Source organism: Macaca fascicularis, chromosome X (genome assembly GCF_037993035.2).
Source record: "Macaca fascicularis isolate 582-1 chromosome X, T2T-MFA8v1.1".
Lineage (NCBI taxonomy): Eukaryota > Metazoa > Chordata > Mammalia > Primates > Cercopithecidae > Macaca > Macaca fascicularis.
Window position 1 is genome coordinate 92,661,533 of NC_088395.1, and position 1,153,433 is coordinate 93,814,965.

Here is a 1,153,433-nt window from a genome sequence, read left to right on the forward strand (position 1 = left end):
TTCATCCGCCCCCTACCCCGACCCCTATCATTTAAAATACTCCGCTGTCTGACAACACCAAAGCAAAAGGGGAAGGATGCTGGGAATGAAGCAGGATACTTTTTTGATCACAAAAATTTCTTGTGTAGTTATTTTACAAGAGTTTCAAAATAAATCGAAGATAGTGTGCAGGAGTGGGCCTTCCCCGATACCACCCATCCTCTAAAATGCTTGTGGTTCCCCAGACATTGTTTTCTTTCCAGTATCTGTGACCACACTCATGCTCAGCGTGGAATGATCTTCCCATTCTCTAGCTAACAGTTATTCCCAGGATGTCGTTGGGCTTCCACCTCCTCCTCCTTTCATCTCCGTGTGTGGGCTGTTTTCCTACACGGTGCTAGACTTTGTCTTAACCTGCCGTACTGCTTCGACAGTTTGCATTTATGTCGTTTCCTATAGAGTACACATATCCCCACATATCCACACAAAAATACACACCCAGACATGGAATACCATAATTAGAAACCCCTGTACAGTATGACAGACACCAAGTCTCGTTTATCTTTTTCACTCTCGCACCTAACCTAAGCCCGGTGCATAGTAGGAATTTAATAAATGTTTGCTAAACCAAACTTGATTTTGACTCCCTTAATGGATGGATGAGATGAGTCCCTGTCCTCATAGTGCTTACCATCTTCGCCTTTATATCTGCCCACCACTATCATGTGCCTTATATTTAGAAGATGTTCAGTGTTCATTAATTGTAAATATTTCCATGAAAATGCTTTAAAATATATTTTGATGGGTTTTTACTGCATTTCTCTTGCATTTTACCATAATCATTAGCAACACTGTACATGTTTCATTAATTTCTTTTATAGATCATCCAGTTGTATTACACAATTCTCTTATGATATGGTCTTTGATTAGTATTTCCTGTAAAAGAGATTCCCCTGAGAAGTATAATGCACTGTTCAGTAAATCACTCTGTCATTTGGCTTGGTATGTAAAGAAAGTTTTTAGTATTATCAGAAGTGAAATAGATATTATTTGTGAGACTCTTGATATGACAGTAGAAAATGGAAACAAATGAATTTCTCAGAGTAAACACAGGAAACTTTCCAAAATCTTCTCTAATAGAAGCCACAGATGGATGGTTAAAAATCTGATAAATAAAAGTATTTCTACCATACTTTGGATATATATTTCTATACATTTGTTCATGTATATGAGATATATAAACCACATACATATACTTTTCAATATGAGTATCTCTTTCTAGGAATTCAGAAATTTTCTGACAATCACACCATGAAGATGCAATTCATTAATTTGTTTATTCCTCAAATATTCATTGAACACCTACTATGTGCAAGACACTATTTTGGATGCTGAGATTAGAGCAATGAACAAAATAGACAAGGACCCCTGTCTTCATGAAGTTTACATTTAGTAGGGTAAAACAAAATAAACAAGTAATTACTCTGTAGCATAGATTTTCCAATCTGTGCTGCCCTGAATTTGAAACCTTCTTTTTTCCCCTAAGGATAGAAAGCATGATCCTCAGAAGGATAATATTAACAACTTCTATTTTGCTGTCCTTTCTCTAAAATCATTACGGGACTCATTCATGCCCTTTTCTGGGCATAGAAAATATTATTACATTAGGAAAATTTCAATCTTGTGCATGGAGAAAATGCTCCAAATACCTTTTCTTTCAAATGTATTTTTGTAGACTTTATGCAAAGTAAAGATGAATATAGGAGTCAATACTTACAGTAAAAAAGCATAAAGCAAAACAGCTGAATTGCATCTATTCTGTTACTCTAAGGATATCTATTATTGAGAGCTTAAGTATTTTATTGGGATAAGTCACAGTACAATGAGATAACAGATACCTAAAAATTGACCACTCTATTAAAATCACTGTGGCACTAATTTTGTACTTAATTATTTCCTGAATTGAAAAAGCATGATTCCTTGAACACTTACCTGGTATTCAGACATTTACTCAACTATGAAATCTGGCTGTTATCGTTATACAAATCATAATTTAATGGTCTCTATCACTGGGACCTTTCCTTTGTGTTCCAGACCCACATATCCAATCTCTTACTGAACATCTCTTCCAAACATGTCCAATGCTGAACTACTGAACATTTGAATCCCGCTCCCAAATCTTCTCTTCATCCAGCATTCCCTGTCTCAGAAATAGTACCACCTTCTACTCTGCTATTCAAGTCAAAAACCCAAGAATCATCCTTGACACATCACTGTCTTTCACCCTTAAACCAATTCATCAGCAACACTTGCCATATTTACCTCAAAAATATATTGTAACTATATCAATCAATCTCAATATGGAATGCCCACATAATCTCTTCCCTAGACTACTACAATTGGTTATAGTTGGACCCCTCATTAATGCTTGCTTCTCTCTAGTCCATTCTCCCCACTGAAGGCAGAGTAAATATTTTAAAACTCAAATCTGATTATTCCTTTACCTACAACACTTCATGACTTCTCATTGTTTTTAAAATACACTCCAAAAATATAAACATAGCCTAAAAGGCCCTGCCTAACTCTTCAGTCTCGTCTCATACCTCTTAACCTTTTCTCTCTAGGCTCCAGCCATATTAGCTCTCCTTCATTTCCTCGAGTGCTCATGCTTCTCCCCACTTCAGGGCCTTCACTGATACCCTTCCATGTGCCTGAATTGCACCTTTATCCTTCTGCCCCTCTTTATTGTAGCTTCTCATCCTTTACAGTTAATTTGAAACGTCACATAATCTGGCAAGTCTTTCTTTAGTCATCAGTCTAGCTTAGGTCCCCTATCACCCTATATTCCCTCTGTGTTGAACTTATGATTGGAAATATCCGATTACTTATGGAATTACTTGTTTCATCTTGTTAGAAGGTAAGATCTGCAAAGGCAAGGACTATGCCCATATTGGTCATCATTATATTCCCAGAACCTAGTCCAATACCTGGTACAAATAGTCACTCAAAAATGTCTGCTGAGAGTTTCTCTTGGCATTCATTTCTGTTTTTATTCCACTGTGGTCCAAGAATATGCTTGGTATGATTTCCACTTTTTTAAAATGTATTGAGACTTGCCTTATAGCAGAGCATGTGGTCATTCTTAGAGTATGTAGCATGTGCAGATGAGAAGGACATATATTCTGTGGTTGTTCAGTGGAGTATTCTATAGGTGTTTATTGGGTCGAATTGATCAAGTGTCAAATTCACATCCAGAATTTCTTTATTAGTGTTTTGCCTTGATGTTCTATCTAATGCTATCAGTGGAGTATTGAAGTCTTCCACTATTATCGTGTGGCTAAGTCTTTTCATGGGTCTGGAAGTACTCATTTTATGAATCTGGGTGCATGTATATTTAGGAGAGTTAAGTCTTTGTGCTGAATTGAACCATTTGTTATTATATAATGGCCCACTTTGTCCTTTTTTACTGTTGTTGGATTAAAGTCTGTTTTATCTAATACAAGAATATCAAGCCCCGCTCTTTTTTTTTTTTTTTTTTCATCTGCATGATAGATCCTTCTCTCTTTGAGCCTATGGGTGTCATTACACGTGAGATGAGTCTTTTAAAGACAGCAGAATGTTCGTTCTTGTTTTTGTAATCCAACTTGCCACCCTGTGTCTTTTAAGTTGGGTGTTTACACCATTTACATTCAAGATTAATATTGATAAGTGAGGTTTTGTTTCTGTTGTGATGATGTTAGCTGGTTTCTTTGTAGTCTTGATAGTTTAGTTGCTCTATGAGGTCTGTGGGTGATGCATTTAAGTGTGTTTTTGTGATAGCAGGTATGTTTGTTTCCAAGTTTAGAGCTCCTTAAGTATCTCTTGTAAGTCTAGTTGCAACAGATTCTTTCAGTTCTGGGAAACATTTTATTTCTCCTTTGCTTATGAAGCTTTGTTTAGCAGGATATGAAATACTCAACTGGAATTTCTTTTCTTTAAGAATGCTAAAAATAGGCCCCTAATCTTTCCTAGCTTGTAAGATTTCTGCTGAGAAGTCTGCTGTTAGCCTGAAGAGGTTCCCTTTAAAGGTGATAACCCTTTTTGTTAGCTGCCTTTAAGATTTTTTCCTGCACTGGAAAGTCTGATGACTATGTACATTGGAGATAGTCATCTTGTATAATATCTCTCAGAGATTCTCTGAATTTCTTGAATTTGCATGTCGACCTCTCTTGCAAGATTGGGGAATTTTTCACGTATTGTATCCTGAAATATGTTTTCCAAGTTGCTTACTGTCACTTCTTTTCTCTCAGGAATGCCAATGAGTTGTAGGGTTGGTCACTTTACATAATCCCATATCTCTCCGACACTTCATTTTTTCGAAACTCTTTTTCCTTTTTCTTTGTCTGTGTAGGTTGATTAGAATAACCAGTCTTCAAGCATCAAAATTCTTTCCACTGCTTTGTCTAGTCTGTTGTTAAGGCATTCAACTGTATTTTTAAATTCCTGTGGTGAATTTTCCAATTTCAGAAGTTCAATTCAGTTATTTATTAATATGACTACTTCATCTTTCAAGTCTTGGATCATTTTTCTGGCTTCCTTGGATTGAATTTCAACTTTCTCTTGGGTCTCATTGAGCATCTTTGACACCCAGTTTCTGAATTCTTTGTCTCATTTCACAGATTTCAATTTAAAAGAGATTCTTAGAAAACAGTTGTGTTTGTATGAATGTGTATCTCTTAACACCATGAAAAATAAGCAATAATAATTCAAGAAGTAGATTATTACACATTATTATAAGTTCCAGACTTATAAAGAATTTTTTAAATTCAGAACTAGTATTAAAGCTTATTTTGAATTAAAATTTTTGTCTCCAAGTCTGTAGTTGTAGTGGTGGTAAAAATTCACCAGTACAAATGCTCTGGACAATAAAACATAGCTAAAAATGGAGAAAGTCCAGTCTACTGGAGAATAACCTCAAATTACATGAAGTAGTGTTGTTGTGAGTATACAACCCCCTCGAGGAGTTTTACAATATATCCAGATGAAGTTAACTTAAAGTATTCCATTTCAAATGTGTATAAATACTATTCTATCATACCATTTTTGTTTATAAAATTGAGGTCTTTGAGTTCGTGTTCACTTCCATCTTTAAAAGATAATCAATGTCATGACAGCAATTATTTCCATATATTAGAAATATGTTTTAAGTGTTAGTTTTAGTAACAAAATGATTATTTGTACTAACTACTGTATTTGTCAGTTTCTTCAATACAGAAATATTCAGAACACATTTACATTTTTCATAGTCCCTGCAAAACAAAACAAAACAAAGAGGCTGAATAATTTTGTGGGAATTTCATGAACCTTTATAGAAAGTCCTACTATTCTTCTTTTGGCTGTTTAATTGTAATGTCATAGTAACAGAAAGCAGCATACCCAATTTTGCATGGATGAATAGACACATTCAATAAGGAAGATTTAACAGAGTAAATCAAACAGTGGATTAAACATTTTCTGCATAACAGACCACAAAATGGGCATTCATTTTACCAATGGATCCTTGGCATTAGAAGCAAATAGAAGTGCATACCAACATAATAAAACTGAATATTCAGTGGCCTGATTGCAAAGTTTCCCAATATTTTATCAAACTAACATCCAGTTAATTAGAATTGCCTATACATATTCAAGCACACACATAGAAAAGATTAAGTATAGATACTATTCATTTGCATTTGTAATTCAATAGGGTAATTTGTTTTCTTCTATTTTTTTTATCCCCAAAGTTTGAATACAGTAAATTTTCAGTATGGTTGCACAAATGAAAAGTTCAAACACATTGAAATTGGCAATATTGTGTTGTTTTGCATTTAATTGTATTTAATTTTTCATTTTTGATATAAGAATCTAATTTAAAGACAGATTTTAATCTCAACGGGATTTTCCACTAAATTTGCTGACAAAACTTCACCCCAGAATTTATTACATGGCTATTCATAGCCAAATTTTAAAATAGTTTACTATTTTTGTATAAGTAGTTTCTCCTATTATTTATGTCTTATTATTTCAGTTTGTTTTTACTGTAATGTTTTATTTCAATGCAAAAGCATTTTTACATTTATCTTTACCAAGAAATGGCTGAATAACCCAAGATTCAGGGCTTTCTATTCTCTCTAATCGTCAAAAATAATGTTTTATTAACTCTATATATGATTCAAAGCATTAAAAATAGGAAGAACCACTTCATATTTGGACTAACTTTGTGATAACTTTGAATATAATAAGGTCACTTCAACTGTATTTTGTATTCTACATAGGTACTGAATAGGAGTTTGGAAAGAAATAGATGACATGCCTACTAAAAACAGGGATTGTCTCTGTATTTCTGTAATATCAATGTCTACCATTGACACAATACCTTCTTAGAGCCCTGCCAAAAGGAGAGCAAAAAAGAAAGCTGATCCAAGGGAGTCCATGACTTGTCCAAATTTATGCCTAGACCTGTGGCTTGTTTTAAAAAGATAACCTGGGTCAATCAGATTTCCTTTCCAGGAAATTCTTTTAAAATGACATAGATAAAAGATACAGTATAACAGAAGCTGAAAGAAATGAATTGAGATTTATCTTGATGTAAAGTAGGGTAGAGCAGCCATTATATGCGGCATCCATCTTGTGTATGGGCCACAGTCAAGATGACTACCGGAGAAAGTCTACTGGTAGAGAGAAAGGATAATACAGTAGACCTGCAGAGACATGTATATTTGTCATGAGTGCAAAAGCAAGTTCATACTTGTGAAAAAAGAGCTGTGGTCTCAGTTCATGAAATCCGTTTGTGTTTTATTTTCTGTGCTTTCTATTCATGCAAACTCTGAGTGTCCTTATAACAACACCTCGTTTTCTTAGCTAGCCAGGGTGAGTATTGCAAGCAAAGGAGTTTTGATTAAAAGGTTTTAAAACATGCATATAGCTGGGCACACAGATGATTCTGTACAAACTGTTTCTCTACCTAAAAATTAAAAATGTAAAAGGTTTTAAAAAATTGCTATTCAAATACTAGAAATATTAATTCAAATCTAAATATTTATCTGGAAATCAAAGGTTGAGGACAGATATTTTTTTTAATTACACTTTAAGTTCTAGGGTACATGGGCACAACGTGCAGGTTTGTCACATATGTATTCATGTGCCATGTTGGTTTGCTGCACCCATTAACTTGTCATTTACATTAGATATATCTCCTAATACTATCCCTCCCCCCTCCCCCACACCACGACAGTTCCCAGTGTGTGATATTCCCCATCCTGTGTCCAAGTGTTCTCATTGTTCAATTCCCACCTATAAGTGAGAACATGTGGCGTTTGGTTTTCTGTTCCTGTGTTAGTTTGCTGAGAATGACAGTTTCCAGCTTCATCCATGTCCTTATGGAAGGACATGAACTCATCCTTTTTTAGGGCTGCATAGTATTCCATGGAGGTATATGTGCCACATTTTCTTAATCCAGTCTATCATTAATGGACATTTGGGTTCCAAGTCTTTGCTATTGTGAATAGTGCTTCAATAAATATACGTGTGCATGTGTCTTTATAGCAGCATGATTTACAATCCTTTCAGTATACACCAAGTAATGGATGGCTGGGCCAAATGGTATTTCTAGTTCTAGATCCTTGAGGAATCACCACACTTTCTTCCACAATGGCTGAACTAGTTTACAGTCCCATCAACAGTGTAAAAGTGTTCTTATTTCTCCACATCCTCTCCAGCATCTGTTGTTTTCTGACTTTTTAATGATCACCATTCTAACTGGTGTGAGATGTTATTTCATTGTGGTTTTGATTTACATTTCTCTGATGACTAGTAATGAGCATTTTTTCATGTGTCTGTTGGCTGCATAAGTGTCTTCTTTTGAGAAACACCTCTTCATAACTTTTGCCCACCTTTTGATGGGGTTGTTTGATTTTTTTTTCCTGTAAATTTGTTTAAGTTCTTTGTAGATTCTGGATATTAGCCCTTTGTCAGATGCATAGATTGCAAAAATTTTCTCCCATTCTGTAGGATGCCTGTTCACTCTGATGGTAGTTTCTTTTGCTATGCAGAAGCTCCTTGGTTTAATTAGATCCCATTTGTCAATTGTGGCTTTTGTTACCATTGCTTTTGGTGTTTTAGACATGAAGTCCTTGCCCATGCCTATGTCCTGAATGGTATTGCCTAGGTTTTCTCCCAGGGTTTTTATGGTTTTACATCTGACATTTAAGTCTTTAATCCATCTTGAATTAATTTTTGTATAAGGTGTAAGGAAGGGATCCAGTTTCAACTCTCTACATATGGCTAGCCAGTTTTCCCAGCACCATTTATTAAATAGGGAATCCTTTCCCCATTTCTTGTTTTTGTCAGGTTTGTCAAAGATCAGATGGTTGTAGATGCGTGGTATTATTTCTGAGGGCTCTGTTTGTTCCACTTGTGTATATCTCTGTTTTGGAACCAGTACCATGCTGTTTTGGTTACTGTACCTTTGTAGTATAGTTTGAAGTCAGGTAGTGCGATGCCTCCAGCTTTGTTCTTTTGGCTTAGGATTGTCCTGGCAATGTGGGCTCTTTTTTGGTTCCATATGAACTTTGAAGTAGTTTTTTCCAATTCTGTGAAGAAAGCCATTGGTAGCTTGATGGGGATGGCATTGAATCTATAAAGTAACTTGGACGGTAAGGCCATTTTCACAACTGATTCTTCCTATCCATGTTCATGGAATGTTCTTCCATTTGTTTGTGTCCTCTTTTATTTCATTAAGAAGTGGTTTATAGTTCTCCTTGAAGAGGTCCTTCATATCCCTTGTAAGTTGGATTCCTAGGTATTTTATTCTCTTTGAAGCAATTGTGAATGGGAGTTCACTCTTGATTTGGCTCTCTGTTTGTTGTTCTTGGTGTATACGAATGCTTGCTATTTTTGCACATTGATTTTGTATCCTGAGACTTTCCTGAAGTTGCTTATCAGCTTAAGGAGATTTTGGGCTGAGACGATGGGGTTTATACATCGATGGGGTTTATACAAATATACAATCATGTCGTCTGCAAACAGGGACAATTTGAGTTCTTCTTTTCCTAATTGAATACCCTTTATTTCTTTCTCCTGTCTGATTGCCCTGGCCAGAACTTCCAACACTATGTTGAATAGGAGTGGTGAGAGAGGGCATCCCTGTCTTGTGTCAGTTTTCAAAGGGAATGCTTCCAGTTTGTGCCCATTCAGTATGATATTTGTTGTGGGTTTGTCACAAACAGCTCTTATTATTTTGAGATATGTCCCATCAATACCTAGTTTATTGAGAGTTTTTAGCATGAAGGCTGTTGAATTTTGTCGAAGCCTTTTTCTCCATCTATTGAGATAATCATGTGGTTTTTGTCTTTGGTTCTGTTTATATGATATTGGAGGATATTATGTTAAATGAAATAAGTCAGGAACAGAAAGGTATAAATAGTGCATGCTCTCACTCATATCTGGGAGCTCAAAAAGTTGAGCTCATAGAAGTAGAGAGTAGAGTAGAATTCTGGTTACTAGAGGCTGGGAAGGGTAAAGGGGAAGAGAGGATAGAAAGAAGTTGATTAATGTATACAAAATTACAAAATTACAATAATTCATTGTGTATTTCAAATAGCTAGAAGGGAGGATTTTGAACATTCACAATACAAAGAAATGATAAATGTTTCAGGTGATGGATATGCTAATTACTCTGATTTGATCATTATGTATTGTATACACGTGTTGAAATATCACTCTGTACTCCATAAACATGTGAATTTAAAAATTATTAAATTAAAAAATACATAAATATTCCTCATTTGGCAAATCTGGGGTCGGGGCTAATAATTTGCCTAAAATTTTTTCTACAAAATTCCCAAGTAACGTTGATGCTGCTGTTCTTGGGCCTTCATTTTGAGAACTAATAGATTATGGCAACAAGACTAGTTACAAACTCCCATCTTCTGGTAGAAATAGAGACCCCAGTAAAATGCCAGACTTGGTCTTTCCCTCCTGTTTTAGGAGGGGGAGAGATTAAATGTACATTTTGAAGGTCACAATATCTAAAACTTGATAGGGCAGAGTAAGTGGGAACTGACATCTGAGCAGTGGTGTGCTGGAGCCTGCGCATGCTAGCTCCCATGAGCCAATGTCCACATCTCTTCCCAGCTCCAAGTTCAGTGATAGAAGTTGGTAACTTGAATTCGGCCTTAGTGGAGATTTACACCACACTTTTTTACACCACTGCCTACAAGTGATATTGAGTGCTGATATGTGCATAATATAAGAGTATCTTATATTATGCACTACATACCCTAAAACCCACAGACCCCATCTTTTAAGAACGTACTTTCCAAATACAATTATAGTCATCCCAGGAAAATTATGTGGTGTTATTCATTCAATAACTATTTTTTAAGTACTTGCTGTATGTCAAGAACTGTGACAGATGCGGGGGATACAGCAGTGAACCAGAAAAACACATTCCTTGCCTTCTTGGAGCTTACACGATTTTAAATAGAAAAAGTAACTGTAATGTGAATAATTTAACTTAAGTGATTCTGTAAACTCATTAGCAGCAAACATCATAATTGTTTTAAAAACTCAAAATAATGAAAAAAATCCTCATAATTATCTTTATAAGCCCTGGAGCATAGTGGAATATTGTAATTATCAAAATTATTTATATCTGTTGACATTTACTATATATTTAATATGTTTACTGCAAGTATTTAGTGTAGTTATAATTACTGTTTATCTGGCTCCCTCCTATACCATATGTCTTCAAATTTAGAAATAGTGTGGGCATGTACTGCTCCTTGGGTTAATGTCTCTTCATTTCTGGATACAGAGTTCATTGGCTTCACCTTGTGTGTGTTTTTAAAGAAGAAAAACTTGTGCCATCTGGGAGAAAACAGACTTCAAGGAAAGAGGTCGAAAGGTGCTTAAACTATTTACATTTTAGCAGAAAGAGTAAATACATGTTAATGTCAAGAAGAAAGCTTTTTAACAGAGCTTAGTTTAGTCAATTATCCTGGTTTCTTTTATACAGAGTGACACATTTTAAAGAAGCAACTATTTAATCAGCAATCAGTCTGAGGTGTAGTAGGTATTTCAGAAGTAGGCAACGGAGATGAGGATGAGTGGGATTTTTAAGGAAGTTTGACATGAACATCAATGTTGCCTCTGGGCTGTAACCAAGGCACCTCTCTGTCTCCACTCCCTTGTCTGCCAGCACTAGCCAGGTTCCAACAGGGATGTGGGAATGGGCAAGAGTCTGTGCGTTTTGGTTGGTGGGTGGGTGAGGACATGTAAAAGTAATATCTTTTTGTTAGTGGTGGAGGTATCTAGGTTACCAGTGGCGAATCCGTATGGGTCTGTAGCAACCTCAATTCTTGCCTCCTCAAAAGACAAATTCAACTGAGGAGCATAAGGCAGAAAAACAGATTGAGGCAAGTTTCAGAGCAGGAGTGGAAGTTTATTAAAAAGCTTTAGAACAGGAAAGAAAGGTAAGTACACTTGGATGAGACCCAAGTGGGAATCTTGGAGGTCATGTGCGGTGTTTGACCTTTGATTTACAGTTTTATATGTTGGCATGCTTCCAGGGTCCTGCATCCCTTTTCCTTGATTCTTCCCTTAGGATGACCTGCCTGCATGTACTGTGGCTTTCTAGCACTTGGGAGATAAGCACGCGCAGTGGGTTTACTGGAGTCATATGCATGCTCACCTGAGGCGTTCTTCCCTTGTCTGGTGGAGTGCCTCATGCTTGAGCCCACTCACCCAATTCCTGAGGTCTTATTGAGAAGCTATCGATCACCAATTTCAGGTGTTTTCTATCTACAGGGATATTGCCTTTTCCTGGTGCTGGCTGCAACCAAGGATTATTTTAAAGAGGCAGTGTGACAACTGCTTGATCATCACTTGATGATCTCCTGACTTTCCTGGTGGGATGTGGTGGGGAGCCCTCTCCTGCCCCACTCATGACTGACCAGCTGCCTACTGTAACAATTTTACACTCTTCTCAGGGTCTTACTACTAATTTTTAAACTGCATAATTTACATTACTTCCTCTAAGTTCTTGCCATTATATTCTAGGACTACTCACAGTAAGGCCCCCAAACTGTTCCTGGTCTAAGTACAGAAATTGACTGTAAGCATTTAGAAACTTTTATAGCAATTTAATAGAGTAATTTTATGTATGTTGAACATAATAATAAAAGCTGGAACTTGACCAACATCTTCCCATTTCCCCCACCCCCTAACTCTTGGCAACCACTATTCTTCTCTGTGCTTCTCTGTGCTTCCGTGGGTTCTATTTTAGATTCCATATTTAAGTGAGATCATACAGTATTTGTCTTTCTATGTCTGACTTATTTCACTTGGTATAATGTCCTTCATTTTCATCCACGTTGTGGCAAATGGCAGGATTTCCTTCTTTTTTAAGGTTGAATTACATTCCATTATATATATAATGGAATATTCTAAGTTTTGAGTAGTCTTAGAAGATAATGGCGTATAGACATATATAACATTTTCTTTATCCATTCATCTGTCAATGGAAATTTAAGATATTTTCTTATCTTGCCTATTATAAATAATGCTGCAAGGAATGTGGGAGCACAAATCTCTTTGAGGTACTGATTTCATTTCCTACTTTCAGTTATATAAGACATGTGGAAGATCTAATATATGACGTAGTAGCTACAGTTAACAATACCGTATTGTATACTTGCAATTTGCTAAGAGAGTAGATCCTGCGTTCTTACCAAAAAACAAAAGCAAAACCCAAATGGTAACTGTGTGAGTTAGTTGATGGATATGTTAATTAGCTTGATGGTGGTGATCATTTCACAATGTATACATGTATCAAAAATGAAGTTGTATATATTAAATATATACAATTCTTATTTGTCAGTTATACCTTAATAAAGCTAAAATAAACAAAAGCAAAAAAACTGGAGCTTGTATTTTACGTCTTTTTTCATTTCATTTTCCTAGTAATCATTGTTATTACACTTTACAAAGTATCAGTCTGCAATTGATTCCAAAATTTTTAAAAAGTTATTTCATAACAGATGGCTTGAGAATCACTGGTCTAAGCGATATTTAGACCACCTTTAAAAGTGTTGATAAGGTGCTACTTTGGAGGACGAAGCTCAAGCAAAAGCAACCACTTATCCTGCTTTCTCTCTAGCTATGCTTCTACTTTGGGGCAATTGTGGGAGAGTAAGAGTCCAGTAAAGAAAAGGATGTTGATTGCTACAAATGCTTGTCCTTCTCATGCCATTCATTTCCCCCACATAATGATTTATGCCCATGGCACACTGAATGCTGACAGCTAGAATACTCTGGGCCACCTACATACCCCTGCTCTAGAAGTTCTGTATTTACCAGAAGTCAGTTGTATTTGTTTCCAATTTCACTCTTGTCATCCAGGCTGGAGCACAGTGGCATGATCTCGGCTCACAGCAACCTCTGCCTCCCAGGTTCAAGTGATTCTCCTGACTCAGGCTCCCAAGTAGCTGGGATTACAGGCACATGCCACCATGCCCAGCCAATTTTTTTTTTTTTGTATTTTTAGTAGAGATGGGGTTTCCCCATGTTGGCCAGACTGGTCTCAAACTCCCGACCTCAGATGATCCACCCACCTCAGCCTTCCAAAGTGCTGGGATTACAGGCATGAGCCACTGTGCCAGGTCCAAAATATTTTTAATATAACAGAACATTTAATTACATCAGTTCCCCATTAACCCACCATGGTCATTTAATGATGATGATTTTGTCTATTTACACTAATTGTCAGGAGGCTCTTCCACCAACAGTGCCCATGGTTACTTTTGCATAATTTTCTCAACAGACTTAGTTCATCTTCAGACTGAAAAAATCACCTCTTCTATTTGGCCATCCTGAAGTCATCAAATATTGGTCTTCTATATGTGGCATTTTTAGGCATTTTTCTCAGGAACATCAAAAATCTTTGTGTACAATATTCTTAACCTCTCTTGTGAACTCTCACATACAGCCAATCATTCTTTTACTAATTTTTAAAAGTAAACTCTCAAGTATGGTTTCTAATCACATTTTTAAAGACAGCTTCTACAGTATAGACAAAAAGCACTAAAGGTGTTCAGAGAAGGGAGAGACCATTTCGTACTAGAATGACAGATAATACATTATAAAAGACTTGGGGAGACCTTGAACGATAGGTAACATTGAAAAGTATGAGAGTTCAGGAAGAGCTGTAGGAGAAAAGGCATCAAGAGAGGAAGGCATGAGCCTATTAACGGAGGGAACAGTGGTGCCTGGTCCACCTTAGAGGAAGGTTAATACTGGCAATCATGGACTGTTAGATTAGCTACGAGAAAGTTTGTGACCTTATAGCAGCCATTCTGGTTGAATGCTCTCAGCTGGGCTCTAGGCACAGTTGCTTTCAGACTTTTTTTGGCAGCAATACACAGTAAGAAATGGACTTTAAATAGCAACACAGTACACACATGATGTATTATGTCTACATTTCAAGAAACGCACTTACTCTAATTACAGTCTAAGTGCTCTGATACTTTCTATTGAATTCAATTTCATTTAAAAATGCTGTTACCCACTGAACTTACTTCACTACCCAATACCCCAGTAACCGGTGTGACCTTCAGTTTGAAAAATACTGTCCACGAAAGTGGTTCTTAAAAAGAGGTGATTTTGCCCCCCAGTGGACATTTGGCAATATCTGGAAGCATTTTTGGTTCTCACTAATGGTGGGGACTGGGGTGGGGGAGGGCGGAGAGCTACTGGCATCTAGTGGGCAGAGGCCATGGATGCTATTAAACCTCAATGCACAAGTCAGCCCATGTCTCCTCCACCCCCAACAACAAAAAATTATCCAGACCCAGTTATCAACAGTCCCAGATTAAGAAAGTCTGTCCTATTCACCATAGTATTGGAAGTTCTGGCCAGGTAAATCAGGCAAGAGAAAGAAAGCGTATTCAAATAGCAAGAGAAGACGTCAAACTATCTTTGCAGATGACATGATCCTATATCCAGAAAACCCCATCATCTTGGCCCAAAAGCTTCTTAAGCTGATAAGCAACTTCAGCAAAGTCTCAGGATACAAAATCAATGTGCAGAAATTGCTAGCATTCCTATATACCAACAACAGGCAAGCTGAGAGCCAAATCAGAATGATCTCCTCTTCACAATTGCCACAAAAAGAATAAAGTGCCTAGGAATACAGCTAACAAGGGAAATGAAGGAGGATCTCTTCAAGAAGAACTATAAATCACTGTTCAATCAAATCAGAGATGACACAAACAAACGGAAAAAAAATTCCATGCTCATGAATACAAAGAATAAATATTATGAAAATAGCCATACTGCCCAAAGCAATTTATAGATTCAATGCTATTCCCATTAAACTACCATTGACATTCTTCACATAACCAGAAAAACAAAACTATTTTAAAATTCATATGGAACAACAAAAACAAGCCTGAATAGCCAAGACAGTCCTAAGCAAAAGAACAAAGCTGGATGCATTATGTTACCTGACTTCAAACTATATACATGGCCACGGAACCAAAATAGCATGGTACTGGTATAAGAACAGACACATAGACCAATGGAACAGAATACAGAACTCAGAAATAAGACTGCACACCTACAACCATCTGACCTTTGACAAACATGATAAAACAAGCAATGGGGAAAGGATTCCTTGTGTAATAAATGGTGCTGGGACAACTGGCTAGCTATATGCAGAAAATTGAAACTGGACCCCTTCCTTACACCATATACAAAAATTAACTCAAGATGGATTAAAGACTTAAATGTGTAAAAAGTAAAGTAGAGGTTCCTCTTCAAAGACTTTCCTCCCTGTCTAGGAATAAATAGTAACTTCTCTTAGAAGCAAAATTTATTCAAAGACCTGTGCTAACATCCTTTTTTATTTTATTTATTTATTTATTTTTGAGACGGAGTCTCGCTCTGTCGCCCAGGCTGGAGTGCAGTGGCCCGATCTCTGCTCACTGCAAGCTCCGCCTCCTGGGTTCAGGCCATTCTCCTGCCTCAGCCTCCCGAGTAGCTGGGACTACAGGCACCCGCCAACACGCCAGCCAATTTTTTTGTGTCTTTAGTAGAGACAGGGTTTCACCATGTCAGCCAGAATGGTCGTGATCTCCTGACCTCCTGATCTGCCCACCTCGGCCTCCCAAAGTGCTGGGATTACAGGCGTGAGCCACCACACCCAGCAACCTGTGCTAGCATTCTTAAATATCTGCTAGCAGTAATAAAGAAATCAACGTACTTTATGTTCTTTGCCCCCACAATTTAGCCTAAATATTTGCCCTGGCATGCTTTTCCTGGTAGAAGCAAGCATTAGGTCATAGCCTGTTCCTCTTCCTTATTTGAAGGTGTTTTTACCTTTCTCAGCATTCCACAAGTTACTTCCTCCTTCCTTTGTTCTCCTCTGCCTATGCCTCTTTTAAAACGTTCTAAATTGCTAGCCAATCGGGGCAAATACAGAATATGAGGTCCTGTTCCAGCCAATGGAAATGGACACAGCAGTAGGATGGACACGTCAGGTTACAAATGACCCTGTCTCCTTTGTTCCATGTACTCTTGTGGCAAAACTGCGGTAAGTGTACCCTTTCTGCAGAAAGTATAAAAATGGCCTTGCTGAGGAAATTAAATTTATGTTCAAGTACTATTTCTTTTTTTTTTTTTTTGAGACGGAGTCTCACGCTGTTGCCCAGGCTGGAGTGCAGTGGTGCGATCTCGGCTCACTGCAAGCTCCGCCTCCTGGGTTCACACCATTCTCCTGCCTCAGCCTCCCGAGTAGCTAGGACTACAGGCGCCCGCCACCGCGCCCGGCTAATTTTTTGTATTTTTTAGTAGAGACGGGGTTTCACTGTGGTCTCGATCTCCTGACCTTGTGATCCACCCGCCTCGGCCTCCCAAAGTGCTGGGATTACAGGCTTGAGCCACCGCGCCCGGCTCAAGTACTATTTCTTTATGGCACTGGGAAACAAGCATTTCAAACAAATGCAAAACCCCAAACTATTAAAAAACCCGGAAGAAAATCTAGGTAATGCCATTCAGGACATAGACATGGGCAAAGATTTCATAATGAAGATGCCAAAAGCAATTGTAAGAAAAGCAAAAATTAACAAATGGGATCTAATTAAACTAAAGAGCACAGCAAAAGAAACTATCATCATAGTGAACAGACAACCTCAGAATGGGAGAAAATTTTTGCAATCTATCCATCTGACAAAGGGCTAATATCCAGGATCTACAAAGAACTTAAACAAATTTACAAGAAAAAAACAAACAACTCCGTTGAAAAGTAGGCAAAGGACATGAACAGACACTTCTCAAAAGAAGACGTACATGTAGCCAACAAGCATGTGAAAAAAATCTCAACGTCACTGGTCATTAGAGAAATGCAAATCAAAACCACAATGAGATACCATCTCACACCAGTCAGAATGGCAATTATTAAAAAGTAAATAAACAACAGATGCTGGCAAGGTTGTGGAGAAAAAGGAAAGCTTTTACACTGTTGGTGGGAGTGTAAATTAGTTCAACCATTGTCAAAGACAGTGTGGCGATTCCTCAAAGACATAGAGGCAGAAATACCATTTGATCCAGCAATCCCATTATTGGCTATATACTCAAAGGAATGGGAATTATTCTATTATAAAATATATGGACACATGTGTTAATTGCAGGACTATTCCCAATAGCAAAGACATGGAATCAACCTAAATGTCCATCAATGATATACTGGATAAAGAAAATGTGGTACATATGCACCATGGAATACTATGTAGCCATCAAAAATGATAAGATCATGTCCTTTCTAGAGACATGGATAGAGCTGGAAGCCATTATCCTCAGCAAACTAATGAAGAAACAGAAAACCAAATACCACATGTTCTCACTTATAAGTGAGAGCTGAATGTTGAGAACACATGGACACGTTGTGGGGAACAACACAGACTGAGGCCTGTTGGAGGGTGGGGCTGAGAGGAGGGAGAGCATCAAGAAGAATAGCTAATGGATACTGGGCTTAATACCTAGGTGATGGGATGATCTGTACAGCAAACCACCATGGCACATATTTTCCTATGTAACAAATCTGCACATCCTGCACAGGTCCCCCTGAACTTGAAATAAAAGTTGGAAATTAAAAAAAAAAAAAAGAAATTCTGTTAGAGAGAACCCATTAATAGAATGGAGGGGTTAGCTCCCGAAATTGTATTTCTATTTTTCCTTAGCAACCGAGACTCAAGTAGCTTTGTATTGCCATTCTGCAACTTCCAGTAAGTAGGGCTGGATGAGAATTTACTACCTTAGTTAAAATTGCTAGATGCCCTTAGTTCCCTTCCATAACACAAATGTACAAAGACAAAAAGTCAAAAATCCTGGAGCTGTTAATTCAAATACCACTTCCTATATTGTTCTTAGAAATATATCCTAAAATATTTAAGCTATCACTGTACAAATTCTAAACTTCATGAACTGGCTATATAATGGTTAGCTATGTGTAGTTTACATGTTTTTAAAATTCCGCATTGGTGTTCTATTTGGATGGCTTTGCACATGCCAGTATGCCCTTCCTGAGGCCATGAGTAACACTAAACATGTTAACTGCTATAAATTTTGTGACATTGTAGAACCATGAAGTTAACACTGGAGGGTAAAACAGGGAAATGGCTGTAATAAAGAAAAGGCCATGGTTTCTTCTACTGAGGAATTTACAATATGGAAAGCCAAAAATTTGGAAAGTCAAAACACATTCAAAGGAAATAATTCATTCACAGGGCAGCATATGGAGAAGTGCTCATTAAGTACTTCTCTCTTTCTCTGTCTCTCCCCTTGCACTTGAGAAAGCAAGCTAACATATTGTGAATAGCCTATAGAGAGGCACATGTAGCAAGAAGCAAATGTTTTTAGTGGCCTACAGCCATTGAAGAGACCTAAGGCCTGCCAATAGCCACATGAATGAACTTTGACCTGGAACTTCTAATGCCTGTCAACAGCCACATGAGTGAACTTAGAACTGGATCTTCTTCCAGTGAAACATTGTGACGGCTACAGCCCCAAGCAATACCTTGAGTGCAGCCTTATGAGAGACCCAGAGCCAGAGGACCTAGTTAAGCTGTGCCTAAAAACTGAAATAAATGTTTGTGGTTTTAAGTCAATTATTGTGAGGTAATTTGTTACATAAAATAGATAACTAATACAGACTATTAAATTCTCCGAATATGCTTGTGGAATTATCTATTTTGCTATCAAATTTTATCAACTACTGCCTCATGTATTTTGAAGCTCTCTCGTGGGACATACGTTTATGATTGTTACACCTTCTTGATAAATTTTTATCATTGTGAAATGTTCTTCTTGATCTCTTGTGATATATTTTATCTTGAAATCTCTTTCATCTGATCAATATGACCATTCTCATCTTCTTATGCTTACTATTTGTATATTTTTATATCCATTTACTTTCAACCTATACCTTTTATTAAAATACATCTCTTTTAGACTGCATATTGTTGAGTCTTGTTTTCTTTTTAGCCATTTTGACAATTTATTTGGAATATTTAGGTAAGAAATTTTTAAGGTAACATTATTAACATATGTTTGAGTCCACCAATTTTTTGTGTGTTTTTAGTTTGTGCCCTCTGCTTTTTGTTCCTCTTTTCTTCCTTTCTTGCCTTTTATCAATTTGATTTTTTTAGAAATACATTATTATTTCCTGATAAATGTTTACTTAAAATTCTTTGCATTTTATTTATTTTTTTCATTTATTTGTGTTTGTTTGTTTGTTTGTTTGTTTATAAAGATGAGGTCTCACTCTGTTACCCAGGCCGGGCTGGAATGCAGGAGTGAAATAATAGATCCCTGCAGCCTCTACTTCCTGGGTTCACGTGATCCTCCCACCTCAGCTCCCAAGTAGCTGGGACTACAGGTGCATGCCACCACACACTGTTAATTTATTTTTTTTTTTGTAGAGATGGGGGTCTTACTCTGTTGCACATGCTAGTCTGGCAGTCCCTTAAGTTCTCACCTTGGCCTCCCAGAAGTGTTGGGATTACTGGTGTGAGCCACTATGACCTGCCTGCATTTTATTTCTTAATGATTTCCCTAGAGCTTATGTTATTAATCCCTAATTCTATAGTCTGTTTGTAGTTAATAATGTGTTCTATGCTATCATTGTCATAGGTATTATATCTATATACGTTACAATACAAGACAATGTTATCATTTTGTACTGAACCGTTATGTGGTTTATAAAGCAATTAAGCAGAAAAGAGCAAAATTTTTTTTAAAAATAGCCCTTGCATTTAGGCAGATAGTTACTGTTCTGATGCCATTTATACTTTTCTAATGATCTAACTTTCCATCTGGAATTATTTCCCTTTAACCTGAAGAACTACTTTAGCATTTCTTGTAGTGCAGACCTGGAATTATCTTAGTTTTCTTTTACCTGAAAATGTCTTTATTTTTCTTTCATTTTTAAAGAGTTGTTTTGCTGAATATAGAACTATAGGTTTATAGTTTTATTTTAACACTTAAATATTTCTGCTTCATTATCTTGTGGACTCCCTTGTTTCTGATGAAATTGGGTATTAAGTGGATCTGTCTCCGATTGTCTCTGTCCCCCATCCCCACTGTCTCCCATCCCCAGCAGCCCCCGCCCCTGTTTCTTACCATTGCATCTTGCTCTTTCTCCTTTCAAGATTTGCTCTTTATCTTTGAATTTCTTTGTTTCCTTCCAACTCATGTTTTAGGTGCAGGTGGTACGTATGCAGGATTATCATATGGGTAAATTGGGTGTTGTAAAGGCTTGGTGTACAGATTACTTTGCCACCCAGGTAATAAGCATAGTACTTGATAGGTAGATTTTTGATTCTCACTCTTTCCCACCTCCACCATCAAGTAGGCCCCAGTGTCTGTTGTTCCCACCTTTGTGTCCATGTATTCTCATTGTTTAGCTCCCACTTATACGTGAGAACACGCAGTATTTGTTTTTAGTTCCTGTGTTAGTTCTCTTAAGGTAATGGACTCCACCTCATTCCTATTGCTGTGAAAAACATGATCTCATTATATTTTTTATGGCTACATAGTATTCCTAGAAACATCTAGGAAGTCATTTCAATAGTTTGACTGTGATGCTCCTTGGCATGAACTTCTTTTTTGTTTACTCTGCATGGCATTCACTGAGTATCTCAAATCTTCCCATTTCTGTTTTTCATCAAATTTGGAAAACTTTGAGCTACTATTTCTGAAAATTTTTTTCTGCCCCATTCTTTCTCATCATCTTTTGATATTCCATTTACACATATGTCAAATCATTTGATAACACCTAAGAGTTATCTGAATCTCAGTTTATTGTTTTTCTCTCTGCATGCTGAGTTTTGCTCTTGTTGCCCAGACTGGAGTGCAATGATGCAATCTTGGCTCACTGCAACCTCTGCTTCCCAGGTTCAAGCAATTCTCCTACCTCAGCCTCCCGAGTAGCTGGAATTTTAGGCACATGCCATCGTGCTAATTGTGTATTTTTAGTAGAGATGGTGTTTCTCCTTGTTGGTCTGGCTGGTCTCAAACTCCTGATCTCAGGTGATCCACTTGCCTCGGCCTCCCACAGTTCTGGGAATACAGGCATGAGCCACTGCATCTAGCCTCACATAAGGTAATTTTGATTTATCTATCTTCAAATATATTTACTTGTTCCTCTGTCGTTTCATTTGGCTTAGTCTATTGTGAATTTTTAATTCCAGAAAATATATCTTTTAATTTTAGAATTTCCATTTAGTTTGGTTTTATTGTTTCTCCTTCTCTATTGAGGTTTCTTATATTTTTGCTGAGAGTTTTACTTATTAAAACCATATTTTGTTTATCTCATTGAGGGTAGTTGTTTTTTTTTTTGTTTGTTTGTTTTGTTTTGTTTTTTTTTGAGACGGAGTCATGCTCTGTCTCCCAGGCTGGAGTGCAGTGGCCGGATCTCAGCTCACTGCAAGCTCCGCCTCCCGGGTTCACGCCATTCTCCTGCCTCAGCCTCCCAAGTAGCTGGGACTACAGGCGCCCGCCACTTCGCCCAGCTAGTTTTTTGTATTTTTTAGTAGAGACGGGGTTTCACCGTGTTAGCCAGGATGGTCTCGATCTCCTGACCTCGTGATCCGCCCGTCTCGGCCTCCCAAAGTGCTGGGATTACAGGCTTGAGCCACCGCGCCCGGCCGAGGGTAGTTGTTATAGCCACTTTAAAGTATTTGTCTAATAATTCCAACAACTGTTTATCTCAGGGTCAGGCTCAACTGATTATTTTTCTCTTTAGGCTATGTTCTATTTTCTTAGTTCTTTATATGCCTAGCAATTTTCTGCTATATCCTGGATACACTGAATGTTAAATTATGAAGATTTGTGTTTCTCTTATTTTTCTCTCATGAGCTTTTTTTTTTTTTTTCAGTTGCAAGATTTAATAGAGTGAAATTGAGTCAAAACAGAGCTCACATACAAAGGGAGGGGACGCAAAGATGGTAGCCATTGCTGGCTCGAATGCCTGGATTTATATCCCTATCATTATCCCTCCCGCTGTGCTCTCAGGCAATAGATGATTGGCTATTTCTTTACCTCCTGTAATTTACTAATTAGCATTTTAGTGAGCTCTCTTTACTATCTGATTGGTTGAGTGTGAGCTAAGTTGCAAGCCCCATGTTTAAAGGTGGAAGTGGTCACCTTCCCAGCTAGGCTTAGGGATTTTTAGTCGACTTAGGAAATCCAGTTAGTCCTGTCTCTCAGTCCCTCCTCTCAACAGGAAAACCCAAGTGCTGTTGAGGAGGTTGGCCAATGACCACTCTTACTGCTTCCTGCTGAACTGGGGCATAGTAGAGGTTGTGCAGTTGAGATTTCCTTGGGAGGGGTGCCTTTGATGTCATTAACATCAGAGCATGGGCTAGCAGGCTGGTCCAGGGGTCCATGGTAGATCTTAGTCATGGACTGCATCTGGGGCTCCATTTGAAGAACTATCTTCAATTCTGGAAGAGACAAACTTAACAAGGAAGTTCAAGATACAGGGTTCAAAGAGGAGTAGCAATATTATAGCTGCTAGAGGTCCTAAGAGGGGGAAAATCCAGGGCATCCATTGGCTGAGGAGGCCCCAGGGTCCAGTGTTTTGAAGCTCCTCTGCTCTATGTTGTATTCGATCTCAAATTTTTTTAACTTTCTCAGTGATGATTCCAGATTGATTAACATAATAACAGCATTCTTCCCCTAAAAATAAACAAGTTCCCCCTCTTTAGGCAGTTAGCAAGTCTAAAGCTCATCAATTTTGAAGGACTATTGCTGCTAGGGAGTTAAGTTGATCTTGCAAGGTGACTAGGGAGTCGGCAACCCGTTCCATGTCACCATTTAATTTTTGAGATAGTTTGTAGTAGAACTGAGTAAAGCTTGTGATACTGCCAATGCCAGTACCCAGTCTACCTAGTACTCCTGCTCCAATAACAAAAGGAAGAATGGGTACTCTTTTGTTGCAGGGCTTAGGTACAACATGACTGTATAAATCTTGTTCGGTGTAGATGGTCATAGGGGGCACTAAGAATGAGAGGAAGCACATAGATTCTGAAGAGCCATTCAAACAACTATAGGCTGAGGTACCACAGACAAAAAAATATTCCTGAGGGTAGGCAGACTATTCATGTGGGAGGAGTTACCCACCTGATGCAAAGGGAGTTGGTTGTGTCTATAGTATTGCTAAATTTTACACAGGTGAGGTTTGAGGTATGGGTTATTTCTAGATTGGAAACAAGAAGTCCTACTAAAACAGAAGTGGTGTTTATTTCTGTGCTGAAGTTGCTCCATTGTTCAGGTATAGGGATGGAAATGTATGGCCTGAAGTGTAGGGGGAGGCACAGCCAACAGTTAGTAGGGTTTTGGGCTGAGACCTCATGGAGCCCAGTGAGGGTGGTATTAAATAGACTCACCAGGCGAGTATGGGTATGAAGCATTTCATGTAGTTTTAAGAGATCTCGTCCTTTGTAGGGGCTAGGGGTGCTATGTACCCGGGTCAGTTGGTAGATTACTTTCTTTACATGTTTTTCTCTTGCCTGATCTTGAAATCCACCCCCATGAGACATACTGGTATGGGTGAAGTAAGTCTAACAGACAGTAGCTCTAAGTCCTCCAGGACAACTAGGATTAATCATTTTCTTGTCCAATAATGAATATTTGCAAAGAGTGGCAGAGTTATAGCAGTTGCAGGGCATATGGGTGTGGGCAGTGAAGGTGGGGGTTCCCTTAGATAAACTCCTATATGATGGGCCATCAATATTTCCAGGACACCACGTTCTCCATAGAAATTCTTGGTAAGGGGAGCTACTGGTCTTGCAGCAGCATGGAGGGGGTGCAGTGAGAGTGAAAGGGGTTAAGAGAACAGTAAAGAGAAAAATATGATAAGGGAGGGCCATGGGGATTTCCAATTTTAGTTACTTTCCTCACAGTTGTCTGACAGTCACAAATCTCCTTTAGCAGTGAGTATGCCATTCACATCATGAGATGCCCACACAGTAAGATCTCTTCCCTGTATTATTTTAACTGTCTCAGATACTAAGACTGCTACTGCTGCCACTACCCGTAAACAATGAGGCCAACCCTTTGCCACTACATCAATTTCCTTACTCAGGTATGCCACGGGTTGCAAGCTCGTCCCTTGGACTTGTGTAAGGGCTCCTAGAGCTATTCCTGTTTTATCTGTGACATATAAAGAAAACTCTTGTCCTGATGGCAAGCTTAACACTGGGGCTTGGGTTAGGGCCTTCTTTGGGGCCTGGAAAGCCACTTCTGCTTCAGGTGTCCATCTTACTAAATGGGTATTGGCTTTCTGAGTTTCCTTAATTAGTGTATATAATGGTCTGGCTATTTCGCTGTACCTGGAAATCCATATTCGTCAGAAACCTGTTATGCCGAGGAACTTTCTTAGTTTCTTTAAGGTTTTGGGATGAGGATAAGCCGGTATAGGCTGGATACATTCCTCACGGAGGGCCCTGTTGCTTTTGGATAATTTCAGCCCTAAGTATTTATCCTGCTGTGAGCAGAGCTGAGCTTTTGGTTTGGAAACCTTGTAGCCACAGGTAGTGAGGAAATTTAAGAGCTCTTGGGTGGCTTGATGGCACAAGGTTTCTGAACGGTCGGCTAAAAGTAAATCATCCGCGTACCAAAGGACAAGAGTGTCCAGGTATGAGAATTGGCTCAAGTCTTGGACTAATGCCTAGCCAAATAGATGGGAGCTATCCCTGAACCCTTGGGGCAAAACAATCCAGGTGAGTTGAGACGTTGGGTTTGAAGGATCTTCAAAAACAAACAAGAATTGAGAGTCAGGATATACAGGGATGCAGAAAAAGGCATCCTTAAGGTCCAGGACTGTAAACCACTCTGCTTCCTCTAGTATTTGGGAAAGCAGAGTATAAGGGTTAGGTACAGCTGGGTATAGAGGGACAATGGCTTCATTGATAATCCTGAGATCTTGCACTAACTTCCACTGTCCATTGGGTTTCTGTACTCCTAAAGTTGGAGTATTGCAGGAGCTATTGCATAGTTTTACTAGACCTTGGGATTTAGGTCCTTAACAGTCTTTTGGAGTCCTTGGTGGGTCTCAGGTCTAAGGGAGTACTGCGTTCGGTAGGGAAAGGAGGCAGAATCCTTTAGTTTAACTTGAACAAGACAGGCATTCTTTGCTCATCCATATTGTCCTTCTGTTGCCTAGACTTCAGGATTAATTCTTTCCTCAAGCAGGGGACAACAAACGAGTGTTCCTTTTCCTATGTTCAGGTGTATAATGGCCCCTGCTTTTGCTAGACTCTCTCTCCCTAACAAGGGAGTGGGGCTTTCAGGCATAATTAGAAAAGCATGTGAAAAGAGTAGTTTCCCAGTCACAACTTAGTGGCTGGGAGAAGTATCTAGTGACTGGCTGTCCTAGGACCCCTTGGATAGTGACGGATCTGAGGACAGTTGTCTGGGACAGGAGAGTACAACAGAGAAGGCTGCGTCCATGTCCAGGAGACAGTTAACCTCCTGGTCCTCAATGGTCAAGCATACCCAGGGCTCTGTGAGGGTGATGGCATGGGCTGGCACTTGCCCCGGGCACCCTCAGTCCTGCTGCTGGATCATCTGGTTAGTGGCTTCTGACTCAGATGACCTTCATCCCCTGGGGCAGTGGCTCTTCTAGTGACTCCCTTGACATAAGGGGCATGGACGAGAGGGTGGCTTACTTCTACTTGGACAATCTTTTTTAAAGTGTCCTTGTAGACCTCACTGGAAGCAAGCACTATTAGATATTCGATTTGCCCAGCTTTTCCCTTTTCCAGAGCCTCCAAAGTTCGCTTACCTGAGGGCCATGACTAAAGTGGTGGCCTTTTTTTAATCCCGTTTGTCGGGTTCCACCTGCTCCTCCTCATCTCTATTATAAAAAACTGAGGTTGCCAAGTTCAATAGGTTTCTAAGTTTTGCTCTGGGCCTAAGGCGGACTTTTGAAGTTTTTTCCTAATGTCTGCAGCTGACTTATCCTTTAACTTATCCTTTAAGATTAGTTGACCTTCAATAGAGTTAGGTGACAGGGAGGTATGCTCCCTGTATGCTTCCTTAGTATCTCCAGAAAGGCAGTAGGATTTTCTTCCTTTCCCTGTGTTATAGTGGATGTCATTAAATAATTCATAGGCTTCTTCCTAGTTTTCCTTAGTCCTTCTAGCACGCAAGTTAGCAAATGTCTGCGGCACCAATCTCCATGCTCTGATTCTGTGTCCCAGTGAGGGTCTACACTGGGAAATGCCTGCTGGCCTGTGGGGAATCATTCTCTTTCCTCTGTTGTCATCCTATCGTTGACCTGACTGAGATACCAGAGATTGCCAAGCTCTCGGGCTGCAGTTATGGCGGCACTTCTCTCATTTAGGGTTAGTGTCTGATTTAGCAGTAACATTATATCTCTCCATGTCAGATCAAAGGATTGTCCTTACCCTTGTAAAACATCAGTATAATGATCAGGGTTATCTTAGAATTTACCTAGGTCTATTTTAATTTGCTTTAAGTCTGAGAGTGAAAAAGGTGCATGCACTATGGCTGGGCTGAATTCTCCTCCTCCCACCGCTTGGAGGGGGCATAATCGGAAAATACTGGCACTCTATGGTTCATTGTTTACCTCTTTGTCTATCTCCTTTCGGACTGTTTGGGTTAAAAGGGGGTCCTTATTAGTTGGGGAAGGAGTAGGGTTGGGGGAAGCTGGGGTAGGGAGGTAGACTCTGAGGGCTTTCTGTAGGGCATAAATCATACTTTTTACATAATTGCGAGTTGTCTCTTAATGAAAAGAAAGTTTTACATATGGCACTTCACTCCATTTGCCTTCTTTTCAACAAAAGATGTCTAGCTGTAGGATGGTGTTATAATTTATACTTGCCTCAGGAGGCCAGGTTTCTCCCCCTTGAAGAGGATATCATGGCCAGGCGGTACTGCAGAAGTATATAAGTCGTTTCTTTCTTAGCCTCTGAGGGTCAAATTGGTCCTAATTCTCCAGAATACATCTTAGGGGCATTTTTGCCTAGGGGGGAACGTTTCCCATCTGAAAAATGAACATAGGGATGCCAGCACCCCTAGTCATTTTCCGATGAGCATTAGTCCTAGAGCATCCTCTGTGGTCTTAATGTTTATTCCTTTCCAGGGTGCGTAACCACCCATGGACCTCTGCTTATCGGATTAGTTACACTCACAGATGTAGCAGTCCTGCACCCATTTTCCCGCCTTTCTTGACCACAAAGAAAGCAGTCCAGGCTGCTGGATCCTAATGGTCCTTTACCAGCGTGCCCAACATTGTCTCTGTGCTTAGAGGTGAGTCCTAGAGCTGGGCTGGGTTCCTGAGTATTTCATAACAACCCAGCTGCCCCATCAAGATGCATTCCCATAAACAGTTCTTATGCTAATTCGTTTCCTTGTGTAGGTAACCTTTTGTGTCAGGATTGAGATAGTCTTGCAATTCTGTAGGTACTTTAAGCTTGGCTGAGTGCAAACAGCTCCCACATTTGAGGAGACCAATTGTTAGGCAATTTTTCTAACTCTGCTTCCACAAGAGTCTCCATATCTATTACTGAATACCCATTGTGGTTTTTTCCTCAATCACCTGGGAGGAAGCATGTATCATCCTGTCCTGAAGGGAGTTCCTCCTGGGTCTGGTCAGACCTTTGTATGGTAATTAATATTTAAATCCCCTGTTAGGAAATCTGCTGGGTTAAGGGAATTATCAGTGGTTAGTGTTAAATTACCTTTTTCTAACAGAATAGCCCCATGCTTTAAGATTTTTGAATTAGTAAGCTACCTTTTTGCTTTTTTGACTTAGAATAATTCTGAATCGGTGAGGTGTGCTCACAGTGAGGTTTTCTGTAGAAGTTACTTTTCTGCTTTCTTCTGTTAGCAAAGCAGTTGCCGCTCCTTGATGATTGAATGCATTCGCAGGTTACTGGGTTAAGGATTTTTGATAGGAAAGCTAGGGGTTGTCAGTGGTCTCAGTGTTCTCAGGCTACACCCTTGTTTATACTGACAACAAGGTAGCATTGGAGTGTTATAGGGTCATGGAGAAGACCTACAATTATCAATTATAGTTTTTAAATTTACCCTGGCTTTTAAAGGAATAGGGCACACTGTTTTTTCTTTACTACTTGGGACCCAAAGAGGGCAACCCGAGTGTTGTTTCTTTTGTTTTAGCAGGTGATTTTTCTGGGTGGAAGGTGGGACTGGGCTTGAGCTTCAAACGTTATTTTTTGGACAGCATCTCCCTTATCTGTTCAGATTGAATTTAAATATGTCTGTGTGCAGGAATTACCCATGAGTTGTCAGTTTGCAACCTCTATATTAGAATGTTATGATCTTTAATTGAGATGCCTTTAGTCTGTTCTACAAATGCCTGATTCAGAGATCACTAAAAAATGTGGGTAGACAGAATTTGGATATGTGTTCTCTGGTTCTTTCTCAGGTAGGATTCTCCCCTTGGCTTCAGCATTTAGTTTATTGGATTTAATGTTTTGGTTTCACAAGTCAGAAGACAAATCCCAGCCAATTCATACACCAAGCCTGAGCCACACAGAATTTAACCATGTAACAAACCTGCACATGGACTTCCTGAACTCAAAATAAAGGTAGGGAAAAAAAGTAGGGAATAAATGACCAAAATAAAATAAAACAATCAGAACACATGCAGGAAGCAAAGTGATCACATCTGTCATGCATCAACTTATGTTTTCCCTGTGAAACTTTGCATACATTGATTACAGAACTTGTTGGAACCGAACTCTCGATTCCCTCCTGGGCAGGGGTCGCCGCGAAGGATCACCGACACGAGATTCACAGCAGAGAGTTATTTATTGCTAGCGCGCTAGGGTCCCAAGCTCTAAGTTGGCCCTGGGACCCCGAACACTTATTACAGGCTGTTTATATAGGCAAACATAAGTTCAAACACAGCTTTTGGCGCGAAGTTCAAACAAAGCTTAAGGCGCAAGATGATTGGGTCTGGCTATGGCCTGAGCAAGGTGTCTGGTTCTGATTGGTCGGGGCTTGACCTTATGGGTTTCTTTCCTGGTATGGTTTAGGGCTGGACCTCATGCGATATTTCCCTAGAACTGTTTAGGGCTGGACCCCCTGATGTACATTCCTGGAATTGTTTTTCTGTTTGAGTTCCGGGAACATTGAGGGGCTATCCATGGCCATCTGATGTTAATTTTTAAGTTTTATGAGGCCTAGTTTCAAACTTACCTATATGGTTGGCTCAGGAGAGGAAGGTTGGGCTGAATCAGTCTTTTCCAGGCAGAGGCATGAAAGTCTCTTTCTCTCTTGTGAAGCAGACATCAACCCAACTGCATATGAGAAGAGAGCATAGAGGGAGTCAAGTTGGGGAGATCTGACTGTCTTCTCCTGTTCTGGCCTATGATCTGTACTTCACACGTTTACCCACCGCTAATCTCAATTATGGAATAGGAACCATAGCATGGCACCGATAACAATCCTTGTGCACCAGGAACTAACTCAAATGGATCAGAAAAGCCTAGGGATATGGGGATTGTGCTAAAAGGAGCAGCGGTGGCATTCTTGAACACTGAGAAGAACGTTTCCAACATCTGAAGAGATGCTACATTTTCCAGCCTACTAGGCTGAAAGATAAAACAAACAAACAAACAAACAAACAAAAAACAACTTTTGTTGATTCCTCTGAAAACTTGAAAATTTAACTGAAATATGTAAATGAAATTTTAAATACATATGAAATGTGAGGCTTTCTCCTGTCATTTGGTCCATAAATTATGTTCCATCAGAGTTACATCATAAAATTCTTCCATTGCAGACAAACTACTGGTCTTTCTGTTCCTATAAATTATAAACCCAAGATGTGTCAAATTATGTAGTGAAAGCCAAATAGAAATTTGTTCTTTAAAGAACTTCATAATAAAAACCAAAACGGAACAAACAAATGAGCCAAGCATGGTGTGCACACCTGTAATCCTAGCTACTTGAGAGGCTGAGGTGGGATGATTGCTTGAGCCCAAGAGCTATGATCATGCCATTGCACTACAGCCTTGGTGACAGAGCAAGACCCCATGTCTGAAAGAAAAAAATGCATAATGAACTCATGAGTCCCTCTATTCAGCATAAAAAATTACCATAACTTACGAATTATGTTCCATTTTTCTTTTTTTTTTTTTTACTGGAATATTTCTAGAGAAATCTAAGCCATTGTATCACTTTATCCTAAATACTTCAGACTCCTATATGTGTCTATAACCAATAAACATATTTTCTTGTTTATCTTACTATTTATCCATTATTACAAATAAATTAATAATTATTCCCTGTCATGATTTAATATCTGTTCTATATTCTAAGTTTCCTACACTACATCAAAAATAGCTTTTATTTGTTGTTGTGTTTGTTTCAGGATCCAAACTCCACTTCTGATTTTCAGAGATTCTATCACAAAAGTATCTTATTTCTAAAATTGCCACCTTCCCTCACCTAGTTTTCATGTCATTTCATTAAGTTAATGGAGAAATTACATCAATTGACTTGTAGAATGTCCTACATTGTTGACTTGGTGTCATCTAACTTGTTTCTCTATCTGCCATATTTCCTATTAAACTGAAAGCCAGATCCAGAGGCTTGCTTAAATTCAGCTTGAATTCCTTGGGCATGATGCTTCAGAGTGCTATGTACTTCCTCTGTGTTGTGCTGTGATATCTCGTTGTCTCCTGTTAATGATGGTCATTAAGATTGATGAGTGAGTTCCTGTGTTATCAGTCCAATTCATCCATTGTATAATCCCCATAGCCTTTCTCCTAATGGTTTTAGCATCTGCTGATGATTGTTACCAAGATCCATTATTTTACTACATATTGCAAAATGAAACATAATAAAACAAAACAAAATGATTTCTTAATTCTATAATTCTTCTACTTTAAAAAGCTTGTATTTGTCTACAAAGAAGGAATTTCTCCAGTCAACTATTTGTGTTCCCTGAAATAAGGTTTATTGAAAAAAAAATGTGTTTTCTCTACATCAATTTTTAGAATAAAAGGTTGGTAGTCTAGTCAGAAAAATCTAAGTGTGGAGTGCACTTAGCTGCTGGCTAAAAATTGCTGAGATGGGAATGTACTTATCTCCCTTTCACCAAGTAAACATGCAGTTTCCATCCAACAGACACTCCTGACCACTCTCCACTACATTCAAGTATTCACTTACTGTTTTATGCCTGGGTTTTATATTTGTTTTCTTCAGTGGGATGGAGGAGAGAGTTGTCAGGTAGGATGATAATATATCATATCTAGAAATAAAATTCTCTGTAGTTTAAATTTTTTAAATGAATACTTCAAAACATAAACAAAAATAGAAAATTGTACAATGGACCCACATATACCAATCTCCAGACTCAGTCTTCATCAATATTTCCCTCACTTGCCACATCTATTTCTTTTGGTTCTTTCTCATTTTTCATAAGTATTTAAGACAAGTCTCAGACATCACATAATGTCACCTCTACATACTTTTTATGCATGCCTAACAATCATGGATACTCTGTTCCATAACTCTTATTTATGGTTAGTGAGAATGTAAATGAGTACAGTCATTATGGAAAACAGTATGGAAGGCTCTCTAAAACTAAAAATAGAACCACAATACAATACAGTGCTTCACCCACATTTGTTGCAGCAGTATTCCCATGGCCAAGATATGGAATTAATTTAAGTGTCCATCAATATATGAATGGATAAAGAAAATTTTGTATATATACACAGGAATCTATTCAGCCGTTAGAAAACTATGAAATCCTGTCATTTGCAGCAATGTTGATGGAACTAGAGGTCGTTATGTTAAGTAAAATAAGCCAGGGATAAAAAAGACAAATATCACACATTTTCACTCATATGTGGGAGCTAGAAAAGTGGATCTCATGGAGTAAGAATGTAGAGTGATAGTTGTCAGAGGCTGGGAAAGGTACGGTAGATGGAAAAAGATTGGTTAATGGGTACAAACATACACTTAGATAAAAGGAATAAGTTCTAACCTTTAACACCACAGCAGGATTACTATCATTAATAACAATTTATTGCATATTTCAAAACAGCTAGAAGAGAAGATTTAAGTATTCCTAACACAAAAAAATGACAAATGTTTGAGGTGATGGATAGTGTAAATACCCTAATTTGATCATTACATATTGTATGCATGTATCAAAATATCACATATGTCTCACAAATATGTATTATTATTTTTTATAATCTAATATCTTGTCCACAGGTAAATATTCCTAGTTATTTAAAAATGTGTGCTCAAATTAGGACAGAAACAAGATTTATAAATTCCACTTAATTGATAAATCTTTGGTCTTTGTGAATCTAGAACAGTATCCTCTCTCACCTTTATTTTCCCTGCCATTGACTAGTTAGAGAAACCACAACAGTTGTTCTTATGGATATACCACTTTCTGGATTTGTCTATGTCCTTCTTAGTTTCTCTGTCCTCCTTATTTTTACAAATGAAAATTAACTCTGGGGACTTAGTTACACTCACATTCAACCTCCTGGGAACAGTACTTCACAGAGGGTGCTGTGTGCCTGACATCACAATGGCTGGATAACCTAACAATTTTTACATTTCACTCTAAATCAGAAGCTACAAACTGACAACACATAGCCACATCTTTCACATAAACACATTTGAATTTAAATGTCAGTTGTTAATTCTTGTTTTTCTTGCACAGTTGTTTTTCCTATAGTACTTGAAAGGAAAATAAAAAATAATAACTTTCTGTAGGTGTATCTCAGTCAAAAGCAGGAAAGTGGAAGATCACTTTCATAGTAGTCAATTTTCATGCTGCTGATAAAGATATACCCGAGACTGGGAAGAAAAAGAGGTCTAATTGGACTTACAGTTCCACATGGCTGGGGAAGCCTCAGAATCATGGTGAGAGGCAAAAGGCACTTCTTACATGGCAGCAGCAAGAGAAAATGAGAGGAATGCAAATGCAGAAACCTCTGATAAAACCATCAGATTTCATGAGATTTATTCACTACCATGAGAACAGTATGGGATAAATTGCCCCCATGATTCAAATTATCTCCTGCCTGGTCCCTCCCACAACACATGACAATTATGGGAGTACAATTTGAGATGAGATTTGAGTGGGGACACAGAGCCAAACCATATCATTCCAACCCTGGCCCCTCCAAATCTCATGTCCTCACATTTCAAAAGCAATCATGCTTTCCCAACAGTGCCCCAAAGTCTTATTTCAGCATTAACCCAAAAGTGCATAGTCCAAAGTCTCATCTGAGACAAGGCAAGTCCCTTCCACCTATGAGCCTGTAAAATCAAAAACAAGTTAGTTACCTCATAGATACAAAGGGGGTACAGGCATTAGGTAAATAAAGCCATTCCAAAGGGGAGAAATTGGCCAAAACAATGCGTTTACAGGGCTCATGCAAGTCCAAAATCCAGTGGGGCAGTCACATTTTAAAGCTCCAAAATGATCTCCTTTGACACCAGGTCTCACGTCCAGGTCATGCTGATGCAAGAAGTGGGTTTCCATGGTCTTGGGCAACTCTGCTCCCGTGGCTTTGCAGGGTATATCCCCCCTCCTGGCTGCTTTCATGGGCTGGTGTTGATTGTCTGAGGCTTTTTCAGGTGCACAGTGCAAGCTGTCAACGATGGATCTACCATTCTGGGTCTGGAGGATGGTGGCCCTCTTCTCACAGCTTCACTAAGTGGTGCTCCAATAGGGACTCTATGTCGGGGCTCTGATCTCACCTTTCCCTTCTGCACTGCCCGAGCAGAGGTTCTCTATTAGGGCTCCACCCCTGCAGCAAACTTTTGCCTGGGCATCCAGGTGTTTCCATACACCTTCTGAATTCTAGGCGGAGGTTCCCAAACCTCAATTCTTGACTTCTGTGCACCCACAAACTCAACACCACATGATCTCTGCTAAGGCTTGGGGCTTCCACCCTCTGAAGCAATAGCCCGAGCTGTACCTTGGCTCCTTTTAGTCATGGCTAGAGTGACTGGGACACAGGGCACCAAGTTGCTAGACTGCACACAGCATGGGGTCCCTGGACCCGGCCCATGAAACCATTTTCTCCTAGGTCTCCAGGCCTGTGATGGGAGGGGCTGCCATGAAGACCTCTGACATGCCCTAGAGACATTTTCCCTATTGACTTGGGGATTAACATTTGGCTCCTCATGACTTACGCAAATTTCTGCAGCCAGCTTGAATTTCTTTTCAGAAAATCGGTTTTTATTTTCTATCATATTGTCAGGCTACAAATTTTCTGAACTTTTATGCTCTGCTCCCCTTTTAAAACCAAATACCTTTAACAGCACCCAAGTCACCTCTCGAATGCATTGCTGCTTAGAAATTTGTTCCGCCAGACACCCTAAATCATCTCTCTCAAGTTCAAAGTTCCACAAATCTAGAGGGCAGAGGCAAAATGCCACCAGTCTCCTTGCTAAAACATAATGAGAGTCACCTTTGTTGCAGTTCCCAACAAGTTCCTCATCTCCATCTGAGATCACTTCAACCTCGACCTTATTGCCCATATTGCTATAGCATTTTGGGCAAACCTATTTAACAATTCTCTATAGAAGTTCCAAACTTTCCCACATTTTTCTGTCTTCTTCTGAGCCCTCCAAACTGTTTCAACCTCTGCTTGTTACCCTGTTTCAAAGTCACTTCCACATTTTTGGGTATCTTTTCAACAGCACCTGACTCTGCTGATAAAAATGTACTCTCTTAGTCCATTTTCACACTGTCGAAAAAGGCATACCCAAGACTGGGAAAAAAAAAAAGAGGTTTAATTTGGACTTACAGTTCCACATGACTGGAGAGGCCTCAGAATCATGGCAGAAGGTGAAAGGCACTTCTTACCTGGTGGTGGCAAGAGAAAACGAGAGGAATTCACAAGCAGAACCCCCTGAAAAACCATCAGAACTCGTGAGACTTATTCACTACCATGAGAACAGTATGGGGGAAACCACCCCCATGATTCAAATAATCTCCCACCAGATCCCTCCCACAACATGTGGAAACTATGGGATTACAATTCCATAATTGTAGATTTGGGTGGGGGCACAGAGCCAAACCTTATCAACTACTGTTTCCCATGTCAAGATATTTCTTATTACGTCAGACAGCTTCACTCATTTATATTACCTGCCAGGTACCTGTAAGAACATGAACGGTGACTTCTGCTGTGTGTATATAGATATAGATATAGATATAGATATATAGATATATATAGATATATTCTCCAACCTATCATAGCAGGTATACCAGAAATCTGATCACTAGTGTTAAACCCACCCTTGGTAGTCAATTCCCATTTACCCAATCAACATGCAATTATTTTTGATGTGTTGAAAGCTTTGTGTCAGTGCATAGCTAAGCTCCAATGTAAAGCTTACATTGTCTGTAGTCTGTAGTTGCTTTTGTCTCTTTTAAAATTTTATTTATTTATTTTTTATTTTTTATTTTTTTCGGAGTCTTACTCTGTTGCCAGGCTGGAGTGCAGTGGTGCCATCTCGGCTCACTGCATCCTCTGCCTCTCAGGCTGAAGTGATTCTCTTGCCTCAGCTTGCCAAGTAGCTGGGACTACAGGCACGTGCCACCACACCCAGGTAATTTTTGTATTTTTAATAGAGATAGGGTTTCACCATGTTGGCCAGGATGGTCTCAATCTCTTGACCTCGTGATCCACCCACCTCAGCCTCCCAAAGTGCTCAGATTATAGGCATGAGCCACCATGCCCAGTGTTTTTGTCTTTTTTTTCTAAATGACTTTTACGTTCAGAAGTACACGTGCAAGTTTGTTATATAGGTAAATTCAGTGTTACAGGGTCTTAGAAGTACACATTATTACATCACCAGGTAGTAAGCAGGGTACCCTGATATGATTTGACTGTGTCCCTAGTCAAAATCTCATCTTGAATTATAATTCCCATAATCCCCAAAAGGGCAGGACCAAGTAGAGGTAATTGGGTTATGAGGGCAGTTTCCTCCATGCTGTTCTCATGAATAGTGAGTGAGTCTTATAAGATCTGATGGTTTTATAAGCATCTAGTATTTCCCCTGCTTGCACTCACTCTGTCCTGCTGCCTTGTAAAGAATGTTCCTGCTTCTGCTTTGCCTTCTGCCATGGTTGTTAGTTTCCTGAGGCCTTCCCAGCAATGCAGAATTGTGAGCCATTTAAAGCTCTTTTCTTTATAAGTTACCTAGTCTCTGGTCTCTTTTCTTTTCTTTTCTCTTCTTTTCTTTTCCCTTTCCTTTTTCTTTTCTTTTCTTCTCTTTTCTTTTCTTCTTTTCTTTTCTTGTTTTTAATAACCTAGCCCAACTGGCTTGTTTTATTGGAGAAGGGCACTCGGAATAAACAACATGAGACAGCTGGGACCCGAGGCTGGGAAGAATCCCCTCTCCTCCCTATACATGCCCACTGCCCAAAAATAAAAAATAACCAACTATGGGAGAGCAGCCGAGACAGCCACTGGGGGCAGGGGAAGGAGACACGAGACTCGAGGGCAGTGGTGAAGACATCACACATGTGCTGGGAGGGCTCAGAGGCAGCAGCGCCACGAACAGCCCAGGTACAAGTCTCTGTGTCCTCCCTGGGCTTATGTATAAATACAGAGAGATGAGGCCTTCTCTCCTGCTGCTCTCCCTTCCGCTCCGTGCTGCTTGCTGCGGTCCCCGCTCCTCTTTCCACAAGAGGGCGAAGGGAAGCGGTGATGAACAAGTCATCACCGAATTGCAATCAAACCCACATCCATCAGCTTCTGGATCTTCTGTGCGATTGCAAGATTCTTTAAGTGTTCGCTGAGTGCCTGGGGGTCCTTCTGCATCTGTTCCAGGATAAGGCGCATGGCTATGTCACTCATGATCTGCTGCACCTTGGGGTCGGCCAAGGCTCCTCGCTTCACCTCTTCCGGGCTGTGGTGCCGGTTGTACTGCACCATCATACAGCGCTGGTAGCCGTCTGCCGCCTCCTTACAGCTTGAGTCCAGGTCTAGCACCTTCCGGTACACATCCATCGCTTTGGTGTAGTCCTTCATCGCTTCCAGGGCAGCGGCTTTCCGTGTATAACCCTTGATGAACCCTTGGCTCCAGCTGGATACATTCCTCACAGTCCTTGAGTGCCAGCTGGAACTCCAGGAGTTTGGCGGAACTCCAGGCAGCTCGATTGCTGTATAATCTGGCATCTTTCGGGTTCCTTCTGATGGTTTCTGTATAACGCTTCAGGTCCTGGGGATAGTCCCCTTTCTGAAAACACTAGTTTCTTTTGTTCTTCTCCTCCAAAGCCTGGTCCAGGTTTATGCAGGCCAGCTGTTCTTGCTCCTTCAGGATTTTCTCTGCCTGCTGGCATTTCTTGAGCACATCTGGAGTTTGGTGCTCTGCAAGAGACTTGTTATAGAAATGGATGGCATCCTTGTACCTTTCTTCTTTGAAGTAGGAGTTGCCAATTCGAGCATAGGCTTTGGCAATCCGTAGATGGTTTTCTGTTTTCTCTCCCACTTAAATGGACTTCCCACAAGGCTCCCTGCACTTACTGTAGTCGCCCTTTTCAAAGTATACCACTGCTTAATTGGTAATGTAAGTCATATTGCTGGGGTCCAGCTCCTTGGCTTTGTCGTAATGCTTCAAGGCTGGGTCAGTATTTCTTCTGGTAGGCATTGTTCTTCAGCTCTTTTTCTTTCAGTGCCTGCTTCTTCTTCTCTGGAAGATCTTCTTCCTCTGGCTCTGGCTTGGTCTCCTTTTTGGGAGGGGGTGGTGGTGGAGGTGTTGCAACCTGTTCCTCCTCATCGGTACTGCCCAGATCGACCTCAAGGAGGACACTGAGAGTGGTCATGATCTGGGGATCTTGTAGTTTGCTGCCCAGATCAGAAGGCTTGTTTTGTAGCTGCTCTATCAGCTCCTGATAGTTAGAATCACTGAGCAGTGTTCTTGTCCTGGGATCACTCTCCAACTTCTGATACAGATTGGGCATGTTGAAAGCATTCATGAATTTTCTCTCTGCCAACTTGGCCTCCATATTCTGTAAACCCTCTTTCAGTTGAGAGTTATTTGCCTCTGTTTTAAGTGCTCCTCGTAGGTTCTCTTGGCTTCTTCAAATCGGTTTAAGAACTCTAGAGCTGCTGCTTTTTATGAATAGCCGTTGCCCCAGTCAGGCTTTTAGGTCCATGGTCTTACAGCCATCCTTGTAAGCCTTCTGGTAGTCTCCTTTCTTGGCATAGGGGGAAGAACAGTTGCTGTAGAGCATGTGGTTGTGGGGATCCAGCTTAATGGCTTCTGAGTAGCACTGTAAGGCATCATCTATGTTGCCATGCTCAGGGCCTTGTTGCCGTTCTCTTTCAGCTCGTTGACCTGCTTCATAGCACAGCACGGTCTGGAATCCCCTTGAACAGAATCTGTCCGCTCCTCCTTCCCAACCCAGTCTCTGGTATTTCTTCATAGCAGTGTGAGAAGGAACTAATACAGTAAATTGGTTCTGAAGTAGTGGGATGCTGCTTTAAGGATACCCGAAAATGTGGAAGCAGCTTTGCAAGCAGGTAACAGGCAGAGGTTGGAACAGTTTGGAGGGCTCAGAAGAAGACAGGAAAATGTGGGAAAGTTTGGAACTTCCTAGAGACTTGGAGGGCTCTGAAGACAGGAAGATGTGGGAAAATTTGGAACTTCCCAGAGATTTGTTGAATGGCTTTGACCAAAATGCTGATAGTGGTATGGACAATTAAGTCCAGACTGAGTTGGTCTCAGATGGAGATGAGGAACTTATGGGAAATGGAGTAAAGGTCACTCTTGTTATGCTTTAGCAAAGACACTGGTGGCATTTTGCCCCTGCCCTAGAGATCTGTGGAACTTTGAACTTGAAAGAGATGATTTAGGGTATTGGTGAAAGAAATGTCTAAGTGGTAAAGCATTCAAGAGGAGAAGAACATATAAAGCATTCAAGAGGAGAAGAACATGTAAGTTTGAAAAATTTGCAGCCTGACGATGCAACAGAAAAGAAAAACCCATGCAGATCACGAGGTCAGGAGATAAAGACCATCCTAGCCAAAATGGTGAAACCCTGTCTTTACTAAAAATGCAAACATTAGCCGGGCATGGTGGTTCGCGTCTGTAGTCCCAGCTACTCAGGAGGCTGAGGTGGGAGAATTGCTTGAACCTGGGAGTTGGAGACTGCAGTGAGCCTAGATCATGCTACTGCACTCCAGTCTGGGTGATAGAGCAAGACTCTGTCTCAATAATAATAATAATAATAATAATAATAATAATAATAATATAGTAATAAAAAATAATAATTTAATAATAATAAATTCCTGGAAATAGGTAAACCAGGAAGAAATAGAAACTCTGAACAGACCAATAACAAGCAGTGAGATTGAAATTGTAATTAAAAAAAACTGCCCAAAAAAAAATCCAGGACCAGATGTATTCCCAGCTGCAGTCTATCAGACATTCAAATAAAGATTGGTACCAATAGTACTGAAGCCATTTCAAAAGATACAGATTTAGGGAGTTCTCTCCAAATCATTCTATGAAGCCCGTATCACCCTAATACCCAAACCAGGAAAGACATAACAAAGAAAGAAAACTGTAGACCAATATTTCTGATGAACATCGATGCAGAAATCCTCAATAAAATACTAGCTAACTGATTCCAATAGCGTATCCAAAATATATTCCACCATAATCAAGTGGGTTTTATACTAGGGATGCAGGAATGGTTTAAAATACAAAAGTCAATAAATGTGATAAACCACATAAATATAATTAAAACAAATATCATATAATCATCTCAATATATGCAGAAAATGCATCTGACAAAATCCAGCATTGCTTTATGATTAAAACCCTCAGCAAAATCGGCATTGAAGGGACATACTTTAAAGTAATAAAAGCCAACTGTGATAAACCCACAGCCAACATTATACTGAATGGGGAAAAGTTGAAAGCTTTCCCTGTGAGAACTTGAACAAGACAAGGATGCCCACTTCCACCACTTACATTTAACATAGTACTGGGAGTCCTAGCGAGAGCAATCAGACAAAAGAAAGAAAGAAAGAAAGGGCATCCAAATTGGTAAAGAGATAAACTGTCGCTGTTTGCTGATGATATGATCATATACCTGAAAAACCCTAAAGACTTATCTAAAAAGCTTCTAGGCATGATAAATGAATTCAGTAAAGTTTCAGGATACAAAATCAATGTACACAAATTAGTAACACTGCTATACACCAATAGCAACCAAGCCGAGAATCAAATCAAGAACTAACTCCCTTTTACAATAGCTGCAAAAAATATGTAAAATACTTAGGAATACACCTAAGCAAGGAGGTAAAAGATTTCTGCAAGTAAAATTGCAAAATATTGCTGAAAGAAATTATAGATGACACAAACAAATGCAAACACATCCCATGCTCATGAATGGGTAGAATCAATATTGTGAAAATAACCATACTGCCAAAAGCAATCTACAAATTTAATGCAATTTCCATCAAAATACCATCATCATTCTTCATAGAACTGGAAAAAAATCCTAAAATACATATGGGACCAAGAAAAGAGTCTGCATAGCCAAAGCAAGGCTAAGCACAAAGAATAAATCTGGAGGCATCACATTACCTGACTTCAAACTGTACTACAAGGTTATAGGCACCAAAACAACATGGTATTGTTATAAAAATAGGCACATAGACCAACGGAACAGAACAGATAATTCAGAAATAAAGTCAAATACTTACAGCCGACTGATCTTTGACTAAGCAAACCAAAGCATAAAGTGGGAAAAGGACTACTCTATTCAACAAATGATGCTGGGGTAATTGGCAAGCCACATGTAGGACAATGAAACTGCAGAGTCATCTCTCACCTTATACAAAAACCAACTCAAGATGTATTAAAAACTCAAATCTGCGACCTGAAGCCATCTAAATTCTAGAATATAACATCGAAAAAACTCTTCTAGACATTCGTTTAGGCAGAGAGTTCATGACCGAGAACCCAAAAGCAAATGCAACCAAAACACAGATAAGTAGATAAGACCTTATTAAATTAAAAAGCTCTTCACAGCAAAAGAAATAATCAACAGAGTAAACAGACAACCCACAGAGTGGAAATAATTATTCACAAAGTATGCATCTGACAAAGGACTGATATCCAGAATCTACAAGGAAGTCAAATGAGCAAGAAAAAATAATAATCGCATCAAAGTGGGCTGAGGACATGAATAGATAATTCTCAAAAGAGGATATACAAATGGCCAACAAAGATATGAAAAAATGCTGAACATTACTAATGATCAGGAACATGCAAATTGGAACCACAGAGAGAGAGAGAGAGAGAGAGAGAGAAAGAGAGTGAGAGACAGCCGGGAAAACTGCCTTAGAAACCATCAGATCTCATGAGAACTTACTTGCTATCATGAGAACAGCATTGGGGAAATTGCCCTTATGATCCAATCAACCCCCTCCCTCGACACTTGGGGATTACAGGTCCCTTGCTCAACATCTGGGGATTACAATTTGAAATGAGATTTGGGTGAAGACACAGACCCAAGACATATCAAGGGTCATAAGGGATAAAAGGCTACACATTGGGTATACTGCTTGGGTGATGGGTACACCAAAGTCTCAGAAATCACCACTAAAGAATTATCTATGTAACCAAACACCACCTATTCTCCAAAAATGATAGAAATAATATTTTTTAAAAATTAAATAGGCCGGGTATGGTGGCTCATGCCTGTAACCCCAGAACTTTGGGAGGCTGAGGTGGGAGGATCATCTGAAGTCAGGATTTTGAGACTAGCCTGGCCAACATGGTAAAACCCTGTGTCTACCAGGAATACAAAAATTAGCTGGGCATGGTGCTGGGCACCTGTAATCCCAGCTACTTGGGAGGCTGAGGCAGGAGAATCACTTGAACCCAGGAGGCAGAGGTTGCAGTGAACTGAGATTGCGCTATTGCACTACAGCTTGAGTGACAAGAGTGAAACTCTGTCTTAAATAATAATAATAATAATAATAATAATAATAAATAATTGAATAAACTTGTGATTGCATTATGAAGTTCTTGTAGTGAGTTTTTCAGCTCTATCAGATCAGTTTGGCTCATTCGTAAAATTGCTATTTCATCTTTCAGCTCCTGTATCATTTTACTGGATTCCTCAAAATCCTTGTATTGGGTTTCGACTTTCTCCTAACTCTCGATGATCTTTTTTCCTATGCAGATTCTAAGTTCTATGTCTTTTATTTCAGCCATTTCAGCCTGGTGAAGAACTACTGTTGGGGACCAGTGTGGTCATTTGGAGGTAAGAAGACACTCTGGATTTTTGAGTTGCCAGAGGTCTTGTGCTGGATCATTGTCACCCGTGTGGGTGATGTTCCTTTATTCTTTGAAGGTGCTCTCCTTTGGATGGTGTTTTTTGGTTTTATCTTCTTTGCTGCCCTTGAGAGTTTGATTGTGGTATAAAGTGGACTCAGTCAACTGACTTTATTGTTTTGAAGATTTCAGGGGCCCAAGGCGCAGCTCAGCAGTCCTGGCCTGCATGCTGTAGCCCTGGGCAGGTTGCAGCTGGGCCGCTGGCTTTGTTCTCTGGTCCCTCAAGATTAGGAACCTGTTGTGCTGGAAGGGCCTAGGTGTTCCTGGTCCACTGGCAACAACACTGATGGGGTAATGGCAGAGAGTTCCATCCTTGCTTGTGCGTGTCAGCAGAAGTAGTGTTGGCTGTGTTTTTTAAGAAATGAAAAAATTAGGAGAAATTTGTTTAAAAATACAACCTTCATGTAATCTTGAAAATTAAAATGAAAATTAACAAAAAGAATTGACAATTCCCAAAGTTTTAAAATAAGCAAAACTCCTTTAGGAATTTTACCATACATTTTATCACAATGTTTCATAAAGCTAAAGCATTAATGTCTCCCATATGCAATATTTTAACTTGGACTTTTTAAAGAGAAACAATTTTTAAAAAGCCATAAAGACATCATATGAACTGAGCTCTTGCAAATGTGGATTGTTGAAGAAGACACTTATTTTAAACTCATAAGGGATATAAATAAATATAAAACTTTAGTACCCAGGACATGCAAACCAGAATGATGATAAACATAGGTTCCATATTAAACATCATGTTTCCAGTTCTTTCGGGAACAATATATTTATCTAGTTTCTAAATTGAGACAAAGGAAGTAAAAAGGAGAGGTGAATTACCAAAAAAGCGTGTTATCAGTGTTCTCCTTCAGATTGTTTTTGAAAGCTTTTAAACAGTGGGTGTGTAAGTTAAAGCTGCTTTTAGCACTTCCTCAACAGATCACCTTAGATTTTGCTAAACTTGGCACCATTATAGGGGTCATATTTTCACACGGATGCACTCTTCCTGAACAGAATGTATTTGACAGAAACAAGTTTTTCTTTCATGCCAGGCATTTGTATGTTTGCTTTTTATAACAAACAGTAAGACAAAGCTCACCATTTTGGACTCTCTCCCAATATTTCCAATTTAGCTATGAAAACAAGATTTTTATTTCATGGTTTGGAGAAGTGTACTTTAAAAGTTAACTCTTTGAGAGAACACAGGATTTTTTCCTCAAAATTCATTTTATATTCTTTGATTTGAATTTTGTTTGTATTTCTTTGGATATCACAAAGTCTATCCTCTCATCACTTGAGTTGGTAAGGGAGATATTTTCATAAGTAGTCTTTTTTCTTTTTAACCTTACATGATTTAGCATTTTACTATAGTTATTTTTTTAATATGTATTTTTGTTTGAGATGCTCAATCTAGTCTCCATAATCAGATTTGGGAGCAGCCTTTATTTTGTTGTTAGGTTTTTGGCAGAGTCTAGAAGGTCCCAAGCTGCCAAAGTTTTGTCTGAAAGCCTTTCGAGTTCAGCAGTTTTCATTCTCTATCCTGTCATAATGAATAGTATCTGCCACCCCCCCCCCAAAAAAAAGGCCAAGTTATTATGATAGGTTAGAATCTTAATAGCATTAGGAAAAAATCTTGCAAGGTTATATCTAGAATATGTATTCAAATGAACCGTAAGTCTAATTCCAGTAGTTGCAAGGACAGCATGTCATGCAGCCTGTATTCCCAGTCTTCCATAGAAGTCAAAGCATCCAGTGAAAATTCTGACACTGAAAGAATTTCTGTTGAATTCTTCATTGTGAAGCAGTTATAAGAAGGTGGTTTGCTGGGCATGGTGGCTCACACCTGTAATCCCAGCACTTTGGGAGGCCGAGGTGGGTGGATTGTTAGAGCCCAGGAGTTCAAGACCAGTCTAGGCAACATGGCAAAACGCCGTCTCTACAAAACATACAAAACTAGCCAGGCACCGTGGTATACACCTGTAGTCCCAGGCACCTGGGAAGCTGAGGTGGGAGGATCAATTGAGCCCAGCAGTTCAAGACTGTAGTGAGCCATGATCAGGCCACCACACTCCAACCTGGGTGACACAGTGAGACCCTGTCTCAAAAAAATAAATAAATAAAAAATAAAAAAGGCTGGCAAGAAGACCTATTTTTAAATAGATACACTTCCTTTAGGAAGAGAAAGAAATATGATTTTTTTCTACCTTTTTTACTTGTAAAAGAAAATGGGTAAATTAAAATGTGACTGTATTTGATATTTTCACTGAATGTAATTATCGTCATCATCGTCACCATGGTTTTTGTAAGCCTAAATGACTTATTTGGAAGATAATGTTAGTATATTTTACAGGTCATTTTAATTCTTTATTTTCATGCTTTCCTTTTAAAATTTGCTTTCTTTAGCCTCTGTACTATTCAAATATGCTATTATCATTCTTTTCAGTTCATAGGCCTACATTACTTACTGTTCAAATATAATATAACATTAGAGCAGCTATTTGTGCTGAAGTATATCTCACCATTTTTAATGGGAGAAAAGATTATCAACTTTCTTATAGACAGGAAACTGATATACAGAGGTATTAGTTCATTCCATAGCACATAGGAGTGCTACTTGTACACAAAATGAAATATTAGGAAATGTTAATGCATGTACTGTTCTGTGTAACTTCAGACTTCATCACTAAACTTATGAAAGAGTATCTTGAACAGTCGTTCAAGCTAGATACAAATCAGTTGTTGAAAACAAGAGGAGAATAAATGAAATATTAGATAGAGATTTGCAAAAGCACCATAATAATTTACATTACTGGAATATGAGTAGAAATGTATTTTTAGTCTCTTATTCTCAAGGTTTGATATGCTAATTATAAAGCAAGGATAACACTTCATGAACTGGGGCTTCTTAGTGTTCACAAATGTGTGTGTGTGTGTGTAGCTTTCAATTTTTAGTTTGAATACAAAACTGAACTTTGCTGCATATGTATAAAAACTCTACATTTTTTAGGTCATTCAACCTGAGGAAAGAAGTCATATCAATAGAAGAGCAAAAAAACTACATTTTTCTGACCCTTCTTGTATCAATACTACAGGACCTCTCTAATTAATTCAAGAAGTTCAGAAAGAAATGAAAGAGATGATATATCTTAAGTAGAAATGCCTTTTATTTCTATTTTTGTCTAGCTAACTCCTATTCATGTATCAATGCCTAGCTCAAGAGATGGTTTCTTCGGAAAGCCTTTCTTAACCCACATTCTATTTAGATAGCCCATTTCTACACATTCATAAAACCCTATGCCTGTTTCCTGATTTTCACAGTACTGATTATGGAATTATAACCGTTGGATTACTCATTAGCTGTCCTATGATCTTTCTATCATTTTGCTCCTCTATTTCCTCCTCTTTTCCTTTCTTCTCACTCCCAATCTCACACCCGTACATAAGACCATGAGTTCCTCATGAACAAAGACTATGCTTTATTGGGCTTTGAATTTCTAGCACTTAGCACAATGTCTGTTACATAGTAATGACCAACCAATATTTATTGAATTAACACATATAAGTGAATGAATGCTTAGGAACTAGTCATATCAGCTCTGACCATTTTTTGTCTTTTCCTCTAGACTGATAGGATAATATACTCTGTTGCAGCTAATGATAACTTTGTTAGTTTGATAGGCTGCATAACAAAGTACAACAGACTGGTTGTTTTTAAAAAATAAATAGAAATTTATTTTCTCACTGCTCTGGAAACTAGAAATCTGAGATGAAGGTGTTGGCAGGGTTGGTTCCTTCTGAAGGCTGTGTAGAAAGAATCTGTTTCAGACCTCTTTCCTTGTTTTGTAGAAGTCTGTCTTCTCCCTGTATCATCATCTTCCCTTTGGACGTGTCTATATCCAAATTTCCTCTTCTTGCAGTGACATCAGCTATATTGGATTGGGGCCCCCCCTAGTGAACCCAATTTTACTTGATTACCTCTTTAAAGAGTCTATCTTCAAATACAGTCACATTCTGAGATACAAAGACTTAGCAGTTTGACATATAAATTTGGGGGAAGACATAATCCAGCTCATAACTCCTAAGGGTGCTACTCTTAGTAATAAACATATTAGTAAGCAACCATTTTTGAGCACATATTTTATGCTCAAAAACAGTGTTAGAAACAGTGTTAGTTTTGTGTCAGAAACACGGTTAAGTATTTTACATGTGCATCTCTGACATGTAAGGTTGTCCTGATGTCTGCCGCAGGCTCCTGCACTTATGAACCCATCAAAGCACCAATATTTGTCATCCATCCTGTGGCTCAGTAGTTAATTGCAATGGAGAAAATTTCTCTTTACTTCCACTGGTGTAACACCTTACTAAGTGGGGTGCTAAGTAGTGCCACTTTTTTTTTTTTTTTTTTTTTTTACATGGAGTCTCAGTCTGTCGCCCAGGCTGGAGTGCAGCGGTGAGATTTCAGCTCAGTGCAACCTCTGCCTCCCAGGTTCAAGTGATTCTCCTGCCTCAGCCTCCCGAATAGCTGGGATTACAGGTGCCCACCATCACCCTGGCTTATTTTTCAGTAGTTTTAGTAGAGATGGGGTTTCACCATGTTGGCCAGGCTAGTCTCATACTCCTGGCCTCAAGTGATCCACCCTCCTCAGCCTCCCAAAGTTCTGAGATTACAGGCATGAACCTCCGCACCGGGACTGAGTAGTGTTACTCTTAAGGATCTACAAAAACTTTATTGAGCAGTTCTTCTACTTTTTATTATTTTATTGCATTCTCCATGTATGAAACCTCAACCATGGGTCTACAGGAGTTGAGTTGGGGGACCAAGTTGAATGGCAAGTCACAGGCTCTATTCAGAATTATGCCATTTTATCCATCCCTAGTACTGCCCTTGTGTGTTTTAACTCCCTTTTCTTTTGGTTTAAATTTTCCCCTCCCCACAGGACTTACATGTAATAGATGCAGAGCTAATCCACCTCCATCATCCCTCCAGATGTGCCTGGTTTCTAGAAAATATACAAGTTCTCAACTGAGATCTCAGCTAAATTTAGTTGCAAATTGAGTTTTCACTATGCTTTTCTAAGAAATTTTACTCATGTAATTATTTCTTGTTGTCTTCTTTCTTTTTTAATTTAAAAATATTTAATTCACAAATAAGGATTGTATATATTTGAAGTGTATGACAGGGGTGTCCAATCTTTTGGCCTCTGTGGGCCACATTGGAAGAAGAACAGCTGTCTCGGGCCACACATAAAATACACTAACCATAGCTGATGAGCTAAAAATCGCATAATGTTTTAAGAAAGTTTATGAATTTGTATCGGGCTGCATTCAAGTCATCCTGGGTCGCATGCGGCCCATGGGCCATGGGTTGGACAAGCTTCGTTTACAATGTGATGATTTGATATATGTAAATATTGTATAATGATTATTACAATACAATTAATTGACATATCTATTGATACCTATACTGAACATTAGATACTAAGAACTTATTCATCTTATAACTGAAAGTTTGTACCCTTTGATCAACATCTTCCTATTTCCCTCACCCCTTGGCAACCACCATTCAGTCCTCTATAAGTTCAACATGTTTACATTCCATATCTAAGTGAGATCATACTGTATTAGGCATTCTGTGTCTGGCTTATTTCATTTAGTATATTTTCCTCCAAGTTCATTCATGTTGTTGCCAATGGCAGGATTTCTTTTTTATGACTGAATAATATTCCATTATATATACAGCTGTGGTGTGTGTATGTGTGTATATAATGTATATAGGTTTATATAGATGGCGGTATATACCTATAGGTATACCGATGTGTATAGGTATAAGTAGATATAGATATATGTCATGATTTCTTTATTCATCCATTGATGAACACTTAGGTAGCTTTCATGTCTTGGCTATTGTCAATGATGCTCAATGGACATGGGAGTGCAGATATCTCTTTGAGTTACTAATTTCATTCCCTTCAGGTATATACCCAGAAGTGGCGTTTTTATAATGCCTGTACCAATTTCCATTCCCACCAACATTGTAGAAGGGTTCTCTTTTCTCCGTACACTCTCCAACACTTATCTCTTGTCTTTTTGATAATAGCCATCCTAACAGGTGTGAGATATGTCATTGTGGTTTTGGTTTACATTTCCCTGGTGCTTAGTGTTGTTGGGCACCTTTTCCTATATCTCTTGACCATTTGTATGTCTTCTTCTTCTTCTTCTTCTTCTTTTTTTAAAAGTCTATTCAGGTTTTTTTCAATTTTAAAAAATTGAGACAGGTTCTCCCTCTGTTGTTCAGAATGGAGTGCAGTGGCATGATCACAGGTCACGGCAGCCTCAAACTCCTGGGCTCAAGTGATCCTCCCACCTCAGCCTCCCAAGTAGCTGGGACGACAAGTGCACTCCACCATTTCCAGCTAATTTTTTGTTTGTTTGTTTGTTGTTTTGTAGAGACAAAGTCTCTCTATGTTGCCTAGGCTGTTCTTGAATTCCTGGCCTCAAGTTATTCTTCCTTGGCCTCCTGAGCCACTGGGATTATAGGCATGAGTCACTGGAATTAGAGGCATGAGGCACTGTGCCTCGCTGGCCCATCATTTTTTAAAGATACAAGGTCTTGCTATGTAGCCCAGGCTGGAGTTCAGTGGCTATTCATAAGCTCAATCACAGTGCACTGCAGCCTCAAACTCCTGGACCCAATTGATCCTCCTGTCTCAGTCTCCTACGTAGCTGGAACTACATGTACACCACCACCACATCTGGCTTTTATCCATTTTTAAATTGGATTATTATTATTTTTGCTATTGAGTCATATGAGTTCCTTGTATATTTTAGATATTAATCATTTGTCAGATATATGGTTTGCAAATATTTTATTTTATTCTGAAGGTTGCCTTTTCATTTTCTTGTTTGTTTTCTTTTCTGTGGCAATTTTTTCTCATCTTAAATATATGTGAGAGGGGATGAAGGGGCATTCCTTAAATCTGTAAGCATTAATTTTTTATTATAAGAATTGAAGAAGCTTTACAAGGAGCTGAAAATTGGGGAATTTGGGTGTTTAGAGGAAAAATACAGTGAAAAGAGAAAACTTCAAGAGTTCATGTCGTCCATTTTTTTAGCAAGATTATGCAGGTGTCTATATTATAGGCGTCTAAGAGCATTATTAGTGCCTATTTTTCCTCCTTATGTGAAAAAAAGAGTTAGCACAGGAGTAGTGGAAAAAGAAAGGAGTTGACATATGAGGTAAAATAATCCATACTCTTCTCTCTTTTAGAGGTGTTAGAAAGATCTACAGCTGTATCTTCTACAAAGCCAAGTCAGGTCTTGTGGTGGAATACGTTCTACCTCGGCTTCTCCATACACTGATGACAGTATCCTGCATTCAGGGCCATAGAAAAATTGACTTACTCAGTCTCACCACGTGAGTAGAGATAGACTTCCCCAGCAATTTTATTCATCTTGCTAAATTATTTCTAAAGACTATTTTGGAAATTCAATTTCTAGAGTTTTAAAAAATGAATTTCAAATATACCCTGAAGTCTTTGTTTATTTTAACAACTTGAGATCAATGGGGAAAAAGGAGAGTTTAAAATGATTTCCCATTCTATGAATGTTCCTCCACACGATACAATTAGCATCTCATATTTATCATAATTTTAAATGTAGTTGGCAACATATTTTATTGTCCTTTAGTATTGTGGTTCTTTAATACTATAAAAACTTTTCAAGTCAGATTACCAAAATCTTGGTGACTTTTATTGCCAAAATCTGAGAGTTTGTTTCCTCCAATCTTCAATAATTTCACTCTGTATTTAGTTTACCAAAGTCTGTTAAATTGCTGTTCTCGTAATGTCAGAAAGAATTTCTCATTTCTTTGCAGAATTAAACTTAATGAGTTGGTGTTTCACATGCCAGACCTATATATATATTTTTATCCCTGGGAATTGCTTATTCACATTAGTAGAAGCTGAGTAGACATATCAAGCAAACAACAGCCCTCTCTTCACTTGACAACCAGGTAGCAAGGGTACAGTTACCAGTGCTAGTAATATTACATCTCCAGAAGAATTTAACGGATCACTTTTAATTACGAGTAGAACTCTAAGCTTGATAGGATATTATAGAGCTGAACTATTTATAAAATTACAAATCCCTTCACAAGCATTTTGGAAATTGATATTTACATGTTAGCACTATTATCAAAATGTATTTTTTAAATGTATGCAATTAAATGTTTTGCCAACAATGTTAAAAACTTGAAATCATTGTGGAGAGCAAAAAAGTCCATAGTATGTGTTCCTTAATAGAAGGCAACACAGCACATTTTTGTCTGGAATTTTAATTTGCAAATCCAATATCTCTCTCCGGATAAATGCAGTGTAATATAACTCATACCAGTATGTAATGTGCCAGATAGGTGGCCCCCAAAAGATCTAGATCCATAAACAGTGCTTGAGGACCAACAGGATTTCTTTGTGGTTTTATGCTTGACACTATTAGTGATTTTCATAGATTGAAAATGCTTTATTAGATCTTAAATCTTTCTAACAATATTACCTAGTATCTATAGGTAAATTGTAATGTTTCCCAAGTGACAAAAAAGGGGAGCATTATTAGAAAGAAAACATTATCAATTTTTCTGTTTTGGATAGATTCGTATATATTATATGAATAATCAATAGTGTATACTTATATACATAATAATTATATAAAGAAATCAATCCAAATATATATATTTTCTTCATAGCCTTAATTTTTTTCTAAACAATAAGCCAAACCCTATATATGCCAGGTACAAAGCATAATTTGGAAAATTCACCAGTCAGTGTTTTTCTATGCCATTTTTGGGAGCATTATGCTACTAGCTATAAAACAAATAACTAAAATCCAAGAAGGGTTATGTTATGAGAGTATACTTAAAGTGTATGATGGGAAAGAAAATGACATGTAAAACCCTATGTAAATAAAGTAATCCTTTAATACTCTATGTAGATACTCATTTGAGACGAATAACTTTGTACAAAGATCTATTTTTCCAAATGTTGTCTGCTTGAATGGTTTTTGATGATCCCACAAGGGAACAATAGATAGACCTTTCTTGCAAGTGGGCTACTGCTTCTGCTATACTGAGAGTCTGGATAGGTGAACAGTTATTACTGATAAGAATTGAACCTAAAAAGGGCTGCCAACTAGCAAGGTTCTACTGTGATCACATGCTGAGTACATATGAAGTCATTGAAATAATCGTTAGTCTTGAAATAAGGATGTTGTGCCTGCTTTCCTTCACCCCAATCTTATGTTTCTTAGCTTCAAAACATAAGCATAGCTGAATATTTGTAAGATTGTTTTAATATATCAAGCTATAGAGCTGCAAATCATTATTTTTGTCGTGACCTGAATCTCTTTACATCATTGTCCTTGAGACATTTATTTTTAGTATCTTGTTCTTAAACAAGGTGCAATAGCTCCAGTAAGTAATCTAAAATGTTGTCATTTGTTGACTTTTTGTAATGAAAATAACTAAAATTCCCCCAAAATAATTTCTTTTACATGTTTACAGGAAGATAAGAAAAATAAACACTTAAATAGCTTTCTTATTAACATTTAAGGAAAATTAATACTTCTTATTTGACTCAGAATTAAACAAATTCATTCTTCTTTTTTTTTTTTTTTTTTTTTTTTGAGATGGAGTTTCACTCTTGTTGCACAGGTTAGAGTGCAATGGCATGATCTTGGCTCACTGCAACATCTGCCTCCTGGGTTCAAAAGATTTTCCTACCTCAGCCTACCTAGTAGCTGGTATTACAGGTGCCCGCCACCATGCCCAGCTAATGTTCCTTATTTTTAGTAGAAATGGTGTTTCACTATGTTGGCCAAGCTGGTCTTGAACTCCTGCCCTCAGGATCCACCCACCTCAGCCTCCCAAAGTGCTGGGATTACAGGCATGAGCCACCACGCCCGGCTCCAAATTCATTTTTCTTGAAAAATACAAAGAATATAGTAATTGTCAAATTCCTTTTTTAAAATGTGAAATTGATGATAATGACAGTATTTCCTTTTATTTGCACCATTTCTATCCAAATGTTAATTTAAGGAATGTAGATAACTTTGGTTTATAAGAGCACTGAACACTGACCAGCAATCCAGTGGAATGTATTTGTTCCTTTTATGAGTTTTCTTTTTTCTTTTTTCTTTTTTTTTTTTTTGGAGACAGTGTCTTGCTCTGCTACCCAGGCTGGAGTGCAGGGGTATGATCTTGGCTCACTGCAACTTCCAGCTCCTAGGTTCTACCAATCTTTCCACCTCAGCCTCCTGAGTAGCTGGGACTACAGGTGCATGCCACCATGCCCAGCTGATTTTTCTATTCTTTGTAGGATAGGGTTTCATCATGTTGCCCAGGCTGGTCTTGAACTCCTGGACTCAAGCAATCCACATGCCTTGGTCTCCCAAAGTGCTGGGATTACAGGTGTGAGCCACCATGCCCAGCTGACTTTTATAAGTTTTCTGATATAAAAAATTACTTAGTTTATAATCTGTTTTCTCATCCAAATCATTCTTAACCATGCTGAGCAAAATAGAGGATAGAACTCTGTGGCACAATACAGAGACTTTATTTGTAGTTGATATTGATCCATTAATTAGTATTCACCCAATCTTTCAGCTACTTTTCTTCTTTTCATCTATAAAAATGTACCAAGAAAGTGGATTTGTGCTAATTCATCTGATTTATAAAAATCTATGCCTTCAATGTTTCTGTTTTTACCACTTGGTAGCTTCCTGTTAATCTTTCTAGAGCTTGTATGTGCTATATCTGCATTCCTTTCTTTTTACACAAATAATAGCACACTATGTAAATAGTAGCATGCTATGAAACTGCTTTGCATGTTGCCTTTTCCACATTATCTTGGACATTATTCTGGAAAATCTAGATCTGCCACATTTTTAAATGGCTTCACAACATTGTGATTGAACAGATGTATCATAACTTATTTTGTCAGTTTCCTGTTGATAGACATTTACGTTGTTTCCAGTCGTTTGGTAACACAAGCAATCTTTAGTAACTATCCTTCTACATACTTCTTGGTGCACATTTATAATAAGACTTATGCAACAAAACTCTAAAAGTAGAATTGTTGAGTGAAATAGTACTTTAAATTCTGAGAAATCTTGTCAAAATGTGTTCAAACCAAAAATTTATGAAAGTGCCTGATTTTCTATACTTTATCTCATCTACATTTGTGGGCCTCTCATTGTTATAAGTTTTTTCTTATATTGAGGTATAATCTATTTTTATAATTTCCCCATTTATACTAGTACTGACCTCTGGATTTATACATAACATATTAAGTCCCTCTCACATATAACAAGTCTTTAAGCAGTTAAAGAGAGTCCTCAAGTTTTGCCAAAGGTTTATCTCCGGATTTTACACTCTATAGTGGAAGTTTGCCAGTTGGTTGTCATATTTATCCCTTGCCTTTCGTCTGTTTTGCTCTGAAATGGAAGGGGGCTAACCCATGAGGTTATGTTTTCTAGGCTCATGTTGGCTGACTTCTGATTGAGTTTGCCAAAGTGAGACACTGCAGGAAATTGGACAGAGGAAGGATCTGGAGACATAGGTATTTATCTCAAGAAACTAGGAAGGGACCCTGGGCAGATCAACATGGCAAAATAGAAGGCTCCATTGATTATGTCCCCACCTCCCACCCCCTCCCCCACAATGACACCAATTTAACAACTATCTACGCAGAAAAAACATTTTCATAAGAACCAAAAATCGCCTGTAATCCCAGCACTTTTGGAGGCCAAGGCGGGTGGATCACAAGATCAGGAGATCGAGACCTTCCTGGCTAACATTGGTGAAACCCTGTCTCTACTAAAAATACAAAAAATTAGCCAGTGTGGTGGCGGGAACCTGTAGTCCCAGCTACTTGGGAGGCTGAGGCAGGAGAATGGAGTGAACCCAGGAGGCAGGAGAATGGAGTGAACCCAGTGAGGCAGGAGAATGGAGTGAGCCAAGATTGCACCACTGCACTCTGGCCTGGGTGACAGAGTGAGACTCCATCTCAAAAAAAACAGAACCAGAAATCAGGTGAGCAATCATAGTGCCTGGTTATAACTTCATATTGCTTAAAGAGGCACTGAAGGGATAGAAAAAATAGTCTTGAATCCTCAATACCACCCCTCCCCTACCCTAGGCAGTTGTGGCTTGGTGCAGAGAGCTTCTTTGACCACTGGGAGAGAGAGACATAGCAATTGTGAAGCACTGAACTCACTGCTGTCCTGTTAGAGCACAAAGGAAAACCAGGCCAAACTCAATTGATGCCTGTCCACAAAGGAAGTATTTAAACCAGCCCCAGCCAAAAGGGATTTGCCAATCCCAGCGGTCTGAACTTGAGGGCCCACAAACCTCGCTGCTACCAAGGACCAAAGTGCTCTCAGACTCTAAATAAACTTGAAAGGCAGTCTAGGCCATAAGGACTGCAACTTTCCCAGTGCTGAACTAGGCCCAGAGACAGTGAACTGGTGGGAAAGGAAGGTGAGACATACTGAGACACCAGCTGGGGCAGCCAAGAGAGTGCTGGCATCACTGTTTCTTTAACTCCAGGCTAAGCACCTCACAGCTCCAATAAAGGCCCCTTCCTTCCACCTGGGGAGAGGAGAAGGAAGACTGGCGAGGACTTGGGCTTGCATCTTGAATGCCAGTTCAGCTACAGTAGGATAGGGCACTGGTTAGAGTCGTGAGGCCCCCATTCCAGGCTCCAACTCTGAGATGGCGTTGTTAGACACACCCTAGGCCAGAAGGGAACCTGCTGCCTTGAAGGAAAGGACACCGTCCTGAAAGCATTAATCACCTGCAAATCGAAGAGACTTTAGGACTCAAATAACAAGTGGTAATACTCAGGTACTACATTGAAGACCTTGGGGGATCCTCTGACACCTATTGGCTTCAGACAAGACTAAGACCATTATCAGCTGTGGTGGCTATGGGGCAAAACTCCTTCTGCTTGAGAAAACCAGAGGGAAAACAAAGGGGAATTTGTCTTGCACCTTAAGTACAAGCATGACCACAGGGATGTAGAGCACCAAGTGGGCTTTTGGGGGTCCCCAATTCCAGAACTTGGCTCTTAGATGGCATTTCTGGACCTGCCCTGGGGGAGAGGGGAGCCCACTGCCCTGAAAGGTGAGTTCCTGTCAGTCAGCATTCATCACAGCTAACTTAAGAGCCCTAAGGCCCTAAAGGAACATCAGTGGTAGTCTGGCAGTACTCCTTGTGGCATGGGGTGGTGGTGGCTATGGGGTGAGGCTCCTATGCCTTTGGAAAGGGGAAGAAAGAGTGGGAAGGATGGTGTCTTGTGATTTGAGTGCCAGTTCAGCCACAGTACAATAGAAGACCAGGTAGATTATTAAGGTTTTTGACTCCTCTTCCTAAGTCCCAGGACAGCAACTCTGAACCCATCTGAGCCTGGGGGACCTCATCACCCTGAAGGGAAAGACCCCAGACCTTGATGTTTTTGCCATTTGCTGATTGTACAGCCTCAGGTCCTTGAGTGAACATAGGCAGTATCCGGGGAGTGATTACAGCAGGGCTTACGGTAGTGGTTACAACACTGGGCAAGACCCAGTGCTGTGCTGGCTTCAAGTATGACCCAGTGCAGTCATAGTGGTAGTAGCCTCAGGGGTGCTTGTGCCACTCCACCCACAGTGTTAAATGGCTCAGAACAGAGAGAGACTCTGTTTGAAAGAAAATGAGGAATGAGGACAAGAGTCTGCATGGTAATCCATATAATTCATTGAGATCTTGTCCAAGAAAATCAAAGTGGTATCTCTATGAGTCTGCAAGAACCACAATGTTACTGTGCTTGGGATACACCTTAAAGTATATACAGCTTAGATCACAACACACAAGTCTCTTCAAGTATCTGGAAAGCCTTAGCAATAAGGATGACTACAAATTAGCTCAGACAGTGAGGACTACAATAAATACCTTACACTTCAATGCCCAAACACCAAAGAATATCTAGCAGCATCTACATCATCTGGGAAAACATAAACTCACAAAATGGACTACATAAGGCACCAAGGGTCAATCCCGGAGAAACACAGATGAGTGACTATTTGGACAAAGAATTCAAAATAGCTGTGTTGAAGAAACTCAAAGAAATTCAAGATAACACACAGAAGGCACTCAGAATTCTATAAAATTAATTTAACAAGTAGGTGAAAATAATTTAAAAGAATTGAGCAGAAATTCTACAGCTGAAAAAAGCAAGTGACACACTGAAGAATGCATCAGAGTCTTTTAGTAGCCGAATTGATCAAGCAGAAAAAAGAATTAGTGAGCTTGAAGACAGGATAATTGAAAAGCACTTTCTAGATCCTGTTGATGTGCTTCTTTGTTTTTTCCTATTTCTTTTGTATCAGGAGAAAAATAAAGAAGCACACCAACCAGATCTAGAAAATGGCCTCAAAAAGGCAAATCTAAGAGCTAGTGGCCTTAATGAGGCGGTAGAGAAAGAGAAAGGGGTAGAAAGTTTATTCAAAGGATAATAGAGAATTTCCCAAACCTACAGAAAGATATCAATATCCAAGTACAAGAAGATTATAGAACAGCAAGCAGATTTAACCCAAAGAAGACTACCTCAAGGTGTTGAATAATCAAACTCCCTACGATCAATGATAAAGAAAAGATTGTGAAAGTAGCAAGAGAAAAGAAACAAATAACATGCAATAGACCTCCAATATATCTGGCAGCAGACTTTTTGTTGGAAAACTTACAGGCCAGGAGACAGTGGCATAACATATTTAAAGTGCTGAGGAAAAACAACTTTTAGCCTAGAATAATATATCTGGCAAAAATATCCTTCAAACATGAAGGAGAAATAAAAACTTTCCCAAACAAAAGCTGAGGGATTTCATCACTACCAGGCAGGTCTTATAAGAAATGCTAAAGGGAGTACTTCAATCAGAAAGAAAAGGATATTATTGAGTAATAAATGATCACCTGAAGGTACAAAACTCACTGGTAATAGTAAGCATGCAGATAAACATGGAATATTATATCACTGTAGCTGTGGTGTGTAAACTGCTCTCATACTAAGTAAGAAGACTAAATGACTCAGCAATAAAAAAGAATAACTGCAACAAATTTTCAAGGCATAGTACAATAATTTTTTTTTTTTTTTTTTTTTTTTTGAGACGGAGTCTCGCTCTGTCACCCAGGCTGGAGTGCAGTGGCCGGATCTCAGCTCACTGCAAGCTCCGCCTCCCGGGTTCACGCCATTCTCCTGCCTCAGCCTCCCGAGTAGCTGGGACTACAGGCGCCTGCCACCTCGCCCGGCTAAGTTTTTGTATTTTTAGTAGAGACGGGGTTTCACTGTGTTAGCCAGGATGGTCTCGATCTCCTGACCTCGTGATCCACCCATCTCGGCCTCCCAAAGTGCTGGGATTACAGGCTTGAGCCACCGCGCCCGGCCTAGTACAATAATTTATAAATAGAAACAATAAAAAGTTAAAAGTAGGGGGACAAAGTTAAGGCATACAATTTTTATTAATTTTCTTTTTGCTTGTATGTTGGTTTATGCAAAGAGTGTTAAGTTGTTGTCAGCTAAAAACAATGGTTTATATGATAGTATTTGAAACCCTCATGGTAACCACAACCCAAAAAACATACAGTAAATACACAAATAATGTAAAGAAAGAAACTGAATCATATCACCAGATAAAATCAACTTTACTAAAGGAAGACAGAAAAAAAAAAGAAAAGAAAACAAATAACAAAATGGCAGGAGTAAGATCTAGTCAGTACAATAATATATAAATGCAAACAACAAAACATTAAAAAGTTCCTGGGTGTGGTGGCTCATGCCTTTAATCTCTGCACTTAGGGAGGCTGAAGCAGGCAAATTGCTGAACCCTAGGAGTTTGAGACCATCTTGGGTAACATGGTGAAAATCTGTCTCTACAAAAAATACAACAATTATCCAGGTGTGATGGTGTGTGTCTGTGATCCCAGCTATTTGAGAGGCTGAGGTGAAAGGATCAACTGAGCCTAGGAGGAGAAGGTTGCAGTGAGCCAATATTCTGCCACTACACTTCAGTCTGGGAGACAGAGCAAAACACTGTCTCACAAAAAAACAAAACAAAACAAAACAAAACAAAAAGAAACAGTAAAAAGCAGGTGGACAAAGAAGGTAAGCCATAGAATTTTTATTAGTTTGCTTTTCACTTGTTTGTTTTCTTAAGCTAACAGTGTTGTTACAAGGTTAAAATATGGGTTATTGGTAGTATTTCCAAGCCTCATGATAACTTCAAACCATAAAGTATACAATGGATACACAGAAAATATAAAGCAAAAAACTAAATTATATCACCAGAGAAAATAGCCTTCAATAAAGGAAAACAAGAAGGAAGGAAAAGGGGAAGAGAAGACCACGAGACAACTAGAAAAGAAATAAAATAGCAGGAATTCTTTACTTATCAATAATAAAAGTGAAGGTAAACAAACTAAACTCTGATTAAAAAAAAAAAAAAAACATAGACCGGCTGAATGGGTGAAAAAAACACCCATTGATCTGTTGCCTACAAGAAAATACTTCACCTATAAAGAAGCACATAGCCTGAAAAGAATGAGGTAGAAAAAGATACTCCATACCAATGGAGCCAAAAAAGAGCAGAAGTAGCTATACTTATAGTGGATAAAATAGATTTCAAGACAAAAACTATAGGAAGAGACAAAGAAGGTCACTACATAATAATAAAGTGGTCAATTCAGCAAGAGGATACAATAATTTAAAATATATATGAAATATACATGTGCCCAACACTGGAGCACCCAGATATATAAGGAAAATATTATTAGAGCTAAATAGAGAGATAGGTCACAATTAAATAATAGCTGGAGACTTCAACACACCATTTTCATCATTGGATGGATCCTCCAGACAGAAAATCACCAAAAAAAAAAAAAAAAAAAAAAAAAAATCAGACTTAATCTGCACTATAGACCAAATGGATCTAGATAATTACAGAACATTTCATCCAAGAGTTCAGAATATGTATTCTTTTCTTCAGCACATAGATCATTCTCAAAGATAGATCATATGTTAGGGCACAAAACAAGTCTTAAAACATTCAAAAAATTGAAATAATATCAATCACCTTCTCTGACCACAATGGAATAAAATTAGTAAGTAATAACAAGAGATATTTTGGAAACTATACAAATATATGGAAACTAAACAACATACTCCTGAATGACCAGTGGGTCAATGAAGAAATTAAGAAGGAAATTGAAAAATTCCTTGAAACAAATGACATATCAACAGAATGAAGGATAAAAACTATGTGATCATTTCAATTGATGCTGAAATAGCATTTGATAAAATTCAGCATTCCTTCATGATAAAAACCCTCAAAAACCTGGGGATGGAAAGAACGTATCTTTCCTCTAAGATCTGGAATATGACAAGGACGCCCACTGTATTAGTCCATTTTCACATTGCCATAAAAAACTACTCAAGACTGGGTAATTTATAAAGGAAATAGGTTTAATTGACTCGCAGATCTGCATGACTGGGGAGACCTCAGGAAACTTAGGATCATAGCATAAGGCAACTCTTCACAGGGTGGCAGGAGAGGGAACGAGAGTCAAGTGAAGGAGGAAGCCCCTTATAAAACCATTAGATGTTATGAGAACTCAGTCACTATCACGAGAACAACATGGGGAAAACTGCCCCCATGATTCCATTATCTCCACCTGGTCCCACCCTTAACACATAGAGATTATTACAATTCAAGGTGAAATTTGGGTGAGGACATAGGCAAACCACATAATTTTGCCCTGGCCCTGCCCAAATCTCATGTCCTTCTCACATTTCAAAACAGTCATGCCTTCCCAACAGTCCCCCAAAGTCTTAACTCATTCCAGCATTAACTCAAAAGTTCAAGAACAACATCTCATCTGAGATAAGGAAAGTCCCTTCTGCCTATGAGCCTGTGAAATCAAAAGCAGGTCAGTTACTTTCTGTTTACAATGGGGGTACAGGCATTGAGTAAATACACCCAAATCAAATGGGAGAAATTGGCCAAAACAAAAGGGTTACAGGCCCCATGTAAGTCTGAAATCCAATAGGGTAGTCATTAAACCTTAAAGTTTCAAAGTAATCTTCTTGGACTCCGTGTCTCACATTCGGGTCACACAAATGCAAAAGGTGGGATCCCAGAGTCTTGGGCAGCTCTGACTCTATGGTTTTGCAGGGTACAGCTCCAATCCTGGCTGCTTTCATGGGCTGGCCTTTAGTGTCTGTGGCTTTTCCAGGCACACTATGAAAGCTGTCGGTGGATCTACTGTTCTGGGGTCTGGAGGGTGGTGGCCCTCTTCTCAAAGCTGCACAAGGCAGTGCCCCAGTGGGGACTCTAAGTAGGGGCTCTGACCTCACATTTCCCTTCTGCACTGCCCTAGCAGAGGTTCTCCATGAGGACTCTGCCTTGCAGCAAACTTCTGCCTGGACATCCAGGCCTTTCCATACATCCTTTGAAATCCAGCCAGAGGTTCCCAAACCTCAACTCTTGACTTCTGTGCACCTGCAGTCCCAACACCATGTGGAGGCTGCCAAGGCTTGGGGCCTGAACTCTGTGAAGCAATGGCCTGAGCGGTATGTTGGCTTCTTTTAGCCATGGCTGGTGCTGTTGGGATGCAGGGTACCAAGTGTCAAGGCTGCAAACAGCAGGGGGGACCTGGACCTTGCCCACAAAACCACTTTTCATTCCTAGGCCTATAGGCTTGTGATCGGAAAGTCTCTGACATGCCCTGAAGGCATTTCTCCATTGTCTTGATGATTAGCATTTAGTACCTCATTATTTATGCAAATTTCTGCAGCCAGCTTGAATTTCTCCCCAGAAAATAGGTTTTTCTTTTCTATCCCATTGCCAGGCTGAAAATTTTTGAAACTTTTATGCTATGCTTCTCTTGAACATTTTGCTGCTTAGAAATTTCTTCTGCTGGATACCCTAAATGATCTCTCTCAAGTTCAAAGTCCCACAGATCTCTAGGGCAGGGGCAAAAAGCCACCAGACTATTTGCTAAAGCATAGCAATAGTGACCTTTACTCTGGTTTCCAACAAGTTTCTCATCTCCATCCGAGACCACCTCAACCTGGACTTCATTGTTGATATCACTATTGGCATTTTGGTCAAAGCCATTCAACTAGTCTCCAGGAAGTTCCAAACCTTCCTACATCTTTCTGGCTTCTGAGCCCTCCAAGTCTCTAGGAAACTCCAAATTAACCCACATTTTCCTTTCTTCTTCTGAGTCCTCCAAATTGTTTCAACCTCTGCCTGTTACCCAGTTCCAAAGTTTTTGGGTATCTGTATAGCAGCATGCCACTCTCTGCGGTCCAATTTACTGTATTAGTTTGTTCTCATGCAGCTGTGAAGAAATGCCTGAGACTGGGTAATTTATAAAGAAAAGATGTTTAATTGACACACAGTTCTGCATGGCTGGGATGGCCTCAGGAAACTTAAGATCATGGCAGAAGGCACCTCTTCACAGGGTGGCAGGAAAGAGAATGAGAGCCAAATGAAAGAGGAAGCCCCGTATAAAACCATCAGATCTCATTGGAACTCACTCACTATCGAGTACAGTATGGGGAAACCACCCCCATGATTCAATTATCTCCACCTGGTCCCACCCTTGACACGTGGTGATTATTACAATTCAAGGTGAGATTTGACTGGGGAGACAGAGCCAAACCACATCACCCACTGTCACCACTGTTATTTAACATGGTACTGGAAGTCCTAGCTACAGCAATTAGACAAGGGAAAGATATAAATGGCATCCAAATTAGAAAGGAAGAAGTCAAATTATTCTTGTTTACAGGTGACATAATCTTGCATTTGGCAAAACCTAAAGACTCCACAAGAAAGCTGTTAGAACTAATAAACAAATTCAGTAATGTCGTGGGATACAAAACCAACATACAAAAATCAGTAGCATTTTCATATGACAACAGTGAATAGTATGAAAAAAAAATCTAATTTACAATAGCCACACATAAAATTGGATACCTAGAAATTAACTTAACCAAAGAAATGAAAGATCTCTATAATGAAAACTATAAAGCACTGATGAAAAAAATTGAAGAGAAAAAGAAAAAAAATTGCAGAGAACACCAAAAAATGGAAAAATATTCTTCCATGTGCATGGATTGGAAGAATCAATATTGTTAAAATGTCCATAATATCAAAAGCAATCTACATGTTCAATGCAATCCTTATCAATATATCAGTGGCATTCTTCACAGAAATAGAAAAAACAATTTTTAATTTATATGGAACCACAAAATATCCACAATGGCCAAAGCTATCCAAATTAAAAAGAAAAAAACCTGGAGGAATCACATTACCTGACTGCAAATTATACTACAGAGCTATAGGAACTGAAACAGCATGGTACTGGCATAAAACAGGCACATAGGCCAATGGAATAGAATAGAGAAGACAGAAAAAAATACACACAACTACAGTGAACTCATTTTTGACAAAATTGCTAAGAAGATCCATTGGGGGAAAAGACAGCTCCTTCAATAAATGATACTAGAAAAATGGGATATTCATATTCAAAAAAATTAAAACTGGACCCCTCTCTCTCACCTCATACAAAAATCAAATTAAAGTGAATTAAAGACTTACATCGAACACCTCAAACTATAAAGGTACTACAAGAAAACATTGGGGAAAATCTCCAATTCATTGATCTGGGCAAAAATATATTAAACAGTACCCCACAAGCACAGGCAACCAAAGCAGAAATGGACAAATGGAATCACATCAGGTTAAAAAGTTTCTGCACTGTAAAGGATACAATCAACAAAGTGAAGAGACAACTCATAGAATGGGAAAAAATATTTGTAAACTGCTCATCTGACAAGGGATTAATAACCAGGATATATAGAGTTCAAAAAACTCTGTAGGAAAAAAATCTAGTAACCTGAACAAAAAATGGGCAAAAGATTTGAAAAGACACTTCTCAAAAGAAGACATAAAAATGGCAAGCAGGCATGTGAAAAGGTGCTCAAAATCAGTGATCATCAGAGAAATGCACATCAAAACTGCAATGAGATCTCATTGCACCCCAGTTAAAATGGCTTATATTCAAAAGGTAGGCAATGCTACATGCTGGTGAGAATGTGGGGAAAAGGGAACCCTTGGACACAGTTGGTGGGAATGTAAATTACTACAACCACTATGGAAAACAGATTCCTCAAAACACTATAAGTTGAGCTACCACGTGATCCAGCTATTTCACTCCCGGGCATATACCCAGAAGTAAGGAAAGCAGTATATTGAAGAGATATCTGCACTCCTGTGTTTGTTGTAGCACTATTTACAATAGCTAAGCTTGGGAAGCAACCTACATGTCTATCAAGAGATGAATGGACAAAGAAAACGTGGTACATATACACAATGGGATACTCTTGAGCCATGAAAGAGAATAAGTGAATAAATAATAAATGAATAAGTGGACAAGAGAATAAGTGAAATAATCCAGGAACAGAAAGATGAACATCACATGTTGTCACTTAAGTATGGGATCTAAAAATCAAAACAATTGAATTTATGGACATAGAGAGTTGAAGGGTGGTTACTGGAGGCTGGGAAAGGTAGTGGGGGCTGAGGGAGGTGGGAATGGTTAATAGAAAATAGAAACAGAAAGTTAATAGAAAATAAAAAATAGAAAGAATGAGTAAGACCTACTTTGTGATAGCTCAACAGGGTGACTATAGTCAATAATCATTTAATTGTACATTTTAAAATATCATAAGATATGTAATAGAATTGTTCAAAACACAAAGGATAAATGCTTGAGGGGATGGATACCCCATTCTCCATGATGTGCTTGTTTCACATTGCATTTTTGTATGAAAACATCTTATGTACCCCATAAATATATACACCTATCTATCCTCATAAATAAATAATAAATAAATAAATAAACTAGGAAAAGAACAAATTCTACCTAATTAAAGATGATGGAAAATAATAAGGATAAAGGCAGAAATTAATTAAAGAGACAGAAAACATTTAATAGACTAAGTCTACAAGCTTAAATTTAGTTCTTCAGAAAGACTAATACAATTGATTAACTCTTGCCAAAACTGATCAAGACAAAAAAAGATAAGACACAAATTGCTAACATCTTGGGTGAAAAGAGGGATACCACTGAGATTCTACAGATATTAAAAAGATAAGAGATTGATTTAATCTTATGACAATAAATTCAATTTTAGATGAAATAGAAAACTTCTTTAAAAAACACAATTTATGAAAACTATCACAAGTATAACATTTGAATAATATTATATCTATTAAAGAAATCAAATTTGTAATTAAAAACTTTCCCACAAAGAATAATTTAGCCTCAGATGATAGTAAATTTTTCAAAACATTTAAGAGAAAAATAACATCAGTGTCACACAAATTCTTCCAGAGGATAAGAAAGGAAGGAATGGTTCTGAACTCATTTTATGTGATTATAATAATACTTATGAGAAAATCTGACAAGGACATAATAAGAAAATTAAAGGCCAATCTCCCTAATGGATGAAAATAAAAATTATTATTATTATTTTTTATATAGAAATGTACCATTTTATTACAAAGAGGCTCACAAAAATGAAAATAATATCTCAAAAAGGAAACTAGACTGGCGATCTCCACCTGCAGAATTAGGAGAAGACAGGGAGCAGGCAGTGTTTCGCGGCTCACTTGAGGCCAGTGGGAAGGTATGAAAACAGAACCAATCTAAAAATGGCTGATGTTACCTTAGGAGCCTGAAAAGAATAGGAGATCCTTGAAGACCCAGCCACCCCTTCTAGAATGTTCAATAAGGGCACCTTTCCAAAGCTACTAAGCAGGCACTTCGCATTTCAGGATTTTGTCTTACGGTTGCATAAAAGCATCCCTTTCACCCAGACCTGGCACCCTTTATGGTTCAAAGTTAAGAACTGGGGAAGAATGGGTGGCAACCCGGCCCCTGGAAGAGCTCACCCAGCACAGCTTCCCTGGGCTCAGGGCCTTGGTTTCTGTCCCTGGGGATATTTATATTTAATACATTTTTATATAAATGCACAGAGAAATAGAAAATATAAAATCTGAGGGGTTGGGGGAGAAAGGCGAGGGACTCAGCAGGAAGCCAGAGCTAGAGAGGTCTGTTCAGGCCAACTTGACCTCCTCCTTGACCCCTTTGGCTTCTGGCTTTTCCTCCTTGGTTTTCTCCTCTTCTGTGACTTCTTTCTTCTCCTCTGGGTCTTTCTCTTTTTCATCCTCTGTTTTGACTCTCTTGGCTTTTTTGAAGTTGGAAGAGTTCTTGCGGCCCCCCTCTCCTTCCTCTTCAGAATCGGAGAACTCTTCCTCACAGGCAATTCGTTTGTCAGAGGAGCAGATCGAGATGCGCTTGTCAGGGTCTTCTTCGTCCTCATCGCCACTCTCCTCAGGGATGGCGTCCTCAGGAATCGCCTGCATTTGGATCCCAGGTGCGTGCGGCAGCATTCTAAGGTTCTCAAACAGTCGCTGTTTGATCTTCTCCAGGTACTCATTCGTGTTCTGGTTAGTCATATTGGAAGGACTGATGTGGAGCTTGAAATCTGGTCCAAAGTATTCAAAGTAGTCGTTGTATGGAAGCTCAGTAGGGATCTCCGTATCCAGGGCCACAGCTGTCTAGTATGTCCAGCACCGGGCAACATTACGAATGGTGTAACCACCACCTCCCAGCATCAGCATAGGCAGGTTAAAGCTCTTGACAAATTCCACACACTTGGCGTGCCCTTTGATGGTTAGATTGAAGCAACCTAACCGATCCCCAGATAGGCAGTCTGAGTCACACTGTAAGACCACCGCACTAGGCTGGAACATCTCCATTACTTTGGACCTGACCGGCTTGAAAACGGCCTCACAGGACTCGTCATCAATCCCATCTCGGAGCGGGTAGTTAACAGCATAATACTTGCCTTTGCCAGCCCCGATATCCTGTAGGTCCCCAGATCCTGGGAAGTACTCTCTATACTTATGAAAGGACACAGTCATGACTCGGTCTGTGGTATAGAAGGCCTCTTCCACGCCGTCGCTATGGTGAATATCAATGTCAATATACAGCACCCTCTGGTGATGCTTTAGCAGTTCCAGAATGGCCAAGACGGTATTATTGACGTAACAGAAGCCAGACGCCTCAGACTTCTTTGCATGGTGCAGGCCCTCAGCCCAATTCACAGCGATGTCCGTCTGCTGCTTATTAAGTTTCACAGCACTTGCCACAGAACCACCAGTAGACAACTGACAGAACTCAAACAGGCCGTCGAATACTGGACAGTCCTCACCAAGGTTGAATCTCTGCATCTGCTTGCTGTACTCCGACATGTTATCTGGACGGATGGAGCGCAGGAATTTAATGTAGTTGTCGCTATGGTACTTGGTCATCTCCTCAGCATTGGCTTTGTGAGGGCGATAGATTTTCATTTTTTGCTAGAGACCATAGTTTAGCAGCAAATTATGAGTCATGCGGATTCGGTGAGGCTTCCTTGGGTGGCCTTGTCCGTAGTAGTGATTTCCAACATCCCCATCGTAGTAGTAACAGACTTTCCTCCCGGTGCCCTGCGTCTGCGCCATCTTGCTCGCCTCCCGTCCCTACCATCAGTCGGTCCATCTGCCCTCAAAAATTTTTATTATTTATTATAAAATTGAATCCAGTAATAAAGTGAACAGTTGTCATGATCAAGTTTGGTTTCTTCTATGGATTCAAAGGTGATATGATATTTTTGAAATTCATTTAATTATTATATCAAAGTTTGGATAGCTTTAGTTTCATGAGTACTCTCTTGTCCTATGATATATTTAACATATTTTTAAAGAAAATACCTTAATGTGGCTGGGTGTGGTGGCTCATGCCTGTAATCCCAGCATTTTGGGAGGCCAAGGTGAGTGGATCACTTGAGGTCAGGAGTTTGAGACCCGCCTGGCTAACATGATGAAACCTCATCTCTATTAAAAATACAAAAATTAGCCAGGCGTGGTGGGAGGCGCCTGTAATTCCAACTATGCGGGAGGCTGAGACACGAGAATCGCTTGAACCCGGGAGGCAGAGGTTGCAGTGAGCCAAAATCATGTCACTGCACTCCAGCCTGGGCGACAGAGCAAGACTCCGTTAAAAAAAAAAAAAAAAAAGAATTGACTTGTCAGTTTCTACATAAAATCTGCTGAAGTTTTCATAGGGGTCAAAATATACCAATTTGCAACTAATTGACGTCTTTATAATATTGAGTTTTTCAATTAACATGTCATATCCCTCCATTTATTTTGATCCTCCTTAATTTCTCTTAATAATGTCTGATAGCTTTCTGTATAGGGCTCTTGCACGTGTTTTGTTAGATTTGTTCTTAGGTATTTGATGCTATCATAAAAAGTATCTTTTTTTTCTCAAATTTTAATACTGATTGATTTTTGTGTATTGACCTTTTATCCAGTGAACTTTCCTAATACACTTACTATTTCTAACAGATGTGTATAGATTATTTTAATCTTTTCAATACATAACAGTGTCATAAGCAAATAATAAATCTCTTATTTTTTCACTTCTAGTGCTTTTACCTTTTATTTATTTTTGCTACTTTATTTCACTGGCTAGCACTTTCATTACAGTGTTGAATGTAAGTGATGACAACAAGTGTTCTTGTTTTATTGCCACTCTAAGGAGGAAAACTTTTAATATTTCACCACTAAATATGATGTTTGCTATAAGATTTTGTTTCATATACTAAGGATGCGTTCTTCTATTCCTGGTCTGCTAGAAATGTTTTTCTTATTACAAACAGGTATAGAATTTTAACCTTCATCCTAATTCATTTATTGAGATTCTCATAGACTTTTTCTAATTTATACCTCTTTTCTCATTTTTCCTTGATGTTTACCCATTCAAATAATTGATGATAAATTGATTTTTCTTGACAAAAAGTTAATTTTCATTATTATAATGAATGCAATATTTATTAAGTTCATATTAAGGTTTTTTGTTTGTTTGTTTGTTGGTTGGTTTGTGTGTTTTTTGTAGAGATAGAGTTTTACCATGTTGGCCAGGTTGGCGTTGAACCCCTGGCCTCTAGTACTCAGCCCGCCTTGGCCTTCCAAAATGCTGGGATTACAGGCATGAGCCACCACACCCAGCCACATTAAAGTATTTTCTTTAAAAATATGTTAAATATATCGTAGGATGAGAGAGTACTCATGAAACTAAAGCTATCAAAACTTTGATATAATAATTAAATAATTTTGAAAAATATCATATCACCTTTGAATTCAGAGTAAACCAAACTTGATCATAGCAATGTATTTTATCACTGGATTCAATTTTATAATATATAATAAAAATTTTTGTTTATGTTCATTAGGGAGATTGACCTTTAAATTTTACCAAAGTGCTGAGATTACAGGCATGAGCCACTGTGCCTGGCCTGACAAGTCAATTCTAAAAATTATATTGGGACTGCAAAAGCATAAGAATATTCAGAGCAATCACAGCGAGGAAGAATAAAACGAAACCACCAGATATGAAAACCTATCATTAATAGATGTGGACTAGTTCAGCATGGTATTATTGGTGCATCTGTAAATAGAATAATGGAATCGAGAATCCAGAAACAGATCAACACATGTATATGTTCACAAGATTTATAACATAGTTTAAATGCAATGGAGAAGAAATGTTTTGCTTAAACGGGTCATTTTTATATTCGTATGAAGGAAAGACCCTTACTTCACACCACAAAAATGGATTTCTCAATGGATTGAAAATCTAAACATGTATGAAACTTTTAGAATCTAACATGGGGAAATAGCTTCATTACCAATAGAATAAACGTAGATTTCTTTATTTTTTTTGGAAATTATTGTGGATTTGTTTTACATAATTTGCCTTCCCTTAATTTCAGAATAGTCACTAAGTATTTTTTATATTCAATATTTTCACATAAATTGTGTTTAATCAAGAGTAACAACAAATTAGACAATCTTTCTTGAGTGATTGCATCTCTTAGATAATATTTATTGATTTCAATTTGGAGTAGTATTATTTACTACACAGTCACAATTAGAATAACCAAATCTTTTTTTAACTTTTATTTTATGTTTAGGGGTATATGTGCAACTTTTTTATATAGGTAAACTGTGTCACTGGGGTTTGTTGTACAGATTATTTTGCTACCCAGGTGTTAAACCTACTATTCATTAGTTATGCTTCCTGATCCTCTCCCTCATGCCACTCCTCACCGTCAGGTAGGTGCCAGAGTCTGTTGTTTCCCTCCATGCATCCTTGTATTTTCATCATTTAGCTCCCACTTATAAGTGAGAACATGCGGTAATTGGTTTTCTGTTTCTGTGTTAGTTTGCTAAGAATAATGGTCTCCAGCACTGTATGAGTTCCTGTGAAGAACAGGATCTTTTTCTTTTTTATGGCTGCATAGTATTCCACAGTGTATATGTACCATATTTTCTTTATCTAGTTGACCATTGATGGGTATGTTAATTGATTCCATGTCTTTGTTATTGTGAATAGTGTTGCAGTGAATATATATGTGCATGTGTATTTATGATAGAATGATTTATATTCCTTTGGGCATATACCCAGTAATGGGATTGCTGGGTTGAGTGGTATCTCTGGATTTAGCTCTTTGAGAAATTGCCACACTGTTTTCCACGATGGTTGAACTAATGAACTCAACAGTGAATAAGCATTCCATTTTCTCCACAAGTTTGCCAGCATTTTTACCTTTTGACTTTTTAGTAATAGCCATTCTGACTGGTATGAGATGGCATCTCATTGTGTTTTGATTTGTATTGCTCTAATGATCAGTGATGTTGAGCTTTTCTTCACATGCTTGTTGGCTGCATGTATGTCTTCTTTTGAAAAGTGTGTTCATATCCTTTGCCCACTTTGTAATGGATTTTTTTTTTTTTTTTTTTGGTAAACTTGTTTAAGTTCCTTATAGATGCTGAATATTAGACTTTTGTCACATGCACAGTTTGCAAATATTTTCTCCCATTCTATAGGTTGTCTGTTTACTGTGTTGATGTATGTTTATTTTGCTGTGCAGAAGCTTTTAAGTTTAATTAGGTCTCATTTACCAATTTTTGCTTTTGTTGCAATTGCTTTTGGCATTTTTGCCATGAAATCTTTGCCCATTCCTATTTCCAGAATGGTAGTTCCTAGGTTGTCTTCCAGTGTTTTTATAGTTTTGGGTTTTACACTTCAGTCTAAACCATCATGAGCTGATTTTTGTATATGGTGTAAGGAAGGGGTCCAGTTTCAATCTTCTGCGTGGCTAGTCAGTTATCCCAGTGCCATTTGTTGAATAGGGAGTCTTTTCCCCATTGCTTGTTTTTGTCAGCTTTGTCAAAGATCAGATGGTTGTAAGTGTGCAACCTTATTTCTCGGCTCTCTATTCTGTTACGTTGGTCTATGTGTCTGTTTTTTTACCAGTATCATGTTGTTTTGTTATTGTAGCCCTGTAATACTGTTTGAAGTCTGGTAACGTGATGCCTCCAGCTTTCTTCTTTTCGCTTAGGATTGCCCTGGCTATTCAGGCTGTTTTTTGGTTCCATACGAAGTTTTAAGTAGTTTTTTTCTAGATCTGTTAAGAATGTCCTTAGTAGTTTGATATGAATAGCTTTGAATCTATAAATTGCTTTGGGCAGTATGGCCATTTTAACGATATTGATTCTTCCTATCCATGAGCACAGAATGTTTTTCCAATTGTTTGTGTCATCTTTGATTTTTCTTTTTTTTTTTTTTTTTGGTAGCTCTATTTTATTTTATTTTATTATTTTTTTTAAATTTATTTATTATTATTATACTTTAAGTTGTAGGGTACATGTGCATAACGTGCAGGTTTGTTACATATGTATACTTGTGCCATGTTGGTGTGCTGCACCCATCAACTTGTCATTTACATCAGGTATAACTCCCAATGCAATCCCTCCCCCCTCCCCCCTCCCCATGACAGGCCCCTGTGTGTGATGTTCCCCTTCCTGAGTCCAAGTGATCTCATTGTTCAGTTCCCACCTATGAGTGAGAACATGCGGTGTTTGGTTTTCTGTTCTTGTGATAGATTGCTAAGAATGATGGTTTCCAGCTGCATCCATGTCCCTACAAAGGACACAAACTCATCCTTTTTGATGGCTGCATAGTATTCCATGGTGTATATGTGCCACATTTTCTTAATCCAATCTGTGACTGATGGACATTTGGGTTGATTCCAAGTCTTTGCTATTGTGAATAGTGCTGCAATAAACATACGGGTGCGTGTGTCTTTATAGCAGCATAATTTATAATCCTTTGGGTATATACCCAGTAATGGGATGGCTGGGTCATATGGTACATCTAGTTCTAGATCCTTGAGGAATCGCCATACTGTTTTCCATAATGGTTGAACTAGTTTACAATCCCACCAACAGTGTAAAAGTGTTCCTATTTCTCCACATCCTCTCCAGCACCTGTTGTTTCCTGACTTTTTAATGATCGCCATTCTAACTGGTGTGAGATGGTATCTCATTGTGGTTTTGATTTGCATTTCTCTGATGGCCAGTGATGATGAGCATTTTTTCATGTGTCTGTTGGCTGTATGCATGTCTTCTTTTGAGAAATGTCTGTTCATATCCTTTGCCCACTTTTTGATGGGGTTGTTTGTTTTTTTCTTGTAAATTTGTTTGAGTTCTTTGTAGGTTCTGGATATTAGCCCTTTGTCAGATGAGTAGATTGCAAAAATTTTCTCCCATTCTGTAGGTTGCCTGTTCACTCTGATGGTAGTGTCTTTTGCTGTGCAGAAGCTCTTTAGTTTAATGAGATCCCATTTGTCAATTTTGGCTTTTGCTGCCATTGCTTTTGGTGTTTTAGACATGAAGTCTTTGCCCATGCCTATGTCCTGAATGGTACTACCTAGGTTTTCCTCTAGGGTTTTTATGGTATTAGGTCTAAGATTTAAGTCTCTAATCCATCTTGAATTAATTTTCGTATAAGGAGTAAGGAAAGGATCCAGTTTCAGCTTTCTACTTATGGCTAGCCAATTTTCCCAGCACCATTTATTAAATAGGGAATCCTTTCCCCATTTCTTGTTTCTCTCAGGTTTGTCAAAGATCAGATGGCTGTAGATGTGTGGTATTATTTCTGAGGACTCTGTTCTGTTCCATTGGTCTATATCTCTGTTTTGGTACCAGTACCCTGCTGTTTTGGTTACTGTAGCCTTGTAGTATAGTTTGAAGTCAGGTAACGTGATGCCTCCAGCTTTGTTCTTTTGACTTAGGATTGTCTTGGAGATACGGGCTCTTTTTTGGTTCCATATGAACTTTAAAGCAGTTTTTTCCAATTCTGTGAAGAAACTCATTGGTAGCTTGATGGGGATGGCATTGAATCTATAAATTACCTTGGGCAGTATGGCCATTTTCATGATATTGATTCTTCCTATCCATGAGCATGGTATGTTCTTCCATTTGTTTGTGTCCTCTTTTATTTCACTGAGCAGTGGTTTGTAGTTCTCCTTGTAGAGGTCCTTTACATCCCTTGTAAGTTGGATTCCTAGGTATTTTATTCTCTTTGAAGCAATTGTGAATGGAAGTTCATTCCTGATTTGGCTCTGTTTGTCTGTTACTGGTGTATAAGAATGCTTGTGATTTTTGCACATTAATTTTGTATCCTGAGACTTTGCTGAAGTTGCTTATCAGCTTCTTGAGCAGCTCCTTGTAGCTTTTTTGTAGCTCTCCTTGTAGAGATCTTTCACTTTTCTGGTTAGTTGTGTTCCTAGGTATTTTATTCTTTTTGTGGCGATTGCGAATGGGATTGCATTCCTGATTTGGCTCTTGGTTTGACTCTTGTTTTATACGGATGCTGGTGATGTTACTACATTGATTTTGTATGCCAAGACTTTGCTGAAGCTTAAGAAGCTTTTGGTCTGAGACTATGGGGTTTTCTAGGTATAAGATCATGTCGTCTGCCAAAAGGGATAGTTCAACTTCTTCTCTTTCTATTTGATGACTTTCATTTCTTTCTCTTGACTTACTGTTCTGACCAGGACTTCCCATACTATGTTGAACAGGGGTGGTGAGAGGGGACATCCTTGACTTGTGCTGCTTTTCAAGGGGAATGCTTCCAGCTTTTGCCTATTCAGTGTGATGTTGGCTGTGGGTTTGTCATAAATGGCTCTTGTTATTTTGAGGTGTATTCCTTTAATAACTAGTTTATTGAAAGTTTTTAACATGAAGGGGTTTTGAATTTTATTGAAAGCCTATTATGTCTCTATTGAGATAATCATGTGGATTTCTTTTCCTTTTACAAAAATTTTTTTATTTCTATAGGTTTTTGGAGAACTGGTGATGTTTGGTTACATTAGTTCTTTATTGGTGATTTCTGAGATTTTGGTGCACCCATCACCTGAGCAGTGTACACTGTACCCAATGTGTAGTCTTTTATCCCTCACCATCCCTGACCCTTTCTCCAGAGTCTCCAAAGTCCAATGTATCAATCTTATGCCTTTACATCCTCATAGCTTAGCTCTCACATATGAGTGAGAACATACGATGTTTGGTTTTCCATTTCTGAGTTACTTCATTTAGAATAATAGTCTCCAATTCCATTCAGGTTGCTGCAGATGTCATTATCTCATCTATTTTTATGGCTGAGTAGTATTCCATGGTATGTGTGTGTGTGTATATATATAACATTTTCTTTATCCATTCATTGATTGATGGGCATTTGGGTTGTTTCCATATTTTTGCAATTGCAAATTGTGCTGCTATAAACATGTGTGTGCAAGTATCTTTTTAATATAATGGCTTCTTTTCCTCTGGGTAGTTACCTAGTAGTGGAATTGCTGGATCAAATGGTAGATCTACTTTTTGTTCTTTAAGGAAACTCCATACTGTTTTCTGTAGTGGTTGTACTAGTTTACATTCTTACCAGCAGTGTAAAAGTGTTCCCTTTTCACCACATCCATTCCAACATCTACTGGTTTTTAAATTTTTTGATTATGTCAATTCTTGCAGGAGTAAGATGGTATCACATTGTGGTTTTGATTTGCATTTTTCTGATAATTAATGATGTTGAGCATTTTTCATATATTTGTTGGCCATTTGCGTATCTTCTTTTGAGAATTGTCTATTCATGTCCTTAGCCCACTTTTTGATGGGATTGTTTGTTTTCTTCTTGCTGATTTGTTTGAGTTCTTTGAAGAACTGGATTCTGTATATTAGTCCTTTTTCAAATGTAAAGATTGTGAAGATCTTCTCCCACTCTGTGGGTTGTCCCTTAACTCTGCTGATAATTTCTTTTGATGTGTACAAGCTTTTTAGTTTAATTAAGTCCCATCTGTTTATCTTCAATTTTTTTGCATTTGTTTTTGGGTTCTTGGTAATGAACTCTTTGCCTAAGCCAATGTCTAGAAGGGTTTATCTGATGTTATCTTCTAAAATCTTTACGGTTTTGGGTCTTAGATTTAATTCTTTGATCTATCTTGAGTTAACTTTTGTATAAGATGAGACATGAGGATTCAGTTTCATTCTTCTACATGTGGTTTGCCAATTATCCCAGCACCATTTGTTCAATAAGGTGTACTTTCCCCACTTTGTGTTTTTGTTAGCTTCATCGAGTATCAGTTGGCTGTAGCTATTTGGGTTTATTTCTGGGTTCTGTATTCTGTTCCATTGGTCTATGTGCTTATTTTTATACCAGTACTATGCTGTTTTGGTGACTATGGTCGTAAAGTATAATTTGAAGTCTGGTAATGTGATGCCTCCAGATATGTGTGGTTCTTTTGTTGTTGTTGTTGTTTGTTTTTTTGTTTTGTTTGGTTTTTATTAGTCTTGCTTTGGCTATGTGGGCTCTTTATTGGTCCCACATTTATTTTAGTATTGTTTTTTCTAGTTATGTGAAGAATGATGGTGCCATTTTGAGGGAAATTGCATTGAATTTGTAGACTGCTTTTGGCAGTATGATCATTTTCACAATATTAATTCTACCCATTTATGAGCATGGGATGTGTTTCCATTTGTTTGTGTCACTGGTGATTTCTTTCAATATTGTTTTGTAGTTTTCCTTGTAGTGGTCTTTCACCTCCTTGGTTAGGCATATTCCTAAGTATTTTATTTTATTTTTTGCAGCCATTGTGAAGGGGTTTGAGGTCTTGATTTAATTCTCAGCTTGGTCACTGATGGTGTATAGCAGAGCTACAGATATGTGAACATTAATTTTGTGTACTGAAACTTTACTGAATTCATTTCCCAGTTCCAAGAACTTTTTTGGATGAGTCTTCAGGGTTTTCTGGGTATACAATCATATCAACAGCAAACAGTGACAGTTTGACTTCCTCTTTACCAGTTTGGATGCCCTTTATTTCTTTCTCTTGTCTGATTATTCTGGCTAGAACTTCCAGTACTATGTTGAATAGAAGTGGTGAAAAATGCCCATCCTTATCTTGTTCCAGTTCTCAGGAGGAATGCTTTCAACTTTTCCCCATTCAGTATAACGTTGGCTGTGGGTTTGTATTAAATGGCTATTATTAACTTAAGGTATGTCCCTTCTATGCCAATTTTGCTGAGGGTTTTAGTCATAAAGGGATGCTGGATTTTTGTCAAATGCTTCTTCTGTGCCTATTGAGATGATCGTGTGACTTTTGTTTTAAATTATATTTATGTGGTGTATCATGTTTATTGACTTATGTATGTTAAACCATCCCTGCATCCCTGGTATGAAACCCACTTGATTATGATGGATTATCTTCTTGCTGTGTTGTTGGATTTGGTTTGCTAGTATTTTGTTGAGGATTTTTGAATCTATATTCATCAGGGATAGTGGTCTGTAGTTTTCTTTTCTTGTTATGTCCTTCCCTGGTTTTGGTATTAGGGTGATACTGGCTTCATAGAATGATTTAGAAAGGATTCCCCTTTTCTCTATCTTTTGGAATAGTGTCAATAGGATGGAATTGGTACCAATTCTTCTTTGAATGTTTGATAGAATTCAGCTGTCAACCTTTCTGGTCCTGGACTTTCTTTTTTTGACAATTTCAAAATTACCATTTCAATCCCGCTGCTTGTTATTGGTCTTTTCAGAGATTCTATACCTTCCTGGTTTAACCTAGTAGGGTTGTATATTTCAAGGAATATATTTCCAGGATATATTCTATATATATTTCTATATATATCCATTCTATATATAGAAAAATAGTTTTCTATTTTTGCATGTAAAGGTGTTCATCGTAGCCTTGAATAGTCTTTTGTATTTATGTGGTATCAGTTGTAATATCTTTTGTTTCTTTTCTAGTTGAGCTTATTTGCATCTTCTCTCTTCTTTTCTTGGTTAGTCTCACTAATGGTCTATCAATTTTATTTATCTTTTCAACAAAGACAGTTTTTTTTTTTCATTTCTGTTTGGTATTTTTCGTTGTTTTAATTTCATTTAGTTCTGCTCTGATCTTCATTATTCCTTTTATTCTGCTGGGTTTGGGTTTGGATTGTTCTTGTTTCTCCAGTTACATAAGGTGTGACCTTAAATCGTCTGTTTGTGCTCTTTCAGACATTTAGATATAGGCATTTAATGCTATGAACTTTCATTTTAACACTGCTTTTGCTATATCCCAGAGGCTTTGAAAGGTTGTGTCACTATTATCATTCAGTTCAAAGAATGTTTTAATTTTTATCTTGATTTCATTGTTGATCCAAGGATCATTCAGGAGCAGGTTGTTTAATTTCTGTGTATATGCATGGCTTAGAGGGTTCCTTTTGGAGTTGATTTTCAATTTTATCCCACTGTGGTCTGAGAGGGTTCTTGATATAATTTCGATTTTCTGAAATTTACTGAGACTTGTTTTGTGCCCTATCATATGGTCTAACTTGGAGAATGTTCTGTGTGCTGATGAATAGAATGTATATTCTGTAGTTGTGTGGTAGAATGTTCTGTAAATATCTGTTAAGTCCATTTGTTGTAGGGCATAGTTTAAGTCCATTGTTTCTTTGTTGACTTTGTCTTGATACTTGTCTAGTGCTCTCAGTGGAGTATTAAAGTCCTACACTTTTGCTGTGTTGTCATCTATCTCATGTCTTAGGTCTACTAGTAAGTGTTTTATAAATTTGCGAGCTCCAGTGTTGGGTGCATATATATTTAAAATTAAGACATTTTCCTGTTGAACTAGTTGTTTTATCATTTTATAATGTCCTTCTTTGTCTTTTTAAACTGCTGTTTCTTTAAAGTTAGTTTTGCCTGATATAAAAATAGCTACTCCTGCTCACTTTTGGTGTCCATTTCCATGGAATATCTTTTTCCACCCTTTACCTTAAGTTTGTGTGAGTCCCTAAGTGTTAGGTGAGTCTCCTGAGGATGGCAGAAACTTGGTTGGCAAATTCTTATCCATTCTGTCATTCTGTATCCTTTAAGCAGAGCATTTAGGCATTTACATTCAATTCTAGTATTGAGATATGAGGTACTCATCTATTCATTGTGCTAGTTGTTACCTGAATACCTTGGTTTCTTTTTCACTGTGTTATTGTTATATAGGTCCTATGAAATTCATGCTTTAAGGAGCTTCTATTTTGGTGTATTTTGAGGATTTGTTTCAAGATTTAGAGCTCCTTTTAGCAATTCTTGTAGTGCTGGATTGGTTGTGGTGAATTAATTCTCTCCGCATTTGTTTGTCTGTATTTTTGCTTTGTCTCGCCATGTCTCTGCCATGTTTTGATATAAGGATGATGCTGACCTCACAGTCATAAGTTGAGGAAGAGTCCCTCCTTCTCAATTTTTTGGAATAGTTTCTGTAGGAATGGTACCAGCTCTTCTTTATACATCTGGTATAATTCAGCTGTGAATCTCTCTGATCTTTTTTTTGGTTGATAAGCTGTTTATTACTGATTCAATGTCAAAGCTTGTTGTTGGTCTGTGCAGTGATTCAATTTCTTCCTGGTTCAGTCTTGGGAGGGTGTATGTGTCCAGGAGTTTATCCATTTCTTCTAGATTTTCTAATTTGTGTGCACAGAAGTGTTCATAACAGTCTCTGATGGTTATAGTTCTGTGGGTTCAGTATTAATATCTTCTTTGTTGTTTCAAATTGTTTATTTGAATTTTATCTCTTTTCTTTTTTATTATTATAGCTAGTGGTCTATTTTATTTATTTATTTTTTTCAGAAAACAAACTCCTAGATATGTTACTATTTTGAGCGGCTTTGCATGTTTCAATCTCCTTCAGTTCAGCTCTGATTTTGGCTATTTCTTGTCTTCTGCTTCTTTTGGGCTTGGTTTCCTCTTGGTTATCTAGTTCTTTTAGTTGGGATGTTAGGTTGTCACATTGGGATATTTCTGACTTTTTGATATGGGTGTTGAGTGCTATAAATTTGCCTCTTAACACTGCATTAACTGTGTCCCAAAGATTCTGGTATGTTGTATCTTTGTTTTCATTAGTTTCAAATAATTTCTTGGTTAATGTTTAATTATTATTTAAATTATTTATTTAATTATTTACCCAAAAGTCATTCGGGAGCAGGTTATTTAATTTTAATAAAATCGTATGGTTTTGAGCAATTTTCTTGATCTTGATTTTCAATTTCATGGCCCTGTGGTCCAAGAGAGTATTTGGTATGATTTCAGTTCTTTTGTATTTGCTGAGGATTGTTTTATGTCTGATTATGTGGTAGATTTTAGAGTATGTGCCATTTGGTGATGAAATTCTGTTGATTTTTGGTGGAGAGTTATGTAGGTGTCTATCAGGTCCATTTGATCCAGTGCTGCATTCAGTACCTAAACATCTCTGTTAATTTTCTGCCTTGATGATCTTTCTAACATTGCCAGTGAGAAGTTAAAGTCTCCCACTATTATTGTGTGTGAGTCTGTCACTTTGAATGGCTCTGAGCACTTGCTTTATGAATCTAGGTGATCCTGTGTTGGTTGCATATATATTTAGGATAGTTAGGTGTTCTTGTCGAGTCTGACCCTTTACCATTATGTAATGCTCTTTTTTGTCTTTTTTGATCTTCGTTGCTTTAAAGTCTATTTTGTCTGAAATGAGGACTGCAACTCTTGCTTTTTTCTGTTTTCCATTTACTTGGTAGACTTTTCTGTCATCTTAGTTTGAGCCTATGGGTATCATCTCATGTGAGATGGGTCTCTTGAAGACAATATACCATTGGTTCTTGGTTCTTTATCCAGCTTTCCACTCTGTGCCTGTTAATTAGGGCATTTGGCTCATTTACATTCAAAGTTAATATTGATATATGTGGATTTGATACTGCCATGATGATGTTAGCTAGTTATTATGCAAACTTGTTTGTGTGGTTGCTTTATAGTGTTACTGGTCTGTGTACTTAAGTATGTTTTTGTATTGGCTGGTAATGGTGTTTCCTTTTGATATTTAGTGCTACTTTCAGGAGGTCTTGAAAGGCAGGTCTGGTGATAATAAATTTCCTTAGGATTTGCTTGTATGAAAATGATCTTATTTTTGCTTTGCTTATGAAGTTTAGTTTGACCAGATATGAAATTCTTGGTTGGAACTTCTTTTCTTTAAGAATGTTGTATATAAGCCCCCAATCTCTTCTGGCTTGTAGGGTTTCTTCGGAAAGGTGTGCTGTTAGTCTGATGTGCTTCCTTTTGTAGTTAATGTGATCTGTCTCTCTGGCTGCCTTTAACATTTTTTTCTTTCATTTCAATACAGAGAACTCCTGCAAAATTGTATATGAAGAGATCATCCCCAAATGGGGATGATAGCACTGAAATACATGCTACACTTCTATCCAAGAAGATTATCCCTAAGTGGGAATGGCAGAGCTGAAAAGCACAAGTGAGGATGATCTCCTTGTGTAGAATCTTTAAAGGGTTCTCTGTATTTCCTGAATTTGACCATTGGCTTCCTTAGCAAGTTTGTGGACGTTTTAATGAACAATATCCTAAAATATGCTTTCCAAGTTGTTTGCTTTCTTTCTGTTCCTTTCAGGGATGCCAATGATTCATAAACTTGGCCTCTTTACATAATCTCATATTTATTGGAGGTTTTATTTATTCTTTTTCTTGTTTTTGTCTTTATTTTTGTCTGGCTGTCTTATTTCAGAGAGCCAGTCTTCAGGTTCTGAGATTCTTTCCTCAGCCTCGTATATTCTGCTGTCAATGCTTGTGATAGCATTGTGAAATTCCTGTAGTGTGTTTTTCAGCTCTGTTAGGTCAGTTAGATTCTTTTTTATACTGCCTATTTTGCCTGTCAGCTCCTGTATTCTTTTATTATGCTTCCTGGTGATGAGTGGGGGTTCGGGATTCCCAGGGAAGAGGGGCTAGACTCATCTTTGGTGGTTGCTGTGTGCTGGAGGTGCCAGCATAGTGACTAGGTCCTTTGTTACTTCCCCAGTCTGAGGGTTGTTAGGTGGTACCCCTACAAGTGCAGTGGCAGTAGGGTTGTGGATTAACTCTTGGATTTTCTCCTCGGAGAAATACTGGGCTGCCTCTGATTGAAGTAGTCAGGTGGGGGCAGGGTGGTTGTGCTGGAGTCCCAGGTTGGGCAGCTCTGTCCAGTGAGGAAAAGCGAGGACTGGGACCTGCATGGAGAACAGGCCACCCACTTTTCTTTGAGGTTGGTGCTTGGTGCTGGGAGTCCAGACAAGCCCCTTGTCCCTGCAGACTCTCTAGAGCCTGGAGACAGCAAGGGCAAGGAATGTGGGACAGCAAATATGGCAACCCTCACCTTCCACTGGGACCTCTGACCCAAGGACTTGCAGAGCTGCTACTGGCTCAGTCCTGGTGGGAGACTGCTGGAGATCCATGTCAGGAGGACCCGCCCAGTGAGAAGATACAGGATTGGAGATCCGTGTAACAAACAGTCTGGCCACTTTTCCATAAGGCTGCTGCAGTATGCTGGAGGTCTGCTCCAGACCCTAATCATCTTGGAAGTTCCATTATGTGTTGCCAGCCCAAACACACCAGCAGGAAGTCCTTGTTGAGAGGTCCCTCCCAGTGAGGAGGAATGGGATTAGGGGGCTTTGTAAAAAAGTAGTCTGGCGCCTTTTCTGTAGAGCAGTTAGTGCTGTGCTATGCTGGGGGTCCACTCCAGCCCCCAGTTGCCTCAGACTCTCCAAAGCCTGAAGGCAACAATGACAAAGGCTGTGAAATAGTGAAGATGGTGGGCTACCCATTCCTCTGGGAGTTCCCTTTCAGGGAGGTCTAGAGCTGCTGCTAGCCAGGAAATACCAGTGGGGGAGGCCGAAGACCCCGGTGGGAAGACCTATCCCATTGAGGAGAAACAGAAGCCAGGACTCACATAAAAAAGCAGTCTAGTCACTTTTTCAGAGGGTAGCTGCACTGTGCTGGCTCCAGCCCCTAGGTGGCTGGGACTTTCTAAGGTCCGAAGCCAACAATGGCTAAGGTTGCAAAATAGCAAAGATGGTGGCCACCCCTCCCTCTGGGGGTCATGTCTCAGGGAGGTGTAATGCTGCTACTGGTGGCTGACTATGGTTCCAAGCCAGTGGGATTTATCCTGCAAGGTACCCTAGGAGCAGGGCCTGCAGCTAGTCACTGCTCAGTCCCCGGGATTCAGCCCTTTTCCTGGGTTAGGTATGGGAGTCTAATCTCTTGCTTTGCTAGAGTTGCAGCTGCTTTGCTGGTGAGCATGGGTATCTAAGACTCCTTGGGCTCTATGTGTGCCTGAGCAGCTGTTCTGCCAAGACTCCATGTAGCTCTCTGCATGTCAGACTGCAGGCCCTGGTGGAGTGGGTACACCAGGGGATCTCCTGACCTGAGGGTTCCAAATATCCATGGGGGAAATGTGGGTTCCTCGAGGTCCCTTACCCTCTCAGTACTTCCCTGGGTAGGGGAAGCCCCCCAACTCCATGTCTCTCCCAGATGAGTGGTCATCCTGCCTTACTTTTCTTTGTTTCCTTGATGAATTCCAATGTGTGTACCTGGATGTTTCAGTTGAAGGTGCTGCATTTACTTAGCCCTTCTGTTTCTCTCCGTGAGTGCAGCACACATTAGTTGCTTCTAGTCGACTATCTTGGCCAGCCTCCAGCATACATTTCTTAAGCAGAAAACAAAAGGCACTAATCATAAAGGAAAAAAATTTAATAAACTAGACCATCAATGTTAAGATGTCTGCTATTCAAGAACTCTAAATGCTAACATTTAGGGACCTGCTTGCCTTACTGCCCAATCAGCTGATATTGAAGCTTATGAGTCTCCAAGCCTTAAGACCCTTAACAGATGAACACAGAACAAATGAACACGAATAGATGAACATGGAACAGATAAGAGATGTCAGCAATCATTTGTTGAAGGCTAAAATGACTGTGTAGGAGTAGTCCAATGAGAAGTGAACCTATGTACATCTTTCTCTGACATGAGCTAAGTCAGTTGGCCACATCTCTATCCACTTTCCGTCTTCTCTTATTTTTCTAAGGATAACAATCCTAATTTTTGTGAGTTTTTTTTCTGTTCATAGCCTTGTGTTTGTTTTCTCCCATGTCCTTTTCTTTATTTGTTTGGGTCTCTATCACAATAAAGGCTTAAAAAAATCCCTTACTATTATTTTAAGGGGATTTCAGGAAAGAGCGTGAATAAATGTTTGTGTGTATTCTTCCATGCTCAACCTACAGTCTTCAGGTGATTTGGGGGTAGACTAAACCTTGAGAACACTAGGCTATATCCACCAATGTGATATTAACCAACAAGAGAGAATACAAGACTGATTCTTTTTTATGTTGTATTTAAATTTCCAGGATCTATGTCTTGTGCGCTGATAGTTATTTTTATAGTATATTTTTTAAAAAACTGTTAAAAATTTATTCTTACAGTTTGGGAATAATATTTCGATCCATATAGATTGGTTAGTTCAATTAAAATTTATTTCTTGATTATGTTACATGTATAATTATATATGGAGAAAACGTGAAAAGGGATGCCAGGATTTGAGTAAAAGATAAAGATTTATAATAAAAGCAAATCTTTTACTTAATTTTTGGGACCACTTTGAACCTTATTGAACTGTTATATTTCTTCAATCATTCTGAATTCATAAAGAATGTCAGTTTTTCTATGTCTGTTATAGATAAGTAATATGCATTACATTTTTATTTTTTAATTATACAAGTAATACATACTGATTGATAAAAAAAATCTTGCAATCTGTCAGTAAGACACACAGGTTTAATCTTTCACCTTTTACCCACCATACTCTCCTCCAAAGACACTATTTTAACTTTTTTAGTATGTGTTTTTCTTTCTAAGAAGTTGTATGCATTTTTGAGCAAAGATCTATGTTATGGTTTATAAACAAGTTTTAAAAATTCATCTATTACATTTTCAGGCCTTAGAATAATTTTTTTTTCTTTCTTTGTTTTCTTTTTTCTTTTCTTTTCTTTTCTTTCTTTTTTTTTTTTTTGAGACAACATCTTGATCTGTCACCCAGGCTGGAGCGCAGTGGCGCAGGCAGGCTCACAGCAACCTCAACGTCCAAGGCTCAAGTGATCCTCCAACGTCAGCCTCGCAAGTAGCTGGAACTACAGGCTCATGCCACCATGCCAGGCTAATTTTCTATTTTTATATTTTGTAGACATGAGGCCTCAGTATATTCCAGGCTGGCCTCCAACTCTTGATCTCAAGCAGTCCTCCCTCCTTGACTTCGCAAAGTGCTGGATTACAAGCATGAGCCACTGTGCCCAGCCTCAGCATAATTTTCAATTGCTCAAAATCATGGTGATGTTACTTGATTTTATCATGTCTCATTTATTTTTCTGTAAGTAGATATATCTTTCCAAAAATGCAGTCAATTCCCCAACTTTTATATTGTTCTTCAAAAGCATCAGCATTTCCAAGACAATAAATACTGCATATTGTACCAAACAACCTTTCAATTTAAGCATGTGGAACATAAAAATGGTGTTTTTACTTGAATCATAAGAAAGAACACACATGAGGAACTGAAACCCTTTTCTCAGGAGGAACGACATTATACTTGCAGAGCATTCACAATCCACCTGGATTAATGGTAACTAATGCCCCTCTATTCCAAATCCTGTCAAATTTGCCAATATTTGTTCTGGGAAGATAAAAAATGCTGCAACAGTACAATGAAATGTTCCCTAAAGAACTCTTATATATTTGGTTTCAGGAATTTCAGTGATTGGTTCTTCTGAGTAAGAAAGATTTGCTTTGTAAAAAATTCTTGTATCTCAAGTTCACTGGTTTTCACACCAACTGCACTGTGTCCCTGGTCTGCAAACCATTTCATCTCAACTACTAATACTTTTCCATATAGAGGAAAAATCATCCTCAATCCACTCTCACCTTTAAGAAAAGTATCCAAATGCTTTTATAAGCTTGTCTTGCCGTGCTTCCAGACTTACTACTTGGTGTTTCTGTACCTCAGTATCGGAATACTCTTCAATAGCAAGTGAAGTTCATGTACTATTCATAGTTTCAGTGGCACCTGTCTCTCAAGCATATGTTTTCAATGCATTTGTTGGTTTACTATAAAAGATATCACGAAGAATACAGTTAAAGAGACGTGTACGGCTACGTGGGCATGCCACATTCCAGGAAGCTCCATGTGTTCAGCGTCAGCGAGTTCATATAGTATCTTGTTCTTGATTCACAGATGCAGCATCTCTCATCTGTGGAAGCATATTATTTACCTATTTTGAACGTTTTATTGTTAGCTTTGGCTCTGTGTTTTTCCTCTCCAAGTCTTCTCTGTTTATTTTGGCCTTTTAAAAAATATATCAGAGGCCTTCTTCAAATATATGATAATATTTGACTTCCCATTCATATTAAAAAATGAGGCACTGCAAAGTGTATTAGTAGCTCTAAAGATGTTTTCAAACATATTAGGACTCAAAAAGTGCCTTCTATGCAGCACTGGGAAAGTGACTGGAGGATATGGTCTACCAAAACAAGGGAGCAAATAGAGAAAAAGGAAGATTAAAGGAACAGGGAATCCAACACAGGATGATGGCAAAGGGAATATTCAGGATGGTAGATATGCAATAGACCTGGAGAGAAACTAGCCCAAAGCCGAGCAAAGAGGTAAAAGGCTCCAAGAGGGAATACTTCTGGGAAAATGGGAATTGAGGAATTACCTGATGTGTTTGCTCATGTGGAAAATAGTGTGGAAACAATGACGGAATGTTTGGGTACAATTAGTAGTAGGTTCATAAAAATCTAAGAATATAAAGAAAAGGGTCAATTATTAATGTCTGGAAAAAGAAGAAATTATACGAGAAAAGAAAAGTAATAACAGTATACTAGTCAGTTCAACTACAAACAAAATGTATATGGTCATACCAATGTAAATGCTGAGTGCCAATTTTCCCTAAATTATGATATAACTATATTGAAAGCATGGGGAGGGGAAGTTTAGAAGTTTAAGTGTAAGAGGTCTAAATCCTTATCTACTATCATAGAAAGTCAAAAGGTAGAATTTAAGAGTGATTAATCAAGAAATAGCAATATAAGCATATTGTTTAGAAAAGTAGAGATAAGTGCCAGTAGAGATAACCAAAACATTTGAAAGTTGTCTCCTTTAAGGAGCAAATTTGGAAGTTTGGGAATAAATTGGCCAAGAGAACTATTGTTTACTAGTTGTCTTCTTAGCATTTTTCTTTTCTTTTCTTTTCTCTTTCTTCCTTCCTTCCTTCCTTCCTTTCTTTCTTCCTTTCTTCCTTTCTTTTTTTTTTTTTTTTTTGAGATGGAGTCTCGCTCTGTCGCCCATCGCCCAGGCTGGAGTGCAGTGGCCGGATCTCAGCTCACTGCAAGCTCCGCCTCCTGGGTTCACGCCATTCTCCTGCCTCAGCCTCCGGAGTAGCTGGGACTACAGGCGCCTGCCACCTCGCCCGGCTAGTTTTTTGTATTTTTTAGTAGAGTCGGGGTTTCACCGTGTTAACCAGGATGGTCTCGATCTCCTGACCTCGTGATCCGCCCGTCTCGGCCTCCCAAAGTGCTGGGATTACAGGCTTGAGCCACCGCGCCCGGCCCCTTTCTTTCTTTTTTTTTTTTGAAGGAGTTTCTCTGTTTTCCAGGCTGGAGTGCAGTGACTAGATCTCAACTCACTGCAACCTCCGCCTCTTGGGATCAAGTGATTCTCCTGCCTCAGCCTCCCAAGTAAGTGAAATTACAGGTGCTCACCACCATGCCCAGCTAATTTTTTTGTATTTTTAGTAGAAACGGGGGTTTCATCATGTTGGCCAGGCTGGTCTCGAACCCCTGACCTTAGGTGATCTGCCCTCCTTGGCCTCCCAAAGTGCTAGGATTACAGGCATGAGCCACTGTGCCTAGACCATTATTTGAGTTTCTAAACCATATTACTTTCTACTTAAAAAAATAAATTTACCTGAAATTAAAATGCAGATTCATGGGCCCATCCCTGGAGATTTGTACTTATTTAGCAGGGGAAGAATCTGCATTTTAAATGAACATCCCAAATTTGAGAAACAAATCAATGTAGCCCTTTTCTGTGCTTATTCTAAAGATAATTTTTTCAAAGACACTTTTGGAGGTTTAAAATTTTTCTTCTAATTTTACTGTTCTCATTTCTTCCTTGGCTTCAAGTTTCTTGATAATGTATAAATAGGTATATATGTGCAATTTAAAAACATTTGTCCTTGAGTGTGTCTATTTTTCCATCTTTTGTGTGCCTCCTTTTATAACATAAGCTCATTTGAGAACTCCTTATAAGGTCACATCATCTTTAGATTCATTCTCCTTCTATTTTACTTGGGGATTATTTTTTGTTGTATAGTGAAAATTTTATTTTTGAGAACTTCCCACTTCTTAATACAAGCTTCTTTTCTAGGGTCTCAGTCCACAGGTTCATAACAACATTTTCTCTGAACTTAATTGCCTCAGATTACTTAGGCATCAAGGGTTGCTTGATTTTAAATTTGTTGTCTTTGTCCTAAATTTAGGAGATGCCTCTCAGTCTAATTCTTGCCTTATCATGCCACAGGACACAATAATATAGTGTTTTACTAATTCTCCAGGGTGTTACAACTTTAAAGTTCTGACAAAGGAGAGTGCCCTCTGACAGATTACTGTAGCCTAACCCGTGACCTCCATGCTGATGTCAAAAAACAAATGCTAAATCAATCTAAAACATTCATTTTAAATTGGAAGCAAAATATCTAGCTCAGAATTAAAGGAATTCGCCTGAATATTTGGGAAAATATAAATCTTTTACTTAATGAATATTCTTTAAATTTCTACTATGAAATTCTCACTCATGATTGTTGGACACACAAAAAGAAATATTTCATGTCTATCTGACTAAAGGAAAATATTACTTCTGATGATTCCTGTTGCTGTATTAATATTTTTAATATTTTATTTGGTTAGTACATTTTATTATTTTCGTAAATTCAAGATTCCTATAATACAGATAAAGCAATGGGCACACATGAAATCAAGCTGAGAAAATGTGCTTCTGATGTTTGAGGTATTTTTGTTTTAGTTTAATCAATTTGACCATTTTATAATGCTAAATCACGTTAAACATAGTTGTTTTTTTTTTTTTTTTTTTTGGCATTCTTTTACTCTATCTCCCAGGATGGAGCAAAGTGGCGCAATCGCGGCTCACTGCAACCTCCACCCAACGGGTTCAAGTGATTCTCCTGCCTCAGCCTCCTGAGTAGCCGGGACTATAGGTGCCCGTTACCACACCCGGCTAATTTTTGTATTTTTAGTAGAGATGAGGTTTCTCCATGTTGGCCAGGCTGGCCTCGAATTCCTGACCTCAGGTGATCCACCTGCCTCAGCCTCCTGTAATTGGTTAGGATTACAGGAGTGAGCCACCTCACAAGGCCACATTTTTTTTTTGTTTTCCTTATATTGAAACAACTGTATAATTTCTATCACATTATTTGTAAGCATTAAACCAATATTATATAATATGTATCTAAAGCATCAGCTGAATTGAATCTTTACATTCCTATAATTACGACACAGTAACATTACTGTGACATTTGTTGAATTCAAGTCTGATATTAAATTATGCAAGATCTAAGCCTCAGAAATTTGTTTTCTTTTCAAGCCCAGATAGAGAAGCTGTTACATCAAACACATTTTAATGTGAACTTTTTAGAAGACATAGATTAGTGAGATTTGGTTCCAGTGACTGTGGGAAATAAAAAGTGGTTGCTAACCTGGAGACCCAGAACCTACCCATTCATATTTGAGGGTTTTCCATACTATCAACACCAAAGAACTAGCTTAAGCCCCCAGCAGTTCTTCAACTAGACGAACTGATTACCTTGTCCATTTGGAGTGTTAAGTATCCATGGTGTAAATTTTCATCCTGCTTCTGAGCAAGAAGTGAACCAATTCAAAACATTATACATAATTCTCTGTACTTTAAAAGTCAGAAGAGATGATTTTTAAATAAATCCTAGTTGACCCTAAATGGTAGTTCTTCATAAAATTTGGACATTTACATGGAGGTTCCCATTTGCGGTCAGTAGGATTGCATTTGATTCTTAAGACAATTCAACTAAAATTATGCAGTATTTCTATGTTTCTTACTGTAAACAATAGATCACTTTACAGACTAAAGTTACTATGTGTGTGACTCTGAAAGATGACAGTAGGGCACTGTTTAAAGAAAACCAAATTTCTAACTTCTACACAGCTGAATTGCACAGATATATTTAGCATACTTTATTTAATACCATATATCTGAAAGAATTCTAAAATATTTTGACCAAATGTTAACATTTTTTTCTTTTAAAGCAATATTTATGTAGTCATGAATGTAGGGAAATAATTTGTGACAACATCTCAGGAACATGTACACACAGAAACTTCTCAAGCCAAGAGCTACAGATATAAGCATATTCTATAAAATAGCAAATTGTTATTGAAAACAATTGGTAAGCTCATAAAAAATTTTATTTTAGCATAGGATTTCAGCAAGTTTAAGATGCAGAGGAATACATAATCTGTATAGTTGACATTTTCATCCCAAAGTAAAACATTAACATGCTGGAAAACTGAAAGAAATCTGATTTATTTGAAAACACAAAAAATAATTCTGTTCATTTATAGTCAAACAATGGTGTGGCAGCTATATTGTGGACTAAAAGGTTCTTTCAGAATTCTATATTTGTTTTATTATGTCCACTTATTTTACTTTGCTAAATTTTAAGCAATTTAGATTTCAAAAATAAAAGGATTAAATACTCTTACTTGTCACTAGATGGCGGTAACTCCAGGATGGGTCTCAGGAGGCAAAGCAGTAAAATGGAAATGTTTGCTTGTTTGCACCAAAGATAAAGATATGTAGTAACCTTGACTGAAATTTCGGTGGAGGTGGCAGAATGAGCATATTTGTGAGGAGGAGAGGACAGAGAGCTGTGCATGTCAGACTTTTTTGTGTTGAGGACATGGTCCATTGCTTACAAGAGAATTGAAATAAAATTTAAACCAAATGAGGAATGAGAAAAAGGTAAACATGTTATATGACAAAACACAGAACATTTTCATTTTCACATATTGCCCTTATATACAGACATTTACTATTTATAGTTCAAACAGAATGATGTATGAGTCCTTGTTAATGGTGATTATAGCAGCTTTTGTTGCTACAGAGCCATGACACATAATTTTAACATGAGAACAGGTCACATCTTCCACATGATGTTTTCTTCCTTTTCAGACATTTTTGACTCAAAATGCATCACTTGACTCTGTTTTAAGTTGAGAGATTTGATAAATTATTTGAAAATGTACATCTTACTGAGTTTGAAATGAATTTTTGAGACACTGGGTAATGATGACTGGTATCAATGGAAATTTATACTTTGTGTGAAAAGCCTTCCCAAGACAATAGAGACAAGCGTGGTTGGCCAGAGTAAAAGCCTCATCTTGAGAGACTTTAGTGAATAGCACGGTGAGCCACAGTTCATTCTTAGAACAAACTTTTCAGAAGTTAGTATCCGAACAGGATACAAACATCAGTTTACATGAAAGGTATTTGGTTCTTTCATCAACCATCAATTATCAGTTAAAAATTTCCTGTTGAAGCACTCAGATTTCTTTCTCTAGCTGTAAAATTACATTGAGAACTGACATCCTGACAGGTAGAAACAGTTGCATCGCATGAGGAATGTGACATGTTCAAAGAAAACAGAAGTGATCCGATTCCTTACTGGAGAAAATCAAAGGCTGATTAGCCCTCACAGAGCAAGGTGAAACCTGTTGAAGGTTTGAAAAAAGAAGTACAATTTTGGACAGAGCAGAGCTTTGTATTCTTTTAAGCAACTGTTTTACACAAATGCTGCTGTGTTTATACCTGTCAGACTTTGCAATGAACTTGGAGAGAAGGGATGGAGATTCAAGTAGTATTTTTTTTTTTTTTTTGGTCATTTGTTATTGTGAAGTTAGAAGTTAATTTTCTAGATGAAATGAAGAGCTCACTCCTACTTCTCATCACACTCTCACACTCCTACTCTCCAGCCATATTTACTATTATCTCCATGTCTCAGCTTCAAAGGCCATCCTTGCCCCAACTTTCTACTCCTTTCACCTGGATAATTTCAACTTATCCTTGATGGCTCAAGTGTCACCTATCTTGAGAAGCTTTCCCTGATTCCCCCTGTTAGAGTGGTCAGATTTAGCAAATTAGGATACAGGAAGCCCAGTTAAATTTGAATTTCAGATCAGCAATGAACAATCTTTTATATAAGTATATTCTAAATATTGCATCTTGTATTTTTATTTGCTAAATGTGGCACCTTACCTTAGTTAAGAACTTTTTAGTCACTTCCAAAATGCAGTGTTTCATTGACCATAGCAAATAATTTCATGTGAGAATGTCTACATCATTGTTTGCTTTGTATACTTACAAAATAAATGAATATGACTTTTGTGAAAGGACTGATTACAAAATATCGTTAAATTAATACAAATTGGCTTTCAACATAAAATTCTCCAGTGTTTGACTTTTTTGACCCAATGACACTGTATTTATTTACATGTTTACTCTCTGCAAAAGTGTGGTTGAGGAATAGTCTATCATTGCTAATTGATAAGTATTCATTGTTATAAAGCAATGTAACAAAAGAGATTCATAATTTATTCCCACAGAAAGGAAGAGTTTATGTCTAAGTATTGTCACTATAATTGACAGTGGATTAAAATGCAGTAATTGGAAGAAATATAAATGACTTTATTAGATCTTTTTGAAGATACTGCCATAATCACCAATCACTGAAAACATTTCTAGTAACTCCCTATTTTACTTAATAAGGGATAGCCTATCTTTAAAACATTAAAAACAGATGTTACTGCATTATTTGACTGCTGATGTATGTAATAGAAATGACACACTAATTAATTTAGTGCAGTATAGATGTTCAGATTTTTTATCATGACTGACAATAAAGTTAAGAAAACATTCAATTACAATCAGTAGCAATTAATTATTTATTGATTTTACATTATGCACACATTAACACAATACTCTTAATTATGCAGAAGATGGGATCATTTCCATATTGATATGCAGACATTTGAATTCATCAGTTTTATTTAAAAACAAAAAAATTAAATTTGAGTAAAAAGTGTTGACCCACACTGAAATACAATCCTCTTGGGATATTAATATCACACTGATTTGAAGTTCTCTTTAAAAGACTGCCTAAGAAATATGAGCTTTTAAGCAAAATTGCATTAATTTAAATATGCTGTTTAATTATACATTTCTGAGGTGGCCAGTCGTTTTTTACTTCCTAGAACTGCACAGCTTTCAGCACTTAATCACATACTCTGCACAATGCTGATGAATGTCTCATATGTAGTTGTAGTAGGAATGCAACAAATATTTGCTGTCTGATTGTTGATCCTGAAAAACATATGACATTTTTATGATGGAAATGTATTCTCTGGGTTTCTGGGAAAGGTGGGGTCACCTCTGCTTATAGCAGTCAGTGAAAGTTTGAGGCAGACTAAATTTTTTTTTTTTTTTTTAATGTTTTTTTTTTTTTTAAATTTATTTATTATTATTATACTTTAAGTTGTAGGGTACATGTGCATAACGTGCAGGTTTGTTACATATGTATACTTGTGCCATGTTGCTGTGCTGCACCCATCAACTCGTCATTTACATCAGGTATAACTCCCAATGCAATCCCTCCCCCCTCCCCCCTCCCCATGATAGGCCCCGGTGTGTGATGTTCCCCTTCCTGAGTCCGAGTGATCTCATTGTTCAGTTCCCACCTATGAGTGAGAACATGCGGTGTTTGGTTTTCTGTTCTTGTGATAGTTTGCTAAGAATGATGGATTCCAGCTGCATCCAAGTCCCTACAAAGGACTCAAACTCATCCTTTTTGATGGCTGCATAGTATTCCATGGTGTATATGTGCCACATTTTCTTAATCCAATCTGTCTCTGATGGACATTTGGGTTGATTCCAAGTCTTTGCTATTGTGAATAGTGCTGCAATAAACATACGTGTGCATGTGTCTTTATAGCAGCATAATTTATAATCCTTTGGGTATATACCCAGTAATGGGATGGCTGGGTCATATGGTACATCTAGTTCTAGATCCTTGAGGAATCGCCATACTGTTTTCCATAATGGTTGAACTACTTTACAATCCCACCAACAGTGTAAAAGCGTTCCTATTTCTCCACATCCTCTCCAGCACCTGTTGTTTCCTGACTTTTTAATGATTGCCATTCTAACTGGTGTGAGATGGTATCTCATTGTGGTTTTGATTTGCATTTCTCTGATGGCCAGTGATGATGAGCATTTTTTCATGTGTCTGTTGGCTGTATGAATGTCTTCTTTTGAGAAATGTCTGTTCATATCCTTTGCCCACTTTTTGATGGGGTTGTTTGTTTTTTTCTTGTAAATGTGTTTGAGTTCTTTGTAGGTTCTGGATATTAGCCCTTTGTCAGATGAGTAGATAGCAAAAATTTTCTCCCATTCTGTAGGTTGCCTGTTCACTCTGATGGTAGTTTCTTTTGCTGTGCAGAAGCTCTTTAGTTTAATGAGATCCCATTTGTCAATTTTGGCTTTTGCTGCCGTTGCTTTTGGTGTTTTAGACATGAAGTCTTTGCCCATGCCTATGTCCTGAATGGTACTACCTAGGTTTTCCTCTAGGATTTTTATGGTATTAGGTCTAACATTTAAGTCTCTAATCCATCTTGAATTAATTTTCGTATAAGGAGTAAGGAAAGGATCCAGTTTCAGCTTTCTACTTATGGCTAGCCAATTTTCCCAGCACCATTTATTAAATAGGGAATCCTTTCCCCATTTCTTGTTTCTCTCAGGTATTTTTTTTTTTTTTTTTTGAGACAGAGTCTCACTCTGTTGCCCAGACCAGAGTGCAGTGGCACAATCTCGGCTCACTGCAACCTCCGCCTCCCGGATTCAAGTGATTCTCCTGCTTCAGCCTCCCAAGTAGCTGGGATTACAGGCGCGTGCCACCATGCCTGGCTAATTTTTTGTGTTTTTAGTAGAGACGGGTTTTCACCATGTTAGCCAGGATGGTCTCGATCTCCTGACCTCATGATCCACCCGCCTCGGCCTCCCGAAGTGCTGGGATTACTGGCGTGAGCCACCGCGCCCGGCCTAAGATAGTTTTTTATAAGCTGAGAGAGAGAGAATTTTAGGCAGAGGGGATTCTAGGGAGAGAAACAGTACACACAAAGGCTTGGAAATGCAGGATTAGAGGACATAGACTATAATAGTTTGACTGGAGTGGAGGTGATTTAGCAGTAGTGAGAAGAAAATATGATGATTCATTGGGGTCAGGCCTGGGAGTAGGCTGGAGTAAGCAGGATGTTGGTCTAGAAGCAGGATGTTGGTCTAGAAGCAGGATGCCTCAGAAAGAAAACAAATTTCTTAACTTAGCATCACTACTATAGATAATCATTTTTTTCTGCCTTCCCATAGGCCCCAAGTAGTGCCCTGACTTGGTATCTGGCTCAACTTAGTATTCTATAGATGAATCAATTTTTAAACACAAATCATTCTATTCAGTGTAGGTCAGTGGAGATGACAAGGGACGTGTTTCTTAAAATGTTAAGACACTATTTCTCCTACCTTGAAGGCTTCCACTAAACTGGATTTGATTTCAATGATATTAGGAAAGCCAAAGCTACAGTCAAATAGCTTTTAATACCATCACCCACACTCCACAGCATAGCCCATGGTCTTCTTTTTAGTTCTGAGAGGAAGTTATCTTCATAATCACTTTTAGAAAGGGAAAATGAATGGGCTAAGTGTAAGCAAAGAAGAAATTTGCATTCTAGTTGGCAAAAGGAGGGGGCTCACTTTCTTATCTTTTTCTCCACTTGTTTTTGGGAGTATAAAATTCACCTAATTGTAAAGGTGCATAGATCAGCTTTCCATTATTTAAACCACCTTGTTTCTGGAGTCCTATTTCCTGTTAATTGTCCTACTTCTTTTACAATCTCTTGTAAATTACTATACCCAGAAACATGTGCTATATATAATTTACAGAAAATTCTAGTGAAGAATATACTACAATTTATGTAACTTATATATGTCGGGCTCTCCTTGGCTTTCTAATCCACTCTCAATATTATCTGTTCTACTTCTTAAGCACCTGGGCAAGTTAAGACATTAAACAATATTCCATGTGCTACATTTAACTTTGAAATTTATTGAATATTGGATTCTTTTATGAACCAGGCATATGTATTGCTTGTTTGCTTCTTCAAATAGGTTTATACACTTGATGGAGATGACTGGAATATTGGAACTGGGTAGAGGAGAAGCAAAATTTTAGGGAAAAGCTCTCTCTGACAAATATTTCTCCTATCTCTATTGCCTATTTCTCTAGGGGTCTCTAGGTGACTGTTGGGTTAAATTTGTTTGTGAGAACAAATAGTGGATAGGAACTGGTGAAAACTATGTGTGGGTGGAATTTCACAGACAAAATTGATCATTCTGTTATGTCTATAAAATCAGTACTATTCTGGAATACAGACAGTGTGGAGGAGTACAGCACAAACTAAGGCCACCTGTTTATTTTCATGCATAGGAACAATTAAAACCAAGTAGTTGAAAGCTAGATGAACAAGATGAGACCTGGTCAACAAGGAAGTTCTCAGGTGATGGATCTGTGTAGGCCTCCTTTTTGATATAATGTGTTCCTGGAGAAGATATTTTTAAAAATTCTTTACCATAAATTAAAAACCAAGCTATATGTTTATTTTATCCTGAATATATATGCGGTGATACCATCATGTCTTCTGACATCACTGGAACTCGTCGATACGCAATCAAGTAGGCAAGAAGTGAAGTAAGTAGGTCCTTCTTCAATCAGGAAGGTAAAGCTCCTCAAACTTTCTAATAGAAGTCATTTGTGAGAAACTTACAGTTTTAGGGATCCAGATTTAGAAGGATTGAGCTCATGAGTGTACCTACGAAGCCATTATCTTTTTTTTTTTTAAAATGCACTAAACCGAGACAATGACTCTGGCACATTAACAGTCAGACTTAACACGGCTTTTTTCCCCCATTTTAAATGACCAATATGGAGAACTGTACAATCAGTGTTTATTTGTCATACTTTGTCATAAGAAACTTCTCAGGATCTCCTTCTTTCTCCCCTCTCCTTTTCAAGAAGCTTATAACCTTGTTTCACTTTAATGACGGTTGCATGCAAATTGGTAGGTGGTGGCAGTGCTCCTCTGTGTCTAGTCCACCATTCAAATAATCAAGACTTTTCATGTGTTATGACTCAGAGTTGTTTTCTCAAGCCAAAGATCCCAGAGAGGCATAGATCCCTGGAAGTTAAAGATGAAATAGTATTTGTGCTAATCTTTTAAAAGTGATCCTATGTAGCGGAATTATGAAACATGTTTGTCAGATATTCTTGCCAGCATCTTGGTTCCCTCTCTACTCCCAGATATCTGAATATGATTCTCAGGCTTGGGCTACTTTCCGTCTACTTCTCGTATCTCTCCAAGCCTGCATTGCAGAAATATGTGCTCTGGCTTTTCCCTCCTACCTACTTCCCTTTTCTACTACTACTTGTCAGCAACCTCCTTCCTGTGCCTTTTATAATTATTTCCAGTTGAGAGAGTTACAGTTTGTATATACTGAAACTAAAATTTGAAAACTCCATTAAAAGGTAAGTGATGCTAGTTAACAGGAATAGCCCTTATCCTGTGACAGGTACTATTTTAAGAAATTTACATATGTTATGCTGTATACATTTACTCTTGGAATCTCACAGAACCCTATGAGGAAGATACTATTATTATTTATTCCAATTTTATAGATCAGAAAACTGAGGCATGAAGAGGTTAAATATGTTGTCCAAGATCACCCAGTTGATAAACTGGGGAGCCAGACTTTGGACACAGGCGGTCTGGCCAGTTGCCACTTCCTTAACCAGTCTGCTAGACTGCTGTCTCAGAGAGGAATAACTAAATGTTGGCCCAAAGGGATCTTGTGGTTGTGAAGAGATTACTGTAGTGTGTGAGTTCTAATTGGACAGCAATCAATGAATAAAGCATTGAACTGTAAAGAAACAAAAAGTACAAGTACTGCTCATGTTGCAAAGGGATGTTTTCAGTTTACGTTCATTTTCATCAAGTACTCCTCTTTATTAGTTGAACGTAAGGCAGGTTTTGGACATGTCACAAGTTTCTCAATAGTTTGGAATGTACAGATATGTTTTTGTGTCATTTTCTCTCAACTCAGAACTTTGATACTATAAATGTAAACATTGAAAGTTGTTTTATTAACATTTCCAAAAACGTTAAACCTGCAATTTATGATTTGTGCCACCATATGGAGACTGAGTCAATCATATGGCTCTAAAGCCAAGATAATTGTTTTGTCTAAGATGCAGACAAACAGGGTTTTTTTTTTTTTCCTAACGATACAACCCTTCCCCAATTTATCAAGTAATTTTCCTGTCTTCTTTATTAAAGATGCAACTTTATATTTAAAACATCAAATTTTTATAAAAAATACTTTAGGCCAGGCGCGGTGGCGCATGCCTGCAATCCCAGCACTTTGGGAGACTGAGGCGAGTGGATCACCAGGCCAGGAGATCGAGACCATCATGACTAACACGGTGAAACCCTGTCTCTACCAAAAATACAAGACATTAGCTGGGCGTGGTGGCAGGCACCTGTAGTCCCAGCTACTCGGGAGGCTGAGGCAGGAGGATGGCGTGAACCCGGGAGGCGGAGCTTGCAGTGAGCAGAGATTGTGCCACTGCATTCCAGCCTGGGTGACAGAGTGAGACTCCCTCTCAAAAAAAAAAAAAAAAAAAAAAAACCTTAGAAATTTAGTGTAGAGCAGTATTTTTATAAGAAAGTGTACGTATAGTGTAGTGGTTAAGATTTGGCTTCTAAATTCGTATTTGAATGTATTTCCAGCTCAGCTATTTTATATCTGTATGACCTTGGACATATTAATTATTTTATGCCTTAATTTCTTCATCTCAGAAATGGAGATAACAATGGAATTTACTTCACAGAATTATCATGAAAATTAAATAAGAGGGTGTTTAGAAAGTCTTTAGCGTAATGCCTGCGCAAAGTAAGCATTCAACAGATGTCAGTTATATAAATATTATTACAGTAACTTTATTATAAATATTTAACATTTTATACAACTCACTCAACCCTCAGGTGGCCTGTATACATATTACTGGAAGTTTATTGTCAACTTTTAGTTGGCTTAGTGATGAAGTGTTGTTTATCTATATGAATTTAGCCAAATGGTGCAGTTATTCTATCTGGATTATTCCAGCAAAACTCAGAGAAGACCTTACCTATATTTTCAACTACACAATCATTACCTTTTTTGCTTTCTGTACCCAAGTTTTGTAGGGGAAAAGCAACAACAACAACAAAAAGCAAAAACTGCCTAGTATTCTGATCGCACTGAGAGTGTATTTTCCCAATCAGAGAAAAGTACCTATTTTTCTCCTATCCATAATCAAAAGGCTTATAATTTCTCTCCATTTTCTCAAGTCAGAGCTGGTTATTCTGCAAATAATAGTAAATGTACACATTAGCTCTGTGCAGTTTTATCAGCTCCCAGCAATGATTTGAAATAACTATCTCAATAACATACTTCCTCTATTGAGCTACCCTTTCCTAAAACAAAACATGTAGAATAAAAAAATTTAGTGAGATTTCAAACAGAGATGTAAATATGCTTCATTATAATTTTGTAATATATTCATTGCAGATTGGTAACAAGTAAATTCCTTAGGGTTCACGGGAAGCAAACATAATGTAATATAAATGTATCACACTTAAGTTTTGTAAGGAAATTAATGCTTAAAAATTAAAATAATTATTAATCTGAGAAGCCAATCATCACTAAAAAGATCCAGAAACTACCAGTAAGCACAAATCATCATTGTTTTAACAAAAAATAAATACTTTATGCTTATCAACCTCTTAGGACCTGACTCAGAATGATAACAAACATTTATGTAGAACAACAGGTTATAGATCATAATCACATATTTATTCATTAGATAAACATGTATGAGCACTTACTATGAGTCAGTAACAGTGGTTGGCACTTGAAGTATCATATTGATTGAGATGTGCATAATCTCTTACCTGACTAAACCTTATTCTAGGAGAGGGCCTACGACTAAGTTGCAAACAACTTGCACTACAAGGAAGCATGTTTTAATTACCTTAAGAGAGGCACAATGTGCAATAAGAGTTCAGAAGAGTGAAAGCCCATTTCTGGCTGAAAAAAGGAAATGAGGGAGGTCTTCCTGGAGCTGAATTAGACTTCCTTTTTCAAGTGTGGTTAGGATTTGGGTGGGTGGAGATGAGGAGGTGTGCACCAACATATTTTATGGTAAAAGAATGTCATGAGCATTAGCACTCAAATGGGAAGGTATAAGAAGTTTAAGCATAGTAGAAAGTAATACTCATTTATTGGTGCACAGGCAACATGTCAAAGAGCACTGGCGGAAAGGATCAAAAGGTAAATCACTGGTCGGGTATGATGGCTCACGCCTGTAATCCCAGCACTTTGGGAGGCCAAGGTGGGCAGATCACGAGGTCAGGAGTTCGAGACCAGCCTGGCCAACATAGTGAAACCCCGTCTCTACTAAAAATACAAAAATTAGCTGGGTATGGTGGCTTGCACCTGTAGTCCTAGCTAGTCGGGAGGCTGGGGCAGGAGAATCGCTGGAACCTGGGAGGTGGAAGTTGTGGTGAGCCAAGATCATGCCACTTTACTCCAGTCTGAGCAACAGAGTGAGACACTGTAAAATAAATAAATAAATAAATAAATAAATAAAATAAAAAAAGTAAATCAAAGAAGAATTAAAGTTCAGTCTAAGGAGTTTGGAATTTATCTGGTAGCCAGTGGGGTAGTAATGAGTATTTCTAGTAAATAGAGTGAAACATTAGAAAAAATAATCCATATACACTGGTGTATAGAATGGAAGAGGAAATGCCAGAAAGTAGGGAGATTAAGAGGCAATTATTTTAATGGTATCCAAAGAACACATAATGAACAAACCCAAGGTGGTGGCATTGGGAATGGAAAGGAATGGAAGGGAGAGATATTGATGAGAGAGAAATCGCAAAACTTAGTGATTAATTGGATGGGAGTATAATGGATAGAGAGAAATCAAAGAGGTCTCCCCAGTTTCCATTTCAGGTAACTTGCTGCATGGAAAAAGCATTTAGAAATATCAAAAATGAAAAACAAAGACCTTTTTGAAGAAGATAAGATAAGGATTAATTCAAAACTGAATTAATTCAGTTTTGGACATGTTGAGTTTGAGGTGATCATAGGACATCAAAGTGGAGACGTCCAATTCTACAGGAGGGTTTCGAGAAAGCTAGAAATAATATTTGAGGTAATCTGTAAAATAGTTGTTGGTGGTGATGTAGACTAGAGAGTTCATAAAATTGCCACAAGTAAGAGTGTAGACACTAGGAATTTTGACATTTCAGGGTCAAGACCAAGGACATGAAAAAGAAAAGCTGTGTAAGGAGGAGAAACAGATTGTTAGAAAGTCATTAAAACAAAAGATAGAGGTTCAAAAAAGGATGTTAGTAGTGTAAAAAGCTGCAGAATATCAAAGGATGAAGATTTAGAAAACAACTTTGTATTTGGCATTTAGGATGTCAGTAATCACCTCCTGTAGATTAGTTTCAGCCAAGTGGCAAGCAGAAATAAAATTGCTAAAGGTTAAGACACAAGAGAAACAGTTGTAGATTTCAAAAAGTTTGTGAAAAGATGGTACCTTCAAGTGGATCTCAAATTTCCACCTACAACAGAATTACTTAGGGGCTTTGTTAAATGCAGGTTGCTAAGCCTTACCCCGAGGTTCTAATTCAGCAGGTCTTGGGTAGAGCCAAACTGTTTGCATGTCTATCAAGCACCCAGGTAATGCTGATGCTGGTGATCTAGGGACCACACTCTGGGAACTATTTTTAGAGTAGAAAGTTTTGATTTGTCTTAAGGATTCATAGCCTTGAACATTTTATGTAGTAAAAGATGAAAAGAGCAAGTAGAGAGGAAGAGACTGGAGATGAAAAAGAGAGAGGTGGGAATAAAATAGATTTGTCACTTGGACGACGTGAAAGAAAGGAACGAAGAACATCAATGAAGGCAGTGGAGGGGGCTTTTTATTTTTTGAGAGAGAAGATGCAAAAATCCTTTTAGGAGGGGAGAAGGGAGGCGGAGGGAATGCCTGTCAAATAACTTTGTGGTAAAATCATAGAGAAGTGGGAGGCAGTAGCTGATGAGAGTGAGGGGAAGGGTGACTTGCAACGAGTAGAAAAGGTTTGGAGTAGCTGCTACAGGGAATTCAATAGGGAGTCAACAAAATGAATAAAAGGACACTAAGTAGCAGTGGGAGACCAGCTGAAGTTAAAATAGCTTGAATTTGAACAGTTAAAAGCCCAAGATTTAAAAGGGAACAATACATTGAGAGACACTGGTGGAATTTAAGACAACATGTTTCCTTCTCCTTTAGGAGAATACAGTATGAAATAGCGTATGTTAAAAGTTGGTAAGCACTTATACTTTATAAGGTATTTTGAAAGTTTATTTTTAATATTTCAGTTAGAAAATGTTCATTTTCCTTTGAGCATCGGATTTTAACTGTTACTCTTTGGGTTTTGACCAATTCTCTTGATGCTCTGCTGGTCCCCTTTCTCCACCTTTGCCTCCCTTGGAATTTATCTTCAATTTAACACTGTAACGGAATGAAAAAAATGATGTTATAGATCATTTTATAACCAGTGTCCTAATGGGGTATACATACATACATACCTATAGGCTTTCATCACTTAAATTCTCCGTTATATGAATGCTTTCATTTTACATTTATTGTCTCGCTCAATTTCCTTTTATTGTTTACCTAAAAGTGAACCTTAGAGGTCTCCTGGGAGGTTGTGATTAGCGGCCACATTAGAGGTTGTAACTTCAGTTGGCTGAGGGTTTCAAATAATTCCATTTATTACCTTGGGATTTGCTTGAATGCCTGATCTGAAATCCAGTCCCTTCAAATAGTTCTGGATATTCTGCAGTGCTGCATAAGCTTGCCAATATACGTATTTTTAATTTTTAATTAAAATGGTACCTGCATTTTACTGACAGTGTCAAAGTGAAATATTTTGCCTAAAGTCACAGATGAGCACCCTCCCCTCCAAACTGAGTATGGACTAAGATAAAATGTAAATTGTTAATTAAGCCATGGAAGTTTACAGCATTTCAGTGTATGCAAAACTACACTTAGGCCCCAAAGCCTTCCACTGGAATTAGAACGTCTTCTGATGAGATATGCTACCTGCTTATACTAAGTTTGTCCTTATTTGTTGTGGTGGTTGGCTCCTGTCTTGTATTAATTCATAAACCTTGAGTGTTTTCTTCGTTTTAATGCAGTGCCTCTCTATCCATAGAGAGTCATCTCTCAAGGGTACTCTGTTTATGGCAACCTTTTTATGATTTTATATTGCATCAAGCAATTCCAAACGTACAGGGTGTTGATGCGAAAGGCTTCCTCTGGTCTTGTAGAAACCTAGCCCTATTTAGAAGTATGTTTGGCTTATGGAAGACATTAAAATCAGAAAGGGACAAAAACAAACCCTGTGTGTAAAATTGATTGTCTCAATCCCAAAGCACTGATAGTAATAGTAGAAAGAGTAGTGATAAAAAAATAGAATAATCAAAAAGTCAAGAAAAAACCAAGGAGGCAAAACTTGCTCTCTTAGATCTAAAAGACTGTTTAAATTGCATGTGTTACTTAAGAACGTTACCAAGTTTATCTAGAAGACTGCAATGAGACGGAATTCAAATAATGAAATCGAGGATCTTTTTTGTATTGAAAGCTTCCAGATAACTTTAACCTTTCAATGATCAATGGCCAATTTGAGTCTCTAGTATTTCTGCTAGAAATAGAACCGTAATCTCTAGTAATAATTAAAATATTACTGTAAACCTGGTACATCTCATTAAACACATGACTTTTAATTTGTGCCTTTTCCAAAGTTGTCAAAGTATGTCTGTTCTTCAATTTCACAATTAATGATTACAGCATGAATGAGCAATCTGCCTTTCTTTTTTATATTTCAGATTTCTTAAATTTGAAACACCAAAATCTCTGTGCAATGTTTTATTGCTGAAAACCCCAAATTGCTCTGCAAATAAAAAGGCCTTGATAATGTGGGCGCAGCTACATATAAGGGGTAGCTTGGCCTTAGGATTTTTAATGTAATTAGAGCCATTTGAAAATAAAACATTCTTTACAGCCAAACTTATTCACCTGGAAATTTCAATCACAATAAATTACCAGAGGCAAGTTATTTCAACAGATAGTTTAACACCCATTTCTGTCAAAACACCTGTTGAATACAATTTGGGATTTCTCTTTCTAAAAACTGGTAAATACAAACATTTCTGTCAGGGCTGTTTTATTCTTTTTTGATACTTCTACTTTTGGTTGAGGTGTTTTCTGCCTCTGCTATTTCTTCTCAATTGTCCTTTTTTGCCCCTTATTACCTTCTTCCCACAGCAGTACCGACGTAGCAAAAACATTTTGATGCCTTTTAAAAATGATTTGCAGCTGCCTACATCCCAATCTATTATGTTAGAGTTACATCACTGCATTTTGAAAGCAATGATCATCACAGCTTCTTAGCATTTTAACCCCGTACAATTTGAAATTGAAACAGTATGAAGAGATTCAAAGGGCAGTTCTTAAACCTCGTTGATGAAATGAGAAAAGAAGAAAATATGTTGTAAAAAGAGGCAGAAAAATCCAATTTAGGGCATTTGTGACTAAATAAAGGAGCAAAAAGAACACACACATTTCTCATTGATCCTACTAAGTACAACTAGGGCTGAATAAAATTCAGTAAGTTTCCAACATTATTTATATTTTTGAAGAATATCAGAGAAGTCACCATAAGCCATGTAGTTGGTAATGTTTTGTAAAGAAACGAAGCCTGGATTTCACTTTCTGAATAACAGCCTCTAGAGAAGAGGAGCACAGGAAAGGGAATATCTTGGTTTTAGAGAAAGAATAGCTTGACAAGGAGTCTTAAAACAACTTTGCTAGGCCAGGAGCCGTGGCTCACGTCTGTAATTCCCAGTACTTTGGGAGGCCGCATCACGAGGTCATGAGTTCGAGACCAGACTGGCCAATATAGTGAAACCCTGTCTTTACACACACACTATATATACTATGTATATATAATGTATATGTGCTTGTGTGTATGTGTGTGTGTGTATATATATATATATGAATTAGCCAGGTGCGGTGGCACGCACCTGTGGTCCCCGTTACTCTGCCGAGGCAGAGAATCGGTTGAACCCGGGAGGAGGAGGCTGCAGAGAGCTGAGATTGTTCCACTGCACTCCAGTCTGGGCGACAGCGTGAGAATCTGTCTCAAAAGAAACAAAAACAATTTTGCTAAGGCTATCTAACCACCATATGCTGTGTGGAAAAGACCATCCCTTTTCCCTGAAATGTACCCTGCTTAGACATTTTGTTCTATAAGCTCTTAGTACGTTTGGGACACTTGATGAGTGGGGGAAGTGGAATCTTGTTTAGGACTGGACCTTCAAAGCCAATGGAAGAGGAAGGAAAATGCACGTTCAAGAGCGCAAACCCTCCCCCTTTCCTCATATTCCGTAATGACTGTTTTGAGTCCTAAACAAACATTTCCTATCAATTTTCGCGGGGAGTAGGGCCAGGGCAATCTCGACACTAAGGGACGGGGACACAGACAAATCTGTTCCAGGACAGTGGCGGAAGTGCCATAAAATGAGGCGTCCATCTGCCACCCACAAAGCAAGTCTCTCTGTTTCCCAAAGTGTTCACAGGCTCACCACGCTTCCTGAATGTCAGTGCGAGTTAGCAACCAGAACTCTGATCTGAGTGTGATCTCGGACGCTTGTTCCTCTGCGCGCTGGGTAGGGGAAAATTTACACCAAGCGCGCTTAGGTGGGCTAAAGGGCTAATCTGTTTACTTCTGAACTTGCTAGCGTCTTTCTCCTGGGAGCTAGGCGAAGCCGCCTATTAGCCCCCGCAGAGTTTGGGAGCGACGCGCAAGTGGAATTGGAGCTGCCACCTCACTTTCCACGATCGAACCCGGTGTAAGGTGGCGGAAGGGGAATGGGTAGGCACGTTCAGAAGTCGCGCTTTGCGCTCCCACCCAGACACCAGCGAAGCGCGGAGCGGATGGGTTCACAGCGTAGGCCACTTTGAGAACTCTGCGTGACATTTGGGAGTTCTCTTGTCTGGCTGAGAGGCAAGAAGCCAAGGCACCACACCGCCCCCTTCTCTGACTGGATCTCTCTTCACCGTCCAGCCTGAACCCACTCAGGTAGTCGGACGCCGGCCAGGGAGTCTCCACCTCCTCTCCAGCGGCAGCCATTCGGAGCGCTTCGGCGCAGAGGGGGTGGGGCCCATTGGCTGTGGGGCGCTGCCAGTCTCCGGAGGGGGTGTGGTGGGGGTGGGGTCTGGGGCCGCAGCGGGTCGGGGCTGCTCACTGTTTGCTGGGTGGTGGGTGAGCTTGAGCGTGAGCCGGCTGCTGAAGACTTGCCAACAGTTCCGAGTCAGCGAGAGCGCGCCAGAGAGAGCGCGCCAGAGAGAGCGAGAGTGAGGGAGTGAGTGCGAGGGGATCTAGAGGAGCCAGGGCGAGAAAGCGAGGGCCCGAGGACCCACGATTGAGACAGAGTGACCATGGCTGTCTCCGCATCTCCAGTGATCTCTGCAACTTCCAGCGGCTCCGGCGTCCCGGGGGGCTTATTCCGGGCCGAACCCCTGTACTCGACTCCCGGGGAGCCCCCTCGTCTCACTCCTAATATGATCAATAGTTTCATGGTTAATAACCATAGCAGCAGTGCCGGAGGTGGCGGGGTCGGTAGTGGCGGCGGCGGCAGCGGCAACACCAACACCAACGAGTGCCGCATGGTCGATATGCACGGGATGAAGGTGGCTTCGTTCCTGATGGACGGCCAGGAACTGATCTGCCTGCCGCAAGTCTTTGATCTTTTTCTCAAGCACCTGGTGGGAGGCTTGCACACTGTGTACACCAAGCTGAAGAGACTGGATATATCCCCCGTGGTGTGTACTGTCGAGCAGGTCCGGATCCTCCGCGGGCTGGGGGCCATCCAGCCCGGGGTAAACCGCTGCAAACTCATCACCAGGAAAGACTTCGAAACTTTGTTCACCGATTGCACCAATGCCAGGTGAGACACTCGTTTCTTGGCTCTCCCGCTTCTCTTACCCCTTTGGCCTCTTCTGCATGCCTCACCACCCTCATCCAACTTTGTTTGTAGAGTGAGTCTTAACTAGTTTGCCTCTATTCTTCACGCTGTAAGTCGGTGGGGAAAGAGGACTAGAAGGTTTCATTAATGCTGATGCCTTCTAGTCCGCGCTCAGTGCAAGGGCTTTGGTCTAAAAACGTCCCGCACAAACTTGAGTTTGCAGTCCTCTATTGAAACTTTCCAGCCTTTTGCCCATATCTTGCATGGCTTTTGGCTGCTTGTGGTTATTTGTTAATTTCTCTATTTGGTTTTCTTTCCTGCTCTTTTGTGGCCGCACGGGTCGGATAGGTTTTCTTCTGAACACGGATACCAAGGGCTTTCTCCGGGGGCTGGCTGAGCTGTAAACTGGGCTCCTAAGCTAGCAAGCCAGAATACAGCATTTGGGGCATGCAGGGGGTGGGAAGTCTAGAATCCATCCCAGAGGGTGATTCGATCCCCATCCCGTGTGTTTGTTGTGAGAACGTGTGGGGTGTGTGGTGTTGTCTGTGGTGGTGTTGATGTGTGTGTGTGTGTGCAAGTGCGCGTGAGAACGTATGCCCATGCTTGCTGCTCAAAGCTCCCCAGTACACGATACAGGAAAGTCGATGGATACTATTTTTACAAAAGGACAACGACAAATATCACTTTCCTGGGATCGTCCGTTTTGGGTTATCTGCAGAGGGCAATGTGGGGCATGAATCACTGTGGCTGGGACTGGATTGGATGTTGGTGTACAAGTTGGCAGATTTTCTAGAGAGGATGCTCTCAGCTCTTCCAGGTGAACAGTTGGGAGGATCCTATTCCCTTAAAGACAGGATTCTTTAAATGATGATGGTCAACTTCCCTGGTTGTAAGTGTACCTCCTTCATATCACAATTTAGAAGTACACTAGTGAATAAATGTCCATTTGCATATGAGAAGCAAATTGTGTTCAGTGTTTCTGAGTTTAAAAAGAAAAAAAGAATACTCAAGATTATCTGACTTTTTAAACACCTGTGAATTAGTCTTCTAGTGTTTATTCCATCTCCAGTTTAGTAACATCTCAGGAAAGCACAGATTTGGCACAAAAATCACCATCACGTGGTTAAAAGGAGCAAAGGGTTTTGTTGTAAAACAGCACTACTGCTTATTATTTTGCAAAAAAAAAAAACCTTTCTCAAAAATGAACTTTAAATCATAACATCTCTGGGTCTATGAACTGAAACTGTAACAGTTTACCACATCTGTTGTAAAAGCCCTATACTTGAATGATACTGACAACTTGTAGGCAAACTGTTGCTTACTGCTACAATAAGATAATGCTACAGAACTTACAAGGGAACCTTTTTCCTTCTTTTTTTTTTCTTCCATTGAGCAGTGTTTTTCTGTGTTCAAGCAATTAAACAGAAAACTGTTTATGTGAGAACTCCTACCTGATTCATATTTAGGGCTTACAAAACCGGTTTATTATATCAGCTTTTCTTAAGGAAGATAGATGGCCTTAAAACACAAAGGATAATGGCTCCCTCAATAAAACAGGCAATTATGGATTGTAAGAGTAAAAAGACAATTTTATTTTGACTACAAAGCATTTTTATTAGTACACAAACTAAAAAGATTACAAGGGACTTCAGACAGTAGCCATCTAATTCATTTGTTGCCATCCAAAATACTCAAACATTTAAATAATTGCAGACATGAAAACCTATTCTCTTATTAACTCTCTCTCTTTATCAGTCTCTCATCTCCCCATCCCTGTTCTTTCTCTCTTCCCCCTCTCCCCTCTCTTACAAATGCCCATTCTTAAAGTGGAACAGTTATTACACTTAGGAAATTCTTCCTTCCTCAATTAATTTGCACATTCTTGAGAAAAACCTATGACTACAATTTTCAAATAAATAGATTAGTATTTTAATATGATTTTGATACTTTTCTCTATAAATGAAAACTTTTCCTAATTTTTATTAGAGCTACTTATTAAAAAAAAAATCCAGAGGCCGGTGATCTTATAATATTTTTGGACCCTGTTATACCATGTATGTTTAAGTTATTATTTTTATCTAATTAACTTTTATTTACTCCTTATCACAGCAATAGTAACTTTACGTGTGTGTGAATTGCTTGTGTGTATGTGTGTGTATAAAGGTGATAGATAAATATTAAATATGTAGGAAGAAATATATCTGTGATGTGATTCATGTGCCTTCTATTGCATTTTCTTTTCTCTATGGATATTTTGTTTGTTATATTCATATTTTAAAACTGTGTTACAAGTATTGCAATTTTCTTAATTGTAAAAATTTATGAAGTATATTCTATGAATGCAATCCATTAGCGAAGATGAGGAAAACTACTAGAAACACACTTAAATTGCAATTTTAGATAGAAGAAAACCACAATTTCTGGGAAAAATCTAATTAATGATAAAATGATATCAACAAATTTTACTGATCCAAAGTGCCCTCCTAACCACATTATTAAAATTACAAAATGTAATAATGCATTTAATAAATGCTGTATGACTTTAAGTGAGATTATTTACAGAAATGTATACTTTAAGTTACTCCCCAAATCTGACTTTTTAAAGAAAATTGTGAAATTTTTAGATCCACATTATTTCTGTGACTTTTCTATTCAGTGAAAAGAAAGGTAAGGGATGTAAATAGGAAAGAGGTCCAAGAGAGACAAAGTAAGGTAGATGAGACTCCAGGCCAGGAAGAGAGTAGAAATGCAGGAAAAGAGCACAGTGATGCCTTGAGATGGAGTGAAAGATGGAACAGAAGAGCTTATAGAGATGCTCCAAGATGAGTGATGTACCAGTGGAGATCTGGCTAAAGAGGATTGTCCTTCAGGACTCATGACTTCTTAGTGCTTCTAGCTAAGAGCAGGGAGGGAAGTGCAAGAAAAAAGTAAATGTTTAGCGAATAGAAACTCTTAAACACCATTCTTATTTCAAAGAAGATTCATCTTCATTGCTTGATGGATAAATGTTCATTATATGTTGTTGAATGGAAGGCCTATTTGTAATGGTGTCATTGGCAATTTTCTCTTCCTGTATAATAAACATTTATTCCCCTCTCTGTCAAGTATGTGGGGAAGAGTACAAGTCCTGACTTAGAGCATTTGGAATGCTTTCTATGCCATCCCAGAACACACAAAATGGACTGTTTTCAAATTGGTCATTTTCAAGGACCTTAAGGTATTACTACGAAGTGACATTTTGATTTGCTTCAGTGCCCATTGTGTACACTGAAGAAAAATGAATGAGTAAAATATATACATAATTGTTTCTTTGATAGTACTGAAAGTCACAGCAAGAACTACCAGTGCCTTATATTAACTATTTTGTTATTAGCCAATTATTGAAATATTTAGTTGTCTTCCTAGAAAAGAAGTTAAGAAATAATATCTGCTTCAACTACTAGAGAGATAGTAAGATTAAAACTCCTGACCATTCATTGTTCTGTTTGACAAGTCAAGGTTTACATCTCTGTAATTTCAAAGAACTGTACAACGTTTTTCCTTCATGACTGTTAACTTCCAAAATTAATTATAAGGATATTATTTTGAGGATTTTTTTTAAAGGATGATAAAAATAATCAACATTAAATGGGAAAAAACCACTATACCGTTTTGGATTTTGTTTTTGCAGATAAAGCACTGTGATTTCTGTTTAATATTTTGTACAAGAAAACTTATAGTTTTTAATACCAGAGAGGACAGGCAGGTTTAGAGAGTGAATGTAGACAATTTTCACTCTTATGCAATAGATTTTTCTTACTAAATTCTCCTAAGTTTAATGCAGCAGTAAAATATTAAATTAAAATTGTTTTCCCTAAATATGAAAATGACTAAACAATCAATAGATTTGAGTGTTTCTCTTTTTATGTACCTATCAATATAAAAGTAAAATATTGTCAGATTTCATGACCAGCATTTAATTTTGTTTGAGGGCCAACTGATTAAATGTTATTCGGTCATTTAGAGTTAAATGGGTGCTTGACGAAACAAGAAAGTATGATGAAGAAAACATTTTAGTAATGCATTTGGAGACATAATTCAACATATATTCAAACCAAATAGAATTCAGTTTTTAAACTTAAAATTTCCAATTGTAGTTTCTTGTTATTTTGATAGTATATAAACAGAACATGAATATGGTTTTCTATTAAAGATATTTTTAATATCAAAGCACATTTTACAACATTTTAAAACTATTTTCAAATACTAGAAATATGGTTATTATGAGCACTCAATGAGTTTAGCTTTGTATTCAAACTTGATGAGTACTTTATAGTTCATGATCTATATAGAGTAGCATAATTTACTTTGAAAATTTATGTTTTACATTTACAGTTAGGCAACATCAGATTTTTGCAGAACTGGAATCACTTTCCTGAGCTAATATTCTGTATCGCTTACATTTTAAGTAATGATAAAAACATTTTAGAAAAGAATCTGTGTAGTAAATGCACATTCTATTCTATAGGATGATGAAAAGACAGTCATATTGTCTGTTAAAAGCAGCCACATGGTCAACAATGCTCTGTCCTTTATGAGAAGAATGATGTCAAGATTATAATTAAAGCAATTATAATTATATGCCAATGCATAGACCTTCCATGTTTACATTCATTTTAAATATACGCTTCTGAATAACCAACAGTTTTGTATTTAACTACTTTAGCTGGTATTCATATGCGCCTCACTCATTTATTAGGTGATGGATACTGCATTAAAGAAATGATCCATGACATGATGCAGTATATCTTTGGATTTTTATGTATTATATGATCCTCAATGTATAGCACATGAATGTCAATAAATAATTAGTACATGATCGTCTTCAGACATTAATGTTTTATATGGTTTTACACAGGAAATACCTAATACCTATAGAAGATATCAAGTCTGAATTATTTGATGCTTTCTTAGGTAACCTTATTTTGTCTTAATGAAATTCATAGATGTCTTTAACATGCTTCTAGCAGACAAATACAATTATGAAAAGCCTAATCACAACACGTTATATTTCAGTTGGTAATCTCGCTCTCCAGTGGCACTTCGTCTTATGCATTTAGAGATACAAATGATTTGGGGTTATCTACTCTATACATTTTTAGTATGTATTAAAACCATCCTAATTGATCCAAAACTGAAAATATTATGTTTTTGCGAAAAAGACATCAAACCTTTCCCTCAAAGCAAAACAATTAGGTATTAATGATATTCTTGTTGCATATTCAAAAAGCCTTTGGTTGCATTTATTTCCTCCTTTTCTTCTCTTTCACCATCTCAACCTGCAAAACTCTTCACTGTCACTTCAGATCACACAATTCTAAAAAGATAAAACAACATTTAAACACATTTGCTTTGGAAGGGAAATTGAGCATTTGCACCCAATAAGCCTGATTGTGGAACTGCATGCAAATTGTGTTTTGATTTATCTCTTTTACACTTTTTTCCATTTGAATTGATCTTGCATTCATTTCACCAAGCGGCTCTGTGAGGCTGCAGATGTTGCCCTGTGTTTAATAAATCAATGAGACAGATCTGAATGAATCACTTCAGATGGATTCTCTGCTCGGTTTGATGTCTAGATGTTATTCTTAGCTTGTTATCATGACAGATGCATTAATGTTCCCATACACTGCCAGCAATGTCAAAGAGATTGAAGCTTTTAAAGTGGCGGCATCCCTTTTTCCATTTTCTGCTAGAACAACTAAATTTATTTTATTTGAGAATCGGAGAAAAATACCAAATCAATCTTAAGATTTTTCGTGGGAAAGAGTCTCAATACTCATGCTATATTGTGAACTATTCCAAAATGGTAGAAATCAACATATTAAAACCTAAATATAGTGTAGCTGCTTAATAGTGCCTCTACATTAATATTTAATCATAGCAGGAAAAATGAGAATTAGTAATATATGATTGGGACACATTGAAAGTGTCACTATAAATAGAATAATACTGTATCCAGATTGATTACAGAAGGGTGTTAGTTTTTAAATCCTTACTAATAAGCTTTTCGTTGGCTTAATGCAGCTGCAATATACTCTTATGAAGGGATTTAGAACTCCTTCAGGATTTAGTATTTTTTTTAGTAGGAAGGAGACAGTCTGTCCATTGTGTATTCATCATTTATTCACTTTGTAATGCTGAAAATCCCAGAAAAGTTTATTTCATGTTAATATATTTATATTCTGGGTAATTATTTATAAATCATAAATTATCCAGTAGCAATAAATGCTACTTTTATAGTTTAATTTCTTAAGCTATAGAAAAGCATAGGGTCACCAAAAGGAGCTTTGATATCACTCTTGTGAAATTTATTACTTACCTCCCTTAAATATCATAACTACCATCCTTCATTTCATTTAACCCATGGCTTTGTTTCCTTGATTCTGAGAGAGAAACAATACTGTCAACTGATGTGAAATATTTTGAATTTAATATTGTAGGTGATATAACTTTTCAGTTAGTCTGATATTTGAAAATGCAAATTTTAAAAAGGAGGTTCAAACTTTCTCTTATTCAGCTTTCTGAAGAATATGTATTTTAAAAATCAGTTTTTAGAAGTAGATCCTCTTTGAAAGCCTATACAGTATTCCTTAATCATAATTTTATTCCTACCTTTATTAGAATAGGAAAACAGTTAACACTGTTCTATGATACTGTTTAGATCTCAAATTCAGGAAAAATTGTATCTCCATCAGTTAGGCTAATGTTGGATGTTTATGATACCTATACTATTATCTATGGTAGAGTTTAAAGAGAAGTTTAAAATGAACTTCAGTAAATTATGGGACAATGGTTAACTTTTTTTCAAATTTTCTTTAAAACGTGTAAATGCATTCATGGTGGTATCTCACCACATCCTTCTTCAACACTAAATTTATATGTTAAAATTGGTGAAAATATTATACTGAGACTGAGTTTAAGAAGTAACACAAGTTGTTTTATGCAAAATTGAATATACTTTAAGAAAAAGGATACCTATCATGGTATCCTTAAAAGAGAACTGAATTTGTTACATAAAACAAAACCTTGGGTTTATAATAACAATTTCTGAGGAGTCATTTTTAACTCCAGTAATGTTCTTTGAAAAGGTTCATGAAGCCTAATATTGTGTGTACATTAGACACTTAATTCACATTTGTTGAATGAATACAACTATGCATACACATATACACACATTTATTCCTCTTATCAGAATTCTTTGCAGATTATGATGTTCCTTAACAAAAGGTAAGAAATAGTTAAAGTATGCAGTTATTGAAGAGATACTAATCCTGAAATTTTAAATCCAATATAAAACAATTTGTAATCATGCCATAGACCTTTCACAAATACACATGTAAAGGTATCAAAACCTAGTATATGAACTTAGACTATTTGAAATGAAGTACATCTTCAAAGTAAGTATGACTTCTTGATATTTCCTTTAGGTGAAAACCCAGTAGAGATGCTCAGATATTGTGAAAAGGCAAGAATTAATAAGTAAAGTGAGCCTAAGACCATAAAATGATTATTGGTGATTTAGATTTATACTACTTGATATGAGCACTAACCCTTGTGGCAGTTGACTTGTGATCCTGTTTTCAAACAGTAAATACATGTGTATTCAAAATGAGTTGGTAAAAAGAGGATTTTCCTCCCTTCTTTCTAGTCTGTGACTAGAAATACAAATACATGTTAAAAATAGTGATTTGATTTTTTTTACTGAATAATCTTAAGACCCAATCCAATGGAAACTCAAATTTGCATGAACTATCCTCCTCACCACCCATTTAAAAAGAACTTAATTCTTTCAGGTGTAATTAATTTTGAAGAGTAAAATTTCCTTTAATCTAGGAACCCTGAAGTTGAAACTACTTGTATCTGTGTACTATTTTGACCCATTACAATTACTTTGTTTATTAGAGCAAATTGTGGTGGAAACTTTGTAATCATACTACTGGAAAAATACATAGTACCGGAAAGTTTAAAAAATAATAAACCACAGTATTTTTATTGCTGTATAATCTTTTTATTTTTAAACAAATTGACTGTTTAATGGTGCGTAATGTAGTGTGTATACAAAGGTATATAGCATTCGATTGCAGTTGCGTACAGTGATCTTATCAGGTTGCTAGCAACTACTAGCTGGTAACAACATTTGGGCTACATTTAGTCTATCTGCTATTTATGTGATAGGTTAAAAGAAAAAAGTAATATTGATCTGTCGCCGGATTAAAGTTTGAAGTGGGCAACAGCCTGAACACAAAAGCCTTTTTTTTTTTTTTATGATTTCTCAGCTTGCCATTGATCTAGTTTTATTGCATTCATTATTTATTAAAAGAATTTGCAAGCTAAACATAACGTTAAGCTAGTTTGCACACAGGGACCGCACTTAGGAAATTGAATGGAAATTGCATTAGAGATGAACATCTGTGCTATTTTTCCACTCATGTGTTTATGGGTTTGTATAAAAGGTGTATTGGATTAACAGTTATAACCATTATAGCTTACAGCAATATGTTAGTTTCTGAGCTTTCAGTTATTTTGTGAGAAGTCTATCTCTCATGTTTGTCTAAAAATATAGTACTATCATCACAAACAATGTTAATTATGTATTTATTTTTACAAACAATATTTAGAAAAATTTATTTTTATTATCATACTGTTAATGCATTATGTATGTTATGTGTGCATTATGAGATATCCTGCTATACTGAAGTAAAAACGTTTTGAAAACATATGTAATTATCATATAAGACTATACTGTCTCTTAATGGCCTTTGGTAGTAGGGTATAGGTGCAATTACAGAGTACCTATTTTAAGAATCTTGAGTTTAGTGCCATATTAAAGCATACTAAATTCACAGAAACTATGTAAAAAATTTAATATGATCATCCATATAATATTATATATGTAGTCAAAGCCTTGATCATTCTAAAATGATAGTAAATGTGCACACACCGAAGACTTGCTCTATATAACACTACTGATGATAAGATGGGATGCATTATGATATGGTTCCCCTTTTGGGTTCAATCCAAGGAAGTTTAATTACCAAACCTCAAGTTGACCCCCCCAGAGGACATAAGTTAGATCCCAGTGAGTATGGGGTTTTTTTTGGTGTGTGTTTTGTTTTCGTTTTTGTTTGGGACAAGGTCTGGCTCTGTCACCCAGGCGGGAGTGCAGTGGCAACCAGTGAGTATGTCTTTTGCTGTATTGTCTTTAAGCTGTAGACATTTGGAAAATTCATGTCTATCTACTTAATTATTGGCATTTAAATGAAATTTTAAAAACTTCTTCACAACCATTTTGATCGCTCATGATTAGATTTGTTATGATAGCCTGTGTGTGTGTGTGCGTGTGTGTGTGTGTGTGTGTGTGTGTGTGTGTGTGTGTGTGTCTGTCGAGCATTTATTAAGGGTATTCTTTGTGGTGCCAGGCAATGGTCTAGGTGCTAGGTGCTGTGAATGAAATGAACAAAACAGTCTGTTCTTTCATGGACCGTACAGACTACCATTATGCTATCATTAGCTTAAGGTGTATAAGCTGTATTATCCCTCCTATTATATTTACTAAATTATGAAATATTTGAGATTACAAAATTTTGCCACATCTATTATTGAATAATCCTTAAATTTCCTTTCCCATATCTGCCTCATGCATTATATCAGTAAACATTAGACCATTTTTCAGTCTTTAGAATTATACCAGGAAAGTCCAACTAAAAATAGTCAGTTATTAAGATACAAAACAAGGCATTTTAGTTTTATGAGAGCAGAAAGTGTGCTTATAAAGTACACATAAAAAGGAGCATGAAATAAAACATGTATTTCCACTTAAGAATGACCATAGTTAATTGACCTTAGTAACTTTTTATATATTTGTTAAAAGGGATATGAATTGTTAAATTCATAAAGTTAATCAATCCATGAAACACATGCTTTTGTAATAAAATGTGCAACCGTGGATTTTTAAAAAATTTATGTTAAAAAGCTTGCTTTGATTTGTGTTAAGAGTTTTAAATTAGTAAGGTCCTCAGTCTTAGAGCATCATTTGCTTTGCATGTGGTCCTATACAGTATTATGCCAAAAATTAAAACAGATGAGTGATTTGTTTTTATTCATCCAGAGTACATTGACCTTTAATATGTTATGTTTAAATGTAAATAAGTTTAGAAAACCAGATTATTTGCAAACATGTATAATTAAATGTTTAATGTTACTGTTAAGCTTGCTGCTTTGAAAATATCCTGTAACCTGTTAAACTTCTAAATTTATTTTGTAGAAAAATCTGTGAGTTCCCCCTAGGTTTTTATCTGAGGTATGCAAAAGGGGAATTTGTTCATAGAAAAAACATTACTCCATAGTACATTTTATGCATAGCATACAATCTTCAGGTTTCACTTTATAAGCCAATTAGCATATTAATTTTAAACATATAAGTGTGATATTTTCCAATTCAATTCATTTCGACAAATATTTAGTAAGCACCTACTATGTGCAAGTCTCCTTATCAGGGGAAGTGGTAATACTAAGAACTCGCTACATTCTTATTGTTTCATCTCCACATTATCTAGGTTGAGATTTATTGTTTCATGGTTAACTCTCAGCTAACCTACATTAGTGGAAGGAAGAATAAATAATACATATAATTCAGAAATGTGGAAAATTAAAATAACATTGATTTGGCTTTGCAGTGCATTATAAAATGTTCTTGGCATATTTACCTGTCTAAATAAAATTTACTTATTCTAATATTCAATTTTATTTACTTTTTTTCTCATTAAACTCTCTTTTAATGGGTCTCAAAATTATGTGAAAGATTTTGGTCAAGTTGTTTCCATTAAAAAGTATTGATTTTATTTTATTATTTTATTTTATTTTATTTTATTTTATTTTTTGAGACGGAGTCTCGGTCTGTCGCCCAGGCTGGAGTGCAGTGGCCGGATCTCAGCTCACTGCAAGCTCCGCCTCCCGGGTTCACGCCATTCTCCTGCCTCAGCCACCCGAGTAGCTGGGACTACAGGCGCCCGCCGCCTCGCCCGGCTAGTTTTTTGTATTTTTTAGTAGAGACGGGGTTTCACTGGGTTAGCCAGGATGGTCTCGATCTGCTGACCTCGTGATCCGCCGGTCTCGGCCTCCCAAAGTGCTGGGATTACAGGCTTGAGCCACCGCGCCCGGCCTAAAAAGTATTGATTTTAAAAACTAATAACTTAAAACTGCCACATGCAAAAAAAAAAAAAAAAAAAAAAAAAAAAAACCCACAAAAAAAAAAAAAAAAAAAAATGAAGTGGTCCACAAAACATTTTTATTTCCTTCTGAAGGTTTTACAATGCATTGTTATCATTAACCAGTCTTTTACTATTAAACTTAAATGGCCAATTGAAACAAAGAGTTCAGAGACTCTTCTTCCACCACTGATTAAGACTGGGGTGGCAGATATTAGGGATAATATTCATTTAGCCTTCTGAGCTTTCTGGGCAGACTTGGTGACCTTGCCAGCTCCAGCAGCCTTCTGGTTCACTGCTTTGATGACACCCACACCAACTGTCTGTCTCACATCACAAACAGCAAAGTGACCCAGAGGAGGATAGTCTGAGAAGCTTTTAATACACACGAGGTTGCCAGGAACCATATCAATGATGGCAGCATCACCAGACTTCAAGAATTTAGAGCCATCTTCCAGCTGCTTACCAGAAAGGTGATCAGTCTTTTCCTTCAGCTCAGCAAACTTGCATGCAATGTGAGCCATGTGGCAATCCAGTACAGGGGCATAGCCAGCACTGATTTGCCCTGGATGGTTCAGGATAATCACCTGAGCAGTGATGCCGGCTGCTTTCATTGGTGGGCCATTTTTGCTGTCACCAGCAATGTTGCCAGAACGAACATCCTTGACGGACACATTCTTGACATTGAAGCCCACATTGTTCCCAGGAATAAAGCTTTATTTCAATTCACTCAAAGCTTTATTTCACTCAAAGCTTCATTTCACTCAAAGCTTCCTGGTGCCTTTCAACAGACTTTATTTCAGTTGTAACATCGACTGCAACAAAGGTGACTACCATACCGGGTTTGAGAACACCAGTCTTCACTTGACCAACAGGTACAGTACCAATATCACCAATTTTGTGGACATCCTGGAGAGGCAGGCGCAAGGGCTTGTCAGTTGGACGAGATGGTGGTAGGATGTAGTCCAGAGCCTCAAGCAGTGTGGTTCCACTGGCATTGCCATCTGTAGAGGTGACTTTCCATCCCTTGAACCAAGGCACGTTAGCACTTGGCTCCAGCATGTTGTCATCATTCCGACCAGAAATTGGCATAAATGCTACTGTGTCGGGGTTGTAGCCAATTTTCTTAATGTAAGTGCTGACTTCCTTAATGATTTCCTCGTATCTCTTCTGGCTGTAGGGTGGCTCAGTGGAATCCATTTTGTTAACACCAACAATTAGCTGTTTCACACCCAGTGTGTAAGCCAGGAGGGCATGCTTACTGGTCTGCCCATTCTTGGAGATACCAGCTTCAAATTCACCAACACCAGCAACACTAATCAGGACAGCACAGTCAACCTGAGATGTCCCTGTAATCACGTTCTTAATGAATACAGTAGTCATTACAGGTGTTAGCGGATCAAAACCTGGCAAATTACATGAGGCCAGTTGTTTACTTTAATACACTTTCCTGTGTTTAGAACCCCTAAATAACCATCTTCCTTCAGTTACATAAAAATTTCTTGACACCAGAGGAATTATAGCTTTGGGTTGGAATGCATTGATGAGTATAACTCTAAATCAGATTTTTGTGAAGCGTTTCTACTCTGTGAAGAGAATAATTAATTGATTTTCAGCTTGCAATTAAGAAAAGGAACATTATATAGTCTTGATGCTGATTATATCCTGTCAAGAGCAGTCATTTTGATGATGGGCACATATAGAACACTGTGACCTCTAAAGAGAGTAGTAACTGCTCCAGTGTTTAATTGGTATACGTACATTTGACAGAGCCACATTCTTACATTTGCAGTTCTTTTGGGTTGTTCCTTGAGGACTGACAGGTTTTTGTTATTTTAGGAGCATGTTCTTTTTTATGAAGTCATATGATGTTTACATAATCCCTATTCTGCCACAATCTAAAGCTTTTATTATTATTCCTTGTTTTCAAGTGAAAGTAAGTTCATCAAGAAAGTAAAGGAACAAAGGAATGACTACTCCATAGGCAGAGCAGCCTAAAGCTTTCATTATTTATGGTTTAGTCTCATTGAATTGAATGACAGATATGCTGTGTATTCAGTTTGGTGTTTTGTTTCTTTTTTTTTTTTAATTTTTTTTTTTGTTTCCAAGATGGTTCTCAGTTTATAAATGTAAATAAAATCCGAGAATTCCTTTTTTTTTGAGGTCTTTCTCTACATTAGTGGGAAATATGTAAAAGCCTTTGTCCCATATGGATTCATGTTCCTTCAAAGAAGGGGCAGTGAAGCTCAATAATTTAGTTTTCCGTTATTTGGGAAGCCTCTTGATTTTACAGACAGGAGGACTATATTTTGGTCATGTTAGCATTGATAGAGTTCTATTTGGGAATGAACAAAGAAATGAAGCTAAAAAAGGGTGGAAAAAACTTGTTGAGAAAATGTTTCTAATGTAAATAGAGAATAGACCAGGAACTAACTGATAGGGGGGAAGTAGGCAGTATAGAGTGTACTGATAAAGGCATATGCATAGAGTTCTTGAATGAATTATCCCTTTTAATTGTCTTCATTTTAGTGGTAAGATTAATCAAATTAATAATGAACAGGAACAAAAGACATACAAATATTAGCTGTGAATAAAAAGAAAAATTACTAAAGGCAAAATGTAGAAATATTACTCCATTTGAGGCGGCATTAAAAACCTTAATAAAACATTTGTATACATGTTATATTAAAGTAATATTCGTTTAGTATTCTTGTAAATGTTACTTTAATTAAAAAATTATAAAATGTCCATTTACATATCCTTGGTAAATGTTCTTACTATTCCTGTTCTGTTTGATTGATTCTAGCTTGCCATAGCACATTTTTGAAACGTGTTGAGAATAAATTATTTATATTTTTGTGTATACATTTTTTAGGTAAAAGTTTATTTTTAAGTTATTTTTAAAAATTTTTGTGGTTACATAGTAGATGTATGTATTTATGGGGTACATGAGATATTTTGATATAGGCATGCAATATGGAATAACCACATCATGGAGAGTGGGGTATCCATCCACTCAAGCATTTATTCTTTGAGTTACAAACAATTTAATTACACTCTAAGTTATTTTAAAATGTACAATTAAGTTATATTGACTCTAGTCACCCTATTGTACTATCAAATAGTAGGTCTTATTCATTCCCTCTATTTTTTTTGTACCCATTAACCATCCCCACCTTCCCTCCAGCCCCTCACTATTCTTCCAAGCCTCTGGTATCCATCCTTCTACTTTCTGTGTCCATTAGCTCATTGTTTTTTTTTTTTTGATTTTAAGATCCCACAAATAAGTGAGAACATGTGATGTGTGTCTTCCTGTGCCTGGATTATTTCATTTAGCATAATGATCTCCAGTTCCATACATGTTGTTTCCAATGACTGGGTCTCATTCTTTTTTATGGCTGATAGGACTCCATCGTGTGTATATACCACATTTTCTTTTTTTAATGTTTATTTTAGATTCAGGAATACCTGTGTAGTTTTGTTACATAGGTAGACTCATGTGACTGGGATTTGTTATACAGATTATTTCATCACCCAGGAATTAAGCCCAGTAACCAATAATAATCTTTTCTGCTCCTCTTTCTCCTCCCACCCTCCCCACTTAAGTATATCCCAGTGTCTGTTGTTTACTTCTTTGCGTTCATAAGTTCTCATCATTTAGCTCCCACTTACAAGTGAGAATATGTGCTATTTAGTTTTCTGTTCTTGCATTAGTTTGCTGAGGATAATAGCCTCTACCCTCCCACAAAAGACACAATCTCATTATCTTTTATGGCTGCATAATATTCCATGGTGTATATGTATCACTTTTTTTATCCGTTCTGTCATTGATGGGCATTTATGTTGATTCTATGTCTGCTATTGTGAATAGCGTTGCAATGAACAGACACGCACGTTTGTCTTTATAATAAAACAAATTATATTCCTTTGGTTATATACCCAGTACTGGGATTGCTCAAATAGTAGTTCTGCTTTTAGCTCTTTGAGGGATCACTAAACTGTTTTACACAATGGTTGAACTAATTTACACTCTGCCCAGCAGTGTATAAGTGTTCCCTTTTCTCTGCAACCTCGCCAGCATGTTATTTATTTTTTTTATTTTTTATTTTTGCTTTCTAGTAATAGCCATTCTGACTGGTGTGACATGGTATCTCCTTGTGGTTTTGATTTGGTTTCTCTAATGATCAGTGATATTGAACTTTTTTCATATGCTTGTTGGTCACATGTCTGTCTTCTTTTGAAAAGTGTTTGCTCACTTTTTAATGGGGTGGTTTGTTTTTTTCTTGTAAAATTGTTTAAGTTCCTTACAGATATTTGATATTACCTTTATCAAATGCATAGTTTGCAAATATTTTCTCCCATTCTGTAGACTGTCTGTTCACTCTGTTGATAGTTTCTTTTGCTGTTCAGAAGCTCTTAAATTTAATTAGATTCCATTTGTCAATTTTTGCTTTTGTCTCGGTTGCCTTTGGTGTCTTTGTCATGAAGTCTTTGGCCGTTCCTCTGTCCAGGATGGTATTGACTAGGTTGCCTTCCAGGATTTTAATAGTTTTGAGTTTTACATTTAAGACTTTAATCCTTCTCGAGTTGAGTTTAGTATATGGTGTAAGGAAGGGGTCCAGCTTCAGTCTTCTGCATATGTCTAGATAGTTATCCCAGCACCATTTATTGAATAGGGAGTCTTTTCCTCATTGTTTGTCTTTGTCAGGTTTGTTGAAGATCAGGTTGTTGTAAGTGTGCAGCCTTGTTTCTGGGTTCTGTATTCTGTTCCATTGGTCTGTGTGTCTGTTTTTTTTATCAGTACCATGCTTTTTTGATTACTGTAGTCCTGTAATATAGTATGAATTTGGGTAACATGATGCCTCCAGCTTTGTTCTTTTTGCTTAGGAATGCCTTGGCTATTCGGGCTCTTTTTTGGTTCTATATGAATTTTAAAATAGTTTTTTTTTTTTTTTTCTAGTTTTGTGAAGAATGTCACTGGTAGTTTGATAGGAATAGCATCGGATCTGTAAATTGCTTTGGGCAGTGTGACCATTTTAATGATACTGATTCTTTCTACCCATAAGCATGGGATGGGATGTTTTTCCATTCGTATTGTCTCTGATTTTTTTTTTAATCAGTGTTTTGTAATTCTCATTGTAGAGATCTTTCACCTCTCTGGTTCACTGTATTCAGAGGTATTTTATTCTTTTGGGGGCAATTGTGTACCACATTTTCTTTATCCATTCATCTGTTGATGGAACTTATGTTGCTTCCAAATCTTAGCTATCGTAAACAGTGCTGCAATGAACAAGGGAGTGCAGGTATCTCTTTGATATACTGATTTTGTTTCTTTTGTGTATATACTCTGCAGTGGTATTGCTGGATCAAATGGTAGCTCAAATTTTAGTTTTTTGAGGATGCTCCAAAATGTTCTCCATAGTTGTTGTACTAACTTACATTTCCACCAATGTATGAAGCTCCCCTTTTCTCTACATCCTCACCAGTATTTATTATTGCCTGTCCTTTGGATATAAGCAATTTAAATTGGGGTGAGAGGGTATCTCATTGTAGTTTTGATTTGCATTTCTCTGATGACAAATGATGTTGGGCACCTTTTCTTATACCTGTTTGCCATTTGAGAAATGTCTTCTCAAATCTTTCACTCATTTTTTTAAATTGGATTATTAGATTTTTTTCATATATAGTTGTTTGAGCTCCTTATATATTCTGGTTATTAATCCCTTGTCACATGGGTAGTTTGCAAATATTTTCTTCTATTTTGTGGGTTGTCTCTTCACTTTATTAAATGTATCCTTTGCTGTGCAGAAGCTTTTTAACTGGATGTGATCCCGTTTGTTCATTTTTGCTTTGGTTGCCTATACTTGTGGGGGTGTTGCTCAAGAAATCTTTGCCCAGACCAATACCCTGGAGATCTTCCCCAAAGTTGTAGCAGTTTCACAGTTTGAGGTGTTAGATTTAAGTCTTTAATCCATTTTGATTTGATTTTTTCATATGGTGAGACATAGGGATCTAGCTTCATTCCTCTGTGTATACATTTCCACTTTTCCCAGCACTCTTTATTGAAGAGATTTTCTTTTCCCTAGGGTATATTTTTGGCACCTTTGTTGAAAATGAGTTCACTGTAGGTTTGCGGATTTGCTTCTGGGTACTCTATTCTGTTCCAATCGGTGTATATATCTGTTTTTATGCCAGTAACATGCTGTTTTGGTTCCTTATAGCTCTGTAGTATAATTTGAAGTAAGGTAATAAGACTCTTCTAGTTTTGCTTTTCTGGTTAGGGTAGGTTTGGTTATTCTGGGTCTTTTGTGGTTCCATGTAAGTTTTATAATTTTTTCTTTTTCAGATTGTTCACTGCTGGCATATAGAAATGCCACTGATATTTGTACGTTGATTTCGTATTCTGTAATTTTACTTAATTTGTTTATCAGTTCTAACAACTTTCTTGTGGAGTCTTTATGTTTTTCCAAATATAAGATCATATCATCTGCAAACAAGCATAGTTTGACTTCTTCCTTTTTAATTTGGCTGCCCTTTATATTTTTTTCTTGTGTGATTGCTCTAGCTAGGCCTTCCAGTACTATGTTGAATAACAGCGATGATAGTGGGCATCCTTGTCATGTTCCAGATCTTAAAGGAAAGGCTTTCTGTTTTTCCTCATTTAGTATGATACTAGCTGTGGGTCTGTCATATATGGCTCTTATTATGTTGAGATATATTCCTTCTATCCCCAGTTTTTTGAGGCTTTTTAACATGAAGGATGTTGGACTTCACCAAATGCTTTTCTAGCATCATTTGAAATGATTACATAGTTTTTATTCTTTATTCTGTTGATATGATGTGTCAAAGCAATTGATTTGTATATGCTGAACCAGCCTTGCATCCCAGCGATAAATCCCACTTGGTCATGTTGAATGAATGATCTTTCTAATGTATTCCTGAATTTGGCTTGCTAATATTTTGCTGAGGATTTTTACATCAAATTCATATGAGGTATTGGACTGTAGTTTTCATTTTTGATGTGTTTTTGTCTGGTTTGGGTGTCAGGTTAATACTGGCCTCATAGATTCAGTGTGGAAGTATTCCCTCCTCCTCTATTTTTTTGGAATAGTTTGAGTAGTATGGGGTTTCATTCTTTTTTAAATGTTTGGTAGAATTTATCAGTAAAGCCTTCAGGTCCCAGTCTTTTCTTTTTTTAATTTATTTTATTTTTATTATTATACTTTAAGTTCTAGGGTACATGTGCACAACGTGCAGGTTTGTTACATTTGTAGACCTGTGCCATGTTTGTGTGCTGCACCCATCAACTCGTCAGCACCCATCAACTTGTCATTTACATCAGGTATAACTCTCAATGTCATCCCTCCCCCCTCCCCCCTCCCCATAATAGGCCCCGGTGTGTGATGTTCCCCTTCCAGAGTCCAAGTGATCTCATTGTTCAATTCCCACCTATGAGTGAGAACATGCGGTGTTTGGTTTTCTGTTCTTGCGATAGTTTGCTGAGAATGATGGTTTCCAGCTGCATCCATGTCCCTACAAAGGATACAAACTCATCTTTTTTTATGGCTGCATAGTATTCCATGGTGTATATGTGCCACATTTTCTTAATCCAGTCTGTCACTGATGGACATTTGGGTTGATTCCAAGTCTTTGCTATTGTGAATAGTGCCACAATAAACATACATGTGCATGTGTCTTTATAGCAGCATAATTTATAATCCTTTGGGTATATACCCAGTAATGGGATGGCTGGGTCATATGGTATTTCTAGTTCTAGATCCTTGAGGAATCGCCATACTGTTTTCCACAATGATTGAACCAGTTTACAATCCCACCAACAGTGTAAAAGTGTTCCTATTTCTCCACATCCTCTCCAGCACCTGTTGTTTCCTGACTTTTTAATGATCGCCATTCTAACTGGTGTGAGATGGTATCTCATTGTGGTTTTGATTTGCATTTCTCTGATGGCCAGTGATGACGAGCATATTTTCATGTGTCTGTTGGCTGTATGAATGTCTTCTTTTGAGAAATGTCTGTTCATATCCTTGGCCCACTTTTTGATGGGGTTGTTTGTTTTTTTCTTGTACATTTGTTTGAGTTCTTTGTAGGTTCTGGATATTAGCCCTTGGTCAGATGAGTAGATTGCAAAAATTTTCTCCCATTCTGTAGATTGCCTGTTCACTCTGATGGTAGTTTCCTTGGCTGTGCAAAAGCTCTTTAGTTTAATTAGATCCCATTTGTCAATTTTGGCTTTTGTTGCCATTGCTTTTGGTGTTTTAGTCATGAAGTCCTTGCCCATGCCTCTGTCCTGAATGGTATTCACTAGGCTTTCTTCTAGGGTTTTTATGGTATTAGGTCTAACATTTAAGTCTCTAATCCATCTTGAATTAATTTTCGTATAAGGAGTAAGGAATGGATCCAGTTTCAGCTTTCTACATATGGCAAGCCAATTTTCCCAGCACCATTTATTAAATAGGGAATCCTTTCCCCATTTCTTGTTTTTCTGAGGTTTGTGAAAGATCAGATGGCTGTAGATGTGTGGTATTATTTCTGAGGACTCTGTTCTGTTCCATTGGTCTATAGCTCTGTTTTGTACTATACCAGTACCATGCTGTTTTGGTTACTGTAGCCTTGTAGTATAGTTTGAAGTCAGGTAGCGTGATGCCTCCAGCTTTGATCTTTTGACTTAGGATTGTCTTGGCAATGCGGGCTCTTTTTTGGTTTCATATGAATTTTAAAGCAGTTTTTTCCAATTATGTGAAGAAAGTCATCGGTAGCTTGATGGGAATGGCTTTGAATCTATAAATTACCTTGGGCACTGTGGCCATTTTCACGATATTGATTCTTCCTATCCATGAGCATGGTATGTTCTTCCATTTGTTTGTGTCCTCTTTTATTTCACTGAGCAGTGGTTTGTAGTTCTCCTTGAAGAGGTCTTTCACATCCCTTATAAGTTAGATTCCTAAGTATTTTATTCTCTTTGAAGCAATTGTGAATGGAAGTTCATTCCTGATTTGGCTCTGTTTGTCTGCTACTGGTGTATAAGAATGCTTGTGATTTTTGCACATTAATTTTGTATCCTGAGACTTTGCTGAAGATTCTTATCAGCTTAAGGAGATTTTGGGCTGAGATGATGGGGTTTTCAAAATATACAATCATATCATCTGCAAACAGGGACAATTTGACTTCTTCTTTTCCTAACTGAATACCCTTGATTTCTTTCTCTTGCCTAATTGCCCTAGCCAGAACTTCCAACACTATGTTGAATAGGAGTGGTGAGAGAGGGCATCCCTGTCTTGTGCCAGTTTTCAAAGGGAATTTTTCCAATTTTTGCCCATTCAGTATGATATTGTCTGTGTGTTTGTCATAAATAGCTCTCATTATTTTGAGATACATTCCATCAATGCTGAATTTATTGAGCGTTTTTAGCATGAAGGGCTGTTGAATTTTGTCAAAGGCCTTTTCTGCATCTATTGAGATAATCATGTAGTTTTTGTCTTTGGTTCTGTTTATATGCTGGATTACGTTTATTGATTTGCATATGTTGAACCAGCCTTGCATCCCAGGGATGAAGCCCACTTGATCATGGTGGATAAGCTTTTTGATGTGCTGCTGGATTAGGTTTGCCCGTATTTTATTGAGGATTTTTGCATCAATGTTCATCAGGGATATTGGTCTAAAATTCTCTTTTTTTTGTTGTGTCTCTGCCAGGCTTTGGTATCAGGATGATGTTGGCCTCATAAAATGAGTTAGGGAGGTTTCCCTCTTTTTCTATTGATTGGAGTAGTTTCAGAAGGAATGGTACCAGCTCCTCCTTGTACCTCTGGTAGAATTCAGCTGTGAATCCATCTGGTCCTGGACTTTTTTTGGTTGGTAGGCTATTAATTATTGCCTCAATTTCAGAGCTTGCTATTGGTCTATTCAGGGATTCAACTTCTTCCTGGTTTAGTCTTGCGAGAGTATAAGTGTCCAGGAAATTATCCATTTCTTCTAGATTTTCTAGTTTATTGGCATAGAGGAGTTTATAGTATTCTCTGATGGTAGTTTGTATTTCTGTGGGGTTGGTGGTGATATCCCCTTTATCATTTTTTATTGCGTCTATTTGATTCTTCTCTCTTTTCTTCTTTATTAGTCTTGCTAGCGGTCTATCAATTTTGTTGATCTTTTCAAAAAACCAACTCCTGGATTCATTGATTTTTTGGAGGGTTTTTTGTGTCTCTATCTCTTTCAGTTCTGCTCTGATCTTAGTTATTTCTTGCCTTCTGCTAGCTTTTGAATGTATTTGCTCTTGCTTCTCCAGTTCTTTTAATTGTGATGTTAGAGGGTCAATTTTAGATCTTTCCTGCTTTCTCTTATGGGCATTTAGTGCTATAAATTTCCCTCTACACACTGCTTTAAATGTGTCCCAGAGATTCTGGTATGTTGTATCTTTGTTCTCATTGGTTTCAAAGAACATCTTCATTTCTGCCTTCATTTTTGTGATGTACCCAGTAGTCATTCAGGAGCAGGTTGTTCAGTTTCCATGTAGTTGAGCGGTTTTTATTGAGTTTCTTAGTCCTGAGTCCTAGTTTGATTGCACTGTGGTCTGAGAGAGAGTTTGTTATAATTTCTGTTCTTTTACATTTGCTGAGGAGTGCTTTACTTCCAATTATGTTGTCAATTTTGGAATAAGTGTGATGTGGTGCTGAGAAGAATGTATATTCTGTTGATTTGGGGTGGAGAGTTCTGTAGATGTCTATTACGTCTGCTTGGTGCAGAGTTGAGTTCGATTCCTGGATATCCTTGTTAACTTTCTGTCTTGTTGATCTGTCTAATGTTGACAGTGGAGTGTTGAAGTCCCCATCATTATTGTATGGGAATCTAAGTCTCTTTGTAAGTCTCTAAGGACTTGCTTGATGAATGTGGGTGCTCCTGTATTGGGTGCATATATATTTAGGATAGTTAGCTCTTCCTGTTGAATTGACCCCTTTCCCATTATGTAATGGCCTTCTTTGTCTCTTTTGATCTTTGATGGTTTAAAGTCTGTTTTATTAGAGACTAGTATTGCAACCCCTGCTTTTTTTTTTGTTCTCCATTTACTTGGTAGATCTTCCTCCATCCCTTTAGTTTGAGCCTATGTGTGTCTCTGCATGTGAGATGGGTCTCCTGAATACAGCAAACTGATGGGTCTTGACTCTATATCCAATTTGCCGGTCTGTGTCTTTTAATTGGAGCATTTAGTCCATTTACATTTAAGGTTAATATTGTAATGTGTGAACTTGATCCTGTCATTGTGATATTAGCTGGTTATTTTGCTCGTTAGTTGATGCAGTTTCTTCGTAGCATTGATGGTCTTTACATTTTGGTATGGTTTTGCAACGGCTGGTACCGGTTGTTCCTTTCCATGTTTAGTGCTTCCTTCAGGGTCTCTTGTAGGGCAGGCCTGGTGGTGACAAAATCTCTAAGCATTTGCTTATCTGTAAAGGATTTTATTTCTCCTTCACTGATGACACTTAGTTTGGCTGGATATGAAATTCTGAGTTGAAAATTCTTTTCTTTAAGAATGTTGAATATTGGCCCCCACTCTCTTCTGGCTTGTAGAGTTTCTGCTGAGAGATCTGCTGTTAGTCTGATGGGCTTCCCTTTGTGGGTAACCTGACTTTTCTCTCTGGCTGCCCTTAACAGTTTTTCCTTCATTTCAACTTTGGTGAATCTGACAATTATGTCTTGGAGTTGCTCTTCTCGAGGAGTATCTTTGTGGTGTTCTCTGTATTTCCTGAATTTGAATGTTGGCCTGTCCTACTAGGTTGGGGAAGTTCTCCTGGATGATATCCTGAAGAGTGTTTTCCAACTTGGTTCCATTTTCCCCCTCACTTTCAGGCACCCCAATCAGATGTAGATTTGGTCTTTTCACATAATCCCATACTTCTTGAAGGCTTTGTTCATTTCTTTTTCGTCTTTTTTCTTTAGACTTCTCTTCTTGCTTTATTTCATTCATTTGATCCTCAGTCACTGATACTCATTCTTCCAGTTGATCAAGTCAGTTACTGAAGCTTGTGCATTTGTCACGTATTTCTTGTGTCATGGTTTTTATCTCTGTCCATTCGTTTATGGCCTTCTCCACATTGATTATTCTAGTTATCCATTCTTCCATTCTTTTTTCAAGATTTTTAGTTTCTTTGCACTGGGTACGTAATTCCTCCTTTAGCTCTGAGAAGTTTGATGGACTGAAGCCATCTTCTCTCAACTCGTCAAAGTCATTCTCCGTCCAGCTTTGATCCGTTGCTGGCGATGAGCGGCGTTCCTTTGTAGGGGGAGATGCGCTCTTATTTTTTGAATTTCCAGCTTTTCTGCCCTGCTTTTTCCCCATCTTTGTGGTTTAATCTGCCTTTGGTGTTTGATGATGGTGATGTACTGATGGGGTTTTGGTGTGGGTGTTCTTTCTGTTTGTTAGTTTTCCTTCTAACAGTCAGGACCCTCAGCTGTAGGTCTGTTGGAGATTGCTTGAGGTCCACTCCAGACCCTGTTTGCCTGGGTATCAGCAGCAGAGGCTGTGGAAGACAGAATATTGCTGAACAGCGAGTGTTCCTGTCTGATTCTTGCTCTGGAAGCTTCGTCTCGGGGTGTACCCCACCGTGTGAGGTGTGGGATGTTGGTCTGCACCTAGTGGGGGATGTCTCCCAGTTAGGCTACTCAGGTGTCAGGGACCCACTTGAGCAGGCAGTCTGTCTGTTCTCAGATCTCAACCTCCATGTTGGGAGAGCCACTGCTCTCTTCAAAGCTGTCAGACAGGGTCATTTGCATCTGAAGAGGTTTCTGCTGCTTTTTGTTTAGCTATGCCCTGTCTCCAGAGGTGGAGTCTACAGAGACAGGCAGGCCTCCTTGAGCTACTGTGGGCTCCACCCAGTTCGAGCTTCCAGGCAGCTTTGTTTACTTACTTAAGCCTCAGCAATGGCAGGCGCCCCTCCCCCAGCCTCACTGCTGCCTTGCAGTTATATAGCAGACTGCTGTGCTAGCAATGAGGGAGGCTCCAAGGGCGGGCGTGGGGCCCTCCCAGCCAGGTGTGGGATATAATCCACTGGTGTGCCGTTTGCTAAGACCCTTGGTAAAGCACAGTATTAGGATGGGAGTTACCCGATTTTCCAGGTGTTGTGTGTCTCAGTTCCCCTGGCTAGGAAAAGGGAGTCACTTCCCCCTTGTGCTTCCCAGGTGAGGCAATGCCTCGCCCTGCCTGCTTCAGCTCTTGCTGGTCGGGCTGCACCAGCTGACCAGCGCTGATTGTCTGGCACTCCCCAGTGAGATGAACGCAGTACCTCAGTTGAAAATGCAGAAATCACCCATTTTCTGTGTCGCTCACGCTGGGAGCTAGAGACTGGAGCTGTTCTTATTCGGCCATCTTGCTCTGGGACCCCAGGCTTTTCTTTACTGGGAGAATTTTGTTACTGCTTCAATGTCATTACTTGTTACTGAACTGTTCAGGTTTTGAATTTCTTTCTGTTTCAATCTTGGTATGTATGTATCTAGGAATTTGTTCATTTCTTTTAGGTTTTCCAATTTATTGGCATATACTTGCTCATAGTAAACACTAATGATCCTTTGAATTTCTGCAGTATCCATTGTAATGTCTCCTTTTTTCAATTATAATTTTGTTTATTGGGATTTTCTCTCTTTTTTTTCTTAGTCTGGTTAAGGGGTTGTAAATTTTGTTTAACAAATCAATTTTTTTTTTTTGTTTTATAAATCTTTTGTTTTCTATAATTTCAATTTTATTTCTCTCCTAATTTTATTATTTATTTTCTTCTACTAATTTTGAGTTTGATTTGCTCTTGCTTTTTAAATTCTTTTAGGTGTAATGTTAGATAGTTTATTTGAAGTTTTTCTTCTTTTTTGATGTAGGCACTTACAGCTATAAACTTCCCTCTTATTATTGCTTTTGCTGAATCCCATAGGTTTGGTATTTTGTGTTTTTATTATCATTTGTTTCAGTACAATTTTCAGTTTGCTTCTTAATTTCTTTATGGACCCACTGGTCATTCAGGAGCATATTGCTTAATTTCCATGTCTTCATATAGTTTCCAAAATTCCTGTTGATATTCATTTATAGTTTTATTCCATTGTAGTCAGAGAAGATGTTTGATATTATTTCAAGTTTTTTGAATGTTTTAAGACTTGTTTTATCATTTAACATATGGTATGTCCTTGAGAATGATCCATGTGCTGAGGAAAATAATGTGTATCCTGCAGCTCTTGTATGAAATATTCTGCAATTGTCTATTAGATCCATTTGGTCTATAGTGTAGATTAAGTCTGATGTTTCTTTTTGGTTTTTCTGTCTGGAAGATCTGTCCAGTGTTGAAAGTAAGGTGTTGAAATCTCCAGCTGTTATTGAATTAGAGTTTATCTCTCTCTTTAGCTCTAATCATATTTTCTTTATATGGCTGGATGCTCCATTATTGGGTGCATAGATATTTACAATTATTATATCCTCTTGTTGAATTGACCCCTTTATCATTATATAGTGACCTTCCTTGTCTCTTTTTATAGTTTTTGTCTTGAGATTTATTTTGTCTGATATAAATAGAGTGACTCCTATGCTTCTCTGGTTTCCATTGGCATGGAATATTTTTTCCTATCCCTTTAGTTTCAGTCTTTGTGCGTCTTTATAGGTGAAGTGTGTTTCTTGTGGGCAACAGATCAATGGGTCTTTTTTTTTTTTTTTTTCATCCATTCAAACACTCTATATGTTTTGATTAGAGAGTTTAGTCTACTTACATTCAGTGTTATTGATAAGGACTTCTGCCATTTTGTTATTTGTTTTCTTGTCTTTTTTTTCCTTCCTTTCTTCATCTAGGAATGTGACTTTCTCAGTGATATAATTCAGTTTTTTCCTTTTTATTTTTTGTGTCTCTTTTGCATGTCTTTTGGTTTGAATTTACCATGAGTTTTGCAAATACTATCTTATAACCCATTATTTTAAGCTGAAAAAACTTCACACTTTGCATTAAAAAAACCCAAAAAGACAACTAATAAAAACCTTATGCCATAACTTTGTCCCCTTGTTTTTTAACCTTTTATTGTTTCCATTCATATTGTATGGGACTGACTATGTCTTGATATGTTGTAGTTCTTGTTTTTCATTGGTTCATTGTTTAGTCTTTCTACTTAGTATAAGAGTAGTTTACACACCACATTTACAGTGTTACAATATTTTGTGGTTTTTTTGTGTGCTTATTATTACCTGTGCATTCTGTACCTTCCAAACCCTTACTTATTGTTCTTTAATGTCATTTTCTTTGTGATTGAAGTATTTCCTTTAGCATTGCTTGTAAGGTAGGTCTGATGTTGATGAAATCCCTCAGCTTTTATTTGTCTGGGGAAGTCTTTAATTCTCCTTTGTGTTTGAAGGATATTTTTACTGGATATACTATTCTATGGCAAAAGTATTTTTCCTTCAGCCCTTTAAATATGTTCTGCCACTCTCTCCTGGCCTGTAAGATTTCCACTGAATAGTCTGCTGCCTGACATATTGTAGCTCCATTTTATCTCATTTTTTTTTTCTCTTACTGCTTTTAGGATCCTTTCTTTTTCCTTTGGGAGTCTGATTATTAAATGCATTGAGGTAGTCTTCTTTGTGTTACATCTGCTTGCTGTTCTATAACCTTCGTGTACTTGGATATTGATATCTTTCTCTAGGTTTGAGACATTCTCCATTATCTTTTTGAATAAACTTTCTACCCTCATCTCTACCCTTGTCTTCTCTTTAAGGCCAGTAACTATTAGACTTGCCCTTTTAAGGCTATTTTCTAGATCCTGCCGGTATACTTCATTGTTTTGTATTCTTTTTTTTTTTTTTTTTTTTTTTTGGTCTCCTCTGTGTATTTTCAAATAGCCTGTCTTCGAACTCACTAATTCTTCTTCTTGATCAATTCTGCTATTAAAAGATTCTCCTGCATTCTTCAGTATGCTAATTGCATTTTTCAGCTAAAAAATTTGTGCTTGATTATTTTCAATTATTTAAATTTCTTTGTTAAATTTATCTGATATAATTCTGAATTCCTTCTTTGCATTTCTTGAATTTCTTTGAGTTTCCTCAACACGGCTGTTTTGAATTCTCTATCTTAATGGTCACATAGCTCTGTTTCTCCACGATTGGTCCCTGGCGCCTTATTTAGTTCGTTTGGTGAAGTCGTGTTTTCCTGGATGATGCTGATGCTAATAGATGTTCTTTGATGTGTGGGTATTGAAGAGTTAGGTATTTGTTGTAGTCTTCACTGAGCTTATTTATCCATCCCAAGAAGGATGGCTTTCCAGACACTTGAAAAGACTTGGGTGTGGTGATCTAAGCTGTATCTGCTTCAAGGGCACCCCAAGTCTAGTACTGCTGTTGTTCTTTCAGACTCGTAGAGGTACTGCCTTGATGGTCTCAGACAAGATCTGGGAGAATTTTCTGGATTACCAGGCACAAACTCTCGTTCTTTTCTCTTACTTTTTCCCAAACAAAAAGCATCTCTCTCTCTTTCTCTCTCTGTTCTGAGCCACCTAAAGCTGGGAGTGGAGTGACACAAGCACCCTTGTTGCCACCACCACTATGACTGCACTGGGTCAGATCTGAAGTCATCACAGCACTGGCTCTTACCCAATTTTGGCTCTAACAACTCCCTGGCTACTGCTTATGTTTGCTCAAGGTCCTAGGGTTCTACAATCAACGGGTGACAAAGCCAGCATGGCCTGTGTTCTTCCCTTCAGGGCGGCAAGGTCCTCCAGGCCTAGTGCGGGTCCAGAGGTGCTGTCAGGGATTCAGGTACTACAGTCAAAAACCTTAGAAGTCTACTTCTAAGTAGTTCTATTGTATTGTGGCTGAGATGGCCCTCAAATCACAAGACTTAGTCTTTCCCATTCTTTTTGCCCCTTTGCCAATGCAAAGGAGCCTCACTCCATAGCTGCTGCCACCCTAGGCCACAAGGAGGACTGCCAGACTACTGTTGACGTTCTCTTAAGTCCCAAGGACACTTTAGTCAGCTTGTTGTTGTTAACCCAAAATATCTGAGACAGGTCTCAGTCAATTTAGAAAGTTTATTTTGCCAAAGTTAAGCACGTGCCAGTGACACAGCCTCAGGAGGCCCTGATGGCATGTACCCAAGGCGATCAGGACAGAGCTTGGTTTTACACATTTTAGGGAGACATGAGACATCAACCAATATATTTAAGAGGTACATCGGTTCAGTCTGGAAAGGCAGGACAACTTGAAGTAGGGAGGGGGCTTCCAGGTCATAGCTAGGTAAGAGACAAAGGGTTGCATTCTTTTGAATTTCTGATTAGCCTGTTCAAAGGAGGTAATCAGATATGCGTTTATCTAAGTGAACAGAGAGATGACTTTGAATAGAATGGGAGGCGGTTGGCCCTATACAGCTCCCAGCTTGACGTTTCCTTTTAGCTTAATGATTTTGGGGCCCCAAGATTTATTTTCTTTTCACGTGGTGAATGGTGCCCTATCCTGCTGTAGCTGAGCTGGTATCCTAAATGCAAGTCAAAATCCTTTCCACTCTTCCTTCTTCTCTCAAGTGGAAGGAAAGGGGTGTCTCTCGGAGCCAGGAGCCATGCAGCCTGGGGTTATGGGAGGGGCAATGCCAGCACTCCTTTGGCTGTCCCAGCTGGTTTCTCAGTATGTCATGCCCTCCCCCACAACCACCTTCAGTCCGTGTCTCTGGGCCTAGTTCAGCACTAGGACTTGCCTAAGTGTTGCAGTTTTTATGGCCTAGACTGCCTTTCAAGGTTACTTAGAGACTGAGAGCACTTTGGCCCTCAGTGGCGAGGTTTGCTGGTGCTCAAGTATGGACAGCTGGGATTGGGGATTCCCCTCTTACTAGGGCTGGTTTAAATGCACCCTCCATGGGCAGCAGTAAGACAAGTTTAGTCTGGGATTTTTCTGCTTTAACATGACAGCACTGAGTTCAGTGTCTCACAATTGATGTGTTCTCCCTCTCCCAGCACCCAGAAATGCTCTTTGACCCACATGCTGCTCTTGCTGCTGGGGGTTTGGGGAAGGGTAGCATTAGCAATTCAGGACTTTTTTCTATCTCTTCAGTGTCTCTTTCAGCGATATGAAGTTAAAACTAGATACTATGAGTGCTCACTTGATGTTTGGTTCTTATGAAGGTGTTTTTTCTGTGTAGATAGTTGTTAACTTGTGAAGCTTTCTTTTCAGCTACCTTGCTTTGCCTTGAGATTGAATTTTTTTAAAGAAAAGGATTAAAATTTGCCTTTGGGTACACGTGTGAAGTTTTTATTGTATTCGCTGCTAACTAAGTTTGCATTTCCGGGAGTAATTTGAACAACTGCATTCGAGGTTATTTAATGAACACTACAATTTGAATTAAAGAACACTAGCATGGCATTTTTGTCACTTTTGTAATTAAGTAGTTTGAGTATTTACTACAACCCTTTTGTCTAAAACTATATCTGAGGCCGGGCGCGGTGGCTCACGCCTGTAATCCCAGCACTTTGGGAGGCCGAGGCGGGCGGATCACAAGGTCAGGAGATCGAGACCACGGTGAAACCCCGTCTCTACTAAAAATACAAAAAATTAGCCGGGCGCGGTTGTGGGCGCCTGTAGTCCCAGCTACTCGGGAGGCTGAGGCAGGAGAATGGCGTGAACCCGGGAGGCGGAGCTTGCAGTGAGCCGAGATCGTGCCACTGCACTCCAGCCTGGGCGACAGAGCGAGACTCCGTCTCAAAAAACTATATCTGAAAGTTTAATTACTATCAAGGTTTATAGTTTATATAGTGCTTTCACATATACTGGTTCATTAAATCGGATCCTTAGAAGTGTCTATTTTTATAATTTTGTTGCGAAATTTTCAAATTTTTGTAAACAAATGGCTGATTACAACAAGGCATGTTTTGAGATCACTTAATCTCATTTGCACTTTTTTTACTCAGTGTTAAATCAGCATCATCCATTGCGATAATGAAGCCAACAGTGCTTCTAGGAAGTAATAGTATCTCAGGGTCTGCAGCAGTTCCCAGGCTGCAAGGTGTATTCACACACTATCTGCAAGGTGTATTCACACACTATCTGAGGTTATTCCCACAACAATCTAATGAGGCAGGTAATCCCATCTGAAATTTAAGTGAGAAAATGGAAATGTGGGCAAGTAAAATGAATGACCTGAGGCCTCATAGTCTATTACAGGCAGAGCCAATTCTTGAATCTAAGTCTTCTGTTGTGCCTCCTCTGGTACATTATCCTCTCTATGCTGACTCTTGAATGATGGGCTTGAGCAAACAAGTTTAATTAGGTGGTGGATTGTTCTATATAGCCAGGGAATTATGGAAAATCTAGTGGTGGGAATTAGGGATAAACAAAGTAGAAGAAGAGAGAAGCACTACACAGGAATTTCACTGTAATTTCTTCAAGGTGCATGCCCTCATAGGAAATACTTCCTTTTAATGATAGCATCTTCAGAAATATACTAAAAAGATCCCTTGAATGGAGACTCAATTCCATACGCATTTACAGAAAGGTTTTGGGAATCAACAAAAAACTTAATAGTTTGAAAGAAAAGTAAAAGGACTTATAATTCAAGAAAGTGTTTAGAGACAACAGCATAATAATGAAGCATAAAATTTAAGTATGAAACTGGGATCTAGTTACTAAGAAAATATGAATTGTCCCTTGTGTCTGAAATACTATTCTAGGATCTGTGGATGCTTTCAGAAAGATTTAAATCTTATTGTAGAGAAAACACATACACATATAAAAAAGATTACCATTCATTCATTCATTTACTCATCAAATAGTTATTTGGTGTACTCTGTGTCAGTCACTCTTCTAGGTGCTTGGGATACGTCTATTAAAAAGAAACAGGCAAAGATCTCTTCCCTTGAAAAAGAGATTATATTCTAATGTATAGTACTGTGGATGTGGGAAGACAATAAACAATATTTATACCAAATTAGGAAATTATATTACACGTTAGAAAGTGGAAAAATAAAGCAAGTAGAGTAAAGTAAGGGTATGGGAGGATTGGAGTAAGTTGCAGTTTTAAATAGGATGGGCATTGTAGGTTTCATTAAGTTTGTGAGATTTGCTCACAGTCTTGAAATGGAGGGGAGTTAGGAAAGTAGAATCTGGGGAAAGTGTCTCAGACTGAGAGAACAGTTGGAACAGAAGCCAGGAGCATATCTGGAAGTTTTGAGGAACGTTAAGAAGGCTGTAAGAGTGAATGAGGGGAGAGTGTTCATAATGGAGTAGGAAAGAGATCAAAATGGTAATGTTGGGGAGTCAGCCACATGGGAGCTTTTAGGCCATTTTGAAAACTTTGTTTTTTTTTCTGAATGGAATGGATTATTGCAGTGTTTTAAGCAGGAGTATAAGAGGATCTGGCTTAGATTTTTAAAGGACCACTCTGGCTAGGTTGAGAATAGGCTCGTATAAGGCAAAGGTAGAAGCAGGATGCTATTGCAGTGAACCATGAGAGAGATGGCGATTGCTTAGACCATAGTGGTAGAGTAGAGGTGATGACAATTGGTCAGAATCTGGATAGGTTTTGAAGGTAGAACCAACAGCACTTCATGATGGATTAGATACTGGGTGTGTGAGAAAGAAAAGAGTCACGAACAACTCCAGGAATTTGGCATATGCAACTGGGAGGCTGAAGTTTCCTTCATTTGGGGGAGGGGGAAACTGGAGGTAGAGCAGGTAGGGGGCAGAGATCAAGAGTACAGTTTTTATTTTTTAGAGACAGGGTCTCGCTCTGCATCCAGGCTGGAGTGTAGTGGCATGATCATCGCTAACTGTAGCCTTGAATTCCTGAGCTCAAGCGATCATCCTGCCTCAGCCTCCTGAGTAGCTGGCATTACAGGCAAACATCACCATGGCCAGGTAATTTAAATCATTTATTTTTTAGAGACCTGAGTCTCACTATGTTGCCCAGGCTGTTCTTGGACTTCTGGCCTCAAGCGATCCTCCTGCCTTCACCTCCCAAAGTGGTGGGATCACAGGTGTTAGCCACCATGCCCAATCTGGTTTTAAAAATCTCCCTTTTTAGATTGTAATATTCTTGATGTCAGATACTATGGTTGGTGATCTTTGTATTTTCCTTAGGATAGAGCTTTTGCCCATAGTTGATGATCAGCAAACATTTGTAGAATAAATATTGAACTAAGAAACTTCTGTGATGAGATGTGAAGATAAATGAGGTCTTTATGGGATCAGTATACAAACTATTAGATATAAATTACAAGCATGTTTGAAGAGCTTTCTTCAATTCGTTTCTTTTTCTTTTTAGAGACAGGGTCTTGCTGTGTTGCCCAGGCTGGAGTGCAGTGGCATGATCAATCATAGCTCCTTGCAGCCTCGAACTCCTGGGCTTGTTATACTCCTGCCTCAGCCCCCTGAGCAGCTAGGACTACAGGTACATGCCACCATCCCCAGTTAATCATTTTTAATTTTTTGTATAGAGAAAGGGATCTTGCTATGTTGCCCAAGCTGGTCTTGAACTCCTGGGCTCAAGTGATTCTCCCACCTCAGCCTCCAAAAGCACTGGGATTACAGGTGTAAACCACCATGCCCAGTGTCTTTTACTTCTTTAAGCAGAGATGTAGAGTAGGCATTAGATATACAAGTTCAGTGTTTGGGATAGATGTCTGGACAGGAGATATATTCTTAGGAGAGGAATGACTGTAAATAGAAAAGAGTAGAGTTTCAAGGACTGAGTCCTGGGTCACACTGGCCTAAAGAGATCAGAGAGAAGAGGAGGAATCAGCAAAGAGCCTGACAAAGAACATCCAGTGAGATAAGAGGAAAACTAAGAGAGAACTACGTTCTGAAAGCTAATCGAAAACAGCCTATCAACAGTGAGGGAATAATCAGCTGTGTCAAATGCTGCTAATAAGTCACATGAGAATTGGCAATTGGCTGTGGCAATGAAAGTCATTGGTAATATTGATGAGAAAAGTTTTGATAGAGAAGTGGGAATGAAAAGTTTGAGTGGCATGTGTTTAAGAAAGAATAAGAGGAGAGGAAGTGGAGTATCAACAACTCTTTCCAGGGATTTGCTGCAAAGATAGCAAATAACTTAGGGTTGGCAGGAAGTAGCGAAAACAGTGGGTGTGAGGGGAGTGGGTCATGAGGTTATTTTTTTGTGATGATGGAAGACATAACAGCATACGCTATTAGGAATAATCAAGTAAAAATGAAATTAATGTTGTACGAAAGAAGAATATTGCTGAAGTCATATTCCTTTTTTTTTTTTTTTTTGAGACGGAGTCTCGCTCTGTTGCCCAGGCTTGGAGTGCAGTGGTGGGATCTCGGCTCACTGCCAGCTCTGCCTCCCGGGTTTACGCCATTCTCCTGCCTCAGCCTCCCGAGTAGCTGGGACTACAGGCGCCCGCCACCTCGCCTGGCTAGTTTTTTTTTTTTTTTTTTTTTTAGTAGAGACGGGGTGTCACCGTGTTAGCCAGGATGGTCTCGATCTCCTGACCTTGTGATCCACCCATCTTGGCCTCCCAAAGTGCTGGGATTACAGGCTTGAGCCACTGCGCCTGGCCTGAAGTGGAAAGAGTAGATGGGATCCAATGTACAAGTAGAAGTATCTTCCTTTAGACAGAAGCAAGATTAGTGCATCAACATTAACAGGTGGGCAGGCAGAGTAGGTAGATGGAGATTCTAGTTGATACAGTATTGGGTCGCCATGGAAGTCCTCTTCTAATTGTTTCAATTTTCTCAATGAAGTGGGCAACAAGATCATCATTTCAAAATGAGGATTGGAAAGGAAGTATTGCTGTGAAATAGCTATGTGGGTAAGTATTAGAGTAAACTATTAAAAGAGGTTTAGTATGCTTGCCAGACAACATTAAGTGCCCATTAAGGTCGTGGTCATAAATTCAAAATGGTCAATGCGATTGTGTGTTTTAATTTCACCACATAAAGCGGTGTCAGTACTGGTGCAAAGTAGGCAAATAATATAGAATTTAATGAGAATTGTGGTTTTGCTAAGCAGTATGAGTATGACAAAGCAAGAGGGGCAAAAGAATTGAGGGCTTATGCAAAAGGTGATGTAGTGAATGAGAATACACTTTAAAACATTAGGTAGAAAGAAGATATCAAGGAGGTGAGAGGCAGTGATGGTATTTTCAATGAATTGGAATTCCAAGATGGGGCCAAAGGATTGTTGGAGTCGGAGTACTAGAAGGAATGAATAAAAGAGATGGTGGCGGTCAGAGAGTAGGATGCACCAAATTAAGAATATGGAAAAGTTGCAGTTACTGGTAATTACAAAGGTTAGGATATGGGCTTGAGTGGCTGAAGTGCAGAAGACAAGACCTTTGGAGGAGAGGAGGTCAAGAAACTGAAAGACTAGAGTATTGGTAGTATCCTCTGCGTGTGCATTGTTTATTGAAATTGCTAAGGATTAAGAGAGGGTCAATGTATCTAAAATGTTGTACTACATATAATAATACTATCAGATTTTGCGCTGTTAAACAATGATTCTTAATTTCTAAAATTTAAAAATGAATGTTGTTGGAATTAAGAACTCTGAGAACTTGACTGAAGGTATTGTTTTAAAACTAATCCACATTCACCATAATATGAAGGTTTGAATATTTACGCTAATAATCTCTGATTTGTCATGGACATGCTGTGCTTCAGTGAAGCTGTCGGAAGAATATTGTGAAAATAACATTTTCCAAATAATTGAATATATTTGCTTTACATCATTTAGTGTTAACATTATTTTCCAATGGAAGATTGTACTTTATTATAAACCGATTTCATACTGGGAATATTATTGGTGTGTTTGTTGATCTTATTAGTACATCATGTATTCAGGAAGAGTAAATTAAGTTCTCACTCTCGTTTTGGCACATTACTATTTCAAAATTTTTGTTTTTTATTTTTGTGGCTACATATTAGCTGTGCAATGGGGTACATGAGATATTTTGATACAGGCATACAATGGACAATAATCAGAGTAAATGGGGTATCCATCATCTCAAGCATATGTCCTTTCTTTGTGTTACAAATAATCCGATTATACTTTCTAAGTTAATTTGAAATGTACAATAAATTATCGTTGACTGTAGTCACTCTGTTGCAGCACATAGCTATCTTATAAAGAGTACTACAAATCTGTTAGATACAGTGAAGAACTTAGAAACAGTCATGATCCTTTACCTATAGATGCTTCATAATGCAGTCAAAGTGGCAGAAACCAAATCAGCATATATTTTTAACACCTGCTGTTTTCTGAGTCATTCATTATTAACCTCACATGGAAGCTACTTAAACAGCTCTTTCTGTAGTCACCACTTCTCACAGCTAGTCTTTGACTACTCTTGGGATTACTGTGACCTTGGAGGTTTGGCAATGAAGAAGTAGTTAAGCTTTAAATCAGGTTCTCATGTGAAATCATTGCAGAGCAAAGCTGAGAAGTTGGCTATCTCAATCTTGACTCCTTACTGATTACCTAGGAAACAAATTTTCTCTGATGGGGCTTGTCCAGTCATTCACCTGGCATCTTAATAGAGTATTTGGAAAGGAGGCTTTGGTCAGCATTTGCAGACTCCCATTAGATCCTGTCACTGATTCTGAGTGAATTTTAATTTCTGCAGCTGGAGAATAGCAAGGGAAGCCATATGTAGTAACATCTGCTATTAAGACTCTTGTTTAGGGAGAAAGAAGACAATTTTATTGTTAAAATTTTAATTTTGTGGGGTTGATTTAAGAAATCTAATTTCTCTTCTTTATCTAGCATTGAAAAGAGATATATGTATGCACTAAACAGTGGGTTATCTCAATCAGGATAGGTTGTCCAAAGTGTTGTAGAAAGACCATTTAAAGCACTATGACCCTAACCTCTACTATGCAAAAGCAAAGTAAGAACAAAAACAAAAAAAAAACCCCACAAAAAAACAAACAACAACAACAACAACAAAAAAAAAACAAGTACTCATCCTTCCTGATATTTCAAATCCGATGACATTAGAACTTCAAATGAATATTTTATCAAGGAAGAATCATTGGCAGGTTTGTTAAAACTGAATGAAAGTGCACTGATGTAATTGCCTGAGGAAACTGTTATCAGAAAATGTGAGGTTGTGATTCCTTTCTAGGAGTAATTGCCCTACTCAAGCTTTCGCTGAGAACAACCATCCTTACAAGTCTAGCTGAAGTCTTATCTTCTCTATGAGGGCTTCTCTCATAGTGCATGGTTGATCCCTTGCTTCTGTGAACTTTTATCTGCAGACAGCCTATCTCTTTTTTTTTGTATACATTGTTAGGATTTAAAGTGTTTATGTTTTCTCTCTCCCAAAACTAGCTTGTAAATTCTTCAACTTCAGGAACAGTTTGATGTGTCATGTTATCACTCACAGTGCCAAACATAGTACATGGATGTAAGTCCTGAAAATGCTTTCAGTTTGTTGGTTTGACAGTGTAACTATGATTTATTATAATTAAATGTATTTATGCTGGGAAGTGTTAATATTTTAAGAAAATCTATTGCTGTACTTTAAGGGTACGTCAGAATAACATACCCCTAAATAGAAGCCTAAAAAATTACTGTTTTGTCTCAGATAGGTACGGTTGTTCTGATATTAATACTTTCTAGTTTCTAGAAGTATGACCCTCTAAGCCACAGTTTTTTCATCTAAAAATGGGAATAATATTAGCTACATAAATCATGAGGTTTTTAAGATTAATAAGCCTCAGGTACATAAAGTGCTTAACACATAATAAGATTATAAAACATTAGCTCTTATTTCTGAAATTAGTGCTCACACCAATAAATGTGAACACACACATATATGTACATTCATAACACAAGGAAAATAGCAAATTGCAGAATAAAATGAAACAGTTGTCAGAGATTTTTGCAACCAGGACTAAATTAACTGGTTGACTGAATGACACTGTGTGCACTTCATTTTCTAGGAAATTCTTGTATGTTGACTTTCTGGGCTGATATGGCAGCTGCTAGGCCATTTATTACTAGTTCTGTTGTGGAAAATTCAGTCTTGTGTGTCATTTAGAGTTTGTGACACATGTACCCTCCCAAGGCTTAATGAGTTGTCTGCAGATGGACTGTTATTTATTACAGTCATGTAGAATAAAATTGATTGTCTTCTAAAATTAATTTTTCATTTGCCTCCAGCCTTACTTTAATAGGGGACACACAGTTGCCTGTTTGCAGAAATACTGTTTAATCACATTAATATCTCAGCCCCCCAGGCTGAAGAAGATAATTGTACAAACGAACAGCAAAATCTGTATCTTTACCTTCTTTTTATGATTAAATTATGCAAATAACTTATCTCCTGCCCTTCTAAGCACTAATCATCTAATTAGGAATGATGTGTTAAAGCGATGATTTTGAATCGGGAGAAGAATGCAGGAAGCAGAAAATGGGAGCTGACAATGAAACCACTGAAGGTACAGTAATGTGTAGTGGATGAATCTAGGTATTTGATACAAAAAGAGGTGGGAAGCCTAATATGTAGTGTCCATATACCTGACACATGTCATCTATTGGCAGGAAATATAATTCCTTATCTCTGATGACAAGTTTTTTGATATTAACTTCACATTTTTAGTAAGGCAAATGTTAAATTTCCTGCATTTTTGAACACGCAAGGAAAGTAGGATATTTATTATCTCACCCAATGAAGGAGCTGGCTTGCTCTTTTAATCCATGCAGGATAATATACGGCAAAGCAATGAGACTGCACCTTGATTGTGAACACACACTAGGTTGTTCAGACTACTCCTTTAAAGAAAGGATTGCTTAATGAAAAGCAGTCCTTTTTTCCTGAGAAACTAATCAAAGTCAGGACATGCAAACCCATAATAAATATAGTCCCCTTACTGAGGGATTCAGGATTCAATTCCAAAGCATCATTCCAAATATGTATTTGCAAGATCTTGCCTTGATTTCGTGCTTCTGCCTCCAGACACTGATTGTGAAGAGTTTTTAGCACATTAGTCCTATTTAGTTGTGGACATAATTATTCCATTTAATACATATATTGTGTCTTTATCCAATGTAATTATTATACTAATAATTAGTAACCATAATAATGATAAACAATACTCTTAATGTCCCCTAGCAACCATGCCAAACTTTACATATATATATACACACACACACACACACACACACACACACACACACATATATGTGGTTCTCATAGTAATGTAAAATAAATCATGATAAATCAGATAATCAAGCCATAGAAATAACATAAGTTTACTGTGGATATTTTAGAACCTCTTACAATTTTTTCTTATGGGTACATTTGTGAGAGTCAGCAATCATAATGTTCAGGTCCTTTTAATATAGTCTTATTGATCTGAATTCAGTGCTTTAACCTTTTTACAGTCAACTCTGGGGTATTTTAAAAAATATAATGCAAACCATCTCCCGAGGCATTTGAGAACAAAATTTCAAGAAATGTATCCAAAATAGAACATAAACAAAAATTTGTCGATTGGACCAGATAAATTTTCTCAAGTTCTTGAGACCAGTGTTATCATTCTCTTAGTATTGCTAGTTTAGCTTATTCTCTTATATGTGCTGGTTCAGGCCACTAAGAAGACCCACTGATCACCACCAGTAGCTATTCTATTGAAGTGTGGCAGATGCTTACTATATTGATGCCAGCTGGTTACAGGCATTTGTTTTACATCTTTTCTTTTTTAAGGGCAGGCATCAAACTATAGTCTATCTGTGTTTACAGGGAAAAATGCTTAATCTATTTATTTTCATAATCAAAGTCAGTGAGTCTAACGTATTGAACTTTCCAAGGTTGACTTTTTTTTTTTTTTTTTACAAAAGAAAGAGGCTTCATTGGACATACAATTCCACGTGGTCTGGAAGGCCTCGCAATCATGGTAGAAGGCAAGGAGAGCAAGTAACATCTTATGTGGATGGCAGCTACAAAGAGAGAGAGCTTGTGCAGGGCAACATCCATTTTTAAAACCATCAGATCTTGTGAGACCCATTCACTATCATGAGAACAGCATGGGAAAGACCCACCCCCATAATTCATTCATCTTTCACCAGGTCTCTCTCACAACACATGGAAATTATGGAAACTATAAGATGAAATTTGGTGGGGACACAGAGCCAAATCACACAATTCTGCCCCGACCCCTCCCAAATCTCATATCTTCACATTTCAAAACCAATCATGCCTCCCAAACAGTGTTCCAAAGTCATTAACTCCAAAATCCGCAGTCCAAAATCTCAACAGAGACAAGGCAAGTCCCTTCTGCCTATAAGCCTGTAAAATCAAAAGCAAATGTGTTACTTCCTAGATACAATGAAGGTACAAGCATCAGGTAAATACAGCTATTCCAAATGGGAGAAATTGTCCAAAACAAAGGGGCTACAGGCCCCCTGCAAGTCCAAAATCCAGCAGGGAAGTCACATCTTAAAGCTCCAGAATGATCTCCTTTGACTCCATGTCTCACATCCAGGTCACAGTGATGCAAGAGGTAGGTTCCCATGGTCTTGGGCAGCTCCACCCCTGTGGCTTTGCAGAGAACAGCCTCCCTCCCAGCTCCCTTCACAGGCTGGTGTTGAGTGTCTGCAGTTTTTCCAGATGCATGGTGCAAGCTGTCATTGGATCTACCATTCTGGGGTCTGAAGGATGGTGGCCCTCTTCCCACAGCTCCACAGGGAAATTATGGGAGCTACAAAATGAGATTTGGGTGGGGACACAGAGCCAAACTGTATCACCCCAAAAGGCTTAAGTTTAACTAGAATGTTTATGGTTACCTGTAGAATATAAAGTTATATAATTGTCCTAGAGTATTCTGGTGGTTTGCCTGCTCTAACCTTGAAAATCTGATTTTCTCTGGTCTGGTATATGGCATACCCAAATCAGGAAGTGATATTTTACATTTCCAGGAAAAACAAAACAAAGCAAAAAAAAAAAAAAAAAAAAAAAAAAAAAAAATCCTTAAAACTTTGAGTGGAAACCAAAGGTTTCCTAAAAGGTAACAGACATATTTACATTATCTGTCTATTCCTTCTAAATATTTATTTTGTGATTCACAGACAAATATAAATGACTGTGCAATTATTGTTGAAATTCAGTGTTAATAGAAATCTGAAAAATAACACAGATAAAACCTCTCCTTTCTCATTGGATCACATTGCAGCTTAACTTTTTATGTATAGTCAGTCCTCTTGTATCTCCTCAGCTAGAATGTAAACTCCATAAAGTTAGGTACTGTATTTTAGTTGCCCTTCAACTCTTTTCATTTCAAGGAGGAAGACACAACAAACAATTCTAGATGCGTTTGGTTCTTTTGTATGCAACTAAGCTAATGACTAGTCTGCTTGTATTGAATGGTATATCCAATACAATGCTGGGACTTAGGCATCCCATGTATTTTCAGTGAATATATAAAATCTAGAACATTTAGCTAAAATAATGCAGATGAAATCCATACCTTGAAAAGTCTTATTGAAGATAACTGGTAGCAGAGGTTACAATTACCCCTTTGTATGAATGTGAAGAAAGGGTAAGAACTAGACTGTTTTTTGAGTATGATGATACTTTGTAATTATATTGACTGATTCACCCCGGGGATAGGAATTCTGTAGGGTCCCTTTCCTCACAATGACATGTTTCGAGCTCTCCTCCATTTCTGAATCATTTTAGAGTACAAAATAAGAAACCTTGGCTTGATTTTTTTGTTTTACATTGAACACAGTTCAATATTTCTTTTGTGTGTTATTCTTGAACATTGATATAGACTTTAGGGACATTTTAAATTGTTGGTGCTAGCTAAAGATGGTTTCAGAAGTGTTAAGGAGGCTACTCTAAGATATTTGTATCATTGGGCTACCAAAGAAATGACCTGTGAAGAACCACCTTAAAAATTATAGTGATTATAGCTAAAGAAATTACAAATATGAAAAAAGCTCAATGTTGTCCCTAAAGGTAGTTGTGAAATTAGATTCATTTTCTAAATTATCAGAGGAAAAATATTTTACAGAACTAATTTGACAAATTTATTTGCATTATTATACCTTATTATAGAAGGAAATGGATAACATAGATATTTATGGGAATAATCTCCTTGTTTCAGAATTTTTTAAGGAGGAAAAGTATTCCTCTTGAAGCCTTATCAAGTGAAAAGAAAATGTGAGGGGTAGATAATGTTTGTGATGAGCACCTCAGCCATGATTTTTGTCCAGATTCCAAGGTTGACTTTTTGAACATTGTTCTGGAGAATTTTTGGCACATGCATTTCTGTGGAGGGTAGTCTTTTATAGATTTCTTCAGTGAAGACAACATTGCTTCCATGGTTGCACCAAATTCAGAAGGGCCAAGTTAGCCTGTGGAAGTGAAGGGTGAGTCCTTTAGAACTTATTCCATTGCTATTTCATGAAGCTTTATCTCACATTTCTCAAACTAACATGATTATTACATTTCCCCAAACATAGGTGGTGTATTACCATATCATGTGATTAACAAAAACCCTAAAGAACTGGCTATGCCCCTGTTAGACATCATATATGTATGTATCTATCTATCATCTATTTTCTAAATTACACTTTCAGTTCTGGGATACATGTGCAGAATGTGAAGGTTTGTTACATTGGTATACATGCCATGGTGGTTTGCTACACCCATCAACCTGTCATCTACATTAGGTATTTCTCCTAATGCTATCTCTCTCCTAGACCCCCACCCCTTGACAGGCCCTGGTGTGTGATGTTCTCCTCCCTGTGACTCTCATTGTTCAACTCCCACTTATGAGTGAGAACATGCAGTGTTTGGTTTTCTGTTCCTGTGTTAGTTTGCTGAGAATGATGGTTTCCAGCTTCATCCATGTCCCTGCAAAGGACATGAACTCATCCTTTTTTATGGTTGCATAGTATTCCATGGTGTATATGTGCTACATTTTCTTTATCCACTCTACCATTGATGGGCATTTGGGTTGTTTCCAAGTCTTTACTATTGGGAATAGTGCCACAATAAACATATGTGTGCATGTGTTTTTATAGTATAATGATTTATAATCCTTTGGATTTATACCCAGTAATGGGATTGCTAGGTCAAATGGTATTTCTGGTTCTAGATCCTTGAGGAATCGCCACACTGTCTTCCATAATGGTTGAATTAATTTACACTCCCACCAACAGTGTAAAAGCATTCATATTTCTCCACATCCTCTCCAGCATCTGTTGTTTTCTGACATTTTAATGATTGCCATTCTAACTTGCGTGAGATGATATCTCATTGTGGTTTTGATTTGCATTTCCCTAATGACCAGTGATGATGAGCTTTTTTTCATATGTTTGTTGGTCTCATAAACATCTTCTTTTGAGAAATGTCTGTTCATGGCCTTTGCCCACTTTTTGATGGGGTTGTTTGTTTTTTTCTTGCAAATTTGTTTAAGTTCCTTACAGATTCTGGATATTAGCCCTTTGTCAGATGGATAGATTGCAAAAATTTTCTCGCATTCTATAGGTTGCCTGTTCACTCTGATGATAGTTTCTTTTGCTGTGCAGAAGCTCTTTAGTTTAATTAGATCCAACTTGTCAATTTTGGCCTTTGTTGCCATTGTTTTTGGTGTTTTAGTGATGAAGTCTTTGCCCATGCTTATATCCTGAATGGTATTGCCTAGGTTTTCCTCTAGGATTTTTATGGTTTTAGGTCTTACATTTAAGTCTTTAATCCATCTTGAGTTAATTTTTGTATAAGGTGTAAGGAAGGGGTCCGGTTTCAGTTTTCTGCATATGGCTAGCCAGTTTTCCCAACACCATTTATTAAATAGGGAATCCTTTCCCCATTGCTTGTTTGTGTCAGGTTTGTCAAAGATCAGATGGTGGTAGATGTGTGGCATTATTTCTGAGGCCTCTGTTCTGTTCTATTGGTCTACATATCTGTTTTGGTACCAGTACCATGCTGTCTTGACCTTGTAGTGTAGTTTGAAGTCAGGTAGCATGATGCCTCCAGCTTTGTTCTTTTTGCTTCAGATTGTCTTGGCTATACGTGCTCTTTTTTGGTTCCATATGAAATTTAAAGTAGTTTTTCCTAATTCTGTGAAGAAAGTCAATGGTAGCCTGATGGGGATAGCACTGAATCTATAAATTACTTTGGGCCTTATGGCCATTTTCACGATATTGATACTTTCTATCCATGAGCATGGAATGTTTTTTCCATTTGTTTGTGTTCTCTTTTATTTCCTTGAGCAGTGGTTCGTAGTTAGTTTTCCTTGAAGAGGTCCTTTGCATCCCTTGTAAATTGTATTCCTTGGTATTTTATTCTTTTTGAAACATTTGTTAATGGGAGTACACTCATGATTTGGTTCTCTGTTTCTCTATTATTGATCTATAGGAATGCCTGTGATTTTTGCACATTGATTTTGTATCCTGAGATTGTGCTGAAGTTGCTTATCAGCTTAAGGAGATTTGGGGCTGAGATGATGGGGTTTTCTAAATATACAATCATGTCATCTGCAAATAGAGACAATTTGACTTCCTCTCTTCCTACTTGAATACTGTTTATTTCTTTCTCTTGCCTGATTGCCCTAGCCAGAACTTCCAATACTATGTTGATAGGAGTGGTGAGAGAGGGCATCTTTGTCTTGTACTGGTTTTCAAAGGGAATGCTTCCAGTTTTTGCCCATTCAGTATGATATTGGCTGTGGGTTTGTCATAAATAGCTCTTATTATTTTTAGATATGTTATGAATACCTAGTTTATTGAGAGTGTTTGCATGAAGGTGAGTTGAATTTTATTGAAGGCCTTTTCTGCATCTACTGAGATAATCATGTGGTTTTTGTCATTGGTTCTGTTTATGTGGTGGATTATGTTTATTGATTTGCATATGTTGAACCAGCCTTGCATCCCAGGGATGAAGCCGACTTGATCATGGTGGATAAACTTTTTGACGTGCTGCTGGATTCGGTTTGCCAGTATTTTATTGAGGATCTCTGCATTGATGTTCGTCAGGGATATTGGCCTGAAATTTTCTTTTTTTGTTGTGTCTCTGCTGGGTTTTGGTATCAGTATGATGCTGGCCTCATAAAATGAGTTAGGGAGCAGTCCCTCTTTTTCTATTGTTTGGAATAGTTTCAGAAGGAATGGTACCAGCTCCTCTTCATACCTCTGGTATAATTCGGGTGTGAATCTGTCTGGTCCTGCGCATTTTTTGGTTGGTAGGCTATTAATTGCTGCCTCAATTTCAGAACTTGTTATTGGTCTGTTCAGGGATTCAACTTCTTCCTTGTTTAGTCTTAAGTGGGTGTATGTGTCCAGAAATTTATCAATTTCTTGTAGATTTTCTAGTTTATTTACATAGAGGTGTTTATAGTATTCTCTGATGATAGTTTGTATTTCTGTGGGATCAGTGGTGATATCCCCTTTATCATTTTTTATTGTGTCTATTTGATTTTTCTCCATTTTCTTCTTTATTAGTCTGGCTAGCAGTCTATCTATTTTGTTAATGTTTTCAAAAAATCAGCTCCTGGATTCATTGATTTTTGAAGGGTTTTTCATGTTTCTATCTCCTTCAGTTCAGCTTTTATCTTAGTTATTTCTTGTCTTCTGATTTTCTTTTTTTCTTGATAGAGATTCTCTCTGTTGCCCAGGCTGGAGTGCATTGGCATGATCTTGGCTCACTGCAACTTCCGCCTCCCAGGTTCAAGGGATTCTTGTGCCTCAGCCTCCCGAGTAGCTGAATTACAGGTGCATGCCACCATGCCTGGGTGATTTTTGTATTTTTCGGTCGAGACGGGGTTTCACCATGTTGGCCGGGCTGGTCTTGTACTGTTGGCCTCAAGTGATCTGCCCACCTCGGCCTCACAGAGTGTTAGGATTATAGGAGACATCCTTTTGTTTTTAAAGGAGCCAAAGAAGAGTTTGAATATTTGGAAATAGTAGTAATCAATTTTATAAACTCTGGCTTTTAATATGTTTTCCACAACATGTCATTTGTACTGGCGATAGAACTTGATGTACAAACTCATTTTTGTTACTTTATAATAATAAAATGAATATTTTTTATTATTTATTATTTACACAAAATATTTTAAAAGATCTGTGTTAATTGGTTGAGATAGTCCCCAGATCTCTGATTCAGTTACATCATCAAATGCTACCAACACTACTTGAGCTCTTAAAGCACCTCTATAGAATCCAAGGGCTACCGGAGACAGATTTTTAAACACAACATGGAACAATTAAGTGCTTTATAAGTATTATCAAGAAAGTTGGACAATAATTTGAATCACTTTTTTCTTTATTCAAGGGCTAGAATAAAGGATACATAAAACAATCTGATTATCCATCAAATAGGGGATTAGGTACCCTCTATGCAAGAGGCTTATCTTCTCTGAGAATTGAAAAAAACTCAGAGAAATATATCATCTGTTGTTGCATCATAGGTAGAATTATGGCATCGCTCTCTTAAAATTCCAAATTTTTACTGTTGAACTTTTAATATACCTCCAAAGGACTTAGAGGAACAGGAAGTATGGAAGATTAACCTGCACCTGTTTTCTCTTTCTCTTTAATAATAGGGAATGGTGAGTGATCTTTTGAAAAACCTAAGGTTATCATGCATATATGGTAACTTGCTATACGTCAAATCTTGTAAATGATCCAGTGGCAACAATACATGCCTACCTGTAGGCAAAGTTATCAGTTTCTTCAGAATGTAGGGCAGCAAAGAAATAGCTTTTCTCAGTTCTCTTATTCCTGTTACTTTTGCTTTTCTCCAGTCCTTTATTCCATGTAGGGGTAGGGAATCTTAATGAGACGGGACAGGGTTTAACTTCAGGCTGTAATTTCTAGGTAATTAGTTTAAGAGGTTGAGGCAGGAGAAGAATATACCTTTTAGTTTGCTAAAGGCCCTGATTCCTTGCCCTATACATGCTTTACCTTCTGGCGTACTCAGTTCTCTGGAATCTTGCTCTTAGTTAATATCAGTTTGCTGGTAGTGATTAATTTCTGTCTTTTTTGTAGATGCTTTTGAAGTTCACTCATTTACTCAGTTCTAATAAATTATCTAGAGTGACATTTATTGAATATAGGCATTATGTAGCCTTTCATACATGATTCATATACAGTGGTTACCAAATAAATGTTACATAATTTTCTAACATTATTTAGTTTAAAAGTCTGATTTATTGCATTGTATTCTTTACTGTGTCTATGCCTAAATATAGACATGACTTTTATACTGAAATGAAAATCTATAAAATTCTCAGAAAAATAGAAGCCTGCCATCTTTGTATAGGGTTTGAACTTATAATAATAATTTCTATTTATTGAGCATCATTAATGCCCAGACACTGTAGCTGGGACTTTCCATTCATTGCTCAATTTAGTCCTCACAAAACCTTAGAAGTTATCCATTGCTAGTATCTTTTTACAGTTGAGAAAACGGAACCTCAGGGAAATGAGGTAAATTGCCCAAAGTAACAGTTAATGCAGAGCCAGGAATTCCCTGACACCAAACTGATGCTCTTTCTTCTATAAAATTCTATACTAACCAAACTGATATGTTTACTAAAAATCTATACATAAGGCCATCATTGTATTGGGCTTTAGGAAAGGATATTTTAGATAAGATCATAAAATTAAAATTATGTACTTTAGGGAAGAATATAGTACACATCTTGAACATGGGTATAAACTTCTGCATTTCGGGGAGATGATAGCATGATAGTATTGGCAAATGCCAGTTTTCTTCAGATCTGCTTTCATCAAACTCTGACTATAAAATGAAATAGTGATTGTCATATTGTATAATGAATATCAGTTTATTTTGACAGGTCACTTATTTATTGAACTTATCAATAAACGTTCCAAAAATGAATATTATTTCAGGGGAAATAGAATCATTTAGCCTACCATTGTTCTGTTTCCCTTGTCCATTGCCTTTAAATGATAAAACGGAGTTTTGAAGACAGTAACAATCCTCTAAAAAATAATTCAGGTTGTTGAATGTTAAGTAGGACGTTTATAGAGAGCTATAAAGTGGAAAAAGTCTTACATCTCGGCTGGACAGGATTTAATTATGCAAAATGCTGTGAATTCAAGGAGAATGAGAGAACAGATTTCACATAATATTGCAAGGGAAGTACATTGGGAAAAGAAAGGAGTAATGAGAATCCATACAAGCGGGGGTCCAGACCCCAGACAAAGGTATAGAATATGTCAATCAATTAATATTTTTCTAATAATAGTGGTGATCTAAATTTCAGGTTATATGTGGACTTTCTTCTTTATATATATATTTTCATGACACCTTTGTCAGGTTGGTACTATTTCATTTTGCAGATGGAGAAACCTAGTCTAATAAGAACTAATTGTCTTATTAAAGTCAAATTGGCAATGGTAGAAAAGAAACGGGAATGTATTTACTTTGAGTCTTCTAGTCACTGGATAATGTTTCTTATAATATTATTTCATTGCCATATAACTCAGTTTTCTTTGTGATCTTGAAATAGCTTATTAACAGTAGTTAATGAAGTATTACAGATATATAGGATGACAAAATTTAATGAGAGATATTATATGAGTGGAGTGAGATAGATATTTAACTGGATATTGGGAAAATATGGTTAGAGGTGTCACCTACTTGAAGATTATAATTGAACGCCACCAGAGGAAATTGTTAGCATGGCCAAACGACTATTAGAGTGCACAGAGAAAGGTTTAGATACAATCACTACTTCAATAACTTATTTTATAATGTAGAAACTGTAATATATTTTAGTTGAGCTATAATATCTATTCACTAATTACAAATAAGGTAGCTTGCTATCTGACTTAGATTTTTTTTTTTTTTTTTTTTTTGAGATGGAGTCTCACTCTGTCACCCAGGCTAGAGGGCAGTAGTGGGATCTCAGTTCACTGCAACCTCTGCCTCCCAGGTTCAAGCGATCTGCATGCCTCAGCCTCATGAGTAGCTGGGAATACAGGTGTGTGCCACCATGCCCGGCTAATTTTTGTATTTTTGAATTTTTAGTAGAGACCGGGTTTCGCCATGTTGGCCAGGCTGATGTTAAATTCCAGGCCTCAAGTGATCTGCCCGCCTTGGCCTCCCAAAGCACTGGGATTACAGGCATGAGCCACCAAGCCCAGCCCTGACTTAGATTTTTTTTTAAAACACTTCTACAAAACTTTTCCTCCAATTTGAGACTATGAAGGTACCAGAATGTGTCTAAGTCTGAGATTCCACTATAAGAAAGGAGGAACCTCTAGGACATAGAATGTCAGAAGGATAGTGATAAGGTTAGAAGAAAGATATAAAAATACATAGGATAAAGGAAATAATAATGAAATCCTAGTAGTTTGTAGAGAACTACTGGTCCTATCTTCCAGCATCTACTGATATGGAAATGGTACAGCAGTAATGAAGGATGTTATTTTATTGATTGGATAGCCTCTTTAATCCCTAAGAAAGTGAGCTTTAAAAACTTCATGTGGTCTGACACATCTATACAATTGATGAAAGGAACACCAAGTAGCAATTGCCAAATAACAGTTCCAGGACAGCCAACTTCTGCTAATAATGTAACTGGCATGAGTCACTAAGGCATGAGTCACTAAGACCATTCTCTTTTCACCGGTCCCCAGTCTAATTGCTGTAAATTAAAAACTAAGGGAAAATAGAGACAACAGTAGTTGAAACTCAGGGTGAATTATCAGCTGGGAAAAGTTGTGTTGCTCTCTACTCCTAACCTTTGGTCTCATTACAGGCAAGGAAGTGTTCTCTGTTGGGGCTTAGGATAAAGTATTTATTTGTGGCTAGACCACTGATCTTATCAAATAGGGGTGTCTGATATCAGTTGTTATCTTTTTTTTTCTTGTTTTTTAAATCTCTTTTTTTTTTATTATTATACTTTAAGTTCTAGGGTACATGAGCATAATGTGCAGGTTTGTTACATATGTATACTTGTGCCATGTTGGTGTGCTGCACCCATCAACTCGTCAGCACCCATCAACTCGTCATTTACATCAGTTGTTATCTTTAAAAAATGATGTGCCCTGTGGTTGGCTCCTCAAAGTTGTACTAATCCCTGGAACCTGTAAATATTACCTATGTGATAAAAAGGATTTTGCTGATGTGATTAAGGTTAAGGACTTTAATATGAAAGATTATCTCGGATTTTCCATGTTGACCCAATATGATCAAAAGGGGCCTTTTAAGACCAAACTAGGAGGGACAGAGTCGGTAGCAGGAGATGTGACAATGGAAACAAGAGGCTGGAGTGATGCAAGGAAGGGGCCATGAGCCAAGGAATGCAAAGAAGGATTCTACAAACTGAAAAATGTAAGGGAACAGATTCTCCCCGAAAGGAACCATCCTTGTTGACACCTTGAGTTTACACTTGAGTTTAGATTTCTGCCCTCCAGAACTGTAAGTGAGTAAGTTTGTGGTATTTTAAGCCACTAAGTTTGTGGTAATTTATTTCACCAGCAATAGGAAAACAACACATGCTTTAAGTCCCATTTTCTTTCCACAGCATCTCGCACATGACCAAACACATGGTAGACAGTCAACATTTACTCATTGAGGATCTTACCAGAAAAGCTAGTAAAAGATTAGTTCAAAGTGACTCAGTATTTATATAGAGAATATCTATATAATGAATGAACAGTTGTTGGAAAACATTTGGAAACGCTTTAAAATTTCTGTAAAATGCTTGAATTTGTCTTGAGCAGATTAAGGACCAAAGTAGCTAAATTGTATGCAAAGCACTATAGGTCTCCATATTCAGAAAGTGTGGGTAGTTAGTAGTCCTTAGAAAATTTGACATTGTATGTTATTTTTCAGCTCTAGCAGAAGTATCTGAGTGCATTAGGCCATCCACATTACTGTTTATATCACTGGACTTCAAGTCTAATTATAGTAAGTAGGAAGAAGATAGTTTGGGGTGTTTGGGGGTGTTTGGTTACATTCAACTTCAATCAACCATGTCAGTGAACAAATATAATTAATTTAATTGCTTAAGACTCCATCATATTGATAGGCTCAAACAATGGACAACAGCATATGCAGATAGGCATGTTTAAGATAATAGCCAACATGGAGCTATAATAGCCTCAGAATGAGTTATATAAAGTAGCGTGTTTGTTAGTTTAGGTTGAAGTCTGTGAAGTTAGGGCATATTTGTTACTAAGTGAGTAGCTAAACCAAAATAATATAAATAAGACTTTTTCTTAGGCTATGGTACAAAAATTGACTGTAAAAATATTATATAAGTTGTAACTGATTAGGAATGAACAAGATATTAAAATAGAAAATACTCATTTTAATGTCTTTCTGGTATCGAAACATCTTAAAAATGAAATTTATCATCTTGTCACTACCAGATGACCACTCTTTCTCCTTTTTTGAGCTTGTTAATAGTGTCACGTAATCTTATATATTTTTTTTTTACAACTTCACTTCCTGGCTGGGGACGGTGGCTCATGTCTGTAATCCCAGCACTTTGGGAGGCTGAGGTGGGCAGATCACTTGATGTCATGAGTTTGGGACCAGCCTGGCCAACATGGTGAAACCCTGTCTCTACAGAAAATACAAATTTAACGAGGCGTGGTGGCATGAGCCTGTAATCCCAGCTACTTGGGACATTGAGGCATGAAAATTGCTTGAACCTGGGAGGCGGAGGTTGCAGTGAGCCAAGATCATGCCACTGCACTCCAGACTGGGTGACAGAGTGAGACTCCATCTCAAAATAATAATAATAATAATAATAATAATAATAAGTAAAATAAAAACTTCATTTCTTTTTTCTTTTATATTTAAACTATAATACCAAATCCTGCTAATTCTTACTTGTTAATGTCTCTGAGACTGTCCCCTTTCTGCACTCTCATCCAATTCTCTACAGTTTTGTTCTTTTCCTGGTTACAGAAACTTCTATACTAACTCCTCCTGCTTTTCGTCTGCTGCATATTCCTATTTCATTACTCATTTCTCTCTATCATGGATGCTTTTCAGCAGACATTTTAATCTGCTTCAATTTTCCTGAATCAAGGTGTGTTCTTTCTTGGAAAACCCTCTTCATTCATTTCCACTAATGCATATCTCTTACTCCTTCAACATGAACAGACAGTTTTCAAAAGAAGACATACGTGTGGCCAACAAGGATATGAAAAAATGCTCAATGTTACTAATCATTAGAGAAATGCAAATCAAAATCTCAATGAGATACCATCTCATATCTGTCAAAATTGCTATTATTAAAAAGTAAAAGGCCAGGCGCAGTGGCTTATGCCTGTAATCCCAGCACTTAGGGAGGCCAAGGTAGGTGGATCACCTGAGGTCGGGAGTTCAAGACCAGCCTGACCAACATGGAGAAACCCCATCTCTACTAAAAATACAAAATTAGCTTGGTGTGGTGGCTCATGCCTATAATCCCAACTACTTGGGAGGCTGAGGCAGGAGAATCGCTTGAACCTGGGAGGCGGAGGTTGTAGTGAACTGAGATTGTGCTATTGTACTCCAGCCCGGGCAACAAGAGCAAAACTTCATCTCAAAATAGATAAATAAATAAAATAAAATGAAAAGCCGATGCTAGCAAGGTTGTGGAGAAAAGAGAACACTTATACACTGTTCATGGGAATGTAAATTAGTTCAGCCATAGTGGAAAGCAGTTTGGTGATTTCTCAAATAACTTAAAACAGAACTGCCATTTGACCCAGAAATCCCATTATTGGGTATATACCCAAAGAAATATAGGTCATTTTGCCCTAAAGACACATGCACATGTATGTTCATTCCAGCACCATTCATAATGACAAAGATATAGAATCAACCTAAATGCCAATCAACGGTAGACTGGATAAAGAAAATGTGGTATATATATACCATGTAATACTACACAGCCATTAAAATGAATAAGACCATGCCCTTTGCAGCAACATGATGAAGCTAGAGGCCGTTAATCTATTTGAACTAACACAAGAACAGAAAACCAAATACTGCATGTTCTCAATTGTAAGTGGGAGCTAAGCCTCGAGTACATATAGACACAAAGAAGGGAGCGACAGACATTGGGGCCCACTGTAGGGTAGTGGGTGGAAGGAGAGTGAGGACTGAAAAACTGCCTATAAGGTACTATGCTTATTATGTGGGTGGCAAAATCTGTACACCAATCTCCTGTGACATGCAATTTACCTATATAACAAATGTGCATGTGTACCACTGAACCTAAAATAAAAGTTAAGAACAAAACTAATTCAAAACTTTTTGTAGGCTGGGAGCGGTGGCTCCCAGTTGTAATCCCACCTCTTTGGGAGGCTAAGACAGGCGAATCACTTGAAGTCAGGAGTTTGAGACCAGTATGGCCAACATGGTGACACCTTGTCTCTACTAAAAATACAAAAATTAGCCGGACATGGTAGTGGGCACCTGTAATCCCAGCCACTTTGGAGGCTGAGGCAGGAGAATTGCTTGAACCCAAGAGGCGGGGGTTTCAGTGAGCCGAGATTGCGCCACTGCACTCCAGACTGGGTGACAGAGAGAGACTCCATCTTAAAAAACAAACAAACAAATAAACCTTTAAAAAATCTTTACTGATTAGTCTTTTTCAACTTTAGTTCCTCTTTATTCTTACTGTGTTTCCCTGCAACTTCTGACTCCCTGACTTGTGCTTCGTAGGTGAGGCAATGTTGGTTCATATGCACTCTGTCACTCTTGTTAGGTGCTGGCCTCATCTCTGTTGATGTCCCAGATGTGTATAGTATCCGTTCGGTGTTCTTCAATGCAGATTCAGCTTTACACACAGGCAAGTTTCACAGAACAAAGGTCAAAAGCCATAGCTAAAGTAAATGGCACTTTGTGCATGTGATTGCTGTTTTCTAAGTTATTACCTCCTTGAAATCAGTAACAAGCCTTATTATTATTATCATTATTATTATTATTTATTTATTTATTTTTTGAGACGGAATCTCTCTGTGTCGCCTAGGCTGGAGTGCAGTGGTGCGATCTCGGCTCACTGCAAGTTCTGCCTCCCGGGTTCACGCCATTCTCCCGCCTCAGCCTTCGAGTAGCTGGGACTACAGGCGCGCACCACCACGTCCGGCTAATTTTTTGTATTTTTTAGTAGAGACGGGGTTTCACCGTGTTAGCCAGGGTGATCTCGATCTCCTGACCTCGTGATCTGCCCACCTCGGCCTCCCAAAGTGCTGGGATTACAGGCTTGAGCCACAGCGCCCGGCGCCTTGTTTGTTTTGATTCTTCTACAAAACAGTGCCTTACAAATAGTAGATGCTCAATAAGTATTGAGTTTGATTGAAACATTATAATTAATTTTTTATTAAATATTAAATCATGCAAATAGCTGCTTTTAATTTTGACTATTCAGTCTATTTGCAATCAGCATGACTTTAGTGTATGTGCATGTGTGTAGCCTAACACAGGGCCAGCTATGTAGTGAATGTTTAGTTGATGGCAATTAACAACAGTAATATTTGAAAAAGATTCAGTCTTCCTTTACAAATGTGCAATAGAGATTTGGTGCATTGTTGCTATAAATTGTTAACTTGGTTAACTCTATGTAACTGTCTAAAATAAATTTAACAAGTAGTGTTCACTAATGTATTTAGGATTAGAACAGTGGTAGTCAATTGCCAGTAAGTAAATGATCTACTCCTGTTTCCTATCTTCAAGGGATATTGTAGGGTAATCAAAGTGTGCACACATGAAATAACAAAATAACATAATTACTTGTTCCACAACATGTGACACAAACTCTTAAGTTCTGTAGAAGTTTGAAAAAGGAAGGTATGTCAGTGTTTTTAGGTTTTTTGTTTAAAGTAAGTCTGCTTTTTATTTATTTTGGAATGATTTGGAGAATCACAGCCTCCTTATCCTTACACATTTAAACTGCATACACTATTTGCAAGAATTTTGCTTTTCGTTTTTTATGCAGTATGGTGCCCTCTGGTGAATGTTCATTCCTGCATAAGAATTCTATTTCACTTATTTATTTTGTAAAATTAGTTATTGTATGAAACATAACTAGAAAATAAATTCTATTTGCCTATTAGTTTCTGGAAAATAGTGACATGTTGAATAAGAGAAAGACAATATTCTAGTTTATAATTAAAAAATTTAAATGACTGTGACTTAAGCTCATGTAGATTTCTTTTAGTAGGTGTAAGGAAAATTTGCCTGCCTTCTTTCTGCAGTTACTTTCCTTTGTGAGAAGTAGATTAAACTCTCTGTGTTTATTAATAGTGTTGTCAGTTGCTATTTTTTCATTTCTTACAGACAAACAAGTTTCAGTTAAACCGATGCCTCAATGAAATACAACAAAGTCAAGGGCATTATTCTACAGGGGAAACCATTTGACCTGTAGGCTCAAATATCCTAGGTCAAACTGGGCTGCATCAATTTTTCCCCTTATTTAAATCATGAATTATCTCTTAACCCTTTATTAACAGCATGCTTACTTAATGAGATAGAATCTATGTTTTCTGGACATAACTGAAAGCTAGCTTGTGTTTAAAATGGTTTGTAACAGTATAATGAGTCAGGGCAAATAGCTGTTTTAGTTAGATATATTTTAAGATTTTGAATATAGACTATGACTTCAGTCCAATTCTTGACTTTTCTCAAGAAGTAAACTAAATTTCACCAAAACAAAAAGGTGAATATCTTAAAAGAACAGTAATTTCCCTTACCAATTTTTAAATTCTAGGTACTAAGAACTCTTTCAGATAGTAACAAGACAACTAACTAGAGGTTTAATCTGCTATTTGTGAATGACTCTATTGTTTCTTTTAGAGACCTGATTACAGCACTTATAAAGACATTAACATATAAATATATATATATAATATTTATATTTGTTCATTTATTTTTAAGTGGACATAAGTTGAAGGGAATATATTTTGAATTCTGCTAATTATTAATGTCAACTCTGCTGTTCACATCATGTTGATATGGTCTTCCTTTCCCACTAATAACCTCTATATATATCACTCAAAACTCCCTTCTGAACTGACAGATTGATGGAAATATTTATAATTCCCTGTGACAAAGAAAGAAACCAGGCTAGCCCAGTTCAGCTAATTTGACTATTGAAGACTAATTAACGTTGACATGTTTATTGCAAAAATATCCAAGCCATGGGGAACTTGGTCAAAAATAATGCTCATAAGTTTGGGGAATTTAGTACATCTTGGATAATATCCTTCATATTCTTCACGAAGAAACTTATATACTCACTAAAATGTATTCTCCCTTCAAGATATAGCTAAGTGGATAAATTTGAACTGGATATTGGGGGCAAGATGGCCGACTAGACGCAGTCAGTTGAAACAGCTGCCACCGAGGGAATGAGACAACTGGCACACTAACAGATTTTCAGAAGGAAGGCACTGAAATGGACAGAGGGAAGACATGGAAGCTGGGCTGAAGGGGAAAGAACCTGGAAGCCCTGTACCAGGCTGCTGCACACTAGGACTCATTTCTGGCCTCCAGCGAATCCAGGGAAATGAATGAATTGAACTGACAAGGAGCGACCTGCTCTTGCCATGGACCTCTGGAATCCTGGCACAAGGAGACCAACCCCTTGACCACCATGGACACTTGAGTTGGCAGGGAGAGCTGCTTAGAGAAGTGGTAGGGACAGCATGCCAGCTGAAGTGGAGCCCAGAGGGTTTGGCATGGGAGCGTCTTCAATAAAGCATGGTCAGGGATGGCCACCTCCTAAGCTTGACTTGCTCCCACAGGAAACATTAGCCTTAGAGGAACTCTTGGACTTGGATGCTACAAGACAGTCTTGCCTGTCAGATGGGGCCAGTCTGACTTGTGCATCCCTTGGTCCGCTGGCCTCTCCTGGGGCCCCATCCTGGCCGTGCCTGCTTGCAAGGCAGACTTTGGTGCTCTGGGGCCCCACATTATACCTTCTGTGTTGGCAGACCATGACTAAGTGGTGGAGAGCTCCAGCACTGGGGCCTCCACGGCCATGCACCAGTCCCCCTATTCCTTCCCCACACTGCAGCTTCCCTTGGGCCCAGAGCAAGCCTGCACATCTTTTTGCCAGCATGTGCATGTACAGGCAGGTTTTGGTTTCCTTGCCTGCCAGTCAGAACAGTGTGTGTATGCACTCTGTCCTGCCACTGCCATAGCAGGAGTGCAGTCCACCTCCCTTTCCCTCACCAACTGCCATTGCAATTGGAGCCTTGATGGTCACAGAGCCAGCCTGCCCTTCCTCTGCCAGTGCCTTGCCCTTGTGCCAACACTGGTTTGGGAGAGGAAGTAGGCACAGAGAACAACATACCCTCCCCCACCCTGAGTGACTATTCCTGTGGCACACAGAGAAAGCACACAGACCTATGCCCACTAGCACCCAGTCCCTGTTCCAACACCACCACCAGCATGACCTCACACACAGTTGCCAGCAGGGGCCCCCTGAACCCCCACCAGCCACATTGCCTCTACCATTGTAGTGAATGTCTGCACAGAGGCAGGCACCGTGGTACCCGCTAGCATCCTGCCACAGCCAATGAGCATGCACTCTGCCATGCTACTGCTGCTGCTGGCATGTGCAAATGAGGACAGGTCCCTTTGCCACAACACTATGAAATGCTTTGGCTGACATCACCCTTTGGAGTGTAGTGCACAGTGGTCCAGGAGCGCATCACTGCCCATCCCCCTGCCCCAGTGCAGTGGATTCCTAACATTAAGGAGCCAAAGTCAGGGCCCAATACAAGTCCACCTGCATTAGAGGCGCCTCCCAGTCCAGGAGTTGGGAGCTGGGTGTTGGCTCCCTAAAATCTTCCAGAAATGAAGTCAGTAAACTGAATCCACCTTATTACCATAATCAAACCCTCAAGGCAATCAAATAGGATAAAAGAAAAAAACCCATCCAAAGGTCAGCAACTTCAAAGACTGAAGGAACGTAACCCCACAAAGATGAGAAAGAACCCGTGCTAGAACCCTGACAACTCAAAACACCAGAGTGCCTTCTTTCCTCCAAATGACCATACCACCTCTCCAGTAAGGGTTCTGAACTGGGCTGAGATGGCTGAAAGGACATAAACAGAATTAAGAATATGGATAGGAATTAAGATCATTGAGATGCAAGAGTACATTGACACCCAATCTAAGGAAGCTAAGAGTCACAATAAAATGATGCAGGAGCTGACAGACAAAATAGGCAGTATAGAAAAGAACATTAAGAGCTGAAAAACACACTACAAAAATTTATCAATGCAGCCATAAGTATTAATAGCAGAATAGACCAAGCAGGGGAAAGAATCTCAGAGCTATAAGATTGGCTCTCTAAAATAAGACAGGCAGACAAGAATACAGAAATAAGAATGAGAAGGAACAAACAAAACCTCCTAGAAATATGGAATTATGTAAAGAAACTAAATCTATGACTCATTGGTGTCTCTGAAAGAGATGAGGAGAGTACAACCAACTTCGAAAACATATTTCAGGATATCATCCACGAGAACTTAGCCAACCTAGCTAGAGAAACAGACATTCAAATTCAGGAAATGCAGAGAACCCAAGTAAGATACTTCACAAGAAGATCATCCTGAAGACACATAATAATCAGATTCTCCAAGGTCGAAATGAAAGAAAAAATGTTAAAGGCAACTAGAGAGTAAGGCCAGGCCACCTACAAAGGGAAGCCTGTCAAACTAACAGCAGACCTCTCAACTGAAAACTGACAAGCCAGAAGAGACTGGGGGCCAATATTCAACATTCTTAAATAAAAGAAATTCCAACCCAGAATTTCTTATCTAGCCAAACTAAGCTTCACAAGCAGAGGAGAAATAAGATCCTTTTCAGACAAACAAATGATGTGAGAAATTTGATACCAGCAGACTGCCTTACAAAACCTCCTGAAGGAAACACTAAATATAGAAAAGAAAGACTGTTACCAGCCCTTGGAAAAACACCCTGGAGTACACAGACCAGTGACACTATAAAGCAACCACATAAAAAGTCTGCATAATAATCAGCTAATATCATAATGACAGGATCAAATCCACACATATGAATACCAACCTTGAATGTAAACAGGATAAATACCTCAATTAAAAGGTGAAGAATGGCAAGTTGGATGAAGAATGAAGACCCAATGGTATGCTGTCTTCAAGAAACACATCTCTCATGCAATGACACTCTTAGGTTCAAAATAAAGGGATGGAGAAAAATCTACCAAGCAAATAGAAAACAGAAAAAAAAGCAGGGGTTCTAATCCTAATTTCAGACAAAACAGACTTTCAACCAAAAAACATCAAAAAAGACAAAAAAAAAAAAAAAAGAGAGCATTACATAATGGCAAAGAGTTCAGTTCAACAAGAAGACCTAAGTATCCTAAATATATATGCACTCAACACAAGAGCACCCAGATTCATAAAGCAAGTTCTTAGAGACCTTCAAAGAGACTCCCATGGAATAATAGAGACTTTAACAACCCAATAAAAATATCAGACAGATCATCAAGACAGAAAATTAACAAAAATATTCAGGACCTGAACTCAGCTCTGAATTAAGTGGATCTGGTAGATATCTACAGAACTCACCACCCAAAGACAACAGAGTATACATTCTTCTCATTGCTACATGGTAGGTACTCTAAATTTGATCACATGATTAGACATAAAACACTTCTCAACAAATGCTGAAAGAACTGAAATCACAACAGACCACAGCACAATCAAATTAGAAATCAAGACTAAGAAATTCACTCAAAACCATACAGTTACATGGAAATTGAATAACCTGTTCCTGAGTTACTTCTGGGTAAACAATGAAATTAAGACAGAAACCAAGAAGTTCTTTGAAACTAATAAGAGCAAAGATACAACATACCAGAATCTCTGGGGCACAGCTTAGGCAGTGTTAAGAGGGAAATTTATAGCACTAAACACCCACATCAAAAAGTCAGAAAGATCTCAATGTAACAACCTAACATAACAACTAAAAGAACTAGAGAACCAAGACAAAACCAAGCCCCAATGTAGCAGAAGACAAGTAATAACCCAAATCAGAGCTGAATGGAAGGAGATTGAGACAATTAAAATCATTCAAAAGATCAACATATCCAGGTGTTAGTTTTTATAATTAATAAAACAGATAGATTGCTAGCTAGACTAATAAAGAAAAAAAAGAGAGAAGATCCACAATTAGAAACAAAAAAGGGGTGTTACCACTGACCCCACAGAATTACAAATAGCCATCAGATAATATTATGAATACCTCTATGCACATAAACTAGAAAATCTAGAAGAAATGGATAAATTTCTGGAAAAATACACTCTCTCAAGACTGAACCAGGAAGAAATTGAATCCTCAAATAGACCAATAATGAGCTCTGAAATTGAGGCAGTAATAAATAACCTATCAACCAATAAAAGCCCAGGATCAGACAGAGTCACAGCTAAATTTTACCAGATGTACAAAGAAGAGCTGGTACCATTCCTACAGACGTGATTCCAAAAAGTTGAGGAGGAGGGACTCCTCCTTAACTCATTCTATGATTCCAGCATCATCCTGATATCAAAACATGGCAGAGACACAACAAAAAGAGAAAACTTCAGTCCAATATCCTTGATGAACATCGATGCAAAAAGTCTTGACAAAATACTGGCAAACTGAATCCAGCAGCACAACAAAAAGCTTACCCACCATGATCAAGTATGCTTTATGCCTGGGATGCAACGTTAGTTCAATATACACAAATCAATAAATGTGATTCATCATATCAAACAGAAGTAAAGAAAAAAACCAACATGATTATTTCAATAGAAGCAGAAAAGGCTTTTTATAAATTTAAACAGTCCTTCATGTCAAAAACTCTCAAAAAACTAGGCATTGAAGGAACATACCTCAAAATAATAAGAGCCATCTTTGAGAAACCCACAGCCTACAACATCACACTGAATGGGCAAAAGCTGGAAGCATTCCCCTTGAAAAGCGGCACAAGATGAGGATGCCTCTCTCACCCCTCCTACTCAACATAGTATTGGAAGTCCTGGCCAGAGCAATCAGGCAAGAGAAAGGAATAAAAGGCATCCAAATAGGAAGAGAGGAAGTCAAACTATCCCTGTTTGCAGACACATGATCTTATATCTAGAAAACCCCATCATCTCAGCCTAAAAACTCTGTAAACTGATAAACAACTTTAGCAAAGTCTCAGACTACAAAGTCAACGTAGAAACATCACTAGCATTCCTACAGAACAACAACAGTCAAGCTGAGAGTCAAATCAGGAATGCAATTCCCTTCACAATTGCCAGAAAATGAATAAAATACTTAGGCAATAGGTATTGTAAATAATAGTAAATAGGAGCAAATACCGCTAATCAGAAAGGTGAATGATCTCTACAAGGAGAACTACAAAAACCTGCTTAATGAAATCAGATATGACACAATCAAATGGGAAAACATTTCATGCTCGTGGATAGGAAGAATTAATATCATTACAATGGCCATACTGCTCAAAGCAATGTATAGATTCAGTCCTATTTCTCTTAAACTACCAATGACATTTTTCACAAAACTAGAAAAAAACTATTTTAAAATTCATATGCAACCAAAAAAAGCCCAAATAAATAAGGCAATCCTAAGCAAGTGAACAAAGCTGGAGGCATCATGGTACTTGATTTCAAACTATGCTACAGGGCAACAGTAACCAAAACAGCATGGTACTGGTACAAGAACAGACACATGGAACAATGGAACAGGATAAAGAGCCCAGAATTATGGCTGCACACTTACAATGATCTGATCCTTGACAAAGCTGACAAAAACAAGCAATAGGGAAAGGACTCCCTATTCAATAAATGATGCTGGGATAACTGGCTAGCCATATGCAGAAGACTGAAGCTAGACCCCTTCCTTACACCATATACTAGAATCAACTCAAGATGGATTAAAGACTTAAATGTAAAACCCAAAACTATAAAAACCCTGGAAGAAAACTTTGTCAATACAATTCTGAACATAGGATCAGGCAAAGATTTTATGCCAAAGACGCCAAAAGCAATTGCAACAGAAGCAAAAATGTACAAATAGGACCTAATTAAGCTAAAGAGCACAACAACAACAAAAAACTATCAACAGAGTAAACAGAGAACATACAGAATGGGTGAAAATTTTTGCAAACAATGTGTCTGACAGTTGTCTAATATACAAGGAACTTAAAGAAATTTACAAGATAAAAGAAAACAATCCCATTGAAAACTGGGCAAAGGACATGAACTTTTAAAAAAAAAAAAAAAGACATATATGAGGCCAAAAAGCATATGAAAAAAGCTCAAAATCAGTGATCATTAGAGAAATGCAAATCAAAACCAAAATGAGATACCATCTCATACCTGTTAGAATGGCTATTATTAAAGAGTCAAAAAATAACATGCTGGCAAGGTTGCAGAGAAAGAGAAATGGTTATATGTTACACAATGTTTGTGGGAGTGTAAATTGGGTCAACTATTGTGGAAAGTATTGTGGCAATTCCTCAAAAACCTAAAAACAGAAATACCCTTTGACCCAGTGATTCCATTAGTTGGTATATACCCAAAGGTATACAAATCATTCTATAATAAAAACACATGCATGCATCTGTTCATTGCAGTGCTTTTCACAATAGAAAAGACGTGGCATCAACCTAAATGCCCATCAATGATTTGATTGGATAAAGAAGATGTGGTAAATAAATACCATGGAATCTATGCAGTCATAAAAAAGAATGAGATTATGTCCTTTCCACGAACATGGCTGGAGCTGGAGGCCATTATTCTTAGCAAACTAACATGGGAAGAGAAAACTAAATACCACATGTTCTCACTTATAAGTGGGAGCTAAATGATAAGAGCTTATGAACACAAAGAAGGAAACAACAGACACCAGGGCCTTCTTGAGGGGGGTGGGTGAGAGGAGGGAGAGGATCAGGAAAAATAACTAATGGGTACTAGGATTAATACCTGGGTGATTAAATAATCTGTACAGCACACCCCCATGACACAAGTTTAGCTATATGACAATCATGCACATGTACCCCTGAACTTAAAATAAACATTAAAAAAGAAAAAAGTGACAAATGTCATTTTATGCATTTAGTTAAAACTTATTTTCTCAGTTGTTGTTGTTGTTCATCGTAAAATACCTAATCTGTTTATTGCAGTCTCTTGAGTCACTTTTAAACAGAGTAGCCATCAAATATTTAATGGCTGTTAATGTTAAATGTGTAACAAGAAAATGTTTATAGAATGAAAATAAAAAATATAGACTGGTAAGTAAGATATAAAACTTATTCAGTAGAACTCAGCTTTACTAGATTAACGTATATTTTATTTGGGTAGGCTAAGAGTAATCCTACCATTATCTCTATTAAATTCAGTCTAAATGTATACAACTTGGCAAGTGCTTGCTATGATTTTACCTACTTCAGACTAAAAGTATACTTCCTTCTAGTAAGAGTCAAATGATGAAGGTTCTAGTTTGACCCTCTCCTTTTAACTTCCTGTGTGACATTAAGCCAAGTCACTTATCCTTTCTCAGCCCTATTTATATATAAAAGAGGAATTATAACCGCCTTACTTACTTCCCTAAGTAGATGGAAAAATTGAGTAAAAAATGTGAAAATTTGTTTGCAAAGTATCAATGTATATTTTTTATTTGTTTTATTCCTGCCTTCACTAGATTATGAGCTACTTTAAGACAGAAACCGCATTTTATTGTCTTATCCTAATTTTCATTTATTAAATACTGGTAACAAAAAGATTAATAATGGTATCAATTCTGGAAGAGCATACACTTTATTATATGGGAGGATGGAGGAGGGGTTTAAGTGGGAATGGCAGACAAATGTTCAACCAAATATAATGCTATAGACCTATGTAACAGAGGCATATAAAAATACAAGAAAGGGCCCTTGAAACAGAGATGGGAAAGTTATTGATTCTGACTTGTGGGAATCATATTGTTTCTCAGAGGAGATGACTTTAGAAGCTGTACCTGAAGCATAGGTAGGATATTTTTTCAGGCAAAGTCGGAAACAGAGGGGATTCTAAGCAGAGAGAAGAACCTGGAGAAAGTACAGATGTGTAGAAGTACTTTGCATTTTCTGGAAAGACTGAGTAATTTGGTATTATTGAGGTGAAGGGTAAATGCCTGGGGAACTGGCTTGAGAAGATCCCAGAGAAGCTGGCTACGCTTACGTTTTTAGAAGCTTGGAGAAAATATTCTCAGAAGAAAGATTGGTTAGAGGAAAAGGAGACCAGAGGCTGGGGGATTATCTAGAAGGCTGCTGTAGTTCTCCGTAATCCTCAAAGAGATTTTGAGGATTTGGCAGTGGCAATGGGAATGAAGAAGGGATTTGTTTGAGAACTATTGCTGAAATAACATTGACGAGATTTGGTGATTGAAAGAATAATCTAAGATAGCAAAAATGAACATTTTCAGCTCTTGTGACTCAGAACCACGCACATTGCCTTGTACATAGGAAGAAGCTATTAAATTGTCTAATCGGTTTGATTAAAGCTCTTTGCTAGGAGCACATATTAATAATATTATCATAAAGTTAAGGCTTTAATTTCTTTTCTAGGCTGCCATTCCAGTAACATTTGGGAGCATTAAATTCACTATTAAATGATTTTTAAGGTCTCTAAGGGCAAGAAAACAATTCTGTTTTTCAAGTGAAAGCATAAAGAATTTATAGATTGGCTTTCTTGTTATTGAAGATAGAGAAATATAGATATTCAAAAACTTGCTACTTGCTATCATTTCAACAAAATTGGGTTGAAGTTTATGTTTTCAGTATACTTAGTAAAAGGGCTTACTATACAGAGTTATAGTAACTTTAATTAGAAGATTGCATTTGTAAAAAATTTAATTACCTTAGGTAATTCTCAACAAAGGCCTCTGAAGTTGACTGAAAATATGTTATCATACCCAAATGGTAGCTGAGAACGCTGATGCTTAAAAAAGTGAAATCACTTGTCTAAGTATGACAGCTAGTAAATTCCAGTGTCAGGAATTGCCTTCATCTTTTTTTCTCAAATTGACTTATTTATTTTTTACATTGATGTATAAAAGTGTATGTATTTATCATGTACAACACAATGTTTTGAAGTATGTATACAATGTGGATAATAGCTAAGATGTGGAAGCAACCGAATTGTTTATCAACAGATGAATAGATTTTAAAAATCTGGTGTATATCAACAATGGTATAAAATTCAGCTATAAAAATAACATTTTCTGTTTGTAACAACATGGGTGAATCTGGAGGACATGCCCCCATCTTTTGATTTCAATTTTTGATCGAGACCCAGGAATATGATTTTCTACCAGGCTCCTCAGGTTACTCTTCAACAGATAGCACTTGAGGATCATTACATTTGTAAACTAAACTTGGGAGTAAAAGACAAGAATAGAGTCTGGGAGAAGAGTTATCTAAAATAGAAGTAGGTGTCTACGGGATTGTAATGGGATTGTAGAGGACTGTAGGGTAGAGTCTGGGAAACCTGGAGAAAGAGTTAAACTTCTAAGCCCTTAACCCAATTCCTGAGTTCAGAAACATGGGGCAGTGGTTGTGGTGGTAGTACTGCTGTCTTTTTTGTTATTATTTGTGTATTTAAGCCAACATCAAATTAAGCAGAAGTGGAACAAATTTAAGTATAAAAACTATCTGTCCTCCCTTACTTGAACCTAATGGTGAAAATGTGTTCATAACTTCCCTGGTGAAAGTCAAAATGCATATCTTGCAGCAAAATATAAGTTCCAAGAGGGCAAGATCTTTGCCTGCTTTCTTCATTGTTCTCTCCTCAGAACCTGGAACCATGTCTGCTGCAGACCATGTACTACAAAATATTTACGGAATCAAATTTCCAGTGGAAAGGCGTGTTTTAATGTACCCTTTGTTCTTGTTGCTAAGAAATGATGTAATTGAAGTCTTAAAAGGCTAAGATATCAGAACATAACATAAAAGCAATAGTTGTTTGGTTGCATTGCTGTTTATTGAACTTCCATAAGTACTCTCCAAGACTGGGCTGAGTATTGTTTGGAAAGGCATGATCTTAGTGACTGTTGGGTCTTTTTGAAATAGAACTATTACTCCAGGTACATTATACACTAAATAGACCTTTTTGAGCTGGCCTAGGGATATTACATTTAGAATGAGTTGCGTCAATTTACTTGCAATTTAGGAAAAGTGGTAAATCGATGTTCAGGGTATTATTATGAAATTATCTGAAAGATGTTTGTACCTTGGTGAGATTTAATTTTTACTAATTTTTTGATGATACTAATTATGATCCTTGTGTATTTATTCCAAGGGCCTTTTATCCATAATCTGATTTATATTGGTATTCACAGCAGCAGCTCAATCATATGGGAGATATTATTCCTATTTTATAGATGGTATTTGAGACTCAAGGAGCTAAAGCAAGGCACATCAAATTGCTTCGATGAGGTAAAGTCACAGGGCTGGGTTCACATCATTTAATTACTTTGAAAATTTAAAGTAAAAAATATAAATTCAGAAACACTTTTCAAATTGTAGTTAAAGCAATAAATGATAAGAGTACAGTTAGAATAATTTGCTGCTTAGCACAAGTCCAACAATATAATAGAAGATAATAATTAAAAATAATTAAAAGTGAAGAATATAATTTCCAAACATGTTCACATGTCTTATTTCACTGAATTCTTGAAATAATGTCTATTTTACAAGGGTAAGGAAACTGACTTTCACAGGAAACAAATGACTTACCCAGGGCTATATAACTGGAAAGAGTTGTTCCGCTTCTATAAAATATATTTCTCCAAGTGTGCCCAATAGAAAATGAGTTTTGAAGATTTTGAAAGGTTTCTCCCATCCCCTCCAGAATAAGAAGTTTTATTTTCAAATATGCCTAAGAAACAGAGTCAACTTCCTTCCTTCCTTCCTTCCTTCCTTCCTTCCTTCCTTCCTTCCTTCCTTCCTTCCTTCCTTCCTTCCTTCCTTCCTTCCTTCCTTTCTTCTTTTATTTTAAGACAATGTCTTGCTGTCACCCAGGCTGGAGTGCAGTGGCATGATCATAGCTCACTGCAACCTCAACCTCCTGGGCTCAACCCATCCTCCCTCCTCAGCCTCCCCAGTAGCTGGAACTACATGCATGCACCACTGTGCCTGGCTATTTTTTCTTTTGTACATTTTAGTAGAGATGAGGTTTGGCTATGTTGCCCAGGTTGACCTCGAACTCCTGAGTTCAAGTGATCCTTCTGCCTGAGCCTCCCAAAAGTGCTGAGATGACAAGCGTGAGCCACCCGTCCCAGCCTAAGATGTGGTTTTCTATGTTCAAATGTTTGTAACTGAGTTATAACGTATGACCTACTGCCTACTCCAAATCAATAGCTTTCATGCTTTGCAAAGTGCTTTGATATATATTCTATCACTGACTTTTCATAAAACTCGAGAGTTAAGTAGAGCAGACTTTTCTCTCATTTTATAGGGAAGGGAAATGACTTACTTGGAGGTCTACCACTAATAAATGAATAGCAGAACTAGTGCAATCTTCACTATATGTGCAGACAACCAAACCCTGATCAATCCCTTGCTAGGAAGCTGTCCCTGATGAACTACACTCATGTTATCATTCTGTTCAGTCAGTATTACATATGAATTTGCACTCTTTGGTACATACATGCAGCCTGTTTTTAGGTCATTTTCACTGGGGCATGGTCCAAAAGGGGGAAAAAAAAAAAGAAACTAAGCTTACTTGTTTTTTCAAATCCTCTCCTAGTTAGTGTTCTGTTGGCACATGGTGAAGAATGTGCTTCCCTGAGAATCTTTGACACTTGATGATGGTTGTGTCTGAGTCTGTTTAGTACCTTGTGCCCTTGCATCGCCTGTCTAAATGAACACTGTTGATAAAGTACATACTGCATTTGTAAAATGTACAATGATTTGTACACTTATCTGCTGATAGAATAAAATACATATGTATTCATTTGACTTACGAGGAAAGCATCATGATACAGCAGAAAGATACCAGAAGCCAGACTAGACTCAGAAGACCCTAGTTCAAGTCATGGCTCCCAAATTTACAAATATGTAGCTATGGCAAAGTCATTTAGCCTTGCTAAATCTCTTTCTTCATCTGTAAATGGGAAAAATAATAGCCTTCTGTTTGCTTCATTGAGTGTAAACTGTCTTATTTTCTTCAGAGTTTTACAATCTGGAAGCCCATCTTTGGATTCTACCCCACCATAGTTTCCAAACCTAGAGGGTTGCCCACACATGAAATTGATGTCGGGAGCCTGAAGAGGCTAATGCACTTTCATAACATGGGATTTTTGTTCCCATAATTTTGGAGGGAAAGTAAGTTGCATTATTGGGTAAGCACCTTAAATCCTTTTTTGTAATACATTTTTAAATTGATAATGTTATTTCTTAACATTATAAAGCAGTGATTCTCAAACTTAGGAGAACATTATAGACTGGAGGGAGCTTGTTAAGTAGTATACATTTTCAAGTTTCACCCAAAGGTTCCATGGTTTTGGGTGGGAGAGTCACTGTTAGAAACCCTGTTTCAATCATGAAGAATCCCATGAACAGATATGCAAAATAAAATGACTTATGAAGATTAGTCAGGCACAGATACAAGTTCCCTGTTCTGGGTCCATTATTTTGTGTTTCAGGCCACACTTCCATCTCTGTTGCCAAGAAAGGGAGATATAGATTGGGTGATGTTCTCGTATGTCTCAGAACACAAATCTGTTGTAATCTGGTTTCATGAACTCTACAATCCAATCAGTCTCTGTGCAAATCTATGCATCATATTGCTTTGACACTGGTGCAGGATCATTTTACTGGATGTATTGCATCCACAGTTGTCAATTTTTTGTTAATAAATCTCTTGTGACTGCAGAATTGACTGGGTGTATACTAAAATATATGTGCACTAAAAATAGATTTTTAGCCTCATTTGTCTTGGTGTGATTATTACACATTGTGTGCCCATATCAAAATATGTTGTGTACCCCATAAATATATACAACCTACTATAAAATAAAAAATAAAAATAAAAAACAGATTTTTAGGATTTTGTTACCCATTGTGATTCTGACAGAAGACAGTAATGAATCTAGAAACTGTCAACAACAAACTTGTGTATTTTAAAATAAAACTATTTTTGTGCATCTATAAACAGACTGAGAAAGAGCATAATTTGGTTTTGCTAATGTGAAAAGACAGTTAATGGGTATTGGGGCTAAAGTTTTGACATAAAACATTTATAATTGAGAATCGTGCTTGTAATGATCTGCTTACAAATCCTAAAAAGGAAGAAAAATACTTATTCATGTTACAAAATAAGTAGCTTTGAGGTAAAAATTTGGACTTAACCATTTTCTATACTATAATACTTATTTCAGCTTTATTTTTTTCTATTTTAGTTTTTAATATTTTTCATTTCCATCACTTCATAAAGGCCCTGTAACAGTATATTTGCTTTAGGTTAAAGAAAATAAAAGCAGAAATGCAACACATCCCAGCAGGTTAAGCATTTCAGTCTGCCCTCCATAGTACTTTTTAAGTGTGGTAGTGATATTTTGTTACTCAATATTAATATAATTACAATCAGAAAATACTACAGTTTCTAATGTAAGGTATGAATATATCATAAATGTTTCCTGATCACAAACAATAATAATTTTTTTTTTGAAATTTAACTCCTGGGCAGACAGTGTGTTTTAGAGGACTTTGAAATCTTACTAGGAAAAACATAAAAATGTAGCTTTTATTATCATCACATGGCCATTATAACTGTAAAATTGGTTGTTTTAAGAATTGAAGATCAGGGTTCATGGATTACATTGTCAATTTTGTCATAAACTTCCTATTTAACTGTGAACATCTAACTTCACACCTTTTGTTCTTGAATTTACCTTCTGTAAAATATGGTAATAATGTTTTACTGTGTTATACAGGATGTTATGAAGCTTAACTTTCCTTTTTCAAGATTCCCAAATATAAAGGACCATGAAAAAATATTAGCACTATTATTCTGACTGCCATTTTTGTGACCAGTTTTAGCATAGTATGTATAAATAAATTGAGAAGGTATAGTCTTCTTTTTTCTACTATGTAGTTCAAGAACTTTGCATGTATCTTTCCCTTATATTTCTCATGGACTCAGAGGAACTCATGGACTTGAAGGAAGCATCTTGCACACCCTTTGACTTAAGTTGAAAAATTATTTATTTTATTAATTGAGCAAGCATTTATTGGACACCTACATGCCAGCAATTGCATTTTGTCCTGGAAGTTCAAAAAGTGTATTGTTCCTGTTCCTGCTTTTAGGGGGCTCAAAAGTGTAGATCTCAAGTTTCTTCATCTGAGTCCTTCTGCTATTGCTTTAGGTACAGTGCAGGAACGCAGGATGTTGATAAGACCAAACAAAGCATGTCAGTTGATCATGCCTACTATTCATGATCATGTCTGCTATTTCATAGGCATGAAGCTTTAAGGCACTCACTCTTAGTTTCCATCATTCATCCATTATCTAACTGTGAGACCTTGGGCACATCAGCTATGCTCCTTTGCATCACAGTTTTCTCACCTGTGATCTCTAAGACCTCATTAGTTCTGTTTCTGTGGTTTCTCTCTTCCAGTTATGGATGTGACACTTGTTTGTAAAGGCAAGGAAGTTTGTTTCTTTTGATTAGCCTCATTAGACAATCAAGACTGGCAAAAAGTGTCGGGGATGCAAGGTCTCCTAACAACCCTTGAGTAAATAACATCTTCCATCATATGTTAAAGGGAAATGATGAGCTTGGTGATTCTATCTAACCCACCGTAAACACAAACAAACTCTTAAACCAAGTTTGTTGTCTGCTTGAATTGCATTTCCTTAAATTAGAGCAATGAATCAAACTTTGATTCAAATTTTATGAATGAATTTGAATCAAATTTTACTTTGAGGTTATTGTTATGTGTAGTGTTAAGTGAGGCCAGAAATGATACTTTTTATTTTTCAAACAAGGGGCTTTATGTGATTTACTGTACCTTTGTAGTAGGCTGATTTATCTTGCTCAGGATATCCTCATTGTTTGTACTCCTCAGAGTCCTTCAAAAACTCAACGCATAATTTCCATCCCAGTGCAGATACCACAGGCTCCCTAAAAGTTTCAACTGAGAATCTGTGTTTTTCTTTTCCTCCTTCACATGAGTGGAAGGAGGCTTGGAGGGAGGAGCTGGCCTCCTACCATTTGTATATCATGGCCCAGCAACTCCATGTTTTAGGCTATTATTTCAAAATCCAATATATTCAAACTTTGGCCTTTGAGAGCAATAATATCAGTACACAGGAACAATAGAGTGATAAATATAGAAATTTCATCAAGGAAAAGACTATATCCTGTCATTTTGAATCAATGTTTAGAAGATGTTCTCAGCATTCACCACCTACTATGGGCTTTAGCTTTGTGCTTATGAAGAAAACAATGATTAGAAAAGAAGGTGACTGTGCTTCTTTCAAATATTACCATGGTGTAACGAAATAAGTTTATTATATGCCAAGAGTGAGCTCCACTAACACTGCGATGATAATTTGATGTGAGTCCCTTTTGAGCCTTGCATAATTGCTGCCATGATAGGTAGTGCAGTGTTGTGAAGAATGGTTTGTGCATAGGCACCCAAAATTTGACTGACTAGCATAACACAACTGTTAAATTTTCTAGTTCTATTTTTCTTCACAGTATTGGTTCCTTTGTTACCATTAAAAATGCCCACTTTGGAACATCACACACCGGGGCCTATCATGGGGAGGGGGGGGGGGGAGGGGGGAGGGATTGCATTGGGAATTATACCTGATGTAAATGACGAGTTGATGGGTGCAGCACACCAACAAGGCACAAGTATACATATGTAACAAACCTGCACGTTATGCACATGTACCCTACAACTTAAAGTATAATAATAATAAATAAATTTATAAAAAAAAATGCCCACTTTGTTCAAAAGCATGATTACTATCTCTGTTTTTTGGAATTACATATTATATCATGATCACAAAAGTGATTTTGTATTAAAATGCATGTACTTTTGCATTTAGGATGGGTATAATTTTTCTGAGTGTGATTATATTCTTTTAAGAATACTAATTTAAAAACCTCCCTCATTTAACCTTGTGAGAGTTTAATTTTTTAAAAATATCAAAAAGCAAAGGAATTAATTAGTAGTAACTTTATTGTTGTTAGTCTATGGACTTTGGTTCTGCAAACTTATGTTTAACATTTCTTTGATAGTGAATTAAAAGAAAATAAAAGAAAGACAAGAAACACTGACATCAGCTCAAAAGTTTTTTGCTGATTTTTAGTGAAGAAAACTCTCAATGGCTACTAGTCTTCCACCTGCAATCCAGTGTAATAAACCTTCAGTGAAGAAGTCAAATTCTAGGAGAAAAAAAGTTGGAAGCCCACACTTACACCATAAAACTATGTTTATGACAACCATCAGTCTTCTGAGATATGCCCCACAATGGGATTTGGTAAAGCCATTACAACGCGCCATATGAGTTCCATTTGCCTACAGTAAATAGAATGTCAGAAGTGTCAGGGGGAAATAAATATTGGGCTGGTTAAAAGGGAGCAGAGATGGTTCAAAGCATCATTGAGAGGATTGATTTATCTGGCGCGCTGTAATGACTGCAGATGTGGATCTGTTATTCTAGATGAGCAATGAATTTGATGAGCTGATAACACAGGGCCAGAGAGGCCTGGTTTTAATTACTGATGAGGAATTTATTTGTGAAGCACTGTGATTTACTGAGGGTTTGTTCTGTTATTGACAGGTGACCTTGGGGCTTTTCTTTTCTGATGAGCCACAGAAAAGGAGCTTTTAAAAGAAATAATCAAACAAACTATTTTATCTGTACTTAGAATACAATGAAGTCATTTGAGACACATTGTTGGAGTGGAAGCTACGTTCTTGCTCACACAAAAAGTTTGCCACCCTGGGTTTTTGCTTAAAAATTACTGCTGATTTCTACTCTTAAGTATATTTATATGTTTTCCTTTTAAGCAAGACTTATTTCTGTGACTAGATATTGGTATCTATTTGTATGCTTCTGTCATTAATGTAAACTGTTGAAGCAGAATTGGAGGAAACCTTGGGATGTCAAGCATAGCTGGCTCATTAAATAATAGCTAGTTTGTGTACTGTGAATTGGGAGTCAGAAGGGAGAATATGACTGATATAGTTCTGTTGGTGACGAGCAGTTTCTCATTCTTACAAATGATACAGAAAATCTAAATTAAAGAAAGGAAGGTCAAAAGAAGAGCAATCATTTGTATTCATAGTTTTAACTCTCCTTCAAGTTCAGGAATTTGACAAATGACAAATTTTGGATATTTGTAGTGCTATTTGTATACCTTTTATCTTGGCAAAATATGGTTGATCTGGCAATCCTATGTATTTTCTTTTAAATTTAAATTTGGTACTTTGAGGCTTTCATCTAAAGTATAAATTCAAGTGTGAGTTCCAAAGCATTACTTGTCTATTTTATTTTATATCAACTAGCAGTTTACAGAAGTGATTCAGACTTTTGTGACAAACATAGTAATTTCTGTATGTGCACTCTGTTAGAGTTGTTTGTACAAAACGTTGAACCAGTTCCTTTTATAGATGGTTTATTGTTTACTAGCTATTTAAAAAGTCACAAAAGAAAAAAAACATCTGGACTTCAAATGTTCCTAGAGAAGACCTGAATTGCATTGAATGGTATTTATGTGTATAAACTACTGTTGTTCGTTTGGGGAGTCAAGAATCCAGTCAATTGGGAGGTAGTCAACTAATTATCTTTTGCAATCTTTGTATTTTACTGCATTTCTTTATTTTGCTCTAATTTTTGAAGAGCTAACAGGCAGTGGCACTGCAGTTTTTGTGAGGATTGCAGTGTTTTCTGCAAAATTATTATACAGCCCCGAATGTTGAAAATCTTTGTGTATATAAATAGACATGAGATTGCTTTGTCTGGATTTGTATGCATGTAAAAACTAACTATTTTACGTATAGTGTTATTTTATTAACTAACATTCTGAATGTTTTGGACTGAGACATTTTTATGAATCATAACAAATGTGACTACTTTAGAATGAATGTATGACATAACAAGCACTCTAAATTGTATTATAACATGTACCTAATGTATGTGTTCATGAAACTATGCCATTTTTTTTTATTTATCAAGCCAGGCTGATTGGAATATCTTTAAAATTGAAGTTTAGTAGAGATAAAATAATAATTACAGAAGATTTTGCCTGCCTTTTTGTCTGTATTGTGGTTTTATATTTTTATTGGGGAGACATTGTTTTTCCTTCTTTCATTTTTCTATTGTGGAATTACCACTATAAACTACATGTAAATTTTTATATTATCTCATTAACTAGGAGATTCACTTCTCATCTTACTAATTTTGAATCGGTTAAGTTCCACTAAACAAATATCAAGTGTGTGTTTTAAGACAATGTGTTCTAAATGCTCTGAAGCTCAAGCAAATTTGTTAAAGGATCAAATGGTTAAAATTACAGTTTCTTTTTTACTGCAACTTTTACCCAGGAGGCACAAAAGTCAGTGCCTTCCTTGAAGCATGTGACTTACTTCCACCATAGAATAAATTTTATTTATCTGCCTCTACATACACTCTTTAAACTCTTCAGTGCAGTATTCTATTAGCATTCTATTAGTCTCCAAAGAAAATAGCAGTATTTAAACTCTCCTAACAGTATTTTGTTAGTATTTATTAGTCTCCAGTGAAAATATAAATAAACGGCATAAATTCCCTTTACTGTGATGAGACTGAGGAATTAAAATTAAATACTTTTAAAAAGTTGACCTAGGAAGGGAATGAGCATAATCAAGGGGCCAAGGCTAGACAAAGGAATAAAGGTAGCGTAGGCCCTCGCCTTTGAATTGTGTAGACAATGTGATATTTAATGAACATATCAGAATTTATTTATCCAAACTCGTTATTTAGATACAAATATTTCCCAGTAATACTGCTTCTGCTCATAACAATTTTGAGTCATCCGTTTTTGGAATTATTTTCTAATTATTTCGTTCATCTTTCTAAATATAGTCAGTGGTGGCAGTCCTTGTCCTTTAGGATGGATTATTTTTCATTATAACATCATAAAATTTAGATATTAGTGAAAAGCTGGCAAACTTAAATTATCTATTTTTAAATCTCGTTTTCCTTGACCTTTCTGCAGCCTTTGAAAAGACTGACATTCTTTCCTTCCTTGCCTTCTGTGACAAAATAATATTTTTTCCTCTTTGATTTATTTTAATTTGTTGGGCCCAATTTACTCTCATGTCTAAGGAATAATAAAATTCTGTTCTTGGCTCTCTGTTCTTCTACTTCTTTACTGCCATAAAGAGTTCATGACTTAAACTACCACCTCGTCAGAAATGATCCACAAACTTCAGAAACAATAGCTTCTTTTCTTTCCTGTCTTAAAATTCCAGCTGCCTTCAGTATTGTCTACTTCATGTATCCCAAACTGAACTCAGAATTCCAATCTCTAAATCAGCCTTCATAATTGTTCATATTAATATTAACTGCTCATATAATAAGTATATATATTCTTAAGAATTGTGTATGGCATCTCTATGTTTCCAATTTAAGAATCTCAGGGTTGTCATTCATACTTTCTGACTTTTGACCCCATTTTCAATTATTTACCCAATGTAACACAAACTTTCCTTTTCAACATTTTTTTTTTTTCCCAAATTTTCCTCTTTTTATTCCCCTTCCTTATTTTCTATTTCTTGTCAACTCAAACATACCACAACTATAATTCTTTAACAGCCTTCTAAGTGTTTCAGTTTCTTCTTCTGGTTTATCCTTCACATTGCTTCTAGGACATTCATTTTCTTTTTAAAGTTGTATGGTATGATGTTATTCTCCTTAAGAATCTTTAGTAAATCCTTAAGAGACTCTTTAGTTGCCATTAGTATCAAATTTGAACACTTGAGCCAAGTATTCAGTCTTTTCATTTGATTGGTTATCTTCTGTCTATGAAACTTTATCTGACCTTCAGAGTTTTAATTTGCACATCTTCAGTTGTCACCCATGTGACTCACAAATTAATATTTTCAGTTGGATATGGTAGAAGAAGAATGAAACTGATACATCAAGTTGCTTCGCTTGGCTTCTATCCAATTAAGTGTGGGTGTGTCAGAGATCTCTACAGTGCATGCAGATTACACTTAAATATTGCTAGAATTAAAATACTGCTTAAACAGTGTTCTATCACTATATCACCATTTAAGAGTAGCTGTCTTTGTTTTCCTAGATGAACAATGATATCACAGGTATAGCGTCTCCAGACAATTTTTTGGTGTTAGTTCTAGACACCCTTTTATTGTCTGTGTAAGATTCAAAATAAAGAAAATTTAGTATCTTTTATAGCTGTAACCATTTGGGTTCACAATGAAAAACCTGGTGGTTGAGCTGAATGTTCATGCATCTGTTTAGTTGTTTAAAGTAGAAGAAAATACATGGTCATTTGGAACTTGTATCATGTACAAGATAAAGGGAGAAAAACCTAAACCTATTGTATCAAATATGGAGTATATTTTATTCAAGCCATTAGCATTATAAAAAAAACAAGGTTGATATTAAATAATGGAGGAAGCATTTGTGATGTCAGGATTGGTATAAGGTACAGAGGGCGAGATAGTTTCCTTTCTCTCTCCCCTTTCTCTGTCTTATTCTTATCTTGCTTACAGTCCTTCCCAGTATACCTATAATCACATTAACTAATTTTTTTTTAATTGGAGACATTTCTTTTCTTCCCTCTCTTTCTCCGCACTTTTTTGGAAATAAGTTACCTATTTGGAAGGCATATAGTTGACAACTTTGATGAACATCTACAGAATATTTGGACCTAAGGAAAAAGTAGAGTTGAATCTCAGGAATTTTTGACCATGTAAGAATTCTTAGTATATTACCTAGAATGGCTGAAGTTTCTTTGGTATCCTCCTTGGGAAGAGTTTGCTAAGTGAAACAAAGATAGTAAGATTGAATGGGCAATCATTTTTAAAAAGCTACGCAAGAGATAGTTCATTTTCCAGTGTTTCAACTGTAGCTCATCATATATAAACAATGAGTTTACTGTCTTATACTGCATAATATACATAGACTATAAAATTGAGGTTCTTTTTGAATAGGTAATGTATGCACGTGTTAAGAAACATTACAAAGGGGCATGACATAAAAAGGAAACCTTTCCTTCCATTGACCCCTGTCTACCAGTTACCTAGTTTCCTCTGATTGAAGTTACATGTATTTGAGTTTGTGCCACTTCAATTCTGAGCACCCGTCTTTTGCTAATTAACTGACTGGCCTGAAAAGAGATTGGTTAGAGTACAAGCTCAAATGCTAGGGTCTTGTCTTCCTGATAGAGGTGAGGGAAATTCTGCTGTTTGCAGTAACAAGATAAGGGCAAGGATAGAGCATTACCCAAATTTCTGCAAAAAAAGAAGGTTGACCTATGTTAGATAGACTCAAAACCTTTTATTATGACAATTGTAAATGAGCTACAGTTGATTATTAAAGCAATCCTTAGCAACTTTGTTAGTGGTTCTCAGATATGACTATATGGATCTACATTCTATACATAAAAATCTTTCACTATATCCAGTGAGTATTTCCTACATTCCCAAATGAGCAAATCTATATATACCTATCAAACTCTAAATTAAATATATTAATAACTAGTCCAGTAATAAGATGATTTTTTGTGCATGATGGCAACCACCTTTAAATATATCATTGATCTCAAATTTGATACAATATTTAATTATGTATGGACAGATTGTGACTGCCAAATATTAGCATGGAGATACTTTTTAAAAAATTATACTTTAAGTTCTAGGGTACTGTGCACAACCTGCAGGTTTGTTACATAGTTATACATGTGCCATATTGGTTTGCTGCACCCATCAACTCATCAATTACATTAGGTATTTCTCCTAATGCTATCCCTCCCCCAGTCCCCACCCCCTGACAGGCCTGGGTGTTTGATGTTCCCCTCCCTGTGTCCATGTGTTCTTATTGTTCAGCTCCCACTTGTGAGTGAGAACATGTGGTGTTTGATTTTCTGTCCTTGTGATACTTTGCTTAGAATGATGGTTTCCGGCTTCATTCATGTCCCTGCAAAAGACATGAACTCATCCTTTTTTATGGCTGCATAGTATAGCATGGAGATATGTATTTTAGGAAATATCAGTATAAATAAATGTTTCATATTTGAGAGATAAATGTTTTTCTGGATACCTGTTTGATAGTTTGTATTTGTGACGAGAGTTACTAATTGAATGCTGAATTCAATAAATTCTGCCCCAGAGACTTTTTAGGAGGTATTTGGGAAAAATTTATATTGTTGAATAAAGAGGAAGACCACACAATTATATAGCAAAAGTTGTAAACATTGAAAAGAAACAGGAGGCTGGGCACCGTGGCTCATGCCTGTAATCCCAGCACTTTGGGAAGCTGAGGCAGGTGGATCACTCAAGGCCAGGAGTTCGAGATCAGACTGGCCAACGTAGCGAAACCTGCCTTTAAAAATACAAATATTAGATAGGCATGGTGACATGCACCTATAAAATAACCCCAACTACTCGGGAGGCTGAAGCAGGAGAATCACTTGAACCTGGAAGGCGGAGGTTGCAGGAAGCTGAGATAGTGCCACTGCCTCCATCCTGGGTGACAGAGCGAGACTCCATCTCAAAATTAAAAAAAAAAAAAAAAAAAAGAAGAAGCAAAGAAACAGGAGTGTAATAACTATATAGGGACTCATTTTTTTTTTCAATATGGCATTGAAATACAAAAGTTTACCTTTCAATAATGCATATTAAAAGAAGCATAGAAAGGAACAGAAAGTACATAAAAAGGTAAAAATGAAATAAATATAGCAAGTAAAATGCTGTGTCATCTGTTATAAACATCCTATTTGAAGAAAAATAGGTTGACTTGCAAATCGCTGTGCTACATTCTACTTTTCTATTCTTAACCTAATAGGAAAACGATTATGCATCAGTACATCTATTCATTTAATAAAACAATGATCTGTTAGGGAAGTAATGAGCATGCTCTAAATTTATTACTAATAATAAAACTATAGAAAATGTCACTTATCTAAATGTTTGCAATGGTAACTTCAGACAGTGATAAGTAGAAAATGAAACGTTCATTTATTTGAATAGTATACTAGAATTTCAGGGAACATAGTAATACACATATAAAATGCATACAATGTTAGTTAAGTCAATAATCAAATCTGGCAGAGAAATATGGGTCTGGATTTGAGAGGGACAGAGAAATAATTAAAACTATAAAAATAGAAATATTGAGATAATCGGTACATGTATAACTGACAAAAAAGAAACAGTAGTACTTAAGAAAAAGAAACAAAGATTTTGTCATTAATAACATTATAGAAGAAATCAGGTAGAGGATGACAGAAATATCATGTAGGAAGCATAAGAAACCAAGTGATTAGAAATTGTAAGGAGAGCGAATACGGATAACAAATGTAATAAAAACTTTGAGGTTACATATCTACAGAATGGGGTCTGATGGTTATAAAAGGGCTTCAAGTGGAGCAGCTGTATTACATGTTGGGCTTACGGGTAGGGTTGCTTAAATGTCTCCTCTCCTGCCTTGCACTTACTCTATCACTCATTCTATCTATTTGCTTTAGTCCAATTCCCTCATTTTACAGATGAGCAAAATGCAAGAGAGAAGGCTAGTGATTGCCCAAGGTCTCATAGTTAGTATAAGGAATAGGCCTGAACATCATACTGTATATTACGGCTATGTTAGTGTGTAAAGCAAAGAAATCAAGAGGGTTATATGAATTTATTGTACCTCAATCTTATTTAAATTTGAAAAGTTACTTAAGTTTTCTTTGATAATTTTATTTAAAAGGCTTATTAATAAATATTTTCCATGTTATACGTGTTTTGTATTATCCTTAGTGATTATTATTTAAATAGTCTCCTCAAAAATAGCTATGAAATTATCTATTAATTTCTTCTCAATAGTTGTAAAATTTTTATCTAAAATTGGTCATCAGAAGTAGGTCTTCTCATTACTGACAATCAGTGAAATTCTACTGTATTGACTGACTTTTAAGTAACTGTTATCAGCACTATCACATTTATTGTATGGTATAATGCTTTCTGGTTATTCTGCATATTAAAGTGCAATGGTTGTTGGTAAAACTCGTGTATAATTACATGAATTTTACAGAACCATAAAGCACAATTTCTATGGATTACAAACAGCAGTTTGTGAAATTTTGAAGTTCTCAAACCCCACTTTCTTTTTTTCTTTTTGTGATTTCTCATTGACAGCTGCACATTATATAAGTTGAGATTTTAATAAGGACAATTGATTTTTATATTGTTTGTATTCTACAATATGTAGCTTAAAATCTAATTTTATTAATAATAATCAATGTTTATGCTTAAAGGGACTACTTCCACAGCTCCACCAATCCTGAATCCTTATCCTTGGGTTGAAATGTGATAGGAGAATATTCAAAGAAATACATACAGGGTTTATCTTCTCTCATTTCTTCTTTGATATCCTGATAAAGCCTAGGAAATAGTTTGAATGTCCACCAAATACACAATCGATAGAAGATGTCTGACCCATTTTTATAGCTTTTCTTTTAATACATAATTTAGCAATAATTGGTACTATGACTACTAAATGTTAGTTTTCTAATGAACCATGTATACAAACTCAGAACGTGAATGGATGCATTTAGAATATTAGGTCTGTATTTATGTATTACCTTTAAGTGTGAACACTTCATAGGAAATAGATTCACCTGGTATCAATTTCCCAGAAGAGGGTTTATGGTCTCTAGGAAACTTTCCATGGAATTTTTTTTTTATTATGTTGGTTTAGTGCAAAAAGATTGTGACCAAACCACTTTTTAAAAACTTTTATTTTAGCTTCAGGGGTACATGTGAAAGTTTGTTATGTAGGTAAACGTGTCACAGGGGTTTGTTGTACAGATTATTTCATCACCTAGGTATTAAGCCCAGTATCCAATAGTTATCTTTTCTGCTCCTCTCCCTCCTCCCACCCTCCACCCTCAAGTAGACCCCAGTGTCTCTGTTCCCTTCTTTGTATGAACAATGCTTCTAAATAATAATGATTGATAAGTTGAAACATGAACTATGGAAATAATTATTTAATACAACATTATATTATATATAACGTAATAAAGCGGTGTATACGTACATTTAAAATATTATCTCCCATTACGTAGGTTGTCTTTTCACTCTGTTCATTGTTTCCTTTGATGTGTAAAAGCTTTTAAATTTGTATATATGCATATACGTATATAAACAGCTTTACTGAAGTATAATTGTTATACAAAAACTGCACATATCTAATATGTACAATTTGATGGATTTGAACACATGCACCCATGAAAACATCACTACAAGAAAGGTAATATATTTATCCATCACCTCCAAAAGTTTTCTCCTGGCCAGGAACAGTGGCTCACACCTGTAATTCCAGCACTTTGGGAGGCCGAGGCGGACAGGATCATTTGAGGTCAGGAGTTCGAGACCAGCCTGACATACATGGAGAAACCCCATCTCTACTAAAATACAAAAAAAAAAAAAAACAATAGCCGAGTAGGGTGGTGCATGCCTGTAGTTCCAGCTACTCAAGAGGCTGAGGCAGGAGAATTGCTCGAGCCTGGGAGGAGGAGGTCGCAGTGAGCCAAGATTGCGCCATTGCACTCCAGCCTGGGTGACAGAACGAGACTCCATCTCAAAAAAAAAAAAAAAAAATTCCCTGCCCCTTTGTTGTGCATGTGTGTTTAGAACACTTCACATGATATTTACCATCTTACATTTTTAAGTATATAATGCATTATTGTTTACTATAGGCACTATGTGGTACAACAGGTTGCTAGAATATATTCAACATGCATAACTGAAACTTGATGGCTTTGGAACAATTCCCCATTTCCCACTTACCTCAAACCTTGGCAACCACCATTCTACTCCCTGCTTCTGCGAACTTTTCTATTTTAGGTACCTCATATAAGTGAAATTATGCAGGAGTTGTCCTATGATTGGTTTGTTTTACTTAGCATAATGTCTTCTAGGTTCATCTGTGTTGTAACAAACAGCTGAATTTGCTTCTTCTCTAAGGCTGAATACTCTTCTGTTGTATGTGTATACCACATTTTCTTTATCCATTTATACATTAAAGAATATTTGAGTTGTCTTCGTGTTTTGGCTGTTGTGAATAGTACTGCTATGCACCTGGGAGCGCAGATATATTTTCAAGATGCTGATTGTAATTTTTTGCATATATACACAGAAGTGATTATTGAATCATGTGATAGTACTATTTTTAATTTTTTGAGGAACCTCCATACTGTTTTCCACAATAAATGTACGATTTTACATATCCATCATAGTGTATAAGGATTACAGTTTCTTCACATCCTTGCTAATGCTTATTATCTTTTATAAAAATTAATAGCCATCCTAACAGGTGTGAGGTGATATCTAACTGTGGTTTTGATTTGCATTTCCCTGATGATTAGTGATGTTGAACACCTTTTTATATTTTTTCCCTTTCTATAGGTTAACTTTTCACTCTGTTGATTGTTTCTTTTGCTGTGGCAAAGCTTTTTAGTTTGATGTAGTTCTGCTTGTCTGTTTTTGCTTTTGTTGCCTGTGCTTTTAGTGTTATTTCCAGGAGATCATTGCCAAGACCAATTCCATGAAGCTTTTCCTTTATGTTTTCCTCTACGAGTTTTACCGCTTTAAATCTTCTGTTTCAGTCTTTAATCCATTTTTATTTGATTTTTGTGTATGATGTAAGATAAGGATCCAGTTTCATTCTTTTGCATGTGGTTATTCAGTTTTCTCAACGTTATTTGTTGAAGAGACTATCTTTTCCTTATTGTGTATTCTTAAAACTCTTATTGAAGATCATCTAATCATATATGCATGGGTTTAATTCTGAGCTCTCTATTCTGTTTTATTTGTCTATATCTCTGTCTTTATTCCAGTGCCATCCTGTTTTAATTATTATAGTTTTGTAATATATTTTGAAATCAGGAAATGTGAGGCCATCAGCTTTGTTCCTTTTTTTCTCAAGACTGCTTTGGCTAAACAGTTGACTTTTGTGATTCCACATGAATTTTAGAATTTTTTTTATCTCTGTAAAAATGCCATTTGGATTTTGATGGGTATAACATTAAATCTCTCAGAAACTGAATTTATGATCCCTGTCATCCAACAGTTAGTGTGTTTATATTCATGTTTAGTAACTAAATAGCAAACTGGAGCAATAGTAGATCTATAAAGCCAGGCACATTAGTCTGCTAGGGCTGCCTTAACAAAGCACCACAGATTGGGTGTCATAAACAAATAGAAATTAATTTTCTCACAGTTCTGGAGGCTGGAAGTCCAAGGTTAAGGTGTTGGGCAGGTTTAATTTTTATTGAGGCCTTTCTCCTTAGCTTGCAGATGGCTGCCTTCTTGCTGTATCCTCACATGGCTTTTCCTCTGTGTGTACATGCTGGGAGAGAAAGAGAGATGTCTCATGTCTCTTCCTCTTAATAAGAACAACAGTCATTTTGGCCTAGAGCCACCATTCTTATGATTCAGCTTAACCTTAGTTATCTCTAATTTAAAGACTCTGTTTCCAAATACATTCACATTGGGGGTTAAGGTTTCAACGTATTAATTTTTGGGAAACACAATTTAGTACATAATGCCCTGTAAACACTTATTTAAGATACAATTGCTGTACATGAAAATAATAGAAATGCATTAAATTGGAATAAATATGTGAAGAGGAATCTCTCAACCCACTCAAATATTAGCAGGATGGGTTTTCTCTGGAAAGTATTGCCTTAGATTTTGACAGACTGGAGTAATGGGTCAGTTCTAGAAGATGACCTGTGTTGCATAAAAGTAAGGATCTGCACATATATTCAAGAAACCATTTTAGAAATACAGAATCGGCAAGATCTAGCTTAACAGCAGCACATGAGCAAATAACCTAAGAGCCAAGAATACAAGGCAGGGCTCAAGGCAGGTATCATGTAGTAGCAAGTAGATTCCTTTAGGAATTAGGTACAAAACAAATATTTTGGTACTAGATATTGAGAGTTCTGGGGCATGTGGTCAGTTATTGGGTGGGAGGACTTAGGCATTCAGGGACAACAGTAAGACTAGAACTAGTACTGGGAGAGGGTATCTGGCAGTAAAATGGTGGTTGGGGACCCTCAAAAGGCAGACTTAATTTCACAATTTACACCAGGGTGCTAAAAGGAAACTTAATGAAGAAAATGCAGCACTAGGAAATGGGACACAAAGCAGGCTACTTATTTGAGAGATCTGAATCAAGGAAAATAGTCACCAATCAGGAAAGGTTGGAAAGGAGGAGAAAAGTATGAGAAAGTGGCATGAAAGAAAGAAGGGAAATTACCTCAACCTCGTATAAAGGGAGTACAATTAATAAGGGCCGAAGTTGAAAATGACAAACAGAGGAAGAAAATACTTCAAAATGTACAATGAAAAGTAGTATGTGTGAAGGCAGGGAGAAAAGTTTAGTATCTAGGGAAGAAGGTACAAACATTGGGTTATGATGCAATGTAAACTTGCCTCAAAAATAAAAAAAAAACCCAATACCTACAGCTTCTGCTTACAAAGTGAAGGGTATTTCCAAATATGCATGCTATTAAATGGCTATAATGTAAGTCATGGATGAGTTAGTAATTCATTGATTTGTAAACAGTAAGAGATCATTAATACCTAACTGCTATTCAATTATAGGCCTCTGCATTACTGCTGCTTATCCTGTCCATGATAAGAAATTGAAGTATAATCACATTGCAAGCTTTGTATGTTTCATATGTAATATAATGTCTTTATTAGAGAATGCTCCTTCCTTTTACATCAAACCTCAAAAAGGTAGGTTTTCTTTTATACATACAGATTTTTTTTTCTTAGTGTCTTTAAATTTTAGCATTATGCCCTTTTTGTTAAATCTCCTACATTTGCATGATATTCCAGCAATATATTCCACTACTTGAACATAGGGATACTCTGCATTTTTATGCCTATGAGTATCTCACATAATTACGTATATTATGTAAGTAAATATATGGCATTTTGTATGTATGTATAGTGATGAACATCCTTTTTTCTTTTCATTATTTGCTGCTAGATGAAACAAAACCCTCTTTCTTATACCAGAAAATGGAATTGGAAGATGTCTTTATGATGACGAGCTTATCATTAGCTCATAGATCATCCTGACAACTTCCGTTTTCAAGAAAAGGTCCAAACCGAAAGGGACATCACAGTTGGTCTCCCTGACAAACAGAGATAGATCTGAGCTTTAAGGAGAAATAGCCCTTTGCTGTTCATTTGACCGTTGTTGGGGTTGTGGTTATCTTCTGTTGTGTACACATTCTAAAGCATTGAATATTCTACTGACGTTCTCCTTTTTAGGCGCTGACCATCTCTTGAGGAGTAGAATCTTGGTGTATAGCTTGTATGTCTTAGTGACATGGAAAGGTGATTCCTCATTTATCAAAGAGGGTTCTCTTTGAAATTCTAGTTTCATAACTTTCTCCATCGGTCTCTTCTCCATTTTTCGAATGTGATTTCTGTTTTGCCTCTGGGACTATTGATCTGGTCTTTGCCCTTTCCTGCAGAAAGGAAAGCTGTCATTAAAAAATGATGTGAATTTTTAAGTTTATTCAGGTCAGCTTTTTTTTTTTTTTTTTTTTTTAAACCTGGAAACTGAAAATAGGAAGAGATATGCATATTTATCTAGAACTGAGTGCAACTTGATGATGTTATTTAAGAAAATGTGTTTTTGTGAAGCTTTGGTCATATGTTTTTAAAAACAAATATATTCAGGAGTATCATGGGAATTTATTTGACTCTTGTGCCTGTGTTGGCTAGTGTGTCCACTACCTCTCAGCCAAAAAGCATATTCCACATTATCTGATGGTTAACACTGATGCATGTGTATATTGTCACTTATTAATCACAAGCCCGCACCTTCCACACTGAATTGTAACAATATCAGTAAATGACCCAAAGCACTTGGAAATTTCAGAATAAGATTAATAGCCATCCTTATTCTTTTATTTGGAATGGCTGCTAATAACTTAGTGAGGTGGCACATGACAGTTTTTTTTTTTTTTTTAATCAGGATCGTTCTTATATTTTACTGGGATATAAAATTTGTGTATATGATTCACAAAATATTTATAAAGAGGAGGGACTTTTGTGAAATGCTGAGAATGCGGGATTTTTTTTTTTTTTTTTTTTTTTTTTTGAGACGGAGTCTCACTTTGTCGCCCAGGCTGGAGTGCAGTGGTACCATCTCGGCTCACTGCAAGCTCCGCTTCCTGGGTTCACGCCATTCTCCTGCCTCAGCCTCCGAGTAGCTGGGACTACAGGCACGCACCACCACGCCCGGCTAATTTTTTGTATTTTTAGTAGAGACGGGGTTTCACTGTGTTAGCCAGGATGGGAGAATGTGGGATTTTTTAAAGCTAGTTCATGATTATTTTAATCCTCTTCCTGAAATGATTTAATATGCAACCATTTTACACAGCTTAATAGGAAAATGCATGATCATCAAGAAAGCCTATAAAGTTTCCCCATTATTGGCATCACAAATAATGTGTTTACTCAACAGAGCTGCTTTGTTGTTTCTAATGCAACCCCTGCTCAATTTTTCCCCCACAATACTTGGAGAGTCCATTCTTAGCTTTAACAGTAGTCTTCAGTGAGCTTCTAAATGATTGCTTAGAGCTGCAACGTTGACAGGAAATGGAAATGTTCCTTGTTAAGAAAGTCAGAGATAACTTGCTCTTCATTTCTTTGCGAGACCTGGCATTAATATTTTTTATTAAAATTATTTTGCATGTACTCAATTAAAAATTCACGAACACTCTAAAATGAGAGCTAGTTTGTATATCTAAATATGCTGATCACTTGCGTTGAGCAGTTAAGTGAACTTAGAAATATCACTCCAGATTCATGTTCCAATACATAATTTTGTCGAGATTTTGTTTCAAATCAAATTCATAAGGTACTCATTCTCTACCATTACCACATTTGGAAACCAGGAGTTTATATTTTTTAAATTCTTAATCCAGCTTTATTTTCATGACTCTGGTAATTAGTGGCTTGGGATGTTTGTATTTCAGATTTAGCTTGGGAATTACCTAGTTTTAGAATTTATCAACGAGATTTTCCCCTGTTAATTCTTTTTTTACATAAAGTGTCTCAAAATGTGACACAAAATTCTTCTCAGTGGATATTATTTTGAAGTTGTTTAAAATCGATTTGAAATGTGATTATCTTTTGCTTCACAAGGTTTCTCCTTTAAAAAAAGAATCTACAGCTAAAAAATAGCTTATTTGTCCCAAAACATATGAAAGGGAGAGGGAGGGAGTGTTGGGACCCATCTTGATAACAAGAGTCGTCTTTTGTAAGGTTTCATTCCAGGCTAATGGCGGTGAAATTGTTCTGGGTGGTTAAAATGAAATGAAATGAGTTAAAAAACATGAAGTAAAGCAAGCAGAATGGGTTATTGCTTTTCTTTGAAGGCGCAATAGCCATACTCTGTCTCTTTTTGTTATTCATATCTATGTGGCAGATAAAGCCAGGGTTTTGAATGCCATGATGGCCAAACGAAGGCTATAAATTCAGAGCTTTGGTGCAAAATTCTATTGCTAGCAGGCACTAGAACAGGATGCCGAAGATTTGGATTCTCAAATTGTTTTAACTGATGAATATTCACAGCTGAAGAAAGGAGCCAGCACAGTACTTACCCCTCTCTGAGAAACATCATGCTAGAAGTGAAATAATTAATGTTCTACTAAAAAGTACACTTATTGACACAGACATAAGAAGGAAAAGCACTGGGAAAGTCAAAGTTGGTATTTCTTTCAGGATGGTTCAGAAGTTTTCCTGAGAACGCTATAAAAATGAAGGCAGTTTTGAACGTATAAAAAAATCAAATGATAGGCTATTTATAATTCAGTTTTAAAAAGTATTCGTCTATGTGATTGTATCTTCTTTCAGTGAACAAAAAAGGACTTTTAAATGTCTGGAAGCTTGCAGCTATCAATTCAAAAGTTTCATGAATTCATATAGTGAAGTGGAAAAAGTACCTGGTTTTACAGTGTTGTTACACAGCTGAAAAAAAATAGTGTCATATCAGGTTGGGATCACATTTGCCTAAGAAAAAATAACATGAGTATTTCTTTTGTCAACACAGGAGATGAGCTGTATGATACGAGGAAATTATACTTTCTGATCTATCATTCTCTTATGGAAGTAACTAGAGATTAAAGTCTCCATCTGGAGTTGCATTACTTTTATACAGTTTTTATGTAAGGCAATTTTTGCAAGAGAAAAATACTAGAAAAAAGGTCCAAATTTCTTTACAAAATTACAAGTCTGTTTGGAATTCTGCATTTTTATTTCTTTCTCCTGGTGTTATGATATGTAGAACAAAGAAAAGCCAAGTATTCCAAGTTAAGAAGTTGTGTATATGGATACCATGCACTTCTAATATGTCTTTATTTATCACATGTTGTGTGTGAAAAAATTTGCACATTGTTTACTCCAAATAATCTAATTCATATTATAGTGTGACTATAATATGTCATTGGCAAATAACCCTAATTTCCTATTAAAATATACTTTTAACATTAACTAGATACAAATCCTGTTATAAAAATAAAAATACCTTATTTTTTGAAAAATTTTATCCTTGTCTTTTAGTTACACTTATAAGTTTACTCATTTCATTTGGGAGAAAAGTAATATCCTACCTATTCTTTCAAGATTAGGGTTCTTTCAAATATATTTACTATGAAAATAATTTAATGGATAAAATTATTAGGCACTTAAAAATAATGGTTTACATTTATTGGACATATCCTATGTGTGCAACACCAATATTCATTTTAAGCTGAGCACGATAATATGAAATGAATTTTATGATGTGTAAATTATCTTTCACGTGTTTTTGACATTGTGATTCGTGTGTTTGCCTTTTTACTACAGAGTAGGGATACATGAAATATGCCATGCTGGTTTACAAGGACTTAGCTTTCTACTTCTATAAAGAGCATTTGTCCCCGTACCCTTTGGTATGTTTACTCAATTTCTTTACTTGTTTTTATTTATCTCACCACCAAATGATACAAACATTTCTTCATTTTGTATTATTCCTGTTTATATTAAGCATTCTTTCAGCCATACTATCTATGGGAGTCTTTGAAGAACATCAAAAGGTGCTTATTCAACCAGAGATATTTGTTCCTTTCCCATGAGCTAGCTTGTTTCTTGAAATTCCCAGCATTAGGCAACCCCCTTGCCCATCTTGGCATTCATGCCTCGATAGATTCTTTTTTTTCAAAGTTTTCAAATTTAGTAGCCCTTACTACCACTTCCATTGCATCCTTCCTTTCTTTTCCCTTCTATTTCCTGTCCTGTGTTATTCTTTTTTTTTTTTTTTTAATGCTGGTCAAAACCTACTAAATTATTTTAATAAACAATTACTAAAGAGGATCAACCCATCATTTGAAAAACACTAACAGTATTAAACCTGACTTGAAGTTGTATTTAAAACCAACTTAAATACATTTAAAACATGTATTATTTTACCTAGAATAGTATTTCCTTGTGAGCCAGTCAGTAATGCAATGCTGATTTCTTTTCTTTTTTTTCCAAGTCTTTATGACTTATTTATTTTTTTCTGTTTTTTCGTTTTATTTTTCCGTAATTTATTGCAGTACAGATGGTATTTGGTTACATGAGTAAGTTCTTCAGTGGAGATTTGTGAGAACCTGGTGCACCTATCCCCCGAGCAGTATACACTGTACCATATTTGTAGTCTTTTATCCCTCGCCCCTTCCCACTATTACCCCCAAGTCACCAAAGTTCATTGTATCATTCTTATGCCTTTGTGTCCTGATAGCTTAGCTCCCACATATCAGTGAGAACATACAATGTTTGGTTTTCCATTCCTTCACTTAGTTAATAGTTACTTCACTTAGAATAATAGTCTCTCATCTCATCCTGATCATTGCAAATGCTGTGTATGTACATACATGTACATCAGAGTTTCTTTATCCACTTGTTGATTGATGGGCATTTGGGTTGGTTTCACAATTGTGCTATTGTGAATTGTGCTATTGTGAATTGTGCTGCTGTAAACATGCATGTGCAAGTATCTTTTTTAAATTATGACTTCTTTTCCTCTGGGTAAAAAAGAAAACCCAGTAGTGGGTTTGCTGGATCAAGTGGTAGTTCTACTTTTAGTTCTTTAAGAACTCTCCACACTGTTTTCCATAGTGGCTGTACTAGTTTACATCCTCACTAGCAGTGTAGAAATGTTCCCCGATCATCGCATCCATGCCAACATCTTCTGTTTTTGATTCTTTGATTATGGCCATTCTTACAGGAGTAAGGGGGTATTGTATTTTGATTTGCATTTCCCTGATTATTAGTGATGTTGAGCATTTTTTCATATGTTTGTTGGCCATTTGTGTATCTTCTTTTGAGAATTGTCTATTCATATCCTTAGCCCACTTTTTGATGTGATTGATTGTTTTTTTTCATACTGATTTGTTTGAGTTAGTTGTAGATTCTGGATATTAGTCCTTTGTCAAATGCAAAGATTATGAAGGTTTTCTCCTATTCTGTGGGTTGTCTGTTCACTCTGTTGACTGTTCCTTTTGCTGTGCAAAAGCTCTTTTGTTTAATTAGGTCCTAGCTATTTATCCTTGTTTTTATTGCAATTGCTTTTGGGTTTTTGGTCATGAATTCCTTGCCTATGCTGATGTCTAGAGGGTTTTTTTCTGATTTTATCTTCTAGAATGTTTATAGTTTTAGGTCTTAGGTTTAAGTCCTTAATCCATCTTGAGTTGATTTTTGTATAAGATGAGAGATGAGGATCCAGTTTCATTCTCCTATATGTGGCTAGCCAGTTATCCCAGCACCATTTGTTGAAAAGGGTATCCTTTCCTTACTTTATGTTTTTGTTTGCTTTGTTGAAGGTCAGTTGAAGGTCAGAAGGTATTTGGGTTTATTTCTGGATTCTCTATTCTGTTCCATTGGTCTATGTGCCTATTTTTCTACCAGTACCATGCCATTTTGGTGACTATGGCCTTATAGTATAGTTTGAAATCAGGTAGTGTGATGCCTCCAGGATTGATCGTTTTGCTGAGTCTTGCTTTGGCTATGCAGGTTCTTTTTTGGTTCCATATGAATTTTGCAATTGTTTTTTCTAACTCTGTGAAGAATGATGGTGGTATTTTGATGGGGATTACATTGAATTTGCAGATTGCTTTTGACAGTATGGCCATTTTCACAATATTGATTCTACCCATCCATAAGCATGGATGTGTTTCCATTTGTTTGTGTTGTCTATGATTTCTTTTAGCAGTGTTTTGTAGATTTCCCTGTAGAAGTTTTTCGACTTCTTTGTTAGATATATTCCTAAATTATTTATTTATTTATTTATTTATTTATTTATTTATTTATTTAGGCAGCTATTGTGAAAGGGGTTGAGTTCTTGATTTGCTTCTCTGCTTGGTCACTGTTGGTGTACAGAAGAGCTACTTATTTGTGTACATTAATCTTGTATCCAGAAACTTTGCCAAATTCTTTTATCAGTTCTAGAAGCTTTCTGGAGGAGTCCTTAGGATTTTCAAGGTAAACAATCATATCGTCAGCAAAGAGAGTCAGTTTGACTTACTTTTTACTGATTTGGATGCCCTTTGTCTTTTTCTCTTTTCTGATTTCTCTGGGTAAGATTTCCAGTACTATGTTGGAGTGGTGAGAATGGCATCCATTTCATGTTTCCGTTCTCAGGGGGAATGCTTTCAACTTTTTCCCATTCAGTATTATGTTGGCTGTGGGTTTGTCATAGATAGCTTTTAATTAAATTAAGGTATGTCCCTTGTATGCTGATTTTACTGAGGGTTTTGTTCAGAAAGTGATGCTGGATTTTGTCAAATGCTTTTTCTGCATCCTTTGAGATGATCATGTGATTTTTGTTTTAAATTCTGTTTATGTGGTGAATCACATTTATTGGCTTGCATATGTTAAACCATCCCTGCATCCCTGGGATGAAACGCACTTGATCATGGTGGATTATCTTTTTAATACGTTGTTGGGTTCAGTTAGCTAGTATTTTGTTAAGGATTTTAGCATCTATGTTCATCCAGGATATCGGTCTGTAGTTTTCTTCTTTGGTTGTGTCCTTTCCTGCTTTTGGTATTAGGGTGATGCTGGCTTCATAGAATGAATTAGGGAGAGTTCCTTCTTTCTCTATCTTGTGGAATAGTGTCAAAAGGATTAGTACCATTTTTTCATTGAATGTCTGGTAGAATTCTGCTGTGAATCTGTCTGGTCCTGGACATTTTTTTGTTGGTAATTTTAAAATTACCATTTCAATCTCACTGCTTCTTATTGGTCTGTTCAGGGTATGTAATTCTTCCTGATTTAAGCTAGGTGGGTTGTTTTTTCCAGGAATTTATCCACCTCTTCTAGGTTTTCTAGTTTATGTGCATAAAGGTGTTCATAGTAGCCTTGGATGATCTATTGTCTTTCAATGTTGTCAGTTGTAATATCTCCTATTTCATTTCTCAGTGAGGTTATTTGGATTTTCTCTCTTCTTTTCTTAGGTTAATCTTGCAAATGGTCTATCAATCTTATTTATGTTTTCAAAGAACCAGCTTCTTGTTTCATTTATCTTTTGTACCAACTGATCTTGGTTATTTCCTTTCTTCTGCTGGGTTTGGGTTTGGTTTGTTCTTGTTTCTCTAGTTACTTGGGGCATGACCTTAGATTGTCTGTTTGTGCTGTTTTAGACTTTTTGATGTAGGCATGAGGGCTATGAACTTTCCTCTTAGCACTGCCTTAGCTGTATCCCAGAGGTTTTGATAGGTTGTGTCATTATTGTCGTGCAAACTGAGGGTTCTTAGCTTTGGTGGTTTAATGCTCTATTTTTGTGCTGGTTTACCACCTGCTGGGAGGTGGCACTTTCCAGAAAGCATCAGCTGTAGTAATGTGGAGAGGGACTGGCAGTGGGCAGAGTCCTAGAGTTCCCAAGATTAAATGTCCTTTGTCTTCAGCTACCAGAGTGGGTAGGGAAGGACCATTAGGTAGGGGCGGGGTTAGGTGTGTCTGAGCTCAGACTGTCCTTGGGCAGGTCTTGCTGTGGCTGCTGTGGGAGATGGGATGTACCTAAGAGGGTTATGGCTGCCTCTGCTGAGTCATGCAGGTTGTCAGGAAAGTGGGGAAAATCCAGCAGTCACAGGCCTCACCCAGCTCCTATGCAAATGGAAGGGCTGGTCTCACTCCCACCGTGCCACCTGCAGCAGCCCCAAGTCTGTTTCCAGGTGGAGGGCAGGCTTGAAAAGTTGCCTGAGGCTTTCTGCCACCCAGCTGTGAGAGAAAAGGGCTTTAGTTCTTCCCCTGCCTGTAAAATCTGCAAGCTAGATTCACACCCTCCCTTGAGTTCTGACCAAGAGGCTTCTCATCCCGCTCAAATTGTTACAAAGTTCAGCCAGGGAAGTCCTTCTCCCCTGTGCGGTTTTACCCCTTCTCCTCTGACCTCCCTCCTGACAGATTCCTGTGGTGCCAGGCAGGAATGGGTTGCCTGGGGGCTCGGTGAGCTCCCAGGGCCTCTCTGCTGCCTTCTCCACCCCTGTATTTAACTCAGCTTGGCTCTCTAACTTGACTCAGCTCCAGGTAAAGTTGGAACATCTCCTGCAAACAGACTTTCAGCTTCTCCAGTTGGAGTGTGTGTTTGGGAAAGGAGCAGAATGCTGATAGATTCTTGAGGGTAGGCCTAGATGGCGTGCCATTGTACACAAGCAACCCTGGGCATGTTGGCTCTAGGTTACCAGTAGAGACCAGGCCAATTGGGAAAAATCAAGTTGAAGACCTTGAAAAGAAAACATATACACCATCAACTGGAGATGGAATAAAGACTTAAATGCAAAACCCAAAACTGTAAAAACCTGGAAGACAACCTAAGAAATACCATTCTGGATATAGAAACTGGCAAAGATTTCATGACAAAGACACCAAAAGCAATCGCAACAAAAGCAAAAATTGACAAATGGAATTTAATTAAAAAACTTCTGCACAGCAAAAGAAACCATCAACAAAGTAAACAGACAACTTATAGAATGGGAGAAAATATTCATGTACTATGCATCTGACAAAGGTCTGGTATCCAGCATCTATAAGGAAGTTAAATTTACAAGAGAAAAACAAACAACTGCATTAAAAAGAGGGTAAAGGACATGAACGGACACTTTACAAAAGAAGATATACATCAGCCAACAAGCATATGAAAAAAAGCTAAATATCAATAATTATTAGAGAAATGCAAAACAACAACATATCATCTCACACCAGTCAGAACGACTACTTAAAAAGTAAACAAACGAACAAACAAACAAACAGATACTGGCAAGGATGAGGAGAAAAGGGATTGCTTATACACTGTTGGTGGGAATCTAAATTCGTTTAAGTATTGTGGAAAGCAGTGTGGTAATTTCTAAGAGAGCTAAAAGTAGATCTACCATTTGACCCAGCAATGTCATTACTGGGTATATGCCCAAAGATTTATAAATTATTCTATCATAAAGACACACACATATGTATGTTCATTGCAGAACTTTTTACAATAGCAAGGATATGGAATCAACCTAAATGCCCATCAGCGGTAGACTGGAAAAAGAAAATGTACGTATACACCATGGAATACTATGCAGCCATAAAAAAAGAATGAGATCATGTCCTTTCCAGGAACATGAGTGGAGCTGGAGGTCATTATCCTTAGCAAACTATGCAGAAACAGAAAAGCAAATACTGCTTGTTCTCACTTATAAGTGGGAGCTAAATGATGAGAACACATGGACACATAGAGAGGAACAATACACACTGGGTCTATAGGAGGGTGAAGGGTGGAAGGAGGGGGAGGATCAGGAAAAATAACTAATGGATACTAGGCTTAGTACCTGAGTCATGAAAAAATCTGTACAACAAACCCCATGACACAAGTTTACCTATATAACAAACCTGCACATGTATACCTGAACCTAAAATAGAAGTTAAAAAAAAAGAAAGATACCAAAGATAAGCCTACTTCAAATCATTTGCCTAGTCATTAACACCAACCAGTTGATGTGGTGAGTTGGAATTTTGAACTATTTTCAGAGTTACCAAGAATGCAGCTCTTTTGGACCATCCATTTAAACTGGTTTCCAGGTTAGGACTTGAAATCCCGATGGCAAGAGTTAATCTCATCTGCTCTAGGGTGAAAGATAGTAATGAGGATAAACCTAGAGGAATAAAGAAAGTTGTGTCTGGGAGAGTTTCAGGTAAACTAGAGGGAGACTATATTAGTCCATTTTCACGCTGCTGATAAAGACATACCCGAGACTGGGAACAAAAAGAGGTTTAGTTGGACTTACAGTTCCACACGGTTGGGGAGACCTCAGAATCATGGCAGGAGGCAAAAGGCACTTCTTACATGGTGGTGGCAAGAGAAAATGAGGATGATGCAAAAGCAGAAATCTCTGATAAAACCATCAGATCTCATGAGACTTATTCACTACCATGAGAACAGTGTGGGGGAAACTACTGCTGTAATTCAAATAATCTCCTACCATGTCCCTCCCAAAACACGTGGGAATTATAGGAGTACAATTCAAGATGAGATTTTGGAGGGAACACAGAGCCAAACCATATCAGAGATTTTGTAGAGGAAATGCTTTATTGGAAAATGGAGGATGAGCAGTTCTTCATTGTAGGTGTTTATGGTTCGGGATAGTAGATAAACATCTCTCTGCATTTATCTCTCACTTTGTAATGTACTTTTAACAGAGATAAACTAAAGAGACATTAAACTTTGAATGAAGAGGATTTAAAAACATGGGACACATTGTCCCCTTTGAAAACCATGGACAGTGACATGTGCAAATGGAATGAATGGTGACCACATGAAGAAGACTAAATATAATTTGATGTATTTTGAGAAGCTTCAAGCTGATCTACAATAATTGGTATTCTTTGTATAATTTCAGCTAACATTACTTTATAATATGAACTCTGCACACAAATTAATCTGAAATACTCAATATTCTCTAAACACATACTACTCTCTACCAAAATATTACATTGGTCACCCCCGACCCCATTTTTATAGACTTTGTTTTGTAGGACAGTTAATAGATTTTCAGAAAAATTTAAAAGTACAGAGAATTCTCATATATCCTGTACCTAGCTTCCGCTATTATTACCATCTTAAATTAGTATGGGTAAATTTCTTATAATTAATGATCCAATATTTGTACTTTATTTATATTTTAATTTAATGTAATTTTTTTTTTTTTTTTTTTTTGAGACAGAGTCTTGCTCTTCCACCCAGGTTGGAGTGCAGTGGTGCGATCTCGGCACACTGCAACTTCTTCCTTCCCGACTCCAGTGATCCTCCCACCTCAGTCTCCTGAATAACTGGGACTACGTGTGTGCACCACCATGCTTGCTAATTTTTGTATGTTTTGTAGAGTTGGGGTTTCACCAATTTGCCCAGACTGGTCTGGAGCTCCTGAGCTCAAGCTATCTGCCCGCCTCAACCTCCCAAGGTGCTGGAGTTACAGCCATGAGCCACTGCGCCCAGCCCAATATTTGTACTTTAGTATTAACTAAAATTTTCACTTTATTCAGAATTCCGTAGTTTTTACCTAATGTCCTCATGTTCTGTGATTGCATCCAGGATACCTCATTTCATTTAGTTGTCATGTTTCTAGGCTGCTCTTGTCTGTACAGTTTCTCAGATTTGCCTTGTTTTTGGTGACCTTTACAGTTTTGAGTACTGGTCAGGCATTTTTTAGAATATTCCTCAATAGAATTTGTTTGATGTTTTTCTGATGATAAGCCTGGGTTTATAGGTTACTGGGAGAAAGACCATTTTCATCACATCACGTCAAGGGTACATACTATCAGCATGATTTATAACTGTAGAGGCTGGCCTTTCAAAATAAAATTTTAAATCTTTGGTTTAGCTTGATGTCTTGTCTAGTATTCCACCATTTTCTGTCATCAGCCCACACTGAAGCTATACTGACCTCCAGGTACAGCTATACAGTACTTCTTGCTATTTCACCTCTTTAGACATATGTTTCCCCTGCTTACCTTCCATCTCCACCTATGTCGTGCATTCATATTTTTCAGAAATAACACCCTTGCTGGGATGTTGCTGTTCAGTCATAATTAAATGACCTCCTTCTCTGCTAACTTTGGAGCTAATACAGAATGTTCCATTGGCTGAAATTTTGAGCACCAACATGATGCCACATGGGTAGCAGAGATAGTAACGCCTTTGCTTTCTGATGGTTCAATGTACAAAAACTTTGTTTCATGCACAAAATTATTTAAAATACTGTAGAAAATTACCTTAAGGCTATGTGTATTAGGTGAATATGAAATATTATTCCATGTTTAGACTTGGGACCCCTCCCCAAGATATCTCATTATGTATCTGAAAATCCTCCAAAATCCAAAATAATATGAAACTCAAAACAGTTCTGTTTCCAAGCATTTTAGATAAGGGATACTAGGCCGGGCACAGTGGCTCACACCTGTAATCCTAGCACTTTGGGAGGCCAAGGTGGGTGGATCACCTGAGGTCAGGAGTTTGAGACCAGCCTGGCCAACATGGCAAAACCTATCTCTACTAAAAATCCAAAACTAGCTGGGCATGGTGGTGGGTGCCTGTAATCCCAGTTACTTGGGAGACTGAGGCAGGAAAATCGCTTGAACCTGAGAAGTGGAGGTTGCAGTGAGGCAAAATCATGTCACTGCACTCCAGCCTGGGTGACAGAGCAAGGCTCTATCTCAAAAAAAATATAGATAAGGGATACTAAATCTGCACAACACTGTCCATGTTTCTGTATAGCACCTATTAAGCTGTTTCATAATGGTTTTGCTTGTTTGACTTTCCCACTGGATTTAAGCATCAGGACAGGAACTATGTCTTATTTGTGTTTGTATCCTCAAACAGCAGCATCTTGTACATTGTGGACACATAATAAGAGCTTATTGAATGAATAAATGAATAAAGAAGTGAATAACGTAACTCTGAAGCTGAAAACAAAATTGTTAACACAAGGCCATATGTTATATATTTAATATACAGTCATGCATCATTTATCAATGGGGATACATTCTAAGAAATGCATAATTCGGCAATTTTGTCATTGTGCTAGGGTTATACAGTGCATGTACACAAATTTAGATGAAATAGCCTATGACACACCTAGGCTATATGATACAGCCTATTGATTTTAAGCTATAAACCTGTATGGCATGTTACTGTACTGAATATTGTAGGCAATTGCAACACTATGGTATTTGGGAATCTGAACATACCTAAACATAGAAAAGGTACAGTAAAAATATGGCATAAAAGATAGAAAATGGCACATCTATATAGGGCACCATGAACAATTTGTGGACTGGAGGTTACACTGGGTGAGCTGGTGAAGGAGTGGTGAGTGAATGTGAAGTCCTAAGACATTACTGTCGACTTTACAAACACTGTACGCTTAGACTACACCGAATTTACTTTAGAGCTTATTTCTTCAATAATAAATTAACCTTAGCTTATTGTAACTTTTTTTACTTTACAAACTTCTATATTCTTAAAAAACTTTTTTATCCTTTTGTAATAACACAGCTTAATACACAACCACATTGTACAACTGTATGAAAATATTTTCTTTCTTTATATATTTATTCTGTAAGCTTTTTCCTATTAATTTTTTAAAACTTTTTAAACTTTCTTGTTAAAAGTTAAGACACAAAAACCCACATGAGCCTAGGCCTACACAGGGTTAGGATCATCAATGTCACTGCCTTGCACTGAAAGTTCTTCTGGGGCCACAACACACATACAGCTCTTGTCTCCTGTAATAACAATGCCTTCTTCTGTAATACCTCTTGAAAGCTCTGCCTGGGGCTGTTTTACGTTAACTTTTTTTTTTTTTTTTTTATAAGAGGAAGGAGTACACTCTAAAATAATGATAAAAAGTACAGTGTAATACATACATGAACCAGTAACATAGTCCTTTATCATATCAAGTACCATGTACTATAAATAATTGTATGCGTTGTACTTTTTATAGGACTGTCAGCACAGTAGGTTTTTTTTTTAAATACCACCAGCATCACCACTAACACGTGAGTAATGTATTAAATCATGACACATCGACAGCTATGACATTGTTATGGGATCCTTGGGGTGTGCTTCGCCATCCAGAAACCTCTGTGGCTGGTGCTGCCTCTGCCTGAGTTTTTACTTGAGCCCACTGTGCTCATTCCACCCATTTGGCCTGGCAGGCTGTGCTCGGCTTGTGCTACTGGCCTGACTCTCACACCTGGCAAGGGAGAGCCAGGTGTGGAGTGGCAAGGGGTGTGTGAGTGAATGAGCATGGGGTCTGGCCACTGCACATGGCTGGGCACAACGGCTGCAGTGGGATGGGTAGCTCCAGGCACCGGCATGGGTACTGGCTCCCTGTGAGGCTGTGGCTGGACCAGGCCTAATCACAAGCAACTTTCATGGCTGACACTGAGGAATGCAGTGGTGACTGCAAGCTTGGAGATGTCAGGAATGGCAGAGCCCCAAAGAGACTGTCACAGCCATGGCTTAAGGAGCTCCTAGGTCTGGGCTCCCCGAAGTGCCACATCTTTTCTCTCCTTCTTATCTCACTCAATGTGGTGAGCAAGGGGCATGTTTCAGCCCTGTTTGTGTTAAAGCTCTTTCAGCCCTGCCATTCAGCAGGTCCCAAGTTCTTGTCCCATGCCCAGTAAAAATGAGGTGTGTGAACAAGAGGAGGGTGAGCAAGGTGAAGAGGAGCTTTATTAAGTGATAGAACAGCTCAGAGGAGACTTGCAGTGGGTAGCTCCTCACCACAGCCAGGGTGTCCCAATGACATTTCAGCTCTCAGCAGAGAAGAGACTCTGGAGTGAGTAACTCCTCTCCACAGCTGGTCATCTCCGCACCTCTTCAGCTTTCAGTAGAGACGCTGGGGTGGGTAACTCTACTCCGCAGCTGGTTGTACTATAATCTCTTCAGATCTCATCAGAGAGGAGACCCTGGGGTGGGTAACCACTCTCTGCAGCTGGTCATCCCATTGTCTCATCAGCTCTCAGCAGAGAGGAGACCCTAGGGCGGGTAGCTCCTCTTTGCAGCTGGTCTCCCATCATCTTCCCAAGTCTGGCTGAGTATGGGGTTTTTATGGGCCTTCAGAGGAGAGGAAATGTGTGCTGATTTGTCCATGGGTGGCCATGGGCAGGCCTGGGAAAAACACCATAATTTCTCACTCTGGTCCACAGGACTGGCAGCCTGAACCCAAGGCTTAAGCCCTACCTCTACTTGAAGGTAAGGCTTTACCAGTGACCTCCCCTGCTTTCTGCCCTGGAGCCCATCTGCTTCCTGCCATTGTTCATGGTGCCCAGGCTGTTTGTGCTGAGGGGCATCTGCAGGCCAGTGTCAACCTGCCCTCAGCTCCCCCTCAGTCTCCCTCTCATGCTCGTTGATGCCTAAAGTCTGAAGGGGGCTGAGGTAACAAGGGGCTGGCACGTCAGCGCTGACCTGAGGATTCACACACCTGGCTGGGTTGCAACAGCACCTGGGCTCAGACTCAACTTTGCTCTGAGATGGGAATGGATGCCAGGCATGAGGAGAGGCAAGGCAGCAGGAGCAGGCATTTCTGAGCCTGTGTGGGCAGGGGGCCTTCCTGGGTCCCTGAGAGTGCAGAGATGCCTGGGTCCACAGCCATGGCTTGGGTGGCTGCAACTGTGCCAGGGAAGGCAGGGCTTCTGCCTGCTCCTGGCCCCCAAGAGCACAGGGATGCCTGGGTCTGCAGCCATGGATTTGGCAGCTCCAGCTGCATCCCGGAGGTCAGGGCTCCTGCCTGGTCTCCACTCTCAAGAGCACAGGGATGCCCAGGTTTTTAGCTGTGGCTGGGTGGCCACAGCTGTACCCAGGGAGCACAAAGCTCCCACCCTGCCAACTCAGAAGGGGACAGGCTCCCACCTATTTTTGGCTCCCACTGGTCCCATGTATGCAGCCCTGGCTGCATCTCCTTTGCTACAGCCAGCGTCATGGTAGCAGCCACTCTTGATGGGCCACTGCTGCCACCAGCATCACTAGGCAATAGCAATTTTTCAGCTCCATTATAATATTATATGGGACCAATGTTATTATATGGAGTCCATTGTTGACTGAAATGTCATAATTTGGTGAATGACTGTAATTATGTTCTCCCATTGCAATCCCAGCACTTTGGGAGGCCAAGGTGGGCAGATCACTTGAGCCCAGGAGTTCTAGACCAGCCTGTCCAACCTGGTGAAACCCTGTCTCTACTAAAAAAGAAAACATTAGCTGGGTGTGTCAGCACATGCCTGTAGTCCCAGCTATTTGGGAAGGTGAGGCATGAGAATTGGTTGAACCTGGGAGGCGGAGGTTGCAGTGAGTTGAGATTATGCCACTGCACTCAAACCTGTGCAACAGAATGAGACTGTCTCAAAAAACAAACAAACAATAAAAGAGTGAGGCCTATTGAAAAGGGAAAAATCAGATATTTGCTGAAAAGTAAGAGTAAATATCTTCGATGGAGTATCCTTTGGCAGTACATATTTTGTTTTCTTGTTTTTCTACATTTTTCATAGTCATTGGCATGCAGAATTATGACCTTGTGGTTTTGTCAGATCCTTAGTCATCTTATGTTTTGAAACTAAAGCGATTTTCAGCTTAATCTTTAGCCAATCAAATTTTCTTGAATCAGAATGACCAACTCTCTGATCATTCTGGTTAATCAAGAATTTATTGTATTTTATTTGACAGATTTTAGTAGGGTCTTATTCACAATAATAAATATTTCACAGTTCTAATGGTTTGTCCCTAATCACTCCTTTTACCTCATTGAACTCATTTTTGTGTATCTTTTAGATGCCATTTGGCAGGATCCCTTTTCTAAATGCCATCAGATTTCTCCTAATGATATGGGAAGCATTCAGAATATATTTCTGGCAATCCAGGGTGATATTTTAAAAAGTGACATTGTTCTTGATTTTTTTTTGTGCTCACCAACTTTTATATATAGCTTTGTCTTTATTGGAAGGCCTTCAAATATTTTCATAGCACTAGACACATGTGATACGTTCTTACAAGGAGCTAATCAAGTCCTTTGTAGCAAAGAATAAAATGCCAAGCTAGTAGTTTTTTATAGTTATAAAACCTACTCTTAAACTTTGAAAATAATATATATGTCAGTAAAAATATTTGTAATGTTCCAGCATAAGTCCTTGCCCATTTATTAAACTGCTACAACAGTACTGCATTCAAATAATGAAAACTCAACATTCGAATGGTGTTTAATAAAATTGCTCTCTGCCTCTCTCTTGTATCTTGGATGAAAGAGCAATTCAGATATAATAGTAGCTTGCATCGTATAATGAATGTGTGTCCCTACCAGTACATAATGCAAGAACATGAAATTAATACAAATAAAAGCTTTATTTTTTGATATCAGTTGTATGCTTTCTTTTTGAGTTCAGTTGATTAGTGGGATAACTAAATTTTTTATTAAAATTCAATAAAGTGCTTTTTATTTAAAAATATCAATATTGTTCTTAAACAAGCAAATGTAAATCATGATAAGATAATTCAGCTACAACAGGATGGCGTTAGTGTGTTGTATATTTATGAGGATTAGTGGGGTGACTGCTAAAAGTGCGAAGTACTAGAAATTTTAAAAAGTAAAGAATTTGCATTTCTGTAGCCAGTGAACCATTTCTATGCTGCTAATAGAGAAAGCAGTAAGGTTACAATCCCAAATTTTATTCATTGTGGCTTATATTAGCTGATGTAGTATTATTTTAGTATTATTTGCTTTGATGGGATAAAGCAATCGTAGTTTTTGGTTTGAGCTTTGAAGTAACTGATTTAGATAGTTTTTTTTTTAATTGAACTATAAATATGAGTGCAGAAATTATAAGTATACAACTTCTCTGATTTTTTTTTTTTTTTTTTTTTTTTGCAACGGAAATACACCTGTGCCCATGTAGCCAGCAACTAGGTCAAGAATTGGAACATTATTAGCATGCAGAAGCCCCCCTTTTTACCCCATTTTAGATACTACCACCTGCCAAGGGACAATATGTATTCTAACATTTATGTGTTTGTTTGCCTATTACTGACCTATATCTAAATAGAATCACAGAATATGTAGTCTTTCGTATCTGGCTTATTTTATTCACCTGTATGTCTGCAAGATTCATCCTCATTTTTACATGTAGCAGTAGTTCATTCTTTTTATTGCTGCATAATATGCCATTGTATGAATATAACAAAATTTACTTACTCTTTCTGCTGTTGATGGACTTTTGGGTTGTCTCTAATTTGGGTTATTTTAAATGATGCCTCTGTGAGCAGTCATGTGTATGCCTTTGTATCTTTTGGTAGACAAATGCACTAATTCTTGTTGACTATAGCATTGCTGTATCATAGACTTAGTCTTGTTTTAAGCCTTAGTAGATGATGCCATATAGCTTTAGACTTCCATCAGCAAGCAGAGTATGAGAGTTCCAGTTTCTCCACATTGTCATTAACACTTGGCATTATCTATCTTTTTCAGTTTAACCATTTCCCTGAGTGTGTAATGAAGTTTGTTAAAATTATTAGATGAGGAAAATATGTGTCTGCATGGAGGATTTTAAATACTGAAAATTCTGTTCAGTGAACATGTGTAAGTGATAGCCCAATAGGGAGTATAGAGGCCTCTGGCTTGGAAGAACAAGTGTCCTTCTTGTGTTACAGTTTCTCAGTGGCTTAATGTCATTCATTTCATCTCAATATTTTTATCTCACCAATTATAACCAAAAGCAAGAAACTACCAAGGCTGATTCTAAACTGTCATTTGAAGCCAGTCTTGGAAGGTAGAGTGAGTCCTGGAACAGAAATCTTTATAGTAGTTTTGAAAGATTAACCTGGTTAAGCTCAATTTAGAATTGTAAACGTACACTCATCACACAAGAGAGTTTTGTTGTTTTGGGTGGATCAACAAGTAGAATCTGGATTTTGAAAGCCTAAGAAACGTTTTGGAATGTTAAAGTTAGCTATCCTCAAACTTAAATTATTTGAGCTAAAGGTATTTTGCAGTTGAATGCAATAAGAAAATATATTCATCACCATGGAGGTTGTATCAGATTATTATTATTATTATTACCTTTTGAGACATAGTCTTGCTCTGTCACCCAGTCTGGAGTGCAGTGGTGCAGCCATGGCTCACTGCAGCCCTGACCTTGTGGGCCATAGTGATTCTCTACCTTAGCCTCCCTAGTAGCTGGGACTACAAGCACATGCTGCCAGGCCTGGCTAATGTTTATTTATATATATATTTTTGTAGAGATGGTGATATGGTTTGACTCTGTGTCCCCATCCAAATCTAATGTCAAATTTTAATCCCTATATGTTAGGGGAGGGACCAAGTGGAAGGTGATTGGATCATGGGGGTGGATTTCCTCCTTGCTGTTCTCCTGATAATAAGTGTTTTCTCACAGTATCTGATGGTTGAAAAGTGTGTGGCACCTACTGCTTCTCTTTCTCTCTCTCTCCTGCTATGCCATGGTAAGATGTGGATGCTTCCCCTTTGCCTTCCACCAAAATTGTAAGTTTCCTGAGGCCTCCTAGCCATGCTTCCTCTACAGCCTGTGGAACTGTGAGTTAATTAGCTTATTTTCTTTGTAAATTACTTAGTGTCAGGTAGTTCTTTATAGCAGTGTGAGAATGGACTAATAAAAAAAAAATGGTAAATTTTTTTATTTACCAATTTTTTGTAGTGGGGCAATGCTATAAAGATGCCTGAAAATGTGGGGTCAACTTTGGAACTGGGTAACAGGTAGAGGTTGGAACAGTTTGGAAGTCTCAGAAGAAGACAGGGAGATGTGGGAAAGTTTTGAATTCCTAGAGACTTCTTGTATGGTTTTAACCAAAATGCCGATAGTGATATGGACAATGAAGTTCAGTGGTCTCAGATGGAGATGAGGAACCTATTGAAAACTAGAGTAAAGGTCACTCTTGCTATGCTTTAGCAAAGAGACTGGTACCATTTTGCCCCTGCCCTAGAGATGTGTGGAATTTTGAACTTGAGAGAGATGAATCAGGGTTTATGGGGGAAGAAATTTCTAAACAGCAGAGTGTTCAAGATGTGGCTTGGCTGCTTCTAACAGCATATGCTGATATGCATTTGCAAAGAGATGGTCTGAAATTGGAACTTACATTTAAATGGGAAGCAGAGCATGAAAATTGGCAAAATTTGCAGCCTGATCATGAGGTAGAAGAGAAAAGCCCATTTCCTAGGGAGAAATTCAAGCTGGCTGCAGAAATTTGCTTAAGTAAAAGAAGCTGAATGGTAATAGCCAAGGCAATAGGAACAGTCTCAAGGGCATGTCAGAGACCATCACAGCAGCCCCTCCCATCACAGGCCCTAAGGCCTAGGGGGATAAAATGGTTTTGTGAGCCAGGCCCAGGGCCCAGCTACTCTTGCAGCCTTGGAACATGATGTCCTGCACTGCTTCAGGTCCACCTGTGGCTAAAAGGGACCAAGGCACAGCTCAGGCCATGGTCTCAGAAGATACAAATCCCAAGCCTTGGCAGCTTCCACATGGTGTTGGGCCTGCAGGTGCACAGAAGGCAAGAGTTGAGGTTTGGGAACCTCTGCCTAGATTTCAGAGGATGCATGGAAACATCTGGATGTCTAGGCAGAAGTCTTTTGCAGGGGCAGAGCCCTCATGGAGACCTCTACTAAGGCAATGCAGAGGGGAAATGTGGGCTTGGAGCCCTCACACAGAGTCCCCACTGGGCCACTGCCTAGTGGAGCTGTGAGAAGAGGGCTACTATCCTCCAGACCCCAGAATGGTAGGTCCACTGACAGCTTGCACCATACATCTGGTAAAGGTGCAGGTACTCATTGCCAGACCTTGAAAGCAGCCAAAGGTGCTGTACCCTGCAAAACTACAGGGGTGGGGCTTCCCAAGACCTCAAGAGCCCACCCCTTGCATCACTGTATCCTGGATGTGAGTCAGGGAGTCAAAGGAGATTATTTTGGAGCTTTAAGATTTAATGAGTGCCCTGCTGCATTCAGACTTGCATGAAGCCTACAGCCCCTTTGTTTTGGCCAATTTCTTCCTTTTGGAATGGTAGCATTTACCCAATGCCCGTACCCCCATTTTATCTTGAAGGTAACTAAATTGTTTTGATTTTACCGGTTCTTAGGCAGAAAGGACTTGCCTTGTCTCAGATGAGACTCTGGACTTATTTGGACTTTTGAGTTAATGCTGGAATGAGTTAAGACTTTGGGGGACTGTTGGGAAGTCATGACTGGTTTTGAATTGTGAGAAGGACATGAGATTTGTGAGAAACCAGGGGCTGAGTGATATGATTTGGCTCTGTGTCACCTCCCAAATCTCATGTCAAATTGTAATCCCCACGTGTCAGGAGAGGGACCTGGTGGGAGGTGATTGGATCATGGGAGGCGGGTTTCTCCCTTGTTGCTTTTGTGATAGTGAGTGTGTTCTCATGAGATCTGATGGTTTAAAAGTGTGTGGCACTTCCCTCTTCTTTCTCCTGCTCCATTTTGGTAAGATGTGTTTGCTTCCCCTTCACCTTCCACTATGATTGTAAGTTTTCTGAGGCCTCATTGCCATGCTTCCTGTATAGCCTATGCAACTGTGAGTCAATTAAACCTCTTGTCTTTATCAATTACCCAGTCTCAGGTAGTTCTTTATTACAGAGTGAGAATAGGCTAATATAGATGGGGGTCTCACTATATTGACCAGGCTGGTCTCCAACAGAGTAGTAGTATTTTATTTCTTGTTCTTCATTCTTTCCCAAATTGCTTTTAGAATTAGATGATACAGTGGTTCCCAGGAGTTGTGAGAGCTGAAGTTGGTAGAAAATGGGGAGATATGGATCAAAAGATACAAAGGAGCAGATACATAGGGAAAAAAGTCAAGAGATCTAACTGAAGACTACAGTTAATAAAATTTTTTTGGATTGTGAATATTTGTCAAATTGTATAGGTTTTAGTTACTTTTCTAAAGAAAGTAACGATGTGGGATGATATATGCATTAATTTATTTCACTATAGTAAGGATTTTACTATCTATTTCCATGCCATAAAATCATTTTGTAAAACTCAGTCACACTAAAATTCATGTTTTTTTTAAAAAAAGAACTAGATCATAGTGAAGAGATAGTTGCTGTGTCAATTATAATTTTCTGGTCATTACCTGTGTAAGAGAGATTGTTTTTTTCTACTTTAATGGAGTATCTTGATTTGATAAATTGCCCACTATTCAGAGACAGTGGATTTATACAGAAGCAGAGACTATTTTCTTTGATATTGTCACTCCTCAGGGTTCTCTCCAAGAAAAGTGTGCTCTCCACAGTCTCTGGTTATTTCTTTAGTTCATCACAATAAGACTGTAAGTAAAGCATAGAAAGAACATACTGTCAGGAAAGCATAGAAAGAAATCAGATCAATGTTTGTGAAGTTTAATTTATTATAGACTATTCAATCAGGCCACAAATTAATTCTGGTGTATAATTTTCTTCAGAGTCCTGGAAACCATTTAGATCTTTCCATATGAAGCATCTGTACTCCATCACCTTTACATTAGGAAACTGGCAGTATTTTATAGCATTATATTAAATATTTAATAAAAAATTTGTGTTGATAATCTAGAATAATCTATTTTTATTTTCTTTTATGTCAATATCCGATTATCTGGGAAATTCAATGACTCTTTTATATTCACAAAGCAACGTTTGTATGTTAGGCCTACTGTAATACATTTTAATAACTGACTATTTTGCATTAAGATGTGGAAATTATTCTTAAAGGGGTTTTGTTTGTTAATAGGTCCTAAGTGAAGCCACATTACAAAGCCAATCAAAAAGATTGGGTACATCAGTCTGGGTTTATTGCAGTTCTACACTGAATTTGAACAAGGGACAAAAGCCTTTCTGTTCTATAATCATCCCCTGAGTCAATTGATTATCCCAATACTATTAATACTTCTTCTAATACTGAATAAAAGTCAGGAGAAGATACAATCATAGCTAACTTATGGATGGAGCAAGGAAAATTATTTGATTAGATGGAGGTATAAGCAGCGAGTTGTGGCAGAAAGAAGAATAGAAGACAGAAAATATCAAATTTTCTCCAAAATTAGCTGGGCATGTTGGCATGCACCTCTAGTCCCAGCTACTCAGGAGGCTGAGGTGGGAGGATCGCTTAAGCCCTTGAGTTTGACAATGCAGTGAGCCACAATTGTACCACTGCACTCCAGCCTAGGCAATAGAGTGAGATGCCATCTCTAAAAATAATTCTAGTCTTGGGTTGGCTGAAACCGTTGCTGTCTGTGTGATATGCAAGTCACTTAACTTCTCTTGATCATAGCTTCCTTGTCTGTAAAGTGAAAAGAAATATTCGCTGTTACTACCTTAAATATTTATCACGAGCATTAAAAAGTTTTTCAAATTTATAATACTCTATAGACAACACATTATAATTAGAATTTCACGATCTGGGATAAAGAGATTGCCATTAAAAATTATTATAGAAACAGAAAATACTTGCTTCCCAATGAATACACATTATATGTAACTGGTGAAATATGTAAAAACAAACTAGAAAAATACATCTACCACCTTGTATTATATGTAGATATGCAGTCTTTATTATTTAATAAGGTTTGCACTGTCAGTAAGATATAGTCTGGTAAAGGACTTAAGGCAGGACTATAAGAACAACAAAATTAAGGTATTACAGAAAATAATATAAGATATAATGTGATAAAACCAATACAACAAATTGTTTTTATAGCTATTATAAAAGCTGTTATTGTTTTCTAACTGTTATAGCTGTTTTACTTTGAAGAAACATTGAAAAAATACTCAGTGTTCCTGCTGGCACTAACATACCCCACCCTGCCACTGTCAGGACATGTGCATGCGCAGGCACTGCCACAGAGCCACAACTGGTGCAAGTGCATGCTTGCACTCCCCATGACCCTGACACCACCTATGCATGCTTATGGACTCTGCTGCCCCACTACTGCTGGCACATGTGCACGAGCATGGACCCTGCTGTCACCACCTGATGAGGTGCTTTTGCTAGTAACTCCCCATCAGAATGTTGTTGCCAGTGTACCAGGAACATCTTGCCCCCTTTAGAGCAGAAGGTGTTTAACCTTGAGGGGCCAGAGAACAAAGTCATGGGCCTGGTACTAGCCTGGCAGGGTTATAGCACGTAGCCCAGGAATGCTGAGCTGATCTTTGGTCCCCTGAAACCAGCCAGAAACGAAAGCAGTTGACTGAACCAAAGTTATACTACAGTCAAATCTTCAAAGGCGTAAAAGAATATAGAAGCAAAAACTCCCATCCAAAAAACAGCAACATCAAAGATTAAATGAATATCAGCCCACACAGGAGAAAGAACCAGCACATGAACTCTGGCACTTCTATAAGCCAGAATATCTTGCCTTCAAGCAACCACACTAACTCTCCAGCCATGATTTTTAACCAGGCTGAAATGGCAGAAATGACATATAGAATTCAGAATCTGGATAGCAACAAAGATAATCAGAATTCAGGTGAAAGTTGAAACCAATCCAAAGAATCTCAGGAATCTAATAAAATGATACAAGAGCTGCAAGATGAAGTAGCCATTTTAAGAAAGAAACAAACTGATCTGATAAAGCTGAAAAATACACTACAAGAATTTCACAATACAATCACAAGTATTAGCAACAGAATACACCAAGCTGAGGAAAGGATCTCAGAGCTCGAAGACTGGTTCTTTGAACTACCTCAATCAAATAAAAATAAAGAAAAAAGAATAAAATGGAATGAAGAAAGTCTCCAAGAAATATAGGATTATGTACAGGGACCGATCATATGAAACACTGGCATCCCTGAAAGTGAGGGAGAGAAAACAAGCAAATTGGAAACATATTTGAAGATATTGTCCATGAAAAATTTCCCAAACTTGCTAGAGAGGTCAACATTCAAATTCAGGAAATTCAGAGAACCCATGTGAGATACTATACAAGAAGATCATCTCCAAGACATACAGTCATCAGATTCTCCAAAGTCAACATGAAAGAAAAAACATTAAAGAGAGCTAGAGAGAAGGGGCGAGTTACCTACAAAGGGAACCTATCAGGCTAACAGTGAACCTTTCATCAGAGACCCTATAATCCAGAAGAGATTGGGGGTATATATTGAGCATTGTGAAAGAAAAGGAATTCCAAATAAGAATTTCTTATCTGGCCAAACTGAGCTTCATAAGTTAAAGGTGAAATAAGTTCCTTTTCAGACAAGTAAATGATAAAGTAATTTGTTGCCACCACACCTGTCTTACTAGAGGTCCTTAAGCGAGTGCTAAACATGGAAATGAAATACTGTTACCAGCCACCACAAAAACATACTTAAATATGTTGCCAAAACATACTTTGACCGTTGACAATACAAAGCAATTATAGGATCAAGTCTGAATAACGACCAGATAACAGTGTGATAGGATCAAGTCCACACATATCAATATTAGCCTGGAATGTAAACAGGCTAAACACCCTACTTAAAAGGCTTAGAGTGGTAAGTTGGATAAAGAGGCAAGACTGAACTATTCGCTGTCTTTAAGAGACCCATTTCACATGCAATGACATGGATAGGCTCAAAGAAAAGGGATAGAGCAAAATCTACCAAGCAAATGAAAAACAAAATAAAAGCATGGGTTGCATTTTAATTTCAGGCAAAACAAATTTTAAACCAACAAAGATGAAAAAGACAAAGACAGGCATTATATAATGGTAAGGTTCAATTCAATGAGAAGACTTAACTATTCTATGTTTATATGCATCCAACACTGTAGCAGCCAGATTAATAAATCAAGTTGTGTGAAGTTCCTAACATCACATATAGAGGAACTAGAAAAACAATTGTGAACCAACCCTAAAACTAGCAAGAAAAGAAGTAACCAAAATCAGAACTGAACTGAATGAAATTGAGACATGAAAAACCACACAAAAGATCAATGAAACCAAAGTTGGTCCTTTTAAAGAATAAATAGATCAATAGACCACTAGCTAGACTAATGAAGAAGAAGAAAAAAAGGGAAGATCCAAATAAAAATAATCAGAAATGACAAAGGAGATATTACCACCAACTCCACAGAAATTCAAAAAAAATTCAGAGATTATTACAAATACATTTATGCACACAAACTAGAAAATAATAGATAAATTCTGGGAAACATACAACTTCTCAAGATTGAACCAGGAAGAAATTGACTCTCTGAACACTTATAATTTATGAGTTCCAAAATTGAATCAATAATAAAAAGCCTACCAACCACAGAAAGCCCTGGACCAGATGAATTCACAGTCAAATTCTACCAGATGTAAAGAAGATCTGGTACCATTCCTACCGAAAGTATTACAAAAATTGAGGAGGAGGGCTTCCTCCCTAACTCATTATATGAGGCCAACATCATTCTGATACAAAAACCCAGCAGAGACACAACAAAAAAGGACTTTAGGACAATATCCCTGATTAACATAGACGCAAAAATCCGCAACAAAATACTAGCAAACTAAATCTAGCTGCACATCAAAAAGCAAATCCATCATGATCAAGTAGGCTTTATTCCTGGGATGCAAGGTTGGCTTAACCTACGCAAATCAATAAAGCTGATTCATCACATAGATAGAACTAAAAACAAAAACTACATGATCATCTCAATAGATGCAGAAAAGGCTTTCAATAAAGTTCATCATTCCTTCATGATAAAACTCTCAACAAACTAGGCATTAAAAAAACATACCTCAAAATAATAAGGGCCCTCTATTACAAACCCACAGCCAACATTATACTGAATAGGCAAAAGTTACAAGCATTCCTCTTGAGAACTGCAACAAGACAAGTATATCCATTCTCACCACTTCTGTTCAACATAGTACTGGAATTTCTTGCTAGAGCAATCAGGCAAGAGAAAAAAAGAAAAGGCACCCACAAAAGAAGAGAGGATGTCAAAATAACTCTCTTCACAGACAATATGATTTTATACCTAGAAAGCCCCATAGTTTCTGCTCCAAAGCTCCTAGATCTGATAAATGACTTCATCAGTGTCTCAGGATACAAAATCAATACACAAAAATCAGCAGCATTTCTATACACCAACAACCTCCAAGCTGAGAGCCTTATCAAGAATACAATTCCATTTACAATAGCCATAAAGAAAGAAAAATATACCTAGGAATACAGCAAATAAGGGAGGCTAAATATCTCTACAATAGGAATTACAAAACACTGCTGAAAGTAATAAGAGATGACACACACCAATGGAGAAATACTCCATGCTCATGGATAGGTAGAATCAATATTGTTGAAATGGCCTTACTTCCCAAAGCAGTGTATAGATTCAATGCTATTCCTATCAATCTTCTGATACCATTTTTCACAGAATTAGAAAAAGTTGTTCCAGAATTCATATGAAACCAAAAAAGAGCTCAAATAGCTTAAACAATCCTAAGTAAAAAGTACAGAGCCTGAGGAATCACAATACCCAACTTCAGACTATACTACAAGGCCACAGTAACCAAAACAGCATGGTACTGGTAAAAGACAGACACACCGAATGATAGAACATAATAAGAAATCCAGAAATCAGATGGCTTTGTTGCACACCCATAACCATCTGATCTTTGACAAAGTCAACAACAACAACAACAACAACAACAACAACAAAAACAATTGGGAAAGAACTCCCTATTCAATAAATAGTGTTGGGATAACTGACTAGTTATATTCAGAAGATTGAAATTGGACCCCCTTCCTTACACCATACACAAAAATCAACTCAAAATGGATTAAAGACTTACAGGTAAAACCCACAACTTAAAAAACCCTAGAAGAAAACCTAGGTCATACTATTCTGTACATAGCCCCTGGTAGAGTTTTCATGACAAAAGCTTCAAAAGCAATTTCAACAAACAAAAACTGGTAAGTGGGGCCTAATTTAACTAAGGAGCCTTTGCAAAGCAAAAGGAACTATTAACAGAGTAAACAGACAGCCTACAGAATGAGAGAAAATATTTGTATCTTATGCATGCAACAAATGTCTCATATCCAGAATCTATATGGAAATTAAGCAAATTAACAAGAAAAAAAACACCCTATTAAAAAATGGGCAAAGGACATGAACAGAAACTTCTCTATAGAAGACATACACTTGGCCAATAAGCATATGAAAAAAATGCTCAATATCACTATTTATTAGAGAAATGTAAATTAAAACCACAATGAGATATCATCTCACATTAGTCAGAATGGCTATTATAAAAAAGTTAAACAATGACAGGTGATGCTGTAGAGAAACTGGAACACTTATATGCTGCCAGTGTGAATATAAATTAGCTCAGCCACTGTGAAAAGCACTTTGGAGATTTCTTGAAGACCTTAAAACATAACTACCATTTGGCACAGCAATCCTATTACTGGGTACATACCCAAAGGAATATAAATTATTCTACCATTAAGACACATACACATCTATGTTCATCCCAGCACTATTCACAATACCAAAGACCTGGAATCAATCTATATGCCCACCAATAGTGGATTACATAAGAAAATGTGATACATATACATCATGGATTACTACACAACCATAATAAAGAATGAGATCATGTCCTTTTCAGCAACTTGGATGGAGCTGGAGGTTTTCATCCTAAGCAAATTAATACAGCAACAGAGAAGCAAATACTACATGTTCTCACTTATAAGTGGAAGCTAAACATCGAGTACATATGGACACAAAGAAGGAAACAACAGACACCAGGGCCTACGTGACGGTGAAGGGAAGGAGGAGGGTGAGGAATAAAACATTACCTATCAGGTACCTGCGTGATGAAATAATCTGTACACCAAACCCCTGTGATGCACAATTTACCCATGTAACAAACTTGCACATGTACTTCGTGAACCTAAAATAAAAGTTGGAAGGAAAAGAAAAACTCATTGTAAATACTCTGCCATCTATTTTTCCCATCCTTGGCCAAGGAATTTACATAATTGGGAAGATTCGAGATTATCAAGGGAAAACCATTAAAATGTTGTCAATGTGGTCGTTTTATATGCACTGGCAGGGTATATTTGAGAACTGAGAGTCTATTTTTTTGCTATAATAGGAGGAATTTAAGCATGTACCTATCACAGGTATTTCTAGCTCAGAGTATTGCTTCATTCTTGGCCAATAAATCAATATCGTTATATGGATACACAAAAAATCAACTGGAGTTATAAAAACAATTGTTAATAATACTGCATATTTTATGCCACTTTGTATTATTTTAAAGTGATTTTACATATTTTCCTATTTTCTTCATTTGAAGTCATTCCACATTTTGAAAATGTTTTCTGAGTTCTGTACATTCTTATTATAAACAGTGTTTAAAGATGACCACAAAGTTCTAAGAGTGGGGAAATTTAGACATATCATTTCAAATAACATTTATTTGGTTTTTAAGTTAATGTTGCTGATAAGACTCTGCAATATAATAATTCAATGAATCCACAGTAATTTAACACCGGATAAAGAATGTATAATATTGTTCTTTCTGGGTTATTACATCTGCTTTTAAAGGTAAGTGGAGCATTGACACCTGAGGCTACAGCATTGATAATAACATTGTTATTGTAAAAGTCTCACTGCTGTTGTTTTAATTCTAAAATAAAATAAAGTTCAGTCTACCTTTCAATCAGGTGACTAACTTACTGGAGCTGCAATTGAGGTTTCCAGTTTCAAAAAGGTATGTGTCCCTGTAGGTATCCTAACCCCTAACTTTTATAGATGTTCTAGGCATCAGATGGTTACTTGCATTGTCTTTCCAGTAGTGCAATTTGTCCACACCTTCCTTGAGCATAAAAAAATGTTATTAAAAGTATTTATGTAAAGCATAGTTGTCCATTAAAAATAGACATATACATTAAATAAGGCTTGGAGATGGTCTAAGAAATCTCCATGGTTTCATGGCAATATCAAAGTTGTAAAAGCAGCAAATTTCATCTAAGTTTCATTAAATGAAGAAATACTTTAGCCTGTTTGGAATCTTCTCTGTTATTTCATTGACAATCTTTTAAAATTTTTATTTCCATAGGGTTTTGGGGAACAGGTGGTATTTGGTTACATGAGTACGTTCTTTAATGGTGATTTCTGAGATTTTGGTGCACCCATCACCCAAGCAGTATGCACTGAACTCAATCTGTAGTTATCCCTTAGCACTCTCTCACCCTTTCCCCCGAGTCCCCAAAGTCCATTGTATCATTCATATGCCTTTGCGTCTTCATAGGTTAGCTTCCAATTATGAGTGAGAACATACGATGTTTGATTTTTCCATTCCTGAGTTACTTCACTTAGAATAATAGTCTCCAGTTCCATGCAGGTTGCTGCAAATACCACTAATTTGTTACCATTTATGACTGAGTAATATTCCATCATATATATGTATACCACATTGTCTTTATCCACTCGTTGATTGATGGGCATTTGGGCTGCTTCCATATTTTTGCAGTTGCGAATTGCACTGCTATAAACATGCGTGTGCAAGTATCTTTTTCATATAATGACTTATTTTCCTCTGGATAGATACTCAGTAGTGGGATTGCTGGGTCAAATGGTAGTTCTACTTTTAGTTCTTTAAGGAATCTTAAAGAACACTGTTCTCCATAATGGTTTTACTAGTTTACATTCCCGTCAGCAGCATAGAAGTGTTTCCTTTTCACTGCGTCCATGCCAATATCTATTATTTTTAATTTTTTTTTTATTGTGGCCATTCTTGCAGGAGTAAAGTGGTATCACACTGTGATTTTGATTTGCATTTCCCTGATAATTAGTGATGTTGACCATTTTTTTCACATGTTTGTTGGCCATTTGTATATCTTCTTTTGACAGTTGTCTATTCATGTCCTTAGTCTTCTTTGATGGGATTGTTTTGTTTTTCTTGCTAATTTGTTTGAGTTCTTTGTAAATTCTGGATATTAGTACTTTGCTGGATGTATAGATTGTGAAGATTTTCTCTCACTCTGTGAGTTGTCTGTTTATTCTGCTGTTTCTTTGGCTATGCAGAAGCTCTTTAGTTTAATTAAGTCTCATATATTTATCTTTGTATTTGTTGCATTTGCTTTTGGTTTCTTGGTCGTGAAGTCTTTGCCTGAGCCAGTGTCTAAAAGGGTTTTTCTGATTTTATCTTCTATAATTTGTATAGGCTCACGTCTTAAATTTAAGTTCTTGATCGATCTTGAGTTGATTTTTGTATAAGGTGAGAGATGAGGATCCAGGTTCATTCTCTTACATGTGGCTTGCCAATTATCCCAGCAACGTTTGTTGAATAGGGTGTCCTTTCCCCACTTTATGTTTTTTTTTTTTTTGCTTTGTCGAAGATCAGTCGGCTGTAAGTATTTGGGTTTATTTCTGGGTTCTCTATGCTGTTCCATTGGTCTATGTGTCTATTTTGCTACTAGTACTATGCTGTTTTGGTGAATATGCCCTTATAGTATAGTTTGAAGTCAGGTAATGTGATGCCTCCAGCTTTGTTCTTTTTGCTTAATCTTGGTTTGGCTATGTGGGCTCTTTTTTGGTTCTGTACGAATTTTAGGACTGTTTTTTCTAGTTCTTTTGTTACTTCTATTCAACATAGTATTGGAAGTCCTAGCCAGAGCAATCAGACAAGAGAAAGAAATAAAGGGCATCCAAATCGATAAAGAGAAAGTGCAACTGTCACTGTTTGCAGATGATATGATTATATACCTAGAAAACTTTAAAGACTCCTCCAAAAAGCCCCTAGAACAGATAAATAAACTCAGCAAAGTTTCAGGATACAAAATTAATGTAAGCAAATCAGTAGTTCTGCTATACACCAACAGTGACCAAGCAGGTAATCAAATCAATAACCCCTTTTACAACAGCTGCAATAAATAAATAAATAAATAAAACATGTGGGAATATACCTAACCAAGGAGGGGAAAGCCCTCTACAAGGAAAACTACAAAACAGTGCTGAAGGAAATCATAGATGACACAAAGAAATGGAAACCCATTCAATGCTCATGGGTGGGTAGAATCAATATTGTGAAAATGACCATACTGTCAAAAGCAATCTACAGATTCAATGCAATTTCCGTTGACAATCTTATCACCTCTTAAAAGCTGCTTCCAAAATTTCCTTCTATTATCTTGCTATTGCTCAAGTGATCAATACGTATTGCCTTTTTGCATGTTGATGTGCAAATTTAACAATTTTAAAAAATCTTCAACAAGACTAGTGAGATTTAGATTTATTATCTAAATAGCTCCAGCATACAAAGTTCTAACCATTTTTGACCAAAGGCCTAAATAATAGATTTTTGTGTCTTCAGGTCAGAAATTCTAGGGGAGCTTGGTATAATATGTGACTCCCAGAAGAATGTGTTATTTGTGTCTGGAAAATTATTTTTGCCTTACCCTGTGTTCGCATTCATCATTGGTTTAAGAACTAGACGGATTTTGAAAACCAGGAAACTCTGGGATGTAAGAGAAGAATAAAGAAAGGCAACATCTACAAGGCCCTGTAAATTACCTAGACATCTGATTGGATTCTTTATGCTTACTGTATCAGGGAGATGATGCCAGAAAGGAAGTGACACAGATATTTTCCAATTATATTATTTGTACCTTTTGACACATTGGTTGATAAGCTTCTAATATTTATAGAAAAATCTATTAAATCTTCACAAATATTTTTGTAAGATGTATTGGGTTTCTAAAAGTTTTCTATGGATGTTATCAATCAGGGAATATTAAGTTAAAAAGAATCAACTCCAGAAACAATCCTTGGGCATAAAGGGAACATCAAACTTCTTGTTAGGTGATCAGCTTTGTTCAAAGTATATTCTTTGCATATGGCATTTACATTTTAGATCATAGAGAAATTGGAGTTCTGACAATTGGCTAATAATTTCTAATATGTTTTGTTTAGATAAATTTGACCATGTATTAAAGATCATCCTACAGAGATGTAACGGTGTCACATTAATATTCTTATGCCTACTTCATAGTAAGGCAAATAAAATCTTCAGAATTGTTGCTGGCTGCCTAAACATGAGTTACTGTTTATTCATATTTTCTTTTTTCTTATTTATTACCTTTCTAGAAACTTGAGATTTTCATGTGATGCTTCTTTCTCTTTTTTTGTATGCCCTGAAGTATTTTGTGTAAAGCAATTAAAAGAGTAATTTCAGTAACTAGTTTATGTCATGTACCAAATTCAAAAATGACAGCTAAGAATGAAATTTAGTTCTAGCAAGGAGGCTTTAATTAAAGGATCCTTGCATCTATTGAAGTGACTTCCTGCTAGTAATTCAACCATCTCTTGGTTCACTATTTGTGCAGTGTTCTGAAAATGAAGCTTCTCTACTTACTTTTTTTGTTGTGTTTCATAAGAATTGAAGAAGCACTCATAAGAAAGGGAAAGAGGGAAAGCAAATGGACCTAGGATATCATGCTTAAGTATATTCAAATATATACATGCGAGAGAGAAGGTTTGTAAAACAAACATTGCAGAAAGTATATTTTTGCTATTTGTTTAAAGAATAACCCATAAAAGAAGCTTTCTGAGATAAAGTTGAAAAATGCACATGGGGCAGGTGGTGCCATTAGCCCTGCTGTTGGGACTGACAGATCAGTACTGAAGTGGCATCAGGGCAGGAAGGTATCAGCTTCAGTAATGGAGAGATGTCCAAAGGAAAGATTGCTCTATCACAGTGATGGGATCCTAGCATGTTATAAATCGAAGATTGTTCTTTCCTGCCACTGAGATGAGCAGCTCTTTCTCCTTTCCAGAATGAAATGTTGGACAGAGACAAGGAAAAGATGAAAACAAAAAAGTAGGAAAAAGTTTTTTCTCTTTAACATAAATCTCCCGGGAGAACAGACAGTGTAGTGCCAATCTCCATTTTAAACAGGAGGCGAAGAAAATGCTCCCTTTTGGCAATTTCTTCTCATCTTAGCATACAGAATACGTAAATTATGGTAATAGTTCTATATGTCTCTTGATATAACTTGGTTCTTATTGTTTTTTAAATTGGAACTAATAATAGATTTACACTTTTGGTTTGGAATGAAAGATATATTGAGCTGGGATGAGATTCAGTTAGAAGAAGGTGGAGTGTGTAGTAAAACCTGTACAACCTAGGTTTTGATTTCTGGCCAACTTGCTCTTACATATAACCCACTAGGCAATATTAGGCAAGATGCTTTCCCTCTTTGAGTGTAGGTCTCCTGATCAGTGAACTGGAAGATGACATGTAAAAAGAACCTAGCACAGGACCGTGTCTGTAGTAAGTAGTTGAAAAATGTTAGTCTCTTCCTTCCGAGCAGTCTATGTTAACCTACGTGGCCAATATTTGTCTTTTACTGGAAATAAGTAAATGGGAACAAAATAACCTTTCTCTGATTATTTAAAAAATATTTTATTGCATTAAGATGATATTAGTGAAGTCCTAGATAAATCACAAAGTTTGTAAAACTGATTGCATTTTAATAAACAAAACTAAAGGAAACACACATAATTCACACAAAAAATTTCCAATAAAATATATAGAGTAAATTAATAACATGGGAAGGGTTACAAATTTGTTATCATTTTAGCCACAGGTTGATTGAAGAAACTGCCAAAACCCCCACATGAAGATTATTGGCAAAGGTGGAAATGAGTACCACATTTTTCTTTCTTTCCATCCAGCACTCCAGCTTTAGGCTCATAAAATGTGTCACTGGGCAAGCTAAGTTAGCATAGGGATTTTTATTTTCTTAAAAAGCAATATAATAAAAAACAAAACTAGTGGAAAAAAAAAGCACATGATGTGAAGTGAGGTACCTCTTTTAGGGAAACATATAGAACATCAGTGAAGATACTAATTGATCTATATATTAATTAATCATCATACTAGTCAGAAATAAAATAACAAATTTTATCTTCTGGAAGAGCAGCATGGTATTTCTCTACATACTCTATTTTGACCAAAATAGCAAAACATAACTTTCTTCTGAAGACAGACATGACACTGATGTCCAAGATGAGAACTATAATAAAAGAAAAATATTCTCACAAAATAATGCATTGAATTAAGGAAGCAGTTCTCAAACTACCATCTTGGGTACTCCCAGAGGCCCCTGAGATGCTTTCAATAGTTCCATAAGTCCCTCCTTTTTCTTTTTCAAGTACACATGTGTGTGAGACTGAATTTTCTACCTGTACTTCAACCAAAACATCATACTGCATCCGATTGAACGTAGAAGAGAATTCAGTTGTCTTTTGAATTTACAAAATATGTAAAACAGTGCCATTGTTGTCACTGAATATTGTTTTTGCCTATTTGTTTGTTTTCAAAAATAGTTACCTTGTCTTAAAATGTATTATTTATGCTAATAGATAATGGTTTTATTATTTTATTTTTAATGAATTGATAAATAAGATGGAAAACAGTCCTAAGACCAAAACCTTTGAGAACTGCCTATTTAAGGTATGAGACTTTTTGTGTTTAGAGATTAGATTTCCATCTCATTTTGTGTGTGTGTGTATATAGGTGTGTGTGTATATAGGTGTGTGTATATTCTGCTTATAAAAGTGAAATATAAGTCAGAAAACATTTGGGAATTTGTGTAAAGTCAAATATTAACCCCCTATATTCACATAATCCAAAGGTATTGCATTATCTTTCTTCATTTCTTCTATGTACACATCTACATATTTATTTAAACATTAGGATCATAAGTTTTATATGTTTCTGCATCTTTTTTTCACTTAACATTGTGTGATGAATACTTTTGTGATTTTTTAATAATCTTCAGAAATATGCTATTTAATGACTGTAATGATCCTTTATATAAAATCCTTAAGCACTCTGTTGATGGGCATATAAATTGTATTTTTAGGTGTTGTTAGTATCACCTTAAACATCATCACTTTTGTCATCATATTTAAACATTTGTTAGGCTCTTATTATGCTCTAGGCAATGTGCTAAACTCATTATGTGCCTTATTGCATGTAACCTACTTTTGGAGTATCTTGCCATTTCCTCTAAGAAATGGTCTTCCTCTTTCTTACTCTTACATCCCTTCAATTATTTCTGTCATTGGATCTAGCTGACAGACCATATGGAACAGAGAGTGAGATATTTTGAACCAAGTCTTTATTTTTTTTTATTTAAAAAAATTTTTTTGAGACAGGTGTGATCTTGGTTCACTGCAACCTCCAGCTCCTGGGCTCAAGCCATCCTCCTGCCTCAACCTCCTGAGTAGCTGGGGCCACAGGCCCATGCCACCATGCTAGTCTAATTTTTTGTATTTTTGTAAAAATGGGGTTTTACTATATTTCCCAGGCTGGTCTCCAACTCCTGGGGTCAAGAGATCCTCCCACCTAGGCTTGCTAAAGTGCTAGGATTATAAGCGTGAGCCACCACACCCGGCCTCCAACTATTGCTCTTAATATGTAAGAAGCAAAGGAAAAAAAATGCCTGATTATTGCAGTCTAATTCATTCTAATGACAATAACTATATAAGAATATTGTCATTATGGTTTTATTTTTTCTGCTTTTGTTTGATATGGTCAGCTAAGATGCTTTCTCTTTCTTTTCTATTCAGGATTCTTGGGATGGTAGAATTTGCTCTAGTTAGTTTGGTTAGAATCACCACAGATATGGATACAGATTGGATAGAGGCTAGAGAGCCTTAAACTCAGACAAATTCTGCCTCACAGATGTGCAATATACTAATTCCAGTCTGCTCCTTTAAGAATACATGTCATTGGTTATTAGGACAATCGGCAAGAGAATGTAGATAGCTCACTATAAACCATCCATAGGGATGGTTGTGTATAATGACATTTTGGCATATTGGACAAAAATATTTTTCAGAATAAAGAATTGAGTATTGATTTCCTCACCATCATACAATTCTTTTTAAGTTTTTTAAATCAGAAAGTTGTGTATTTTTTAAGCTTGACTTTGCAGGTTAGGTTTTTTGAAAGTATTCAGGTACATTCTAAACTTCCCAGATGTGAGGAAATTGAAAGCACACAATGCTTACTGAAGTGTAAAACTCTGGGAAACAGTTTTCATTAGTTAAATTTAAAATCTGTTCTCTTTTACCCTTTGTAAATGTGACCAGTGAGTCAGATTGAATTAGTTAGGGAAGTCAGAGGCTAAGGGTCATTTTGCCTCTCATCTGCATGTACAATATCAATTGAAATAAGTGATTATTTTTCATTGCAATCAAGATTATTATCTATTGTAAGTATTTTAATACCATTTCCTATGGTTAAGTTACGCATTATGCTTTTAAAATCTAGTATCTTAGTGGAAACTCACGTTAGAAATATAGAAGCTAGCTGTGAGACTGTGTTCTTAAAACTAATGATCTAGATGCATGAAGGGATAAGAATACTTAGTTTAATACATTTTCCAGTGTATATATTTACGTGCCATCTTTAACTTCAAAGTTGTATTCTTTGAACAACTTGTTCTTTAGGAATGAAATAATTTTTCAGAAGGTACCCATGTTAGTGGTGGCAAGACCCATTAAATATTTAAATAGTGTTATTAGGTACATCATAAAAATACATGTAGAATTTGTCTATTTTAAGGTATTTAGCCATATGTCAAATATAAAATGTTACTAATGTGCTGAGTTGAGGAGACTTTGGTTAACTTTTGAGTAGGTTTTTGTTGTCATGTAACCTTTTGGGATTCTTTCCTTTTCTTTAAGGAGACAAATGGACGATTGTAACATGAACATTTAAAAATGAAATGCTTGATGGAAACATGAATAAATGGAAACAGATTTGCCTGTCAAAAATTAAATAGCAATATTCTTTGATTAATATCAAAATCTAATCTAAAATAGTTTTAGCCATTTCATGCAGGTGACATCTGTGCTTAAATATAATTTTCTCTCCCTGTTCTGGCATGACTGTTAATTACTTACTCAATGTAGTTCAACATTTAGTTAATAAATATGTCAAGCTTTTTCCTTAGTGTTCTTTTTGCAGAGTTGTGAATTTGCAATTAGTTTTAGATTTACAACATGGTGACAGACAGTGCTGTATAAATAGAGGTTAAACACACAATTTACATATTAATTTCATGATTCATTTATTCAGTTATTTATGGGGATATAGATTGTTTTTAATGTCTGTCCTGTAGTTGTTTCAGGCATGACAAAAGGAATCACTATAGTAGCAGAGAAGTGATGGTGTCTGTATTGAACTACAGGGTGTTGAGGGGAAAATAAGAAAGGTTTGGAAACACAATGATTCATTACCTTTAATACTCTCCGAGAGGCAAGTGAAAAGTAATAATTGATTTTTAAGAAGATTGCATCTGATAATTCTAAAAGTAGGGGAGGAGATAAATTAACCAGCTAGCATAGTGTCTTGCACATAGTAGGAACTAAAATGTTTGTTAAATTGAAGTGAGTTGAAGTTAAGGATCATAATACATTTTTAAGACTGGATAAAACTTAAGTTAAACTTTGAGAATCTTTAAACAAATCTTTTTTAGCTGACTTCTATTAATTGGCCTTGTTTCCTCATGACAGGTGCCCTCCTATTTTTAAAATCCTCTTCTTATCCATTATCTATGTAGATTTATTAGATATTCTTGGCCATATTGATGCAATGTCAAACATAGGTTGCAATAAGGAGATTTTCTTACTGCTTATGTTTTTTTTAGAAATATCAATATGTCTGAATGATGAAAATAGGCTATGTTATATAATGAAATGAAAACCTGTCAAGTTTGTAGTGGACAGAGGTCTGCTTTCAAGATATTTCAAAAAATTCTATTTAAGACAGGTAAACACTGTCTATACTCCTTTTTTGCAATATCAAACTTATGACTAATTAACTTATGGATTTAATCCATAAGTTTAAACCAGATAAAACTTACTAGATACAGTAATATTCCTTAAGCAACTTGTGGTCCTCAAACTGACTTCATGTTGCGCCTGTAAATGGCAACAGCAGTTATTGTGGAGAATACTTAACTTAGTGCTGGGAGATTGACCTTGTTTTCTTCTTGAGAAGATCATGCCCTACAAATTTGATATTCTCAATAACCTCCTCTATGTAGAGGTACAAATGTACCTTCTTTTGACAGTTCAGCAAGGACTGTGGATTACTTTCACAGGCCCCTGAGCTAGGTTCTCTGAATAGGTAAAGTACTTTGGGGACATCTTTGTATTACCTATGTACTTTTTCGAGCCACTAGAGTTAGCAATTAGTGCAAGAACCAGAATTTTTTAACTTAAATTCTAGTGGCTGGAAATCATACCAAACCCCAGGAACTGTAAGTTTAATTTAATAAATCTGTACAATATGCATTTGTTTAATCCCTACTTTATTACAAGTCCTCTTACATACTTGCCAAGTCCTTTTTACAAAATCCAAAGATCTCATTTAATCCTTATATACCCCATCAATAGGGCATGATTAAATCTATTTTGCAAATGCAAAATCTGAGCCTCTGGGAGGCTACATGATTAGCTCTGGAGACAATTTTTTAAGGATTGGAACTCAAATGGGTCTGGCTCCAAGGAGTTACTTTTTCTTTCACATCGCGGTGTCTCCTATTAAGGGATGGAGTTAATGTGTTTGCAGAGGCACGTAAAGTATCCCAAAAAGTAAAATTGGAGGGTCTAATCCAGGATGCTCCATCTTAAACCTTGGCAACGTTGGTTCAACTCTTACTTAACGTTGCCCAGTCTAAATGATGCTTCCAGTAATTTTAGCAATTTTAATTAAGTCAACAGAGTTGATTACTTCCATTGCCTGCATTGCCTTTTTTCAGTGGTTCAAATCCAGCTATTTCACATGTTCAGAGCTCCCAAGTGCTTCAGAAAAGTTCTAGGAGCTAAAGAGTTAAATGACTGGTGAGTAAATCTTCACACTTTTTCACACTTCTTTACTCAGTGGTGTCTCAGCATTTTTCTTGAATGCAGCAGTTTCTTATAATTTTACTAGAAATATTAAAACATGTTTCCAGTGAAGGTAGTATGCAAATACACGACATGCATTGGATCCCTGAGGTAATCTAATGATATAATGCAGGGAGATTTAGTGAAAAATAAAGTCGTAGCACCAAAACAATTGGTAGTAAAGCTAACAGAAAATTTCAAAAGTCAGTTCTTTAGTTCCTCTTCCCTGATGGCTCTTATCCTCTTCCTTTTTGACTCCATTTTCTACTGCCTTGCTGCTTTCCAAAGAGTGAGGCAGGGATTAAGGCTTGATTTTATCTGGAGACATCTTCTAACCATTTAAAATTCACAGTGAAAATGTAATGGACTTAAAACTGCCAAAAATGATTGACTAGGAGTGAAAGATGAAGAGGAATTTCTAGGAGGAAAAATGTTAGTGGAGTACATTTCATTCTGTGGCCCATACTTGAAATTATAACCATCCCCACTTGCTGAGCACCTAATAAGAACTTTCCAAGTTGAGCAAATAGAGGTCAATAAAATAAGCTCCTCCCCATTAATAAAAGTTAGCTTATTATAGCCTTCTGCACTGTGAGCTGTCTTTTCAGCCAATGATTAATGCCACCTAGAGCTTGCGTATGGATGAAAGTTGAAGTAGGGTGAGTGAAGTGATTATTTTCAACAGTAGATTACCTAGAAAAAGACAATTTAATGAATGAACAGGTGGGTTCATTTTTGGCCAGATTTCAAATATGGTCTCAAAAATAAACACTTGAGGCCAGGCACAGTGACTCACACCAGTAATCCCAGGACTTTGGGATGCTGAGGTGGGAAGATTGCTTGAGGCCAGGAGTTTGAAACAGGCCTGTTCAACATGGCAAGATCCCATCTCTATAAAAGAAAAAACATATACTAGCTGGGCCTGGTGGCATCCCTCTGTAGTTCCAGCTCCTCGGGAGGCTGAGACAGAGGATTCCTTGATCCCAGGAATCTGAGGCTTCCATGAGCCATGATTCTGCCACTGCACCCCAGCCTGGGCAATAGAGGGAGACCCTGTCTCAAAACAAAACAAAATAAACAAACAGAAAAATAAACACTTGAAAGCTAAGGACAGGAGAGGGTGCTGAAGCTTACATAGTCTTCTCCCATATAGATTCACAAAACTGAATCAGTTGCATTTCCATTTATTTAAATAATTTGCATATATCAGCAGTGTATTCTTATCTTGGTTTGTAGATGAGTTTCTCTTTTCTTACTGGACATAAAGTTAAATCTCACTTTTAAATCCCTCAAATTTGAAATGTGATGAACAGATGACTACAGGGAGCAGGTGTCAAACAATATTTAAATGATATTTTCAAGAAAATAAATATTTGAACCACCCTGTCACATTGGTGATAGAATAATCTGCTCCAAAAAAAAAAAAAAAAAATGCCATTCATTGTATACCGCCTCTGACATTTGTTCTTCAGGAATTACTTACAGTTTATCTTCTGAGCTGGAGCCTTTTATCAGCAAAGCAGTTGAACTACAGTGTAAAAAATGGTAATTGCGTATTTTATCAAATGCTTCTAACAAAATGGACTTTGCAACTTGCACATGAAAATTAAAACCATTGGTTGCAGGGATGAACAAATTGGAATGATTCATTATCTGAAATATCAATATGTCACTGTTCAGAAATAAAAAGAAACAAACAATCTCAGTCTCCCTCCACATTAAAACTCCCCCCATCCCATTCCCAGACATATGCACTGAAAGCACTCTTAGCTGCAGCCAAAGCAGTGGAAGGTAAGTACATTTTAATTCTTTGTGCTAGCAAAACCGCTAAAGAAAAAGGAGAAAAAAGCATCATCATAATAGGCCAGCTGCTTCAGGACATTATGTAAGGAAAAGAGACAGTAATAAAAGAACCATGTCAAAAGAAAGCAGCTATGAATGTGTACTTCAGTGCTGGTGATTGCAGAAGGAGGATTAAATATAATATATGGGGCAATTTAGAAAAGTGAATTTACTGCTTATGTTTATCACCTAAGTAACCAATGCGTTTAAAATGGGCTTTATCTAACTTATGTAACATAGCTTTAACAAATGGTATTAGAAGAACAGCATTGCAGATTAATTATTTAAATTTTGCATTTATTTAAATGCACCATATGTGTGAATTCAGGTTGGAAACATGAAGTAGATCAACAACATGAATGGGAGTGGATGTGTTTTTTCTTGAATTTTATTGAGTTGAATATTAAGGTTTTTATTTTTAAAGAAAAAGGTCAGAAATAAAATGTGTAAGAGAAAAACCCTTTTTGTGATTGTTCAAGCTGCTTTTAAAAATGGTGTCTTGACTTTGGGGATGTCATTGAATAAGAATGTTTAACTTCCTTCCAGGCTGCCAGCAGGATGCCATTGTCTGTGCTGTTCTTCTCTGTGTGAATCTAAGAGTTTACTTCTCTCACCCATGAGCACCCATGACTATTCACTAAGTACAAATCAAATGGGTTTACATCAGGTAGAAACCTAGACTGGGACCTTTTTTAAGGCATGCAGAAAACAATTAGGTATACCTCTTTAAGACTGGATAAAAGGGAGCTTTATTTTCTTCCCTCATTTCCCTAAAACTTCCATCTCCTTTAGATCTTTTGGATATAAAATTCAAGAGGCAATTGATTGTTAGTTACATGCCAATTGTAGTATAATTTTATGAAGAAGTCATAGGTAGTTGAATAATATTTTTAAAAACCTGAGGAATCTTCTTCTACTTTCCTTTTTAGCCACATGATTTTCTGTCTATAATTTATGTGTAATGCATGCTTAAAATATTTCTCTGAATTAGTTATTGCAAGCAACTTGAAAAACTGGATTTATCTAGAGGGTTGTGTCTAGATTTGAGCAAAACTAACAAATTTGTAGGAAAAAAACAAAAGGTAAAATCAAATTACTGACTTGCACTTGGGAGAGAACGTTCTGAATTAATGAAAAGTTTGACAGGATATTTTTTAAAGTTATAATTTTTCATGTACATTTAGTAACTTGAATTGCTCTTTTCTGGCAACTGTCAGAGACTATTTTAATGAACACATGCATGCATACACTTATTGTGGGAAAGTTTTTAAGTAGCCTTTTCTCTCAGATAAGTTAAGCCAGCTAAATTACCAGTTTATTTACATGTTTAATAATGTTTGCAAACTCATTTTTAATAGATAGTATAAAGATATTCAAAATTAGTATCTGTGAAACTGTAGGGTTGTATCCTTTATACTAAAAGCCTGGTATCTTTACTAGTTCTGCCCAATACAGGTTAAATGGGTAGTTCAATCTCATGACTTTTTAAAAACCTAAAGATGTTACAAAACTGTTGTCTTATAATTGAACCAACTCTGTTACTTACTACATGTGTCTGTTTGTGTGAAAAGGCAAAATCTTTCCCAATACTTCTATTTTTGTATTATAAACAGTATTATTGAAAGAGAGGCATGGTCGTGTTATGAAAGAACTGATGGGCTTAGGCTCCTTTTTCACAGCTCATGGCACTGTGCTATATAGACTTGTCCCTCACTGTGAAGGCCAATCAATTGATTTCTTTTGGATTGAAAAAAAATAATTCCCAAGTTCTCAGGTCTCTGTGGAAAACATTCTTTATCATTTTTGTTGAAGTACAAACCTAGGGGTAGGATAACAAGAGGACTATAATTAATATCTTCAGCCCTAAAGATGCATGGGCAGTTGGGAGGGGTTCATGATCTCCGTGGCCATTAGATTCAAAGCTATCTTACAAGTTCTAACCATAAGCTCAGCATTGAAATATACAGAAAATCGGTGCATACTATGAAGAGTGAATATGGCAGTTCCTTGTACTTCCAAGGTTTAATAGAAGCAGTTCTTTTTATAAATGAATACATATAGTTGATATTATTGTGGGACAGATGAGTGGCGAAACAAGATTCTCCCAGTCTTCCTGGAGTGTAAGTGATCTTCTCTTAAGGAAGCATATATATTTAACTCCAATAGTACACATTATATTATATTCCTAAAAGACTAACATCACCCCTTGTATTCTAAAAGGCTTGTTGTCACCTTTTTTTCCCCTTTCAGTGCTGACCAATTCTTTTTTTTTTTTTTAATTTATTTATTATTATTATACTTTAAGTTGTAGGGTACATGTGCATAACATGCAGGTTTGTTACATATGCATACCTGTGCCATGTTGGTGTGCTGCACCCATCAACTCGTCATTTACATCAGGTATAACTCCCAGTGCAATCCCTCCCCCCTCCCCCCTCCCCATGATATGCCCCGGTGTGTGATGTTCCCCTTCCCGAGTCCAAGTGATCTCATTGTTCAGTTCCCACCTATGAGTGAGAACATGCGGTGTTTGGTTTTCTGTTCTTGTGATAGTTTGCTAAGAATGATGGTTTCCAGCTGCATGCATGTCCCTACAAAGGACACAAACTCATCCTTTTTGATGGCTGCATAGTATTCCATGGTGTATATGTGCCACATTTTCTTAATCCAGTCTGTCACTGATGGACATTTGGGTTGATTCCAAGTCTTTGCTATTGTGAATAGTGCTGCAATAAACATACGTGTGCATGTGTCTTTATAGCAGCATAATTTATAATCCTTTGGGTATATACCCAGTAATGGGATGGCTGGGTCATATGGTACATCTAGTTCTAGATCCTTGAGGAATCGCCATACTGTTTTCCATAATGGTTGAACTAGTTTACAATCCCACCAACAGTGTAAAAGTGTTCCTATTTCTCCACATCCTCTCCAGCACCTGTTGTTTCCTGACTTTTTAATGATCGCCATTCTAACTGGTGTGAGATGGTATCTCATTGTGGTTTTGATTTGCATTTCTCTGATGGCCAGTGATGATGAGCATTTTTTCATGTGTCTGTTGGCTGTATGAATGTCTTCTTTTGAGAAATGTCTGTTCATATCCTTGGCCCACTTTTTGATGGGGTTGTTTGTTTTTTTCTTGTAAATTTGTTTGAGTTCTTTGTAGGTTCTGGATATTAGCCCTTTGTCAGATGAGTAGATTGCAAAAATTTTCTCCCATTCTGTAGGTTGCCTGTTCACTCTGATGGTAGTTTCTTTTGCTGTGCAGAAGCTCTTTAGTTTAATGAGATCCCATTTGTCAATTTTGGCTTTTGCTGCCATTGCTTTTGGTGTTTTAGACATGAAGTCTTTGCCCATGCCTGTGTCCTGAATGGTACTACCTAGGTTTTCCTCTAGGGTTTTTATGGTATTAGGTCTAACATTTAAGTCTCTAATCCATCTTGAATTAATTTTCGTATAAGGAGTAAGGAATGGATCCAATTTCAGCTTTCTACTTATGGCTAGCCAATTTTCCCAGCACCATTTATTAAATAGGGAATCCTTTCCCCATTTCTTGTTTCTCTCAGGTTTGTCAAAGATCAGATGGCTGTAGATGTGTGGTATTCTTTCTGAGGACTCTGTTCTGTTCCATTGGTCTATATCTCTGTTTTGGTACCAGTACCATGCTATTTTGGTTACTGTAGCCTTGTAGTATAGTTTGAAGTCAGGTAGCGTGATGCCTCCAGCTTTGTTCTTTTGACTTAGGATTGCCTTGGATATGCGGGCTCTTTTTTGGTTCCATATGAACTTTAAAGCAGTTTTTTCCAATTCTGTGAAGAAACTCATTGGTAGCTTGATGGGGATGGCATTGAATCTATAAATTACCTTGGGCAGTATGGCCATTTTCACGATATTGATTCTTCCTATCCATGAGCATGGTATGTTCTTCCATTTGTTTGTGTCCTCTTTTATTTCACTGAGCAGTGGTTTGTAGTTCTCCTTGAAGAGGTCCTTTACATCCCTTGTAAGTTGGATTCCTAGGTATTTTATTCTCTTTGAAGCAATTGTGAATGGAAGTTCATTCCTGATTTGGCTCTCTGTTTGTCTGTTACTGGTGTATAAGAATGCTTGTGATTTTTGCACATTAATTTTGTATCCTGAGACTTTGCTGAAGTTGCTTATCAGCTTAAGGAGATTTTGGGCTGAGACAATGGGGTTTTCTAAATATACAATCATATCATCTGCAACCAGGGACAATTTGACTTCTTCTTTTCCTAACTGAATACCCTTGATTTCTTTCTCTTGCCTAATTGCCCTAGCCAGAACTTCCAACACTATGTTGAATAGGAGTGGTGAGAGAGGGCATCCCTGTCTTGTGCCAGTTGTCAAAGGGAGTTTTTCCAGTTTTTGCCCATTCAATATGATATTGGCTGTGGGTTTGTCATAAATAGCTCTTATTATTTTGAGGTACGTTCCATCAATACCGAATTTATTGAGCGTTTTTAGCATGAAGGGCTGTTGAATTTTGTCAAAAGCCTTTTCTGCATCTATTGAGATAATCATGTGGTTCTTGTCTTTGGTTCTGTTTATATGCTGGATTATGTTTATTGATTTGCGAATGTTGAACCAGCCTTGCATCCCAGGGATGAAGCCCACTTGATCATGGTGGATAAGCTTTTTGATGTGTTGCTGAATCCGGTTTGCCAGTATTTTATTGAGGATTTTTGCATCGATGTTCATCAGGGATATTGGTCTAAAATTCTCTTTTTTTGTTGTGTCTCTGCCAGTCTTTGGTATCAGGGTGATGTTGGCCTCATAAAATGAGTTGGGGAGGATTCCCTCTTTTTCTATTGATTGGAATAGTTTCAGAAGGAATGGTACCAACTCCTCCTTGTACCTCTGGTAGAATTCAGCTGTGAATCCATCTGGTCCTGGACTTTTTTTGGTTGGTAGGCTATTAATTATTGCCTCAATTTCAGAGCCTGCTATTGGTCTATTCAGGGATTCAACTTCTTCCTGGTTTAGTCTTGGAAGAGTGTAAGTGTCCAGGAAATTATCCATTTCTTCTAGATTTTCCAGTTTATTTGCGTAGAGGTGTTTATAGTATTCTCTGATGGTAGTTTGTATTTCTGTGGGGTCGGTGGTGATATCCCCTTTATCATTTTTAATTGCGTCTATTTGATTCTTCTCTCTTTTCTTCTTTATTAGTCTTGCTAGTGGTCTGTCAATTTTGTTGATCTTTTCAAAAAACCAACTCCTGGATTCATTGATTTTTTGGAGGGTTTTTTGTGTCTCTATCTCCTTCAGTTCTGCTCTGATCTTAGTTATTTCTTGCCTTCTGCTAGCTTTCGAATGTGTTTGCTCTTGCTTCTCTAGTTCTTTTAATTGCGATGTTAGAGTGTCAATTTTAGATCTTTCCTGCTTTCTCTTGTGGACATTTAGTGCTATAAATTTCCCTGTACACACTGCTTTAAATGTGTCCCAGAGATTCTGGTATGTTGTATCTTTGTTCTCATTGGTTTCAAAGAACATCTTTATTTCTGCCTTCATTTCGTTATGTACCCAGTAGTCATTCAGGAGCAGGTTGTTCAGTTTCCATGTAGTTGAGCGGTTTTGATTGAGTTTCTTAGTCCTGAGTTCTAGTTTGATTGCACTGTGGTCTGAGAGACAGTTTGTTATAATTTCTGTTCTTGTACATTTGCTGAGGAGTGCTTTACTTCCAATTACGTGGTCGATTTTGGAGTAAGTACGATGTGGTGCTGAGAAGAATGTATGTTCTGTTGATTTGGGGAGGAGAGTTCTATAGATGTCTATTAGGTCTGCTTGCTGCAGAGATGAGTTCAATTCCTGGATATCCTTGTTAACTTTCTGTCTCGTTGATCTGTCTAATGTTGACAGTGGAGTGTTGAAGTCTCCCATTATTATTGTATGGGAGTCTAAGTCTCTTTGTAAGTCTCTAAGGACTTGCTTTATGAATCTGGGTGCTCTTGTATTGGGTGCATATATATTTAGGATAGTTAGCTCTTCCTGTTGAATTGATCCCTTTACCATTATGTAATGGCCTTCTTTGTCTCTTTTGATCTTTGATGGTTTAAAGTCTGTTTTATCAGAGACTTGTATTGCAACCCCAGCTTTTTTTTGTTCTCCATTTGCTCGGTAAATCTTCCTCCATCCCTTTATTTTGAGCCTATGTATGTCTCTGCGTGTGAGATGGGTCTCCTGAATACAGCAGACTGATGGGTCTTGACTCTTTATCCAGTTTGCCAGTTTGTGTTTTTAATTGGAGCATTTAGTCCATTTACATTTAAGGTTAAGATTGTTATGTGTGAACTTGATCCTGCCATTATATTAACTGGTTATTTTGCTCGTTAGTTGATGCAGTTTCTTCCTAGCCTCGATGGTCTTTACATTTTGGCATGTTTTTGCAATGGCTGGTACCGGTTGTTCCTTTCCATGTCTAGTGCTTCCTTCAGGGTCTCTTGTAAGGCAGGCCTAGTGGTGACAAAATCTCTAAGCATTTGCTTATCTGTAAAGGATTTTATTTCTCCTTCACTTATGAAACTTAGTTTGGCTGGATATGCCCTTTGTGGGTAACCCGACCTTTCTCTCTGGCTGCCCTTAAGATTTTTTCCTTCATTTCAACTTTGGTGAATCTGGCAATTATGTGTCTTGGAGTTGCTCTTCTCGAGGAGTATCTTTGTGGCGTTCTCTGTATTTCCTGGATTTGAATGTTGGCCTGCCCTACTAGGTTGGGGAAGTTCTCCTGGATGATATCCTGAAGAGTGTTTTCTAACTTGGTTCCATTTTCCCCCTCACTTTCAGGCACCCCAATCAGACGTAGATTTGGTCTTTTTACATAATCCCATACTTCTTGCAGGCTTTGTTCATTTCTTTTTCTTCTTTTTTCTTTTGGTTTCTCTTCTCACTTCATTTCATTCATTTGATCCTCAATCGCTGATACTCTTTCTTCCAGTTGATCGAGTCGGTTACTGAAGCTTGTGCATTTGTCACGTATTTCTCGTGTCATGGTTTTCATCTCTTTCATTTCGTTTAGGACCTTCTCTGCATTAATTACTCTAGCCATCAATTCTTCCACTTTTTTTTCAAGATTTTTAGTTTCTTTGCGCTGGGTACGTAATTCCTCCTTTAGCTCTGAGAAATTTGATGGACTGAAGCCTTCTTCTCTCATCTCGTCAAAGTCATTCTCCGTCCAGCTTTGATCCGTTGCTGGCGATGAGCTGCGCTCCTTTGCCGGGGGAGATGCGCTCTTATTTTTTGAATTTCCAGCTTTTCTGCCCTGCTTTTTCCCCATCTTTGTGGTTTTATCTGCCTCTGGTCTTTGATGATGGTGATGTACTGATGGGGTTTTGGTGTAGGTGTCCTTCCTGTTTGATAGTTTTCCTTCTAACAGTCAGGACCCTCAGCTGTAGGTCTGTTGGAGATTGCTTGAGGTCCACTCCAGACCCTGTTTGCCTGGGTATCAGCAGCAGAGGCTGCAGAAGATAGAATATTTCTGAACAGCGAGTGTACCTGTCTGATTCTTGCTTTGGAAGCTTCCTCTCAGGGGTGTACTCCACCCTGTGAGGTGTGGGGTGTCAGACTGCCCCTAGTGGGGGATGTCTCCCAGTTAGGCTACTCAGGGGTCAGGGACCCACTTGAGCAGGGAGTCTGTCCCTTCTCAGATCTCAACCTCCGTGTTGGGAGATCCACTGCTCTCTTCAAAGCTGTCAGACAGAGTCGTTTGTGTCTGCAGAGGTTTCGGCTGCATTTGTTATTGCCCTGTCCCCAGAGGTGGAGTCTACAGAGACAGGCAGGTTTCCTTGAGCTGCTTTGAGCTCCACCCAGTTCGAGCTTCCCAGCAGCTTTGTTTACCTACTTAAGCCTCAGCAATGGCGGGCGCCCCTCCCCCAGCCTCGCTGCTGCCTTGCTGGTAGATCACAGACTGCTGTGCTAGCAATGAGGGAGGCTCCGTGGGCGTGGGACCCTCCCGGCCAGGTGTGGGATATGATCTCCTGGTGTGCCTGCTTGCTTAAAGCACAGTTTTGGGGTGGGAGTTACCCGATTTTCCAGGTGTTGTGTGTCTCAGTTCCCCTGGCTAGGAAAAGGGATTCCCTTCCCCCTTGCGCTTCCCAGGTGAGGCAAGGCCTCGCCCTGCTTCAGCTCTCGCTGGTCGGGCTGCAGCAGCTGACCAGCACCGATCGTCCGGCACTCCCCAGTGAGATGAACCCAGTACCTCAGTTGAAAATGCAGAAATCACCGGTCTTCTGTGTCGCTCGCGCTGGGAGTTGGAGACTGGAGCTGTTCCTATTCGGCCATCTTGCTCTGCCCCCGGGGAGTCTCCTGACCAATTCTTATAGAGCACAGGTAAAGGGTGAAAGTTTTAAAAAACAGAAAACATTATTTATTTTATTCTTTAGTGATTAGTTTTTCTTTTTCATTTGTCCTTGAATCATAATCCCAGTGACTTTATATTTTAGTTTTTCAAGAAGTACTATTTGAATAAAGGAAACCTGGTGGGCATACATTATCTTTGAATAAACATTTTGAATATTTGCACATACTATAAAATCAGAGAATATTAATTGTGCCTATTTCTTCTTGCATCTTGTGAAAGAGTTGGTGCCTGTTAAAGTGTATTCCATAGATGCTAAGATCACAGGAAAAAAGACATGCATTTTATTCTCTTAAGGTGAAACTTTTGTGGAGGAGAGATTTCTGCAAAAAGGGAGGCAAGGGTGGAGATTGGAATGCACACATGCCTGGGATATGGCAGAGCTACCTATAAAATACACATAAATAACATCACATCTGTGTATTATGTAGATAGTATTATTAGTTATAGGTATGATCATGTTATTTATGTGTGTAATACAGATAATATGTGTGTGCATGTGTGTATGTGTGTGTATGTGTGTATGTGTGTGTGTATGTGTATATATGATTTGTGCCTTTAGGAGTAGGCCAAGAGGCTACATTTTTACTCTGTAAAACTGAAGGAATTTCAACCAACAAAATGAGCTTGTTCATAACTACTTGAATTTAGAGAAAAAACAGTGGTTTTCAACCTTTATCATGCCTCAGAATCCCCTCAAGGGTTTGTTAAAACACAGATTGCTTGACCCCACCCCCAAAGTTTCTGATTTGCTAAGTGTGGGATAGGAGTGAGACTCTGAATTTCTAACAAGTTCCCAGGCGATGTCCATGCTGCTTATCCAGAGACCACACAGAGAAACACTGTTTTAGAATCAATCTATTATATTTCACTTTCATATTCAGTTTACCTGAACTGTGCTGGAAACACGGGTGTCATACAACTGTAGTTAACAATATGATTTAAAACAATAAGTTCCTGAGCTTTAGTTTCCTTATCTGTAGAATGAAGAAATTAGACTTGCATAATTTTGAAGGCCACTGCAAAACTGATATTCTAAAAACATTATAAGATAGTGGCAATTGATACTGTCAAACTATATAGTTTTATCTATTCCGTGTCTTCATGCAAAGTTTCATGCAACATATTGCATGAAAATTTGTAGCTTGATTTGGAGGCAGCATAATCTAATAGTTTGTAGGTTCTTGAATCAGACTGCCCGGTTTCGAGTGTTACCTTTGCAGATAACTATGAGTGTGACTTTGAACATGTTACTTAACTTCTCTGGGCCTCGGTTTTCTTAACATGTTATATGGTCCCTTCCTTGTTGAGTTATGAAAAATAAGTTATACTACACATTAGAAGTGTATAAAACATGTCCCTGCTCCATAGTAGTGCCATGTAACTATCAGTTACCAATACTATTTGCTAATTATGTACATGTATCTTTTTGAAATGTTTTATAGAATATTGAACTATTGTCTTTGATAGTTAATATATTTTATGGATAAAAAAATAATTCAGATGGTCCGAAATCGTCATACTGATTCATGTCCGAATACTTTTGAAATTATATTTGCTCAATGTTTGAAGCCAGATTTAAATCCATTTAATCAAATTATTTGATTATCTTTAAATTGACAAATGATCATGAGTTTACACCAACGACTAGCTGTGCTGTTGATTTGTAAGAGTTGAAATGAATCCGTCATTCATTCCTGTGGATGAAGTCTTCTGTGTACAGATGTACACGTATGCAATTATCTGAATATTTAACATCTAAATGTTAAAAAGTATTCCTTACGTGCTAGAAAACAGAGATTAGTGAGCATAGCCTTATTTTTTGGAAGCTACTATAGCGATGAGAAAAATGTTCATATAGAAATCTGTGAATATAATAATCTATATAAATATGAATAAGCATCTGAGGATAGTCTTGATTCTTTAAATATTTATTTTGTGTTTATGGAATTTTATGTTTGGGAGATTTTACACACAAAATCTGCAAATTCGAATTCTGGAAATTTCAAAAGCTATTGATTTGTCCTGCGCTTTTTCATTCATGTTATCTTTAGTTTCTTGAAAATCAGTACCTAATATTAAGACTAATGATTTAAATGTCTCTCAAAGATGGATTTGTAGGTCTTTGCATGGGCCAGCAGGCTGTGTGTCTCTGGTCAGTTCATTTCATCTTTTAGATCCCTCAGTTCCCTCATTTGTAAAACGATGTGGTCAGCATCAATGGTTTTAAGGTCCTTCTTAGCCATATTATTCTATGATTCCTATAGTATTAATACTGTAAGAAAGTAATCACAGTAATATGACAAATAGAAATTATTCATGCTTCATTGTCTGCATGTTTTAAAATCATTCCTGGCTTAGGCTTAGTGTCCCTCCCACCCCATTTTCTGATATTAAATGTTATACTTCCATTCATTATAGACCTAAATCTCACTATACATTGGCTGCATGGGTCATATAGATAAAAGAACTTCTCATTACATAAATGGCATAAACATCAGTCTGCCTAGCTAAATTCTGACATCAAAAAATTCTGACACCAAAATTTCTGTTACTATGTGCTAGTTGTTTTATGTCTATGTGTTTGTAATTGAGAGAACAGCAGCAGATGAGAAAAATTGTCAGGAAAGAAAAAAGATCACTAGAAAACCTAAGAAAAAAATTTCCTTCAAGGAGTTTAGTGATTTCAACTTTGTGTGTGAAAAGAGCTAGGTTAAATTCATTTTATTATATGGCAAAGTGCCATAATATAACAGGCTTCCTTAATTGTTTAATTCACGTAATGAAAAAATAACAGTCTCAAATTCCTTGTGTTCTTTGAGAAAAAGTAATCATAGTAAATAAAAGTTAACATTCATTGAGTGCTTACTATGTGCCAGGAATTCTTCTAAGTGCTTTGTACCTATTAACTCATTTAAGCCTCCCAACAAATTTTGAGCTAGGTCTCAAAATCATCTCCATTTTTCAGATGAAGCACAAAAACGCAAAGCAACTTAACCAATGCCACATGGGAGATCAAAAGTGAATCTTAAAATTTTTTTTTTCATTCATTAAAAACTTATTTTATTTTATTTTATTTTATTTTTTTGAGATGGAGTCCCGCTCTGTCACCTAGGCTGGAGTGCAGTGGTGAGATCTCAGCTCACAGCAATCTCTGCCTCCCAGGTTCAAGCGATTCTCGTGCCTCACTCTCCCAAGTAGCTGGGATTACAGGAGGCACCACCACGCCCAGATAATTTTTGTATTTTCAGTCGAGACAGGGTTTCACCATGTTGTCCAGGCTGGTCTCGAACTCCTGACCTCAAGCTATCTGTTTGCCTCAACCTCCCAAAGTGGTGGGATTACAAGTGTGACCCACCGAGCCTGGACAATTTATTTTAATTTTTGTGGTTACATAGTAGTGTATATATTTATGGGGTGCATGAGATGGTTTGATACAGGCATGCGATCTATAATAATCACATCTTATAAAATGGAGTATCCATCCCCTCAAGAATTTATCCTTTGTGTTACAAACAGTCTAGTTACCCTCTTTTAGTTATTTTAAAATGTACAATTAAGTTACTGTTGACTATAGTCACCCTGTTGTGCTATCAAATACTAGGTGTTATTCATTCTTTCTAACTATTTTTTTTGTACCTATGAACCATCCCTATCTATCCCTCCCTGCTCCCCAGCTACCCTTCTGAGCCTCTGGTAGCCAGCCTACTCTCTATGTTCATGAGATCAATTGTTTTGATTTTTAAATCCCACAAATATGTGAGAACATGTGATGTTCTCAATGTTTGTCTTTCTGTGCCTGGCTTATTTCATTTAGCGTAATGAACTCCAGTATTATCCCATGTTGTTGCAAATGACAGAATCTCTTTATTTTTTGTAGCTGGATAGAACTCCTTTATGTATATGTACCGCATTTTCCAACTTTCTAAGAACCTGTTGATGACAACTTTGAGGACTTACTCTATAAGTGTTGCTGAAGGCGCTTTAACCTACTAACATATTGGGCTTGAGCTTTTCACAGCTAAATTCTACACATCACATAAAGGGACAGTCCACTGGCTTGTATTTTAGTGACTCAGGCAGAAGTATAACAATTTTTTAAAGTGCAAGATCTGATAATACAGGTAATCAAATTTCACACTTAAGAGAATATGCTGTTCTTCAAGGGCAGGGAGGAAATTTTCTGAAGAAGTCATATAAAGAACTCAACAATTGACTAGGTATATCATTATTATTATTTTAACCTCCATTCTTGGGATCTGGCATGTCCTTTTACCAAAGGCAGGGCTGAAACTTAGAAGTATATTACAATGAAACAAATATTACATAGAAATGACATGTTAGAACCTACTTTTGCTCTCTAATGAGGTTCTTTGAGATTTGTCATTTTGTGTTAAAAAGTACTCTGAGGCTTTTAGGGCGTTGCTGTTTGGTTTTATATATTCACTATTATTGTCAATAAGGATAACATTTTTAAGCTAATAAGATGACTGGTTCGAAGTATAAGGCTTTCAGAAAAGTGAATAGAAAACAATTCTTCACCCACTCCTCAAAGCAGGAAACAAACTAAGATAACATTCATATTTTAATTATGTATTTTTTTCCTAAAGAGTTAACCACCTTTTACATGTATTTTGTCATTCGGATGATTTTTCAATTGGGTTGACTTGGCTTGGGGGTGGGGATACATACAGATTGTAGAAATCCACGTTTCCAAATGGTTGTGTTTTGGTCAGAGTAAAGTTGAATGACTTGCTGAGCTTTGAAGGCAGATATTGGAACCTAGTTCTCCTGATTCCTAAGCAAATACTCTGTTCTTTGGACTTTGACACAAAATATGACTTTGAATGGTAATGCCTTTGTTTCTACACTGATATTAAATATAGAAAAGAGACAACACATAGATTGCTTTTTGAGACTATAGCAGGGAACTTCTGAGAATGGAACAAGTGGAAGGGAAAATAAGGCAATGGCCATCAAGTACATTTCTCCATACACACACTTGAGAATAGCTCACGCTCTACAAAAGACTTATGAGTCAAGTGTAGTATTTCAGCACCTTTAGACGTCACTTGGATTAAAAGATATGGTTAGATAGAGGAGGGATTTGTTTCATGCCAGATTTTTTATAAGCTTTATGAGGTTAATTCCTCAATAGTCATTGATTTGGATGCTTCAAAGTCACAAGCAGGTTATCAAAACCTTCCACCCTTTATATTTTCTACAGATCTTAGAAATTTTTCTTTTAATTTACTTATAATTGCTCTTGCCAAATGCATTGTTATATTTGGATAATGGAAAGACAGGGTGTAGACTTAACTGTATATAAAATATTGTGTCTCCATCTGGTTTCAGAGTGTACAGATTGCGTCTGTGTTTCACTTTATTATGTGAGTGAATGCAGATATTCTTTTCTGGCTGCTGGTGGGTCCCCAGTAGAGGGAGAAATCACTTCTTTTTAAAAGAAAATAAATTAATATTTAGATAGACATCTGTAATATCTTTCATTTAAATCCATCAGTTAATTAACTGTGTCTTGGTTGTCGACTGTGTGGCCACCCTATAAAAGATATTGTATGGGAAATTTCTAAGAAATATAAGACATTTTGGCACTTACAGAACTCATAGTCTTTTGTAAGAGTCAAGTTGTACAAAAAAATTAGAGTACACAGCAACTCTATAACAAATAAGTGCCAAATAATGTACTATAGAGAACAAGTGCTATAGGAAGTTGGAGAAAAGATTGATAAAAGAGAGGACCATTAAGGCTCTTCAAGAATTAGCTTGTTTGACTCTCAGACAATGTTAATGCTGTTGTTTCAGCCTTATAGGGCAGCCCCTCAGTGTTCCCTGCTCAAATTTCTATTTGAAGTATTTCAAGGCAAATTCAAATTCCATCTTTTCCATGAATCCACATAGTCAGATTTGATTTTTCCTTTTCTGTACACAGAATATTATAATACAATTTTTTCTACAATATATTTGCCTTTAGTTTCTATCACAATACTTTGCTCATAGCAGAATTTCAATAAATGTTATATTCGATGGAACTATTAAAGATGAGAATTGTAAAGAAGCTGAGACATGAAAGATGAGTAGGAATTGGTTGAGCAGGGAGAAGTAAGGAACACAGCCATGGGGGTGCAAATGAATTTGGTGAAGGTAGAAGCAGTAAGGAACACTACATTCCAAAATGTACATTTTGATTTGGGTCTAATAAAAGCATTTTTAAACTTTCCATTCTACTCCCAGAATCAAGAAATTTTAATGCCAGAGCTAAAATATTTTACCTTAACTTTTATCATGCCCTTGTTAAAATAGTTTTATAAAAGGATCAGTGTATTTCCAATTTTCCTTCCTCAAATAATGCCTACTACACTAAATATACTTTTTAAAAAATATATAAGTGTGTTTTTTATTTGTAAAAGTTGGCGTAATTCTACGAAAAGTAATCTGGATTGTAACAGAATAGATAATTTAAATAAATGCAAAAGTGAGATGTCATAAACCTCTTATCCAGATTTGAAGAGAATACATTTTTTAAAAGGTGAGGATTTCCTATAAATCATTTTAACATGTCCAATAAGGACATCCAATGATTCTCTAGTTGGTGATTACTTTTTATTCTTTTTATTCTTTTTTTTTTATTATACTTTAAGTTTAGGGTAAAATATACTTTTTGATTTGTACAAATTTGTGGGGTACAAGTGCAATTTTGTTATATGCATAGATTATGTAGTGGTGAAGTGAGGGCATTTAGGGTATCCATCACCTTAATAATGTACATTGTACCCATTAAGTAATTTCTCATCCCTCACCCCCTGCCCAGCTCCCCATGCTTCCCAGTCTCCAGTGTTTATTATTCCATACTTTGTGGCCATGTTTACACATTATGTAGCTCTCACTTATGTGAGAACATGTGGTATTTGACTTTCTATTTTTGAGTTGTTTCACTTAGGATAATGGCCTCCAGTTCCATCCATGTTGCTGCAAAACACATGATTTCATTCTTTTTAATGGCTGAATAGTATTCCTTTGAGTATGTGTGTGTGTGTGTGTGTGTGTGTGTGTGTATATATAACATTTTCGTTATCTAATTACTTGTTGATGGATGCTTTGGTTGATTTCATATCTTTGCTATTGTGAATAGTGCTGTAAATATACTATTTTAACAGAGGGAATTTTGAGAAAAATGAGAAAAATGTCAAGATAACAAAATTTAACTTGGATTCAGAGAGAACTAAAGGGTAGCAGTGCCTCACACTCCCTGCAAGTAGCTAGAGTTTACAGGTAAGACAACAGCAGCAACAGCAGCAGCAACAACGATGAGAAAAATAGCTTTGTATAAAAAACAACCATGAAGAAAACATCTTTGTGTGAGCATTACTAAGATAATTTTAGATTGGAGTAGATTGGACACCTGATGAAAGGAATAGAGAGATCTCTAGTTCTTTCTGAGGAAAAGTAAAAATTCAAAACTAGTCACATTGAGGAGGGACTAAGGTTACATTCCTGTTGATTTGAATTGTATGGATCAATTTAGAAGTCAGCTCAGGTGAGGTGGTCTACGTCAGAGAAAACAAGTCCCTATAAAGGTTTACTTGATGATTCCATATAATAAGATTAGTTGAAAATTGTTTTTTTAATGAAGAAAATATTTCTCTAACATTTTAAATACTATCAGATCTCTCAATGGGATAATGTAGCTTTTAATCAATATACCAGCAAATCGGTGGCCCTCTTGGTTTATGTTGTATCTGTTGACTGCATTGTAGTTATATTTTTGGGAGGAAGGAAATCTAAAGATTTTTAATGCTGATAGGACCACCAAAGAGATTTCCCTTCTTCCCAAGTTGTTTCCTTCCTTTGTAAGAAAGATGACAACCAAGTGGGAGACATGCAAATGACCCCATGCCACTCAATAGACAAACCAATTATATGATAATATTTTTTTAAAAATGTATTCATGTTTCTGTTTCCATTCATAGACCTCTTTGTAGTACCCCAGTTTTCTATATGTACATTTCACAAGAACAAAATTGTAGAAATAAAAAATTATGTATTTTTTACCATGAATAATTAGATGTTTGTTCCCAGAAGTCCCTATTTATCTTTAATGTTCAATTTACTCTATGCATTAATTTACTATTTGTTTATTTTAAACTGAGCCTTTTTCCTATGAAATCTCACACTTTATTTGAATAGGATGTCCAACCAGTTTTCTTAGGATTTGCATGACTTGCTGGTTGTTAATTATATTTTAATTGAATCTTTCTGACCTATGTTTAGAACACTTGCATTGTTACATATTTAGTAATGCTTTACTTCGTCTTCTGAAAGAGTACATCTATTCCCCTGGTTCCTAACAAGAATGCAGACTATGACTAATTGGGGTAAAAAAAAGTTTCCTTTCAAGCAAATATTCCATCAGACAAAATGAAAAAATTATTAAAAAGAGTTTCAGCATATTACCACCTACATTTTCTCCAGATAAACAAGTGTGTTTTGATATAAATGTAGTCAATATGGGATATGATGATTTTTGAGAGATCTATCGTATTACGGTTTTGTGGGGAATAAAAATCATTCACCAGAAAACAAGCCAGGCTCTTGATATTAGTAACTTTTCAGAAAATAAAAAATACTTTGCTTTTCCAAATTTTATCATTCTGGTCTAATGGGATTACACCCCAATTCACATTTAAGAGCAAACCAGTGGATCACAGAAATAATATGCTTGTTCCTTTAGAATTTATTTGAACGTTCAGAGTACTTTCTTTTGATCTTTACAGAATGTGCATTTTAAATGTAGATATCCTATTTAGATATTTTTATATTTTTCCTTTAGGGAACATTATTTGCATGCATTCGGTGCTTGAAGTTTCAAGGTCAGCATTTCTTGCACTGTTGTAATAGTCCCAACAGAAAGATAAATATATATTGACTGAGGCTGGAGTTCTAGTTCTTTCAGTTGCTGAAGGTCAACAGTCCCTTTGAGATACTCTCCAACCTTCAAATATCTATAGGTTAAATTACTGATGAATCACTGCACTCTTCTAAATGGAGGAAGCCGACATTGTACTGGGAAGCAGACCTATGTATTGTGTGTTTTGACTGTTGTAATTTTGAACAAGATAGGAAGCAATTTCAATCCAGGCCTGGTTTCAAAACTTTATGAAAATGATTGCAAAACTGACCACTGAGGCTGAATATTACTAGCCAAAAAGATTTAGGGGCATCATTTCTTTGGTAGATTTAAGTTGTAACTTTGTCATAGGATTTATTTAGAATGAGCTAATAACGTTAAAGTCTAAAGTATGTTAACAAATTATTTAGGTAGTGAAGGCATGTTTGATACAATTGGGAGTGTTGGAGGAAGAATTGATGAAAACAGTGAATAACAATAAAAAAGGTCACTATAAAGTTATCTTCAATGAATACAAAACGATTTGAAGCTTGAGGAAATCATATGGCCCAGAGTATTGAAAGCAGCATAGCAAAACATAGTGAAAGTAAATGAGACACTTGACTTTTGCACATTTCCACTGGCATATTTTAGAGAATATGATCCCTGCAAGCCAGGGTTAAGAGAACTAAATGAACTAAATAGGCAGAATGAAGGAGAATGTATTGCAACAGCTGCTTAATTATTTTCTCCTGTTTTACATATAATGAAGCAATATGCTACAAGGGATTTATACCACAAACTCTATTATAAAACTTAGAACTTCTTTTTAATTCAGTAAAATTTAAATTACAGAAAGTTAATTCCATAACTATGTTCAGCTATTTTTCTTTCAAAAATGAATTCATGTACAGGGAATTACATTTTGATTATTGTTTGATACTGATTTAGAATCATTTAAATTGAAATTTTGTTTTTTTAACCTTTAAAGTTTTTAATTTTAATTTTTGTGGGTACATAGTAGGTATATATATTTATGAGCTACATTAGATGTTTTGATCCAGGCATACAATGTGACATAAGCACTTCATGGAGAATGAGGTGTCCATCCCCTCAAGCACTTAATCTTTCAGTTTTAAACAATTGAATCACTCTCTTTAAGTTATTTAAATATGTACAGTTAATTTATTATTGACTCTAGCCACCCTGTTGTGCTATCAAATAGAAGGTCTTATTCATTCTTTCTATATCTTTTGTACCCATTAACTGTCGCCACATCCCCCTTACTCTCCCACTACCCTTCCTGGCATCTGGAAACCGTCCTTCTACTCTCTGTATTCGTGAGTTCAATTGTTTTTATTTTTAGATCCCACAAATAAGTGAGAACATGCGATGTTTGTCCTTCTGTGCCTGGCTTATTTCACTTAACATAAAGATCTGCAGTTCCATCCATGTTGTTGCAAATGACAGGCTCTCTTATTCATTTTTATTGCTGAATACTATTCCATTAGTATATATGTACCACATTTTCTTTATTCATTCATCTCTTGATGGACACTTAGGTTGATTCCAAATATTAGCTGTTGTAAACAGTGCTGCAACAAACACAGGAGTGCCTATATCTCTTTGATATACTGATTTCCTTTCTTTTGGGTACATACCCAGCAGTGAGATTGCTGGATCATATGGTAGCTTAAACTGTTCTCCATAGTGGTTGTACTAATTTACATTCCCACCAACAGTGTACGAGGGTTCCCTTTTTTCCATATCCTCACTAGCATTTGTTATTGCCTGTCTTTTGAATATAAGCCATTTGAACTGGGGTGAGATGATATATCATTGTAGTTTTGATTTTCATTTCTCTAATGATCAGTGATGCTGATCACCTTTTCATGTGCCTGTTTGCCACTTGGGTGTCTTCTTTTGAGAAGTGTCTATTCAAATACTTTGCCCATTTTTGATCAGATTATTAAAATTTTTTCTATAGAGTTGTTTGAGCTCCTTATATATTATTCATATTAATCCCTTGTCAGATGGGTGGTTTACAAATATTTTCTACCATTCTGTGAGTTGTGTTTTCACTTTGTTGATTGTATTCTTTGCTGTGTAGAAGCTTTTTAACAAGCTGTGATTCTATTTGTTCATTTTTGCTTTGGTTGCCTGTGCTTGTGGGGTATTGCTCAAGAAGTTTTTGCCCAGACCAATGTCCTGGAGATTTTCCCCAATGTTTACTTGCATTATTTTCATATTTTGAGGACTTAGGTTTGTCTTTAATCATTTTGATTCCACTTTTATATATGGCAAGAGATAGAGATCTGGTTTCATTCTTCTGCATGTGGATTTCCAGTTTCTCCAGCACTCTTTATTGAAGAGACTGCCTTTTCCCCAGTGTATGTTCTTGGTACCTTTGTCAAAAATGAGTTAATTATAGATGTGTGGATTTGTTTCTGGCTTCTCTATTCTGTTTCATTGGCCTATGTGTCTGTTTGTATGCCAGTACCATGCTGTTTTGGTTCCTATAGCTTCGTAGTGTAAAATTTGTAGCTGGGTAATGCGATTCCTTGAGTTTTGTTCGTTTTGATTAGCATAGATTGGGCTATTCTGGGTCTTCTGTAGTTCCAAATAAACTTCAAGATTTTTTTTCCTATTTCTGCAAATAATGTCATTGGTATATTGATAGGGATAGCATTGATTCTGTAGATTGCTTTGGGTAGTAGGGATATTTTAACAATATTGGGTCTTCCAATTTATATACATGGAATGTCTTCATTTTTTGATGTCCTCTTCAATTTCTTTTATCAGTCTTTTATAGTGTTTATTATAGAGGTCTTTTAGTTTTTTGGTTAACTTAATTTCTAGGTATTTAATTTTATTTGTGGCTATTGTAAACAGATGACTTTTTTGATTTCTTTTTCTGATTGTTCACTGTTGGCATATACTTGGTGGGTGCAAATGTAATTATGGTTTTTGCATTGTTGGAATTTGCCATTTGATATTGGAATACATTCTTTTTTTTTTTTTTTTTTTTTTTTTGAGACGGAGTCTCGCTCTGTCGCCCAGGCTGGAGTGCACTGGCCGGATCTCAGCTCACTGCAAGCTCCGCCTCCCGGGTTCACGCCATTCTCCTGCCTCAGCCTCCCGAGTAGCTGGGACTACAGGCGCCCGTCACCGCGCCCGGCTAAGTTTTTTTTTTTTGTATTTTTTAGTAGAGACGGGGTTTCACGGTGTTAGCCAGGATGGTCTCGATCTCCTGACCTCGTGATCCGCCCGTCTCGGCCTCCCAAAGTGCTGGGATTACAGGCTTGAGCCACCGCGCCCGGCCTGGAATACATTCTTAAATGAATGTGATTGTGTTATACATCATTTTAATGGGCATTTCTTGCTTTATGTCTTTTTGATAATGATGTTACTTGCTGTTTATTTTAAATTTATTTTAGACTGGAAATGATGTTAGACAAAAAAACAAATTCAAGTGATTTTCTTATTTGAGTTAAAAATGGGTTGTAAGGCAGCAGAGACAACTCGCAACATCAACAACGCATTTGGCCTAGGAGCTGCTAACAAACATACAGTGCAGTGGTGGTTCAAGAAGTTTTGCAAAGGAGAGGAGAGTCTTGAAGATGAGGAGCATAGTGGCCAGCCATTGGAAGTTGACAACAAACAATTGAGAGCAATCATTGAAGCCAGTCCTTTTACAACTACATGAGAAGCTGTGGAAGAACTCAATGTCCACCATTCTATAGGAATTTGAAGCAAATTGGAAAGGTGAAAAAGCTCGATAAGTGGGTGTCTCATGAGCTGAGCAAAAATAAAAAAAATTGTCATTTTGAAGTGTGGTTTTCTCCTATTCTATGCGACGACAATGAACTATTTCTCAATCAGATTGTGACGTGTGACAAAAAGTGGATTTTAGACAACAACTGGAGACAACCAGCTCAGTGGTTGAACCAAGAAGATGCTCCAAAGCACTTCCCGAAGCCAAACTTGCACCCGAAAAAGGTCATATGGTTACTGTTTGGTGGTCTGCTGCCAGTCTGATTCACTACAACTTTCTGAATACCGGCGAAACCATTATACCTGAGAAGTATGCTCAGCAAATCGATGAGATGAACTGAAAACTTCAGTGCCTGCAGCCGTCATTAGTTAACAGAGGGGCCCAACTCTTCTCCATGACAACTCCCGAGTGCACGTCGCACAACCAGTGCTTCAAAAGTTGAACCAATTGGGCTACGAAGTTTTGCCTCATCTGCCATGTTTATCTGACCTCTCACCAGCTGACTACCACTTCTTCAAGCGTCTTGACCACTTTTTGCAGGGCAAATGCATCCACAACCAGCAGGATGCAGAAAATGCTCTCCATGTGTTTGTCGAATGCTGAAGCATGGATTTTTATGTTACAGGAATAAACAAGCTTCTCATTGGCAAAAATGTGTTGATTGTAATGGTTCCTATTTTGATTAATAAAGATGTGTTTGAGCCTGGCTAAAATAATTTAAAAAATTCATGGTCCAAAACCACAATTACTTTCATACTAACCTAATAGAAATGCTACTGACTTTTGGAGTTTCTTTTATACCCCAGTGGCACCTGGAACGCCAGCGGGACAGAACGGTTCACTCCCCTGGAAATGGGGCTGAAGCCAGGGAGCCAAGTGGTCTAGCTCAGTGGATCCCACCCCCATGGAGCCCAGCAAGCTAAGATCTATTGGTTTGAAATTCTCGCTGCCAGTACAGCAGTCTGAAATCGACCTGGGATGCTCGAGCTTGGTGGGGGAAGGGGCATCCACCATTACTGAGGCTTGAGTAGGCGGTTTTCCTCTCACAGCATAAACAAAGCCACCAGAACCAGAACACTTGAAGTGGGCGGAGTGAGCCACAGTTCTGCAAAACTGCTGTAGCCAGATTGCCTCTCTAGATTCCTCTTCTATGGGCAGGGCATCTTTGAAATAAAGGCATCAGCCCCAGTCAGGGCTTATAGATAAAACTGCCTTCTTCCTGGGACAGAGCACCTGGGGGAAGGGGTGGCTGTGGGTACAGCTTCAGCAGACGTAAGCATTCCTGCTTGCTGGCTCTGAAAAGAGCAGCAGATGTCCCAACACAGTTCTTGAGCTCTGCTAAAGGACAGACTGCTTCCTCAAGTGGGTCCCTGACCCCTGTGCCTCCTGACTGGGAGACACCTCCCAGCAGGGGAAACAGACACCTCATACAGGAGAGCTCTGGCTGGCATCTGCCGGGTGGCCCTCTGGGATGAAGCTTCCAGAGAAAGGAACAGGCAGCAATCTTTGCTGTTCTGCAGCCTCCGCTGGCAATACCCAGGCAAAGAGGGTCTGTAGTGGACCTCCAGTGAACTCCAGCAGACCTGCAGCAGGGGGGCCTGTTAGAAGGAAAACTAACAAACCGAAAGGAATAGCATTAACATCAATAAAAAGGACGTCCATGTAGAAACCCCAACATCAAAGATCAAAGGTAGATAAATCCACAAAGATGACAATAAACCAGCACAAAAAGGCTGAAAATTCCAAAAACCAGAATGCCTTTCTCCTACAAAGGATCACAACTCCTTGCCAGCAAGGGAACAAAACTGGATGGAGAATGAGTTTTACGAATTGACAGAAGTAGGCTTCAGAAGATAGGTAATAACAAACTCCTCTGAGCTAAAGGAGCATGTTCTAACCAAATGCAAGGAAGATAAGAACCTTGAAAAAAGGTTAGACAAATTTCTAACTAGAATAACCAGTTTAGAGAATACATAAATGACGTGATGGAGCTGAAAAACACAGCATGAGAAGTTCGTGAAGCATACACAAGTATCAATAGCTGAATCAATCAAGCAGAAGAAAGGATATCAGAGATTGAAGATCAACTTGGAATATGGAAGTATTTGAAAAGACCAAACCTACATTTTGCTGGTGTACCTGAAAGTGATGGGGAGAATGAAAACAAGTTGGAAAACACTCTTCAGGGTACTATCCAGGAAGACTTCCCCAATCCAGCAAGACAGGCCAACATTCAAATTCAAGAAATAGAGAGAACACCACAAAGATACTCCTCGAGAAGACCAAACCCAAAACACATAATTGTCAGATTCACCAAGGTTGAAATGAAGGAAAAAATGCTAAGGGCAGCCCGAGAGAAAGGTCAGGTTACCCACAAAGGGAAGCCCATCAGACTAACAGCAGATCTCTCTGCAGAAACCCTGTAAGTCAGAAGACAGTGAGGGCCAATATTCAACATTCTTTAAGAAAAGAATTTTCAACCCAGAATTTCATATCCACCTGAACTAAGCTTCGTAAGCAAAGGAGAAATAAAATCCTTTCCAGACAAGCAAATGCTGAGAGATTTTATCACCACCAGGTCTGCCTTACAAGAGCTCCTGAAGGAAGCACTAAACATGGAAGGGAAAAACTGGTACCAGCCACTACAAAAACGTACTAAATGGTAAAGACCATTGACACTATGAAGAAATCGCATCAACTGTGGGCAAAAAACCAGGTAGCATCATAACGACGGGATCAAATTCACACATTACAATATTAACCTTAAATGTAAATGGGCTAAATGCCCCAGTTAAAAGACACAGACTGGCAAATTAGATAAAGAGTCATGATCCATTGAGGTGCTGTATTCAGAGATCAATGCAACAAGAAGAGCTAACTCTCCTAAATATATATGCACCAAGTACAGGAGCACCCAGATTCATAAAGCAAGTTCTTAGAGACCTACAAAGAGATTTATACTCCCACACAATAATAGTGGAATACTGTAAAACCCTACTGTCAATATTAGACAGATCGATGAGACAGAAAATTGGCAAGGATATTCAGGACTTGAACTCAGCTCTGGACCAAGCAGACCTAATAGACATCTACAGAGCTCTCCACCCCAAATCAACAGAACATATTTTCTTCTCAGCAACACATCACACTTATTCTAAAATTGACCACACACACACACACACACACACACACACACACACACAAAAATTTCAGGTCAATATCCCTGATGAACATCAGTGTGAAAATTCTCAATAAAATACTGGCAAATCGAATCCAGCAGCACATCAAAAAGCTTATCCACCACGATCAAGTTGGCTTCACCCTTGGGATGCAAGGCTGGTTAAACATACACAAATTAATAAATGTAATCCATCACGTAAACAGAACCAGTGACAAAAAAACCACATGATTATCTCAATAGATGCAGAAAAGGCCTTTGATAAAATTCAACACCCCATCATGCTAAACACTCTCAATCAACTAGGTATTGATGAAACATATCTCAAAATAATAAGAGCTATTTATGACAAACCTATAGCCAGTATCATACTGAATGGTCAACAGCTGGAAGCCTTCCCTTTGAAAATCTGCACAAGACAAGGATACCCTCTTTCACCACTCCTATTCAACATGATATTGGAAGTTTCAGCCAGGGCAGTCAGGCAAGAGAAGGAAATAAAGGGTATTCAAATAGGAAGAGAGGAAGTCAAATTGTCTCTGTTCGCAGATGGCATGATTGTATATTTAGAAAACCCCATCGTCTCAGCCCCAAGTCTCTTTAGGCTGATAAGCAACTTCAGCAAAGTCTCAGGATACAAAATCAATGTGCAAAAATCACAAGCATTCCTATACACCAATAATAGAGAGACAGAGAACTAAATCATGAGTGAACTCCCATTCAGAGTTGCTACAAAGAGCATAAAATTCCTAGGAATAAAATTCACAAGGGATGTGAAGGACTTTTTCAAAGAGAACTACAAACCACTTCTCAAGGAAATAAGAGACGACACAAACAAATGGAAACACATTCCATGCTCAGGGATAGGAAGAATGAATATCTTGAAAATAGCCTTCCTGGCCAAAGTAATTTATAGATTCAATGCTATCCCCATCAAGCTACCACTGACTTTCTTCATAGAATTAGAAAAAATTACTTTAAATTTTGTATGGAAAAAAAAAGAGCCCATATAACCAAGACAGTACTAAGCAAAAAGAACAAAGCTGGAGGCATCACACTACCTGACTTCAAACTATACTACAAGGCTACAGTAACCAAAACAGCATGGTATTGCTACCAAAACAGATATGTAGACCAACAGAACAGAACACAGGCCTCAGAATTAATACCACACATCTACAACCATCTTGTGTTTGACAAACCTGACAAAAACAAGCAATGAGGAAAGGATTCTCTATTTGATAAATGGTGTTGGGAAAACTGGCTAGCCATATGCAGAAAAAGGAAAGTGGTCGCCTTCCTTACACCTTATACAAAAATTAACTTAAAATGGATTAAAGACCTAAAACCATAAAAACTTTAGAAGAAAACCTAGGCTATACCATTCAGGACATAGTTATGAGCAAAGACTTCTTGACTAAAACACCAAAAGCAATGGCAACAAAAGCCAAAATTAACAAATGGGATCTAATTAAACTAAGGAGCTTCTGCGCAGAAAAAGAAACTATCATCAGAGTGAACAGGCAACCTACAGAATGGGAGAAAATTTTTTCAATCTATTCATCTGACAAAGGGCTAATACCCAGAATCTACAAAAAACTTAAACAAATTTACAAGAAACAAACAACCGCATGAAAACATGGGCAAATGATATGAACAGACATTTCTCAAAAGAAGGCGTTTATGTAGCAAACATATGAACAAAAGCTCTTCATCGCTGGTCATTAGAGAAATGCAAATCAAAATCACAATGAACTACCATCTCACGCCATTTAGAATAGCGATCATTAAAAAGTCAGGAAACTGCTGATGCTGGAGAGGATGTGGAGAAATAGGAACACTTTTACAATTTTGGTTGGAGTTTAAATTAATTCAACCATTATGGAAGACAGTGTGGCAATTCCTCAAGGATCTAGAACTAGAAATACCATTTGACCCAGCAATCCCATTACTGGTTATATACCCAAAGGATTATAAATCATTCCACATAAAGACACATGCACATGTATGTTTATTGCAGCACTGTTCACAATAGCAAAGACTTGGAACCAACCCAAATGCCCATCTATGATAGAATGGATACAGAAAATGTGGCACATATACACTACTGAATACTATGCAGCTGTAAAAAGGATGAGTTCATGTCCTTTGCAGGGAGATGGATGAAGCTGGAAACTATCATTCTCAGCAAGCTAACACAGGAACAGAAAACCAAACACTGCATGTTCTCACTCATAAATGGGATTTGAACAATGAGAACACATGGACACAGGGAGGGGAACATCACACAATGGGGCCTGTCAGGCAGTGGGGGACTAGGGGAGGGATAACATTAGGAGAAATACCTAATATAGATGACGGGTTGATGGATGGAGCAAACCACCATGGCAGGCGTATACCTATGTAACAAACCTGCATGTTCTGCACATGTATCCCAGAACTTAAAGTATATATATATATATATACACATATATATATGTGTGTGTGTGTGTGTGTGTGTATACCCTGCTGACTTTGTGCATTTTGTATCCTGCAACTTTACTGAATTTATCAGTTTTAAAATTTTTTTGGTGTATTCTTTAGGTTTTTCCAAATATAATATTACACCCTCTGCAAACAAGGATAATTTGACTTTTTTCTTTCTAGTTTGGATGCCTTTTATATCTTTCTCTTGTCTGATTGCTCTAGCTAAAATGTCCAGTACTATGTTAAATAACAGTGATGAAAGTGAGCTTTCTTATCATGTTCCAGATCTTAAAGGAAAGGCTTTCAGTTTTTCCCCAGTCAGTATGATACTAGCTTTTAGTCTGTCATATATGGCTTATATTATTCTTTCTATCCCCAGTTTTTTTAGGGTGTTTATCATGAAGGGGTGTTGAATTTTATCAAATGCCTTTTCAGCATCAATTGAAATGATCATATGGTTATTGTTCTTCATTCTGTTGATATGACTTATCACAATAATTGATTTGTTTATGTTGAGCCATCCTTGTATCCCAAGGACAAATCCACTTGGTCATGATAAATGATCTTTTACATTTATTGTTGAATTTTGTTTGCTAGTATTTTGTTGAGAATTTTCACAGCAATATTCATCAGAGATACTGGCCTGTAGTTTTCTTTTTTTTCTTTCTTTTTTTTTAAATGTGTCTTTGTTGGGTTTTGGAATCAGAGTAGTACTGATTTCATAGAATGTGTTTGGAAGCAGTCTTCCTCCCCTGTTTTTCAGAACTGTTTGAGTAGGATTGGTATTAGTTCTTCTTTAAATTTTTGTAGAATTCAATAGGAAATTGTTGGGTTGCAGGCTTTTCTTTATGGGAGACTCTTCAGCTTCGATCTCATTACTTTGATCTAATTTCTTCGATCTTGTTACTTTGATCTCATTTCAGCTTCAATCTCATTACTTGTTATTGGTCTGCTCAGGTTTTGTACTTCTTCATGGTTCAATCTTGGTGGGTTATTTGTGTCTAGGAAGTTGTCTGTTTCTTCTAGATTTTCCAATTTATTGGCATGTAGTTGACGACAGTAGCCACTAATGATCCTTTGAATTTCTCAGTATTAGTTGTAATGTCTCCTTTTATATTTATTAACTTATTTGTATTTGTTTGGATTTTCTCTCTTATTTATTTAATCTTTTTTATTTATTTGAATCTTCTCTCTTCTTTGATCAGCTTGTCTGGCTTATGGTTTGTCAATTTTACTTAACTTTAAAAAATATCAGCCTTTTGTTTCATTGATTTTTTGCATGATTTTTGTTTCAATTTCATTGATTTTGTTCTCATGTTTATTTCTTTTTTCTAGTGATTTGGGGTTTGGTTTGCTCTTGCTTTTCCAGTTGTTTAAGATATCTCATCAGATTGCTTATTTGAAGTTTTACTTCTTTTTGATGTACACATTCATAGCTATAAACTTTTCTCTTAGTACTGCTATTACTGTATCCCATAAATTTTTGTATGTTGTGTTTTTATTATCATTTGTTTTAAGAAAATTTTTCCATCTTAATTAATTGATTGACCCACCGGTGATTCAGAATCATACAGTTTAATTTGTGTATTTATGTAGTTTCCAAAATTTCTCTTGTTATTGTTTTCTCATTTTATTTCACTGTGTTTAGAAAAGATTCATGGTATTATTTCAATTTTTGTGAATGTTTTAAGACTTGTTTTATGACCTAAGATGTGGTCTTTTTTACAATGATCCATGTACTGAGTAGAGCAATGTGCATTCTACAGCAGTAGGATGAAATGTTCTGTAAATATCTATTATGTTAATTTGGCCTATAAATACAGATTAAGTCCATTCAATACTTCTTTGTTGATATTCTATCTGAAAGATCTGTCCAGTGCTGAAAGTGGGGTATTGAAGTCTCCAGTTATTATTGTATTGGGGCCTATCCTCTCTTTAGCTTTAATAATATTTTCTTTATATTTTGGGGTGCTCCAGTGTTGGGTGTATATATATTTAAATTGTTGTATTTTCTTGCTGAATTGACTCCGTCGTTATATAATGGTATTCTTTGTCTCTCATAGTTTTTTTTCTTGAAATCTAGTTTTTCTGAAATAAGTATAGCTACTCATGCTCTTTTTTGTTTGCCTTGGCATGGCATATCTTATTCCTTTCCTTTATTTTCAGTCTATATATGTCTTTATAGGTGAAGTGTGTTTCTTGTAGGCAACAAATCAATGATTCTTGTTCTTCCATCCATTCAGCCAGTCTGTTTTGATTGGAGAGTTTAGTCTATTTACATTCATTGTTATTACTGGTAAGTAAGGACTTACTCCTGCCATTTCATTGTTTGAGCTTTGGTAGTTTATGGTATTCTCCTCCTTCTTTTTTTTTCCCTTCCTGTGTTCCTTTTAGAGAAGGTGGTTTTCTCTGGTAATACTGTTTAGTTTCTTGCATTATATATATCTTTTGGACCCCTTGTATTTTTTTTTGCTTAAAGGTTAACATAGGGATTGCAAATTTTATTTATAAACTATTGTTTTAATCTCATGACAACTTACACTGTTTGCATAAACTCGCAAACAAACAAACAAGCCAAAAGGAAGCATAACAATAACTTTATGCCTTAGCTTCATTCTCCAACTTTTAAACTTTTAGTTGTTTCTATTTAAATCTCATTTTACTATGTCTGAAAATGTAGTTGTAGTTACTATTTTTTATTCATTCATTGTTTAGAGTTTCTATATAAAGTAAGAGTATTTACACACCACAGTTACTGTGTTGTAATATTCTGTTTTTTCTGTATAATTACTATTAATATTACCAGTGAGGTTTGTACCATCAGATAATTTCTTATTGCTCATTAATGTTCTTTTGTTTCTCATTGAAGCACTTCATTTAGCATGTCACTTAGAATAGGTCTAGGTCTGGTATTGATAATATGTCTCAGCTTTGGTTTGTCTGGGAAAGTCTTTATTTCTCCTTCATGTTTCAAGGATGTTTTTCCCAGATATGCTATTCTAGGGTAAATATATTTTTTTCCTTCAGCATTTTAAATATATCATGCCACTATTTACTGGCCTGTGAGGTTTCCATTGAAAAGTCTGCTTCCAGATGTAATGGAGATCCATTGTATGTTATTTGTGTCTTTTCTCTTGCTGCTTTTACTATCTTTTATTTATCTTAGGCCTTTGGGAGTTTGATTATGAAATGCTTTGAGTTAGTCTTCTTTGGGTTAAATCTACTTGGTATTCTATAACCTTCCTGTATGTTGCTATTGATATCTTTCTCCAGGTTTGGGAAGTTCTCTGTTATTATCCCTTTGAATAAGCTTTCTACCACTACATCTTTCTCTGCCTGCTCTTTAAGGCCCAAAACTTAGATTTGCCTTTTTGAGTCTATATTCTAGATCTTGTGTGTGTGCTTCATCGTTTTTGTCTTTTTCTTTTATCTCCTCTGACTGTGTATTTTTAAATAGCCTGTTTTCAAGCTCATGAATTTATTCTTCTACATGACTGATTCTACTTTTAAGACTCTAATGCATTCTTCAGTATGCCAATTACATTTTTTAGCTCCAGAATTTCTGCTTAATTATTTTTGATTATTTCTACATTTTAATTAAATTTATCTGATAGAATTCTGAATTCCTTCCTGTGTTATGTTGAATTTCTTTGAGTTTTCTCAAAACAACTATTTTGAATTCTCTATCTAAAAGGTCACATATCTCTGTTTCTCCAGTTTTTGTGCCTGGTGTTTTATTTAGTTCATTTGGTGAGGTCATGTTTTCTAGAGGGTCTTGATGCTTGTATATATTCCTCAGTGTCTGGGAATTGAAGTGTTAGGTATTTTTTTGTATTCATCTCAGTCTGTGTTTGTCTGTACCTATCCTTCCTGTGACGGCTTTCCAGATATTTGAAAGGATTTGGGTGATACAATCTAAGCTGTATGTCTCTTAGGGAGCACCCTAAGCCCAGTTAGCTCTGTGACTCTTGCAGACTCCTAGAGGTACCACCTTGATGGTCTTGGACAAGATTGCAGAGAATTCTCCAGATTTTTAGGACAGAGATTTTTGTTCTTCTCCCTTACTATTTCCCAAGAAAAGGAGTCTTTCTCTCTGTTCTGAGTCACCTAAAGCTAGAGGTGGAGTGACACAAGCACTGCTATGGCCACCACTTCTATGACTGCACTGGGTCAGATCTGATGCCACCACAGCACTGAGTCTCACCCAAGGCCTGATGTAACCCTTCCCTGGTTACCTACCACCTATGTTCGCTTAAGGACCTGGGGCTCTACAATCAGCAGGTAGAAAAGCCTCCAGACCTGTGACCTTCCCTTCAGAGTGGTGAGCTCCCCCAGACCGCTGGCATATCCAGAGGTGCTGTCTGGGAGCCAGGCCCTAGAGTCACATACCTTAGAAGTGTAATTGTGTATTCTATTGTACTGTGACTGCCCTGGCACTCAAACCACAAGACAGAGTCCTTTTCACTCTTCCCTCCCTTTCTTAAATGCAGAGGAGCCTCACCCAGTGGCTACCAGTACCATAGACCCACAGGGAGTACTGCCAGACTACCACTGATGTTCCCTTAAGACCCAGGGCTGTTCACTCAGCTTGTGTTGAATACTGCCTGACTTCAGGGCAGTGGGCTCCCCTCTTGCCCAAGGCAGGTACAGAAATGCTGTAATAGAGCCAAGTCCTGGAATAAGTCCCCTCAAAGGCTGGATTGGTGCTCTATTATCCTGTGGCAGAGCTGGTACCTAAGGTAGCAAGACAAAGTCCCATTTACTTTTCTCTGTACTTTTCTCTTATGGAAGGAGTCTTGCCCTGTAGCCTCCATAGCTGGGAGTGTGTTGAGTCTCACCTGAAGCCAGCAAGTCTCAGTGTCTCACAGCCCTTGATGTAGTATCTGGGTATCACTGCTGGTTATTCAGGGGATAAGGGCTCTTCAGTTAGCAGGTGATGACTTCTTCCAGGTCTTGGTCATTCCCTTCAAGGCAGAAGGTTCCCTTATGGCCCAGGATGTGTCCAGAAATGTTGCTCAGGAGGAACGTCCTGGAAAAGGTGCCTAATGACTGACCAGTGCCCTCTTCTGCTGTGGCTGAGCTGGTATTCAAGATGCAAGACCAAGTCCTCTGCACTCTTATCTCTCCTCTCCTTAAGCGGAAGGAGGGGGTCTCTTTTGGAACCGTGAGCTGTGCATCCTGGGGTTGGGGGAGGTTGATGTAAGCATTCCCTTAGCTGCCTCGTTTGGTGTCTAAATAGGTTTCATACACAACCAGTTCACTCTCTCTGGCCCTAGTTTAACACTTAGGCTTGCTTAGGAGTTGCAGTCCTCTTGGTGTTGACTGTTTTTCAAGTTTATTTGCAGCCCCAAAACACTTTAGCCCATGGTGGTGAGGCTTGTGGGAACTCAAGTTTGGATCACTAGGATTGTCAATTCCCCTCTGGCTAGGGCTGGTTTAAATGCTCTCTTGTTGGTCGGGCATCAGCTGAGTTTGGTCGGGTTTTGCTTTTTGTTATAAGAGGGCAACACTGAGTTCAATGCCTCCCAATTGCTGTGATTTCCATCTCCTCAGACACAGAAATGGTCTCCACAAGAAACTTCAAAAGACAGAGGAGCCAGGGGGATTTGGGAGGGGTAGCATCAGAGAACAAGACTTTTCTTTTTTTTTGTACTTCTTCAGTGCCTCTTTTAGTGATTTTGAAGTTACAATTAGGTACTATGAGTGCTCACCTGATTTTTGGTTCTTACGAAGGGGTGTATGTGTGTGTGTGTGTGTGTGTGTGTGTGTGTGTGTGTAGATAGTTGTTAAGTTGATATCCTTTGGTGGGGAAGACGATTGGTGAAACCTATTCTGCCATCTTGCCTTGAAGACCTGATTAAAATTTTGGAGACAATAATAATTTAACTTTTTTACCAAAAATTATTTGTGAAAATTATATATGAAATATCTTAAGTTGGTTCATGACATATTTGATATAATTTGTGACAAATATATCACATCAATTATATAAGTCAACTTTAATCTTTATTATTAGAGATCCCATGTTCAAGTTTGCTTATAAATGCAAGAATTAGTGGCAGTGTGTTTTACAAATTTATATCAGAGGATAATCTTATTTTTTCATTATTAGACCCTCTTTGTTATTGTGCTTTCTTTTGGTTTGTCTCTAAAATGAGTACCAATAGAATCCTTTTGATTTCAAATGTATTTTGAGATGTATAAATACATATCACTTTGATTAAAAATCATTCACAAAAATATTTGGTAAAATGTATTACATACATGCTGGAGACTTTACAACATTTTACTAGGCTTATTCATTTTATTATGGTAGATCATTTGTGAGAATCCAGGTTGTGGGGGGCATGTATAGATTGTGCACAAAAGATAAAATAATAGATATGACTGGTAGTATCTTGTTGGTAGATAGTGAACTAGGAAATAGGGATGTAGCACATATTTAGACACACATGTCATAACATACACATGCATGCACATATATGCAAACATACTTTTTCTGCCTTCAGAGTCATGTATAGAAACATATACAGTCCTATAAAGAAATAGAATTTTTTTTATATATATATATAGTTATTAGAGCACTGAAGGCAATGAAAAACATTACAATTGTACACATAGAAACCATTGGTCTGGCTACTGTATAATAGGGTAAGTAGCTCGATTTTCAGAATGTTGTGGGGTTGGAGAAAAAATAGCTTCGACCTTCTTAGGGCATACTTTTGGATATTCTTTCCAAAGGCAAAGGGACAAACAAGACCAAATTCTCAGTCCATGCGTCACATCTGGCTCTCACTCTAATCTGATACAACCGTCATCACTACACAGTGATAGCGAGTACTTTTCTGTTTTCTGCTGTAAAAAAATTAATTTGTCAGTTGCAGTGGTCTGTGAGCAGCTGTCTGAACACCGAAGCATATAGCACCCCCATCATAGGAGGTTAGCTGTAATAGGAGTAGGTGGTCCTGTAATTATATGATTTTATGTAGACCATTTTAGAAGCCTTCTAAATGAAAATCTCTTCCTGACAAGAGTAATGACAAAAAGATAATTTATTGGAAAGCAGTCAGATTGTATAAGGCTGTTAAATTACTCTACTACAGGTGAATCAGTAGCTAAGTGTGTTAAATTGGTGGTAGCTGAATTGTGACTGATAACACTCAATGGTCGTACCATATTATGTTTGCTTAGAACATGTTTCATGCTCTATTCATATTGTTATCAGAAGTACAATCTCTATATAAAGGAGAAAGTAAAAATATTTCCTCTAGTAGATAATTATAGACATTTATATATAGTCAATGGGATATTAATAGGAAAATCATATACTTTATTTTCCAAACTGGAACACTTTTGACAGTGAAAGTGACCACTATTAGTAATTACATCACAACAACAGGCATAAACAAGGAAGCAGTTTCAGAGAAATTGGGATGTATAGTTACTCTAAGAATGAGATATACAACTTGACAAGATAGTTCCACAGGTGACTCAGGCCTGGGCAGCAGTGAAACGCCTTGCCTTCTGCCTTCTACTGAAGTGACATTTGTATAAATGAATTGGTTTCCATGTTGTAGGTATTCATTTATAATAGGTGGATATAATATAGTTCCTGAGCACATTGTTTGTATTGGTTTTGCTTTAGAGCCCTAGAAATGTTTGAATGTGGTAGTGTGTTGCAGCATCATTAAATGGAGATGGCTGGTACAATGGGTGTTATCCAAAATGTTATATTTCCATAATTCCCAGTAGTGTTTTGACCCCCTTGGTCTACCTCCAGTTTGTTTCCTTCTTAGAATTTTTGTGGGAGGCTGATTTCCGATTTAAGAAAACATGTTATATTTTATTTGTTTCCTCTTTTAACTCTATTTTTCTGTACAACTGACTAATATGAATATTGTAGTTAATAGAGGCTGACAAGAAACACTCTTAATTCTCTTGTTTGCTCTGATGATATCTCACTGTGGCCTCTTAGATAGATGACTAAGTGGTTTTTTTGATGTCTTTGTGAAGTTTTATAATAGAATAAACTGGGTAAAGTGCATTTTATGGGGCTTACTTAGGTTTTTAGTTTAAAGACAATATAGCCACGAGGAGTAGTACTATTTCAATAGAACCCCAAACTAAGTCCTTTTCATCCACAATTTTTTAATACTCTGTTAAAAATGTCATTGTAGAGGTGATCTTTATACTTTTGAAAAGTACCTAATTAGATCAATCATTCCAGGTGTCTAAATTATTTTTACAAAAAATTGTTTCAGAGTTCAGGTCCAACTTGTAAAATGATGGCAAAAATTATTTTAGCTGTGAGTTGCTTGGCTTATTCATATTTCTTTTTGTCTTTCTGCACCTTTGGTATATTGCTAGATTTCCATAATTTTCATAATAGTTTGAAGAAAACCACAGTTAAGTTTAAAATTTGTTGTGACTGTGAAACTTTGCTGTTGAAAGATAAGGACACCCCACCCTGTTCATTGGCTAAGGGGAAATATAATCAAAGTATTCCCTTTGTTCAGTCCATAGTCAACTTGCATTGTTTCTTAATTTGTGTCTTTAGATTCTGGGATATGTTCAGTTTAGAAAGTTCATTTTTACTCTGTCAGCATCTTTCTTTTAAAACAATTTCTCATTTGTACACAAATATTTTAGTCTCTTCAACCTTAACTTTTGTAAGCTACACAAATGTTACTGTATATCTTATATTATACTGCAGTATCTTTTTTGAAGGAGAATACATAATGTTGGTTGCCTTTTATAATTAAGTTACTGTGGATCAACCTTTTATGACAAATAACAGACAATTTTGTTATGAGTCTTATGTTACACTGTGATGCAGTTGTCTCTACTTTTCCATGCCCCCAATAAGGGGGTTTTCATTCTACTTCAGCTTCCTTTTATCCAGTGATATGTGCATAAAAGATCATGTTGAGCTTAGCAGTGATTCTGACAGTGCTCAGCACAAAGTAGATGCTCAGTACTTCTTTGCTGGATCTAAGTTAGCTATCGAATTTCTTTTTGCATCTCATAAAGATACATGTGTTGAGATATGATTACTTAAGGAATATTCAGGACAATGGGGAGCTGTGATGGTTGCTTTAGGCTGGGTTTGTTTTACCTACAACGGAGAAAAGAGTGACTACCACCCAAAATTTGTTTTGTATTCTGAGAAGTCAGGTTTATTTCATAACTTGAAAAAAATGTCAGTGTTTATTCAAATGAAGAAGCAAAAAATTTCAAATAGTATGCATCCACATAGAGCTCGGCTTAAAATCAGGGACATTTGTGGCATTTCTCCCCCTTTGGCCTCCTCCATCTGTCAACTTTTTGAGAAGGGTGTGTATGTTTCCATAAAATTCAGTTGGCTGACAGTAATAACATAAAACTTATTTTAGAGATTATCATTGTATATTTTTAATTTTTTTATTGGTACATGATATTTGTACATATTTATGGGATACATGCTAACTTTTGTTACATGCATAGAATGTGTAATGTTTAGCCAGAGGGGTATCCAACATGTTGAGTATTTAGCATTTCTATGTGTTGGGAACATTTCAAGTCCTCTGTTTTAGCTGTTTTGAAATATACAATACATTGTTGTTAACTATAGTCACACCCTACCCTGGTATAGAACATTAGGACTTATTCTAACTCTATGTGTGTACCCGTTAACCATTAATTATATAGGCATCCCAAATAGAACACTTAATGAAGAACCCTGAAGGAACTGAACTTTACTTCTTTGAGAAAGAAAATTGCATAATAGTGCTTAAGAAAAATGTGTATATTTAATTTCATACTGATAATGTTGGTTCTTAATGGTATTTCACTGTACTAATGGATTTTCTCATTTTGTATTACTTTCATTTTAAACATGAGAGAGCCTAGTTTTTAAAAAGTTTATTTTATTAGTATACCAGTTCTTAATTTCAAAAATGTTTAGCATAATAAAAATAACCAAAATAAAATTCAGGCAGGTCCTCTTCATTTAAATGCTCAGTGGCTTTATACTTGAGTACTTGATTGTACAATTTACAGTAATATTAGTTAGGGTATGGCACATGGAAATTCTATTTTGCCATTTCCTGTGCTCATTCAGTTTCCTTTGATTTAAAAATTATTAAAATTGAATAAATATTCAGCACCAGATAAGAAAAGTTTTATTTCAAAGTGAAGCAGTACAAAAGTTAATGGCCATATTTTGAACAATGTACTATGAAGTGGATTCCTTTAGTTGTTCACTTGTTAACAAGATAACTGGAAAAAGGGAGAAAGAACACAATGTTTATGTTATTTGTGACCTATATTGCCCTTCAAATACTGAAGTAACACATTGGACTTAAGAATTGTAAGAGGAATAAAGATTATAAAGCATATACAAAAATCCATTATTTGTGGCTTTCTCTTACATCAGTCATGGAAAAATTTGGCATGGGAGAGAAAAGTGATGGAATTATCTGTATCTTCTATAATACTAATAAAGAACATCATAAAAATGTCTTAATCAAAGTTTTCCAGCAAGACAATGGTTTGTGTAACAGATACATCTGATGTAGCAGAATTTTCTTTCTTTTACCGGTGCCAAATATAGGTTCATAAATATATTACTGAAGACATTTTAATTTTGAAAGCCTTGCCCTTCTACTTCAGAGATAAAAAATTATTTTTGAAATACAAGGAACATTATTCTTGAAATATAAAGAAACTGCCCTGTGGTCAATGATAGTCTTAACTACTTGTCAGTCAAAAGCAGAAGTTTGTTGAGACATTTAATTACAAGGTAATGTAGTCATCAAAATGTCATTGTGGTAACTGACAGCTCATTTTGGACTGAAAGTGTGCAACTACCTCCCCTGAGGTCAGAGATATTTGGAGGTTAACTTAGTAATGACAAATCCTTTATTATCACATTATGACATTGAAAAAATGCAGTTACACTAATGAATTAATAACAGTAATAAAATGACAGTCATAATTGCATAATGTACAAGTTGTCAACTGCGTTTTTCTTTTACATGGTTGGAATTTTTATTTTATCAGTATATTTGCAGTATATTAATTGTCCCGAATATGGCACAGACACAGAAGGATTTCTAAAATTTTTCAAATGCCATGGTCTATACTTATGGGAATCCAGTGTATCCATACTTTGATTCTACTTATCTTCTTCCCACCTCTTTCTCTTCTGCTATTTTACAAAGCTTTAAAATAAATAAGGAGAATTTGCAATTACCACCAGACCCAGTGTTAATGTGTACTTAACGTCCTTTTTATCTCAGAAAGCTTTGACTTCTGTCTGAAGAAAATTTTGGCCTAAATGTCTTATACTTAATGCATTCAGAAGAAAATGAAAGGAAAAGGACAGGGTTTTATATATATTTATTTTATTTTATTATTTTATTTTAAATAGCAGCAGATGCAATCTTTGACTTCCTAACTTTGCATAAATATAGAAAGTAGATCTCCTTAGTATCTAACTTCCTTCTGCCTTGAAATCTTCCAGTTAATGTAACTAGGAGCTGGCTAATAATAGGTTTATGTGTCTAGTGATCTAGCCATGAGTTGGCACTTGACTGTTGACATTTATTTATAAAGAGAATTTGTGGAAAAAATGATGAGTTGGCTACTGTTTTCATTGACCTGAATTATAGAGAATGAGTTGTATTCCTTTTTAAACTTTTCCGTGGGATAACAGAAGAGCTTTTAAAATGGTGATTTGCCCGTTCTTTTTATATTTGCTTGCAATTCTTTATTTATATCTTCTCCTGAGTGCACTTAGAAACTTCTGGGTGTGCTGGGAAGGAAAGGTTTGCTCTTTGGTACTCAAGTCAGAAAGTTTACCCAAGTCTCTGCTAGGACCATAGCTTTAATAAACTGTTAAAAAGGACTGATTTCTTTGAGAGAAGTTTGAAAGTAGTATACAATAGCTTTTAGATTATGTATTACTTATATATATTTATATAGCATATATATTTTATATATAATAATTAGGAAGCTTATGTTATTTTTTCCCCAAAGGAGAGAAGGAATGCTCCAGAGTCAAATATGTTTTAGGGGAGCCTAAATATTCTTAGGAACTCATTGGTAATATGTCTGTGAATTGGCAGTGTTTTTGCAAGTTTGAAAAGACTATAAATGATAATAACCAATATGTATTGAGTAAATTTTACTGTGTTCTCAGCATTTATTAAGAATATGGCAATGGTAACACAATCTTCCCAAAATGTATGAAGAGGTACTATTATTATCTTCGTATTGCAGATGAGAAACTGAAGCACAGGGCGAGTAAGTAGCTTGCCTCAAATTATACATCTATTGTGTTGTGGAGGTGGGATTCAAACCCAGACATTGTGACCCCATAGTCCATGTTCTTAGGCCACTAAGGATATTGGAGGAAAACATACTGTAAATAACACTTACCAGGAATCAGGAGACGTGAATTCTAGTTTTACTGCTACTAAATAGTCCTTATGGTCTTGCACAAGGTTAATCTCTGGTCCCAAGTTTCCTCACTCCCAAAAATGGACAAGTTCATGGATCTGTAATCTGGTTTTTTTTTTTTTTTTTTTTTTTTTTTTTGAGACGGAGTCTCACTCTGTCGCCCAGGCTGGAGTGCAGTGGCCGGATCTCAGCTCACTGCGAGCTCCGTCTCCCGGGTTCACGCCATTCTCCTGCCTCAGCCTCCCGAGTAGCTGGGACTACAGGCGCCCGCCGCCTCGCCCGGCTAGTTTTTTGTATTTTTTAGTAGAGACGGGGTTTCACCGGGTTAGCCAGGATGGTCTCGATCTCCTGACCTCGTGATCCGCCCGTCTCGGCCTCCCAAAGTGCTGGGATTACAGGCTTGAGCCACCGCGCCCGGCCTCTGTAATCTGGTTTTATGAGAACTTCGAAAGCAGACATTCTTTTTGCATTCACTCTTTGATCATAGAGCTTTCCATTTTAATGTGTATCATTTGTTATGTTGGCTATAGAGGGTGAGGTTAAACAAAAAGCAATATGGGTCCAAATGTGAAATAGAACATATTGGTCTGAGCTGTCCAAAGACAGAATAGATTTATTTAAACAAATGGTGCATTTACCGTCAACTGGCAATGTTCAATCAGAGGATGGATGACCAGTTAGTGGGGTACTGAAGAGAGGACTCAAGTATCAGTTGGGAACTGGGATAGATCAGAAGACTTTTAATATTTCTTTCTGTCTTGGGATTTTACGCTTCTGCAAATCTCATCAATATTTCATTCATTCATTTAACAAAAGCAGTCTACCTGTAATGATATCTAAGCACATATGTATAATTATGTGAGCATACTATATATATCTTTCTGTACCTATAACCTGACTTATAGAGTGAATCTTGCATGGATTTCATCTATTAAAATAATACATACTATTCAAAGTGATCTACAGATTCAGTGCAATACCTAACAATGCCATTCTTCACAGAAATCAAAAACACAATCTGAAAATTCATGTTGAACCACAAAAGACTCCGAATAGTCAAAGCAATATTGAGTAAAACAAAGCTGGAGGTATCACACTACCTGACCTCAAAATATACTATGGTTATAATAACCAAAACAAGCATGGCATTGACATAAAAACAGACACATAAACTACTGAAACAAAGTAGAGAGCCCAGATAAATCCATGCATTTACAGCCAACAGATTTTTGTGCCAAGTACACACAATGGGGGAAAGAAGAGTTGCTTCAATAAATGGTGCTGGGAAAACTGGATATCCACATGTGGAAGAATGGAACTAGACCCTTTTCTCTTACCCTATACAAAAATCACCTCAGAGTTGCCCTGGCAACAGCCTTCCCCCGACTACTCCTCTGTCTCTCCAGTGAAAAATGGGCCCCTGCTTGCCCACTGCTTGGAAGCTGCAAACTGTTGTCTCATGAATTTTGGATCCCATTTGGACTTTCGTAATCAGTGATGGCAGTAAAGGCATCAACATTGAGAGCTACTGAGTTTTGGCACTCTCATCAGGTGTATTTACGTTATTGGCAACATTATCATCATGTCATGGCTTGGATGCAAAGCCACCAGAATGCCTGCAGGAAGGCTGTGGAATCCTATTTCAGTCTTCCATGGTAATTTCCTCCTGCAGTTCTTCCCTGAAGAGCTTACGATAACCAGGCCAGGTATCCTATGTCCTTCTCTGACCATCACGTGACTTGGCAGAACTCCTACCTCAGTTCTACAGATTTTGGAAGGTCTGGGCGGCATCCACATGACAACAGTAGGATCCAGGCATCCATAAGAGAAGAACAAGCTTAGTCTAAAGAGGAGGAGATGGAGACCAAGTCAGATGGGGAGGTAGAATGTGACCTAAGCAATATGGAAGTCACCCAGGACCTCTGTCAGTACTTTGCAGAGACTCAGAGGCACAGAGAAGACCAATGGTGGCAGCAACAGCTGGATGCAGAATACCTGGATGACTACACGAATGCTGACCATGACCTGTACTACAACATCTACTGGTCAGTGGAGCCCCTGACTAAGAAGCCCAGTGAGAAGCAACAGACTGAGAATAAAGCATTTGTTTGGGAGAGTGCCACGAAGATCCAGGCCATGGAGGCTGCAGTGCAGCTGAGCTTTGACAAGCACTGTGACAGAAAAGCAGCCCAAGTATTAGCTGGTCATCACCCTGAAGTTCTGAGCACTGGGCACAGGGACCTCTGAGAGTGCTTTCTAACAGAGTTCCCAGCTTCGCCCTTTTTGGGGGGTACACACTCTATATCTCTCCTTCTGTACATTTCTCATGGAAAGGGGAATTTGTAGTGAGGCACAAGCATGTTCACCAAAGTCCCAGTTGACCTGTCATGGATGTATGTACTATGCCAGCCCCTTAGAGGTCAGCCAGATGTGTACTGTTGACAACATGTGAAATTTTCTCCTGACATAAAATGATAATGTTGTATATATTACACTCGTTTTTGATGTTGTCAATAACAGTTCAATTCATTAAAGTTCTTGCCTAGAAAAAAAATCAAATAAAAAAAGATTAAAGACCTAAATGTAAGTCTCGAAACTGTAGAACTACTAAAAGAAAAAGCACAGGAGAAATGCTTCATGATATTCGTCAGGGCAAGGATTTTTTGGATAAGACCCCAAATTATAGACTACAAAAGCAAAAATAGACAAATGGGATTTCATCAAACTAAAATGCTTCTGCATAGCAAAGGAAATAATTAGCAGAGTGAAGAGACAACATATAGAATGGGAGAAAATATTTATAAATAATGCATCTGACAAGGGGTTGATATCAGGAATATGTGTAACAAAATCAGATAACTCGATGGCAGGAAAAAACCCTAAATAATCTGATTTAAAAATGCGCAAAGACCTGAATAGACATTTCTCAAAAGAAGATATACAAATTATGAATAACCAGTGGGTATATGACAAAATTTTTAACATCACTCATCATCAGGGAAATGCAAATCAAAACCACAATGAGATATCATCTCACACCAGTTAGAATGGCTGTCATCAAAAAGATAAAAAACTAACAAATGTTGACAATGATACAGTTAAAAGGGAACTCTTATACACTGTTGGTGGAAATGTAAATTAATATAGTCATATGGAAAATACTATGGAGGTTTCTCAAAAAAATGAAAAGTAGAACTACATGTAATTCAACAATCCTACCACTGAATATATATCCAAAGAAGCTGAAATTAATTTGTCAAAGAGATACCTATACTCCCGTCTCTATTCCAGCACTATTTGTATTAGCCAAGATATAAAATCAACCTAAATGTCCATCAAAAGATGAAGAGCTAAAGAAAATGTAGTATTTATAAACAATGGAATGTTACTTAGCTACAAAAAGGAATGAAATCCTGTTATTTGCAGCAGCATGGATAAACCTGGAGGACGATATGTTAGGTAAAATGAGCCAGGCACCAAAGGACAAATATCACATCATCTTACTCATATGTGAAACCTAAATAAGTTGATGTCTGTGATGGTTAGTACTGAGTGTCAACTTGATTGGATTGAGAGATACAGAGTAATAATTCTGGGTGTGTCTGTGTGGATGTTGCCAAAAAGAGATTAACATTTGAGTCAGTGGACTAGGGAATGCAAATCCAGCCTTAATCAAGTGGGCAAAATCTAATCAGCTTCCAGCAAATACAAAGCAGGCAGAAAAACATGAAAAGGCAAGATGACCCTAGCCTCCTAGCCTACATGTGTCTCCTTGTGCTGGATGCTTCCTTCTCTCAAAAATTGGACTCCAAGTTCTTCAGTTTTGCAACTCGGACTGGCTCTCCTTGCTCCTCAACTTGCAGACAGCCTATTGTGGGACCTTGTGATTTTGTAAGTTAATACTCAATAAACTCATATATATATATCCTATTAATTCTGTCCCTCCCAGAGAACCTTGACTAATAAAGATTTTGGTACCAGAAGTGGGGTGATACTAGAGGAACAGAATATAAATGATGGAAATATAAATTTATTTCCTTGGTTTTGTGTTTTCTAAAGTTGGCTACTTAATATGAGTAGACCCAAAAATGCTAAAGACTCTACTTCTAGTAGTATGGAGAACACCGATAGTCCTTGGCATGAACTATTTGGAGAGTTATGCAAAATAAATGCATTTTATACTCCTGATTACTGCTCATGAGAGGCAAGGAGTTTAGTGGCTCTATACATAATACCATTGGCCATATATGGAGAACCAAGGAATATAATGAATCTGGTTGGTTGCCCTGAAGTTCAGTGGACAAAGTGATGAAAAAAAAATGATGAACTCAAGGATTCTGTCTCCTGACTTCAGAAGCAGATACTGAGCCTCAAATCTGCTAAGATTGCCCTGAGTGAGAGTCTTATCTCCTATAGAGAAAGAGCTGACATTGTAGAAAAACAGACACAAGCTCTTATCATGAAAGTGGCTAATCTGCAATGAAAGATGCATAGACTTCCTTGCCACGTGTCTACTGTTAAAGTGAGGGCATTTATTGGAAAAGAATGGGACCCTGCAACTTGGAATGGGGATGTGTGAGAAGACCCTGATGAAGCTGGGGACACTGTGTTTGCAAATTCTGAGGAACCTTTTTTGACAGAAGGAACAGCTTTCCCATCCCCAGTAGTGGCAACATCGCCTCCCTGACCCAGGCTGCCATCAGCCTTTCCACCTTTGTCTGAGGAGATAAACCCTGCACTGCCTGAGGCAACAGTGATGGCCTCCACTGAGGCAGTTGCCAGGCAGGATAATGTTGATTCTCCTCAGAAGCCACCCCCAACACCTCTGTTTGCTTCTAGACCTATAACTGGACTAAAGTCGTGGTGGGCCCCTAGAGGTGAGGTTGAGAGTGTGACCCCTGAGGAGGTGTGCTACACTTGAAAACAACTGTCTGAGTTCTCTAAATTATATAAACAGCAATCTGGAGAACAGGAATGGGAATGGATACAAAGGGCATGGGATAATGGTGGAAGCAACATAGAGTTGGTTCAGGCGGAATTTATTGATTTGGGCCCACTAAGTAGGGACTCTGCCTTTAATGTTGCAGCTCAGGGAGTTAAAAAAGGTTTTAATAGTTTACTTGCTTGGTTAGCTGAAATATGGATTAAAAGATGGCCCACTGTGAGTGAGTTGGAAATGCCTGATCTCCCTTGGTTTAATGTAGAGGAAGGGATCTATAAGGCTAAGGAAGATTGGGAGCGTGGATTGGATTAGTCACTTTAGAACTACTCACCCCATCTGGGAGGGTTCAGAAGATATACCCTTGACCCATGTCTTGTGAAATAGATTTGTGAGGGCAATACCTGTATCTTTGAAGAGCCTATAGTTGTTCTTTTCCACATATTAGGTTCTCTAACAGTGGGAACCACAATTACTCAACTATAAGATTTAAATACAATGGGAATAATTGGATCTTGGATCCTTAGGTGGTAGAGGCCAAGTGGCAGCACTCAGCTGTCAAAGGCAAGGTGGGCATAGCTACCATAATGGATAAAAGAGGCAAATCAGCAATCGCATAGAGCTCTGGCATTGGCTAATTAATCACAGTATTCCTAGAAGTGAAATTGATAGGAAGTCTACTGCATTCCTTCTTAAATTATACAAACAGAAAACTTGTAAGTAGAATGGACAAAATACTAAATTGAATTATAAAGTCAGAGAATCCTGCCCCCTTAATCAATTTCCAGACTTGAACCAGTTTACAGAACCAGAACCTCTTGAATGAAGGGGAGGCCGGGTCCCCTTGAGGAAGGACCACACTACACTATCAACAATTTATGCTGTGAATCTTTCTCCCATCGTTCCCTAAGGGGACCACTGGCCTTTTACCAGGGTAACTGTGCACTGGGGAAAGGGAAATGATCAGACATTCGAGGACTACTGGATACTGGCTCTGAGCTGATGTTGATTCTAGGCAACTCATAATGTCAATGTGGTCCTTCAGTTAAAGTACAGGCTTATGGAGGTCAGGTAATTAATGGAGTTTTATCTCAGGTCTGACTTACAGTGGGTCCAGTGAGTCACTGGACTCATCCTGTGGTCATTTACCCAGTGCCAGAATGCATAATTGGCATAGACAACTTAGCAGCTGGCAGAACCCCCACATTGGCTCCCTGACTGGTAGGGTGAGGGCTATTATGGTGAGAAAGGCCAAATGGAAGCCATTAGAGCTGCCTCTATCTAGAACATTGTAAATTAAAAACAATATCACATCCCTGAAGGGATTGCAGAGATTAGTGCCACCATCAAGGACTTGAAAGACACAGAGGTGGTGATTCCCACCACATCCCTGTTAAATTCTCCCATTTAGCCTGTGCAGAAGACAGATGTGTCTTAGAGAATGACAGTAGATTACTGTAATCTTAACCAAGTGGTGACTCCAATTGCAGCTGCTGTACCAGATGTGGTTTGATTGCTTGAGCAAAATAACACATCTCCTGATACCTGGTACACAACCATTGACTGTACAAATGCCTTTTTCTCCATTCCTGTTTATAAGTCCCACTAGAAGCAATTTGCCTTCAGAAGGCAAGGACAGCAATATACCTTTACTGTCCTACTTCAGGGGTATATCTACTCTCCGTCTTTCTGTCATTATCTTATTTGGAGAGCCCTTAGACCCTGTTTGCTTCCACAAGATATCACACTGGTCCATTACATTGATGACATTATGTCGATTGGATCCAGTATGCAAGAAGTAGTAAACACATTGGAGACATTTGCATGCTAGAGAATGGGAAATAAATCTGACTAAAATTTAGGGACAATCTACCTCACTAAAATTTCTAGGGATTTAGTGGTTTGGGGCCTGTTGAGATATTCTAAAGTAGAAAATAAATTGCTGTATTTGACCCTCCTACCACCAAGAAAGAGGCACAATGCCTAGTAGGCTTATTTGGATTTTGGAGGCAATACATTCCTCATTTGGGTGTGTTATGCCAGCCCATTTACCCAGTGACCCCCAAAGGCTGCCAGTTTTGGGTGGAGTCCAGAACAGAAGAAGGCTCTGCAACAGGTCCAGGCTGCTGTGCAAGCCATCTGCCACTTGGCACATATGACCCAGCAGATCCCATGGTGCTTGAGGTTTCAGTGTCAGATAGGGATGATGTTTGGAGCCTTTGGCGAGCTCCCACAGGGGAACCACAGCAAAGGCCTCTAGGATTTTGGAGCAAGACCCTGTCATCTTCTGCAGATAACTACTCTCCTTTTAAGAGACAGCTCTTGATCTAGTACTGGGCTTTGGTGGAAACTGAACATTTGATTATGGGTCATCAAGTCACCATGCGACCTGTACTGTCTATCATGAACTGGGTGCTTTCTGACCCATCTAGCCATGAAGTGGGTCATGCACAGCAGCATTCCATCATCAAATGGAAGTTGTATATACGTGACTGGGCTTGCTCAGGCAGGTCCTGGAGGCACAAGTAAGTTACATGAGGAGGTACCTTAAATGCCCATGTTCTCCACTCCAGCCACCCTGCCTTCTCTCCCCCAGCCTGCACCAATGGCCTCATGTGGAGTTCCCTATGATCAGTTGACCAAGGAAGAGAAGACTAGGGCCTGGTTCAGATGGTTCTGCACGATATGCAGGCACCACCCAAAAGTGGACAGCTGCAGCACCACAGCCTGTTTCTAGGACATCCTTGAAGGACAGCGGTGAAGGGAAATCTTCCTAGTGGGCAGAACTTCAAGCAGTGCACCTGGTTGTGCACTTTGCATGGAAGGAGAAATGACCAGATGTGCGATTATATACTGATTCATGAGGTGTAGCCAATAGTTTGGTTGGATGGTCAGGGACTTGGGAAAAGCATGATTGGAAAATTGGTGACAAATAAATTTAGGGAAGAGGTATGTGTGTGGAACTCTCTGAGTGGTCAGAAACTGTGAAGATATTAGTATCCCATGTGAGTGCTCACAAATGGGTGACATCACTGGAGGAGGAGTTTAATAATCAAGTGGATAGGATGACCCATTCTCTGGACGCCACTCAACCTCTTTCCCCAGCCACCTCTGTCATTGCCCAATGAGCCCATGAACAAAGAGGCCATGGTGGCAGGGATGGAGGTTATGCATGGGCTCAGCAACATGAACTTCCACTCACCAAGGCTGATCTTGCTGTGGCCACTGCTGAGTGCTCCGTTTTCCAGCAGCAGAGATCAACACAAAGCCCTCGATATGGCACCATTCCTTTGGGTAATCAGCTAGCTACCTGGTGGCAGGTTGATTATATTGGACCTCTTCCATCATGGAAAGGATAGAGGTTTGTCCTCACAGGAATAGACACTTACTCCAGATATGGGTTTTCCTTTCCTGCATGCAATACTTCTGCCAAGACTACCATCCGTGGACTCACGGAATGCATTATCCACCATCATGGTATTCCACACAGCATTGCCTCTGACGAAGGCACTCACTTTATGGCTAAAGAAGTGCAGCAGTGGGCTCAGGCTTATGGAATTCACTGGTCTTACCATGTTCCCGATCATCCTGAAGCAGCTGAATTGATAGAACGGTGGAATGGTCTTTTGAAGTCACAATTACAACACCAACTAGGTGACAATGCTCTGCCAGGCTGGGGATAAGTTCTCCAGAAGGCCGTGTATGCTCTGAATCAGCATCCAATATATGGTACTGTTTCTCTCATAGCCAGGATTCATGGGTGCAGGAATCAAGGGGTGGAAGTGGAAGTGGCACCACTCACCATCACTGCTAGTGATCTACTAGCGAAATTTTTGCTTCCTGTTCCTGCGACATTATGTTCTGCTGGTCTAGAGGTCTTAGTTCCAGAGGGAGGAACGCTGCCACCAGGAGACACAACAACAATTCCATTGAACTAGAAGTTAAGTTCGGCACCTGGACACTTTGAGCCCCTCCTACCTTTAAGTTAACAGGTTGAGAAGGGAGTTACAGTGTTGGCAGGGGTGATTGACGCAGACTATGAAGATGATATCAGTGCACTACTCCACAACAGAGGTAAGGAGGAGTACTCATGGAATACAGGAGATCCATTAGGGCGTCTCTTAGTATTACCATGCTCTGTGATTAAGGTCAATGGGAAACTATGACAGCCCAATAGAGGCAGGACTACAAATGACCCAGACCCTTCAGGAATGAAGGTTTAGGTCACTCTACAAGGAAAAAAGAACACAACCTGCTGAGGTGCTTGCTGAAGACAATAGGAATACAGAATGTGTAGTAGAAGAAGGTAGTCATCATTACCAGCTACAATTATGTACCAGCTGCAGAAACGAGGACTGTGTCATGAGTATTTCCTCCTTTTGTTAAAAACATGTTTGTGCATATATACACTTGTACTAAGAAAATATCTTGATTTTATTTCCTTTTCCTTTATCATGTAACATGAGATTTATTGACTCCATATCAGCATTTAAGTATTGTTAACTTTATGTAATAGTATTTGGGTTGGTGCCATTTCAGTTGTCGAAGGATAGTTGTATTATGATAGGCGTAATTATGACCTCACTATTTTCTTTATTTGAAGATTATGTATGATCTCAGGACATGTCTATGGGTTCAAGTTGACAAGGGGTGGACTTACGATGGTTAATACTGAGTGTCAACTTGATTGGATTGAGGAATATAGAGTATTAATTCTGGGTGTGTCTGTGTGGGTGTTGCCCAAAAGAGATTAACATTTGAGTCAGTGGGCAGAGGAAGGCAGATCTGGTGTGCAGAATCTAATCATCTGCCAGTGAATGTAAAGCAGGCAGAAAAACGTGAAAAGCAAAACTCCCAGCCTACATTTTTCTCCCTTGCTGGATGCTCCCTGCTCTTGAGTATTGGACCCCAAGTTCTTCAGTTTTGGGACTTGGACTGGCTCTCCTTGCTCCTCAGCTTGCAGACAGCCTATTGTGGGACCTTGTGATTGTGTAAGTTAATACTCAATAAACTCTCCTATTAGTTCTGTCCCTCTCAGAGAACTCCTAGAAGTACAGAGTAGAATAGTGATTACTAGAGACTGGTGAAGCGGGAGAGGAGTGGGAATGGAGAGAAATTGTTCAACTGGTACAAAGGTACTGCTAGAAAAGAGGAATAATTTCTGGTGTTATATTGTGCAGTAGGGTGACTATAGTTAATAATAATGTATTATATATTTCAAAGTAGCTGGAGGAGAGAATCTTGAAATGTTATCACAACATTGAAATAAGCTAATCACCATGATATGATTATTATACAATATATACATGTATTGAAACATCACACTGCACCCTATAAACTTGTACTATTATTACATCAGTTATAATAATTTAAAAACTCACGTTAAAAAGCTTGTAGATCTAGTTCTAAAAAAGCGGAAATGTAATATGCAATGTTGCTTATTTTTAAAAGACAAATGGTTACAATGTTTTTGTTTAGGATGGAAGTAGATCTGTACCTTAATATGACATTGCACAGGAGATTTCAGATACATAGTCAGTAGAAGTTTTGGGATGGAGCATATTCAAAGTAAATGAAACTGCATAAAGAATGGCGCCTGGAATGAATTATACTCCACTTGACATTTCTTCATTTCTCAATTTAAAACAACTGAGTGGCCATAGGTATGAGCTCTGAAGAAAACAGTAACTCAACTTGAATGCAGGTCCTACCATTACTACCTGTGAAACTTGGAAAGTAATTTAACCATTTCAAATATCACTTTCCTCATTTGTAAACTGGGTGCAATAACAGACCTGTATCCTAGGGTTGTTATTAGAATTAAATGATTTAATACATGGGTCTTTACACTATTATTTATATCTGTGTTCTTTTGGTTCTTTTTTCAACATATGATCCATTATCAACTTCAAAACTTATAGTAGAAGATTGATGGTTGTGAAAACATACCTCATTTTATTGGACTTCACTTTATTGTGCTTCTCAGGTATTTCCTTTTTAACAAATTGTGGCAACCCCACATTAAGCAAGTGTTTCAACAGTGTATTTCTGATAGCATTTGCTCACTTTGTGCCTCTGTGTCACATTTTGGTAATTCTTGCAATACTGCAAATGGTTTCATTATTATTGTATCTGTTATGGTGATCTGTGATCAGTGATCTTTGATATTCTCACTGTAGTTGATTTGGAGCACCAGAAACCATGCCCATGTAAAATGGTAAGTTAATAAACGTGTGTGTTCTCACTGCTCTACTGCTTGGCTATTTCTTAGTCTCTCTCCCTCTCCTTGGGTCTCCCTATTCCCTGAGGCACAACAGTATTAATACTAGGCCAATTAATGACCCAACAAGGGCCTGTGTTTAAGTGAAAGGAAAAATCACATGTCTCTAGCCTTAAATCAAAAGCTGGAAATGGGCCAGGTGCCTTAGATCACACATTTAATTACAGCACTTTGGGAGGCTTCGGCTACAGGATCACTTGAGCCCAGGTTTGAGACCAGCCTGGGCAATATAGCAAAACCTCATCTCTACAAAAAACTTAAAAAAATTAGCTTGGCATATGAGTTCATGCCTGTAGTCCCAGCTGATAGGGAGGCTGAAATAGGTGGATCACTTGGGCCCAGGGGGTAGAGGCTGCAGTGAGCCATTCGTGTGCCACTACTCTCCAGCCTGGGTTACACATCAAGACTCCGTGTGATAAAAAAGAAGCGAGAAATGATGAAGCTTAGTGAAGCTTGTGAAAAACCTCTAAGATAGGCAAAAATCTAGGCCTCTTTTGCCGAACAACTATCCAGATCTTAATGCAAAGGAAAAGTTTTTGAGGAAAGTTAAAAGTGCTACATCAGTGAACACACAGATGAGAAGAAAGCAAAACAGACTTTTGCTGATATGAAGAAAATTTGTGTGATCTGGCTAGAAGATCAAATCAGCCACAACATTCCCTTAAGCCAAAGCCTAATCCAGAGCAAAACCCTCTCTCTCTTCAATTCTGTGAATGCTGAGAGAGGTAAGAAGCTGCAGAAGAAAAGATGGAAGCTAGCCAAAGTCAGTTCATGAGGATTTAAGGAAAGAAGCTGTCTCCACAATATAAAAGAGTGAGGTGAAGCAGCAAGTGCTGATTTAGAATCCAGCTAAGATAACTGAGGAAGTTGTTTGGCTACATCAGATAACAGATTTTCAGTGTAGATGAAACAGTCTCATAGTGGGAAAACATGCTGTCTAGAAATTTTGTAGCTGGAGAGAAGTCAATGCCAGGCTCCAAAACGTCAAAACACAGGCTGACTCTCTTGTTAGAGTCTAATGCAGTTGGTGACTTTAGTTGAAACCATGCTCATTTACCATTCTGAAAATCTTAAGGACCTTAAAAATATGCTAAATCTACTCTGCCTGTGCTATGCAAATGGCACAACAAAACTTGGGTGACAGACTGCACATTTTTTTTATAGCACAGTTTACTGAATATTTTAAGCCCACTATTGAAACCTACTGTTCAGAAAAAAGAAAAGATTTCTTTCAATATATTACTGTTCATTGACAAAGCATCTGGTTACCTAAGAGCCGTGATGGAGAAGTACAGGAGATTCATGTTGTTTTCATGCCTGCTAACACAGCATCCATTCTGCAGCCCATGGATCAAGGAGCAATTTTGATGTTCCAATCTCTTTTTCTAAGAATACATTTTGTAAGGCTACAGTGGCCACAGATAATGATTCATGTGATGTATCTGGAAAAAGTCAGTTGAACACCTTCTGGAAAAGAGTCACCATTCTAGTTGCCATTAAGAACATCTGTGACTTACAGGAGGAGGTCAATATCAATAGGAGTTTGTAAAAACTTGATTCCAGCCCTCAGGGATGACTGAGGTATTCAGAAGACTTCACTGGAAGATGTTACTGCAGATGTTGTAGTGAAGCTGCCTAGTTGTCTGGAGTAAATACCGAAGTTCTTGCTCTCACGGCCAAGGAAATTAAGGTCGCGGACACACACATGGACACACACATAGACACAGACACAGAGTGAGATTGGAGCAGGAGTTTAATAGGCAAAAGAACAGCTCTCTGTCATAGAGAGGGGTCCCAAGTGGGTTACCAAGTTGTAATAAAAATGTCAGGGATTTTATAAGTGGGCTAGTGAGGATGGGGTGTCTTACCTTCCTAAGGTTCAAAGATTTAGTTGGGACCAGGTGTGCTATCTTTTTAGAGCAGAGTTTTCTATCAGCTCTCACCCCATTTCTTGATCATGTAGGCAGACTCAGTCTGTCCTGCTCTGTGCTCCTATTTTTTTTTTTTTTTTTTTTTTCTTATCTGGGAGGGAGAATTTCTGTGTCGGTTCCCAGACATCTTCTTACAGCTGCAGGCATCCCCCTGTGTCTGCTTCTGGATTCCCTATCTTAGTGTGCCTGTGTCTGCTTCTAGATTCCCTGTCTTAGCGGGCCTAAGGGGAAAGGAATGTGCTAATTAAGGCTCACTGTTTTCACTGGGGCTCATTGTATGAGTGTGAACTTTGGTGCTCATCCAGGAGACTCCCCACTCCTTCTGTGCCCGAGTTGATTATCTGTGTTTTACAGCCTGATCTTCCAGGCTGCCTTTTGTTAGAAGATAAGTGATTTCTTTGAACTGCATGAGGTTAGAAAGGGAGCTATTTAAGCTTTTTGTTAGAAGGAAAGTTTTCTGCAGGGGACTCTTTTCACTTGAACTGTCCACCCAAAGAATTTCTTTCTATCTTCTACAACTTATTTCCCCTCTCAGGAATGGAATACCTAACTGCTGTTAGGGGGAGTTGGGTGATGATTTCTGGCTACTTCCTGCTGGAGGGGGTTGTTGTGTGGGGAACAGCAGCTAGGGCTCCTCCTGAGGTCCATCTAAGTGTCCCTGGTAGACGTAAATGGCATTTTCATTTTCGGCTCCATTTGCAGCACCATCTGAAACTTGATGGCTTGTAGGCGAGAAGAGATAAACTTTACAAGGTTTAGAATATAGGGTCCAAGGCCGGGCACGGTGGCTCACACCTGTAATTCCAGCACTTTGGGAGACTGAGGCAGGTGGATCGCGAGGTCAGAAGTTCAAGACCAGCCTGGCCAAGATGGTGAAACCCCATCTCTACTAAAAATACAAAAATTAGCAGAGTGTTGTGGCGGGTGCCTGTAATCCCAGCTACTTGGGAGGTTGAGGCAGAGAACTGCTTAAACCCAGGAGGCAGAGGTTGCAGTGAGCTGAGATTGCACGACTGCACTCCAGCCTGGGCAACAGAGTGAGACTCCATCTCAAAAAAAAAAAAAAAAAAAAAAAAGAATATAAAGTCCAACTATGAGTATTAAGACCACCATTATTAGCGGGGACACTGTAGGCCACAACCATGACAACAGAGTTTGTTTGATATCTGTGAACCATTTAGATGGTTAGTGCTGTTGTCAGTGGGTGTATGGGGCCTGGCTTTGTTCAGCTTCCTTGGTCTTACTTTCTCCAAAAAAGGAAACCTCTGGGTTATAGGTTATCTGGCAGGATTTGTAGGATAATTGCCCAGAACTAGAACATTGTTCAAGATTTTCTACATCACCCATCCCTTTTTGTTTTGAGTCACAGCTGGAGATTTGTGGTTGGCTCACAGGAATTAGAAAATGTAGGCAAAAACTTAAACACAACTAATGAGACTAGAAGTTAATAGAAGATTTATGAAAAGTTTTAAGACATAATTTTTCTCTCTCTAGCCCTCAATTTTGTTAAAAACAACTTATGATAGGACTGAGCTCTTTGCAAAATAAACTTGTCTTATACTTGGCCTGATTATTTGCATAAAGCACAGCAAGAGTGATCACCTTTACATAGGCCTTTTTGATTGGCTTTTATGGAACTCTGTTCCACAAGGAATCTCAGATAGGGCTTTTTAAAGCCAAGCCTAGTCATGGGTTTGTACTTTCAAATACTCCTGAATTAGGTAAACTTCTTTTTTCTTGAGGTTCCAAGAGCATGGGGTTCCTAGGCCTGTTAGAAAGTGACATTCTTGCCCCACTCCCCGTGATAGGCCCCGGTGTGTGATGTTCCCCTTCTCGAGTCCAAGTGATCTCATTGTTCAGTTCCCACCTATGAGTGAGAACATGCGGTGTTTGGTTTTCTGTTCTTGAGATAGTTTGCTGAGGGGGGAGGGGGGAGGGATTGCATTGGGAGTTATACCTGATGTAAATGACGAGTTGATGGGTGCTGACGAGTTGATGGGTGCAGCACACCAACATGGCACAAGTATACATATGTAACAAACCTGCACGTTATGTACATGTACCCTAGAACTTAAAGTATAATAATAATAATAATAATAATAATAATAATAATAGCAGAGATTGGAGTGATACACCTACAAACAAAGGAATCCCAAAGATTGCTGGCAATTGCCAGAGACTAAGAAAGAGGGATGGTACAGATTCTCCCCCAGTGCCTCCAGAAGGAAACAATCCTGCCAAAACCTTGATTTTGAACTTTCAGTTTCCAGAAACAGTAAATATACATTGTTTTAAGCTATCCAGTTTGTGGTTACTTGTTATGGCAGCCCTCAAAACCAATACAGTAATTTTTACATCATTAGTCTTAAAGAAAAAGGTTATAGGAACAGGAGTCAACCTCTTGGAGATTCAATTTCCTCCCCTTTAAATTGGGAATAATAACATCTGTCCTTCCATTGTACTGAGAAAATGATCATAAAAATACTTAGAAACTGAATTATAAATGCAGAGTATTACTCTTTCAGGTGTATGCTTCTAATCACTTTGTCAGCTCTAATTTATTGTGTTTTTCTCTTTCCCTTTCTTTTTTTTTTTGTTTGTTTTTTTATTTTATTTTTTTAAATTTATTTATTATTATTATACTTTAAGTTCTAGGGTACATGTGCATAACGTGCAGGTTTGTTACATATGTATACTTGTGCCATGTTGCTGTGCTGCACCCATCAACTCGTCAGCACTCATCAACTCGTCATTTACATCAGGTATAACTCCCAATGCAATCCCTCCCCCCTCCCCCCTCCCCCCTCCCCATGATAGGCCCCGGGGTGTGATGTTCCCCTTCCCGAGTCCAAGTGATCTCATTGTTCAGTTCCCACCTATGAGTGAGAACATGCGGTGTTTGGTTTTCTGTTCTTGTGATAGTTTGCTAAGAATGATGGTTTCCAGCTGCATCCATGTCCCTACAAAGGACACAAACTCATCCTTTTTTATGGCTGCATAGTATTCCATGGTGTATATGTGCCACATTTTCTTAATCCAATCTGTCACTGATGGACATTTGGGTTGATTCCAAGTCTTTGCTATTGTGATTAGTGCCGCAATAAACATACGTGTGCATGTGTCTTTATAGCAGCATGATTTATAATCCTTTGGGTATATACCCAGTAATGGGATGGCTGGGTCATATGGTACATCTAGTTCTAGATCCTTGAGGAATCGCCATACTGTTTTCCATAATGGTTGAACTAGTTTACAATCCCACCAACAGTGTAAAAGTGTTCCCTTTTCTCCACATCCTCTCCAGCACCTGTTGTTTCCTGACTTTTTAATGATTGCCATTCTAACTGGTGTGAGATGGTATCTCATTGTGGTTTTGATTTGCATTTCTCTGATGGCCAGTGATGATGAGCATTTTTTCATCATGTGTCTGTTGGCTGTATGAATGTCTTCTTTTGAGAAATGTCTGTTCATATCCTTTGCCCACTTTTTGATGGGGTTGTTTGTTTTTTTCTTGTAAATTTGTTTGAGTTCTTTGTAGGTTCTGGATATTAGCCCTTTGTCAGATGAGTAGATTGCAAAAATTTTCTCCCATTCTGTAGGTTGCCTGTTCACTCTGATGGTAGTTTCTTTTGCTGTGCAGAAGCTCTTTAGTTTAATGAGATCCCATTTGTCAATTTTGGCTTTTGCTGCCGTTGCTTTTGGTGTTTTAGACATGAAGTCTTTGCCCATGCCTATGTCCTGAATGGTACTACCTAGGTTTTCCTCTAGGATTTTTGTGGTATTAGGTCTAACATTTAAGTCTCTAATCCATCTTGAATTAATTTTCGTATAAGGAGTAAGGAAAGGATCCAGTTTCAGCTTTCTACTTATGGCTAGCCAATTTTCCCAGCACCATTTATTAAATAGGGAATCCTTTCCCCATTTCTTGTTTCTCTCAGGTTTGTCAAAGATCAGATGGCTGTAGATGTGTGGTATTCTTTCTGAGGACTCTGTTCTGTTCCATTGGTCTATATCTCTGTTTTGGTACCAGTACCATGCTGTTTTGGTTACTGTAGCCTTGTAGTATAGTTTGAAGTCAGGTAGCGTGATGCCTCCAGCTTTGTTCTTTTGACTTAGGATTGTCTTGGAGATGCGGGCTCTTTTTTGGTTCCATATGAACTTTAAAGCAGTTTTTTCCAATTCTGTGAAGAAACTCATTGGTAGCTTGATGGGGATGGCATTGAATCTATAAATTACCTTGGGCAGTATGGCCATTTTCACGATATTGATTCTTCCTATCCATGAGCATGGTATGTTCTTCCATTTGTTTGTGTCCTCTTTGATTTCACTGAGCAGTGGTTTGTAGTTCTCCGTGAAGAGGTCCTTTACATCCCTTGTAAGTTGGATTCCTAGGTATTTTATTCTCTTTGAAGCAATTGTGAATGGAAGTTCCTTCAGGATTTGGCTCTCTGTTTGTCTGTTACTGGTGTATAAGAATGCTTGTGATTTTTGCACATTAATTTTGTATCCTGAGACTTTGCTGAAGTTGCTTATCAGCTTAAGGAGATTTTGGGCTGAGACAATGGGGTTTTCTAAATATACAATCATGTCATCTGCAAACAGGGACAATTTGACTTCTTCTTTTCCTAACTGAATACCCTTGATTTCTTTCTCTTGCCTGATTGCCCTAGCCAGAACTTCCAACACTATGTTGAACAGGAGTGGTGAGAGAGGGCATCCCTGTCTTGTGCCAGTTTTCAAAGGGAATTTTTCCAGTTTTTGCCCATTCAGTATGATATTGGCTGTGGGTTTGTCATAAATAGCTCTTATTATTTTGAGGTACGTTCCATCAATACCGAATTTATTGAGCGTTTTTTAGCATGAAGGGCTGTTGAATTTTGTCAAAAGCCTTTTCTGCATCAATTGAGATAATCATGTGGTTCTTGTCTTTGGTTCTGTTTATATGCTGGACTATGTTTATTGATTTGCAAATGTTGAACCAGCCTTGCATCCCAGGGATGAAGCCCACTTGATCATGGTGGATAAGCTTTTTGATGTGTTGCTGAATCCGGTTTGCCAGTATTTTATTGAGGATTTTTGCATCGATGTTCATCAGGGATATTGGTCTAAAATTCTCTTTTTTTGTTGTGTCTCTGCCAGGCTTTGGTATCAGGGTGATGTTGGCCTCATAAAATGAGTTGGGGAGGATTCCCTCTTTTTCTATTGATTGGAATAGTTTCAGAAGGAATGGTACCAACTCCTCCTTGTACCTCTGGTAGAATTCAGCTGTGAATCCATCTGGTCCTGGACTTTTTTTGGTTGGTAGGCTATTAGTTATTGCCTCAATTTCAGAGCCTGCTATTGGTCTATTCAGGGATTCAACTTCTTCCTGGTTTAGTCTTGGAAGAGTGTAAGTGTCCAGGAAATTATCCATGTCTTCTAGATTTTCCAGTTTATTTGCGTAGAGGTGTTTATAGTATTCTCTGATGGTAGTTTGTATTTCTGTGGGGTCGGTGGTGATATCCCCTTTATCATTTTTAATTGCGTCGATTTGATTCTTCTCTCTTTTCTTCTTTATTAGTCTTGCTAGCGGTCTGTCAATTTTGTTGATCTTTTCAAAAAACCAACTCCTGGATTCATTGATTTTTTGGAGGGTTTTTTGTGTCTCTATCTCCTTCAGTTCTGCTCTGATCTTAGTTATTTCTTGCCTTCTGCTAGCTTTCGAATGTGTTTGCTCTTGCTTCTCTAGTTCTTTTAATTGCGATGTTAGAGTGTCAATTTTAGATCTTTCCTGCTTTCTCTTGTGGGCATTTAGTGCTATAAATTTCCCTCTACACACTGCTTTAAATGTGTCCCAGAGATTCTGGTATGTTGTATCTTTGTTCTCATTGGTTTCAAAGAACATCTTTATTTCTGCCTTTATTTCGTTATGTACCCAGTAGTCATTCAGGAGCAGGTTGTTCAGTTTCCATGTAGTTGAGCGGTTTTGATTGAGTTTCTTAGTCCTGAGTTCTAGTTTGATTGCACTGTGGTCTGTGAGACAGTTTGTTATAATTTCTGTTCTTATACATTTGCTGAGGAGTGCTTTACTTCCAATTACGTGGTCAATTTTGGAGTAAGTACGATGTGGTGCTGAGAAGAATGTATATTCTGTTGATTTGGGGTGGAGAGTTCTATAGATGTCTATTAGGTCTGCTTGCTGCAGAGATGAGTTCAATTCCTGGATATCCTTGTTAACTTTCTGTCTCGTTGATCTGTCTAATGTTGACAGTGGAGTGTTGAAGTCTCCCATTATTATTGTATGGGAGTCTAAGTCTCTTTGTAAGTCTCTAAGGACTTGCTTTATGAATCTGGGTGCTCCTGTATTGGGTGCATATATATTTAGGATAGTTAGCTCTTCCTGTTGAATTGATCCCTTTCCCATTATGTAATGGCCTCCTTTGTCTCTTTTGATCTTTGATGGTTTAAAGTCTGTTTTATCAGAGACTAGTATTGCAACCCCCGCTTTTTTTTGTTCTCCATTTGCTCGGTAAATCTTCCTTCATCCCTTTATTTTGAGCCTATGTATGTCTCTGCGTGTGAGATGGGTCTCCTGAATACAGCAGACTGATCGGTCTTGACTCTTTATCCAGTTTGCCAGTCTATGTCTTTTAATTGGAGCATTTAGTCCATTTACATTTAAGGTTAAGATTGTTATGTGTGAACTTGATCCTGCCATTATGATATTAACTGGTTATTTTGCTCGTTAGTTGATGCAGTTTCTTCCTAGCCTCGATGGTCTTTACATTTTGGCATGTTTTTGCAATGGCTGGTACCGGTTGTTCCTTTCCATGTTGAGTGCTTCCTTCAGGGTCTCTTGTAAGGCAGGCCTAGTGGTGACAAAATCTCTAAGCATTTGCTTATCTGTAAAGGATTTTATTTCTCCTTCACTTATGAAACTTAGTTTGGCTGGATATGAAATTCTGGGTTGAAAATTCTTTTCTTTAAGAATGTTGAATATTGGCCCCCACTCTCTTCTGGCTTGTAGAGTTTCTGCTGAGAGATCTGCTCTTAGTCTGATGGGCTTCCCTTTGTGGGTAACCCGACCTTTCTCTCTGGCTGCCCTTAAGATTTTTTCCTTCATTTCAACTTTGGTGAATCTGGCAATTATGTGTCTTGGAGTTGCTCTTCTCGAGGAGTATCTTTGTGGCGTTCTCTGTATTTCCTGGATTTGAATGTTGGCCTGCCCTACTAGGTTGGGGATGTTCTCCTGGATGATATCCTGAAGAGTGTTTTCCAACTTGGTTCCATCTTCCCCCTCACTTTCAGGTACCCCAATCAGACGTAGATTTGGTCTTTTTACATAATCCCATAGTTCTTGCAGGCTTTGTTCATTTCTTTTTCTTCTTTTTTCTTTTGGTTTCTCTTCTCGCTTCATTTCATTCATTTGATCCTCAATCGCTGATACTCTTTCTTCCAGTTGATCGAGTCGGTTACTGAAGCTTGTGCATTTGTCACGTATTTCTCGTGTCATGGTTTTCATCTCTTTCATTTCGTTTATGACCTTCTCTGCATTAATTACTCTAGCCATCAATTCTTCCACTTTTTTTTCAAGATTTTTAGTTTCTTTGCGCTGGGTACGTAATTCCTCCTTTAGCTCTGAGAAGTTTGATGGACTGAAGCCTTCTTCTCTCATCTCGTCAAAGTCATTCTCCGTCCAGCTTTGATCCGTTGCTGGCGATGAGCTGCGCTCCTTTGCCGGGGGAGATGCGCTCTTATTTTTTGAATTTCCAGCTTTTCTGCCCTGCTTTTTCCCCATCTTTGCGGTTTTATCTGCCTCTGGTCTTTGATGATGCTGATGTACTGATGGGGTTTTGGTGTAGGTGTCCTTCCTGTTTGATAGTTTTCCTTCTAACAGTCAGGACCCTCAGCTGTAGGTCTGTTGGAGATTGCTTGAGGTCCACTCCAGACCCTGTTTGCCTGGATATCAGCAGCAGAGGCTGCAGAAGATAGAATATTTCTGAACAGCGAGTGTACCTGTCTGATTCTTGCTTTGGAAGCTTCCTCTCAGGGGTGTACTCCTCTCTGTGAGGTGTGGGGTGTCAGACTGCCCCTAGTGGGGGATGTCTCCCAGTTAGGCTACTCAGGGGTCAGGGACCCACTTGAGCAGGGAGTCTGTCCCTTCTCAGATCTCAACCTCCGTGTTGGGAGATCCACTGCTCTCTTCAAAGCTGTCAGACAGAGTCGCTTGTGTCTGCAGAGGTTTCTCCTGTTTTTGTTATTTTTACTGTGCCCTGTCCCCAGAGGTGGAGTCTACAGAGACAGGCAGGTTTCTTTGAGCTGCTGTGAGCTCCACCCAGTTCGAGCTTCCCAGCAGCTTTGTTTACCTACTTAAGCCTCAGCAATGGCGGGCACCCCTCCCCCAGCCTTGTTGCTGATTTGCCGCGATATCGCAGACTGCTGTGCTAGCAATGAGGGAGGCTCCGTGGGTGTGGGACCCTCCCGGCCAGGTGTGGGATATGATCTCCTGGTGTGCCTGTTTGCTTAAAGCGCAGTATTGGGGTGGGGGTTACCCGATTTTCCAAGTGTTGTGTGTCTCAGTTCCCCTGGCTGGGAAAAGAGATTCCCTTCCCCCTTGCGCTTCCCAGGTGAGGGGATGCCTCGCCCTGCTTCAGCTCTCGCTGGTCGGGCTGCAGCAGCTGACCAGCACCGATCGTCTGGCACTCCCCAGTGAGATGAACCCAGTATGTCAGTTGAAAATGCAGAAATCACCGGTCTTCTGTGTCGCTCGCGCTGGGAGTTGGAGACTGGAGCTGTTCCTATTTGGCCATCTTGCTCTGCCCCCTCCTCTCTTTCCCTTTCTTTAAGATCATCTATTTTCAAGTAACATTTGCCTTCCTTAGAGAAGTTACTGTTTGGGTGTAAGCTGCCTATCTAAAAAATAACCATCTCTAGCATAAAAAGGAAAATTCAAATTATGAATCTGTAACACCACCCACTCTCCTAACCTCCTAAGCATACATTTTGCTATAAATTGACAACAGATTTACCCTTCATTTGAGGAGATATCAAGCACTGTAACCTTTTGTTAATACATAGATGTAGCACATTGCTTGTTCCAGTTAATTGACTATTCTGTTGAGCCCAACAGTACCATCACAAACGATCACTTTCCGAAGCTTACAATAAAGAAGATATTTGGCACTGAAAGTACGTTTTTCACAAATCATAAATCAGTTAAGGATTCTCAATTATCAACACAAACTATGATTATAAGATACTACCAATTATTTATAGTCTTGAAAAAATTTTTTTTAAGTTTAAAATAAATTGCCCACCAATAAAAATTTGACAGTTAAAAAAAAAAAAAGAAAGTGACATTCTCTACTCACTGTAGGTTAGGAACCCTGTCTGCACAGGGGCTGTGTAGACAAGGTGTGAGGCCAGTTTCCCAAGGGGCTTTTATTGGCTTTGCAAGTCAAGCTTGACTCCTTAAAGGGAAATACGTCCTTTCAGTCAAAGTCTTGGTAAAACAACCAGTTTTTCCAATTGTATTCTGTTGCAAAATAAAATGGATTCTTATTGCACTGATGCAAACAACTATATTGTTATAAGTCAAGAATACTTACAACCCGTTTCTGAATTCTAGAGGAACCAGGCAGCGCAAACAAAAATTTTTCAAACCTTGTTTACAGGAGTATAGCTTACTTAGTTGTTAAAGGCTGTAGCTAGCTCAAGACAAGTTTCCTTGAGGGTCAGCAATGTTCCAAGCATAAGTCAAAAAATTGCTTTAGTTTTCTATTAGTTCAGTCCATTCTGTTAACTCTCATTCTGCTTGATATTTGTAAACATTTCAGCTTTTTATGAGTCCTGTACATTTTTCTGTTATCAGCAACCTGCAGTTAAGAGAACCTATTAAAATTCCACGGATGATTAGTAACTATTTTTTATTTTGAACAAGATGAAAACAAGATAAAAATTGTCTGTAAATGACAAAATGTCCAGGATGGTTACAGTTAAGAGCATGATTGACAAATTTGATTATTACCATTGGCTTACAATAACCCAACATAACAACTTTAATTGTGATTAATAGCATATATTTTGCCACTAGAACCTTAGACATCCCATACAGTTTTGGAACATATATTATTCTCTAAGATATAACCTGAAGTGCATTAGACATCATTTTGGCAATTCCATGTGCCTAGACATGTTAAATAATCCTGTTTACCTCTCTTCCAGATACTCCAGGGGCCCTCTGTAGCACCTAAAAGCTAGGGCTCAGGAAAGACAACCTTGAGACTAAAGTTTGATTTTGGGAAGCCTGTTAAATACATTCAAAATTTAAAACACTTGATATTATGAAATATAATTTTAGATTACCATAAGTTACTTATTTTTCCAAAATGATGAGTCAAAAATTTGAAAAAGCAAAAACCATTCATTATCCTTTTCTATTACATGAAAATCATGTTCAAGAGAGAAAGTTAAATTTTACCCTTGCATTAATTTGCTATTACTGTTAACCCTAATTTTTAAATGAAATCTTATAGACAATTCTATTCAATCTTAACCAGTTTGACCATGAGGTGAGATTTTTACATTCCCGTTATAACCCTTGACAAGTTTTGCTAAAGACAGGATTGGCATTTTAAGAAAACCTTGTTGTGCTTTTATTTCAGAGTTTAATTTACAGGAAAAAAACACATAACACCCTTCTGAATTTAGTTAATAGGTTCACACAGTTCCTTTGCAAGATTATTTTTTTTACAATCTTTTCACAATTTGCTTAAACCTTCCACTTTAATTTAAGACACTTCTTTATTTCTAGGCAGAATGTACATGTCCATGTACATTGTTGTAAACTTTAACAAAAAATATATTTTACTGTTTTTTTACACACCTTGTATGCAAATCCATGTTCAGTAGTCTCAATTACATGTCATAGCTCTTAGCAATTTTTAACTTCAATGTAAAACCTGATAGGCTGTTTTAATTATGTGCTACATGCAGATTAAGTTTGACTCCTTTCAGCATAGTTAGGGTCATGGTTCCTTCCATATGTTCCTAGGCCTTACCAATTGTGAAGCAGGTAAGGTGACAGTTTTTAAAGGCCAAAGAAGCAGTTACAACTTTAAAACATTTAGCAAACCTAGTATCTGAGTTGTGTAATTTAGACCACATTTTTATACCTTGAAGACATTTGTATTTTACCAATAATTCCTAGCACTGTTTTTCTTTTTAAAGATTAAAGTTGTGTGAACTGAAATGTACCACAGCTTTTACTTTTCTCTTAAAAATATTTGATTTAAGTGATTATTTTTCTTAGGAAAATTAATTAGAGCTCTTTTTAAATAGGCATTACATGCATAACACATAGGTAACCACAGAGACAAACAGAAGAAAATCCAGTAGTTACAAGATTTTTCATTTGCTAATTTCCCAATTGGATTATTGGCCTGCTGGTGAGGTCCTTTAAGAACAGGGCTAGGAAGACAGTTTCCAGGGCCTAATAACCAAGCACAACCAGAAGACAAAGACAGATTTTGAGAGATACTTATTCACCTTTAATTCCAGGAGTTCCATGAGGAAAACAGATATTTTTTTCCAAAATGGGATTTGTGGCACCTTTTCTGTTTTCCCAAGGAGTCCCAGGACACCAGAAGTTATTTTAGGATCTTTCATGCATGCACCAAGTGTGTCAACATACAGTGAAAAAAAGTAATACAGTCAACTGAGAAAAAAGACCTTTTCCAGGAAAACTAGATCTATGAAGAGAAAAGAATAAAGGCCTTTAAAATATATCTGTAGCTTGGATATCAACTTTCAATTAAGCTGAGTGCTCTTTAAGAAAATCCTTTTTCATTAATTAAAACATTACAGATAATATAAACAGTGATTCTTACCATTTTTTCCCTCAGTTTGCACCTGTTCACAATCATGTTTAGGTTCTCCAGTTTTCTCTAGGGGAAAGTGGCTGGGCTCAGGCAAGGGCAGGTTTTCAACTGGATTGCAGATCCCTTTTTAGTAGCAAAGCTTGATAATTGAGGAGGCAATTGTCTGCTAGCTAAAGCCTTTCCTTAAAGGACAGCAGTCCCTCTATATTGTGGGGGTGCAAACAGTTAAGTTATTTCGCATGGTTAACCCAGTGGCCTCTGGCACCAGCAAAACCACTACTGCAACTGTGGTTTGCAGGAGGCAGGCTGACCATACTTTAGCCACTAAGTTAAGTTGCTTGGTTAAGTAGCCATTGGCTGTTGAGCCGGACCTCAAGCCATAGTTAAAACCTCCAGGGCCATTTCCTTCCTTTTTGATACATAGAGACTGAATACTTTCCCTATGGGAAGAATGAGGGCTGGTGTTTTAAGTAAGGCTTGCTTTAGCTGGTTAAAGGCTTTTTGAGCCTCAGATTCCCAAGTGGGGGAGGGGGTGAGTTTTAACCTTTTGAGTTTTTCTTATGAGGTGGTATAAAGGGTGAGCCATTTCCCTGTACCCAGGTACAGTCTGCAGAATTCAGCAATGCCCAATAATTCCTTTAACTGTTAAAGGAAATGGGTTTAATATTCTCCTCACCTGGTGCTCTAGTTCCTTCTAATAAGACTAGACTGAGGTTCTTTACTGAAGTCTGACAGAACTGAGCTTTAGACTTTGAGACCCTATATCCCCTTTCAGCTAAGAAATTGAAGAGTCTTAGTGCCTTCCTGAGACCTCCTTGGTCCCAACCAAAAAATAATATTGTTAGTATTAGGCACAGAGGAGACTGTCATTTACACACTGCAAAGTTGCAACTTGAGAGAGAAAAACTAGAAAGAATTTTAAACAGGGCCTGTTTAAGCAACTTCCTCCCAATATCAGGGGCTTTCTGAGTAATGAACCTTTTCTTTATTGAATTGGGAGACAAGGAGGTGTGTTTTATTAAAACCTCTCTCAGCCTTTCTAAAAAGGCAGGGAGATTTTCATCTGGTTTCTGGTTCAACAAGGACAGTTTAGAGTAATTAAGGGGTTTGGTCCTAGTCCTTTGGCCCTCTAATATGCACATTTAAAAGTGTTTCCTTTTCCATTCATCTATGGGGTCACAGGTCATCCAGTCAGGATTGTCAAGAAGTATAGCCTCTCTACCTATTGGGAATTGTTTTTCTGTTATTTCCTCACCTTCCTCATCTCCCCTTTTCCTTTTTGTTCTACTATAGGGACATATTGTTCATCTCTGAACTTTTCTGCTGCTTGAAGGGCTGGCTGCTTTTCAGCTGCAGTGAGGGTTTGGCCTAGAAGCAACATAACATCTCTCCATGTAAGATTAAACACTTGGGTTACATTTTGGAAAGCCTGTGCATATTTATCAGGGTCACCAGAGACCTGCATATATCCCCCTTTATTTTTCTAAGGTCCTGCAATAAGCAGGGAACTGGTATCCTAGTGGTGCCCCTTCCATTTGGCATTTCTTGTAGGAGTGGTATTGAAACTGGGGCAATGGGGAGCTTTGAAGATGGTGGAGCTGGAGAAGCTGATGGTGCAGTTGGAGGGGGCCCCAGATGACGGAAATTGGAAGAACTGGGGTACTTAGGAGTCACCTCCAATGGTTTCTCCAAAACTTGTTCTTCTGACTTAGGGGAACTACTCTCCAAAGACCTGCCTGATTTGATTGCTAAGAGGGCTGAGTCAATTGTGCAATGCTTGGTCTAATAGTTGGATAATATTAAAATTAGGGATCCTTTCCACAGGCCAGGTTTGTTCATTCCCAAGATGGTAAGAAGTCCATGGTAAGAAGGTATCTCCTTGTGCAAAAGAAAATGAGCAGCTTTTTCTTTAGAGTTTTGGGGTCAAAGGAGTTCAAAATGTACTCCAGAGGAGTGCAGGCCAAAGATGGCTTGCTACCCATCCTAGAAAAGAGACAAGAGAAGAGGCATCCCTCAGTCTCCTTGTTCTTTTTAATGTGACCCAGGGTGGAGGGGAAGACAGTGGGGATGCCCCCACCGACCGTTCTCCCTCCTTGGTCCCTGGGTCCCAGCACAATAATTGCCACCCCATGGTTGCAAGTGTGACCCTCAAACATGGTACCAGAGGAAGAAATCAATGGGGCTAGTCACTCTTGCCTATGTAACCTTATTCCTGTGCCTTGTAATTGCCCTTTGACCTCCAATACTTGTATGAACTGCATGGCTCCTTGATGGATGGATCTCAGGAGAGATTATGTAACAGTTGTATTTGAGCAAGACCCCTTAATTGAGGGAGTGTACTGGACTGAGCTTTATACTCTGCTATTATAGACTGGACTAGAGAATTTATTCTTATGTGATGGTTCCTGTTAATTTTCAGACATAAAATTCCCGTTCTATTTAGATACCATTGTAGTTGTAGGCACAATAGGTGTCTTAAGAACACATAAGGGTCAAATGGTGGCCTTCCTGCTAATGGAGAGAGTATCGAGATTATCGAGAGTATCGAGACTAAAATTTGGTTTTAGAGGACATTTTTCTCCTCACTGCTGAAAGCAGAGTTCTCCTGCTTGCAGAGGGGGCATAAGGTTTGTTCTCTAGCAGAGGGACGTGAAAAGGAGAAGAATTGGAAAGCTAGAGGCTTTTGGCAAAGGACAGACAAGGTTCCCCAGGGGGTGGATTCCTGCTCCACTAGGTGGTGTGTAAGCCTTGAAATACCAGGCAGTAACTTTGCCTCCATATGTTCTCTAAACAAAGGATGGAGAGGGAAGTCTGACATTTGGCAAACTCTCCCCACAGCATACCTCCTAGCAGGAGAAAGTTAATTCGCCTCATAGAGGGACTATCCAGTTTAACTGGGCAGTACTGGCTCATTACATGTAAAAAGAAATAGCCTAGGTGGAGAGAGGGACGTTCACTGGGGTAGGGGGTAACCTCCTACTCGACCCCAGGAAGAGTTATCACTAGGAATTAAATAGTATTTGAGATCCAGCACATGAAATCCCCCTGTCTGTAGAAAGTCACAAAAACAGCAATCCCTTGACTTGCATGCCTGGTTGCTAAGCCTGCCTAATTGTAAAATCTCCTGCAGCATTGCATACAGAGAGGGGATGGGAGACATGGTGACCACGGAAAGGAAAGAAGGAAAATAAGATTTGCAATAGGAAAGCTTGGAGAGCCTATGTCTGACAACCAGTCAGGCAGTTGGGGGCTAGGGTCAATCTAGGAGCCTTTGGATAAAGGCCAGAGTGTAGCTCTGGTCAGAAATCCTCAGTTGCTCCAGGACCTATTCCAGCCCCGCACAACGGCAAAGTTCTCCATGAAAGGAAACTTGTTTGGACAGGGCCAACATTCCTAGCACCCCAAGGGTACTGGAGGATTGACTAAGTCTTCCCCAGCAAGCCTCACATCTGAGTCTTCAAGACCGGCGACTAGCCCTCATGGCTCATTAATCAGCCGACAGATGCTCGGTTTTTTAAATAGTTCTTTGAGAGAATAAAAACTGAGTACAGGAAGCCTCAGAAATGAAAGTAGAGAGTCTGCTCCTTTGCTCACTTTTCCGATAAATTCACCTTCTAATCCAAGGCAAGCCCCCAAAATGAAGCAGCTTTATTGTCTGGGGTAAATCTTCCAGGCTGCTCTTGGTTAGAAGAGAAGCGATTTCTTTGAACTGCATGAGGTTAGAAAGGGATTTCTGAGCTTCTTTTTGTTAGATGGAAAGTTTTCTGCTGGGGAATATTTTTATGCTGTCTACCCAAATAATTTCTTTCTATCTCCTGTAACAGTAGAAAGAGTAGGAGAACTAGAATTAAAAGTGGAGCCTGAATATGTGACTGAATTGCTGCAATCTCATTTTAAAACTTGAATGGCTAGGGAGTTCCTTCCTATGGCTGACCAAAGACAGTGGTTTCTTGAGATGGAGTCTATCCCTGGTGAAGATGCTGTGAACATTGCCAAAATGACAATAAAGTATTTAGAATATTATATAAACTTAGTTGATAAAGCAATGGTAGAGTTCGAGAGGATTGACTCCAATTTTGAAAGTTCTACTGTGGGTAAAATGCTATCAAACAGCATCACATAATAAAGAGAAATATTTTGTGAAAGAAGTCAATTGATGTGGCAAACTCACTGTTGTCTTATTTTAAGAAATTGCCACAGCCACTCAAGCCTTCAGCAGATCCCACCCTGATCAGTCAGAAGCCATCAACATATAGGGAAGTGCCTCCACCAGCAAAAGTATTAGGACTTGCCAAAGGCTCAGTTGATTATTAGCAATTTTTAGCAATAATATATTTTTAGATTAATATACGTACATAGCTTTTTAGGCATCATGTGATTGCAAACTGAGTAGGCTACAGTATAGTGTAAACATAACTTTCTATGCACTGGGAAATAAAAAAGAATTGTCACTTGGTTTATTATGATATTTACTTTATTGTGGTGGCCTGAAACCCAACCCACAATATCTCCAAACCTGTATTTCAGGCTCATATAATATAAATGTTGCTATGTGAATCTCTGTTATCTAAAGCATATGACTTTTGTGTCAGTATACACTTGCCAGCGAGTTCATGTTTAATTGAGTACCCCACAGGTTCCACCAGAAGTTCAAGAGAAATGAGTGAAGTGAAAGAGAGATGGAATGAGAGAGAGAGAGAGAGAGGAAAAAGTTTTATGATCTTTTAATATCATTTTAATATTAAGTTAGATGACTCTGATTGTCCTTGGAAATGCTCTTGCAGAAATGAGATTCATATCGGGGGCTCAGCTTTCATTGAGGATTGAATTAAGTTTTGGTCATATAAACAACAATTTTGAATATATTTTAATGACATTTTCTTCAATGGTCAATTTTTAATATTTTAATTTAATTTTCATTGTCACTATTTAGTATTATAAGGTTTATGCAATCAACTTGATGCCATTTTAATGAGATCAGTTACTACTGATCACTGTTGCATAATTTGTAAATGTGAACTGGAAGTAAAAATTTTCACACATTTCCAACTTTAGAAGTGCCATTATTGTGGAGTGTTGTTACATTGAGGTAAATTCTGTAATTATAACAAGGTGAACAGAGTTTTGCCTTATAGATAGACTACAGTATAGTAGAAAAAGTGAGAGCTTTGGAGTAGATAGATATAGGTTTGATCCTTGCTCAGTTACTAGCTGTGATTTTGGGTAAATCAGTTAAATCAGTTTTTCTGAGCCTCAGGATTTTTTTTGTTTTTGTTTTTCGTTTGGATTAGTAATATATCTCTAAATGAGTTGTTGGAAGACTTCACTAAATATTGTATGTAAAACCTCTATCAAGTGTTTGCATGCAAGTAACTATTTTTGAAAAATTTGAATTTTTCACTTTGTCAGGCTACTCCCTTGAACTTCTCCACTGGTCACCATTTATACATAATACAATGTAAATTGCGTATCCTAGAATTATGCAATCTGTAGCCCTTGTTTGCATTTAAAAATATCTATATCTGGCCAGGCGTGGTGGCTCACGCCTGTAATCCCAGCACCTTGGGAGGCTGAGGTGGGCGAATCATGAGGTCAGGAGTTCGAGAACAGCCTGGCCAACATGGTGAAACCCCGTCTCTACAAAAAATTAACTGGGCATAGTGGCAGGCGCCTGTAATTTCAGCTACTCAGGAGAATTGCTTGAACCCAGGAGGCGGAGGTTGTAATGAGCCAAGATTATGCCACTGCACTCCAGTTCGGGCGACGGAGTGAGACTCTGTAAAAGTTAAAGAGTTATACACCCACCCCCCCAATACACACACACACACACACACACACACACACACACACACACACATATATATGTATAGGTATATATATAATTTTTTAACTTTTATTTTGGATTCAGCAGGGTATATATGCAGGTTTGTTACCAAAGTATATCAGGTGATGCTGAGGTTTGGAGTATGAATGAATCTGTCATTCAGGTAGTGAGCATAATACTCAATAGGTAGTTTTTCATCTTTGCCCTTCTCCCTCCTTCTCCCTCCTGTGTTCCCCAGTATTTGTTTTCCTCATCCTTATATCCATGTGTAACCAATGTCTCCCTCCCACTTATAAGCGAGAACATATGGCTAAAAAATACATTTATTAAGGAATTTTTACTTTCTAGATAATAAAGAGGTAAATTTCAGGTTGGATGTGTTCAAAACAATTCCAAATGGCACTACCTTTTGTGTGTAATGAAGAAGTCAAGTGAAGGAAATAACCATCAATCGGTTCATGCATCCATCCACCCATCTACTCATCTATTCATTCATTTAGCAGATATTTTTCAAGAGTTGACTGTGTGCCAGGCACCATCATAGACACTTAAATCTGTGTGAGTGGATGAAAATGAAATACAGATTTGAATTTGAGTAATAACACTCACCCTGAGGGATAAAATTATACAATTACTTTTTTAAAAATAAGCGTTCTCTGGTAGTAGATATAAACTAAATAAGATATACTTCCTCTTCACTCAGGACATCTGCCCAATATTCTTTCAGTTGTCACTATGAAATATTGGGCATTTTAAAAAATGAATGGTGAAACATAAATGGAAAGGAGCTGTTAATTACAAATACTCCTTTTATCATTACTTGCAGATTCTGGTGCTTTACCTGCCTCTGGCTTTGTTTTTCACCAAGACACACATACATCATTCTCAGGCCAGTCTTTCTCCTTAAGCTTTAAGAAATTGTGGAGAAAAAGAAATGTTAGATTGAGATTCCTATTATTTTTCACTGATTGGCAATTCCAGGTAAATCAATGTTTTTGAATAAGAGACAAAACTAAATAGTGGTAAAGGTATCAAGTGTGGATTATTTTCCCCCTGCCCCCGTTACACAATGAAGCTATCATGAGTACAAGAAAAAAGGCAGGACAAAAAGTTAGTGTTGTAAACATTAAAGATTTTCTGTGGTTTCAGTTATCTCAGAATTGTCAGTAAGTTTAAGACACATAAGAAACATTAGAAATCATTTAGTTGGTGCTCTTATTTTATAGATGAGGAAAGAATCTAAGAAAATGAAATTACTTGTCTTTGGTAGCTCAAATAGCCATCGGAACTTAGTTCTTGAGACACAGCCCAGTGATCTTTGTGTCATATCAAGTTTATTCTCGATTTTCTCTTGTTAATTATTTTATTTATCTGCATGACTTTAAGGGATATCTGGAACAAGTCTTTCTTTGCAAATCACATTAAATTATTATGTTGATATTTTTAACTTTCATTTCTGTATTTGTGTATTTCTCAATCTTCCTTATAATTACCACCTTTTCCCATTATTGCAATACTTGTGTTTTTCTTCCTCATTTGTTACTCTATTTCTCAGCAGATTTCTTTATTTTTTCATTTCTCATTGGAAATGTCATTTACTATGACTACATACTGAAACATGAAAATAATTACATATACACAGAGCATATTAACTTTGGTTTTAATCTGTCTCTGTGCATCAAGCAGGGTACCATATTCCTTTTGATAATGGATATTGTATAAAGACTGAGAGAATGAAAATCTTAGTCTAGATGTCTGCCATGTATTAAACTTCTTGGGAGAGAAGCATATATTGTACTTGTGAGCATATTATTAATAATGTAATATGATAATAGGAGTATCTCATTGGGAAAGTCATTCACTTAAACAATTTCATTTTCACAGATGACCATTAACCTGAAAGTAGAAGTTGAAAGTAAAATAAGGAAAAGTACTCAAAATTGATTTTTCAACTAACAATTCTAAGAAATCTATTAAGTTAATCCCCTTGCAGTTTTGTTTTTAACCATTAATATTTTTGAACTTATCTCTCATTTCCCAAGATGAACAAAATGATCTGAATATGTTCACTTCAGCAGAAGTTGAAAAAACAACAACAAAAAAGAAAATTCCAAAGAAAAATGACCTTTGATTTTGAGACCTGGGACTTCATTTCAGCTTTCAGTCTCTAAACATAGTATGTTTCCTAATCTGCTTCCATTTGTGTTTGAGAGGATTCTGCCTACACCTAGCTTTCAAGTCATTCACCTACAATTCCTGAACTGCAATTAGATAGAGTATAAGCCTTTTTTCTTTCCCCCACTTTCCCTTCTTGCTTTTTAGAACAGAAATCTTGAAAAGATTGAATGAATAGGTTACCATTTTCTGCATCTCTAGTAGTCTGACTGATAACGCTATTAAATAAAGGCAAACTGTAATTTTTTATTATCTACGTGCCTCATTTATGCTCTTTGCCCTGGAGAAGAGCTGCATTAAAGAACAGAGTATTGTTGAAAACTCCTGAAAAATAATAACTAGATTGATCACTCAAACAATGACACAATTCCTTGGAAAACCAGATTTTACTGTGTACATGTGGATGGGGAGGGATATTCATCCTGAAGGATTGAAGTGGTGCGATGAAGGTGGAAAAATTATACATGAAGGATTGCTGGAGAAACATAAAGAGAAGCTGGACATCTATATGATAAATACACTTATAATTAGTGAGATCATTAGCACAGACAGAGTATACTTTGATATCCACAAAGAAGTCTTTAAGCTAGGCAGTTAGCTTCACTATGAAGGGAAAAAGCAAAATGAGCTATATACAGCTGAACAGGCTTTTCAGTCTCCAAGGAGGTGACTTGTCTGTTGATGGCCAGTGGGGGTGGAAGAGTGAAATAATTACTTAACAGCGTGTAAACAAAGTGAGATGTGAAGTATGCCTCCCCGCTCCCCTCCCTTTTCATTGAGAGAGTTTCTTGTTGTGATGGCTCCAGTGGGAGAGGCAGCAGAGAAATTTGATTAAATGGATGCCTGGGGTCATGACCCTGTCTAAACATGGTGCAGCTCTCAGCATCAATCAAATAATTTTTTTTTTCTTAAGAAAAATCTCATCTTGTTGTATATGAGTACCAGTGAGCTTTGGATTTGGTGGTGGTTCAGTAGGGGATGTGTAAGTCTGTGTGAGCATTCTGTTTACAGAAAAGTAACTGAAGAAGAGGCAGTCTTCTGGGACTGCAGAAACCTATAGCTTTATTTTAGATCATGTTATGGGACTTTCATTTGACGATAGCCTATCAACAGCCAGTGGGATTTGGAGTTCTATTAGAATTCACTGGGACTCATTTATTGCAAACCATTGCTGACATTGATCTGAGTGTTTGGAAGATATTTATAGTGTTGTAGTTAGTGTGGGGTTCCTGTGTTCAGAAACTCTCTTAGGATAATTTTATTTGGAGCTGGTGTTTGAAAGCAGCTTGGAAGTGATTTTTCTTTGAAAATGGAGAAAACTGTTTGTTGAGATAACTAGAATAGTGGTCACTGGTGATTCCAATAAGAGCAACAAAATTGGAACTTTTCTGAGCAGGCAAGTGCCACTATATTAAAGAGAACATTTTTTTTCTGAATGACAGACCTGTTGTCATTAATTCTTGTTTTAAAAAAGAGGACAATTTTAATACAATTAAATGGTCGTTTCCTTCATACGAATTGACAGAAGAGCATGCAACCTATTTTAGATCATCAAAATCTTATTTGTTCCAAATAAGAATGCTTTTGTATGAGAATGTGAATAGCTTACATCAAAAATCTTGATTAACTTAGAATCATAAGGCAAGGCGTTTCCAGCTAATTGAAATTAATCATGTTTGTGTTGTTAATCCTTGTTGAAAATGATTTTAATAAAGATTATCCCATTTTATTGCCTGCCTTAGCATAGTACAGTAAATATGAATTCAACTTTAGTGGGATGATTGAAATCTTACTGCCTCAGAATCAGATTTCTACTCATCAATTTTAATTATGCAGCAAGATGGATAAAATTATAGAAGATGCAAGAGCTTGGTTTTACTGTCTTGGAATGTGCTTGGAAGTCAGTGATGTGTTCAAACTAATAATAATTTTAAAAACAACATCTCTAAGTAATTTTAAAATACTTTTTCATAATGATAGTATATAATTAAATGGTGTCAATTGACTGCAGTATATAATTAAATTCTGGATAATCAAGGTATATAATTTGGATCTTCTTTGGATTGCAGTTGTTTGAAGATATGTTTGCATGTTTTTGTGAAGTAAGCATAGTTCTTACAATACTTTTAGACAATAACATATAGGAGCTTAAGAAATACCAAAATGGAAAGTATTTTCCCAAGAGGTGGATAATTTAGACTGTTCTGACCGTGGCCATGTGGATTTTGTCCCGAGTTCGTAATTTGAATAACTACAAAGAACATGATTTCAAATATACAGAGTTCTTTTGAACTAAGTATACTATTTACACATGAAATTTTACTTAAAAAACCCACAGTTTCATTGTTTTTTTTGGGAAAATGGGAAAGGAGTATATTTTCACTACAGAATTTGATTCAAATCAGTTGGACTGTAAATAATAAAACACCAGCCTTGTATTTGAACTTGGAAAGTAACTTTCAAAGCCTTCCCACTCACCATGGAGTTTGCACATGTCAAAGCAAACAGTTTTTACTATAATACATCATTGGATGAAAGGTTTATCAAGTTACTCCTGTTGAGATATTTACAAGAGTCGAGGCTGTCAGTGTCAATAAATGCAGGTTCCCATTGACACAAACTAACCCAATGTGGTTAGCTATACTGCTTCATGACACCCGGGCTTTAAAATAACAGCGGGGCCACTTGGATAACATTTCAGACAAGGGCTCATTTCTGAAACCTTGCCTCGAGTTTTAGCTACCTCGAATACACTAAATTATAATGCAAATCCTGGAAGATAAAAACAAACAAACAAACAAAAAACAAACAAACAAAAAAAACTGAAGTAAGTCTGTCTGAAGTCTAATTGTAGTCTAATTGTCACTTACAGGTGTCTGTCCTCCAGACTGGCATTGCTATCAGATAGGGCTTTTTATAGGAAGGCTTTTACAAAAGGGGAAAATGGCAGAAAAATGTGCATATCAGGGAATTATTATAGAAATTGTCAACACTTCTATTGATTGATATTTTACTGTCAGATATCTACTTTTACACATAATTTTAAAAATAATAGATTAATATTAAAATACACTATACAAGTGTCAACTATTACAACTTGCAGTGTATGTGTTGGGTTTGATATGGGGGAGGAAGATTAGAGACATGACCCAATTCCAGGATGTTACCCTTCAGCAACCTGTAAGTGCTCATGCTACTGATGATACATGTACACAGTGAGTATCAAGACCCTAGGAGGTTCTGAGCCATTAGAAAAAAATAAAAATGGAATTATATTCTCTGAGTTTTTAAGACTCAGTTTGAAAAGATTTTTCACCGACATGGAGTTTTCTGAGTTTTCTCTTTAATACTTGGTTAACCTGAAAATTAAGCTAAGCAAAAGCTCACATTTGCCTGAACAGTATGGTGACTGAGACTTCATTACATATTGTTCATAGTGCTTTAAATTCATGGTTCTGTAGTCACTAAGCTTGGAATCAAGAAAACATTGTATGTGGTAGGTTAAATCTTTATGGCATGTTGATATTCATCCCTTAGTGCTTGGAGCTATGTATTTCTTACTTTATTTTGTAACAAATAAAATACTTTAATTTTAAAAATGCCTTGATTCTTCAATATCAGTGTTGCCCGGTTAATAAATACCACTTTCCAGGATACTAAATTGTATCTAAGAATCACAATTGTGACCTTTCTGACTACCATCTATTGGTTCTATTTTTGTGTGATTAGTCTAATACTTAGCAGTGCATATCAAAAAGTACTTTAATCCCTAAAGAGTAAAAGGAGGCAGATTCTGATTGCAGTCCTGTCTTTACCACTGAACTCAACTTCTTAATGAAAGTTAGTCAATCTGCAAATTAATGATTACAGTATTTATTCAATTCTTATTTTTGTATGTGTCTATTTGGATAACATATTAAAACCTTTTTGAGTTCTTTAGAGAAATATTATAAACATCTAACACTAGCATCTCTAAAGCACAGGGACCTAAAAAATGTACTGATATCATCAGATAATTAGTTATGATAGTAAAAATTATACCAAATTGAATACTTTTTTAAAAAGACAGATTTAAATTCTGAATATTTCTTTGTCTTTTGTGTTTGCTTAGGAGAGGAAGGCTAAAATTCTATAATTCAAGTTAGAGAATTCCAGTTCTATATATTAAAACAAGTTTGTTTCATCTCACCAAATTCATAAGATTATATTAGAGGAATAAAGTACATTGAGGGTAACAAAAATATGTGTGTATTTGTGCATGTGTTATAGTCTGCTTAATGCTACCATTTAAATCAAGCTTTCAGTAATTTATGCTTATTAGTTTTTCACTGATCTGTTGCTGTGACTAACTTTATAAATGGATAATATATTAACTCTTCTGCAAGGAAAATAAAACAACAATATAGAGAAAGTACCTTGTGATTTAGTATATTCAAAATCTAGGGATAAATAACTATGATTTAATGCTGTTGGATGTAGACTTTTTATATTTTGTATTTTTCCTCTTTTAATTCTGTTGATTTCCAATTTTTAAACTTTTTAGACTTAGCAATGACCATTTAATCTATTTTTGAACCTTCAAATGAAATAAAACTTAAAAGATGAAGTAATTACATATTTAAAAATCATGCACACTTATGAAAAAGATGAGCCTATTGGTTAATTTCACAAGACTGTCATCAAAGTCTCCATTTTACTGCAAGAAAAATGCAAGAGAGGCTTGCTGCCTATCTCTGTGTGAATTCTCCAGTGAGTCTATGGGAAGGAGTGACCTTGCCGACCTTCTCACACTCTTAACAGTAGCAAGTGTGGTCATTTTGTCTGAACTGGAAACAAGGGGTTCAGAAAGACAGCTAGAAAGCTAACAACAAGAATTAGTAACTAGTGGACAAGTCCAAACATAGGCAAAAATTGCCCTTGAAGACCTAAATCAAATAAGCCTGATAATCCTTTATGTGCTACTCTTTTCTCCATACTGATTAAAGAATAATAGATATGTGAGGGGAAGTAATGAGATAGGAGATTTTGTAAGGTTAATTTGATCAAAATGTTTGATCTTTCATAATTATTTTAGAATTAAACTTAAATGATTATACTTATTAATTTTTTTATTATACTTTAAGTTCTGGGATACATGTGCGGAACGTGCAGGTTTATTACATAGGTATACACCTGCCATGGTGGTTTGCGGCAACCATCAACCTGTCATCTACATTAGGTATTTCTCATAATGCTATCCCTCTCCTAGTTCCCCACCGCCCAACAGGCCACAGTGTGTGAGGTTCCCCTCCCTGTGTCCATGTGTTCTCATTGTTCAACTCCCATTTATGAATGAGAACATACAGCGTTTGGTTTTCTGTTCTTGTGTTTGCTGAGAAAGATGGTTTCAAGCTTCATCCATGTCCTTTCAAAAGACATGAATTCATCCTTTTTTATGGCTGCATAGTATTCCATGGTGTATATGTGCCACATTTTCTTTATCCAGTCTATCACTGATGGACATTTGGGTTGGTTACAAGTCTTTGCTATTGTGAACAGTGCCACAGTAAACATACGCATGCATGTGTCTTTATAGTAGAATAATTTATAATCCTTTGGGTATATACCCAGTAATGGGCTTGCTGGGACAAAAGGTATTTCTAGTTCTAGATCCTTGAGGAATCACCGCACTGTTTTCTACAATGGTTGAACTAATTTACACTCCCACCAACAGTGTAAAAGCATTCTGATTTCTCCACATCCTCTCCAGCATCTGCTGTTTCCTGACTTTTTAATGATCACCATTCTAATTGGCCTGAGATGGTATCTCATTGTGGTTTCATTTGCATTTCTCTAATGACCACAGATGATGAGCTTTTTTTTCATATGTTTGCTGGCTGTATAAGCATCTTCTTATGAGAAGTGTCTGTTTATATTCTTCACTCACTTTTGATGGGGTTGTTTGTTTTTTCTCTGGTAAATTTGTTTAAGTTCTTTGTAGATTCTGAATATTAGCCCTTTGTCAGATGGATTTATTGCAAACATCTTCTTCCATTCTGTAGGTTGCCTATTCACTCTGATGATAGTTTATTTTGCTGTGCAGAAGCTCTTTAGTTTAGTTAGATCCCATTTGTCAATTTTGGCTTTTGTTGCCAATGCTTTTGGTGTTTTAGTCATGAAGTCTTTGCCCATGCCTATGTCCTGAATGATATTGCCTAGGGTTTCTTCTAGGGTTTTATGGTTTTAGGTCTTACCTTTAAGTTTTTGTTTGTTTGTTTGTTTTTTGCTGTTGCTATCCAGGCTTTATTGTTTCATTTATAGAACACAGGCCGGGTAGATTTAGCATAATTCTTTTTTTCTCTGTAAGTATTATTTATAATTTTCAAAATACAATTTTAAAATTTAAGAGACATGAGAAGAAACACAGAAATGTAATTCATGCACAAGATAAAACATAGGCATAAGAAGCTATCCCCAAAATGTCCAAAATGTTGTTATCAGCAGTCAAGTACTTGAGAGCGGCCGTTAAAACTATACTCATGGGGTGAAGAAAAAACATTCTTATAATGAATAAATACATGTGGAATCTCAGCAGAGAAATGCACATTATTAAAAAGAACCAAATAGATAAGAAATTTTAAAATCGTACTTTTAGGTTGATTCATAGACTTAAATCTTTAATCCATCTTGAGTTAATTTATGTATAAGGTGTAAGGAAGGGGGCCAGTTTCTTTTTTCAGCATATGGCTAGCCAGTTTTCCCAACACCATTTATTAAATAGAGAATCCTTTCCCCATTGCTTGTTTTTGTCAGGTTTGTCAAAGACCAGATGGTTGTAGATGTGTGGCATTACTTCTGAGGCCTGTGTTCTGTTCCGTTGGTCGACATATTTGTTTTGGTACCAATACCATGCTGTTTTGGTTACTGTAGCCTTGTAGTATAGTTTGAAGTCAGGTAGCATGATGCCTCCAGCTTTGTTCTTTTTGCTTCAGTTTATCTTGGCTACACATGCTCTTTTTTGGTTCCATATAAAATTTAAAGTTTTTTTTTTTTTTTTTTTTTTTTTCTAATTCTATGAAAAAACTCAATGGTAGCTTGATGGGGAAAACATTGAATCTATAAATTACTTCGGGCAGTATGGCCATTTTCACAATATTGATGTTTCCTATCCATAACGTGGAATGTTTTCCCATTTATTTGTGTCCTCTCTATTTCCTTGAGCAGTGGTTTGTAGTTCTCCTTGAATAGGTCCTTTACATCCCCTGTAAGTTGGATTCCTAGGTATTTTATTCTCTTTGTAGAAATTGTGAATGGAATTTCACTCATGATTTGGCTCTCTGTTTGTCTGTTCTTGGTGTATAGGAATGCTTGTGAGTTTTACACACTGATTTTGTATCCTGAGGCTTTGCTGAAGTTGCTTATCAGGTTAAGGAGATTTGAGTCTGAGACGATGGGGTTTTCTAAATATACAATCATGTCATCTGCAAACAGAGACAATTTGACTTCCTCTCTTCCTATTTGAATACTCTTTGTCGCTTTCCCTTGCCTGATTGCACTGGCCAGAACTTCCAATACTATGTTGAATAGGAGTGGTGAGAGAGGGCATCTGTGACTTGTGCTGGTTGTCATAGGGCATGCTTCCAGCTTTTGCCTAGTCAGTATGATATTGGCTGTGGGTTTGTCATAAACAGCTTTTATTATTTTGAGATACATTCCATCAATACCTAGTTTATTGAGAGTTTTTAGCATGAAGGGCTGTAGTATTTTGCTGAAGGCTTTTTCTGTGTCTATTGAGATAATCATGTAATTTTTTAATTGGTCCTGTTTATGCAATGGATTACATTTATTGATTTGCATATTTTGAACCAGCCTTGCATCCCAGGTATGAAGCCAACTTGATCATGGTGGATAACCTTTTTGATGTGCTGTTGGATTCAGTTTGCCAGTATTTTTTTGAGGATTTTTGCATCTCTGTTAATCAGAGGTATTGGCCTGAAATTTTCTTTTTTTGTGTATCTCTGCCAAGTTTTGGTATCATATATTTGCCAAGTTTTGGTATCAGCATGATGCTGGCCTCATAAAATGATTTAGGGAGGATTCCCTCTTTTTCTGTTGTTTGGAATAGTTTCAGAAAGAATGGTACCAGCTTCTCTTTGTACCTCTGGTAGAATTCAACTGTGAATCCATCTGGTCCTGGACTTCCAGAGGAAGGAACAGGCAGCAATCTTTGCTGCTCTGCAGCCACTGCTGGTGATACCCAGGAAAACAGGGTCTGGAGTGGATCTCCAGCAAACTCCAGCAGACCTGCAACAGAGGGGCCTGACTGTTAGAGGAAAAACTAACAAACAGAAAGGAAGAGCATGTCCTCTCAGAGACCCCATAGAAGGTCACCCACATCAAAGACCAAAGGTAGATGAATCCCTGAAGATGGGGAGAAACCTGTACAAAAAGGCTTACAATTCTAAAAACCAGAACACCTCTTCTCTTCCAAAGGATCACAACTTCTAGCCAGCAAGGGAACAAAACTGGATTGATAATGAGTTTCACAAATAGACAGAAGTAGGCTTCAGAAGGTGAGTAATAACAAATTCCTCTGAGCTAAAGGAGCATGTTCTAACCCAATGCAAGAAAGCTAAGAACCTTGAAAAAAGGCTAGACGAATTGCTAACTAGAATAATCAGTTTAGAGAAGAACATAAATGACCTGATGGAGCTGAAAAACACAGCATGAGAATTTTGTGAAGCATACACAAGTATCAATAGCCGAATCAATCAAGCAGAAGAAAGGATATCAGAGATTGAAGATCAACTTAATGAAATAAAGTGAGAAGACAAGATTAGAGAAAAAAGAATGAAAAAGAATGAACAAAGCCTTCAAGAAATATGGGACTATGTGAAAAGATCAAATCTACATTTGATTGGTGTACCTGAAAATGATGGGGAGAATGGAACCAAGTTGGAAAACACTCTTCAAGATATTACCCAGGAGAACTTCCCCAACCTATCAAGACAGGCTAACATTCAAATTCAGGAAATACAGAGAATACCACAAAGATACTCCTCGAGATGAGCAACCCCAAGACATGTAATTCTCAGTTTCACCAAGGTTGAAATGAAGGAAAAAATGTTAAGGGCAGCCAGAGAGAAAGGTTGGGTTACCTACAAAGGGAAGCCTATTAGACTAACAGCAGATCTCTCTGCAGAAACCCTACAAGCCAGAAGAGAGTGGGAGCCAGTATTCAACATTCTTAAAGAAAATAATTTTCAACCCAGAATTTCATATCCACCCAAACTAAGCCTCATAAGTGAAGTAGAAATAAAGTTCTTCACAGACAAGCAAACACTGAGAGATTTTGTCACCACCAGGTCTGCCTTACAACAGCTCCTGAAAGAAGCACTAAACATGGAAAGGAACAACTGGTACCAGCCAGTGCAACAACATACCAAATTGTAAAGACCATTGACACTATGAAAAAACTGCATTAACAGGCAAAGTAACCAGCTAACATCATAATGACTGGATCAAATTCACACATAACAATATTAACCTTAAATGTAAATGGGCTAAATACCCCAATTAAAAGTCACAGACTGACAAATTGGATAAAGAGTCAAGACCTATCGGTGTGCTGTATTCAGGAGACCTATCTCACGTGCAGAGACACACACAGGCTCAAAATAAAGGGATGTAGGATTATTTACCAAGTAAATGGAAAGCAAAAAGAATCAGGGGTCACAAACCCAGTCTCTGATAAAACAGACTTTAAGCCAACAAAGATCAAAAGAGACAAAGAAGGCATTACATAATGGTAAAGGGATTAATGCAACAAGAAGAACTATCTACCCTAAATATATATGCACCCAATACAGGAGCACCCAGATTCACAAAGCAAGTTCCTAGAGACCTACAAAGAGACTTAGTCTCCCACACAATAATAATCAGAGACTTTAACACCCCACTGTAAGTATTAGACAGATCAACAAGACAAAAAATTATCAAGGATATTCAGGACTTGAACTCTGCTCTGGACCAAGTGGACCTAATAGACATCTACAGAACTCTCCACCCCAAATCAACAGAATATACATTCTTCTCAGCACCACATCCCACTTATTCTGAAATTGACCACATAATTGGAAGTAAAGCACTTCTCAGCAAATGTAAAAGAAATCACAACAAACTGTCTCTCAGACCACAGTGCAATCGAATTAGGACTCAGGATTCAGAAACTTACTCAAAACCACACAACTACATGGAAACTGACTGAAGGACCTGTGCCTGAAAGACTACTGGGTAAATAACAAAATTAAGGCATAAATAAAGATGTTCTTTGAAACCAATGAGAACAAAGACACAACATACCAGAATGAATCTCTGGGACACATTTAAGGCAGTGTTTAGAGGGAAATTTATAGCATTAAATGCCCACAATTGAAAGCAGGAAAGATCTGAAATTGACACCCTAACATCAAAATTAAAAGAACTAGCCAAACAAGAGCAAACAAATTCAAAAGCTAGGAGAAGACAAGAAATAACTAAGATCAGAGCAGAACTGAAGGAGATAGAGACACAAAGAACCCTTCAAAACATCAGTGAATCCAGGAGCTGGTTTTTTGAAAAAGTCAACATAATAGATAGACCATTAGCCAGACTAATGAAGAAGAAAAGAGAGAAGAATCAAATAGATGTAATAAAAAGTGATAAAGAGGATATCACCACCAACCTCACAGAAATACAAAATACCGTCAGATAATATTGTAAACATCTCTATGCCAATAAACTAGAAAATCTAGAAGAAATGGATAAGTTCCTGGATATATACACCCTCCCAAGTCTAAACCAGGAAGAAGTTAAATCCCTGAATAGACCGATAACAAGGTCTGAAATTGAGGCAATAATTAATAGCCTATCAACCAAAAAAAGTCCAGGACCAGACGGATTCACAGCCGAATTCTACCAGAGGTAAAAAGAGGAGTTGGTACCACTCCTTCTGAAACTATTCCAGACAATATATATATGAATTTATACCTGCCACAGTATAAAACAGGGAATATCATTAAATCTGGTACTATCTCTTAAAGAGAAATGACAATACCTAGCGATCAAGAACTTATTCCTTATAGAATTGTTTCTCAATAAATCAGAGCGAGGGACTTTACCAGTCTGTATTTTTAAATCTTAAAGATTCATTTAGTAAGTAAAGTAGATCTTACAGACTAAGATAAATCTTATAATCTTATGATACTTGATTTATCAGAATAATGATTTTAACAAACACTTACATCCCTTACTATCTGGCAGGCACAAACTTGAGCACTTTAATATAGTTTGAACACATTGAATATAGACAACACCCCTATGAAATAAGTACTATTGTTATTCCTGTTTTACAGATGAGAAACCCGAGACACAAGAAGGTCAAATGACTTGCTTAAGGTCACATAGCTAATAAGTGGTGGAGCTCAGATTCTGTATGTATTTCCCAACTCTGGCTTCAAAGTCTATACCCTTAATCCCTGCACCACACTGCCTCTTAGGTTTGGTGCCTGTTTGCCAGGAAATCAGAAAAATAGAAGGAAAAAATCTGAAGATCTGCAATAGTTTTTAAAACTTCATGCTAAAAGATTCTTCAAAATGCTAATATGATGCATATCCACTATAAATTCAACCTTCATGAGGCTAAGTGAAATTCTAGAAAATAATACATAAAATAGCCAGGTACCATAATATTAAAACTTTGTCACAGAGATTTCTTTATGTTAGACCAAGAACTTCCTGAACACATAAAGTGCCTTGATATACTTTGTACATTATCTTTAGATAATTGCTAACCTATATGAAATATTTTAAAGGATTTTGAAAGCTTTATATCTCCTCATCACTTGTGCACAATTAATAAATATCAATAAAACACTATCTTTACTTTTTACCTTTGGCTTGGCTGATTTTCCTAGGATACTTTATACAAGCATACCTTGTTTTACTGTACTTTAGTTTATTGCACTTAGTTGATATTGTGTGTTTTACAAATTAAAGGTTTGTGGCAACCCTGGATCAAACAAGTCTATCAGCGCCATTTTCCAACATCTTGTGTTCACTATGTGTTTCTGTGTGGCATTTTGGTAATTCTCACAAATAAGCAAACATTGTCATTATTGTTATATCTGTTATGATGATCTATGGTCAGTGATCTTTGATGTTATCACTGTAATTATTTTGGGACACCGCAAACCACACCCATGTAAATGGCAAACTTAATCGTTAATGTGTGTGTGTTCTCACTGCTCCACTGATTGGTCATTCCGCCATCTCTCCCTCTCTCCTTTGGACTCCCTGTTCCCTGAGATACAGCAGTATTAAAACTAGGCCAAGTAAACACCCAACAATGCCCTCTAAGTCTTCAAGTGAAAGGAAGAGTCATACATCTCTCACTTTAAACCAAAAGCTAGAAATGATTAAGCTTAGCGAGGAAGACATGTCACAACCCTCTGAGACAGGCCAAAAGCCAGGCCTCTTACAAAAAACAGCCAGGTCAAGAACGGAAAGGAAAGGTTCTTGAGGGAAATTAAAAAGCGCTATGCCAGTGAACACGTGCATAATAAAGTGAAACAGCCATTTGCTGATGAGAAGAATGTTTGAGTGGTCTGGCTAGAAGATCAAATCAGCCACAACATTCCCTTAAGCCGAAGCCTAATCCAGAGCAAGGCCTTACCCGTCTTCAATTCTATGAATGCTGAGAGAGGTAAGAGGCTTCAGAAGAAAAGTTGGAAGCTAGGTGAAGTTGGTTCATGAGATTTAAGGAAGGAAGCTGTCTCCACAACATCAAAGTGTGAGGTGAAGCAGTAAGTGCTGATTTAGAATCTGCAGCAAGTTATCCAGAAGATCCAGCTAAGATAATTGAGGAAGTTGTTTGGCTACATTAAAAAACAGATTTTCAGTGTAGATGAAACAGTCTCATAGTGGGAAAACATACTGTCTAGAACTTTTGTAGCTGGAGAGAAGTCAATGCCAGGCTTCAAAACATCAAAAGACAGGCTGACTCTCTTGTTAGAGTCTAATGCAGTTGGTGACTTTAGTTGAAACCAATGCTCATTTACCATTCTGAAAATCCTAAGGCCCTTAAAAAGTATGCTAAATCTACTCTGCCTGTACTCTACAAATGGCACAACAAAACTTAGATGACAGCATGTTTGTTTACAGTATGGTTTAATAAATATTTTAAGCCCAATATTGAAACCTACTGTTCGGAGAAAAAAAAAAAAAGATTTCTTTCAATATATTACTGTTCATTGACATAGCATTTGGTTACCCAAGAGCCATGATGACTACCCAAGGGGAATCATGTTTTTTTCATGCCTGCTAACACAGCATCCATTCTGCAGCCCATGGATCAAGGAAAAATTTCAATATTCAAGTCTCTTTTTCTAAGGAATACATTTTGTAAGGCTACAGCAGCCACAGATAGTGATTCATCTCATGGATCTGGACAAAGTCAATTGAACACCTTCTGGAAAAGTTTCACCATTCTAGTTGCCTTTAAGAACATTTGTGATTCATAAGAGGAGATCAATATATCAACATCAACAGGAGTTTGGAAAACATTGATTCCAGCCCTCAGGGATGACTGCGGTATTCAAGACGTCAGTGGAGGATATAACTGCAGATGTGGTAGAAAGAGCAAGAGAACTAGAATTAAAAGTGGAGTCTGAAGATGTGACTGAATTGCTGTAATCTCATGCTAAAACTTGAATGACTGAGGGGTTGCTTCCTATGGGTGAGCAAAGACAGTGCTTTCTTGAGATGGAATCTATCCCTGGTAAAGATGCTGTGAACATTGCCGAAATGACAACAAAGTATTTAGAATATTACATAAATGTAGTTGATAAAGCAGTGGTAGCGTTTAAGAGGATTGAATCCAATTTTGAAAGAAGTACTACTGTGTGTAAAATGCTATCAAACAGCATCACATACTACAGGGAAATCTTTTGTGAAAGAAGTCAATTGACGTGGCAAACTCGCTGTTGTCTTATTTTAAGATCGTTTGCAGTCAGTCATGATGGCTCATGTCTGTATTCCAAGCCCTTTGTAATTCCAATGTAGAAGGATCTCTTGAGCCCAGGAGTTCAAGACCAGATGGTGTAACATAGGGAGACCCTGTCTCTACAAAAAAATAAAATAAAATAAAAAATTAGCTGAGTTATGTGTGGCACACCTATAGTCCCAGACACCCAGGAAGCTAAAGTGCAAGACAGACTGTTTGAGCCTGGGAGGTTCATGATGCAATGAGCCGTGATTATGCCACTGCACTCCAGTCTGGGTGTTAATAGAGTGAGACCCTGTCTCAAGAAAATAAAACTAAATTTGACTAGGTATGGTGGCTCACTCCTGTAATCCCAGTACTTTGGGAGGCTGAGGCAGACGGATCTCTTGATGTAAAGAATTCGAGACCAGCTTGGCCAACATGACAAAACCCCGTTTCTACTAAAAATACAAAAATTAGCCGGGCATGGTGGTGCATACCTGTAATCTCAGGTACTCAGGAGGCTGAGACATGAGAAACTTTTGAACCTGGGAGGCGGAGGTTGCAGTGAGACGAGATCACCCCACTGCACTCCAGCCTGGGTGATGGAGTGAGACTCTATCTCGAGAAATAAAGGTAAATAAATAAATAAGTAAATAAACAAACAAATAAATAAAATAAAAGAGATTGACACCGCCATTCCAACCCTCAGCAGCCGCCACCCTGACCAGTCAGCAACCATCAACATATAAGCAAGACCCTCCACCAGCAAAAGGATTAGGACTTGCCAAAGGCTCAGATGATTCTTAGCATTTTAAAGCACAATAATCATTTAAAATAAGGTATGTACATTGGCTTTTTAGACACCATACAGTTTCACACTTGAGTAGACTGTAGTACAGTGTAAACATAACTTTTGTATGCACTGGGCAACCCATAAATTTGTGTGACTCGCTTTCTTGTGATATTAGCTTTATTGGGATGCTCTTGAATTTAATCTATAATATCTCTAAAGTATGCCTGTAGTGCTGTTGAATTTGGGTAAGGGCTTATTCTTTATCAACAAAAGTATATATCAATCAAGAATCCATTACTGAGTGGGAAAAGAGCCTGCTTCTTTCTGGTTGAGAGTTTAATTTACAAGTTACTGAAAGTGGTTTCAGGCAGAGCTGTTTGATGTCTTTTCTTGTACTTCAGATATTAAGCTTATAATAACAGTTCTTGACCAGGAAATTGGAGACTTAGCCCTATCAGCCACTGGTCTGAGTATGTTTATGACATCAATACCAATTTGCATCAACTGTGACTTAGAGTTTCAGAAATTACATGCATAGAGTCTTCTAATTATTTTCAATAGAATAAATATTTACTTTTTAAAGGTACCTTTCTTCTGCAGTCATCTATTGTCTAGAGGAAAAGAAAGAATGTAGCCCAAGTAGTAACAGTCAAGAATAACAGCTAAAGTGATAAAAATCCTTGGCATTTTACCCATTAAGGTTTGAACTTAGAGACATTGAGGGTAAGATCTTTATTAAGGATTGGGCTGTAGATTGAAGGTGTATCCCAAGGATTAGCAATTAAAAATGTAAATAAAATTATCTGTAAACCTGTATTTATCATATTGATGTCCTTAGAAGATATAATTTAAAAACATTTGCCATCTATATCATAGAGCACACATAGTTGAAACTTGGATCCGTATGTTTAAACATTTTATCATTGGAGAGTGAAGAATGGTTACCAGAGGCTGGGAAGGGTAGTGGGGGGCTGAGGAGGAAGTGGGGAAGGTTAATGGATACAAAAATATCATGAGAAATAATGAATAAGACCTACTACTTGATACACAACAGGGTAACTAAAGTCAATAATGACTTACTGTACATTTTAAAATAACTCAAAGGTGTAATTGGATTGTTTGTAACTCAAAGAATAAATGCTTGAGGGGATGGCCACCTCACTCTCCATGATGTGCTTATTTCACATTTCATGCCTGTATCAAAACCTCTCATCTATACTATAAATATATATCATTACTATGTACCCACATAAATTAAAATTAAAATTAAATAAATGAATACATTCTGTCACTGGAAGAACACTGGAAAGAAGCAGCAAACAGCAAGGTATTAATGATGTAGACTAAATTAAAAGTTACTTGGAAGTACATATATATATATACACACACACACATTGAAATATGCATTATGCTGAAAATTGATATTGTTTTCAGTCCTCTTGTTCATTTCCTCTACATTATTAATTTTTCTAGGTCTCTAGGCTTGAAATCTTATGTTTGCTTTTTTGTTTTTTCTCTTAGCCAATATATCAACAACAACTAACAAGCTTATTCTGCAATGTGTTTGAGAGAAATCATACCTTTTAGTTTTATATTCTTACTTTTCATTCTGACTTAGGCTCTCTTCACTTCATATTGGGAAGTTCTTTCACCAACTTCTACTCCCCTTTGCTTCTGTCCACAGTCAATTTCCTTTCTAATCCTGCAGATAGATGCTTTTGCCTAAACACCACTTTTATTATATATTTTTTTCTGTTCTTAAGTACTTGTGGTGACTCGTTTGAATACTTCTGCATGATCTTCAGGGCTTTCTGACAGTCTCCTTTCCCTTTGTCTCCTTGCTCCTAGGGAACAAACACACATTTCACAACTTTCTCTCTGGTTAACTTCTTTTTACAGGCTTATCTTTCTAAGCCCATTAATGTTCAACCACCTTCAATGAGTATTAAATTGTAAATACTTACGTTTTCTTGTATTCTGGATTTCATGTTACTGATAACCTGCTTTGGAAACTCTAAAGTAGTTATGGTTAGAAATTCCATAGTCTTACTTGAATGAGCAGTATTACAATTATATTACTTTTCCTTTCATCTTAAATCATTAAGCCTTTCAAGTTGTTTCCTGTTTTCCTATAAGATTTCTCTTTTTTCCCACAAAAAGTGGTAATTCAAAGGCTTAATATATCTTTAATTAACTGAGCAGGGTTGCTAGGAAAAAAATGTCCTTATCCAGATGAAGTTGATATGTCAGCTGTGGTTTCTTTATCCTTATGGACTCAGGAAATGGGAAGTATTTAGGTCTTGTCATGCCTTCTTTTTCATGGCCAATAAACCCTATTATAATAGCTCCATGAGTTTAATATTTCACACATTAAATGATTAAAAGTAAGAATGCAAGACCTCTCCATCAATAGATTTCCTGACACGAATTAAATTGTGTTTTTAAATTCTTTGCAGGAAAAAAATAGAAGGAAGAGAAAAGGAAGGAAAGATCGTAAAGAAAAGATGGAGGGAGAGAGGGAGAAAGTTATGAGGAAGGAATAAAGGAAAGAAGGAAAAAATGAAAGAAAAGATCAATGAAGTACAGAAAAAGAAATGAAACATATTTTGATTCAAAATGTCCTTTTCTAGAGGCAAAAGCAATTCAGTATTATTCAAGTTTTATTTAGTATTATTCAATAAATTTATCAAATTTTTTAGTAAATATAATGGACCATGCAGCCTCAAGTCACACAGACTGCCTGAGAAGGCAAGGCTGGATTTATGCATGTCTCCTGTTTACCCAAGAATGCAGACATTTCCCTTGCGAAATGAGACAGCCTTATCTTTGTTATTCTAGGGCATTTTAGTTTACAGTTTTGCTGTGAGCAACATTTAGATGCTTATTTCAAGATCCCTAAATAAAAGAACAGGGAAAGATAATGCTTATTGCTAACAATCTACATTTTTTATATTGCATGATTAAAAGCAAGTATTGCTGACAACAGAAAAATAATTTAAAATGATAATTGTGATGTATTTACGTAGAATCTGTTTGACTAACAGAAGGTAAATTGGGCTGATGAAAAAAACCTTGCTTACATTTTTAAAATATGGGCCAGATTGTGATGACCTGGAAACTGAAGTACTGGCAACATCAATGAAGACATTCCTCTTTCTTTTAATCTAATATTTGCCAAAATTGCTGTGATGGTAAAACATATTTACTTAAGTACTGGTACACAGTTCACAATAATTTGCCCAGCCCCTAGTCAGGACATAAATTCATCCTGTTACCATTTCTCTGACTCTGCAGGCTGAAAGGCAGAGTTTTCTTTGCTATGGGAAACATTTTTTAGCAAAAACCAAATAATTTAGTGTTAATTGCATTGTACTACTGATACCCACAGCAGGTATCACTTTCTCACTTCAGGACAAACTTAGAGCTTCGGATTTTATAGATATCTATCCATTCCATGTCATTAAAAATAACTGATGTAAGTTCGAGCTGAGAGTATCATTTTCTTCTGAAGATAAAATCCTATAAACTAAAATAGCATGGGTTGGACCAGCATGTACCATTTTCATCTTAAGATAAATCCCCAAAAAACAAAACAGCCAAAACAGCTGACTTGAGCTGAAATAGTGCATGCACGCTATCTCTATACTACAAATCTGTTTCTTATTTTCTAGCTATATATTCAAAGTATAAGTTCATAAAGTTTTAATAGTGTTTCTCCCTTTCCCCATCCGAATTACATATTTTTCTGTTAAAGATGAATTAAAATATGGATCCCCTATACTTTTGTGTGGCGATTGTATGCACTGAAACTTTATGAAGAAATGTGACCACATACAATCACTGGGAGCATAGACTATTTCATTTTAGAGTTGAGTATACTCTCTGTGCCTTTATAAATTATTATAGTAGTTTTTGATTATAAGGTTAGGGAAGTGAGTATACTTTTCTTTGTTTCATTATATATTTTAATTTTATGCTCTAAAGGTTTAGTGCTCTCTAGACACAACGTTTTCATGGAGAACTGTTTTGTAATGTTAAACACATTTATATTTGCAGTTGGCCATACATAATAAAGAATTATCGGTGTGAAAAAATTAATAGAAAATTTTGGGTAGTGATTCTTCTGGTAGAAGTAGTTACTAGGCAGTCTTAAAACAATTCTGTGATGCCCAGAGATAATTTTTTTATTCAAGAAATTCTAACTATTGAAATTGTTTAAAACAATAACAAGCGAGGAAAAACCATTAGTATTCAAATCATCATGATTTCATTAGCCTCGCTTATTCTGTCTCTCAAAGTATTTTGCTCTGATTAAGTGCAATTTGGATTTCCCCAAGCCATAAAATAAGCAATGAATTGCCCACAACAGAATAGCTGAAGTAGCCGGCAAAGAGAATTTGGTCTCTGTATTCCTCTCTCCTCAGCACATGGGTGCACTTGCACACATAAGCAAAAGCGCACACACACATACCATTTCTATAGTTACAGTCTCACTCCAGGAGGTTTGTCTCTTTCTAATTAGATACACACAATCCATTCAGCTCGTTTGTAAAGTTTACAAGTTGATTCTCACTCTTTCTCTTGTCTTCACTGTCTTCAACCAGACAATGAAAACAAAGATACAGTAGAGCTCATTTTCTCATTATTGATTTCATGCACCAGCTGCCAGCTGTTTTAGCTTGTTCGTTTATATAACCCTCTGGGCAACTTTTAAAAAGTACATTTCTTTGACCATCTGCTAAATACAATTGGTTTAATAATTAAAGACTCACCATTCCGTTTAAAAGAAACATAAATGTTGCTATTGCAGCTGAGATATCAACATTTTGGATTCAAATACAGAAACAGGTTTCATTCCATTAATCAGTCTCATACACTTTGGGACACTAGTACTTCATGCTTTTTTCTTCCCTCGGTTTATGCTAAGAGGAAAAGTTCCTTATAGTTTATAAACTTTCTGTTGCAGATCTTATTTTCCCTCTCAACTTTTGCTTCCAGTTCTTAAGTATTGATACTAAAGTCTGTTGACATCTTGTTTTTATCATACACAAGTAGTTGTTGAATATACATTCCGTAAGGCACATCAGCCGGATGCACTCATGAGACCACCCATTATAACGAATGCAGATATATTTCTAGAGAGAATTAAGCTCCTGGCATCCACTGTGCCACATTGTTTACAAGTCACCATCCCACCATCCATCTTTTTCTTAGTAGAAGGCTGGCTCATGTACAGACAGAATCAGAGAACCTCCCACACAAACCCTTATCATCTTGGACTGTTGCAAAAAAATCTGCTGTTTTAACATTAGGTTTATGAGTGATGTGATGTTTTATTTTTCTTTATTTAGGATGACAGATCTACACTTAGTGATATTGACTCAGGATGTGTAGATTTTTGACCTTGAGTAATAGAAGTGTATTTATTGGGTGCTAAGCGGAAAACCTGAAACCATTATTGTGCATGGTATCACCAGAGTTAATTAAGATGTGAATATGGATGCAACTTCCGTTTGAACTCTTCTTTAAAGCTCTGATTAGACTTAAACATTCCAATAATTTTGTAGTGCTTAACATGTTCTTTGGAAAACTCTTGTTTATAAAACAATTTACCCTTTGTTTCCAGGGTACCTTGGAACTGAACCATAAATGTATAGTCATATGGGGCGAGAAAGTTTATTTCATTTTTTATGCCATTTCTATGCTATTACTGATGCATTTTGTTACAGAATCATTCAGTTAGCCATACACATCATCTGCAAAATTCATATTTGCTAAATTTGTTGAGGGAAATTGGAGTACATTTTGGATTTTCGAGGTAAAGTTAATATTTTCTTTCTTTTTTTTTTGAAATCTAATAAAACCATTTTCTTCAAAATGGAACAAAAGGAACATTTCCTTGGTAAGGTGGACATAACTTATGTTATATTCTGTGAACCTGAGCATTTGCACTTTGTTTTAAAAAGTATTCCCCTCTTTAATATTTTTGTCACTTTAAGTGAAACAGGAAAAGTTCCCTTGTTCCCCTCGCAGGACTTGTGATGGGGGTGTGGCTCTCTTCTTTGGTGCCCCACTGCTCATAACCCCTAGGGGGAGCAGGCAGATGGGCAGGTGGTGGGGAGCATGGGCTCCGACCCCTAGGCAGCATCTAGGGGTGAATGTTTACAGCCTCGGAAGCCCCACTGGGCATGCTACAGTGTGCTCTTTTAGTTTGCCATCTGCAGGCAGCTTGTGTTAATCAGCTCAATTAGACCCTCTGCCTTATCACAAGAACAGAGGGCTTTCTGTATCCCAGGGTTCTTTCCTTGGTGTGCCGGAAGAATTGGATCACTCGTGGACTTGGAGAATGAGTGCAAGGTTTTTTATTGAGTGGTAGTTCTCTGCGAGGTGGATGAGGAGGCCAGAAGGGGGATGGAGTGGGAAGGTGATTTTCCGCTGGAGTCAGGCCACCCAGCTGTCAGGCTCTCACAGACCACCAGGACCAAACTCCTCGTCATTTTGCCAGTTGATGGCTTGCTGGTGTTGGCCGGTACCTATTAGTGTGCTCTTCCACCCGTGTGTTCCTCTCTACATCCAGCCGCTTGTATCTCTGCCCTCTGGGGTCTCAGGGTTTTTATAGGCACAAGATGGGGGTGTGGCACACAGTTGTCTTGGAAAATGCAACCTTTGGGTGTGAAAACAGGAGTGCCTGTCCTCACGTAGGTCCTTGGACACAGGCCCAGGGATGGAGCCCTCGCCAGGGACCCTGCTCTTCTCCTGCCAGCACTTCCCTGAACCCTTCCCATTCATAAACAAAGCTCAAGTTTAGTCAGTTACTAACTTTGGTTCCTGTTAATTCTTAAAATGGTCAAGAACAAGTTGAGCTTTCCAAGATATCTGGTTAAATACTCTTATACATCAAATTGATCTCATTCTGATTAAGGTGGTAAATTTGAATGGGAAGCTGCATTTTATAGCAATCTTTTTTTTAAAATTATTTTTCTGTGATTCTTTTCATCATGGTTCGAATGCATCTAATGCCTCACAGTCATTTTTATTTTTTAACTGAAATATTAGATTTGTTTACACTATAGTTAGTTCAGGCTGGGCATGGTGACTCACGCCTATAATCCCAGCCCTTTGGGAGGCTGAGGCAGGTGGATCACTTGAGGTCAGGAGTTTGAGATCAGCCTGACCAACATGGTGAAATCCCATCTCGACTAAAAATACAAAAATTAGCTGTGCCTGGTGGCCCATGCCTGTAGTCCCAGCTACTCAAGAGGCTGAGGGAGGAAAATTGCTCGAACCCAGGAGGTGGAGGTTGCGGTGAGCCGAGATCACACCACTGCACTCCAGCCTGGGCGACAGAGAGAGATGCTGTCTCAGAAACAAAACAAAACAAAACAAAACAAAACAAAACAAAACACCACAGTCATTTCACTATATTTTAAATATTCTCTTTTTTTCTATCTTTTATTTTAGGTTCAGAGGGCATATGTGCAAGTTTGTTCCATGGGTAAATTGTGTGTTTTGGGGATTTGGTGTACAGTTGTCTCCTAGGTAATAAGCATGGTACCTCATAGGTAGTTTTCTGATCCTCACCCTTCACCCTCAAGTAGGCCTCAGTGTATATTGTTCTCTTTTTTCTGTCCATGTGTTCACAATGTTTAGCTCCCACTTATATGTGAACATATGTGGTACTTGGTTTTTTGTTCCTGCATTTATTTGCTTAGGATAATGGCCTCCAGTTCCATTCATGTTGCTACAGAGGATATGCTCTTGTTATTCTTATGGATGCATAGTATTTCATGGTGTACATACATATACACATCTTTGCTATTGTGAATAGTGTGGCGATGAACATATGTGTGTATATGTCTTTATGGTAGAATGATTTATATTCCTTTGGGTGTATACCCAGTAATAGGATTGCTGGGTTGCATGGTAGTTCTGTTTTATGATCTTTGAGAAATCTCCAAACTGCTTTCCACAGTGGCTGAACTAATTACATTCTGACCAATAGTGTATAAGCATTCCCTTTTCTCTGCAACTTTGACGGCACTGCTATTTTTTCACTTATGTATTTATTTAGAGACAAGATCTCACTTTTCACCCAGGCTGAAGTGCAGTGGCACAATTTCAGCTCACTGTTGCCTCCACCTCCTGGGCTCAAGTGATCCTCCCTCCTCAGCCCCTAAAGTAGCTGTGACTACAGGCATCCTGGGCTCAAGCAATCCTCCTAAGTCAGCCCCTAAAGTAGCTGGGACTACAGGTGTGGGCCACCACGCCCAGCCTGTTTTTTGACTTTTAAATAATAGCCCTTCTGACTGGTGTGAGATGGTATCTCATTGTGGTTTTGATTTGCATTTCTGTAATGATTAGTAATGTTAAGCATTTTTTCATATGCTTGTTGGTCATATGTAAAGGTCTTCTGTTGAGAAGGGTCTGTTCATGTCCTTTGTCCATTTTTTAATGCGGTTGTTTGTTTTTTAATTATTTAATTGTTTAAGTTCCTTATGGATTCTAAATACTAGATCTTTGTTAGATGCATAGTTTGCAAAATTTTTTTCCCATTCTGTAATTCTGTAGGTTGTCTGTTTACTCTGTTGACAGTTTATATTGCTTTGCAAAAACTCTTTAGTTTAATGTTAGGTCCCCCTTGTCAATATTTGCTTTTGTTGTAATTGCTTTCAGTGTGTTCATTATGAAATCTTTGCCAGAGCCTATGTCTAAAATAGTATTTCTTAGGTTGTCTTGAAGGATTTTTAAAATTTTAGGTTTTACATTTAAATTTTTAATCCATCTTGAGTTGATTTTTGTATATGATGAAAGAAAGGGGTGCAGTTTCAATCTTCTGCATATGGCTAGCCAGTTATCCCAGCACCATTTACTGAATAGGGAATCCTTTCCCCATTGTTTGTTTTTGTCAGGTTTGTTGAAGTTCAGATGGTTGTATATGTGTGGCCTTAATTCTAGGTTCTATATTCTGTTCTATTGGTCTATGTGTCTGTTTTTTTTTTTTTTTTTTTTTTTTTTTTTTTTTAGCAGTACCATGTCGTTTTCATTATTGTAGCCTTGTAGCATAGTTTTAAGTTGGGTAACGTGATGCCTCCAGCTTTGCTCTTTTTGCTTAAGATTGCTTTGGCTATTCGGGCTCGTTTTAGGTTCCATGTGAATTTTAGAAGAATTGTTTCTAATTGTGTGAAAAATATCCTTGGTAGTTTGATAGGAATAACATTGAATCTGTAAATTGCTTTGAACAATATGGCCATTTAAACAATATTGTTTCTTCCTATCCATGAGCATGGAATCACAAAATCATTTTTATTTTTATTTTTTCATGTTGTTCTGTAACTTATTTAAAAAATAAAAAAAATATATGCTATATCTTAGCAGATATATGAGTTGAAAATATTTTCTCAAGCTGTCTTTTTACTTTCTTTTCTTGAATTTTGTTAATTTCATTAGCTTTAGGGTACAAGAAGAGGTTTTTGGTTGCTTGGATGAAATGTATAGTAGTGAAGTCTGAGATTTTAGTGCACCTATCACTGGAGTAGCCTACACTGTAGCTACTATGTAGGTTTTAATCCCTTTCTCCCCCCTCTCTTCTGAGTCTCCATAGTCCATTGCATCACTCTGTATACCTTTGTATACCCATAGCTTAGCTCCCACTTGTAAGTGAGAGTATACCGTATTGAATTTTCCATTCCTGAGTTACTTCACTCACAACAATGGCCTCCAGCTCCATCCAAGTTGCTTATTCCTGCAAGAATGGCCATTACTAAAAAGTCAAAAAAAGAACAAAATCATTTTTTAGAAACACAACCAACTATGCAAGCTTAGCTGAAATGGTCCTCTGAGTGGATTTCCTCTCTGCCTTTTAAAAGTTATATTCTGTATTTGCTTTTTAATAAATAAACTTGTATTTATCAAACTCCTGCATTTATTATTTTTATTATGCATAATACATAGGATTACATATATGTTGACACTTAGTTCTGTGTTTTAGTTTTAGGGACTAGACAAAGAACATGTTTTCTGCATTATAGAGCTTTAAACTGGTTGGGCACACAGTGTTTTTCATATGTGAAGAAAACTGGGCTCTCTACAAGGAAAATGTAGAGATAAATGTATTCCTTACATAAGCTAGTGTAACTTTTAGGGTCATGTGACAATGGTAATGTTTTTAATCCTTTGAGCAAAATTCTATTATGTGACATTCTTCGTGTATTTTATTAAGTTAGAACAGAGTAATGCCATTTGTATTAGCATTTTTCTGGGCTTTTTCAAACACACAGCCTTAATAAGGTAATGTTTTAGTATTACATACATGCTTTCCAACTCATTCTTTCTTTAACCTGAAAATCAAAGGATGAAATTCCCTTGTTATACACATGTATGCTTGATCAAATGGAGTGAACTGATGAAAGGATATTACTAGATATCTTGTTTGTGTATTTCCATGTTTTATTCAGCATATCCATCAGGCAAAAGTATTTGTGACTATCTTCTCCCATTCATTCTTCAATCAAGGGCTTAGGTCAGTCTTGTAGGGAAAGAGAAGGCAGTGCTTGAGCTGAGTTTTTAAGGACAACTAGAAGTTTGTTGGTCAGACAAGGAATGTGTGTGGGTGTGTACAGGTAATGGGAACACTACATTTTTGGATTGCTCTCCTCCTCACCCACCCTGTTTTATCTTTCTTCATCCTCCCTGTCATGTCCTCTCCCACTTCATCCCTTTGTATTTTCCTGCAGGATTGTGTTAAATATTATAATTTGAGCAAACTCAAGAGTAGTCCACTATTTAATATTTGCTGTACAGCAATATTTCTATATAAAGTATCTCCTTAGAAATAATTCTGTCTTTCAGCCAAGTGGTAAGAGAGAGAAAAAAATCAGTTTAGATCTGTATTCTATCTAGAGTTCTCTGAGTATATGTAAATGTTTCTTCCAGTCACTTTCTCCTTTGCTTAAATGGGCTTGTTCTTATTTAGAGCAGATTTAACTGAGATAGAAATGTATTTTCCAAATTATGCCCTCCCAACCCTGCCACACACACACACACACACACACACACACACACACACACGCCCCAGAGAGAGCTGGGCAGCAATTATGGAGTGATGGCAATGGTCCTACATGCCCTGCTGATAATCCTCTTCTTTCTACCCTCTTATCATTAGGCTATCTACAATTGCTGGGGAGCAAACTCAGCAGGAGAATCTTGGCCAGAAGCAATAGCCCGTGGCAAGATGGCAAGGTTAGGTAGTGGAAAAACTCCTGTTAGAAGCTATTTTTTTCTCCCAGCTCATCTTTGGTTATTCTTGATTGGTAAAAGAAAAAAAAACATATAGTCTCAGTTTTGCAAGTGACTGGTGAAAGGATGCTATAAACATGTTGTTTAAGACTGAAATCTGATGCACTTTCCATAGAAGGCCAGTTTTCACTGGCCTATATCTGACATATGCTAGTAACTGAATTTGGAGGGAAACTTGAGCTCCTTGGAAAAGAAGCTAGGCCTGCAGAATATCATTGAAGTTTAAAAAACTTTCAGATCAGATTTGAAAATGATGAGCTACTATCACAGAGCCAGGTTGTATAGTCAGTGGAATATGACACATTAGTTGATGTTATATATTGGTCAAGAATGTGGCATCAGAGAAAGAGAGAAGTAGAACCATTATGTTTTGCCTTCTGTGTGTGTGTGTGTGTTTGTGTGTGCGCATGGGTGTATTTAATTAAAGAGTGCCTTTAATTTCTTACAGGTAATTTTATTACAATTAAAATTAATTTATATTGATTTTTGTGAGAAGTATAAATGCTATTATCAAATTCAAAATAAAATATACAGTCAAATGAAAAATTTAGATGAAAATATATTGCAGTACTAGTTTCATATGAAATGTCACCTGTGAACTGAACTGCATTTTGATACTATACATTAAAAATAGCCACCTTCCATAATTTGTAACATTTTGTATTATCCTAGAGTGCATGATTTTCTAATAACATTAGATCAGGGAAAGAAAGCCTAAGCTTGTATAGTCACATAGAAGACCAAGAGAGGCCAGGTGTAGTGGCTCAAGCCTGTAATCCCAGCACTTTGGGAGGCCAAGGCCAAAGGATTGCTTGAGGCCAGGAACTGGAGACCAACCTGGTCAACGTACTGAGACCCAATCTATACCAACAATTTTTAAAGTTAACTGTGTACCGTGGTGCATGTCTGTAGTCCCAGCTACTCGAGAGGCTAAGGTGAGAGAATCGCTTGAGCCCAGCTGGTCAAAACTAGTGAACCATGATTGTGCCACTATACTCAAGCCTGGTGACAATGCAAGACCCTGTCTCAGTTGGGGGGGGGGGGGGGGGGGAAGACTAAGAGAAAGCTAAGAAAATGTTAAGTTCAGATTTTAGCTGACCAAAATTCCTTCTGCCTGCCCAGCGAGTACATTTGATTCTTCTGTTCATTTTATTTTTTACTTTTTATTTTTATTTTTATTTTATTTTTTAATTGAGACGGAGTCTTGCTCTGTCACCCAGGCTGGAGTGCAGTGGCGCGATCTCGGCTCACTGCAAGCTCCGCCTCCCGGGTTCATGCCATTCTCCTGCCTCAGCCTCCTCAGTAGCTGGGACTACAGGCGTCCGCCACCACACCCGGCTAATTTTTGTATTTTTTTAGTAGAGACGGGGTTTCACCGTGGTCTCGATATCCTGACCTTGTGATCCGCCCGCCTTGGCCTTCCAAAGTGCTGGGATTACAGGCCTGAGCCACCGCGCCCGGCCTACTTTTTATTTTTATTTTGAGACAGGGTTTTGCTCTGACGCTCAGGCTGGAGTACAGTGGTGCATGCAACCAGATCACCGCTCGCTGCAGCCTCGACCTCTTGGGCTCCAGCTAACCCCACCTCAGCCTCCTGAGTGGCTTGGACCATACGTGTGTGTCACCATGCCTGGATAAGTTTTATTTTTATCTTTATAGAGATGGGGTCTCCCTAGGTGGCCTAGACTACTCTGTCTATTTTAAATTTTTGGTTTCTCAAAGATTGTTTCCCTCTAATTAAATATTCCTCATTTATATGGCATCCAGAACAGTGTGTTATATATCTATATGTTTCTTCTCTTTTAAGCACTATAATCCTTTGTATGACAGTAACATAGAATCAGATGTTTATATATCATCATCATTGCCACCCTACAGAATGATCTCTTTCCCAAGGATTTTCCCCTTATGCCCCACACTTTCATTCTGCTGGGCATTTTTCTATAAAACACTGTGGGAGTGATGTATGGAACTTGAGGGTAACATATACACATATACATATATTCAAGCACATTTATTAAAATGGACATTTCTCATTAACATCTTTTTCTTTTGTTTTTCTGCAAGAAAATAAGGTCATTGAATTTTTCAGTGTTCGAGAAGCTTATAAATATTTAAGGAAAAAACACAGTTTTACATTTTATCATATCAACCCAATACATGCTTTCACCCTATTGACACATTTATGTAATTGTATCTGATTCTTCCAAAGTCCTGCAACTAATGTACATTCCTTTTTGATTGAAATCCATCTCCTATCCTTTCCTGAGAAGAGGCTGAATCTATCTTTATCTCTTTGGTAGTAAAAAGTTTTCATAAAACAAAACTAAATGATTTCTCAGACAAAAATTTTGAACTCAGATAAATAACCAATGTATTTTTTAAAAAAATTTCTTTACCCTAATGGCATTAAGGGAAATGAAACTTATAAATTAAATAATATTTAATGGTACTTTAATATTTATTTTTGAGTGATAATCCAGAAAGTGCCTTTTTTGTTGTTGTTGTTGAGCATATTTTGAGTTATGGTGTATGCTTATATGCTTTGATTGCTATTCTGTTATTCTGAAGAACCCTAAAAAAGCCCTACCATTAACACAAACATTATTGAATTGAAACACATATAAAACCTGCAATAAACTTTCAGAAGTGAAAGAACAGCTTGTCTTTTTTTCTACCGCATCTGGCAATCTGCTAAAATTTGAAAAACTCTCTAAAGTGTACCTGCTTTTTTAGCATTTTTTCAGCAAACAATATGTAACTTGTATAAATGCATATAATTTTACTGTTTTGTGTGTAGACCTACTGCTTATCTTTGTTTTGAATGGAGTGTTTAAGGTTGCCAAAGGCAAACTGTGAATATTTCTCAATATCATAGGTTTTAAAAATATGATTCATATCTGAAGATGATGGTTATTGGAATAATGATACATTTTTCAGTTTACATATGATCAAAATAAAAGATGCAGTTGAGTAAGTTTGATTTCATTATTTTACACCAATTTTAAAAAGAGAACTCCAACAATTATCTTGATATTTCATGACAGGATCTACCTTTCGAGCAATCCAGTGGTGTTTCAGTGTGTCTAATCATAGCAAGGTTATCATTCATTCTGTTAATATTTTATTTCTCCATAAAATAAAGTCGTTTATATTTAAGTACAGTGTTTAGGGTCTTTGTTTGCAAGTTGACAAGATATAGTGAACTTAATTGATGCTATTAAGACTTTACAATAAATTTTTATTCAAAAGGTATAAGCATATTTGTACTATTACATAAAGATATAAACTTAATAAATTGTCTTCTTTTGTAAAATATCTTAACGTGGTGTGCAGTTTGTGTTAAACTTACATCATTTGACAGAATTACAAATATTTTGAAATGAAAATTCAGTTGAACAGGAGGAAATGGAATAAAATATATCTATTTTTTCCCCTCTGGATATTAAGTTAAATATGGCAGATGCAAAGTTATTTATCTTGCAACCTTTAAAAATAACATTGGAGACCTCCACACTCATGTAAAATTCAGAAATAAGAAAATTAACTTACCAGTTGTTATCTTGACAGTTACAATTGCAATAATTATTAAACAGTAAAATTTCATCTATATTAGTAAATCTAATACCTATAAATGATTATGCCTATTGAAAAAGATACTGAGATTAGATCACAAAAATCCTTAGATTACTGTCCCTTTTCACTCCATATTTACTGAATGTTTAGCAAATGTTAGGATTTAGAACAATGCTAGATACTGTTTAAACCTAAATATTCAAATAAAAAGTCAGTCAGAAGTGGGACAGTTATTATGGACCACGACAAAGATGAATGAGGAACTTTGAGTCCAGGATTTTAGTTCTACTCTAATGTATAAATTCAGAGAGAAAATGAGAGCCTCTTAGTGGCATTAATTTTAGAAATTATTAAACTGCATACGCATGCGCACAAAACTGATCTGACAGAAAAAGCATGTAGCCAAAAAATAAACTTTAAAAAATTGGCTAAAATATAGAGGTGATTAGCTTTATCCAAAACCACTGAAAGAAAACAAAACAAATTTAAAGTAGTAAACTAAATAAAATAGAAAACTTTAAAAAGGTGGATTGTTTTGAAAAATGTTCACAGGAGATCCACAATTAAAACACAATTCCACAATTAACTTGGGGGGATTGGTTTGGAAATGACAGCAGATTCTTAATTCCATGCCATTCCCCCCACAACATTATTATAATTTTCTTAAGTGAAAGGAAAACATACACTTAATGTTTTCTTAGACACTTAATCTCTCCCTTTTCTAGAGCCGGTGCAAACAGAACTGCTAATTACTCTAACATGTCACCAAGCTACTGAACTTTGAAAAGATAGTGGCTCTAAAATATTGTAGTTGTGCAAGTTGCTAAACAGGTGATTTTTCAGTACCATATTCTAGGTTTCACAGTTGGGCTTACTTTTAATTGTGATAATACTTGTAGTCTAGATATCATAATAATAGCTTTGAGAGGAGCAGTTCATCAGTAGCAAAAATCCTTTAGTAAAGTGGCATAGGCTTGAAACTCAGTGCTTCAAAGCACTTTGGGTACTCTAAGTATAGGAACACAATGCCAGAATCTAGTTCATAATATTGACCAATTTTCAATCAAAAGAAAAGCTGATTTTAGAGAAAAATTATGTGACAATAATTCATGTTGTTTAGAATTTACTCCTTTTTAGTAGTATTTTTCCTTAGTAAAAAAATTCCAGTTACACATGTAATACATGTTTAGATTATATTTAAAGTATACCAAATAAGTTAGGGTTTCAGTGGCAAATTTAGGTGCTTTATTTGGAGTGAGATTTTTGTAAAGTTTTTCTTTAAAAGATAGCAATTACAGAAAGATAAATTGACTTTATGCGTCATTGTTACTTTTCAGGTGTTCTTGATATTTCAAATTGCAGAGAAAATTTTCTGTCTTGTAATCATCCTTCTTACAACTCCATATCTTGCAAAAGTTTTTACTGAGATATTATAGGATTACCATTAAAATAATTTCATCATGTATGTAATCCTATTGATACTGTCATATGACAACATGGTGAGATAAGTTTCATAATTATTATTATTATTATTATTATTTTTTTTTTTTGAGACGGAGTCTCGCGCTGTCGCCCAGGCTGGAGTGCAGTGGCCGGATCTCAGCTCACTGCAAGCTCTGCCTCACGGGTTTGCGCCATTCTCCTGCCTCAGCCTCCCAAGTAGCTGGGACTACAGGCGCCCGCCACTTCGCCCGGCTATTTTTTGTATTTTTTAGTAGAGACGGGGTTTCACTGTGTCAGCCAGGATGGGCTCGATCTCCTGACCTCGTGATCCGCCCGTCTCGGCCTCCCAAAGTGCTGGGATTACAGGCTTGATACCTGGATACCGCGCCCGGCATAAGTTTCATAATTATAACAATTTAACAGTTGTCAAAAGTATATTATAACTGATTTTCAAAAGTTTGCTGTAAAGACAGCTTGTTTCTATCTGTACTCAATCGTAAATATACAAGATTGCTTTCATCAGTTTCTTTTAGTAGGAGAACAAAATTGAAATTTTAATGATGACAATTAATTATAAAATTATATTTTCTTCTGAAAAATAGTTTAGAAATATCATGGGATCTGGTACTAAGATATTATTTCTCTGGTTGGAACATATATATATATATATATTTGTACGTAGGTTTACATTCTATGTACATATTATGTTGAGCAGATGAAATGGATGAACCACAATAGTATGTAAAGAAGATTTTAAAAGCTATTTGATTAACATCCTTTTCTAATTTAAAAACATTTTGTTTCTTATAGTTAAAATTTATCCTCTGCTGCTGCTCCTGGGGTTTCTTTTATTTTTTGACTTTATCACTTAAAGATTATTAAAATAGGAAATGAGTTTCTTGCCTATTAAAAGCCTTTAAAGAAAATGATGCCTTAAAAGAAAGCCAAGACACTAAACACCTTTGAGCATTTTTTCTCCATCTCCTAAATGCTCTGTAATTTGTATGTAAAGAATGTAAGAACTGTCTGCCTATTTTGCATGACATTGCTATTTAATTTTTTTTTATTTTTGTTTGCCGCAATTCTAATGGGTAAATGGTGAGTGTGAGGTAATCAGGATATGCTATTTGTGAGCATGGCAAAAATGTATTGTTTCACACTACGAATGCATCTTCAGAAATAAGTGGGTGGTCTTTCACTGCCACTTGTGATTTTTAAGGGAAGGCATTCACAGATACAAAGACATTCTTCAAAATGTGATCACTATACTACCAAGAGTCTCACAGATAAGCAGAGTAAAAGACTAAGAATCTCATATAGTATTGCTACAATGCGTAGAGGGGAAATAAAGGAAGGCCTATTTGCCCTGGAGAGATAAGGAAGCAATCTGAAATTCCTTGATTTCAGTGGGAAGACTGTTACACTTTACACAGTGTGGATGAGAAAGAAGGTAAAGCTAAGGAATCCTAAAAAAGGGATGACTTTAGAGACATGAGGAGAAGCATGATGTGATGGGAAGGTGGAACACACAACCCATGATAGGGGGTATTCAGTCATTTCCATTAGCAATAATTAATATTCACACAACAAAAAAGAGGAAGACTTTTCTTTCTTCTGTTCTTGCATTGTTCTTTCATTTTTTCTTTCTTTTAAAAAATTGTTTGAATTAAGAGATAAGTGGATAGTAACGGTTTTCTTTAAAACCCTTTGTCATAAGTACTGATGAAACTTTAGGGAAAAAAATACATGCCTGTTGAAGTTTTAAACTTAAGGGAGCATATATTGGAAGATATATTTGAATAAAGAAGATGCTTATGTGTTATTTTAGAAGAGAGTTATGGGAGTACCCTCTAGTAATTGATAAGATAAAAAGGGTAACTATACAAAAGGAATAATACAGACAGCTTTTGAAAAGGTAGAATAAAACCCACTAGCGACATAAAACCAGAATGACTAACAGGAAATATTAGATAGTGAAATGGCTAACAATCTTCATAGGTACTTGTTTAATTCTAATCATAACCCTTGACATGGATTTAGCTAAGAAATTTATACTTCAATAAACTCCCTGGATACCCATATATTGTATATTTTGTTTGGAGACATATCGGAGGACTTGTTCAATTTTGCTAAAACATTAAAGTTGACACCTAATATAGAAGACAGTGTCAGTATATTGACTTCCACCAAAGGGAAATTATTATTTAATTTGATTGAGATCAAGAGATAAAGGCAAAAAATTTGCATGTAAAAAAGAACAGATAATGTGGTACACTTTTGAGACAACAGAAAACTAAATAAAGAAGAGTGAAAGGAATACAATCATCTTTAGGGAAGGACATTTCAGTTGGAAGCAATTTCCTGTAATTTAAAATTTATGGAATTGCAACAAGATAAAAAGTATTACAATCAAAGAATATAAAAAATTCAAACTCTGTTCATGAAGATTTTTAACAGTATCCATCAATGTTTGGAAATAATGAGCATAATAAAATGCAGATTAATTTTAAATTTCCATTAAAAAACATTTTTTTCATTGCATTGAAAACTTAATATAGGACCTGGAAAAAATGAGGTTTTCTCTTGATAGTAGTTATATTTGAAGTCAATACTATCGCCCCAAAGACTTTTAAACAAACACGTCTTCTAAAGGCTTTGCTACTGTTTTACAATGTTTGCACTTTTCTTGTTATCCAGGCAGTGTTTAGTTGTTAGGTTTTGTTTCTTTTCAATAATTGAAGCCTAGTGAGGGTGACAGGTATGTAACTGAGTTCTATGACAGAGCCACACACAAATTGCCAGGAGAGCAGAGAGGAAGGAGTCATAATTCAGCTTGTATGTCTAAAAAATAAAGTGACCAGTGTCAATATTAAGATTAGCAAGTTATTTGACCCGATTTTATTATTAGAAAGGAATATAGTAACTTATTCACAGCAGAGGTAGAAGCCAGAAAGTTTCACAGCTCTTTTAAGTGTTGATTATAACAACCTTTTCACATCACTATAATTAGGTGCTTTTGTATACATTGTCTTTTGCTAGATACTACAAGGAGATATCCATTAGTTCTGGGTCTTCCTTTTCATGGTTGGCATTTTAAATGATGAAAATCAATGCACACTCATGGGGTTAGGTAATAGTTGAACATATTAATAGATGAAAATGTTCATATTGTTAATGTCCATTCACTTTTATCTAAGGAAGATGAAGTGGGATAGTAATTGGCAGTCAGTAGGAGTGGCATGCAGTTCTCTGTGGAACTGTTAGGTGAATAATCTAATTCATTCACTGTGTTTATAAGAATTATCCAATCAGAAAGTTCAAAATAAAACTAACTGTCTGGAGGAGAAATGAAAATTAAATAGAGATTTTCTTGATAAATGACAGCCTTGATTTTACCTGAATGCATGGTCATAGCAAAGACCTAAATAGCTACATGACTTATAATGAGATTGTAACATTCCTAATAATGCCACTTAGAATATTACATTTATTTCTGCCTACCATATGATATAGTTTGGATGTTTGTCCCCTCCAAATCTCATGTCAAAATGTGATTCTCAACGTTGGAGGTGGGGCCTGTTGGGAGGTGTTGGGCTGTGGGGGTAGATCCTTCATGAATGGCGTGGTGCCCTCCTTATGGTAATGAGTTCACATGAGATTTGGTTGTTGAAAAGAGTTTGCAACCCCACTCCCGTTTTTGCTTCCCCTCTTGCCATGTGACATGCCTATTTCCCCTTTGCCTTCCACCATGATTATAAGCTTCTGGAGGCCTCACCAGAAGCAGATGATGGCACTATGATTCTTGTACGGCCTATAGAAATGTGAGCCAAAGAAACCTCTTTTCTTTGTAAGTTACCCAGTCTCAGGTGTTCCTTTATACCACAGCAAAATGGACTAATGCATCATATTTTTTAAAAAGGTGCAGCATTTGAAAGAGAGAATTCGATTGACCTTAGGATATGAGCTGTGAAGACACGATAGAATCCTGAGTTTCTGTGACTTTTAAAGAGCAAATCTGAAGATTTAATTGAAAACAATATAAACATATCAATATACATATAGACAGACAATGTCTTTTTATTATAGTATAGATTATTGTAAAAGAGATGCATAAGTTTTAGTAGAAGAAAAACTTGCTGAAACAAATATCGGAGCTTCTCAGCTCTTCAAGATTATCGTTCTGCAGCATGCAAGCAGAATAATGTACTACTGATTTATTCTTTGAAGGAAAATGTCTAAAGGATTTTTTCAGACAGTGCTTTTCTGAAACATAGAAGAGAATGCCCCTTAGCTGAATACCTCTAATAGGCATGCAATAACTATAAATCAGAGGAAAAAGGGTAGGTCTCAGGAGTGGCAACTAAACTGCAACCGTCACTGACCTCTCAGAAGACGTTCAATGTAATCTACCTATATTGTAGGCAGGTAGCCAAGAATTTAGGAATCAGAGAACTACAGGGTTTTTGAGCTATGATGGGCTGGAGAGATCAACTTATTCAAACTCAGTTTTACAAAGAAGTATACTGGGATCTCGAGAGGAGAAGTAATTTGTTCATGGTGACACAGTTAATGGTGACACAGTTAATGGCCTAGTTGGGACCAATACCCAAGTTTCCTTATGCCTTGTTCAGTGTTTTTCTGTTAACCCTGTTACGTTCAGAATTAGTTGTTGTTCAAAAGTTGGAAAGTAATTTTTCATGTAAGCAAAATCATAAGCTGAGTTCTTCTTTGTTCAATTCTATACTTAGTTTCCATGATAAGTCAGGCTTTAAGTCATATTAATGTTGGCTTTAGACTTTCTGTTGCACATGTCCTTTCCTTTTGATTTTCATCTCCACCACCCTGAAGTAACCTCCTACTTGGTCTCCTCACGTACACACTCTCTTATAACAATCCATTCTGTGCATCTTGTCAGTTTGAATTTCCTAAAGCATTGTTACCCTCTTTCAGTCTTTGTTCTTTAAAACCTATTTCAAGACCCAAGTCAAATTTTCCTCCCCCATAGTGACTGCACGGACCACTTCAGGTAAAAGTGATACTTTCATCTTATAAATTCTTATAGTACTTAATTTAATTTGACCCATGGATCCAACATCCATTAATCAGATGTATTTGAGTATTTACTATATACCACGAAATCAAGTGGTGCTTATCACTCACAGATATTCAGTGTTACATTTGTGGTCATAATTTCTCTCTTTTTAGATCGTAATATTCTTGATGTAAGATACTATGGTTGAAGATCTTTGTATTCTTTTTGTATGCTCCATACCACAGAGCCTTTTGTACATAGTTGATGATTACTAAACATTTGTAGAATAAATATTGAACTAAGAATCTGCTATGATAAGGTGTGAAGATAAATATGGCCTCTATGGGATCAGTATGCAAACTGTTAGATATCAATTATAAGCATGTTTGAAGAGCTTTCATCAATATTTTTATTTTATTTCTTCTTCTTCTTTTTTAATTCTTCTTTTTTTTTTCTTTTTTTTTTTTGAGACAGGGTTTCACTCTGTCACCCAGACTGGAGTGCAGTGGTGTGATCATAGCTCACTGCAGGTTGAAATACCTGGGCTCAAGCGATCCTCTCACCTCATCCTCCTGAGTAGTTAAGACTACATGCATGTGCCACCATGCTCAGCTAATTACAAAAAATTTTTGCAGAGAAAGGGTTGCACTATGTTGCCGAGGCTGGTCATGAACTCCTGGCCTCAAGGGATCATGGATGTCAGCCACCATTCTCAGCCTTTTTGATTCTTAAGTTAATACTTTGCAGTGCATAAAAGTCACATAGCTTATTAAGGAAAAAAGTATCAAGATAAAACAGCAATTCAGTCATATCCACATAGATAAATATTGTCAACAAGAAGTGGTAGAATGCTGAACCAGATTAAAAACTCTTCAGTCTCACTTTCTACATATATAATTTAATGTATATATTACATATGAAAATATATGAAGATTTAAACCTACTTTTGCACATAAAATAATTTTATTCTATTAGGCAATGAAGAGAAAATGCTCTTCTAACTGTAAAACTATACAACAAGTGGTATTACTATTTAAACATGAGATTTTGAACCTGTAAGCAAACTATATATATAGTGCTTTGAAAGATAATCATTTGCAATTTTAAATATCTGCCTCTGATCTCTTAATTGGTAAGGAACATGGATTTTATTTTATTTTAAAATAGATTTTAAATAGATTTCAAAATAGGTTTATTTATTTTATTTTAAAATATTTTATTTTAGACTATTTTAAAATATTTTATTTTACTATATTTTATTTTATTTTAAAATCCTTGTCAGGGATTAAGTCAGGAGAAGAATATAAGCGATTTGACTGAATTTCAAATCCGTAATCCTCTTCATTCCCATTCTCGACTCCCAGTAATACATTAAGAGCGTGTCCAGGCCAAGATTCCTTTGCTCTGACCCAGCTTGATTGTCTTCATCTGCAGCTAGACTAAACCAGATAGGATTACCAGAGTGATCAATTGGCAAATGAACTCATTTTCTTAGAAACAGCTTAGCTGAGTTCTGCTTACAGAACTGCTTTTCACATCTAATTTAAGCTTAATTAGACCTATTTACCAAATGTTAAAAAAGTTAAGGTATAATTAAAATAAATTTTATAGCATTATTTGTTTTCATGAATAGCTTTATAATGAATCTATATTTTTACCCATCAATAATTCAGTATATTTGCTGCCATCAATAAGTTTGGACTTATAAAGTTTCTGATAAACTGTGGCTACTCAGAGAAAATTTACTCAGATTCTAGAACACCATGAGTGTTCTTATACAAATCATGTATCATAATTAATTATGTAAATCAGCATTGCAAAGTAGAAGTACATTCTTAAAATATGTTTTATAAAAATAAGCTTAAAGACTCTACAGTGATGATTTTGAATGAGGTTAAAGTGTCCCTTCATAAGGTCAACATTCATCTCAGTTGACAAATATTTACTGATAACTACTGCATGCCAGCATTGTGTGGGCTGATGGAATGAAACAGCAAATATAAAACCTAACCTATTATCTCATGGAGATTTCATTGTCATTGGAAAAGTAGGCCTAAAACAAGTAAATAGGTAAAATAATTATACATTGTGATAAGTGCTAGGAAGGAAACATTATTTTAATGAGCAATTCAGAGTTGGAAGTTGACACCCAGTTCTCCACATAGGCAGTAAACTAGGAAGTAAGCCAGTTTACTATTATCTCGGTGTGATATCAAACCATCAAACACAAAGTCAGCTAAATGCTGATAAAGCAGTAATTGTGTCCAATGTTTTAAGGGCTGCAAAGTATATCTACCATAAATGTTTTGTTTGGCTTCTGAAGCATTTCTTTAGTGTTTTCTGTGAGTCATTCTGAACACACAATAGCAGGACATGATCATCGACTGGAAGACATGAAATATAAATAGTGTAACGGTGCTGAAAAATCCCTTACCAGAGGCAGGCTAGAACCCCTATGCAGATCAAAGCACGCAATTCAAAGGTCACCCATGATGTCTAGCCAAACCTACACACATGAATAGCAAGACTGAAAGATAAAAAATTTCCAACAGAAACATTGTAGACAAAGATGACATAGCATTAAGTGATCTAAAATTTATGAAGGATTTGAGGAATTTTAACGTTTAAAACTTTATACGATATAAATTATTTTAGGCAAATTAGCTAATAATCAAAGTTTATGTATGTGACCGATATTTACTGAATTTGAATATGTGGAAGAATATCACTGAAAATACTATTTGGGATACATTCACAGTACCACTAAAGATATTTAATGGGCATCATCCTTGATGGCACATATATTCATATTTCACACATATTGAAATACTTATTGTTGTACCATGAGAAGAGCAAGTTATTCTATTTTTTAAAATTAACATTGCCTTGAAAAAGACATTTGATGCTGTGAACAGTAATCCTATTTTTGACATTCTTTGTTTTTGTAGGGCATATGAGAAATATCATTGAAACTGCTGAGGCTCCTCAGACAGGACCAACAAAATGTTGTTTGTATAAAGGATCATCTGTCAGAGACAATTGACATAGGGTCTTGCATTCTTTGAGTTATATTGGCACTCTACGTTAATACAAGAGTTTATATATACAACCAAAAACCCTATCTCCTACAAACAAACAAGTAAAAAAATTCCATAGGCCCATTTATCTTCACTACCACCCCATCCCATATTCAATTTCGTTTTCTTTTTCCTCTTGACTCTGACTTTAAATCTCACTGAGTTTTAAAAGACTCAAATGTGTGCATCAACATTTATCAGAAGCCACAAATATTTAATATAAGCAAAGTTTGTGTTATTCCCAAATAATTACGGGAAAAAAAATTCTGAGAGGAAGCAAATAGTCAGTTTTAATTGTCTGGGCCTTGGTTCACAAAATCATCTATTTGGAGATTTAACAGACAAAGCGTTTGTTTGGATGCCTTCTACAAACTTATAGGCCTGAAATATACAGGCTATTAAATTTATACCTTTAAAATGAGGATATCTTCAGGTTTTTTTCTGTTAATATATATGTTTGCCAAACATTTTTCAGGATTCCTAAAGTGGATTAAATGGCTTTAAACCAGCTTCTGTGGAGCAAGAGTTATTATGTAAGATGCATAAGGTTATCATCTAAGAGTGAGGAAAGACCTTTAAAAGTTCCAACAGTGGAAATGCAACAGTTAACATGATTTGGTCATGTCTCCAAATATAACTTTTAAAAGTTTTACCCGCACATATTTATTGGCAATTTACCGCTTACTGATGATGTCTGATAGGAGGTGGGGAGGCATTGCTTGACTTATACTTTATTTATTTATTAGATTTTATTAGCAAATAAACATTTTATTTATTGTATTGGGCCAGAAAAATAAATTGCATGACAAAAAGATGTTACCTGTGTAAGGGGCAGCCGAAACCTAATTTAGTAGTCCCCCAAATATGGCAGTATATGTCAACAGCTGACTGCCATTTCAAAGCATAGGGAACATTTTTATTGATCTTTTGGAGTTTTAAATATATTTATTGCGGCACTATTCACAATAGCAAAGACTTGGAATCAACCCAAATGTCCATCAGTGACAGACTGGATTAAGAAAATGTGGCACATATACACCATGGAATACTATGCAGCCATCAAAAAGGATGAGTTTGTGTCCTTTGTAGGGACATGGATGCAGCTGGAAACCATCATTCTTAGCAAACTATCACAAGAACAGAAAACCAAACACCGCATGTTCTCACTCATAGGTGGGAATTGAACAATGAGATCACTTGGACTCGGGAAGGGGAACATCACACACCGGGGCCTACCATGGGGAGGGGGGAGGGGGGAGGGATTGCATTGGGAGTTATACCTGATGTAAATGACGAGTTGATGGGTGCTGACGAGTTGATGGGTGCAGCACAGCAACATGGCACAAGTATACATATGTAACAAACCTGCACGTTATGTACATGTACCCTAGAACTTAAAGTATAATAATAATAGAAAATAAATTTAAAAAAGAAAAAAATATATAGCTTCTACTCTGAATGATATTGTATCTGTGAGTGTAATCAGAGTTTGTTTCTTATTTAATCTATTTTTATCTGATGCTATTTGCTTTAGGTGCTCTTCTATGAATATGGATGTCATCTTCAAAGGTCAAAGGCTTGTCTTCTTTAATAAAAGTACATATGACTTTTTTTAGGTAGACAGATGATTTAACACTCTTAGTACACCTTCAGTCAATACCTTACACACATGGAAGTTTTCAGAAATCCCATATTTTCTTTAGGGAAATTGATTAATATTTGGGTAAATTACACCTGTAACCCTTAAAATAGCAGCCATAAAATTCATATTCTGCCTGAGACCTTGGAAATAACATAAATTCATTAAGAGAGCCAGGTATAAGGTCATACAAAATTGTGGGAACTGTGGGGAACAGTAGAGTGCATACTTTTTCTATGGGGGAGCCATTGCTAATCTACTTCATCTGGTTATGCCAAACCAGTAAGAATGTGGAACCAGTATTGCCAGATCTCTCTTTTTAATAAAAATTTCAACTTTTATTTTAGATTTGGGGGTACATTATTTTAGATTTGGGAGGTACATGTGCAGGTTTGTTACGTGGGCATATTGCGTGTTGCTGAGGTTTGAGGTATGAATGATCCTGTCACTCAGGTAGAGAACATAGTACCTAATAGGCAATTTTTCAGCCCTTGCTCCTCTTTCCTCTCTCCTACTTCTAGTAGTCCCCAGTGTCTATTGTTGCTATCTTTATGTCCATGTGTACCCAGTGTTTAGCTCCCACTTTTAAGTGAGAAGATGCAGTATTTGGTTTTCTGTCCCTGTGTTAATTCTCTTAGGATAATGGCCTCCAGCTGCTTCCATGTTGCTGCAAAGGACATGATTTTGTTCTTTTTATGGCTGTGTAATATTCCATGAATACATGTACCACATTTTCTTTATCCAATTATTTGTTAATAGGCACTTAGGTTGATTCCATGTCTTTGCTATTATGAGTAGTGCTGTGATGAACATACGAGTTCATCTGTATTTTTGGTAGAAAAATTTATTTTCCTTTGGTATGTGCCCAGTAATGAGATCCCTGGGTCAAATGGTAGTACTTTTTTAAGTTCTTTGAGAAATCCCCAAAGTGCTTTCCATAGCTGAACTAATTTACATTCCCACCAAGAGTGTATAAGCACATTGAAATTAAGATTTTACGTAAAATGTTTTGATTTTTGAAGCTCTGTACAGAAAGATCACTGGCTTAGAGATCAAGGGAGCCACAAATCTTGTCTCTTCTACTATCTAAAGATGTATGTAATGTTTATCAACCTTATTATGTTCCCATGAGGCTAAAACAGATATGACAGTCTTTGGGAGGATATTTAAAAAGTGGTTATCTAACATACAGTAGAGGAAGCAGGATTAAAAATGTAGGGGTAGTAGCTGTCATTCAGGTCAGTATATTGGGAGATCTGACACTAACTTCCTCTGCGACTTTGGCCAAATAATTGAACATCTCAGGGGAGAATTTCCTCATCTGTTAAATGGTGATGGTGGTAGGTAGTTAACCAAAGCAGTTCAGGCACCCACATTATATCACATAGGAAAAGGAAGAGCTGCACTAATGAAAGGATATAAGAGAATTGCTCCCTTTATTTTTCCTTCTACTATACATTAGTAGTTTCACTGAAGTTCTTTAGAATCCAGTTTGAAATCCATTGCAGTAGATACTTCCAAAAGTTGACTGTATCTTTAAAATGCTTTGTTTGAAGTACTTTCCTTCGTTTGAAGAATCAGTGAAAGGAACAATCTCTTTAGTTTACTTCACACCAGAGGCTGAACATAATATATGATATTAGATAGTGATTTTTAAATTTATCATAAAAAGGACCTAATACTTAAATTAAATGAGCCTGACATTTTAACTGGACTCTTTATTATGTGGTATTTTATTGCCTCTTGTCATGTGTCTTGCATGCTGTTTCTCTATATTATTAAATGAGATTCTGTGGGCTAAATTTAGGTTTCAAAAGTGAGAATATCGTATCTCTGATTCTTATATTAAACCGACTCCAATCAAAGATGAGCACACTCGGTAGCAATCACTGTCATTAACTTCGTCGAGCTTCACATTCACATGCCCAAAGTTGGAAGAATCAAAGTATGAAAATTTATTTATCAGTGGTACAGGGTAAAAATGACCTTGACTAATTCTAAATAAAGCTAGCTCTCCATTATTAACTTCTTGGGTCTCAGCCAGAGTAGAATCACCTTCTAGTCATAACTTGTGCATAGGGGAAGGCTCTCTCTACAGTAAGGTTAATCAATGTCCTAATGAGGTAAAATCATGATGATGATTGGAACTGGTGAGTTGTGTAGAGAACCCTCACTACTTACCACCGTATGTTGCAAAACCTCAGCTGCTAATAGTTCTGATGGTGGTAGTTGTATATTGTGTATTGTATCTGCCACAACGTTATTGATTGTGTGTAACCCCTGTTTTGTTACTGACTTTATAAGAATGTGAACATATGTATATATCAGCCACAAGGACACATTTTAGTAAATTTCAGGCCTTTTCATCATGACTTTTGTTTCATAGCCAGAATCAGAAGTGGGGAGGGGCAGCGAAAAGAAGACTTTAGTAGACAAAGAGGAAATAGAAGGAATACAAAACATTTTGGGCCAACTCCAGGGAACTCAGATGATTTTTTTTTTCACATTATAACCTATTCTATACTGAGCTGATAATATTAGTATCATCATCTGCTTGTTCAATAAAGTTTTCCAAAATGGTATAAGGAAAACTAAAATGAATTAATTAACATCACTAAAAGAACTAATTCAGAAGTATAGAAGTCATATTTTACTTAGAATGTCAAAAATGAAATACATCTGTTTAACTTGTAGGCCTTAAAGCCCTAGAGTTATAGCTAGTTTGTTAAGCACTGTTGTAAAGTACATTCCTTACATTGGAAAAGATAAATGAGAAATTTTCAAATATCAAGGTAAACTCCTAATTTTCTAAGTAATTTTTAAGTTGTCAATAAAAGGACAGTTAACTCATGCATGTTTATATATTCATTGAATAATTCTAACAATGTTTCTGTAGTCAATGATTTCAGAGTCTAAATTTAACTAACCTATGAAACTCATGCCATGGGAGATGTAAATGATTTTGATTTTGGTGAGGATTAGTATAATTATATTTACATGTATAGTGAGGGCCAAAAAAAGTTTGTTCAGCTTAGAAAGCTTTATTGTTAAAAAAAATGAGGGATCTTTGGTAAAATTGAAAAAATGCCCCCAAATCCAGTCATATATAGCCCATTATAATAAGGAAGGATGCATTATCACTGACTTGGTGTGTATGATTATATTTTATTTAAGAAAAGTGTCACCTCAGAAGAGGTTGGGTGAGTGAGTTGTAAAGCAAAATCAAATAGTTCTGACAGTGAAGTGACAGAATGTAAGAGTAGGTGAAAAAAGGCTCAGCTTCACTCTTACCTCCTCTCCCCAGCAACCCCAGATATATTTTCATTTTTTTTTTTTTTTAGAAATCTCTCTACAGACTTGAGCAGAGAAGTGGTCATTTTTCAAAAGCAAAAAAAAAAAAAAAAAAAAAAAAAAAAAAAAAAAAAAAAAAACAGAAACAAAAAGATAATATTTTTGTTTTGTTCAACAAAAAGATGATGAACTAACCACATATATTTGTAGTGGGCATTGTGGGAAGGTTCCCGTTTCTGTATTACTAAGAAGTACAGTAAGGGTTAAAAGAACCACATTATAGTCCTCATAGTTTTTTTTTTGCATGTCTTTTGAGGTTTCATTGTTCTTTATTAAAGGATTGGAGAACACTGGGGGTTACTGCACTGCTGGAAAGAATAATTATTTTGTTAACAAGGCTAATTATGTGTTTTTTAAAATGGATCTCTTTTGTATGTGCTTAATTTCTTTTGTGTGGATGTATGACTGTGTGTGTGTGTGTGTGTGCGTGTCTGTGTGTGTGAATGCGCATGTGTAACCCTTGTGAGGAAGATGTAAGACAATTCCGTATGCTCCAGAAAAATGTATATAGTGATCTGTTGGAGATCAATGGCTCCATGTTTAGGAAATAAGCACAACATTGATATTGGCTTACTTTCATCATCTTGGCCAAATAAAAGATGAGAAAAAATTAGAACGGGATTTTTCCCTCCAAAATGTTGGAATACCTAATGGGATGGGAAGGAAGGCTCTTGAGAGAGAGGGAAGAGATACAATATTGCTGAATTTTTTGGGAATTGTTACGACCCAAGGCCACTTTCTTCAACAGAAATCTATAACCTTATTTCCTTGCCTTTATATATGGAAAAGCCCTAAACCACATGACATTTCACCTTATTCTTTAGTCAATGTGGATTATACTAGAAATGTGCTAACATTATTCATATATTTAAAACACTAATAGCAATTCAGGCTTCTTTACCTTCTATGTGCTCTTCCCTGCTGGTGTTTCATTGTGTGTAACCTATCTAAAATTTCTGCAGAATTTAGGAAGATGTTTTGTGAAATATAATAAAGCCTTGATTAATTGGAAGCTAACTAACCAGAACTCTCAATTAACCAGTTTTATTTATTTATTTTCTGCTACACTCTCCTTTTAGAAGGAAGAGGCAAATGACAAGAAAACAAGCTGTTAACAGGTATTTATGTATTTATTTTTTAAAAATCAAATTCCTGAGAATGTCCTGGAGCCTGTACAGATTCAGCCACACTTTCATAATCTTGTTCCCTGTACTGTACTCACTGAGGTAGGAAAGTAGAGCCATTTAAAATTTTCAGCAGCAAATGCTGAATCTTGCTTAATCCTCAGTTCATAAGAAAAAATGAAATCCAAAGAGTGAATTACAACCCATCCATCCAGTTGGAGGTTCTAAAGCAGAAGTTAGAGAGAGGCTGCAAAGTTGGTTGGGGTTGAGTGAACATCACTGACACAAAAACTAGGATACCTATGTAAAATAATGGGGAAATTATTCAGATGTCCACCCACCCCTTTGTTCTGGAATGCTTAGGAAGGTACATTCACTTTTGCAGGGCAGCACAGGCTATTAAGTGTGCTACAATGATAATGGAAAAGAATCTGGCTTTCTAATCTTTTAGGTCATTCTAAGCATTAGGCACAGATATGTGTTGTAGGCATGTTAGAAGTTCTAAAACCTTTAAAATCGTTTTCTTCTAATAATATATTTTAAATAAATATTTGGAAATCTAAGAAGATTTATACGTGAAACCTCTTAAAATATCTATGAAAATCTTAGTAAAAGGGCAATCAGAGATAACATATTGTTCCAGGCCTCAGACATTTTAGGTTGTAGTGGTGAAAAGAACACGCAGTAACTCAGAGACAAGGGCAAAGTAGGGGAACTCATGTTCCTAAAATATATTTTGATAGTTCCTGTCAGTAGTGCCCCTCTTCTCTTCCACACTTCTTTCTCAGGTTACATTACCTTTTGGTGATATTTTTTGCCCCTTTCTTTAGGGCTGCCCTTGATGCAGGCTTTATCCATATTTTCTACAAGAAAAATGTCATAGAGCTGTAGGGGAGATGAGGACTACACCATGGATTTATCCTGGGTTTTCAACATACAAAATAAAACATCACTATGGTGGTGTTTCTAGTATCTGTGACATTTTCTATATTAAAAGTTAGTTTTACATGTCATGCACACTAAATAATACCCAAGTGACCTGAAGCAGTGGATGTGCCTCCTTAAGTGCCAAACTTTCTATTAGACAACGATATCAATGCTGGGAAGACTAAAACCCACTAGATTTTATTAATGACTGAGTTTAACTGTGAAATAGTAAATGGATTAAGTTTTGAGTCTAGGCTTGGATATGGAAAGTGTTTCCGATTTGATATGAATGCAATTGAATTTAGGTATTGAAAATGGCTTTCACTTTATTTTTGATTTTCTAGTAAAATGACAAGCAAATTAAGTCAAGTTTTTTGTTCATTAAGTATAACAGTAGTTTATAACTATATGGATTTACTTCTGGATTATCAAAATATACATTTCATATGTACATATATGTAATACTATTTTTACACTTATTGCAATCAGAGAAAAACCATGAAGTGTTATTGAAAATATGTGTACCAAGTCGTTCACATAAACTATAGAGAAACCAGGAGAGTCGCAAACTCTAATGCCTACTGAGGCAAGGCTGGTAACACAAATGAAAGACTATAAGCGATATAGAGTGGTGGGGACTATGGTGAACTAGGGAGCATATATTCTTTTCCAAAGTGGTGGCTATTACTGTTTGGCTGATTATTACCATGTGTGAATGCAGGCTCAGTGTTGTTAAGATCCGACTTTTTAAAAGAAGCTGGGAATTAAGATTTTTACATGAAATTCTCCAATTCTTAAATGTTGGCAACTAACTCAATAAAAAGCAAAACAGAAAAAAAAAAAAAAAGCAACACTGCGCAGGCAAAACAAAATCCATCTGGGGTCAGGATCTAGCCCATGGGCTGTCAGTTTGCGACCTCTGCTCTAAATTGTGAGTCCTCAAGGTATTGCATTACAGAAAGAATCACAGTTTGTTATAAATGCACCTAAAGCCTTTGATCAAGGAAAGTTCATATAAGGTGAACAAATAACCAGTGGATTGCTTACGAATAATTATTCGGGTACTCAAAATGGTGGTTATGCGCTGTGTGAGTTTTATTTTTTACTTCTTCAAAATAGGCAATCTAATTTTTCCTTCAAGTGATTTGAAAATTAAAATTCAATTATTATTTTTTGCTTTCATGTTATCAGTGAAATGCGGTATGAAACAGATTATTACTGCATGTCCAGAAAATAATACTTAAGTATAGTTCTCATCACATAACATAATTAAGGTTTCTATTTAAAGTCCAATTTATTTTGTTTTAATAAGAAGAAAGCCATGTGTATAACATGTGTTGTTTTATTTTAAATTGGCTTGCCTTTAAACAAATTCCCAATTCCATCTAGCGAAATTCCTTTATTTTTACAAATGGTTAAAATAAGAAATAAAAGAAATGTAAGCAGTTAACACAACAAAACTTCATTTGAACTTTTGATAGGCATTGGCAAAGATAAAACAAAGTTGGTCATCTGAGATTTTATTAAAAGGTAACTGTTTGACTGATCTGAGACTTTGCTTGTTTGTCTGTCCCGCCATGGACCTTAGCACATAATCCCACTGTGCTACAATGCTTTTGACATCTGTATGCCCCTTTCATCACTGACAATCCAAAAGCATATTTGTCTAAAAAGGAAACAATTAAATTCCAATCTCTCTAGAAAAAAAAAAAAAAAGAAAGAAAAAGAGAAAGAAAAACACCTCACTGTTAAACCTGCTTTAATGGTCACAATGATCTGTACCATAAATCCTTAGTGAGGATGGTGAATTTAACATTTTCATTTCTAATGAGAAAGTCGAGAACTTTAAAAAAGAAAAGTAAAAAAAGAAAGAGAAAGAATTGAAGACATAATCTCAAATCCTAAATAAACTAGAAAAATCCTCATTCCTTGACAAATCATTCTAGTTGCAGATTTAACGCAAACACATATGAAAGATGAGAAATTGTTGGGTAACTGGTCAACACATATGACAATGTGCAAAATAGCTGATGTTTACTTAAATAAAATTTGGGTAGACAGTGCTGCCCCTTCCAGATCATCAGCTAGTTTTGACCACAAGTAATCTGTTACATGATTGGGACGCAATATGTTTAAATATACTAATTAATGAAACTTATTTACTAAAACTCTAATAATTAAGGATCTTTAGTTAAGTGGTTAGTCCTCAAACTCAGAGAATTTAAGAAATGAGTGATTATTTGGTGCATTTGACCAGCATAGGCATATAAATAAGATAATTAAGGATAAAATATTAATGAACAATTACTCCTCTTTTTTTGCCAGGACATAATAATATCTAACATTTATCAAACATGAGTTCAGGTGATTTTTCATATATTAGTTTTTTTAATCATCATAACAAATCTGTAAGATAGGTGCTACAATTATAATCGTTGTCTTACAGTTGATGATACTGAGTCACAGAGAAAGTTAAATGATTTATCCAAGGTCATACAGCCTATAAATACCAGAGACAGCAACTGAATCAAAGCAGTCTAGTTTCAAAACTCATATGCTTTGGACCAATATATTTTATAACCAGCCAAATGGAATCAGACTAATTAGAAAAACACCTCATTTACTATTATATATAAAATTACTTATTGAAAAATGACATTTCTATTCAGAAATCAAGTTTGGTAGCATCATTTTGATAGTGTAATACATTAGCAAGATTAATTATAAAATAGTTCAGATAGAGCAGGAAAAAATAAAAGGGAACAGCAGGAAATACTGAGAAAAACTTGTGGATCAATATTCAGGTCTACATTTTGCTACACTTAATCCACAGTTTAAAAAAAAATTGTATCTGAAAAACATTTGTATCTGTGAAACATTATGACTAACAATAATATCCTTTTTATTCCATAAATGAAAGATGACCACTAATCCTAAAACCAGTGGGTATCATTACTGTGTCTTTTTAAAATTATGTGTGTATTTATACACAAACAACATGCAGTGTTGATTTTTGTGTTTTTTTAAATTTTTGTGTTTTAAGATGTATTGAACCGGTGTGATATCGTACTACTCTTTTTAAGTATTTTTACATTATGTTTTTGAGATTCATCCATGTTGATACATTCAAATATAGTTCACTCTTTTTTAAATTGTCCGTTATACTACCTTGTATAACACAATTTGATAATTCTTTCCTATATCCATAAGTCAATAATTAGGTTGTTTCCAATTTTTTGTTGGAAACCATGCTGCAATGGACATGTCTTGCACCCATATGGGAGTATTTCTCTAGGATATAAGCCTAGAAGTGCAAGTTTTAGGTTGTGAACTATGTATGTCTTCCACTTTAATGGTTATTGCCAAATTGTTCTCCAAAGCTGTTTTGATTTACCCTCCTGCCAAAAATATACAAGAGGTCCCATTTCCTCACATTATTGCCAGCATAGTAGATATTTTTATGAATGATCTGTCTGAAGAAAAAATAATTCTTTTTATTCTCTTATGATTACACACATACATATTAAATATTGATTCTGATCACTTAGCACAGATAACAATGTTTACAGATACTATTTTTGTCATTATTCTTCATCTTAAAACATATGTAATTAAGATAAGCATTAAAGATACTATTTTAAATTTGTAAAGCATTTTCTAGGTTACAAGCACTTTCCCATAAACTTCCATTTGATGAGACAGTATGGTACAGCAGGAAGAGCTCTGGGGACAAAAAAAGAGTCATAAGTCCATGGACTCAACTCTGCACATAAATCTGTGGTTTTGGACCTCAGTTGCTGCATCTTTTAAGTTACAGTATTAGACTAAACAATCTCTTAGATAAATAGTATATGCTTTGATCTATGATACATATCTTCCCTTTTCCTTGAAGCTGTAATTTACTTATTGTGCATAAAGCATAAAGAGAAAATTTAATTTGGTCAATTTGTGAAAATTGTTGTAACACACTCTCTGGCTCAGTTAATAAGATCATAACTTTACCTTCATTATATTTACATTTCCTCTAATTCAAGGACAGTTAGGGGTGGATGGTGGAAGAGAAGATAGGACATATGATTTTGAATTCATGTTCAGTTTTTCCCATTTCAAAGCATCACATTCTAAATGCTGAAATAAAAAACAATGAAAGCTCAACAACTATTTGTTATGACTTTGTATTTGCTTTCAAGCTCTTTTTATGCACGTTTCTGATTCAGAAGAAAATATTCAAGATTTTCAGCTCACTTAATGTTTGATTCCAGCAGTATTTTTATGGTGCTACACATAACTACTTAGAGAGAGGACTTAGGTTGACTACTCTGTATATTCTTTCTTTCTTCTCTTTTCTTTTTTTTAAGGACACAAGCCCATGAAACAGCCTCAGGAGGTCCTGAGACACGTGCCCCCTTTATTTCTTTTTGAATAAGGGAGTAAGTAATTAGATTTTGTGTTTGGAGAGATACTTTTTATTTGAAAGATCTGGATCTTTATCCTGAGGTTTAACACAGAACTTTCAGTTTTTCTTAGATTCTATGTGTATGGGAAAGACCACTGAGTTAGAAACCAAACTGTCTAATATTATAGGAGATTAAAGTAGAAAAGGGAATCGGTAGAAACTGATTTTATTTAAACTCTCGGAGTTGCAAATATGCTACACACACACACACACACACACACACACACACACACACACATCCTCTTGTTAGCACAGAATATCTGCTATTTTCAATGACTTTTGAAAAGAAAACTTAACGTGCGAGGACATTGAACACTGGTTATGAGCAAAGCTTCTACTTATGGAAGGTGGCAGTTCTGGCAAACAAAATATAAATCAGTTAATCTCTTGTGATGAAGACGTTCTTAGAGACCTTTCTTTCTATAAATAGTCCTGGGAAAATGTTTTGACTCTAGCATTCCTAGAAAGTGAATTGACCTCCTACAGAGTTTCAACACCAGGTATTACAAGAAAATTGTGGTTCACACACTTTGTTCAAATTATCTTCAGATTAATACAATTTGCATGCATATACCTAATTGTCCAAATGTAACAATAAGCCTAGAGAATCCAACATAAGTTGTTTTGGGCCTGTTTGTTAACGGACTGTGGGGTCCATATTTAAGACCTTTCATTGCTATTTTTGCTAATTGGCATCCTGTTTTTAGTTTAAGCATACTCTGGAAACCACTATTTTACTGTGTTGCTTCCACTACTTAAGAGAATCAAAATCTCTGCCGAGATAATCTATAGTATTTCTGCCCACATCCTACTTATCCTATGTGGAGATTCAACAGGGTTATCTAACTTTTTAAAAACACAAACATGAAATAAATCACTTAAAACACAAGCTATCTCAAAATCTTTAATCCAGTTTCAAAGATGTAGGTCAGAACATTTTCAAGACAACACTTCTTGGACATAGTTCACCAAGTAACTGACAAGACTATTGGGAAATTAGTACTCTCCTTAAAAATATATATTGCAGTTGCTCAGTATTTATTAAAAAACAAGAAAGGAGGAAATATGAACATTGTCATATGGCCTTTATAACCTGCATTATTCAGAAATGCTATATGTATTTGAGACATTGGTAGATTTCTATTGGCAAAACCAATTGCAGTCATTCCATGAACTACTCCTTATTGAGTATCCCCACTTTTGTTAGTCTGAACGAAGCCTTGGCGAACAAAACTTGTTATCTTTTATCCAAAAAAAAAATCAAAACCATGGACACATTTGTCTCGACCACCAACTTCAAGAATGCCCATGTGCTTTGCCAAGGACGGCATCTAGATAATAATACTATAATATTACTATAAAGTATTTTCTTTTATTATTTAAAACCCAGTTTGAACCTTGAGCAAGTCATTTACATGCTGTTTCTTTGGGATTACCTACATTCTTGTCCACTCTGACCTTGTAATATTTCTCACAGTTGGAAATGTAATGCAGAGTGACTAAGATAATGTTGTTTACACAGACTTTAAGTGGAGTGACATTATAGTCAAGCAAGTGTCACATCACCCAATGTGAAGGAAGACTTAATTACCATAATCCTGTGAATACTAAAATTTCTTAGCCATGTGTAGCATAATAATGTAATGTTTTGCATGTACATTTAATAATACAAAGGTGTCTCAGGCTGCGTGTTTCTTTAAAAATGAAAGCAAAGTGGGATTACAGAAAGAAAATAGACTTTTGAAATTGGAGGATACTTATCTGAATGTTCAGGTGAAGCCTGTCCTTTCTTTTAAACTCCAAAGAGTTGCCTAGTGATGTGAAAATGAAGGGACTGCTAAAATATCCATAAATCTATACACCAATGAGTAGGGTGACAGACCATGAATTTCTCTGGAGGGCACAGGGTAGATGTAACTAAATGACTGAGACAGGATAAAGAGGAAAGGCTCATAACCACCTATTATTGTGCAATGGGGAACATATCATTAATTTACAAAAGAGTGGTGACATTTTCTAAAATTGTATAGCCCTATTCTGAAAAGTTTGTCAGTGTAACTAATTAGTTTCTAAAATGGAGTTGATTCTAAGACCCAGTATGAATGCATTTGAAAAGGCAAGGCATTGTTCCTAAATTGGTAGGGTTTGTAATACATCTTGATGAATGCTACAAAAATAATGTTAAGAAATAGGACTATTATGGTTTGTAGTCCTTGAAGGAATTATGTTCCATGGCAACGTGCCCTAAAGACATGTCCTGCTTTCTGTTTTTGATAACACTGAGTTTTCAATACAAAGAATTCAATTGCTCAATGGGTTCGTCTCCCAGCATATGAGGACTCTAAAGATCTTTTGTTATTTTAGGCTATAGTTGGAATTTTTTTTTTAAACTAATGTTAATGTTCAAAAGAGGGCAAGTGTAAAATGAATCAGCAATACAATGTGAAATTATTTTAAAATAAATCCATTAGAAAGGTGAGATGTAAAAAATGTGTGACTCAATCAATAGATTTATGTAAGTGATATTCACGATTTATGATACAAAATACTGTATCATCTGAGACAGTATTCCAGATGCTTTTAAAAACGTGCAAAAGCTATTAAAACATATAAAACATTGAAGCCTGTTAATAACAGTAGCCATGCTTTACAATTAGGAGAGTTTAAAAGGATTGTGAACTGATTCATCGTTATAAAATACTCTTCCAATAGAGAATACTTTTTCTGAAATATATAAATAAAATTTTATTTGGTTTTCATTTGAACATTTTTATTTCAATTTGGACATTTTCCTTTTAGCTGGTTAGTCCTAGCCAAACAGTATGTTAGCATAACATAGTTTATCAACATCTCTGTATTGTTTTGTTGCTTTAAAATGAAACTAGTCTAAATTACAAAAATGGTGATGTTATATGCTTTATGCTGCAAGTTTTACAAATATCCACTAAATCACATATTAATGTTTCTGACATGTTAGGTATAAAGAAGGTAGTGTTTTTTTGTTTTTTATCATCAATTATATTTGGCATTATAGCACCCACTGTATTCAGAACATAAAGTGAGGGGATTTGGAACATCTGACTGACACATCCCATTTAAAGATGGTATATACATAGAGGCAGCCCTCAGTATCTATGGTTCTGCATCCTTGTATTGAACGTATTTCAAAAAAAAAAAAAAATAAACAAACAATAAAAATAGCAAGACAGCAATAAAAACAAATACAAATAAAGATTCAGTATACAACAAATTACATAGAATTTACATTGTTTTAGGTATTATAAGTAATTTAGAGATGATTTGGAGCACATAGAAGGATGGGCACAGGTTATATGCAAATACTATGTCACTTTACATAAGGGACTTGAGCATCCATAGATTTTTGTATCTTTGGGGGACCTGGAACCAATTCCCCTGGGATATGGAGCGATGACTATATTTTACTTTTTAGTGGCATTAAAATAACATTGTGCTTTACATAGTTTATGACTGTCCAGCTCTTTGTCTTCAAAAATCACTCTCTGAATTTTGGAACTAAATTAGATACAATTAATATAGGGTAAAGCACTTTTTAATAACCTTGGATTCAGCACAGAAGTGGTTAAAGGCAATGTGTGTGTTTTTAAATACACTTCTATTTTTAGGACAGTTTTAAAAATAAAATACAGAAAGAAAGCAAATACTACACTGAGAGTTCCCGTTCACCCCGTAGCCAGTTTCATCTGTTGTTAACATCTTATAATTACTGAATCAATTTGTCCCAACTAATGAACTAGTACTGATACACTGTTAACTCAATTTATACTTTACTCATATTTGTTCAGTTTTTCTGTAATATTTCTTTTCTGTTCCAAAATGTAGGCCACTACACTTTATTTAATCCTCAGGTTGCCTAAAACTCCTCTCAGCTGTAGCAGTTTCTCTCCTTGTTTTCAATGACCTTGATAGTTTTGAGGAGTAGTGGTATTTGCATTTGTAGGATGTCCCTCAATTGGGGTTCACCTGATGCTTTTTTCACGATTACATTTGGGTTATGTGTTTTTGGGAGAAATACCACAGAGGCAAAATGCCATTTTCATCACATCATGTCAAGGGTATATACGATTCTTTTGACTTATTACTGTTGAGGTTGACCTTGATCACGGGGCTCAGGAAGTATCTGCCAGGTTTTTCTAGTTAGGGTTACCTTCTCTTTTTTTTCTTTCTTTCTATAGTATACTCTTTGGAAGTCTTTGGAAAGCAGTCACTGTACAAAATTATGTGGAATTCTTCTAAATGGGAGATAAGCCTTTTCTCTCACATTTATGTATTTATTCAATTACTTATTTATATCAGCGTAGACTTCTAGGTGTTTATTTGATGCTTTGGGTTATAATCCAGTACTACAATATCTATTTTATTGCTTAAATTGTTCCAGCTTTGGTCATTGGGAGCTCTTTCAGTAGGCTCCTGTGTACCTATGACATGCCCCCAACATTGTGGATTTTTTCATACACTTCCTTACTTTCTTGCACTAGATGTTCCAGACTCATCTTGGATATTTTCTGCTCCAGTCCTAGAGTCAGAAGCCATTTCTTCAAGTAGTGGTTAGGAGAATTCTTGATCCACTCAATCCTAAGAAAGTGCTAGAGGTGGCCAAAAAAGAGGGTCAGAGAGTCTCTCTTGGTTTCATTTTCTTGTTTGTCTCCTAATTTTCCATCATCCTGGTAATGCACATAAGTCTTATTCTCTCACCATATGAATTTGTCCATTACTCTCATAACATTCAGCAGCAAGAAAAGAACGAAAAGCCTCATAGTTTTCCACAGTCACACACCTTAATTTTCGTGCATAGATTTAGAAATGTGCTATGTAACTCCGAGATACATGTCCTAACTGAAACCTGTCCCCTTATCCCACATCTCAATATGCTACTTAATCTTCAGTTTCTGAGTCAATGTGGGCTCATTTTATTTTACTCAGGGAGGGTTTTGGGGTCAAATAAATTTGGGAAATACAGGATTAAATAAAGGTAAACAAACTTGTTTACTGCAGGTCTTCTTGGAGCCTATAGTCTGTTAATTTGCTTTGTGATTCTATAAGAAAAGATATTATATAGAAGGTGTTCCAATCTTTTTTGATTAAAGTAGTTTTTGTTCTGCAAACTAGTATTCCATAAAATGCAATTTAGGAAATGCTGTTCGAGTGGTAAGAGGCTGAAATTTGTCATTGGAAGTCTTGTGTTCAGTCCCTCACTGGAACATCTCCTAGCTCTATGATCACAACCAAATCACTTAACATCTAGAAGTCTCTCTTTTTTTAATCTATAAAATGAACCTAGGGATTTCTCTTCCAGGGTTGTTAAGAAGTGCAAAAACGAATAAAACCAAAACTTATAAGAATTCTTTGAAAATGCACAATGCAATGCAAATTTCCTAAGCACTGTAAAGGTTGGGACCATGCCTTTGCTTTGCTAACCATTGTCTCTTTGGTATCTAGCATATTTTCCTGGAATTTAGGTTTCAATATTCAATAAATATTTATTGAGCAATTCAATTATATTACTAATACGTTATTTTCTATTTCTCACCAAGTATAGATTAGCAGTTTATGACATTTTATAAATTACTTTTGATATTAGAAGTCCATATAACAAATGCACGCGGAAACATACAGCTGAAATGGCTATATACATGCAAAAAAAGCCCCCAAACTTTTGATTCTAGCCTTTGTTTTGCTGAGCATGTGCTCCCAGCGAATGGCTGGTTGCATTCTGATTAGTTTTCATTGCTTCAAGCTGACCAGATTTTCCTTTGAAATAAGGGCACTGAAGCTTTCACCTCAATTCTGTGATGATGTAAAATTCCTGCTGCAGAATCACTGAGCTGGTGCTAGAAGAAGAGGAGCACCTGTGAGTACAGGCTGTCAGGAGGCCCTTGGAGCCCTAGAGTGTTGAGGCTACAGCTGCTGGGTTGAGAAGCAGTTAGAAGCGCTTTGTCACTCCTTCTTGTGCAACCACAGGAGATCCACTAAAGGATTTTTACTTTCTTTGGATGTATAATTTGTGTTATCAGGAGTTATGGAAAGGATCTCTTTTATAAAATTGAAGACAGAGTGAGCTTTGATAGAGGTGGCAAGTTAGGCCCTGTTAAGCAATATATTTTGGTGAGAATAGTTTGCAGATAGTAATAGGGCCGTCATGTCCCCATTTTGCCCAGTTGCCCACAACACAATGTATTCTGTACGTATTCCCAGAGGTAAACTTTTCAGTTTCTAGCTTCTCTTTACAGACAATCAACTGGAGCATGTTTATTGTATTTGAGTGTGAGAAGTTGTCAGCCTCTCTGGAAATGCTAGGTTAATATTTGAAGTCCAGGAAGAACCCATTTAGCTTTGGAAATTGCAAAAATATTTCAATCAAATTCTAGGCTTTGGGATTAGTGAGACAATGGTCAAGATCAGTTTAGGGGGTCTTTCCTTTCTTAATATTTAAATCATAATTATATATAGTAGCATACCTTTGTCCATTATGTAATTCATGAATGCTAGAAAACAGAAATGTTTTAGTTAGAAAAAAACCTCTTTATGGGATAATGGTGTCCTAACATTTTCCACAGGTGTTGGTCAGAGTCAGAAATTCTCTAATAATAGTTAATTTTGTGGTATTGCTCTTATTCACACTCTGAAATAGCAATTTTCTCCCCGTCTTTAGCTCTCTTCCTCAAAAAAATGCAGACTTTAAGGCTTATATAGAATATGTGTTTCAGTGAGAAAGGGAGGGCTAATATTAGACTATACAGCACTATGACTTTACTGCCTGATGGATTTATTATTATTCTCTGACCCCACACCTGAAACTACTGCTTTCTTTCAAAAGCTAGACTGCTCATTCAGAGTATTAACTGGTACTTTCATTTGAATTATTCACTACAGCTTTCGACCAAATATGTTAGTTCTTTATTTGATTGAAATGAATAGATGGACACTCTTGCAAGTACGTTCTTGACAATTTTGCAACTTGATTAAGTAAAATATAACCATCTTCTTTTAAATGACCAGTTATGGGAAGGAGTTTTAAGCGAATATTTCAACCTTAATCCATAAATTACATTTAGGAATCTTTCCTTGCATTTTACAAATTTATTGAGTTTACTGAACTTGTAGCAGCACAGCTAAATTCCAGCAACTGCAAAAATAATTAGTGACATTAAGTTGAAAATGTTGTAAACAAGTGAAGTTATTATTCATTCTGTACCACACTACAAATGTGGGAGGACAAGTTAAATGATAAATTAGGCATGAACGGCTTTAATCTGTAAACTGAACATGTTAGCAAATGGCTTGCGTTTGTAATTAGTATTTATGGCCACAGGAGAGTGCCTCTTTAAAAACAGTGACAGAAAATTGATCAGTTTAGGTCGTCATAGCAACCAAAAATTCCCATTGCTTCTGTTAGGTTTAGCTTATTATGCTATATACTCATGCTTAGAAATATATTTATGAACCGTAAAGATAAACTACTCAATAATGTAAAAGAGGTTGAGATGCCGAAATGCCAAACTGACAAAGTCCAAATGAATACCGAATTACTCGATAACGAGCTTAAGTGTTCTGTGGTTGTCATGACATTTCTTTTACAAAGCAAATGATGCTGGAAAAAAATCTTAAAACTAGACTAAAATGCAAATCCTTTTATGACAGTATGTGGTTGTCACATTCATAATAACAGACAATAATTGATGATTTATAAGATGACACCATGGCAACAGAGTCTTTCATCATTGGCACCCCTTGGTTACTTTTATATTAGGAGCTTGAGGATGCCTGTGAAAAGTTTCCAACATGACATACAAGACGATCTACTCCTATCTTAATACATTAGCTCTCGTTTAAAACAGGGGGGAAGCATTGTCGAGATTTTGGAATCACTTGACAAAATAAAAGCTGGCAATGTCTCTGGTTAAAAAACAAACAAACAAACAGAAAAAAACCTCTGCTAAACTAGTAAGCACATTCAGTAGCTGAAATTGGACAGATTTGTTTTGGTCACCTAACCCTTCAAAGAAATTCTGTAATGCCTCTCAAGTTTGAGTGTAAGCTGTTAGGTTGTTTAAAATTATGGTGAATAATAATATCCTTATATAGGAGGTGGGAGAAGGAGAGAGGGAGTGCAGGAAATCTTGACCTTGCTTTTAACTCCTTAAAAGATGATTTAAAAAATAAGATTTTAGTGTTGAGGACTTTATAAATGGAATAAATTTGTGACTAGATATTCTAGAATGGCTTTAATGTATTCAGTAGGCTGAGGAGTAATATGTTGCAGTTTCTTAGAAGCAATAATCTAATCAGTTTTTCGATTATAGATTATTATTATTATTATTTTCTTTTTTGATAGACAGTCTCACTCTGTCACCCAGGCTGGAGTACAGTGATGCGATTTCGGCTCACTGCAACCTCCGCCTCCCAGGTTCAAGCGATTCTGCTGCCTCAGCCTCTGGGGTAGTCGGGATTACAGGCATGCACCACCACGCCTGGCTAATTTTTTGTATTTTTAATTAAGACGGGGTTTCACCATGTTGACCAGGCTGGTCTCAAACTCCCGACCTCAAGTAATCTGGCCACCTTGGCCTCCCCAAGTGCTGGAATTACAGATGTGAGCTACCATGCTCGATTAGAGGTTATTTAAAATATTGGAAATACAGTAAACCTCCTCTCTTGTCAATTTATCAAATAACAGAAACTTTTAATATTTTGAGCTTTTGAAGGGTTTCTTGGCCGGATGCGGTGGCTCATGCCTGTAATTCCAACACTTCGGGAGGCCGAGGCGGGTGGATCACCTAAGGTCAGGAGTTGGAGACCAGCCTGGCCAACATGGTGAAATTCCATCTCTACTAAAAATACAAAAAGTTAGCCAGGTGTGGTGGTACAAGCTTGTAATCCCAGCTACTGTCAGGTTGAGGCATGAGAATCACTTAAACCCCACAGGCAGAGTTTGCAGTGAGCTGAGACCGTGCCAGTGAACCACTGCACTCCAGCCTGGGTGACAGAGTGAGACTCTGTCTAAAAAATAAAAAATAAAACGAAGAATGATTTCTGGATTATTCAGTCACTTATTTGATTGAACCAAAAGTCTAGACAATATATTTTGAGGTTCTTTCCAGCGGAATTGTACTGTAATGTATAAGGGGTTGTAGAAACATCAAGTATTTGAAATATTAAATATAAAATACTGAAACTACCACGTTTAAATGACATAAGTGGAATATAACTATGTACATCAAAGTTCACCTAGTCTTTATACATGAGGTTTTTAAAAATATGTCTGAGGATTTTTCTAAATACTTATTTCTTACATAATTTCAGCTTTTGTAAGGATAATAATCCACAGTACTCATTTCCTTAAGAACATCACATAACCAATTACATAAAGTAGGCTCTCTGGTCATACTTTTTATTGATACGTTCCCTACAAAGTGGTGTAAGGGATATAAAATCCTTAATTTAGGAGCCCCAACTATGTAAGGAATCAGCAAAATTTGTTCCTAGTTAACAGTTAAGAAAATGGGGTTTACCATTAAATGTAAGAATGATTTACCTTTACTCGTATAAGAAAATAAGTTAAGTTTAATTCTGATTCTTACTCTAGATAGTGGGTAAACACACAATAGAACATGATTCTTTTGTTGTACTAGACACTAATACTTTATTTTTCATTTTCTTTATTTCATTTTTAAAATAGTTTGTAATTGTATTTTGTTTTTTTATTATACATTACGTTCTGAGATACATGTGCAGAACGAGCAGGTTTGTTAACATAAGTATACATGTTTTTCATTTTCTTTATTAAAGAAAACATGTTTTCTCCAACATTTTGCTATAATGGATGTTTCAATTATTAATTTTATATTTGTTTCCTCTCCACTTCCATAATGGAGTTCTATTAGAATAAATGCTCAGTCAGAGGGTAAAAACATTATACATTTTGATACATAATGCTTGATCCTGAATTTAATTAAAATGATACCTGTTCTTGACAAACATTTTACTCTGTGATGTATAAAATATATAACACGTAGAACACATTGTTTCTGTTTTCTAGGAGTTTATAATTTAGTCCACAAAGATACCAACTGTGAGCCTGAATAAACCATAAAATAATCCCAAAGTACTACATAAAGAAAGTGTGATATTGTATGATATATAGACCACAGACATAAGAATTAAAATTACTTGTGTTAAGAGAAAAAGTAAGGCTGAAATGGTTTTGTAGAGGATAATAAGTCAGGACATAAGATTATCCAAATTCAGAACTTAAGTCAATTTGGGAGATTTGAATAATCAGAAAACTGTTACTCTAGATTTTAAGAGCCCACATGGCCAAAGGCAGAGAGCTAGAAATAATTACGGCATATGATGGGAATACTAAAGAACACTTTCCCACTTAATATTGAAATGGTAGCACTGCAGAACAAGAAAAATAACACTTAGATATTGCTTACTCACCTGATTTGCTTCTCTGTCTCCATTCTTGACTAATCTTGAGAATTAGTCCTTCCTTAACAGTGCTACACACCACTGCCCCTCTTGGTCTTAGGATAAAATTAAAATATCTTAACATGGCTTACAAGGTCCTATGCCAGGGTTTCTCAGTCAGAGGTGATTTTTGCTCCTATGAGATATTTGGCAATGTTTGGAGGCCTTTTTGGTTGTCACAATGGGTGGTGGTGGTGCTATGGCATCTAGTGGGTAGCAGCCAGGAATGCTAATAAACATCCTATAATGCACAGGAAAGTTCCAATAAAGTGAAGAATGATCCAGCCTAAGGTGTCAATAGTGCTGAGGTTGAGAAAAATAAGAAATGCTACCCTGTAGCATTTTATCTAACCCTTGCCCACCTGGTTAATCTTTTAAATCTTAAGCTATTTTTTCCCTACTCATTATCAATTCAATTACCTTGGTGTCCTTGAACATTCCATTTTCTCTCTCACATTCAGAATTTCACATATACTGTCTCTCTATCTGAAACACACTTCTGTTCCCCTCCTCCCCATACCTCAGCCCTGCATCTTGCTAAATCTACTCATCATTCTATATATGCCTATCAACTAGATTCTTTGAGTATGTGAGTCATGCTTTATCCATCTTTGTATTCCCATTGCTCAGCATGTTGTTTGAGACATAATAAATGCATGCTAAACCAATACATAGATTACTGGAGAGTTTGGATGCTAAGATAAACAAAGGTGGTTAAGGGTTTGGGTGATTATGTATAATGGCTATGTTAATAAAGAGAATAAAGTAAATTTGAGAGAAACTACAAAGGCAGAACTCCCATGGCTTGGTCACAGATTTGATGTGAATTGTGACAGAAGAGTTAAAGATGATTTCTACATACCAGGTAAACTGAGGGAATGGGGACAGAAATTGTAGAATTGGGAAGGAATCTTTATTTTGAGGTGTCAGATAATGGGAATCTGTTTTTATTTACTTGGTGATGCCTATAAGCAGCTAGAAACAGAATTTAATTTGGGTGAACTTGATATTTCTGTAACTGTGGGAAAGTAATTTAACTTCAGTCTCTTCATCCATAAAATGGAGAAAGAATGAGTACCTACCTTATTGGGTGGGATTAAATGAGTTAACACATATAAAATACTTATCTTTATCCCAGTGTTGGACATAGAATTAACACTTAATTAATGGTAGCTATTTTATTATTATTATTCTCATCATTATAAATGTCTTTTTTTTTCCTTTGTCTCTGCATTTTGAAATTATATCTTTCAGTACAGCTACCGCTTTCCCATGAAACTTTTTATGATGTTTCAGGGTATCAATGATCACCTTCCTCCCCTGCAACCATATAGCATCCTACATTAACTACTTTTTTTTTCACTTCTCATGTACTGCCCAGTCCCATGATTGCATATGTGTTTACATTATGATCCCTATTATATTGTAAGTTCTTTGAGGGTAAGACTCTGACTTACTCATCTTTTCCTGACATATAGTAAGTGCTAAATAAATATTAGGTTATGATAATTAGTTATAATTTTATTATTGTCATTGGAAAGTCATCAACAGAGGTATTATAGTTGACTCAGAATTAATATGCCTTCCAATTTATATTCAGTATTAATGCTCCTAGTGTTTTCAAAGAACATCAATTATGTTTTATGAAATAGAACAAAATATCATTTTAAATTAAGTGCTAAGTAATCTGAAAATTTTTAAATGTATTTAATTGATGCTAGTCGTTTCATTATTATAGAAAAACCTTCCTGATAAAAGAGTATTTCTTTTGAAAAATTTGATATTTTCAAGCTGCTAACTAATAGTGAAAGGTCTTTTGCTTATAAACTATGAAAGAATATTTTTGCTTTTAATGCCAAACCTTTGAAAAAACTAGGTTATTAAGCAATCTTATGAAAATGATAAAGATTTTTAAAAACGAAATAAGCAGGATTGCATTGGGAGTTATACCTGATGTAAATGACGAGTTGATGGGTGCAGCACACCAACATGGCACAAGTATACATATGTAACAAACCTGCACGTTATGCACATGTACCCTACAACTTAAAGTATAATAATAATAAATAAATTAAAAAAAATCATTCATTTATATGACTGTATATCCTTTCTGACTTCCTTTAAGATATAATATACAAAACATCATGTTGATAAAGTGTTCAGAACCAAGTTTAGGAAATACAGCCCAGGGGTGTCTGAAGAGTTTTGTAGTCACAATAAATAACATAAGAACTTCTATATGAGACATTCTTGCTTGTCTTTTGCACATAATTTACTTCGATTCATCGACTCAATAAAGTACTCTGTGCTTAGGAAATTGTTTTATATTTGCAATTTATTTATTTACATGGCCATCATCCCTACTTGGGGCAACCTTCTTTTACTATTGATGTGTTTGGAACTGCCATTGGAAGCAACTGAGACTCTAAGTGCACATTTTAGGAATATATTTTGCTTTTGGTTGAGATATGTAAAAAGGGCAGTATCACAAATGAATTGTAACTGAAAGGTTACATGAACATCCTCTGTGATTTATAATGATGATCTCTAACATATAACCCCATTTGGATGAAATAATTTTCTAATATATTACAGTATTTTCTTCTAAGCAATTTCACTCTCTCATAAAAGTAGATTCTTTCCAAGTGTTCAGTAGCTTTAGTAAAATTGCATATATTAATGAGGTTATTTTAGACATTTGGGATAATTTATGTGATGCAACAAACTATTTGGCACATATATATATTGTATTTCAAATGAAATTAATGGTTGCTTTAAAAAACAGAAAGAATGGAGTTTCCTGGATGTTGCATAAATAGGCAAAAGTGGCACGAGAATATTTATTACATTATTCATGAACGTGTATCAACAAGCAGTTACATTTAACTGGCTAACAGGTAAGTGAAAGGTAGTTAAACTAGTGAGGCAATTACAAAAACAAACCAACAAACAAACGAAAAGCAAACAACTTCAGACTAATGCCCCTGATGAACATAGATGAAAAAATCCTCCACAAAATACTAATAAATTGAATTTGGCAGCACATCAGAAAGTTAATTTACCACAATAAAGTAGGCTTTATTCCTGGGATGCAAGGTTGGTTCAATGTATACACATCAAGAAATGTGATTCACCACATAAACAGAATTAAACACAAAAACTACATGATCATCTCAATAGATGTACAAAAAGCTTTAGATAAAATCCAACATTACTTTTTGATGAAAACTCTCAACAGTCTAGGCATTGAAGGAGCATATCTAAAAATAAAAGAGCCATCTATGACAAACCCACAGGCAGTATCATACTGAATAAGGAAAAGCTATAAGCATTCCCCTTGAGAACCAGAATAAAACAAGGATGTCCACTCTCATCACTTCTATTCAACATAGTGGAGGAAGTTTTAACCAGAACAATCAGACAAGAGAAAGGTACAGAATCTATCCAAATAGGAAAAGAAGAAATCAAACTATCTCCCTTCACTTATGATATAATTTTATACATTGAAAACTCTAAAGAGTCTGCTAAAAGGCTCCTAGAACTGAAGAACAACTTAAGTGTCAGGATACAAATTCAGTTTACTAAAATCAGTAGGATTTCTACACATCAATAACTTCCAGGCTGAGAGTCAAATCAGGAACGTAATCCCATTTTCAATAGTCATAAATAAAATGAAATACCTAGGAATACAGGTAACCAAGGAGGTGTAATACCTCTACAAGGTGAACTACAAAACACTACCGAAATAAATTAGAAATGACACAAATAAATGAAAAATATTCCATACTCATGGATTGGAAGTATCAGTATCATTAAAAGGGTCACACTGCCCAAAGAAATATATAGATTCCATGCCATTCCTATCAAGCTACCAATATCATTTTTCACACAATTAGAAAGATTTAGTCTACAATTCATATAGAACCAGAAAAAAAGAGCCCAAATAGTCAAAGCAATTCTGAGCAAAAAGAACAAAGCTAGAGACATCATACAAGCTGACTTTATACTGTTCTTTAAGGCTACAGTAACCAAAAAAGCAATGTACTGGTACAAAAACAGCCACATTGACAAATGGTATGGAATAGAAAACTGAGAAATAAATACACACACCTACAACCATCTGATCTTTTTAAGGTTGACAAAAATAAACAACGGGGAAAGGACTTCCTGTCCAATAAATGGCACTGGGATAGCTGGCTAGCCATATGTAGAAGGATGAAACTAGAGGCCTAAGCTTTACCATATACAAAAATTAACTGAAGACAAATCAAAGGTTTAAAGGTAAATATCTCAAACTATAAAAATTCTAGAAGAAGTCCTAGGAAATACATTTCTTAACATTGGTCTTGGCAAAAAAAAAAAAAAAAAAAATGACTAAGTCTTCAAAAGCAATTGCAACACAAACAAAAATTGACAAGTGGAACCTAATTAAACTAAAGAGGTTCTGCACAGCAAAAGAAATTTTCTTCAGAGTAAACAGACAAACTACAGCATGGGAGAAAGTATTCACAAACTATGCATCTGTCAAAGGTCTAATATACAGAATCTATAGGGATCTTAACACACAAAAAACAAAAAAACTTCATTAAAAAAAGGACAAAGGACATGAACAGAGACACTTCTCAAGAAGAGTCATAAAATTGGCCAATGAAAATATGAAAAAAATTTCAACATCACTAATCATCAGAGAAGTGCAAATCAAAACCACAATAAGATACCATTTCACACCAGTCAGAATGGCTATTACTAAACTGTCAAAAACAAAACAAAGCAAAGCAAAGTAAAAACATGCTGGCCAGGTTGTGGAGAGGAGGGAAGAACACTTATGCACTGTGGGAATGTAAATCAGTTCATCCATTGGGAAAAACAATTTGGAGATTTCTCAAAGAATTTAAATCAGAACTACAATTTGACCCAGCAATTCCATTACTGTGTATATACTCAAAAGAAAATAAATCATTCTACCAAAAAGACACATGCACACACATGTTCATAGTAACACTATTCACAATAGCAAAACCACGGTGTATTAGTCTGTTTTCACTCTGCTATAAGGACATACCCAAGACTTGGTAATTTATAAAGGAAAGAGGTTTAATTGACTCACAGTTCTGCAGGGCTTGGGAGGACTCAGGAGACTTATATGCATGGTGGAAGAGGAAGGTAAACATCCTTCTTCACATGGTAGCAGCAAGGAGAAGTGCAGAGCGCAGTGAGGGCAAAGTCTTTTTAAAAGCATCAGATCTTGTGTGAACTCACTCACTATCATGAGAACAGCATGGAGTTAACTACCCCCATGATTCAATAACCTCCCACTGGGTCGCCTTCACAACATGTTGGGATTATGGGAACTACCATTAGAGATGAGATTTTGGTGGGGACACAGCCAAACCATATCATCCCACCCACGGCCCCTCCCAAATCTCATGTTCTCACAATTCAAAACACAATCATGCCCTTCCAGCAGTCCCCCAGAGTCTTAACTCTCTCCAGCATTAACTCAAAAGTCCAAGTCCAAAATTTCATCTGAGAAAAGGCAAGTCCCCTCCACCTATGAGCCTGTTTAATGAAAAGCAAGTTATTTACTTCCTAGATACAGTGAGAATACAGGCATTGGGTAAATACACCCATTCCAAATGGGAGGAATTGGCCAAAGCAAAGAGCCTACAGGCCCCATGCAGGTCAAAAATCCAATAGGGCAGTCATTTAAACTTAAAGTTCCAAAATTATCACCTTTGACTCCATGTCTCACATCCAGGTCATGCTGATGCAAAAAGTGGGCTCCCATGGTCTCAGGCAGCTGTGCCTCTGTGGCTTTACAGGGTAAAGCCCTGTTTCTGGCTGCTTACACTGTTGGCATTGAGTGTCTGTGGGTTTTCCAGGTGCATGATGCAAGCTGTTGTGGATCTAACATTCTGGGGTCTGGAGAATGGTGTCCCTCTTCTCACAGCTCCACTAGTCAGTGCCCCTGTGGAAACTCTGTGTGGGGGCTCCAACCCCACATTTCCTTTCTGCACTGCCCTTGCAGAGGGTCTCCATGAGGGCTCCACCCCTGCAGTAGACTTCTGCCTGGATATCCAGGCATTTCCTTACATCCTCCAAAATCTATTTGGAGGTTTCCAAATCTCAATTTTTGACTTCTGTGCATCCATAGACTCAACACCATGTGGAAGCCACCAAGGCTTGGGGCTTGCACACTCAGAAGAAGCAGCCTGAGCTCTATGTTAGCCCCTTTTAGCCACAGCCATGGCTGGAGCAGTTGTGATGCAGGGTGCCAATTCCCAAGGCTGCACATGGCAAGGGTTCCCTGGATCTGGCCCAGGTAACCATTTTTCCTGCCTAGGTCTTGGGGCCTGTGATTGGAAAGGCTGCTATGAATGTCTCTGACATGCCCTGGAGATATTTTCCCCATTGTCTTGGTGATTAACATTTGCCTTCTGGCTACTTATGCAACGGGCTTGAATTTCTCCTCAGAAAATGGGTTTTTCTTTTCTAGCACATCATCAGGCTGCAAATTTTCCAAACTTTTACACTCTGCTTCTTCCTGAATGCTTTGTCACTTAGAAATGTCTTCCTGCAGATACTCTAAATTATCCCTCTCAAGTCCAAAGTTCCACAGATCTTTGGGGTAGGGGTAAAATATGGCCAGTCCCTTTTCATAAGAAGAATGACCCTTACTCTAGTTCCCAACAAGTTTTTCATCTCCGTCTGAGACCAACTCATCCTGAACCTTATTGTCCATATCACTATCAGCATTTTGGTCAAAGCCATTCAACAAGTCTCTAGGAAGTTCCAAACTTTCTCACATCTTCCTGTTTTCTGAGCTCTCCAATTCTCTAGGAAGTTCCAAACTTTGCCACAGTTTCCTGTCTTCTTCTGAGCCCTCAAAGCTGTTCCAACCTCTGCCTGTTACCCAGTTCCAAAATCACTTCCACATTTTTGGGTATCTTTACAGTAGCACCCCACTGCCTGGTACCAATTTACTGTACTTGTTTGTCCTCACACTGCTGTAAGGACATGCCCAAGACTGGGTAATTTATAAAGGAAGGAGATTTAATTGATTCACAGTTCCAGACGTCTGGGGAGCCCTCAGGAAACATACAATCATGATGGAAGGGGAAACAAACACGTCTTACTTCACATGGTGGCGGCAAGGAGAAGTGAGGAGCGATGGGTGGGGAACCCCCTTATGAAATCATCAGGTCTCGTGATAACTCACTTACTATCATGAAAAGAGCATGGAGGAAACCACCCCAATGATTCAATTACCTCCCACCGGGCCCCTCCCATGACACATGGGGATTGTGTGAACTACAATTCAAGATGAGATTTGGTTTGGGACACAGCCAAATCATGTCATATGGAATTAACCTACATTCCTATGAATGGTATACTTGATTTAAAAAAAAATAGTACATATGCAAAATGCAATATTATGTCATCATAAAAAAGATGAGATCATGTCCTTTGCAGTGACATGGGTGGGCCTGGAGGCCATTATCCTATGCAAACTAAGAGAGGAACAGAAAACTAAATACCACATGTTTTCACTTATAAATGGGAACTAAATATTCAGTAGTCCTCGACATAAAGATGGCATCAATAGACACTGGGGACTGCTGGAGTGGGGAATTAGGGAGGTTGAAAAACTACCTCTTGAGTACTATGTCCACTACCTGGGTGATATTATCTGTTCCCCAAGCCTCAGCATCATGCATTATAGCCATTTAACAAACCTGCACATGTTCACCCTGAATCTAAAATGAAAGTTGAAATTAGAAAAGAGAAAGAAGTTTTTTAGAGGTGTTGCTAGTGAAACTGGCATGGTTTTAGTTTATATTGACATGCTTAAGACATGGACATAATTGGATGTTAGTTCAGAAATGCTAAGGTATGTCCAGAATATATGGGAGAATGACTGATCCCTACAGTAAACTTTAAACTGAGTGCTGGGAAAAAAAATGTATTCCACAGTTTCACTTTCTAACAGCAGAAGCAGAATATGCATGCTTATTTTCTAAGTTTCTGCTGGGAATGCCTCGCCTCATATATGTCTTCTGGTCCATGATCTGAAGAATACTCTTAGATCTAAATTTAAAAATACATATGACAAGTTAATTATTTCAGTTTGTTTTAAATCCAAAGAATTTTAAAACCTAAAATGTAAATGGAGAGGGAAAATGCATGCAAATCAACTAATGAAACACTCATGTAGGAATTAGTGTCAGACCAAATTATTTCATTTTATTTTTTGCTTTTCTGGGAAACTAAAGTAAAGCCACATAAACACAGAGACTTGAACTAGCATGATTTGGTCTGAAAAGTTTTAGTTAACATAAGAATGCAATAATCAAATAAAACAGCGAACTCATGAAGAATATTGAGAACCTATTATAATTTCAAGGAATAAAGCCTGGAAGTTTGGAAATCTAATTGAACGAACCTGATAAACTTGGATTTATATCCCAACAACTGCCAGTTTCTCTGTGACCTTTTGCCAGTTATATAATCTTCTTGAGTCTTCGTTTTCTTATTTATAGAAAAGGATACTAATATTCCCTACACTGTTACTTTTTTGTGAGAAGATATAATGCATGTAAACTACCTATCCCTCAATACTCAGTCAATAAAGGGTGGCTTTTCTTATCACTCAGAATCTTTAAATTTTAAGCAACTGTCTGATTACAAGCCAGGCATGATTAGTACAGACAAAGGTTTTGAGGAGAGAGCGAGATCACTGTGGACCAGCATACTTTGGGACTCCATCAACAAAGAAATGGCATTTTGCTTTTATTGGATTTTGAGTTGTATTCAGTTGCTAAAGAATGAGGAAGAGCTCCTAAATGGAGATAATCCATAACCAACCATACAGAGATAGAAAGGCTGATGAGTTTTGATAAGACAGTGATGCAGTTTTTTTTTAAGGCCCAAAGGCCCCAAAATTTAAAAGCATGGGGGTTACATGTGAGCAGGATAGGCAGAGCATTGAATCCCATGGATGGAGTATGATTTTGTAGTAGACTGAAGTAGTTCTTCAGAAGAATCTGTGATAATCGAGCATTTGAAAATAATTATTTGATTTACAGTTTCTAGTCTACAAAGCTTTCTGGTATCACAACTCATTTATTTGTCAGGTCATCTATGTGAAGAGGGCAATACTAGATATTATTTTTCTCTTTTTTTCAGATGAGGAAACAAATATCATGGGTTTTATAATTAGTAAATGGCAGATTCGGGACTTAAACACATGCCATTTGACTGAATGTACAGTGACCCTTTCACCACACTGCCTGGCTAAGTGCTGGGCAATGTCACAATGTCCCAGGTTCAAAGCAAAATTATATCGTTGTGACTACATACTATTAAATGGTGAGGGATTCTCAGTTGCACCCATTAGAAAATGTGTGATCTTGCCTATGGTACTATTTGAATGCAGTATAACCAGATTTGCTAATGTGTGACAAGAAATATTGAATAAACATGTGTTACATGCCAGAGATTGTATTAGACATCAGAGACACAAAGGTGCATGTGCCTTTATCTCTACTCCCAAGTAGAGATACTTGGGAGTGTTGTGGATACTGGGATCTGATAGAGGGAAGTGAGTGAAAAGTTGTGGAAGATTTTATGCCAGTGGCATGATTCAGGGGCTATGGGATCATGTGAAAAGATTCCTCCTGTCACCTTAACTTAAAAATAAATTCTAATATAGATAAAGTAAATAACACTGTTGTTTCTCTTATGAGTATTATTACTACATAAATAATGTATTTTACACCAAATATAGCATCTTGGATTATTTTACTAAAATTAGGATAGTTGCTTCAACTGGAAATTTTTAATGCTAACCTCACAAGTAATTCAGCTACATGTGTATGAGGCTCTTGCGACTTGAGAAGTAGGAATAAAGTTGGAGTAGAAAAAACATCTGGGAGAAGCTCTTTATCAGTTGTGCACTTTCTAATTATTCCTGTTAGATCTGAACACAGGACACCCCTTGGGTCATTAGTCACATACACCATATATGATTTGTGTCACCAGAAAAAAAAGAGTGATGATTAATTCTCCCTACTCAATAGATAATCATCCAAATATTTTTCTCCCTTTAATAATCTCAAAAACTAACCTACTCCCCTGGACTATCCTAGAGAGTTATAAGAAGGTAGGCTCTTGAAGGACCTGGGTAAACATTAAATATACTTTCACTTTCTAGAGTAGTTTATCCATTTCTTTTACTCTATTCATATTTATTCATCAATTCATTCATTTACTTTACAGTTATTCATTGAGCATCTACTAACGTACACAATATTGGACCCTCCAGGGTAACAAAACAATTTATTGACACCTGTACTCTGAAACTTTTCTGGTGATATGTTAAGTTACTTATACAAGGTTGAATAATTTGTTGTTATTTTTACAGACCATCACACATCCCAACATTCTTCTCAGTTTGCAAAGGTACAGTGTGTGAGGCGACTGTTTGAAAGACTACTCATAATTGACCATCCATAAGTAAAGCACATGAAGTAGTAATTTGGCATAGTGGCACTTCATATTGATGTTGATGTAGTTTGGATGTGTGCCCCCGCCCCCCGCCGAATTTCATGTTGAAACGTAATCTCCACCGTTGAAGGTGGGGCCTGGTAGGAAGTGATTGGATCATGGGGGTGGATTTCCCATGAATGGTTTAGCACCATTCCTTGGTGCCGTCCTTGTGATAGCAAGTGAGTTCTTGGGAGATCTGGTCACTTAAAAGTGTGTGGCACCTTCCCCTTCTCTCTCTTGCTCCTGCTTTCACCATGTGACATACCTGCTCCCCCTTTGCCATCCATCATGATTGAAAGCTTCCTGAGACCTCCCCAGAAGTAGATGCCACTACACTTCCTGTATACCCGATAGAACCATGAACCAATCCAACCTTTTTTGTTTATAAATTACCCAGTCTCAGATATTTATTTATAGCAATGCAAGAATAGCCTAATGCAGATATACAAAGAATCAACAAAGCAGTTCCCCAAAGGCATTCTTAATACCTGCTCTTTATTTAACCCCTGTCTTAAAATAAACAATGCCGATGGGATGTGTTGGAGAGGTATGACATATGAGCAGTGTCAATACTGTAGGCTGATAACCTAGAGCATGACATCTTTATCGATAAACTTTGTTAGCTACATCACTTCGTTATTGTCACTTCATTAACTTGCACCGTTAATAGCAAAAGACAGTCTTTCCATTGTTCAAAACAGCAATACTTTACTAAGTGAAATATTTGAGAAACAATGAATGAAGTTCAGTTTTTACCAAGGAACAATCCTTTACACTTGGATTCATATTAAGTAGCTTTTTCTCAGTATGAGATAAAGTTGTTTGCACATCAACAGCAGACACTAAACTGTTTTGCCATGAATTATTTATGCTAAATAATCCTGACAGCTTTCTTTAAAAAATAACGCTTTGCTAGAAAATGTTACTCTGGATGTCTAAATTAAACATTGTTGCCTAATATATTAATATTTTGGTCTTGTGAATTTTAAATGGAAACTAACAGCTGTTCCTTGTTGGAACTAACTACGTGATTTTCTAATAGTCATCTTTCCACTCCTTGGGTACAGGGGACTTTCACAAGTCTTCCCAAAAACATGGGAAAGTAAATCAGTCTCATCCTATTGTGCATGGGAATTAAAAAACTAATGCTCTGGTGACATCTTTTCAGACAATTTAATATTTTTGCTTGATGGATTTTCTGTCATTACCTTGATATCAGTCACCTGATATTAGATTAATTTCTGATGTCAATTTGAAATTTGTTGCCTGAAATACCAACTAAAATGTGTTTGGAGCTAGGATGCAAATTACTTATTTTTTTGACCTTTTCCTTTCCCAAGAGATGTCCAAATATTCTCGATTTCATGTTCACTGTCCTGACCTCCATGGCGTCCTTGTGTTCTGTTTTTCCAAATCTTTAACAGTTCAGCCTATCTTTTTGCCACACTTGCTTTGTCTGTACATCTAAGTTAATCATATAGTATATTGTCAAAGTTGTGCTTAGTACATGTATTAGTCAGGGTTCTCTAGAGGGACAGAACTAATAGGGTGTGTGTGTGTGTGTGTGTGTGTATATATATATATACACACATACATATATATACATACACATATATATACACACACACATACATACACATACACACACACATATATATAAAGAGGAGTTTATTTAGTATTAACTTACACAACCACAAGGTCCCACAATAGGCTGTCTTCAAGCTGCTGAGCAAGGAGAGCCAGTCCGAGTCCCAAAACTGAAGGACTTGAAGTCCGATGTTCAAGGGCAGGAAGCATGCAGAGCAGCACGGAAGAAGGATGTAGGCCGGGAGGCTAGGCCAGTCTCTCATTTTTAGGTTTTCTGCCTACTTTGTATTTGCCGGCATCTGACGAGATTGTGCCCACCAGATAAGCCCACCAGATTAAGGGTGGATCTGCCTTCCCCAGCCCACTGACTCAAATGTTAATCTTTTCAACATTTTATTTTTATTTTTTCTGAGACAGAGTCTCCCTCTGTCGCCCAGGCTGGAGTGCAGTGGTGCGATCTCCGCTCACTGCAAGCTCCGCCTCCCGGGTTAACGCCATTCTCCTGCCTCAGCCACCAGAGTAGCTGGGACTATAGGCACCCGCCACCATGCCCGGCTAATTTTTTGTATTTTTAGTAGAGACAGGGTTTCACCTTGTTAGCCAGGATGGTCTCGATCTCAGGACCTCGTGATCCACCTGCCTAGGCCTCCCAAAGTGCTGGGATTACAGGCATGAGCCACCGCGCCCGGCCTCTTTTTAACATTTTAACAGACACACCCAGGGTCCATACTTTATCCTTCAATCCAATCACCTTGACACTCAGTATTAACCACCACAAGTCCACCCCTTCTCAACTTGAACCCATACACATCTCCTGAGATTATATATAATCTTCAAATAAAGACAATAATGAGCTCATAATTACACCTAACATAATACTACTATCTTTCGTACAACTGGAAACGCACTGGTCCCCAACCCAAATACAATTATATAAATTAACAATACTTAAATGCTGATATGAAGTCAATAAATCTTATGTCACATGATAAAGGAAAATGAAATAAAATAAAGACATTTTCTTAGTATAAGCATATACATGCACAAACATGTTTTTAGCAAAAGGAGGAGGAAGTACTCATGAAAATTACAGTCCCCATTTCTGCAGCTGGTCACGTGGTCATAGCTGGTATTGATGACTACCTTTTTCTACTACCCATTCTATATTCCCCTAGCCTTCAGCAAGCACTTCAGCAGGTTGTGTTTTTTTTTCCCTCATGGAGTGACCCAAATCTTCATTCCTGAGGTGTCTGGGCCATTTGTAGTCCTGCCTGGATTGCACTGTTGTAGTTACCATTGACCTTAATCACAGGACATGGTAATACCAAGAGACACCCTAATGGATTTACTGAATTCCATGCACACTCTTCCTTACCTCGTTGTGGAGTAGTACACTGATTTCATGCTGATAGTCCGGGTCAGTCACCCCAGCCAACACTGTAACTGCCTTCTTAGCCTGTTGACTTAAAGGTAGGAAGAGCCCAAAGTGTCCAGGTGGCAATATTAACTTCCAGTTCAATGGAATTGTTGTGTCTCCTGGTGGCAGTGTTCCTCCTTCTGGAACTAAGACCTCTAGACCAGGAGAATGTAATGTTGCGGTAACGGAAAGCAAAAATTTTGCTAGTGGATCACTAGGGGTGATGGTGAGTGATGCCACTTCCACTTCCACACCTTGATTCCAGGACTCATGAATCCTGACAATGGGGAAAACAGTACCATATACTGGACGCTGATTCAGAGCATACGTGGCCTTCTGGAGAGCTTTGCCCCAGTCCTGCAAAGCATTGTCACCTAGTTGGCATAGTAATTGTGACTTCAAAAGGTCATTCCGCCATTCTATCAATCCAGCTGCTTCAGGATGATGGGGAATATGGTAAGACCAGTGAATTCCATGAGCATGAGCCCACTCTCACAATTCTTTAGCTGTAAAGTGAGTGCCTTGGTCAGAGGCAATGCTGTGTGAAATACCATGGTGGTGGATAAGGCATTCCGTGAGTCCAAGTATAGTAGTCTTGGCGGAAGACGGCAGGGCCTTGCTTCAAAATCTTAGAGGCCTTTACTGTGATCCATTTTTGGGGGCCTGCCAAGGGCTCCAGACAGCATGCCTATCTGCCACTGATACCTCAAGCACCACTGGGTCTTCTGGGTCATATGGCCCAAGTGGCAGAGTAGCTTTGACAGCAGCCTAGACCTATTGCAGTGCCTTCTCCTATTTTGGTCCCCACTCAAAACTGACAGCCTTTCAGGTCACTCAATAAATGGGCTCGAGTAATACACCCAAACGAGAAATGTGTTATCTCCAAATTTTAAATAGGCCCACTAGGTGTTGTGCCTTTTCTTGGTTGTAGGAGAGGCCAAATGCATCACTTACCCTTCGCCTTAGAAGAAATATCTCAACAGGCCCCATAACACGGGACCCCTAGAAATTTTACTGAGGTAGAAGTTCCCTAAATTTTAGTCAGATTTATTTCCCATCCTCTGGCATGCAAATGTCTCACCAGTAAGTCCAGTGTGTCTGCTACTTCTTGCTCACTGGATCCAATCAGCATAATGTCATCAATATAATGGACCAGTGTGATATTTTGCAGAAGGAAAAACAATCAAAGTCTTTTCGAAGAGTTGATATACCCTTGAGGTAGGACAGTAAAGGTATATTGCTAGTCTTGCCAGCTGAAGGCAAATTGCTTCTGGTGGGCCTTATGGACAGGAATGGAGAAAAAGGAATTTGCCAAGTCAGTGACTGCAAACCAGGTGCCAGGAGACGTGTTAATTTATTCAAGCAATGAAACCACATCTGGTACAGCAGCTACAATTGGAGTCACAACTTGGTTAAGCTTATGATAATTCACTGTCATTCTCCAAGATCCGTCTGTCTTCTGCACAGGCCAAATGGGAAAGTTGAATGGGGATGTGGTGGGAGTCACCACCACTGTATCTTTCAAGTCCTTGATGCTGATGCTAATCTCCACAGTCCCTCCTGGGATGCTATATTGTTTTTTGATTTACTGTTTTTCTAGGTAGAGGCAGCTCTAATGGCTTCCACTGGGTATTCCCCACCATCATAACCCTCACCCTACCACTCAGGGAGTCAATGTGGGGGGTTCCTTCAGCTGCAAAGTATGTCTATGCCAATTATGTATTCTGGCACTGGGGAAGTGACCACAGGATGAGTCCACGGACCCACTGGACCCACTGTAAGTTGGACCTGAGCTAAAACTTCATTAATTATCTGACCTCCATTAGCACCTACTTTAACTGGAGGACCACAATGATATTTTGGGTCCCCTGGAATCAATGTCAGCTCAAAGCCAGTATCCAAAATGCCTGATCACTTCCCTTTTCCCAATGCACACTTACCCTGGTAAAAGGTCGGAGGTCTCCTTAGAGAAAGATGAGAGAAAGGTTCACTGCATACATTGCCAGTAATGTAGTGGGATTTTTCCTTAAGGGGACCCAGCCTCCCCTTCATTCAAGGGGTTTTGGGTCTGTAAACTGGCTCAAGTCTGGAAATTGTTTGAGGGGCCGTGATTCTGTTTTTATAATTCAAATCATTCTTTTGTCCATTCTACCTAGAAGTTTTCTATTTGTAAAAGTTAAGTAGGAATGCAGTAAGCTTCCTATAGATTTCACTTCTAGGAACACCGTGATTAATTAGTCAGTGCCAGAGCTCTACACGAGTCATACCGTTCTGATTGCCACTTTGCCTCTGCTGTCCATTATTGTTGCTATGCTTACCTTCCCTTTGACATTTGAGTGTCACCAGTTGGCCCTTGCTACCTTGGGATCCTATTATTCCCACTGTATTTAAATTTTGTAGTTGAGTGACTGAGGTTCCTACCATTAGATCTGACATACAGAGAAGAGCAATTATAGGGCTCTTCGAAGATTCAGGTGCTGCCCTCACAAATCTACTTCACAAGGCATTGGTCAAGGGTGTATCTTCTGGACCCTCCCAGCTGGAATGAGTAGGTCTAAAGTGACTAATCTACTTTACCATCCCAATCAACCTAAGCCTTGGGATCCCTTCCTCTACATTAAACCAAGGGAGATCAGGCATTTCCAGCTCACTCACAGTGGGCCATATTCTAATCCGTATTTCAGCTAACTAAGCAAATCAACTATTAGAACCTTTTTCTTTTTAACTCCCTCAACTACAAACATTAAAAGCAGAGTCCCTATTTAGTGGGCCCAATTCTATAAATTCTGCTGCTCTCGAAGAAGTCCTGGTACCAAAATCTTTATTAGTCAGGGTTCTCTATAAGGACAGGACTTATAGGATTCAAATGTTAATCCTTTTTTGGCAGCACCCTCATAGACACACCCAGGATCAATACTTTGTATTCTTCAATCCAATCAAGTTGACACTCAGTATTAAACATCACAGTATATGTGAATGTTTTCATGCAGCTATATCCCTTTGACAACCATATCAAGTGTTAGACTGTAAGAAGATGATATACTTCTTGTTTAGATTTACTACTAATATGTCCTGAGCAACTGTGTCTTATTAAATAGACCAGAATTGATGAAAAAACTAAGACTTAAAGCAAATTGGACCGAGAGTCTAGTAGCTGGGATCTTTTCTTTCTTACTTTTCAACATAGAGCTCATTTCTGTAGAAAATTTTAGAAGCACTTGGTCAAAGTTACATAGTTCCTTCATTGTTTTTGTGGTGTGCATCAGTCACTGGAGACTATAGCTCTATTGAAAGCAAACCAGTTACATTTGTCTTCATTTTGCCTAATTCCAACGCGTCTTTTACCTTGGTTTTTCCTTTGATAAGAAAAATAAAAGAATTGTGATTTCCCTCTATATCTCTATTCTATTTCTACATCTCAGTTTTCAACAGCAGGCTATCACAATGAATTTTTTATTTTAATTCAGGAGATTATCTTGCTTTGGTGTAGCTTTTCCTTTAAGTCTTCCCTTATTCATTATCTTTCCTCCCCTTCATTCTTGGTACTGCAATTCAATTTGCTGAATGATATGGAAATACTTTAAAGAAGATTTTCCCCCAAATTATCAAAAAAAGTTGTAAGAGTGATTTGTACTCATCACAAAATTTCTTCTGGAGAAAATACATGGCTCTCACTGTACTTGAGCTCTTTTCCAGCATTTCCAGCAAGAGGGAAATTACAATATTTTCTTTAACCAGAAAATAATTTTAGTCAGAAGATGTCTGGGAGAGTCATGTTTTGAGAAACTAATAAAATGTTGTTTATATTTAAGAAAATAGTACTGTCTTTATAATCCACTAGGTTTCTGAGTGGAAGGAAGAAAAGTTACTCATTGGTTTTATTATCTTTTTATACTCAAGACCCAGAGCTCCTTCTGATAAGATTTCTGGTTTGAAGTCAAGCAACATATTGCTCATTTATATTGAGAAAGAGGTAGGGGACCAAAATGAGAATTATAACTGGGAATTGGAGAAAAATTAAGAAAATGTGGAAAACTGAAAAATATAGGTTTAGGAATTTTACACAATTGTATATGCAGAAAACTGTTCTTTTGTATCTGAAATTAAAGCCACAGAGTGATGAACAGAAATGTGATTGTGTATTTGTTTGAAGAATTTAGTGGTCAGTGTAAATTCCAGAGAGCTTGACTGGCTTAGGTGGAAAGAATACAACTTATACAATGGACTCTCACAGTGAATGGATTCAAGTCACTTATCCTCTAGTTTTACTATCTTAAGTGGGATTTATTGCAGAGATGTCTATATTCTATGTGTTTCTCATTGCAGTCGATACATGTTATTTTAAAAAATGTTCAAGGTGTGTGTGGGCACATACATTTATTATAAATGATCTTGCTATTACTTAACAGACACTTGAGTGCCTTTAAACTGCTTTTCTGTTTATGATAGTCACAAAAGATGCAGAAATATCTGTTCAATAGCAAGATGAGAGTGAAGAGTGTCTTAGTCCATTTTGCATTACTAGAAAGAAATACTTGAGACAAGGTGTTTATTTGGCTCACAGTTCTGAAAGCTGTATAAGAAGTGTGGTGTCAGCATGGGCTTCTGTTGAAGCCTTTGGAAAGCTTTCATTCATGGCAGAAGGCAAAGGGGAACAGACATCACATGGCAAGAGAGGGAGCGAGGGAGAGAGAGAGGGGAGGGAACTGCCAGGGACTTTTTAACAATCAATCAGGTCTTGGCAAGGTGTGGTGGCTCACGTCTGTAATCCCAGAACTTTGAGAGGCCAAGGTGGGTGGATCACCTGAGGTCAGAATTTCGAGCCTGGCCAATATGGCAAAACCCTGTCTCCACTAAAAATACAAAAATTAGCCAAGTGTGGTCATGGGCACCTGTAGTCCCAGCTCTTCAGGAGTCTGAAGCAGGAGAATCCCCTGAACCTGGGAGGTGGGGATTCCAGTGAGTGGAGATCATGCCACTGCACTCCAGCCTGATCAACAGAGACTCCATCTCAAAAAAAAAAAAAAAGAAAAGAAAAGAAAAAAGAAAAAGAAACCACAATCAGATCTCCCATACACGAATAGATCAAGAAGACACTCCATTATTGTGAGGAAAGTGTCAAGCCTTTCACAAGGAATCTGACCCCATGACCCAAACATCTCCCACCTGACTCAACTTCCAATATTGGGGATCAAATTTCAATGTGAGATTTGGAGAAGACAAATATCCAAACTATATTAAAGAGCTCTAGATTTACTAAATTGTTTTAAAGTGTATTAGTCCATTTTCACACTGCCAATAAAGACATACCTGAGACGGGACAATTTACAAAAGAAAGAAATGTATTGGACTTACAGGGCCACAGGGCTGAGGAGGCCTCACAATAATGGCAGAAGGCAAGGAGGAGCACATCACATCTTACATGGATGGCAGCAGGCAAAAAGAGAGAGAACTTGTGCCAGGAAACTCCTGTTTTTAAAACCATCAGATCTCGTGAGATTCATTCTCTATAATGAGAACAGTGCAGGGAAGACCCGCCCCCATAATTCAATCACGTCCCACCAGGTTCCTCCCATACCATGTGGGAATTGTGGGAGTTAAAATTCAAGGTGAGATTTGGGTGGCGACACAGCCAAACCATATCATTCCACACCTGGTCCCTCCCAAATATCATGTCCTCACATTTCAATACCAATCATGTCTTCCCAACAGTCACCCAAAGTCTTAACTCATTTCAGAATTAACTCAAATGTCCACAGTTCAATGTCTCATCTGAGACAAGGCAAGTACCTTCTGCCTATGCGCCTGTAAAAATCAAAAGCAAGTTAGTTACTTCCTAGATACAATGGGGGTACAGGCATTGGTAAATACAGCCATTCCAAATGGGAGAAATTGGCCAAAAGAAAGAGACTGTAGGCTCCATGCAAGTCCAACATCTAGCAGGGCAGTCAAATCTTAAAACTCCAAAATTATCTCCTTTGACTCCATGTCTCACATCCAGGTCACGCTGATGCAAGAGGTGGGTTCCCATGGTCTTTGGCAGCTCCACCCCTGTGGCTTTGCAGGGTACAGCCTTCTCCCAGCTGCTTTCACAGGCTAGCATTGAGTGTCTGGGGATTTTCCGGGCGCACGATGTAAGCTGTCAGTGGATCTACCATTCTGGGGGCTGGAGGACAGTGGGCCTCTTCTCACAGCTCCACTAGGTGGTGCCCCAGCAGGGACTCTGTGTGGGGGCTCTGACCCCACAGTTCCCTTTTTCACTGCCCTAGCAGAAGTTCTCCATGAGATCCCTATCCCTGCAGCAAACTTCTGCCTAGAAATCCAGGTGTTTCCATACATCCTCTGAAATCTAGGCAGAGGTTTGCAAACCTTAATTTTTGACTTCTCTGCACTTGCAGGCTCAACATCACATGGAAGCTGCCAAGGCTTGAGGCTTGCACCCTCTGAATCCATGGCCCCAGCTCTATGTTGGCCCCTTTCAGCCATAGTTGGGGCAGCTGAGATGCAGGGCACCAAGTCTGTAGGCAGCACACAGCACGTGGACCCTGGGCCTGGCCCACAAAACCATTTATTTTCTGAGGCCTCTTGGCCTGTAATGGGAGGCACTGCTGTGAAAACCTCTGACATGCCCTGGAGATGTCTTCCCCATTGTGTTGGGGATTAACATTTGGCTCCTCATTACTTGTGCTTGAATTTCTCCTCACAAATTGGGATTTTCTGTTCTATCACATTGACAGGCTGCATGTTTTCTAAACCTTTATGCTCTGCTTCCCTTATAAAACTGAATGTCATTAACAGCACCCAAGTCACACCTTGAATGCTTTGCTGCTTAGAGATTTCTTCTGCCAGATACCCTGAAGTTCAAAGTTCCTCAAATCTCTAGGGCAGCACCCAAATACCTTCAGTCTCTTTGCTAAAACATAACAAGAGTCACCTTTGCTCCAGTTCCCAACAAATGTTTCATCTTCATCTGAGACCACCTCAGCCTAGATTTCCTTGTTCACATCATTATCAGCATTTTGGTCGAAGTCATTCAAGAAGTCTCTAGGAAGTTCCAAACTTTCCCACATTTTCCTGTCTTCTTCTGAGCCCTCCAAACTGTCCCCACCTCTGCCTATTACCCAGTTCCAAAGTCTTTTCCACATTTCTGGGTATTTTTTCAGCAACGCCCAACTCTACTGGTATGAATTTACTGTGTTAGTTCATTTTCATGCTGCTGTTAAAGACAAACTGAGACTGGGATATTTGCAAAAGAAAGAGGTTTATTGGACTTACAGTTCCACATGGCTGGGAGACCTCACAATCATGGCAGAAAGCAAGGCAGAGCAAGTCACACCTTACATGTGTGGCCACAGGCAAAAAGCAAGAGAGCTTGCTCAGGGAAACTCCCATTTTAAAAACCATCAGATCTCATGAGACTCATTCACTATTATGAGGAGAGTGCAGTAAAGACCCACCCTCATAATTCAGTCACCTCCCACTGAATTCCTTCCATGACATGTGGGAATTGTGGGAGTTACAATTCAAGATGAGATTTGGGTGTGGACACAGACAAACCATATCAAAAGGCTACTTTCTCATGGTTAGCTTTTGTGATGTAGAATGTGAATTTCATGAGAATGTTGTTGTTGTGAGGGGATTATCTCAGAAAATTATGTGGAATGATAACATCACAAAGTAGCCACTTTTGTAGGTAATGTCCTGATTCTTGAATTGAGGTGAGGATGCCATAAGACCATACAGATGATGCCTAGCTTCAGGAGGTAGCATGGTCCAATAGAAAGGGCAGAGTTGTTGGCATCAGAGAAATCTTGGTTCAAATCCATGCACTATTTCTTCTAGCTATTGTGACCTGGGGAAAGTTTTTCAAACTCTGTGAGCTCAGTATTCTCAGATAAAAAAATTAAACTAGTATGCACGTTGAAGCATTATTGTGAAGATTAGATGAGACCTGACACAAATCACTGCTTAATAAATGGAATTCTCACCTGCAGTGAACATCCCTACTCATGCAGTTTTGCTATTGGCTTTGGATCCTCATAGAGAACAGAAATAGTTAAGGAATAAAGCAAAGTGGCTAGTCAATCATATATACCTCAATTATGGGAAGGCATGCTAGTGAAGGCACAGTGCCGGTGCCATAATGCCAGATAAATAAGTAACTGCACTTTGTGTGTTCTGTATTTTATTATGCTCTAGGTTCCTGAATAAGATTTTTTTTTTTTTTTTGGCAGAAATAATCACTGATGACTTTATTGTCTTATGATGCATAAATGAGGAGGCAGACTGTTACATTTTCATGACAGACATGAACATGCACACTTTCTTTTCCTTACATAATTATGAATTTGCATCTTTAGAGAGGGCTTTGTTAAAATATTCCATGGAGTTTATGCCTTGTCTAGTAATATCATAGGTACTGTACATGTACTTGTGGCCAAATGGTTTTCTTTTTGTAACAGAACACATTTATATGAATAAAAACCAAACCTGCCATATTTTTCCAGCAGCTTATTTTTATGGTATAATTGCATTACAGAAAATTGACCCTCTGTGTAACCCTTAATTATATTCACATGCATCTGAAGTGTATTGCTTAATGTCAGAAGCTAATAATATTCTTCATTTACCTTTATGTAAAATTTAAAGAACACAAGAAATTGTAAACGTTTAAAGTTATTTGCTTCACTAAGACATGAATTAATTAAGGTTTTGAGCCGATGAATTTTGTCTCTTAGATGTCAATAATTTTGGTCATATTTTACTTTTTCACTTTTAGAACATTTTGAACAGTTTTAAAGAAGCTTGGTAGATTGTACCCTTAAATGGTTTTTAAATGACTTTCAACGTAACAAATCAAGCCCAAAGAAAAATATAAATATATATTAGGTAGGAGTTTTCAGGAACTGATGGCAGAAGGCTAATTTTCATCCACTTATTCAAGCAGAACATATATGTTTCTCTTCAAGATTTCTCCTTTTCTCTCCATTTGTCATGCACAAAAACACACAATACTTTATATTATACACATGTACACAGATTTTCAGAATAAGTAAATTATAAATTATGAATGTAAACTTTATGGCACCTCCTTATAGAGCTTGAAAATTAAGAAAATATTTCATGACAGATGCTTTCATTCATGTATCCAGCAAGTATTTTTGAGTGCTTACATCAATAGTTCACAATCATATAGTGTTTCATAATTTAATGAGTGGTTTAACTCATGTTATCTCACTGGATTTTTAAAGCAGCCCTAGGAGTTTGGTGGTGTTAAGTAGAGGTCTTTAAGAGTGACAGATCAGTGATGCCAGTATTATCAATGACTGGCAGAAGATTTAAGACAACTCATTTGAGTGGTACCTTGAAGGGTGATTGATGTGACTAGGTGTAGATTGGGAATGGCAAAAACAAGAGTAAACAAGGTTTTCGGATGAGGACTTTTGGTAGAAAAATTTTCTTTGCCTTTTTCATCTCCTTAAAGATAATCCAAATTCCCAAAAACTAAAGGTATTATTTTAAAGTGAGGTTTAGCTAGTGGGATTTTTTTCATAGAATATTGATTTATATAACTAATTTCTATATTAATTTTAAAAACCTTTTGTAGCATGAATATATTGGTGTTGGCTTTTTTGTTAAATCTACATCTATGATAAAAATGATTCTCTTGTTGGAATGCTACTTATCTGTTAGCTGGAGGGAGAAACTTCTTAGATATATGGAAGAATTATGCATATTTTGTTTTTTCCAACCATTTATATTGGCAACAAGACCTGCTTAGATATATAGGATAACATTTATAATAGTTAAAGTCTTACCATTGACCTTGCAACTATGTAAATAACTTCATAGTTTAATGTAATACACCAAGTGAGAGAAACCATCTGAGGAGAGTTGAGGCAATGGGCCAGAATACAGCTGAAAAATTTAAACTTATGCCAATAACTTGTATGTAGGAACTACTCAGTGAAAATTGAGGGAAAAAAAAAATCTCATTGTGTAAATATAGTTCATTGTTTGTTGATATTTAAGGATGTGACATCCTTACAAGTAAGAGCCATTTTTTTTTAAGTTAGTGCAGAACAGAAGGGAGCTGACATATATAGTGTGCATGATGAAATGAGTTGAATAAATATTCTACAGGGAAAAAAAGGTGCAGATCCAAGTTTCTATTTGATCTTTTTTTCTGAATCAACGGACAGGATAGTTTCAAAAGACTATTTTGTCCTTGGTTTGTTTTATATTCTGATTCCATTATTTACCTACTTTGTCTATAGTTTTCCTTCCTTTTCTAGAGGAAGTTGACAGTTGATAATAGCATTGCCAATTTTGGAACCTTTTGTGATACTTGTGAGGAAAGTTTACCCTATAAATGACTGTCTCTCATACAAGAAAATCACACTTTTGAGTCTTAGTATTAATGGTTTTTCAAGTGTTTTTAAAAAATTTTTTGTGGGTTCATAGTAGGTATATATATTTATGGGGAACATGGAATATTTTGATAATCTGTGGCACACAATGTGAAATAAGCACATCATGGATAATGGGTTATCTATCCTCTCAAGCATTTACCATTTGAGTTACAATCCAATTACACTCTTTGAGTTATTTAAAAATGTACAATAAGTTATGATTGACTCTAGTCTCCCTGTTGTGCTATCAAATACTAGGTCTTATTCATTTATTCTGTTTTTGGCATCCATTAACCATCCCCACCTCCTCCAAAGTCCACCACTATCTTTTCCAGCCTCTGGTAATCATCCTTCTACTCTCCATCTCCATGAGTTCAATTGTTTTGATTTTAAGATCCCACAAATAAGTGAGAATATGTGATGTTTGTCTTTCTGTGCCTGGCTTATTTCATTTAACACAATGTTCTCCAGTTCCATCCAAGTTGTTGCAAATGACTGGATCTCATTCTTTTCATAGCTGAAAAGTACTCCATTGGGCATATGTACCACATTTTCTTTATACATTCATTATCTGTTTTTGGATACTCAGATTGTATCCAAATCTTAGCTACTGTAAACAGTGCTGCAACAAACATAGAAGTGCAAATATCTCTTCAATATACTGATTTCATTTCTTTTGGGTATATAGCCAGCAGAGAGATTGCAGAATAATATGGTAACTCAATTTGTAGTTTTGAGGAACCTCCAAACTGTTCTCCACAGTAGTTGTACTAATTTACACTCCCACTAATAGTCTATGAGGCTTTCCTTTACTGCACATCCTGACCACCATTTTTTATTGCCTGTCTTTTGGATTAAGCCATTTTAACTGGGGTGAGATGATATCTCATTGTAGTTTTTAATTTGCATTTCTCTGATGATCAGTGATGTTTTTCGCCTTTTCATATGCCTGTTTGCCCTTTGTATGTCTTATTTTGAGAAGTGTCTTTTCAAACCTTTGACCCTTTTAAATCGGATTATTAATTTTTTTTCTATAGACTTGTTTGAGCTCCTTTTATATTCTACCCTTTTCAGATGGGTAGTTTGCAAATATTTTCTCCCATTCTGTGAGTTATGTCTTTGTTGATTATTTCCTTTACTGTGCAGAAGCTTTTTAACTTGATGTGATTCCATGTGTCTATCTTTGCTCTGGTTGCTTGCACTTGTGAGATTTTGCTCAAGTTTTGCCCAAACCAAAGACCTGGAGATTTTTCCCAATGTTTCTTGTAGTAGTTTCATAGCTTTAGGTCTTAGATTCAGGTCTTCAATCCATTTTGTTTTGATTTTTGTATATGGCCATAGATAGGGGTCTAGTTTAATTCTTCTGCATATGGTTGTCCAGTTTTCCTAGCACTATTTATTGAAGAAACCGTCTTTTCCTCAATGTATACTCTTGACATCTTTGTCAAAAATGAGTTCACTTTAGGTGTGTGGATTTGTTTCTGGGTTCTCAGTTCTGTTCCATTACTATATATGTCAGTATTTATGTCAGTACCATCTTGTTTTGGTTCCTATAGTTCTGTAGTATAGTTTGCAGTCAGGTAATGTGATTTCTCCATTTTTTTTTTTTTTTTCTTTTTACTTAGGACAACTTTGGCTATTCTGGATCTTTTGTCATTCTATATAAGTTTCAAGATTGATTTCTATTTCTGTGAAGAATGTCATTGGTATTTTGATAGGGATTTCAGTGAAACTATAGATTGCTTTGTGTACCATGGACATTTTAACAATATTGATTCTTCCAATCCATGAAAATGAAATATTTTTCTATTTTTTGGTGTCCCTTTCAATTTTTTATCAGTGTTTTGCAGTTTTCATTATAGAGATCATTTACTTCTTCAGTTAATTTCTAGCTATTTAAATTTATGTGTGGGTATTGTAAATGAGATTACTTTTTTATTTTTTTCACATTGTTCACTGTTGGCATATAAAAATGCTACTGATTTTTGAATGTTGATGCTGTATCCTGCCAACTTACTGAATTTTAAAAAACTGTTCTAATAGTTTTCTTTTGTAGTCTTCAGGTTTTTCCAAATATAATATCACATCCTTTGCAAACAAGAATACTTTAACTTCTTGCTTTTCAATCTTGATGCCCTTTATATCTTTCTCTTGTATGATTGCTCTAGCCAGGACTTCCAGTACTGTGTTGAATAACAGTGATGACAGTGAACATCCTTGTTTTGTTCCAAATCTTAGAGAAAAGGCTTTCAGTTTTTCCTCAGTTAGTATGACACTTGCTGTGGGTCTGTTGTATATGGTTTTCATTACATTGAGGCATGTTCCTTCTAAAAAAAGGTTTTCAGGGCTTTTTATCAGGAAAGAATGTTGAATTTTATTAAATGCTTTTTCAGGATCTGTGGAAATGATCATATGGTTTTATCTTTCATTCTGTTAATGCCATATATCACATTGGTTGATTTGCATATGTTGAATTTTCCTTGCACCCCAGGGATAGAGCCCACTTGGACATGATGAATGATCTTTCTAATGTATAGTTTAATTTGATTTGCTAGTATCTTGTTTAGGATTTTTGCATCATGATTCACCAGAGATATTGGCCTATATTTCTCTTTCTTTGTGTGTGTGTCTTTATCTGGTTTTAGTATTAGGGTGATGCTAGTCTCATAGAATGAGTTTGGAAGTATTCCTTCCTCCTCTGTATTTTGGAAAAGCTTGAATAGTGTTGGTATTAATTCTTCTATAAATGTTTGATAGAATTCAGCAGTGAAGCCATTAGGTCCCTGCATTTTCTTTACTAGAAGACTTTTTATTATGACTTCAGTCTCATTACTTATTATTGGTCTGTTCAGGTTTTAGATTTCTTCCTGGTTTGATCTTGGTAGGTTGCATGTGTCTAGGGAATTTGTCTATTTCTTCTAGATTTTCTAATTTATTGACATATTTGCTCATAACAGCCACTAAGGATCCTTTGAGTTTCTGTGGTATCATTTGTTATGTCTCCTTTTTGATTTCTGATTTTATTTATTTGGATCTTCTCTTTTTTTAAATTAGTCTGGATAAAGCTTTGTCAATTTTGTTTAACTTCAAAAAATCAGCTTCTTGTTTCATGGATTTTTTGTATTGTTTTCTTCATTTCAATTTCACTTATTTCTGCTCTAACCTTTAGTATATTTAAGGGTGTAGGGTTAAAGGATAAGCTCTACTTACTCTTAGTTATAGTGAAAACCTATGAAGCACAGATTATTAAATGAAATGATGAACTAGGGTTAGGTGAGATTTGAAGTACAGTATTATTCAGGTGGGCTAGGAGGACAGCTCCCCTGGCAACATCAAATAACTATCTTTAGTAGTGATAAGTAGCAGAAGAACAAGTGTGCCCAGTAGTAGAAAAATAAGTTGGAAATTATGAGACCTGCAATGAGCAGGTAGTGGACTGCTTTAGGATGAAAAATTAACTTGAAAGAAAGGAATGTTTGCATTACTGAAACCACATGCTTAGAAGACTCATATATTGGAACAATTATGTAAAGATTCTCCAGTTTTTAAACGATAAATATTTTAGCCACAAAATTGAATAGTGAGCATGGAGCTGCTCTTTCCTCTTCCCTATATGAACTTTGTGTATGCATAAAGTTAGCGAGGCAAAAGAATATTTATCATAGTATTAAAGCTGTCACTGCTGCAATTTCATTCTGTTGATGGGGTAACATTGTGTGTGCATGTGTGCTACATACGTGCACACCTATCAAATCTTTTCTCCACTCCATGTGTGTCCTCTGTCTTCTTTTGTAGCCATAGCTGTTTCCTTCACCTCTGATTTTCTTCCTTTCTCTACTTAAGAACATACTATTTCTGAGACTTGATTTGGCTGTGCCATCTATGATGTTACTCTGAAAACATTTTTTTTTAATCTTCAAAAAAAATTTTTTAAAGCTACAATTACCAAAGAAAGCTATTGTAGAAGACTCATTAGGTAACTTTCTAATGTAATGTGTTCCTAACCCTGAACAATTTTGCTAAACTTATACAGTGATATACTTTTTCCCATTTCTAGATGCTTATGTGCAGAATAAAAATAAATTGTACCTTTATTTCCCGGTCTGCTTCCAACTTTTCTTTCCTGAGAGAGGATAATTTCCTGTCATCATAGTTCCAATATTTCAATTTATTATGCTTACAGGAATTGTACTCTCAATTCTACACTCATTCCTCAGTCTAACCCCTAAGAGACAAGGTACAGAATTTCCGAAGATATTCTGCATTTGGAGTATTTCCATTTGCCTTTATTCACCAAGTGGAATTTAAAAATGAACAATAACCAGAAATACATTAATAAGAGACTAGTAAAAACATTTCATAAGAACACATTAAATCCAATTAAAACCCTCTACAAAAGCTGGTGTATTTGATTTTTAATATATTTCATTTAGAAAGTGCCTATCAGGCAAAATGCAGAAACACCATTAAAGTATTTAGAATACATCCCTTTTTGTCAGTTTTCTTTTTGTTATTTCTCTTGCCTGATGACTCCACTTATATCATTCAAAAGAAGTCAATCCGGATGATAGGAGCTCTTTGTTACATTTAATAGCTTACAAGAACAATTTACTCCTACCTGAACCAGACTGCCCTTTATCTATAAAGACAGGCTGTGCTGTAGGTTGAAGTCTAGGATGGGTGGTACGTTGGACATGGATCATACCTCTTAATTGGGTCACAAAGTACTGTTGTATGTTTGAGAGATATGAATTTTAGATTGTTTCCATAAGTAATGCTGGAAATTGTGGAAAGTGTTTTATAAATTCAGAATTTGAGGATCTGATGAATAGAAAATTGTTGAGGATTAGTTCCCCCACTTGAGGGAAAGATTTTCACCACTATTTCTTATCAGCAATTTATTTATATGAAATAAATTTGTTCTGAGCATGTGGTGAATTGTCTGTGGAAAAAAGAAGTCCATTCTGGGGCTATAACTGTTAGAAATGAAAGTTGTTCCTCAATCTCGGAAGTACCTCCACTGGTTAAGAGACTATGGCTCCTTATTACTTGGAAATGCTCTAAACTTTAGGTATTCTTTGCTGAAACTAGGGCTGATTCTACATCCCTAATTATTTGTTTAGAAAAAGAAGAATTATTTTAACCACAGTTTTCATGAAATAATGGTAAATTAAATATAAATGAAAATCCTTAAATATATAATCTGTAAAAAGCAGCTACCATTAAGTATTTGTCAACTTGGTTCAGAAAATGGAAATAAAACAACCACAGTCAAAGAAATAAGAATCAAATGACCTAGTTGACAGTAAAAGGAAATGTTTATGTTTACATTTTGACTTTAGTCTCTTAGCTGTGCTCCCAGAAAGGTTGATGGCTGAAGGATTATTTTAGAAAGCAAAAGATTGAGGTAGTGTAAGTATTTCTTTAATTTCAGAAACTGACCTTGAACACTTTTTTGGTTGAGTAATGAAAAAGCATAGATTGTTATTCAAATGTCAGCTCACTTAAACGGAAGTGTGTCCATTACTTAAAAGTTAGACTAACTGTCCTATTTTAAAATTCTAATGGAATTTATACTAACTATAGTAGATTGCTGAATTTAGAGGATGCACAAAATTAGGAAAATAGATTAAATAGATCAGTTAAATCCTATATTACAAAATTTACAAATTAATAAGGTAATAACTTAAATATAATGTGAACATACTGTATGATATACCAAATAATGATAAAAAAGTTAAGATTAAATAGCCTTTGAATGAATATATTGTATATATTATTCAGAAATGTCAGTAAAAATTCAAATAAAGTGATGAGCATAAATACAATTTATTAAATGTATAATAATTTATACTGACATATATTCCCAAAAGTCACTGAATTCAGGTGTTAAAGTGCTACTTTGTTTGGTTTTTATTTTTACAAAAGCCACCATGCTAATGCCTCTTTGTCATCTGCTTCAGATGGACGACTAATTACTATTATGATGTTTTGGGTTTAAGGGCTGATCTAATTCTACAAATAGAATTTCTGCAGACAACTGAAAATGTCTATTATTAGAACTGGAAAACATTCAAATGAGTGGCTTAGAGGTGAAAGTCTATCTTACCATTTTCCTCTTTAGTTACTTGGAATTTTTTTAAACATCTTAGCATGTTAGTTGATATAGAATTTTAATGCCAGACAAGACTATACAATATGTTATTTAAATTCCAATTCTTAAGTTACGATTCACTAGGTTTTTTTGAAAGAAAAATTTCAAAATCTTTAATAGACTGGATTTGTCTGCAACTTTACTTAGTATTATGGGAGCTCATCCTTAAGCTTGTGATTTTTATTAGGGTATTTTATAACTTGAAGATAATATGAAGCAGTAAAGTTCAGTAACAAAGGCCTTAACTACAATAAAATTGTATATACACGATTTAATTCTCCCCTTTTAGGCAAATAAAGGGTAAGTTGGAGACTTAAAAGCCAAGCATGTAGATGCAGGCTCCATTAATTCACGACCAGATCTACCCTGCTCTTCATTGTATCCTCAGCATCTAAAATGGTGCATGGCCTGGCATATACTGTACAGGTTGTTGAGTGTATAAAGGGCAGCTTTGGTATTCTCTGAATTTATCCTTTATGAAATTATAGAGTCTGTGGGCTTCAGAAAATGCAGAGGAGACATTTGTATTCTCTTCTGAGAAAAACAAAAATGGGACCTTAACAAAGTTATATAGAGTGAAGAATCCCTTTCTGGGAATTCACTTTCACTGGGTCCTATTATTTTTTTCTTCTCCCAGTTGCATTTTACCCCATACTTTCTATAAATTATGTTTATCAAGATTGAAATGAACATATCTGATTTTCATTTGGGAAAAGAAAAGTACTTGGAGCATTGAAATAAACAGTGATTCCAAATGTAAACTACAGGTGTTTGGGAGGATGACGAAGTTGTCATTGTTAATACTACACTTCAAAGAAAACATATTGTTATTAATAAAATGACTTTTCTAAAGTGCTTTTCTTTTCTTTCTTTCTTTCTTTCTTTCTTTCTTTCTTTCTTTCTTTCTTTCTTTCTTTCTTTCTTATTTATCCTTCCTTCCTTCCTTCCTTCCTTTCTCCTTTCCTTTCCTTTCCTTTCCTTTCCTTTCCTTTCCTTTCTTTTCCTTTCTTTTCTTTTCTTTTCTTTTTTTCTTTTCTCTCTCCTTCCTTCCTTCCTTCCTTCCTTCCTTTCTCCTTTCCTTTCCTTTCCTTTCCTTTCTTTTCCTTTCTTTTCTTTTCTTTTCTTTTTTTTCTTTTCTCTCCTTCCTTCCTTCCTTCCTTTCTTCCTTTCTTCCTTTCTTCCTTTCTTCCTTTCTTCCTTCCTTTCTTCCTTTCTTTCTTTCTTTCTTTCTTTCTTTCTTTCTTTCTTTCTTTCTTTCTTTCTTTCTTTCTTTCTTTCTTTCTTTCTCTCTCTCTCTCTCTCTCTCTCTCTCTCTCTCTCTCTCTCTCTCTCTCTCTTTCTTTCTTTCTTTCTTTCTTTCTTTCTTTCTTTCTTTCTTTCTTTCTTTCTTTCTTTCTTTCTTTCTTTTCTTTCTTTCGACAGTCTCAGTCTGTCACCCAGGCTGGAGTGCAGTGGAGAGATCTCGACTCACTGCAACCTCTGCCTCCCAGGTTCTAGTCATTCTGTTGCCTTAGCCCCCTGAGTAGCTGGGATTACAGGTGCGTGCACCAGGACATCCAGCTAGTTTTTGCATTTTTGGTAGAGATGAGGTTTCACCATGTTGGCCAGCTGGTCTCGAAGTCCTGACCTCAAGCAATCTGCCCGCCTCAGCCTCCCAAATTGCTAGGATTACAGGCATAAGCCACTGCGACTGACCTAAAGTGCATTATATTGATTCCATTTCTTTTCTGAAACATAGAACTTTTAGAATTTTATAGAGATAAATCATACAAAGTGAAATAACTTTTGGAGTGGAAAATGTGAATTTTCTGTTTCAGTACTGGAACAAAATGTGGAATATTTTCATACAGACTTTTATGGAATCCATCTGATTTCAGTGAACTCCAGTGACAAATTCTGTACAATTGATGTAATATTGTGTGGCATGGTTTGAACAAGTTTAGACAAATTTATCTGGCATTCTTAAACTTCTTTTTATAGTTTCTATTATTTTGTACTTTATAATATACTTTATAGTTTGTATTACAGTCTTGTATTGTGAAGCTTTAAACCTGCAGTATTTAACATGATAGGCACTACCTGTATGTAGCTATTGAGATTTTGAAATATGATGAGACCAAATTGAGATGTGCTGTGAGTGTAAAATACACACTAAGTTTCAAAGATAATACAGAAAATGTTAAATAACTCATTAATAATTTTTAATGTTGATTATATGTTGAAATTATAATATTTTGGATATATGGGGTTAAACTATTAAAATTAACTTAACTAATTAATTGTACTTTTAAAAATGTTAGCTACTAGAAAATTTAAAATTACATATGTTACTGACATGGTATTTCTTTCTACTTGACAATGTGTTTCCAAATTGTCTTAACTGAATTATATCTAAATCTGGCAATTCTCCTGTGGGTACAAGGTAGGTACTGGCTTTATAGAAGAAACTGACCATGAAGGTCTTAGCCATAAGGCCTTCTCCTACAGCCAGTTGAAAATGCCCATTATTGTACTGGTCATTTCTGGTTGAGTGATTATCTTTTCTTTTCTTTTCTTTTTTTTTTTAATTTATTTATTATTATTATACTTTAAGTTGTAGGGTACATGTGCATAACGTGCAGGTTTGTTACATATGTATACTTGTGCCATGTTGGTGTGCTGCACCCATCAACTCGTCATTTACATCAGGTGTAACTCCCAATGCAATCCCTCCCCCCTCCCCCCTCCCCATGATAGGCCCCAGTGTGTGATGTTCCCCTTCCTGAGTCCAAGTGATCTCATTGTTCAGTTCCCACCTATGAGTGAGAACATGCGGTGTTTGGTTTTCTGTTCTTGTGATAGTTTGCTGAGAATGATGGTTTCCAGCTGCATCCATGTCCCTACAAAGGACACAAACTCATCCTTTTTGATGGCTGCATAGTATTCCATGGTGTATATGTGCCACATTTTCTTAATCCAATCTGTCACTGATGGACATTTGGGTTGATTCCAAGTCTCTGCTATTGTGAATAGTGCTGCAATAAACATACGTGTGCATGTGTCTTTATAGCAGCATAATTTATAATACTTTGGGTATATACCCAGTAATGGGATCGCTGGGTCATATGGTATTTCTAGTTCTAGATCCTTGAGGAATCGCCATACTGTTTTCTATAATGGTTGAACTAGTTTACAATCCCACCAACAGTGTAAAAGTGTTCCTATTTCTCCACATCCTCTCCAGCACCTGTTGTTTCCTGACTTTTTAACGATCACCATTCTAACTGGTGTGAGATGGTATCTCATTGTGGTTGTGATTTGCATTTCTCTGATGGCCAGTGATGATGAGCATTTTTTCATGTGTCTGTTGGCTGTATGCATGTCTTCTTTTGAGAAATGTCTGTTCATATCCTTTGCCCACTTTTTGATGGGGTTGTTTGTTTTTTTCTTGTAAATTTGTTTGAGTTCTTTGTAGGTTCTGGATATTAGCCCTTTGTCAGATGAGTAGATTGCAAAAATTTTCTCCCATGCTGTAGGTTGTCTGTTCACTCTGATGGTAGTTTCTTTTGCTGTACAGAAGCTCTTTAGTTTAATGAGATCCCATTTGTCAATTTTGGCTTTTGCTGCTGTTGCTTTTGGTGTTTTAGACATGAAGTTTTTGCCCATGCCTATGTCCTGAATGGTACTACCTAGGTTTTCCTCTAGGATTTTTATGGTATTAGGTCTAACATTTAAGTCTCTAATCCATCTTGAATTAATTTTCGTATAAGGAGTAAGGAAAGGATCCAGTTTCAGCTTTCTACTTATGGCTAGCCAATTTTCCCAGCACCATTTATTAAATAGGGAATCCTTTCCCCATTTCTTGTTTCTCTCAGGTTTGTCAAAGATCAGATGGCTGTAGATGTGTGGTATTATTTCTGAGGACTCTGTTCTGTTCCATTGGTCTATATCTCTGTTTTGGTACCAGTACCATGCTGTTTTGGTTACTGTAGCCTTGTAGTATAGTTTGAAGTCAGGTAGCGTGATGCCTCCAGCTTTGTTCTTTTGACTTAGGATTGTCTTGGAGACGCGGGCTCTTTTTTGGTTCCATATGAACTTTAAAGCAGTTTTTTCCAATTCTGTGAAGAAACTCATTGGTAGCTTGATGGGGATGGCATTGAATCTATAAATTACCTTGGGCAGTATGGCCATTTTCACGATATTGATTCTTCCTATCCATGAGCATGGTATGTTCTTCCATTTGTTTGTGTCCTCTTTGATTTCACTGAGCAGTGGTTTGTAGTTCTCCTTGAAGAGGTCCTTTACATCCCTTGTAAGTTGGATTCCTAGGTATTTGATTCTCTTTGAAGCAATTGTGAATGGAAGTTCATTCCTGATTTGGCTCTCTGTTTGTCTGTTACTGGTGTATAAGAATGCTTGTGATTTTTGCACATTAATTTTGTATCCTGAGACTTTGCTGAAGTTGCTTATCAGCTTAAGGAGATTTTGGGCTGAGACAATGGGGTTTTCTAAATATACAATCATGTCATCTGCAAACAGGGACAATTTGACTTCTTCTTTTCCTAACTGAATACCCTTGATTTCTTTCTCTTGCCTAATTGCCCTAGCCAGAACTTCCAACACTATGTTGAATAGGAGTGGTGAGAGAGGGCATCCCTGTCTTGTGCCAGTTTTCAAAGGGAATTTTTCCAGTTTTTGCCCATTCAGTATGATATTGGCTGTGGGTTTGTCATAAATAGCTCTTATTATTTTGAGGTACGTTCCATCAATACCGAATTTATTGAGCGTTTTTAGCATGAAGGGCTGTTGAATTTTGTCAAAAGCCTTTTCTGCATCTATTGAGATAATCATGTGGTTCTTGTCTTTGGTTCTGTTTATATGCTGGATTATGTTTATTGATTTGCGAATGTTGAACCAGCCTTGCATCCCAGGGATGAAGCCCACTTGATCATGGTGGATAAGCTTTTTGATGTGTTGCTGAATCTGGTTTGCCAGTATTTTATTGAGGATTTTTGCATCGATGTTCATCAGGGATATTGGTCTAAAATTCTCTTTTTTTGTTGTGTCTCTGCCAGGCTTTGGTATCAGGATGATGTTGGCCTCATAAAATGAGTTAGGAAGGATTCCCTCTTTTTCTATTGATTGGAATAGTTTCAGAAGGAATGGTACCAACTCCTCCTTGTACCTCTGGTAGAATTCAGCTGTGATTCCATCTGGTCCTGGACTTTTTTTGGTTGGTAGGCTATTAATTATTGCCTCAATTTCAGAGCCTGCTATTGGTCTATTCAGGGATTCAACTTCTTCCTGGTTTAGTCTTGCGAGAGTGTAAGTGTCCAGGAAATTATCCATTTCTTCTAGATTTTCCAGTTTATTTGCGTAGAGGTGTTTATAGTATTCTCTGATGGTACTTTGTATTTCTGTGGGGTCGGTGGTGATATCCCCTTTATCATTTTTAATTGCGTCGATTTGATTCTTCTCTCTTTTCTTCTTTATTAGTCTTGCTAGCGGTCTGTCAATTTGGTTGATCTTTTCAAAAAACCAACTCCTGGATTCATTGATTTTTTGGAGGGTTTTTTGTGTCTCTATCTCCTTCAGTTCTGCTCTGATCTTAGTTATTTCTTGCCTTCTGCTAGCTTTCGAATGTGTTTGCTCTTGCTTCTCTAGTTCTTTTTAATTGCGATGTTAGAGTGTCAATTTTAGATCTTTCCTGCTTTCTCTTGTGGGCATTTAGTGCTATAAATTTCCCTCTACACACTGCTTTAAATGTGTCCCAGAGATTCTGGTATGTTGTATCTTTGTTCTCATTGGTTTCAAAGAACATCTTTATTTCTGCCTTCATTTCGTTATGTACCCAGTAGTCATTCAGGAGCAGGTTGTTCATTTTCCATGTAGTTGAGTGGTTTTGATTGAGTTTCTTAGTCCTGAGTTCTAGTTTGATTGCACTGTGGTCTGAGAGACAGTTTGTTATAATTTCTGTTCTTGTACATTTGCTGAGGAGTGCTTTACTTCCAATTACGTGATCGATTTTGGAGTAAGTACGATGTGGTGCTGAGAAGAATGTATATTCTGTTGATTTGGGGTGGAGAGTTCTATAGATGTCTGTTAGGTCTGCTTGCTGCAGAGATGAGTTCAATTCCTGGATATCCTTGTTAACTTTCTGTCTCGTTGATCTGTCTAATGTTGACAGTGGAGTGTTGAAGTCTCCCATTATTATTGTATGGGAGTCTAAGTCTCTTTGTAAGTCTCTAAGGACTTGCTTTATGAATCTGGGTGCTCCTGTATTGGGTGCATATATATTTAGGATAGTTAGCTCTTCCTGTTGAATTGATCCCTTTACCATTATGTAATGGCCTTCTTTGTCTCTTTTGATCTTTGATGGTTTAAAGTCTGTTTTATCAGAGACTAGTATTGCAACCCCCGCTTTTTTTTGTTCTCCATTTGCTTGGTAAATCTTCCTCCATCCCTTTATTTTGAGCCTATGTATGTCTCTGCATGTGAGATGGGTCTCCTGAATACAGCAGACTGATGGGTCTTGACTCTTTATCCAGTTTGCCAGTCTGTGTCTTTTAATTGGAGCATTTAGTCCATTTACATTTAAGGTTAATATTGTTATGTGTGAACTTGATCCTGCCATTATGATATTAACTGGTTATTTTGCTCGTTAGTTGATGCAGTTTCTTCCTAGCCTCGATGGTCTTTACATTTTGGCATGTTTTTGCAATGGCTGGTACCGGTTGTTCCTTTCCATGTTGAGTGCTTCCTTCAGGGTCTCTTGTAAGGCAGGCCTAGTGGTGACAAAATCTCTAAGCATTTGCTTATCTGTAAAGGATTTTATTTCTCCTTCACTTATGAAACTTAGTTTGGCTGGATATGAAATTCTGGGTTTAAAATTCTTTTCTTTAAGAATGTTGAATATTGGCCCCCACTCCCTTCTGGCTTGGAGAGTTTCTGCCGAGAGATCTGCTGTTAGTCTGATGGGCTTCCCTTTGTGGGTAACCCGACCTTTCTCTCTGGCTGCCCTTAAGGTTTTTTCCTTCATTTCAACTTTGCTGAATCTGGCAATTATGTGTCTTGGAGTTGCTCTTCTCGAGGAGTATCTTTGTGGCGTTCTCTGTATTTCCTGGATTTGAATGTTGGCCTGCCCTACTAGGTTGGGGAAGTTCTCCTGGATGATATCCTGAAGAGTGTTTTCCAACTTGGTTCCATCTTCCCCCTCACTTTCAGGCACCCCAATCAGACGTAGATTTGGTCTTTTTACATAATCCCATAGTTCTTGCAGGCTTTGTTCATTTCTTTTTCTTCTTTTTTCTTTTGGTTTCTCTTCTCACTTCATTTCATTCATTTGATCCTCAATCACTGATACTCTTTCTTCCAGTTGATCGAGTTGGTTACTGAAGCTTGTGCATTTGTCACGTATTTCTCGTGTCATGGTTTTCATCTCTTTCATTTCGTTTATGACCTTCTCTGCATTAATTACTCTAGCCATCAATTCTTCCACTTTTTTTTCAAGATTTTTAGTTTCTTTGCGCTGGGTACGTAATTCCTCCTTTAGCTCTGAGAAATTTGATGGACTGAAGCCTTCTTCTCTCATCTCGTCAAAGTCATTCTCCGTCCAGCTTTGATCCGTTGCTGGCGATGAGCTGCGCTCCTTTGCCGGGGGAGATGCGCTCTTATTTTTTGAATTTCCAGCTTTTCTGCCCTGCTTTTTCCCCATCTTTGTGGTTTCATCTGCCTCTGGTCTTTGATGATGGTGATGTACTGATGGGGTTTTGGTGTAGGTGTCCTTCCTGTTTGATAGTTTTCCTTCTAACAGTCAGGACCCTCAGCTGTAGGTCTGTTGGAGATTGCTTGAGGTCCACTCCAGACCCTGTTTGCCTGGGTATCAGCAGCAGAGGCTGCAGAAGATAGAATATTTCTGAACAGCGAGTGTACCTGTCTGATTCTTGCTTTGGAAGCTTCCTCTCAGGGGTGTACTCCACCCTGTGAGGTGTGGGGTCTCAGACTGCCCCTAGTGGGGGATGTCTCCCAGTTAGGCTACTCAGGGGTCAGGGACCCACTTGAGCAGGGAGTCTGTCCCTTCTCAGATCTCAACCTCTGTGTTGGGAGATCCACTGCTCTCTTCAAAGCTGTCAGACAGAGTCGTTTGCGTCTGCAGAGGTTTCGGCTGAGTTTGTTATTGTTTACTGTGCCCTGTCCCCAGAGGTGGAGTCTACAGAGACAGGCAGGTTTCCTTGAGCTGCTGTGAGCTCCACCCAGTTCGAGCTTCCCAGCAGCTTTGTTTACCTACTTAAGCCTCAGCAATGGCGGGCGCCCCTCCCCCAGCCTCGCTGCTGCCTTGCTGGTAGATCACAGACTGCTGTGGTAGCAATGAGGGAGGCTCCGTGGGTGTGGGACCCTCCCGGCCAGGTGTGGGATATGATGTCCTGGTGTGCCTGTTTGCTTAAAGCGCAGTATTGGGGTGGGAGTTACCCGATTTTCCAGGTGTTGTGTGTCTCAGTTCCCCTGGCTAGGAAAAGGGATTCCCTTCCCCCTTGCGCTTCCCAGGTGAGGCAATGCCTTGCCCTGCTTCAGCTGTCGCTGGTCGGTCTGCAGCAGCTGACCAGCACCGATCGTCCGGCACTCCCCAGTGAGATGAACCCAGTACCTCAGTTGAAAATGCAGAAATCACCGGTCTTCTGTGTCGCTCGCGCTGGGAGTTGGAGACTGGAGCTGTTCCTATTCGGCCATCTTGCTCCGCCCCGTTTGTCTTTTCTTAATTCACCTTCTCTAACAATAAAGCATGGAAGGATAATTAAGAACCCCCAAAAGTATTCTTCTCTCCCTGCTACGCAAAAGATGCAGTGTGCTCACGCAACTCAAAGCTATCCCCCTGTTTCAACCAATAGTAATAAGAGGCAGACAGAGTCATTTTGTAAGAAGCTGAAGTATTATAAAATTGGTGAGAAGATGACATTTTTTTTTTTACCTAAAAACCTTAGTTTATGGTCCTATTCAAAGTTGTAACCACTGTGCATGTCCCCTTCTGTCTAAGCATTCATTCTGTTGTGAGTGACTAAATACTATAGTTTGCTGACTTGAAGTTTTATGTTGTATTTATTGATTTTATTAAGTAAATTTCATCTCTTTAGGCTTGAGTGTGAATAATCTAGATATGGTAATCATGTGTAGTGATTTTTTATGGGTTTATAGTTTTTCCAAAGAGAGACCAGGAGCTGCAGAAAGCAAACTTGCATCTCTCTCTTGATGGTTTATATGACTTAAAAGTGCATAGCAAGCCTCACATAAATTTTGTGAGCCTGGGAAAATTGGGATTATTATTATTTAGTCAAATTGGTTTTGTTGAATTATTTAAGGGTGAAGTAATAGGTGGTGTAATGCTTGAGATAATTTTTTAAAGAGGGAAGAAAGCAAAATGAAACAAATGGTATCTTATTTAGAAGGCTGTGTCCAAATGGATTTAATTACCACAAAATTTGTCATAATACGTAGTCAGCAATTATAGAGAAGAATAATGTGAGCTTTTGAGGACTTATATCTGACGGAGAGCATGAAAGATGAGACATAGGATGTGAATGTGATGATTGGCATAAGAAGTGTAGTGCTAGAAATAGAATTATTTAAATGCATGTGTCCGAATGGCATACCTAGAATGACTCGGCTCCTCCATATCATATGTTACATCACCATAGCATTGTAACAATAATAATAAAGCAATATAATAACAGTGTAATTAGAATAATTACAGTGGCCATTTGTACAGTCTCTTAAAATTTAAGGTTCTGAATAGATTACTTGCTTAATACTAGTTGTCTAATTTGTACCACAAGTAGACAGTGGCTATTTTGAATTTTTACTAGTCATCCATTTGATTTTATATTATTCTTTAAACAAATCATAATGTCAAATTTGTAAAGGTAGCACTAATTATTCTACTTATGGTATATATTCTAGGATAACACTGGGGCAAGATAATTAGAATTAATGAAGAGCTTTCCATATTTAGTTTGAGTTTTTATAGTCTCAGTTAAAAAAAAATGTATTTGTTGTTTCTGGATTGACAACTTTATAGTAAAGAGGAAGTTTTAAGGTAGGTCCAGAGAAAACTCATTTTAATAACAAAGAAATCTATCTGCTGGTTTTCTTTGGATCGACAAGCATGCTCAGTATACACTGCTGACTGCCACTGAAACATGCTTCAGCAGAGAAATCTACAAAGTCCCCAAAGTCAGCTTAAATGTTGAATAACTTAGATCGGAATCTTGGAATGGTTTGAGCAACAGGAAATAAGCTGATTTTTTTGTTTTGTCTTTGATTTGTTTGTAGGTACAAAACAGAATCCAGTGAGTACTTACATTTTCCCATGACATTGTGAATTGCTACTGTTTTAAACAAATTGTAGAGTAGAATTTCAAATAAACATCACCAAATGAGCTCAGGGTTCTGTTTACCCTGGTACTGAGTGACAGTAATCCTGACATAAGAGAGTTACTGCCATTAGTAAATGCTGTTATGTAGTTCTCTCCATAGTCTGTAATGCGCACTGATAATAATAAGAAGGACCAGAAATGTGAAGAAATACCATTAATCTTGAAGCTTGGAAGAACACTGAGGTGTTTCAAATGTCTTAGGCAGATATCTTGATTAACAGACATTTTGGTTGTTGGGCCAGACTTAACATGCGACACTATGCATTGGAGACTCAAAATGATGCATCTCCTTTATAGACAAGAATTTGGTATAAGGCAGGTTTGTCTTGACTCCAGCCTGTGGATTTATTACTGTATCTATCTAAAGAACTGCATCTATGAAATTCCATGGATCTGAAGTTTTAGGTTTAGGTTTACAGAATTTTACACTTGCATAGGCAGATGAGTTGTATATTAGTTCAAAGCGGTGCTTGTGGATGTGAATCACATTGTGAAAATGAAACTGTTAAGACTACAGGACAAAATTTGGCCATTGGAGAATTGGAGACAATCAGTAAAATCATATGCAGAAGAAGCATTGCATGGTGATTAAATACATGGACTATGGACCCAGACTGTTCAGCATCTAACCCTAGATTTATCACTTGCTAGCCATGTCGTCTTTCTTGGATAATTTGATTAAACTGTGTTTCAGTTCCCTAATCTGTAAAATGGGGATGTTGATAACAATAGTATCTACCTCTAGTGCTATTTTAAGAATTAAAGAGTTTATTTTTTTAAGTTTTTGGAACAATCTCTGACATGTTGAATGAGCATGTGTAAAATGCTACAAAGATGATACAAAAGGTGTCTGTTAAGTATAAAAATAAAACTGGGAGAAGAAATAACGTCAGTCCTCATCAATGAAATTACAGGCTATTATTTCCTGTAGAAAGATCTAGAGCAACCTTGCCTGATTAGTTCCACATGGTTAAATATGTAAAGCTAACACATATTATTGTGGCTTCTTTGATAAATTTAATGGGTGCTTCAGATATATCCAGGGTAAGTCTTAGAATATGTCCAAACAAAATAATGTCCAGTTGCAAGAAAAAGAAAGGTAATCCTCAGTAATTTAGGGGATGTTTGTAACATTTCTTTTCTTCCTTCTTTTCTTCATTCTTCTGTATACAAGGCAGTATGCTAGGTAGCTAGAACTTTAATTAGAGCATGGTTAGGAAAAGAAAAGGAGATGGAGCTTTGTTTTTTAAATTATTGGTAGCTTTTACAGATCGTTTGACAGGAGGAACCATCCAGACTGTAATTGTGATAAGAAATACATGGTCGAATTTCACATTTTATGTCTTTATTTTGGAATTATGTAGCTAGGTAGTTACTGTTATGTAAAATTAGGCTAGGAAGTTAAAATTCTACTTAATTTCTTCATGTTGGCAGATTATCAGGTGTTTATTATAGTAAGAAAGAAGGCCCAAGCGTTGAAGAAAAATTAGCAGGAGTTTATTGTATTTAACAGAGAAGGCCCAAGCAATGCCAAACATTATCAGGCATGTCCCTGGGCCAAATCTTTGTGAGAAATGTTGTGTGAATGGTATGCAGTGTTCACAGAAGGTAATCTACAGCATCAAGTAATATGACAGACATGAAGGCATTAATTATTTGTGATTGTACTAGGCAGTTTGATATTCCTTAATGTCTTTGATGTTTTGATCAATATCTTAACTGTATGAGAGAAAAAAACCATACTTTTTAACAAGGAGGATTTCATTCATTAGATGTTAATGCTTTAAAAAATATATGAAAGCGAGCGATTTTTATTTTATGCTGACTTTTTTTTAATTTTTTGTTGGTACATTGTTATATATATTTATGGGGTACATGAGATATTTTGATATGGGCATGTAGTGCATGGAGAATGGAGTATCCATGCTCTCAATCCTTTGTGTTACAAACAATCTAATTATACTTATCCCTACATTTAAAAGTTTAGCTTTTTAAAATGTAAGCTAATTTCTTCACTTATGACATGTTGATTGGTTGCTATATATTTTCTCAGTCTATCTCAGAATAAAATATTTCACTTCTCTTGATGGTTCATTTCTCTTTTCATGGTATATTCACTTATTTTTGTGATATAAGTAAAATTATAGAAACATTTCATTATTTAAACTCATTTTGTAATGTGACAAGAGTAAGGTGCAGTTGTAAAACTCCTAAACTACCTTCATTATGTATTACCAAGTCCCATTTTGTCTCTTTTTGTGTACATCCATAGAAGACTCTTTTTTCCACCACTTTTTTTGTTTTTCTTGAATTCTGTTCAAACAGACTGTATTAGTCCATTCTTGCATTGCTATAAAGAAATACCAGAGACTGGGTAATTTTTAGAGAAAATAAGTTTAATTGGCTCATGGTTGTGCAGGCCGTACAGGAATCATGGTGCTGACATCTGCTCAGCTTTTGGGGAGGCCTCAGGAAGCTTATAATCATGGCGGAAGGTAAAGAGAGAGCAGGCGCATCACATAGCAAAAGCAGGAGAAAGTGAGAGAGATTGGGGTTGGGAGGGGGAAGTGCCACTTACTTTTAGATGACCAGATCTTGTAAGAACTCACTCATCACTGCACCAAGCCATGAGGGATCTACTCCCATGACCCTAACACTGCCCACTAGGCCCCATCTCCAGCATTGGGGATTACAATTCAACATGAAATTTGGGCGATATTCTAACAATGTCACAGAATTTGGTGAGAAAATTTTATTTTTCAATGAGGGCTAGACAAAAGGAGTGCCAGTGGGTAAATGAGTTGGGACTCATTATCTGATGATTTTTATTTATCTTGGAAAAACACCTAACTTCTTGATCCTAGCTTCTGTTGTGGCAATTACTTTCCATATTTATCAAGAACCTTTAGCATCGAGGTTTTCAAGTTAGGTTAAATATAAAATTCTTTCAGTAATGATCAGCAGCTTATACTGAAAACCTGGGCATTTCCAAATTTATATTCATTTGAATTTAATAGTTCTGTTTGTTCATTAGCAGAAACTTAAATCACATAATAAGATATTAAAACTTAAATTTGAGTCAAAGCAAATGTGACTTAAAAATATTATTATCCATTCAGTATTATTGGGTTTTCAAAATCATATGAAATTTGATTTCAAAAAAATTTCCCAACTGCTTATTTTTTTTGCTTTGGAATCTCCACATCGAGACTATTTTGGAAACATTTTTAAGTGAAGATGGAGTTGCAAATTTAGGTTAAATGTTGAATTTCTATTCTTTCCAAAGCCTACCATCTTGTAGCATTGCACATAAATGAGCCTGCATTTAGTAGAGTGTTAATGCGTATATTCTACTCATAGAAAGCTGGGTACAAATGTCAGGGGGAGAATGTGCATTCATTTGTAAGGCAGTCTGTCTCCCCTTTTTACAAATAAATGGCAGTTAGCATGTACAAAATAGCATTAAGTATGTTATGCCTATGATTTAGCAAGGGATTAGTGATCCAAATAAGTGAAATCTGTTTCCCCTAAACTTGTGGCATTTGTGAATATCTTTATTTCATAATAATTTGTAGAAGAACTGACTGATTTCTAACTGAATTTGATGTACTAGTAAATATATCCCACGATATTTTAGTACAAATATCTTCTGCAATTTCTCCGAGGGAGATCAATAATTCATTAATTAACACTTTATTAGTTTATCATGTTTTATGAAATATGAGCAGTTCGTTTAATTATAGACCTCCCCAGGACTATGCCGTAAATCTGGAAATCTCTATTAAAAATTTGAAGTTATAAGGAAACTTTGATCAACTACCATTTTAATTCAAAGGCATAACTGAGACTCTTCAAAAATGTTCCACATTTGTTTTCATCTTGTTCAAGATTAAACTCCTGTGGCAAAAGTGGAACTGAAACCAGGCACATTTTTTTCTACCTAAGGTGGTGATATATATCAAACACAGGTATGAATAGAACTAACATAGTTTTCCTCTTTAGCCTGTTGAGGTGATGGACTGTGCTAATTGGTTTTCACAAGTTGAATGAGATTTGTATAACTGGAATAAATTCCACTTGGTTATGTTGTGTAATTATTTTATACATTGTTTCATTTACTTTGACGATATTTTGTTGACAGATTTGGACTGTGGTTTTTTTTCTTGCGATGTCTTTAGTTTTGGTATCCGGTTAATGCTAGTCTCATAGTGTGAGTTAGGAAATATTTTCTTTGATTCTACCTTTAAGAAAATATAGAGAATTGGTACAATTTCTTTCTTAAATGTTTGGTAGAATTAACCAGTGTACAAATCTGGGCGTCAGGCTTTTTATTTTGGAAGGCTATTGTTTATTGATTAATTTTTAAAAATAGATATAGGCCGTTTCAAAGTGTCTACTTCTATGAAATTTGGTAGATGTGTCTTTCAAGGAACTGATCCATTTCATTTAAATTATCAAATTGTGAGCATAGTGTTGTTCATAATATTCATATATATTCATGTATTATCCTTATATTGTCCATGCGATCTGTAGTGCTGTCCCCTCTATTATTTCTGACATTAGTGATTGGTGTCTTCTCTCTTTTATTCTTAGGTATCCTGGCTAGAGGCTTATTGATTTTATTACTCTATTCTAGAACCAGCTTTTCCATCCCTTGTTTTTCTCTATTGACTTGTTTTCAACTTCCTTGATTTCCACACTAATTTTTTTTATTGATACAACATATTTTACATATTTATGGGGTACATATTGTTACATGCATAGAAGTTGTAATGATCAAGTTGGGCTATTTAGGGTATCCACTACATTGATATTTATTATTTCTATGTGTCAGGTACATTTCAGGATCTCTCTTCCAGCTACTTAGAAATACGCAATACATTGTTGCTAACTGCGGTCACCCTACTTTTCATTAAAACTTATACATTCTATCTAACTGTGTGCTTGTTCCCATTGACCAATCTCTATCAATTCCTCCTGCCCACCTACTCAACCTTCCTAGCCTCAGGTATTTTTTACCATTCTATTCTCTACTTTCATGAGATCTACTTTTTAACTTCCCACACTATGAGGAAAAATATGAGTTATATAATTTTTTGTGTCTGGCTTATTTTACTTAACATAATGACCTCCGATTCTTTCTCTGTTGCTACTAATGGCATGATTTCATTTTTAATGGCCAATAATATTCCATTGTGTATATATGCCATACTTTCTTTATCCATGCATTTATTGATAGACAGTTAGGTCAATTCCATATCTTTACTATTTTAAGTAGTGCTGCAATTAACCTGTGAGTGCAGATACTGCTTTGCTACACCAGTTTCTTTTCTTTTGAATAAATAACCAGTTGTGGGATTACTGGTATTTTTATTTTTATTTTTTTAAGCTTTGATATATTCAATTTTATTTTTATTTTATTTGTGTTTTTTTTTTGTTTCTACTTTTATTTTAGGTTCAAGGGTAAATGTGCAGATTTGTTATATATGTAAACTCATGTCCTGGGGGTTTATTGTACAGATTATTTCATCACCCAGGTACAAAGCCTACTACCCAATAGTTTTTTTTTTTTTTTTTTTTTTGAGTCTCTCCCTCCTCCTACCCTGTACCCTCCAAAAGGCTCCGGGGTGTGTTGTTCCCCTGTTTGTGTCCACAAGTTCTTATCATTTAGCTCCCACTTACAAGTGAGAACATGTGGTATTTGGTTTTCTGTTCTTGCATTAGTTTGCTTAGGATAATGGCCTCCAGCTCCATCCATGTTTCTGCAAAGGACATGATCTCGTGTTCTTTTTTTTTTTTTTTTTTTTTTTTTTTTTGAGACAGAGTTTCACTTTTGTTGCCCAGGCTGGAGTGCAATGGCGTGATCTTGCCTCACTGCAACCTCCGCCTCCGGGGTTCGACTGATTCTCCTGCCTCAGCCTCCCAAGGAGCTGGGATTACAGGCCCCCGCCATCACGCCCGGCTAATTTTTTTTTTTTTTTTTTTTTTTGTATTTTTAGTAGAGATGGGGTTTTAGCAGAGATGGGATTTTGCCGTGTTGGCCGACCTCAGGTGGTCCGCCCACCTCGGCCTCCCAAAGTGCTGGATCCGCCCACTTGGGCCTCCCAAAGTGCTGGAATTACAGATGTGAGATGCCTCACTTGGCCCGATCTCATTGTTTTTTTATGGTTGAATAGTATTCTACGGTGTATAGGTGCCACATTTCCTTTAACCTGTCTATCAGTGATGGGCATTTAGGTTGATTCCATGTATTTGCTATTGTGAATAGTGTTGCAATGAACGTAGACATGCATGTGTCTTTATGATACAACTATTTATCTTCCTTTGGGTATATACCCAGTAACGGAATTGCTGGATCAAATTGTATTTCTGTCTCTAGGTTTTTGAGGAATTCCCACACTGTCTTCCACAATGATTGAACCAATCTACACTCCCACCAATAGTGTATAAGCCTTCTCTTTTCTCTGCAACCTTGCCAGCACCTGTTATTTTTTGACTTTTTAGTAATAGCCATTCTGACTGTGTGAGACGGTGTCTCATTGTGGTTTTGATTTGCATTTTTTTTTTTTATTTTTAGTTTGTTTTAGAAGTTTCCATAATGTTTTCCATGGTGGCTGTACAAATTTACATTCCCACCAACAGTGAATAAGAATATACTTCTCTTCACATCCTTGCCAGCATCTGTTATTTTTTGACTTTTTAATAATGGCTATTCTAACCAGGGTAAGATGATATCTCATTGTGGTTTTGAATTGGACTTCCCTTATGATTAATGATGTTGGACATTTTTTCATATACCCATTGGCCATTTGTATATCTTCTTTTGAGAAATGTCTATTCATGTTCTTTGCCCACTGTTTAATGAAATCTTTATTGTTACTTTTTACTATTGAGTTGTTTGAGTTCCTTGTGTATTCTGGATTTCAGTCCCTTGTTGAATGAATAGTTTGCAAATATTTTCTCCCATTCAATAGGGTATTTCTCCATTGTGTTGGTTGTTTCTTTGGCTGTGAATAAGTTTTTTAGTTTAAGATCATCCCATTTGTCTATTTTTGTTTTTATTGTCTGTGCTTTTGAGGTTTTAACCATAAAATATTTGCCTATATTAGGATTCTGAAGTGTTTTCTCCATGTTTTCTAGTAGCTTTATAGCTTTTGGTCTCACATTTGAGTCTTTAATCTAGCTTGAGTTGATTTTTGTATACCATGTGAGATAAGGGCTCGGTTTCGTTCTTCTGTATGTGGATATCCAATATTCCACTCTAATTTTTCTTTTCTTCTGCTCACTTTGGATTTAATTTGCTTTTCCTTCTTTTAGTTTCCTAAGGTAGAAGATTAGACTATTAATTTTATATTTTTCTTCATTTCTAATTTATGCCTTCAATGCTGTAAATTTCCTTCTAAGCACAGTTTTTTCTGCATCCCATACATTTTGAATAGTTGTATTTTTATTTTTATTTAGTACAAAATATTTTTAAATTTCCATGGAAACTTCTTCTTTGACCCTTGTGCTATTTAGAAGTATGTTTAATCTCCAAGTATTTTGGGGATTTCTAGCAATCTTTCTGTTACTGATTTCTGTTTAATTCCATTGTGGTCTGAGAACAGACCTTGTATAATTTCCATTCTTTTAAAATTGTTCAAGTGTTTTTTTATGGCCCAAAATGTGGTCTATCTTAGGGAATGTTCCCAGTGAACTTGAGAAGAATGTGTAATTTGCTGTTGCTGGATTAAGTAATCTACAGAAGTAGATTATATCCAGTTGATTGATGGTTTCATTGAATTCAACTGTGTCCTTACTGACTTTCTGCCTCCTAGATCTGTCCATATCTGATAGATGGGTGTTAAAGTCTCCTGCTCTAATAGTTGATTCACCTATTTATTCTTGAACTTCTGTCAGTTTTGCCTCACATTTTGATGCTCTGTGGCATATATTTTAAGGTTGTCTGTGTCTTTTTGGAAAATTGACTCCTCTCTTATTTTGTAATGGCCCTCTTTATTTCTGATAAATTTCCTTACACTAAAGTCTCCCTGGAATGAAATTAATATGGCAACTCAAGCTTTCTTTTGATTTGTGCTAGCATGGTGTAACTTATCCATCCCTTTACTTTTAATTTGTATGCATATTTATATTTAAAATGGAATTTGTTGGCAAGGTATAGTTGGACCTTGTATTTTGATCCATTCTGACAATTTCTCTCCTTTAATTGATGTATCTGGACCACTGAAATTGGATACACATCTACCATATTTGTTACTATTTTTAATTCATTGCCCTTGTTCTTTGTTCTTATTTTTGCCTTCCCTCCTTTTTCTGCTTTGTGTGCATTTGTGTGTGTTTGTTTTATTTTGGTGCAGCTATTCTTTTTTAGAGTTTTCTGTAAACATCAGTGCAGGATATTTAACTTATATATTGCTCATGATTTATCATTTCTTTCTGGCAAGAACATTAAAAATCTTCTCTCCCAGCTATTTTGAAATTTGTAATACAATATTGCTAATTGTAGTCTCCTTATGTAATTACTCCCCTGTGCAATAGAACTCTGTGTAATAGAACCCTGTGTAATTACTCCCCTGTGCAATAGAACACCAGAGATTATCCCTCTTATGTAACTGTGATGTTGTAATGTTGTACCTGTTGATCAACCTCTCCCTCACATCATTTCCTAGATGATGGGAACCACTATTCTACTATCTGCTTCTATGAGACCAACTTCTTTACTTTTTATTTTATATGAGTAAATAGTAGTTGTATATATTTATAGGGTGCATGAGATATTCTGATGCAGGCATATAGTGTATAGTAATCACATCAGGGTAAAATGGGGAATCCTTCCCCTCAATAATTTATCATTTATTTGTGTTACAAGCATTCTGATTATACTATTTTAGTTATTTAAAAATGTACAGTAGATTCTGTTGACTCTAATTACATTGTGGTGCTATCAAATATTAGATCTTATTCATTCTATCTAACTATATTGTTATATTCATTAAACATCTCCACTTTTCTCCCTCCTCCCCAGTGCCCTTCCCAGCTTCTGGTAACCATCATTCCCCTCTCTATCTACATTGGTTCAACGGTTTTGATTTTTAGGTGCCACAAATGAGTGAGAACAGGTGAAGATTGTCTTTCTATGTCTGGTTTAACTTAACATAATGCCCTCCAGGTTCATCCATGTTGTTGCAAATGACAAGATTTTGTTCGTTTTTTATGAATGAAAAGTATTCCATATTGTGTGTGTGTGTGTGTGTGTTGGTGTATGTGTGTGTGTGTATACACCACATTTTCTTTATCCATTAATCTGTTCATGAACACAAGTTGATTCCATATCTTGGCTATTGTGAATTTTGCTGTAATAAACATGGGAATGCAGATACCTCTTTGATATACTGATTTTATTTCCTTTGGATATACACCTAGTAGTGAGATTGCTGGATCATATGATAATTTCATTTTTAATTATTTGAGGAAACTCCATATTATTTTTCATAATGACTGTGTTAATTTTCATTTCCACCAACAGTGCATGAGTTCCTCTTTTTTCACATCTACACCAGCATTTGCTACTCCTCATTTAAAAATTATATATATATTATACATTATGTATATATGTATTATACATTATATATATATATTTATTTATTAGTGACAGGGTCTTGCTATGTTGTTCAGGCTAGAGTTCAGTGGTGTGATCAAACTCCGGGGCTCAAGTGATTATCCTGCCTCAGCCTCTTGAGTAACTGGTATTACAGGCATATGCCACCATGCCAGTTATGTTTTTTAAATTTTTTTGTGGAGATGGGAATTTGCTATGTCACACAGGCTGGTCTCAAACTTTTGGCCTTAAGGGATCCTTCTGCTTCAGCTTCCCAAAGTCCTGGGATTACAGGCATGAGTCACTGCATCCAGCCTTATTTTTTGTCTTTTTGATAATGGCCACTCTAATTTGGGTGAGGTGATAGCTCATTGTGGCTTTGATTTCCATTTCCATTATGGTGAATGATGCAGAACTTTTTTTTTTTTTTTTTTTTTTTCCCTGCCTGTTGGCCATTCTTGTGTCTTCTTTTGAGAAATGTCTTTTCAGGTCTTTTGTGCATTTTTAAGTCATATTTGTGTGTGTGTGTGTATGTTTTTTTTTTTGTTTTTTGTTTTGTTTTTTTTTTTGCTATTGTCTTTTTTGAGTTTCTTATACAATCTGGGTATTAACCTCTTGTTAGATGCATAGTTTGCAAATATTTTATCTCTCATTTTGTAGGTTGTCTTTTTATTGTGGTTGTTTCTTTTGCTGTGTAGAAACTTTTAAGTTTGTTGAAATCCCATTTGTTTCTTTTTGCTTTTTAGCTTATTCTTTTGGGGTTTTATCCAAAAAAATTTGCCCAGATCAATGTCACGAAGCATCTCCCCTATGTTTTCCTCTGGGAGTTTTTTTCATTTCAGGTTTTATATTTATGTCTTTCATCCATTTTCAGTTGATTATTTTCTATATGCCGAGAGATAAGGGACTTCTAGCTTCATTCCTCTGCAAGTGGATATCCAGCTTTCTCAGCAGTATTTGTGGAAGAGATGGTCATTTCTCCATCGTGTGTCCTTGCCACCTTTGTGAAGAATCAGTAGGTTGTAAACACATGGATTTATGTCTGGGCATGCATGGATTTATTTTTGGGCTCTCTTTTTTGTCCCATTGGTCTATGCGTCTGTTTTTATGCCAGTACCATGCTGTTTTGGTTACTATAACATTGTAATATATTTGGAAGTCAGATAGTGTGATGACTCCAGCTTTTTTCTTTTTGCTCAAGCTTGCTTTGGCTATTTGGGGTCTTTCGTAGTTCCATACAATTTTTAGAATTTTTTTCTATTTCCATAAGAAATGTCATTGGTATTTTGACAGAGATTGCATTGAATCTATAATATTGACATTTTTACAATATTAATTAGTTCAATTCATAATCACAGAGTGTTCTTCCATTTATATGTGCCTTCTTCAATATCTTTCATCAATTTTTTATCATTTTCAGTGTAGAAATCTTTGTACCCATTGATTAAATTTTTTCTTAAATATTTTATTTTTTGTACCTATTGATATTTCACTGTGTATAGAAATACTACAGTTTATGTACTTTAATTTTGTATTCTGCAACTTTGCTGAAATCATTTATTAGTTTGAATAGTTTTTCAGTGGAGTCTCTTGGGTTTCCTGCATAAAAGATTATACTTTCTGTAAACATGGACAGTTTAACTTCTACTTATCCAATTTGAATGAATTTATTTTTTTTTTCTGGTCTAGTTTCCCTGCTTAGAGATAGTACTGTATTGAAAAAGAAGTGATGAAAGTGGGGATCCTTGTCTTTTTCCAGGTCTTATAGGGAAAGCCTTCAACTTTTCGCCATTGAGTATGATGTTAACTACAGGTTTGTCACATATGGTCTTTATTATCTTCAGGTGTGTTCCTTGTAATCCTAGTGTGTTTGGAGTTATTCTGAATTTTTTCAAATGTTTTTTCTGCACCAACTGAAATTATCATATGGTCTTTGTCCTACATTGTGTTAATGAGATTTATCATGTTTACAATTTGCATATATTGAAACATACTTGCATGCCTAGGATGAATCCAACTTAATTGTAGTGACTAATACTTTGAATGTGCTGTTAAATTCACTTTGCTAGTATTTTGTTGGAGATTTTTGCATTTATGCATATTAGGCATATTTGCCTGTAGTTTTGTAGGTACACACCACCATAACTGGCAAATAAATTGTTTTTTTGTAGAGACAGGGTCTTGCTATGTGGCCCAGGCTGATCTCAAACTCCTGGTCTCAAGCACTCCTCCTGCCTTGGCCTCCCAATAGGCTAGGACTACAGGCTTGAGCCATCATGTGTGGCCAGTTCTTCCTTATATGTTTAGTAGAATTCAACAGTTAAGTCGTGAGGTCCTGGGCTTTTCTCTGATTGTAAACATTTTATTACTGATTCAATCTCAAACTTATTATTGGTTTGTTGAAATTTTCTGTTTCTTTATGATTCAACCTTGGTAGGTTGTATGAGTACAGGAATTTATCCAATTTGTTGGCGTATAATTGTTCACAATAGTTCTTTTATACTTCTGTGGTATTAATTGTAATATCTCCTTTTTCATCTCTGGTTTTGTTTATTTGAGTTTTCTCTCTTTTTCCCTTAGTGTGGATAACGGTTTGTTGATTTTGTTTACCTTTTCATAATACCAGCTCTGCATTTTATTGATCTTTTGTGTTCTTTTATTTTTTATTTCATTTATTTCTTCTATGATTTTTTATTCTATTAATTTTGGGTTTAATTCATTCTTGTTTTTATAGTTTTTTGAGGTGCAAAGATACGTTGCTTATTTGAGATATTTCTGTTTTTTGAAGCAATGGTTTATTACTATGAACTTTACTCTTAGAATTGCTTTTGATGTACCCCAAAGGATTTGGTATGCTGTGTTTCAAATTTCACTTTTCTCAAGAAATTTTTAAAATTTCATCAAATTTGTTAATTAAACTTTTGGTTTTTAATGAGCATTTTAACAAATTTTCATGTATTTGTAGAAGTTTCAAAGTTTCTTCTATCACTGATTTCTAGTGTTATATCATTGTGGTAAGAAACAATTTGATATAATTTCAATCCCTTAAATAGGTTAAGACTTGATTTGTGGCTTGGTATATGATCTACCCTAGGGAATGTTCCATACGCAGTTGAGAAGGTTGTGTATTCTGCAGCTGTTTATTGTATAAATTTCACTTAGGTCCATTTGGATTTGAATGCTGATTAAATACAATGTTTCTTTGTTGGTTTTCTGTGTGGATGATCAGTCAGTTTCTGTAAGTGAGATGTTGATGTCCCCTACTAGAATTGTATTGCAGTCAATTTCTCCCTTAAGAACTATGAATATGTTTTATATATTTATGTGCCCCAATGTTGGGTGTGTATATATTTATGATTATTATGTTCTCTTGCTGAATTAATCCCTTTATCATTATGTAATTACTTTTTTTGTCTCGGTATGGTTTTCATTTTAAAGTCTAAGTTACCTGCTATAAGTATAACTCCTCCTCTCTTTTGGTTTCTGTTTGCGTGGGATGTCTTTTTTTATTCCTTCACTTTCAGGCTATGTTTGTCCTTACCTATTAAGTCAGTTTCTTATAAGAAACATATAATTGAGTCTTGTTTCATTATTTATTCAGCCACTCTATATCTTTTAAGTGGATAATTTAATCCATTTATGTTCAAGGACATTATTGAAAGGTAAGGACATATTACTGCTATTTTAAAAATTGTTTTCTAGTTTTCTTAGAGATCATTTCTTCCTGTCTTCATCTCTTATTGTCTTCCTTTGTAGTTAAGTGATTTTCTCTAGTAGTATATTTTGATTTATTGCTTTTTATTTTAGCATATGTATTACAAGATTTTGCTTCGTTGTTACCACGAGGCTTATAAAAAACATCTTATAGATATACCAGGGCATTTTAAGCTGGGAACAATTTTACTTTGATCACATTAATAAAAAGTTTCTGTATTTTAACTCTACTACTTCGCCCAGCTTGAATCTTTGACATCATAATTTATATCTGTTTATATTGCATATAACTTAACAAATTATTGTAATTATTATTTTTAAAAGTTTTGTCTTTTTACTTTCATACTTATGATATGTGCTTCACTCACCATTGTTTCCGTGTTAGAGTATTCTTAACTTGTCTATGTATGTTCTTTTACCAGTGAATTTTATACTTTCAAATGATTTCAGGTTACTCATTAATGTATTTTTCTTTCAGTTTGAAGAACTTCCTTTAGTATCTGCCTTTTTTTTAATGCTTATACATTTTTTTATGCTTATACATGATTTTAAAAAAATTATTATTATATTTTAAGTTCTAGGGTACATGTGCATAACGTGCAGGTTTGTTACATATGTATACTTGTTCCATGTTGGTGTGCTGCACCCATCAACTCGTCCGCACCCATCAACTCGTCCTTTACATCAGGTATAACTCCCAATGCAATCCCTCCCTCCTCCCCACTCCCCATGATAGGCCTCGATGTGTGATGTTCCCCTTCCCGAGTCCAAGTGATCTCATTGTTCAGTTCCCACCTATGAGTGAGAACATGCGGTGTTTGGTTTTCTGTTCTTGCGATAGTTTGCTGAGAATGATGGTTTCCAGCTGCATCCATGTCCCTACAAAGGACACAAACTCATCCTTTTTTATGGCTGCATAGTATTCCATGGTGTATATGTGCCACATTTTCTTAATCCAATCTGTCACTGATGGACATTTGGGTTGATTCCAAGTCTCTGCTATTGTGAATAGTGCCGCAATAAACATACGTGTGCATGTGTCTTTATAGCAGCATGATTTATAATCCTTTGGGTATATACCCAGTAATGGGATGGCTGGGTCATATGGTACTTCTAGTTCTAGATCTTTGAGGAATTGCCATACTGTTTTCCATAATGGTTGAACTAGTTTACAATCCCACCAACAGTGTAAAAGTGTTCCTATTTCTGCCTTTTATGTTTTGTTTTTTTTTTTGTTTTTTTTTTTTTTTTCTTCAACTTTTATTTAAGTTCTGGGGTACATGTGCAGGATGTGTAGGTTTGGTACACAGGAAAACGTGTGCTATGGTGTTTTGCTGCACAGATCATTCCATCACTTAGGTATTAAGCCTGATATTCATTAGCTATTCTTTCTGATGCTTTCCATCCCTCACACCCCTCAACAACAGGCCCCAATGTATGTTGTTCCCACCATATGTCCATGTGTTCTTATTATTCAGCTCCCACTTATAAGTGAGAATATGCAGTGTTTGGTTTTCTCTTCCTGCATTAGTTTGCGGAGGATAATGGCTTCCAACTCCATCCAGGTCCCTGCAAAGGACATGATCTCATTTCTTTTTGTGGCTACATAGTATTCCATGGTGTATATGTACCACATTTTCTCTATCCAGTCTATCATTGATGGGGATTTAGGTTGATTCCATGTCTTTGCTATTGTGAATAGTGCTGTAATGAACATACACGTGCATGTATCTTTATGATAGAAGGATTTATATTCCTTTGGGTATGTACCCAGTCATGGGATTGCTGGGTCAAATGGTATTCCAGGTTCTAGGTCTTTGGGGAATTGCCACACTGTCTTCCACATGGTTGAAATAATTTACACTCCCAATAACAGTATAAAAGGGTTCCTTTTCCTCCACAAGCTCACCGGAACCTGTTATTTTTTGACTTTTTAATAATTGCCATTCTGACTGGCATGAGATGGTATCTCATTGTGGTTTTGATTTGCATTTCTCTATTGATCAGAGATGTTGAGCTTTTAAAAATATGTTTGTTGGCCATATGTATGTCTTCTTTGATAAGTGTCTTTTCATGTCCTTTGCCAACTTTTTCATGGGGTTGTTTTTTTCTTGTAAATAATTTGTTTAAGTTTTTTGTAGACTCTAGATATTAGACCTTTGTCAAATGGATAGATTGCAAACATTTTCTCTCATTCTGTAGATTGTCTGTTCGCTCTCATGATAGTTTCTTTTGCTATGCAGAAGCTCTTTAGTTTAATTAGATCCAATTTGTAAATTTTTCTTTCATTGCAATTGCTTTTGGTGTTTTTTTAATGAAATATTTACCTGTGCCTATGTTGTGAATATTATTGCCTAGATTTTCTTCTAGGGATTTAGGTTTTACATTTGAGTCTTTAGTCCATCTTGAATTAATTTTTGTATAAGGTGTAAGGAAGGGGCCTGGTTTCAATTTTCTGCATATGGCTAGCCAGTTTCTACAGCACCATTTATTAAATAGGGAATTCTTTCTCCATTACTTATTTTTGTCAGGTTTGTTGAAGATCAGATGGTTGTAGGTGTGCCGTCTTACTTTTGAGTTCTCTACTCTGTTCCATTGGTTTATGTGTCATTTCTTGTACTAGTGCCAGGCTGTTTTGGTTACTGTAGACTTGTAGCATAGTTTGAAGTCAGGTAGCATGATGCCTCCAGATTAGTTCTTTTTGTTTAGTATTGTCTGGGCTTTTGGGGCTCTTTTTTTGTTCCCATATGAGTTTTAAAAGTTTTTTTTTCTAATTCTGTGAAGAATGTCAATGATAGTTTAATGAAAATATATATGAATCTATAAGTAACTTTGGGCATTTTGGCCATTTTCACAATATTGATTCTTCCTATCCATGAACATGGAATGTTTTTCCATTTGTTTGTGTCATCTCTGATTTTTTCAAGCAGTAGTTTGTAGTTCTTTTTAAAGAGGTTATTCACTAGGATCATGTCATCTTCATACAAAGATAATTTAGTTCCCCTCTTCCTATTGGGATGCTCTTTGTTTCTTTCTCTTGTCTGCTCTGTCCAGAACTTCCAATACTATGTTCAATAAAAGTGGCGAGAGAGGACATCCTTGTCTTGTACCGGTTTTAAGGGGAATGCCTCCAGCTTTTGCTTATATATATGCTACAGATGGCTCTTACTATTTTGAAGTATGTTCCTTCATTATCTAGTTTATTTAGAGTTTTTAACGTAAAGGGATGTTTAATTTTATCAAAGGTGTTTTCTGCAACTATTGAGATAATTATGTGGTTTTTGTCTTTACCTCTCTTTATGTCACGAATCACATTTATTGATTTGCATATGTGACACTAGCTTTGTGTCCCAGAGATAAAGCTTGCTTGATTATGGTGGATAAGCTTTTTGATGTGCAGCTGCATTTGGTCTGCCAGTATTTTATTAAGAATTTTTGCATCGATATTCATCAAGTATATTGACCTGAGTATTATATTTTGTTGTATTTCTGCCAAGTTTTGGTATCAGGATGGTTCTGGCTGGATAGAATGAGTTAGGGAGGAGTCCTTCCCTTTCAATTTTTTGTAATAGTTTCAGTAGAAATGGTGCCAGCTCTTCTTTACACCTCTGGTAGAGTTCGGCTGTGAATCTGTCTGATTCTGGGCCTTTTCTGGTTGGTAGGCTAGTTATTACTGCCTCAATTTCAGAACTCGCTATTTGTCTATTCAGTGATTCATTTTCTTCCTAGTACATTTTTGGGAGGGTGTATGTGTTCAGAAATTTATTCGTTTCTTCTACATTTTCTAGTTTATTGGCATAGAGATGTTTATAGTATTCTGTGATGGTTGTTTGCATTTCTGTGGAGTTAGTGGTGATCTCCTTTATCATTTCTGATTGTGTTTGCTTCTTCTCTCTTTTTTCTTTATTAGTCTAGCTAGTGGTATATCTGTTTTATTAATTTTTTCAAAAAACCAGCTTCTAGATTAATTGATTTTTTGAATAGTTTTTTGTGCCTCTATATCCTTCAGTTCAGCTCTGATCTTGGTTATTTCTTGCCTTCTGCTAGCTTTTGGGTTTGTTTGCTCTAGTTCTCTAGTTCTTTTAGTTGTGATGTTAGGTTGTTAACTTGAGATCTTTCTAGCTTTTTGATGTGGGCATTCAGTGCTATAAATTTCCCTCTTAACACTTTTTTAGCTGCATCCCAGAGATTCTGGTATGTTGCCTGTTTGTTCTCTTTAGTTTCAAAGAGCTTCTTGATTTCTGCCTTAATTTCATTATTTACCCCAGAGTCATTCAGGAGCAGATTGTTCGATTTCCATGTAGTTGTGTGGTTTTGAGTGAATTCTTTAATCTTGAGTTCTAATTTGATTGTGCTGTGGTCTGAAAGACTGTTTGCTATGATCTCAGAGATCTGCATTTGCTCAGGACTGTTTTACTTTAGATTATGTAATCATATTTAGATTAAGTGCCATGAGGCAATTAGAAGAATACTGTATATTTTTCTGTTTTGGGGTGGAGAGTTCTGTCGATATCAGGTCCACTTCATCCAGAGCTGAGTTTAGGCCCTGAATATCTTTGTTAATTTTCTGTCTCATTGGTCTATCTTATATTATCAGTGGGATTTTAACATCTTCCACTATTATTGTGAGGGAGTGTAAGTCTTTTTGTAGGTCTCTAAAGACTTGCTTTAGGAATCTGTGTACTCATATATTGGGTGCATATATATCTAGGGTAGTTAGCTCTACTTGTTGAATTGAATCTTTTACCATTAGATAATGTCCCTGTTTGTCTTTTTTTTTTTTTTAATCTTTGTTGGTTTAAAGTCTGTTTTGTAAGAAACTATGATGGTAACCCCTGTTTTTTTCTGTTTTTCATTTGCTTGGTAAATTTTCCTTTATTTCTTTACTTTGAGCCTATGTGTGTCTTTGCAGGTGAGATGGGTATCTTGAAGATAGCATACCAATGGGTCTTGGTTCTTTATCCACATTGCTGCTCTGTGTTATTTAATTGGGACAATTAGCTCATGTACTTTTACAGTTAGTATTGTTATGTGTGAATTTGATTTTGTCATCGTGATACTAGCTGGTTATTTTGCAGACTTGTTTATGTAACTGCTTCATAGTGTCACTTGTCTGTGTACAGCAGTGTGTTTCTGTAGTGGCTGATAATGTATTTTCTTTCCCATATTTAGTGCTTCCTTCAGGATCTCTTGCAAAGCAGGTCTGGTGGTGATGAATTCTTTCAGAATTTGCTTAGCTGAAAAGGATCTTTTTTCATCTTTGCTTGTGAAACTTAGTTTGGCTAGATACGAAATTCCAGGTAAGAAACTTTTTCTTTAAAAAATTTGAATAGTGGCCCCCCAATCTCTTCTGGCTTGTAGGATATCTGCTGAGAGGTCTGCCGACATTCTGATGGGCTTCTAATTTTAGGTGACCTGAACTTTCTCCCTGGCTGTCATTAACATTTTTTCTTTCATTTTGACCTCAGTGAATCTGATGATTATGTGTCTTGGGGTGGACCTTCTCATGGAGTATCTTCCTGGGTTTCCACAGTTCCTGAATTTTATTGTTAGCCTGTCTTGCTATGTTGGGGAAGTTCTTCTGGATGATATTCTGGAGTATGTTTTCCAATTTGCTTCCTTTCTCCCCATCCCTTTCAGGTACCCCAATCAGTCATAGATTTGGTTTCATTACACAATCCCATGTTTCTCAAAGGTCTTGTCATTTCTTATCATTCTTTATTTTGTATTCTTGTCTGTCTTATTTCAGAAAGATAGTCTTCAAGTTCTGAGATTTTTTCCTCCGTCTCTTTTGCTATTGGTACTTGTGTTTGCATTGTGAAGTTCTTGTCTGCTTTTTAGCTCTATCAGGCTTGGTTATATTCTTCTCTAAACTGGCTATTCTGGCTATCAGCTCCTGTATTATTTGTCACAATTCTTAGCTTTTTTGCATTGGTTTACAGCATGCTCCTTTAGCTCAGTGAAGTTTGTTATTATCCACCTTCTAAAGCCTAATTCTGTGTATTCAGCCATCTCAGCCTCAGCCCAGTTCTGTGCCCTTGCTGGACAGGTGTTACAGTCATTTGAAAGAGAAGAGCGACTCTAGTTTTTTGAATTTTCAGCATTTTTGTGTTGATCATTTCACATCTTTGTGGACTTATCTACCTTCAATCTTTTAGTTTTCTGAACTTTGAATGGGGTTTTTGTGGGGACTTCTTTGTTGTTGTTTTCTCTTTGTTTATTTTTCTTTTGACTGTCAGACCACTCTTCCCCATGGCTGCTGTGGTTTGCTGGGGGTCCACTCGAGACCCCAGTTGCCTCGTTTTTTTCCTGTACCTGGAGGTGTCACCAGTGAAGGCTGTGAACGAGCAAAGATGGAAGCCTGTTCCTTCCTCTGAAAGCTTTGTCCCAGGGCAGTACTGACCTGTTGCCAGCCTGAATCTACTTGTAGGAGGTGCCTGGCAACCCATTTTTGGAGGTCTTGCCCAGTCAGCCGAAATGGGATCCAGGGACCTGCTAAAAGAAGCAGTCTGGCAGTTTTCTGTTAGAGCAGGTGTGCTATGTTGTGTTGGGGGGATTCTTTCTCTTCTGGACCACTTGAACTCTCCAAAGCTCACAAAGTAGAACAGCTGAGTTCACAAAACTGCAGCGATGGTGGCCGCCCCTCTCCCTGGAACTCTGTCCCAGGGTGAGATCAGAGCTCTGTTCATATAATCCTTGCTGGAGTGGTTGAAGCCCCCTCAGAGGGTCCCAGCCCAGTGAAGAGGAATAGATTGGGGTCCCACTTAAAGAAGCAGTCTGGCCACAATCTGGCAAAGCAGCTGTGCTGCATTGTGGGGGACCCTTCCTCCTCCAGACTGTTTGGATTCTGTAAAGCCAGCAGGCTGGAATGGATGAGTTTACTGAACCACAGAGATGGTGGCCACCCCTTTCCCTGGGAACTTGGTTCCGTCTCAGGCAGACTCCAGCCTGTTGCCACTGGGTGGCTGGATTTCCAAGCCAGTGGATCTTAACTTTTGAGGTACTGTGGAAGTGGGGCCTACAGAACAATGCTGCTTGGCTCCCTGGATTCAGCCTCCTTTCTAGGGATATCAACAGATGGGGATCCCAGGGCCAGAGTATATTAAACTCCTGGGTGTCTCTATATGTCTTAGCGGCTGCTCTGCTGAGACGCCACACAGCTCTGTGTGTCAGACCAAAGGCCCTGATGGCATGGGCTCATGAGGGGATCTCCTGATCTGTGGGTTCCAAAGATCCATGGGAGAAGCATGGTTTCCCTGGCACAATCACTCACCACTTCCTTGACTGGAGCTGGAAGTTCCTTTGGCTCCATGCCACTTCTGGGTGGGCCTTCGCCCCACCCTGCTTTTCTTTGTTCTCCGTGGGTGAAGTTGTTTGCCTAGTGAGTTTCAATGTGAGAACCTGGATATTTCAGTTGAAAATGCTGAATTCACTTGCCCCTTTCACTTTTCTCTGTGAGCGCTGTGGACCGCAGCTGCTTCTAATCAGCCATTTTGGCCCCAGGCCTTCTGTTGTTTTAACTGAACATTTTTTATCATTCTCTTTCCTGTTTTCTTAACATATCAATTATGCTTTTTTATTCTTTTTTAGTGATTATAGTAGAGTTAGACATACATATTTAAAACTAATCCAAGTACACTTTTGAAATAACACTATATCATGTCACAGGTAGTGTAATTATCTTGCAATAACAAAATATTCCTAATTCCTTCTTTCTCTCCCTTTTATCATTGCTGTCATTAATTTCACTTATAATATATATGTTTTAATAATCAAGTATGTTATTATTATTTTGCAAAAACTGTTATTCATTAGATCAAATAAAAGTAGAGAAATTTTTTTTCTTTATGTAGATCTGAATTTTTGACCTATATCATTTTCTTTCTTTATGATAAACTTCTCTTTTTTTGTTTGTTTGTTTTTGTAAGAGAGATCTACTGGCAACAATTTCCATCTTTTTTTTTTTTTTTTTGTCTGAGAAAGTATTTCTCCTTCACTTTAAAATTTACTTTTGAAGGAGAAAATGATAGGATACATAATTCTAGGTTGGTGTTTTTGTTTTTGTTTTCTCAATACGTCAAATATTCCACTCCATTCTCTTCTTGCTTGCATTGTTTCTTAGGAGGAGTTTGATGTAATTTGCATCTTTGTTTTCTTTTATGTCTGATGTTTCTCTTTTTAATCTGACCTCTATCAACATTTTTCTTTATCTTTAATATTCTACAGTTGACTATGACATGCCTAGGTGTAGTCAAGTGTAGTTCTAATGTCATTGTCTTCTACACCTATGGAATAAGATATGAGGGTGGGGCTAAGGAGTTGTCTCACTGATTTGATGAAGAGGAAGCCCAAGGCTTATGAGAAAAAAGAAGCAGCAGTAAGAATGAGTCATCACAGCAGCCTGTAAGACTCAAGGAATTCTGTGTAAGAAGGATGGATAGCAGTTCTTTAAGTAACAGCTATTGTAGGGACCAGAGTATTACATAGTAGGGAAAAGAGTATTACATAGCCTGTTACCTCAGGCAGACCAAGAGAAAGTAAAATGAGCTGTTACCTTTTATAAGACTAACTGTGCCTAGTTATGACTGATTTAGAGTAGCTAGGCTTTAGGGGCAAAGTCACCCACATGAATCTCACAATTTAAATTCTATTATTGTGTCAATTTAAATGCAGTGTGTGTACGTGCCACTAAATACAACTTACTATGTTGAACTTTATTAATTTGCTAATTCACAAAATATTTATTGAAAACTTACATCCTAGGTTTTGTTTTAGGTCTGAGGAATGCAATAATGAATAAAGCAAAACTACACATTATAGTTGCAAATGACAATGAACAAGCAAATAAAATAAATCTTTATGAAATAAGCACTATGAAGAAAAATAAAGTCAAGGGAGGACTGAGAATGAATTTGGGATGTTCTTTCAATTTTGGTGATCAGTCCTTTCTAATAAAGTGGTACTTGAGCCTGAGTAGATGCGTGGGCAAGTAATCTAAATAATGAGTGCTTCAGGGCCCGGCGCGGTAGCTCATGCCTGTAATCCCAACACTTTGGGTGGATCACGAGGTCAGGAGATCGAGACCGTACTGCCTAACACGGTGAAACCCCGTCTCTACTAAAAATACAAAAAATTAACTGGGCATGGTGGCGGGCACCTGTAGTCCCAGCTACTTGGGAGGCTGAGGTAGGAGAATGGTGCGAACCCAGGAGGCGAAGCTTACAGTGAGCCGAGATCACGACACTGCACTCCAGCCTTGGCAACAGAGCGAGACTCCGGCTCAACAAACAAACAAACAAACAAACAAACAAACAAAAAACAATAATAATGAGTGCTTTAGGTAGAGGGAACAGCAAGTACAACGGTTCTGAAACTGATTTTTTAAGGCTTAGTCTGGTAAGGGAATATTGAAAGTTTTTTACCCGTGTGTATTTGCTTGGGGGTTGACAGATCTCTAAAGAAGATAGTCCCTGGAAATATTTACTATACATGAATGAAATATGAAACAATACAGTGGTCAAGTTTAAATACAATAGTGCACTTCATTTAGTGACTATATTTTAGTCAATTCTAGATTGTTTTGGGAAATTTGATTGAGAAGAAACATGAAGGCAAATTTTGCTTTTAGACCAACTTTCTTACTCATTGCTCTTTTTATCTTCTCCGAGTCTAAACTTCGAATTGAATCATCCGATCTCTTTTATTTATAGGAAAATTTCATGGTTCATACTCTTTTGCATCATATTTTTCATGGTAAAAGTTTCTAATAAAAAGGTAAATGTTGGCAAAAACCTCAAGTCAAAAGTGATTCTTCAATTTGACATTCATGATAGGAATTGTGTCCTAGATGAAGACCCTGTTAGTAATGTGAAAAGGTAACACGCTGTCTGGAAATTAAAGCTGCTTCCCCGGTGTCAGGGGCTGATAAAATGTGATTAATGAAGGGGATAATGGACTTAAGAAATATAACAAAAGAGAACACTTGTCTTGGATGAGGCCTGTTTTTTGATGCATGCTAAAGGATACAATATTATCCATAATGGGACTTAATACTAAGTCATTACTTGACTTCAAATAGTGATGATATGGTCATGAAATAACACAGCATCTTTGTTCTCATTAAACATTCAGTTTCTGTAAATAAGACATTATCATAATGGGCTATGAAGATTGGTTTTATGTTCAAATATGTACCAAATAATTTATAATGAAACGTGCCAGATATAGAATAAAGGGAAAAATTTATAAAGATTCTTTGAAGATAAGGGTTAAATCAATTTGGGGAAGAATTGATCATACAGAAACATTACTTATGACTTAAGAGCTTAAGATGAACAATGAGAACGCATGGACACAGGGAGGGGAACATCACATACCAGGGCCTGTCAGGGGGTGGGGGACTAGGGGAGGGATAGCATTAGGAGAAATACCTAATGTAGGTGATGGGTTGATAGGTGCAGCAAACCACCATGGCAGGTGTATACCTATGTAACAAAGCTGCACGCTCTGCACATGTACCCCAGAACTTAAAGTATAATAAAATAATTACTAAATTTTAAAGAAAAAATAGAGCTTAAACTATTTTAAACTAAAAACAAGAGAAGTGTTTTTAATAATAAATAATTGGTTTCAAGCTATGTAAACATTCTTAATATAAACATTTTATTTCCACCTCAGACATGAAAAAATAGCATTCTATTTTGCTCTTCTATTGTTTTATATCACATTTTGTAAACCTATGATAAACTCGTTTCCATGTTAAGCCTAAGTTGTGCATTGGGACAGATATTTATAGAAGCTGCATGAGCAGTTGAAGACCATTAGAAGGCTCTTGGATGCTTCTCGAAAGCAATTTACAAAAGAGTAAATTATACTTTTGCAAGAACTTTGTTGCTTTAATGTTATCAGGCAGAATCCTTTCAGTTATTTAAACACAACCTTTGGGCATCCAGTATGTACCTGGAACCATGTTTTAGGCTTTATCTGTTTGCTCATTTGGATGCATGGGGATTCAAATATATTTTACTAACTTCTAAGTTTGTATGACAAACTAATGTAGTAAATGACCTTTAACTTGGTAAACAACTTGTAAATATTAAAGGTAATTAGAATTGTCTTATTTCTTCTTTGTCACCTCTATTTTCTTAGATAATGTTTATTTTTACTTAGGGGATGAGAGGCCTGTAAGTTTTCAGTTTACCAAATCTAATGGTTAGCATGGCAATAATTTTGTAATGCAAACAGTGCTAAAACCTTAGTACGTGTGCAGACTGTTGCTGTTAAGTAGAGTGTTTAGCATTTCTATTCCCAAAATGAAGCGTCTTTGCTCAAATTCTCTTTGATAAAATAAAAGAAATGCCATTAATGGGCTCTTGACTTTTTATAGGATTATTATGCTTTTTATTATATTATTAATTACTTACTGCTAAACTACTATAAAATTGTCCAGTCAGTGATCTTCAAAATGTGTTTCCACAAGTAAATTGCTAATAAAGACATAATTTGAACATCTAGTTTGCTCCCCCGTTTATATTAACAACAAAGAATTGTTTCTCCTAGTTTTATAACAAATGATATTAGTTACTTAAAAACAGAAGAGAATCAAAAGCTGAAAACCTTAGCCTGCTTTTACTTGAATAGAACATGGTAGAAATTACTGTGATTTCTTAATAAAAAGTTTAAGAGAAACATAATTATTAGATTAGAAGGTATAACAATAATTTTAGCAAATATTTTGGGAAAAAATGTGGCCTCTGAAATAGAAAAAGATTTCTACAAGTTATCTCAGTATAGAACCCTCTTTTATCTACATAAGAATACTAAATTTCAAAATGTTATGTGTAAATGAATTATGCATGTTATGTTTAGAATATATTTTCTTTGAACATTCTTTCACAAAATATGTTTCATATACTCTTATTATTTGTAGAATTAAATTCTATTGTAATAGAGATTACTTTTAAAACATATATTTGATTATACTACAGGTCAAATTTCATTTTTAGAAATATAACCAATACATACTTTAAACGTGAATAAATATGCAATTATATGCAAGATCCTGTAGTGAGAACTTATACTCTTTGATTCTAACATATATAGCATATAAAATTAGCTATTTTAAATATAAAGGTCTACAATTTTTAGAGTATGAATTATTCATTACTAGAGTGTATTCTCCTTTTATGACCAACAAAACTCAGTGATCTAAAAGACTAAATTTTTTCAAGAAATTACAGCAAAAGAAATAGCCTATACTTAGCAGTAGGTAGTGCATTAAGCAAGGAAACTTACAAGTGGGACTAGAATAGCGTTACAATCTGAAAAACGGTATTCAAATTAGTAATTTTCAAGAAATTCATATGTAAAATTTAAAAAAGTGAGATCCATGATGTTAACAAAACCCTTACTGCCTATTCCCAATACAATGATGTGTATAATTTCTAACATAATTGCAACATGGCCTCATTATTGCTTGCCTTGCACAAATTGATGGAGACTGACTCTTTACAAGTGTAGCTCAATGTAAAACCTATTTTTAACTTCATGAAATAACAAACAATAAACCCACTGAAATGCTTAAAGCTGCTGGTATCTTAACACTGAATTAAATGGCCTCAGACTGTACCTATTTATGTTTTAAAAACTCATGAATTCCAGTGTAGTCTTTTAGTAACCTTCCTTTCCTTGAATGACTTGATAATGTGTGAGGAATAATTTGTGTATGTTCATCATTATATATCACCCAATTCAGGATACAAGAATTCGAGTGTTTGAAATAAGTACTTATTAGCATATATTGATTAAGCAATCATAATTATTTAATTATTCTTTAGTGAATAAATTCTGAATGCTGTTAACTTATGTGTAATGTTCAACAAAATAGGATCAATATACAAACCTTACATCCAAAGACTATTGAATTGGGGGTTGAATTCTCATTCAGACTCTACCACCAATGTTTGGAAGAAGAAGAATGTTATGTAAATAAAAGTGTGGCAGAAAGGGATTTTTTTTCTTTATTTACTCATTGTTAGAAAAGCTTAATGATGTTTTAGAAGTGATATTACACCTCAGAAAAGGGATAATGCATCTTTAAAAGCTAAACTACATCTTCTTTACTTTTATCAAATTCTCTATAAATCTTTCATGACAGTTTATTTAACAAAGTGTCATTGAAACTGTATAGATGATTGATGTGACCCATGTAAAATCAACATGAAATGTTTGTAAATGTCAGCAAAATGTGACCATCTAAAAGCATATAAAAATGGAGGTTCTGTGAAAGCAAAAATCAAGCAGAAAAATGTTTATCTTATGCTTTGCTTTCTGATATGCTATTACAAATTCATAGAAGAAGTATTGTATTTGATTTTTTTTGAAGTTCATATCATCACAGGCCTAATTTGCTTTTGACATCTACTTTTTCAAAGCTTTGGTGTCTTATTCATTGGGTATATTTTCTCTGTTACCTGTGGAAAAAATATTATAGGCTCACAACTTCTTAGCAAAAAGATAATTGCTTTCGAATGTATCAGCAGAACCTTGACCCGAAACTTTCCGCACAAATTAAAGGAGGCTTTCAACAGAGAAATGTCACTGAAGGGTTGCCATCTACACTTGGATACAGAAAACCATTGTTGATTTTTTATTTACTTGAAAATCTTAATGATAAAAATGTGCTATAAGATACAGAATAAAAGAGAACGATGAAATAACAGATTAAACTATAAATATCATATAAGGACAGCACCTTATTGCTCACTCTGAACTGAAGAGTTTCTTTATATTTCTCTTTGATGCATTTTTGTATAAAACAAATATTATTGTTAGGCTAGATATTCCTTCCTTGAGAATTATGTTTTGGTTGTTTTTGCATTACATTGTACAAAGCAGAATGCATACAGTGAAATAAATGCAAATGATGATGGAAAATGAATAGTAGATAATAAAAAACTAAAATTTGAAAATCAGTAGGTACCAGTAAAGTTTTCCTATTGAAATGAGTAAAATTTTACAGTAGGCAGGGGCAAGAGGTCTTGTACATGTATTGTTCACCTAATTACATGTTCTTCATTCCTTTTTGCAAATAATTGCAGGAGTCCACAATTACCATGGAGAATTGCAGAATACCTAATCATCAGTACAGGCTGTTTCCTATCACAATGGTTATATATATCTTTGCATAATATATATTTGGTGTTTGAATGCCTTGCTCATTCTTCAGAGCAGGTAGGAATTCTTGGTAATGGTACAACAAAACCATGACTAATTGGAAAACAACTATTTTAGATCCTCGAGTATACAAATTTCTCTCAGGAGTTACACCTACCTTTGAGGAAGACATGGCAAGATAAAGCAATACAAGAAGCATCTTGGGATCAGTGCACATTTCTTTCCATTTTCTTTTCCGTCTGCATCTCTAGAATGGCACAATGGTTAGTTATGTTCACAGTTATGACACTAAATTATAGCAGAGTCTCTGGTCATGTGATAAAGATCCTATTTTATTTTTAAATTTAAATTTATAAAAGTAGGAAATTGTTCTAACATATTTTGTAAAGATAGTAAACCGCAGGGCTTTGAGCATAATATAAATTGAAACTTTGGAACAGATTCTGATTGCAAAGCACTATGGTAGAAACTAACCATAATATCCAATTCCCTGAACATTCCTGTTAATTATTGTACTTTGAGAAAGGGGTTAACTATCTTTCAACCTATTATGTATGTATTATTATATTTTCTTGTATAAGATGATATTGAAAAAACTGTACTAAAAATCATGAGAATATATGTAGGCGCAGATTTAGTTTCTGCTTGTCCATTGATTAATCTAGTAGGAGAAATAATTCATAAGTTTATATATTGATTATTCAAATAAAAAGTAAGAAGTATAAATGCCTTAATATAGGTGTGGAACATCTACAACCACCTGATTTTTGACAAATCTGACAAAAACAAGCAATGGGGAAAGGATTCCCTATTTAATAAATGGTGCTGGTAAAACTGGCTAGCCATATGCAGAAAATTGAAACTGGACCCCTTCCTTACACCTTATACAAAAATTAACTCAAGATGGGTTAAAGACTTAAATGAAAAAGCCCAAATCATAAAAACCCTAGAAGAAAACCTAGGCAATACCATTCAGGACAGAGGCATGGGCAAAGACATCGTGACTAAAACACCAAAATCAATCACAACAAAAGCCAAAATTGACAAATGGGATCTGGACAAACTAAAGAGCTTCTGCACAGCAAAAGAGCCTATCATTAGAATGAACAGGCAACCTAAAGAAGGGGAGAAAACTTTTGCATTCTTTCCATGTGACAAATGTTTAACATTCAGAATCTATAAGGAACTTAAACAAATTTACAAGAAAAAAATAAACAACTCCATCAAAAAGTGGACGAAGGGTATGAACATACATTTCTCAAAAGAAGACAATTATGCGGCCAACAAACATGAAAAAAACCTTATCAACACTGGTTGTTAGAAAAATGCAAATCAAAACCACAATGAGATACCATCTCACGCCTGTTAGAATGGCGATCATTAAAAAGTCAGGAAACAACAGATGCTGGAGAGAATGTGGAGAAATATGAATGTGTTTACACTGTTGGTGAGAGTTTGAAGTAGTTCAACCATTGTAGAAGACAGTGTGGCAACTCCTCAAGGATCTAGAATGAGAAATTTGACCCAGTAATCCCATTACTGGGTATATACCCAAAGGATTATAAATAATTCTACTATAAAGACACACACTTATGTTTATTGTGGCACTATTCACAATAGCAAAGACTTGGAACCAACCCAAATGCCCATCAATCATAGACTAGATAAAGAAAGCGTGGCACATATACACCATGGAATACTACGCAGACATGAAAAAGAATGAGTTCATGTCCTTCGTAGGGACATGGATGAAGCTGGAAGCCATTATTCTCAGCAAACTAACACGGGAACAGAAAACTAAATGCTGCATGTTCTCACTCATAAGTGGGAGTTGAACGATGAAAACACATGGACACAGGGAGGGGAACATCACATACTAGGGCCTGTCGGGGGATGTGGGGCAAGGGGAGGAAGAGCATTAGGACAAATACCTAATGCATGTGGGGCTTAAAACCTAGATCACGGGTTGATAGGTGCAGCAAACCACCATGGTGCATGTATCCCTATGTAACAAACCTGCATGTTCTGCACATGTATCCCATAACTTAAAGAAAATAAAAAAAATAAATATTCAAAAAAGATAGGCGTAGAAAAATATCTGAGGTAATAGGTATAGATATCATAAAAGGATGAGTAACTTTCAGCTGCTTAAAACAGGAAGACTTACACAGAAGAAAAATGACTGAAAGTCAGTCTCTCAATAAAAAAACACAAATATATACTACTAAGAAAAGAACAGAACTGAACTCAGTATTATACATTTTTCCTAAATACCAGTTTTCTACAACTCATAATTCAAAACTAAATAATGTTAAAATTTAGTTTTCTTTTTCTCTCTGTAAGAAAGAATATTAGTGACTTTTCTTTCTGCTTTTCCATGACAGTATTTGTTTTCTTTTTTTTTTCTTTTCTTTTATTTATTTTTTATTATTATTATACTTTAAGTTCTAGGGTACATGTGCATAACGTGCAGGTCTGTTACATATGTATACTTGTGCCGTGTTGCTGTGCTGCACCCATCAACTCGTCAGCACCCATCAACTCGTCATTTACATCAGGTATAACTCCCAATGCAATCCCTCCCCCCTCCCCCCTCCCCATGGTAGGCCCCGGTGTGTGATGTTCCCCTTCCCGAATCCAAGTGATCTCATTGTTCAGTTCCCACGTATGAGTGAGAACATGCGGTGTTTGGTTTTCTGTTCTTGTGATAGTTTGCTAAGAATGATGGTTTCCAGCTGCATCCATGTCCCTACAAAGGACACAAACTCATCCTTTTTGATGGCTGCATAGTATTCCATGGTGTATATGTGCCACATTTTCTTAATCCAGTCTGTCACTGATGGACATTTGGGTTGATTCCAAGTCTTTGCTATTGTGAATAGTGCTGCAATAAACATACGTGTGCATGTGTCCTTATAGCAGCATGATTTATAATCCTTTGGGTATATCCCCAGTAATGGGATGGCTGGGTCATATGGTACATGACAGTATTTTTAACAGTAGTTAAAATATCCGATTAAACTTAAAATACAGTGAATCTTAAAATTCAGAGACAAATGCAAAAATAGCAAAGTATCTGATAATGTCATAAAATTACACTAAATTTTAATTCACAAATGGGAATTTTTATTAAACTTGGCACTCTTCTATCCTTTCAAAACAAACAAAAATAGAAGTAGGGACAGAGATTTACACGAATGCTCATGTCCAAAAAAACAGACGAGCTACTTTTACTTCTTTTGCAAACCCTTTGTCTTGATACAGTCTGGAATATTTTTATGTTTCCAGCAGCCTATCTTTGAAAGGAGCCTGATGTGCTCACCTTATCATGTTTAGATACTTGAAGTAGCCAAGACTAGAGCTTTGAACTTTTGACATTCCTAAGTAGTGGAGGTCACATCCAGATACCATAGCCTATGGCAGCTACTTAGAGGCTCTTTGGAGTAAGGGGCACCCCATACAATGAAATTGAGTGGAATTTTGACAGTCTGGAAAAGATGTATATATAGTGTTGTGGAATATCAAGTTGATGACTCAGGTCTTCTATGCCCTACCTTGAGCCTTAATGGCTTTCAAAAGATGGTTCAGAGTATTTATTACATCAGAAAGGGATCCCTCCTTTTAATCATTGTAGAGGGTTTGCATTAATATATTTGTTTTTTATGCTTTTTCAAAATGGATGACCTGAAGAGTCTCGCAGTTGGAATTCTCTGTATAGTAGATTAAAAATATGGACAACATGTTTGTTTTGCCTGTATGCCATTGATTTTCTATATCATGACTCTTCAATGTAATCATGAAAACTCTGAGAGACTCACTTTATTTTGCTACTTTTTGGCAAGAAGATTGCAGGGGTTCAAGAATATGCTATGTGATGTTTCATAGCTGTATAATCTACATGCAAACCTAACATTGTGGGTGAGATGAGTAGCAAGCTACATGTATGAATTTTTGGATAATAAAAGTGGGAAGGGTACTGTATTAGTTCATTTTCATGCTGCTGATAAAGACATACCTGAGGCTGGGGAAAAACAGGTTTAATTAGACTTACAGTTCAATGTGACTGGGGAGGCCTCAGAATCATCATGGTGGGAGGTAAAACGCACTTCTTACATGGTGGCAACAAGAGAAAATGAGATGCACAAGTGGAAACTCCCAATAAAACCATCAGACTTTGTAAGATTTATTCAATTCACTACTATGAGAACAGTATGGGGTAAACAGCCCCCATGATTCAAGTTATCTCCCATTGGTTCCCTCCTATAACATGCAGGAATTGTGGGAGTACAATACAAGATGAGATTTGGGTGGGGACACAGAGTCAAACCCATTGGGTCCCTCCCACAACATGCAGGAATTGTGGGAGTACAACACAAAATGAGATTTTAGTGGGGACACAGAGCCAAACCATATCATTCTGCCCCTGGCCCCTCTGAATGTCAGGTCCTCCCACTTCAGAACCAATCACACTTCCCAACAGTCCCCCAAAGTCTTAACTCATTTCAGCATTACCCTAGACATCCACAGTCCAAAGTCTCATCTGCAACAAAGCAAGTCCCTTCCACCTATGAGCCTGTAAAATAAAAAGCAAGCTAGTTACTTCTTAGATACAATGGGGGTATAGGTATTGGGTAAACACAGCCATTCCAAATGGGAGAAATTGACCAAAACAAAGGGGTTACAGGACCCATGTAAGTCCGAAATCCAGTGGGGCAGTGAAAATTTAAAGCTCCAAAATGATCTCCTTTGACTCCATGTCTCACATCCAGGTCATGCTGATGCAAAAGATGGGTTCCCATGGTCTTGAGCAGCTCCACCCCTGTGGTTTTTGCAGGGCACAGCCTCCTTCCCAGCTGCTTTCATGGGCTGGCATTGAGTGTCTGTGGCTTTTCCAGGTGAACAGTACAAGCTGCCAGTGGCTCTACCATTCTGGGGTCTGGAGGATGGTGGCCCTCTTTTCACAGCTCCACGAAGCAGTGCCCCAGTAGGGACTCTCTGTGGGGGCTCTGACTCCACATTTCCCTTCTGCACTACTCTAGCAGAGGTTGTCCATGACAGCCCTGCTCCTGCAGTAAACTTCTGCCTGGGTATCTAGGCATTTCCATACATCCTCTGAAATCTAGGTGGAGGTTCCCAAATCTCAATTCTTAACTTCTGTGCACTCATAGGCTCAACACCACATGGAAGCTGCCAAGCCTTGAGGCTTGCACCCTCTGAAGCCATGGCCCCAGTTCTAAGTTGGCTCCTTTCAGCCGTGGCTGGAGTGGCTGGAATGGAGTGCACCAAATCCCCAGGCTGCACACAGCACAGGGACCCTGGACCTGGGCAACAAAACCACTTTTTCCTCCTAGGTCTCCAAGCCTGAGATGGAAGTGGCTGTGAGAAGGCCTCTGACATGCTATGGAGACATTTTCCCCAATGTTTTGGTGATTAAAATTCAGCTTCTCATTAGTTATACAAATTTCTGCAGCCAGATTGAATCTCTTCTCAGAAAATGAGTTTTTCTTTTCTATCACATTGTCAGGCTGCAAATTTTTTGAACTTTTATGCCCTGCTTCCCTTATAAAATGGAATGCCTTTAACAGCACCCAAGTCACCTCTTGAATGCTTTGCTACTTAGAAATTTCTTCCATCAGATACCCCAAATAATCTCTCTCAAGTTCACAGTTCCACAGATATCTAGGGCAGGGGCAACACGCAGCCAGTCTCTTTCCTAAAGCATACAAGAGTCACCTTTGCTTCATTTCCCAACAAGTTTCTCATCTCTATCTGAGATCAACTCAGCCTGGACTTTATTGTTCATATCCCTATCAGCATTTTGGTCAAAGCCATTCAACAAGTCTCTAGGAAGTTCTAAACTTTTCCCCATCTTCCTGTCTTCTGAGCCCTCCAAGTCTTTAGAAAGTTCCAAACTTTCCCACATTTTTCTGTATTCTTCTGAACCTTCCAAACTTTTACAACCTCTTCCTGTTACCTGGTTCCAATGTTGCTTCCACATTTCCAGGTGGTCTTAGAGCAGCACACCACTCTCTGGGTACCAATTTACTGTATTAGTTCTTTCTCACACTGCTAATAAAGACATACCCGAGACTGAGTAATTTATAAAGGAAAGAGGTTTAATTGGCTCACAGTTCCACAGGGCTGGGGAGGCCTCAGGAAACATACAATCACGGTGGAAGGGGAAGGAAATACATTCTTCTTCCCATGGTGGCAGCAAGGAGAAGTGCAGAGCAAAGGGGAAAAAGCTCCTTGTAAAGTCATCAGATCTCATGGAACTCACTCACTGCCATGAGAACAGCATGGAGGTAAATGCCCCCATAATTCAGTTTTCTCCCCTGCATCCCTCCCATGATACATGGGGAATTATAGGAACTACAATGCAAGATGAGGTTCGAGTGGGGGATGTAGCCAAACCATTATCACTAACTTACCTACGTTTCATGTTATCAGTTGCCAGAAGTGAGAAGAAAATTCCAATTGTTTCTGAAAATGAATGATTTGAAAGAATTACTACAGCTATCCTACATTCTATTTGGACAATATTTTAATCTAGAAATATATAGTAAATATTGAATGACTTTGGATTAAGTTTATTAATGCTTGGGCAATAAAACAGAATAGAGCAAAAAGAAAATATTATGAAATATATAAAGTCATTGATTTAAATTTGGTTTTACAATATTGCAGGCTACAGTAATGTTTTAAGTAGTCAGCTATCACTGTGGAGCGCTCCTCTCTTTGAATATATATGTGTATGGCTTAGAAAGCTATCTCCATTTTATTCATCTTATTTATTTCCTGGTATACCATCTATCATTGGTTCTTATTCCATTTTTAACAGACTGTATCCCTCTTATTTAACTCCAGCAACTTCTTTTAAGGTGTTAGAAGCTCTGTTCATTGTAGTGTCAATTAAAAGCATACTGAGAGTACTTCCAATTTCTTCTTCAGTTTCATGCTAAAGAGATTAACTCACTGAATTTTCAGTGAAGATGTCAGTAGAATACCTTTCTATATGCTGATTCCAAGTATGTTATTCCCAGAAATTTATAGACCTACAAAACAAAGTCAGATTTGCCATCAGTGAATCTTTTCAGCATATTAAAGACTTGTATTCAAAGTTCAACAAAGCCTATTGTGGGAATGTAAATTAGTACGGCCATTATGCAAAACAGTATGGAGGTTCCTAAGAAAATTAAAAATAGAACTGCCATATGATCCAACAATCCCACTGTTGTATATGCCTCCAAATGATATTAATTGATATGTCAAAAGGACACTGCACTCTCAAGTTCATTGTAGCATTATTCACAATAACCAAATGTGGAATCAACTTAAGTGTCTATAAGTGGATTAATGGATAGAGAAAATGTAGTATATATACACAATGTAATAATTTTGACCATAAAAAGAATGAAATATTGTCATTTTTAGTAACATAGATGACATTATGGAGGACATTATATGAAATGAAATAAGCCAGGCACAGATAACCAAATATTATATGACCTCACTAATATATGGAGTGTGAAAAAGTTAAATTCATAAAATCAAGGAGTAAAACAGTGGTTACCAGAGGCTGGATGATGAGGGGATTGAGGAGATGTCGGAAAAAGGACACAAAATATTAGTTAGACAATGGAATACATTCAAGTTTTCTATTGTACATCATGGCGACTACAGTTATTAACAATATATTGTAGATATGAAAATTTCTTAGGAAGGAGATTCTAAGTGTTCTCACCACAAAAAAAGGATGTGAGGTGATATATACGCTAAATAGATTGATTTAGTCAGTCCCCAATATATATTTAAAATATTACATTGTATACCATATATATAAAATTTTACTTATCAAATTCTAGAAGAGTCCAACAAAGCCTAAAAGACACTTATAATTTGATATTGTCTACTATGTTGGAAATTAAGGACTTGCTTCTCTATCTAGCCTGCCCTGTTTACAGGAAAGGAAAGGTAGGTATAAAGTGATAAGTATTAGTAGTTACATGAATACATATTTTAGTGTCTTTCATTCTAACCCCCAGTCCCCAATATAATGCTGTTGGTAGAGGAGATATGACAATAAATTTATATCAAGTTAGTTGTGGAAAATGAAAGGGGAATACATTATTACATAATTCAGTAATTACTGATTAAGGATTTGCCATGTCCCATGCATTCTACTAGACTTTGCTAATGTGGAAATATATGTATACACGTGTGTGTGTGTGTGTGTGTGTGTGTGTCTGTGTGTGTGTGTGTATTTTCTGAATTCTACTTGATCTGTAATAAGTGCTAATCAACAGCAAATATTTTTTAATACAATGAATATTTGCCATATCCAACCATCAGAATGAAAACTTAGCAATCTGTTTCTTACCTAAACTGTTTGTTTCTATCCTGACACATGCTTTCAGTTAGATATTTCATTGATATTCTACTGTGGCACTGTTAATCTTATTTTGATTGAAACAGAGTTCTGGACAGCAAAATTGATGGGTGCTTATGGGCACAGTATTGCAAAAAATTGATAAAGAGTCTTCACATGTAGGTCTGCATGGGGCAAGAATTATGACCTTCCTTAAACTTGTAATTTAGAAAATACTCTGCTTATTGTCATTCTTTTAGCACTGTATGGATTATCAATCTATTTAAGTACTTTTAATGACTATATTTTGATTGACATATTTCTTGTCATTTTCAATGATTTTCTTGCCTAGGCAACATATGATAGTTTCACAATGGACAGGGCATTTATCTTTATTTTTAGATGATGTCTTTTCTAACATTGAAGTTGAATAGCTAGTCATGTCATATAATAATATCATCAGATCCTTGAGGATAAATCATATGTAGTATATTTATTGTATATGTTAATTTTAGGGCAGTTTCATTAGATATGGAATACAAGGAAGAAATAAATTGAAAATTAACACAATATGGAAGGATGGTATGCTTAATCTAACACACACATTAGTACACATGGACAGAGTGGAATAATAGATATTGGAGACTCCAAAAGGTGGAACAGTGACTGGGAGGTGGGCAAGGGATGAGAAATTACCTATTGGGTATAATGTATAGTATTTGGGTGATGGTTACACTAAAAGCCCAGACTTCACTACTCTGCAATATATCCATGTATCAAAACTGCACTTGTACTCCCCAAATCTGTAAAAATAAAAGATACACATTATATGTAAAAAATAAAAGTTTTTTTTTTTGCAGTGCTATAATTTAGTCATTAGCCTTTTGCTAATAGCTAAAATAAGGATTTGAACTAAACCAAATAATGAACTACAAACTCAGTAAACATTATTAATTTGCAAGGCTCAACCCCCCAAAACATCATTATTATTTTTATTGAATTACAAACTGAATTACAGGTTTTTTTTTTTTTTTAATTCAGTGATGCAGTTAGAACTGGAATTGAACATATGTATTTTCTATAACAATTAACAAATAAACAATTAACAATTAAACTAGAACAAAACAAGTATATAAAAATATTTTCTAATCTAAGCAGGTGTCTCATTCAGTTCATACATTCCTAGCATAAAATATTTTATATTATCCTTAAAATATGTTTTAAAGCAAAGATAGACCCCTGACAATGCTGTGAGTTTTACAACCAGAATATTTTATTTGTAGTCATTTTTTGAGAGACCTTTTCCTTTACTTAAGCTTACAATAGTTCTTAATTAGTTAGTTGTAATTAATGTTTAGATTACTGAGTAACATAGACTATATTGATATATAGCTCGTAAAACATCAGTCTTATTGTTTGGATTTCTGGGAGTTTTATTTGCTAACAGAACTTGGAATCTCTTTGGTTTAAATTCTGCTGTGCTTTTTCACCTAGGAAATAGTTTCCTCCGTTTATGAAATTTGGAATTTACTGCAGTAAGCATAAGATATGAAGACCTGTTTTCGAATAACTCAGTAAGACAGTATTTAATATTAGAGCTGTGTGTCTCTGAAAGATAAATAACCACCCCAAAAGATATGGGGGTGCAGTGTTTTTCCTGAAATAGAGAATAAATGTGTCTTTCTTGAAGAGAGACAGTTGACAGGCATCATACATTACTCTTCATTTAGGGAGAGATATTATAATAAGATAACCTTTAGTAAACAGTAGTTCTATTTTAAGTACAGACTTATGCCCTGAAAATTCTGGTTAGATAGGTGAAATAAGTTCAAGATATCTATTGTACAGCATGATGACTGTACTTAATAACAGTGTATTATATTCTTGAAAATTGCTAAGGGAGTAGATTTTAAGTGTTCTCATTCCAAAAGGTGATATAAACATGTGATGTAACACATATGTTAATTAACTCAATTGAACAATTCTGCAATTTATGCATATTTGAAAACATCATGTTGTATATGATAAACCTATTCGATTTTTATTTGTCAGTTAAAAATAAATAATTGGTTAATTTAAAAAGAACAAAAATGAAATCTAGAATGAATGCGGATTATTACGTTATTCACTCTTCTTGAGAGGAATAAATGGGACACTGGAAATAGCAAGGGCTCTCTGAGTGACACTTTCCTACTTATAAAACGGGAACAACAGCTCTTACTACAACATTATCTGGGATGGTGCTTTGTAATTGCAAAGATCCTTATTGAAGAAAGAGGGAGGCAGGAGAGTCAAAGAAAGAGATGTTGCAATGTGATGAGATTGCTGGCTTTGAGCATGGAAGAAGGACCATGAAACAAGGAATACAGGCAACCTCTAGAAAGTAGAAAAGGTAAGGAAATGGATTATCCCCAAGAGCCTCTGGAAGGAAGTGAATCCTGTTGACACCTTGAATTTAGTTAGTAAAGCGCCTTTCAGACTTCTGACCCCAGAACTATAAGACAATAAATTTGTGTTGTTGTAATGTACTAAAAAATAAAAGACCCAAGTCCTCTAAGACAAAAATGTTATGGTAATAAAAGATCAATGTTTAGCTATAGGACATTTCTGTGGGACATATCCCCACTACACTGCATTTCTTAAAATAAAATATTTCAGACATTATTTAATTAGTTGATGAGTACCAATAGTTATTATTCTAAAAACCTGTCCCTAAGGATTGTTTTTCTGACTATAATACAATTACGGTTAGTTTCTTGATGATAATTAAAATCCACGTAGATTTAATAGGGTTTATAAGTGGAAGATTTGAAGAAAAGGTGGAAAATGAACTCTGAATGCTGGAGCATTTGACACATTAAATATCGATAGATTAGCCTTAGCATTGTTAATCGAATCTAATAACCCAAGAGAGATTCTTTTGTTCAGAAGCAAACTAAAATTTTTTTCTCAGAGTTAAATTATAGTCAAGGAGGTGACATTAAAACTCTCCCTCCCATACATGTTTAATATTTTGTTCCACAGTACCAAGTTTTTAAAAAATATTTAACTTCTGTGAGTACATAGTATGTATATATATTTATGGGTTACATGAGATATTTTTATATAGGCATGCAATGCGTAATAATCACAACAGTTAAATGGGGTATCCATCACCACAAGCATTTATCATTTGTGTTAAAACAAGCCAATTATATTCTTTAAGTTGTTTTAATATGTACAATTAAATTATTTAAAAACACATTTATATTAATTTTTATGGGTACATAGTAAGTATATATAGTTATGTGGTACATGAGATGTGTTGATACAGGCATACAATGTGAAATAAGCACATCATGTAAAATGGGGCATCCATCCCTTCAAGCATTTATCCTTTATGTTACAGACAGTCCAACTGAAACCTTTTGGTTATTTTTAAATGTACAATTAAATTATTACTGACTATAGCCATTCTGTTGTACTATCAAATACTAGGTGTTTTTCATCTTACTATATTTTCGTACCCATTAACTATCCCTACCTACCCTCCTTCCCCATCACCCACTACCCTTCCGAGTCTCTGAAGACTACCATTCTACTCTATTTCCATGAGTTCAATCTTTTTTATTTTTAGATCCCACAAATAAGTGAGAACATGTCATGTTTGTCTTTCTGTGCCTGGCTTATTTCACTTAGCATAATTATCTCCAGTTCCATCCATGCTGTTGCAAATGACAGATCTCTTTCTTGTTTTATAGCTGAATAGTACTCCACTGTGTATAAGTACTATGTTTTCTATATCCATTCATCTTGATGGACTCTTACGTGGCTTCCAAATCTTAGCTTTGTGAACAGTATTACACCAAACACAAGAGTGCAGATATCTCTTTGGTTTACTGATTTTCTCTCACTCAGGTATATACTCAGCAGCAAGAGTATGCAATACAGTAGCTCTATGCTTCATTTTTTGAGGAACCTCCAAACTGTCTTCCATAGCGGTTGTAATTTAAATTTTCACCAACAGTGAATGAGGGTTTCATTTTCTTCACATACTTGTCAGCATTTGTTTTTGCCTGTCTTTGGATATAAGCCACTTTAACTGGGGTGAGATGATATTTCATTGTAGTTTTGGTTTGCATTTCTCTGATGATGAATAATGTTGACCACCTTTTCATATGCCTGTTTGCCATTTGTATGTCTGCTTTTGAGAAATGTCTATGCAAATATTTGTCCCATTTGAAAATCTGATTATTAGATTTTCTTGTACAGAGTTGTTTGAGCTCCTTATATATTCTGTTTATTAACCCCTTATCAGATGGGTAGTTTGTAAATATTTTCTCCTATTCTGTGAATTGTGTCTTTGTTGATTGCTTCCTTTGTTGTGCATAAGCATTTTAATTTTATGTGATCCCATTTATCAATTTTTACTTTGGTTGGCTGTGTTTGTGGAGTATTACTCAAGAAAATTTTGCCCAGATCAATGTCCTGAAGAGTTTCCCCAATGTTTCCTTGTAGTAGACTTATAGTTTGAGGTCTTAGATTTAAGTATTTAATCTATTTTGATTTGATTTTTCTATATGGCAAGAGATAGGGGTCCAGTTTCATTTTTCTGCATATGGATATCCAGTTTTTCCAGCACTATTAATTGAACTACCTTTTCCCCAGTATATGTTCTTGCCATCTTTGTTGAAAATGAGTTCACTGTGTGTGTGGATTTGTTTCTGGGTTATTCATTCTGTTCTATTGGTCTATGAACTTTTTTTTTTTTTTTTTTTTTTTTTTTTTTTTTGAGATGGAGTTTTGCTCTTGTTGCCCAGGCTGGAGTGCAATGGCCCAATCTTGGCTCACCGCAACCTCTGCCTCCTGGGTTCAAGCGATTTTCCTGCCTCAGTCTTCTGAGTAGCTGGGATTACAGGTGCCCACCACCATGCCCAGCTACTTTTTGTATTTTTAGTAGAGATGGGTTTTTACCATTTTGGCCAGGCTGGTCTCCAATTCCTGACCACAGGTGATCCACCCACCTTGGCCTCCCAAAGTGCTGAGATTACAGGTATGAGCCACTGCTCCTGGCCTGTGTAATATTCTTATACCAGTACCATGCTGTTTTGATTCCTACAGCTCTGTAGTATAATTTGCAGTCAGGTAATGTAATTACTCCAATTTTGTTGTTTTTGCTTGGGATAGTTTTGGTTATTCTGGGTCTTTTGTGGTACCATATAAGTTTTAGAATTATTTATTCTATTTCTGTTAAGGAATGTCACTGGTATTTTGATAGGGATACATTGAATCCATAGATTGCTTAGGGTAGTATGGACAACATTTGAACAATATTATTTCAATCCATGAAAAGGAATATCTTTTTTTCTGTATGTTTTCTCTTCAATTTCTTTCATCTGTGTTTTATAATTTTCATTATGGAGATCCTTCACTTCTTTGAGTAATTTCTAGGTATTTAATTTCATTTATGCCTATTGTAAACAGACTTACTTTTTGATTTATTTTTCAGATTGTTCACTGTTGGCATATAGAAATGCTACTGATTTTGGCACATTGATTTTGTATCCTGCAACTACTTAATTTATCTCTAAGTTCTAATAATGTTTTGGTGAACTCTAGGTTTTTCCAAATATAATATCGTATCATCTACAAACAATGACAATTTGACTTCTTCCTTTCCAAAGTGAATGATCTTTATTTCTTTCTCTTGTCTCTTTGCTCTAGTAAGGACTTCTGGTATGATGTTGAGAAACAGTGGTGACAGTGGGCAACCTTGTTATGTTTCAGATCTTAGAAGAAAGGCTTTTTTTTTTTCCCATTCAGTATGATATTAGCCGTGGTTCTATCGTATATGGTTTTTGTTATGTTGAGGTATGTTCCTCAGCTTTTTGAGGGTTTTTATCATGAAAAGATGTTGAATTTTGTCAAATGCTTTTTCAACATCAATGAAAATGATCATACGACTGTTGTCTTTCTTTCTGTTGGCATGATGTATCACATCAATTGATTTGTGTAAGTGGAACCATTGTTGTGCCCCTGGTATAAATCCCACTTTGTCATGATGAATGATCTTTTAAATTTATTGTTGAATTCGGGTTGCTCATATTTTGTTGAGGATTTTTGCATCACTTTTCATCATAGATATAGCCTGTAGTTTTCATTTTTTGATGTGTCTTTGTCTGGTTTTGGTATCAAGGTAAATTGACCTTGTAGAATGAGTTTGGAAGTGTTCCCTTCTTCTCTTTTTTCTGGAATAGTTTGAGTAGGCTGGTTATTAGTTCGTTGAATGTTTGGTAGAATTCAGCAGTGAAGCCATCAGTTCCCTGTCTTTTTCTTCACTGAGACAATTTTTATTACAGCTGTTATTGGTCTAGTTTTTTATTTCTTCCTGGTTTAATCTTGGTAGGTTGTATGTGTATATAAATTTTATTTCTTCTAGATTTTCTGGTTTACTGGCAAATAGTTGCTCACAGTAGTCACTAATCCTTTGAATTTCTGCAGCACCAGTTGTAATGTCTCCTTTTTCACCTCTTATTTTATTTATTTGAATCTTGTCTCTTTTTTTCTTACTAGCAGATCATTGGGTTCGGTTTTTAAAAATCTATTCATCCACTATATCTTTTGATTGCAGTTTATTTTGTTTACATACAATGTTATTACTATAAATAAGGACTTGCTCCTACCTTTTTATTATTTGTTTTTTGATGGTTTTATAATCCTCTCCTCCTTCTTTCTTTTATTTCTGTTTTGCTTTTAGTGGAGGTAATTTTCTCTGGTAGTATGATTGATTTCTTGCTCTTTATCTTTTGTGTATCTATTTTATGTATATATATTTTAATTTCAGGTTACCATTAGGATTGTAGATACTATTTTGTAGCCCATTATTTTAAGCTGATAACAACTTAACACCGTTTGCTTAAACAAAGGAACAAAGAGGCAAAAACAAAACTAATGAAAATTCTACAGTTTAACTCTGTCCCCCTGATTTTAACTTACTGTTTTTTCTATTTATATCTTCTTGTACTTTCTATGTCTTGAAAAGTTTTTGTAGTTATTATTTTTGATCGGTTCATTATTTAGTCTTTCTACTTAAGAGTAGTTAACATACCGTAATTACAGTTTTATATAATATTCTGTATTTTTCTGTGTGGTTACTATTACCAGTAAGTTTTGTACCTTCAGATGATTTCTTATTGCTCATTAATGTGCTTTTCTTTCTAATTGAAGTACTCTCTTTTGCATTTCTTGCAGGACAGGTCTGGTGTTGATGAAATCCTTCAGCTTTTGTTTGTTTAGGAAAGTCTTTATTTCTCCTTCATGTGTGAAGGATATTTTTGCCAGACATACTATTCTAGGGTAAAAGGTTTTTCCTTCAGTACTTTAACTGTGTCATGCCACTCTCTCGGCCTGTAAGATATCCATCAAAAGTCGGCTGCCAGATGCATTGGAGCTCCATTGTATATTATTTGTTTCTCTTGCTGCTTTTAGTTTTTTCTTTTTTTTTCCTTTTTTTTTAATGTCACTCTCTCCCATTAACACATCTTGCTGCTTTTAGGATCCGTTCTTTATCATTGATCTTTTGGTTGTTTTGAAACTGGAGGGGTTCTCTTATCCCCCTCACAGGGCATGTGACAGGGGTTTGGATTACTTCTTTGTTTCCCTGCTGCTCAAACTCCTAGGGAGAGCAGACAGACAGGCAGGTCGTGAGGAGCGTTTTTGGGCTTCGACCCCGTGGCAGCATCTAGGGTTGAGTGTTTACAGCTCCCAAAGCCCCAATGGGCATGTGTTACAGTGTGCTCTTTCATCTTAGCCATCTGCAGGCAGCTTGTGTTAATCGGCTCAATTAGATCCTCTGCCTTATTACAAGGACAGAGGGCTTTCTGTGTATCGAGGTTTTGGGCCCTGATTTACCAGAAAAATCAGATCACACGTGGGCTTGGAGAATGAGTGCAAGGTTTTATTGAGTGGTGGAAGTCGCTCTCAGCAGATGGATGGGGAGCTAGAAGGGGGATGGGGTGGGAAGGTGGTCTTCCTCTGGAGTTGAGCCACCCAGCAGGTGGACTATCCTCCGACTGAATTCCCCTCAGAGTCCACGTCGTTTCTCAGTCGATGGCCTGTCGGCATCTGCCTGTGTGTTCTTCTGCCAGTGTGTTCCTCTTGACATCCAGCCATTTGTGTGTGTGCCTGCTAGGGTCTTGGGTGTTTATGGGTATAGGATGGGTGGGGGGCATGGCAGACCAGTGTGGTCTTGGAAAATGCAACATATGGGCATGAAAACAGGAGTGCCTGTCCTCACCTAGGTCTGTGGGAACAGGCCTGAGGATGGAGCCCTCAACCCGGACCCCACCCTTTTCTACCCAGCACTTTCCTGCCCCCTGTTTCATATCAGTTTGATATTAAGTTCCTTGAGGTTGTCTTTTTTGGGGGTTAAGTCTGCTTGGTGTTCTATAACCATCTTATACTTGAATGTTGATATCTTTCTCTTGGTTTGGGAAGTTCTCTTTATCCCTTTGAATAAACTTTCTTCCCTTATGTTTTTCTCTACCTTCTTTTTAAGCCAATAACTCAGATTTTTCCTTTTCAGGCAACTTTCTAGGTCCTCTGGGTGTGCTTCCAGTTTTAAAATCCTTTTTTCTTTTGTCTCCTTTGACTATGTATTTTCAATTGACCTGTCTTCAAGCTCACTAATTCTTTCTTCTTCTTTACCAATCCTGCTATTTAAAGATTCTGATGCATTCTTCAGTATGTCAAATGTATTATTCAACTCCAGATTTTCTGCTTGATTCTTTTTAAATATTTCAATATCTTTGTTAAATTTATCTGATAAAAAAACTGTGTGTTATCTTAAATTTCTATAAGTTACCTCAAACAACTATTTTGCATTCTTATTCTGAAAGGCCACATATCTCTGTTTCTACAAAATTCATTCCTGGTGGCTTATTTACTTCATATTGTGAGGTTATGTTTTCCTGGATGGTCCTGATGCCTGTTGACATTCGTCTGTGTCTGGTCATTGAAGAGTTAGTTTTTTATTGCGGTCTTCATAGTCTGGGCTTGTTTGTACCCATCGTTTCAGGGAAGGTTTTTCATGTATTCAAAAGACCCTGGGCATTGTGATTAAAGCCATATCTACATTAAGGGGCACCCCAAGCCCAGTAATGCTGTGGTTCTTGCAGACTTGTATAGGTACCACCTTGGTGGTATTGGACAAGATCCAGGAGAATTTTCTCATTTACCAGGCAGAGACTCTTGTTCTCCTCCCTTACTTTCTGCCAAACAAATGGATTCTCTGTCTGTTCTGAGCTTACTGGAGGTGGGTTTGAAATGACACAAGCACCCCTTTGGCCACCACCACTGGGATTGTGCTGGGTTAGACCTGAAGCCAGCACAACACTGGGTCTTACCCAAGGTCTACTGTAATTCTACCTTGCTATCACCTATGTGCCATCAAGAACCTGGCGCTCTACAATCAGTAAGTGGTGAAGCCAGCTGGGCCTGTGTGTTTCCCTTCAGAGTGGCAAGTTCCTTCAGGCCCTGGGTGGTTCCAGAGTACAGTATCAAGTACAGAAACCACATTCCAAAAAAATAAGAAGTACTGCCTCTTGTAATAATTTTGGATTTAATTTACATGACAAATATAGGCCTATTATCTGTTTTAAGGAAATCACGATTTTGCAAGTTAAAGAAGATGTTAGAAATAAAAACCAGATAATCTTTTCTAATAAAATAATTCCACTAATGTTACTATGTTTGTATTCCAGCTAATGGTTAACTCAGGCTACTACCATATGATAGTAGAATATAAGATTGTCTAATGGTCAATATTTGATGTATGTAAAAACACAGTTTATAGTAAATCTGTTGGATAAACCATAGAAAATAGTATAAAATTAAGAGATGCAATATTTATTTCACATAAACATGGGAGTTATTCTTATTGTTTCTGTGTTTTTCTGCTTTGATCATTAGCCAAATTTTCAAGTTAGTTTTTGTTATGGGATTGTTTAGGAGCACATATATGAAAATTACAGTGGTACAGAGAAAGATTAGTGTGTCTTCTCTACAAGGCATGCACATTCATGAGTGTCTACATTTTGATCCTACTCATGTTTAAAAACTAGACAAATTGCCACCTCCTTTGGTCTCCTCAGGTCAAATATTTCTTTCTTTTGTGCTCTGTAATGCATTGTTTATATCAGTTCTATTGCCATTTGTAAACTTGTGTATCTTTCTCATTAGATTACGAACTCTGATCTTGTGTAATACAACTTTATATTCCCCACAGCAGCTAATCCATTGACTTGTATAGTGAGCAGTGAAAATATTTTTATGGAGATGAGTTTTATGAGTCATTTGCTGAACATTAGCATCAGGATACACTCACACAAACACACAGACTTATATAAATTCCGTCTTCTCCATAAGTAAATATCCTATATAAAATAAATGAGAGAAGAACATTTAAATTCACTAGTTGTTATCTGTATCCAAGTGTATTCCTGTGTAAATGACTTTGTAATGGCTGAAATTGAAAAATTTAGGCAGAAATAGCTGGTGTCTCTAAGGATCACCAAGTGTAGAAGATTTGAATAATTAGCATGCACACACTAAATCACTTATGCAGATGACCGCTTAGTACAGAGAGTAATTCAGCAGAAGTTTACATTGTGCTCACAGTTGATCAGGACTTGAAATGAATCTGGAAGGTCATATCATGTATATTTCTAACTACAGATGCAACGTTGAATGGATGATAGATAATTATGGAACTCTTTGGGTCTAATTCTTATGAGGCAAAGTTCCTTTGACTTTTTTGATCAATTTTCTCTGTTGCCAGTTTGTTAAACATGAAATAGCATGAATTATTATTTTATTCATCCATTTGCTCTATTATAAGCTATTTTATTATTAAATACACTCAATTGTTGATGCTATTTTGTAAATGATATTTTTGAGTCATTTAAAAATTTGAAATCATGGTCAAATGGTAAAGATTTCAGACAGAAAGAATATGTCTTATTCTTTTTTTGAGCTCTGGTGCACATTGTGGTGAATACGTTTAAGAACAGAGTATTTTACCTTTTAAAATTGCTGACAGTAAATTTAAAATGTTCTCACCACAAAAATGTAAAGTGTTTTCAGTTAAGGATGTGTTAACTAGCTTGATTTAATTATTCCACATTGTATTCATAAATTATAACATCACTTTGTAACCCATAAATTTATGCAATTATAAATTTTCAATTTACAGTTAAAATTGTTACATCTTCTTATAAAAATAAAAATACATAAAAATAAACTCTCCAGTTTCCGTAAACTTTAGAAGTTTTCTATACGCTCCGATGATACAGGAAGTAGTGGCGTATTTTAGAAAAAGAGAGGAAGTGATTGTGTGGGGCAGAACAACTGTCCTTAGAACAAGCAGCATCTTTACCAGCCAATGGTTGGCTTGGAATTCTAAAATAAATATATACCTGATGTTAATAAATAAATTCATGCAAAATATTGTTATAACCATTGATCTATGCTGGAAATAGCTTACCTCATTATATCATTTGAATTGCCTCTTTTTATTATATGTGGTATCTTATAAGCAAATCATTTTTCCTTTGGGACTACTGGAATGGCCTTTGTTCTCAGTATGTATAATGGATAAAGGTGTCTTGTAACAGCTTATATCCCATAAGGAAAATGTAGCATTGCTTCTCTTTGCTTGTAGAAATGGTGCTGAGAAAGACTTGCCAGGCTGTGCATGGTGGCTCATGCTTGCTATCCCAGCACTTTGGGATGCTGAGGCTCCAGTGATCCACTTGAGCCCAGGAGTTTGAGACAAGCCTGGGCAACATGATGAAACCCTGTCTCTACAAAAAAATGCAAAAACTAGCTGGGCATAATGGCATGTGCCTGTGGTCCCAGCTACTTGGGAGGTGAGGTGGAAGGATTGCTTGAGCCTGGGAGGTAGAGGCTTCAGTGAGCCATAATGTGTCACTGTACCCCAGCCTGGGCAACATAGTGAGACCTTGTCTCAAAAAAAAAAATGCAGTCAGGAAAAGTTATGAGTATCTTGTTTTTGTCACATCTAAAGCTTTCAAAGTGTTCTGAATGAGCCACTCTAAACTCTGATATTTTCACCACTTTCTCTATTTGTGTACATGTATGTATACACGAGTGTCATATATGTATGTATGCACCAAAAACACAGTTATATGTATATTTTTTATTTCCTCATATATGCCATGCTAAACATATAATTGCCTTATATTTACTTGGAGAGATGATTTGTAGTTTAACTACTTTGTCTGGCTTTGCTGAAGCTCAGCAATTATTCTGTATCTTTACTGTAACTTTAAAACATTACTGTGAGTGGGAGAAGGGCTGTTGAAATCTCACCTCCATACATTGGCATCGAGATTAAGTAAAATGTTAATCTCTGTCAAACTGATTTAGCTGAATAGAATCTATCAAAGTATAGTCATAATTTCCTAAGCGTGCTTGGGGCTCTGCAGATGTGCAAAGAAATACCATATGGAAGTGGCTTTCTCCATGGCACAAGTGGTATGGTTTTGTGTGTTGTGGTGTGTCTGTTGGCCTTGTTGGCAATTCCGCACCCTGGGAAAGGCATTGCTTTCAAACATGAGTAATTGATGAATTGTATGTAATATGCAAATGTGAATGCATAAATCTCCCGAATGACAGCTTAATTTATGTGAGCTTTTAAGAATGTGGTATTAGATTTTAATTAAGTATCTTCAAAAGCACTCTGACTTATTCAGGTTTTTGGCTGCTGTCTTTAGAAAGAAGTGGGTGAAGGTTTAAATCATAATTTTACACACATTATTCACATTTTTGTACTAAATGGTCATTTTTTCATAGAAAAACCAAGATAATTTAAAGTAGAAAGGCGTTTGTCCTTAATTTTAAAAACACTGCTTTTATATTACAGTGATTACAGTTCATCTTATATGATAGATACAGGAAAGGATACGTGATCTGAAAATTAATGTCTTAAACTTCAAATGTAACCTTTGAGCATATTTCAGATACTACCATATATTTTGCTATGCCAAATTAAATAATGACAACTGCAGATGAAATTTCTTTGCACATATTGTTGGGATGTTAATACGGCATATGGCTTTCAAAGTGAAATTATCTTAAAAGTAACTAAAAGAGTTGATAGATATACAGCTCTCTCTGGCCACTTTATTCTTAGATAGGAAGTATGTATGCATGTAGCTCTGCATGTGTATTTCTGTGTGTGTGTAGTTTTAACCTATATTTAATAATAGCATTTCAAACCTTACATAATATACAGATTAGGAAAAAAGACGTTAATTAAAAATTATAAAATTTGCAAAACGTTTTCCTCTTTAATCTTTCTATGCAATCAGGTAATTAATTAAAAAAATATGAATTTAATAGATCCACTTAAAGTTTGCTATAAATGCTGCTAATTCTTGACAAATATATTCCAAGAGAAACACTGAATGATCTCACGGATATATGGAGTCTAAAAAGTTGAACTCATAGAAGTAGAAAGTAGAATAGTGATTGCCAGAGAATGGGGAGGGCAGGCGGAAGGGGACTGGAGAGAGATTAGTCAATGGGTACAAACCTACAGTTAGATAGGAAGGATAAGTTCTGGTGTTCTATTGCATAGTAGGATGACCAGAGTTAACAGTAATGCATTATATGTTTCAAAATACCTAGATAGTCTCATCACAAAGAAATTATAAATGTTTAAGGTGATAAATATGCTAATTACTGTTATATGATCATTACACTATGTATATACATGTATTGAAACATCATATTGTATCCCATAAATATGTACAATTACTATGTCAATTATAAATCTAAAAAGTCTTTCAACTGATTTATAGTTTAGAGTAAATCACATTGCCTATAAGTGATAAATATATAAAAAAACTCTTGATCAGTAACGAATTATGCCTACCTTTTAACTGTTTTTCCCACATATTTATTTTCTCTTAATTGATATTTAAGAGCTTAATTTTTGGCTACAGCAAAAATTAAGCTATACTTTTTTTACTTGAATGTGTTTCTCCTCTGACGTATCACTGTAGTGGTTAATTGCACAAACTTTGAAATTATGCTTCATAGCTCTTAAATGCCAGCTCTGACACTACCTGGTATGTGACCTTGGGCAGAGCAATGAACTGTGTCTGAGTTTCTGGATTGTTGTTAGAATTACATGACTTAATACAAAGCACTTAGAAGAGTGCCTTGCACCTGGTGAGCCCTATGCAATTTATTGTTATTATTTATTTCCACTGTTCCCACCATGCCCTCATTCTTCCCTGGCAGGCCTGTTTCCTTGTTGACTGGCCCCAAGACAATTTAATTACCATTTTCATGATTTTGTCTGGAATGTGTCTTCCATGTATACTCTCCCTGTGCAGGTTCTATTCAATTTTGAGACCTAAGGGTTCCTTTTTTTCTATGAAGTCATCATTGACTCCTTCCTCTCAACTAGCTCAATTTTTTGTTTGTTTTCTTCTATCATAGCATTTGTTGTTTGATCATTTACATATTTATTTTTGTTTATACCAAGCTTACAACTGTGAAACTTGTAATCCACTTACTTAGTTTCTGTCAAGTATGTTGACTTGAAAATTACGTCTAGTGTGAAGTTCCAGCTTCCTTTACCTAATTTGCCTTTGTCTAGTTTTGGTATATCACAGAGATACAGGATGTTTCAATCTCCAAGAGAGATGGCCATGCACAATTCTCCTGTTCAGACTCCTGCTATTCTGGTTCTCTTACGGTTGAGACTGTTTTTTTTCCACTCTGAGGAGGGGCTTTTTTGTTTATTAGAAATTAAAGATTGAAAAGTCATTTGTCTCATGGTGAATAATAAACTCATACAATATAATATATATAGTCAGACAAATAAGGGCTACAGTTCTGGCCCTGCTGTCTGGCTTTCAGCTAGTTAGCCTCTCTGAGGCTTAACTTCTCACCTTAAAATAGGGATAGTAGTACCAATTTCATGGAACTATTTAGAGAATTAAGTTGATGTGAACCTTAGCATAGTGCTAGACATATACTATAGGTTAATTTATTAGTATTTTTCTTCCCATTAATCATCTAGCAACAGTCACAAGACTTATAATAATGGGCTATGTTATGGGATCAAAGCTATTTCTTAACCGAAATGTTAAACACAATGCCAGTGAAGAGTTTGTCCAGGAGCAGTGTGAGACTAAGTTTTCCTATTTCTTCTCTAAAGGGACCAGAATGTATAGACACCAATTTTAACATATACTATTATTTTTTAAAGTAGAGATCAGTATGCATCTGTTCTGTACTTTTAAAATCAGAACACAGAAGCTAGCTAAACATAGACACTTATGTTGCCCCAACTTTCACAGAGGAAGCCAAACTATTCAACTATGGGAACATTGGAATTGTACTCACTTTAAATGTAATCACTTTGGTTGTAGTCATTTCAACTCTAGCAAAAGTCTATTATATATTCTTTCCTGTTCAATTTCGTGAAACCGGTATAACATTTTCTGTAATCTAAGTCAACTTACATTTGTGTATAGGGTGCTATTCCAGGAATGGTGGTAGGCTTAAAGATGAAATTGGTAAGCCCCACATAGCCCTGGCCATGTGTACCTAATGTGGTGAGGAGATCTTCCAGAGCATTTTGCACCAGCTATGTGGTCAGAAAATATTTATTTAACTTAACAATTCAATTATTAGTGGATAGAGCTTCTTTGCAGTGTATGTCAACACGTAAGACTGTTACTTATACTCACTTTTCAAGATAATCCTTTCATAAATTATAGTCTCATATTGCAAAATACTTGATGAGATTTTAGTTTAAACAACTTTTCTTTTACTTCATTAGATACATCTTAGTGACAAATACTTTATAAAAGTAATACAGTGTTTAATTAGTAAATGGCCTTTTAATTGCAACCATTCTTGCCATCAGCATATAAATTGGAAAAATAAATTTTGAACTTATTATAAAAGAAAAGTCCAAAAATATTTCTCCACAAAGTAAAAGTTGCAAAATATTTTCAAATTATAACCACTTCTCTGTACAAATAACACAGGAGTTTAGAGTGTAGCAGATGTGCTTTTGAGTTCTTATACTAGCTCTGTGATATTAGCTGTGTTATCTAATCTCTGTGAGCCTTAGTTTTCTAATCTGTAAATTGGGGACATAATGTCTACTTGCAAAGTTTTGGTAGGTATTTTACTTATTATATCTATATCTTTATCATTCATCTATCACACTTTCTAGATCACACTTTATATTTCAATGCTTCCATTTACTGTTGCTTCTACACAATCAAATTCAGCTCAGATAATTTTATATATGCATCTTTTTTGATAGTTAAGATGGGATAAATGAAATATAAGAAGAAATATTTAAAAGGATTATAGTCACTGTTATGGAAAGAACCATGGATTGGAAATCAGTAAATGTGGGTTGCAATCATGGCTTTTCCCTAGCAAACTGTGTGATCACAGATATAGGCAAGTCATTTCATGCCATTGAGCTTTTGCTTCCCTATCTATACAAAGAAGAATTTTCATTAACACTTCTCTATGGTTTCACTCAGCTTTAACATTCTTGGATTATTTATATTCTTTGGCTCGTGAGATAACATAGCATAGTGATTCAGTGTGCTGGATCTAGATTTAGATTTACTGGGCTCTAATCTCAGTTCCTCAGAATAATAGCGTTATGATTTGGGCAAGTCATTTACACCCCTTGAGCCACAGTTTCATTATCTTTAAAATGAGTTTGGCAAAAATAGCTAAAAGTGAGGATTTTAAATATTCTTACCACAAGGAAATGATAAATATTTGAAGTAATGGATTACTCATTAGCCTGATTTGATCATTCCACAATGCATGCATGTATTGAAGCATCATCTTGTGCCCCATAAATATATACAATTGTTATTTGTCAATTAAAAATAAAATAAAACTTTAAAAGTATTTAACAAGGATTGAAATCATTAAGAAATCAGCATGGTAATAACAATACATACTTTATAGTGTTGTTGAAAGTATTAAATGAGTCAATATATATAAAAAATTTAGAAAAATGCTTGGTACATAGTAAGTATTCAGTAACCACTACATATAATTATTACCTAAAGGTACAGAAGTGTGACTAACGAAATATGACCCTCTTATTTCAACTCCTGATGATGCAAGCACATATCTATAAGGCAGTCAGTCAGTGGTTATAGCCAATAATCCAGCATGATACTTTATTCATCTATTCCCATACTGAGATCTTATTTTGAATCTGCATAGAATTGAATGGTCTTAATTTTCACTAATGTTATGTTTTCCTGTAATTTTAGGTATGTTCATAAGTTTATATCTTTATTTCCAAAGTATTTGAAGATAAGATTCATATCTCATATTTCCTATTGCACCTCATTCAGATCACCTGAGATTGGACTTTGTATTAGTAGATGCTCATAAATAATTGATTGCTGACATAGATTTTAATTCTTCCCTAGATAGATGCATTTAAAAAAATCCCCAAAGTTCTCATTTTTAAGTTTAATAAAACCTCAGGCATGTATTTATGGAAGAATGTTAACTGAATTATGTTAAGCAAATAACAATATCACATAATATGGAATAATGTAAATTATATATTTTCTCTATTATACAACATAAATATAATAATATACTGTATACCTGAAAATTGCTAAGAGAGATTTTACATGTTCTTGCCTCAAAAAATGTACGTGAGGTAATGCGTATGTTAATTAGCTTGCTTAGCCATTTCACAATGTAAACATACATCAAAATATCATGTTGTACACCATAAACATATACAATGTTTTACTTGTCAAATAAATAAAAAGATTATAAATGATCTCACTTCATAAATTACATTTTAGTCTAAACTGCATTCACTGTTACTTTTCTAACTGAATTTTTTTTAAGTCATATGTCCTCGTATATTATCTTCCTAGTTGTATAGTTCTCATTATTGTGCACTAAAATTGGAAAAATACTGTCTTGTTGGTAGAAGAAGAAAATTACTCTGGATAAAATTTGGAATTTATTGTTTGTAATTATTTAGAATGTCTACCTAGTATGATTTACATGAGGACTTAAAATAAATAGACAAGAAAATTACTAGAAAATAGCATCTTTGGACAAGGAAATTTACTCTGTCATTAACGTTTACTTAAGAAAAAGCTATGTAATCAAAGCCAGGAAGTCACAGTATACTTTGGAAGGGATGTTAAACTCTTTTTGTCTGCCACTATTTGGACATAGTTGCATCCATGTGCTTTTTTATTCACTTTTTAATTTATTTTAGGGCCATATGTTGTAATTAGAGCACCCACATTATGTACCACCCACATCATATAGGTTATAAAATGGAGACAAACTATTCTTTATTTTTTTCTTCCTAATCAGACAAAATAGCAAATATAGATATCTCCTTTTTGCCTTTTTGTGTGAACATACAACTCATTGTAAGCAAAGTTTTGCATGTCTCATTGTGAAAACAAATTGAGCTCAGGTTAATTTTGCAGAATATCATAGAAAAGAAAGAGGGTAAACTTCCACTACTGATCCTTGTGCTGGAGGCAGTTGTAGATCTTAGAGCTATGTGTTATCACTGGCATCATAATCTGGAAGCAAAAGAGGAGATGGCTCTAAGAAATAGAAATGGACAGTCAGTCTGACTGTATCTGAATAATAATGCCAAGATATGTAATGATGGAATATAGCAACTGCCTTTGGCCACATTTGTTCAATTCTAGAAAAATCGATCTTAATCCAGAGACGTGCTTCCCTTTGAGTTATCTGGGTTTGAGATGGCTATGTGTTGGTTATATCATATGATGTTTTTCTGTGGCTTAAAATTCACCTTTCTTTATTCGATAAGTCTGGGGTAAGACCTAGGTGGTTATAATTTTTAAAAGCTCTACAGGTAACTCTGATGTATAGATTGAGAATTATCAGGTTAACCTTCTCTGTGATAAAAGTTGTCTCAATTTTCCATTAAATTCAGGATGAAGCTGCTTTCCCATCGAGAGACTACTAATTTATTAAACAATGTCATGCTGTAAACATTAGAATATTTACATTGGTGGACTTTTTGGGTAGAGAGTTATATGCTGTAAACATTAGAATATTTACATTGGTGGACTTTTTGGGTAGAGAGTTATAGCCCATTTCTTGTACAAGTAGGCAGTTCCTTTCAGTGGAGGCATGAGTATGAGTATAGATTTGGAGAATTAGAGTTTGGAACCATTAGCCAAATGACAACATAAAATACATAAAATCAGCCTAATTGTCAGAAATAATTTCCAAGTAGAAGAAATTGAGTTTTATAACATATGTTATGCACTCAGTAAAGAGAAATCCTGAGAATAGTTCTACAAGAAAATAAAACTATAGCCTAAAATATGAAAAATTCAGTCAGTCTGTCTTCTTGCTACCTGCTGTACACAATGCTTTTACTCCAGATGTTTCAGTCTCATGGACATACATTGCACAGGACACACTTCTTAACAGAATGGTTGAAGTTTTCATTACTCATATAGGTATTTTGTTGCAACACAGTTGCCACCTCACAACATTAAACCTGTGCAGGAAGGGGAGTTTTGAAATACAAGGACCTCTAATTTTATTCAACAAAATGTTTGCTTCTATATGAAAAGAGAAACAAACCTTTATTTTGGCAGCAAATGTTTCCAAAGGAAGCAAATGTTTTAGTGACTGTGGCCAACATAAATGTTTTCTTTTAGGCAGTTAAGGCAGACAAATATTTTCGTAGCATTTTCAGAATGTTTCCACCCTTTATTTTCACAGAGAGAGTCTCTCTCCTTCCCACCCATCACCCTATGGAAATATTTTCAGAACGTATTTTGACCATGAAAACAACGAAAACATTTTGCATGTGTTGTCTTTATAAGAGTTAAAAGGATGTTCTCAATGTTTAGGAGAAAGAAAACAAGATGACAGTCAGGATGCGACAACTGAAAGAATACTAAAAGCAGCAAAACTGAGTTCTAGCTTTTACTCTGATACTTACCTGCTAGGTGACCATTAACTGAACAACTCACCTTTTTGGCTTTCAGTATTAATCAGCAAGATGAGGGAGTGCCATTAAATGTTACCCAATCTACATTTTTGCATTTTCTTTTCATAAAATGATAGTCATATAATTAATACATGTGCCTTTTAACATGAACATACCCTATCTATATTTTTGTAAATTTTATTGTGGTAAAAACACTTAACATGGGACTTATCCTCTTAACAATTTTTGATTATATGAGTTTGACTATTTTAGATAACTCATGTACGTGGAATCCTGAAGTATTTGTCCATCTGTGACTGCTTTATTTCATTTAGCATATCCTCACAGTTCATTCCTGTTGTCACATATTACAGATCAAAAACAACCCATATCATATTTTTAGTTTTTCTAATGGCAAATTCTTCTACATCTGTGTTTTGTTTTAGGAATAGAATCAAACTAATAAAATACACATAGTATTCTAAAACCTGGATAAAGCCTTGCCAGCTGTGTGTACTGATCTCCTAGCAGCTATAGATGAATTCAACCTTTTCCCACTACAACACAATTACCTCTAAAACCAGTCCAAAATATTTCCTTCTTTGCCTCAGCTTCCCAGATAGAACAAGTAAAACTACTTGAATCTATTTTGAGTTCATTTTCTATTTCAACTTTTTTGTAGATTTAGGAGGTGCATGTGCAATTTTGTTACGAAGTTATATTGCGTGATGCTGAGGTTTGAGATACAAATGATCCTGTCACCCAGGTAGTGAACATAGTATCCAAATTAGTTTTTCCAGCCTTGGCTCTTTCCTCCCTCTCCCCTCTAGTAGTTCCCAGTGTCTATTGTTGCCATCTTCATGTCTGTGAGTACCTGATATTTAGCTCCCACTTATAAGTGAGAACTTGCAGTATTTTGATTTTCTGTCCCTGTATTAATTCACTTAGGACAATGGCCTCCGGCTGCATCCATGTTGCTGCAAAGGAGATTATTACTTTCCTTTTTATGGCTGCATAGTATTTCATGGTGTATATGTACCACATTTTCTTTATTCAATCCACTGTTGACGATCACCTAAGTTGATTTCACATCTTAGCTATTGTGAATAGTGCTGTGATGAACATATGAGTGTACATGTCGTTTTGGTAGAATGATTTATTTTCTTTGGATATATACCAAGTAATAGGATTTCTGGGTCAGATGGTAGCTCTGTTTTAATTTCTTTGAGAAATCGCCAAACTGCTTTCCCCAGTGGCTGAGCTAACTTACATTCCCACCCACAGTTTATAAGTGTTCCCTTTTCTCTGTAGCCTTGCCAGCAAAAGTTTTTTTTTTTTTTTTTTTTTTGACTTTTTAATAATAGCCATTCTGAGGGGAATAAGATGGCATCTCATTGTGGTTTTGATTTGCATTTTCAAGTTAAATTTGACAAATAAGAAAAAAGTGAATATAAACCTTAAATGAATCATTAATAGTACTTTTTCACTATACCACCATTTGTGGTTCAGTACTATTAGGTTCCCTTTGGAGTTTTGAGTTTAACTCAAACAGTACTCATAAGAGGTTTAAGAAAAGCAAAATGCCATGCCCATTATGTACTATACCGGTGAAAGCAAAACGTTACAATTAAGTAAACTATAGCAATTTAATAGTTCAAGATTCTTAATTATAATACTACTACCATTAATAACTGCCAAATTATTACACAGGATTGTTAAAGACTATGTACCAGGCACTACTCTGAAGGCATATTTTCTCTCTCTCATGTATGTTTGTGTACATGCATGTGTGCATGTATACGTGAGTGTATGTATATCTTTATTACAGTTCTGCATGCTTCCAATTTACAGATTAGGAATATGATTCCTATAGACATTAAAAGACAGATGGTATATGTGAGCTGGTATAGCTGATAGATAATAGTTTCAAAATGTGGTCTGCCTGATAGTAAAATAATTTAAACTACTTATGTGTTTGTCACAAAACAGTGGCAGATAACAACTTTATAATAATAATAATAATAATAATAATAATAATAATACAATAGATGGGTGAAGGGTGTGAGCCAGACAGTTTCATCAATTCCTAGAGACCTTTTCACTTGGACGCTAGAATGAGAGTAGGATAGAAGCAATCTTGATTGCCCTGAAAAATGATCTGTCCAGAGCTAGGCTCCAAAGTCAAACTCTGGTCATAATTCTTGGAGATCTATTTGGTGCCTTATGACTTAGAAGGCCACAAGGTGCTCTCAGCCCATTAGTGTGTCCTAAATGGAGAGAGTGCTGGCCCTGCTCTGGCCTGGCCATTGTTGATCTCTGCCTAGTTCTGAGTGGCAGTTAAACCCCTGTGATTGCAAGACAGAAAATAATTTAACAAAGTTACAGGAAGATGTAGCTGTGACATTTTATGTATATGGAACAACCCTTTAGCAAATGAAGGAAGGTTTCAGGGAATGGCTTTTAAAAACTTATTTATTTTTAAGGACTGCTGTTGATTTATAATTGCTTCTAAATGAAACGTTTTCCTTTCTGGGTCAACGTTTAGAACTCACTAATAGATAATGAGTGCCTACTATAAGCCCAGCCCAGCACTCTTTTTTCTCAGCATCAAAGGTGGATGTAAGTAAGTGTAAAGATAAGGGCTTACTCAAAGAAATTGAAATACAGTTGGGAAAAAGAAAGATTAATTAAATTTTTAAATATGGGACTTGCATAAGAATATCCAATAAGGATGTAACAAATGCCACAACGTGGATGAGTGCAATGAGCAAATAAAATGTCTAACTTCAGAGCTATGATTGGACACCTAACTCCTAACCTTGAAATCTCATCAATATATTTAATCTTGTATTTTTTTGGTATAAACTATTATGCATAATTCTTTTCCACCACTGAGTCAACAAGTGGTACCTTAGTCTTCTTTCATGTCATCTTGTCTTCTTCAGAGACTCTTGTTTTATGTCAATGACATGAAACTTAATAACCAAAATTATCAATTGTAATAATGCACCAGTATTTACAGATATGAGTACCATATAAATATTCAAAATGGGCATTGCCCAATAGAAATATAATGTGGGTCACAAATGTTACATGTAATTTCAATATTTCTAGTGGCCGCATTTAAAAAGTAAAAAGAAACAGGTGAAATTAATTTTAACAAGTTTTGTTTAACCCAGTATAGCCAAAATATCATTGCAAAACATAATAACATAAAATATTACTGAGATAGTATGCATTATTTTTATTTATTTATTTATTTATTTATTTATTTATTTATTTATTTATTTTGGAGACCGAGTCTCGCTGTCACCCAGGCAGGAGTGCAGTGGTGCAATCTCGGCTCTCTGCACCCTCTGCCTACTGGGTTCAAGTGATTCTCCTGCCGCAGCCTCCCGAGTAGCTAGGACTACAGGCGCCCACCACCACGCCTGGCTAATATAGATATATATTTTTTTAGTACAGACGGTGTTTCACCATATTGACCAGGTTGGTCTCAAGCTCCTGACCTTCTGATCCACCCGCCTCGGCCTGCCAAAGTGCTGTGCTGGGATTACAGGCATGAGCCACTGCTCCCAGCCTTTTTTTTTTTTTTCCTAAGACTTCAAAATCCAGTGTGTATTTTACAACTGCACATCACAATTTAGATTCACCACATTTCAAGTGCTCAATAGCCACATGAGGCTAATGGTTACCTTATTGGGCAGCAAAACTGTGGACTCAAACAGGCAAATACGAATTCAAGCTATGTGGCCTGACACAGTGGCTCAAGTCTGTAATACCAACACTTTGAGAGGCCAAGGCAGGAAGATCACTCGGGGCCAGTAGTTCAAGACCAGCCTAGGCAACATAGTGAGATCCCATCTCTAAAAAAGAAAATACAAAAATTAGCCTGGTGTGGTGGTCCATGACTGTAATCTTAGCTACTTGGGAGACTAAGGAAGAAGGATGAATCCCTCAAGTCAGCCCAAGAGTTTGAGGCTGCATTGAGCTATGATTGTTCATACCACTGCACTGTAGCTTTGGTAAAAAAAAAAAAAAAAATTCAAGTTCAAGCTGTGACCTTGTGCAAGCTATTTAACCTGTCTTTGCTTCATGTTTCTTTTCTAAAAAATGGAACAATAGTACCTAAGATGTTACAATAGATACAATAATAGTACCTAAGATGTAAGTACTCTCGTTGTTCCCTTTTTTAGAAAATGGAATGATTGAGGATTAAATTAAGTGATTATGTATAAAGGCTCAGAACAGTGTTTGGCACATAATAAGTGTGAAGTGCTTATTATCTTTACTTTACATTATGTAATATAAAACAAGGCATATTTTAATATATAGGTAAATTCCTATATTTTGTTTATAACTATTATTATCGTTGATTTTTAAAATGAAAAACAATTTGAATGAAAGAAGTGAATCATTTATCTAAATTAGAAATGTAATAAACTATTTCTTTATGCATAAACCCATCCTCAGAAATATAATAAACTAATTCTTTAATGCATAAATCCATCCTCACTAAACAAGCAAATAAAATTAAGTGACCATAGATTTAGCATATGGCTGAAGAGTAATATTTGCAAATATTTTACATCACAGGTAGATGATTTATAAGAACATTGACAGTTATATTCCTGGCATAGATGCATTATTAGCACGTTAATGTTTTGGAAAGGCATTCTGTTTCTGCACATCATGTTGTCTGTACCTTCCAATGTGAAAACATACTTGCTGTGAATCATTCCTCAGAATTGTTCTTGCTTAGGAAAGCAGCAGTTACTGAGGATTCATCTTTGACTTTATGTTTTCACTTTGGATTTTTAAATTTAAGTAAATCTTTCAAAGGATACTACTTGGCTTATAGTTATGAGTTGCCATAAATTTTAATGAAATATCAAATTATGTAAAGATGACCTAAACCATTTTACTCATATGCCAGTATTTTCTCTTCAGTACTTGAATATTTAATTTTTGCCTGCCTGTTGAATAGCATTTCTCTCAAAAGTGTATGATCTTCTATTCTGATTTAAGTAAAATAAGTTTTGTCTTTGTTGCTCTTAATCTAGAATATTTTGATTTACATATTACTTTAAAATATTGTTTCTGGTTATAGAAGCTGATTACTTAGCTGCTTTGTGTTTCTTTTACCCGTGTACTTGGAGACCTAAAATAATCAGCATTTTAAATATTTTCATCATATCAAAAGTTATATCTGGCAACATTGTACATTAGCTACCAACATATGCATGAGTACTTTACTTATTTGGAGATTTCCTGCTCACGTTATAATAAAAACACCTTTGGATTTGAAGCTGTCTACCTTAAATGGAAATAAGAAAATTGTTGCTTGAAGTGCAGCTGGTTTAGCATGCTATTCATTGACATTTCTGGACAGGTAACATACAGAAAGAGAATTCCTGATAATGTAGGAAGGTAAATGGCAGAACTGAGACTCCTAAGGGATGAGAGTTGCTATTGAGTTCCCATAAACCATTCCAATCATTCCAATTGGTATTCCCACCCACAACAGAAAAGACAGGAAAAACTGATCCGTATGGAGGCAAGTGAAAGATTCCATGGTATTATCACAAAAATCCTGTAATATTAAACCATAAGGCATAGAGGAGGTCTTTTAGCCTAATATCTTCAGCTTATAATTATAGAGGGATGATATTCAGAGGGGTTAGATAATTTTCCCAAGATCACAGATATAATAATGCGACTCCCAAATCTATTGTAACACTCTCATGCATCTATGCTCATTTTCACAACTGCTAAATGTTAAGAAAAATGGCTTTCTACATGTTTTGGTACATAAACATGTTTTTCATAGTTAAATTTTGCCAAAACCAGATACATTATCATGTCTTCCTTCATGATTTTTCATAGAAAATGTAATGGTTTTATCTTCAATTACATAAAAAAATGAAAATGACAAACTCAAAAAGAATTATTTGATTTAGAAAATATTACCACAATGCTTTCCTTTCAGACAATCATGTGCTGGTAAATGTTTAACAACTGGCTGGGGGTAGAGCGGGAAGGGGTGGGATGGAGCCGTGATAGGATTTGCTGATTTCTGTGGTGTGAATACTGCCACCATGGCCAGTTTCAAGCGACCAACATGAGGTCCTCAATATGAAGTTGGGAATTGATGCACACAGTTGGTGCTTGCAAGTGGGCACAAGCTGGTTTAATCCATCACTGTTTTCAGAGCACAAACAACAAACTTGAGGTCCAATTTGGGATCTTTTTTTAAATCTCGGTTGAATCTTGATTTTCAGTTTATATACATATATGTGTACTCATACATTTGACCCCTGAATTTTATGTTTTTGCCTACATTCTCTTTTAACCTAATATACACTGCTTTGGTAATCGATCACTATTTCTTCACATATTAAAGGCATTTGAATTATAACATCTAGTTCATAGGAGGATGTAAACCCTAACCTTAATCAGTGCATTTCAGGGAACAAGAGCAAAACGAAAGAGAAGGAATTTCCTAACAATTCATACATAGTGAGATTTGAGAAAAATCTCCATGCCTTTGCCTTTGCCTTTAGGTTCTAAATAATATAATATACTTCCCTAAGGAACATCTTCTGTCTATATCCCACACTCCTACTCACTCCTTCAAGAAGTAAAACTGTAAAAAATAATGTCGTTTAAAGTAGAATCTTGAAAAATAAACAGTAAGCTTCCAGTGTAATGTTTCAGAGGACAGAAAGATCTTGTATTCATTGCAATTTATCTGGACCACAATTTACTTAAGACTTTCTGTGATCCTCTTGAAGGTGATTAATCACCAATTTTAGAGCACCAACAATTGCACAATATTAATGTTTAATTAGCAAAAGGGAAGCACCTGGAGTGTGGAGGAAGTGACTCTAAGATTAGACTATATGCTTTCAGGTTATAACAAAAGACAAATTTAATGACCATACTATTTATCCTTAGGTAAAATATAGTTGATAAGTTGTTAGATAGCCTCAACTCAAGGAAAGTACAAAGAGTAAGTAACCTTTTGCATGCTTATTTCATTGCCGACGTTTTACCAATAAATACCAATGGGGCATATTTGTGAGCTTTCCTATCCTTCCAACACAAAAGCAGGCAGATTGTGCTTGGAATGATGAGACAGATCTATGACACCATCAGTTTGATGTGTCATGCTTTGCACTTGACATGTTGCTTCTCACCAAAATAAATTAATTAGTCTTCCCCCACCTAATTCTCTTCTTCATCAGTCTTCTTGTATTCAAATGGAAAAGATTATTCTAAATGCTTGCTTAACACCTTTCCTTTGCTGCCTCTTTTATATTCATAATTATCCTTTTACAAAAGTATAAAAAGATTTAAAATGATTATTCTTGGCAGGAGGCCCAAGGTGAAATCCTGTTGTATTTAATGTGTAAATTATAATGTGTGCAGTTTTGAAGAAGGGTTTTGGTGAAATGCTCATGAAACTGCTAAAATTTAAAGGAAACTGTCAAAGAGTTTACACTCTTTCGTAGCTAATATTAATTGAAAAACATCTCATAATATGTTATATCTGAAGGGTAAATGGATAGTTTAAGTTAAACACAGCCATTAACTTTCTGGAAGACAGGAAGATAAAGGATTACAATAGCCTCTCAGCAAGAGTTTAGGAAAATGCAAAACCCCTTCCTTTCCTCAGTTGCTTTGCAGCGCATTTGAAATGATTAATTTTCCTGTGAAAATTAAGATAATTAAAGAATTGAGAATTAAGGAGAAACTGTGTTACCTGGCTGACCTTGCTAACAACTGACCTTGCTTCCCCACTTTTCCAACTGAACTTGTGTATGGCTTTTCTGACCAAATGCATTTGAAGCAAATACAATCCTTTCATCTAAATAGAAAACTAAAGTTAAACATTTTTTAGTTTTTATATCCTGCCAATTTTCAAAAAATCTCCCTTTCTAAATTTAGATTGTAAAAATATTCAGTGTGCTTGTCTCCTGTTGTACTAATTAACAGGTGGTAACCCTGCCACCTGTTAATTTTGGTATTTTAAACCAGGTAAAGTGGGGTTGATGAAAAAAAATCAGTATATTTGGATCTTATTTCTACCTCCAAAACTCCAGAGAAAACTCACAAAAGTGCTTACAATAGCTCAGTACAAAGTATCCTTCCTTCCTTCCTTCCTTCCTTCCTTCCTTCCTTCCTTCCTTCCTTCCTTCCTTCCTTCCTTCCTTCTTTCCTTCCTTCCTTTGTACCAAGAACTATGTTAGACACAATCAAGGAATACTTACACGATAAGATACAATCCCTACTAACAATAAACTTAAGAGTCTAGACAAGTAGCTATATTTAATTTAATTTAATTTAATTTTTTTACAACAAGCAGAGTGGGACAAACTTCTCACTTTACCATGGTGCTGACATTAAATAATTTAAATTGATAAAATGTCTAAAAGGATGAAAGTACTGTGCACCTGCAGGAAATGCCTGGAGCTGGAAAGGGTGTTAGTGTGAAGGTTATCACAAGTTCTCTCATGAAGTGGAGGTTTCATTGTTTAGTCTATCTACCCCATTGATGAACTTCAATGGCCAAAAATATTTTAGAACTTTAAATCTTCAGAGGTTTTCACCTTGAGAAATATTATTTATTCTGCAAAAAGAGAAACAATCAACAGTTCTTTTTTTTTCTACTGAAGATTGGCTTTTAAATTCTACTTAATAGGAACATGTTCATTGAATTTGTCTTAGAAAAAGTCTTCACTGATGACTACTTTTCATTTCAGGATATAAAGGTGTATTTTTATCTCCTCTTGCCTTCAGGGCATGTTATTTAATAGCGTATTTGTGATCTTCTAGCCTGTTGTGCCAAAAAATAGCATACCCTCAAAGCAGAAAATAGATAATTCCCAGAAGGAGAAAGTCCAAAGACAACAAATACATACACCAAGCTTGTCCAACCCACAGCCCGGGGGCCACATGTGGCCAGGACAACTTTGAAAGTGATCCAACACAAATTCGTACACTTTCTTAAAGCATTATGATATTTATTTTATTTTATTTTATTTTTTTAACTCATCAGCAATCGTTAGTGTTAGTGTATTTTATGTGTAGCCCAAGTCAATTCTTCCAAGTGGCTGAGGGAAACCAAAAGATTGGACACCCCTGACATACACTAGGGGATTCTGTCGCAGAAGTTATTTTCTAAAACAGGAATTATAGTAATACTAATAAGAGCAATGGTCTAAAGTCATGGTACAAAATAAAAGCAAAAACACACAATATATATATAATCTCATTTCTCATTTATAAATACAATCCCCTCATGTAAATTTCAAAGAGGTTTTTAATATGTTTTCTATTCTCTTTCCTTACCCATATTTGAGGATAAATGTTGTGGTTTTAGGCATTAAACTGTGAATGTAAGTGTGTTCTACACAGTGAACACATTTACTGACAGTAACAATATGGTTTTACAGTTTGAGCTGTGTCAGGGCATTTTTCTAACCCTGAACAGAACTGATCGCTAAACTGTGGGTTTAGTCATCAGGACAATACCCATCCTATCCTTATAGGCCTGTACATCTGAACAGGATTTGAATCTAAAGTTAACTAATGTATAAACTACTGGAATTTGATTTCATGCGTATTTTTGTATTAGAAGTCAGCTTTTAGTTACTTGGAATACATTGCCCTTTTTGCAACATTGTCTTGTTGCTAGGTAGGAACTATATATTCAAATTATCATTAATAGTATCAAAGGGACTCTCGCATTACATGGAGATCCACAATGGTCATGGCCACTGTTGATTTCATTTAGCTTCAGAAAATTGCAAAACATTCCATGGTGAGTCAAAAGTACTCATAATGGGATGTAAAAAAGCAGAATCTTAAATAAGCAAATGATATTGTTTTATTCTTTCTATGTTTAAACAAAAGATATGTTAGAGGTCTGGGGGGAAATATAATTTTAGGAAAAGGTTCTCTTTTATAGAAAGGGTTTATTTATATTGAGTCACTGGAAGCTAGAAGGAAATAGGAAAATAATCTTTGTCAGCTGTTGGATCTTGGTAGGTTTATTTACTTAAAATAGTGAGAGAAAAGGAGATTTTAACAAATTGGGTAACTGAAAGTGATACTGCTGTTGACTAGGAAAAGTTAAAAAAGGGGAAAATATAACTTCAGAGACATCCCTATAAAAACATTATCAAAGTAATTGTAGAGTGCTAGCACTACTATATCAGATGACTATTCATTTAAATTGGAAAATTTTTGCTCAAAGATGTTGAGCAAAAAAAAAAAAAAAATGTTGGTTGTTTCTTTTTTTCCTTTTGTACATTATTACATTATGAAGAATTTTAGAGAGAGGAGCTGTCAATTCCTCAGAATTCTTTGAGTCAAATCATTTTGGTACCAAATAGCAGATGAAACTAAAGCATAGAGAGGTAGAGTTTCTCAGGGTCACAAACTGAATGAATGGCATAGGTAAATTCAAGCACTGTTTTTGAGTCCGCAGTTTATTTCTGGTTTGTTGTACTGTGCTACCTCCTGGAAACTATAATTTAGAAAGAAAAATGACTTTTTAGGTATATTAGTCTGTATCCAGTTTCCTGGAATGAATTGTCTTAAGAGATACTTGTGATATTTGAATCTACCCAAATTTACCTGACTTCAAGTTTGAAGTGAGGGAGGGAAAAAAATAGATCTTATTTATTTATTTATTTTAAAATTTCCATAAAATACACAAAACATAAAATGTAACATCTTAACTATTTTTAAGTGTATCGTTCATTTGTGTTAACAATATTCACCTGGAAATTTTCTTCTTATGATATCTAATTGCTCAGGAGCATTTCCACTGCCATGGCAACTTTGAAGATCTTCATGAGTGTTTATTAAAGTCTAGCAATTTATCCATAATAATACCATAAAGAACGACAAAGAAAATTATGATTTACTTCTCCATTTCCCAGTCAACTGCTATGATCTATTCTGTCCTTGATGAAAGTCGTCTTTATTAGTTTGAAAAAGGAAAGAGGTGTGGGGCAAAGATTTTGGGGGGAGAAATGCCTTACAAATGTTTTCCTGTCAAAGTAAGGAATGGGGAAGGGAAAACAATGAGAAACAAATCTGCATATAAACATGAAAATACATTGCAGTTATATTAAGAATAATTACAGTTGTGAAATTAAAATGCAAAGCTTGAACTCCTTAATCCTGCTTTAGAAGTAAGGACATCTCAAGATGTAAATTAAGTGTGTGTTATAGATGTAGGAGATAGTTGAGAGAGTTGGTAGTTCTAGTATTCAGGTGAGGGAAGTTTTACAATTCATAAACTTCATGATGTATCCCTCTAGATTTTTTTTTCTTTGACATTCAAAATGATTTCAGTGGAAAATGTAAATCTATTAATAACTGCAAACATAGCAATAATACTGTCTTATAATTGTATATAACTTTTAAAGAACTGTGGTAAAATACATACAACATAAAATGTATCTTCTTAACTATTTTTAATTGTACAGCTCGGTAGTGTTAACTATATTCACATTGTTGTACAACAGACCACGGGAACTTTTTCATCTTGCAAAAGTGAAATTCTATACTCATTGAACAACAGCTCCCCATCTTCCCCTCTTTTCAACTCTTGGCAACTACATTCTTACTTTTTGTTTCCATGAATTTGACTACTTTAGATACTTCATGTAAGTGAAATCATACGGTATTTGTGTTGTTGTGACTTCACTATTTCACTTAGCATGATGTCCAAAAGTTTCGTCTATCTTGTAGCATGCATCAGGATTCCCTTCCTTTTTAAGTTGTTTAGCCCTTTTAACCTTGAAACCGATATTCAGATATATTGACTAATTACACACATGTATCAGTTGGAGAAAATGCTATGGCATTATGCATAAACTGTGTGTTTTATTTATTTATTTTTCAATTTTCCGTAGGACCAATCCTGCAACTTAATATAACTTAAAATAGAAATTAAAACAGACAGATAGAAAGTGAAACTATGAAGTATCTTTTGAAGTTAATGAATCGTCTGCATTTGACCTGAACTATAGCATGGTAATAATGATCGAATTCATAATTATTAAGTTTACATCTCTAATCCTAATGTGGTAAAAAAAAACTTCTATAGTAGTGATGTGATTTGCCTGAGGTCACACAGCTCAATATGGCAAAACTAGTATATTAGATTTCTCTTGCTATACAACCAATTGTGATGGACAGCAACTGAAAATAGCACCCATTTATTATCTTGCAGTTCTTTATGTTAGAAGTCTGGATGGGCTTGACTGTGTTTTCTTCTAGAGTCTTACAAGGCTGAAATCAACGTGGTAGTGAGGCTGGGCTCATATTGGAAGCTCTGGGGGCAATAACTGGCTCAAAAGCTCATTGAAATTTTTGGCAGAATTTAATTCATTATGATTGTAGGGCTTATATTGCTGTTTCCTTACTGGCTGTCAGTACAGGGCTACGTTTGGCTTACTGAAGTCATTTGCATTCCTTGTTGTGGCCCCTTCCATCTTCAAACCAGTAGTGGTATGTTCTTTGTTTTTCTTTCCACTTTATTTATTTATTATTTTTGAGACAGTATTTTGCTCTCTCACCCAGGCTGGAGTGCAGTGGCACGATCATAGCTCATTGCCACCTCAAACTCCTAGGCTCAAGTGATCCTTCTGCCTCAGTCTCCTGAGTAGCAAGGACTACAGGTGTGTGCCATGATGCTCAGCTAATGTTTTAATTTTTTGTAGAGATGGCTGTCTTGCTACGTTGCGCAGGCTGGTCTCAAACTCCTGGCCTCAAGTGATCCTCCTGCTTCAGCCTCCCAAAGTGCTGGGATTACAGGCATGAACCACCAGACCTGGCTCTCCTCTCCACTTTCAAAGGGCTCACATGATTAGATTGGCTCACCTGGATAATCTCATTTTTTATTAACTCAGAGTCAACTGATTCATTATTTTAATCACATTGGCAGAATTTCTTTTGCTGTATAATGTAACGTAATCTTGGGCATGATAGCTCATGATAGTCACAATTCTATTAAGTAGGGCTGGAAATCTTGTCATGGAGACAATTTTGGAATTCTACCTACTGCAACTGGGATTAGAACTCAGATTTCACTTTAAGTGCTTTCCACTGCACTACCTTGAATATCTACGATTGTTCAAGGTACTTTTTTTTAAGATTAGTTGCTAATATTTATCCATGAAGAGCAAAAGTTTAAAAGGAGTTTAAGTCAGCAATGAAACTAGCTTCTGAGTTTATTGATTGAATGTGTGCTTCCAGACTATATCACTATCCATAGAGACTAATGCAGGCAGGTTAATAGTGATCAGCTTTCTGATGGCCTTGCTCAAGTTCCTAAGATATACTAAATTGTAATATTAACACCATGCTGCTGCATTTTCTGATTGCCATTCAAACTTGAAATGCTAACTGTTGAGGTTATCATGGAATTATAGACTGACAATATTACAGTCTACAGGCTGATGGTTACTGATGAGACTTCATTTATGGGCATGGAAAACATTATTTTGGCTAGTTGCAATAGTATCCTTCTTGCTGGTATTAACATGTCCTTTGCAATAACCATTAAAGAAAGTCTATTTGATGACACAAAGGAAAAGTCAGTGACCTTTAAAAAAAAAAAAAAAAGCAGCGGCAGCAAATTACACAGAAGCCTTCCCAAGGCAGTGGAGCTTAACAAAACATGGCCCCAGGAAACCTAATACCTTGAGATGTTTCTTCTGTGGTCAAATACTATGGTTAGCATGTAGTAAATTCACTAGTTTAGCTGGAATGGCGGACTCATTTAAGTAGTAATTGGAGAAAAGGCAAGAAAGAAATATTGGAGCAGGTTACCAGACTACAGCATTTTGACTTTGTTTTGTATGCGAGTCAGAAATATTGAAGGTTCTGGAGCAAAATATGACATAATGAAAGAGATATTTCAGCAAAATTCATTGCAGTTTATTTAGAATGGATTGGAACACAGTGAAGCAACCTGGGATGAAGGCTTGAATGAGAGTGTCAGAAGTAAAAAAATGGAGAGAAGTGAAATATTGCAACACATATTATAACGGAACAAAAATACTGAAGACTCTAAATGAAAGGAGAGGACAAGGAGAGAAGTTTATAGTTTTGGCAACTGAGAGCGTTCCTATATTTCTGACAGAACAGAAGAAGATTGGAAAGTGGGATCTGAGGGAAGAATATGCAGAATGTAAGGCGCCAGTGGAATGTGTCCAAATGTGAATGTTAATTCCTTATCCATTAGTCAGAAGTTTTCCACAGTGATGCTTTGTAAACTCAAGAATAACTTTGTTTTACAAATATTGTGTCTGACAGTGATATGATACACAATAGAATAGGAAATATTTATTTAATTTGATTCACTCTAAGATTTACTAAGGTGCGGCTGGGCGAAGTGACTCTTGCCTATAATCCCAGCATTTTGGGAGGCCAGGGAAGGCAGATCACTTGAGGCCAGGAGTTTGAGACCAGCCTGGCCAACATGACAAAACTCCATCTCTACTAAAAATACAAAAAATTAGTCAGGCGCGGTGGGGCACGCCTATAGTCCCAGTTACTTGGGAGGCTGAGACACAAGAATCGCTTGAACCAGGGAGGCAGAGGTTGCAGTGGGCTGAGATCGCACCACTGCACTCCTGCCTGGGTGACAGAGTGAGACTCTGTCTCAAAAAAAAAAAAAAAAAAAAAAGTTACTAAGGTGCATTGATCCTACTGAAGTTAACAGTACTTACACAAGTAGAAAAAGAAAAGGTTGCTAATAATTCAAGTCATACGCTAGCATTTATGTTATAAAATCATTGTTAATTATATGAAGGTCTTTATCAGAATTCAGTGAATTTAGGACAAAAAGTAAACTTGTGTAAAGGTGCTAACACCAGATTTAGACCACATTTCATTTAAATAGGGAACAGAGTCAAGTAAATGAAGTATAAAATAGCTTCACAGTTATACTTCCTATCAAGTGTGTAGTCAACCTATAAATTGTATATGCCATCAGCTTTCTTTTGTTTTTGAAGGAAAAGAAACAGAAATTCAGTATTAGTGAGAGAAAGAAGCATCACCATTCTAAAACACAGCTATAAATAATTCAATTTATTATAATTATAAGATTAATACATAAACATGGGTCATTCTACATGAGCCTTAACATTTTAACGCATAACCCATTGACAAGTGGAGGTTTTCCTTCATTCCCCTCAACAATCTTATGTTAATTTCCATAATTTGCCTGATACTAATGAAATGCTGGTGTTGATGCTCAATATATCTACGCTTAAGTTTGGAATATGCGTATAAGATCTGAAAAGGGTAGAAAATGCTAATAGAATCTAAATGATCTTCCCTCTGGTGTTTTTTTAAATTCTTTGTATTGATCACGCCTAAAGACATGATGAGCCATACTTTAAGTTCCCATGAACCAAGAGCTGATTGATGCCCAGTTTAACATAAGCACCATTTTATGAGAGTTACCATAGTGATCAGGTTCCAGTTATCAGCTTGAACAATTTAATATATGATTAATGTTAATTGCCCATTTTGCATGGATGACTTCTTCCTGGTTGCTGAATTGGTTGCTGCTGCCTTTGATCTAGTTGGAAATTCAATCCAGTGCAATAGTTAGGCAAGTGATCTGTTTGCCAGCACAGAAAAGATAGATTCAGGTTGCTGTGAGGTCAGAGTTTGTTTCTCTTCATAAACACTGGAAGGTCAGGTAGAGTTTAGCTACCACTGGCATCCTTGAAATGTTGTAATAAATGTCAGACCTAAGAGATTATTATTAATCCACACAGCAATTGGAAGTCTTACTGTTCTGGCAAAATAAAGAGATTCTTATTTAATATAACATGCACATCGAAACTCAGAGCAGCACTCTCATCGTCAGGTAAACAACACCTTCAAAGCTAATGTCATTTTTGGTTTTCTGGCTTCTAATGTACACTAAACAGTGACACATTCAGGGACCATCTCAAGGGATTTTAAATATCAGTGATAACTCTGAAAAGTAAATCCCAGGTCATTGGTAATGGCTTTCACTTCAGGAATTCAATTGCAGTGGTTTTTACAAGGTGCTGCTAATACCACCCTTAACTACCACTATATTCTCAGCAATTTTCACAGACTGTCCTGGGATGTTATAAATGTTTCTTTAAGAAGCAGGAAGACAAGCTTTCATTGAAGGGATGACATAACCTGTGATTCCTTATTAAATCAAGGACCGCTCATATGATTTATATTAAATATCTTTAAGGCTTATGATATCATTAATTAATTAACTGGATTTTTTCTTTGGAACAACAAAAATCACTCATCTTACTCAGTTGCTTACTCCTTGATTCACAAATAGCTGATGACATGAAATAAAAATAAATTCAACAGTCAAATTGAATAATCTTAATGAACGATGTATGAGCTACTTTGTCTATTGCTCAACTTGGAATAGATATATCACAGAATGTATCGTATCTTATTGACACTAGAAGACCTGCTGAAATTCTCTCTTAGGGAATTGCCAATTTTACAAATTTGTAAACTTCAAGGTAATTCTCTGATGGTAATCCACTTCAACTGCAGAAATATGAAGTACTGTTAATACATATTTTAATTTGGTTTATTCTTCAATCTCAGGAATCTGGGTGAGTATTTCATTTCTTCTAAAGAAGTTTACAAAATGAAGGGGAAATCATTTGAAGATAAATTATGTTAAAGGATGACCTGGGCCCAGAGAAATTATGATTATTTGGTGTAATGTCCCTTTAAATAACCTATAAATATTACACTGAATGTGAATTCTATAAAGTTGAATCTCTCCAAGTTTTAGCTGAGCTATTTAATAAGTTTGACTATTTTATGGGGTTGTTTGCCTTGTACCATAACAACTTTCCTTTACAGTGCACATGAGTGATATATTGGCAGAGCCCTTTGGATGGGAACTTTGTAAAAAGGCCTGTTTTATTTTACAGACTTCAAATAATCTTGTAATTAAACTGAAAACAAATAATTGCCAAGAAACAATTATCATTCAATTAAAGAGTAATTACATGGTTATTCGTGCCCTGTAAAATAAAACATTACTAAGATCAGTAATGCAATCAACATTTTAGTAGAAGCAGGATGCTAAAATGATGGACCTTTCAACCTATGCTGATTAAATTGTCATCCAAATAACAGTTACCTAGTTAAACCACCACATGTTTATTTGCCTTGATTAATTTGTGAATATCTGCCTGATGCTAATACAGCTCTTAAAGATAAGAAGTATGGCAATATCATATATCAAGAAAGATCCTTCCCAACTTTTTACAGAGTCCTCCACAATCTTTCATCATGTTGTCAGGCTCGTGTTCTTTAAAATGAAATGCAAGAATGTCTAGGAATGTCTTACTATGGAGAATCAGTAGGTGTAATAATCAGAATAAAGCTATCTTATATTTGTATGTAGGTATATTGACTATAAAGCACTTTCACAAACTTCATTCCAATTAATTTACTCTCTGAGCCCAAGTCTTTGTTCCAAAAATAAAAATAAAGAAATCTGAATGTGATATTTGATGACTGATAAATGTAAACAACTTTGGAAGCAGGTATCTCACAACCATACTCACTAAAGGGTCAATCAGAAATTTTAAATAACAGGGCAAACACACATCTCTATAACTAGATCACAAGCTCCTGAAAGGCAAAACCTGTTCTAGGTTCTCACAATATATCAATGAAAAAAATAAAACCAAAATCTTTGCCCTCGTTGAGGTTACATTTTACCCTCTGTGTCACTGATACCTAGCATTATACCACACACACGCTTAATAGGTACCTAGCGCATGTTTGTTTAGTAGACGACTGAATAAGTGATATCGTTACTGCATATGTGTGACTGCAGGGGCCTTTATTCCTTAAGAAGATCTTGAAGCTTGTAGGGCTTCTAAGTGAATAAGACAATGGGATCTATCCATAGCCTTCTTTACCGTTGTACACAGATTTGAAGTGATCATGTTTTGAAGCTGCTATAGTTATTGTGAAGCTCAATATTTAAAAAAAAATTATATTATGAATAAATGAAATTGGCACTCTGTTCTTGTGGTCAAAGAGACCAGAGTAATTGAAGGAATATTTGGAAACTGTACAAACAGTGAAAGATTGTTTCCTATGTATATTAATTAATTGATTTAATTAACTTTTTGCTGGACCTTACTTTCTACTAGAAACCATGAGAATTGTTCAGGATACAGTAACAAACAAAATCAGACATGTATGCTGTCTTAATGGAGCTTAGATTCTAGTTGGGGAGACTCACAATTAATCAGACCAACAGCATAAAATTATGAACTGAGATGAAAGTTAGGATGGAGAATATGGTCCTCCTGGAGTTTATAACATACGGAATAGATAGTACCAAGCCATTTGTGAAATAAACTGTGAAACCATTTGTTTTTCAAATCTTCACATTTAAGGTAGAACTACTAGACTAAGAGGCCTCTAATGCTTCCCAAGCCTGGGTCAGATTATTGGAAAAGAGTTGCTTCAGATAGAGAGAACTGACCCGGAAATTTGGAACAGAACTAGTTAAACCTTACGGCTTTCAAAGTGTACTGTTAACTGCTGGCAGTCATGTGACTCATGACGTGGAAGTAGAGGGAGCATCAGGCTGCTTAGTTCTGGAGGCAGCCTGTCTGAAACTGTTCATGAGAATGAGATAGCACTGAGATGTTTACAGCGGAAAAATACAAAGAATAATCAGGTGTGTTTAAATAAAGTTAGTAGGCTTGAGTTCTGACAAATAGAAGGAAACAAAAAAGTACTTAGAAAGTATAAATTTGATGAAGTTTATTCAATAACATAATGTGCCTTTCTCTGATGCTTGGATATACTCCGATGAACATTTTTCAGTGATATTGGGATCCTTTAGGACATTTGAAATACATAGGATATTTCTGCTTTCAGCATTCCTTAAAAGAGTCAGAAAGCCATAAAACAGGGCAAAGGCAAACACGTTAAAAAACTGAATTAAAGAAAATAAATTATGGCCCAGAATCAAGTAGAAAGAAGCAGAGGAGAGTCCATTTATAAAATTGAAACATTAAATGAGAAAAACAGAATCCTTTGTGCTAGATTGATATATAATATTGATGTACAATGGAAGAAAATAACACTAGCACAGTGTATGAAAAATGAACTGGGTAATGATACCTCCGTGTAAGGTTGCTAGAAGTTGTTTTTCATTTAAAAGCAGAGTTTGTCTTACATTGATGGAGCATTTTGCTATTGCAAAGTTGATAGAGTGAGGTTTAACTTAAATTTCTTTGTAAACCAAAAGTCATTTTGGGGTATGTTCTCTATCTGGACCTCATACATTTTTGCTGCTGAAGTTATTTAATATAGTATTTTGTAGTATTTTGTCAAAACTCATATCATTCAGCTTTGTAAACTGCATTTCTACTAAAAGGCAACAGCAATATCTTAGGCAACATTAGAAAGTAATATTTGAAATATATTGGGTGACTCGAGAATAACTTGATCCTAATGTTCTATGACTTACAAGTCTCTTCATGTAGTGACAGCTTTAAAATGATATTTTCAGTACCCTAACTCTATTACGGTACAAGATGGAGGCAACAGATACTGACTGTTTATTTCATTATGTCGTGAATTAGCATTTGCAATTACAGTTTCTGAACTGTTCATGGGTGAAGAATGTACAAATGCAATGGGTTAGGTTAATGTTATAAGTTTATCATCAACTCATTAGTTAAAAACACCAATCAATCCAAGAGAAAAGACAGCCTAGATTGCAAAGGTGGCAGGTTTTGTTAGTGTAGCCACTCCAAGAGAGAGAGAACTGCTTGTTATACAGCTTGGTTTAAAAACTACATAGGAAAACAAAACCTACTGAGGGTGGTAACCCTTTTTTCCTCATGGGCTCCCAGCAGCTGTGGAAATGCTAATAAACATCAGCTTTTATTCTACATCTCTCAGCTCTTTACCATTCACCTCTGGCATGCTGGGCAGAGACTTAATCACTTCACATTCTATGTAATCTTAATTCTGTGAGTCACTATCTCAGATCTGAGAAGCATTTATTAATACTTCAGATCGAGTGTAGCTTTAAAAGCAGGGGTAACTCAGGGTTTCTCACACAACAGGTAAGCTGTGTTGCAAAGTGCTGGCCTGTAAATGGAATCTAAACTAAAATTGATGCCTTATGGCACTGATGTTTGCCATAACAATAGTGGGGAATTTAGTGGAAAGTAAAGAATAGGTCTCTTAGTAATCCACGAAGATAGTCTTTAATGTAAAATTCTATCACTTTTGGCAATTAAACAAGATTTAAAAGGTAAATGCTGCAAGTGATGGTATGCTCAAAAAGAGTACATTTTTTAACCTTATCTATATTTGTCTGTTTTTCAACAGCTCAAGACCTGGCAGGCCCCCTAAGCGTTCTTTGGGAGTGTTGCAGGAAAATGCCCGCCTTCTACCCCATGCAGTCCCAGGCCTCTTATCGCCAGGACTTATCACTCCGACAGGTAATAAAATCCATCTGATGATCAGCCATGTCTCTTCGTACTGCCCAGCATTTGAAATAAACCAATATTGATCTAACTGCCTTGTCCTTCAGAGCTTTTGAAGCTCTATTAGAGGTTACATTATTGAATTTTTAAAGCGTTCATGAAAACAAGTTTTGTTACTTGAGCGACAAATCAAATGGATGTGATTTTAAAAATTGTCATATCCTTGCAGAAAATCCCTTTCAAGGCCTTATTGTTTGTATGTGTGTATATGTTTCTGTGCTAGGGACAGGAATAGAGGCACTGGCCAAAACAGCATCATCTTGAAACCTCCCATAGGGGGCAGCACTCCTGCATACTTAGGTCTCAGTAATATTCTTTTAGTTTCCAGGGGTTCTGGGCATCCATGCATGTTGTCCAAGTTATTACTCTAGGTTAAAAAGTAGACCTAAAATGCATCCTTGGTATAGGAGCCTTATGATTAGAGAAGAAGGTGCAGATGGCCATTGTCCTGAACGATGTCTTAGTGTCTTTCATTGAACACTGTGAAAAACTGGTAAAATTCCAATGTCATAAATTAGCATTGAACTTTGTTGAGTCTCTAAAAAAGTACATAAGAGTACACAAAAACATTTAAAAATAAGCTTAACATTTCTATAATTGAATCTTTAAAAATCATGAAAGCTATTATAACATAGAAAATGAATTTAATAACAATGATATCTTTATATACAAAGATATGAACATTTATAAAGCATCTGTTGTGTTCTGGGTACTCATTTCTAGGCATTGTAAAAATATATGAGTAGTGGTCCTTGCCACACTAGAATTGGGGAGAAAGGAATGTAAATTAATAATTGCATTAAAGTGTGATAGAGGCCAAAATACAAGCACATACAAGGTTCTATAATATCGCATAAGTGGAAGCAGTTAAATCAATTTGGCAAGTTGGGTAATACTCAATAAGATGGAAACATTGGAGCTGGATTTTGTAGACTGAGCATTGGACGGATGGAGAATCAGTGGAAGAATATTCCAAGCAGATAGAAAAGTACAGATGGATGAGAAAAAGCCTAGCGTGTTATGGGGAGTAGTAGTTAAGTTGAAGAGACTGGAGCAGAGCTTTAAGGTAGAAGGCTTATAGGTGATGTGGTTGGAATAGAAAGGGAGGGAAAGGCCAGCTTTGTGAAACCAGTTTTTGATTTACCATGTTAAGCAATTTAAGTTTTTCCCTTTAAACCAGTGGTTTCCAGAGTGTCTTTCAGGACTTTCCTTACTGGCTGACATAGAAGTCAGGAAGTACTTCCATGCTCCACAATTCTACCTCAGTTAGAATTTTATATGTTCTCCTTCACATATGATTTTGTTTTATTTTATTCTTAAAGAAACTTCTATAGGTAAAAGGAGCCCTTGCTAAGGAACTGAGTAAATGATCTGAAAACAGTTGCCTGGAGAGTAGATAGCAGTGAAGGTAATGAAATGAAGGAATATCAGTTGCTACTGTTCAAAGGAGAAATACTGAGGGCTTGAAGGCAAATTCAATAGAATGGAGAAAAGGTTCTGAGTGCTTCAGTAATTAGAGTTAATCACACTTGATAGTTGATTAAATGTAGAGGCTAAGGTGGTGGTCTAGGATGATTCGTGTCTAGCTTGGATGACAGGCTGGATGATGGTATAATTAACTCAGATCGAGAACTTGGGAAGACACTCGGGCTTTGAGGGGGAAGATAATGAATTTTCTACTTTAAATATTTATAAACAAATTCTGATATAAGAGAGTAGCCCTGTGCATATAAATGAAGATAGAAGGGATAACAGCATCTGAAATATATCTTGGTATTCAATGAATGACCATCTATTTCTTGCCTCCTGAAATACATTCCTAGAGCCTAGAAAGAGTACTATGTAAATAATCAAATCTGTGTCCTGGTTTTGTGGGAATGTACAGATGAAAGAAGAAAAGGATTTTAAAATTGCCTTGAAGCTAAATCATTTTGAGTAAACATTAGTAGGGTATTTGTTGAGGAAAAGCTCTAATAATATGTTAAGTTCTTTTTATGTACTAGCCATGGGTGCCAAGTGTTTTATATACACTTCATGTAATCTTCATAGTAGCCTTATGGACAATGACTTCATTTTTAAAGTAAACAATCTATGGCTCAGTGAGTTTAAATTATTTGCTTAAGGTCACAAAGCAAGTGAGTGGCAGAACTGAGTTTCTGTTTTTAAATTTTATTTAGTTTAATTAATTTATTTTTGCTTGTACATGTTGTTTCATCACCCAGGTATTAAGCTCATTACCCAATAGTAATGTTTTCTGCTCCTCTCCCTCCTCCTGCCCTTTCTCAAGTAGACCCCAGAATCTGTTGTTCCTTTCTTTGTGTTCATAAATTCTTATCATTTAGCTCCCACTTATAAGTGAGAACATGTGGTATTTGGTTTTCTATTCCTGTATTAGTTTGCTAAGGATAATAGTCTTCAGCTCCATCCATGTTCCTACAAAAGACATGATCTCTTTTTTATGGCTGCATAGTATTCCAAGGTGTATATATACCACATTTTCTTTTTTCAATCTGTTGTTGATGGGCATTTAGGTTGATTCTGTGTCTTTGCTATTGTGAATAGTGTTGAAATGAGCATTCACGTGCATGTTTATCATATAAGGATATGTTTTCCTCAGGGTATATATACCCAGTGATAGAATTGCTGGGTGGTAGTTCTGTTTTTAACTCTTTGGGGAATTGCCATACTGCTTTTGACAATGGTTGAACTAATTTACACTCCCACCAACAATGTATAAGTGTTCCCTTTTCTCTGCAAATTCATCAGCATGTTTTTTGACTTTTCAGTAATAGCCATTCTGATTGGTGAGAGATGGTATTTCATTGTGGTTTTGATTTACCACAAATCAAATGATCACAAAATCTAATGATACCACAAAATGTAATGATCAGTGATATTTAGCTTTTCTTCATATGCTTGTTGGCTGCATGTATGTCTCCTTTTGTAAAGTGTCTGCTCATGTGCTTTGCCTTTTTTTTTTTTTTTTTTTTTTTTTTAAGATGGAGTCTTGCTCTGTTGCCCAGGCTGGAGTGCAGTGGTGCAATCTCGGCTCACCGCAACCTCCACCTCCTGGGCTCACGCCATTCACCTGCCTCAGCCTCCTGAGTAGCTGGTACTACAAGCGCCTGCCACCATGCCTAGCTAATTTTTTGTATTTTTAGTGTAGACGGGGTTTCAGTGTGTTAGCCAAGATTGTCTCAATCTCCTGACCTCGTAATCTGCCCGCCTCAGCCTCCCGAAATGCTGGGATTACGGTTGTGAGCCACCGTGCCTGGCACTTTACCCACTTTTTAATGGGGTTGTTTGTTTTTCTCTGGTAAATTTGTTCAAGTTTCTTATAGATGCTGGATACTAGACCTTTGTCAGGTGCATAGTTTGCAATTTTTTTTTTTTTTCCATTGTGTAGGTTGTCTGTTCACTCTGTTGATAGTTTTCTTTTGCTGTCTTTAGTTCTATTTATGTGATTAATCACATCTGTTGATTTGAATATGTTGAACCAACCTCACATCCCAAGGATGAAGCCTACTTAATCTTGGTAGTTTATCTCTTTGATGTGCTTCTGAATTCAACTTGCAAGTGTTTGGTTCCGGATTTTTTCATCAATGTTCATGAAGGGTATTGGCCTGAAGTTTTCTTTTTTGTTGTGACTCTTCCAGGCTTTAGTATCAAAGTGATCATGGCCTCACAGAATGAGTTAGGGAGGAGTCCCTCCTCTTTAATTTTTTGGAATAGCTTCAGTAGGAATAATACCAGCTCTTCTTTATACATGTGGTAAAATTTAGCTATGAATCCAACAGGTCTCAGGTTTGTTTTAGTTGGGAGGCTATTTATTATGGATTCAATTTTGGAGTGTGTTATTGGTCTGTTCAGAGAGTCATTTTCTTCCTGGCTCAGTCTTTGTAGGGTGTGTATATCCAGGAATTTATCCATCTCTTGTAGGTTTTTAAATTTTGTGCGTAGAAGTGTTCATAGTAGTTTCTGATGGTTGTTTGGATTTCTATGGTGTCCGTAATAACATTCCCTTCATCATCTCTAATTGTGTTTATTTGGATCTTCTCTGTTTTTTCCTTATTAGTCTAGCTAGTGGCCTATATATTTTATTAAATTTTTCCAAAAAAAACCTCCTGGATTTGTTTATCTTTTGAATTTTGTTGCTGCTGCTGTTGTTGTTGTTGTTTCTCAATTACCTTGAGTTCAGCTCTGATTTTTGTTATTTCCTCTCTTCTGCTAGCCTTGGGCTTGATTTGTTCCTGCTTCTCTAATTATATCGGTTGTGAAGTTAGGTCGTTAATTTGAGATCTTTCTAAGATTTTTATGTTTACATTTAACGGTATGAATTTTCCTCTTAATACTGCCTTAGCTTTGTCCCAGAGATTTTGGTATGTTGAGTCTTTGTTCTCATTATTTTCAAAGCACTTTTTGATTTCTGCCTTAATTTCATTATTTACCCAAAAGTCATTCAGGTGCATGTTGATTAATTCCCATGTAATTGTATGATTTTGAACCATTTTCATAGTCTTCACTTCTGTTTTTATTGTGCTGTGGTCCAAGAGTGTGTTTTGTATGATTTTGTTTCTTTAAAAATTTGGTGAGGATTGTTTTATGTCCAATTATGTGGTTGATTTTAAAGTATGTGCCATGTGGTAGTGAGAAAAATGTACATTCTTTTGTTTTTTGGGTGGAGAGTTATGTAAAGTTCTATCAGACACAGTTGGTCCAATGTTGAATTAAGGTCTTGAATATATTTGTTCATTTTCCACCTCAATGATTTGCCTATTACTTTCATTGGAGGGTTGAAGTCTCTCACTATTAGTATGTGGTAGTCTATGTCTCTTTGTAGGTTACCAAGAACTTGCTTTATGAATCTGGGTGCTTCTGGGTTGAATGCATATATATTTAGGATAGCCAGGTCTTCTTGTTGAATTGAACACTTTACCACTATGTAATGCTCCTTCTTAAAAATATTTAATTGGTTGGAAATCTGTTTTTTTCCTGAAATTAGGGTTGCAACTCCTGCTTTTTATCTCTTTTCCATTTGCTTGGTAGACTTTTCTCCATCCCTTTATTTTTGCGCCTATGAGTGTCATTAGTTGTGAGATGGGTCTCTTGAAGACCATATGCCTTTAGGTCTTGCCTTTTTATCCATCTTGCCACTATGTGCCTTTTAAGTGGGGCATTTAGCCCATTTACATTCAAGGTTAGTATTGATATGTGTGGATTTTATCCTGTCATTGTGCTATTAGCTTGCTATTATGTTGGCTTGTTTGTGTGGTTGCTTTAGCAGTGACACTGGTCTGTGTGTTTAAGTATATATTAGCTGTTTAAGTATTATATTATAGATTATATATATATTTATATATATAATATTATATATTTTATATATATTTATATATAATATTATATATTATATATATATTTATATATAATATTATATATTATATATATATTTATATATAATATTATATATTATATATATTTATATATATAATATTATATATTATATATATTTATATATATAATATTATATATTATATATATATTTATATATATAATATTATATATTATATATATATTTATATATATAATATATATTATATATATTTATATATATAATATATATTATATATATTTATATATATAATATATATTATATATATATTTAAGTATTATATTATATATATGTGTTTAAGTATTATATTAGCTGGCAGCAGTCTTCCCTCTCTTTGTTTAGTGCACCTTTCAAGATCTTTTGTAAGACAGGTCTGGTGGTAAGGAATTCATTCAACATTTGCTAATCTGAAAAGGATCTTATTTCTCCTTCACTTAGGAAGCTATGTTTGGCTGATATAAAATTCTTCATTGAAGATTTTTTTCTTTAAGAATGTTGAATATAGGCTCCCAATTTCTTCTGGCTTATAGGGTTTCAGCTAAGAGGTCCGCTGTTAGCCTGATAGGGTTACTTTTGTAGATGACCTTCCCTTTTTGTCTAACTACCTTTACCATTCTTACTTTCATTTTGACCTTGGAAAATCTGATGATTATGTGTCCTGGGGATGATCTTGTGTAGAATCTTGTAGCAGTTCTCTGTATTTCCTGAATTTGACTGTTGACCTCTCTAGCAGGTTTGGGGAAGTCTCCATGGATGACATTCTGAAATATGTTTTTCAAGTTACTCATACTGTCATACTCCTTGGGTTCAAGCTTTGTTTTACTTCCTGTGACTTGGCTTTACCATCAAGTGAGCCATTGAGACAAAACTCAATTTTAGTCCTTTGCTTGTGCCTAGAATGGGATTATAGAGCTAGACAAAACGTTGAGTGAGGAAAGGCATGAGCACATTTGTCAAAGATGCAGACAGTTTAAAAATAATCAAGGGAAGGTGGAGGAATCTGCAAAGCTTACAGAAATTCCTTCCTTAATTTACATGAATTTATTTTATATGCCCAACAATGTCTTATTCACCTGCATTCAAATGTGTGGAGGAAAAGTTAAATTGTTTGTGTTTTTTCCTCAGCAGTTGCATGCAAAAAATGCCAGTGAAAAGGGTTAGAAAAGGTTCAGGCATCATTCTTAGATTTATTGCAGAATAGTCCTTTAATTTATATAACTTGACATGTAAATCATCCAGGATGCAGTATAATGTTAGGTGTGGCATATTGCTTTATTTGCATACTATAAAGATAAAGTCTTCTATTTTTATCTGATTTTATTTTCTTCTGTAATTTGTATTTTTGTTTTATTTTAAAAGACACTTATTTTACTCTTGGTGATATTTTTCCTACATAAGGAAACCCAATTTATTTAAACTCTACTAGTTCAGAATTTGTGAGCGTTCAGACAGTGTATATGCCAAAGTCTCTGGTATTAGTAAGAATATCTTATTTAGCAAATTAAATGTATTAACAATAAGTGTGTGTGTATGTGAATATGTGCACAAATGTAGGGTTGTTAAAATATTTTGGGGTTATTTAGGTGCCTGAGATCACTTTTGTAAGATCTGTTATAGAAGTAGTCAACATACTAATTAATACTAATTCATCTTTATTCACTAAGGTAAGTCCCTTAGGATCTATTCTTGATAGTATTGTCAGATATTCATTTAGATATTATATCTATGTAACTATAGACACATATACTATTGAAATAGCTTTAGAGCTATATATGCATTCATTCTTTCATTTAACATTTATTTATTGAACATCTGCTCTGCACCAAACAATATAAGAATACTTTATAACACTAAAATAAAATTTATTTTGTGAGTTAGAGTTTTCCCAAATTCCACCTAACCTTTCCCTAGCTGTCCCAAAATAATGAAGTTAGACTGCTTGTTGCCTTTATATATTTGAACTACTGATATTCTCATCTTATATATTTCTGTCTCTGTTTCCATCATATAATCAATAGCTTGATTCCCTGATAACTCATTTTTATATAAGTATCCCATTTTCTAGTATTTTCTGTAAAAGATTTAGGGATACACAGGGAGAAAAGAAGAGGGAATATTATATACATCCTTCTCTGTATCTCTGCAGAAGTGCTAATATCTCCAGATCACACTGACGGGATGGATTTGTTGTTTGTTCCTTTGAATTTCCCAAAAGATGATGGCTTCCCTTTCCTCAGCTTATGAAGCATTTCTAATAGACAGATGTGAAATTTGGCCTGAGAGAGATTTAAACTGACAGCTTACAAGGAAGTAATAAAGCGCTTCAGATGAAAATTCTGTAGTGTTCATTCCTTAAAAGATTCTTAAATTGGTTTGTTTACTCTAGCTATATCATGGCAAATTTTTTTGTTTAAGAATGTCGGATGCCATTCACATCTTTGGGTCACTGAGCCCATGAAGATTCAATTCAGCAATAGTACCTACAAAACTCAACTCAGGATTAGCAAAACCAAAAGTAGAATTACATCTAGTGTTGACGGTGTGAATTCAATCTCATAGTATAAGGCCAATTAGCTTCATTACATCGTTGGTATCAGTATCCCTCTCTTTTCATGATGCATTTCAAATTTGCACTCACTTAGATTGGATGCTAAGAAGTGGTCATGAAGAGATGTCCTAGGACATTCCCAGTTTAAAAAAAAAAAAAAAGATCAAGCCCTCATTCTAGAAAACAAACTAATCTTTTTGATAGTTTCCTTAAATCAAATACTTTTTTTCCTTTTTTGCAGTAAAAAATAGTTTAATTGGCATAAAGACAACCACATAGGAAATGAAGTTATTACTCAAATCAGTCTCTAAAGACTTGTAGATCAGGGTTTTTTTTTGGACAATTCGGTGGGCAGGGGACTAAAAAATGCGTGCTGCTGATGGGTTAAGGAATGAAATTATAGGGGCATGGAAAACAGTTTTCATGTGCTGATCCTGTCTCTGGATGGAATTGCAGGAAAAGTTGAATCCCAAGTCATGAATCTGGGTGGAGTCAGGCTGAAAAACATCTCCAAAAACCAACCTTAGATTCTACTATAGTGATGTTATCTACAGGAGCAATTAAGGAAGTCCCAAATCTTAAGACTTCAGGCCACATGTCTCCCGAGCAGTATTGGGTTAGAATAACTACACCTGTATTAAAATACAGGAACTCAGGACCCTCCCATAATCCCAATCTTGTTGCTTTACATTAGTTTTACCAAGGCGGTTTTATCCCCAGAACAGGGAGTGGCTAGTTTGAGGGAGGGACTATTATCATTCTGGCTTCAAAGTTAAATTTTAAACTAAATTTCTCCAAAATTTAGCTTGGCCTATGCCCAGGAATGACCAAGGACAACTTGGAGATTAGGAGCAAGATGGAGTCAACTACGTCAGATTTCTTTTACTATCATAATTTTGCAAAGGCACTTTCAATCCCCCTCTTTCAGTTTCCGCACACCTCTATCCTGAGTTGTGAACTAAGGAGATGGGAAAAAGCTGATGACTGCTGTAACTACTTCCTGCTGACAAGGGGTGGAGTTGGAGTCAGGATTGCTCCTCGGACGAGAGGAGTGAAAGCAGTGAAGCTATTTTACAGTGTCTAAAAACATGTCTTTTCCTAAGACTACCTTTGGGTTTTTTAATGAGCAATGTTGTAAAGTATGCTTCATATCGTATAAATAGTATATGGTGCTTTTTATGTCATTGTGTTTTCTTTATTTATTGTGTGCTCACAAAGAACCATTGGTGTAATAGGAGCCAGAATTTGAATTACTAATATTTCTAATGTAGAGTTTAGACTAACATGCATATGCAGATTCTCTACTAAAGAAAAAGCTTAAATATATCAGCTTAATAATTAGAGCTACATTTATTATATTAGCTGAATCTGAGTTTCCCAAACACAAATTTTTGTTTTAATATGTCTGTCAGTGCTCTTTATTCTATATGTAGTATATTTATTTTAACTTAAAAATGTCTCTCTTCAATTTTTTAGGCTTCTGCCAATAATATTTGTCCTGCATGGCTGGCTCATAAGACAGAAGCCATTGCTTATTTCTGTAGGTGGAGGGGAGAAATTTAAGCCAACCTATAGGATGTTGGTGATGGTGATGGTGATGATGATGGTAATGACGATGACGGCATGTGATAATAGTCTATATAGTGCTTTACAAAACATCCTCACATCTTTAATGTGTGTATATGTATACGCATGTAGCTCTATGTTATAAATAACTATTTTCAATTGTTTCTCATTTGATCCTCTCAGCAATCTGGTGAGGTTAGCATTTTTAGTGTTTCTGATTAACAAATGAAGAAAATGAGTTTTTAAGAAGCTCAGTGACTTACCCTAAATCTCAGAGACAATAAAGATTTAAGCCAGAATTTATAAGGCCAGATTTTTATTTTTCATAAGCACCATACTTTCCCAAATACACTGAACTATCTCTGACAAAAACAAACAAAAACACCCTGTATATTAAAAATTGAGGTTATGAATCTTCAGGCTCATATTGGAACTGCTTAAATTAAATGAAAGAGATCAGATGTTTGGTGTTTCAGAAACAGGAAATCTTTGGAATAATCCATCTATTTATCTGTTGTTGATCATATAACTTCAATAAAATCAAACACTTTAATTTTATTTTTTGCTCCTTGTAGTAGTTTATATGTGGGACAGCTAGTATAAAAACAGTTGATGATTATTGTTATTATTTATTGTGGCTATAATTTTTCCTTCTAAGAAGTTTGTAAAATCTTCTGAATGACTGCAACCTACTTTTTGTGTAGAGAAAGGTAACAGTTATAAATTGTTCCTTGTGACAATTCCAGAGTGAATTCCTTTGATATATATGGCTAATGAATTAATATGATTAAGTTAATGAGAAATGCAAGTGTTGCCAAACTCCACTACTCTGGCAGTAATGCTGCTCCACATTTGCAGTTTTAGCTTCCCCCTGTGTTGAGAGGATCACTGATGCCTACACACTGTCATTGTGATAAATGATCTATCCCACAGTGCCCTGCTTTCCATCTGGTCCATCCTCAAACCATCCCCAAATGAGAGATCTCTTACAAAAATTACATAGTCACAAGCCAAGTCTATTGGATTATAAAAAGACATTTCCATCTCTAGGGCCCATCCTTCAACCACATTTTCCCCGTAATATACAAATTACATGAAATAAAATACACAACTTTTCACCTACTACTTATGTTACTCTTTCAGTGTCTGCTCTTTATTCTGGCGAGCTTTTGTTTTCCAGGGCAGAAAGAGAACATTTACATAGCACAATAAAGCTTTCCATTGTATAATATGCCTGACAAATGATAAGCTGCCTTGTTATTTCTTTATTTTATTGGATGGAGTGGATGACTGTACTAAAATAACCCATTACACTAAAACATGTAGTTTATCAAAAAATATTTTGTATCCTTCTTAAGCAAAATACATTTTATCAATCGTCCAAGGGATCCTGCAGAGCAAAATACAATGTCTATCATTTCCTATTGAAGAATTAAAGAGTAATAAAATTTAGCATATACAATTATCACCTACATATTGTGACCAAAAATGAGTAACAAAATGTATCCTTGGCATCCAGAACTCACCTTTTAAAAATTGATAGACAGGAAGTTATTCTGCCATTTTAATCAACCAAAGGTTGGGGAACAGGAATTGAGTACTGTGATTGTAGTGGTGAAAATGTTTTCTGTGACTTATTTGTTCCCTTTCTGGCAATGTGCAAACTCTACATCATGTTTTGAACTAATTTTCAGTTTATGTTCAATGTAGGGAAAATTCCGAGAGCTCTCAAAATGGTAATTTTTAGTAACACATTCATACACATTCCTGAGTCAAGGTAGACAATGCCCAAACGTAGAGCTTAAAAATGTTATTAATACCCTTTTTTGTTTTTCCCAGAGGGCTATTACTTAACTATTTTGATACATACCTGAAAGTGTCAGGTGAAAATCCTTTTCGAAGCACTGTGTTAGATCAAACTAAGTTGGTAAATCATGCTTTCTACATGATTAGTAGAAATGAAAATTCGAATTCCCAGACTAAATTACAACATTAAAAGGGGCAGTTACACTCTGACTTAATTTTATTTTATTTTTTTTCTGAATTCTCAATAGTAATGATGTTTCCTTTCTCAGTAATGTTACTTGCATAATCCAGGGACGAAAAGAGAAGAACTATACTGTTAATAATATAGAAGACCCTTTCTTCCTTAAACCTTATTTGACGATATATGAAGTTACATAAACAATTGTGAAAAGAGTAACTGAAGTGGGTCATAGTAGATAGCAATGAATATTAAATTGAACTGAGAGTAAGAAAGGTGGGCGATTTTCTCATATAGCACCAATAATAGGTGAAAACTTAATAATCAGTTGATAGATGTCTGCCTATCTATAGTTATTTGAGGAGATTGAGTAAGGTCCTTGTTAACAACTACATTCTTTAAAAAAGGTTTTATTGAGGTATAATTGACATGGAATAAACTGTACATAGAAAGTACAATTTGAGAATTTTGGACTGTTGCTCACCTATGAAACCATCACCACAATCAAGATAGTGAGCGTACTCATTTTCTCAACTTTTCTATGACTATACCCCTTCTTCCCTGTCTGCCTCCCAGGTAACCACTGATCTGTGTTCTGTCAATATGTGTTAGTTTGTATTTTCTAACGTTTTATATAAAGAGATTATGTAGAGAATGCACTATTTTTTTGTCTGACTTCTTTCCCTTAGCATAATTTTATTGAGAGTGCAAATTGTTGTGTATGTCAATACTTCATTAATTTTTATTGCTTAGCAGTAAGTATTCCATGGTATGAATATAACATAATTTGTTTATACATTTCACTCTTTCAGACACTGGAGTTCTTTTCCCAGTTTTTAGCTATTGTGAATGACACTGCTTTAAGGCTTTATGTACACATTTTGTGTGGAGATGTTTTCATTTACCTTGATTAAAAATAGAAATGGAATTGCTGGTTTGTATGGTGAGTGTATGTCTATGTTTATAGGAAACTTTAAAACTGTTTTCCATAGTCGTGTCATTTTGCACTCCCATCAGCTATGTATGGTTGTTCATATCATTGCCAACACTTACTGCGTCCAGTCTTAGAAATGTATTTTCAACAATATATCCCACCTGAATTCAAACATTTCACCAACATACTGTCTCCTGTCTAGAAGTGGATTTTTGAATTAAAGTAAGTCATTCTTTGTTTGATCATGACTTCGTATAAATTAGTATCTATTTCTGTATAAGTACAGGTTTATAGTCTAGGAGTAATGGAAACTGAGGACCAGGGTGAAAGGCATATTATTTGAGGATGATCAGTGGTTTGGCTCTCTACAGCATCATGGACCCTGACGTTGTGAAGAGGAACTAAAAGAGCAGGAGAGAGGAGCATAGAGAAAGTGGAAAGGTGACCCAAACAAATTCTTCCTACTTCTCAGTTTTGCTTAGGGTCAGTCTATTGTAGAAAACAAATATTTGCAAACTAAAAGTTAGAATCATACTATTTATGATTTTGTTATTTTCACACAGTTGGCTTTTTGATCTGGATCACACTTAAAGCTGAAAAAGATATCCTTTGGAAGGAAAAAGCAACTTCCTGCAAGGCTAAAGGAGAAAAATGATTTTCCTTGTATTTGTGGCAAGGGCATTATGAAAAAAGCATACTTTTTGGGCTTAGGGAACTATGGCCACAAGAGATAAAAGACCCATGTTTAGTTTCAAAGGAAAAACTCCTAGGATATCACACCTCACTGTAAAAGTGTGAGTTGAATTCTAAGCTTAATTAAAGTAATTAGGTAAAAGGATAAATAAATGGGAAGAGGTCTTACCCTTAAACTGTCTGAAATGTGTGGTATTTTGCCACAGTATTAAAGTAAAATTGAAGTTTGAAGTCAAACAGTGTCTGATATGTATTTTAATGAAAAATATATGATTTATAGAAGTAAATTCTTTTATTTTCAGAGTGTAACCACTATGTGTCATACGTTTAAAAAATTGGGACCCAGGCTGATATTTGGTTTCTGTAGATAATTTTTTTTTTAATTTTTAAAATATATTATACTTGTGCATATTTATGAAGTACATATGAAATATTATTACATGTGTAGAATGTGTAATGGCCAAGTCAGGCTATTCAGGATATCTATCACCTGAGTATTTATCATTTCTATGTGTTGGGTACATTTCAGGTCCTGTCTTGTAGCTATTTTGAAAAATGCAATACATTGGTGTTAACTGTAGTCACATAGTCACCCTATTCTGCTATTGAACATTAGAACTTATTCCTTCTGTTTTTGCTTTTAGAGAAAATATCTTGCTCTGTCACACAGGCTGCGGTGCAGTGGCATGATCATAGCTCACTGCAACCTCAAATATCTGGACTCAAGTGATCTTCTCACCTTGCCACTGCAGTAGCTAGGACTACAGGCACACACCACTACACTTGGCTAAATTTTTAAATTTTTTGTAAATACTCGGTCTCAGTGTTCAAGACCAGCTGTTCATGATAGTCTTGAACTCCTGGCCTCAAGTGATCCTCCTGCCTCAGCCTCCCAAAGTGCTGGGATTATAGGTGTGAGCCACTGCACCTGGCCTTATAACTGATTCTTTCTACCAAACTGTATGATTCTACCTGTTAACCAACCACTCTTTACCCACTCCTGTACTCATACCCCATTCCCAGTCTTTGGTATCTATCATTCCACTCTTTACCCCCATGTGATCAACTTTTTTAGCTACCTCCTATGAGTGAGAACATGTGATGTTTGTCTTTCTGCGCCTAGCTTATTTCCCTTAACATAATGACCTCCATTTCCATTCATGTTGCTTCAAATGACATTATTTCATTTTTCTGTATTGTCAAATAGGATTCCATTGTACACACACACACACACACACACACTATATATATATATAAAATCACATTTTCTTTATCCATTGTTCTATTGAGATATTTTAGGACCAGAATATCTATTGACTTTTTTGTAAAAGATAACTAAAGTGAACAAGGGCATAGAGAAGCTTGCATATGAAGCATATTAGCCCATTCAAGGCATGCACTGAGTGATTAAAGTGATTAAAAATTATTTACTAATTTACAAAATATGAAATAATATCTCAAAGATCATAGAAGGAAATAGGAGTAATACTTGAAAATTTTATAGACTGAAAGGGAGAGGGAAAGATAGATTTTCTGATTTAAAAGTTTGTCCCAATCATAGTTCATATGGTTTGGCTCTGTGTCCCCACCCAAATCTCATCTCAAACTGTAATCCTCATGTATTGGGAAAGGAGCCTATTAGGAGATGATTGGATCATGGGATGCATTTCTCCCTTGATGTTCTGGTGATAGTGAGTGAGTTTTCATGAGACCCGATGGTTTTAAAGTGTGGCACTTCCTCTCTCTCTCTCTCTCTCTCTCTCCCTCTCTCTCTCTCTCTCCTGCCATGTAAGATGTGCCTTGCTTCTCCTTTGCCTTCTTCCATGATAGTAAGTTTCCTGAAGCCTCTCCATCCATGTGGAACTGTGAATCAATTAAGCCTCTTTTCTTTATAAATTACTCGGTCTCAGGGAGTTCTTTATAGCAGTGTGAAAGCAGACTAATACAGAAAATTGGAACTGAGTGAGGTGGAGCATTGGTATAAAGATACCTGAAAATGTGGAAACAACAATGGAACTGGATAAGCATCAGAGTTTGGAAGAATTTGGAAGGCTCAGAAGAAGACGGTAAGATGAGGTAAAATTTGGAGCTTCCTAGAGACTTGTTGAATGGTTGTGATCAAATTGCTGATAGTGATAAGGACATGAAGTCCAGGCCGAGGTGGTCTCAGATGGAGATGAGGAACTTCTCGGGAACTGGACAAAGGTCACTCTTGCTATGCTTTAGCAAAGAGACTGGCAGCAATGTGCCCCTGCCCTAGAAACTTGTGGACCTTTGAACTTAAAAGAGATTATTTAGGGTATCTGGTGTAAGAAATTTCTAAGCAGCAAAGCATTCAAGATGTGACATGACTTTTTCTAAAAGTGTGCGCTCATATGCATGAAGAAAGAGATGGTCTGAAATTGTAATTTGTGACTAAAATGGAAATAGAGCGTAAAATTTGTAAAATCTGCAGTCTGACCATGAGGTAGAAAAGAAACACCCATTTTCTGTGGAGAAATTCAAATTGGCTGCAGAAATTTGCATAAGTAAAAAGGAGCTCAGTGTTAATAGCCAAGACAATGGGGAAAACATCTCCAGGGCATTTCAGAGATCTTTGCCTCAGCCCCTCTCATCACAGACCTGGAGGCATAGGAGGGAAAAATTATTCTGTGGGGTGGGCCTAGGATTCTGCTGCTGCTCTGTGCAGTCTCGGGATTTGGTGCCCTGTGTCTCTGCTGCTCTAGTTCCAACTGTGGCTAAAAGGAACCAAGGCACTGCTTGGGTTGTTGCTTCAGAGAGTGCTAGCCTCAAGCGTTGGCAGCTTCTACATGGTGTTGGGTCTACAGGTGTGCAGAAGACAAGAGTTAAGGTTTGGGAACTTCTGCCTAGATTTCAGAGGATGTATGGAAATGCCTAGATGTCCAGGCAGAAGTCTGCAGCAGGGGCAGAGCCCTCATGGAGAATCTCTACTAGGGCAGTGCAGAGGGAAAATGTGGGATTTGGGCCCCCACACAGAATCCCCACTGGGGCACTGCCTAGTGGAGCTGAGAGAAGAGGGCCACCACCCCCCAGAACCTGGAATAGTAGATCCACCAACAGCTTGCACCATGAACCTGTAAAAGCCGCAGGCACTCAATGCCAGCCCTTGAAAACAACTAATCAGGCTGTACCCTGCTGAGCCACTGGCAGAGCTACCCAAGTTCTTGGGAGCCCACCCCATCAGCATGCCCTGGATGTAAGACATGGAGTCAAAGGAGAATATTTTAGACCGTTAGAATATAATGACTGCCCTGCTGAGTTTGGGACTGGCATGGGGCCTGTGGCCCCTTTGTTTCAGGCAATTTCTCCAATTTGGAGTGGGAACATTTAAGCCATGCCTGTTCCCCCATTGTATCTTGGAAGTAACTAAATTGTTTTGATTTTACAGACTTAATAGGTGAAAGGGACTTGCCTCGTCTGAGATGAGACTTTGGACTTGGACTTTAGAATTAATGCTAGAATGAGTTAAGACTTTGGGGTACTGTTGGGAAGGCATGATTGGTTTTACAATGTGAAAATGGCATGAGATTTGGGCGGGGCCTGGGGAAGAATTATATAGTTTGGCTCTGTGTCTCCAGCAAAGTGTTGTCTTGAATTGAAATCCCCATGTGCCAGAGAAGTGTCCTGGTGGGAGATGATTGGATCATGGGGACAGATTTCTTCCTTGCTGTTCTTGTGATAGCAAGTGAGTTTTCACAGGAGCTGATGGTTTTAAAGTATACCTCTCTCTCTCTCTCGTGCTCTCTCTTTTGCCACCATGTAATATGTGCCTTGCTTCTCCTTCACCTTCTGCCATAACTGTGTTTCCTGAGGCCTCCTCAGCCATGCAGAGCTGTAAGTCAATTAAACCCCTTTTCTTTAAAATTATCCAGTCTCAAGCAGTTATTTATAGCAGTGTGAAAATGAACTAACATTCTAATTCAAGTTCTGTTGGAGATACTTATTGAGATAATAAATTTATAGAGAGTGATTTACATAACCTTAGGTATATTCATAATAAGCTCATTTCTTGCTGAAGGTGACATCTGTTGAAGTTTATGATCTCAATTTCCAAAATATCCTTCTTGAGTGTCCTATTTGAGATAGAACCATACATTGTTCATTTCTAAAACAATGTTTTAGAAATGCATAACATTGTTTAAAAGAAATAAGTAAAATAAAGTTCTCTGCTTCTGTTTGTTTCTTTGGAAATGCTAACGAAAACCATAATTTGCTTACCTTTTAGTTCATTTGACTAGCAATGGACAATTTTTAAATAACTTACATTGTTTTATTTATTTATTTATTTATTTTTAAAGACAGAGTCTCACTCTGTTGCTCAGGCTGCAAGGCAATCGCATAGTCATAGCTCACTGCAGCCTTGAACTACTAGACTCAAGTGATTCTCCTGCCTCAGCCTCCAAATTAGCTAGGACTATGGGAATATGACGTCATGCATGGCTAAATTTTTTTGTGTTGGTTTGTAGAAGTTTAGTCTCACTGTGTTGCCAAGGCTGGTCTCTGACTCCCCAAATTATTTTACATTTATTTTTATTAATTATCTGTCACTTGCTTGAAACTCTTTTATGCCCTTTCATTGAAAGTAAAGTTAATATTCCTTAACCTAGAAAAAGTTTTTTTCTGATCTTTATTGTAGCTTTCTATTATCATCTCTGACAACTTCTTTAAATACAGCATACTCTATAGCCTAAATAAACTTCTCCCTGTTCTTCATATATCTCATACTCTTTCACACTTCCATGGCTTTTTGCATGTTCTTCCCTCTGTTTTGTATGATTTATGAAGGTAAACAAAAACTTATTATCAAATCATAATATCTTTTGACATAAGAACTTCTGAGTTAGTACAGCAGAGCATTAATTGCATACAATCATTTTTATTCTCATTAAAGTAAAAATAAAATACTTGAATAGTGAGACAATTTTCCCCAATTTATTAGGAGTACCAACTTCTTTCTACAAATTAATTTAACCAATGATTATTGACCAGCAGCTCCATTTTCTACTCTTACAAGTTCTTTGGTGCCACTACTTCTATGTCATTTTTTTTTTTTTTAATTCCAGAATGGTAGGATCAAGGAGGCCAGATAAAGCCAGTGATCTCTCATGTGATATTTGTGGCTTGTCACATGTATCCAAAAACAAGAATTTCTATGAAGTCATCTCCTTTAATTTGTTTATCTGAAAAAGGCACTGCTAACCTTCTTAGACTCCTAGGAGTTACTGCACATACTCTGCTGCTCAGAAAATTGGACTGATAACTTGAAGCTGCCAAAAGTGCTCTGGAATGTTTATTAATTTACTAGCAAATTCCCTATAGCCTGATTGCTTCCTATTTTAATTTGTTAATTTGAAACCTCGGTCACTTGTCTTTGCAGTGTTCCATGATGAAGTTAGGGAGAGCAGCTATAAGGCCAATCAAAACCAAAGATGGTGGGAGGTAAAGTGCCCCAAGTTGAAGCCTTATCATAGTATGGTGACAGTGTTATGGAGTTATAGGAAGGGATGGAAGAAGTTAATTGGCCATTTGTATTTGTCTACACAGAATGAAAGATAGGTTGTATGAACTACTTCTATTCACAGACTAGAAAGCTGAAAAATTATTCCTGAATTGTATCACTTCTGTTGGGTAATCTAATGACAGACACATAGGTAAGAAATTGGCAAATTATTTGAAAGGGTCGTTATGTATTTTCTTCTGTTAATATCTGTAATATTACTTAAATAAAAACTTCAATGCACAGAAAACTCAACAGTCTGAAATTTAGCACTACTGATCAGATCATACTTAGCTTGAGCTAAATCATGCATTAGACTGTACTTGGCTTTCTTTCTAGACTCAGATATATCCTTCTCCCTTTCTATTGCTGAATGACCTAATATTCTCTTTCATTTAGCTCTGTAACTTTACTAAAATGCTTTCTCTTTCCTAATTGTTTATTTTCCTTTATGGATTTCATGCTTGTATGCTTTTGGTTTTATTATTGTATGTCTTTTTACTTTAGGATTTTATACTCTCTCAGTTTTCTCCTGTGTCCCATTTGCTGTTCACTTCAATTTATCCCTTTTAAATGGACTTTCAAGGAATTTAATAATCACATGATAGATTAAATTTATATTTTTTCAAAATAGTCTTTAGATTTTAATTTATCTTACCAAATTTGCATTGATCATCAACTAAATTTAAAACAAAGTTATCTAGATATCTGCTTACAATGAGCAAATTTATAATTTTTATATCATGCACATTATTTTAGAATAAGCAAGGAGATAGAAAGGACAGCCAATATATTGATGTTTCTTAATTAAAAGTTATGAATAACCTTATTTGAAAAGCATTGTTCAATTTTATGTTTTTTGGGCAGATGGGGTGAAAGTCATAATTTCATTTGTACAATGTCTTGTTCATTCAACCCATCCATTTAGTATTTAGTCATTGTCTGTTATGTGCCTGAAAATGAGAGTTCAAAATTGTATGTGATATGATCCTTGCCTTCAAAGAACTGGTCCTCCAGATTGAGAGAATGTCTTAGTTCGTTTTGTGCTGCTGTAACAGAATACGTGAGACTGGGTAATATATAATTATAAACCAAAAGTAAAATTCTAAGCCCCCCAGCCAACTGAATAGACTTCTCTCTTGGCCAAGGGTATCCCAAGGGAATCTGAAAAACTATTTCAGGCCATGATGGGAAGCAGGGGTCAGGATGTGCCTCATTATACTTTCTTCCCTTTGCAGTTTAGACACATTGAACCCACATTAACATTAAAACAGAGATCTTAAGACTGACAAAACAGACTGTAGCAATAAGACACCAACTTCCAACCTGACTCCTGTATGGCATCACATTGTAACACCAAAGTTTCTTACCTTAGCCACGCCAAAGAATTGGTGTGGTGGTGGCCCATGGTGAGAGAGAGACACAGATCAGACCGAGAGAAAAAAAGCTGTAGGTTTTATTGAGCAGAGTGACAGTACAAAGCTTCCACAGCATGGAAGGGGTCCCAAGCGGGTAATCAGTGTTAGATTTTTTGATCACCTTTTAAACTCTTTAAGGAGGGAAATAGCTGCGGCAGGAAGATGTTACCAGAGTGAGAAACAAAGACAATTAACATGGCTCAGATCTTGAGGAAAACCGGAATTGCAACTTAAGTTTTATCTACTTTATGACGTTGCAGCGGCGTGGCAAAGGAGACAGGATCTCACAGGATTTTATAAATTATGTTTATAAGAAATTGGAACTGGGAGCATAGATAAAGTCTGCTGGTCACAGAAAAATGGGCTTTTAACATTCCTTTTAGTTTCAGGGGAAGGGGAAGGGAGAGAGGGAGAGAGGACACAGGGAGGCTTACAGCAAAATTTTTGCTGTTTATAGCTTTCTTGGGGAAGAAAACACATGCACAAATTCTGATGTTAGGAATATTTTAAGCATATATCTTCAATATTATTCATACAGGACCAAAGTAAGTCCTAATGGAGGAAATGAGTGAGTTTCACAGCTTTCTGAGCCCCTACTGGACCCAGGAAGCTCAGCTGGCACCTCCTCTCAACATGACATGTAACATTCCCTGAAGGAAATCAAAGTATTTTATCACAAAATATATTTGTTTGGCATATTTTGAAATGGCCCTGAAAAGCTGCCTCTTATGGGGGAAATTTGCTCTCTGTAGAGAATCTCCTTCTGTTACTATGTCTTTTCAAGACAGTCTGACAAGAGGACATCTACCATCTATTTTCTCTGGAGCCTGATACTTGGAGGCTTCATCTACATGATAAAAACTTTGGCTTCTACAACCCCCTTTATCTTGAATCAAGCTGAGTTCAAATCTTCAGGTGGAGCTCAACCCTTTCAATGAACTGTCAATCAGGAAATCTTTGAATCCACCAATGACCTGGAATTTCCCCACTTCCAGATGTCCCACCTTTCTGAACCAAACCAATGTAAACCTTATATGTATTAATTTATGTATTTCCTGTAACATCTCTCTCCCTAAAATGTAAAAAACAATGCTGTAACCCAACTACCTTGAGTGCATGTTCTCAGGACCACCTGAGACTGTGACAGAAGCCATTGTCCTTAATCTTGGCAAAAGAAACTTCTAAACAAATTTAGACTTGTCTCAGATACCTTTTGGTTTATATAATGAACAGAAATGTATTGACTCACAATTCTAGGGTCTTGTGGATGGCCTCACTCCCACAGTTCTGCTGGGCATTGCTTTAGTGGAAGCTCTCTGTCATGGTTTCACCACTATGACAAGTCTCTGCCTGAGTTCTCAAGATATTGGAGACATCCTTTGAAATCTGGGTGGAGAAAGCTATGCCCCACATTCTTTGCATTCTGTATAATTGCAGAATTGGCACCATATGTAAGCTGCCAATGTTGATAGTTTGTACTGTCCAGAGTGGCAAAGCAAGCCACCCTCGGACCCACTTGAACTATGGCTGCCTGGCTTAAGAGTGTTGCATTAGAATGTGATTAGCAGAGACTTGAGGTGACCCTAAGCAGGGATTCCCAAAGTCCCAAGCATGTCCCAGGACTCTCTTGACATATTTCCTTCCTCCAGGTCTTCTTCCTCTGGGCCTGTGATGGGTAGGACAGCACCAGTAATTTCTAAAGTGCTTTTGGGGTCATTCTCCCATTGTGCTGATGAATAACCTCTGACTTTATTCTATTTATACTAATATTCGCAAACATTTTCGGGGCCACATCCTTGTTTTCCTCCCCTGAAAATGCTTTCATTCTCTAACACACGGCCAGACTAAAAATCCTTCTAATCCATAAATTGTTTCCTTTTAATTATAAATTCCATCTTTAAATCACTTCTTCCTTCTCAAATTTTACTATAATCAGTTAAAAGAAGCCACACAGCAACCTGAATGCTTTGCTTCTTAGTTATTTTTTTCACTAGATATTCTAGTTCATTGCTCTTAAATTTTACCTTCCACAAAGTCTTTTGGCATGGATACAATTCAGCCACATTCTTTGCCATTTTATAACAAGGATGATCTGTCACGCCTCTGAGCCCAAGCCTGCAGGTATACATCCAGATGCCCTGAAACAACTGAAGAATCACAAAAGAAGTGAAAATGGCCGGTTCCTGCCTTAACTGATGACATTACCTTGTGAAATTCCTTCTCCTGGCTCAGAAACTCCCCCACTGAGCACCTTGTGAACCCCACCCCTGCCCGCCAAAGAACAACCCCCTTTGACTGTAATTTTCCACGACCTACCCAAATCCTATAAAACAGCCCTACCCCTATCTCCCTTAGCTGACTCTCTTTTTGGACTCAGCCCACCTGCACCCAGGTGATTAAAAAGCTTTATTGCTCACACAAAGCCTGTTTGGTGGTCTCTTCACACGGACACATGTGACATGGTGTTTACTCTATTTTCTAATATCTTGTTCCTCATTTCCTTCTGAGATCTCATCAGAATGTTCTTTACCATCCATATTTCTCTCAACATCCTGATAATCACCACTTAAATAATCTCTAGAAGTTTCATAATTTTCTACAATCCTTTTCTTTTGAGCCCTCACCAAAATTTTCCTTAGCACTCTATTTATGGCAATCTAGGCTTTTTCTTCCCTTCTCCTCCAAATTATTCCAGTGTCTACTAATTACCCAGTTACAAATCTTCTTTTACATTTTCAGGTACTTGTTATTAACAATAACTCAGCGATAATTTTCTATATTAGTTCGTTTTTACTTCTATATCAGAATATCACAGACTTGGTAATTTATGATCAACAGAAGTTCATTAGCTCAGAGTTCTGGAGGCTTGGAAGTCCAAGATCAAGGGGCTGGCAACTGTGAAGGCCTTCTTGCAGAATCATCAGGTGGCAAAAAGCAAGATAGCAAGAGAGGGCAAGAGAGCAAACTTGTAGCCTCAAGTTCTTTTTATAATCAGTATTTTTCAATTCATGTGGGTGGAGCTCTCATGACCCAAACACCTTCCCTTAGGCCTGACTTCCAAACACTGTTGCTTTGGGGATTACATTTTGATCACATGCTTTTTGAGGGACATATTCAAACTGTTGCAGAGAGTGTCCCAATAAGTAAAGAGTTATGAGATAATTGTATTTAAGTACCTCTGGATATGAAAAAGAGGACTCTATGAGAAACTTTGAAAGCTTCAAACCAAAGAAATAATCATGAGGTAGAAATATCTATAGGTGTAGGGAGCCAAATGAGTTTACCATAGAAAGATGTGGCACACATCTCTGAGAGTATGAGTGCAAAATGAAAAAGCTGATGAGATACTAATATTGTTTGGCTCCGTGTCCCCGCCCAAATCTCATCTCAAATTGTAATCCCTATGTTTTGAGGGAGGGACCCTGTTGGAGGTGATTAGATCATTGGGGGTGGTTTCCCCTTTGCTCTTGTAATAGTGAATGAGTTCTCATGGGATCTGATGGTTTTAAAGTGCTTGGCAGTTTCCCCTTCACTCCCTCTCTCCTGCCGCCTTGTGAAGACATGCCTTGGTTCCCCTTCACTTTCTGCCGCGATTGTAAGTTTCCTGAGGCCTCCTCATCCATGTGGAATTGTGAGTCAATTAAACCTCTTTTCTTTTTAAATTATCCAATCTCATGTAGTATCTTTATAGCAGTGTAAAAATAGACTAATACACATACCTTGCAGAAGAAATTTGTGGGCCTTAATTGCAGTGTGTTCTATTATGAGTACAGGTCCAGAAAGAACATAGTAGGGTATTACCTTCCCATTTTCATTTCATAATAACTTGAAGTTGTTTATTTTGTTGTTGCTCATGATAATTTCTCTTTGAAGTGTACAAAGCACTTTTGAGATCTTAAAAAAATTGGTGATGAAAGACTGCTGTATTGAGAAATGAGTGAACACATTTAAATATGAGGCACAAAATGAATGTTATACAACAATCTATATGACTCCGAGTCCGTTACTTTCTCCTTTCTGTGATTGGATTTTTTCATCTGTAAAATGAAGATAATAAGTGTCAGCCTCATAAATTTGTTATAAACATTAAATGAGATTATGAATGTAAACAACTTAGCATGGTGTCTGGCATAGTAAGTATTCAATAATGGTCCACTATTACTATTATTATTAGGGGAATCTGACTTAAAATTATGTAGTCATGGCATGAAGATTGTGTTACAATTGATCCATTCGAAAGGGGGTCTCTGTCTACAACTTGACTTAGGAGGTTTAAAGATCAGTGTGAATAATTAATTAAAATGTGAATGATTGCAAAATTATGATTATAAAGCAGCCTGATTTTCTCAAACTAAAAATTCAAAATAATGTTGTGTTTAGCTATGATAAACTCAATACATCTTTGAACATCTATGTTTGAATGTAATATTATTTGTTTTTTCTCTGAGAATTATAGAGAATGCGTTTGATTCATCATTTTTCTGCTACTGAGTGGTTTCTGTCTGCTGATTATCAGATAGTGCTTAATAACTCCCAATTAACCTTTTTCTGTATTTGAGGAAAATCAGGAGCAGGCAGTCATGTGGACATTCTTCAGTCTACAGTAGGACTACTATTTGAAATGAAATACCAGGAATATCACAAACACAGAAACAAGACATTAAATGTGAATCTGCAGACAGGCACTACAACCATCATGCCAAAAAAAATATGCAACACATCTCACATTCAGATCCATCTTTTCAACCACGTTTGTGTACAAAGGAAAGTAGCCCAATCAGCAGAGTTATTGTCAAATATGAAGAAAGACAACGTATGTTTTGATCTCTTCTTCTGGTACATTCGCTAGAGTTATATTGTCTGGTGAATACCCAAATTGTGATTGCTGATCTGGACATTAAATTGCTGAACTTATAGCTGTTCTTCAGTTGGAGCACAGGAAGAGTTATTTATTTATTTGTTTGTTTTTTGTAGAGTGCAGCTGGTACACTTAGTGTCAAAATTACAAACTTCAAATTAGATAAATATTTGTTTTATGTTGTAATTTTTAGTGCTATGAATGCCATAATTTGTTGCTACTCAGACAGGTCGTGAAAAAGATGTGAGTCTTCACTACATAAAAAATATAATAAATTAACGTAAACTACCATGCTAGAGAAGTAATAGTCCATATGTTTATGAATGCTAATGGTGTGCTTGGTTGGCATTCAGAAATGTTATAACTAAACAGAGTTTCCATCTAATAATGAATATCATTTCTCACTCTTTAGTTCTTATGAGTTGAGGGACAGAAATATTCATTACCAAATGCTTACCTGTGAAAAACCTATGTATTACAAAAATGTGAGTGCTAATATAATGATTATGGTGTTATGTTAAACATATAAATCAGTAACATATTGGTGTGCAAAGCAAATTTCCTTTCTTGCTTTGAAATCAATGTTACACTGAAGATATATCAGGTTCTCATTTCTATTATATTGATATAATATATTATATATATTTTAAGACATAATATATAATATATTATATATATTTTTTAAGATACGGGAGAATATACAATTGCTACTTAATCGTTTGAGAATATGTGCTCCTTAGCACACAGTTTTGGCCTCTGTAATAAATGCTTCTTTACATCTCCAGAAAATAATAATTGCTTTCCCCTTAATTCCAATTTTTGCTTTCCCCTTAATTCCAATTTATAGGCTCATTGTGAGCCATGTCAGTATTTTATTTTCTCTCACCCCTTCCCCCTTTGTCTATCACAGTATATTTCCTTTAATAGGCACTGAATATGCTTTTGTTAAACTGGAATATATACACATTTATATAAATATAAGTTATTATATAGGGCAGACTCAAAAAAAGGTAAAATTTGATTCCTATTAAATAGTTTTTCTTTATGAAACGATAACCCAGGTCTCACTGGGTTAACACCTTAGTTTGATAAATGGAAGAAAAACATATCAGATTTTAGTGTAAGAATTATTATAAAAAATTGGCACAAACAAGTCAATAATATTAAATTCATTTGAGATTATATTTAGGAGGAAAAATCAGATAACATTTACTAAACAGACTATATTCTAGATAGTATACATTATCTTATTTGATGTTAACAACAACTATATAAGATAGGTACTCTTATTACTCTGATTTTATAGATGAAGAAATCATATCACAGGAGTGTTTGTGTGTGTGTGTGTGAGGAGGAAGGTATCTGCCATAAATGTTGGTCATGAGATTTCATCTAAGGAGGTCTAACTCCAGAGCTTGTACTCTTAACCCCCGAGTTGTTAAAAAAGAGACATTTTTGAGGATTAGTAGATAATTGATATCTGAAGAATTTTGAAGTATTACACTTAGAACAACATCCCTATCTCCATCGAATACCTGCCCCATTGTTTCATTTTAAACTATTTATTTTTTTCTTACAGAGACAGTAATGTAAAGATGTAGGATATTCTGTCACTTTCTCTTCCCTTGTATGGTCTGTTCTTTATCCGTTTCTCTGCATGTTTGCTTCTCCACCAGACAGTTAGGGATAGAAAAAGAAAGAGAAATTCCCTGGAACATGAATAAAGTGCTATTGTTGGAATATGATTTGTCCCCATCATAACTCATGTTAAAATTTTATTCCCAATGTGGTGGTGTTGGGAGGTGGGGATTACTGGGAGGTGTTTGGGCCATGAGGGTGATCTCTCAAGAATGAATTGGTGCCCTTCCCATGGTAATGAATGAAATAATTCTAGCTCTTATGAAACCAAATTAGTTCTTGTGGGAATCGATTAGTTTTTGCAACAATGGGTATTGTAATGGCAGGGCAACCTTTGGGGTGCCCTTTTTGCATGAGTCTGTTTCACCTTTGATCTCCTGCCATGTTGAAATGAAGCACAAAAACCCTTTTTAGAAGCAGAGTAGATACCTGTGTCATGCCCCTTGAACATCCTGGACTGCAGAACCATAAGCTAAATAAACCTGTTTTCTTTATAAATTATCCCAACTCAAATATTCTGTTATAGCAACACAAAAAAGATTAAGACACAAGGTATCAGATTTATCTTGACATTAAAATTACCCTTCCACATCATAACACAGATAATATAGAATTCACATTCCCTGGAGAAGCTGTCTGTGCATATGGGCCTAGTGATCACTGAGATGGAGCAGAAACCCAGCTTCTCAGACATTACAAGATTCGTGATGCAGTGAAAGGCTGTGGACATCTCCTACACTAGTGTCTGTGGCCATCAAAGACTTGGCCAGAGATCACAATACTCTGAAGCTGACTGAAAATCATCATACTCTTTGGTATTGAGTGCATCTGATGTGCACCTGACCTAGTCCGGAGGGTCAAGGGGGTCCTTCTCTAAGGAAAGGGCATTTGAACAGAGATCTGAAAGCCTAGAAGAAGGTTGACTAGATGAAGCCAAGAGAAACATCTGTCATGGAGATACAGAGACTTTAAGACTGGTGCACTCAGAGTAGATCTTCAGACAGAAGGCATTGAGAGTGGAAAGAGTGAGGACACAGAGGCAGGGCTGAAGAGAGAGGGAGATGGGAGCCCAGCATGGGACTACTGCACACATGGACTTGTTCCTGCCCCCACTGACTCCTAGGGAAGGGAAATGATAGTAGTCGATTGAACCCACATTATACAAGAATCAAACCCCCAAGGGCATCAAAGAAGATAAATGCAAAAATATAAAAGCCATCCAAAGGATAGCAACTTCAAGGATTGGAGGAACATTAGCCCTCATAGATGAGAAAGAAACAGCACAAGAACTGTCACAAGTCAAAAAGATAGAATGTCTTCTCACCTCCAGATGACTGCACTAGTTCCCCAGCAATGGTTCTAAACCATGCTGAAATGGCTGAAATGCTAAACATAGAACTCAGAATATGGATAGGAATGTAAATCATAGAGATACATGAGAAACTTGAAACCCATACAAGGATTCTAAGAAATACAATAAAATGATACAGGAAATGAAAAATGAAATGGCCATTCAAAGAACCAAACTGATTTGACAGAGCTGAAAAATTCTTCAAGAATGTCAGAATACAATGGCAAGTTTTAGCAGAATTGACCAAGCTAAGGAAATACTCTCAGAGCTCAAAGAATGGTTCTCTGAAATAGCTCATTCAGACAATAATAAAGAAAAAACTTTAAGGAAGAATGAACAAAATCTCCAAGAAATATGAGATGATGTAAAGAGACCAAATGTATGACTCATTGGCATTCCAAGACAGGGAGAGAAAGCAACTGGGAAACATAATTCAGGATATTGTGTATGAAAATCTCTCCAATCTCGCTACAGAGGCCAACATTCAAATTCAGGAAATTGAGAGAACCCCTGCAAAATACTGTACCAGACAACAATCCCTAAGACACATAGTCATCAGATTATCCAAAGTAAATATGAAAGAAAACATGTTAAAATCAACTAGAGAGAAGGGGCTTATTACCTACAAAGGGAACTCCATCGGGCTAAAAGCATGTCTTTCAGCTGAAACCTTATACTTTGTTATTAAATTAGGCAAGATCACATTTCTTTTTATTACTATAGATGGTTTACAAGGTTGTTGACCTAATTATTCCTATGAAAAATATGGGTGAATTGTTTCACAGAATATGAAATAAAACATTGGCTGAAGTAATGGCAACTAGGATGGAATTTAATAATATATTTTATTTTCTAGTTTTTGCAGCAGGTTTTTTTTTCCTTGAATGGTCGATTAACGTGGGAATAATTCATGTGCAGATTGATTGGCTGTGCTTTTGAAATAAACTGTTTCCAAAATTCCAGCAGCAGATGGATTTAACCTAAGGTAGTGGAAGTTCAATGCTTAGCTTCATGAGCTGATTCTGTATTTGAGAACTCCCCAACACCTTGCTTTCTTCTTCTTCTTTTGATTTCTTTTTGTTTGTTTGTTTGTTTGTTTTTTTAGACAGAGTCTCGCTCTGTCACCCACTGTTGCCCAGGCTGGAGTGCAGTGGTGCGATCTCAGCTCACTGCAACCTCAGCCTCCAGGGTTCAAGCGATTCTCCTACCTCAGTCTCCCTAGTAGCTGGGATTACAGGCACATGCCACCAACCCGGCTAATTTTTTATATTTTTAGTAGAGAAGGCGGGGTTTCACCATGTTGGCCAGGATGGTCTCGATCGCCTAACCTTGTGATCTGCTGGCCTCGGCCTCCCAAAGTGCTGGAATTTCAGGCATGAGCCACTGTGCCCAGCCAACAACTCCCTTTCAAACTGTATCATGGGGCAGATGACTCTGAACCACTGTTGGAAAATGTCTACTTACCTACTTTTTTGCAGGTTATAAGCCTTCTGAACTGCGCCCATTTTCACTTTTTAAAATGACTAGCACTACAAGACTTGACCCTGTCCTCCCTTGCCCTGGTTGTGTCATCTTCACTTTCTAATCCCTTTTATCTGGACCCACTATACCAGTAACATGTAGACAAATTCAGGCCATGCACCTGTGCATTAGATACCCCTGTTCTTAGTGTAAGACTGAGAACAACACGAAATCCTCCAATGCCCCAATCCAGTTGTTTTGTCTGAAGCCCCTTTGACATGTCAGAGAGAATCCCCATTATATAAAAGAAATAGGTCAACTTGTGGAAACACAATAGATGGGTTCAGTAAAACTTCATTGAATACCTCCAATGTGCATGGCAATTAAATGAAACCAAGGGAGCTTCCTTAGATAAAAATAAAAAAAATTATTGGCCAATGGGACTATCTATTATGTATTTGTAACAGAGAGAAATAAATTTTGCAAAGATCACTTTTTATTAGTAAAGGTTTGGATTTATAAATCTTTGTTATTTTCCTACTGAAGATCATTTTGTCACTGGATTTGTTATTTTGCATTATGTTAATATGATGCCATTTCAGTCACCTTTTAGAGAAAATGAAACCTAACGTGCTGCAGAACACACACACACACCCCCGCACACACACACAGCTGCCGATAGTGAAACACATTATAGAAATGATGCAATTGTGATTCAGAGTGTCACTTAAAGTGTTTTCTTTTGTTCATTTGTGGTTGATTTCAACAGGTATTTTAAAATCTACTAGGAAAGGAAGAGAACATACCATTAGCACTGATTGGGAAGGGCGGTAACTTGAGGATGTAAGATGGCTAGCTTCATTTCACGTTACATTTAATATGGAAAGGAAAGCATAATACCGCATTAGGAAGAGTTAATTCTGACTGTCGTTAATGCTCAGTAGTTCAGCACATATATGCAGAAAGCTGCTGTTCTTGTTACTCCCTGCACACACTCTGTGCTCAGTGGAGTGCAATTGTCTTGGCCCCAGCAACTGCTGAGCAGGTGACTTGATTACACTGAAATCAGGCAGAAAATGTCCTCTTCTGGCCACTCGAGTGAATCAGTCAAATTATTGAGTGGCAAAACTAATTCTATGCCTTGGGCCATCAGAACTGCTACTTCCTATAAGTCAAACCTTCACTTAGTGTGAAATTGTTTTTTATTTTATTCTCTTTCATTTATTATGCTTATTTCAGCTAATCCACTTAGTGGATGTGAATTAGCTCATGTGCTTGGGCAGGTTTAGATATGCAACTTTTCTGATCTAGTAGTGTTAAAATATTGTAGATTTCCAATTCATTTAGGAAACATCCAAAATTTTTTATGATCCATATTGCTGGGAGATGCAAGGCAATGCTTGTGATTTTAAAATGAGGTACAATAGGAAATAAAAAATTAAATAAGATGAGATGTAATGAAATTTTACTTCTACTCAATTTTTCTTAATAGAATTGCAGACATTTAAGCTTCAGAAAATGGGAAATTAGTTAAATGCAGATTCTTAAGTGAGAAATAATTTACTGTTTCTTAGTCACATAGTTTCTCTTGTCCGTCTCTGAAACAAATCTCCATGAAGTTCCTTATATACTTTTGAATTTCTGGGTCAAATTTTATGCTAAAACTAGATTGTATTTGCAGAAGTGGATGAGCTATAATGTCGGATATTATAGATCACATGTTAGATGTCACACACACGCATTTCTTTAGGTTGATGACTGGGGAAAAATCTCATGTTCTACATATTTTGTTCGATAAGACATATTTGTGTATTTTGAGATATACATGTATGAACTCTTGGTATTCAAATAATATGATACATGTTTAAAAAATAATAATGATGGTATTATCCCTTGAGGTAGCACAGTTTAGATCTATAAAGCTGTTATCAAGAAATAGTCTTTGGCATGTTTAATACAGTTTGGCACAATTTTTAATTATAGATTCATAGAATTCTAGTAACATGTAAGAGAAACATGGAATATTTAAAATCTTATTTTAAATGTATAATTATTTCTGATAACAGGAATCACGAGAGGAAGCCTTTTTTTCTTTTATATTCTTTCAGGTATAAGTTACGAATACTGTTTATCTTTTTTTAATTAAATTTTTATTTTTGCCTTTCTCTGAATAAATGATATTTTTCTTTATAACAGTTTTGAGGTTCTGAAGACTTTTTGAACCTAGAAAATCACTGAAAGTATAGTGAAAATGTAGTCAAAATTAACACATTTTATTAAGTCCACATCTGACCTTAGTGGTGAATTTTTAAGAATATTTAGATAGTAAAATGTATTTAGAAAAAATCAATTGTGTTTGATTCATTTTAGTTTTCACTTCTCAATTTAATTTCTATAAACAGTTTTTCTGCAGCCAAGGAATACATTAACTAAAAATTATTATTAGTCAATCAATACTTAGATTTAATAAATGGCTAGATTTATACTCATAATGTAAATAGTCCTCAATCATCAGTTTCTTTGAAAACTGTTATTTATCAATAAAAGACGAAGCTTATTTTCTTGGCTCATAAATGTGTATATCTGTAAAGATAATTGTAGTAATCTTTGTATCGATAATTGTAGCCCTTGGAATCTAATGGATGTCACTTATGAATGCAAAATGTTACACACCAGTGAGATAGAATTTGAGTGTTGCATAATTCTTGGTGAGACAAAGAAAATCGTAATGAAAGATGCATTTTGATATTTTTGAACTTAAAGTGAAGCATATGAAAAGTATTCAAGCCAATAAAGAAAGAATAGAGAGGATAATTTTAAATAATTTTGTTTTACATTTTTGGAATTTTGCAGTATCTTATAGGAGAGAATTGAATTTTATTTATGAAAAAATTTATTTGAAATTAGTATGTTTGGGTTTTTATTTCATGGCAAGGTGGCAGAAATGTTTGAATATTTTAAGCGTAGGATAACAGCTTCTAGGAGTAAACTATTAGATAGATGTCATAAAGTATTCTGTTGCATAATTGGTCAATTTTCACAGTTTAACTTAGCAGTGAAAACTCTATTGAATCACAAGGACACAAAAGTCCTTTACTTTTCTTCATACTAGGGCCATGTTGTGAGGTCCCTGTGCTATTCTCAGGTTAGGACAGTCTGATGTCTTTGGCCTTCCTAGAGGAAAACATTCTGCACCCAGAGATTTTTATGGGTAAAAGACAGTCTGTGGGTAATGCTGTTTGCTTTCTCTTTACCAGTTACAAAAAGAAAGTGCCCTATGCGAAGTTCCGTGGTGAATACTTTCATCAACTCTTTGGGTTCTACAGCTTGAAGACTGACTAAAAATTAAACCATTGCTGTGGAAACCGTTGAGCACCATGTGGAAATAAATGGCCTAATTGTTGTGTACCTGATAAACGTAATTCCTAAAGGTTGTTTTACGTGGAATATATGACTGTTTCAACAAGCATTTAAAAAGTGAAGGGTGCAAAGGGGGAATATGGTTTCAGTCTCCTTTCAGTGGCAAGAAATGAAAGGTTTGTTCCTCATTAAATCATTTATTGATGTTTCCCAATAGATTTTGAGCTGAACACTTGTTAATCTCAAAGCCCTGACAAGCGAGGCCTGCAAAATTAGGCCAACCACTGCTACAAATATCTAGTGTACATGAAACGGTAATCATTGCTTTCCAGTCTATTATTAGATTAACTTCATAGGAATTGCTTTTTTCTCCTGTGAGTTGATGCATAAATGGCATGCTTTATCCTCCAATAAATCTAATAGCAGAGTGCCTATGACATGATGTTCATAGCCCTTGGTCCCATGACAGATTATTTTTGATTGCTGCTGGAGTTCAGAGCAGCTTGAAACCATTAGAATTTGAAGGCATCCTTGAATGTTATAGCATACCTGACTCATACAGAATACTGCTGACTCTGAGTTATGTTCACAGCTTTTTGTCCCGTGGTCTTGACTGTCACTCTGTGACTAACTTAAGAAATTGTTTTAAAATTCTCAATTGAGTTAATAAACAATTTTACAACAAGATGTAAGAGTGGCATCTCCATCTCTTGAGGGTTCCTAGCATTGCTAAATGTCACCAGAGAGAGTTTCCATTGATATTTTGCATCTAACTACGTTAAAACTTCTTTTCCTCGTTATGAGTTACATTAGAAAGTTATGATATTAGATTCCAAGCCTTTTAAACAGGCAATTCTAAATATATTCTTTCTGTATCAGAATCAGTAACTTGCATTCTGTGTTGATATTTTCTTTTCACCTCACTATGCAACTTCCTTTCTGATGACTTAAATCCAGTCTGTTTATCGTTTCTTAATCTTATAAAACTGGTTTAGATAAGCAGTTAGTAGAAAATTTGATCTGCATGTGCTTTCCCCAGGTTGTGGAACTTTGAACCTTTCAACGTACACAAGTGTGGTTCTAAGTGTTTCTTGGTTCTCTGTCAATTTAATTTTAGGAGAATCTCATGTTTTATACCTAGGGTGATTTATTTTCCTGAGATGTTTTTGGTTTATGTCTGTTTTGATGCCCTATTTAGTTTAGTGTTTTATCACTATCTAAAGTGTTTTTGTTTGAAAAATAAACCATACAGTTATCTTTCTTATTAAATCAGCTAATCTTTATATGAGTAAATTGATCTGTGGGTGTCTTGGAGTTTCACATGTATGGAAAGGAACTGTAAGCTTATTACTGACTCTTTCTCCTTTTTAGCCAATACCTTTAATTCAACATTTCTTGACATGAATATAAAGAGACATATAATACATAGTAGGCCACCTCATTTCAGATCTTGTGTGGAGACAATGGTAATACTAAGTTGAGTCTAAAACGTTTGAAGCATTGTTGCACCAAACGTTGATCTTCACCCTTTCCATGCTAAAACAACCATAAAGTAACACATCATGTACGTCAGGTTTTTTTTCCCTATCATCACGATGTGAAGCACTAAAGACATACTTACTTACATGTTTCTATTCACTGCATTAGGCATGGGCATTACTGCAAAGCACCCCAGGCAGCACAACTAATGAGGGAGTTAAGGATGGGCCTCTTCTCAGGGAAGATTAAAATGCAAAACAACTTGGAATTCCTTTAATGAGAAATTTTGAGCATTTAAAAAATTTGTAAGTAACAATGCAATGCATGCTATGAAAATGCATGGTATGCTTGACTATAGCTGCACGTGTAGTCAAGTGTACTATAATTTGATTGAGAAATGCCTTCATTAATTGCATAGCAAGATTTGTTACACATAGAACCTAGAGCCAATGTGAATCTAATTTAATACAATGGTTATTATTTTTTTTAAATAATTGACTTTCCTGGTTTCTATGTTAAGTATATGGTAACAGTTTGACAGCATTGAAAGACCCATAGGGAAACAAAAAATGTTCCCAATATACTGGTGTTTATTGTTATTTATGTAGTACATTTTAATGACTAAATATGCATCAGATGTTACACAGCATAGTATATAATCAGGGACCAAGCAACAGACACATTGAGGGATAGGAGCTTATTTCAAAGTGTATTAGTCAGGGTTCCCTTGAGGGGCAGAACTAACAGGATAGATGTATATATGAAGGGGAATTTATTAAGGAGTATTGACTCACACAATCACAAGGTGAAGTCCCACAATAGGCCATCTGCAAGCTGAGGAGCAAGGAAACCAGTCCATATCCCAAAACTTCAAAAGTAGGGAAGCCGACGGTGCAGCCTTCAGTCTGTGGCCAAAGTCCCTAGACCCCCTGGAAAATCACTGGTGTATGTCCAAGAGTCCAAAAGTTGAAGAACTTGGAGTCTGATGTTGAAGAGCAGGAAGCAACCAGCACGGGAGAAAGATGAAGGCCGGAAGACTCAGCAAGTCTGCTTTTTCTACCTTCTTCTGCCTGCTTTCTTCTAGTCATGCTAGCAGTTGATTAGATGGTGCCCACTCAGATTGAGGGTGGGTCTGCCTCTACCAGTCCACTGACTCAAATGTTAATCTCCTTTGGCAACATCGTCACAGACACACCCAGGAACAATACTTTGCATCCTTCAATCAATTTGACACACATTATTATCACAAGTCCACCTCTTGTCAACTTGAACTCATCCACATAATCCTGAAGTTGACGCTCAATATTAACCATCATACAGAGAGATAAAAAAACCATAAATGTTCATAGCAATGGTAAGTAGATGTGTTTAGACATTTTGTAGGTAGGTAGGGAAGTTTTGTATGTATGTAGATAAGTTTAGAAATCAAATGAATTCGATAGGGCTCATTTCAAACGATCAACGATGAAGGTCAGATGTAGTAAACTACTGATTCTTACTTATTTCCAGGTTGCTTGAATCACCCCCATGGCAAACTGCCTTTCTTAGTCATGAGTTTAGAAACACTCCTTAACCATATTTGCCAAATACAAATGATTCATGGGTAACTATAGAGAAAAACACCCCCACAACACATGTCTGAGTAGTGAGGTCAGAGCACCTTATCCAGTGACTGCTCAGGATAATTTTTTTTTTTTGCTTGACATTATGCTTTAAAGCAAGTTTCGTGTGTGTGTGTGTGTGTGTGTGTGTGTGTGTATGCTTGCATGTGTGTGTGTGTGGCATAATATGTGTTTCTATAATGCAGCTAATTTAGAAACATTTGATAACTCATATATTTTGTGTTACATAAATGTTATCTGAACACAAATGAGAAGTTAATACAAGCGTTTTGATGCTTTAGTTGGATTTTGTGTAGCTTTTGTAAGTATCAAGTAGAATGATGTAAGAATATCACCCAGAGGCAGTCTGCACATAATTATAATGATAATATTAATAGTAACAATCTGCATATACCAAAAACAACGACAACATATTATACAAAGTTAGTGTTTCTATCGTCTTTTTGGAAATGTATTTTGTGTTTTAGTCTCAAGATTTTAAATGGTCAACTCATTTTATTATTAAATTGTTTGTCATGCATATACTGAAGCTGAAAACAATATATCAGATAGAAAGTTCTACAGAGATTTTACACAGGGGCATATATGGCGTATAGTAATATGTCTTTTATGAAATGAGTCATGTCATATATTATTCTAATTATAATTGATGGATTAGGATGCAGCTGGACAATAGGAAGTATTTATGCTAACTTCAATTATAACTTGGAGAGTACCAAAATGTTTCTTATCTTCTGACTCTCTTATGGCAATATGATGCCATAGAATGAGATTGGATTGAGTCCTACCTAAGGACCAATTAAGTATTTTTTCTGATAAGTCATTTATCTTCTCCAAGGAATATTTTTTCTTCTCTGTAACATGTAGATAGTCATGCTTGCCCTGCTTATTTCTTACCTTGTTATGAAGTGCATATGAATACATAAATCATATGTGAAAGCATTTTGAATGATGCAAAATACTGCATTTGCTACATTTAAAAAAATATTGCTTTGGATTTGTTTGCTTTTTCTCAATTCATGCTTTGCTATTACCGTAAGCTACATTTTGGAATGAGAAAATATATTTTGTTGGAAAATGATGGAAACAATTTTGATTTTATGGGTATTATAGTCTAGCTCATGATGAGCTCAATGATTTTTTTCTTGACCTATAAAATATATTTCATTACCACCAAAATGTATTATTCATCCACTGTTTATACCCAGATGGTTTATAACATATGGAATAAATCTACACACCTGCAGTGTAACAGGTTCCTCATGCTATAGCATAATATCTTAAGTAATGCCACAGGATACTTATAATGACTTCAAAGCTATGCAGAATCACATGCACGCTGAAAACATTTTATTATTTGTAATTCTTGGGTTTGTCTATATTAAATGTAAAAGTAATGAGTTTTGTAGAAAGTTGTCTTTCCACATGTGATCAATATGTCTTGTAGCTCACATATGCTCTCAGGAGTTTATGTTTTCAGTATTTACAATGGTAAATTATTCTGGTGGTCCTAGTTCTATGTATGCTATCAGATGGGCAGGCAGCCACCATTTGGAAAAAGTCTTCTAATTTCTATCATCCTACAGTTTAGTACAAATTAAAGCATAATTTATATCTTGGAAAGGAAAAATGCTAATTGAAATTATGTCATAAAAATGTAATTTAGCAAAACTCTTAGTTTTGGGTATTTCACTATTTTAAGCCAAATATTTTAAAAATCACTTGAGTATTAAATAGGTTGTAAAATTGTGTTCGGTATCAGTATGTTATGTCTTCAAATGCATTTTAATTCTCATTCTCCTTTGCTTAAATAGTGAAAAACTTTATGAATTAGAAACTAAAATTAATTAGGTGAACTCCAATAGGATATTTTTATATACATTTTAAAAAGTGTATCATAAACATTTTAGAGCTTGTGATGGTGGGTAACGTGTCCATCCCTCTGGATTTTAATGCAGTACCAGGAAAAATAATGATAATATCATGCAAAGCACAATTTATTTTTAGTTTTTAAGCCTATCATGGTTACTCAGTTAATATATACTTTAATGCCAGCATCTAAAATATCTAAGTTAGATTTTAATAGCAAGATTTCCCAACCAATACAGAAACTATGATTTTTGCCATAGTTATTTCATCCCACAGACTCTCAAAATGCCTTATGTGATCATGAGTGAAAGAGTGGCATTTGGCAATTGAATGACATGTTTTCTATATGCTTCAGATGCCTTTATTCATTTTAATAACAGAACTCATAGACTCCTAGAAGTACTCTAAAGCCCACAATAGGGGAAGCTCTCCTGTTTTTCATACAAAGAAGCCTCTCAATAGGGCCATACAATGGTGGGGAGGGGCTAACTCTCATTTATTGACCTACAAAGCAAATTGTTGCCTGTTCTGGAATAAGAGTGCTAGGTGCTTTACATCTCTTATCTCATTTAACTCTGGTAAGATCTATGAGGTAAGCGTTCATTATCTTTGCTGTGTAGATGAGGAAACAGAGAAGCTCCTAGACGTCACACTGCTAGTGAATCAATGCCAAATCTATCCAGCTTTTCCAAGATTGTGTTCTTAAATACTAGGCCACATTACTTCTCTCAAGTTGTAAATATTGGCCAAAAGAAAGGCCCTGTTATGGTATCTGCTAGTTAGTGTAGAATGTAAGAATCACAGAAAGATAATGGGCTGTTTCTAGTCCTTGATACACCTTTAACCAGATTTTGAACTGAGGTAAATCACTTAACTTTATTGTTGTATCATCTATCAAATGGGAATGATAGTCTCTGCATACGGGTCATTGGGATAATAAAATTAGGTGTGAGAGATGTGTATTAGTCAGAGTTCTACAGAGAAACAGAACCAATAGGATATATATACACAGAGAGATATATAAAAGAAGAAATGTAGTACAGGAATTTGCTCACACAGTTATGGAGGCTGAGAAGTCTTGCAATATGCTGTCTGCAAGCTGGAGAACTAGGAAAGCCAGTGGTGTAATTGAGTCCAAGTGTGAAGGCCTGAGAACCAGCGAGCCTATGGCATAACTCTAAGATCTACATCAAGGTCTGAGAACTGAAGGGGGCTGCTGGTGTAAGTCTAGGAGTCTGAACGTCTGAGTACAAAGAGCTCAGGTACCTGAGGGCAGGAAAGGATGGATGGTGCAACTGAATCAAAAGCAAATTCATTTTTCCTCTTCCTTTTGGTTCTATCTTGTCCCTCAGAGGATTAGATATCTACCCACATTGGTGAGAGTGGATCTCCTTTACTAAGCTTACTGATTCAAATGCTAAATTTTTCCTGAAACACCCTCACAGACACATCTAGAAATAATGTTTTATCAGCTATCTGTGTATTCCTTAACACAGTCAAGTGGACTCATAAATTAACCATCACAAGATGTGAGTGGACTTTTAAAAAATATTTTGAAGGCGTTTCAAAAATGAATTTATGTTCCAAAGGTAAAGCTTCCCACCAACACACACTTCTTTTTTTTTTTTTTTTTTTTTTTTTTTTTGATATTTGGGAGCAAGGTGGTATTTTCTCATTTTTCTTTTCATGGGGGTGGCCAGGTGGTAATAGTAACTATTGTACTGTGGCGTGTCGGGATGGTCAAGTTTTCAAGAAGGCGACATGCGTTTTTTGTTGTTGTTGTTGTTGTTGTTTGTTTGCTTTTGTTTTTGTTTTGCCAGTAAGATTTGTTTTGCTTTTTTCTTCTTCCTTCCCCCCCCCCATTTATCTGTGACAGTGAGATTGTCTATTTCATTGAGAAAAGATAGCACAATTTCACTTCATTTGAAAGAATGTGGGATGCCTTCCTAATTATGTGACTTATGAATGGTATATGCTTGAAAAGAAGGATTAGGAAAGTTGGGAGTGGAGAGCTTTTCTCATTATAACCAGACAGTATATCTAATCGTAACAATCTTTTCTTCTTCTTCTTCTTTTTTTTTTTTTTTTTTTTGAGACGGAGCCTCTCTCTGTCGCCCAGGCTGGAGTGCAGTGACCGGATCTCGGCTCACTGCAAGCTCCGCCTCCCAGGTTCATGCCATTCTCCTGCCTCAGCCTCCCGAGTGGCTGGGACTACAGGTGCCCGCCACCTCGCCTGGCTAGTTTTTTGTATTTTTTAGTAGAAACGGGGTTTCACCGTGTTAGCCAGGATGGTCTCGATCTCCTGACCTCGTGATCCACCCATCTCGGCCTCCCAAAGTGCTGGGATTACAGGCTTGAGCCACCGCGCCTGGCCCGTAACAATCTTTTCAAAACCTCTTAACCTAAATGGTCTGCATTTCACATTTGAGCTACCTATTTAATGTTGCTTAAAATTGTATACACATATAATACATACATAAATTCACCAAATTAAGGTTTTCTCTCTGTCTGTGTGTGCATACAGATATTTTGTGTGTATGTATAAAACTTTGGTTTTCTAGTTTTTAATCTAAAAGAGTTTTAATCCAAGTTTAGGAAGATTTTGTTTGAATAAAGTATATGAATATGCAGTTTACAAAAAGGCACATGATCTTCTAGAACTACGCTTTTGCATGTTATTATTTCTAATGACTACATGATATGTTGATACCATAACTGTATTGCATCATGAATGCATGTTTCTAATACTTAATTTCCTTATTCAAAATCCAACATTTATTTGGAAACAGGCAGGTGAAAAGATAGCAGCATAAATATGATTCTATATACATTTCTCTTTATATTAGAAGGTAGAAATTGTAAATGGCCAAATGATAACTTGAAAGGCATATACAGAATATTTGAACTTCATGACTATATTTTGCTGCACTAGACTTTAGATTGGTCTAGGTTTCTTAAGAAAGGAGTGAGGGAAATCTAGCTTTGTCTCATGTTCACCTTCTTTAGGATAATTATCTTTTTTTTTTTCCTGAAATAGACAATGCTTTATATGTATGATATCGGTACTAAGTAGAGACTGATCATTGGATTTCTACAAAATAGTAGGGAGTTTTAATGGAGTCAATGCCATTGACCTAATTTTAAGGAAATTTTATTATTTTGTGTACAGTTATAGTACCAGTTATGAAATATCACAAGTATTTTTGGATTTCAAGTAAATGTTAAAGAAGAATAACACATTAATTTTATGGTCTTGACCACTTACATGGATATTGCCACCTTGATAGTTCCACTAGTTGTAATACAGGGTTTAGCTATAAAACAACAGCTGTATATAGATCCAGTAGTTGTAATACTGAAAATAATTTGAAATTAATTTCAAAATGTAATATTAAAATTATCACAGGGAAAGATTTCAGACTATTTTGTGTTATAACAATCCAAATATGATACAATGCTTATTATTAACCAAGAGACCCAACATTGTATAATTAAGAGATAAATGGATGTCTGACCAAGAGAACACATGTAGTCATGTAAACAGTCCCATGTTTTGTCTTACTCCAGTCACTTACTAGTTCTGTGTCCTTAGGAAAGTCTTTTATTTTCTCAGGACTTCAGTTTTTAGTATGCACTATTTTCTCCCATGTCCCTCCTAAGTTCAATATCTATTGGCCCACCTCTGTAAAACACCATAGAAACGTAATGTGCGATTATTGGTTTTATTATAAGACAAAGAATATCACCGGCATTCTAACAAATAGCTATAAAAACCACAATATTCCCTTATTTCCACATTTTATGTTACTTTACAGAAATCTGTACCTCTTAATTTTTGAAAATTTTCTCACTTAACCCTTCATATGTATTACCTCAATATATACCTCTCACCGAAGGTAGTGACATTCAGGAGCAGCCAATAAACCTTAAGATAACTGAAGGAAGAACGCTTAGATATTTCTTATTTTTCTTCCTCAAATATGGTACAAAATTGGAGTCAATGCCGTATTGACACATCTTTTCTATTTGCTATCATTTATAAATTCTGGGATTACCTGAGTGATTGTTTTCTCAGAAAACCATAATGTAATCTCAAACCTAATACTCCAACTATCATGCACTATTTAAAACTGCAATTATATTTTTACTCAAACAAAACGACTTAATAAACATTATTGCAAACTGTTTACCCTTCCCCAAAACAATTTATGTTCACTAATACAATTTTCCATTAAAACTGCTGCCAGGTAAATTAAAAACTCTGGAAATAGTAAGTAAGTGGGAAATTAATTCAACAGTTTAATCTAGACCTAATAACAGTTGCAAGCGCAGAAAAAGATTGCTACAGTGGGGAGTTAATTAACAGCTTATTCCCCATTTGATAAAAGTAATCCACTTTAATTCCAGTGTAATTTACCTCAATGTAATATAAAACCACAAGCTGCCTCTGGTGCTGGTAATTATTAGCTTTGTCCTGTGGCCACACTGACAATAAAAGTCAGCAGTATCTTAATAATAAGAGACTGTCTGCTAAACGCCCACAATTAAAGATGTAATATGAAATCTTCTAACAGCAGCAACCATGTGTATTGCCATACAAGCAGGGTTGCAGTAGATTTATACTGCATTTAATTGTTCCACTTAGTTCTAGAAAGCAGGTGTGGCATGTGAAAAGTAAGCATTTTATCGGCTTCATATAAGGAAGCACGGGGAATATTAGTGATGACTTCATCACATTGTTTCCATCCCTACTACCACTGTCTCAATACTGCTATCATCTCTTTTTACTTAGACTACTGCACATATCTATGTAGTTTCTCCACCCGCTTCTCACTCTAACCCATCCTCTATGTACTCAGACACACAAATTTCATCATGTAACCTTCATGGATATAATCCTTCATTGACACTCATTTATTGTTCACAAGATGAAATTGAAATTCTCTGCATGGCGTCAAAGTGGTTCCATATTCTGCCCTCAATCTACCATTGAAACCTTATTGATCAACTTAAAAAATAAAGAAGATAAATTCATTTGCCTGCAGTACCCTGTCCTTGCTTATCTTGTATTTCCTCTGTGAAGTTTTCTTAGACACTTCCCACGAAAATTTAGTCATTACTTTTTCTATTCTTTTACACTTTATATTCACCTATTATTTCACTTTCCAAATTGCCGTTTCTTTCTTCTAACATGTCTGTATCCACCTACTAGACTAGTGGCTCTCAAAGTGTGGTCCCTGGACCATCAACATTATCATTACTTGGGTACAAATTTGGAAGCAAATTCTCAGGCTTCACCCCAGACCTACTCAATCAAAAATATTGGCAGCGGGGCCCAGCAATCTGTCTCAACAAGCCCTCTGGGTGATTCTAATGGATAGTAAACTTTGAGAACCAGTCTCGACTGTGAGTATTTTGGGGATATATTATAGTGGCTTATTCTATTTTTATTTTCTTCATTTGACCATTTATAGCACATAGAAGGTACTCAAAAATATTTTTGAATAAATGAGTTATGATGGAATAAGTGGTAGCAAAAATAGCAAATCTAGAGAAGGTATGGAAATGCCAGTGACTTCCAAGTTGCTCCTTTATCCAACTAAAATGAAAAGTCTGTGTTTCTCTGAGAGAGTAGATTATTTAAATAGGAAAATTCAAGAATCTAAATTATCAGTATTTCAAGTCCTTCTGTGCAAAAAAGAAAAATCACACAGAAGTATGTTTGTATGATTACTGATATTCTCAACAGGTTAATCTAGTTTCTTTTATCTTTGGAAGTTATGGTTTGGGTAAAAAACATTTAGACTATGTTACACAGCCAGTATGGTCTAATTCTTTTAAATGTTATAATTATTACTCTTTTTTAAAAAACTCATAACTTTTAGCTAACACTGTGTGTTAAATGCAATAGCATATGTTGTATGTACATATTATTTTGGCTGTGGACACTAAACTAAAAAAATTGTTTGGTATTAACTGAATTCTTTAATATAGATAAGTAATATGTAGATAAATTAGATCATTAAAATAATAGACTTTCTCAAACTACAATGAAGTCATTTAAAAGTACATTTGTGTTTCTTATAGTACACGAATCCCAATTACAGAAATAAAGTAATGTATATTATCCCACAACATTAGATGTTAGCAAGGATTAAGTGTTTTTTATTCCCCATTATTGCCCATAACATTTGTTTATAACGTGAGTCCATTTGAGCAGCCTCCTTCTGAGTTTTTAATGTATTCTTCAGAACAATAATGACTTTTGAGGGGGGCTCTATCAGATAGAAAAGCCAAACAAATTCAAGTGATGTTGTAATGTAACCTTTCTATTATTCTATCTAGAAAATGTATATGATTTTCAGGAACAGAAAATAAGCCTTAGTTGATTAAAAACTGTTAGCTATTGTGTAGGAGCATCATACATTATACTGCTCATGTAAATATATGTAAAAACAGATATTTGTGAGATATGAATTTATGTGTGTGTCCATACTACGTGGTTACCTTTATTGTGACCTTTAATGATGACTATTTTAAAAGCAAACAGTTCTGTACATGCAAGTGTACATCATCATCATCATCATCATCATCATGACCTAATAACATCTTTGTGTTTCCAAATAATTTCACATTCAATTTCCTATTTATTTTATCCTCCCAAATATCCTATAAAATACCCAAAGCAGATATTATCCCTATTTTGCAGATGAAGAAACCAAAATCAGATAAATTTAAATGAAAGACAAAGCTGGAATTAGAGCCTAGGTTGCCTGAATTCTAGTTAAGTGCTCCTTCCACTTTCTTACACTTCTCTTACATGTGTATGAACTTAATTCCATTGACCAAACATGTACAGAGTGACTACTATATGTCAGGAAATATGCTTGGATATATTGGGGTGTGGTGCATTTCAGCGTATGTCTTGAAGGATGGGTAGTATTTGGATATTTGGTAAGTAAAAAGGAAACAAGCTTAGGGTGGAATGAGGGCATAATCAAAACAGATGTGGTTTAAGACGAGGCATATTGAAGAATGGGTAATGAATAAATGATTCACTTTAGAGAGGAGTGGAAGATGAGGTTGTAAAGACAGGTTGTGATTGATTGTCGATTATCTTTTTCCAAACTGGAGTTCTAAATTTATTCCATAGTCAATAGGAAGCCAATGAAACTCTTCTGAACAGAGGATACTGGAAGAGGAATTTTAACCAGATTTATCTGGCAGCTCTAGGTGGTTATGTTGGAGCAGAGTGGTAGGTATGAAGTGTGTCTGGAGATTGGGCTCTAATTAGAAGCTGCAATAATCCTATCTTGAGGAGATAAGGCCTGAGCTAGAATATCAGCAGTGGCCATAGAAAAGAGTAACACGTGTGTTCCTCCTTTGTACATGTATGGAATGTGCTGACTTTCTCCCTCGTTTATAAGATTTTTCCTAGTTACTATGTACAGTTTTAAAAATTTCTGCATATCCCCCACAGAGCTTGGCAAGAACAGTGCTGTGCTTATTTTAGGTGTCCAATAAATATTGTTAACTGGCCAGCTGTTTGAAATGTTCACGGTATTTATAGTAGATGAGGCTGTAGTGGCATTTATTGCTAAACTTCCGGATTGGCCATTGTGGCTGAGTTTTTTAAAAGTCCACACTTCTTGGTATTTTCAGAAATGAGCTGAAAACTTACATCAAAACAAAATCTGTGTAGTGATGTGTATAGTAGCTTTTTTTTCATAGTTTCCAAAACATGAACCTGTGTCCAGAATTGGTGGGTTCTTGGTCTCGCTGACTTCAAGAATGAAGCCGTGGTGAGTGTTACAGTTCTTAAAGATGGTGTGTCTGGAGTTTGTTCCTTCTGAAGTTCAGACGTGTCTGGAGTTTCTTCCTCCAGGTGGGTTCGCGGTCTCTCTGACTTCAGGGGTGAAGCTGCAGGTCTTCCCAGTGAGTGTTACAGTTCATAGATGCCGAAAGTTCAAAGTTGTTCATTCCCCTGGTGGGTTCGTGGTCTCGCTGGCTTCAGGAGTCAAGCTGCAGACCTTCGGCAGTGAGTGTTACACCTGGCGCGGACTCAAAGAGTGAGCAGCAGCAAGATTTACTGCAAAGACCGAAAGAACAAAGCTCCCACAGTGTGGAAGGGGACCCCAGCGGGTTGCTGCTGCTGGCTTGGGTGGCTGCTTTTATTCCCTTATCTGGCCCCACCCACATCCTGCTGCTTGGTCCATTTTACAGAGAGCTGATTGGTTGGTTCATTTTACAGTGAGCTGATTGGTCCATTTTACAGAGAGCTGATTGGTCCGTTTTGACAGAGTGCTGATTGGTGCATTTACAAACCTTTAGCTAGACACAGAGATTTGATTGGTGTGTTTATAATCCTTTAGCTAAACAGAAAAGTTCTCCAAGTCCCCACCCATCCCAGAAGCCCAGCTGGCTTCACCTCTCACTGGCACTTGCTGAGGGACTTTGCGGGCACCTAGTCTGGGCACTCCAGCAGCCCAGACAGAGCTCCTCCCAGACAACCAAGAGGAAAAGAGGGGAAGGGAGAAAGAGATGGAGACCTGCCATCGGGGCCAATGACCCCGCGAAGAGGGAACAGCAGTCTGTGCATGGGACCCAGTCGCGGATCAAGCCCAGCAGGCCCCAGCTAGCCGCGGAGTGCGGGCTGGCCAAGCCCATGCCTACCCGAACCCCGCCAGCCATGGGCAACCCCGGCTGCCACTGGCGCCTCTCCCTACGCACCTCCCCATGAGCAGAGGAAGCTGGTTCTGGCCTCAGCCAGCCCCAGAGAGGGGCCCCCCCAGCGCAGCTGCGGGCTGAATGGCCAGAGCGGCCAGAGCGGACTCCGAGGTGGAGGAGGCGCCCAGAGCGAGCGAGGCCTGCTAGCACGTTGTCACCTCTCAAAACCAACCAAGATATTCTGCAGTAGGTGAATGGGTAAATAAATTGTGGCACATCAAGACAATTGAATATTATTCAGTGCTAAAAGAAATGCAATATCGAGCAATGAAAAGACATGGGAGTAGCTTAAATGAATATTACTAAGTGAAAGAAGCCAATTTAAAAAGACCCCATACTGTATTATTACAATGGTCTGACATTCTGTAAAAGGCAGAACTATGGAGACAGTGAAAAAGAGTTTGGGGGAAATGAGGGATTAATAAGAGGATCAGAGAGGATTTTTAGGGTGTCAAACTATTCTGTATAATACTCTAATTGTGGAAAATGTCATTATACACTGCCAAATCACGTAGAATACACAGCACTGACAGTGAACTGTAATATAAACTCAGGGTTTTGGGTGACTAAGATGTGTCAATATGGATTCATCAATTGTAACATATGTACTACTCTGGTGTGAGTGACTGGGAGCCAGGAGGGTTGTTGTGATATATAGAGTCAGGTGGTGTATGGATCTATACGTTTTTCTCCATTTTTCTGTGAAGAGAAACTTCTCTAAAATAAAGTCTATTGAAAATCAAAACAAAAGAAGTCAATTTGCTATTAAAACTTTCAGTAGTTGGTGTCAATGAACATATGAGTCGAGAGAGGAAGATTAAAGTGGAAAGTTACCGTGAGCGAGTGAGTTACCTGTTTTTAGAAAGGTAATATCAAACCTTCCTAACTTTTCTATAGATTATATGGATGAAAAAGTGAGGTGTGAAATGGCAAGGTGTGAAGGAAGTTCTTTTTTCATTCATGTTTGCCGCCTTTGTGTTAGATTCCTGATGCACGAATGGGGCTGTGTAGAGCTATATGCTAGACACTACTACTTAATAAACATGACCATTCCTTTTTGTTATTTTGTTATTTAAAAAGATTGATATGTGGGTAGTAAAATAATAAAGGGAATATCAAAAATCCAAAGTTATGGAGACTTTGACTTGGGAAGAAATTAGTTAAGTCTGTCTTGATCACTTCCGATTTTACCTTCTGTATATTTTCTTCTGCTGTGGTTCTGTTTATCTCCTATCTTCTGTACAGAAGCTCCTCTGTATCTGAGCAGATCTAAAGCTCACAAGGTTTTACATAAACACATTTGTTTTTAAGTCTAATGTGACAGACAAGATTTAGCCCACAGTCTTTACATGCATTTTTACCAAATGGTACTGTGAGTTGGTCCTTCAGGGCTTGGAAGTCAGGCAAACTGTTCTCTTCCTTGCTAATATTCGTTTCACCAAGCATCTTTTCTCAAAGTAAGTTAGATTTGGTTTGTGATAATAACGTGTTAAGTCAGATAATGCTCACTGTTGACGAGCTTCACAGTTGCCCCAGGGAACTTCTTAGCAGCCCACTTTAATGCTGTACAGATCTAATAGCTTTTGAAATTACGAAGCCATTCATGACTTGTGACAAAGGTGTAATTAGAAGCACTTTCACTATGCTTAACCTTTAAGTTCTCAACCATTTGCATTATCAAAAACAAAGTAACCAAACCGAATTGAAATGAAAATATATCATTTCTAATAAAAAAGGAGGGAATGATCAAATACCAACCCAGATCTCTCACCTAAGCTCCAGAGTATACGTTTACCCATCTACTGGGTCCCTACGTGTCCAAAATGTGACTTTAAATTCGGCATTTTGAAAGTCAAGCTCATCTTCACCCTCAACAATTTATCCTTCTTCCAAAACTATAAAAACCCTAGAAGAAAATCTAGGCAATACCCTTCAGGACATAGGCATGGACAAAGATTTTATGATGAAATCTCCAAAAGCGTTGCAACAAAAGCAAATATTGATAAATGAGATCTAATTAAACGAAAGAGTTTCTGCATAGCAAAAGAAACTATCATCAGAGCAAACAGACAATCTACAGAATGGGAGAAAATTTTTGCAATATATCCATCTGACAAAGGTCTAATATCCAGAACCTACAAGGAACTTAAACATATTTACAAAAAAAAAAATTAAAATTAAAAAGTGGGCAAAGGAAATGTACAGCCATTTCTCAAAAGAAGAAATTTATGTGACCAGCAAACATATGGAAAAAGCTGAACATCATTGATCATTAAAGAAATGAAAATGAAAACCACAATGAGATACCATTTCATGCCAGTCAGAATGGCGATTATAAAAAGTCAGGAAACAACAGATGCTGCAAGGTGTGGAGAAATAGGGACAATTTTACACTGTTGGTGGGAAAGTAAATTTATTCAACCATTGTGGAAGACAGTGTGGCAGTTCCTCAAAGATTTAGAACTGGAAATACCATTTGACCCAGCAGTCTCATTACTGGGTATATACCCAAAGGAATATAAATCATTCTATTACAAAGATACATGCGTGTGTATGTTCATTGCAGCACTATTCACAACAGCAAAGACGTGGAATCAACCCAAATGCCCATTAATGATAGACTAGATAAGGAAAATGTGGTACATATACACCATGGAATACTATGCAGCCATAAAGGGGAATGAGATTATGTCCTTTGCAGGGACATGGATGAAGCTGGAAGGCCATTATCCTCAGCAAACTAATGCAGGAACAAATGAAATATCACCTGTTCTCACTTATAAGCGGGAGCTGAACAATGAGAACACATGGACACAGGGAGAGGAACAACATACACTGGGGCTTTTTGGGAGAGGGTAAAGGGGGAGAGCATTGGGAAAAAGAGCAAATGCTCGCTAGGCTTAATTCCTAGTTGATGGGTTGACAGGTTCAGCAAACCACCATGGCACAAGTTTACCTATGTAACAGACCTCACATCCTGCACGTGTACCCAGAAACTTAAAAAAAAATTCTGTTTAAAATGCTCAAAAAGCTTTTGCTCATTTTAAAAATTGGATTGTGGGTTTTATATTATTGTTTTGTAAGATTTCTTTACATAGTTTAAATGGAAGCTCTTTGTCAAATACATATTTTACAAAGATTTTGTCCCAGTTAGTCATTTGTCTTGTCCTTTTCCTAACTGTGTTTTTCAAAGAGCTGTAGTTTCCAATTCCAGTGAATTACATTATACCAAATTTTTATTTTATAGTTTGTGATTTCGTGTTTTGTATAATACATTTTTGCCTAACACAATCACATAGAGATTTTCTACTGTGTTTTCTTATAGAAGTTTTATCATTTTTGCTTTTATATGTTAATGTATGATCCACTTTGAGTTGATTATTTTGTGTGTTATGAGGTAAAATTTGAGGTTTTGTTTTCTACATGAATATTCAATTTTCCCAGAATCGTTTGTTGAAAATCTTTTCCACAGTGAATTACCTTGGCAACTTTGTTGGAAGTTCAATGACCATATAAGTGTGAGTCTATTTCTGGACCCTCTATTAGGTCCCATGGGTTTTTATTCTTGATCTCACATCAGGACCCCACTGTGATGATTACTGTAGCTTATAAGTCTTGAAATCGGGTAATGCAAGATTTTTTTTTAAATTGGTAATCCTAGGTCTTTTGCCTTTCTATATAAATTTAAATTAAACTAATTAATTTCTTCTAACAAAACTTACTAAGAGGTTGTGAAATTATATCAAATAAATAGATCCTGCTACTGACACTCAGTCGAGGCTTGTATTGGCATCTCCTAAAATGATAGACTCTATAAATTGACCAACATCCACCTGTGTGATTATAGTTAAATAACTGGACTGAATTTCTTTCCTCCATAGGTTTTATTGCTCTCAAGAATAGCCATGCTGCCAAAGGAAAAAATGTAATGCACTTACAAATATAGAGCAAATATTGTGTGCCTACTATTGCGGGATCTGGCCAGCAGCCCGCAATACAACAGGGCTCTTTCTTTGTTCCCAGGTGGATCAGTAGGTCAAGAAATAATAGACACACGCAAGATAGTGAAAGCTGGGACCAGGGGGGTCACCACCTTCTGGTCCCGTGATGCTGCCAATGCACTGGATATACTAGCATTTATTATTAAGTTTAGTGAGGGTGGGGATAGGTTAGTGAGGGATTTAGGGTCATTTGATTATGAGGTGAGATGGTCACATGGGGATGAAGTAATTCTTTAACATTACATCTGTATGCAGAAGTACGATATACAGAGATAAGAATTTACAATATATTGTATGCATCAGTAATTTCTAACAGAGCCTTAAAACAGAAACACAGTCATTCCATTACCTATGATTAGCAAGATATTAATCAGCAGTAACAGTGGCAGCAAAAACTGGTTACAAACAATCAATAGAAAGAGGATGTGAAGCTAGACCACTGGTTAGACCAGAAATTCTCAGAAGGGATTATGCCTTAACCCTAAAGAGGCCTAGAAGAGCTGTGGCAAGATGAGGGCATTTATAGCCTTATCTTATGCATATGAACAGGCACCCCTCATGTGTCTGTTTATAGGCTCTCCACAAGGGCCTCATTCTATTCCCAGAGCTATGAACATCTGCTTTTCTGGCATAGGAATCTTGGTAATGTGAAACCTCCCTCACTGCACGTCCATTCATAGACCCTCTCAAGGGGGAAGCACATCACACGCTGTTGGCTCATTCTGGCAGTCCAGCCTGGCATTGTCTTTACACAGTCCTGCATGCAATTTTGTATTTACAATAATCAGGAGCATTTCATCTTTTATTCCATAGCAATAGTTTCAGGGGGTCTCCCTACAGACTACTATGTACCTAATTCCATAATACTATTCAAACTTCTTCTGTCCAATTGTATGTCCTCACACAACTGGTTTTAATACCATGTTATCCCTACTCAGGCTGCAAATACTTTTATGTCTTCTCAATACAGCCATACAATATGTGCATGTTTCAAACACCATGCTCCCCTTAAAGGTGGTTTTAGTCATGACTCTTCTTCTCATCATCATTAAAGAAAAAAAAAATCAGCATATTCTAACCAAAGTGAAAAGCAGAGCATTATTGAAAAATCTTATTTTATGTTTGCTTATGTGCCGAATATATCTATGTGACCCAGGCGTTTAGGAAGTATGACCTGGTACCTATTCTGATGTCACTTCTTCAGTTAGGGCATAATATTTTATTCTGCCATGATGGAATTGAAGTTATCCCAAAGAGTGGAGTAGAACTACTCCTCAAATTGGGTGGAATTTGTTCTCAAAATATACACAAAATTGTGATTACTCCAAGAGACCTCTGGTAATCTAAACCTGTGGCAACAACTTTTAGGCAGCTCTGTTCAAAGCGGGTCTTCTTTAGTAGCTATACAAACAATCTCTCTCAGTTGACCTAATTTTTACCAGCCAATTAAAACTGTGCATCACTAATGCTTACTGTGATGGCATTTAATTGATGAAGCCTGCCTGACCCTCCATTATTATTACTCTGACCCATCGATCTTTAAAATTACAAACCCAAAAGTTCACCTATGAATCCTTCATATTAAGAAATGCATGTACCTCAGCATAGAGATATACATATGGCCATTTTTGAGATTTTCAGTATGTGGCTTTCTTTTCTTTTTCACACTTAATATGTATAGCCATTTATCTGTGCCTGGACAGGTATGGAGAGCTATGCACATACATTCTGGACATTTAAAACTTTAAGTAGGCATTTTAAATATTAAAGTAAAGGAATGTATTGTTACAGGTGACATTTTTGCATTGTTTATTAAATATGAGTTTCAAAGCAGGTTGGGAAATCTATTTTAATATGCCCTTATGCTGCAGCGATGTTTCAGTGAAGAAGGTCAGACTATTTTAGGTTCAGTCCCCTAAACCTGAACTCTTTCTTATCAGGAGTACATCAAGTATTGATAAGCTGAGATGTGTACATTAGTTATTCTCTCTTTATATAAAATGTATTTGTTAGTAGCTCATGGGCATATATGAAATCTCAAGTTAAAAAATATATCTCATGGTAAAATAAAAATCGCATATAAATATTTCTTACTAATTTATGATAAATATTTTACAGTTGTTCCTATATCAATATGAGAGATGGGTGAAAAATATCTTAATGGAAGGAAGAAATCTATTCTTTATGTGAATGTGGATCATTGGTTTGCTGGTGTGTCAGGTTGGGCACTTGCTCATAAAGAACAGTGTTTCCATTATAAACATCATTTCAGTTAGTTAAAAAAATAATCTATGAAGACTGATGCCAACTTTAAACTCTTTCTATAATAGATTTGGCACTTGAGAGCAATCTTTTCTTTACAAATTTTAATGACCAAAAAATCAATCTGGCTTTCCTATGAGTTACAGTGAATTAAAAACAAATTGTTCATTATGTTCAGCTGCAATGGTGGGGGAGCTTAAAAATCCCAAAAAATGACCATGATTTCAATAAAAGTTAGAAAGTGATTGTTCAGTTTTAGTTGCATTGTATATGCCATTTAAAAGAAGGGGCTTAAGAAGGTGATTTAACATTGAAGTAAACTCTATGTAATTTGCAAATGAATTTTATGTGGTGCTCCTCACCTTTTTTTAAAATTCTCTGGAACTCCACTGTAACGTAATTCTTCACAGGTCAGAATTCTATAAAACATGAATTAATTTTATGCCTGAAAGGGGGTATAGTTATTAATGTAATAGAAGAAAAAGCACATTAAAACACATTGAAAATACAAGGCTACTTGCATACACGCAAGTGCACAATAAGTACTGAAGGTCAATCATACTTTGATGTTACAGTGTGTCATGGTCAGTTCAGCTAGGTTTCACACCGTACATGTAAAGTACATGTTGTAGAATTTTAGGAGAACTTAGTCCCATGGTCATAGATGGTAGCCTCCCCTCAACCAACACTTGTATTAATATGCGATACTAGTCACAGAAAAATGGACTGTATAAACTGTAGATGGAACAATTAATGTCCTTACTAGTTATGAAAACTACCTACTGGTTACATATATGCATGTGCAGATGCACAGTGAACCCACAAGATGTTACATTTTGAAGTCAATTTTCAAGAGAAACACAATGTATTTGTGATTATTCTTTTCTTCATCCATCCATTCATTTATTCAACAAATACTTAATGCCTTTTTTTTTGTCCAAGCTCTATGATAAATATGGAGCATGAATAGATGAAGAAGATGGCATTTGTCTTTAAAGAGCTTAAAATCTGTAGCAGTCTAAAATCATTCACAAATAGTCAATGCTGAATACAAATACTGTAAGAGAGAGGCAAAAAGAAGTTACATTACATTTTTGTGGGACAATCAGGATATGCATTATAAAGATGCTATGTGAATGCTAGATACAAGAAAATGGTACCTGATTTTGCCTAATATGCATTAACATATTTTACTCTAACTTTATAAGGGCATCATTTTAAAAGGCATACATTTTTATTGGTGTTTGTTAAAATGTGTAATCTTTCCTTGAATTCAACATAGACTTCAACATGAAATATGTACAACATAAAATATGTGAAATGTTCTTGGGGTTAGGAAAGTTTTACTGCAAACGATTATTTCCAATCTAGCCATTCTGTTCCATCATCTGCATAAGGGGTGTATTTCAAAGCAACATTTAAAAATTTTCTTTTCAAAATCTCAGACTTATGCCAAATACTATATACCATTCACTTCAATCATTATTGTATGCCATAGTTTGGATGCTTGTACTTCCAAATATCATGTGGAAACTTGATCCCAATTTTGAAGACGGTGCCTACTAGGAGGTGTTTTGGTCATAGGGTCTGATTCCTCATGAAGAGATCAATGCCCTCCCTTGGGGGGGTGAGTTCTCTTTCTATTAGTTCCCCTGAGAACTGACTGTTGAAAAGAACATGACACCTTCCTCATCTCCCTCTCTCACTTCCTCCCTTGACATGTAATCTCTGCACATACCAGCTGCCCTTTGCCTTCTGCTCTAAGTGGAAGCTACCTGAGGACCTCACCAAAAGCAGATGCTGGCAACATGCTTCTTGTATAGTCTGTAGAACAGTGAGCCAAAAAACTACTTTTCTTTATTAATTACCTGATCTCAGGTATTCATTTATAGTAACACAAAATGAACTAAGCCATTGTAATAACTATATTCAATAAATATTTACTTTATACTATATGTCAGGTATTACAATGGGTAAAATATCTAATTTAGATACCAAACCAATGGAAGTTACTATTAATTTCATTCTCTAAAGATTTTGGGGATGTGCATTTCTTTGTTTCTGAGTGCTTTTGTGTGTGTTTTGTTTTGGAGCAAAACAAGAGGAGTTAGTCAAAATGGGAGAAAATAAGAAGTAGATATCTTTCAAGTTGTTTTTAATAGGCTATTATAATTAATATGATAACCTTCTTTATAGCAAAATTCTCTATTATTTAGAATCTTAATCTACTGTGATCCTCCATTAAATTTTAATATTTAAATTTTTATTTTAATAATATGGTAGATGAGGCTTATTTATTACAGGATTTTATGAATATTTCAATTAAAAGATCTAAAATTATTTTTAGATTTACAGAAATGTTGCAAAGATAGTACAGAATTTTCCTCTATACTCTTGTGATTTTTTAAAATATGTATTTGGTCTTTGATGATTTCCTGGCATACAACTACTAAAATCCTCAGACTCTCCAAAGTGATGCCTTTCTGTATTCTAATGAGTTGACTTATGGCTGGCAGCCCCCGGGGGTCTAGTCACCAGAAAGACCAAGCTATGATTGGAGGGTAAAACTTCCAGAGAGTGCACAAAGGCTGAAGATTAAGTTGATCATCATTGACCAATGGTTTAATCAATCACGCCCACCTAATAATGTCTTCATAAGAACCCAAGAGAGCTGGCTATGTAGAGCTTTCAGATTGCTGAACACGTGGAGGGTCATGGAAGATAACATGTCCAGGGAAGGCCTGGAAGCTTCACACTCCTTACCATATACCTTGCCCTATGCAAATATTTGATCTGATTTTAGTATCCTTTGTAATATCCTTTATAGTAAACTGGGAAATGTAAGAATTTACATGAGTTCTATGAGTGGCACTAAGAAATTAATGAAACCGCAAATGGGGAGTATGAGAACCCAAACTTGAAACCTATAGGCCAGAACCTTTAGAGGCCCAGGCTTGATTGACATCTGGTGGAGAGGTCAGTCTTGTAGGACTGAGCCCTCAATCTGTGGGATCTAATGTCATCTCCAGGTAACATCAGCATTAAATTGGAGGAAATTCAGTTGGTGTCACTGCAGAATTGATAGCTTTCTTCTTGTTGGAGAGAAATCCCCACACATTTGATCTCAAAACTCTCTGTGTTCATTGTTGTGTGGTATACGAGCAGGAAAAAAATAGTTGTTTTTTTTTTTTTAACCTCAGACATTCGATTTTTCCTATTGTTAGCATCTCAACATTACTATGGTATATTTGTCACTTTTGAACCAATATTGATACATTTTTTGTCACTAAAATCCATTATTTCCTCAGATTTCCTTGGTTATTAATTCGTATTTATTTGGTTTTGCCATTTCAAGAATGTTATATAATTGGAATCATAGAATATCTAGCTTTTTCAGACTGGCTTCTTTACTTAGTAATATGCACTTAAGATTCATCCATATTGTTGTGTGGACTGGTAGGTCATTCCTTTTGTATTTCCCAATGTTGTATGGATGTACTATAGTTAAGCCTTTGACCTATTGAAGGACATCTTGGCAATCACCATATTTTTGGTGATTATGAACAAAGTTGCTGTAAAAATTATAGTGGGTTTTTCTTGTGTAGGTAAGTTTTCAGTTCGCTTGAGTATGTATAGAGGAATGTTATTACTGGGTTGTATAGTATATAATTGCTACATTCTCTTTCAAAGTGGATGTAGCATTTTGCATTCCCACCAGTAATGTTTGTTCTAGTTGACCTTCATCTTCGACAAGTTTTTAAAATCAATATGTATATTTCTAAATTTTAGCCATTCTAACAGATATTGTGGTATTGTGACATGAATTTACTTTGCATTTCCCTAATTGCTAATGATGCTGATTATTTTCTATGTGCTTATTTTTCACCTGCATATATTATTTGGTGCATTATGTGTTCAAGTCTATTGTTCATTTTTTAGTTGTTGGGTTTTTTTTTTTTTTTTTGACAGAGTTTCGCTCTTGTTGCCCAGTCTGGAGCGCAATGGCGCAAATCTCGGCTCACTGCAATCTCCGCTTCCCAGGTTCAAGTAATTCTCCTGCCTCAGCCTCCTTGGTAGCTGGAATTACAGGGACCCGCCACAATGCCTGGCTAATTTTTGTATTTTTAGTAGACATGAGGTTTCACTATGTTGGCCAGGCTGGTCTCTAACTCCTGACCTCAAGTGATCCACCCACCTTGGCCTTCCAAAGTGCTAGGATTACAGATGTGAGCTACTGCACCTGGCCACCACTTTTTAGTGTTTTTAAACTGCAGTTTTAAAAGTTCTTTATGCATTCTGTATATAATATATGTCTCTCAATAGGTGAATGGACAAGAAAAAATATACTGTGGTACATCCATGCAATGAAATAGTATTTAGAATTAAATATAAATTAACTACCTACCAATCAATGCAATGATTTGAATTTGTGATTTGAAAATATTTCCACCTATTCTGTAGCTTGTGCTTTTTTATTCTCTTAAAAGTGCCTTCCACACAGCGAACACTATTAATTTTGATGAAATCCAATTTATTATTCTTTTCAGTATGGATCTTGTTATTGTTTTACAATTTGATATAATTTATATTTTGCATAAAGTGTAAAGTTTAGGTAGATGTTCCTGTTGGCTTATAGCTTGCAATTTTTACATATCATTTGTTGAAGATGATTATTTTCCATTCAAAAATTAGTTAGCACTTTGCTTACACTGCTATACCACCACAGCCGACATGCGTGCAGCCTGCCATGCTGCCATGGCTGCTAGCACATGCAAGTGAACACAGATTATACTGCAATGACTTTGATGAAATGCTTTGGCATGCACCACCCAGAGGAGTTTGGTGGCCAGCACACCAGGAACACCTCGGCCCCTGCAGTGCAGCAGGTTCCTAACCTTGAGGAGCCAGTGAATGAAGCTGGGAGCCCAGTACCAGCTCATGACAGTTAGATCATGCAGACCAGGAGCTGTTACTTAAGTCTTAGCCCACTAAAATCTTCCAGAAATGAAGCCTGTTGACTAAACCCCACCTCATACTGCTATCAAACCCCCAACAGCATCAAAGAAGATAAAATTTTAAAAATCCCATTCAAAGGATAGCAACTTCAAACACTAAAAGAACATTAGCACACAGAAATGAGAGAGAACCAGTGCAAGAAATCTGGCAACTTGAAAAGCCACAGCATCTTCTCACCTCTAAATGACTGCACTAGTTCCTGAGTAATAGCTCTTTACCATGCTGAAATGGTGTAAATGACAGAAATAGAATTCAGAATATGGACACAAATGAAGATTATTGAGATTCAGGATACAATTGAAACCCAATTCAAGTATTCTAAAGAATAAAAACGGCCGGGCGCGGTGGCTCAAGCCTGTAATCCCAGCACTTTGGGAGGCCGAGACGGGCGGATCACGAGGTCAGGAGATCGAGACAATCCTGGCTAACACGGTGAAACCCCGTCTCTACTAAAAATACAAGAAAATTAGCCGGGCGAGGTGGTGGGCGCCTGTAGTCCCAGCTACTCGGGAGGTTGAGGCAGGAGAATGGCGTGAACCCGGGGGGGCGGAGCTTGCAGTGAGCCGAGATCGCGCCACTGCACTCCAGCCTGGGGCACAGAGCAAGACTCCGTCTCAAAAAAAAAAAAAAAAAAGAATAAAAACAAATTAGGAGATGAAAGATGACATGGCCATTTTAAGAAATAACCAAACTAATCTGATAGAACTGAGAAACTCACACCAAGAATTTCATAATACAATCACAGGTAATAACAGCAGAATCAACCAAGCTGAGGAAAGAAACTAAGAGCATGAAGACTGGTTCTCCAAATAAGTCGGTCAGATAAAACTAAAGAATAAAGAAAAATGAACAAAGCTTTTGAGAAATAAGGGATTATGTGAAGAGCATAAATCTAGCACTCATTAGTGCCCCTGAAATAGGGAGAGAAAATAAGCAATGTGGAAAACATATTTGAGTATATCATCCATAAAAATGTCCCCAGTATTGCTACAGATCCCAACATTCAAATTCTGAAAATGCAGAGAACCCTGTTGAATGCTGTACAAGATGACAATCCCCAGGACACATAGTTATGAATTTCTCCAAGGTCAACATGAAATTTTTAAAAATTAAAGGCAGCTAGAAGGAAGGGGCAGGTCACCTACAAAGGGAATCCCATCAGGTTAACAGTACACCTTTCATCAGAAACCCTATAAGCAGAAGCGAATGGGGGCTTATCTTCAACATTCATAAGGAAAAGAAATTCCAACAAAGGATTTCCTTTCTGGCCAAACTAAGCTTCATAAGTAAAGGAGAAATAAGATCCTTCTCAGACAAGCAAATGCTAAGGGAATTTCTACCACCATATCTGCCTTCTAAGAGATCCTGAAGGGATGCTAAATATGGAAAGACCACTATCAACCACCTCAGAAACACACCTAAGTACATAGATCATTGACACGATACAGCAATCACACAAACAAGTCTGCATAATAACCAGCTAACATCACAATGACAGCGAATCCACACATGCCAATATTAACCTTGAATGTATATGGGCTAAATGCCCCAGCTAAAAGGCACAAAGTGGAAAGTGGGAGAAATAAGTAAGACTCAATGGTATGCAGTGTTTGAGAGATGCATCTCACATGCAATGATACCTGTAGGCTCAAAGTAAATGGAGCTTGGAGAAAACTCTACCAAGCAAACAGAAAACGAAACAAAACAAAAAATTAGGGGTTGCTGTTGTAATTTCACATAAAGCAGATTTCAGTACAACAAAATGTAAAACAAAAAAATAAAAAAATAAAAAAATTGGCATTACATAATGGTAATTGGTTCAATTCAACAAGAAGTAGTAACTATCCTAAATATAGATACACCCAACACAGGAGCACTCAGATTCATAATGCAAGTTCTTAGAGACCTATGAAGAGATTTATATAACCACACCATCATTTTCAGTGGGAGACTTTAACACCCCCACTGAAAGCGTTAGATTATTGAGGCAGAAAACTAACAGAGATATTTAAGACCTGAACTCAGCACTTGACCAATAAGCCTACCCTAAAACAACAGAATATACATTCTTTTCATTTACAGATGGCACAGACTGTAAAATTTACCATAAAATCTGTCATAAAAAATAATTCTCGTCAAATTCAAAACAGAAATTATACCAACCACACTCACAGACAACAGTACAATAAGAATGGAAATCAATACTAAGGAAATCTCTCAAAAACATATTAGTTTACATTGAAATTAAACAACCTTCTCCAGAATAACTTTTGGGTAAACAATGAAATTAAGACATAAATTATTTGATACCAATGAGAAAAAAAATACAACAAATGAGAATCTCTGGGAATTAGCTACAGGAGTATTATAGAGGAAAATATATAGCACTAAATGCCCACATCAAAAAGTTAAAAAGATCTGAAGTTAACAACCTAACATCACACCTAAAGGAACTAGAGAAACACAAGCAAACCAGCAATATAGGTAGCAGAAGACAGGAAATAACCAAAATCAGAGCTGAAATGATCAAAATTAAAATGCAAAAATAAAAAATAAAAAAGAGTAATGAATTCAGGAGTTTATTTTTTGAAAGAATAAATAAGATTAATAGACTGGTAGATAGATGAATAAAGAAAAAAATCCAAATAAACACAATCAGAAATGATAAAGGCGTATTTCCATTGACCTTACAGAAATGTACACACACACAAAAACCCTCAGATAATGAGCATCTCTATGCACACAACTAGAAAAAATCAGATTCAAAGCTCAGCTCCACCACTTACTGACTAAAACTCTAAGCAAGTCGATCTCCCTGAGATTCAGGTAACTCACCTCTAAAGTAAATATTACAATACCTACTTGAAGAATCATTATGAGAATTAGATAAAATATTTTTAACATACTTAAAACTGTTCCAGGAAATGCTGTTCAAGCTTAAGAAAAAAATTCTGCATTCATAGGTAAAACGTATAGACAAATAATCAATCTAAAGAATGGTTTATGGTACTTAGTTGAGAGGATTAGGGCCCTTTTTAATCCTATTGCAGTCACCACTAACAGAATCTCCCGAAATCTCCCTGGAATACCCCCAAATGACAGAAAAATGTAAATGTGTACCTCCAGCAGCTTCTTGCTATAAGTGCAAAACTCCATTAAGTCTTATTTTATCTTGAAAAATCCATGTGACTCTTATATTCTGTTATAGAATTGTATTTGTTTTAATAGAAAAATTATATGTTAAATTATTTAGCAATTATACCAAACGCAAATATTTTAAGGATGTACTGATGAACAAAGAAGCAATGATCCCATCTACCTAGAAAATGAAAAGCACAGAGGTTCTAGAATAGGGAATTCTGCAACCACAACTCCAGTTCTCAGTAGAGTCGAGGCTAAAGCCAATGTGCATATGCAAATGAGCTACTTTGAACATAAAGCCCTCAACAGGTACGTTCCTCCAAGAAGCCCTCTCAGAGCCAGTGAATCCTGACCTTTTAGTTTCACAGCACTTTTTACTTAGCCTTCCTTCAGCATGATTCATGGGCTAATCACCACCCTCCCAAAGCCCAGATTCTGCAGCCCCAGAAGGCTAGGACCATATTTAAAAAGTAAAAGAAATTACTCATAGAAAGCATGCTCAATAAATATGTGTTAATCACCAGATGATTACTCTTCTCACCATGAATAATTGAGAAAAGCAAAAATTACCCCAAACGAAAACTTTAATAAAGATTAAATGTCATTGCATTATGATTAAAACTTTAATAAAGATTAAATGTCATTGCATTATGATTAAAAGTCATTGCATTATGAGAAAAAAAAAAACAAACCTAGAATTAAATGAATATATTCCTGGAAACACACAACATCCAAAGATTGGACCAGGAAGAAATTGCATCTCCTAACTGACCAATAACGAGATCTGAAATTGAGTCAGTAATAAAAAGCCTACCAACCAGAAGAATCCCAGGACCAGATGGATTCACTGCTAAAGTCTACCAGATGTGTAAAGAAGAGCTGGTACCATTCCTGCTGAAACTATTTTAAAAAACGAGGAGGAGAAACTCCTGCCTAACTCATTTTATGATGGCAGCATCACGCTGATGCCAAAACCTGGCAGAAACAACAACAAAAAGGAGAATTTTAGGCCAATATTTTTTATGAAAATAGATGCAAAATTTCTCAACAAAATACTAACAAACCAAATTCAGTAGCACATCAAAAAACTAATCCACCACGATCAATCAGAGTTTATCCCTGTGATGCAAGATTGGTTCAACATAAGCAAATTAATAAATGTGATTTTTCACATAAGCAGAACTAAAAACAAAAAGTAAATCATCATCTCAATAGATGCAGAAAAGGCTTTCATTAAAATTCAACATTCCCTCATGTTAAAAAACCCTCAACAAACTAGACATTGATGGAACATGTCTCAAAATAATAGCCATCTGTGACAAATCCACACTGCAAATTATACTGAACATGAAAATACTGGAAGCATTTCCTTTGAAAACTGGAATAGGACAAGGATGCCAACCCTCATCACTCTTATTCAACATAGTACTGGAATTCCTATCTAGAGCAATCAGGCAAGAGAAAAAATTGAAAGGCATAGAAAGAGGTGGAGCAGAAGTCAAACTATATCTGTTTGCAGATGATATGATTCTATATCTAGAAAATCCCGTTGTCTTTGCCCAAAAGCTCCTTGATTTGATAAACTACTTCAGAGGAAGTTATCTTCTATTTCTATTTGCTGTTTTCTTTAAAATCATACTTTATTATTGGATTTTATCCAACGCTTTTTTTCATCAACTGGTAAGACCATGTGGTCTTTCATTTTTAGACTGTTAGTGTGGTGAATTACATTTATTGATTTTCAAATAAATAGCCAGCCTTGCATCTCAAGAATAAACCCCACTTGGTCATAGTGTGTGTGTGTGTGTGCGCGTGTGTCTGTGTATGTATATATTTGAAGAACTGAATTTTGTTAATATTTCTTAAGAGTTTATGTTTCTAGGCCGGATGCAATGGCTCACGCCTATAATCCCAACACTTTGGGAGGCCGAGGTGGGTGGATCACAAGGTCAGGAGATCAAGACCATCCTGGCTAACATGGTGAAACCCCGTCTCTACTAAAAATATAAAAAAATTAGCCGGGCGTGGTGGCAGGCGCCTGTAGTCTCAGCCACTCGGGAGGCTGAGGCAGGAGAATGGCGTGAACCTGGGAGGCAGAGCTGGCAGTGAGCCGAGATCGCGCCACTGCACTAAAGCCTGGGTGATGGAGCGAGACTCCCTCTCAAAAAAAAAGAGTTTATGTTTCTATATTGTTGAGAGAGATTCATATGGAGTTTTGTACTTTTTTACACAATGATTTTCTGGTTTTGTTATGAGGGTAATGCCTGCCTCATAAAACAAAATTGGAAGTGTTCTCTTCTATTTCTTAAAAGACATTATGTAGAATTGGTGCTATTTCTTATTTAAATGTTTAATGTTAATAGAATTCATCATTGGAATCACGTGGGCCTGGAGATTTGTTTTTTGAAAAGTTTTCAACTATGAATTCAATTTCTTTGTTTTCAAATTTTTACTTAATTTCTTTTATTTAATTTGAACTTCTTTGAAGATTTTAGAAATAGGCTGTCTCTGTGAAATCTATATCAGTTTGGGTGACTTCTGGTGGTTTGCAGTTTTTAAGGAATTGTTCTTTTTTATTTGAATTTTCCAATTTATGGGCACAGATTTATTAGTTTTATTCTATTATTATTGTCTTGAATTATTCTGGATGTTTAAGATATTCCCTCTTTCATTTCTGATACCTGTGCCATTTTTCACTTTTTCATGGTTTGATATTTTCCTATTTTATTAATCATTTAACAAACAGTTTTTGCATTCATTGATTTTTCTCTGTCGTTTTTATATGTTCTGTTTATTCTCTTAACATGATCCTTCATTCTACTTTATTTAGGTTCATTTTTCTCTTCTTGTTCTAGATTCTTAAGGTGGAAGTTTAAATTGTTGATTCAAAATCAACTTTCTTTGATAATATAAGCACTTAATGCTATATTTTTCTTCTCAGCACTGCTTTAGTAGCATACCACAGTTTTTGGGTCATTCATTAATTTTCTTATTCATAATTTTTGTGCATACATAATAGGTGTATAGTTTAAAATTTAATTTTATATTCAGGGGATATTGCATGACACTGGGATGTGTTGTATGAATGATTCTATCACCCAGATAGTGACTATAGTGCACAATAGGTAGCTTTTCAGCTTTACAACGTTCTAGTATGCCCCAGTGTCTCTTGTTCCCATCTTTATGTCCATATGTGCCCAGTTTTTAGCTTTCATTTATGAATGAGAACATGCAATATTTGATTTTCTGTTACTGCATTATTTCATTTAGAAGGCCTCCATCTGAATCTATGTTGCTGCAAAGAACATGATTTTATTCTTTTTTTTAATGACTGTGCAGTATTCCATGGTGTACATGTACCAGATAATCTTAATCCAATCCACTGTTGATTGGCACCTAGGCTGATGTCATGTCTTTGCTGTTGTGAATAGTGCTGTGATCAACATATGCATCCATGTGACGTTTTAGTAGAACAATTTATTTTCCTTTGGGGGTATATATTTGCAGTAATGATACTGCTGGGTCCAATGATAGTTCTGTTATAAGATCTTTGAGAAATCTCCAAACTGCATTCCACAGTGGCTGAACTAATTTACATTCTCATGATCATTGTAATGTTTTTCTCCACAGTCTTTCCAGTATCTGTTATTTTTTGTGCTTTTAATAGTAGTTATTCTGACGGATGGGAAATGGTACCTCAATGTGGTTTAATTAATTAATTAACTAATTAATTAATTATTATCATTATTCTCTCCCTCCTCCAACCCTCCATCCTCAGGTAGGCCCTGGTGTCTGTTGTTCCCCACTATGTGTCCATGTATTCTCATTGATTAGCTCTCATTTATAAATAAAAATAATTTTTGAGTGCTAATTTATAATTTATATAAATTATATTTTTATAATTTATAATTTATATAAATTATATTTTTATAATTTATAATTTATAAGTGAGAATATGTGGCATTCAATTTTCTGTTCCTGCATTAGTATGCTTAGCATAATGGCCTGGGTTTTCATCCATGTTGCAGCAAAGGACATAATCTTGTTCTTTTTTAATGTCTGTTTAGTGCTCCATGGTGTATATGTTCCACACTTTCATTATTCAATTTGTCATTGATGGGAATTTAGGTTGATTGTATATATTTGCTATTGTGAATGGTGCTGTAATGAATATGTGTGTGCGTGTGTCTACATGGCAGAATGATTTATATTCCTTTGAGTATATATCCAATAGTGGAATTGCTGGGTCGAATGGCAATTCTGTTTTAAGTTTTTTGAAAAAGTGCTGTACTGCTTTCCACTCTGGCGAAACTACTTTAGACAACCCCAGCAATGTATAAGCATTCCCTTTACTCCACAACCTTGACAGCATTTGTTAATTTTTTCCTTTTTAATAATAGCCAGTCTTACTGGCACGAGATGGTATCTCATTGCGGTTTTGATGTACATTTCTGTGATGATTAGTGATGCTGAGTATTTTTTCATATGTTTGTTGGCCACACATATGTCTTCTTTTGAAAAAATGTCTGTTCATTTCCTTTGCCCACTTTTTAATGGGGTTGTTTTTTACTTGCAAATTTGCTTAAGTTCCACACTAATTCTAGATATTAGACTTTTGTTGGATGCATAGCTTGCAAATATTTTCCCCCATTCTTTAGGTTGTCTGTTTACTCCATTGGTAGTTTCTTTTGCTATGGAAAAGCTCTTTAGTTTAACTAGGTTCCATTTGTCAGTTTTTGTTTTTATTGCAATTGCTTTTGCCATCTTCGTCATGAAACCTTTGCCAGGTCCTAGGTCCAGAAGGATATTGCCTAGGTTGTCTTTCAGGGTTTTTACATTTACGTTTTTACATTTGGGTTTTACATTTAAGTCTTTAATCCATCTTCAACTGATTTTTGTGTATGGTGAAGAAGGGGCCCTATTTCAATCTTCTACATGTGACTAGACAGTTATCCTGGCACCATTTATTGAATAGGGAGTCCTTTCCCCATTGCTTGTTTTTGTTGGCTTTGTCTAATCAGATGGCTGCATTATGCAGGCTTAGTCTGGGCTATCTATTCTGTTACAATGGTCTATGTGACGGTTTTTGTATCATTACCATGCTTGTATCATTACCATTTTGTTTACTGTAGCCTTGAAGTATAGTATGAAGTCAGTTAAAGTGATCTCTTCAGCTTTGGTCCTTTTGGTTAGGGTTGTCTTGGCTATTAGGTATCTGTTTGATTCCATATAAATTTTAAAATAGTTCTTTAAATTCTGTGAAGAATGTAATTGGTAGTTTGATAGGAGTAACACTAAATCTGTACATTGCTTTGGAATGGCCAGTTTAATGATATTTATTTTCCTATTCATGAGCATGGAATGCTTTTCTATTTGTTCGTCATTGTGGGAAGTCAGGGACCCTGAATGGAGGGACCTGCTGAAGTCATGACAGAAAAACATAAATTGTGAAGATTTCATGGGCATTTATTAGTTCCCCAAATTAATACTTTTATAATTTCTTATGCCTGTCTTTACTGCAGTCTCTGAACATAAATTGTGAAAATTTCATGGACATTTATCACTTCCCCAATCAATACTCTTGTGATTTCCTGTGGCTGTCTTTACTTTAATCTCTTAATCCTATCATCTTCATAAGCTGAGAATGTATGTCGCCTCAGGACCCTGTGATGATTGTGTTAACTGCACAAATTGTTTGTAAAGCATGTGTGTTTAAGCAATATGAAATCTGGGCACCTTGAAAAAAGAACAGGATAACAGCAATGTTCAGGGAACAAGGGAGATAACCATTAGGTCTGACTGCCTGGGAGCCAGACAGAACAGAGTCATGTTTCTCTTCTTACAAAAGCTAATAGGAGAAATATCACTGAATTCTTCTTCTCAAGAAGGAACAGCCCTGAGAAAGAGAATGCATTCCTAGGGGAGGGTCTCTAAAATGACCGCTCTGGGAATGTCTGTCTTATACTAGTTTAGATAAGGGATGAAATAAGCTGTGGTCTCCCGTAGCACCCCCAGGTCTATTTGGATGAGGAAATTCCTGCCTGGTAAATTTTAGTCAGACTGGTTTTCTGCTCTCAAACCTTGTCTCCTGATAAGATGTTATCAATGATGATGCGTGCCCAGTGGGACATGAAACTTCATCAGCAATTCTAATTTCACCCTGGTCCTGTGATCTCACTCTGCCCCCATTTGCCTTGTGATAATTTATTGCCCTTGAAGCATGTGATCTCTGTGACCCACACCCTATTCATACACCCTTCCCCTTTTGAAATCCATAATAAAAACTTGCTGGTTTTGCGGCTCAGGGGGCATCATGGAACCTGCTGACATGTGATGTCTCCCCTGGACACCCAGCTTTAAAATATAGCTCTTTTGTACTCTTTCCCCTTTATTTCTCAGACAGACTGACACTTAGGGAAAATAGAAAAGAACTTACGTTGAAATATCGGGGGCTGGTTCCCCCGATAGTTTGTGTCATCTCTGATATCTTTGAGCAGTGTTTTGTAATTCTCATTGTAGAGATCTCTCACCTCTGTGCTTCGCTATATTCCAAAGCATTTTATTCTTTTCATGTCAGTTATAAATGGGATTGTGTTTTTGATTTGGCTCTGTTTGGATGTTATTGGTGTGTTGGGATAGTACTGATTTTTCTACATCAAATTTGTATCCTGAAACTTTGCTGAAGTTGTTTTTTCAGAGAAAGAAGCTTTGGCGAAAATACTATGGGGTCTTCTAGAGATAACATCATGTCATCTCCAAATAGAGATAGTTTGACTTCTTCTCTTGTTATTTGGATGACTTTTATTTCTTTCTTCTGCCTGATTTCTTTGGCTAGGAATTCCAGTACTATGTTGAACATGGGTGGTTAGAGTGGTCATCCTTGTCTTGTGTAAGTTTTCATGGGAACTGCTTCCAACTTTTGCCTATTCAGTATGATGTTGGCTGTGGATGTGGCATCGATGGCTTTTATCTTGACATATGTTTCTTCAATGGGTAGTTTACTGAGAGTTTTTGACATGAACCTCTAATGTTTAGTGATGATAAGCATTTGTTCAAATGTTTTTTGGCTGCTTGTACCTCTTCCTTTGAAAAGTGTCTATTTATGTCTTTTGCCCATTTTTACATGTGGTTGTTTATTCTCATTGATTTAAGTTTCAGATCATGGATATTAAACCTTTATTGAATGCATAGTTTGCAAATATTTGCTTCTATTCTGTGCATTGTCTGTTTACTCTCTTTATAGTTTGTTTTGTTGTGCAAAAGCTTTCGTTTAATTAGGTCATACTTGTCAATTTTTGTTTTTCCTGAAATTGCTTTTGAGGATTTAGTCATAAATTATTTGCCAATGCTGATATGTGGAATGGTATTTCCTAGGTTTTCTACTGGGATTTTTATAGTTTGAGGTCTTAAATTTAACTCTTTAATCATGAGTTAAGTTTTGTATATGGTAAAAGGTAGGGATCTAGTTTCATTCTTCTGCATGTGGATAGACAGTTATCCCAGCACCATTTATTAAATAGGTAGTCATTTTCCTGTTGTTTATTTTTATTGACTTTGTTGAAGATCAGATCACTGTAGGTGTGCAGCCCTTGTTCTAGGCAGTCTATTCTTTCCATTGGTCTCTGTGCTGTTTTTATGCCAGTACCATGATGTTTCAGTTATCATAGCCTTATAGTATAGATTGAGTCTGATAAAATGATGCCTTTGCCTTTTTTTCCCCCTTAGGATTGCTTTGTATATTCAGGCTCCTATTTGATTCAATATGAATTTTAGAATAGATTTTTCTAATTCTGTGAAAAGTGACATTGGTAGCTTTATAGGAAGAACATTAAATCTGTAGATTGCTTTTGGCAGTATAGCCATTTTAATGATATTAATTTTTCCATTCCATGAGCATGGAATATTTTTCCATTTGTTTCTGTCATCACTGATTTCTTTCATCAGTTTTTAAACATTTTCTCCTCATAGAGAAATTTCACTTCCTTGGTTGACTGTATTCCTAGGTATTTTATTGTTTGTGGCTATTGTGAATGAGATTGTTTTCTTGATTTGGCTCTCAGCTACTGGGTTTTCTAAATGGATTCTAAATGGATTTTGAATGCCAAACCTTTACTGTGGTCATTTATCAGATCTAGGAGCCTTTTGGTGGAGTCTTTAGGGTTTCATAGGTAATGAAATTTTTGTCAGCAAATATAGTTATTTTGACTTCCTCTCTTCCTATTTGGATGATTTTATGTTTCTTTCTCTCGCTTGATTGCTGTGGCTAGGACTTTCAGTACTATGTTGAGTAGGAGTGGTGAGAGCTTGCATCCTCATGTTGTTCCTCTTTTTAGAGGAAATGTTTACAGCTTTTACCCATTCAGTATGATGCTGGCTGCGGATTTGTCATAGATGCTTTTTATTATTTTAAGGTATGATTCTTCAGTGCCTTGTTTGTTGAGAGTATTCTTTTTTGATCTAACTATTGGTCTATTGATTTTATTTATTGTTTCAAGGAACCAACTTTTTTTTTTTTTAGATGGAGTCTCACTCTGTCACCAGGCTGGAGTGAAGTGGTGCTATCTTGGCTCACTGCAAGCTCTGCTTCCCAGGTTCACACCATTCTCCTGCCTCAGCCTCCTTAGTAGCTGGGACTACAGGCACCCACTGCTATGCCTGGCAAATTTTTTGTATTTTTTTTTAGTAGAGACGGGGTTTCACCATGTTAGCCAGGATGGTCTTGATCTCCTTACCTCGTGATCCACCCGCCTCGGCCTCCCAAAGTATTGGGATTATAGGCGTGAGCCACCACGCCCGGACCAACTTTTGTTTTTTTGAATACAACTTTGTATGAATTTTTGTGTCTCAATTTTATTCAGTTCTGCTCTGATTTTAGTTATTTCTTTCTTCTGCTAGATTTAGAGTTAGTTTTTTTCTTGTGAGTGGAAAATATTACCTCACTCTATTTTTAAAAAATTCACAGATAATAAATAACTCAAGCAAGCAGTTACCATCACGTGACTCGGGAGGCCTCTCAATCATGGTGGAAGGTGAAAGGCACATTTCACATGGTGGCAGACAAGAGAAGAGAGCCTGTGTAGGGAAACTCTCCTTTTAAAAACCATCAGATGTCGTGAGACTTATTCACTATCACAAGAACAGCATGGGAAAAATCTGCCCCCATAATTCAATTACCTCCCACTGGGTCCCTCCCACAATGTGGGAATTCAAGATGAGATTTGGGTGGGGACACAGCCAAACCATATAATGTATGTTTGTAATTATTACATCTTTCTGATATAGTGACCATTATAATTATAAAATATTCCTCTTTATTGCTGGTAACTTTTTTTAAATGTTTATTTTGTCTGTCCTTAAAGGGTACATCCTTAGGCCTAAGTATAGTCATCATGAAATTATAAGGTTTTAGCATGGTTCTCTTTGACTGTCACTTTCACTGGTATCTGTGTTAAGTCATTTGTCTGTTGGTATCACACCCAGCTGTTGGCTCTGAGTTACAGTTTATTATTCTATCATTCTGACAGTGCATTGGGACATAAATGCTACAAAGTCTGATCCAATTATATTCCAGTGTCTTTGCAAGGGTAGTTTTATAGGGCAGTCTTTGCAATTTTTTTCTACCACAGGAGAGAAATTGCTCTGTTTTCCATGATCCTTGCTGGTTAAGAAGCTGGTCAGTGGCTTAGCTTTTTTCTCTCATGGAGCTAAGTTGTAGCCCCTTTTTATCTCTGCTCTTCATTGCTTACATCTGCAATCTTCATTGTATTTAAGAGTACCCTTAAGTTTGACCTTCCCACACTATTTCAAAAAAATCCTTAGCCCCTTTAGGGAGAGCTTCTTAGTTTTCTATTATTGTGGCCTATTCCTTCCTTTCTAGGGAAAAAACCTGCATCACTACTCTGTAATTGGGGGCAAGGAAGCTGGCTTATTTATCTCTGAATAAAAAAAGAAATTGTGTCTTTTCTTTCTTTCTTTCTTTCTTTCTTTCTTTCTTTCTTTCTTTCTTTCTTTCTTTCTTTCTTTTCTTGCTTTCTTTCCTTCCCTCCTTCCTTCCTTCCTTCCTTCCTTCCTTCCTTCCTTCCTTCCTTCCTTCCTTCCTTCCTTCCTTCCTTCCTTCCTTCCTTCCTTCCTTCTTTCTTTCTTTCTTTCTTTCTTTCTTTCTTTCTTTCTTTCTTTCTTTCTTTCTTTCTTTCTTTCTTCTCTCTCTCTCTCTCTCTCTCTCTCTCTTTCTTTCTTTCTTTCTTTCTTTCTTTCTTTCTTTCTTTCTTCTTTCTTTCTTTCTTTTCTCCTTTTCTCAGAGTCTCTCTCTGTAAACCAGCTGGAGTACAGTGGCACAATCTTGGCTCACAGCAACCTTCACTTCCAAAGTTCAAGCAATTCTCCCACCTCAGCCTCCTGAGCAGCTAGGGCTACAGGTGCACGCCACCACACCCAGCTAATATTTGTATTTTTGGTAGAGACAAGTTTTGCCATGTCACCCAGGCTGGTCTTGAACTCCTGACCTCAAGTGATCCACCTGCCTCAGCCTCCTAAAGTGCTGGGATTAGAGATGTGAGCCACCATGCCCAGCCAGAAGTTACCTCTTTCATTATTAGCTTGCCTATCCCAGAATGAAACCTTCACGCTTTGAATGACATGGGGCAAGGATGATATGGGCCCCATTGTTCTTGTCCTACTTCACCTGTATTAGAGCTACTACCATATGACATGTGGCTTCATCGAGTGAGTGAGCTCCAAAGCTCTCAGCCTCTCTGGAAGAGAGTTTTGCAACATGGAACTGGGGGTGATGAGAAATGAGAAATGGCTTGTGTCTTTTAGGAGATATTGTAACATTCAGTTGTAAACTGGGAAAAGAGAGAGCCCTGCGGTTTTTGTCACATCAATTCAGAGTGGAGCACCTATGTAGCTGAATGGAGGTAGAGAGCATTTCATGTCTTTTGTTGTAGACACTTGCTATTCTCATTGAGATTTAGCATATTTTTTAATAAATACTTTTTCTTTTGCTATTATGCAATTTGGACTATTTACAGAGGCTTTAAGCTTTTGTTCTAAAATAATTCTCACCAATTATGATTTTTTTCCCATGGGGAGCTTTTTTCCATGAAAGCTTTGGGGTTTACTCTGGGTCTAATAATTTTGACCTATATGCTGTATATTTTGAGTATTATACCAGTATTATTTAAAGTCTAGGCAGAATGTCCCCTGTGCAGAATGCTGATAGTTTTTCTTTCTCAGTGAATTGGACTATTTATGTTTAGGCAACAATTTCTCATATATGCTGTTTGTATTGTGCTTTCAAGGTAATTGCTGTTTTTAAAGTCTGTGCAGTGATTTTTGGATCTATCCTTTGTGTAAACTACCTAGTCCATTTTGGCACTTGGTCAGTGTTATATCTGTGAATTTAGATATTAAAGTCTTTGGTAGGCACATTAACATCAGATCCCTGTGTATGCACAGCCCAGGATTGATTTCAAGATTTCATAGCCACTTAGCTCATTGTCCTCACTGCCTCCTTTTTTCCTAAGCTCTCCTGTGCCTTCCAGTTCTCTGGGTGTCTTCTTTGGAGTCTTTTGGCTGGATGCTTGAGACTTAGTTACCCCTACTATATCGTGCACTTCTACTCCTGTGTGCACGTTCAAGTTCAAGTGGTAGGAAGTCAGAAAGCAAAAACAAAGCAAAACAAAAAAATCAATGTGCTTGGCCCCACTTTCTTTATGCCATAGCTCCTGTGGTCAGAGAGGGAGATTCCTGTGCTCCTGTTTCTACCCTACAGATCACATGGAATTGAGGACACAGGCAATAGAGAAGGAAAACAAACAAACAAGAAACAAGGGGGTCTCCTATATTCCTCTCTGTACCCCAGTACCCATTCATGGTATTCTGAGTGCACTTTTGAAAGTCATATCAATGGAAATTCATATACCCCAAACATACTTTTTATTCCTGAAAATTGAGGAAATTTTTAGATATTACAGAAATGTTTCCCAAGTTTCTATTGAGGCAGATACTGGTTTTTAAAACATTCAAATGTTAATAAAACAAATAGGGAAACTTTCAGAATACTGTAGCAAGCTGTTAAATAAAAAGTATACATAGTTACAGTAAAGAAAAATGCTGTCCTGATTTCAACTTTTATCCATTCAATAAGCATTTATTGCATACTAATAATTGTAAAAATATTGTTCCAGTCCAGCACTGTAAACTGAAATAGCTTTTGTTGATGGAAACGATGGCCAATGTAGTGGCTAGTATAGTAACCACTAGCCACATGTGGTTATTAAGGACTTGAAATGTGGCAAGTGCAAATGATAAACTAGCTAGAGACTATGATATTGTACAGTTCTAGGCATTTTTGAAAACACAAATATAACTGCTAATGAGATAGTAGTTATTATCTATTGCACATTGTATTAATATATTATGTTTATCTCATTCATTATAACCATTTGATCATTATATGTTTATAGAAGAAGAAACTGTGGTCCAGAGAGGTAAAGTAACTTTTTCAAAGTCACAAAGTTATGAAACACCAAAATTTGACTTCATAGCATGTATGTATTATTTGAGGGTCTTTTGTTGGAACCTGCACTATTTATTGACAGGGATACTGCAGTACAATTTACATACACGAAAATTCACTATTTAGAGTATACCATTCTATAGCTATTGATAAATGAATTCAGCTGTGTAATCATCACCACCAAAACAAACATAAAGAATATTTCCATTTATCAAAAAAGTTAATTCCTGCCCCTTTGTAAATCCTTACATTCATGACCAGCAACTACTGATCTGTTTTGCTATCTCTATAATTTTGCCCATTCAAGAATGCTATATTAACAGAGACTTATGTTATAAATAGCTTCTTTGAGTCTGGCTTCTTTATAATCATCAGTGTTGTAGCCTTTGTTAGTAGTTGGTTTCTTTTTATTTCTGTGTAATATTCCATTGTGTGGATATAGCACCATTTGTTTACTCACAAATAAGAAGATATTTTTGTTGCTTATGGTTTCTACCAATTACAAATATACCTTCTATAAACATCTGTGTACAGATGTTTGTGTGAATATCCTTGTAAGCTGTGGATAAATACCTTCAGTAGGACTATTGGGTTATGTGGCAAGTTTATGTTTAACTTCATAAGAAAATGCCAAACTGTTTTCCTGAGTGGCTGTATAATTTTGCATTTCCATTGGCAATGAATGAGTTTCCAATGAATGAGTTTCCAATGAATGATTCACATGCTTGTAAGAAATTGGTAATGTCAGTTTTGTTGGATTTTAGACATTTTAACAGGGATGTTGTGCTATCTAATTGTGGTAGTCATTTGCATTTCCTGAATAACTAATAATGTCGGTGATATCTTTATATGTGCTTTTGTGCATTCCTTCTTTGGTACATGTCTGTCGAGATCTTTTGTCATATCTTATTGGATTAATTTTTCTCATTATTGAGTTTAACTATTTCACATACAATTTGTTAATCAGATATAACCTTTTCAAATATGTTTCCCCCATTTTTGGGTTGTCTTTTTATTTCGTAACAGTGCCATTCTAAGAAACAAAGCTTTAAATTCAGGTGAAGCTCAAAATACCAGGTTTTAAAGATGATGTTTTTTCATATTATTTAAGAAATCTTTGCCTAATCCAAGGTCACAAGATTTTCTCCTAAGTTTTACCTAAAATATTTATAATTGTAGGTTTTACTATAGGTCTATTGTATTAATTTGCTAAGGCAGTCATTACTAAATACCACAAACTTGTTGGCGTAAACAACAGAAATTTATTTTCTCACAGTTCTGGATCCTGGAAGTCAAAATTCAAGGTGTCAGCTGAGTTGGTTCCTTCTGAAGGCTGTGAGTGAATGGTCTACCCTATGTCTGTTTCCTTGGTTTGTAAGTGACCTTTTCTCTTTCATATTGTTTTTCCTCTATGTGTGCCTGTGTCATATGTTCCATTCTTTCAGGGCAGCAGTGATACTGGATTCGACCTCACCCTAATTACCTAATCTTAACTTGTTTACCTCTATAAAGATCCCATCTCTAAACCAGGTCATATTTTGAGGTTCTGAGGGTTAGGATTTCAACATTTGAATTCTGGGGAGGACACAACTGAACCTATAACAGTCTGTCCTTTGCCCTCCCCCAGTTCATGTCCTTCTCACATGCAAAATACATTCACCACCATTCCAACATCCCCAAAAGTGTTCATCTATTTTAGCATCAGCTCTAATTCCAAAATCTCATAAAAATATCATCTAAATCAGCTATGGATGAGACTATGTTTATGATTCATGTTGAGGCAAAATTGTCATCTAGCTATGAACCTGTGAAGCCAGACAACAAGTTATCTGACTGCTTTATTAATTATTTTTAATTTTCAACTATCCAACTTTTGATTTCATTGTTTTCACTATAAATTTTATACTTTCATTTTCATCGAATTCTGTTCATCTCTGCAGCTTCCATTCTTCTTGCACTTGGCTTGATATGCTATTCTTTCTCTTGGGCTTAAAGTGAAATAAGTGATTTGAACTCCCTTCTTCTCTTAAGTATGCTCATTAATACAAGAAATTTTCCTCTAATAATTGTTTTACTTTGTTCCCTTTTCATTTACAATGATTTTAAAACTAATTTTCTATTTGACTTCTTCTTTGCCGTGGGTTATTTAGAAGTGGTGTTTATTTTTAAAGTGTTTGGGGATTATCTAGATATTTTTCTCTTATCAGTTTCTAGTTTCCTTCAGTCACAGTCTTTTATCTGTAATTTCATTTCTTTTAAAACTGAGGTTTCTTTAATGGCTCAGAATATGGCCAGTTTTAAAGAATGACAATGCGTTCTTGAAAATAAAGTATATTCTGCTGCTACTGGATGGATTTTCTATTAATAGGATTTAAGTCAATTTTAAAATAATGTTGTTTAGTAATTTTGTATCATTACTGATGTTATGTTTACTTGTTCTCTTGTATATTTGGATTGAGTATAGGTAATCATCATGTTTTATCTCTACTAGGTAGAGATATAAACAATAAACCTCTTTCCAAATTATTTTAGAGTTCGCCCTAGGGTTTATATTATACATCTTACTTTTATGCTGTCTATCGTTAAATAATGTTGTACTCCTTCATGTATAATGTAAGAATCTTACAAGAATATATTTTTAATTTCTCTCTTTGATATTTTGCTGTATTACTTTATTACCTTTATTATATTATGTTATTGAATATGCTATAAATCTGAATAAATTGTTAGTATTTTGATTTAGATCGTAGATTATTTTAAGTGTTTGCATATTAGAAGACATATATTTTATATTTGCCTTGTATAGTAGGCAAAATTCTAAAGATTTTCTCCGTGCTTCTCATCTCCCAATTATTTAAACACTAATCTATTTCCTCTGTTGAAGGGATTTGATGATGTAATTAAAATGACTTATCAGCTGACCTTAAAATAGGAAGATTATCTTGGATCATCTAGGCAGCCCCAATGTAATCACATGAGTCCTTAAAAGCATATGAGGAAGGCAGAAGTGTCAGTCAGAGCGATGTAGTGAAAGAGGAAGGTGAAAGTAGTGGCTCAGAAGGGGAAGTCAGAGCTATTACAAGTATGAAAAAGATGTGAAGATATGTTGTTGGTTTTGAGATGTAGGAGCCCATCTGTGAGGACTCAAAAAAGGCCTTTAAGAACTAAGGCCTATCACGGGCTCACAACGAGACAAAAGAATGGAATGTCAGTCCAATAGGTGATAAAAACCTAATTCATATAATAACTTGAATGACCTTATAAATGAATTCTTCCCCTGAACCTTGAGAAAGGCTCTTCTGATGCAATGATTCTAGTGAGTCCTGTGTTAGACTTCTGGCCTACAGAAACTGTGAGACAGTAAATTTGAGTTGATTCAAGCAGTTTAGTCTGTTCCAGTTTGTTACATCAGCAATATCAAATTATTGAACTTTCATTTTAGTTATTTTTATTTCTTTTCATTTCTTTGTTTACATGCAAACTCCTGTCTGGTATCATATTCTTTCTATCCGAAACCCTCCTTTAAAAAAACATTTATTTTAGTGCTGGTCTACTGGTACTTTGTTCTCTTAGCTTTTGTGCGTGTTTAACAAATTATTTATTTTGCCTTTTTTTCTGAAATGCATATATTTATGGGTATGGAATTCTGAGTTGACATATTTTTTTTTCTTTAACTTCTATAAAGATGTCACCCATTTCTTTTCATTTGCATAGTTTCTTATAAAAAGCCTGATTTTAAAAAATCTTTGTTCTTTTATATGTAACATAACTTTTAGCCTCTTGTTTTCTTCAATATTTTGTTTTTAGTCTCCATTTTGTAAGCAGTTTTGGCCATTTTCTTTTAAAATATTTTTTCAGCCCTTTTTGTTCTCTCTTGTTTTTCTTATTCCAATTATGCATATGTTAAGCCCTTTGATATTTTCTCACAGTTCTTGGATGCTTTTTCTCACAGTTCTTGGATGCTTTTTTCAATCTTTTTTTTTTTTTGTCTTTTTTACTCAATTGGATGTTTTTATTAATCTACTTCAAGTTCACTGTTTTATTTCTTGTTTGTATTGAGTCTGTTGATGTCACAGGCATTCATTTTTTCTTTGTCTTTTTAAAAAACTATTGTTTTAATTTTATACTTCCTTTTAGTTTACATCTCTCTGCTTAAATTCTCCTTTGTTCATGCTTTGTTTTTTTTTGTTTGTTTGTTTGTTTTTTTTTGTTTTTTTTTTTTTTTTACCTTTTCCAATAGAATCTATAGTATATTAACTAAGGTCCCCATGTGATACTTTTGATTGTGACATTACCTCTGCATCTGGTTCTATTGTTTTGTTTCTTGATAATGGTTTGTTTTCCTTGCTTTACTGTGTATCTTATAATCTTTTTTTGAATGGTAATCATGTCTTGTAGAATAGAAGAAACTTAAGGGGACTATATTTGTGTCTTAAAATGGGCATACTTCTTCTGCTCTAATCTTTATAATATCTTTTTTTCTACTAATTTTGGGTTTTGCTTACTGTTGCTTTTCTAGTTTTTTATGAGACATTGTTAGATTTTTTATTTGAATTTTTTTTTCTTTTTTGATGTAAGCACTTATAGCTGTAAACTTCGCTCTTAGTCCTGTCTTTTCTGTATTCCATAGGTTTTGGTATGCTGTGTTTCCATTATCATTAGTTTCAAGAAATTTTTTTGATCTTTCAATTAATTTTTTCATTGACCCACTGGTCATTCAGGAGCATATTGTTTACTTTCCATGTATTTGTATAGTTTCCAAAATTTCTCATTATTGATTTCTAGTTTTCTTTTATTGTGTCCAGAGAAGATACTTGATATTATTACATAGTTTTCTGAATGTTTCAAGGCTTGTTTTGTGACCTAACATGTTGTCTGGTCATTCCCTGAGAGCGATCCATGTGCTGAGGAAAAGAATGTGTATTCTGCTGCTGTTGGCTAAAATATTCTCTAAATATAGATTAGATCTATTTGTTCTATAGTGCAGATTAAAACTGATGTTTCTTTGTTGATTTTCTGTCTGAAAGATCTGTTCAGTGATGAAAGTGGGGTGTTGAAGTCTCCAGATACTATTCTATTGGAGTTTATCTCTCTCTTTAGCTCTAATAGTATTTACTTTTCACACCTATGTGTTGTGTTGTTGGCAAATATGTTTAAAATTGTTACATTCTCTTGCTGAGAACCATTTATCATCATATGGTGACCTCGTTTGTCTATTTTTATAGTTTTGATCTTGAAATCTATTTAGTCTGATATAAGTTTAGCAACGTTTGCTTTTTATGGTTTCCATTAGCATGGGATATCTGTTTATGTTTAGTCTGTGTGTGTGTCTTTATAGACTAATTGTGTTTCTTGTAGGCAACAGGTCAATGGTTCTTTTCTACTATTATTTCAGTCACTCTACGTCTTTTGGTTATACTATTCAGTCCATTTTCATCCAACATGATTATTGATAAGTGAGGACTTATTTCTTTCATTTTGTTATTTGTTTTCTGAACATTTTGTTGTCTTTTCATCCTTCTTTCTCCTTTTCCTGTGTTTTGTCATGGAAGGTAATTCTCTCTGGCAACATGGTTTAGTTTCTTGCTTTTCATTTTTGTGTGTTTGTTGTATATTTTTTGGTTTGAGGTTACCATGAGGTACACATATGCTATCTTACAACCCATTATTCTGAGGTGATAACAGCTTAATACCATTTGCATTAATAAAGAAACAAACAACCAAAAAAAGAAAAAGAAAAAAAAGAAACTAAGAAACTAATAAAACTCCACACCTTAACTTTGTTTCCCCGGTTTTTATCTTTTTGCTGTTTCTATTTATATCTTTTGTACTGTCTGATTATCTTTTCTACTGTCTGATTATCTTGAAAAGTTGTTTTAGTTATTGTTTTCGATTGGTTCATTACTAAGTCTTTCTACTTAGGATAAGAGTAGTTGACATACCACAGTTACAATGTTATTACAGTCTATGTTTTTCTGTGTACTTATTATTAGCAGTTAGTTGTTGTACCTTCAGGTGATTACTTATTGCTTATTAATACCTATTTTCTTTCTGATTAAAGTACTCCCTTTAGCATTTCTTGTAGAACATGTCTGGTGTGGATGAAATCCCTCAGGTTTTGTTTGTCTGGGATAGTCATTATTTCTCCTTCATGTTTAAAGAATATTTTCACCAGATATACTATTCTAGGGAAAAAGTGGTTTTTTTTTTTATTGTTTTGTGTTTTGTTCTGGTTTGGTTTTATCCTTCAGAACTTTAAATATGCCATACCATTCTCTCCTGTTCTGTAAGGTTTACACTACAAATTTGCTGTCAGACATATTGGAGCTCCATTGTATGTTGTTGGTTTATTTTCTTCTGCTGCTTTTAGGATCCATTTTTTAGCCTGGTTCTTTGGAAGTTTGATTATTAAATGCCTTGTGGTAGTCTTTTTTTTGGGTTAAAACTGTTTGGTTTTCTATAATATCCTTGTACTTGGATATTGATAACTTTCTCTTGGTTTGGGAAGGTCTCTGTTAATGTCCCTTTGAATGAACTTTCTACTTGTGTCTCTTTCTCTACCTCCACTTTAATGCCAATAACTCTTAGATTTACCCTTTTGAGGCTATTTTATAGATCCTGTAAGCATGCTTCATTTTTCAAACTATGCTTTATTTTGTTTTTCTGACTGTATTTCCAAGTAGCATGATGTAAAACATACAGATTGTTTTTTCTTCTTGATAATTCTGCTATTCAAAGACTCTGATATATTCTTCATTATGCTAGTTGCATTTTTCTGCTCCAGAATTTTTGCTTAATTATTTCAATGCATGTGTTAAATTATCTGATAGAATTCTGAATTCCTTCTTTGAGTTATCTTGAATTTCTTCGTGTTTCCTCAATACAACTATTTTGAATTCTCTGTCTGAAAGTTCACATATCTTGGTTTCTCCTGGATTGGTCTCTTGTGCTTTATTTAATTCAATTTGTGAGATAGTGTTTTCCTGAATTATCTTTATACTTACTGGTGTTTGTCTGTGTCTGGTCACTGAAGAGTTTAGTATTTCTTGTTGTCTTCACAGTTTGGTCTTGTTTGTACCTTCTTTCTTTTTTGGAAGGCTTTTAGATATTCCAAAGGACTTGAGCTTTGTGATTTAAGCTCTATATGCTTTAATGGAAACCTCAAGTCCAGTAATGCTGTGGTTATTACAGACTCATGGAAGTACCTTTCTGATGGTCTTGGACAAGATATGGGAGAGTTGTCTGGATTACTCTTGTTTACATAGTGAGACTCTTGTTCTTTTCCCTTACCTTCTCCCCCACAAAACAGTCTCTTTCTCTGTTCTGAGCCACCTATTACTGGGGGTGGAGTGACAAAAGCAGCCCTATGTCCACCCCCTTAAGACTGTGCTGAATGATAACTGAAGCCAGCGCAGCATTGTGTCTCACCCAAGACCTGGTGTAACCACTTCCTGGCTTCCACCTATATTTACTTAATGACCTGGGAATTTGCAATCAGCAGTTGGCAAAGTCAGCCAGGTCTGTGTCTTTCCTTCAGGGCAATGAGGTCCCCTAGGCCTTGGGGAGGTTCTAGGTGCCATCCAGGAGCTAGGGACTAGCTAGGGACTAAAATCTAAAACCTTAGAAGTCTATCTCATGTTCTGTTCTATACTGCAGCAGACCTTCCCATTCTTCCATTCTTCCCTCCCATTTCCAAAGGCAAAACTGCCTCTGCCTGTGGCCACTGCTACCTCAACCCCATATATATAGTACTGCCAGAGTAATGACGATGTACTGTTAAGACCCAAGCGTTCTTCTTTTCTTTTCTTTTCTTTTCTTTTCTTTTCTTTTCTTTTCTTTTCCCTTCCCTTCCCTTCCCTCCCCTTCTCCTTCCTTCCTTCCTTCCTTCCTTCCTTCCTTCCTTCCTTCCTTCCTTCCTTCCTTTCTCTCTCTCTCTCTCTTTCTTTCTTTTTTTTTCTTTCTTTCTTTCTTTCTTTCTTTCTTTCTTTCTTTCTTTCTTTCTTTCTTTCTTTCTTTCTGTCTTTCTTTCTGTCTTTCTTTCTGTCTTTCTTCCTTTCATACAGGGTCTCACTCTGTCACCTGGGCAGGAGTGCAATGGCTCAATCTTGGCTCATTGCAATCTCCACTTCCCAGGCTCAAGCCATCCTTCCACCTCAGCCTCCTGTGTAGCTGGGACGATAGGTGTGTGCCACCAAGTGCAGCCAAAAGTCAGTTAATTTTTGTGTTTTTTGTAGAAACGGAATTTCACCATGTTACCCAGGCTGGTCTTGAATTCCTGCGCTCAAGCAGTCTGCCCAACTCAGTCTCACAATTGCTGGGATTACGTGTGTGAGCCACCATGCCTAGGCACCAAGGGTTTTTAAGTTAGTTTTGGTGAATAATACTTGGCCTGGGACTCATTCTTCAGGGAAGTTGACTCCCCTCTGGCCAAGGGCAGGTCCAGAAATGCAGTCCAAGGGCCAAGTCCTCAAATCAGGAACCCTAAGAGCCCGCTTGGTGCTCCACCATGCTGTAGCTAAGCTGGTGTCTATGGTTCAAGACAAAATTTCCTTTACTTTTCCCTCTGCTTTTCTCAAGCTGAAGGAGTCTCTCAATGTAGTCACCACAGCTCGCAATGTGTTGGGTCTCACCTGAAGCCAACACACTACAGAGTCTCACCCAAGGCCCTCGGTGTACTACCTTGGTATCACTACTGGTTACTTAGGGGCCAAGGTCTCTTTATTCAGCAGGTGATGGGTTCTGTTAGGTTTGAACTCTTGCCTTTAAGGAATTGGGTTTCCTTTTGGCTCAGGATATGTCTAGAAATGTTTTTTGGGAGCTAGGGCATGGAATGGGTGCCTCACAACCCTGACCTGTGTTCTGTTCTACAGTGGCTGAGCGTGTATCCAAGATGCAAGACAAAGTCCTTTTTACTCTTCTTCCTTTCTCAAGCAGTAGCAAGGGGTCTCTTTTGGAGCTGCAAACTGTGCCACTTGGAGTTGGGAGAGAGGTGGCACAATCCTTCCCTTATCTGCCTGCGCTGTTGTCTCAGTGGGTTGCATGCCCCTCAAGTCCACTGGCTTTGAGCCCAGTTCTGCAATAGGACTTGCTTAGGGATTGCAGTTCCTGTGGCCTAGGCTTCCTTTCAAGCTTGTTTAGGGCCCCAGATAATTTTAGTCCATGATCATGAGGCTTGCCATAATTAAAGATCTGACTGATGGTAAGGGAGATTTCCCTCTGGCTAGGGTTGGTCTAAATTCTCCCTCTGTAGGCAGGCATCAGTTGCGTTCAGACTGGTTTTCCTTACCGCTGTGACAGGGCAGCACTAAATTCAATGCCAAGTCTCGCAGTCTCCACGCTCTTTCTCTCCCAAACCCACAGACTCTCTCTCCACACCACAGTGTTCCTGTCACAGGATGGGGCAAGGGTGGTGTCAGTGATTAAAAACTGTCTTTCTTACCCTCTTCAGTGCCTCTTTCAGTGATGTGACATTAAAACCAGGTACTCTGAATTCTCACCTGATTTTTGTTTCTTATTAATGTGCTTCTTTTGTGAAGACAGTTGTTGAAATTGTTGTTGCTTTGTGTGTGTGTGGGTGAGGGGAATGATAGGTGGATCCTTATATTTAGCCCTCTTGCCCTGACCCCTCTCTAAAAGGTTTCTTTTTTTTAGTCAGCAGGTGATGAATACTGCCAGGACGGAGTCCTTCCCTTCAAGTTGGTGGGTTCCCTTCTTGCTCAGGTTGTATCTAGAAATGTCATCCAGGAATTAGGGCCTGGAATGCGGGTCCTCATCACTCTGTCTGGGACTCTATCCTACTGTGACTGAGCTGATACACATGTTACAAGACAAATTCCTTTTTACTCTTCTCTCTCCTCTCTTCAAGAAGAAGGATGGCACTCTTTTGGAGCTGCAAGCTCCACTGCCTGGTATTGGGGGAAGGGTCATGCAAGCACGTCTTCAGCTGGCCCAGACAGGTTATTTGCCTCCCTAGTCCACTGGCTCTAAGCTCAGCACAGCACTAGGAATTGCATAAGAATTTCAGTCCTTGTGGCCTAAACTGCCTTTTGAGTTCATTTAGAACCTCAGAGCACTTTAGCCCACAGGGTCAAGGCTTACCAATATCAGTTTTTGAATGTTCAAATGGGAAATTCCCTTCTGGCTAAGGCTGATCTAAATGCTCTCTTTGTGGGCGTTGGTGTTGTCAGCACTAAGCTACCATAATAGCTATGCTTTCCCTCCTGCCAGCACATAGATTCTCTCTCCACACCAGGTGGCTGCTGCCAGGGAATGGAACAATTCAAGACTGTCTTTCCTACCCTCTACAGTGTCTCTTTCAACACATGAAGTTAAAACCAGGTCTTGTGATTGCTCACCTGATTTTTGATTCTTATGAGTGTACTTTGTGTGTAGATAGTTGTCAAATTTGGTGTTCCTACTTGGAAGACAATCATTGGATACTTCCATTGAGTCATCTTGCCCACCTCATGACCTAGTTTTAAAAGGCAGATCATACTTAATCTATTGTTCTAGGACTTGAAATAGACTTTTAAAGTTTTTTAAAGTTACAGAATATTTACTATCAGGAAATTCATCTTTTAAACTGATTGAAATTTGTTTTGTCATATTGTTTTCCTGGCTAAATATCAAGGTTTTCCTATCCAAAGTCAAATGCATGTTAACATGAATAAATAGTAGCATATAGTTTATTATATAAAATATTTCTCATTGTTCAATTCCCACCTATGAGTGAGAACATGTGGTGTTTGGTTTTCTGTTCTTACGATAGTTCACTGAGAATGATGGTTTCCAACTGCATCCATGTCCCTACAAAGGACATGAACTCATCCTTGTTTATGGTTGCATAGTATTCCATGGTGTATATGTGCCACATTTTCTTAATCCAGTACTTTGGAACATAAAGTATAATAAAAAAAAAAATTCTGCTTTGCAAGCTCTTTAATCCTTAATATAGATATTTTGTGCAAATCTCCCACCTGTAATTACCAGCTTTGTAATTTCAGTAGTTCTCTGTTTAAAATAATCTATAATTTATATTTGGTTAAAAAATATGTCTGTGTCTCTTAGATGGAATGCCTTCAGAGTTTTTTCAACTTTCTAACTCCTGTCAGTGATTGTGTTTCTCTAACTCTTAGCTTTCTTTTTCCTTTTCATCTGCATATCTCTTACGTTTACCTTTATTCTGTGCTAACCAGTGCTCTTGGAAACTTTCTATTTCAATGCTTATATTAAAAACTTTATTCTTTATAACATTCCTCTTTAAATTACTATTCTGTTAGTATAGACTATAAAACTAATTATAAAATTTTTCAGTTAATGAAAAAAATATTATCTTGATTGACTAATCCATGGTCAATGACTTCCCAGTGGTATATACTATAAGCTGTTCAGTGGTTAACTTCTTGATTTTGGGAAAATAAATCATCTTCAGCTTTCTGTTTTGCCTACCTTGGTAGAACCTCATAATTAAAAAATTTGTTTAGTTTTGAGTTTATCTAGGTTCTGGTGTTTTCTGAGAATAAGGTACTATCATTGATGCCTTCTTGTCAGATAGTATGATCTCTTGATACTTCTTATAAAACATAATATATAAGCATATATATCAATAATTCAGGATCTATGGCATAAGTCAGTCACATGGTCTGTTCTAGAAGATGGAGTAGCTCCTTCTACTTTCATGCTTAAGACCTAATTTATAAAATATTATTCAACATATTTCTATGTAACTCTCATGTACTTCATAAAGGAAAAGTACAGAATATACTCTTTGGTATAAATTAATGTAGAGCGTTTTTGACAAACTTATTACCAAGCACATATTCATATATAAAAGGTGAACTAACTGTGTTAAATAGTTCAGCATTTTACTCAAAGGTAAACTACATCACAGTAATGTCATCATTTTCTTAAAATAAATCTGTTTTTTCAAGTGAGATAGCTGATCTACTGAAGAAAATATTTTGTTTATTGATTTTTATATAGGCACTTTGACCAAATGACTATATTATCTAGATGGATAAGTGAGTATTCATTACTATTGAACTATAATTATGTCAAGATTCGTTATCTTAGGTGGAACTTGATAGTGTTTAGGAAGTCTTATACTCTGCCTCCAAAAAGCAAGCTTCTTAATGGGGAGTAGAATTTATTTGTAATGATATACTTAGATTTGTAGAGGATTGATTATTAAAATGATATTGAAAAAATAGAAAAAATTAAGAAAAATATAATATCGTGACCATTTAAAAGGTCTTGAGAAAAATAACTCTCTTGGATATGTCTAATGTTTGTGAAAGTATTCTTCATATCTCTTATTACACTGTCACCTCATAATCAATCTGCAGAGAAGATGTTATCCCATTTTGCAGGTGAGGAGATGAAAGTTTAGAGTTTACCATTAGTAGCTTGATGCTCTGTTCAGTATCTTTTTCACCACCTTCACAATGGATTTTTTAGTTTCATGACAATTTAGTTTTATCAAATTTGACAATGGAGAGCTGGCCCCTGCTATTTTTATCACAGCAGAGGGATAAGGTAGTGTTGTTGAAAATCCTACAAATTCTGCTTTCCATAAAATTTTGAGGGGGATACAGCTCAAGATAGCAGTGCTCATCAGCAAAATGAGTTAATTCATACTCTCGTTTAAGGTGAGCTGTACCTAGCAGGGTAATCTCAAAAGGCATTTTAGGATGGTTGAATGTAAATAAGGAAAAATTAGAGATTTTCTCTATGTTTTTGATACAAATTCTCAGCCAACATTTGGCAAAGAATAGCAAAGTTTCTTGAATTTGTCTACGCCTTACAATTCTGTATCTTTTTCTCTATACAAAACCTTCTTTGTGAGAGAAACAAAGTGAATAGGTCCATAAAGTATTAGATCACCTTGAAATCTCCTAAAGCACTCTGTCAGTGCCTGTTGTCACCCACTCTTATTAGTCTTTTCTGGAAAAGATCTTAAGGCAAATCAGACTAAGAGAATCTCTTCATCTGAAGAAAGAGAAGCTCTGTTGCTCTCAGAATGTGGATTTGAGTTTCATGAAGGAATTCAACTTTTCCCCTTTGAAATGACATTTCAAGTATTTCTGGGATGAAATTAGCAGATGCAAACCTATTATGGGTCCAACTACCTTGTCTTCATATTATTTAATTATTATGACAACATTGTGAATGAATATTGTTGCCCCCATTTTACATAGGCGAGAACTAAAGTTCTGACAGATAAAATGACTTTGTCAAAGTAGGTGATAGAGCTGAAACTTGAAATCAGATTTATATGTCTCCAGATCACCTTGGTCTGGTCGCAGAACTGGACTTCATAGTTCAAGACTAATAATACTAGTAATACTGTGTCATATTTTTGACTGCTCAGTGTATTTTTGTTTTATTTTCCTGAGCTGTCTTACTCAGCACAGTAACCCCACAATTTGTAAAGTGTAGTAATTGACTTTGTTTTATACATGAGAACACTGAAGATTTTCACAAGTTTATACATAAGGGAGTAACTAAAGCATATTTTAATGTAAATATTTTCTCCCCTTAGCCTATAATCTATATTATATACCACATAGACCTTATAGAGTGACAGCAGCCATTTAACTGCCTACTGATTTTTTAAAAATTTTATTTCAGGTTCAGGGGTACATGTGTAGTTTTGTTATATAGGTAAACTTGTGTCATGGGGGTTAGTTGTACAGATTATTTCATCACCCATGTACTAAGCATAGTATCCAACCTTTTTTTTTTTTTCTGCTCCTCTCCCTCCTCCCACACTCTACCCTCAACTAGGCCACAGTGTCTGTTGTCTCCCTCATTGTGTCCATGAGTTCTCATCATTTAGTTCCCACTTATAAGTGAGAACATGTGGTATTTGTTCTGTTTCTACATTAGTTTGCTAAGGATAATGGCCTCCAGCTCCTTCCATGTTCCCCCAAACACATGATCTCATTCTTGTTTATAGCTGCATAATATTCCATGGTGTATCTGAACCATATTTTTTAAATTCAATCTGTCATTGATGGGCATTTAGGTTTATTCCATGTCTTTGTTATTGTGAATAGTGCTGTAATGAACATTCAAGTGCATGTGTCTTCATGGTAGAATGATTTATATTCCTTTGGGCATGTACCCAGTACCGGGATTGCTGGGTCAAATAGCAGTTCTGTTTTCAGATCTTTGAGGAGTCATCACACTGTTTTCCACAAAAGTTTAACTAATTCACACTCCCATCTACAGTGCATAAGCTTTCCCTTTTCTCCACAAGCTCACCAACATCTGTTATTTTTTGACTTGTTGATAATAGTCATTCTGACTGGTGTGAGGTTGTATCTCATTGGGATTTTGATTTGCATTTCTTTAATGATCAGTGATATTGAGCATTTTTTCATATGCTTGTTGGCTGCATGTGTGTCTTCTTTTGAAGTGTCTGCTCATGTCCTTTGCCCACTTTTTAATGGGGTTGCTTGCTTTTTACTTGTAAATTTCTTTAAGTTCCTTATAGATGCTAGATATTAAAACTTTGTCAGATGTATAATTTGTAGGTTTTTTTTTTTTTTTCTCATTCTATAGGATGCCTGTTTACTCTGTTGGTAGTCTTTAGCTGTGTAGAAACTATTAAGTTTAATTACATTTCATTTGTCAAGTTTTGCTTTTGTGGCAATTGCTTTTGTCATCTTTGTCATGTAGTCTTTGCCTATTTGTATGTCCACAATGGTATTACCTAGGTTGTCCTCCAGGGTTTTAATAGTTTTTGGTTTTACATTTAATTCTTTAATCCCCTTTGGAGTTGATTTCTGTATATAGTGTAAGAAAGGTGTCCCATTTCGATCTTCCACATATTGCTAACCAGCTATCACAGCACCAATCATTGAATAGTTCTTTCCCCATTGTTTGTTTTCAACTGCTTTGCTGAAGATCAGATGGTTGAAGGTGTGTGTCATTATTTTTGGGCTCTTTATTCTATTCCATTGGTTCATGTGTCTAATTTTTGTACCAGTACCATGCTGTTTTGGTTACTGTAGCCACGTAGTATAGTCTGAAGTTGAGTAATGTGACACCTACAGCTTTGTTCTTTTTGCTTACGATTGCGTTGGCTATTTAGGCTCCTTTTTTTTTTTTTTTTTTTTTTTTGGTTCCATATGAAATTTAAAGTATTTTTTTTTTTTTTTTTACTTCCATGAATAGTATCATTGGTAGTTTGATAGGAATAGCATTGAGTCTGTAAATTTCTTTGAGCAGTATGGCCATTTTAATGATGTTGATTCTTTCGTGCTACAAGCACAGGCTGTTTTTCCATTTGTTTGTGTCTTCTCTGATTTATTTTAGCAGTGTTTTGTAATTCTGATCTTTGAACTCTTTCTCCTTTCTGTTCAGCTGTATTCCTAGATATTTTATTCTTTTTATGTAACTGTTTACTGTTTCTAGAGTTTATTTTCTGCAAATATTGGTAACACTTCTTTTTTCTACAAATATTGGTAACATTTGTATCAACCTTCATGTGGTACATGTTAAGCATGCATATGTTGACCGAACATTATTAGAAAAAAAAGTGTCCTTTCTACCATGAAATAAAATTTCAAGTGCAAGTACTATAAAATGTGAATTAACAATGCTGAATAAGGGTTTTTCTGACTTTTAAATCCAATTTTGAGCAATGTAACCTGAAGTATTCTGGTTTATTAAAACATTGATTTATAATGAAAGCCTTTGCATTGAATTTTGTTTTCACCATCATGTAGCAAGCTGAATAAGCTATTTAATGTTTCTTTGTTTCACTTTCTTTATCTGTAAAATGAGATAGCAACTTTTAGTTGCTTTAAGATTATGATGAGAATTGACTTAAATAATTTATATTAAAGAAAGTATCAGCTGAGCCTACTGGCTTGTGCCTATAATCCCAGGTCATTGGGAGGCTGAGGTGGGAGCATTGCTTGAGCCAAGGAGTTTGGGATCAGCCTGGGCTACAGAGATAAACACACTCTCTCTCTCTCTCTCTATATATATATATATATACATATATATATATTCTTTTTTTTTTTTTTTTACACACACACACACACACACACACATATTTAGTCAGACCTGGTGCTGTGCATCTGTGGTCTCAGCTATTTAAGACGCTGAAGTGGGAAGATTACTTGAGTCCAAGAGCTCGAGGCTGCAGTGAGTTACGATTGTGCCACTGCACTCCAGCCTGGGTCAAGACCACATCTCAATTAGTTTTCAAAAACCAAAGTATCATATTGCCAGATATAGTTTATGAGCTCAATGAACATTATTTTGGTGATTCAGTGTAAAATATACTATAATGTTTTTGTTCACCATGAATAAAAGAAAAGAATAGAGTCACAATTTTATAAAACGTTTTCTATGTTTGTTGTTTTTATTTATAATCTTTGCTATCATAACAATATAAAATGGATAAATGTATCATACATAGTAGGTGTTCATAATATAGAATTATTGACATAGTCTAAGCCTAGAGTGTACTACTTTGTAGAATTTTTTTGATAGTTAAATGATACATGTACAAATATGTTTTACATAAACTGTGAATCTATGCATAAATGTAAACTATTATTAGTAATTTAATTATCATAATAGATTTATTATTAGTAGTTTAATTATTACAATAATATTGTTTTAAATAACCAAATAGATACCTATGATAATATGCAACGTTAAAAGACAGTGTTTTGAGTTACAGACTTTTCAAGAGTAGTTTTATCTTTTCATACCTTACATTAGATTTCTTACAATTGCCTTATATTTTTTCTAACTCTCAATTATACTGTGGTTACTTAAAAATGCATGCAGTTTTAAAATAGAAAGTTTTGATAATTTGGGGAAGGAAGAAGAACTTATACTTGCTTATTTATATAAACTACATTGACTATGACACTAGAATTGGCTCTTACCATGACTTAGGTTCAGTTCTTGCTTTTTTAAACACCATACATTCTCTCATGTGTTTTCTCCCATATAGTCCAGTTATTCATATCAAATTTGTAATTTTCTGTGAAAATACACTTGTTAGTCTAAAATGAATTTCCTTCAACTGGAATTTTTTAGCAATACTGACACAGAAATTTAATCATCAATGATAGCTGGGATCTTATAATTATTTTTGTAAATAAGAGAGAAGATGAAATATTCAAATGCCTGTTTGAGTAGGTCTTCCGAGAACCCTACCACATAAAGGCACAGAATAACTCTGTAAAAATTACCTTTGAAAAGGCCATGTCTATTGTAGTTGAATATCTATGATTTAGTCCTGGGCAGCTACCCTATGTAATATGTTTTCTTCTTTATTTTCTTCTTTCTTGCAACTAAAAAAACCTTTAACCCAGTATTCCTGAAGCCAGAAAAAGCAAATCAAGGCTAATATTCTGTGTGAATTTTTTAATGACATAAGTAGGGACAAGAGAGGATATAGCAGAAATGATTTTAACATGGTGTAAAATATACCAATTTATTGACCCCAAGATTTTTCTATTTATAAGGAAGCAACTATTCCAAAAATTGTCCTATGTACTCTGCAGCATTAACAATGAACTCTTGAGATTTCTTCAAGCCACAGATCTTGACTGACAGTGCTATTAAAGAAACCGTGGTCCTTAGAATTACAGATACTGCACAATACTGACCTATCATCTTTTTCCCACACAAACTGTGCAAGTGAATTGCTGAATGAACAGGAAGGGGCACTCTCAGTTGTTCTTGGGGAAGATAATACGGCACTTCATCTTAGTTACTGTACCATGAAATGTTGCATTACAATCACTCTGATAATTTAATTACATTTAAGAAATGAAAATGCTTAGAGTCATGCTACATAGGCAAACATTAAATGCTTACACTACAAAGCCATTATACACACAGAGACTACAATGCAGTTGTTAGGTAGATGCCAATTTTTCCTGGGAAAAATTACAGCAAACTGAAAATATATTTCTTTTTTTTTTTTTTTTTTGGAGACGGAGTCTCACGCTGTTGCCCAGGCTGGAGTGCAGTGGCGCGATCTCGGCTCACTGCAAGCTCCGCCTCCCGGGTTCCCGCCATTCTCCTGCCTCAGCCTCCTGAGTAGCTGGGACTACAGGCGCCCGCCACCGCGCCCGGCTAATTTTTTGTATTTTTAGTAGAGACGGGGTTTCACTGTGGTCTCGATCTCCTGACCTTGTGATCCGCCCGCCTCGGCCTCCCAAAGTGCTGGGATTACAGGCTTGAGCCACCGCGCCCGGCCATTTCTTTTTAATTCAGTGGCTTCTCTACCTAGATTGCAAACTTTAACACCTGATTGAGACGGGAAACATAGCTATGACTGTTTGAAAGAGGCCTCTTCAAACTTATTCTATTAGAAATATCCACAGAATTACTTAAAGTGGCTTTCATTTTATTTAGGCCTTAAGTTACTGAAATACTTTGTTACTTTTGGCAGTAAAGGCAAAAGGTGGTTCCAGTGAACTGTTAACTAGTCGTTTATGGTCATAACTTTTTTTTTTATTATTATACTTTAAGTTCTAAGGTACATGTGCACAACGTTCAGGTTTGTTACTTATGTATACATGTGCCATGTTGCTGTGCTGCACCCATTAACTCATCATTTACATTAGGTATAGCATTAGGTCATAACTTTTAAAGTGGAAAAGTTAGTTGCCTTTAAAGTTGTACATAGAAAAAGGCCGTGAACTAGGATGGTATCTTCTCTTCATATGAGGTAACGAACTGCTGAGGCTCTCAGTTGTGCTTCGTTCCCCATCACTTTAGGACGAGAGTCAGGGAATTGGTTTTGAAACATGGGGAATATTTTTTCCTTTACCGTGAGTAGCATGGACAGCAGCTTTCCCTGGCTTTCTCACACTGACACTCATGAAGAAAAGCATAAGAGACGATGACTACTAAAACATCCTCAGTATTCCCCTAACATATTGATCTGTTTTCTCTCCGAAACTGGAATGCCAAACATATTGTAAACCCTCTGAGTTTCAAACATATTTTAATCTGAGCCTTCTGTCCTCAGGACATATACATTTTGATTTATTCCAGAGAACAGTAACATAGTTCTTTTATTAGTTTCTCCATTGTGCCTTTTGTTTGTGATTGAGAGACTGTGGAAGGGCTGAGGGCTGGAGACTGAGTAGTGGGAGCAGTGCAGGAGGAGAGTAAATGCCACTAAATAATCTTTTGACAAGCAAGTAAACTAAAAGAAAGGAGAGAAAGAGGATATATTAATGTACCCCATGTTTTTCAAAGACAAGTAGATCCGAGAGGATCTCTGATTCTGGGAAGTTCTCCGTTTTCAGTATAGAAAGTCCTTAATCTTTGTGATTGACATCCCTTTTTTAGAGGCTTGTGCGACATAAGAACTATGGGTCTGTCTTTTAATACAGTTGAAAAGTTTAAAATATGTTAAGAAGAGGCTACTACTTACAATGATTCTTTTGGGCTTTTTCTATTTTCTTCTAAAAACATTTGTTGATCTATTAATTTGGAAACTCCAGTTTCTCGTTAGAATCACTGAGCTTTGTGGTGATCATTCTTATTTAAAAATACATTGAGTAAAGTCTTTTGATAATGTATGGGAAGGTATCTTCTAGAGAGCTCTAGTTCTAGTTTTTTTGAAATCATTACAAGATGTAGATACTTAGAGACAGCTTGCACCTGCAAAGAGAAGTGGCACAGTGAGACAGTTATTGAGATCATTGAAGAAATAAGACACAATGCCCTAAACTTTCACAGTGGTAATTTGTAAACATTAGACAAAACATAATTTGGGGAGGCATGAATTACCTAGACAAGTGTTTCATAAATTAAGTGGTATAACTCTTCTGCTATATCTCAATCCTCCATACTGGATTATATAAGACTAGCTAATTTATTGCTCCAGTTTTGACAAAGATTTAATTCATGGAACTATAAAAAGAACTTTTTTTGGTTCCAGAATTTTAATAATAAAAAAAAACATAAGAAGAATAGAACTTTCGAGTTAGATTAAAGCTTTGTTCAAATCTCTGCCTTATTACTTATTCACCATGTGATCTTGCCCATGCTAGTCAGTCTCTCTTGCTTTTGTTTTCCTCATCTGTATGATTGGCATAATAGTTCTTGCATTTTCATAGAGTTGTTTTGAAGATTAAATAAGATAATGTATGTGAAGTTTTGAAATAGTGCTTGACATACAGCAGTGGGTGTTCAATAATAGTTCTCATTTTTTCTCTTGCATTGACTCTGTCCAGTGATGAGCTAAAGTAGCAAACTGTTCTAGTTCATGGAAAATGTACATTCAAAATAATGTAGTTTAAATTTAATAAGGCTCTTTGCCATTTACAAATTTTAGTGACTTCAGTGCTGATTTTCTTTCAAGAACATTTCATAGGAATTAGTTTTTCAGCTCCCTTTCATATTTTTGGAAAATCTAGTGTGTATATCATATAATAGTGGTATTTATGAATGAAAAAACTTGTTTACAACTAATACTGCAATATCAGTTTAGAAAACAGGGATCTGCTTTACTGAACTTTGCTAAATGCCAAAGTAATACAGATCTATTAAAACCTCAAGAAAAAAAAAAAAGACTATTCATTTCAGTCACAATATCACCTAAAACTAAAGTATCATAAAAGCTAAACAATGTAAAGTGGATTTTGCTAAGATCAAAAGTCAAACCTATTTATTTATTTTATTTCATTTTCAGTATTTCTTTTCCTAGGAATATGACCTTAGTCAAACACCTATTAGAGTTAGCTTTTGATCTCAATCTTCTTTTGGGATAAAAAGGAAGTCAATCTTGAATTTTTTTCTTCTAGAGACAATCACTCTATTGTGTTTTAATGTTTCAATAGTGTGTGAGTAAATAAGATTCTCTGATATATGTGATAGAAGACTGGTTAAATGGGACAATCATTTTTGTGTCAGAGACAAGTGTCAAAAGGAAGCATTCTTCACAAGCTATTAACTAAAAATATCCCCCCAGGTCAGTGAAAATATGTTAAATGGTCAGTCTTCTGCCTTTGTAGGTCTTTTGATGAAAATGCCATGTAATTTGATAACAGATAGTTGCTCATTAGTAATATAATTTTCCCCTTATCATTCATAGTTACTCCATGATTAATCAGAGAAAATATTTCTTTTAACCTAGATATTTTAAAAATATTTAAAACTTTGCTTAAAAATGTCTTAATAGCTCTAAAAAGGATCATGCATTTTTCATTCTTCTTGTCATAGATTAATCAAACTATAGGGAAATTTTCATGATATATTAAAGACACAAGAGACATGACAACACATGATGATTACAGTTGAATTAAAGAGAAAAAAACTGGTGTTTGATGGTAGTGAAGGTATGTTTGTGAGTACTATTAACCCATGTGTATGACTACATTCTAACTATTGAAGATCTTTATATCACCTTTACTAAATCTATTTTATTAAATGGTAAATTCATTAGACAGCTATTTATCAAGTACTGCCTACCTGTGAAACACCACTCTAGGTCATACTGTGAGTACAAAGATGAGTAAGACATAGTCAATGACCTATAACAGATTTCACGGCCTTTATTCGAGTTGAGAAAATGAGACCTACTTGTAGGCATAATTATAATAAAAGGCAAAATCCTGTATTTATAAGCATACATATGTTTGTGTAAATATGTCTATGTGATATAGGGACATTGAAAGATGAGAATAATTATTAACAGTTGTGGGAATTAAAGAAAATATTTGATGTTGATGGCATTTAATTTGTGCCTTAAAGGTTGGTTAAGTTGCAGTTGGCAAAACAGGGATAAAAGCATTTCAGGGGAAACTGGCAATGGTCTGAACACAAGCAAATATTAATACCAATTTTTTTGGGTAACAAAGGGTTCAGTCTAGCTAGAATAGTGGATTTGTGATGGAAAAAAAAGGAGCTCTGTCTGAAGATGGGTGGGGATAGATTGTTGGAGATTGTAACTCCCATATTAAAAGTTTTGAACTTTATTCTACAGCAAGTATCAAACCACAAAACACTTTATTGTAGGTGAGCAATGTGAAGATACTCCTCTTTACAAGAATGTCACTAATATGAGAATATAACATAAACTGGAAAGGCAAAGAGTTAGAGGCAGAGCGATCACTCAGGAAGTTCTTCAAGTAGTCTAGCTGAGAAAGAATACAGACCTATTAAAAAGTGGCATATTTCCTTTTATAGCCAATAAATCTCCTTTAGACTTACAATGTATAACTTTGAAGTAATGCTATTTAAACCTGCTTTGGAAAATAAATGTTTGAAATTACTAGTAGCAGGATTTCAAACTAAAAAATAAAGTGTACTTTATCTATACATTCCTATTAGTTCATGTAGAACTTTCTAACATCCCTACGCTTCTGATTCAATTGCAACCAAGCAGATCATATTGCTTTTTTTTTTAATGTGTTTATCTTACATGAGATACATGGCAATTTAAAAAAAAATGGCACATAAACTATACTAAGATTCTGTGTTTCTTAAAAGCAAAAAGAACAGAGTAATAACTGGTTAAAAGAAAGTATAATTTGACAAAAAGTTGAAAGGGGTTTAGTATCAGGATCACAAACAGAAGGAATGATGGTATAGATCACCTGGAAATTACACCTTTGACTTTGGAAAGCTCATGATTTATGCCAATCTGTTTGAACAAGTTAACAGGTTACCACAGTCTTTCAGGAAACACAGTCTTCCAACAATATCCAAGATCTAGGAGGACAAAATGGGAAAAGGAAGAAATCATTGAAATGAAAGGGAGTAAACAGAACATAGTTTAGTAAACTATTATCTAGGGAGATGTTTCTGTTCTCATTTTATTGGTTCCAAACATACAAAGTCATATTCATGGCAAAAATACCTATGGAAATTCTCAAATCTACCAAAGATGGAGTGCCTTTTCTCATCATCAAGATGGTATAGTGTTACTAGCATTTTGCTGGGTCAACCCATCCTCATCTACCTCCCAGCTGTGTATGTTTGCTTATCTCTAGCATAGCAGTTTTAAGGTCAGACATATTATTGCCAAAATGTTTCAAATTCTGACTGAATAAAAAGGTAGGATAAAGATAAATTTCTTTATGACTTCTGTTTAATTTGACCCATTTGAGTTAGTGTGCCCGTTAGCAACCTCAAGATATTGGTTCCAAGCAGAAAAATGGTTTGTATCTCTTTTGGAATTTATTGTTAATAGGACTGTGACAGAATTCCGGAAACCAGAAAGAATATTCCACCTTACAAATCATTCAACTATCCCATATCTCTATACAAAAACCTTCTTAGTGTGTGTGTGTTTGCGTGCGTGCGTGTGTGTGTGTGTGTGTGTGTGTGTGTGTGTGTGTGTTAGGGGTGGGTTTCTCTTTCCTCCATTAATAAGCTGGCATAATTATTTAATGGAGAAGTATTTTTCTATTAACCAAGAGCTACCTTGTGTATATCAGATAATGACACTTTTGAGAAGGATGGGTTGATATCAGAATTTTCCTTTGCACTTATTTTTCTACTGAGCCATTATGAAATACTGTATGTGTGCAATTCAAACATGTCATTTGAGTGTCCTTACTGATAGTAATATGCTCTACAGAAATTGTAGGAGAAAATTATGTGCATTATATATTTTCTTAGTGTTAGAGGCAATCCCCTAAGTCCCACTGTATTAGTCTCTTCTGATGCTGTTAATGAAGACATACACCAGACTGGTTAATTTGTAAAGGAAAGAGGTTTAATTGACTCACAGTTCCACATGGCTAGGGAGGCCTCACCATTATGACAGAAGGCAAATTAGGAGCAAAGTCACCTCTTACATGGCAGCAAGCAAGGGAGAGTTTGTGTGGGGGAGCTCCCCTTTATAAAACCATCAGATCTCATAAGACTCATTCACTATCATGAGAACAGCATGGGAAAACCCTGCCCCATTGATTCAATTACCTCCCACCGGGTCTTCCCCACGGACATGTGGGGATTATGGGAGCTACAATTCAAGATGGGATTTCGGTGGGGACACAGCCAAACCATATTATTCCACCCCTAGCCCCTCCCAAATCTCATGTCCTCACATTTCACTGCCAATTATGCCTAACCAACAGTCCCCCAAAGTCTTACCTCATTTCTACATTAACTCAAAGATCCACAGTCCAAAGTCTCATCTGAGGCAAGGCCAGTCCCTTCCACCTATGAACCTGTAAAATCAAAAGCAAGTTAGTTACTTGCTACATACAATGGGGGTACAGGAATTGGGTAAAACACACATTCCAAATGGGAGAAATTGGCCAAATCAAAGAGGCTACAAGTCTTTTGCAAGTCTGAAATCCAGCAGGACAATCAAATCTTAAAGTTCTTAAATGATCTCCTTTAACTTAATGTTTCATATCCAGGTCATGCCTATGCAAGAGATGGATTCCCATGGTCTCGGGCAGCTGCACTCTTGTGGCTTGCAGGGTATAGCCCCCCTCATGGCTACTTTCATGGGCTGGTGTTGAGTGTCTGTGACTTTTCCAGGCACTGGAAAAGTGGAACTGCTACTCTGGAGACTGGAAGACAGTGGCTCTCTGCTCACAGCTCCACTGGGCAGTGCACCAGTGGGGACTCTGTGTGGGGGATCCAACCCCCCATTTCCCTTCTGCACTGCCCTAGTAGTACAGGTTCTCCATGAGAGCCCTGCCCTTGCAGCAAGCTTATGTCTGGACATCCAGGAGCTTCTGTACATCCTCTGAAATCTAGGTGGAGGTTCCCAAACTTCAGTTCTTGACTTCTGGGCACCCAGAGCCTTAACATCATGTGGAAGCCACAAAAACCTGGGGTTTGCACCTTCTGGAGCAATAGCCTGAGCTGTACATTGGTCTCTTTTAGTCATAGTTGAGACACAGGGCACCAAGTCCCAAGAGTGCATAAAGCAGCAAGGCCCTGGGCCCTGCCCAGGAAACCATTTTAACCTACTAGGCCTTCTGACTTGTGATGGGAGGGGCTGCCAGGAAGACCTCTGACATGTCCTGGAGACATTTTTCCCATTGTCTTTGTGACTTACATTTGCCTCCTTCTTAGTTATGCAAATTTCTGCAGCTGGCTTGAATTTCTCTCAAAAAGTGTTTTTTTTTCTTTCTATCAAATCATCGGGCTGCAAATTTTTTAAACTTTTATGCTCTGCTTCCCTTTTGAACATAAGTTCCAATTCCAAAACACATCTTTGTGAATACATAAAACTGAATGCCTTTAAGAGCACCCAAGTCACATCCTGAATACTTTGCTGCTTGGAAATTTCTTCTTCCAGATACCCTAAATCATCTCTTTCAAGTTCAGTGTTCCACAGATCTGTAAGGCAGTGGCAAAATACTGCCAGTCTCTTTGCTAAAACATAGCAAGAGTCACCTATATTCTAGTTTTTAACAAGTTTCTCATCTCCCTCTGAGACTGCCTTAGCCTAGGTTTTATTGTATCTATTTATATGATATCTATCATTTCTTGTCACATAACAATTGTTCATGTTGTTATTGGTCGTTTCAAGTAGCTTCTAGTACAATAATTATACATTCTGATAGTTAATAGAAACATAGTTTTCAACATTTGTACCTTAAAACATGTGTATATGTAATTAAATATTATTGTTATAGTAAGCTTAATTTAGGTACTATCTAAATCTCTTGTTTTCTGGAGGATGAGAATCAGTCTCTTAAAAGTAGTAGATTAAAAACAATTAGGATAAACATTTCTTTACATATTATTCAAATGCAAACCTCTGAAATGTGATTACAAGTCTATTCATACATTTATATCAATGCATCTATATTTAATTTTATGTGCTCATTAAATTGAGAATGACAAGTTCTGTCAAAAAGTTTTCACATAATTGTGTTCACTATGTCATATTGCTTTGCTTTCTAAAACAGATGCTGGATGTATTTGGCTTCAGTAAATATAAGCATAAACTGATGATAAAGAATGAAACCATCAGACAAAGAGTAAAACAAAGGCAAACACTTTCAGTGTTTGAGTGAACCATCTTCATCCCTGGGCACTTCTCACTTTTGTTGTTATGTCTTAACAGAATAGTCAGGGAAAATGCGATTGTGAAGAGAACATAAAATAGACCTGCTTCTAGAGAAGCATCCTTAACTACTAGCATTGGGCTAATAGCCCTTTTTCCTCCTCCTGCTGTTGTCCCTTCTGAAGGTGCATTTTGTTATTCTGCAGTCACTTCCTGGGCGTCACCATGGACTCACTACTGTGTCAGGCACCAGGGAATACAAACAATAAGAATAATACATTTCTAGTTTATGGTAGTAAGCACCTTGCAGCCTTGGTAAGGGAGATATTATTAACATATAGAATTAATAAATGACTAGTTCATTATGGTTATTTTGGAAGTATTTCATTCTGGTTAGACTCTCTGAAGTTTAACAGTGGATTGAACCTCATTTTAAAGACATGAACATTGATTCTTAAGATAAAGTGATTCAGCTAGGCATACAGGTAGCTATAGATAAATCCAGTTTTAATGTCCAGACTTTATGATTCCTCATTCAGTATTCTTTACATCATATGTATGTGTGATGTACATACATACATCATAATTCAGGCTAGATAAGCACTATCCTTGCTGTTTTCTTGATGTTATGAATTACACATTTAATTATCATAAATATGTTGCAAACAACATTAAAAATGCAGGTTTTTAGATCAATTAACATTTCTAGATGTATTGCTGGATTCTTTGTCCTTTATTTAAGTAGTATACACATATTTAAAACACAAACTATCACAATGTTGAATAAAAATAACTAAGAAAGATAGTAGTTGCTCTCTGCAGCAACAGAGCATGACACTGGTTGAGAATCACTATTCTGAGGAGTGGAGAATTGATTGCACAGTTGATTCTCTGGCATTTATGTGGTATATCCAAGGGAAGAATGGCTACTGAAAAGCCACAAGAGAAGTGATCTTTAGGAAGCCAATTACCTTTCTGGAAGGTGGTTCATTATTGATATTTAATATTCTCCTACTGGCAGTTTGATACCTTTTAACAAATACAGAACACATTTGAATTTTCATTAGCTGCTGTGCAGAAGTTAGCACTACAATTCAATTTTAGACTAAAATATATTATTGAATTTGAGGTTAATTTCCCATTTATTCTACTTATAAAGGGAAATTTATTGTACTGTATTTTGCAAAGTATTGCTGCTTTTCTACAGACAGAACTGCCTTTCTAAAAAACAGGAGTATGTGTTGCTGTTAATTTTCTTGGGTTCCCAGCATTTCAGGTAGTCTTCCTGAATTTCTAGGCTAACTAGGCATGGAAAGAATCACTCTTGGTCCAATGTCAGAAATTAGGAGTGTTTTGTCGCCTCTAGTCTATGTCTAATGTACACTGTCTCCTCGAATCACAATGGCATTTGCTGGTCATACCACTTCTGATATTCTGATTTAGATATCATAGTCCTATGGCAAGTCAGGGCTGGAAATTCCTTAAAAATGATCTTGAAACATCCAGTAAATACTCTATAAAAATGCTCAAATAAGTCACCTTAGGGCAGAGTGCAACTTACTACAATTTGTATATAATATTAAGAGTTATTATGACTCAAATTTTCTTAAACAAGAAGATTATCTATTCACTGGTACAAGAAAGACAATTATAATTCTCTTAATTATAAGGTAGAAAAAGAGGAAACATTTACAGTTTAAAATATCACCAGTGGGCTGGGTGCAGTGGCCCATGCCTCTAATCTTAGCACTTTGGGAAACAGGTGGTTGGATCACTTGAGCTCAGAAGTTCAAGACCAGCCTGAGCAACATAGTGAAACCTTGTCTCTGCAGAATAAAAAAAAAAAATTAGCCAGGCTTAGTGGCACATGCCTGTAGTCTCAGGAGGCTGAGGTGGGAGTATCCATTGAGTCTGGGGTGGTTGAGGCTGCAGTGAACTGGGATTGTGCCCCTGCACTCCAGTCTGAGCAACAGAGCGAGACCCTGTCTCAATAAATAAATAAATAAATAATAAATAAATAATAAAAATAAACTACCAACAGACAAGTATAACTCATGATTACTCAACGAGAGAACAGATGAACTTTATATAAATTTTAAGAAATCCTGATATCAATATACAGCTTAAATTCAAATTTGGAAAATAATAGTACCCAAGCAGATGAAGTTGAGCTTATATCCTTTGCTAAAAGAAATAGATTTAGTGCAACATTTCTCAAACTGTGTTCTACAGAGTTTTAGTATCTTTAGATCAAATAATAGGTATTCTATTTTATGTCTCTTTTGGAAATTCATTAACATATTACATGTGTAAAGCTTTTAAAAAAACTGCCATTAAAAAAGCCTGGAGTACCTGGGTTTAAACCCCAATTTCAAGATTTATTAGCTGCATGAAATTAGACAAATTATTCAGTTTCTGTCTTGGTTTACTCATCTGAGAAATGGAAATAGTAATGTTATTACCCTCTTAAGGTTGCTTTGAATTATGTGTGTGTGTATGTGTGTGTGTGTATGTATATATATATATATATATATATATATATATATGAACAAGAGAGAGCTTGTGGCATATGACAAGTGCTAGGTAAGGTTTTTATTAACTCATTGTTACCTAATTTGGCCTGGGAAATTTCTTACCCAATTTCTCGATTTTTAAATAGATGCTCTTTTAACATTTTGTGGAACAAGTAGTCAAATGAAAAGTAGTTTGGAAAAAGTTGATATAAGACAGGTTCTGTATGGTGCTTCTCTTTTGCTTTTAATCTTTTAACAGTAGATGTAACAGGAGTGTCTGAAGAGCTTATTAAATATTTTTTTAAAACTGAGTCTTGCTCTGTCGCCCAGGCTGCAGCGCAGTGGCACTATCTCAGCTCACTGCAACTTCCGCCTCCTGGATTTAAGCGATTCTCCTGCCTCAGCCTCTAGAGTAGCTTGGATTACAGGCAACTGAAGTGCCTATTATGCATTGGCAGAAAGGTAACTGCAAATTAACTGCCTGATTATACTTCCTCCAACTGTTGTTTTGGTGAGGCAAGTGGAACTTTAGCACAGACTGAGTGTATTATCTCTTAATATCTATCTGTAACTCAACAGATATTTGCAAAATATAGTCAACTTCTAGTATTCACATCATTTGAAGGCTTCGCTGATGTGTAGCAAAATGCAGCTCCTGTTGAATGTTTTGAGATCCTTCCAAAGCTGTATTTTGTCAACTTTTCCCTTACAGTCATAGAATTGCACTAAATTTTAATCTTGTGTCTATCCATGAATGGTGACACTTAAAAACCACCGGAATTTTTGTTCCTCATTTGGTTAGCCTGTAAATACCTTCACGTGGTTTCTTTGCTCTTTCAGTCTCTAGTATTTTTCTGAGTAGAATTCAGAGCCTAGGCATCAACTGAAAATAAACCCAGATACTACCTCTGTTTGGAAAGATTTGCATCTTCCCAGTTGATTTGTAGAGAATTTCAAAATTGCTTAAAGTAGATTCAATGTGATATATAACAATTAACATTTCATACCAACAGATGTTTTATTATTCATATTTTGATACATCATATTTGATCCAAAGTAGCTTTGATTGCAACAACAAACAAGCTAACACATGGTACTTGACAGATAGATGGAAATAATACGGCAGATCTAAACTGCTTTTCATTTTTGGAGGGATATTATCAATTGCAATGCCTGACTGTTAATTTAATTGCGTTATTTTTAAAATATAAAACCATATTGCAGTGAACTGACTCACCATTATATTTAATTAATTATAAACCTCAAGATTTGATTACTCATAGCTCTCCCTTGGTTAATTTACTTGCTCACAGTATTGACAGAAAATATTTCAAACTAATATGATGGGAAGGACATAGTTCACATCAGTGGAGGAACCCAAAGTCACCAAATTTTTTTGGTTATTTTCCTTGTAAATTGTATTGCAAACCATCATTTTTTCTTCACACACTGCTAGTTTAAGGACTGTAGATGACATAAAGTTGTAAATCAAATCCTTGTTTACTAGTGAGAAAGGAGTACAAGAACAACTTTGTTTTAGAGCATGCATGAATGATTTTAAAAACTGGAATTTCAGAAAACTCTCTAGTACAAAGCAAATCTAGACAGAAGTATAGACTCATAAAGGATCTCAAGGACAATCTGGCTGAACTCCATTTTGCACATGAATAAACTGAAGTCCAGAAAAGTTATATGATGCAATTTCTCCTTTATTCTGGTCAGTGACATATAAGGTATCTCTGCGGATCCATTTTAGAGAGTTTTTTAAAAGTTCAAGTCAAGATTATGAATTTTGGGATTAGTAAAGAAAGCACTAGGGCAAAAAGGTTTCATTACCTCCGTTTGGCATGGAACGCCATCCAATTATTTGAAGTTTTCCATTTTGTGTGGACTTTATAGCTCTACCACTGACTGACTGTGTTATCTTTAGCCCCTGCTTCACTTTTCCACTCTAGACTTAGAGTTTTGCATTTATAAAATGGAGGATTTGATTTAGATGTTTATTAAAGTTATTGTACCACTTAAGAACTTCTCTCAACATTCTAAGCCTCAATTTGGACCTAATATATGTGCTAACAATTATAATAGTCATACACATGTGCACACACACACATTCATAATATGGGTTATTTTTCAAAATATTATGTTGAATTTTAAGTTAAGAAGAGGATGTAGAAAGAATACACAATGGGGACAAGGTAGTCCCTCCAATACATGGTGTTGGGAAAACTTACTATTCACTTCAGAGGATGAAGTTGGACCCTTCAGCAAACACAAAAATGAACTCACAAGGAATTAAAGATATTCTCAATAAATTGTTTAAAATTAAAACCATATCAAGTATTTTCTCAGACCTCAGAGAAATAAAACTAGAAATCAACACCAAGAGGAATTCTAGAAGCTATACATATACCTGGAAATTAAACAAAATGCTCCTGAGAGTTATTTGGGTCAATGACAAAATTATGATGGAAATTAAAAACTTTTCTAAAACAAAAATGAAGATACAATATAATAAAACCTATGGGATACAGCAAAGGCAGTGCTGAGAGAAATTTATAGAGTGAAATTCCTACATCAAGAAAAAATAGACCACAAATTAATAACCAAATGTTGCACCTCAAGAAACTAGAAAAAGAAGAGCAAACCAAACTCCCGACCCAAAGCTAGCCAAAAAACAAACAAACAAATAAAAACAAACAAAAACGGAGATTAGAGTGAACTAAATTAAATACAGACCAAAAAATACAAAGGATAAAGGAAATGAAATGTTGGTTCTTTGAAAGATAAACAAAATGGATAAAACTCTAGTTGGACAAACTAAGAAGAGAGGAGATGCAAAGAAACATAATTAAAAATGAAAACAGAGACATTACTAATGGTACCACAGAAATACAAAAGATCTTTAGAGACTACTATGAAGGACTATATTTAGTAAATTTTCAGGACACAAAACCAAGGTACGAAAATCAGTGGCATTTGTGTACGCCAACAACAACAAGCTGAGAACAAAATTAATCCCATTTATAATAGCTACAAAAATTAAAATACCTAGGAATGTATTTAACCAAGAAAGTGAAAGATCTGTAAAAGAAAACTACAAAACACGGATGAAAGAAATTATAGAGGACAAAAACAAATGAAAATATATACCATACTCATGAATTAGAAGAATTAATATAATTAAAATGACTGTACTGCCCAAAGCAATCTACAGATTCCCTGCAATCTTTTTCAAAATATCGAAGTCTCACAGCTGAATTATACTAGATATAAAAAGAAGAGCTGGTACCATGCCTGCTGAAAATATTCCCCAAAAAGTTGAGAAGGAGGGACTCCTCCCTAACTCATTCTATAAGGCCAGCATTATCCTGATGCCAAAACCTGGAAGAGATATAACGAAAGAAGAAAACTTCAGGCTAATACCCTTGATGAACACCAGATGCAAAAATCCTCAACAAAATACTGGCAAAACAAATTCTGCAGCACATCAAAAAGTTTATCTACCACAATCAAGTAAGCTTTATCCCTGGAATGCAAGGTTGCTTCAACATACACAAAGCAGTAAATGTGACTCATCATATAAACAGATCCAATGACAAAACGAGATGATTATCTCAATAGATGCAGAAAAGGCTTTGGATAAAATGTAACGCTCCATAGTGGTAAAACAAACAAACAAACAAACAAACAAAACTCTCAAACTAGGTATTGAAGGAGCATACCTCAAAATAATAAGAGACATCTAGGACAAACCGACAGCCAACATCATACTTAATGGTTAAAAGCCAGAAGCATTCCCCTTGAAAACTGGCATCAGACAAGAATGCCTTCTCTCACCACTCGTATTCAACATAATATTGAAAGTGCTGGGTAGAGCAATCAATCAAGAGAAAGAAATAAACTGCATGCCAATAGAAAGAGAGGAAGTCAAGCAATCTCTGTTTGCAGATGACATGATCCTATATCTAGAAAACCCCATAGTATTGGCCCAAAATCTGCTTAAGCTAACAAACAACTTCAATGAAATCTCAAAATATAAAATCAATGCAAAAGAATTACTAGCATTCCTATACACCAACAACAGTAAAATTGAGAATCAAATAATGAACACAATCTCATTCACAATTGCTACAAAAAGTATAAAATACCTAGGAATACAGCTAACCAGGGAAGTGCAAGATCCCTTCAAGAAGAACTACTGAACACTGCCCAAAGAAATCAGACATGACACAAACAAATGGAAAAACATCCCATACTCACGGATAGAAATAATTAATATTTTTTAAATGGTCATACTTGCCAAAACAATTGATAGATTCAGTGCTATTGCTATTAAATTATCAATGACATTTTTCACAAACCCAGAAATAACTATTTTCAAATTCATATGGAACCAAAACAAGCCCAAATACCCAAGGCGATTTTAAGTAAAAGGAACAAAGTTTGAGGGATCATGCTACCTGACTTTAAACTGTATTACAGGGCTACATTAACCAAAACAGCATGCTAGGCTGGGTGCGGTGGCTCATGCCTATACTCTCAACACTTTGGGAGGCCAAGGCAGGCAGATCACCTGAGGTCAGGAGTTCAAGACAAGCCTGGTCAACATGGTGAAACCCCATCTCTACTAAAAATATCAAAAATGAGCTGGGCATAGCGGCAGGAGCCTGTAATCCCAGCTACTCAAGAGGCTGAGACAGCAGAATCACTTGAACCCAGGAGGCAGAGGTTGAAGTGAGCTGAGATCCCACTATTGCATTGCAGCCTGGGAAACAAGAGTGAAACTCCATCTCAAAACAAACAAATTAACAACAACAACAAAAAAAACGCCAGCATACTACTGGTACAGAAACAGACACGTAGAACAATGAAACAGAATAGAGAGCCCAGAAATAAGGCCACACGACTACAACTACCTGATCTTGGACAACACTGACAAAAACAAGCAATGGGGAAAGAAATCCCTATTCAGTGATACTGGGATAACTGGCTAGCCATATGCAGAAGACTGACACAATACCCCATTCTTACATCATACACAAAAGTTAACTCAATATGGATTAAAGTTTTAAATGTAACACCCCAAACTATAAAAACCCTAGAATATAATCTACACAATACCATTCTGGACATAGGAATGGGCAAAGATTTCATGACAAAGACACGAAAAGCAATTGCAACAACAACAAAAAATTGACAAATGAGGTTTAATTAAACTAAAGAGCTTCTGTACAGCAAAAGAGAGTATCAACAGAGTAAATATGTAACCTACAGAATGAGAGAAAATTTTTTCAATGTATTCCTGTGACAAAGTTTAAATATCCAGCATCTATAATAAACTTAAACAAATTTACAAGAAAAAAACTGAATAACCCCACTAAAAAGTGGGCAAAGGACATGAACAGACACTTTTCAAAAGAAGACACACATGTGACCAAGAAGCATATGAAAAAAAGCTCAACATCACTGATTATTAGAGAAATGCAAATCAAAACCACAATGACATACCATCTAGCACGAGTCAGAATGGCTATTAGTAAAAAGCCGAAAAAAAAAAAACAGATGCTTGTTAGTTTTCAGAGAAAAATGAACACTTATATACTGTTGGTTGGTGTGTAAGATAATTCAACCATCATGGAAAACAGTGTGGCTATTCCTCAAAGTCCTAAAAAAATACTATTCAACTCAGCAATTCCCATTACAGGATTGCTGTGTTGAATGGTATTATTATACCCAAAGACATTTGCAGCACTATTCACAATGGTAGAGACATGGCATCAACCTAAATTTCCACCAGTGGTAGACTGATTAAAGAAAATGTAGTATATAAACACCATGGAATACTACACAGCCATAAAAAAGAACAAAATCATGTTCTTTGCACGAACGTGGATGGAATTGCAGAATATTATCCTTAGCAAACTAATGCAGGAGCAGAAAAGCAAATACCACATATCCTCACTTATAAGTGGGAGCTAAATGATGAGAACACATAGACACATAGAAGGGAACTACATATACTGGGGCCTACCAGAGAGTGGAGGTTGGGAGGAGGAAGCAGACCAGGAAAAGTAACTAATGGATACTAGGCATAGTACCTGAGTGATGAAAGAATCTGCATAACAAACCCTCGTGACATAAGTTTACCTACATACTAAACCTGTACTTGTACCCCAAATGCTAAAGTACAAGTTAAATTTAAAAAAATACCAACGTCATTTTTCACAACATTTAAAAAAAAAAATCCTAAAATTCATATGGAACCAAAAAAGAGCCTGAAAAGCCAAAGCAATCTTAAGCAAAAAGAACAAGGGCAGAGGCATCACAGTACCTGATCCCAAATTATACATTAGAGGTACACTAATGAAAACAACAAGAAACTGGTGTTAAAACAGACACATAGATCAGTGGAACAGAATAGAGATCCCAGAAATAAAGCCATATACGTACAGCCAACTGATGTTTAACAAAGTTGACAAAACATACACTGGGGAACGGACACCCACCCTCTTCAATGGTGCTGGGAACATTGGATTACTATATGCAGAAGAATGAAACTGGATCCCTGTCTCTCACCATATGAAAAAACTAGCTCCAGATGGATTAATGAGTTAAATGTAACACCTGGAATTATAAAAATATCAAGGAAAACCCAGGAAAAATTCATCTGGACAATTGTCTAAGCAATGAATTCATGACTAAGTCCTCAAAAGCACAAACAATAAAAACAGAAATAGACAAATGGGAATTAAACTAAAAACTTTTGGCACAGAAAAAGAAATAATGTACAGAGTGAACAGACCACTGACGGAGTGGGAGAAAATATTTGCAAACTCTGCATCCAACAGGGGATTGATAGTCATAATTTATAAGAAACTTAAACAACTCAACAACAAATAAAAAAAAAAAAAAAGACCGCATCAACAAGTGGGCAAAGGACATGAATAGATATTTTTGAAAGAAGACATACAGATGGCAAACAAGCACGTGAAAAAATGCTTAATGTCACTATTCATCAGATAAATTCAAATTAATACCATAATGAGATATTATCTTATAACAGTCAGACTGGCTATTTTTAAAAAGGAAAAAAAAAATAACAACTGTTGGTAAGGATATGGAGAAAGGAAATGCTTATACACTGTTAGTGGGAATGTAAATTAGTACAACCTCTATGGAAACAGTATGGAAATTGCTCAATGAACTAAAAGTAGGACTACCATTCGATCCAGCAGCCCCACAACGGGGTATCTACCAAAAGGAAAAGGAATCATTATATCCGAAATATACCTGCACTTATATGTTTATTGCAGCACTAGTCACAATAGCAAAGATATGGAATCAACCTAAATGTCCATCAGTGAATGACTGGATAAAGAAAATATGGTAGCGGTGAGTGGCCAAGATGGCCAAATAGAAGCAGCTAGTGTGTGTGGTTCTCACAGAGAGGAACAGAAATTGAGAGACTAAACGCAACATCTTCAACTGTAACATCCAGGTACTCACATTGGAATTGATCCAGGAAACAACTTGACCCACAGAGAATGAAGAAAAGCAAGACCGGAAAACAGCCCACCTGGGAGCAACATGGAGCTTTGCCCAGGGAAGTGGTGAATGAATGAGCGACTCTGGGAAACCACACTTCTCCCACAGATCTTTGCAACCCTCGGGTCAGGAGATGTCCTTGTGAACCCAGTCCACCAGGGCCTTCAGTCTTCAGTCTGACAGACAGAGCTACATGGAGTTATGGCAGAGCAGCTGCTCAGGCATGCGTTGGAGACCCTGGAGCCTTAGATACTTGGGCTTACTGGCAAAAGTACCTGCAGCTCCTGCAAAGTGGTAGGTTAGACTATGGTACATACCCCTAGGAAAGAGGCTGAATCCAGGGGGCTGAACAGTAACAGCCTGCAGGCCCCACTTCCAGTGCACATCACAATATAAGACCCACTGGTTTGGAATTCCAGCCAGCTACAAGTAGTGGCATTGCACCTCCCTAAGACGGAGCTCCTTGGTGGAGGGGCAGGCCACCCTCTTTGCTACTGGGGCACTTTAGTAGTTCCAGCCATCAGGCTTTGAAGATTCTGAGCTGACCCAGGGCAGAAGGGATCCCCTGCATAGCACAGCTGATCTACCAAAACATGATCGGACTGCTGCTTTAAGTGGATGCCTGATCCTATTTCTCCTCACTGAGAGGGACCTCCCAACTGGGGTCTCTACCCACTTCCTACAGGTGCTTTTGGAACAGCAACAGGTTTGTACCTCCCTGGGATAAAGCTCCCAGAGGGAGGGACAGACTACCATCTTTGCTGTTTTGCATCCTTCACTGATGACACCTCTGGGTTCTGGAAAATCCCAGGTGACTAGGGACTGGAGTGGGCCCTAAGCATACTGCAGCAACCCTACGGAAAAGTGGCCAGATTGTTACACGGGTGCCCGTTCCCATATCTCCTCACTGGACAGGCCCTCCAGTCTGTGCTTCCAGCCACACCCCGCCAGAGCTATTGAGCCAGTACAAACTCAGCAACTCCCTGGACAGAGCCTCCAAGGGCAACCGAAAGCCTCTCAGCCGCTGCCTCTGCTGTGGAACTGTCCTTGCCACCCCCAGACTAATGAAGAAGTAAAGACCCTAAGTGCTTTATCCACATCTCCAACAAGCTGCAGTTGACACAAGGAGAGGAGGCCAGTTCGTCTCCCACATCCCTCAGGCACCTCTCACGACTCATAAGCAGACAGTAAACCCCTTGGCTTGGGACCAAAGCACAAACCTGCCCTCTTGGGATGACTGAATGGAGTGATTGCTTACACCTGCATCTCTCTCTGTGGTAAATCCCCCAAGAGTCAAGCAAAATAACCCTTGGCCACAACCACTAAGATGTCTTCATCTGCTCCCTCTGAGCTGGGGAAGGAACATAAACACTGAGATCGCCTAGGAACTGCAGTAGGCAACTAAGGAGTGCCAAGTTATGAACTACAGCCAGCACTCAAGGGGGAGAGGAAGTCACCCTTTCAGAGCACGAGGGGGAAGCACAGCTGCAACTGTGAGGAAACATAGGGGAGCCACACAACCAAGCAAGAGTCTACCAACTGACCAATAAGGCTAAGTGTCACCTGCTGGATCACATCTCAAAGCTTCAACCCCAACAATACTTTACTAACATTTCCCTCTGTGAAACCACAGACAAAAAGTCAGCTTCAAATAAAGACTCTACACAAAGCCTTGGCCCGGTGAAAACATCCTAAAAAGAACTCTATTGACTGTGTTCAATTTACACTGCAATTAAAGGAACAACCACACACACAGATGAGAAAGAACCAGCGTAAGAACTCTGATAACTAAAATGGCCAGAGTGTCATACATTCTCCAAATGATCACACCAGCCCTCCAACAAGAGTTCTTAACCAGACAAAACTTCCTGGAATGACAGAAATAGAATTCAGAATATGGATAGGAATAAAGATCACTGAGATTTAGGAGGTTGGCAAAACCCAATCCCAGGAAAATATGAATCACAATAAAGCAATACAGGAGCTGAAGGACAAAACAGTCAGTGTAAAGAAGAACCTAACGTGTCTGGCAGAGCTGAATAACACAATAGAAGAATTTCACAACGCAGTCACAAGTGTTAGCAGTAGAATAAACCAAGTTGATAAAATAATCTTGGAACTTGAAGACTGGGTCTCTGAAATGAGACAGTCAGACAAAAACAAAGAAAAAAAAATGAATGACTAAAATCTCCAGATAATATGGGATTATGTAAAGAGGCAAAATCTACAAATCACTGGCACCCCTGAAAGGGAAGGGGAGAAGCAAACAACTTGGAAAATATATTTTAGAAGATTGTCAATGAAAACTTCCCAACCTTGCTAGAGAGGCCAACAGTCAAATTCAGCAAATGCAGAGAACTCCTACAAGATTCTACACAAGAAGATCATCCCCGAGACACATAAGCATCTGATTTTCCAAGATTGAAATGAAAGAAAGAATGTTCAACGCACCTAGAAAGAAAGGGCAGGTCACATACAAAGGGATTCCCATGAGGCTAACAGCAGACCTCTCAACTGAAATCCTACAAGCCTTAAGAGATTAGGGGCCTATATTTATTCAATAATAATAAATCTTCTTAAAGAAAAAAAATCTTCAACCAATAATTCATATCCAGCCAAACATAGCTTCGTAAGTGAAGGAGAAATAAGATCCTCTTCAGATAAGCAAATTTTGAGGGACTTTATTACCACTAGAAGTGTCTTACAAGGGATCTTGAAAGGAGCACTAAAATAGAAAGGAAAGATTACTATCAGCTAATACAAAAACACACTTAAACACATAGACCAGTGTCACTGTAAAGCAATCATACAAACAAGCCAACATAGTTACCAGCTAACAGCATAATGACAATATCAAATCCACACATATCAATATGAACCTTGAATGTAAATGGGCTAAATGCCCCACTTAAAAGGTACATAGTGGCAAGCTGGATAAAAAAGCAAGAACCCATAGTATTCTGTCTTCAAGGGATCCACCTCACATGTCATGACACTCATAGGCTCAAAATAAAGGGATGTAGAAAAATCTATCAAGCAAATTGAAAACAAAAAAAAAGAAAAACAGGAGTTACAATTCTAATTTCAGAAAAACAGATTTCCAATCAATAAAGATTAAAAAAAAAGACAAGGAAGAGAATTACATAATGGTAAAGTGTTCAATTCAACAAGAAGAGCTAACTATCATAAATATACCCAACACAGGAACATCCAGATTCAGAAAGTAAGCTCTTAGAGACATACAAAGAGACATAGACTCCCACAAAATAAGAGTGGGAGACTTCAACACTCCACTGACAGCATTAGGTAGATCATTGAATAAGAAAATGAACAAAGATATTGAGGACATAAACTCAGCATTGGACCAAATGGATCTGATAGACCTTCAAAGAAGTCTTCACCCTAAAACAACAGAATATTCATTCTTCTCATTGCCACATGGCAGATACTCTAAAATCAACTAAATAATTGGACGTAAAACAATCCCGAACAAATGGAAAAGAACCAAAATCATTCCAAACACATTTTCAGATCACAGCTCAATAAAAACAGAAATCAACACAATGAAAATCTCTAAAAAAATATACAATTATATGAAAATTAAACAAAATGCTCCTGAATGATTTGGGGTACATAATGAAATTAAGGTAGAAATCAGTAAGTTCTTTAAAAATAATGAGAACAAAGATGCAACGTACCAGAATCTCTGGGACACATAGAAGGCAGTGTTAACAGGGAAATTCATAGCACTAAATGCCCACATAAAAAAGTTAGGAAGATTTCAAATTAACAAGTTAATTTCACAGCTGAATGAATTAGAGAAGCAAGAACAGATCAACCCCAAACCTCACAGAAAATGAGAAATTACAAAAATCGGAGCTGAACTGAAGGAAATTGAGACCCATAAAAACCATTCAAAAGATCAGTAAATCCAGGAATTGTTTGTTTGGGTAATTTTTTTTTTTTAAATAAAATAAAATAGGCCACTAGTTAGACTACTTAAGAAAGAAAAGGAGAAGATCCAAATAAACACAATTAGAAATGATGAAGGGAATATGATACTACTGACCCCACAGAAATCAAAACAACTGTCAGAAGCTACTACAAACACTTTTACACACACAAACTAGAAAACCTAGAAGAGACTGATAGATTCCTGGACACATACATCCTCCCAAGACTGAGCCTGGAAGAAACTGATTCCCAGAACAGACCAATAACGAGCTCCAAAATTGAATCAATAATGAATAGCCTACTAACCAAAAAAGCCCAGTACCTGATGGAATCACAGTCACATTCTACCAGATGTACAAAGAAGAGCTCATACAATTGCTACAGAAATTATTTCAAACAATTGAAGAGGAGGGACTCCTCCCCAACTTATTCTAAGAGACCATCATCATCCTGAAACCAAAACCTGGCAGACACACCACAAAAAAAAAAAAAAAATACTTCAGGTGAATATCCTTGATGAATATTGATGCAAAAAACCTCCACAAAAATATTTGCAAAACTATCACAAGAACAGAAAACCAAACACCGCATGTTCTCACTCATAGGTGGGAACTGAACAATGAGATCACTCGGACTCAGGAAGGGGAACATCACACACCGGGGCCTATCATGGGGAGGGGGGAGGGGGGAGGGATTGCATTGGGAGTTATACCTGATGTAAATAACGAGTTGATGGGTGCAGCACAGCAACATGGCACAAGTATACATATGTAACAAACCTGCACGTTATGCACATGTACCCTACAACTTAAAGTATAATAATAATAAATAAATTTAAAAAAAAAAGAATATATATATTAAAAAAAAAAATTTGCAAACCAAATCTTGCAAGGCATCAAAAAGCTAATCCACCATAATCAAGTAGGTTTCATCCCCGGGATGCGGTTGGTTCAACATATGAACATCAATAAATGTGATTCATCACATAAACAGAACTAAACAGAACTAAAGACAAAAACCAAATGATTATCTCCGTAGACGTAGAAAAGGCTTTTGATAAAATTCAACAACTCTGCATGTTAAGAACTCTCAATGAAATAGGTTTTGAAGGAACATACCTCGAAATAATAAGAACCTTCTATGACAAACCCACAGTAAACATTATACTGAACGTGCAAAAGCTGGAAGCATTCTCCTCAAGGAGAATGCTTGGAACAAGCATTCTGGAACAAGCAAACTGCAACAAGACAAGGATGCCCTCTTTCATCACATCTATTCAACATAGTATGGGAAGTCCTAGCCAGAGCAATTAGGCAAAGGAAAGAACAAAGGCTCTACTGAATAGGAAGAGAGGAAGTCAAACTATCTCTGTTTGTGGACAACATGATTCTATATCTAGAAAAATCCCATAGTTTTGGTGCCAAAGCCCCTTCAACTGACACATAACTTCAGCAAAGTTGCAGGATACAAAATCAATGTACAAAAATTACTAGCATTCCTATACACCAACAACAGCCACACTGAGAGCCAAATCAGAAAGACAATCCCACTCATAATTGTCACAAGAAATTAAAATATCTAGGAATATAGCTAACCAGGGAGGCGAAAGATCTCTGCAATGAGAATTACAAAACACTGCTCAAATAAATCAAAGACACAAATGGTTGGAAAAACATTCCTTGCTCATGGATAGGAAGAATCAACATAATTAAAATGGCTAGACTGCCCAAAGCAAGGTACAAATTTAATGCTATTCCTATCAAACTACCAAAAACATTCTTCATGGAACTAGAAAAAATTAAATTTATATGGAACTAAAAAAGAGCTGGAATAGTCAAGGAAATTCTAAGCAAAAAGAACAAAGCTGGAGGAATCACATTACCTTACTTCAAACTATACTACAAGGCTACAGTGACCAAAACAGTGTGGCATTGGTACAAAAACAGGCACATACACCAATGGAACAAAATGGAGAGTGCAGAAATAATGGTGAATATCTATGACCCTCTGATCTTTGACATAGCTGACAAAAACAAGCAATGGGGAAAAGACTTCCTATTTAATAAATGGTGCTGGGATAACTGGCTAGCCATATGGAGCAGATTGAAGCTGGACCCCTTCCTTAAAGCATATACAAAAATTAACTCAATATGGATTAATGACTTAAACATATAACCAAAACTATAAAAACCCTGGAAGACAACCCAGGCAATACCATCCTGGACCTAGGAATGGGCAAAGATTTCATGAGAAGGACACCAAAAGCAAGAACAACAAAAACAAACATTGACAAATGAGATCTAATTAAACCTCAAAGCTCTGCACAGCAAAATAACCTATTAACAGAGTAAACAGACAACCTACAGAATAGGAGAAAATATTTGCAAACTATGCATCTGACAAAATTCTAATGTCCAGCATCTGTAAGGGACTTAAATAAATTTACAAGATAAAAACAATTTCTCTAAAAAGTGGGCAAAGGACATGAACAGACACTTTTCAAAAGAAGACATACATGCATCCAACAGGCATATGAAAAACAACCCTATATCACTGATCATTATAGAAATGCAAATCAAAATTACAAGGTGCTACCATCTCACCTCCATCAAAATGAGTATCATAAAAAAGAAAAAAAGTAACATATGCCGGCAAGGTTACAAAGAAAAGGGAACACTTATACACTGTTGGTGGGAGTGTGAATGAGTTCAATCTTTGTACAAAGCAGTATGGGGATTCCTCAAAGAGCTAAAAGCAAAACTACCATTTGACCCAGCAATGCTATCACTGGGTATACACCTAGAAGAATATAAAGCATTCTACCAGAAAGGCACATGCATGTAAATGTTCATTGCAGCACTGTTCACAATACTAAAGACATGGAATCAACCTAAATGTTCATCAATGATGGACTGGATAAAGAAAATGTGGTACATATACCCTATGGAATATTATGCAGCCATAAAAAAGAACAAGATTATGCCTTTTGGGGGAACATGGAAGAAACTGGAGGCTATCATCCTTAACAAACTAAGGCAGGAACAGAAAACCAAATACTGCATGTTTTCACTTATAAGTGAGAGCTAAATGATAGGAACTTATGAATACAAAGAAGGGAACAACAGACACTGGGGTCTACTTTAGGGGAGAGGATGGTGGAGAATATTAGCAAAAAATAAATAAATAAATAAATAACTATTGGGTACTGTGATTAATATCTGGGTGGTGTAATAATATGTACAACAAACCCCCGTGACATATGTTTATCTATGTAACAGACCTTCTCATGTACCCCCAAACCTGAAATAAAAATTTTAAAAACAAAGAAAATATGGTACACACATACACCACGGGAGACTATTTAGCTGTAAGAAAGAATGACATGTCTTTTGCAGCAACGTGGGTGAAACTGGAGGCCGTTAAGTGCAACAACTCAGAAATGAAAATTCAAACACTGAATATTACAAGTGGGAGCTAAATGACAAGTATACATGGTCATAGAGTGTAAAGTAATAGTCATTGGAGATTCAGAAGGGTGGGAGGGCAGGTAGGGGGTGAGGGTTGAGAAATTACTTAATGGGTACAATGCAAACTGTTCGGATGACTGTTACACTAAAAATTCAGAGTTCACCAATACACAATATATCCATAAAACTGCACTGGTACCCCTTAAATGTATACTTTTATTTTTAAAATGGAGTTCAATATAAGACCTGACATGACAAAACTGATAGAAGAAAACATAGGGATAAAATTTCTTGACATTGGTCTTGGCAATGATTTCTTGGATATGACACCAAAAGCATGGGTAACACAAACAAATATGAAGTGGTACTATATCAAACTAAAAAGCTTCTACACAGCAAAGAAAGCAGTCAACAGAGTGAAAGGGCAACCTATGGAATGGGATAATATATTTTCAAATCATGTATATAACAAAGGATTAGTATGCAAAATATATAAGGATATCCTGCAACTCAATAATGAAAAATAAACACTAAAAGTCCAGACCTTATCTCTATGCAATATATGGATGTATGAAACTGACACTTGTACATCCTAAATATCTTTAAATAAATAAATAAATAGGCAACGGAGCTGAAAATATTTTTTTTTTATTGAAAGAAGACACACAAATCACCAACAAACAGTTTAGCTAATATGGAAAACAGTATTTTGGTTTCTTAAATAATTAAAAATAGAATTATCATACCATCAAACCATCCCACTTCTGAATATATATAAGAGGTAAAATCAGAATCTCAAAGAAATATCTGCACTCCTATGTTCATTGCTGCTTTATTAACAATAGCCAATATATGAAAAAACCTAAATGACCAACAATGGATGAATGGATTCAAAAAACCTGGTATTTATATATTATATACAATGGAATATTATTCAGCTTTTAAAAAGAATGAAATCTTGCCATTTGTGACAACATGAATAAACCTGGAGGATGATATGCTAAATGAAATAAGCCAGAAAGATGGATATACACCATGACACCACTTATATGATTAATCTAAAATAGTCAATCTCATGGAAGCAGAGATTAGAATGGTGGTTGCCATGCACTGGGGAGAGGAGGAAACAGGATGCTATTAGCTGAGATGAGCAAAGTTTCGGATGTACAAGATGAATAAGTCCTAGAGATCTACTGTACAGCATAGTGTCTATAGTTAACAACACTGTACTGTATACTTAAAACTTTGCTAAGAGGGTAGGTCTTATTTTATGTGTTTTTATCACACAAACAACAACAATAATAAAGTAGACAGGCAGAAACTTATGGAGGTTTATGGTATAGACTATGGTGATGGTCTCATGGATATATATGTATGTCCAATCTCATCAAGTTTATGCATTACATATATTTACAGCTTTTTGTATCTGAATCATACCTCAGTAAAGTAGTTTTTAAAAAAGAAAATAACAAATCAAATAACTTAATAAATATGTTTAAATTATAAAAAGAAGAGTATAGAGTACCATAAGGGCTATACATTATGACTTGGTCAATAATTACAGTGACTAGACATTGAGGCAATAATGAAATTAAGTGAACAAGAATAGAAGGCACTGAGTTTACAGAAGTAAATGCTCAGTTATCAGTAAGTGCAAAATGGGAATGTTTTCTCAGTAAAATTGAATCTCTGCCTTTCCCAACCAATTTCAATAATTTAATATATGTAATCTGAACATAATATAAATGTGTTATTTTCAGATTCAGTGACTGAAAAGGAGAACTTTTATACTTCTAGGTATCTTCTAGGTATATGTGTGGGTTTTTACCTATATTGTAGCACTTTCACTTTTAAAGGCATCTTTTCATTTTCATTTAACTTACTATTTTCTAGTTGTCTGGTGCAAGTTGAAATTTCGATTCCCAAGTAAAATTTAACTAAGTAACTCCCAAATCAGCTTTATGTATTGCCCTTTTTACGAATTATTCCAGACCTGCATTTTGAGAACTCGTGGCCAGGTGATAAAGTGCTATTTTAAATCTATCAGTGTTACACTGAGAAGCTTCCTGAGGATAAGAATTTAATTGAACAGTTGAATAAAAGGCCAAATTGCTATGAAAAATTCATATGAACCAAAACATCTTTTCCACTACTTTCCTATCCTTAACTGTGGTATTATCTGAAGACACAGATATTCAGGTGCTGCACTGAAGACTAAACAAATAGGATGTAAGAGTTTCATAAGCTTAAAGTCACTGCAAATATGGTATAAATTATGGTGATGGTCTCATGGGTACATACTTAACTCCAAGATCATCAAGTTGTATACATTATATATGTACAGATTTTTGTATCTCAATCGTACCTCTACTAACTAGTTTTCAAAAAATAAAATAAAAAGTCAAATAATAATTTTTTTCTGGACCATGAGGCAATACAAAATATATGTTATATAGGCTATACCTCTAAACTTTGAATCAAGTATAAGGAGCTATATAAAAGACAAAACAAAAATTGATGACCGTATGTAGTAAGGGGATCTTATCCTTTAGAGACTTTTTTTTTTTAAATCATGTGTGAGCTACTTTAGGACTTTAACAAATACATCTAGGTTCCATCAGGAAACTTAGACTTCTCCCTATCTTCACCTAAATAACTGACCTATAATGGTTCAATCTGAGACCCAGTTTCCTCATCTGCAAACTGAAGAATTAAACTAGTTCCTAATTTTTTGTATGAATTAAAAATATGTGGGGAGTCTTGCTAATTAATTATCTTAATATCATCATATGAGACAAACATTTTACCATGAATTTTCTTTATCTGTGAGAGGGTTTAGATATTTGTATACCTTTAGTTTTCAGAGTTAGGAAGCATATATTGTTCACTGGAATCCATTATTTACCCTACAAATAACAAAATACCTATTAATTCACTCATTACCATAGCCAGGATTCAGTTCTGAGGAGCCAATGTAAATTCTGGAAACTTATTGATACAGTTTTGATTATGAGGCACTCAGTCATGGTAGTCCTAAGCAGGGTCCATTTGTTTAAATCATTGCCATCATATTTTCTGTCTAGACATACCCTTTGGGAGCTGAATGGGTTATTGGGGGGATTGGAATTTTATAAAGCTAAATCAGATGTGGCAACAAAATCTCTTGGACCGTCAAGATAATGTACAAATGTATATCATCAGTTTAGATATTAAGGAAATTTCCCTTCAGATTTTTTCTTTGCCATGATTTAGAGACAATCTAATGTAATGAAAAGTTTGCTTCATTGGGAGTTTTCTATGCATCATAGGAATACAGAATGGCAAAACAGAACCTTAGTTATTCTACCAAACACACAGATGGTTTAGCCTGTATTTACCTCCCCTCACATATTTGATAAAGCTTCACCTTACCTCTTAGAATCAGAATCTTCTAATGACAGTTATGGTTTTTTGTTGTTGTTGTTGTTGTTTGTTGTTGTTTTTTGAACAACCAATGTTTGCCTTCTTTTCCTTGAATCACATTTTTATGGTAGGATGAATTTTACTCAATTCTGAAATAATGCTTCAAAATCTACCAGATTTTTCTTTTTTCTTTTTGGCCCATGGTAGCAGTGTACCAGTAGATGATGATGATGATTTTTTTTTTTTTTTGGCCCATGGTAGCAATGTACCAGTAGATGATTAGGGACATTATCTAAATATAATTAAGTTGAATTCACTAGACTTTTTGGAGGACATCGTTGGAGTATGTATTGTTCCGGTACTTTTAGTACTTGTTTCCTTATATATGGTTGTGTTGTTGTCTGATATAGACTTCCTAGGAGAAATAATTTCAAACTTACATATTCACTTTTTAATCCATGGCCATTCCCCCACACCCCACTTATTTATACCATTATGCTGAGAGCTTTATTTTAATATCTGACTTTTATTAATACAAAAGATTATAACTATACTACAGATGCTGGCTATATAGGTGGCATGCCATGTTTTCATTCATTTGGTTCCTCAGTGTGTAAGTATGAGGCAGACAAAAAGGTAGAAAGAATACCTGAAGTCTTTTCCTTCTTCTCCCCCTCCCCACTAAGCTGATCCTCACAGGTGAGGCAGCCTATCCTTTATAAAAGTGCCAGCAAGGATATGCACTAGAAAAGTGTTCCTTTAGATATACACTAATGAGGATATACACTAAAAGGTGTTTCTTTTAGAATTTCGGAGTGCTCCCACTGACAATGCTGGTTTAGATGGAATTTATTACATAGTGAGTTCTGTCCAAAATAACCATCCAAAACTCTTAGCAGACAAAAGAATACATTAGCAAGAGTCTTGGAATGTTTTAAACAATTTGCACTTTACTATCTTTGTTTTATTTGTGTTTCAAATTGGGGATCAGATATATGTTGAATATATATTTTTTTAAATTTATAAACTATTCATTGTAGCGTGAAGGAATTATAAGAGTTGAAAGATACATTGTTAAAAATATTAACAAATTCAAGTTACTTTTGGTTTGTGCTATGCATCATAGCTCTGTAAAATAAACTTATCCAGCTTTCAATTACATTAAGAAATCATCCCCATTTTACAAAGGATCATCCATAGCCCAAACCTCAGTATCATGCAATATTTTCATGTGAAAAACCTGCACTTGTACCCCTAAATCTAAAATAAAAGTTGAAATTGTTAATATAAATAAATAAATAAATGGAATGGAATAATTCTGATTTTAGGTATAACAGCTGCAGCAATGGCTGAGGCGATGAAACTGCAGAAGATGAAGCTTATGGCTATGAACACTCTTCAGGGAAATGGAAGCCAAAATGGCACTGAATCAGAGCCTGATGATCTTAATTCTAACACAGGTGAGTGTCTTCTGGAATCCCAGACAGGTGACTCTTACTGTTTTATTGTGGGGCAGGAGAGAGGCGGGATGAGGATGGAGGAGAGAATGATATGTCTACTTTGGTTATAAAGATACTCAAGATTTTCTGTTCTTGTGATAGTTTGCTAAGAATGATGGTTTCCAGCTGCATCCATGTCCCTACAAAGGACACAAACTCATCCTTTTTTATGGCTGCATAGTATTCCATGGTATATATGTGCCACATTTTCTTAATCCATGTTCTCACTCATAGGTGGGAACTGAACAATGAGATCACTTGGACTCGGGAAGGGGAACATCACACACCGGGGCCTATCATGGGGAGGGGGGAGGGGGAAGGGATTGCATTGGGAGTTATACCTGATGTAAATGACGAGTTGATGGGTGCTGACGAGTTGATGGGTGCAGCACAGCAACAGGGCACAAGTATACATATGTAACAAACCTGCATGTTATGCACATGTACCCTAGAGCTTAAAGTATAATAATAATAATAATAAAAAGAAGATTCAACACCACGAAGACAAATAAAATGGGTATCTATTTTCTAAAAAAATAAAAAATAAATAAATAAAGATACTCAAGAGGGATGCTTAGCCCTATTGCTAGCATTTGTACACTGACATTAGAAAACAGTTACAAGTCTTAATTTCGTTTTGGAAACATTTAGTTATCTTCACTGTTTTGCTGTGGTGGAATTGAATTATAATTCCTATAGTGCTAGCCATTGTGCTCTCTGCCTGACAAAGACTGCTGCACTCCAGCATCACCCCAGGTTTCTTACTCCATCCTATTCTAAATAATTTACCACTGAAAGGCAATGCTGACAGTCCAGGTTGGCTGGGCTGAAGTCTTTTCAGCTGGAGTACCATTTCCTTAGATAAAGGAAAGTGCTGGGTGACTCCAGGCGTTATCGATAGGGATTAATGAAAAGAGGTAGAACAGGGAGCAGGCAAAGAAGAAAAGATGGATGAAAGGAAAAGAAAACAGAGGTGACTTGTAGAGTGGAAAGTCCTCTCCTCTCATGTTACTTGTTTCTTTCTTTTACCCCGTGATCATTTTACCTTGGCCTTGATCATAAGACCCCTCAGATCTCTTTTGAAGGTAGGTGGAATTATAACTATCAACACACATGAATGAATGGATGAACAGATGGAAAGATGGATGGATGGATAAGTGGAAGGATGGACACATAAATACAGGAAAGATTTAAGAAGTATCCAATTTTATTTTAGATTTAGGAGTACATGTGCAGGTTTGTTAAATAGGTAAATATTTGATTTGGGGTTTTGGTGTACATACTGATTATTTTGCCACTTAGGTACTAAAGATAGTCCCCAACAGTTTTATTTCTTTTCTGAACTTCTTCCTGCTACCCCCTCCTCCCTCAAATAGGCCCCAGTGCCTGTTGTTCCCTTTTTTTCTGTTCATATGTTCTCATCATTTAGCTCCCACTTGTAAGTGAGAACATGTAGTATTTGATTTTATGTTCCTACATCAGTTTGCTATGGATAATGGCCTCACTCCATCCATGTTCCTGCAAAGGAAATGATCTCATTGTTTTTTATTGCTGCATAGTATTCCATGGTGCACATTTACCACATTTTCTTTATCCACTCTCTCATTGATGGACGTTCAGGTTGATTCCATGTCTTTGCTATTGTGAAAAGTGCTGCAATGAACATATGTGTGCATATATCTTAATGGTAGAACAATTTATATTCCTTTGGGTGTATAACCAGTAGTGGGATGGTTGGGTCAAATAGTACTTCTGTTTTTAGTTCTTTGAGGAATCACCACACTGCTTTCCCTAATGGTTGAGCTAATTTACCCTTCCATCAGCAGTGTATAAACATTCCCCTTTCGCTACAACCTTGCCAGCATCTCTTATTTTTTGACGTTATATTAATAGCCATTCTGACTGGTGTGAGATGTTGTCTCATTGTGGTTTTGATTTGCATTTCTCTAATAATCAATGGTGTTGGGTTTTTATCATATGCTTCTTGGTCACATGTATATTTTCTTTAAAAAAGTGTCTGTCCATCTACTTTGCCCACATTTGAACAGGGTTGTTTTTTGGTTGCACATTTGTTTAAGTTCCTTGAAAATTATTGATATTAGACCTTTGTCAGATGTATCAACTGCAAATATTTTCTCCCATTCTCTAGGTTGCCTTCTTACTCTGTTGATAGTTTCTTTTGCTGTTCAGAAGCTCTTGACTTTAATTAGGTCCCATTTCTCACGTTTTACTTTTATTGCAATTGCTTTTGGCATCTTCTTCATGAAATCTTTGCCAGTTCTTATGTCCAAAACGGTATTTCCTAGGTTATCTCCCAAGGTTTTTACAGTTTGAGGTTTTATATTTAGGAATTTAATCCACTTTGAGTTGATTTTTTGTATATGCTGTAAAGAAGAGGTCCAATTTCAGTCTTCTGCATAGAGCTAGCCAGTTATACCAGCACCATTTATTGAACAGGGTGTCCTTTTCCCTTGCTCGTTTTTGTCAGCTTTATTAAAGATCAGATGGTTTCAGGTCTGTGACTTTATTTCTGGGTTAGCTATTCTGTAACATTGGTCTATGTGTTTGTTTTGTACCTGCAGTATGCAGTTTTGTTTACTGTAGCCATGTAATATAATTTGAAGGCAAGTAATGTGATGCCTTCAGCTTTGTTCTTTTTGCTTAGGATTGCTTTGGGTATTTGGGATCTATTTTGGTTCCATATGAATTTTAGAATAGTTTTCTCTAGATATGTGAAGAATATTATTGATAGTTTGATAGTAATAGCATTGAATCTGGAAATTGCTTTGGGCAGTATGGCCATTTCAGCAATATTATTTTTCCTATCCAAGAACATGAAATGTTTTTCCATTTGGTAATGAATTGTCTCAGCATTTGCTTGTCTGGAAAGGATCTTATGTCTCCTTCACTTATGAAGCTTAGTTTGGCCAAATATGTATTCTTTTTTTTTTGAAACGGAGTCTCACTCTATCGCTCAGCCTGGAGTGCAGTGGCATGATCTCAGCTCAATACAATCTCTGCCTCCTGGGTTCAAGCAATTCTCCCTGTCTCAGCCTCCCAAGTAGCTAAGATTACAGGTGCCCGCCACCACGCCTGGCTAATTTTTGTATTTTTAGTAGAGAAGGGGTTCCACCTTGTTGGCCAGACTAGTCTCGAACTCCTGATCTCAGGTGATCCACCTGCCTCGGCATCCCAAAGTGCTGGGATTATAGGTGTGAGCTACCGCGCCCAGTCACGGATATTAAGTTCTTGGTTGGAATTTCCTTTCTGTAACAGTGTTGACTATAGGCCCCCGACCTCTTCTGGCTTGTAGGGTTTCTGCTGAGAGATTTGCTGTTATTCTGATGGGCTTCCTTATGTAGGTGACCTGTCCTTTTTCTCTAGCTGCCTTTACCATTTTTTCTTACATGTCAGCCTTGTAGAATCTGATGATTATGTGTCTTGGGGAAAATCTTCATGTGAAGTGCTTGTGGGGGTTTACATACTTCCACATTTCTCAGATATTTTGTTTGTTCCTTTTCATTCTTTTTTCTTTTTAAAAAATGATCAAAAGACTGAAATTTTGTTAAAGATGCTATTAGTAGAGGAACATATGGAGGTTCTAGCAATTGTTGCTCGATTGGCTACCAGTGGCAGAGTTGGGTGGTGGTAGCCAAGTTTGGGTCAAAGCAGGACTGATGGGCCAGAAGCTGGAGCTGAGCCCTGGCTGAAAAGCAGTGGTGGAACAATGTTAATGCTCCCCGGCATTGCAACTGTGGCCTCCATTGGTGCTGTGACACCTGTGCTGGTTTGTCCCAGGGTCCAAGACTTGTGGAGGTCCTCTTGGACTTGGGAGTTGCCCCCACAAAACCTTCAGGTGACTCTTTGCCTCAGTCTAAAAGTGTGGTGGAAGGGTGCGGGTGAGCAGGGTGATTTCCCATTCCCAGTCTTACACAGGTCCCTGTGGGGAGCAGGAATCTCCCTGGGAGCTCTCACTCACTCAGCCTGTCCATGTTTGAGAGGTTCTCCTAGCCATTTTAACAATATTGATTCTTCCTATTGAAGAACATGAAATGTTTTTCCATTTGGTAATGAATTCCCTCAGCATATGCTTGTCTGAAAAGGATCTTATTTCTCCTTCGCTTATGAAGCTTAGTTTGACTGGATATGAAATCCTATTTTTTTTTTTTTTTTTGAGACAGAGTCTCATTCTATCACCCAGGCTGGAGTGCAGTGGCACGATTTTGGCTCACTACAACCTCTGCCTCCTGGGTTCAAGCAATTCTCCCTGCCTCAGCCTCCCAAGTAGCTGAGATTACAGGTGCCCACCACCACACCCGGCTAATTTTTGTACTTTTAGTAGAGAAGGGTTTTCACCATGTTAGCCAGGCTAGGCTCGAACTCCTGACCTCAGGTGATCCACATGCCTCGGCCTCCCAAAGTGCTGGGATTACAGGTGTGAGCCACCACACTCAGCCGATATTTTTTAAGATGCTGATATCTAACAGGTTAGTGGCCAGCTTTGTTCCTTTCTGTTCTCTGTTTCTGCCTGCTGCCTTGATGGATCCCTACATGATTTCTCTGTTGATTGGCCTGCACGGCAGTGTTCTCTAGCCCTTTGCTTTCTTCTCCATAAGAGCAGTGCACATGAACTGCTTCTAGTTCAACATCTTGGCCCTGTCCCCCAAATATTTTTAGAAAAAAAAAAGGCAATTAAAGATGGTTTTAGAATCCAAAGATTTCCAAACTAATTCTGCAATTTAATTCAACATAATGTGATAGGTAAATTGGCAGCAGTTTTACATCTCTTTTTCTAGACTCCTGGAAATTCAAGCATGGTGGGGCTTTATTTTTCAGGAAAGTGGTAAGAGCAATTAAAGAGGAAAATTATTGAATGAAACCAGTATGAGAAAGTCCTCTGACTTTAAGACAGTGTAGATCGCCTCATGTAAAGTTACAATTTTCATGGTGAAATGCAAGATGAGAACTGCACTTCAACCAGAGCTAACAGTGACTTTTTTCTACATAGCCTGGATGCAATTTACTGGGGAATCAGTGGAAAATGTGTATTTTATTGGGTTCTTGGAAACTGAAAACAACCCATAGATAAGAATAAACAACACTAAACAATAATAATAGCAACAGTAAGAATAGTTATTAGTTACTATGTACTAAGTATCTCACATAATAACTCATTTAATTTTTACCTAAATCTTGAGAAAAAGTACTTTCAATACTCCCATTTTATAGATCAGGAAACAGAAGCACAAAGGTTCAGCCTTGCCTATAATCACAAAGCTAGTAAATTGCAGACCTAAGTTTGAGTCTTGTGTCTAGTTAAATCCAAAGTGTTTGCTTTTCCCACGTTATGCTTCCTCTTCAATCTTGGTTTGTAATGAGAATTTGACTTTATCAAAACCGTGGAATTCAAAAAAAAATGTTAAAATGAAGATACAGTGAGAAAACTGATTATCAGATTCCTAATCCTAATGCCAGTTAACTCATACTGGCTTTCAAAACTTAAAGTAACTCAGAAATGACCAATATTCTAAAGGAAGCCTCTTATAATACAATGTTGTTATAAAGCAGTGTTTTCTACCAATAAAAATTAGTGAGAGTTCACACAGTAATTTCTTTCATGTTTGTCTCAGGAATACCAGTTTCTGGAAAAAGATATTCTACAATGTTTTTAATGTGTCTCCTTTGTAATGAGCTATCATATATGAGAGCTATACTGGTGCCTAATTTTAAACTTGCTAAATAGTTAATAATTTTCCTGTCTAGATATAATTTGGCCTAATTCTGAATATCTCTATCATTGTGATAAAATAAAGTATAGATTTCCATCTGTGTACGAAGTTATACTTGGTGCAATAGAAATTGAGTGACAGAAGTGATTGTCCTTGGCCATGCAGAGATTACAATCTAATTATCCTTATCTTGATGTAATGAAGTGAAGCTGACTTGAAGTATAATAATAATTATTATTATATAGGTTTAAATGAAGTTTCTGAAGCATTTCAAAGTCTGAATAAATGAAATCCCTGCTCTACTGGAAAGTGAAACTACTACAGTTTCCTAAATGATCATTTGTAAATGAAAATTTATTTCAAGCATTTTAGATCCGAAAATTTTTGGTAATCTGGGGACTAGTGTGTCTTGTTGCTCTTTGGGTCACCTATCTCACCATTTAAACTGAGATCAAAGACTGGGCTTGATTTCTCTTTGTTTCCAACTTTTATCTACTTTGGTGCCTTCCAAGAAGCGACAGAAATAGCTAATTCCAACAAGGGAGATCAGGGGTCATAGCATTTATGGTTTGATTACTAGTTATGGGAATGTTCTTTCTCAATGCTTATGGTTCAAGTAGGACTGGGAGATTGGCTATTTAATCCAAAGGAAAGCTAGATCTTGGAGAAACATTCAAACTTTGTTCACAAGATAAGTACTAGATCTAATCAGGCCAAAGAAAAGCAGTCAATTTGGTAAATATTCAATTGAGTGGGTTGTGAGGTATCCAGAGGGATAAACATTGAATGTTTCCATCATTTATGTGGTGACATAGAAGTGAGTGTTAGATTATGATAAAATGCAGTTATTTTCAATTTTGTTGTAAGTAATTCCAGTTGTATATTTGAAGTGACTAGCAAATAATAGACATTCCATGAAGGGCAAGTACATAAACGAAATAAGCAGTGTGGCTAGTGACTATTTCTAAACCACTCCATGAGGGATTAGAGTAATTCTTGAATAAGATTCTCAACAAAATTCAATTTTCATATTTATTAGGCTCCACAATGTACAATATTCCAACAGTTATAAAGGCAATATGTTGGTAGTCTGAGGAGAGAAGACAAAAAAAAATCACTGTATTTCAAATGCTTATGATCTAGGTAGGAGAGGAGATAAAAATGAATCAATATATAAATGACTATACTCTGACATGGAATGTGATAAAAGCAACAAGAAGAACTGTGACAATATAGAGAAAGAAAAAATTACTTCTAGATGATCAGAAAGAGATTCAATTGTAGGATGTAGAATTTGAACTGTTCTTTGAAGAAGGTGAAATTGAACATCAGAAAAAAAAAATTGCATAGCTTTGAATGAAGCATTAAGCAGATTGTCTCATTGTGTTGAGTGCCTCCAGACCAACGGGTATATCATCAAGACTTTGTCCAGTGCAGAAGAGACCAAGGAATAAAGCTCCCCTCACTTATCTGTACATAATGGCCTCGGTATTGCGTAGATCAATCATTAAAATAAAATAAGCCTTCAAAAAAATAAACACACTGTACTATTCCCCTAGACAGTCATTTTCAAATAGTGATTCTCAGAGACCCCAGGACATTTACAGAAGTTGGGTAAGAGTTGAGGACATGGCTTGAGGAAATTTTATGTTTGATTACTATAAAGTTTTGATCAATTACATTTTTAGGTTAACTATAAAGCGCCTGTTGTTTACAATCTTATTGACGAAGATCTCTAAAATTAAAATTTAGAGTCCTAAGTGACTTCAGATAATTAAATCCCAACCTTTCATACTACAGATGATGTATGAAGCATGAGAAATTGGCCAGTAATCACACAGCTAGGTAGTGAGAGATCTAGCACTGATTCATAGTTCCTTGATCTTTCCATCATAACATTATGCTTCTAATGTTTGAATCAATTTTCTAGTATAGTTTAAGCTACATAATCTAATTTCTTTCTTTTATAATGAATCTCAATCAATAAGCCTAGAGATTGAGATGCAGCTGATAAAGGAGATTTTCCTTAATTTGGCTTGACTAATATTTTGTTTACAAAATAGTTACCAGACTTCAGATGAGACCTGACCTGACCTCAGGATCTACTCTGGGAATTACTATTTTGACTACATCTCTGATAGATTTTCTTTCTTGATATTATCTTTTTTTCTCTTCAATTAAGTAAGGTATAGAAAACAAATGTTTCGCTTGAAGTTCTGAAACTGTCCAATTAATCAAGCCATAAAATACATATATTTGTATTTTAATATGTAGTGTATATATATATACATATTGTGTGTGTGTGTGTGTGTGTGTGTGTATATATATATATATATATAATGAAGTAGTATTCAACCATAAAAATATAACAAGATCCTGACATTTGCAACAACGTTGATGGAACTGGAGGTTAATATGTTAAGTGGAGTAAGCCAGGCATGGAAAGACAGTCTCTGCATATTCTCACTTATTTGTGGGAGCTAAAAATTAAAATGAGTGAATACATGGAGATAGAGAGTAGAAGGTGACTCACAAGGGTAGTGGGGGGTGAGGTGAGGAGGTGATGTGGGGAGGGTTAATGGGTACAAAAATAGAAAGAATGAATAAAACCTAGTATTTGCTAGCACAACAGGGTTACTATAGTCAAAAATAATTTAATTGCACATTTAAATATAACTAAAAGAGTGTAATTGGATTGTATTTTTTGTGGATAACACAAAGGATAAATACCTGAGGTGATAGATAACCTGTTTACCCTAAAGTGATTATTATGTTTTGTATACCTGTATCAAAATATCTCCTCAATATATATCCATAAATATACTTACCATGTACCCACAAAAATTAAAAATTGAAATTAAAAAATCTAGTTAGAGCCACAAATATTATAAATTATTAAATATGGTTTAGAATTTTATACTGTTTTAAGTATAAACTCAATGATTTATATCCCTGCTCTGAAATCAAGCTGAGGGCATATTACCTTTCCTGTTTTCTCCCGTATGAGTGGCATTTGTTTTTATAAGACACAATTATAAATATAAATGAATGGTCTCTCTTTGTTGAATGTATTTGTGGTCATATGAACATTTTTCTTGAGAGGCCAATTTTTGGTTCTTATAAGCCATTTTCACAATGGTTTGTGTAACCAGAAAACTTTAAAAATGAGTTTGTTTTTCAATTTAAGAGTGAGCACACTCTGTTTTAAATGACTTATTGTGGCAGAATTACTATTTTAATTTCATCATTGTTATTAGTGGCTAAATCACCTGAAGGCATAATACCACAGGTATAAAAACATGCCAAGTATTCAATTAAAATTTTTCTGCTGGTGTTAATATGTTTATCTATCTTTTCATTTTAAAAAGGATCAAATTTTGTTTTTTCTGCATATTCCTTGTGACTTTTTATTCTAGCCCCCCATGACCCATTGATTCTTGCCATTTAATTGTGGAGGTATTGGCTTTTATTTGTGAAAGCCTTTATCAAAATACAGACTAAAAGATCATGCTTTCACAATTGAACTAAACAGAGAAATGTACAGCAATGTACCAACTTCCTAGAGGGTATGAGATCAATCGTTGTGCATTTTGCTCTTCACAAAAAAACCAACCACGGTGGTCAGAGAGCACGTATTTCATGACCTAAGGAAATTTCCAAATTTATTGACACATCCTGAAATAAGCAGCACACTGACCTAAAAATACTGGAAGGCCGTATTTAGTGGAGATGTTTGAATGTGTGTGAAAAAAAGAGTTTTCCTGCTGGGAGTTCTTACATCTTCTATTTTGCTTAAGTTGATATTTTTGGGTGATTCGACAAGAGCAGAGGCAGGAGAGTATGAAAATAGAGTGAATACCATTAGGCTTTAAAAGAAAAAGCAAATATAGGAGTTAGAATATTCTTATGCAAGACCAGAATTTTCTCTTTGAAGGCAGACCTATAGTTTCTTTGATTTGAGGTTTGTTTAATAGTTTCCATAATGGCTGCACCATGACTCTGCATCAAGATTTCAGCATGAATAACAACTTGTTCATGTTTCATTTAGCTCCAAATGAGAAATTCTGTTTTTTATTGTTTTAGGAAATTAGTCTGTGTACTATTTCTCATGGAGCTTTATAATTAATCACTAAAGGTTACGGCTGTAGAGAGTTTGTGGGAAATAGATGCTTGAATGATTATAATTGTAGCTGTCAAATTAGAAATATAGTTATACAGTTGCAGAATCTATTTTTAAACTATAACAAAGACTTCCAGGGTTGCCCATTTACTTGTAGAAATAAATGGAGTATTTTTAACTGCATTGCTTACTTCAGGAAGAACTATGCTCAGTGATGTTCTCTGGAGAACCCACGATTATAATCATGTAAATCTTTATCCTCCGAGTCCCTGCTTGTTCTGACTTTTGTGTCAGTTTTGCTTCCATGGAGCAGATGTTGAGTACTTTACCTTTTGGAAAATATAGTTTTAGTGGAGAGAATCAAAGTGTATATGGTTGATTAACTTGCAAAGTTGAATTAGAAAATCCCAAGATTGCCTTCTTTCTTTATGCTATCCAAACACCTCATTAGATATGGAGCAAGATGTTTCTAGGGAATCAAGCGAGGCATGCTGTTTTTATTAGCTCCTGATACCAAGAACTGTTTTGAGAGGGTTTTTTTCTGATAGAATTTTCAACTTTTACTACTTTACCCATCTTTCTTCTGTGCTTATGACCCCTTAAAAAGTAAGCCAGAAGAACCTATTGTTTTTTCAATACCCTTCTATAACTCATTCCAGGAGTAAGCAACTCCCACTTCTGGGGACTTGTTTATTATGTCTCTTCCTAATGCCTCATCTAGTGAATTACATTTCTTGTTTTGTCAGTAATATTAAGGTCAGTTTGTATGCAGTCACCTCAGAGTTTGGCCTAGTGTTATCTCTTCCTCACAATTAATAATCTGAAATGATGTGATCTATCCTTATAGATCCTGTTAGCCAACGCATAATCATTCTGATCTTCCTAGTCCTCCACCTTCCTCCTGTCCCCAACTATGCTATTATCAAATCAAAGGGCAGAACTTCACTTTTGAGAAGATGTAATCAGTGTTGAATATATTGTCTCGATTCCTACATGTTATTCTCATTTAGTGTTTCTGGTTTTTTGTACATTCATGCTAAATATCTAGCTCTGCTACAGTTTTGCGTGGTTCAAAACAAGTGATTTCAACCAAGTATTCTCTCTTGGTGCTTTGGTTATAATGAATGAGTCTGGGATAATCATATTGCCTTAGAATTCATTATTATAATTCTTGAGCATCATTAGTCTAGTCCCATCGTCTGTTTGTATTGTTTTTACTTAATGGGTACTCTCCTGAATCTGTTGCTCTCATAGTCCATACTATTTATTCCTTACAGAATCTTTCACTTAGTGATGTCACCTCAGGTTCTGAACCCCTTCCTTAGAAGTTTGAGGTTAGTGTCATGTGATCAAAATGTGCCTCTGTCCATGTTCAGTACACTGACAGAAATGTTTTTCCTGCTTTTGGGATTTGGAAAATACTTTTTTGTATCATTGCCTCAACTTAACATTTATTCATGGGTGATCACTCTTCGTGCCCCTTCTGGGAACTCTCTTCAGGTGTGTGCTCTGACTGGATTTTCACAATATATTGATGAGCCAATTGTTTAGAATGGTCTCCAAAACCTTAGTAAAGTCAAAATAAATTATATCTATTGTTTCCCCTCTATCTCCCATGCTGTCATTCTGTCACAGGAGATTAGATGCGCCTGACAAGACTCAATCGCTAGGAAGCCATGCAGGGTGTTATCCAGCATACTGTTCCCTTCAAGGTATTTGCAAATTGATTTGCAGTATCTTCCAAGACACACATGTTATCCTTACAGGTTAAGTACAAACAGGTGAAAAATAACAGAATGGGAAAATATAGGCAATGGTTCTTAAACTGGACCAAAAAGTAATATAATTTTATTTTATTTTCTAAAACCTTTGACAAATTATTGTTATATCTACGTTGAGAGATTGTGTTCATAAATGGAGTTTACTATAAGTAATTATTGGTATATGCTATCATTTAAGAAGTGTTCCTTCATGAATTAAATGGAACATGACAAAATATTCAATAGTAATTTGCTTAATACAATGCCAGATTTCAAAGGTTAATTTACAGCGTATATTGATTTTGAGATACTCTTTAGAGTATATATGTATCTAAAAATTAAAATAATAGTAATTCTGCACTGTCATCATATACATATATACTCTTATTTTGTTTCTATTTACTTTTCAAAAGGCAGTTTAATAAGCATATAGTTTCACATAGAGTTGAGCTCATTAAATATCTCCCACATTGAATGGATTCTACTTTACACTGGACATATTAGTGTAAGGGACTCAGATATAATCACTATTATTTTTTCTAAATCCTACTTTTCTATGATACTTGGATATTAACATCACAGTCGTGGATCTAATCAGTATATACAGTGAACCTAGTTCATGCATTGAACTCAAGTAATAAATACTTGTGCCCTTATGGAAAGTTTGGAAGTTCTGTAGTATCCAAAGTGAAAATTTTGTGAGTTTTGTGAGTTTTATTGAGGTAAAATTCACATACCATAAAATTCACTCTTTTGAAGTGTACAGTTCAGTGGTTTTAGTATATTTACAGACTTATACAACTACTATCATTATCTAATTCTAGTCTTAATAACTTATTGTCAAATTCCAGAAATATTTTATCACTCCATGAAGAAATCCTGTACCCATTAGGATGCCCATTTCTCTGCATCCACAAGAACCTGGAAACCACTAATTTACTATTACATTGTACTCTCTGTATGGATTTACCTATTCTGGATATTTCACATAAATAGAATCATACAATATGTGACCTCTTGTGTCTGACTTTATTTTACTTGGAATAATGTTTTTAAGGTTCTTCCATATTGTAGCATGTATCAGAAATTCATTTATTTTAATGCCTGAATGAGATTCCGTTTTATGAAAATACTATATTTTGTTTATCCATTTATCTGTTCATGGCCATTTGGGTTGCTTCCACTTTCTGGCTATTATAAATAATATTACTATAAACATCTGTGTGCAAGATTTGTGTAGACATATGGTTTCATTTCTCTGGGATATATACCAAGGAGTAGAATTGCTGGGTACAATGATAACTCTGTTTTTAACACTTTGAAGAAATGCCAAACATTTTACATTTCCAAAGTGAATTTTGTACATTACATATTCACAGATTGGTTTCAAAAAATAGATTTTCATACACCATGCATTTCCTGGATGCTCTGCACTCTATGGTCTTTCTTATGCAAATTTCTTGATATTCCAACATTTTAATTCCCCTTTTTAGAGGTAAGCTGATCCTGCCAAGTGGTAGCATTAAAGTTTATTTTTCTTTTTTTTTTTTTTTTTTTTTTTACAAAAAACTTTACTTTTTACAAAAAAAGTAAAGTTTATTGCCTTCAACAATAAAAGCAAAGGTTGTGACTTTAAAGAAAGTTTAAGAAGTGAAATATGATTGGTTGATATATGGAGAGAGGAATTGACCTCTGACTTTTCTGAAGTTTTTAGTATAAAGAATATAGAGCAGGAAAATAAATTATGCCACATAGGGGTCATCATATCAGTATTGTCATCAAGACCAATGCTCTCATAGACTCAGCTCTACTAGAATTAGCCTGGCATTCTACCCTTGGCTTCTGGTCACATATGGGTTAAGACAGTTCAGATTCAGAAGGAGGAAATGTATACAGAGTAAAGTAGGAAGGTATCACTAGTTGGGATAAAGATATGTCTGTTTTACTTCAAAAGGTGGGAGGTGGCTCATGCCTGTAATCCTAGCACTTTGGGAGACCGAGGCAGGCAGATCATGAGGTCAGGAGATCGAGATCATCCTGGCTAACACGGTGAAACCCTGACTCTACTAATATTAAAAATACAAAAAAATAGCTGGGCATGGTGGCACGCTCCTGTAGTCCCAGCTACTCGGGAGGCAGGAGAATAGCTTGAACCCGGAAGGCAGAGGTTGCAGTGAGCCGAGATCATGCCATTGCCCTCCAGCCTGGGTGACAGAGCGAGATCCCGTCTCAAACAAAAGCAAAAACGAACAAACAAACAAAGGTGGGAGATGGGGGTTATGTAAGTTTTCTTCTACTGAAATAACATGAACAGTAGTACAAGGATAAAAGAAAAAACAGGCCGGGCGCGGTGGCTCAAGCCTGTAATCCCAGCACTTTGGGAGGCCGAGGCGGGTGGATCACGAGGTCAGGAGATCGAGACCATCCTGGCTAACCCGGTGAAACCCCGTCTCTACTGAAAAATACAAAAAAAAACTAGCCGGGCGAGGTGGTGGGCGCCTGTAGTCCCAGCTACTCCGGAGACTGAGGCAGGAGAATGGCGTGAACCCGGGAGGCGGAGCTTGCAGTGAGCTGAGATCCGGCCACTGCACTCCAGCCTGGGCGACAGAGCGAGACTCCGTCTCAAAAAAAAAAAAAAAAAAAAAAAAAAAAAAAAGAAAGAAAAGAAAAAACAAATTCTGGGGAAGTTGCCACTGGGTGAACTGTCTTAAGGTATACTCTCATAGGTTTTGGTAAGTCCTTAAGGGAGTGATATCTTCCTAGACTTTTTTCTCTTCTCTTCTGGCTTACTATGGAGAATTATGCCTAAATCTTAAACCTTACAACAGTTAAATGAGACCCCTTTCAAAGGGATTAACACCCTAAATATTATATACATACAGATTTAAATTTATGTACCATACACATATATATATTCTTTATTGGTATATAAATATGTCATGATAATGATAAATGGATAATGATTACACATAAGATAAACATTTATCAAAAATTGTACTATAAATAATAAAACAGTAAAATATAAAGTGAAATAAAAAAATAATTATAGACAGTGAAAATTAGTAGCTTTTTAATAATAAAAGAAGAATATAGTTGGAGAAACTTTCAGGAAACCACTATTAAGATCGTTGACTCTCGGAGTAAAACTTCAATATGGAAACAATGTAGGCACTCGCTGTAAGAAATACTCATTTCACTCATGTATGAGAGTTTTGGTTTTTAACTTACTGAGGGAAGTTGATGGACACAGATTCTAAAGAGTTATGTTTCCTTTCAGAATTAGATATAATTAATGAAGTAACAAAAGACACTGCCTCAGAGCTACATTTATCTTTAAGTAAGATAATTTTATGGACTCTGAGAAATTGTGGTGTTTCTGCCATTGCCAACTCTCTTAGGATGTGTTTAATGCAAAGCATAAAGTTAATTGTAAAGCTACCCAGGGTATTCTATTTTTGACAGTTATTAGTCATTTACATGTTAGTGTGAATCAAAGTTTGAGAGCTAATGCTGATGAGAGGAGGGAATTCCCTGGACAGAGATTTTAAACAACAGGAGAGAAAAGAGAACTAAAAGTTAGGGTCCCAGACACAAACGCTTCCTGTTTCAAAGTTTACCTCATTCTTTTCTGAACCTTTAATATTTCCTAATGAATGGTATTTCCAAATCTTATTGAAGATGCCTATCTTCTCTTTCTTGGCAAAAAGAGGAGGTTGTTCCTTCACAAGGATTATTCTCCATGTGTAAATTGACACCATGTCCACTTAACCTAATGCATTCTCAGTCCAGGTCTCTCTTTTTTCTGTATGAATTAAATTGTCAAGTCTCTCTAGCTGCATCATAAATGGTTGATTACAAGTGCCTCCTCTAGGTGATCATCCTAAAATCCTAATGTTTATCTTAAATGGCTTGCAGAAATTTGCAAAGAAACCTCTATAAACCATTAGGACTGATTTGCATCTAAATCATTTTTAACCAGGAGGCAAAAGTTATTTTCTGCAGATGCTCAAGGTTTGTATTTTATGGGCAGCAGCATCTATGAAAACTACATACCTCATTATAAAAATAGAGCACAAATGCTATTCCCTTTTAACTTTCTGGCTTTTAGGCTCGTTCCTCCTACTGAGACATAATCAATGGAACATCAATGCATTGTACTGGAGACAGTACCTGCTCCCATAAAACACTGAGCAAAGAACAAAGCATTTGTTTTCCTAGTGTGGATGCTGAAGTTAACCTGCATTATTTAATAAAGATATTTTTGCTTTCTCAAGAGATATATCAAGTAGTAGTAAATATTTCGGTGTTATTTCTTTAGGAAGTTCAAATGTTTTGAGTGTAGACCTTCTTTTGGGAGGGTAGAGGGTGGTGGTGTTTGCGGGGAGGGAGGGAGTTGGAGGAATCAAAGGAATGAGGAAAAGCATCATGCTGTAAAGTTTGATTGTTGTTCTACCTCTTTTTCCAACTATACCTGCCATGGAGTTTTCTCATAAATGCAAACATCCTTCATAATACGTTTAAAAACAACAAATACATCACTCGGATGAATATTTAAGGAACCATCAGGAGGGGAGAAACTCATTGGTTTAATGGAATGCTGTCAAGGCAAATGAACATCATGAAAGACACTGGGGCAGAATTGATACCTTTGTACTGACATGTTAAAAGAAAAGCCCATGCATTATTTAGAAAACCCAGAAGTCTGTCAGCCGCATGATTGCCGAGTTAGCAGATGCAGGAGGATTCTGCTCGAGTTGAAAAGAAATGTGTAGGCACAGATCCATACTGTAACCTTTCATGTTTTACACCCACCATGAATACTCAGCTATTAGGCAGTCAGCGTTTTTGAGTTTTTCTTTTTTAAATTTTCAAGTGCTTCAAAAGGCAAAAGAGGTACATCTTTTAGTCTAAAAAAGCAACATGCCTGGGCTGTTATTTCAGTGTTAGAGTAAAGATGACAAGACCAAAGATTGTTTTTCATGTTTTTGAGTGTTGCGCAAGGTTCCCAGGAGTGTTTTGAAGTTGTTAAAGTAGGTATTATTTTTACACATTTATCTCATGAACAAAGTATTTTCTTAACCATTTTGCCTTCAATAAACATAAGGAAACACTTTATTTTAGTGATTTAAGTGCATGAGCATGCCATTTATAAACATGGAAAGTTCTATAGTCTACTAATATAAAAATGAATTTATAGATACTATACATGTAAGCATTTAATATAATTTTATTGAATACACAAGGGCAGCATTGTCTAGTAACATCTTGCCAAAATATAGTTATTGACATCCTTATGCCTTTGTATTACCCCTATGAGGCAAGTAAGAAGCCAGTATTCTGACTATTATCATAGAAGAGACAAAGAGAGGCACAAAAGAATGAAGTACCTCTCTTAAGGTGACATATTTTGACACTAAGAGAAAATTAGTGGTAACAAAGCCAAGATTTTGTGTTTTCAGTCTAGTGAGCCTAATGTGTTTTCTACTCTGCTGCTGCATCCCACCTTTTCTCTGTAAGTCTCTCTGCATTTATATGTGTTTAATTGTCTCTAAGCCAGAAAATACTTAATGAAAATTTCCTATTCCATATTAGCTGCTAATTCATAGCCAATGAAGGAAAAATCACAACCAGCCAATCAGGATTAATGGCATAGAATTGGAAAGTAATATTTTTTGTATCATCTATATTTTGGAAAAGTCTGTCCAAGTAGATTTCAGGAAGTTAATTGCTGATGAGGGTTCAATTTAAAATTATATATTACTTTGTTAAAAAAGAAAAAACCCTACAAATCTTTTGATAGAATTTCCACTGGAAATAATGAATAGCAAAAATTTATAAAACATATGTTATTCCCTGATTTCTGGGTCACTAGTATTTCTATGGAAACAGATGTGCATACTTCGACATATAAATGGTTAAACTTTCTTTTCATAAGTTCTTGTGGATTTGGTATTGTGTACAGGACTTCTTTGGGAGGAGCATTAATTTACACTTTTTATTTTCAGAAAACTTATCATCATTACTATTATATGCTATTTCTACTGACAAAATCACAATAAGTGAAAAATTCAGGAAGCCAAATTAATATTTTGAATCAACTTGTAGAATGGTCTGAGGTCCGAATTCTCATTTTGCCTGGTTCCTTTGCTTCTGGATGATATTTTCCAACTCTATCCTCTCTTTTTCGTCTCCACTAACCTCTGTTTACTCCTCTTCTCTACTATGTCTACCAGATATATTAAGTTAATAAAGGCATTCATATACTTCAGCAATGTTTTTGGAGGTGTGTGTGTGTGTGTGTGTGTGTGTGTGTGTGTGTGTGTATGAGAGAGAGAGAGAGAATGAGCATATGCATGCTGAAGTGCTGAAGCACCTGCATCAACATCACTATCGCTACAGTCATAGTCCAGGAAAGATGTCCTTGCTCTCAAGCAAGAAACAAGAACTATCATGATGGTTTGGGAATGAGGAAAAATAAGAGGGTGAAATAAGAGAGTGCCTTTGACATTAAGTTGAGAAATTGCAGAGGAAGCAACCTAACATTAGGTGTTAAAAGACCTGGATTCTAGAACCACCTCTGCCAAGAAGTAGCTGTGAATCCAGGCAAGTCTCTTTCTGTACCTGAGCCTCAGTTTTCTGATTTGTAAAATAGAAAGTGGGATTAGATTACAGTTAAATCAATTCTAGCTGTGGCAATTCTCTCTTTGTACATAGGGTAATGAGTTATTGCTGTCACTCTAATTGCAGAAGGGAGAAAGAGAGGTGTGGCAATACATAGGTAAGATGCCCATTTAGTTCTGGAACTGTCTGTAAATAAACTTTAGAAAATTAATAATCCAGATATTGTTTTACTGCCAATTCTTCATTTTCTTCTAGAATTCTAGAGTAACTACATTTCCATCATACACATTAGAAAACATTGAGTTGCTGTGTGATGCATCTCAACAGTGTATAGTAAAGAATGTGGCCCTGGGCCAGATGCGGTGGCTCTCACCTGTAATCCCAACACTTTGGGAGGCTGAGGCGGGTGGATCACTTGAGGCCAGGAGTTCCAGACCAACCTAGCCAACACGGAGAAATGCTGTTTCTACAAAAAAAAAAAAAAAAGGAAAAAAATTAGCCTGGCATGGTGGCGCACACCTGTAGTCCCAGCTACTCAGAAGGCTGAGGCATGAGAATCACTTGAACCTGGGAGGCAGAGGTTACAGTGAGCTGAGATCATGCCAGTGCACTCCACTCTGGATGACAGAGCAAGACTCTGTCGGAAAAAAAAAAAAAAAAAAAAAGAAAGAGAGAGAAAGAAAGAGAGAGAGAGGAAGGCAGGAAGGCAGGAAGGCAGGAAGGCAGGAAGGCAGGAAGGCAGGAAGGCAGGAAGGCAGGAAGGAAGGAAGGAAGGAAGGAAGGAAGGAAGGAAGGAAGGAAGCAAGGAAGGGAGGGAGGGAGGAAGGGAGGGAGGGAAAGAAAGAAGAAAGAGAGAGGGAGAAAGAGAAAGAAAGAAGAAAGAGAGAAAGAAAGAGAGAAAGAGAAAGAAAGAGAGAAAGAAAGAAAGAGAAAGGAAGGAAGGAAGGAAGGAAGGAAGGAAGGAAGGAAGGAAGGACGGAAGGAAGGAAGGAAGGAAGGAAGGAAGGAAGGAAGGAAGGAAGGAAGGAAGGAAGGAAGGAAGGAGGGAAGGAAGGAAAGAAAGAGGCCCTGGTCTTAACCGCTTTCCATCCACAATAAAAGGGTAAAAGGATTAATGTAATACACTAGATTTGTCATTATTCTTGAAAGAGTTAAAATTCAAATGAGAAGCCTTCTCTCTCCTTTGCCTGTAGGACCAGAGTCATCATATTTATCCTTCTTCAGTTTAGAATTATTTGGATCTCCATGAGCTATATGGCTTAAAATACTATGAATAGGGACACTTTAAAGCTCTGTTTGGACTACTTGAAACAAACTCTCCATAAGAAAATTGTAAGTAAATAAAGTGCAAAAAACATGTCCTTCAGACATTCAGCAATGTCTTCCCTGGATTCATTAACGTTAACGAGAACTGCATGCTTCATTGAAGGAAAAGATATACCTCTTAGTTTATATTTCATCCATTTAGGGATATTGCATGAACCACTTTACTTGGTTTATTTATTCTATTACCTTCCTTGAATTTGAAGAATTGGCACTGTGTTTTAATAGGGTAAAAAAATAACTTTGTCTTATCGAATCAAAATTAGCTACTTGAAAGTAATCTATTTTCTTATGTAAGCTTTGTTGTAGCAAATTTACTTTGAAGTATGAGGAACATGTCTTTGTAGAGCACAAGAAGATACCTCCAGGCACCTACCAAACAACAGAGAAGGAATTTTTCAGTTTCTTGTTAATTTCCTCATGTACTAAATGCAACACAATAAAAACTAATGACAAAATACAAGTAGCGCAGCCTAAGCTATGTAGAGTAAAGCATTTTCACATGTCTGTAACTTTGCTGATCTTTGACAAATTTATAGTGTCTAACTACAGAGGTCTAAATCTTCAAAGCTTGAAAAGCAGAGATGCAGCATGAACTAATCTTCATTTTTCCCCTATCTTCTTACAGCAGCATTAATGGAAATGTATTTTGTTTAATGACTCTGAAATCCTGTTTGTAATTAGATGTGGGAATTGGTCTTACTTTGTAACAGATGATACTGGAATAATAATATGAGAGATGCTACACTGAGACCACTATTCTCCTAAATCTATATCATTTTTCATTTTATTGACAAGAGATGTGTACAAGAAACAAAGAAATTGATTTTAAAAGGGAAGAAAATAAGATCTAATAAAAACTTCCAATCCAAATATTTTAGTGTTATTTTCAATATGTTGCGGTGGGGAAATGAAAGAGCATGCACCTTGTTTTTAATTTTAGGAAACGAGGGTTTTCGATTTGTTGCTTTGTTCCTGATAATGATCTCTGAATATTATTGCAAAGACTAGGTAGAGAAGTTTAATTAAGTGACATATATCATATAATTGAAGCATGTATTATATGTTAGTATGGTTATACAAAATAATATCATCTTTTAAATAAAAATTTTATATTCAAACAAAGAATTTAATGAGTTGACAGACTGAATGTAACAGCTATTCCGTATGTTATGTACTTCATTGTCAGTAAATGCTAGAGTCACAAATCATTCTGGTCACTAAAGACTTACTAATATTTGGAGGTCTTAGATTTTTTTTTTTCTCATTTAATGTTAATGGGTTCCAAGGGCCAAAAAAAGTAGCCTAAAAAGAAATTATATGCGTTATGAATAGGTTTCATCTTCCCTTCAAAACACATGTATTATTGCCCATTGATAATTGTAAGAATGATCAGATGTACTAACACATTACTGGTGGCGTTTCTGATTATACATATCTAATAGCATATGATTATCAAATTCAGTCTTACTGCATTTGTTTGCTTTCCAATTCTTGTTTTAGACCCTTCTTAGTAGATACAAGAATTAGCAAAAAAAAAAAAAAAAAAAAAAAAGATATTATATATTGGTCATTTACTTGAAAGCTCACATTTGTTTAGCAATTTAGTTCACAAAGTGGTTTCACATCAACATATTTCCTTTGATTATCATGAAAATTCTATAAGGCAAGTAGAGCGAGTAGTGTCATGATTTCTCTTTGGTATTAGAAGAAACCAAGGCCCAAAGAGGCTCAGTGATTTAGTAAAGTTCAAATAGACATTATATGGTCAAATATATGAATTTTAACTCCAAAGCTTACATTATTTTCATGGCAAAATAACTCATTGTAAAAAAATTAAATTGAGAACACATATGGTTCCATCAATGTACAGGTTAATAGATTTTGGTGACATCATAATGGTAAGAACACAATGTAATTAGAATGGAAATTTTCCTAAACCCTGGGTTCATGACTGCTCACACTGCAAAGCAGTAGAGGAGATTTCAGTTTGATGATGGTGAACAGCATCTTTTATTTGCTATGATAACTAGCATTAGGTGTTTTTGTTTTAAATGATAAGTAACACTGTCACAGGGGATTCTATCTTTTTCTTTCTTTTGCAAAGAAGAAGACAGCTATTACAATCAATCTATTTGTTCTTTGTACATGTAATCTGTTAGTGATAAACGCTAATAAAAATAACCTGTTTGAGCCCAAATTTACAAATCAACTCTAAGAGAGTCTAGCTGCTTCATTATGAAAGCTCCTTATTCAACAATGTAATACTTGTCTGGTCTTCATTTTTATGTTCATTACTCTAGAATAGTGTCTTACATAAAGTTGGGATGATAAATATATCAAGAATAGATCAATTATCTCACGTTTAACACAAGTTTCTGGCCGAGACTAGGCACTCAGTAATAAATATTTGATGAATGCTGATTGCGTAGTGTGCCATTGTATTCAATACGTTATGCTGAGAGTCCTGTGGATTACACTATTGTAGGACATACTGTTATTCTAGCTCTGTCTTCATTATAGACTAAGATTTTTTTGTCAATAGAAACAAAGAATTGCCTTTCTCTGCAACGTCCAAAATAAATAAATAAATAGAAATTTTATAAGCATTTTTTTTTCTTCTAATCAGGCTACTGGAAAGTGTACTTAGAGGTGAAATAATTATAATGAACAAACCTGTGATAAGCTTCAACTTAGAAACTCTGAAGGAAAACATTAAATTTGTTGCTGTGATTTGATTTGCTACTGCAAAGTCAGTAACAGCGGTTCTTATCAATGCATTATTTTGGGTCACTTCCAAGTTGAACAATACACTTTGTCTCAGTGAAGGAAGCACTAGTACAGATAAATTCAGGTATTAGGCATGGCAGATAACATAAACAGGTGATCATACAGAATTTGGAGCAAGTTCAAACAACTGAGATCACTAGACTATAAGATATTTTGTTGTGTTGCTGATAGCATGTGTTGGGGTAGATGGAAGAGGGCAGTGATGGGTATTTGGTCAGTAGATATAAAGCTAGAAGGAACAGAAACAACATATATTAAACCAATAGGGCCTTGATATCCCAAAAGCAAAAGTCAACTAATAGTTGCAATGGGGTAATTGGAAACCTGTTGAAAGTCACAATATTGAATATAAAAGAGGTTCAAATAACATAAAATCCAGAAAGGCTAGATTACAATGGTCAATAAAATAAACAAGGAAAAAAATGCACAACAGCAAGCATAAGCATACCTACATTCTTCACCCCTTTGTGGACGTACTTAGAGAGTTTCATCACATCTGAGTTGAATTCAATTATACAAATTATACTAAACCACGACAGTCCTAAATATAGGACTGCAATATAAGTTAGGACATGCCATGAAGCTATAATACTAAAGAAGAATTACGGCAAGGTTGTGCACTTAGGGATTTAAAATATCTTTACAAATACAGAATTGTAGAGACAGATTATTACAGACATATTGCTAAAAATACTCTAAAAAATGAATACCGAGCTACTTTGTTCTTTTTTCCCTATTCATTTACCCATTTGCCCAATCCCCTTATTCCTCTACCTTTTAATTTATATATTCACTCAATAAGCCCTTATTTATTGACTAATCTGTGGCATTGATGTTAAGGAGAATAAGACACAGTCCTTTTCATGGAGGTACTCATAGAACTGTTGTGAAAATAAAATGTGATAATGGATTTAAAAGTGCTTTCAAAAGTTAAAACGCTTACAAATGCTGGGAAACTTTATTACAAAGTCCATTTATGTATTTGATAATTTAATAAACTTGGATAGTATATACAGACTGTTTATTTGAGTGAATTAGACCATGCAATTATCTTTTTTCTTACTCTTTCTGAGAAATATATTTGAGAGGGGAAGTGGTTAGCAAGCTTTTCACTATAATTGAAATAATAATAATATATTAAAGTTATATAAGCTATACAGAAATTTTTTGTCAAAGCTATTTTACTTTCATTGTCTCATTATTTTTGTTGTGAAAATAAAATGAGGTTATGGATGTGAAAAATACTTTTTAAATTCTAACAGTCATATATATGTGAGGGGTGATTATTTACATATTTTAAGAGTGGAGATTGTTTTTCTCATATGGCCAGAAAAGAGGTGCCTCCTTCAGTAGAACCCTGTGGATTCTAACCCTCTTCCCAACCTAAGCTTCATCCCTATAATGGCCCTGCATCTTAGGTATGACTTATATCTCTCTGCCTATCTTTTTGACTGATGAACAGAAACAGCTTTTAACAGTAAACGAATGGTTCATCCACTAATTAGCAGTTGACCTTGGCCTTCATTTATGTTAATCTCAGGTTTCCCTATCTGTAAAATGATCGTTTTAAAGGTTCCTTTCATCTGAAATATGCTCTGTTATCATAAGGACAAGTTAGAGTATGTTAACTCTTTTTAAAATCTATAGCATGAAGAAACAGTATATGGATATTGTTGTAGTGACTAAATTGACCAGCATATTTTAATTTACCCTTTAGTGAGGCTCTATTGTCTTTTCTGAGGAGTCGGTGCTACATAGCCATTTGGTGCAGATAGAATCGCTAGTGACACATATAAACAGTACAGGGTGTTTTCAATGAGATATATTGACAATCCAAATTCATTGTCTGTATTTCCTTGTATTGAATTGTTTCTTTTGTTTTAGTAACATAACAATTGAATCACATTTGAGTGACAAATGTGTCTGTATGTCTTATCTGCCATATGTGTATAAAATGGACTGGTAAAGCTAGAAATAAATACAATTATGTTTTAACACTACAGTTCTCAGTGATCTTCACTGTATATACATGATACCTTCTAATGCAATTAAGATCAATTATATTCCACATTAGGTTGAATGATAAAATCCATAAAGGATATTGCAACAAAAGGCATTAATTTGGTAATACCATTTTAACTAGTTTTTGCTCATGAACTTGATACCAAAAGTGTTATAGAGGCTGGTATGGTTTGTATTTGTGTCCCTGTCTGAATCTCATGTTGAATTGTAATCCCCAGTGTTGGAGGAGCGTCATGGTAGAGGTGATTGAATGATGGGAAGATTCTCCATGATAGTGAGTGAGTTCTCAAGAGAGCCGGTTGTTGAAAAGCGTGCAGTATCTCCTCCTTTACTCTGTTCCTCCTGTTCCAGCCATGTAAAACATACCTGCTTCCTTCCCCTTTGCCTTCCACCATGATTGTAAGTTTCCTGAGACCTCCACAGCCAGACTTACTATACAGCCTGTGGAAGTGTGAGCTAATTAAAGTTCTTTTCTTTATAAGTTACCCAGTCTCAGGTATTTCTTTATAGCAATATGAAAATGGAATAATACAGAATATTAGTACTGAGGATGCTCTAAAGATATCTGAAAATGTGGAAGCAGCTTTGGAACTGGGTAACGGGCAGAGGTTAGAACAGTTGCAAGGGCTCAGAAGAAAACAGGAAGATGAGGGAAGTTTGGAACTTCCTAGAGCATTGTTGAGTGGTTTTGACCAAAATGCTGATAGTAATATGAACAGATATGGCCAAGCTGATGAGGTGTCAGATGGAGATGAGGAACTTTTTGGGAACTGGGGTAAAGGTCACTCTTGCTATGCTTTAGTAGAGAGACTGGCAGCATTGTGCCCATGCTCTCGGTATCTGTGGAACTTCGAACTTGAGAGAGATGATTTAGAGTATCTGGCAGAAGAAATATCTAAGCAGTAAAGCATTCAAGAATTAGCCTAGCTGCTTCTATAAGCCTATGTTCATATGTGTGAGCAAAAACATGATATGAAACTGTAACTTATATTTAAGAGGGAAGCAGAGCATAAACTTTTAGAAAATTTACAGCCTGGCTATGTGGTAGAAAAGAAAAACAGATTTTCTGGGGAGGAATTTAAGCTGGCTGAAGAAATTTGCATAAGAGGTGACAAATGTTAACAGCCAAGACAATGGGGGAAAATGCCTCAAAGGGATTTCAGAGACATTCATGGCAGCAGCCCCTCATATCACAGGCCTGTGGGTTGAGGAGGGAAGAATGGTATTGCAGGCTGGACCCAGGACCCCAATGCCCTGCTTAACCTCAGGACGCTGCTTCCTGAGTCCCAGCTGCTCTAGCTCCAGCCATGGCCAAAAGGGCCCCAGATATGTCTCAGGTTGCTGCTCCAGAAGGTGCAAGCTGTTGGCCTTCACAGCTTCCACATTGTGTTACGCCTACAGGTGTGCAGAGGGCAAGAGTTGAGGCTTGGGGGCCTCCGCTTAGATTTCAGAGGGTGCATGGAAATGCCCAGATGTGCAGACAGAAGCCTGCTACAGAGGCAGAGCCCTCATGGAGAACCTCTACTGGGGCAGTGTGAGGGGAAAATGTGGGGTTAAAGTCCCCATACAGAGTCACCACTGGGGCACTGCTTAGTGGAGCTGTGAGAAGAGGGCCACCATCCTCCAGACCCCAGAATAGTAGATCCACTGACGGCTTGCATTGTGCACCTAGAAAAGCCGCAGACATTTAATGCCAGCCTGTGCAAGTAACCAAGGGGGCTGTACCCTCAAAGTCACAGAGGCAGAGCTTCCCAAGGTCTTGGGAGCTTGCCTCCTTGCATCAATGTGATCTGGATGTGAGACATGGAGTCAAAGAAGAATATTTTGGAGCTTTAAGATTTAATGACTTCCCTGCTGGGTTTCAGACTTGCATGGTACCTGTTGCCCCTTTGTTTGGGCTTATTTCTTCCTTTTGCAACAGGGATATTTATCCAATGCCTGTACCCCCCCTGTATCTTGGGAGTAACTAACTTGTTTTTGATTTTACAGGTTGATGGGCAGAAGAGACTTGCCTTATCTCAGATGAGACTTTGGACTGTGGAATTTTGAGTTAATGCTGAAATGAGTTGAGACTTGGAGGACTGTTGAGAAGGGGTGATTGTATTTTGTAGTGTGAGGACATGAAATTTGGGAGGGGCCAGAATGATATGGTTTGGATTTGTGGCCCTGTCCAAATCTCATGTCGAATTGTCATTCCCAGTGTTGGAGGTGGGGCCTATTGGGAGGTGACTGGATAATGGGAGGATTTCCTCCTTGCTATTCTTATGACAATGAGTGAGTTATAAAGAGATCTGGTGTTTTAAAAGTGTGTAGCACCTCCCCCTTCACTCTCTTCCTCCTTCTCCAGCCATTTAGGACATGCCTGCTTCCCCTTCATGCTTCCACCACGATTGTAAGTTTCCTTAGGCCTCCCCACCTAGGGGAGCCTGTACAGCCTGTAAAAGTGTGAGCTAATTAAACCTCTTTTCTTTGTAAATTACCTAGTCTCAGGTAATTCTTCATAGCAATTCATGAATGGACAGAACCTTTGTACAAGGCAGAACCTTTGGATAATTCTGTTCCCTACATAATTCCCCAGAACCCTAAAAATTCGTTGTAACCCTCAGCTCTTCTCTTTGATTTTCTCTATTCTCTTTGGTTAGTGTCAAAATTTATTATTGGTACATTTTTGCATGTGTACTCAGAGGACATTGTTTATTACTTTTGTCTGAAGTAAGCCTTTAATAGACTCTCAAAAGAGAAATAACTTGCCACCAAGTAGCTACCATCTCTTAATTTGACAACTTTAGAAGTCACAATTCATTGGACTTTACTAGCCACTGGACTCAGGAAATAAGCAGTGATTAGAACTTGAACTACAAATATTCTAATGTTCTACTAGCAAAGTAGGCTGTTAAGCCTCCATTGTCAAGCTTGTTCTATCTTGAATTGATTTTATGAGTGTGTACATACAGTTGGTTTTGATATTTTACAGTTGAATGGCCAAAAGAGCAGAATAGAATCATGTTCAATGGAAATTTTAGCTCAGGACCCACTCATTAAGATCTTGAACTTATTTAAAATAAGTAATGTCAATGTGAATAGAAATATCTTGAGTATCTAGTGTTTATCTTTTCTGGCTCCAGAATCTCTTATTGCACAAATGGCAAGTCTGTTACCCTTCTGCATTTTTCTTTGTCATATCCAAAAACTGATGAAAATACAGGATTTCTGCTTTAAAAGAAAGAAAGTGACAAGTATTTCAAGCCAGTTTTATAATCTCTGAGCAATCTGGGCTCATCATCCACTCCTCTTGTATCTGTACTTGCTTTAAAGAAGTCTTGGCCCTGTGCTTTTACGTAGCACAGCCTAACATCAGATAACTTGATTCTTAGAACCAAATGGAGTAGCCATTCAGTAATTTCCTTATGCTATCTTTTAAAAACATTGGAATTGAAAAAAACAATATGTAATATGCTGAGACCAGCTCGGTCTGGGAGACCCTAACCCAGTGGCGCTAGAGGAATGAAAGACACACACACAGAAATATAGAGATGTGAAGTGGGAAATCAGAGGTCTCATAGCCTTCAGAGCTGAGAGCCTCAAAGAGAGATTTACCCACATATTTATTAACAGCAAGCCAGTCATTAGCATTGTTTCTATAGATATTAGATAAACTAAAAGTATCTCTTATGGGAAACGAAGGGTTGGGCCGAAATAAAGGGATGGGTTTGGCTAGTTATCTGCAGCAGGAGTATGCCCTTAAGGCACAGATCGCTCATGCTATTGTTTATGACTTAAGAAAGCTTTTAAGTGGTTTTCCGCCCTGGGTGGGCCAGGTGTTCCTTGGCCTCATTCCGGTAAACCCACAACCTTCCAGCGTGGGCGTTATGGCCATCATGAACATGTCACAGTGCTGCAAAGATTTTGTTTATGGCCAGTTTTGAGGCCAGTTTATGGCCAGATTTGGGGGGACCTGTTCCCAACAGTAATATATATAAATTATTAATGAACTCACTACACAAGAACTAAAAGATTATTAAAAACTTGCATTTACATATATGCACATCCCTTTTCCCATCCCTCTGCCTCTCAACCAAAGATAAGCACTCTCCAGAATTTTGCATTTAACATTTCACCACTTTTTTATGGTGCTTATATTTAAATAAATATTTATTTATAGAAACAACCTATAGAATCATGAAATGCCAGAACCGGAAGGCCACCTTCAAATCATCCAGCTCAACTTAATAATTGTATAAGAAAGGAAACTGAAACCTATAGAAGGCAAACTGAAGATGTCTAGCCTTTTAGTGGGAAGTTAATCATCAATTTAGAGGTTGGAAAATTACTAGTATTCTATGAGTTTATCCATTTATTTATAATTACAACATAAAAATTGATATTACGGCTAGGTGCAGTGGCTCGCATCTGTAATCCTAGCACTTTATGAAGTCAAGGCTGGTGGATCACTTGAACCCAGGAGTTCAAGACCAGCTTGGGCAACATGGCGAGAGATCGTCCCTAGAAAAACACAAAAGTTTGCTAGACATGGTGGCACATGCCTATAGTCCCAGCTACTCGTGAGGCTGAGGTAGAAGGATCATCTGAGCCCAGGGTGGTTGAGGCTGCAGTGAGTGGTGACTGTGCCCCTGCACTCCAGCCTGGGTGACAGAGTGAAACACTGTCTTGAAAAAAATTGATATTAAAATGCTTAACATTAAAACTTGGTGCTATGAGTCTCAAATTAAGAGGTTTTTTTTTTTTTTTTTTTTTTTTTTTTTTTTTTTTTTTTTACTTAAAAGTATACAATTTGTAAGAGAACATATTTACAGATAAACTGCTTATCAAACTTGTATGTATTACATTTATCAGTCTCTGAATTATAAATCAAGAACCTCAGTCCTATTGAAAAGTAGTAAAATTTAAAACATGCAGTAGTCTTTTTAAAACAATTTCAGTGAAAAATAATTTCCGATAAAAATATTAATCTGCTCTGATTTTGTTTAGAATTGTATTGCTGAATATGTGTGTGCACATACATATGTGTATGTAATATTTTCAGACTAGCTGAACATAGTATTAATTTCCAAAATATTCCCCAGAAATTGTAACATATGATTTCTTTGATTTTACAGTTCATCACCTTAAATAAGTAATAACCTAAGATTTATTTCTGATGGCTTGCCATTGTCACACTATATACCTTGGCTATGTAAGGGAAATTGTGGGTAAAATAGCAGAGATTTAGCTGAAGAATAACCTTTGCTAAAGTTTCTTAAAGTCTTAAAAAGATCAGTGCTCTGTAAACACACCAATAATGTTTTTTCTAATGTTTATCAACTAAGCCTGTTGAAACTGAAGCTTCTAGCACTCCACCTAAGAAAACTGAGGGAATTCTGAATCCCTTTGTAAACTGAAGACTCTGTCTTTCATTTATCTGTTTTTACATCCCTAGTCTGCCTACAGTTCAACCTCACTAGTTTGTATGAATGGGGTAGCAGTAAGTCTGAAATATAGACCAGCACTGACCAATAGAACTTTCTGTGATGATGGAAATGTTCTTCCATGCTGTCCATCATAGTAGGGTTGGTGTGATTGAGGAACTGAATTTTTCATTTTATTTATTTAATTAATTTAAATTGACATATGTGTCCAGTGGCTACTATATTGCACAGCTCAGATAAAAAACAAATAATTTAATTGGTGTTTTCAAGAAATAAGAATGTAACCATAAACAGTCCTCACACTGCATGTATATGCCTGAATTGATCAACATTTGTAATTAGCATACCGTTTGTTTTGAAATAAATACTTTTAGGTTATTGGTTTTGTGAGCGAAACAAATCACAAATTGAAAAAGTATTTATCTTGCCACATTCCTTTCCATAGAGTGGGCAAAGGCATCCGTCACCCCACAATATATTAGTACAGTTACATATTCTAAATGTATTAATTTAGTTTTACTGTTTTCTCACAAGAAGTAACAATTCAAAGGCACACAGAGGTATTTACAAATGAGATAATAAGAATAATTTTTACATGGCAAAATAGAGACAAAATATCAATGGAGATACTGCACCTCAAAATATTTACTTTCTATGATAGCATCCTCAACTAAATGCCCAACATAGCCATTTCTGTGGTTAGAAAAAGAGATCTCACATTTTGAGTTAGTCACTGCCTACACATGTTTGTGGTGAACTTTTGACAGAGTTGCCATTTTCATTTAGGAAGCATAATAATGAAAATAACAGGCTTAATATGAATATGTAAATTTTACCTTAGAAAATAAATACTGGTTTTGCCAATCTCTAAAGATGCCTAAGAGCTTGTTTGTAAAGCTAGCCCTGCCTTTTCATCACAAACTATCAAAAAGAATGCTGTTTGCACACTATTCTCCTAAAATTAAAAGATAAGCTGCTTTTCATTCACTCCGAAGAGTTCTCTTGGCTTCTAATCATGTAAAAATGAAAGAACTGCCAATTTGTCCTAAACACTGGACCACAATTAAGGTAAAATGGGCTTCGGATTCTCACTGTACTCAGCTTGTAAACACTTGCCTGACAACCACCGAAAGCAAGGAATTTGGGTATTTGGAGGTGGATATTAGTCCTGAAGTATAACAGGTGTGGTAGCCCTCAGTAATTAGGACATTAAGAGACTGTGTGAGAAACAACTTTACCAAACAACTAACTGAGTTATCAGAAGTGAAAAGTGAATTCTCAGGTTTTACAAAGTACAAGAGCTTTGGGAAGAGTGTGTTTGTCATTATGGTTAATTTGCGCATACCTCACTGAAGAAAAGGCCAGGGGAGCTAGGCCGAGAACACAGCTGTACAGGCAGCTCAACTAATTGCCTCTCCATCCTCAACCTCATTTATCTTCATTTCTTCCCAATTATACCAAATTATCAATAGTCTCTGTTGCATCAGAGTCTTAATCCCCTTTATTCAGGCAGCATTAGATAGTGGCAGATGAATTCTTGGAGGGAGTCAGGGTAAACAGCCATGAATGCCACCTCTGGCAGATGGCATTGCTCACAAGAAATGTGACAAAACATTTGGAATTTGTAAATGGGCATTGGTATGAGGCTGCAAGCTGTTAATATTTTTTTAAAGATAATCAAGGTGGTACATGGTAAAAATGCAGCCCATATTTTAAAGAAAAATACAAAGGTGCAGGTGTTCACATCAACGTAAAATAATACATTTTTAGATAGTATATTCCCACTGAGCACTGTAACCATGAAATTTTTTCAGGCCATTGTATTTTATGATAATCAGTGGCCTATTTCCATTTCAAGCAAGGTACACGTGTTCTGTATTCAAAGAGAAAATATTATTTATTTTTCTTTCCAAATAACAGACTGTGCAATATTTATTGTGTCCATTGCCAAATTGGAAATATGTTTCAAAATTGGATAACAAACTGAACAGCCAAAAGAAAACATATTAGTGAGAAAAGAATGTTTGAAAGCATTTACAATTATTCTATTTTTCACTTGGTAAAAATCAGACAATAAGAATTCATGTTTTGTGTCATTTACAAAAATATCAATACTGTAATAGAAATATAAATAATTTATTTTCATTCAATAACAGATTTGGTACTTTGCAGAAATAATCACATATGTATGCTTTTATGAATTTGACTTTCAGAAACATATGAACTATAGATGTTATCACATAGATGGAATGAGTAAATAAATAAATAAATAAATAAGAGCAATCATTAAAAGGAAACATAAAATAAAAAATAGGCCGCTTTCAGGTATTTTATTATCAAGTTATAGATCTTTTTAAAAGAGTTGGCTGATTTAACTTTGACATTTTCTAGAATAGGCAGCATTGCTTTAAGTAGTGGTACCCCTTTCATCTTTGTCATTTACATATTGGTGCTGAATTCAGTTGCATGACTACAAATTAAACTTCTTGGTCAGAAACAGAGAAGGTGAAAAGTAGACAAAACTATGGACCTGCCTGTTCCCTTGGTATCTTAGGTTCCAGATCTCCAGGTCCTTTTATCCTCCTCTTCTTCGGCTACACCTAGGCAACTGTATCTTCCACCATCCTTCCTATCCCACGCAATCCTACCCAAGTTACATCCCACAAATGTTCTTTCCCACCTCCATTTCTACAATAATTTAAATTTTTTATACTTACTTTATAAAATATGTCTGAACTATCTATCATTGCTTGAGGTAAGCCTATATGAATTGAGTCATTAATCAAGTTTGGAAGGTAATAATTTCTAGCCAGTTTTCCAAATTTGCTTTTAAGGCCTTTTGATTTGAAACCCAATTTCTTAGGCTACTCTGTATATTGTGCATTGTTAGGATGGCAGATCTTAAGAAATTTGTGTGAATGCGTACGTATAAATTACTCCCACACATATCTATGAAGAGCTATTTCTTTTTACTTTGAGCTTGGATCTGTGCTCTTTTCTGTTCTACAAAGTTCTAAAACATACATATTACTACTGTTGACAATGCATAAATATTTTCAACACATGCAAACTTTCAAATGCCTAAGATTTTGCAATGTTGTTAACTTTGAAGTTACTATTATTTTATAAAACTCCAAAAAGTTAAACTGTAGAATACAGACTTTGCTTTCAGTGCCAGGCATAGGTTTTATATGTCTTTCTCTCTCTCTGTCTCTCTCTCTCTCTCTCTCTGTGTCTCTGTGTGTGTGTGTGTGTGTGTGTGTGTGTGTGTGTGTATTCCCAAATACATTTATCATGCCAGGTTGTCGGCCTTGGAAACAAGTCTGTAAATTGGCCAAAAGCATCACACATTATTTTGCTATGAGTCTCTGCTACTTTTGCTGCATGCCAACCCTAATAAGCCAAGCCTGTGTGGTGTGCTGGTGCATATTTAACCTTTCCTCCTTACAGGAATGGGTCTGAGCTTAATGGTTGTTATGTATTGAAATTTGATAGGCTGTGGCCAATAGAGAATCTCATACTAAATAATACTGTGCAACTGAATTTGGGCTTGTATTTGAAAGAATATCTAGTCTATTAGTGATTCACAAGATTTTTATATTTATGCAAAATAGACTCATTTGTTTATATTCTACTCCCTCTCTTGTGAGCATACTATACATAGTGTGAAGAGGCCAATTCAAATAATTTAATGATGGAAAAATATTCCATTTTTGTAAAAGATCCAGACATCTCAAATTGTACTGTTGTTAAGATCAATCTCTCTCCTCTCTCTTCGAAATCTTACTGAATTTTTAAAGGAATATTGAAACATAACTGCATGCTTTAAAACTTTTCCAACTATTGTAGCTGCTTTGGAGAAACTAAAAGTTCTTAAAGATAATTATCATCCAGCCATTAACACAGAATATATAATCATATTTTGTAAACATCCGTCTTTTGTGTGCAGGTAGTAAAAACTGCAGCTAAACTATTAATGTATTAAATTGCATAAGTTAATCCAATGTTTGATAGTTTTCTTTGAACAATGTGTTCAATGGAACAATCTGGAATGAAAACAAATTACCAGACACTATTTTTTACTGCCCTGTTGCCTATCGTGTGTTGAATGACCATTTGGAAAGCAAGTCAGTGCTTCTCCTTAATCATTTGCAAATTTTGTGCATATTTTAACTGTACTCATCATTATTTTCTTTAAAAGAAACTAATGGCTTTTTCAACCAGTAAATGTATTTTAATTATTGAATTCATAATGACTCATTTCTTTTCTTTTTTTTTTTTTTTTTTGAGACAGGGTCTCACTCTGTCATCCAGGCTGGAGTGCAGTGGTGAGATCATAGCTCACTGCAGCCTTGACCTACTGGACTCAAGCTGTCCTCCTGCCTCAGACTCCCAAGTACCGCGGACTGCGGATGCACACCACCATGCCTGGCTAATTTTTAAAACTGATTTTCATTTTGTGTAAACATGGGGTCATGCTATGTTGCCCAGCCTGGTCTTGACCTCCTGGCCTTAAGCAATCCTCCTGCCTCAGCCTCCCACATTGCTAGGATTACTGGTGTCAGTCCTTGCATCCAGCTGCCCTTGAACATTTCTAACATCAGTAGACAGGGAGTGCATACCATGCCTTCCACATTCATCTATGTATCTATCTATGTATCTATGTATGTATGTATGTATCAATGTATCTATGTATGTATGTATGTTTGTATGTATGTATGTATGTATCTATCTATCTATCTATCTATCTATCTATCTATCTATCTATCTATCTATATCTATGTCTGACTCCATTCTATCTTGCTTGATAGAATTTTCTTGAATTTGTTTCTTTATGATATGGTAAGCATTTCATATATAAAACCTGCAACTTGAAAAGGATGTGTTCTCTTGTTTTGGTCAAGAAAAGCAGACAATCTTATTCCTAATGCTTGTCTAGCACACTACTTGAAAAATAATTTTAGCTGCTCAAAGAGAAGTTCAGGATTTGAGGTTAAGAAAAACAGTGTATAAAAAGTTTTCTTGGCCAATTGCAGTGGTTCAAACCTGTAATCCCAGCACTTTATGAGGATCATTTGAGCCCAGGAGTTTAAGATCAGCCTGGGAAACAGTGAGACCCCATCTCTACAGAAAATAGAAAAAACTAGCCAGACATGGTGTTGTGCACCTGTATTGCCAGCTATTCGGGAGGCTGAGCTGAAAGGATCACTTGAGCCCAGGAGTTCAAAGCTCTAGCGAGCCATGATTGCATCACTGCACTCCAGCCTGGGTGACAGAGTGAGATCCTGTCTTAAAAAAAAAAAAAGATTTAGTCTACTTGTGGCATTTTTATTGTATTCTGAATTAGATATATTTTCATTACTTTAAGCCCATGGCTGTTAGTATTTTTTTTCTGATCATTAAAGAAGTGTTAATAATCACATTAGATGTAGTAATAATGCCTTTTCCACTTAAATTATTGTTTTCAGTTGTGGTATTAGACCTTGTATGTTCTGTCCTTCTTTTAGTGATTGGCTTCCAAGAAATACCATTATTTTTCCACTCTTTTCTCTTCAGGCATCAACTTGGCCCTTTTCCTTCAGATGCTTTGCAGCCTTACCCTCGTTTTCAAGACAGAGAAAACACTACCCATAATTGACTCATATCATTTATATTTTAAAAAGACTTCATTTTAAAAGAGGGACGTGAATAAGAAAGTAGCTTTCTTATGCCACTTGGAATTGAGGGATTTTCTCTGAAGGCCTTCAATACTTCATGATTCCCACGTCTGCCCACTACAGGTCTCAGCCTAGTCTAGTAAGCCTATTTTTGAAACTACCACTTTCTTAGTTCTCTTCACCAAAGTGCCTCATTTTGTTCCTCAGATTCTAAACTGTGCACATTCACAATCAAAACCTCAGTTAAAAGTTAAAAGGACTTATATACCTCGTTATCAGTTAAACAGTTGAGGATAGTGATTTAGTGTGTGTGTTCTGGAGCCTTTCCTGGTTTGATTCTTTACTGGTGATACAAGAGTGGGAAAATCAATCTTTTGAGTTTCAGTTTTCTCTCTAAAATGTGGCTGATTACAGTACCTATGACATGGTGTTCTGAGGATTAGGTGAATACTTTCTGGCACATGTCAAGTGCCCAGTGTGCTTTCAACGTTTTTCAGGCACATAGTGTGCGTTCAGTGAATGTGATTTTCACAGGTATTAGACATATATGCTGTAATTGTTTTGTAAGTAGCAGCCCTTAACTGATAATTATAGTTTTAATTACTCAATGTAGTGATAAAATCCATTTATGAATCTCTTTGATATCATCAGCAGTCATTCATAAGCCCCAGTATAATACAAGTGAAAGATCCATTCCACACACTCACAGGCACTAAGATCCGAGAGCCAGTGAATGGTCCATGTCAAATCGATACTTGCTATATATTGATTCTATCTATTGATTTATGTTGCATCTACTGCATTTTCTTCTTCTTTTATTTTTCATTAAAAAAACTGTATTCCCTTATCCTTTCTTTTTTCCGTATGGAAGAATTGTTGGTGTATTCAGTCTAATGCCTCAGCTTAACAAATATGTTTCTTTCTCTTTGTATTGTTATTTCAGGCTCTGCCATGTATTTCAATTTGTCATATTTTCCCCAGTTTTATAGATTTCTGTGAATTTGGGTCTGCAGGTTTTGTCTTTATGTGGGTAAAAGGATTACCTTTTTCTTGCTGAAATTCTTTCTTTTTTGTGTCTTTCATGTTCATGTTGTATGCTTGCCTCTTTCCTCTTGTTTTTTGTTTTATTTTGTATTCGGTTTAGAGCACTATGAAAATTATTGGCAAAAATTATTCTCCATTATTTCTACCAACTTTCTCCTCTTTCTTCATATTAAATATATTTTTTTGTTTCTTTCTTATTGTTCTTCTTTTAAGAAGTCCTAGGATTAATAATCAATGTTGACCAGCCAAGCCCAGTCTTTTCTGCACAGAGAAAAAAAACAAACAGCCTTCTGCTGCTGCTTTCTCAAGGGGAGAACAGGCTATATATAGTTGTTTAGTCTCACTGCTGAACCACTTGATAGATTATTAGAAGTAGCCTAGTAAAGTCTCATCTGGAGTTCTCATTTTCAATGTTTTACTGTATTCTATTATGCAATCTGCTTTAAGAGCAATAAGTTAAAATGCACATGGCCATGAAAATTAATGTGGTTAACTGCAAAAATAATAGAGTTTTACCTCTGCAAATTATTTCTTTAATTCTTGGGGTCACTAGTGGTCTTCATCATCTTTTGTTGGTAGTATAGTTAAAAAGGTAGTCACTCTATAGACAGGTTAATGAATTTAATACCCTATTTTGTCTTTATATATATATATATATATATATATATATTTTTTTTTTTTTTTTTTTTTTTTTTGAGACAAGAGTCTCACTCTGTCGCCCAGGCTGGAGTGCAGTGGAGTGGTCTTGGCTCACTGCAAGCTCCGCCTCCTGGCTTCATGCCATTTTCCTGCCTCAGCCTCCCCAGTAGCTGGGAATACAGGTGCCCGCCACCACGCCCGGCTAATTTTTTGTATTTTTAGTAGAGACGGGGTTTTATATTCTAAAATAACTTAAATGATAATAGCTTACACTCATTTAGTGTTTGATATGTCTAGATATTGTGTCGTTTTACATATTCCATCTCATTTAATCCTTAAAACAACCCTAGAGCAGGTAGATTATATTTCCCTATCAGATATTAGGAAACTCGGACTCAAACAACCTTAATGTCATTTCTAAAGCCCATAGATAGTAAATAGAGCGACCAGAATTCAACCTCAGGTCTGTCTGATGCTCCTTCCACTATGCTATTAGAATTTTTTGAAGGATACAGTTCTTCCCTCTCTATTTTGTGTCGGTCTCTATCTGCCACTTTCATAGAACTTTGCCAGTTGACCACTACAAAGTCAAGTAAGATCGCTTCAACCTCACCACTCCAAAGCATACAGACAAGCTGAAATCTCAACAAGAAAACTTGCTGTGTGAGTAATAATTAACTCTCACCATTGGCTGCAAAAGATCATAATGCTTTCATCTCGATTTATTGGTCAAAATGAATTCTATTGTCTAGAGACTGCGATATGGTTTCCCTAAATAATTTTTTGATAGCTGTAAGAATTGCACTGACAGGAAGATATTTATACCTACAGAAATGATATTAGTTTATGGGCAGTGATAAAAAGAAGAGATGAATTATTCTGCCTCCTTCTATGTGGCCAGTCTTATCCTCTGCTTTTTGGTTTACTTCATTAGCTTCTAAAGCATGGTTTATTTGGTTAAATTAACAGTGTAATAGAAAAAGTACTTTAATTATGTTTTGTGTAAGTATATATACTTAAATTATGTTATGGGTAGGAAAATACACTTAAATTATGTAGGTATGTATACTTAAATTATGTTATGGGTAGGTATATATATTTAAATTATGTTACAAGTAGGTAAATATACTTAAATTATGTATGGGTAGGTAAATATACATCCATAATATTACACTTTTACAACACTCATTTTTCATCTTCTTAGTTGATCTATGAAAAATGAGTGCTGTAAAAATATAATATTACACACATATTTTTTTTAAATTTCTGATTATGAAAAAAACTGTAAATTTGTGCCATTTAATTTTTTTATAAATTCAAAGCAGTCATTGAAACCTTATGTTCATACACTCCATCAGGTAAATAATAAGTATGCTCTTTTAGGCAGGGCGTGGCAGCTCATGCCTGTAATCCCAGCATTTCGGGAGGCTGAGGCGGGCGGATCACGAGGTCAGCATATCGACACCATCCTGGCTAACACGGAGAAACCCTGTCTCTACTAAACAAAATACAAAAAATTAGTCAGGCATGGTGGCTGGTGCCTGTAGTCCCAGCTACTTGGGAGGCTGAGGCAGGACAATGGCGTGAACCTGGGAGGCGGAGCTTGCAGTGAGCCTAGATCGTGCCACAGAATTCCAGCCTGGGAGACGGAGGGAGACTCTGTCTCAAAAAAAAAAAAAAAAAAAAAAAAAAAAAAAAGTATGTTCTTCTAGTATACATAAAGTACATTTCAAGCTGTATACATGTACTAACATATACATAAAATAGAAATTAATGAGAACAAGATTAAGCAAGATTTTAACTAATAAAGTTTATTTATTACATAAAACCTTTAAAACATATATTCTTAGTATCAGTGAGGACAATGTGATTAATACATCAAATCTGATGACCTTTACAATATTTCACTTCTTAATGAAAGTGACAGAGTTCCTACATTGAGTAGGAGAAGTATCAGCTCTGCTATTTTATATTTCTTCTCCTATGCTTGCATTATTGTCTTCAGTCTGAGGTTGTATTGTGTTGTTCATTTTGTAACGGCTAGTTTATTGAATCTACTCAGTGCATGTAGAACATATCACAATGAGGTCAGAGTAAATAAAAATCTAGGGCTGCCAATGGCCAACCACGTGCCCTGCTGAAAATTCCTCCTTCCCCCAACCCCTCCGGGTTCCTCTAATGCTTGAGCGGTGAAGGCATCAGTGATGATTCATATCTTAAATATTAGTGACACATAATGTTGTAGTTACTTTTTGGTTAACATAGCAAATAAATGTTAAAACTCAAATATCTTGCTCTATCTTTGTAGGTCAGCTTTTACATTTTCTAGGGTATGCATAACCTCATTTTAAGGACCTCCGATTTAAGGTATATTTTACAAGAGCACATATCACAACTTACAAATTCTAGGAACTAGCTCTTTAAAATAAATAATTGGCCTGTATTCTCAGTAATTGTTCAATGTTTCAGAAATATGACGAAAGAGGGAAATGATAGATGGTGGTTCTGCTTGGTTTCTGGTGAAGCCTCAGGGAGCTTTTTTTCACGGCGGAACGCAAAGGGGGAATAATCATGTCACATGGTGAAAGCAGTAGCAATGGAGAGAGGGTGAAGGTGAGGTTCCACACACTTTTAAATGATTAAATCTTGCAAGAACTCACTCACTGTCATGAAGACAGCACCAAGCCATAAAGGTTCCGTCCCCCTGATCCTAACACCTTCCACCAGGTCCCACCTCCAGCATTCGAAACTAAAATTCAACATGAGATTTGGGTGGGGACAAATATCCAAGCTATATTGGTGGTATTATATGATTATTTACTGTGAAGTGACTTGATAATATGTTCGTCATTTAGACAGACCACATGTTATTAAGAATGAAAGAAGGAACTCAAATTCAGATAAGAAAATGCTATCACTGTCTTGAACTTAGATTTTTCGAGTGTTTTAACTTGCAATACTTACAGTAGCAAGAAATGAATTCAAATTTCCAAAAAGTGTCTTGTCACACATAAACACATTTTTCTGTACTTGCCACAGCAGACAGCTTATATAGAATTGAAGGGTATTTTTATTTTATGTATGTATGTATGTATTTATTTATTTATTTATATTTATTTATTTATTTATTTATTTTTTGAGACAGAGTCTGACTCTGTCACCAGGCTGGAGTTCAGTAGTGTGATCTTGGCTCACTGTAACGTCTGCCTCCTTGGTTCAAGTAATTCTCCTGTCTCAGCCTCCCGAGTAGCTGGGACTACAGCTGCACACCACCATGCCCAACTAATTTTTGTATTTTTAGTAGAGACAGGGTTTCGCCATGTTGGCCAAGATGTTCTTGATCTCCTGACCTCGTGACCTGCCCTCGGCCTCCCAAAGTGCTGGGATCACAGGTGTGAGCCACCATACCCAGCCACTGAAGTGTATATTTTTTAAAAAACTTCTACTCCAGGCAACATAACATGATACCAAGATAAATACGACAATTTAAAAATGTGGGGGGTTCATAGGAGAGTGAATAAGATAAGATTATCATTTGGAATTGCAAAATAATATCTGGCAAAACCCCATTTTCTTCATGTCTACGATAAAATACCTTTGAACCAGAGTGTATTTTAAGTTATGCAAACTAATAGTTTGCAAGAGTTTCTCCAACCATATCATCACATTCGGCAGGTCATATGGAAGAGCACTGTGCCTTCATTATCTGTGATATAATTCCTTCTACAACTAAACTAATCTTTGAAATTCCATAATGTGATGTTCAAGTTTTAGCCACTGTGCTTTAAAGTGGCACTCAGGGAATACTTACATCTTGCAACATTTTAATTTAGAAACAAATATATTGGGACTTTGTTTGAATTTTACATTTACTTTGTGAAACATATTAGCCTTATTTTTAGAAATATGTATGAGTTAGGTGCAATTGACTTGAGTAAGCCTGTGGCGAGTACTTATATTTTAATTATCAAGTCTACTTTGAAGCGTGAGTTCCTTTTAAATCCAGAAACAAATTTATTCACTATTAATTTGGAAACTTTTGAAATTGACTCCTAATCTTTTTGAATGACAGTGATGATAAAAGTATAGGGTCATTTGTTTGATTTTTTTCATTTGTTTGTGTGGTTGGTGGTTTCGCCTGTAAAGATAATGCAGCCAACAGACATGAAAAAAAGCTCATCATCACTGGTCATTAGAGAAATGCAAATCAAAACCACAATGAGTACCATCTCATGCCAGTTAGAATGGTGATCATTAAAAAGTCAGTAAACAACAGGTGCTGGAGAGGTTGTGGAAAAATAGAAACACTTTTACACTGTTGGTGGGAGTGTAAATTAGTTTGACCATTGTAGAAGACAGTGTGGCGATTCCTCAAGGATCTAGAACCAGAAATACCATTTGACCCAGCCATCCCATTACTTGGCATATACCCAAAGGATTATAAATCATTCTATGATAAAGACACATGCAAACGTATGTTTATTGCAGCACTATTCACAATAGCAAAGACTTGGAACCAGTCCAAATGTCCATCAATGATAGACTGGATTAAGAAAATGTGATACATATACACCATGGAATACTATGCAGCCATAAAAAAGGATGAGTTCATGTCCTTTGCAGGGACGTGGATGAAGTTGGAAACCGTCATTCTCAGGAAACTGTCACAAGATCAGAAAACCAAACACCTTGTATTGTCACTCAGAAGTAGGAGTTGAACAATGAGGACATATGGGCACAGGGAGAGGAACATCACACACTGGGGCCTTTCAGGGGCTAGGGGGCTAGGGGAGGGATAACATTAGGAGAAATACTTAATGTAGGTGACAGGTTGATAGGTGCAGCAAACCACCAGGGCAAGTGTATACCTATGTAGCAAAACTGCACATTCTGCACATGTAACCCAGAACTTAAAGTATAATAAAGAAAGAAGATAATGCTTATGTGTTAATACAACAGTTGTAGTGCATGTTGGTCCACCCATCACACTCTCTCACAGAGTCTTTGTACATTTCTTGGAACCGTTTGAAGGTTTGTATATAAACATTCTGGTCATGCAACCAAGGCATTCTTTTCTTTCTTCCTGGATACTGCTCTGCTCAGTTGTATTCTCTTCTTTTTAGATGGTCCTTTCTGATACTCCACCTTCTTTATTTTTGTTTTTCATGTTTATTTCAGTCGCTATGTCAAGGGCCAATTGGAGGAGATGAGGCTAGTAGTAGGAAAATCAGTTAAGAGTCTCTTGAGATGATTGTAATGTGAGAGAGGAATGAGGGTCCAGACAAAGGCAGTGTCAGTGGGAATGGAAGGGAACTCAGTGTAAAGTCAATTCCAGATAATTTGGTCACTTAAGCACAGAGTGAATGGTTAAGAGATGGCAATGGTACTTATTGCACTGAGAGATCGTTGAGGTCAAGGGATTTGCCCTTTATTTCTCTATTCCCAATACCTGCAAATAGCACCTGACACATGTTAAGAACGCAAACATTTCCCATTGAAACAACTGCATTATGCCACTAACAGATATAGGAAATAAAGGAGCAAGATCTCTTTCATTGAATAATGGTCAGTTTAGTTTCAGATATGTTGAAATGAAGATGCTGTAGATACCTGTGTTTTAAACTGTTTTACACACACTGCTTATACTCTAGGATAGCGCTTTCTAGTATAACTTTCCGCAAGGAAGTAAATTATCAGTATCTGTACTTCTCGATATGATAGTCCCTAGCTGCATGTGACCTTTGAGCATTGGTAATGTGATTAGTGCAACTGAGGAGCTGAATTTTTTCATTCTTTTGACTTTATTTTAATTAATTAAAAGTTATATTTAAATAGCCACAGGTGACTAGTGGTTATTGTGTTGGCAAGTACAGCCCTAGAGGCTCATCAATTAGCTGCTATTATACCTCTGATTAAACCTGAAATTTCTAGACTATCACCCGGCGGTGTGGCTGTTTCTAGGTAACGTTTTAAAGTAAAAGAGGAGATAAACTAGTTGAGACCTTCTCAATATTTTAAAATGAATAATTGCTGTCTATTTTCTATCCATATTGGTTCAAATTTCAGATACACTGCATGATTGTGCTACTGATGTCACCAATCTGGAAAACTGCTGAATATTCTATTTTTTGAATGCATACAGGAAAAGCAAATAAAAGAATAATATGATGATTGTAGAGTATAGCACCTCTACACATACACACCTTGTTTTCCATTCATGTATTAGCACTTTACAATATCCTAAACCCTGAATTTGTGTCGATATGTGTATGTGTACACCTCCCCGCTACACACACTTAACACATACTATATTATTATTTAGAAAAATAAATGAAGTCTTTAACGGTTTAATTATGATTCAAAATATTTTTCTACTACAAAATGCTTCATACTGTGTAGATTCATCAAACAAGGTGCGTTTATCTAAGATTCTAGCTAAACAAATATTCTATGGCTGAGAGAACAAGCTCGATTTAGGCCGTATGCTACATAGACCTCTTCCCATTTGACTGCTTTTTCTTTGCCTTATGTACGTAAGATTACTGGAAACATGATCAATTTAGACCCATATTTTCAAATAATCTGACTTATATGTTTTGTTGTAGCTACAAAAGTTTCAATGTAAGGACAGCTTGTTATAAACACTTCCATTTTTCACATTCAAGGCCATAGTTTTGAATTTATATAATTACCTTATATATTTTTTCTAGTAGGTGGCTTTTAAATGTGTACTTTGCAAAATATACTAGCAACTGCTATTACAGTATTCCTCTAAAATTTTAAAAGTTACACTCAACTTGAATTCATAAGACAGATCACTTTTAAATTATGAAACACTTGCCTATGACTCACACAATTCTAGTAGTCTTAGAAACTCAAACCTACAGAAATTACAGCTTATTCATTTATAAAGAAGATCACTGACCCCTATGGGTGGATGAGGAAGACTGGTTACTAAATTTTCTTGATTCTCTTCAGCGAATATTTTATTAGCTTCCTTCACTCATTCTTAACAACATGGTGCTAAGGTGAAGAATGATTGCTTGGAATTTTTATTTAGAGCCTTACTGCTGGGTTTCCTTTATATCCATTTGAAACATGTTGGTGTTTCGGTGTTTTGGCTTGTAGGCTTATGCTAATTTGTTTGGAACACATCATAATGATCTTTGTTATTGCTTTTCACAACCTGACCATAGTAAGCATTGTGTTATCAGAATGGGAAATGCGGAAGTGCTAATTCAAAATTTTAGCAAATTAAAACATTAAAATACTGCTTTGGGTCCCACCCATGATATGATCTTGCTCCTTTTTTTTTTTTTTTTTTTTTTTATTGAGATGGAGTCTCGCTCTGTCGCCCAGGCTGGAGTGCAGTGGTGCGATCTCAGCTCACTGCAAGCTCCGCCTCCCAGGTTCACGCCATTCTCCTGTCTCAGCCTCCCGAGTAGCTGGGACTACGGTGCCCGCCAACACATCCGGCTAATTTTTTGTATTTTTAGTAGAGATGGGGTTTCACCATGTTAACCAAGATGATCTCGATCTCCTGATCTCGTGATCCACCCGCCTCGGCCTCCCAAAGTGCTGGGATTAGAGGCGTGAGCAACCGCGCCCGGCCAATCCTTTTTCAAGTTATTATTTGTAACTCAATGGATGATAAAAAGGTCCTTTTTATGTGTTAAATTCCATGTTTCTGTTGTAGGGTCTCTGTGATTCATAGGTCTCTGTCCTCTACCCACTTATCCTACAAAGAAAATGCCACAAAAACAAATAACCTTCTGGGAACCCTAACATTTTAAAATGGGATTTTTTTAAAAAGGTCTAAATTGCAAACTAAAGAGTTTCTGATTAAAGCAATAGAAGTTTGTCAGATACCTTGTTAAATTAATATTTCCCCACAGTGAATCATTTTATTGTTCTTACACTGATTCTAACTAAGAATATATATTTCTATGAAGTAAGGGCTTATAAAAATGTAGTTCTCTCTAGCTTTCTTATTGGTAACGTTAGGATTAAATTAGTACTAATGTAGCAATAGTTGCTTGTAATACTGTTGATTGTGTTACACTGTTTATTGTCATCAATTTAGTTTTACTAAATATTGTGGTAAAACAGTGATAAGTAGTTGATATGGAAAAGCTCAAATAAATTATTCAGTTAATGAGGATTTGCTGCATTTTCTACATTATCTTTACATGCTTAGGTTACGTTTATACTTAATACAAAATTTCATGAAGACTTAAAGAGGTTATTTTATTTTCGCAAACCCACTGCCTACCCTGCCAGCCTCTTAGTCATGCCTTGTGAAAAATGCTGTCCAGTTTATCTCCTCTTTACTGGAGGAATTCCCTCACAAAGCTAGTATGGTCTGGTTCCAACAAATGTGCATACTTTAGTGTTATGGGCTGAATTACGTACCCCTAAAATTCAGATATTGAAGCCCTAACCCCCAGTTACTTTGAAATGTGACTGTATTTGTAGCTAAGGCCTTTAAGGAGGTAATTAAGTATATTTTAAAACAAAGAATCTAACCGTATTGCTTGTAACTCAAAGGATAAATGCTTCAGGGGATGAATACCTCATTCTCCATGATGTACTTATTTCACATTGCATGCCTGTGGCAAAACATATCAGGTACTCCATAAATATATACACGTACTCTGTACTCACAAAAATTAAAAAATAATAACAATTTAAATAAATAAATAAATAAATCCGGCCTAGAATGGATTCTAATCCAGTTTGCTTGGAGTTCTTATAAGAAGAGGAAACTTGAGCATAAAAGAGTTACCAAGGATGAACTTGCACAGAGGAAAGAGCATGTGAGGACACAGGGAAAACACAGTCATCTACAAACCATAGAGGAAGGTCTCAGGAGAAACTACTAAACCTGCCAAAACCATGATCTTGGACTTCTGACCTCCAGAACTGTGAGAAACTAAATTCTTGTGGTTTAAGCCATTCTGTCTGTGGTATTTGTTATGGCAGCCTTAGCTAACTACTGCATTTGGAGGTAGACAGACAGACAGATAGATAGGACAAGGAAGGTGGATATCCAAGCCTTCAAAATAGTGGTTAATACAAGGCTGACTGTAGCTTAGATTGGTCAAAATACTTTGTTAGTTTTAAGGGCAATGGGTATTACTGCATCTTGACAAAGAGGCATAAAAATGCAAACATTGGGGCCCCCGAACATTCCAGATTAAGTCATAATTAATGTTTACACTTAAAAAGATAAGAGATTTAGATCAAAAGACAAAAAAATGTAGTCAGAGAGTTAATACCTCCTAATCCAAATATCTAGAATGTTCCACACTCCTCAGCCATTTGATTCATATACAGTTGCCGTTACATTGCAGGATAATACTTATATCCACATTTGGTGGAGGTGGGAAGAGATGGAAACTACCTTTTCTATCATTAACACAGTAGTTAACAAAGGTGTGAGCTGTTGGAAAAAGTGTATACAAAGTTCTCATCAAAGCATACATAAAACCACACTGAAATCCTTTGATAAGATTTTTAAAACATTTCTATTCAAGCTTATTTGGAAAATGTGATACACAAACCATGAGAATACTACCTAATGTACCATTTAATATTAAATGTAGAATAAATAGTTTTACATTTATAAAATAAATATTAATATAATCTCAGCTCCAATGTTGCTGTGTTGCTGTTGCTGCTGTGATACTGCAGTACTATATTATTATCATATGGTATAATTTAATGTCTTCTAAATGTATCTTCCTTTGTCAATATTTTACTCATTTTATAAATTACAGTTCTGCAATGGTAAGCTAATTCATATCTTGAACATAGTGCTAAAATGATGCAGTGCTTCCATTTTTGCTCAGTAATTGATCTTTCAAATTTTTGCATTTTCTGATATTAATCATGTTTATTGGCCTAATGTTTCTATAAAGAATTCTCAGTGTTGCAGTGGTTACTTTCATAGCTTATTAAAATACTCCCTTGCCCCACCATCTCTCTTCATTACAGCATAACAATGTCTTATTGATTTTAATTGAAATTTCAAATTTGTCAACACTAAAATATGTCAATGCACCAAACCATAAATTACCTCCCTGCTCTTAAGCACATGCTGTACAACAGCCAACATCTGGATGAAAAGAGAGAACAAGTGGTAATCATAGAAGTATTGCATGTTTTCAATGAACATAGCAGACCTCAACATGATCAAGGGAATGATTTTTGGTCCATTAAACCAGTCTATTAAATTCAACCAAATTTCCTACCTACGAAGGTTTCATGCATCTTGTCTGAATGGCTTATAGCAGGACCCCAACAAGTAACTGCTTATTTCTTCCCACATTTGATTGGAAAATCTGCGTCCACATCAGCAGGGCCAGATACCCTTCAATCTTTACATATACTGCTCTAGAATCTGGTGTTTCCTTATCTCAGCTCATCTAGTTGGAGGCTAGTCAAGATTCTCACTTTTGGATTAGAGATTAACTTTGGCCACAAAAGAACCTGAAAGAGTACTGAAGAGGAGGACTAGAATAAAGTTCTTCCTCTTCAGAACTGAGGTAAGACTGGATGACTGGAGAGGAAGGTTAAACAATCCTTTCAGAGATTCTAGCAGGCAATTTGCTTGAATAAATTTTAAATCTTGAGGAGGAATACCAATTGGGCCTGAAGACATTTCCCTGAAAAGTTTACAACTCTCAAAACTGCTTTTGCAAATGTGGTTTTTGAAATAAAAGTATAAAAATTTTTGTCCCCTTTGACTCAAATTCCACTCAGGGAATTAACTGATTCTAAGGAAATAATTTAAATGAATGTTTTTGTTATAATGTAGACTATAGTAGTGACAATTGGAGACGAAGTCTAATGTTTAATAGTCACTGCACTTTGTAGATATGATACCTGAAGCAACATGACAGACTGCTTATAATGTAAAAATGGGTATCCATATGAACAAAGTGTGGGAGGGAAGTCAAAGATGTGAAAATAATCACAATATTAAATGTTGTGGATATGAGTATGTTGATTTTTCTACCTTTAAAAAAAACCATTAAACGTACATATTTTACAGAGCTCCCAAGAGTCCCAAGACCAAACCCCACACAAACAGGGTCAGAGTTTCAGGCAGTAAGTGGGATGGTGTCAGCCAGGTAGAGTGCTAATGTTGCAGTCCCAGCATGGGAATGGAGGAGGAACCACTGACCCCTGAATGAATGAAGCACATCAAGCAAATAGATGCAGCTGCCTGCAACCATTTTGTTTTCTAAAGCCAGACTATCTGCTTCTGCAGTGATTCGAATCCCACTCTTTACTTCCCTGTTTAAAGTATTATCCTGAAAGAATGTCCTGGAAATTATTCTGTATTTGTTTTCCATATGGATTTAAGCAATGGTTCTATCCCCCATAGTATGTTAGATACCAGATGAAATAGCTATGTCAATGTAGATCATGATTTGTCTACATTTATACACACTTCACCTCACGTTCTATCTTGAAGGATCAAGGTAAGTATAATTTCAAATTCAAAGCAATTGTTTCCTATTTTTGTCCAGCTTATTTTATACAGAACTCTAGTGTGTATGAATAGATTTGCTTCTCTGAGTGACCTGAGAAGAAAAGATCATTCTTTTCTTACTATGTATTTTTGCATGTTATCATGCTCTTACAAATGAGTGTGTTCTTTTTCAGTGATCAGTACAGTCCTTTAAAATATAGTATATGTATGTTAAAGGTTTAGAATACAAGGCAGTGGTGGTCAATTAATGTTCCCTAACATGTAAGTGCTTCTAAAAGCTATTCATTATGATTCCAGATTTGTTGAGAATACCAACAAGTCAAGAGTGCCTATACTATTATTGAGAATGATTTAGCCTTCCCAAAGGCAGCTTACATCTCTAGACTATTGAAAGTTTTTGAAACTGTCATAAAAATGAGTTAACTGTGTTCAATAACAATATTCTAAGAGGTGGTATTCATGATTGCAGCCCTAAAAGGGAATTTTAAAAAGCCTTCTTATGGAAAGTTGTCAAATTGAAATCTGTTTATATGAATCTTTTTCAGGTGGAAGTGAATCCTCCTGGGATAAGGATAAGATGCAGTCTCCATTTGCGGCACCTGGACCCCAACATGGAATTGCTCATGCAGCCCTAGCTGGCCAGCCAGGCGTTGGAGGTGCTCCAACCCTCAATCCACTGCAGCAGAACCACCTGCTAACCAATAGTATGTATACCGTCCTCCCAAAACTGGGTGTGTTGAGCAAAATACTATCCAAGACCTACTAGAAAACTTTGGCTGGCAGGGCTTAGTCTATTTTTCTTCAATAAGGTATACCGATTTAGTATCAGAAGGGGAGGTAAAGAGGGACTCACTTTCCCTCTTTACCTCCTCTTCTGATATTAAATGGTTAAATCTTAAGTACATGTAAGGGCACATGGGAGGTACGTGGAAGGTAGAGGTACACAGAATAGAGGTACATGGGAGGCTATGTAGTATAGTCATTAAGAATGTTGGCTAAAGTCACATAAACTTGTGTTTGAATCCCACATGTTTAGAATTCTTTTTTTTTTCCTTCTTTTAATGGAGTTTTGCTCTTGTTGCCCAGGCTGGAGTGCAATGGAGCGATCTTGGCTCATTGCAACCTCCGCCTCCTGGGTTCAAGCAATTATCCTGCCTCAGCCTCCCAAGTAGCTGGGATTACAGGCACCTGCCACCACAGCCAGCTAAGGTTTGTTTTTTTTTTTTTTTTTTTTTTTTTTTTTTTTTTTTTTTTGTATTTTTAGTAAAGATGGGGTTTCACCATGCTGGCCAGGCTGGTCTTGAACTCCTGACCTCAGGTGATCTGCCCGCCTTGGACTCCCAAAGTTCTGGGATTACAGGTGTGAGCCACTACACCCGGCCACATGTTTTGAATTCTACATTATTGTTAGATGTTGGAGAAGTCACCTAACATTTCTAAGTCTTAATATCCACAACTATATAGACTGTGGATAAAAAATACACCCACTTAAGGTTGCTGTGAGGTCTCAGAATAATAAAGTAAAATATGTTAACAGTGAGTTGCATAGAGTAAGTACTATATATATCACAAGTAGTATTATTACTTAGCAATCGCACTATAGCTAATGTATACAAATACAGGTTTAGATGATGTTTTAGGGACTTCAAAGACTCATAAGCCTTTCTGCAGCAAAGCAGATCTTGTGTATATGACTTTTATATATATCTTACTTTTCTTACGAATGGATAATCCAGGATAGGGTTTCATTACTCTCTTCCCTGACACTTTTATCCTGCCATTCTACCTTGGGATTAAGGCAACAGAGGAATTCTGAGACATTTTAATATAATGTTCCAAATCTTAGTGAAATTGGTCAGTTATTAGGCATACAAAAATAGGTTATGGTGTGTTACTTTAAAGTAGTTATAATCTCAAGCGTAAAATGTCCCATACAAAATGAAATGTTAAACAAAAGCAAATGAAATGAATGCCAGAAAAGTTATAAATATTATGATATGAAAAGTTAAAAAAGGACTGATTAAGGTAGATTCAGGTTATAATGAGGGTAATTTAGAAGACTTTGGCCTCTAGTCCGACATATAAAGAGCTTGGAAGTCATTACTCCCATCTTTGCAACTAGAAAAAAGATAAACAATCTGAGAATCACCAACTCTTATTAAAGCCATCAGAGCTTGAGGTCACAGAGCCCCACCATGCTGGAAACTAGAGAGAAAGGCAGCACAGCTCATAAGGAGAAGAAGCCACAGCTAGATCCTGGTAGAAGCATTTAAAAGATAATTGAGTAATTGCAGGAGACTTGCTGTAGATCTAGCTCAAGAGACAAAAAATTCGTGGAGGCCCTGGTTTATGAGGCCCCTACACTTTCATGAGTTTTATTTCTAGGAGCCGTACCAGATTCTCAGGGTGAAGATATGAGAACATTCTCCTCATGTTTCTAGCAAGGGGAAAAGAAAAGTAACAACTTTGAAATATGCTCATAGTATCTGTTCTCCTGAAGGCCCGTCCTCAAAGAAAACTATTTTACCAGAGCTTAAACTACTTGGTGTTGCTAGAGCCTAACTGACCTGGGGAAAGGGATATACTAACCTCCAACCCTCTCTAACTTTTATGTGAGGGGAAAAGAACAGTACAGTTCCAGCAGCCTTAAGCCTTCTGTCTCACCTAAGGACTTACGGGAGTTAAAAATTACTTGTGAAAGTCACAGCCCAAGGATACAGGCTCACTAAGGGGCTAAGACCTAATCATAAGATTACAGAATGTTTCTTCTCTCACATTTAAGTATCCCCACAGTAGTGCTCCTGTATAACAAAGGGGGATTACAGCTTAAAGAACTGCAATTTTCAGACCCTAGTTATGACAGGTTCTCTAGGGAGAAGCAAAACTAAGGAGGACAGAAACAAGACTAGAGGAAAATTTAGACACTAATGCCACAGGTAAAGCAAGCATTTACGATAGCCTAACTACCAGCCAGATCAGCATAAAACCTATCACCAAAGGCCCATTTACTTCAGTCTCTCCTACTACATCATTTCTGGCTTTAAACGAAAAAGAAAATGCAAACATAAACAAAATCAAAAAACACAATCTGAAGAGACAGAGCAAACAACAGAACCAAATTCAGACATAGCTGATATTTTAGAATTATCAGACTGAGAATTTAAAAAAAAAAAAAAAAACTAATATACTAAGAGAATGGAAAAAACGAACATCATACAGAACACATGGGATAGTTAATCAGTGAGGCAGAAACCCTAAGAAAAAATCAAAAGAAAATGCTAGGAATAAAAGAAAGAACTCCAATAAAATGAAGAATATCTTATATGAAATAATCGATAGAATACACAGAGTCAAGCAAAGAATCAGTAAGCTTGAAGATATTTCAACACATACTTCCCAAGCTGAAAAAAGAGAAATGATGACAGAAATAAAATACCAGAATGGACTATCTAAGAACTGTGTGACAAAGAAAAGAAAAAGATAAAAGAACAGAAGACATATTTCAAATAACAACGACTGAGAGTTTTCCAAAATTAATGAGAAACACCAAATCACAAATTGTTCAGCAAACACTAAGTAGGATAAATACCAAAATCTACAAATACCCATATCATATTCCAACTGCAGAAAACCAATGACAAAAAGAAAATCTTGAAAGAAGACAGAGAAAAAAAACTTTATTTTCACACAGAAACAAAGATAATAATTACACTGGACTTCTCTTTAGAAACCAGGCAAATAGCAAGAGAGTGGAATGAAATATTTAGAGTGTTGAAAAAGAAAACATCATAAATGTATACCCTTACTATCCACCCACAAGAATTTAAAAATATATATTTAAAACCCCACAAACCTAGAATTCTGTCTCCAGGAAAATTTCCCTGGCTCAAGCCTGTAATCCCAGCACTTTGGGAGGCCGAGGCGGGCGGATCACAAGGTCAGGAGATCGAGACCACAGTGAAACCCCGTCTCTACTAAAAATACAAAAAATTAGCCGGGCGCGGTGGCGGGCGCCTGTAGTCCCAGCTACTCGGGAGGCTGAGGCAGGAGAACGGCGGGAACCCGGGAGGCGGAGCTTGCAGTGAGCCGAGATCGCGCCACTGCACTCCAGCCTGGGCAACAGCGTGAGACTCCGTCTCAAAAAAAAAAAAAAAAAAAAAAAAAAAAAAAAAAAAAAGTGAAGGAAAAATAAAAACTTTCTCAAACAAAAATTGAGGTAATTTGTTACCATACCAGTAGAACTGCATCACAAGAAACATTGAAAACTCTTCACGAAAAAAGAAAATGATATACGTTGGAAAGTTTGATTTATGTAAACAAAGGAAGAGCACTAGAGGAGGAATAAATTAAGATAAATTAATATTTTTGATTTCTTCTTTTTGTTTTGTTAGTTTGTTTTTTTACAGGGTCTCACTCTGTCACCCAGGCTGGAGTGCAGTGGTGTGATCACGGCTCACTGCAGCCTTGACCTCCCAGGCTCAGGAGATCCTCTCTCCTAACCCCCTCCACCCCCCAGTAGCTGGGACTACAGGCATGTGCCACCACTCCCAACTAACCTTTGTATTTTTTAGTAGAAACAGGGTTTTGCCACGCTGCATAGGCTGGTCTTGAATTTCTGGGCTCAAGAGACCTGCCTGTCTTGGCCTCCCAGAGTGCTGGGAATACAGGCATGAGCCACCATGCCCAACCAATTTATAAAAATTCTTAGTTAATCTAATACATAATGGTCTGTTCAAATAATAAAAGCAATATAAGCAGGAGGAGCAATTCTTATATCAGGTAAAACAGACTGTAAAGCAAAAGCAGTGAAGAAAAGACAAAGAAGGTCATTATATTAATATATTGATAAAAGGATACATCCAACAAGAAGATATTACATTCCTAAATATACCTGCACCTAACTCTGAAACTCCCAGATTAATAAAACAGTTACTACTAGACCTAGGAAAAGAGGTAGACAGCAGCACAATCATAGTGAGCGTCTTCAACACTCCACTGACAGAACTAGACATAGCATCAAAGCAGAAAGCAAACAAGGACTTAAACTGAATGCTAGAACAAACCGACCTAAAAGTATTTACAGAGCACTTTATCCAATAAATGCAGAATTTACATTCTTCTCATCAGCATGTGGCACATTCTCTACGATAGACCATGGATTAGTCCATTTTCACGCTGCTGATAAAGATATACCCAAGGCTGGACAATTTACAAAAGAAGGAGATTTAATGGACTTACACTTCCACGTGGTAAGGGAGGCCTCACAATCATGGTGGAAGGCAAAAGGCACTTCTTACATGGCGATGGCAAGAGAGAGAATGAGAACCAAGTAAAGGGGTTTCTCCTTATAAAACCATCAGATCTCGTGAGACTTATTCACTACCATGAGAAGAGTATGGGAGAAACCTCTCCCATGATTCAGTTATCTCCCACTGGGTCCCTCCCAAAACACATGGGAATTATGGGAATACAATTCAAGATGAGATTTGGATGGGGACACAGAGCCAAACCATATCAGCCCATATGATAGGCCAAAAAACATGTACAATTTCTTTCAGTTCAGTTCAGATTTTGATTATTTTTTGTCTTCTGATATGTTTGGGGTTGGTTTGCTCATGCCTCTCCATTTTCTCTAGTTGTGAGAATAGGTTGTTAATTTGAGATCCTTCTAACTATTTGGTGTAGGCATACAATGCTATAAACTTCAATACTAACACTGACTTAGCTGTGTCCCAAAGATTGTCATATGTACTATCTTTGGTCTCATTAGTCTCAAAGAATTTCTTGATTTCTGCCTTAATTTTACTATTTACCCAAAAGTCATTTGGGAGCATGTTGTGTAATTTCCATGTAATTATATGATTGAATTTGTTAGTATTGATTTCTATTTTTACTATTGTGCTGTCCAAGTGTGGCTGGTATAATTTCACTTTTTTCAATTTGCTGAAGATTGTTTTATGTTTGATTATGTGGTAGATTTTAGTATGATTTATTTTTTTCCCAATTTTCTGAGTTTTTAAATATTTGATTATGTGATCAATTTTAGAGTATGTGCCATGTGCAGATGAGAAGAATGTGCATTCTATTGTCTTTGGTTGGAGAGTTCTGTAAATGTGTATTAGGCCCATTTGGTCAATTGTGAGTTCAGGTCTTGAATATCTTTGTTATTTTATGCTTTGGTGATTTGTCCAATACTGTTAGTGTAATGTTGAAGTCTCTCACTATTATTGTGTGTAAATCCAAATTTCATCATAGTTCTCTAAGAACTTGCTTTATGGATCTGGGTGCTCCTCTGTTGGGTGCATATTTATTTAGGGTAGTTAGGTCTTCTTGGTGAATTAAACCCTTTATTATTATGTAATGCTCTTTTTTCTTTTTTGATCTAACCACAGTAAAAAAAATAAAGGAATCCATGATTTTGTTCTTTGAAAAAATTAATAAGATACATAGATTACTAGCTAGACTAATAAAGACACAAAAGACAGAAAATCCAAATAAACACAATTACAAATGACAAAGGGGACATTACCACTAACCCACAGAATACAAAAAATTCTCAGAGACTTACTATAAATACCTCTATGCACACAAACTAGAAAATCTAGAAGAAATTGATATATTCCTGAAAATATACAACCTCCCAAGACTGAACAAAAAAGAAATTGAATATCTGAACAGACCAATAATGAGTTCCAAAATTGAAGCAATAATAAAAAATCTACCAAACAAGAAAAGCCAGGGACTAGATGGATTCACAGCTTAATTATATTAGATGTACAAAGAAGGGCTGGTACCATTTATACAGAAAATATTCCCCAAAATTGAGGAGGAGGGACCTTTCTAACTTGTTCTATGAGGCCAGGATCATCCTGATACCAAATCCTTGCAGATGCACACCAAAAACAGTAAAAGGTAAAAAGGAAAAGGTATTGTCATCAGGACAATATCCTTGATGAACACAGATGGAAAAATCTTCAAGAAAATACTAGCAAACCAAATTGAGCAACACATAAAAAGCTAATCCACTATGATCAAGTATGCTTTATCCCTGGCATCCAAGGTTGTTTCAACATATGCAAATAAATACATGTGATTCATCATATAAACAGAAGTAAAAACAAAAACCACATGGCTGTCTCAATAGATGCACGAAAGGTTTTTGGTAAAATTCAAGATCCCTTCATGTTAAAAACCCTCAGTAAACTAGGCATTGAAGGAGCTACTGCAAAATAATAAGAGCCGTCTCTGACAAACCCACAGCCAACATCACACTGAACTGGCAAAAGTTGGAAGCATCACCCTTGAAAACCAGCACAAGACAAGGATGCCTTATCTCACCACTCTTATTCAACATAGTACTGAAACTCCTGGCCAGAGCAATCAGACAGGGGAAAGAAATCAAAGGCATCCAAAAAGGAAGAGAGGATGTCAAACTATCCCTAATCGCAGATGACATAATTCTACATCATGAAATTAACCCAAATGCCCATCAACAGTAGATTGGATAAAGGAAGTGTTGTACATATACACCATGGAATACTACACAGCCATAAAACAGAATTAGGTCATGTTCTCTGCAGCAGCATGGATGGAGCTGGAGGCCATTACCCTAAGAAACTAATGCAGGAACAGAAAACCAAATACCACTTATTCTCACTCAAAAGTGGAAGCTAAACCATGAGAACACATGGACACAAAGAGGAAAATAACAGACACTTGGGCCTAATGGAGGGTGCAGGGTGGAAGGAGGGAGATGATCAGAAAAAAATACTATTGGGTACTATGCTTATTACTTGTATGAGGAAATAGTCTATACAACAAACCCACATGACACACAGTTTACTTGTATAACAAATCTGCACATATACACCTGAACCTAAAATAAAACTTAAAAAAGTCTCAATACATTTTTAAAAAATCAAAGTTAGATGAAATATCTTCTCAGGCCACAGTGGAATAAAACTAGAAATCAACTGCCAAAGGAACCCTCAACACTATAGAAGAGCATGGAAATTAAACAGTCTGCTCTTGAAAGATTTTTGGTTTAACAATAAAATCAAGATGGAAATTTAAAAAGTATTCAAAATGAATGATAATAGTGACACAAGTTATTAAAACAGCTGGAATATAGAAAAAAGTAAACAGTGCCAAGAGGAAGGTTTATGTTACTAAACGCTTACATTGAAAAATCTGAAAGGTCACAAATTAACAACCTAACATCACATCTCAAGGAACTAGAGCAACTAGCCCAAACCAAACCCAAAGCTAGCAGAAGAAAAGAAATAACAAGGATTAGAGCAGAACTAAATAAAATGGAAACAAAATCTATGAAAAAAAGATCAATTTTAAAAAAGTTAGTTCTGTGAAAAGATACAAAATCAATAGAACATTAGGTAGATTAATCAAGAAAATAAGAGAGATGATTCAAATAAGCTCACTTAGAAATAAAAATGGAGCTATTACAACCAACACCACAGAAATTCAAGATTTTTTGAGACTACTATGACCACCTCTATGCACACAAACTAGAAAACCTAGAGGAAATGGTTGAATTCCTGGAAACATACAAACCTCTTAGCTTGAATCAGGAAGAACTAGAAATCCTCAACAGATCAATAATAGGCAGTGAGATTGAATCAGTAATTTAAAAATTGCCAAAGAAACAAGAGCCCAGGACTAGATGGATTTAAAGCCAAATTCACTGGACCTTCAAAGAAGTGATACCAATCCTACTGAAACTGTTCCAAAATATTGAGAGAAAATACCCTCCAACTCATTCTATGAAGCCAGCATCACCTTGTTACCCAAGCAAGGAAAGCACATAACCAAAAAAAGATAACTATAGACCACTATCCCTGATGAACCTAGATGAAAAAAATCCTCAATAAAGTACAAGCAAACCAAATTCAACAACACATCAAAAAGATAATACACCATGATCAAGTGGGTTTCATCCCAGTAATACAGCGATGGGTCAATGTACTCAAGTCCAGAAACGTGATTCACCACCTAAACATAATTTAAAACCTAAAGCATATGATCATCTCAATAAATACAGAAAAACATTCAATAAAATCAAACATTCCTTTATTATAAAAACCCTCAACAAATTAGACATTGAAGGAACATAATTAAAATTATAAAAGCCATCTATGACAAACCAACAGTCAGCATCATACTGGAAGGGCATACACTGGTGGCATTATCCCCATAAGAACTGGAACAAGAGAAGGTTGCCCATTTTTACCACTCCTGTACAACATAGTGCTGGAAGTCCTAGCCAGACCAATCAGGCCAGAGAAAGAAAGAAAGGACACACAAATAGGAAAAGAGAACGTTAAAACATCTATCTTCACTGGCAATATGATCGTATAAGTAGAAAGTCCTATAGATGCTATCAAAGGATTTCAAGATATGTTAAATGACTTCAGTACTGTTTCAGGATACAAAATCAACATACATAAAATTGTAGCATTTCTATATACCAATAAGATTCAAATCAAGAATGAGAGCCAAATCAAGAATGCAATCCCATTTACAATAGTCACAAAAATGTAAAATATCTAGGAATACATCTACCAATGAGTCGAAAGATCTGTATAAGGAGAACTACAAAACACTCCTGAAAGAAATAATAGATGACACAAACAAATGGAAAAACATTCCATGCTCATGGATTGGAAGAATCAGTATTGTTAAAATGGCCATACTGCCCAAAGCCATCTACAGACTCATTACAATTTCTATCAAAATACAAATGCCGTTCATTTAAATAATTAATAAAAAAACTATTATAAAATTCATATGGAAGAAAAAAATTGGCCTAAATAGCCAAAGCAATCTTAAACAAAATGAACAAAGCTGGAGAGTTATCACATTGCTGGATTTCTAATTATACTACAAGGATATAGTAACCAAAACCAAAACAGAATGGTACTTATATGAATATAGACATATAGACAAATGGAACAGAATAGAGAATCCAGAAATAAAGCTGATCTTTGACAAAGCATCCAAAAGCATAAATTGGGGAAAGGACACCCTATTCAACAAATGGTGCTTGGAAAATTGGATAACCATATATAGAAGAATGAAACTAGATCTCTGTCTTTCACCATATACAAAAATAAACTAGAGATGGATTAAAGACTTAAATCTAAGACCTCGATTAATAAAAATTCTAGAAGAAAACCTAGAAAAAACTCTTCTAAACATTGGTCTAGACAAAGAATTTGTGATTAAGACCCAAAAAGCAGATATAATAAAAATAAATAAATAAATGGGGCCTCATTAAACAAAACAAAAAAAAGCTACTGCACAGCAAAGGTAATAATCTTCAGAGTAACAGCCAATTCACAGAATGGCAGAAAATGCTTGCAAACTCTGCATCTAACAAAGGACTAATATCCAGAATCTACAAAGAACTCAAAGAAATCAACAAGACAAAAACAATAACATCAAAAATGTGGGCAAGTGACATTAGTAGACACTTATCAAAAGAAGATATACAGGAAATGCAAATCAAAACCACAGTGTGATATCACCTTACTCCTGCAAGAATGGCCATAATCAATAAATCAAAACATAACAGATGTTGGTGTGTATGCAGTGAAAATGGAACACTTCTACATTGCTGGTGGGAATGTAAACTAGTACAACCACTATGGAAAACAGTGTGGAGATTCCTTAAAGAACTAAAAGTAGAACTACCATTTGATCCAGCAATCCTGCTACTGGGTATGTATCCAGAGGAAAAGAAGTAATTACACACACAAAAAAAAAACACGCACTTTTATAGCCACAATTCACAATTGCAAAAATATGGAACCAGCCCAAATACTCATCAATCAACAAGTGGATGAAGAAATTGTATGTATGATATATATGTGATATATATAATGGAATACTACTCAGCCATATAAAGGAACAAATTAATTGCATCCACAGCAGCCTAGATGGAACTGGAGATTATTCTTCTAAGTGAAGTAACTCAGGAATGGAAAACCAAACATTGTGTGTTCCCACTCAAAGGTGGGAGGTAAGCTATGAGGATGCAAAGGCATAAGAATGATACAATGGACTTTGGGGACTCGGGGGATAATATAGCAGGTGGGAGAGGGATAAAAGACTATAAATTGGGTCCAGTGTATACTGCTTAGTTGATGGGTGCACCCAAATCTCAGAAATTACCAAAAAAGAACTTAATCGTGTAACCAAATGTCACCTGTTGTCCAAAAACTTGTGGAAATAAGAAATAAGAAAAAAAGATATACAAATGGCCAAGAGAAAATGCTCAACATCCCTAATCAATAGGAAAATGCAAATTGAAACCACAATGAGATGCTACCTTACCCCTGCCGGAATGGATATTATTAAACATTTAAAAAAAATATATAGATGCTGGCCTGGATGTAATGAAAAAGGAGCACTGTTCCTTTTAGACACTGTTGACGGGACACTGTTGATGGGAATGTAATTTAGTACAGCCCCTATAGAAAACCATATGGCGATTTCTCAAAGAACTAAAAGTAGATCTGTCATTCAATCCAGCAATCCCTCTACTCTGTGTCTATCCAAAGGAAAAGAAGTCATTATATCAGAAAGACACCTGCACTTGTATGCTTACCGTAGCACAATTCACAATTGTAAACATATGGAATCAACCTAAGTGTTCCTCAACAGATGAGTAGATAAAAATAAAGTGTTATATGTATACACCATGGAATACAACTCAGCCACAAAAAGAAGAAATTAATATCTTTTGCAGTCATTTGGATGGAGCTGAAGGTCATTATTCTAAGTGAAGTAACTCAGGAGCAGAAAACCAAGTGTTGTATATTCTCACTTATAAGTGGGATTTAAGCTATGTGTATGCAAAGAAATACAGAGTGGTACATGGACGTTGCAGAATCAGAAGGGAGGAGTGTGGGAGCTGGGTGAGGGACCAAAAAAACTACATTATGGGCACAGTGTACACTTCTCAGGCTACAGGTGCACTAAAATCTCAGATTTCACACTATGCAATTCATCCATTTAACCAAAAGTTACTTGTACACGCAAAGCTATTGAAATACGAACAATAACAAGAAAAAGTAATTTTAAAAAGAATGTATTGGGTCATTATACTTGTGGATGAGTGAAATAAGTGACAGCAATGTTATAAAGGACTGAAAGGAGGAATTGAGAACTGAGAATACTCTGTTATAAGGCATTTGTACTACCCCTGAAGTAGTATAGTGGTATTTGTAAATGGAATAAGACTAATTGTAAATATATATTGAAAACTCTAAGGCAAACACTAAAGAACATTAAAAGTTTTAACGGTTTGATTTTTAAAACATTAAAAATTTTAATAAAAATTTTAAATTCCTCTTAAATTCATGTGGAACATTCACCAAGATAGGACATATTCTGGTCCATAAAATACACTTTAACACATTTAAGAGAATAGAAATCAAAGTATACCCTCAGTCATAATGGAATTAAACGAGAAGCCAATAACAGAAAGACAGCTGTAAAATAAAAAAATACTTAGAGATTAAACAGTACACTTATAAATACCACACAAGTCAAAAAAAGAACCCCCAAGAAAAATTCAAAAGTATTTTAAAGCAAATGACAATGAAAATATAATTTATCAAAATTCATAGGATGTAGCAAAAGCAGTGCTTAGAGGGAAATAAATAGCATTGAATTAATTAATATATTAAAAAGGATAAAGAGATAAAATCAGTAATCAAAGCTACCACTTTAGGAAAATAAAAAGATAAAAAATCTAAAGCAGAAGAAAATAAATAATAATTATTAGAATAGAAATGAATGAAATTGAAAACAGAATATCAACAGAGAAAATCAATGAAACCAAAAGCTGGTTCATTGACAAGACAAATGAAATTCATAAACCCCTAGGCAGACTAACTAACAAAAAGAGAGAAGATGCAAATTACTATTATCAGAAAATAGAGGCCATCACTATTTATACTATGACATTAAAATGATAATATAGCAATACTCAACAACTCTATACCCACAAATTTGATAACTTGGAAGAAATTAGCTAATTTTTTATAAACTACAATCTACCAATACTCACACAAGAAGCAACAAATAATCTGAAAAAGCCTATACTTATTACAGAAATAGAATCTATAATTAAAACCCTTCCACAACAGAAAGCACCATGTTCAAATGGGTTCAAAGGTAAAGTCTACCAAACATTTAAAGAAGAAAATATACCAATTATCTGCAATACCTTCCAGAAGATAAAAGCAGTGGGAATACTTTCTACCTCATTCTATGAGATCAAAATTAACCAAATACCAAAATATCAGAGAAAGACAATGTAAGAAAGGGAAACTATAGACCAGTGTCTCTGATGAACATAATGCAAAAATCCTGAAAACAAAATAGTACATTAAAGTTAACAATGTATAGGAAAAATTACACACCGGCCGGGCACGTTGGCCAATGCCTGTAATCCCAGCACTTTGGGAGGCTGAGGCAGGCGAATCATGAGGTCAAAAGATCAAGACCATCCTGGCCAACATGGTGAAACCCCGTCTCTACTAAAAGTACAAAAATTAGCTATGTGCAGTGGTGTGTGCCTGTAGTCTCAGCTACTAGGGAGGCTGAAGCAGGAGAATCACTTGAACCAGGGAGACGGAGGTTGCAATGAGCCGAGATCGCACCACTGCACTCCAGCCTGGTGATAGAGTGAGACTCTGTCTCAAAAAAACAAAACTAAACAAAACAAAAAATTACACACCATTACCAAGTGGAATTTATTCCACGTGTGTAAAGGTAGCTCAACATTGGAAAATCAGTTGATGTAATCTGTAACATCAGTAGGCTAGAGAAAAAAAATAATATGATACTAAAAGTAGATGCAGAAAAAGTTTTTGAGAAAATACAATACACATTCATAATAAAAACTCTTAGAAAAAAATAGGAATAGAGGAGAACTGCCTCAACTAGTTAAAGAACATCTACAAAAACCTACTGCTGACATCTTACTCAATGGTGAAAAACTAGGTGCTTTTCCCCTAAGATTGAAAATAAGGGAAGGATGTTCCCTCTTATCACTTCTATTCATCATTGTACTGGAGGCCTTAGATAGTGAAAAATGACAAGAAAATGAAACAAAAATTTATACAAATTAGGGAAGAAAAAATTGTATTGGTTCAAAGATGACATGATTATCTGTGTAAAATTTAAAAAGATTTTACAAAAAAGTCTCATAGAACTGATAAGAGATTATAGTAAGGTTGCAGGTACAAAATTAATGTAAAAAATCAACTGCTTTCTTGTATACCAACAATGAACAGTTGCAATTTGAAGTTAAAAACACATCTTAAGTGAAATAACTCTGAAACAGAAAGTCAAAAACTTATAAGTGGAAGTCTAGACTTCACCACTACACAATGTATCCATGTAACAAAACTGCACTTGTACCTCTTAAATTTATACAAATAAAAACACAAAATTGTTTAAATTAGCAGCAATAATTTAAGTACTTAAGTATAAACATAGCTAGCTAGCTAGCTAGCTAGATAGATAGATAGATATAGATATAAGATTACTAGAATGACTACTACAGAACTCTGATGAAAAAATCCGGGAATATGTAAATAAATGGAGAGGTATCCTATGTTCATGGATAGGAAGACTCAATATCCTTAGAACAGCAGTTCTTCCCAACTTGATCTGTAGATTTAATATATTCCCAATCAAAATCCAAGGAAATTGTTTTGTGGATACTCACATAGTGATTCCAACATTTATATGGAAATTAAAAGAACCAAAATAGCCAGGAAAGTATTGAACAAAAAAAAAATGCAGTGGACTGACACTACCATACTTCATTATTTACTATAAAGTTACAGTAATCATAATAGTGTGATTTTGGCAAAAGAACTGACAAATAGATTAATGTTAATAGAACAGAATAGAGAGCCTAGAAATAGATCCACACAAATATAGTCAATTGGTATTTGATGGAGGAGCAAAGGCAATTCAATAGAAAGATCATAGCATTTTTCTACAAATTACAGTGGAACAACTGGGATATCACATGCAAAGAATGAACCTAGACACAGACAGACCATCTGTTCTTTACAAAAATTAACTCAAGAGCATCATAGGCCTAAATGTAAATTGCAATTGCAAAACTCTGAATCTATTAGCAGATAACATCAGAGAAAAGCTGGGTGATCTTGGGTTTGGCAATGAGGTTTTAGATACAATATCAAGACCATAAACCTTAAAATAAACTAATAAGTTGGATTTCATTAAACTTAAAAACCATTCCATGAAGCCCACTGTTAAGAGAATGAAAAGACAAACAAAAGAATAGGAAAAGTCTTTGCACAACTCATATATGATAAAGGACTGATAGATATACAAAGAAACTTTAATCTCAACAATAAGAAATAAGCAACCAAATTAAAAAGTGGACAAAAGACCTAAACAGACATCTCATTAATTAAGACACAGATGGATAATAAGCATATGAAAACATGTTGAATATAATATGTCACTAGGGAATTGCAAATTAAAACAACTAGGAGATACCCATAAACACCTGTGGAAATAGCTAACATCCAAAATTGTCAACTTCAATTGCACACAAAGATTTGGAGCAACAGGAACTTTCCGTTTGTTGTTCATGGAAATGCAAAATACTATAATGACTTTGGAAGACATTTTGGGCATTTTTTAAACTAAAGTAAACATAGTCCTATATTTATACAAATCAATGAAGAACTTAAGTTCACACAAAAACCTATACACCAAAGTTTATAGTAACTTTATTCATAATTGCTAAAAATTAGAAACAACCAAGATATGCCTTAATAGGTGAATGCATAAACCAACTGTGGTATATATGTACTATGGAAACATATTTAGCAATAAATACAAATGAGCTATCAAACCTTGAAAAGACTTGGGTGAACCTTAAGTGCAAATTGCTAAGTGAAACAAATCAGTCTGAAAAGGCTAAATAGTGTGTGATTCTAACTAGCTAGCATTTGGGTAAAGGCAAATCTATAGAGCCTAAAAAGATCAGTGATTGCCAGAGGTTGGGGGGAGGGATAAAACAAGTGACCTCTGCTATAAACTATGGACTGTGGTTAATACATCAATATTGATTTTTCAAATGTAGAGATACAACAGATTATTACACGATATTAATATGAGGACCAACTGTGTGATGGCAGAGTGGAGGTATAAGAAAATTCTCTGTAACTTCTGCTAATGTGTTTTATTAATCTAAGACTGCTCTAAAACTAGTCTATTTATTTTTTAAAGGGAAGGGATATTTACATAGGCAAATCAATTGGGTTAGGAAGGCAGATTCCAGAGAGAAGCATTAACATGAGTGAAGGCTAACATGAATTCAAACTGTAGATGTAAATAGTCCGGTGGGGCTAGAGTACAGCATACAGAGAGGAATATAATGAAACATTACAACCAGAAAGGTAATTTTGGATGAAATAAAAATGCTTGTATTTTATTCTGGTAGCAGTAAGTGGTCACTGGAAGTCTTAAAAAGGGAGTGGAAAGGCAAATGAAAAACCACAGGAAGACAGATTGGGAAGATAGGGTACTTCTATCAAGGGATTAATGCCTGGTAGTCACCGTAGAAATGACAAAATATTACAGAAGTCAACGTGACTTAGAAATCAAATCAATGTGAGATTTAGATAGACAGAGGATTACTAAAGTTTGTACCTTTCATAGCTAGAAGGAGGTGGTGCTATGCACTTATATAAGAATTGTAGGAGCTGCTGAAATACCAAGATGCATTAGAAATTATTCTTACAGGCCCGACTCTGTGGCTCACTGCTGGAATCCCAGCACTTTGTGAGACCGAGGTGGGCCGATCACTTGAGGTCAGGAGTTCGAGACCAGCTTGGCCAACATGATGAAACTCCATCTGTACTAAAAATACAAAAATTAGCTGGGCGTGGTGGCACATGCCTGTAATGCCAGCTACTTGGGAGGCTGAGGCAGGAGAATCGCTTGAGCCCAGGAGGCAGAGGTTGCAGTGAGCCGAGATCATGCCACTGCACTCCAGCCTGGATGACAGAGCGAGAATCTGTCATATTTTTAAAAATAAATAAATAAATAAATAATTTAAAAAATTTAAATTAAAAAGAAGAATTATTCTTATAGTAACTTGCATAATGTCTGTGAAGTCAATAGGAAAAGAGATAACCCATTTTGGTGATTTTTTAAAAAGATTTGTCTTTATTACCATGCTATTAAAAGGCTACCTGTATATCTAGCATGTGACTAAGTGAGCCAGATTGCAGGTGTGGTGTGTACTACTGATGGTTTTTAATTATATGTGTTCAGTTTCAGAAAAAGTTTGACTTTCATAATTCAGTATTTGCATAAGCTTGGCATGGAGAACTCATATGTGGTCACTGTTATATTGGCCTGTAATGTAAGTACTAGCTTGGGGTAAAGTCTAGGGCATTACAGTCAATTGACAGTTATTGCAGGTCATGATTTCAAAATATGAGTTTTAAGCCTTTCATGGTCATTTGAAATGTTTGATGAATTAGATTTTAAAACTGCCAATGGGCTGTTAAATTCTTTTTGTAGTTTGCATTTAGTTTGCATTTCAATTGGACTTTAGGTAGGCATATTTCCTATTATTGCCAGATGGTGCCTAGGTGATACTGAAAATCTCTGGAGAATGAGGAAAGATTATTACACTGTTAAGGGAACTGTAAGTTGAACAAAAGCTTATTTGAGCATTTGAATAGTAAATAGGAGCACTGATGGCTACTTTTCATCTAAGTTTGATCAATTTGTGACTGAAGCAGTGTACACAAAGAAGGACTGAATTGTATAATTACCTTGGGCTTGCAGTAAATGATAGCCTTATATAGAAACCTACTTAGGTCATTGATTGTCGTTATTATGTTGAACATAATGTGAAGGTTTCAGGAGAAAGATAAACAGTGATTAGTTTAATATATATTATAAAATATCATTATAGCATAAGCTAGATGATAAAAATGCATATGTACCTAAGTAATTTTAGAAGGCTAACTGAAAATATGCTTTTAGTTTTAAAGGGAGTGAGTTGCACATACAAATGAGATTACACAGCATTTGTCTTTCTGTGCCTGGCTTATTTTGCTTAGCATAATGTTCTCCAGAATGACAAGTGTTTGAGGCGATGGATATATTAATTAGCATTATTTAGTTATCCCACATTGTGTGTGTGTATATGTATATGTGTATATATGTGTGTGTACACATATATATAATAGGATCACTTTGTATTCCATAAGTATATGCAATTGTAATTTGTCAATGTATAATAAAATTTTTAACTATTAAAAAGTAAAAATAATCACAAGTGAGTGGAAAAGGCCACTTTGAATTCAATATTGTAAGAGTTGTTTTGAGGCTTCATTGATAAATTAATAATGGCAACAAAAATATTTCAGAGCTCGAAAGTTTGGTTTAGAAGGTTGTTCCTAAAAAGGATTTAGAGATAGTGAGCTGTAAGTGCACACGGATAGGAGAAAAGTTTAAAATAGTTTCTGACTCTGGGATATGGAGTCAGATAGGGAGTACAGAGAATGTTTTCTTTCCTGAGTTCCACACAGAATTTAAGTTTCTAGGTTAGGTTTTATCCTTGTGTAATTCTGGTAACAGTGCATTTTGTGACTATCTTTATCAGAAACACTGGTGGCTAATGTTTTCTTTACTGAGGAATTGCTTTCATTGTGATGATCACTTGAGTGTTGTATGAGACCTTACCTACCTGGAAATGTATTCCACTGCTTGTGCTGCCTTTGTACTTTCTTGTTAACAGTTTTAGATCAACCATTATAAGTGAAATCAGGAGATGGACCTCAAGTAATTTAACACTGCTTCTTCCTTCTAGCTCCCCTTAAAATTGGACTTTATTAAAATTAAAAACTACTCTGTGAAACACACTGTTAAGAAAATGAAGCCATAGAATGCAAGAAAATCTTTGTCCTAAAAATGTGTGTTTTAAGTGTTTGTATTACTGCCACTTTGGTTTGAGGAATGAGATTTAGGGAGCTTTTTAATATACTTTCTATAGATTCGCTGATGTTCTTTTTCTGTTGTGATAAGGGAAGCAAGGAAATGTGAAGCGATTACCAAGAGAAAAAAAAGGACATTATTAATACTTAATACTTGTGTGCAGAATCAACGTAAATGCTGTCCACCATAGAATTTCTGTAGTCTGTGATAATTTAGAAAAATTATAGACCGGGATGTTTTAGAACATCCGTTAAAGACTACTGATTTCTGGGCTTCTGTCAAAAATTAGGCAAGATTACTGTAGAGGTAATTGTTTATAATAAGTGCTATGATTTGCTCACAGTCACATTCACATCCATAAAGCCAAACTAAATTTTAGTAGACTCTGCTCAAACTCCTTTCCTCCTACAAATTTCAGCCTATTAAGGGATAAGTAGACAATGATTTTAATGTTACCTTTTACATGATGGCATACCTGTGGCTACCAGAAGTTGAATGTGGATAATAATTGAGAGATGTTCTTTCAGATATTTCAAATGTGTGAAAATTATTTCAACTTGCATAAGAAAAAAAATGAAATTCCTGAAATGACTCAATAATATTTGTTATTAAGTATTTCTTATTAAACTGGAAAATAGGTTTTTATTTTGATAGGAGAGTTATTATTTATTCACAAAGACTTTAAATTAAAGATATTAATATAAGCATTCATTTTAGAGATTTATATCTAAAAGGGTATAACATACTTCGAGTCTGTTTTCTTCTATAGTTCTGAAGCTTAGAGAATCTACATCCTGCCTTACCAGCACCTCTGTTAAGTCTCTTAAAGAAATTATAAAGCTGTCAACTATCAACACATCAATGCATTATTGTTATGATGTTACAAAATGGTTGTAATGATTAAGAAGAAAGTTCTTATTTTTTGAAATGCAATGATGTTTGGCTTAAAGATTTGTGTTTGTTTTATGGGTAAAAATTTTGCATCTTATCAATATTTGGGGAGTAAAAGCAAGAACAAAGCATATTTATAATTAAACATGTGGATACAGGAAGATTTTTAAAATTATTAAACAATATAAAATACCACAGGTGCTATTAATGGCACAAGGTGACACTAGCATATAATAAAAATTGTTTTTATAAGAAAACTAAGAATGAATTCAGATACTTTTTAACAAACTATTTCAGATAATCATAATGTAACAAGTTTAATATGCACTGTCTCTTTTAGGACTGGATCTGCCATTTATGATGATGCCTCATCCCCTGCTTCCAGTCAGCTTACCTCCTGCATCAGTTGCCATGGCAATGAATCAGATGAACCATCTCAATACTATTGCCAACATGGCTGCTGCAGCACAGATTCACAGTCCACTCTCCAGAGCTGGTACCTCTGTTATAAAGGTAAGAATCATGATTTAGAAAAGGACAAAGGTGTCAATTACATGCAAATTTAGATAAAATATTAACAATCCCACTGGATCTTCAGTAGTCACTCAGCTCATTGATTCAGTTAGTTAGCATACAGTATTGATGGACTTAGTTTGTGACTAGGCCTTCCAGGTTTGTTGTTGTTTGTTTGTTTTCATTCCATGGCCACAGATCTCACTTTTAATTCTGTTTCCTGTCTTGCAGTCATGTGCACAGTGTGTGGGAGGCATGGGCAGACTAATGACAGAGTAGAAGAGTGTGCAAAAACCACTCCCATTGCTGGGGTGAAACAAAGTAAACACTGTGCATCTTTTTGGAGTTTCAGGGACAGTTATGAGGTATGATATACCATACAGGACTTATAGTCAGACAGTTTTGGGTTCCAATTCTGATTTGCAACTTAGCTGAATGAACTTGGGCATGACAGCCCTCCTGAACATGTTTCCTCAACTGTAAAATGAAGGTCATAGTTAATAATCTATGCTGCTTATTTCATGGGCTGTCCAGAGATAATATGAGTAAAATATATGTAAAGACCTGCAAAACATTAACACTATTTATGATAACTTATTGCATTAACGTTATGATGTTAGAATACTTTTTTTTCAAGTTTATGGGCATGGGATAATGAAACACAAAGGATATTTTGTAGCTACCCCTTCTTTTTCCTCTTAGTTTGGGATATGGCTTTTCTGCTCTCTTTTCAATTGTCATATGAACTAGGCTTTTGAATGCTTTTTCTTCTTGTGAAGAGGTGATATACGGGTACATAGTATCCCAAGATTTTAGTTAATCACAGAAACCCATTGATTCCCTCTTTTATTCCTCCACTTACTCAACAAATATTACACCCTTAATAATTACATGTCAGGGAATTGAGCAATATGGGAAATTTATAAGTACGATATACACCTTGACTTTCAGGAGCTCCCAAACATAAATGTGAGACAAACAAGTACCCACTTAACTTATAACCAACAAGACAGACTATGGTGGATAACATAAGAGAACCACCAAGTATTACAGGAATTTAGAGGAAGGAGTGATTATACCTACCTTTTAGAAGAGAGGAGGCAGGGATCTGGGAAGGTATTATAGTTAATGGATTTCAACTGAGCCTTGCAATATTGATATGATTATAATAGATAGGCATGGAGGTGAAAGAAATGAAGGCAGAGGAAATGTGACATTTTGAACATACTTGTTTCATTTTAAAATTAGCTTGTAATTTGGGAGCCTTCTAAAGCACTGAAGAAAATTTTAAGCATAACCTTTGTAAGAAAGGAACAGAAAAATTGATCATTTTTATAAAGCTTCATCTATATATTTATAACACCAACTGGCAGTATGCTTCCTGTAGAGGCTGGTTGCAGACTTCACCACTACACAAATACCCTGGCAACAAAACTGCACTTGTACCCCTGAATCAATAAAAAAAATTAAAGGTAAAAATAAAGCTTGTGGTTGATAATGAGTTAGTCTATCCTAGCTAATGGGAGCTCTGTTATTAAAATATTTGACGGGAGTGTAAACTTGGACTTAGGGTTGTCTTTGAGAAGAAAATTACCCATGAAATGTGGGATAAATTTCCCATGATTTTGAAACTGGATGGCTATTAAGAAAATATGACAACACAAACAAATTGTGAAATTATATTAACAAACCTGGGAGCAGTGGCAGTGACATGTGCCTGTAGTCCCAGCTACTTAGGAGCCTAAAGAGAGGAAGATCACTTGAAACCAGGGGCTCAAGATCAGCCCGGGCAACATTGTGAGGCTCCTTCTCTAAAACAAACAAACAAAAGCACTTCAAAGTAATTGTATTGTCATACTGGCTTTGGAATGATGGAAGAGTACTCTTAATAGAGGCATGCTTATGACTCTTCAAAAGTACATTGGTTGGTTTTCATAAGTACCACATTTAATTAGCTGTATTTCGTTTGAATGTTTGAGACTTCAGTTAGCTTTGTGAATAATTTGCGTCAAGAGGCACATGGAAATGTGGTTCATAATTATGGTCCTGGAAATGGAAAAGATAATTATCTTCTTAATCCAAATATTGTTTTTTTTGTTTTGTTTTGTTTTTGTGTTTTTTTTTTTTTTTTTTTTTTTTTTACCTATTACAGCAATATAACTGACATTTTGTTTAGGGTTTATTAGTCTATTTCATATGCAACCTTTTAAAAAAGAAAGTTGGCATTGTCACAAACAATTTTATACAACTTTTTAACAGGTGAAATTAGATCACATGCTTATTTATGTCCTGCCAAATACACAAATACATAGAAACCATTTTATGCTAAAGAGAAATGCATCTACTTTCATGTCGTTATTTTGACTAAAGTAAGTTAAGATAGATATATTTAATTAAAACACGCTGATAAAAATTTCTATTTCTGTACAAATCTATGAGAAATATATTTTGTCATATGCATAGATTGCACGGTGGTGGAAGAAGGGCTTTTTGGGTATCCATTACCCAAATAATGTACATTGTACCCAGTGAGTAATCTCTCATCATGCACCCTATTCCATCCCCTCACCTTTCCATTGTCTATCATTCCATACTTTACACTCCTGTGTACACATTATTTAGTTCCCACTTATAAGTGAGAATATATGGTATTTGTCTTTCTGTGTCTGACTTGTTATGCTTAAGATAATGGCCTCCATTTTCATCCATGTTGCTGCAAAAGATAAATTTCATTCTTTCTTATGGCTAAATAGTATTCCATTTATATATATATATACACATATATATATACGTGTATATATATTGTATCTATCTACCTATCTGTCTCTCTATCTATCTATCTATCTATCTATCTATCTATCTATGTAGATAGATAGATAGGAATTTGATAATGGGTTAGTCTATCCTAACTAATGAGAGCTCTGTTATTAAAATATTTGATCGGAGTGTAAACTTAGAGTTGTCTTTGAGAAGAAAATTACCCATGAAATGTAGGATAAATTTGCCTGTTAGGCAAATATGCCTGTTAGGATAAATTTCCCATGATTTTGAAACTGTATGGCTATTAAGAAAATATGACAACAAAAACAAATGGCGAAATTATATTAAAAAGCAAACCTGGGAGCAGTGGCGGTGATATGTGCCTTTTTTTATATATAATATATATATTTTATATATATATATGAATACTATTTGGAATATATATATATATATAAATGGAATACTATGATCCTAAAAATGTGCAAGATATATATTCATATATATATATATATGCAAGATATATATATGCATATATATATATATATCTTGCAGTTTTTCTTTATCATATCATCTGTTGACAGACACTTAGGTTGATCCCATATCATTGCTGTTGTGAATAGTACTACGATAAACATATGAGTGTAGATATCTTTTTGATATAGTGAGTTATTTTCCTTTGGGTAGATACCCAATAGTGGGATTGTTGGATTGAATGGCAGTTCTATTTATAGTTCCTTGAGAAATCTCCCTACTGTCATAGTGAATGTACTAATTTACATTTCTACCAACAGTGTATAAGCATTACGTTTTCTCCTCACAAACATTTGTTATTTTTTATCTTTTTAAAAATCCTCACAAACATTTGTTATTTCTTGTCTTTTGAAAAATAGCCATTCTGACTCATGTAAAATGATATCCCATTGTGGTTTTAATTTGCGTATCCCTGATGATTAGTGACGTTGAGCATTTTCATATGCCCGTTAGTCATTTGTATGTTTATTCATGTCCTTTGCCCACTTTGTACTGGGATTATTTGGAGTTTTCATTTTGAGTTGTTTAAGTCCCTTCTAAATTCTGTTTACTAATCCCCTGTCACATGCATTATTTGCAAATATTATCTCCCATTCTGTAGGTTGCCTGTTCAATCTTGATTATTTCTTTTGCTGTGCAGAAGATTTTTAGTTTAATTAAGTCCCATTTGTCTATTTTTGTTTTTATTGCCTATGCTTTTTACATCTTATTCATAAATATTTTGCCTAGACCAATGTCCAGGATAATTTTCCTTAGGTATTTTTACAGTACTTTTATAATTTCATGTCTTTCATTTAAGGGTTTAATCCATCTTGAGTTGACTTTTGAATTTGCTGAAAGATAATGGTCCAATTTCATTCTTCTGTGTATGACAGTCAAATTTTCCCAGCACCATTTGTTGAAAAGGATGTCATTTCCCCAGTGTATATTCCTGTTGATTTTGTCACAAAAGAGTTGGCTCTGAGTACCTGGCTTTATTTCTGTGTTCCCTATTTTGTTCCCTTGATATATGTGTCTATTTTTATATCAGTACCATGCTGCTTTGGTTACTGTAGCCTTATAGTATAATTTGAAGTCAGTAATGAGATGCCTCCAGCCTTATTCTTTTTGCTTAGTATTTATTTGGCTATTCGGGCTCCTTTTTAGTTCCATATGATTTTGAGGATAGTATTTTCTATTTCTGTGAAAAATGATTTTTTTAAGGGATTGCATTAAATCTGTAGATTGCTTTGAATAGTATGGTAATTTTAATGATGTTAGTTTTTTTAATCCAAGAGCAAGGGATATTTTTCCATTTGTTTTTGGCATCTACAATTACTTTCACCAGTGTTTTGTAGTTTTCCTTGTAGATATCTTTTACCTCTTTGGCTAAAATTATTCTTAGTTTATTCTTTACTAGCTGTTGTAAATGGGATTGCCGTCTTTATTTGATTATCTGCTGGATCATTATTGGTATGTAGAAATGCTACCAATTTTTGTAAAGGGATCTTCACACTTTACTAAATTAATTTCTCAAATTCAAAAGATATTTGGTGGAGACTGAGGCTTTCTAGATGTAGGTCATGTCATCAGTGAACCGCGAAAATTTGACTTCCCCTTTTCTGTTTGGATGCCTTTTATTTGTTTATTTTGCGTGATTGCTCTGGCTGGGGTATATTGGTTCATTCTCAAGCTGCTATGAAGAAATACCTGAGACTGGGTAATTTATTAAAAAAAGATGTTTAATTGACTCACAGCTCCACATGGCTGGGGATGCCTCAGGAAAACTTACAACCATGGCAGGAGGCAACTCTTCACATGGCAGCAGGAGAAAGAATGACTGCCAACAGGGGAAATGCCAGACATTTATAAAATCATCAGATCTCATGAGACTCACTCTTTCGCAATAACAGCATGGAGGAAACCACCCCCCATGATTCAATTACCTCTACCTGGTCCTGCCCTTGACATGTGGGGGTTATAACAATTCGAGGTGAGATTTTGGTGGGGACACAGAGGCAAATCATATCATTCCACCTATGCCCCCTCCAAAATCTCATGTCCTCACATTTCCAAACACAATCATACCCTTTCAGTAGTCCCCGCAAATCTTTTTTTTTTTTTTTTGAGATGGAGTTTCCATCTGTTGCCCAGGCTGGAGTGCAGTGATGCGATCTTGGCTCACTGCAAGCTCCGCCTCCCAGGTTCATGTCATTCTCCTGCCTCAGCCTCCCAAGTAGCTGGGACTACAGGCGCCCGCCACCACGCCCGGCTAATTTTTTGTATTTTTAGTAGAGACGGGGTTTCACCATGTTATCCGGGATGGTCTTGATCTCCTGATCTTGTGATCCGCCCGCCTTGGCCTCCCAAAGTGCTGGAGTTACAGGCCTGAGCCACTGCGCTTGGCCTAGTCTCCCCAAATCTTAATGCATCCCAGCATTAACCCAAAAGTCGAAGTCCAAAGTTTCATCTGAGAAAGGACTCAAGGCAATTTCCTTTTGCCTATGAGTCTCTAAAATCAAAAGCAAGTTAGTTACTTCCTAAATACAATGAGGGACAGGCATTGGGTAAATACAGCCATTCCAAATGGGAGAAATTCTGCCAAAACAAAGGAGACACAGACCCTATGCAAGTCTGCAATCCAACAGGGCAGTCGTTAAACCTTAAAGTTCCCTAATAATATTCTTTGACTCCATGTCTCACATCCAGGTCATGCTGATGCAAAAGGTGGCCTCCCATGGCCTTGGGCAGCTCTGCCCCTGTGGCTTCGCAGGGTACAGCCCCCTCCCGACTTCCTTCACAAGATGGTGTTGAGTGTCTGTGGCTTTTCCAGGCACACGATGAAAGCTGTTGGTGGATCTAGCATTCCATGGTCTGGAAGACAGTGGCCCTCTTCTCAATGTTCCACTAGGCAGTGTCCCAGTGGGGACTCCGTGTGGGGGCTCACATGCTGCATTTTCCTTCTGTACTGCCCTAGCAGAGATTCTCCTTGTGGACTGTGTCTCCACAGCAAACTTCTGCTGGATATCCAAGGGTTTCCATACATCCTCTGAAATCTAGGCAGAGGTCCCTGAACCTCAATTCTTGTCTTCTGCACACCTGCAGGCCTAACACCACATGGAAACCACCAGGGCTTGGGGTTTGCACCCCCTGAAACAATTACCTGAGCTGTATATTGGCCCCTTTTAGCCGAGCAGCTGGGACAAAGGGCACCAAGTCCCTAGGCTGCACACAGCAGGGGGGCCCTGAACCCTGCCCAGGAAACCAATTCCCCCTGGTAGGCATCCAAGCCTGTGATGGGAAGCTCTCTTACTTGGCCTGGAGGCATTTTCCCCTTTGTCTTGGTGATTAGCACTTGGCTCCTCATTACTTATGCAAATTTATGCAGCTGGCTTCAATTCCTCTCCAGAAAATGGGAGTTTTCTATTGCATCATCAGCCTTCAAATTTTCCAAAGTTTTGTGCTCTGCTTCCTCTTGAATGCTTTGCTACTTAGAAATTTCTTCCGCCAGATACCCTAAATCATCTCTCTCAAGTTCAAAGCTCTGCAGATCTCTAGGGTAGGGGCAAAATGCTGCCAATCTCTTTGCTAAAGCATAGCAAGAGTCACCTTTATTCTAGTTCCCAACACGTTTTTTATCTCCATCTAAGACCACCTCAGCCTGGACTTCATTGTGCATGTAACTGTCAGCATTTTGGTCAAACCCATTCAACGAGTCTCTAGAAAGTTCCAAACGTTATTACATCTTTCTGTCTTCTTCTAAGCCCTCCAAGCTGTTCCAATCTCCGTCTGTTACCCAGCTAGTTCCAAAGTTGCTTCCACATGTTTGGGTATGTTTACAGCAGTGCCCTACTATCTCAGTACAATTTACTGTATTAATTCATTCTCATGATGCTATGAGACTGAGTAATTTATAAAGAAAATAGGTTTAATTGACTCACAGTTCTGCATGACTGAGGAGGCCTCAGGAAACTTACAATCATGGCAGAAAGCACCTCTTCACAAGGCAGGAGGAGAGAGAAAGACTGCCAGCAGTGGAAATGAATGCCCAAAGCTTATAAAACTTTCAGATATCCTGAGACTCACTCACTATCACGAGAACAGCATGAGGGAAACTACCCCCATGATTCAATTACTTCCACCTTGTCCTGCCCTTGACACTTGGAGATTATTACTATTCAAGGTGAGATTTGGGTGGGGACACAGAGCCAAACCTTATTACTGGGACTCCAGTATTATGTTGAATCAGACTGGTGAGAACAGGCATCTTTGTCTTGTTCCAGTTCTTAGAATACTTTCAACTTTTCTCCATTCAGTATGATATTGGTTGTGGGTTTGTCATAATGGTTCTTATTGTTTTGAGGTATTTTCCTTTTATGGCTCCTTATTTCATTGAGGTCTTTTATCATGAAGGGAAGTTGGATTTTTATTAAACGCATTTTCTGCATGTGTTGAGATGATTATATGATTTTTGTTTTTAATTTGGATTGTGTAATATATCCTATTTATGTATTTATTTATGTATTTGTGTATTTCTTTATTTAAAGACAGCATTTTGCTTTCTCACTCAAGTTGGAGAGCAGTGGTACAATTATAGCTCACTGCAGCTGCAAGCTCCTGGGCTCAAGTGATTCTCCTACCTCAGTCTCTGGAGTAACTGGGTCTACTGGCATTTTCCACCGTGCCTGGCTAATGTGTTTCCTTATTTTTTATTTTTATTTTTGTAGAGGTGGGCGTCTTACTATGTTGCCTAAGCTGGCCTTGAATTCCTGACCTCAAGCCCTTCTTTCAACTTGGCATCCCAAAGTGGAGTCCCAGTAATAACGTTTGGTTCTGTGTCCCCACCCAAATCTCACCATGAATAGTAATAATTCCCCAGTGTCAAGGGCAGGACCAGGTAGAGGTAATTGAATCATGGGGGTAGTTTTCCACATAATCCTGAGATTATGACATTTATTGATTTGTATATGTAGATTCATCCTTACATTCCTAGCATAAAACACACTTGATCATTATATATTATCCTTTTGATGTGTCATGACTTAATTTATTAATATTTTGTTGAGGATATTTTCATCTATGCTTTTCAAGGATATTGGCCTGCAGTTTCCTTTTATTGTTGTGTTGCCCTCTGGTTTTGTTATCAGGATGTTACTGGCCTCATAGAATTATTTAGGGATACTTTCCTGTTCTTCAACTTTTTGTAACAATTTCAGGATAATTGGTGTTAGTAGAATTTGGCTGTGAATACACCTGATCACGGGCTTTATTTTGTTTGATGATTATTTTTGTTAATGATTCAATCTCACTACTCGTTATTGTTCTGCTCAGGTTTTATATTTTTTCCTGGTTCAATTTTAAGAGAATGTAAGTTTCTAGGAATTTATCCATTTCCTCTAGGTTTTCAAGTATGCAAGCTTTTACTTCTTCATAGTAGTCTCTGATGATCTTTCATTTTTCTGTGGAATCATTTGTAATGTCTCCTTTTTTATTTCTGATTTTTATTTGTATCTTTTGTTAGTCTAGCTAATGGGTTATCAATTTTGTTTACATTTTCAAAGAGCTATTTTCTCATGTTGATTTTTCATACTTTTTTGTTCTTTATTTCATTTAGTTCTGCTCTGATATTTATTTCTTCTGCTAATTTTTTTTTTGGGGGGGGTTGCTTTTCTTTCTCCTTGAGGTGTGATGTTAGGTTGATAATTTGTAAGCTTTCTAAATGTTTGAAGTAGGCAGTTAATGGTATAAACTTCCCTCTCAGCACAATTTTTGTCTGTCTCATAGATTTTGATAGGTAGTGGGTCCATTTGCACTTGTTTTAAGAAATTTCTAGATTTCCTTCTTAATTTCTTCCTTAAGCCAACGATTGCTCAAGAGCATGTTGTTTAATTTCCATATATTTGAAGTTTCCTTAGTTTTTCTTTTCAATGATTTTTAGTTTTATTCCATTGTGATCTGAGAAGATGCTCTATATGAATTTGAATTTTAAAAATTTGTTGAGACTTGTTCTGTGGCCAGGTATATGGTCTATCTTGGACACTGTTCCATGTGCTGATGAGGAAAAGGAATATTCTGTAGTTGTCAGATAGAATATTCTATAAATGGTTCTCCCATGTTGGGTGCTTGTATTTTTAGAATCATGATATTCTCTTGCTGAATTGATCATTTTATCAATAGTGATTGAGTTGTCTTTTTTTTACTATTTTTGATTTAAAATCTGTTGTAACTGATATAAATATGGCTACTCCTGCTGACTTTTGATTTTCATTTGCATGAAATATCTTTTTTTCCACCTCTTTGATTCTGTATTTGTTTTTACAGGAAAGCTTCTTGTTATCAGCATATAGTTGGATCATGTTTTTTAATTTATTTCACCCATCTATGTCTTAAGTGTAGCATTTAATCCATTTACATTCCAGGTTATTGTTGACATGTGAAGTTTTGTGCCTGTCATGTTTTTTATTCCTTTTAATTGGTTTTACAGATTATTTGCTTTTTCCTTATTCTCTATGTTTCTTTATTGTTTGATAGAATTCTGTCATGTTGTCATTTGATTATTTCTCTTTCTCCTTTGTATGACTGTTTTGTAAGTCTTGTGAGTTTTATACTTCCATGTGTTTTTATGATGGTGAATAACGAAGTTTTGTTTCCATGTTTAAAACTCTTTTGAACATTTAATGTATGATCAATATTGTGGGGAAGAATTCTCTGTGTTTGCTTGTCTGGGAAATATTTTATTTTTCCCTAACTTATGAAGCTTCTTCTTGTGGATGAAAAATGCTTGTCTGGCAGTTTTTTCTTCTTTAGTACTTTGAAAATGTCATACCATTCTCTTCTGGCCTGTAACATTTCAGGTGAGAATTCCACTTTCTGATGGGGATTCCTTTACAGATGACTAGATGTTTTTCTCTTTCTGATTTTAAAATTATTTATTTCCTGTTGATTTTAGATATTTTGACTACAATATGGTGTGGTGAAGTCCTTTTCGCAGTGTATACTCTTGGAGATTGCTAAGTCTCCTTTAGATGTCTGACACTCTTGCTAGAAATGCAAAATCTCCATAAATTACTTCCTCATATAGGTTTTCTAGACTTTTGGTTCTTTCTTCTTCCTCAGAAGCACAGATAATTCTTAAGTTTGGTTGCTTTATGTACTTCAAAATATGTTATAGTCTTTATTCATTCTTTTAATTTTTTTTTTTTTTTTGACTGACTGGATTATTTCAAAAGACTGGTCTTCGTGTTATGAGACTTTTCCTTCTGCTTGGTCTTGTCTATTACTGAAATATTCAAGTGTACTTTATATTTCCTTCAATGAACTTTTGGGTTCTAGAATTTCTGTTTTTTTGTTTGTTTTTGTTTAAAAAAAAACAAAAACAAAAAAAACCGGTGTCTGTCTCCTCGGTAAATTTCTCATTTATGTCCTGAATTGATTTTCCAATTTATTTGCATTTGTTTTCAGATTTCTCTTGCATGTCATCGAGCTTCTCTAAAATTAACATTTTGAATATTTTATCTGTCATTCAATAATTTCTTTGTGATTCATTTCTTTTCCTGATCAATTTTTTATGGTTTTATTGTGTCATATTTCCTTGCTTATCATGCTTCCTGGGGTAACAGTAGCTTTTCCAAGTTTTTGAAACTGCTTTTATACAAGAAAACTTTGCTGAAAATGTATATATGTTATTGGTTGAGTCAGATACTTTGGCTTTGACTTTGGGTGGCCCATGGTAATCTATACAATATTTTCTGTAATATACAGGGTCATTGGTATCTGTGATTTCCTCCATGGGTTACGATACAGTTATGTGTTAAGCCTGTGCTGAAATTTTGCTGTAGAAATGGGATGCGAGATAGACCATTCTTCAGGCAGTAGTGATGGCGTCAATAGGCTGAATCTGCCTGTTCTTAGTCCCCAGAGCAGCTTACACAGGCACCAGTGTTCATGAGCCCTGAAGGGCCAATTTGTGGGCCTCCAGGTAGCTTGTTTGGATGCTGGTAATAACAGTGGTAGACCATGCATTTGGGCAGGTTCCCAGGACCCCTGGACTGCTGGTGTGATGTGACTAAATAAAGTAGTGAAGATGGAGCAACCCACTTGAAATCAAGTGGTTTGCGCTCGTGTTGCTGGTGCCTGCAATTGGTTGTGGAGGCTCGTTCCCCTGGCCTGCTGGTAGCACATGTGGGTGAGTGTCATCTGTTGTGGTATTGGTAGATTGGGTCAGTATGACTTCAGACTCTGGAAGCAGCAATCAAGTGCCAGCAATAATAAACTTGGCTGGGAAACTTCCTGGGTCCTGCGTGGCGTGCTTGAGTGCTGGGGATATGGGTCTAGGCAAGGAGACATTTCCTTGAAAGTAGTGACTTCAGGTGCTGTGTGTGATAAGCAAAAGTGGGGTTGTCCTCATGCCACCAGTGGAATTCTCAGGAATGGACTGTCATGGCTGTGCTGTAGACCTGCCATCAGGGAGGGTGGGGCTCCTTATAGCTGGAGGGGCAGGTAACTCTGGAAAGTACAGCCTGTCCACATCTTGATCTCACAGCAGCTGTAGCAGGGGAGAGGGAATTGTTTTAGGAGTGCGTTGAATTGTCCAGTCTCCTCCCGCTTCAGCCAGGTGGCAGATGCAGCAGAGTCAGCTCAAACTCTGCCCAGTGGTGGGGCACAGCCCAGTGTTACACTCTCAAAATTGCACCAGGTGTGGGTCCATAACCAGAGAGAGTGGCGCACCTCTCAGGTGAGCAGCATGGATAAGAAGCTGCCGAAAGTGAAGTCTGCTTATGCCTCAGTCTTACAGCAGCCTCAAGTAGGGTGGTGGAGATTGTTCTAACGGTGTGTGGGAGCACTCAGTTTCCCAGATCCTTCCTCAGTCCAGTGTTGGCAATGGCAACAGCCTTGTCAGTGCTGCCTCGGAGCAGGATCTAGATCCTTGGTATCTAGTCTCTCAGAATGGTTCCAGGTTGAAGCTGCTCTGAGATTGGAAGCCTGTGGGATTTTGGGTGGATTCCCTTTCTGGAGCAACACCTCTGTGCAATCACTAGGCAACTCCCTATGTTAGGTCCAAGGCCTGTGTTGATTGATGGGTTCTTCTATAAGCCAAGATTGCTAAAGTCTGTTGCAGGAGTGTGGAGTCCTGGGGAGTTTCTCCCTTTCCTTTTCCCCATGTCCAGGAGCTTTTCTTGGTCCCCAGCAAGCCCCCATCCTGGTAAGCTGCTTCAGACCCTCTCATTACTTGCTTTGGGGTTTCCCATGAGTCTCTGTTGAATTTTAGTGTTCTCTTTTAGACAGTCTGTTTGAAATGTGAATATGTACTCACTGTTCTTTAAATTTTATTATCCTAGCAGTTTTACATAATAAAACAAATGTTTAAATTTGTATAACTCATTACTTTACAAAATATCTTAGTTTAATTCACCAGGTCTTTTATATCATTTTTACCATGTAGGTAAACTGTCTTTCCAAATATGCATTATCAGAATATTTAACATTTAATTATTAGAAGTAAATGTCTTCACTATGAAATTTGATTTCCTTCTGACAAATCCACTATGAATTAAGAAAAGTCACAGTGGCCTTTCCCAAAACCTCTTTGCTGTGTATACTATAATCAATTTAAAACACACCTAAAGAAAAACAATACTCAAAATTTGAAAGATGTAGTATGAGACTAGGGCACATTATAAAAAGGGTCCAAAATTTGTGTTTAGTTATATAAAACTTGTGAAAATTTACAGAAAGAGCTATCAAATTATTTTGAAATGTTTACATTACTCATATTGTCATTTTTTTCTTTCGGATCAAAATTACCTTTTGATATAGTTTGGATATTTGTCCTCACCCAAATCTCATGTTGAAATGTAAACAATGTTGGAGCCTGGGCTTGGTGGAAGGTGTTTGGATCATGAGGGTGGATCCCCCATGAATGGCTTGGGGCATCTCTGTGGTGAAAAGTGAGCTCTCACTCTGAGTTCACACAAGATCTAGTTGTTTAAAAGGCTGTGGCACGTACCCCATCACATTCTCTTGCTCCTGCTCTGGTCATGTGATGTGTCTGCCCCCACTTCACCATCCACCATAAGTAAAAGTTTCCTGAGGCCTCCCCAAAGCAGGTGCCAGTGATATGCTTCCTGCACAACCTGCAGAACCATGAGCCAATTAAACCTTTTTCCTTATAGATTCCCCTTTTTCAGGTATTTGTTTATAGCAATGCAAGAAATGCCTAATACAGAAAACTGGTACTGAGGGATAAAACATTGTTGTAAAGATACCTTGAAATGTGAAGCCAACTTTAGAACTGGGTAATGGCCAGAGGTTGGAAGAATTTGGAGGGCTCAAAATAAGACAGAAAGATGCGGAAAAGTTTGGTACTTATTAGAGACTGATTAAATGGTGGTGACCAAAATGCTGATGAGGATATGGACAGTAAAGTCTAGGCTGCTGAGGTCTCAGATAGAAATGAGGAATTTATTTGGAACTGGAGCAAATTTCACATGTGTTATACCTTAACAAAGATCCTGGTTTGCATCCTGTTCATGCCCTAGGGATCTGTGGAAGTTTGAACTTGAGAGTGATGACCTAGGGTATCTGGCACAAGAAACTTCTAAGCATCAAGGTGTTCAAGATGTGGCCTGGCTGCTTCTAACAACATATGCTCTTATGTGGAAGCAAAGAAATAATGAAAAGTTGGAACTTATATTTAAACAGGAAGCAGAGCATTAAAGTTTGGAAAATTTGCAGCCTAGCTATGTGGCAAAAAAAGGAAAAAGCTTTTTTGGGAGAGAAATAAAAGCAGGCTATGGAGCAACCATTTGCTAGACATATTTGCATAACTAAAAGAAAGCTAAGTGCTAATATCCAAGACAATGAGAAAAAGACCTCAAAGGTATTTTATAGAACTTCATGCAGCCCCTTCATCACAGGCCTAGAGGCCTAGGAGGGAAGAATTATTTCTTGGGCCAGGCCCAGGGCTCTGCTGCCCTGCACAGCCTTGGGACACAGCTCCCTGCATCTCAGCTGCTCTAGCTCCAGCCTCAGCTCAAAGGACCCCAGATAATGTTCTTGCCACTACTCCAGAGGACACAAGCCACCATATCCCTTGGCAGCTTCTGTGTGGTGTTAATACTACAGACACACAGAATGCTTGAGTGAATGAGACTTAGCAGCCTTTGCTAGGTTTCAGAAAATGTATGAGAAGGCCTGGATGTCCAGGCAGAAGCCTGCTGCAGGGGCAGAGCCCACACAGGGAACCTCTACTAGGGCAGTGCAGAGGGAAAATATGGGATTGGAGCCTTGACACAGAGTCTCCACTGGGGCACTGCCTAGTGAAGCTATGAGAAAGGGGCCACTGGCTCCAAGACCCTAGAATGGTAGATCCACTGGCAGTTTACAACTTCAGTATGGAAAAGCCACAGATGCACAACAACCTATGAGAGCAGCACAGGGTCTGAACTCTGTAAAGCCACAGGGACAGAGCTGCCCAAGGACTCAGGAGCCCACCACTTGCATTAGTGTTCCCTGGAGTTAAGGGCAGTTGGGACATGGAGTCAAGGGAGATTATTTTGTGGGATGTGGGACATGAAGTCAAGGGAGATTATTCTGGAGCTTTAAGATTTAATGACTGCCCTGCAGGGTTTTTAACTTGTGCAGGGCCTTTCTTTCAGCTGATTTCTCTCTTTTGGAACATGAATGTTTACCCAATGCCTATACCCCTGTTGTATCTTGGAAGTAAGTAATTTGAATTAATTGATTTTAAGTAAGCAATTAGTTTTATAGGCTCATAGGTGGAAAGGACGTGCTTTGCCTCACATGAGACTTTGGACTTTGGACTTTTGAGTTAATGCTGAAATAAGCCAAGACTTTTGGGGACTGTTGGAAAGGCATGATTGTACTTTGCAATGTGAAAAGGACAAAAGATTTGGGGGAGTCTAGGGGTGGAATGATATAGTTTGGATATTTGTTCCTGCTCAAATCTCCTATTGAAATGTAATCCCCAATGTTGGAGGTGGGACCTGATGGGAGGTGTTTGGATTATGGGGGCAAATCCCTTGTGAATGTCTCAGGCCATTCCCCTGGTGATAAGTGAGCTCTCACTCTGAGTTCACGTGAGATCTGGTTATTTAAAAATGTGTTGCACCTACCTCCCCACCCTTGTTCCTGCTCTAGCCATATGATATGCCTGCTCCTGCTTCAACTTCCATGAGTAAATACTTCCTGAAGTCTCTCGAGAAGCAGATATGAGTGCTATTCTTCCTGTGCCTCCTGCAGAACCATGAGCCAATTACATCTCTTTTTTTATAAATTACCCAGTATCGGGTATTTATTTGTAGGAATGCAAGAACTGCATAAGACATCCTTTTTGCCATATCATTTTTTAAAATCCCTGGGATTAAAAAAAAAGCAAGCTGTGATATTGAAACATGTTTTCAGTGTCCTTCTAAACACATGCCACTCTTCTTTAGCTTGGTTTATGTTAAGCTGATGCCTGTGCTAATGCTTGTCACTGATGATCATAATACTTGGATCACTAATTCCACTGGAAGCTCGTCTTCTAGTATATTCTTTGAATAATAGGATTATATGATGCATAGAATATATCAAGTTAATAAATGACTGGCTATACAAATCATACTTATTTCTAACATTTAGTATTTCTAGATAAAGGTCCTAGGAGCAACTTTTAAAATATTTTTGCACTTCAGTTTTCCTTTCTGCAAAATGGATCTTGCTTTCTTTATACTTTACTTCTATATTTGCATATAAAGTTTATATTTAAATTATAGTTTACATCTGAAAACTGATTAGGCTAATCTGTAAGCCATGTTAACTTTTCATTTCAATTCAAACAAGTTAATTTGTCATTTGCTGGCAGGCTTATTTGTTAACAATTAATTGAATCAAATGAAGCCACTGGTATCTGGTTTAAAAAATTTGTTGGTTCATTCATATTTTTTGTTTTCTACTCATTGAATCACTATTGTGTATCAGGTAGTGCTCAAGGTTTATGATTTAAATGGGAGAGACAAATAATGAACAAAATAAATAATTATATAATTCTCTATTAAGTATTTAGATAGACAAAATGAACCCGTATTTTCTCTTTTGATAACATGGTAGAGTTTGCTTTTATGCCCTATGAGACCAGGGTTTTTGAGTTATAAAAAGAAGTGAAACTACCTATAATTATTTATATTAATCTACCTTCACATTGCTTAAAATTTTAATACTGGGTGATTTGTTAGTGTGCTATTTTTGTCTCTTATTTTTCACATTCCTAAAAAGAAAGCTATGTGATATATGCAACTGTGATTGAGTGCATACTCACAAAATACATTTATTTTCAGAATGTTACAAGTCTAGTTTTGTTTGTTTGAATGCTCATAGGCTCAAATGAACACAGAACTTGTGTACTTATTCATGAACTTAATATTTGCTTAATCAGGTAATGTTGAATGTTAGGATGAAAGAAAAACTTCTAATTTCTATAATGGACTTATACATTCAGTGTTTCAGATTTTATAATTTTGGGGCCAGCATCCAGTGATATGCCTAAAAACCAGCTCTCCAAAAACAAAACAAATCAAAATAAGAAGAAAACTGTTATTTATAACATTTGCCAATTTTCTTGGTGTAAATATTTCTATCATGGCAGATTTCAGGTTACCAACAGCTTAACAACTGGTTCACAAAATTAATGAATATTTAACAATTGGCTCTAGCTTGAGCAGGTCCAAGGCAGCAGCCTCCTTTAAAAATATTATACTAAATATGAAATGGGTATCACTTCAGACTCTCCATGACAACCTTTTCTTATATCTATTAAGCAAAGCAAACAACTAAAACTTTTCCAACCAGTTTACTTTTCAATACCTTCAACAAAGCATAACACATTAACTAAGTGTTTGAAAATTCTCTATAAAAGTGAATGAATAAAGTTTGTTTACCAGTTTAATTTATACCACTTTAACAGAGAATGGTATTAAATTGGAAGGGAGTTTAGCTTAATTGCATTTAGATCATTTTTTATCAGCATGTAAATATTGGTTAAAAAAAATGTTTGGTGATTAGAAGTGTGGATGCCTACAAATATCCTCAAATAGTGAAAGCTACCAAAAGGGAAAATACACCTGGCTAAGTCTTTTTCATTTTAGGTCTCAGAAGTGATATAACTTTTAGAAGCTTATATTCCAAAGAAAATATGTATTTCTTACATAGTCTGATAGATTTCCTTGCCTCCATGGATTTAAATAATTAACAGTGCATCTTAGATGCATAGGATATATCTACTATAGCAACACTGCCCATAATGGTAGCCATTAGGCATGTGTGGGTATTTTAACTTAAATAAAAATGTAAAATTCAAACTTCAGTTACCAAATTAGTCACATTTCAAGTGCTCAATAGCCGCATGTTATTTGTGGCTATTGTATTAGAGAGCACAATTATAGGATGTTTTCATCATTGTAGAAAGTTCCATTGAACAGAACTCCATTAAATAGGGTGAATGGAAGGTCTAGAACCATCCATAATTTTGAGAACAAAGAAGGATAATAAAGATTTAAAAATCAGCAAGCGTCTGGAAATTATACTTTCAGTTACCCAGAAAGGACAGCTACTGTTGACTTTTGGCTTATTGTACTATTATCTTCATCACTTTCTGTTAGAAAACAGAATTCACTGATTTAGCAAATGTTGAATGTATGCAAAAGACTCTGTCATATTGCTTTGTCCAAAACACAGAAAAGAAACAGACATAGATAGGCTCCACCCCCAAAAGGACCACTTCTGGCTAGAGCCATCATAATTTGTTAGTTAAATAAGATGCATTCAGAAGCAGATTTCATTAGAGGTAGTATAGTATAATTGCTATCTGCCTAGATTTGAATCCTGGTTTTACCATTCCTTGTTATGTGACTTTAGGCAAATTAATTAACCCACCTGTGTCTCAGATTGCCTCATGGTCCCAATGAAATGGGGATGATAATTGTATCTACTTCATAGTGTTAACAGAAGCCTGAGTGACATAAAGCATGTTAACACATTTAGAGTAATGTTTGGCACCTACTAAGTGCACAGCATGTTTTAACCAATATTTTACATTGAAGAATCCATACAGAAATAGTAGTAAGTAGAAAACCATATTGTGGCCAAAAACTAGCATGAGATAGAAGTAGCTTCCTCTATGTAGGTTCTTCTGTATGTTCTCTCACCAGTAATGGGACAAAGGGAACCTCCACCTTTAAATTCACCTACAGTTATTGGCCTACAGCATTGATTTACCTGTGATAGTTGCCTTGATTTGATACCCCAGAATAAAGATTAGGAGCCTGATGGGGGCTGGAGAAGGGTGCCCAATTAAATATCAAATTTGATCTGGTTGGTGTTTAATTTTAAATAATATTTGAATGTTTACATGTGAATTATTTAGTATAGTTTGCACCGTGGGCACCTACAATGCATATGAAAACATACATATGCCTTCCTTTCATCCCCAGTGGGGTACATCAGGCAGTCAATAAATATTTGTTGCATGAGTGAATGAAAGCTAAAGGAGTCACTTTAGATGTTAAACTTTGGGGAGTGTTTCCAACATAAATTATTATTACTAATACAGACTTTAAATCCAAAAGTGGAAAAGACGTTACAAGTTGCAAATAAATGTTTCTTGTTGTTTTTTGTCAGTAGATAGTTTGGGAATATTGCTACACAAGGCACATGGTAAATTTTAGTTCTGGCTCAGATCCCTTTGGTGTTGGCTCAACTATTAGCATGTGTTGCTAATAAATAATATAGCTATAACATGAATTGGAATTGCATTATGATCATTAGGCTTGCAAGACTATTAATCCTTAAATTATATTATTGAATGTGGCAAAATCATGAAGACAAAAATAGGTCAAATACCTTACTGGTATGGAATTCTATTCCCTGTTTGACATTTAAGTGTCTTACAATACATTTTTCTCTATTTGTGGGAAACTGTGTAATGTCAGTGTGCCATAGCTTTTTTCTGATAACACATTTAAGAAATTTAAGTTGGAAGCTGTTATTTGGCAGTTTACCAACACCATCTGATTAGCTCTGTTTCTTGTTTGGCTGAGCAGCTGGCGATTAATGAATTGATAGGAAATGGTCACACGGCAGTGGCATTAGCATGTGAACATCTGGTATTAAAATTAGTCAACACAGAGAGGTTTTTGTGTGATAATTCAAATTCACTGACAAAAATCACTACTTGGGTCTCAGTCTAAGTGCTCTGTGGAAAGAGAAAGCTATTACTATCTCAGAGCATGAGATGAAGATGCATTGAGTGGGCATTAAGGGTTGTTTGTGTTTGTTTGTTTGTTTGGGTGGGTGGCAGAGTAACAAGCCCACAACATAACTTGGAAACCATGCATTTTTCCCATTGAACTATCCATTCTCCCACTTGAAGGTATTTTAGGCTATGGTCAGATATTATGACTGATTCCCTTAATCTGTGAGCCTTTTCCAGGACAGGTTCATCACATTAAAGAGAGGAGAGGATTCTTTGTTCAAACACCACATCGGTCACACATAGGTTGTGTATATTATTTTCCACTCTCATGCTTACGTATTCCAGCTGCACCCCCAATCTGGCATTATTTTTTATGCATACTATTATATTGCCTCTTCTAATTCAGGATTGCAATTATGCCTTCAAAACCACTGAAGAGTGAAAGCTCCCAATATCTAGAATATTTTTTCTGAGTGGTGAGTTTCTTAAACACTCCTTGAGAAACAAGGTAAGAGTATTGTGGACTCACTGTTTCATAGACTAATGAAATATGTATGTTGTGATAGCTTCTACCCTGGAATAGGGAGTTTAACAATTACTAAATTGCATAATTTTTCCTTTTTAACCTCAAGAGCCCTTTTTCCATTTTTTAAGTTTATGAAAACTTCGCTATATTCATCATTGTTAATTTAAATTCAATGGTAAATTGCTGATTGTAGAACACAGACCAATTCTTGAATTGTTTCATAAACATCCATAAAGTGTCATGCTTCCAAAGGTTTTTAGATAAACCAACTTTGGGCATCAAATTACCCCCCCTATTTAGTGGTAAGCCAAGTTGGTAATAACAAAGAGCAAATTTTTATTTTACCGTCTCTGGTTTTATTATTAAAGTCTTTCAAGTTACAATCTGTTCTGTTTCTGCAGAACTCTGGTGACAACACAGAAGAAGCATATCAATTAAATATGAAATATCAAGACGAATACATGAATAAAATATTCAGCATTCAAATAAACTTCCAAAAGCCACTCTTCAGCAGCAAAATGCCATTAAATCCTTGAGGAACTCATTAATAGATTAACATTTGAAAGAGTAATTACAATGAGAGTTGAAGTCAAACTAAATAAAAATAAGACATATATTACATAATTCTACTGAATTCTTGAAAGAAATCAATATAATAAAATATCAGAGGCAATTCAATGTTGACACAGTTGTTTTTAAAAGGCAATGGAACATGTGCACATACATATTACCACATGGTAGAGATACTTAACACAAATGTGTTAATACTTCGTAAATTCTGTGTATACTTCCATATTTCCAAGAATGCAAAACAATATATTGAAATGAAATAAATGACCTCTGTGAACATGGTCAGAGTTGATACTTTAGTGCCAATAAACTGAATCCTAAGCCAAATTGACTGTGATAAAAAACTCAGTTTTCTAAACATTGTCCCATCCTTTATGAAGGTTCAACTGTACTTTCAAATACTTTGATATAATGGGCATCATTTTTTAACCATTTGTGATATACCTCTAAAGAAAAGGAACTGGTATAGTAGAAGAAGGGATTATGTGTACTAATTAATAACATTTTCTATAACAACTTATTCTTTTTAAGCAAAGTCCTTGAACTATGTAAGTACACATCAGAATCTGAGTTATTATTGAAGATAGTATTACTAATTACCGGGAAAAATAGGAATTGTGAGAATATATACATTTTGGAAATCTCTGTCCTTTGCTACTTTGGATTTGGAGAAGACTTCTGTGGTTCATAGGAGCTACAGTTGTTTTCGATGGAGCATAAATTAAATATGCAAAAAGTAACAGGGTTGTAAAAGTCATAAATGCCATGTAAATGAACTTATCAATGAGTAAAAATGATTGGGGTTTTAGATTTGCAAGTTTCCTTTTTAAATGTACTTATTGATTTGTTGCAAATACTGTTAACCCCGTATTTGGCAAATGGTGAAAGCATTATCGCTTGTGTTCTCATTTGTAATAAAACAGATTAACTTGCTGTGAAATTTTAACTAGGCTGAGACACAACAGTAGCCACCTAATGAACCAAAGCATATTGCAGTTAAGTAGCTAAATAGATGCATACTTATTATAGGGCTAAGAAATGGATCTGTTTACTTGCAAAGAAGAAATTGTTCATATAATTATTCATTATTTTAGGAGAACTTAAACATTCCACTTCCACAGAGATTAAAAAAAACACAACACCTAATTCTTAATCAATATAAGACACTGCATTCACATAACAAGGTTTGCGTGGTGTAAAAAGTCTGACTTCTGTGCTGCCTTAGAAAAATAACAACGGACTGAACCTTGGTCGAATTTGGTAAGTACAGGCTACAAAATCTTAAAGGAGAAAATTTGCTTCATGCAAAATATTACTGTCACTCTTAATAGTCACCTTCTAAATTATGTTCTCAAAGTTAGTTCATTGTTTCACATAAGATGCTGCTGAAAATGCAAAGAAGGAGTTTCAGTGTAAATTATTGGAGTTTATATTGTTTGATCCTATGCTAATTTTAAATATGTTAGAGGAATCCACTATTTTTTCTTAATATGAGTTAATATCAATTTCATTTTTGTTAACATTCATGATATTTTCTATTCATATAGGTGTTCTTATGATTTTTATGTATTCATAATGAGAACTCAGCTTTTATTAGGGGGAGTGAGCAAGGCCAAGTATCACTGTCAGTTGGACTCTCTTGTTTATTAAACCGTGAAACTGCATGGATCACTCAAAAATTGTTTATTTTTATTACAGCAGCATGCATTGCTGTATATGTGATGCCAGTTTGCTATTACACAGTGATTTTCCTTTTGTCAGTTTTATTTTTTCACAATAACTGCTGCACTTTGTCCCTCTCCATTCATTCAGAGGTCCATTAGAGATAAATATAGTTCATTGAATTACACATATTTAAAGGACATTTTCAGTGTTGGAATTCAAACACAAATAGCAAATGTTCTGCAGTTTTTGCACATATTTTGGCGTGGAATCAGTGAGACACAATGATGAAAGACAAAAAAAAAAAAGGCCACATATATTAAATTCCTTTCACTGGTGTGTGTGTGTGCGCGTGTGTGTGTGCGCGTGTACACACATGCACACACACACGCACACACATACTATTTAAATAATATATTTTAAAGCATTATAGTTTAAGTTGAATTTCACAACTGATAAACTACAAGTTTATTTTTCAAAATTGAAAGCGTATGATAGAAGGGCTGTATGGATATTGCTTTCAGTACCCGTACCATCCCTCCAAAATGTGAATAGAATGATTAGGGGAAAAAACTTGATTCTTTTCTTCTGCTTTGCTTCTATATTTCTTTTTATTTTTCCTGGCAGACATTATGTGACAAGCAGATATTTTCCTGCATACTAAATATAAGAGAAATGTATCAGTATTCTACTCTGTTTGGAAACATTGTTTTGGAGGCATGACAACAGCTATAAAGTCCTTAATATGTAATATACATTTAAAATTGTTGGTATTTAATTAGCATAAACTACAGGTAATATACTCAAAGTCTATTCATCTCACTAAAGTTATTGGATGTTAATGAAATGCTAAGCAATAATGTAAAGCAAAATTTAACAATATGCATACTACATTGATGACCGTATTAGTGTTCTATTGTTGCTATAACAAATTGCCACAAATTTAGTGGTTTAGCACAGTGCAAATTTATTATCTTGGGGTTCTGTAGGTCAGAAGTTGGACATGAGTTTCACTAGGCTAAAAGCGAGGTGTGGTCAAGGTGTGCTGCATTTCTTTCTATAGGCTCCAGAGAAGAATCTTTTATCTATTTTCTTTTCTTCTTTTAAAATAATTTCAACTTTTCTTTTAGATATACGGGATACCTGTGCAGGTTTTTTTACATGGATATATTATGTGATGGTGAGGTTTAGGGTGCTAATGGTCCCGTCACCTAGGTAGTGTCTATAGTGTCTAATAGGTAGTTTTTCAGCCCTTCCCCTTTCCCTCTCTCCCCCTCTAGAAATGCCCAGTGTTTATTGTTAAAGGCCACTCACATTTCTTTGCTCATGGCTCCCTTCTTCCATCTTCAAAGCCAGCCATGTTACATCTCTGTGACAATTCCTCTGCAATCATTTCTCCTTCTGACCCTTCTTTTCTGCCTGTGTCTTCCACAGTTTAGAATCCTGGTGATTAGATTGGGTCCACTAAGATAATCCAGTATAATCTCCCTATTCCACAATTCTCAATTGCATCTGCAAAGTCCCTTTGGCCACGTGAAGTAACAAATTCACAGGTTCTTAGGATTAAGATGTGGATTGGAGATTTTAAGTTGGGGAGGTGGCATCATTGTGCCTACTGCAATGCCAGACATTGGATAATGTTAACTACTACTAATGAAATAATAAATTTTAACTCTCATGCTATTACTTTTGCATTAAACAAACAGTTTTTAGGGGGGTTATTTGGGCTTCTCATGCAAAATCAATGTGGAAATGTACAAGCACATATTTGACAAATTATTTCTTAATGTTATGGTGATTAGAATAATGATGTGATTACAGATAATTAGCCACAACATTTAATTGAAGAAATTTATTATGGATGAATTAAATATTTTATAGAACATTCTCTGTCCCAGCATGTCTATCACCCAGTCACATTATTGAATATGTGCATAAGCACTGCAATTTGGTTCTTTTATTGATCAAATTAACTTAATGATTTCGATTTATTCATCAATTTGTGATGCATAAACAGTGAATAGCTTCAGTGTTTTATAGCAATTTTAATAATCAGAAGTCTTGAGAGCCATAATAATTACTGAAGAAGTATGCAAAAATATTTTATTAAAATTCATTACTGAAAACTACAAAAAATCTATGGAATACTAGAAGAAGTGACCTTGATAGATAGTAGCGTTAAGTTTGAAAAAAATAATCATGTACTGTGACTATTAAAATATATATACTTTTTTGAGATGGAGTTTCGCTCTTTTTGCCCAGACTGGAGTGCAGTGGTACGACTTCGGCTCACTGCAATGTCCGCCTCCTGGGTTCAAGGGATTCTTCTGCTTCAGCCTCTCGAATATCTGGGATGACAGGTGCCTGCCACCATGCCTGGCTGATTTTTGTATTTTCAGTAGAGATGGGGTTTCACCATTTTGCTCAGACTTGTCTTGAACTCCTGACCTCAGGTGATCCACCCTCCTCGGCTTCCCAAAGTGCTGAGATTACATGCATGAGCCACCGTGCCCAGGCTATTAAAATATTTTGTTGGCAGAATTCAACATAAGTTATTAAGGTCTGAGAGGTTACAAGTGTCTAATATACAAGTATATTATTTGCATAAATTTTGTCCACACAGAAAAGCTCAACTTGTACCAGGGGCCACGATTTGTGAGTTTTATTCCAGGGCTCTCAAGTCTTTACATTTGGGAGTTCTCCTTCTTAATGAGATAGGAGTATCACCCTTCAGGCCTTGCTATGAACTTTACATCAATCTAGAAGTTACAATAACAATAACCTTCAAAACACACCTACACTATTAATCATTTATGAAGTTTTTAGGAGAGCACATGGAAATTAACTTTTCTTGACCCTTTACCATATGCTTTTTTGTCTTTTTCCATAATTTAGCCCTCATGATATTTTATTAATTTCATAAGAATCAAAAATATATTTTTGTTTAAAGATATATTTTTTGAAACGTGAAGGGGAACATCACACACCGGGTCCTATTGTGGGGAGGGGGGAGGGGGGAGGGATAGCATTAGGAGATATACCTAATGTAAATGACGAGTTGATGGGTGCAGCACAGCAACATGGCTCATGTATACATATGTAACAAACCTGCACGTTGTGCACATGTACCCTAGAACTTAAAGTATAATAAAAAAAAAGATATGTTTGTAAGACGAATTATAGTAGATGAGTACACTTTCACACTAAGTGAGAGGTCAGCATTTCAAATGTATGGACTCAACCAACATAAAAACTTGGCGCATAGATGACATTTCCTTTTGGGTTTCCTTTTGTGTCAGGAGCGGATCCCAGAGAGTCCTTCTCCTGCTCCTTCTCTGGAAGAGAATCATCGTCCTGGGAGCCAGACCTCTTCCCACTCCAGCAGCAGTGTGTCCAGTTCTCCCTCTCAGATGGATCATCACTTGGAAAGAATGGGTGAGTAACTTTTCGGAAACAGGTAATTGAAAAATATTGTTTCAGGAAATTAGTTGTTAGGAAAAATAGAGGAGAGGGAAAAGCTGGGGAAGCTGACACCTCTTTAATATAAATAGCTTTTTGAAAGTTGGTCATTCGTAATTGCTGAAACAATATGACCAACAAAATGAAACTTACATTATTAGAAATTTGTTCTCTGCAAAGATCTTCCTTTACTGTATCATTCAATCTCATGGAATTAATATGATGAACTGTTTGTAGAGTATATGTGAGTTCTATATGTGATACAATACACCTGACACAGTCACAACATCTTTTTGAATAAGGGAAGTTGAAATATCCTTTAGGCAGTTCCCCTTTTAAGAGTGAAAAAAAGTGAATCAATATAAGATTTGCCACAATCTCAACAACTTAGATCACAAATATTTAACATGATTTCCCCTATGTTTATATATATTTTGTTGTCTCAGAAGCCTTACACCATAGACACTATTCCAGAAATTGGTTGTGATGTGGCATATTGGGAACTTTAGTCTAGCTGTAGGTCTGGCACTAACTAGCTATAACATCTTGTGTATGCCACTTAACCACGATGAGTTTCTTTACTTATTATATGGAAAAAAACCTTATCACCCTGTCTAATGCGCTGGATTATTGAGAGGTGAAATGAAACATTATGTGAAAAAAGTGCCAAGGAAGTGTGGGTGATAAAAATTACTCTTCTCTGTGTGACTTGACTTTGATTACTTATCATTTCCTGCTATCTAATTCTACTCAGGTATATAGAAGTCGACAGGTACATTCAGCTGTAACAAATTCTCATTTAGTGTATAGTAATTACCGATCAGTTGAGTTAGGTAAAATCTTCATTAATCTTCTGTACCTACACAGTCCAATCTCCTATGTACCCATTTCTTTTTGGCATAATGATTTTTGCTATCCCTTTAGTCTTAAAGGGGGGAAGTTCTTTAAGTGAACTGTGAATGTTTACAGCTCATAATAGCTATTGCTTTCAGCCTTTCCAAAATAATGTATTTTCTTGGGGGAAGAGAAATTTGGGAGATTAAGGAAGGTTTTAGATTTCAGAAGGATGAAGACTATCCCTTGGGGAAATTAATCCAAAACTCACTTAGCTTGTCAGTATTATGTTTTTTGGAGCTCTTTAGCTTCATGGTGAGCATAGTGTTTCTCACATCTGGCTCCCAAATATAATCACCTATGGAGTTTTTATTAATATGGATGCTGAGGCCACATGCTCAGAGTTTGATTCACTTGGTCTGGAATAGAGCCTGGGCAGCAGTATTTTGTTTTGCTTTTCAGCATTTCTTCCGTAGATTCTTATGTTCTGCCAGGGTTAAGAACCAGTAGATCAGAGCTTGAGGCTAATGTCTCTCAGAGAGTAAGTTTAATTCCTGGAAGACCTGATAGACATCTTCTAGCTTTACTCTTTTCTCTGACATAGACTACCTGGTTGTTACAACATTGTGTACGACTGATTCAAGAAAGTCTTAGAAAGAACGAGAGTCTACAAATGAGTGACCACTAATGAATCAAGAAGCAAAAGGACACATTCTTCTGTTGGGATACCATTCATATTGATGAGAGTGGGAAGAAGGAGACAAAAAGGGGAAAGGGATAGAGAGAGAGAGATAATTATTTATTGAGTGCTGGCTAAAAAGCAGAGCACATAGGGAAATATACTTGGTAATAGATATATCATAAAAGAATGGGCAACTTATACTTAGAAGTAAAATCAAACATATCCGAAGCAATGTAATATCCTAGAAAAAAATGTTGACAGTATAGTTTACTTCTAATTACACTGGCAGTAATTAGGCTCTATATGCACATTCCACAGTTGTCTAACAATGATACCAAGATTGTCTATAAATAAATAAAATGGCTTGAGAATTTTTACATATTACATTTACAGTTACCATATTTTATTACTAGGGCTGTATAATGTTTGAATAAAATATGACTAAAGAGAATTAAATTATAAACTCTGAAAATTAACATTTTTTCTCTTTCAATATGTTTTATAAAGAATCATAATAATTTCCAGAAAGTTATATTATCTATCAATCTTGCTCTGTTTAACAAGTTCATGTGTATATATGTTTATATATTAATTATACTTTAGAACTCACACGATCAAGCAGCTTACTGATTTTTTCATTATATGATCTTCAGACCAACAAAAAAATCTTTCTACTGTTTTAGAAATAGAAGTACATAAAACTTATGTTAGTTGTTATTAGATTATATTAGCCATTTGTGTGATGTTTTCTACCTTTTTTTCTGGGTATTTACATAGAAAACTATTCAGTTACATCTCTTATTTATAGTTATGATGCCCAGCAATAGAGAGGGACTTACTGTTGTTCAGGATAATGGACTAACCATCAAAAAATTCCAAAAACATAATAAAGGTAAAATTATTTTTGCTTATTTGATACACATATAATAATCAGATACTAACTCAGTTAACACCCGTGTGCTGTATACTGCATCCACATTTCCCTTAGTAAAAATAGATTCATACTAACTTTGGATAAGTTATTTTAATAGTAGAAAACATGATGTTTATCTGAAGCTTGTTTATTTGGAAGGTTATAAATTACATATCCACCTGAAATTTATCTGTGCATGTGGTTGGAAACTTTATCTTAAGCCTTCTTACTATGCCAGTTCAGAGACACCTGACGCCCTTTGTATTATATGTTTACTTTTTAAACTATGTTTAAATGATTCACCATTTGCTGGTTGTAGTTGACGGTTATATTTGACAAAACTGAGTTGCTGTCACACAGGGGAGCTGCTTCTGTCAATCCTTGAAAGTGATTTTTAAAATATATACTAATTTGGACATTTCAGATGAAAGCTTAGCAAGTTAGCCCATCAGGTATTTACCTGGAATACTGATACATATTATCTCAACCTGCCTTTTGATCAGCTGAGGTACATGTATCACCTCGGCATAGTATCCAGTTTTGTCTTAGGAGAGCTGTTCAAGGAAGATAAAGAATTTTAAAGTGATGCTCTCCTAATATGAAAGCTGAGTACAACTTTGTTTATAAGGCTGAAAGGGTAAGAGAAAAGGAAAATACATAATCATATGGCATAGATGATACATTGTTGCTGTCACCATGAGTTATACAATAGCTAACATATAATTTCTCAGGTCATCCGATAGTTTATTTGTACTTCACCACAGGGTAAATTTTTCTATCTACTAAAGGTGCCCATAATATATAGAAAAAAATACTTCATGAACTGGAGAGTTAATGAAGAATATTTTCTCTTTTCTGTAAACTGAATGTGCTTCATAATTACTAGATGAGCATTTTCATTGGAATTTGAAATAATGTATGATTTTAATTTCATTGATCTATGGTTGATTTCCTAGCCACATGTTTTGTCTTTTCTTAGCCTGACAGTGAAAGGCTATACCCTCTGGGGCTCCAAAATGCAAATGACTGATTTTGGATTAGTTGTCAGAATGAAAGTCAGGTTCATGATATTAAACTACCCAAACTCTTGCACAGGTAATGAAAGTCTAGGTATAGATGAAACTTCGTTTATAACCCAGCAACAATTTGTTCCCGAAACTTTTTTTCCCACCATCTCATGACTATTTAAAGGACACCTTGGTAGTAAAGCAGCTTTGCTAGGAAAGTCCCAAGCTGTGCATGATGCGTATAATACAATCAGAGTTGCAAACCCCATCAGTCAATATGGCATTTGGGGCTGTCCTGTGTGCTGCAGCACGCAAGTGTACACTATTGTGGCCTATGAAAAATCAGCTGGAGCATTATTACAGGTGCACAGTAACTGATTTTCATAAAATATATAGTAGTATGCACTGGTATTTCGGAATTTCTTGCTGTGGAATGGTAGAATTTTACTTGTTTAAATCAAATAAGTTGGTCACATATCCTGATGAGGACGTTAATAAGCAAGAGTGGCATATGAAACTGCACCCCAGTTATAGTGGAAAGGTTTTTTTTAAAAATGGGATTCTCTATGTCAGGTCCTTCCAGTTACATTTGTGATGGTAAGAAAAAAACATATTTTCCTGAAATAGAGTTTAGTTATTAAAAGGGAATGAGTTAAAGTAGAAGTGTCAACATTTATTAACTGTGACAAATAAGCAGTTTATACAACTGTGGCAAACATATGTTTTCACATCTGCTTTGAGTATCATCATGATTTTAAAAATGATTTATAGCTCTGAAAATTATAAAATGCCAGCTTTGCTATTATGAAGGAATTTTCAGAACATAAAGACATACCTTTAGACTATTCATGTAGCCCACCCTTACTGTATCTGGTAAAACTGGATGACATTATAATACATGTCTCAAAGTCTGTATGACCTGAGCTTTCACGGCATTGATATCCATTTCGACTGTGCCCAATATTGTGATTTTAGTTTTGAATCAAGTATTTTGAATAAACTGACTGATCAGTCAAATAAGGCTTTTGATTTTATTTTTTCACAGACTTTGTCAAATAAATTGACCAAATTAATCACGTTATGACATTGTGTTATGTGGTCTTTAACAGTCAGTTCTGGGATTCTTTAGAGTACAGCAATTATGACTATTCACTCTAGTTTACCTGTATGGAAGCAAAGGCACAGAGTAAAATCCCCTTCCTCTGGCAGCCACTTATCTCTCAAACTGCTATTGGGAATAGGGTTTTTGTGATATTTTGCACTGGGAAGTAAATGTTTTCAATAGAAAACTCTCTATGTGTAAAATGCCCCAAACACTCTGATTAATCAAGTCTGATATGCTACAGAAATAGTTGAACAATAAATTCACCACCCAGCCCAAGAATTTAGCCCATTGAAATGTTACATGTTAACTCAGAGCCTACAGATGAACAGCTAATAGTTTTAACGTCCTTTTATCACAATAATATATATATTATGTTTCACCTTTAATAAAAGCATTGTCATATTTCTTTTTTAACTTTTAAGTTCAGAGGTACATGTGCAGGTTTGTTGTATACATAAATTCTGTGTCACTTGGGTTTGGTGTACAGATTATTTTGTCACCCAGGTAATAAGCATCGTATCTGACATGTAGTTTTTCAATCCTCTCCCTCTTCCCAACCTCCACCCTCAAGTAGGCCCCATTGTCTTTGGTCCTCTTCTTTGTTTCTATGTATTCTCAATATTTATCTTCCACTTATAAGTGAAAACATGCAGTATTTTGTTTTCTGTTCCTACATTAGTTCTCTCTCTTAGCCTCCAGCCCCATCCATGTTGCTGCAAAGGACATCATCCTGTCCTTTTTTATGACTGCATAATATTCCATGGTGTATATGTACCACGTTTTTAATGGGCATTTAGGTTTATTTAATGTCTTTTGTCTTGTGAACAGTGCCACAATGAACATATGCGTGCATTATTTAGAATGATTTATATTCCTTTGGGTATATATCCAGTAATGGAACTGCTGGCTCAAATGGTGGTTCTATTTTAAGTTCTTTGAGAAATCGCCAAACTCCTTCCCCCAGTGGCTGAACTAGTTTACACCACCAGTGTATAAGCATTCCTTTTTCTCCACAACCTTGCCACCATCTGTTGTTTATTGACTTTTTAATGATACCCATTCTGATTGGTGTGAGATGGTATCTCATAGTGGTTTTGGTTTGCATTTCTCTAATGATCAATTATATTGAATATTTTTTATATGTTGCTGGCTGTATGTATGCCTTCTTTTGAAAAGTCTGTTCATGTCCTCCGTCCACTTTTTAATGAAGTGGATGCAGCCGTTTACATTTCCTACCAGCAATATATGAAGGTTTTAATTTCTCCCTACTCTCTCCAACACTTACTATTTTCTGTGATTTTGATTATAGCTGGACTAATGTTTGCGATGTATTATCTCATTTTGGCTTTGATTTGTATTCGCTGATGAATAATCATTTTGAGCATCTATTCCTGTGTTTATTGGCTATTAATATATCTTCTTTGGACAAATATCTATTTAAGTCCTTTGTCCATTTTTTAATTGGGTATTTTCATTCCTTAATTTAATTTCTCATTTGTTTTTAAGTTGTAGGAGTTCATTTTATATTATGGATACAATCTCTTTATCAGACATATGACTTATAAATATTTTATCCCATTTTTTGGGTTATCTTTTTACTGTTTTCATAGTATCCTTTGACAGACAGGTTATTAATTTTCATAAAGATCAATTTATCTATTTTTTTTGACACATGTGCTTTTGGTGTTGTATCTAAGAACGCTTTGCTCTTACACTTAGATCTGTACTCCCCTTTGAGTTAATTTTTGTTGTGTTAAATAGGGGACCAACTTCACTATCTTGCATTTGAATATTCGATTATCCTAGCACTGTTTGTTTTAAACATTTCCGCATTGAATTAAGTAGGCACCCTCATCAAAAATCACTTCTCTGTAAAACTAAGCATTGATTTCTAGACTCTCAATTCTGTTCAATTATCTACATGTCTATTCTTTTGCCAGTATCATACTATCTTGATTACTATAGATTTGTAATAAGTTTTAAAATAAAGACGTATGAGTCTTTTTATTATTTTATTCAGAATTGCTTTGGGTCTTCTTGATCTTTTGTGTTTCTATGAGAATTTTTAGATCAGTTTTTGATAAAATATCAACTGGAATTACTGCAAGGATTATATTGAAACTGTAGATACATTTGGCTAGTGTTGCCATATAAGCAGTATTAATTATTTTGATCTGTGAAAACAAGATATTTTTCTATTATTTAGGTTCTCTTTAATTTCTTCCAGCAATATTTTGTCGTTTTCAAACTATACATTTTGCACTTCTTTGAAGTTTACTCCTCAGCACAGTCATACCCCAGAGATATCATGTGTTTGGTTCCTGACCACCACAATAAATCCTATATTGCAATAAAGCAAGTCACACAAATTGTTTGATTTCTCAGTGCATGTAAAAGTTATATTTACACAATACTGTAGTCTGTTAACTGTGTGATGCCATTAACTCTAAAAAACAGTATACATACCTTACTTTGAAAATACTTCATTGCTAAAATAATGGTAATGATCATCCAAGCCTTCACCGGGTCATAATCTTTTTACTGGTGGAGGGCCTTCCCTTGATGTTGATGGCTGCTGACAGATTAGGGTGGTGGTCACTGAAGGTTGGGGTGGCTGTGGAAATCCCTTAATGTAAGACAACAATGAAGTTTGCCACATCAACTGACTTTTCCTTTCATGAAAGATTTCTCTGTAGCATGCAATGCTGTTTGAAGGCATCTTACCTACAGTAATTTTTTTTCAAAACTTGAGACAACTCTCTTAAACTCTACCACTTCTTTACTAAGTTTATGTAATATTCTAAATACTTTGTTGTCATTTCAACAGTGTTCACAACATTTTTATCAGGAGTATATTCCATCTCAATAAACCATGTTCTTTGTTCATCCATAAAAAAACAAAAAACTCTTCATCCATTCAGGTATTAGATTGCAGCAATTCAGTCATATATTCAGATTTTACTTCTAATTCTAGTGCTTTTGCTATTTTCACATGTGCAGTGATTTCCTCTACTGAAGTCTTGAGTCCCTCAAAGTCATCCACGAGGGTTGAAATAAACTTCTTCCAAACTCTTGTTAATGTTGGCTTTTGACCTCCTTCCATGAATCAAATGTTTGTAATAACATTTAGTACGATGGATCCTTTTCAGAAAGTTTTCAATTTATGTTGCTTAGATCCATTAGAGTAATCTTCATATATGGAAGCTTTAGCTTTGTCAAATGCCTTTCTTAAATAATGAAACCCAAAAGTCAAACAATGACCCCACGTTACATAGTCTGCAGAATGTATGTTGTGTTAGCAGGCATGAAAACTGAATTTCTTTTTACAGAGCTCTCGGGTAACTAGATTCGTTTGCAGTGAGCAGTAATATTTTGCAAGGAATATTTTCTTTTTGAGCCATAGGTTTCAATAGTGGGCTTAAAATGTTCAGCAAAGCGTGCTGTAAATAGACGTGCCATTATCCAGGCTTCATGGTTCCATCTATAAAGCAGAGACAGAGTAGAATTTGGCATAACTCTTAAAAACTACAGTTTTTTTTGTTTTTTTATTTGTAATGGAAAATGTGCATTGGCTTGAACTTAAAGTCACCAACTGCATTATCCCCTAACAGGAGAGTTAGCCTGTCCTTTGAAGCTTTGAAGCCAGTTATGACTTCTCTTCTCTAGCTATGATAGTCCTAGATGGCATCTTCTTCTAATATAAGGCTGTTTTGTCTACATTGAAAATCTATTATTTAGTGTAGCCACCTTCGTCAATGATCTTAGTTAGATTTTCTGGATAACTTGCTGCAGCTTCTACATCCACACTTGCTGCTTCACCTTGCACTTTTATGTTAAGGAGATTGTTCTTTTACTTAAACCTCATAAACCCACATTTGTCAGATTCTAACTTTTCTTCTGCAACTTCTTCACCTTTCTCAGTCTACAAGGAATTAAAGAGAGGTAGGACCTTGCTCTGGATTAGGATTTGGATTAAAGAAATGTTGTGACTTGTTTGATCTTCCATCCAGATAATTACAACTTTCTCCATATCAAGAATAAGGCTAGCTCACTTTCTTGTCATTTGTGTTTTCACTGGAGTAGCACTCTTAATGTATTTCAAGAAATTTGCCTTTGCATTCACAACTTGGCTACCTGTTTGGTGCAAGAGGCCTAGCTTTCAGCCTATCTTGGCTTTTGACATACCTTCCTTACCAAGCTTAATCATTTCTAGATTTGATTTAAAGTGAGATACATGTGACTGTTCCTCTTACTTGAACACTTAGAGGCCATTGGAGGATTTGTAGTGGACATAATTTCAATATTGTTGTATCTCAGGGAATAGAAGACCTGAGCAGAGGAAGAGAAATGGGGGGACAACAGGTCAGTGAAGCAGTCAGAACATAGAAAGCATTTATCAGTTGCATTTGCCATTGTATATAGGAACAGTGTATGGAGTCCCAAAACAATTATAATAGTAACATCAAACATCACTGATAATAGACCACCATAACAGTTATAATAATAATTAAAAGTTTGAAATTTCATGGGAATTGCCAATACGTGACACAGAGACAAAAAGTGAACAAGTGCTATTGGAAAAATGACACCAATAGACTTGTTCAATGTGAGGTTGCCACAGACTTTTAGTTGGTAAAATATGTAGTATTTGTAAAGTGCAAAGAACAGGGTATGCCTATATTTTGTTTTTAAATGTTTTCAAATTTATTTATAAGTGAAATTGTTTTGTTAATTTTAATTTCAGATTGTTCACTGCTGTGTATAGAAATATAATTATTTTTCCTATATTCTTATATTCTTCAAATGTATTAATTTTTTAGCTTTAATGGTTTTTATATAGATTGTTTACGATTTTTTTCTGTAGTTTCTTTAAGAATTTTCTCTATATAAGATCATACCATCTACAAATTGAGATAGTTTTATCTGTCTTTTCCAATCTATATGCCTTTTATTTCCATTTCTTGCCTAATTCTGTGGCTAGAGACTGTGATAACAATGTTGAGTAGACATGGTGAGAGTGAATATCCTTGTCTTATTTCCGATCTTAAGAGGAAAGCTTTCAGTTTTTACCATTAAATATGATGTGATTACTGAGCTTTTTATAGATGTCTCCTATCAGATTGAGGAAGTTTTCATCTATGCTTAGTTTGTTTTGTGTATTTACTTTGAAAACACGTTGTATTTTGTCACATTGTTTTTCTGTATGTATCAAGATGACGCTGTGGTTTTTGTACTTTATTAGTACAATTCATTACATTGCTTTTTCTAAGTAAATTATATTTCTATTATTATTCTTCGTTGTAAAAACTTAATATGCTTAATATGAGACCTACCATCTTATGCATTTTTAAGTGCTCAATAGACTATTGTTGACTGTAGGTATAATGCTGTACAGCAGATCTCTTGAACTTATTCATTTTGCATAACTGAAACTTTATACCAGTTGAACAGCAACTCTCCATTTCTCTCTCTCCACAGTCCCTGGCAACCACTATTCACTCTCTGTTTCTATGAATTTGACTATTTTACATAACTAATATATGTGGAATCATGCAGTGTTTGTCCTTGTGTGACTGGCTTTTTTCATTTAGCCAAACGTCCACCAGGTTCATCCATCTTGTCACATATGACAAGATTTCTGTCTTTTTTAAGGCTGAATAATAGTTTATTGTATTATATACCACATTGTATTTATCTATTTCATCCATAAATTGGCATTTGGGTTATTTCCATGTATTTGTTATTGTGCATAATACTGGTATTAATGTTGGTGTACAAATATCAGTCCAGGTTTCTGCTTTTAATACTTTTGGTTTTATACATGGAAATGGAAAGCTGGATCATATGTCGATTTTTTTTGTTTTAAAAATATATTTTGAGGAACTACCATACTGTTTTCCACATTGAGTGACTGCACAATTTTATATTGCAACTAAAAGTGTACAAGGTTCTAGTTTCTCCAAATCCTTATTTCCCAACTCATTCTATGATACCAAAACTTAACACAAAAACCTGATACCAAAACCTTGCAGAGTTTTCAAAAAGAGAAAACCTCAAGCCGATATCCTTGATAAACATCAATACAAACATTCTTAACAAAATACTAGCAAACTGAATCAAGCAGTATATCAAAAGCCTACTCCGTCATGATCGAGTAGGCATCATCTGCAGATACAAAATTGGTTCGACGTATGAAAATCAATAAATATGTTTCATCACATAAACAGAACTAAAGACAAAAAGCACATGATTTGCTAAGTGAGACGCTAGTGTGAAAAGAAAACGTCAACAACACATGATTATCTCAACAGAGGCAGAAAAGTCTTTCCATAAAATTCAACACCCCTTCATGTTAAAAACTCTCAATAAACTAGGTATTGAGAGAACATACCTGCAAATAATAAGAGCCACCTATGCTTTAGTTGGCTCTTATTCTATCTAATCTATCAAATTAGATACAATGAAGGAACCTCATGCTACAATATAATTAGATTCTAGCTAAACTAAATCTAAACTAAATTTTGTGCATTGTTGGACTCACAATATGTAAATACTGGTGAAGCACACAAAAAAACAAGAAGACAGAAGTAAAGGCAGGCAGGCAGCAAGGAAGGAAATAGGAAAAAAAAGAGAAGTATACACAGAAGACTGAAAGCCAACTATCAAAAATACATGTGCACTCATATGTTTATCTCAGTACTATTCACAAAAGCAAAAATACAGAATCAACCTAGCTACCCATCAACAGTGGATTGGATAAAGAAAAGGTGCTACGTATACACCATGGAATATTACAGAAATAAAAAGAACAATATCATGTCCTTTTCAGTAGCATGGATGGAGCTGGAGGCCAATTATCCTAAACAATCAAATGCAAGAACACAAAACCAAATACCACATATTTTCACTTATAAGTTGGAGCTAAGCATTGAATACATATTAATGTAAAGATGGGAACCGAGGGAGGGGGGTGGTTACCTGTTGGGTTCTATGCTTACTGCCTGGGTGTCAATACTCTGGGACGTCTAGCCTCAGAATCACATGATTTACTCATATAACAAACCTATACATGTACCCTTTAACCTATAATAAAATTTGAAATGATAGAAAAACACTGTACAAATTTCTAATTTCTCAACATTCTTTCTAATACTTGTTATCTTTTGTTTTTTGATGAAATCATACTAGCAGGTGAAAGGTGGTATTTCACTGTGGTTATTATTTGCATTTCCTTGTGATTACTGATGTTGACCAATTTTTCATATATCTACTGGCCATTTTTATGTCTGTTTTGGAGAAATAAAGAAATAGATGTATAAATACCTTGACATAAGGCTAAGGTACACATAATTATTCTATAATTTTAATAATCAACATGTAGTAGTGCTATTATCTCAACACACACATTTTAAAGAACCAGGATGACTAAATTACAATATTACAAATAATACAACTAAGGCTATTTGATTTGTTGCAGGAACCATAGATTTGATTGTTTTGGATCAGAACATAACATTTTTTCTTAATAGTAATTGCAGATTATATCCGTGCATAACAAATCCTGCCAGAATGATGGGTGACTATGGAAGTCTTGGAAAAAGAAGAAGTAAAATGTCATTTAAAAATATTCTATTTTATGATAGAGAAGAATCAAGTAAACTGATATTTGTACATTTGTATTCAAATTACTATATTTTCAATTAGCTTAATCCTGAATATAAACCACATTATCACTACACTAATATCATCATATGAAGTTATTAGAGCAGTTGTATAAATATGACTAAAAGATTATTAATATAGAATTAGCAGTAAGTTTATATTATTTGAGCTCTCATATTTCATATCTTTTAATTCAATATAATCTCCAATGCTGCCTGTAGAATTTAGCCTTATTAAAAATATACACACATACACACAGACACCCCTACACACATACATCATGATTCATTTATTGTTTTAAAATGGCTCTTGGTTAAAGGAAGAGAAGTACACTCCAGTTACTTCCAGTCTGTTGTATGTGTTATTACTGATTTTCATGCTGTCTGTCTAAATAAGGATGTTTGAGAACTATAATAAATCTCGACATCAGGTGCAAATAGGAATTTCTCCAAAGCAGGAATAAATACATTCATTCATTCATTCTGGATGCATTTGTTTAGATAACTGCATTATGTAAGTCACTGGGAAAAAGAATTAAAAAGTATTAAAAATTCCTTATGACGCATTATAGTTAGATAAATGTATTTACTGTTTACATTATCATAAACAGAGGAATTTAGATGGTTTCAATGATGACAATAGATCAGACCTGATCTTGTTATTTCATTATGAGAGTGAATGTTATAAAAATCTAATTAGCATTTCATGTGGCAGTGTTAGGATAACAAAAAGAGCTGTCACATGCACAGTTTTATCCGGATCATAATTCCAGTTCTTACTATGATTTCCATTAATTATTTTTATAAATAATGTCTTCTGTGCCCTACATTATTTCAGGCACTGAGAATGTAATGATGAGAGATATTATTCTTGTCCCCAAGGAGCTCACAGAGAATGCAATAATTCTAAAATGCATCTAAAATACAGGTGCTTTTCTTCAGAGTAAAGTTGTGTTTGTTTATGATAAGAGAGTGCTACTGACCTCAAGGTCCTGTCTATATTAAGAGGAGTCTCAAATTCAGCATCCACACCTTACTGTGGGCTTAGGGTTTATCTTTTGATCTCACTACCTGTATTTGAGGCCCTTAAACTGAACCAAATATGAGCTCACAATAAAAAAAGAAAACAAATGTTCAAACACACAAGGAATCCAACCACCATGAGACCATCACAGAAACAGCTAAGCATAGATTTAGATCCGTAAGTATTCAGACATATATTTATTTTACACTTTATCTGAACTGCCTAGGGAATTAAAACATGGAATTAAGTTAATAAGCAAGAAACTAGATATTACTAACATTTCCAAACAGATTTTTAAAGTACCAAATATAATTGTTAGAAATAAATTAACACAAACATTGAAATTAAAAACTAGACGAATGAGTTAACCAACAGAATAAAACTAAAGAAAGAAGTACTGAACTGAAAAATAGATATGAAAAAATCATCTAGAATGTAGTACAGACAGACAAGGTGACAGAAAAAATGCTAGTTTAAGATAAATGAGGATAGGAAAAAATATAAATGAGGATACAGCAATAAGTTATAACATTTATCTAGGTATCAGGAGGGACTAATAAACTTCAGAGAATACCTTTCATCTTTTTAAATGGAGAAACAATATTTTTTTGATTGAGGGTTAGAAGTCATTGTAAAGAAATAGTATCTATCAAAGCATCTAGCTAATGTACTTGTGCCCAGAAAATATTTGCCTCCAAATCCTAAGTAGAGTTATAATCCCACAATTTCCTAATAGACTATCTGGATTAGGTCAATAAAGAAGAATTCAATGTTTTTACATCACTGTGTTAACTCTCCTTTACATGCAGAATTTTTATCTTGGGTGGATTCATTAACATTGATATGACCAATGGTTTACTTCTATGAACACATGTTGTTAAACAACCTCTTTTTCTTTATTATTTATTTGTTGAAACTGTAACAAAATAGGCAAATACAGAGAATGATGCAAAATGGGAAGCAGATAAAAAAATCTTTATTATTCTGAAAGAGATGTAGAAATTCAGATCCACTGAAGAGAGAAGCTAAAGTGCCAATTACTATTTTAACTACTTTAATGTCTAATGCACTCCATTGAGCAAATTCGTAATAGGTATGTTGCTTTGAAAACACGATCTATTTATTTATTATTTTGCTGTTTTAGTCTATACATGTTTTAGCATCAATTTTCATTTGACATAGTACATTTTCTCTCATAAAAAACACTTGGTAATTTAATAAACAAAAAATTAATAGATACATAAACAACTTCAAACATTGGCTTCAACCAGGTACTCTATTTGAAAACATAGGATGTTATGATAAAAGAATGTTCATATAGGTGCATTTTTATAGATACAGATAATAAATCTCTGTTGTCTTATATATTTCTATCCATGTGTATATGTACATATCTAATATATTGCCTTCAAAACAAAATAAATGAAAACATACATATTAAAAGATAAATGCAAGTTGCTAATCATTTTTTGACTTACTTGTCATGCCTCAGGCATTACAGATTAAAAGGGACTTAAATGGAAAATAAATATTTAAAAATATTATTTTTCTTTTTTACATTTTTATTAATACATAATATTTTACATGCTTATGAGGTATATGTGATGTTTTGTTACATGCATAGAGTATGAAATTCTAAAGTCAGAGTATTTGGGGTGTACATTACATTGAGTTATGTCTATGTGTTGGGAACATTTCAAGTCTTTTCTTTTAGCTGTTTTGAAATATATAAATACACTGTTTTTATTACATATTTGCTACTCTGCTATCTAACATTTGAATATTTTTTTCTATCTAAATATATGGTTGTACTCATTGTAGCCAACCTCTCTTCATACCCCCCTCCCACCCTAACACCCTTCTCAGCTTCTGGTATCCATCATTTTTCTCTCCACCTCCACGAGATCAACTTTTATATCTCCCACATATGAGTGAGAATATGTGATATTTGTCTTCCTTTGCTGGGCTAATTTCACTAAACATAGTTACCTCCAATTCTATCCATGTTGTGGTAAATAAGATAATTTTATTCTTTCTTTGTGGCCAAATAGTATTCAATTGTGTATTATACCACATTTTCTGTATCCATTTATCTGGTGAAGGACACTTAGGTTGATTCCCAGTCTTTGCTATTCTGAATAGTGCTGCAAAAAACATGTGAGTTGTAGGTATTCATTTGGTATACTGATTTATTTTTTTCGTATAAATACTTAGTAGTGGCATTCCTGGATAACATGATAGTTCCATTTTTAGTTCTGTGAGAAATCTCCATACTGTTTTTCATAGTAGCTGCACTAATTTATATTCCCACCAACAGTGTATGAGTTCCCTTTTCTCTGCATCCTTGCCAGCATCTGTTATTTGTTATCTATTTAATAATAGCCATTCTAATTGGGGTAAGAAGGTATCCCATTTTGGTTTTGATTTGCATACTTAGTGATGTTGAACTTTTTTTCATATATCTGTGGGCTATTTTTATGTCTTCCTTTGAGAAGTGTCTACCCATGCACTTTGCCCACTTTTAACATAATATTTATTATTATTTATTGTGCACTTATTTGAGTTCCTTGTATATTCTGGATATGAATCTCTTGTTGGATGAATAGTTTGCAAGCGTTTTCCCTCATTCAACAGGATGTCTCTTTACTTTGTTTAGTTTCCTTTGCTGTGCAAAAGCCTTTTAGTTTAGTATAGTCCTATTTGTCTAGTTTTGTTTTTTTATCTTGTGTGCTTTTGAGGTTTTAGCCATAAAATCTTTGCCTAGATCAAAGCATACCTGAAAAATTTCCCCTATGTTTTCTTCTAGTAGTTTTATAGTTTCAGGTCTTACATTAAAGGCTTTACTCCATCTTGGCCTGACTTTTTTATATGGTGAGAGACTGGGGTCTGGTTCCATTCTCCTTCATAAGGACATCCTATTTTCCCAGCACCATTTATTGAAGAGGATGTCCTTACCCCAATGTATATTCTTGGTGCCTTTGTGAAAAATCAGTTGGCTATAAATAGGTGGATTTATTTTTGGACTCTCTATTCTGTTCCAGTTATCTTTGTGTCTAATTTTTATACCAAATACTATGCTGTTTTGCTGTTTTGGCTACTATAGCCTTGCAATATATTTTGAAGACAGACAGTGTGATACCTCCAGGTTTGTTCTTTTTGCTCAGGAATCCTTTGGCTATTTGGGCTGTTTTTGATTCCACACGAATTTTAGAATTATTATTCTATTTCCATGAAAAATGATATTGGTATTTCAGTAGAGATTGCGTTGAATCTGTAGATTGCTTTGAGCATTATGGTAATTTTAATATTAACTCTTCTGATCCATGAAAACATGATGTCTTTTCATCTATTTGTGTCCTCTTCAATTTCTCTCATCAGAGTCTTGTAGTTTTTCTTCTAGAGATCTTTCACCCCTTAGGTTAAATTTACTCCTAGCTTTTTTTTTTTTTTTTTTTTTTTAATTTTTGTAGCTATTGCAAATGGGATTGCCTTGTTGGTTTCTTTCTCAACTACTTCTTTATTGTATAGAAATGCTACTTATTTTTTGCATGCTACTTTTTATCCTGAAAATTTACTGATTTTATGTATTAGATGTAAGATTTTTTGGTGAAATTTTTAGGTGTTCTGGATATAAGATCATGTCATCTGCAAACAGGGATAATTTTACTCCTTCCTTTTTAATTTGGATGACTTTTATTTCTTTCTTGTATATAATTGCTCTGGCTAGGACTACCAGTACCATGTTGAATAGACATGCTGAAAGTGGGCATCCTCATCTTATTCCAGCTCATAGAGGAAAGACTTTCAACTTTTGCAATCAGTATGATGTTGGTTGTGGGTTTGTCATATATGACATTTATTATGTTGAGTTATGCTACTTTTCTACCTATTTTAAAGGTTTTTATTATGAAAAAATACTGAATTTTATCAAATACTTTCTCTGCTATTGAGATGATCGTATTTTTTTATCCTCATTCTGTTGATGTGATGTATTGTGTTTGCTGATTTGTGTATGTTGAACTATCCTTACATACCTGCAATAAATCTGACTTGATCATGTATTTTTTGATTTTCTGTTTGATTCTGTTTGCTAGTGTTTTGTTTAGAATTTTATTTTTTTAATTTTTAAGTATTATGGATATATAATAGTTGTACATATATATGAGGTAAATATGATGTTTTGATACAAACATTCTGCACCCCTATGTTGATTGCAGCACTATTCATAAGAGCCAAGATGTAGAATACACCTTATGATGTTGAGAATTTTTGTGCCTATGTTCATCTGGGATACTGGCCTGTAGTTTTCTTTTTTTGTTGCATACTTGTCTGGTTTTTCATATCAGGCTAATGCTGGCTTTGTCAAATGAGTTAGAGAGAATTTCTTCTAATTTAATGTCTTGAAATAATTTGAAAAGAATCGGTGTTAATCTTTGGAAAGTTTGATAGAATTCAGCTATGAAGCCATCTGGTCCTGGACTTTTTTTTCTTGCTATACTTTTCATACTAATTGATATGGTTTGGCTCTGTGTCCCCACCCAAATCTCATGTCGAATTGTAATTCCCATGTGTTGGAGCAGATGCCTAGTGGGAGGTGAATGAATCATAGGGGTGGACTTCTCCCTTGCTGTTCTCATAACAGTGTATGAGTTCTCACAAGATCTAGTTGTTGAAAAGTGTGTAGCATTTCCCCCTTCACTTTCTCCTCCTCCTGCTCCAGCCATGTAGGACGTGCTGCTTCCTCTTAGCCTTCCACCATGAGTAAGTAAGTTTCCTGAGCCCTGCCCAAGCCATGCTTCCTGTACAGCTTGCAAAACCATAAGCCAGTTTAATCTCTTTTCTTTATAAATTATCCAGTCTCAGGTAGTTCTTTATAGCAGTGTGAGAATTGACTAATACTCTAATTCAATCTCATTATTCATTATGGGTCTGTTCAGATTTTCTATTTCTTTCTGATTCAATTTTGTCAGGCTGTATGTGTCTATACATTTTTCTATTTCCTCTAGGTTTTTCAGTTTGTTAGTGTGTAGTTGTTCTTAAGCATCTCTGATAATATTTTGTATTTCTGCATTCTTAATGTTAATATGTCATTTCTCACTTTTGTTTCTTTGAGTCTTCTCTCTTTTGTTCTTGGTTAATGTAGCAAGTGGTTTATCAATTTTATCATTTCAAAAAACCATCCTTATGTTTTGTTGATTTGGTTTAGTTCTCCTCTGATATTTGTTATTTTTTTCTGGTAATTTGGGGTTTGGTTTGTTCTTCCTTCTGTAGTTCCTTGAGGTGCATCGATTGTTTATTTGAAATCTTTCTGCTTTTTGATAAATACGTTTATTGCTATAACTTCTCTCTTAGCGCTACATTTGCTGTATCACACAGGTTTTGGTATGTTGTGTTTCAATTTTCATTTGTTTCAAGATATTTTAAAATTTCCTCCTTAATTTCTTTCTTGACCCAATGGACATTCAGGAGTATGTTGTTTCATTTCCCTGTGTTTATTCAGTTTCCAAAAAGTTCATTTTATTATTTATTTTCAGTTTGAATCCATTGTGGTTTGAGAAGATACTTTATAAGATTTGATTTTTAAAAATTTGTTGAGACTTATTTTGTCTTCTAATATATAATCTGTCCTTTGAAATGTTTAATGTGCTGATGAGAATATGTATTCTGTAATTGTTAGATAAAATGTTCTGTAAATGTCTGTTAGGTCCATTTGGTCTAACCTGCAGCTTATCTTATAATTTATAATTTTTGTTACATTAGTATATTTATGAGGTACATGAGATATTGTGATACAGGCATGAAATGCATAATAATCACATGGTAGTGTATGGGGTACCCATAACCTCAAGCATTTATCCTTTGTGTTACAAACAATCCAATCATACTCTTTTAGTTATTTTTAAATGTACAATTAATTTATTATTGACTATGGTCACCCTTTTGTGCTATCAAATGCTAGGTCTTATTCTTTCTATTTTATTGTACCCATTAAACATGACCACTTCCCCCATTCCCATGCCCAGACTCTGGTAGATATCTTTTTCCTTTCTGTATCCATGAGTTCAGTTATTTTAATTTTTACCTCCCACAAATATACTGTGCTGTTTAAATACAATATTTATTTGTTCATTTTCTGTCTAGATGATCTGTCTAAGGCTGATGGTGGGGTGCTGAAATCCCCTACTATTATTATATTGAAGATATCTCTGTCTTCAGATATAATATTTGCTTTACATATCTGGGTTCTCTGGTATTGGTTGCATATATGCTTTGAATTTTTAGACATGTTTGCTGAACTTATCCCTTTATCATTATATATTTACTTTATTTGTCTCTGTTCTCTCTTTGTTACTTTTGACTTAAAGTCTGTTTTATCTAAGTATAGCTACCCCTGCTTACTTTTGGTTTTCATCTGCATAGAATATCTTTTTCCATCACTTTACTTTTAGTCTGCATATGTCTTTACAGGCGAGATGAGTTTCTCATAGGCAGAATATAGTTGTTGTTGTTGTTGTTGTTGTTTTTTAAATCCATTCAGCCAGTCTATATCTTTTAAGTGGAAAGTTGAATTCATTTACATTCAAGGTTATTATTGATGTGCGAACGTTTATTCCTTGTCTTTCATTTATTGATTTCTGGTTGATGGTATACTTTTTGTTCCTTTATTTTTCTCTTACAGATACCATTGTGGTTTGGTGAATTTCTGTAACGGTAACATTTGAGTGTTTTCCTTGTTTTCGTGCTAGCTCTACCAGTGTATTTTGTACTTTTGTGTGTTTTCATGATGGTAGATAGTCTTCATTCACTTGTAGGTGGAGGTCTCCCTTGAGTATTTATTATCAGGACAGTATAGTGCCAATTAATTCCCTCAACTCTTGTTTAGCTGGGAAAAAATTATTTCTTCTTAATTTATGAATGATAACTTTGCTGAGTATAGTGTCCTTGAATGGCATTATTTTTCTTTTAGGACTTTGAATATATCATTTCATTTAATCCTGCCTTGTAAGCTTTTTCATAAGAAATAACTGGGGTTCCATTATAAGTGACTAGACACTATTCTCCTTCTGTTTTTAGAATTTTATCATTGTTTATTACTTTTGACAGTTTGATGTAATGTGCCATGGAGAACACATTTATGTCTTGCATATATTTAGAGGTCTTTGAGCTTCCTATATCTATGTGCCTAAGTCTCTTGCTACACTTGGGAAATTTTCATCTATTATTTAATAAAACAGGTTTTCTAAACCTTTGCTTTTCTCTTTGCCTTCTGGGACATTGAACATTTGAATATTTGATCATTTTATCATTTCCCATACGACATATGTGCTTTGCTCATACTTTTTCAATTCTTTTTTCTAGACTTTTGTTTGACTGTGTTATTTCAAAATACTGTCTTCAAGTGCTGAGATTCTTTGTTCTATTGTAGTAAGTTCATTGTTGAAGCTTTCAGATATGTTTTCTGTTTCATTCAATGAATTGTTCAGTTCCAAAATTTGCGTTAGATTCTTTTTTATCATGTCTATATTTTTGGCAAGTTTCTCTCTCATATTCTGAATTGCTTTTCTGATTTCTTTGTATTTTTTTCCAGTATTCTCTTGTATCTCACTGAGCTTCTTTAACATCGATATTTTAAAATATTTTTCCAAGATTTCATAAATTTCTTTTTTATTTGTATCTGTTGCTTGAGAATTATTTTGTTCCTTTGGAGGTGTCATGTTTCTTTTCTTTTTAACCTGTGTCCTTAGGTTGATATCTGCACATCTGGTGTGAAAGTTGCTTCTTCCATTTTTTTTTTTTTTTTTGCTTTAAATTTGCTTTCTTAAAGGAGGACTTTTTCCTAAAGATGTTTTTTGGTGATTGTTTTGCAGCATACTTTGGCTCTGATTTTGGATGCATGCAGTAGTGTAGTTTTTGTGTGATTTTTTTTTTTCAACAGTAAATGGCATTAGCAATATCCATTATTTCTTTTTGTTTTGTTTTTTAAGTTTTTATTTTACTTTAAGTTCTAGGATACATGTGCTCAATGTGCAGGTTTGTTACATAGATATACATGTGCCATGGTGGTTTGCTGCACCTGTCAACCCATCATCTAGGTTTTAAACCCTGCATGCATTAGGTATTTGTCCTAATGCTCTCCCTCCCTTTTCCCCCCACCCCGACGGGCCCCAGTGTGTGATGTTCCCCTTCCCTGTGCCCATGTGTTCTCATTGTTCAACTCCTACTTATGAGTAAGAACATGCAATGTTTGGTTTTATGTTCCTGTGTTGGTTTGCTGAGGACGATGATTTTCAGCTTCATCCATGTCCCTACAAAGGACATGAACTCATTCTTTTAAGTCTGGAAACAACAGATGCTATCAAGGATTCAGAGAAACAGGAATGCTTTTACCCTTTTGGTGGGAGTGTAAATTAGTTCAACCATTGTGGAAGTCATTGTGGCGATTCCTCAAGGATCTAGAACCAGAGATACAATTTGACCCAGCAATCCCATTACTGGGTATATACCCAAAGGATTATAAATCATTCTACTATACAATCACATGCACATGTATGTTTGTTGCAGCACTATGTACAATAGCAAAGACTTGGAACCAACCCAAATGCCCATCAATTATAGACTGGATAAAGAAAATCTGACATATAAACACCTACTATTTCATTGGTGGCTTGGAGTGTGGTTGTTAGTGGAGGCTTTGGCAAAATTTTTCTAAAAAGTAGGATACCAGGCCGGGTGCGGTGGCTCAAGCCTGTAATCCCAGCACTTTGGGAGGCCGAGACGGGCGGATCACAAGGTCAGGAGATCGAGACCATCCTGGCTAACATGGTGAAACCCGTCTCTACTAAAAAGAATACAAAAAACTAGCCGGGCGAGGTGGCGGGCGCCTGTAGTCCCAGCTACTCAGGAGGCTGAGGCAGGAGAATGGCGTGAACCCGGGAGGCAGAGCTTGCAGTGAGCCCAGATCGTGCCACTGCACTCCAGCCTGGGCGACAGAGCGAGACTCTGTCTCAAAAAAAAAAGAAAAAAAAAAAAAAGAGTAGGATACCAAATGAGCAAGTCTTTGAGCCCCAGTGTTGGCAGGAGTGGTTCAAGAATGCCTATTTGGGGCTCCAGTGTGGCATACACTGGCACCATGATAGTGGCTCTAAAAAGGCTGATTCTTGGGCCTCCACATGGCTTGCTTAGATGCTAGGAATAGAACCAGTTGGCTCAGTGGGTGGGTAATTCAGTTATTTAGTCCTTAGGCAGTGGGCATTGTATGGACAATGGCAGTAGCCATGGTGGAACAACCCTCTGAGATCCAAGCAGTTCATTTTGGTGTTAGTGATACCTGTGATGGGCTGGAGGCCAGTCTCCTAGATAGCAGATTGTGCATATGTGTGGGTACCAATTGTGGTGGTAGTGGCAGATTGAGTGGGTTTTATATTCCACTCTGGAAGGAGTGCACAGGTACCAACACTGGTTGAAATGGGCTGGGAGATTCCCAGACCCCTGGAAAGTGTGCAGACATGGGGTTGGCAAAGGCAAGGCTGACCAGCTCTCAGGTCCCCTGGTGGTGTCTGCAGTTGCTGGGTGTGGTAGGCAGGATGCTCAGGTGTGAGTAGAACTGGCTGTGCCATAGCCCTATTATTGAGGGAAGTGAAGATGCTCTCAGTGGGAGCATCCATAAGCAGGTGGCTGGAGAACATGTGGTTCACTCATGCCTTAGCCCTGCAGATGCCAGAAGAGGCAGAGGTTGCAGAAAGTGTAATTTGCACTTGGGGCATGTGAAACTGTGTGACTGCCCTTCCTATAAGGCAGAAGGTTCACTGCTAGTGTCTCACACTTTGTCCCCAGCAGTGGTAGCTGTGGGAAGGTAATGTCAATGGGGCTCCAGATAAGTCTAGATGCTACACCATCCTAGAGCAGGATACAGTATTATTGTGGCTGGGCTCTCAAAATGCTGCCATGCTGCAGCTGCTTAGGACTTGGTCAGTATGTGGGACTCAGCATGATATCCCTCTCTAGATAAATGACATTGCGTGGTCTCCAGGTAGCTCCCTATGTTAGTATCAGGACCTGCAAATGTTGAGCAGATTTCCCATGGCTAGGATTGTAGGAGCCTGTGGCAAAAATGTGGACCATTGGAGGTCTCTCACTCACTTTTTCCCTGCTTGAGGAGCCTCTTCAGGCTCCCAGCTGATCCTGGACAAGTGGACAGCCTTGTTTCCCTCTACTTCCTTGATTTCAGTGCTTCCTATCGCTTGTCTGTTAAATACCATTGTTCTCTATTAGATGGTCTATTCGAGGGGTGATTATCTACCCACTATTTTGGTTCCTCTCCATGAAAGAAACAAGTAACAGATGCGTCTAGTCAGCCATCTTGAAGCATTTCAAGAAATTACTTTTAAAGGATTTTCTATGTGGACTCACACTTGCTAAAGGTCAAAAGAGATGAGCAAACAAATAAAAAAAAAACATTCAAACAATCATAGACATTTAACGGTAAATATATCAAAAGGGAGAAGTGACTAGGTCAGTTCATTAACTTCCTGCAAAAGCTCTCTCAAGTTATTCCCTAAAAAATCATTACTTAGACTAGTGGAAAAAAAATCTGAAAGACCTTATTATCTCTAAACTGGTATCCACAAGCAGTTATTTTCAAATAATTAGAGCTTTTTGTATAAATTCTTATAATCTTCTGCTCATTAATGGTCATGGAAACGAAGAGAGAAAGGCAATTTTGTTCCCCACCCCTCCATATTCTGTCTTTGAGAGCTTTCCATTTGGAAGATACTTTACTAGTCTCTGGAATTAGGCATCCAGCTCCTAGATAATTGGGAAAATTAGGTATTGAGTATTTTTCTTGATAATGAGTAGAAAGATTAGAGATCCATCTGCATGTAGCTAATTCAGAGTAACAAAGGCACAATCTTTGTTAAGATGTCAACACTCCACTTTTTAATTTTCTTAATTTAATTTTCTATTTGTAATTTTTATGGGTACATAGTAGGAATATATTTATGAGTCCATGAGAGGTTTTGATACAAGCATGCAATGTGAAATAAGCACATGATGGAAAATGGGGCATCCATCCCCTCAATCATTTATCCTTTGCATTACAAACAATTCAATTAAACTCTTCATTTTAAAATGTACAATTAAGTTATTATCAACTATAGTCATCCTGTTGTGCTATCAAATAGTAGGTCTTATTCTTTCTATTTTTTCGTACACGTTAACCATCCCCACCTCAGCCCCAAAGCTCCCTACCATTCCCAGCTTCTGGTAACCATTCTTCGACTCTCTATGTACATGAGTGCAATTGTTTTGATTTTCAGGTTCCACAAATAAGTGAAAATATGTGATGTTTGTCTTTCTATGCCTGGCTTATTTCACTTAACATAATGATCTCCAAATCTTAATGGCGCCTGAAAGCTAATGTATTTCACCACTAGCATATCATGCTTTATAAAAAAATATTCATAACAGCACTATTTTTTCCAAAACCTGGAAATTACCCAAATGCCCATGAGCCGTAGAATGAGTAAAAAAATTCAGATATGTTCAAAAAATAGAATGCTATTCAGCAAGGAAATGGAATGATTTACAGCCACAAACAATGTGTTTGAATCCCACAAATGTAACACTGACTGAAAGAAGCTAGACATGAAAATAATTATACTTTGATTCCAATCATATAGAGTTCAAAAATAGGCAAATGAATCTATTGTGTTAAAATTTAAGATGACGTTTACTCTTATTTTTTGAGACAGAGTCTCGCTTTGTCACCCAGGTTAGAGTGCGGTGGTGCGATCTTGGCTCACTGCAAGCTTCGCCTCCCAGGTTCAGGCCATTCTCCTGCCTCAGCCTCCTGAGTAGCTGGGACTACAGGCACCTGCCACCACGCCCAGCTGTTTTTCGTGTTTTTAGTAGAGTCAGGGTTTCACCTGTTAGCCAGGATGGTCTCGATCTCCTGGCCTTGTGATTCGCCCGCCTCAGCCTCCCAAAGTGGATGGTTACTCTTAGGACAGATGATGTTCTAATGACAAGAAAGAGATGTAAGGGGAATTTTTGGTTTTTGGTAATATTCTGTTTGTTGACTGATTGCTCGTTACACAAATATGTCCAATTTGTGAAAATTCATTGACTTATATACTTATAATTTATGCACTTTTTAATATAAATAATATGTTTCAATAAAGGTATGGAAAATAGATTAGAAAGACATACACTAAAATGCTAAGAGTAAATATCTCTGGTTGCTGTGACCATGGATATTCAGAAACTTTTTTGACCTGTTCTTATATATTCCAATCTAATAATAATGTTCAGGTCTTGTTATTTAAATCCGAATAAAATATTACTGCTTAGAAATGAATTGAATCTAAATGAACATTCTAATTTTAGATACAAATGAATAAATATTATAACAAATTTGTATATAACTACCACAATGTTATATCCATACAACATCATCCAAGAATGAGATTATATATGTGAAATTTCTTTTCCTGTTTTTACATTTCAACATTTATTATAGATTAAAGGGTACATGTGCAGGTTTGTTACTTGGGTAAATTGCATGATGCTGAGACCTGGGCTCCCAATGATCCCATCACCTAGGCAGTAAACACAATATCCAACAAGTGATCCTTCAGCCCATCCCTTCCTCCCTTCTTCTCCCATCTAGTAGTTCCCAGTGTCTATTGTTCCCATATTTATATTCATGTGCATGCAGTGTTTGGCTCCAACTTACAAGTGTCAACATACAGTATTGGTTTTTTAGTTCTTGCTTTAGATCACTTAGGATAATTGCTCCCAGCTCTATCCATGTTGTTGCAAAGGACATAATTTTATTCTTTTTTATGGCCAGATAGTATTCCATATTGTATGTGTACCACATTTTCTTTATCCAGTCGACTGTTGATGGGCACACAGGTTGATTAAATGTCTTTGCTCTTGTGAATAGTGCTGCAGTGAACAAACGGATGCATGTGCCTTTTTGATAGAATGGATTATTTTTCTCTGGGTATATACCCAGCAGTGAGATTACTGGTTCAAATGATAGTTCTATTTTTAGTTCTTTGTGAAATCTCCGAACTGCCTTCCACAGTGGCTGAACTAATTTGCATTCCCACCAACATTATATAAGCTTTTCCTTTTATCTACAGCCTCACAAACATGCTGTTTTTATACTTTTTGTTTTATTTTTTTCATTTTTATTTTTATTTATTTTATTTTTTTGAGACGGAGTCTTGCTCTGTCGCCTAGGCTGGAGCACAGTGGCGCGATCTTGGCGCACTGCAAGCTCCGTCTCCCAGGTTCACGCCATTCTCCTGCCTCAGCCTCCGGAGTAGCTGGGACTACAGGCGCCCGCCACCATGCCCGGTCAATTTTTTTTTTGTCTTTTTATTAGAGACGGGGTTTCACCATATTAGCCAGGATGGTCTCGATCTCCTGACCTTGTGATCCACCTGCCTCGGGCTCCAAAAGTGCTGGGATTACAGGCGTGAGCCACGACGCCTGGCCTGTTTTTCTACTTTTTAGTAATCACTATCCTTGCTGGCAAGATGATATCCATTGTGGGTTTGATTTGCATTTTTTTTTTCATAATAAGTGACGTTGAGCACTTTTTTCATATTTGTTGGATACTTGTATATCTTCTTTTGAGAAGTGTCTGTTCATGTCCTTTCCCCATTTTTAAGTGCATTTTTTGTTTGCTTGTTTTTGCTTGTTGATTTAAGTTCCTTGTAGATTGTGGACCTTCGTCAGATGCATGGTTTCTGAATATCTTTTCCCATTTTGTAGGTTGTCTGTTTACTCTGTTGGTAATTTATTTTGCTGGGCATAAGGTCTTCAATTTAATTAGATCCCACTTGTCCATTTTTGTTTATGTTGCAATTGCTCTGGGGGAACTTAGCCATAAATTTTTTGCCAAACAGAGCCTAGTTTAGGAAGAGTATTTCCTGGATTTTCTTGTAGGATTTTCATATTTTGAGGATTTAACACTTACATTTTTAATCCCTATTGAGTTAACTTTTATATATGGTGAAAAGTAGGGGTCCAATTTCATTCTTCCACGTATGGCTAGCCAGTTACCCCAGCACCATTTATTGAATAGGGAGTATTTTTCCTATTGCTTGCTTTTGTCAATTTTGTTGAAGATCAGATATTTGGAGATGTGAAGCATTATTTCTGGGTTATCTCTTCTGTTCATTGGTCTATATGTTTGTTTTGTGCCAATACCATGCTGTTTTGCTTAGTGTAGCCTTATAGTTTAAAGTCAGGTAATGTGATGCATCTGGCTTTATTCTTTTTGCTTAGGAATGCTTTGTCTATTTGGGCTTTTTTTTTTTTTTTTTTTTTTTTTGGTTCCAAATGAATACATTTCTCTTATTCTGTTAAAAATGGCTTTTTTTTTTTAATACTACAGTGTTCAATCCATAAATTGCTTTGAGCAGTATGGTCATTTTAACTATATGGATTCTTCCAAACCATGAGCATGGAATATTTTTCTACTTATTTGGGTTGTCTTTGATTTCTTTCAACAGTGTTTCATAATTCTCCTTGTAGTGATATTTTACCTCCTTGTTTAAAGTACACCATTCTTGACACTTATTTCTTTCCTCTATGACTTGGACCAATCCTAATTTTCCCCCTTATTTTCTGACTATTCTTTTTATGTATTTCACCAGTAAGCTTCTCTCCTTTCTTCTCCAAGCCTGGATGTTCCCAGAACTCTTTCCTCAGAACTCTTGTAAGTATTTTCTTTCTTGGAAACTCTGTCCATGCCCATGGCTTTAACTTTCCAATTTCAGTAGATGACTCCTAAATCAAATCATCCCTCTGTTAAAAGTTCTTAAATAGTTCCTAATGGTACTGTGAAATAAATATTTTTCTGACCCTGGCATTCAAATTCTTAAAATAGAAGTGTGCTAAAAAGTGTTTGTTAACTGACTCTCTCCCAACCCAAATAAATACAAAACCCTGATTTGCAACATGTGCTGAATTATATGGTGTAAGTTTTCCCACCATGGCCAAATTCAAGGTAACAGCGTGATGTCAGTGAATGCAGACATGGCAAGAGATGCTAATAGTAAGCTCTTGCGAGGTGGTGTGAACCAGTTCCAACACATTGCTGCTTTAACCACATCTTCAAATTCTCTCTCTAGCCTTTTCTTTTCTTCCTGCACCAAACTAGATTAAAAATTGTTTGCTGAATGTGCACCACATTTATGTTTTATACATTGCTATTTTGTTCTTGCTATTGACTAAGCTTGAAAACGTCTTACACTCAACCCTTATTTATTGAAATCCCAATCAGGCTTTCAAGGCCCAAATACTGGACTATTTTACTAGTATTCGTATTTTCTCCATGTTATATTCTTCTGTGAGTTGTTCTTACTAATTTCAAACTTCCCTAGTTTTTCCCACCAACAAGATTCTAAACATCTTGAGTCCAGGGATTTTTTTTTCTTTTTCCTAGTGGCATTCACAGAGTCTTACTTACATCCTTAATACCCACAGTTGAAAGAAATTGATAGCTGATGAGCAAATTAGCCTCTCACTTGCAGCTGTTCAACATGGTTTGCTGTACCCTAGTGATACATTTAAATTTTCTTCTGCCCCATTTTGTAAAGTAGCAGAAACAAGTTTTTATGAAATTGTCACTCATGTCCTAAATAATCAGTTGCCTAATCTTTTGTATGCCCGACCTATATCCAATGATTTGTGGCAGCGAAGAGTGATCTTTAATAATTTAACATTAGGGATTTAATTGACCATAGAATTTTGCTATTATGGGGAAGTCAATATCACTGAGGCTTGAACCTTTGTGCTTTATCTACTCATGGGCTTCATAAGATGTAAACAGGGGATTAATTCGTTGGCTAGAACCTCTGAAGCAGTACTTGTTTCCTATACTACTGTTAATTTGTATTTTACTTGTGGCATTATTTAAACATATGTTCCTCTCTTTCCTTCCTAGTTTGAGCATAATGTCACAGAGAAAGAAATGTCCTCAATATCAAATGATATTTGCATTTTCCACATAAAGTATCAAGGAAGGAGGGTACCTACTAGAAATGCAGATTGGTAGGTGGTCTGAGAATATATTTGCATAATTAATTAGTGCATATGCTTTTAGACATTTTTCCTCCAGGTACTATTAACTGAATTATAGAGTGACACGCTGATGTCAACACTTAATTTAGACATTTTCTGTTATTTGCCACTGCGTATATTCTCTTTGGCAAATTTATATTTCAGTATATCTCAGTTGGCCTAGGCTACCCTTCACTATATTAGACGAATTAGGCAATAAATAAATACACGTAAAATGCTTCATAGGTAAATTCCATTCAAAGAACTAGGTGAGAAAATTGGAGAAGAGAAAGGTTATGGAATTTGACCACTTTGGCACAGCTAATAAGCACAACACCAGAATTCGAACTTGGGTGTTCCAAGTTCTTTCCCCTCTACCACACTGCCTGACCATCTTCATAAAGTATGTTATGGACAATGAATCAGCTATTTTTTTTTCCTTTTTTTAACTAAAAAAATGGTTCATTCACTGGTGAATTATAGATGAAATGCCAGGAAAAGCCAGGAGATACAGCTGTAGAGAGTTAGCAAGATTCTAACTTGAGTTTTAGCAAGTTCAGGGTAAAGGTTTAATAATGTATCTCACAAGTCTTAGAGTACTATGCTCAAAACACTATTTTTGGAAGGTATATCTGTTGGTCATTTGCAGGATAGATTAGAAGAGGAAAAAACTAAAGCTGTTTGCTGTGAAAATTGGGATTTGGGGCAAGTTCATGTTTAAGCAAAGTAATTACAATTGAAAATTATCTTAAAAATCAAATCATATAGGCCGGGCGCAGTGACTCACGCCTGTAATCCCAGCACTTTGGGAGGCCGAGGTGGGTGGATCACGAGGTCAGGAGATCGAGACCATCCTGGCTAACACAGTGAAACCCCATCTCTACTAAAAATACAAAAAAAGAAAATTAGCCGGGCATGGTGGCGGGTGCCTGTAGTCCCAGCTACTTGGGAGACTGAGGCAGGAGAATGGCGTGAACTGGGGAGGCGGAGCTTGCAGTGAGCTGAGATCGCACCACTGCACTCCAACCTGGGCAACAGAGCGAGACTCAGTCTCAAAAAAAAATAAATAAATAAATAAAATCATATAATTCACAATCAAAAGAATTTACTGTTGTGGATTATTATCTGTATTGGATTTTCTTTTCTTTGGTGTCTTCCCTTTCTGTGGATATTTAAGAATCAACTTTATAATATATCATAATGAATATTTTCCCTGTAGGTTAGTATATACAATTGTATTTCTAAGTTACAGATCATATGCAGATTCGAACCAAACCTAACTATGAATTCTCTCATCATGTTTAATAATTCGAAAGTGATTCATGGATTTCTTGTAGGGCCACTTACACTTATTATAATTGTAATGTTAAAGAGACAGATTGGATGTTCAGCAGAATTTCATTATTAGTAATGTTGGTGTCCCAAAGTAATTATATTTATTTGTTTATTAGTTTTTATTTTAGATTCGGGAAACGTGCAGGTTTCTTAAAAGGGTATGTTGCATGTTCCTGTGGTTTGGACTTTATTGATTCCGTTGCCTAAATAGTGAACATAGAACCCAATAGGAAGTTTTTTGGTCCTCGCCGCTTCTATACTTCCCCTGTTTTGGACTCCATAGTATCTGTGGTCTTCATCTTTATGTTTGTATGTATTCAAAGTTTAACTCACTAAACTCTCACTTGTAAGTGAGAACACACAATATTTGGTTTTCTGTTTCTGTGTTAATTTGCTTAATCCACCAGCACATCAAAAAGTTAATTTGCCATGATAAAGTGGGCTTTATTCCTGGGATGCAAGGTTGATTCAACATATGCAAATCAATAATTTGATTCACTACATGAACAGAATTAAAAACATAAAACATGATCATCTCAATAGACGCAGAAAAAGAATTAGATAAAATCCAACATCCTTTCATGATAAAAAAATATTCAACAAATTAAGCATCAAAGGAACATACCTCAGAAAATAAGAGCCATCTATGACAAATTCACCAACAAAATAGATACCTAGGAATACATTAACCAACAAGGTAGAGGATCTCTACAAGGAAAACTACAGAACACTGCTGAAAGAAATCGTGGATGACACAAGTAAATGGAAAAGCATTCCATGCTCGTGGATTGAACAAATATGGTTAAAATACCCATACTGCCTAAAGCAATCTACACATCCCCTGCAATCTCTATGAAACTACCAATGTCATTTTGTGCAGAATTAGAAAAAGCTGTTTTAAAATTCATATGGAACCAAAGGAGAGTCCAAGTAACCAAAGTGCTTTTAAACAAAAAGAAAGTTGGAGGTATCACATTACCATTTTTCAAGGTGTACTACAACTAATTTTTAGAAAAGCGCTGGGGTATGTATAGGACTGGTTCATTTGAGATGACTTAGAACATTATAATATTACTTTATAATTTTTTAAATTCTAGGAGCATGTATCTGTAGTCATATAGACATATAGTCATATAATCATCTAGGAATCAAAGACAAACATTTTTATATTCTTCGCAATGTCGGAGTAGGTTGGGATACAGTTATTTCACCTTAAAAGTCACATTTTTTATTTTAATGACAAAATACTGTTATTGATTTTGATTGCTTAAATGATGACAGAAGCTTTGTGAGATTTCTCTGGTGTATCAATGGTAGAAAAGTGCAATTATAGGCCAGGCATGGTGGCTCACACCTGTAATCCCAGCACTTTGGGAGGCTGAGGCAGGAGGATTTTCTGATCCCAGGAGTTCGCAACCAGACTGGGCAACATGGCAAAACCCTGTCTCTATAAAAAAATAAAATACAAAAGAAAAAAGCAGCAAAAAGAAAAGTGCAATTACAATGGTCCTTTAGACTGTCCCCATTTTATATGGAGAATACAGAGTGAAGTCACCAGAAATTTTAAAGCACACAAAGACATTCATCAATGACTTCATAAGAGCCACTCATTTTTTTTTCATTCAGGCACTAATATACCACATATTCATGTAGGTGGGCTATATTTCTACAGAAAAATTATTGTGATGAGTTACGCTTGGCTCTAAAAAAACCCGCGGAGTCCAATAAAGCATCCTAATTTCAATGTGTTGAAGGATACTCAAGTGCTAGGCACCTTAGTTCAGAACATATTTTGAGGAATCATGGAGAGCTCTTGGCTGATTTTTGACTTGAGGTCGTTGTCAGCAATTTACTTGACTTGCTTCTGGTTTCTCCATGTCAGATTAGCTTATCTTTCCTAGTCAATTGAAAACCTAAAACAAAAGACTGCCTTTCCTCCTTGCCCAACTCTCACCTCCAAATTGTACATAAAAGATGCATTTATAAATCTATCAATTCCTTTAGTCAGAGATAGCCAGAGTATGTTTCTCACCTGACAGTTTCTATCATTATTTGGTAAAGTGACAAGGTTGAGCTTCCAAATATATTTACATTCCTTATTTTTCCAGGGAAAATATCACACTTTGGGCAAATTTTATCTATAACCAAATAATTAATTCAACATTATTTAGTTCTAACATGTTCTGAGGACTTTGTATATAACAAGCACAGTTAAGATACAGAACATTCCTTGAGGACTATGCCCTTATTTTCAGCTAATGTGGTAACATCTAATACAGTGCCATATGCCCCAATGGTACTCATAAAATGCTAGTAAGAAAGGGAATTTAGTGAAGCATTCAGTGCCTACTTCCCAGGAAAAAGATAATATATCACATCAATGTGTGTTTACATCCCATATTTTGTCTACTTTATTTGTGTGGTAGATTGGGGGTTTTTGGTGATGTTTACCAGGGCATGGTTTTGAAAATGTAAACAAAAATATTCATAACCTTTTCATATGAGCATCATAGAAATCTCATATGGTTTGCTTAAAAGCGAGGCTTGTGCTGATATAATATCCAGGAGTTAGGCTTAGCTCTGCTTATAAGTCAGCTTGCTGAGGAGGATACAGAAGTTATTTTTCCACTGCATTTATTTTCTGAGTTTCCTTGCTTATTAAATTGATTATTGATGCCTTTCATTTGCCATTGTTCTAAAGTGAGAATGAAAATTATATTCCACGTTTAACTGCATTACTTTTTACTGATAAAACAAAATATGTAAAATATATAAATAGACACTAAAAAAGGCTTTCTGCATTTCCTTAAAATATAAATTGAAAGAAATGTTTCCAAAATATTTGACTAAGAGCTATCAATTATGGTTTCCATGGGGAAGAATGATACTAAAGTTTCTACCATTTTGTTTGCTTTGAAAGATGAGTTTGAAGTTAATACTGATGCTAAAGTATGAAAGTGTTTAAGTAGGAATATAATGTTAACTCAGCAGTATCATTGCTTTGATCTTTGTTTAATGTCTCACAAAACTAGATTGCTATTTGATTGACAACCTTGTCAAAGAGTGAATGAAGACTGACACTGTAATATTGAAAATGCAGCGTTTACAAAACTTGAAACCCAAGTTTTCTCATGACGCTACTTCTTTTGTGGAAGGCTGCATTTTACATTGTTTTTTAATACATGTGTACCCTTCTAGAATACAAGTAAATGTCATTTTTTTTTTAATCTCTTGGTGTCCTGAATTCCATTCACCTCCTTACACACATAGCTTAGGTATGTCCCTATTAGCAAACATTATTGAGAGTTTTTACTTCAAGAAAAACTCAAAAACCAAAGCCTCATCATTCTAGTGTCTGTTCTTTTTCAGAAGATAACTCTGTTTGTGAAATGTTAGTATATTAGTTCAGTGTACTACAAGCTAGGGATTATGCTGTGTAGTTAAGCTGTTAACAGTGCAGAATCTAGAGTGAGACAGAACTGGATTCAGTTCTGAGCTTTGCTGTGAGTTTGGGCAAGCATCTTTTAACTTTCAATGCCAGTTTCCTCAGCTAGAAAATGGAGGAATGATAGTACCTGTTTTCTGATGTTGGTTTGAGGAATAAATGAGATAATTAATGTAAAGTGCTTAGCACAGGTCTTGGCACCTTTATAATTATTACTATTATTATTGTGCTTAGTATAATATTATGCTCACCAAAACCAACAAAAAATACTTGGAGACTGAATTAGTAGAACAAATAACTATTTGTCTTAGAACATTTAACAGTCCCAATAGCAAGAAGCTTGAAGTAGTTCCAGTTCCAATTACTCCTGTTGGGTTTACAAACCTAGTTTATTTTTTATCGTTCCCAATTTTAACCTTATAGAAGTACTTATACTGTACAAAGTGCAAAGTACTCACTCATCTTCATTATATATAACTGATAAAACCATGAAAACTTAGAGCTTGTGAAATCATTAAAAGCAATGCTTGAGTGTTTTTCCTTTCATCTAAGAATAGTGGAGATAGAACACTGTATTTATTCAGCTTGCAAGTAGAGTAAAAATAATAATAATAAAAAAGAATGAAAACAAATAATACTGTGTTTGGTAAGGGTGGGAAACATAAAGGTAAAATACATTGTCAGAGTTATTATTCCCTTTTTAATTGCCAGAAATAGGACAGGCTATATTTCTACTTCCATTGCATAGAACTAGTGTTCAAAAATGGCTTCACTAGACCCACAGGGTGAAATGAAATCTGGGGCTGAATTGCCTCAAGGGAGTCACATCATCATCAGTAAAAGACATTTAGAGAATTCCTAAGCCCCTTGAGGACAGTTTTTTCCTACTATATAAGACAGTCATAGTTGTGCTATTATTGTTTTAAGGAAAACATCCTGTAAGCCCACAGAAATGGAGCATTCAATCAGGTGCTTCCGTGGAAGTACATGAACCACACAGATCTATTTCCTGCTTGCCAAGGGCTTAAAATCTGACTGAGAAAACTAAAATTTCTTCCACAAATCCAACCTTAAATTATTTGTAACTAAACCAATGATTTTCCAAACCTAAGGAACCTGATTAAATTGTGGTCAGCTCACCTCATTTTAATTTTGTATGCCACTAGAACCTATTTAATTCTCTGAAAAGAAGGTTCCTGTTGTTATTGGCAATGTAGTAGAATCTAACAGAGTTCTTCATCCTGTTTAAGAAGAAATTGTAAATCTTGGCTAAAGACACAAATGCTTGGGGGAGAATACTTAGGTATTAGCTTAGTTTTCATTGCCTGTATTTCTATACAGAATTTTGAGAGTAAAATTTAGTCACTGGCTTTAGTGCAGCAAAATTACATTGTTCCTTAAGGAAAAAATTCTGACAGAATGGTGTTGAAGACTATTTTATACATAATGCATATACTTCAAACTTGGTTTCATGCAAATCTGATTTTGGTTAAGTATATTTTATTAGTAAATAATTGTTCATTTTCTTTCAAAGTATTTTTTACTATGCTGATGTGATGATTTTGCCAATTTTATAATTTAAATGTATACCTTTAACTTATAAATATCTACAAGAGAGAACAATTCCAAGACCATTACTTTTTTCACTAGTTATGTTCTTTGTCTATCAGTTTAGAATTTCAACACATTCTCAGAGTTACCCATTGGCAGCACTGGGAAAAGACAATGAAATGGGTTGGACTTCAAATTCGCAATCGATCTTTACCACCACACCACCACCACCACATATCGAAGTCTTTTTGCATCTGCTTTTGTCATTTCCTTTTCCATTTCTGGTCATGCCCATTTACCATTGTGATTCATTCTTAGTTCTAATCATTGTAGAAAATGTCTAAATTAGGCATTTACAAACTAATGATTTCCCTTCTTTTGGGTATGTACCCAGTAGTGGGATTGCTGAATCGTATGGTAGCTTTAATTTTCGTTTCTGAAGGAACCTCCAAACTCTTCTCCACGGTGATTGGACTAATTTACATTCTCACCAACAGTGTACAAAGACTATGTACCCACAAAAATTAAAAATCTAAAATTAAAAAGGAAACTAATGAAATTCCCTTTTGAAAACAAATATTCTTCTGGTGTTTCACTTAATAACTCAAGTTTAGAAAAGCTGTTTATTCCCTCCCCTCCAAGAATTATATATGCAAATAGGAATAATTCCTATGTAAACAGTAGCTTAAGTATCATCATCATATTTTGAGTTCAGAACATTTCCTTATAAAAAGAGACTTCTTTTTTAAAGCCCCCTTTTTAAAACATTAACATTCATTTATTGTTTCCTTTCATCTGTTGAAATAATTACTTTTCTTTTTGCCTTCAATAGTTTGTTCTGGTCATTAAGATTTCTGTAAAATTAAGTTTGAAAGGTGCTTTTAACGTTCAGATAGACTGCAGTGCACATTTGGCTATTTAATAGCCAAATCTACTTAAGGCTGAACTAATGTTTAACACTCACAGCTGTTTGAAGTAGTTCACTGCCAGGTTTAATGGTGCTGCCAAGGGAAATGATCATATTACTTGCTATCATATTTTGGAGGGTTTGTTATTCTAGTAATAAAGACAATCAATGGCATTTCTGAACACAATGGTTCGGATCCTTTACATAGTGCTTTCCCACTACAAGCTGCAAACCATAATTTCAGTGGAAATGGTAAGTGGGAGGCATTAGCTGTGTTTTATTTCACAGAAGTTCATTGAGAAAAGCAATTATATTCATGACAGGATTTATAATTGTGTGTGCCTGCATGTTTATACACACACAAATGACCATACACTTATGTGTCGGTGATGAATATCAACTTAGGCAACAGGGCTTTTATTGTATATGGACCTTTTAGAAATCAATCTTATTATATTATTACCATGTACAAAATAGAATAGCGTAAAACATAATCAACAAATAATTATGGTGAATCTTCCATGTATGCAGCGTTCTAGGTGCTACAGGAATGTAAAGAGGTTAAAGACAGGGCCCTCTCTATAGGGACTTTATAGTGTATTTAGGAATAATAAAGACATCAGAAAAGTGAACGTCACAAAGCATAAAAAGATTACTTTGCAAATGACTAGTACAGGCAATTGTTGCTTTAAGTGTAGGTCGAATGGACTGCGTAGTCTCGAAGGGTTTGTGGAAGAGTTGGGACCTGAGTTAAGTGTTGTGGAAGAGTTGGGACCTGAGTTAAGTGTTGTGGAAGAGTTGGGACCTGAGTTAAGTGTTGGAGGAAGAATACGTTGTGTTTAAGTAGAGTGAAGATATGAGGTGTTTTATTTCATGGGTCCCCAACCTCTGGGCCTTGGACCAGTGCAGGTCTGTGGCCTGTTAGGATCCAGGCTACACAACAGGAGGTGAGCTACAGGCAAAGGAGCATTACTCCTTGAGCCCCGCCTCCTGTCAGATCAGAAGTGACGTTAGATTCTCATAGGAATGTGAGCCCTATTGTAAACTGCACATGCGAGGGATCTAGGTTGTGGGTTCGTTATGAGAATCTAAGTAATGCCTGATGATCTGACGTGGAACAGTTTCATCCTGAAACTATTTTCCCTCACTGTCAGTGGAAAAATTGTCTTCCATGAAACCAGTCCCTTTTACCAAAAAGGTTGGGGACTGCTGTTTTAGGTGACATGAATAAATGTCCAGAGGATAATAATGTGCTCAGTTCATATTGTTATTAAGCAGAACAAAACAATAGAAATTTAATAGAAATGTAAAACTTCTTAAGTACCGTGTTTCTACCAGGGAAGTGTTGCATTTGCATTTACATTTTGTTCTTAGGTACTCTCTCACATCAAAAATATTTTTAAAAAAATATGATAACAATAAGAATCTAATAAGATCTTATCTCAGGCCAGGTATGGCTCTAAGGACTTTACAATTACTAACTCATTTAAACTTCAAATCCACATTACGAGGTAGATACAATTGTTAAGCCCATTTTAAAGATAGTAAAATTGTGGCATAGAGAGAAGGTCACTCAGTAAGTGGTGGAAACTTAATTTGAACCTAGGCCATCTGACTTGAGAGCCTGCCTGCTTAATAACTATAACACGCTTTTTTCCAGACTATCTGGCACAGGCACTAGATATAGGAGGTAAAGGAAATCATATACTATACTACTTTCATAAAAACTCCAAAAGAGCATGTCTGAATCAGTTCAGACTGCTATAACAAAAATACCATAAATTGAGTGACTTAAACAGCAAACTTTTTTATTCTTAGAGTTCTAATAGCTTAAGAGTCCAAGATTAAGGTGCCGGCAGATTCTATGTCTGGTGAGAGCCTGTTTCCAGGTTTGCTCATTTGGTGGAGAGAGAGAGAGAGATTGAATCTCACTTATAAATGCACCAATCTCATCTGAACCTAATTACTTCCCAAAGGCCCCACCTCCAAATACCATCACATTGGAGATTAAGGTTTCAACATATAAATTTTGAGAGAATACAAATATTTACTCCATAGTACCACATATATTTTAAGTCAACTGAGAATGGTGTACAAATGGGAAAACTCTGGTTTTCCTTGAACAAGCACATTTTTTAGACTTTAAGAGTTTACCCGTTGGTGAAGGAGACTATCTGGGATGAAAGTTCTTGAGTATACCTTCACACTTGTCCCTGCACATCAAAAAATCCCTAGAGAAGACAGTTATCATTGGTTTCAGGGAGAAAGGAAGCTTACCAAATTTTGAAAATTTATTGAAAGACACACCTCCTGATATTAAGTGATTCTCTAGTTTCTGGCTCTGTTTCACATTATGTCCTATATCCTTAAACATCACTGTTTTGATGAAAATACAAATAACTATACAAATAAATATAGATTTTTCTATAATTATTTATTCTGCATTTATAACATTCATGTCATTTAAATAGCTTAAATAAATCCCCTAGTAGATGTTTTTTTTGTCCCTCTCTAAATAAAAATGTTATATTTAAATATGTTACTAAGAAAATTTTCAGTTTTCCTTTCCGAAATAGTTTGTGACACTTTCTGCTGTCACCCCTTGTCACATTCCTTTGAGTGGATAAACTGTGATCTGCAACTTTAATGGCAATAATATCTATTTTGGTATAAATAAAAATAGACAATGTCTATCAAGATGCCCCAGGTAACATATATACATTTCATTTAAAGTTTCTTTAAAAGAGGAATTAAAATAAGAAAAATATGGATTTGAGTAATCTTTAACTTACATGCATCATCAAATAGTCATTAAGCATGATGTTCAAAGACATCAAAAGTATAATTCATTCATTTCTAGATGGCAATTCGGTTGATTCCATCTATTTGCTGTTGTGAATAGTGCTGCAGTAAACCTGGGTGTGCAGATGTGTCTTTGATATACTGACTTCATCTCCTTTGGATACATACCCAGTAATAGTATAGCTGGATCATATGGTAGTTTTATTTATTTATTTTTTTGAGATCCCTCCATAGTGTTTTCCATAATAACTGTACTAATTTACATTCCCATCAACGGAGTGTTAGAGTTTCCCTTTCTCCACATCCTTGCCAGCATTTATTATTAATATTTTGTCTTTTTGATAATAGCCAGTCTAACTGGGGTGAGGTGATATCTCACTGTAGTTTTTATCTGCACTTCTCTGATAATTAGTGATATTGAGCCAAAAATGGAAGAATGGTTTCTTCAGTAAGTTTAGAAATAAGTCAAACACATGCAATGTTAGGTAGTAATAAAACAACTACTAGTTTAGGAGTATAGAAAAGAAAGTCACAGCCCGATATATGAATTATTAAATGAATGCTATTCTCTGTAAATGCCACAGACATTCATTATGCCCCCAAAACCTAGAACCTTAGTAATATTTTCTTTTCCTTTTTTTTTTGAGACAAAGTCTCACTCTGTTGCCCAGGTGGGAGTGCAGTGGCGTGATCTCAGCTCACTGCAACCTCTGCTGTCTGGGTTCAAGTGATTCTCCTGCCTCAGGCTGCCAAGTAGCTGGGTTTACAGGCTTCTGCCACCATGCCTGACTAATTTTTGTATTTTTAGTAGAGACGGGGGTTTCACCATCTTGGCCAGGCTGGTCTTGAACTCCTGACCTTGTGATCCACCTGCCTTGGTCTCCCAAAGTGCTAGTGTTACAGGTGTGAGCCACCGTGCCTGGCCAATATTTTCATTTTTATTTCAACCATTTCACATTTATTGACATCTTACTATGTGCCAGGGGGTATTCTAGATGCTAAATATACACCAGTAAATAAAAGAGACAAAATTGCCTACTCTTATGAAGACTATATTAGTTAGAGGAAATAGGTAATGAGGTTAATAATAAATATGCATATACACAAATATAACATATTTGCATATTAATGTCTTTCTATTACCTATTTGTTTAATGTTACATGGTAATAAGTGTTATGGAAATAATAGACCAGACAAGAGGATGGTCTGTGTTAGTAGAGACTAAAGACATTCTATTTAAATAAGGTGACCATAAAAAGCATCATAGAAGGCAATATTTGTATAGTAGATGAGGGAGCTAACCATGCTGATATCTGAGGAAAGATTATTATAGCCAGAGACAACAGTAAATGTAAAGACCTTGATTGAGTGTGGCTGAGGCAAAGGGAATGAAAGGGAATGCAGTAGCAGACACAATCAGAGAATTAAAGGGATCCAGATCATGTAAGACTTTATAGGCTATTTTAAGGATTTAAAATTGAAGCTTCTGAGAAGATAGGAAGCCTCTGGAGATGGAAAGCCATTGAAGGATTCTGAACAGAAAAGAGATATAACCTGATATATGTCTCAAAGTATCACTCTGGGTACTGGTAAATAATACACTGGAGGGGAGCAGAAACTGAGGCAGAAAGAAGAGTCAAATTACAACTGCAGTAATGTGATGTGAGAGTTACAGTGCCTTGGACCAGGGTAGCAGCAATGGAAATGGTAAAAAGTGACCTGATTCTGGATGTATTTTGAATGTAGAGACAAAACGGTTCACTGAGGGATTTGTTAGTTCATGTGAGAAGAAAACAGAAGACGAGGTTGTTTCCAAAGTTATTTTGTTCTCCGCATTTCATTGCTAGTACCAATATGGAAAGTTTTGGCTGTGCCACTGTTGCTGCTGGCATGTATATGCAAGCATGCATCCCACTGCCACTGCCCCAGTGAAGCACTTTGGCTGGCACCAGCCATTGGATTGTTGCTGCTCATGGACTGGGAATATCTCATCCTCCCAAATGCAGCAGTTTTCTAACCTTGAGAGGCCAGAAAACAAAGCTGGGAGTCTGATACCCATCCCCCAGGGTTAGAGCACACAGCCCAGGAGTGATTAAGCTGAGCCCTCACCCCCTGAAATCTTCCAGAAATGATACCAGTGGGCTGAACCCCACTTATGCCACAATGAAACTCTCAAGGGCATCAAAGAATATAAACACACACACACAAAAAAACCCATCCAAAGGACAGCAACTACAAATATTGAAGGAACATCAGCCCACACAAATGAGAAAGAAACAACACAAGAATTCTGGCAACTCAAAATCCCAGAGTGTCTGCTTACCTCAAAACAACCACACTAGTTCCCCAGAAATGGTTTCTGACCAGGCCGAAATGGCTGAAATGACTGACATAGTATTCAGAATATGGATGGGGATCAAGATTCAGGAGAAAGTCAAAACTCAATCCAAAGAATATAAGGAATACAATAAAAATATACAAGAGATGAAATGCAAAACAGCCATTTTAGGAAGGAACCAAACAGATCTAATAGAGCTGAAAAATTTACAATATTTAACAGCATTGTTATATTTAACAACATTAAATGTAGAGTACCTACTTCTTGGGCCCAAATCAATAAACTCAGCCTGATTCAATACTATATTCCTTCCCACTATCCCACACCCTTAATATTCATTCCCTTGCCTGTTCTCCATATTTCTGCTTATATAAATTAGAAAACCCAGACAGTTCTTTTCGAGTGTAGCGCACCTCGTCATGGGTCACACTCTCAACCTCATCCCTAGGTGTCCACCAGGACTTTAGTCTAGTGATAGGTTTAGAAGCAAGCAGGGTTGTTGGGGATGGCTCCTGAGGATAATCAACGTTATCTTACCTGGCACCTGCCTCAGGGGAGGCCATAATTGTTGCCTCAGCCAGTGCAGGGTTTATCTCCTCAAACAAAGATGGAAAGGCTCATGGCAGTATGGGTCTGCGAGGGGATGTTGCCTCTACTGGGGATGGGGAAGCTGTTTCTTTTGGCAAGAAAGGTTTATCAGAGTTTACAAACTCAGTGTTTCAGCTTCATCATAGTTCTCCCACGCATTCCCATTCCAAGTTGCAGGGTCCTATTCTTTTCCAATCAATGCCCTCATTTTATCAGTAGACACCTGGCAAGGCTGTGCATGCACTTTTCATTGCAGATCAGCCACTTGCATGATAAGAGCTTGTGTTTGTTCTTCCACAATTTCAGCTCTTTCTCTACAGGAGCCAAGACTCCCACTCAGGGCAATCTTAGCAGATTTGAGGCTCAGTATCTCCTAAAGCCAGGAGATAGAATCCCTTAGTTCATCATTTTCTTTGATCACTTTGTCCACTTAGGAGCAACCAACCAGCTTCATTATGTTCCTTGGTTCTCCACATATGGTCAAAGTATTATGTATAGAGTCACTAAACTCCTTGCTTCTCACAAGTGGTGAATTAGGAGTGTCAAATGCATTTATTTTGCATAACTCGCTAAACAGTTCACCCCAAGAATTATCAGTGTTCTCCATACTATTAGAAGTAAAATCTTTAGCATTTAGGGGTCTAATCATATTGAGCAGTCAACTCCAGGAACCCCAAAACCAATGAAAGAACTCCATCCTTAATATTCTGTTCCTCCAGAACCACTCCTGGTACCAAAATCTGTATTGGTCAGGGTTCTCCAGAAGGACAGAACTAATGGAATATATATATGGGGATTTTATGCAGACCTACAGCTAGTATCACATTGAAAGGGGAAAAAATGAAAGCTTTTCTTCTAAGATCTGGAACATGACAAGGATGCCCACATCAGCATTGTTACTCAACATGGTACTGGAAGTCCTAGCTAGAAAAATCAGACAAGAGAAAGATATAAAGGGCATACATATTGGAAATAAATAAATCAAAGTATCTTTGTTTGCAAATGATATGGTCTCATATTTGGAAAATTTTAAAGACTCCACAAGAAAACTATTAGAATTGATAAAAAAAAATACAGTAAAGTTGCAGTATACAAAATAAACAAACAAAAAACAGTAGCATTTCTATAGGCTAACAGTGAACAATGTGAAAAAGAAATCCAAAAAGAGATCTCATTATCAATATCACAACAGTGACACAAAATTCAATGCCTAGTAATTAACCATAAAAATAGAAGGTTTATATAATGAAAAGTATTAAATGCTGATGAAGAAAATTTAAGAGGACACTAAAAAGTGGGAAAATGTTCTATGTTCATGGATTGAAAGAATAAATATTATTAAAATGTCCATACTACCCAAAACAATCTATAAATTCAGTGCAATCTGTATTAAAATAATGACAATCTTCACAGAATTAGAAAACACAATCTTCAAATTTATGTAGAAACACAAAAGACCCAGAATGGCCAAAGCTATCCTAAGCAAAAAGAACAGAACTGGTGGAATCACATTGCCTGACTTTCAATAATACCACAGAGCTATAGTGTCCAAAACAGAATGATACTGGCATAAAAATAGACACATAGACCAATGGAACTGAATAGAAAACTCAGAAACAAATTCACACACCTACAGCCAACTTATTTTTGACAAAGTTACTAACAGCATACACTGGGTAAAAGACATTCTTTTCAATAAATGGTGTTGGGAAAACTGAATATCCATATGCAGAAGAATGAAATATCGGACCAATGTCTCACCATATACAAAAATCAGATCAAAATGGATTGAAAGACAGAAATCTAAGACCTCAAACTGAAACTACTGCAGGGGAGCTTTGGAGAAAATCTTTAGGACATTGTTCTTGGCAAAAATTTCTTGAGCAGTACCCTACAACCACAGGCAATCAAAGGAAAAAAAAATGGACAAACGGGATTATATCAAGTTAAAAAGCTGCTGCATGGCAAAGGATACAATCAAAAAAGTGAAGAGACATCCCACAGAATGGGAAAAAATATTTGCAAACTACCTATCTGATAAGGGATTAATAACCAGAATATATGATAAACTCAACAACTGTATAGGAAATAATCTTATAATCTCATCAAAGAATGGGCAAAAGATTTGAAGAGGCATTTCTCAAAAGAAGACATACAAATAGCAAACAGACATATGAAAAGCTTCTCAATATCATTGATCATCAGAGAAATGCAAATCAAAACTACAATGAGATATCTTTTCACCCCAATTAAAATGGCTTATATCCAAAAGGCAGGCAATAACAAATGCTGGCACAGCTGTGAAGAAAAGGAACCCCTCGTAAACTGTTGGTGGGAATGTAAATTAGTACAAACACTATGGAGAACAATTTGGAGATTCCTCAAAATCTAAATTGAGTTACCATACGATTCAGCAGTCCTACTGCTGGGTATACACCCAAAAGAAATGAAACCAGTAAATCAAAGAGACAGCTTCACTCCTATGTTTGTTGCAGCACTGTTTACAGTGGCTAAGATTTGTGTGTAACCTAAGTATCCATCAACAGAAGAATGGATAAAGAAAATATGGTGCATATACACAATGGAGTACTCTTCAGCTATATTAAGGAATGAGATCTTGTCGTTTGCAACAGCATGGATGGAACTGGAGTTTATTATTTTAAGTGAAATAAATCAGACACAGAACAAAAAACTTTCCAACAATATGGATTGAATTGGAGATTATTACCTTAAGTGAAATTAACCAGTTACAAAAAGTCAAACAGCATAGTCTCACTTATTTTGGGGATCTAAAAATTAAAACAATTGAACTCATAGACATATAGAATAGAAAGAAGGTTACCAGAGAGTGACAAAGGTAGTGGGAGGGTCGGGAGAGGGTGTTGGTGATGGTTAGTGGGTACAAAGTATAGATAGAAAGAATGAATAAGACCTACTATTTGATAGCACAACAGGTTGACTATAGTCAATAATAGCTTAATTGTAAATTTTGAAGTAACTAAAAGAGAGTAACTGGTTTGTAACTTGAAGGATAAGTGCTTGAGGGGATGGATACCTAATTCTCCATGCTGTGCTTATTTCACATTGTATACTTGTATGAAATCATCCAATGTACCGCACAAATATATACACTTACAATGTACTGACAAAAAATAAAATAAAAAAAAGAAACAAAGAAGGAAACAATCTACAAAGTAAACAGACGGCCTACATAATGGGAGAAAATATTTGCAAAGTATGCATCTGACAAAGGTTTAATATCTAGAATCTATAAGGAATGTAAACAGATTAAGAAACCAAAAACAAACATCCCCAGTAAAAAGTAGTCAAAGGACCTGAACAGACATCTTTCAAAAGGAGGCATACCCACAGACAACATACATATGAAAAAATGCTCAGCACCATCAATTATTAGAGAAATGCAAGTCAAAATCACAATGAGACACCATCTCATACCAGTCAAAATGGCAATTAATAAAAAATCAAAAATAACAGATGCTGGTGAAGCTGCAGAGAAAAGGGAACACTTATACACTGCTGGTGGGAATTTAAACTAGTTCAGCCATTGTGGAAAGCAGTTTGGTGATTTCTCAAAGAACTTAAAACAGAATTACGATTCAACCCAACAATCTCATCATTGGGTATATGCCCAAAGGACTATAAATCAGTCTATCATAAAGACACATAAGTACATATGTTCCTTGCAGCACTTTCACAATAGCAACGACATGGAATCGACTGAAATGCTCATCAGTGCTAGCTTGGATAAGGAATATGTAGTAAATACATAACAGGGAATACTTCGCAGCCACAAAAGTAATGAGATCATATTCTTTATAGCAACATGGATGGAGCTGGAGGCCATTATCCTAAGCAAACTAATTCAAGAACATAAAACCAAATGCTGCATGTTCTCACTAATAAGTTGGAGCTAAACATTGAATACACAAGGACACAAACAAGGGAACAGCAGACACCAGTGCCTACTAGAGGGTGGAGGTGGAGGTTGGGAAGAGAGAGATGATAAAAAAAAAACTGCATATCTGGTACTAACCTTATCAACTGGGGGTGAAATAATCTGTACTTCAAACCCCCATGACATGCAATTTACCTGTATACCAAACCTGCACCTGTACCCCTGAACCTAAAATAAAAGGTTTTCAAAAATAAATAAAGTCTCTAGAAGGAGAATTTAGGTAAGGGAGATGATCATGTAAATTTTGAGGTACTTGTAAGACATCTACTGAAGATGTTGAGTAAGCAGTGAAATATACAGTCTGAAATCTAGGAGACAAGTACATGCCGGAGGTATAAAATTTGGAATAATAAGCCAATAGATTGCATTTAAAGTCATGAAATTGGACAGAATCACCAAAGGAGTGATTAAAAAGAAAAGAAGCCCAAGGATTTAGCCCTCTGACATTCCAGTGTAGGCTTGACAGATGAAGAGAAACTTCTGAAGGAAACTGTGAAGGAGGAGTAAATGATGTAGGAAGAAAACTAAGAGAAAATGATGCCCTGGAATTCAAATTAAGGAAATATTTTAAGGAGTATATGATCAACTGTGTCAAAAGCTATTGAGAAGTCAAGTAAGATTGAGACTGAGAGTTGACTGTTGGACTTACAAATATGTATAATTGGCCACCTTCATAAGAATGGGATCTTCGGACAGATGGGACAAAAGCTTAATTGAAGTAAGTTCATAAGACAGTCAAGTAAGTATAGGCAACTCTTTCTGGGAGTTTTGCTACAAAATGTAAGAAGAGGAGTGGTGTGGTAGTCAGGCAGCATATGGTCAAGAAAAACCATTTTTAATATGTGAAAATCTTAGGACCATAATTCATCAAGTCAACAGGACCACAGGTAGAATTGTAGAGATGAAGTTTGAAAAATGGAGAATTCTAAAGGCATTACTTCCTATATGCTACATATATGCCATGTATGCTTCATTTATGCTTCCTCAAATTACAATTCAAAGAATATTCTTCTCATAAGTTTCAACAAAAAGACAAGCTAAGAAAACTAGCTCTCAAACACGGTCAGAAACAAGATTCGATGATTCCTATCTCAGAATTCAACAATCCTATCACAAGAAGAAACTCTCTATAGGAATATACAGGAATCTATAACATTATACGTGAGAAGCCATGAAGACAAGAAATTGGAACACTGCTCCTTTCTTCTATAATACTAAATATAGACCATAGTGACCCCCTAACACCACCCCCACTATATATACTCTGAAGAAAGGTTGGAGACAGAAGGCAGGGTAGAAGACAGTCAGATAGATAACCATTTTCAGTGGTGTGACAGAATTGAAATAAACAAAATATGCATCTTGGCACTATTTCCTCTCCCTTCAAACTGGAGCACTGAGAGCAGTACCAGAAGTTTTTGCAATATTAAGTAGTAGAGTGGAGATGCACATGCACTTATTACCTAAAGAGCAACCTGCTGCCCATTAGATTATCAGTGCTTGTTAATGATTATATCACAGTTGATACCTGCAACCTGCAGAGTCCAAGCCACAAGCCATATGCCTTTGTGTCATAGTTATCATCACAGTAAGGAGACAGCCAAACTATTACTCTAAGTGATGAATAAGAAAGTGGATAGAAACAGCATGTTCAAATTGGTCTGATAAAAATTCTTACTGATATTGTCATAAAAGATAAAGAAAATGGTAGCTTCTCAAACATTCACAGCAGTGTTGGTTTAATTATTTACAAAGTACTTATAAATAATTCTACATAACATTTTTCTGTTAAGATTTTATGTGCCAATTCCAGCATGATATTTTGGCTGCTGGATTGGGAAAATATTTCTAATTTAATGAACAGGAGCCATGAACAAATTTAAGATTACTGCAGTAAAAAACATTTTCCTCCAAAAATAATTTTGTTCATCATCATTGCTGATATAGTTTGGCTGTCCCCACCCAAATCTCATCTTCAATCCCCATGTATTGTGGGAGTGACCCGGTGGGAGGTAATTGAGTCATCAGGGCAGGTCTATATAATGCTTTTCTTATGATAGAGAATAAGTCTCATGAGATCTGATGGTTTTGTAAGAGAGAGTCTCCCTGCACAAGTTCTCTCTTTGCCTCCTGCCATCCATGTAAGATGTGGCTTGCTCCTCCTTGCCTTCTGTCACTATGGTGGGGCCTCACCAGTCATGTGGAACTGTAAGTCCATTAAACCTCTTTATTTGGTAAATTGCCCGGTCTTGGGTATGTCCTTATCAGTAGCATGAAAACGGACTAATACAATTGCCTTTAACGAGGGGTTGAAAAATAAATCTTTAAAAAAATAGCACCAACATTTAGTGACCACATAGAAGCATGTTTCTAGAGTTTTAAATGGAAAATAATAATTTTGTGCTGACACTTTTGAGTGAAAATTAAAAGATCTAGTTTACTCTCTCAGGGCTAGAAAATGAAACAGCACATCCAGGGGTGGTGGCTCAGGCCTGTAATCCCAGCACTTTGGGAGACCAAGGAGGGTGGATCACCTGAGGTCAGGAGTTTGAGACAAGCCTGGCTAACATGGCGGAACCCTATCTCTACTAAAAAATAGAAAAAAAAAAAAAATTAGCCAGGCGTGGTGGCGTGCACCTGTAATCCTAGCTACTCAGAAGGCTGAGGCAAAAGAGTCGCTTGAACCCGGGAGGTGGAGGTTGCAGTGAGCTAAGATCATGCCATTGCACTCCAGCCTGGGCAACAAGAGTGAAACTCAGTCTCCCCGAAAAAAAAAAAAAAAAAAGAAAGAAAGAAAGGAAAAGAAAATGAGTCAGCACTTATTTTACAGTGTGAAGTAAAGGTCGATGCACTGGCCAGAATGTGAAACATAAATAGGGCTTTTTACTCCAAAGCACAACACTGTAATGCAACATGTTATTTTGTTAGCTGCAGAAAATCCATATGTGTCTGAGCAACCTCAATTCTTTCCTCCCCCAAATAAATAATTGTACTGAGGGGCATAAGGCAGGGAGAGAGGAGATATCAAAGCAGGTTTTAGAGAAGAAGTGAAAATTTATTAAAAAGTGTTAGAGCAGGAGCGAAAGGAAGTAAAGTGCACTTGGAAGAGGGCCAAGTGGGCAACTTGAGAGATTCGAGTGCACTACTTGACCTATTGACTTGGGGTTTTATATGTTGGCATGCTTCCAGGGTCTGTGTCTTATTCTTCCCTTGAGGTGGGCTGTGTGCATAGGTAGTGGCCTGCTAGCACTTGGGAGAGGCCACATGCGCAGTTTACTGAAGTTGTGAGCATGCTCACTTGAGAAATTTTTTTCCTTATCAGTCGAGTATTCTTATAGGAAGATTATATACCAGTTAAACTCTGCCATTTTGCTTGCCTCTTAGTGTACATGCTTAAGCCTACTCGCCCAGCTCCTGAGATCTCATTGGGAAGCGGCTGATCACCAGCTTCACGTGTTTTCTATCTACTGGGAGACTGACTTTCCTTGGTGCTAGCTGCAACCAATTATTATTTTAGAGAGACAGCTTAACAACCACCTGACCACCACCTTATGGTTTCTTGACATTCTTGGTGGGGTGTGGGTCTCTTGTCTGTTCATTTCCACCTAACTACTCCAATTTGAGACCCCAGTGCATGCAATTGAATTTTCTTCTACATGTTGCATGTCTTTTCACAATCATTGGACTGCAATGATATGCAAAACATTATTTGTAATCATATCACTTTCTCACTTTTTCTTCTCCATGATGATTTCTTTTATTTTGACTGATAATACCTACATTTCAATCTAATGAGGATTTCCCCTTTCCCTTATTGTTACTGAATTGAGATTTTTCTCACACCAATGGCTGAATTGCAGAGTAGAGAGGAAAATAACTGCTCAGAAACTATCGGTCAGGAAACAAAACCTTATTTACATTCACATTACATAGAAGACATATTTAAGTCACTGGAAACTCACTTTAAGTTTCTTCTTTTTAACCTCCTTGATAAAACACCAACTGAAATTTAAAGTTGATTGGGGCTCTAAGAATATTTAGGAGTTATTTGTTTTAAATAGGCTGGCTCTACTCCTAAGGTACATCTAAGTACACTTTCTCCTGATTTGTCCTTAATTATGGGGTTAGCTTTCCAGTTTTTGAGAATTTCAAGAGGTACTCTTAAAATCCATATGTCTACATTTTAAGAGATTTTTTTCCCCCTCGGACAAATCTTTATTCTCAATTTATATTACTCTAGATCATTTTACTTTGAATGTAAAAATTGTGTAACCATGATTACTGATTCATGAAATAAGAACAAAGTTGTTATTTGTTATTACAAATGGTTAAATTGTAGAGGCTTCTCTGTGGTTTCAGTAATGGAAAAGGACAGCAGCTCCCATGAGGTAATTTTAACTTCCTTGTGAAAGAAGGGAATCACCCTTGTCTCTGATGGAATTTTTGTGTGTCTTTCCAGCATCAGGTATTCAACCTTAGGTTAGATCTTTAAAGGATGATTGAGTATTTGGATAGTGTTTAGTTTGCATAGCTAACACAAATACATTTACCCTAACTTTTAGGTTGCAACAACCTCTTGAAACCATTAAAACCCAAAAGATTATATCTGGTATCAATAGTTTAAAAAAAAAATTCCAAAAACAACAGATGGAGTCTATTTCAAATGCTCCATACAATTTATAAAACATATCCCTGTCTTTTAAGTATTTTCAGTGAAAATGTTCTAAATCATTGTGTTTATTCATAAGGTGTGAAAAGGAGTCTGACATCTTTTAAGCCCTAGGTAACAGGATATAGCTCTATCTTGGTTCTTCTAAATGAATTTGAACAAAGTATAAGATATGGCCATGTGCACAACACCGAAGGGAGATAAGAAGACAAAATATAGTTAAATACTATACATTTGTGTGTAAATGCATTTTCTGTGTTTGGAGATGCTACAGCATAGAGGTAACATTTTTGCAAATAAAAGATGATTCCAGAAGGACTCATAAATCCGCCTTTTTGTCAAGGCAATAGAATTAGATGTCACCTATTTCCCAAATGATGCACATTTTGACAAAGGTAGAGGAATGGAATTAACCAAAGGAAAATTACAATGAATAATTGAATTTCTTGGTTGTAATTGAATTTTGGATAATACTTCAGTGCTATGGAAATTATTTTATTTTGCCTAGAAAAATATTTCACAAGCGTACTGTGTTTCTTGGTAGAAATGGAGAGAGTAGCTTTAAGTTTTATATGCCCTTGGCTATCATACACATGTATGCGCACACAGAGAGATTTGTCATTAAAATTGAATTGGACAATCAATTCAATCTGAAAAGATGTCAGCTCTGCAAGATAATTGATTTGGTTTCTTTTTGTTTGAATTTACTAAATGTTTTACACCCATATGATTCAACAATAAGGGTCAATATAGTTGTATGCATAAACACAGCTCAAGTTGTATACGGCTATGGCTAGTCTTTTTTTGAAAGTACAGCATTCAGTATTAAATCATATTTGTTGTACATAATAAAGAACAAGTACCCAAGAGATTAGAATCCACAAATTTAAAATTCTGTTTAACTTGAATAGAATAAATCCACTTTACATTGTAAATACCATTGACTCTTGAACAATGCAGAGGTTGGGACACGAACCACCACCTGCCTTCAGTCAAAAATTCACATATAACTCTTCTGTTTGTTTGTTTGTTTGTTAAGTGACAGTGTCTTGCTCTGTTGCCCAGGCTGCAGTACAGTGATGCAATCATATCTCACTGCCACCTCAACCTCCTGGGCTCAAGGAATCTTTCACCTTAGCCTCCCAAGTAGCTGATACTACAGATGTGCACCACTATGGCTGGATAATTTAAAAAATGTAGAGACAGGGTCTTGCTATGTTACCGAGCCTGGTCTGGAACTCATGGCCAAAAGTGATCCTCCTGCCTCGGCCTCCCAAGGTGCTTGGATTACAGACATGAGCCACCATGCCTGGCCACATGTAGAACTTTTGACTCTCCAAAACTTGAAACTACTAAGAGCCTGCTGTTGACTGGAAACTTTATTGATAATGTAAATTGTCAATTTACACATATTGTATGTTACATGTATGATATACTGTATTCTTACAATACAGTAAGCTAGAAAAAAGAAAATCTTATCAAGCAAATTATAAGGAACAGAGGATATATTTTCTATTTATTAAATGGAAGTATATCATCATAAAGGTCTTCCACCTTACTGTCTCCATGCTGAGTAGGCTGAGAAGGAGGAAGAGGACTGGTTAGTCTTGTCTCAGGGGTGGCAGTGGTGAAAGAAAATTTGTGTAAGTGGACCCGCACAGTTCAAACCCATATTGTTCAAGGGTCAGCTGTAGTACGTTGTTACTAAGGACATAAAACAATTTGGTAATTAACTCTCAGAGAGTAAGAACCTAGTTCACACTAAGCATGGAACACTACTTAAAGAAATCATCTCCAGTAATGCTAGAAGAATCATACACTTCTTTCCCACTTATAGAAACCCATTCATTTTGAACTTAGGGAATATGGATTTGATAACCAGTGAATCAATGCCTCAAATCCTCTTCTAATTACTGACTTTCTGACCACTAGACATGTTTACAATATTGAACAATCCCACTTCAATCACATTCAACAGAATGAGTATTAACCTGTTGAGTGCTCTTTCCTTAAATTAAAGATCATGGGAAGTTTCTAGGAATTCAGTCTAGGAATCTATTTACCTTTAGGCTTTTGTGTTGTAAACCTTAATATGTGCTCTCTAGGCAGCTCTAGCTTATTTCAAATGTTCATATGACTTTCGGTCATATGTAATTTAGAAAACAGGTACTTATTGAATGTCCACTCCGTATATAGCAAAATGATAGCTTCTGCAGAGGAAAAAGAATGAGTAGGTCATAGTCCCCACTCTCAAATAATTTAAATCTAGAGATTTAAGACATTATCATGTGAACTTTTTTTTTACTTTTATATTAAGTTCAGGGGTACAAGTAAAAGTTTGTTACATAGATAAACTTGTGTTATGGGGATTTGTTTTACAGATTATTTAATTACTGATAAAGCATATAAATAACATTTGAAGAACATATTTTAGTAGATAGTGTGAGATTCCATATGTGTGGTCAGAAAATTTACACTGTGTAGGATTTCAAAGTGAAATATTTTTGTACTATACCTTTGCTTTCTTCAAAAGTGTGGACATTTTTGAGAGGCAGAGAGGAATGATTCGTGTTTAGGCTTCAATATTTTGGCAGGCATGTTACATGATTTTTAAAAGAGGCAGCTAGATAATAGGTGGAGGTTTTATATTTCATTATTATAACTTTATTCTTTTTGCAAAACAATTGGAAACTGCCAGTGAAATTTATTGATATGTAATATTTGTATATTTTATGCAAGATATGTGGCATTTTGTCACAAGCATAGAATGTGAAATGATCATGTCAGTGTATTTAGGATATTCATCGCCTCTAGCATTTGCCATTTCTATGTGTTGGGAACATTTCAAATGCTCTCTTCTAGCTATTTTGAAATACATAATATATTTTTGTTAACTATAGTCATCCTATTCTTCTATCAAACAGAACTTATTCTTTCTACTTAATTATATGATTGCACCCATTAAACAACCTCTTCATCTCCTTCCCCCAACACGTACCTGTCCCAGCCTCTGATAACTATCATCCTACTCTCTACCACCATAAGACAATTTTTAGCTCCCACATATGGGTGACAGCAAATAATATTTGTCTTTCAGTACCTAGCTTATTTCACTTAACTTAAAGACCTCCTGCTCCATCTATGTTGCTGCAAATGACAGGATTCCGTTCTATTTTATGATCAAGTAGTATTCTATTGTGTATATATACCACATTTTCTTTATCCATTCATCCCTTGATGGACACTTACGTTTATTCCATAACTTTGCTTTTGTGAATAATGCTACAAAAGCATGCAAGTTCTGATATTCCTTTGATATACTGATTTCTTTTCCTTTAGAAAAATATCCAGTAGTAGGACTCTTGGATCATATGGTAGTTCTATTTTTAGTTTTTCAAGAAATATCCATTCTGTTTTTCATAGTGATTGTACTAATTTACATTTCTACCAACTTTGTATCAGTTCCCTTTTCTCCAGATCTTGTCCAGCACCTGTTAGTTTCTTTCTTTTTAACAATAACAATTCTAAGATGAGATCTCATTGGGGATTTAACTTGCATTTTCCTGATAATTAGTATGTGGAGTCTTTTTTATCTACCTGTTGGCCATTTGTATGTCTTCTTTTGAGACGTGTCTATTCATGTCCTTTGCCCACTTTATAATGGGATTATTAGGTTTTTGGTTTTTTTTTTTTTTTTTTTTTTTTTTTTTTGCTATTGAGTTGTTTGAGTTCCTTGTATATTCTGAACGTTAGACCCTTGTGGGATGAATAGTTTTCAAATATTTTCTCCCATTCAATGGGTGTAGTGTGTCTTTACTCTGTGGATTGTTTGCTAGTACATTCTGAAGAAAGGTACTGGTTAATAAAATAGATTATTGAGATACATATAAGAGAATACACTCTTTGGGATGAAGGAAGGATGTAGGAAGTGCCATTTTACTCTATCTTGAAGGGTAGGGAGAGAATATACACACATCATGCACGGTTCCCATTCAAAAACATAAATAAAATTTCTGAGGACTGACTAGAAGGCAAAATGTAATAGCAAGAAAGATCATAAAAACAAAAACAAATATTTCCAAATTTCAATTCCAAAAATTCTGAATTTATCATTAAACTGTTTTTGCTTCTAATTTAAACTCTAATGTTCTCTACTTTGAGGGCTTTTTTTTCTACTCTGGCTCATTCAAAACTTACACAAACACATAAAGCACATTGAGCATGTAACATGTCATTTTTATTTGCCAAATTATAGTCATCGAACGATACCTTGTACGGAAAGAGTAAAACCTACGCCAAAGTGAAAATGTATTTCCTGGATTCATTTTGGAAAACATGGTAACACTGCAAGTTAGAAGCCTGATTATTCATTGTCATACTAGCACACAAAGTGCATTGTACTGAAATCTCTTTTTAAATTTCAAAAGCAAGACATGTAAAAATAAAAGAAATTTAAAGAATGTGAGCTTTGGTATGTAAGACCTATTCTCACTCTTAAAATTATTGAAACAGGTGCTATGGGAAGCCATTGCCTTTATAAGCCTTTTAAGATATTTACAACAAAACATTTCCCTGTGATTGAATTTTTCCAAGTACTAAAATACCATGGAGAAATATGTTTACCACCAGTTTTATGGCTCCCTAGATGCATTCTCTATAAACCTTGTATCTGCTTGGACACAAACAGTATTGCAAAAAGACACCATGTCATTTGAATAGGGTATACAGCTTTGAAAGCGTATGCCACAGTACTAATGGGAATGTCAGTATTATTATGAATAATACAGTTTTAAGACCATTCTTTTATTATGGTAGACCTAAGTAATTGTTCTTATTTTATATCTTAATTTTAGTAGGAGTATTTTATATCTGTGGAGATACTACCACTATTGTGTTACAGTTTTTGGCCTTGGTGCTGATATGGGATATAACATTTGTGAAGTCTAAGCACGGAAAAACATAATGGTAAAATTTTCCTTTACAACCTGTATTATTCCATTGAAAAGCAAATAAGAAATAATTACCTGGTACCTGAAAATGCAACCCCTATATGCTTCAAAAGTTTGGGTTGACAAGGTTTAAAAAACTACAACGTATCAATAATAGAATTTTGCTAACCAGTGAGTCAATTTTCTAGGCAAATGGGGGAAGATAACACATGTTGTAAGTATCCAGATGAGAAAGTATCTTCTGGAAACTTGTAGCAGTGGCAATAAAGCAATACACATCAGTGTTCAAACTTGAATAGCATATTGTATTGCTTTTCACCCTCATAATTTTTTTAAATACACCAACTGTCAGAGACAGTGGTAGGTAAGGTTAGATGGTTACATGGATTATTAGTAAATTCTGCCGAGAAATCGTGCTATTGATGGTGGTTGAGAATCACAGGCTGACTATGATGCACTTCACCATCTGTTAATATAGGCATTTTAACTAGAGATAGGATAGAATGTCTTGTCATTTGCCAAGAAGATGAAGTAATTTCAATGCCGTGTTAAAAATACAGTATTTAGCCATTCACACTGGAAAAATGTCTAATGGGAAATGAATAATGGAGGGGAGGTGACAATGTACACAGAGGCAGTGAGCAAAGTGATCTTCCGTAGTGATCAAATAGAATCAAGAAAGTTAAAATCTCAAAGTGATGTGAATAGATATAGCTGTTCAGGTGATGGAAGCATGTTCTTTTGTTTGTTTGGTTGGTTGGTTGGTTGGTTGGTTGGTTTTGTTTGTTTTTGTTCGTTTGTTTTGAGATGGAATCTTCACTCTGTCGCCCAGGCTGGAGTACAGTGGCACAATCTCCCTTCACGCAAGCTCCGCCTCCCCGGTTCACGCCATTCTCCTGCCTTAGCCTCCCGAGTAACTAGGACTATAGGCGCACGCCACCACGCCCGGCTAATTTTTTGTATTTTTAGTAGAGACGGGGTTTCACCATGTTAGCCAGGATGGTGTGGATCTCCTGATCTCGTGATCCACCCGCTTCGGCCTCCCAAAGTGCTGGGATTACAGGCATGAGCCACCACACTCAGCCGCATGTTCCTTAAGGTTATCCAAAGCAAACATGAAGGCAGATTCAGGACAAATGCAGAAATGACTAACATATGATACTGTGTCCAGAATTTATTACTTCTGGTGGATTCTTGGTCTCGCTGACTTCAAGAATGAAGCCACACTCACAGTGAGTGTTACAGTTCTTAAAGATGATGTGCCCGGAGTTTGTTCCTTCAGATGTTCATATGTGTCTGGAGTTTCTTCTTTCTGGTGGGTTTGTGGTCTCGCTGACTTCAGGAGTGAAGTTGCAGACTTTTGCAGTGAGTGTTACAGCTCATAAAGGGAGTGTGGACCCAAAGAGTGAGCATCAGCAAGATTTATTGTTAAGAGTGAAAGAACAAAGCTTCCACAGCGTGGAAGGGGACCTGAGCGGGTTGTCACTGCTGGCTCGTGGCCTGCTTTTATTCCCTTATTTGGCCCCACCTACATCCTGCTGATTAGTCCATTTTACAGAGTGCTGATTGGTCCGTTTTTATAGCACGCTGATTGGTGTGTTTGCAAACCTTTAGCTAGACACAGAGTGCTGATTGATGCGTTTTTGCAGAGTGCTGATTGGTGCGTTTACAAACCTTTAGCTAGACACAGAGTGGTGATTGGTGTGTTTACAATCCTTTAGCTGGACAGAAAAGTTCTCCAAGTCCCCACTCGACCCAGGAAGTTCAGCTGGCTTCACCTCTCAATACCAAACTGAAAATAATTTCATGGGACTCAAATGTTATAAAGTTGATTTTTAAAGCACTTTATTCCAAATAAGTGACTCATAAAAATATGCCAATTTCATAGAATTGGAATTTAGGGCAGAAATTTTGGGTGTTTTGTTTAAATCTGATTGCAACATATTGGTAATGAAAGATTTTACATATTAATTTTATCTTTATTTTCCTTTCTTCATGTTCCAGAATTTCTCTGGTTATTGAGTTCATAATATTTACACATTCATAAAAACAGAAAATGTTAAACAACTGCATTTAATACTAATCATTGAATTTTGTAGGGCTTCATGTCAAGTAAATCTTAAAAATATTTTTCCTCCTAAAGAAGTGTCATTGGCTCTGAGTACAGTAGTCCCATCTTATTTGTGGGGGATACGTTCCACGACCCCTGGTAGATGCCTGCAACAGTGAAGTGTACTGAACCCTACACATATTGTTTTTTTTTTTTTCTATACATGCATACCTGTGTTAAAGTTTAATTTATAAATAAGGCATAGTAAAAAATTGACAACAATAACTGATAGAAACATAGAACAACTATACCAATATACTGTGTAAACATTATGTGAATGTGGTCTCTCTTGCTCTCAAAACATTTTATTGTACTGTACTCCCCTGTTGTCTGATTGTCATTTACTAGGAGTAACAGAAATCTTTGGAAAATGAAATCACAGATAAGGGGCGACTATTGCGTGTATAAGGATAGAATCCAATTGGGAAAGAAAAGAGGAGAAAATCATAGTGATCTAAAATGTCACTGGAAGTTGAGAACTGACTATGTTTCTCTTTACATTTCAAGTTTTGACAGATTTTAAGATGTTTAATAAATATTTATTTTACATACATAAGTATATATATAATATATATTTATATTTGCAGGCTAATAAAACCATCAAACTCTTACTGTCTGCATAAACCCGGCCTCAGCATAGACATAATTTTATATTCAGTAAACACTTAAGATTCTTCTTTCAAACTAAAGTTCTTATGATAGAAAAATGAGAAAAAAATTCTCAAGTACTAGGGCTATTAGCAAAAGTGAAACATGTCTGTAGTGTCTTTGCTTCAACATTTGCCATTCCATATGGATTCGTAAATATTTGTAACAACAGTAAGTAATTTTCATGGCACATGTATACATATGTAACAAACCTGCACGTTGTGCGCATGTACTCTAGAACTTAAAGTATAATAATAATAATAATAATAGTAATAATAAAGAAATGTTAACATTAGTAAAATAAGGTCGAATTTGCCAGGAAAAATTAAGATAGATTTTTCATATTGTCTTTTTTTCATTTAAATATTTATTGAACTAAAGCAGAATAAATGAACTAAAGTCTGTTTTAACCTGTAGATATAAAACAGCAACTTCAAATATTCAGAGAGGTGTCACACACTGAATGAAAGACTCATTTAGTATTTCTGCAAAGGGCAGAACTTGACCCAGAGGATAAATGCAAGCAATCAGCAGGCCATTGGATAGTTGTACAAAGTGTATCACATATCTTAATTGCTTCTTTCTTCATATAATGCGTTCCACACTTAACTTTTCCCATCTTATAAAAGGAGATAATACAACTTAATACTTCTCATGAATATCTTAAATGAGTCACATTTCCGTGCAAGCCCTCCACTGCCACCAATAGATGTACTCACAGCATTGGAAAACATCTAAAGTTAGCAAACTGGTTTAGTATAAAAATGGTTGATTTGTTTCTCAGACATATTTCTGTATTTTTACATCAGTGGCTCTCAGAATTTGGGGAGAAAAGAGAGCATAGTCTCCAAAGAGGGTAAATCATAATCCCTAGCAATACAGATACTGCCCTCAAACTCCAAATGAATCATTACAACTATACAACAATGGTACAGATGAGAGTGCGGTGTGTGCTGGGGCCTCTGCACAGGCAAGAGATAGTTGACAACAACTGTTCCACAAGAAACAGGAAATCTTATTGCACAAGTCACTAAAAAACAAGCTAACTGCTGTAGCAATGAGAGACTCCATCCAGACTGTTAAGTATTACAAAATGAGAACTGTTTCAACAACTATTCAACATAATGTTTAAGAACAAAATGTACATACAACATTGTACTTTATATGTGTATTTTATCACATGGTAAGGAATGCTGAGGTGCTTCATCTATGCAACAAATTGAAAATTAAAACTTTACATTTCTATATTTGTCAATATACAGGATTCTGAAGGTGGATCTTAAACTCAGGGTGATAAATCAGTTATCAAGGAAAACCACATAACCCGTCCATCTGGATAACTGCTATTCACTGGAGATTGGGTGAACTGGAATTCACTCTGGCAAGAGAATAAACTTGTTAAAAGAAACATCTGGGGCCCTTGCAGTTGGCTTTCTGGGCATAACCATTCTTGTGGTGGGGTCAGCTTGCCATTCTTGTTTTAATGTACTTTTCACAGACTCTTCTACAGGACGTCCAACAAAGGCTGCAAAATCATCAGCCATTATTGAGATATATGCTTGAAAGGGCAAGGCAAAGGCTCATCTCCTTGTTGTATCTCTAAGTGCTTCCATAATTGACTGGAACATCTTAGGCTACTGGTAAGCATTGAGGGTTGTATACATCCCAAGGAAATCTCTATGCCAGAATTTTTTTCCTACTGAGCAAATTCTCCCAAGTTCAGAATTTGCAGATTTTATAGCAGGTGGTATTCTTTACCAAAGATATCTTGGGTTATTCTTGTCGTTATGGAGCAAATAAAAAGCTAGAAGCTGACCATACACTGGGGGAACAGCAGTTCCTCCAAAAGCCTGGAACTCTTGGCTCTGATCCAACAACTTTCTGAAACGGAAGTCATTTTCCTTCATCGTTGCCACTGGCATCTTCCCAGCCTGTCTTGCGGCCACACCTTCCCAATAGCCAGACCCCAAACTGTCCCCCTTTTCCTATATGCTTAGTAGAAAGTACAGTTATCTTACACTTGCATGTCTCCATGGGAATAAATTTACAACTTAAAATTGAGGGGAAAATGCGACTTGGTGGCTGACAAGATGGTCGAATAGGAACAGCTCCGGTCTGCAGCTCCAAGGGAGATCAATGCAGAAGGCAGGTGATTTCTGCATTTCCAACTGAGGTACCCAGCTCAAATCATTGGGACTGGTTAGACAGTGGGTGCTGCCCATGAAGGGAGAGCCAAAGCAGGGTGGGGCGTCAATTCATACTACTCAGGTAGTTTGAAGACTTCAGGCTCAAACTACCTTAGAAATAATCTGAGAGAGTTCACTTACAGAATTACAAGTTTATTCTTTTGTCTGGTTATTAGGAAGACAAAATACAATGCTATAATACCTTAATTCATTCTTGATACACTACGTAAATTCTTCACTCAATACAAGAGTAAATTTTTTTGAAGACTTTATTGGGTGAATCCCGGAATCAATGTATATTCAGTGCACTTCTTTTTCTTGAACATTCCAGATCTCGAAGGCTGGCATAGCTTCAGATGTAGCTCATCTTTTTCAGGGCCAACTCTGTGCTCAGCACCATGCTAAGTGTTTTGCATTTTAATTTTTTCCTTTAAACTTCCTACACACACTGAGGTAGATCTTTATATTCTACATATAGAGTCATTGTGTAGCATCCCAACACACAGAGATATTCAGTAATGTTTACCATGCTATAAGAAGAAGGCAGACTCATAGGAAATAAGTTTAAATCAGAAAGGGACGTATCAGATGATTAACCATTGTATAATCATTTACATTCAACTGCATGACACATTTTTGAAAGGTTTCTAATTAATTGAAATTTTTTTGAAAATATTACTCTTTGTCTAGTAGTTATTAGAGAAAATCACTACCACACTCTTCAATTTATACCACTTTGATGTATACCACAATATAATGCACAACTAGGTACTTAAAAGTGTTTCTGATAAAAGTCATTAAGTTGAGAATATTGAAATAGAAGAAAGTAAAGTTGAATCAGTCCCCACAAACTAGAAATGAAGATGAAGAAGAGGCAGCATTAAAACACAAAACAAAATGGCACATTAATGTGTTCTAGTGCTGGCATTTACCTATCCTTGCCTCTTTGGATATAGATTATGAATTATTTTATTATTTTTATCAAAAAAGAGTGTCCATAAGATGGTATGAATTTTTCATAGCAATAGACAGCATCTGAAACTAGGATTGTGCTTTTTGTAAAGGTTGTTAAATTAAGCATTACGAATAGATACCAACTTCTTTGATAACACTTAAGAAATTTTCAGGCGAGAAGCAACAGCTTTGTTTGTTTGTTTTTTGAGATGGAGTCTCACTCTGTTTCCCATCCTGGAGTGCTGTGGTGTGATATCGACACACTGCAACCTTCGCTGTCCGGGTTCAAGCGATTCTCCTGCCTCAGCTTCCCGAGTAGCTGGGGTTACAGGCACCTGCCACCATGCCTGGATAATTTTTGTATTTTTATTAGAAATGGGGCTTCACCATGTTGGCCAGGCTGGTCTTGAACTCCTGACCTCAAGTGATCTGCCCACCTCAGTCTCCCAAAGTGCTGGGATTACAGGCTTGAGCCACGGTGCCTGGCCGCAACAGTTTTTATTATCTTAATGTCTATGTTACACAGGATAAGAAAAAAAAAATGTGAAAATTACAGTGCTTTGCCTTATTAATTAAATATATATTTTAAATAAAATTCAACTTTCTAAAATAAATAATTAGGGACATTTTGAGTTAGCTAGGTTTATAACAGTGTTGCAGTTGTGGTATCAAACTCATCTATTAGGAAAGCCCTTATTTTTTTGTATAAAACATGTGATGCCTCAGTACCTCAATTTTTTTTTTTAAGTTTTTTCAGAGGTGGAGTCTCACTACATTGCCCAAGCTGGAGTGCAGTGGCTATTTGCAGGCATGATCATAATGCATTGCAGCCTCAAACTCCTGGGCTCAAGTGATCCTCCTACCTCAGCATCCTGAGTAGCTGGAACTACAGATTCGTGCCACTGTACCAAACCCAGTGCCTCCATATTTTAGCTAAGACTGAAATCTCAGTATATATTCTCAGTGATTGTGGGGGTATGTGCACATACATGTGTGTATGCATGAGCAAGGGAAGGAAATGGCTAATGAAAACAGAATTGTCTAGCATTAGTACTGTGGTAACATGAAAATATGAATATGCATAGATTACAAACAGGTATAATTGCACAGTTATGAGTGAGCATATTGATAAAAATGTCAAATCTGTGTAATTAAGGGCACGTTCCTCATGAAACAGTTTATAGGAGGTGACAAACTGAATTCTTTGTTATATAGACTGTTTTCCCAAGTTTTACGTGGTAATGTCATTCTGATTTTGAATTATCTTCAATTTTTAATGTTAATCCTCTAAAATATATTCTTTATACCTTTCTGGGATACAATTTAATTATAATCCATAGAATTCATTCTTGGAAAAATATTTTCCTTTTATTTGTATAGACTCATGTTTTTTACTATTTTGTTTCCTGAATCTATGCTACAAATTGGCCCCCACACATATTTTTCTGCAGTGTAAATTGATTTTCAGAACCTCTATATCTATAAAACCGACTGGTTGATATATGTCTTTAATTTTATTCAGTTTCTTGAAGTTTTGGCGATACGTACTTAAAATTAGGTATCATTTTTGAAATGATTTTTTGAAATGTGAAAAATAACTAGTTAAAAAATACATTGTGATAGGAAATCATGTTATAATCTTGTAAATGTAGCAAAAAATAACCTTTATATAGCCCAGTTGTTTTTTGAATTGTGATTCCCACACCAGCAACTTTAGCATCAATCGGGCACTTATTAACAATTCAAATTGCCAGGTTTTACTCTATACCTACTGAGTAAGAAACTCTGGAAGCAAGGAATGTGTATTTAAAAGACTTTCAGTGCATTCTTATGCATGATAAAGTTTGAGAACTATGCTCTAAAGTGCTGGATGAATAACCTGCTCTCTTCTACCTTCCATTGACTCTCTCTATTCAGATAAGTTAACTAACCAAATATGAAAACAATGATTTTTAAATTTGGCACCTGAATTGCCAGGTCAGAACAGTAAATTTCCCTTCCTGATCTGTGCTAGGTTAAGAAAAGAAGTTTCTTTCTTGGTTAAAAAAAAAAAGACTGGATGTCTCCAGGTAGGGAAGCAAAGTGAGAAATCTGCTTTACAGCCTCTTCAGCCAGCCAGATGCCTGAGCCCCCAGTAAGACTAAAAGCAAACCTATGTTAGAATCCTGGGGAATATGGGCAACATGGCTGACTTGACACAGTCAGGTTGAAAGCTGCCACTGAGGGACCACGATGGCTGGCATACTCAGATTTCAGAGGGAAGGCACAAAGTCATTTTACAAATGCGCCGGAGTTACAAAACATTATCACCTGGAAGGGTCATCTAATTTATGGAAATGGGTGCCCTCCTCCTCCATCTATCCCAAATACATCACTTTAAAACAGCAACTTTCTTTCTACCATACCCATTCCCAATCCTGCCTCTTGTTTGCCAGTTTATGATGCAGAATGTTACAATGTTACTCGGCACTGATAAAATGTTACTTTTTTTGTGCAGCCTTTTACACAGAGGTAGCCAGGCTGGTTTTCTGGAGAAGGGACTTGTACATACATGCCTGTGGTGCTTTTCGGTTGTTTATATCAGAAGTTGTTGTTTTTCTTTGCCCATTTTAGATCAAATTCTAGTTTCTTTCTGGACCCTCAGCAGTTTTGTATTTCTAGGCTCTATAAAATATATAGTTACTCCAAAAAAACCAGTCAGCTCTGCTTTATCTCTGATATATTAATAGATCATCTCAGAGATGATGGGAAACTGTGTGTGGGACAGAAAGCTTTATGTTTTAAATTTTTTTGCTCAGAGGACTATGCTATGTAGACAATTTCAATAAATTTACACTAGACATTCTGTGACAACTATACAAGCTATTTTTTCAAAATTGTAAAATTTCAATTTGTCACAATACTTGTAGATTATAGTAATCATTTATTTTATTGGAAAGACTAAGAGTTGACCAGAAACTCTTTACCTCTATCCCCATTCTTCCTTCATTCTACCACATATTTGTAAATAAATAAATAAATTATATATTCATGTACAATCTTGTCTTTTTGAATAAAAAAGAAATAGTGGAATCAATTTGATGATTAGAAATCTTACAGGGCTTTAAGATTACCAGTCTACATATCCAATTCATTGCATAGGTTATAGATAGACACATAATAGTGACTATTCTAGATATTGAGGAGACAGCAGTGAGCAAATAAAAATCAGACAAAAGTCACTGACCTCAAAAAGATTAAATTGTACTGGAATAAAATATTTAATAAAACAATAAATAATTATATTATACTGTATATTAAATGGTGCTAAATTTTACAGAACAAAAGAAATCATCTCAATGGGGGTAGAAATAGGGGTGCAAGTTGCAGTGTTAAATAGGATGGTCAGTATAGATTTCACAAAGAAGATACCATTTGAGCAAATCATGCAGGTAGCAATCTCAAATGAAATGCATAAAAACTCTAAAACACACCTTGTAAAGCATTTTGTTAGTTCTAAATTTTTATTTGACTTTTTTTTTCTTATGAAGCTTCTTACATTCTCTACAGTTTGAATATCCCTTATCTGTCATGCTTCAGACCAGACAGGTTTCCATTATTAGTCCATTCTTGCATTGCTATAATGAAACACCAGAAACTGAGTAATTTATAAAGCAAAGAGGTTTAATTGGATAACGGTTCTTCAGGCTGTACAGGAAATATGATACTGGCATCTGCTCAGCTTCTGAGGTGGCCTCAGGAAACTTTCAATCATGGAGGAAAGCAAAGGAGAAGCAAGCCTGTCTTGGCACACATGTTTAAATAACCACATCTCATGAGAACTGTCTCACTCACTATCATGAGAACAGCATCAGGAGATGGCGCTAGACCATTCATGAGAACTTTCTCTCAATGATCCAATCACCTCCCACCAGGCTGCATCTCCAACACTGGGGATGACAATTTGACATGAGATGTAAGTAAGGACACAGATCCAAACCATATCATTCTGCCCTGACCCCTGCCAAATCACATGCCCTTCTCACATTTCAAAATGAAATCATGCCTTCCCAACAGTACCCCAAAGTTTTAACTAATTCCATCAGTAACCTAAAAGTCTGCAGTCCAAAGTCTCATCTGAGACAAGGCTAGTCCCTTCTGCCTATGACTCTACAGAACAAAAACAAGTTAGTTACTTCCAAAAAACAATGAGGGTATAGGCATTGGGTAAATACTCCCATTCCAAAAGGGAGAAATTGTCCAGAAGATATGGGCTACAGGCCCCATGCAAGTCTGAAACTTAGCAGTGCAGTCATTAAATCTTAAAGCTCCAAAAGTGTATCCTTTGACTTCATGTCTCAGATCAAGGGCATACTGGTACAAAAGATAGGTTCCCAAGGCCTTGGGCAGATCTGCCCCTGTGGCTTTGCAGGGTTCAACCCCCGCAGTTGCTCTCAAGGGCTAGTGTTGATTGTCTTGGCTTTTCCGGGTTCATAGTGCAGGCTGTTGGTAGATCCACAATTCTGGGGTCTGGAGGATGGTGGCCCTCTCTCACAGATACACTACTAGGCAGTGCCCCAGTGGGAACTCTGCGTGGGGGCTACAACTCCATATTCCCCTCTATTCTGCACTCATAGAGGTTCTCCATGAGGGCTCCACCCCTGCCATAGGCTTCTGCCTGGGGAACCAGGCTTTTCCATACATTCTCTAAAATTTAGGCACAGGCTCCCAAGCCTCGACTCTTGCACTCTGTGCTCCTGCAGGCTTAACACCACATGGAAGCGGCCAAGGCTTATGGCTTCTTCCTCGGGAGTATCAGTCCAAGCTGTACCTGGGTCCCTTTTAGCCACGGCTGAAGCTGGAATGGCTGGGATGCAGGGAGCAGTGTTCTGAGACTACACAGGGCTGTGTGGCCCTGGGCCTGGCCCATGAAATCATTTTTTCCCTCCTAGGCCTCAAGGCCTGAGATGGAACGGGTTGCCAGGAAGGTCCCTGAAATGCCTTTGAGGCATTTTCCCTATTGTCTTGGCTATTAACATTTAGCTCCGCTTTACTTATGCAAATTTCTTCAGCCCACTTGAATTCCTCACCAGAAAATGGGCTTCTTTTTTCCTACCACATGACCAGGCTGCAAATTTTCCAAACTTTTATGCCCTGCTTCCCTTGTAAACATAAGTTCCAGTATCAGGTCATTTGTTTGCTCACACATAAAAGCATACACTGTTAGAAGCAGCCAGGCTACATCTTGAACACTTTGCTTCTTAGAAATTTCTTCTAGCAAATACACTAAATCATCATTCTCAAGTTCAAAGTTTCACAGATCCCTAGAGCGGGGGCACAATATAGCAAGGCTCTTTGCTAAAGCATAGCACAAGTGACCTTTACTCCAGTTTCCCATAAGTTTGTCATTTCCATCTGAGACCTCCTCAGTCTGGGCTTCATTGTCTGTATATCTATAAGCATTTTAGTCACAACAACTTAAAAAGTCTCTAGGAAGTTCCAAACCTTCCCTCATCTTCCTGTCTTCTTCTGACCCTCTGCATTCCTCCAATCTCTTCCTGTTATCCAGTTCTAAAGCTGCTTCCACATTTTTAGGTATCTTTATAGCAATACCCCACTTCTGGTACCAATTTTCTGTATTAGTCTGTTCTTGCACTGCTATGAAGAAATATTTGAGACTGGGTAACTTATAAAGAAAACAGGTTTAATTGGCTCACAGTTTCACAGGCTGTACAGGAATCAGGATGCTGGTATCTGCTTGACTTCTGGGGAGGCCTCAGGGAACTTTCAATCATGGTAGAAGGCAAAGGGGAAGTAAGCATGTCTTATATGACCAGAGCAGGAGGAAGAGATAGATGGGGAGGTGTCATATGCTTTTAAATAACCAGATCTCATGAGATGTCACTCACTCACTATCTTGAGAACAGCACCATAGTTCTCATTCATGAGAACTCCACTCCCACAATCCAATCACCTCACACCAGGCCTCATCTCCAACACTAAGGATTTTGGACATGAGATTTGTGTGGTGACACAGGTCCAAGTCATATCACTTTTAATTTTGGGTATTTCAGATTTTGCAATATTTGCATATACATAATTAAATATGTTGTGGATAGGACTCAGGTCTAAAGATGAACTTAATTTACTTTTCATATACACCTTATAAACTTAGCCTGAAGGTAGTTTTATAAAATGTTTTTAATAACTTTGTGCATGAAACAAAGTTTTTATTGTATTTTGACTGTGATCTGTCACATTATGTCAGGTGTGTATTACTCCACTTGTGGCTTAATGTCTGAGCTCAAAAAGTTTTGAATTTGAAGCATTTCAGACTTTAGATTTTCCAATAAGGGATCCTCAACCTGTAGAAGGGGAAATCTAGTTAACTGTCCTTTCATTGAGATTTTCCTATATGAAAAATAGGAAAGAACAGTGCTTCCCAACCAGTATTGACATTTGGCCAGATAATTCTTTGTTGGGAATCTAGCGGAAGTTGGGGGTGAAGGGCTTTCCTATGCTTTATGGAGCGTTTTGCAGCATCACCGGCCTCTACCACTAGATGTCAGCAGTACGTAGTCTTGGCAATCAAACATTTCTCTAGATATTGCCATATGTGCTCTGGGCAACAAAATTGTTCCTGGTTAAAAACCACTGACTTGTGTCTTCAGGCCTTTAATGACTTGGAAAGTAAAAGTGGGCTAATTTAAGGTTAAGCTGGGCTCATCCAATTTTTACCTAGAGAAGGATATTTCCAAACATTGTGTTTCATGAGGTGTTAATAGATGCTTAGTTTGTCAAATATATGACTATATACCCCTCTTCCACTTCAGTAAATTTTCAACTACCATTTAAGTTATTTAATAAACACTTATATTGGATTTACTTTAGGTCAGAAATTATTCTGTCAATTTTGCTAATAGTAGTTCATTAATATTTATAACAGCCGTAAGAGGTAGGTGTATTATCCTAACTTTACAGATAAAGAAACTGAGGCATAGAAAGGTTAAGCAACTTTCCCAGGGTCCTACAAATCATATGGCAGGGATTCAAACTCAAGCAATCAGGCTCCAGTGTATTTTGCTCTTCGTTATGCTCCTGCTTCCTATCTTGACATATAACATTTGTTAATATTTAGTATTAGCATTTTATTTATTTAAAAAATTATTTCCATAGGATTTTGGGACACGGTATTTGGTTACAAGAGTATATTCTTTAGCGGTGATGTGTGAAATGGAGTCTGAGATGTTCTGCTTTAAAAGATTTAGCAAGTTAAAAATAAAGGAAAACTGTGCCCTGTGAAATACGAGTTTCAGATAAATGAGAAATCAATTTTTAGTCTAAAGATGTCCCATGGAATATTTTGGACATAATTATATTAAACAATGATTTGCTGTTTATCTGAAATTCAAATTCCACTGAGCACCCTGTAATGGATCTAGCAATCCTAGCTTTAAGGAAAATTGTTAAATATTGTTTAGGCCAGTTTTCTGAACACTAATTTGAGCAAGGAAGTTTTTCTTGTTAGAACACCTAATATCACGTGGAAGTTCTGTGGGGCTTTAGTCGAAGGACAGTGGGAATGCCTTTCAGCTAGAGAGTGAATAGATTATTAAGGGTTCATTCCAAACTACAGTGATCTCTCCTTTGAACTCCCAGAGGCAAATAACAATCTATGCTACATGAACATGATTCAAGCTTAAGCATCCACTGTTTTCCTAACTAACGTATCCACTCCTTAATGACAAGAACAGGGTATCATACTTCTTCCAAACCTTTCATTGAACATAATATTTGTTATTGGAATAGTATTTTGTCTGAAAGACGATTGAATTCTAATACATGATTTATAAAGGAGCCTGTTATATGAAATTGCTAATCTAAGGATCCACAGCAAATGGGCATAATTGGTTTTAGAGTATCTGTGTCACTTTCTCAGGCTGATACATCTTCATTCCTTTGCTATTAGCTTTCTGTTTTCATTTATCTGTATTATTTTTATTTCATCTCCTTAAAGAAATACAACAATTTGGGGATCAAGCTTTTCTTTTCCACATTTGATGATGGCAATGCTTGAGGAGTCATTGAAGCTATGTACACTTCCTTATATTCACGCAGGTCACATTACACAGCAGTTGGTCATTTTATTGTTGTAATTGTTCCTCAGTTTGTGAGAGGGAAACAGGTGTCTCACTTGTCCTGAATGTAATAATAATGACATTGCCAAAAAAAAAAAAAAAAAAAAAGAGTCACTTGGGACAGCTGTATTTAGGCAAAAGTTCTCAAAAAAATAATAAAGTATAATTTACTTGATAACGAATAAACCTGATGACCTGGTAGGGAGCTACATTTTTCTACGGCTGGCGTAGTCAGCTGTGTTAAGTTTATATTCCTGTATCACAATCCTTAAAGCTCAGAGGAGAGACACTCCATGAAAAATGGGAAAATAAGCACTAGAGTCATGTAGAGAGCCTCTAGCAGCCTGGACTTAATTTTCTGGGTGATTTTTCTATTTTGAGTATTCACTATATGTTTATCTTTCTTTCCTACAAAAGTTCTCATCAACTTTTTTATCTATTCATCTGGACTCTAAGAAATATATTAAAATGAAGAACTTATTCTCTAAGTGGATGCTCAATCGCTATTACAAAGTATGTATGGCAGGTTTAACAAACAGGCTTAATAAAAGTGGTTTCCACCTTGCTTTAATAACTGGAGAGGTCGCTCATGTCCTTGACTAAATAGCAGTTCTCCTATCTTTACTTTGTAGTTTATACTATTATGTTCTATGTACTGATAAAGCTTTTACTATTTACATTTTGAATACCAGCTTTTTAAATCAAAAAAATCAAAATCCTTTTTCCTGTGTTTAGTAAGAGATGCTCTTATTTAACCAATGGCCTATGCTTCTAGTACTTGCCCATTTAAAATTTTATTGCCAATTAGGATTTTTCAACCCTATCTACTAAATTCCTGCATGACAGTGCACCTATTTACATTCTGAAAAGAATTCGGATGCTGTTCAGATGTAAAAATATATTACAAGATTGAAATTGATTTCCAATTCATTTACCATTCATTTTTGTAGCAAATGAGTTAAATAGGAAAAAAAAATCTGATGAATAGTTTGACAGTTTCCTCTTGCATACGCTAAAACGTAATACACTTCCACTACTTTTGGGCTATTATGGACCTTAACATGCAATGTGACCTTGGTCTGAAAAGCATGTTTGGTTAGCACAGAAACTTAATCATAAGAAGTCATAAGTAGAATCCTTCTTCTTTATGGCCCTTTTTCTAGGACTAGGAAATTTATTGCTTGTGAGACAGGTAGGATATGAACAATGGGCCAAATAGAGTCCAGGGTTATCTCATCCATGTTAAAACTGCTGCTGAAAATCGATGTGACCTCTGCTACACTGTCATCCCAGTTCCCACCCTCTGTGTCCTATTTGTCTTTTGATAGAAGCTTAGATCCGTGTGCTGTCTCTATGTGTCTCTCTTGGGCCAGATTATCAAAATGAATCATTGCCTGCATACCTCTTATATTTCTATTTATTTTCCTGGTGTTGACTAGGTCTGATGAAATATGATTCTTTTTGTGTTTGATCCTCACTGCAGCAAGCAACACCTAATTCAGCTGTGTCTATCTCTTTAAAGAAGAGTAATACTATTTTGAAACTCCAATTTACTGTACAGCAACATTATAAACCATAGACCAAGCAACCTGTCTTCATCGTCAATAGTAATTTTCCTTTCAGCCAATTTAATGGCATTTTTTTTATCTTCAAATAGAAGACTTCTAACAAATTTAATGTAGTTATAATTTTGTTTTGTGCATACTAAATGTATTGCTTTCCTTTTCAGCTATCTTGTTTGTAAAGTAACCCTCAGAGTCTCACCACTGAGGTTATACATATGTGTAAGTGATATGTAACAATGAATCCATTATTTTAAGAGCTCTGTCCTTGACACAAAATATTTATTCAGGGAAATGATTATATTGTCTCTGAATCAGCAGGAAGTTAATGTTATAACTTTGTAGCACTTCATTTTATAATAGTAGCTTTTCCAGGCTACATAAATTAATACTTGAAGATTTATAAACATCAGTATAAAAGTACAGAACCTTTCCAGCTGTTATAAATATTGATATATCATCATTATAAAGTAATTCCATCCACTTAATGCATTCATGTGGAGAAGGAAAAAATAGTACTTAAATATAGACATCAAATAATGCAATTGAAGCATAACATTGTGGTTAATTGTTGAGAAATGTACCTTAGAAACCTTAGAGCTGCTGCCTAAGACATGTTTTAATAGTGTTTTTATGAGATAATACTTCAAATGAAACCATGTAGCTGAATAAGGTCACAGAATTTGTGATAATGGGCTGATTCTCTCTGGCATAGTTTAACTCTTCTAAACCTACCACTGACTTTACCAAAAAAAAAAAAGTAGAGAGGCAAATGTCTTGTAAGAGTTTAGGGTTAATTTTAAATAGTCAGAGTTACATAACTAGAGTATAAAAATAAACTACAAGTGAATTGTAGAAAACATTTGCATCTGTGAACAAAATACTGTTTTTAAAGCTTTACTAAAAAATAATTTCTGGGAAGTTATTCTCATAGCTTTCTGTGCTAAAGAAAATTAATAGAGATGGGGTTTCTCCATGTTGGCCAGGTTGGTCTCGAACTCCTGACCTCAGGTGATCTGCCTGCCTCGGCCTCCCAAAGTGCTGGGATTATAGGCGTGAGCCACTGCGCCAGGTAAGGTATTGGAAACTATCTCCAATGCAACAATGTTGAGAGTTGTGACTTCATGAAAGGTGTTTAGGTCAGGAGAGCTCCGTCTTCACGAAGGGATTAATAAGCTATAAAAAGAGCTCGCAACAGAGAGTTCACTCTCTCTTGTGTGTCTGACTTGTGCCACATGAGAATGCAGTGAGAAGGTCCTCGTCATATTCTAGTGCCTTGATATTTTACTTCCAAGCCTCAAGAATTGTGAGAGAATAAATTTATGTTCTTTATAAATTAAAAAAATAAAATTAATGATATAGTTCATGCATTTTATTGAATTGTTTAAGGTCAATAAACAAATGCTCTTTTTAATATTTGGATTCAAACAGTGTGAAACTGTTGACGCTAATAAAATCATCTAGCATTTTTAAAAATGATGTTGGTTTGGAAAAATAAAAAATGTAAAGGTGATACATACTAAGAGCCTTTTATTCAGAGATAGTACTAAGTAATCTCACTGAAGTTTCCCACAAATGAATGGCACAACTTCCCACACGAGAAATTCCACAGCAAACGGTAACTGTTAAATTAATGGGCTCAAGACTCTGCACACTGCATATGTAGGCTGCTTGCAATTGCAAAATGGAGTCAATATATGACAAATCCATATTCCAAACCTACAGGAACCAGAACCAAGAGACCTTTTTTGTTGTTGTTGTTTCCAAACCGTATGAAATTGGTTATGTCTAGATTTAAGCCAAGTCTTTTTTGTTGAGCGAGTCTCATTAGAATATATGGAGTCACTGAATTTTTTTTCTGACCAGAGAGATGCATATTTTTTAAACTTTACCTGTGCTCTCTTGATGAAACTAAGATACTCCAGTGAGCAGCGTAACTGTGTGAGGTGCTATGATTCACCCCGTCGTGCACTGCTGATGAACCCAATTAAGAGTAACTGAATTTGTTTCGTTAACATCCCAAGATTACCTTTCAGTGGCAGTTTCTTTTTACATATGCATTTACAGAAGACAATTTATCTAATTCATGCAGGTCATATGAAAGACTGTCAGCCAGAATAACCAAGTGTTCAGGGTTCTCAAAGTAGGAGGGGATTCCCTTTATAATTAGGTATATCTGTTTGAAGCAAATATAAAACATTTATAAACAAAAATTCTATTCATAGCTCTTTATTGAGTAATGAGACTATTGAAGAATACAGCATAAAAATAAAAGAGGAGAATATGTGTAACTTGTGATTTTATGTCATACATGTTATTTTCTGATAAGGGATATTCCATGAAATAAAAAGTAACACTGGACAATAGGTGCTGGAGAGGATGTGGAGAAATAGGAACACTCTTACACTGTTGGTGGGACTGTAAACTAGTTCAACCATTGTGGAAAACAGTGTGGCGATTTCTCAAGGATCTAGAACTAGAAATACCATTTGACTCAGCCATCCCATTACTGGGTATATACCCAAAGGATTATAAATCATGCTGCTATAAAGACACATGCACACGTATGTTTATTGTGGCACTATTCACAATAGCAAAGACTTGGAATCAACCCAAATGTCCATCAGTGACAGACTGGATTAAGAAAATGTGGTACATATACACCATGGAATACTATGCAGCCATAAAAAAGGATGAGTTCGTGTCCTTTGTAGGGACATGGATGCAGCTGGAAACCATCATTCTCAGCAAACTATTGCAAGAACAGAAAACCAAACACCACATGTTCTCACTCATAGGTGGGAAATGAACAATGAGATCACTTGGACACAGGAAGGGGAACATCACACATTGGGGCCTATTGTGGGGAAGGGGGAGTGGGGAGGGATAGCATTAGGAGACATACCTAATGTAAATGACGAGTTAATGGGTGCAGCACACCAACATGGCACATGTATACATATATAACAAACCTGCATGTTATGCACATGTACCCTAGAACTTAAAGTGTTAAAAAAAAAAAAAAAAAGTAACAGTGGAAACAATCCAAATAGTCATCAACTAGAAAATGTTTAAATGCAAGCTAGTACATTAATGAAGTGAAATACTATTCAGCAATAAAAATAAACCACCGATACCTGCCACAACATGGATAAGCTTAAAAAACATGCTAAGAGAAAGAAGTCAGACACAAAAAACCATGTATTGTAGGATTCTATTTACATGAAACATTCAGAAAAGGCAAACCTTTGGAGATAAAGCAGATTAATGGTTTCTAGGGGCTGAGGTGGGAAAGAAGATTAATTGTAAATGGACATGAGGAGTCTTTATAGGGGAAATTAAGATGTTCTAAAATAGATTTGTGGTAATGATTAGACAACTCTAGAAATTTACTAAAAATGAAGTGTATACTTAAAATAGGTGAATTTTATTTTATGTAAATTATGCTTCATTAAAGCTGTTAAAATAATCAAGATAAATAAATTGATTGACAGATTAATCGATTTAGAGAAGAAAAAATAAAATGTTGCTTATGTTTTTCCAGGAAGTTATCTGAGTATTTAACTTATAGATATTTATAAACACATATGCCAATTGTATGTATCTTAAATTTTTTTCTGCAGATTTTATACCTCTTTAGCCATAAGCATTGTTTCAGTTTCACAAGTTCTTTACTGAAATATTTATTTTTTGAAATTAGAGGCAGCTGGAGAATAAATATGACTTCTAATCATGAGAATGTCAGTCATTTAGTTTTAGAAACAAAATCTTTATAGATGCTTGGTAGAGGTGGCATAGTGAGACTTTTGAGCTCTTAATCTGTGAACCTTCTAATATTAATTTTGTTTTTGCAGAAGAGGTACCAGTACAAATTCCAATAATGAAGTCACCCTTGGACAAGATACAGCTGACTCCTGGGCAGGCATTGCCCGCTGGATTCCCTGGACCATTCATTTTTGCTGATAGTCTGTCCTCCGTGGAGACTCTGTTGACCAACATTCAGGTCAACAATATTTCTATAAACAAAATAAATGTAATACAAGACATTAGCACCTACATATATTATTTTATATTTGATAAATTAAAACAGATAAGATGAACTGCATGTCATTTCCTGTACCTTGACAGGGTCTATTGAAAGTGGCTTTGGATAATGCTCGCATCCAGGAGAAGCAGATTCAACAAGAAAAGAAGGAGCTACGACTGGAGCTTTATAGAGAGAGAGAAATTAGAGAAAACCTTGAAAGACAACTTGCAGTTGAGCTTCAAAGCAGAAGTAAGTTTTACAAGTTCAATTACAGAGTGAATATTATGCTGGAGGTATTTTCAATACTAATAGAAATATTCTCTGAGATATCTTGGAATTGCCGAAAACAAATGATAAGCTAAGAATTAAGTACTGTGTATAAACCAAAACATCGCTCTTTATACTAAAAGAAAATGAATTATGTCTGCACTTTGGGCCAGCTGCAGATTTGGAAACATGAATATTTATTGTTATCTCACAATTTCATAAAGTTCACCTGAATATAAATAATCTAACAATTCCTTATATATGGAATGCATACCCTTTGCCAGGCACAGTGTTAGATTATGGGATTATAACACGAATAAAAAACAGTCTCTGTTTTGGAAGGATTATGTTTTAGAGAGCTAGTGCAATCGTTTACTTTTAACACAAAGTGGCAAAAGCAGCCATGTCCAGTCAATATGATTATACAGAGAGTGAGTAGTTAGCTTAGTTTGTTGACGGTGGTTAAGGAACACTTCCTGATACTGACACCTGAATCTGAATCTTGAAAGATCAGGAGGCAAATATATATGTGTGTGTGTGTGTGTGTGTGTGTGTGTGTGTGTGTGTGTGTGTGTATATATATATATATATATGAGAAAACCTAAGTGATTTGGGCAAGCTAGACAGAGGTATCAGTTAGCAAAGGCTTGGGGACAAGAAACTTCATACATGGATAACTAAATACAATTTATTATAATGTCGTTGAGGTTTTTGAAGTGAATAGTGGGAGATGATGGAGAGAGTTGGGAGTGGAAGCTGCATTATGAAGGACAATTTTAATCATGTGAAAGCTTGGACTTTATCCTGTAGGTGATGTGAAATATTAAAAGATACGCAGTGGAATGATCTGATTTGATTTCAATTGGATCAATCACCACCATGTTGGGAATAGATTGGGGGAGTGCATATAAAACTAGAGAAAAAGAAAACTATGCAAAAGGAGATTGCTGTCATCCAGGCAGTGGTGAGGAGGACTGAATTAGAGTAGCGGAAATAGGGATGAAGACAAAAGGGAAGGAATGGAGATATTTACAATTGTTCACAAATAGGATTAACTTTCCAACTGTGAGTAGCCACTTGATTAATGAATAAATGAGAATAGTTCATATCAAAACCACAGAGAATTAAAAACTTAACTTTAGTCAATAATTTCCACATCTTCCCTATATTTATCATAAAATACTAAACAGCCATAAACATGACATTTATGAATTTCAACTTCTTTCCCTTCCCTGTTTACTCTTCTGTGTAGGGGGTCACAAAGCCTAAAATTAGCAAAGAGAGTGGAAAAGACAGGCAAAGAAAAGGTGTGAAAATCCATAATCCAAATATAATTACCTGAACAAAGAAAGATGACTACAGTTGCATGAAATCTACTCACTTTATACTAATTGAAAGTAGCATATTATACTCTGAAATTTATTTTATAAAATGGAAAACATACTATATATTTTCCTTAGGGCCTAGGAATCATTGGTTTCATTCAAAATGGAAATTTAGTCTTTGCACTTAAAAAGAATTAAGCCCGTTTTGCTTATCTTGTCAAATTCATGAAATACTACAAAGCAAAGACTAAACCATCTTTTTAATGTTTGGAGAAATTGATATATTTCTGATATTTGGTATACAAAATATAATATTATGATTAACAGTCGTAAGTCACATTTCTTTAGCAGAGAGTTCCTTAATACCAAACATCCAAAAAAAATTGTATGTTAAATATAATAAGGCTCTTAAATTGGCTTATGAAAATCCACTACATATGGTAAAATTGGCTTCTAACTTTTAGGGATCTATTTATTTTGATTTCTGTTCACTGACTTTTTATAGACCCATCAGGTCTGTATTTATAATTCATATCTATTGTTTTTTAAAAAGTCCTTAGACATGGTAGGTATAATATTGTATCTATTATCAAATTTTCTGTGAAGTATTTGTATTTAATAAATGTAGCATTTATCACAATATAATAATAATAATACCACTAATACTATTGCTTTCATTATTACTACTACTGCCATTATCATGACTACTAATATTACTAGGGTTAATGCTTATCAAATGTCTAATATGTAGCTAAGCACCTTTTTTAGCATTTTGTATGTAATGACTACCATAATTACAGGAAACTACTTTGTCATCTTGATTGATCTATAGAAACTATATACTTCATCTCTCTGAATCTCAGTATCCTCACCTATTACAATAGTTGTTCTAGATAATCATTAAAATTTCTTTTACTTCGTTAAAGATCCCACACCCGGTATACCCCACTTTTAATGACAAAGAATTTACTCTTTACCTAAAGTCACGTAATGGGAAAGACAGAGGGGAAATTGATATTATGATCATAAAATAACATCTCTCCAAAGATATAGTAAACATACTATGTCCGTCTGTGTGTGTGTGATATGTATGTGTATATATATATGAAGAATATATGTAACTACATACATAAAATTATAGATAACTATATATAAAACTCTGTATGTATTAAAATAATTTACAAAACTTTTTTTTCTAATCGAAGGAAACAATGTTCCACACTCAGAAACAATTTCTACCTAATTTCCTTTTGGTTACTAGTCATAATGTGTTACTTGGATTAAAAACACTTATATAATAATATTTTTTTGCAGATTAAACACTTAAAACCATAGAATAATATAGCTACATGAAACCTTGGAGGTCACCTGCCTTGGTCCCCTGGCCAATTATATGGTCTTTAGACTTTGAAACAACTACCTATGTGATCTTTGGTCTTCAGGCTTGGAAAACTAGTGGCTGTGTTTTCTTGGGTAAATTTCTTGACCTGTCAAGGACTCAGGTTCTTCATCTGCAAAACTGAGATAAAAGTGTTTTTCTTACTTGAAAGTTTCTTATTTTTATGACTGGCAGCACAGTAGATTTATCTGCACCATCATCACCACATACCCACTAGTAATGCATTGCACTAGGACATTAGGATGACTACAATGTCACTAGGTGATAGGGATTTCTAGCTCCATTATAATCTTATGGAACCACCATTGTATATGCGTTCCATCATTGACTGAAATCTCATTATGCAGCCTATGACTGTATATACACATGCGGAGAAAAAGCGAGAGAGAGGCAGAGAGAGAGAGAGAGAGAGATTGATAATATGTACATTAAACAGGCAGATATTTGCCTTTACAACTGGTAATATTTCAGAGGAATGGACACTTGCCATTTTCAGTTTTAAGGACTATATTTTGCAAGCTAATAGATATTTTCAGGATTTTTTTGCATTTTGAAATATGAATAGTAATCAGTAACCTGATGAATAAAAAGAATATTTTTCTTGAGAGAATTATAAAATGTTTAATGAATCATTAAACGCATATAGAGACTCAAAGTAGAAGACAATTCTCCACCACCACTGCCACCATCATACAAATGCATGTGTATTACAGAACATACACTCTGGAAGTGTGAAAATAGAAAGAAGTCAGTTGTGTGATTGAAATACAGTATATAAAGCATTCTTTAGATGACCCTAATGAGAATTAGTACCAAAAGAACGCTAATCATATGTCAAGTGAAACATTTCTATATCTCTCTATATCTACATCTGTGGCTTATAATTCATCAAAACTGGCATCCCTATTTCATTGCTCAAGTCTTTGCAAGCTACGTTTTTACATTTCAGCTACCATGCAAAAGCGCCTGAAAAAGGAGAAAAAAAACAAGAGAAAATTGCAGGAAGCCTTGGAATTTGAATCAAAGCGCCGAGAGCAAGTGGAGCAGGCACTTAAGCAAGCCACCACTAGTGACAGTGGCCTGAGGATGTTAAAAGGTAATGTCTGATTTGGACTTTCACTCTCAAGGTAAACAAAGCAAAACTGATTCAAGAAAAATAGAAGAAGGAAAAAAAAAAAAAGAGAGGAAAGCAGGAAGAAAGGAAGGGAGAGAGGGAAATGGATATATTTTGTCCAGGAATGATTAAAAAATCAATTTGAGACCAAGTATTTTAGAGCATGAATTAAAACCGGTCAAAATAACCACTGTTCAGGAGATACAAATAGCCTTGGAATAATAGGAAATCCTACAGACTTCTGCAGTAGAAGCAATAACACTGATAACCACCCTGCACCTAAAATGTAGGTGCATTAGATCTTTTCACGTTAGAATATGCTGTTGTTTGGTGAACTGTATTTTGATTAGCTATGCAATGCTTGTTCCTTTAATGCAGATTCCATCAGTGTTGCCATGCCTAGGGAGTACCGGGTTGAAAAAAAACATGTTCTGAGTTAATCCCTGCAGATCCTGTAAACGGAGATGCTTGAATTATGAAAGGTCTTCATTCCAAACTTTTTTGATTCTATTTTTAATTCTGTGGCCTCGTAACATTGTTTCATCTCACTCAGACCCAATTTCAAGTAAATGTTCAAATAAATGTGTACACACACAAACAGAACCTTTTTACATCAAAATTACTAGCTTTTACCTGAGCAGCACAATCATAAAACATTTGCCCCTAGAGCCAGTAATACATGAAGACCACAAACCGTAATGAATATTTTGGTATTCACTTGCACTTTATATATATACACACACATATATGTGGATATATATATTACACACATATATGTGTGTGTGTATGTGTGTGTGTGTATATATATATATCATAAATAATATCATGAATCACATCTTACAAAGGGAAAATATAGCATGAGGATGGGGGCAAGTTAACCTGACAGTCTTAGGGGGTTTTAATGGACAGACTATTTTGCTAAGATTTATTTTTAGAGAATGAAAAAAATAGAGGTATTTACAATATAACTAGAAATATATGCTCAATTGTAAGATTCAGCTGCGGTTTATAATCCTCCCTCTTGCCGTTAAAAACAGACATACAAAAAACGAAAATGCCACCCAAGGTCTTATGTTATCTGTAGAACCAAAGTACTGGCTTACTGGAGTTTTCCTTTTAAATGAAATCAGGAACCACCTCATTGTACCTTAATCTTGCATGTCACTTATTTCAGATACTGGAATTCCAGATATTGAAATAGAAAACAATGGGACTCCTCATGACAGTGCTGCTATGCAAGGTAGTGTCAACTGCAAACTTGTTTCTATGACTGCTTATTATGTGACCCCTGGGGATGAGGTGGGGATGAGCTCCTATGATGATACTCTTCTTATAAATAAAATAAATAAGTTTTAACCCTTCTTACTTTATGACACAGGAAGCAATTTGCAGTTTTTTTGAGGAAAACAATACTTAACATGGGTTTGAAAACCCAATAACTACGGTTACATAGGGACTAATAATTTTACATATACAATGTGAGCAAATACGTTTAGCTGTAAAAAGAATACACATTTGTACATCAGGCATATTCTAAAAATGCATAAATGTGAATGTAATTTACCTTTTCAAAGTGTACAATACCATGAGGTATTTTTGTAATTTCACCACTTTACCCTTTGTAAAAGCCACAGGTACAATAAGTATAACTTATCGAAATTTTAAAGGTGTTCCAGACAACATTTTTTTCATCCTTTAAATTTTGATGTTAATCTTAGAGACCACTTAAGTATGAAAATCAGGACATGACTTATAATTCGTGATTTCCATGATTATCACAAATGCTTACATCTTTAAAAATATTTGACAATATTTAGTAGTAAGAAAAAAGATGACACAAATCACTATAGAGTCTCACTGGAGTGCAAAAGCACATAAAAATATGAGTTAAATGTGACCACTGAAAATGTTCCCGGTTGATTCCAATGCACTTCTAGAACTTTGCATGCAGATTACATTTATTTTCACACTTATTGTGATAAAATACCTCACTCTAATAAAAAATAAAGAACATTGTAATGAGAAAACTATTTCCTAACTTTGAAAAATGAAGACAACTATGAATATGTTGCTTGCTGGAATTAATCAGTGCCTTTCTACTGTGTGATGAGTGGATCTACATAAAGGCAACAGAACTGGATGTGACCAAAATATCCATTTTGGTTCATCTGAAGGTCACCATTTTATGTGGTAGCTTCCTAAGTTGTTTTACATGTAGTTTTACGAGTCATCTTTATAAAACCAGAAACATTAGCTCTCATGGATACTCTAGTGATGCATGACTCTGTTGCAGCTGGGTAGACCTAACTAATGCACTAACTATGTTAGGTGTAAAAGCATGCATGCTTACCTCATTCATTGAAGCTTTTGCTGTTTCTTATCCCTTTTTTGCTTGCCTGCTTTATTCCCTCAGCTTAAAGGCTGTGTCTACATGAGCAAAACCAATTCAAATGGAATTCAATTGTCCAACCAATTCATCACAGCAAAATTCATTAAGAAGTGCCCCACTAGTTGTGGGCTCGGTTTTTGAGGTTGCCATCACATACCAGCTCCATGGTAGAGATGAATAGCCTGAAGCAGTTGATCCCTTCTGAATCAGTGACACACAAATATAGACATAGTCTTTAAGGAATGTTGAACTTGAGTGTGCCCTGCTTTGAGTGGGTTTAACGTCAGCTTTGAAACTGGAGAGGGTAATCCGAATACACCACTAGTGAGTTTTATCTTTATTATCTTTTAACCTGTACCTCTGATTTATTGCTGTTCGTTTAATTTATATGATACCTTTAGTTCATAGTAGTAACATCTTTCTTAACTCTGAGAGAAATACAAGCTTTTGAACTGTCCTAAAATTATTTCATTTCCATGTAGCAAATAGTGATATTTTATTTGTGGGCAATTAGGAGATATAAGCAAAAGGTGGATCCACTCTTCATTTCCAAATTTTTTTATGAAGTCTACCAAGAATGGCTTTTGCATATTTACTTGTACTTAGGGAAGGACACATTTAATACTGGTTTTCACTGTACATACTTTTAATAAGTTCTACAAGTTTTTACTTGCTAAATATGAGAGAATGAGATTCATCTTAAAAGGATCGAGATGGAATTTATTTTAAAGCAAAGAAGCTGATTTGTATTTCTTCCAAATTAAAAATTACATTGTCTAGTATTTATGTTCAATATTGTCTATATATGGTAAAATATGGTAGGTTAATAATTTTTTATTGGATGTCTATCTTTTACATTATATTAAATAAGATTCTATATAAAAGTGATACAAATGGAAAAATACACATTATCTCTTCTCTTAGCACAACATTTAAGCACTGTAAATGATAAAACCCCATCATCCCTTTGTGAAAAACTAGAGTTAACGTCTTATGTTAATATGACAGTAGAATCACAATTTAATTTTAAAAAATAGCAAATTTTATTCTTTTAGCCAGGAAAATAGGTGCCTAAAAATATTATCAGAAATAATTTTAAATAGAGTTTACCAAATCAATCAGGTCAAATAATCACCTAAAAATCCCAAACATTTTGCCTATTATTTGTAAAATAATAAAAAGTAATATAAACATTACTTTTAAATGTATCTATGAAATTTAGAAAATGTATAATGCTCAGAAAACGTGGAAAGCAAGCTTAGCCATTATTTTTCTGTTCTTCCTATTAATTTTGGTTTTGTGAGTCATAGTTCTTTTTTGTGACTTATTTTGATACTGTTTCAATCTTTTCCATCTCCCTTGAAACCTATTTTTTAACTTGAAAGATCATTTCCTATCATTGTTTGTGAGGGTCAGTTCATGTATGCCAATACAATACCATTTCCAAAATTCATCTCCATCACAGGAAAAATTCCAGCATCAGGAAAGTTCTTTCTCTTCCTATTGTCAATAGCTCTGCTAGATAGACATCTGTCATTCACCTAGTACTCTCCCTTTGAAATTCAATCGATTCCACTGTGACATCTTCTTAAGAATTTAAAAGGCACTTGGGAAAACGTTACATGACCACCCCGGAAGCAAAAACGTCATATCCAGTTTTATGGTAATTTCCACGTGAGTTTTAGTTCAAACAAACTGCACATGTACTAGAAATCTTAAATATATAAGATTTTATATATATACTATATATAGTGTATATATATTATGTATTCTATATAATGTATTATATGTAATACATTATATGTATATAATACATCTCTTCAGCTTAGTTATTTCATGTCTTTTATGCTTTGAATGTTGTTTGACAGAGAAGATAATATGCATAGACCAAGTTTCCATAAAAGGGTATCTGTATCTTTTATATTTTGGGAGTCTACCATAGCAACTCCTGCAGAATGTTTTCTGGTGATCACACAATGTGTATACACTACTCCAGTGGTTATGTCCGCTATCTCTAGAGATGAAGGATTTGGTGGAGCACTTGTGCTAATGTCATTCCATTCCATCCAAATTCCTATAACTCAGTTGAGGGCCTGCAAGATAGCACATCAACCATCTTATCAACCAATCCCTGTTTCACATAAAATAAACATACTAGGTGTCATTAAGTGCACCTTCAGATCAATGATTTTTTTGCAAATGACATTCAAGTGCCATTTGCGTAGTGCATTTTTGCTGATAAAAGCAAATTAAATTAGCACAACTACAAGTGTGCTGATAAAAACTAAAACTGAACAGCAGTACCATTAGCTAACAAAGTAATATTTCTTTTTACTGCGTTCTGCCATTTAGTTATTATCCTATTGGAAATCTAATTATAATCCTTTTACTCCCTAGTCAAACTTCACAGTTTTTGCAAGCTTAGCACTGACAAGCGATTTCATTACATTTGATTGCCTGCGCCCAGATTGACTTAACTTCACTTGGAGACCTAAAAGCCCTCTCAGTTTCTCAGATTCCCTGTTTGCACATTGCTGCAACAGCTCCTTTAATTAATTAGCATGAACAGCAGTAACATGAACTGCTGAACAGAAAATAACATCATTTTATGATCTCAGGGAGACTTCTCCTTTTGCATGTTTATACCTTAGTTAACTTTTGTATGACTATATTTCATTGTTAGTGGCTAGTGGTATAGTTGACAGTGCATGTTTCCTAAATTTAAAAAAATTGAAGTTAACATCTTAATAACAATCGTTAAAACAAAAACAGAATATGAAGCTCCTACTTTTTAGAAAATAGACAACTGTCACCATGAACTGACTTTATAGTAATAAAATAAAATAATAAATTTCAGGGGAGATGATATCATAAAGTACAAGGGCACAGTGACATACTGTCCCTGTATCTGCCACTGCATTTGCTTGAGGAAAAAAAAATAAACCACAAAATGTTTAACTGTGTTTTGCCCATGGAATGTCAATCTCTGTGAATAATTTTTACATTTTCTTTTACGTATACATGTTTGGCAAAGACACAAGATGATTTAGCCCTGGAATATATTTTCCTCCGATATTTTTTCCATAAATGTAGTAGCATCCTAAATAATTTTTTTATTCCTTTTGCTACTGAAACACTAGAAGTAGATATTAAGTCAAATCTACATGTGAAAGGAAACCAAAATTTCATGTAAAAGTAAAACTACTAGAACTTTTTTTTTTCTGAACTATTTTTGCTCAGAAATAAAAGGGATCTTATAAAGAGTACAGACTGGTCATTCAAAGATACAAAAGTCATGATCTCATCTATGCAGTACCTGGTGAAGGTGCCACTGAAGAATTAAAAGCAAAAAAAGTGTCATTTGACTGCAAAAGCAGCAAATATTATTTTAACATCTATTATATTAAAAATTATAGTCTAGGGCATAATTTAATATGCATAGCTTATGGCCTAGAACATTTAATATATATTCATAATATGAAATATATGTGAATATGTCTATTTTTATCAATTCTCTCAAAATCAATTTGAACAGTGTATATCCTTCCTTGACCCCTTAGACCTCCTTATTATCTTTTCTCTTTGGTTCTTGCTTACTAACCTAAAACAACATTCCTCTAAAGAACTTAAGATGCCATGCCAATATTTCCTAAAAACAACTACCCTTGGGATAGGATTATCACTGTAGAATTAGGAAGAATAGTAAGAAAAGTGATAGTAAGAGCATGAAAGGGAGTCAGAAAAAATACATCACGTATGATTTATTGGCATGTATGTGATATGACAAGAAAAATTAAAAGGAAAACAGATGGAATTTTATTATAGGCTTTTCTAATTTCCTCCACCACAGTGTGCTCTCCATCTTTCTCCATCGCTAGGGTTTCCACTGACTGCTTCCTACCCTAAACTCATCAACCATTAATTATTGATTTCCTTCCCATTGATGCCTTGTACTGTGTTGGAAGATATACACAGGTACTCTGATGTTCCCATTGTAAAGTGAAAATATTTTCTTATAAAGTGGAGGTATATAGCAAGTCAGGGACCAGAGGAATTGTGGGAAGTAGGTCTTAAAATTTTTCTTTTAAATGCTTCCTTGAAGAGTAGGATCCTTTTATTTCATAGACAGACTTTATTGCAGTGACCATCATACAATGGGAAAAGACTCTAGCACACACCCCACAGAGAAGATCCCAGCATCTTTCTCTAAAGCAGCAAAAATGCTTTTCTGTACAGTTTATTAAATGGCCTGAATCTTTCTATTTTCTTCCTCAGAAAGTATTTCCCCTAATTTTCTTCATCCTCCACAGGATTTTTATCCTGACTGGTGGTACCTCTCTGCTGTGAAATACCTGGCAGACCATAGTACAATTTATACTTCTAGTTTTTTTCTTAGGAGGATGGGAAGAGCTTGCATTAATTATTTAATCATTTAGGGCCTGGTTGTCATGGAGTGGCTTGCACCACACACATGCGTTGTTAACAAAATTATTTTCAGTGACCACAAGACTGTCATGGTAATTATGATGGTAACATACAATCTCATATATAGATCAAAGACTTGCAGTTCTAGCTACATCTTAATTATATAACAGATCAAATTGCAGTTATAGCAAATAGTGAGACTTGCAAGCCATGATAAGTTGTTCTGCTATTCAGCATGTTGAGTCTACAGGAGTAATTCACTAATTAACAGGTGTTTTTTTTACTATAATCTAGGAAGGGCTGTTTAACTTAACGCTGATAACTGTTTGACCAGTTGCTTTATGCCTCATCCTCTTTACATATACAATACAATTTTTTAAGCTTGGGATTCACCATACACCAACCCCAACCCAGGTATACCTGAAGGACATGCAAAAGAAAAAACATTTTCCTGATTAAAGGATTAAGTCAAGTTTTACTTTTTTACTTCCGCATTTGTGTTTTAATAAATAAAACAAACAGCATTTTCATAGGAGATTGTAATAATATGCCATTATTTTCAAAGTACTTTAAAAATTAAAATTATGATATTGCTACCACATGAATCTGTGGAGGTTCTGTTCCAAGATACTTATCATTCTAAGAATGAGGAATTCATAGCCTAAAATTGGAATAGTTAAAAAAGAAAGGCAGGACCTATTATGTGTATAGCATGGTGTAATTTGTGTCATCCTTTACATCATATCCTCTAGGAGGATTATTTCTGGGAGGTAGTTTGGAAAGATGTGATTAACCTCTGTTTTGTAAGTATGAAAATAACCTAAGTTAATTTGCTTGCCATTGACAGTGGGAACTAAAACACAGGAATCTTAACTCTCATTCATTTATCTCACTGTACATCACTATCAATCCGTTCTTGTAAAAATCTCACATAGTTAGCTAGTTAGGATGTGCAACAAGACTATAGTATTATCCAATGCAAAACAGTGCATGGGGTTCAGGGAAAGGGCAGAGGCTTCTCTGCTTCATAGTTCATTAATTAAAATAGTCTAAAACTAGGTATAATTTAATAATCACCTCTGCTTTTAAAAGTTTGTGAAGATTGGGGTAATATTTATAAAATTTAGATAAATACCATACAACTCTCTTTTCTATTGAAAACTGTGTGGAGCAGCTGAAATAGTAACAGAAATAACCTTTTTTATTCTTGACTACACTCACTTCACTCTGTCTGTCAGAACTAGATTTCAACAGAGCCTCGCTGTCTAATTTTACATTTTTTTAATTTAATTTAATTTAATTTAATTTAATTTTATATTTGTTGAGATGAAGTTTCATGCTTGTTACCCAGGCTGGAGTGCAGTGGCACGATCTTGGCTCACTGCGACCTCTGCTTCTCGAGTTCAAGCAATTCTACTGCCTCAGCCTCCCAAGTAGCTGGGATTACAGGCGTGGGCCACCACACTTGGCTAACGTTGAATTTTCACCATGTTGTTCAGGCTGGTCTCAGGCTCCTGACCTCAGGTGATCCACCCACCTTGGCCTCTCAAAATGCTGGGATTACAGGCATGAGCCACCACTCTCAACCACTTAACTAATTTTGGACTGGAATTCCGTATGTAGCATTAGCATAAAGTTTCATTTATTTACTCTAGGGAACTTACTTTTCATTTATAATAGACATGTAACATTACCTTTTGGGAATTAAAATGAATATAAAGAAAAACATTCTTTTGGATTTTATACACAACTCCTTTAAGGCCCCTAACCTCTTGACGCTTTCAAGTTTACATTTTACTTTTTTAATATTTGAAAATTAACATTGGTAATGATCCACATACTTCAACTGGAATCTACTTTTTGTCAGTAATGCAAATGATTTTTGGAGCAACATTTCCAACAATTACTTTATTAGCTTTCAAGAAAGCATCATTATTTTACAAACATTTCTTTCCTATCTTCCTGTTTTTCACTATTGGGGGAACCTGCCCCCAATATTTCAAAGTAGGTTCTTTCTATTTTCCATAAGTGTCGGCCAGCTGAGAAATAAGGAGAAAGAGTACAAATAGGAATTTTATAGCTGGGTCGCCAGTGGTGACATCACATATTGGTAGGACCATGATGCCCACCTGAGCCTTAAAGCCAGAAAGTTTTATTAAGGATTTCAAAAGGGGAGGGGGTGCAAGAACAGAGAGTAGGTCACAAGATCACATGCTTCAAAGGGCAAAAAGGAGAACAAAGATCACATGCTTCTGAGGAAACAGGACAAGGGTAAAATCAGAAACTCCTGATAAGGGTCCAACAAAGATCACTAGGCAAAGGGCAAAACCAAAGATCACAAGGCAAAGGGCAAAAGCAGAATTACTGATAAGGGTCTATGTTCAGCAGTGCACGTATTGTCTTGATAAACACCTTAAACAACAGAAAACAGGGCTCGAGAGCAGAGAACTGGTCTGACCTCAGATTTACCAGGGTGTAGTAAGCCTGAGGGTACTGCAGGAGACCAGGGCATATTTCAGTCCTTATCTCAACCGCATAAGACAGACACTCCCAGAGCGGCCATTTATAGACCTCCCCACAGGAATGCATTCCTTCCCCAGGGTATTATTTATTAATATTCCTTGCTAGGAAAAGAATGTAGCGATATCTTCCGAACTTGCATGTCCATTTATAGGCTCTCTGCAAGAAGAAAAGTATGGCTTTATTTTGCCCGAACCTGGAGGCAGTCAGACCTTACGGTTGTCTTCCCTTGTTCCCTGAAAACTGCTGTTATTCTGTTCTTTTCCAAGGTGCACTGATTTCATATTTTTCAAACACACATGTTTTACAATCAATTTATACAGTTAACACAATTATCACAGTGGTCCTGAGGTGATGTTCATCCTCAGCTTATGAAGATAACAGGATTAAGAGATTAAAGTAAGACAGGCATAAGAAATTATGAAAGTATTATTTGGGAACTGGTAAATGTCCATGAAATCTTCACAATTTATGTTCCTCTGCCACAGCTCCAGTCAGTTCCTCCATTCGGGATCCCTGACTTCCTGCAACATTTCACAAATGTCTAAGCGCTCTTGTTTTCATTTAAATAATAAAAATGAATAAAGGTAATGTTGATCTCAGCATCTGTGAGCAACCATTTAATAACGTGTGAGGAAAAACCCTCAATAGGACTAATAAACCCTCAAATCTTACAATTTCCTGGGAACCACATTTCAACCTTCTATGGGAAATGTTGGATGTCATCATTTTTAACATTGTACAAGTTAACATTTGTTTATCCATTACTTTCATTTTTCACTTTCCTCCATATTTTTATTTGTTTAAAATCGAGTATTATAGTGTTCTTCTATAAGTTTTGCAGACAAAAGTAGTAGTTAAAAGTCATTTAAAAATAGAACTTAACTATACTTTAAAATATTAACTAAAATATTTCCAATCTGCATCCTGTACAAAACTCAAATCAATTAGAACCTTAAGAAACGTTTTGTGGCCAGGCGTGGTGGCTCACGTCTGTAATTCCAGCACTTTGGGAGACCAAGGCAGGCAGATTGCCTGAGGTCCGGAGTTAGAGACCAGCCTGGCTAACATAGAGAAACCCATTCTCTACTAAAAATACAAAACATGGCCAGGTGTGATGGTACACACCTGTAGTCCCAGCTACCTGGGAGACTGAGGCAGGAGAATCACTTGAACCCGGGAGGCAGAGGTTGCAGTGAGCTGAGATCCTGCCACTGCACTCCAGCCTGGGCAACAGAGCAAGACTTTGTCTCAGAAAACGAAAGAAAAAAGAAGAAGAAAAAACATTTTGTAACTTATATGCTTATGGAAAGTGGGGGACTTGGTCTCAGATTATTTAGAGAAATGGCATAGAAACATAATTCGTACTTTTCACTGTAGCATTATCCACAACAAGAAAATAATGAAGGAAGATGGCATTCCATATATGCCATATGTACATGTGGAGTGGCTCCTGACATAGTGTTCCATACACGTTAGCTTTCATTTATTCTCCTCTCCCTTCCTCTCTCTTCTAAGATGAAAAATAGAATTTCAGTATTTCTAAAGCTCTTAATGTGACTCAACAGTTGGAGATCTCTGTACTGGACACGTGCACTTCTATTGCTGTTTTATAACCAGTATGTGAGAGGCACAATGAAGTGGCAGAAGGAGCACTGATCTAGTAGTCAGAATTTCTCAGTTACTAACTCGCTAACTCAGTTACTAACCTTGAGAAGTCATTTACCTACTCTCTGCCTTAACTTTAGTAAAATAGGTATCATAATATTTGCCTATTCTTCCTCATCAATAAGTTAGATACATACTATCTGATAAGTATGACAAGTATAAGATATCATTATTATGGTGCCCTATAAAATACACACAAATTTGATTTTGTGTTTTCTAATATTGATTTCAGTAAGAGTGAACTATTTGGCCTATAAGTGATGTGTAAAGCTTCCGCTAAAGAATGTGCTCTCCCATAGATAGTTATAGTTAATGATATCTTTGCATTTTATCCCCATGTGTGAGCAGAAGGGCATTCATGCTTCCATTTTAAGGGAATGTTTTCTAAGAACTGGAGATTCAAAAAAGGGGAAAGAGATGTATTAAATAATTATTTCACAAAACCAGGGTGTATTACAAGTGAGTAAGATAGTTTGATACTCCTTTATGATACCATTTGCACAAAAAAAAGATGACCTATTGACCTATCCTGGTCTTCATTTTGATTAAATTGTAAGTCAGATATTTGTAAGGCTAATGAGCCCAAATGGTTATTCTTTTCAAGAAACCACTTGTTTTTAAAAAACATGTCATGTTCTAAAAATAAGCAACAGAACCTTCTGAAAAAATGACTCCAAAATAGTGCTCTTCTCTAGACAAAGAGTAATCAAACATTATATTGTATCTTCCCCTTGCTTGCAATTGTCTGCTTTTCCTACTTTCAAATTAGTAACTCATATTTATACTACTCCAATAATAACTGACCGGACCCCAAACTAACCTCACTGCTGTCACTTCTTTGATTTGAGAATATCATATTCTGAACATATTTCCACAACTAAAGTTGAGTTTCTACAATTAATTCTACATTTAATTAGGATTGAATCTAAGACTGAAGTGGAAAACAAGTGGAGCATTAACTAGCACATTATTTTATCTCTCTCTTATTCAGGTCAGGAAATCATGACCTTCAAGAGATGATCTTACTTGCTCCTAAATAATATAGTGCCCATTTGTAAATCAGAAGCACAGCACTGATTAACCAACATAAAGAAAACATAGAACGAACTTCTTAGCTGTAGAACTCATTACAAAATATTGTCAATAGTTCAAGAATAGCTTAGCTACCTCAAAAGAAAGGTTTGATAGCCTAAAGTATACTTGTGTGAATTCTATTAGTTTGTACTGCAGTCTCATTATTTATAGAGGTAAAGAAGTAGTGAGGAGACATTTGGAAGCAAACATGAACCTTGGGTAAGAAAAATCACAAATGCATTTTATTGTAAATATAATCCTCTAAACATATTATAGATACAGTTCTTGGTAGTTTCTTGAAAAATAAAAAGTGAGCAATTACTTTCAAATAACCATCCTGTCAGGGAAGGAAATCTCATACTGAGGGAACATTGCAGTCATTAGCAAAGATTTCGACTCACAAAAAAACAGTATAGGCCTTTACTCGTGTTTTAGACGGTGGAGGAAAAAACAATTCCTAAATGCCTTGCTTATTAAGCTAGTTATGCATTTTGCTGCAGGTTGTAAAGAAGAAGAACATGCACAAGGGGCTCATAAGCATATTTTAGAGTTAGGGAATATCATTTACACCATACTTATATTGTCAATATCACCCCTAGAGAATAAGATTAAGCTTTAAACTTCTGTAAATCTACGCTTTTGCTCACCTTTGTATAATTTCATTTTTGATAAAATGAGACTCATATAAATGAATATTTGATTAAAAGATCAACCTAATAAAATAATACATTAATTTCAGAGAGATTTATTCAAATCTTGAAAATACATAGCACAGCGAAATACTATAAAGTGAGTTTGTGGTTTTCAGTGAAGTGCATTGAGTAGATTTTGAATTTTCTTTGTTCGAATGAAATTTTGACCAGGTCTTATTGTTTTTTCTGTGCAGCCTGAACACTGATGCCGGAACTCCAACTGATCATAGGCACGAATAGGGTGCTGTAGCAGTTACCTGCTTATCTAGTGTTGTAAATTCTTTAGAATTCATACTCAAATCCTTAAAATATGGAACCTTTAATTACTGTTTGTTCATTACTGATAAATAGAACCTTACACACACAGGACAAATGTCCTAGAGAATGGGCTTCACAGGTTTTTAGGGGATAGTCATAATAATGACTGAACACACTTTACACTTCTTTAACCTCTTTCTCTCAAGGAGCTCATAGTGCTTCAAAGACATTATCACATTAATTCACACAGAGTCCTAGTGGGGTAAGTAGGTGGAAGAATTTTTAAGACAGAGAAACTGCTATTTCTAAATAGTGTGAGACAAATTAAAATGCAGACACACCTACTTTAAGCTGCAATTACTGTGAAATAACTTCTTGTCTGACCTGGTATTTAACAGGAATTAGATCAGGTGGTAAATCATTTGTGCAAATGATCGATATTTGTTATCACTGCTTTGGAGCTCTCATTTCTAAAAGAAGCACTTGGCCTGTAGTGTTCTCTAAGAAAATATAAGGAGCTCTAGTTTTTAGATTTTATCACACCCAGTTTTTCCTTTGAACTGCTGATGGTGGAGCAAATCCTTTAACCCCTTTCTACTAGCACATTCCTGATTTGCAAAGAATGCAATGATAAAAACAGATACCCAAGCTGCTAAAAATACCCCTTTACTGTTTTCTTCTCTCTTCCCATCCCCAATCTTGCTTCCTCTTTATTAAGCTATTAATAAGCAAACAGGATGAAAAATCTACAGGCAAAAGAAAAGAGAAAGACAGATGGGTCAGTGAGATTATGGATATTTTCTACTGTTCACTCTCTGGTCTAGACATAGCCAGATTCCTAATGTGTTCAAATGATTAGGATCAAATGGGTCATTTGGCTTGAATTGTGCAGGAAATGGCCTCAGATGTTTTTAACTGTTTACTTAGAGGAGATCTGGCCATTGGCTGGGGGCAGATACCTGTTATCATTTTGATGCCTACTAAAAATCTAATAGAACAGCATTCCAATGTGTTATATGGTACTCTAATGACCAAAAAGATTTAATGCCCCTCCTAAAGTGCCCTCCTTACATTAAACAAAATCTAATCCGTTGTGTTGTTTTCACGTCTGCCCTAGCATTAAGTTCTGGTGTGACAGAAGCACCGAGCATCTTATGCAAAAGGCCAACTGAGTTTTTATCCATTTTCTAATAAGAGGTTCCCCATGGCAGTATATGCAATTTCTGCTGGAATGGCCACCCACTCTAAACACTTAAAAATATTCCATTAATTCATATCAATGTGACATTTCAGTAATTCCATGCTCTGAAGGAAGGTTTTCTAAAGCATAAGCATTTGGATTCTGGCATTCTTCATGGGCTGTAGAAGGTCTGCTTATATCGAGTAGGTGTACTGTTTTAGCTCAATTCAGTGAAATAATGCCAAATTAGAAATAAGTCACAGAGAAGGATTTGAAGCAAGTCAAATAAAAATGTTTATTAATATCAAATATCTGAAATAAATAACAATGACAGGTGACTAAAAATATAACATCCGAGAAAGTCTCATCATTAAATAGAATTTCCAAATGAACTAAGTCACTTCAAAATAAACTAAGGTCTTTTTTTTAAATAAGTAGATATGTTTAACTTACCTTGTTTGAACCATGAGGACTCCCCATGTGTATTTTTTTCTGGCCTTTTCCCATATATTTGCCTCGTTTATGATTCATGATTTTAGCTATTCCAGCTCATAAGTTTAGGATATATACCACAGAGGGCAAGTCTCACATTTACTTGAGTTTGGAGAAGCTATTTATGGCCCAGTAAAGATAACTCGATTGATTAGGAGAGGTTCATCTCCTGTATGGAGTGCCCACACTGACCTTCTGTGCCATGGCCTATGCCCACGTCAGGCAGTGCTGTGCTAAGGGAAGGACTGCATGGACCTTTGTTTTTACTTTTAAAATGGTCACATTTGTATGTATCAAATTCCTCTTTTTACCTATCTGATAAATCCCAAAGCAATAAACTCTGTCAGCTCCCCCCAAATATCAGTGTGTGTCCCTCTTTTTAAGGTCCCAAGCTCCATAACATTCCCTTGGAGAGACTTTGTTAGTTTCTCTTCCTAATCTTTAATCTTATTGACATCCAGAGTTCATATCAGATCATCTCTGTTTGGAGCTCAAGAACAAACCCTTTTAAGAATATGAAACATTCCATTACTAATTAGCTGTTTCCTGTTCCTAATGAAGTGAGCACACTGGGTCTGGATTAAAATTCAGCTACTACTCCTCTTTGTTTATGGTTCCAGATGTTTTTGGTTTATCTAGGAGATTACTTTGACAGCTACTACTAAGTGATAAATCACTCATATTATAGCTGAAATGCATTTTGAAATTGAAATGTGGCAAACTTTGAGATTGCTCCAAGGATCGGTGTCAGTTAGCAGTTCCTTACTGGCATCTTCCTTATGATCATTCAGTATTGGCACATGTAAAACAGTAACCAAATATGTGTCAACATTATACAGCATGCTACACAGGGGTCTATTTTGCTCCTGTCCTCAAAATTGGGAGAAAAAGTTTCACTACCATGAAATCTCAATTTATTGTATTCCGGTAGAAAAGTGGATTCACTTAATATTGTTTTCTTCTTGCTAGCCTAGTTTTTCTTTCAATTTTTGAGCAGCTGTGGGAGCTATTCCTAATAGGCCTTGTAAGCAGACACATAAAGGATGTGGGCAAATATTTCTGTCTCTAAATAAAGGCAAGAAATAAACATAACAAAAGTAGAAATTTTTGAGAAACTGCATTTTTCTAAAGGACAGATGGTGATTGTCTTTCGCTATTCATTGCTGAGTTCATGTACCCTTTTTAAGGGGACATAGTGTGTGCCATTGCTATCCAGTTTGTAATGTTCACAATTTGTGTTGCATGATTTAAGCTTTAGCTATAATGTATATATTTCAATCCTGGTAAAATGACTGTCGTTTCATGTCGAAGAGCTTTCCTTTGACATTTAGGCTTTGTATACATAGGATGAGGTAGACTGGAGGACTAAGCAAATATTTGTCAATTCATCAGAGTAAATATTCTCAGACTCCACAAAGGAGTTGGAACAATTACCAGTGTCCAAAAATTCAAGCTCTGTTTTCTTCTGGTCCCTGGAAAACTTTTAGTGAATTCCATGGGCTTCTTGGGAAAAATGTCTGGTTGCCCTCTGATGAAGTCCAACCCTCCATGAGTCTGACTAACCCAAACCCCAATCTTTTATTCTTCTGTTACCTTACTACATCTTTATTTTTGGTTCTGAGGTATTATCTAGAAAATTCTGCTACTCACCATGATACCTTATACACAGAAAGAATAAAGATTTTAAAGATACTAAACCCAAGGTTTAAAAAGGGTATACTTTTCTCCTAATAAGCTTTGACCGGATTGACTTAATATTTTAGATTAGACATATTAGTCCAACAATGATAATGTCCTCTCCATTATATGTTAAAATAAACCACTTGACTCAGAAACATTATCTTTAAGTATTTCTCAAGCACAAGTAATGGATTTGTACTGATTCATCCACATTTCTTTTCCGACTTCGTTTGTAACCAAAAGCCAATCTTTGTAACACATCTAAATAGAGACTCGGGTTATAAGCCATTGCTGTGGAAAATAACAAGGTTTGACAAAAAGAGGTAGAATAAAATTTAAAAAACAAATTTCCAATAATAACTTTTACCCACCCAAATTAAATATTATCTAACTCTAGGATGGCATGGGCTCTTTTAATTGCTATCATTTAGAGGGATACCGGTTTGACTAAACACTGTAGCTAAAATGATAATTCGGAACTAGTCTCCCTTCATGCAGTATACACAGTCTCAGGGTCAACCCAGGAGAGGAAATTCTAAATGTACAAAGCTGTCATTATCTTAGATCATAACCAGATACTCTTTTCCCCCTGTTTTGGTAAACTATAGGAATTGTATTTCAGATGCACCATTATATACAAAAAGAAAAAGTAATATAGATTATTACAGACATTATAATATGGTTTATGAAGAGCCTTTATCAGTCTTCAATGTCTCCAGTGCTGTGGAAAGAAGAACAGAAGCTATAGCATGAAATTTGAAGGATCTTTGAAAACTGACAGATGAAAATATAGAAATGTTAAGAAATGTTAAATTTTACCAACACTAAATTGAGCCTGTTACATCAGATCATTTTAGGTTCCTGAAGATAGAAGTTTTAGTATTTTTAAGCACGTATCAGAATTATTCTTCATAAGAACTAACTTGTTTTCTTTTTTTTAAAGGAGGTAACTATTACTGTTTAGAAATGGCACAACAGTTTTATTCAGCCTGAAAGGTCCTCGCTGGCTTTACATAAATGAAGATGCTTGTGATTCCAGTTTATCTCTGAAACTATTCAACATGGAGTTATTTCAATTTTGTTTATCAGCAAAGCTTTGTTTACTGAAGGAGCTATTTAATCTATGTTACATTAAAAAAGAAAGAAACACGTGTACATTTTAAAAGCAATGATGTAAACTTTGTCCTTGCATTAGATAGACCAGTTTAAAAATATGAGCTAAATCCTAATGGCTAAAGTAACTTGACCATATTTGATGCTTTTCTATGCTCATTTCAACTTGGCTTTTTGTCTTTTAAATTAAAAAAAATGCAGTAGTGTGTTAGAGACTAGAAACTTATATGTATGGTTTCCCTGTTCTACTATACATAACGTTAAAGTACACCTTCTTTGTTAAAAATGTACTTGCTAAACTTCAGCATAAATAAAAACATTTTGACTTTGTCAATTGTCACTGAGTATTTATTTTCAAACTGCCATCTGCAGCCATTGAAACATATAGTAGAGTCAATGCAAATCAAAATACAGGAACTAGCAAGATGTTTGCAAATCTTCCTCTAGTTTTGTTATTTTCAAGCAGATATGAACACAGTTCTTATTTTAGTTCATCTGTTTAAGCAGGATGATATTCCCGTCCTCGATTGTTATATTGATTCACACTGGATTGCCTTTTCCTAGCTATGTGTGCTTAGTGAGCCTGCTTCCAGGAGGAAGGGTTACACTGGGAAGCAGGAAAAATGGGTGCACCAAGAACTGGAAAACATTTTCCGAGCATCTGTTATCGTCAAAAGTTTATTCTAGAGCCACCTACACTAAAAAGCAAACAAAACTGAAGGGGTATGTATCTTCTCTGGCCCCCCAAAATATCAAGTCTCTTTGTATATCCAAGTGCCCATCACAGTGTGGTGAAAAACCAAGGCCAGTTATAGCCCTGCCCTACAGTTTATTTAATCTGTGCTCTTAGCTTCTCTTGGTTCACTTCTGGTGAAACGCTGGAGCTCACTCAAATTCTGGTTGATAATAAAACCTCTCAGGTTTTCCTCTGAAGTGGCAGCGACACTCCCACTCCTTGCCTATCTTTTGAAATGTATTGTATCTCACAGTATTATTCTAGCTGGTCACCCAATGACTAGGTCTTCTACTTTGGAACCATGTTGGTAAATCCACAGATGTTTCTTCTCACTATCATGTCCACACCGTCCTTGTTTATGGAAATCTTGAGAGTTCTGACAGGACTATAAGCTCTTTCTGTGTTGTAAAGGACAAAGATCTCTAAGATTTTTGTTTGCTAAGCAGGCCTGCTCTGGTAGCATACTATAGCCCCTGCCATAACACACAAAGCAAGTCCTCAATAGGCAGACATATGATATTCAGGCTTGCACTATTTAAAAGTCAATCTAACAATCACAGAAAGCATGTGCTAGTAGCTGCCCTACTTTCAGGTGTTCTGGTGCCTAATGCTGCCTGTGGGTTTATCTCACCTGGTAGCAATTATTTGCACCGGCTTAACATCAATGGGCATAATTTGATTTTGGGTCTCATGGATGGTTAGGACTTCTAAGGAAGTGAAAGCAATTATAGGAATCTTCTGGTTATTTGAAAGCCCACTTAATTGACCCATCAGAAGAAACTGAGACAGAAAAATATTGGGAGTGAGGCCCACCATGTACCTTCAAGTTTACTGGGATAGGATTGCTTGTCATTTCACTGCTACCCCTTGACAACTCTTCCACATCCTCCTCTTCACAACCACCTCCCTCCTCCAAAAGCACAGGAACCTTAGCCTTAAGAAAAGGAACTGGGTCAAGGCTAAGAATTCCATCATTGCTGGATGGTGGTTTCACTGTATATCAATTCTTTCTCAGTAAATGCTTTTATCCTAGGGTTGGGAGGATCCACATTACGTTATTTTCCTATGCACTCTCTTTGGAGAAAATACAGTTTATGTTCATCCTGGGAATATGGCTGTAGCAGTTGGATCAGCCTCAAGCAAATCTTATGGTCTCTGACTTCCTTAAATTCCCTAATCATGGAGTAGGGGTGAGGGATTACAGCTGCTCCCACCACCAGACATACTCATAACACTGTCATCTATAATTACAATCCTAGTCTGAGTGTCTTCCCATTCCTTACAAGTCACCTAACCTTTTTGCCAGATACAGCTGTTTTTGTTCTTCCCAACATATGCCATTCACATATACTGCTATTTATATATAACTGAACCCCTATGTATTAGGTTATAAAGGCCTCTCTCACCCAGCAAACACTAGCTTTGTGCCCTCTTACTTAGGGATAGGTGTCGATGTAGATGGTGTTCTAAAAATAATTTAAAATAGAATATGAGATTAGGGAGTGATTGGGAGCGTCTATAAAGACCATCAAATGTCCGATATATCAAAAGGAGGCAAACAATTACTATTTGAAGAATTACAATGTCAAGGAGCTGCTGCTTTTGTTAGACAGCTGTCAGCATTATAAAGATCAAAAGTGATATTGAATTAAAATTTACCACTTCAGCTTGAACTTGGAGGAAAACTACCCCCAATCACAAACATAGCTAAATGACTCCCTCCTTTAAAATTATAGAAATCTGTCAGATATTACAGGCAAAGTAAAAGGAATCAGCATAGTTTTTATTCCTATTTGTATTTGTGTGCACACACAGAGGATATATGCACAAAACACTCCTGCTTCCCTTTGTCAATGAATTACTGAAATCAAACCTGGGCATTTGTCCAGTTTCACCTGATTCAACTCTCTCTTAAAGCATGTGAGTAGCTAAATTATGAGATGTAAAGCAAATGTGAGGTATGAAGATAGTAGGCAATCATTGGGAGGGGAGGTAGTCATTTTGAATATAAAATGCCCAGATTATAATAATAATTCTGAAGCTCAGCTCTTTAGTTTTCTGAACAAAAAGTCCCCTCTCCTGACCCCAACTGGCCATGTAAGAGTTCATTTTTTAAACCTCTATCAATTACCCTGCAATCCTTCCCTAAAGTTTCTAGGTTTAAACTGAACGATAGTCCAACTGAGAACACAACCATGGAACCCTGTTTTATGTTCTCATACATTAGAAGTATGGGAGGCAGAAGCTCCAGAAAGGCAATTGTACTAATTTTAAAGCTCCTTGATTATCAGACATATTTATTAATATCTTCAGAATTATCTATGCCTCATGGACAACTTCTCTCACTTATTCAAATAAGAGAGCTACAATAACCACAAATGCATTTGAACTCAACGAATAAACATTTTAGGGCATTACACAATAACTCATTATGCTCTCATGGGGAGAATATTTCTTCACTTTTGGGTGCTTTTTTAAATGCATGAAACCCATAATCTTTTGTGTAATATTTGTGCTAAAATTAGGTAGAGTATGCCTCTTGGGTTGTCATGCCATTTATGAGATTAGCGGTATGTAAAGATCTTAGAAGTTCCAGAGCAACACTAACACACCTCAAAATCTATCTTAATTAGTCAAACAGGAGCATTAAAATTAAGTGTTTAGGTATAATTTTGTGTCTGACATAGAAAAGGATACTTTATATAGCAAGAAAATTCTAATAGAAATGAGAAAACAGAATTCACATTATAAACGATTAAAAATCACTACAAATGTTATATAATTAAATGCCAATATGTATGGTACAGAGATAAAGAAGGAAACACATGTTATGGGCAAGAATAATGGGTAGGTTTTGTGAAACTTGATTACAGCCCTAAATAACAAGAAGGATTTGTGGGAAGAGGACAATGGTAAGAGTTCAGTACCAGCTAAGCCCCAGGGTAAGAAAGTAAAATGGTATGTACTATTCATGGAACAGAAAGAAATTCACTCTAAGAAAGCACAGACTTCTTATCCAGCTTTAGTGGGAGATAAGATTTGATAGTTAAAATGGGGCTATATTATAGAACAGTGTGAGTAGGTAGTAATGAACATATAACAGCAACTCATTTGGAACATCAGTCTGAGAGCAGTGTGGGATAAAGTGATTGAAGAAGTTTCAGGAAGAGAGACAATTACATGGCATAAAATAGCACTTTTATGTTTTTCTCTACATGTTTTTAATTTAAAAGGAGAATTCAGCATAATCAAGGATGGTACACATGCTATCAATTTTCACAGATGCTTAACAATCCTAGCTAACTATGAGAATGTGAGGTGTTCCACGGGTCAATCAACATAAACTGTTCTTGGCAAGGTTTAACATTTGCATTTAAGCTTCCACAAATATCTATAAAATCATAAGCCAGAAATGGAGTTTTATTTGAAATAAAACATTTCATCTGAAATCTCAATCAATCTAGTATTTTCAACTTTACTAATGTAGATCATCCCTGAATTCTAAGTGTCATTACAACTGAACATCTTTTATACGTGAACCATGGCATCAGCTAGGCCTCATCTCCATTTCTACCCTCCAAAGTCTCACTGCTTTTACTACTTTTAAACATAGGGTTTTTTGCCACCTTAAGAAGACAAAGTCCGACTGAAATCTTCTTACCACCTGTACTTCCCTGACCAAGCTAACCCCAAAGTCAGAGCCCCTACAATATTTACAGTCCCATTAAAGTCCTTGCTCCTATCAGCCAGCATACTGAAATGAGGAAGAATAATTATATGTCCTGCTACTAAGAATGCACTGGGTGCTGTATCTTTGGAGTTTAATACAGAATTCAGAACGAGGCAGATTTTTTTTTTTTTTTCCCATGGACAAATGATTAGCTTTGACAGACAGTTGGGGGTTTGAAGCACAGATGGTTCTATGTTTCCTGGAGAAAAAGACATCTCACTTGCAACTTGAAGGACAAACACAGTTCACTAGAGGAAGAAAGGTCAGGCCACCTGCAAGCAAATATGCAATTTACTTCCAGAAAAATGCCACTTTTATTCCCCTAAAGTTCTTTCATCTTTAATATCTTGGTGCTCCAGGAAGAAATAAACCTAAAGTCTCCTCTTATTTCTTTTTCCCCTTAAATTTTCTCTCCTCTGTATCCAATAGTTTGAACACAGCAGTAGAGAGTAGAATGGTGGTTACTAGATGCTGGGGGTTGGGAGTGTGAATGGGGAAAGGGGAAATGTTGGTCAAATAGTATAAAATTTCAGTTATACACTAGAAATAAGTTTTAGTGTTCAATTTCACAGCATTGTAACCTTAGTTAATAATGCATTGTTTATCTCAAAATTGCTAAAATAATAGATTTTAAATGTCCTCACTGCAAAAATTAAGTAAGTGAGGTGATGGATATGTTAACTGGCTGGATTTAATTATTCCACTATGTATACACATACGAAAAGATCACATTTTCCTATAAAATGTACAATTACTATTTTGCATTTAAAGGAAAATAAAATTAAAAAAATAAAGGTGGCTCCACGTACTAAGTTCTCACTCTATAGCCCATAGGGTTTGATGGGTTTTAAAGCCCCTAAAAGCTTCCAGCGCTTTAACTGCCCATTATTTCTCCCAGGTTAACCACTCATTCTTAGTTCTTATAATATCTGCAACTATGTGAAGGTAAAAAATGTCTTATTCTCTTGGTATTTGTGAATGACTAGTTTGACCTAGAGTGACTAAAACCATAGCACATATTTGTAGCAATTTGCATTTGATAAATTGTCTTCACACAAATCATTTCATTCGATATCAGTTATTCAACATGTTTCTAAGGGAATGTACTTTCCTTTATTTTCATATATTCCCCTATTGTACAACCTTGACTCTTGTAAGAGCTCTTCTCCACGAAGTATGGCATGAGTGACACAGGTCTCAGGGATAGATACTCAAGCTCATTAAATTGTAATAGGAGTAAAATTTATGTCTTTATGTCAGAGCCAACAGGCATACACACTACGCTTTTAGACCAGAGACTTTGTGAGCAATCTTTCAGGCTCCCAGGCTGATTTACTTATTTCTGAACTTAGAAGCTAATTCTGAATATATATGACCAGAAATCAGAAAGTCAGGCAATTCAAAATTGCTACCAAAGTAACAAAATATTGTCTTACTGGTACACGAACACTTTTGGTCTTACACTTCCAAGTGTCTGCTGGATGTATTCATTCAGATATAATAATGAAGGGCATGAAATATATTCAAAATAACATTTTTGATCTTCTCTTTCAAACATGCCCCTTTTGGAATAATCCTTTTCTTAGTTAATGCATAACCATCACTGAATCTCTCCAGCTAGAAACCTCAGAGACATTCTGAATTTTTCCTTTGACTTATAACCAACATCTAGTCATCGAATACTATCACATCTACCTCAGAAATATATTTCAAAATCATTTCCCTTCCAATTGCTATTATCTTAATGTACACCTCTATTATCTCCTACCTGAAGAATTTCAGTCCAACTCGTCTTTTAGGTAGTAGTCTTTTCAACTGCATGCTATCATAACCAAACTACTAGAGGGCTCTTCCTAGGATTTTATTAGGGTCATGTTATTATTAGTCTTAAACCATTAATGCCTCCTCCCTAATTGGGGATGGCATACAAGGCAGTCTTACTTTTTAAATCTCAATTCCTGCTACATCCCCTCGTATGCTAAACATACACCCACAACCTACACAATGTATATATTTAATGCTTCCATTTCCTTAAATCTCATGCTCTCTTTGCCTAAAATGATCAGGACCCAGGACCAGTTACATAATTCCTGGGGGTGAGTGCAAAAGGAAAATGTGGAATCCCTTGTTTAAAAAGCAAGAAATAAGTGCCATTAAATTTATATATAAAGGTTTTCCCTTTCTGCCATGTTCTCTTTTTCTTGCTAACATTTTTTTTTAAATTGCAATTTAATGTCATTCTATGAAAAATATAAATTTTTACCACAAATTCGTCATTCAATTTTATTTTTGTGTGAAGCCAGTTTTAAATGCCAAAGCCAGCCCTGTCAGTATCTTTCCCATCTTGTGTACTCCTTTGAGACCGAGTACATTCACTTGCCTTCTGCGGAAGAAAGGTCCATTTATTTTTAATCTGCTTAGTAACCTATACATTTTTCCCTGTCAAAGAACACAGGCTTTTGAAACAGAGAAACTTAGGTTTGAATCTCAATTCTGTCTCTGACATAAAAAATATATATATACACCCACCCTGAGCCTTAATTTCCTTGTCTGAAATGTAGAGAATACTACCCACAGGATTTATATAGGATTAAAGGAGTTGAAGTACTTAAATAATTTGAACAATGTCTAGTACAAAGGAGGCAACTACTAAATGGTAGCTTTTAATTTATTATTGGCCTGTGACATTATACTAGAATTATTTTCAATTGTATTTGTCTCCCCACTGGACTCAAGATTGTCTTTATTACTCTGTAACTCTCCTAATATCTACCATAGCATGCAGCACCCCCAATACAAAATGAATTAATGAACTAATGCTTTTATTGAACACTTAGCGCAGAATCTGGTACATAGTACTCATTCTTTTAGTGTTTGTCATATTATTTGTGAAGGGATGGTTTAATGTTTCCACCACCTTGACTTACATTTCACTTGAAGTTGATATTGACTGCTACAGATGCACAGCAACTTCCAATTGTGTCTCCTTCTGCTCAAAACAAATAATTTTCTAGAACTCATACAAACGGTTATTCACTTACCTCCTGTAATTTGCTAAAATCAGAATTCTCAAAGGCATCCAAAATTAGGAAGCAAGGGATGAGTTTGGGAGAAACAAAAGGCAGAAGTATTCCTTCACTCTCTAATTTTTAAAAAGAAAGCATTGGCCAGGCGTGGTGGATTATGCCTGTAACCCCAGCATGAGATTTGGGAGGCCAAGGTGGGTGAATCATGAGGTCAGGAGATCCAGACCATCCTGGATATCATGGTGAAATCCCGACTCTACTAAAAATACAAAAAATTAGCCAGGCATGGTGGCACGCGCCTGTAGTCCCAGCTACTTGGGAGGCTGAGGCAAGAGAAACACCTGAACCCAGGAGGCGAAGGTTGCTGAGATTGCACCACTGCACTCCATCCTGGGAGACAGAGCGAGACTCTGTCTCAATTAAAAAAAAAAGGGAGGGGGGAGCATTGAGGTGAGGAGAGTCTCTACAAAATGTTTCCAGTGATTTCTACTTTACATTTTGAGGGTGTTGGGGTTTTTTTAAAAGGATTTCTGAATTAGGCTATGATATATATACATATATATACACATATACATATACATACACATATATATACATATATCATATGTGTATATATATATCATAGCCTAATTCAGAAATCCTTTTATATATATATATATTATATAATATATATATATTATATTTTATATATATATATATATATATATATATATGAGAGCCAGTTGCCATGTGGAAGGCTTTGTGTGTGTTTTGTTATTGTTTTAAGACTAGCTCTCAGACTTCCATAGTAAAATAAAAAGATAGGATAAAGCATTGTTCTAAATTCCAGATTTTCAGCGTTCCTATTACACTCGAATAGTAAAATAAAATGCTGTTAGGATTACATCTGATATTCTGTCACCAAGCAGCCAGTTTTTCAACACACCTAGAATATCAGCCCAGGGCCATCTGTATTGATATCCTTCTGTGAACTCTTAGCATGAAACTTCGGGGCACAAGTCTGTCAATCAGTTCTCACGGTTATTGCTGATTGCTAGAATGAACACTACTCTTTCCTCTTATGACTGATCTCCCAGTGCATTTACACTAGCGTAATTTAGGGAATAAAAGTAAAGTTTAATGGAAAATGTTTCACAGAGAACTTTGAGAACTAAGTGTCTGTATTTTCTTTAACATCTCTGAGGGATGTAAAACAGGTTTAGAGGGAAAGTACTGTAATCATAGTACTTCCCCTCAAAACCTGCTTTACATTTTTGTAAACTACACCGATATTGGCTTGATATGTCCTTGATTTCTAATTTGTCCCTCTAAAAATAATTTAAAATGTCAAACTACTGGCAAATGAGGTTTAGGGAATTGATACGTTTCACAGAAGAAACCTGTTGCTAAATTCTTATTAGCTTGCTGCTGATATATATTGACAGGCCGGGGTATGAAGCGAAAATATTTCAACTTTATCCAAATAGCTTGTAACTAATATTTTCTTTTGCTGAATTTTCTCATACTCTCAATAAGAGCAAATTAGGATTATCTGTGGGCAATGATTGATTCCTAAATATGACATTCAAATTAATTAATATGAATCCAACCATTTTCTCTTTGTAACTCCCATGAAACACGCTGCCACAACATATCTCTACACCATGAACGTTTGTATTTCAGCAATGTCAAAGTGCTCTGGAATAGTAATGCTTCTCAGTGGGATTTTCTTTCCAGGTGAATATCTCGCTATACGAGGGAGCCCCCAGTGATAAGTATAGAAAAGAGTAAAGCATATATGTGTGATTGCAATCTAGAAAGATCACTTGCAGAAGTTGTAAAGCACCACAGCAACTTTCACGCCATAAAAGCATAACTCCAATGGATGGCCATCTCCACAGCATTACCTATTATGCAATTAAATATTTAAAATATGTATTTGTAACACGGTCTGTCTCACAGTGCCTGACGACAAATTGCAGCAATGGAGTGCTACCGAAGGCATTTCGATTTATTTTTTATAAAAGAAAAATTTCTTATCAGACAACAATCTTCAGTGAAAAAAACTGAGGACAAAGCACATTACTGTTATCCAGTACTAAGTTAGTCTACCTTGAAAATTAAAATAGCTCTAGTTACTGTGTACTGATTAAAACTCAAAAGTATACTGAATAGGCGGGGCACGGTGGCTCACGCCTGTAATTCCAGCACTTTGGGAGACCAAGGCCGGCAGATCACGAGGTCAGGAGATCGAGACCATCCTGGTTAACACAGTGAAAACCCGCCTCTACTAAAAATACAAAAAATTAGCCGGGTATGGTGACAGGCGCCTGTAGTCCCAGCTACTCGGGAGACTGATGCAGGAGAATGGCATGAACCTAGGAGGAGGAGCTTGCAGTGAGCCGAGATCACACCACTGCACTCCAGCCTGGGTGACACAGCGAGACACCGTCAAAAAAAAAAAAAAAAAATACACACACACACACACACACACACACACACACACACACACACACAGAATATTAGATTTCTCTAACTAAAAGGTAGTCATCAGCATCACTATCATCATCAGAATAGGCATATTTGAACTATGAATTATCCAAAGTAGTTACTAAAGGAAAATTTCGTTGATAATTGATGTATGGCACATAATGAGTACACTCTCTAATAACATGATGTATTTTGGCTGCTGTGCAGTATAACCATAGACATAAAAATGTTACTATAATATATTATAGGCCTTCAAATGCATATAATACCATACTATATGAGCAGATCCAGGAATGTTTTGAAACACAGTCACTGTATAATGTTTTAGTATATAGCCATGATGACAGTGAAAAATTATGGCTAAAGCATCAATTATTTGATAAACCCATACGTTGTTAACATGCATGTACACATATATCTACAAAGACAATAACATATGCTTCTGAAGGAGAGAAAAAAGAGTAGATTGGTTTAAATATATATAAATGTACATACATACCTCTATCTGCATAATTTTATGTTTGTGGTTGTAGAATATTACAAAAAATAATAATGAAACATTTTGTTTAAGAATGACAATAATTTTCTTCATTAGAAGATATTTTAAATGTGTCTACATGGAATTTGCAAACTTAATGACTGCTAAATTTTTCATTGGCAAATGTTTCAAATATTAGATTTTTCAAATCTAATAGTAATAATAATATTAGATATTTCAAATTGTAGTAGCGATAATATTAGACTTAACCACAAAAGTCATTAAACTAAAACATATTAATATCTATATCATATTATAAAGAGAAAGGCCTTTGGAGGCATAACTTTTGAGGCAGAAGCCATAAAGGTAAATAAAGACTGATGGATTTGGCTCTTAGCAGTCAACCACACCTGTATGTAAAACACACTACAAAACAAAAATTGAAAGACAACAACAGATAAAACATTTGCAATATAGACAGATGAAGAGTTAATAATTGTAATATATAAAGAGTTATTGCTAATCAATAAAAAACTGTCAAATGAAAATGGATATTTAATCAATTTATTTTTAAAAAGATATAAATTTGAAACTTATTTACCTCACATATTAAAATTCAAGTTGAAATGAGAGGGCTTCCTTTTATCTATAATATTGACAAGAATAAAAAAAAAATCATTATGGCCAGAGTTAATGAAGTTGTGTGGAAAAAGTCACACACTGCAGTTGATAGGATTTATTGTTAAATTTGGGGGAGATAACTTGTCAATATGCTTCAAAAGCCATATAAATGTGCTTATCCTTTAGCTTTGTACTTGTTCTATTATAAATATGCTTGCTGTAACTGTACAAAAATGAATGACAAAGTTATTCACAGTAACTTTTTTTCTATCAAGAGAAAATGGAATAAACCTTAAATCTTACATAGATACAAATTTTAAAAATTATGGCATCTTCATGAGGAGACTGAACTGTAGTCATTTTTTATATTAATGGGCTCAAGAAGAGGTGTACAATATATAAATTAGGGAAAAATCAAACTACAAAATTTTATATGCCATAATCACACACACATTGTAAGGTTGGAAATGGTATTATAAATAGAGGTGATTTTCTTATTTGAATTTTCTAACTTTGCTATAATGAATACTAAATGTTATGATAAGTATTTAAAGTTTTTGAAGATAAAAACGTGTATTAATAAAACATTGTGCTAAGGAAATCCATAACTAGGATCAGCATATTATATTACTCAGCATGGGTCCTGATTAATTCAGATAACTTTGTCTGTAAAAGTTAGATGCCGATTTATAAAATGCATGGACATTCTCAATTGCAGTGTTATTTCAATAAAATTTACTGTTTTTTTCTTATTAGAAAAACAATATTATCTCTTTGTTAATGTTTAAAACATGTGAAGGGAGAAATAAAATAAAATTTGCCAATAATTTAACCATCAATATATGATCACCAATAACCTTTGATTTATATCCTTTTCACCTTGTTTCTAGATGTTCTTGAGATAAGATACAAATATAGATCTAAAAAGATTTTACAAAATTAGAATCATATTATGCATATTTTGAAGACAGCATAGAGTTGGGACTTGATTTTTTATCCACTCTGACAATCTGTGCCTTTTCATTGGTGTATTTAGACCATTCCTATATAAAGAGATTATAAATATAGTTGGTTTAATATTACCATATTTTTAAATATATTTAATTTGTTACCTTTGTTCTTTGTTTCTCATTTTGTCTTTTACTCTTCTGCTTTCTCTGGTTTTAAATGAGTATTTTGTATGATTCTAATGTTTCCTTACTTAGGATTTCAACTCAACTTATCTTTTAAATTTTAAGTGGGTGTCCTGATCTTCTTACGTAGATCAGAATTTATGGTCTATATAATTTTCTTTCTCTCTAAACAACTTTCAACATTTCTGGCAAGGCATGTCTATTGATGACTAATTTTCTCAATCTTTTGTTTGTCTGAGAAAGCCTTTATCCCTCCTTCACTTTTGAAGGATAATTTCACTGGACACAGAGTTTTAGGTTGATGGTTCTTTACTTTCAACACTTTCAATACTTTACACCATTCTTCTTTGGCTTGCCTGATTTCTGTAGAGTCTTTCAATGTAATTCTTATGCTTATTTGTCCATAAGTAAGGTGTTTTTATTCCCTATGTCGTCATTCAAAATTTTTTCTTCATCTTTGATTTTCTGCAGTTTAATATTATGTACCTAGATGTAGATTTTTTTGGTATTTATCCTGCTTGGTGTTTTCTTAGCTTCCTGGATCTGTAGTTTGATATCTGTCATTAATTTTGGAAAATTCTGCCATTATTGCATCAAATATTTCTTCTGTTCATTTCTTTCCTTTTTTTCTAATGGTATTACCATTATGCATATGTTACGCCTTTCATAATTGTCTCACTGTTCTTATATATTCTGCTCTACCTTTTATTTTTTACTACTTTTCTCTTTGCATTTTAGTTTTGAAAATTTCTATATTCAGATCTTTACATCCACCAATTGATGAACCCATTGAAGACATTCTTCATTTGTTTATAGTGTTGTTGATTTCTAGAATTTATTTTTGGTTCTTTCTTATGGTTTCCATCTCTCTGTTCACATTACCCATGTGTTTTTCATGTTGTCCACATTTCTTATTAATTTCCCATTAATTATGATTAACATTAATCATAATTATGTTTACTTCAGTTCATAATTCCAAGTTTTCTGTCATATCTTAGTTTAATTCTGATACCTATGTTGCCTCTTTATTCTGCACATTTGTCTTCTAACATGCCTTGCAGTTTTTTGTTGAAATCCAGGTTTAATATATTGAGTAACATGAACAATAATGTGAAACGTTATGTTTATCTGACTGAGAGCTAGTCTGTGTTTACTATTTGCTGTAGCTCTAGTGTCAAATACTCAATTTTTCTGTCATGTCCTTGTTTTTGTCTTCCTGTTGAGCTTCTTTAGAGACTCTTTTTTTAAAAATAGGGTCTGAATGTTGCAGTCCTTAAGTCGTAATCTAATTATTGGTGTGGCAGTAAGATGTGAGGGACAGGAAGGATTTTGTGATTAGATCTCAATCTTTTAGAAGCATGTGTCCCTAGGCTGTGACTTTCACAAGTGCTCCTTAGATTTTTCTCCCTTAGGTAAGACAGTATGGCTGGGCCACTGGAGTTGGGTATTTCTCTTCCCTTGTGCCAGTTAGACTCTAGTAAAAACCATGTAACTTAGTCTCTGGTAAACACTATTTTATTTTTGAGAATGACCCATGTTTAAGGAGAACCAAATGCTCTAGCTATCTTACAAAATGCTTACTTTTCCCCTCCCTATGGAGTATCACAAGAGGATTTCTCTCCACCATTTACCCTTAGAATGTGGTAGGTTTTCTGGAGGCAAAAGATACAAAATTGTGGGTGCCATATTAAAACAGTCCCCTCAAGATTCTTACCTCTCAAGCTGGATCACCTTGTGCCTTCAACAACTCATCAATTAGAGATCAAGTGTTCTTAACAGTACTGGTTCCAGTGGCAGGCTTCTGATACTGGTAAGCTACAACTTTCAGCACTGACATTTCTCTCCAGTTTTGGGGACAGTGGTTTGCCCTCTACCTCAATTCGCTGTTGGATCTAATAAGAGTTGTTTGCTTTTAGTTCAGTTTTTTTCTTGTTTCAAGGATGACAGTGATGACCTGTAACCTCTTTATATGTCAGACCAACATGCTGAAGTATCTTGTAAATACTATTTTGAAGCCTCTTTTACTCATACAACAATGTATACTACCATTTTTGGGGGGCCTATAACATGTTTTCTAATGAATACATTGTATTCTGTGTAGGTACACTAATTTAACTAATCTCATACTGTTAGACATTTAAGTTTGCAAAATACTATTATGTTATAGATATATGTATACATCTAAAGAAAAATTGTTAGATGTAGAATCACTGGGCTCAGATTTATTGGCATTATTTATATTCATTTGAGATAAAGCACATATAACTTGAAAGTCACCATTTTAACACATTTTAAGTGTAGAATTCAGTGAGTTTTAGTATATTCACAATGTTGTGCAAACATTACCACTAATTCCATAACATTTTTATTACCTCCCTTAAAAGCCCCATACTTTTTAACAGTCACTGCCAATTTCCCTTCCTCTCAACCTCTGGCAACCACCAATCTCCTTTCTATTTCTATGGATTTGCCTATTCCGAATATTTCATATAAATGCAATAATAAAATATTTAATTTGTATAATGTTTTCAATGCTCATCCAAGTTGTAACATGCATTAGTTTTGTTATACTTTTTTATTGTTAAATAATATATTATTTTATGGATACACACTTTTTCATCCACTCATCAATTGATGAACATTTTATTGTTTCCAAATTTTGACTTTATGGATAATGTCACGAAATCATTTGTGTACAACTTTTTGTTCTGAACACCTTTTATTTCATTTTTGCTATATATGTAGGAGTGAAATTACTGGATGATATGGTAACGCTATGCTTAACAGTTTGAGACATCACTAAACTGCTTTCCACGATATTGTCACCATTTTTATTTGCATAAATTTAAACGGTACAAGTGCCATTTTATTACATAACTATATTGCTTAGTGGTGAAATTTGGGCTTTTAGTGTGTTCATCACCTGAATAAAGACATTGTACCCATTCAGTAATTTCTCATCATCTCCCTCCCTCCCACTTTCCCACCCTTCCAAATCTTCTGTGTTTATCATTCCACACTATGTCCACGTGTTCACATTATTTCACTCCCATTTATGAGTGGGAATATGTGGTATTTGTCCTTCTGTATCTGAGTTGTTTTACTTAAGATAATGTCTTCCAGTTCCATCCATATTGCTACAAAATACATGATTTCATTATTTTTAAGGCCCAATCATATTCCATTGTGTATATATGCCACATTTTCTTTATTGAATCATCATTGATAGACACTTAGGTTGATTCCTAAGTGTCTATTGTGAATACTACTGTGATAAACATACAATGCAGTTATCTTTTGATATAATGATTTGTTTTCCTTTGGGTAGATACCTAGTAGTGGGATTCCTTGATCAGATGGTAGTTCTATTTTTAGTTTTCCTTAGAGGTTGTACTAATTTACTTGCCCATCAAAAGTACATAAGCATTCCCCTATCTCCACATCCTTGCTAATATCTCATATTTTTTGTCAGTTTAATAATAGTTATTCTGACCTGTGTGAGATGATATCTCATTGTGGTTTTAATTGCATTTCTCTGATAATTACTGATATTGATAATTTTTCATATGCCTGGTGACCATTATTTGAAAAAGTCTATTCATATCCTTTGCCAACTTTTTAATTTGATAATTTGGTTTATCTTGTTGTTGTTGTTGAGTTGTTTGAGTTCCTTGTAAATTCTGGATATAAGTCTTCTCTCTGATGCATAGTTTGAAAATATTTTCTCCCATTGTGCAGATTTTCTTTTTCACTCTGTTGATTGTTTGATTATTTTTTCTGCTGTGCAGAAGTTTCTTTTTTAAATTAAGTCCCATTTGTCTATTTTTATTTTACTTGCTTGTGCTATTAAGGTCTTAGTCATAAATTATTTGCCTAGACCAATGTCCAATGTCTATAAGAGATTTCCCTAGGTTTCCTTCTAGGATTTTTATAGTGTTGGGTCTTCCATTTAGATCTTTATTCCATCTTGAGTTAATGTTTGTATGTGTTGAGAGATCGGAGTCCAGTTTCTTTCTTCTGCATATGACAATCCAATTTTTCCAGTACCATTTATTGAAAAGGGTGTCCTTTCCCCAGCATATGTTTCTGTTGACTTCATTAAAAATCAACTGGCTGTAGATCTCTGATTTCTTTTCTGGGTTCTCTGTTCTGTTCCATTATCTAGCTTTGTTATTTTTCTTAAAATTGCTTGAGCCATTTGAGTTATTTTCTTGTTTAATATGAATTTTAGAGTTTGAGTACATTGAAGCTTTTTGATGTGCTGCTGGGTTTGATTTGCTAGTACATTTGCTAGTATATATATTTTTTTGAGATGGAATCTCACTGTGTTGCCTAGGCTGGAGTGCAGTGGGATGATCTTGGCGCACAGCAACCTCTGTCTCCTGGGTTCAAGCGATTCCCCTGCCTCAGCCTCCCAAGTAGCTGGGGTTACAGGTGCCTGTCACCACACCCAGCTAATGTTTGTATCTTTAGTAGAAATGGGGTTTTGCCATATTAGCCAGGCTGGTCTCAAACTCCTGACCTCAAGTGATCCACCCGTCTGAGCCTCCCCAAGTGCTGATATTACAGGCAAGAGTTACCATGCCCAGCGCCTTTAAACTATTTTAAATAAATATTTTGCATGCATTTTTTTTAATTTCCATAGTTTTGGGGGTACAGGTAATTTTGGCTTATATGGATAAGATCTTCAGTGGTGATTTCTGAGATTTTGGTGCACCTGTCACCTGAGCAGAGTACACTGTATCCAGTATGTAGTCTTTTATCCCTCACCCACATCCCAGCCTTCTCCCTGCATCCCCAAAGTCCATTATATCATTCTTATGCTTTTGTATACTCATAGCTTAGCTCCCACTTATAAATGAGAAGATATGATATTTGATTTTCCATTCCTGAGTTACTTCACTTGGAATAATAGCCTCCAGTTCCATCCAAGTTGCTGCAAAGGCCAATATTTTATTCCATGTTATGGCTGAGTAGAATTCCATGGTACATATATACTACATTTTCTTTATCCATTCATTGGTTGATAGGCATTTAGGTTGTTCCCGTATTTTTTCAGTTGCAAATTGTGTTGCTGTAAACGTGTGTGCATGCGTCTTCTTATATAATGACTTATTTTCCTTTGGGTAGATACCCAGTAGTTGGATCACTGGATCAAATGGTAGCTCTGCTTTTAGTTCTTTAAGGGATTTTCATATTGTTTTCCATAGTGGTTGTACCAGTTTACATCCCCACTAGCTGTATGAAAGTGTTCCTTTTTCACCACATCCACATCATCATCTACTATTTTTTTTGACTTTTTAATTATGGCCATTCTTTAAAAAGTAGGTTGGTATTTCATTGTGGTTTTAATTTGCATTTCCCTGATGATTAGTGATTTTGAGCCTTTTTTATAGGTTTGTTGGCTGTTTGTATATCTTCTTTTGTCTTTGCCCACTTTTTGGTGGTATTGTTTGTTTTTTTCTTGTTGATTGGTTCAAGCTCCTTGTAGATTCTGGATATTAGTCCTTTGTCAAATGGATAGCTTGTGAATATTTTCTCCCCCTCTGTGGGCTGTTCATTTACTCTGTTGATTACTTATTTTGCTGTGCAGAAGTCTTTTGTTTTAATTAGGTGGCATTTATTTATTTATTTATTTATTTATTTATTTTGCATTTGCTTTTAGGTTCTTAGTCATGAATTCTTTGCCTAAGCCAATGTCTAGAAGAGTGTTTCCAATGTTATCTTCTAAAATTGTTATGGTTTTAGGACTTGGATTTACGTCTTTCATCCGTCTTGAGTTTATTTTTGTGTAAGGTGAGAGATGAGGATCTAGTTTCATTCTTCTGCACATGGGTTGCAGGTTTTCCCAGTACCATTTACTGAATAGGGTGTTTTCTCCCCCACTTTGTGTTTTTGTTTGCTTTGTTGAAGATCAGTTGGCTGTAAGTATTTAGCTTTATTTCTGGGTTCCCTTTTCTCTTCCATTGGGTTGCATGCTTATTTTTATATGAGTACCAAGCTGTTTTGGTAAGTACACCCTTGTAGTATAATTTGAAGTTGGGTAATGTGATGCCTCCAGTTGTGTGCTTTTTGCTTAGTCTTGTTTTGTGTATGTGGACTCTTTTTTGGGTGCATATGAGTTGCAGGATTGTTTTTTCTAGTTCTGTGAAGAATGATGATGATATTTTGATGGGACTTGCATTGAGTATGTAGAGTGCTTTGAGCAGTATGATTATTTTCACAGTATTGATTCTACCATCCATGAGCATGGGATGTGTTTCCATTTCTTTGTGTAATCTATGATTTCTTCAACAGCATTTTGTAGTTTTCCTTTTAGAGATCTTTCACCTGTTTGGTTAAGTATATTCCTAAGGATTTTATTTATTTATTTTTACAGCTGTTGTAAGGGATTATGTTCTTAATCTGATTCTCAACTTGGTCGTTGTTGGTATATAGCAGTGCTACTGATTTGTGTACATTTATTTTGTATCCTGAGATTTTACTGAATTTATTTTCCAGGTTTAGGAACTTTTTAGATGAGTCTTCAGGTTTTTCTAGTTATATGATCATATCACTGATGAACAATGATAGTTTAACTTTTTCCAATTTGGATGCCCCTTATTTCTTTCTCTTGTCTAATTTCTCTGGCTAGGACTTTCAGTACTATGTTGAATAGAAGTGGAGAAAGTGGGCATCCTTGTGTTGTTCCAGTTCTCAGCGGGGATTTTTTCAACTTTTCCCCATTCTGTGTGATGTTGGCTGTGGGTTTGTCAAAGACGGCTTTTATTACTTTGAGGTATGTCCTTTCTATGCCAATCATAAATGGAATCTGGATTTTATCAAATATTTTTTCTGGATGTATTAAGATGATCATATGATATTTTAAAATTCCATTTAAGTAATGTACCACATTTATTGACCTGCATATGTTAATCTATCCCTGCATCCCTGGTATGAAACCCACTTGATTATGATGTATTATCTTTTTGATTTGCTGTTGGATTTGGTTAGCTAGTATTTTGTTGAGGATTTTTGCATCTATGTTCATCAGGGATATTGGTCTGTAGTTATCTTTTTTTGTTACGTCCATTCCTGATTTTGATATTAGGGTGATACTGGGTTCACAGAACGATTGAAAAAGGATTCCCTTTTTCTCTATGAGTGGTGTGAAGTATGGGTCCAAGTTCATTCTTTCGCATGTGGATATCTGTTTTTCTCAGCACCATTTGTTGCAAACACTACGTTTTACCCACTGAATGATTTTGGCACCCTTTTCAAAAATCAATTAATCAAAGTATGTGAATTTATTTCTATACTTTTAATTCCATTTCAGTGTGCCTGTACTACATTGTTTTGATTACTGTAACTTTGCAATAAGTTTTCAAAACTGCACATGTGAGTCCTCAAACTTGATTCTTCTTTTTCAAGAGTGTTTTGGTTATTCAATATTTGGACATTCAGCAGTACCTTGCTTTGACATATGAGTATTAGAATAAATGTGTCCATTTATTTAAAGAAAGAGTATTGAAATTTTGATAGAGATCATTTTGGATCTATTGATTAATTTGGTAAGTATTGCTATCTTAACATCTTTAAGTTTTTAGATACAAAAAAATCAGATACCCTCCCATTAATTTAAGTATTCTTTAATTTTTTTCTACAATGTTTTATACAAGTGTTGGACTTCTTTAGCTAAATTTATTTAAGTATCTGGCTGGGTGCAGTGGCTCACACCTTTAATCCCAGCACTTTGTGAGGCCACTGTGGGTGGATCACCAGATGTCAGGAGTTTGAGACCAGCCAGCCTGGCCAGCATGGTAAAACCCCATCTCTACTAAAAAATACGAAAATTAGCAGGACTTGGTGGCAGATGCCTGTAATCCCAGCTACTCAGGAGCCTGAGTCAGGAGAATCACTTGAACCCCGGAGGAGGAAGTTGCAGTGAGCCGAGATTATGCCATTGTACTCCAGCCTGGGTGACAGAGCAAGACTCCGTCTCACAAATAAATAAACAAATAAAAATAAATTTATTTAAGTATCTTATTATTTTGATGCTCTTGTAAATGTATTTGTTTTCAAAATGTTTATTTCTAGTGTATAGAATTAAACTAATATTTATATTGATCTTGTGGCTGCAACTCTAATGAACTCATTTAGTAGCTCTAACAGATTTTTTCTTTGTGGATTCCTTACATTATTTTATTTATAAGATTATGACTTTTATGGATAAAGATAGGTTTACTTCTTTTATAATCTATATAGCTTTATTTATTTTTCATGTCTAATGCCCTGGCTAGGACTACCAGTGCAATGTTGAATAGAAGTGGCATGAATGAATATTTTTATCTAGTTACTTATTTTACAGGCAAAACTTTCAGTCTTTCTTTTTTTTTTTTATTTTTTTTTAAAATTTTTTTTTTAATTTATTTATTATTATTATACTTTAAGTTGTAGGGTACATGTGCATAACGTGCAGGTTTGTTACATATGTATACTTGTGCCATGTTGGTGTGCTGCACCCATCAACTCATCATTTACATCAGGTATAACTCCCAATGCGATCCCTACCCCCTCCCCCCTCCCCATGATAGGCCCCTGTGTGTGATGTTCCCCTTCCTGAGTCCAGGTGATCTCATTGTTCAGTTCCCACCTATGAGTGAGAACATGCGGTGTTTGGTTTTCTGTTCCTGTGATAGCTTGCTAAGAATGATGGTTTCCAGCTGCATCCATGTCCCTACAAAGGACGCAAACTCATCCCTTTTGATGGCTGCATAGTATTCCATGGTGTATATGTGCCACATTTTCTTAATCCAATCTGTCACTGATGGACATTTGGGTTGATTCCAAGTCTTTGCTATTGTGAATAGTGCTGCAATAAACATACGTGTGCATGTGTCTTTATAGCAGCATAATTTATAATCCTTTGGGTATATACCCAGTAATGGGATGGCTGGGTCATATGGTACATCTAGTTCTAGATCCTTGAGGAATCGCCATACTGTTTTCCATAATGGTTGAACTAGTTTACAATCCCACCAACAGTGTAAAAGTGTTCCTATTTCTCCACATCCTCTCCAGCACCTGTTGTTTCCTGACTTTTTAATGATCGCCATTCTAACTGGTGTGAGATGGTATCTCATTGTGGTTTTGATTTGCATTTCTCTGATGGCCAGTGATGATGAGCATTTTTTCATGTGTCTGTTGGCTGTATGAATGTCTTCTTTTGAGAAATGTCTGTTCATATCCTTTGCCCACTTTTTGATGGGGTTGTTTGTTTTTTTCTTGTAAATTTGTTTGAGTTCTTTGTAGGTTCTGGATATTAGCCCTTTGTCAGATGAGTAGATTGCAAAAATTTTCTCCCATTCTGTAGGTTGCCTGTTCACTCTGATGGTAGTGTCTTTTGCTGTGAAGAAGCTCTTTAGTTTAATGAGATCCCATTTGTCAATTTTGGCTTTTGCTGCCGTTGCTTTTGGTGTTTTAGACATGAAGTCTTTGCCCATGCCTATGTCCTGAATGGTACTACCTAGGTTTTCCTCTAGGATTTTTATGGTATTAGGTCTAACATTTAAGTCTCTAATCCATCTTGAATTAATTTTCGTATAAGGAGTAAGGAAAGGATCCAGTTTCAGCTTTCTACTTATGGCTAGCCAATTTTCCCAGCACCATTTATTAAATAGGGAATCCTTTCCCCATTTCTTGTTTCTCTCAGGTTTGTCAAAGATCAGATGGCTGTACATGTGTGGTATTATTTCTGAGGACTCTGTTCTGTTCCATTGGTCTATATCTCTGTTTTGGTACCAGTACCATGCTGTTTTGGTTACTGTAGCCTTGTAGTATAGTTTGAAGTCAGGTAGCGTGATGCCTCCAGCTTTGTTCTTTTGACTTAGGATTGTCTTGGAGATGCGGGCTCTTTTTTGGTTCCATATGAACTTTAAAGCAGTTTTTTCCAATTCTGTGAAGAAACTCATTGGTAGCTTGATGGGGATGGCATTGAATCTATAAATTACCTTGGGCAGTATGGCCATTTTCATGATATTGATTCTTCCTATCCATGAGCATGGTATGTTCTTCCATTTGTTTGTGTCCTCTTTGATTTCACTGAGCAGTGGTTTGTAGTTCTCCTTGAAGACGTCCTTTACATCCCTTGTAAGTTGGATTCCTAGGTATTTGATTCTCTTTGAAGCAATTGTGAATGGAAGTTCATTCCTGATTTGGCTCTCTGTTTGTCTGTTACTGGTGTATAAGAATGCTTGTGATTTTTGCACATTAATTTTGTATCCTGAGACTTTGCTAAAGTTGCTTATCAGCTTAAGGAGATTTTGGGCTGAGACAATGGGGTTTTCTAAATATACAATCATGTCATCTGCAAACAGTGACAGTTTGACTTCTTCTTTTCCTAATTGAATACCCTTGATTTCTTTCTCTTGCCTGATTGCCCTAGCCAGAACTTCCAACACTATGTTGAATAGGAGTGGTGAGAGAGGGCATCCCTGTCTTGTGCCAGTTTTCAAAGGGAATTTTTCCAGTTTTTGCCCATTCAGTATGATATTGGCTGTGGGTTTGTCATAAATAGCTCTTATTATTTTGAGGTACGTTCCATCAATACCGAATTTATTGAGCGTTTTTAACATGAAGGGCTGTTGAATTTTGTCAAAAGCCTTTTCTGCATCTATTGAGATAATCATGTGGTTCTTGTCTTTGGTTCTGTTTATATGCTGGATTATGTTTATTGATTTGCGAATGTTGAACCAGCCTTGCATCCCAGGGATGAAGCCCACTTGATCATGGTGGATAAGCTTTTTGATGTGTTGCTGAATCCGGTTTGCCAGTATTTTATTGAGGATTTTTGCATCGATGTTCATCAGGGATATTGGTCTAAAATTCTCTTTTTTTGTTGTGTCTCTGCCAGGCTTTGGTATCAGGATGATGTTGGCCTCATAAAATGAGTTAGGGAGGATTCCCTCTTTTTCTATGGATTGGAATAGTTTCAGAAGGAATGGTACCAACTCCTCCTTGTACCTCTGGTAGAATTCAGCTGTGAATCCATCTGGTCCTGGACTTTTTTTGGTTGGTAGGCTATTAATTATTGCCTCAATTTCAGAGCCTGCTATTGGTCTATTCAGGGATTCAACTTCTTCCTGGTTTAGTCTTGGAAGAGTGTAAGTGTCCAGGAAATTATCCGTTTCTTCTAGATTTTCCAGTTTATTTGCATAGAGGTGTTTATAGTATTCTCTGATGATAGTTTGTATTTCTGTGGGGTCAGTGGTGATATCCCCTTTATCATTTTTAATTGCGTCAATTTGATTCTTCTCTCTTTTCTTCTTTATTAGTCTTGCTAGTGGTCTGTCAATTTTGTTGATCTTTTCAAAAAACCAACTCCTGGATTCATTGATTTTTTGGAGAGTTTTTTGTGTCTCTATCTCCTTCAGTTCCCTTCTGCTAGCTTTCGAATGTGTTTGCTCTTGCTTCTCTAGTTCTTTTAATTGTGATGTTAGAGTGTCAATTTTAGATCTTTCCTGCTTTCTCTTGTGGGCATTTAGTGCTATAAATTTCCCTCTACACACTGCTTTAAATGTGTCCCAGAGATTCTGGTATGTTGTATCTTTGTTCTCATTGGTTTCAAAGAACATCTTTATTTCTGCCTTCATTTCGTTATGTACCCAGTAGTCATTCAGGAGCAGGTTGTTCAGTTTCCATGTAGTTGAGCGGTTTTGATTGAGTTTCTTAGTCCTGAGTAGTAGTTTGATTGCACTGTGGTCTGAGAGACAGTTTGTTATAATTTCTGTTCTTGTACATTTGCTGAGGAGTGCTTTCCTTCCAATTACGTGGTCAATTTTGGAGTAAGTACGATGTGGTGCTGAGAAGAATGTATATTCTGTTGATTTGGGGTGGAGAGTTCTATAGATGTCTATTAGGTCTGCTTGCTGCAGAGATGAGTTCAATTCCTGGATATCCTTGTTAACTTTCTGTCTCGTTGATCTGTCTAATGTTGACAGTGGAGTGTTGAAGTCTCCCATTATTATTGTATGGGAGTCTAAGTCTCTTTGTAAGTCTCTAAGGACTTGCTTGATGAATCTGGGTGCTCCTGTATTGGGTGCATATATGTTTAGGATAGTTAGCTCTTCCTGTTGAATTGATCCCTTTACCATTATGTAATGGCCTTCTTTGTCTCTTTTGATCTTTGATGGTTTAAAGTCTGTTTTATCAGAGACTAGTATTGCAACCCCCGCTTTTTTTTGTTCTCCATTTGCTTGGTAAATCTTCCTCCATCCCTTTATTTTGAGCCTATGTATGTCTCTGCGTGTGAGATGGGTCTCCTGAATACAGCAGACTGATGGGTCTTGACTCTTTATCCAGTTTGCCAGTCTGTGTCTTTTAATTGGAGCATTTAGTCCATTTACATTTAAGGTTAAGATTGTTATGTGTGAACTTGATCCTGTCATTATGATATTAACTGGTTATTTTGCTCGTTAGTTGATGCAGTTTCTTCCTAGCCCCGATGGTCTTTACATTTTGGCATGTTTTTGCAATGGCTGGTACCGGTTGTTCCTTTCCATGTTGAGTGCTTCCTTCAGGGTCTCTTGTAAGGCAGGCCTAGTGGTGACAAAATCTCTAAGCATTTGCTTATCTGTAAAGGATTTTATTTCTCCTTCACTGATGACACTTAGTTTGGCTGGATATGAAATTCTGGGTTTAAAATTCTTTTCTTTAAGAATGTTGAATATTGGCACCCACTCTCTTCTGGCTTGGAGAGTTTCTGCCGAGAGATCTGCTGTTAGTCTGATGGGCTTCCCTTTGTGGGTAACCCGACCTTTCTCTCTGGCTGCCCTTAAGATTTTTTCCTTCATTTCAACTTTGGTGAATCTGGCAATTATGTGTCTTGGAGTTGCTCTTCTCGAGGAGTATCTTTGTGGCGTTCTCTGTATTTCCTGGATTTGAATGTTGGCCTGGCCTACTAGGTTGGGGAAGTTCTCCTGGATGATATCCTGAAGAGTGTTTTCCAACTTGGTGCCATTTTCCCCCTCACTTTCAGGTACCCCAATCAGACGTAGATTTGGTCTTTTTACATAATCCCATACTTCTTGCAGGCTTTGTTCATTTCTTTTTCTTCTTTTTTCTTTTGGTTTCTCTTCTCGCTTCATTTCATTCATTTGATCCTCAATCGCAGATACTCTTTCTTCCAGTTGATCGAGTCGGTTACTGAAGCTTGTGCATTTGTCACGTATTTCTCGTGTCATGGTTTTCATCTCTTTCATTTCGTTTATGACCTTCTCTGCATTAATTACTCTAGCCATCAATTCTTCCACTTTTTTTTCAAGATTTTTAGTTTCTTTGCGCTGGGTACGTAATTCCTCCTTTAGCTCTGAGAAGTTTGATGGACTGAAGCCTTCTTCTCTCATCTCGTCAAAGTCATTCTCCGTCCAGCTTTGATCCATTGCTGGCGATGAGCTGCGCTCCTTTGCCGGGGGAGATGCGCTCTTATTTTTTGAATTTCCAGCTTTTCTGCCCTGCTTTTTCCCCATCTTTGTGGTTTTATCTGCCTCTGGTCTTTGATGATGGTGATGTACTGATGGGGTTTTGGTGTAGGTGTCCTTCCTGTTTGATAGTTTTCCTTCTAACAGTCAGGACCCTCAGCTGTAGGTCTGTTGGAGATTGTTTGAGGTCCACTCCAGACCCTGTTTGCCTGGGTATCAGCAGCAGAGGCTGCAGAAGATAGAAGATTTCTGAACAGCGAGTGTACCTGTCTGATTCTTGCTTTGGAAGCTTCCTCTCAGGGGTGTACTCCACCCTGTGAGGTGTGGGGTGTCAGACTGCCCCTAGTGGGGGATGTCTCCCAGTTAGGCTACTCAGGGGTCAGGGACCCACTTGAGCAGGGAGTCTGTCCCTTCTCAGAACTCAACCTCCGTGTTGGGAGATCCACTGCTCTCTTCAAAGCTGTCAGACAGAGTCGTTTGCGTCTGCAGAGGTTTCGGCTGTGTTTGTTATTGCCCTGTCCCCAGAGGTGGAGTCTACAGAGACAGGCAGGTTTCCTTGAGCTGCTGTGAGCTCCACCCAGTTCGAGCTTCCCAGCAGCTTTGTTTACCTACTTAAGCCTCAGCAATGGCGGGCGCCCCTCCCCCAGCCTCGCTGCTGCCTTGCCGGTAGATCACAGACTGCTGTGCTAGCAATGAGGGAGGCTCCGTGGGTGTGGGACCCTCCCAGCCAGGTGTGGGATATGATCTCCTGGTGTGCCTGTTTGCTTAAAGCGCAGTATTGGGGTGGGAGTTACCCGATTTTCCAGGTGTTGTGTGTCTCAGTTCCCCTGGCTAGGAAAAGGGATTCCCTTCCCCCTTGCGCTTCCCAGGTGAGGCGATGCCTCGCCCTGCTTCAGCTCTCACTGGTCGGGCTGCAGCAGCTGACCAGCACTGATCGTCCGGCACTCCCCAGTGAGATGAACCCAGTACCTCAGTTGAAAATGCAGAAATCACTGGTCTTCTGTGTCGCTCGCGCTGGGAGTTGGAGACTGGAGCTGTTCCTATGTGGCCATCTTGCTCCGCCCCCAAAACTTTCAGTCTTTCACCATCAAGTATTCTTTTTGTGTGTGTGCCGGTTTTTCAGAAATGTCTTTAAACAAGTTGAAGGAGCTTCCTTCAATTAGTAGGGTTTTTTAGACATTTTTTAACGTGGAAGATTGTTTAATATTTTCAAATGCTTTTTCTGCATCTATTGTGACAATGTGATTTTTTTGTTTTATTAACACAGTATATTACTTTCATTGACTTTTTTATGTCAAACCACTCTTTTGTTTTTGGAACAAATCCCACTTAGTCATGGTACATCATCCTTTTAATATACTCCTGGATGCAGTTTAGTAGTATTTTGTTGAGAATTTAAAAAATATATTTATAAGAAATATTGTTCTATAGTTTCCTTTCTTGTAAGGCCTTTGTCTGGCTTTGGTATTGTTCTACTACAGTAGTACAACACTTCAATACACTAGTTTCAATGATGGGTAGAAAAATGAAACACAAAATCATTAAGGAGATAGAGGATTTAAACAACACTATAAATCAACTATACTTATCAGATATATATAAAACACTCCATCTAATGATAGCAAAATACACATTCTTCTCAAGAGCATATGGAACATTCTCCAGGATAGACCATATGTTTGTCCAAAAAACAAATTCTAACAAACAAATTCTAAACAAAAAACTTCTAAATTAAAGAAGAATGAAATTGCAGTGGCTGACTCCTGAATCCCAGCACTTTGGGAGGCCAAGGCAGGAGGATTGATTGAGGCCAGGAGTTCAAGACCAGCCTGGACAACATACTGGGACCCTGTTTCTAAAAGATTTTTTTAAAACTTAATTGGGCATGTTGGTGTCTTCCTGTGGTCCTAACTACTCAAGAGGCTGAGGAAAGGAGGTAATTTTAGCCCAGGAGTTTGAGGCTACAGTGAGGTATGCTCATACTACTGCACTCCAGCCTGGGCCACAGAGTGAGAGTGTGTCTCAAAGAAAATTTTTTAAGAATAAAATTGTACAAAGTGTCTTCTCAACAAGAATAGAATGCATCTAGAAATAAATAACAGAAGGAAAACTAGAAAATGTACACATTTGTGAAAATTAAACAATACACATGTAAAGGACCAATGGAACAAAGAAAAATCACAATGGAAATTGAAAAATATTTAAAGATAAACGGAAACAAAAACACAACATCCCAAAACTTACGGAGTGCAGTGAAAATAGTCCTCAGAGGGAAATATGTAGCTGTACACTTAGAAGAACTAGAACAAAAATGAATAAACTAAAGTGAAAGTTAGCAGAGGGAAGGAAATAAAAAGTTAAGATAGAGATTTTAAAAGGGATAATAAAAAAACAATAACGAGAATAAGTGAAATCAAATTGGTTCTTTAAAAAAACAATAAAATTAACAAGTCTTTAGCTGGACTGACAGAAATGAAAATGAGGAAACAAATAACTAAGTTCATAATCATAAATGAGTATGTTACTACCAACCTTACAGTAATGAAAAGCATCATGAGAATTCTATAAACAATTGTATACCAACAAATTAGATAATTCAGATGAAACAGAAAAATTCTTAGAAGCACACCAATTACTTAAAGTGATTTAAGAAAAATTTAAAAATATCAATGGTGCTGTAATATGTAAAGAAATTAAGCCAGTAATCAAAAATCTCTTAATTAAGTAAAGCCCAGGACCAGAAGGTCTCAATGTTGCATTCTATCAAATATTTTAAAAGAGTACTTCTAAAACTCTTCCAAGAAATTACCTAACCCATTCTAGGAGATGAGCATTACCCTGACACCAAAGATAGATAAAGCCATCACAAGAAAAGATAATTGCACACCAATATCCTTTAGTTATATATATATATATATATATATATATATATATATATATATATATGTGTGTGCAAAAAGCCTCAGTAAAATACTAGCAAACAGATTTCGACAGCATATTTAAAGAATTAGAAATCAAAGCAAAGTGGGATTCATTCCAGACATGTAAGGGCTGGTAAGAAATCAATGAAATATTTTTAATCATAAGAAAATCAATATAATATTACACATAATATATCAATGAGAAAAGATTATCTCAATTGATGCAGAAAAGGCATTTATTTGACAAGGTGAAATACTTTTTCGTATTATAAATATCCAGAACACTAGGAATGGAAGTATACTTCTTCAACATATTAAAGAGCATTTATGAAAAACACACAGCTATCATCATACTCAATGGTGAACAAAAGGAAACAATTCCCTTCCAAAGTCAGGAACAAGACAGGAATGCTCACTTTAACTACTGTTACTCAACATTGCACTGTAAATTCTAGCCAGATACATTAGACAACAAAAAGAAATAAAAGCCATCCAAACTGAAAAGAAAGAAGTAAAACTATCTCCAGTTGCTGAAGACAAGATCTTATATATGGAAAAATACCAAAGCATTCACAAGAGAATTGCTAGAGCTAATTAACAAATTCCGCCAAATTTTAGGGTGCAATCTCAACAAACGAAAATCACTTGTGTTTCTAAACACCAGTAATGCACAATCCAAAAGGAATATAAAAAAGCAATTTCATTTTTAATAACCTCTAAAACATAAAAATACCTAGACATACATTTAAGCAAGAAGGTGGAAGATAGTACAATGAACACTAGAAAACATCGCTAAACTAAATTCAGTAAGACCTAAATATATGGGGGAAAAACACAAATTCACAGTAGAAATACTTAATTTTGTTGAGATGTTAATACTACTCAAACAATTTCTAGATTCAACACGATCCCTATCAAAGTTTTACCAATAGTCTTTTTTTGCAAATATAGAAAATCTAATTCTCTAATTTATGTGTAATTACAAGGAGCCACAAATAACCAAAACAATAAAGAAGAACAATGTTCCATGATTCCCTCATTTAAATTTCAAAACTTACTACAAAGCTGTGTTAATAAAACATTGTAGACCTGGCAAAATAAAAGGCATATAGGCCAACAGAATATAATTGAAAGTCATGTAATAAACCCATGAATCTATGCCCAATGGAGGATTTTTTTTTTTTTTTTTGTAGATATAGGGTCTCATTCTGTAGCCTTGGCTCTGGTGCAGTGATACAATCATAGCTCACTGAAGTCTCAAATTCTTGAGCTCAATTGATCCACCTATCTCAGCCTTCTAAGTAGCTGGGATTTCTATATGCAAAGGAATGAAGTTGGACCCCAACCTCACACCATATGCAAAAATTATCTCAAAATGTATAATAAAGGCATAAATATAGGAGCTAAAATCATAAAATTCCTATAAGAAAACTTAGAAGTAAAATATTTATGACCTTAGATTTGGCAATGGATTTTTCAGCATGACACTGTATTGGTTTGCTAGGGCAACTGTAACACAGTACCACAGATTGGGTGGCTTAAATAATATAAATTTATTTTTCACAATTCTTCAGAATAGAAGTCTGAAATCAAAGTGCCATCAGGATTGGTTTCTTCTGAGGCCTCTCTTCTTGGCGTGTAAATGAGTGTCTTCTCCCTGTGTCTTCACATGGTATTTTTACTGTGTGTGTCTGGATCATAATCTCCTCTTCTTATAAGGACACCAGTTATATTGGATTAGGGCCCAACCTAATAACCTCATTTTACCTTAATTACCTTGTTAAAGAACGTATCTTCAAAAAGAGTCATATTCTGAGGTAATAGGTGTTGGGACTGCAACATATGATTTGGTAGAGGAGATGTGGAATTTTAACCAATAACAGACAACAAAAGCATATAAACAGAAGAAATGTGACTTTATCAAAATTAAACACTTTTGTGTGTCAAGGGACATTATCAAGAAGGTAAAAAGACTGTTTACAGAATGGGAGAAAATATTTGCAAATCATATAGCTGATTATGGTTTAATATCCTGAATATACAGGGATCTCCTGCAATTTAACAACAAAATACAAATGTTTCAGTTACAAAATGGGCAAAATACATAGATGGACATTTATCCCAAAAACATATACAAATGACTGGTAGGAAGATGAAATTATGTTCAACATCAGTCACTTAGAAACTGCAAGTCAAAACCACAGTGACATACCACTTCACACCAGTAGGATAGCTATAATTATAAACAACAGAAAATAACAAATGTTGGCAAGGATGTATAGAAAGTATTACCCTTGTATGTTGCTTACTGGAATGTAAAATGGTGCAGTCATACTGGAAAGTCGTTTGGAGTTTCTTCAGAAAGTTAAACATAGACTTACAATATGACCTACCAATTCTACTCCTATCTATATACTCAAAAGAAATGAAACTAGAGACTCAAACAGATACTTGTTTGACAATATTCATCGCCGCTTTATTCACAGTACCCAAAATATGGAAACAACCAAAGTGTTCATCAACAAATGAATAGATGAACAACATACAGTATATTCATGCAAATAAAAATTATTTGACCATTAAAAATAATGAAGTACTGATGCATGCTACAACATGAATAAACCTTGGAAACATTATGCTAAGTAAAATAAGACAAACACTAGTGGCCATATTTAGTATGATCCCATTTTTACAAAATGTCCAGAATAGGCAAATCCATAGAGTGAAAACAGACATTGAGTTCCTACAAAACTGATGCGTCTTCTTTGATAGTGGAAGAGATCTCTCAGCCTCCAATGGAAGCAGACTACCCACTCAGTGGCAGCAATATCCCCAAATCTCTCCATTCCCAGTGGTATAAGATTTTACACCCATCTCGGTTTAAGGAAATTAACTCTGCATTGACTGAGAAAACTGTAATGGGCTCCGCTGAGGCAATTTTCATGCAAGACAACGCTGCTTCCTTTCAGGATCCACCCCACTACATCTTTCGCTTCTAGATCTATAACTAGACTCAACTTCCGGCAGGTCCCTAAAGGTGAGGTATATAGTATGACCCGTGAAGAGGTGTGCCATACTCCAAAATAGCTGCTTGAATTTTTCTAATTTATACATACAGAAATCTGGGGAATATGTGTGGGAGTAAATTCTAAGGGTATGAAATAATTAAAGGAACACTAAGTTGAATCAGGCTGAATGTATTGATATGAGATAACTAAGCTGAGATTCTGGATTTAATGTTGTAGCTGGGAGAGTTAGAAAGCGTTCTAAGAGTTTGCTCGGTTGGGTGAAACATGTACCCAAAGATGCCCACGATGAGTGATTAGGAAATGCTAGACCCGACTTCCTTTAATGAAAGGAAATCAAAGGCTTATGGAGATTGAAATATTACAGTGTATTTGTCATTAAGTCCTACTCATCCACAATAGGAAGGTCCAGAATACATAACTTTCACCAATACTCCAAGAAATAAGTTAATAAAGGAGACCCAGCATCTTTAAAGAGCTGCATGATTGCTTTTCTCTGTAGGCAGCAGTTTCCATTGTTACAAAAATGGAAACTGCTGCCACTTAATTGGAAATTCTAAATGCAATGGGATTAATTGGATTTTGGAGTGGCAGCACTCAACTGCCAAAAATAGGTGGGCATGGTTACTATAAAAGACAGCAGAGTCAAAACAACAATTATGAGTAGACTCATCCAGAACTCTGGCATTGGCTCATTGATTATGGGATTTATAGAAGTAAAATAGATATGAAGGCTACTAAATTCTTACTTGATCCATATAAACAGAAAAGTCCTAAGTCAATTAAAAAAAAAGACTAACCTAAATCATAAAAATGGAAACTTATCATCCCTCAATCAATTCTTAGACTTGAGCCAGTTTACAGACCCAAAGCTCTTGAATAAAGGAGAGGTCAGGTCACTGTAAGGAAGGACCCAAGTATCTAACCACAAATTTTTGCTGTTTTTTCTCTCAGACAAACCCAATGGGGCTTACAGGCTTTTTAAGGGTAATTGCCCTTGAGGAAAGAAAATATTCAGATCTCTCAGGGACTACTGTCACTAGTTACGAATTGTCATTAATTTTGAGAGACCTAAAAAGTCACTGTGGCCTGCCAGAAAGAGTAGGGATTTATGGAGGTCAGGTTATCAATGGAGTTTTAACTCAGATCAGTCTCACAGTGGGCCCATTGTTTACCAGAAGCCATCCTGTGGTTATTTCCCCAGTTCCAGAATTCATAATTGGAATAGATATACTCAGTAGCAGGAGGAATACTCATCTTGGTTTCCTGACTTATATAGAGTGAGGGCTATTATGGTGGGAAAGGCCAAGTGAAAGCCACTTAAACTGCCTTTAATTAGGAAAATAGTAAACTAAAAGTAATACTGCATTCCTAGAGTTATTGCAGAGATTATGCCACCATCAAGGACTTGAAAGATGTAGGGATGGTGGTTATCACCATATTTTCATTCAACTCAGTTATTTACCCTGTGCAGAAGAAAGTTGAATCTTGGAGAATTGCAGTGATTTTTTATAACCCTAACCAGGTGGTGACTCCAATTGCATCTACTATAACAGATGTTATTTCATTGTTTGTGCAAAGTAACACAGCCCCTGCCACCTGGTATGCAGCTATTGCTCTGGCAAAAGACTTTTTCTTCACTCCTGTCTATTAAGCCCACTAAAAGCCCACTGTTTTCAGTGGACAAGGCCAGAAACACAGCTTCACTGTACTACCTTAAGAGTACATCAGCTCTCTAGGCCTGTGTCATAATTTAGTTTGCAAGAATCTTGATCTCCTTTTCTTTCCATATCACGCTGATCACACTGGTCCATTATATTGATGGCATTATTCTGATTGGATTTAGTAAGAAGTAGCTACTCCAGACTTATGGTAAGGCATTGTTCCAGATGGAGATGAATAAATCCAACAAAACGTCAGGGTTCTTCTACTTCAGTGAAATTACTAGGGGTCCAGTGGTGTGGGATCTGTCAAGATATTCCTTTTAAGGTGAAGAATAAGTTGTTGTATCTGACCCCTCCTACAACCATAAGGAATGCACTATGACCAGGACACCCCTGGATTTTTGAGGCAACATATTTCTTCATTTGGGTATGTTACTCTGGCCCATTTACAGAGTGACCTAAATGCTGCTAGTTTTGAATAGGTCCAAGAAAAAGAGAAGATTCTGTCACAAGTCCAGGCTGCTGTGAAAGCTACTCTGACATTTTCATCATATGGTTCACCTGATCCAGTAATTCTAGAAGTGTCAATGGCAAGTAGCAATGTTCATTGGAGCGTTTGACAAGTCCCTATAGGAAGATTATAGTACAGATGCAGGATTTTGGAGCAAAGTTCTGCCATCCTCCACAAATAACTACTCTTGTTTTGAGAAACAGCTTTTGGCCTGCTACTGAGCCTTAGTAGAAACTGAATGCTTGACCAGAAGCCACTAAGTTATCATGAAACATGAGTTGTCCCTCTTGAATTGGTAGTAATTTGACCCGCGATGTCATAAAGTAGGGCACACATAGCAAAATTTCATCATCAAATTGAAGAGATATATACATGTTCCAGTCCTAGCAGGCCCTGACAACATATGTAAATTATGCAAAGAAGCAGTCCAAATGCCCATGATCCCCACTCTTGTTACATTACCTTTTTTCCTCTGGCCTGAACCTATAACCTCACAAGGAGTGCCTTATAATCAAGTGGCAGAGGAAGAAAATACTTAGGCCTGGTTTATAGATGGTTTGACATGATATGTAGGCACCACCCAAAAGTGGACAACTTTGCTATTGCCACTCCCTGGGACATACTTGTTGGACAGTGGTGAAGGAAAATCCTCTCAGTGGGCAGAATTTTGACAGCATACCTGCTGTGAACTTTGTGTGGAAGAAGAAATGGCCAGATAGGTGATTATATACCTATTCATCCACAAAAGCCAATGGTTTGGCAGGATGGTCAGGAACTTAGAGAGATGATGATTAGAAAATTGATAGCAAATAAATCTGAGGAAGAGGTATGTGGATAGACTTCTCTGAATGGGCAAAAATGTAAAGATATTTGTGTCATATGCGAATGATCACCAAAATGTGACCTCAGCAAAGCAGGATTTTAATAATCAAGTGAAAAAGATGAACCAGAACCATTCAGTGGTTACAAGCTGATACTAGTCAGACTCTTTCCCCAGCCACCTCTGTTATTGCCCAATTGGCTCATGAACTAAATCTCCAGGGTAACAGAGATGAAGATTATACATGGGCTCAGCAATATGGACTTCACTCATCTTGACTGACCTAGTTACAGCCTCCGCTGAGTGCCCAATGTGCCAACAGCAGAGAGCAACATTGAGTTCCATATATGGCCCTGATGTGGCACTGTTTTCAGGGTGATCAGCCAGCTACCTGGTGGCACATTAAATGCAATAAACTGCTTCTATTAGGAGAGGAAAGCATTTTATCCTTACTAGAACAGATATTTATTCTAGATATGACTTGCTTTCCTTGCATGTGATGTTTCTGCCAAAACTACCATCCTTGGAATCACAGAATGGCTTTTCCACTGTCATGGTATTCCACACAATATTGTTTCTAATAAAAAAAATTTCACAGCGCTATATATATATACATATATATACATATATATACACATATATGTGTGTGTGTGTGTGTGTGTGTGTGTGTGTATATATATATATATATATATATATATATATATATATATATATATAAAACAGTGGGCCAATGTTTATAGAATCCATTAGTTACCATGTTTCTCACTGTTCTGAAGCAGCTGACTTGATAGAACAGTAGAATGACTGAAGGATCAATTACGGCACCAGCTGGGTGGCAATGTCTTGCAGGTCTGGCACAATACTCTCCAAAAGGCTGTATATACTCTGAATCAGTGTCCAATATATGGTGGTGTTTCTTCTATAGCAGGATCATTGGTCCAGGAATCAAGAAGTAGAAATAAACGTGGTAGAACTCCCCAGTGATCCATTAGCAAATATTTGCTTCCTGTTACTGCGACTTTATGCCCTGCTTTCCTAGAGCACTTAGCTCTAAAAGGAGAAATATTTCCACCAGGAGACACAATAATAATTTCATTGTACTGGAAGTTAAGATTGCCATCCAGTCACTTTGAACTCCTCTTTTGTCTCTGAATTAACAGGCAAAGAAAGAAGGTACTATGTTGGCTGTGGTGATTGATCTTGACTAGCAAAAAAAGATTGGACTCTTACTCCACAATGGAGATAAGGAAAAGTATGTCTGGAACACAGGATATTACTTAGAGCATCTCTTATTATTATCATGCCCTGTGATTAGAGTCAATGGAAAACTAAAACAACCTAATCCAGGCAGATTAGCACAAAACATTCAGTAATGAAGGTCTGGATTACAACACCAGGTAAAGAATAATGACCAGCTGTGGTGCTCGATAAAGGCAAAGAAAATATAGAATGGTAAGAGAAGAGAACAATTAAAAATATCAGCCATGATCATGTGACTAGTTACTAAACTGAGAACTATAATTGTCATGAGTATTCCTCCTTATTTGGTTATGAACATGTTTGTGTGTGTGTGTATAAAATATATCAAATAACTTTATTTTCTTTCCTCTCATTTCTATATTACATAACATAAGATGTATTCACTTCATATCATACTATCTAAGTATTAATTTTACTTTATAGTATTTATGTTACAGGATATGAAGTAAATGAATAAAAACTTAAGAACTTTAGGACAAAATTACTCTTCCTTTAGGAAAGGGGTTAGTGTGTTTTCAGTTATACACAGTATTGCTGTATCATGTTCGGTGATATTTTGATCCAGTATTGTCTTTATTTAGAAATTAAGTATGTTTTATGACATGCATATTATCGTCAAGATGAAAAGGGGTGGACTTGTGATAGTTAATTTTATACATCAACTTGATTGGATCATGAGGTGCCCAGATATCTGGTAAAACAAATTAATTCTGGGTGTCTCTATGTGTTGTATATTTTTATTTTCTGTATTATTTATGAAGTTTTGGCATCATAAAAAAACTTTTCTGGCTGGGGAGAGACTATTTCAGGGATAGACAATCCTCAGAGATAGCAAAGGTCACAGCTAGGGGCATCCCTTTGACATGCAAATTAACCAGAGCCATAACTTTTCTATCTGGCCTACACACCTCAGGAGGCAATATTCTTCAGCCTTAAGCATCCTAGGACCAGATACCAGACAACTAGGGATCACGTCTATAGGATAAAGCCTGCAAAAATTGTTCAAACTAGCCAATCTTAAACTGGTCATCCTCCACTGCCTTGCATTTCCCACAGAAACTCCAATAAAGGCTCTGGCTGACATTCCTGTCTTCTGCCTCCTGACCACCCTAATGTCTTTACAGTGTGGTTTTATGTGGTGTGCTATGCCACCTGTCTCTAGGACCTGTGAGTGTAATAAACTTTGTTTTCTTCAGCCTCTCTTGTGTCTTCTTTTGTGGCCACACCTGACTGACCATCAAACAAAACAATACAAAACAGTTCATGAGGTTATTTTCAAAAGAGATGAGCATTGGAATCATTAGACTATGTAAAACCTATTGCCTTCCCCAACGTGAGTGGGTCTTATCCAGTCCATTGAGGACCTAAATCCTAAGAAAAGGTGGAGGAAGGGAGGTGATAAGGTTTGGCTGTGTCCCCATCCAAATCTCATCTTGAATTGCAGCTCCCATAATCCCCACATGTCATGGGAGGGACCTGATGGGAAGTAACTGAATCATGAGGGTGGGTTTTTCTTGTGCTGTTCTTGTGATAGTGAATAAGTCTTACAAGAATTAATTGTTTTATAAAGGGAAATTCCCCTGCACAAGCTCTCTTGCCTACTGTCATGTAAGACGTTCCTTTGCTCCTCCTTCACCTTCTGCCATGATGGTGAGTCCTCCCCAGCTATGTGGAACTGTGAGTCCATTAAACCTTTTTTTTTCCTTCATAAATTACCCAGTCTCGGGGATTTCTTCATAGCAGTATGAAAATGGACTAATAAAGGAGAATTCTCTCACTCTGTGCCTGAATGTTGGAGCTGAGACATCAGTTTTCTCCTGCTCCTGGCACTCCTGTTTCTCAGGGCTTCAGACTCAGATTGGAATCTGTAATTGGCTCTTCAGTCTCAGACCTGTGAACTACACCATCAAGGTCTTCAGCTTGCAGACAGCAGATTGTGGGACTTGTAAGCCTCCATAATAATGTTAGCTAATACCCTATATAAACTATAGATAGACACCTTCTATTGGTTTTACTTCTCCAGAGAACCTTGACTAATACAAGTCTTTAATGTGATATATTTCTTTTGGGATCCTTCACCTACCCAATATTATAAACTTTATTTCTCTTACTCCCAGTGTTCTATCCATGTGCAAAATAGTTTTGATTCAAGTTGATTTATCTTCTGAAGAAAAAATATTATTTTTGGAGCTTCACAGGGTTTACCGTTATTATACTTTTCAATTCTCTTATACCCATATACTTTTGGTTTCTGCATTCTCTCATAATTTGAATATTCTGAAAAATTTTTCCAATTTTATTGGTTCTTTGATTTGTAAGCCTGGGGATATAATCAATGTAGAGTCTTTCTATCTCACTGCTAAATTTATCTGATAGAATTCTGAATTCCTTCTCGGTGTTATCTTAAATCTCTTTGACTTTTCTCAACAACTATTTTGAATTCTCTCTCTGAAAGGTCACATATTTCTGTTTCTCCAGGTTTGGTCCATGGTGCCATATTTTGTTTATTTAGTAATGTCATATTTTTCCTGGATGGTATTCACGCTAGTAGATGTTGTTTGGTGTCTGGGCACTGAAGAGTTAAGTGTTTATTGTAGTCTTTAGTCTCTGGGATTATTTGCAGCTGTCTTCTTTGAGAAGAACGTCTAGATATTTAAAAGGACTTAGGTGTTGTAACCTAAGATGTTTATGATTAGGGGGCACCCCAAGCCGAGTAACACTGTCATTCTTGCAGACCCAGAGGTACAACCTTGATGGTCTTGGACAAGATTTGAGAGCATTCTCTCGATTAACAGGTAGTGATTCTTGTTCTCTTTCCTTACTTTATCCCAAACATACAGCATGTGTCTCTCTGTTCTGAGCCATCTATAGTTGAAGTGGAGTGACACAAGCACCCCGGTGGCCACCACCACAATGAATGCACTGGGTGAAATTGAAGCAAGCACTGCTCTGGGTCCCGCCCAAGGCCTGTTCTAATCACTTTTGGCTACTATCTATGTTCGCTCAAGACTCTGAGCTTTAGTTCACTTAGGATAATGACCTCAAGCTTCATTGATGTTGCTACAAAGAGCATGATCTTGTTCTTTTTATGGCTATGTAGTATTCCATGGTGTCTATGTACTATATTTTCTTTATTCAGTCTACTGTTGATGGAGATTTAGATTCATTCAATGTATTTTATATTGTGAAGAGTGCTGTGATGAACATACATGTGTCTTTATAGTAGAATAATTTATATTCATTTGGACATATATCAAACAACAGGATTGCTGGGTTGAACGGTAATTCAGTTTTAAGTTCTTTGTCAAAGATCAGATGGTTGTACACGTGTGGCATTATTTCTCAATTCTATTCTATTCCATTGGTCTATGTGTCTGTTTTTGTACCAGTAGCATTTTGTTTTCATTACTGTAGCACTGTAGTACATTTTGAAGTTGGATAATATGTTGCTTCCTGCTTTGCTCTTTTTGCTTAGAATTTCTTTGGATATTTGGACTCTTTTGCGATTCCATATAAATTTTTTAATTTTTTTTTTCTAATTCGGTGAAAAATGTTATTGGTAGTTCAATAGGAATAGTACTGAATCTATGAATTGCTTTGCCATCCTTGTCTTGTTCTGCTTTTCATGGGGAATGCTTTCAGCTTTTGCCCTTTCAGCATGATGTTGGCTGTGGGTTTGTCATAGATGGCTCTTATTATTTAATTTTCCTTCATTGCCTACTTTGTTGAGGGCTTTTAACATACAGGAATGCAAATTTTATCAACAGCCTTTTCTGCATCTGTTGAGATAACCATGTGGTTTTTATTTTTATTCCTGTTTATGTGATCAATCACTTTTATTAATTTTCGTATGTTGAACCAACCTTAGATCCCATAGATAAAGCTTACTTCATCATGGTGGGTTAACTTTTTGATGTTCTGTGAGATTCAGTTTGCTAGTATTTTATGGAGAATTTTTGTATCTATGTTTATCAAGGATATTGGCCTGAAGTTTTCTTTTTTTATTATGTGCTTACCAGGTGTTTGTATTAGGATCTTGCTAGCCTCGTACAATGAGCTAAAAATTAGTTTCTCCTAAGTTTTCTGGAATATTTTCAGTAGGGATGGTACCAGCTCTTCTTTATACGTGAGGTAGAATTCAACTGTGAATCCATCTAGTCCTGAGCTGTTTTTGTTTGTCAGGGCTTTACTAATGCTTCAGTTTCAGAGTTCATTATTGGTCTGTTAACGGATTCATTTTATTCCTGGTCAGTCTTGTGAGGTTGCATGTGACCAGGAATTTATCAATTTTTTCTGTATTTTCTACCTTGTGGGCATAGATGTAATTGTAATAGTCTCAGAGAGTTTTATTTTTATTTTTATTTTTTTAAGTTTTATTTTGCGGTAACTAATCTTTTTTATTGTTATTATACTTTAAGTTCTAGTGTACACGTGCACAACGTGCAGGTTTGTTACATATGTATACTTGTGCCATGTTGGTGTGCTGCACCCATCAACTCATCAGCACCCATCAACTCGTCATTTACATCAGGTATAACTCCCAATGCAATCCCTCCGCATCCCCCCTCCCCATAATAGGCCCCAGTGTGTGATGTTCTCCTTCCTGAGTCCAAGTGATCTCATTGTTCGGTTCCCACCTATGAGTGAGAACATGTGGTGTTTGGTTTTCTGTTCTTGTGATAGTTTGCTGAGAATGATGGTTTCCAGCTGCATCCATGTCCCTACAAAGGACACAAACTCATCCTTTTTTATGGCTGCATAGTATTCCATGGTGTATATGTGACACATATTCTTAATCCAGTCTGTCACTGATGGACATTTGAGTTGATTCCAAGTCTTTGCTATTGTGAATAGTGCCACAATAAACATACGTGTGCATGTGTCTTTATAGTAGCATGATTTATAATCCTTTGGGTATATACCCAGTAATGGGATGGCTGGGTCATATGGTATTTTTAGTTCTAGATCCTTGAGGAATCGCCATACTGTTTTCCACAGTGGTTGAACTAGCTTACAATCCCACCAACAGTGTAAAAGTGTTCCTAGCCAGGGGAACTAAGACACACAACACCTGGAAAATCAGGTAACACCCACCCTAATACTGTGCTTTACCAAGGGTATTAGCAAACGGCACACCAGGAGATTATATCCCACACCTGGCCGGGAGAGAGTTTTATTTAACTACTTTAGGGTCAATTGTAATGTCCCTTTGTCATTTCTCATTGTGTTTATTTGAATTTTCTCTTTTTTTTTTTCTTTATTAGTCTAGCCATTTATCTTATTATTTTTTTTTCAAAAAAACAAAACCTCCTTAATTCATTAATCTTTTGTATGGCTTTTTGCATCTCAATTCTTTTTCATTTCAGGTTTGATTTTGATTATTTCTTGATTTCTGCTAGCTTTGATGTTGGTTTGCTCTTGCTTCTCTAGTTCCTCTAGTTGTGATGTTAGGTTGTTAATTTGACATCTTTCTAACTTTTTGATGTGGTCATTTAGTGCTATTAACTTCACTATTAATATTGCCTTAGCTGGGTCCCAGAGATTCTGGCATGTTGCATCGTGGTTCTCATTAGTTTCAAAGAATTTTTTGATTTCTGCCTTAATTTCATTATTTTCCCAAAAGTCATCCAGGAGCAGGTGGTTAAATTTCAATGTAATTATATGATTTTGTGTAATTGTCTTAGAACTGATGTCTATTTTTATTGCACTGTAACTCAAGAGTGGGGTTGGTATGATTTAGGGTTTTTTGATTTTGCAAAGGATTGTCTTATGTGCAATTGCATGGTTGATTTTCAAGCATGTGCCTATTAGGTCCATTTGTTCAAGTGTCAAGTTCAGGTTCCAAATATCTTTGTTATTTTTCTGCCTCAATGATCTCTCTGATACTCTCTGTAGAGTGTTGAAGTCACCCACTATTATTTTATGGTTATCTCAGTCTCTTTGTAGGTCACCAAGAACATGCTCAGTAAATCTGGCAGCTCCTATTTTGAGTGCCTATATATTTAGGATACTTAGGTCTACTTGTTAAATTGAACCCTTCACCATTATGTAATGTCCTTCTTTGTCCTTTTTTGTCTCTTGCTTTTAAGTCTGTTTTATCTAAGTTAAAATAGCAATCCCTGCTTTTTTTCTGTTTCTGGTTGCTTGGTGGATTTTTCCACATTTCTTTGCTTTGAAGCTACAGGTGTCATTTCATGTGAGAGGGATCTCTTGTAGACAACATATCATTGGGTATTGCTTCTTTTTTGTTTTTATTTTGACACTGTCTAACCTATTTTTTTCTTTATTTTTACATAGGTTATTGGGGGTACAGGTGATGTCTGGTTTCATGAGTCAATATTTTAGGGGTGATCTGTGAGATTTTGGTGTACCCATAAACTGAGCAGTAAATACTGAACCCTATTTGTAGTCTATTATCCCTCGTCCCCCTCCCACCCTTCATCTCAAGTCCAAAAGTTCATTGCATCATTCTTATGCCTTTGCAGTCTCATAACTTGGCCCCCACATATCAGTGAGAACATACAATGCTTGGTCTTCCAATCCTGAGTTACTTCACTTAGAATAATAGTCTCCAATCTCATCCAGGTCACTGTGAATGCCATTAATTCATTCCTTTTAATGGCTAAGTGGTATTCCATTGTATATATCTACCACAGTTTCTTTATCCACTCATTGATTGATGAGCACTTGGGATGGTTCCACACTTTTGCAATTGCAAACTGTACTGATATAAACATGTGTGTGCAAGTATCTTTTTCATATAATGACTTATTTTTCTCTGGATAGATACCCAGTAGTGCGATTGCTGGATCAAATTGTTGTTCTACTTTTAGTTCTTTAAGGAATCTCCACACTGTTTTCCGTAGTGGTTGTACTAGTTTACATTCCCATCAGCAGTGGGACATGTTCATGGTCACTACATCCTGGCCAACATCGAGTGTGTTTTTGTTTTTTTGATGATGGCCATACTTGCAGGAGAAAGGTGGTATTGCATTGTGGTTTTGATTTACATTTCCCCGATCATTAGTGTTGTTGAAGATTTTGTATATGTTTATTGGCTATTTGTATATCTTTTCAGAATGGTCTATTCATGTCCTTAGCGCTCTTTTTGATGGCACTGTTTTTTTCTTGCTGATTTGTTTGACTTATTGTAGATTCTGGATATTAGCTTTTGTCAGATGTTTAGATTGTGGTGATTTTCTCTCACTCTGTGGGTTGTTTGTTTACTCTGTTGACTGTTCCTTTTGCCACGCAAAAGTTCTTTAGTTTAATTAAGTCCCAACTATTTATCTTTGTTTCTATTGCATTTGCTTTTAGGTTCTTGGTCATGAAATCCTTGCCTAAGTCAATGTCTAGAAGGGTTTTTCCTATGTTATCTTCCATGGTTTTTAAAGTTTCAGGTCTTAGATTTAAGTCCTTAATCCATCTTGTATTGATTTTTGTATAAGTTATGAGATGAGGATCCAATTTCATTATCATACATGTTACTAGCCAATTATCCCAGCACCATTTGTTGAATAGGGTGTCCTTACCCCACTTTATGTTTTTGCTTGCTTTGTCAAAGATTAGTTGGCTGCAAGTATTTGGGTTTATTTCTGTGCTCTCTATTCTGTTTCATTTATAGCAGTACCATGCTGTTTTGGTGACTATGGCCTTATAGAATAGTTTGAAATCGGGTAGTGTGATGCCTCCAGATTGGTTCTTTTTGCTTAGTTTTCCTTTGGCTATGCAGGCTCTTTTTTGGTTCCATATGAATTTTGGAATTGTTTTTTCTAATTCTGTGTAGAATGATTGTGGTATTTTGATGGGAATTGTGTTGAATTTGTAGATTGATTTTGACAGTATGGTTATCTTCACAATATTAATTCTACTCATCCATGAGCATGAGGTGTGTTTCCATTTGTTTGTGTCATCTATGATTTCTTTTGCAGCGTTTTATAGTTTTCCTTATGGAGATCTTTCACCTCCTTGGTTAGGTATATTGCTAGAACTTTTATTTTTTTCAGGTATTGTTAAAAGGGTTGAGTTACTGATTCAATTGTCCACATGACTGCTGTTGGTGTGTAGAAGTTACTTTCTAGGTATTTAATGTATATGTGGTTACTGTAAATGGGATTACTTTTTTATTTCTTTTTCTCATTGTTCACTGTTGACATATAGAGATGTCACTGATTTTTTGTGTTGATTTTTTTATCCTGCAACTTTACTGAATTTGTTTGCCATTTCTAAAGGTTTTTTCATGGAGTCTTTAATTTTTTCCAAATATTAGATCATATCATGTGCAAACAAGGGTAATTTAATTTCTTCCATTCTAATTTGGATGCCCTTCGTTTCTTTCTCTTTTCTGATTGCTCTAGCTAGGAATTTCATACCATGTGGAAAAACAGTTTTGGTAGTGGGCATTGTCATCTGCCAGATCTGAGAGGTCAGGCTTACAGGTTCTCCTCATTCAGTGTGATACCAGCTGTGGGTCTGTCTTGTATGGCTTTTATTATACTGAGACATGTTCTTTCTATTCTCAGTTATTTTAGGGTTTTTATCATGGAAAAATGTTGAATTTTATCAAATGTCTTTTCAGCATCAATTGAAATGATCATATGGTTTGAATTATACATTCTGTCAATATGATGTGTCACATTGATTGATTTGCATATGTTGAACCATTTTTGCATTGTTGAGATAAATCCTACTTAGTCATGATGAATCCCACTTTTTTTTTTTTTTCTTAAAACAACAAAGGTTTATTTCTTCTCATGCTACATATCTCTCATGGACTGGTAGGGGCTCTGATCTGTGTTGTCCCGGGGCACCAGGCTGATGAAGGCTCCATCTCCGTGCATTCACAATCACTGTGCAGGAGGAAGAGTGTGCTCTGGGGCCTTGCATTAGGAATTCAGTGCATCTTCTTTTATCTTTTTAATTATAAATTTTTAATTTGTGTGGATACATAGTAGATTTATATATTTATGGGCTACATAGATATTTTGATACAGGCGAGCCATCCCATTACTGGGTATATACCCAAAGGATTATAAATCATGCTGCTATAAAGTCACATGCAGCTGGAAACCATCATTCTCAGCAAACTATCACAAGAACAGAAAACCAAACACCACTTTTAATGTATTGTTGAATTTAGTTTCTTAGTATTTTCTTGAGAATTTTTGTATCACCACTCACCAGAGATATTTCCCTATACTGTTGTTTCTATTGATGTATCCTTGTCTGGTTATGATGTCTTCTTTCTGTTAAAACTGCTTGTCCTTCTGTAACTTTCTTGTACTTGGATATTGCTTTCTTTCTCTATGTTTTAGCAGTTCCCTGTTATTATCCCTTTGAATAAGTTTTCTACCACTATCTGTTTTCTCTATTTGTTCTTTAAGATCACTAACAGTTAGATTCTTCCTTTTTGAGGATATTTTCTAGATCCTGTAAGTATGCTTTAGTGATATATATATATATACACAATCCTTAACTAGGTATTTTCAAGTAGCTTATCTTCATGGTCCCTAAGTCTTTCCTCTCGTTGGTCAATTCTACTATTCAAATTCTGATGTTTTCTTCAGTATATCACTTGCATTTTTTAGCAGCATAATTTCTGGGGTTTTTTTTGTAAATTACTTCAATCTCTTTGTTAAATTTATCTGACACCATTCTAAATTATTTCTTGATGCTATCTTAAAGTTTTCTCAAAACTCTTATTTATAATTATCTGTCTCAAAGGTCACACACCTGCGTTTCTCCAGGACTGGTCCCTGGTGCCTTGTTGACTACATTTGGTGTGGTTATGTTTTACTGGATGTTATTGATGCTAGAAATGTTCTTCAATGTCTGGACACTGAAGAGTTGAGTATTTATTGTAGTCTTCATTGTCTGGTCTTTTTATTTAACTTATCCTTTTGTGAAGTTTTTCTAGATATTCAAAAAATCTTGGGCATTGGGATCTAAACTGTATCTGCTTTAGGTGGCAACCCATACCCCATACATTTGTGATTCCTGCAGACTCATAGAAGTACTGTCTTGATGGTTTTGGACAAGATCCAGACAAATTCTCTGGAGGATGAGGCAGATAACTCTTGTTCTTGCCCTACTTTCTTGCAAACAAATGAAGTCCTCTTTCTGTTCTGAGCCACCTAAAGCTGGGGCTTCGAGTTACACATATACTCCTGTGGCCACCACTATGATGACTGTGCTGAGTCAGACCTGAGGTCAGCACAACACTAGATCTCACCCAAGGTCTTCTGTAACCACTACCTGGATACTGCCTTTGTTCATTCAAGGGTCTAAGGCTCTACAATCAGCAGATTGTAAAGCCCACCAGTCCTATGTCCTTCCCTTCAGGGCAGCAGGATGCCCCATACCCCAGGTGAGCCCAGAGATGACAGCCAGGATTCATAGAGAAGAGCAAACTACCTTCTGTTCTCTGTACTGAAGCTGAGCTGGCACTCAAACCACAAGGTGCAGCGCTTCTCATTCTTCCCTTCTCTTTGCAAAAGCAGAGGAGCCTCACCCTCTGACCAGCACTACATGTCCATGTGGAGTACTGCCAGACTATTAGTGATGTTTTCATAAGACTTAAGGGCTTGTAAGTTAGTTTGTGGTGAATGCTGCATGGCCTGGAACTCACCCTTCAGGGTAGTGGGCTCCCCTCTGGCCCAGGGCAGGTCAAGTAATGCCGTCACAGAGTCAAGTCAAATCAAAACTACAATGTGATATCATTTCACCCTAGTTAAAATGGCTTGCATCTAAATGACAGGCAATAACAAATGTTGACGATGATGTGGAAAAAAGGGAATCCTTGTACGTTCTGAGTGGGAATGTAAATTAGTACAACCACTATGAAGAACAGTTTGGAAGTTCCTCAAAATCTAAAAATAGATCTACCATATCATCCTACAGTCTTACTACTGGTTCTATACTCAAAAGAAGGTAAATCAGTATATTGCAGAGATATCCGCACTCCCATGTTTCTTGCAGCACTGTTCACAATAGCCAAAATCTGGAAGCAACCTAAGTCTTCATCAACATATGACTGGATACAAAAAATGTGGTAGTTATACACACGGGAGTACTTTTCATCCGTAAAAAAATTAGATCCAAGTACTTGCAACAAAATGGCTGAAACTGGATGGAGATTATTATGTTAAGTGAAATAAGCCAGGCACAGAAAAACAAACATTGCATGTTCTCACTTATTTGTGGGATCTGAAAATTAAAACTACTGAACTCATGGAGATGGAGATAAAAGGATGGTTATCAGAAGCCTGGAAATGTAGTGGAAGGGTAAGGGGCAGTTAGGGATGGTTAATGGGTACAAAAATAATAGAATAAATTAATAAGACCTAGTATTTGAGAGCAAAAAGGGTAGCTATAGCCAGTAATGTTAGTTCTACATTTAAAAATAAAAGAGTATAATAGGATTCTTTGTAACACAAAGGATAAATGCTTGAGATGATAAATACCCCATTTTCAAGGATGTGATTATTTCACATTGCATGCTTGTATCAATACATCTGATGTATCCCATAAATATATACACATAGTATGTAACCACAAAAACTAAAAACAAAAAGATCTAAACAAATTTCTATCTGCCCTTCAAAAATTTTAACTACACAAGGGCAGGAACTTTGCATGTTTCTGTAACCTGCCAAATCAGCATCACTTGGAAAAGTGCCTGGCAATATTAAAGGCTCAAACATTTTTTAGAGTGAATGAATGAATCAGAGACAGATGAAAAACTGGAAATCTAAATTGTTAATAATTATTCATTTATGGATTATCTAATATGTATTTGGATATCTTGTATATATATTAATACAACGTTCTGAGGCAGTACACTTTAGTTTCCATTCCGGTTAACTTTAGCAAGAGTCCTTTTTTTTTTTTTTTTTTTTTTTTTGTATTTTAAATTGTGCAAAAGAACAAATTAAAAGTGCTGGTATTTTAAATATATCTTAATATCATTAGACTTTTTGCCTTAGCTTGTGTCCTTCATGAAGTAGAGCCTGGAGCAAAAGTACATGTTGCAGTACTTCCAGAGAATGGAATGTTATTCGGCACTAAAAAGAAATGAACTAGCAAGGAAATTTAAATACACGCTGACCAGTGAAAAGAAGATAGTATCAAAAGTCTACACACTGTATGATTTTAACTATATGACATTTTGGAAGAGGCAAAACTATAAAGATGGCAAAAAGATCAGTGGTTTCCAAGGGTTGGTGGGGAGAGAGGAATGAATAGGCAGAGCACAGAAGAATTTCAGGGCAGTAAAACTATTCTATGTGATGCCATAGTGTTGGATATATGCCCTTATACATTTCTATAAACCCATGGAGTGGGAGATGTTAATACTAGGGAGATTATGCATGTGTAGAGACAGGGAGTATATGGAAAGTCTCTGCACTTTCTACTCTTTTTTGTTTGTTTGTTTTGAGATGGAGTCTCACTCTGTTGCCAGGCTGGAGTGCAGTGGAGCGATCTGGTGTTGTGGGGCCAGATTTCATTTATAGTGATAGTCATTAAAAAACAAACTGTAAAAGGGGAAATAATTTGTCTTATAATTTATATTAAAACTGCAGTAAGAGTTTCGATTATTTGGATAACTTCCTTAGGTGTTTCTTAGCAATAATGAAGTCTCTCACCAATCCCCACTCTCATTCTCTATGATGTTTCCATCATTGGTGGGTGTTAAATAGGGGAAGAACAATCATTGTGGCATCATTAGACTGCTTATTGCATATTAGTGGTTTGAGGGATGATGACTTGCAAATAAATAATAATAGAAAATTGTGGCAAATGAATAATATCATTAAAATATGACATGTAGGTAGAGCAATATAAAATGAGTTGATAAATGCCAAAGCATGTTTACTATATTTGAAAAGTATTTCTATAGAGTCCTAGTTACTATATAGCATTATGATGTATTTATACTTACAGCATATACATTCATAAAACTTTCATTTGCTTTTCACTTTTAACATTCATTTTTTAAGAAACAATGAAAAAGATATTCCTTCAAAAACATAAAGAATCAATAAATATACCCCAAAAGTATGTTTCACTGGACTCATTCTTCTTATTCCATTTTAGATAAGGTACATTTTCCTTTTATTTCTGAATTTTTTCAATTATCCTTCCTTTTTTAGGTGGGAGGAAGGAAAACAGAAAGGTTAGGAATGGAGAGTAGGAGAGGGCTTGATCTAGTTAAGATTGTTAGCACAGGCTGCATATTGGTCACTGACAGAGTCTCCATATATAGTAAAACAAGAGAGAGAGAGAGAGAGAGAAAACTTTTGATGAATAGACAACATCTAATTTCTGTGCAAGAAAATCTTAAATTACTTTCAATTATTATTCCAAAAGGCAAAATTAATTGTAAATAACTAGATGTCATTAAAGCCAGATTCTGCTGGGTAATGCAAATTTTTTACAGTTTTGTTTCAGTTAACTGCCTCATTAATGATTTATAGATGTGTATACAGCTGTGGGAACCATAGCATTATCTAATGCACTCAGAGCATAATTACATATGAAAAGAACTATGCAGCTCATGGGAAAATCTCTGAAATTACTTACTGCTTTAACTTCAACTATATTAAGATGTAAAGCATTTCGAAATAGACTTTGATGTTTTGTCATGTTTTTGACTCAAAATATTGCCAACTTTTAAAGAAAAATTGGAATTTGCCATCAAATAAAAATGTTTCCATACTTCTTCAGTGCATGGCATACAGAAACATTAAGGCTTGTTTAACAAAGAAACTAAGCAAGTTATTTATTATTTGGGAAGCCAGTTCAGAAAACATTGCTCTTTGTGCATCTCTTATGTATGAAGAATAAAAATTTAGTCAATAAAACAAAAGCATAGTCTTTTTATCATTATACTAAAACACAGATCATTTCAAGATAAAAGTCTTAGAATACTAATTTTCCATCAGATTTTATCTAGTTCTATAGGGTAATACTTTTTATTATAACCACTATTTCTTTACCTCTAGGAGAGCCCAGCCCTTTTTTTAACATCATTTGTTTTAGTTCTCCATTCATTTCTTCTTTGGTGAGTATTTTTTTCCTGAATTTTAACTACTTAGATGATATTATACATCACCAATTATTTCTGGACTCTTTTTCCTTTTACATTTAATATACACACATATAACTTTGAACATCTAAGTTCCTAATTCTGACATACATATATAAATGTAATGAAAATATGTATTTATGTATATATGTGTATATATTCATAGTTCACCCAAGTGAAACTTCAATGTTAACTCACTCTTGGTTTCCTGGGCATGTGCAAATAAAATAGTAGTTGATAAAAAAATGTGGGAGAGAAATCTTAAAATGATACATTTTTAATTGTTAACATACTGCCTAGGAATAGGTACTCTATAGATAAAGACACAAACATCCAATTTGTTATTAGGTAAAAGAGTCATGCCAAATGCAATTAAGTTTCTCTTTCTTCCTATCAGAGCTTTACTGAGCTCCTTCCTGGCTGGAAACATGGAGGCTGTCCAAGAGAAGAAGAAGATTCCTGTTGTGCCAGTAATGCTTAAGAAAAAGTGAAGGATTTAGCAGAGCTGAACATCAAGTGCCTGAGAAAGAAGTTTTTGCCCAAAAGATGCTTCGAAAGGTAAGTAGGAAGCTTATCTATGAAAAAGCAAAGTACTATCACAAGGAATATAGGCAGATGCACAGATCTGAAATTCGAATGGCTAGGATGCTAAGAAAAGCTAGCAATTTCTATGTATTACACCTGTAGAACCCAAATTGACATTTGTCATCAGGAACGGAAGTATCAATGGTGTGAGCCCAAAAGTCTGAAAGGTGTTGCAGCTTCTTTGCCTTTGTCAGATCTTCAATGGAACCTTCATTAAGCTCAACAACGCTTCACTTAATATGTTGTGGATTGTAGAACCATATACTGCATGGAGATACCCAAACCTGAACTTGGTAACTGAACTAATCTACAAACATGATTATGGCAAAATCATCAAGAAGCACATTGCCTTGACAGATAACACATTGATTGCTCATCGCTTGGTAAATATGGCATCATCTGCATGGAGGGTCTGATTCATGAGATCTCTACTGATGGAAAGATGCTTCAAAGAAGCAAAAAATTTTCTGTGGCCCTTCAAATTATCCTCTCCATGAGGTGGAATAATAATAAAAAAAGACCATCCCTTTTGCAGAAGGTGAAGATGCTGGCAACAGGGAGAACCAGAACAACAGACTTACTAGAAGGATGAACTAATGTGTTTATCATAATTATTTTTCTAATCTGTTCAGTTTATAAACAGTGCTTGCTTTCAAATTGAAAAAAAAAAATGTTACTGACTTGGGCTTTAGATGATATTGAAATAACTAGTAACTTATACACAGCACTTTCCCACTGAAGAAAGTGATCAAATGCACACGTGACTGTTAATAAACCAAAATAATGGTTCTTAAATAATGCATGAAATTAGCTGAAGATCATAAACTTAAAATAGGACTTTGTACTGTTCCATTAGGGATGGAATTTTAATTAAACCTGCACCATAAAACCAAATCAATGTGTATTCTGTGTTTACAGTGAAACCATGCCTCTTAGTAAAATAAAATGCATATTTAGAAAAAATGGAGGCTGAACAACATGACTAATATGTCCTTTAAATTTCTAATTTATAGAATTAGGTGGCCGATCTTTTCCATTTGTTCACATTAATTGTATAATAGGCTATGTCAAAAGATCAAAAATAATATCACATGAATACATTTTAATACTTTCCTATTGGTAATCTAGTGGATGAGGCCAAAAAACAATAACAATGAAAAATAAATAGAAATGATTCCCAAGGAAAACATTTCAGTTCTTTTTGTGTATGCCTTTAAATAAGATTTCTATCATTATTTGCACGTGTAAAACATATTCACTGGAAAAATTTTATCCTTTTTATATAATTTTGTTTGATCAAGATTTCTACTATTTCTATGAGAATCAAATTTTCATGCTTTCCTAGCTTACGCACCTTTGTAATTTAAAAGTTTGTAAGGTATTATTTACATTGAAACTATCTTAAAATTACTCAAACATGGGAATATAAATTTGTTTTATAATTTTCTAATAATTTTAGACTTGGGGCACATAAAAGCATATCTTCAAATTTTCAGTTTTAAATGGAAGAGAAAAATGGTACCTGACAGCATATTTCTCCTCCAATTCTCCTATAGCTCCCAATGAAAAAATAATGGTTTTTAACAACGCAAAAATTAATAAGATACAGCAGCAAAACAATTTAGAAGACAGCAAAAATTTTTAAAAGTCCAAAAAAAAAGTAGCAATGACTAAATAACGCAAGAGGTGGAGCCCAAAATCATTAACTTCCAAAAGGACAACCAAGAATGGAAACAGTTAATAATGTGACAGACAGAGCACGGGGCCTATCATGGGGAGGGGGGAGGGGGGAGGGATTGCATTGCGAGTTATACCTGATGTAAATGACGAGTTGATGGGTGCTGACGAGTTGATGGGTGCAGCACTCCAACATGGCACAAGTATACATATGTAACAAACCTGCACGTTATGCACATGTACCCTAGAACTTAAAGTATAATAATAATAATAAATAAATAAGAATAAATAAATAAATAAAATTTAAAAAAATAAAAAAATTTAAAAAATTAAAAAAAAAAGTAACAAGACAAGACCCATCCAACCCATGTCCTTTAGATACCATAATAGTGATTCCACAAAAGCCTGAGAATTTTAACTAATATTACCAAATGTGAAAAAGCAAGCTAATTGAATATCTTTGTGTTGACTCTCTTCTGAAGAGGTAATAGGGGAAACGGATGCTGTAAAACTGAAGAAATTAACAATGAGATTGAATTTATCGGAGAAAAATAAAGGTTCTAAGTATAAAGAATAATTAGTGGAGTAAATTTTAAGTTAAATGATACCCCAAATGAATTGAATACACCTAACAGTGAGGTGCGGTACATCTTGATACAGCAGATATAACGAAATCTGGGAAGGAAAAAGTGAGTTCAGTATTGTTCTTTCTTCTTTCCATGACTGCAGGCGACAGAAAAACTGAATAGAATATTTTAAAGGCAGCTGAAAATAACTGCTTTTTGCAAAAAGTAAGTCACAAAAGAATTGGAAAGGAAGGTAAATTCACCTACACTATAGAGATTTAAAATATAGTCTGGACAGAGCTGAGGAAATTCCAAAGTGCAAAAAAGCTGAAAAAGTTTGGCATGGAAATTAAGCCTATGCATAACACCAGAAAAAAAAAATAAATGAGATGCTTTCAATAAAAAGAACAGAGAAAGAAACTATAATGGAAGAAAACATAACCCAAGGAACAAAAGGAAATTTGCCAATGATGCTTTGTATTCCAGAAGGACTCAGATTAAATAAAATAAAGAGCAAAACCATGAGAAAAACTGAGGTGATTAACTTACAATACAAAATAAAGGGTCAAAATATATTAATGTAATTAATAAACTGAAAGGTGCAATGAACAAAGCATATATGGAAAAATGCAAATTAATTACTTGATAACATGGAGGAAAGGCTTGAAATAATTACAGAGAACACAGCTGTGAAAGATCAAGTAATCAGAAAAAAATAGATACGCAAGACAAAGACAATCTCCTATATGAATTATTGGTTTCCCTGAAGAACTCAACATATGGATTGGGAGAATTATTAAATATTTAATAAAATAAGTTTCCATGAAATGAAGAAAGAGCCAAAAAAGATTCCAGGAAACATTTACACTGAATGGTTAAGATATATCCCATGTGTAAGTAATTAAATTTCAAGACAAAGTTGTTTTGTTTTCTTCCTGAAAGAAATAAAATGTGATGCAAGGATTATTCATCCAAAAGAAAATGTTGAAACTTGAAAGCGTTAGGAATCCTAAACCCAGAAAAATTGTAAAAGAAACATTTTGGAAACTTTGTTGGAAATAAAAACTACTTAATGATGAAACCGAATAAAGAAATAAGCAAAAATAATGAATATGTGAAAACATAAAATAATGAACAAGCTTATACATACAAATATAAACTTATAAAAATTACAGTAACAGAACGTAAGAGAACAGACTGTAATAAATTTTAGTGAAATAAAATTAATAGCATAAATCACAAATCAGAAAGAGGAAGGAAGGGAGGTAGGACAACATGAAAGACTGCTAATGTCTTTATCTTTTATGGCAGAGAGCCAATTGATGTGTGTAAAGCTTAAAAGAGGAGTTAAAGGTGCATAATTTAAAAACCTATATTTAAAAAATTTTTATATTTAGAAATAAATTAAAGGAAATAATTTATTAAGGTGAAACAATATTTAATTCAGTTTCATTACAGTTTCCTGTTCTGTTCATTCACGTAAACTTACACTGAATACTTATTTTTTAAAATAAGGCATGTGTTAGGACCCAATATTCATAAAACATTTTTTTTTTTTTTTTGAGACGGAGTCTCGCTCTGTCGCCCAGGCTGGAGTGCAGTGGCGCGATCTCGGCTCACTGCAAGCTCCGCCTCCCGGGTTCACGCCATTCTCCTGCCTCAGCCTCCCGAGTAGCTGGGACTACGGGCGCCCACAACCGCGCCCGGCTAATTTTTTGTATTTTTAGTAGAGACGGGGTTTCACCGTGGTCTCGATCTCCTGACCTTGTGATCCGCCCGCCTCGGCCTCCCAAAGTGCTGGGATTACAGGCGTGAGCCACCGCGCCCGGCCTCATAAAACATTTTTATTGTCAATTTATCTATCTATATGTCATATCTATATCTATCTATCCATCCATCTATTCATCCATCTGTCCTTTGACCCATCTATCTTCCTACCTTTAGAATTAGTTGATTGAAATGATATTCAGCTGGTGTAAACATTTTGTGGTGGTACAATACAGAATGTAGTTTTTGCATTTTACTATGCATTTTCTTAATTGCCAAAATTATATATAATATGTAGTATTTCATTGCAAAATAAATTCACTATTTTTATCACAAAATTAACCCAATTTGATAAAGTATGATGCAGCAGTTCTATTATTTAAATAAATCATAATCTTCCAGGCCTTAATATCTGGTACTTTTATTTTTGGCAGCAATATTGGGTAATAGATACTTACCTAATACTTTGAGAGGAATCATAACTGATGCTTGAATGTTTTAAGCAACCTGCAGATTGTCATCCAGCATCTGTGTTAACATCCTTAATGACCAGTAACTCAATTTGTCACAAGGCTTCCTTTTCTATTTCAGGATAACTTTACATTTTTTTGAAATATTTTTTTTTCCTTTTTGGCTTAAACAACAGAGACTTTTTTTTCATAAATCTGAAGACTGTAAGCTGAAGATCAGGATGTAAATAAGAGTTTTTTTTTTTTTTTTTTTTTCCTGAGGCCTCTTTCCTTGGCTTTTATATGGCCATCTTCTCCTTATGGTGGACACATAGGTTGATTCCGTATCTTTTCTGCTGTGAACAGTTCTATGATAAATATGTGAGTGCAGATGTCCCTTCCACATACTGTTATCATTTTCTTTGGATATATACCAAAAGGAATATATATACCATATATATATATCTTATTTGAGTTTATGTATACTTAATGTTTAGTATGTCATTTTGTCGTGTATACTTCATGTTTACAAATGTCATGTACACTTAATGTTTAGATACCACTCACAAATGAGAACATGCGGTATTCGGTTTTCTCTTTCTGTGTTGGTTTCTTTAGGATAATGAACACCAGCTCCATTGATGTTGCAGCAAAGGAGATGATCTCATTCTTTTTGGGGGCTGTGTAGTAATCCATGGTGTATATGTACCACATTTTCTTTATCCAGTGTGATGTTGATGGGCATTAAGCTTGGTTCCATGGATTCATTATTGTGAACATCAGCAAGCATGCATGTGTCTTTATGGTAGAACAATTTATGTTCCTTAGAGTATATATCCAATAATGGGATTGCTGGGTCAAATAGCAGTTCTAAGTTACTTGAGAAATCCCCAAATGGCTTTCCACAATGGATGAATTAATTAAAGTTTCTGCCAGCAGTTTTTAATTGGCATCATCTAATTATTAGTGATGTTGATCATTTTTTTTCCACCTGCTTCTTGACCCCATGTATGTCTTCTTTTGAAAAATATCTGTTCATGATATTTGCCCACTTTTTAATAGGGTTGTTTGTGTTTTGCTTGTAAAGTTGTTTAAGTTCCTTATAGATTCTGGATATTAGACTTTTGTCAGATGCATAGTTTGAAAATATTTTCTTCCATTCTCTACTTTGTCTGTTTAATCTGTTGATAGTTTCTTTTGCTGTGCAGATGTTCTTTAATTTAATTAGGTACGATTTGTCAATTTTTTTTGTTGTTGCAATTGTTTTTGGCCTCTTAGTCATGAAATCTTTCCCAGGGATCTTAGGTTATCTTCCAAGGTTTATATAGTTTTAGGTTTCATATTTAAGTTTTTAATCCATCTTTAGTTTATTTTTGTATGTGGTGTAAGGAAAGGGTCCAGTGTCTATCTTCTGCATATTTCTAGCCAGTTATCCCAGCATTATTTATTGAACAGGACATCATTTCCCGATGGCCTGTTATTTTTTAAATTATTGTTATACTTTAAGTTCTGGGATACATGCACAGAACATGCAGGGTTTTTACATAGTTATACACATGCCATGGTGGTTTGCTGTACCTATCAACCAGTCATCTACATTAGATATTTCTTCTAATGCTATCCCTCCCCTGCCCCTCAACCCCCTACAGGCCTCTGTGTGTGATGTTCCCCTCCCTGTGTCCAGGTGTTCTCATTGTTCAACTCCTAGTTATGAGTGAGAACATGTGGTGTTTTTTTTTCTGTTCTTGTGTTAGTTTCCAGCTTCAAACATGTCCCTGCGAAGGGCATGAACTCATCCTTTTTTATGGCTGCAGAGTATTCCATGGGGTATATGTGCCACATTTTCTTTATCCAGTCTATCATTGATGGGCATTTGAGTTGGTTCCAAGTTTTTGCTATTGTGAATACAGCTGCAATAAACATATGTGTCCATGTGTCTTTGTAGTAGAATGATTTATAATCCTTTGGGTATATACCCAGTAATGGGATTGCTGGGTCAAATGGCATTTCTCATTCTAGATCCTTGAGGAATTCCCACACTGCCTTCCACAATGGTTCAACTGGTTTACACTGCCACCAACAGTGTAAAAGCATTCCTATTTCTCCACATCCTCTCCAGTGTCTGTTGTTTCCTGACTTTTTAAAGATCACCATTCTAACTGGCATGAGATGGTATCTCATTGTGGTTTTGATTTGCATTTCTTTAATGACCACTGATGGTGAGCTTTTTGTCATATGTTTGTTGGCTGCATAAATGTCTTCTTTTGAAAAGTGTCTGTTTATATCCTTCGCCCACATTTCATGGGGTTGTTTGATTTTTTCTTGTAAATTTGTTTAAGTTCCTTGTAGATTCTAGATATTAGCCCTTTGTCTGATGGATAGACTGCCAAAATTTTCTCTCGTTCTGTAGGTTCCCTGTCCACTCTGATGACAGTTTATTTTGCCGTGCAGAAACTCTTTAGTTTAATTAGATCCCATTTGTCAATTTGGGATTTTGTTGCAATTGCTTTCTGTGTTTTAGTCATGAAATCTTTGCACATGCCTATGTCCTGAATGGTATTGCCTAGGTTTTCTTCTAGCGTTTTTATGGTTTTAGGTCTTATGTTTAAGTTTATAACTTGTCTTGAGTTAATTTTTGTATAAGGTGTAAGGAAGAGGTCCAGTTTCAGTTTTCTGCATATGGCTAGCCAGTTTTCCCAACATCATTTATTAAATAGAGAATCCTTTTTCCATTGTTTTTTTTTTTTTTTGTCAGGTTTGTCAAAGATAAGATGGTTGTAGATGTCTGGTGTTATTTCTGAGGCCTCTGTTCTGTTCCATTAGTCTATATATCTGTTTTGGTAACAGTATCATGTTGCTTTGGTTACTGTAGCCTTGTAGTATAATTTGAAGTCAGATAGTGTAATGCCTCCAGATTAGTTTTTTTTGCTTAAAATTGTCTTTGCTATACGAGCTCTTTTTAGTTCCATATTAAATTTATAGTGTTGTGTTGGTTGGCAAGATGGCCGAATAGGAACAGCTCCAGTCTGCAGATCCCAGTAAGATCAATGCAGAATGTGGTGATGTCTGCATTTCCAACTGAGGTACCTGGCTTATCACATTGGGACGGGTTAGACAGTGGGTGCAGCCCATGGAAGGTGAGCTGAAGCAGGGTGGGATATTGCCTCACCCAGGAAATGCAAGGGATCAGGGAACACCCTCCCCTAGCCAAGAGGAACTGTGAGGGACTGTGCCTTGAGGAATGATGCACTTCGGCCCAGACACTACACTTTTCCCATGGTCTTCACAACACCCAGACCAGGAGATTCCCGTATGCGCTGATATCACCAGGGATCCGGGTTTCAAGCACAAAAATGGGTGGCCATTTGGGCAGACATCGAGCTAGCTGCAGGAGTTTTTGTCTTACCCCAGCAGTGCCTAGAATGCCAGCAAGACAGAAATGTCCACTTCCCTGGGAAGGGGGCTGAAGCCAGGGAGACAAGAGGTCTAGCTCAGTGGATCCACCTCCATGGAGCCCAGCAAGCTAAGATCCACTGGCTTGAAATTCTCACTTCCAGCACAGCAGTCTGAAGTTGACCTGGAATGCTTGAGATTGGTGAGTGGAGGGACGTCCGCCATTACTGAGACTTGAGTAGGCCGTCTTCCCCCCACAGTGTAAACAAAGCCACCAGGAAGTTCGAACTGGGCAGAGCCCACCACAGCTCTGCAAAGCCACTGTAGCCAGACTGCCTCTCTAGATTCCTCCTCTCTGGGCAGGACATCTCTGAAAGAAAGGCATCACCCCCAGTCAGGCGTTTATAGATAAAACTCCCATCTCCCTGGGACAGAGGATCTGGGGAAAGGGGTGGCTGTGAGTGCACCTTCAGCAGACTCAAACATTCCTGCCTGCTGGCTCTGAAGAGAGCAGTGGATCTCCCAGCACAGCACTTGAGCTCTTCTAATGGACAGACTGCCTCCTCAAGTGTGTCCCTGACCCACGTGCTTCCTGACTGGGAGACACATCCCAGCAGGGGTCAACAGACACCTCGTAAAAGAGAGTTCCAGCTGGCATCTGGTGGGTACCCCGCTGGGACAAAACTTCCAGAGGAAGAAACAGGCAGCAATCTTTGTTGTTCTGCAGCCAGCCTCCGCTGGTGATACCCAGGCAAAGAGGGTCTGGAGTGGACCTCTAGCAAACTCCAGCAGACCTGCACCAGAGGGGTCTGACTGTTAGTAGGAAAACTAATAAACAGAAATAGCATCAACATCAACAAAAAGACATTGTCACAGAAACCCCATCTGAAGGTCACCAACATTAAAGATCAAAAGTAAATAAATCCACAAAGATGAGGAAAAACCAGCACAAAAAGGCTGACAATTCAGAAAACCAGAATGCCTCTTCTCCTCTAAAGGATCACAACTCCTCACGAGCAAGGGAACAAAACTGGATGGAGAATGAGTTTGACGAATTGACAGAAGTAGGTTTCAGAAGGTGGGTAATAACACACTCCTCCAAGCTAAAGGAGCATGTTCTAACCCAATGCAAGGAAGCTAAGAACCTTGCAAAAAGGTTAGAGAAATTTCTAACTAGAATAACCAGTTTAGAGAAGAACATAAATTACCTGATGGAGCTGAAAAATACAGCATGAGAACTTCGTGAAGCATACACAAGTATCAATAGCCGAATCGATCATGTGGAAGAAAGGATATCAGAGATTGAATATCAACTTAATGAAATAAAATGTAAAGACAAGATTAGAGATAAAAGAATGAAAAGGAATGAACAAAGCCTCCAACAAATATGGGACTATGTGAAAAGACCAAACCTACATTTGATTGGTGTACCTGAAAGTGACGAGGGAGAATGGAACCAAGTTGGAAAACACTCTTCAGGATATTATCCAGGAGAACTGCCCTGGTAGTTTTTTTCCTAATTCTGTGAAGAAATTCAGTGGTAGCTTGAAGGGATAGCATTGAATCTATAAATTCCCTTGGGCAGTACGGCCATTTTCACGATATTGATTCTTTCTATCCATGAGCCTGGAATGCTTTTCCATTTGTTTTTGTCCTCTCCTATTTCCTTGAGCAGTGGTTTGCAGTTCTCCTTGAAGAGGTCCTTCACATCTCTTGTAAGCTGTATTCATAGGTATTTTATTCTCTTTGTAGCAATTGTGAATGGGAGTTCACTCATGATTTGGCTCTCTGTTTATTATTGGTGTATAGGAATGCTTGTGATTTTTGCACATTGATTTTGTATCCTGAGACTTTGGTGAAGTTTCTTATCAGCTTAAGGAGATTTTGGGATGAGACCCCGGGGTTTTCTAAATATACAATCATGTCATCTGCAAACAGAGACAATTTGACATTTTGCTTAGGATTGTCTTGGCTATGTGAACTCTTTTTTGGGTCCATATGAACTTTAGTTTTTTCCAATTCTGTGAAGAAAGTCGGTAGTAGCTTGATTTAGATAGCATTGAATTGGTAAATTACTTTGGGCAGTATGGCCATTTTCACAATATTGATTCTTCCTATTCATGAGCATGGAATCTTTTTCCATTTGTTTTGTCCTCTCTTATTTTCTTATGCAGTGGTTTGTAGTTGTCCTTTAAGAGGTCCTTCCCTTGTAAGTTGTATTCTTAGGTATTTTATTCTCTTTTTAGCAATAGTGGATGCGAGTTCACTCATGATTTGGCTCTCTGTTTGTCTGTTATTGGTGTATAGGAATGCTTGTTATTTTTGCACATTGATTTTGTATGCTGAGACTTTGCTGATGTTTCTTATCAGCTTAAGGAGATTTTGGGCTGAGATGGTGGGATTTTCTAAATATACAATCATGTCATCTGCATACAGAGACAATCTGAATTCCTTTCTTCCTATTTGAATACTCTTTATTTCTTTATCTTGCCTGATTGCCCTGGCCAGAACTTCCAATACTGTGTTGAATAGGAGTGGTGAGAGAGAACATCCTTATCTTGTGCCAGTTATCAAAGGGATCTGCTTCCAGTTGTTGCCCATTCAGTATGATATTGGCTTTGGGTTTGTCATAAATAGCTCTTATTATTTTGAAATACGTTCCATCGATACCTAGTTTATTGAGAGTTTTTAACATGAAGGGGTGTTGAATTTTGTTTAAGGCCTTTTCTGTATCTATTGAGATAATCATGTTGTTTTTGTCATTGGTTCTGTTTATGTGATAGATTATATTTATTAATTTGCATATGTTGAGCCAGCCTTGTATCCCAGGGATGAAATCAACTTGATCGTGATGGATAAGCTTTTTGATGTGCTGCTGGATTTGGTTTGCCAGTATTTTATTGAGGATATTTGCATTGATGTTCATCAGGGATGTTGGCCTGAAATTTTCTTTTTTTGTTGTGTCTCTGCCAGGTTTGGGTATCAGGATGATGCTGGCCTCATAAAATGAGTTAGGGAGGATTCCCTTGTCCTATTGTTTGGAATAGTTTCAGAAGGTACGATACCAGCTCCTCTTTGTACCTCTGGTAGAAAACAGCTGTGAATTCATCTGGTCCTGTACTTTTTTTGATTGGTAGACTATTAATTATGGCCTCAATTTCAGAACTTGCTATTGGTCTATTCAAGGATTTGACTTCTTCTTGGTTTTTTCTTGGGAGGGTATACGTGTCCAGGAAATTATCCATTTCTTCTAGGTTTTCTAGTTTATTTGTGTAGAGGTGTTTATAGTATTCTCTGATGGTAGTTTGTATTTCTGTGGGATCAGTGGTGATGTCCCCTATATCATTTTTTATTGTGTCTATTTGATTCTTTTCTCTTTTCTCCTTTAATAGTCTGGATGACAGTCTATCTATTTTGTTAATCTTTTCAAAAGCCACCTCCTGGATTCATGGATTTTTGAAGGGTTTTTCGTGTCTCTATCTTCTTCACTTTTGCTCTGATCTTAGTTATTTCTTATCTTCTGCTAGCTTTTGAATTTGTTTCCTGTTGCTTCTCAAGTTATTTTAGTTTTTTAATTTTGATGTTAGGGTGTTAATTTTAGGTCTTTCCTGCTTTCTCTTGTGGGTATTTAGTGCTATAAATTTCCCTCTAAACATTGTTTTAAATGTGTCCCAAAGATTCTGGTTTGTTGTGTCTTCATTCTCATTGGTTTCAAAGAACATCTTTATTTCTGCCTCCATTTCATTGCTTAACCAGTAGTGATTCAGGAGCAAGTTGTTCACTTTCCATGTAGTTGTGCAGCTTGGGGTGAGTTTCTTAATCCTGAGTTCTGATTTGATTGCACTGTGGTCTGAGAGACTTTTTGTTATGATTTCCATTCTTTCGCATTTGCTGAGGAGTCTTTTACTTTCAATTATGTGGTCAATTTTAGAATAAGAGTGATGAGGTTCTGAGAAGAATGTGTGTTCTGTTGATTTGGGGTGGAGAGTTCTGTAGATGTCTATTAGGTCCACTTGCTCTAGAGCTGAGTTCAAATCCTGAATATCCTTGTTAATTTTCTGTCTCAGTGATCTGTCTAATATTGACAGTGGGGTGTTAAAGACTCCCTCTATTATTGTATGGGAGTTGTAGTCTCTTAGTAGGTCTCTAAAAACTTGCTTTATGAATCAAGGGTTACACTCTCTATCTCACATCTAGGGGCTCTCCGGGACTTTTGTCCAGTTATAGGTCTAGAAGCAACAGGGTTGTTGGGGGTGGCTGCTGAGGAGAACAACATTATCTTGCCTGGCAACTGCCTAAGAGGTTCAGCAGAGTTTACAAACTCCGTGTCTCCAGCTTCATCAGGGTCCTCCCACATGTCTCCATTCCAAGATGCAGGGTCCCATTCTTTTCCAATCAATACCTTCACTTTAACAGTAGACACCTGGTGATTCTTTGCATGCACCTTTTGTTGCAGGTCAGCCACTTGCTTGATAATAGCTTGTGTCTTTCAGCTCCTTCTCTATTCTCACTCAGGGCAATCTTAGCAGATTTGAGGCTCAGTATCTGCTTCTGAAGTTGGGAGATAGCATCCCTGGGTTCATCATTTTCTTTTATCACTTTGTCTACTGAACTTAGGAGCAACCAACCAGCTTCATTATATTCCTTGGTTCTCCGTATATGGTCAAGGTTATTATGTTTAGAGTCACTAAACTCCTTGCCTCTCTCAAGTAGTGCATTAGGAGTGTCAGATGCATCTATTTTTCATAACACTCTAAATAGTTCATGCCAAGGATCATCTGTGTTCTCCATACTATTAGAAGTAGAGTCCTTAACATTTGGGGGTCTACATATTAAGCAGCTAACTCCAGAAACCTCAAAACCAATGAAAGAACTCAATCCTTAATATTCTGTTCCTCTAGAACTGCTCTTGGTACCAAAATCAGTATTAGTCAGGGTTCTCTAGAGGCACAGACCTAATAGGATATATATATATATATATATATATATATATATATATGTGTGTGTGTTTGTGTGTGTGTGTGTGTATATGTATACATATATGTGTATATATACATATATAGACACACATACGCATATATCTATCTATATATAGATAGATTTTCTATATCTATTTATCTATCTATCTATATAGATGTGTGTGTGTATGTGTGTGTGTGTGTGTATATATATATATGAGTTTATTAAGTACTAACTCACACAATTCCAAGGTCCCAAGCTGAGGAACAAGGAAAGCCAGTCCGAGTCCCAAATCTGAAGAACTTGGAGTCCAATGTTCGAGGGCAGGAAGCATCTAGCATTGGAGAAAGATGCAGGCTGGGAGGCCTTGCCAGTCTCCTCTTTTCAGGTTTTTATGCTTGCTTTATATTCTAGCTGTGCTGGCAGCTGATTCGTTTGTGCCCATCCAGATTAAGGGTGGGTCTGCCTCTCCCAGCCCACTGACTCAAATGTTAATCTCCTTTGGCAACACTCTCACAGACACACCTATGATCAATACTTTGCACTCTTAAATCCAATCAAGTTGACACAGTATTAACCATTACAATAACTTAGGAAGTATCATTCCAAATATAGACCCTGGGAAAAATTTCTTGACAAAGACACCAAAAGCAGTAACAAAAACAAAAATTGACAGCTGTGACCTAATTAAATCAAAGAGCTTCTGCACAGCAAAATAATATATCAACTGAGTAAACAGGCAACTTACTGAATGGGGGGCAATATTGGCAAGCTGTGCACACAACAAAAATCTAATACCCAGAATCTATAGAAAACTTTAATAAATTAACAAGCAAAAACCAAACAACTCCATTGAAAAGTTGGTGAAATCGTTTGGATATTCGTCTCCATCGAAATCTCATGTTAAATTGTAATCCCCAATATTGGAGTTGGGGTCTGGTAGGAGGTGTTTGTGTGTCCGGAATTGGTGGGTTCTTGGTCTCGCTGACTTCAAGAATGAAGCCGCGGATATTCGCAGTGAGTGTTACCATTCTTAAAGATGGTGTGTCTGGAGTTTGTTCCTTCTGATGTTTGGACGTGTCCAAAGTTTCTTCCTTCTGGTGAGTTCGTGGTCTCGCTGACTTCAGGGATGAAGCTGCAGACCTTTGCAGTGAGTGTTACAGCTCTTAAAGGCAGCGCATCCAAAGTTGTTCATTCCTCCCGGTGGGTTCTTGGTCTCACTGACTTCAGGAGTGAACCTGCAGACCTTTGCGGTGAGTGTTACAGCTCTTAAGGGTGGTGCAGACCCAAAGAGTGAGCAGCAGCAAGATTTATTGCAAAGAGCAAAAGTTTTTTGAAAATTAAAACCACATACCAATTCACACACCAAGAAAGCTTAGAGAACACTAAGCAACACTAATGCAAGTAAACAAACAATAAACACACCTGGACACATCACATTTAAATTTCAGAAAAACAAAGCCCACTGCAAATATTTAAAGAAAACTAGAAGAGGAAAGGACCTTACTTACAGAGGAATAAGGATTAGAATGACATTGGACTTCATTTCAGAAACTGTGAAAGCAAAAAAAAAAAAAAAAAAAAAAAAAGCTTTGAGTGAAATATTTAGTTTTGAAAGAAAAAAATTACAAACTGAAAAGAATATATTAAGTATAAATTATTATTCAAATATAAAGATAAAGTTAATGATCAAGGAATTAACTTTCCAAAAAAATAACAATCTTTAACACAAATTCACCTAAGAAAACATCAAAATATATGAGGCAAAACCTGATAAAACTTTAAAGAGAAATGGGCACATATACTCTTAAAGTTAAATGTTTTAATGCCACCTATTCAGTTATTGATAGAGGAAGTAGACACACAAGCAGTAAGGATATAGTGGACATAGCTGCTTATCAATTTAATTTATTTGACATTTTAAATACTCCAGTCAACAACATCAGAATATGCATTATTTTCAAGCTCAAACGAAACATTCATCAAGAGAGAACACAATGTGTACCATAAAATATGCCTTAAAAACTTTAAATAATAGAACCTATTGAAGTTTCTTCTTAGTCCATTTTTGTGTGGCTATAAGAGAATACCATAGGCTAGGTAATTTATGAAGAAAAGAAAATTATTTCTCACAGTTGTGAAGTTTGAAAAGTCCAAGAGCATTACACTGGTATCCAGTGAGAACATTCATGCTGCATCATCCCATTGTGGAAGGCTGAAGGGAAAGAGAGTGTGGGAATGAGTGAACAAGAGGGTCAAATTAGATTCTATAACAATTCATTCTCATGATAAAGAACTCACTCCAGTGCTAATGACATTACTGCATTCATAAGGATGAAGCCCTCATGGCATTATCATCTCTTTTCAGTCCCACTTCTAAATAATGTCATAATGGCAATACAATCTCAACATGAGTTTCGAAGGGGAAATTCAAGCTATAACATTCTGCTCCTGATTCCCCAAAACTAACATTGTTCCCACATACAAAATGTATTCATTCCACCTCAGTAGTCCACAAAATTTTAATTGGCTGTGGGATCCAGTCTGGCAATAAGACCCCTTCCAATGGTACTGGCCTAGAGCCTGGGACTCTGAGGTTTTTTCCAAAATTGAGATTTATGGAGGCAGGCCTGGTTCTAGAATACAAAGCAAGTTTGATGCTCACATTCCTCTCTTTTCCTAAATCAGAGGGTATGTATAACACTACAATTCTTGCAGACTCATAAAGGTACCACCTTGATCATCTTGGACAATGTCCAGAAAAGTATCTGGATTACCAGGCAGAGACTCTTGTTCTCTTCTCTTACTTACTCCAAAAAAAAAAAAAAAAAAAAAAAAACCCAGAGTCTCTCTCACTCTGTCTCTGTCTCTCTTTCTGTCTCTCTCTGTCTCTGTCTCTCCCTCTCTCTCTCTCTCTCTCTTCTGACCAATGAAAGCTTGGGTTGGAGTGACACAAGCACCCTGGGACCACCACTATGACCGCATTGAGTGAGACCTGAAGCCCGCACGGCATTGTGCCACACTGAAGGCCTGCTCTAACCACTTCCTGGCTACTGCATATGTTCGCTTTAGGCCCTGGGACTCTATTTTCAGCTTGTGGCAAAGTCAGCCATGCCTGTGTCTTTTACTTCAGGTGGTGGTATGCCCCAGGCCCTGGGTGGGTCCAGAGGTGACATCTGTAATTCAGAGACTATAGTCAAAACCCTTAGAAATCTACTTGGTATTATATTGTACTATGAATGAGCTGTCATTAAAACTGCAATATGCAGTCCTTTCCACACTTCCCTTTTCTTTTCAAAGGCAGCCACCATTACCCCATGCCATGAGGACCACTGCCATAATACTCGCATTGGTCTCTTAAGTTTCAAGGACTCTTAAATCAGCTTGTGGTGAATGCTGCATGCCCTGGGACTCACCTTTCAGGGCAGTGGGTTCCCCTCTAGTTCGGGACAGGTCCAGAAATGACATCTAAGAGTCAAGTCCTGGAATCAGGGACCCCAGGAGTCCATTTGGTGCTCTACCCCGCTGTGGCCACAGTTGTACCTAAGTTGCAAGACAAAGTCCCTTTTACTTTTCCCTCTGCTTTCTTCAAGCAGAAGGAGTTTTGCCCCAGAGCCACCACAGGTGCTAATGTACTGAATCTCACCTGGAGCCACCAAGACTCAGAGGCTCACCCAAGTCCCTCAATATATTACCTGGGTATCACTGCTGGTTATTCGGGGCACAAGATCTCTTTAATTGGCAGATGATAATCGCTGCCAGCACTGGGTCCTTTCGTTCAAGGCAGTAGGTTTCTTTCTGGCTTAGGGTGTGTCTAGAAATATCACCTGGGAGCTAGGGCCTGGAACAGGGGTCTCATGACTCTGACAGGTGCCTTATCCTTCTGTGGCTGAGCTGATATCCAAGATGCAAGACCAAGTCCTCTCCACTCTCCCCTCTCCTCTCCTCAGGCAGAATGAAGGGATCTCTTCTGGAGCTGTGAGATGTGCAGCCTGGGGTGAGGGGAGGGTGGTGCCAGCAACCCCTTGGCTTCTCCAGCTAGTATCACAGTATGTCACCTGCCTACCTAGTTTATTGTCTCTGAGCCCAGTTCAGCACTAAGTCTTATCTAAGATTTGCAGTCTTTTTATCCTAGACTGTCTTTCAAGCTTAGTTGGCGACAGAGAGTGTTATAGTCCTCAATTGTGAGACTTGAGGGAACTCAATTTCAGACCCCTGGAATTGACCATTTCCCCTTGGATAACGCTGGTTTAAATGCTCCCTGCATGGGTAGGCATCAGCTGAGTTTGGTCCAGTTTTCCCTTCTGCTCTAACAAAACAACACTGTGTTTAATACCTCACAATTGCTGTGTTTTCTCTCCCTAAACCCCCAGAGATGCTCTCTGCACCACTGCTGGGGGTGAAGGAGGTGTAGCATTGGCAATTTAGGACTGTTTTTCCATCTTTTCAGTACCTTTTTCAGCAGTATGAAGTTAAAACCAAGTACTATGAGTGCTCACCTGATTTTTGGTTTTATGAAGGTGTTTTTTTCTGTGTATATAGTTGTCAAATTGATTTCCTTGCCAGGGGATGATTGATCGAGCCTTCTCTTCTGCCGTCTTGCTCCCCAAGTTATTTTACCATCTAGATTCACCAAAATGTAAAGAACTTGAGCTTTACAATTACTGGTGGTGTGTGATAATACTTTTCTGTGTTAATGACATGAAATGATATTAATATTCTAAGAACAGTTTAGTTTATTTAAATATTTGAAAATTAGAATTCTTAAACTTGAGAAAGGCTGGAAAATATCAGAGACTTCTAAAAGTTATTTGGCTCACATATGCTAATAATGAAATTCTGATCATCAAAATGTAAAACATTTTAATTAGAAAATAATTTTATAGAATTTGATTAGAGAGATGGATGTTGGAACTGGTAGCATCTAACACCAAGTAGCTGAGATGCTTTTTTCTGCTTGGTGATAATATAGTTATTAGAGTCTCTAACTCATCATTCCCTCTCTATTTTGTCAGTAGCAACGTATTTATAATGGTCTGAAGTAAACAAATTTATCAATTTTGTACGTTTAAATATTCTTAGGGTGAGTTTCTAAAATGAGTTCTATGCACATAAGAATTTTCCATTGTGAACATATAGTTTCAGAAATAGGATTTTTCCAACTAATGGCCAACCAGAAAATGTTTGAATCTGCCTATGACCTGTAAGCCCTCACTTTGAATTGTTTAATCTTTTGTGTCTGAACCAATGTAAACTTCACATGCATTAATCTTTGTGTATGATGAAAGAAAAAGGTCCAATGTTATTACTGTGCACATGGATATTGTTTTCCCAACACCATTTATTGAAGATAGTATCATTTTCCCATTGTGTATCTTAGTGACAATGGGAAATGAATTATGTCTTCTTACAATGTATAAAACCAATGAAAGTTTGGTTTGGAGTGACACGAGTTCTCCTATGGCCACCATCACTATGACTGCATTGAGTCAGACTGCAAATGTATGTCTTATGCCTCCCTAAAACATATAAAATCAAGTTGTAATCCAACCACTTTGGGCCCGTGTTCTCAGGACCCCTTGAGACTGTGCCTCAGGCCATCATCACTCCTACTTGGCTCAGAATAGACCTCTTTAAATATTAAAAAAAGAAATCGAATTTTTGTTTCTTCTGTGTTAATTGAAAACCTCACTCTTTCCTGCTTTGCCCAGTGCTAAGTGGAGTGTTACACACAGTAGAACTTTAATTCTAACTCAGCTATTTAACTGTACTGTTTTCGCTACACAGACAAAACAAGTACATTAGAGAAAAGTTTAGAAGACATAAAGCCTAGTGAAAGCCAAAAGGTATCATCACATTTTTGTACAGTGTGCTGCACCAAGATAATATAATAGCTCTAGTTTATTTTTAATTCTTCTCATTGTGTGTGTGTGTGTGTGTGTGTGTGTGTGTGTGAAACCTTATTTATTTAAGAAGGCTGCTTCTTGGAGGAGAGAAAATCTGAAATCTGTTGGGCACTATAGGGGGTGCTATTGTGTACTACACAGGTTCCCATTACCCTGACCCTTGAATGTGCCACCTCTTCCAGAAATTAAAAACTCATTCTCCTAGTTGCTGGAAGTGGTGGCTGGCAGTTATCATTTGTGTCCTTCTCTTTGTTTGCCAATAACAGAAGAAAACAGCATTGCCCAAGATTACACCCCTGCCCGGGGCAACTCATATCCAATGAGTATTCAATGTCACCATCTTTGCCCCAATTTAGACCACTCTAGCGCAAGAGCTCTCTACAGGATCTGTGAAACTTTTGCTGCAACTACGTGGCACTCCAGCTCCTCTCTCTGTCCAGTTCTGTTGCCTTTATTTCCTCATGGCAATGATCCCGATAGGACACTTAGTAAATGCCCTACGTGCAAATTTCCATCTCACTGTTGACTTTCAGGTTAATCAACGTGTGGCAGACACACTTTAAGAAGTGGAAAACAAATATTTGAAGAAATAAAATAAATAACAAAAACAACAACAAAAGCAACAGTAGTAATAGCTACTTTAAATGAGCCCTTTCTTTATGTCAGCTATAGTTCATTACTTTATAAAATCCTCAAAAAAGTTATTAAATAAATATTAATATTGATAGGGAAGGGGGCAGAGAAATTCTAAACAGAAAAGTGTGGGTCTCTGAAAAAACCTGGAATACATGGCTAGCATTGGCAAGGGCCAAGATACAACAAAAAGTATACAGCATATGTAGAGAATTAAACATAGTTTAGTATCAGTAGATGTAGTGTTAAAAATTGAGAGGGGTAAGATATGAGGCAGAAGGAACAAATAAATACCAAATCGTGTATACCCATGTAATGGAAAATCATAGATGAATCATGGGCTTATATAATCAAATGTACGTTTAGGAAGATTTGTAGAGCTTCAATGTGGAACAGAAACCAGAAGGAGGCTATACTAGAGATAAGTATTCCAGTTAGATTGCAATAATCTCAGTGAGAGATGATGGCCTAGACTAGGGTAGACTAGCAAAGTTGGAAAGATATTAATGAATTCAGAATACTTAGGAGGTAGAACTGGTAGTGCTTGGTTATTTCTTGCCTATAGAGTTAGAGAGAAAAGGAGGAATAATGCCTGACTCCCAGATTTGAGACTTAATCAAATGCATGGATGTTGGTTCTTTATCCATTTACTGAGAATGGGCAAAAAAGAGGATAAAAATTAACCATAGGGAAATATAGAAGAGCCTGCTGATTCTCTGTCCTATATGTCCTCAGCCTATGTGAGTTAACTTCTCACTGTTGCAGATAGTCCCTATGCACACAGACAGCTTCCTCAAATGCCTATGTATTCTGACTTCCTTAAACTTTCATGCTCAGTCCACTCTCAGTGAGGACTGGAAGTGCTAGAGAATTAACACTACCAAGGGCTGTTGTAAAACAACTACACTACAAGGGGTGTGCAGATGACTGAGCTGAGAGAGGAAACTACTGGATGATGACAATAATGAAGATGGGTGATGATCAGCTGGAGTTGATCAAATATGATGAAAAAGAACCTGAGGAAGGAGAGGATGACAGAGAAAGCATCAATAGTGAAGATGACTCTCAAGCACATAGTACGACTTAGAAATCTTATCCCATTATTTCTTTACTTAGGTGCTTGTCTAAGATCAAACTTTTCATCAGATCTTTTCTCCTAGTGTCTTCAGCACATGCTCCCTGTTCTTCCTACCCTCATCCTTTCCATGTTCATTAGTTCATATTTCCTTGTGCCTCGTCCCATTCTCACTTCCTTTGATTCTCCTAATAATTATGCTGTCTTAACATGCAATTTTTGCTTTTATTTTTGGTACCTCTTTATAACTTAATAAAAAGGATGTAAAGTTTAATTTTTAATCAACAGTCTCCAGAATGATCTCTTGTTATGCATTCAGTACAGTTTAGTCCTGGAAATCATCATTGAATTAGAGGTATTTGTGTCATACCCTACATAAGAGTGCTGTGTGGGGTTGTTCAACACAAATGTAGCAATCTGTTTTTGTAAATAAGTTTTAGCATGTCAGTCACAGCCTCTAGACAAATGATTAATGTAATAGTCTTAAGATTTGCTTTTTAAAGTTGATACCGTGGGTTATTTTTGTAAACAGCCTAATATTTGAGACTTTTTTTTCTCAAAATAAACAAGTCCTTATTAAGACGGGAATTTGGAGGAAGAAAAAGAAAACAAGACAAGAATGAAGGAAGAAATGAGAGAAGGAAAGAAGGAAGAAAGGAAGCAAGGAAGAAAACGTTAATTCAGCAATGGAATGGCAGAGGTTTCAGTAAAGATATTATAATGTGGCATTTGATGTCCTATTGAAATTCATTTCAACAAGTTTTGCATGGTCAAATTCCATTACTAAGCTTGCCTTCTTCCAGGGATATGTGTGTCTCATCTTCCATGGTGTCCCCACGGTAAGAAAACCTCACCTCACCTGCTTAATCATAGCACATTTCTAATTGATTTCTTCTTGCTCATTATTAGCATGAAACTGGTTTAGGTAAAATTAGAACTTTAAATAGATTGTTTATTGTATTTTATTGTTAATTACAAATAGAAAAAAAGGTAAAAAAGGCATAACTCTATATTCTTTAGGTAAAAAGTTAGTATTTAAAGGTTTGTATTATCTCATCTTTCCAACTAGACTGTGAATTATAAATAAGAATCGGTGTATTCTACTTATTTTAATAACCTACCATATATTGTTCACAGTAGTATCAGTGAGTAACATAAATTTCAATAATATTGTAAAGTCTATACTCATTCCAAATTTTTTACAAGTTACTGGCTAATGGTTCTTGCTATATTTTCTTCTAATTTGATCTTGAGATCTTTTTCAGGAGAGTGGCTACAAACTCTAGCTCTGTCTTAACTAGATGCTAGGGGATTTAGTAATGGATGGTTACAGCATTGCTGTTTCTGGATACTTCTTCATCCTGGCTCATGGCCTAATGCCTAAAGTGTCTGGCCAATTACCAGGTGTGTCCCTTTCGCTGGAAACTTGTTTATACTGGAAAATGGGCTTGCGTCTCTTGTCTGACTTGTGTTTGATTTATTCCTGTCAAGATAGCCACTCTCTAGGAGAGCCTTGACTGGAAAATAAGTTAGGTTCGGGTATGCTGGGAAAGTGAAACATAGAGGACACAACTTAACAAAATGCATGAAGCAACAGAAGCATTGTATTACTTACAAATCCCAGAAAGAAGAGGGTAGCATGCCTCACAAAGCCAATAGAAAAGGGAGAGCTGTTCAGGACATGTATGTTCAACCAGTGAGTGAAGAACAAGAAAGAAATAGCAAGGAACATATGGATCCAAGCCTTTGTTGGTTCAGGCTGTTACCCAGGCAGGGTTCCCATGAAGAGTTCTAACTGGTGGATTTAGAGCAAGCTGACACAAGTTCCATGCATTCACACTGTGACTGACAAGTGGTCATTGTGGCATATCTACACAGTTCATGTAGGGTTGGAGCATCAGTGGCGTGAGTTGATGAAGTTGTACCTATTTCAGAGGGAGATGGTTACCAGGAGGCACTTGTATAAGGCAGATATCTGGATCAACCACATTAAAATCCTGGGAAGAAGCAGAGAACTAGAAACTATGCCAAGCGTGACTAAGCCTGCTTATGATATGAGAAAGTTAAAGGACGTGTTTGCTTCACTTTTCACCATGATTGTAAGTTTCCTGAGGCCTCCCCAGCTATGCAGAACTATGAATCGATTAAACCTCTTTCCTTGGTAAATTACCCAGTATCTGCTATTTCTTCATAAAAGCATGATAATGGACTAATATAGATGCTCAGTAGGCAGTGATTTGCATGCATGAAGGGGAAAGAATGAGGACATGGTGGTACAGGGGCCTCTATAGGTGCACGAGAATTTGGGGTAAATAGAAAAACTCCATTCTTCTCAAGTGAGTCTGATGTGTTTCTCTGTATCCTCACCTCTCTATACCAATTTTGGAATCACTGCTACGCCCATTTGCTTGTTTTTCCAAATATAACCATAAGATAACAGGCAATCACATTATTTTAAATTTCCATTATATTAAGCTGAACATTTTAAATAAATCAGAGTAGGTGATATTATAATTTCAATAAATACTCATTCCAAAGAAGAAAGGAATAAATAAAAGGAAAGAAAGAGTAGTATATTTGAGCTTGGGTGTGGGATTAGGCCTTGTGGCTTCGGATGTGTGACAAGCAATAGTACTCAAGATTAGGGGTAAGCAGTTTCAGTTCAGGTTAGGCTGCTAGGCAACTGTAGCAGTTGCAGCAGTTTGATGCAAAGTGAGGGAAACAAGAATCAGAGGTAAGTCAAGGGAAGGAGTTAACAGAAATAAAGAGAGAAACATGTTCCTAATATATAGCTGGACTCCTCCCAGGCATAAGAGTTGTGAGGAGATAGAAAAAGCCCAAATATGAAAGAGAACAAAAGTTTAAATAACCAATTCGGCATATTTACCTCTTCATAAGCAGGGAAGAGAGAGAAAGCTAATTCCTGATAATACTGTGCCCCCAAATGCACTGAGCTGTCAGAGGAGAATGAATATCCTGCCTGAATGGGGTTCAATGGTTAACAGAAGAGATATGGAGTGCCCACAGGAGTTGGATTATCATGCTGTATTGTTAGTTGAGCATGGGCTGAGAACAGACAGGACTTAATACCACAAGGTGGACAAATTTCCCAGAGCTAAGCAATGATAAAATATCCACTTATACCTAGTTTTCATATACAATGTTCAATAACATTGTAACAGTATTATTCACCGTATTTTTCCCTTTTATTCAATTAATCAACTGACTAAAGATTCACATCCTTTGCCATATAACGTTTCCATATTTATGCCAACTCTGTGGAACTTTTGAGACTCATAAATTTTTCCATTAGTATAAGCAGTTTAAGTTTTTCCACTTCCCACCCATTTTTATCTAAAAAGCTTAAAACATAATAAAATATTCAAATGATTTCCCACTGTCAACTAAGATAGTAAGGCTTCCCAAACTGGAGACAATATTTGACTGACAACTGATATAAAAAAGTCTGAATCTTATATGTGAAAGGCAGCTTAAAGACATCATTTATTACGCATGAACATGTAGAATATTTGAATGATGGATTCATGGAGGTTGAAGACTGCTTATACAAAAGTACATATGGTATGTGCAGAGTACGCCTAGAGAAGCATTGCCCAAATTCCTTTTTTTTCAGAGCACTAGTATTTTGTTATGTTTGTGTCTTTGATTATGATGAAATATCAATAGTATCTCCAAGAGAAAAATATTTTCATGGTTAAATAAATGTTACTTGCTACACAAATTATCTCCCTTTTTGAGAGTCACAATTTACTACAATAAATTATAATAATAGGGCTTCTTAGACATCTTGCAGCAAAGAAACCTGTTTATCTTTGAGCAGTCACTTCCCCAAATTCCTCTCCATAGAACACTTTTTAACAGAAAATGTATTGTGGCTAACATTGATGGGGACATACTCAACATATGTGCTCCCCTCCTCTTTCTTCTATGCTAGTAAAGGCTACCTTCCATTAACAAGGTAGAAAATGCTAATTACTACCTTTCCAGCTTTTTTTTTTTTCTACTAAGGCATGGGCCAGTGGGCGTGGCCTGATTTTGACAGAGGGTTTGAAGATGAGTATGCAGTTGGCTTCAGGAAAGGAAATTTTCTCTCTAACAAATACTGACACATAATAGAAAATACACCCCCTTCCATTGATAATGCTTTTTGTCTACCTGTGACATTTGGACTTTCTGCAGTTATTTTGTGCTTATGAAGAAAAACATAATTAATGTGTGAGAGACAGGAAACCAGAATTGGAAAGAATTTGAGTTCTTCGTGTCATTGACTTCTTAATTAACCATTTTAGGAGTTGCCTACCTCACGACTTCTTGTTATATATGATAAATTGTTTTTTGTTTAAGTCATAATTATTTGTGTTAGTTGATCCTTACAGCCTAAATCATTCTAACTGACGCACATATTAAAATCCCAAACATATTTTGGGAAATACTGGCTATAGGGAGCTATAAGGCAGCCAAGACTCCATAATATTATCTGCATTACAGCTCTGCATTGTTTACTAAGGGAAATATTTATTAAGATATAACACGTCATGTTTTACACCATACCCAAGAAAAAAAAATCTCTAAGTGGTTTGGAAATCAAAATGTAAAAATATAGAACCAAACAAGAACCTGGGAAATATGGGTGACTTATTCTACAAACTAAATATAGTTTAAAATTTCTCCCATTAACTGGGTATAGGCAAAAACTTTCAGACTATGACTTCAAATGGTTGATTTGTGGGAGAAGGTCAGGGAAGTGAGGAGTGATTTACAGAAAACAATTATAGTGGAATGTTGAAGGGTGTTATATTTGCTGGTGGAAATGTTGTTATAAGAAAATTGATTTTGAGACCTATATCTGTTAGATGAAGAAACAAAAAGAATAATGGAAAGTGGAATAGTGAAAAGAAGGAAAAAGAAGAGAGATTAAAAAGTAATAATAATAAAAAAGAAGGGGACAGTCCTGGTAGCTCACATGTATAATTACAGCACTTTGGGAGGTCGTGGTGGGAGGATCACTTAAAATCAGGAGTTCGAGACCAGCCTGGCCAACACGGTGAAACCCCACTTCTACTAAAAATACAAAAATTAGCTGGGCGTGGTGGCGCATGCCTTTAATCCCAGCTACACGGGAGGCTGAGGCAGGAGAATTTCTTGAACCTGGGAGGCGGAGGTTGCAGTGAGCCGAGATGGGACTCACGCACTGCAGCCCAGGTGACACAGCGAGACTCTGTCTCAAAAAATAAATTGAAAAATAAATAAATAAATACATACATACATAAGAAAAGGAGGAGTAATGATAAAATGAAATTCAATTTAATGTATTAAGAAACTACTATTCGGAAAACACTATGTCACCTGTATAGATAATTAAAAGATGTAAAAGTAACAGTCCCTGCCTTATAAAGTGCTTTTGTTCTACTGAAAGACACCAATACGAAACATATTCTGAAAGGTAGACTTTGTAAGTATTACCATTGAGGTGCAAATAATTCAGGGAGAATGGGAAAGGGAGAAAGTAGGCTATCTGAGAGGATTTGTAGAAGGTTTAGGGGTTTAGACAGACCTTATATGCCTCAACAACAGCTATGGGTTCAGGGGGAAAAAACAGTATATCCTTAAAAAGGATTTTTCTTTTTAAATCAGAGGTATTTAAACAGAAAGGAGGCAACTTTTTTAAAAAAATGGCAAGATGACCAATATGGCAGAAATAGCGTTTCAATGAAAGGGGATGCATGGTTGGAGTTTGGGAATGTAATACTGGAAATACACATACAGGCCTATCCATGGACATTATGTTACATGAAGTAAGCAGAAACATAAACACTGCATGTTCTCACTCATACATGGAAGCTAAAAAGTGTTCATCTCATAGAAGTTAAAAGCAGAACCGAGGATAATAGAAAAGAGTAGCGGATGGGAGGAATAGAGAGAGATTTGTTAAAGGATGTAAAATTACAGCTAGTAGAATAAATAAGTTCTAGTGTTCTACAGGACTGTAGCATGACTATAGTTAACAATAATATATTGTGTAGTTTAAGTAGCTAGAAGGAATATATTGAATGTTCCCAACACAAATAAATGATAAATACTTGAGATGAAGGGTATACTAACTACCTTGATCTGCTCACTATACATTGTAGGTATCAAAACATCACTATGCATCCCATGAATATGTACAGATATTATTTGTTAACTGAAATATAAAATAAAATAAATGACAATTATAATACTATTAGAAGAAATCTTGGAATAATTTATCTAAAACCTCGGAATGGAGAAAACCTTCCAAGTTATGACTTGAAATCCAAGAGCTATGATAGATTGATAATTAAACTGCAATCACCGACTTAAGATGTTTGACTTAATTTTTGAGTTTATTTTGGTGCAAAAGTGATATGTGTTCAGTCGAAACTGTGCCTCTATTGCAATGCTGGGTAGTGGCAGTGAGTAGTGGCTCTCAGCCACGCATTTTTTTACTTACTCTCTTTTACATTTACAATGAGTTTATTATGACATAATTCCACTTTATGTTTTTTTAAAATGTAGTTATGTGAGATCAATAGAAGCCCAAAGACTAGCATCCTGGAATATACTCATGTAACAAATCTGTACATACACCCATTGAATTTAACATTTAAAAATAAATAAGTATGTAGTAATGACTAAAAAACCCATAACCAGACTTCAAATACAGGTACCTGGCAGGAAAAATATTTGCAGTTCATAGAATAAAGAACTAATTTCTCTAATATATAAATAGCTCCAAAATCAAAAATAAAAAAGAACAATTACCTATTGGAAAATAGGCAAAGAACAAGAAAAAAACAATTCTTGAAAAAATAAATACAGATAACTCTCAAATTTACTAATAGTTGTTCAACCAAACTTATGGTAAAATAAATAGAAATAAAACAATATTGAAGTAGCATGTTTTTCCTTATAAGACACTAAAATATTCTAAAAGTTTGATAACACACTCTGTTGCTTAGACTGTGGGGAAACTGACACTTGAATATTGCTGATTGGAATGTAAACCAATATAAGACTTGGCAATAATTATCGAAAGTACCAATTCATATATCCTTTGATAGAGCTTTTCTACTTCAGGAATATTTTTGCACATTTCAGTAGCACACACACAAAATGAAATGTATGCAGAATGATTCATCGCGGCTTTGTTAGTAAGAGCAACATATCAGAAATAATATACACTTCCAGCAAAGAGAACTCTTTACGTTATAGCATGTGTGTACAATGGAATATTATTTATCTGTAATAAAAGAATGAACAGGCTCTAAATATACTGTTTAGAAAATAATGCTAAAAGATATTAAGAGAAAAAACAATGTACAAATCAATGTATGGATAAACTCTTTTGTGTAAAAAATGAGAATATACTACAATTTTTTTGTATGTACAATTACCTTATGGCAGAATACAAAATAAATTAATAAAAATCGTCATTTGTGTGTAATGGGAGGTAGAGTGAAACTGAGTAGATGTGAGATGAAGGTGGCAAGGAGAGTTTTATTGTGTATCTTGCATTTTTTATTTGAACCAAGGGTGTTTATTAGCTATTCGAAGTTTTTAAAAGAATAAAACTTCTGATATACTCTATATAAAATTATGACACTGTGATTTTGAACTTATGTACATACAGGCATGATAATACTGTTAACAAAGAGAAAAAAATGGACAGCAAAATTTGGAATATTTAGAGAAAAGCTGACTGAGTTAGGTTTTGAATATGTAGGTGGGAGGTACCTAGGCCTATATGTACGTGGAGATGCCCAGCAAACTGGACTGTGAGAAATAGGTGTCTCAGGAGATTTTAATTTGAGGGGGAAATAAAAGTATAAATGCAGAAAAGAAACAATTGCCAGTGTTTGTTATCTCAGTCAATATTGCCTAAACGTAATTGGTGACGCCATTTGGAATCATGAGGCTATTTGAATAAAATCTTTTCAGAGGCATTAGTAGGTGAATCCCATGAGACCTTACTATAAATCAGAGGTTGTCTTAAGGGCAGTTCCACAGTTTCTCACATACGTGATTGACAGGATAGTTTAACTTAGGTTTCCAGGTCAAATTTTAAATATTTGGAGATAATGAAAGATCCCCTTTACAGACAAACAAAATAAAAATTGTTAGTTTATTGGTTTTCCTCTTTGATCCTTCCTTTCTTGGATTCAAAGCAAATTATAAACGCCAGGGCAAGCATTTTATAGATATACAAGAACACAAAACATTTACAATACATCAATCCCCTTCAGAAATAGCTATTTAAGGTTTAGAACACCTGTCAACCACATTTACTCAGTAGTGTATTAGTAATTAATCATGGAAACCTTACATTAAAAGTGTATATGTGAATGTGTATATTAGTCTTCTATTGCTGCATCACAAATTGCTATAATCTTAGCAGCTTAATACAACACAAGTGTATTATCTTCTGTGGGTCAGATGCCTGAGTATGAGTTCCCTGGTCCCTCTACTAAGGGTCTCACTACAGTGCATTCAGCATGTTGCCTGAGGCTGCGATCTCATCTGAGTCTTAGTGTCCTCTTCCACTAGTTGATTGCAGAATTCACTTCTTTATGGTTGTAGGACTGAGGCTCTTATCTTCTAGGGGCTTCCTATTGTTCCCTTCCGTGTGACTCTCCCAACAACGTGACAGTTTTATTCTTCAAGATCAACAAAAGAATGTCTGCTCCTTCTTCTGTCTTTGACTGGCTCACCTGATAACATAAGGCTCACCCAGTGTAATTTCTCTTTTGATTAATGAAAGTCAACTGATTAAACAGCTTAATAACATCTTCAAAACCCCTTTTCCATGCAGAGTAACACAATCATAGGAATGATACTCCATTACATTCATAGTTTCCACCAACATTTAAAAGAAGGTGACTACATAATGTGTGTACCACTGGGGAAAGGAATCTTGAGGATCATCTTAGAATTCTGCATACCACAGTGTGTGTGTGTTCTGTGTGTGTTCTTTGTGTGTGTGTGTCCAAGCATGCACAATCATACTCATGCACAGGCAATTGGTTTTGGAAAATGGTAAAACTATAGGGCATATTTGTATCATTTTTGTAAACGTTCCAGGTTTTTGTCAGATATTGTGAGATGTTTCTTTTGTTTGTTTGTTTGTTTGTTTTTTTCTGACAGAGTCTTGCTCTGCCACCCAGGCAGGAGTGCAGTGGTAGGTTCTTGGCTCACTGCAACCTCTGCCTCAAGGTTTCAAGTGATTCTCATGCCTCAGCCTCCTAAGTAGCTGGGACAACAGATGTGCACTGCCAAGTCCAGCTAATTTTTGTATTTTTAATAGAGACGAGTTTTTGCCATGTTGGCTAGGCTGGTCTCAAGCTCCTGGCCTCAAGTGATCCACCCATCTAGGTCTTGCAAAGTGTTGGGATTACAGCCGTGAGCAACAGCACCTATTTTTTTTTTTTTTTTTTGAGGTTTTTAATGGTCAATGTAGTTCTCACTTCACTTGTCATTTTTCCTCACAGAATCCTTTTTGATTGGCACATATACAGTTTAATGTAACACATAACCAAAACATTTTAGCATACTTAATGGTACACTAGAGGCCAGAAAGTGTTAAAATGTTAAAGGATAAGGCCTCCATTACAGTTAGAAGTTTTTTTATAACTCTTTCTACTTAATATTTCTCATCTTTGAACTTCGTTGGTAAAGTTAAGCAGTGGATTAAGGGGAGAACATTCAATGATTTCTGGCCACAGTCTGGTTGAATAGTACATTGAGGATGTATGAGGAAATGAATATAGTTGTGAAGTAGTTATGAAGCAGTACTAAAATCATCAATTATATCTTATACATATAATGTCTGTGGGACACCAGTGGAGGAACTACAGGAGCTCTGTACATAGTCTTGCTGGCCTTGAATAGTCAAGATAATTAAAAATGAGTGAGTTGACAAGTGTTCTTCATATAGTTTGAATTTGAACTGCAGTCTATATATTAATGAAACTTTATATGAATATGATTCTGAGTGCCACTGATAGAATTATGAATATGTAATCATTAGTTTCATTTTGGTGCACTCTAATTTGATTTTCATCTTCAGAGGTTATAAATAAATGTCTTCTTGTATGAAAATTCATGCAAAGCCAAATACCAAAAGAAAGTATCATGTAATTTCATAATTTTATTTCATTCATTATGTTGTATGTATAATTAAATATGATCATGCTATATTATTTGTATATATAGACAAATTTTTTCATGGTTTTTAATAATCATATTTCCGGGCTATGAGAAAATAAAAGAAAATTGAAATGCTAGAGTGTTTTCAAATTATTCATTGTACAGAGACTGGGAACTGATTAGAGCATAATCTAAGCAATTCTTCTGCAAAATTTTATAGCAGATGACCTTTAATTAGTGTAAAGATATTCTCTCTATTTTATATTTATTCACTTCTCTTACTGGGCAGTAGATGTCTGCTGTGAAGCATAAATGGTTTTTTTTTGTCCTAATCCCTATGATATGACATGATTAATGAGATAAAATTCCCATTTGGAGTTTCCTACCAATCAATAGGCAGATGGGCAATAGTGGGTGTCGAACAAGACAGCAGGAGATGCTTAAGCTCTTGTTGCTTTCATAAAGAAAAAAATATTTGGAGAAATTTATTTAAAGCTACAGTCAACATTTTCTGTACCGTCTTTTATATCATATATCTTTCCACTTGAGTTGTAGGTGTCTGAAGCATAAATATTATTGTTCCAAGTGAAGTTTATGGTGTATATATATACTCATAGTGGCTAAAAAAATTAAAACGGCAAACAGGAGAATTTCCAACACTTCGCTCTTTGAGTAAAGATTGCATAGTTGTTAATATGTGAATGAATAGAACTATATATACAGTGCTTTAGTAGACTCTTTTCAATTTTTTATTTTTAATATTTGTGGGTACATAGTAGGTATATATTTTATAGGGTACAGGAAATGTTTTGATACAGGTATGCATGGTATAAGAATCATATGTATAATGGGGTAGGCATCTCCTCAAGCATGTATCCCTTGTGTTACAAACAATGCAATTATAATCTTTTAGTTAAGATTCTTACATATCAAAATAAATGTTGGTAGACTGTAGCAGTTAATCTTCCATCTACAATATGGTTGCATATGAGACAAACTACCTGACATGTAGATTGTGGCCTGCATGAACATATGCCAGAGATAGCTCTCTTTTTCATTCTTTTACAAAAGGATGAAAAGAAACCCCGAATTTGAAAAACTCCTTTAGTATTATATTATTGCATATTGTGCACACCTGGCAGAATGTAGACTTATTTGCAAAGCTCTTTATCTCTTTTTATTTTACACCTGAGGCTATGTACCACAAAATCTTTTTCTCATCTCGACATTATTTAATAAGTGACACATAAAAAGAAAGGAAAAAAGACCATTCTCTGAATTCTGTCAGTGAAGAGCACCTGTAGTAAAAGCATGAAGTATGAACTTAGGGCTTGGTCAAATAATAGACAATTTCAGAATGAATTTATAAGGTCCCTAGAGAGAATAGCAAATTTTATTACACAAGTTTATTTTAAAGAATTACCCACATACATTATGAAGTCTTTCAAAAGTTAAAATTCAACAGATACTAGTGTTACGCAGATAAGAAACAAAGGGGGTAGGTGCAACTTACATCATTAAAATTTTCTAAAAATAATTATGATTTATATAGAGTTTCTCCTGAGCACTATAGAATCACTATAATTACTCTAAAAGCAGACTGACGGTGGAGAAAGCCACTGAGCTCATTTGACAAAAAAACTTAAAGTCCAATGTGCCAACTTTACTCTTCTCTGTCATTAATATTCCCCATGTCCCCTAAAAGAGGACCATCCTAGTTCTTTCCGTATAAAGACATTCAAGAAACATTTGCTTCTGTATCATGTGGAGACTGTTACTGGTCTTATGTATATTCTCACTATTCAGAAACGTCCATATTGTGTTTTTGCCCCTTTATACACATGGTCCACGTCTTCTTTTATAATGAAAAAGAAATTAATTGGCTTTATTGTATCTTCAAATTTAAAAATACAGAGATAACGGTAAATACATTAGTGTAGAAAAAGTTCTATTGTCTGATCTGCTCCATTTCCCTGCTTAAGCATTATTGATAACTACGATACATTTTCTTGGTTCTTTCTCGGTTTTTCTGCAGCGTCTCCAGGAAGAATGTTCTTCTATCGGGTTGGTGCAAAAGTAATTGCAGTTTTTGCCATTAAAAGTAATGGTTGAAAAGTGCAATTACTTTAGCACCAACCTAATAGCATACTATTATACAACAGTCGACTCTTCAGCAACACACTAGAGATCTTTGTATGACAAAGTGTCTGTCCATGATAGCGGTCCTCTCCCTTTAGCAGATTCTCAATTCCAAACACATATATACAGTATTTTTACAAATTCCTTACAATAATGATAAGGACAGGTTTTATTTTTCCTTCCTTGCTCCTAGACTTATTGCACCCTATTAAACTGGAAAGAGAACTGTGATTTTCATGTAATTTTGAATTCTTATTATCTAACATATTTTAAAGAAGGATATCTCTATTTATGCTTGATAATTTTTTCTCAAGTAAGAGCTCTTGTATGTAAATCAACCTTTTAGTTTAACATTGAAGTTTAGAGTTGAATCCACTTCTTTGGACTGAAGTTAATGCAATCTTGATTTTGATACATAATTTGGTTCATAAAATTAAAATATTTTGTTACACATCAGATTGGTTTTAATCAACATTGAAAAGGAAATGTAACAACACCCCTACAAGTGATAGCATATATTTTATGAAACATCTTAAGGTAACATTTCAAAGAGACAATGCTGGAAACCAATAGCGAAATTAGTTTGCTCATCACATTAAACTATAATAATATTTTCTCAAGTTAGAAGCGTACTTACAGCCTATTAAAACATCCATTATTTTTATGCAAACTATATCCTGTGGGCCAAATCCAGTCTGTTGACTGTATTTGTAAATAAAATTTTGTTGAAACATAACCATGTATTTATATTGTCTATGGTGATTTTGCACTACAATGGCAGCGTCATATTGTAGCCAAGACTGCATGGCCCACAATGCTAAAAATATTTGCTACCTAACCAATTACAGAAAATGTTTACTGACTCCTGTACTAACAGTCCTTCTTTATGCTGAAACTTTGTGACAGCATAAGTGAACCTGGAGGACATGATATTAAGTGAATTAAGCCAGGAACAAAAATGTAAATACTGCATAATCTCCTTTATAAATGGGATCAAAAAAGTTGAACTCATAGAAGTAGGGAGTATGATGGTAGTTACCAGAGGCTGGGGGAGGGGAGTGGTTAGAGAAAGAAAAGATGTTGATCAAAGGTACAGAATTTTAGTTAGACAGATGGAATAAGCTTTAGTGATCTATTGCACAGAATGGTGACTATAATAATAACGTACTGTGTATTTCAAAATTACTAGAAGAGTAGATTTAAATGTTTTCACAACTAAACATGATAAGTATGTTGTATGGTTTGGTTCTGTGTCCCCACCCAAATCTCACCTTGAATTGTAATCTCCATAATCCCCAAGTGTCAAGGGTGGGACTGGGCGGGGGTAATTGGGTTATGGGGTGGTTTCTCCCATGCTTTTCTCATGATAGTGAGTGAGTCTCATGAGATCTGATGGTTTTATAAGCATCTGGCATTCCCCCTGCTTGTACTCACTTCATCTGCCAACTTATGAAGAAGGTGCTTGCTTCCCCTTTGCCTTCTGCTATATTGTATGTTTCCTGAGGCCTCCCCAGCAATGCAGAACTGTGAGTAAATGAAACCTCTGTCCTTTATAAATTACCCAGTCTTGGGTATTTCTTTCTAGCAGTGTGAGAATGAACTACCATGGTATTTGAGGTCCTGGATTTATTAATTAGCTTGACTTAATCATTTCATAATGTAAACCTAATGTACACATCACATTATAATAATGTAAAGATCACATTGTACCTCATAAAAATATAACATATAAAATTATTATTTGTCAATTGAGAAGAAAAAATAAACAAATGAGGTTCTCTAATTGTCCAGCTTACTCAAAATAACTCATTAAAAAAGAGACTTCATTAAAAACACAAAATTATTTACTCATCTTTTCTCGCTCCAATTTACAGTTGGTGAAAAATTCAGTTATCTTTCACTTGCTAAGAAAATATACTTTCTAATGCCTCCATTAGCTTGTATTTGACAGATGGTTAATGTGTTCTTGAGAAATATACCAATCCATTTCCTCTCCTTCTTGAATTTCTCTTCAAAAGGACCTAGGTACAAAATACTTACCTGTTTCCATTTTTGTCCCCACCCCCACCAATTATTTTATTTGAAAGAAGCCAGGGAAAGCCATTGTGAAAAGACCGGTTCCTCTGCCATTCTTTTGTAAACAAGACCAATTGAGCAACTTTTCAAAGGAAGTGCCTAGCATTCTATGGATTTTTCAGATAAATGTATACACACAGGAAGACACATACTTCAGATGCACAGATACACTTCACAGTCACACTTATATAAACTACAAGGTGTCAGTAAAACAGTTGCAATTGTCTCTCAAGCATAACCAACTTGTCTATTCATACCAAACAGAAGTTTCTGAGGGCTTCTGGGGCTCTCAGTACCTTCCTAAATATTTGCCTGGACTGAGGTTGCTGTTTTTTGGATCAACTTGAACAAAAAGAGGAGATACTAATGGTATATAGCTACTCCAGGATTGTCAAAAGCAGCCTATTACATGCAGGAGTTTGCCTACAATACTAAAAAAAGATGATAAAAGGAAAGTAAAAAGAACACACACATTTTTGGAAGTGATCTTTTGGAAACAATTAATTTAATTGGAGAAATAAAAAATATATGCATACTGCAACCGCCTAAACACTTATGGATTTGTTTTTATAGATGAAATCAGTGTTTTCCTCCAACAGTTATGGACTAGTTGGAGAAACAGATCAGAGGTAACAATTAAACACATGGGAAAAATAAGTTTAGGCATTATATAAAGAAGACTAGCTTGTTAAAATGAAAAAGGACCAAGTAGCATTGGAATAAAGGTATTCTTTTTAATTTGAATTATTTTATCATGGTAAAATTTGTTTAGCATTAAATATATCATCTTAACTTTTTTTTTTTTTTTGAGATGGAGTCTCGCTTTGTTGCCCAGGCTGGAGTGCAGTGGCTCAATCTCGGCTCACAGCAAGCTCCGCCTCCCTAGTTCACGCCATTCTCCTGCCTCAGCCTCTGGAGTAGCTAGGACTACAGGTGCCCGCCACCACGCCTGGCTAATTTTTTGTATTTTTCAGTAGAGACAGGGTTTCACCGTGGTCTCGATCTCCTGACCTTCTGATCTACCCACCTCGGCCTCCCAAAGTGCTGGGATTACAGGTGTGAGTCACCACACCTGACCCGTCTTAACTATTTTTAAGTGTACAGTTCAGTGGTATTAAGCATGTTCACATTTTTGTGCAACCATCACAACACAGCAATCCATCTCTGGAAAATTGCATCTTCTCAAGTTGAAACTCTATACCCATTAAACACAATCTCCCCATTCCCACCTCTTCCAGCCACCATGCTATTTACTGACTCTACGAGTTCAACTGGTATAAATGAAACCACACATTATTTGCCTTTTTCTGTCTAGTTTATTCCACTAGCATAATGTCCTCAAAGGTTCATTCATGTTGTGCCATGTCAGAATTATTTCCTTTTAAGGATGAACCGTATCAATTGGAATTGTTTTTTTAATTCCAACTTTTATTGTAGGTTCAGAGAGTATGTGTGCAGATTTGCTACCGTGGTACATTGCATGTCTTGGGGATTTGAGGTACAGATTATTTCATCACCCAGGTAATAAGCATAGTAACCTATAGGTAGTGTTTCAATCCTCACCCTTCTACCACCCACCATCCTCAGTAGATCCCCAGTGTCCATTGTTCCCTTCTTTGTGTTCACATCTACTCAATGTTTAGTTCACAATTATAAGTGAAAATGTGTGGTGTTTGGCTTCCTATTCTTGCTGACTCAAATGGTCAAATGGTACTTCTGTGTTAAGTTATTTGAGAAATCCCCAAACTACTTTCCAAAGGGGATGAACTAATTTACATTTTCACCAGCAGTGTATAACCATTCCCTTTTCTCTGCAACCTCCCCGAAATCTGTTTTTTTTTTTTTTTTGTTTTTGTTTTTTTTTGACTTTTTAATGATAGCCATTCTGACTGGTGTGAGATGGTATCTCACTGTGGTTTTGATTCGCAATTCCCTTATGCTTATTGATTTAGTACACTTTTTCATATGTTTGTTTGCTGTGTCTATGTCTTCTTTTAGAATTGTCTGTTCATGTCCTTTGCCCAATTCATAATGAGATTGTTTATTTGTTGCTTATTGATTTGCTTAAGTTCCTTATAGATTCTGGATATCAGACATTTGTCAGAAGCATAGTTTGCAAATATTTTCTTCCATTCTGTAGGTTGGTAAATTCCTTTGGGCAATATGGCCCTTTTAACAATATTAATTCTTCCTATCCACGCAGATGGCTTCCCTGATTAGCTGTATTCCTAGGTATTTTGCTCTTTTGTGGCTATTGTTAATGAAATTACATTCTTAATGTGGCTCTCAGCTTGAATGTCATTGATGTATAGAAATGCTAGTGATTTTTGTACTTAGATTTAATATCCTGAAATCATGCTAGAATTGTTTATTGGTTCTAAAAGCCTTTGGGTTGAGTTCTTAGCCCTTTCTAAGTGTAGAATCACATCTTCAGTGGAGAGAGATAGTTTGACTTATTTTCATATTTTAATGCTTTTTGTTTTCTTCTCTTGCTTGACTGCTTTGTCTAGGATTTCAAGTACTATATTTAATGGGAGTGGTGATAGAGGACTTCCTTGTCTTGTCGTAGTTCTCAAGATGAATACTTCCAGCTTTTGCCAATTCAGTATGACATTGGCAGTCAGTTTGTCATAGGCAACTCTTATTATTTTCAGGTATGTTCCTTTGATGCCTAATCTTTTGAGGGTTTTTAATATGAAGTAATGCTGAATTTTATTTTATTGAAATCCTTCTCTGCATCTACTGAGATGATTATGTGCTTATTGGTTTTAGTTCCATTTATACAATGAATCAGATTCATTGATTTGGAGCAACCTTGCCTCCCAGGGAAAAAGCCGACTTGATTGTGGTGGATTAACTTTTTGGTTTAGTTTCCTAGGATTTTTTGATATTTTTTTCATCTATGTTCATCTAGAATATTGGCCTAAGGTTTTCTTTTGTCAGTTTTGGTATCAAACTGTTTCTCAGTTTTGGTATGAAACTTCTAGGTTTGGGTGTCAGACTGTTCCCGGCCTCCTAAAATAAGTTTATGAGGAGTCTTTCTTCCTTGATTTTTTGGAATAGTTTTAGCAAGGTTGGTAACTGGCTCTTTTTCATACATGTGGTAGAATTAGACTGTAAGTCTGACTGTTGCAGGGTTTTTCATAGTTGATAGATTTTTAAAATTACTTACTCTATTTTGGAACTTGTTATTGATCTGTTAAGTATTTCAATTTACACCTGTTTCAATCTTCGGAAGTTGTATGCTTTCAGGAATGTATCCATTTCTGCTAGGTTTTCTAGTTTATATGTATAGAAGTATTTGTGATAATTTCTGAGGGTCGTTTGTATTTCTATGGGGTTGGTGGTCATTTCTGATTGTGAATATTCTCACTTATTTTTCTATATTACTCTAACTGGTGGTCTATCAATCTTATTTATTCTTTCAAATAATCAGCTTTTTGTTTGGTTGATCATTTGTATGGTTTTTCACATCTCAATTTAATTAAGTTCTGTTCTTATTTTGGTTATCTCTTTTCTTCTGCAGCTTTCAGGTTTGTTTTCTTCTGTATTTCTTGTTCCTCTAGGCATGACGTGAGGTTTTTAACTTGAGATATTTCCAACTTTGCTGTTGGGTGTTTAATGCTGTAAACTTTCCTTTTAACACTGAATCTCCTGTAGATTCTGCTATGATGTAACTTTATTTTCATTGGTTTCAAATAATTTTTTGATTCCTACCTTAATTTCATTGTTTATCCAAAAGTCATTTAGGTGCAGATTAGTTACTTTCTATGTAAGTGTAGTTGATATGATTCTGGTTCTTCTGAAATTGTTAAGAATTACTTTTTGGCTTAGTGCATGGTCAATTTTTTAGTATGTACCATGTGCATATGAGAAAAATGTACATTCTGTTGTTACTGCATGGGGTGCTCTGTGGACGTCTGTTAGGTCCATTTGGTCTAGGTCCCGAATAGCTTTGTTAGTTTTCTGCCTTGATCTGTCTAATACTGTCAGTGGCATATTAACATCTCCCAATATTATTATATGGCTGTTTAAGTCTCTTCATAGGTCTCTAAGAAACTGTTTTATAAATCTAGGTGTTCCAGTGTTGATTGTATATATATTTAGGATAGTTAAGTCTTCTTGTTGAATTGAAGACTTTATCATTATGTAATTCCCTTCAGTTTTCTTTCTGATTGATGTTGGTTTAATGTCTGTTTTATCTGAAATAAGAATAGAAACTCCTGCTTTTTGTTGTTTTCTATTTGCTTGATAGATTTTTCTCCACCCATCTACATTAGGTCTATCAGTGTCATTGCATGTAAGATAGTTTTCTTGAAGGTAACATAAATTTGGGTCGTGTCTCTTTATCCAACTTACCGCTCTGTGCCTTTTAAGTGGGGGCATTTAGTCCTTTATATTGAAGGTTAATGTTATTATGTGCAGATTTGACCTTGTCACCATGTTGTGAACTGTTTGTTATGTGGATTTGATTGTGTCATTCCTTTATAGTGTTAACAGTCTATGTCCTTTATATATGTGTGTGTGTGTGGGGGGGTGGTGTTTGTCGTTGGCTGGTAATGGTTTTTTGTTTCCAAGTTTTTCACTCCCTTAAGGACGTCTTCTAAGATAGGTCTGGTGATAATAAATTCCCTTAGCATTTGTTTGTCTTACTTTACTTATGAAGCTTAGTTTGTCTGGATATGTTTTTTGGTTGGAAATTCTTTTTTTAAAAAACTGGTGAATGTAGACCCCTAATCTCTTCTGCCTTGCAAGGTTTCTGCTGAGAGGTTCACTGTTATCCGGATGGGGTTGCTTTTTTAGGTGACATTCTCTTTATCTCTAGTTGCCTTTAATTTTTTTGCATTTATCTTGGAGAATCTGATGATTATGTGTCTTGCAGATAGACACCTTGTTTAGTATCTCACAAGGATTCTCTGCATTTCCTGAATTTTAATGCTGACCTCTCTAGCAAAGTAGGTCAAATTTTTGTGGACAATATCCTCAAATATGTTTTCCAAGTTGCTTGCTGTCTTTCCCTCTTAGAGATGCCTTAGAGTCTTAGGTTTTGTCTGTCTATATAAACCCATATTTCTTGGAAGTTTTGTTTATATTTTATTATTTTTTTAAATTTTTGTCTGACTGAGTTAATATGAAGAACTGGTCTGAGAACTCTGAGATTCTTTAACCAGCTTTGCTTATTTTTACGTTAATACTTCCAATTGAATTATTAATTCCTGCAGGAAAATTTTCAGCTCTGTCAGGTCAGTTTAGCTCTTTTTTAGAATAGCTATTTCACCTTTCATCTTTTCTATCGTATTACTTGGCTCCTTAATTCCTTGGATTGCCTTTCAACTTTCTCCTGAATCTTGATGATCCATGATGCCATTCAGATTCTGAATTCTATGTCAACCTTTTCAGCCTGGTTAAGAACCGTTTCAGAAGAGCTAGTGTCATCATTTGGTCAAAAGTCATGGTGGCTTTCTGAGTTACCAGAGTTTTTGCACTGGTTGTTTCTCATATGTGTGGGCTGATGTTCCTTTAAACTCTGAAATTGCTCTCCTTTGGATGGGGCTTTTTGCTTTTATATTGTTTAACAATTATTGTTATATCAATATATAAGCAAATAATATATTGTTTGCTCATCTATTGTTGATATAAAAGCAAACAGCCCCATCAGGGTTCCACTGTGGTATAAATTGGGTTCAGTTGACTGGATTTGATTCTGCAGGATTTCAGGAAGCCAAGGCTAAACTTAGCACTCCTGGGCTGCATGCTCTAACACTTGGGTGGCTGGGACCAGGCCCATGGCTTTGTTCTCTGTCTCCTTGAAGCTAAGTATCTAATGTTCAGGAGGGATGAAGGTGTTTCCAGTCTATCAGTAACAACACTCTGATGTGGGGGTGATAGGAAAACAATTTCATTGGGTCAGTGGCTGTGAGGTCTGTACTCACATGTGTACGTCAGCCGTGGTTAAGTGGCAGCATGGCATAGTCCATGTGCACATGTACACTGGCAGCAGTGGAGTGTCAGTGGTGCAGTGTGGCAGCAGCTTTGCCTGGGTCTGCTTTCGTGTGTGCATCAGTGATGGCATGGGGCTGGTGTTCATGTGCATGCACACACCAGTGGATGTGGTGGCAAGTTTCATGTGTGTGTGCCCACTGATGGCAGCTAGGCAGCAAGGTCTGTGTGTGTGCTTGTACCAGCAAAGCAGTGGGGGTATGTTGGGGGTGAGTGTCCATGGGGGCCCTTCTGTGGAAGGTCTCTGATGATTAGGTGAAACCTGCCCGTAAAGGAGCTGTGGAAGTGGTAGTCACCACTTCCAGGGCTAAAGTGCCCTGGTTGGGCATGTGAGGGTGCACTGCAAGTGAGTGTAACCATACAGGGACCTTGGGAAACGGCAACAGACAGAGGAATGGTCAGGTCAGACTGGCTCTGTCCGTGGGCAAGATAATCAGGTTCTGTATAGATTCCAAAATTAACAAAGTCCAAAGGGGTGGTGAGTGTTATAGGATAAGCATCCTTGGCTGTGCTCCATTGCAGCGATTCCTATTCTAAACTCTCTGGTCCCTGCATGGACTGAGGTCTCATTTCCTGCCTATTTTCCAAGCAGTTCTCCCTGCCAGCTCAAATGTCTGGGGGGGTCATAGACTCTTTCACAGCTGGAATTCCCAAGGTACACAGCAGGATTGTGCTACTTCATGCCTATTTAACTCATCCTTTCCCCAGGAGGTGCTTGGGACCAGGAATGAGTATTGGTGCTCAGCATCCTCGTGCTGAGTTTCGAGATTCCTCTCCCTTCAGCCCAGGGCACAGGATCCTCCCTCCATCCACTCTGAATGTCTTCCTTGCAAAGAACTGCTTGAAGTGAGTTGGTCTGCTTGATGGTCTGGTCTCTTTATGGAGAAAGATTTCTTGGTTGCATCCGGTTGGCACTTGGCTCTTTCTTCTGATTTGATTTTTATAAAATAAAAGCGTGTTTTCATATTACTGATATAAATGCATTGTTTTTTAAAATGCTCCTTCTGGAGTAGTTCTGGCTATATTTGACCGTGTCCATGTGTCCTGATCTATGGGATAATTCACAAACTGCTGAATATCTCCTGTTGCATAGTGCAGTACTGCCCCCTTGCAACTCCACTGCTGCTGGTGCGCATATGCAAACAGGTTACCCCACACTGCCACTTGGCCACTGCTGATTTGCACACGTGAGTGCAGACCCTATAGCCACTGGCACAATGAAATGTTTTTTCCCATCACCCCCATCAGCATTGTTACTGGCTTATGCAGGGAAGTGGATCACCTTGAATAAAAAATTGAGAAGCAGTTAAAGGAAAAAACGATTGAATCCATCGTCTGTGATGTACAAGGTAGAGCTAAATGATCTGGTGCCCATACAGGTCTCCATGACAAGTACCTCCACCTAGTGTTCAGTGGCCAGTGTCTGTCTCATGGACCCATGGTTCCTACCTTCTAAGAGATTGGTACTTGGTCCACTCTGAGCACCTGCATGTGGAATATTATTTCGTTATCTTGTTGTGGGTTTTATTTCCAACAACGCCACTATCTTACTTGGTGTCCTGCATCCAGGCTTTAATTTTCTCACCTGGGAAATATGGGGATTGAAGCTTTTTCTCTGCTTTCCTCTAGTTTCTTCCTTTTAAGCCTTTCCTCTTTTTTTCTTCTTACATTTCTGTTTCTTCTTCTTCCCAAATTTATTTTTCTGAAAAACTTTCCTATTTTACAGTACTTATTTGTTATTTCTTTAATTAATTAAATTTTTAAATCAGCATACATATGTTTGTTGATACGTATGTACAACATATGTCTATGTTGTACAATATGTACAATATGATGTTTTGATATATGTATACATTGTGGAATGATTAAGTCAAGCTAATTAACATACACATCACCCCACATACTTAACACTTTTTGTACGAGAACATTTAAAATATACTTTCTTAGCAACTATGAAATGCAAAATACATTACTATTAACTATAGTCAACATGTACAATCGATTTCCAGACCTTATTTGTCCTATCTAAAGGAAACTCTGTACCCTTTGACCAACACTTTCCATTCACATGCCCTGTCTCATTCTCAGCCCCTAGTAAATACCATTCTACTATCTGAAAACAAAGATTTTCTTAATCAACAGACAATTCATTTAAAACATTTCCTGCTAAGGCATGAGGTCAGTGCACAATATTTGTTCATCCTAGAGTGAGTCATGTCTGCAGCACAACATTAAACATTCAAAGTCACCATTTAAATAGATTTGCTTGAATATTTAACTTTATTAAAACTTCATATTGATGTATGTCTAAACTAATGTTTTTATATTTTGTTCTGGGTTTTAAATTGGGCTAAGGAAGTTATTCAAGTGTGAATATTTAATTAATCAACCCATGTGCACTGTCTGCCAGTTTAGTCTGTTAATAATTTATTAGATATAAAACAATATTTATGGGGAAATAAAATTTTTTTAAAAAAGTGAAGGCCTCAAATAAACAAAATGTGCAAACAACAAATGTATTCTAATGTATGGGCATTCTAAAAAAGTTAGCAAAATCTTATAACAATTTCTTTTTATACCATAAAATCCTCTTTGGTTAAAGGCAAACATTAATGGCAGTTGAATTCATGAAGACACATGTGACAATCCTATTCATTTTAAATACAAGATTGTAACTTTCTGAAGTAGAAAAACAAAAACAACTTAAAATGAGTTACTTGTTCGATGACACCTTGGAGGAAAAAGAATGTGCAATTAGAAGGGTCACTGAGGATGCTTGAGAGTATTTTGTTAGGTTCACATAAATTTTGTTTACCCAAAACTGATGAGAGAACAGAAAATAAAATAATCTTACCCCTAATCAAAGGATGAATGTGTTGATTGACCTATCCACAATTAAAAAATGGCAAAATCTTGAGTCTGAACTGTCACAAGTAGACTAATCAAGTAGGCCAAAAAGAGTTCTAGACATAAAGCCTGTTCAAAATATTAAATATCATTAAATATGTATAAAATTTATTAGGAGTTGGACATACTCCCAAATCATTAAGGAGGTGTATTATCTTGGTAGCTATGGTACAGTTAAAAAAAGAGGCAGAAAACTGTTGAGAATTTTCACAAAATCAGTTATTCAAATGGTTCTTTGAGATTTACATTTGATTTATATCATTTCCAACTTCCAGTGTTGGCACAAGATTAGTCCTGTGTCATAGTTTTCAGAAGCTTAAATAATAATCCACAATTTAAATAAATAATGATATTGATAAATTCAAACTCTTCACCTCATTGAACTCATGAAGATACTTCTTGTATTGTTGGGGTACCATTACCTGATCATGCTTAATACAATATTATGCACACAGTAAGAACTTAAACACTCATTCTATGAACTGGTTTATGTTAGGACTAAGATATTTAAGTTATAACTTTTTATTGAAAACAATAAGAAACGATAACCTTTCTTCTGAAGTCATAAATTTGTTAAAAAATTAAAAAGGTAATTTAATTATTGAGTAGTAAGTAAAATATTACGTCAATTTAAAATGGTGGTTACCAAGGTGGTTTCACCTGCTGAGACAAACCATGTTTTTAATGTCCGGAAAACATTGACTTAAATTAAGCGTTTTTAATTGTTCTAAGGAACAATCAATGTTTATGCATATACAATAACATTAATTATTAAAATATAATAATATAACAAAATGCATTCAGGTTAATTTTAGTTCTATCACGTAGATAGAACTACAATGTAGTCTTATATATACAAGGGAAGTGTGTGGGAGCATATTGAATGATGTTTACCAGGAAAAGCTAATTACCTATGGATGCTGTTTATGAAAATGATGGACATGAATGAGGCGATAATTATTAGTTTTTGGAAAAGCACCAAACTCATAACCTAAGCCCACAAATTTATTGAGTATACTTAATTTTTAGTCAACTATTTTAATTTGGAAGTGATCAGCATATACATGGCACTTGAGTTATAAGACATACAGAGAACAAGAGTTAAAATTGAGCAGAGAAAGATGGCCTAGAACCAGATTTTTTTAAATGTAATTGGGGGAGAGGGAAAGGAAACAGGAGAAAGTGTTGTTATGGAAAGCAACAGAAAATAAAACTTAATTTGTTTTGTTTTCTGCAGAATGCCTAGTGCCTAGAATGGTTACTGACTTAGAAAATAGTGTTAAATTTTTTGTTGAATAAGTGAATGAGTCTTAAGCTAAATGAGGTTGATTGTCCAAGGTGGTTTACATAGCGACAGTGAGAGGAAGAAAATTGAGTAAATTGCATGGGCCTTAAAGCACAAATAATTTTGTTCTAATAAGATAGAGAATAAACTATAATTGTGACCAAGGAGGATGCCAGGAGAAACATTAAACAGTCACCACTAAAAAGAACTTCAGATAAACAATGTTTTTTGAGAAAAGATGGAGACAGGAACATAGCAAGCATTTAAGATACTTTGAAGGTGAGAGATAGGGGAGGCATATTAGCAGAGATAAGAAAATACACAGTAGGCATTAGAGATGTGCAGAATATTAGGTGTCATTGTTTTCCTTAGTCATTGATAAAAAAAAAGATATGGTGAATTTAGTTTCAAAAATTTCTTTGAATTGGAGAAATCCGTGAGCTTTGGCTTTAATGCCCATAAGGCTTGTTTCTTCTAAGTGGGTAATGGAAGATCTCAGAGAATGAATTTGATACATGACTGTCAATTGCTTTATAGTGGCTAACTTTTTCATTCTTGAGATACATCAAGTGTGGAATTTCTAAAAGTAAAAATAAATTCCACTATCCTCAAATAAGTGATAATCAATTTTATTGACAAGCAAATTAATAATTATTTCAGGCATCTTAAAACTGTATCCTGAATTTTACAGGATCATAGATAACCAACTCTCTCTTCATGTTATCTTCCATAGCACTTTGAACTATTTTTCTATTGCTTGTACTACAAAATTAATTATGGACAATGGTATGAGGAAAGGTGTGTTATATAATATAGCCAATACATTTACATCAAAATATGTAAGCACACAGAACCTTAGATATAGGCACACCTGGAAAGATACATATACCCATCAACATGGATCACATATTTTTCCTGGTTGAAAAGAATATGCTGATTTATATTTTATCATTTTGCTTAAGTAGATAATACATTATCCACAAATAATATATATTGATTTTGGACTTAGAAAAATCTTTATGTTTAAAACTTAGACACCTATATTTTTAAATGTATAAAAATTATGATATCACCTATATTTTAAATGTATTAAAAGAAAATAACCATATACCCTGAAACATTAATGTTCTAATGATAGAAATTAACAAAAAGGCAAAACTTCTTAAGTAGCATGAGGAATACAATTGTTGATTTATGAAAAAAATCACAATGTCACAAGGAACAGAAGTAACTTCACAAAATAAGTAACACTTAAGCTGAGCAATTTTAAATGGAAGGATTTTAGAAAACATTTTGTTCTGAGTGATAGAATCAGGTAACTTTTTAGTAAATCTCTATGCTTTTCTGTCTTAAAAATTTAAAAACTATAATTGATATGCCAAGGGCTCCAATGAAAAAGTAGACAATATGAAAGAACTGATAATGTAAGCAGAGAAATATAAATTCTAAGAAAAAATAAAAAAGAGATGCCAAAAATCAAAACACTGTAACAGAAATGAAGAACGCCTTTGATGGGCTAATTAGTAGAGTAGACACACCTGAGGAAAGAATCAGCGAAACTGAGAATATGTCAATAGAAACTTCCAAAACTGAAAAGCAAAGAGAAAACAGGATGAAATAAGCAGAATAACATATCCAAGAACTGTGGGACAGCTACAAAAGGTGAACTATTCGTGAAGTGAGAAATCGGAAGAAAAAGAAAGAAAGGAAGAGAAGCAACATTTGAAGTAATAATAACTGAGAATTTCCCAAAATTAATGTTAGATATCAAGCCACAGATCTAGAAAGCTCAGGAAACATTAAATAGAATGAATGGGGGTATGGAGGAACTATACCTAGGCATATCATATTGAAACTTCAAGAAGTAAAAGCTAAAGAATAAAATATTGAAGAAGTCAGGGGGAAAAAAGGGAAACAATAAGAATTACACCTAACTTCTCAGAAGCTATGCAGGCAAGAAGAAAGTGGAGTGATATATTTGAAGTATTGAGAGAAAATAACATAATAACGTAGAAAATTTTTCAGAGAAATAATAACAGCATGGATAATGGTATAGGGAAGTGGAAATAAGAATGAATACAGAGCAGATATAGTTGATCTGCCTACTAGAGAAGATATAACTAGTTTTGTGGAGAGTTGTGGCATTGTTAAAAAATTAAGCTGGCCGGGCGCGGTGGCTCAGGCCTGTAATCCCAGCACTTTGGGAGACCGAGGCGGGCAGACCACGAGGTCAGGAGATCCAGACCACGGTGAAACGCCGTCTCTACTAAAAAATACAAAAAATTAGCTGGGCACGGTGGCAGACACCTGTAGTCCCAGCTACTCAGGAGGCTGAGGCAGGAGAATGGCGTGAACCCAGGAGGCGGAGCTTGCAGTGAGCCAAGATCGTGCCACTGCACTCCAGCATGGGCGACAGAGAGAGAATCCGTTAAAAAAAAAAAAAAAAAAAATTAAGCCAACAATATCAGATTTTCACCAATTTCATTAGAATGAGAATCATTGCCTTAAGAGAACTGAACATCTGCAGTATGCATAGCACAAAGCTGTGCTTACCTCTCTGATGTTCCTTCCCAGTTTCCATTGCCTCATCTTTCCATTGCCCAAATTCTAAATACGGGCATTTCCCAAGATTCAGTACTAGCATCATGTTTTCCTATGTTCTCTAACCTTTAAATATCTCCTATATTCTTACGGATTTGATAATGTGTAATACAAAGTTTTCTATTCCCAAATCCATCTCTCTAGGCTAAATTTTTTTTAAGCTTTAGTCTGGGATATGCACAATATGTGGGATATTTCCTTCATAGCTCTGACCATCAGGTACTTCAATCAAAGTATTTCTAAAACCAAATATTTTCTTTCATGTTACAGCCATATTCCCCATTAGATATCTCAATTCTCATTATATTGGATTTTTTTCTTTTTCCATCAACTTCTCCCTCATCCCACCTTTCTCATCACAATCATCTTATTCCAAGATGTTATGACCTCATGCATGGATCACTGCAATAGTCTTGTAACTGATCTCACCATCTGCAGTGTCTCCCCCAACCCATTCTATCCCATTATCTCCAGATTAATCTTGCTGAAAGTTTGCTTTGATAATGTTACTTTCCCCGTTCCAATTCACCAGTGACTCCCCACTGCTTATAGGATAATGTAGACCTCTCTTTCAAACTCAGAAAATGTTTTCTTACTCATTTTACAATTTATTCCAAAATTAATCATCTTCTCCAATGAAATTGGCCTATTCACTCCCTCCCCCGCAAAGCACTTTACACTTGCTCACCCTGATGGCTTCAGTAATGGCATTTTTGCCCTTTATTCCACCATCTAAACTCTACTAATCTTTTAGCCCATAGTTCAAAGCTCCTCTTATATGTGAAATATTAATTCAAACAAAGTTTGGCTAGTCCTTACTCTGTGATAGTATCTGTGCTATCATTTAAGAATGTCATGATAAGAAATAGCACTTTTGGTCAGGTAGCTTGTGTTCTAATAGTGGATATGAACAAAAAGGCAAAACTTTTTAAGTAGAATGGGGAATGCAATTGTTGGTTTATTAACAAATTACTAGATGTCATAATAAAACAGGAATAACTTCACAAAAGAAGTGACATTTAAGCTGAGCATTTAAAAATGATAGGGGTTTAGAAAACACCAGCAAAAATATTAAAGGGACTAAGTGATTGTAACATAGAGTAATTCAAGGGTAGAAATAATGGTTGTCTTCAGATATTCAAATGGTGATTATGCATAATACAGTCTTGTTCTGTATAGTTAGGCTTTGGCTATATTGAGTTTGAAGTTCCTGTATGAAATTCAAATGTAGATATTTAGTACGTTGTTAAATATACAGTTCTGGAGGTCAAGAGTGTTGTTATTAACAACAATGAAGACATTTCTCATTCATTAAAAAAATTGGGGTCTACTATGAGTCCAGTACTTTAAAAAATATTGAAATGTATTGTTTTGTTTTATCTTCACAACAAGGCTATGTGGTAGTTATTATTGTTCTCATTTAGCATGTGAGGAAATCGAGGTATAGAGAGAGATTTGAGGGTAGTCATCAGTGGTAGATGAGACATGATGTAAGTGAGATTGTTTAAGCTAACTGGTAAACTCACAGCACCATCGAATAGAAGTTTCTTCAATAGTAAAAATATTCTATAATCTGCCTTGTCCTATACAGGAGTCATTAGTCATATGTTGGTATTAAGCACTTAAAATATGGCCAATGTGACTAAGGAATTTAATATGTAATTATATTTATTTTAGTTAATACAGTTTAAATTGGGATAGACACTTGCGGCTAGCGACTACTGTACTGGACAGGGCAGGTAGAGTAGGGGGAGGTAGGGTTGTGTTAGAACTTGGAAGATGTCAAACCGCTAAGAGATGGGTAGGGGATTAAATCATTTGAAGGATACCTTTGGCCACCTCAGACTAAAGTGACTTATTTATCTGCAAACCTTTTCACCCATCTGCTTTCCACTTTGTTCATTTTGGACATAACATACACTGCTTGGTTCACAACTAATCACAACATAATCATTAGCAAATATAATGCAGAAAACATTTTTAAAATTTGAATCATGTTCAGTGCATAATATACTGTTAGTAATCTAAGACTCATTTCTACTTGATTGATTTGTTTTTGGTCTGAACCTGTTTGCAATCAGTTTTTGGAAGCAATTTAACTTTTATATATTGACAATTTGGGTCTGAGTAAGACAACAAGAATCTCAAAAAGTATAGAAATTGTATTCAAGGTAAATAAACAGTGGTGGAGTACAGACAGCTATGTATGCTCTTAAAATTTTTTTAAATGCAAATCTTTAGGTAACATGCCAAAATCTTTCAATATTATGAATAATAATATGATAAATTTTGGTAGACTACATTAATTTCAGTGAGAATTATTATTTAGTAAACATACAATTGCAATTTTTTGAGGCAGTACTTTTTACCCCTTGGCATTTTGTTATTGTTACTCTGCAGTGATTCATAAAAACAATCACATTCTTCATCACTTTGTTGGAAGTTCTATCTTGCAATTAACAAAGGGCAAAGAGCCCTTTTTTGAATTTTTTCCCATAGAGTTCCAGAAACTAAACTTATAGTGACACCACCAACTTATGCAGGTCAGGGGAACAATCTAGGTTTTATTATGATTTACTGTTAGTTAATACAAAACTATTGCTGTTTTCCTGAGTTTAAAACCTCAAAACTGAAAACTAAACCCACAGATGGTTTGCTGGGATTAAATTGTGACAAGAGGAGAGCTGCAGCAGTGTGACAAAATTAATGCAAACACTCTTACCCTACCATGTAAGAGCGAGAGTATCCAACTACTGTGTGTTGAAGGGAGCAAATTGTTTTTATTATAATAGGAACACAATTTTAAACCAATTCTATATGTACTCTTTATTTGTGGTTAATCTATATTAATTGGAAGATTTAAATACTTTACAAATATGTCTTTGTGAAGTCTAATGATAAGCTTGAACATAATGATAGACTCTTAAGAAAAATTACACTCAATTTGGATGGTAAATTAGATCTTTCTGTCTATTCCTTCTCAGATTACCCCAGTGGGAAGAAAGTTAATCTGAAGTTTTTGTTTATATGACCAATACATGACCATGTGTGCAAATTCAGATAGTGGACTACATTTATTAGTTTTAAGTTATTTGGGATCATATATCATTACCCAAGTTTCAAGGAGATAACAATCATAAAAACATCTGGATTGAGAATGAAAACATCTCAGATCTAGTCTTGATTTTGCCATAAACTGGATATGCGAACACAGCTAATAATCTGAACATTTTTTGGAGCAAATCTCATTCCTAAAATGAGGGGATTGGACTACAAGATAATCTTTAGGGTGCCTTCTGGCACTCTGAGTGTATCAGAGATAATATTTGGTAATTATTAATACAGAAAATTCAACTTAGTGAAATGTACCACCAAGCTTTTCCAGAGGTAATATTATGTGATGGCTAAAATAATGAAGGCAAATTTTCTTCTGGCTACCACACATATGGGTTCTACTAACGGGAGCAATAGCTTAGACTTTGATTCTAAGACAGTACCAAAACCAGTTTAAAATTAACTATCCCATTGTCATGCTCAGCTAGAGGAAAAAGGTTGGCAAACCAGATTTACTAGTTTCTTTCTCTTTGATATATTACATAGGTTGCATGATTACAGAAATTTTAACTAAAATTGAAAGTTAAAAACAGAAATTAAGAATACAAATACCATTGTCCCATCCATTTAAAAAATAGTATGAATAAAAAATGTTGACATTCTTAAAGGAAACAAAATGTCAAGTGGAGTAAGTGAGAGCAATACTACACAGAAGAATGTTGCTACACTGCCACTTAGTGGTAGCCATGTGAAACTTAGTTGAGTGAATATGAATCCAAAACTAGTCTATTAATGAATTACTGGTAGTTCTTACTTCGGAGAATACGTCAATTGTAGCAGTGTTCCATAAAACAAAGTTAGATCAAGAGGACAGTATTTTACCAGTGTTTGAGTTATAAAACCAAAAATATAGTCTCATGGAAAGTGCTTTGGCAAGTGGACATAAAACAATAATTAAGCGTGAAATATATTTTAAGTATTTTCAAAGGGAAATAAGTCTTAAAGCAACAAAATAAACATCTTCTACTCAAAAGTCACAAAATTATAACAGTGAAGTGAACATGCAAAATGTAATTGTAATTTTAACCTCAAAATATTTATTTCCAACATGCAGGCAATAATCTATGAAATAAAGATAGCTAAACATATTTTTTTGCCAGAGTCTTTAACTTGTTTCATATCTCCTTAACACTATTTTTATATATAAAATATTTACATTGGTCGGGCATGGTGGCTCAAGCCTGTAATCCCAGCACTTTGGGAGGCCAAGACAGGTGGATCACAAGGTCAGAAGATTGAGACCATCCTGGCTAACACGGTTAAACCCTGTCTCTACTAAAAAATACAAAAAACTAGCCGGGCGAGGTGGCGGGCGCCTGTAGTCCCAGCTACTCGGGAGGCTGAGACAGGAGAATGGCGTAAACCCAGGAGGCGGAGCTTGCAGTGAGCTGAAATCGAGCCACTGCACTCCAGCCTGGGCGACAGAGCAAGACTCCGTCTCAAAAAAAAAAAAAAAAAAAGAAAAAATTTACATTGATTTATTGCACACTTTAAGACTTAAAGCTTACTGGTATATCTGTAGTGTACATCTACTGATTTTTGTTCACACATACCCAATTCACCCTAATTACCAGGAAGTCATGATACTCAATATAGAAATTATAGGACCTCCTAAAAACATTAGCCAAAGTGGTTGACTCAAAATATGAAGGTATGAAAGAAGTCAGAATGTTAAGTGTAATTGTATTAGTCCCTTCTCACGTTGCTATAAAGAACTGCCTGAGAATGGGTAATTTATAAAGAAAAGAAGCTTAATTGCTCATAGTTCTACAGGCTGTATAGGAAGCATGGCTGGGGAGGCCTCAGGAAACTTACAATCACGGTGGAAGGCAAAAGGGAAGCCAGCAAGTCCTATATGGCTGGAGCAAGAGGAACAGAGAGCAAAGAAGGAAGTGCTACACACTTTTAAACAACCAGATCTTATAAAAACTCAGTCACTATCATGAGAACAGTAAGGGAAAAATTCACCCCTATGATCTGATCACCTCCCACCAGCTCCCTCCCCCAACACTGAGGATTTCAATTCAACATGAGATTTGGGTGAGGACACAGAGCCAAACCATATCAGTAATTTACTGAAATGTTTTGACAATGCAGCTAAGATGTCAAAATTTAATAGAAAAATAAATAAATTGATTGATTAAAAAGCTTATAAATAAAAAGAAAAGAAAGAGCCTCTTTTTTGTCTGGCCACAAAGCTTCAAAAACAAGAGCCCAGACTTGGCAGCAGATATGTCTGCTGCTCTGTGGGAAAAATGTAGAGCATTGTAAAAAAAAAAAAAAAAGTAAAGCATTGTAGAAAAGTAATTAGAGACAAAAGAGAGAGAATGTATCCTGAAAGCATTATATTCCCTGGTTTGAGTCTGGTTCGAATTTTGGACATGGGGCTTTAACACATTTTTTGGATTATGTGAATTATACCGGTTTCTAGCTAATAACTCCATTTTATTTTTTTAAAGTTTGGGCTAGATTTCTGTTGCTAGCTTTTTTGACTCATTCTGAAGTATGTAGTGGGTATATGTTATTTTACGTCCAGTATCAATTTTAGTTCTGATAATAATCACCCTTACTCCAACAGAAGTAGATCTGTAGCCCCAAATAGTTTGAGAATGTTTATTTACTGAAATTTTTAAACTGTTTTTCTCTGTGTTTACAAAGTGGTGAGGTTAGCCTAGAAGCTACCTAAGATTATTCTTTCTTCCATACAGGCAAGAGAGATTCCTAAAACCGTTTAAGGTGCTAATTCCAGTTATCCTTAAGACAAGATCTTCCAGTGACCTAATCACAACTTGCTTAAGTTACTTTAAGTTGGGTTTCTGTTATAGCAATCAAAGGAATACTTAACAAATGGAGACTTCTGACTGATAACATAAAATTTTGCTCAAACGTCTTGAAGGGAAAGAGTTAATATAGCATGTATATTACATGAAACACCTCATTTGTGCTTGGGAATGATCAGCTTCAATAGGTTGGAAAAAAATATGGCAGATTTTCTTTTTATTTCAATCAACTAAAAATATGGCACTGATATTTAATCCAGAACTGAACACAATGGCTACAAAATACTAGTTGCTCAATTTTTAAAAAGTTCTCATGCTATTATGTTTTTAATCTACACAAATAAAATATGGATCTACCAAGTTCATTTTAGTTGTAAAAGTTTTGAGCACAAAGAAATAGAGTAAAATAAAAAAGTTCTGTGTCACTTCCCAGTAATTCCTACTTTTCTTTACAGAATAAACCAGTGCTAATAGTTTGGGATATATTATTGAAGCCATTTATATAATCAATTGTATCTCAAGAAATCTTCATACATTAATATATATTTAAATGCAATATGCATCACATTTTATATATTTTTTTCTTCAGACGCAGGCTTTACATTAGGATGTGTGGTTATGTGGTGGCAGTTGGATAGGTGTAAACATCTTTGAATAGCAAAAAAAAAAAAAAAAAAAAAGGTGGGGAGAGACACAGAGAGATTTTGAGTGTTGATAGTTTTTAGCTTATTTCCTTCCTGGGTAAAGTTACTATCTGTTTCTCCTCTCTATTTCTGTTGTGGAGAAAGAGATTTACATCTGCCTTTTTTTTCTGTGAGTATTTTTTTTCCTGATGTATCACAACAAAATCAAAAATATTAGGCACTTTCTTTCTTTAGAGATGACATCTCAAGTTTTTTCTGGACACAAATAATAATGCTGCCATTAACAACATTTTTTGCATATGGTGTAATGAGAGTGGAAATGTAATAAGAAAATGGCCATACATTGTTCTGAAAGTAAATGTTTAATCACTGCTTAACATCTGTTTCTTTTCAGTCTGGAACCTTGCTATGTCTCTCCATGAAATACTGTCACTTCTTTCAGAAAATGAATAAAATGAATAAAATCTCATACACAAAGGAATTTTGAAATAGTGGAAGTAAACAAATGAATAAAAAAAGACCAATAGTAAGAGGGTATAAATTTGCATTAAGGGTTCTAAGTTCTTTGCATTGTTTAGTACTTATATCCAGATATATACGCAGGCATTATTTTAAATAACTGCAAAATATCATAATAAAATTTAGAAAATATTTTGAAATTAATAAAAATTTAACATATAAAACAATGAGCTATAGCTAAAGTCATGATTGGAAGTAAATCTATAGCCTTAAATTCATATATTAGAAAAGAAGAAAGATTGGAATTTAATAATCTAAATAGTCATCTCAATAATTTGGAAAATAGAACAGTTAATTAAGCCAAAATCCAGTAAAAATAAGAATTATTTTGATTTTATACTTTTTTATTAACAATAAAGATTAAGATCAGAAGCTACTGAACTACAAAACATACACTAAGGAGTTTAAAAATGCAGAAGTTTTTTCTTTAAAAATAATTGATAATTACCTTTATGAATAAAGTAATTATCAAGATAAATAAAGACAAAAATGACAAGTTTAGGAATGTGACTGATCATGCAGACATTAAAAATATGAGAGGATAATATTAATAACATTGGGAATACATTTAAACATTCACACAAAATGGATAAATATCTCGAAAATTATACTGTACATGACTGACACAAGCACACAGAATGTCTGAATAGTTTTACATCTATTAAAATTCAATTCTGTAATTTGAAATTTTCTACCACCAAAACTCCAGGCTTAGAAGACTTCACCAGTGAATTATTACAGACCACTGAGGAAAGAAAATGACACCAGTATTAACCTAAACATTTTATGAGAATAGAAAAAAATGAAGGACTTACTTTCTAATTAAAGTATGATGCCAAAATCTGACAAAAACATTACAAGAAAAGAAAAGAACATGCAAATATCCTTTAGGAACATGGAAGCAAAATCTAAAATATATTAGCAAGTCATATTAAATGATATATGAAAAGGTCATTATATCATAATCAAGTTAAGTTTATAATAGAAATTAAAAGTTGATTTAACATTAGAGAATTAACGTAAATCATTATGTTAAGAGTAAGGAAAAAATGTGAGAATCTCAATAGATGCAGAAAATTTATGGGATGCAATTCAACACTCATTCATGAACCAAATACTTAGCAACTAGAATTTCAATGGCAATTTATTAATATTTAAAAGAGTTTCTCCATAAACTTAAATATTTTTCATGATAAAATATTGATAATTTTTTGTGGAATTTGCATGAGGCAAAGAGGCAAACTGTAAACTCTTCTATTAAACATTGTACTTCATGTTTTAACCTTTGTAGTAATATGAGAAAGGAGAAATGAAAAGTAAGGATTGACAAAAGAAATAATACAGTTATTATTCACAGATAACATGGTTGAGTATGTAAAGTCTGAATAAATCTGCATAAAAGATCATTAGAATTAATAGATGAATTCAGACTGCTAGCCACAAGGTCAATATACAAAAATCAATTGCATTTTATATACTGGCAACAGTTTAAAACAATGAAACAAATGGAGGAGTATAGCCTGTTCATAGATTGGAAGACAGTTACAGGAAAGGAATCCAGAGCCAGACCCCAAGAGAGGGTTCTTATAGCTCACACAAGAAAAAATTCAGGGTGAGTCCATAGAGTAAAAAATGAAAGCAAATGTATGTGGAAAGTAAAGGACTAGAAGAATGGCTACTCCATAGACAGAGCAGCCCTGAGGGCTGCTGGTTGCCCATTTGTATGGTTATTTCTTGATGATATGCTAAACAAGGGGTAGATTATTCCTGCCTTCCCTTTCTAGACCACATAGAGAAACTTCCTGATGTTGCCATAGCATTTATAAACTGTCGTGGCACTGGTGGGAGTGTAGCAGTGAGGACAACTAGAGGTCACTCTCATGGCCATCTTGGTTTAGGTGGGTTTTGGCTGGCTTTTATCAGCATGGTCTTTATGACCTGTATCTTGTGCTGACCTCCTATCTCATCCTGTGACTTAGAATGCCTTAACTGCCTGGGAAGGCAGCCAAGTAGATCTCAGCCTCATTTTAGCCAGCTCCTATTTAAGATGGAGTTGCTTTGGTTCACATGCCTCTGACATTTCCCTCCTCCCTTTTATAAAAGAACCCTTAATCTTAAGGGTTGCAGAGGGGCAAAGATCCATCTTCTGTAACTTCTTCAGGCGGAATAGGGGCAATGATATTCCTGCCTAACTATTAGGGTCTCTTGTATTTAGGGTAGAAAGAAGCTCAGTCAGAAAACATCAGTATGGTGAGGTCCAGTCATGACTCTTGAGTTCCAAAAGGTGGTATCTGGAAGAGAAGGATTACAAAAAGAAGTAATACAGTTATTATTCACAGACAACATGGTTGAGTATGTAAAAGTATTTAAAAATCTGCATAAAAGATTATTAGAATTAACAGATGTATTAAGTGAGACTGCTAGCCACAAGGTCAATATACAAAAATCAATTGCATTTTATACCCTAGCAACAGTTTTAAAAATAAAATAAATGGAGGAGTATAGCCTATTCATAGATTAGAAGACTGCATATTTTAAAGATGTCAGTTCTTCTAAACTTCTCTGTCATATTCATCCAATCCCCATCAAAATTCTATTAGGTTTTGTGAAAATTAACAAGATAATTTTCAAATCTATTTGGATAAATAGAGAACCAGAAATAATATAAAGGGAAGGATGAACCAACAGATATCAAGACTCATTATATAGCTACAGTGAAGATGAGAGTGTGGGATTGAGGTGAAGACAGTCAAATAAATCATTTGAACAGTCTGGAGTTGTGAAATAGACAACACATATATGGACAGTTGATATATGTTAAAGATGGCTCTAAAGAGCGTGCATAAAGGATCATATTTTAAATAAATATGTTGAAAACACTGTGGAGAAAAGTGAACCCATCTACACTGTTGGTGGGAATGTAAACTGATGTAGCTTCTGTGGAAAACAATATGGGCGATTACATAAAAAATTAAAAATAGAGTTGCCATTTGATCCTGTAATTCTTCTTTGGCATATATATGCCAAAAACAAAATTTGAAACCTGGATCACAAAAAGATGTCTGCAATCCCATGTTCATTGCACCATTATTTGCAATAGCCAAGATAATTAAAACACCTAGATATTCATTAATGGATGAATGGATAATGAAACTGTGGTTGATACATACAGCAGAGTATAATTTGGCCTTAAAAAAGGGGGAACTATTGACATTTGTGACAATATGGATGAAACTGGAGGGCATTTTGCGAAGTGAAATATGTCAGACACAGAAAGATAAGTACTGCATCATCTCACCTATGTGTGGCGTATGAAAGAGTGAAACCCAGAGAAGCAGAGAGTAGAATGGTCGTTTCCAGGGGCTAGCAGGGCAGGAAAATGAGGAAAAGTTGGTCAAAGGGGACAAAGTTACAGTTATACAAAATAAAAAATTCTAGAGATCAAGTGTGCAACATAGGGCCTATGATTAATAAAAATATATTGTATTCATAAAAAATTGCTGAGAGCGTAGATCTTATATTGAGTGCTCTTATCACAAAAGGGGAAAAAAATTAAAAAAAACAAATTAAACGGGGGAAACTTTTGGAAGTGGTGGTTGAATTTATTGCATTGATTGTGGTTATGGTTTTAGAGGTGTATAGTTATCTCTAAATACATCAAGTTGAATATGTTAAATATCTACAGTCTTATATATGTCAATATTATTTAAATAAAGTAGTTTAAAAACATGAATATTGGACTCTCACACAATACACAATAAAGCAATCGTAGGTTTACTATATATACATAGTAAAGTTAAAACAATGAAAAATTCTAGTAGTATCACAGGAGAATATCTTTATTATCTTGAAGTAAATAAATATTTTATAAACAAGATAAAATAATGCTAACTATAAAAGAAACAGCTAGTTTAGACTCCACTAGTAAAAATGCATTGTTCAACAAGAGTTTAAAAAAAAATCTAAACTAAATTACATAGTGGGAGGAGATAGTTGTAAACAATGTAAGGGAATAAAAAATATCAAGAACACACAAACCATGCCCATAACTCAATAAGAAATAGACAAACAATCTAAATTTAAAAAATAATAATCAAAAAGTATCAGCAAGCACTCCACAAAAGTAGATAGCCAAATGGATAATAAACATTAGAAGAATATGATTTCAATGGTTATCAGGAATGTCACAACTAGATACCACTACAAAATTATCATAATGGTTAAAATTAAAAATGAAAGAGTACTGGACTACTGTTCTCATGTATTTTTGGTCATTCTTGTGTTTTTAAGTTACTTTTAATTGGTACATAATAATTTTCCATAAGATAAAGCGTGATTTATTGATAGCTGTATACAATGTGTCATGATCAAATTCCGGTAATTGGCATATACATCGCCTCAAACATTTATTACTTATTTGTGTTGGGAACATTCAAAATCCTCTTTTCTAGCTATTAGAAAATATAGAATAAATGATTGTTAATCATAGTCACTCAACTTGTCAATTTTTCCTTTTGTTGCAATTGCTATTTGTGTCTTTGTCATGAAATCTTTGCCCTTTCCTATGTCCAGGATGGTATTGCCTAGGTTGTCTTCCAGGGTTTTTATAGCTTTGGGTTTTACATTTAAGTCTTTGATCCATTTTGAGTTGATTTTTGTGTTTGGTTTAAGGAAGGGGTCTAGCTTCAGTATTCTGCATATGTCTAGTCATTTATTCCAGCACCATTTATTGAATAGGGAATCTTTTCACCATTGCTGTTTTGGGGATCTGATTAAACTTACCAGCTTTGGCACAGCAAAATAAACCATCAACAGAATAAGCGGACAAGCTACAGAATGGGAGAAATTATTTGCCAACTGTGCATCTGACAAAGGTCTAATATCCAGCATCTATAAGGAACTTAAATTTATAAGAGAAAAGCAAACAACCCCAATAAAAAGTGGGCAAAGGACGTAATCAGACACTTTTTAAAAGAAGACATACATGCAGCAAACAAGCATATGAAAAATGCTCAATATCACTGATTATTACAGAAATGCAAATCAAAACCACAATGAGATACCATCTAACACCAGTCAGAATGGCTACTATTAAAAGCCAAATAATGATAGCTTCTGGTGACGTTTTGGAGAAAAAGGATCACTTATACAATCTTGGTGGGAGTGTAAATTAGTTCAACCACTGTGGAAAGCAATATGACAATTCCTCAAAGAGCTAAAACCAAAACTACTATTTGACCTAGCAATCCCACTGCTGGGTATATACCCAGAGAAATATAAATTATTCTACCATAAATACATGCACATGAATGTTCATTGCAGCACTATTCACAATAGTGGAATCAACTTAAATGCCTATCAGCGACAGATTAGATAAAGAAAACAAGGCACATATACACCACGGAATGCTATGCAGCCATAAAAGAGAACAAGATCATACCTTTTGTGGGAACATGAATGGAGCTGGAGGCTATTATCCTTAGCAAACTAACACAGGAACAGAAAACCAAATACTGTGTATTCTCATTTATAAATGGGAGCTAAATAATAACTTATGAACACAAATAAGAAAACAACAGACAATGGGGTCTACTTGAAGTGGAAGGGTGGGAGGAGGGAGAGAAAGAATAACTATTTGGTACTGGGTTTAATACCTGGGCAATTAAATAATATGTACAACAAACTCCTGTAACTTGTGTTTACCTGTGTAACAAACCTTCACATGTACCTCCAAACGTAAAATAAACGTTAAAAAATGAAAAAAAATTATAGTCACCATACAGTGCTCTAGATAACTAGAATTTATTCCTTTTACCTAGTTGTAACTTCCTATTTGTTAAACAACCTATCTCTATCAACCCTCATTCCCTACTCTTCCCAGCTTCTAGTCACCACTGCTCTGTTCTCTACTTCTGTGAGATCAACTTATTTAGCTTCCACATATGAGTGAAAACAGGCGGTATTTATCTTTCTGTGCCTGCTTTACTTCACTTAACATTATCCTCCAGGCACATCTATTTTGCCAAAAATTGCAGGTTTTCATTTTTATGGCTGAATAGTATTCCACTGTGTATATATTCCACATTTTCTTTAATTTGTTAATCTGTTGATGAACACTTAGTTTGATTACATGGCTATTGGGAATAGTGCTGCAATAAACATGACAATGTAGAGATCTCTTTGACATACTGATTTCCTCTCTTTGGATATATATTCAACAGTGGGATTGACGGATAATATGGTAGTTCTATTTTTAGTTTTTGAGAAACCTCCATATTGTTTCCTGTAATGGATGTACTAATTTACATTTCTACCAACAGTATAAAAGAGTTCTCTTTACCCCACATCCTCAGCAGCATCATTTTTTTTTCTTTTTTTCGTTTTTTTTTTTTGTCTTTTTGAAAATAGACATTTCAACTAGGGTGAGATCATATCTCACTGTGGTTTTGATTTGCATTTCCCTGGTGATTAGTGATACTGAGCATTTTTCAACTATTCCTTTGTCATTTTCAGATCTTCCTTTAATAAATGTCTATTTAGATCATTTACCCGTGGTAGAATCAGATTTTTATTATTTTACTGTTGTTTCAGATTCTTTGGTATTCTGGATACTAATTTTATTTCAGATGAAGAGTTTGTAAACATTTTCTCCCATTCTTTATGTTGTCTCTTCACTCTGTTGTTTCCTTTGCTGTGCAAAAGGTTTTTAGTCTCACATAATCCTATTTGTCTATTTTTACATTTGTTGCCTGTGGTTTTGAAGTCTTATCTGTAAAATCTTTGCCTAGACCAATGTCTTGAAGCATTTCCTCTATGTTTTCTTCTAGTACTCTCATAGACTTGGGCCTTACATTCAGGTTTTTAATCCATTTTGAGTTCATTTTTGTATATGTTAAGAGAAAGGGGTGCAGTTTCAATCTTTTGCTTATGGCTATCTAGTTTTTCCAGCAGTTTTAATGAAAGACAGTGCCCTTTTCTCAGTGTATGTTCTTGGTGTCCTTGTTGAAAATCAGATGGTTGCAAATATGTGGATTTATTTCTGGGTTTTCTATTATCTTCCATTGGTGTATGTGTCTATTTTTAGTGACAGTACCATGTTGTTTGGTTACTATGGCTTTGTAGAATATTTTGAAATTAGGTAATGTATTGCCTCTAGCTTTGTTCTATTTGCTCAGGAAGGCATTGGCTTTTGGGTTTTTGTGGTTCTATGGAAATTTTATGGTTGCTTTTACTTGTGAAGATGTCATTGGTATTTTGATAGGCATTGCACTGAATTTGTAGGTCATTTTGGGTATTATGGTCATTTTAACAATATTAGTTCTTCCAATCCATAAATATGGATGCCTTTTCATTTATTTTTTCTCTTCAATTTATTTAATGAGAATTATATAATTTTCATTGAGTAGATCTTTTATATCATTGGTTAAATTTATTCCTAGATATGTTATTATTTTCAGTTGGCTATTTTAAATGGAATTATTTTATTGACTTATTTCTTTTTCAGTTACTTCTTTATGTGTGTATGAAAATTTTACCAATTTTTGTATGTTGATTTTGTGTCCAGCAACTTTACTGATTCTGTTTATCAGTTCTAAGAGTGTTTTGGTGGAGTCTTTAGGATTTTCTTTTTATAAGATCATGTCATCTGCAAATAAGGACTTTTTAAAGTTATTACACTTATGTGTATATGCATTTATTTGTTTATATTATTAATTGTGCATATATCATAGTTGTACATATTTATGGGGTACATGTGAAATTATGATACAAACATGCAATGCATAATGATCAAATCACAGTAATTGGAATAACCATCACCTCAAGCATCTATCATTTCTTTGTGCTACAAACATTCCAATTCCAATCTTTTAGTTATTTTGAAATACACAAGTTACCTTTTACTATAGTCACCCTATCGTGCTACCAAACACAAGATCTTATTCCCACTATCTAACTGTATTTTTGTATCAATTAACAATTCTCTTCTTATCCCCCCTCCCCACTACCCTTATCAGTCTTTGGAAACCATCATTCTACTCTATCTCAACATTTTTTAGTTCCCACATATGAAAGAGAACATGCAATATTTGTATTTCTGTGCCTGGCTTACCTCGTGTCACATAATATCCTCCAATTTCATTCATGTTGTTGCAAATGATGGAATTTTATTCATTTCTAGGGCTGAATAATATTCCATTGTGTATATATGCCACATTTTCCTTATCCATTCATTTGTTGATGGACAGTTAGGTTGATTACATATCTTGGCTATTGTGAACAGTGCTATAATAAACATGAGAGTACATATATCTCTTTAATGTACTGATTTTCTTGTTTTTTTTTTTTAAATATATACCCAGTAGTGGAACTGTTGAATCATATAGTAGCTCTATTTTTAGTTATTTGAGGTACCTCCATACTCTTCTCTATTGTGGTTTTACTAATTTATATTCTCACTAACAATATGTGAGGTTCTTCTTTCTCTGTATTTTCTGAAGCATATGGTTGTTTTGTTTTTTGTCTTTTGGAAAAAGTCACTTAACTAGAGAGAGATGATATCTAATTGTACTTGCAATTTTCATTTATCTGATGATTAGTGATGTTGAGAATATTTTTATATGCTGTTGGTCATTCATATGTCTTCTTTTGAGAAATGAATATTTGTATATTTTGCCGATTTTAAAATTGGATTTTTAAAATTTCATTTAAAAAATGAAATTTTTTTCCCCATTGAGTTGCTTGAGCTCTTTATGTATTCTGATTATTAACTTCCTGTCAGATGGGTAGATCGCAAATATTTTCTCTCATTTGGTATGTTTTCTTTTTACTTTGTTGATTGTTTTCTTTGTTGTGTAGATGCCTTTTAGCTTGATGTTGCTGCATTTGCCCACTTTTGTTTAGGTGGCCTGTACTTTTTGAGATATTACTCAAAAATTTTTCTCATCCCAATGTCTTGGAGAGTTTCCTCAATGTTTTCTTCTAGTAGTTACATAGTTTTTCATTTTTTTATTTAAGCCTATAATCCATTTTGATTTGATGTGTATATGGCAAGAGATAGATGACTAGCTACATTTTTCCATATAGAAATACCCCACTTTTATCACTTTTATTTAATATAGTACCAGAAGTCCTAGTCAGAACAATTAGACCAAAGAAAGAAATAAAAGACATACAAAATTGAAAAAGAAAGAAGTGAAATTATACTGTTTGCAGATTATACTGTTTTATATTTAAAAAAAATTTAAAGACTATTGGCCAGGCGCGGTGGCTCAAGCCTGTAATCCCAGCACTTTGGGAGGCCGAGATGGGCAGATCACAAGGTCAGGAGATCGAGACCATCCTGGCTAACCCGGTGAAACCCCATCTCTACTAAAAAATACAAAAAACTAGCCGGGCGAGGTGGCGGGCGCCTGTAGTCCTAGCTACTCGGGAGGCTGAGGCAGGAGAATGGCGTGAACCCAAAAGGCGGAGCTGACAGTGAGCTGAGATCCGGCCACTGCACTCCAGTTTGGGCGACAGAGGGAGACTCTGTCTCAAAAAAAAAAAAAAAAAGAAAGAAAAAGAAAAAGAAAAATTTAAAGACTATTAAAAAACAATTAGAACTAATAAATTCAGTAAAATCACAGGATAAAAATCAATATAAAAAGTCAGTAGAATTTCCATATGCTAACAGGAAACAATAGAAAAATAATTTTATCTCATTTATTGTATCTATAAGTAAAATTAAAATATATCAGAATACACTTTACAAAAGAAGTGAAAGATCTCTACAATGAAAACTATACAACATTGACAAAAGCAATTGAAGAAAACATGCAAAATTGGAAAATAGTCTATGTTTATTGATTGCAGGTATCAGTATTTTTTCAATGGTCATATCACCTAAATAATCTATAGATTTTATGTGATACAAATGGTATTCTTCACAGAAATAAAAAAAAAAAATCTGAAATTTATACAGAACCTCAAAAGACCCAGAATAGCCAAAGAAATCCTGAGCAAAAAAATCAAAGCTCAACGCATCACATTATTTGATTTCAACATAACCCACAATGCTGTAACAACCAGAACGGCAAAATCTTGCTATAGAAACAAACACATAGACCAGTGTAAGAGAACACAGAGCGAAGAAATAAATATACACAGTTACAGTCAACTCAACTATGAACATAGAATATTTCTTCATTTTTTACAAAGGCGCCAAGAGCAGACATTTAGAAATGACAGTGTCTTCAAATCATGATAACTTTATTTCTTCCTTTCCTATTAAGATGCTCTTTATTGTTGTATCTGGTGTAATCGCTTTGGCTAGGACTTCTATCACTATGTTGAATATGAATGGTGAAAGTAAGCATCCTTGTCTTGTTACAGTCCTGAGAAGAAAGGTTTACAGCTTTTATCTGTTTAGTACAATGTTAGCTGTAGGCTTGTTATACATGGACTTTATTGTGTTGAGATATGTTTCTTATATACCAAATTTGTTAAAAGTTTTTATGAAGGGATGTTGAATTTTATCAAATACTTTTTCTGCATCTATTGAGATGATAATATGGTTATTGCCCTTCATTCTGTTGCTATGATGTATTAAATATATTGTGTTGTATATGTTGACCTATCCTTCCATCCCTGGGATACATCTCACTTTATCATGGTATATAATGTTTTTGATGTACTATTGGATTTTGTGTGCTAGTATTTTGTTGAGGACTTTTGCATCTATATTTATCAGGTATATTGGCCTTTAGTTTTATTATTTGTGTATCCTTGTCTGGTTTTGGTATCAGAGTAACTCTGGTCTTGTAGAATTAGTTCAAAAAATTCCCTCCATTCAAGTTTTTTTGAACAGTTTGAGAGTTGATGTTAAGTTATCTGTAATTGTTTGTTATAATTCAGCTGGGAAGCCATCTGGTCTTGGAAATATCCAAAACTTTATGTTACTGATTCAGTCTTGTTATTTGTCTATTCAAGTTTTCTATTTATTTCTTGTTCAAAATTAATAAGTTTTTGTGAACAGAAATTTCTCCATTTTTTTTAGGTTTTCAAATTTTTTCATAATAGTCTTCAATGATCCTTTGTATTTCTGTGACATCACTTGTAATATCTCTTTTATTATTTCTGATTTTATTTATTTGATTCTTTTTGCTTTGTTAGTCTAGCTAGTGCTTTGTTGACTCTTTTGTCTTTTAAATTATTTTTTTCATTTTTTGGAAAATTTTTAGTTTTTATTTTATTTCTGCTTTGTTCTCTATTATTTCTTTTCTTATTTTTTTCCATTTTACTAATTTTTAGTTTGGTTAGTTATTCCTTTTCTTGTTTCTTCAGATGCAGGATTAGATGGCTTATTTAAAAGTCTGCATACTTTTGTGATGTAGGAGTTTATTGCTATAAACTTTTATAATACTACTGCTAGGGCTGTGTCCTATACTTTTTCATATTTGTACTCTCCTTTGTTTCAAAATAATTTTAAATTTTCTTCTTAATTTTTTCATTGATCCATTGGTAATTCAGGAGCATGTTTCTTAATTTACATGTTTTATACAGTCCAAAGTACTTACTGTCATTTATTTCTAGTTTTGTTCAATTATGATTAGAAAAGATACTTGATATGATTTTAATTTTAAAAATTTGTGATACTTGTTTTATGTCCTAACTGATTTTAGATTCTGTCCCAGAGAATGTTTCAAGTGCTAATGAGAAGAATGCATATTCTGCACCTGGTAAATAAAATGTTCTCTAAATGTCTGTTAGTTTCATATTGTCTATACTGCAGTTTTAAGTGAATATTTGTTGGTTTTCTGTCTAGATAATCTCTCCAATCTTGGGAGTGAGGTGTTAATGTCTCCAACTATTATTGTATTGGAGTCTAATGTCTCTCTTTAGATGTAATAATATTTGTTTTATATATCTTGGAGGTCCAGTGTTGGGTAAATATATATTTACAGTTGTTGCATCCTCTTGTTGAATTTATGTTTTTATTATTACATAACCATCTTCTTTGTCTATTTTAACAGCTTTTGGCTTAAAATCTATTTGGTCTGATATATGTATAGCTGATCTTATTCATTTTTGGTTTCTGTTTGTGGGAAATAACTTTTCTACACCTTTTGGTTTTAGTGTATGTATGTTGTTACAGGTTTACTGAGTTTCATGTAGACCGAATATAGTGCTGTCTTTTTTATTCACATAGTGTATATATATATAGTTGATGGACTGTTAAGTTATATATATATATATGTATATATATGTATATATATAAAAGTATATATGTATATATACATACAGTATATGTATGTATATATATACATACAGTATAAGTATATATATAAGTATATATATATACACACACACATATATATACTTTTATATACATATATACACTTTTTTTGAGATGGATTATTACTCTGTGGCCCAGGCTGGAGTGCAGTGGCATGATCTCAGCTCATAGAACCTCTGCCTCCCAGGTTCAAGAGATTGTCCTGCCTTAGCCTCCCGAGTAGCTGGAAATACAGGCACGTACCACCACGCCTGGCTAATTTTTGTATTTTTAGTGGAAATGGGATTTCACCATGTTGGCCTGGCTGTTGTTGAACTCCTAGCCTCAAGTGATCAATCTGCCGCAGCCCCCAAAGTGCTGGAATTACGGGCATGAACCACTGTGCACAGCCTCAGTTTATATATTTTAATTGGAAATTTAATTTGCTAACACTCAATTTCATTATTGATAGGTTGGGACTTACTCCAGTCATTTTATTTTTTTAATTATTTTGCATAACTTTTGTTAATTTCTTTCTCTTATTGTTTATGTTTGCAGTTTGGTGGTTGTCTGTAGCAATAATATTTCATTTCTTTGTCTTTCTCATTTATGTTTCTGTCCTACCAGTCAGTTTTATAGCTTCTGTGTTTTTCTGATGTTTTAATGATGGTCAATATTGTCTTTTTACTTCAAGGAGTAGGATTCAAGCATTTATTTTAAGGCCAGTCTAGTGGTGATGAATTTTCTTAGGCTTTACTTTTCTAGGAAACTTTATTGGTCCTTCATTTCTAAAGGAAAACTTTGTTGGACATAATACTCTTGGCAGTCAATTTGCTTTTCTTTGAGCTGTTTAAATATGTCATCCCATTTTCTCCTGGTCTGCAAAGTTTCTGCTGAGAAGTGTGAATTTCCTAATAGTGTTTGCCTTATATGCAAATTGATGTTTTTCTGTTGTTGTTTTTAGAATCATCTCTTAGTCTTTGACTTTTGACAGTTTGATTATAATGTACCTCAGTGAGAATCTTTTTGAAATGAAACTCATTGAAGATCCTTAAGCAGCAGTTCCTGGGCAACTGGTCCTCAATCCACAGGGGTGCGCACCATGCATTGCAGCTCCACAGTTGGAGGGTTCAGCGTTGTTTCCTGCAGCAAGTTCTGGGCAGCCATTTCTAGACACTGGATAGTGCACATGTATTCTACCTGAGTATTTGAGGCAGTCTTCCTGCTTTGCTGGGTAACTTACTACCTGGAGTGTACGATACTGCAATTCTAGTATGTGAATACTTAGACATAGAAATTATGAGTCTTGGAGTCAGTAACAGATATTATCAGTTTTTCAAAGTTATTTTGGTACGAGTTTACACTTCTAGCAGTGTATCAGAGTTTTGGTTGCAAAACATACTTCTCAATACTTGCTGTTTTTCACCTTTTTTCATTTTAGTGAGTTCTAACTTTCATATTGTCTATGTTATTATTTTCCCTTTATAATACAAGTGTTTTGTGTCCTGATTAAGAAATATCTGCTTATCTCAGGTCATAAAGATGTTTTCCTAAAATTTCTTATAAAAGTTTTACTAGTTTACCATTCACATTTAGAGTTGCAATTCTTCTGCAACTGATTTTTGCGTACAGTATGAGGTAGGAGTCACGGTTCATTTTTTCTAACATAAATATCAAATTGACCCATCACCATTTATTGAAAAGCACACCATTTTCCCACGACTGTGCCGTGTCACATTCTTAGTAAATCACATCAACATACTCATGTGGGACTTTTCGCAGAAGTTTTCTTAGTTTTATTTTTCTATTATTGAACTGACACACAGTCTTAATGACTATGGTTCTCCTGACATCTAGTAGTTTAAATCCTCTAGCTTTGTTCTTCTTCAGGTTTGTTTTGGCATTTCTTGGTTTTTATTAATTTTCCTAGAAAACAAAGGCCAAAATAACTCTGGGATATTGGTTGGGTTTGCACTGAATGTTTACATTCACTTAAAGAGAACTTGCATATTTAAAATATTAAGTTTTCCAATACATAAGCAAGATATATCTCTCCATTTATTTAGTTTTCTGTTTCTCACACAATTATTATGTATTGTTTAGTATATATTTTTCACATTTTTATTATAATTATCCCTGAATATTAAAAGATTTTTGATGCTATTGTAAATGACAAATATTTTTAACATTTTATTTTATCATTGCTAAGTTATAGTATACAAAACCATAATTGGTCATTTTGTGTATTGGCTTTGTATCCAGCAGTGCTCCCTAATTTTTGAAACATACTTTTACTTACCTTTCAATTTATTTTATGATTTTTAATATGTTTGGATGTACTACCTATTCTTGAACCATTATAATACTTTACGTTTTCCACAAAACTTCTAACTTTTGCATAGATTCTGAAATTTATTGCTATAGAGTTGTACAGAATATTATTTTTAATTCTGCCATATTTTTTGTGTGGCATCTTATTTTCAGATTATTTTTGTTTATTTTTCATATTGATCAAATTTGCCCATGTTTTGTCTCATATTGGTCTTTCCAGAAAAATATGTTTTCTATTGAACATCTCCAAATTTTTGATTTTTTAAAGTATTTTCATTATTTTCTACTCACTTTGGGTTTGCTTTTTGTGAATTTGTTGACTAACTTCTTATAAACTTAGTTTTTTTTCTTTTTTTTTTTTTTTTTGAGACGGAGTCTCGCTCTGTCACCCAGGCTGGAGTGCAGTGGCCGGATCTCAGCTCACTGCAAGCTCCGCCTCCCGGGTTCATGCCATTCTCCTGCCTCAGCCTCCCGAGTAGCTGGGACTACAGGCGCCTGCCACCTCGCCCGGCTAAGTTTTTGTATTTTTAGTACAGACGGGGTTTCACTGTGTTAGCCAGGATGGTCTCGATCTCCTGACCTCGTGATCCTTTCCTCCTTCTGCCATCCACCCTCCAGCAGAATCCTGTGTCCGTTGTCCCCCACTGTGTGTCCACATGTTCTCATCACTTAGCTCCCACTTATAAGTGAGAGCATGCAGTATTTGGTTTTCTGTTCCTGTGTTAGTTTGCTAAAGATAATGGCATCCAGCTTTATTCATGTTCCTGCAAATGACAATATCTCATTTTTTTGGTAGTGTTATATTCCATGGTATATACTGACCAAATTTTCTTTATCTAGTCTAACCACTGGTGGGAATTAATGTTGATTCCATCTCTTTGTTATTGTGAATAATGCTGTAATAAACTTACATATGCATGTATATTTGTGACACAACAATTTATATTCCTGTGGGCAAATACCTATTAATGGGATTGCTGGGTCAAATGGTAGTTCCGTTTTTTGGTGTTTGAGGAATTGCCACACTGTTTTCCACAATGGTTGAACTAATTTACACTTGCAACAACAGTCTGCAAGCATTCCTTTTTGTTTATCCTTACTAGCACCTGTTATTTTTTGACTTCTTAATAACAGTCATTCTGACTGGTGTTAGATGGTATCTCATTGTGGTCTTAAGTTACATTTCTCTAAAAATCAGAAATGCTGACCTTTTTTCATATGCTTGTTGGCCAAATCTATGCCTTCTTTTGAAAAGTGTCTGTTCATGCTTTGCCCACTTTTTAATGGGGTTATTTTCGTCTTCTAATTTTGTTTAAGTTCCTTATAGATGCTTCATATTCTACTATTGTCAGATGCAGTTTGCAAAACTTTCCTCCCATTTTGTAGTTTGTCTGTTTAATCTGCAGATAGTTTCTTTTTCTTTTTTTTTTTTTTTTTTTTTTTTGAGACGAATTCTCACTCTGTCACCAGGCTACAGTGCAGTGGCACAATCTCGGCTCACTGCAACATCTGCCTCCCGAGTTCAAGCAATTCTCCTGCCTCAGCCGCCCAACTAATTTTTGTATTTTTAGTAGAGATGGGAATTCACCATATTGGTCAGGATGGTCTCAATCTCCTGACCTCATGATCCTCCACCTCGGCCTCCCAAAGTGCTGGGATTACAGGCGTGTCACTGTGCCTGGCCTGATAGTTTCTTTTGTTGTGCAGAAGCTCTTTAGTTTAATTAGGTCTTATTTGTAAATTTTTGCTTCTGTTGCAATTGCTTTAGGCATCTTCATCATGAAATCTTTACTAGCGTTTATGTCCAGAATTATGTTTTCTAGGTTGTTTTCCAGGGTCTTTATAGTTTTAGGTTTTACATTAAGTCTTTACTCCATCTTGAGTTGATTTTTTTTATATTGTATGAGGAAGGTGTCCAGTTTCAATCTTCTGCCTATGGCTAGCCATTTATTCCAGCATAATTTATTGAATAAGGAGTCTTTTCTCCATTGCTTATTTTTGTCAGAGCTTTGTCAAATATCTGAGGGTGATGAGGATTTGATCTTATTTCTGTGCTCTCTACTCTGTTCCATTTGTCTATGTACCTATTATTGTACCAGTCCCATGCTGTTTTGGTTACTGTAGCCCTGTAGTATAGTTTGAAGTTGAGTAGCATGATGCCTCCAGCTTAGGTTATTTATTTCTTTTGCTTATGAATACTTTCACTATTTGTGCACATTTTTGTTTCTGTATAAATTTTAAAATAAAATAATTTTTCTTACTTCTGTGGAGAATGTCATTGGCAGTTTGATAGGAATACCATTGATGTTAGGTTGTTAAATTAAAATTGCCATAACATTTTAATTTGGGCTTTTAGTGCTATAAATTTCCCTCTTAACATTGTCTTAGATGTGTCACAGAGATTCTAGTATATTGTTTTTTTTTCACATTAGGTTCAAATAGTTTCTTGATTTCTGTCTAAATTTCATTATTTACCCAGGAGCCATTCAAAAGCAGCTTATCCAACTTCCATATCATCTATGATTTTGAGTGAATTTCTTAGTTTTAATTTCTAATTTATTGAGCATTGGTCCTGGAGAGTGGTTATTATGATTTCAGTTATTTTGTATTTACTGAAGAATGTTTCTTGTTTGATTATGTTGTTGAATTTAGAGTATGTGCCATGCAATGATAAGAAGAATGCATGTGTTATGTTGCGTTCTGGTGGAGCATTTTGCAGATATCTATCTGATCCATTTGATCCAGTACTCCGTTTAGGTCCTGAATATTTTTGTTAATTTTCTATTTTCTAACTTGATGATTTGTCAAATACTGTCAGTGGGATTTTGAAGTATCCGACTATTATTGTGTGGTAGCCTAAGTTTCTGTGAGGTTACTAAGAACTTGCTTTACAAATCTGCATACTCTTGTGTTTGGTGCATATATATTTAGGATAGTTAGGTCTTCTTGTTGAACTGAAACTTTTACCATTATGTAATGTCATTTGTTGTCTTTTTTGAACCTTGTTGGTTTAAAGTCTGTTTCATCTGATATTAAGATTGCAAACCCTGCTTTTTTCTGTTTTCTGTTGGCTTGGTAGGTTGTTCTCTATTTCTTTATTTTGAGCTTGTAGGTGTCATTGTATTTGAGATGAGTCTCTTGAATACAGCATAACATTGGGTCTTGGTTCTTTATCCATCTTGCCACTCTGTGCCTTTTAATTAGGGCATTTAGCCTGTTTACATTCAAGGTTAGTATTGATATGTGTGGATTTGATCTTGTCATTATTATGTTAGCAGGATGTTACACAGATGTATTTGTGTGGTTGTTTTAGTGTCATTGATCTGTGTAATTAGGTGTGCTTTTGTAGTGGCTGGAATGATCTTTCTTTTCCATGTTTAGTGATTACTTCAAGAGCTCTTGAAAGACTGGTCTGGTGGTAATGAATTCCGTCAGCATTTGCTTGTCTAAAAAGGATTGTATTGTTTCTTTGTTTATGAATCTTAGTTGGGCCAGATATAAAACTCTTGATTGGAATTTAAAAAAAATAATGTTGAATATTAGGCCTCAATCTTTTCTGGGTTGTAGGGTTTCTGCTGAGGGGTCTGCTGTTGTTCTGATAGACTTCCTTTTGTAAGTAACCTGACCTTTCTTTCTAGCTGCCTTTAAATTTTTTTTCTTTTATTTCAACCTTGAAGAACTGATGATTATGGATCTTTGGGATAATCTTCTTGTGGAGCATCTTACTAGGGTTCTCTGCATTTCCTGAGTTTCAATGTTGGCCTCTCTAGCTAGGTTGGTGAAATTCTCATGGGTGATACCCTTAAATGTATTTTCCAAGTTGCTTCCATTCTCCTTGTCTTTTTCAGAGACTCCAAACAGTCATTTATTTGGATCTTTACATAATGCCATATTTTGCAGAGGTTTTATTCATTCATTTTCACTCTTTTTTCTCTATTCTTCTCTGACCATCCTATTTCAGAAAACAATTCTTCAAGCTCTGAGATTCTTTCTTCAGCTATATCTATTCTGCTATTAATACTTGTGATTTCATTATGGATTTTTTAGTGTGTTTTTAAGCTCTATCATGTTGATTATGTTCTTCTCAATACTGGCTATTTTCTTTGTCAGCTCCTATATTGTTTTATCCTGATTCTTACCTTCCTTAGATTGAGTTTCAATGTACTTCTGCATCTCAATGATCTTCATTCTTGACCACATTCTGAATTTTATTTCTGTCATTTTAGCCATCTCTGCCCAGTTCAAAACCTTTGTTGGAGAGGCAGTGCAGTCATTTGGAGGACATACGGCACTCTGGCTTTTTAAGTTATAAGAGTTCCTATGTTGGTTATTTCTCATCTTTTGGGCTCATGTTCCTTCAATCTTTGATGTTGCTATTTTTTTTATTCTATTCTATTTGATGACCTTGAGGATTTGATTGTAGTATAAGTGGGTTCAGTTGACTGGTTTTATTTCTGGAAGATATTGGGGCAAGTCTCAGTTCACAATTCCTGGACCACATACTCTAACTCTGGCAGACTCGCATCAGGTCCCAACTTTGTTCTCTTTTTCTTTGATGTTAGAAACTTACTACACTGGTAGCAGGGGTTGGGGAGGTAAGGTGCTCTCAGATTGCTGGTCACTACACTCTGAAGGGTAGTGCCAGTCAAACCATTTTGTAGCGTGATGGCGGCAGGATCAATTCTTCCTCACATGTACTAGCAGCAACAGCAGTGGCAGTGTTGTAGGATGCATGTTTATTCATTGTGGCAAAGTACTAGCAGGTGCTGGGGTGCTTGCCTTTATGTACGTGCTCACAGCAGTTGCAGAGACAGCAAGGCTTGGGGACCCCCCCACTGGCAACTTTGTACATGGTTGTGCTTGTGGTGGTGTTAGCATGGTGGCAGGGTGCTGATGGGTGCAAGTTCGTGTGTGCCCTGCGTGGCTGCCCAGAGTGGGGAAGAGTCCAGTTTTCTCCATGCCTGGTTTCACTCTAGGGGCACTGTTGGTGCCCTGGGGCAGTTCACCAGAAGGAGGAGGGCTGGTGGGCTTGGTACCAGCCAATGCTCTGGCTTCTGTGGAGGTACAGTGAAGTAGGGGTGGTGGAATGCGCTCCTGCCAGCAGTAAAGTCAGGAGAGGGTGCACATACACACATACCCTGGCTGGGCAGGGAAGGCAAAATACACACACACACACACACACACACACACACACACACATGCAAAGCCATATGGGGGGTGGCCGTGGGCTCCAGGAAAGCTGCAGTGAGAGGGAAAGAATGGGGGTGCTAGTGTGTAGCCATGGGGGTTTCCCTGCTGGAGCTCTCTTTTGGTCATGTGGTAAGCTGGCACAGGAGCTATGATGTGGGTCCCCAGGTCACCCAAGGTGACACTTCAAGCAAGCACAGCCAGGCTGGGTTTTTGGGAGAGACCAGAAGACCACTGAGTGTTCTGGTCAGTCTAATCTTGTCTGGTGGGTAAGACTGCTTTGCAGAGTTCAGGTCTGACAGTTTTCCTAAGGCTAAATTATGGGAGCCAGGATAGATGCCTCTGGCCATGCTTCACAACAGAGACTACTATGCCAAATTATCTGGGTTCCACCTCTGCTGGCATGCTGCCCCTACTACTTCTCTAAGCAGCTGTCCTTTCCAATTCATGTGTCCTTGATGGTCAAAGGGTTTCCTCTTGCCAGAATTCCAGATGCCCATGGTGAGAGTGGCTTGCTCTTTGTCTGTTCAACTCACCCATTTCTCTGGATTCATTGACAGTCAGAAACAAATCCTGGTGTTTGGTAGCCCTGTGCAGAGTTCCCAGCTTTCTCCCCCTTCAGCCCAGCTTCTGTGTCTTCCGTCTGTCTAACCTCAGTGCTTTCCTTGTGAAGATCTGCTAGGAGTGCACCAGTCATCACGATCTCTCAGGGCCAGCTGTTGTTCCACACAGATGCATCTAGTTGGCCATCTTGCTTCAATCCTAGTTTATTTTTATTGTAGGTAATCTTTAAAAAATTATCTTTCTCTGGAAGTGTTAAGATCTTCAGTTTATCATTGCTGATTTCAAATGGTTCACTTTTTAGAATAGTTTCCTTTATTTTACCCTACCCAACACAAATGATTGCCCTTATTCTAGAAACTTCACTTTCAGAAACTCCCTTCAAATGACAGCTGGAACTTTTGTATTTATCTTACACATGTCTTAACTTGTCTTACATATTACATCTCATTGCTTCCTTGCTCAGTTTACTGTGGAATATTTAAAATATTATTTGTGAACAAACTAATTCACTTTTTAGCTGTCTCTTCTATTAACCCCATCCAATAAGCTTATAATTTTGAATATTTTCTTTGCTTTCAAGATATTATTTGTATGTGTTTGTAATCCAAGCTTCTCTAAGAATGTTCAAAATAATTATTTGTAAAATGTCTATTAACTTACTTTCTCTCCAATGTTTAATTGCTTTACTCATTCAATATAAGACCTCTCTTTCTCATAATGTTTGTTTTTCAGAAATATTTGGAGGTTATTAATTCTGTGCAAATATTTGTATTTGACAATTCCTTTTTGCTTGTATATTAACTATGTTTTCTGTTATTTTTAAACTGCAGTTTACCTTCAGTGTTTATATAGACACAGATCCTGCTTTCCAGTGAAATATGTCAGTAATTTAATTTCTAGGTATATGTACTCTGAACTTGTAAGTCAGTAGTTTTATGGGATATTGCTGTGTATTTCTGCTCCAAGTATGCACTTATTTTTTGGCTATGAAAACACACACATGCACACACATATAAACTTACACACACAGTTGTAGCTCAGGCTGCCATAAAATGTACCATATATAGAGTTACTGAAATATAAAAATTTATTTTCTCACAGTTTTAGAAGCTGAAAATATGACATTAGAGTGCCAGCAAGTTTTGGCAAGTGCTCTCGTACTGGATTGTTAATGGCTGTCTTCTCATTGTTCTTACATGGCATTTTCCTGGTTTATATATTTGGAGAGATAGAGAGACAGACAAAGAAGGAGAAAGAGAAATGTTCTCTTCTTATAAGGCCACAAATCCTATTAAATTATGATCCCATTTTTATAAACTCATTGAACATTAATTACCTCCACAAAGCCCAATTTCCAAATACAGTCACCTGCAGTGAGCACTTCAATATATGAGTTTTGGAGGGGTCACAATTCACTTCACAACACACATACACTATAATGTATTTTCAGAATAAACATGGAAGGATGCAGAGATTTACTGACATTGCTGTTCCAAATGCTGTTCCCCATTTAATTTTCCTGATGGACTCTTTTCTATTTATTTTACATATTGACTCTGAAGAACTAGCTTCCTTAAAATCTGTTCCTATTTATACTGTTTGGAATTTAGATGATACTTCCTTGTATAACTGTTTATTTATAGATTTCATCTACTTTCATTTTGTTGTGGATTTTCAAACTGTCAAATTTGCTGTTAATTTATTGTTGCTTTCATACACGGTTACTCTTTATTTGCATGCACTAATTTTGCCAGCATGACTCAGTTAGATGATTTAACTGAGGGCTAATTGAAAAATAATCTGACAGAGAATCCGTCATTTTCAAAATTAGTTAATTGTTATAGCTTAGAATAAAACGATCTGGGCACCCCTGGGGGTGACAATAACAAGATAAAAGACATCATATAGTAATTTAGATCATATGGTTTTCATTTTTTAGAAAAAAATTAGTGAACGTTAAGATGGTCAATTTGATGCAGTAAGAAAAAACGTCTCTCCACAAGAGACCAGGCCATTGGGATGAATGGCTCACTGAAAACAGATCACGTTCAGTTGGAAAGCATTGAGAGTATATGGAAGGAGGACACAGACAGTGGGCTGAAGGGAGAAAAACTTTAGAACCCCTCACAAGGCTACTAAGCACCAGGACTCATTTCTCGCCCCCACTGTCTCCTGGGGAAGGGATAAATTAAACAGGTGAGACATGGCGCAATCTTGCAACAGCACTCTGGAATCCTAGCTCTAGGAGACACAACGACCCCCACAGACAATTGAGATGTCAGAGATTGCTTTCTGGAGAGGTGCCAAACGCAGGACTACAACCTGTGTGAAACTCAGAGGATTTGACATGGGAATAGTGGCAGTGGAGTATGACAGGTACACCTATCCCCAAGGCTCTCCATGCTGTTTTAGGTGGCATTGGACTCTGGTCTTTATTGGACTTGGACAGAGCAAGGAAGTCTTACATGTGGAATGAGACAACTTCAATATCAGCATCTCCCTGTCTGTCGGAATATTTTGGGGACCCAGCTTGGCCACACCTGCTTGCAATGCAGCCTCAGATGCTCAACCAGCATGCTTCCTGGGGGCTGTCCTCACAGCTCCTCCACCAGCAGACCATAGCTAACCATCAGAAAGTTCCAGAAGACCAAACACCGCTGATACACAACCAACCACCCACAGCATCCACCATCACAGCCTATATCCACTGCTTTGCCAACATACACCTGTACATGCCCCACCCCACTGCAGTGCTGGCACATGTGTGTAAGCAGACTTTGCCTCCCCTCCCCCACAGGTACACTCCACTAACATACAGTTTCTGTCACCGGAACATGACCAGAGGCTGCTGCCCCACCCCTGCTGGCTCCTTAACTAGGCACCCTACCACATTGAAAACTGTGCACCTCACTGCACTGCTGCTTCTGGCAGATGAGACACTGCTGCCACTGCCCTCATGAAGTACTTTAGCTGGCACTTTCACTGGACTAGGATGACTTGCAAACTGGAAAAAATTTGAGCCTTCCAGTGCAGCAACTTCCTAAGCTTAATGGGCCATAGGATAAAGCTGGGGCTCCAGTATGAATATTCCAGGAATGTAGCAAACAACTCATCTCAGGAGTAATGAGTTGTCTTGCTCCCTTAAATTCCTGGAAATGAAGCCAATCAACTGAGCCCACCTTATAACACAACAAAAACTTCTAAGGCATCAAGGAATATAAAAACGAAAACCCAACTGAAAGGAAAGCAATAATTAAAGAAACATCAACCCACACATACAAAAAATAGCCAGAGTGCAAGAACTCTGGAAACTCAAAAAAGCCAGAATGTCTTCTTACTGCCAAATGACTGCACTAGTTCCCCAGACGTGGTTATTAACCAGGTTGAAATGACTGAAATGTCAGACACAGAATTCAAAATCTGTATAGAAATGAAGATCTAGATTCACGAGAAAGTTGAAACACAATCCAAGGAATCTAAGTAATCTAGTAGAAAGATACAAGGACCAAGCCAAATGCCCATCAATGATAGACTGGATAAAGAAAACATGGCACATATACACCATGGAATACTATGCAGCCATAAAAAGGATGAGTTCATGTCCTTTGCAGGGACATGGATGAAGCTGTAAACCATCACTCTCAGCAAACTAACCCAGAGACAGAAAACCAAACACTGCATGTTCTCACTCATAAGTGGGAGTTGAACAATGAGAACACATGGACGCAGGGAGGAGAACATCATACACTGGGGCTAGTCAGGGGGTGGGGGGCTAGGGGAGGGATAGTATTAGGAGAAATACTTAATGTAGATGATGGGTTGATGGGTGCAGCAAACCACCATGGCATATGTATACCTATGTAACAAACCTGCACATTCTGCACATGTATCCCAGAACCTAAAGTATATATGTAAAAAAGAAATAGTCATTTTAAGAAAGAATCAAACTGATGGGATAGAGTTAAATATCTCACTACAACAATTTCATAATACAATCACAATTATTAACAGTAGAATAGACCAAGTTGAGGAATGATTCTCAAAGTTTAAGTACTTGTTCTTCAAATCAATTCAGGCAGAAAAAATAAAAAATAATAAACAAAACATGTGAGAAATATGGGATTATATTAAGCTATTGAATATGTGACTCATTGGCATCCCTGACACAGATGGAGAGAAAACAAGAAACTTGGAAAACAAGTTTGAGATTGTTTTTTATAAAAATTACACCAACCCTGTCATAGAGACCAACATTCAAATTCAGGAAATGCAAAGAATATCTGCAAGATACTATACAAGGTGATCATACATAAGACACACAGTTATTAGATTCTCCAAGGTCAATAGAAAGGGAAATATATTAAAGGTAGCTAGAGAGAAGGGGCAGATCACCTACAAAGGAAGCCACATCAGGATAACAGTGGACTTTCAGCCAGAAACCCTACAACCTGCAAAAGATTGGGGGCCTATATTTAGCATTTCTAAAGACAAGAAATTCCAGCCAAGAATTTAATATTCAGCCAAACTAAGCTTTATAAGCAAAAAAAGAAAGAAGATTCCTTTCCATTCTTTCAAGCAAATGCTAAGAAAATTTGCTACCAATGGATGTGTCTTATAAGAGTTCCTTAAGGCCGGGCATGGTGGCTCACGTCCATAATCCCAGCACTTTGGGAGACCGAGGTGGGCAGATAACCTTAAGTCAGCAGTTCAAGACCAGTCTGGACAACATGGTGAAACCCTGTCTCTACCAAAAATACAAAAATTAGCTGAGTGTGGTGGAGTGTGCCTGTAATTCCAGCTACTTAGGAAGCTGAGGTGGGAGAATTGCTTGGACACCTGGGAGGCGGAGGTTGCATTGAGCCAAAATTGCACCATTGCACTCCACCCTGGGCGTCAAGAGCAAAACTCTGTATCAAAAAAAAAAAAAAAAAAAAAAAAAAAAAAAAAAAAAAAAAAGGAGTTCCTTAAGAGAGTGCTAGATATGAAAATAAAATACCATTACTGACCACCACAAAAATATACGTAATGGACTAATGACACTATAAAGCAACTACACAACTAAGTCTGCATAATAACTGCTAACAACATGATGACAGAATCAAATACACACATACCAATATTAACTTTGAACACTATTGAGCTAAATTCCCCACTTAAAAAACACAGAGTGGGAAGTTGGATAAAGAAGAAAGACCCAACTGTGTGCTGCCTGCAAGAGAACTCTCTCACATGGAATGACACTCATAAGCTCAAAGTAAAGAGTTGGAGAAAAATCTACCAAGCTAATAGAAAACAAAGCAAAACAAAAAATAGGGGGTGCTATTCTCATTTCACACAAAACAAACTTTGAATGAACAATGATTATAAAAGACAAAGAAGGGCATTACATAACCGTAAATGCTTCAATTAAACAAAAATCCATAACTATCCTAAATATATATGCATGAAACACAGGAGCATCCAGATTCATGAAACAAGTTCTGAGAGAACTATAAAGAGACTTAGATAACTTCACTATAATAGTGGCAGACTTCAACACCACTCTGACAGTACTAAATGCAGCATTGGGACAGAAAACTAAAAAAAAATTTGAGACATAAACTTGACCCTTTACCAAATAGACCTAACACACATCTAGAGAACTCTCCACCGTACAAGAATTGAATATACATTCTTCTCATCTGCACATGGTGAACATTCTAAAATCAACCACATAATCAGCCATAAAACATTTCTCAAAAAATTTTAAAAGGGCAAAATAATACCAACTACACTCTCACATTATGGTTCAATAAAAATAGAAATCAATAGTAAAAGATTGCTCAAAACCATACAATCACATGGAAACAAAACAATCTGCTGCTGAATGACTTTTGGGTGAACAATAAAATTAAGGCAGAAATCAAGAAATTTTTTGCAAGTAAGGAAAGCAAAGATACAGCATATCAGAATCTCTGGAACACAACTAAAGTAATATTCAGTGGAAAATTTATAGCACTAAATGCTCACATGAAGTAATTAAAAATATCTCAAATTAACAACCAAAAGCACACCTAGTGGAATTAAAAAAACAAGAGCCAAGTAATGCCAAAGCTAGCAGAAGACAAGAAATATCCAAAATTGGAACTGAATTGAATAAAATTGAGATGAACAAAATGATAAAAAAGATCAACAACTAAAGTTTGTTGTTTGAAAGAATAAATAAGATTGATAAATCACTCACTACTTTAATAAAGAAAAAGAAGAGAATATCCAAATAAACACAATCAGAAATGACCAAGGGGACATTACCATCAACTTTGCAGAAATATTTAAAAAATTCTCAGTATTATAAATACCTCTATGCACACAAACTAGAAAACTTACAAGAAATGGGTAAATTCCTAGAAACACAACCTCCCATTATTGAACCAGAAAGAAATTGAAATCCTGAATAGAGAGCAATGACTAGTTCCAAACTTGAATCAATAATAAAACGTTCACCAGCTGAAGAAAGTCTAAGAATAGATGGAGTCACAACCAAATTCTACCAGATATATAAGGCAGTGTTGGTTACATTTCTACTGAAAATATTCCAAAAAAATTGGGGATAGACTCCCTCATAACTCATTTTTTGAGGACAGTTTCACTCTGACACCAAAATCTGTCAGAGACACAACAGCAAGTAGACAACTTCAGGCCAATATTTTTCATGAGCATAGCTGCAAATATCCTCAAGTGAAAACTACTGAAGTGAATTCAGGAGCACCAGAATAACACAAGAATGCTTACTTTCACCATTCCTATTCATCATAATAATTGGAAATTCTAGCCAAAGTAATTAGGAAGAGAAGAAAAGAAAATGAAGCCAAATAGTAAGACAGAAAGTCCAACTATCTCTGTTTGCAAATGACATGATTTCGTACCTAGAAAACAACATAGTCCCTGCTCAGCTTTCAATATCTGATTAACAACTTCATCTAAGTCTGAGAATACAAATTATTGTACAAGTATCGTCAGCAATGACAATTTCCAACCTGTGAGTTAAATGACTAATGAAATCACACCCACAATAACCACACAAATATTAAAATACCTAGAAATATGGCTAACCAGAGAGGGGAAAGATCTTTACAATGAGAATTATAAAACATCACTGAGAGAAATCAGAGATGACACAAACAAAAATGAAAATATTTTATGCTCATGGATAGAAATAATCAATATATTAATGTTAACATGGCCATACTGCTTAAAGCAATTTACATATTCAATTGTATATCTATCAAAACTACCAATGACATTTTTTACTGAATTAGAAAAAAAACCTTCCAAAATTCATATGGAACCAAAAAAAAAAAAAAAAAAAAAAAGCCTAAACAGCCAAAGTAATCCTAAACAACAAACAACAACGAAAAACAACAAAGTGAAAGGTATCACATTACCCAACTTTAAACTGTGCTACAAGACTACAGTAACCTAAACAGCACGATACTGGTACAAAAACAGACATATAGACCCTTGGAGCAGAATAGAGAGCCTTGATATAATGCTACACACCTCCAACCATCTGATCATCATCAAAGTCAACAAAAAGGCAATGGTAAAATGGCATTAAATAAATGGTGCTGGGATAACTGGCTAGTCATATGCAGAGGATTGTAACTGGACCTCCTTCATTTCACCAGATACAAAAATCAGCTTAGGGGGATTAAATACTTAAGTGTAAAATCTAAAACAAAAAAAACACTAAGAAAACATAGGCAATGGCATTCCGGACATAGGCCCTGGCAAAGATTTTATGAAAGGCACCAAAATAATTTGCAACAAAAGCAGAAATTAACAAATGGGACCTAATTAAACTAAAGAACTTCTGAGCTGCAGACAAAACTATCAACAGAGTAAATAAACAGCTTACGGAATGGGAGACCATATTAGCAAACTATGCATCTGACAAAGATCTAATGTTCAGAATACATAAATAACTTAAACAAATTAACAAGTAAAAAACAACTGCATTAAAAAGTGGGCAAAGGCCATGAACTGACACTTCTCAAAAGAAGACATACATGTGACCAACATCCACATGAAAAAAGTTCAATATCACTAATTATTAGAGAAATGCAAATCAAAACTACAATGAGATATCTTTTCTCAGCAGTCAGAATGGTTATTCTTAAAAAGTCAAAAAACAGCTGATACTGGTGAGGTTGCATAGAAAAGAGTATGCTTATGCACTATTGGCAGGAATGAAAATTAGGTTAATCACTCTGGAAAAACATTTTTGTGATTTCTTAATGAACTTAAAACAGAACTACCTTTGAACTCAGAAATCCTATTATTGATATATACCCATAGGAATTTAAGTCACTCTTCCATGAAAACATGTGCATGTGTTTCTTTCTTGTAGCACTCTTCGCTATAGCAAAGACCTGGAATCAACCTAAATGCCCATCAACCATAGACTGAATAAAGTGATTGTGGTACATATACACCATAGAATAATATGCAGCCATAAAAAACAGCATAATAATGCCTTTTGCAGCAACATGAATGGACCCAGAGACTATTATCCTAAGCAAATTAATGCAGGAACAAAAAAACAAATACCACATTTTCTCACTTGTAGGTGGGAGCTAAACCTTGAGTGAACATGGACACAAGAAAGGGAACAATAACAAATAGGACCAATTTGAAAGTTGAGGATAGAAAGAGGGTGAAGATTAGAAAGCTGTATATTGGGTACTGTATTTTCTAACTCGGTGTTGAAATAATCTGTACACCAAACCCCCATGATATGCAACGTACCTATATAACAAACAAGCACATATGCTTCTGAACCCCAAATAATAGGTAAAAATATTAAAAAATTAGGAGCTGTATGTATGCATTTATTTATTTTTTAATTTTTAATTTTGTGGGTAGAGTGTAGGTATATATATATATATTTATTAGGTACATAAACATTCAGGGGTTAGTATCTTTTCAGTACCCATTTTTTAAATAGTGTTTTGTTATAGTTTTTCATGCATTAAACCAAATGAATTTATAGTCTATACTACAGAGAGAGAGATTTATGTTTAATTGATTTACTGGATGGTATTTCCTTTCTCCTGAGATACAAGATCCAAGTACCCTCTCTTGGGCTCTGGATCAGGGCTCCTTTCCAGTAACAAAACTAAAGGCAAGAAAATAAAAAAATAAGTGGAACTACATATAACTAAAAAGTTGCTCCACATCAAAGGAAGCAAACAGCAAAATGGAAAAGCAACCTATGGAATCAGAGAAGATGTTTGTAAACAACGTACTCAATAAGAAGTTAATGTCCAAAAATATAAAATTACAACTCAAAAGCAAAAAATTCCAAATACTCAATTAAAAAAGGGAAAATGACATGAATAGCTATTTCTTAAGACATACAAATGACTAATAGGTATATAAAAACACATTCAGCATTACTACCCATCAGGGAAATGCAAATCAAGAACACTATGATACATCAGCTCACACCTGTTAGAATGGCTATAATTTAAAAAGTTCATAGATAATAAGTGTTGGTTAGAATGTAAGGAAAGAAGAACTTTTATATACTCTTGGTAGAAAGGTATATTGGTACATCCATTATGGAAAACTGTATGGAGGTTGCTCAAACAATTAAAAATAGAACTATCATATGATCCAGCAATCCTATCTCTAGGTATATATAAGAAGGAAATAAAATCACTATATTGAAGAGTTATATTCAGTCCTATGTCCGTTGCAGCATTATTCACAATAGCCAAAATGCGAAAACAACCAAAGTATCTGCCTATAGATGGAATGGATAATGATAATTTGATGTGTGTGTGTTTATAAAATTAAGCCTTATAAAAGAAGGAAATGTCTTTAATTTTCAGTGACCTGTAGATTTCAGTGTACACATTTTTTGTGAGATGTGTCATCTTATGTTTTTATTCTATTACGAATAATATTTTCAATTCATTTTTTCGATAGTTTATTGATAATATAAAGAAATACAATTTGTATTTTGTATATTGATCTTGAATCTTATAACTGTATTAAACTCACTAATAAGATTTAGCAATCTTTTTGTAGATTTTATAGAATTTTTTATGTACATTATCATGTCATCTGTGAATAAATAAAGCTTTACATGCTTCTTTACAATCTGGAAGCCCTTTCCACCCCATTTCTTGCAATATTGCTTTGGGTAAAGCTTCTAGGACAATGTTGAACAGAAGTGGTGAAAGTGCACACATTATTCTGGCTTATGCTTTTTGTAAATAGCATACAGTTTTTCAACTATAAGTATGTGATATCTGTAGGTTTGTTGCAACTTTTAATCAGGAATGGATGTTGAATCTTTATGCACCTATTTGGATGATCATATGGATGTTCTGCATTAGGCTGTTAATATGTTTAATTTCATTGACTTATTTTTGACTGTTAAATAATCCTTGCAATCCTGGGATAAATCAACTTTGCCATGCTGTATTATTTTTTAATATGGAGTGATTAGGTTTCCTAAAGGTTAATACATTTTGCATAACTATTTATGAGTGATAGTTTTCTGTAATTTTCTTGTAGTATCTTTGTATAGTTTTGGTATCACTCGCCTCTTAGAATGCTGGCCTCCTAGAATGAGTTGGAATATATTATATCATCTTTCACTCTATTGAGTAATTCACATATATTTGCATGACTTATTTCTTATGTGTTTGATAGAATTTATGAGTAAAGCCATCTGTGCTTGTGATTTTCTTTGTGGGAACTTTTGTAACTGAAAATTCAATTTCTTTAATATATAAAAGTTTAGTCAGGTTATCTATTATTATTCTTTTTTTTTTTTTTTGAAATGGAGTCTTGTCTGTCACAGAGACTGCAGTGCAGTGGCATGACCTCGGCTCACTGCAACCTCTGCCTCCAGGGTTCAAGTGATTCTCCTGCCTCAGCCTCCTCAGTAGCTCGAATTACAGGCACCCGCCACCACACTCGGCTAATTATTTGTATTTTCAGTAGAGACAGGGTTTCGCCGTGTTGGCCAGGCTGGTCTCGAATTCCTGACCTCTAGTGATTTGCATGCCTCCACTTCCCGAAGAGTTGGGATTACAGGCGTGAGCCAACACACCCAGTAATCTATTTATTCTTGAGTAAGCTTTGTACTTGATGTCTTTTAAGAAAATGTTTCTTATATTTAAATTATCAAATTAGCATGAATTTGTTGATATTCTTCTCTTATCCTTTTTAACATATTTAATATCTGTAGAATATGTAATGATATCATCTTTTTCCTTTCTGATATGAAAATTTGTGTCTTTTTTTCCTGATAAGTCTGGCTAAAATTTTAAAGAACTAGATTTTGACTATATTGATACTCATTATTAATACTTGTTTGTTTTATTGATTTATTCTTTTATTCTCTTCATGTCTTTTCTACTCACATTGAGTTTACTGTATAACCTACTGTGTACTGATATTATACTACTTCACTTCTAGCATTACGACATTACAAAATTATACTTCTACTTCTCTCTTAGCTTTTTGTCTTTTTAATTCAACATATGGTAAACCTAGGAATAATTTGTTATTAATTTGCTGATACAGTCAATTGCTTTTTAAAATTATAAATATAAATAATAAAAACTTTATATATTTAGTTATGTATTTCTTATTTCCAGTGCTCTTTCTCCATTTGTGTACATCCATATTCTCTCTGTCATCATTTTCTTCTGCCTAAGGGACTTTCTTTAAATTTCTCATAATGTAGGTTTATTGGTAAACATTTTTTCCAGATATTATATGTCTGAAAAAGTTTTAATCCTATCATTATTTTTGAAATAAATTTTTACTGAATAAAGAATTGCTGGCTGACTTTTTTTTCATTTCAGAACTTAAAATATGTTTCTCCAACATATTTTAGCTTGCACTCTTTGTGATAAACAATCTGGTGCCATCTTATCTTTATTTCTTTGTACACAACAGTTCATTTCCCTATAGCTGTTTCCAAGATTTTTCCCTTTCTTACTGGTTGTTAGCAAGTTGATTATGATGTAGGTTGGCATAGTATTACTCATGTTTCTTTTTTTTTTGAGGTTCAGTTATTATCTTGAATTTGTTGGTTTATAGTATTTATCTTATTTGGAAAATGTTCAGCTCTTTATTTTTTATTTTTTTATTTTTTTCTCAGCCATTTCGTTCTTTCCTCTCTTTCAAAGGCTCTAATTACATGTATGGTTGGTCACTTAAAATTTTTCCAGAGTTTCATGATACGCTGTTTATTTTTTCTCATGCTTTTTTTTCCCCATGTGTTTCACTTTTGATAGATTATTTTGCTGTTTTGAATTTCACAAATTTTTTTTACAATGCTTTATCTGCTATTAATGGAAATGTAGTTTTAATCTTATACATTATAGTTTTTATTTTTAAAAGTTCAATGTATAATTTTGCACATTATTAATTTTATACATTGGGTGATGTGCATATATATATAATTTTGTGGGACATGGTTAAATCATTTGGAAACAGTTTTACTCTTTTAGATCTTGCTTTTAAGCTAGGTTAGGCAGAATCCGAGTTTCATTTAATCTAGAGTTAATTCTTCCTCACTACTGGGGAAAAACCTTCCCAGGTACATTATCTTTTGTCTTCTGAATTATTATGTATTCCATTCAGAGTTTTGGAAACAGGCACTATTTTAAGAACTAAGTTAGCTCCAACCAGAGCTTCCTCTACTGTCTTCAATTAGCTTTTTCTTGGGATTGGATATTTTTTCTCACATATATACACTGGTCTGTATTCACCTGATATTTGACGGGGAATGTTTGAAGATTTTTTGATTTCTCTCTCAGACATATTTCTCTTCTTAACAATCTGCTCAATGAACTCTAGCCACTTGGCTTAAGCAGAATCTTAGCTTCCTATTTTTATTTCAGATGGACTACCAGTCTTGGCCTGACTTTGCCACCCTGTACAGAGCAATGGACTAGAACCTTTTTCATTCAGTAATCTCATACATTCATACTGTTATTTTGTCTGGTTTTTCAGTGCTTATAGGTGGAATTACCCTGTTACTTTATCATAACATGAGGCAGAAGACCTGTACATTTTAATAAACTGTCTTCTGCTTTATCAAGATAATAAATAACTTATTTGTGGGATGGAAACATTGCCAAACGGCAAACTACAAGGTTCCATTAACCATCTCCACTGCAAGGGCAACCATTTAACAAATAGATACACAAGAAAAGCACCTTCATAAGAACAAATAATCAGGGGAGCACTTATAGTACCTGGTCTTTTTTTTTTTTTTTTTTAACTTATTTTTTTTTATTATTATTATACTTTAAGTTCTAGGGTACATGTGCATAACGTGCAGGTTTGTTACATATGTATACTTGTGCCATGTTGCTGTGCTGCACCCATCAACTCGTCAGCACCCATCAACTCATCATTTACATCAGGTATAACTCCCAATGCAATCCCTCTCCCCTCCCCCCTCCCCATGATAGGCCCCGGTGTGTGATGTCCCCCTTCCCGAGTCCAAGTGATCTCATTGTTCAGTTCCCACCTATGAGTGAGAACATGCGGTGTTTGGTTTTCTGTTCTTGTGATAGTTTGCTAAGAATGATGTCTTAACTTCATATCGCTGAAAGAGACACTGAAGAGGTAGAAAAACCAGTACTGAATCACCAATGCCATCCCTCCCCTACCAACCGGCATCCATGGTGTGGTGCAGAAAATGATTCTGTGTGCTGGGAGAGGGGAAGTGCAGCAATTTTGAGACACTGAGCTCAATGCTTTCCTGTTATACCAGAAATAAAAACTGGACCAAACTCAGCTCCCACCCACCAATGGAGGGAGCATTTAAACCAGTCCTAGCCTGAGGGGAATTGCTTATCTCAGAGGTGGAAACCTGGCCTCTCACAGACCTTATCACCATAGGATAAACTGCTCCAGACTCTAAAAAAATTTGAAAGACAGTCAAGGCCAAGGGACTGCAATGTTTAGGTGAGTCTTAGTGCTGAACTGAGCCAAGAACCAGTAGACAGGGGAACATGACCTACTGAAACACTAGATGGAGCAACTAAGGGGGTGCTGGCATTTCCAAAATCCTAGATTGCACAGCTTGCAGCTCCAAAAGAGACTCCTTTCTTCTGCTTGAGAAAAGGAGGGGGAAGAATGGGGGAGACGTTGTCTTACGTCTTGGATACTAGCTCATCAAAAGCAGGATAGGGCAACGGTGAGAGTCATGAGGTCCTCTTTCCAGGCCCTAGCAACCAGATGACATTTCCAGAGATACCCTGGGCAGCAAAAATGGAACAACACACTCTGCTGACTTGAGAGGAAGAACCTAGTTTTGCTAGAATTCATCATGGCTGACTTAAGACCCCTTGGGCCCAGAATAACCAGAAATGATACTAATACATCGAGGACCTTGGGTGAGGCTTTGAGACTTGCTGGCTTCAGGTGAGACTCAGCACATTTCCAGCTGTGGTGACTGTGGCAAGAGACTTCTTCTGTTTGACAAAGCAGAAGGAAAAGTAAAGGTGACTTTGTCTTGCACCTTAGGTACTAACTTGGCCACAGAGGGGTAGAACACCAAGCGATCATGTGGGTTTTCTGATTCCAGAACATGGCCCTTGGACATTTTAAGACCTGCTTAGGGCCAGAGGGGAGTCCACGGCCCAGAAGGGTGAGTCATAGGCCAGGCAATATTCACCACAAGCTGACTGCAGAGCACTTGGGCCTTAAAGAAACATGGTAGTAGTCTGGCAGTACTCCTTGGGGACCTGCTGTGGCAGTGGCCATGGGGTAAGACTCCTCTTTCTTTGGCAAGGAAAGGGAAGAGTGAGAAGGACTGCATCATCTGGCCTGAGTGCCAGCTCAGGAATAGTACAATAGAACACCAGGTAGATTTCCAATGTTTTTCACTCTAGTTTTTGGCACCTCTGGAACCACCTTCGGACCGTGGGAACCCCTGCACTGAAGGAAAGAACACAGGCCTGACTGACTTTACAACTTGCTTTACTATAGAGCCTCAGAGCCTCGAGAAAACTTAGGTAGTAGCCAGGTAGTGGTTATAGCAGGCCTTGAATGAGGCCCAGTGCTATGCTGGCTTAGGTCTGACCCAGCACAGGCACAGTAGTGATGGCCACAGGGGTACTTATGTCATTCCACCCCCAGATTTAGATGGCACAGGAGAGAAAGGTGTATATATATATAGAGAGAGAGAGAGAGACAGAGACAGAGACAGAGACAGAGACAGACAGAGACTCTTTCTTTGGGAGAAAGTAAGGGAAGAGAACGAGAGTCTTTCCCTGGCAATCTAGAGAATTATCCCAGATCTTATACCAGAATATTAAGTTGAAACCTCTAGGAGTCTGCAAGAACCACAACATTACTGGGCTTGAAGTGCTCCCTAAAGCAGATACAGCTTAGATCACAACATCCCAGTACTTCTGAATATCTGGAAATCTTTCCCAGAGAGGATGGGTACAAACAAGCTCAGACAGTGAGGACTGCAATACTTAACTCTTAAATGCTCAGGCATCAAAGAACATCTACACATATCCAGACATTGCAGGAAAACACGACCTCACCAAATGACCTAAATAAGGCACAGGAACCAACCTTGGATAAACAGAGTCATGCGACCTTTCAGACAGATAATTTAAAGTACGTGTGTGGAGGAAACTCAAAGAAATTTCCTCCACACAAGTACTTTAGAATGTTATCAGATAAACTTAACAAAGAGATTGAAATAATTAAAAATAAATTAGCAGAAATTCTGGAGTTAAAATGCAATTGGCATACTGAAGAATGCATTCGTCTTTTATTTTTCTTTTCTTTTCTTTTCTTTTTTTTTTTTTTGAGATAGGCTGGAATGCAATGGCACAATCTCTGCTCACTGCAACCCCCCTCAGCCTCCCACATCCTCTTTCAATAGCAGAATGTATCGAATAGTAGAATGAATAACTTGAAGAGAGTCTATTTGTAAATATACAGTCAGAGGAGACAAAAGGAAAAAGAATACTTAAACCAACAAAACATGCCTACAATTTAAAAGATAGCCTCAAAGGGCAAATTTAAGAGTTACTGGCCTTAAAGAGTAGGTAGAAAAAGTCACAGTGGTAGAAATTTTATTCAAAGGAATAATAACTGAGAACTTCCCAAACCTAGAGAATGGTATCAATATCCAAGTACAAGAACGTTTTAGAACACCAAGCAGATTTAACCCAAAGAAGACTTCCTCAAAGCATTTAATAATCAAACTCTCAAAGGTCAAAGATAAAGAAAGGGTTCTAAAAGCAGCAAGAGAAAAGAAATAAATAACATGCAATGGAGCTCCAATACATATCGCAGTAGACTTTTTAGTGGAAGCCTTACAGTTCAGGAGAGAAGGAGAGAATGGCATGAGATATTTAAAGTGCTGAAGGGAAAAAACAAACAAACAAACAAACAAAAATTACCCTCTAATAGTATATCCAGGTAAAATATCCTTCAAACATGAAGGGGAAATAAAAACTCCCAGAGAAACAAAAGCTGATAACAACTTAACACTATTCACACAAACAAACACTCAAAAAGAAAACTAATAAACTTGCCTTAACTTTGTCTCCTCTCTTTTTACCTTTTTCTTGTTTATATTTATATTTTCTTGTACTGACTATGTCTTGAAAAGTTGTAACTATTATTTATTTATTTATTTTGAGACAGAGTTTTGCTTTGTTGCCCAGAGGCGCTATCTGGGCTCACTGCAAGCTCCGCCTTCCGGGTTCACCCCATTCTCCCGCCTTAGCCTCCCGAGTAGCTGGGACTACAGGCACCCGCCACCATGCCTGGCTAATTTTTTGTATTTTTAGTAGAGACGGGGTTTCACCGTGTTAGCCAGGATGGTTGCGATCCCCTGACCTCGAGATCCGCTCACCTCAGCCTCCCAAAGTATTATTTTTGATTTTCTTTCATTCAGTCTTTGTACTTAAGAGTTGTTTACATGGCACAGTTACAGTGTCATAATATTCTGTGTTTTTCTGTGTACTTATGATTACCAGTAAACTTTCTACCTTCAGGTGATTATTTAGTGCTCATTAATGTTTTCTTCTTTTTGATTGAAGTGTGCACCCTTTCGCATTTCTCGTAGGACGGGTTTGGTATTGATGAAATCGCTCAGCTTTTGTTTGTCTGGGAAAATCTTTATTTCCCCTTCATATTTGAAGGATATTTTCACCTCATATATTATTCTAGGATGAAAGGCTTTTTTTTTTTCCTTCAGCATTTTAAATATGTCATGTCATTATCTCCTGTTCTGTAAGCTTTTCATAAAAAATTCTGCAGCCATTTGTATTGGAACTCCATTGTATGTTGTTGGGATTTTGTTGTTGTTGTTGTTGTTGTTGTTTCTTTACTCTTGCTGCTTTTAGAACCCTTTCTTTATTGTTGACCTTTGGGAGTTTGATTTTTAAATGCCTTGAAGTAGTCTTCTTTGGGTTAAATATGCTTGGTGTTCTGCTACCTACTTTTATTTGGATATTGATATCTTTAGGTTTGGGACATTCTCTGTTATTAACTCATTGAATGTACTTTCAACTCCTATCTCTTTGACTCTTCTTTAAGGTCAATAGCCCTTAGATTTGACCTTTTTAGGATATTTTCTAGATCATGCAGGCATGGTTCTTAGGTTTTTTAAAATTCTTTTTGATCTCCCCTGACTGTGTATTTTTAAATATCCTTTCCTCAAGCTCACTAATTATTTCTTCTGTTTTATCCAATCTGCTACTGAAGAACTCCAATGCATTCCTCAGTACACCAATGGCATTCTTCAGCTCCAGAACTTCTGCTTGACTCTTTCCACCCCTGGTCAAGAGGAGTACTGGCCAGACTAACTATGTTCCCTTTAGGCCCAAGGTCTCTTAAGTCAGCTTGTAGTGAATGCTGCCTGGCCTGGTACTCACCCTTCAGAACAGTAGGCTTCTCCCTGGCCCAAGGCAGGTCCAAAAGTGTCATGTAAGAGTCAAGCCCTGGAATCAGGGACCTCAAGAGCCTGCTTGGTGCTCTATGCCCCTGTCGTGGTGTTGATACCTGCTTTTTTCAAGTACTTTTGCCCCAAAGCCACACAGGTGGTAATGTGCTGAGTCTCACCTGAAGCCAGCAAGTCTCAAAGGCCCACTAAGGCCTATGATGTAGTATCTGGGTATCACTGCTGGTTATTCAGGGCCCAAGACCTCTTCAGTTAGTAGATTATGAATGCTGCCGTGACCGTATTTTTTTTTTTTTTTAAGCAGCAGTTTTTCCTGTGTCCCAGGGCGTGTCTCGAAATGTCATATTGATACTTGAAACTGAAACAGGGGCCTCATGACTCTGACTGGTGCCCTATCATGCTGTGGCTGAGCTGGTACTCAAGATGCAAGCTAAAGTGTTCACTCTCCTCTCCTCAAGCAAAAAAAAAAAAAAAAAAAAAAAGAGCCTTTTAAAGAGACAGGAGCTATGAAGACTGGTGTTAGGTGAGAGGTGATGCCAGCACTCCTTTCTCTGCCCAAGCTGGTGTGCCAGTATGATAAAGCAGTCAATTCAGCAAGAGGAATAACAATTTCGCATACATATTCACCCAAAACTGAAGCACCAAGATATATAAAGCAAATATTAGTGCTAAAGAGAGAGATAAACCCCAATATAATAATAGCTGAAGACTTTAACACCCCACTTTTATTATTGTGTAGCTCTTCCAGAGAAAATCAAGAGAAATGTCTGAATTAATCTGCAATACAGACCAAATGGATCTAATTGATATTTATAGAATATTTCTATCAAAATCTACAAGATATACTTTTTTTACCACATTGATTCTTCTCAAGTATAGACTATATGTTAGATCACAAACAAGTTTTAAAACATTCAAAAAAATGAAATAACATCAAGTATTTTCTCTTACTATGATGGACTAAAACTACACATTAATAACAAAGGCATTTTAGAATCTGTACGAGTAAATGAAAATTAAACAATATGCTCCTGAATGACCAGTGGATCAATGAAGAAATTAACAAGAAAATTTAAAAATGTCATGAATCAAATGATAATGGAAAACACCATACTTTTATTAGTCTGTTCTTGTGTAACTATAATTAAATACCTGAGACTGTGTAATTTAGATTAAAAAAAAAAGAGGTTAAATTGGCTCATGGCTCTTCAGGATGTAGAGAAAGCATATTGGCTTTTGATTCCAGGGAGGCTTCAGAAAACTTACAGTCAATAAACTTACAATAGAAGAAGGCATACGGAAAGCAGGCACATCTAACATGGCTGGTGCAGAAGAAACAGAGCGTGGGGAGGTACCACACACTTTTAAATGACCAAACCTTATGAGTACTCTATCATGAGAACATCACGAAAGAGACTGTTCTCAGCTATTTATTAAAAAATCCACCCCCATGGGACCCACCTTCATTACTGAAGTTTACAATTAAACATGAGATTCAGGTGGGGAAACAAATCTAAACCACATCAATACCAAAACCTATGGGATACAGCAAAAGATGCACGAAGAGGGACGTTTGTATCTATAAATGCCGGCTTAAAAAAAAGGAAAAAATCAAATAAACAATCTAATGATGAATATTAAAGAACTAGAAAAGCAAGAGCAAACCAAATTCAAAATTAGTGGTAGAAATAACAAAGATCTGAGTAGAAATAAATAAAATTGAAATAAAAAACAATACCAAAGAACAATGGAACTAAAATTGGTTTATTGAAAATTTCAACAAAAATGACAAATATCTACCCAGACTAAATAACAAAAAAAAAAAGGATGTCCAAATTAATAAAATCAGAAGTGGAAAAGGAGACATTAGAGTTGATACTGCAGAAATTCAAAGGATCATTAGTGGCTACTATGAATAACTATATGCCTCAAAAATTGGAAAATCTACAAGCAATGGAAAAATTCCTATATATATTCAACCTACTAAGATTGAACCAGGAAGAAATCCAAAACCTGAACAGACCAATAATAAGTAACAAGATAGAAGCTGAGTAAAGAGTCTCTCAGTGAAAAAAAGCCTGAGACCTGATGGCATCACTGTCAAATTCTACCAAACACTTAAAGAAGAATTAATACCAATCCTCCTCAAACTATGCCAAAAGATAGAGGAGGAGGGAATACATCCAAACTCATTTTATGAGGCTAGTATTACCCTGATACCAAAACCAGACAATGACACATCAATGAAAGAATACAGGCCAGTATTTCTGATAAATATTGATGTAAAATTGCTCAACAAAACACTAGCAAACTGTACTCATTAATACATTAGAAATATCATTCGTCATGACCAAGTGGGCTTTACCCCAGGGGTGCAAGTATGGTTCAACACACACAAATCTATCAACGTAATACATCATATCAACAGAAGGTGATTGATGTTGAAAAAGGGTTTGATGCAATTAAAAGTCCCCTCCTGGAAAACGAAACAAAAAACAAAACAAATTCATAAAACTAAGAAGAGAAGAAGCATACCTCAACATAATTAAATCTATATACAGTAGGCCTATAGCTAGTATCTTACTGAATGGGTATAAACTAAAAGCCTTTCCTCTAAGATCTGGAAGATGACAAAGATGTTCACTGTCACCATTGTTATTCAATATAGTATTGGAAGTCCTAGCTAGAGTAGTCAGACAAGATAGGGACCTAAAAGGCATCCAAATTGGAAAGAAAGAAGTCCAACTATTCTTGTTTTCACATAATATGATGTTATATTTATGAAGACCTAAAGACTCCACATGAAATTTATTAGAACTCATAAACAAATTCAGTGAAGTTGTAGAATACAGATTCAACTTACAAAACTAAGTAGCATTTATATATGACAACAGTGAGCAATGTGAATTAGATATTCAAAAAAACCTATTTACAGTAGCTACATAAAATTAAATACCCAGGAATTAACCAAAAAATAAATGATCTTCATAATAACAATTATAAAATACTTATAAAAGAAATTAAAGAGGACACCAAAAAATAGGAAAAAAAATCCACGTTCATGAGTGGGAAGCATCAATAATGTTAAAATGTCCATTCTACCCAAAGCAATCTATAGATTCAATGCAGTCCTTCTCAAAATACCTATGGCATTCTTCACTGAAATATAAAAACAAGTCTAAAATTTATATGGAATCCCAAAAGACCCCAAAAAGCCAAAGCTATACTAAGCAAAACTAACAAAACTGGAGGAATTAAATTACCTGACATCAAATTATACTGCATAGCTATTGTAACCAAAACAGCATGTTACTGGCATAAAAACAGACACACAGACCAATGAAATAGAACAGAGAACCCAGTAACAAATTCACACACTTACAGTGAATTTGTTTTTGACAAAGGTCCTATGAACATCCACTGGGGAAAACACCATCTCTTAAACAAATGGTGCTTGGAAATCTGGATATTCCTGTGCAGAATAAAACTAGACCCACAAATCTCAGCATATACAAAAGTCAAAGCAACATGGATTAAAGACTGAAATCTTATACCTTAAACTATGAAACTAATACAAGAAAACATTGGGTAAAATCTCCAGAACATTGATCTGGGCAAAACTTCTTGAGCAATATCCCCACAAGCACAGGCAACCAAAGCAAAAACGGACAAATTGGGTCGTATCAAATTTAAAAGCTTCTACACAGCAAAAGATATAATCAACAAAATTAAGAGAAAGCCTACAAAATGGAAGAAAATATTTGAAAACTATCCACCTGACAAGGGATTAATAACCAGAATATGCAAGAAGCTCACAAAACTCCCTGGTATACTGTTGATGGGAATATGAATTAGAATATCTACTATGGAGAATAGTTTGGAGGTTCCTCAAGAAACTAAAAATAGAGCTACGTATGATCCAGCAAGCCCGTTGTTGGGTGTATACCCATAAGAAATGAAATCAGTATATCAAAGCCATATCTGCACTCTCAAGTTTGTTGCAGATCTGTTCACAATAGTCAAGATTTGGAAGCAATTTGTGTCCATCAGCGTAGTAATGGATAAAGAAAATGTGGCACATACACACAGTGGAGTACTATTTATCCATACAAAAGAATGATATCCTGTTATTTGAAACAACATGGATGTAAGTGGAGATCATTAAGTGGAATAAGCCAGACACAGAGAGACAAACATTGCATGTTCATTTTTTCATACGATATGAAATAAGCACATCATGGAGAATGAGTTATCCATTCTCTCAAGCATTTATCCTTTGAGTTACAAACAATTCTATTATACTCTTTAAGTTATTTAAAAACACACAATCAAGTTATCACTGATGATTCCTTACTTGTGGGATCTAAAAGTAAAAAAATTGAACATCTGGAGAGTAGAGGAATAATCACCTGATGCTGGGAAGTGTAGGGGTGTTGGTGGAGGAAGGAGGGGAAGTTAATGGGTACAAAAATAGAAGAATGAATGAGACCTACTAGTTGACAGCACAATAGTGTGACTACTGTCAATAATAACTTAATTATACATTTCAAAATGACGTAAAGTGTATAATTGGATTGTTTTTAACTCAAAAATTGAAGTAGTTGAGGGAACGGATACCCCCTTCTCCACGATGTGATTATGAATACATAGTACTTGATAGCAAAACAGAATCACTATAGTCAACATAATTTAATTATACATTTCAAAATAACTTTAAAAGTCTAATTTGATTGTTACACAAAGGATAAACGCTTGAGCAGATATATACCCCATTTTCCAGGATGTGATTATTACATATTGCGTGCCTATATTAAAACATCTCATGTGTGCCATAAATATATACAGCTACTATATACCTCCAAAAATTAAAAGTAATAAAAAGATAATCAATAATAAAGGAATAGGGGTTACCTCAGGTAAAGAACATGTGAACTAAAAATATTTAATAGGAAGTTAGTGAAACAATAAAAAATAAAGAGCCAGACTATTGAAGCACAGTTGATTAAAAGCATGCTTTCAGCTTTTACAACTTTTCCCTGAGTTTTATTCATGTGTAGTATCTTACTGAGTTGAAAAAATCTCACTTGTAAGCTAGTAATCATTAGGAACATTTAACAGTAGAATAGAAATTTTTGAAAGATAATGCTACTCAGTGCAATGTTAATTACTTGACTTGATTGTAGAACGGCCTCAGTCAATATTTTACATTGTTACTGCTGGGAAGATGATAAAGACGCTTTTTGCAGCATTAGTTAAGAAGAGTAAGGTTTAGATAATTCTGTCTTGCATTCTGAAAATTCTTTCAATACACAGCTGGCTACTGTAGTCTAGGTGTCAGTCATGTAATATCATGTAGAGAAGATGCTAAAATTATTGATCATCTTTGAAGCACCCTGTTATTTTCACGTGAGTCTTTCTGAATACAAAGGAATTACAAGCTCCTTTTTAACCAGCAATGATATTGCAATCTACTTTTACTTAAGCCCACAAACAGATAGTGTGGAAGAATTGTCTTCATGACTAATTTTTGTCAAACTATATTTAAAACTGTGTCAACAAATATGACATTTCATACTGCTCTGCAGGAAGCCTGTAAAATATGTTCATGATTTTAAACAGCAGGGAAGCATCCACTACAGGGATTAACTGGAAACATATGCCACTGCTGCTGAAATAATTTTTAATCCTGTTATACATTAATGTAGCATTTTTCTTCTGTTACAATAAGGCAGCCATCTGTGCTTTAACCTACTGGGAAACTGTGGATATACATATAAAAAGAGAAGAGAGAAAGAAAGGCAGATAGACAGGAAATGTACATTTGTAAAGTTAGCATCTAAAGTCAAAATATTTTAAACACATTATTTAAGGAGTTTGATAGATATCTAAATAGTTTTCAACCACTAAATTGAAGCAACTACTTAACTACTAAATTAAAGCAACTGCTTTTTAATTTTTACATAAATAACTGCTCTTTACTTGTACTAAAGAGTTCTTCTTTACCCACCTATCTCTGAAAGGTAAATGTATATAATTGAGCCTGGAAACGTTTGTTATTGTTTTATAAAATATGCTTTTTTTTTTTTAACGAGTTAACTTTTTATTCTCCTTTTCATACATACTATTTGACATACAATAAATTTTAATATTATCTAGATACTGGAGATAATTATGAAAGATAAAGATTTAATACTGTAATAAAACATTTATTTTTATTTTATTTATTTATTTATTTATTTATTTTTTATTATTATTATACTTTAAGTTCTAGGGTACATGTGCATAACGTGCAGGTTTGTTACATATGTATACTTGTGCCATGTTGCTGTGCTGCACCCATCAACTCGTCAGCACCCAACAACTCGTCATTTACATCAGATATAACTCTCAATGCAATCCCTCCCCCCTCCCCCCTCCCCATGATAGGCCCCGGTGTGTGATGTTCCCCTTCCCGAGTCCAAGTGATCTCATTGTTCAGTTCCCACCTATGAGTGAGAACATGCGGTGTTTGGTTTTCTGTTCTTGCGATAGTTTGCTAAGAATGATGGTTTCCAGCTGCATCCATGTCCCTATAAAGGACACAAACTCATCCTTTTTGATGGCTGCATAGTATTCCATGGTGTATATGTGCCACATTTTCTTAATCCAGTCTGTCATTGATGGACATTTGGGTTGATTCCAAGTCTTTGCTATTGTGAATAGTGCTGCAATAAACATACGTGTGCATGTGTCTTTATAGCAGCATGATTTATAATCCTCTGGGTATATACCCAGTAATGGGATGTCTGGGTCATATGGTACATCTAGTTCTAGATCCTTGAGGAATCGCCATACTGTTTTCCATAATGGTTGAACTAGTTTACAATCCCATCAACAGTGTAAAAGCGTTCCTATTTCTCCACATCCTCTCCAGCACCTGTTGTTTCCTGACTTTTTAATGATTGCCATTCTAACTGGTGTGAGATGGTATCTCATTGTGGTTTTGATTTGCATTTCTCTGATGGCCAGTGATGATGAGCATTTTTGCATGTGTCTGTTGGCTGTATGAATGTCTTCTTTTGAGAACTGTCTGTTCATATCCTTTGCTCACTTTTTGATGGGGTTGTTTGTTTTTTTCTTGTAAATTTGTTTGAGTTCTTTGTAGGTTCTGGATATTAGCCCTTTGTCAGATGAGTAGATTGCAAAAATTTTCTCCCATTCTGTAGGTTGCCTGTTCACTCTGATGGCTTTGCAATTGGCACTGACTCCCAAATACTCATAGAAGACAGTGTGGATGATCCAACAGCTGCTGTAATTCAAATGCAGTGTAACTGCATTTTAGATGCTTATTTTTAAAAGCAATGATTCAGAAGGCAGAAAGGGAGAAGGAGTAGTTAATTGTTAGCAACTTTTGCCAGTTATAAATGAACACTTGAACACTAGGATGCTGAAATGGTAGTGTTTGGATTTTCACTGACCTGCCTCCTCTAGATAAAGCATAAAGAAGCACTTCCTCATATCTCACACGAGTATATGTTACTTTAATGGAAGGCAATATTTTTTACTAAAATAAATATGTTACAAGGTAAGAAAGTCACAAGACTTAGGTTCCAGGACTTCTCTATCATATAAATATATACAATAACTTTATTATCCTGAACCTGTTTCTGCATTTACAAAGGAACACAATAGACTAAATTGTTGACTTTCAGCCTTTTTTTCAGAAGTTGAATATTTTGAAAACATCTTGCATAGGAACTTATTATGTAAAACCATGAAGTGTAAGCTGTTTTTATAAAATGGAATGAGTGACCCACAAGATCCTTCACCTTAGAGTGGAGGGAGAATTAGATAGAAAATGCATGAATTTGATTTATAAAACTACATATTAGTGGAAAATGGTAGTAGTTTTTTTTTTCTTTTCTTTTCTTTTTTTTTTTTTTTTTTGGAAATCTCTACAGTCATTCATCTATAATGTCCATTATATAATTTACCAAAAATTTTAATCTGCATGAATATGTGCCTTATAATTAATATTAATCAACAATAGAAGCAGACCTGAATGTAAGCCAGATATTGGAGTTACCACACAAAGACTTTAAAACAGGTAGTATATGTAATCCCAGCACTTTGGGAGGCTGAGGCAGGCGGATCACAAGGTCAGGAGATCGAGACCATCCTGGCTAACACAGTGAAACCCCGTCTCTACTAAAAATACAAAAAAATTAGCCGTGCGCGGTGGCGGGTGCCTGTAGTCCCAGCTACTCAGGCGGCTGAGGCAGGAGAATGGCGTGAACCCGGGAGGCGGAGCTTGCAGTGAGCCGAGATCGTGCCACTGCACTCCAGCCAGGGGGACAGAGGGAGACTCCGTCTCAAAAAAAAAAAAAAAACAAAAAAAAAAAAAAACAACAACAAAAAAAAACAAAAACAAAAAAAAACATAAAAAACAGGTAGTATACTTATGTTTAGGGATTTCTAGGACAATGTGAATATAACTGAGTAGACATGAGGAATTTGAGGAAAGAAAAGAAACCTTAAAATGAAAACCTTAGAAATAAAAGATGCAACATCCGAAATAAAAAATATATATATTAGATAAACTTAAAGGAAGATTTGACGCCATATAATAAATAATCAGTGAACATGAAGAGTGACTAATAGAAATTAATGTAACTGAAGGACAGTTAAAAATAGACTTAGAAAGTATAACTGAAGCTAGATAACCTGTGGAACAAGGTTATCTAGATTCCAGTCATCAAGTGATCTAAAATGTGTGTTACTGGAATCCCAGAAACAGAAAAGAGAACAATGGGGAAGAACACATTTGAGAAAATATTTGCAAAACATTTAAAAATATATTCAAAACTGAAAAGATCACCTATGCAGAACCAAAAGTGAAACTTGACATGTACTAATGAAACTTCTGAAAAATCAAATATAAAGAGGAAATCTTCAAATCTACTAATGGAATGGTGGGTGTATTAGTTGTATTAGTCTGTTATCTTGCTGCTATGAAGAAATACTTCAGACTGAATAATTTATAAATAAAAGAGATTTAATTGATTCACAGTTCCATATGGTTGGGAAGGCCTCAGGAAACTTACAATCGTGGCAGAAGGTGAAGGGGAAGCAAGGCACGTATTACATGGTGGCAGGTGAGAGGTAGAGAGAGAAGAGGAAATGCCACTCTTTTAAACCATCAGATTTTGTGAGAACTCACTATCATGAGAATAGCATGGGGAAAACTGTCTCCCTGATTTAATTACCTCCTGCTGAGTCCCTCCCACAATGTGAGGATCATAGGAACTACAAATCAAGATGAGATTTGGGTGGGGACACAGTCAAACCATATCATTCCACCCCTGACTCTTCCCAAATCTCATGTCCTCACAATTCAAAACACAATCATGCCTTTCCAACAGTTCCCCAAAGTCTTTGCTCATTCCAGCATTAACCCAAAAGTTCATGTCCAAAGGTGAGTCCTTTCTGCCTATGAGCCTGTAAAACTGAATGCAAGCTAGCTACTTCCCAGATACAATGGGGTCACAGGCATTGGGTAAATACACCTGTTCCAAATGGGAGAAATTGGCCAAAACAAAGGGGCTACAGGCCCCATGCAAGTCCAAAATACAACAGGGTAATCATTAAACCTTAAAGTTCCAACATGATCTTCCTTGACTCCATGTCTCACAACCAGGTCATGCTGATGCCGTAGGCGGGCTCCCATAGCCTTGGGCAGCTCTGCCCTTGTCGCTTTGCAGGGTACAGTCCCCTCCCAGCTGCTTTTACATATGGCGTTGAGTGTCTGTGTCTTTTCCAGGCACACGGTGGAAGCTGTTGGTGGATCAATCATTCTGGAATCTGGAGAATGGCGGCCTTCTTCTCACAGCTCCACTAGGCAGTGCCCCAGTGGGGACTCTATGTGGGGACTTCAACCCCATGTTTCCCTTCCACACTGCCCTAGCAGAGGTTCTCCAAGCAGGCCCCACCCCTGCAGCAGACATTTGCCTGAACATCCAGGTATTTCCATACATCCTCTGAAATCCAGGCAGAGGTTCACAAACCTCAATTCTTGTCTTCTTCACACCCACAGGCCCGTCATCAAGTAGAAGCTTCCAGGGCTTGGGGTTTATACCCTCTGAAGCAATGACCTGAGCTGTACCTTGACCACTTTCAGCCATGGCTGAAATGGCTGGGAGGCAGGGCACCAAGTCCCTAGGCTGCACACAGCAGGGGGGCCCTTGACCCACCCCAGGAAACCAGGTTGCCTTTCTAGGTCTCTGGGCCTGTGATGGGAGGGGCAGCCATGAAGGTCTCTGACATGCCATGGAGACATTTTCCCCATTGTCTTGGTGATTGACCTTAGACTTCTGGTTACTTAAGCGAAATTCTGCATCAGGCCTGAATTTCTCCCCCGAAAATGAGCTTTTCTTTTCTATGGCATGGTCAGGCTGCAAATTTTCCAAACTTTGATGCTCTGCTTCCTCTTGAATGCTTTGCCACTTAGAAATTTCTTCCAACAGATACCCTAAATCATCTCTCTCAAGTGCAAAGTTCCACAGATCTCTGGGGCAGTGGCAAAATGCCACCAGTCTCTTTGCATAGCAAGAGTGACCTTTACTCCAGTTCCCAACAAGTTCCTCATCTCCATCTGAGACCACCTCAGCCTGGACTTCATTGTTCATATCACTATCAGCATTTTGGTCAAAGCCATTCAACAAGACTCTAGGAAGTTTCAAACTTTCTCACATCTTTCTGTCTTCTCCTGAAGACCTCTCTAGGAGGTTCCAAACTTTCTCACATTTTTCTGTCTTCTTCTGAGCCCTCCAAACTGTTCCAACCTCTGCCTGTTACCAATTTCCAAAGTTGTTTCTACATTTTTGGGTATCTTTGTAGAAGCACCCCACTCTCTGTGGTACCAATTTACCATATTAATATGTTTTCACAGTGCTATGAAGAAATACCTGAGACTGGGTAATCGACTCACCGCTCCACATGGCTGGGGAGGCCTCAGGAAACTTACAATCATGGAAGAAGGGGCACGAAACACATTCTTCTTCCTGTGGAGGCAGAAGAGAGAAGTGCTGAGCAAAGGAGAAAAAGCCCTTTATAAAACCATCAGCTCTCATGGGAACTCACTCACTATCACAGGAACAGCATGAGGGAAACTGCCCCCATGATTCAATTATCTCCCACCAGGTCCCTCCCACGACACATCAGGGCTATGGGGATTACAATTCAAGATGAGATTTGGGTGGGGACACAGCCAAACCATATCATTTATATTGAAAGAAGCAATAAAATTCAAGGTGAGAATTGGGCGGGGACATAGCCAAACCATATCAGTGGGGATCATGTATATAAAAAGAAGTAATAATATAAATTAATATGACTTAGTAATTCTTACATAAATAATTCTTAATAATTTTAGTGGAAATAATGAAAGCCAAAAGTCAATGTAATGCCATATTTCAAATGCTAAAAAATAAGTGTCAACTTAGAATTCTATATCTAAAGAAAATGCCTTTCAAGTAGGAAGACAGTTTATAGATATTTTTAGAAAAAGAAATCTTTATAAAATGTACCCCCAGTACACCTACACTAAAATAAATCTCTAAGCTACTTCTTCTGGCATAAGAGACAAAGGTAACTGTTTGAAATTAAGATCTACATGTATGAATAAAGATTACTTGAAATGATAAGTACATGGGTAAATATAAGACTGTTTCCCTTCTTTTCACTAATTCTTTGATTCCTACTAGATCAAAGAAGTAAGTTTAGCAAAGTCAAAAATACAAGATCAATATATGAATATTAATTGTATTTTTATAAAGTAGAAAAGAATAATTGGAAATGAAAACTTTTTAAATTGCAATACACAATAGTATTGAAATGCCATGGAATACATAGGAAAAAATCTCTCAATACAAGTTCAATATTTGTGTGATGGAAACTATTAAACATTGATGAGAGAAACTAAAAGAAAACTAAATAAATGGAGAAATATGCTCTCTTCGTGTAATAGAAGACTCAATAATGTTAGCAAATGCATCTTCCCTAAATTGATCTATAGATTTAAGTCTACTCCAATAAAAACATTATGAGGTATTTTTTTAAGAAATTGACAAAATTGTTCTAAAAATTTATATGTAAAAAACAAATTATCTTAAATATTCAAGACCATTTGAATAAGATGTGAAAAGTAGCTCAAGCTATATAATTTCAAGATATAAAAGTAAGACAATAAAGGAAGTATAACATTAGCATAAGTTTAGACATATAGATAATTGATAAACATACAACATCTAGAAGTAGACCTCTTCCATACACCGTGAATTGATTTATAACAAAGTTAGCAAGGTTCTTGAAAGGGAAATGACTAGTCTTTCAAATAGTTTGTGTTGGGAATGATATCAACAAAGATGGCTGACTAGAGTTTTCTGTTTCTAGTCCCCCCACCCTCACAAAAAGTAAGTAAATCAATGTACATTTTGACTGCAGTGACAGAAGAATTGTGCCAGAGAACACCAGGAGAACAGCAAAATGCTTGTGGAGCACATAAGCTCAGGATAACTTCATAGGCATGGGAGCGTCATCCTGCCTTTGCCGCATTGTCTTCCCCAACAGGATCATATTCGAGCTGTAGGGACCTATTTTTTTATAGAAAAAAAGGTAAGCTAGAGACCCTCAGCATTCTTTATCACTAACACAGATGCCAGTAGTCACTTCTACAGGAAGGTCCTTCAATCCTCACAGTCCCCAAGTCCAGTGTGAACAGTTGCTGGGACTCCATGCAGCTGTATTCCTTAAAACCGGGAACCTTCTTAATACCCCCACACTTAAAACCTAAGTGACTATGACACGACATCATCTTGAAACTGAACCCATATCTAGAGTGCATTCTACCGTGGCGGGGAGGGGGATGCGGGAGTGGGTGGTAGCCACCAAACCACTCTATCTAAGGCACCACTTTCGTTTCACTACATTTACATAGGTGACTACAGCACCAATACTCCAACTGCCTAAAGCCTAGGCCCAAATGAATGACTGGACTGTCAATGCCCAAACTCACAAGGAACCTGATCATCCAGAGAAACAGGCAAACCTGAACAACAGAAATGCCTCTTGCATCCACTGAGTCAGTGTGCATCTACTCCTGTCTTTACATCCAACCAGAGACAACCCCAGACCACCAGAGTGTCCCACATAGCCTCTGTGCCTGAACATTCCGAGCCCCAGCTTTAAAGAAGATCTGGAAGTCATCTTACCGAATAAGATAGAAATCTTTCTCAGCTACCCAATTCATGTATACATGCCCCCAGCTCAACAGCCAGTTCAACAGTGGCCTTACTATTCAGGAGAGACCTACACACAACTCGCCTGCATGCCACAGTCACACATGACTGACAGACAACCAGTCCAGTGCCCCACTAACAACAAAACTACATAACCATGGTAACAAACTACTGTAGTCTAGGACATTGAGAAAATTGTAGCCACCTCAGGGAAGAATTACAGCGAAGAATTTGTATGGAACCACGCTGCTGAGTTTACTCAGAACTAAAACTGACATAACATTCCCAACCAACACCCTAGGACCATTCTACAGGAAAAAGTCTCTTGCTACAAAAGTTACTCCATAAAATTGGAAAAAAAAATAACCAAAAAAAAACCCCACTGTTTTCCTATATAAATAGATATCAACACAGGGATACAAAAAAATATTTAAAAAGCAAGTAAATGTAACTTATGCAAAGAAACAATGTAAGTCCCTAGTAACAGATTCCAAAGAAAATGATGTTTGTAAAATGCCTGAAAAATAATTCAAAATAAAAATCTTGGGAAAACTCAGCAAGATATAAGAGAATACAAACAATACAGTGAAATTAGAAAAAACAATTCATAATCTAAATTAGAAATTCAACAAAGAGATGGATCATAAAAAGAACCAAACAAAAAACTAGGAGCTAAAGAATTCAATGACCAAAAAAATGAAAAATACAATTGAGAGCTTCAACAACAGACTAGATCCATTGGAAGGAAGAATATAAAAGCCAAGAAGACTTATGGGACACAATTAAGTGGACAAATATTTGTATTATATAGGGTGCCTGAGAAAGAAGAAATAGCAGAAGGCATAGAAAATTTATACAATAAAATAGTAGCTGAAAAGTTCCAACGTCTTAGGAGACATAGGGACATAAAGACTCAGCAAACTTAAAGGCTTCCAATGAGATGTAAATGATAAATATTTTCTCTGGGACACATTATAATCAAACTGAGAAAATTCAGACTTAAGAAGAATGCTAATAGCTGCAAGAGATAAATGTCAAGTCACAAAAAAAAAAAAATAGTTTCTATTTGACAATAGTAGATATCTCAGCAAAAACCTTATGGGCCAGGAAACAGTGGGATGACATATCAAAAGAACTAAAAATAAAAGTCATCCAAGAATACATTGAGCAAAGCTATCATTTAGAAATAAAGGAGAAATAAAGACCTTCCCAGACAAGCAAAAACTGTGGACATTCACCACCAGTGGGGTAAACTTAGAAGAAATGCTTAAAGGAGTACTACAGTGGGAAACAAAAGAAAAATAATCGATGTAAAGGTACATGAAAGTACAAAATTTATCAGTATAGGTAAATCCATACAATAATCAGGATACCCTAGTGATGTAATGTTGCCATGTAAATCCTTCAATCATGTAGTATGAAGATTCAAAGTAAAAAATGTCAAAAACATTAAAAGCTAAAAGTAATGATGAAGAAATATACAAACAATAATGATATAAATTAAAACAATCAGAATAGAAATTGTGGGAGCGAGGGCAAAAGGCCAAAAGTATTTTTATGTGACCAAAGTTAAGTTGCTATCAGCTTAAAATAGTCTAATAAGTAGACTCTATGTTAGCAGCACTGTAACCACAAAAATACATAGAGGAGAAAGAGGAAGGGCAAAAAAAACTTAGCATTAGATAACTACAAACCACAGATAAACAAGAGACCAAGAAGGGAACAAAGATTTACCAAACAACCAGAAAACAAATGACAGGAGTAAGATCCTACTTATCGATAATAAACTTAAATGTAAATAAATTAAACTCTACAATTAAAGGATACAAAATGGCTGAATGAATCAAAAACTCCAACCATATTTTGCCTACAAGAGATGTACCTCACTATTAAAGACAAACAGAGTGAAAGTGAAGGAATGGAGAAAGATACTACATGCAAACGAACAAAAACCAAAAATGATCAGGAGAAGCAATACTAATGTTAGATAGAATAGATGTTAATTCAAAAACTGTCAAAAAAAAAAAAAACCCACAAAAAGTTTATTTACAACGATAAAGGGATAATTAAACAAGAATATATAACAATTGTAAATATATATGTATCCAACACTGGAGCAGCCAAATATATAAAGCAAAGATGAATAGATCTAAAGGGATAGACAGACTGCAATACAGTAACAGTTGGAAACTGGATGGATCATTAACGCAGAAAATCAACAAAGAAACATCAGAGTTAAACGATATTTTCAAACAAATAGTCTTAATAGACATTTACAGAACATTTTATTAAATTGCTGCAGAATACACAGTCTTCTCATCACTACATGTAACACACATGTAACATTCTCAAGAATAGATAATGTGTAAGGGCAAAAAATATCTATTGGCAATTTAAAAACAGTCAAAATTATGTCACATAACTTTTCTCAGTAAGAAGGAATAAAACTAGAAATCAATAATAAGAGGAATTTTATAAACTGTACAAATACATAAAAATTGAATAACATGGTCTCAAATGACCAATGGGTAAATAAAGAAATTAGAATGAAAATTTTAAAAATAATTGAACAAATGAAAGAAGAAGCACAACATAACCAAACCTATGTGATATAGCAAAAGCAGTTCTAAGAGGGAAGATCACAGCAATAAATACTTATATCAAAAATATAAAAGGATTTGTAATAAACCACCTAATGATGCACCTTAAGAACTTGCAAAGCAAGAGGAAACCAAAATATAAATAAAAAATAAAGATCAGAGTAAAAACAAATGAAATTGAGATAAAATCAAAATGCAAAATATCAACAAAATGAAGAGTTTATTTCAGATAAGCTAAATCTTACAAAACTTCAGTTAGGCTAAGAAAAAAGAGTTAAAACACAAGTAAATAAAATCAGATAATAAAAAGGAAACATTACAATTGATAGTGTGTCCAGAATTGGTTCCTTCTAGTGGGTTCTTGGTCTCACTGACTTCAAGAATGAAGCCATGAACCCTCACAGTGAGTATTACAGTTCTTAAAGATGGTGTATCCGGAGTTCGTTCCTTCAGATGTTAAGGTGTGTCCAGGGTTTCTTTCTTCTGGTTTGTTCGTGGTCTCGCTGACTTCAGGACTGACGCCGCAGACCTTCACAGTGAGTGTTACAGCTTTTAAAGGTGGCGTGTCCAGAGTTGTTTGTTCCTCCTGGTGGGATCGTGGTCTCGCTGACTTCAGGAATGAAGTGGCAGACCCTCGCAGTGAGTGTTACGGCTCATAAAAGTAGTGCAGACCCAAAGAGTGAGCAGCAGCAAGATTTATTGTGAAGAGCAAAAGAACAAAGCTTCCACAGCATGGAAGGGGACCCCAGTGGATTGTCACTGCTGGCTTGGGTGGCCAGTTTTTAGACCCTTATTTGGCCCCACCCACATCCTGTTGATTGGCCAATTTTATAGAGTGCTGATTGGTCCATTTTACAGAGTGCTGATTGGTGCATTTACTATCCTTTAGCTGAAAACAGAGTGTTGATTGGTGCGTTTACAATCCTTTAGCTAGGCACAGAATGCTAATAGGTGCTTTTTTTACAGAGTGCTGATTGGTGCATTTACAATCCTTTAGCTAGACACAGAGCACTGATTGGTGTGTTTGCAGTCCTTCAGCTAGGCAGAAAAGTTCTCCAAGTCCCCACTCAACCCAGGAAGTCCAGTTGGCTTCACTTTTCAATACCACAGAAAATAAAAGGATTATTAGAGGCTACTATGAACAAGTTTACATCATAACATGAAAAAGCTGGAAGAAACTGATAAATTTCTGGACTCAGGTAACCTACTAAGATAGAAGCATGAAAAAAATAGAAAACTTAAGCAAACAAACGAAGAGTAATGAGATTGAAACAGTAATAATCATTTTTCATAAAAAGAAAGCACGGGACACAGGGGTTTCACTGCTGAATTCTATTACACTTGTAAAGAAAAACTAATTCCACATACACTCAAACTATTTTAAAAAATTGAATACTAGGAAATACTTCCAAACTCATTGAACAAGGCCAGTATTAATCTGAAACAAAAACCAGAGAAAGGTAAGACAACAACAACAAAAAAGGTACAGGTCAATATCCCTAATAAACATAAATATAAAAATCTTCAAAATAATACTAGCAAAGCAAATGCAACAGCTCATTAAAAGTTATTCCCCATGATCGTGTGGAATTTATCCCAGGGATTCAATGATTGTCCAATATATGCAAATTAATAAACTGGTTACATCACATTAACAAAATCAAGGACAAAAATTATATAACAATTTCAATAGATGTGGAAAAAGTATTTGAGAAAATTCAACATTCCTTCATGATAAAAACTCTGAACAAGTTAGGCACATAGGGAAAATACCTAAACACTACAAAAACCATATATGAAAATGCACAGCTAATATCACACTGAATGGAGAATAATGAAAAGCCTTTCTATTAGGATCTGGAACAAGACAGGAATGCCGCCTTCTTCACATCTATTCAACACAGTACTAAAGTCCTAGCCAGAGTAATTAGGCAAGATAAAGTAATAAAGGGCACCCAAATTAAAAAGGAAGAAGCAAATCATTTTTGTTTGGAGACAACATAATCTTAATTTTAGAAAAACCTGAAGACCCAACAAAACTCTTACAAATAACGAACAAATTCATTAAAGTTGCAGGATACAAAATCAATTTACAAAATTAGTAGCATTCCTATATACTAGTAGCAATAAATCTGAAAAAGAAATCAGTAAAACAATCCTATTTAGAATAGTTACCAAAAAATACTTAAGAATACATTTAACCACATAAGCTAAAAATTTCTATAAGGAAAACTATAAATTACTGGTGAAAAAACTAAGAGGATACAAGAAAATAGAAAGATAGTCAATTTACTATAGAACCAGAAATTATCCCACATAAAAACAGCAATCTTAAGCAGCAGCATCAAAGCTGGAGGCATCACATCTCCTGATTTCAAATTATACTACTAGGCTATAGAACCCCAAACAGCATGTCCCTGGTATAGAAAAAAACAGATTCACCAATGGAACAGAATTAAATTCACTCACAGCCACCTCACTTTCTACAAAAGTGCCAAGAACTTCCACTGAGGAAAGAACAATCTCTTTAATAAATGGTGCTGAGATAACTAGCTGTTCATATGTAGAAAAATGAAACTACATCCCATATATATATATATATATATATATTAAAAAATATATATTTAAAATATATATTAAATATATTAAATATATTTAATATATATAATTATATATTATTATATATTATATATAATATATAATATATTATATATTATATTATATTAAATATTATATATTATAATATATATAATATAATATTATAATATATATATTATATATATTATATATATATTAAATATATTAAATATAAATATATATTAAAATATATATACTAAATATATATATATTTAAAAAACATATATATATATTTATAAAAAAGCATTACATACTTAAATGTAAGACCTAAAACTTTAAATCCACTAAAGGAAACCTTGGGGAAAATGTTACAGGACATTGGTCTGAGCAAAGATTTTTTTTTGGATAAGAATTCAAAGTCACAGACAATAAAAGCAAAACTAGACAAATAGGACTACATCGATTGAAAAAATCCAGCAACAAAAAAAAATCAATAAAGAGACAACCTACAGAATAGGAGAAAATATTTGCAAACAATCTATCTCACAAGGGATTAATACCCAGAATATATATGAAACTCAAATAACTCAATAACAAGAACAAATAATCCCATTAATAAATAGGCAAAATCATTTAATAGATATTTCCTAAAAGACAATATATAAACAGCCAACAGCTGTATGAAAAAAAATGTTCAACATCACTAATCATCAGCAAAATGCAAATCAAAACCACAATGAAATATCATCTCACCCAAGTTAGAATGACTCCTATCAAAAAGATAAAAAATAAATAAAATGTGTGCAAGGATGTGGATAAATAAGAATGTGCATACATTGTTGGAGGGAATATAAATTAGTACAGCCATTATGGAGAACGATATAAACGATCCTCAAAAAAACAAAAATAGAACAACCATATGAACCAGTAATCTCACTGCTAGGTGTATATCCAAAAGAAAAAAAAAAATCAGCATATCAAGGAGGTATCCAAGCTTTCATATTTATTATAAATCTTTGTTCACAATAGTCAAGATGTGGAATCAACCTAAGTGTCCATCAATGGATGAATGAATAAAGAAAATTTGGTGTACTTACACAATTAAATTTTATTCAACCATAAAACAGAATGAAATTCTGTCACTTACAGCAACATGAATGGACTTCAGGTCATTATTGTGAGTGAAATAAACCAGGCACAGAAAGGCAAATATCATGTTTTAAGTGGTATATCAGAGCTCAAAAAGTGTGTCTTACAGACATACAGAATAAAATGGTGCTTACCAGAGGCTGGGAAGAGAAGGAAAGAGGAGGGAATGAAGATAAGTTGTTGGTTAAGGGGTACAAAAATACAGTCAGTTAGAAGGAATAAGTCCTAGTATTTGACAGTACTGTAGAGAAATTACACTTAATATAATTTGCTATGTGTATTAAAATAGCTAAAAGAGAAGAATTTCAAGGTTTCCAATTCCAAGGAAAGATAAATGTTTGAGGTGATGGATAGCTCAATTACCCCAATTTTATTAATACACATGGTAGGCATGTGTCAAAAATATCACATGTATCACATAAAATACATACAACTGTTATATATCAATAAAATATTAAGACAAAAAGAAGAAAGATTTCTAATAAATAACCAAAACATAAACCTCAAGGAACTAGAAAAAGAAGCAGCTAAGTTCAGGGCAGAAATGAACAATATAAGAACTAAAATAGCAATTAGAAAGATCAACAAAACTAAAAGTTACTTTTTTGAAAATATAAATAGAATAAACAAAGCGTTAGCCAGACTAGGAAGAAAAGAGAAATATTCCAAAGAAAACCAGAGATGAAAAAGAAAACACATCAACAAACATCACAGAAATACAAAGAATTGTAAGAAACTACTACGAACAACTATATGCGAAGACATTCAAGAATATAGAAGAATAGATAAATTTCTGGGCACTTACAACCTATCAAGATTAAAGTAAATAAATAAATAAATAAATAAATAAATAAATAAATAAATAAATAGAAAATATGAACAGACCAATAATGAGCAACCCTCAAGATGACCAACTAGATGCAGCAGGGAAGTGCTACCCCCATAGAGACTAGTGTTTCCAGTAAACCAACATAATTTGAACAGATCTCTGGAGAAAACATGCTAAGTATGGATGAATAAACTATGCAGATGCTGAGGCTGAAGAGGGAGGAAGCTGGGAACCCTGCATGTGATGACTGAACGCTAGGGCTGGTGCCTGGCCCAGAAGAGTTCCTGGGGAAAGCATGAGTAAAGAGACTGGAAGACTATGGACTGTCACCATGGACCTCTGTGATCCTAGCTTTAAGGGATCACGCATTCCTCACAGACATTTGAGCTGGTGAGTACATCCCACTGGAGGTTAGATGGAAGTGGAGTTGTAACAGGCATGCAGCCAGAGGGCTTTATGTGTGGGACAACTCCAGCAGAGTCCAGCTGTTAGTGCCCGTTTCCCAGGATTCCTCACCTCCCTCTGAGAGGCTTTGGCCCCAGCTAACCACCAAGAGGAAAGCAGAGCTGGCTTCCCCACAGGACTGAGGCACATCTGCCCTGCGGGCCTGCCTGCCCACCATTCCCTCCCAGGGCTCCTGCCTGGCTGCTCCACCGGAGCATGTACAAAGTGCAGCCACACTGCCCCGCCTGGGTGTTTTGCTAAACCTGGGTGTGTTTCAGCAGCCTGAGAGACCTTCAGATCCCACAGCACACATGGAACCCCACCCCAGGTGTCCAGAGGAGGGAAGGAGGAACAGGTCCTGGTTCCCATGGGCTGTGGCCCATGGCTTAAGAGTGCTAACCCAAAATCTGTGTCTCCCTCTTAAGCAAGGGAGGAGCCCACACTCTCAGAAAACTGAGAGAGGTGGAGTCACACAGGTTTGTGGGCTGGTGTGGGATCTAGGCATGCCTCCCTCTACAGGACTGGTAGAGTAAGTAAGGATGTGGCCTATTTCCCTACTGTACCTTTGCCTGAGGGAGCCCTGTGGCCCAAAACATCTACCCAAAAATGAAGAAATAAATTGAGAGCACAGCGCCAGTGATTGAAGATGGCTCCCACAAAGCCCAAGAGTGAAACTGGTGTAGGGGATTATCTCTCCACCTAGCACCATAGAGCACAGCTGCAAATGAAAGAATACACAAAGGAGCTACAAGGCTGAGTAAGGGCCTATTGGCCATCCATTGCTCTCAACTGTTGTCTAGTGGATTACAGCCTAAACTATAACACCAGAAATCACTGCTAATACTTTCCCTCTGTGAAATCAAGGGCAATAACTTAACAACAAATCCTTGTACAGAGCCTTAACCCTCTGAAAACTTCCGGAAATGAACCCAGCTTAATATACTCAATTTACACCACAGTTATAAAGAAAATCCTCCCGTATGAAAAAGAATAAGTGCAAGAACTCTGACAATTCAAAAAGCCAGTGTTTCCTTACCCCCAAAAAAGCCCATCAGCTTCCATGCAATGGTGATTAACCACTCTGAAATGTCTGAAATGACAGACATGTAAATCAGAACTAGATGACAAGCAAGGTGATTGAGATACAGGAGAAGCTTGAAACTCAATTGAAGGAAGCCAAGCAGTCCGGTGAACTGATTTAAGAACTGACACATGAAATAGTCATTTTAAGAAATACCCAAACTGAACTTCTTGAAATAAAAAAGAATCACTACAAGAATTTCACAATACAATTGGAAGTATTAACAGCAAAATAGACCAAACTAACAAAATAATCTCAGAGCTCAAACACCAGTTCTTTGAATCAACTTAGTCGGACAAAATTTTTTTTTTAAATGAAGAAAAAATGAACAAAACCTCCAAGTAATATGAGATTATATAAAGAGACCAAATACATGACTGATTGGCATTCCTCAGAGAGAAGGAGAGAGAATAAGCCACTTGCAAAGTATATTTGAGGATGTAGTTTACGAAAATGTTCTTAAGATGGTTGGAGGTGTTGACATGCAAATACAAGAAACACAGAGAACCCCAGCCAGCTACTATACAAAATGACTACCCCCAGGGTACATACTCATCATATTCACAGAGATAAATGCCAAAAAAAAAAAAAAGTCTTATAGGCAGCTAGAGAGATGTGGAAGGTCACTTACAGAGGGAATCCCATCAGGCTAGCAGCAGAACTCTCAGTAGAAACCTTAAAAGTCAGAAGAAATTGAGAGCCTAATTTCAGCATCCTTAAAGAAAAGAAATTGCAACCAAGAATTTTATATCTCACAGAACTAAGCCTCATAACTTAAGGATAAATAAAATCCTTCTCAGAAAATCGAATGCTGAGGGAATATATTTCAACTAGACCAGCATTATAAGAGGTCCTTAAGGAACCGAAAGAATGCCACCTGCTACCACAATAACACACTTAAGCACTTAAGCACAGCCAGTATAAAGCAACTATGCAATCAAATATACCTAACAAACAGGTAACAATAGGACAGGATCAAAATCACCCATAGCAATACTAACCTTGAATGTGAATGGGATAAACACCCAACTTAAAAGACACAGAGTGGCCAGCTGGACAAAAGTATAAGACCCAAACACCTGTTGTCTTCCAGAGATCCACCTCACATGCAATAACACTTACAGCATCATGGTAAAATGGTGGAGTAAAATTTACCATGCAAATGGAAAACACAAATGGGAAGGAATTGCTATTCTTATCTTAGATAAAACAGACTTTAAACCAATAAAACTTAAGAAGGACAATGAAGGGAGGTACATAATGGTACAGGGCACAATATAACAAGAAGCCTTAACTATTCTAAATATATATGCATTCCACATTGGAGCACCCATATTCATAATGCAAGTTATTCTAGGCCTACAAAAAGACAGACAATCAGACAAAATGGCTCCAACACTCCACTGACAGCACTAGATAGATCAACAAGGCAGAAAACTAACCAAAAAACTCTAAAGTCAACACTCAACACATAGGACCTAATAGCCATCTACAGAACATTCCATTCAACAACCACATAATATACATTTTTCCATCTGCACACATAATATATTCTAATATTGACTACATGCTCAGTCATAAAGCAAGTCTCAATAAATTGTTTAAAAAATCTGAAATCATAACAAGCACATTCTTGGACCTCTGTGCAAGAGACACTGAAAGCAATATCAAGGAGATCGCTCAAAACTGTACACCTATTTGGAAAGTAGATAATTTACTCCTGCATAACTCCTTGGTGAACATCAAAATTAAGACAGAATTTAAAGAATTCATTGAAATTAGTGAAAATGGGAAACAACTTAACAAAATCTCTGGGATGCAGCCAAAGTAGTGTTAATTTAACAGAAAAGTTTATTGCCCTAAATGCCTTCATTGAGAAGTTAGAAAGGTCTCAAATTAACACTCTAACTTTGCACCTAAACAATAGAAATTTTAAAAAACCAACATAGAGAAAAAGAAATAACTAAAGTTAGAGAATAACTTAATGAAATTGAGATGCAAAAAATTATACAAAAGATCAGCAAAACCAAGAGTTATTTCTTTTCTGTAAGAATAAGATTGACAGAAAGTTAACTAGATTTACAAAGAAAAGAAAGAGAAGATTCATAGAAGCATAATCAGAAATGACAAAGGAAATATTACAAATGATCCCATAAAAATACAAAAGATCCTCAGAAACTACTATGAACAACTCTATGCTCACAAACTAGAAAATTTAGAGTAACTGGATAAATTTCTGGAAGGATATAATCTCTCAAGATTGAATTAGAAAGAGTTTGAAACCCTGAATAGGCCAATATCAACTTCTGAAATTGAATCAGTAATAAAGAAATGACCCAAAAAACAAAACAAAACAAAAAACAAACAAACAAACAAACAAACAAAACAAAGCACAGAATCAGATGAATTTAAGCCACATTATATCAGGTGTACAAAGTATAACTGATATCAATTCTACTGAAACTATTCTGAAAAATTGAGGAAGAGGGGCTCCTTCCTAATTCATTCTGTGAAGCTAGCATCTGCCCGATACAATAATCTGGCAGAGACACAATGAAAACAGAAAACTTCAGGCCAATATAGTTGCTGAAAATAAATGCAAAATTCCTCAACAAAATACTAGATAACCAAATCCAGAGACAGTCAAAAGGTTAATAACTCATAATTAATGAGATTTTATTCCCAGGATGTGAGGTTGGTTCAACATAAACAGATCAATACATGTGATTTGCCCCATAAAATAATTAAATGCAAAAACTATATGATCATCTCAGTAGATGCAGAAAAAGTAAAAGGTTTTGATAAAATCCACCATTTATTCATTATAAAAGTCATCAGCAAACTAGGCATCCAAGGATCATACCACAAAATACGAAGAACCATTCATGACAAACTCACAGCCAACATCATCGTGAATGGGCTAAAGTTCAAACTGTTCCCCTTGAGAACCAGAACAAGACAAGGATGACCACTCTCACCATTCTTTTTAAATATACTACTGGCAATCCTAACCAAAGCAATCAGGCAAGATAAAGAAATGAAGGGCATCCAAATAGAAGTAAAAGAGAAATCAAACTACCTCTCTTTGCTGATAATATGATTCTATACTTAGAAAAGCTTCGAGTCAGTGCCAAAAGGCCCTGAGAACTGATAAATGACTTTAGCAAAGTTTCAGGATACAAAAATGAAAAGTTCTCGGAAAAATAGAGGCCTGTCATCTTTGTATAGGGCTTGAAATTATAAATAATAATTTTCTGTTTATTGAGCATCATTAATGCCCAGACATGGTGCTCAGACACCATAATTTGATGTAGTTGGGACTTTCCATTCATTGCTCGTTGCAATGCAAACAAAAATAATGAAATAGGAACTAAGCTAAAGAGCTTCTGCACAGCAAATTAAACTATCAACAGAGTAAACAGGCAGTAACAGAATGGGAGAAAGTATTTGCAAACTATGTATCCAACAAAAGTCTAATATCCAAAATCTATAGGTAACTTAAATCAACAAGGAAAAACAAATAACTCCATTAAGAATGGACAAAGGACATGAACAGGCATTTCTCAAAAGAAGACATGCAAATAGTCAACAAACATGAAAAAATGCTCAGCATCCTTAATCATAAGGGAAATGCGAATCAAAACCACAATGAGTTACCACATCACAGCAGTCAGAATAGTTATTATTAAAAAGTCAAACAACAACAGATGCTGGTGAGTCTATAGAGAAAAAGGAACACTTATATACCATTGGTGGAAATGTACATTAGTTCAGCCACTATGGAAAGCTGTCTGGAGATTTATCAAGGAACTTAAAGCAGAACTACCATCCAACCCAGCAAGACAATTACTGGGTATATACCCTAAGGAAAATAAATTTTTCTACCAAAAAGACACATTTACTTATATGTTTATTGCTGCACTATTTAGAATAGCAAAGAAATGAAATCCACCCAGGTGCCCATTAACGGTAAATTGGATTAAAAAAAAAAAAAAAAAAGAAGTAGTATACAGCATGGAATACTGCAGAGTCATAAAAAAGAATAAAATCATGTTCTTTTCAGCAACACTGGTGAAGTGGGAAACATAATCCTTAGCTAATTAATACAGGAACAGAAAAACAAACATTGCATGCTTTCACTCATAAATGAAAGCTAAACATTGAGAAGACATGGATATAAATATGGGAACAATAGACACTATGAGGGTATGGGAGAGAGCAGAGGGAAGGAGGGGAATGAGTTGAAAAACTACCTATTGAGTTCTATGTTCACTACCTGTGATGAGATCTGTACTCCTATCTAAGCACCATGCAATATTCTCATGTAACAAACCTATACATGTACCACTTGTATCTATGACAAAAATGGAAATCAAAAATGATGAGTGAGGAAGAGTGAGAAAATTGAATCAGTAATAATAAGTCTTTAATTAAACAATAGCTTAACTACTAAATTTTAGCAAACATTTAGAGAAGATATAATACCAATTCTAGAGAAACTATTCCAGAAGAAGAACAATTACTTCCAGACTCATTCATTTGGCCAACATTACCCTCATTCCAAATCCAGTCAGTAGTGTAACAAATAGGCCAATATCTTTGATGTACATACATGTAAACATCCCCAACTAAATACTAGCAAGCAGAATTAAACAGCATATTAAAAATGTTATCCACTATAATTAAGTGGGCATCATCTTTGGAATGCAAAGATGATTCAACATATGAAAATAAGTAAATGCTATACACCACATTAACAAAAAGAAAGGTAAAAACCATGAGATCAATTCAATAGACATGAAGAAATTATTTGACAACATTTTCAAAATCTTTTTATAGTAAAAACTCTGGACAAAGTAGGTATAGAAGGTATGTACCTCAATATAATAAAGGGCACATATAACAGCCCCAAAGCTGACATACTGAATTAGGAACAACTGAAAACTTTTTCTCTAATATCAGGAACAAGACAGGGATGCCACCTTTCATCATTCTTTTTCAACAGCGTATTGAAAGTTCTAGCCATAACGAGTAGGCAAGAGAAAAAACGAAAGGCATCCTAATTAGAAAAGTCTAAGTTAAGTTGTCTCTGTTCATAGGTAACCAGATCTTATATATAATATAGAAAATCATAAAGAATGCACCAAAAAGCTGTTTGAAATAATAGAAAAACTCAGTAAAGTTGCAGGATACAAAACCAACATACAAAAATTAGTATCATTTCTATACATTAATGACAAACTATCTGAAAAAATCAATTGAACAATTCAATTACTAGTAGATATAAAACACAAGATACACTCAAATAAATGTAACCAAGGAGGTAAAAGATCTCTACATTGAAAATTGTAAAATATTGATGAAAGAAATTGAAGACATAAACAAATGGCAAGGTTTCCTATGCTCAAGGATTGAAAGAATTAATATTATTGAAATGGCCATACTGTCCAAAGCATTCTACAGATTCAATAGAATATCTATCAAAATACCAGTAACATTCTTAACAAAAATAGAAAAACTCCTTAAATTCCCATGGAACCTTAAAAGACTCTGAAATACCCAAAGCAATCTTGAACCAAAACATTGACACACAGGCAAATGGAACAGAATAGACAGTGAATAAATTAATTCACACCTCCAGCCAACTGATATTTGACAAATGTCTTAAGGACATATATTGGGAAAAAACCAGTCTCTTCAAGAAATGGGGCTGGGAAAATGGAAAAGCCTCATGCAGAAGAATGTGAGCATACTCCTGCATCTCACCATATATAAAAATCTACTCAAAATGGTTTAAACACTTAAACACAAAACTGACACTATAAAACTAGTAGAAGAAAACTTAAGGGGACACTTTATGGCATTGGGCTAATCAGTATTTTTTATTTGTATTTTTTATAGATTTAGAGATACAAGTGCAGTTATGCTACATTGATATGTTGCATAGTGATGAAGTGTGGGCTTTTGGTGTACCCATCAACCAAATAATATATGTTGTACCAAATACCAAATAGGTAGTATTTTATCCCCTTCCACCATCCCACTTTTGGAGTATCCAATGTCTGTTATTCTACTCAGTGTGTCTACATGTACACATTGTTTACCTCCCACATATAAGTGAGAATGTGAAGTTTTTGACTTCTTGTTTCTGAGTCATTTTATTTAGGATAATAGCCAATAGTTCCATCCATGTTGTTGCAAAAAACATGATTGTATTCTTGTTATGGCTGAGTAGTAATCCATTATGTGTGGAATATATATAAATATGTGTGTGTGTGTGTGTGTGTGTGTATATATATATATCTGTCTAGCCCTCTCTGTCTCTCTGTCTCTACACACACACACACACACACACACACACACACACACCCCACATTTATGTCATTCAGTCATCCACTAATGGACAGTTAGGTTGAGTGTATGACTTTGCTACTGATAATAGTGTTGCAATAAACATTAGAATGCAGGTGTCATTTTGATAAAATAACTCCTTTTTGGGGAGTACATACTCAGCAATGGAACTTCTGGAAAAAAAGGCAGTTCTAAATTTAGTTTTATGAGAAGTCTGTTTTTTATAGAGTAATTTATATTGTCAGCAACATTAGGCAAGTGATCCCTTTTCTCTGCATTCTCAACAATATCTTTTGCTTTTGACTTTTTAATAATAGCCATTCTGAGTGGTATAAGATGGTACATCATTGTGGTTTTAATTTGCATTTCTCTGATAATTAGTGATATTGAGCATTTTTATTTTCTGTTATTGCTGGCCATTTGTATGTCTTCTTCATTTGTAGGTCTTATGTCAATTTTTTATTAATAATAATATTATTTGCTATAGAGTAATTTGAGTTTCTTATATATTCTGGTTATTAATCTTTTGATAGACTGATAGGTTGGAAATATTTTCTCCCATTTTGGAGGCTAGTTAGAGTTGCTATTACTAAAAAGAAAATAGAAAACAAGTGCTGGTGAGGATGTGGGAAAAAAAGCCTACAGATTTTTGGTAGGATTATAAATTATTACAGTGACTATAGGAAAAAATATGAATATTTTTCAAAAAATCTAAGTGGAACTTCTGTATGATCAAGTAATTCCACTATTGAGTGTATACCCAAAAGAAATAAAATTGGTATTTTGAAGAGATACCTGCACTCCTGTATTCATTGCAGTACTATTTCTGATAGCCAAAATGTGAAATCAACCAATTTCTCCAATAAAGTACTAATAGATAAAGAAAATGTGGCATATATACACAATGGAATTATATTCATCCATTGAAAAATAATAAAATTTTGCCATTTGTCACCACATGTATGGACGTGGAGGACATCATGTTAAGTAAAATAAGCCAGACACAGAAATACAAGTACCATGTGGTTTCACTCATATCTGTAATCTAAAAAAATGTAGCTATCATAGAAGCAGAGAGTAGAATATTAATTTCCACAAACTGGGGAGAGGAAAGGGGAGAGGGATAGAGAATGGGAAGAAGTTTGTCAACACGTACAAAATAACAATTAAATAGTAGAAATAATTCTGTTGTTTTATTGTACAAAAGGATAATGACAGTCAACATTGACATAAGTAGAAAATTGGCTTTGAATATTCTCATCACAAAGAAATGATACATGCATAAGATGAGGTATACTCTATGTAATCTGATTAGATTGATATACTATATATGTGTGTGTTTATAATAATGAAGTTTTACCCTATGAATATGAACAGGTGAAATGTGCCAATAAAATAAAAAATTTAAAAGGTGTCAAAAATATTAAATAAAACAATTATGATGAATAATTAGATATTCATATTTTTTAAATACCTTAATTTTTATGTGGAACCATTAATAAATTAACTAAAAACAGATTATAGGATAAATATAAAACCCAAAACTATGAAACATTTTATAGTAAAAACAAGAAGGACTCTTAATATCCTGAGTTGAAAATATTTGTTAGTGTATTAGTCTGTTTTCACACTGCTCTAAAGAACTGTCCAAGACTGGGTAATTTATAAAGGAAAGAGATTTAATTGACTCGCAGCTCCACATGGCTGGGGAGGACTCAAGAAATTTGCAATCATGGTGGAAGGTGAAGGGGAAGCAAGGCACCTTCTTTACAAGGTGGCAAGAAGAAGAATGAATGTGGGAGGGACTACCAAGCACTTATAAAAAGATCAGATCTCGTGAGAAATCACTTACTATCATGAGAACAGTATGAGGTAAATCATACCCATGATTCAATTACCTCCATCTGGTTCCTCCCTTTATATATAAGAATTACGGGGATTACAATCCAAGATGAGATTTTGGGTGCAGCACACAGCCAAACCATATCATTCTGTTCCTGGCCCCTCTCAAATCTCATGTGCTCACATTTCAAAACACAATCATGCCTTTCCAAAAGACCCCCAAAGTCTTAACTCATTTTAGCATTAACCCAAAACTCCATGTCCAAAATCTCATCTAAGACAAGGCAAGTCTCTGATGCTTATGAGTTAGTTACTTCCTAACTAACTTGCTTTTGATCTGCCACCTTGTAATGCATTTTTTGCTTCCCCTTTGCCTGCTACCATGATAGTAAATTTCCAGAAACTTCCCCAGCCATGTGGAACTGTGAGTCAACTAAATCTCTTTTCTTTGTAAATTACCCAGTCTCGGGTAGTTCTTTACAGCAGTGTGAAAATGGACTAATACAGTATGGCTGCTAACTTAGTTCACTTGAGCTTCTATGACAAGATACCACAGGCCAGGTGGCTTATAAATAACAGAAACTTATTATAACAGTTTTGGTGGCTGAGATTTCAAAGTCAAGGCACTGACAGATTTGATGTCTGATGAGACCTCATCTGCATCAGAGATGGCACCTTCTTACTGTATCTTCACATGATGAAAAAGCCAGGGTAGTTCTCCAGGATCTCTTTTATAAGGTCACTAATCGTAATCATAAGGCTCTGCTCTCATGACCTAATCAACTGTCAATGGAAACCTAAAATGTTCTATTACAGTTGCATTGGGGGAATTTCAACATATACATTATAGGGAACACATTCAGACCATAGCAGTTGCATTTATTGGATATTCTTGGAAAGGTAATACTATAGGAACAAAAACTAGATCAGTTGTTTTCAGGGGCATGGGAGTGGTGGGAGGAACTGAATGAACATGGACATAATAGTACTTTCTGATTGTTATGGTGATTACATTATTGTATAGGTTTGTCAGAGCATCAAGGAGTACTCTATAAAATGGTGAATTTTACTGTGTGTAAATTATGCCTCTATAAATCTGACAAAAGTGCAAATGACAAATATTTTACTGTTTAAACAAATATTTTGATGTATTGTGGGATTTAGAAAATATGCAAAAGCAGAATCTACGACAATACCACAAAACATGGTAAGGGTAAATAGAATTATATTGCTGTAAGATCTAGAAAGATATATTATATATATATATATATATATATAATGAATTATGGTAACTTCTTGTTATCAAAATTAAATATAAACAGATTAAAGATTTTAATTGAAAGAAAATAATATTGTATTTGCATAAGAGAAAATACGTAGATTGTAATCAACAAAATTTAAAACATGATAACAGCTGAAAAATAAGATGTGTAACATGATTCTAGGCAAATATAATCTAAAGAAGAATGCAGAGTGACATCAGCAAAATGGCACATTAGGAATTGTATAGATTTCACTCCCCACCTACACAGAAACCCAACTAGCAACTGTCTACAGGTAAGAATACTAACCTGAATATCCCAGAACTTGGGGTTGAGGCTGATACACTCCCTTGGACTACAGAACCAAGAAAATCTATGATCAAATGGTAAGACAAATGGTTCTCTTTGACCATAAACCCCATCCCCAAGCTAGCACAGGGCCATGCATAGAGAATTCATCTTTACCTATCCCTTCTACAGTGTTATAAGTAAATTGAAGGCAGGCATTTAGCTTCCCCATGATTCTGGGATTCCACACTAGAGACTTACTCCTGTCTCATCTTATGGGAAACAGTGGGAGTGCCAACAGGGTTGGACCGCCTTGGGTTAGTTAAAAGCAAAAAAATGTAGTATAGCTTACATAAACTAGACCTCAGATTTTGCTTGCTGCTCTACATTTCTGCCAATGAAGGCAACACACTAAAGTAACTAAAGAAACTAGCTGACAATTATAGCCTGAGATAAATTAGCTGTGTTGACCTGAGGTTTAAGATTCCCCATGGGCTTGCAATAGCTACAGTGATTATGGCTTTGGAGATCACACCAGATGATTTTCTCACAACATCTAGAAAGGCTTAGTGTTGAAGAACATTCCCAAACAAAGCCAGACTGCAAAGACTAAAGTAAATCCTTACTTCCTCAATGCACACACATGGCTGCAGGAGCACAAGGATCGAGAACAAAAACATGACACCACCAAATGGACAAAATAAAGTGCCAGTAACTGCCAATAAATAGATAAACATGTATGAACAGTCTGAGAAAGAATTGAAAATAATTACTTCAGGAAGTGCAGAGAAATTCAAATAAATACAGAGAACAATTCAGAAAACATGTTGCTCATGTAACAATTGTTACACGAGCAAATTTCACGTCATTGGGGTTTGGTGTACAAATGATTTCATCATTGAAGGAGAAAAAAAAAGAACTTTGCAACCAAAAATATTTTGACCACAAAACAGTCCTGCAGAAACGAAGGATGGATCAAGATATTCCCAAGCAAACAAAAGCTGGGGGAATTTATCACCACCTGACTTGTCTCACAAGAAATGCTGGAGGGACTTCTTCAAGCTGAAAGAAAAGGACACTAGTAAGAGGAAAACATTTGTAAGTATACAACTCACTGTTGAAAGTGAGTATTTAGTAAAATTTGGAATATTCTAATACTTTAATATTGGTATGTAAATCACTTAAATCTTTACTATAAAAGCTAAAATAAAAACTATTAAAATAATAACGTTATAAATTGCTAAGAAATATGCAATATAAAAAGTAGTAAATTATGACATTTCATATTCAAAATGTGGAAGGAGAGTGGAGTTAAAGTATAGAGTTTTTTTTCAATTAAAGATACATTGTTATCAGACAGAAAACAACTTGTTATAACTATTAAGTGTTTTTTTCAAGCTTCCGGATAACCACAAGGCAAAAACCTATAATAGATACTCTAATGATATGAAGCAAGACATCAGAATATACTACTAGAGAAAATAACTATGAAGAAAGACTAAGAGGAAAAATATACAAAACACATAAATTAAAAAACATAAGTTTACAAAAATTTTTTAGGCAATACTTCCTGATTTCCACATATACAATTATGGTATATGTGAAGAAAGACAGTTTTAGTTCTTTTTTGTCTGTATAGATGTTATTTCCTCGTCTTGTTGTATTAGCTAGAAATTCCAGTATGATGTTGAGAAAGGGTGGTGAAAGGGAATATCCTTGTTTTGCTTCTAATCTTGGCAGGAAATTATGTAATTTTTTTTTTTTTTTTTTTTTTTTTGACGGAGTCACACTCTGTCGTCCAGGCTGGAGTGCAGTGGCACGATCTCAGCTCACTGCAAGCTCCGCCTCCTGGGTTCAAGCGATTTTCCTATCTCAGCCTCCTGAGTAACTGGGATTACAGGTGTACACCACCACACCCAGCTATTTTGCGTGTGTGTGTTTGTTTTCAGTAGTGATGAGGCTTCACCATGTTGGCCATGCTGGTCTCAAACTTCTGACTTCAAGTGATCCTCCCACCTCAGCCTCCCAAATTGCTGGGATTACAGGTGTGAACCACTGCACCTGGCTGGAAATTCTGTAATTTCTCATCGAGTATGATGTTAGTTGTAAAATTTTAAATTCAAACTTTAATTTTAGGTTCAGAGGGTACAAGTGTAAGTTTGTTACATGAGTAAATTGCATGTCATTGGGGTTTGGTGTACAAATGATTTCATCACCCAATTATAAGCATAGTAGCCAATAGGCAGTTTTTTGAACCTCACCCTTCTCCCCCACTTCACCATCAGGTGAGTCCTGGTGTCTATTGTATACCTCTTTCTATCTACGTGTACTCAATATTTAGCACCCACGAATAAGTGAGAACATGAAATATTTGGGTTCCTGCTCCTTTATTAATTCACTTAGGGTAATGGCCTCCAAATTGATCCATGTCATTGCAAAGGGCATAATTTCATTTTTATGTCTGCATAGTGTTCCACAGAATATGTGTATCACGTTTTCCTTATACAGTCTACTGTTTGTGGGCACCTGGGTTGAGTCCATGTCTTTGCTATTCTGAAAAATGCTGAGATTAACATATGTGTGCAAGTGTCTCTATAGTAGAAAAATTTATATTCTTTTAGATAAATGGCCAGTAACTGGATCGCTGAGTCAAACAGTTTTAAGTTTTTGAGAAATTTCCAAATTGCTTTCCATGGTGGCTAAACTAATTTACATCCTCACCAGCAGTGTATAAGTATTTCCTTTTATCTATAATCTTTTCAACATCTGTTATGTTTTTTTTTTTTTTTTCACTTTTCAATAATAGCCATTCTGACTGGTAGGAGATGGCATTGCATTGTGGTTTTGATTTGCGTTTCTCTAGAGATTAGTGATGTTGAGTATTTTTTCATATGCTTGCTGGCCATGTGAGTTTCTTCTTTTCAGAAGTTTCTGTTAATATCCTTTGCCCATTTTACTGGGGTTGGTTGTTTCTTGTTGATTTATATAAATTCCTTATAGATTCTGGATATTAGACCTTTGTTGGATGCATAGATTGCAAGTATTTTTTCCCCATTCTGTAGGTTGTCTGTTAACTCTGTTGAGTTGATAATTTATTTTGCTGTGCAGAAGCTGTATAGTTTAATTAGGTCCCACTTTTTGATTTATTTTTGGTCTTTGTAAAAATGTATTTGCCAAGGCCTGTATCCAGAACGATATTTCCTAGGTTTTCCTCTAGGGTTTCTATGTGATAGTTTCAAGTTTTAAACTTAAGTCTTTCTTGATTTTGTATGTGGTGAAAGGAAGGAAGTGCAGTATCAATTTTCTGCGTAAGGCTATCCAGCAACATTTGTTAAATAGGTTGTCCTTTTCCAAATGCTTGTTATTTTCAACTTTGTTGAAGATTTGATAGTTGTAGTTACGCAGCTTTATTTCTGAGCTCTCATCTGTTCCATTGGTCTATGTGTCTACTTTTGTACCAGTAGCATGCTGTTTTGTTTATGGCATAATTGTAGTAAAATTTCAAGTCAGATAATGTGATGCTTCTGGCTTTGTTCTTTTTACTTAGGACTGCTTTGGCCCCGTGGGCTCTTTTTGGTTCTATATGAATTTTCAAATCGATTTTTTTTTTCAAATTCTGTAGAGAATGATGTTCATAGTTTTCTATAAATACCGTTGAATCTATAAATTTCTTTGGACAATATGTCCATTTAACAACATTGATTCTTCCTATCCATGAGCATGGGATGGTTTTCCATTTGATTGTATCATCTCTAATTTCTTTCAGCAGTGTTTTAGTGTTTTGTAATTCTTATTGTGAAGATCTTCACCTACTTGGTTAGCTGTATTCCTAGATATTTTATTCTTTTTGGTGCTACTGTGAGTGGAATTGTGTCTTAATTTCCCACTCTACCTGGACATTGTTGTTATACAGAATTGCAACTGATTTTGCACTTTGATTTTGTATCCTGAAATTTTACCGAAGTTGTTTTTCAGTTCTAGGAGTCTTTGGGCAGAGACTAAGGGGTTTTCTAAGTATAGAATCATCTCATCTGTGAAGAGAATTAGTTTGACTTTCTCTCTTCCTATTTGACTGCCTTTTATTTCTTTCTCTTGCCTGATTGCTCTGGCTTGGAATTCCAATGCTATGTTGAATAGGAGTGATGAAAGTGGGCATTCTTGTCTTCTTCCTATTCTCAAGGGGGATGCTTCCATCTTTTGCCCTTTCAGTATGATGTTGGCTATGAGTTTTTATAGATACCTCTTACTATTTTACAGTATGTCCCTATGATCCCTGGTCTGTTGAGGGTTTTAACATGAAGCGATGTTGAATTTTATTGAAAGCCTTTTCGGCATCTGTTGAGATCATCATGTGTTTTTTTGTTTGTTTGTTTTAGTTCTGTTTATGTGCTGAATCATATTTATTAATTTGATTATAAGCTTTTTGATGTGCTGCTGGGTTTGATTTGCTAGTTTTGTTTTGTTTTGTGTTGTTTTGTTTTGTTTAGAGGCTTTCTGTATTACCTAGGCTGGAGTGCAGTGGCATGATCTCGGCTCACTGCAACCTTCACCTCCTGGGTTCAAGCTATTCTCTTGCCTCAGCTTCTCAAGTAGCTAGGATTACAGGAACCTGTAACTACACCTGGCTAATTTTTGTACTTTTTGTAGAGGTTGTTTTTTGCCATGTTGGCCAGGCTGGTCTTGAACCCTTGACCTCAAGGGATCCTCCCATCTCGGCCTCCCAAAGTGCTGGGATTACAGGTGTGACCACCATGCCCGGCTGATTTGCTAGTATTTTGCTCACGATCTTTGCATCTATGTTCAACAGGGGTATTAGCCTGAAGTGGTTTTTTTTTTGTGTGTGTGTGTGTGTGTCTCCCTCAGGTTTTGGTATCAGAATGATGCTGGCCTCCTAGAATACATTAGAGAAGAGTCTTTACTCCTCAATTTTTTTGAAGAGTTTCGGTAGGATTGCTACCAGGTCTTCTTCATATGTCTTCCAGAATTTTTCTCTGAATGTATCTGGTCCAGGGCTTTTTTTTGCTTAGTAGGTTTTTAATTACTGATTTAATTTGGAAATTGTTGTTGATTTGTTCAGGTATTTGATTACTTTCTGTTTCAATCTTGAAGAGATACAGTTCTGATATTGTTAAAAACATTTAATTAAAAAACTAATAAAGGTAGAAAAGTCATATTTGTGAAATAAAGATTAAAGAAACCTTTCATTGTAGGAAAGATAACTTGCAAATTGCATTTAAACAACATCCTTCTTTGCTTACAAGCCCTTTAAATCAAAAGAAGATCAGTAAGGTAGTTGGGACCAGTGTTTATTATTATTATTATTGTTTAATAGTTATTATGAAGAACTTCTGTTTCCTATTTTTGTTTTCTGTCCTCTGTTTGTTGTCTGACCTCCTAACATGTGAAATAAGCAATCAGCCTCCACAGCCTGAGAGTCTGCAACCAATTTCACCTTGTACCACAGGCAAACAGTTGCAGGCATGGCTTAATTGAGATTTAGCTTCGTTAAAAGCCGTATTTCTAAACTGGACTAGAGTTTAGAGAAAGAGAGAGATGATAGATAGATAGATAGATAGATAGATAGATAGATAGATAGATAGACAGACAGACAGATAGATAGATAGATAGATATACATATATATAATTATCTCCAGTCTCCTCTCCTCGGCCTCTCAACTATTGAAAATTGTTTGGATTTTGTATTCACTAGATTGTCAATAATTAGAGGACAACTGTAATCATTTCGTGTATGAACACATTTGGGTTTCCAAATGTATTTTTCTTTTTAATTAGAATTTGAAAGCCAAATGACCTATCTTACGAAGATAAGAGGCTCATTGATCCTGGTTGTTGTCCAGATATATTGTAATATGTAGGGAAATAGAATGCAAATGTAAAAATTTTACCTTCTAGTTCTTAATTAGAAATTACAGAAACAATTTTAAAAATCAGATTTTTAAACTCTCACTATGCTCCTTTTGATAGTACCTGTAATGATCTAATATTAGTAAGTAGTATAAACAAAAGATTATATCATTTTGTCTGAGACACAGCTAAATTTGTTAATGATATTGAAATACCAATCAAAATTCTGTAATATTTAAACTGTTTAAAAAGCCATTTCTCCTGTTGTGTCCAACTGACTTTGTGCCTCAGTAACTGAGAAAACAGATTATCCTAACTTAGCAAATTAGATAATAAACCATACTAATTAAAGTTTTTTTAATTTGGATAAGAGAAATGCTGAGAATAATTTCAAAGTACAACAATGTCAGAATAGCTGCTATCTACTTGAAATATTTACTGACTTAATATTTTGCAGAATTTTACTAACCAAAAACTTGTTTAGTTGGAATTAGAACATTGAGCTATTCATTGCTCAAGAAAATTAATTTTAGGGCAATTGGCATTACTCAACTTTTCCTAATAAAAATTATAATTGATTAAATTGTTGATAGTTTAATAAATATTGTCTTCTAGTTTGCACAAGAAATATGTTGAACATGATCCTTGCTATATTAATGTAAAGATAGAAAATGTCACAAATAACAGAAAAATACTCTATCAGGGAACAGATAAGACTACTTTTCTATTACTAGTAGGACAGAATAATGGTAATGAATTTAAGTTCATCCATATTCTCTCTTCTACTCATGTTCAATCCCCCACATATTCAATAGCGAACATTTGTGAACATCTGTTGGAGACTCTAATCTATGTTCCTGAAGAATTAGTATGAAGTTACCTGATAATAAATTATCAGAATCTGAGTTTGGCCTTACTAGCACTCTTTCTAACATTATTCAAATGAATTGATATCAAAATGCAAGCCACACATTATTGAATAAGTTATGCTGCATATATTGGCAACCACTTCAGGGAAAAAAAAAGTCATATCTCTGCTTTATATTTTAAATGTATAAAAGACAAAATAGTAAAGTTACTGGAAACACATATACGCTCACAGACATGTCACTTTACATAATCCTAGTTAGTGTAGAACATTTTGAATTTAATGCTAAAGTCAAAACAAAGTAAGAGATTGATAGATCTGATATCAAAAAAGGTAGTCAGTAGTTGCACAAATACAAAAGGTGATTCAGAGTGATTCTAACATCTGTGGCATGTATAACAAAGACCTAATACTTTTAGTATACGTATAGTTTTTACTAATTAATTTTAAAAATAAAATTTTATCACTGTAATAGAAAAATGTGGAAAATACATGACTGGGGAAACAAGAAAAGACAAACAAGGGGCTAAAAGAACAAAAAATTTCAATCCTCATGGTAATACGATAAATGTAAATGATAACGAATTTATAAAATAAATTTATTCTCTAAAATTTAAAAATATTTAAAAAATTTTTTATACTCAGTGTCAAAATGAGAGTTTTGTTATCTCTACACATTACTGATGACACTGTAAAATATTTGGACATGTACAAAAATAATAAATTTCTGGAACTAGATATGGAGAATTAAAAGTTACATACATTTTTAAATAATGCTACAGTGAACATGAGAGTACAGATATCTCTTTGACATACTGATTTCATTTTTTAAAATATATACCTAGAAGTGGGTTGCTGGATTATATAGCAATTGTATTTTTAATTTTTTGAGAAACTTTCATGCTATTTTCAGTAATGGCTGTACTAATTTACATTTCTAGCAACAATGTATAAGCATTCCTATTTCTCCACATCTTTACTAACACACCTTTTCTGTTTTTTTTTTAAAAACTAACATCTATTCTAACGGGTGTGAGGTGACATTTCATAGTGGTTTTGATTTGTATTTCCCTGGTGATTAATGATGTTGAACACCTTGGTCATTTATGTCTTATTTGGAAAAATATGTATTCAAGTTCTTGGCACATTTTAAAATGGAGCTTTTGTTTCTTGCTATTAAGTTGTATGAGTTCCTTATATATTTTGGATAGTAATCCCTTATCAGATCTCATGTTAATTACAGCATTATTTACCATAGCCAAGAAAAAGAAACAAATGCCCATCAGTGGATGAGTGGATAAAATATATAGAGTATTTCCATGAATGGAATACACTGTTATTAATTTTTAAAAATAAATATATACTAATATTTGACATCACATGGATAAATCTAGAAGATGGTATGCTAAGTAAAATAAGCCAGACACAGAAAGGAAAAGACTGCATCTTACATATATGTGAAATCTAAAATAAAACTCACAGACACAGAGACTTGAATAGCATTTGCCAGGATCAGGGCTGGGGAGGGAAAAGGGAAAAATGGGGAAATATTGGTCAAAGGGTACAAAGTTTCAGTTAGACAAGATAAGTAAGTTCTGAAAATCAAATATACACCATGGTAACTACAGTTAACAATAATGTATTATATACCTGAAATTTGCTAAAATGGTATATGGTGAATGTCCTCACAATGAAAAAAAAAAAAAGAAAATGGTAACTATTTGAGGTTACAGATATGTTAATTGGTCTGATTGTGATTATTTATACATATATCAAAACATCAAGTTGTACATGTTAAATATGTAAAATTCCTATTTGTAAGTTATATCTCAATAAAGCTGAAAACAAAAAAAATAAACTTATAAAAGTTATACACATTTTAAACAAGTACTTTCTAGAGGAAAATCATTCTCTTTCCTGTACAATATTTTTAGCTTACATTCCCCAGAAGCAGACTTAGAAGCAAGGTAAAAAATGTAAGTAATTTATGTGGATGCTGATCTCAGGAAACTTATGTAGAAAAGAGAACTGAGACAGAGAGGAGACAGCAGTAAATAAAACATGTTCTTTATTAAGCAACTTATTACTACAGGTAATTGGAGCTTAATTCCCCTGGAGAACTCTTAGGACCAGTATAGAATATGTCCCTCATAGTTTATCTCACTCAAGAGAGAGGAGCTGCTTTGTGTTTATGTGGGAGGGATAATTTATTTCGCAGAGATGCAGATGCTATTAGTTGGAAGTCAAGCTAGAGTGTGTTGAAATTGTAAGACTCGAAAACGTGTAATGGAAAGTGTTATGCCACCTTATATATAATTTCACCCCCTACAAACACACACACTCATACACACACATTATCTCTTCCTTCGTTTATTTCTTCCTTAACATCTTATTACTACAAATTTTACTCATTTTTTAATTTATTGTTTGTGCATTCTCTCTAAAGTACCAGCTATATTAGAGAAAATATATTGCCAAATTTTTCTCTGTTATTTTTCCAGTGTTTGACCTGACTTCCACTTATCACGAAAAATTAGTGAGAACTTTAACCCTGGTATATTTTAGTGAAAAATTCCTGGTGTTATACCTCAGGCTTGGAAGCCCTTTGGTGGGAGGGGTAAACTATATAAACTCTGAGCCTGCAGTTAAAGGGCTTCTTATAAAGTTAAGGAACTTTAAATGTAGTGTAGTATAGTGGTTGAATGTTCTGGCTCTGAAGCTAAATTGGACTGTAGTAAAGTTCCAATTCTCCTACTTAATGGTTAAGTGACTAGAAGATTGAGCTCTTGATCTCTATGTTTTTTTTTTTTTTCATAATACCAGGAAACAATAATCATACTTTTTTAATGCACTTTTTAACAAGGAAGACTATATTTAACACCATGTTTACTGAGACAAATGGAATAGAATGTTAATTAATTATTTGGATGATAAAGTCAATATACCACTATTTACTCTGTATTCTGATTCAACTTTTCCTGAGTAAATCTTCCCTCATAATTCTCTGTTACTTTACTTGGAGCAGGGGTCATTGTAAACTTTGTCTGCAAAAAGCCAGAAAGTAAATATCTTAGGCATTGCAGGCAGTAAGGTCTCTCTCACAATTACTCAACTCTGCTGTTGGAGGGTGAAGCCAGCCATAGACAATATGTACAGGAATAGGTGTGATGGTGGTCCATTCAAAATTAAAATACCAAAATAGGTGGTAGGCCAGATTAGGGCTATAGCTGTCACTTTAATGACCACTGGCATAGAGCATATAGCCTAATGTTGAAACCGAAGATAAGATTATGCCAAATATTTTTTCAGAAGTATTCCTTTATGTAAGAATACTATATAATTTTTAAAAGTTTTAGATGTTTGAAAATGAGTTTTTCCTTAATAGTTCACCTACTAAATAAATAAAACAAAATCATGATATTATAACTTATAAATTTTCATTTTATGCTAAAAAATATATCTGATACTTTTAGGGTTGTTTTAAATAAAGGCATGTAAAATATTACTGGATAAATCACTGTGAAAATGAATTGAATTCAAAGTAAAGGACAGGAAACACATCGACTAAGAAATACACTGCACCATAACAGATGTTGTTTAACTTGAATCAATGCAATGAAAACCAAAGTTAAAGAACATCTGGAAAATTTCCCAAAATCTATATTTAGAAAAGCCAACTGTCTCTGTTCTTGACACTTGAATCTTTTCTAAATTACTATATCTTCTTTTATAATTAAAAAAAATCTTTTAAGTGTCTCACTTAAAATTGAAAAAAATACATATTTAATTACAGAATGAGAAAATATAGAAGAAAAGCTTAGCCTCATGTAAGAGTTTTGAAGGGCTCAACAAAGGTCTGTCTGCCTGAAAGTTCACTTATTCATTCTATATACTCAAAGCTTGATATCAGAATCATTACTTTTAAAGGAATATTCTGTGTTAATAGACAAATACCCTGAGAAGAACTTTGTTTTTTATCAAAGTTATAGTTTAGCATTAGTATACTATCTCCTTTTTAATTAACAACTGGCTAAGAAAAGCACAAATGCAATTGAAGTTAATGAAGGACATGTGGTTAGAGTGCAGAGAATGCACCATTACATTCCTATTTTCCGCTTCTGTTCCTAACAGTAGAGCTTATAACTCGCTTCACCCTCACACTTATCATTTTTTTATAGCAGAAATTTTCAGCAGCATCTCTTGGGAATATTGCTAAAAGGTAGTTGCTTGGGTGCCACTTTAGATATATTGAAATTAGAGGAGTGGGTTTCTGGAACACACATTTCTAAGAGCAACACAGATGATTCTGATATACATTCAGAGTTAAGAATGACTGTTCTAAGACCTTCCCTGGGCATATCTTTCTGGTTGGAGGACATTTCCTTATCCTATAGATAAAGAAAATTATTAAGAGCGGAAAAAATTGAGTAAACTTGTATCAAATGTAGGCAATCACTTTACCTCAAGATTGTTGGCATTTTAAATATTCCAACCCAATAAATAAAGTCCACCACCCTGTGTATACTTTTCTACTTAGGAGTAATTCTTCTAAGGTAATTTTTCGTTAACATATTAAAATTAAATATGGAAATATACAAGAATATTAAGATGCATATTATCCACTTCAGAATCTTAGTAAAATTGAGTTCAGTCTCAGATTTTTGCCAATTGATTTCTTGAAAATATCATAAATCCTATGTATGTCCACAATTTTTTGAACTGGACCACCACATACTTCCATAGCCATTGGAGCTTGGCAGCTAAGGCTTTTGCGGCACACCGACATAGTGAAAATCCTGGATAAGTGAAAGATGGAAAATCCTTAGTAATCAGAACTTTTTCACTTCTAAGTGATAGAGCTGGTTATGCAATGGTAAAGGTCAGTAATATCTGACTTCAGAAAATACTAGACTCAAGTTCTCAAACAATGTGATGAAGAATTTCTCTCTCTAGCTCAAAGCTGTCCTGTTCTCTATGCTAGCTTCACTCTCAAGCAGACTATTTCCACAGAATAACGTGGCTCCTGGAATCTCTAAACTTAAATTGTACTAGCTCAGGAGACCCCACAAAGAGATAATTTTCTCTTCCCAGTAATTCAAGTAGACATTACATAATTTGTTCTGATTGCATGAACGTGAAATCATATGCTTATCCCTGTTCCAATCATTGTGCCAGAAAGATGAAATACGTATATTGCCTGGATCTATTTCTTGTGATACATTTTGATCTAGAGTGGTAAGACTAGTCCCACCAAATCACAAAAAATGAAATCAACAATAATACCTAATGTTAAATTGGCACTATGTGCTAAACACGCTTCTACATGCTTTACAGATATTAACAAATTTAATCCTTATTACAACCGTATAGAAGGTGAGAAAATATTATTATTTTATGGAGGAGAAAACCCATAAACAGAGTAGTTAAGTAACTTGTCTACAGTTACATAGTTTTGAAGTAGTAAAGCAAGGATTTGAACCCAGGTAGTGTCGAAACAAAATTAACACTTAACTAATACACTATGTAAAAGAGATAGATGAAAGGCCATGGAAACATTAGCCTGCTGTTAACAAAAGAGGGGACAATGTAAGGTGGATAAGAATAAATTATGTTCACTATGTGGAACAGTCAGAAAAGAACATTAATATTATTGAGTCAGTGACAAAGATGAAGTAAAAAAATTTTTTTAGGCTGCCAGGAAATGTTTTAGTTCACGAAAGGTTCCTGTATCTGCTTTTGATATTCATACTTTCTAGTGCAGTTTAATTGTTTCCTGAAGTCAGCATCTTTACAATTCTATTTTAAAGAAGTTTTATTTAATATTATTTTATAGCAAACATTCACACCACACACACATACAATATTTCATTTCAACCAAGAGGGATTCTTTCTCTCTCCTTCACTGCAAAGAATTGCAGGACAATTCCAAAGAGCTTTTGCTGGAACCAAGTAGTTCATGGACAATTGCCTTCCTGGAACCAATGTCCATTTGAATCTATTTATTTAAGTTATTAATTAACTGCTATTGTTTTATCACAGGTGTGTATGTTTATCTCGAGAATGCTTTCCCTATGAAGGAATGGTGCCAAGATAGTTAAATTGGAAAATAATCCCATACAAATTTTTTTTCTAATAATTATCAGTCAGAAACAGGAAATTCAGCAACAGATTTATTATTTTAGAAAACAAAGCCACTGAATCAGAATTTTAGCATGGCTTCCTCAATACTTTCTACCATTACACTTCCCACCCCAACACACATGCAGAAATAAACTAACTCTTTTTATTTATGTTTCTTTCTTTATTTTTACTTTGATATGTAGTTCATGGCACTTTCCTCTCAATTCTACAAAGGAAAATATCTTTGGCATACAGACATGTATTTGGCATTTTAAAAGTCTCCAGATCCAAACAGCTGGCAAGCAGAATGTGAGAGTGAAACAGTCTCCTTTCAATCTTGGCAGAAACTTATATATTTAGAATCTGGAAAATGCCAGTTGCCTAACAGTACTATCATGTCCCAACAGAAAGTGGGAAAAATGCTGTATTTAACTTGGAATAGAGAGGGAAATTATACCTAAATTAATCACTTAAGTTTCAATGTGTTCAATTTCAATGTTCCCATTCTTTAAAAAGAAAAAGAAACGTCAGGCACGGTGGCTCACGCCTGTAATCCCAGCACTTTGGGAGGCCAAGGTGGGTGGATCACAAGGTCAGGAGTTTGAGACCATCCCAGCTAACATGGTGAAACCCTGTCTCTACTAAAAATAGAAAAAATAGCTGGGCGATGTAATTGTGAGGCTCTCTAGCCATGTGAAACTATGAGTCCATTAATCTCTCCCTTTTTTTTTAATAAATTACCCACTCTCGGGTATTTATTCATAGCAATATGAAAATGGACTAATACAATAAATTGGTACTGATAGAGTAGGGTACTGCTATTAAGATACCTAAAAATGTGGAAACAATTTTGGAACTGGGTAACAAGCAGAGGTTGGAAAACTCTGGAGGGCACAGAACAATATAGAAAAAAGTGGGAAAGTTTGGAATTTCCTAGTGACTTGAAGGGCTCAGAAGACAGGAAGATATGGGAGAGTTTGGTACTTCCCAGACAGTTGTTGAATGGCTTTGACCAAAATGCTGATAGTGATAGGGACAATAAAGTCCAGTCTGAGGTGGTTCAGATGGAGATGAGGAACTTGTTGGGAACTAGAGCAAAAGTGACTCTTGCTATGCTTCAGCAGAAAGACTGGTGGCATTTTGTTCCTGCCCTAGAGATCTGTGAAACTTTGAGAGAGAAGGTTTAGGGCAGAAATTTCTAAGTGGCAAAGCATTCAAGAGGAAACAGAGCATAAAAGTTTGGAAGATTTGCAACCTGACCATGCGATAGAAAATAAAAACTCATTTCCTGGGGAGAAATTGAAGCCTGCTACAGAAATTTGCATAAGTAACCAGTAACAGAATGTTAATTACCAAGACAAGGGGGAAAATGTCTCTAGGGCATGCCAGAGACCTTAGCAACAGCCCCTCCCATTACAGTCCCACAGGCCTAGGAGGGAAAAATGGTTTCCTAAGCCAGATCCAGGCCCCCCCCCCCCACCACCATGCAGCCTAGGGACTTATTGCCCTGAATCCCAGCTGCTACAGCTATGGCTAAAAGGGGCCAAGGTACACCTCAGGCAGTGGCTTCAGAGAATGCAAGCCCAAGCTTTGGCATCTTCCATGTGGTGTTGAGCCTCTACATGCACAAAAATCAAGAATTGAGGTTTGGGTACCTCTGCCTAGATTTCAGAGAATGTGTGGAAATGCCTGGATGTCCAGGCAAAAATCTGCTGCATGGATGAGGCTCTCATGGAGAACCTCTGCTAGGGCAGTGCAGAAGGGAAATGTGGGGTTGAAGACCCCACATAGAGTCCCCACTGGGGCACCTCTTAATAGAACTGTGAAAAGAGAGTCACTGTCCTCCAGACCTCAGAACAGTATATCCGCTGACCGCTTGCACCATGCACCTGGAAAAGCTGCAGCTACTCAATGTCGGACAGTGAAAGCAGCTGGTATGGGGGGTATACCCTGCAAAGCCACAGGGGCAGAGCTGCCCAAGGTCATAGGAGCCCACTTCTCACATCAGCGTGACCTGAATATGAGACATGGAGTCAAATGATATCATTTTGGAACTTTAAGGTTTAATGAGGGCCCTATTGGATTTTGGACTTGCTTAGAGCCTGTAACCCCTTTGTTTTGGCCAATTTCTTCCATTTCAAACTGGTATATTTACCCAATGTCTGTAATTTAACACCCATTGTATCTAGGAAGTAAATAACTTGCTGTTGATTTTACAGGCTGGTAGGTTGAAGGGACTTGCCTTGTCTCAGATGAGACTTTGTACTATGGACTTTTGAGTTAATGATGAAATGAATTAAGACTTTGGGGTACTGTTGGGAAAGCATGATTGTATTTTAAAATGTTAGGACGTGAGATTTGGGAGGGACGAGAGGCAAATGATATGGTTTGACTGTGTCTCCACCCGAATCTCATCTTCTATTGTAGCTCCCATAATCCCATGTGCCATGGGAGGGAACTGGTGGGGGATAATTGAATGGTGGGGTTGGGTTTTTCCCATGCTGTTCTCATGATAGTGAATAAGTCTCATGAGATCTGATGGTGTTATAAAGGGCAGTTCCCCTGTACATGCTCTCTTGCCTGCCGCCGTGCAAGACTTGCCTTTGCTTCTCCTTCATCTTCCACTATGATTATGAGGCCTCCCCAGTCATGTGGATCTGTGAGTCCATTAAACCTCTTTTTCTTTATAAATTACTGAGTCTTGGGTATTTCTTTATAGCAGCATGAAAATGGATTAATACAATATTGAAAAATCAATGTATTCTGTCATTGGGCGATTGGGGTTTGTGAGGTGGGTAATGATCTTTCATGCAACTGCTTTGCATACTCTTTTTAGGTGGTTGTGAGAATATTTGGTCTCAGGCCTAAAGACATTCTCTAACACTCTTTTTCCAGAATAATAAAAGTCATTGGTTGATCCTCTTCTGGCTCCATCTGTCCTATCTCAATTGGCTAGAATTCAGAAGGAGGTTGCTCCCGGAAGTGATTGGTAACACAAACTTACAATAGTACCGAGAATAATTAACCTTAAGGCTTAGAAACTACTTTGGAGTCATGACTGAAAACTTATTACTTTCTGATTAATTAGATATTTGTGGTTGAGGATTTTCTAACCAAAAATATTAAAAATATTTTAATGATAATTTATTTTTTCTTTCAGGATTCAAAAGGCATTTCAGGAGGTGATGTCAATGAAAATGGCAGAGTAAAACTTCCCAAAATTCTCTCTTCCGTAAAAGCACTGAGAATAATATAAATTAAAGTTTCAGAATTAACATTTTGAGAACACCATACAGAAACCAAGAACTTGTAAAATTTTGGGAAGCATTTATTCAACAAAATAAGAAAAGTTAATCTCAGTAAGAACAGTAGCCTATGTGGTCTTTTAACTTGTCCTGTTTTCTTTGTTCTCTCTACAGCTCCATGATGACAATGAAAACCAATAGCTCACAGTCATGGTAAAAAAAAAAAAAAAAAAAGCAGCAGTCTGGCAGCCACTGGAGGGGACAGAACAGGTTTGGAGTTACCTAAAGCTTCATTCCTGGATAATTATTATTTGACTTATCTGGTGGCCCACAGGAAGGCAATGTTCCAAAGCTATCTTTATCTGAGTTAGAGAACCCACTTCCACTTCAAAGTATATTTATTCTCATCAGCAAGTCATGATGATTTGGAAATCATCTTGAAAATCAACTGGAAAAAAAAATAAACTGATAGCAGTATAAAAAACATGTATCCATTCTTCTTTCTTTAAATTATTAGCCTTTTAAACATGCCATTGTGTGTACATAGTAGTTGTATATGTTTAAGAGATACATGTGATATTTCAATACAGGCATTCAATGTGTAATAATCACATCATGGAAAATGGGATATCCATCCCCTCAAGCATGTATCCTCTGTGTTACAAAATCAATCAAATAAACACTTTTAGTTATTTTTAAATGTAGCATTGAGGTATTACTGACTATAGCTACACTGTTGTGCTATCAAATACTGGAACCAACTCAATCATTCTATTTTTTTTTTTTCGTAAACATTAACCATCCCCAACTCTTCCCTACCCCCAACACTACCCTTATCAGCCTCTGGTAACCATCCTTCTGCTCTATCTCCATGGATTCAATTATGTTGATGTTTAGAGCTCACAAATAAGTGATAATATGAGATGTTTGTCTTTCTCTGTTTTATTTCACTAGACAAAATGATCATCAATTCCATCCATGTTGTTGCAAATGACTAAATCTCATTCTTTTTGAATGAATAGTACTCCATTGTGTATAAGTACATTTTCTTCATCCATTCATCTGTTAATGGACATTTAGATTGCTTCCAAATCTTGGTTTTTGTGAGCACAGCTGCAAGAAACATGGGAGAGCAGATATCTCTATGACATACTTATTTCCTTTCTTTAAGGTATGTATCCATCAGTGAGATTGCTAGATCAGATGGTAGCTTTATTTTTACTTTTTTCAGGAACCTCCAAACTGTTCTCACAGTGGTTGCATGAATTTATCTTCCTACCAACAGTGTATGAGGGTTCCCTTTTCTCCACATCCTCCCCTGCGTTTGTTATTGCCTGTCATTTGGATACAAGTTATTTGAACTGGGGTGATATGATATTTCATTGTAGTTTTGATATGAATTTCTCTGATAATAAATCATGGTGAACAGCTTTTCATATATCTGTTTGCCATTTGTATGCCTTTTTTTGAGAAATGTCTATTCAAATCTTTTGACAACTTTTGGTCAGAATATTAGATTTCTTTCCCGTAGAGTTATTTGAGCTTCTTGTATATTCTGCTTATTAATGCTTTGTCAGATTGGTAGTTTGTAAATATACTCTCCCACTCTGTGTTGTCTCTTCACCTTGATTGTTTTCTTTGCTGTGCAGAAGTTTTTACCTTAATGTGATCCTATTTCTCCATTTTTACTTTGGGTGCCTATGCTTGTGGGGAATTACTGAAGAAATTTTTGCCCAGACAATGTCCTGGAAAGTTTCTCCAATGTTTCATTTCTATGTGCCTGTTTTTCTGCCAGTATTATGCTGTTTTGGTTACTATAGCTCTGTCATATAATTTGAAGTCAGGTAATGTGATTCTTTCAGGTTCATTCTTTTGTTCAGAATAGTTTTGGCTATTTGGTTCTTTCAGGTTTCTGTATGAATTTTAGGATTGTTTTGTTCCATTTCTGTGAAGAACGTCATTGGTATTTTGACAGAACTTTCATTGACTCTGTAGATTGCTTTGGGTAGTATGGACATTTTAACAATATTGTTTCTTTCTTCCATGCCATGAACATGAAATAGCTTTTCACTTTATGGTGTCCCCTTCAATTTCTTTCAGCAGTGTTTTATAGCTTTCATTATGGGGACCTTTCACTTCTTTGGTTAAGTTAATTACTATTTCATTGTATGTTATAAATGGGATTGCTTTTTAAATTTCCTTTTCATATTGTTCACTGTTGGCATATAAAAGCACTACTGATTTTTGTATGTCCATTTCTATCATGCAACGTTAGTCAATTTTTATGTTATAATAGTTTTCTTATAGCAGCAGGGTGACTGGGTCCATGAGTGCATGCTTGCACCATGGGTGCCTGGATGGCAGGGTGCATGTGCATGGATGCCAGCGGGAACAGGGCCACAGGAAGTTCTGTGTGCATGTTTCCTGGTGGCAGTGGGGTGGCAAGTTCTGCATGTGTGCACATGCCGGTAAAGCAGTGCAGGAGGCTACAGATGAGTGCATGCTAGCCAAGCGGCGAGGGTGGCTATGCATAAGTGCACACTGGCAATGTGGTTGGGGTATGCTGCAGATTGGTGTGCATCAGTGGAAGCCTATCTTCTTAAGCTCTCTTTTGTGCAGGCAGGGTCTGATGGTGAAGCGGATATGATGGCAGCCATCAAGATGGGCCTTATTTGCGCATCTGAGGCTGCACTGCAAAATAGGCACAGACTCTAGTAGTAGCAGGTAGGCAAGGGAGTACTCAGGTAAGACTGGCCCTGTCTCACTGGCAAACAGCCCTTCTTTGTCTAGGTCAGAGTCAACAATGGCAAAAGCCTCCTAAAGGAGCCTGGTGAGCCTTCAGGGGTGGACCTCTCTGCCTCTGTTTCATGCATCAGTCTCTCTGGGCTCTGCACAGACTGGAGTCTTGTCCCTGCCACCTCTCCAAGCAGCTCTCCATGTCAGTTCAAATGTGCATGGGAGTCATGTGTTCTCCGGCAGCTAGGATTTCAGAGGTCCATGGAGAGAGTGGGCCACTTTTCATCTATTTATCCTACCCTTTGCCTATTTAACTCACTTTTTCCCCCAGATCTGCTGTAGGCCGGAAATGAACCTTAATGCTCTTCAGCCTTGTGCAGGGTTCCTAGCTTCTTCCTCTTCATCCCAGGGTCTGCATCTTCCCTCTGTCTACTCTCGATGCCCTCCTTCTGAAGATCTGCTCAGAGCATGCCCATGTTTGTGATGGTCTATTTAGTCAGTGGGAAATGCTCTTCCTGGCTTCATTTAATCAACCTTCTTGGTTTTCCACCCCTGCACTATTTCTAAGTACCATTCACCGATTAAAGGACGTTTTGGTTGCTTTCAAGTTTTAGCAATTATAAATAAACCTGCTATACACATTGGTGTGTGGGTTTTTGCATAGAAATCAGCTTTCAATTGAGTTAGGAAAATACCAAGGACTGGATTATTTGGTAAGAGTGTGTTTAGTTTTGTAAGACACTGCCTATAATGGTTAATTTTATGTGTCAACTAGATTGGGCCATGGGTTGCCACATATTCAAACATTAAGTATTTGTGTGTGAGAGTGTTTCTGAATAAAATTAACATTTTAATTGGTAGACTGAGTAAAGTAGATTGTCCTCCCTAATGTTGATGGGCTTCATCTATTCAGTTCAAGGCCTGATTAGAACAAAAAGACTGAATAACAGGTGCTATTGTCAGAATGCTTGTGCTCCCCCAAAATTCTTATGTTGAAATCCTAACCCTCAATGTGATCATTTTAAGGGTCGAGGGGGGGGCGCTTTGGGATGTCATTGTATTATGAGGGTGGAGCCATTATGAATGAAATTAGTGCCCTTATAATAGAGACCCAGGTAAGCTTGCTTACCCTTTCCACTATGTGAAGCCATAGGATAAAGGCACCACCTATGAGGAACAGGCCCTCAACAGACATCAAATCTTCTGGCACCTGGATCTCTGAGTTTTCTGTCTCTAAAACTGAGAAATAAATATTCATTTCTATAAGCACCTAGTTTATGGTATTTTTTATAGTAGTTTGAATGAACTAAAATATGTGGGAACTTCCCCTGCCTGAATGCCTTTGAGGTGGTACATTGTTTATTTTTTACACCCTCAGACAGGAACTGAAAAATTGCCTCTTCCTTCAGGCCTGCCAGGGCTTGAACTGGAACTATACCATTGATTCTCCTGGGTTTCCAGCTTACTGACTCCATATCTTTGGAATTGTCAACCTTCATTATCTGTGTGAGCTAATTCCTTATAATAAATCTCTCTCTCTCTCTCTCTCTCTCTCTCTCTCCCTCTTGTTTCTTTTTCTCTGGAAAACCATGTGAATATACTGCCAAACTTTCTTCCAAAGTAGCTGTTCTATTTGCCTTTCTATAAGCAATGGCAAAGTGTTCTTGTTGCTCAACATCTTCACCAGCATTTGATGTTCTCAGTATTTGGGTATTTTTCCATTCTAATAGGTCTAGAGTGGTATTTTAATTTGCATTTTCCTACAAATATAGGATGTTTAACAACTTTGTATATGCTTATTAGCCATCTGCATATTTTCTTTGTGGAAGTATATAAATCTTTTGCCATTTTTAAATCTGGTTGTATATTTTATTGAGATTTATTTAAGTATTCATTTATTTTTAGACAGTCTCACTCTGTTCCCCAGGCTGGAGTGGAGTGGCACGATCTCAGCTCATTGCAACCTCTCTGCCTACCAGATTCAAACAATGCTCCCACCTCAGCCTCCCTAGTAGCTGGGACTACAGGCATACACCATTATGCCTGGCTAATTTTTTAAATTTTTTCTAGATATGGGGTTTCGACACGTTGTCCAGGCTGGTCTCAAACTCAAAACCTCAAGTAATCCACAAACCCTGGCCTCCTAAAGTGCTGGGATTATAGGCATGAGCCACAGTGCCCAGCCTGTTTTACTGAGTTTTTAAAATTCCCTTTATAACTTGGATAGCAGTCCTTCATTAGATACACTCTTTGAAAATAGCTTTCTCAATCTGTTGCTGCTTGTTTCATCTTTGAACGGTGTCTTTTGCAGAATAGAACTTGGTTGTTTTAATGGAGCTGATCTTATCATATTTCTTTTTCGTAAATTATGCTGCTTGTGTTGCATCTAAATTATCATCAAGTCCAAGGTTATCTAGATTTTGCCCTATGTTACCTTCTAGAAGTTGTATACTTTTGCATTTTATATTTAGACATGATCCTTTTCAAGTTAATTTGTGTGTAAGGTGTAAAGTCTGTGCCAATATTTATGTGTATGTGTGTGTGTGTGTGTGTGAAAGTCCAGTTATTACAGCACCATTTGTTGAAATGACTGAATTTTTTCCACTAAATTGACTTTGATCCTTTGTGAAAGATCAGTTTACTGCATTTGTGTGGATCTATTTCTGGGCTATTTTTTATTGGCTTGTCTAATCTTCTCCCTATACCACACTGTTCTCATTCCTGTGGCTTTATAGCAAGTCTTGAAATCTAGTAGTGTCTTATACTTCAGTATTTTGTTGGCAATTCTGGATGTTTTGACTTTCTATAAAAACTATAAAATATGTTTATAAATGTCCACAAAATTACTGACTGTGGTGTTAATTAGGATTGAATCTGATTGAATCTATCAATCAGGTTTGGATGATCTAACATCTTGGTATGATTTTTCTTATCTGTCTACATTAAATGCCTCTCTATTTAAGATTTTGTTTCATTACTTTGATTAGAGTTTTTTAGTTTCCTCATATATATATATATATAAAATACATATTTTGTTAGCATTACATCTAGATATTTCATATTTTTGATGTGAGTTATGTGTTCCAATGTTTCCATTTACATTATTTCATATATCTAGCTTTTATTAAAACTGTAAGACATGCAAGGAAACAAAACATACGGGAACTAATAAGGGAAAGAGCAATCAATAAAAAATGTCCCTGAGGAAGCTCAGACATTGGACTTTCTAGACACAAATATTGAATCAGTCATTTTACATATGTTAAAATAACTGCGTGCAACCATATATAAATTACTAAAAGAAAGCTTGAGAATGTTATCGCTGCAAAATATAGAATATTGAGGAAAAGGCAGATATTGTTTTATTAAAGAGCCACATACAAATTCTGGAGGTGAGAAGTATAATAAATGCAGTAAAAAATTTACTAAGAAGTTTAAAATAAGTTTCTATCAGGCCGCAGAATGAATTAGAAGCATGAAGATAGCTCAGTGGAAATTATCTAGTTTCTGAAAAGAAATTTAAAAAAATAATTCAGAGCCTCAGAGTAATGTGGGATACCATCAATAGTACCGATGTATGCATATGGCAGTTCCAGGATATGAAAAAGAGCAAGCAACAGAAAGATAACTGGAAGAAATGATGACTGAAAACTTCCAAATTTTAACAACAACAAAAAAAACATTTATCTTTACATTCAGGAAGTTCAAATACTCCAAGCAGTATAAACCCAAAAAGAACAACACCTATACATACCATAATTGAACTGTCAAAACCAAAATACAGAGAAAGAAACTTGAAAGGAGCAAGAAGAAAGCAATTCATTGTGTACAAGTGATCCTCAATGATAATAAAATCCATTTTCTTTTTAGAAACAAAGGAGGTCAGGAAACAATGGGATGACATATTCACCGTGCTGAAAGAAAAATTACAAAGCAAGAATTCTGTATCTAACAAAATTGTTCTTCTAAAATAAAGGCAAAATTAAAATATTTCCAAAAAAATTAAAACAGAGTCTATCACTAGCAAATTTGTACTACAATAAATACTAAAGGAAGTACTTCAAGATGAAACAAAAGGATGCTAAAAACTAATTCAAGTACACACATGAAGAAATAAAAGAGCACTGGAAAAGGAAAAGGTAATAATGTATTCATAAAAGATGGTATTTTAAAAGTAATTTCTTCTTTCAACAAAGGATAAAACAATATGGAAGATCAAAAAGGAAATGGAAGTCTTGAACAACAGTATAAACAAAATGTACCTAACATACATATATAGGAAACTCCACCCAAAAACAACAGACTATACATTCTTCTCAGGTAAACATGGAGCATTCTCCAGAGTAGATCTTATACTTGTACATAAAACAAGTATCTATACATTTAAAAGGATTGAATTAATACATAATATTTTCTTCAACCAAATGGAAAGAATACAAATCAGTAAAAGAAACTTTGAAAATTCTCAAGTATGTTTAAATTAAACACTACCACCTTAAACAACCAAGGAGTCAATGAAGAAACCATACAGAGAAAATAGAAAAATTACTGGAGGTAAAAGTCAAAATCCCACTTACCAAAACTTGTAATAAAATTAAGCTAAAGCAATGCTTAGTGGGAAATTCATAGCTCTAAGAGCATGTATTACGGAAGGGGAAATAGCCAAATTAACTCAACTTTCTAACTTAAAAATTAAGAAAAGCATAGAAAACTAATGCCAAAGCAAGCAGAAGCAAGGAAAATGAAGTCCAAAATAAATAAAGGTGTTAAGAAGCAAAATGTTAAACAACCAAAAATTTAACTCTTTGTAAAGGTCAACCAAACTGATCAACCTATAGCTAGACTGACCAAGAAAAAAATGCAAAATACTAAAATCTATAATGAAAAGATGAGACATTACTATCAATCTTGTAGAAATAAAAAGGATTTTAAGGTAACATTGTGAAAAAATGGATGTCAACTTGTTAGATAATATAGATGCAACACACAAATTCCTAGAAATACACTGCCAAAACTGATGTAAGAGGAAACAGAAAATAAAAATAGAAGAGTTAAAAAGCAAAGAAATTGAGTTGGGAAAACCAAGACTTCCCACAAAGAAAAGCTCAGGACCACATGGCTTCACTTGAGAATTCTTTCAAACGATTAAAGAATAATTATCACAAAATTTTAACAAACTCCTTTAAAAAGGAGAGAAATGAACACTTTCCAACTCATTCTATAAAACTCATGTTATTTTAATTCCAAAACCAGACAATGGCATTGAAAGAAAACAGCAGACCAATATTCCTTATGAATATAAACACAAATATCTTCAACATGTACTAGCAACATCAATCCAGTGTACTCTCTCTCTCTCTCTATATATATATATATATATTTCTCTCACTATATATATATATATATATATATATATATATATATATATATATATACACACCTATGTGTGTGTGTGTGTGTGTGTGTGTGTGTGTGTGTGTGTGTGTATCCAAATAAGGGAAGGAGCAGAATATTTGAAAAGACACTTCACCAAAAAAGATATACTGATAGCAAACAGGAATGTAAAGAGATGTGCAACATCGGTAATCATTATGGAAATAGTACTACACACCCATTAGAATGGTTAAAATTAAAAACATGGCCATCCTAAGGATGTGGAATAACTAGAACTGTCATATGCTACTGCCAGAAATTTAAAATAATACAATCACTTTGGAAAACTGTTTGGCAGTGCCTTAAAGAGTTATCTATAAATCTATTATATGATCCTTGTAGTCCACTCTTAGGTATTCACTCAAGAGAAATAAAGGTATACTAAATTTAAAGACTGTCATGGGAATGTTCATAGCAGCTTTACTCGTAGCAGCCCCAAACTGGGAACAATCCACATTTCATCAATTAAATGGGCAAACAGAATGTGGCATATTCATAAAATTGTGTTTTACTCAATTAAAAAAATAAATATGATACATGCAACAAAGATGATCTCAAGGAGGAAAATGAGGGTGAGATTACAAAGGAATACTAAGATACTTTTGTATGTGATAAGTATATTTTCTTGATTGTCATGTTAGTTTTACGGGTACACACATATATCAGAACTTATTAAATTGTATATTCTAAATGTATATGGTTTATTGTGTATAAATTGTTACTCCATGAAGCTGTTTTTACAAGGACATTTCAGTGTTTTTCATTTTGCATTTTGATTACAATATATAACTTTGCATTTATTGTGAAGAATGATTTATACCCAGAACAATCAGAGCAGGAGAAAGGATACACATTAAACTTGAGTATCAATCCTGGACAAAGGGAAAAAAAGTCTTTAAGACTTCAACCAAGCACAACTTCCAACAACATTTCTGTGCTATGAATGGCTGAAAAATTGCCAAATAAACTAGTCCAGTGCACAGAAATGAGGAATGACCCAGTAACTCTGGAGCAAAAGTTGTGTTAATTCTATTGAATCTTAACATGCAAAGAAAAAAGTGAGATTTTCCCTGCCAATAGATTTGTTGCATCAAATAAATATTATCTGTATTCAGTGCTGAAAGGACAATTCGCCTTATTACATGTCTTATCCATTAGTCAGGATTCATTTTGAATCTCATAATTCTTCAGAAAATATTTTGATAACTCAGTCATTAACTGAGGATCTTTTTAATTCATGTGTATGTGTGTGTCTGTATGTGTGTGTGTGTATATATATATATATATATATATATACACACACACTCCGCTTCTTGCTAAGTATCTTTTGCTGAATTTAGGTCAGTCACACAAAGTTTAGCATTTGATTCACCTATAGTTCTCTCATTGAGATTCTTTACTTTTGCTTCCTCACATTGTAAATTTTGAAGCTTTATTGCCTTATAGTGTAGCCACTAATCAGACGTGGTAGCTTAGACCTTGAAATGTGGCAAGTGACACATAATAGGATAATAATCTATATTTTGGGTTAAATATACTATCATAATTAGTTTCATTTCTTTCTTATTACTTTTTAAAAGCGGCTACGATGCAAATTTTAAATTACATATGTGACTTGCATTATATTTGTACTGAAAAATGTTGATCAGGAGAGCAGAAAACTAGTCTTTTATCTCATGGTGCTTGGCATAGTTTGGGCCACACATTGTGCACTCAGTAAAGCAAGTTGATTACATTATTGATAATTAGAAGTTAATAATAATTATTATAAATTATTAAACATTTAGTATTTACCAACCAGGGTGTTAAATGTTCTATATAAACTTATTGTTGTCCTGTAAAGTAGGTATCATTTTTCTAGTTTTACTTACAAAAATGTGAAATTCAGACAATATAAATTACTTGGTCAAGGCCACACATCAGAACTATTTGAACCAGAACAACAACTCTGCCCTTAACAACTAACCTGTACTGCCCTCTCAGTGGACTTGTTCTTCTTTGCAGCCACGTCTATATTGAAAATAGTGACTATCAATTTTTGAGCATCATGGAGTACCACATGAAAATTCTTAAAGTACATAAAATCCAAACTATAAGATATTTCTGAAGACTTTTGAAAACATTCTTTAATAATGAGATGTTACTGATGTATTATAATATCATTGCTTTGTTACCCTTGCTTTATTGAAGACAGGAGGTTAATGGCATTAAGTTAAAAATGGAACACCAAATTAGTGTAATATATAATTTGATTGCACATTAGACCTAAAGCCAAAGCTTACTTTTTACCTGAGTAAAAATAAGAGGTCCCTGCCTCTTATTTTTTACCTGAGTCTCCTCTTCTCATTTGCATTAAGGAAATGCTTGCTTTTTGTTTGCCTGTTCTCCTATTTTCACTGAGATTTTTTCCTATTGTTTTAATTGGTTTAATGATAATTTCCTTTCCTTTTCTTGATTTGGGTTCCTCTTGGCACACAATATTTGGAGGAAAATGACACTTTTGTCAAATTATTGCTCCATTTCAGTATTGCAGCAAAAGAAATTCTATAAAAATTAATTAATCATTGCAAGTTACTGCTAGCCCACAAATTCTAATACAATCAGAAACTAAAACAAGACTAAAAACATCTCATGGTGGGTTGCAGAAAGTATACAGAGGTGCTAGATAAGTGTCCTTAGCAGTACAATAAACGACATAATTTTGATCTCTGATAATTAAATTAACTCAACTTGTAATGGGAGTATAAGGAAACAACCAGTTTCCAAGAGCCCAATCACTGATATCAACACTTTTTACATGAGATAAGCAACATAGAAAAATATGTGAGTCAGAGGGGGCGGAGCAAGATGGCCGAATAGGAACAGCTCCAGTCTCCAACTCCCAGCGCGAGCGACACAGAAGACCGGTGATGTCTGCATTTTCAACTGAGGTACTGGGTTCATCTCACTGGGGAGTGCTGGACGATCGGTGCTGGTCAGCTGCTGCAGCCCGACCAGCGAGAGCTGAAGCAGGGCGAGGCATCGCCTCACCTGGGAAGCGCAAGGGGGAAGGGAATCCCTTTTCCTAGCCAGGGAAACTGAGACACACAACACCTGGAAAATCGGGTAACTCCCACCCCAATACTGCCCTTTAAGCAAACAGGCACACCAGGAGATCATATCCCACACCTGGCGGGGAGGGTCCCACACCCACGGAGCCTCCCTCATTGCTAGCACAGCAGTCTGTGATCTACCGGCAAGGCAGCAGCGAGGCTGGGGGAGGGGCGCCCGCCATTGCTGAGGCTTAAGTAGGTAAACAAAGCTGCTGGGAAACTCGAACTGGGTGGAGCTCACAGCAGCTCAAGGAAACCTGCCTGTCTCTGTAGACTCCATCTCTGGGGACAGGGCACAGTAAACAATAACAAACGCAGCAGAAACCTCTACAGACGCAAACGACTCTGTCTGACAGCTTTGAAGAGAGCAGTGGATCTCCCAACACGGAGGTTGAGATCTGAGAAGGGACAGACTCCCTGCTCAAGTGGGTACCTGACCTCTGAGTAGCCTAACTGGGAGACATCCCCCACTAGGGGCAGTCTGACAACCCATACCTCACAGGGTGGAGTACACCCCTGAGAGGAAGCTTCCAAAGCAAGAATCAGACAGGTACACTCACTGTTCAGAAATATTCTATCTTCTGCAGCCTCTGCTGCTGATACCCAGGCAAACAGGGTCTGGAGTGGACCTCAAGCAATCTCCAACAGACCTACAGCTGAGGGTCCTGACTGTTAGAAGGAAAACTATCAAACAGGAAGGACACCTACACCAAAACCCCATCAGTACATCACCATCATCAAAGACCAGAGGCAGATAAAACCACAAAGATGGGGAAAAAGCAGGGCAGAAAAGCTGGAAATTCAAAAAATAAGAGTGCATCTCCCCCGGCAAAGGAGCGCATCTCATCGCCAGCAACGGATCAAAGCTGGATGGAGAATGACTTTGACGAGATGAGAGAAGAAGGCTTCAGTCCATCAAATTTCTCAGAGCTAAAGGAGGAATTACGTACCCAGCGCAAAGAAACTAAAAATCTTGAAAAAAAAAGTGGAAGAATTGATGGCTAGAGTAATTAATGCAGAGAAGGTCATAAACGAAATGAAAGAGATGAAAACCATGACACAAGAAATACGTGACAAATGCACAAGCTTCAGTAACCGACTCGATCAACTGGAAGAAAGAGTATCAGCGATTGAGGATCAAATGAATGAAATGAAGCGAGAAGAGAAACCAAAAGAAAAAAGAAGAAAAAGAAATGAACAAAGCCTGCAAGAAGTATGGGATTATGTAAAAAGACCAAATCTACGTCTGATTGGGGTGCCTGAAAGTGAGGGGGAAAATGGAACCAAGTTGGAAAACACTCTTCAGGATATCATCCAGGAGAACTTCCCCAACCTAGTAGGGCAGGCCAACATTCAAATCCAGGAAATACAGAGAACGCCACAAAGATACTCCTCGAGAAGAGCAACTCCAAGACACATAATTGCCAGATTCATCAAAGTTGAAATGAAGGAAAAAATCTTAAGGGCAGCCAGAGAGAAAGGTCGGGTTACCCACAAAGGGAAGCCCATCAGACTAACAGCAGATCTCTCGGCAGAAACTCTCCAAGCCAGAAGAGAGTGGGGGCCAATATTCAACATTCTTAAAGAAAAGAATTTGAAACCCAGATTTTCATATCCAGCCAAACTAAGTTTCATAAGTGAAGGAGAAATAAAATCCTTTACAGATAAGCAAATGCTTAGAGATTTTGTCACCACTAGGCCTGCCTTACAAGAGACCCTGAAGGAAGCACTAAACATGGAAAGGAACAACCGGTACCAGCCATTGCAAAAACATGCCAAAATGTAAAGACCATCGAGGCCAGGAAGAAACTGCATCAACTAATGAGCAAAATAACCAGTTAATATCATAATGGCAGGATCAAGTTCACACATAACAATCTTAACCTTAAATGTAAATGGACTAAATGCTCCAATTAAAAGACACAGACTGGCAAACTGGATAAAGAGTCAAGACCCATCAGTCTGCTGTATTCAGGAGACACATCTCACACGCAGAGACATACATAGGCTCAAAATAAAGGGATGGAGGAAGATTTACCAAGCAAATGGAGAACAAAAAAAGCAGGGGTTGCAATACTAGTCTCTGATAAAACAGACTTTAAACCATCAAAGATCAAAAGAGACAAAGAAGGCCATTACATAATGGTCAAGGGATCAATTCAACAGGAAGAGCTAACTATCCTAAATATATATGCACCCAATACAGGAGCACCCAGATTTATAAAGCAAGTCCTTAGAGACTTACAAAGAGACTTAGACTCCCATACAATAATAATGGGAGACTTCAACACTCCACTGTCAACATTAGACAGATCAACGAGACAGAAAGTTAACAAGGATATCCAGGAATTGAACTCATCTCTGCAGCAAGCAGACCTAATAGACATCTATAGAACTCTCCACCCCAAATCAACAGAATATACATTCTTCTCAGCACCACATCGTACTTACTCCAAAATCGACCACGTAATTGGAAGTAAAGCACTCCTCAGCAAATGTACAAGAACAGAAATTATAACAAACTGTCTCTCAGACCACAGTGCAATCAAACTAGAACTCAGGACTAAGAAACTCAATCAAAACCGCTCAACTACATGGAAACTGAACAACCTGCTCCTGAATGACTACTGGGTACATAACGAAATGAAGGCAGAAATAAAGATGTTCTTTGAAACCAATGAGAACAAAGATAAAACATACCAGAATCTCTGGGACACATTTAAAGCAGTGTGTAGAGGGAAATTTATAGCACTAAATGCCCACAAGAGAAAGCAGGAAAGATCTAAAATTGGCACTCTAACATCGCAATTAAAAGAACTAGAGAAGGAAGAGCAAACACATTCGAAAGCTAGCAGAAGGCAAGAAATAACTAAGATCACAGCAGAACCGAAGGAGATAGAGACACAAAAAGCCCTCCAAAAAATCAATGAATCCAGGAGTTGGTTTTTTGAAAAGATCAACAAAATTGACACACCACTAGCAAGACTAATAAAGAAGAAAATAGAGAAGAATCAAATTGACGCAATTAAAAATGATAAAGGGGATATCACCACCGACCCCACAGAAATACAAACTACCATCAGAGAATACTATAAACACCTCTACGCAAATAAACTGGAAAATCTAGAAGAAATGGATAATTTCCTGGATACTTACACTCTTCCAAGACTAAACCAGGAAGAAGTTGAATCCCTGAATAGACCAATAGCAGGCTCTGAAATTGAGGCAATAATTAATAGCCTACCAACCAAAAAAAGTCCAGGACCAGATGGATTCACAGCTGAATTCTACCAGAGGTACAAGGAGGAGTTGGTACCATTCCTTCTGAAACTATTCCAATCAATAGAAAAAGAGGGAATCCTCCCTAACTCATTTTATGAGGCCAATATCATCCTGATACCAAAGCCTGGCAGAGACACAACAAAAAAAGAGTATTTTAGACCAATATCCCTGATGAACATCGATGCAAAAATCCTCAATAAAATACTGGCAAACCGGATTCAGCAACACATCAAAAAGCTTATCCACCATGATCAAGTGGGCTTCATCCCTGGGATGCAAGGCTGGTTCAACATTCGCAAATCAATAAACATAATCCAGCATATAAACAGAACCAAAGACAAGAACCACATGATTATCTCAATAGATGCAGAAAAGGCTTTTGACAAAATTCAACAGCCCTTCATGCTAAAAACGCTCAATAAATTCGGTATTGATGGAACGTACCTCAAAATAATAAGAGCTATTTATGACAAACCCACAGCCAATATCATACTGAATGGGCAAAAACTGGAAAAATTCCCTTTGAAAACTGGCACAAGACAGGGATGCCCTCTCTCACCACTCCTATTCAACATAATGTTGGAAGTTCTGGCTAGGGCAATGAGGCAAGAGAAAGAAATCAAGGGTATTCAGTTAGGAAAAGAAGAAATCAAATTTTCCCTGTTTGCAGATGACATGATTGTATATTTAGAAAACCCCATTGTCTCAGCCCAAAATCTCCTTAAGCTGATAAGCAACTTCAGCAAAGTCTCAGGATACAAAATTAATGTGCAAAAATCACAGGCATTCTTATACACCAGTAACAGACAAACAGAGAGCCAAATCAGGAATGAACTTCCATTCACAATTGCTTCAAAGAGAATCAAATACCTAGGAATCCAACTTACAAGGGATGTAAAGGACCTCTTCAAGGAGAACTACAAACCACTGCTCAGTGAAATAAAAGAGGACACAAACAAATGGAAGAACATACCATGCTCATGGATAGGAAGAATTAATATCGTGAAAATGGCCATACTGCCCAAGGTAATTTATAGATTCAATGCCATCCCCATCAAGCTACCAATGAGTTTCTTCACAGAATTGGAAAAAACTGCTTTAAAGTTCATATGGAACCAAAAAAGAGCCCGCATCTCCAAGACAATCCTAAGTCAAAAGAACAAAGCTGGAGGCATCACGTTACCTGACTTCAAACTATACTACAAGACTACAGTAACCAAAACAGCATGGTACTGGTACCAAAACAGAGATATAGACCAATGGAACAGAACAGAGTCTCAGAAATAATACCACACATCTACAGCCATCTGATCTTTGACAAACCTGAGAGAAACAAGAAATGGGGAAAGGATTCCCTATTTAATAAATGGTGCTGGGAAAATTGGCTAGCCATAAGTAGAAAGCTGAAACTGGATCCTTTCCTTACTCCGTATACGAAAATTAATTCAAGATGGATTAGAGACTTAAATGTTAGACCTAATACCATAAAAATCCTAGAGGAAAACCTAGGTAGTACCATTCAGGACATAGGCATGGGCAAAGACTTCATGTCTAAAACACCAAAAGCAACAGCAGCAAAAGCCAAAATTGACAAATGGGATCTCATTAAACTAAAGAGCTTCTGCACAGCAAAAGAAACTACCATCAGAGTGAACAGGCAACCTACAGAATGGGAGAAAATTTTTGCAATCTACTCATCTGACCAAGGGCTAATATCCAGAACCTACAAAGAACTCAAACAAATTTACAAGAAAAAAACAAACAACCCCATCAAAAAGTGGGCAAAGGATATGAACAGACATTTCTCAAAAGAAGACATTCATATAGCCAACAGACACATGAAAAAATGCTCATCATCACTGGCCATCAGAGAAATGCAAATCATAACCACAATGAGATACCATCTCACACCAGTTAGAATGGCGATCATTAAAAAGTCAGGAAACAACAGGTGCTGGAGAGGATGTGGAGAAATAGGAACACTTTTACACTGTTGGTGGGATTGTAAACTAGTTCAACCATTATGGAAAACAGTATGGCGATTCCTTAAGGATCTAGAACTAGATGTACCATATGACCCAGACATCCCATTACTGGGTATATACCCAAAGGATTATAAATTATCCTGCTATAAAGACACATGCACACATATGTTTATTGCAACACTATTCACAATAGCAAAGACTTGGAATCAACCCAAATATCCATCAGTGACAGATTGGATTAAGAAAATGTGGCACATATACACCATGGAATACTATGCAGCCATCAAAAAGGATGAGTTTGTGTCCTTTGTAGGGACATGGATGCAGCTGGAAACCATCATTCTTAGCAAACTATCACAAGAACAGAAAACCAAATACCGCATGTTCTCACTCATAGGAGGAACTGAACAATGAGATCACTTGGACTCAGGAAGGGGAACATCACACACCGGGGCCTATCATGGGGAGGGGGCCGGGAGGAGGGATTGCATTGGGAGTTATACCTGATGTAAATGACGAGTTGATGGGTGCAGCACACCAACATGGCACAAGTATACATATGTAACAAACCTGCACGTTATGCACATGTACCCTACAACTTAAAGTATAATAATAATAAATTAATTTAAAAAAATTCATTAAGAAAAACATATTAATAGATAATGTGTGGTTCACAGAATAAGAAATGCAAATCACAAGTAAACATACAAATACATATTCAACCTCACTTGTAATTAAATGCAAAATAAAACATGATATCACTTTTCCACCCAAAAAAAAAAGAAAGAAAAAAAAAAGAAAAATATGTGAGTCAGAGAAGTCCTATTTAGGTAATGTGAATTCAACACTGTCCAGAAGAGAGAGAGAGAGAGACTAAAACCTCAGGAGAGAAACAATTTATTAACCGAAAAGGAGTTATTGTTTGTGGACTGAAATATTTTACTGTATCTGCCAAAATACTGTCACACAAATTCTTCATATTTGAAACAGAGATTTTACTTGTTGGAAATTATTCCAAGTAAATCAAAATACAGATTGTAAGGGAATAATGTACAAGGCTGCTTACAGCAGTTTTCTTTGCAGTGTCAAAATTTCTTTCTTTATATAGATTGATATGTAGATCAATAGATATCTATATAAAGACATAGATACTGATATATATATATATATATGAGATATATGAGACACATTTTAATTTTACCTGGAGTCTTATATGATTGGGTACTCCATTTGAGTTATTCATGATTATCTCCATCCTGCCCATAATTTAAAGAAATGAAAATAGTAAACCATTGTTCTGCCTGCCATTATAACCAAAATAATATATTGCTGAAGCATTACAGAGATAAAATCAATCTTCTATGCCTTATGGGTCACGGAATTGATTTTAGTTCAATAAAATTTTGAAATTTAAATCTTCTTACCTTTTCAGATTTAAGAACGAGTAGATCATAAGTACCTCAAAGGTCATGTAAACTCAATATGTGTCTCAAAAATTTGTGAAAAAATAACAAAAAGATTCAATTCACAATTCTTCCTGATATAAATTACATTTTTCAAAAATTATTTTTTGAAATAGTTCTCATCTGGATCAAATTTGTGGTTTTCTACATATCAGAGGAAAGGGTCAAGTTTCTATTTTATATTAATTTTAAGTAAAAATTAAGTCTAATTACCATTTCATTTAGATGTGTTGCCATTAAATGACTTGTGATTAGTTTGCTAGCTTTCAAGTTTTTATTTTTCAGTTTATATGATAGAATTTAGCTATTACATTCTTACTACATAGTCATACATCTGTACAATTTTGGTGAAAAAAATTCACTTTCTAAAGATTCCTTCTTTTTTAATATTTTAACATCTTTATTTTTCCTGTGCTAGCATATCTTTTATTTTTGCAAAGAATACATTGTTGTTTGTTATACTTATCTTTTATCCAGGTATTAACTAAGTCTTTAGATCTGATAGCTAATACAGTAGCTTCTTGTGATATGAAAAAAATGTGTGCATATAAAGCAGTTTTATTTGGTTAAAGCATTGTTAGCATCTCCTCTCATGAGAGAAATTAAATAATTTCATGCCCAACAGCTTCACATGTATTTAAACTTTTGTAAACCTAAGATTGCCAAAATCTAACATATGTTATGTGATATTTAATCCTCCAGGGGAACCAAAGAAACAAAACATGTCTGGTACAGCAATTAATAAGCTGCAAAAGAGACAACTAGAATCTTTTCTGTCAAAATGAGCCATATCCTTGTGCAGGTCACATCCAACATATACTATTTAAAAATTTTTAATAGGCAGTAATTGTCATTAAAGTTGAGTTTTCTATTCATTCATAATTACTTTAACGATAAGTATTTCTTCTGGATTCTATTAAGTTAAAATGATGAAACATTTTCTTGCCATTAACATGATCTATATGGAACACTTTTATTTGTATTTAAAGTAAACTAGTAACACATTTTTTAATTTAGTTGCAAAAAATGAAATCCCAGCAGGATGACTAAAATCAGTCACATTTGTTATACATAAGTAAAACAAATTTTATTGGCTTTGATTTGCATTTTCTTGAGACATCACTTCACATCTGTTAGAATGACTCATCGAAAAAAAAAACAATGAAGTTGTGGAGAAACTAGAACTTTTATACACTGTTGATGGGAATGAAATATGGTACAGCAGCTATAAAAAACAGAATGAAAGTTCCTCAAAAACCTAAAAATAGAATTACTGTTATGATCCAGCAATTCCACTTCTGACTGTGTATCCAAAGAATTAAACTTAGGAGAGAGGAGGTATATTTGTACTCCCGTGTTCATTGCAGCATTATTCAAAATAGCCAAGATATAAAAGCTATCTCAATGTCCAATGACAGACAAATGGATAAAAAAAATGTGCTCTATCAGCCTATGTATGTATGTATGTATGTATGTATGTATGTATGTATATATGTATGTATGTATCTATCTATCTGAATATACACAATGGAATATTATTCAACATTACAAAGGAAAGAAATCCTGCCATTTGTGACAACACAAATGAATCTGGAGGACATTATGCCAAGTGAAGTAAGTCAAAGAAGGACAGACACTGCATTATTTCACTTATATGAGAGATCTAAAATAGTTAGACTCATAGAAACAAGGAGTATAATGGTGGTTTCCAGAGGCATAACAGAGAGAAATGGGGAATTGCTGTTCAAGGGACACAATGTTTCAGTTACACAAGATGAACAGGTGCTCTATATCTTCTGAACAACATTGTGCCTATAGTCAACAATAGTGTGCTGTGCACTTAAAATGTTTTAAGAGAGTAGATCTCATGTTAAATAAGAATTTGATGGGCAAAAAAATTTAAATATATGCATACACTCACAGATTAGTAGTAAAGAGAAAAACAACTTCATCAAAATGTCCTGAGGCTGAAACTTGCATGGAACTTTGCAGTAACAACTAGGAGGTCAGTGTGGTTGCATACAGTATGCAGTGACTCACCGTAGAAGATGAGGTTAGTGAGAGTATCTGCAGGTCCCTGTAAAGCTTTCACTTTATGCTGTATAGAATGGGAAAATTTTAGAAGGTTTTCAGCAAAGAACTGACATGACTTCTCTCATCTTTTTTAAATTTAAAATTACATTCCTCGGTATGTGAAATATAAGCTGTAGGGATCAAGGGTGGAAGCAAGTAGACTTGTCAAGCTGGTATTAGCTTGGACAATGAACATGGCAGAAAATGTAGTGAAAAGTAAGTGGGTTCTTGATATCTTTTGAAGGTATAGTCAACCGAATTTGCTGATGGATTATCCATTATGTATGATATAAATCAAGGGTGATTGCAAGATATTTGGCCTGAGCAACGAGAAAGATAGACTTGCCTTATAGTGAGAAGGGACAAACTACAGATGTATCGGCTTAAGGGAAAAATCATAAATATGGCTTAGTCAGAATACTTTGACAATGATTATTAGGCATCCAAGTAAAGACACTGAGCAGGCAGTTGTGCAGGTGAGGTCAGGAATAGAGATATAAATTTGAGATTTACAAGGGTCCTTTTTGCCTTGCTATAAAGGAATACTTGAGCCTGGATAACTTATAAAGATTTTTCTAAAAAAAGTTTATTTGGCTGTTTCTGCAGGCTGTAAAAGAGGCATGGCAGCATCAACTGCTCCTGGTAAGGATCTCAGAAAGTTTCCAGTTATGGCAAAAGGAGAAGGAGCAGGTGTGTCACATGACAAGGTAAGGAGCAAGAGAGAGAGGAGGGAGGTTCCAGGCTCTTTTAAACAACCAGATCTCAAGGGAACTAAAAAGGAGAATTCACTCATTACCATGAGGGTAGCGCCAAGCCATTCATGGGGGGTTTTTCTCTATGACCCAAATACCTCCCACTAGGCCCCACTTCCAACAATGGAGATCACATTTCAACATGAGATTTGTAGGGCACAAATATACAAACTATGTCAAAGGGTAAAATTAAGTTTTTCAAGCCATAAGATTAAATGAAATTCTCAAGGAAGTGAACTTGAAAAATAAATGTTGTCCGAAGACCAAACATTAAGCACTTCAATATGTGAGGTTGGGCAAATGAGCAGGAAGCATGTTCACTTGATCCACATTTTAAAAGTAAACTTATAATATGATAATAAAAGTAGAATTGATATTCCCCAGGATATCAGAAAAAGACTACTTATATTCACTTTTTCTGAAAACATATGAATTAAAAATATTTTTAACATTTTTGTTAAAATGTATGTATTATAAATATATATTTACTTCTAGAAATCTATGCACTACTGCATATCCTTGTACATCAGTGTGTGTACATATATATACACACACATACATACACACACATATATGAGTATATATATAGATTTTTACATGTTCATAGCAGCATCTTTTGCTGTGTAAATATTTGTTCAACATTTAGCAACATAAAGTAACACATTTTTAAAAAATCTCTGTTGTTGTGGGTTAAGAATTCAGACGTTAGTTAGATGGATTATTGTGGTTTGAGATTTTTCGTGAGTTTGTAGTCAAAACATAGTCCAGGGCTCCTTACAGATCCAATTCCAAGATGGGTTACTCACATGACTATTTCACAGAAGGTCTCAGTTCCTTGCTGGCTATTAACAGGAGCACTGTATTAGTTTTTTCTCACATTGCTCTAAAGAACTCCCTGAGACTGGGTCATTTATTTATAAAAGAGGTTTAATTGACTCACTGTTCTGCAGACTGTACACTAAGCATGGCTGAGAGGCCTCAGGAAACTTACAATTGTAGCGAAAAGTTAAGGAGAAGCAGGCACGTCTCACTATGGCAGAGCAGGAGAGAGAGAAAGAGGTAAGGGGTAAGTGCTACACACTTTCAAACAACCAGATCTCGTGAGAACTTACTGACTATCATGAGAACAACATGGAGGAAGTCCACCCCCGTAATTCAATCACCTCCCACCAAGTCGTCCCTTCCACACGTGAAGATTACAATTGGGCATGTGATTTGGGTGGGGACACAGAGCCAAACCATATCAAGGACTAATTTTCTCACAAAATTGACCTCTTCATAGATTTCCTTAAGTATCCTCACAACATGGCATCTGACTTCTCCTCAGAAAGAGTGGTATAAGAGAAAGAGAAAAAAATCCCAATGCCTTTTATGGTATAGCTTAGGAAATCACACATTATCTCTTTGTCGCATTCTATTTTTTGGAAGAGAGTCTCTAAGTACAGATCACACTCAAAGGTAAAAATATTTGGCTCCTTTCTTTTGAAGGGAGTAGTATCAAATAATTTATAGACATATTTTATAACCTCAACAATGTAGATTGGTTAAACCTTTTCAGAAATAAATCTAGTAGTGACATGAAAATTTAAGATGTGAATTCTGTTTTAGTAATTTTACTTCTAGAAATCTATTCTAGTTCACTACTGCATATGCTTGTGCATCAGTGTGTCTGCATATATATACACACATACATACACATATGTGTATATAGAGAGATAGATTTTTATGTTCGTAGCGGCATTAGTAGTAGTAAGAATTACATACAGTTTTAGTGTCCAGCATTAAAAGAGCAGTTAAATTAATTATAGTGTAGCTATACAATGGGGTAATATGTAGCAGCTAAAAGAATGAAGTAGATCTCTATATACTGAAATGAAAAGAAACACGAGAAGATGTCATTACAGATTTTTATGAGAAATACAGTTTCAGAAAATTTTCTGTAGTACTTTTGTAAAAAAACAAATGACAAAATCTGTAAGTGTAAATGATATATAAAATAAAAATGATAGATATGATATAATCATAAGGTATTTTAATTTTACAACCCTTGCCCCTTTGCACTTTATTCACTTGGACATACAATTCAAGCCAGCAATATGGCTTTTCTGGTAATTTATGAGTTATACAAGGATTTTTGGTCAAAACTAAAATATCCAGTCTCATATAATAGTAAAAAAGTGGGAAAGCAGGACACATTCAAGTGTGTGGCAGAGATTCATGATGGTTATTTCCATCATTTCCAACATAATATTTACAATCCTTCTCTTCTAGTTGTTATTCTGATTTAATTTGTCCTCCAAGGCTACAGAATGAGGAAACTAAAGATACAATGAAAGTAGCAAATTTCTCATCTGACCGAAAATGTCATAATCTCTCTTCATGTTTTCTCTGGGTTTGGCAGTCCTTTCATGCATGCCAACTTTCTGTGGACTTTCAGTTTTTCAAAAACACTTCCCATCACTGGGGATCTCTCATCTGCAATTCCCTTGAAAAGAGTAAATCCTGTCCTATTCTGGCTGGTTGCTTGCCACTTATTCCATAGCCCCAAGGCATCTGACAGTACAATTTCCAGTTTTCTTCACAGAGATCCCCTTGCCCTATCAGTTATTCTCTTAGACATTATAACTAAGACACACCCTCTTTCATGTTTGGCCTACATGCAGTTTATGGGAAACAATCATACATTCTTGCCCTTGAGAGATTCTTGTAGTGTAGTTATTTTACAACAGTCCTTGGTAGCGTTAATTCTCTAGCACTTCCAATCCTCCCTGAGAGTGGACCGAGCATGAAATTTGAATGAAGTCAGAATACACAGGCACTTGAGGAAGCTGTCTGTGTGCACAGGGCCTATCTGCAACAGTGAGAAGTGAACTCAGATAGGCAACAGGTGATAAATCAACAGGTTCTCTCTACATCCCAGAACTCATTATTCTTCCCCCAAAACCTGGTTAATTTTCATCTTCTTTGTGCCCATTCTCAGTAAATGGAAAAAGAACCAACATCCATGCATTTGATTAAGCCTCAAATTTGGGAGTCATGTATTATTCCTCGTTTTCCCTCTAACCCTATAGGGAAGCAATAACCAAGTACTACCAGTGCTACCTCCTAAGTATTCTAAATCCATTAATATCTTTCCAACTATGCCAGTCTACCCTAGTCTAGGCCACCACCTCTTACTGAGATTATTGAAATCTAACTGGAATACTTATCTCTAGTATTGCCTCCTCCTGATTTGTGTTCCACATTGTAGCTCTAGAAATCTTCCTGAATTGTAAATATGATTATGTCAGTCATAATTTTCCATTACGTGAGCATATATGATTTGGTACTTATTTATTTCTTCTGCCTCATATCTTACCACTTTCCAACTTTAACATTACATCTACTGATACTAAACTATGTTTAATTCCCTACATATGCTGTATACTTTTTCTTGCATCTTGGCCCTTGTAAATGCTAGCCCTGCTGCCTAAAATGTGTTTCTCCATACATTCCGTCTTTACCCAGCTAACTCCCAGTCATCTTTCAGATATAAGATTAATAGGCTTACCATATATTTCAATTTTCCTGTAATAATTATTATTTTGTCCTGTTGCCTTTTGTGTAATTATTAATGATATACCATTCACTTTCAAGTGTGACCTAGTTTAGGGTGATGATTTTCTGTAATTTTCCTTAAGACAGAAATTCCTTCCTTCAAGAAACCTTCCCTGACTTCCCCAAGTCTATGTTGAAACCCCTTTCATATAAAACAATGGAAACTCACACTTTCCTTTGTTTATTACTTATCTGTCTTACCTTTTAGAACTGTGAGTTCCTTCAGTGTAGAAATGAAATTTGTTTGGCTCACTTCAGCACCCATTCTTGTGTCTTGCCCATAAGTGATCAAATATATTTGTTCAACACATACAAACGCAAAACTCTCTTCATTAACTGATGAGATTTCTAAGCATCACATAATCTGAACATCAGTAATCACGAACAGGAAAAAGTAATTGACCTATCATTATTAGTAGTCAGTAAGTAATCATCTCTAAGGGGATATTGACTGTGAAGTGGAACAGGGAGCTTTGGAAGTTCTGGAGATATTCTGTATCTTTAACAGGGTTTCATTGATGTATATATCTGTAAAATTTAATCACCCTATACACTTAAGATTAAGATATTTAATTCTATCTACATTATATTTCAATAAAAAATATAACACCAGCACATACACACAAACACACATAGTTTGTGACTATGTGCATTAAAATCAGATGTCAGCCATTTACTAGAAATATGATGCTGGACAATTTATTCAACCCATTTGAGCCTCAGTTCTATCCTTTACAAATTGGTAATAATAATAGTATCTATTTATAGGCTTTAAGGAATGAGCAATGTCACATATGAAATGCACTTGTAATACTATGTTGGCCGTGGTGGCTCATGCCTATAATCTCAGCACTTTGGGAGGCCAAGGCGGGTGGATTACCTGAGGTCAGGAGTTCGAGGCAAGTCTAGCCAACATGGCGAAATCCCACCTCTACTCAAAATACAAAAATTAGCCAGGCGTAGTGGTGGGCCCTTTTAATCCCAGCTACTCAGGGGATTGAGGCAGGAGAATCGCCTGAACTCGGGAGGCAGAGGTTGCAGTGAGCTGAGATTGTGCCACTGCACTCCAGTCTGGGCGACAAGAGTGAAATTCCATCTCAGAAAATAAAATAAAATAAAATAAAATAAAATAAAATATACTGTGTAGCCCAGTAAGTGTACTCTACCCTTTGTATTATTTTACTTTTTAGTCTGAAATTCCAATCAATGGAGGAGTCTAGTGTCCAGGTACATTTTTAAATGAAGTTTGAATTTATTCTCTGAGTAGATCTTCTTTGGAGTTTTCAGGGCATCTGAAGAAATACTAACATTTGAAGTAATCTATTCTCTTTAAAAGTTCTGATTTTCTAAACACTAATAAAGCATGTATGGATTAAATGCAAACAGAAAATGGTTTGTATTCCCCTTTCATCTTAGCTAACACTCTCTTATATTCTTATAGTCCATAGAATATAGTCTTATTGTATTAGTTTCATGTTGCTGCTGTAACAAATCACCATAAACTGAGTGATGTAAAGCAGCATATTTTTATCTTACAGTTCTGGAAATCTTAAATTTTAAAAATCAAAGTGTTGACAAGGCTGTGTTCCTTCTGAAGGATCTAGAGGAGAATCCATTTCCTTGCCTTTTCCAGCTTCTAGAGGTCACTTGCCTTCCTCGACTCATGCATGGCCTCCATCCTCCATTTTCAAAGCCAACATTGCAACATCTTCATATCTCTCTCTCTCTGATCTCTGCTGCCATCATCAAATCACCTTACTTCTCTTTACTTGCATAATCACATCTCCTTCGCTGATTCGCCTGTCTCTGTCTCTTCGGAAACTTTTTGGTTATGCTGACCCCACGTGGATAATCCAAGTTCATCTTTCCTTCTCAAGATACTTAACTGAATCACACTCCCAAAGTCCCCTTTTCATGTAAAGTTTTTCAAAGGGTTTTGAGACTAGGATGTTGACATCTTTGGGGTGGCATTATTCAGTCTATTGCATGTATATAGCTGTAGCCAGTTACTGTCTAGCTATTATCAGAAACTATAGTCCCAGTTTCTCAGCTGCAAAACAGTGAGTAAATTAGAGACCATGGTCCACATTCTGAGCGTGACCAAAAAAAAAAAAAAAATTCCTTTTTAGAAGAATCACTGAGATAATAATACCTTGCCAAATTCAGAGGATGTTTTTTCATGTCTTCTCGCACATTTAGAGATCCTGAGCTACACAGGTAAGATTATGCTAGACTGTGGGATATGTACATAGCCATCTGCTTGAAACAAAGTTACCTTTTTAAATAGTCACTAAACTTTGTGCCCTAAAACAAAGGGTTAATAAGAAATTTTGAAGTTTTATCATTGACTAGTGTTTATAACCTGAAATCCTTTTCAAACACCAAGAAAAATTTTAAAGAAAATTAAGTTTTAGGAACAAGCCTATTTGATATTTATGGCAAAAATGCCAATTTTCAGAAGACAGGGCATATTTGTTTTTTGTTTCCAGAGAGCCCAATAAAATTGTGACAGGGCTGTGAGTACACATTTACAAGATTAGTCATCAAGTCTCAAAGCAAAAGTAAATATTTTACCAGGAATTGTATGAGAAGAATCAATGTGGTGCAGTGAAAAGGGAAATGTCTTTGACGGCAGAAAACTACTTTCTGTTCTCTGCTGGTGACTTTAGTCATGTGACCACAGAAAATCACTTAATTTCTCTGATCTCAATTTTCTATACAATAAGGGAGCTGTACTAGGTATGTGTTATTCAAATATTCCTACCACAGTACCTAGATTGGTAGATCTAGGGTATGATCTAAAATAACCTTAACCCCTAAAAGTCTTTTTGTCCTTGCAATGGGTCTCACACTGTTTTTAACATTCAGGAATGATACTTAGCTAGTGGGTCTTTCAATACTGTGTAAGGCTGTGTCTCCATGATTCTATATTACAATCCAATCATCTTCTGGTCATACTGGCAACACTTTTCAACATCATTTCCAAACCTCTTCTATTCCACAAATATCCATCAGTCCCATAAAATCACATAAATCTACCTAAAGAAATGTGTGTAGAGCCTGAGTACCTGTACTTCATGCATAGACTATGGCATCAGAGGAGGACAAATAAAAATACAGTTTCAAAATACTAAAGGCTGAGTGAAATTGGCACCAACTTATGTACCATGCTTATCCTATCACCTTATATATCCCTTGGTTATAATTGGATAATCCTGTCAGAGACACATGTACTTATTTTTTAAAACCACTTAATTAAATTATCTTTAATGCTTTTAATTCCAAAATTCTGTGAGTCTCTGAGTTTATAAGTCTTAGATTACAAAAACTACACAGCTGTTAAAATGTAATTTATTTATTATCATCACCGTAATTGAATTCTCCATGCATTCCCTATTTAAAATCTACTATTTTATGTTCCGTCAGTGTGTAATCACAGTACAGATCAAGAGGTAAGGGTTCTTGAAACCATACAAAACATAGATATATCAGTTATCCAAGGAATCAAGGAGCCTAGGTGGGGACAGCTTGTGATTATTGAAACTTGTAGAATTCTGCAGTCCTGACAGATTTTTACCCATTGCTCACTAACCTTATCTTAATTCATCTAAAACATACGAGAATGAAGCAAAACATAAAAATAAATATGGCAAATATGGCATAGATTTAGGAAAAGGTGCTTTTAATCACTCTACAACTTTAAATATCGTTAAAGAGGAATTCAAAGTACTTCTATGACCAATGGATGAGAGGAAATAAAGGTAGTGGCTGGCTAAGTGTAATTCCATTATGGGGAATATAATAGTCAGCAAACTTGCCTGATCTTGTTTCCTTTTGGCTGTGCTTATATTGCAGAAGATATCTCAAAAACTTATGTGAGGAAACTTACAGACCTTCTATCCTTGACTGACAGTGTAGCCCAAATCACAATGGCTTTTTAAGAACCAAAGAGGAGAAGCATGAAATTTTGAGAGAAAAAAGATAGTCAGCAGCATTTTTTTTTTCCTATAAAACATAAAATGCTTAGTGTTTTGAGTCCACAGCTTCACTCGGAATTCTTGGCTTTCAAAATCTAGAACAGTTGAGTGGTAAGATGGACCCAGAACACTTGTCTTAAAATGTAATATGTTGTAGAGAAAGCAATAATTAATTTGCTCAATTACTTTAATCTTCAGTAAGCCACAAGAGGAATTTATCAAACAACTACTTTTTGTGGAATAACCCTAACGGAACATGAAATAGGCTTTTAAGACTTTTGAGAAACTAAAAAGAGTAGAGGTGTTTTGAGGTCTTTATCTACTCTTTTCTCTACTTCACCTGCTTCATCTATTTTTATGTCACAGGGAACAAAACTATTGTGCCTCAATGCCCAAAGTTTACAATATCCAGGACAATATCATCATTCTGTGAACTCATGTTTCATTTTTATGCAACCCATAAACTAGGTTCATTTTTCTAACACAACATTCTCTAATTGTGACAGAACGGATATTTTTGGCCTATGTCTTAGGACTAGCTTCTATTTGGGGGGATCTTTTTGTAAAGAAGGAAAAGACTTCTCATTAGACATAACTTTTTTGTTCATAACTCACAGCTTATCGAAAATGTTTCTGTGAATGCTGCATACTGGCAAACTCTTGTGACATACTTGACAGAATAAATACCACTGAGAGTTAATGTTTCTGAGGTATTAGGCTGATACTGAGAGAGACATAAAATAAATAATAATAATTAAACTAATATGTAGTGGGTATTTTGATATTTATCAAGAACTACCTTAAATGCTTTAAACGTATTATGTCGTTTAAGATTCACAGCACCCTATGCGGAGGGTTTAAATATTATTCTCACTTTACAGATGATAAGTGAAGCTACAGAATAAGATTAACTGACTTGCTCAAGGTTGCTGAGAAAGTAAATCATGAACTCAGACTTCAATCACAGATAATCTGATGCTAGAGACCATTAATTTCTTTGTTTTACTGTTTCCCACTAACCAAAAAGAACTTCTGACTTTAGGAAACTTAAACATACAGTAGGAATGCTGATGAATGAATACATAATTACTATATAAAGTTGAGCCTTGTCCATTCAACAAATATGAATCAAATGACTTCTATGTAAATAATACCATTGTCATTAGAGATAGGAAAATGACAAAAAAAAAAAAAAAAAACCTACTCTAGTAATCTAGGTTAAAGTTGGTGATAGCTTGGACAAAAGTGGTGTCATAAAGGTGCTGAGGAGTGGTCAGATATTGTATATATTTTGAAGGTAAATCCCAGAAGGTTAATAGATGGATTGGATATGGGTGTAAAGAAAAAAGAGATTGGTTCTTTTAAAATTATTAAAGCAAAATCTAGTTCTTTGTAAAAATCAATAAAAATAATAAACCTAGAGATACCCTAATTAAGATAAAAATAGGAATGAAATAAATTACTAATATTAGAAATAACAAAGAAGACATCATCATAAATAATATATACAAAATATTATAGGATATTATTATGTACAATTGTATGCAAATAGATTCAATAATTAGATGAAATGGATAAGTTCCTTGAAAAATAAATATATCAAACTGTTGTGAGGAAAGACAGAAAAACTGATTAGTCATATATCAATTAAATGAATTTAACACACAATTGAAACATATAATTGAAAACTTCTCAGAAAGAAAAATCCAGGCCTGCAGATGGTTTCATTGTTAAGTATCAAGCAAACATTTAAGAAAGAGAAAAGACTAATCATGTATACATCATTTAAGAAAAATAGAATAGGAAGTAATTTTTAATAACATTTGTTTTTCTTAGGGACACTTTTGAGGAGAACTTTCCTCGAAGACAAAAGGTATTCACTTTAACAAAAATTAATATGTTAGTGTTGTATACCGCATATGTCCATCATTTCATCCCAGGAAGAGCAGACTGCAGAGTGTTCCCCTCTCAGCATTCATAGTACTTTGTGCATTGCTTATTATTACTATATCCCCTTTCTCAAGACACGCAGAAGCCTCAGGACCTGAGTCCAGAGCACACTGTAGAATCTTGTTCTCCTTCCCTGTACACAGAGGTGGAACACAGTTGGCCTGAAGGTGGCTGACTATGGAACCAAGGGCTGGAGAGACAGGATTCAGTGGAGAGGAAAGAAAGTAAAGCTGTGTAAAAAAAATAAGGAGGCAGAGGCGGGCAGATCACTTGAGGCCAGGAGTTCAAGACTAGCCTGGCTAACATGGCAAAACCCCACTCTCTACTAAAAATACAAAAATTAGCCAGGCATGGTGGCACGTGTCTGTAGTCCCAGCTACTTGGCAGGCTGAGACAAGAGAATCACCTGAACCTGGGAGGCAGACATTGCAGTGAGCTGAGACTGCACCACTGCACACCAGCCTGGGTGACAGAGCAAGACTCTGTTTCAAAAAAAAATGTATATATGTATGTGTGTGTGTACATATATAAAAAATAAAAGTATATATGTAGTATGTGTATATATACACATATACACGTATATACATACACACAAAAGTATATATATATATACGTGTGTACATATATATACACACACAGACACATATATATGTATATATATTTTAAGCAATTAGGCAGATAAGGAAAAATAAATGAGAAACACTGAAAGCAGACCAGAGCCAAAGAGGTAAAAAGCAAACTTGAAAGCTAGGGGGTGGGAAATTTCTAAAGCAGAAACTTAGATGTTTTTATGTGCTGGAGGAGATAAGAGATACTTGAGTCCATGAACTGTCTCACAAAACTATGACTTAAAATACTGAACTATAGCGTGATGGTTACATGTCATTTTTCCTTCTGTACTGAGATCCTTGAGAACAGGAACCTTATCATAGTTCTTCTGCATGTACCCTGGACTGAGTTCTGTGCTTGGCAAATGGTAAGTCCTCAGTTTCATGGATACAGGCCTGCATAAATGAATGAATGTTGGCAAAGTATGACCAGTTGCTTTACACCATGTCTGTCTTTTAGTGAATTTATAAAAGTTCAGCAATTTAATAATGATTTATTTTTAAGTTTCTTAAAGAAAGGATTCAAATCAGTAAGGAAAAAATCATTTGCCAAAATTCATTCAAATGAATTTGAATATTTGTTTTGATATGTAATTCTGCTTCCTTGATCTACTAAATGTTCATCCTTTCTTCCAATCAAACTGTATCTATTTAACTGCCAGTTACTTGATTTATTTGTTTCACATTCTACGCACTACACTAACTAGTTCAGTCACTGATAATATTTTTGTTTCCCGTGGAAAGAACTGGCAGAAGGAAAAACTATAATATTCCTTTCAATAGACAAGACAATTCAGTCCCCCTTTACTATTTTTACTAGAAAAAATAAATCACTCAAAATTATTTAGCAGTTGATTGCACAAACAGCTGTGTAAAATAACTCTCGGGATGGGAATTCTTTCATTTCATTTATATCATTAAAAAACAAACCATTTATCAAGTGAAAGTACCATTCTTCTTGCACCTAATAACCCACAGAAGAAACAAACAGATATAACTGGCCATTGGTCTTAAATTTGAAAGGTTAGCTGTATAATAGTCTTAAAGTAGAATACTATTATCCCATTAAATAAAACTCTTTTCATTTCTGATATGAACACCCAATCATTTATTAACTTACTACATATTTGTGCAATACACTGCATATGACTTATTAGCAATATGCACTATGAATACTAATGTTAACTATGAACATCTTGCATATGTGATTGCTGATATTTTGATAGTCAGCATACTATGGACATTTCCTAAATGGCCATTTATACTGTGAAAGGAAAGAAGGTTTGGAATGAACAACCTTTCACATCACTATTAACCAAGTAAAAATGTACTAGGATGTTAAGTAGAAATGATTTCAACTAATTTTTCATGTGGGACTGTTTCTTAGTCTGTTTTGTGCTACCATAGCAGAAAACCACAGACTGAATAATTCATACTCAACAGAAATGTATTAGCTCAGGATTCTGGAGGCTGGAAGTTTGAGATCAAATGGTTGGCATCTTCTGAGGGCTTTCTTGCTACATCATCCCATGATGTAAGGGAAAAGAGAAGGGGAGAGGGAACTAAAGGAGGCCTAACTTGTCCTTTTATAAGGAACCTACATGTGCATTAATGAACCCATTCCCACCATAACAGCATGAATCTATTAATCTGCTAATTTTTATTCACTTCTAAAAGGCCCCACCTGTTAATTCTGTTACAGTGGTGATTATATTTGCAACACATGTGTTTTGGGAGACACATTCAAACTGTAGCAGAGGGTGAAAATATGTATTGAGTAGCATAACTATATTTGTTTATGTATTCTTATTTTATTTTTAACTTTATTTTACATTCAGGGTACATGTACAAGTTTGGTATATAGGTAAAATGTGTGTCCTGGGTGTTTGATACACAGATTATTTTGTCACCCAAGTAACATGCATAGAAACTGAGAGGTAATTTTTGGATCCTTACCCTCCTCCAACCCTCCACCCTCAAGGAGGCCCCAGTGTCCATTGTTTTATTCGTTCTGTCTATATGTACTCAATGTTTAGCTTCCACTTGTAAATGAGAATATGCAGTATTTGGTTTTCTGTTCCTGTTAGTTTGCTAAGAATAATGACCTCCAGCTCCATTCAAGGTGCTGCAATGGATATGATCTCATTCATTTTATGGCTGCATAATATTCCATGGTGTGTATTTACCACATTTTCTTTATCCAGTTTACTACAGATGGGCATTTATGTTGATTTTGTATCTTTGCTATTGTGAACAGGGCTGTGATGAACATATGCATGCATGTATCTGTATGGTAGATCAATTTATATTCTTTTGGGCATATACTCAATAATGGGATTACTGAGTACAATGGTAATTCTATTTGAAGTTCTTTGAGAAACTGCCAAACAGCTTTCTACAATGATTGAACTAATTTACATTCCTGCCAGCAGTGTATAAGTGTACCCTTTTCTCCACAACCACAATGGCATCTGTTATTTTTTTTACTTTTTAATAACAGTCATTCTCATTCTGATTGGTGTGAGATGGTATCTCATTGTGGTTTTATTCGCATTTCTCTAAAGATTAGTGATGTAGAGTATTTTTTTTTATATATACTTGCTGGCTGCAAGTACGTCTTCTTTTGAAAAGCGTCTGTTCATGGCAACCTACAGAATGGGAGAAAATTTTTGCAATCTACTCATCTGACAAAGGGCTAATATCCAGAACCTACAAAGAACTCAAACAAATTTACAAGAAAAAAAACAAACAACCCCATCAAAAAGTGGACAAATGATATAAACAGACATTTCTCAAAAGAAGACATTCATACAGCAAACAGACACATGAAAAAATGCTCATCATCACTCGCCATCAGAGAAATGCAAATCAAAACCACAATGAGATACCATCTCACACCAGTTAGAATGGCGATCATTAAAAAGTCAGGAAACAACAGGTGCTGGAGAGGATATGGAGAAATAGGAACACTTTTACACTGTTGGTGGGACTGTAACCTAGTTCAACCATTATGGAAAACAGTGTGGCAATTCCTCAAGGATCTAGAACTAGAAATACCATTTGACCCAGCCATCCCATTACTGGGTATATACCCAAAGGATTATAAATCATGCTGCTATAAAGACACATGCACACATATGTCTATTGTGGCACTATTCACAATAGCAAAGACTTGGAATCAACCCAAATGTCCATCAGTGACAGACTGGATTAAGAAAATGTGGCACATGGCCGGGCGCGGTGGCTCAAGCCTGTAATCCCAGCACTTTGGGAGGCCGAGACGGGCGGATCACGAGGTCAGGAGATCGAGACCATCCTGGCTAACACAGTGAAACCCTGTCTCTACTAAAAATACAAAAACTTAGCCGGGCGAGGTGGCAGGCGCCTGTAGTCCCAGCTACTCGGGAGGCTGAGGCAGGAGAATGGCGTGAACCCGGGAGGCGGAGCTTGCAGTGAGCTGAGATCCGGCCACTACACTCCAGCCTGGGTGACAGAGCGAGACTCCGTCTCAAAAAAAAAAAAGAAAATGTGGCACATATACACCATGGAATACTATGCAGCCATAAAAAGGATGAGTTTGTGTCCTTTGTAGGGACATGGATGCAGCTGGAAACCATCATTCTCAGCAAACTATGGCAAGAACAGAAAACTAAACACCGCATGTTCTCACTCATAGGTGGGAACTGAACAATGAGATCACTTGGACACAGGAAGGGGAATATCACACACCAGGGCCTATTGTGGAGAGGGGGGAGGGATAGCATTAAGAGATATACCTAATGTAAATGACGAGTTAATGGGTACAGCACACCAGTGTGGCACATGTATACATATGTAACAAACCTGCACGCTGTGCAGATGTACCCTAGAACTTAAAGTATAATAATAATAATTCAAAAAAAAAGCGTCTGTTCATGTCCTTTGCCCATCTTTTAATGGGGTTATTTGCTTTCTGCTTGCTAAGTTGTTTAAATTCCTTATAGATTCTGGATATGAGACTGTTGTCAGTTACATAGTTTGCAAATACTTTCTCTCATTCTGTAGGTTGTCTGTTTATGTTAATAGTTTCTTTTGCTGTGCAGAAGCTCTTCAGTTTAATTAAGTCCCACTTTTCAAATTAGGCCCAACATGCATTTTTGTTAAAATTGCTTTTGAGGTCTTAGTCATAAGATCATTTCTGAAAAGAATGGCATTTCCTGTTTTCTTCTAAGATTCTTTCTTATAATTTGAGGTCTTACATCTAAATATTTAATTTATCTTCTGTTAATTTTTTATGGTGTAAGGAGAGGGTCCAGTTTCAATCTTCTGCATATGTCTAGCCAGTTATCACAGCACCATTCATTCAATAGGGAATCCTTTTCCCATCTCTTGTTTTTGCCAGGTTTGTGAAAGATCAGATAGTTGTAGGTGTGCAGTCTTACTTCTGGGTTGTCTATTCTGTTCTATTAATCTATGTGTCTATTTTTGTAACAGAACCATATTGTTTTCACCAATGTAGCCTTGTAGTACAGTTTGAAATTAGATAATGTGATCCCACCAGCTTTGTTCTTTGTACTTAGGACTGTGTTAGCTCTTTAAGTTCTTTTATGGTTCCTTATGAATTTTAAAATAAATTTTTCCAATCCCAAGAAGAATGCCATTGGTAGTTTGTTAGGAGTAGCATTGAATCTATAAATTTCTTTGTTCAATGCTGCCATTTTAAAATATTGATTTTTCTTATCCATGAGCATAAAACATTTTTCCATTTGATTGTGTGATATCTGATTTCTTTGTGACATGTTTTGTAATTCTCATTGTAGAGAACTTTCACCTCCTTGATTAGTAATATTCCTAAATATTTTATTCTATTTATGCCTATTGCTAATGGAATTGCATTCTTGATTTGGCTCTCAGGTTGGTTGTTGTTGATGTTTAGAAATGCTACTGACTTTTGTACACTGATTTTGTGTCACAAAACTTTCCTGAAGTAGTTTATCAGATAAAGGAGCTTTTGGACAAAGACTATGAGGTTTCCTAAGTATAGAATCATACTGTCTACAAATAGGGACAGCTTAATTTTTTCTCTTCCTATTTGGATGCCTTTTATTTCTTTTTCTTGCAGGATTGCTCTGGCCTGGACTTCCAATATCATACTGAGTAGGAGTAATGAGAGAAGGCATCTTGTCTAGTTCTGCTTTTCAAGGAGAATGCTACCAGATTTTGCCCATTCAGTGTGATGTTGGCTGTGGGTTGTACATAGATTGTTGTTATTATTTTAAAGTATGTTTCTTCAGTGCCTAGTTTGTTGAGGATTTTTAACATGAGGGGATTTTGATTTTCACTGGAAGACTTTCCTGTATCTACTGATCTGATCATGTGGTTTTTCTTTTTAGTCCTGTTTATGTGGTAAATGACACATTGTTTTGCATATGTTAAAGCAACCTTGCATCTCAGAGATTAAAGCCTACTTGATTGCGATGTATTAGCCTTTCGATGTGCTGCTGGATTCAGTTTGATAATATTTTGCTGAGGAATTTTGGATCTACAATCATCAAGGATATTGACCTGAAGTTTTCTTTTTTGTTATCCATGCCAAGTTTTGGTATCAAGTTGATGCTATCCTCATAAAAAAAGTTAGTGAGGAGTCCATCCTCCTCACTTGTTTGGAATACTTTCAGTAGGAATGGTACTAGTTCCTTTTTATTCATCTGGTAGAAGTTGGCTGTGAATACATCTGGTCCTGGGCTTTTTTTGACTGGCAGGCTTTTTATTATTGACTCACCTTTTGACCTCATTATTGGTTTGTTCATGGATTCAATTTCTTCCTGGTTCAGTCTTGGAAGGTTTTATGTGTCTAAGAATTTATCCATTTCTTCTAGGTTTTCAAGCTTCTGTGCTTAGAGTTGTTCATAATAATCTCTGATGGTTATTTATATTTCTGTCAGGTCTATGGTAATAATCAATTTGTCATTTTATTGTATATTTGTATCTTCTCTTTTTAAAAAAAATTCTAAGTTCTGGGGTACATGTACAAGATGTGCAGGTTTGTTACACAGGTAAACGTGTGCCATGGTGGTTTGCTGTACCTATCAACCCATCCTCTGAGTATTAAGACCAACATGCATTAGCTACTTTTTCCTGGTGCTCTCCCTTTGCTTCCCCAACTCCAGACAAGCTCCAATGTGTGTAGTTGCCCTCCCTATGTCCATGTGTTCTCATTTTTCAGCTCCCACTTATATACAAGAGCATGCAATGTTTGGTTTTCTGTTCCTGAGTTAGTTTGCTGAGGATAATGGCTTCCCTCTCCATCTATGTCTCTGCAAAGAACATGCTATCATTCCTTTTTATGGGTGTATAATATTCCATGATGTATATGTACCACATTTTCTTTATTCAGTCTATCATTGATAGGCATTTTGGGTTGATTCCATCTCTTTGCAATTGTGAATAGTGCTACAGTGAACATACTCGTGCATGTATCTTTTTAATAGAAGGATTTATATTCCTTTGGGTATATACCCAGTAATGAGACTGCTGGATCAAATGGTATTTCTGGTTCCCTATCTTTGAAGAATTGTCACAGCATTCTTCACAATAGTTTAACTAATTTACATTTCCACCAACAGTGTAAAAGCATTCCTACTTCTCCACAACCTCACCAGCATCTGCTGTTTCTTGACGTTTTAATAATTGCCATTCTGATGGCATGAGATGGTATCTTACTGTGGTTTTGATTTGCATTTCTCTAATTATCAATGATGTTGAGCTGTTTTTCATATGTTTGTTGGCTGCATGAATGTCTTCTGAGAAGTCCCTGTTCAGGTTCTTTGACTACTTTTTATTGGGGTTGTTTGTTGTTTTATTGTAAATTTGTTTAAAGTTCTTGTAGATTCTGGATATTAGACCTTTGTCAGATGGATATATTGCAAAAATTTTCGCCCATTCTGTAGGTTGCCTGTTTGCTCTGATGATAGTTCATTTTGCTGTGCAAAAGCTCTTTAGTTTGATTAGATTTTATTTGTCAATTTTTGCTTCTGTTGCAAGTGCTTTTGGCAATTTTGTCATGAAATCTTTGCCCATGCCTACGTCCTGAATGGTATTGCCTAGGGACTCAAATGAACCCCCAGTATACCACAGTATCCCTACAGAAAGGTAGCCAGGCTATTTTAAGGAAAAAAAAAATCAAATGTTAGTAATCTCAAATATGGAAGGCCAATAAGCCCACAAAGATGAGAAAGATTCAGTGCAAGAACACTGAACACTCAAAAAGCCAGAGTTCCCTTTTTCCTACAAATGACCACATCACTATTGCATCAAGGGTTTAGAAATGGGCTGAGGCTGAGATGGCTAAAATGACAGAAGTGGAATTCAGAATATGGGTAGGACTGAAGTTCACTGGGCTAAAATAATGCATTGTAACCTAATGCAAGAAAGGTACAAATTATGACAAAACATTACAGCAGCTTACAGACAAAATAGCCAGTATAAAGAAACATGTAACCATCCTGATAGAGCTGGAATACACTGCAATAACTTCATAATGCAATCACAAGTGTTAATAGCAGAATAGACCAGGTGGGGGAAAGAATCTCAGAGCTTGAAGACTTCCTTTCTGAAATAAAACAGAGAAAAGGATAGAGAAAAAAATAAAAGGAATTAACAAAATTTCCAAGAAATATGGGATTATATAAAAGACCAAATCTATGACTGATTAGTTTATATGAAAGTAATGAGGAGAACAGAACCAATTTTGAAAATATTTCAGGATATCATCCATGAGAATTTTCTCAACCTAGCTATAGAGGCCAACATTCTAATTTAGGAAATGCAGAGAATCCCAGTAAGATACTCCAGGAGACGATCATCCCCAAGACCCATAGTCATCAGAATCTCCAAGGTGAAAATGGAAAAAACAAAAAAAGAAAAGAAAAAACCGTTAAAGGCAGCTATAGAGAAAAGCCAGGTCACCTACAAAGGAAAGTCCATTAGACTAACACTGGACCTTTCATCTTAAATCCTACAAAACAGAAATGATCTGGGACTGATATTTAACATTCTTAAAGAAAAGAAAGTCCAACACAGAATTTTATATCTGACCAAACTTAGCTTCATAAGTGAAAGAAATAAGATTATTTTGAGACATGCAAATGCTGAGGAAATTTGTTACCACCAGACCTGCCTTACAAGAACTCCTAAAGAAAGCACTAAATATGGAAAAAAAAAAAAGGCCATTACTAGCCACTACAAAAACACACTGAAGACCACAGGCTAGTGACACTATAAAGTAACTACATAAACCGGTTTGCAAAATAGCAAAATAACCAGCTAACATCATGATGGCAGAATCAAATCTGCACATATTACTACTAATCTTAATGTAAATGAACTAAATGCCTTAATTAAAAGACACAGAGTGGCAAGCTGGACAGAGAATCAAGACCCATTGGTATGCTGTCTTAAAGAGACCCATCTTGCATGTAATGACATGCATAGGCTTAAAATAAAAGCATGGAGGAAAATCTACTAAGCAAATTGAAAACAGATAAAACAAGAGTTGCAATGCCAATTTCTGACAAAACAGACTTAGAAACAACAAAGATCTTAAAAGACAAAGAAGGGAATTGCATAATGGTAAATGGTTCAATTCAACAAGAAGATTTAAATATTGTAAATATATATGTGCCCAACACAGGAGCAACCAGTTTCATAAAGCAAGTTCTTAGAGACATTCAAAAAGACTTAGACTCCCATACATCAATAGTGGGAGACTATAACACTCTATTGACAATATTAGAAAGATCATCAAGACAGAAAATTAACTAAGATATTCAGGACCTGAACTCAGCACTGGATAAAATGGACCTGATAGAAATGCACAGAATTCTCCACCCCAAAACAACAGAATATAAATTGTTCTCATTGCCACATGGCACTTACTCTAAAATTGAACACATAATCAGAATTAAAACATTCTCAGCAAATACAAAAGTAGTGAAATGATGACAAACAGTCTCTTGGACCATAGCATGATCAAATTTGAAATCAAGCTAAGAAACTCACTAAAACTCATATAATTACATATAAATTAAACAACCTGCTCCTGAATGACTTTTGGGTAAATAATACAATTAAGGCAGAAAACAACAAGGTTTTTGAACTAATGAGAACAAAGATATAATATAACAGAATCTATGGGACACAGCTAAGGCATTTTTAAAACAGAAACTATAGCACCAAATGCCCACAATAGAAAGCTAGAAATATCTCAAGTTAAAAACTTAACATCACAACTTAAAGGACTAGAGAACCAATAGTGAACAAATGCCATAGCTAGCAGAAGACAAGAAATAATCAAAAACAGACCTTAACAAAAGAAGATAGAGACACAAAAATATTAAAAAGATCAACAAATCCAGGAGTTAGTTTTTTTTTTAAAATTACTATTATACTTTAAGTTCTAGGGTACATGTGCATAATGTGCAGGTTTGTTACATATGTATACTTGTGCCATGTTGGTGTGCTGCACCCATCATCTCATCAGCACCCATCAACTCGTCCTTTCCATCAGGTATAACTCCCAGTGCAATACCTCCCCCCTCCTCCCTCCCCATAACAGGCCCCAGTGTGTGATGTTCCCCTTCCTGAGTCCAAGTGATCTCATTGTTCAGTTCCCACCTATGAGTGAGAACATGCGGTGTTTAGTTTTCTGTTCTTGCCATAGTTTGCTGAGAATGATGGTTTCCAGCTGCATTCATGTCCCTACAAAAGACACAAACTCATCTTTTTTTATGGCTGCATAGTATTCCATGGCGTATATGTGCCACATTTTCTTAATCCAGTCTGTCACTGATGGACATTTGGGTTGATTCCAAGTCTTTGCTATTGTGAATAGTGCCACAATGAACATATGTGTGTATGCGTCTTTATAGCAGCATGATTTATAATCCTTTGGGTATATACCCAGTAATGGGTGGCTGGGTCATATGGTACTTCTAGTTCTAGATCCTTGAGGAATTGCCACACTGTTTTCCATAATGGTTGAACTAGTTTACAATCCCACCAACAGTGTAAAAGTGTTCCTATTTCTCCACATCCTCTCCAGCACCTGTTGTTTCCTGACTTTAATGATTGCCATTCTAACTGGTGTGAGATGGTATCTCATTGTGGTTTTGATTTGTATTTCTCTGATGGCCAGTGATGACGAGCATTTTTTCATGTGTCTGTTGGCTGTATGCATGTCTTCTTTTGAGAAATGTCTGTTCATATCCCTTGCCCACTTTTTGATGGGGTTGTTTGTTTTTTTCTTGTAAATTTGTTTGAGTTCTTTGTAGGTTCTGGATATTAGCACTTGGTCAGATGAGTAGATTGCAAAAATTTTCTCCCATTCTGTAAGTTGTCTGTTCACTCTGATGGTAGTTTCTTTTGCTGTGCAGAAGCTCTTTAGTTTAATTAGATCCCATTTGTCAATTTTGGCTTTTGTTGCCGTTGCTTTTGGTGTTTTAGACATGAAATCCTTGCCCATGCCTATGTCCTTAAAGGTATTACCTAGGTTTTCTTCTAGGGTTTTTATGGTATTAGCTCTAACATTTAAGTCTCTAATCCATCTTGAATTAATTTTCGTATAAGGAGTAAGGAAAGGATCCAGTTTCAGCTTTCTACTTATGGCTAGCCAATTTTCCCAGCACCATTTATTAAATAGGGAATCCTTTCCCCATTTCTTGTTTTTCTGAGGTTTGTCAAAGATCAGATGCCTGTAGATGTGTGGTATTATTTCTGAGACTCTGTTCTGTTCCATTGGTCTATAACTCTGTTTTGGTACCAGTACCATGCTGTTTTGGTTACTGTAGTCTTGTAGTATAGTTTGAAGTCAGGTAGCGTGATGTCTCCAGCTTTGTTCTTTTGACTTAGGATTGTCTTGGCAATGCGGGCTCTTTTTTGGTTCCATATGAACTTTAAAGCAGTTTTTTTCCAATTCTGTGAAGAAACTCATTGGTAGCTTGATGGGGATGGCATTGAATCTATAAATTACCTTGGGCAGAATGGCCATTTTCACGATATTAATTCTTCCTATCCATGAGCATGGTATGTTCTTCCATTTGTTTGTGTCCTCTTTTATTTCACTGAGCAGTGGTTTGTAGTTCTCCTTGAAGAGGTCCTTTACATCCCTTGTAAGTTGGATTCCTAGGTATTTTATTCTCTTTGAAGCAATTGTGAATGGAAGTTCATTTCTGATTTGGCTCTCTGTTTGTCTGTTACTGGTGTACTCATCTGACAAAGGGCTAATAGCCAGAACCTACAAAGAACTCAAACAAATTTACAAGAAAAAAACAAACAACCCCATCAAAAAGTGGGCAAAGGATATGAACAGACATTTCTCAAAAGAAGACATTCATACAGCCAATAGACACATGAAAAAATGCTCATCATCACTGGCCATCAGAGAAATGCAAATCAAAACCACAATGAGATACCATCTCACACCAGTTAGAATGGCGATCATTAAAAAGTCAGGAAACAACAGGTGCTGGAGAGGATGTGGAGAAATAGGAACACTTTTACACTGTTGGTGGGATTGTAAACTAGTTCAACCATTATGGAAACAGTATGGCGATTCCTCAAGGATCTAGAACTAGATGTACCATATGACCCAGCCATCCCATTACTGGGTATATACCCAAAGGATTATAAATCATGCTGCTATAAAGACACATGCACACGTATGTTTATTGAAGCACTATTCACAATAGCAAAGACTTGGAATCAACCCAAATGTCCATCAGTGACAGATTGGATTAAGAAAATGTGGCACATATACACCATGGAATACTATGCAGCCATCAAAAAGGATGAGTTTGTGTCCTTTGTAGGGACATGGATGCAGCTGGAAACCATCATTCTTAGCAAACTATCACAAGAACAGAAAACCAAACACCGCATGTTCTCACTCATAGGTGGGAACTGAACAATGAGATCACTTGGACTCAGGAAGGGGAACATCACACACAGGGGCCTATCATGGGGAGGGGGGAGGGGGGAGGGATTGCATTGGGAGTTATACCTGATGTAAATGACGAGTTGATGGGTGCAGCACACCAACATGGCACAAGTATACATATGTAACAAACCTGCACGTTATGCACATGTACCCTACAACTTAAAGTATAATAATAATAAATAAATTTAAAAAAAAAAAGAATGCTTGTGATTTTTGCACATTAATTCTGTATCCTGAGACTTTGCTGAAGCTGCTTATCAGCTTAAGGAGAGTTTGGGCTGAGATGATGGGGTTTTCTAAATATACAATCATGTCATCTGCAGACAGAGACAATTTGACAAAGTACCCCATTAAAAATGGGCAAAGGACATAAACAGGCACTTTGCAAAGGAAGACATACATGCAGTCAACAATCATATGAAATAAAGTTCAACATTACTGAACATTACAGAAATGCACTGCAAAACCACAATGATATAACATCTAACACAAGTCAGAATGGCTACTATTAAAAAGACAAAAAATAACAGATACTTGTGGAGTTGTGCAGAAAAAAGAATGGTTGTACACTGTTGTGGGTGTGTAAACTTGTTCAGCCCTTGTGGAAGACAAGTGTGGTGATTCCTCAAAGACCTAAAGACAGAAATATTATTCTACTCAGCAAACCTACTACGGCATATATACCCAAAGGAATATTAATTGTTCTATTATAAAGACATATGCACATTCATTACAGCTCTAGTCACAATACTAAAGACATAGAATTAACCTAAATGTCCACCAATGGTAGACTGGATAAAGAAAATATGGTACATATACATCATGGAATACTATACAGTCATAAAAAAGAAAGAGATCATGACCTTTGAAGGGACATACATGGAGCTGGAGGTCATTATCCTTAGCAAACTAACACAGGAACAGAAAACCAAATACTGCATGTTCTTACTTATAAGTGGGAGCTAAAAGGTGAGGACACATGGACATATGAAGGGAATAATACACATTGGGACCTTTTGGAGGGTAGAGGAGGGGAGGAGGGAGAGAATCAGGAAAAATAACTAATGGGTACTAGGCTTAACACCTGAGGGATGAAATAATCTGTAGAACATACCCCCATGACAGAAGCGTACCTATGTAACAAACCTGCATTTGTACCTATGAACTTAAAATAAAAGTTTAAAAAATTGTAATAATAACAAGATTTAAAAAAAAATACAATGGAGATCCAGTATGTTAGGCAGCAAACTTTTCAGTGCAAATTGTACAAGCCAGAAAAGAGAGGCATGACATATTTAAAGTGATGAAACAGCAACTACAAAAATCTACCCTAGAATAATATACCCAACAAAAATATGCTTTAACCATGAAAGAGAAATAAAGACTTTCCAGAAACCAAAAATTGAGGGATTTCATCAACACTGGACCTGTTCTACAAGAAATGCTAAAGGGAGTTCTTCAAACAGAAAGAAAAGAAAAACATTCATGAGCTAGAAAAAAAAAATCCTCTGAAGGTAGAAAACTCACTGGTAATATTAAGCACACAGAAAAGCAAAAAATATTATGACATTGTAATTTTGGTACCTAAAGTACTCTCATCTTCTATAGAAAGACTAAAAGATAAACCAATAAACAATAACAACTAACACAACTTTGTAAGACATAGACAGTACAGTAATATATCAATAGATAAAACAGTAAGTTAAACAGCATGGGGACAAAGTTCATGTATAGACTTTTTATTTGTTTTCTTTTTGCTTGTTCGTGCAATGAGAGTTAACTTGTTATCAAATTAAAATAATAGGATATAAAATAGTATTTCTAGGTCTCATGCAACCTTAAATCAAAATACATAAAAGAAATAACTAATTTTTTTTTAAATGAGGTAAATCACCACTAGAGGAAATCACCTTTAATAAAAGGAAGACAGAAAGGAAGAAGAGAAGGAAAAGCATACAACAGACAACCAGGATCAAATAACAAAATGGCAGGAGTAAGTGCTTACTTACCAACAATAAGATTGAATGTAAATGGGATCAGCTCTCCAATCAAAAGACAGAGTGGCTCAATGTATGAAAAAAAAAAAAAGACCCATGATATGTTGCCTACAGGAAACACACTTCACCTGTAAAGACACAATAGACTGAAAATAAAAGGATGAAAAAAGATATTTCATGCCATTGAAACCCCAAAAACAAGCAAGACTAGCTATACTTATATCAGACAAAGTAGATATCAAAACAAAAACTGTAAGAGGAGACAATGACACTATATAATGATAAAGGGGTTAATACAGTAGGAATATATAATGATTGTAAATATATATGCACCTAATGCTGGAGCAGTCAGATGTATAAAGCAAATATCATCAGAGCTAAAGAGAAAGATAATAGACTTAACTATGATAATGGCTAGAGACTTCAAAACCCCACTTTCAGAATATAATCCAGACAGAATATCAATAAAGAAACATCAGACTTATCTGCACTATAGATCGAATGGACCTAAGAAATATTTGCTGAACATTTCATTCAATGGCTGTGGAATACACATTCTTTTTCTTGTGTGTATGGAATATTCTCAAAGATAGACCATGTGTTAGGCCAAGAAACAAGTCTTTAAAACACTCAAAAAAATTGAAATAATATCAAGCATCTTCTCTGACACAACATGGTAATGAAACTAGAAACCAATAACAAGATAAATTATGGAAATTATGCAAACACATGGAGTTTAAAACAATATGCTCCTGAAAGGCCAGTGGGTCAGTGAAGAAACTAAGAAGAAAATTTTTTAAATTCTGGAAATCAAATGTTGATAAAATACAACATACTACAACTTATGGGATACAGTAAAACTAGTACTAACAGAGAAGTTATGACTATAAGTGTTTACATTTAAACAGAGAAAATCTTCAAATAAATAACCAAATGAGGCATCTTAATTAACCAGAAAAGCAAGAACAAACCAAACTCAAAATTAGTAGAAGAAAAGAAATAGTAAAGATCATAGCAGAAATAAAGGAAATTAAAATGAAGAGCAAACTAGAAAAAAATAAATAATCTGAATAACTGGTTTTTAAAAATAAGCAAAATTTAAAAATTTTCGCCTGACTAATAATAAACAGAAGAGAAGACCCAAATAAATAAAATCAGAGATGAAAGTGAAGACATCACAAATGACATCACAGAAATATAAAGGATCATTAGTGGCTACTATAAGCAACCATATGCCAATAATTTGGAAAATCTAGAAGAAATACATATATTCTAGACACATGAAACATACCAAGATTAAACCATGAAGAAATCCAAAACCTGAACAGGATAACAATAATTAAAATAATCAAAGCTCTAAGAAAAAGTCTCCCAGCAAAGAAAATTCCAGGACCCAATGGTTTCATCACTGATTTCTCCCAAACAGTTAAAGAAAAACTGACACCGGTCTTACTCTAAGTATTTTTTTTTTTTAAATATAGGCAGAGTGAATACTCCTAACGTATTCTGTTAAGTCAGTAATACCATGATACCAAAACCTGACAAAGACACATTAAAAAAACCTACAGGCCAATATCTCGATAAACACTGATACAAAATTTCTCAAGAAACACTAGCAAAGTAAATTCATCAACATATTAAAAAGATATTTTATTATGACCAAGTAGGATTTATCTCAGAGAACCAAGGAAGGATGGTTCAACACAGGCAAATCAATCTTTGTGAATCATCATCTTGACAGAATGGAGAACAAAATTCATAGGAATATTTCAATTGTTTCTGAAAAATTACTAGATTATATTCCACAATTATTTATTAAAAAACTGGAAATATAAGAAACATAGTTCAACATAATAGAAGCCATATGTGAGAGACCCACTGCTAGTATCATGTTGAAAGGGGAAAATATGAAAGCCTTTCCTTCAAGATTGGGAACATGACAAGGATGTCCACTCTTACCTCAGTTATTCAACATAGTACTGGAAGTCTTGGCTAAAGCAAACACACAAGAGGAATAAATAAGGGCATCTAAATTAGAAAGATAGAAGTCAAGTTATCCTTGTTCACAGAGGATACAATCTTATATTTGGAAAACTCTAAAGATTCCACCCCAAATTTAGAACTGATAAACAAACTCAGTAAAGTTGCAGGACACAGAATAAACGTGTGAAAACCAGTAGCATTTCTGCATGCCAAGAGTGAACAATCTGAAAAATAAATCAAAAAGAGTAATTTCATTTTCAATTGTTGAAAATAAAATTAAACACATAGGAATTAACTTAATCAAGGAAATGAAAGTTCTCCACAATGAAAACTATACACTCAGGAAAGACCTTCGACTGGATACACAAAATTATGGAAAGACATTTCCCGTTTATGGATTGGAACAATCAATATTGTTAAAATATACATACTACACAAAGCAATCTGCAGATTCAGTGCAATTGTTGTCAAAATAACAATTGTATTCTTCATAAAAATAGAAAAGAAAAATCCTAACGATTATATGGAACCACAAAAAACACAGAAGAGCAAAAGATATTCTGAACAAAAAGAATAAAACTGGAGGAATTACAAAATCTAATTTCAAATTATACTACAGAACTATAGAAAATTAAACAGCATGGTACTGGTGCAAAAACAGACACATAGACCAGTGGAACTGAATAGAGACCCCAGAAACAAATCCATACATTTACAGTAAACTCATTTTCAACAAAGGTGTCATGAAAATACATTGGGGAAGACAATCTCTTCAATAAATAGCAATCCTACTGAGCTATCAAACTCTAGATCTTATTCCTTCCATAAAACTTTGTGTTTATACTCACTAGCCAACCTCTCTTCACCAACCCTCACACCTTTTCCAGCCTCTGGTTACTATTATTATACTCACAATAAACAAACAAACTCAAACTCATAAGATCAATATTTCAGCTGTCACATATATGAGTGAGAACATGAAATATTTGTCTTTCTATGCTTTGTTAATTTCATTTAACATAATTACCTCCAGTTTCATCCATGTTGCTGTAAATGACAGAATTTCATTTGATTTAGAGCTGAATATTATTGCATTGTATATATATGCCACATTTTCTTCATGCCTCCATCTATTGATGGACACTCAGGTTGAGTATCTTGACTATTGTGAATAGTGATGTAATAACCATGGGGATGGAGGTATACCTTTGATATGCTGATTTGCTTTCCTTAGATAAATACCCAGTAGTTGAATTGCTGCATCGTGTTGTAATTCAGTTTTTAGTTTTTTGAGAAATACCCATACTGTTTTCCATAATGGCTAATATAATTTGCATTAGTGTGTATGAGTTACCTTTGTGTACAGCATGATGTTTTTATATACATATATATAGTGACATATAGTGAAGCGATTACTGCAGATAAGCAATTTAACATATCCATCCTCTCATGTTCTTACCCTCTTTGAGGTAAGAGCACATAAAATCGCTCTGTTGCCCAGGCTGGAGTGCAGTGGCGCAGTCTCGGCTCACTGCAAGCTTTGCCTCCTCACGCCGTTCTCCTGCCTCAGCCTCCGAGTAGCTGGGACTACAGGCGCCTGCCACCACGCCTGGCTAATTTTTTTTTTTTGTATTTTTAGCAGCGACGGGGTTTCACCGTGTTAGCCAGGATGGTCTTGATCTCCTGACCTCGTGATCCGCCCGCCTGAGCTTCCCAAAGTGCTGGGATTACAGGCGTGAACCACCGCGCCCAGCCTACAACACAATATTTTTAACTGTAGTCCTCAGGCTGTGTTTTAGACGTCTAGGTTTATTCATCCTATATAACTTCAATTTTGTACCCTTCAACCTACATTCCCCCTTGCCCTCTCTCGGTCTTCATCTCTGGTAACCACGCTTCTATTTTCCATTTCTATGTATGTGATTTTTCTTTTTTAAAGATTCTACATGTAAGAGAGATTATGTAGCAATTTTTTCTCTCCGTGTCTTATTTTATCTAGCATGTCCTTCAAGGTAATTCATGTTGCAAATGCGGGATTTTCTTTTCAAAAGCTGAATATTACATTGTACATACACCACAATTTATTTATTCAAAAATCCGTTGATGGACATTTAGATACTTATCTTTTAATTACTTTATTTACTTTATCTATTCATAAACCAAGAGAGGAGGCCTCAGAATTAAACTTGCCTTGCTGACAGCTTGATCTTGGACTTCCTAGCATTCCAAATTGTGAGAAATAAATGTCTGCCATTTAAGCTACCCAACCTATGGTATTTTGTTATAAAGATCCAAGCTGACTAACATTTGTGTTCAGTTTTAGTAGATGCTACTATGGTTTTTGAAGTGTGCATACCAATTTATATTTTTTATTAACAATGTATGGGTTTTCCAGTTACACATTCTTGCCATAGTATGGTATTTTCATTTGTTTTAATTTTAGATATTCTGGTACATATGGAATGGTATCTCTTTCTGGTTGTAACAGCATTCTGTGATTACCAATTAGATGAAAACTTATTTATGTATTTAATGTTTTAAACTTTTAATTTAGGTTCAGGTTGTACTTTCACATTTTTGTTATATATGTAAACTCATGTCTCAGGGGTTCAATGAGTAGATTATTTTGTCACCCATGTACTAAGCCTAGTGCCCAACAGCATTTTTTTTCTTCTCCTCTCCCTCTCCCCACCTTCCCCCTACTGGTAGGCGCCAGTGTCTCTTGTTCCCCTCTTTGTGTCCATGTGTTCTCATCACTTAGCTTCAACTTATACGTGAGAACACGTGGAATTTATTTTTCTGTTTCTACATTAGTTTGTTAAGGATAATGGCCTCCAGCTTCAGCCTTGTTTCTGCAAAGGACATTATCTAACTGCTTTTTACAACTGCATATATTCCAAGTGTATATGTACCATATTTTCTTTATCCAGTCTACCACTGATTGGCATTTCAGTTGACTTCATGTCTTTACTATTGTGAACAGTTTTATAATGAACATACACATGCATGTGCCTTATTGATAGAATAATTTATATTCCTTTGAGTATATACCCATTAATAGGATTGCTGGGTCAAATGGCAGTTCTGCTTTTAGCTCTGTGAGCAATTACCACACTGCTTTCCAGAATGATCGAATGAATATAAACTCTCGCCAATAGTGTATAAGCATTCTCTTTTCTCTGAAACCTTACAGACATCTACATTTTTTTTTTGAGTTTTTAGTAATAGTCATTCTGACTGGTGTGAGATAATATCTCATTGTGGTTTTCATGTGTATTTCTCTAATGATCAGTGATATTGAACAATTTTTCATGTGCTTGTTGAATACCTGTATGTCTGCTTTTTAAAAGTGTCTGTTAATGTCATTTGCCCTCTTTTTAATGGAGTTCTTTGTTTTTATCTTGTAAATTTGTTTAAGTTCCTTACAGATGCTGGATATTAGATCTTTGTCAGATGTATAGTTTACATATATTTTTCCCGTGTGTAGGTTATCTTTTCACTCTGTTGATAGTTTCTTTTGCTGTTCAGAAGCACTTTAGTTTAATCAAATCTCATTTGTCAATTATTACTTTTGCTTCAATTGCTTTTGGTGTCTTTGTCATTAAATCTTTGCCTGTTTCTATATTCAGAATGTTATTGCCTAGGTTTTCTTCCAGTTTTTTATAGTTTTTTTTTTATTTTTTTATTTTTTTACTTCTGTCCAATCTAATTTTTAACAAATGTAACTTTTTTTATTATTATTATACTTTAAGTTCTAGGGTACGTGTGCGTAACGTGCAGGTTTGTTACATATGTATACTTGTACCATGTTGGCGTGCTGCACCCATCAACTCGTCAGCACCCATCAACTCGTCATTTACATCAGGTATAACTCCCAATGCAATCCCTCCCCCCTCCCCCCTCCCTGTGATAGGCCCTGGTGTATGATGTTCCCTTTCCCGAGTCCAAGTGATCTCATTGTTCAGTTCCCACCTGTGAGTGAGAACATGCGGTGTTTGGTTTTCTGTTCTTGCGATAGTTTGCTGAGAATGATGGTTTCCAGCTGCATCCATGTCCCTACAAAGGACACAAACTCACCCTTTTTTATGGCTGCATAGTATTCCATGGTATATATGTGCCACATTTTCTTAATCCAGTCTGTCACTGATGGACATTTGGGTTGATTCCAAGTCTTTGCTATTGTGAATAGTGCCGCAATAAACATACGTGTGCATGTGTCTTTATAGCAGCATGATTTATAATCCTTTGGGTATATACCCAGTAATGGGATGGCTGGGTCATATGGTACATCTAGTTCTAGATCCTTGAGGAATCGCCATACTGTTTTCCATAATGGTTGAACTAGTTTACAATCCCACCAACAGTGTAAAAGTGTTCCTATTTCTCCACATCCTCTCCAGCACCTGTTGTTTCCTGACTTTTTAATGATTGCCATTCTAACTGGTGTGAGATGGTCTCTCATTGTGGTTTTGATTGGCATTTCTCTGATGGCCAGTGATGATGAGCATTTTTTCATGTGTCTGTTGGCTGTATGAATGTCTTCTTTTGAGAAATGTCTGTTCATATCCTTTGCCCACTTTTTGATGGGGTTATTTGTTTTTTTCTTGTAAATTTGTTTGAGTTCTTTGTAGGTTCTGGATATTAGCCCTTTGTCAGATGAGTGGATTGCAAAAATTTTCTCCCATTCTATAGGTTGCCTGTTCACTCTAATGGTAGTTTCTTTTGCTGTGTAGAAACTCTTTAGTTTAATTAGATCCCATTTGTCAATTTTGGCTTTTGTTGCCATTGCTTTTGGTGTTTTAGACATGAAGTCCTTGCCCATGCTTATGTCCTGAATGGTATCACCTAGGTTTTCTTCTAGGGTTTTTATGGTATTAGGTGAAAGAGTATCAGCAATTGAGGATCAAATGAATGAAATGAAGCAAGAAGAGAAATCTAAGGAAAAAAGAAGAAAAAGAAATGAACAAAGCCTGCAAGAAGTATGGGATTATGTAAAAAGACCAAATCTACATCTGATTGGGGTGCCTGAAAGTGAGGGGGAAAATGGAACCAAGTTGGAAAACACTCTTCAGGATATCATCCAGGAGAACTTCCCCAACCTAGTAGGGTGGGCCAACATTCAAATTCAGGAAATACAGAGAACGCCGCAAAGATATCCTCGAGAAGAGCAACTCCAAGACACATAATTGCCAGATTCACCAAAGTTGAAATGAAGGAAAAAATCTTAAGGGCAGCCAAAGAGAAAGGTCGGGTTACCCACAAAGGGAAGCCCATCAGACTAAGAGCAGATCTCTTGGTAGAAACTCTACAAGCCAGAAGAGAGTGGGGGCCAATATTCAACATTCTTAAAGAAAATAATTTTAAACCCAGAATTTCATATCCAGCCAAACTAAGTTTCATAAGTGAAGGAGAAGTTTTTTATAGTTTTTCACTTTACATGTAAGTCTTTAGTCCATCTGGAATTGATTTTGATATATGGTGTAAGAAAGGGGTTCTGTTTCAATCTTCTGCGTATTGCTAGCCAGTTATTCTGGCAACATTTAATAACTAGGAAGTCCTTTCCTCATTGTTTTTTTTTTTTTTTTTTTTTTTTTTTTTTTTTTTTGCCAGATTTGTCTAAACTCAGATGGTTGTAGGTGTGTGGCCTTATTTCTAGGCTCTTTATTTTGTTCCATTGGTCTATGTGCCTGTTTTTGTACCAGTACCATGTTATTTTTGTTACTGTAGCAGTATAATTTGAACTCAGACAGCATGGTCCTTCCTGCCTTGCTTTTCTTTGCTTAGAATTGCCTTGCCCATTTCTGCTACTTTTTGGTTGCATGTAAATTTTAAAATAGTTATTTTTCTAGTTATATACAGAATTTCCTTGGTCATTTAGTAAGAATTGCACTGAATCTGTAAATTGATTTGAGCAGTATAGCCATTGTAATGATATTGATTGTCCCCATTCATAAGCATGGAATGTTTTTCCTTTTGTATTATCTCTGATTTCTTTTAGCAATGTTTTAAAATTCTCATAGTAGAGATCTTTCAACTCCTCAGTTAGCTCTATTCCTACATATTTTATTCTTTTCATAGCAATTAGGAATGGTATTGCATCCCCAATTTAACTTTCAGCTTGGCTGTGGTTGGTGTATAGGAATTCTACTGATTTTTGTATGTTGATTTTGTATCGTGAAACTTGGCTGAAGCTGTTTATCAGCTTAAGGAACTTTTGAGCCAAGACTATGGGATTTTCTAGATATAGAAACTTGTCATCTGCAAACAGGGATAGTTTGACTTCCTCTCTTTCTATCTGGATGCCGTTTATTTCATTCTCTTGCCTGATTGCTCTGGCCAGGACATACAATCCTATGTTGAATAGGAATAGTGAAAGAGGGCATCCTTCTCTTTTGCTGGTTATCAAGGAAAATGCTTCCAGCTTTTGCCCATTCAGTAGGATACTGGCTGTGGGTTTGTCATAGATGGTTCTTATTCTTTTTATGTATGTTCTTTTGGCAACTAGTTTGTTGAGACATTTCAACAAAAAAAGATGTTGAATTTTATCAAAAGTCATTTCTGCTTCAATTGAGAATATCATGTCGTTTTTGTCTTCAGTTCTGTTTGTGTGATGGATCTTGATTTTTTATTTGTGTATGTTGAACTAACTTTGCATCCCAAGGATAAAGCCTACATTACTGTGGTGGGTAAGCTTTTTGTTATGCTGCTGGATTCAGTTTTTCAGCATTTTATTAAGGATTTTTGCATCTATGTTCATCAAAGATATTGGCCTGAACTTGTTGTTGATATGTATCTGCCAGGTTTTGGTATCAGGATGGTGCTGGCCTCATAGAAAGAGCTGAGAAGTCCCTGCTCCTCAATTTTTTAAGAATATTTTCAGTAGGAATAGTACCAGCTCTTCTTTGTACACCTGGTAGAATCCAGTTGTGAATATAACTATTCCTGGGATTTTTTGTTTGTTTTGGTTGGTAGGCTATTTATTACTGATTCAATTTCATAGCTCACTATTGATCTGTTCAGGGATTTAAGTTTTTCCTGATTCAGTATTAGGATGGTATATGTGTCCAGGAGTTTATCAATTTCTTCTAGATTTTCTAGTTCATGTGCATAGATTTTCTTCAAAATAGTCTCTGATGGCTATTTGTATTTTGTAGAGTCAATGGAAATATCCATTTTGTCATTTTTGAGTGTGTTTATTTGGATTTTCTCTCTTTTTAATATTAGTCCACTTAGTGGTCTGTCTCATTAATTTATTCAAAGAGTCAGTGACTGACTTCTTTGATCTTTTGATTTTTTTTTATGTGTTTTTTTTTTTTTTTTTTGTCTTTTGCTATCTTTGGAATTGGTTTGCTCTTGCTTCTTTAGTTATTTTAGTTATGATGTTTGGTTGTTAATTTGAGATCTTTACAGCTTTTTGATGTGGGTTTTTAGTGCTAAAAATTTTCCCATTAACACTGCCTTAGCTGTGTCCCAGAGGTACTGGTATGTTGTATCTTTGTTCTCATTAGTTTTAAAAAAAACTTACTGATTTCTACCTTAGTATTTTTATTCACTCAAAAGTCATTTGGGAGCAGATTGCTTAATTTTTGTGTAACTGTTGTTTTGGGGCAATTTTCTTAGTCTTGTATATTATTTTTTTGTTTGTTGTGGCCTGAGAGAGTGGTTGTTATGATTTCAGTTCGTTTACATTTGCTGAGGATTGTTTTATGTCCAGTTGTGTGGTTGATTTCAGAGTGTGTTCCATATGCAAATGAGAAGTATGTATATTCTATTGTTTTTGTGTAAAGAATTCTTTAGATGTGTATTAGATCCATTTGGTCCAGTGTTGAGCTCAGGTCCTTAATATCTTTGCTAACTTTCTGCCTTGATGCTCTTTCTAATACAGTCAGTTTAGTCTTGAATTCTGTCACTATTATCATGTGGCAGTTTAAGTCTCTGTGAAGGTCTCTAAGAACTTGCTTTATGAATCTGGATGCTCCTGTGTTGGGCACATATATATTTAGGAAAGTTAGGTTTTCTTGTTTAATTAAACCCATTATCATTACTTAATACCCTTTGTTGTATTTTTGATGCTTGTTAAAGTCTCTTTTGTCTAAAATTAAAATTCCAAACTCTGCTTTTTTTCTGTTTTTCATTTGCTTGGTAGATTTATATCCATTCTTTTATTTTTAACCTATGTGTGTCATTGCATGTGAGAGAAGCCTCTTGAAGGCTACATATCATTGGGTCTTAGTTTTATATTTAGCTTGCCACTCTGAGCCTTTTAACGAGGACGTTTAGCTCATTTTCATTCTAGGTTAGTATTGATATGTGTGAACTTGATCTTGTGATCATGATCTTGCATGTTTATTATGCCCAATTTTTTTTGCATAGTTGCTTTATATTGTCAGTGGTCTGTGTACTTAAGTGTGTTTTCTTTCTTTTTTTTTTTTTAGCAGCTAGAAACGGTTTTTTCTTTCCATATTTAATGCTTCTCTCAAAAGCTCTTGTAAGATAGGTCCGGTAGTAACTAATTTTTTCAGCCTTTGCTTCTCTGAAAAGATCTTATTTCTCCTTTGCTTATGAAGCTTAGTTTGATCAGATATAAAGTTTTTGATTAGAATTTTATTTTCTTCAAGAATGTTGAATATATGTCCCATTTCTCTTCCAGCTTGTATGGTTTCTCTGAGAGGTCTGCTGTTATTCTGATGGGCTTCACTTGTAGGTGATCGGTTCTTTTTCTCTAGCAGTATTTAACATTTTTTTCTTTCCTTTCAACCTTGGATAATCTGATGATTATGTCTCTTCGGGATGATCTTCATGTGAACTATTTTGCAGATGTTTTCTGCTTTTTCTGAATCTGAATGTTGGCCACTATAGCTATATTGGGGAAAATCTCATGGATGGTGCCATGGAGTATGTTTTCTAAGTTGTTTTTATTTTCCACAACCCTTTCAGGGATGCCAATGAGTCATAGACTTGGTCTCTTTACATAATTCCGTATTTCTTGGAGGTTTTGTTTTTTCGTTTTCTTTCTTTTTTCTTTATTCTTGCCTGACTTCCTTATATCAGAAAACTAGTTTCCAAGCTCTAAGGTTCTTTCTTCAGTTTTGTCTATTCTGCTTTTAATGCTTGTGCTTGCATTATAAAATTTATATAGATTGTTTTTTAACTCTATCAGATTGGTTATATTCTTTTTAATGCTGGCTATTTTGCCTCTCAGCTCTGGTATTATTTTATTCTGTTTCTTAGATTCCTTAGACTGGATTTCAACATTCTCCTGATACTCAAAAATCTTTATTTCTGTTTATATGTTGAATAATATTTCTGTCATTTCAGCCATCTCAGCCATGCTAACAACCCTTGCTGGAGAACTAGTGCAGTAACTTGGTGGAAAGAAGACACTCTGTCTTTTTGAGTTGTCAGAGTTCTTGCACTCGTTCTTTCTCATCATTGTGGGCTCATGTTCCTTCAATATTTGAAGTTTCTGTCCTTCAGATGTTTTTTCTTTTATCCTATTTGATGACCTTGGGGTTGGACTATGATATCTGGTGTGTTAAGTAGACTGGCTTAATTGCTGGAAGATTTTATGGGGCCAAGGCTTTGGTAAGGACTCCTGAACTATGTGCTCTAATGCTGGGGGACTGGTACCATGCCCTGGCTTTTATCTCTGCCTTCTCAAGGATAGGAAGCTGCTTCATGAGAGAGTCCAAGCTGCCCCTGGACCACTGGTCACAACACTATGATGTGTGGTGCCAGCCAAAGCAATTCATAAGGAGGTGACAGTAAGATGTATCTTCATTCACACATGACAGCAGCTGTGGTAGCACAGTGGAGTGAATGGTCATCACTGAAGGCAGGGTGCTAGCAGGTGCTGGGATGCCCACCTCTGTGCAGGCATTTTCTGCAGCAGCAGCAGTGCCTGTATGGCTAAGTGGGACGGGAGAGGGGTTAGGGAACCCTGCTGGTGAGGACGCATGTGTTTGCATCAGTGTTAATTTCATCTTGGGAGAAAGGTGCTGGTGGATGTAGGACTATTTTCACCCTCTGTGCGTGTTCATGTTGGCAGCAGTGGCCGCTCAGAGCTGGGAGTGAGTCTGCTGTTTTTTATGCCTAGTTTTACACTGGTAGCAGTGTCAGCACAGGAGTAAAATGCTGGTAGGTTTGGAGCTTTTTAATTTTTATTGGCTATTTGGATATTCTATTTAATGAAGTGCCTGTTTGAGTCTGTTGCCATTTTAAAAATAAATAAGATTCTGTCTTTTTCTTATTGGTTTGAGTAGTTATTTATGTATTCATCACACAAGTACTGCCAAAATAAGATCTGGAAATATCTTCCTCCCACTGTGTGGTATTCCTTTTTATCACTTAATGGTATCTTTTAATGAAAAGGAGTTCTTATTATTATAATCTAATTTATTTATTTTTTACCTTATGACTACTGATTTTTGAATCTTCTTTAAGAAATAATTCTCTAGACAAGTCATGAATATATTATTTAACGTTTTTTCTGGAACATTTCATCTTTAGTCATTCATACCCATAACCACAATAGACATAATATTGATATTTTATATGGTGTGAGGAGGGTTCAAGATCAACTTTCTCCCACATGAATATGTATTTAACTTACTTTTTTATTTTCAGTTTTTCCTTTGTCATATTCAAGGGTATATATATTTTCAATTTGTTTATGGATTATATTCTATTATATTTATCTGTTAAAGTATTCTTGTACCAATAGTTTATTATGGTAATTACTGTATTTTTATACACATTAATAGGGACAGGATGGCAGAATAGTAACCTACACCTTTCTTTACCTCTGCTGGAATACAAAATTTTAATAACTATCAATACACAGAATTGCTCAGTCACAAAAAACAAAAATTTGGTGAGTAATCAGAGTACTTGGTTTTCTCTTTGTATCAAAAAAAAAAAAAAGAAAGAAAAAAAGACATCAAGCAGGGGAGAAAAGACAGTCTTGAATAATCAATGCCAACCATTCCCTATCCCTCAGTGGCTCTGAAGTACAGAGAATTTGTGCACTGCGGGGAGAAAAAGTGCAGTAACTGTGGGACTTTACATTGAACTCAGTGCTGTACTGTCACAATAAGAAATAAAGCTGTGCTGGGTTCAGCCAGGAACAGTGCAGGGAGGGAGCATTTGGACTAGCCCAAGCCAGGGGGCAATCACCTATTCCAGCAGTCAGAAATTGAGTTTGTCGGCAAGCCCTGCCACTGTAGGCTGAAGTGCTCTGGGGTGATAGGTAAACTTAAAAAGCAGTCTAGGACACAAAGACTGCAATTTTTAGACAACTCATAGTGGTAGGCTAGGTTTAGAGCCAGTGAACTAGGGTGGCATGCAACCTAGGGAGGTACTCACTGGCATTGCTGAGAGATGGTTTGTACCATCCCTCCTGCAGCACCAGGCAGCACAACTCATAGCAACCAAAGTGACTCATTTCTCCTGCTTAAGGAGAAGAAATCAAAGCATAAAAAGGATTTTGTCTCACATCTTGGATACCATCTTATCCACATGGATAAGATAGGGCACATGGCAGAGTTGTGAGGCCACTACTCAAGGCTCTAGCTCCCTGATGATATTTGTAGATATACCCTTGACCAATAAAGGAACACACTACCTTGAAGGGAAGGACCCAGTCTTGGCAGAATTCACCACCTACTGACTAAAGAGCCCTTGAGTCCAGAATAACTAGCAGTAATACCCAGGAAGTATGTAGTGGACCTTGAGCTCTGAAACATGCTGGCTTCAGGAGAGACCCGGCACATTCTCAGCTATCATGGCTATGGTGAAAGACTCCTTTCTGAGAAAGATAAAGAAAAAATAAGGGACTTTGTCTTGCACGTTAAGTACCAACTCATCCACAGTGGGGTAGAGTAAGAAGGAGTTTCTTGAAGTTTCTGAATTCAGGCCTAGGCTGCTGAAAGCATTTCTGGACATGTTCTGGGAGAGAGGGGAGCCCAGTGATCTGAAAGATGAGTCCCAGGCATGGCAGTATTCATCATAAACAGTCATATGTGCCCTTGGGCTTTAAGCAAATATCAGTTGTGGCTTGTTGGAAACCTCCACAGACTGGTGGTGGTGAAAGCCACAGGAAGAGACTCCTCCGACTGTGGAAAGGGCAGGGAAGAGAAGGAAGTAGATTATATTGCTCTCTGAGTGCTAGCTTAACCACAGTAGCATAGAACATCAGGTAAATTGCTAAAGTAAATTGCTACTCTCAACCCTGGAACCAAGGCACTACCTCAGGACATATCCATAGCCAGGGTGAACTCACCACTCTGAAAGAAGGGCCTTGGGCAAAGACCAGTGCTGCGGTAGCTTCAGGTCTGACCCAGTGTATTCTCAGTGGTGGTAGTCACAAAGGTACTTGAGTCAGCCCAGCTGTAGTTCCAGGTGTCTCAGCACAGAGAAATTCCATTTGTTTGGGAAAAAATGTAAGAGAAAGAACAAGATTCTTTGCCTATAAATACAGAGAAATCTTCTAGATCTTATCCATGACCACCAAATTGGTACTTTTACGAGTCTGCAAAACTCACAGCATTATTGGGCTTGGAACCCAAGTTATGTAGAATACCTTGAAAGCCTTCCCAACAAAGACAAAAACAAACAAACTCAGACTATGAATACTATAATGAATACCGAATTATTCAATGCAAACAGACTGAGAGATATCTACAGGCATCACCACCATCCAGGAAAACATGACTTCACTAAATGATCTAAGTAAGGCACCAGAAACCAATCATGGAGAAACAGAGATATATGTCCTTTCAGAGAGAGAATATAAAAAGGCTGCTTTGAGAAAAGTCAAAGAAATTCAAGATAATGCAGAGAAGAAATTCAGAAGTCAATCAGAAAAAATATTAACAAAGATTGAAACAATTAATAAGAATCAAGCAAACACTCTAGAGGTGAAAATGCAATTAACATGTTGAAGAATGCATCAGAGTTTTTTAAAAGCAGAATTGATCAAGCAGAGGAAACAACTAGTGAGCTTGTATCCAGCCTATTTGAGAACTCACAGTCAGAAGAAAAAGAATGAAATACAAAAATCTAAAAATTGCCATAAGAGGGGAAACCTAAGCCCAAAAGGCCTTATGGAAGAGATTGTAAAAGACATAGGGTACAAAGTTTATTCAAAGTGATAGTATCAGAGAACTTCTCAAACCTAGAGAAAGATATCAGCATTCAACTACAAGAGAGTTATAGAATATGAAACAAGTTTAACTCAAAGAAGACTACATCAAGGTATTTAATAATCAAAGTGCCTGGTGTCAACAATAAACTAAGAATCTATAAGCAGCAAGAGAAAAGAAACATGCATACAACGTAGCTCCAATATGTCTGGCAGCAGACTTTTCAGTGGAAACCTTACAGGCCAGGAGAGAGTAGCACGACATTTTTAAAGTGCTGAAGGAAAACAATTTTTCCTAACCTTGAAGATCTTGTGAAAATATCCCTTAAGCATGAAGGAGAAATAAAGACCTTCTCAGACAAGAAAAAAAAAAACTGAGGGATTTCATCAATACCAGACCTGTTCTACAGAAATCCTACAGGGTGTTCTTCAAACTGAAGGGAAAGGATGTTCATGAGAAGGAATAAATCATTTGAAAATACAAAGCTCACTGATAATAGTAAGCACACAGAAAAAACAGAATAATATAAAAACCAATTGTGGTGCATAAACTACTCTTTACTGAATTAGAAAGGCTAAACGATTAACCAATAAAAAATAATAACTAAAATAAGACATACACAGTACAATAAGACATAAAGAGAAACAACACAATGTTAAAAAATGAGAGACAAAATTAAAGTGTATAATTTTTATTAGCTTTATTTTTGCATGTTTGTTTATACAATCAGTGCTAAGTTGTCATTAGTTTAAAAGGATGAGTTATAAGATGGTATTTGCAAGTCTTATGGTAAGCTCAAATTTAAAACACATGACAGATACACAAAAATAAAGCACAATAAATTAAAGCATACAACCAGAGAAAATCTCCTTCACTAAAAGCAAGATAGAAAGGAAGAAAAGAACAAAGAGAAGACAACAAAACTAGAAGAAAACAAATAAAAGTGTCAGAAGTTCCTACTTATCAATAATAAAATTGAATTTAACTGAACTGAACTCTCCAGCACAGTGAGTGAGTGAATGGATTTTAAAGAAAGAACTAATGATCTGTTGCCTACAAGAAACAAATTTTGCCTATAAGAGTACAGATAAATGGAAAATAAAGTAATAGAAAAAGATATTCCATGCCAATTGTAATGGAAAAGAAAGAGGAATAGCTATGCTTATATTAGACAAAATAGATTTCAAGACAAAAACTGTGTGAAGAGACAAAAAGGTAGTTATAGAATAATAAAGGGATCAATTCAGCAAAAGGATATAGCAAATGTAAATATATATACACCTAACACTCAGGCACCTAGATATAGAAAGTAAATTCAATTAGAGGTATAAAGAAAGATAGGCCCCAATACAATAATTGCTGGAGGTTTTAACACCCCACTTTCTTTTTATTTTTTTTATTTTTTTTTTTTATTATACTTTAAGTTCTAGGGTACATGTGCATAACGTGCAGGTTTGTTACATATGTATACTTGTGCCATGTTGGTGTGCTGCACCCATCAACTTGTCAGCACCCATCAACTCGTCATTTACATCAGGTATAACTCCCAATGCATTCCTTCCCCCCTCCCCCTTCCCCATGATAGGCCCTAGTTTAACACCCCACTTTCAGCATTGTACAGATCTTCCAGACTGAAAGTTAACAAAAAGACATTGGACTTAATATTCACTATAGAAAAAATGAACCTAATAAATATTTACAGAACATTTTATCTAATGGTTGCATAATACACATTATTTTCCTCAGCACATAAAATATTCTCAACAAAAAACCATATGTTAGGTCACAAAATAAGTCTTAAAATATTCAAAAAATTGAAATTATATGAAGTACCATCTCTGAACACAGTGGAATAAAACTATAAATAAATAAGAATTTTGAAAATTATATAAAAACCCTTAAATTAAACAGTATGTTCCTGATTGAACAGTGGGTCAATGAAGAGGTTAAGAAGAATATTGAAATATTTCTTGAAAGAGATGATACTGGAAACACAACATATAAAACCTACAGGATATGGCAATAACTATGAGGAGAATTTCTATCTGTAGGTGCCTATGTTCAAAAAGAAGAAAATCTCAAAATAAATAACCTAATGATGCATCTTTAAAAACTAGAAAATCAAGAGAAAATTTAAGACAAAATTAGTAGAAGAAAAGAAATAATGAAGATCAGAGCAGAAATAAATTAATGAGATGAAAAAATACAAAAGGTGTAAAAAACAATAAGGTGATTTTTGTAAAGATAAAATTGACAAAACTTTAGCCAGATTATGTAAAAAAGGGAGAAGTTCCATATAATAAAATCAGATATGAAATAGGAGACATTACAACTGATTCCAAAGAAATTTAAATGATCATTAGTGACTGCTATGAGCAGCTATATAGCAAGATATTGGAAAATCTAGAAGAAATGGATAAATTCTTAGTCACATACAGCCTACCAAGATTGAACCTTGACAGAATTTGAAACCTGAACAAACCAATGACAAGCAATGAGGTTGAAGTTCTAATAGTTTCTCCACCCAAAAAGACCCAATGGCTTCACTACTAAACTCTAGTGAACTTTTAAAGAACTATTATCAATCTTATTCAACCTGTTCCAAAAAAATAGAGGAGGAGGGAATACTTTCAAACTCATTCTACAAGCCAGTATTTTTCTGATAGCAAAACTAAACAAAGAAACATTAAAAAATAAAAACTACAGGCAAATATTTCTGATGAATATTTATGCAAAAATCTTCAACAAAATACTAGCAAACCAAAATGAACAGTATATTTAAAAAATCATTTATAATGAAAAATTGAGATTCACCCCAGGGATGCAAAGGTGGTTCAACCCACACAGATGAATCAATGTGATACATCGTATCAACATGATGAAGGACAAAAATCATATGAGACTCAAAATTGATGCTGAACAAGTATTTAATGAAAATCAACATTCCTTTACGATAAAACCTCTCAAAAACCTGGTAATACAAGGAACGTCTATCAACATGATAAAAGCCATGTATGGACAGGCTCACAGCTAGTATCATACTGAATGAGGAAAAGCTGAAAGTCTCTTCTGTTACTTCTGGAACGTGACAAGCATGTCCACTTTCACCTCTGTTATTCAACATAGTACTAGCAGTCCTACCTGATGTAATAACACAAGAGAAAAAAAGTAAAGAACTTCCACATTGGAAAGAAAAAAGTCAAAGTATCCTTCTTTGCAGAAAATATGATCTTATATTTGGAAATACTTAAAGACACCACAGTAAAACTATTAGGACTGATATACAAATTCAGTATAGTTGCAGGTTACAAAATCAACATAAAAGCAAGTACTATTTTAATATGCCAAGAGTGAACTATCAGAATAATAGACTTAAAAGTAATCTCATTTATAATAGTCACAAATAAAATTAAATACCTAGGAATTAGCATAATCAAAAAGGTAAAGATGTCTACAATGATAACTACAAAACACTCATGAAATAAATTAAGGAGAACACAAAAAAGTGGAGAGGTATTCCATGTCTATGGATTGGAAGAATCAATATTGTTAAAATGTCCACACTACCCAAAGCAATCTACGTATTTAATGCAAATCCTATCAACATGCCAATAACATTTTTCACAGAAATAGAAAAAAAATGTAAAGTTTATACAAACCACAAAAGACCCAGAATAGCCAACACTATCTTGAGCAAAGAGAACAAAAATGGAGGAATCTCATTAAGAAAAAAAAAAAATACAAATGGAGGGATCACATTATTTGACTTTAAATCATACTACAGAGCTGCTGTAACCAAAACAGCATGGTGCTGGAATAAATATAGACACTTTGACCAAGGGAATAGAGTAGAGAACCCAGAAACAAATTCACACACCTACAACCAACTCATTTTTGACACAGGAAGAATGTACATTGGGGAAATATTCTCTTCAATAAATGCTGCTGGGAAAACTGAATATCCGCATGCAGAAAAATGAAACTTGATTCTTATCTCTTGACATATGAAAAATTAAACTAAAATGGATTAAATACTTAAAGACCTCAAACTATGAAACTCCTACATGAAAACATTGAGTACCCTTTTTTACCTAAACATCACTTCAGGTAAAAAATTATAGTGTATTACCCTCCCAAGCACAGACAACCAAAGCAACTATGAACAAATGGGATCACATCAAGTTGTAAATCTGCGAAGAAAGGGAAGCAATCAAAAAAGAGTGCAAACAACCCACATAATGGGGAAAATATTTTCAAACTACCCATCTGACAAGAAATTAATAACCAGAATACATAAGGAGCTCAAATATCTCTATAGGAAAAAAAAAGACTAATAATTCAATCAAAAAATGACAAAAAAAAATTTGAATAGACATTTCTCAAGAGAAGACATACAAATGACAAAGAGGCGTATGAAAAGGTGCTCAGCATCATTTATTATCAGACAAATGCAAATCAAATTCACTATGAAATATCTCACCCCAGTTAAAATGGTCTTTGTCTATGAGGTAGGTAATAACAAATGCTGGCAAGGATGTGGAGCAAAGAGAACTCTTATACATTATGGATGAGAATGTAAGGTAGTACAACCACTGCGAAGAACAGTTTAGAGGTTCCTCAAAAAAAAGCAAAAATAGAGTAACTATATGATTCAGCAATCACACTGCTTGATATATATCCAAAAGAAAGGAAATTACTATATTGAAGAGATATCTGCACTCTTATGTTGTAGCACGGTTTACAATAGCTGACATTTGGAAGCCACCTAAGTATCCATCAACGAATGAATTGATAAAGAAAACGTGGTACATATACACAATGGAGTACTATTCAGCCATAACAAAGAATGAGATTCTGTCATTTGCAACAGCCTGGATCTAACTGGAGATCATTATGTAAGTGAAATTATTCAGGCCCAGAAAGACAAACACCACATGTCCTCACATATCTGTGGGACCTAAGGTTCAAAACAATTGAGCTCATAGAGATAGAGAATAGAAGGATGGTTACCACAGGCTTAGAAGGGTAGGGAGTGGGGTTAATGGGTCAAAAAATAGTTAAAAGTAATAAATAAGATCTAGCATTTGATAACACAACAGGAGGAATATAGTGAATAATTTACTTTTACATTTAAAAATAACTAAAATAGTATAATTGAATTGCTTGTAACTTAAAGGATAAATGCATAAGGAGATAAAAACCCAATTTTTCATAATGTAATTATTATGCATTGCATGACTGTACCAAAATATCTCATGTACTCCATAAATATGTACAACTAATATGTACCCACAAAAGTTGAAAACCATTTTAAAACAGTAGGTCACGGATCTTTTTACAGTTATTTACAGTTACTCTTTCCTTTTTATCATCTCTCATTGTACCTACATCAATCTATTTCTATTTCCACAACTGTGCCCCAAATATTCTTTTCCAGACTTACCAGTGACCCTCAGTTGGTGCTAAATACAACAGTCTTTCATTTCTCTGCTTCCTTAACTTTTTAGCAACATTTTACATAGTTGCTCATAGCTTCTGCTTGAAACATTATCTTCTCTGATGCCACACTTTCCTTATTTTCCTCTTAATACTCAGAAAACTGCATCTAAGTGTTCTTGGCTCGTGCATTCTGCCATATTTTGTTTTTAAACACTAGCATTCTTCACTGTTTAAAGCAAACACTGGGCTTAATCTTGAAATCATTTAACCTAAATTCTTCAACCTTGTTATTTCTCTGTATTGTTTAGGCTACTGTATGTGCATTACCTTCCTACATGAATATCAGAATCAGCTTGTAAATTTTCCAAATGCGTGCAAGGCTTTTGATTGAGTTTGCACTTAATCCATATATCAAATTTGGAATACTAACATTATAATTATAGGCAAACATCCAATACACAAACCTGGTATATCTCTGCATGTATTTAGGTCTTCTCTAATTTCTATCCACAAGTTTTTACATTTTATTATATATGCCTTGCACATTTTAAATAAAAATTATTACTAAATACATTATATTGCATGCTACTGAAAATGGAATTTTACAATTTTATCGCTAACTGCTTATGGCTGTAATATAGAAAGCTTTTCTTTTAATTTACCTTGTAAACTTTGACTTTGATAAACCTACTTAATGATTTTAGTGGCTTTTTGGAACCACAAAGGAATGTAAATAGCAAAAGTTGTCATGTGAAAGAAGAAAAAATACAGAAGCCTCGTATTTCTTGATTTCAAACTATTGCTAAGCCACAGTAATCAAAACAGTATGATAGCTACATAAAAACAGACATATAGGCCAATGAAACAGAAAATAGAGCACACAAATAAATTCATAAGTTTTCAGCCAAGTAATCTGTGCAAGAGTGCTAAAGACACTCTCGTCTATTCACCATATTTGAGATGAATAGTCTCTTCAATAAATTGTGTTGAGAGAACTGAATATCCACATGCAGAAGAATGAAATTAGACTTTTATCTCACACCGTGTAAAATAACTCAAAATTAATTATAGACTTAAATGTAAAACCAGAATCTGTAAAAATACTAGAAGAAAAATCTTTTCTACATTGATTTTTTTGAATATGGTACTGAAAGCACAGAAAAATAACACAAAAATAGACAATTGGTATTTCATCAAAATAAGAAGCTTCTGCTCAGCAAAGGAAACAATCAACTTGGTGAAAAGGGAATTTAAGGAATGGGAGAATGTATTTGTAAACCATGTATGAGTTAAGGGGTTAATTTCCAAAATACATGAGGAATTCATACAAGTCAACTTCAGCAAAACCCAAATAACCCAATTAAAAAGTGAGCAAGGGACATAAATGAACATTTATCAGAAGAAGACATACAAATGGCCAATGGGTACATAAAAAATGTTTAATTTTAATAAACATCAGGAAATGCTAATGAAAATGACAATGAACTATCACCCCACAGCTGTTAGAATGGCTACTATAAGAAAAGGCAAAAGATAGCAGGTGTTGGTGAGAATGTGAAGAAAAGGAAAACCTTGTAAACTGTTAGTAGGAATTTAAATTAATGCAACCATTACAGAAAACAGTATGGAAATTTCATAACGAATTAAAAATATAACTACTATATGATCCAGCAATCTCACGTTTGGGTATATATCTAAAGAAAATCAAATGAGAATCTGCACTTCCATGTTTGTTGTAGCATTATTCACTGTAGCCAATATATGGGAACAACGTAAGTGCCCATCAATGGATGAGTGAATAAAGAAAATCTGTTTATTTATATACAATGGAATATTATTTAGCCACAAAAAGAAGGATATCTTGCCATTTGTGATGGCATGGATGAACCAGGAGAACACTATGTTAAGTGCAATAAGTCAGGCACAGAAAGAAAAATAGCACATGTTCTCAGTTATCCGTGGAGTCTCAAAGAGTCAAACACTAGATGCAGAAAAAATTGTTGTATCCCAGGGCTGGGGATGGAGAAAATAGAAAGCTGTTGGTCAAAAGGTACAAAATTTCAGTTGTGCAAGATGAATAGGTTCTGAAGATCTAAAGTACAGCAATGTGATTATAGTTAACGATATGTTATTCTATACTTGAAATTTATTAAGAGGATATATCTTAAGTGTACTCACCACAAAAAAAAAAAAGAAAAGAAAATGCTAAGTACATGAGGTGATGAATATGTTAGTTAATTTTATTTTGGTGATTATTTCACAATGTATACATATATAAAAACAACATATTGTACACCTTAAACACATGTAATTTTTATTTGGCAGTTATGCCTCAACAAAGCTGAAAAAATTTGAGTTGCTTGTTTTCTGAATTGCTGAGCACTTTTTGGATATACAACTGTGTCTTACGCAAAGAAAACTAGATTACCTATTTCTATCCAATCTATAAGTATTTTATCACTTTTTATTGCTTTATTGCAGTGGCTAAGACCTTAACAACAATGTAGAACAGAAGTGATAAGAATATAATTCTGGTTATTCTCAGCATATTATTTTTTCTATGGATACTTAGTAACCATTTCCTGGTTCTTTGTGTGACAATTAATTTTGGAATATATCTTGGACATTGGGACTGTTAGATTGTGTGAAACCTGAATTCTGTTACATTACTACCCCAAATTTGATATTCTTATTTGAATAGGTATTTAACTTGGTAGGACTCATATGGAAAATTGTTTGGGGTGGTAGCTCAAATCTTAGTTCAGTTATTTCACATTTAGCTTCATTGCTTTGAACATGCCTTGAGAATGAATTTTTTAGCGGCTGTCCAGAGATTAAGGCAGAGGTTATTCACACAATTTTTAAATCCTTCTTTCTGGCCCTCTACTATTTAGAATTACCTCTTCAGTTTCCCATGGCAGTGGTTGCTCCAACTTCAAGTTCCATGTTCTTAAGGCCAAAAACATGTAGACTCCCTATTGGAGTTTAAGCTACCCTATGTGCTTGCTCTTAGGTTAAGAAGCAGCAAACAATAAGGATTTTATCATATGCTGTTTTCCTCGTATAAGTGCAGACTCCCTTCAAGAATTTGACTACTTTTGTTGACTTTTAAGATTCTTCAGTTAGATTTTTTAAATTTTTAATGGACTTTACAGTTCTTATCTGCAAAATGATTATCAAATGGAGATTACTGAGCCCTACCAGTAGCAGAGCTTCCTCGATACACTTTTAAGCAAAGAAAAAAAAATGTTATGTAAAAAAGAGTATGGTAAGAACTAAATAATTTAAATGATTTTAATATATCTAACATTCCTTGAGCATTTGAGATGTGCCTGCCTTTTTCATAATTGTACTACGTGCGTTGCCTTATCCATTCGTCGTTACCACCATATGAAGAAACTTTCCTGATTTTGTAGATAGGGGAAAATGTCTCAGATAAGTTACGTAAGTTGCCTAAATTCATTTATCTAGTAAATTGTGGAGCTGGAACTCCAAGTATAGTTATTTGACTCCAAATCAAAGTACTTATGAAACACCATGCTTCTACATTCTGCTTAGTTTTAACATGTATGACTGAAAACATACTGAAAATTGATAAATCTATTCTGTGTGAATTACAGGATAGTGAGTCATCTTCTCTTCGTTTTTATATATTATATCTTTTCTAACATTTCTTGATCATTTGAGATGTGCCTGCCGTTTTCATAATTGCATTATATGCGTTGTCTTATTCATTCCTCATTACCACCATATGAAGAAACTTTCCTGATTTTGTAGATAGGGGAAAATGTCTATATGTGGCCTGTATAATTAAAAAGAAAGCAATTTCTTTTTCTAAAGTAAAGAAGTTGGTCAAGAATGTCAAAGCTATTTAGTTACATTTTGAAGATTTCTTTTACATTTTCCCTAAAGTGAGATACTAATACATGGTTTGTTTATATAAAGTGTTTTCACATTAGTTATTTTAACAGAAAAAAGCAATCTTACGTAAAGAATACAGTTTGTAATTTTAATCTTGATATGTAACAAATTGTAATAGATTGCATAAAATCACAGACAAATTCTTTGAGAGGACAATAATTCCTTATGAAGCTCAGTCATCCATTAAGTCGTGAAGAAAAATTACAGAGTGGGAGGAAGATATTTCTAAAACTTGTTTTGACTGGCACTGTAATAAAGTAGCAGCTTTGTCTCAGCTCTGTTACTCCTGGAACTGTGTCTGAAAAATTCAGTCTCTTGGTTGTATTATCTTATATGCATATCCACAAAACTTAAAGAAGATGGTACTTCTGGTTATGGATAAAGCAGCCTGTGATGTCAACGTTATACCAACCCATTGCAATCTTTAATATACAGTGTTGTGTTAATAGACAATATTTATGCTTCAAGTTATTCCCTTGGATTATCTCTATATTTTTGTCTATCTATTTGTTTGCTTTTCCTTGTAAAATTTATTTTAGGTTCTGAAAGTACATGTGCAAGTTTGTTACATTTGTAAATTGTGTATTGCTGATGCTTGGTGTATGAATAATCCTGTCATCAAGATAGTGAGCATAGTATTCCATAGGTAGCCTTCCAACCCACATTCCATTCCCACTCTTCCCACTCAAGCATTCCCCAGTGTCTGTTTTTTTCTATCTTTGTGTCCATATATATTTAATGGTAGCTCCCACTTACAAGTGAGGGGATGTAGTATTTGTTTTTCTGTTCCTGTGTTCGTTCTCTATGCTTTTTGAAGTGTCACTCTAACACTTAATTTACTAAAAATGAAGTCTAAGTTCATTACATCATATAGTATTGAAATATTTTCTCATTGCCTACCACATCTCCTTTATCATGTGTATTGGCTTACTCCATTTGTATATTTATAGTTATTCATAAATTCATCTTCAAGTGTATTTGATTCTTTTCTTTTTTTGGTCTCCTATGTGATGTTTACTTGGTTTCATCCTGGGACTTAAAAATACCTGATGTAAATGACGAGTTGATGGGTGCTGAAGAGTTGATGGGTGCAGCACACCAACATGGCACAAGTATACATATGTAACAAACCTGCACGTTATGCACACGTACCCTAGAACTTAAAGTATAATAATAATAATAAATAAATAAATAAATAAATAAAAGAAAAAAAAGAAAAAAAAATCAGTGGCTACTTGCTGGAGAGCAGAATAGGGCTGGATAAACTATCAAGACATGTATTAAAGTACTACCTCAGCTGGGCGCGGTGGCTCATGCCTGTAATCCCAGCTCTCAGGGAGGCAGAGGCAGGAGGATAGCTTGAGCCCAGGAGTTCGAGACCTGCCTGGGTAATATAGCAAGACCCCGTTCTCCACAAAAAGGAAAAAAAATAAAATAAAATAAAGTACTACCTCAAAACCAAACATGAGAGTGTCATTTTTATTCATTTACAGATGATACAGTTATACACACACACATTCACTCATGCATACCCCTATCTCACCTGCTATATGATTAATGGCAGAAAAATAACATATTTTTTTTTTCCTGGGAAGCAAAGCACTATCTGCAAAGTTGTACAACATTATTTAATTTTGGCACTTTCACATCGTGAAATGGATGTGGAAGAGTGTTATGGTGGACACCGGGAGTACAGATCTATCATTAATACACCGTGTATCTATAGTGGAAGCTCCAAAAAACAGAAAATTTAGTCTATCTAAATAATTGTCCCAGGCTAATAACTTTTGATATAAATACCAAGGCCAATTTTTATTTTCAGTCCATATATGGAGTTGAGTCTTGTTGAGACTCAATACAAGCCAATTATATTATTTGTGTATTATTGATGTAGACTACTCTAAAACCAGGCAGCTCGCTCATCGAAGTATGCATCCTGGTCACAAAGGACCAGAAAGATTTGAGAGTTCAGTCCAACTCATCTTGAATAGTGGATAAAAAAATTAATGCTAAATAAATTGCTTCATTTCTGTTTATAAAAACATATGAAAATGATTAGTTGTTGGAAAGTATGGCCTAGAGTTATTAAAAACACCACTTTATGATAAAAAAAAAAGTAAGTGTTAAAATTCTAGCAATGTCAATAATTAGGAAAATGCCATTAATTCTAGCTTTCTTATTTGTGGGGATTCAGTATAATAGGAAAGGTGTCCATTTCCATAATATACATACCAAATTATTTCATCTTATGCAGTTTTTTAAAAAAATATTTAAAACCTATTCTGCTGTTAATTAAGTAGCTTTATTTAATACGTGACTTCTACTAACATACTAACATATGCTTGCTTATTTGTTTGTCTTCTCTGTTGGTGCTTTGCTTTCACTCAGTGCATATTTTTCTTGCTTTAAGTTGAGCTGATCATAATTTAGCAGGCCCAGCTGTAGAAATTCAGCCTCTCAACATAGTCAGATGTTCTCATCAAATTAGCTAATTGGCAGTAGCTTTACAAATTCCTTAATTACAGCTGCAAACATGTTATTATAGGAAACAAACCAAGTAGAAAGAGCCTTAAAAATTTTCATTTCACATGGTTGTAAATGTCCTTAAGTGGAGAAAATCTGATAATTTTGTTTCTATGCTAACACACTATTGTTCTAATGATAGGGAATTAGGTATATGAGTGATGTAAACAAAAAATGAAAATGTTTGATGGGTAAAATAACATTCACTTTAAAGACTACATTGTTTTACATTTTTCCTTCAGTGATTTGGTTACCCACTAAAACCAAAGTTAATATGCATTATATCAGTTGTCTGGCTAAGTAGAAGCTATAAATGTTTGTGCAAAATATACTTATTTGTTCATATTACTATCAATAGGCAATTTAAACTTCTTGTCAAATGGGATTTGTCTTACATCTTTTATAAAGGGTTTCCTGATATTTATTATTGAATTTATTCAATGATGAGGTAGTTTGAAAACTTTTTATAGTTGAAGCATATTAAATCTGTCTCCTGCTTGCTGAGACTATCCTTTATCTAACCCAATTCAGTAGAAAATGTAAAAAGTAAACATTTTTTAATTAATAGTTTGCTCTGTGAATCTGAAATCATGGTATATTATGTTCACTGCTTTAAAATGACTACCCTCAAAGGGTACTATTTATAAGTATAATTTCATAGTAAAGGAAAAACAGGATTGATGTTGAAAGAAAATGAACTTTCAGAACCTGCCATAAAATTAATCTAATATTTCACCATACAAAGCACACACATGTAATATCTCAGTTACAAAGAGAAAAAAAGAAAATGTTGATTACATGCATAAGAACAAAAATAAGAATAAAAGTCTTTATTGCTGCAGTCTGAACTAATGAATATTAAATTGATATTTATGGTATTTTGCAAAGACTATTTTTAAACTATTTTTAAATTTCCATTTTGATTTTATATCATCAAAAATATTGAAGGTAGCATTAATTCTGGAATGTTTTAAATGCTTTTATAATTCTTTGTGGTAACATATTAAATGTATCTCTATGTGCAGATTTTCCTTGTTTCTAGACTATGTATTTAAAAGATAACCATTTTCCACATGAAACAAAATGGAGTAGGGGTTGTGTATGTGTGTTTAAAGAAAAAAAAATATATAAAAATTGCTCTTCAGAAACCTCAAATTCAGAAAGTATGTAAAAGAAGTAGTGTGTGTGTGTGTATATATATATATATACATACATACATATCTTACTAAACAAAAACATAGCAAAAATTTCTGAAATACCTTATCACTATTGATATTACTTGATTATTGAAGAAATTAAATTGTTATGTATTGTTACAAAGTGTGTTAAATGTCTACTTTATTATTGTTAATAAGAAATAAAAGATAACTCAAATGCTAATCAATAAAATAAAGGGATATCAATCCTTACTTTGCTAATAGCCTAACATGTCAATAGCTTTAAATTGTATGATGTTTTTCAGAAAAAAACCTTTGTCTCAGATAATTATTTTAAAAAATATATACAAGAAAGCAGTTTATGAAAAAGAGTGCAAGAACTAGAAACAAAAGTAATTAATGAGGAGAGAAACAATTCCAAAAACACATGATATTTTTATTATGATATTTTACTTCACTCAGGAAAACAATTCATAGCTGAACCTAGGATGAAAAGTTTTGTATTTGAATTACTAGAATTCCTGTTTGAAAGTGATTTCATTTTTGTCTAAAGTATATTTTCATTTGCCCTCTATTATAGTGTTACCTACTTTCTAGCTTCTTTCTTCAAAGGTTTATGGTAAAGTACCTTCAAAAGCCTACCCAGCTCAATGAATTTCTGATTTTCACTAAAATTGGAAAATGTAGTCTCAGAGCTAAGGACCATTTTAGCAGCTAATCTTCCATTTGGACTCGTATAGCTTAGAATGTTGTCTATAATTGTCGTATTTGTTATTCAATAGAGTCACCAACTCCATAGCTTAGTGAGATTTTTCTTCAAGTTTGTGGAACACCTGCATCAGACTCACATAGAGGTAACTGAAAATTAGAGATCTGGGAGCTGTCAGTAGCTGTTGAATGGAATTTTTTATGGTTCTTTTCAGTAACATGCAATTTTAAGAAACTTCCCGGATAAGTCTAATATGTAGTAATAATTGAACACCAATGGAAGTGCTTAATTCCTATGCCTCTGGAAACAAACAGACCAGAGTTATATATTTTACTATCTGTGTAAATATATAACTGTAGCCTTTTCTGAATGCCCATAATTTATAATATTTTGTAAGAGAGAAAAAAAATTGTATTCAATGTTTTTCAAGAGTGGTCCATTGACCCTTCAAACTTAATAGTGTTCAGCACTGTGTTAGGTTGGAGTCATTTTTTTCAAACAGCTTAAAATCTGGTGGAAGAGTCAAGACTAACAGAAATTAATCTATAGAAATAATAGAGGATGATACATGTGTCATATTATATGGTATCAAACACATATTGTCAATGTTTCAGGAAATAAAGAAATTAATATACAGAAATACGATATAGATAAAATTCAGAAAGGGAGAGAAAGGGTATTTTTGGCAAAATACCCTTGCTCCACTGGTTTTCAGTTTTAACTGTACATTGTATTTATCTAGGATGCTTGTTGAAATTGCACATTTGTGAAAAAAATACATACGGAGATTTCTATTCGTCAGATAATATTTCCCAGAGACATGATATTTCTCAGAGCTCTGATTCTGAATGATTTTAAGCAACAACAACAACAAAAAAAAATTGTAGGACATCAGGATAAACCCAACCAGAAGCAAGCAAGTAAATGGAAGGATGAAGAATTTGATAAATAGGAGGATTACATCAGACAAAAGGTACTAAAAATCCAGGAAGAATATCTAGAATTCATAGTGTAAGCACATATATATATTTAATAGAAAAGTGTAAAAAATAGCATTTATTTATATTAAGATTTCAGTACTAACTGAATGATATCAACTCTGGCCATATATTACAGAAAACAAAATATTACGACTTGGGTAATAAACAATAATATGATAGAATTTAAGGAGACTTTTACTTCTGATCATGACAGAGTAGCTGATACGAGACTTGTCATAGCAGTTAAAATAACCGTAAAATTGGATAAAAATTGTGAGACAACTTTTCTCAAACACTAAACCACAGGTAGCATGAGATTGCAGCCCTCAAAAGAAAGATAATTCATGATGTGAGTGCCATATTGGCAATAGCTTTCTTACTAGGGACAATTTTCAGATTGTAGTACATAGAACTGGAACCCAAGCAGAACACAATCATTCTGCTAACGTCACAAAGCAGACGTCGGAGGTGTGGCTAAAGTAGCAGGAAACTGTGAGTCAAACAAAGCACCACAGAGAAGGGATCTGCGTTGAGTGGCAGAAGTCTACTGGAAGTTTCAGACCTGTCTTTGGTGAAGGGGTAAACTTTGAAGGATCAGGATGATACCACGTGAGGATAGCAACATAGAACTTACTACTCAGATGAGAGTAAATAGCTAATAGACATTAAGCAGTGTCAAGAAACATTGGTATTCTAGTCCAATCACAGAGAAGAGACCTAATTAATAAGTACCCAGGGAATCCAGCTAAGATAAAGAAAAGGTATTGCTTAAGAAGTAAGGATGGTGGGCTGGGCGCGGTGGCTCACGCCTGTAATCCCAGCACTTTGGGAGGCCGAGGCGGGCAGATCACAAGGTCAGGAGATGGAGACTGTCCTGGCTAACAAGGTGAAACTTGTCTCTACTAAAAAAAAAAAAAAAAAAAAAAAAAAAAAAAAAAAAATTACCCAGGCGTTGTGGCGGTCACCTGTAGTCCCAGCTACTTGGGAGGCTGAGGCTGGGCAATGGTGTGAACCCGGGAGGCAGAGCTCGCAGTGAGCCAAGATCGCGCCACTGCACTCCAGCCTGGGCGACAGAGCGAGACTCCGAAAAAAAAAAAAAAAAAAAAAAAAAGTAAGGAAGGTTGGGAGGAACCAATATGGCCAAATAGAAGGAGCTGCCATTGGTGGCTCTCACCAAGAACAAAAAGAGTGAGTGAATCCTGCACCTTTAGCTGAGGTATCTAGGTTCTGTCACTGGGACTGACTAGACAGTTGATGTGACCCACAGAGACCGAGGAAAAGCAGGGTGGAGTGGTAGCCCACCCAAAAGCTGCATGGGGCAAGAGGAGCTCCCACTCCCAGCCAAGGGAGGCAGAGATTGTGCTACCCAGTCTGGGAAACCACATTTTTTCCATGGTTCTGTACAACCTGTGAATCAGGAGATCCCTTTGTGAGCCCATGCCACCAGGGCCTTGGGTCCCAAGCACAGAGCTGTGCAGACTCTCGGCAGCCACTCAGGTTATGCCAAGTGGCAGTAAGCTGGAGGCTAAGATGACCGAATTGCCAGGGGTAAGGGTGCCCATCATCACTGCAGCTCCAGTTGGCCATTTTCCCCTACTGGGGCCTGGGAGACGAAGTGATTTGGTCCAGGAGGAATTCCCCCACAGTGCAGCACAGTGGCTGTCGCAGATCATGGTCAGACTACTTCTTTAGGTGGTCCTGGGATCCATTTCTCCTCACTGGGCAGGGCCTCCAAAAAAGAGCCCAAATAGCAATGACAACCCAAAGCAAAAAGAACAAAGCTGGAGGCATCACACTACTCAAATTCAAACTATACTACAAGGCTGCAGTAACCTAAACAGCATGGTACTGATACAAAAACAGACATGTAGACCAACGGAACAGAATAAAGAACTAAGGAATAATACTGCATATCTACAACCATCTGATCTTGGACAAACATGACAAAAACAAACAATGGGTAAAGGATTCCCTATTTAATAAGTAGTGCTGGGAGAACTGACTAGCCATATGAAGAACATTGAAACTGGACCCCTTCCTTACACCTTATACAAAAATTAACTCAAATGGGTTAAAGAGTTCAATGTAAAATTCAAAACTATAAAATCCCTAGAAGAAAATCTACGCAATATCATTCAGCACATAATCATGGGCAAAGATTTCATGATCAAAACGCCAAAAGCAATTACAACAAAATCAAAAATTGACAAATGGGATCTAAATAAACTAAGGAGCTTCTGCACCACAAAGGGAGCTATCATCAGAGCAAACAGAAAACCTATGGAATGGGAGAAAATTTTTGCAATCTATCCATCTGACCAAGGTCAATTTTCAGAATCTAAAAGGAACTTAAACAAATTTAGAAGAAAAAAAAAAGCAACATTAAAATTGGACAAAAAACATAAAAAGACACTTCTCAAAAGAAGACATTTATGCGGTAAAAAAAAAAAACACGAAAAAAAGCTCAACATCACTGATCATTAGAGAAATGTGAATCAAAACTACAATAAGAGACTGTCTCATGCCAGTTAGAATGACAATTATTAAAAATTTAAGACACCATAGATGCTGGTGAGGTTGCAGTGAAATAGGAACCCTTCTACCCTGTTGGTGGAAATGTAAATTAGTTCAACCACTGTGGAGACAGTGTGGCAATTCTTCAAAGACTTAAAACCAGAAATGCTGTTTGACGCAGCAATCCCATTACCGGGTATATACCCAAAGGAATATAAATCAGTCTATTATAAAGATATATGAATGCGTATGTTCACTGCAGCACTATTCACAATAGCAAAGACGTAGAATCAACCAAAATGCCCATCAATGATACACTGAATAAAGAAAATGTGGTACATATACATCACAGAATACTATGCAGCCATAAAGAGGAAGGAGATTATGTCTTTTGCAAGGACGTGAATGGAGCTGGAAGCCATTATAGTCAGCAAACTAATGCAGGACCAGAAAAACAGACATCGTGTGTTCTCACTTATAAGTGGTAGCTAAACAGTGTGAACATATAGACACAGGGAGGGGAACAACACATAACAGGACCTGTTGGTAGAGGGGAGGGAGAGCATCAGGAAAAACAGCTAATCCATTGTGGGCTTAACACTTAGGTGATGAGTTGATCTGTGCAGCAAACCAGCATGGCATAAGTTTACCTGTGTAACAAACCTTCACATCTTCCACATGTACCCTGGAACTTAAAATAAAATATAGAAGTACAAATTGTACCCTACACTGAACAAGGGTTGTTTTAGACTTGCCTTACCAAAGCATGAAATAAAGTTATGACAAGACACCTAGGGAGACAATTTTTTGAGATTGAATCTTGTCAAATTAGAAGGACATTGGAAGCACCTTTATATGTTTAAAGGTACTACCATAGTGAACAATCAAACCTAAACAAACACAAGGTTAAAAAACTCCTTATGTGAACAGATTGTTTAACAAAATCATCCCTCTTCAGAGGAAAACAACCAAGATCAGAATATTTACAAAATACCATATCACATCGCAAAATAGAAAAAAAAAAAAAAAAACAGTTACTAAACATGATTTGTGGGTAAATAACAAAATGAAGGCAGAAATAAAGATGCTCTTTGAAACCGATGAGAACAAAGACACAATGTACCAGAATCTCTCGGACACATTTAAAGCAGTGTGTAGAGGGAAATTTATAGCACTAAGAAAGATCTAAAATCGACACCCTAACATCACAATTAAAAGAACTAGAGAAGCAAGTGCAAACAAATTCAAAAGCTAGCAGAAGGTAAGAAATAACTAAGATCAGAGCAGAACTGAAGGAGGTAGATACACACACACACACACACACACACAAAACCTTCAAAAAATCAGTGAATCCAGGAGCTGGTTATTTGAAAAGATCAACAATATTGATAGACTGCTAGCAAGACTAATAAAGAAGGAAAGAGAGAAGAATCAAACAGACAGAATAAAAAATGATAAAGAGGATATCACCACTGATCCCACAGAAATACAAACTACCACCAGAGAATACTATAAACACCTCTATGCAAATAAACTGGAAAATCTAGAAGAAATGGATAAATTCCTGGAAACATACACCCTCCCAAGACTAAAAGAGGAAGAAGTTGAATCACTGAATAGACCAATAACAGGTTCTGACATTGAGGTAATAACGAATAGCCTACCAACCAAAAACAGTCCAGGACCAGATGGATTCACAGCCGAATTCAACCAGAGGTACAAAGAGGAGATGGTAGCATTCTTTCTGAAATTATTCCAATTAACAGAAAAAGAGGGAATCCTCCCCAACTCATTTTATGAGGCCAACATCATCCTAATACCAAAGTCTGGCAGAGACACAACAAAAAAAAGAGAATTCTAGACCAATATCCCTGATGAACATTGATGGAAAAATTCTCAATAAAATACTGGCAAACCGAATCCAGCAGCACATCTAAAAGCTTATCCACTATGATCGAGTCGGCTTCATCCCTAGGATGCAAGGCTGGTTCAACACAAGCAAATTAATAAACATAATCCATCACATAAACAACCCAAAGACAAAAGCCACATGATTATCACAATAGATACAGAAAAGGCCTTCTACAGAAATCAACAGCCCTTCAGGTTAAAAACTCTCAATAAGCTAGGTATTGATGGAACGTATCTCAAAATAATAAGAGCTATTTATGACAAACCCACAGCCAGTATCATACTGAATGGGAAAACCTGGAAGCATTCCCTTTGAAAAATGGCACAAGACAGGGATGCCCTCTCTCACCACTCCTATTCAACATAGTGTTGGAAGTTCTGGCCAGTACAATGAGGCAAGAGAAATAAATAAATGGTATTCAATTATGAAAAGAGGAAGTCAAATGGTCCCTGTTTGCAGATGACATGATTGTATATTTAGAAAACCCCATTGTCTCAGCCCCAAATCTCTTTAAGCTGATAAGCAACTTCAGCAAAGTCTCAGGATACAAAATTAATGTGCAAAAATCACAAGCATTCTTATACACCAATAAGAGATAAACAGAGAGCCAAATCATGAGTGAGCTCCCATTCACAATTGCTACAAAGAGAATAAAATACCTAGTAATGTAATAAAATACCTAAGGATTTGAAGAACCTTTTCAAGGAGAACTACAAACCACTGCTCAATGAAATAAAAGAGGACACAAACAAATGGAAAAACATTCCATGCTCATGCATAGGAGGAATCAATATCATGAAAATGGCCACACTGCGCAAGATAATTTATAGATTCGATGCCATCCCCATTAAGCTACCAATGACTTTCTTCACAGATTTGGAAAAAACTACTTTAAAGTTCATATGGAACCAAAAAAGAGCCCGAGTTGCCAAGAAAATTCTAAGCAAAAAGAACAAAGCTGGAGGCATCATGCTACCTGACTTCCAACTATACTACAAGGCTACAGTAACCAAAACAGCATGGTACTGCTACCAAAACAGAGATATTGACCAATGGAACAGAACAGAGGCCTCAAAAATAACACCATACACCTACAACCATCTGATCTTTGACAAACCTGACAAAAACAAGAAATAGAGAAAGGATTCCCTATTTAATATATGATGCTGGGAAAACTGGCTAGTCATAGGTAGAAAGTTGAAACTGGATCCCTTCCTTACACTTTATACAAAAATTAATTCAATATGGATTAAAAGACTTAAATGGTAGACATAAAGTCATAAAAACCCTAGAAGAAAACCTAGGCAATACCATTCAGGACATAGACATGGACAAACATGACTAAAACACCAAAAGCAATGGCAACAAAAGCCAGAATAGATAAATGGGATCTAATTAAACTAAAGAGCCTTCTGCACAGCAAAAGAAACTACCATGACAGTGAACAGGCAAACTACAGAATGGGAGAAAATTTTTGCAATCTACCCATCTGAAAAAGAGCTAATATCCAGAATCTACAAAGAACTTAAACAAATTTACAAGAAAAACAACCCCATCAAAAAGTGGGCAAAGGATATGAACTGACACTTTTCAAAAGAAGACATTTATGCATCCAACAGACACAAGAAAAAAATCTCATCATCTCTGGTCGTCAGAGAAATGCAAATCAAATCCACAATGAGTTACCATCTCACATCAGTTAGAATGGCGATAATTAAAAAGTCAGAAAACAATAGGTGCTGGAGAGATGTGGCGAAATAGGAACACTTTTACACTGTTGGTGGGAGTGTAAACTAGTTCAACCATTGTGGAAGACAGTGTGGCAATTCCTCATGGATCTAGAACTAGAAATACCATTTGACCCAGCGATCCCATTACTGGGTATATACCCAAAGGATTATAAGTCATGCTACTATAAAGACACATGCAAACATATGTTTATTGAGGCACTATTCACAATAGCAAAGACTGGAACCAACCCAAATGTCCATCAGTGACAGAATGGATTAAGAAAATGTGGCATATATACAACATGCAATACTATGCAGCCATAAAAAAGGATGAGTTCATGTCCTTTGAAGCGACATGAATGAAGCTGGAAATCATCATTCTGAGCAAACTATCGCAAGGACAAAAAACCAAACACCACATGTTCCCACTCATAGATGGGAATTGAACAATGAAAACCCTTGGTCACAGGGTGGGGAACATTACACACGGGGGACTGTCATGGGTTGGGGGAATGGGGGATTGATAGCATTAGGAGAAATACCTAATGTAAATGATGACTTAATGGGTGCAGCAAACCAACACGGCACATGTATACATATGTAACAAACCTGCACGTTGTGCACAGGTACTCTAGAACTTAAAGTATAATGAAAACAAAACATGATTTCACGTGCATGGATAGGAACACTCATTATACTTTAAGATGTGTGTTTTTTCCAACTAAATATAGAGATTCCATGCATCCCACTCATAATTCTAAGACATTATTTTGTGGATATTGATAAACCAATTTTAAATGGAATGTAAATATAGAAAGGCAAAATACTCAATAATAGCCAGCATATCTTTGAAGAATGAATATGGAGGACTGAGGCTACTTGACATCAAGACTTACAATAAAGCAACAGTAATCAGATAGTGTGATATTGACAAAAGCGTAGACATCTTATTGGAAACAAATAGTGAGGCTAGAAAGATATGTATACAAATATAATCAATTTAGCTTTGACAAGGGAACAAAGGCAATACCATGGAGAAAATAGAGTCTTTTCAACAAATAATGTTAGAACAACTGGACATTCATGTACACAAATAATGAAAGTAGAGGCAGACATTATACCTCTCACAAAAATTAACTAAAAGTAGTCTACTGACCTAAATGTAAACACAAATCTCCCAGACGTAAACATAAATGCAAAACATAAATCTCTCGGAAGACAAAATAGGAAAAAAATTTAAGTGACCTTGACTTTAATGATTACATATATGATATCAAGGGCACAATACATAAAAATATTGATACACTATACTTCATTGAAATTAAAGATTTCTGCTCTTTGAAAGACATTCAAGAGAATGAGAAGAGAAGACAAAGGTCAGGATAAACTTTTGAGATATATATATAATTATGTATATTATTTATATATTATGTATATAAATGGACTGTTATTCAAAATCTACAGTCATTAAAACTCAAAAACAATAAAACAATTAAAAATGGACAAAAATCTGAACAAACATTTCTCCAAAGAAAATATACAGAAGGCAGATAAGTATATATGTCATTATATAATTGAATTAATATTACAATTAGATAGCAGTACATATCTACTAAAATGACTAAAACCAAAACACACCAAATACTGGTGATTATGCATGCCACAGAAACTCTCATCTGCTGCTGGTGGGAATACAAAATGATATAATTTAATTGTAATTGCTAAAATGTGTTAGTATGTAAAATGTTTAAAAGGTAGATGTATACAAATAAATGGTACACCATACAATGGAGTATTATTTAGTACTAAGAATAAATGAGGTATCAAGCCTTGAAAATTCATGAAGGAAACCTTGAAAGCACATTGCTAAGTGACAAACCAAACTGAAGAGGCAAGATACTCTATGATTTCAACTATATGGTATCAAGAAAAGGTAAAATTATGGAGACAGTAAAAAGTTTAGTGGTTTCGTACTTCTTTTTCCTAAAGGGAAAGAGGGGCAGGGATAAATGGTGGAGAGCAGGGAATTCTTAGGGCAGTGAAACTATTTTGTATGTTACTTTAATAATGGATACGTGTCATTACACATTCTTCAAAATCCATAGAATGTACAACAAAAAGAATGAACCCAAATGGAAGGAGAGCAGGGAATTCTTAGGGCAGTGAAATATTTTGTATATTACTTTAATAATGGCTACACGTCATTACACATTCTTCAAAATCCATAGAATATACAACAAAAAGAATGAACCCTAATGTAAACTGTGGATTTTAGTCATAATAATGTATTAATATCTGTTCATAAATTGTAACAAATATACCACACTAACACAGGATGTAAATAATGTAGAAAAATGTGTGTGGGTGTGGGGAGACGGTTACATGAGAACTATTTGTATTTTCTGATCAATTTTTCTGTAAATCTCCACTTTTCTTAAAACTGAAGTTTATTAACATTAAATGTCACTAGACATAAGGAGAAACATGAAAATGTGAGTTAGAGCCAAGAATAAAAGCAGTAAACAGAAAATGATTGCATAGTATTCTATGCTGGATTTCGCTTACAGAAGTTCCATTTTGGATCTAGTTGACAAAGGCTTTTAAAGTAATTATAAATATGTTTAGAAACTTCAAGGAATTTTTCATCACAATGAATGACTAATAGACCATTTTAGGAAATAAATAGAACTATATAAAAGGATCAAATGGAAATTCTAGATTTGCAAAAATGTAGTAACTTAAGTAAAAAATTTCACCTGAAAAATTCAGAGACATTTGGAAATAGAATGGGACAGGGACCATAAAAATAAAATTATTACAATTATGCAATTTTAAAACCTGAGAGAGAAAAAAATAAAAATGAATAAAAGAGTTGGGGAGAAAAATATTTAAAGTACTGGCTGATATTTTCCAATATTTAGTGAAAGACAAATACACAACTTCAGGCAGCTCTGCATATCCAGTTGATTCAAATACAAGGATAATCAGTTAGTCAAAACATAGTCAAACAGCTAAAAACCATAGATAAAGATAAAATCCTGAAAGCAGCCAGAGGAAGACAAGACTCAGATACATTTTCATGAACAAAAATAGTTAAAGAAAACCGTCGTAATTCATACCATTAAGACTATAGAGAAGCAAAAACAACCGCCTATTGACATACGTAGCAACTTGGATGGATCTCAATGGTGGAGGTTGTGGACATAAAAGAGTAGCTTGATGGGGTTGTTTGTTTTTTTCTTGTAAATTTGTTTGAGTTCTTTGTAGGTTCTGGATATTAGCCCTTTGTCAGATGAGTAGATTGCAAAAATTTTCTCCCATTCTGTAGGTTGCCTGTTCACTCCGATGGTAGTTTCTTTTGCTGTGCAGAAGCTCTTTAGTTTAATTAGATCCCATTTGTCAATTTTGGCTTTTGTTGCTGTTGCTTTTGGTGTTTTAGACATGAAGTCCTTTCCCATGCCTATGTCCTGAATGGTATTACCTAGGTTTTCTTCTAGGGTTTTTATGGTATTAGGTCTAACATTTAAGTCTCTAATCCATCAAAAAGTGGGCAAAGGATATGAACAGACATTTCTCAAAAGAAGACATTCATACAGCCAACAGACACATGAAAAAATGCTCATCATCACTGGCCATCAGAGAAATGCCAATCAAAACCACAATGAGATACCATCTCACACCAGTTAGAAAGGCAATCATTAAAAAGTCAAGAAACAACAGGTGCTGGAGGGGATGTGGAGAAATAGGAACACTTTTACACTGTTGGTGGGACTGTAAACTAGTTCAACCATTACGGAAAATGGTATGGTGATTCCTCAAGGATCTAGAACTAGAAGTACCATATGACCCAGCCATCCCATTACTGGGTATATACCCAAAGGATTATAAATCATGCTGCTATAAAGACACATGCACACGTATGTTTATTGCAGCACTATTCACAATAGCAAAGACTTGGAATCAACCCAAATGTCCATCAGTGACAGACTGGATTAAGAAAATGTGGCACATATACACCATGGAATACTATGCAGCCATAAAAAAGGATGAGTTTGTGTCCTTTGTAGGGACATGGATGCAGTTGGAAACTATCATTCTTAGCAAACTATCACAAGAACAGAAAACCAAACACCGCATGTTCTCACTCATAGGTGGGAACTGAACAATGAGATCACTTGGACTCGGGAAGGGGAACATCACACACTGGGGCCTATTATGGGGAGGGGGGGAGCGGGGAAGGTTTGCATTGGGAGTTATACCTGATGTAAATGACGAGTTGTTGGGTGCTGACGAGTTGATGGGTGCAGCACAGCAACATGGCACAAGTATACATATGTAACAAACCTGCACATTATGCGCATGTACCCTAGAACTTAAAGTATAATAATAATAAAAAATAAAAAATAAAAAAAATAAAATAAAATAAATGTTTTATTACAGTATTAATCTTTATCTTTCATAATTATCTCCAGTATCTAGATAATATTAAAATTTATTGTATGTCAAATAGTATGTATGAAAAGGAGAATAAAAGCACATGTACCCTAGAACTTAAAGTATAATAATAATAAAAAAATAAAAAGGAAGAAAAAAGAAAAAAAAAGAGTAGCTTGAGAGCTCTAGGCAACTGAGCACAGAGTGAGAGTCTAGGTTTGAAGGAAAGTTAAAAGAAAGAGCAATAGTCTCTGATAAACCAAAAAATTCTGTAAGAGCCACAGTGCTATTGTGCTTGGGATACCCCTTAAAGCCAATATGACCACAGTGACCAAAGATTTAGATTACAACACTCAAGTCTTTTTGAATGCCTGGAAAGGCTTCCCAAGAAGGATGGCTATAAACAAGCCCAGACTAAGAAAAGTACAATGAATATCTAACTCTCCTACACTAAGACACCAACAAACATGCACAAGCATCAAGGTGATCTGGGGAAACGTGGCCTCACCAAATGAACTACATAATGCAACAAATACCTATTTTGGAAAACAAGAGGTATTTTAAATTTAAGATATAGAATGCAAATTGGCATTTTCAGAAAACTCAAAGAAATTCAAGATAACACAGAAGAAATTCAGAATCCTATCACATAAATATAACAAAAAAATTTAAACAATTTAAAAGAATTAGATAGATTCCTGGGCAAGATGGCCAAATAGGAACAACTCCAGTCTGTAACTCCCAGTGAGACCAACACAAAAGGCGAGTGATTTCTGCATTTTCAACTGAGGTACCGGGCTCATCCCATTGGGACTGGTCAGACAGTGGGTGCAACCCACGGAGGGCAAGCAGAAGCAGAGTGGGGTGTCACCTCACCCGGGAAGCTCAAGGGGTCAGGAAATTCCCTCCCCTAGCCAAGGGAAGTCATGAGTGAGTGATGGTGCTATCTGGCCCAGATACTAGGCTTTTCCTACTGTCTTTGGAACCCACAGAACAGGAGATTCCCTCAGAAGCCTACACCATCAGTGCACTAGGTTTCAACCACAAAACTAGGTGAGCATTTGGGCAGGCACCGAGCTAGCTGCAGGAGTTTTTTTTCATACCACAGTGGCACCTGGAATGACAACGAGACAGAACAATTCACTCCCCTGGAAAGGGGGCTGAAGCCAGGGAGCTGAGTGGTCTTGCTCAGCGGATCCCACCCCCATGGAACCCAACAAACTAAGATCCACTGGCTTGAAATGTTCACTGCCAGCACAACAGTCTGAGGTTAACCTGGGATGCTCAAGCTGGGTGGGGGAAAGGGTGTCTGCCATCATGGAAGCTTCAGTAGGTGGTATTCCCCTCACAGTGTAAACAAAAGCACCTGAAAGTTCAATCTGGGCAGAGCCCACCACAGTGCCACAAAGCTGCTGTAGCCAGACTGTCTCTCTAGATTCCTCCCCTCTGGGCAGGGCATCTCTGAAAGAAAGGCAGCAGCCCCAATCAGGAGCTTACAGATAAAACTCCCATCTCCCTGGGGCAGAGCACCTGGGGGAAGGGGTGACTGTGGGCACAGTTTCAGCAGACTTAAATCTTCCTGCCTGCTGGCTCTGGAGAGAGCAGCAGATCTCCCAGCACAGCGCTCAAGCTCTGCTAAAGAACAGACTGCCTCCTCAAGTGGGTTACTGACCCCTGTGCCTCCTGACTAGAAGACACTTCCCAGCAGAGGTTGACAGACACCTCATACAGGAGAGCTCTGGCTGGCATCTGGCAAGAGCCCCTCTGGGATGAAGCTTCCAGAGGAAAGAGCAAGCAGCAATTTTTGGTTGCTGATGATACCCAGGCAAACAGGGTCTGGAGTGGATCTCCAGCAAACTCCAGCAGACCTGTAGCAGAGAGTCTTGACTCTTAGAGGGAAAACTAACAAACATAAAGCAATAGCATCAACATCAACAAAAAGGATGACCACAAAAATCTCATTCAAAGGTCACCAACATCAAAAGCCAATGGTAGATAAATCCACGAAGATGAGGAAAAACCAGTGCAAAATGACTGAAAATTCCAAAACCAGAATGCCTCTTCTCCTAAAAAGGTTCAGAGCGCCTCCTGAGCAAGGGAACAAAACTGGATGGAGAATGAGTTTGACAAGTTGACAGAAGTAGGCTTCATAAGGTGGGTAATAACAAACTCTTCCGAGCCAAAGGAGCATGTTCTAACCCAATGCAAGCAAGCTAAGAACCTTGATAAAAGGACACAGGAAATGCTAACTAGAACAGCCAGTTTAGAGAAGAATATAAATGACCTAATGGAGCTGAAAAACACAGCATGAGAACTTCGTGAAGCATACACAAGTATCAATAGCCGAATCAATCAAGCAGAAAAAAGCGTGTCAAAGATTGAAGATCAGCTTAGTGAAATAAAGCATGAAGACAAGATCAGAGAAAAAAGAATGAAAAGGAAGAAAACCTCCTAGAAATATGGGACTATGTGAAAAAACCAAACCTATGTTTGATTGGTGTGCCTGAAAGTGACAGAGAGAATGGAACCTAGTTGGAAAACACACTTAAGGATGTTATCCAGGAGAACTTCCCCAACCTAGCAAGACAGGCTAACATTCAAATTCAGGAAATACAGAGAACACCACAAAGATACTCCTCGAGAAGAGCAACCCCAAGACACATACTCATCAAATTCACCAAGATTGAAATGAAGGAAAAAATGTTAAGGGCACCCGGAGAGAAAAGTTGGCTTACCCACAAAGGGAAGCCCATCAGATTAACAGTGGATCTCTCTGCAGAAACCTTACAAGCCAGAAGAGAGTGTGACCAATATTCAATATTCTTAAAGAAAAGAATTTTCAACACACAATTTTATATCCAACCAAACTAAGCTACATAAGTGAAGGAGAAATAAAATCCTTTACAGACAAGCAAATGCTGAGAAATTTTGTCACCACCAGGCTTGTCTTACAAAAGCTTCTGAAGGAAGCACAAAATATGGGAAAGAAAAACCAGTACCAGCCACTGCAAAAACATACCAAAATGTAAAGACCATTGACGCTATGAAGAAATTGCATCAACTAATGGGCAAGATAACAAGCTAGCATCATAATGATAGGATCATATTCACACATAACAATATTAACCTTAAATGTAAATGAGCTAAATGACCCAATTAAAAGATGCAGACTGGCAAATTGGATAAAGAGTGAAGACCCATTGTTGTGCTGTCTTCAGGAGACAAATCTCACGTGCAAAGACACACATGGGCTCAAAATAAAGGGATAGAGGAAGATTTACCAAGCAAATGGGAAGAAAAAAAAAACAGCAGGGGTTACCATCCTAGTCTTTGATAAAACAGATGTTAAACTAACAAAGATCAAAAAAAGACAAAGAAGGGCATTACAGAATAGTAAAGGGATCAATGCAAAAAGAAGAGCTAACTATCCTAAATATATATGTACCCAATACAGGAGCACCCAGATTCATAAAGCAAATTCTTAGAGACCTACAAAGAGACTTAGACTCCCATACAATAATAGTGGGAGACTTTAACACCCCACTGTCAATATTAGACAGATCAACAAGAGAGATAATTAGTGCAATCAACTTAGAACTCAGGATTAAGAAACTCACTCAAAAACACATGACTACATGGAAACTGAACAACTTGCTTCAAAATGACTACTGGGTAAATAACAAAAGTAAGGCAGAAATAAATAAGTTCTTTGAAGCCATGATAACAAAGAGAAAATGTACCAGAATCTCTGAGACACAGCTAAAGCGGTGTTAAGAGTGAAATTTACAACACTAAATGCCTCCATGAGAAAGTGGGAGAGATCTAAAATGGACACCCTAGCATCACAATTAAAAGAACAATAGAAGCAACAGCAAACAAATTCCAAAAAACTCAAAAGCTAGCAGAAGAAAAGAAATAACTAAGATCAGAGTAGAACTGAAGAAAATAGAGACATGAAAAAACCTTCAAAAACTCAGTGAATCTAGGACCTGGTTTTTTTAAAAAAGATCAGCAAAATAGATAGACTACTACTAATAAAGAAGAAAAGAGAGAAGAATCAAATAGACACAATAAAATATGATAAACAGGGTATCACCACTGATCCCACAGAAATAAAAACTACCATCAGAGACTACTATAAACACCTTTATGCAAATAAACTAGAAAATCTAGAAGAAATGAGTACATTCCTGCACACGTTCACTCTCACAAGGTTAAATCTGGAAGAAGTCGAATTCTTGAATAGACCAACAACAAGATCTGAAATTGAGACAGTACTTAATAGGCTACCAATGAAAAAAACCCGGGACCAGAGAGATTCACAGCCGAATTCTACCAGAGGTACAAAGAGGAGCTGGTACCATTCCTTCTAAAACAATTCCAAACAACAGAAAAAGAGGGACTCCTCCCTAACTCATTTTATGAGGCCAGCATCATCCTGATACCAAAACGTGGCAGAGACACAACAAAAAAGAAAATTTCAGGCCAATATTTCTGACGAACATCAGAGCAAAAATCCTCAACAAAATACTGGCAAATCAAATCCAGCAGCACATTAAAAAACTTATCCACCACGATCAAGTCAGCTTCATCCCTGAGATGCAAGGCTGGTTCAACATACACAAATTAATATACATAATCCATCATAGAAACAAAGACAAAAACCACATGATTATCTCAATACATGCAGAAAAGGCCTTCAATAAAATTCAACACCCCTTTATGCTAAAACAATTCAATAAACGAGGTATTGATGAAACATATCTCAAAATGACAAGAGCCATTTATGACAAACCTGCAGCCAATATTATACTGAATGGGCAAAAGCTGGAAGCATTCCCTTTCAAAACCAGCACAAGACAAGGATGCCCTCTGTCATCACTTCTATTCAACATGGTATTGGAAGTTCTGACAGGGCAATCAGGCAAGAGAAAGAAATACAGCGTATTCAAATAGGAAGAGAGGAAGTCAAACTGTCTCTGTTTGTACATGACATAATTGTGTATGTAGAAATCCCCATTTTCTCAGGCCAAAAACTCCTTAAACAGATAAGCAACTTCATCAAAGGCTCATGATACAAAATCAATGTGCAAAAATCACAAGCATTCCTATACACCAATAATAAAGAAACAGAGAGCCAAATCATGAGTGAACTCCCATTCACAATTGCTACAGAGAATAAAATACCTAGGAATACAACTTATAAGGGATGTGAAAGACCTCTTCAAGGAGAATTACCAACTACTGCTTAAGGAAATAAGAGGACACAAACAAATGGAAACACATTCCATGCTCATGGATAGGAAGAATCAATATTGTGAAAATGGCCATACTGCCCAAAGTAATTTATAGATTCAATGCTACTCCCATGAAGCTTCCCTTTACTTATTTCACAGAATAAAAAAAAAAAAAAAAAAAAAAAAAAAAAAAAAAAACTTTAAATTTCATATAGAACCAAAAAAGAGCCCACATAGCCAAGACAATCCTAAGCAAAAAGAACAAAGCTGGAGGCATCATGCTACCTGGCTTCAAACTATAATACAAGGCTATAGTAACTAAAACATCATGGTACTGGTACCAAAACAGATATATGGACCAAAGGAACAGAACAGAGGCCTCAGAAATAACACCACACATCTACAACCATCTGATCTTTGACAAACCTGACAAAAACAAGCAATGGGGAAAGGATTCCCTATTTAATAAATGGTGTTGGGAAAACTGGCTAGCCATATAAAGAAAACTGAAACTGGACCCCTTCCTTACACCTTATAAAAAAATTAACTCAAGATGGATTAAAGACTTTAATGTAAAACTTAAAACCATAAAAACCCTAGCAGAAAACCTAGGCAATGCCATTCAGGACACAGGCACGGGCAAAGACTTCATGACTAAAACACCAAAAGCAACAACAACAAAACCCAAAATTGACAAATGGCATCTAATGAACCTAAAGAGCTTCTGTACAGCAAATGAAACTACCATCAGAGTGAGCAGGCAACCTACAGAATGGGAGAAAAATTTTACAATCTATCCACCTGACAAAATGCTAGTATCCAGAATCTACAAGAAACTTAAACAAATTTGTAAGGAAAAAAATATCAAAAAGTGGGCAAAATGTATGAACAGAAACTTTTCAAAAGAACACATTTATGCAGCCAGCAAACATATGAAGAAAAGTTCATCATCATTGGTCATCAAATAAATGCAAATCAAAACCACAATGAGATACCATCTCACACCAGTTAGAATGGCAAACATTAAAAAGTCAGGAAACAACAGGTGCTGGAGAGGATGTGGAGAAATAGGAATACTTTTACACTGTTGGCGAGAGTGTAAATTAGTTCAACTATTGTGGAAGGCAGTGTGGTGATTTCCTCAATAATCTAGAACTAGAAATAACATTTGACCCAGCAATCCCATTACTGGGTACATACCCAAAGGATTATAAATCTTTCAACTATAAGGACACATGCACACGTATATTTGTTGCAGCACTATTCACAATAACAAAGACTTGGAATCAAACAAAGGGAGGGATAGCATTAAAGGAGAAATATTTAATGTAGATGATGGGTTCATGGGTGCAGCAAACCACCATGGCACATGTATACCTATGTAACAAACCTGCACATTCTGCACATATATCCCAGAACTTAAAGTATGATTTTAAAAAAGAAAAAAAAAATCAGTAAAAAAAAAAAGAACTAAACAGAAATTCTCTTGCTCAAAAACGCAGTTGGCATATTGAATAATGCATCAGAATCTCTTACCAGCAGAAGAGGTGAAGCAGAAAAAGAATTAATCAGCTTGAAGACAGGCTATTTGAAAATACACAGAAGAGACAAAAGAAAAAATAATTACAAAAAGGATAAAGCATGTTTACAATATCTAAAAAAATAACATCAAAAAGAAAAGTCTAAGAGTTATTGCCCTTAAAGATTACTTAGAGAAAGAGATAGGGGTAGACAATTTATTCAAAATTATAATAACAGTGAATTCCTATTTCTAGTGAAATATATCTATATTCAAGTTCAAGAAGTTATAGAACACTAAGAAGATTTAACCCAAATGAGACTACCTTAAAGCATGTAATAATCAACTCTGAAATATCATGAATAAGAAAGGGACCTAAAAGTAGCAAGAGAAAAAAAAAATAACATCAATGAGGCTCCAATACATCTGACAGCACTCTTCTCAGTAAATTCTTACATGCCATGAGAAAAATGACATTCTTGAAGTGCTGAAGAAAATAAATAAATTAACCTAGCATATTATATCCAGTCACATTCCTTCAAGCATAAGGAGAAATAAAGACTTTCCCAGATAAACAAAAGCAGAGGAATATTATCAACACCAGATCTGTCCTACAAGAAATGCTAATAAAAGTTTTTCAATTAAAAATAAAATATCAATAGCAAGCAATAATAAATTATTTGAAGGTATAAAACTCACAGGTAAGAATAAACACTTTAGAAAATAAAACACTGATGGTAAGGCTTGGTGGCTCACGCCTGTAATCCCAGCACTTTGAGAGGCCCAAGTGTGTAGATGACCTGTGGTCAGGAGTTTGAGCCTAGCCTGGCCAACATGGCAAAACCTCATCTCTACTAAAAATACAAAAGTTAGCTGGGCGTGGCGGTGGGCACCGATAATCTCAGCTTCTCAGGAGTCTGAGGCAGGAGAACGGATTGAACCTGGGAGGTGGAAGTTGCAGTGAGCTGAGACTGCACCATTGCACTCCAGCCTGAGTGACAAGTGTGAAACTCCGTCTCAAAAACTATCAAACAAGCAAAACAAAACAAAACAAAACAAAAACACCAATTACTATAACACTGCAATTGTGGTGTGTAAACTACTCATATCTTGAGTAGAAAGACTAAAATATAAACCACTAAAAGTGATAACTACAACAAATTTTCAGGACATAGACAGTACACTAAGATATAAATAGAAACAATAAAAAGATAAGAAACAGGGACATGAAGTTAAATTGTACATTATTTACTTGTTTTCTCCTTGCCTTTTATACAATATGCTTTAAGTAGTCATCAGCTTAAAATAATAGGTTATATTATAACATTTGCAAGCCTCATGGAAACCTCAAATCAAAAAACATACAACAAGCATACAAAAAGTAAAATGCAAGAAATTAAAACACTGTACTAGTTTTAATTGACTCAGAGTGCCACATGGCTGGGGAGGCTTCAGGAAACTTACAGTTATGTTAGAAGGCACCTCTTCACAGGGCAGCAGGAGAGAGAATAAGTACAAGCAGGAGAAATGCCAGATGCTTATAAAACCATCAGATCTCATGAGATTCACTCATTATCATGAGAACAGTATGGGGGAACCTCCCCCATGATTCAATTACCTCCATCTCTTCATGCCCTTGACACATGGTGACTATGGGGACTGCAATTCAACGTGAGATTTCTGTGGGGACACAGAGCCAAACCATGTTCCATATCATCATAGAAAATCACCTTCACTAAAAGAAAGGCAGGAAGGAAGGAAAAGAGGAAGGAAAGATCACAAAACAACCAGAAAACAACACATAAAATGGCAGGAGCATGCTATTATTACATATCAGTCACAAAAAAGAATGTAAATGGACTAAACACTCTAATCAAATAGTATAGAGTGGCTTAATGGATAATAAAATAAGACTCACAATCTGCTGTCTATAAGAAACATACTTCACCTATAGGGACACACATAGACTAAAAATTTTAAAAAAGTAGAAAAGATATTCCAGGCAAATGAAAACAAAAAAAAAATTAGAAGTAGCTATACTTACATCGGGCAAAATATATTTTAAGGCAAAAACAATAAAAATGATAAAGGAGGTAATTATATAATGATAAAGAGATCAAATCAGCAAGAGGATAATACTTTTAAATATATATTTACATAACACTGGAGCACCCAGACACATACATAACATGAACATTATTAGAGGAAAAGAGATAGGCTCCAGTACAATAATAGCTGGAGACTTCAGCACCCTACTTTTCATGTTGTACAGATCATTCAGGCAGGAAAAAAAATTAGACTTAATTTGCACTGTAGACTAAATGGACCTAATAAATATTTACAGACCATTTCATCCAACAGCTGCAAAATACATATTCTTCTTTAAGGCACATGGATCATTCTCAAGAATAGACCATGTATTGTCCATAAAACAAGTCTTAACAATTCAGAAATAATGAAACCATATTAAGCATCTTCTCTGAAGAAAAGTGAAAACTATAGATCAATCAGAAGAAGAATTTTGGAAATTTTGTGAACACATGGAAATTATAAAATATGCTGCTGACTAACCAGTGCATCAATAAAGAAATTAGGAAGAAAATTTAAAAATGTCTTCAAGCAAATGATAACAGAAGCACAACATACCAAAAGCTGTGGGATACACTAAAGAGGACATTAAAAGGAAAGCTTATCACTGTAAGTGCCTACATGAAAAATTTAAAAACTACAAATAAGCAGTCTAATCATGTATCTTAAAGAATTAGAAAAGAAGAGCAATCCAAACCCAACATTATTAGAAGAAAATAAGCATAAATAAATGAAATTGAAATAAATAAAACAATACAAAGACTAACAAAATAAAAAGTAAGTTTTTTGATAAGATAAACAAAATCAACAAACCTTTACCCAAAGTTTTTTCAAAAAGAAGAAGACACAAATAAATTCAGAGATAAAAAATTAGACATTAAATCTGATACTGCAGACATTCAAATGATTACTGAGGGCTACTATGAGCAACTATATGCCAGTAAATTGTAAAAACTAAAAAAAAAAAAAAAAAAAAAAAAAAAGATAAATTTCTAGATACACACAGCCTACCAAATCTGAACCATGGATAAATTCAAAAGCTTAACACACCAAAAATACGTAATGAGATTTAAGCCATAGGAAAAAAAAAAATCTCTCCCAGCAAAGAAAATCCTGGAACCCAATGTTTTCACTGCTGAATTATATCAAAACATTTAAAGAAGAGGTTATATCACTCTCACCCAAGCTAATCAAATAATAACAAATGAGGGAATACTTCTAAACTCATTCTATGAGGCAAATATTACCCTGACACCAAAATCAGACAAAGACACATAAAAAACCTACCTGTCAATATCCCTGTTGAACACTGATGCAAAATGGTTACCAACATCCTAGCCAATTAAATTGAACAACATACTGAAAAGATCATTTTTCATGATATTCATGATTATTCATAATAAGTGAGATTTATCCCTGGGAGACAAGCATGGTTCAGCATATGCAAAACAGTCTATATGATAATTCATATCAACAGAATGAAGGAAAAAAACTATATGGTCACTTCAATTGATGCTGAAAAACCACTAGATAACATTCAACATACTTTCAGGATAAAAATCCAAAAAAATCTGGGTATAGAAGGTCCATAACTTCACACAATAAAACTCATGTATGACAACCACAGCTGGTATGATACTGAAAGTCTTTCCTCCAAGAACTGGAATATGACAAGGATGCCCACTTTCACCACTATTATTCAACATAGTATTGGAAGGCATAGCTACAGTAATCAGACAAGAGAAAGAAAGAACATATAAACTGTAAAGGAAGAAGCAAGTTATCCTTGTTTGCAAACAATATGATCTTGTATTTGGAGAAACCTAAAGACTTCAGCAAAATATATATATCTCTCTCATATATATATCTCATATATATATCATATGTATATGATATATATATATATATATATGAAGTGATGAACACATTCCATAATTTTGCTGGATACAAAATTAACATGCACAACATCAGGAACATTTCTATATGCCAATAGCAAACAATCAGAAAAAGAAATCAAGAAAGTAATTCCATTTAAAATAGCTACAAATAAAATAAAATACCCGGGAATTAACTTACCAAAGAAGTGAAAGATCTCTATGATGAATATCATAAAGCACTTTCACAAAATTTGAAGAGAACACCAAAAAAAAAAAAATGGAAAGGTATTCTACAATCATGGATTGGAAGAATCAATATTGTTAAAATGTCTATACTACCCAAAACATTCTACAGATTCAATGCAATTTTTACCAAATTACCATGGTATTCTTCACAGAAACTGTTGTAAAATTAATATGGAATCACAAAAGACCCAGAGTAGCTGAAACTATCCTGAGCAAAAAGAACAAAACTGGAGGAATCACATTACCTGACTCAAATTATAACGCTGAGCTATAGTAGGCAAAACAGCTTGGTGATGATATAAAAACAGACACACGAATCAATGGAACAGAACAGAACCCAGTAACAAAAACAAAGCTGTACATCTACACTCGACTCATTTTCAACAAAAATGCCAAGAATGTACATTGGGGAAAGGATAGTCTCTTCAAAACACTGCGCTGGGAAAACTGAATATTCATAGGTGAAAAATTGAATATTCATAGGCAGAAAAATGACACTAAATTCCTGTATCTCACCATACACAAATATTAAATCAAAATGAATTACAAACTTAAATCTAACACCCCAAACTATGAAACTACTGAAAAGAATTTGGGAAACTCTTTAAGATAATTGAACAATAATTTCTTGAAAAGAAAACACCCACAAGCACAAGCAACCAAAGCAAAAATGTACAAATGGAAGCACGTTTCAAAAGCACAGCAAAGCGCAAAGTGAACAAAGTGTAGAGACAACCCACAGAATGGGAGAAAATATCTGCAAACTATCTTCCTGGCAACGAATTAAAAACCAAAATATATAAGGAGCTAACAGAACTCTAGGAATAACTATAATGATCTGTTTTAAAAGTGGTAAAAATATCTGAATAGACATTTCAACAGAAGACATGCAAATGGCAAACAGACACGTAAAGCTGCTCAGCATTATTGATCATAAGAGAAATGCAAATCAAAACTACAATGAGATATCATCTCACTCCAGTTGAAATGGCTTGTACGCAAAAGACAGGCAATAACAAATGCTGACAAGGATGTGGAGAAAATGGAATGCTTGTAAACTCTGGGGAATGTAAATTAATATAACCGATATGGAGAACAATTTGGAGATTCCTCAACAAACTAAAAATAGAGCTACCATGTGATCCAGCAATCTCACTGCTTGCTGTATACACAAAATAAATGAATTCAGTATATCGAAGAAATATCTGCACTCCCGCATTTTTTACAGCACTGTTTACAGTAGCGAAGACTTGCAATCAACTTAAGTGTCCATCAACAGATGAATGGATAAAGAAAATGTGGAACACATACACAAAGGAGTGCTATTCAGCTGTTAAAAAATATTAGATACTGTCATTTGCAAAAACATGAATGGAACTGGAAGTCATTATGTTATGTGATATAAGCTAGTCACAGAAAGACAAACTTAGCATATCCTCACTTATTTGTTGTAGCAGCTAAAATTAAAACAATTGAACTCATGTAGATAGCAAAATGATGGATACTACAGGCTGGTAATGACTATAGTCAACAATAATTTATTGTGCATTTTAAAGCAACTAAAGGAGTATCATTGAATTGTTTGTAAAACACAGAAAAGATAAATGTTTGAGGTGATTGATACCATATTTACTCCCATGGGATTGTTATGTATTGTATGCCTGCATCAAAATATCTCATATACCCTATAAATATATACATCTACTATGTACTCACAAAACTTAAACATTAAAAATTTTAAAATAATAGACAAATAAACTGAAAAATAGTTATAATAAAGTCAGAAAATGCCTTCCTGAACTTTGTGCTTCTAAGAGTAAAAGTAGATACAAGTTGTTTCATTTATCTATTCCAAATAGAATATTGGAATCAATTCCATGATAGAAGATTTATGTAGTTATGAATCTAAAAGTAAGATTGATAACCTGTTCTAAGAAACTGCATTACAAGAAAATAAGACAAGCAAAAGCAAAAAGCTACTATTTAGATATATTAATCTATATGTAATTGTTGACTAGGAAAAATTTTAGATTGAAAAATTAACATAAAAAGGTACAATTACATTCTGAGATATAGTATGGTGGTTAAGAATTTAGGCTTTGTAGTTACGCTATAGGGATTTCAATTTTGACTTCACAAGTCATTAGCTGCATAATCTTAGGTAAGTTATTTAACTACTATAAATCTCATTTAGCTCAGCTAAATTGAGGAAAATAGCTTACCTCATAAGGTTGTTAGCATTAAATGAGTCAATTTATGTAAATCACTTGGAATAATGCCTGGTTCATAACAAGCATTAACGAATCATCGTGTCTTATTGTTTTTGTAGTGATCTAAAACTATTCATTAATCTCTGTATACAAAACAAAACACAAATAGTAAGTGTACGTTTCAGTATTTTTTAATAAAGTAAACATCCATAGATAACCAGAACCTGAGTCAATAAAGTAAACATTTGCAGCACTCAAGTCCACCTTAATGCTTCCAAAACTAACAATTTTCTTGACAGCTAATGATATGGGAGTGCTGGAAAGGGAAGAGTATGGTCCCTTTAAATGATACAGAAGCAGGAAGGGAAATGCTGGGTAGAGAAAGGCGGGACCCTGGATAGGACTCCACTCCCACAGACCTAGGTGAGGACAAGCATTTCCTGCCCAAATGTTGCATTTCCCAAGACCACTGTGACCTGCCATGCCTCCATCGTGGGCCTGTGAAAACCCTAGACCCTAGCGGGCAGACACACAGGCAACCAAACATTGAGAGGAGCACATTGGCGAAAGAGCACATCGGCAGAAGAAGACACAAGAGACTGGTCATTCTGTGGACTTGGAGAGGAGCACGCTGGCAGAAGACCACACGAAGACCACACTGACAGGCACCGGCACGACTGGCAGGAAGATGTGAAGTTTGGCTGGAGCAGTTGGAGAAGGGCAGCCAGACTCCAGGGGAAAACCATCTCCCTTCTGGCTCCCTGATTGGGCAGAGAGCTACAGAAATCTCTCTGTCCTTGTGATAAGGAAGGGGGTCAAATTGAGCTGGTTACCACAAACCGCCTATAGACAGCAAACTAACAGAACACCCTGTAACACACACCCACACTGCCTTGGGGTGGAAGCCCCACAATCTGCCCCTCTGTATGCTCCCCTAGAGGTTTGAGCAGCAGTGGCACTGTTAGAAGGGAGCCACACCCCCATCGCACACTCTGCGAGGCGAACAAGGGAACATTTCTGGTTTCACTAACAGTGTAGTTTAGTTTTTTCTCTATTGAAAATTTCTGCAAATAAATTATACAATATACTTGATCTGCTCAAAACTATTCTTCCAAGTCTACCGTGTTCATACTTGGGCTGATGCTCAATTATATTTATTGTTCAATAGTATCCTATTACATGGGTATACTATAATTTATGTATCTACTTTAATGTGGGTGTATATTTGTCTTGAGTCCAGTTATTTTGTTCTTGCTATTATGATTAAAGTTGTGATGAAAATAACTGCACGAATTTTTGAGGGAAGATATATATACATTGCTGTGGGGTATATTTCCAGGAGATGAATTATTGGCCCATGGGGTATGCATGGATTCAGCCTTTGAAGATATTGTGAAACAATTTTTGGAAATCGTTATACCCTAAACAACAGTTAGTGAGAGTAGCATCACATCCTTGCAAACACTTTTGATTTTATTCATTTTGGTGAATGTGCAGTGTATGTTATCGTTTCAATTTGTATTTCCTTATGAACAATAATGTTAAGTATCTTTACATATATTCATTAGCCACGTAAACATCCTCTTTTGAGAACTAACTATTCCAGAGTTTTACTCATTTATCACTGAGTTGTCTATCTTTTACTAGTGGACTTGTAGAAGTTCTTTATATTATGAATGAGTCCTTTTACAGATATATTTCTTGAAAATATCATTTCTCACACTAGAACTTATTTTTATATTTTCCTAATGTCTAATGGTAAACATATATCTTTAATTTTAATGGAGTCTAGTTTCAATGTGTAGATGTATATATTTTTCTTTGCATTTAGTGTTTTTTGTGTTTCATTTTAAAAATATTTTCACATTCTAAATTCATAAGGGTATAAAGGTTTTCTCCTGGATATTTTTCCTTTTACTCCTCACAATGCGAACTATAGTCACTTAGTGCATAATGTCATATAGTAATCAGGATCCATTATTTGCATATTAATATCCAAGTGACTCAATAATATTAATTGGAGATTATATTTTTTCTTTATTGAACTTCAGAGTCATGCATATCATAAATCAAATATTTTTAAAGTATCTATAGTTTCTATTCTGTTTTATTGGTCTAATTGCACATCCATATTCTTAATTATTGGAACTTTATATTATATCCTGATAAATGATATGTATATTATATATACATATACTAATCACCTGAATGTGAGATGTAAGAAGATATAAACAGATAGATAGCAAAGAAGTTGAAAAAAATGATCAATACAATGTATGTGCATGTATAACAATACCATAAAATTGCTTAGCATTGTTCTCAGAACGTGCTTTACTTTAATAGTCTTTCTTTTTAACAGTTTTATTATTGCTTACAAAAGGCCCTTGTTGTAATTATGTCTTGCTTTGTAATTTAAAGATTAAAATTAAAGCAATTCAGCATTAAAATTATTTATTTGCACTTAAATTTTAATATTCTGTCTCAGGCAGAAACATATTTTTTATTTAGAATATCTTGAAACATTAATCACTCCAAGGCCTATATCTGCAAGATAAATTAAGAGTAGATGAATTATGCTATTTCATTTTAATACAAATGATACAAGATATATCTTATGTACTACATATATATTTATTCCATAATTGAAGGTACATATTTTTCAAATTCTATTTTGATAACGGATAATTATGCCAGAGTTAATTCCCAGCAATTTTTTTTTCTGGATGGTACATAAGATAATGGTAAATCTGAAAATGATTGGAAGTTTAGATTCCATGAAATATGATAGTTAATATTTAGTTTTGCTTCTAAACTTTTTATTTTCTTTCCTTTTCATACCACCCTCATTTTTCTCATTTTTATCTTATCTTTTCACATATTTCTCATGTTTTCCATCTATTTTTTACAAAATGCATCAGAAAATTAATGGTAGCAATATTCATAGGAGAAGTATTTGAAACAAACCAAATATCCATCAACAGGGGTATGGATAAATATGCCACTCAATGTTCATATTAAGTAAAATTCTACAACTATTTATTTTGTTGGAGTGATGAATATGTATTGATAGAGAAATATTAGCATATTTATAGGCAAAAGGAAGTGAGCAATAATATTTCTTTTATAACCTAAGTTTGGGGAAAATAGGCACATTTATGTTTAGAAAAACAAACAAAAAAAAAGGGTGGTACACCAAATAGTTAAATTTGCTTACTTCAGAGTTGCAAAATTGGAGAGAAAAAATATGAATCCATTAATTTTCACTTTTTAATATGTAATGTGTATTAATTTCATTGACATTTTATCAAGAAGAATGGCTTCTGTTTAAATTATGTAATTCATATTGTCAAAAATAAAGTCAGATTGTAGTCCTCAACAATATTTCCAAAGTGTACTTCCATGGCCATTGGAAGCCAATGGAATTAAAGCTAATAAAATTGAAGTCACTAATACATTAAAAAAATCTGTCTACAATTATTTTCTTATACATATGTTCTTTGCAACAGATGCACAATTATTTCATTGAAATTTAATCTGCAAATTTGCTCTAAAATAATAAAAAGGTAACAGAGAAACTGTTATGAAGTAGAGCATAAACCTCAAGTAAAGACATATGAATGCTATGAAAACTTTCTCCCTCCTTTTCTAAATGTCAGGTTAATATTGAGTACTACATGATATCACCCATAAAATTATTTCACCTTAACCTATCCTGTTAAAATACCTTTTAAATTTTATAATTTACAGTTGTTCTATAAATTCTTTTCTAGAGCTCAAAATAGGAAGAAATATGAAATTGAAATTACTGAGGTCAAACAAATTCTGAGTATCAGCAAGAAATATTTTGTGTTTTGCATTTGTAACTGTGTGCTCAAAAACAAACAAGCAGAGGAACAAAAAGGTGCATGTTATTTGCTAGGAAAAATGTTAGAATATTTATTCAGTTATCCAGCTAATGGTTCTTCATCATTCTTAAATTGTCACTAGTCCTCTGAAACAGAGTTTTTTCTTCTCTGAATAAGGGCCAATTTTTAAGTCCAGATTCCTGAAGAAAATTAAAACCTTGTCAAAAATTAGATACATTTCTTTTTTCCACTCCATCTCTATAATCCACATTGATACACCACAATTTCGTAAATTCTTCACCTGTAGATAATTAAATGCTCTTAGTATTAAAGAAATTTTTTTTTCAGGGCAATTAACAAGTAAATACTTATTTTTATTCCAGGTGTTCTGTAACCTGATGGTTTTCTGAAAACTAGGCAGCCCTACACCTATGTCCTCTACAAAAATTTATCTGAACCAGCGCGGTGGCTCACACCTGTAATCCCAGCCTTTTGGGAGCCCGAGGTGGGCGGATCACCTGAGGTCGGGAGTTGGAGACCAGCCTGACTAACATGGTGGAACCCATCTCTACTGAAATAGAAAAATTAGTTGGGTGTGTTGGTGCACGCCTGTAATCCCAGCTACTCAGGAAGCTGAGGCTGGAGTATCCCTTGAATCCAGGACGGGGAGGTTGCGGTGAGCCCATATCACCCCACTGCACTCCAGCCTGGGCAACAGAGAGAGACTGCGCCTCAAAAAATAAAAATAAAAAATATATAAGAAAAAAATTGGAGCTTTATGGACCGTGCTTCTTTAAAATAAGTAGCCTCAGACATGAACCACTGTTTCTATGAAGCACTGTTTCTATGTGAGTCCAGTATCAAAAGCTGTGCATCACTCGAAGTATCTTAGTGTTAGGGGTTGTATATATCCATTAGTTTTGCCTTCTCTTTGTGTAATTCACAATTTTAGGGATAATTCCAAACTTTCTGAATCAGTTTCCAGTTAAATGATCCACTACTGGATCAGAAGTTTCACTTTCTGTTTGTTTTTTCTTTTTCTTTTTTTTTTTAGAAGTTGATGACTTTATGTGATGAAAGCTGTGCTTTCTTCTTCAAAAGGGATGTTGTATATTAAAAGATATCAAACATAGCTCTACAAAGTATTATCTCAAAACCTTTGGATCTACAATGCTGAATATTAAAGGACAGCTCACTTTACCTGCCACTCACTTTCTTACTGTCTGGAATGTTGACAGTAGGCCAAACAGACACAAGCATCATTTCTTGCTAGTTTTCTGCATCCCTTCCTATCTGCCTGCACACCGGTTACTAACTTGCCAATTCAGCTTCTTGGCACTTGTGACAGTATCTGTAGCAACCAGCATGTTCATATTATTTGATTTTTTACAATGACCATGCATTTTATTTTACTTTACAAGGATGTTATGGTTCCAAAACTGCAGAGGCATTTTACAACATGTATTTATTGTTGTTTCCAACCACAGAAACATCCAAATCATTCTATATTTTTAACTTAAAATTTGTATGTGGTGTAAGATAAGGGTCCAATTTCATAATCTTGCATGAAGATATCCAACTTTTCCAAGACCATTATGCAAGAGACTATTCTTTCTTCATTGTCGATTTGCTCACCCTTGTCAAAGATCAGCTGACTGTGAATGTGTAGATTTTTTTCTGAGATCTCTATTCTGTTCCATGTGTCTGTGTCTGCTGTTATGCCAGTACTAAACAGTTTTGACAAATGTACATTTTTAATATGTTTTGAAATTAGCACGTGTGATGCCTCTTGCTGTATTCTTGTTCAAGATTACTTTGGCTATTTGGGGCCTTTCTGATTCCATGTGAATTTTAAGGTTATTTTTTATGTATCTAAAAAGAATACCACTGGGACTTTGATAGGGAATAAAGCAAATTTGTGATACCTTTGAGTTGTACGGACATTTTGACAATATTAGTTCTTCAAATCAATAAACATGGAGCATCTTTGCATTTATCTGTGGCTTCTTTAATTTTTTACATAATTGTTTTATAATTTTCATGTACAAACCTTTCACTTCTTTAAGTTCATTCCTAAGTATATTTTTTGCTATTTTAAATGGTATTGTTTTGTTAATTTTTTTCAGATAGTTCATTACTATTGTATAGAAACCACTGATTTTTGTATTTTGATGACATCTTTGCATGAATTAAATACTTACACCTAAGAGGTGAAGCCATAAAACTGCTAGAGGAAAACATAGGAAGAAAGATTCTTGACATTGGTCTTGACAATAATTGAACATCACATCAAACACATAGGCAACGAAAGCGAAAAAAATATATATATATATAGACCTGTGATACCACATCAAAATAAAAAACTTCAACACAGCAAAGGAAACAATCAACAAAGTGAAGAGACAACCTATAAAATGGAATAAAATATGTGCAAACCATATATTTGATAAGGGAATAATATCCAAAATACATAAGGAAATCATAAACTCAGTAGCAAAAAGATAAAAACCCTATTAAAAATGGGTAAATGACCTGAACAGACATTTCTTGAAAGAAGACTGATACAAATGGCCAAGAAGTATATAAAAAGGTGTTCAACATCACTAATTCTCAGAAAACTGCAAATCAAAACCACGATGAGATATTACCTCATGGCTGTTAGAATGGCTACTATAAAGAAACAAAATACAAAAAGTGATGGCCAAGGTGTGGAGAAAAGGGAATTTTTCTACGCTGTTGTTGGCAAAGTTGGTGCAGCTGTTATGGAAAACAGTATGGAGGTTCCTTAAAAAGTAAAAAATACAACTACCTACCATATGATGTAGCAATCTCACTTATGTGTATATATGCAAAATGATTGAAACTAGGATCTGGAAGAGACATTAACACTCTCACATTCATTGCAGCTTTATTCACAATAGCTGAGATATGTAAATATTATAACTGTCCATCAATGGATGAATTGATTTTTTAAAACGTGCTATATATACAACATTGGTCAATAATGTAATGGCATGTATTAGCTGAATCCAAAGTTGATGTGAATTCTAAAATTACACCAAGACCTTGGGGGAAAAAAAAGAAAAGATATGTAAAAAAAAAAAAAAAAAAAAAAAGTGCTATATCTACGACGTAAACCTGTGGCCCGGCACAGTGGCTCAAGCATGAAATCCCAACACTTGGGCGGCCAAGGCGGGTGGATCACCCGAGGTCAGGAGTTCTGGACCAGCCTGACCAATATGGTGAAACCCCGTCTCTACTGGAACTACAAAAATTAGCCAGGCTTGGTGGTGTGCACCTGAGTCCCAGCTACTCGAGAGGCTGAGGCAGGAGAATGCCGTGAACTCCGGAGGCAGAGGTTCCAGTGAGCAGAGATCGTGCCCCTACACTCCAGCCTGGGTGACAGAGCAAGACTCTGTCTCAAACACTTGGACTCGGGAAGGGCAACATCACACACCGGGGCCTATGATGGGGAGGGGGGAGGGGGGAGGGATTGCATTGGGAGTTATACCTGATGTAAATGACGAGTTGATGGGTGCTGACGAGTTGATGGGTGCAGCACGCCAACACGGCACACGTATACATATGTAACAAACCTGCACGTTGTGCACATGTACCTTGGAACTTAAAGTATAATAATAAAAAAAAAATTTAAAAAAAAGACACACACACACACACAAAATAAAGAAAGAAAGAAATAAAGAAATAAAATATAAAGAAATAAACCTATAAGAAATTATGCTAAGTAAAATAAACTGAACACAGAAATAAAAATAATGCATCATCTCGCTTATGTGTGAAATATGAAATAATCAAACTCATAAAAACAGATAGTAGAATGATGGTATCAGAGGCTCAGCGAAGACGGAAATAGGAAGACTTTGGTCAAAGAATACACATTTTCAGTTATGCAAGATGAATAATTTCTGGAAAGTTAATGTATAGCATAAGCATACTCACCATAGTTAACAACATTGCTGGTATATTTAATTTTTTTTTTTTTTTTTTTTTTTTGAGAGGGAGTCTCGCTGTGTCGCCCAGGCGGAAGTGCTGTGGCGCGATCTCGGCTCACTGCAAGCTCCGCCTCCCAGGTTCGCGCCCTTCTCCTGCCTCAGCCTCGCGAGTAGCTGGGACTACATGCGCCCGTCACCACGCCCGGCTAATTTTTGTATTTTATTTAGTAGAGACGGGGTTTCACCGTGTTAGCCAGGATGGTCTTGATTTCCTGACCTCGAGATCCTCCCTCCTCGGCCTCACAAAGTGCAGAGACTACAGGCGTGAACCACCACGCCTGGTCGGCATATTTTAAAATGTTTAAGAGGGTAAACCTTAAGAGTTCTTCACACACACACACACACACACACACACACACACACACACACGAAAAAAAGAGAAAAGGAAATAGTAACTATGTGAGGTGATTGATACGTTAATTTGATTGCAGTGATTATTTCACAGTATATTCATGTATCAAAAATATCAAGTTGTTAATGTTAAATATATACAATTTTTATTAGCCAATTATATCTTAAAGCTGAAAACAATTTAAAAGTTTTAAGTAAGCAAAAATGTTATGATACCTTTCAAAATCCTCACATCCATATTCTATCACATAGGGAATTAGACATCAACATACAGATTTCTGGGAATACAAATATTCAGTCGATATCATTCCACCCCTTACCTCAAAATTCATGTCTTTCTTGTACGCAAAAGAAATGCATTCTCTCCCGACTGCTCCAAGAGTCCTACCTCCTTCCACCATCAACTTTAACATCTGTAGTTCAAAGTTTCATCTAAATACTATCTAGAACAGATATGGGTGAAACTCAAGGTACAATCCTGAAGCAAAATTTCTCTCCAGATGTGAATATATGAAACCTGAAAAGTTATGTGCTTTCAAATGCAGTGATGGGATAGGCACAGAATAGACATTCCCATTTTGTAAAAAAGATTAGGGAAGAAGCAAGGGATAACAGCTCCTACACAAATCTAAAACCTATAGCAGCAAACAATATGAGTTCCTAAAACTCAGTGATAATCCTCTTTGGCTCTATGCTCTGCCTTCCAGACTCACTGGGGTGGTGATTCTGCCTACAGGACTCACTGAAGTTGGATTATGCCCCCACAAATATGAGTAGCCCTGCCCTCATGCCTGTGCTATATATTTGAAGCCAAGGTGGAGGTAATTCTGCGGCCCAGGTTCAACACTCTGGATCCGTGGCTGGAGTGGGGGGATTAATCCAGAGATCATCTTTGACATACTTCTCTTGTCCTGAAGAATAGCACACATTACACAGCCAAATAGCTCTACAATCTGGTACTATAGTATCTAAAAAGTCTGATGGTCTTCTTTCATTCTATCATGTCTTCCTTCAGTTCAAATTAGCAGTGTTTCTGCTGGGGCGGCTGATTAAGAATGTGCTTCACACACATACCGATCCCTTTATCAAACGGTTGTTGGGCAGTTTGCAACATGAATAGGCTGCAATATGGATAGGTTGCATATGTATAGGCTGAGAAATGTCTAAGTATTTTTCTGCTCATTTTTGCTTAACAACTCCATCTTCAATATGTTTCCTTCTTCTTACATTTTATTATAATCAGTCAGGAGTAAACAAGCTACTCCTTCAATACTTAGCTTAGAAATCTCAGCTAAATATCTATATTTATTTCTTGCAAGTTCTATATTCCAGAAAACACTAGAACATGAATACAATTCAGCCAAGTTCTTTGCCACTTTATAACAAGGATTACCTTTTCTCCCTTGTCTAGTAACCTTTCTTCATTCCCATCCAAGACTTCATTACATTGACCTTCACCATTCATATTTCTACCAACATTCTATACATGATAGTTTTTGCATTCTCTATGAAAATGGGAGCTTCTTCTCCAAGTCTCTATATCCTGTCTAACACTCACCAGAATTGCTCTGAATAGTTCATTCAGGGAGATATTGACTTTATTTAGCATGTATATCAGTACTCTTTCAGCCTTTGTTAATTATCCAGTTCCAAAGTAACTTCCATATTTTCCCCATCCAGAGCATTTATTTTAGAACACAGTTAAATACAGAAAAATAAAGATGATGCAACTCATTATTTTTGAGTTTATAAATGTATGGGATAGAATGCCTCACTCATTCAAGATAACTAATTGTGAAGTTAAAAATCTTATTTATTATTTAAACACTAATGAACAGACATTACAGAACCAAAGACATCTCCTTAGCTAAGAGCCTATACTAAGAGTATTTTTCTTAGTTCTCGTTTCAGGTACAATAATATAAAATTTTTAAAACTAGTCATTTTGTCGCTGAACATCATGACTCCAAAAATAGCAAAAAGTAAAACTACCCAGGAATCAGCATACTAATAAATTTCATAGGTATAAAAATATTATTCTTTTCAAAGCTAATAACTAATGCTATTCAAATAAGAATGGTTTTTAAAACAGAAGTTTGCCTTTCTGAAGCCATTTAATGGATATAACATTACAAAAAATTACATCCAAGTCAATAGAACTGTTTTTCAGATTTTAAACTTTATTTATTAATATCAGTACACAATCCTGATTTCCCATTTTTAAGTTTTTTCAACTTTTACTTTAGGTTTGGGTTAATTATGTAGGTTTAATAGGTAAATTGTGTTTCACAGATATTTGGTGTACAAATTATTTTGTCACCCAAGTAATAAGAACAGTACTTGATATGCAGTTTTTCCATCCTCACCCTCCTCCCAGCTTTCACTTTCAGGTAGGTTCCAGTCTAGGTTGTTCCCTTCTTTGTGTCCAAATGTACTCAAAGTTTAGCTCCCACTTATAAGTGAAAACATTTGGAATTGGGTTTTCTGTTCAGGTGTTAGTTTTCTGAGGTTACTGTCCTGCTACCTTCTTTGTCCAAAATGGTATTTCCCAGGTTACAGCTCCATCCATGTGGATGCAAAGGACATGATCTCGTTCTATTGATGGCTGCATAGAATTCCATGGTATGTATGTATGTATGCATGTGTATATGTGTGTGTGTGTGCATGCATATGTGTGTGCACATACATATACATACATATGTGTGTATATAAGTATTTGTGTATATATGTGCATATATAATACATATATGTGTATGTGTGTGCATATGTGTATGTATACATATATATATATATAACATTTTCTTCATCTAGTCTACCATTGATGGGTACTTAGGTTGGGTTGATTCCATGTCTTTGCTATTGTGACTTGTGCTATGCTGCACATGTGTACTCATGGGTTTTTATGATGGAATGATTTTTATTCTTTGGGTGTATAACCAATTACGGGATTTCTAGGTCAAAAGATAATTCTGTTTTATTTGAGAAATCATCAAACTGCTTTCCACAATGACTAAACTAATTTACCTCCCCATGTCCATTGCATAAATGTTCCCTGTTGTCCCCAAACATACAAGCGTCTGTTACTTTTTGACTTTTAATAATAGCCATTCTGACTGGTGTGAGATGGTATCTCATTGTGGGTTTAATTTGCATTTTTCTAATGATTGGTGATATTGAGCATTTTTTCCTATGCTTGTTGGCTGCATGTATGTCTTCTTCTGAAAACTATTTGTTCATGTTCTTTGCCCAGTTTTTCATGGGATTGTTTGTTTGCTTTTTGTAAAGTTGTTTAAGCTCCTTACAGATGCTGAATATTAGATCTTTATCAGATGCTTAGTTTGAAAATATTTTCTCCCATTCTGTAGGTTGTCTGTTTACTCTATTGATAGTTTCTTTTGCTGTGCAAAAGCTCTTTTGTTTAATTAGGTCCTTTTTGTCATTTCTTTTGTTTTTACTTTAACTGATTTTTGGCAGCTTCATCATGAAATCTTTGCTACCTTCTATGTCCAAAATGGTATTTCCCAGGTTATCTTCCAGAGTTTTCACAGCAAAGTTTTAATGCATCTTGAGTTAATTTTTGTGTATGATGAAAAGAAGGAATCCAGTTTAAATCTTCTGCATATGGCTAGCCAGTTATTCCAGCACCATTTAATAAATAAATAATCCTTTCCCCATTGCTTCTTTTTGTTAATTTTGTTGAAGATCAGATGGTTGTAGGTAAGAGGCTTTGTTTCTGAGCTCTCTATTGTGTTTCATTGGTCTATATGTCTGTGTCTGGTTTTAAACCATTACGATGCTTGTTTTGGTTACTATAGCCTTGTAGTACAGAAGTGTAGATTGAACCCAGTTAATATAATGCCTCCAGCTTTGTGATGTGTGTGTGTGTGTGTGCGTGTGTGTGTGTGTGTGTAGGATTGCCTTGGCTACTTGGGCTTTTTTTGGTTCCATATGAATTTTCAAATAATATTTTTCTAATTGTGCGAAAAATGTCATTGGTAGTTTGATAATAATAGCATTGAATCTGCAAATTGTTTTGGATAGTATGACCATTTTAATAATATTGATTGTTCCTATATTCACAAACATAAAATGTTTTTCCATTTGTTTGTGTCATCTCTGATTTCTGTAAGCAATGTTTTGTAATTCTCATTGTAGATATCTTTCACCTTCTTGGTTAGCTGTATTCCTAGGTGTTTTGTTCGGTTTATTGCTATTGTGGGTGCGATTGCATTCCTGACATGGCTCTCAGGTTGAACAATGCTGGTGCACATCAATGTTACCAATTATTGTACATTCATTTTGTATCCTAAAAGTGTGCTGAAGTTGTTTATTAAATCAAGCAGCTTTGGGTCAGAGACTGTGTGATTTTCTAGGTATAGAATCACATCATCTGCAAACAAGAGCAGTTTGATTTTCACTGTTCCTATTTGGATGCTTTTTATTCCTTATCTTGCTTGATTGCTCTGGTTAAGACTTCCAGTATTATTTTGACTAAGAGTAGTGAGAGAGGGCATCCTTGTCGTTTTCCAGTTTTCAAGAGGAATGGTTTGAACTTTTGCCCATTCAGTATCATATTGGCTATGGGGCTGTCATAGATGGCTCTTGTAATTTTGAAGTATGTTCCTTCAATGTTTCATTTACTGAAGGATTTTAATATGAAGCGATGTTGAATTTTATCATAAGCCATTTCTGTATCCACTGAAATAATCGTGTGGTTTTCGTGTGTAGTTCCATTTATGTGGTGAATCACATGTATTGATTTGTATGTGAACCCATCTTGCATCCCAGGGATAAAGCCTACTTGATAGTGGTGAATTCCTTTTTGTTTTGCTTGTTTCTATGTGCTTTTAGATTTGGTTTGCTAGTATTTTGTTGAGTATTTTTGTATCTATGTTCATCAAAGTTATTGGATGAAGTTTGCTTTTATGTTGTGTCTTTGCCAGGTTTCGGTATCAGGATGATGCTGGGCTCATAGAATGTGATAGAGGGGAGTCCTACCTTCTCAGTTTTTTGAAACAGTTTCAGTAAGAATGGTACCAGTTCTTCTTTATGCATCTAGTATAATTTGGCTATGAATTCATCTGATCCTGGCCTTTTTCTGGTTAGCAAGCTTCTTATTACTCATTCAATTTTGGAACTAATTATTGGTCTGTTGAGGGATCCAATTTCTTCCTGATTTAATCTATGGAGGTTGTATGTCTCCAGGAATTTATCCATTTCTTCTAAGTTTTCTATCATGTGTGCATAGAGGTGTACATAATAGTCTCTGAGGGTTTTTATATTTCTCTGGGGCCAGTGGTAACATCTGTTTTGTAGTTTCTGATAGTGTTTATTCGGATCTCATCTCATTTTTTTCTTTATTAGTCTAGCTATTGGTCTATCTATTTTACTAATTCTTAAAAGAACTAGCTCCTGTATTCATTGTTATTTTGAATGTGTTTGCATCTGAATTTCCTTCAGTTTAGCTCTGATTTTGGTTATTTCTTGCCTTCTGCTTGCTTTGAGGTTGGTTTGCCCTTGTTTCTACAGTTCCTCTAGTTGTGATGTTAGCTTGTTAATTTGAGATCTTTCTAACTTTTTTGTGTGGGTGTTTAGTGCTGTGAACTTCTCTCCTAACACGACAAACATTTATTTCCCATAGATCTGCAGGCTATGAATTTCAAGAGAAAGGTACTGGCAGACCCCGTGTCTGGATATTGCCCACCTCTTGGCTTACAGACACATTCTTTCTTGATGTATCATCACATGGCTGAGAGACAAAGACAGAGAGAGAAAGAGAGAGGTGGTAGGGAGACAGACAGAGAGAGAGAGAGAGAGAGAAAGAGAAAGAGTGAGATTGTATATTTGTCTCTTCTTAAAAGGACACTAATTAAATTCATGAGGCTTCCATCATCATAATCAAATCAGGTCCCAAAGTCCCCACCTCCAAATATCAGACTTCAACATATGAATTTGGAGTGTACACATTCAGCCCATAACAACCTCCAAATATAATATTAAAAAATAATTGCTTTCTATATGTATTAAAATGATCATATGTTTATTCTTTATTCCCACAAAATATAAATTGTGCTTATTTATTTATGAAAGCTAAAACAAATTTACATTTTGTCTTATTAAATGTCTTTTGTTTGTTTGCTTGCTTTAAATAGAATCTGTCCTCTAATTTTTATTTATTCTATGTTCTTATTAGGCTTTGCTTTTGAAGATGTAAGTTAGAAAGGGTTTTGTTGCCCACTATCTAAAGAAGATATACCGTTCATATTACTTCTTTCTTAAATATTTGAAGAAATTTACCAAGAATGCCTACTCATCGTGAAGTGCTTTGTTTCACTTTGTTTACCCTGATAAAACTTTTGATTATAAATTAAATATATTTATTTGAAATAAGAATATCCTATTTGTTCTGTGTCACTTTTCATAAGTGACATTTTAAGGAGTTTGTGCATTTTATCCAAATGTTTAAATCTTTTTGTAACAAAGATGTTTATAATATCCTCCTATCCCCTTGTCCATAGGATCTATAGTGGTCTCCCAGTTTTCATTTCTCTAATGTAATGAGCAATTTGGGTAATTTTCACCTTCTCCCTCTCTATATTTTTTTTCATCTTTCACATTAGTGGTTAATAAATTTGATTAATCTTGATAAAGATCCTCTTTTTGCATTTGTCAATTTTATATATTTTACATTTCTTCATTCATTCTTCAGAATTGTTTTAATTATTCCATCTTTTACCCTTTAACTTATTTTTATTTTCTGTTACTCTACATTTAGTGACATATTTCCTTGACATATTACAGTGTAATTTACAGATTTTACCACTTTGCAAGTAAATACATTACAATATTGAACACCATTTATACACTGTAAATCTTTTATATTGTTGTTATGAAGTATTTTAGTTCTCCATATATTTTAAGCCCAACAGCACACTAATATTATTATTATCGCTTTGTAAATATTTATATAAGTTAACCAGATATTTACCATTTGATTATTCTGTATATCTTTATAAATTCCCATGCTTCAATGTGAGATCATATTTTTTACCTGAATAAATCGTTTTTAACATTTTCTTTTAGTGTGAGTCTACATGTGAGAAATGCTGTTGTGTTTATTTGTCAGAATATATTTATTATACCTTCATTTTGATAATTTTTTGTGCATAGAACACTAAATTAGCAGATTTTTCTGAATTTAAATGTCATTCTATTGTTTTCTGCTCATTCTTGTTGAAAAATTAGCTGCCGAGGGGCGGAGCAAGATGGCCGAATAGGAGCAGCTCCAGTCTCCAACTCCCAGCGCGAGCGACACAGAAGACCGGTGATTTCTGCATTTTCAACTGAGGTACTGGGTTCATCTCACTGGGGAGTGCCAGACGATCGGAGCTGGTCAGCTGCTGCAGCCCGACCAGCGAGAGCTGAAGCAGGGCGAGGCATTGCCTCACCTGGGAAGCGCAAGGGGGAAGGGAGTCCCTTTTCCTAGCCAGGGGAACTGAGACACACAACACCTGGAAAATCGGGTAACTCCCACCCCAATACTGCGCTTTAGGAAACAGGCACACCAGGAGATCATATCCCACACCTGGCCGGGAGGGTCCCACACCCACGGAGCCTCCCTGGTTGCTAGCGCAGCAGTCTGTGATCTACCGGCAAGGCAGCAGCGAGGCTGGGGGAGGGGCGCCCGCCATTGCTGAGGCTTAAGTAGGTAAACAAAGCTGCTGGGAAGCTCGAACTGGGTGGAGCTCACAGCAGCTCAAGGAAACCTGCCTGTCTCTGTAGACTCCACCGCTGGGGACAGGGCACAGTAAACTAAGACACACAGACACCTCTGCACAGACGCAAACGACTCTGTCTGACAGCTTTGAAGAGAGCAGTGGATCTCCCAACACGGAGGTTGAGATCTGAGAAGGGACAGACTCCCTGCTCAAGCGGGTCCCTGACCCCTGAGTAGCCTAACTGGGAGACATCCCCCACTAGGGGCAGTCTGACACCCCACACCTCACAGGGAGGAGTACACCCCTGAGAGGAAGCTTCCAAAGCAAGAATCAGACAGGTACACTTGCTGTTCAGAAATATTCTATCTTCTGCAGCCTCTGCTGCTGATACCCAGGCAAACAGGGTCTGGAGTGGACCTCAAGCAATCTCCAACAGACCTACAGCTGAGGGTCCTGACTGTTAGAAGGAAAACTATCAAACAGGAAGGACACCTACACCAAAACCCCATCAGTACATCACCATCATCAAAGACCAGAGGCAGATAAAACCACAAAGATGGGGAAAAAGCAGGGCAGAAAAGCTGGAAATTCAAAAAATAAGAGCGCATCTCCCCCGGCAAAGGAGCGCAGCTCATCGCCAGCAACAGATCAAAGCTGGACGGAGAATGACTATGACGAGATGAGAGAAGAAGGCCTCAGTCCATCAAATTTCTCAGAGCTAAAGGAGGAATTACGTACCCAGCGCAAAGAAACTAAAAATCTTGAAAAAAAAGTGGAAGAATTGATGGCTAGAGTAATTAATGCAGAGAAGGTCCTAAACGAAATGAAAGAGATGAAAACCATGACACGAGAAATACGTGACAAATGCACAAGCTTCAGTAACCGACTCGATCAACTGGAAGAAAGAGTATCAGCGATTGAGGATCAAATGAATGAAATGAAGCGAGAAGAGAAACCAAAAGAAAAAAGAAGAAAAAGAAATGAACAAAGCCTGCAAGAAGTATGGGATTATGTAAAAAGACCAAATCTACGTCTGATTGGGGTGCCTGAAAGTGAGGGGGAAAATGGAACCAAGTTGGAAAACACTCTTCAGGATATCATCCAGGAGAACTTCCCCAGCCTAGTAGGGCAGGCCAACATTCAAATCCAGGAAATACAGAGAACACCACAAAGATACTCCTCGAGAAGAGCAACTCCAAGACACATAATTGCCAGATTCACCAAAGTTGAAATGAAGGAAAAAATCTTAAGGGCAGCCAGAGAGAAAGGTCGGGTTACCCACAAAGGGAAGCCCATCAGACTAACAGCAGATCTCTCAGCAGAAACTCTACAAGCCAGAAGAGAGTGGGGGCCAATATTCAACATTCTTAAAGAAAAGAATTTTAAACCCAGAATTTCATATCCAGCCAAACTAAGTTTCATAAGTGAAGGAGAAATAAAATCCTTTACAGATAAGCAAATGCTTAGAGATTTTGTCACCACTAGGCCTGCCTTACAAGAGACCCTGAAGGAAGCACTCAACATGGAAAGGAACAACCGGTACCAGCCATTGCAAAAACATGCCAAAATGTAAAGACCATTGAGGCTAGGAAGAAACTGCATCAACTAACGAGCAAAATAACCAGTTAATATCATAATGGCAGGATCAAGTTCACACATAACAATATTAACCTTAAATGTAAATGGACTAAATGCTCCAATTAAAAGACACAGACTGGCAAACTGGATAAAGAGTCAAGACCCATCAGTCTGCTGTATTCAGGAGACCCATCTCACACGCAGAGACATACATAGGCTCAAAATAAAGGGATGGAGGAAGATTTATCAAGCAAATGGAGAACAAAAAAAAGCAGGGGTTGCAATACTAGTCTCTGATAAAACAGACTTTAAACCATCAAAGATCAAAAGAGACAAAGAAGGCCATTACATAATGGTAAAGGGATCAATTCAACAGGAAGAGCTAACTATCCTAAATATATATGCACCCAATACAGGAGCACCCAGATTCATAAAGCAAGTCCTTAGAGACTTACAAAGAGACTTAGACTCCCATACAATAATAATGGGAGATTTCAACACTCCACTGTCAACATTAGACAGATCAACGAGACAGAAAGTTAACAAGGATATCCAGGAATTGAACTCATCTCTGCAGCAAGCAGACCTAATAGACATCTATAGAACTCTCCACCCCAAATCAACAGAATATACATTCTTCTCAGCACCACATCATACTTACTCCAAAATTGACCACGTAATTGGAAGTAAAGCACTCCTCAGCAAATGTACAAGAACAGAAATTATAACAAACTGTCTCTCAGACCACAGTGCAATCAAACTAGAACTCAGGACTAAGAAACTCACTCAAAACCGCTCAACTACATGGAAACTGAACAACCTGCTCCTGAATGACTACTGGGTACATAACGAAATGAAGGCAGAAATAAAGATGTTCTTTGAAACCAATGAGAACAAAGATACAACATACCAGAATCTCTGGGACACATTTAAAGCAGTGTGTAGAGGGAAATTTATAGCACTAAATGCCCACAAGAGAAAGCAGGAAAGATGTAAAATTGACACTCTTACATCGCAATTAAAAGAACTAGAGAAGCAAGAGCAAACACATTCGAAAGCTAGCAGAAGGCAAGAAATAACTAAGATCAGAGCAGAACTGAAGGAGATAGAGACACAAAAAACCCTCCAAAAAATCAATGAATCCAGGAGTTGGTTTTTTGAAAAGATCAACAAAATTGACAGACCACTAGCCAGACTAATAAAGAAGAAAAGAGAGAAGAATCAAATCGACGCAATTAAAAATGATCAAGGGGATATCACCACCGACCCCACAGAAATACAAACTACCATCAGAGAATACTATAAACACCTCTACGCAAATAAACTGGAAAATCTAGAAGAAATGGATAATTTCCTGGACACTTACACTCTTCCAAGACTAAACCAGGAAGAAGTTGAATCCCTGAATAGACCAATAGCAGGCTCTGAAATTGAGGCAACAATTAATAGCCTACCAACCAAAAAAAGTCCAGGACCAGATGGATTCACAGCTGAATTCTACCAGAGGTACAAGGAGGAGTTGGTACCATTCCTTCTGAAACTATTCCAATCAATAGAAAAAGAGGGAATCCTTCCTAACTCATTTTATGAGGCCAACATCATCCTGATACCAAAGCCTGGCAGAGACACAACAAAAAAAGAGAATTTTAGACCAATATCCCTGATGAACATCGATGCAAAAATCCTCAATAAAATACTGGCAAACCGGATTCAGCAACACATCAAAAAGCTTATCCACCATGATCAAGTGGGCTTCATCCCTGGGATGCAAGGCTGGTTCAACATTCGCAAATCAATAAACATAATCCAGCATATAAACAGAACCAAAGACAAGAACCACATGATTATCTCAATTGATGCAGAAAAGGCTTTTGACAAAATTCAACAGCCCTTCATGCTAAAAACGCTCAATAAATTCGGTTTTGATGGAACGTACCTCAAAATAATAAGAGCTATTTATGACAAACCCACAGCCAATATCATACTGAATGGGCAAAAACTGGAAAAATTCCCTTTGAAAACTGGCACAAGACAGGGATGCCCTCTCTCACCACTCCTATTCAACATAGTGTTGGAAGTTCTGGCTAGGGCAATCAGGCAAGAGAAAGAAATCAAGGGTATTCAGTTAGGAAAAGAAGAAGTCAAATTGTCCCTGTTTGCAGATGACATGATTGTATATTTAGAAAACCCCATTGTCTCAGCCCAAAATCTCCTTAAGCTGATAAGCAACTTCAGCAAAGTCTCAGGATACAAAATTAATGTGCAAAAATCACAAGCATTCTTATACACCAGTAACAGACAAACAGAGAGCCAAATCAGGAATGAACTTCCATTCACAATTGCTTCAAAGAGAATAAAATACCTAGGAATCCAACTTACAAGGGATGTAAAGGACCTCTTCAAGGAGAACTACAAACCACTGCTCAGTGAAATCAAAGAGGACACAAACAAATGGAAGAACATACCATGCTCATGGATAGGAAGAATCAATATCGTGAAAATGGCCATACTGCCCAAGGTAATTTATAGATTCAATGCCATCCCCATCAAGCTACCAATGAGTTTCTTCACAGAATTGGAAAAAACTGCTTTAAAGTTCATATGGAAACAAAAAAGAGCCCGCATCTCCAAGACAATCCTAAGTCAAAAGAACAAAGCTGGAGGCATCACGCTACCTGACTTCAAACTATACTACAAGGCTACAGTAACCAAAACAGCATGGTACTGGTACCAAAACAGAGATATAGACCAATGGAACAGAACAGAGTCCTCAGACATAATACCACACATCTACAGCCATTTGATCTTTGACAAACCTCAGAAAAACAAGAAATGGGGAAAGGATTCCCTATTTAATAAATGGTGCTGGGAAAATTGGCTAGCCATAAGTAGAAAGCTGAAACTGGATCCTTTCCTTACTCCTTATACGAAAATTAATTCAAGATGGATTAGAGACTTAAATGTTAGACCTAATACCATAAAAATCCTAGAGGAAAACCTAGGTAGTACCATTCAGGACATAGGCATGGGCAAAGATTTCATGTCTAAAACACCAAAAGCAACGGCAGCAAAAGCCAAAATTGACAAATGGGATCTCATTAAACTAAAGAGCTTCTGCACAGCAAAAGACACTACCATCAGAGTGAACAGGCAACCTACAGAATGGGAAAAAATTTTTGCAATATACTCATCTGACAAAGGGCTAATATCCAGAACCTACAAAGAACTCAAACAAATTTACAAGAAAAAAACAAACAACCCCATCAAAAAGTGGGCAAAGGACATGAACAGACATTTCTCAAAAGAAGACATTCATACAGCCAACAGACACATGAAAAAATGCTCATCATCACTGGCCATCAGAGAAATGCAAATCAAAACCACAATGAGATACCATCTCACACCAGTTAGAATGGCAATCATTAAAAAGTCAGGAAACAACAGGTGCTGGAGAGGATGTGGAGAAATAGGAACACTTTTACACTGTTGGTGGGATTGTAAACTAGTTCAACCATTATGGAAAACAGTATGGCGATTCCTCAAGGATCTAGAACTAGATGTACCATATGACCCAGCCATCCCATTACTGGGTATATACCCAAAGGATTATAAATTATGCTGCTATAAAGACACATGCACACGTATGTTTATTGCAGCACTATTCACAATAGCAAAGACTTGGAATCAACCCAAATGTCCATCAGTGACAGATTGGATTAAGAAAATGTGGCACATATACACCATGGAATACTATGCAGCCATAAAAAAGGATGAGTTTGAGTCCTTTGTAGGGACTTGGATGCAGCTGGAATCCATCATTCTTAGCAAACTATCGCAAGAACAGAAAACCAAACACCGCATGTTCTCACTCATAGGTGGGAACTGAACAATGAGATCACTCGGACTCAGGAAGGGGAACATCACACACCGGGGCCTATCATGGGGAGGGGGGAGGGGGTAGGGATTGCATTGGGAGTTATACCTGATGTAAATGACGAGTTGATGGGTGCAGCACAGCAACATGGCACAAGTATACATATGTAACAAACCTGCACGTTATGCACATGTACCCTACAACTTAAAGTATAATAATAATAAATAAATTAAAAAAAAATAAAATAAAAAAAAAAAAAAGAAAAATTAGCTGCCAATATTATGTTATTTATTAGATAGTAATATGTCTTATATATTCCCTTTTGTTGCTTTAAGATTTTTTCATATCTTTGATTTTTATCAGTAAGGTACTTGGATTTGGCTTAATTTATATTTATTCTGTTGGTGTTCGAGTAGCTTCTCAAATCTATGGATTGATATTTTATTGAGTTCAAAAACAGGTTAGCAATAATTTCTTCAAATGTTGCTTCCAAATCATTCTTTCTCTATTCTTTTGGGACTATAATTATATGTATTTTTGACTTTTTTGTTTTTCGTACCTCCTATGATATTTTCTATTTGCTTATGTTATCTTACACTAATGTTGTATTTCATTGTTTCTAATACTACTTCACTCATCTACAGAAAACATGATTTCAGTGACTTTATTTTACAGTTCTAAATTTCAGTGGCGCTTATTTTTACACATCTCATTTTTCTCATGAAATTGTCTACATTGTATATTTAAAATATTTATGTTTATTGTAAAGTCTATAACTGATCATTTCAGCATCTGGATTATCAATGTGTTTCTTAATCTTTTTTTTCCTTTTGGATATTGTTTATTTCTTCCAGATTTTTAGTATGATACCTGGTAAGTATTTATTGACCATAATGCATGAAAATATTTAAATACTCTAGATAATTTTATTTTATTCCGGAGAGGATTTATATTCATTCTGACTAATATTAAGAATATTTCATATCCCTTTGATCTAGCAAAAATTGAAAAAATTTAAGGTGAAATTCTCATCCAATAAGAGCTTTCTGGACATTATTATATCCTTCAGGATACTCAATGGAGGCTTGGTTTAGAGTGCCTCCTTCTAGGAAGGTTTTGAACACTGAAATGTGCCTGTTCAGTCTCATAAAACAGCTCAAACTCCATGCTGTGACTATGTACTTTCCCTCTTAGCCCTTGTTTTTGTACATCTTATGAGTTAACAAATGCTCAGATTATAAATGTTGTGGATAAATTTGGCTCACGACAAATCTTGGCTTAGTACTCTCCAATGTCTTCAAACACTTGTTTTAGTATTGCTTCCCATTTTTTGCTTGTTCTCAGTAAACTTATTGCTCAGAAAGAAGCTACATCATAACAGCTGCAGGGAGAAGTCAATCTTTAAAAAATTACATATTATATAATAGCTACTATAATATACTATATATTGCCTTCTTGATATCAAGAATGAAATAATGATCCTTAATAAACTAAAACATTGAGCTTAACTGCATTTACTTTCTATTTTTATACCTCCCATTTACTTGCAATTTAGGGCTTATATATTTTTTAATTTTTAATTTTTTGGTACATGGTAAGTATATATATACTATGGTATACATGAAATATTTTAATACAGTCACACAATGCATAATAATATCAAGGTAAGTAGGGTATTCATTGCCTGAAACACATCATTTCTGTGTGTTACAAACATCAAAATTATACTATTTTATTTATTTTAATATGTATTATTTATTATTGTTAACTATAGTCACCCTATTGTGCTGTGAAAAAATAGATCTTATTCATTCTAACATCATTTTTGCATCCATTAACCATACCCAACTGCGCCATTCCTCACCCACTACTCTTAGCAGACTCTGGAAACATAATTCTGCTTTCAGTCACCATGAGTTCAACCGTTTTAATTTAAGGTTTCCAAAAATAATAAGAACACGTGAAGTTAGTTTTACCGTGTCTGGCATATTTCACTTACTATAACGTCCTCCAGTTCCTTCTATGTTGCTAAAAATGATGGAATCTTATTTTTTATGGCTGAATAGTGCTCCATTGTGTGTATGTACCATGTTGTCTTTATCCATTCATTCATGCATGAACACTTAGATTGCTTCTAATTCTTGCCTATTTTGAATAGTGCTGCAATAAACATGGGAGTGAAGATACAGCTTTGATATACTGATTTCCTTTTTTGGGTTGATGTGGGGAGTGTATACCTAACAGTTGAATTGCTGAATCACATGATCATTCTATTTTTATTTTTTTTGAGGAACCTCCATACTGTTCTTCATGACAGCTGCACTAACTTACATACCCTCCAACAGTATATTAGAGATCCTTTTTCTCCAGATCCTTGTCAACATTTATTATTGCCTGTCTTTGGATAAAAGCCATTTTAACTGGGGTGAGATTATATCTTCTTGTAGTTGTGATTTGCATTTCTCTGATGATCAATTACGTTGTGCATCTTTTCATATACCTGTCTTCTATTGATAAATGTCTATTCAAATCATTTGCCAAGTTTTAAATCAGATTATTATATTTTTCCTAGAGTTTTCTGAGCTCCTTATATATTCTGGTTATTAGTTCTTTGCCAGATAGATGGTTTGCAAGTATTTTCTCCCATTCTCTGGACTTTCTCTTCACTTGACTGATTATATCCTTTGCTGTACAGAAGCTTTTAAACCTGATGTGATCTCATTTGTCCAGATTTGCTTTGGTTGCCTGTGTTTGTGGGAGTATTGATTAAGAAATATTTGCTCAGATCAACGTTCTGAAGATTTTCCACAATGTTTTATTTTAGTCATTTCATAGTTTGAGGTCTAGTTTGAAGTCTTCATTTAAGTGTTTAATCCATTTTGATTTGATTTTTGTATATAGTGATAGATAGGGGTCTAGTTTCATTCTTCTGCTTATGGATAGCCAGTTTTCCCAGAAGCCTTTATTGAAGAGATGGTACGTACCCCAATGTATATTCTTGACACTTCTGTTGAAACTCATTAGGTTGATGCAAAAGCGTCAGGAGCATATTGTTTAACTTCCATGTGTTTGTACAATTTCCAAAGTTTTTCTCGTTATTAATTTCTAGTTTTATTCCATTGTGGTCAGAGAAGATACTTGGTATGATTGCAATTATTTCGATTTTTTAAACTCTTGTTTGGTGGCCTAGTAGATGGACTGTTCTTGAGAATAATCAGTGTGCTGGGGATAAATATGCATATTCTGCAGCCATTGGATGAAATGTTCTGTAAATATATATTAGGTCCATTTGGCCTAAAGTGCAGATTAAATCTGATGGGTTTTTTTCTGTCTGAATGATCTGTACAATGCTGAACGTGGGGTGTTGATGTCTACAACTTTTATTTTATTGAGATATGTCTCTCTTTTATATCTGATACTATTTGCTTTGTATATCTGGATACTCCAGAGTATCCAGAGTATGTGAGTATGTATTTACAATTACTATATCCAAGGAGCACAGTTACTGGAAATTATAGTAAGAGCATATATAATTGTGTTACAAACTGCCAAACTATCTTTCAGAGTGGTTGTACCATTTTTGTATTTTCACCAGTGATGAATGAGAAATCCTGTTGCTTCATACTCTCACCAGCATTTGATGAATTTAGCTTTTAGAATTTCACCATTCAAATAGACCTTTAGCGGTATCTAGTTGTTTACATTTGCAATTTGCAAATGGCATAAAAAGTGGAGAACGTTTTCATGTGTTTTGCCAACTGTATGTCTTCTAGGGTGAGGTGTATGTTCAGCTCTTTAGTCCATTTTTAATCAAATTTTTATAACTTATTGTTAAAGTTTAGGAGTTCTTTATATATTTTGAATAACAGATATATGTCAGTCAACTGAGCTGCCATAACAAAAATATCATAGGCTTTATGGCCAATATACATGTGCCAGTATTGTCAGATTCTATTGAGGTCTCTCTTCTTATCTTGCAGACAGCTGCCCTCTCACTGCGTCATCACATGGCAGAGACATAAGAGAGCAAGCTCTCTAGTGTGTCTTCTTATAGACACTAATACCATCATATGGGCCTGTTGTGCTTTCTATTGTTATGGTTTATTTCTAATAAACCAAAGGGCATTTCAGGATTCCCAGTTGGGGAAGACATCAACCAGTCTTTTACCAGGGATGTAGACAAGTGTGGTTCTTCCTGGGGTCCTTTGGTGGATGGAGCTGGCTACAAGACTAAGCCAAGTGACCCTGGAGTTGAATTCATAGGGGACAGGGTTGCTTTCAGTCTGGAGCTAGAACCATATTGAGTAAACTACAACCAGAGAGTAGGCCTCCCTTTTCAAAGCACCTTTCCTCAGTCTTTGGCTTCACTGGGATTTTGCAATCTCCAACCTAGAGCCCAAAGCTTCCACAAGGGCACATTTTTTCTGTGGATGGTTGTCAGATCACTGTTTGTGTGGGTGAATGTCAGAGGGTTACCTCTTATTTTATCTTACAGACATCACTACATATATCTCTTTTTGAGTGTTTTAAAGTAAGTATTAAGGGTTTTTTCAAAAGACTTCTTTTATTCTTAATGTTCTAAATACATATACTTTCTATTTTTTTTTCTTGAACAGTTTTACTAGAGGATTATCAGTCTTTCTTTTCAAAGAAAGGCTTTTAGATTGATTCCATATATTGCCTATTGTGAATAGTGTTATAATAAACCTGAGAGTGCAGATGTCTTTTTGACATACTGATTTCTAAAAAAGCTGATTTTATAGAAGGAGAGATTAGAATGGTGGTTAACAGAGGCTGGAGATATTAGGGGGCAGGGTGAAACAAGGAAAGGTTGGTAAGTGGATAAAAAGTTTCAAGAAGAATAAGTTTCGGTGTTCTATTACACACTAGAGTGACTATAGCAAATAATAATGCATTATGTATTTCAAGATAGATGGTAGATTTAGAATGTTGTCAGCATAAAGAAATGCTAAATATTTAAAGTGACAGATATGGTAACAGCCACAATTTGATCATTATAGTATGTACACATGAATTTAAACATTGTGGCCTAAATATATGTACAAAGATTATTTGTCAAGTATACGTTTAAAATTAAATATATAAGAATACCATTTTCTCTCTAATGTTTATTTCTGGTTACTTTAATTTTTTCTTTTATTTTTCCATAATTATTTTACTTATAATTTTCCTACTCAAATAATTTTGCAATCCACATCCAGTTTAATTGCTAGAATAGATTTTGCACTTGCTTTGCTTTTAAGATATAAAAAATTGCCTTCCTACCTTGGTCTAAAAGTATTTGAAATGACAAAAATACCGGACTTTATATATTTTCTGGGAATAAAAGGAAAAATAAACTCGTAAGTTGCTATACTGCCATTATCTACATTAATACTCTAAATATAATTTCAAAGTGTTTGGGAATATTTTTAATTAGACTCCAATAGAATTTTAATATGATTGACTTTCAAAATATTACAAGAATAAAAAGGCAAATAATCTATTGTTTATGTAGAAAAAGAACAAAAGAAAGTATCAAGGAAATAAAATAAGTTAAAAACATCAAACAAGATGATAGGAATGGGATCAAACCTATTAATTACAATAAATCGTATAAATGCATTGGATTCCCAAAATAAGTGTCAAAAATATCTCATATTTGATTACTAAAGTTAAAAAATAATAGGCCTATAATAAAAAGAAGACCTACAATGAAAACTTCTAAAACAAAATAAAACGTAAATTTGGCAGCTTTTAAACCTATAAGAGAAAAAAATCTCACAAACAACATAAAACTTTGAAGTTATATGAAAGCACATAACCCGTTTCCCCAGATAACACTACTCCAAGTAAAGCAATATCTTATTAATGACTCAATGGCTAACGGCTTCTGCTTCTACATGCTATGCAGAAGACATTCAGCTCACTGAAAAATCTCAAATTCCTTAACATCTTGTGTTTTCTGGAGTGCTTAGAATGAATTTCACATATGCTCACAAGAAATTCCCCTACTTTCGATGTTTCCAGTTATTCTACCTTCTACTGGGGATCTACTGGACACTGTTGTGTTTGCAAAAACAGTTATTCATCACGGAGTTTATACTGGTATAGCAATTATAATAATCTAGATATGTTACAATAACAACTGACTTTCAGTTCTTTAAACCATACAGGCATACTTCAGTTTCATACTATGCACCCACAGTGGCTCACTTGGAGGTCCTGGATGACAGAAACTTCGTTGCAAGAGCCACTTTCATATTCATCCTAGCTGGAAGAAGAAATTGTAGAAATTATGCATTGGCTCATAAAGTTTTTACGAAGAAATAATATAAGCCATTTTTATCCACAATTTCTTGGCCAAAACAAGTATAATTATTTTATCTAACTTAAAAAGTGGAGAGAATGTTGAATTATTTGAGGAAGAATTATATCGGAATATGTGTACATAGTTCTTATGACTACCATGACTAGATATTACTCTGTCCTGCAATAGTTGAAGCACTAGAATCATTGAAGCACTGAGGTGTATAGTGTTTTGTTGAAATAAATATTATATGTCAAATTTCTCTTTTTTCTTATGTTTACCTTCACTTAGAGATATTCCAAAGAGTAATTCTTTATCTCGAAGCCTTATGGAACCCTTGTTTTCCATTACAGTCAGAAACATATTCAGTGGGGACTAGGCTGGATAGGCAGTAGATATTCAGTACATACATACTGACTGAGTGAATGCTTAAAATAAATAAATATCTTAAAATAATAAGATAATTCTCATGCAGCACTGATATGGCTCACTTTCAGATGACTAGGGCTGTCTTATGGTGTCAAGCTCATTTTACGTATATCACCCTGATGAGTTTCTAGAAATATCTTAATAACTCAGGCAAATGATCATCTGAGTTCCAATTATCAATTAATTAGATATATCTAAATCAATGTGAATGCCCTTAGGATTAAGCTGGGACCGCATGCATATCAGATAATATAAAATTTAATCTTAATCAATAAAACAAAGTAGTATAATTTTATATTGACAAAAAGTACTATCTATGCTTAACTACTTTGTGTCATAAAAGCATCAAAATAGATGAAAGAAAACCTATTGGAAGTACAAGAAGACCTTGAAAAAATTCTAAAACTATATATGAGATCCCTGGCAAAGTCATGTAATAATATTTTCTTCCCACAGGTACAAATGAGGCTAATATAAATGATCATGATTATTAATTGTCTTAATTTGGATTCCCACAAAAGCAGACACCTAGGACAAGCCTGCATGAAGATAGATTATTTGGAAGTGGTATCTCAGGAAGCAAAAATTAGGAAAGTGAGAGAGGGGACAGAAAAAATTCAGTAGAGAGTGTGCTAATGAGAAGTTAACACTTTAGAAACTGTGACTCAATCCCACTGGAGACCCTCTGAGAAACCACACAAAATGTGTCTCAAAATAATCCTATGACAGAAAGAGAATGCTGAGCTATTTTTCTACCATACTGCATTAGGTAAAGATTACTCTAGGGGGCTGAATTTCCAGCAGCACTGAACTATCTTGCCAGTGGTCTTACCAAGCTACTGAAATGCCAGAGAAAGTCTCCAGTTAAAGAAACCAAAAGAAAAAGGCACTTGAGTTGAAAAGCTGTCAGCTCACTAGATACTGTTTCCTTCACTTATAGATTAATTCAGAAATGAGGCAAAAGCGTATGGGATAGCACATAAATGATAAGTATTATATTAACCTGAGTCTGGCAGAAATTACATTGCTGCTTCCTGAGAAATAAGGTGTGTGTTTTCTTTTCTTTTATTTATTTATTTATTTATTTATTTATTTTATTATACTTTAAGTTCTAGGGTACATGTGCATAACGTGCAGGTTTGTTACATATGTATACTTGTGCCATGTTGGCGTGCTGCACCCATCAACTCGTCAGCACCTATCAATTCGTCATTTACATCAGGTATAACTCCCAATGCAATCCCTCCCCCCTGCCCCCTCCCCATGATAGGCCCCGGTGTGTGATGTTCCCCTTCCTGTGTCCAAGTGATCTCATTGTTCAGTTCCCACCTATGAGTGAGAACATGCGGTGTTTGGTTTTCTGTTCTTGTGATAATTTGCTGAGAATGATGGTTTCCAGCTGCATCCATGTCCCTACAAAGGACACAAACTCATTCTTTTTTATGGCTGCATAGTATTCCATGGTGTATATGTGCCACATTTTCTTAATCCAGTCTGTCACTGATGGACATTTGGGTTGATTCCAAGTCTTTGCTATTGTTTAAGTTCTGGGATACATGCTTAGAATGTGCAGGTTTGTTACATAGGTATACATGTGATATGGTGGTTTGCTGCACCCATCAACTCATCATCTAGGTTTTAAGCCACACATGCATTAGGTATGCGTCCTAATGCGCTCCCTCTCCTTGCCCCCAACCCCCAGATAGGCCCCAGTGTGTGCTGTTCCCCTCCATGTGTCCATGTGTTCTCATTGTTCAACTCCCACTTATGAGTGAGAACGTGTAGTGTTTGATTTTCTGTTCCTGTGTTAGTTTTCTGAGAATGATGGTTTCCAGCTTCATATTTTCATTGAAAGAAAATTAACAACATTGGAATATCCCTTGCTTAAATTACTTGAATAAACATAAACTGTATTTACTTACTGTTTTTGATATGTACCTATCCACAGTTAGATTAGGTAAGAAACAAACTAACCAAAAAAAAAAAAAAATAGAACACTCTATTTTTTACAATAGTATTTTGATATGTATAATGTAGCTCAGATGTAAGTATACCTCTTGGTACATCAGTCTTCTATTTACAAAATGCCTGTTTCAAGACTCAGAATCATTTGTACTATTTTAAGTTACCACTATCAGACTGAAAGCTTGAAGCATTAAGAAAAATTTGCATACTGATTGGTCACATCATTTTAACATGCAAAAGACATGTGAAACGCCTTTACTAATTTGTTTTTACATTCTGAATTTACTGTTTTATTGAGACAAAATAATCAGATAGATAAGCACATTGCATATCAAATGTAATATACTAATTGTAAACAATTTAAGCCAGTGATTCTCAAACTATTCCATTAATTTCCACATATTTAACACACCTGGTCCCCAGTGACTAAATATCAGTGGTGCCTCCACACATTACGGTCACACAGCATTTTATTAACAAAATAAGAATTTCAACAAAGTGCCATTATAAAAAGAAACCATAAATAATTTCTGGAGCTGAAAACTAAAATAACTAAATAAATAATTGAAAAATTTAGTAGAGGATTTCAACAGCAGATTTGGGCAATCAGAAAAAGAATCAGCTAAACTGAAGACAGGATAATAAATATATTTACATTTGAGAAGCAGAAAGCAAAAAAGAATAAAAAAGTGAACATAGCTTAAGGGATTTATGGAACACCATCATGTTAACCAATATACACATTATAGAAATCTCAGAAGGAGAAGAGTTGAAGAACCACCAATATTGTTAAATACTGACCAAAGCTTCCCAAATGTGATGGAAAACATTGATCTACAAATCCAAGGAGTGCTAGAAACTCCAAGTAAGGTAAACCTAGAGATCTACACTGAGCCACATTTTAAATAAACAGTTAAAATACAAAGACAAAATCTTGAAACCAAAAAGAAAGTAGTGACTCGTGGTAGATAAGTGGTTCTTAATAAAGTGATCAGCATATTTTGAAGAATAAACCTAGAAGGCCAGAATTCAGTGGTTGATAGATTTAAAGTGCTGAAAGGAAAACAAAAGAAACTGTCAACTAAGAATTCTGTATCTTGCAAAGCTAGATTCAATGCTACTCCTTTAAATAGAGTAAGCACAGCACAGTCCAGTAAATACTGTTATTTACCACACTATGATAGTTAATTTTACATGTCAACTTGACTGGGCAACAAAGTGCCAAGATATTTGCTCAAACATTGTTCTGGGTGTATCTGTGAAGGTGTTTCTTAATGAGATTAACATTTGAATTAGCAGTCTAAGTAAAGCAGATTGACCTCCCTAATGTGGCTGGGCCTCTTCCAAGCAACTGATGGCCTGAATAGAATATAAAAGCTGAGTAAAGGAAAACTCCTCCTGCCTGACTGCCTTTAAGCTGGAACATTGTTTTCTGTGCCTTTGGATGCAAACTGAAACACTGGCTCTTCCTGGGTCTTGAGCTTGCCGGGCTTCCTGTTAAAGTTACATCACTGGCTCTCTGGAGTCTACAGCCTGCCAACTGCAGTACAGATCTTGGGACGTGACAGTCCCCATAATTATGTAAGCCAAATTTTTGTAATAAATATTACTTTCTCATCTGTCTTCTCTCTCTCTCTCTCTCTTTCTCTCTCTCTCACTCACACACACACATACACACAACACAAACACATACACATTCTCTCTCTTTCTCTCTCCTCCCTTTCTTGCTCTATCAATTATCCTATGGCTTCTCTTTCTCCAGAGAACTCTAATACACACATCATAATCATAGAACCCACATAATAGAATAAGCAGATCATATATCATATGTGAATATTAAAACTCTTTGAGCTAAATCTGGAAGTTCTAAGAGCAAGAAAGAAGGAAAATAAAATGCTTATTTTGAAACTAAAAACTTTAAATAATGGTAATATCACTGGTAATTAAAATAAATTTTGCTTGTACATTTTGGAACTACTTTAAGGCTATCAGGGACAGAAATATCTGCAACATTCTACTGTATTTTTTACAAAGAGAAATTTGAACATAGATGCATCTGATCCAAGAGAACATTTCAAATATCAAACAAATATCTTGTGAGTCTTAACTCCAAAAAAGTTCATCATCTAATTAAAAAGTTGCCAAAAACGAATACTCATGTTTTAATTTTAATGTGAAAAATTATAACGTATTGAAACATCCAATTTTGAAGTTCTTTACTTCCTATAGGACTGCCATATGCAGTAGGTGAAATACTTCATAATGAGGCCTTAGGGATTTTTTGATAACAACACCCAAGAAAGTACTACAGTGAGATGTTTCATAATAAAGTCTGCATAGAGGTTGAAGAAGAATTAGCTAATTCACTGCCTCTACTATGTATTTGTGCTTATGTAAAAATTATTTGGAGGGACTTCAAGAGGGCTGACTGGAGGCATCTGATATTCAGCACCTCTACAAAAATGAACCAAAATAGGAATTTGATAATCATACTACAAATAGATCATCTAAAAGAGAAAATCAGAATTCAACATAGAAGTGACAAAAAACCACTTAAGGCAAGAAATGAAATGAAAATGAGGTAACCTGCCTGACCAGGATTATACAAGATCCCAGAGAAACTGGGTGAGTGAGATACCCTCAGTGATTCACATCCTCAACATAAACTACAGCAATTCTATCCATGAGGCAGCCCCCTAACTGTCACAGACCCTGAGACTAACATTGGGAGCCACCTGGACACTAGTTGATGGCACTACTCTAGAGAGTGACTCACAGGGTCCCACATACCACTGAGTCCTAAGCTGCTACTGCAAAGCCACACAGAACTCCGTCCTTCCTTGGGGCACAATAGTTTCTCAATCTCCACATTCCTGTAGCCCCGTTGACATCCCCCACCTGCAGTCACCACTGCTACTGGCTGCTACCACCAGGGCCAAAGTGCAAGCCATTAGCACTTTGAATGTCCCCAGCAGCAGGGCCACCATGCATTTCTATCACCCTGAAGACAGACAATCCCACCTGCAACCACCACCTGGGGCTAAAGTGGTGTGCTTCCCAGCTACCTGTCTATGGTTGGTGCAAATAAATGCAACACTACCCTCCTCAACATCTGGGTCACAGCACTGGCACTGTCATCCCCACAAGAGCATTCCACCATGGATGTAGGAGTAACCCCACTCCTGCCTACTATAGACAGCACCTGCATGCACAACTGGAAGGCCTGCAAACAGACCTTTCTGGTGCAGCATTACCTACCCCACTGCTCAAGGCCTGGGAATTGCCCTGACTTATATTCCACCATTGACACCTACATTCCTACCAGGGACCTAAGGATGGGCATACTTATCTACCACTACCACTACAGCTGCCACTAAATCACATGTGGCAACTGCAATACAGGGAACTGGAGTACCTAGCCAATTGCAGTTACAGCCAATACCAGCATGGACCACATGGGAGCCAGAAGGTTGTCCCACCTTCTGTCATTGCTTACATCACACCTACTGTCATTGCTTACATCACACCTGCTGTCCATGGCTCTGAGGAGTCACTCATCTGCCTGGGTGACTTTTGCCACTGCTAAAACCTCCAAAATTCAACTGGGGATTCAAGAGTCAGCTTGTGTGAACCTGCTAACACCAGTGCAAGAGTATAATGCTCTGGAACCCAAAGACAGGTGTGCTTGACCTGATGTTGCCACTGCTAAGTCCCAAAGACTGGCCACGTGGCATTGCCATTCCCAGAAAAAAAATTACTACAATCTCCAATAACAACTGCACCCTAAGCCACTGAGAAAAATCAGAGACACCAATGACACTGATTACTACCAAATAAATAATATATCAACTACATTACTGCACACACCTAGAATAAAAGCCAAAGTGCCTTACCCAACCAACACTATAGATACGTCTTCAAAATAAAGTCCCCTTCTATGAAAACAAATTCAAAAAATTGGAAAAAGCAATGGTTACATGAGATGTGAAAATGTCAATGTAAAATAACAAGAAACACAACAAAGTAAGGAAGTATGATACTACCAAAATAATACAATGATTTTCCAGCAACAGATTGCTATTAAAATTATGAAATCTGAGAAAAATAATTTAAAATAATAGTAAACAATCTGAGTGAGATAGAAAAGGATATAGAAAAACAATATAAATAAATCAGAAAAATATCAAGATATGAGTAAGAAATTTGCCAAAGTTATACAGACAATAAAAAGAACCAAATAGAAATCCCAGAACTTAAGAATCCATTTAATGAACTACAGAAATTAATTAGAAAATTTAAACAATATATTAGTTCAACTCCAATAAAGAATTTCAAAACTTGAACACAGGTGTGGGTTTTTTTTTGAAATAACTCAATAAGATAACAAATTAAGAAAGAATATAAAAGAATGAAGAAAGCCTTTGTGATATACAGGACATTATAAAGTGATGAAATAGTCAAATTTTTAATAACCCAGAAAGCAAAGATAAAACCAAAGATATATATCAAACATATTCAATAAAAGAATAGCTGAAAACTTTCCAAGTCTAGCATGAGATTGAGCTATCCAAATACTCCCAAATAGATGCAATGCAAAGGGTCTTCTCCATGGCACATTATAATTAACTATCCAGAGTCAAAGCCAAGGAGATAATTCTAAAAATAGTAAGAGAAAATCACCTAGTCATTTATGAGAGAAACACCATCAGATTAGCAATAGATTTCTCACCAGAAACATTACAGACCAGGAATGAATAGGACGATATATTCAAAGTGCTATAAAAAAATCTGCCAGCCAATGATACTATACCCAGCAAAACTGTCCTTCCTAAATGGAGGAGAAAAAGCCTTTCCCAGATGAGAAAAAGCTGAGGGAAATTCTCACCACTATACCATCACAATAGGAAATACTTAAGGGTGTCCTATAACTGGAAGTGAAAAGATATCTATCATCATAGAAATACCTGAAAATATAAAGCCAACTGATAGAGCAAACACACAATAAGGAAGAGAAAGGAAACAAATATAACCAATACAGAAAACAACTTAACCACAATGATAATAAATTAGAGAAAAATAGGGATATACAAAACAACCAGAAATCAATTAATTACAAAGGTACCAAGAGCATACCTGGTAAAAGGACACCATCTTCAATAAATCGTGCTAGGGAAATTAGGTATCCATATGCTAAAAATAAAATTAGATCCCTATCGTTCACCATATATATTAAAAAATCAACTCAACATGGATTAAAAACTTAAGTGTACGACTTAAAATTGTAGAACTAATAGAGAAAAACTAGGGTAAACACTCCAGGACATTGGTCTAGGCAAAGATTTTATGACTAAGGTATCAAAAGTACAGGCAAGAGAAACAAAATAAGACAAATTAAAATATATTAAGCTTAAAAATTTCTGCACAGTAGAAGAAACAACAAACTGAATAGATAACCTGTTGAATGGGAGAATATACTTGCAAACCATTCAACAACCAACTAACATCCGTAATATACAAGGAACTCAAACAAATCAACAGAAAAAAAGCAAATAATACCATTTTAAATGTGAGCAAAAGTCCTGAATGGACATTTCTCCAAAGACATACAAATGGCCAACAGACATATGAAAAAAGCTCAACATCACTAAATATTAGGGAAATGCAAATCAAAACCACAATGAGATATAATCTTTCTGAGAATGGCTATCATTAAAAAGATTACAAATAATAGATATTAGTAAGGATGTCGAGAAAAGGGAACTTTCTTTTTCTTTCTTTTTCTTTTCTTTTTTTTTTTTTTTTTTTTTTGAGGAGGAGTCTCGTTCTGTTGCCCAGGCTGGAGTGCAGTGGTGTGATCTCAGCTTACCACTGCAACCTCCACCTCCTGGGTTCAAGCAATTCTCCTGCTTCAGCTTCCTGAGTAGCTGGGATTACAGGTATGTGCCACCACGCCTGGCTAATTTTTTTTTATTGATTTTTATTATTTATTTATTTATTTATTTTTGTATTTTAAGTAGAGACTGGGTTTCATCATAATGGTCAGGCAGGTCTTGAACTCCTGACCTCTTGATCCACCCGCCTCAGCCTCCCAAAGTGTTGGGATTACAAGTGTGAGCCACTGCGCCAGGCTGAGAAAAGGGAACATTCATACACTGTTGGTGGGAATGTAAATTAGTATAGCCACTAATATATTGTGGCTATAAAAATGGAAAACAGTATGGAGATTTCTCAGAAAAACTCAAATTAGAACTACCATATGATTCAACAATCCGCTACTGAGTATTTATCGAAAGGGAAAAAAAAGTCAGTATATCAAAAATATACCTGCATTCCCATGTGTATTGTGGCATTACTTACAATAGTAAAGATATTCAATCAATAAAAGTTTCCATCAACAGATAAAGACAATATGGTAATATATATGATGATACAGTATTTGGTCATTAAAATAATGAAATCGTGTCATTCATAGCAACATGGATCGAACTGGAGGTCATTATGTCAAGTGAAATAAGCCAGATACTGAAAGTAAAATATCACATTTTCTCACTCACATATCAGAGTTAAAAACTTGATCTCATGGTAGTAGAGAGAAGAACGACAGATACCAGAGGCTGGGAATGGTATGTAGGTGAGAAAGGGATGAATAGAGGTTGGTTAATGAATATTAACATATATTCAGATAAGAGAAAGAAGTTCCAACAGCAGAATGGAACAGCTACAGTTAACCACAATATACTTTATATTTCAAAACATCTAGAAGAGAGTACTCAAAATGTTCCCAACACACAGAAATAATAAATACTCAAGATGATGGATACCCTAAATGCCCTAACTTTATAATTACACAATGTATGCATGTAACAAAATGTCACATATACCCCATAAATATGTACAAATATTATGTGTCAAAAATAAAAATAGACATAACTTATGTACATATTTAAAAAGCAACATTTAGATAACTGGACTCTGATAATACTAAATGTAAGTTATTATATTTCAAACTTGAAATGACCTATTTTTAATAGTATTAATTAAAATGGAAAAATAGGAATGAGTAGAACTATGTTTAAAAAAATGGATATAATCCCCTTAATTATGTTTGGAAGCTGGAAGTTTGTTTTAGTCTCAGTTCCAAATATTTATTTAGTTTTGTGAAAAAATACTTTGAAAAAGTAATCCATTGAGCAAGAAGTATTTTCTGAGCATGCTTTTTCCTGCTTCTAATTTTTCATACTTATTATAGTGAGATGAAAGGATTACAATATTCTAGAGGAGTAAAATAAAATGAAATGAAATATTGATAATAACCCGATTAGCATGAGACACATTTTTTACATTTTTAAAAGTTTTTAAGACTGCAGTACATAACAGCAGGGTGCCCGGTAAACAATCACTAGGTAAGGCACATGACAAAGTAAAAGTATAATCATTTTTTAATTTAATAATATATAATATTAAAAATTAACTTTTCAAAAATTACGTGTGTTTTATTCTGTCACATCTTTTGAACCATGCTTTATTGTATGGTTGTTATACTAACTTATTATTTTATAATATTTATGTTCTCTTGAGAGGTTATCTAGCCCGATTCACCAGTTTGTGAGACTGATCAGGATTCTGCAGACAGACCCGGAAAGCGAGCAGTTTTAAATATTACTTGAACTTTTCTTTAAAGCATTTGAATATTTAAGAAAGACTTCTGGATTTCAGGCTGACATAGTAAGAGATTAGATGTGAAAATTATTGACAAAACCATTGCCAGACTAACTAAAAACAAACAGAGAAGATCCAAATAAATAAAATCAGAGATGAGAATGAAGACATTACAACTGATATTGGAGAAATTCATAGGAACATTAGTGGCTACTGTGAGCAATTATTTACATCAATAAATTGGAAAATCTAATGAAATGACAGATTTCTAGATGTATACAACCTACAAAGATTGAACCACGAAGAAATCCAAAATCGGAAGAGAAAAATAACAAGTAACAAGACGGAAGCCATAATAAAAAGTCCCCCAGCAAAGAAAAAACTGGAGTACAATGGATTCATTACTGAATTCTATCATACCAAACATTTAAAGGACTGACACCAATTATACCCCAACTACTCCTTCCAAAACATAGAAAAGGAAGGAATACTTCCAAACACATTCTACGAGGCCAGTATTACCCTGATCCCAAAAACAGACAAAGTCACACACACACACACACACACACAAACTACAGGCTAATATCACAGAATAATATTCATGCAATTATCCTCAACCAAATAAGAGCAAACCAAATTCATCCATATGTTAAAAAAGATTATTCATCCTTAGCAAGTGGAATTTATCCCTGGGATGCAACACACAGAAATCAATCAATGTGATACATCATATCAATGGAACGAAGGACAAAAGCCACATGACAATTTCAATTGATGCTGAAAAAATTTGATAGAATTAAATATTTCTTCATGACAAAAACCCTAAAAGAAACTGGGGATAACTCAACATGATAAAAGTCATATATGACAGATATACAAGTAGTATCATACTGAATGTAGAAAAATGGAAAGGATTTCCTCTAAGATCTGAAATACAATAAGGATGCCCACTTTGACCACTGTTTTCTAACATAATACTGGAAGTCCTAGCTTGAGTAATAAGAAAAGAAAAAGAATTAAAAGTAATCTGTATTAGTCTGTTCTCACGCTGTTAATGCAGACATACCCGAGACTGAGAAATTTATAAAGAAAACGAGGTTTAATGGACTCACAGTTTCACATGGCTCTGGAAGCCTCATAGTCATGGTGGAAAACAAAGGAGAGGCAAGGCACATCTTACGTGGTGGCAGGCAGAAGAGTTTGTGCAGGCAAACTCCCATTTATAAAACCATCAGATCTCCTGAGACTTATTCACTACCACAACAACGGTATGGGGTAAAATGCTCCCATGATTCAATTATCTCCATCTGGCCTGACCCTTGATATGTCATGATTACTACATTCAAGATAAGATTTGAATGAGGATACAGCCAAAGCCTATCATTTGCCCCTGGTCCCTCCCAAATCTCATGTCTTCACATTTCCAAACAATCACGCCTTCCCAACAGTCCCCCAAAGTCTTAACTCATTTCAGGATTAACTTAAAAGTCTACAGTACAAAGTCCCATCTGAGACAAGGCAAGTCCCTTCACCTATGAGTCCGTAAAATCAAAAGCAAGTTAGTTACTTCCTAGGTACACTGAAGGTACAGGCATTGGGTAAATACACCCATTTCAAATGGGAGAAATTGGCCATAACAAAGGGAATACAGGCTTCCTTCAAGTCCAAAATCTAATAGGGTAGTCATTAAGCCTAATAGTTCCAAAATAATCTCCTTTGACTCCATGTCTCACATCCAGGGCACACTGATCCAAAAGGTGGGTTCCCATGGTCTTGGGCAGCTCCACCCCTATGGCACTACAGGGTACAGCCCCCCTCCTGGCTGCTTTCACAGGCTGGCATTGAGTGTGCTTTTTCCAGGCACATGGTGCAAGTTGTTGATGGGTCTACCATTCTGGGGGCTGGAGGACTGTGGCCTTCTTCTCACAGCTCCACTAGGCAGTGCCCCAATTATTGATTTCTGTGCCCCCACAGGCCCAACACCACATGTAAGCTGCCAAAGTTTGGGACTTTCACTCTCTGAAGCAATGGCCTGAGCTGCGCCTTGGACCCTTTTAACCGTGGCTATAGCTGAAGCAGCAGGGATGCAGGGCACCGTGACCTAAGACCTAAGGCTGCACAGAGCAGAGCTGGGAGGAGCCTGGGTCCTTTCTACAAACCCATTTTTCCATCTTAGGCCTCAGGCCTGTGATGGAAGGGGCTACCCTGAAGGTCTCTGACATGACCTGGAGATGTTTTCCCCATTGTCTTGGTGATTAACGTTGTCTTGGTGATTATGCCAATTTTTGCAGCTTGAATTTCTCCCCAGAAAATGTTTTTTTTTTTCTTTTCTACTGCATCGTCAGGCTGCAAATTTTCCAAAATTTTATACTCTGCTTCCACTTGAACATTTGCTTTTTAGAAATTTCTTCTAACAGATACCCTAAATTATCTCTCTCAAGGTCAAAGTTCTGCAGATCTCTAGGCCAGAGATGAAATGTCACCATCTCTTTGCTAAAGTATAGCAAGAGTGAAATTTACTGTGGTTTCCAACAAGTTCCTCATCTCCACATGGGACTACCTCAGCCTGGACTTCACTGTCCACATCTTTATCAACATTTTGGTCAAAGCCATTCAACAAGTTTCTAGGAAGTTCAAAATTCTCCCACATCTGTCTTCTTCTGAGCTCTCCAAACTGGTCCAACCTTTGCCTGTTCCCCAGTTCCAAAGGCACTTCCACATTTTCAGGTATCCTTATGGTAGTGCCCCAATCCCAGTACTAATGTACTGTATTAGCTCATTCTCACACTTCTATGAAGAAATATCTGAGACTGGGTAATTAATAAAGGAAAGAGGTTTAATTGACACAGTTCTGAATCACTGGGGAGGCCTCAGGAAAGTTTCAAATATGGTAGAAGAAACCTTTTCACAGGGTGGCAGTAGAGAGAATGAGTGCCAGCAGAGGAAATGCCAGACTTATAAAACCATCAGACCTCATGAGAACTTACTAACTCTTGTGAGAACAGCATGGGTGAAATTGCCCCGTTATTCAATTACTTCCACCTGGTCCCATCCTTGCCACATGGGGATTATTACAATTTAAGGTGCGATTAGGCCAGGGACACCGAATTAAACCATATCACCAACATTCTAGGATATTTTGTTTTCAAATTTCTCAACCCAGAGAAACATGACTTTAGAAAACTCTGCTCCTTGCTGTGTGATTAGGGTGTTAAAATCAGATCATCCATTTACTTTCCAAGGGAGGGTGAACTAAGATATTCCTGGAGATTATGAGTTTTTATTTGAAGAAACATTTAGTATATAACCTAAGGAATGCCTATATTTGAATTTCAAGCCAACATACTTTGTTTTCTCATACAGTTGCAATATATTGAAACAAGGAGTCACAGAAAAGGGGAAGCAACTTGAAAAAAATAACTCTACTTACCATTCTCTGTGACATAGGGTAATAAATTCTTTTATATTATTATGTTCTTGTGAAGTTAACTTTATTAACATGAATTGCTCTGGGGTCCTAGTGCTCAGAATATGTCACTATTTTTTTTTTACAAATAAATTGTAGTAAAATGGATGGTCATGTTAAGATGGCACATGACATTAGTAATGGTTATTGTAGGAGAAATACGAGTAATTGACTATTGTATTCTTTGAAGACTGAAGCATGCAAGCTAATTTCAATATCTAAATTGCTGTGCCTGCTGCCTATTCTTGTATCAAATTTATTCTTCCCCACTGTTTATTCCTATTTCTCAAAAATCATCCACTGATTTAGGCAGCTCATTAAAAATATGGTTCCAGTTTCTGTGCATGTTTCTTTCAATCCTATACAAATAAATTTCTTATTAAAATGTGCAGAAGTTTTGCCAAAATGTCTGCAGCTGGCATATACATCAGTGACTTTGACAAGTTACAAAGTTTCACAATGCCATGGAACAAAACGAAAATTTGTTTCAAACTTAAGACACCTTTTGTCACATTCTGTATTGTTTCTAAAATTTCATCTAAAACTCTAAAGCCATTTTCATGAAAATCCACACCTCAGTACCTAATAGCCTAAGCTGTGTAATATTTGAGCTAAAGCTGTGCCATCTGTCATGTGCCAAGTGAGAAAGGTTTACCTATGGCTTAGAAGTAGATTAATTACAAGAAGAACCATCATTCACTAAAGGAAGCATGATTTACCATGCCCAACTGACATGGTTTGGCTGTGTGCCAACCCAACTCTTATCTTGAATTGTAGCTCCCATAATTCCCATGTGTTATGGGAGGAATCAGTGTGAGACAATTGAATCATGGGGGTGGGTCTTTCCCATGCTATTCTCGTGATAGTGAATAAGTCTCATGAGATCTAATGGTTTAGAAACTGGAGTTTTCCTGCACAAGTTCTCTTGCCTGCCACCATGTGAGATATGACTTTCACCTTCTGCCATGACTGTGAGGTCTTTCTAGCCACTTGGAACTGTAAGTTTATTAAACCTCTTTCTTTTGCAAATTGGTCAGTCTCAGGTATGTCTTTATCAGCAGTTTGAAAACAGAATAATACAGTAAATTGGTAGCAGTAGAGTGGGGCACTGCTGAAAAGATACTCGAAAATGTGGAAGCAACTTTGAAACTGGGTAACAGGCAGAGGTTGGAACAGTTTCTCAGAAGAAGACAGTAAAATGTGGAAAAGTCTTGAACTCCCTACAGACTTGTTGAATGACTTTGATCAAAACATTGTTAATGATATGGACAATGAAATCCAGGCTGAGATGGTCTCAGATGGAGATGAGAAACTGGTTGGGAACTGAAACAAAAGTGGCTCATGTTATCTTTTAACAAAGAGAGTGGTAGCATTTTGCCCCTACCCTAAAGATTTGTGGAATTTTGAACTTCAGTGAGATGATTTAGGGGATCTGACAGAAGAAATTTCTAAGCAGCAAACCACTGAAGAGGTGACTTGGGTGCTGTTAAAGGCATGCAGTTTTAAAAGGGAAACAGAGCATAAAAGTTTGAAAAATTTGCAGTCTGACAATGTGACAGAAAAATATCCCATTTTCTGAGGAGAAATTCAAGCCTGCTGCAGAAATTTGCATAAGTAAGGAGGAGCTAAATGTTAGTCACCAAGACAATGGGGACAATGCCTCCAGGGCATGTCAGAGACATTTTCAGCAGTCACGCCCATTATAGGTCCCACCCAGAGGCCTAGGAGGAAAAAGTAGTTTTGTGGGCCAGGCCCAGGGTCCTTCTGCTGTGTGCAGTCTATGGGCTTGGTGTCCTGCATCCCAGCCACTTCAGCTATGAATAAAAGCGATCAAGGTACAGTTCAGGCTGTGGCTTCAAAAGATGCAAGCTCCAAACTTTTGCAGCTTCCATGTGGTGTTGAGCCTATGGGTGCACAGATGTCAGGAATTGAGGTTTGGAAACCTCTGCCTAGATTTCAGAGGATGTATGGAAACACCTGGATGTCCAGGTAGAAGTTTACTGCAGGGGAGGAGCTCCTATGGAGAACCTCTACTAAAGCAGTGCTGCTGGGAAATGTGGGGTCAGAGTCTCCACTGGGGAACTGCTTAGTTCAGCTGTGAGAAGTACACCATCCTCCAGACCCCAGAATGGGTAGATCCATCAACAGCTTGCACTGTGCCTCTGGAAAAGCCACTCAATGTCAGCCCATAAAAGCAGCCTAGAGGGAGGCTGTACCCTGCAAAGCCACAAGAATGGAGCTGCCCAATACTATGGGAACCCTCCTCTTGAATCAGCATGCCCTAGATGTGAGATGTGGAGTCAAAGGAGATTATTTTGGAGCTTTAAGATTTGACTGCCCTGCTGGATTTTGGACTTGCATGGGGCCTGTAGCCTTTTTGTTTTGGCCAATTTCTCCCATTTGGAATGTTTGTATTTACCCAATGCCTACACCTCCTTTATATCTAGGAAATAATTAACTTTCTTTTGATTTTATAGGCTCATAGGTGGAAGAAACTTGCCTTGTCTCCAATGAGATTTTAGACTGTGGACTTTTGAGTTAATGCTTAAATAAGTTAAGACTTTGGGGGATTTTTGGTAAGGTATGATTGTTTTTAAAACATGAGGACATGAGATTCGGTAGGGACCAGGGGTGGAATGATATGGTTTGGCTCTGTCCCAACCCAAATCTCATTTTGAATTGTAGCTCCCATAATTCCTACATGTTGTTGGAGGGACATGGTGGGAGATAATTTTATCATGAGAGTGGGTCTTTCTCATATTATTCTCATGGTAGTGAATAAATCTCACAAGATCTGAGGGTTTTATAAATGGGAGTTTCCCTGCACAAGTTCTCTTCTCTTGTCTGACACCATGTGAGACATGCCTTTCACTTTCTGCCATGATTGTGAGGCCTTCTCAACCACATGGAACTGGGAGTCCATTAAACCTCTTTCTTTTACAAAAGAAAAAGGTTTATTGCCCAGTCTCAAGTATGTCTTTATCAGCAGCATGAAAATGGACTAATAAAACTTTTCTCAGTATGTCTTCCCCATTAACCTACCAACATTATCTCAGTTTTTTTCTGTTTGTTTGTTGCTTTGTTTTTGAGATGGAATCTCAATCTGTTGCCCAGGCTGGAGTGCAGTGGCATGATCTTGGCTCACTGCAACCTCTGCCAACCAGATTCAAGCAATTCTCCTGCCTCAGCCTCTTGAGTAGCTGGGACTACAGGTGTGTGCCACCAAGCCAGGCTAATTTTTTGTATTTTTAGTAGAGACGGAGTTTCACCATGTTAGCAAGGATGGTCTCGACCTCATGACCCATGATCCACCCTCAGCCTCCCAAAGTGCGAGGATTACAGGTGTGAACCACCACGCCTGGCTTAGTTTTTTGTTGTTGTCGTTTGTTTGTTTGTTTATTTGTTTGTTTGTTTTTTATGCCAGAGGCCTGTAATATGAATGCTGCATTCTTAGGAGAAAACTATTTCAGGAATGGGAAATATGTAAGAGAGTTAGACCACATACCAAATGATCTCTAAATTTTTATTTCAGTTTTAAAGTACAAAAATTATGTTAGGCTACAAAAATTATGTTAGGCATCAAAAATGTCAAGGGCTTTAATAACTTGTTTAAACTAAGTAGCTACTAGTTATTAACTTTGTTAGCCTCCAACTCATATCCCTTGAGAAATGAGTTAGTTCTCAAAATTTCTAAGACAATTTCAGATTAGTTACACTGAATATATAGGATTCATGATATATTTGTGTATGTGTATTGGGATGCTAAAAAGAAAGAAAGGAAGAGGTAAATTTATGAGGTAGAGAAAGAAAGAATATGACTGATAGTGTCAATTTAACCTGATGTACATGTTCCTTAGAGTCTTTCTTGATATAATTCACACCTGCATGCCAATTCAAAGTGATTTATAATAGGCGAAGTATTTGTATCTTGAGCCTAGAATATCAGAAGCCTTATGTTATTTTCAAATATTATATAGTGGTTCTATATTGTAAAACAATGTAATTACTTAGTGTAGAAAATGTTAATTTCAAGGACTATCTTATAGCATCAAAATCCACATTAATACATATTTATTTTCCTGAAAAAATCTATCAATAAATATTGTCATAACCCAATATTACTAACACATATTTATTTTAGTATATTGATTTTAGTATATAACACATATTATTTTAGTATATTGATTTTCAATTAATTTATATTAAAAACAATGCTAATGTGTCTTCTAAAGATATTAAGAATGTTCACCCTAGAGAATGGATATGCTAAGAACATTGAATTATGGTACTGGATCAGCTGTCTTTCTTTATGAAACTCACATATTTAATGTTATCAATTAGCAAGAACTAAGTTTGAAAGTTCTGTGACAAAAGTTAATCATTTGTTCCTTTAATTTATTCTCCACTTCTCATCACTTAAGTGTAAAATTTAAATCTCTTGGATATATTTGTAATTATTTGAATCATAATTTTGAATATTCATTCACATTATAATCTGATTTGGAGTCAAGGTCCATGATTCTCAGCTATATCTGTGGTTCTGAGGACACTAAAGGGAAATTTTGATTGCAAACTTTTTAGTAGTTTCAAGAATCTTCATGAATACAACAATCTAGAAACTGGCAAAATGTGATAAAAATCATATATGAAATTAATTAGTAAATTACCTGATCACATCCACAAGACTGTGAGCTTTATGAATGCAATTACTCTATTTCTTACTTCTAAAACAGTGGCTGGAACATAGTAAACACTAAAAAACTATATTTTAAAAAATTGAACATAATGATGTTCTGTAAACATTTTTCTTTTCTTTTGGCAATTTTCTTAAACAAGGCCAATTAACTAGGAGAGTCTCTATCAGAGTAAGACTTATTTTGAAATCTTGAAAATGTATGCCAAGAAACATAAATATATAAAACAGCCATATAAGGAAATTATACTGATCTTTAATAGGAGAGTTCTTATCTCAGAGAATTAAGAATTGCAAATTAGTGAGTGTCTTAATAAAAGGAAGAAAGATATTTTAGACATATTATAGTCAAAATCTCTTATTTTACAAATGAGAAAACAATTATACTCTTCTTTCTTGCAGAGAAATTTTTATGCTGTCTTGATTTTACCCATCAGATAATATTTGACATAAATAAGTTTAAGAGAACTATTTGTAAATAACACCAGTACAATAACAGAGTTAAAATCTATATATATTTGGTTGTTATCTCTTTTCTCACATAAATTTATTAAGTTTTATAACTGTATTTATTTGAAAATTGTTACTGGTTAATGTTATTTGTGTCAGTATTGGCTTTGTGGTATACATTTTGTTTAAAAAGCACCTTTGCGTCAGAAAGATGTCAAACTAGAAAGCTCCAGGCCCTTATTTCCCCACAGAAACATCAAGCAGGCAGAGTAGGTTGAGTAAAATTGATTTGTGAGAATTCCAGAAAGCATTCACATTCAAGGGTATACATCAACCAAGCAAATACCCAATCAAGAAAAAGACACACTCAAAACGGAAAAGAAAGGAAGAAAGAAAGAAAGAAAGAAAGAAAGAAAGAAAGAAAGAAAGAAAGAAAGAAAGAAAGAAAGAAAGAAAGAAAGAAAGAAAGAAAGAAAGAAAGAAAGAAAGAAAGAAGGAAGGAAGGAAGGAAGGAAGGAAGGAAGGAAGGAAGGAAGGAAGGAAGGAAGGAAGGAAGGAAGGAAGGAAGGAAAGAAAGAAAGAAAGAAAGAAAGAAAGAAAGAAAGAAAGAAAGAAAGAAAGAAAGAAAGAAAGAAAGAAAGAAAGAAAGAAAGAAAGAAAGAAAGAAAGAAAGAAAGAAAGGTGGTGTAGATTGTTTGGGAGGAAGCTACTCAATGTTCAGCTCCTATATCAGGACAGAAGAAAATTAGTATAACTTATCTCATCTGAGACCCTGCCAGGGGATGGGTTTCTGTCTCACTTGACTCAGACCTCAGCAGAAGCTATAGCATAATTTTTATATCAGATTGGAGGCTGATGAAAGCAGCAGAGGGACTACAGATCCACGGGTACATGAAAGCAACAGATTATGAGCAGGAGAATACAACATAATATTTTAAGACCTTGAGAAAAAATAAGAGTGAGACTCCTAGGAAAATAAGGATGAGTAAAAGCAGCTGTGTATATGGTGAAATAAGAACATGCTCAAACCTAGGAAAAATGCATATGTAGAAAAGGCCTGAGAATACCTTATGCCTTTAAATCACTCAGGTTAACGAAGGTATTCCCTTGCATACAGTCAGTCTTCAATGGCAGGGAGAGGTGGCTTTTTTCCCCTAATGCCAACTTTTCAACCAAAAATAATGGGGACACATAGAGAAACAAGGAATTGTGGTCCTTTCAGAGGAACAAAATAAATCTTCAGAAACTGAAAACAAACATAGGCTATGGATTTATTAGATAAGTATTTTTAAATATTCTTAAATATTCTCAAATAAACTAAAATTTAAAAAATGGAAAGATAACTAAAATAAATATTGAAAACAATATATAAACAAAATAAGAATATTCACAAAGAGGTAGAAAGAGCAATAAAAAATAGATATTCTGGATCTGAAAAATTTAAAAACAATGAGTTAAAAAATTTACTAGGGAATTCAAGAGCAGTCTCGTACAGAAGAAAGAGTCATTGAATTTAAAGCACAGTAATTAGAAATTATCAAGTTTGAGGAGTGGAGCAAAGAAGGAAAGAAATAAAGAATGGTCAGCAGAACCTAAGATCTTGTTGGGACACCATCAAGTGGACCATTGTGTACATTTTCAAAGTCCTAGAAAGAGACGAGAAAAAAGCAGATAATTTTCTCAAAATGGCAAAATGCTTCCCAAATTTGAAGACAGACATGGATATACAAATATGAGACGTTCAGCAAACACCAAGTTGATGCAAGAGACCCACATGAAAACACAAAATCAAACTGTTGAAAGTCGAAGACAAAGAGGGAATCATAAAAGCAGCAAGAGGAAAGCAACACATCACATATAAAGTGTCAATAACATTATCAATGAATTTTTCAGCAGAAAGATTTGAGGCCAAAAGGCACTGGGGTGATATATTTAAAGTGCTGAAAAGAAAAATATAAAGCAGTCAACTAAAATTTCAACATTTAGCTAAATGTGTTTCAAAAATGAGGAAAAAAATAAACCTTATTAGATCAGGAAAACCTGAAGAAGTTTATTATCAAGTGATCTGTACTACAATAATACTAAAAATAATCTTTTCAGTTGAAATGAAAGGACTCTAGAAAGTAACTTGGTGCCAAACAAAATTATAAAGGTCTTTGATAAAGGCAAATATATGAAAAATATATAAATTAATTTTATTGTAAATTTGGTTAATAACTCTTATTTCTTTACAAGATTCAAAAGACAAAATTATAAAAAAAATACAAATCTACTTAAATGAGCACAAAATAAAGATGACATTTGTGACACCAATAACACAAAGTTGATGTAATGGGGTGAGAAATAAAGAAGTAGATCTTTCATATGCAATTGAAGTCATCCGTTTAAAATGTACTCCTATAACATTAAGATATCATGTGTAATCCCATTAAAAACTAAAAAGGATATATCTGTAGAATATATGCAAAAGACAAAGAAAGATATCAAAATGTCCCATTAAAAAATACAAGACAAAAGAAGGCAGCAAGTGTATAGATTAGGAAAATAATGTTATAAGACATATTAAAAAAATACAAGCTGGCAATAATAAATTCTCTCCATCAGTAACAACTTTAAATGTAAAGGACTTAAACTTCCCAATAAAATGAAAAGTATTAGAAGAAAGGATTAAAAAATAGGATCCAACTATGTTGTGTACAAGAGATTCACTTTAGACATAAGGACATATATAGTTTGAATGTAATATTTGGAATAAGATATCTCATAGCACTGAGACAGCAGTGCAATAACTATACAAATATTACACATAATAGATTTAAGTAAAAAAACATTTACAAGAGAGAAAAATGCATTATATAATTATAAAAGTAATAATTCATGAAGAAAATATAACAATTATAAATATGCATGCACCAAACGTCAGAGCTCCTAAATATATGAATTAAAATACTGACAGATTGAAAGGAGAAATAGACAGCACTACTAAAATAGTAGTAGGTTCCAGTCCTCTCTGCTGTGACGGTTAATATTTCATGTCGATGTGGACAGTGTTTTTGGATGAGATTAACATTTAAATCAGTGAACCCTGAGTAGTAGATTGCTCTCCAAAATGTGAGTGGGCCTCATTCAATCAATGGCAGGCCTGAATAGAACCAAAAGATGGGCTTCATGAGCAAAAGAAAATTTATTCAGCAGACTGCCTTTGAACTTCATCTACATCATCGGTTTTCCTGGGTCTCTGAAAACAAAAAAGCCATCCAAATTACAAAGAAAGAAGTTAAATTTTCAGTTTGGAGATGACAAGATCTTACATATAGATAATCTTAAGACTTTATAAAAGTGTTAATTAATAGAATTAACTTAGTAAAGTTATAGAATATGAAATCAACATGAAAATAATAGTTTGGTTTTCACACACTAGCAATCAACAACTGGAAAAGAAAATTAAAACAATTTTATTGCAATGATATCAAAAACACTTAAAGACAAAATTTTCGAAAAAGGTATAAGATATATAATAAAAAGCAAAAAGAATACTATAATGAATTAAAGAGGACTCCAATGAATGAAAATATATTCCATTTTCATGGACCAGAAGACGTAATATTGTAAAGTTGTCAGTTCATCCAAAATGATGTATAAATTTAATGCAATCTCTCTCAAAATCTCAATTTTTTTTCCAGATAAAGAAAAAATCCATCTGAAAATTTATAGGGAATCTCAAAGGGTCTTCATTAGCCAAAATAATCTTGACAAAAAAGAACTCTGAAAGTCTCATACTTATTGCTTTAAAAACATACTAATAAGCCAGAATTATCAAAACACTGTGGTACTGGCATAAAGATAGACATACAGAACAATTTAATAGAAAAGAAGCCCATAAAATACCCTCACATCTATAGCCAAATGATTTTCCATAGGAGTTCCAAGATCATTCAATAGGGAAAGGATGGTCTTTTCAATGAATGGTATTGGATAAATAAATATTCACATGCAAAATGATCAAGTAGACTTCTAATCTTATTGCATATACAAATACAATTACCTCAAAATGGATGAAAGACCTAAACATAAGAGCTAAAACTAAAATTCTTAGGAAAAAAAACAAGAGAAAAGCCTCATGGATTTGGCAGTGATTTGTTTTCCAAAAAAAAAAAAAAAAAAAGGGCAAAGTGCTGTATAAATTGGACTTCATGGAATTTTAAAATTTCTGTGCATCAAAAAACACAAGAGTAAAAGGTAATTCATAATAAGAGAGAATTTGTTACTAGATATCCCTCTCACAGGAAACTTGTTTATACTGTCAGTCACTCTTGTGGTTCTTCTCTGACGTACATCCAGTTTATTACTACCAAGATACCAAGATACCATGATAGCCACTCTAGGAAAGACCTAACAAATAGATTAGGTTTAGGTGTGTTGGCCAGGTGAGACTCAGAAGAGGCAACACAATAAAACATATGAAAAACAGAAGCAGTGTATTACTTTCATATTCCAGAGAAAAGGGGGCAGCATGCCTTGCAGAGCCAAAGGGATAAGGGGAGCCCTCTGGGACACAAGCACTCCACCAGTAGGGGGAGAGGGAGAAGAGAGAAAGGGGAAAGGGGATAGGGGAGAGGGGAGAGGGGAGAGAGGAGAGAGAAAAGAGGAGAGATAGAGGAGAGACAGATAGAGAGAGGGAGAGGAGAGAGAGAGAAACAGAGGGAGAGGAGAGAAAGAGAGAGAGAGAGGAATAGAGAGAGAGAGAGAGAGACCTGTGTGTCAAAACCTTTCTTGGGGTCCAGGATTTTACCCAAGCCAATTTCCCATGGAGATTTCTAATTGGTGGGTTTACAGAAAGTAGGTACAAGATCCATGGAGTCATTGGAGTCATACTGTGACTGAAAGGTGGTCATAGTGGCTTACTTGTACAGCTCATTTGGGTGTAGCGGTCACTGGAGAAAGTCAAGTAGGTGATATATACATATATATCCCATAAATAAATAAATATATATATGGGATATACAGATTCCAATGTATTTTATAATTTTACATTTAGCTTAAGGATAATGAGGTTAATAATATAATTTTTTAAATAGTAAATTTTAGAGGATGTGTAATAATTTACAAAATAAAATTTATGAAATAAAACTCAAAGAAAAAATTTAGTACAAGCTGTTAAGAACTTCTTACCAAATTTCATACTCAGGCCACTTTGTTTATATAATCTACATTATGTATTTTGTTATCTTTAGAGTTAACCTGTAACACAGAAATAAAATATTTAGGTTTCAGTTTTCACTACAGGCCTTTAACTTTAAAATAAATCTCAAGTTGCTTTATATTCCATACAATTTAACAGTCAAAGTACATTTTAACGTGTTTTCATTCTGGCATAAAACACCTAGAGGCCCAACAGATTTTTGAATGTTAACTTTGTATCCTGCAATTTGGCTAAAATTATTTATTAACTATAATAATTTGTTTTGTTATATTTTGTGATTTTTTAATATATAAAATAATGTTATATATGAACAGAGACAATTTGACTTCTTTTTTGATGAGGATGCCTTTTATTTCTTTTTATTGCCTAAATGCTTTGGCCATGACTTCCAGTACTATGCAAAATAGAAGTGTGAAAAGTATACATCTTTCTCTTTTTCCTGATCTTAGAGAAAAAGTCTTCAGTATTTTAACATTCAGTGTGATGCTATTTGTGGGCTTTTTATGTGTGGCAGTTATTATGTTAGGTTATTTCTCTCTATTCCTAGAATGTTAAGTGTTTTCATCATGAAATATTGTTGAATTTTGTTAAATACTTTTTCTACATCTATTGAGATAACCATGTGATTTTTATTCTTCCTGTTGTTAATGTGATTTATCATACTGATTGATTGCTTATGTTGAACCATTCCTGAATAGGTTACATGGCATAATTCTTTTAATATGCTATTAAAATAAGTTTGCTAATATTTGTTGAAAATTTTTGAATATCTACTCATCAGTAATACCACATTATTGTTTTCTTATACTGTCTTTTTGTAGTTTTGGATCCAAGGTAATGCTGGTCTCCTAAAATGAGTTTCAAAGTGTGTTTTAGTCCATCTTCTCTGTGATAACAAAATATTACAGATCGAACAATTTATAAATAATTTAAGTGTATTACCCACATTCTTGCAGGGTAAAAGGTCCAATATCAAGGCTCTGACAAATTTGCTGTCTGGTAAGAGATGCTCTTTCTTCTTCCAAAATGAAATCTTGTTGCTATGTCTTGTGGTTGGTTTGAATGATGTGTCCTCACATGGCAGAAGGCAGAAGGTCAAAAGAGAATATATTCTATGTTCTCACGTGACAGAAGAGTTAAAGAGCTAAAAAAAAAAAAAAGACTAAGTTTCTCCACCCTTCTTATAAGTCACTAATTCATGTCTAATGGAACCCTTTTGACTTAATCATTTCCCCAAAGTTTCCACTACTTAATACCACTACAATGGGGATTAAGTTCCAGCACATGAATTTAGCAGCACACATTCTGATCACAGAAAAGTGTTCTTTCCTCTTCAATTTTTGAAAAACTTTGAGAATGATTTCCATTAATTATTGAAATATTTGGTAGAATTCACTAGTGAGAGGTTGGGTATTTGCTTTGTTGGAAGGATTTTGATTGCAGATTCATTCTTCTAACCAGTGATAGGTCTGGCCAGATTTTTTATTTCTTAATGATTCAGTATTGGTAAGTTGTATACAACAGGGAATTTGTCCATTTTTTATCCAATTTGTTTAAGTGTAAATGTACATAAGATATTTTACTATTTCCTTTAATTTCTGAGGCATCCGTTGCAAGGTTTCTTCTTTTATTTCTTATAAATATGTATATTTTCACTTTTTATTTTCAGTTAATGTAGCTAAAAGTCTGTCAATTTGATTGATCCTTTTAAAACACTAACTGCTATTTTTGTTAATTTTAGATTCAGTGCAGGTTTGTTACATGGGTATATTGAGTGATGCTGAGATTTGAAATACTAATGATCCTGTCACCTAGGTACTGAGCATAGTATGCAACAGTTAGTTCTTCAATCCTTGCTCCACTCTCTCTCTCCACTCTGTAGTATGACACACACCAAGTGTCTATTGTTACCATTTTTATGACCATGAGTACTTAATGTTTAGCTCTCACTTCTAAGTGAGAACATGTGTTACTTGATTTTCTGTTCCTGCATTAATTCACATAGGATAATGACTTCCAGCTCCATTCATGTTGCTGCAAGAGACATTGTTCCCATTCTTTTTAATAGCTGCATGGTATTCCATGGTGCATATATACCATATTTTGTTAATCTAGTCTACTGTTAATGGACATCTAGGTTAATTTCTTGTATTTGCTATTGTGGATAGCAATAAACATGTGTGTGCATGTGTCTCTGTAGTAGCACAATTTATTTTCTTTTGGATATATACCCAGTAATGGGATTGCTAGGTTGAATAGCAGTTCTGATTCAAGTTATTTGAGAAATCTCCAAATGTTTTCCACAGTAGCTGAACTAATTTACATTTCCATTAATGGCATGTAATTGTTTTCTTTTCTCAGCAGCCTTACCAGCATCCATTGCTTTTTGACTTTTTGATACTAGCCATTCTGCCTGGTGTGTCATAATATCTCATTGTGGTTCTACTTTGCATTTCTCTGATGATTATTGATGTGGAGCAGTTTTTCATGTTTATCAGTCACTTGTATAAATTATTTTGGGTAGTGTCTGTTCATGTCTTTTGCCAACTTTTTAATTGGGTTATTTGTTTTTTGCTTGTTGAATTATATACATTTCTTATAGATTCTGGATATTAGACCTTTGTCTAATATATAGTTGGTGAATATTTTCTCCCATTCTGTAGGTTGTCTGTTTATGCTGTTGCTAGTTTATTTTGCTGTGCAGAAGTTCTTTAGTTGAATTAGGTCTCACTTGTTGAGTTTTGTTTCTGATGCAATTGCTTTTTACGATTTAGTCATAAATTCTCTTTCAAAGCCAATGTCAATAATGTTTCCTAAGTTTTCATCTGGTATTCTTATATCCTGATGTATTACAGGTAAATTTTTAATCAATTTTAGTTCATTTTTGTGTATGGTGAAGGGTAGTAGTCAAGTTTCATTCTTCTACAAATGGCTAACCAACTATCTCAACACCATTTATTGTATAAATAGAGACTCCTTTACCCATTGGAGTACAGAGATTCCTTTACCTATTGCTTTTTCAATAAACTTTGTCAAAGATCAAACGGCTTAGTTGTGTGATTTTATTTTGGGGATCTCTATTCTGTTCTATTGGTCTACATATCTTTTTTTTTTTTTTTTTTTTTTTTTTTTTTTTTTTTTTTTTGTATTCATACCATGCTGTTTTAATTACTATACCATGATAGTATAATTTGAAGTCAGGTAATGTGATGTTTCCAGCTTTGTTATTTTTGCTTACAATTATTTTGATCAGTCAGGGTCTTTTGGGTTCCATATAAATTTTAGAATAGTTTTTTTTTTCTAATTATATAAAAATTACATTGCTATTTTGATGGAAATAGCATTGAATCTGTAGATTGTTTTGGGCAGTATGGCCATTTTAACAATATTGATTCCTCAAATCCGTGAGCATGAAATATGTTTTCACTTGTTTGTGTTGTTTACAATTTCTTTCAGTAGTATTTCACAGTTCTCCTTGTAGAGATCTTTCACCTCTTTTGTTAGATGCATTCCTAGGTATGTAATTTTTTGTGGCTATTATAAATAGGAATGTATTCCTGATCTGGATCTCAGCTTGAATGTTACTGATATATAGAAATGTTACCGATATATAGAAATGTTACCGATTTTGTACATTGATTTTGTATCCTGAAACTTTACTGAAGCCATTTATCAGTTCCAGGGACCCTTTGGTGGAGCCCTCAGTGTTTTCTAGATATGTAATAATATCATCTATGAAAAGAGAGAATTTCACCACTTCTTTTTCCATTTGGATGTCTTTTATCTATTTCTCTCACCTAATTGCTCTTTCTGAATAGGACTTTCTGAATTTATTTTTAGTGTATTCAAATTGAGCCACTAGCATATCTACATTGAGCACTTCCTTAGTGCAAATTAAAATGCCAAAACTACACTAAAATCAGTTTTTACAATATGTAGAAAATGTCTGAATGAAGCCCTATTTGGAAAAATATACCTATATTGCTTCCTCCTGAACTATTTTAAGATTTTTTTTCAACGTCAGAACAAGCCATAACTTGGTAGTTTCAGATGCTTCCATTAGCACTTACACAAAGAGAGTTTAAAATAATAACAAACTTAATCAAATGGCAATATTAACGTTTAATACATAACAAAGAACATAAAACCATGTAAAATAAAACATACATAAATTATTATAAATGCCATAACAGTAAGAAGTATGCCCTTGAGGCTTCATAATAATTCCCTTTTCCCCAATAATAGTAATGTTTTCAAAATTTTCATCATATTTTCTCATAAGAATAAAAGTGTATACTTACACCAGATAAATCTTGACCATCAATACTGTGTTGTCTAACCCCAATATTTTTTGCCTTTCCCATTTGTATTTATCTATAAGAAGTTGGAAGGTATATTGATACATATGATTACCTGACCATTGTGGCCAATTGGTTAGGGGATCTCATAGGCCAGTTACTTGTGTAAACTCTATCAAGCATTCTTGTTTTAATCAAAATTCAATTATTTTGAGAGTAACAACTGCTTTCCATCCTAAAAAAGTTGACACCATATTGCAAAATTGCCATGCTTAAATTGAGTACCTCCCTGTGTAAGCAGAGGGCAAGCTCCAACCAATGAAAGGGGGAGATCATTCTAGGTTGGTAGGTAGTCAAATAATTATTTAGGAAGAACTTACATAAGAGCTTACATATGAGGCAGTTTTGGGTGGCAGCACAAGGTGGATCTCTGTGCTTGCAATGTTTATCTGTCTAGTCTTTCATACCTTGAAAAGAAAAGGGAAAGGGAAAAAAGTTACTAATGGTGTATTAAGCTTTCTTAATCTGTGCATTTTCTAATTAGTGAGGTTGTTTATGTCCCTACGATCAGATCAACATTACTAAAAGAATGAGAATGTTCCAGGCAATAGCACTTATCTTGGCACCTTTCTGTTTCCTCCAGTCACTGCAAATCTCAACTCACTTCATGGTCATGTACCTAGAATACATTTACACAATATGTTGAAGGAGGTCAGGGAATGTCATCCTGTAATATGCTACCTTGGTATGCTGATTGCCTCAAATTGAGGGCACTTTGGGAACCGTTAATGCAGGGAAAGTCTCTGAACTTCCCTTAGCTACTTAAATACGGAGCCCCCAAAAAAGCCCACAAATGGGATGAAGTCCCTCCCTGGGAATCTCATCAGCCAGAGAAGAACAAACTTTTAATCACAGGAGAGAAGACTATTGACATCACACCCAGACAGACTTTGTCATAGGCTATTACCTATTCTTTTGAAGACCCATTCATCTTTCTCCAAAATTATTTACTTTTCCCAAAATGAACAGCATTGCTCCTCCCTCTCCCCTAAGAAGAGGGTATGTAAGCCTCTAGATCTCACTTGGGTTTGGATATTGACTTTCCTTTCACGCGATGCTCCCATGTACTTAATAAATTGTTTACTTTTTCTCCTGTTAATCTGCCTTCTGTCGGTTTATTTTGTAGACTCTGTTTGAACCCTCAGGGAGTAGATGGAAAGTCTTCCTTTCCTTACAACACCAATAAGACTCAATTATATTAATTTCAAAATGTTTGCTGCCATCTAAAATAGTCATTTATCAAATTTAAACAGGAAAAGAGAACTTTATTCTGATTCCCCCCCAAAAAATCTTAAGAATTATTTTAATAGTCTTTTGATATTCTATGATAAACAGATGAATTGCTGTTCCAGCCATAAAAGGAAAGCAATATTAATTTTCATCTATGGAGAAAGACAAAAAGAAAGCAGCTGGTAGGGTTTTTCTTTTTTGCTTCAGTTCTAACTTCCTCTTGTAGGGTAGAAAAAAATTCTTCCCCTGTCCTCTTAGATTCAAAAACTGGAGTCCATGAATAAATCTGATATTGTTACTGGAAAGGATCCTGGTCCAGACCCAAAGAGAGGATTCTTGGATCTCGCACAAAAAGAATTCAAGGCTAATCCATAAAATGCAATCAAATTTTTTAAGAAAGTGAGGAAAAAAACTACGGCTACTCCATAGGCAGAGCAGCCCTGAGGACTGATGATTCACTGTTTTTCTGATTGTTTATTGATTATATGCTAAACAAATGGTAGATTATTCATAAATTTTCTAGGAAAGGGGTGGGCAATTCCCGGAACTGTGGATTCCACCCGTTTTTCCACCAAATAGTGTAACTTCCTGATGTTATCATGGCATTTGTAAACTGTCATGGCACTAGTGGGACTGTCTTTTAGCATGCTAATGCATTATAATTAGTGTGTAGTGAGCAGTGAGGATGACCAGAGGTCACTTTTGTCGCCATCTCAGTTTTGATGGGATTTGGCTGGTTCTTTACTGAATGCTGTTTTATCAGGAAGGTCTTTATGACCTGTATCTTTCGCCATCCTCCCAACTCATCCTGTGACTAAGAATTCCTTAACATCCTGGGAATGCAACCCAGTAGGTCTCAGCCTTATTTTACTCAGCCCCTATCAAAATGGAGTCACTCTTGTTTGAACACCTATGACAATATAAGGCAAATTAACAGGATAAAAAAAACATATTTAATTATGTTAATACACATGCAGTTCACAAAGAAATGTAACTCGATAAAGTGGTTAGAATTTGAAGTTTATATAACATTTTAAGAAAGGGTGATAAATTCTGGAGAAGTAACTAGACAAATGAAGAGAGTTTGGATATCTGGGGATGGCAGATTGTGGGAATAGAAATAGAAAAAAATAATAAAATATAAGAGGGTTTTTTAGTAAGTTATTATTCAGACTCAAGATGTTGCCTTTTTTTTGCAAGAGTAATCCACAGTGATAAAGAGTCTTCCTCATTTTCCTGCAGGAGAAGGAAAGACATTTACAAATGATAATTTTCTTTACCAATAGAAATTTATTCCTTATTTTTACACAGGTTGGGGAGGTCAGATACATTTTTCTGTGTGCTATGTCTCAATTGCTTTCAGTTTAAAATAATCCTTATGCAAAAGTGGCATAATTTGTGGTGGCATATTCAGATGCTCTTTATTGTCAATGTCTATTGTAATTTACCAAAATACCAAATGAAACATTAAAACAAGTAAGTCACCGATTTTCAACTTCTTTAGTAGGGGGCTTACTTGAAATAAAGTAGAATAATATTCAGCTTTAGTATAGTTTTAGAAACTGAGTAAAAATATCTTTATCATAATACATCTGTCATTTTTTTTTCTTTCGAGGCTATGTTAGTACTTGCTACATTTAAGTTTAAAAATGATTGGTTCCTATATCTGTGATTTAAAGTTTGTGGTTTGCCTACTCACCAATCACTTGAAAAGATGCACTGGGTATTAATTTGTATGTAACTGAATGATTTAGAACAATGATTCCCAAATGTCCTTTTTCCCAGATAGGGAAATTAAATGTAAGATCAGCTAAAGGACTTCTCTGAGCCACAGTTAGTTACATAATTCAAGTGTACTAACTGCCATAATAGCTCTTGATAATTAACTCAGAAATTTTCTGAGTAGTAGGTGGCTAATGGTTATCTTCCTTAGCCTACATGGAGTCCTCGGTCTACCTCAGTGAGACAAACTAAACTGCTAAGTAAGCAAGGTGCTAGTCTTCTCCATCCCATGAAGAGGAAATAAACATAAGGAGCGAGAGACACATAAATGAAAAAAATCTAATGAGAATTTTTGCACTAACATGCATATGTAGAGCCAATGTCCTCTTACATTATCCTTTACCAGTGAAAATATGTTTTGCTTAGTTATCACTTCAATGACTTATCTTGTAATCATATGAGAAAAGACGGGACTTACTAAATGATGAACAGCTAGTATGTTGAGGCCTCTTAAAAGGTTATAAGCCAATACTTGAATCCCTGGAAGTTTGGTTGGTGGCCAGAGCTGATTGCAGGGAAAAGGGATGTTTGTTTCTTCTGAAAATTAGCTGACTCAGAAAGTATGGAAAAGTACTATAAGTAGGTGGTTGTGTTAAAGATTTCAATAGTGTCATTCTTATAGGTCAGTATTGAAGGACAGTACTATCAACCTTAAATAATGAGATTCAGAATATATGATTAAGTGTAGAGTCTGTACAGGTGCAAAGCTTGAGAATAGCCACCCAGAGAACACTGACTCCAAACAAATGTGGTCGGTTTTCCAAACTGGAGAAGTTAAGTATTCACTTATATAAGTAGAGTCTGTGAGTTTTAGCAGGATGATAACACATTCCATACAAGACCAGTGAATATGCTACAGTGATTTGATTGGTTCCAGACTGCTACATTCCCAGAAAAATCATTTTGTTACTTTATGAGGAAGCCTAGTGATCTGAGGATGTCTTAAATATTTAGAGGAAAATAAGGCAATAGTTGCAGCTGCATGCTGCATGATTCAAACTGGGTAACCACATTCCTGTAAAGGCTCAGAATAGTCTAAATTTCCAACAACTTTTATTTAATTTCACACCAGTAATTTGTGACATAGGAATAACATGTAATAATTTTCTGTTAGAAATTAGTATTGCATACCCCCTTAAAATGGGAAACTTTGAGAGACTTCACAATTCACATAACTATATATTTCATCTAATTTAAGCAATATTTACTAACTTGCTATGGTAGGGATATCACCTATTTAATAAGTTTAATTTTGTGACTTATACAATTCTATAATTACATCATATATTTGTTATTTAATTGAATATTTACTATGCATTAGGCATTTATACTATGTAAAATTATTATCTGTGAGTCTAGGTTTGAAAGAAGAAAGTTTTAAATAGAAAATATAGTGTTACCTGTATCAAGCAAACTAAAATTTGATAAACCAAATTTTATGAAGAACAAATGTACATTTTAGTTTCCAAAAATCAACTGGTAAGCTGTGAAAAGTCAAGAAATTCATGTCAAATTTCAAAAAACTAAGATGTTTTTAAAATATGAAAGTGATATATCCACTCTAAACAATGTTTCTCTTGAAGCTACATGTATACTCAGTAACAAACATTATATACCATATATCTATTCCTTTACATAGCCTGAAAAACATTTAGAAGAATGGTTCATAGACTAAGATCATATTTTCAGGCAATATTTTGATTTAATTTAAATTGTTATTTTTATTATTAGAATTTTAAACAACTTTCTTCAGGCATAATAGAAAACTGCACATATTTGAAGTATAAATTTTAATAAATTTTGCCGTATATATGCATACTGAAACTATCACTCCAATCAAAGAAATGAATGTATCTATTACACAAAAGTTTTTTCTTGTCTCTTTCAATTCCATTGTGTGGACCCTCCCCACATCTCCTCTGTGCTCACAAAACTACTCATCTGTTGTCTCTCACTATAGGTTAGTTCACATTTTCTAGAATTTTATATAAATGAAATTGGGTAAGGTGTCACTTTTTCAATGTGACTTCTTCATTGAACATGATTATTTTTAAGTATATCCATGGTCTTGTTCATATTAACAATCATTATTTTTGTTCCTGAGAAGTATCTCATTATATAGATATACCACTGTAGGTTTATCTATTCACTTGTTAAAGGAAATTTGGGACTTTTCTTGTTTTGGCTACTGAAAATAAAGCTGGTTTGAACAATCACGTACCAATATTTGTATGAATATATGCTTTTATTTCTCTTGGGTAAATCCCTATAAGTGGAATGTCTGAATTATATGGTAGGTGTGATGGTTAATACTGTTGGCTTGATTGGATTGAACAATACAAATTATTGATCTTGGGTGTGTCTGTGAGGGTGTTGCCAAAAGAAATTAACATTTGAGCCAGTGGGTTGGAGAAGGCAGACCCACCCTTAATTTGGGTGGGCACAATCTATTTATCTGCCCATTCTGCTATAATATAAGCAGGCAGAAAATTGTGAAAAAAAGAGACTGGTCTAGCCTCCCAGCCTACATCTTTCTCCCGTGCTAGATGCTTCTTGCCCTCAAACATTGGATTCCAAGTTCTTCAGTTTTGGAACTCAAACTTGCTCTCCTTGCTCCTCAGCCTGCAGATGGCCTATTGTGGTAACTTTTGATCATGCGAGTTAATATTTAATAAATTCCCCTGTGTGTGTGTGTGTATGTATGTGTGTGTGTGTGTGTGTATATATATATATATATATATGTGTGTGTGTGTGTGTGTATATATATATATATACTTCATTAGTTCTGTCTCTCTAGAGAACCCTAGACTAATACAGACTTTGGTACCAGGAGTGGTTCTAGAGAAACAGAATATTAAAGATGGAGACCTTTCATTGGTTTTGGGTTTCTGGACTTGGTTGGTTAATATGATTAGACCAAAAAAATGCTAAAGACTCTACATCTAATAGTATCAAGGACACTGATAGCCCTCTGCATGAATTGTTCAGAGAGTTATGCAAAATAAATGCATTCGACACTCCTGATGCACCACTCATGAGAGGCAAGGAGTTTAGTCACTCTATACATAATACTTTTGACCATATGTGGAGAATAAACGAACATGTTGAAGCTGGTTGGTTGCTCCTAAGTTCAGTGGACAAAGTGATGAAAGAAAATTATGAACTCAGGGATTCTACCTCCCGACTTCAGAAGCAGATACTGAACCTCCAATCTACTAAGATTGCCTTGAGTGAGAGTCTTATCTCCTGCAGAGAAAGATCTGAAATTGTGAAAAACCAGACACAAGCTCTTATCATGTGAGTGGCTGACCTGCAATAAAAGATGCAAGCATAACTTCACCAAGTGTCTACTGTTAAACTGAGGGCACTAATTGGAAAAGAATTGGACCCTGCAACTTGAAGCTGGGTACACTGAGTTTGTAAACTCTGATGAACCTTTTTGTGCCAGAAGAAACAGCTTCCCCATCCCCATTAGTGGTGACATCCCCTCCGTGACCCATGCTGCCATCAGCCTTTCCACCATTGTCTGAGGAGATAAACCCTGTGCTGCCTGAGGAAACAGTGATGGCCTCCCCTGAGGTAATTGCCAGGCAAGATAATGTTGATTCTCTTCAAGAGCCACCCCTAAGACCTCTGCTTGTTTCTAGACATATAACTAGACTGAAGTCCCGGCGGGACCCTAGAGGTAAGGTTGAAAGTGTGACCTATGAAGAGGTCTGCTACACTAAAAAAAGCAAATATGGTTTAAGTTTTCTAATTTATATAAATAGAAATCTGGAGAACACGCATGGGAATGGATATTAAGTGTGTGGGATAATGGTGGAAGGAATATAGAGTTGGATCAGGCTGAATTTACTGATTTTGGCCCACTAAGTAGGGACTCTGCTTTTAATGTTGCAGCTCGGGGTGTTAAAAAAGGTTCTAATAGTTTATTTGCTTGGTTACCTGAAATATGGATTAAAAGATGGCCCACTCTGAGCAAGTTGGAAATGCCTAATATCCCATGGTTTCATGCAGAGGAAGAGATCCAAAGGCTTAGGGAGATTGGGATGGTGGAGTGCATTAGTCACTTTAGACCTACTCATCCCAACTGGGCAGGTCCAGAAGATATGCCCTTGAAAAATGTTGTGTGAAATAGATTTGTGAGGGCAGCACCTGCATTTTTGAAGAGTCATGTAATTGCTCTTCTCTGTATGTCAGCTCTAATGGTGGAAACCACAGTCACTCAACTACAAAATTTAAACACAGTGGAAATACTTGGATCCTGAGGTGGCAGGGGTCAAGTGGTGGCACTCAACTGTCAAAGGCAAGGTGGGCATAGCTACTGTCATGGACAGCAGAGGCAAAGCAGCAATCAGAATAGTCTGTCTTGTGTAGAGCTCTGGCATTGGCTAATTAATCATGGTGTTCCTAGAAGTAAAATGATAGAAAACCTTGGAGAATTGACAGAATGTCTTGGAGAATGACAGTAGATTATCATAAGCTTAACCAAGTGGTGATTCAATTTGCAGCTGCAGTACCAGTTGTAGTTTCATTGCTTGAAGAAATTAATACATTTCCTGGTACCTGGTATTCAGCCATTGACTTGACAAATGCCTTTTTCTTCATTCCTGTCCATAAGACCCACCAGAAGCAATTTGCCTTCAGCTGGCAAGGCCAAAAATATAACTTTACTGTTCTAACTCAGAGGTATATCAACTCTGGCTTTGTGTCATTATCTTATTTGGAGAGAACTGATCATTTTTTGCTTCCACAAAATATCACACTGGTTCATTACGTTGATGAAATTATGCTGATTGGATCCAGTCAGCAAGAAGTAGCAAACTCACTGGACTTATTGATGAGACATTTGCATGCCAGAGGATAGGAAATAAATATGACTAAAATTCAAGGACCTTCTATTTCAGTAAAATTTCTAGGAGTACAGGGGTGTGGGGCCTGTCAAGATATTCCTTCCAAGGTGAAGGAAAAGTTTCTGCATTTGACCTCTCCTACAACCAAGAAAGAGGCACAATGCCTAGTGGGCCTACTTGGATTTTGCAGGCAACACATTCTTCATTTGGATGTGTTACTCCAGCCCATTTATTTGGTGACCCGAAAGGCTGCCAGTTTTGAGTGGGGTCCAGAACAGAAGGTCCTGCAACAGGTCCAGTCTGCTGCGCAAGGTGCTTTGCCACTTGGGACATATGAGCCAGCAGATACAATGATGCTTGAGGTGTCAATGGTGGATAGAGATGCTGTTTGGAGCCTTTGGAAGCCTGCCATAGGTGAATCACAGAGGAGGCTTCTAGACTTTAGGAGTAAGGTCCTGCCATCTTCTGCAGATAACACCTTTCCTTTTGAGAGACAGTTCTTTGACTCTTACTGGGCTTTGGCAGAAACTGAATGTTTGACTATAAGTCATCAAGTCACCATGAGACCTCAACTGCCTACCATGAACCGGGTGCTTTATGGCCTATCTAGCCATACGATGGGTCGTGCACAGAAGCATTTCATCATCAAATGGAAGTGGTATATATGTGATCAGGCTTGAGTAGGTCCTGAACTCAAGTAAGTTACATGAGGAAGTGACTCAAATGTCTATGGTCTCCGCTCCTACTACCCTGCCTCCTCTCTCCCAGCCTACACCAATGGCCTTATGGAGAGTTCGCTGTGATCAATGGACATAGGAAGAGAAGACTGGGGCCTGTTCACAGATGGTTCTGCACAATATGCAGGCACGACCTGAAAGTGGACAGCTGCAGCACTAGAGCTGCGTTCTAGGACATCCCTGAAAGACAGCAGTGAAGGTAAATCTTCCCAGTGGGCAGAACTGTGAGTAGTGTACTTTATATTGAAGGAAAAACTGTAAAATGAGAGATTATATACTGATTCATAGACTGTAGCCAATGGTTTGGCTGGGTGGTCAGGAACTTGGAAGAAACATGACTGGAAAATTGATGACAAATAAATTTGAAGAAGAGGTATATGGATGGACATCTCTGAGTGGCCAGAAACTGTGAAGATATTTGTATCCCATGTGAGTGCTCACCAATGGGTGACCTCAGCAGAGGAGGATTTTAATAATCAATTGAATAAGATGACCCATTCTGTGGACACCACTAAACCTCTTTCTCCAGCCACCCCTGTCATCACCCAATGGGCCCATGAACAAAACTGTCACGGTAGCAGGGATGGAGGTTATACATGGGTTCTGCAACATGGACTTCCACTCACCAAGACTGACCTGGCTAAGGCCACTGCTGAGTGCCCAATTTGTCAGCAGCAGAAAACAACACTGATCGCTTTATATGGAACCATTCCTCGCAGTGATCAGCCAGCTACCTGGTGAAAAGTTGATTATATTGGACATCTTCCATCATGGAAAGGGCAGAGGTTTGTCCTCACTGGAATAGACACTTACTCTGGATATGGGTTTACCTATTCTGCATGCAATGCTTCTTCCAAGACTACCATCTATGGACTCATGGAATTCCTTATCCACGGTCATGGTATTCAGCACAGCATTGCCTCTGACCAAGGCACTCACTTTATGGCTAAAGAAGTGCAGCAGTGGGCTCATGATCATGGAATTCACTGGTTTTACCTTGTTCCCCATCATCCTGAAGCAGCTGGATTGATAGAACAATGAAAGTGCTTACTGAAGTCACAATTACAGCACCAACTAGGTGACGATAGTTTGCAGGGCTGGGGCAAAGCTCTCCAGAAGGTCGTGTATGCTCTGAATCAGCTTCAACATATGGTACCATTTCTTCCATAGCCAGCATTCATGGGTCCAGGAATCAAGGGGTGGAAATGGCACCACTCTCTATCACTCCTTGTGATCCACTAGCAAAATGTTTCCTTCCTGTTCCTGCAACATTATGTTATGCTGGCTTAGAGGTCTTAGTTCCAGAGGGAGGAACGCTGCCACCAGGAGACACAACAATGATTCTATTGAACTGGAAGTTAAGATTGCCACTGGACACTTTGGGCTCCTCCTACCTTTAAATCAACAGAATAAGATGAGAGTTACAGTGTTGCCTGGGGTGATTGACTTGGACTCTCAAGATGAAATCAGTTTACTGCTTCACAAAAAATGTAAAGAAGAGTATGCATGGAATACAGGAAATCTATTAGGGTATGTCTTAATATTACCACGCCCAGTGATTAAGGTCAATGGGAAGCTACAACAGCCCCATCCAGGCTGGACTACAAATGATCCAGACCCTCAAGGAATGAATGTTTGTGTCATTCTACCAGGTAAAAAAGAAAAAAAAAATGACCTGCTGAGGTGCTTGCTGAAGGCAAAAGGAATACACAATGGGTAGTTGAAGAAGGTAGTCATCAATGCCAGCTACAACCACATGACCAGCTGCAGAAACGAGGACTGTAATTGTCATGAGTGTTTCCTACTTATTTTTGTAAAACCATGTTTGTGCATATATACACCTGTACTAAGAAAATATCTTCATTTGATTTCCTTTCTCCTTCATCATGTGACATATGATTTATTGACATCACATCAGCATTTAAGTATTGTTAACTTATGTAATAGTATTTGGGTTGGGGGTTGGTGCGTTTCTGGTTGTACGAAGGATACTTGTATCATGTTAGGCATAATGTTGACCTTCTTATTGCCATCATTTGAAGATTATGTATGACCTCAGGAAATGTATATGAGTTCAAGTTGACAAGGGGTGGACTTGGGATGGTTAGTACTGCATGTTAACTTGATTGGATTGAAGGATACAAAGTACTGATCCTGAGTGTGTCTGTGAGAGTGTTGCCAAAGGAGACTAACATTTGAGTCAGTGGGTTGGGAAA

The 1,153,433-nt window shown here is 36.1% G+C and overlaps 2 protein-coding genes, 1 non-coding gene and 6 pseudogenes across 10 annotated transcripts; 3 read left to right on the forward strand and 6 right to left on the reverse strand.

Moving 5' to 3' along the window:
- Nucleotides 1-37,117: 37,117 nt before the first annotated feature.
- Nucleotides 37,118-38,898, reverse strand: LOC102121132 (stress-induced-phosphoprotein 1 pseudogene; annotated as a pseudogene).
- A 27,074-nt stretch (nt 38,899-65,972) lies between these two features.
- Nucleotides 65,973-66,751, reverse strand: LOC123571162 (histone deacetylase 1 pseudogene; annotated as a pseudogene).
- LOC102121501 (histone deacetylase 1 pseudogene) lies at nt 65,973-67,589 on the reverse strand (annotated as a pseudogene).
- Nucleotides 67,590-84,664: 17,075 nt separating this feature from the next.
- Nucleotides 84,665-85,353, reverse strand: LOC102121892 (thiopurine S-methyltransferase-like; annotated as a pseudogene).
- Nucleotides 85,354-105,876: 20,523 nt separating this feature from the next.
- On the forward strand, nt 105,877-797,209 carry DACH2 (dachshund family transcription factor 2). Of its 8 annotated transcripts, XM_045384498.3 has the most exons (13): nt 105,877-106,613; nt 350,346-350,384; nt 483,130-483,242; nt 604,833-604,964; nt 654,180-654,338; nt 673,901-674,073; nt 699,650-699,785; nt 775,111-775,289; nt 775,385-775,532; nt 779,224-779,370; nt 780,563-780,628; nt 792,351-792,397; nt 796,710-796,832. In XM_045384498.3, the coding sequence occupies exons 1-12, from the start codon at nt 106,105-106,107 to the stop codon at nt 792,353-792,355; spliced, it is 1,806 nt and encodes a 601-aa protein (XP_045240433.1). In that variant the 5' UTR covers nt 105,877-106,104; the 3' UTR covers nt 792,356-792,397; nt 796,710-796,832. The 8 variants fall into 8 exon arrangements, with proteins under 8 accessions (XP_045240433.1, XP_015299543.1, XP_015299542.1 ...); XM_015444057.3 differs by having other exon boundaries at nt 792,351-797,209; XM_015444056.3 differs by lacking the exon at nt 792,351-792,397 and having other exon boundaries at nt 796,710-797,209.
- LOC102122647 (putative elongation factor 1-alpha-like 3) lies at nt 117,931-119,099 on the reverse strand. Its single transcript, XM_005594068.4, has 2 exons — nt 118,635-119,099; nt 117,931-118,594 (listed from the first exon to the last, which is right to left on the reverse strand). Exons 1-2 carry the CDS (start codon nt 119,078-119,080, stop codon nt 118,108-118,110), a joined length of 933 nt encoding a protein of 310 aa, XP_005594125.4. The 5' UTR covers nt 119,081-119,099; the 3' UTR covers nt 117,931-118,107.
- Nucleotides 273,327-274,275, forward strand: LOC107128546 (gem-associated protein 8 pseudogene; annotated as a pseudogene).
- LOC107128547 (COP9 signalosome complex subunit 8 pseudogene) lies at nt 759,646-760,359 on the reverse strand (annotated as a pseudogene).
- A 296,335-nt stretch (nt 797,210-1,093,544) lies between the features above and the next one.
- On the forward strand, nt 1,093,545-1,093,616 carry LOC123571486 (small nucleolar RNA SNORD45). Its single transcript, XR_006695642.2, has one exon. It is a non-coding gene; the product is annotated as a small nucleolar RNA SNORD45 (small nucleolar RNA).
- Nucleotides 1,093,617-1,153,433: the final 59,817 nt, after the last annotated feature.

Coding starts and splice junctions, on each gene's coding strand:
- LOC102122647 (XM_005594068.4), bottom strand. CDS start 119,080: ATGGATTCCACTGAGCCACCCTACAGCCAGAAGAGATACGAGGAAATC. Junction 118,595..118,634: donor GAAGCTTTGAGTGAAATGAA/GCTTTGAGTGAA, acceptor ATTGAAATAAAG/CTTTATTCCTGGGAACAATG.
- DACH2 (XM_015444056.3), top strand. CDS start 106,105: ATGGCTGTCTCCGCATCTCCAGTGATCTCTGCAACTTCCAGCGGCTCC. Junction 699,786..775,110: donor TCATCACTTGGAAAGAATGG/GTGAGTAACTTT, acceptor TTGTTTTTGCAG/AAGAGGTACCAGTACAAATT. Junction 779,371..780,562: donor TGGCCTGAGGATGTTAAAAG/GTAATGTCTGAT, acceptor CACTTATTTCAG/ATACTGGAATTCCAGATATT.